This window comes from Saimiri boliviensis, chromosome 11 (genome assembly GCF_048565385.1).
Source record: "Saimiri boliviensis isolate mSaiBol1 chromosome 11, mSaiBol1.pri, whole genome shotgun sequence".
Classification (NCBI taxonomy): domain Eukaryota; kingdom Metazoa; phylum Chordata; class Mammalia; order Primates; family Cebidae; genus Saimiri; species Saimiri boliviensis.
In genome coordinates this window covers 107802989-108912500 of record NC_133459.1, presented here as the reverse complement: position 1 = coordinate 108912500, position 1109512 = coordinate 107802989, and the positions used below count along the sequence as shown (strand labels likewise).

The 1109512-nt window shown below is 35.2% G+C and overlaps 1 protein-coding gene, 1 long non-coding RNA gene, 1 other non-coding gene and 3 pseudogenes across 5 annotated transcripts; 4 read left to right on the top strand and 2 right to left on the bottom strand.

The window, feature by feature from the left end:
* The first annotated feature begins 156475 nt into the window (after nucleotides 1-156475).
* LOC141580336 (uncharacterized) lies at nucleotides 156476-650643 on the top strand. 2 transcript variants are annotated; one of them, XR_012512566.1, is made up of 4 exons: nucleotides 156476-160486; nucleotides 389641-389723; nucleotides 641889-641949; nucleotides 650317-650643. It is a non-coding gene; the product is annotated as an uncharacterized LOC141580336 (long non-coding RNA). The 2 variants fall into 2 exon arrangements; XR_012512565.1 differs by lacking the exon at nucleotides 156476-160486 and having other exon boundaries at nucleotides 389574-389723.
* LOC141580333 (small nuclear ribonucleoprotein Sm D2 pseudogene) lies at nucleotides 242662-250333 on the top strand (annotated as a pseudogene).
* On the bottom strand, nucleotides 366629-560649 carry OLFM3 (olfactomedin 3). 2 transcript variants are annotated; one of them, XM_010343804.3, is made up of 6 exons: nucleotides 560161-560649; nucleotides 398056-398202; nucleotides 391912-392067; nucleotides 386920-387139; nucleotides 369166-369272; nucleotides 366629-368053 (listed from the first exon to the last, which is right to left on the bottom strand). In XM_010343804.3, the coding sequence occupies exons 1-6, from the start codon at nucleotides 560227-560229 to the stop codon at nucleotides 367376-367378; spliced, it is 1377 nt and encodes a 458-aa protein (XP_010342106.1). In that variant the 5' UTR covers nucleotides 560230-560649; the 3' UTR covers nucleotides 366629-367375. The 2 variants fall into 2 exon arrangements, with proteins under 2 accessions (XP_010342106.1, XP_074237434.1); XM_074381333.1 differs by lacking the exon at nucleotides 560161-560649 and adding an exon at nucleotides 408035-411365.
* LOC120360566 (U6 spliceosomal RNA) lies at nucleotides 419561-419665 on the top strand. The gene has a single exon (XR_005577030.1). It is a non-coding gene; the product is annotated as a U6 spliceosomal RNA (small nuclear RNA).
* Nucleotides 445261-456326, top strand: LOC141580335 (dnaJ homolog subfamily A member 1 pseudogene; annotated as a pseudogene).
* LOC120360546 (U2 spliceosomal RNA) lies at nucleotides 628667-628779 on the bottom strand (annotated as a pseudogene).
* Nucleotides 650644-1109512: the final 458869 nt, after the last annotated feature.

Sequence of the window (1109512 nt, the reverse complement as noted above, 5' to 3'; positions counted from 1 at the left end):
GTCTCACTCTGTCTCCCGGCACTAGGCTGGAGTGCAGTGGCATAATCTTGGCTCACTGCAACCTCCGCCTCCCAGGTTCAAGCAATTCTCCTGCCTCAGCCTCCTGAGTAGCTGAGACGACAGGCACATGCCACCACACCCAGCTAATTTTTGTATTTTTAGTAGAGACGGGGTTTCACCATGTTGGCCAGGATGGTCTCGATCTCTTGACCTCGTGATCCGCCTGCCTTGGCCTCCCAAAGAGAACATGAGGTATTTGACTTTCTGTTTCTGCATTAGCTTATTAAGGATAATGGCTCCCAACTCCACCACATCCCTGCAGAGGACATGATCTCATTATTTTTTGTGCCTGCATAGTATTCCATGATGTATATGTACCACATTTTCTTTATCCAATCTATCATTGATGGGCATTTAGGTTTATTCCATGCCTTTGTTATTGTGAATAGTGCTTCAATGAACATAACGTGTACATGTGTCTTTTCTTTGAGACACAGTTTCACTCTGTCACCAAGGCTGGAGTGCAGTGTGATGATCTCGGCTCACTGCAGGCACTGCTTCTCGGATTCAAGTGATTCTTGTGTTGCAGCCTCCCAAGTAGCTGGGATTATAGGCATGTGGCTAATTTTTGTAGTTTCGGTAAATGCCTGGTTTTACTATGTTGGCCAGGCTGCTCTTGAACTTGTGACTTCAAGTCATCTGTCCACCTTGGCCTTCAAAAGTGCTGGGATTACAGATCTGAGCCACGGTGCCCAGCTGCATGTGTCTTTATATAGAACAATTTATATTCCTTTGAGTATATACCCAGTAATGGGATTGCTGGGTCTAATGGTATTACTGTCTTTAGGTCTTTGAGGAATCACCACACTGTCTTCCACAATGGCTGAACTAATTTATACTCCCACCAACAGTGTATAAGTGTTCCTTTTCCTAATAGAGGATTTTTAACCTTGTCTGTTATTATGGGTTGATGTCAATACCTTAGTTCAGGGGTCAGACTATAAGCCAAAGCTGACCTGCCCCTCTTTTTAAAAATACAGTTTGACTGGGGCACAGCTTGTTGGCCCATTCATTTTAAGATTGTCTATGGCTGCTTTTGCTCTTAGCAGCAGAATTTAGTAGCAACAGAGACCGTATGACCCAGAAAACCAAAATATTCACTGTCTGGTCTTTTATAGAATGTTTTTCTGGACATTGCTAGAAGTCTAAAATGAGTTGGCAGGGCCGTGTCTCCTTAGGAGACTTCAGGGAGAATGTTTTTTGCTTTTTCCAGCTTCTAGAGGCTGGCTGCCTTCTTCAGATCGTGGCCTCTCCTTCACATCATTCTGACCTTGGTTTCCATGGTACATTTCCTTCTCTGTCTTTGACCCTCCTGCCTCTCTCAGAACCCTTGTGATTGCCTTGGACCCATGTGGATAATACAGGATCATCTCCCCATCTTGAGATCCTTCACTTTATCATATCTGCAAAACAAAGTCACCTTTGCCACATCAGGTGATATATTCAAAAGTTTAGGGGATTAGGATGTGGACATCTTTGGGGGCCCGTGATTCTGTCTACTACTGGTGATAAATGCTTACTTTCACCTCTACCCAGATATTTTTATCAATAACTATTTTATTGATTGCCAAGCACTGAGTAGTAAGATGATTTCTTAGTACTTTGTAATTTCTGTTAAAAAAACAGTGGTTTGAAATTTTTTATAGGTATTTTATTGACATTTTGAATGGAAAGCATGAAATACATTTAGCACTTCAAAAAGTAGGATATTTAAGAGATGATTGAATCTTGATTGCATTGGAAACTGAATTATTTACTATATAAGTACAATGAATATTTGCATAAAGCACTTTCTAAATGAGCATAGTAATTTTCTACTCCATTTTCTAAACAAAAGAGATTGATTTCACATTTTCTAAATACATGACCACTCCCACCACATGCCAGTTATATGGCATTCTCTGAAAGTCATATAAATGCAATCTCATTCATTCAACATGAAATTTACAGTTATATAGATAATCATTTTGCCATAGGAGATGTTTCTAATTAATCATATCACTTGTACCAGATGCATCTTTCTCTAGTTTCTAAAATGGAACCTGATTTTTGGTCAGAATAGTGTTAAGTATGGTGAATATAAGTGACAAAAACATTGTTTTAGTATGTACAACATACCTTCAACAAATTGTTGTTTACTTGTTGAAAATCTGGTTGCAACTTCACATCTTGGAAAATTCTCTGGGGCCCAAATGGTTTTAGTGTTTGTGGGTAAACATGTTATGTCCCACAGAATATTATGCTCTGTTTGGATTTATTTATAATACTTTAACATAATCTCAAGTTACTCTTTCTTTACTTTCACTAGAGTGTTCCATATCCCTACCTCTCTCTCCTGAGCCTCAGTTATGCCATCCTCTGCTTACCATAACTCCTTTCTTCCTGCCTCTTGGCCCCAAAGCACTTATTTTGATAGAACTCCCATTTAGCATCTGTATAGACTTCTGGTGTTTTCCTGCCTCTCTAATTAAACTGAATGTTCTTTGAGGGCAAAGGCTGCCTGAGATCTGCCTTGCAAACTTCGCATTAATCATAACATCCTATGCATAGTAAGCACTTAGAAAACTGATGTTGATGAGATCATTACATTACTCAAGTTTTCTATTCTGGTCCTTCTCATTGTTTCATTTCATTCCCATTTATCTCTGGATCAAACTGAAGCCACTGATTAAGTTATTGAAACAAAGCTTTGGCCATGTTGTTTTTCGTTTGCCTTCCCTCCTTTTTTCTTTCCCGTTGGCTATCTGACATGCAAGCTCTTCTTTACTATTGGGTACCAAACCCTATTTTGATTTTTAATGTGCCTTCGGCCACTTCCTCCAGGTAATCTTCATGAATTTCCTCTAGCCATTTTCACCTTACCAGGACCATCTACTGGCCAATTATACGTCCAGCTTAGTCCTGTAATCATACCTTATTTTTTATTCTGAAAGGCAGTGCTCCTGTCGGTGGTTGTGGCTGAAAGGCTAATGTTTAACGTCTAATTCTTAAAATTTTCCTGGGTCATCCTGTTCCTTTCTCGGGGTTCCAAATATTCCTTGCTTGTAGCTCTATTTGGATATATTTTTATTCTGCATTGAATTATAATGCAGAATAAAATAGAAAATTTGGTTATTTCTCTACCCTTATTAGATTTTTAGAATTTTGCAAAAAGATGGGATGGACACATCTGTGGCATACCAGCACAGCACTGGGGATTCGTTCATAGTAGGTACTTAATAGATATTTAGAATTAAAACCAAACAGTCTTTTCCACCCTGAAGCCAAGTTTGTCTTGTGATTAAGGACTATTTCTACAATGCCAAGAGCTGTTCTCAAATAGTAAAACTGTCATCTGGATTCACTGCCAACCCAAGGTCTTGCTCAGAATGAATGATTCTGTTCCTTATTTTTTAAAGTATGTTCTCTTAAATTGTTAGAATATAATCACTAAATACTGAATATTTCAATGAAGTGTATAATGTGCTTCACATATTGAGAATGCATTTATAGGAATCTTTATATTTTAATTGTGTAAATTGGGCAAATTAACCTCTTTGTGTCTAGGTTTTTATTGTGTAAAATGGGGATAAGTATTGTGGACAAGCCTCACAAATTCTTTTTTATTTTTTAGTAATTTCTGTTAGTTCTACTTTTAATACCACTACTTTCTTCCATTCAGCAAAGATTTGTTATAATATTTCTGCTATTTACAGGATTCTCCAGAAGGTTTTTCCTATAGATAGGAACAGTTCCTACAGTAGAAAATTGTAATTTATGTGTGATGTGACCACTAGCCAGGTTTACCAATGTGTCTTTTTCATGTTTTAACTGTAGTCAAACATTGGAAAATTGAGGTAATGAAATCTGTCTGAGAAGGGTAGAACAATTATTTCATAGCAATGTAAGTGATTTTTAAAAACAGAAGATGTTAATTGAGGTCCAAGCTGTAAATTAGTAAACTTCCCTCAGGTTTTACAAGGAGAGTTCAAGACAGACTTAAGATACCTGTCCTGGATCAACATGAAGTGAGACTTAAAATTCGATTGCCAAGGGGAAGGTGATAGATCACCAAAGGATCAGAGTGCATCTTGTTTGTAGAGACATTTGTTGGGGCAGCTCTTAAAAATGAGCAAAGTTCAAAGTTGTTAATGAAACTGACCCCACAGGTGTGAGGCTTGTAGGTTTCAGTTCAGTTTTACCCTTAAGGGATCAGTGACAGCCAGCCCTAGAGGCACCATCTGCAGCCCTATGGGAAAGAGGTCTGATGTAGAACACGTGGGAAAGGAAGAAGTGCATTCGAAAGTTGACTTAATTACACTCTCTGCTTTCAGAGAGCTTCCCCTTTGCACATCTCACCCTTTTGCTTACCCATGCTGCAGAACTATTTTGGTATATATTTTACTGAAAATGACTGGTTCCTATTTTCAATTTCTGTATTTAGTTGAGAGATTCAGATGAGGAGTCAGGAAAGTTATTCTATGATTTGGAGTCTTGCCATCTTGCCAGGTTCAGCAGATACCTTTGACAAGAGCAAGACTACTGCTCATTTCTGATGTCCCTGTCTGGGGAGCTCAAAGTGCTTGTAGATGTCTCATTCATTTTACCTGAGGCAAGTTGGAGGCATGCATCAGTGTGAAATTTTCTTTAAAGCTACACTCATATGGGTAAGAAATAGATAAAAAGAAAATGCTGGAATCTTAGCTGAAAAAAGCTAAGGTTTTAATAATATTTTTGCCTTATTCTCTTGGGACAGATGAGGAAGATCTAAAAACAGGGTGGGCTTCACCAGGAGGTTGTTATAAAGGGCAAGAATATAGTGCAGGAATCAATGTTTAGTTTAAAGAGGGCAGCTTATAGCTGCACATCCATTCAACATATCCCAGAAGATTGGCCATCAGTTAAGACAGTGCCTCCAAGTTGATTGGATATATACTTGCAGCTTGGCTGCCTCCATTTTTCTGTTACTGGCCGAAACACTTCATATTTTGATTTTTAAATTTTTGGATGGAATTAACTGGACACACTGTAGAATCTTAAACTTTTATGATGTTGTTTCTTCTGCCACATTATACAAGTATTAAATTAAGAATCAACAAATGTAAATTACTTTTTGTTCTACTGCTGTGAAGCTTGACTGGGAGCAATATTATTCATCTTAGATCTGAGTTCCTTCATGTATAAAATGAAAAGGAGGAACCATATCACCTCTAAGATCCTATCCAGCTTTGCAATTTCCAGAAGTAAGAACATGTTCTATTACCTGCCGTGAAAGAGAAAACATGGGAGAATATGCGCATCTTCTTTTCTGAAATCTCCTTTGTATGATTTTTCTCTTTCCCTCTTTTAAAATCATAGTTATAATTTTAAAAATCTCATTTAAAACTCTGTATGTTTGTTATAGAAGAAAGTTAGAAAATATAGCTAGGCAAAAATAATTTATGAAATATGCATACTGTCACTACTCTTGGGTAATAACTGTTAACACTTTGGTATACTTTGTTTCTGACTTTTTTTCTGAAAACACACCCATAGACACACATATCCTTTAGTTATGGTGGTGACATCTTGAAGGATATTTAGATTAAGTGCATCAAGAAAACTTTACTACTAGATGTTCAAGATGTACCAAGCTTGAAAGATGATACAGAACAGTCTTTTACTTTCTCCTTTGAGTTATGTGTCATTTCACTCAAGTTTGCCTCAGATGGGCTCCCTCTGGGCTCCCTTTTTACTATTTATTTTCTCTCTCCTAGTTTATTGGTTTCTACTCTTGAAAAGGTGGTGTCAAGGCCTTTCATCCTGTGCTTTTCTTAAAAGGGACATTTTTTATAAAATTCAGAATTAAACATTTACAGGCAAAAAACTCTGATTATATAGATGCCTTTTATAGCAAAATTTTAATACTTTACTAGTCCAACAGATTTTCTCTTTTTTCCTACCTTAAAAAGGCACAAACAAAACAAAACAGAATGAAATAATAAGTGTAACATTATATCGTTATTGTTGTAACAATATAGTTTGTTATTGCTAATAAACTGTAACAACATCAGTAACAATATAAGAAAACATATCCTAAGAGTGACAGTGAATCAAAATTAAAAAAGAAAAAAAGAAAAAACACGAAATTCCTAGGAAGCAGTAGAAAAGAAAATAAAAGAGATGAGGAAGAAAGAGCTCTGAGCTCTGACCTCCTTTATATTTACATATGTAGATACTGTCTCAACATACATCTTATCTTGACAATCTATTTGAAAAATGTGATCATATTTTATACAACTTGAAACTGATCTTTTTTGGCCAGGCACGGTGGCTCATGCCTGTAATCCCACACTTTGGGAGGCCAAGGTGGGCAGATCACCTAAGGTTGAGAGTTTGAGACCAGCCTGACCATGGAGAAACCCTATCTCCACTAAATATACAAAAATTAGCTGGGCATGGTGGCACATGCCTATAATTCCAGTCACTCGGATGGCTGAGGTAGGGGAATCACTTGAACCTGGGAGGCAGAGGTTGCGGTGAGTGGAGATTGCACCATCGTACTCCAGCCTGGGCAACAAGAGTAAAACTCTGTCTAAAAAAAAAGACACTCACTTTTTCACGTAATAATCATAAACATATTTCCACATCATCTAATAAATGTATACATTATATTTTAATAGTCAAATATTGCTACATTAAAGATATATAACTTATCTAATCTATCCCCAATTACTGGACAGTTATTACCTTGTTTTTGCTAATATAAACAATAATATACTAATGATATAGTTATTAATATCTGGGTTTGCAGCCCTTTACACCTATGATAGATATGTGAAAAATATATGATTGAAGTCATGGCAGACATTACTAACAGATCATGACATTACAGCTGAGCTTCTCAGCACAGTGCTCCAGGTATCCACAAATAATTGATTGGAGATGACAAGCTGGTTGAAGTCTAGGGTACTGTATCTCTGTGAGTCTTTCTATTGCTAAAAACAGGAATGGAGACAGGTTGGGAAAAATGGCAGATACAAGGCAGGACTGAATTGCAGTGCCCACTCAGACAGACAGAGCAGCATGTGGAGACTCACATCGTGAACTTTTACTCCCAGAACGATCACAGGAACATACCCAGAAAGCTGAGAGAATTCACAGACCCTCTGAAGGAAGTGAATCACTCCTGCAGGCCCCAAGAGACAGCCAAAAAACTGTGAGTGCCCAAAGTGTGAAAGTGTGAAAGGGGAATCATCCACCCCCAAACACACACTCTCACTGGGGAACCTGAAGGTCCAGGTCACAAGTGAAGGATTTGAGTTTACCTGGGGCTGAGACAATTCTAGAGAGCTGAGCAAAATACAAGGGTAGAAGAAGCAGTGGGAAGAGCCCCGTGGGCTCTTTTGGTCCCCAGGGAAGCCATATCTGACTTTGTCTCACAGAGGTCCTTGGGGAGGGCTGCCAGAGGAACTGGGAAAAGACCACAAAGAGAAGGAAGGTTTCAGCTGAACTTTGTAATAATTTTGACTGAACATAAGCTTTTCTGGATGGAACTTGCAGGAGGGGGTGAAACTGGAGTTGCAGACACAGCACAGAAGCTGTGGCGAGTGGGGAGCCATGATATCTGAAAGCCCTGCTTGCTTTCACAGCTGGGAGGCTGGTAGCCTGGAGCAAGTTATCAGCTCTGTCCTCCTGCTGCCTAGAAACAAACTTGGTGCTGTAGAAGGGGGTACAGCAAGAGTGAGACTGGCCTTTGGGATATGTGGGAGCTGGGTGAGGCCTGTAACAGCCAGATTTCCCTCACTTCCCTGGTGAGCTACATGACACAGCAGAGGCAGTCATATCCCCCTAGGAACATAACTCCATCGGTCTGCGAACTAACAACCCCCATTCCCAACATTGTCTGCAGCAAGCCTTGCCCAAGGAGAGTCTGAGCTCAGACCTGCCTAACACTTCCCCCACCTGATGGTCTTTCTCTACCAGCCCTGATATCCAAAGACAAAGGACATATTCTTTTGGGAGTTCCAAGGCCCTGCCCACCACCTGATCCTCCCTATACTACTACAGCTGATGCTCCCTTGGAAGCTCACCTTCTGGCAGGAGACCAATCATTGCAAAACTAGTACAATAAGCAAAACTACAACTAAGAACCCTCACAGAGCCCATTTCACTTCCCTGCCACCTCCACCAAACCAGGTGCTGCTATCTAGGACTGAGAGACCCGAAGAGGGATCACGTCACAGGACTCTGTGCAGAAACTCCCTAGTAAGAGCCTGGAGCTCAGTAGCTCTGCTCGGTGGCTAGATCCAGAAGAGAAATAACAATCACTACAGTTCTGGTCTCAGGAAGCCACATCCCTAGGAAAAGGGGAATGGCACTATATCAAAGAAGCACCCTGTGGGACAAAAGAATCTGAATAGCAGCGCTTGAGCCCCAGAGCTTCTCTCTGACCTAGTTTACTCAAATAAGAAGGAACCAGAAAAGCAATTCTGGTAATACAGTGAAACAAGGTTCTTTAACACACCCAAAAGATCACACTAGCTCACCAGCAAGGGATCCAAACCAAGAAGAAATCCCTGATTTACCTGAAAAAGAATTCAGAAGGTTGATTATTAAGCTAATCAAGGAGACACCAGAGAAAGGTGAAGTCCAACTTAATGAAATAATAATAATAATAAAAGATAGAAATTATGAAGGGAAAAATCTTCAGTAAGATAGATGGCATAAATAAAAAACCATCACAGCCTCTGGAAATAAAGGACACACTTAAAGAAATGCAAAATGCACTGGAAAGTCTCAGCAATAGACTTGAGCAAACAGAAGAAATAATTTCAGAGCTTGAAGACAGTTTTCAAATTAACACAATCCAACAAAGACAAAGAAAAGGAAAAATGAGCAAAGCCTTAAAGAAGTTTAGGATTATGAAGAAGAGAAATCTAGAAGTTTGGAAAACATATTTGGGGGAATAATTGAGGAAAATATCCCAGCCTTGCTAGAGATCTAGATATCCAAATACAAGAAACTCAAACAGCACCTGGGAAATGTGTCACAAAAAGATGATCAGTTAGCCATATAGTCATCAGGCTATCTAAAGTCAAGATGAAGGAAAGAATCATAAGTGCTGTGAGGCAAAAGCACCAGGTAACCTATAAAGGAAAACCTACCATCAGATTAACAGCAGATTTCTCAGCAGATACCTGACAAGCTAGAAGGAATTGGAGCCCTATCTTCAGCCTCCATGAACAAAACAATTATCAGCGAAGAGTTGTGTATCTAATGAAACTAAGCTTCAGGAATGAAGGAAAAAGTCTTTTTCAGATAAGCAAATGCTGAGAGAATTTGCCACTACCAAGCCAGCACTAGAAGAACTGCTAAAAGAAGCTATAAATCATGAAACAAATCCTCAAAATACACCAAAATAGAACTTCCTTAGAGCATAAGTCTCACAAAACCTATAAAACACACTAAATTTAAAAAAAAACAAGGTGGGAAAAATAGCATGATGAATAGAATAGTACCTCACATCTCAATTCTGACACTGAATGTTAATGGCCTAAATGCTTTACTTAAAAGATACACAATGGCAGAATAGATAAGAATTCACCAAGCAAGTATCTGCTGTCTTCAAGAGACTCACTTAACACCTAAGGACTCACATAAAATTAAGGTAAAAGGGTGGAAAAAGATATTTCATGCAAATTGACACAGAAAGTGAATAGAAGTACCTATTCTTAGATCAGACAAAACAAGCTTTAAAGCAACAGCTGTTAAGGACAAAGAGGGACATATAATGATAAAAGCACCATCCAACAGGAAAATATAATCCTAAATATATATGCACAAAACACTGGATGTCCCAAATTTATAAAACAATTACCACTAGACCTAAGAAATGAGGTAGATGGCAATACAATAATAGTGGCAGACTTCAGTATTCCACTGACAGCACTAGACAGATCATCAAGATAGAAAGTCAACAAAGAAGCAATGAATTTAAACTATACCCTGGAACAAATGGACTTAACAGACATTTACAGAACATTCTACCCAACAACTACAAATTATACATTATATTCATCAGCACACAGAACATTCTCCAAGGTAGATCATATGATAGGCCAAAAAACAAATCTCAATGAATTGAAGAAAATTGAAATTATATCAAGTACTCTTTCAGATTGTAGCAAAATAAAATTATAAATCAACTCCAAAGGAATCCTCAAAACCATGCAAATACATAGAAATTAAATAAGCTGCTCCTGAATGATTGTTGAGTCAACAATGAAATCAAGATGAAAAGTAAAACATTCTTTTAATAGTGACACAACCCATCAAAACCTCTGGGATATAGCTAAGGCAGTGCTAAGAGGAAAGTTTATAACCCCAAATGCCTACATCAAAAAATCTGAAAGAGCACAAACAGACAATCTAAGGTCATACCTTAAGGAACTAGAGAAGCAAGCACAAACCAAACTTAAACCCAGCAAAGAAAAGAAATGACCAGGAATACAGCAGAACGAAATGGAATTGAAACAAAAAATGTAAAAGATAAACAGAAAGCTGGTTCTTTTAACAGATAAATAAAATTGATAGACCATTAGTGAGATTAACCAAGAAAAGAAGAGGAAGCTACAAATAAGCTCAATTAGAAATGAAACAAGAGATATTACAACTGATACCATAGAAATACAAAAGATCATTCAAGGCTACTATGAATGTCTTTATATGCATACACTAGAAAGCCTAGAGGAGATGGATATATTCCATGAAACATACAACCCTCCTAGCTTAATTCAGGAAGAATTAGAAACCCTCAATGGACCAATATAAGCAGTGAGATTGAAATGGTAATAAAAAAATTACCAACAAAAAAATCCACAACCAGATGGATTCACAGCTGAATTCTATCAGACACTCAGAGAAGAATTGGTACCAATCCTGTTGACACTATTCTGCAAGCTAGAAAGAGGGAATTGCCCCTAAATCATTCTATCAAGCCATTATCACCTAATGCTAAAATAAGGAAAGAACATCATCCAACAGCAAGGGAAGAACCAGATCCAACAGCATATCAAAAAGATAATTCACCATGATCAAGTGGGTTTCATACCAGGGATCTAGGGATGGTTTAACATATGCAGGTCAATAAATGTAATACATCACATACACAGAACTAAAAACAAAAATCACACGATCATCTCAATAAATGCAGAACAAGCATTTGACAAAATCCAGCATGACTTTATGATTCAAACCCTCAGCAAAATTGGCATACAAGGGACACAATTTAATGTAATAAAAGCCATCTATGACAAACCTACAGTCAACCTAATACTAAATGGGGAAATGTTGAAAGCGTTCCCCCTGAGAAATGGAACATGACAAGGATGCTCACTCTCATCACTTCTGTTAACGCAGAACTGGAAGTCCTAGCCAGAAAAATCAGATAAGAGAAAGAAAAGGCATCCAAATCAGTAAAGAGGAAGTCAGACTGTCACTGTTTGCTGATGAAATGACTGTATAGCTAGAAAACCCTAAAGACTCCTCCAAAAAGCTCCTATAACTGATAAATGAATTCAGCAAATTTTCAGGATACAAAATTAATGTACACAAATCAGTAGCTTTGCTATACATCAATAGCAACCAAGCCAAGAATCAAATCAAGAACTCAACCCCTTTTACAATAGCTGCAATACATACATACTTACATACATACATATATACATACATAGGAATGTACCTCACCAAGGAGATAGAAGACCTCTATGAGGAAAACACTACTGAAAAAAATCAGAAAAAATGAACAAATGGAAACACATCCTATGCTCATGAATGGGCAGAATTAGTATCCTAAAAATGACCATACTGCCAAAAGGAATCTATAAATTCAATGCAATTTCCATCAAAATACCACCATCATTCTTCACAGAACAAGAAAAAACAATTCTAAAATTCATATGGAACCCAAAAAGGGCCCACATAGCCAAAGCAAGGGTAATCAAAAACAACAAATCTGGAGGCATCCCGTTGCCTGACTTCAAACTATACTATAAGGCCATAGTCACCAAAACAGAATGGTACTGGTATAAAAATAGGCACATAGACAAATGGAACAGAATGGCAAACCCAGAAACAAACCCAGCTATTTACAGTCAATTGATCTTTGACAAAGCAAACAAAAGCAAAGTGGAGAAAGGACACCCTATTCAACAAATAGTGCTGGTATAATGGGCAAGCCACATGTAGAGGAAGGAAACTGGACCATCATCTCATTTTATAAAAGAAACAACTCAAGATGGATCAAAGGCTTAAATCTAAGACCTGAAACCATTAAAATTCTAGAAGAAAACATTGGAAAAACCCTTTTAGACTTTGGTTTAGGCAAAGACTTCAATTCATTACCAAGAACCCAAGAGCAAGTGCAAAAAAACAAAGATAAATAGATGGGACTTAAACTAAAAAGCGTCTGCATGTCAAAAGAAACAACCAGCAGAGTAAATAAACAGCCCATAGAGTGTGAGAAAAGATTTCCAATCTATACGTCTGACAAAAGACTAATATCCAGAATCACAAGGAACTTAAATTCAGAAAAAAAAAATCCCATCAAAAAGTGGGCTGAAAACATGAATAGACAATTCTCAAAAGAAGATATACAACCAACCAACGGACATAAAAAAATGCTGTACATCACTAATTATTAGGGAAATGCAAATCAAAATGGCAGTGTGATATCATCTTATTCCTGCAAGAATGGCCATAGTACAAACATGAAAAAACAACAGATGTTGATGTGGATGTGATGAAAACGGAACACTTTTACACGCTGGTGGGAATGTAAACTAGTACAACCACTCTGGAAAACAGTATGGAGATTCCTTAAAGAACTAAAAGTGGAACTACCATTTGATCCAGCAATTCCACTACTAGGTGTCTACCCAGAGAAAAATAAGTCATTATGCAAAAAAGATACTTGTACATGCATGTTTATAGCAGCACAAATCACAATTGCAAAAATATGGAACCAGCCCAAATGCCCATCAGTCAATGAGCAGATTAAGAAACTATGATACGGACACAGGGAGGGGAGCATCACACACTGGGGTCTGTTGTGGCGGGGGGGTGGGGAATAGGGGAGGGACAGAGGGGAGTAGGGAGGTTGGGGAAGGATAACATGGGGAGAAATGCCAGATATAGGTGATGGGGGGATGGAGGCAGCAAACCACCTTGCCATGTATGTACCTATGCAACCATCCTGCATGTTCTGCTCATGTACTCCAGAACCTAAAGTGTAATAAAAATATATATATTTTAAAAAAGAAACGGTGATATATATATATATGTATACACACACACACACACACACACACACAATGGAACACTACTCAGCCATAAAAATGAATTAATGGCATTAGCAACTTGGATGGGAGACTATTTTAAGTAACTCAAAAGGAAAACCAAACATTGTATGTTCTCACTCATAATTGGGAGATAAGTTATGAGAATGCAAAGACATAAGAATGAAACAATAAACTTTGGGGACTTGGGTAAAGGGTGGGAGGGTGGGAGGGATAAAAGACTACAAATTGGGTATAGTGAATACTGCTCGAGTGATGGGTGCACCAAAATCTCAGAAATCACCACTAAAGAACTTATTCATGTAACCAAATATGACCTGTATTAGTCTGGGTTCTCTAAAGGGACAGTAATTGGATAAATGAATACATGAAGGAGAGTTTATTAGGAGAACTGACTCACACAATCACAAGGTGAAGTCCCACAATAAGATGTTTGCAAACTGGGGAGCCAGCAAGCTAGTCCAAGTCCCAAAATCTCAAAAGTAGGAAAGCCAATAGTGCAGCCTTCATTCAGTCTGTGGTCAAAGGCCTGAGGGCCCTTGGCAAATCACTGGTGTAAGTCCAAGGGTCCAAAAGCTGAAGAACTTGGAATCTGATAATTGAGGGCAGGATGCATCCAGCACCAGAGAAAGATGGAGGCCAGAAGACTCAGCAAGTCTGCTCTTTCCGTGCCTGCTTTTATGTTGGCAACTGATTAGATGGTACCCACAAAGACTGAGGGTAGGACTGTCTCTTCCAGTCCACTAACTTAAATGTTAATCTCCTTTGACAACACACTCACAGACACACCCCTAACAATAATTTGCGTCCTTCAATCCAGTCAAGTTGACCCTCAATATTAACCATCATACCACTTGTTTCCCCAAAATCTATGGAAACAACAACAAACAACAAACAAAAAAAGAGGTATTAGCATCCATTTCACATTGATGATCATAGTAAATTATTTGATACAATATTTATATGAACCCCACTGACTGAGTTGGCAATTTGCCAAAATATAGAATATTGATATGGACTGAATGTTTGTTTCCCCCAAAATATAAGTGTTGGAGCCCCAATCATCAATATATTAGGAGTTAGGGCCTTTATGGAGGTGATTAAAGCCAAATAAGGTGAAATCTTGATTTATTAGGATTGGTGTTCTCATTAGAAGAGACATGAGAAAGTTTATACTCTATTATGAGGACACAGCAAGAAGGCAGTTACCTATAACACAGCTCTTATCAGAAACCAAATTGGCCGGGACCTTAATCTGGGACTTCTAGCCCCCAGAACTGTTAGAAAATAAATTTCTTTCTTTTTTTTTGAGATGGAGTCTTGTTCTGTTATCAGGGTTGACAGCAGCTGCGCAATCTTGGCTTACGGCAACCTCCGCCTCTTAGATTTAAGTGGTTCTCTTGCCTCAGCCTCCCAAGTAGCTGAGACTATAGGCGCATGCCACCCAACCCAGCTAATTTTTGTATTTTTAGTAGAGATGAGGTTTCACCATGTTGGTCAGGATGGTCTTGATATCCTGACCTCCTGATCCGCCTGTCTCAGCCTCCCAAAGTGCTGGGATTACAGGCGTAAGCTACCATGCCCAGCCAGAAAATAAATTTATGTTGTTTAAACCAACTAAGTTTATAATATTTATGATGGCAGCCTGAGCTTACTAAGACAAATTCTAGTACTGAGAAATGGGATGTTGCTGTAACAAATATGTAAAAATATGAAGTAGTTTTAGAACTGGGTGCTGGGTACAGACTGAAAGAGTTTGAGATGTACACTAGAAAAAGCTAAGATTGCCATGAAGAGGCTACTGTGGAAAAACAGACATTTAATGGTGATTCTGGTGAGGGCTCAGGAAGAAATGAGGAGAACTAGAGAGAAAGCTTCCATCTTCTTAGAGAATATATAAATAATCATAAACAAAATGTTGACAGAATATGGCATTAAAGGTCATTTTGGTGAGGGCTTAGAAAGCAAAGAGGAACAGCATATTAGACACTTGAGAAAAGCAATATTTGTTATAAAGTGGCAAAGAACTTGGCTGACTTGTATTCTAGTATATTGTGGAAGGTAGAACTTATGTGTGATGAAATTGTATATTTAGCAAAGGAAATCCCTAAGCTGTGTATTGAAGGTGCTGCTTAGGTCCTCCTTAGTGCTTACGGTAAAATGCAAGAAGAGAGAGGAATTGAAGATGAAATTTTTAAACAAAAAGAAACTAGACTTTGGAAATTTGGAAAATTCTTAAGGGTGTGGCTGAACAAGAATTTGATAAAGAGATTGTGACAATTAGTTTTATGTATCAGGTTGACTGGGCCAGGAGTTGTCTGGATATTTGGTTAAACATAAGTCTGGGTATGTCTGTGAGGGTGGCTCTGGATGAGATTAATATTTGAACTGGTAGACTGAGTAAAGCACCTTGTCCTCACCAGGGTGGGCATCTACTCCATTGAAGGCCTAAATACAACAAAAGGCTAAGTAAGGAAATATGTGCTCTCTCTGCCTGTTTTCCAGCTGGGAATGGGTTTTCTCCTGCTTTTGAATTTGAACTTAGACTTGGACTGGAATTACACTATTGGCAACTCTCCTGGTTCTCAAGCATTCAATTTTAGACTGTATCTATACCATTGGTTTTCCTGGGTCTCCAGCTTGCTGAGTGCAAATATTGGGACTTCCCAACCACCATGATCATGTACATCAACTCATGATAAATCTCTCTCTCTCACACTATATATATGTATCCTATTTTTTCTGTTTCTCTGGAGAACCGAGATTAACATAGCGATTATGGATGTGACTCATGGTCTTAATCAGCCATCTCAGTAGAAGTCAGGAATAGAGATTGGATTATAATACCAGAGACCCTGCCAATTAGAACTAATGGAGACAGAGAAAGTAGGACAGAATGAAGGAAGGCCACTACATTTCTAATATTCTATAAAATAAGAAAATAGAGCTATTTGGTTGTGAATGTGTGCTATTTTTCAAGGAAAGGGACCCCAAAGGCATTTCAGAGATCATCATAGCTACCACTTCCACTACAGGCCCAGACAGCAAGGCCATTTCCTTTTCAGTTTAAGAGAGCAGGACAGCCAGGCATAGTGGCTCATGTCTGTAATCCTAGCTCTTTGGGAGGCCAAAGCAGGTGGATCACTTGAGCCCAGGAGTTTGAGACCAGCCTGGACAATATGGTGAAATCCCATCTCCACAAAATTAGAAAATTAGCTGGGCATGGTAGTGTGTCCCTGTAGTCCCAGCTGCTTGGGTGCCTGAGGTGGGAGAATCACTTGAGCCTGAGAAGTTAAAGCTGTGGTCAGCCATGATAGTGCCGCCGTACTCCAGCAAGGGCAACGGTAGTGAGACTCTGCCTTAAAAAAAAAAGGCAAGGGGCGGGGGTGAGGGCAGGGCCACCATGTTGGCATGGCCCAGCCAAAGGAACGAGGCAGTCCCACTGAGCCAAGGAAGTGGCACTGCCACCCCTGCAGGTCTGGAAGGGTGAACTTTGAGCCAACAAGGATTATTCTTGGGCTTTAATATCTAATGGTATTTGCCTTGCTAGGTTTTAGACATGCTTGAGACTCATAATTTTTTCCTTATTTTCTGTTTGGAATGGGAATATTTATCCTATACTTGCCCCTACATCATATTTTGTAAGCGTATAACTTTCCTGGTTTCACAGATTCACAGCTGCAGAGGAATTTTACCTAGATGATATGATAATCTGAACCTTAAATTTCAGAGTTGGTGATGGAATGAATTAAGACTTTTGAGGCTTTTGGGATAGAAGGAATGTATTTTGCATACATGGAGGGCATTAATTTCCAGGAGCCGAGAGCGGAATGTTGTGGGCTGAGTGCTTGTCAGCTGGGCTAAGGCAATTGGTATGTTATTACTATAGTTAAGAATTTACTCTGAAAGATATTCATTTGGCTAAACCTGAAAAAAAAAAGACATGTTTTCTTTTGAGAATAAGAGATTTTGAAAAGTTGTGATTAACTTTGCTTGTAAGTACATTACTTGAACGATTCACAGAATCACGAGATTGACAAGTAATAAAGGAACCTGTTCACTTAGTTCGGCCCCCTAACAATGCAGTAATAATGTTTTCCAAATGTCACGCAGGCTTCTCCATAAATTACTTATGAAGGATTTTTTAATATGTGAATCTTAGATCTACCCAACTATAACTTCCATAAAATCCAATTCTGCTGTCTTTACTAGACTGAACAATTCTGTTATTTCCTCCCCTACATTCATCTTTTTGGATGCTGTAATGGTTAATTTCATGTGCTAACTTGTCTGGGGCATGGTGCCCAGATATTTAGTTAAACATTTTGGATGTTTCTGTGAGGGTGTTTTTAGATGAAATGTAAATTTAAATCGGGGAATTTGTGATAAAGGAGAGTGCCCACTATAATGGGGCTGAGACTTACCTGATGAATGAAAAGCGTAAAGAGAACAGAAGGCTGACCTCCTCTGAGCAGGAGAAAATTCTCCATCAGACTGCCTCAGACTTCATCTGCAACATAGCCTTGTACTGGTTTTGCAGCAGATTGCCTTTCAACTTGAATTGCAACATTTTCCTGAGTCCCCAGCCTGCTGGCCTTTCCCAACAGATTTTGGACTTGCCAAACCTCTACAGTTGTGTGATCCAGTTCCTTAAAATAAATGTCTTTCTATATCTACACACATTCTATTGGTTCTGTCTCTCTGGTGAACCTTGAAGAATATAGATGTATTATATTTCTTCCCATTTGAAAGCTATTCATTAACTTTCCATCTCAGCCTTGAAAACACACAATTCTTACAAAGACCTCAAAGTTTGACATGATTTTTCTCTCATCTGTACCACCTCAAAACCCCTCACCAATAGCTCTCTGGTTTCATGTACTCCTGCTTTCACTCTCAATCAATCTAATTTAGTTATGCTGGCCTCTTTTCATGTCTATCTCAATGTTGTTGCATTTGTAATTCTCTCTGATTGAGTGTTGGTTCCTTAGATATTCTTAAGTCTGGGTCTTTGATTTTCTTTATGTCTTTACTCAATTATCATTTTCTCAGTGAAGCCCTGCTTATTTACTCTTTTAAAAAAATTTAATGTCCTCTTCCAACATTTCCTATTCTCTTTTCTACTGTTTTTTTTCTTAGCACCAACAATAGTTCATTATAGTGTATGTTTTGCTTTTCTTCTTGCTTATCATTTGATTTCCCCTCCATAATGAAATTTGCATGACAGCTGAATTCTTTTCTATTTTAATGCTATATTCTGAATACCTAGGATAGTGATATAATAGGGGATCTTAATATTTGTCAAATAAAAGAATGAATGAGAATATCAGATTATTTTTGAGGATTTTAGGTTGATTTTCAAACTAAATATTCACATGAAACTAAATATTCCAAACTAAGTATTCACATTTTTGCTTGACTTTGGCATTTTTATAAACCGTTACTTATTTGGGAATTAAAATATATTACATATCAAATGTGTACCTTAAATAGGAGTCTTCTCCCCTTCTTTATCCGCTGCTATATGCTGTTGTTAATTCAACAAAGTGTTTCATAATCAATAGTGTGTTAAAACTAAGAAAATAATGAGCTTTTATAGGACAATTATGATGATAATGGTAGTTTTGTATGTCAAGAATTGTGAAGGGCCTGAGATTTGTGTGGAGAAATGGAAGAAAATACCTTTAACAGGAACTATTGATAATGACATTATAAAATTAAGAAATATTTTTTGTTATAATCAACCATACAAAGAAAAAATATGGCAAAATGCCTCTAGTCTTATTTATTATTTACTTTTGTCCTGGCCGTCTCAGATTGACTCTGATTCAGCTGAGGAATAGTATAAATATAGCAGTAGATAATATAAAACTTCAGACAAATCACTGTTGTGGTGAGGGTGTGAAATAATACAGTAGGTAAAGGCTCTGCTGAAATTATTAGGAAAATTGCAGTTGATCAAGATTTTATGATCACTTTTATATGATCTTGTCATGTGATAACTGACATATACATTTATTCCTAATTCTTTTCACTTCTTAATATTACTTCTGCTGAAAGAGTGTTTTTCAACTTCATATATTAATTTAATCTTTCCCTTCTAAAATTAAGTAATTGGGCGTGTTTTTCTAATTCTGTCATAAAATTTCCTTTGCTGTAAAATTTTTACACAGAAGCTTTAAATCTTGTGCATCAATCTTAATGCATTAACATTTAAAAAATGAGGCAGGTTAATTCTTGCTGAAGACTGGAATGACTATAGAGAAATATGCCTGAATTCAGTAATCTGATATTGCAAAAATTCTATGCCTTACTCAAATTTGCCATTGCTTTTTTCAAGAACTCCTTCCACTCAGGATCTGTGTGTAGAAATTTAAACCATGACTAATTTGAGTCTTTCTATTTTGAGGTAATCCCACTGAACATTTTTGTCTAGACTACTATCCTCTAGGCTAGATTAGAATGAAATTGAGGTTAGTACAGAGAATGGTTATAGGGCTCCTTGCTGATGTACTTATTGACTTTTATCTCATGTGAAATGCTCAGTTGAATAGAGAGCTATAGATTCCATGGATATAGATGTAAAGGATATGGAATTTCCTTAATTGTGATTTGTTAGGTCTCTGCTGCATACCTTGCTACTACACCAAGTATTGTGACAAATAGGACTCACTATAGGAGTATTTCCAAAAGTGGTGCTCCCACTATCTGTTATTAGTCAGGGTTCTCTTAGAGGGACAGAAATTATATATATATATATATATATATATATATATACATACACACACACACACACACACACACACATACATACACACACACACACACACACACATACATACACACACACACACACACACAGAGGAGATATGTATTAATAAACTCCTATATATATGGGAGTTTGTTAAGTATTAACTTATACAATGACAGGGTTCCACGATAGGCTGTCTGCAAGCTAAGGAGCAAGAAAGGCCAGTCCAAGTCCCAAAACTGAAGAATTTGGAGTCCAGCCTTCAAGGGCAGGAAGGATCCAGCACAGGAGCAAGATGTAGGCTGGGAGTCTAGGCCAGTCTCTCCTTTTCATATTTTTCTGCCTGCTTATATTCACTCACAGCTGATTAGATTGTGCCCACCAGATTAAGGGTAGTTCTGCCTTCCCCAGCCCACTGACTCAAATGGTAATGTCTTTTGGTAATATCCTCACAGACACACCGAGATCAATATGTTGTATCCTTTAATCAAGTTGACACTCAGTATTGACCATCATACTACCTGTGTCAGAATCTCATGGGTTTCATATGAAATCACAAAAGACCTCAGATGGTCAAGGCAATCTTGAGCAAAGAACAAAGCTGGAGGCACCACACTTCTTGACTTCAAATTATATCACAAAGCTACAGTAATAGAAACAGTATGGTACTTACATAGAAAAAGACAGATAAACCAATGAAATAGAATTGAGATCCCAGAAATAAATCCATGCATATCAATTAGCTAATCTTTGACAAGGGCAACAAGGATACACAATGTGGAAAGGATAGTTTCTTTAATAAATGATGTTGGAAAAACAGCATATCACATGGAAAAGAAGGAATTTGGATCTTTATTTTCCACTCTACACAAAAAACAACTCAAAATGGATGAAAGATTTAAACATAAGACCTTAATCTGTAAAACTCCTACAAGAAAACATAGGGAAAAAGTTTCTTGACATTGGTCTTTGTATGGATCTTTCTTTTTTAACGTTTATTTTAGGTTCACAGGCACATGTGCAGGATGTGCAGGTTTGTTATGTAGGTAAAGGTGCATCCTGGGGGTTTGTTATACAGATTATTTCATCATCCAGGTATTAAGCCTAGTACCCAAGTTGTTTTTCCTGACTCTCTTCCTCCTCCTACTTTCCACCCTTCTATAGGCTCCAGTGTGTGTTGTTTCCCTCTGCATGTCCATGTTTTCTCATCAGTTAGTTCCCACTTATAAATGAAAACGTCGGTATTTGGTTTTCTCCTATGCTAGTTTGCTAGAAATAATGGCCTCCAGCTTCATTTATGTCCCTGCAAAGGACATAATCTCAGTTTTTTTATGGTTGCATACTATTTCATGGTATATATGTATCACAATTTCTTTATCCAGTCTATCATTGGTGGGCATTTATGTTGATCTCATGTCTTTGCTATTGTGAATAGTGTCGCCATAAACATACATGTGCATATGTCTTTATAATGGAATGATTTATATTTCTTTGGATATATATCCAGTATGGGCTTGCTGGGTTGAATGTTGTTTCTGTCTTTTGGTCCTTGAGGACTTGCCACACTGTCTTCCACAATGGTTGAACTAATTTACACTCCCACTAACAGTGTTGAGGTGTTCTTTTTTCTTCACAATCTCCCCAGCATCTGCTATTTTTTTGACCTTTAAATAATAACCATTCTGACTGGTGTAAGATGGTATCTCATTATGGCTTGATTTGCATTTCTCTAATAATGAGTAATGTTTAGCTTTTTTATATATGATTTTTGGCCACATGTATGTCTTTTTTTGTGAAGTATCTGTTCATGTCTTTTGTCCACTTTTTACTTACGTTGTTTTTTTCCCTATAAATTTGTTTATATTCTTTATTGATGCTGGATATTAGACCTTTGTCAGATACATAGTTTGCAAAAAATTTCTCCCATTCTGTAGGCTGTCTGTTTACTCTGCAGATAGTTTCTTTTGCTGTGCAGAAACCCTTTAGTTTAATTAGAACTCATTTGTCAATTTTAATTTTTGTTACAATTGCTTTTGCCATCTTTGTCATGAAATCTTTGCCAGTGCCTATGTCCTGAATGGTGTTGCCTATGTTGTCAATCTAGGGTTCTTGCAGTTTTCATCTTTAAGTCTTTAATCCATCTTTAGTCAATTTTTGTATATGGTGTAAGGAAGGGGTGCAGTTTCAATTTTCGGCCTTTGGCTAGCCAGTTCTCCCAGCACAATTTATTGTATAGATAATCCTTTCTCCATTGCTTGTTTTTGTCAGGTTTGTCAAAGTTCAGATGGTTGTAGCTGTGCAGTCTAATTTCTAGATTCTCTATTCTGTTTCATTAGTCTCTGTGTTCATTCATGTTTTGGTTACTGTAGCCTGTAATATAGTTTGAAGTCAGGTAGCACGATGCCTCCAGCTTTGTCCTTTTTGCGTAAAATTGCCTTGGCTATTCAGACTCTTCTTTGGTTCCATATGAATTTTAAAATAGTATTCTCTAGTTTTATGAAGAATATAAAGGGTAGTTTAATGGAAATAGTTTAATGGTAGCTTAATGGGAATAGCAGTTTAATGGGAATAGTTAATGGTAGCTTAATTGGAATAACATTGAATCTAAAAATCGCTGTGGGCAGTATGACAATTTTTATAATATTAAATCTTCCTATCCATGAACATAAAATGTTTTTATTTGTTTGTGTCCTCTCTGATTTCTTTGAGCAGTCCTTTGTAGTTCTCCTTGTAGAGATCTTTCACCTCTTTTGCTACATTTATTCCTCAGTATTTATTCTTTTTGTGGCAATTGTGAATGGGAGTTTAATCATTCAAGCTCTCAGCTTGACTATTGTTGGTGTATAGGAATGCTAGCGATTTTTGCACATTTATTTTGTATTCTCAGACTTTACTGAAGTTGCTTGTCAGCTTAAAAAGCTTTTGTGGGGAGACACTGGGGTTTTCTAGATATAGAATCATGTCATATGCAAACAGGGATAGTTTGAATTCCTCTCTTCCTATATGAATGCCCTTTATTTCTCTCTCTTTCCTGATTGGCGTGGCCAGAACTCCCAACACTATGTTGAATAGGAGTGGTGACAGAGGGCATCTTTGTCTTGTGCTAGTATTTGCTTTCAGCTTTTGCCCATTCAGTTTGATGTTAGCTGGGGGTTTGTCATATATGGCTCTTATTATTTGGAGGTATGTTCCTTCAATACCTAGTTTATCAAGAGTTTTTAACATGAAGTGATGTTGAATGTTATTGAAAGTTGTTTTGGCACCTATTGAGATGATCATGTGGTTTTTGTCTTTAGTTCCGTTTATGTGATGAATCACATTTATTGACTTGTATATGTTGAACCAACTTTGTATCCTGGGGATGAAGTCTACTTGATTGTGGTGGATACTGTGATTCTGTCTGGTGCTGGGTTGCTTTTGTTTTGTTTTGTTTTTGTTTGGCTGTTTATTACTGCCTCAGTTTCAGAACTTGTTGTTGATCTGTTCAGGGATTCAATTTCTTCCTGGCTCAGCCTTGGGAGGGTGTATGTGTCCAGGAATTTATCCTTCTCTTCTAGGTTTTCTAGTTTGTGTACATAGAGGTGTTCATAGTAGTTTCTGATGGTTGCTTTTATTTCTGCAGGGATCAGTAGTAAGATTCCTTTTGTTATTTCTAAGTGTGTTTATTTGGGTCATCTCTCTTTTCTTCATTAGCCTACACAGTGGCCTATTTTATTACATTTTTCAAAAAAACAATTCCTGGGTTTGTTGATTTTTTGAATGATTTTTCATGTCTCAACTTCCTTTATGTCAGCTCTAGTTTTTGTTATTTCTCATCTTTAGCTTTGGGTTTGATTTGTTCTTGCTTCTGTAATTCTTTCAGTTGTAAAGTTAGGTTAATTTGACATCTCTCTAATTTTTTGATGTGAGCATTTAGTGCTATGAATTTCCCTCTTCACAGTGCCTTAGCTGTGTTCTAGAGATTCTGGTATCTTGTACCTTTGTTCTCATTAGTTTCAAAGAATTTCTTGATTTCTGCCTCAATTTCATTCTTTACCCAAAGGACATCCAGGGAAGATTACTCAATTTCCAAGTAATTGCATGGTTTTGAGTGACGTTTTTAGTCTTGAGTTCTAATTTGATTGGATTGCACTGTGGTCCAAGAGACTGTTATGATTTCAGTTCTTTGCATTTGCTGAGGAGTGTTTTATTTATAGTTATGTGATCAATTTTAAAGTAAGTGCCATCTGGCAATGAGAAGAATGTATATTCTGTCGTTTTGGGTTACAGAGTTCTGTAGATATCTATCAGTTCCCTTTGATCCAGAGCTGAATTGAAGTCCTGAATATCTGTTAATTTTCTGTCTTGATGTCATCTGTCTAATATTGTAAGTGGGATGCTAAAGTCTCTCACTATTATTGCATAGGTGTCTCAGTCTCTTGAAGATCTCTAAGAACTTGCTTTTTGAATCTGGGAGCTCTTGTATTGGGTGCATGTATATGAAGGATAGTTAGCTCTTCTTATTGTATTTAATCCTTTATCATTATGTAATGCCCTTCTTTGTCTCTTTTGGTCTTTGTTGGTTTAAAGTCTGTTTGGTCAGAAACTAGGATTGCAATCCCTGCTCTTTTCTGTTTTCCATTTGCTTGGTAAATTTTCCTCCATCCCTTTATTTTGAGCCTGTAGGTCTTTGTATGTAAGATAGGTCTCTTAACAATTGGTCCTGGTTCTTTATCCAGTTTTCCACTCTGTGTCTTTTAACTGGAGCATTTAACCTATTTACATTGAAGTTTAATATTACTATGTATGAATCCTGTCATTTTTGTGCTAGCTTGTTATTTTGCAAACTTGTTTATGTGGATGCTTCATAACGTCACTGGTCTGTGTACTTCAGTTTGTTTTTGTAGTGGCTGGTGATGACTTTTCCCTTCCATGTTTGATAATTCCTTCAGGAGTTCTTGTAAGGCAGGTCTGGTAGTATTGAATTCCCTCAGCATTTGCTTGTCTGAAAAGAATCTTATCTCTCCTTTGCTTATGAAGCTTAGTTTTGCCAGACATTAAGATTTCCTGAGGTCCTTGTAGATTTGAGGATGGTCTTCGTGTATGTTTGTGTGCATGATTGTTGAGTGTTTGTGGAGAGGGAGGTGGTGATTCTTCATTACTGTATTTTGTTATGTTTATCACTAAGGTCCTTTTTACATATTCTGTTTCATCAATCTCAGAGAGATTTATTAATGCTAAGCAAACTATCAAGAGATTGTTTTGTAATTCAGAAAGTTAATGTTGATTTACAATGAGAGATATTTTTGGCTCAATATATTTGAGGTTTCTCTGAGGCTGTATCTACTCAGGAAACTAAATGGTGTAAGGAAATATAGCATATGGAAATTAGACTTAGAGCAAAAAGAATACATATTCTTTGGAAATAACTTTGACCAATGAATATTAGCCTGGTAAAGTCCCATTCTGTTTTCTAGATTTTTTAAAATTACATAATTTAGATTTTTGAAAAAGAAAACTAGACTGTATTATTCATTGGACGTGGCTTAGGAAACTGATATAGGATATTATCTTCTAACTTTTCATTTTGTAATGCCTCCATTGGCCCAAAATTCAACTTTTATTTCAGTTTTCTACCTCATGCAATACCTTCCAAACATCTTTACAATGTCAGTATCCAATTTCACAATGAGTACCTTTTCAATGGACTGTTTCTTAATGGCTTCTAGAATGTTTTCTAGGTACCAAAGGATCTTATTCATTTTGTTTGAATTACTTTTAGTCTCAGAGAGTGTGTTCTTTTTATGTTCTTGATCTTTCTGTTTTCTAAATTTTAGTATCCCCATAGTTAAAAAAATAATAGAATATTTTACTCTTAGACCTTAAGTGGTCAGTGTCTACTTTCTAGATTAGGTATAATGAACATTTTTCTTAAAGCTTGCATTGTATTTATATGCACATTTTAAATAATCAGTCTAATTATCTTATAACCCATAATCTAGACTAATAAATAAAAGTTCATTCTGTAACCATAGAAAAAACTGTTTTTTGTTTTTTTTTTTTGCATATACACTAAAAACCATAGACTTTTAAATTCTGTTCCTTTCCTTTCTAAGTGCTCCCATCTACAATAAAATCTGATTTAGATGGTGATTTAGGAGAATGGAAATATTAAAGTAAAGCCAACCAACAATTAAAGGCATTTTAGAGAGGAAAGGTGAGAATTCCTTAATGGTTTCTGATTATAAGCACCCTTAGAATAGTTCATGATGCAACATATAAAATTAAAGAATGACAGTATTTTCCTAAATAGTTCAATAGATAGATGTTTTCTTTTAGCTTAGCAGATGGAATTTCCTTCCATAATTCAGATTTAAAACTTTTTTTTTTTTTTTCTCTTTGAGACAGAGTGTTGCTCTGTTGCCCAGGCTGGAGTGTAGTGGCATAATATCAGCTCACTCCAGCCATGACCTGCTGAGCTCAAGTAATCCTCTCTCCCTAATCCTCTAATCCTAGCCTCCCAAGTAGCTGGGAACCACAGGTGAGCACGACCATGCCCAGCTAATTTGTATTTTATTTTATTTTTATTTCTATTCTTTTGTACAGATAAGCTGTCACCATGTTGCCCAGGCTCATCTCAAACTCCTGGGCTCAAGGGATCCTTCCACCTTGGCATCCCAAAGTGCTGAGGTTGTTGGTGTGAACCCCTATAACTAGCCTAAAACTAAAACATCTTTAACACTCAACCTGTGTTCGATTAATGATTTTGAAACCTTAAAAACAAACAAACAACAAAAAAAAAAACAAGTGCTATCAAACTCTTATTGGCCCACCTTAGTTCTAATAGAGTCTTAATCATGTGCTGTACACACACTATGCATACCATGGACACTTATGCATCTTCCTTCAGATGCTCATATTTTCTATTTGGTTTTACTGTATAATAAAATCACTCAGGAGATTTTGGGCTGAGATGAGGGGTTCTTCTAAATATACAATCATGTTGTCTGCAAATAGAGACAATTTGACTTCCTCTTTTCCTAATTGAATACCCTTTGTTTCTTTTTCTTGCCTGATTGCCCTGGCCAGAACTTCCAGTACTATGTTGAATAGGAGTGGTGAGAGAGGGCATCCTTGTCTTATGTTGGTTTTCATAGGGGATGCTTCCAGTTTTTGCCCATGCAATATGATATTGGCTGTGAGTTTGTCATAAATTGATCTTACTATTTTGAGATACGTTCCATCAATACCAAGTTTATTGAGAGTTTTTTAGCATAAATCGCCGTTGACTTTTGTCAAAGGCCTTCTCTGCATCTATTGAGATAATCATGGTTTTTTAAGTTGATAAGCAACTTCAGCAAAGTCTCAGATTACAAATTCAATATGCAAATATCACAAGCATTCCTATACACCAATAACAGAGAGCAAAATCATGAGTGAACTCCCATTCACAATTGCTACAAAGAGAATAAAATACCTAGGAATACAACTAAAAAGGGATGTGAAGGACCTCTTCAAGGAGAACTACAAACTACTGCTCAAGGAAATAAGAAAGGACACAAACAGATGGAAAAACATTCCATGCTTATGGTTAGGAAAAATCAATATTGTGAAAATGGCCATACTGTCCAAACTAATTTATAGATTCAATACTATCCCCATCAAGCTAACATTGACTTTCTTCACAGAATTAGAAAGAAACATCTTAAATTTCATATGGAACTGAAAAAGAGCCCACATAGTAAACAATAACAACAAAACCAAAAACAAAGCTAGAGGCATCACGCTACCAGACTTCAAACTATACTTTAAGGCTACAGTAATCAAAACAGCATGGTACTGGTACTAAAACAGAAATATAGACCAATGGAACAGAACAACAGAGTCCTCAGAAGTAATGCCACATGTCTACAACCATCTGATCTTTGACAAACCTGACAAAAACAAGCAATGGGGAACGGATTCCCTATTTAATAAATGGTGTTAGGAAAACTGGCTAGCCATATGCAGAAAGCTGAAACTGGATCCCTTCCTCACACCTTATATAAAAATTAACTCAAGATGGATTAAAGATTTAAACATAAGACCTAACATCATAAAATCCCTAGAAGAAAATCTAGACAATACCATTTAGGACATAGGCATAGGCAAGGACTTAATGACTAAAACACCAAAAGCAATGGCAACAAATGCTGAAATAGACAAATGGGACCTAATTATAGAGCTTCTACACAGCAAAAGAAACTATTATTAGAGTGAACTGGCAACCAACAGAATGGGAAAAAATTTTTGCAATCTACCTGACTGACAAAAGGCTAATATTCAGAATCTACAAAGAACTTAAACAAATTTACAAGAAAAAAACAAACAGCTGCATCAAAAAGTGGGTGAAGAACATGAATAGACACTTCTCAAAAGAAGCCATTTATGCAGCCAACAAACATAGGGAAAAAGCTCATCATCATAGGTCATTAGAGAAATGAAAATCAAAACCACAGTGAGATACCATCTTACACTAGTTAAAATGACAATCATCGAAAAACCAGGACACAACAGATGCTGGAGAGGATGTGGAGAAATAGGAGCACATTTACACTGTTGGTGGGAGTGTAAATTAGTTCAACCATTGTGGAAGACAGTGTGTCGATTCCTTAAGGATCTAGAACTAGAAATATAATTTAACCCAGCAATCCCATAAATGGGTATATGCCCAAAGGATTATAAATCATTCTATTACAAAGACACAAAGACGTATGTTCATTACGGCACTGCTTACAATAGCAAAGACTTGGAACGAACCCAAATGCCCGTCAATGATAGACTGCAAAAGAAAATGTGGCACATATATACCATGGAATACTATGCAGCCATAAAAAAGAATGAGTTCATGTCCTTTGTAGGGTCATGGATGAACCTGGAAACCATCATTCTCAGCAAACTGACACAAGAACAGAAAACCAAACACCACATGTTCCCACTCATAAGTGGATGTTAAACAATGAGAACCCATGGATAAACGGACGGGAACATCACACACTGGGCCTGTTGAGGGGTGAGGATCTAGGGGAGAGATAGCATTAGGAGAAATACCTCATGTAGGTGACATGTTGATGGATGCAGCAAACCACCATGACACGTGTATACCTATGAAACAAACCTGCACGTTCTGCACATGTATCCCAGAACTTAAAGTATAATAATAATAGTAATAATAACAAAGTAAAATTTTTTACTTTGCAATAAAAAAAACAGGACACATAACCCATCCCCACAATAAAACACCATTTCTCATTTTAAATAATTATACTTTATACTTGCAGGTGCTTTTGCACTTAAAAAGTTTTAGCAGGCATGAGGGCAGATGTAAGTCCATTTTATTTGCAATTTTAGATGACCAAAATGAGGATCACAGAAGTTAGGTGATGAAATGGAAACTAAAGTCCAGTCCTCTCAACTTCAAATTCTATTTCCTTTCCATACAGTGAGAGTTGTCATGAGCTTTATAAGAAGTAATATGTGCAAAATGCTCCAGAATATTAGTGTTACCATATATCCTCAAGCTCAGTGCTTCCAAATCTGGCTATCAGATTCCCTTCTAAATCTTTACTTTTAAAAATGCTCTCCAGGTGATTCTGATGATCACCTAGTAAGGGGAACAACATTTTTTAAAAATTTAAAGTTCCAGGATACATGTGCAGGACATGCAGGTTTGTTCCACAGGTAAACGTGTGACATAGTGTTCTGCTGCACCTGTTAACCCATTACCTAGGTATTAAGCCCCACATGCATTAGTTAGTTATCTCAATGCTCTCCCTCTCCTCCCACGTCCAACATGTCCCAGTGTGTGGGAAACAGCTACTTAAGTCACACTCCCAGGGAATAAACTGACTGGAGATGTCAGGACACTGACGGCTATATATTTGATCTAAACATATTCCCTACTGCCTTCTTTTTCAGTTGTAAAGTCTTATTCTTGTAAAGACAGCATCAACATCATAATTATCTTTTCTGGTTACCTTTTATCTATGGGTTCATCAGATGCTATTGAGCGTTATCTAAATATAAGGGAAGTATTATTACCATCTTAAGGCTAGGTTGTTGAAGTTCAGGGAGAATAACTTACTTTTTCCAAGAAACTGCCATTGAATAAGTTAATTCAGTTAACTTAAGGGTGATTATTAGTTCAGTAATGTGTGTGATCCAGAGTAACTGAAGTATCTTCAATTCCTGTTATCAAGAGTCACCTTTCAAAATGAAAGATGTGCAACCTCTTTTATTAAAAAGCTTTTAGAAAATTTCTAAAGTCCTTTCCTTATCTTATCACTCACACACACACACACACACACACACACAGAGAGAGAGAGAGAGAGAGAGAGAGAGAATCATTTTTAAAAACCTGAGAACTAATGGTTTTAAAACTTTTATTCAGTAGAATAATTTATTTATGAAATCGAACAACAACTTTAATGGATTTTCTAGTCCTTATTTTCTCCAAACTTTAAGTATTTTAGTTCATCCTGTGAAGACACATTTGCTTTTTAAAAAGGCTGAAGGTTTGAGTTAACATACTTTGCTTTGATCCCATTTTCCGCCTGGGGAAGAGCATTTCTTATCTATCATTTGATGCACAGAATTTTATTGTTACTCCAGAGCTAGAGGAGGAGAAAAATAACTGAGGACAACTTCAATTTGCAAGAGTACCCAAGGGCTGGGAAGAAGATTAAGATGATTCTAGACTTCAACATTATATTTATGTTCAAAGTATCCTCAAGATACAATGAATTTGTTTACATACTTAACTTTGAAAGGACAACCTTAAATCAAGAAAACAATTTTAATTTTACTGTGCCTAGTTCAAAGCAATGTCTTGGAGTCAGCTATAATTTGAGCAAAACAGTAATAGTTACAGCAGATGCAGCTTTTCCTGCAGCCTGACCAGGGTCTTATTGCGTGTAAGTTACTGAATCACTCTTGTCAGTAAGACCAGTCATCCCTGTCTCACGGCAGAAATCCAAAAATCAATGCATCACACCTTACTTCAACAGACTGCTCACGTCACCTGTTTCTCCTCATCTCCTCCATTTCTTATAACCTGAAGAAGAGAAGAAGAAGAGAAGGCTGGGTTAGTGGCTCCTTGGTGAGCTCTGCTTATCTGTCAACTGGCTGTAACAACAGTCAGTAAACACTTACTGAATGTTAATAATGAGCCTGGCATTGTGCCAGCTGTTCGCTTCTATCGCATGTCCTTTTCATTTGTCGTTATCTGTCACTAACAGTGTAAGTACCACAACAGATGGAAACTTCTCTGTCTTGTTATTAGCATATCCTCACAGTATTTGTTAAATGAGTGAGAGACTTGGGATACAAGGGTGGAATAAAAGCAGAAGGTGGTTTCTGCTCTCACAGACTGCTGGTAGTTTAGTGAGGGAAATGGATATTAATCAAAGAGTCTTACAAATGAATGCAAATTTACAACTATGATAAATGTGGAGATGAGCGACTTAGGAAAGAGGCAATTGACCGCAAAATGAAGGTCCCGCTAAGATTCCTGATAAAGGGCAACACGGTGAGATAAACTCTAAAAGAAGAGGTAAAAGAGGAATGATATGGGTAGGGAGATTGTCTGAGACCAAAAAAGTTGTCTCAAAGCCTGGTGGTTGGAAGGAACATGCTTATTCAAGAAAAAAAAAAGGCAGTGTGGTTCGCTCACAGGGGGAAAGTGAAAGGATGGTCTTGGGCAGAGGCTGGGTAGGCCGGTGGGATCCAGACAAAGGTAGGATCCTATGGACAATGTCAAGCATTCGGATCTTTAGCTTGAGATTGACAGGAAGCCTCTAGATGAGTTTTAAGCAGTAATACACTTAGCAGATTTGCACTTTGAGAAAGATCACTCTGCATTGTGGAGAATGGATTGGTGATGGTTTAAATGGAAAAAGTGTTGCCACAATTCAATCAAGAGATGTGAGCAGCCTTGGATTAGGATAGAGTAGAGGAGATGTAATGCAATGAACAGATTTGGAAGATATTTTGGAAGCCAAGTTGACAAGGTATGGTTTTAGAGTCAATATCAGGAGTGAGAGAGAAGGAGCAGTCAGGGGTGATTCCTAGATTTCTGGCTTGCTTACCACAGTGGAAGCTCATGTTGTTCACTGATAATGGTCATGTTAGAAGAAAACCAGGTGTGGAGGTGTAGTGTGGGGCTGGATGCAATGAGTTCAGTTTTGTGTTACGATGTGCTTGAAGTGCCTTTGAGATAGCCAAGCAGGGACATTTAGTAGGAAATTGGTATAATTGGTTATATGAGTCTAGAAGTCCCTGCAAAGGCCTGTGCCAGAGAAATATTAACACATTTGTAACTCTTGTATAAATAGATGAAAATTGAGACTACTGGTGTGGATATAATTGGCTGAATATAGAAATTGAAAAGAGAGAAAGGTTAAGACAGAAATTTGAGAAGGTTTCATCATTTAATGCAATGTAATTATTGAATAAAGAAGAGTGATTGTGCAAAGTAGAAAGAAGGAACTGCAGAGACTAGAAGGAAACTAGTAGATGGTTGTGTGATGAAAAGCAAGAGAAGGTTTGCCCATGTCAAAAGTTGTGGAGAGACGGAAAAATATGATGTATCTGTTTTCCCTACCCCGTAAATTTATGTTCACTATTGTACCCAGAGTAACTAGCAAGGTTGGACTCATAGTTGGATTTTAACAAATAATTTTGGAATTAATGAATAAATACTGAACAACAGATATGAAACCTTCAAGGAAGACATAGGCCATTAACGGAAAATGGGAGATGTCATTATAGAAGATGGGAGTGGGGAGAAAAGTGACGACTCCCACAAACATGTCCATCATGTTGTTTGTGGTCAATTACTAGGGTTAGACTTAAAACCCTAACTAGATCACCTTTCCCCCACATTATGTGGATATGACAGTACATTTCTGAAAAGACAGCCTGGTCAAGAATATGAGTGGAATCCTCCATCATTGGGGAAGACTTACAGAAAAAAACAAGGCACAGTTGGGCAAGGGTGATCTTTATGGAGCACTTTTTGACTTTGATCTTTAGGGAATTTCACAGCTGCTGCTCTGTAGTCATTTTAAGTTGCAGGTTTCAGAATGAAATAAAAGGTTGCTGTTTTGGCTAAATACACATTTATTTTAATTACTCTAGTAAAGACTTAAATCCCATATGGTACGCACTGTCTTTAATAATACCCAAACATCACTGGCTTAGCCCAGTGCAACTTAAGTCTCATTCATGCAGCATTTCCGTGCTGGTGTTCGGTGGGTACCTCTCCCTGAAGTGATTTATAAACCTAGCGTTCCTCTATCTTGTGGCTGCACTATCTTTTGGAGCTGTGGAGGTCTATGCTGAATTCTCTGCTTCTAGCCAGCCAGAGAAGTGTGGAAAGGGGGCATTATGAAAGACTCTGGGGATGCCGGACTAGAAGTAGCGTCCATCTCTTCTCCTCATATTCCATCAATCAGAACACAGTCATGTGGCTACACTTTATTGCCAGGGAGGCTGGAGAATTTGTCTGGCCATGTACCGGAGTGGAAAGGAAAACAGATTTGTTAGAGCTGTCTACCTCTCTCCATAGGGCCTTTTCCGCTATGTACTGCCAGTTTAAGGAACTAATGAAGCCCTGTTACCTTCCTTGTCAGAGAATTATCTTTCCTTGTTTAACGTATTTTCTTCAAACTGTTTTTGCCTGTCTTAACTTTTACTCAAACGCCTTCTCTCCTCAAGGAAGAGAAAAACTTGACTTAGGGCTGATTTCCCAGGATTGTCTCATGATTACCTTGTAGCCAAGAAGACCGGCACCCCCAAAGTCTTTTATAATGCCCGCTTTCCACACTTATCTGGCTGGCTGGAAGCAGAGAATTCAGCATAGGCCTCCACAGCTCCAAAAGACACTGCAGCCGCAAGATAGAGGAATGCTAGGTTTATAAATCACCCCAGGGAGAGGTACCCACCCAATCTCTGGTGATCAAGTAGCCAAAACCACTTTTCTCTGGCTTTACCTTTGGGGTTACTTTAAAAAGTATTTTTATTTTTATGAGTTCTACCTCAACAATGTTTTGGGGAAAATTCTTACAGCTTAACAGTTTAGCTGTTGTTAAAAATAGTGGTTTTCCAACTTTAGGAAGCATCTAATCCCCTGGCGAGCTGGCCCCATCCCTAGACCTTCTGGTTCTCTAGGTCTGGGGCAGAGGCTGAGAATTCGCATTTCTAATAAATTCCCAAGTGATTCTCATAATGCTGGTTCAGGAATGACACTGAAAATCATTGCTCCAAAATAAACTCTGAAATAAGAAATAAAACTTTTGTTTTTGTTTTTAAATTAATACATCCTGTTTTCCTAAACCTGAAATTTAATTCATATGGGAAGATAACACAGTAGACAATACATTTTCAGATCAAGAAAAAACCTAGAGATGGAAAATTGTAATCTTTGCTTTAAGCTGGCCACTTTTCAGCCAGCAATATGAAACTAGGCAAGCCATTTTACCTTTCAAATTTTCCGTTTCTTTATAAACTAATGATAACAACATCTACTCTGCCTGGGACATGAGATTTTGTGCCAGGCTGAGCAGCAGTAGAACAGCCAGGAGATCTGCTTGTTTCTATGGAAAAGGAGATTTATACCCCATCAGAGAACTCCCTGAGGGCTGCCCACCTGCAAGGAAAACTATTATGTAGCCTCACAAATGAGGCTGCCTTAGTTTTCTGGAAGGTGGTGTATACCCTTCCCTTGAACCAAATCTCAAAACACCACCAGTAATCAGGCTGAAAGGTCAAATGCTGAATCCTTGCGATTCTCAACGTAGCTCTGTGATAGAATCACCTGCATAGCTTTGAAAAAAAATCCATGCTCTTGCCTCATACATTCTGAGGTGGCATCTGGGTATTCACAAATGAGTCTTATGTGGACCTGGGTTGAGAACCAACCTGCGAGTGACAGACTGTGGCCCCTTGTAGCATCTTGCCCTGGTGAGTGAAGTGAGTTGTACTGTGACTTCTAGCTTATAGATGATGGGCAAATTCTGTGCACCACAAAGTTTGATTGCATTGGGGATATTAAATTCCCATGCAGTGAGCAGTCTATCACAGGACAAATGAGAGTGTCAGAGCAGGCTTTTTAAGGCCTGTGTTATTATGTTGAATGATAAACTGCTTGCGAGTGATTAAACTGCCTCCACAGAACTAGGCTCTCACTTTCTTTGCTTTTCAGGTAATGCCATCTGTCTTTGTATTTCTTGTTTTTTACCAAGAGAAGGCACACACGTGTCAAATTGCCGCAAAGCATCTCAGTGCCTGAGAAGTCAGTTGAAAGAGATGTTTCATGCTTAATTTTCTAAGTCATGCAGAACTGGATCAAATCTTTGTCATAAGAAAGTGGGCAGCTATAAACAATCATGGGTTTACATATTTGATTTGAGGTTTTATTTTGTCTTTTATCACTAGAAAAGGACCATCATTTTGAGAAGGAAGTGAAATGGGATGGGAATGAGATGCAGATGGTGCTGTGATCTGTAGAGCTTTCTCTGTATATTTTAGTTGTGTTTCAGTTGTTTCAGTGGAACAATGAGTGAAAACACAAGGTCTTTTGTTCCGTAAAGGATTGCTTAAACTTGTTCCCTGGGCTCTGTTAGTATTTTTGGAAAGCTGTTATTATTAACATACTTTACATTAAAGCAATTTGGCCTGAGTAATAGTTGTCTCAGAACAACTTTCATTTGGTTCACATATCAGCACTAAATGACTTTTGATGATTCTAGAAAGGGGCAGTTAGAAAACATAAATTGTAGGGATTCTGATGAACTAAATTCCATAGTTGAATGACATCTTGGAACCAAGGTCTGTTATTTTTTCCAAATATACTGATAAGGAAAGACAGCAACTTTGTGATGGGGCTGTTATTTTTAAAATTTTGGCTGGAGATAAGAAATTCTCATTAGATGTTGTGAACACTGCTCTCGGATACTTCTCTTCTTCTAGATATTTATTTTCTGATTATCTCTTTGCTTTGCTCTTTTTTAATGTGTTATTTATCTTTTTATTATTGAGTTGTAGGAATTTTATTTTATTTTTTTCTGAGACAGGGGCTTGCTCTGTCACCCAGGTTCAGTGCAGTACCACGATCATGGCTCACTGTAGCCTTGAACTCCTGGAATCAAGCAATCGTCCCACCTCAGCCTCACCAAGTAGCTGGTGCCTAAGCATGTACCACCACATTAGCTAATTTTTGTATTTTTTTTCTAGAGACAGGGTCTTGCTCTGTTGCCCAGGCTGGTGTTGAATGCCTGAGCTCAAGCCATCTTTCCACCTTCAGCTTCCAAACTGCTGAGATTACAGGTGACAGCCACGGCACCCAGGCTCTGCTTTGCTTTTTTGGTGACGTAGGTTTGGTTTAGATGATTGCTTGTAGAAAAACTGTGTTTGCAACTCTGCAGTGTGTAGAGGCTCCTAAAGAGGGAGAGGCGGCACGGGATTCTAGTTTATGTCTTTGCAGCTAGCAGCAAACTGGGGCTTAGAACCTAATAAAATCTGAATGCCCACTGTGTAAGGAGAGGTACTCAGGAGAAAACTGGCTTCAGACTCTGGCCAAGACAGAGACTGGTCTTTGTCAGCTGGAGGCATCTTTCCCTCACACTGGAAAGTGCATATGTGGGATTTCCATGCTAGCCACAGTGTCTAGGTACCAGGAACAGAAGTTGGCACTGTACGGCACCTATGGTAGAAATTCAACAGAGGAGGCTAACTTTCACTTATATTGCTTTGCTAACCATGCCTCACCCCATAGGAGGAAAGGGAGACATAACTTGTGAATAAAGTGGAAGAAAATTAAGAAAGAAAAAAGATTTGCTTGACTCTTTTTTTTTTTTTTAAAGGGTTTGTGAAGAGGCAAACAAGGCTGAATCCCATTCTGTTCTTCAGGAATTATTCCTAAAGTATTTTGTTCTTTGTCTCAGGTCAAGTCTGAAGATGTACTACTACTCATTGTTGTTATCACATTCTGTAGTTGAAATACACATTCCAGAACTGGATGCAACATGGGGTAGTTTTCCTGTCTAAATAGCCTTAGCACTCCAGCACTCTAACTTAAAGGCTCACACTGCATGTCCGTTGGCATGACATCAATCTAAATATTTGGGCCAATGCATTTCGCCTGGAGCTTATGTTTGTAGTTCAAAGGGAATTTCTTTGTAAGGAAAAAAAAGCATTTTTGTTATTATGTTCCCTTCTTTGGAATTAGCAACTGTCCCAATTAACCCTCTGTAACTTCTCACACTTCCGCAATAGGCATATCTCTTGAACTGCTTTAGTTACCAACAAAAATGGGAATGATAGGTCTTTGTAATTAGCTTTCTAGAGACAGAAAAATCACAGCTATGAACCCCAAGCTATGTCTAATGAATGAACTAGAAGTGTGCTGCCTGTCTGTGCAGTGAAGCCTCGTGGCAGCCCTGGCTCTATGGCTGCTGGTTACTGATGAAAACCAAAAATATTGCTGTGAGGCTATTTCTGTTGTCTACATTCATCAGCTTAGGTTTGGAAGAGTTATTAAAATATTAAAGTTATCAAAGAATTTTTAAAGATCACTGTTTTGTCCCTTCCCTGACCCAGTGCTGGTATTCTCTTTACAACATCTCCCCCAAGTGGTAACCTTGACCCTGATAGAATTTACCTCATGACCCTGAGGCAAAAACAGACTCAAGCGTCCAGCAGACAGTTATTTGGAGTTGTCCATCAAAATCGTTTACTTAAAACTGTAGAGGGCTATAGCTTAGCAGGGACATAAATGTATGAATAGATAAATTGATATAAAATGTGGTGAGTGCTTTGATATAGGCACACATAACTTGTTAAGAAACAACTAACTACCTGGGAGAGTCTTGGAAAGATACTCCGAGGAGACACTGGAAAATCTGTTTTGAAGGATAAGTAGAAGTAAGTGTGTGTATGGGTGGGGTTGGGGGGATTTGGAGTGGGTAAGAATATTTCCACTGAAAGAATAGCAGGTGCAAAGATAAGAAATCTGGAAAAGGCTGTGTTAAACCAGGGTGAGAAGTGAGGAATGACTGGATGGAAGGGCTGCTGAGGTGGATTCTCTTCTCAGAAAGCGATGGCTTGAGCCTGGCTATTTAGACGTTTGCTTGTCTAACCAAGAAGTTTAGATTTTATCTTATAGAAAAAAGAGAAGACATCAAAAGTTTTGAAGCATGGAAGTGACTTGATTTGATTTCCAGTTTAGAAAGATAATACCAGTGGCAGTTTTGAATACTTATTTGATGGAGAAGGGAGTGAGTGAATCAGGGATACAGGCTAAGGTGTAAAACACTCTGCCCTCCTGGCAGCTCAGGTGGCCTGTTTTTGATTCAGAAAGTAAAGTTACTGTTTATAGAGACAGATTTAACTGGTTGTGGTAGATCATTGTAAAGTGTTAGGCCTAATGTATAAATACTTGCAAAGTAAAATGGAAAATTGTGGCAATTACTCAGATTATGCAGGGAAACAAAATTGATTTGAAACATACTAATGTAAAGAATTTTAAGATGGAAAAAGCATAGATCATTGAGCAAAAGTTTTTTTTTTTTTTTTTTTTTTTCTTCGTGAAATGCTCAGTTGTACTTTGGCTGGACATAGTCTTAAGCCTATACTCTTGTAATTTGATGATTTCAACAGTATGCTTTTGTGTGACATCTTTATGGATCAGAAAGTCACTATGGCATAGGAATAAATGGAATTACACTTAAAAATTATATTCTAGGCTGGGCGTGGTGGCTCATACCTGCAATCCCAGGACTTTGGGAGTCTGAGGTAGGTGGATCACTTGAGGTCAGGAGTTTGAGACCAGTCTGGCCACATAGTGAAATCCCATCTCTACTAAAAATACAAAAACATTAGCTGGGCATGGTGGTGCCTGCCTGTAATCCCAGCTACTCAGGAGGCTGAGGCAGGAGAATTGGTTGAACTCGAGAGGTACAGGTTGCAGTAAGCGGAGATCTCACCACTGTACTCCAGCTTGGGTGACAGAGCCAGACCTTGTCTCAAAAAAAAAAAAAAAAAAGGATTCTAAAAAAAAAAACAAAAAACTTGCTCAGCCAGGTTTGGTGGCTCATGCCTGTAATCCCAGCATTTTGAGAGGCTGAGGCAGTCGGATCATGAGGTCAAGAAATCGAGACCATCCTGGCCAACATAGTGAAACCCCATCCCTACTAAAATACAAAAATTAGCTGGGTGTGGTGGCGCGCGTCTGCAATCCCAGCTACTTGGTAGGCTGAGGCAGGAGAATTGCTTAAACCCGGGAAGGTGGAGGTTGCAGTGAGCCGAGATTGTGCCGCTGCACTCCAGCCTGGCGCCTGGCGACAGAACGAGATTCTGTCTCAAAAAACAAAACAAAACAAAACCAACCAAACAAAAAAACAAAAAACTTGCACACTTTGTAGCTGGCATGTGGGGATTACTACTCTCAAACCAGCACAGCTGATGTGCTTTTGAAATGCAGTGGTGCCCAGGAGAGGAGTTTGAGCCCTCAGATTGTTCCCACATTCGCTTCTGCCTTATAGACTTCGCATCATCTGCCCTTTTTGACTTGCTGGCTATTTAGTTCCCATTTTCTGCATGTCACAAACAAATGCTCCCAGGATAGATAAAGGCAGAAACAGAACTTTAGTCTGTTTCAAAAAAAGATGAGGGAGGAATATGCCTGGATTAAAGCCATGAAACAAAACCCCAAATATCCTTGCTAATTTAACATGAAAATAGCCTTTTAATAGTTTCATGTTTATTTAGTAGCGTCTCAGTGTTGAGTAAAGCAGATTTTGTAACCAACTGACAGAAGAGTGTGGTCGGGATGCTGATTGTCTTCCCTGCAGGGATGGATGGCTCTTGTGCTTGGAATGTCCCAGGAGCTTCCCAATAATGTGTGATGGTCAGAGGGATCTCTGGCATTGTCGATGGCATGCATGACTTGACCCACACCAGCACATTTTCCTGTGACTCCTCAGCTTCTGGTCTGTAGCTGCTTTCTGTCATTTTGTATTTGCTGCATACTCCATCAAGCTAATAAAGCATCCGTTTATTATGCATGACCTGCTCTGTAGTGTGACCGACGGATAACTGCAGCATTTTAAGTCTTGTGTTAGATTCTCAACCTGCTGCCAGCTTTCCATTACATTCCATAAAAATGTTTCTTGTTATGGACGATCAGAAGCAAAAGTAAGTTATTTTAGGGTCAGAGCCAAGTTGAACCCTGTAAAACACTGCCAGATTAGAAGGCAGGGGAAGATGAGAAGCTGTCTGGAAGAAGATGCAATTAGGGGCATCAGGCATATGCACAAAGCATACCTTTTTCTTAGTCCTGCATATACAGACACAGAGTATCTTCTGTGGAGTGTGTGATTCAATGAGCTGGCATAGTCCTATCTGTCACGTTGGAAGGCTGGTTAAAAGAAAAGCAAGAACAGGCAACTCACATTTATTATTCACTCTGTGTCCAGTGCTTTGCTGTGTTCTACTGCATGTAATATGTCATTGATTTTCTAATAATCCTGTGGAGTGAGTTGTTTTTTTTAATTTTACCCATTTTATTGGTAATGTCTGAGGAAATAAGCTCTCAGAATTGCATCACTTTCTTGGTTATTCACAGAGTACAGGGTGTGCTGGGATTAAAATCCAGGTCGGTTTGGTGACAATGGCTGAGTCATTTCCACTACCGTCTCTGTGTTCTCAGCTAAATGACTTCCCAAAGTGAAAGCTCCTTAAGCCAGTCCTTGAGATTCCCAGAGAGGACTCGAGACTGGCCTCTAGAAATTTGCTTCTTAAGGTTTCAGGGATTTCAGTGGCTAAAGATTCATCCTAACAACACAAAAGCAGATTTTATTTTTTGTAGTTTATTTTCATAAATATATTATGTACACTAAGTTTATGTTAGTAAATATTGTGACAATTTAAAAAACATGTTTATATAAACATAGCTATTTCTTTTTCTTTTCTTTCTGTTTCTTTCTTTCTTTCTTTCTTTTTTTTTGAGTTGTAATCTTGCACTGTAGGTCAGGCTGGAGTGCAGTGGGGTGATCCTGGCTCACGGCAACCTCTGTCTCCCGGGTTCAAGTGATTCTCCTGCCTCAGCCTCCTGAATAGCTGGGATTACAGGTGCCCACCACCACACCCAGCTAATTTTTTGTATTTTTTAGTAGAGATGGGGTTTCACTACATTGGCCAGGCTGGTCTCGAGCTCCTGACCTCATGATCCTCCTGCCTTGGCCTCCCAAAGTGCTGGGATTACAAGTGTAAACCGCCATATCCAGCCTTTTTCTTCTTCTTCTTTTTTTTCTTTTTTATATATACTGGTTTATTCTAAAGGATATTGGAAAGGATACAGATGAAGGAGGGACATGTAGGGCAAGGCATGGGGGAGGGGACAGGGAGCTTCCATGTCCTCGCCAGATATGCAACCCTTCAGGGACCTCTGCACGTTCGCTACTTGGTAGCTCACTGACCCTGTGCTCTTGGATTTTTATGGAAGCTCCATGATGTCAGCATTCCTCCCCCTAGGGTATAGGGTGGGACCCTCTCCTGGGAGGGTCTTAAGACCCACAGTCAGAAAGGTGGGGGAACGTTAGAGTCCTGCCTTGGAGCAGGTGAAAGGAGGGCAGAAGAAAGATTCTACTTCCTGAGGCCTGACACACCCAAAACTGTGACAGGACTTTGACAAGGGCTATGGGAGTGACGAACCAGGAACCATGAATGAAAACCAATGTATGTTAAAACATCACAGTCCAGCCCCTGGCTTTCAACTATGCATCCTTTACATAAATATATACACACACAATCATTAATTAGTCCAGTTCATCAGATTGTATGAATATCTTCTAGGATGAGGCCAGCCAGGTTTGCATGTTTCTTGTCAGTCTTGTCAGGTCCTAAAAGCAAGAGTGGCCTTGGTAAATATTCAGTCCCACCCTTTCAGGGATCAGGGATGACTGACAATGCCGTCTCTTGCTCTGAGACTCTTCTGAGTTAACTGTAAACCAAAAAGTACCTGAGACAGGTCTCAATCAATTTAGAAGGTTATTTTGCCAAGCTTAAGGACACATGCCCAGGAGACAAGTGTCTGTGGCTTTCTCCAAAGACGATTTAGAGGGCTTCACTATCTAAAAGGGAAAGGGTAGTTATTGGGGAAAGAGAAGGAAATTTTCAAAAGATGTTAGTAGACGTAAGTGGGAGTTGGACAGTGAGAACACATGGATGTAGGGAGGGGAACAACACGGTGGGGGTGGGCAACAGGGGAAGGGAGAGCATTAGGACAAATACCTAATGCACGCAGGGTTTAAAACCTAGATAATGGGTTGATAGGTGCAGCAAACCACCATGGCACATGTACACCTATGTAACCTGCACATTCTGCACAGGTATGCTGGAACTTAAAAAAATTAAAAAATAAAGATGTAAGTAGATAAGAGGCAAATGATTGCATTCTTTTGAGTCTTTGATTAGCTATTCACATGCGAGAGGAGAATGGAAAAATAGTGGCTTATGCATTCATCTAGCTCAGTGAACCTGAATTTTTACATAAGGTAAAATAAGCATAGGGCAGAGGAAGCAATCAGATATGCACTTGGCTCAGGACGGCGAAAGGAGGCCTTTGAATGGTGTTCTTTGTCCTGTACCTGTCAGGATAAGCTATCAAGTTACATCGTTAAGGTGAAATTCAACAGAACTGTTTTAGGGTAAAAATCTTGGGGCCCACAAGGAATTTCCTACTGGGCAAATTGTGAGGGAGCTATGTAGTTTTTTTTCTTTGTAGCTGTCTTATTTAGGAATAAAATGGGAGGCAGTTTTGCCTGATGCAGTTCCCAGATTGACTTTTTCCTTTGGCTTAGTGATTTTGAGGTCCCGATTTATTTTCCTTTCACAAAATGTAACACTGAATTTTTTTCAATTAATAACCTATATATTCATTTTCCTACTCTCAGCTTCTGTTTCTGCTTCTCTCCATTATTATCCAAACCTTTGCACCTTTGGAAAAGGCGTTAGAAACATCACCGTTCTGGTCTAGATGGCGGGCAGCAATAGAAGTCTAGCAAGCAGCTCCTCCTCGGTCCACTGCCATTCCAATAGGGTAAGGTGGCACAGGTGCAGAACTAAGCAGCTATTTTCACCACCAGGCAATACTGCTGCATTCACTGTTAGCCCTAATTTTGCTACATGGGGTGAAGGCACAACCCACTCCCATCATGCCCTTAAGGATTTTTGCATAAGATTTAAGAACATAGTTACAGTTTTTCTGTTTAGAAATCACTTCTGCTGTTTCAACATGTGTAGTTGTAGCCCTGGTCCTACTAGGACTAGTGCATTAGGGTGGGGAGCAAAAATAAAGAATTTGAAAAAAAATATTATTAATATATTTTACAGAGATGAGGTCTCACCATATTATCCAGGCTGGCGTTAAACTCTGGGACTCAAGCGCTCCTCCTTCCTCAGCCTTCCAAAGTGCTGGGATTACAGGCGTGAGCCACTGTGCCCAGCCTGAATTTTTTTTTTTGAGGTAATCTGGGGATGAAAGAAAAATTATAGTAATTATACTAGTGTGATTCTCTCTCAGCAAGAATTGCATAGTCATACCAGCATCTTCTCCACCCCTTCTTCAGATCAACCAGAAAAATGAGAAAAAAATCCAGCAGGGTCAGTCTAGTCCCACTCTTGTTGAGTGTGAGCACACATTCCTGAAGGCATGTAAGCTTGCCCTTCGTGCTTATATCTCCCCCATTGTTTTAGAGAACCAATGTTTCAATTTCCTATTCTACTTCTCTATGAAACTATTATTCTAAGGAGTCTATATCTGTGCCTATTGTTGGACATTATGGGCTGTACAGCATGTTCCTTGGTCTGAAGAAATAATAGTTGACCATCCATATCCAGGCAACATCTTTTTTTTTTTTTTTTTTAATGGCACTCTGTGCATTTTCATTTCCATTGTATAAGCAAAGCCCACTCTGGAGTCAGTGTCTATTCTTGTCAAGACACATTTGTAGCTCCCCAGGGCTACCAGCATCAGTTTCACTTGCCAGCTATATTCAGGGTCTTCCCACCAGAGAATCTGCCCCATAACCATCAGCAGTCCCCGTCTCCTTTGATGAGAAACAGAACAGTTCTTCTGTTAGAGTAGGTAGTCAGACATGAACAGGCAGGAGAGGCTCCCCCACCCCTCGCCACCCAAGGAATGTCAGGTGACTGTCAAGTCATGGTCAGGCAGTTGCTAAACTGTCACTCTAGAATAAGAATTGCTCACAGCCAGTGCCAGGGAAAGGCAATCTCCCAGCAGAAAACACCTGAAGCCAGTGATCAGCTGCTTCCTGATAAGCTCTCAGGAGTTGGGCAAGCAGGCTCAAGTGTGCTCACTAAAAGATAAAGTAATGGAGTTTAACTGATTTATGATCTTCCTCTAGGAGCAGTCAACTGGTAAGGGAACAATGCCTCAAATGAGCATGTGCACAACTTAAGAAAACACATTGCACGTGTTGTTTCCCAAGTGCTGGCAAGCCGCTGTGCATGCGGACAGCCCACCCCACTGGAAAAATCAAAGGAGGAGAAATGGAAACCCCAGAACCATGGCAATGTATAAAACCCCACATCAAGGGCCACACAGGGCACTTCCATCTCTCAAGTTGCCCACTTGGCCCTCTTCCAAGTGTACCTTACTTTCTTTTGCTCTTGCTGTAAAACTTAAAAAAAAAAAATAATTTCAATAGTTTTTGGTGAAGAGGTGATGTTTGGTTACATGGATAACTTCTTTAGGTGTTATTTCTGAGATGCTGTGTATCCATTTCCCAAGCAGTGTACACTGCACCCGATGTGTGGTTTTTTTATCCCTCACTCCCTCACATCCTTCCCCCACACCAATCCCCGACGTCCATTGTGTCTTTCTTATGCCTTTGCATCCTCATAGCTCACCTCCCACTTGTAAGTGAGAACATACCATGTTTGGTTTTCCACTCCTGAGTTATTTCACTTGGAGTAACGGTCTCCAACTCCATCCAAATTGCTGCGAATGCCATTATTTTGTGGCTGAGTCGTACTCCACAGCATGTATATACCACATTTTCTATTTTCTTCCTTCCTTCCTTTTTTTTTTTTTTTGAGACAAGGTTTCATTCTATCACCGGCTGGAGTGCAGTGGCATGATCTTGGCTCATGGCAGACTCTGCCTCCAGGGTTCAAGCTATTCCTGTGCCTCAGCCTCCCGAGTGGCTGGGATTACAGGCATGTGATATACCCTCTTTTTTTTATCTACTTGTTGATTGATAGGCATTTGGGCTGGTTCCATAGTTTTGTGATTGTGAATTGTGCTGCTACAAACATGCTTGGCCAAGTGTCTTTTTCATATTTTCCCTTTGGGCAGGTACCCAGTGGTGGAATTGTTGTGATCCAATGGTAGTTCTACTTTTAGTTCTTTAAGAAATCTCCATAGTGTTTTCCATGGTGGTTATAGTAGTTTACATTCCCACCAGCAGTGTATATGTATTCCCTTTTCACCACATCCATGCCAACAATCTATTATTTTTTTACTGTGGCCATTCTGCAGGAGTAAGGTAATATCACATTATGGTTTTGATTTACATTTCCCTGATCGTTAGTAATGCTGAACATTTTTTCATATGTTTGTTGGCCATTTGTATGTCTTATGATAATTGTCTATTCATGTTGTTAGCCTACTTTATGAGGAAATTGTTTTCTTCTTGCTGATTTGTTTGAGTTATTTTGTAGATTCTGGGTATTAGTCCTTTGTCAGATACATAGTTTGCGAGGATTTTCTATCACTCTGTGGGATGTCTGTTTACTCTGCTCATTATTTCTTTCTGCTTCTGCTCTAAAACTTTTTAATAAACTCTCACTCCTGCTCAAAAACTTGCCTCTGTTTCTCACTCTGCCTTATGCCCCTCAGCTGAATTCTTTTCTCTGAGGATGCAGGAATCACTTTGCTGCTGCTAACACTTCCCAGCATGTTGTGCCTGAGAGGATGCAAAAGAAGCATGTCTAGATTCAGCCAGTCCCTGCCCTGCTACAACACTCCCGTATCCAGTCACTTCTGTGGACCCAGGTGGCCACCTCCAGGGAGCACATGGGGAATTCTGCTTGTTGATTCTACTCACTATGTAAACCAGGAAAGGATTTCTTCTGATGGGCACTGACTTACTCTACTTGAATACACCTCTCAAATTCCCTTTAGGCCATGCTCCCTTGTAGGTGTCCTCTTAATAGACCAAGTTTTTCACCCTAGTGTGAGGGTATGACCAGGCCATTGGTCACTGCCCCTGAGTCAGTAAAAACCAAATATAGAAGGTTCTACCATTTTTCAGTGTTTTCATCGCTGTTAGAAAAATGGCATGCAATTCAGCCCACTAAGCAGATCCATTTTTACCTTATTTGATCAAAGTAGCAGCATTCCAAACAGGATGATGTTCATTTATCTTGGAATTGCTATCCGCAGACCAAGCAGCTCTTGGTTGATCAGTAGAGAGCTGTTTATCCAGCACTGAGTTTACCAGGCACTAGCAGTTTTTCACGTAGTTCCAGAGTCGGCCACAGGGAAAAAGAAGCTTCCTTCTCAAGAGTAGCTCCTCTTTGCATTCCCCATGTAGCATGGTCTTCTACAAACCATTTCCATTTTATTATGTAACTCTTCTGGGCACTACCATTCACATTAGAATGTTTCTCCAACATTATCCAAGACAGCATGGGTATTTTAGGTGGCATAGAGTTAGCTTTAGCTAATGTTTCACAACAGGGCAGTAAGCGCCCCTCAAGAGGAAATCCTCTATTCCAAATCCCAGTAGTTGTTGCTGGATATTAAGAGGCTTTTGTCATAAGTCCCAGGAAATACTTGAGAGTTATCAAGCAGTGAATTTGTCTCTATCAGCACTCTAGCTTCTACTCTGCAATGTGTTGGCTTGGGCAATCTGATTCTCTTTTAGCTTATCCAATTAATATTGCTGGAAGGGTGAATTTACATGCCTTCTGTTTTACAGTACCAGGTAAGGGAAACATTCCCCAATCAGATGCGATGTTCACTCCCATGATAAAATAAGGTGAAAGAGATGCCACCACTTCACATGAAGATGTTCAAATATACCAACTTTCACAATTCTATCATGCCTTAGATTTTATATTCTAGTTTCAGAAACTTCTCTTCTCCAACCCCATATCATTTCACTCTTTCTTGTGCAAAAGGCTTTGGGTCCCCAGCTGTATTCATTCATTCATTCTCACACCACTACATAGAAATACTCAAGATTGGGTAACTTAAAAAGAAAGGAGTTTTAATTGGCGCATAGTTCTGCATGGCTGGGGAGGCCTCAGGAAATTTTCAATCATGGCAGAAGGCGAAGGAGAAGTAGGCACCTTCTTCACAAGACAGCAGGAGAAAGACAGCTTGTGAAGGGGAAATTGTCAAACACTTAAAAAACCATCAGCTCTCATGAGAACTCACTATCATGAGAACAGCATGGGGAAAACTGCCCCTATGATCCAGTCACCTCTCTCTCTCAAGGGGATTACAGATCCCTCTCTCAACATGATGAGATTTGGGTGGCGACACAGAGCCAAACCGTATCACCAGCCAAGAGTTGAGCCAAAGGACCCTGGCCCTTTTATCTATTTTTATCTGGATTAGTCTACCTAACTGTTGTTCCAGGTAATTTGAGGTCAGATTTTTTCATTGCAATCTGTGCATTCCAGCTTTTAAAACGTCTCTAAACTGGGAGAAACAGCAAACTCGTTTGGGGCCCTTTAATGTTGAGGGACCAGAAACACCTCCCTTTGGTCTACCCGACCTTCTGTAGTGTTACATTAAGACCTTTGTTCTAACTCCAACAATTTCCATTTTATTTATTTCATTTCTTAATAGTCATCTAAAGATTTCCACCTTGATGGGACAAGTCTCATGACTCCTCATTTCTTTTTCTTCTTGGTTTCACCCATCAATATTTTCTTTATTCATCTTATTCTTTTTATTTTTATTTTTTGAGACAGGGTCTCATTCTGTCACCCAGGCTGGAGTGCAGTGGCACAATCTTGGCTCACTGCAGTCTCTGCCTCCTGGGTTCAAGTGATTCTCCCACCTCAGCCTCATGAGTAGCTGGGACTACAGGTACCTGCCAACACACCCAGATAATTTTTGTATTTTTTGGTAAAGATGGGGTTTCACCATGTTGGACAGGCTGGTCTTGAACTCCTGACATCAAGTGATCCACCTGCTGTGGCCTCCCAAAGTGCTGGGATTACAGGTGTGAGCCACCATGTCCAGCCTCATCTTATTTTTTAATAACTACTTAAACATTTTTACCTTCCCAGGATGAGGTCTTTGGCTCTCTTTTGCCTTTCTCCATTCTTTTGCTAATTAACCTAATGTTTTTATTAACATCTGTAAGACCCAGGAGGCGAAGCTGAAGCAGCAAATGTGTTAAGGCTTTTTGAATTGGTCCAATATAACAGAGTAGAGTCACATGGCGCCTTGTGGTAGAGACCCCCTTAACCACAGCATAATGGTCAGGCAGTTGTTAAACTGTCTCTCAAAAGTCATAATTGACCACAGCCGGTGCCAGGGAAAGGCAGTCTCCCAATAGATAGAAACATCCAATACTGGTGATCAGCAGCTTCCCAATAAGATATCAGGAGTTGGGTGAATCATTGGGCGAGTGCGCTCAAGCCTGTGCACTAAGAGGCAAAATGGAGTTTAATTGGGAAATGACCTTCTAGGACCTTTGCCTGGTAAGGGAACAGCACCTCAAGTGAGCATGTGTACAACTCCAGTAAATGCAGAGCATGCAGCTTCTCCCAGACAGCCCACCCCAAGAGAACAATCAGGGGAGAAGAGATGTAGACCTCAGAAGCATAACAATGTAGAAAACCCCAAGTCAAAGGTCAAACCACACACTCGATCTCTCAACTCATTCGCTTGGCCCTCTTCCAAATGTATTTTACTTCCTTTCATTCCTGCTCTGAAGCTTTTTAATAAACTTTCACTTCTGCTCTAAAACTTGCCTTGGCCCCTCACTCTGCCTTCTGCTCTTCCGTCAAATTCTTTCCTCTGAGGAGGCAAGAATTGAGGTCGCTGCTGACCCACACGGATTCACGGCTGGTAACATACTTTGGTGCCATGACTCAGAGACATTCCCTAGTGCTACCAAGGCAAAGAGCTTTCACGTCCTTCCTGGACGTGCCACCCTCCAGGAACCACCACAGGTTCAGCTCCCAGGAAGCTCCCATAACTATTTCTTGAGATTCTGCAGAACACAGTATGATAACTATAAGCTTAATATAGGCCAATAAATATATTGACTGATCTATAATGTCTCTCTCTCTCTCTCTTTACATTACCTTGAACTCTTGACTTTCTTTCATTTACTCAAAGTTATTCATCCGCTCTGGAGGGATCTTTAGAGCATAGCTCTGAGAATAAGAGTGAAGTTCTTGGCTTGTGAATTGTGAGAGTTTGGACTTGGGCATCAGAGACCTTAGCCCTGCAGTGGGCAGAAATTTAGGCCCTAAGTGATAGATTTGGAAGAATACGCTGTGTATCAGAGGCAGGTTTCTGATATTCAGATAGGTAAAGATTCTATGGATGAGAGAGAGAAGACAAATCAGAAGAGAATCACAGGACATTCTGATGTGTCTCTGAGACAGGTCTAACACTCCTCCCAGCCTATTGAAGTTGAATCCTGATGGAGGAGTAATGATGAAGTCCCATATGGATTTGGGGATTATAGCAGAGAAATCTTGTGCCTTACTTCCTGCATGAGATGGAAAGTTAATCATGCTTACAGTCTTCTACTGCAGGCTTAGTGTCGAAGTAGGAGGCATGGTGGCTTGTTGAGTTCTTTTGCACCATGTAGGAAACAGCCAAATGTTTTCTGTGTTCTCAGGAGAAGCACTAAATGAGAGAAGAAGGTGGGAGGGAAGAGAAAGAGAGAATATGTAGGGGTGTTCTTCCTGGAGTCACAGGAAAGAAGGCATCACAGCAGATGCTAGCGTGGAGAGATGACAATAACTTTCTACCCATTTCCTGCCCCAGCCCACAGCCTTCACATCCTATAAGCTCCCCATTCCCTATATTAAAAGCAACCTTGGAAAGATGAGGAGAAAACTGTAATTGAATTGTATATGCCACCTGGTGTAATGGGAGCTAAAAATAGAAATTCAGTCTTGGTTATAGTGATGTTGTATTTCTTGTACATCCAAGTTTTATTCCTCCGACATTTGTGAATATTCTTTCCCTCAAGCTCACCTCAAAGGCCTCATCTTTCAAAAAGCATTCCATTGTCTCTCCTTGGTATCACATAATTTCAGATTTATTTCCTCCCTTGCACAGTGCTGCTGGACTGAAAGAAAGAGCATGTGGACTCTAGTTCCAGCTATCATTTGCTGAATGTCTGATGGAGAACAACTCACTATCTCTGGGTCTCCATTTGCTTTTCTGTAAAACAGAATGTCAGACGAGGTTGTGAGTTAAAGTTAAATCATGGATTAGGAGTTTTTTTTGTTTTGTTTTGTTTTTTAAGTTCTTTTGAGACAAGGTCTTGCTCTGTTGCTCAGGCTGGAGTGCAGTGGCACGATTTCAGCTCACGGCAACCTCCTCCTCCAGGATTCAAGCTAGTCTCTTGCCTCAGCCTCCCAACTGGCTGGGATTACAGATGCACTGGGATTACAGGCACACCCTGCAACGCCTGGCTAATTTTTGTATTTTTAGTAAATACGGGGTTTCATCATGTTGACCAAGCTGGTCTTGGCCTCTTAACCTCAAGTGACCTGCCCACCTCAGCCTCCCAAAGTGCTGGGATTAGAGGTATCAGCCACCATGCCTGGCTGAGGAACAGTTTTGATGACAAGAAAGTTTCAGATGCATGTAAAGTGGAATTTTGGCTGCAACTTTTTTACCCTGGCTACAATATTCCCAGCTGGGAATGTGATTTGAGTATCATTTATATATTTAAATTAGACGTGAACTATACGTTTCAGGATCTCTCTATTCCTGCTCATTGAGTGGTTGAGGAAAATCCAAGAGTCTTATCTCTTCTTAGTTAAGAATCAGTGAGTTCGCACAGACCACTTTCTCCCTCAAAGGGGGAAAGAAAATAATTCCAAGAAGCTTCATTGTTCTAAAACATCACGTGCTCCTCCTAAATACAATTCCTATAAGGAGAAGCTCCCAACAGCTGATCTACAGCAGGATATTTTATGTCACCCATGGTTCTTGACTCATTAACCCTCCAGATGCCTTCTGTGTCAGGAATTTGGAAAGCTTCATGCTCCCAGCTGCACACCTGCCAGGGCAGAGCAAGACAAAACAGCTGTACAGCTGAGCCCCCTCGTGGCAGATACAGTTTCTTCTCTTTTTCAAAACTTGTTAAGGCTGGCCTAAGGTAGCAGGACTGTCACATAGTAACACTCACACTCATTTACTTGCCTTTTCACCCCAGGAGAGTGCCCTGAAGGACTTAGCTAATGCCCAGTCCGTTACTTTAACAACCATGAATTGCCAGCTGTGGGGAACAAAGGGATCTAGGAGATGGGGATCCAGCCCATGTGACCTTAGAGCAGAAAGAGAGAGGCGATTAGCTAGGCTGTAAAATAAGTCCTGGCCGGTCTAGGTGGCTCATGCCTGTAATCCCAGCACTTGGGAAGCTGAGGCAGGAGCATGGCTTGAGCCCAGGAGTTCAAAACCAGCCGGGGCAACATAGTGAGATCCCATCACTACAAAAGATGACAAAAATTGACTGGTTGTGATAGGGCACACCTGTAGTCTAGCTACTTAAGAGGCAGGAGGATTGCTTGAGTCCGGCAGGTTGATGCTGTAGTGAACCATGGTTATGCCACTGCACTCCAGCCTGGGCAAGAGTGTGGCCTTTCTCAAAAAAAAGATTGTATAAAATTATCATCAGGATATATGTATAAGGTGTGTGAGAAACATAAATAAATCCCCAAGATATCTCATTTTGTATATACAAATATTTCAAAACACGACAAGTGAAAAATCGAAAACACTTCTTGTCCCAAGCATTTAAGACAAGGGATACTTAACCTGCACTGGAATTATCAGACACAGACTATGAGACAACTGTGATTACTACTCGGGAAATAAGCATCCAGTACACAAATGGTGATAGATAACTGAACATTCTAAAGACGAATATAGCACATAAACACTGTGAATTCTAGACCTAATTTCAATAATTAAAATAGAAAACACAGTGAATGAGCATAATAGTAGATTAGATAGAACTGATGAGAAAATTAATGCACTGGATGATGTGGCAGAAGAAATTTGTTAGAATGAAAGAGGAATGGGTAATTGATGTGGAGGACACAGTGAAAAGTTCAACTGAATTTCAAAGAGGAAAGGAGAGAGAAAATGTGGCAGATGGAATATCTGAGGAAGCGATGACTGAGAATTTTTTTGCAACTGATGAAATACAAAGATTGAAAACTACAACATGCTTATGTTAAGCATGCTAAATTAAAAGAAATCCATACCTAGATACATCAGAGTGAAATTTCCAAAAATGAAGAAACAAGTTAAATTTTATTACCAGTCAGGGGAAAAAGACAACTTTCCTTTAAAACAACCTCTCAACGGCGCTGATGGAAGCCAGAAGATCTTAAGACAATGCCTTTAACACACTGAAAAAGTAGCCAAAATTACAGAATGAAAATTCTATACCTAGTGAAAATATCTTCTAATAATCATCATGAAATAAAGAAAAACCGAGATAGTTTGCCACGAGTAGACAAACGGTAAAGGAAATACTAAAGAGTGTTCATTAAGTAGAAAAAAAAACAAATTAGAGAAAACCAGAGATGAAGGGAAGAATAAAAACAATAAAATAGCAAATATTTGGTAAATCTGAATTAATATTGGCTGAATAAAACAATAATAAAATATCTCATAATAATTTAAAGTTTTATACAAATAATACGGCTCTCTGCAGTGACTCATGCCTGTAATCTCAATGCTTTGGGAGGCTTAGGTGGGAAGATTGCTTGAGACCAGGAAGCTGCAGTTCGGTATGATCTCACCCCTGCACTCCAGCCTGGGCAACAGAGTGAGACCCTGTCTTGTAAAGATACTAATTAAAAAAAAGCCTGGAATCAAAATGAATAAAATTAATTTGAAATAGACATTCACTTTAAATGAAAAGATATGCCCCACCGTCTTGTGTAAATTCACTTTCTGCAGCTGCACACATTGAATTGATACTTTCTAAGTCTTCTTAGCTATTTTTGAAATTGATGCCGATAATTCTTCAGTAGATTTGTGACTTTTTATGTGTTCAACAATATCACTACAGCCTTCACAATGCATGGTAAATGTAGAAAACTTTTTTTTTTTTTTGGCAAGTTATACAATCATCATTAACTTTATCAGAGATAGATACGCAGTATTTACTTTTTCATTAAACATGCAGTTCCATTCTTCTCAATGAATTGCTGCCAATAGGGTTTATTCTAAATTAAAGTGACGAAAAATAATAAAACAAATGGTTCTGCATTTACCAATTACACAAACGATAGTGACAAAACCCCTGTGGAAAGTGTGTTCGGATTACTTTGTCTGTGCTCTACAGCAGTACTTATCATCATCTATTTCCACCATGTTTCACGTAGTCCTAACCTGTGATTTCCCAGTTTTCCACTGACTTTGCTAATTGGCAGCCTGTGGCTTTATGGATGTCACAGGCACAGGGCATGGGTCAAATAGCTGGTGGACCAGATAGTTGTCAGGCACCACAGCCCTCTTGGTTGAGTGCAGTTGTTTTATCAGTGAGTCCCTGCAAGCTTTCCTGGAAAAGAAAGTGCTAGTTCTGTTGTGTATGCAAAGGAATTGAAAAAAGATAATTAGAAAAAGAGAAAGGGATTAATGCCAGCTGTCTTTCAGCTTTAACTATGTGTTAAAGATTATGCAGTTATTTCTCTAACACAAAAGCTGAGACCATGACAGAAGCTGGAAGTACACAGTATACAATGGAGGTTGTATATACATTATACCATGGAGGTAGGTGTTTATTAGATATAGTTAAAAAATCAAATTAAAGAAATTCCGTTCCCATCTTTGTGTGTCTTTCTCCCCACTCCAAAAACTAATTAAAAAAAATAAAGCATGAATAACAATGATCAGGAATCAAAAATAGGATTACTGCGTATCTTGCAGTCTCAAAAAAGGTAATAATAAGATATTAAGAATACCTCTGTGACAAAAATGTGAAAATTGGAATGAAAGAAACATGTTCCTAGAAAATGACAGTTTATTAAAATGGGCATAAGAAATAGAAAATATGAACAGTTATGTAACTTCTAAAAAAATTGAAAAGATAATTTAAAAACTTTGCACAGAGAAAATGTCATGCCTAGGTGGCTTAATTATTGTGTTCTATTGCTTTTGGGATACAGATAATGTCAGTCTTGCACAAACTTCCAGAGAATCCAAATATTCCTCTCTTCAATTCATTTTATGAGACTATCATAAAATGATATATTTGTTTAATAACAAATCTAAAGAAGGATATGAGAAAATTAAAGTATAGGTAAATGTATCCTATAAACATGGATAAAAATATCCTAAACAAAATATTGCCGGGCGTGGTGGCTCATGCCTGTAATCCAAGCACTTTGGAGGCCAAGGCGGGCGGATCACCTGAGGTTGGGAGTTCAAGACAAAATATTAGTAAGTCAAATTCAGCAGTACATAAAAGTGCTAATATGACCAAGTTGAGTTTATTCAAGGAACATAAGGTTGATATAGAAAAGTAATGAAGTTTGGCCGGGCATAGTGGCTCATACTTATAATCCCAGCTCTTTGGGAGGCTGAGGCAAGGGGATCACTTGAGCCCGGGAGTTCAAGTCCAGCCTGGGCAACATGGTGAAACACTGTTTTTACAAAAAAATAAAAAATAAAAAAAATAGCTGGGTGTGGTGGTGCATGCCTATAACCCAGCTACTCAGGAGGCTGAGGTGGGAGGATCTTGTGAGCCTACAGATGTTGAGGCTGCAGAGAGCGAGATTGAACCACTGCACTCCAGCCTGGGCGGCAGAGCGAGAGTGTCTCAAAAATGCATTAAATACATAAATAAAATTTGTTGCATTATGGGGTGAAAGTGAGGGAAACATCCTATTTTATCTATTTATTTATTTTGAAACAGGATCTCTATTGTTGAGGCTGGAATGCAATGATGTTATCATGGCTCATGGCAGCCTCAACATCTGGGAACTCAAGCAATCCTTCCACCTCAGCCTCCCAAGTAGCTGGGATGACAGGGATGCACTACCAACCCCATCTAACTTTCGTGCTTCTTGTAGAGATGGGGTTTCACCTTGTTGCCCAGACTGGTCTTGAACTCCAGGTTGCCCAGACTGGTCTTGAACTCCAGGACTCAAGCAATCTGCTCGCGATCGCTGCCCAAAGTGCCGGTATTGTAGATGTGAGTCACCATGTTCAGCTCTATTTTAATTTTAATGGATGAACAGAAATATTTGTCCAAATTCAATATCTTTGTTAAAAAACTCAGCAAAATATGAGTGAAGTGGAACTTCCTTTATTTGATAAAATGTATTTAGTAAATAGGTACAGTATGTTATTGTTAGTTTTTATTTTATTTTATTTTATTTTACTGAGTCTCACTCTTGCCCAGGCTGGAGTGCAGTGGCGCAGTCCTGGCTCACTGCAACCCCTGCCTGCTGGGTTCAAGTGAATCTTGTGTCTCAGCCTCCCGAATAGCTGGGATTATAGGCCTGTGCCACCAGGACTAGCTAATTTTTGTATTTTTAACAGAGATGGGGTTTTGCCATGTTGGCAAGGCTGGTCTCAAACTCCTGACCTCAAGTGATCCACTTGCCTCAGCCTCCTAAAGTGCTGGGATTACAGACATGAACCTCCGTGCCAGGCCAGCACTTCTTCTTTAGTGCTTAATTATTTTTTAATGCTGAAGTTTGTTGAATATTGCTATTTATTTGAGGGCAAGATATGTTGCTCACTACCACTACCTCTGTACAACTTTCCTGAAGTTCTTATTCAATACAATAAGAAAAAGCAAACAAACAAATAACAGCAAAACAACAACAAAACAAAGCCTATATAAATTTGAAACTTAAAAAATGACATTTTTATTATTCTTGAATGACATGATATTGTATACAGAAAATTTAAGATGATCAACAGATAAATAATAAGAATAAAATAGTTTAGCTACATAGCTCTAAAAACCAACATGCAAAGGTATTTTTTTGCAAACACTAGAAACAAGCAGAACCTAAAGTTTAAATAAGACATTATGTACAATTGAATGAAAATAACAAATACCTAGAAACAAATCTCTAGAGAAACTGTGAAACTTTATTAAAATAAATTTAAAAAGACAGATTACATGGAGAAATACAAAATAGTCACAAATTCTACAACTTAAATTAGCCAAAATTTCACTATTTCTTAAATTGAACTATAGATTCAATTTAATTTCAATAAAATCTTAGTAAAAAATAAAAATCCTGCAAATCTAATAGAAATACAGGCAAAAGATTTCACAAATCAAGAAATCAAAATGATGAATGTACATTTAAAATCATGTTCAAACTCAGGAAAGTCATATCAAAACTCAGTGAGAAAACACTAGATACATATTAGATTGGAGAAAATATTAAGTTTAAGAATACCAGTGAAAGAATGTGGAGTGATAAAAGCTTTCAAAAACTGGTGGAATTGTACATTGGCACAAACATTGGAAACTGTTTTGGCTTTATTTTAGTAAAGTGCAGAAATGCACAATTATAAATTGTTCTCTCAGAGATATCCCTATTATTGAAATGCATACTTATGTGCACTTTGATACACTTCACAAGAATATTCAGTATTACTCATAATGGCCTTATATGGAAACCTGCCAAAACACACATTGACAATAAAATGAGTAGACAAACTGCTTATTCATGTAATAGGATACATTCAGCAATGAAAATGAACACATTACAGCTCTATGCAGCCTATGTAAACTCCAGAAACATAATGTTCCACAAAGAAACAAGATGAAACAAAAGTAAAACACATTGATTAAGGGTTCCTGCTCATATGGCAAACCATAGAGTAAAGCAAGGTCAAATTATCGTAATAGTCAGAATGAGGTTACCCCAAGGGCAGGGAGGAGTTTGAGATCAGGAAGAGACAGAGAGGAGGCATTCTTTGATGCTGATGAAGCTCAATATTTTAACCTTGGTGGGTTTTACACATGGATCTACTTAACTATAATTTGTTAAACTGTGCAATTTGTTGTACTTTGCTAAGCTGTGCATTGCTGTAATTTGTTAAGCTGTACAGAAATATTTTATATACTTTTCTGCATGTTATATTTCACAGCTAAAAATGTTTATGTATAGGCAGAATAGAGGGGGAATATGAAGAAGGGAGGAATGAGTTTATGGGATGGGGAGAATAGGAAAAACTCCTTAGAAAAGATTTCTCTTGATATTTGGAAGTGGCTCAACGGGCAGGAGGGTCACTTCAGTGTTTAATCCCACTGCCAAATGCTTATTTGTTTATTAAAATATTCAGACTGGGGGAGATTGTTTCAACTCATGTTAGGAATGTATGTAGGCATGCAGGTGGAGCTATAAAGATGTGGGTGATGAACACATTGACTGAATAAATAAACTAACTCGAGGGTCCATAAGCAACAGATATAGTTAAGTATTTTCTGGGCAATAAGATTTATTTCCCTGACATTTCTGGTTAATTCATTCAATTAATTTATTCATTTAACAAAGAATTTCTGAGCATCCACTATGTGCCATGCACTTTTCAAGGTTTAGAAGACACAATGGTATACAAGTATAATGTGGTTTCATTAACTGTGATCCACACAGGATTATCATAGGCATCCATTTCCTTTCTGGACTAGGTTGAGTAATTTGGGATCCTAGTGTCATTGTAGACAATTTCTTCTTGATCTCTTCTAAAATAGGCCAAATCACCATATTGCCCAAGGCAATCTGCAGATTTGATGCTATTTCTATTACTAGCAATATCATTTTTAACAAAATTAGAAAATACTATTCTAAAATTTATATGGAACCAAGAAAAAGCTCAAATAGCCAAAGCAATTCTGAGCAAAAAGAACAAAGCCAGAGGTATCACATTACCGAGCTTCAAACTATGCTACAAGCCTACAGTAAATAAAACAGCATGGTACTGGTTAAAAAAAGACAGAAATAAAGAATAGAGAACCCAGAAATAAAGCTACACATGTACAGACATCCGATCTCGAACAAAGCTGACAAGAATATGCAGTGGAGAAAGGACTTTCTATTCAGTAAACACTGTTCCAGGCTGGCAGGCTAGCCATATGCAGAAGAATGCAACCAGAACCTATCTTTCAGCATATACAATAATTAACTCAAGATGGATTAAAGATCTGAATGTAAGACCTCAAACTGTAAATATCCTAAAAGAAAACCTAGGAAACACCATTCTGGACATCAGCCTTGGGAAAGAATTTATGACTGAGTCCTCAAAAGCAATTGTAATGAAAGTGAAAATTGACAAGTGGGACCTAATTAACCTGAAGAACTTCTGCATGGCAGAAGAAACTATCAACAAAAAACAGACAAGCTACAGGATGAGAGAAAATACATACAAACTACACAACTGACGAAGGTCTAATGTCCAGAATCTATAAGGAACTTCAACAATGAAACAAGCAAAAAAACAAATAATCCCATTAAAAATGGACAAAATACACAGACACTTCTCAAAAGAAGACACACAGGTGGCCAATAAATGTGAAAAAATGCTCAACATCACTAATCATCAGAGAAATGAAATCAAAACCGCAATGAGGTACCATCTCACATCAGTCAGAACGGCTATTATAAAAAGTCAAAAAACAACAGATGTTGCCAAAGCTGTGGAGAAAGGGGAGCACATGATACTATTAGTGGGAATGTAAATTAGTTCAGCCATTGTGAAAAGCAGTTTGGAGATTTCTCAAAAAACTTAAAACAGGACTACCATTTGGCCCAGTAATCCCATTGCTGGTATACATGTAAAAGAAAAAGAAATAATTTGGTGGGCATGATGGCTCACATCTGTAATACCAGTGCTTTGGGAGGATGAGGCAGGTGTATCACTTGAGGTCAGGAGTTTGAGACCAGCCTGGCCAATATGCTGAAACCTTATCTCTATTAAAAATATAAAAATAAGGTGAGTGGTGGCACATATCTGTAATCCCAGCTACTCTGGAGGCTAAAGTACAAGCATTGCTGGAGCCCTGGAGGTGGGGGTTGCAGAGCTGAGATTGCACCACTGAACTCCAGCCTGGGTGATAGAGCAAGGCTCTGTCTCAAAAAAAAAAAAAAAAAAAAGGAAAACAAAGAAAAAAATAATAATTCTACAAAAATATTTGCATGTTTATTGCAGCACTATTTGCAATAACAAAGACATGAAATCAACCTAGGTGGCCATCAACAGTAGATTGGATTAAAAAAAAAAAAAAAAAAAGAAGTGGTATGTTTAGAGTACTATGCAACCATATAAAAGAATGAAATCATGTTCTTTTCAGCAACATGGCTGCAGTTGGAGGTCTTTATCCTAAACAAATCAATGCAGGAACAGAAAACCAAATACCACATGTTGTACCTTATATATGGGAGCTAAATATTGGGAACTTCCGGACATTAAGATGGTAATAATAGACACACAGAACTGCTAGATGAGGGAAGGAGAGTGGGAGTCAAGGGATGAAAAAGAAACTGTTGGGTACTATGCTCAGGACCTGGGTAACAAGATCATTAGTATCTCAAAGCCCAGGATCATAAAATACACCCAGGGAACAAACCTGTACATGTACCCCCTAGATCCAAAATAAAAGTTGAAAATAAGTCAAATTAAATGTGTTCACTGATGTAAAATCCTTTAGATTATATGGGTTTTCCTCAGTCCAGGACATACCATCTGGGGTTTCACCTTTTTTCCATGTTTGCACCCTCAGGCCTCAACTGAACTTGGCCAATTCTATTTGATTTAGGAAAAGAATAAGACGGTATTTACCTAGCTAAGTACTTAGATGTCTCTGTCACTTCAGAGTTTAATTTTACTGTCAGTGAGTTCATTTGAACCACAGTGCAGAGAGAAAAGATGTCTTTAATGAGTTTCTTAGTAGGAGACAATTTCAAAACAGTGAAATGTAAAATGAAACTAAGTTCCAGGAGTATCTCTGAAAACTATTTCAAACTGTAGAGTAGAGGTCCCTTTTTACTCTATACATAGAAAAGTGTTTGAATTGGTTTGTTTCCCTAGGAAGCAAATGATGAGTTCTGCTTCTGCCCCCTACTTGAGAACCATTAACAAAAAATATCATGGTGGTACCTCAGTTGAAAGACTGAAAAACATGTTTGTTTTGAATGAGTATCTTAATATAATATTTCTCATTATCAGCAGAAAATACCATCATTATTTATGAAGGCCTAGAGACCACGAATCTATCTATATGTAAGCCTTGTTGTTCGGCTTACCTAGTTAAATCTGGAAAGAACCACATAAATGGGTGATATCTTATTTTGAATGAACACTTGACATTGCTATCAGATAAAATTACAAGCTAGAACTCTGCAGAAAGTCACATTGTAATTAAGCTATTCTAATTGAATACTTTATCTTTTTTTAATAGTCACCATTGCCTTCAGTTTATTAGTAAACATTATCTAATAAAGTACTCTGTAGTATAGGAAAGTTCGAGCAAAAGGGAAATTGTTCGGGGAAATCAGTAAGCAATGAATAGAAGCTGAGACAACACCACAGAGTAAGTGCTTGGTATCAATTTTGTGCACGGAGAGAGAATCTCTGGTGATTCAGAAGCGAGATCGAGAGGCACTTCTTGGTACTTTCCAGTTCCCATATAAACCATTGCAGTGAAAGTAATTAAAAAACACATAGTTAGGTGTTTAAAGAATAAAATAGTTTTTTTCCCACTACTGGTCATCAAGTGATGAGTGAATGGGCTTTTCTGGCCTTAGGGAGACTGTCCAAGGGTCAGTTTTGCCACATTCTCTTTGATTGGCCTTTTTGGAAGGGAGACAGCCTGAATCTTGATGATAATGATTTGCTTTCTGAGTTTGCACATTCAAAACAGTACTTCGCTTCTAAAACAGTGGTCTCTACTCTCATCGAAGGGGTCTGGCAGCCTTCTGACACACAAAAATATCAGAATATGTGAAAAGTAAGAGCATCCTTAATATTAGAAACAGAATTTCTGCTGTATGTGTTAGTTATTATAGCTGTGTAACAAATTACTCAAAGACTTAATGGTTTAAATAAGGAAACATTTATTATCTCAGAATCCTCGGGTCAGGAGCCTTTGTGTGGCTTACCTGGGGGCCTCTGGATCAGGGTCTGCCCTGAGGCTGAAATCAAACTGGTGGCCAGAGCTGTAGTCATATTAAGGTTCCATCAGGAGGGGATACTCTTCCAAGCTCATTCACATGGTTGTTGGCTGGATTCACTTCCTAATGGGCTGTTGGACCTAGGGCTTGGCTTCCCAGCCACATGGGACTCTCTGTAGGACAGTGCACAGTGTGGCACAATGTGTCCCTTGCTCTCTTGCTCACTCATCCCAGTTCACACTCAAGGGAAGACAGCTACACAAGAGCTTGTATCCTAGGAGTCAGGGCTCATTGGGATCATTTTAGAGGCTTCCTACTGCAAAATGGGAAGCCAGGGAGGTCTTTACTTTAAACCCTGCCTCTTTTAGTCAAACTCCTGAAGGCAAAATTCTTGATAATGCTTCATTGGGGTTTCTGTCCTGACTTTCCCAATTTCTTCACTTTTCAGGGATCCTCCCCACTGAAATTGTTTTGCTCCCTAAAGCCATTAGCCTAAAAATTAGACCGGTGCTATAATCTCAGAGATGAGCATACCAGCTAGAGTCTGCGTTTCCTTAACATGGCAATTTCTATTTAGAAAAAACTCTAGAATTACCTTAGAATGTTGACATATTCATTATCAATATTAAATGTAGAGGATATAGAACATGGTTGTGACTCCAGGCCAGGGAATTTGGAAAATTTAACCTCTGACTTGTGTGACTTTTGGGTAAAACTCATTCTCTTTCAGACAAATTATCACTGTTCTTGAAAACTGCTTTATGGTAGGATGGCACATGAAGAGGAAAAATGTCTTGGACTTGCTACCACCAAGCTGTTATATCTTTCTGATGAATATCAGGCTGCAGGAACTTGTGAACATTTCCCTCATTAAGTTTGGGTTATTAATTGCCTAGTCTTGCCGCTTTCTTTTGAGAAAAAGGCTGTGTGTAAAATGTACTTTGTAAATAAAAATGTCTGCTGCATCTGCTTTGAGGATAAATGCTCAATTTCAGAGCTGCAATTCTGCAATGTGTTTTAGATGTTTCTATTCTGTTATGAATAGAGCAAGGTCAACAAGTTTAATTAGTTCAGCATTTATCAAGCACCAAGCACTGCCAAGTGTGGTGCCAGAGCCTGGGAGTGTGAAGATGACTTATATACACTCCCACCCTTGTGGGGTTCTCAGTCTATTGGGAGGACAATCAGGTAAACCAATAATGACAGTATAATGTTGTAAGTGATGTAATAGAGCTGCATATAGAGTACGCAGTACTGGGAAGGGTGTGATTAACTCTACCTGGAGATCTGTGTTCTATAGCATCCCTGAGAACATAATCCTCAGAATGTGTGACATTTTCAGGAGGAGAAGCATGCCTGCTCATAGGTTGTAAAATGTTTTCTCCCCCCACCACCCCCCGACTATTCTATTGCTTAAGGGAAAGAAGAATTATGTCTTCCCTAAATTTTCAGGTTTTAAAAATAATTACTAAAATTTTGTCTTTAGAATGTAGAAAATGGCTTAATTTTTACCAGGATAATTTTATCTTTGAAACCAGCTTCTAAATGTCAAATGTTAAATTGACTTTCCTAATAAACCATTAACCAGTAAGTCCTTTCAGCAGGAGATACTTTGCATCCATAAAGCGAAGTAGGAAAGACCTCAAACACAGCTCTCCAACACCAAACTGGGAAGGAAGCAGTCATTTATTTGGCAGGGAACTGCATCAGGCCTGAAATGCCCTAATAACTGAGCTCCTTGACAAAGAAAATCCTTGCCCTTTTAAAGGCTTACAACTCTAGAAATTGCAAGTGAAAGGGTCTTGATCTGTGAAGTAGGCGTAGGGTATGTAAGTAGTTGGGGGTTTCATCTTGTTTAAGCAAACCTTTCGGAAAGATTCCTGCCATCTACAGGAGTGCGATTAAGGGTAGCACCCTCTCCTCTAGGTTTTACCTTTCCTATTGAAATGCAATGCAGAAAAAGCTAGGGGGAAGTGGTCTTAGATGCTTAAGAGGATTAAGGGTCTCCTTCCTCAAAAGGTGGTCTTAAGAAAAGAAGACTTAAGCATGTATGATGACTCTTTCATGCTTAGCCACATGTACGATGATGTCAAAATTCTTACAATTTAATACATTTATTTATGTCTATAAATCTCATGTTGACTTTCATCAAAAGTAACAGCTGTGCTAATGTACTAGTTTTCTAGAGTTGCTGTGAGAAAGTAGAACAAACTGGGTGGCTTCAAACAACAGAAATTTGTTGTCTCACAGTTCTAGAGGCTTGAAGTAAAAAAGTCAAGGTGTTTGCAGGGCCATACTTCCCTTGAAAGTTCTAGAAGTCACTCCTTCCTCACCTCTTCTGCTTCTGGTGGCCCCAAGCACTGATTTAGGGCAGTCTTACTCCAATCTCTGCCTTGGTCTTCATATGACCTTCTCTTCTGTGTCTCTCTGTATCTTTTCTTCTTATAAAGACACCAGTCATGAGATTGAAGGCCTACCCAAATCCAGGATGATTTCATCTTGAGGTTATTAACGATACCTGCAAAGACCCTATTTCCAAACAAGCTCATATTCCAGTTTCCAAGTAGAAAAGAATTTGGGGAAGGGGTCACTATTCAGCTCACTACATTTAGATTTACAGAAATCGGAAAAGATATATTTGTAGCTTAAGGATAAAAGCTTTAGTTTTCTTCACATTTTTAAAAGTATATTTTTTCACATTATTTTATACCTGATAGTAGAAAGAAAAAAAATAAGAGAAAAGGTAGACTTTTAAGGGCAGTTAGGCAAGATTAAATAGAGGCAAGGAGATTAAACATGAAAGAATATGAAATGCTTAGGAACAAAAAGTGGAGCAGGAAGTGCTGTGATGGCTTAGTTGACCTGAAGTTGCTATCCAAAAATGTCAAAAAAATAATTAGAATGGAAGTCATCAACCTGATTCAAAATAGGTAAGTTAGGTTATTGAAAAACGGGATGAGGAAGGACCATTGAAAAACTCTAAGCCATTAAAACTCTAACTATTGCTCTGCAAGTCTGAAATTTTGCCCAACTTTTTCTAAGACGTCAGTCTAGTATGCCTTCAGCTCAATCTTATTTATACCTATATTTAAGCAAACAAAAGCATTATTTATTGGAAAAACTACTTACAAGAGAAGATGTTATATTACAGTCCTTCCCCCACCCCCACAACAGTCCTTTCTTTAAGAAGTTCAGTAACCTAAATGCATGTGGAAGATAACTAACATAAACAGTAAACAACTCTGTTTATCTGATAATGCTGCATTGCAATTCCAAGGAGTGAAAGCTACTATAGATATTTAAGTAGAAAGGAGCTTAATGCAAGGTGGTTAGAGGATTACAGAACTGTTGGATAAGATGTGGAGTGGATGTAAGTATTGCTGCTACTGTCTTTGAAGAAACCTAGAAGTGTAGGGAACAAAGAAAAATGACTGCCGATAATCTCAGAATAAAGTGGCTCACTTAAGCAATCGGACAAGAGAAAGAAAACATATCCAAATAGGAAAAGAAGTCAAACTATCTCTCTTCACTGACAATATGATTCTCTATGTAGAAAATCCTAAAGATGCTACCAAAAGTCTCCTGGAATTGGTAAACAATTTAATAAAATTTCAGGATAAAAAAAAATGTACAAAAAAAATCAGTAGCACTTCTATAAATCAATAATGTTCAAGCTAAGAGCCAAATCAAGAACACAATATCATTTATAATGGCCACACACACACACACACACGATACCCAGTAATACATCTATTCAAGATGGTAAAAAGATCTCTTCAAGGAGGACTGTAAAACACTGTTGAAAGAAATTATATATTACACAAACAAATGGAAAAACACTCCATACTCATGAATTAGAAGAATCAATATCATTAAAATGGCCATACTGTCCACAGGTGAAATGCAATCTACAGAGGAAATGCTATTCCTATTGAACCACCAAGATCGTTTTTTCACAGAATTAGAAAAAGTTATTCTAAAATTCATATGGAACCCAAGAAGAGCCCAAAGTAGCCACAGCAATTCTAAGCAAAAAGAACAAGGCAGAGGCGTCACATTGCCCAACTTCAAGCTATACTGTAAGGCTACAATAACCTAAATAGCATGATACTCATACTTAAACAGACACATAGACAAACAAAAAAGAATAAAGAGCCCAGAAATAAAGCTGCATACCTATGGACATCTAAACAACAAAGTTGACAAATACGCAACGTGGAATGGACTCTCTATTCAATAAATGGTGCTGAGATAACTGGCTAAAATGAAACTGGATCCCCACCTTTCACCATATAAAACAATTAACTTCAGAGGGTTGCAAAACCAACTGTTGGGTAGCATGCTCACTAACTGGGTGATGAGATGGTTCATATCTCAAACCTCAGCATCACACAGTATACCCATCAATACATTCAAGTAAGAAACCTGCACATGTACCCCCTGAATCTAAAATAAAAGTTGAAATATTTAAAAAGTGGCTTTTTCTTTCTTAACTCTTAAAAAAAATTATTGTGACTTGTTTGTGGTAAAATACAAATAACATAAACTTTACCAACTTAGCCACTTTTACATGTTCAGTTCAGTAATACTAAATATGTTCATAATATGCAACCATCACCACCATGCATTTTCATAACCCTTTCATCTTGAAAAATTGAAACTCTTACCCATGTAACAGTAACTCTTTATTCCCTGCTTCCCCCAACCCCTTGTAACCATCATTCTATTGTCTATCTCCATCATTTTGACTGTTTTTACCTGGTGTAATTGGGATCATTCCATGTTTATCTTTCTGTGACTGATTTGTTTCACTTAGCATAATGTCCTCATCCATGTGGCTCATCCATGTGAGCTCATGCCAGAATTTCCTTCTGGAATAATAATTTCTTCTGTATAATATTTCATTGTATATATATATACCACATTTTACTTATTCACCTGTTCATAGATACTTGGCTTGCCTCTGCATTTTAGTTATTTTGTATAATCTTACTAGGAACATAAGTGTACAAATATCTCTACCAGAATCTGGTTTCAATTCTTTTGAGTATATACCTAGAAGTGGAATTGCTGGATCATGTGGTAATTATGTTTTAACTTTTTGAGGAACTAGCATATTGTTTTCATAGCAGTTGCACCATTTTGCTTTTCTATCAGCTGTGTGCACTTGTACAATCTTACAAATTTGAAATGTTGGACAATTATTTTCACCTCCTCACCAATATTTGTTCTATTTCTTTTTGATAGTAGCCATTCAGGAGGATCATTTTTATTCTTGTTGAGTTCTTAGTCTGGAAAGGGGAATAACCAGATAAACTGATAATTAAAATCCAATGTGATAAGAGTTATATGCAAAGTGCAAATGGGGCACAGAGAAGGAAACGCGGCAGGCCAAACCCCATATTTACCGGCTGAGAGTGCCCATTTACCTGTCTACAGATCTGCAGGGGAAACATGGCTTGCTTGCCTCTGATTTCAGTTCTTGAATAAGTGTGCATAAAGTAATATGAATAAATGACAGATTACAATAATGCCCTGCTGAGAAAAGCCTGGAAAGTGTAATTTTCAGGATTCTCCTCTGCACAGGAAATAACTTACATGTTCAGTGAGAATCTGAGAATGAAACACATCTGGTATGGTGGCCGAGAAAAGTCTCCTGGTAGAGGAGTATAAGGTGAGCTTTAAAGAAAGGTAAGAACTAGACAGACAAAGTGGAAGGATGAAGGAGTGTATTTTAGGCTTAGGGTAGTCCTACATGTAGTCAGGGCCCTGATTATAGAAATCTGACTGGAGTGATGTGAGAAGTCAGTGAAGGATGTGGTTAGAAAAGTAGATTGGATCAGAGTGTGAATAGCTCAGTAGTGAGCTGAGAGGTTTGGAATTGATTTTATTTCAGTGACTCCCAATATGCAGGCCTGAAATCCCTGGATACCCTGGAGTTCATATTGTAAGGGACTGATCCATGGGAATACCAAGCCTAGCACAGAGATTAAATAGATATGTTCTAAACATATATGAGCTACTGTCTATTGTTAGCTATAGATAATGTGACTTAGTAGAATACAGATTAATTGCATATTTCAAAATTTATTATAGAATTTTAAGATTTTTTAAAAATTAAGGTGTTCTGATAGTAAATATACTAGTATGTAGTGGACTATACAAAATTGTTGATATTGTGAAGGGGTTTTCATACTCAAGAAGTTTGGCATCACTACTCCAGGCAGTATGAATCGATTGAAGGCTTTTGAGCAGCATAAGGACAAGGTGAAATGGTGGTTTAGGGAAATTAATCTGGTGGTGGTCTATAGATTGAAAAATGAAGACTAAGCTAAACCATTGAGAAACTTTTTGTGAATATTAAGTTTGAGGAAACCAGTTAGCTGAGAATAAGCAATTCTTAAAGCATGATGTGTGGCATTGGGTATACACAAAGAATAGTGTACCAGGTACCAACTGATTGGCTCTTAGCTCCAAGTCTGCCCTTCGGCCCTGTTTGCATTGGCACAATGTTAAGATTTGCCAGTGAAGGGTGCCGGAGGGACACTAGAGGAGAAAGGATTTCCTCTTGCTACCTCCTATGTGCTCCTCTTTCCAGATCTTTGTGGCACAAGTGGATTTCCCAAGGTCTGGCTCTTGTCATATGTGTAACTTCTCTAGTACTTGGCTCCTATAGCACGAGTGGCTTCTCTGAGACCCAGTGGCCAGCAGCTTCTCCTGACACTCCTTCAGGTGGCTTCATGGTAGAACCACCAGCAAGGTTTCATTCTATGGATGGTTTCCTCAACAACCTAGAGGGCAGATTTCTAGCAAGTTCTCATGGTACAGCACCTCAGCAACTTCTCTGCCATCCAATGAGCCACAACTTCACTCTCTCCAGTTGAGTCTGAGTCTCAGTTCTTCTAGAGGGAGATTCTTCCTTAGGGTACTAACTCTATCCTAAGAGTTACAGATGCTCCTTTTATGTAGTCTTTCTGTATTTCTTAGAACAGGCATCCCCAAACTATGGCTCGCGGGCCGCATGCGGCCCCCTGAGGCCATTTATCCGGCCCCCCACCACACTTTAGGAAGGAGCACCTCTTTCTTTGGTGGTCAGTGAGAGGAGCATAGTATGTGGCGGCCCTCCAACGGTCTGAGGGACAGTGAACTGGCCCCCTGTGTAAAAAGTTTGGGGACGCCTGTCTTAGAGTTTCATTTGCTTCTTCCAAACCAATCTCCTGTTGAAGTTTAGTAACATTTATATTAAACATTTTCTGTTCAAATTCCTGTCCCTTAATCAGATCCTGACTGATATAAATGACATCTAATTTTCCATATCCACAACTAAGAAGCATCTTCCACATCTCTATCTGAGGATATAAAAGGATATATGTTCCAGTTCTAGAAGGTTATGTTATTCATCCATATTTTTCTTGCTTCTGGCAAGCAGTGACAGTGAAAGCAGCAACATATGAGCTTTTTGAAAGCTCCAGGGCAATGAATTTTTTGAAGCAGCCCTTTATAAGCAGAAAGCAACAATTTAATCTCGTTATCACCCTGTTATCAGCCACAGAAAAGATTCTGTTTATTAATTCTTCTAGTCATTCATTCATTCATTCATTCACTCCTGTCTATTATAAAGTGATACTTTTTATGTTGTTATTGGACTCTACTGGGGATTATGATACTTGGAATTTCATCATTAAAACATATTTACACCTTTCTGCACTGGAAATGTCAGCAGTAAAGTATCAGGTACTACATTTCATATGCTTGATGACATTTATTTAGATCTTAAGGTTTTAGAAGGCCAAGAGATTTCTGAGTTCAACTCATTTTGTTCAGACTTGTGCTTAAATATGTACTTTTGCTTGAAAATTATTGTGTAGTTGAGATTTGGCTAGCTTAACAAACAATACTTATGAGTATATATTAAAAATATTAAAGTATGTTTGCATGTGCATGTGTGTGTGAGTGTGTGTGCGTGCTGTATGAAAAGCTGGTAAAGGAAAATGTTTCTTTTCTTTGTCACTTTAATTACTAAAAGTAGCTGAGATTACAAATGAGCAAATTTAGCAAAATTATATCTTTTTCAATAAATGGAATGATACCACCACTTTTATGGGGGTGAAGACATTTATGTATTATCAGATTTATAGTTAGCTGATTTCTTTCCTAAGACACATTTCTGTACCAGGCCTGATGCAGCTGTAAACTGTTTTCCCCCTTGCCTTTTAAAGAACTATATAGCAAGTTCAGAACTCTGGAAAGGCTAAGGAATTCTTACAAGGGATTTCCAAGGTCAACGACCAACCATAGAACTAAAGGACAAGTTAATCTTACGGCTAGGTCTGAGTAGAGAAAGTTGGCGATTTTCCCCAGCATGTTTGCCAGATGGCGCTAGAGTTCCTGTCTCTTATCTGGAGATTCTCTCCACACATCTGTCTAAATGTGCTTCAAGAGTAGTCTCTGATTTTAAAAAAGTTGTTGGATTTGAAACCTGTTAGCTTAAGTATGTTATTATTAAGTGTCTACAGGGTTTTACTCTGAGATAATTTAAGACCAGTCATTTTTTTCTAGCCCTTCCTTCAAAAGATGTGACAACACAAAAGTGTTTTCTTTGAATATTCATGTTTAGAGAGTAGAAGACTAAACATGTCTAGAAAGAGCTTCAGAGGAAAAACATTCTTGGTGAAAACTGAGCTTCCAAAATGTGTCCATACTTGAAAATTGTGTCGTAGAATTGAATAGTTACATGCTTAAAGCTTAGAAAACAGCTTTTCCTCCATGATTTCAATATTTTAGACGAAGAGCTACTATGACCTGCATACACATATAAAACAGTCTCTATCAACTAGGATAGGAATGGAAAATGAAGAAAAAAACAAGTTACCTATAAGGTATAGTTTTACTTAGCAATAAGGAAGTGTCACATTTTAAAGAGATAATACCTTACATTGATTGGTTTCTTAATTTCTTTCATCTAAAATATCATATTATAAATGATGCAGGTACATGAGTATTAGAGAAGTTTCCTTGACTGTGCTGCGTTCTCTCATCCGGTCTGACTTTGTAGAGGTAATTGCTGTTCAGACCCTGTATCCTGTTATACCTAAAAATGCAGGTTCTTTTCCCCAAAGAGACTCCAACTGGGGCCCTTCACAGAAGCTAGACTTTGCATTGAACTTTCCTAGAATTATAGGTTGGAAAAGAGCTAGAAAACAGATGGCATATGTTCAGAGGCTGTTTTACTTTTTCAGATCTTAAGTGTGCCACTTACACAACCCTAAGTTTTTTGCTTTAGATCTACCTGATGATTGCTATATGACAAATTTCTTCACCTGGCACAAGACCATTCTGGATGAGTGGTACTAAAACACTGCCATTCTGTATGACAATACCTTAGGGTATAGCGCTGAAAAACAAATCATTGGTAGGTTTCTAATAACTGGTATTGGACTAGTAACACAAAAGCGTATTGACTATACCTGTACTTTTTTTTAGAGATATCTTATCTTGCCTTTGGAATAGTCCCTGATATCACAAAGGGTCCATTTTGGTCCATTGATTTTTATTCTCAGAAGAAAACAGGTATTTAGACTCCTTTAACTTAAGAATTAGAAATACTAGGTCTCAGTTTTAAAAACTTCATTCAAACTGTTAACCATTGAAAGAGAATTCTGGACAACTTTCCTCTGCCCCCAAGCTTCTTCAGTTTATGCTTTATAAAAGCCCCAAACTAGAAAATCCTACAATAAATGGTCCAAAGTATAGAATGAGAGCAAGGCAATGCCGTTGAGCTTGTGGGACTTGCAGGAGAGCATCCTGAAATTAGACAGGTGGTGGTACCAAATGCTTAGGTTACTGGCATATGAGATAAATTGCATGCTGTCCTAGAAGAAGAATATAGTACTTACACCCCTACAGACCTCTCAAGAATCTCTCATACAACTAAAATATCCAGGAAACAAAAAAAGAAATGATACAATTAGATGACTTGTCTTATACTCTGATATCTGGTATTATAGGTTCATTGGTTTGGGAATGAGCTCTTTTCTCTTGGTTTAATTTGGACAGCCTTGACTCCCTTATTATGAATGGACTAAAAGGTTTGATGACTATCCTTCAGTGAGTATTTCCATTTTTCAGTGATCAAATATATGGTATTTCGAGCCTTAAATGCTATGTGGGGGTTTAATTCTCCCACCAAATGATCTAATAAATGCATTTTCCATCAAAAGAATAAGCAAATCTGACACTGGTGTTGGATTGACTGCCATTGGAAGGTCCACACAAACAAGTCAGCCAACAGTATGGAGCTGGATGCACAGAATATTTTTCTGTACCCTATCTTTCATCTTAGGAAGACACATGATCTAATAGGTTACTGAATTAGTTTTCTCCTGCCGTGTACCAGTTTTACCACAAATTTAGAGGCTTAAAATTATACGCATTTATGATCTCATGGTTTCTGTGGGGTCTCAGAAATTTAGGAGTGGCTTAGCCGAGTCTCCTGCTTCAGGGTCTCAAAGTTATAATTATATTAAAATTATGATTATATTATAATCATAATTTTGGCTGAGGCTACAGTCTCATCTGATGTTTAGTTGTGGAAAGATCTGCTTCTTAGTGTACAGGCTTATTGGCAGCATTCAGTTTCTTGTTGGTAGCTTGACTAAGGACCTTAGTTTCTTGCTGGCTATCAGCTGGAGACTATACTGCCTTGTCATAGAGACTTCTCAACCAAAGCTGCCTTTTTCCTTAAAGTTAACAAGAGATAAAATTTAGCAAGAGGAATGCTACATTTTTAAAGAAATGGCCAATGATTTAATTAATTAATTAATTTATTTATTTATTGAGACAGAGTCTGGCACTATTGCCTGGGCTGGAGTGCAGTGGCATGATTTCAGCTCGCTGCAACCTCTACCTCCCAGGTTCAAGCAATTCTTCTGCCTCAACCTCCCGAGTAGCTGGGATTACAGGAGCGTGCTACCATGCCTAGCTACTTTTTGTTGTTTTTTTTTTTGTTGTTTTTTTAGTATATACGGAGTTTCACCATGTTGGCCAGGCTGATCTTGAATGTCTGACCTCGTGATCTACCCGTCTTGGCCTCCCAAAGTGTTGGGATTACAGGCGTGAGCCACTGCGCCCAGGCCTTTTTTTTTTTTTTTTTTTTTTTTTTTTTTTTTTTTTTTTTGCAACGGAGTTTCACTCCTGTCTTGAACTCCTGACCTCAGGTTATCCGCTGGCCTCGGCCTCCTAAAGTGCTAGGATTATAGATGTGAGCCATTGTGTCTGGCCAGCAATGTTATATTCTTATCCCATCACCTTTGCAGTATTCAATTGGTTAGGAGCAAATCATGGGTTACAAGGCATGACTATCAGTAAGCAGGCGTCATGGGGGCCACCTTATATTGTGTTCACTCCAGAGGCTGAGAATTGAAACCTTCCAATAATATCCTGTTCCTGTGTTAAGTTATATTGTGGCTAAGAATACTTCCTGCCCGTGTGTTAAGTCTTAATGACACTAGGAATATTTTTCTGTACCTATTAATTCAAAGAGAGAGACAGGTAAAATCTTAAAAATAAGAGTTCATTTCTAAACTATTTGATATTTGTGAGAATAAAGATATTTTAAATGTTGTGATACCCTGCTTTTTGCCAGCTGAAACTAACTCTTCTTTTCTTGACTAAAAGCTCTTCAGGCTTTGTTAGCCTTTTTGAGCCGGACAGACTCCATCTTGGCTTCTGCATTTTAGTAACCTTCTCCCCATTAAGTATGTAACTAAAGTATAAAGCAAGGTCAGACTGACTCTGGGCACCCAGAAATGCCTTTGTTGATAAGAGGCCAAGTAAAGTGGTATCAGCAGAGCCTGGAAAAGCAGCTGCAGTGAGAACCCAGAGCCCGCCTTATCTGTAAGCTGTATGTCTTTCATGACAGCTGTACTCTTCACACCTGGCACTGTTTTATTTCTTATGTACCAGTTTTTCTTTTTAACTTTTTGCTGACTCTGCCTTTGTGAAATCTTTGTTTCAGCTAGGTTCCCCTCTTCCTGTTAAAACTAGTGTATAAAAGACCACCCAACTTTTTCTTTGGGGCCGAGAGGATTTTGGGCGTTAGCCACTCTCGGTCCCCGGCTTAGTAAAAGACTCATAATTCATTCTCAGAGGGTGGCGCATTCCTTGACTTGCTCAGGTACGACAATGTGATGGGAAACTTATTCAACCTGAAATATTTTACCCAAAGCCAGGAGCAGCTGAAAACTTATATAATTATATTCGTTATCTATTGCCATGCAATAAACGACCCTAAATTTAGTAGGTTAAGACAATAAACATTTATTATCTTAGACCGTTCCGAAGATCAGGAATCAGAATGTCATAGGTAGTAACTTCTGACTTACTGTCTCCCATGTGGTTTCAGTCAAGAATTTAGCTGGAGTTGTAGTCACTTGAAGGGATTGAGGAACAGAAAGCACTTCCAAGCTCACTCACATGGTTGTTATCAGGAGACTTCAGTTCTTCACTAAGAGCATCTCTTTCTCTGGGGTAGCTCAAGCAACATGGCAGCTGGTTTGACCCACAGTGAGTGATATATGAAAGAGACAGACAGAGAGAGAGACTGAATCAACTTATAAAAAGATTTAATCTTTCTAGAACGAATCTTGGAAGTGATACACCCTTACCTCAGCTGTATTCTATTCATTAGACACATGTTACTAAGTCTACCCACATTCAAGGGGAAGAAAATTAGGCTATACTTCTTGAAGGAAGGAGTGTCAAAGAATGTGTAAACATATCTTTAAAATCTCCGCAAGTATTGTTGGTGTCCTGAGATTTCCTCGTGTTTTGTTCATGATTTTCTTGGTCTCGAATAGATCAAATTGAGTCATTTCCTGGGACATATGCAAAGGGCAAGTTGGCTGGGAGTACCAAGTCTTTTAGTTTTAGGTGTGGTCTTCATCCCCTACAACTCAGGGCCTCGTTTATATGTCATAAATTATGATGGAGATTTGATAATTCTTCAGCTAATTGATCAGTGTAGTCACAATAATTTGAGTAGGTTTCTACATAAAATATTTATCATCTTGTACAATATTAGAAAAGCAAATTAGTTTTAATTTGTAGGTACTATTTTCTTGATTAGAAAAATTTTAAAAATTCCTCATTAGAATATTTAAAAGAAATTCCTACTAAGAATACACAAAAAAACAATGATGTTGACAAAGGACTTTTAGTTTACTAAGGATTTTCATATAAATGATCTCAAGACCAACATTCTGAATGTCTGAGATCCAATGAATAAAAAGACAAAGCTTCCTTTTTTTAGAACCCCTTGTACAAATTTAGCTGAAAAATCCAGAGTGCAACTGTAAATAATCTCAGTGTATTTTTTGGAATACTCCAGAGAACAGAACTAATAAGATGTGTATATATCTGTTTATATTATATAAAATAATATAATTTTAAATAAATAATGCCTATAAATATTTTATAAATGTTATTTATATAAAATCTAAAATAATATATTTGATATTATATTCTGTACAATAATATATTGATAATTATTAATAACTATTAATGTATACCTCTATACTATATTTTGCATATATTATTACAGAATCTCAAGTGGTCCTGAGAAAGTTGTCTGAGGCAGTTGGGTTAGAGTCCATTTCAGGGAGACAGGCATTGCAGATAAAATAATAAATCAATATGTGGGAGGTATGCATTGGTTTGACCTGAAAAGATGGGACATCTCCAAGAGGGGGCTTACAAGTCCAAGGTGGGTTTTAGAGGTTCTTAATAAACAGTTGGTTGAGAAAGTTAAGCTATTGTCTTAAGACTTGAAATCAGTAGAAAGGAAAGCCTGAGTTAAGATAAGGTGGTTGTGGAGGCAAAGGTTCTTGTTATATAAATGAAGCCTCAAAAGTAGCAGTCCTGGCTGGGTGTGGTGGCTCATACCTGTAATCCCAACATTTTGGGAGACGAAGTCAGGTGGATCACGAGGTCAGGAGTTCGAGACCAGCCTGGCCAACATGTTGAAACCCCTGTCTCTAGTAAAAATACAAAAAAATTAGCCAGGTGTGGTGGCAGACAACTGTAACTTCAGCTACTTGGGAGGCTGAGGCAGGAAAATCTCTTGAAACTGGGAGGTGGAGGTTGCAGTGAGCTGAGACCGCACCACTGCACTGCAGCCTGAGCAACACAGTGAGACTCTGTCTCAAAAGAAAAAAAAGTAGCAGTGCTCAGAGAGAATAAATGTTGTCTGTTTTCAGATCTTAAAAGATGTCAGGCTCTCTGTTAATCTCTCCTAGATCAAGGAAAGGCCTAGAATAAGCTTGTCCAATCTGCAGCCTGTGTAGCCCAGGATGGCTTTGAATGAGGCCCAACACAGATTTGTAAAGTTTCTTAAAACATGAGCTTTTTTACAATTTTTAATTTTTTTAGTTCATCAGTTATTGTTAGTGTTAGTGTGTTTTATGTGTGGCCCAAGACAATTCTTCTTCCACTGTTGTGCAGGGAAGCTGTTATAGGTAGTTAGACAGGTGTGAGGGCAGGAGGGGACTCTCCCTCACCCACCAGGAATGCTGGGTGATGGTTTGGCAATTATCACATTGCCTCTCTAAAAGTGACGAATTTGGGGTCAGTGTCAGGGTGAGGCTGTGTCCTGACGGTCCACACCTGTTGCACTAAAGTGTTAATTAAATGCAGATGCCAGGGAGAAGCAACTTCCCAGGATTGCACATTAAGAGACAGTATGACCTTGTGGGGCATTCCACTGCCAAAGGAAAGAAAGTCTCAGACAAATAACATGCATAAATCTTCCTAAACACACTGCATGTGCTTAGCTCTTAGGAATAAGAAAGGCACTGTGTACAGGGAGCCCACCCTAAGGGAAGTATCATAGGAAAGGAGCCAGCCTATAAAATCCTAGGATCAAGGTCGAACATTGCACTTGATCTTCATATGCCTACATGGGTCTCTTCCAAGCATACTTTCCTTTCTTTCCTGCTCTAAAGCCTTCTTAAATAAACTTCCACTCCTACCCTGAAACTTGCCCTGGTCTCTTTTTGTGCCTTATGCCCCTCAGTTGAATTCTTTCTTCTGAGGAGACAAGAATTGAGGTTGCTGCAGACCCATACAGATTTGCTATTAGTAACTCAGATACCTTCCACTGGTAACAAAGCCAAAAGATTAGACACCCTGGTCTGGAAAGAAATGACCTGGCCACTTTAATGGAGATACTCTAGAGATGCAAATTTTCCCTACAAAGGCCAGGAGCTGGGCCATTTTAGTCTGCTGGCCCTGAGGCTGGCAGCCTTTCCAAAATATGTCAAAGAAATATATTTTGGAATAAAATTGCAAGGTTCTTTGAACAGCTGCACCATAGGACATACCCTAGTTGAGCCATGACAAACCCCATGACCCATATGTACACCTCTGGATGTCTTCCTGGAGCCAGGAAGTCTGAAGTAAGAAGAATGGCCAGCTCCTGCAAAGCCCGATTAACCAACCTTGCAACATTGTACCATTGTTCCTGCCTCAACTGTTCCTGCCTTAACCGATAACCCAACCTTGTAATTCTGGACCTTGTGACACCCACCACTCCCAGCAACAGCCCCCAAGCTTGCAAAAACCCCAAACTAACTTCTGTAGCTTTTTACTGCCTACCCCAAACCTATAAAACCATCTCCTATCTCACTGCCCTCTACCCTCTGCTGACTCTCTTTTCGGTCTCAGCCCACCTACACCCAGGTGAATAAACAGCCCTGTTGCTCACAGACAGCCTGTTAAGGTGGTCTTTTCATTCAGAGCACGCTTCACAAAAATAATTTGATTTCATTCAGAGTCTGCTCTCTGTCACGTGATGCTTTACTAGAGTCAGGTTGGAAAGTCAGTCACATTATTCTGGGTTAATAAAAACCTCTCTAATGAGACTTTATGGTTTACACAATATGACGTCCTAGGCCTCTTAGATAGAAATTTGGGCAAGAGAAAATCAAAAGATCAGAGTTTAGTCTACATTTTTAATACTTTTCCAGTTTATTATAAAGATTATTACAGAGGATACAAAGGGACAGCCAGATTGGAGGGATGCATGATGGAAAGCATGTGGGAAGGACCCCGGAGCTTCTGTGCCCTTTCCTGGTGCTTCGCTGTCTCCAACACTTCCATGTGTTTGCTGATCCACAAGCTCCCTTAACCCAATTCTGTTGGGTTTTTATAGAAGCCGCATTACATAGGCATGATTGATAAAGTCATTAGTCGTAGGTGATCCACTTAACCTTCAATCCTCCTTCCCTCCTTGTAATCACGCCTTAGTCTCTCTGAGGCCCAATCCCCATGCCAAAGCTATCTTGGAGCTCCGGGTCACTGGTCATCTCATTAGCCTGTCAAAGACAGCACTCCAGAGATTCCATGGGTTTCAGGAACTGTATGTTAGGAAGCGAGGAGGGAAAACCAAATATGTGTTTCACAGTTTTGTAACCACATACCCCATTTTTAAAAGGGAAAACATTATTTTTAACGTTTTCTCCCACCACCTTCTCCTTAGTTCTTTAGGAATGCAATTATAACATTTACCTTTTCTCCACCAGACACTCCCTACACAGCAAGCTTATCTAACTATGTGTTTACTTAGAAGTTCCAGAGACTAAACCTTGAAGCGAACCAGGCGCCTCTGAAACTCTCTCCTGTCAAGAAATTGCCTCCATTTACGACTCAGCTCTGCCCACGATCATGCCAGTCAGACCATTTGATAGATAAGACATCCAAAGCATGTCACATAGACCCCACACCTCCTTGCCATTTACACCAAGCCCCTCCAGCCCCCTTTAAAAGCTCCTGCTTTCTGCTCTGGAATCTGAAGTGGTACTCTCAAGGCAGGAGCCTGTACTACTTCCTCTCAGCCAGCTCTGGAATTAAGTCACTTTCTTCCTCTAGACCTTGCTCTTGTTAATTGGACTGTGCAAGCAGCCAGTGGTGGGACCTGCATTTGGTTATACTGGATGAGGTGATACTTAAGATGAGGGTGAAATGGGAGGTGAAATAGAGGGTGGAAGAGAAGGTGCTTTGTACTCCATCCAGCTTCAACTTAAGCCACCTTGGCTTTGATTCTTTTGAATGTTGGTTCTAGATGAACTTTTCCATGAAATAAAGGGTTCTATTGCTTAAAAAATAGAAAACTCCTTATCTATTTCAACTAAGTAATTGAAGCACAAGGTTTTGGAATATGAGAAACAATTACCGTATTATTAGGTAGTAAAGTCAACCTTAAATAACAAAATTCAGAAGTTAGGATTAAGTGTAGAGTTTATTTGAGCTTAAAGAAGCTTGAGGATGGCCACCTGGAAGCATCCATTCAAGTTGCCCTGAATGTACATTCTTAGAAGCATCAGTTACAGCTGAGTTTTTAAAGAAAAAAAAAAGTGGCAGCTTCTAAATTGTTTACCAAGAATTTACATTAAAACCATGTAAACTATTGATTGGCTCTACATTGCTCTTTGTATCACAAATTTCAAGAACCTGAAGATAATGGGTAAAGCAGTCAAGAACAAACTTATCTTTCAACAACTGCCCCAGGGCATGGTGGCCACCCCGTTCCTCTCACATGACTGAAGTCTCACACTCCTGTCTATCTGAGACTGATACATTTTGCTTATCTCATGTACTCTAACTACTCTGGGCTGTTTTTCTTTTCTCATAAAGGAAATGTGGATAGGAATTCAGATTTCTGACTCCCAGGCTCTTTCTTATTCTGGTGCTGGATCCTTGATGCCTACAGAGCATAGGATAAAGAATAACTTCAGTCTAATGTAAACATGGACTTTAACATTATCTTAATATGTTTCTCCATAAACTCAAATGCACAGTAGAAATTTATTTGTTTTGATGGATGAGATTTATTTATTTTGAGTTGGAGGCTGCACTACAGCCTCACTCTGCTGCTCCAGCTGGAGTGCAGTGATCTGCCTCCTGGGTTCAAGTGATTTTCCTGCCTCAGCCTCCGGGAGCACACCACCACGGGTTTTCACCCTGTTGGCCAGGCTGGTCTCAAACTCCTGACCTCAAGTGATCCGCCTGCTTTGGCCTCCCAAAGTGCTGGGATTACATGCGTGAGCCACCACAACCAGCCAAAAGTTATTTATTTATAGCCAATCTTAACTTCATGGAAAATGTGAGGTGGCTTACAACAATAAATATAATGAAATTATAGTAAACAAATTATGAATTTAAGGGAGGGAAAATTGAGATGAAGCTATAGGCACAAAATAACTATACTTGGGTTTGAATGGTTGTGGAAATGAATTATAAAGGCATTCTGAGCTTGGTAGTATCCGCACAGGGAAAACTAATTACATACAACTTTCTTAAGTTTCTGGCATCCTGAAAATGTATGAAATTAAAAGCCAGGAAAAAGACAAGGAAAATAATTCTGGACAAACAAAAGTAACTGCTTTGGCCTGTTTGTCACTTCTTACATAAGGCATCCTTATTTTCCTTTGCTGAAGTATACTCAGACTCCAAGTGCCTGAACATACTGTAGAGAGTTAAAATAGAGAGGTGCCTCAATTCCCAAAGTGGCTTGCATCTTGCCATTTTAAAAGAAAACCATGGCATTGCTTTAATGTGTATGTGTGTGTGTGTGTGTGTGTGCACGCATGTTTGTGTGTGTGATCACACTCATTTTATTAAACATAAGCTCTCAGCCACATTCCATTTGGCAGATGACAAGCACATAATAGCTACAAGCTGTTAACAAAATAAAACAACAAAAAAAGAGAACTTAACTAGTTGTTTATTTTAAAGATAAATAAGACCTTCTAAGCCACTTTAAACATTCATTTACACATTTTTCAATGTGCATGCTATCTTTTCTGTTGTCTTTGAGTCTCTATTCACTCCTGTGCGAAGATGAATATTGTAATTGTACTTGATGCAAACATTGAAAAATCTGTGTTTACATTTGTGTTTCCAACTGAATATGCTAATAGTGTTTAGTCAGCAGTGATGTTGCTTTATATCAATGTTTTGTGCAGTATACAGCCTTAGTGATAATGTTGTGATAACCAAATTTCCCCCCACATCAAAACCTGGAAACAATTCCAGTTTTTGGAACAGCCCTTTGATTCCAAAATAGGATGAAATCCTTTAATCTTCCTCAGGATTATTTCTGTGTTTTTAGGAAAGCACTAAATATCTCATTTATTTCGTTAAGGGAGAAGGGTGGGAGACTGATTGATTCTTAGAGCAATCCAGGAGTTTTGATATTCCAAGCAAACTCACAAACTGGACAGAAGAATGTGCAGAAGAAGTTCTTAGATGATGCTGTTAGAGGAGCGGCTGCAGGCTGCCAGGAGTTTGATTTGGGGATATTCTGTGGAGAAACCCAGCAGCACTCTGTCCAGAAACACAAAAATAATAAAAGCAGCAGTTAAGTGCCAATGAGATGGAAAATGACGGGCTTTTAGTAATGAATTAACAACAACAACAACAAAAATCCAACTTTCTAATAAGCTACAGGAGGTATAGAGCTTGCCTAAGACTTCATGAGTTTCTAAACTTAGGCAAAAGAGGTACCCTGTATGTAAAGCAGCATAAAAATATACTTAAAACATAAATACTCCTCTCTCCCCTCACATTAAAAAAAGCACCATCACAGACTCTAAACTTTCTTTCTGAAAATAGAAGTATTTCTTGTCCTTTGTGTATGTTTAAAATTGGAAATTCTTTTTTTCCAGTGGGTGTGTGAGAGCTCTGCTCTTTTTTGATGGAAACTTGACACACTTTTTAAGAAACCTTGTCATTTGGAATATAATTCACACTTTGCGTTTTAACTGTGTTAAGTTGTACAGATTCTCTCTAATGCTGCTTTTCTCACAGGGCATAAAACATTGTGGTTCTCAAACACTTATGAGAGGTACACTGCTTGAGATGTACAGATAGCTTTCATTAGCGTTAATGGGAGTTATGCTTCTGCACCAGGAGAGAATGGAGCCTGCAGATTTTAAATTATGCTTGATGCAAATCTTCCAGATAGAATAAATTGTGAGAGATGCTTAAAGGTAAAAGGTCTAAATATCCCCTAAAGCTATAGTTTAATAGCAAAGCAATACTTTTGAGTAATGAAAGTAGAGTCAACAGTAATGACTTTGCTGCTATCAGTGTGAAGTAGCTGATATTGACTCTTAAAAAATTCTTATTGGATTAGTGCTGCACTTGAATTCCATTATTTTCCAAAGGATCTGTGATATAGTTCTCTATCTTGAATAGTCCACTAGAATGGATTCCATCTGGTTCAATTTTCAAGGACATTTATCTTAAATTTAGTAAATTTCCAATAGGCAAGCACAATACCAAAGAGTTCTTTATACTCTGTTTCATAATAACTCTTGTGAAAAATACTGTTTCCTATATAATTCACTTTGGGCTATATCTTTTACTTTCTTATTTTTAAAATATTTACACTTAATTTTGCTTTGAGGATTATTGCCCCCACCTCTGAGATAATTGGAATTTTCTCCTATAGTGTTCATTTTATGACACATCTCTTATCTTTTTGGTTTTAAAATATGTCACAATTTATTTGAGACTCTTTGCTTTGAGAATTATTGTCCCTCTCCCCATGCCAAGATAACTGAAAAACAGGAGGAGAGCATTGTTTTCAGTTGAGAATTTTTTTATCTTCAAATGGAAATTAAACATTATATTTACTCAGCACTGACAACCATTATAAATAGAAAAGGGGTAAGGCGTAAGGGCAGTAAGAGAAGGATGGAATGTTACCAAGAGATGACTACCAAAAGACCTAATCTACTGCTGAGTTTACTGTGGTTCAGGCCACTTCTGAATCATTTAGTATTCAGTGTTTGCTGGGCTTGGGAAAGCTAATATCAATTAAACTCAAAAGAGACTGAAGTAGATAACCCAGACTGACAGTTTGTGAATTTACAATGAGATGTTATTTTCTAGTGTCGGATGGTGGCACTTGCAATTCAGAAAACTTTTCTCATGCCTGAAATCAATATACCCAGAAGTCAAATGAATAATTAGAAAGTTGTTCAGTAATGTTAAATAAAATTTGGGGGAGGTTATTGTTTTGAAGTAAACTCCTGCACTAGACCCCAATAGACCAGGTTAAACCTGAATGGAATCACTCATGCTAGGTGCCAGGTAGCAAACTGTACTTTAAAATGAGACGGTTATCCCCGCCCTACCTCTCAAAAAAGAAAGGAAATTCATAGCAACCCATCAGAAGGGGTCCAGTCAACCTGAACTGGAATGATAAGAAGGTCTCCTCTGCTTTAACCACATAAAGAAAGTATCTTTGAAATGATTAATTCACTTTTTGTTCCTTGTTCCTGCTTTCTTCAGCTATTTCCTATTTTTTATTTTTATTTTTTGAGATAGAGTCTCGCTCTGCCACTCAGGCTGGAGTATAGTTGTGCAATCTTAGTTCACTGCAACCTCCACCTCCTGGGTTCAAGCTATTTTTGTGCCTCGGCCTCCTGAGTAGCTAGGATTACAGATACATGCCACCATGCCCGGCTAAAAATTTTTGTTTTTTTTTTGTATTTGTAGTAGAGACGTGGTTTTGCTATGTTGTCCAGCCTGGTTGTGAGCTCCTGGCCTGTCTCGGCCTCTCAAAGTGCTGGGATTACAGGTGTGAGCCACTGCACCTGACCAGCCGTTTTCTATCTATAAGTACTCACTGTCAATGTTGCAGACGGTAGCTCTCTGAACCTCCTCTGGTTCTGAGGGCTGTCCAATTTGCAAATCATTGTTCTCTAAAATAAACTCTATTAAATTTATCCTGTCTAAGTTTTTCTTTTCTCAGATCTGGTGTCAAAAGTGGGGTCCAAAGGAGACTCCCCGACCCCCTTACCGCCTGATGTCCTCTGGGAGCTGGGAGCAAACAGACATGAGTATTCCACTGAGCCCCTTGTACTCACTGCTTTTTGCTGTACGTTTGGACGTCATCACTGGTAAGTCCTTCTCATATATGAACTCCACAATTTGTGTCAAGTTCTGTAAATTTATTTGAGCATTTTTGATCCAGACTGGGATTGGAAGTCATGAAAGAAACTAGACCGGGTCCTGCAAGGAGGTTTCAGGTACCTGACTGGGTTAGAAAGCTTAAAATAATGTACCAAAGTAGCATATTTTGGGGTGACACTTTCCAGACTCATTAATAGCTATCTTTGTTATTTATTTATTTATTTATTTATTTATTTATATATTTATGACAGAGTCTTGCTCTGTTACCCAGGATGGAGTACAGTGGTGCCATCTTGGCTCACTGCAGCCTCCACATCCCAGGTTCAAGTGATTCCTGTGTCTTAGCTTCCTGAGTAGCTGGGACTACAGCATGCACTACTATGTCTGGCTAATTTTTGTATTTTTAGTAGAGATGAGGTTTTGCCATGCTGACCAGGCTGGTCTCAAACTCCTGACCTCAAGTGATCCACCTTCCTCAGCCTCCCAAAGTGCTGGAATTATAGATGCGAAACAGTGTCCAGATGGTTTAATGTTTTGTGAAATTTTTCATGAGCTATGCAAGAATAATTGTCAAAAAATGAGTAAATTGGCTGGGTGCGGTGGCTCATGCCTGTAATTCCAGCACTTTGGGTGGTTGAGGAGGGCAGATCACAAGCTCAAGAGAGCGAGACCATCTTGGCCATCATGGTGAAATCTTGTCTCTACTAAAATACTAAAATTAGCTGGTAGTGGTGGTGCGCAGCTGTAGTCCCAGCTACTTGAGAGGCTGAGGCAGGAGAATTTCTTGAACTGGGGAGGTGGAGGTTGCGGTGAGCAGAGATAGCCTGCTGTACTCCAACCTGGCTCTTGGCAACAGAGCGAGACTCTTGTCTCAAAAAACAAAAAACAGAAACAAAAACAAAAAAGAATGAATTAGGTAAAGGTATGTGAAATAAAGGTTTATAAAATTTCAAAAAGAATTGTGTTTTATAAGAAATATCTATTTAAAGTAGTTTCAAAAGCTTTTTTATAACTTGAAATATTAAAGTTATGCTATATTAAATAATAGATATTCATTAAATGTTTGAGTTATTTCTAAGTAAGTTAAAATATTGAAACTGTAATTACAGAATATATGTTTAGTTTATATGCTTTTGAGATCTTGTCGTTTTAGATCTATAGAGAAGTATAGGGGCTGGGGCTTTCCGTGGTTTGAATGTCTTCCCAAAGCGCATGCTGAAATTGAATTACCATGGTAACAGTATTAAGAGATGGGACCTCTAGGAAGTAGTTAGGTCATGAGGGCTTTGCCTTCATGAATAGATTAATGGCATTGTCGTGGGAGTGGGTAGCTGTCACAGGAGTGAGTTCCTGACAACATCATGAAGTTCAGTCCCCATCCTCTCTCTGTCTCACACTCACTTGTCCTTCTGTGTTCTGGCATGGAAAGATGCCCTCTCTGGAGGCTGACCAGATACCAGTGTCATGCTCTTGGACTTTCCAGCATTTAGATCCATGGGTCCAATACCTTACTGCTCAATTTGTAGTATACTATTACAGCAACATAAAGCTAAGACAAGAATACATAAAAATATTTGTACCTTCTGCTCATTTTTGCTGTGAACTTAAAATTGCTCTAAAAACCAAAATCTATTAAAAATGCAGTAGAAGGTAACAAGGTGATATGGTTTGGATATGTGTTCCCTTCAAATCTCATGTTGAAATATAATCTCCAGTGTTACAGGTGGGGCCTAGTGGGAGGTGTTTGAATCATGGGGATGTAATTCCCATGAATGACTTAGCACCATCCCATCGGTGATGAGTGAGTTCATCTGAGGTCTTGTTGTTTAAGTGTGTGGTACCTCCCTGCTATCTCTCCTGCTCCTGCTCTTCCCAGGTCATGTGCTGGCTTCCCCTCACCTTTTGCCATGACTGTAGGTTTCCTGAGGCCCTCATTAGAAGCAGATGCAGGCACCACACTTTCTGTACAGCCTGCAGAACCGTGAGACTATTACATCTCTTTTCTTTGTAAATTACCTAGTCTCAGGTATTCTTTTATAATGATGCAACAATTAATGCAAAAGGGCAAGCGAGTGTTCTCTGGAAATGATGCTTGCTCCTTCTTTGGAGTAAGTAGACGCAATACATCCAGTTATGTACTAATGACTCTACCCTCATAAGCCTTCTTTGTTTTCTTCCAATTCCTGCACCATTTTCTTTAGAAAGCCTTAAGTAGAAAGAAAGCACCTGTGTGTGTGTGTCTGTGTCTGTGTGTGTATGTGTGTGTGTGTGCGTACATGTACGTGTGTTGATTTTCTACTGTGGGAAAGAAGTGGGATATAATTATTATTTGGACTAAACAAAAGAAAGAATCATTTTATCTTTTTTTGCTCCTCTCCCCATTTCAAGGCTTTCCTTGATGGGGTAGGGGATGGTAAAGAAGAATTAGAAGGGCAGCTAGAATAAAAATAAAATTTCAGCAATACATGTGAAAACCTACATGTTTTCACTTGATATTTTCTTTATAATAGTACCTATTATTTTTTTAAAAAAGTATTAATCATCAAGAGCTACAACCCTCTGGAAAGGTGCTTTTTTGCCCTTCTAAACAACTCAGTCTTAAGATTTGAAGTCTCTATATAACATTTTATATGTCAAAGATGGTGGCTCAGAAAAATCCATCAAACCAGATAACTCATACTGTTATTAGAAAGGAGCATTGAAATATGTGAGCAAGCCCAACAGCCCCTCTTGACTTTGAAGAACATAAACTGGGCTGGGCAAGGTGGCTCATACCTATAATCCCAGTACTTTGGGAGGCTGAGGTGGGCGGATCACCTGAGGTCAGGAGTTCAAGACCAGCCTGGCTAATATGGGGAAAACCTGTCTCTACTACAAAATACAAACACACACACACACACACACACACACACACACACACACACAATTAGCTGGGTATGGTGGTGGGCACCTTTAATCCCAGCTACTCAGGAGGCTGAGGCAGGGAGAATTGCTTAAACCCAGGAGGTGGAAGTTGCAGTGAGCTGAGATCATGCCACTGCATGCCAGCCTGTATGACACAGTGAGCAAGACTCTGTCTCCAAAACAAAACAAAACAAACAACAAAACACAAATGAACAATTTTTCACATGCACATTGCTGAAATTAAATGAGCAGTGTGAGATGGTGAATGGATGAATGGGTGTCTGTTCCTCACATGATGGGGAGGCAGAAACTCCATGGGAGGCAGAAAGAAAAAAGTAGGCCAAGTCATCTAGATGGCATTCTCTGGTTGGCATAGAAGCAGCTGGGGAGCACTGACAGCTATGCTGCTAGGTGGAGAGGATGAGAGAGAGGAAGGAATAGGCAAGCTTGTCTTTAGCTGTTCCATTTGCATATGGTTCACAGGCTGGCTCCCCATCAATCCCACTGTGCATTCTCCCCTCCTCACCCTGGGTAAGCATCTGTTTTGGATGTAGTCTGTCTGAGTCCCTGGACATTGAATAGTTGAAAGATGTGGCAGTGTGAATATTTTTCTTTATTGGGATGCTATGTTTTAGTCTTGTTGGAATGAACCTGACCCCACAGATCATGACAGGAGAAGGGCATTCCAGGGTGGACAAGAATGAATTTAAAGGCCTAGAGTTTACATTTGTGCCATAAAGTGTTTACTCTCAACTATTTGCTGTTACTTTATTAAAGACAGTTTCTGAGAACTGTTGCTGATCACTGGAAACCACTAGGAATGCTTTTTCCTGCTTTCAGACTGTCTTAACCATGCATAGCATAGTTTCTTAAGGATTTGATAAGAGCAACTAAATAATTTTAAAAAATTGAAATAGAACTTTAACAACTACCAACATCTGTAGTTGTGGGAAAGAAGTGGGATATAATTATTATTATGCATTCCATAAGTTGTACTTAGAAAATACATAATACAAAATATGTAATACATAATACACACATACATATCTGTTTTTGGTGGGATGATTGAGGAGGAAGCATGCCAAATAAGAATGGTATTCATGGTGATGGCCTGATGAAAGAATAATGGCTGTGCACATGTCTGGCAGGGAGTTGTCAACATTTTCACTTGTGGAAATAAACTGCAGACTCAGACATTTTTGAAATATGGCTTTTCTCAGAATATGCACACAGAAAGAAAAGAGGGAATTATCAACCAATCAGAAGACAAGTGACTATTCATCTCAGTTTTGAATGTATTGGTTTTACAAGTTCTCTTTATATGTTAATAAACCTTCCCCCATCTCCCTACTTTCTAGAAATCGTTGTGGAATTCATAGAAGGAGATCCTAGAGCGGGGCATGGTGGCTCATGCCTGTAATCCCAGCACTTTGGGAGGCTGAGGCGGGTGGATCACCTGAGGCCAGGAGTTTGAGACCAGCCTGACCAACATGGTGAAAACCCATCTCTACTAAAAATGCAGAATTAGCCTGATGTGGTGGCTTGCACCTGTAATCCCAGCTACTCAGGAGGCTGAGGCAGGAAAATCACTTGAACCCAGGAGGCAGTGGTTTCAGTGAGCTGAGTTTGTACCACTGCATTCCAGCCTGGGCAACAAGGGAGAAAATCCATCTCAATACATAAATAAATAAGGAGGTCCTGTATTCACAAATAAATCCACAACCTAAAGTGAGAAGTGATTCAAGCGCATATATTAAAAAATAGGGAAAATAACAGTAAAAGTGGGTAAAATGTAAATCTAATCAGAGATGGAGATATATATTTTGAAGACAAGAGGTATCACAGTAAACAAGGTAAGGTATTACTAAGAAGATATACATTTGACAAGAAAAAGAGTCACAGTATTTGTTTAGAAGTACAAAGACAGTATGACATTGATGTTGTAAAACACTAATAGTTTTTATTAGTTGAGTTTTAACTTTCAGAATATCTGAAGCAGTATGTTTGTATGTGTGTGTATTTCCCTTAAACCACTACAATACGTATTTTTATGCTGGGATAATTTAGCTTTGTTATTGAAAATAATTTGGTTTGTTTTTCTCCCCATTTTGTGTTAGTAGGTTAAGCCCGATGCATTTATTTTATTTTATTACTTTTTTACAGATAGAGTCTTGCTTTGTCATCCAGGTTGGAGTGCAGTGGCACGATCTTGGCTCACTGCAACCTTTGCCTCCCAGGTTTAATCAGTTCTCCTGCCTCAGGCTCCCGAGTAGCTGGGATAACAGGCGTGCCATCACACTTGGCTAATTTTTTGTATTTTGGTAGAGACAGGGCTTTACCATGTTGCCCAGGCTGGTTTTGAACTCCTGAGCTCAGGCAGTACACCCGCCTTGGCCTCCCAAGCATTTATCTTAAATAGTGCTTTCAGGAGCTAAGATGATGTTAGCTGGTTCCAGAAAGAGTTAAATTTTGAATGAAGCTGTGAGCAGAAACTCCATTTTTTTGCGTCAATTATTAGTGAAGTCATATGGTAATCACATTTTATTGTATGTGGGGCTAAGTGCTCGTTGCTTAAATAAAATAAAACAACTGAAATGTGAACATGATTATGTTGTAGTAACAGATTTTCCTCAGTCTTGAGACAAGAACTTTGAAACAGTCAGGCCTCACATATACAGGGTTAGACGTCTAGGAGGTGGCAGTAGTGAGCAAAAATTAAAAGTATCGGCACATCCCTGGCTGAGAAGATAGATTACCTTTTCCCAAACAATATCTAACTAAGTGGCTCAGATGTGGCAGATATATAAAGACGTCTAAGCAAACGAGAGACATTTTTTTACAGGCTGATAACTTTAAAGTCAGCTGGAGGAGGCTACATCTTCCCAAACTTTATATTGTCTCCTTGATTCATTGGACCAACGTGACTATTTTAAAATGTGACATTATGGAGATGTTTTCTGAGAGGAAAGTCACGACAGTTGTGCTAGATTGTCTTATACTAGCACTGCTGGAGTGCCCAGTCCAATTTAATTCATTGTTGTCAAATGATCAGTCTGATTACATTTGTGTGTGTGTGTGTGTGTGTGTGTGTGTGTGTGTGTGTATTTTGAAGGGACATGCTGGTTGATGTATTTCCCTGTGTGGAAATTAGCCAGTGGTTAAAACTATGAAGTTATGTGAGTTATGTGTGATTGTGTGTGTGTTTGTTTTCTATCTGTCACTCTGAGTACAGGCTTAAAAACAACATAAACATCACTGTTCCTGGGAGTATGAATTTGGGATCAGCTTGGCTTGATTGTTCTGGCTTCAAGGCTGTCATGTGATGGCAATCAGGTATCATTTGGCACTACAGCTATCTGGAGGCTTGACTGAGGCTGGAAGATCCCCTCTCCTGGTAGTTAATTCCTATGGTTGGAAAGTTGAAGCTGATTGTTAGAGTGAGATCTCAGTTCTTCTTTTCCCTGTGTAGGCCACCCTACTGCGCTGGTTGAGCATCGTTATGGTATGATGACAGGTTCCACCAATGTGAGCGATCTGAGAAAACAAGACTGCAGTGCCATACAGCCTAGCCCTGAAAGTCATATGCTGTCACTTCTGTTGTATTTTCATAGAGCAGCTCTGATTCAGTATGAAAGGCACTAACATGGGAAATGAATACAAGGAAGTGGGAATCACTGGGGGTCATCTTGGGGGCTGGGTACTACAGTCTACCAAAAGAAGAAGACTTTTGAAAATAGTTGGAGAAGAACATGTTTTCACTAGAAAGCCCTAGAACACTGGTTGTGATGCTGAGTCATGGTACTACGTATAGAAGTGCTGACAGAAGACAGAAGACCACTGTGATTACCCTGTGGGGTAATTATGTTGGAATTACTATCAAAGACTGGTAGTGAAGAACCCCCTCCCCCACGTTGTGCTGTCACATTAAAGAAGCAAAACCAAATACAAGCAAACGAAACAAAAAACAGGTCACCTTGGAATGGCTAAAAACGTTCCTTTTTGTATTAGAGACGAATATGAAAAACCCCACTCTTTTGAAAAATATTTGTCTTCTACCTTAAAAAAAGGAAGCTTGTAGTTTGTGAACATTCAAACGTATGACATGAATGATTGCTAAGATGTTTTATTCTGCTTTCCGCCAAGTACCTTAGTGATTAAATTGTATTCCTCATTTGGTCTTACTGTATTATTGAAACTGTCATGTTTTCCTGGACAGAGCCATTTGTTTCTCCACACTGGTTGATGAGTGTTTTAGGTTGTCATTGGTACTTGGCTGGCTTATATTCTGATATATAGTGACTAACTGGCCTGAACTTGGATGATGGAGAGTTGGGATGGGAAAGTGAGTGCGTGGCAAGATGTCAGACCGCTATTGTCAGCCCCCATTTCTCAATTTCTTCTTCCGGGACTCCATTGATCACCCATCTCAACTTTTCTGTTTCCTTGACATCTGCTTGACAGTAAATCTCAATGTGGGTGACCAAAGGCATTCTGATATGTCAACATGTCTTTGACCAAGTAGAAGAATATCTGAGCAAATGACATTCCATAAGGAATTCTGGCCACTTGAGATTGATTGGAGACTGTTTTAGGCTATGAAACTTACGGGATTGAAAACAATTTCTAATGAGTGAGTACCCTGGAAATGCTATCAGGGAACTTTGCATATTCAGGTTATATTGATTCATGGAGCAGGCAGTAGCAAATCCATGCACCGCAGGGTTTCTTTTCTTTCTAGATCTATGCTCTAATGACCTCTAAGTTTCAAAATATTGTTTGTCTTGAATCTACTCAGATTATAGGCATTTTAGCAGTGCTGGCATAGATGAATGTTGCCCACCTAATATCTGTCTTCTTCTCTTTTTAGAAAGAACTCCCAATTCTTGTTGAGGCACATGGTTAACTGGAATAAAAACTATGTTTATAATTAGTTATGGTCACAGGCCTAAAGTCTGGCTAAAGGGATGTAAGTGGAAGGGTATGACAGCTTCTGGGAAGTTTTCTTAAGATAGGTGGTAGCTGTACTCTGACTCTGCTTCACCCTACTTGTCTCCTGATGTTTAGAGCTTAGATATATTTGTTGGAGGAACATGCTGAGCAAAGTATAAGAAATTATGAGGGAGTGCTGAAAGCAGTCTAAGTCCTAGATGATAATGAAGTCGCCGTATCAGCACTTACTTGCTTACGTGAAAAAAAAACAAAAAACAAAAAAACAAAAAACAAAAACAAAACAAAAAAACCCTCTTTGTTGAAGCTACTGCTGTTTTGATAGAGAACCTTATTGTTGGGTAAGGCGTGTATAAAAAAAGGTTGTGCCGTCTTTTAAAGTGCTGGTAAACACAGATTATTGCTAGTCACTCTGTAGTCTATGTAGACATAAACTATGGCTCTTTTCATGTCATAGAGATAAGTCACTTTAGTAGCATCAGGGAGACACTAGCACTTGGTGCAGACCGCCTACACAGACGCTCCAGATGCTGTCACTCCTGCTGCCAAGAAAGCAGCTGTCTCTCAGGCTTCCTTCGTGGTTCTGGTGCACATTTGTGGGTGGTTCATCATGGGACACAAGCTCATTCTTTATGTGCTCAAATGAGGAACACGGATTTCAACTTTCAAAATTCATTCATGTTTTCACCTATATAAAGTCACTGAAAGTAATTGTGACAGCTGTTTTATAGCATTATGACATAAGTAATAAAAAACTAACTTTTCGATGTTAGAGATAGCTGGACAAGTGTAAGAAATTCAAGGATTTTTATATGGTCAAATGAGTTAGACATTTTTGCAGCCAAAAATGAAGTGAAAATAGACTTGGAAAAAGGTATCCAAAACATGGAAGCTATGATGTTTGCCTAACAAGCTATACTCCTCTCCAAATCAAAGCTCATGGATGTTTCAATAGTATCATACCCTTTAAATTGAAATCATCCGTTGTTAGATTAAATAATTGCATTCGTGTTCACTGTTGCCATTTTCTGCAAAGTGATTACGGAATACTTACTATGCATAAAACACTGAGTTATAAACTATGATAGACTGAACACAAATGTCTAATGTAGAGAAAACAGCATTAATGTGTCTTAGCTGGAATGCTATTATCAGTATAAATATGTCTTAATTCACTGAAGACTTGAAGGAAATGTGCTGGCCTTTTAGCAGTAGTTTTTAGTGTTGTGGAAGATATTTGGTGAATCTTGATCACTTGGTAGCATCATTAGTTGCCTGGAAAAGGACTATATTTTGCAAAATCATGGGTGTTATTTGATTATCCATGTTTATATCACCAGACATCACATATATAATGTATCTTGTATTCTCTTCTAATAAAAGAATGAGACAACTATAAACATAGTTGCAGCAATTTGCACAGCAAAATGTGCACATTTTGCAAGTGTGAAGAATGGCTTTTATTTGCAGCTGTAATCAGTTCACTGAAAATCCTTATTTTCTGTAGCTGATGCTCCTGAAGACTGCTGAAATGGAGTCAACTCATTCCTTAATGGAGGCACATGAGACAATTTTCTGTTGTTTCTCATTGTCTTTAAAAATGTGCTTTCTACTTGGCTTAGAACTTCTTTACAGGTCTACAATAGAGCAGTTGCTTTAGAATCCTGAGACTGAGTGATATTAATGCTTAATACATGCCAGATATTTTATGTATTTTAAAAAGAACCTCAGTAATTTAATGGGAATTCTTATAGATTTTGTTAGTGATAAATCAAGATCTAATGATTTAAGTGAACTTCTCAAGATCAAAATGCCAATTAATGAAAAAATCTGATTTTCAACCCAAGTTTATTAACAATAAAATTATGCCATTTCTATTATGTAACCCTACTCTTTTAGACTTTTACTAGCATAGCAGTAGGGAAATTGTAATGAATATTGCGTTATTTTTGGTGGGTTGAAATATTTCCAGATTTTGTTGTTAAGCCCAATTGATTTACTGTTTAATGTTGGATCTGGTGCACTAATAATGCAAGTGAAGTCCCCTAAGAAGACAGAAGCGTAGAGCAGCATTATGATCGTACTCTAAAGCTGTATTTATGATCTCATCCCCAAAAGTGCTTCTTATTGTTAAAGAGGACATGCTGAAATATAATATTCTAAAATTATCACTGGGGATGTATATAATTTTTGGTAATTTATTTCAGGGATATCTGGTTGAGAATATTTTAGGGGTTCTCAACAAAGAGAAGAGGACGAATGTTTTAGTCAATTAATGCCGACACCACTGTAGAAATGGGTGAAAATGACCACAGTATGATAGACTCTCATTGGGATGGTTTGTAATGCATGAACTGGTCTATGGAACAGGCTGTTCAACTGGTAATGAGGCAGCAGATAGTGCCTTTGGCTTGTACGTTTAAATCTTTCTGCCTAATTAGTGGAATATCAAAGAGAAAACCTAACCTAATAGAAGTTTAGAATAGCATTCCTTTAAAGTCATGCTGAAGAAGTCAGATCAATGTCATGTGTTCATAAAGGTATGATTGAGCTCTGTTTAGAGATACTCCCTTCTCTCTTACCAGAATTCACTGGGTTGAGTTACCCAAAGGTAAAGCAAATTGTGTGTTTTCTTAACCATACTGTGTATGAAAATTAAGCCTTTCAATACCTGTCTGATGCTTTTCACTGCAGCTGAGCAAGCTGTTACATTGGGAATAAGTTGACCGGTGAGTGTGCCCTTAGAGACAATAGTATCCTGGAATCCTCACATTTCCTTGAGTTCACATGAAGCATTTGAATGTTCTCTAGGTTAGTTTTACAAATGCACATTTAAAAATCTCACATTTTGTGAGAGACAAGCCACATAACTCTCGTTTTATTGCCAGCAATTTGAAGCTATTATTGAGACAGAAAATATGACCTGTGAGGTTTCCTAGCATATGTAAAACCTTACCCATTTTTCACATTACCCTAATTTGTTTGGTCATTTAGTGAAACAAGGTTTCTTGGGAGCCAACATGTGTACAAATAAATAAATCAATAACTAACTCTTCCCTCAAATACGTTATCATGAAAAGTGCATTTTTCCATTTCTAAGTCAGTTATTTGTATTTTTGCCACTTGAGTCTTTTGCAGGTTAATAACTGGTTGTATAAATCAGTATTAAATGCTATTTGGACAGGAATGTTTTTTTGTATTTGATCCATTTTCTTAAACTTGAAACTCCAAGCAGTGAGGAGTTGATTGTTCTTCTGTTTGCATTTTGGTATTAACTGATTTTTTCATTCCCCACTTCCAAATCAGGTTGATAAGGCATTTGTTAAATCATATGTTCTTAGAATTCCCCTATGGTTTTGAACTTAATACCAAGTGGAAGATTATTTTTTGTTGTTGTTGTGTAAGGTAATAATAGTTCACTAATATAAGGATAAAATGAGTTTGTATAGATAAAGTTCTTAGAAAAATTACTGATGCATAATAGATGATCTATATAAATTGGTGATAATTATTACTTTATTGCTTCAGTCCTGATTATTATATTTCACCTGAATAACAGCAATAATCTATTTTTCTTTGCTGTCAATCTAGTCTCCTTCCAGCCTTTTCTCCACAGAACAACTTAGAGTGAGCAGTTTAAGATGCAAATGTGCTCCTTCCTTAGTGCTCCTCCTCGCTTTACTGTAATACCTCCCTGTTGTTCACGAGACAAACTCTAAACTCCATCTTATAGTGATCTGGTTTCTCCTTAGGTCTCTCCTGCCTCATGCCTTAATTTCTCTAGGTCAAAATCAAAATATTTTAATTTATTTATAAATCTAATATTAAAAACTAAGAATTATTATCTTTGACCTACTTTTTGATTAATTTTTTGATTAATATTTATATTAGTTTTTTTTTTTTTTTTTTGAGACAGGGTCTCACTGTTGACAGGCTGGAGTGCAGTGGCACAGTCTCGGCTCATTGCAACCTCCACCTCCCACGTTGAAGCAATCCTCTTGCCTCAGCCTCCCAAGTAGCTGAGACTACAGGCGTGCCACCACTCCCAGCTAATTTTTGTATTTTTCTAGTAGAGATGGGGTTTCACCATGTTGGCCATGGTGGTCTCGATCTCTTGACCTTGTAATCCACCCGCCTTGGCCTCCCAAAGTGCTGGAATTACAGGTGTGAGCCACCATGCCTGGCCTCTCATGTTAGTATTAATTACTAATTCATACATTAGTAGATTGATTTTTCTCACCAATTAACTCCATTTGCAAATTTAGTTACTTTAAATTCCCTTAAATCTTTTATGCTATATTGAAAAATCTTAAATGTCTTGTTATGCAAGACACTTTAAAAAACAAGTAAATGTGCTTTCTCTATTATCAACAAAATATACATAACATTAAGTGCATCATTTTAACCATTTTTAAGTGTATAATTCATTAAGAACATTTATATTATTATGCAAATGTGCTTTTAATTAAAGTTTTCATAAATAATCTAAGTATTGAAGCAAATTTTGTATTTGACAAATCAAATTTATAAGTGTAAATAGGTTTTCCCTAAAATTTATGTTCTGTTCACAATTTCTTTTATATCTTTTAAATTAAAAAAAATCAATTAGATATTTCAATGTAAATTTCAAAGCTGTTCATTTAAGATTTTCTTAAACATTTTGAAATTTAAAAAAGTCTGTAAAAGAAAATATTTCAATTTATGAGAATATGTCAAAGTTCTATTACCATTTTGATGCAAAAGAAAAGTCTAGTAGGCCAATGAAAACATTGATTTTCCATAGATGCATTGTATAGGAAAAGGAATGTTAGATTTGTGAAGAAATATTCAAAAGTTTAGAAACTGGCAAAAGAGATGATTGTCCTTTTAGAGGAGTGGTTAAATGAGATTCCCTTCAGGGATAATGTGACTTTGCCTTTCTACCTCTAGACTATTTTACAACCCTGTAGGAGAGGAAATTAAATTGTAGAAATTGATAGTATTCAAATGAATCTCATTCATGACAATATGAAGGAAACTTGTCATAGAGAGATAGAATTTATTTTTACCCTTTAGAGGAGATAATCTGAAACATTAAATTTTAAGTTGTTAACCAGTTTTCATCTCAGCAGATTCACTTAGCAGCCCCAATTGCCTATATATATATACTAATAGATAGACAGATTAGATGATAGATAGATAGATGTGCCTCACATTTAAAAAAAATTATAATTTTTTTTTTTTCCAGAGATGGAGTCTCGCTCTGTCTCCCAGGCTGGAGTGCAGTGGCACGATCAGAGTTCACTGCAGTCTAGAACTCGTGGGCTCAAGCCATCCTCCTACCTCAGACTGCTGAGTAGGCTACAGGTGTGGGTCACCATACCTGGCTAATTTTCTTCATACTTTTAGAGATAGGGTCTTGCTATATTGCATAGGCTGATCTCGAACTCCTGGCCTCAAGCAATCTTCCTGCCTCAGCCTCTAAATTATCTTTTTTTTAAAAAAAAATTATTAATTGATGTATATGTACATATTTATGGAGTACATGTAAAAATTTAATACATTATTATAATGTATGCAGATCAGATCAGTGTAATTATGATATCCACCATCTTAAATATTTTTCTTTATGTTAGAAACATTCTAATTATTCTTTTCTAGTTTTTGAACTATAGAATAGATTATCGTAAACTGTAGTCATGTTGGTTATCTATCAGACACTAGGTCTTATTTCTTCTATCAAACTGTGTATTTATACCCATTAATTAAACTCTCTTTATCTTTCCTCTCTCCTACCCTTCCTGGCTTCTGGTATCCATCAATCTACTCTCTATGTTCATGAGATCCACTCTTTTAGCTCCCATATTTGAATCAGAACATGTGATATTTCTGTGCTTGGCTAATTTCACATGACCTCTACTTCCATCCATATTGTTGCAAGTAACAGGATTTCCTTCCTTTTTGTGGCTCAGCAACATTTCACTGTGTACATATACCACGTTTTCTTTATCTGTTCATCCATCTATGGGCCCTTTGGTTGATTCTATATTTTGGCTATTGTGAATAGTGCTGCAATGAATGTAAGAATGCAGATATCTATTCAATATATTTATTTTCTTTCTTTTGGATAAGTATGCAGTAATGAAATTGTGAGACCATATAGTAGTTCTATTTTAAGTTTTTTGAGAAGCTCCATACAGGCTGTTCTCCATATAATGGCTGTACTAATGTACACACAAGGCAACAGTGCATGAGAGTCGCCCTTTCTGCACACCCTCACCAGAATTCATTATTCTCTGTCTTTTTGATAAATCCGTGCCCAGAACAATGTCTGGGAGCATTTCCCCAATGTTTTCTTCTAGTATTTTTGTAGTTTCATGTCTTACATTTAAGTCTTTAATACATTTTGATTTGATTGTTGTATGTGGTGAGAGATAGGGGTCTAATTTCATTTTTCTGCATATAGTTATCTAGTTTTCCCAATACCATTTATTGAAGAGAATGTCTTTTCTTCATAGTATGTTCTTGGCACGTTTGTCAAAGATGAGTTGGCTATAAATACATGCATTTACATCTGCATTCTCTATTTTGTTCTATTGATCTATATGTCTTTTTATGTCGGTACTGTGCTTATTTGGTTACCTTGTAATATACACTGTAGTGTATTTTGAAGTCAAATAGCATGATACCTCCAGGTTTGTTCTTTTGGTTCAGGGTTGCTTGGGCTATTTGGGGTATTTTGTGGTTCTATATGAATTTTAGGATTGTTTTTTCTATTTCTGTGAAGAACAACATTGGTATGTTGGTAAAGATTGCATTAAATCTGTAGAGTGCTTTGGCTAGAATTGCCATTTTATAATATTAATTCTTCCAATCTGTGAACATGCAATATATTTCTATTTTTTGCATTCTCTTCAATTTCTGTTATCAGTGTTTTATAGTTTTCCTTGTACAGATGTTTCACTTTGGTTAAATTGATTTCTAGGTATTTTATATTCTTTGTAGTTATTTTAATGGAATTGCTTTATTGGTTTATTTTTCAGATTGTTTTCTGTTGGCATGTATAAATGCTACTAATTTTTGTATTCTGAAAGTTTAACAAATTTGTTTATCAATTTTAACAGTTTTTCTGATGGAATCTTTAGATTTTTTCTAAGTATAACATTATGTCATCTGCAAATAGAGACAATTTGATTTCCTCTTTTCCAATTTGTATACCTTTTATTTCTTTCTCTTGCTTAATTGCTCTGGCCAGGACTTCCAGTATTATGTTGAATGAAAGTAAGAAGGGGCTAGGCACAATGACTCATGCCTGTAATCCCAGCATTTTGCTTGGGGTGGGGGTGGGGCAAGGTGGGAGGATTGTTTGAGCTCAGGAGTTCAAGACCAGCCTGGCAACATTGTGGGACCCTGTCTCTACAAAAAGTAAAAAAAAAAAAAAAAATTAGCTAGGTATGGTGGCATGTAACTGTGGTCCAAGCTAGCAGGGAGGCTGAGGTAAAAACACTGCTTTAGCCTGGAGATTTGACGCTATAGTGAGCCATGATCACACCACTGCACTCCAGCCTGGGTGACAGAGTGACATTACATCTCTATTATAAATAAGGTAATGAAGGTGGATGTCCTTGTCTTCTTCCAGATTTTAGAGAAAAGTCTTTTAATTTTCCCTGTTTGATATGATGTTAGCTGTGGGTTTGTCATAGATGGCCTTTATTATTTTGAGATATGTTCCTTCTATACCCACTTTGTTAAGGGTTTTATAAGAAAGAATAGTGAATTTTACTGAATGCTTTTTTGACAACTATTGAAATGATCATACAGCCCTTGATTGTATTAATGTGATATATTAGTTCATTGTCACGCTGCTATAAAGAACTACCTGAGACTGGGTAATTTATGAAGAAAAGAGGTTTAATTGATTCACAGTTCCGCAGGCTGCACAGGAAGCATGGCTGGGAGGCCTCAGAAAACTTACAATCATGATGGAAGGGTGAAGAGGAAGCAAGCATGCATTCTCAGGGTAGCAGGAGAGAGCATGAAGGGGGAAGTGCTACATACTTTTAAGCAACCAGATCTCATGAGAGCTCACTCACTATCATGAGAACAGAAAGGGGAAATATGCCCCCATGATCCAATCACCTCCCACCAGGTCCCTCCCCCAACATTGGGAATTCTAATTCAACATGAAATTCAACATGAAGAGCAAACCATATAATGTGATGTATCATGTTTATTGATTTGTGTGTGTTAAACCATCTTTGCATCCCTGGGATGAATCCCATTTGATCACGGTATATACTCTTTTAAGTGTGTTGTTGAATTTGGTTTGTTAGTATTTTATTGAGGATTTTTTGTATTTGTGTTCATTAGGGATATTGGCCTGTGGTTTTCTTTCCTTTGTTGTGTTTTTGTCTGATTTTGGTATCAATGCTGGCCTCATAGAATGAGTTTAGAGAATTCTCTCCTCTTTGGTTTGTTTAAAGATTTTGAGTTGAAGCAGCATTAGCTTTAAAAAATATATTTGGTAGAATTCCACAGTAAAGCCATCAAGTCCCATGCTTTTCTTTGATGGGAGACTTTATGTTATGGCTTCAGTCTTTATTTGTTGCTGGTTTTTTTTTAAGATTTTCTATTTATTTATGGTTCAATCATAATAGGTTGCATGTGTTCAAGAATTTATCCATTTCTTCTATGTTTTCTAATTTGTTGACATGTAGTTGTTGATACTAGTTGTTAATGATCTTTTCATTTTTGTGATCTCTGTTGTTATGTGTCCTTTTTTGGCTTGAATATATTTATTTGATCTTCTCTCTCTTTTTCTTAGTTAAACTAGCTAAAGTTTTGCCAATTGTGTGTGTCTTTTAAAAAACCAAATTTTCACTTTGTTGACTATCTGTATTTTTTTAGTCTTAATTTCATTTATTTCTGCTCTGGTTTTTATTATTTCTTTCTTTCTACTAATTTTGGGTTTGATTTGTTCTTGCTTTTCTAGTTCCTTAAGGTGCATCATTAGGTTTATTTGAAGTCTTTCTGCCTTTTTGATACAGATATTTATTGATATAAACTTCCCTCTCAGTACTACTTTTGCTGTAGCCCATAGATTATGCTATGTTGTATTTCTGTTTTTATTTGTTTGAAAATATTTAAATTTATTTCTTAATTTCTTCATTGACCTATTACTCATTCGGAAATACGTTGTTGAATTTCATCATGTTTCTGTATTTTCTGAGGTTTCTCTTGTTAGAAGTTTTTAGTTTCATTCAATTGTGGTCAGAAAAGATACTTAATATAATTTCTACTTTTTTGGAATTTTCTGTGACTTGTTTTGTGGCCTAAGATATGGTCTATTCTGGAGAATGTTTTAAGTACTGATGAAAAGAATGCAAATTCTGTATCAGTTGGGTAAATTGTTCTGTAAATGTCAGTTAGGCTTATTCAGTCTAATGCGTAGTTCAACTCTAATGTTTATTTGTTGATTTTCTGTCAGGATGATCTGTCCATTACTGAGACTGGGGTATTGAAGGCCCCTACTGTAATTGTATAGCATCTTTCTCTCTCTTCCTTGAGATCTATTACTGTTCAGTTATTTACTTGGTGCTCCCAGTGCCAGATAAAGAGATGTTTATAATCGTTATATCCTTTTACTGAATTGACCCCCCCCCCCCTTTTTTTTTTTTGAGACGGGGTTTCACTCTTGTTGCACAGACTGGAGTGCAGTGTTGCCATCTCGGCTCACCAGAACCTCTGCCTCCTAGGTTCAAGTGAGTCTTCTGCCTCAGCCTCCTGAGTAGCTGGGATTATAAGCATGCATTCCCATGCCCAGCTAATTTTGTACTTTTTGGAAGAGACGGGGTTTCACCATGTTGGTCAGACTGGTCTCAAACTCCTGACCTCAGGTGGTCTGCCTGGTCTCCCAAATAGCTGGGATTACAGGAGTGAACCACCATGCCCGGCCTCTTTGTCTTTTTTTTTTTTATTTTTTTTTACAGTCTTTGATTTGTAGTCTACTTTATCTGATATAAGTATAACTACTCTTGTTTTTATTTTCAGTTGTGTGGATTACCTTTTTTAACTCCTTCACCTTTAGTCTATGTATATCTTTAGAGATGAAGTGGATTTTTTGTAGGAAAGATATAGTTGGGGCTTCTTTATTCATTCAGCCATTCTATGCCTTTTAATTGGAGAATTGAGTTCATTTACACTTGTTATTATTGACAAGTAAAGACTCACTATTGCCATTTCATTGACTATTTTCTGTTTGTTTTGTCATTCTTCTCTTTCTTCTTTTTTTACCGTCTTCCTTTGTGGTTAAGTGATTTTTCATTGATAGTATGTTTTAATTCATCCTTATTTTTCGTAAATCTATTATAGGTTTTTGCATTTGTGGTTATCATGAAGCTTAGAAAACCCATCTTACAGATATAATAAATTATTTTAAATAGATAAAAATTTATCTTAGATCACAAAGAATGTTAACAAAAAGCAAAATTGAAAAAATTCTACATTTTAACTTCAACTCCCCATTTGATTTTACGTTGTCTTGATTCACATATTCTTATATTACGGATCTCTCACAGGTTACTGTTGGTATTATTGTTTTTGATAGACTTGCCTTTTGGGCTTCACCCAAGAGTTGTGAATAGATAGTACACCACTGTTTCAGTAGTCGAGAACTCTGCATTTGTCTGTGTGCTTAATTATACTGGTGATTTTTATACTTTGCAAAATTTGCTGTTTGTGTGTTAATTTTCATTTTTCCTTTCAGATTGAAGGACTCTAGCATTTTTTTGTAAGATGGATCTGGTGGTGGTAAATTCAGCTTTTGATTGTTGAGGAAAAATCTTTCAAACTTGAAGATATATTTGATGAATACAGTACTCTTCGATGTCAGGTTTTTCTTTCATTACTTTGAAAATATTTTCCCACTACTTCCTGGCCTGTATGGTTTCCATTGAGAACTCTGCTGCCAGACTAATTGGAGCTTATTTATATGTTATTTGCTTTTTTTCCTCTTTCTGCTTGTAGGATCCTTTCTATGTCTTTAACTTTTGAAAGTTTAATTATTATAGGTCTTGTGGTAGTCTAATTTGAGTCAAAACCGTTTGATGTTTTCTGACTTTCCTGTCCCTGGATATTTATCACTTTATCATATTTTAGAAAGTTTTCTATTATTATTATTTTTTGGAATAAGCTTTCTACCCCTTGTTTTTGCTCAACAGCCCCTTGAAAACTAATAATTCTTAGATTTGATCTTTTGAGGTAATTTTCTACATTTTGTAAAATATTTTCATTTTTCATTTTTTTTCTTTTTTTCTGTTTGACTGTGTTTTTTTCAAATAACTGGTCTTCAAGCTCACTGATTCTTTTCTCTGCTTAATTCATTCTGCTGTTGAGACCCTCTAATAAATTTTTGAATTTAGCAAATCTATTTTTCAGTTTCAAGATTTCTGTTTGGTTTTTAAAAAATTATTTCAATCTCTGTTAAATATCCCTGATAAATTTTAAAATTCTTTTCGTTGTAATCCTGGAAATCACTGGGTTTTCTTAAAACTGCTATTTTGAATTCTTGATCAGAGAGTTAACATATTGCCATTTTGTTGGGGTCAGTCCCTGGTTCCTTGGTTTGTCCACCTGAGGTTATGGTTTCTTCTCTGCTATTTCTTGTGGAGGTACATGTATGTTTTTGCATTAAAGGATTTTTTTTTGTTTTTGTTCTATACTTCTCTGTCTGGCCTGTTTTGATTTACACTGGATATATTTGCTTAGAGATTCTTCATAATTTACCTGTTAATTGTCATTCTTTTAATCACCCCAGCTAGGTCACTGCCTCGTTTTGGACACTAGATGGCAGATTAAGCCCAGCATTGCCTCGATTCCAGTAAATCAGAGTGCCTCCCTTCTCCAAAGGGTATCTTTGAGTGTGGGAAGGCTGGCTAGGGATTTGTGCCATGGAAGCTGTTAGAAAAACCTCCTGTAACATGGTGCTGTTGAACAGCCACTCTGATTTGGTGTCTCCTTCGGCTGAGTTACAGAGAAGAGTTCCCAGGGTTATAGATGGTATTCCCATCTCCTCTCTTTGTCTCTGTCCTCAGAGATATTTTTTACTTTGGGCACTCCTGATGGTTCCTGTGGCTTGAGGCAGAGACAGGTTTACTGCCAAGAAACAAAAAGTGGTTAAGAAGCTGGTTGTCCACATCAGTCTCTTTATTATCAGTGTAGAAACCCTGAGTTGGGGAGAAATATTTTATGTTCTTGCTCTTTGGCAGATTTAGGGGAGGTGTGTCATGGTTACGGAAGTCCAACTTTCTTATTGTCTGCTGAAAGTTTTTCCCTTCTCCGTGGCCCCAGGAATGATCTCGTCCTCATATTTGAGCTCTGGGATATTGCTAGTGATGATGTCAGAGCTGTATATCTGTTTCTGGTTTTCTATGTGTATATGGTGGCAATGTAGGGAGGTTGAAGCCAGCTTGCTTCTGTGCCACCGTTTTGAAACTGGAAATCCTCTTAGAGTCTCCTTTAAACCAGTTTTATACCTTATTGACTTCCTTATTACTTAATGTTAAATAAAATCTTTGATGGCATTTATTTTTTTTTCAGAGAGTTATGGTCCAGGTTTTTTTTGAAGAACCGTACTTGAGTAGATTAGATTTTTAAAAAGAATGTTTGGTTAAGTGCCTTTGACTGACAATTGATAGTCAACATGGTGAGAGTGAAGTTGGCGAACAAGCCTTAATCCCTTTAAATTTTGTCAAAAAATTGCTTATTATTTTGTAGGAAGTTTGGTTTTATTACCAGAAGGAAGTTTTGAATGATATCACATAATATACTATTTTCCCTGGATCTGTTTTAGAAAAAAGATTACAAACATTTATAACTTAAAAATTTCTTCTAATATTTCTGAGGTTGCCAAACCACATGTCCATCCTTGGCTTAGTAAAGAGACTTACAACAATTCTGCCCAAGCCACAGGTAAATATGCTGATACTTCCTCTGACCCCCTACTTATCCACTGCCCTGCTTTCAAGGAAATGTTTAAGCTGTGTGTGTGTGTGTGTGTGTGTGTGTGTGTGTGTGTGTGTGAGATAGGGGTATTATATATCTGGCTTTTTTGACCTTTCTGCTTTTCGTTCATTTCATTCCTGATTTTGACAGGTGAAATTATTTCTTAAACTGGTTGCAGCCCATTTCTTTGCAGCAGGGTGACAGTCAACAAATCTTTTTATTGTTTGATTGCCTTCTTTATATTTGTCATTTCATTCTTGTCATATCTTTATTATCTTGCTTATTAGACACATTTTAAAAAAGTCGACAGTGGTCTTCACTCTGCTGCAGTTCACACAGACAAAATACCTTTCTCTAGCACACCAAGTTGTCTCTTGCTCTCAGGTCTTTGAACATAAACCGGGAATAGTTCTGCAAATACTTCTGAAATGAACTTTCTATGGAAAGCTTTTTTCTCTGTGCTCCAGTAGCTTTACATGTTTTTCCTGTAGTGCTTATAACACTGTATTGTAAATACATATTTCATTGTATATTATATCCAATAGACTTTAATTTGAAGTTAGTGACAATACCTTGTTCTCTCTTGGAAGTTCCATAGTAGCCTAAGGAAATTTATGTAGAAGGTGCTTAATTACATACTATAAGAAAAAAATACATGATGTTCAAAGGACGGCTGAGATTTCTTTTTTCAAGACAGGGTCTTGCCGTGCCCAGGCTGGAGTACAGTGGCATGATCATGCTTTACCCACTGTAACCTCTACCTTGCAGATCCAAGTCATCCTGCCACCTCAGCTTGTCGAGTAGCTGGGACTACAGACACATGCCACCGCGCTTGGCTCAATGTTTGTATTTTTTTTGGTAGGGACGGGTCTCACTATGATGCCCAGAGTAAGGACAGTTGAGATTTTAACACTATGTTCTGATCTACAAAAAAGATCGGACGCAATGGGGTTCAGGACATGCTACAGCAGAATACGGCCCCTGAGCATATTGGATATTTTAAATGGAAGGAAGGTGGGAAAACCACAGAAGCAGGAAGGTCTCTCTGCCTTTCTCCTGCCCTTCTTCCCTGAAGCAGGTCATAAGACTCTCATGTGACATGTTCCCTTCCTATATGCAAAGGAAAGGTGGGGTGTTGAATCTCTGAAGACAAAGGGCCCCAGCGAAACATCTGAACAAACAGCCCTTCCTAACTTTCTCATAGTTTATTATCATCAGATTACACACTTCTTGCTCCATCACATTTCTCCAAGACTGTCACTTCTTCATCAAAGCTGACATAAAAGTACACAGGCTTAACTATTTCTGAGTGTCTTCATTTCCTTTTGAAGGCTCCCATGTTATGTAAAACATAGTATATACATTTGTATGCTTTTCTCTTGTTACTTTGTCTTTTAATACAGGGGTCCAATCCAGTACACACGAGACTGGTAGAAAGAAAAAGACTTTTCCTCTCCTACAGATTCTGTACTAATAAATCTATGTTGTTGAAACTACTAAAAAACCGGAGGCAACATCAGTAGGACTTTTGCTAGTCTTGCCAATTTATTTACCTTATCTAATTCATTCCTCATCACTAGTGGAGTTTAATCACTACCTCAGCTATGCTGTTGGTTCAATGGCAAAAGCACTTTGGCCTTATTAGAAATATGTATAGTTGACACATTGGATGAATACTCTGAAAACAAAAAATTGAATATTCTGTTGTCATAAAAACGATACCACTTTCTCACCACCCACATAGACAAAGGATTTATATGACAATAATAATGAAATCGCTTTAAGACATCATAGTTCAGTAGTTAATACTTTGGTGTCTTCTGCTGAAGAAAGGCATGCTTTCACATAGTCTTTGCTGGTGTTATGGAGGCCCTGACTACAGACCATTTAGATAGGTGGGGACTATTTCCTGCTTTTTTTTTTTCTTTACTTTGCTTTGGACCATCTAAGTTTTCCAGTGTTTCTGCAGCAATCCAGTTAGTAATGGCCTGGAGACCTATAATGAAAGCAATTAGTGTTTTACATTTAGCTATAATTTTTGATGCATCAACCACATGTAATCGTGTCATATTTCTGCTGAGTGACTCCCTGATTAGTGACAGTCACAGATGCTGTTGTTGCATTCTTGGGATCATTTCTTGAACAAAAATAAAGTTACCGTGCTCTTAGTTATAATAAATTTCCAGGCCTCACACAAATTGTGAGAATAGTCAATGATAACAGATGTTACTAATTACTTTGTAGTTCCACATTTGGAAAAAAAAAGTGAGGAGGTGTTCAATATGCATAACAAGTGAAATGTATTATTTCTTTTATGTTTAAATATGTGAGAAAATGAATGCTGAAAGAAGTGAAACTATGTGAGACTATGGTGTTTTGTGTGCAGTTGTGTAGAATGCCTTTACAGTCTAGTTGTGTACAACTTCACACACACTTGCACATACACACTAGTATGTTCAAAAAATACTTATCTGCTTACATTTTTAAGCCTTGGAACTCCCAACTCTTCCTTTCCGATAATATATAGGAGGGGAAATCCAGGAAGTGTTATACTGACAGATATTTGTGTGTAGGGGCAAGTCTCCCTATCATTATATCTCCTGCCTTAAGGGATAGAATGATTCATTAAGTGACTCTGAGTCATACAACTGGGGCATTTAGATAGGAGATAGAGGTTATTTCTCAACCAAGGACGGAGAGCTCAAATCTAGGGACCATTCTGTTGGTCTCTGCTTATATAGACTTTAACAATATTCAAATAAAGTGCATTGGTTTCCACCATGGCAATGACCACAGTGACTTGAAGCAACAGAAATGTATTCTCTCATAGTTCTGGAGGCCAGAAGTTCAAAATGAAAGTGTCCATCGGACGTTTCCTCTAAAGACTCTAGGGAAGACTTCTTCCTTGTCCTTGAAGCTTCTGGAGACTCCAGGCATTCTTTGATTCAAACTCTCATCTATATTTTCTTTTAGAAATGAATGCACTTCTAATTGTACATAGTTTACAAAATGCTTCCGTTTTTCATCACGCTTTCCCAGATCCTTACGGCAACATTGTGAAGTGGGTATGATCATCGCCGTTTGTGAAAGGTTCTTGGCAAAAATAGCCCCAATAATGTTCTCTTTGCAAAAATAGCCCCAATAACCTTTTCTATCCCTACATTTTCCCCCTACTCATCCTGAAACAAGTGCATTTCTTTACCCTTGGATCTGGGGTGACCTTGTGCTTTGCTTTGAACAGTAGCATGCACTGGCAGTGAAGCTCTATAACTTTTGAGTCTAGGCCTCAAGAGGTTTTGCAGCTTTGGCTCTCATCCTCCTGGAATTCTGCATTACCTCATCGAAGAGGGTTACATATCCTGGAATTGCTGTGTTTTGCAGCACACAAGAATTTCTTGCACATGGTCAAGTTTAGAAGTAAAGGTAGGTGGTGAGTCAATAGGTAGGCTCAGTCGCTTGGGGAAAATAAAAGGCCTAAGAGTAATTTGGCATAAGGGAAGGAAAAAGACGCACCATTTTTGCAGAAAGATTGAGACATTTTGTTAAAATGGCCTTGATTTTTCTGCCATGGTCATGAAAGTAATAAACAATTTGTAAGTTGATATATTTTCCTCATGTGTTTGATATGAATGCAAAATGTGAAATTGTCAGTTAAGTAAAAAAGATACTCATAGGGGATGGTGTATATTAAATATGTCACTGAAGTGTGTGCTGTGTTAACTTTCAGCATTACAAACCCATTCTACCTATAATAGTTGTGACTCAGGGAGTGTATAATAGTGTCTAAGGTGAGAAAGGTAGTGAGGGTTTTGCTTTTGTTTTTAAAATATCTTGGTCAATTTTATTCCTACCTTAGTTTTTTCAAAGACGCTATTGACCTTGGAGTAATTGTGAGCTGCCACGGCAATGATGTAGGCAGCATGTTGAACAAGACATTAGAAGCTAGACGCACTTTTGTAGTAGATAAATTGCATTAAGGGCCCCAACTATTATTCACCCCTTCTTTTATCCAGGACTTCTGCCTTGTGACTTTGCAGTTCTCACTGAAAAAGCAGAATCGTTTTCCCTTTCCCCATATTCTGAGTTTGGCCGTATACTTTGCAGACGTGATTGATACAGAGGTTTGAAAAAGTGCTTGTACACTGCCACTTCTTCTCTTGAATCTCACCCTTTTCCACAGAAACATGTCAGGTCTTGCCTGCTGGAGGAACATGAGAGACACGTGGAGCAGAGTCAGGTGTTCTCACTGACAGACCCCTGATCTCAGATGTGTAAGAGCCTAGCTGAGCTCAGAAGGCCCACCAAGCTTAAATTGCTCATGCACATACTTGTGAACTAAATACATCCTAATTCAGGGGGTAGCTTATTAACAACATTATTTCAGTAACAGGTAACTGATAAAAATATCATTTAAGATTTGCTTCTGTTTAGGGCGAGGTGAGGATTCCAGACTGATAGCTTTAGGGGCACTTTCTTTTTCTTGGATTCAGAGGGCTCAACTACTAAATTCCAGAGGCCTGATAATTTGGCTAATGATAGGATTATAATTGCCAGCTTAATGGTGATGATCAATAGGGTATGTGTTCTGGGGCCACTAGTGCATGCTTCAGGTGTAATAAAAACTATTAGGCCAAATGCAAAGTGTATTAATTACCAGGGAACATATACTTAGCCATATATTTTTGCTAATAGAATGCAGTAAAACCTGATTACCATAAATTCTAATCAACTTGGGAAAAAACTGTAAGTCACATTTTATAATGTCCCATTTGCATTGATTCCTAAGTTAGGTCAACAAGGATTTAAAAGCCTTTCACCATCCGAAGACGTTCTTAGTACGTAAATTGTTCATATGGAATTTTTCACATATTTTCTATTCACTATATAATCATCTTTTCTTCCCCTCTCTAGAAATTTTTAGAAGGTAAAATTTATTTTATTTCTTTTTTTCTTATTAGTTTTTCAACCCTGCCACTTAAAACTTTGAATATTTCTTTCCATTAAAAAAATACCAAACTGCTACACTCTACAATTTTGCCTTCTACTTTCAAAATTAAAAATATCTTTAAAAATTTATCATAAGCATAATATTTGACAGTTGTATAATATCTAGTTGGATGAATATTGTAACCATTTCCTTTTTTTCCCCACTTTTTGTGTGGCTATTCAAAATACCACTGCAGCAATATGTTTTTGTTTGTATTTCTGGTTATTTCCTTATTGGGGATATCTAGAAGTGGGATTATGGGTTCAAATGCTGTAACTACTTTGAGGGTTTAAAAGTTCTGAATATATATCTAGCTAAATTTTAAAGAAAGGTTGTGCTGCTTTCTGCACTGTACAAAAATATCTTTCTCACAAAAATGTATCAATATTGAGCATATTCTCTAAAAATTACCCTTTGCTAGTGGACATATAGTCTGAAATTTACAAAGCTTAATATAACTAAAAAATAACAAAAAAATGTAACTATTTTCAAACCCCAAAATAGAGACTTCTCAGTTTAAGATTATTGAAGTGGTTGTGAGTCTGAGATGGAGATAGAAATCTAGCAATTAGGTTTTTCTTCCCCTTTGCTTCTCAAGTAGCCTAAAATGATGATCTCTGATAGGATTAAAATTTCTACCTAATTGAGGGCATGTTTTTGGGCTTTTATTTTTGGTGTTCTAGTTATGTTCTAGGTATATAAAGAAATAGGAATGGGTGACAGGTGCCACAGGGAAAGTAGCAATTGGCCCCAAGGGTATGCCTCTGAGCCTTTTTAATGCAACTGGGCATACGCTTATGGACAATAAGATTATGTTATAATTCTTGAAAATAGAAGACCTTGAGATCTACTGGGAATAGTGGAAGAGTCAGGATTTGACAGACCTGGTTAGAATCCTGTCCTTGTCACTTATAAGTTCTGTCATCTTGGGCAAGGCACTTAAACATTCTTCTCCTTAGTTTCCTCATTTTCTAAAAGAGTTAACTATCACAACATGGTAGAATCATCATGAGAAATAAGAGCATAATGTCAGTAAATTACAATATAGTATAAATGTACCTAATATTAATGACAATTATTAAAAAATGGGTTGGGTGTTATAGTAGAGGCTTGATGGGAGTCTGAGAATTTTGAATCATCAGCAAGTAGAATAGTAGTAGAACTTTGGAAGGACCAGCAAGATGTTGTGGACTGATAAAATTTTAGGGCTATAATGGGTATTTTCCCATAGACCTGCAGGATAAGTCACTGTTCTAGTCAGGGAGGGCCAGAACTCATAGAATGTGTATACACACACACACACACACACACACACAGACACACACACGTACACATACACACGAGAAAGAGAGAGAAGAAGGGATTTATTTGGAGAACTGATTCAAGCCACTATGCAAGCTGAGAAGTCCTACAATAGGCTGTCTACAGGTTGGAGAACCAGGGAAGCCAGTAGGCTACTGGTGTGAGTCCTGGAGTCCTAACTCCAGAGATTCTGGAGAGCTGATGTTCAAAGGTGGGAGAAAAAGTTCTCCAGCTCCAGAAAAGAGCAAGAATTTGCCCTTCCTCTATCTTTTTGATCCATTCAGGCCCTAAGCTGATTGGATGATGCCTGTTCACGTTGAGAGCACATGTTCTTCACTCCGTTCACACACCCAAATGCCAATCTTCTCTGGAAACACCCTTACACACATCTGGGGCAGCTCAATCATTCTAATAAAATGCCAAGGCACCTGAGATTCCCTTTCAGCAAAAGAGGGATAAGATTAGTGCTTATTGAAGGTATGAGAATAATTATGCTTTACCAGATATCTAGGCATCCTATTATCTAGGCAAGTAAATACCCCAAGTGAACCATCACTTTGCTAGTAGTAGGTAGTGCCTGGGGATGCAGTTAGTGGGTGTGAATATTTGTGCTGCCTCAATCTGCGGCATCTTGAACTTCATCTTTTAGTAAAATGACTAATTGTCAGAAGCCATGCACCTGGGTCTATACCTAGAGAATAGTAGGCATTTATTGGAATTGCCCTGAGAACATCTGGGGAAAAGGATATATCTTGGTCTATCAAGTTTATGTAGAATTTGGGGTTGGGGTATGGGTATAGGCAAGCCTTGACTTCTCTTGACTTCAGAGAGAATCTGCCTCCATATTTAGGAGATTAGAAAACAGTACATGTGATCTTTACCTCAAACCAATTGTGATTAAGAGACAATAATGAAAATCTTTGTGTTAACAATTATCTGCATATTGATAGAGAGGTGGGTTTTATGGGGATTTAAAGGGTTTGAATTTCCTAATGCCAATATACTAATTATAGACTCACCATTTTATATTCATAAGAAAGGCAATGTAAGCCCATGTATTGACACGCAATGCCACACTTGACTCATTTGGACCATTATTGGGATGGCCAGTAATTCCTGTAGCTAAATTTGATGTGTAGTAATATACTTCAATTATTGAGACTGGAGCATTGGTTGTGTCAGTTATGCCACAGGCAAATTGTTTCAGCTCAGTATAGAAAGGCAGAGTTTGAGATTGTGTTAAATTCTTTTAATAAAACCCCCTATTAAAACTAGCCCTGCTTAAATGGACCATCATGATTAGGAAAGGGACTTTAGTGTCCCCAAAGAGGAATCTTCTACTAATGAGGATTAATATGAGAATTACCAAAATTACTTAGAGTCAGAAAGAGCTGAGAGGAAAAGATTTTAAAGATTTGAATTGGGTTGGATGACTGGCTCAAAAATTTAAGTTGTTCTTTGTGAGAAATGTCATTAACCCAAACTGAAGGATTAGCAAAGTATTATAAAGAAGTAAATGAGGCAGTGTTCATAAGTAGAGTTTCTTTAAAAGATGAAGAAAATGCACTGTTTTTATATTACTTATTGGTAAACTATTAGCTGAACAGAAGAAGCCACATGGATTTAATTTGCTTTTTTTTTTCTCTTCTATGTTATGTGGAGTTGTCATTTCATAAGAAAATGTTCATAGAGCTTTATTCACAATGATATAGGAACAAATAGAACTATACACTTACATAGCTGAAGGGATTTTCATTTGACTTTCTACTCTATAACATTCCCCCAAATAGTAAATTGGCTTCTGTGCTAGAATAACTTTAGTCATGGGGGAATTCAGGATCTCAAGAATCAGCCCGTATTTGCTGAGAGCATCAAATTTTAGAAAGGTCTTCCTTATATAACAATAGAAATTATTGCTGCATCCACCTGGGGTTTGCTCAGGGTAGGAGGAAAGTCAATCTTCTTTCTTTCTTTCTTTCTTTCTTTCTTTCTTTTTTTTTTTTTTTTTTTTTTTTTTTTTTTTTTTTTTTTTTGAGACAGAGTCTTACTCTGTCACCGAGGCTGGAGTTTAGTGGCGTGATCTCGGCTCACTGCAATCTCCATCTCCTGGGTTCAAGCAATTCTCCTGCCTCAGCCTCCTGAGTAGAGTATGCAATTACAGGTGCATGCCACACACCTGGCTAATTTTGTGTATTTTTAGTAGAGATGGGGTTTTGCCAAATTGGTCAGTCTTGAAATCCTGACCTCAGGTGATCTGCCCACCTTGGCCTCTCAAAGTGCTGGGATTACAGGAATGAGCCACCACATCTGGCCGAGAATTAATCTTCTATTGCATACTTTTCCTGGTTTCCAAGCAGTGATGGAAGTTGAACACAGTGATCTTGACTTTGAGCCCTGTCTTAGTCTGTTTGGTGTTGCTATAACAGAATACCTGAAATGGGGTAATTTATAAACAAAAGAGATTTATTTAGCTCATAGTTCTGTAGGCTGGGCAGTTCCAGGACATAGCCTTGGTTTCTGGTGAGGGCTTTCATGCTGTGTCAAAACATGGTAGAGGTCAGAGGGGAAGTAGACACATATGAAGAGGTAAAACTCATGTGTCTTGGCTTTCTTACAACCCACTCTCACAGGAATTAATCCATTCTCATGAGAACTGATTCAGTCTCACTAGAGTGACAACTCACTACCATGAGAATGGCACCAAGCTGTTTATGAGGGATCCACACCCATAATTCAAACACTCTCTACTAGGCCCCACCTCCCAATATCACCATTTTGGGGACCACATTTCAATAGGAGTTTTGGTGGAAAAAAAAACATTCAAATGATAGCAAGTCCCTTTTAAAATTTGACTGAAGTTTCGTGTTTAGGTGGTTGTTTGAATAGTTAAAGATGAAATCCTAAAGAGAAGTCTTTTTCTTTAGGAAAATAAATATTAAAAAATTACAAAAAGTAGATCCAGGATATTATGTAAAATGAGGAGAAAATAAATAAATAAAGTTAGACAAAGGAGTAGAAATTTGGCTTTGATTTGGTACTTGTCCAAAGGCTAGAAATTGGGGTTGTTGAACTCAGGACAGAAACAAGAAAACAGTGTCCAAAAACATGATGATGGGCAGACTGACTGCAAGAATATTGCTTTTTTGATGTTTGATTATATATTTCAATTTTGTGCTGTAAGGCTGCTCTATAAACCAGTTTTTAGCTAAAGTCTGTTACAAAGCAACATTGCAGAATGGTGCTTTGTAAAATAAAAAAAGAGGTGACTTGGGGTGAAAAATCTAGGACAGTTATAGGAAGAGGGCGAGGCAACCAGAAATACTAAAAATACATGACAAAAAGCCTGGAGCAGAAGCAACAGGTGAGAGTAGAGAAAATGGATTGTAAAATGCAAGCAACTTACTCCTACTTCTGGGGAGCTGTGGAGATATGGGGAAGGAATGTTATTTTGTTTGGATAGTGAAGAAAAAGATGATCATAAAAAGCTAAGAGACTTGGGGTCATTTGGGTACAGAAACTTATATATTAGTACTAATTGTTTTTTAATTTTTGGAGGCCTCCTAGAAGACTTTCAATCCTGTGTACACAAGGACATTTCTTAAATATTTAAGGGCAGCTCTGTCTTCTCCAGGTCAGACAGATCCATCTGTTTAAGGATTCCACAAATACCTCGAGTCCAAATTCTCTGTCACCATTTGCCCTTAGTTCTCTGGACATGCATCAGTTTCTCAATATCGCTCTTAAAATGCTGTACCTGGAATAGAACTTAGTATTCCAGGCATAATATGACAGGAGTTTAGAATTCTAACATTGATTTAATCACTGAGAAGAAGACATATAACCTCCCTTTTTCTGAGCCCTATTCTTCTAGCCATGCTTAACTGAAATGAAATCAATTATTTTTTGAATTCCTTGTCATACTCATATTCAATTTAAGTTTACCAAACACTTCAGTTTTTGATGAAAGGTTTTTAAAATTTATTTCTCTTGGCTAACCTCTTGGAGGACAATGGAAGATGGTCAAATCGGAACAGCTCTGGAGTGCAGTTCCCAGGGAGAACACAGAGGGTGAGTGATCACCACATTTCCAAGTGAGTGTTTATTGCCCACAGACCAAGAGATTCCTGGGTGTAAAAGTGCCACGAGTCTCTAGCATGGCTGTTTTAGCTGGTGTAGTGGGTCTCCACACATAAACTCACACAAATCTGGGCGGCCATTTCAACTGGCCCCTGGAACTCCTGAAAGACAGAGCTGCCCATTCTGCTGAAAAAAAAAAGGGGGGGCTGAAACAGGGAGCCAGGTGATCTGGCTCTGCGGGTCCCAACCCCACAAAGACCAGCAATCTGAAACTCTCTGGATTGAGAGTTTCACTGCAAGCACAGCTGGACCCAGGATAGTCCAGCTCTGTGGGGAGGAAGGGCATCTACCATTACTGAGGCAGTCCACCACTACCCAGGCAGTCTGCCATTACTGAGGCAATACGCCATTACTGAGGAAGTCCACAATTACTGAGGCAGTCTGCCATTACTGAGACAGTCAACCATTATGGAGACAGTATGCCATACTGATGCAGGCCACCATTACTGAGGCAGTTCTAACCATATCTCTATAAACAAAACCACAAGGAAGTTCACACAGCAGCTGTGTAGAGCCCACAGCAGCTCAGCAATGCCTCTGCTGGCAGACTGTGATTAGGCTACCTCTTTGCTGGGCAGGGAATCTCTGAAAAAAGGCAGCAGCACATCAGGAATTTATATATAAAGGCCCACCTTCCCAGGACAGAGCACCAGGAAAGAAAAGGTAGTTATGACTTCTGCTGCAACAGACTTAAATATACCTGCCTAGCAGCTCTGAACAGAACAAAGGAGCTCACAGCTCAGCACTTGAGCTCCTATAAGAGACAGGCTGTCTCCTCAAGCAGCTCCCTGATCCCTGTATATCCAAAGAGACACTTCATAAAGGAGAGCTCAGGCTGATATCTGACGGGTATCCTTCTGGGACAAAGATAACAGAAGAAGAAACTGGCAGCAACTCTTACTGTTCTGCAGCTGCTGCAGGCGATCCCCAGGCAAGCATGGTCTGGAGTGGACCTAAAGCAGTCGTAGAGCAGAGCAGCCTGACAGGCCTGACTGTTAGAAGAAAAACTAAAAAACAGAAAGAAATAACTTCATCATCAACAAAAAGGACGTCCACTCAGAGACCCCATCCAAAAGCCACCAACTAGGAAGACCACAGGTAGATAAATCTACAAAGATGGGAAAAAACCAGTGCAAAAAGGATGACAACACCCAAAACCAGAATGCCTCTCCTCCTCCAAGGGATCACAACTCCTCACCAGCAAGGGAACAAAGCTGGATGGAGAATGAGTCTGATGAATTGAAAGAAACAGGCTTCAGAAAGTGGGTAATAACAAACTTCTCTGAGCTAAAAGAACATGTTCTAACCCAATGAAAAGAAACTAAGAACCTGGAAAAAAGATTTGACGAAATGCTAATGAGAATAAATGACTTAGAGAAGAATATAAATGAATTGATGCAGCTGAAAAACACAACATGAGAACTTCGAGAAGAATACACAAGCTTCAATAGCTGAATTGACCAAGCAGAAGAAAGGATATCAGAGATTGAAGATTAACTCAATGAAATAAAATGAGAAGGCAAGATTGGAAAAAAAAGAGTAAAAAGAAATGAACAAAGCCTTCAAGAAATATGGGATTATGTGAAAAGATCTAATCTACGTTTGATAGGTGTACCTGAATGTGATGGAAAGAATGAATCCAAGCTGGAAAACAGTCTTCAGGATGTTATCCAGGAGAACTTCCCCAACCTAGCAAGGGAACCCAATATTCAAGTCCAGGAAATACAGAGAACACCACAAAGATATTCCTCAAGAAGAGCAACCCCAAGGCACATAATTGTCAAATTCTTCAGGGTTGAAATGAAGGAAAAATGCTAAGAGCAGCCAGAGAGAAAGGTTGGGTTACCCACAAAGGGAAGCCCATCAGACTCAGAAGCAGATCTCTCGGCAGAAACCTTACAAGCCAGAAGAGAGTGGGGGCCAATATTCAACATCCTTAAAAAAAAGAACTTTCAACCTAGAATTTCATATCCACCAAACTAAGCTTCATAAGTGAAAGAAAAATAAAATCCTTTATGAACAAGCAATTGCTCAGAGATATCACCACCACCAGGCCTGCCTTACAATATCTCCTGAAAGAAGCACTAAACATGGAAAGGAACAACCAGTACCAGCCACTCCAAAAACATACCAAATGGTAAAGAGCATCAACACAATGAAGAAACTGCATCAACTAATAGGCAAAACAACCAGTTAGCATCAAAATGGCAGGATCAAATTCACACATAAAAATATTAACCTTAAATATAAGTGGGCTAAATACCCCTATCAAAAGACACAGACTGGTAAATTGGATAAAAAGTCAAAATCCATCTGTGTGTTGTATCCAGGAAACCCATCTCATGTGCAAGGATACACATAGGCTCAGAGTAAAGCAAGATTTACCAAGCAAATGGAGAGCAAAAAAAAAAAAAAAAAAAAAAAAAAAAAAAAAAAAAAAAGCAGGAGTTGCAATTCTTGTCTCTGATAAAATAGACTTTAAAACAACAAATATCAAAAGAGACAAAGAAGGGGATGACATAATGGTAAAAGGATCAATGCAATAAGAAGAGCAAATAATCCTAAATATATACACACCCAATACAGGAGCACCCAGTTATATAAAGCAAGTTCTTAATGACCTACAAAGAGACTTAGACTCCTACACAATAATAGTGGGAGACTTTTAACACTCCACTCTCAGTATTAGATCAATGAGACAGAAAATTAACAAGGACATCCAGGACTTGAACTTGGATCTGGACCAAGCAAACTTAAAGGACATTTACAGAACTCTCCACCCCAAATCCACAGAATATACATTCTTCGCAGTACCACATCACACCTACTCTAAAACTGACCACATAATTGGAAGTTAATCACTCCTCAGCAAATGCAAAAGAATGGAAATCATAACAAACAGTTTCTCAGACCATAGAGCCATCAAATTAGAACTCAGGATTCAGAAACTAATTCAGAACCACACAACTTCTGGAAACTGAACAACTGGCTCTTGCATGTTTACTGAATAAACAATGAAAAGAAGGCAGAAATAAAGATGTTCTTCGACACCAATGAGAATGAAGACACAATGTACCAGAATCTTTGGGACACATTTAAAACAGTGTCTAGAGGAAAATTTATAACAATAAATGCCCACATTAGAAGCAAGGAAAGATCTATAATCAACACCCTATCATCAAAATTGAAAGAGCTAGAGGAGCAAGATTAAAAAAAAAACTCAAAAGCTAGCAGAAGACAAGAAATAACTAAGATCAGAGCAGAACTGAAGAAGATAGACACACAAAAGTCCCTTCAAAAAATCAATAAATCCAGGAGCTGATTTTTTGAAAAGATTAACAAAATAGACCACTAGACAGATTAATAAAAAAGAAAAGAGAGAAGAATTTAATAGATGCAATACAAAATGATAAAGGGGATATCACCACTGATTCCACAGAAATACCATCAGAGATTACTACAAACAACTCTATGCACATAAACCAGTAAACCTGGAAGAAATGGATACCTTCCTGGACACTTGCACTCTCCCAAGCCTAAACCAGGAAGAAGCTGAAATCATGAATAGACCAATAACAAGGGCTGAAGTTGAGGCAGCAATTAACAGCCTACCAACCAAAAAAAGCCCGGGTCCAGTTGGGTTCACAGCTGAATTCTATCAGACATACAAAGAGGAGCTGGTATCACTCCTTCTGAAACTATTGCAAACAATCCCAAAAGAGGAAATCCTTCCCAAATCATTTTGTGAGATCAACATCATCCTGATACCAAAACCCAGCAGAGACTCAACAAGAAAAGAAAACTTCAGGCCAATATCTATGATGAACATAGATGCAAAATCTTCAATAAAATACAGGCAAACCAATTGAAACAGCAATCAAAAAGCTTATTCATCACGATCAAGTAGGCTTCATCCCTGGATTCAAGGCTGCTTCAACATATGCAAGTCCTTAAATGTAATTCACCACATAAACAGAACCAAAGACAAAAACCACATGATTATCTCAATAGATGCAGAGAAGGCCTTCAACAAAATTCAACAGCCCTTTGCCAAAAACTCTTGAGAAACTAGGTATCAACGGAATGTATCTCAAAATAATAAAAGCTATTTACAACAAACCCACAGCCAATATCATACTGAATGGGTAAAAACTGGAAGCATTCCCTTTGAAATCTGGCACTAGACAAGGATGCCCTCTCTCACCACTCCTATTCAACATAGTATTGTTCGTTCTAGCCAGAGCAATCAGGCAAGAAAAAGAAATAGAGGATATTCAATTATGAAAGGAGGAAGTCAAATTGTCTCTATTTGCAGACAACATGATTGTATATTTAGAAGACTCCATCAACCCAGCCCCAAATCTCCTGAAACTGATAAGCAACTTCAGCAAAGTCTCAGGATACAAAATCAGTGTGCAAAAATCACAAGCATTCCTATACACCAGTAATGGACTTAAAGAAAGCCAAATCAAGTATGAACTGCCATTCACAATTGCTACAAAGAGAATAAAATAACTAGGAATTTAACTAACAAAGGATGTAAAGGACCTCTTCAAGGAGAACTACAAACCACTGCTCAAGGAAATCAGAGAGGACACAAACAGATGGAAAAACATTCCATGCTTATGGTTGGGAAGAATCAATATTGTGAAAATGGCCATACTGCCCTAAGTAATTTATAGATTCAAAGTAATTTATAGATTGAACAATGAGAACACATAGACATGGGGAGGGGAGCATGACACACTGGGGTCTGTTGTGGGGGATTAGGGGAGGAACAGCAAGAGGTAGGGAGTTGGGGAGGGATAACGTGGAGAAATGCCAGTTACAGGAGATGGGCATGAAGGCAGCAAACTACATTGCCATGTATGTACCTATGCAACAATCCTAAATGTTCTGCACATGTACCCCAGAACCTAAAGTGCAATAAAATATATTAAAAAAATAAAATTTATATCTGTCTTACTCTATAGTTGCAGGATTCACTTTTTGAAACGAAATTTTATTATGCACAGGTAGTCTTTGATGTTTCTTAAATTCCTTTTGGATCCTGATTTATGTCTTGTAAAGATGTAATAAAGTTGCAAGTTATGTCTACTTTCTTGTCAGTGTTGAAAGTACTGAAAAGAACAAGGCAGATGGCAAAACGTTATGGTTTACTACTCTAGTTGTTGAACCAACTACACACCCATATAACCATACAACAGCTAACCCTTATGTCTGTCTTTCTCATACAGAGATGTGAAAGAAGAAAGCAGCCTCCATAATTAACAGAACTTCATGTCACATATTTAAAAATTTTAAATTTCAACTAACAAAGAGATTGCATATTTTACTGAAACATTGTGAAGGGAACATGGTAACCCATGTAAAGATTTTCAATATTTTACAAACACTGTGACCACTTTCAGATTTATGTTATTAGTATTCTTTTTAAATAGCTTTTATGACCTTAGCTGACATAGGTCTTAGGGTTTGTTTTCTTCTCTCCTCTGAGTAAGAAGTTCTCTCACTTTCCTGAGTATGATGGAATTTTTTTTTTCTCTTACCTAAGTGTCATTAGATCTTTTCTAACCATCTGTCCTTAAGGCATTTTTTGAACTGTGTTAGATCGTGCCTTTATATTAAAGACAGTCTGTAGTTTTGATGTGTTAAAAACTAAGATATGATATTTGCTCACCTTCTGTCTGGTGGTTCTGTCTTCATCTCTTCTTTCATGTAAGCCTTCAGTTAATGACTAAGTCTTATTTTAAAAAAAACATTGTCTTTAATGTCTCCCCCCGCCCCAACAATTCTAGACAAAGGGACCATTTTGACCTGCTTAATATAAACTTAATATACTTGATTTATAATTATAATGATATGTATTATATAAATAATGTGTAAACATGGTCTTGTTATAGCAGGTTAATATAAATGTTATATAAACAGTTTTATTCTCTCAGGATATTGGCTCTGTTTACAAAACTATCTTCCTGTACTAGTTGGTGTTCTTAATAGCAAAATGCCTTCTGGATAATTTAAATGGAAGGAGATACGACAGAGTATTAGTTGACTTATGGAATTTCTGTGCATTGAACCAAGGTTGTATTATACAGAAAGGAGCAATGCAAGTAGAAGAAATGACCAAACACATCACGACACTGTTTCCAAAAAATGAGGAAATCTTGCTGCTGCCTTTGGCTGTTCCACAGCTGTTTACCCAATCCTCCTCCAGAGTTGCTTTTGAAACACCTAAGGCCACCCTGACTGTGTCTATCAGATCCGTGTAGTCCTTGCTTCACAATATTGTCTGTACCATTAGAGTTTCATGAGGTGAGCCATTTGGTGGAATGCAGTCAAATGTACAACCTAGCTGCAGGAAACCTGGGAAATGGAGACTTAATTTTCTAACCTCAAATAAACAGAAAGGCATATTGTGAGATGGCTGGAAGGGAGCTGAGTGAACAATCTGTAACGTCTGCTGTAGTTACCTCTTGGGCCACCTAACATGCATAGGCACTATTCTTCCCAGAATAATGGGAACCAGCAGAATGTGACAAACACACACAAAACCTACTCTTTTTAGAGAGAAGAAAGGCTGAACTTCTCCCAAAAGGAGAGGCTCAAAATCTCATCAGCCATTACAGCCATTTCTGCTTGGTGATGCTCAAAACTTCTGTAGTCCAGTCATTGTTCTGTATTGATATATTTAATCTATGCTAAATTTACAAAGTTTACCGTCACTAGCTCATCCAATTTAAAACAGTATGGAAGATGGAAAGGAGGAAACAAGCAAAAAAAGAAATTATTTAATGAATAAAGGAGGTGGAATTCCTTTCCTACCCTACCTTTACTCATTTTAAAATTTCTTTGTCCTCAGCTGAGGAAGGAGAATTACTTGAACATGGGAGGCAGAGGTTGCAGTGAGCCAAGATTATGCCACTGCACTCCAGCCTGGGTGACAGAGCAAGACTTGGTCTCAAAAAAAAAAAAAAAAAATTCTTTGTCCTCAGCCAGTCCTTCTTGGGATGAACGCGTCTCCCAGTCCTTCTTGGGATGAACGCGTCTCCTGATACTGGGTTTCTGTCACCTTTGTAACTTTTGTTACTGGATAAAGTAGTAGTAGGAGACACCATAGAGGAGCCTATTGGTTCAAGACTTACTCCTCCCTACCCCCTTTGCACAGTGCACTTTAACGTATTAGTGCAAATTCGCTAATATTGACATGGCAGTTAAAATGTGTGCTGAGAAAAGTTCAGGGAGTAGTTTAATTAGAATTTCAGTTTTGGGTGTTGACAGTGAAGTGAAAATGCTTTTTCCCTGAGTTGTCCTGGGGAGAGGAATCTCCATTTCTGGTTTACAAGACCAGAGTATTCCCCCTGACAATCAGCATTAATTAATTGAAGCCAGTATAGTAACTTCAAGTCTATTGGTTCAAGGGCATAAAGAAAAAAAATTGGTCAACTTGCAGTCTCAATGTCGTTCAGAAGACCCAATACATCCCTTTTATATGGATAGGTAAAATTTTCAGCAAGTGGAATGAAATATTTGTGAAATTTCTGAATTTACCTGAATAAATTTCTGGCAGGTAGCCAAGAGTGAATTTAGATCACTGAATAACACCTGACCATATTCGTGTGTGTAAAATCTCTGCTGATTGTGTTCTAATTTCCTCTGCTTCTGTCTAGAAAGTTTACGGTGATGTTCTTTTGTTTTTCCTTTACATTTCCAAAAGTTCTTCATGGTGCTTCTTTCCTCAAGTCAGTGAATCTCCACGTTCATTTTACTCTAGCAAGTCATAGCGTTTGGCAAATAACAGGTGATTCATACATATAGAACTTTGGTTTTTAACCGTGACTTTAGAGAGGGGTAAGCACGCCTCCCATCCCTAAACAAAACTAAATAAAATTAACACCTGGGCTTTCCTCAAGATCAATTAAATAAGAAGATCTCTGAATGTGGCCCAGATATAAATACTTTTTAAAAGCAACCTAGGTCATTCTAATGTGTGGACGGATTTGAGATGTGCTATATATTATGATAAGGCCTAGAAAGAGCCCTAAATGTCTCTTACTCTCTACTTTATTTTTTATTACTTTTACTGATTTTTTTTTTTACTGTTTTATCTCTTTTGAGTAGAAAGCAGCTCTGCCAATTAATAATAAAACATTTTAAATGCACACACACTTTAACCGTTATATTTACAATTCTCTATCTTGTGGAGATAATTTTTAAAACAGAGATGCAAAGAAAAATAGTCATCACTCACAAATCCCTCACTCATCATCTCCCCCTGTAGGCATTTGGACTTATCTTTTTGTATGTCAACATATAGGCAAATAATTGGGATCATAATATATACTTAATTTTTATTCTGCCTTTTGCCCTTAAAGTTTATTCTAAGCAGTTTTTTGAGTTATTAAATGTTCCTTAAAAAGAATTTTAAAGGTCACATAGTATTCTACTGTGTGGCTGAACCAAACTATATTTATCTTTAAATACTTCTTGTTATGGAAAATGATAAGTTTGGATACTTGCTTCCACCCAAATCTCATGTTGAAACATACTCTCCAATGTTGGAGGTTGGCCGGGTGGGAAGTGATTGGATCATGGGGGTGGATCCCTCATGACGATAGCACTATCCCCTTGTGTTGTCCCGTGATAGTTAGTGAATTCTTATGAGGTCTGGTTGTTTATACGTATGTGGAAAGGGTGGGAAGAGGGTGAGGGATGAAAGACTACAAATTGTGTTCAGTGTATACTGCTTGGGTGATGGGTTCACCATAATCTCACAAATCACCACTAAAGAACTTATGTAACCAAATACCCCTGTACCCCAAAAACCTATGGAAATAAAAATTTTAAAAAATGTTCCAAGATTAAAAAAAAAAAAAAAAGTACGTGGCACCTTGCTTGGTTTCTCTCTCTCTGGCTCCTGCTTTCACTAAGCGATGTGCCTCCTCCCCCTTTGCCTTCTACCATGATTGGGAGTTTCCTGATAGCTCCCCAGAAGCAGAAGCCACTATACTTTTTAAATAGTGTGCAGCACAGTGAGCCAATTAAACTCTATTCTTTATAAATTACCCAGTCTCCGGCATTTCTTTATAGCAGTGCAAGAATGGCCTAAACACAGAAATTTCGAACAGAATAGTGGAATTGAACCACCATATACCCATTACAGAGCTCCATGTTTACCATCCTGATTTAATCTTTAATTATGGTTTAGGTCCTTCCTATAAACACTAGGGAGGGGTTACAAGGTTGCTAGTCCTGAAAGGTCTCTTTGATTTGTGCTTCCAGCCCCTTCCTGTCAAGTGTCGCCCAGGAAGTTCATGTGTTTTATCACAGACCAGATTTTCAGAGTTAGTTGGGTCTCTTTGATAGAGGCCTAAGGCAGTTTCAAAGCATCTTTGGCTAGCCCAAAGAGAAAAGATGTAAGGTTCACCTTAGCTTAATGTATTTATATATTGTTATTAATTTGTATAATATTGTACACATATTTATTATATGAGATATTTAGATTTCATGTCTTTGATGGTTTTACTTTTCAGTTCTGTCTTTGTGATTTTTAGCCATGTTTCTTTACCTGAAAGTTTTAAAAACTGCTGTTTTTAAAATAGTTATATTGATATATGACATATAAGAAAATGGACATATTTGAAGCATATAATGTGATAACATTTGAAAAATGTATAGACAAAATTATTATTACAATCAAGATAATGACCAAATTGATCACTCTAAAAGTTTCCTCATGCTAGCTGTAATTCCTTCCACCTGACCTATCTTGCCCTTTCTCCAAGTTTTCAGGCAACAGTGTGATTTGCCATCTGTCCATATAGATTAGCTTGCATTTATTAGAATTTTATACCAATTTATTAGAATTTTACATCAATGGGATTATACAGAATTTTATGTTTGATTTCTTTTACTTTGCATATTTTGAGATTTGTCCATGATATAGTATAATCAATAGCTTATTACAGTTTTTTTTTAAATTGCTATGTAGTATTTCATTATATGCCTATACCACAGTTTGTTTATCCATTCACCTGTTGATGGACTGATGGTTTCCAGTTTTTAGATATTGTAAATAAAGCTCTTACAACACTCATGTACAAATATTTGCCCGGACATATGCTTTCATTTCTCTTGGGTGAGAAATTAAAAGTAAAATGGAAATGAAAGTGAAATGGCTAGTTCAAATGTTAAGTGTATGTTTAACTTTAAAGAACCACCAAACTGCTTTCCAAAATGGTTGTATGATTTAATACTGGCCCCAGTAGTGTATGAGAGTTTCAGTCCCTTCATATTCTTACCAACACTGGGTATGGTCAGTCTTTTTCGTTTTAGCCACTAAAAGGTAATGAGAATAGTGGTATATTACAGTGGTTTCAACTTGCATTTCCTTGGTGACTAACGGTGTTGAGCTTCTTTTCATGTGTTTATTTGCTGTCTATGTATAGCAGTCAGTTTGGGCTGCTGTAACAAACATTATAGACTGGGCAGCTTATGCACAACAGAATTTATTTGTCACACTGCTGGAGGCTGGAAGTTCAAGAACAGAGTGCCAGCATGGCTGGGCTCTTGATGAGGGCTCTCTCCTTGTTTACAGATGACCATCTTTTTGTTGTATCCTAATATGGCAGAAAAAGGAGCGTTAGTGTTTCCCGGGGTCTCGTTTATAAGGGTACTAATTCCATTCATGAAGGCTCCATGCTTATGACGTAACTGTCTTCCAAAAATTCTACTTCCTAATGCCATCCTATTGGGGATTAGGATTTCAACACATAAATTTGGGAGAAACAGAAACATTTATTCCATGACACCAGCTATATATTATCTTTGTTGAAGTGCTTGTTCAAGCTTTTTTCTTTTCTTTTCTTTTTTTTTTTTTTTTTGAGACGGAGTTTCGCTCTTGTTACCCAGGCTGGAGTGCAATGGCGCGATCTCGGCTCACTGCAACCTCCGCCTCCTGGGTTCAGGCAATTCTCCTGCCTCAGCCTCCTGAGTAGCTGGGATTATAGGCACGCGCCACCATGCCCAGCTAATTTTTTGTATTTTTAGTAGAGACGGGGTTTCACCATGTTGGCCAGGTTGGTCTCGATCTCTCGACCTTGTGATCCACCCGCCTCGGCCTCCCAAAGTGCTGGGATTACAGGCTTGAGCCACCGCGCCCGGCCTTTCAAGCTTTTTTCTAATTTTTCCTTATGTTGAATTTTGAAAGTAAAAAAAGTATATATATTTTACATTCAAACTTTTTAATCATGTATATTCTTTGCAAATATTTTCTTATAGTCTGTGTCTTATTTTATTTTAATAGTGTATTTTGAAGAGCAGAAGTTTTAAATTTTGATGATGTCCTGATGGATTTTGATAATGCTGAATAATTTCTATAAGACTTGACTTAGAGTTTGTTATGAATCAGCTCTAAAAGCTATTGTAATTAATTAAGAATGTGACATTTTTCTTTGTGAGAAAACGGGAATGTTAGTAGTGTTGAATTTTTTTCCTTGGAAAAATGTCTTAACCAAGAAATATTAAAATTGCCTTGGATTATAAGCACTTCCTTATTTGATTAGATGTCAAAAAGGAGGTAATACTTTGGAGATAGTTTCCTGGAACTCTTCTTCCATCCTAAAATGAGAAAGCACAATAACATTCAGTGGATTTTTCTTTTTTCTTTTTTTAACTTGACCTCTTTGTTTTATATTTTTATTTTTATTTTATTTTATTTTATTTTATTTTACTTTTGGTGTATACAATATCCAGCATTTCTCCCCTTGTTATCCCTCTCCACCCTCCCCACTCCCCGCTGTCCCTCCCTTACCCCCACATCTGCCTCCAGTGTGTGATGTTCCTCTCCCTGTGTCCATGTGTTCTCATTGTTCAACACCCACCTATAAGTGAGAACATGTGGTGTTTGGTTTTCTGTTCTTGCGTCAGTGTGCTGAGAATGATGGCTTCCAGATTCATCCAAGTCCCTACAAAGGACACGAACTCATTTTTTTTTTTTTTGGCTGCGTAGTATTCCATGGTGTATATGTGCCACATTTTCTTGGTCCAGTCTATCATTGATGGACATTTGGGTTGGTTCTAGGTCTTTGCTATTGTACCCGGGGCTGCAATGAACATACCTGTGCATGTGTCTTTATAGTAGAACAATTTACAGTTCTTTGGGTATATACCCAGTAATGGGATTGCTGGGTCAAATGGAATTTCTATTTCTAGATCCTTTCTTTTTCTCGAGTAGGAACTAATGGTGTGTCCTTGCTTTGTTTCTTATAGGATATTTGCCTCAAGTCTTGATAGCCTGTGCACTCATGAATAAGAATATTTTGAATTTGGTTTTTCAACATTGTTGTCAGTTGGGAAATTGATACTTCTCTGTAATTTCCTGTTGTGTTCATTAGCATAGCTTGGCCAATGTTCCCCTTTTATAGTCAGGATTATATTTAGAACAATGTTCTGTATCATGGGCTCTGGCTCCTACATGCAATGGTACTAAAGATGTTGATGCTAATAATGTAGAGAGATGAAGATTTGTGGCATAAAGACCTATTTCTTTAATTTAAACATTTTGGAAGTGTGTATTTATGATCAATTCCAAAGAACTTTTTTTTTTTTTTTTAGAGCAAGAAGGGACTTTCCTTATTCCTAATTCACCAGCCAGATTGATTGATTCCATTGTTTCTAATAGATATCTGACATTTTTACCTTCAAAGCAGTCTTGTTTTTCGTAACAGAAGTTTTACTTCTTTTTTGGAAACGAACTGCCTCTTTTACATTCTTAGCTCATATATTTTAGATGGCTGACTTCTTCTCTTGGTTCCAGGTGAGAACATGTTGCCCAAAACGTGGCTTGTGATAGCACCGCATCCCCTCGGCCACAATGCTTGGTTCAAGGATGGGCATCTGATTCCTATGACCACTGGAAGCTGTTTCAGTGGAATTTACTGAAAGCATCCAAAAGAGGTCCCTAGCGAAGGCTAAATGGATAGACTACAGGTCTAGAGTTACTGGGGGACATTTTGCTACTGCATGGGAAGCATTCTCCTGAGAATCAAACCAACATGGTAGGGATAAGAGGTGGTAAGAGACAGTGTGTTCTGTAACACATTTTGAGACTATGGACATTGCCATTCTATTAAATTAGTTTTAATTTTTCAATCCAATAAATTCTCATTTTTACTTAAACTGGTTTTGGTGGCCTTTTATGTCCCTTTAAAGAATTCCAGCAGAAACAATGTTCAAGTAAAATTAAACCCTTGATCTAGAATATTCTTTTGACAGGAAATTCTGTTTTATTTTTGTTCTTAAAAATCTGTGATTTACTTCCACAGAACATATTTTTAAGTTCTATTTATAGAATTTGTAAATCAGGGGTTGGTTATTGTTTATAATCTAAATATCCTAGAACTCGATGAATTCAGCTATTTATGTTTTTCCCTTTGACTAGTTTTTTTTTTTTTTTTTTCTTTTCTTTTTAAGATGGGATTTCACCATGATGGCCAGGCTGGTCTTGAACTCCTGACCTCAGATGATCCACCCACCTTGGCCTCCCAAAGTGCTAGGATTACAGGCATGAGCCACCGCACCTGGCCCGTTTTTTTGTTTGTTTGTTTGTTTTAGAGTAAACAGGAAAATATATATGGGGGAATTAATGATTCTGATCGGGATAAATTACAGGACATGTAGAAGCATAGTCTGAATTCTCCCTTGGTAGAATGCAGCTGGGAACTACTTGTGGTTCTCTGCACTGATTATCTTGTTCCTTGCCTTTCTGCTACACTCATGTTGTCTCTTTATTTCAGTTCTCTTTACTTGCTTTACTCCTCACCACATTTCAATACACATTTCAAACATCGTCTCTTTTAAGAAGCTTCCCTTGACCTCTGCAGACTGTGTTAAGTGTCCTTCTTCAATTCACCATTGATACCCTCTGCTCTATGTTTGTTCCACATCTTATGTATGTATGAGCTCTTCGAGTACAATGTGTCTTAGTCATCTGCATTCCTAGTGTCTGGAGCTATTCCTAGCTCAGAGCAGATGCTCACTAATGCTACTCTCCAAAAGCAAATTAAAACAAAGCAAACTAAAAAGAACAAATAAAAATAACTGGATCTGACTTCTGGATGGTGGCATTTATCTAGATCTGGCTAATTATCACAGTCACCTGGGGATATTTTTAAAGGGAAACATTCTTTGGTAGATACCTAGAGATTCTGATTTAGTGAGTATATTAGCCTGCTAGGACTGCCACAACAAAGTACCAGAGTCTGAATGGTTTAAACAACAGAAATATATCTTCTCAATTCTGAAGTTTTTAAGTGATGGAACATAAAGAGTCTACATATACCATGCCTGTATATGCTTTTTGAGATTATCAAATGCCCACCATGTGATATGTATTTGAAGAGCTTATCTTTTTAAACTGCTATTTATTTTCTCTGTCATTTCAGAGTGATGCATGGGGTTGAGTAATTTTAAGGACCATATATGAAGCAAGTCCAGCTATTCATGGAAAAGGGGGCGTGTGTCTTTCACCAACGTAGGTGGAGCCATTATCCTCTCAGATATGCTTTGATAGTTTTTTTTTTTTTATTCATGAAGTCCAACAAATGTTTGCTTCCTCCATTGCTTATTCAAAGCTAGTGAATATTATAATTTCTGTCCATCAATCAGCATTACACCTACATGCATGCTGTATGAACAATGGAAAAGAGTAGTGAGGCGTGGTGTTTACCCTGATGCTTTTGGTGGGAATATTTGCTCATCTTTAGAAGAAATGAGCTGAAACCTACAGCATTCTCCCAAGGAGTACCTATTATGCATTCCACTGAATCTGCTTTTTAGTTCTCTTCTCCAGGAGAGAGAGTTTCCCCCACCCTTTTGGTCAATCAAGTGCGGCAAAAGGGTAATGACAACTCTAATAGAAGCTGTAAACCAGTACTTTTAATGCACAATATAATTGAGTAAGAATATAGTGTCTATACTGATGGAGTCCCTGGTGCTTTAATAGCTGAAATTATGATTAGAAAGATCCAGATAATGCATAATGCTGACTTCTATTACATTAAACCACAGTATTATACAATTTCCCTTGCTGCAGCATATCCATTCTTTCCTTTTGAATTATGCAGTGTTGTCTTAAATGGTTTAATATTACTTTGAAATAGAATTCAAAAAACTCCTGAGAGAATTTAACATTTTTGGTAAAACAGATGCGAGCTCAATTTTTAGTGATAGTTTTCAACAGACAATTTCTTTCTGTAGCTTTCATAGGAAAGAGTTTTTTAAAAGAGCACCCTGTAGCAAACATTTCTAGCCAGCTGAATGGGATGGTGTGGGGAACAGTCTATGTTTTGTACATGGAAAGATCTTTACCCTAATTGCTGTGATTTATTTAGAAACTGTATTTGCACTTTTCACATTGTCAAGGGTGTAAGGTGAAAAAAACAGTTTATAGATGGTAGTGAGGGATGGGAGGTACTCTTATAATAATGAATGCTTCATAACTCAGACTTGGTGAGGTGTGAGTGAAATATGTTGTTTTCTTCCTTTGTGAATAAAGATCATCAATTACTGCTGTGGACTAAGACCCCTTTATTTGTGATCTAAAACCATGCAATGTAATACGCTTAAACTGTTGATTTCACCTTCCTTTTACTGGATTATTTATCATTTTATTTAAAGGATATGCCCTATAACTCTATGTATAATAAATAACAAAAATGATTTCATGTTGATGCTAGTAATATTACTACTAATAGTATTAAGAGTTATCATTTACTGAATAGCTTTTGGTGAAGCATATTACACAAACTAAATTCAACTATCACATGATGAAGGTGAAAAAGTTTAAGAAACTTTCTAAATGAATAGTGGCCAGCAAGTGACAGAAGCAGGAATTGAACTCTGGTATTTTCCAAAGCAACTATATATTACAACATCTTTAATGAATCTCTAGGAGAGAATGATCTATTTTAGTGAAAAATAAAGATAATTATCAATGAGTTCTGGAATAATTGAGTTGTTTACTCTGACCCTGAATGCAAGCATCAAGTATATTGGAAATATAAGGACTTCCTGGTGCTCCAGGTCTCATACCATGTAGGCCAGGTGTCCCCAAACTATGGCCCACAGGTCGCATGCAGCCCCCTGAGGCCATTTATCTGGCCCCCTGCCACACTTCAGGAAGGGGCACCTCTTTCATTGGTGGTCAGTGAGAGGAGCACAGTATGTGGCGGCCCTCAAACGGTCTGAGGGACAGTGAACTGGCCCTCTGTAAAAAGTTTGGGGATGCCTGATGTAGACAGAGTAATGTCTACCTGAACACTGAAAAAGTATTATTGTTTAGTAAGAAAAATAGTTTATATTAAATTAAACGTGATGGATAGAATATCTAAAGAGATTATAAATAGTTTATATTAAATTAAACATGATGGATAGAATTTCTGAAGTCAGCTAACACAAGGTGCCACACACAATCATATGTGTAAGCTTTAATGAGATTTTAAAAGTAAAAAAAGAAACTTAAATAAAAAGTTTACAATTAAAGGAGATGATATTGACCTCCTGCCTTTGTGCCAGGCATTGTAAATGCTTAGTGTGTTTCAACTGATGAATTGAAACTATAAATAAGAGAGGTGAAGTGAGAATTGGTTACAGAATTTTGTGACCCAAGTCTTAGTACATACAGAGAAATGAAACCAGTTATTTGCTTCTGGGATTGTTAGAGATACGAGCTTTACTTGTTATGTACAGTTTCATCGATCAGTTGCACATAGTGATCGCTCTGGATGTTCTTACTGGTTTATGTGTCTACGTTGTCCACTATTCTGTGAGAGGATCTTATCGTATTCATTTATGTTTTTGTAGGATCTCATCCACTCGTTTCCTTCTCAGTACAATTTCATAAAATGAGTGAATGAAGAATGAGTCTGAATAGAGTGAGGAGAAGGAATAGGGAAGCAAGTAAGATTTGAATGCAAGTCTAAAAAACAGGCCTAATTTTGGCTAAGGACCTGGTGGAAAGGAGTATGATTTTGTACTTTCATGTTAATTTTGTTAATTTCATGTAGTTAATTTGGGGTTGTATAACCAATGTGTCAGAGTCCAGTTAGATAGAAATCATACCTGATATTTTTACAGAGATTTGAATATAAAAATATTGTTAACTAGATATTGGAAAACTGAAAAGACCAAAAGCGTCTTGTGAAAGCAATGTGAAGTAAGGAAGTACAGAAGAGAGCTATCTCTCAGACCACGTTCCTTGTTTTAAAAGAGAGAATTTCATAGAAAGAATAGTTAGCTAGATTTTCAAGAATCAAAAAGTCAAACATGGAACAGTAAAGTACCACAGTGACAGCAGCTAGGAGAGCAGAGGAAGCAGTTGGAGTTATGAAGACTTACAAGTTTGGAAGAGCCTCCTGGAGCTGAAACTCAGTCCTTTGATGAGGGCCTCCATATAATGATGGATACCTGAGTGCTGAAAGAACTGCCAACTAGAATCGTCGGCTAAAGCTGGAATGCACTGTAGTGCACTGCTGCTGCTGGGTGAAAAGAGAGACTGCAGGAGAACTGGAAGGAAAAATAGGAAGCATGAAGCAAGCAAGAAGGAGCGAGTCCTATCCTCTCTTTCCAGCCTTGCAGCCTCCATCTACTGGGAGTATCTAGCAGAGAGTCAGCTGGAGAAACAGAAATTGTTTGCAGAATCACAAACCAGCATCCCAAAGTTCAGAATCAAAATTCAGGATTTTTAAAACAATATTAGTTGGGTGTTTGTTATGAAATTTTATTTTTCTGTGTGCCTTCAATTAGAGAAGTCATCTCTTCTTCATTTTCTATCTTAGAGTTCACTTGGAGTTTGATCTTAGCAACCTAGTTTCTGAAGTGGACCTGTGCTTGGGGCTGACCAACCGGAATACTCCATGTATCTGCAACAGAATGCCAGGATAGCATCATTTCTGGGATATTTTCTAAGTATCACATGAAAGAGGCACTCATTTGCCTGGAATCATTACTTGCAGAGATAAACAAAACCTAGAACTGTCGATGGTCATTTTTGCCACTTCATGGGGAAAGAAGATGACATCTAGGAAAGCAGCGCTGTGACAAGAGAGAGAATGACAGAGTTATTAGGCATTTTCCAAGCTTCTCTATCCAGGCATTTCTGAAAGGAATCCCATTTCTGAATTTTCCACTTAGAAAATCCATAAAAAATTCTCCCCACTCACACGACGAGTGGTTACCACCTTTTTTTTTGAAGTTTGAGTTTCTGTCACTTGCCACCTAAGGTCCTGCCGATATAGTACTTAGGTATTTAAGGGGACTGTGGTTTAAACTATTTGTTAGAAATGTATACCTTGATTGAATCCTTATTTGAATACAAATATTATAAAATATTTATTATTAGGAAAATTTGGACTCTGCCTTGATATTTGATGCTGTAAAAATGATTTATTATTAACTTTGTAGGCATAAAAATGGTTTGATTATTTTATTTTTTTTAAAAAGAAGATACAACCTAAGTATTTAAGGATGAAAAGACATTATGTCTGGGACTTTCTTCAAAATAATCCAATAAAGGATGTAGATAAGTGGGTAATTTAGATAAAAAGAATTGGTCATGAACTGCAGTTTTCTCAAACTGGTTGATGGATTTATGGGAGTTGATTAAATGATTATTTTGCATATGCTGAACTTTTCTAAAATAAGAGAGTAAATTGAAAATGAACATTTGTTATAAGCACTCTCTTAGAAATGTGTGATTCATAATCATTACAAGAATATAGATAATTCCAAGGTGCCCTCTCTATCAACCCAATCCAGATGTTTCAAGGAAAGGAACTGTGTTTTACTCGTCTTTGTTTTTCTAGTGATTTCTACATCTGTGCATAGTGCATAGTAGGTATTTAAAACTTTTTATTAAGATAATAAACTTGCCATGTTGGAAATAAAATAATTAAAATGACACGAGTAGGTAGAAGAGGAGGGATACAGAAGGTAAATGTACACGTTCATGGTTTTCCCCCCATACCATTTGATAATGGATCAGAGTGTAGTAAATAAGTAACCTTACCCAAATAGAGGTCTGGCCTTTGTCTGCAGCCCCTGGGAAGTAATCTTTAAGCCTTTGGAATATTCTGCCTTATCAGGTTGTCTTTGTTTACCTAGAAAATTTGGGCCATGCCAAAGAGTCTATGCTAACAATATAATATATGGTGGGAACTTTGGGTGACACACATTAGCTTGACCTCTAGAGGGTTTAGAAACTTAGGTCAGCCAAGTGTACAGTCAACAATGTCTACACAGTCCCAGCTCAAAAGAAACCCTGGACTTCAAGGCTTAAGTGAGCTTCCCTTGTTGACAATACTCCACGTGTATTGTCAGATGTCACTGCTGGGAGAAGTTATTGCTGTCCATAACTGCACTGGGAGAGGGCAACTGGAAGCTTCATGCTTGGAACTGCCCTGGACTCTACTTCATGAATCTCTTCCTCTAGCTGATTTTAATCTGTGTCCTTTCACTATAATAAACAATAACTGTGGGTATAATAGCTGTAAGTGAATTCTGTAAGTCCTTCTAGTGAATTCTTAAATCTGAGAGTGGTTTAGGAGACTCTTAAGCTGGCAAAAGTAGTTGCAAGGGGAGGATTTCTCACCTTTTACAACTCACCTGTTCATGTGGAAATAAGAATTTCCAGCCGGGCGCGGTGGCTCAAGCCTGTAATCCCAGCACTTTGGGAGGCCGAGGCGGGTGGATCACGAGGTCGAGAGATCGAGACCATCCTGGTCAACATGGTGAAACCCCGTCTCTACTAAAAATACAAAAAATTAGCTGGGCATGGTGGCGTGTGCCTATAATCCCAGCTACTCAGGAGGCTGAGGCAGGAGAATTGCCTGAACCCAGGAGGCGGAGGTTGCGGTGAGCCGAGATCGTGCCATTGCACTCCAGCCTGGGTAACAAGAGCAAAACTCCGTCTCAAAAAAAAAAAAAAAAAAAAAGAATTTCCTTAGTCTCTCTTGCAACTGAGGTGGAGGCATGTGGCAAGAGGCTGATTTATCCTGAACTTAATGAATTTCACAATTTCATAGGCCCTGGGAAAGGCCTTGGTTGTGGCGGAGGATGTACACTGAAAAATTGCTTAATGTGGGGGAAAACCCCCGCATAATCTAATGTGAGAAATGTTCTCTGTTGAGTGTGATACTAGAAAACACAGTTTGCTTTTTCCTGCCTCTTCTCGTCATAATTGGAATAGTGTAATCTGTAGGCAGAATTGGAGGTGGCCACTTGATTATGGGATAATTAAGATTGAAATAGATAACCTATTAAAATCTCATTTCAACTAGGAAATTAAAACCAAACAAATAAACTAAGAAACAAAGATTCTAGGTCTGATTAAAAAAAAAAAAAAGAGAGAGACTTGGGCCACAATGGTGGAGAGTTGTGGAATTCTTTAATTCCAAGAACAAAGTCAGTAAACAGAACCAGTCACTCGGGGAAGAAAAAAAGAAAAGATATAGAAGGTATAGTATACATGATGAAAGGTCCTTTGATAACATCACAAAACTTGACTTAAATCTTCCACCTAACCCTTCCAAACTTGCTCTCATTTTAAAGGGTAACTGTGTTCGGGGCATTGCACACTGCTAATCAATGGGAACCTCATTTAACTTACTTGTTTGGCCATTCAGAAGTCATACGGGTCTTGAAAAAGGTGACATGATTTCATCAGCTTATTCAGATAGTGACTAATTTTCAGTTGCTTTTCCTGGTGTTATCTCTTTATTGAAAGAAATTAACAGTCTCTGGCATCTACTACATGGCACTTACTTTTTATCTGTTCCAATGTACAGAGAACAATGAAAGCAGTTTTCTTTTAGCTTACAGGGAAAGTAATACATTTTTCTCATCTTATCTCAGGATCATGTTAACTCTTCAGATTCATGAAGACAAATGTGTCTTCAGGCACGCTGGCATTCTTAGGATTCTACAGGACATTGTGTATTCTATCACATTGATACCGCCATGCTGAAAGGACTAGGGGGTCAGGGGATAGCAGGTGTTCTGGTGCCTTGGTGTGCAGTGCTAGAGGGAGGCAGATAAAGTGCATGAAAATGGGCTGGCTTGTTTACTTTTTAAGGGATCTACTATTAAGAGACTTTCCAGGATATTCTCTTCATAGTGAAAGACAAGTTTTGCACTTTGTACACCGTAACTACTAGTAAAGAGGCACATACTTGGTAGACATTTGCATATTGAAGAATTGCCTGCTATATGTGGGAGTGAGGAGCTGAATCATTCACCCTATTATCAGAAAGACTGTCAAATTTGAGAAGGCCCACATCAAAGGAAGGATCTCCATCTTTGTTCATGGGGGCTAATTGTTCTGAAAATATTAAACATTTCTGTCTTAACTAATTTACCTCTATTTATCCCTATGGTACTCTTGCTATTTCCTGTTTAGTTCCATTATCAGTAATGGTGATGGTTGGCTCCTCTGTTTTATCCTTTTGTCACAGTCTATTAGGATGGAGTCAGTTGGTCCCAGACTTGGAGCTGGATGCAGCAACCAATTGTCCCTGAAAAAAGGACAATAGCAAGTACATTTTCATTTTTGAAAAAAGTAGTTGAGTCATGTTAGATATAAGCATTTGTTGTGCGGTTGGGAGTTTGGGCATGGGAAAATGGAGCTTATTTACGCTATGCTGGGCATCTAGTGAACATTTGTCTTGTTTACTGCCTTCCCGGCCCCTTATGAATACCCCTGATAGAATCCCTCACCATATATCATTTGAAGGTAGAAGATAGAAATGCTTTCCCACTTTTCATTAAAGCTGGAATGCAGACTGGAGGAAATCCACTTGGGACTTATTTCACAAGAGAGTTACATGAAGCAGTAACACCAAAGGGAATGAAATCATGTGAAGGTAACAGAAATGAGCTTTCAGAAGTCACGGAAGCAAGTCATCCTGGTGTTACAGCTCCATGCTCTGGGTGGGTCATGCAGACTTGGGCTGTTGTGGTGGCAGTGAGACCTTTACTAGAGGATTCTATAGGTGTAATTCAGCTATTCTTCCTGGCTGCATAGTATGCATGCTAGATATCTTCAACCTTCCCTCTCATAAACTTTAACAGTTACTTTTATTCTGTATATTGGATGGAATGAGCTCTGTTGATTACAGCTAAAAAGTCTTCCTGATACATGGATATTTGAGATAACCAAATGGGAAAAAGGAGGCATTAATCTGGTCTGCCATTATAGAAGTGATTTTTAAAAAAGTAGCCTACCCAGTGTTTAAATAATTGAGTGCCTGGCATGGTGGTATGCACCTGTAATCCTAGCTACTCAGGAGGCTGAGGCAGGAGAATTGCTTGAACCCAGGAGTCAGAGGTTGCAGTGAGCCAAGATCATGTCATTGCACTCCAGCCTGGTGACAGAGCAAGACTCTTTTTTTTTTTTGAGACAGAGATTGAGCAATCTCACCAAAGTCCTAACTCAGGCAATTAGAATGCTTTCTTCCTCAGCAAGAAGATATGGAAATCTGCCTGAGTTTAAGAAAATCTCATACACAAAAATCTAAATTTACAAAATTGATTTATTAAGGGATCTTGCTTTTTTTCAGTTTACTGCAGCATTCACCATGTAAAATAATTTACTGTTATATATATTTTACTTAATTAGCCAATTCCCCAGTTATTTACCATGTTGTAACTTATTTAAAAATTCTTACTTTACAGACCTTTTGAAGATCTTATCTGCTATATAAATAGAGATTTAAGTATTAGAATTTAAGTATGAGAATTTAAATACTTCATGGGGAAGTTGTGAAATTACTAGTCCCCAAGGGCTAACAAAGGATTTCAGCTAGCACTTTCAAGATTGGAATGCCTTAAAAAAAATCACCATTATGAAGAGTTTATGCTATTGAGGAAGAAGTTTACTATGTAGGGTTCTTAAGTGAAGGTAATAAAATGCATATCTAACTGAAAAATTCAACTGTACAAAACAACATTCCATTCAGTTCCTAAATGTTTTTTTGTAAAGGTGGATAGCTATTGATTTTATAGAGTCACTGAAATCCATTTTTTAGGTATTTTTACATTGTAAATTTAAAAATAAATTTTTTTAGGACAAGAAGATACTAGTCAGTGGGTTTTACAGCAATGATAGTGCAGTGGCTATGCCTGCTTTTATTGTATATGTGTGTGTGTTCTCTACTGCACTGAACTTACAAAAACTCCTAAATCCCTTCTGGGTTCACAAGTTCACAGCTGATGTGGAATACCTATTAGACATTTAAGAGCAACATAAAAAGACTATCTCTGGAAGACTGTGTTTTTGCTTGGAATAGATCTCCTCGTGGGCAAGTTGAAAGCCTATTAAAAGGATTTGATTTCAGCCTTGGTGAGTTGTTTCCTTTCCCATTAGAAAGCTGGTCTTATAGCTGTAACATGGGTAGTTGTCTCTTTAATTACTGAAAATTTGGTTTTATAATAACTACAGGAGCAGAACGTGGGCATATAATATGACAACACAGATGCAGAAATGTCACAATTAGAAAAAAAGAGTTAGCTTATTCTGCTACCGAGGACAGTTAAAAAAATATGTCTGAGCTACATCTTTTAAAGCCTTCCAGAGAGAACTAGATTTCAGATTATGTAATAAGTCCTGGTCTTTCAGTTCTATATTCTACACAAAGTATTAGGTAGTTTTACAAACCAGGAAGATCTTTTTTGTAAATGGGATCTTAGGAAATATTGGCTTAAATATTTGTAGGCTACAGTTTATAAAGATTTACCATAGTTGAACAGTAACAGTTAAAAAATTATTCAATATATTTTAATAATTAGTAATTCTAATACCATTCAAACTATTAAAATCCTGACCCAAAACTTTATTGTTCAGTTAAAAAATTCCTCAATGGCCTTAACTAACTAGTTAATTCATAGTAACCAAAGGTTATTGGAAAAGATTTAAGAAAGTTGAACACAAACACTGGATTTCATTGGTGAGAAGAAATTGAAGGTTAGATTGTCAAATTTTATTTAGTTTAGTTTGATTTTGATGACGGCAAAAGTTGAATGTGAAGATTTGTGGTTTTTCTTGTATGCTGTTTGATCAGCCACAGAACAAACTACTTCAATCTGAAAGATTACATATTTTTATCTAAAGTCTGCAGATACAGATGTGCTGTGCTGACTACTAACTCAACCCTATTAGGCTTATGTCATTTTATCTTTCAGATGATCCAAGATGTGTTTCATTGTATATACTCCCTTATATTTCTTTTTTTTTATTTTAAAAAAATTTTATTTTCATAGGTGCCCTAGGCATTTTCTTATGGTACAAATCGCCTTTATATAGGCATATCTCAGAGAGAAATGTATCTCAGTGAGGTATACAACCCTGGTTCTGTTCCATATCTATCTATCTATCTATCTATCTATCTATCTATATCTATATCTATATCTATATCTATCTATCTATCTATCTATCTATCTATCTATATATATATATATATAAAAAAGAATATGGAAGTAAAGTGAGTCACATAATTTTTTTTAGTCTCCCAGTGCATATAAAAGTTATATTTGCACTATACTGTAGCCTATAAGTATGCAATAGAATGCCCAAAAAAGTAATATACACATTTTATTTAAAAATGTTATTGCTAAAATGCTAATAATCCTCTAAGCCTTTAGCAAGTCATAATCTTTTTGCTGGTGGAGCATCTGCCTTGATGTTGATGGCTGCCGACTGATCAGGGTAGTGGTTGCTGAAGGCTGGGTTAGCAGTGGCAGTTCCTTAAAATAAGACAAGTTTGCCACATTTTCCTTTTGAGAAAGACTTTTCTACAGAATGTAATGCTGTTTAATGCCATTTCACCCACAGTAGAAATTCTTTAATAACTTTGAGAGAGTTAATCCTCTCAAATCTTTTTGCTGTTATATGAACTAAGTTTATATAATATTCTAAATCCTTTGTTGTCCTTTCAATGATGTTCACAGTATCTTCACCAGGAGTAGATTCCATCTCAAGAAACCTCTTCCTTTGCTCATCTGTAAGAAGGTACTCCTCATTCATTCAAGTTTCATCTTGAGATTGTTAATAATCCAGTACCATCTGGGGCCGGGCGCGATGGCTCAAGCCTGTAATCCCAGCACTTTGGGAGGCCGAGGCGGGTGGATCACAAGGTCGAGAGATCGAGACCATCCTGGTCAACATGGTGAAACCCCGTCTCTACTAAAAATACAAAAAATTAGCTGGGCATGGTGGTGCGTGCCTGTAATCCCAGCTACTCAGGAGGCTGAGGCAGGAGAATTGCCTGAACCTGGGAGGCGGAGGTTGCGGTGAGCCGAGATCGCGCCATTGCACTCCAGCCTGGGTAACAAGAGCGAAACTCCGTCTCAAAAAAAAAAAAAAAAAAAAATAATAATAATAATCATCTAGTACCATCTTCAGACTCCACTTGTAATTCTAGCCCTCTTGTTATTTCTACCACATCTTCAGTTACTTTCTCCACTGATGCTTTGGACCTCTCAAAGTCACGCAGGAGGGTTAGAATCAACAACTTCCAACATCATGTTAATGTTGATATTTTAACCTCCTCCATGGATCATGGATTTCTTAATGGCATGTAGAATGGAGAATCCTTTCCAGAAGGTTTTCAATGTATATTGCCCAGATTCATAGGGAGACTCTATCTGTATTGGCTACAGCCTTATGAAACATATTTTTAAAATAACAACACTTGAAAGTACTCCTTGATTTAATTGCAAAATGGATGTTGTGTCAGCAGCATGAAAACAACATGAATTTCCTTGAACATCTCCATCAGAGGTCCGGGGTGACAAGATGCGTTATCAGTGACCAGTAATATTTTGAAGGGGAGCCTTTATTTCTGAGTGATGGGTCTCAATGGCTTGAAATATTCAGTAAACCATGTTGTAAATAGATGTACTGTGATCCAGACTTTAATGATCCATTTGTAGAGCACAGGCTGAGTAGATTTACCGTAACTCTTAATATCTCTAGGATTTTGGAATGGTGACTGAGGATTGGCTTTAATTTAGTCACCAGTTGCATGAATCTCTAACAAGAGAGTTTTTCTGTCCTTTGAAGTCAGGCATTAACTTTTCCTCTTTAGCTGTAAAAGTCCTAGATCACATCTTCTTCAAATATAAGGCTGTTTTGCCTGCATTGACAATTTGTAGTTTACTGTAGCCATATCATCAATTATCTTAGCTAGATCATTTTGGAAAACATATTACAGCTTAGACATCACAGCTTGCTGCTTCACCTTGTACTTTAATGGTAGAGAGATGTCTTCTTTCTTTAAAACCTCATGTGCCAACCTCTGCTAGTTTTGACCTTTTCTTCTGCAGTTTCCCCACCTCTCTCAGACTTCATGAAACTAAAGACTTAGGGCCTTGCTCTGGATTAGGCTTGGCTTAAGGGAATGCTATGGCTGGTTCGATCTATCCACATTACTAAAACTTTTTTCATATCAGCAATAAGCCTGTTTCACTTTCTTATCATTTGTGTGTTCACTAGAGTAAAATTTTAATTTTTCTTCAATAACTTTTCCTTTGCATTCATAATTTGGCTGTTTGGTGCAAGAGGCCTAGTTTTCAGCCCATCTCTGCTTTTGACATGCCTATCTCACTAAGCTTCATCATTTCTAGCTTTTGATTTAAAATGAGAGATGTGCAACTCTGTCTTTTACTTGAACACTTAGAGGCCATTGTAGGGTTATTAATTGGCCAATTTCAGTATTATTTTGGTATTTTTAGTAGAGACGGGGTTTCACTGTGTTGGCCAGGATGGTCTCGATCTCTTGATCTTGTGATCCGCTCTCCTCGGTCTCCCAAAGTACTGGGATCAACCCTCCTCTTATGTAAGGCCAACCCCGCTCATTTTAGCTTATCTACTCATTGACTTTGTCCCTGTGGGTATCCTTTTATCTCTTGAATTCTTTCTCTCTCATGAACATACTGTTTCATATCCCATCTTAACAAATGAAAATCTAGTAGACAACCAGAATAGAACCTTTGACTCCACTGCATCTCTAGGTTTTGCACACTCATCTGTCTGTTTCCTATTACAGAAAAAGTCTTCAAAATAATTGTGACTGCCTCTGTGAACTCTCCTCCCATTCTCTTCTCAACTGTCTGGCCAATTTATGGCAACTTAATTGCATTGTGGGCTCTAATTAACAACCTCCCTTTGGTCTTTAACTTTGTAGTCTTCACACACTCTGATTCTGGGATAGACTTTCACATGGTGTGGATGTATGTTTCTTCCAAAACTTAGGTGGAAGTATGATTCCCAGTGGTGGAGGTATGATTCCCAGGACCTGGTGGCAGGTGTTTTGTTCATGTGGGCAGATTCCACATAAATAGCTTGAGGGTAATGAGTCAGTTCTTGCTTTGAGATCTCATTGTTTAAAAGAGTGTGGTGCCTTCTCTGCCTTGCTCTCTCTCTCACCATGTGATACATTGATTCTCCCTTTACCTCCCACCATGATTACAAGCTTCCCAAAGCCCTCACCAGAAGCAGATGCTGGAACCCTACTTACTGCAGTATAGCCTGCAGAACTGTGAGCCAAAATAAACTTCTTTTCTCTATAAATTACCCAATCTCAGGTATTCCTTTACAGTAATGCAAAACCAGACTTAATACAGACTGGACTTACTTTTGCCAATAGGATGTGGGGAAGTGATGGTATACCAGTTTTCAGCCAAGAATTTAGGAGACCTTGTGCTCTTATGCCTGCTTTCTTAGAAGTCTGCCACCGTTCTGAAAACAAGCCAAGGCTATCCTTTGGGAAATTGAGAGACCTTGTAAAACAGAGACATTTTCACAGCCAAGACCATTCTAAAGCAGCTGACCCCTAGACTACCTCACGAATTGATTGCAGGTACACGAGGTAGCCCAGATGAGACCAGGTAAACCTATCCCAGATTATCAGAGCCACTCAATTGACCCATAGAAATTATAGTCATTATTTTAATCTACTGACTTTTGTGGTGGTTTGTTACACGGCAATAGCTAGCTAACACATTCTTCTAATAGGGCTTTCATTGCTACTGAGCATCTGAAATGTTCTTGGTAAGGTCACCAGGGCCATCTAATTTACCACATTCAAAAGTTAATGATTTGTCCTTATTTTTCTTGACCTCACAGCAATCACTGACAAATGGATCCTTTTTGAAATTATTCTCTAGGCCTTTAAGATGTCACATTTGCTTGGTTTTCTCCTATCTCACTGATGTTCTTTCTCAATCTCCTGCTCCTTTGCCAGATTATTCTAAAGTACTGGAGTCCACAGCAGTCTGAGACAGAGTTTTGCTTTCATTGCCCAGGCTGGAGTGCAATGGTGCAATCTCAGCTCAGTGCAACCTCTGCCTCCTGGGTTCAAGCAATTCTCCTGCTTCAGCCTCCTGAGTAGCTGGGATTACAGGCATGCACCACCATACTCAGCTAATTTTGTGTTTTTAGTAGAGATGGGGTTTCACCATGTTGGTCAGGCTGGTCTTGAACTCCTGACCTTGGGTGATCCACTTGCCTTGGCTTCCCAAAATGCTGGGATTAAAAGTGTGAGCCATCGTGCTTTACCCTTTCTGTGTACTTTTAATTTTTTATTATTCAATTCCATGGATTTAAATATCCTCTACATAATGTTAAATCCCAAATTTAAATCCAATTTTTCATCTCTTTCCTCCGAATTACAGAATCATACTTCTAGAAGTTTATTTGGCTTATTCACTCAGATGTCAACATTGCGATATTTATCATCACAAACCTACGATGGCAAAAGGTAAACTATTTTTCTGCCTTCCAATTCTTCTTCAGTTTTTTTCTTGCTTTAATCTTTATCACCGCCTCATACCTTGACAAACAAAACCCCAGTGTACAAGCGTGTGGCTAGCACTGCCTCCAAAGTGCGTGGCAAACGTGACCACATCCTACTGTCTCCTAAAACCTCAGTCCGACCCACCATCATCTCGTGTTTGCACAACGGCACTTGCCTCTTAGTCGATTTTCCCATTTTCATTCTTTTTCCTCTGTGGTCAATTTGCTTCACAGTAGCAAGAACAGTTTTTTTTTTTTTTTTCAAAGTTTAAATCTAATTGCGTTATCTTGCTGATGCTCTTCCTGTGACTTTCCATGACAATTGGAAGAAAATCCAAACTTCTTACCTTATTTTCTAAAAACCCTATTTGATGTGTCTGCAGTCTTCTTCTGGGACCTCATTTCTAGTCACCCTCATTTCTTCTGATTATTCTCCAACCATTCTGGTTTTCCTTTCGTCCCTCAAGCTTTCCTAGATTGTCTCTTTCTTAGAGCCTTTGCCTTTGCTGTTCTTACTTCATGAAATTCTCTTTACTAGATCTTTTATGGCTGGTACTTTTTGATCATTCTAGTCTTAGATTAAAATATCATATCATAAGAGAGGGGTTTGTAGGTCATTCTAACTAAAGTAGATTCCTTCTACAGCCCTACTTTGGTCTCTAACCTACTACCCTTTAAATTTACTTTCTTCACAGCACTTATTATTAATATTATATAAAATTAGCTTATGTATTCATTTCCTACATATTTATTGTCATTTTCTTCTCTACTACAGTGCAGTTTTCCTCAAAATGAGAATCTTGCTTTCCTTGTTAACATCCGTATCCTCCAATCTTTGAACAGAGCTTGGCACTGTGTGGGTTCTCAATATGTATATATTCAAAGAATGAATGCACCTGAAGTAGTGCACTAATGATAATGTTAAAATGTTGGATTGTGATCTTATTTAAAAAATATAATGATAATAACCCACAGTATATTTCCAAATCCTTAGATTCCTGAAATGTGTGAAAAACAAGGCATTGCAATGGATAAAACTGGAGAATTATCTTTATTAAAGGTGTTTATCTAGTAACTGGATAGCTTTGATATTAGCCAGCATAGGGGTAGTGATTTGGAGATTATTTATCCCTCACCCTGGCAATGTGCCTTTTACTAAATTAATTTTCCAAATGTTGTGCCCCAAGTTAGACTGATTTGCAACATATGAAGTTTAATTGTGTCCATGAATAGACAATACTCTTGGGCTTGGGTAGCTACAATGGATCAAGGAAATGTCAAATGCAATGGATAGTTTTATTTAGCAATGAAAATTTATATTTTCAAGTGAGAAATGTTCAATTCGTAGGATTACTACAGATTTATTCCTTAAGATTTAGCTTAAGAATTACCTTTTTTGGAAGATATCCCTTAGTCTTCTAGGAGATGTGAGTCACACCTTTCTCTTGGGCACCTTGTGCCTGAGTGCACTGTCCGCATTGAAATTTTGATTGGTAGTTGACAAGCTATTTCCCCATAAGCCCGGATTTCCTTCAAATGGATCTCATGCTTTTTCTCATTTTTCTTCTTGAATAAAGATCTTGATTTTGGCATCTTTAGTTAATTTATAAAATAGAGTAAGCTCTCAGCAAATGTTTATGGTATCGAATAGAATAAATATGTACTGGATTTAATTACTAATGAATTGTTTTATGTGAATATCTAAGTTTACCCTTAGACTATAAAACGCTGGAGGACAGGAACCAGATATTCTACTTCTCTCGTCTTTTCTCCTTAGAGTCCCGTATACCACACTTGATATGGCAGTAGCGCTCTCTCCTCTACTGGATTCGGGCTTCCTTCTGACTCTTTACCACCACCGGAATTTATGGGAATTAGTATAATAGTTAACTTCTACCTAGGGTTATTTATTAAATCTCTATCTTGTCTCCTGTCCTGATGAGCAAGTTGGATAATGTGAAATGTCAAGAACTTTTTAAAGAGGGAGCATAGCTATGGCTTTGGGCATTTCACTTAATCTCTGTATGCCTTAATTGTTTCTTCATGGGTACCTAACTCACAGAGTTCTTATGAGGACCACATAAATGAAGATATACAAACCACACCAAATGTTCTGAATTCTGGCTTATAGTAGACTTTCAATAGATGTTAGATATTATTACTCTTTCCTAAGACATCAGAGCTAAGCCTAAGCAGTCAAACCTTTGTCTCTTATTTTTAAATTTATTTAGAGTACCAGATCTGGGGCTTCAAAGGCAGATTAAAGCAGTAGATCCTAGGAGAATGTTTGGATTGGGAAAGGGTTTTCTTTAATTTATGTCAGGTTTATTAAAACGTCTTTTCATTCCTCCCACTGATGGCGTTACATTTAATCCTGAGAAATGGGTAGATGGTACATTTCAAGATGAAATCTTTATGTGTCTTTTTCTCTATTTTTATTTTATGTATCAGGAATGTGAGTCCATATGAGGGAAGGATAGCTGTAGTGAGAAGGTTAAATCCATAGAATTACTTGCTGAGAAAAATTCATTTTATTTGTATTGATGTTTTCCTTTGTTGAAAGAAGTCCAGTGCAATGAGCTGTCTCTTCAGGAATAAATCAGAAGAGAAAAGGTGCAACTTATAAGAAAAGCAAGTCCTGGATTTAAAACCATGGCAAGCAGACTTCTCCACCTGTTGCTAAAAATATTATTGGTTATCTTGTGTGTATGTCTCCAAAATGTATATGAATTAAACTGTTATGAAAACCAAGGAAGTCAATTTCTGTGGCACAAGACTAGAATAGAAAAGGCAGCAAAGATTTCAAGAAATCTGAAACTGTTTTTAAAAACCTATCCAGATATAAGTGAGCACAGAATAATCTTTTAAAGAGGTTATTAAAGTTCATGATACAGTTTTATAATTATTTTAGTCCTCACTGAGGAAGTAGGCTATACAACAGCCCCCTTAAAATTTTTTTACTGCTTTCTAAAATAAATTTTACAGAATTGAGTTTACAATCCATTGATTGGTCAGTTCTTGCTGGGCTGAATCAATTGATTAAATGGAGAAAACAATATATAATTTTTGCCTCAGGAGAATGTTAAGAATTATGATGTTAAGAAAGGCCATAACTTGCACAGAAATGGGCTATAACTTTTTTCTGCCTACTTTTGTTACACTATATTTAAAATTAATTTAAGCACTGTATTAGAAAGGTAAATGATCAATTTTGCATACTAAAAAATTATTGCATTATAAACCACGTGATAAAGAGTGCATTTTAATGACAATTCCCCAAATTTCACTAACCATGTTATCAAATAACAGTTGAGACTCCTGCATCTTCAAAATATCATATTGCTGTTAACAGTTACGGTTATGTATATACCTACAAAGACACTCTTATATTTAAGTAATGGTAAGTCAGTCTTACTTTGTAAATTAAGTCCCACAAACTGACAATGTTTTAAGAACTCCCACTGTGCTCACTCCTCATTGCAGGTACCTGGCACGTCTGTTTTCTTTCCTCCTTAAAATATTATGCTATTTTGCATAATTTTTAATCTTCCTACTCTAACAATTTTAAAACCTCAGTCCTTTACAGAGATGGAGTTAATCACAAATGAATGAAGAATATATGTGAACCAGACAGTTATAGCAGGGATCATTTTCACAGGAATGAAAATTAGGTGGCTACCATTTAAGGTTGTGCCTAGAATATTTTACAGTCTATTTTCCAGTCTTAATTAAAAACTTTAGAAAATAATTTGAATAAATTAGAAACTGTCTAGAGTATTGTGGACTTTCCATCTCATCATATTTGAGAATCTGTTGGAAAAGCATGTAATTAGAAACAAAAATACTTGCTGACACATTTTGCTAAGACTTCTGGTCAAAGGCAATAAGGCAAGAAAAATAAATGAAACTTGTGTATTAGAAAGTGTATTAGTAATACAAAATTAGTAGCTAAAACCACAATTTTATTAGCTTATAGTTCTGGAGTTTTGAAGTTCAAAATTAATCTTATTAGACTAAAGAAGTCAGCAGAGGGAAGCTTTGAGCGAAGAATCCTTGGCTGCTTCAGATTCTAAACATTCTCAGTGTTCCTTGGCTCATGCCCTCTTTCTCGAACCACTACAGTCTCTTGCTTTCTTCATCACATCTCCTGCTGCTGTAATCAAATCTCCTTGTGCCTCCCTGTTACAAAGATACTTGTGATTACTTTGGGTCCACCTGGATAATTCAGGATACTCTTCTCTTCTCAAGATTTTTAACTAAACCACATCTGCAAAATCCCTTTCATTATGTAAGGTAACAGATTAACAGGTTCTAGGGATGTGCATTTTTATATCTTTGAGAGGCCATTATTCAGCCTACCACAGAAAGGAATACACAAAATTAATTACATAGATGAAAGGCTTATCTGTATAGAAAGCCCAAAAATATCCACAGATAATGCATAGTATTAACAAGAGAGCTTAGGTGCCTAGACATAAGATCCTCTTTAATAATGTAATTGCATTTTCACATATCAAGAGAGAAGGGCAATGTACGTCATTAGAAATGATGCTGGGACAACTGTCTAACGTATGAGAAAAATGTCATCCCTACCTTACTCTCTACCTGAAAATGAATTCTAAATTGATTAAAGACATAAATGTGAAAGGTGAAATTAGAAAAATTGCAGAAGAAAAACAGCAGACTATTTTAAGTAGCAGTAACCATACAAGAAATGGTTGATAGCATTATTATAAGATCCTCTAACATTAATAGAAACCATAAAGAAAGTGAAAAGGACAGACTAAAATATCAGAGAAGATATTTTCAACACCTACAACAAACTAAAGATTAGAATCTAAAATAAATCTGCAATGGAAATCAAGAACAATTCAATAGAAAACTGATAAAGGATGTGCACAGCCATTTCAAGGAAGAAATAAAAATGATTAACATTTGAAAAGAAGTTCAGCCTCTTTATGCAAATTGTGAGGTCAACAGGGAACTCCTTACAACCATTTAACTGACAAAACAAAGAAGTCTGATAATGCCAATCCTGGTAAGGACGTAGAGTAAGGAGAGCTCTCATACCTTATGAGTAACAGCATAAAGTGGAACCATAACTTTGGGAAACAATCTAATATTTTCTTAAAAGTTGAAGATGAATACAACCTATGATCCAGCAATTCTACTGGGCATATGCCCTTCAGAGACTCTTACTTCTGTGTTCTAAGGGGCATAAGCAAGAATGCTTGTAGCAGTATTATTAATCAATTATAAGAGCAGGAGTGAAAATGACGGCAATTAAAGATATTGTGGTACAATCCACCGTGGAATGATATTCAATAGTGAGAAAGAATAAATGACAACTATCTGGAAAATGGATGAAACTTAGAAACATGTTGTTGAAAGAAAAAACAAACCTTAAAAATATATAAGGAATGATATAAGTTTAATAAACTCCAGAGCAATAAATCTAAAATCTATAGTTAAGCACACATATGTGTGATGAAAACTATTTGTTTAAAAGCAATAAAATGATAATTACAGTGTACACGGTAGTGACTCAATATGGCTGGAAACAGACAATTGTGTTTGGGAAGGAGCCGACAGTTTAAAGCATATGGTGTATTCTAGTTCTCAAGGTGGTACTGGGTCTCTTCTTTCCCCCATTAATATACTTCATTTGCATGTGTCATGTAGTTTTGTGTGTGTGTGTCTCTATATATACACACATATATAGACACACATATATACATGATACATGACACACATACATGACACATGTATATTTATTTATAAAGAAAAGCAAGCAGAATAGCAGTGCCACTTTGTCTGTTAAATATGCTGTAATTGGTCTGGGTCCTGCTACTAGAGATAAGGGTACAGGTATATTCAGTTCTCTGGCCCACCTCGGACACATAGGGCAATAAATAGTTACACCATATCAAATTTAAAAATAAATAGATGTGTACATTATCTGAAGACAGCACATTGGGGTGCTCTCTCTGGCAATTTTAATCCATTGATTTTCAAATGGAAGTTTAAAGGCAGTTATGTACAAAAAATCTGATTTTTAATTCTTGAGTTTGTATTTTGTTTCATTTTTTCTTTCCAAAGAATAAAACTGCTATGCTTGTCTTTCTATATACCAGAGAAACAATCTGATGGCAAGAGTTCCTATAGCTCAAGAAAATCAAAATAATTTCTTCCCTTCAATAAGCACCTCTTTGGCTTTGAAGTAAGACTTTTTTTTTTGTTTGTTTGTTTTTGTTTTTTTTTTTCAAACAGAGCAGGGCTTGCCAGCTTCCCCTTGTGGCCAGGAGGTGCCAGTGGCACCACTGGGTTCACTAACGCTCAATATGGTACAATTAACCTAAATGGTATCAGCTTGGAGGAACAATTTTAGACAGTTTTACATCCCAGCTTGATTTTTGACTTTTTTTTCCAGATTGATTTGAATATTTTCTTTCCAGTCTAGTGTACGGTTTTCTTTCCTCCAGGGTGGGTCCAGTCCATACATTCTTTATCTAGGCTCTCTTGCAGAGGTGCAGCTATACTACGTTAACATCAGGGAAAATGTGATGCCAGTTAGTTACATCATATTATTTCTTACTAGTTAAAGACTTAAAAGTTTATAACTAATTATACACGCAAGACATCTTTATTTTCATAATATCAAATTTTAAGCATGTGGGGAAGAACATTCTTCCCCCTGAAGTATGAACACATATAGAAATTTAAAACTCTAACCCAGACACCAGACAGGTATGTGAGTGGCTGAGCTATCTAAAGAAAGCAGATTGAGTGGGGCGTATTGGTAAAATTAAATGGATATAAAAACCTCCAAAATGGTGAACAAAGACCTTAAAAAATGCCGCTATTTTTCCATTTGAATTTTCTCCCAGAATATACAACAGTCCAAAAAAATCTAAAAGCAAAATAAATTTAAATGTATATTCTAATAATCTATCACACTGTGCCTACTGTAATTAAAACAGTCCAGGATCTCTGCTCTGGAGTCTAAAAAGGCCTCGTGTATTTTGACCTAAGAAAAAATAGAAACAAGGCCCTGGCTTGATAGAGCTCCCACCGAGAAAGGAAAAAAAGAAAAGGGATTCTAGATTAAAAAAGAATGGCTTTTTTAATCTAGGATAAATTACAACCTTATTTCCCTTGGCTTATCTTATTAATATTTGATGACATTTACTTTCAAAGCAACTTTGCACAGTTACCCTGGCGTGTTTGCATGAAGGAGGCTTTCTAATGCAAATCTGACTAAATTGAAAACTTAAAAAATATGGCTTAAATGAGACTGCCCTCAACGTAATAGCCAGCAAAGCAGTTATTAATTTACTTACTCATTGATTTCTTAATTTACATATACTGTAATTTGTTTAAAAAATTTGTTACAGACTTTGTGGTATTAGCTTATATGGTTTAGTGCATAAGATATTGCATAAAAAAGAAACATAGCTTCAAAATCTTGATAGAGGTTAATTTGTACCCACCAGCCAGGCACTGGGGATTACCACCTGCTATTTCTTAAACACATTAAAATTAAAGATTTTCCTTTACACTTGAGGATGAAAGTCCCTCTTCAAGATTTGTTTTGTGGTTTGCAGTAAAGGAGGTGCCTATGCACTTAAGTCAAGGAGACAATATCTGGTGAGTGGTCAATTGCAGAGGAAAAGCAGATCCTATTATTTTTGGTGAGTTTTAGGCTATTGAAAGAAATGCCATTGAAATTTTGAATCTGAAATACCATATTTGAAATAATGTGCTGGCCACAATTATTGTCTAGTAAAACATCAGGATCTTTGAAAGGGTTTATTGAATTTGTTCAGGAGAAAGACAAACTCAAGATCTAAAAAGGGATTTCCGTGTTTGTCGAGAGGAGTAAATCATTAAGTTTCCCTTTGTTAGGTGAGATTTTAACTTTTGTAATATGAGAATGTAAAGTTCTATTAGTGATGGAGACACTGATTTCCTTGTCAATATGGTCTAGCAACTGCTGTGTTAGCAGGGGAGTAAAGAGCAGTTCAGTGAAAGTGGTGACTCTGGGAAGAATGAGGAGGCATCAGTGGCTTTGAGAGGATTTGTGGCCTAACTGTACTGGGAGAATGAATAAACTGTGAAAAGGGGAGGATGATGGAGATAATTCTCCAGGAGGAATTCATTTGTACACTGGAAAATGTTGATTTAGCCATTATTATGGAAATAATGTGTTAAATGATGGGGAAGATCTAAAAAGCATAAGTAAGTTTACCATTTAATAAGATATATACACAAAAATGAGAGGTAATAGCTAAGGATAATAATAGTGAAAGAGAGACGTTCTAAAGGTAATTATAAGGTGGCTTCTGTATAAGGCAGTATAAGATTGTCCAACTTTAAGAACTAAAACGTTCAAATGCCCATCTTCTCTCCTCCCTAATAATATATCTCTTTTAAAGGTTATTATTTCCCTTGCAATGGAAAGTAGATCATGTCATAAATTATACTCTCAATCATATTAATTGGCTTAGTCATTTCTACTTTATGACACTAAATGTAAAATGAGAGTAAATTTAACAAATTAGTTTAACTTGGAGATTTGATAACAAGAGCACGTTAGCTAGAGTTAATAAAACCATCCTGACGCCTTCTTAAAGTTCATTATCAGCAACGGTTATGGGATTTGTTGATTTCCTCCTCTTCCTTTGCCTGCCTCATAGAAATCCTACAGTCTGTACTTCCAAATGGTTTCTTTTTTAAAAGTATTTATTTATTATACTTTAAGTTCTGGGGTACATGTGCAGAACAGTACATGTGCAGAAGAACGTGTAGGTTTATTGTTACATAGGTATACAAGTGCCATGGTGGTTGGTGGTTTGCTGCATCCATCACCCCATCATCTACATTAGGTATTTCTCCTAATGCTATCCCTCCCCAATTCCCCTATCCCCTGCTATCCTTCCCCTAGTCCCCTGCCCCCTGACAGGCCCCAGTGTGTGATGTTTTCCTCCCTGTGTCCATGTGTTCTTATTGTTCAACTTCCACTTATGGGTGAGAACATGAAGTGTTTGGTTTTCTGCTCTTGTGTCAGTTTGGTGAGAATGATGGTTTCTAGCTTCATCCATGTTTCTGCAAAGGACATGAATTCATCCTTTTTTATGGCTACATAGTATTCCATGGTTCATATGTACCACATTTTCTTTATCTTGTCTAACATTGATGGCCATTTAATCCCAGCACTTTGGGAGGCCAAGGCGGGCATATCACAAGGTCGGGAGATCGAGACTAAATAGTTTCTTAAATATTCCACTGCTCTCCGTTGTAACCTTTAGTCCAAGCTACCACTGTCTCTCCCCTGGGCTTTTACATTAGCTTCCTATTGATGTCCCGAATTCTAACCTTGAGCCCTACAGACTAGCCTCTCACCAGAGCCAGAGAGACCTTTGTGAATGGCAAAATCAGATCATGTCATTCCCTGCCTGAAACTCCTCAATAGCTTCCCAAACTTACCAGCACCACAGAGGCCCTCTGATTTCATGGTCTACCACACTGCTTGCTGCCCACATTCCAGCCACATTAGGTATCCATCTGCTTCTAACGCATTTCAAACATACTGCATCTATACAGCATTTGCAGATCCAGCTGCCTCTGCTTAGAGTGTGTAAAAGAAAGTAACATTTCACGACCCTCTAAATTTATCATGCCAAGGGAAAATTAAGCCCTGAAGACTGAGTCATGTAACAGGTTTGCAATTCTGCACCTTAGATTATAGATGAACTTTCTCCCTCATTGTTCCTGCTCTGTAAATGACTAGGAGAGACCCGTGACTAGACTGCTCCCGCTTTAGTCGCCGACCTTTGTTGTAGATTAACTGCCTCCTTTATTGTCCTCAACTTAACTGAGATCAGATGGCAACCAAGACCCCATGACTGTTATATCTTCAGCATGGAATGTTAAATATACCTTTTCCAAAAAGAAAAATACCACCTAGACTAATCATATCATTGTAAGTATGTATTTGGCTCTGCATGGATATTGAAATTCTCTTCAGCTTCCCTGAACTTTGTCTATATACATGATCCCAAACTTCTATGCCTCAAGACATTGACTTTTATGTTTCGGAATCTGTGATTCCCAGGTAGCTTGTCCTCAGACTTTGTGCTGGAATCAACTCTCTTTAAACTAGATTCTGATCCTTTTGATTATTTTAGGTTGACAAATGCTTGTCTTCCAGGTTTTCATTACACCTGGTGATTTTCATTTAAGCCTCAATTAAAACATCATCTCCCCATAATGGTTTTCTTTAACCTGGTCATTATTTAATACAGTGCCTTTTAAATTTTATGCAAATTTGTTATTACTATTTGAAATTATCTCATTTATTTACTTTATAATCTCGGTCTCCCTCTTGAATATCAGGGTCATAATGTCAGGATCCATTCTGCTTCTTCAAGGTTTTATCTCTAGCACCTAGAGAGATACTTCTCTAATGGTGAGTATGCCACGCATGTTTATTAAATGAATGTCAAATTATGATTGAGATACTCTCTTCTCATTCGTCTTCCACACTTGGAAGCAGAGTTGATGGTTGTGGCTTGGGTAGGGGCCAAGGAAAAACTTCATTTTTGCCCTCTGAAGGATCACTAAAAAAATCAGCTGACCAAAGGCAGGTTAACAAGAGAAAAGGTACACAAATTTACTAATGTGTGCATCAGAGAGAACAGTAGAGTGATCACCCCAACCCTCCAGTGGGGTTCAGAAGCTTAGATACCATCTTTAGGTTACAGAAAGAATGAGGGCTCCAAGCATGGTCAAAATGGGTTGTGCTGCCAAATCAGGTTGTGGTGGCAAAGCTAGTTATAGAAGAGAAGAGGAGGCTTGGAAGCAAAAGTGGGTAGCAGCCCCCAGAAAGAACAGATAAATGTTTCTTTCAGACCTTTAAAGTTGTCAGACTCTCTGTTAATTTTTCCTAGATCTGGACAGATGAGACAGAACCTCAGAGAAAACCTGGTTGCATCAGTGCAGATTCTCTGCTGACAAAAGTCTCCCCTACAAAAGATAGTTTTGCAGGGCTACTTGTGTTTTCATGTTCTCTGAAGGGCTGTCTCAAAATATGTCAAAGAAGTATATTTTGGAATGAAATATATTGATCTCCTTCACGTGGTTCCCACAGGCTGAAAGGGGAATTCGTTTCACCAGAATTACCACTTAAGATACCTTCTAGCTCACTATAGAGTAAAATATCTTTTGTGGCTTTGTAGAAATCTAAGGTTATGATTCCAAAACTTCACATCCACAAGATGAAACTCATTAGCTGATGATAAATTTAAAGTAGACATTCAAAGCAATAAGAAAAAAAGGAAATGCAAGAGTTACAAATAAAATTTAAATGTCTAACACTACATGAAAGTCTTAAATCATGAAAATGAAATAGCAAACATCTAGCTATTTAGAGTCTTCTGTATTGTTCAGGATATGCAGCATATATGAACTTACTAACATTTACTTGTTCCTAAAGTGAGGTGATTAGGCTTAACGTGGAAGCAACTATGAATTGAAAGTGCACTGTGAGCAAAATTTTCTGCTTATTCCAACAGGAATTTTGAATTTTATTCATATACACAATGATATACATTTTATTTAAGCATATAACAATGAACAATTATTCACTCTTGTTTCTACTAGGTATTCTGGGGTGTGTTAAAACACTACTAACAATTATTTTATTTGTCATGACCTTCCTTGAACAAGTGGTAGAAACCCAGGTTAACTTCAAGGAAACAGAAATTTATTAGTTCCCCAAACCAGAAATTTTGTGAAAATTTCATGAAGTTATATCTCTCTTTCTTCATTTCTCTCTCTCTCTTTTTTTAAAATCTTGGTGTTATTATCATCTACAGATGATGAGCTTCTTTTAGTAAGTTAATGAAAACTGGAGCCAGGGTTATATTCACCTTATTCCCACTGGCTTGTTCATTCATTTATTCAATATTCATTTAACCAGTGTGGATTGACCATCTTTTGTGTCAGGGTAATTCTCAAAAAAATTCTGCTTTATGTAGACCTAGACTGGGCTACACATCTCTCCCTGGCCAGAGGAATAGGCTATGTTGATAGGCAAATACAATGTCAGGTGCCTGCACCTTGGCTGGGTGAATAAAAAGCACTGTTATTTATATGGATATGAAAGGGCTCCTAAAAAAATAAAAAGAAGCCAGGTTTATTTCCATTGTGAGGGGCAGACAAAAACTCATAGCTATGATATTTCACTGAACTAATGAGGGACCTACATAATTCATGATCTGGGTATAAGGTTCAAGGTAAGCTGACAAAAGCATAAAAGATGAGAATCACTATCATTTATTTCCTTTCTTTATTTTTAAAATTCTATTTTGGACACAAAAAAACTTAACTTGATGAATGCTGCTTACATAGCTTTTCATTTCTGTGGGGATTCCTTACACAATTTCCTGTGCTATTTAACTGAGATGGAGCTAAAGCTTTGTGATACTGGTTGAACTTTACAGTATATAATTTTTTTTTGTATAATTTTAAAAAGGAAGTTCTCAAATGAAAGTCATAAGGTAATGCAGCCCCTCACCTTCACCATGCCCTACAAAAGTACAACTCAATTTTGTCCCTCTTAAGAGTTATGTAATTCTAAATTTGGGTAAATACTCCTGCTTCCAACCCTTCCCCAATCAAATTTCACTTTGGTTTTATGTATCAACAGAACAATTCTTTGGTATTCTTAAATTCACTATAGTCTTCTCTTGATTATTTCATTCATCCCTATTTCGTGTCTGGAAAGCAAATTTTATCTATTCATATTTTTATAACTAATACATATTAACTACTAGTTATAAACCAAGCACTTGGCTAAATTAAGAGAATAAAAGTTGTTTTCAATAAGATACTTGGTTATTTATTACTAGACTTCCTTCCCCACACCCCCATCTCCACTAGGTTACTGCATATGAGATGATTCTATGTGGTACAAATGTCAAAGGCATTTGGATACACTCTACTAGATTTATATTGTCTTTTAAAATTCCCACCAGATTTACCTGGAAATATTTACCCTTTAGGAGAGCATGCTGGGTAGTTTTAATCCACTCATAGTTTTCTGAGTGTTTTGAGACTTCTTCATCCTCTATTCATCTCTCTCACATCTGCAGGCCACTGTTACCCAGGCGGGCAATGTGTGGGCTTTGCCGCCGAACATTTCATAATAAGGAAAGATCTGTTCAGTTTCTGTCAGTCTTTCTGAAGAGATAAGTATTCTTCTTAATAGGTAAATAATTTAGAGGAGTCCTTTCTGAAGCTATTCAATGAGGTTACATGAGTGACTCTGAAGTGCATATATGTACGTGGGGATTTTAACTGTCATATAATTAACAATATGTCAAAGAAAATGCAATTTTCATTTACTTATGTAGGATATTACTTTGTTTTTTATATTATTTCTTCTGGGTTTCCCTATGGGCAGAAAGCAAAATGACTTTCTTAATATTTTGGTGGCATTCGTACAACATGGCTTTACTGTTACTTCTATCTTTCCAAGAACTGGCTGTTTCTGTCTATGGCATTCGCTTTTAAAAAGAGCATAGTATTTCTCATAATCAAGATTGATAATTTGAAAATGAATAAAATAGTCACTTCTTTTCAGCTTTTATTTATAAATACTGGTAGGTGAGAATTTCCCCCAATAAATTCACTTAATAAATGAAGAGTACACAGCAGGAGGCAGGCAGTTCATTTCGGAGGCTTGTTACGTGGTGACTGGATGATCTGACCAGTGAAATGGGGCATAGTTTGTTCAAAGCAGGTTTGCGGTTTCTTGCTGCTCATCATTGTGAAACTGGAGAGCTCATTTTGAAGCTCTACTGAAGATTGTTTTGACAGCATGAATATAGATCCACCCACTGCCATTGATTTTGGACATTATAACATAAAACGGTGAATGTATTGAAAGAGAAATAGCGACATCTTTTCCTGACTTGGCTTTATATTGACCAAGTTACTTTCTTTAATTACTTCAAGCACTTACTGTCAATATCAGGAGTTTTAAGTTCTGCAACACTGGGCAACCCACTTCACCTCTCTGTGACTCAATCATGGGACCGTACTGCAGAATTTCTGTGATTTATTGTTGTTAAAATTTCTACCCATGCAGCCAATGTACGGGCTTTGCCACTGAGCATTTGTTAGTGGAGGGAGATCTGCTGTTTGGTTTCTGTCAGTCTTTCTGAGGAGATAAAAAACATTCTTATTAATAGCATTATAAATTAATACTACCCAGGCTGTGTTACATATATAACACATATTACACATACACATTCTCTCCTTCTCTCTCTCTCTCACACACACATACATACAATTTTGTACTGCTCTTTACTTATTTATTTTTTGTGATTGTTTTTCCCTTATCTGACTAGTAAGTACCTCAGTGAACCATAATAATTCTCTGTTTTTGAAATGTTCTTCTAGCCAGGGATATGCACAGAGGGCTCAGTAGTAAATATTTTTGGATGAAGATGACGATAGTTTGTTGGAATAATATTGATGACTCATTAGGTTAATTAAGATTCGTTTCTACTTGTGAAGACTTTGGCATGGGGGAGAATAACAGTGGGATTTTTCATAATTACTTCCCCTTTTCCTTTTGGTAGCAGATGCTCTAAACTCTACCCATTAAAGGCCAATCACTATTAACATGTAAGACTGTATTCTGGGGCTTTGCTCTGGTTGTAGGAACACACTTGACCATGAGTCGTGTACATGGTTCCAAAAGCTGCCTATGATCAATGACAGAAGTAGTGGAACAGTGGAAGATAACTCACGTAATAGGATGTCACTGTGCTAGAGGATGTGCCGCTCACATTCATTATGTCTGCCCATATTCACTGTCATTTTGATAGCAAGCCCACCAAATTACAAAGTGCTTGGTTTAACTCTGATTGGCTTTTAAATAGAAAGTATGTAGGGCATAATTGGGGTCCAATAGATTATTTATTTATGCCTTAGCACATTAACTTTAGTAGATTGTTTGCCTACTTTTCCTGAACTGGAATTATTGAAGGCAAACACAGTTCTTAAATGAAGAGATGCAGGCAAAGTAGAAGAAAATAACAATTTGTAAACAAGGAGTGCTTCAGGGAAAAGCAAGATATTTGGGGCTCTAAGATAAGGCATTTGGGCAGTTTCTTTGTAGAGTGAGGAACGTCAGTAATACAACAGGTGTGAGAAATAAGTTCTAAGATGAGGAACAAATTAGATTCCTAATAAATGAATAAGTATAAAAAGTATACAAAGGAAGTTGTAATACCAGAAGTAAATTTGTTTACTTGTTTGCTTTGAGAAAATATATGACAGAAAAGATGCTGTTTTAATAAGAAAGAGTTTTTAAAAATCTTGGATAATTACTGTCCTGAAAGTGAAATTGACTTGGTAATGGAAGATCAAATTGAGTTACATATGCTTATTATTTCCCATTGGTCGACTTAAAGACTTAAAAGTTTGGAATAGGAAAAACAAGATGAGTATTATTTTTTCCCTGCTGCTTGTAGAGGAGTTCATTTACTCTAACCTTTTCCTAAAGATGATTATTTACTCTATTTTTATATAATTAAATCAATATCTTGGCTTATTTGAATTTCATATGTTAGCAAAAGAAACAAATCCATTATTCATATTGTCTTTCTTAATTTATAAATAAAAGGTTTTATTAAGTAAGCATGCATTTAGGCATTTCATAAAATATATGTAAATTGCCAGATTATAGATAAATGCATCATTTTCTATGCCACACCTAAGTATGCATTATGGTTTCCTGAAAATAAGTTTGAAGGCAAGATTTGAAGTGCTATTTTCTTCTGGTTACATGGGAGATGAATATTTATACTTAGCTAATAAAGTTGATGTGTTCCATTCACTATGTATCTATTTATCCTATCTTTTAGATATTCCCAGAAAAATGAAATGCATAACCTACTCTCTTAAAAAAATGCAGTTAGAAGACCTATGCGCTATAAAGTGCTAATAATGAAATTGAATGAAATATTATTATGGGATGTACACATGCCAACTACTGACTTAATTATATTGTATTCACTATTCTTTTGGGGGTTGAAAACTCAAGATAAAACACATTGCAACTTAATATTTTAAATGGTCCTTGATCCAGAGAGACAATGAGAAAGATAAACATTTACAGAGTACCAATAATGGAAAACATAACAGAAGACTGCTAATGTGGGCATATGAGCTGCTTACATGAATTTGATAAGACTGTGAGTCAAACGACCTAAGACAAATGTGAATATGGAATCAAAAGAAATATAAACTAAGCATTCATTGGGAACATTTGTCATATCGTTTCTATCTGTGAACAATATAATGGCAACAGATTAAAAGCTGCCACTTTCAGTAAATTCATCTACCAAAGCACTAGTCTTAACAGTATTTATGAATAAACAGCAGTTTACCCTAATGGCTTCAAAAATCAATCAAACAATTTGATATACTATGAGCTGCTTGAAAATCTGATTGTATAGCTGATTTCATTGCTCTCTGTTTACATAAATTACTTTTTCTTTTCAGTTGTCTATGAACAATTCCCTTAGTCATCTATCAGAAAGAATGAAATCTTTTGACATAAAAAGCACTCAGAAGCTTGAATGTATCTTCTCCTACAGTCTAGGACTACCTTGATTAATCAGAGCCTTACACACCTGACGTAAGGCTCTGATTAATATCATATGGGAAGAACTATTACCACACAGAAATATTGATATTGATTGCTGTTCCCATCTTTTTCAGAGTGAACTCATGGGATATTAACATTGCATCAAGTAGATATCACCTTCATCATATCTCTTGCTCTTAAGGTAATGATCTTGCACACTAACTCCTTTCTTTCACTAACCCAAATGGGCAGCCTCTCTGTGACATGTGATTTTTCCTGGTTCCTCCCTGTATTGATGCTAGCTTAGGTCTGTGATCCTTTTTTCTCTTGTTACTGAAATTTCTGGTCTCTTATTTGTTTAAACAATATTTAAAGAGCCGGGCATGATAGCTTGTGCTATAAACTCAGCACATTGGGAGTCTGAGGCTGAAGGACTGCTGGAAGCCCAGGAGTTTGAGACCAGCCTGGGCAACATAGTGAGACTTTGTCTTTACAAAAATTTAGAAAAAAACATTATCTGGGTGCAATGGCATGTACCTGTTGTCCCAGCTATTCGGGAGGCTGAGGCAGGAGGATTGCTTAAGCCAGGAAGATGAAGCTAAAGTGAGCTATGATTGTGCCACAGCACTCTAGCCTAGGTGACAGAATGAGACTCAGTCTAAAAAAATCCATAAAACCCCCAAATCAAACATTTAAAGAGTAGCATTGTTCTAGATTCCACAGAAACAGCAATTAAAAAGAAAAAAGGTCTTCACCTATGGAGTTTATTATCTAGTAGAGGAGGACAGATATTAAGCAAATAAATGAGTTGCAGTGGTATGTCAGATATTGATAACTGTCATGACGAAAATAAAGTAGGTTTGAAAATAACTTTATGTAGAGTGGTAATGGAAGTCCTCTCTGAAAAGCTCATATTTGAAGAAAGCCTGAAGAAGATGAAGCTGCAAGGCAGTCCAAAATCTGGAGGGAAGAAAGTTCCAGGCATATCAGCAGCAGGAGAAAATACCTTGAAGTAGCAGCATGGTTGGAAGTTTCAAGGAATTTAGTGTAGTGAGGGAGGGGACTAGTAATGGGACAGAGTGATACTGGGAGAGTTCAGGGAACAAATCATGAAGGGTCTTATAGTTCGATGAGTTTTGAATGAGATAGAACCACCTTGAAGGATTTTGAGCGAAACCCTACAAGCTTCCTAATCTCCCCTTCCAGTCACTACCAAGAATAATAGCCTCTATGCCGATTTTCCATACCATAGTTTAGTTCGGCTTGCACTTGAACTTTAACATAAATGAAACTGAGCAGCATGCCCTCTCGAATGTCTCACTTATTTCACTCAAATTATACTTGAGAGATTTATCAATATTGTTAGACATAGTCATTATTTACCAATTTTCATTGTTTTCACAGTGGCTTTCTTAAGGCTTTGTACAATTTTCACTGTACAAAGATACTACGATATGCTTATGTATTTTGTTCATGATTGACATCTAGGTTGGCTTGGCTAAATTGGACAGGTTTTCTATGACTTTCCCCCACTCCGCTACATTTCCCGGGATGAACACATGTATATATTTTGTTTGGGTATATACAAAGGAGTAGAATTGCTGGGTAAGAGATTACATGTATATTCAGTATTGAATAAATGCTGTCAAAACATTTTCCAGCATGGTGGCAATAATTCACACTCCCCTCAACAGCATTTGAGAATTCTTGTTGTCCTGATAGTCATATCTTTGTTTACTATGCTGCCCTTTTTTTGTGTGTGTATTGGACCTACTGACTTGCTTTAAAACCAATAGAGGATGGTGAAAGTGATGAGATGTTACTTCTGAAATTAGATTGTAGAGACTGTGACTTCGGTCCTGCTGGCGCTCTTGCTGTTTTGTTTACTTTCTCTGATGAAGCCAGTTGCCAGGTTGTGATCTGTTATATTGAGAGGCCTATGTGACAAAGAACTGAAGAAACGAGGCCTTCAGTCCAAAAGCCAGTGAGAAAGGGAATCCTACCAACAACTACTAAAGTGAATTTAGAAGCAGATCCATCTTTATCTGAGCCTTAGGATGACTGCAGCCTTGTGAGAGACTCAGAGTCAGATGAGCCAGTTAAGTACCTGGACTCCTGACCCACAGGGATAAGAAGAGTATGTGAGATAAATAAATGTGCTATTATAAATGCTTGCTATTGTAAGCTACTATATCGGGGTAACTTTTTACACAGTAATAGATAATATATTTAGCATTTGGAAATACTCTTTTGTGACGTGACTGTACACATCTTTTGCCCATTTTTCTATTGAGTTATATGCCTTCTTTTTGTTTGTTTGCTTGATTATTTGTTTGTAGGAGTTATTTAAACATTCTAAACATGAGTTCCTAACATATTTATTGCATATATATCCTCCCATAGCATGGCTTGCCTTTTCACTCTTCTAAGGTTTATCAATTTTATATGATCCAATTGATCATATTTTTCACCTTTTACCATTAATGCTTTTTGCCTTGTTTAAAAATTTTCTGCCTACTTCGAGGTTATGAAGATATTGGTTTATATATCCTTTTAAAAGCTTTATTGTTTTACCTTTCACAGTTATATCTATAATCCATCTGAAATTGATTATATTTGTGTTGTGGGCAAGGTATTAAGATTTATTGTTTTCCACAGGAATATCCAATTGATCTAGGAACATGTGTTGAAAATATTATCTTTTCTGCATCACATCCAAATATTACATTTGTTATAAATCAGGTAACCATATGTGCTAAATTGAGCTGTGTTAAATTTGGTTAAACTGAAAACTGCATTTCCAAAAATTTTATTTGAAGAGTTTTCCATTAGAGTTGTCTGTGTAGCAGAATTTCAACAGATTTAGAAGGAGAATATGGCTATAATATGGCTAAGGAGACAGTGGCTATTAGTATTGAAGGTCTTCTCTGTTAGATATGGTAATGGATGAACACAGAGATACAGATGGGCTCTAGTTTATTCTCACTCTTCTCCATGTCCAGCTTTTCCTCCTGACTGCCATCTCAGCTGACCAACAGCATCCCTAGGCCCCCATCAGTGTTAGCAGTGCACCCACAAGAGTGGTATTGCATGGAGGCAATGTTTTGCCATAGAGCTGCTTTTTTCTCTTCATGTCTGTAGCTGGACATGCTTGGTTTATAGTTCTGCAACCCTTGACTTTTTCACCTATGCCAGTTCATCAAGAACACTGATTAGTGACTGTCTCCCTAACCCCTTTAAGCAATTCCTCTTTTGAAAGAAAGACATAGACAGTTAGTGCAGGCAATACGAAAGATCCAGTCCTGAGTGCAGGCTGATACAGTATGTATGTACAGGTCTGATTCTGGGCTCTGGTGTCCCTGCCAGTCCTGACTGCGGGCTGATACAGTATGTATGTGTAGGTCTGATTCTGGGCTCTGGTGTCCCTACCATGGTCAGATATTTTTCTCTTCTTGCATCAATACCACAATGTCTTTTTGTTTGTTTGTTTTTGTTTTTTGACAGGGTCTTTCTTTGCCACGCAGGTTAAAATGCAATGACGCAATCTCTGCTCACTGCAGCCTTGGCCTCCTGGGTTCAAGTGACTCTTCTGCCTCAGCTTCCTAAGTATCTAGGACTATGGATGTGCACCCCCAAGTCTGGCTGATTTTTGTATTTTTAGTAGAGATAGAGTTTCACCACGTGGGCCAGGCTGGTCTCAAACTCCTGTCCTCAAGTGATCGGCCCACCTCAGCATCCCAAAGTGCTGGGATTACAGGCATAAGCCACCACGCCAGCCCCCCCACAATGTCTTATTCATTATAGTTTTATAAAAGCCTTGATATCTGACAGTAAAGTCTTCTAGCTTTGTTCTTCTGTGAGTTGGCCTTGGGTATTTTTGGTCTTTTTTATTTCTATATAAATTTTAAAATCAGCTTGTTAATATTAACGAAAAACATGCTTGGATTTTTACTGAGATTGTACTGAATCTGTAGAATGATCAAGGAAGAAGAATCGGCGTTTTTACAATTCAGAAAGAACTAAAATCAATTTTCTACAAACTTTTCCAAAAAATAGAAAACATAACCTCACTTCAAAATTGTTTTATGAGACTAATATATCATTAATACTAGAATCAGTTAAAAGTTGTAGATTCTAATATTGGACAAAAATGATATTTAACAGTATGCTGTCTGGATGTAGACAAACTTTCAGCTCTCTGGCAGCCAAACTAGGACACTTTCCCTTGCTCCCATAAGGAGATGACATTTATTTGGCTTAGATATGTACAGTTTTGCCATGAGTCCAGGTTATTTTAATTCCTCCGGATTACAAGTTTCTACACCTTTCTGAACAGTCTCTAGGCACCAACATTCCCTCTGAGATAAATCTTTGGACAAAAAAGTGGAGCCGAAGCTTCTAGATTTGTAAGAGATGACCTCTTTAGGTGTCTCTTTTGGAAAAGTGAAGGGTTCAGAGAAGATGGAGCCAAGGTTTCCATCTTATCTATAATAATTCATTAATGCCGAGTGAACTCATCAAGAACCCTTGGGACCTGCCCCAAAGATCTTTAGCCAGAATCATTTCCCACCTCATGCTCTAAGGATTCACTGCCAATTCTCTCATAAAAGGACTTAACTCTTCTGTTTTTATTCTTTTACTCAGCTATATTAGATAAAAAAACAAATATCCACTGGGCTCAGAGTTTAATGCTGTAAAAGAATGTTGTAGGAAAAAGTGAATAGGTTTTGGGAAAACAGGGGAGTCTCCTTTTGAAAAACACTGGAAAACGTTGTAGAGGAAAGGATTACCCTGATTAAAAGATGAGAAGGACAGAGAGAAAGTAAGAAAGTTACTGGAGGGGGCCAAAGAGCCAGTGGGCTGATCTTGGTGAAGTTTCCCAGAAGGAGAGAGGACCCATGTGAATGTCCTGGCTAAGATTCTTGGGGTTCTTAGAAAGCTGTACCAAGCAACCTCATATCTTCTGCACCCAATTCCTGCACCTTCTGCTCTGTTCTTGTTGGAGAACTCTCACAGATCCCCTGTGTGCTTACTGCTTGCTCATTGTTCCCTCCCTACTCCATTAGACCAGGACTGTTTAAACTACGAGTAAGTTGACAATGAGATTGTTATAGGAAAGTACCTTTGGGCTTGTTCTTAAGGAGTGATGAAATAAACTAGATATTCTCTGATCTGGAAAAGTCGTTGCAGAAAATCTTATTATCCTCTCATTTTTCTGTACACTAAGTAGTTCTAATCATTGTATTCATAATGACGTTTCCCATGGGAGAATTCCTGTTCATTCTTGAGGACCTAGCTCAAATGTTATCTACTCTGAGAAGCCTTTCTTAATTCTCTCAGACAGGATTTTGAACTTACCTCTTAGTGTTCCTGTGGTCGTTTTTGTTTCCTTCATTACAGACTTTGTCATATTATTTTGTAATTATTTATAAATTTTGTTTGGCTATCTGTATCCAACCTGAGGACATCCTCTTATTTGTATTTTGTATCCCCATAAATGGTACTTCACATATAATAGAATCTTAAAAACTGTTGCAAAATAAATTCATCCATGAAGAGCAGGGCTGGCTTCATAATTTGAAAATTACAGTGTAAAATGAAAACGTGGAGCTCTTGTTCAGTAATTATTAAGGATTTCAAGATAGCAGCCATAGAGCATTAAATTGATCATGAGGCCCACCTGAGTGTAGGGCCTTGATGTCCATAAAGCTGGCCCTGATGGCAAGTCAGCCTTGGAGTCCACAAACTCTGCAATGTGATTTAAATTCTACTATATTTTATTGGCGGAGCTGTAGAATTGATACTACTCAATGGCATTTAATTTGCTATGTAAGTGGTCATTACAGCAGAACATTATAAAGAATGGCCTTGTGAAATTTATTCTGTAGACATACATACATACACGGTGAGTATCTCTTAACTGAAATGCTTAGAACCAGATGTGTTTGGATTTTGGATTTTTTTTCAGACTTTGGAATGTTCGTGAATACATGATGAGATATCTTTGGCCCAGAACCCAAGTATAAACACAAAACGTATTTGTTTTGTGTATACCTTATACATATAACCTGAAGATAATTTTATACAATATTTTAAATACTTTTGTGTATGAAACAAAGTTTATATACATTTAGCCATCAATAAGCATAGATGTCACTATGTCAGCCCCTCATGAGGACAATCTGTGGTTGTTTGTCATCACCATGATTCCTGACTCTGAAGTTATATTCTTCAAATCCTTCAAAATCATCACCTTGTTCATCATTATCACCAAACACAGTCTCAGGCCAGAGGTGGTACCAGACATGCACAAGAGTGTCTTTCATCACTGTGTTCCTATAATTGGCAATAGCATATAAGATGTCCTTCATGATCAGGCTTCGTGGCCTATGCTTGTAATCCCAGCACTTTGGGAGGCTGAGATGGGTTGATGGCTTTAGCCCAGGAGTTTGAGACCAGATTGGAAAACATGGCAAAACCCTGTCTCAAAAAAAAAAAAATACAAAAATTAGCCTGGCATAGTGGCAATTGCCTTAGTTCCAGCTGCTTGAGAGAGCGATGTGGGAGGATCACTTTAACTCCAGGGAAGTTGCGGCTGCAGTGAGCCATGATCACACCACTGTACTCCATACTCCAGCCTGGGCAACAGAGTGAGACTCTGTCTTTTTTTTTTTTTTTTTTTTTTTTTTTAACAAAAGGCATCCTTCATGCTAAACTTTTGAAAACCTTCCACGCCTATGGCTCTGTTCACTGCTGCTGGCATGGTGTTCAAGAAAGTATTTTTATATGATTATACTTCACTGATTTAAGGATGCCATGATACATAGATGAGTTAATGAAGTCATATTTGGGATAACATACAAGGCATAAACATTATTTTTTATTAGAATTTCAGCTGGAGGATGAGCAGAACAGTCGTGAAGCAATAGCGAAATCTTGCAATCATCATGCAGCCCAGCTTCCCTGAAATGAGCATGAGCCACTGGTACAAAATATTTTTGAATCCAATCAGAAAAGATGTCCCTGGTGATCCATACCTTTTTGTTAGAATACCAATAGATTGAAAGGAAATTTACTCCTTGAAAAAAGTGGAGACCCAAGCTTTTGTGTATCACAGCAAGTTTATGCCTATAAATGCCTGCTGTGTTAAGACATCCTAGTACAGCCATTCTGTCCTAGTCACCTTTAGTCCCTCTAGGGGCTGTTTCATCTTCTGTAGTCAGTGACTTTCTCAGGCAACAATGACAAAACAGTGATGTTATATCAGCATTATAAACTTGCTCTGGTGTCAGATTTTCATCAGAAACGGTCTTGGCAAACTCATCAATGAATCTCTCTGCTGCTTCATAATCTGCAGATGCTTTATCATCACAAATCTTGAAAAACTTAATACCATGCCTTTCTTAAATTTCTGCAATCAGCCTGTTCAATATTCATAGTTCCATTCAATTTTCAGTTTGTCATGCTAGATCTTTGCTTGTTTCATGATCCCCATCACCATTCAGTGGCATGTATTCACTGTGATGCTGATGGATTCACCTTTCAGTACACAATCAAGATCTTCATTTTAGTTTTATGTGGTGTTTCCCTATTTTTAAAAATTGACTTTTGTTTATTGCTTTCAGCATAGTGATAATCTTCTCTTTAGTTTAACCTTTTCTTTACTTCAGGTAATATATGGAGGTCGTTTCAACACCATACTCTTCTGTATGGTGTCCTGTTTCACATTTACACTGCTCTCCAGTTTGTCCAACAGCTTGACTTTCTGTGCTATAGATAAACATAAACATAAATGCTGCTGCTTTTTCTTATCACTATTACTGATAGGGGTATCTGTATAATGTTTTGACATTTTCAACAATATATTTATACCAGAGAGCATAAGAATAAGACCTATGTTCAGTTACTAATGTACATAAGTTTTAGACCCAGATGGGAAATCATGGGGAATCTGTGGCATGTCTGGCCTGCATACATATCATTTTATTACTCTTTGTGTGTATTCTGGTGTGAAGAAAACTGGGCATGCATGAAAGGTATATATAACAGCTGAAGGGACCTAGGAGAGTATTTTTTTTTTTCCTTGGGGATAGAGAATGAACTATTCTATGGGAGCAGAGGCTACGCTTTGACTATGTGTTCTGACTACGACCCATCACAGAAGGTCAAGTATAAAAATTTCCATTTGTGGCATCACATCAGTGCTCAAAAAGTGTCAGATTTTGGAGTATTTTGGATTATTGAATTCATGATTTGGTGATTAGTGAATTAGCTTAACTTTTACAAAAACAGGCATATAAATGTTGACTATTTTTAAGTGCAATATATTCCATATATTGTACCAAGGTTGTTGATTATATTAAATGTATGTATTTCCCTTAGATTATGTTTATTAGGAAAATTTTGCTTTTAGTATTGGGATGAAGAAGAGTTGCACTTTCTTCTCAGTTACAGGAACCATCAATGAAGCTTTATATTTATTCTTTCATTCAACAACTACTTATTGACTACATACTAAGTGACAGACATACTTCAGCTTGATGTTAGAGATACGTTGTAAACAAGACATGAACCATCATCTAACAAGGACTGTGTCGAATGGGCAAGACAGACCTTGGAAAGTATTCAGTAAATTGCAACTGCTGCAAAAACTAGGACAAGATTGTATAACATGTGGTTCTGAGTTTGTCTGGGCTATAAGGAAGTCTTCCCCAAGGAAATAACATTTAAGCTGAGTCCTGAGTTGAACAAGAAACAGTTTTAGTAGATTATATATGGATAAGAAGCATTGGAGTGGATAAAAGGAGCATAGAAAGAGTCAGTGCAGTAGAAATGGAAGGTGAAAAGATCTGAGGTTCACATTAAAGTGAGTAAAGCAGAAATAACATGGGGACTAGAATCCTTGAGAGGAAAATAGGAGGTGATGTTATGGAGTAGTAACATTAAATGTGATGCTGGAGACATGATAGAATTTTGGGAAGTAAAGCTTCCCAAAAGCTTTACATAGACATAGACATTGAAAGGGTCTGTGAGAGGCCCTAAGACCAGAGGCTGTACTTCTTGAATACCAAAATGTCCTAAGAAGAAATTAGAGATTTGGGAAGAAAATGAAAACAAATATTGGAATAAGCATTGATGCTAACCATCACTGTATTATTTTCCTGTTTGTGCTGTAAGAAATGACTACAAATGTAATGGTCTAAAAACAACATGAATTTATTATCTTACAGTTCTGGAGGTCAGACGTCAGAAATGGGTCCTGCAGGGTTAAAGTAAAAATGTTGGCAGGGCTGATTGCTTCTGGAGGCTTTAGGGGAAAATCTGCTTCTTTGTTTTTTCCAGCTCCTAGAGCCTCCTGCATTTTTTGGCTCATGGCTCCTGGCCAGCAACTACTGGACTCTGACCTCTGCTTCTGTCATTATGTCTCCTCCTCTGACTCTCCTGCTTCTTTCACTTACAAGCATCATTATGTGACTACATTAAGCCCGCCTAGCTAATCTAGGATGCTCTCTGCATCTCAAGATCCTTAACTTAATCATATTTTTGACTTTCTGTTTGCCACAAAAGGTAACATATTCATGGGTTCTCAGGATTAGGACGTCTTTGGGGACAGGGGGAGTGTATTATTCTACCTTCCGGAATTTCTCAGCACGATTCAGGTGTTTATCTTTTTTCAAGGTAAAGCCGATGTGATTAGATTTCTATATATTCTCTCATATTTCAGAAAGAAGATAGAGCAAGCATGAAAATATAACACAAAATATTTAAGACAATAAATAAATACTCTTCACCTTTAGAGATCAAGAATCCTGGGTTCAAATCCTCGCTGTATCATTTGTCACCTATGTGGACCCAGGACATTATTAGCTCTTCCTGAATTTCAGTTTCTCCATATTATAATGAGAAGACTATGATGATGTGAGGCATAAAATTAAGATTTAATATTATGTGATGCCTTGACATCTCGTGAAATTAGAAGAGTCTCAGACATCTTAACTCCAAGTTCCCCTCCTCACTGTGCTTTTTGGATAAGGTCCTCTAGCCAACAACTTTTCCTATCAAATAGATGAGATCTCATTTCTGCTACCTTTGTGGGTTTCAGTTCCTTGCTAGCCTGCATAATTATTCACGGAAGTCAATCATGTCCTTCATGGGGACCAAGGGTAGCTCATCCTCCTGTTACTCCAAAGCCTGCCTGCCATAGCACTTAGTTGTTCACTTGGTTCCTGAGTGACACCCCCATATAATCCTGTATAACAAGTGGCTCCATTCTCCACTGGGCTGTATGTGTGACTAGTAATCTGCTATTTTTCTCATCAATCTGGGGTTGAGTTTTGTGTATTCAGCCATCCTCAAAACCCTACGGTTGGAATCCCTTCCTCACCAACAGTGTAGATAAGAAGATGCTTAAAATAAATATCAATCTTGCAGCATTTTTATGGAATTTATTTTAAAAAGTTATGCCCTTAGAAAACTTGCAAAGTTCTGCTATATAGGAAACTCTCAACAAGTGGTAACCATTGTTGGGGTTCAGAAAACAATACCCCAGAGTCAAGGGCTTGGAAGTAGCCTCAGAAGCAAGGTTTTTCTCTGCTCTTCTCCTGACCTCCTGTCTCTCACTCCTCATTCTCCCCAGAGGCAAAATAGAAACTAGAATCCCTCTTCCCTAAAGTGGGTTACAGAAATGAAAATCCCTTTCCTCGAAGCCAGCTGTGAAGCCTAACATTACCACCCTAACTTTCCCTTGCCTTTCTGAGTAATAACTGGCCACAAAGAAATTCTCTAACCTACCTTGTTTGATTGTAGGTCATAAGACCCTCATTCCAGAAAGATCCTGTGCTATACCCAGAAGGAAGGAATGCTGCAGAAAGAGGTCAAGAAGAATCTTAACAGATAGCCTTTGCTAAGGGAAATATAGCCTGGTTCTGAATCTAAGTGCCGCTCATGAACTGAAACTCAGAAAATGAATTTAAAAGGCAAAGTCCACAAGGAGAAGACAAACACTGGGGGAAAGTCTGTCACTAGGATGTTTAGGGAAAACATCTTCTTCAGCACCTGATGAAACTGGCATAGAGATTGTTCATGGTTATAGAGCACCCGGCAGAGTCTTCCAGAGTGAGATATGAATAAGGACAGCTCTAGTTTCTGCTTGCACTTGGGTGCTCATCAGCACACTCTCTCTTACCTTCTGTTCCATGTGTGCGGGAGCTCTGTGCAGAATATTTCCATCCAGTTTTCTGTGCTGCAAACCTACTTTCCTTTTAGAGTACAGAGAGAACCCAGATTTTTCTTTATCAGCATAGAAAGTCTCCAGTTTTCATTTTTTCTCCTCAGACCACATTTGACAAAAGCCCAGTGTGAGCTGAGGTAATCTGTTGTGGCAGCCTTTTCAGATTTATTTAGATGGAAAAATGTGACAAAATGGCAGATGTACAGAGCATACATTGAACAAAACCTGCTTTTTCTGTAACAAATGTAATTGGTTGTCTTTACATACTGAGATCAGGAAAACCATTCCTCAGAAAAACATTAGGGGTCCTGAGATCTGAGTCAGCAAACGCTTAGATGCTTTTTTTCTTACCCTTTATGGCAATATTTTGCCATTTTTTGAACTCTAATAACCTAAGAAGGTATGACATGAACTACTAGGCTCAGAAGATCATCTTAAATGAAGATCCAGCATGAGTTAATGAATGAAACAGATTAAAAATAACAATAAGTTTCTACCAAACTCTGCTCTTGTATATCCAACTGCCAATCAATTGCCAATGGATTATCTCCTCAAGGAGGATTCATCTGCCTCCTGGGGGGCATTTTAGTGATTCTAGGAACTTCAAGAATATCTAAAACTCAACTCCTCCACACTGCTTTTCTATTGAAGACTGGACTTCTCAATTTACATCACTTTCTTCCTCCTCTCTACCCCTTTCCTCCCATACACATTAAAAAAAAAAGTCGTCATTATCTACTTTCTTCTACCCTCAATCGTTTTTACCCATCCATCTTCATCTATTTACACTTGTTCTATCCCAGGTCATGTCTCCATTCATCCATTCAGTCTTTTCTGTAATAGCATTCATGTCTTCCAGCTGAAATTCCTCCCTTCAGTCTTGCTTCTTTGTGATCTATATTTGAAACTGAAGCAAGCGTGATTTTTCTAGAATGTGATTCGTGCTCCTCTTTGATTTAAAATCTTTTTTTTGTTTGTTTCCCATTTGTAATAATCTGCATTGCTATAAAGAATACCTGGGCCTGGGTAATTTATGAAGCAAAGTGGTTTAATTACTCACAGTTCCACAGGCTATACAGAAAGTGTGGTGTCAGCATCTGGTTGGCTTTTGGTGAGACCTCAGGAAACTTTCATTGATGGTGGAAGGCGAATGGGGAGCCAGTGTGTCACATGGTGAGAAGAGGAGCAAGAGAGAAGAGGGGAAGGTGCCACCCTCTTTTAAATAATCTGATCTTGCATGAACTTAGAATGCATTTGTTATCAACAGGATGGCACCAAGCCATTCATGAAGGATTTACCTCTGGTATCCAAACACCTTCCACCAGGACTCACCTCCAACACTGGAGATTGCATTTCAACATGAGATATGAATGGGACAAATATCCAAACCATATTATTATTGCTTTAAAACAAAGTCTGAATTCTTTAAGAAATTTGTATTTTCTATGTTAGCCCCCCTTTTATTTTCACATACTGTGTTGGAGCTGCCAATCCCTTATAAACAACTTCTTTCACATTCTGAAATAAGCACTATCTTCATTCATCTGTTTTCTCTGCCTGGAACAATTTTTCATACCCTAGCTGGCCAGGCCAACTTTGCCTGTGTTTTAGGTATCTTGTCTTGCCTCTTGCTAGAGCAGTACAGGGGCCTCACAAAGCTCACTGTAATCTCATTATTAGAGCATGAATGTGATTTATTAGAATTGTTTGTTTATTTGTCCCACAGTAGACCCTAAGGTCTAAAAAGATCTAATAGGGTATCTGCAAGAGCAGGTGCCAAATATGTTTGGTTCCCTATTCCATCTTTAGCTCACCTACATTCTAACCCAGTTTGAGTGTCAAAGAATAGGCTTTTAAAAAATACTTGCTGAATGAGTTTCAGTCTATATACTGGCATAATGCTAATTATTCACATACATTATCTTACATAAAAAAAATTGTGAAGTAGGTACTATCATACAGATCAGAAATATGAGCCTCAGAGAGGCAACACTTGCCTGAGATCACAGAATAAGATCAGTGGTGAGGCTGGATTAAAAAATCAGATTTCAAGCATTCCTCTTAAGGTTACACAATAAGAGAAGGAGATTGCTCTCATGAGTGAAGAATACTGGTTGGAGATGGCAGAGAGGCTGAAAAGAAAGGGTAGCTGGGCACAGTGGCTCACGCTTGTAATCCCAGCACTTTGGGAGGCCGAGGCGGGTGGATCACGAGGTCAAGAGATCGAGACCATCTCGATCAACATGGTGAAACCCCGTCTCTACTAAAAATACAAAAAATTAGCTGGGCATGGTGGCACATGCCTATGATCCCAGCTGCTCAGGAGGCTGAGGCAGGAGAATTGCCTGAACCCAGGAGGCGGAGGTTGCGGTAAGCCGAGATTGCGCCATTGCACTCCAGCCTGGGTAACAAGAGCAAAACTCCGTCTCAAAAAAAATAAGAATAAAAAGGGTAAAGTTTGGTACCATGGGCCACTGAACTAGTGAGGAGACAGCAATGGAGAGTAAGAGGGAGAAGAGTCTCTCATGTTCTCTGCTCAGTTCTTTGAATGCTCAGTCAAGTCATTAGCTGGGAAGGTAGGCATCCTCTTAATACCGAACTGATAGCACTATCCCTGCTGCCTCATCACTTCCCCAGTTACTTAAGAAGAGAGGTGGATATGGAGACCAAGACCCTAAGCCTTGTCTACTAGAGCTGATTCAAGTGAACTTTCAAAGATGAATTACCTTTATTTCCTTAATACCATAATGCTATCTCCTTGTTGGGTCAGTTGAGTAAAAATTAGTTTAATTAATTACTGTCTTTGCTCTCATGTGCTTTAAAAGTTTAATCAGGGAAATTACTTATATTTAAAGAGTTTATTTACCAGCTCACTATGTAGGCATGTAGGATGTTTTCTTCACAAAATGCTTCTTTTGCGTTGCAATATTGATAATTACCAGTGTAGTACCATGTATTTGGCAAATGTGGCCCAGAATTTACTGCTTCAATTCTGTGTCAGATACAAGGCTCCAGGGGAGCTATAAACAGCAAATTTTCTTACTTTTATTTTTCTAACATCAGGTTCTATTCATGATATTTTAAAATTTCTGCAAGTTTTATAGACAGTGATTAAAAGAGAGAACATTGTCAAAATTAAAGCTTTGAGTGATTTGACTCATTGAAAATAGAGAACAAAGCAATCTGAATGAAGAATTTTAGAATAAATCACAATTAACCATACATGACATGTTGTACACCAAGTAAGTTCTGATGGACAATTAGTTACCTAATTAGGTTTAAAATTCATTTAAATAGATGGCTTCTATCCCTGGCCCACCCACTTATGTTTATTAATCCCATTTAGACACTGAGTACAAGTTAAGGCTCATATTACAGAGCTCTGTGGCCTAAACAAATGCATGCTGAATAGAGAGACAAGTGCTCTATTTGGATAATCAATGAGTCAATGTCTATTGAGACCCATATTTTACGGTAAATTGTATCTACTTTGGCTAGTGTTCAATGGGAAAATATCTTTCTGTAGAAACTCTCAGACTATGGTTCTTGAAGAAATATCAGCCCTACTTTATTTACATGGTAATGTGGTGAAACATAAATGAATGGACAATACAGTCAAGAAAACCATTTCCTGTGGAGGTGTGTTTACTCCTTATGGCTGCCAGGGTGCCATATACTATGTAACCGATTTCATTAACTGTAGAACACACTTTTTCACATTTTTATTATCCTTGAAAGTGGAGTGTATCTTACAATCAACAGTGTTGTCATATTTAGTTTCCTGAGTTTTTCTTTCTTAGTAGTACATAAAATAGTGGTGTGTTTTACAATCAGTGGCATGTTAGATTTAATGAAATATAATGTACTGTTCTTCTGGCAACTTTAAATGGAGTTTCTCAAGGTAACTCTTAAATCTCAATAAGCTTACTTACTACATATTTATTCTTTCATCTCAGCACATATAGTGACGTTTTTTGACGCTAGGAAAATAATGGAAGGCACTGTTACTTCTCCCTAATAGCTAATAGTCAAGGAAGGAAAATAAATATATCAAATATATTATGAGACCAAACATTGTGGTGAGTGCTGCACTCAAGAGTAAATAAAAGGTGTGGCCTGGAGTAATAAGAAATCAACATATTTTGTCCAGTTGGTCTCTTTTGTACATTTATAATCCTATGAAATGTAATTGTCTGTGATTCCCTTATTTATGGTGACACTTCATAAAGTGTTTTTCTTCTTTTTTTAAAGGGGTGTAAGGATTCATTTACTTGACTGAAACTCAGATTTTGGTACACAAAGATCATTGGAATGGTATATTAACAATGAAGATTACCATTGTCCTTGCCAAGAGATTGATTAGAAATTTGCATTTCTAATAAGTTTCTCCTTACTCCAAATAATTCTGATGTTCAATATGGTCTTAGGTCCACACTCTGGGATACACTGGGCTGAACAGAGAAAGTTAACACTGGAACCGGTTATAGTAATGAGAATTAATATAAAAGTTGACTTGCTTATTATTTGTTTAAACATTCAATATCTAATACATTTAAATGAGATGTTCAAATGACAGTGAAAATTGTGCAGGAAAGGAAGCCTGTACTCAACAGATAAAAGTTTATCCTGTATGCTTACAGCAGTTTCTATTTGGCAACTAGGACATTGATCAATTAAAGGCATGCCTTAGAGGTATTTTGAGTTTAGTTCTAGATCACTGGAAGAAAGTTATCATCACAATAAAGGGAGTCACACAATTCTTTTGGCTTCCTAGAACATATAAAACTTATGCTTACATTATACTGTAGTCTACCATATGTGCAATAGCATTATGTCTAAAGACAATGTACATACCTTAATTAAAAATAACTGTTGCTAAAATATGCTAATGATCATTGGAGTCTTCAGAGAGTTATAATCTTTTTGTTGGTGGAGGGTCTTACCTTGATGTTGATGGCTACTTACTGATCATGGTGGTGGTTGCTGAAGGTTGGAGTGGCTGTGACGATTTCTTACAGTAAGACAACAATGAAATTTGCCATATCAATTGACTGCTCCTTTCACAGAATATTTTTCTGTCATGTGCAACACTGTTTAATATCATTTTACCCACAGTAGAACTTCTTTCAAAATTCAAAATTTAAGTCAATGCTCTCAAACTCTGTCATTGTTGTATCAACTAACTTTATGTAATATTCTAAATCCTTTGTTGTCACTTTAGCAATAATTTACTGGAGTTCTTTACCAGGAGGATATTTCATCTCAAGAAACAACTTTCTCTTCTCATCTATTAGAAGCAAATTCTCATCTTTTTCAAGTTTTATCAGGAGATTATAGCAATCCAGTTACATCTTGAGGTTCTACTTGCAATTTTAGTTCTCTTGATATTTCTGCCACATCTGCAGTTACTTCCTCCACTAAAGTCTCAAAATCATCCATGAGGGTTGGGATCTACTTCTATCGAACTCCTGTTAATGTTGATATTTTGACCTCCTCCCATGAATCATGAATGTTCTTAATGGCACCTAGAATGGGGAAGCCTTTCCAGAAGATTTTCAATTCACTTTGCTCAGATTTATCAGAGGAATCATTGTCTATGGCAGCTATAGCTTCATGAAATACAGTTTTCAAATCATAAAATTTGAAAGTCAAAATCACTCCTTGATCCATAGGCTGCAGACTTGATGTGTTAGAGGCATGAAAATAACATTAATTTCCTTGTACATCTCCATTGGAGCTCTTGGATAACCAGGTGCACTGTCAGTGACCAGTAATATTTCGAAAGAGACCTTTTATTTCTGAGCAATAGTTCTTAACAGTAGGCTTAAAATATTCAGCAAATCATAATGTAAACAGATGTGCTGTCATCTAGGCTTTGCTATTCTATGTATAGAGCACAGGTATGGTAGATTTAGCATGATTATTGAGGGCCCTTGATTTTGGAATGGTAGCTGGAAATCGGCTTTCACTTAGAGTCACCAGATGCACTAGCTTCTAGTATGAGAGTCAGCCTGTCCTTTGAAGCTTTGAGGTCAGACATTGACTTCTCTGTAGCTATGAAATTTCTTGATGGCATCTTATACTATTATAAGGTTGTTTCGTCTACTTTAATTTTGTGTGTGTGTGTGTGTGTGTGTGTGTGTGTGTGTGTAGTGTAGCTACTGTCATAAAATTATCCTTGCTAGATCTTCTGGGTAATGCGATGCAGCTTCTACATCAGCACTTGCAGCTTCACTTTGCATGTTTATGTAACAGACTGCTTCTTCTCTTCAACTTGATGAACAAAACCTCTGCTAGCTTCAAACTTTTCTTCTACGGTTTCCTTACCACTTCATAGAATTGAAGAAAATTAGTGCCTTGTTCTGTATTAGTGTTCTGTTTAAGGGAATATGATGACTGGTTTGATCTATCCAGATCCCTAAATCTTTCTTCATATTAGCAATAAGCCTATTTTATTTTCTTATCATTTGTGTGTTCACTGGAGTAGAACTTTGATTTCTTTCAAGAACTTTTCATTCAGTTCACAACTTGGCTAAGTATTTGATGCAAGAGGCCAAGCCCTTGATCTGTTTTGGCTTTCAACTTGCCTTCTTTACTAAGCTGAATCATTTTAAAAGTTCAACTTGAGCTTTTGATTTAAAGTGAGAGATGTGAGACTCTTCCTTTTACTTGAATACTTGGGCTTGCACAGTTGTTAATTGGCCTAATTTCAATGCTGTTTTGTTTCAGGGAAGGAGACCTGCGTAGTGGAAGAGACACAGGGGAATAAATGGTTGGTAGAACAACAGAACACACAACATTTATTGATTAAATTTGCCAACTTATATGGGAGTGGTTCATAGCACCCTCAAAAAAATTACAGTATTAACATTAAAGACCAACTGATTACAGTTCACCATAGTAGCCATAATAATAATGAAAATGCTTAAAATGTTGCAAGAATTACTAAAATGTGACACAGAGACACAAAGTGAGCACATGCTGTTGAAAAATGCCACCAATAGACTTGCTCAACACAAGGTTGGCATAAACCTTCAATTTGTCAAAACACAGTACCTGTGAAGCACAATAAAGTGAAGTGCTGTAAAATCAGGCATGCCCATATTTTAAAAAGGCTCTGTAAGTATTTATGGTAAAGCCCGTGTTTTGTCAACTTCTTTCTGCTTTGGAAATGAGGGCGATAGCATGACGGGGAAATACCAGCAGATGGATCTAATATTTAGGAATGAAGATAGAAGAGAACAAAGGGTAGACATTATGGGTAGTATGTACAGGAGGCATATAATTTCATGGTTTTCTCATCTACCTCTTGTCATTCCAGTTCTGCAGCAGTTATAGAAATTGCCATTGCAAAGTGAGTCAGATTGCAATGGAAGGCCACTTGGATAATGAGGGGGGAAGTCCAATACCCAGTCTAGGCACTCTAGATGAGCAGGTGCCTTTTCATTTCAGTGCCTGGGTTAGCCAGTGAATTTTGTTTAAACAGGAATATTTTGCTTTCTTTTTCTGTCCAGATTTAATAATTTTATCTCATGCAGATATGAAATAGAGGTCATTTTTTGACCTCTGGAAATTTATTATTTTTTACTTGGCTAGTTGTAATACCTTTTATACTAACTTCAAGGTTAGTCATGAGATGTGGAGGATTTGATTTAATTAATGTGTTTGTTGAATATTTTACTTGAAAATATAAAATGACCGTCACTGATCATTTGCTTTTATGTCCTGGTTTAGGCACATAAAACAACCAAAAATGAACTATTTGAAACAGCCAACTGTAGTTAAAAAATGATGCTTATGTTCACTGACCACTTATATTTATACCCTTAAATGAACATGATTCAAAGGTACTTCTTTGATTTGCCTACAAACATTGAACATCTACTTGATTACAGAATTTTTAAAATTAAGGAGTTTCTAACTGTTTAATAATATATTAAGAACCAAGAAAGGTGATTCTGTATCAAGAAATACTGTACATATGTGTGTCCCAAGAACAAATTTGGCTGTGTTGCTCTGTTCAGTCAATGAACAGATGAGTAAATGCTTTTGAATCTTCCATATATATCAATGTCAGGAGCCTGCTGTGAAATATGGAAAGAAATGTCGTGGAGTTTTCTTATCATCCATTGACAAATTGTATCCATTGAATGGTCCTCAAAACTCCTGCAACGCCTGATGCTAATCTTTAGATTTTTCAGACTCTACTGCCTGTGGATGTGTTTTGCAAATGAAAGCTTTGTGTCTTTTGTCATTTGCTTGTTTTCAATACTTTGCTTTCTACTGCTGTTCGTTATTGAGCTATTTATGTTTAAACAGGTGTTGGTCATTTCCCACTAGCATCTCTCCAGTTTGGCTACTCTCATTCACTGAGACAATTTAAATGGATTTTAATCTCCTGGGAGACCCTGCATGACTTCTATCTGGATCACTTAAGAAGGCTCTATGATGGTCCATTATTACTAAGTTGATTTGTGGGAATTTGCAGGTTTCCTGTGACAGATAGCTTTAGGGGAACTTTGGCTATTACCAAAAATAAGTAAAGGAATCTGGTGATTCAATAAATTCAAAATTACTTGTATTTTTCTGTATTTTTGAGCTTTCTTTCTGAATCTCCAAACTTCATACTGCTTCTTATGCAGATTTAGCTCAATGATGTACTTCTTAAATGTAAGGTAAGCTACAGATAATACTCTATACAACCAGGGATCTCCTAGCTAAGACTTTCAATGATAGTGGACATTTTTTTATTGAGGGGCAACTTGTTACTGTGAAGTTTTCCTTAATTTGTTGACACGTCAACAGGCTCATTTTCTAAATAAAAGAACAAAGTTCACTTATAGAAAATAATCATTATCTTTGGATTAAGCTCTCAGAGTTTGCAAGTCTTATTTTCTGCTAAGAGATTTACATCACTTAAATTCTTCTACACTGATAAATATAATCAATCAACAGAGAACATGCTCTGAGGAATTAATTGTTGTCAGTTGATATATTTAATGGGACATCACACTTCATTAACCTAGCTAACTCATTAAACCTAACCAGACATGTAAAAGAAAAAGTTAGTGATTGAAGTTAAAAAATAACTTTTTTAGGGATTTTAGGAGAGTCTTCATCTGCAACACAGAGCATTCAGTTTCACAAAAGTGGCTTGTTTATTCCAAAAGATTTCTTTGGTAAGATCGGATTCTGTGCCAAGGAATTATACAGAGTTTTTCTTTATTTGGGGTGTGTAATGCATGATCTAGTAGAAAAGATGAAAATTAAACCAGTATGTTTTATACCAATGATTTACATTCTTTATAATTCATACATTGTACAGCTATTTATGATTTAGCAAAGGCAATTTGAAATGTGGAAGTCCATAGAAGTTGGTATATTTCTGTGACTGCAGATATGTTGAATTACTGTGCACCTCCCAGTCAAAAGGTTTATGGAATTTCTTTTGCTTTTTCATGCTCATTTCAGTTAATATCATTTTGGTTTCATTGTCTATTTTCCTTGACCTTTTCAGTATCTTTTAACTTCTGAGAAACTGGCTTTAGCACACCCTGTAAGGACAGGGAATTGCTACAATGCCTTAGCAGAGCCAATTGTTTCAAACCACAGATTTCCACTGAGGCTATGCTTTCTGTAAAATGGTGTAGGTTGGAGGTAGGACAGGAAACCAGGAGTGGAGGTTATTGATTGTTCACTTCCAATATGCCTTGCTCTCACTGCTCATCTGCAATGTCTGCTTGTGAGAGAACAGCCTGCTAGGTGTTCCATATGTCTGAACCCCATTATTTCCTAATGGGTCTTTTTATGCAGACAATTTGGGAGAAAACAATTTTGCCTCTATCAAGTTCATATGGCTCTGCTGGTGTTTTCAGTACATCACTACCTAGTTAGGAAAGCCCTGCTGGGCTGTTGTGAGAAATTGTATGTCCTGTTTTGTTTTTGTTTTTGAATCACACTGGAGAAGGAAAGCTAATTTAAACAAAGTGCAGTCTAAGGATATCATTGGTTATGCTCTGCTTTTTCATGGATTCCCATCAGGGACTATATGGAATAGCTAGAAGGGACCTTACAGATTATATACTCCGACAGCCTCATTTTCTGAATGGGAGAACCGAAGGCCAGGGAGGTAAAGTGGTTTACCACAACTAAATAAGGTAGTAGTCTGTTATCTGATTCTTTCAGTGAGGAGCTTCCTTTATTATTCCACACTGACTCTCTGATGATAAAGCTTTCCTTTACTGAGTATGACAGATATTTGCAATACCACATTAGAGAAAGCCATGTCAAGACAGATTTCTCAAAATATAGTGGTGTGGTTAATCTGGTGTTTCCTATTACCTCACTGTCAAAAAATATTTAATTTACTTTGGAGCACACTTGATTATTAAGATGGTAAAAAGGACCTCTTCTCCAGCAGGATTGATTTTAGTTTTTACCATAAATTTATCAAGCACCTATTATGAACAAAGTACTATAATAAGTGCTAGGGAGATAAAAATGATAAATCAGACACCCACCCTGCCATTCTGGGGCTTATAGCTCTGTTAATCTTTGAGTGCCAGTGTGCTTCAGGGCTGATGAAATAGTCTCTCAATCTCAATTAGATAGACTCCAAATACTCAAGCATAGAAAGAATGGCAATATATTTAAATGACATTCTATAAACTGCATGTGTATTTACAAATCCCAATTTTCTGCTGATATGGAGCAGCCTTTCCTCAGAGAAACAGCATGTACTTTCCTATGGCCATCTTGAAGTATTTGACAATTTCAATGAATTGTTCTGTAATTGTCACCCAGCATTTTCTTATCTTCTCATGCATTCTTCCTTTCATTGGTTTTGATAGTTTCCATATTTCACTCTCCAACTTCTTTGACATATCAATTTCATTTCTCTTCCTGAATTACACAAGACTCTTGTTTAGTTGATTTTATCTTTCCATTGTGCAATTTTCTTTTTTTAGCTTTCAAAAGCACACTTTCTGATTGCCATGCCTTTCAGAATTCAAATGACATCTTTTAGAATTTTGTGGGTTTCAATCGTACTTCAAGTTATTTTGTCTATTTGTATTGTAGATGCAGCCCTTAAAATGTTTTTATAGTCACCAAATGCTTATATTTGGTATATTGTCACTGATTTCTAGTAAATAGTTTAGTACTCATATTTCTTCCTTTTAAACAGAACATATTTTACTGCTTACCTTCTGTTAACTTTGTTGTCAGAAAGAGATCCCGTGGTGATTTAGGTAGTATTAAGGTGAAGCACAATATAAAGATGTATTATAAGCTGAAAGTGTTTGTCTGTCTATCACCTCACTCAGCCAAGAGCTAACTGCTGTTTGTGATGCATCATGTTACTGCTCACAGGGTATCTCAGAGGATGGAACAGAGTATCTACATTGTTGCTCTTCATATTCTTGTTCTATTATCTGTCCATCTAGAAATCGGTCTATGTCTGTGACATTACAATCTCAGCACAAAATGATGAGAATAAAATGTTTTATTTTAAAAAGAGTTCAAATAGGGAAAATTACAAGAATAACGTAGCAAAAATCTGTATTTTCCACACCTACAAACAGGATGAATACCTGTGAATATTTTACTTGTTTTGTTATATTTTATTCCACTTTTGTTAAAGAAATAAGTTACTAGGATGAAAGTCCTTTTAAAGCATTATTTGCAGTTCTATTTTCCTCCTGCAGTCTGGAAAAACAGCTACTATCATGATTTTTAGATGCATATTTCTTATCCTTTATTTTCTTTTAAAATTATAAAATAATTAGGATTAACATTATATAATTTTTAAAAATAATAAAACTAATATTTGTATCTTCTCCACCCAACTTAAGAAAGAGAACATTACCAATACCCTTGATTCTACCTGTATACCTCTTAATCCCATCATTCTGTCTACCCCTCAATCAAGATAACCAGTACACAGAATGTTGCATTTATCATTTCCTTTTAGTTTTCCTTGTTTAGCTACATATGCATGCATGTTAAAACACTATATTGGGCCAGGTGTAGTGGCTCACACCTGTAATCCCAGTTCTTCACGAGGCTGAGGCAGGAGGCTGGCTTGAGCATAGGAGTTCAAGACTAGCTTGAGCAACATAGTGGGACTCCATCTTTATGAAAAATAAAAACAAAAATGAAACAATATATTGTTTAGTTTTGCTTTAATTGGTTTCACAAACTTAAATCATGTTACAACTTGTCTTTTATAACAACTTTAGATTTCAAAATTACGTTATCTCCCCTTGTGACATCTGCAAGCTGGTGAACTAGGAGGTATCTGCTTTTGTTGCCCAAGAAAAAGCAACAAATAGACAGATATCCATGAATGAAAGTAGCCTAGTGACATGCTTTGGCTCTGTGTCCTCACCCAAACCTCCTTTCAAATTGTAATTTCCACGAGTCGAGGGAGGAACCTGGTGGGAGGTGATTGGCTCATGGGGACAGATTTCCTCTTTGCTGTTCTTGCCATAGTGAATTCTCATGGGCTACGGTTGTTTAAGTGTCTGATGCTTCCCCACCCATCCTCCCATCTGCCACCATGTAACATGTACTTTGATTCCCTTTCCCCTTTTGCCATGATTGTAAGTTTTCTGAGGACTTCCCAGCCATGCAGAACAGTGTCAATTATACCCCTTTTGTCTATAAATTACTGAGTCTCAAGTGGTCTCTTTACAGCAGTATGAGAATGGACATTTAAGAAGGTACAGCAACACAGTGGTGAAAAAAGCTCTCAAATAACTGTGCAGACAGTATCACTGGGGTGTCTGACATAGCTGAGATGTTTGCAGTTGGCTAAGAACAAAAACGAAGGATGGAAAGCTGGGGTCTATGAGTATCAGCTAAGCAGTGGGTGCCACAGCAGTCCACAGTGATCTGCCCTGCAGAGGGCATCACCATCCTTTGCCCCTGAGACACCCTTTGCCAATAGCCATCTCCTCTGTGCATGTCCAGAGAGGGAGATGCTGCTGTGCTCCACCCTGACTCCCAAGTAAGAGCTACCAAGTGGTACCCCTGTACGAAGGCTGCTACCTTTCTCAACAATGTGTACATCGCAGACCCTGCAGCTGTGGCCACTCTGCATATGCCTACACTCCAGACACTGCTCCACAGTTGCTTAATGTGTGAGACTGGCTAGAACTTCTCAGTAAAATGTTGAATACAAGTGGTAACAGTGGACATCCATATCTTTACTAGAATTATGCTATGTTTCTATTGTCTTTTTCTATTTAATTTCTGATGCATCTTTATTATTTTAGCTTTCAGATTTCCCTTATTGAGCTTTCTTTTCTTTTCCCAACTTCTGTTTTAAGGTTGTTATAATTCTCATTATAATTTGGGTTTATTTAGTAGTATATCTTAACTAACGAGTTATTTAATAGTGTGTTTTAAAGTCTGAATATAGTTTTAAAAATTCCTTTTAATTTTGATTTCTAATTTATGATAAAATATAATCTACATGAGCCAGATCTTTAACATTTGTATTATAACCTAATATGTGGTCAGTTTTTATAAATGCCCCACAGGTGATTGAATAGAATTTATGTTATGTAGTTACTGGGTATGGACCAGTTGCTCTCAAGGCTTGCTACTCATCTGTCAGATCCTAAGACTTGTGCTGTGAATTAGCTTTGCGTCTCTCCAGTTTTGTTTCACTTGCCTCCTGGATACAATTTCTTCCCCTTTTTGGGTTTATTTTCCTGTTATGACAGTGCATAAAGAGCTTTAAGAGAAAGAGTGTGAAACCAAATATGCCCTTATTCTATGTCCACATTTGATTGCAAGGTAAATTATGTGTTGTAAATAATGGCTCATTTTCTAAAGGCGCTGCTCTAATAGCATTTAGCTTCCTTTTCAGTAGTTATCAAGTTAAAATAAATGTTAATGCCTATTTCTCAGTATATGACTTCTTTTTTTCTTTCTGAAAGCTTTTAGGATTTTTCTCTTTATTTTTGTGGTTCTGAAATTTTATGATGTGCTTATATTCTTCCCCCCCACCCCACCCCTTCTCGTCATTGTTCTATGTCTTTCATGACTCTTTATTTTGAAAACATATGTGCCTTAGGCCTGGAAAAATATTTTTCTTTTATTCTTTCTTTGATACTTTCCCTCCTCTGTTTCCCTTCATACCATTTTCCGCAGGACTAATTATTCGGATTTTGAATTGCCTGGACTGATCCTTCTTTTGGTCAATTTCCTATTTGTTTTTCTTTTCTTCCTGCATTTTTTTGAAATTTTCTCAGCTTAGCAAGTTTGTGAATAAGTTTTTTAAATTTGAGCTAAAATATTTTTATATTTGTTATACATATATATACATATGTATAGATAATGTGTATATGTTACATATATATATAATTTCTAAGAATTCTTTTTTCTGTCTTCTAAGTAGTATTCTGCTGTTGTTTCTTTTTTCAACAATTTCTTTTTTTCTCTGCAGTTATCAATTTTAGATTTAATTTTTTAAAGTTTTTCTGCTGCTGCATGCATTGGTCCTATGCACTTTAGAAAATATTTGCCTATTTTGTTCTCTTTTATGATAGAGGCTCTCCTCAACTGCTTGGTAATCTTTGGTCAACCACTCATACTTAAGAACAAGGAACAACAAATCTGACTGGAGCATGAGAAGGTAGCCTTTATTGTCAAGTAATAGGGTGAGGACCTTGCCATTTTAATGCAGGATCATTAAAGTATGTCTATAGGTCTCCTCATGCTTACTCCCTATACCTTGGACTGTTCCGTTCCCCCAAAGAATCCTTTAATCACTTACCAGGAATGGGGAAATGGATGGCTATAATAAACCTGGCTGCTATGATTGTGAGGACTAACCAAGCATGGATAAGGGCTGAGTATCTCACTGTGTAGTTTGAAGAATTTTGTATATATCCCTTGGTCTTTAGTACAGTAATTCATTTACTCCTTCAGTTGTGCCTAGTATCTAGGTTTTCTGTGGTGAAATCTTCCCAGAGAGTATATTATCTGATTTCTGCTTGATAGTAGGTGTGGGGTGAGGTTGGGGCTCCTGTTTGACTCATGAAAACCAGAGAGGAACATATGGGATTGTTGCTCCTTATATAGACTTTCAATCAATTTTCCTATTTTCAGTTCCAAGGCAAAACCTGCCTTCTGAGGTGCTAGGTGTTTCCAGTTCCTGAAATCCTGTGCGATTCTGTGGGGTAACTGATTTGCCTCTTGCTGGTATCTGTACTTCCCTGATTTACGTAGTAGTACTAAGTTTGGTGAAGTCAAATGTACTTATCTCTTTTTTTTTTTTTGAGTTGGAGTTTCACTCTTGTTACCCAGGCTGGAGTGCAATGGCGTGATCTCGGCTCACCGCAACCTCCGCCTCCTAGGTTGAGGCAATTCTCCTGTCTCAGCCTCCTGAGTAGCTGGGATTACAGGCACGTGCCACCATGCCCAGCTAATTTTTTGTATTTTTAGTAGAGATGGGGTTTCACCATGTTGACCAGTATGGTCTCGATCTCTTGACCTCGTGATCCACCTGCCTCGGCCTCCCAAAGTGCTGGGATTACAGGCTTGAGCCACCGCGCCCGGCCGTACTTATCTCTTTATTTAGAGTGCGTGCTTTTTACATCTCATTTAAGACAAGTTTCCTATTCAAGTGATTAAAGTAGTTTCCTTCATTTTCTTCTAATACTTTTATATTTTTTATTCACTTTATTTTTAACTTAGCTCTTTAGATGGAAATCTTTTTGTTTATGGTATGAATAGAAATCTCATTTTTTCAATATGTAGATCCAATTGTCCTAACTTTACTTAATAATCTTTTTCCCCTGCTGATTTGCAATTTGCAATTTTGTTATTCCATGACTTCATAGATAGATCTGTTGTTGTGTTCTTTATTCACTTCCATTGAGACAAAATACCCTGTGAAATTTTGAAGAACTTGTTTTAAATTTACAGATTACTTTGAAAAAAGGTAATAGTGTCTTGATTGAATTTATTTATTAACATGGGACATTTTTCAATTTATTCAGTTATTCTGTCTTTAGTAACATTTTATTATAACTATAAAGAATAACTGTAATTGTAATTATTATAATTTTAGATTATTATTTTGCCATTTTATAATTTAACCCTAATATCTTAAATATTTTGTTATATTTATTTTGAAATATCTTATTGTATTTGATGCATAGTGTGTGGTATTTTCCTTCTGTTATGTATCCTATTTTTCCTGTTTTCTTCACTGATGTGTCCCTGGCCTATAACATTGCCTGACACATTGTAGGTTATCAAAAAATATTTTTGACCTAATGAATAAATACTTGGTTACTCCCAAGTTAAAGCAATAATAGTGGTTTACTCTGATCCCTTTGATTTTTGCTTTTCTGTAAATTCCAGTTTTTAGATATTGATGTTTTAATCTTCTTCGATATTTCCTTTTGTCTTTTTATTTTTACCTTCTATATAGTAATTTTAGTCAATTATATTTCCTGATAATGAACATGTTTGGAATTGTATTTGCCAACTTATTTTGTGTTTTGATTCTCCCTTATTATTTTTTTCCTTTCCAATATTCTGTTCACTTGAATGATTTTTTGAAACTCTTTATTTTTCTCTTTTGATTTGAAAGCTATAACTTTAATTTCTATAGCTTTTAATGTACATACTTATATTTATGTTTGATTTGGTATTACATTTTAAATTTATTTGTGTCTAGTGTCTTTAACCCTCACTGGACAAAAGACAGGTTTCAGTATGCTTTCATTTTCTTTTAATTTTTCCCAGCCTGATCTAATGTCATAGTTATTTTTTATGTGTTTAAAGAATGAACTGAAGTTATCAGGTTGACCTGGATGATGATATACTTGACTTTCTATCTAAACTACTATTTCTTTGAGGGGTAGTCTTTTTTTTTTTTTTTTTTTTTTTGACTCTGTATTCAAGGCTTATTTTTTGTGGTGTTTTGCTAATTGGTACATATATTTATTTCATATAATGTGGTTAACAGTGCCCAGAGCAGAGTACTTTGATCAATAAGTCATGCTCCCTGCCTTCAAAAAATGTTGTCTAATACATTTTTTTTAACTGTGTAAAAAAAATGAACTCAAACATATAAGGATATAATTCAATTTTCAGGAATCTATGTCTGAAAGGTTTTACATTTTCTTATGAAAATGGAAATATTTTGATGTTGAGGAATAGTTCGAATAAAATTTAAAACAATAAAAATATAAAGCTGAGTAGTTGTTTTTCCTCAATTTTCTTTATGAAAGTTTAAAAAATAGCAGATCAATTTGCACATTAGAGAACTTACTTCATAGGTATTCACTTTTCAGTAGGCATGGTTCCTAATACACAATTTTAGGTCTCAGTCATTCTGACACCGTAACTGATTAATTCATGGGTAGGCTTCTTGGGCGGGCCAATCTGGGTTTTTCTGCTAAAGAAATGAAATATCAGTCAGCAGGCAGAGACTGAGGGTCTTGGAAACATTATTGTTATAGACTATGTGGAGAAAGATGATGGAAATCCAACTGCTGAGGATGTCTGAGCCCCTCTGATTCTTCCTTTCTATAGTCTTGGCAGTTTGTCTCATTCTTTCAAAACTTTATGCCCTCTCCCCTAAATCAGTGGTTCCCAATCTTTGTGGCACCAGGGACCAGTTTCGTGGAAGAAAGATAATTTTTTCCATGGAAGGGGTTGGGATGGTGTGGTGGGGGATGGTTTCAAGATGAAACTCTTCTACCTCAGATCATCAGGCATTAGTCTTGTAAGTAGAGTGAAACCTAGATCCCTCTCATGCCAGTTCATAATAAGGTTTGCATTCCTATGAGAATTGAATGCAACCATTGATCTGACAGGAAGCAGAGGTCAGGCAGTAATGCTCTCTCCCCTGTGCTCACCTCCTGCTATGCACCCTGGTTCCTGACAGGCCAGGAACCAGTATCTGTCTGCAGCCCAGTGATTTGGGGACCTGCCACTAAATTCAATTCTATTCATACTAACAACACCACTACCACAAAAACAGTAACAAAAAACACTCCATAAATACATGGAAAACAATAAAAAATATAAACTAATAATAAGTAAAACCTTTTTCCACTTCTTTTTTTTTTAAAGAAAAATAAACATTAGCAGCTGTTACTCTTATTTACATGATTTACTACTATAACAAAAATATTGTATTTATTTAAAAATTATTTGGGTGCATAGCTCTTGGAATGTATTAGTAATGCAAATGGAAAACATCTTTGATTCACAAAAGTTACATTCAGGTATGCGTGTGTGTGCATGTACATACACACAGGGATAGTTGCAGATAAGATGTTATATGATAACATAATTAAGTTAATTATATTCTATGTGAGAAGGTGATCTTACATGCTGTGGAAAAGTATTATATAAAGCAGGGTTAGGCGTATTGGAAATGGAGGGGGAATGTTTTGAAACTTATGTAGGGTGGTCAAGAGTAGCTCTTACTGAGAAGGTGGCATTTGTGACTTAAAGAAAACGAGAGACTTAACCGTGGAGATATGTGAAGGAAAAGCAGCATTTCCAATAGAGGCAACAGCCAGAGCGAAAGACCTCAGGCAGTAAACTTATGTATTTGAGGATGGGAAAGAATGTTCCTGTGCTTGAAACAGAGGAAGTGAAGGGAGAGGAGTAAGAGAAAATGTCAGAGAGACAAGAGGGAAGAGGACAAATGCTATAGTGGCTGGTGGTCATTGTAGGGACTTTTCCTTTTATTCTGATTGAAACAGGAAGCCAGTGCATGATTTTGCAGAGAGGAGAGACGTGAGCTGACTTATAATGTGTGTGGGGGAGAACTGAGGTAATGGTGTGAGCAAAAGTAGAAGCAAGGAGATCTTGTGAAGTTCTTGTAATCCAGACATGACATGATGGTGGCTTTGACCAGGGGGAAGCAGTAAAGATGAGAGAGGTGGTCTGGTAGGAGTTCGGATATCGATTTTGAGTATGGAAGTGTGAAAGTAGAGCTAACAGGATTAGCTGTAAAGAGTCAGAGAAAGGAGCCAAGGTAATGCCAAAGTTTTGGTCTGAACAGCAGAAAACATAGAGAACGAATAACTGACTTGGAAAGACTGGTGGGGGATGCAGTTTTGGTTTTATAAAGGAGTTTGATTTTTGACATGTTGAGTATAAGATGTGTATTAGACATCTATCAAAATATGGAGTTCCAGAGAGAAGTTTGGATTCAAGATAGAAGTCTGGTATTCTAGATAAATTCTTTAGTATTGACACAGGTTTTAAGGCCATGGCCGGATGATCCTCAAAAGAGTGAATGCAGATAGAGAAAAGAAGCAGCCGGAGTGTGGATTCAGTTTCCAGAATCTGATTTATAAACAATGTGGGGGACTCTCTGAAAGAATATGATATTATAAATATAAAATTAGGACAATAGTAAGTAGTTATTAAGAATGGGAAAAAAAAGCAGATTGTATGTTTTAAAAAGCTGAGAAATGTAAAAATACTACCAAGTTTGGAAAAATGACAGTATTTTAATTAATTTACCGACAAAGCACTCAAACATCTTTCCTTACTGTTGTTGGCTGTCTATTCATACCACTCTCTGTCACAGTAATTTAGAATGTTTTCATAGACAATAGAAATAATTTATCAAAATTGTTTTTTTTTTTAATCACTGATTACTGGGATGCATAAGATACAGGTTTTATTCACAAACTCACTGTTAATACAGATGCAGGTTTACACCTTACAAGCAGGTGTTCTACTACATCTGATTATATTTTAGTCCCATCAAAAAGGAAAGAAGTTATACATTTATGATTGACATACTGCATTAACACGTGTGTTACTGACAGAAAAACATTTCCCCCCTTTTTTGAGATGGGGTCGCGCTCTGCCTGCTAAGCTGGAGTGCTAAGCTGGTGTCATCTCAGCTCACCACAGCCTCTGCCTCTTGGGTCCAAGTGATTCTTGTGCCTCAGACTCCTGAGTAGCTAGGAATACAGGCATGCACCACCACACCTGGCTAGTGTTTGCATTTTTAGTAGGGATGGGGTTTCACCATGTTGCCCAGGTTGGTCTTGAACTCCTGACCTCAGGTGATCTACCTGCCTCAGCCTCCCGAAGTGCTGGGATATAGATATGAGCCACCATGCCCAGTCAAAAATTTCTATTTTGGCCGGGTGCAGTGGCTCAGGCCTGTAATCCCAGCACTTTGGGAGGCCGAAGTGGGTGGATCACAAGGTCAAGAGATCGAAACCATCCTGGTCAACATGGTGAAACCCCGTCTCTACTAAAAATACAAAAAATTAGCTGGGCATGGTGGCACATGCCTGTAATCCCAGCTACTCAGGAGGCTGAGACAGGAGAATTGTCTGAACCCAGGAGGTGGAGGTTGTGGTGAGCCGAGAGCGCACCATTGCACTCCAGCCTGGGTAACAAGAGCGAAACTCCGCCTCAAAAAAAAAAAAATTCTATTTTGATTAGGTATTAATTTTACATGTCTAACGATTAGAAGAATTTTTTTAAAGATCAGTTTATGGAGTCATATATTTTAAACCATTTTTCCTTTCTGCCACTTATATAGTATCAGGTGCCTCACAACACATTCACATTGCAACTCAACCTCTGGCACATGGGTAGTTGGAGTGCTGCTTAAAGCTGACTCTTCTATGCTGTAGCTAGCATTAGCTTAACATGTGGCAATGACAAAACCATATGAAATTAGCCTAGTAAACCTTGGTTGCTTTTGGCCACAGCCCCAACATGGCTGCTGCTACTCAAGTGGCACTTGGATGTAAGGAAATGTGATAAAAAGTGAAAACGGGAGGAAAAGGTAGTCTTAACCAATTGCAACTTAAAAGCATGAACAGATTTTATGGGCTTTCCTATACCCATGAAATGGGCCCATGCAGTTGAGGGTTGCCGAATGTAAAGCTAAACATCATTAGCTTCACTGTAAATCCTCCTCTGAAAGGCAATTAAAGACTAAGTCCTGAAGCACTTCAATATGACGAGTTTGGAAATGAAAAGGGATCACAACAGAGACTGAGAAGGAATGGGAGTGATTTGTGCAGTAGGAAGAAACTCAAGAGAAATGCAGGCTTTTTGAAACTGTGAAAAATAATGTATCAAGGAGAATGATCAACTATAGGAAAAAAGATGAAGACTGAGAATTGATCATTGGATTTAGCAACATGAAGGTCATTTATGACATTAGCCAGAGAAGATTTAGTGAATCAATAAAGTCAAAGCCTTATGGGATGAGTTTAAAGAGAATTAGGGTGAGAGCAGAGGTAAGCAAAAAATATAGATAACTATTTCAAAAAGTTTGTCTTCAAAGGGTATCCAAGATACAGACATACAAGTAGCAAGGGTAGTGGGGTCAAGAAAAAAATATGCCTGTGTATCTATCTATATCTATCTATCTATCTATCTATCTATCTATCTATCTATCTATCTCTATCTATCTATCTATCTATCTATCTATCTATCTAATGAAAAGAGGAACTAAAATACTTCCCAAAAAGTAAGTAACAAAAGACAAACTCACCAGATCTCCTGGCAACAGGCAATTTCATATTCATCGTATTTATAAATTAGTCATCAAAACTAGAAGGCTCTCATTGCCCTAGAAAATTACTTAAATTACTTAATTCACTTCAAATTGGCTTCAGTAATTCTTCTCTTTCAAACTTTCATTCAAAATTCACTTAGTCTTCTTTGTGCTACTATAACATGATATTTGAGAATGGGCAACTTATAAAGAAAAAAGATTTCTATCTTACAGTTCTGTAAGATACACACACACACACACACACACACACACACACACACACACATCTCCAGGTGAAGGTAATTCAGCAGAGGATGAAACGCTGATGATATAGCAGAGAGGCAAGGGAATCTTGTACAAAAATGGAAGATTTGGCTCTAGATAGTTCCATCTATAATTCGTCTATGGCAACAGAAGAAAGGGCCAAGTATGTGAGTGCAAGTGTCAGCAGACAGTGGAGTCTATGGAAGTTTTTTTCTGATTGCTCTAATTTTCTCAGTTTGGAAGAAGCAGAGTCATCAGCTTCCTACTGGGAAGATAAAATAGAAGGTGTTTGAGGTATGAGGAGAAAGGTGTGGATTGTCATCCAGGAGAGTGGAAAAGCAGATAGTTTAGATTTCTGGCAGCATCAACAGCTCACCCTGATCTGTGTTTATTAATTCAAAATATTTGCCCACATGGTTGTGGGATTTTCTGTAGTCATGTTTACCTGTACAGGTACAGGAGTGAAAAGAGTTAGATTTGTCTGTGTCATCAGGTGCAAAAATAAGCTGTGTAGATAGTAGGTTCTATAGAAATTCAGAGATCCTGATGGGATGGGCTTTACCTTGTGAGTGAATGCTATGGTTTGAATGTGTCCTCTAAAGTTTATGTGTTGGAAGCTTAACCCCCACTGCAACAGTGTTGGAAGTGGGATCTTTAGTAAGTAATTAAGTCGTGAGGACTCTGCCTTCATGAATGGGCTAATAGTGTTATTGCAGGAATAGGTTCCTGATGAAAGATGGGGTTCAGTCTACTCCCCCAGGTAACTCCGCACATGCTCATTTGCCCTTCTGCCTTCTGCCATGAATGCTGCAGCAAGAAGGCCCTTGTCAGACATGGGTCCCTCATCCTTGGACTTCCCAGCCCCCAGAACTGTAAGATAGAAATCTTTTTTCTTTATAAATTGCCCATTCTCAGATATCATGTTATAGTAGCACAAAGAAGACTAAGTGAATTTTGACTGAAAGTTTAAAAGAGAAGAATTACTTAATCAAGGAGAGACAGATAATATATCTTTGAAGTGAATTAAGTAATTTAAGTAATTTTCTAGGGCAATGAGAGACTTCTAGTTTTGATGACTGATTTATAAATACCATGAATATGAAATTGTCTGTTCCCAGGAGAGCTGGTGAGTTTGTCTTTTGTTACTTACTTTTTGGGAAGTATTTGAGTCCCTCTTTTCATTTAAATCTCACGTTAACTCTCTCCTCTGAAGCAAAAACAGTGCTCCCAGTGCCCTCTCTGCCACAATTTTTTTTTTTTTTGTGTATATTTTGTTTCTTGGCTTTTATCCTATCTTTATCATTATCTTTTATCCTATCTTTATCGTTTTTTTACCTTCAGGGTGGAGAAAATACAGAATCAAGTCAAAAGCAATGTACTGTGCTGAACTGCTTTCTACGTTCAGCAGCATATAGCCCTTGAAAACGTGGTGTAATTTCCTCCTTTGTAATAGTACTCTGAAAAGTAGTGAAGTAACCAGGGTGAAGGGCTCCTTAGACTCTGGTCCTTGTTAGCACTTGGGGTTGTCTTGGTTGGAGACTCCTCTACACAGTGAACTCTATGCTAAATCTTGAGGCTAAAAATGCTGTTTCAAAGGAGGGGTCTTGGTTACCAATCTTGTCAAATGAATAAAGTTTGACGAATTTAGGTGAGAAAAATAATTTGGACCTTCTTAAGGTTGTTCCAGGTTCCTTTCTAAAATTTTTTGATACATTTATAAAATAACTTTTTTATTTTTATATCCTAGGCATAGAAAAGGAAAACACAGGTAAACTATTAATTAGAAACCCATATCCTTAATCTAGTATAATATTTAAATTCAGAAAGTAACATATTCTAGAAAAAGACTATAATTTGTTTTCTTGTCAGTATTTAAATACATCTCCTTCTCAACTTAAAGCATCACTTAACCCTCCTTTGACAAATAATATATGTCCCACAGTCAATAGTCCCTCATTGAGACTGAAGAAACAAGCTCTACCAGTGTCATTTGCTTTAGGATAGAGCCTTACACAAAGCTTTCCAGTATTTGATAAATTGACCCTTTGGACCCAAGGGACAGGAAATCCATGTGCTCACATACTCTCCTGATAGTTGTTAGGCTTGTGAAAAAAGCCAGGTTCTGAGAGACAGTGTTCTGTTCATAGTATATATTTTTGAGATATATATTCCCTGTATTTGTGTGTATGCGTGTGTGTGTGTGTGTGTGTGTGTGTGTGTGTGTAAGGAGCAAAGAGAAGACTGGTTTATCAAAGAACAGTAAGCTGACAATAGCATATTATTTTCAAATTGAAACATAACTTATTATTTGGTTTATTTGAATAAATAAAAGTCTAATATAAACAAAATCAGACTGTGTCATATATCAGAAAAGTGAGTATTTGATATGGTTTGGATCTGTGTCTCTACCAAATCTCATGTTGAATTGTAATCCCCAATGTTAGAGGTAGAGCTTGTTGGGAGGTGTTTGGCTCATGGGGGCTGTGACGGTTAATACTGAACGTCAACTTGATTGGATTGAAGGATGCAAAGTATTGATCCTGGGTATGTCTGTGAGGGTGTTTCCAAAGGAGATTAACATTTGAGTCAATGGTTTGGGAAAGGCAGACCCACCATTAATCTAGGTGGAAACAATCTAATCAGCTGCCAGCGTGACCAGAATAAAAACAGGCAGAAGCATGTAGAGAGATCAGACTGACATACCCTCCCAGCCTACATTCTTCTCCTGTGCTGGATGCTTACTGCCCTTGAACACTGGACTCCAAGTTCTTCAGCTTTGGGACTCAGACTGGCTTCCTTGCTCCTCAGCTTACAGATGGCCTATTGGGGGACTCTGTGATCGTGTGAATTAATAGTCCTTAATAAACTCCCTTTTGAATATACATCTGTCCTGTTAGTTCTGTCCCTCTAGAGAACCCTGACTGATCTAGGGGCAGATCCCTCATGGCTTGGTGCTGTCTCCATGATAGTGAGTTCTCATGAGACCTGCTTGCTGTAAAGTGTGGCACCTACCCTACCCTCTCTTGCTCCTGCTTTCACCATGTGAAGTGCCTGCTCCCCTTGAACCTTCTGCCATGAGCAAATGTCGCCTGAGGTTTCCCTAGTGCAGATGCCACTGTACTTCCTATACAGCCTACAGAACTATGAGCCGATTAATCCTCTTTTCTTATACATTTCCCAGTATCAGATATGTTTTTATAGTAACACAAGAATGGCCTAAAACAGAAAATTGGTACTGAGGAGCAGAGCATTGCTATAAACATATCTGAAAATGTAGAAGCAAGTTTTGAACTGATAATAGTTAGAGGTTGGAAGAGTACGGAGGGCTCAGAAGAAGATAGGAAGATGAAGGAAAGTTTGGAACTTCTTAGAAACTGGTTACATGGTCGTAACCAAAATACTTACAATGATATGGACAATGAAGCCCAGACTGAGGAGGCCTCAGACGGAAATGAGAAACTTACTGGAAACTGGAGCAAAGGTCATACATGTTATGCCTTAGTAAAGAGTTAGGCTGTATTCTGTTCATGCCCTACGGGTCTGTGAAAGTTTGAACTAAAGAGTAATGACTTAGGATTACTGGTGGAGGACATTTCTAAGCAGCAAATTGCTCAAGATGTGACCTGACTGTGTCTAATCACCTATGATCAGATGTGGGAGTAAAGGAATGACTTGAAGTTTGAATTTATATTTATGAGAAAGCATAGCATAAAAGTCTCGACATTTTGCAGCCTGGCCATGTGGCACAGAAAGAAAAAGCTTTTTTCCAGGAGATAAATTAAAGCAGGCTGTGGAGCAATCATTTTCTAGAGATATTTGCCTAACTAAAAGGGAGCCAAGTGCTAATATTCAAGACAATGAGGAAATGGCCTCAAAGGCATATGAGAGACCATCACGTCAGCCCCTCCCATCACAGGCCCAGAGGGCTAGGAGGGAGGAATGGTTTTACGGGTCAAGCCTAGGGGCCCTCTGCCTTATGCAACCTAGAGACACTGATTTCTGCATCCCAGCAACTCCATCTCTGGCCTTGACACAAACAGCTTCAGATACTGCTTGTGCTGCCACCGTGGAGGGCACAAGCTGCCATAAGCCTTGGTGGCTTCCATGTGATGTTAAGCCTGTGGGCACAGAAAGAACAAGAGTGAATGAAGCTGGACAATCTCTGCCTAGATTTTAGAGGAGGTATGAAAAAGCCTGGGTGCTCAGGAAGAAGCCTGATGCAGGGGTGGAGTCCCTAAGAGGACCTCTATTAGGGCAGTGACAAGGGGAAATGTGGGCTTGGAACCCCCACACAGAGTCCCTAGTAGAACTTTCTCTGTGTAGAAAGGCCACATGGTCAGTGCTACCCAAGGCCTTGGGAGCCCACGCCTTGCACCAGTGTGTCCTGGATATAGGATATGGATTCAAAGGAGATTATTTTGGAGTTTAAGATTTAATGAATTCCCTGCTGATTTCTGAACCTGCATGGGGCCTATAGCCCCTTTCTTTTGACTGATTTCTCACTGTTGGAATGACACTATTTATCCAATGTCTGTACCTGCATTGTCTATCCGAAGTAAATAAACTTTCTTGATTTTATAGGACCATAGGTAGAAGCAACTTGCCTTGTCTCAGATGAGACTTTGGACTTTGGGCTTTTGAGTTAATGCTGGAAGGAGTTAAGACTTTAGGGGACTGTTGGGAAGGCATGATTGTATTTTGCAGTGTGAAAGCATGAGATTTGGAGGGTGTGGGATGTAGTGATAAGGTTTGGATCTTTCTCCCCACCAAATCTCATGTGTAACTGTAATCCCTAATGTTAAAGATGGGGCCAGGTGGGAGATGTTTGGGACATGGGAGTGAATCCCTCATGGCTTAGTGCTGTCCTTCTGATAGTGAGTGAGTTCTTATGAGATCTGCTTATAAAGTATGGCACTTCCTCCCACCCCCTTGCCTCTGCTTTCACTGTGTGAAGTGCCTGCTCCTGCTTCACATTCTGCCATGAGCAAAAGCTCCTTGAGGACTCCTCAGAAGCAGATGCTGCTATGCTTCCTGTATATTCTACAAAACCCCGAGCCACTTGTAGTTCTTTCTTATAAAGTACCTGATCTCAGGTGTTTCTTCATAGCAATTCAAGAATGGATTAATATAGTATTGTTATAGGAAACCTTTGTCTTAGCACATATGCACTGGGTTGAACCATTATTTGGTTTTCTTACCAGAGACTGCAGTAAAAAACACTTGAAAATCATTGGCCTAAAGCAACTAAAGTCTCTTACAGAGTTTATCTCAAGGATATGTTAGAAGGTTCACATGTAAATGTTTACAATGTGAAAATAACATTTTAATGGAAAAATACTTGGTAAAAAACTCAGTGCTTTATTTTATAATTTACTATAAAATTATACTATGTTAAAATAAAAGTTAGAAAAATTGAGACATTCCAAGTATTAAGTGTCTAAATATACAAATATGAACCTTATTTTATTGAGAAAAAAAATCTTTTTTTTTTTTTGAGAGTCTCACTCTGTCGCCAGGCTCCAGGCTGGAGTGCAGTGGCACAATCTCTGCTCACTGCAACCTCCGCCTCCCAGGTTCAAGCAATGCTCCTGCCTCAGCCTCCCGAGCAGCTGGGACTACAGGCACACACCACCATGACCAGCTAATTTTTGTATTTTTAGTAGAGACGGGGTTTCACCATGTTGGCCAGGATGGTCTCCATCTCTTGACCTCATGATCCTCCTGCCTCGGCCTCCCAAAGTGCTGGGATTACAGACTTGAGCCACTGCACCTGGTTACCTTTAAAAAGCTTTTGAGATCCCCGAGCTCAGGAAATATGTATCACATTTTCTTATAGTTCTGCCTGGCCCCAATCCCTTCTCAAAGGAGGCTGGAGCAAGCTCAGCAAGGACAATGGCCAGGAGGCCTCACATGAGAGTGGGATATCAGGCATTAGAACTTGGCCCAGTGGATTGTGGTTCAAATAGAGGGAGATGCAGTGTCTCAGGGCAAGAGGGCAGAAGGAGAAGAGAGCAGCAATGGAACATAATAGAATAATACTCAGCAGACTCATCTTCTCCTACAAGGAGTACATGGCCTTAGGCAAAAGCAGAGTCTGAGGAACCTGATGGCCTCACTTTGAATTTAGAGGCTGTCACTGGCTCTGTAAACTGGGGTGAGTTAATGAATCTCTGTGATTTGGTTTTTTCAGTGTAAAATGAGGTTAATAAAGAATTGTTAGGAGGACTGAGTAAAGTAATATTTTTAAAGTGCTTAGAAGAGTGGCTGGCTCATGCTAAGTGCCACATAAGGGCTTGATACGTAAATCAGTTGTCAACATAGCTTTTCACTTGCAGCAGGATAAGTTTTTGACTGATGTCTTAATTCTGTTTAGTGTTTCTATAACAGAATATCTGAGATGGAGTAATGTATAGAGAACAGAAATTTATTTCCCACAGTTCTGGAGGCTGGGAAGTCCAAGATCAAAGTGCTAGTATCTGGTGTCTGCTGTGGCCCTTCTTGGTACAGCTTCATATCATGGAAGGCAGAAGGGCAAAGAAGAATAAACTTTGTATCCTAACATAGCATAAGAGCAAAAGAGTAAATCTACTTTCACTAGCTCTTTGTACAGTGATATTAATCTAGTGCAACCCTCATAACCTAAATACCTCTAGTTAGGCCTCTCCTCCCAATACTGTTGCATTGGAAGTTAAATTTCAACAGGAGATTTTTTTTTTTTTTTTTTTTGGTGGGGGAAAGCACTCAAACTATAGCACACATTAATGTATACTTTTCTCTACATATTTTTCCACCTTTCCCTTCTTTTATTCAAGCAGAAAGTCAGGCTCATGGGTTTTTGGATTCTGGGTGTTTTTGGCTAGTAGAAAGCAGATATTGCATTAAAATTCGCTTTTTGAGTCATTTATTCTAAAGATTTCTGAGGGCATCAAGGGAAAAGAGACATGTTCTCTCTATGGGAAAGAGTAGAGCATCTTGTGTACTTTGGTAGTGGAGACTCTTGTCCTGCTCTGTAACTCCACACTGAGGAAAAGTCAAGCACTCAGGGAAAGTCCGAGTGGGGTCCCCAGGGCGGTTAAGTTCCCAGTCTGGAAGCGCCAACTGTTTTCAAAGTTTTTCCAACTCAAGGATGGCATGGCAGCAGCGAAGCTGCAGGATCTGAAGAGACTGGATGTGTCTCCAAGGGAAGTAATAGGTACTGATGAGTCATGACCAGAAGACCCTCCCCAGTGCATTGACTCTTTTGTAAGATTCTCAACCTTTGCTTAATCCAGCAGAGGAGCAGAAGTATGAGAAATTTCCTGAATGATAAAGGCTGAATTTTTTCCCCCAGCCTTTTGGGATAGGGGTTAGGAGTGTGAAATTTTTTGTCTTAGTTTAAGAACATTTTTTAAATGATATTTTTTTGTCCACCATAGTTTGGCAACTAAAAATCGTACGTGACATAGTCATATTTTTTAATAAACTCCCTTATTCACCTGGTATTTAAGTCATTATTCATTTTAAGTATATTTCATTTGAGGAATAATGTTGAGAACGGGAAATGAACTTCACTGAGTATGTTCTTTGTGTCCCTGCCCAATCATCTCCTATATCAAATAGGAGCAGAGAACCTTGTTTTCAGCTCAGCTGTCACATTTGAACCTATAAAACCATGATGATCTGGCTTATGGGACTTGGAGGCAAGAACAGCCTCTCCCAAATCTGAGCTATGTGCCTGAGTTATCACCAGAAACATCTGCTTACCAACTTATCAAGCCAAACTCTTTACTTTGAATTTAGACAGCTGCCACAAAAATAATACACTTTCCTGAGAAAGACAATAAACCCAACATAACAGAAGACAATTGTCTCAGGTTTAGCCAGCCAGAGATGAGGAGGGCCTATCAGCATTTAGTTCAATGTATAAGGTCCTCTAGCATAGCTCACTCTCCTGAGTTTTGCTGGGCTCACTTCAGAGGTATTCTCTACGTAGCTTCAAGTCTGCACGTCAAGATGGATTTCTGTTGCTCTGGGCTGTGCCACCAGCTTGATCACTTCGTTTGGGCTCCTTCCATCACCTCAGTGCTTCACCCTGAAGATCTGCTGACATTGCTGTTTGCAGATCCTGGATTCTGCAGCTGCTGCCTTTGACAGCTGAACAGCGCTGCTCTGCCCTCAGCTGTCTTGACCTGCTGGGGGTGAGATCTGCTGATTCTCCTCACACACTGCTGTCACCCTCCACCTTACGCTCAGGTCAGGGGCAGGGCATATCCTCAGTATTATTGCTTGGATTCTGAAATACTACAGAGGTTAATAGTGCAACTTTTTATTTTGTTTAACCCCTGTAATCTTCTGCCCTTTGTCTGCTCTCAGCCCACTGGCCAGGTCCTTCTTTTTTCAAGTGATTTCCATCTCAAGGCTCCTTGTACTCTAAGCAAATTTGAGAGAATCTTCCTCTTGTCACCATGTCCTATACCCCCTACCCAGCTCCTCATTTATCCTTATGCAGCTCTGAACCATAATTGTGGATGCAGTTCAAATGTTTGTCCTAGGATGGTCCTCAGCCTCCAGGAAAATCACAGATACACATAGAAGCTTAGGGAAGGGGCACCACCCAACACACACTGGACATGTGTGAGACGAGTCTACTCTCGACTATCTATTATATAGGCTATGTGCATTTAGGGTTCAGGAATAATGATAATAATAATAATAATAGTCAACTTTTCTTGAGTTCTTATCATGTGCCAGGTATTGTACTGGTTTTGGATTTTCATTATTTTATTTAGTCTTTGCAATAACCCATTAAATAGCTATTACATCTATCTAAGCAGACTTTAGGTAAGAACACTGCTGGCACAAAGCAGCTGAGTAATTTGCCTGAGGTTCTACAGTTAGAAAACGGCTGGATGGGGAATCAGCTTGAACTTGAATGGGACACTGAAAACCTATCACTTGTAAGCAGATCCTGGGGCTTGTACTTCTAATTATTGTCTATATGGGAGGACTAGCCTGGGAATGCTTTCTCTGGTTGTTTTTCCATGTGACTAATGGTATTTTTTTTTTTTTTTACTAATTAGCTACCTGTTTTACTGTTATAAACACTACCTAATTTTACATTAACAAAAGCCTGAAATATGCTACTCTCCCCAGGCTGGAGAGTAGGATGTAAGGTTGACTTCAAATACAGAAAAACAATTCTTAACCATCTGTAATGATTAATAATATACTATAAGAAAATAGGCCACTGCTACTTGTGTTCAACGTGCAGTCAGATTTATGACATCTCTCCTTCACAACCCTCATTCGTTATATTACTTACATGCTATACTCTTGGTTATTTTTACCTAGAAAGATATCAATTGTTTTTTGACAAGCTCACTTTTTGAATTTTGACTTTTTTGATGAAAGGTAGCTCTTGTTCTAAATATTGTGTTCTGCTTAGTGACTTGTGACTACTTGTTATTTATTATAAAATAAATACATCTCAGACCCACACTTTTTCAGATGGCACTTGCATAATATTTAACATTCGATTAATAGCTCTGAAAACAACAAGGTGCAAGTATTGCCAGTTAGGTATGACCAGAAAGAGCTTCCGAGGCTGACAACATTTCAAACTGAAGCATTTGAAGACTTTTCTGCATTTGTATATAGCCAGGGTAAGACAATTAATGCTCAAATGTTATTTGTTTCTTGCTAGAGTTTTTGCAAGTAAATGTTCTTGTGGAGCTGACTTCAACATGACCATCTCTTTCCAAATGAATTCAGCCTTTTGAAAAATGTCTGTTATGGAATGAAACTTTTCAAGGAATATATTTATCATGCCTTCCTGAGTGTCGTTACTCTTGTCAACACTAGTAGGGATGTTGTCATTTTTGCTATATCTGCAGGTTAAATTTTTGCATGGTGGATAGACTTAGGCTAGGCTGAGTCTCTCACACAGTAGGGTATTTTTGTAAGAGATCTGATTCCAATTAAAAGGGGCATTGGCCAGATGTGGTGGTTCATGCCTGTAATCCCAGCACTTTGGGAGGCCAAGGTGGGTGGATCACCTGAGGTCAGGAGTTCAGGATCAGCGTGGCCAACATGGTGAAACCCCATCTCAACTAAAAATACAAAAAATTAGCTGTATGTCATGGTGGTACCTGTAATTCTAGATACTTTGGGAGGCCGAGGCAGGAGAATTGCTTGAACCTGGGAGGCAGATGTTGCAATGAGCCGAGATGGCGCCATTGCACTCTAGCCTGGGAGACAAGAGTAAAACTGTATCCCCGAAAATCAAAAGAAATAAAAATAAAAAAGGGGTATCATTTCACCCCAACATGACAGTATTAAAGTTACTACAGTAATTGCGACGCCAGTGATGTCCTCCTCTTTTTTTCTTTACATCTGGCTCGGGGCAGTTAATCGATGATAATTTGAGAGACAAATGCAGAAATATACCTTGAGCTCCTTAAAAGTTTCACTTTTCCTCTCATGAATTGTGTCATGATTAGTGAGCGCCATATGGTTGACTGGGTGACTTTATGCTGACATTTATTATTAAGCACTTATTTATTAAAAGAAACATGAGTAGGACATGCAATATGATATAAAGTAGGAGCTAGAGAAACAGAAAAACAGCTCTAATTAAAGCTGTAGAAAGAGCTGCGATTCAGTCATTATAAGTCTACCAGAAGTGTGATGAATTTACTCAGCAAACACATATTTGGGACATTGGTTGTATTAGAAATGATGCTGGTAATAGGAGATAAAGTAAACATGACATAGCCCTTATCCTAGAAATACTTCTTCTAGTCTTGGAATGTAAATGTATATATATAGTATATGACATGCAAAAATATCACTGAATTTGGACAACAATAGGCATTAAATTGAAAAAAATTTTGTTGAGTGACAGAATGCAATTTTGTACATTGGAATGAGTGGGTCTGGAGGGCTGGTTCTTAGACAGGAGTAAATTCTTTTCTCACTTTCTGAGATTTCCTTTGGAGAAATCGTTTAAATTCGTGTTTTTAGCCACTATCTATGTACCAGGCCAAATAGAGACCCTCAGCCCACACTTCCTGCTGAGCTTCAGAGCCATAAAGCCACTACCCACTGGACATTTGCACTTGACATTCCAGTATTTCTAGGGTAAAGGCTCTATCATATTTACTTCATCTCCTATTCCTAGCATCATTTCTGATATATTGCTCAAACTCATATATCCTAACTTGATTTTTCTTTACCTCCATTTTCCATTTCAGTTTATCACTACTCTTTGCCCAATTTCAAAAGCCACCCTGAATTGTTCCCTCTAATTCACCTGTCACGTTGTCAGTCCATGTCCCTAGTCTCTACCTTCTTAATTGTAAACTTCTCTCCTTGACTTTCCTATTGATGTAATTCAAGTATTTTTCACTTATCTCCCAGATTATTATGATATCCATATAAATCCTCTCCCTTATCTTAATCAAGTGGTTTTTTTCTTTATTTTTTTGAGACAGAGTCTCCCTCTGTCACCCAGGCTGGAGTGTAGTGGCACAATCTTGTTTACTGAACCTCTGCCTCCAGGCTTCAGGTGATTCTCCTGCCCCAGCCTCCTGAGTAGCTGGGACTACAGGCATGTGCCACCATGACCCAACTAATTTTTGTAGTATTAGTAGAGATGGGGTTTCACCATGATGGCCAGGCTGGTCTTGACCTGGCCTCAAGTCATCTGCCTGCCTTGGCCTCCCAAATTGCTGGGATTACTTGTTTTCATTAATGTTGCATGATTATCTTCCTACATTTTTTTTTTTTTAATACGGGGTTTCAGCATCTTGGCCAGGTTGGTCTTGAACTCCTGATGTCATGATCCACCCACCTCAGCCTCCCAATGTGCTGGGATTACAGGTGTGAGCCACTGCACCCGGCTTCCCTAAAAATTTTCAATGGCTGTCTCTAAAGTTGAGCAAATCCAAACTTCTTATCTAAGACATAAAATATATAATGTTACTTTATGTATATGCTGTTTGCCTATGCTGTTCTCTCTGCTTGCAATTTCCTTTCCTTACCTGAGGCTTATTATCTGTCACAATGCAGTTCATATGTCAATGATTCAGTGAAGCCTCCTTTGTCTTCCTCTTCCCATCATATGGCAAACTTCTTGTGGGTAGTCTTAGGAAAATTATTACAAGTAATAGGACTCCCAAAATGCTTATTAAATAAATGAATATTAATATTTTAAATAATATTATTTTCATTTATTAAGCATTTACTTTATGAAGGCACTGTCTAAGCATTTTAAATATGTTATCTCCAACAATCACAACACTTCTCAAAGTAGCTGTAATTTTTCTTACCTTATAAATAAGAAAATAGAGACTCAAAGAAATTAAGTGAATTTTTGTATCTCACATAGCCAGATTATGACAGAAAAGAGATTTGAAATCTAATCTGTCTGATTCTGAGCTTCTGAAAGCGTGACCCGAATTTTAACAACGTTTTATTAAACACCAGTGGAAACAAGGTTAGCTCATAAAGATAATAGCAGGTTGCTTTTCCATCTGGAATATATAACTACAAACATAAATACAAAATGTGGATATTATATATAGTAAAATATATAATATTGAGAAGTATATAGAATTATATTTAATGTAAAACATATAGTCTGTTAATATAGCATATATTATCATGTATGCTATCTATAATTTTATTATATGTAATATAAATTAACATATGTAAACATAATATGCTATAGTCCTATAGTAATATAATACAAAACTATAAAATTATATGTAATCATATATAATCTAAATTTTTATATATTCAAAGTATAAAGTAATTAAACAGAGAAACTTCAAATAAAAAGCAGGAGTTCCTTATTTCATCTTTTACCATTCTAAATCCCATTTTTAAGATAGTATCATCAAATTATTTTTTATTGCAATTTCTTGGGTAATTACTCTCAGATAAAAATGAAATGCTTATAATACTGTTTTCTAATTTATAAACTTGATTTCCCATTATAAAAGATGAATATTAAGCTGATTTATACTGCCTCATGTCACCTCTCCCTATCTTCCAATTTTGAAAGCTATAGTATTGCTGTTAATTTTGTATTCATTAATTTTATGCCTTTGTTGTCCTTAATCTCCCATTTCTCTCTATCAGTTTTCTACTATATCTTTCTATTTCTCTTAATGTAAAAATGACATTAATATCCTTACCTTCCTTACATGTCTCCTTCCCATTCAAACAATCAGCTCTGGCCATGTTTTCCTTCCTTGTTACTTAGGGCAATAACTTTTACCTCCACTCAGTTAGAATTGTTCATCATCTGTGTGTGTGTGTGTGTGTGTGTGTGTCAGTGTGTGTACGTGTGTGTGCTTGTCATAGAAATTACAATGTGCATTTTTTACTTTCCTTGGACATTGCAAGGACATTAGAACATTTCAATTCATTTATACTGACTTGTATGCTATGATTTTGTTACACATACACATATGCAAATATGAGTAAGTCTACATAAACAGTGACTATAAAACAAACGGTAATACATAAAATGTGTATTTACACAATATATGTTTTTGAAAAGCATGATTATTCTTGTTTGATACAATCACTTCTCATATAGAGTCTCCCACATATTTATCACTTTCATTGCTCTTCATTTGTTTTTTTTTTTTTTTTTTTTTTTAGACAAGAGTCTCACACTGTCACCTGGGCTGGAGTGCAAATGGCATGATCTCAGCTCACTGCAACCTCTGCCTCCTGTGTTCAAGCAATTTTCCTGCATCAGCCTCCTGAGTAACTGGAATTATAGGCACCCACCACCACCACTGGCTAATATTTTGTATTTTCAGTAGAGACAGGGTTTCACTATGTTGGCCTGGCTGAATTTGACCTCCTGACCTCCTGATCTACCTGCCTCAGCCTCCCAAAATGCTGGGATTACAGGTGTGAGCCACCACAACCACCTTGATCTTCTTTATTTCTTACCACATCTCTTCTTTATGCTTTATTATCTCTTTGTGTCCATTAAATTCTTAAATTCTATTACAATATCTTCTATGGTTTAAATGTTTTTTTTTCCAACCTCCAAAATTCACGTTGAAACTTAATGCCAATAGCAACAGTATTGGGAGGTGTGTGGCCTTTGGGAAGCGATTGAGTTATGAGGGCTCTGTTCTTGTGAATAGGATTAGGTGACTTAATAAAGGGGCTTGTTGGATGGAGTTTACTTCTTTTTCCCTTTCGCTGTCATCCACATGAAGACACTGTGTTTCGTAGTATCAAGGCATCATCGTAGAAGCAGAGAACTGACTCTCACTTGACACCAGATACCGGTGCATTGATCTTGGACTTCCCAGTCTCCAGAACTGTGAGAAAATACATTCCTGTTGTTTATAAATGACCCAGTCTGTGGTACTTGATTATAACAGCACAAATGGCCTAAGACAATGTTCTAACATTTTGACTGTTTCAAATAGTTCTCTGTATCACGTTTCATAGTTTACAGCTCACCCAAATGACTTCATGCCAAGGAAGGCTTTCCCCAGGAAAAAAGAGGCCCTTTCCATTTGGAAAGAATCTGACAGAGATTACAGTTTCCCACATTTTTATAGTACAGACAAGTTCAATGAGTATAATTGAAGAGTTGATTAATATTTCTCATTGAGGGAGGTTAAAGAAAAACATGATTCAAAAAACTTATTAAAAACAGTAAATGCAGACGATGTTTAGGACTGCCACAATAGCATAGGGACTACTGCAATGGGGTTTTGCAGTAGTGGAGAGAGCTTGGGGTCAACTCTGAGTGCAACAAGGAAAAGCAGTTATTTGTAGCCAAGGAGGTTAGGGTTGGAGGGGTTAATGGATGGAAAATGACCATGAAACTGTCAAGGGTAATGGGGGATTATGGCTAAACTGGACTAACAGGATTCTTACTGAAGGCAGATCAGGGCGATCAGATTCTAAAAGACGGGTGGAGGATGAGAAATTCTATCAGAATGGAGGGTGAGTAGACACCAAGGGTGAGGGACTCTGGCTAATCCAACTTGACAGGATTCTTGCTAACACTGGGTTCTTGGAGAACATACCTGAGGATGGAACCTCAATGGGCTCAGAGGAGCCTGCCTAAAATTTGGTCAAAGAGACAATCCTTGTCAGGAAGAATGAAAAACATTGGAGTTATTAATGAAGTTATTTTTCCTCAAGATGAAAAACCTAGGTGTTGATTATGGTAACTATGTGAGGAATTACTATTCTATTCTTCATATCTACTCAACAAAGAATAAGATAAAATAAGCTTGAAGCATCCCAAGAAGGGAGCAAATAGTAAATTTAATGAATGAATAATTAAACCAACTAGTGGAGATACAGGGAAATATTCCGGTTTTTCTTCTTTCATATATCACTCTTAATGGAGCTTTTGGTCCATTCTCATTATACTCTTTTTACTCTCAGACTAGGGTCTGAGGCACAGACCCTAGTAGTGTACTAGACATTTCTTACATTGTCTAGTGCCCCTCTTGAAGAATTGTAGTATCTAGCTATCAATTTAGTACTGATTGCATTTGGACAGAAAATGACAAAAATGCCTTTTAGGTCTGTATAGTGCTTTCTGTTATGTCAAAGAGCTGTCTTTTTCATTGCCTCAAGCAATATGATGTAGTTTAAAAACTGTGTGCTGTTGGCGGAGGAGTTTGATTAATTTCCTCTGTATAACTGGTGAAACTGAATCCCAGAAAGGTTTTTACTTAACTTCTCAACTGGTGATAAAGTGTACAATAAAAGCAGGTGTTTCTAGTCTTACTTTCATCACACTTTAACATGGATGAAGCATACCATGCAAAGGAATTCCAGAATTTAAGTGCTAAGCTTTTTAATGAATGCAAGACATAGTTAAGCTATACAGGCTCCAAACTGCCCATTCAGTTTGCTTTAATGTTTTTCATGTTTGACATGAATGTGGTCGACGTTCTTCTTTACAAAGCTATCAATGTATTTTCTTTATCTGTCTTCTCTCCAATTAGTAATAGTATATCTTGATATTGTTATATTTCTTGAAGATTCAGTCTTGAAATATATTTTCTTCTCTTATCCCTCTTTCCTTGGATTTCCATTCACTTCTCTTTGTCCAGTTGCAGATAATCAGGACTTATTCTCCCAGACACACTTCTTATCCATTTTCCTTCTGAAATGCTGGTAGCTTGCAATAGGAAAATTCTTCTCTGGTATTTTAAGAAAAAGACTTCATAGAAAACTAAGTCTCCCTTTGAATATTCACTGTATGGGATTCCTAATGTTGAAAGTAATGTTTTCTTAAAAATGCAATGAACAATGTGAAGATATTTAACATGGAGTCTTGTCCATGGTAAATACTCAGTAAATGACAACTATTTCTGCTACCAACAATGATAAATGTTAGGCTTCCAAAGACAAAGTCTGGATATGTGTTTCCTGGTCTACCAGGCTGGTATAATATTATGAAAAAAATGAAGCAATATGGTACTGACTTAGAGTGCTCCTCTGGCTCTGGTGTGGTTGGGTACTCAAGATCAGAGAACCCCTCTCTTAGAACATTGTTTGTGACTATGTATGTATCAAGATTAATAATATCTTCAGTGTCTAAAAGTTAATTTAGCCACAGCTGTGTCAATATAAGAAGCATTACTTTCTGGCGGGATTAATTTCTGAAATGACATTTTAAGCTAAGGATTTTACTGTCTCTATCCCTGAATTATTTTGAGAATGCCTGGAAAATGCAGTGTGGAAAGAGTTTTCTAGATGTGGCTTTTTCAAATGTGAAATTAGGTTTGAAGACCATTTTTAAATAGATTGTGAAGGAGGTTCTGAAGGAGTGAAGTTGAAACTCTACAGAGTTTGGGCATAAGAATTTTTTAAAGCCATAACCATTATTTAATTTGTTCTAGGGGAAAATTAGCTTTAATTTGGTCGGCTAGATTGGAAGAGGGTTAAATACAGTAAGAACCCTTGTATTTTAGCTCTTAAACATTTGAAAAATGGTTCCATAGGGTGAATTAATTCATGCCAATTGTGATAAATTTGTTGAAGGTATTGAACCCTATTCAGAGACTACTAAAGCTGCCATTTAATATAATGTTGCTACATCAACCCTTATAAGTCAGACAAGCAGAAGGCTGTAATGCACACTTTGACATTTTTGATTGTAGAAGGTGTTAAGTGATGTATTAATGTATACATGATAGAAATTTGAACAATATCATCCAATTACACATGAGAAAAACTTGTAAATCAAAATGAAGGACCCAGATATTAGCCAACCTGTATTACTAACCAGTTCTATAAATATTTCCTACTCTTGAGTCTATGACAGACTGAAAGTAAAGAGCAATGCATTTTTGCCGGCAGAGATACAAGACTCCACCATTAAGGAAGGTTTTGAATGAGATCATGATGCAAATGCTTGACAATATTAGATAAGTTAATTGTTCTGACTGGCTCTAAAGGAGAAGTAGGTGAATTTTTCTTCTTGATGAAATCTCAGAGTTACTTACAACAAATGGCATAGGCCTCAGACTTATGTTATAACAATAAAACCCAGCATCAAATTTGGTATTCTTCCTTAGAAAAATGAGCCACATGTAGTATTTTCTGATTGTCTATGATTTCCTCATACTTGATGCTCTACCTCAGAAAAATGAGCTATCTGTAATATTTTTCTGTGATTGCCTAAGATTTTCTCAGATGGCTGCATTAGGCAGAAGCTGTCATGGGAGATCTGACAAAATCACAAATGAAGGTAATGTAGTTGCAGGAGATACTTTAGAACATCCTTAACTTTCTTAGTCTCACAAGATCTGAATCATCTTTTGTTTAGATGAATCCGTTTTACTTTCTAAGCTTCTACAACAAAGCTCAATGTATTTGAAGTGTAATTACCAATATTGAGGATTATGGCCACGTAACTTGGCAGACTATTACTCTTTCTTTGGCTCACTCCTTTAATCAAGGGCATTTTAGGGGCCAAATTTGACAGCTGCAGTACTGAAGACAGATTGAGAACAAGGTTCAGGGATAAGTTACATTTTCTCTACCTTTTGTGTCAAAGCAGTTGACAATCTATTAGAAAGTTTCCTTGTATACATCAAAGCCAGATAGGTGTAATGCACCATCTCTCTGGCAGGAGTAACAATAGGATAAAGTTGTTTTGATAAAATCTCATTATAGTCACATTTGTGGGATTGTGATGGCAAATACTGAGTGTCAACTCGATTGGACTGAAGGATGCAAAGTATTTTTCCTGGATGTGTCTGTGAGGGTGTTGCCAAAAAAGATTAACATTGGAGTCAGTGGACTGGGAGAGGCAGACCCACTCTCAGTCTCAGTGGGAAGCATCTAATCAGCTGCCAGTGCAGCTAGAATAAGGCAGGCAGAAGAAAGTGGAAAGAGCAGACTTGCTGAGTCTTTCGGCCTTCATCTTTCTCTTGTGCTGGATGCTTACTGTGCTCAAACATCAGACTCCAAGTTCTTCAGCTTTTAGACTCTTGGACTTACACCAGTGGTTTGCCAGGGACTCTCGGGCCTTCTGCTGCAGACTAAAGGCTACCCCGTCAGCTTTCCTGCTTTTGAGGTTTTGCAACTCAGACTGGCTTCCCTGCTCCTCAGCTTGCAGAGGCCTACTGTGGGACTTCACTTTGAGATTGCGTGAGTCAATATTCCTTAATAAACTCCTCTATATACATGCATCTATCCTATTAGTTCTGTCCCTTTACATACCCTGACTAATACAGGAGTCAAAGTGGGAGAAAAACAGCCTATTTTTATAGGAAATATAGGTTAGTATTACATCGTCTTATTCATCTGGATACTGGAAGTCCCTGAGCAATTCTGCTACATGATAGAGTTGGTTCCAAAGACTACAGACTCCAAAAACAAACAAACAAACAACCCCAGAGACTACAGTCTCTAAAATGTCCTTCAGAAATATCAGAACCCCTTGAGGAAAAGCAGCTGCAATAACAGTAACAACAACATGTTCTGGGTTGTTCTGACTCAGTACCGCTACTGTACCAAGCTATTTTGATTTCCAAGCAAATTTAAGAATTGCCGATGAGACTATAACCATATTGCTTTCTTCCCAATCCCTTTTTTACTTCTTCTTTTGCTCTCAATCCTTCACCTCTTTTCCGTTCTCCTCTGCAGATACCATATGCAGCTCCACACAATTACTTCTTTGCTTTTTATACTCCTTGGGATATATGTGATAAAATTGTTATTTAGTTTAGTTCTCCAGTTGTTCATAAGGACCTCAAAGACCAATCTACCTGTTTAGATATAGCCACACAAAAGCAAAGTATCTGAAGTTTAAGTCAATTCTCCATCTGAACTGCTAATTGGAACACTTCTCTGGAAAGGGAAGGATTCACATTCTCCATTGGCTGGCAGATGGACAGAGGTAAAGATGTGAGCTTTGGACAAAGTCACTGTCCTTGGCTCCCATTGCTTTGGTTTTCATTGGAACATAGTCATAACCTCTCATGTCACTGGTGTGTGGCCCTATCTCTTCTTTGAGTGTGTTTTTTTATATTTTAAAAAATGTTTGGCAGGTGCATGATGAAAGGACTTTGTGGTTAGCTAAAGATTGGAAGTTAAAGTGGTGTTGCCTATAGTTACCTGAGCATGTAGTACCAGAAGGTAGGTAATAATTGGGCTACAGCAGAGGTTAACTTATGTTTCTTTGTGTGTGTGTGTGTATATATATATGTATATAATTTACAGTACATATAGACATTAAAGCTAAAGGATTATCAGAATTTAACTTCTGATCAGATAGTTGACAACAGTTCCCTATGGTAACTATGCTAGTTTATAATTTCTTGAATACATAATCTTTAGCATTGGTTCACATGAGCCTTTGTTTGTGAATGCACTCAGAGCATCTTATCTCATAAAACTTTAAAAATAATTATTTTGACTCTGGAGACTTAGTGAATATAATTCAGAATTGAAGGATTTTTAAGAAACTTTTCTCCCCCTTTCTGGGGATGCTTTTCTTGACTTTGAAGAAGGTCAGTTGCTAATTCTTTATCATCCGAAGTGGCAGCTTCCTTATTATAATGCTGTATCCTATACTGGAATGCCCCTTATCTAACATGACTGACTAATTATTAAAATACTCATTTTTTTTTTCTCTAGCTGTTTTGTCTCTGAGTAAACAAATTGCTAAGTTCAATTGGCTTCCATTTGCACTTCAGTGCTTCTCGACAGCAAATACTCTGCAAAAATGAGTTGCCTCTGGGTGTTTATAATCTCCAAGGGCAGAAGAAACAAATGTGTGCATGATTTTTCTAATTTAAAAATTAAAAACCACCTTCATTAAAAATCTCACAGACTTTACAATTTCTTAAACTTTGTAAAGACAATGTCTGTTCCTAAAATCCCCAAATTCATTAATTTGTAATTTTAAGATGTAATTTTATAGAATGAAAGCAAAGGCATTACCTTCAAGCAATAGGATCATCCTGTATTGATGGCATGCAAATATAGTTGTATGTAGACAATGCAGAATTGCTTTCACTCTGATTAACCAGAGTTACATGATTAAAAAGTTCTCCAGAAAACCAAACACTCCATGTTCTCACTCATAAGTGGGTGTTGAACAATGAGAACACATGGACTCAGGGAACATCACACACCAGGGCCTGGTGGAGTGGGGGGCTAGGGGAGGAATACCAGTGGGTGGAGGGATTGTGGAAGGAAGCAATAGGAGAAATACCTAATGTAGGTGACGGGGAGATGGATGCAGCAAACCACCACCATGGCACTTGTATACCTATGTAACAAAGCTGCATGATCTATACATGTACCCCAGAACTTAAAGTATAATAAATAATTAAAAAAAAAAAAAGTTCTCAGGATTAGTGATTTATCTTTTAACAGATTTAGTCCAGTCTGATGTGATTACATTTCAGAATCTGTGAAAAATGGAATCACAATGCTGTGACAGGCAGTATTTTTTCTGCCTGTGGCATTTGTGAAGCAGGTATTGTAACATGCATCGGAATTGTAATTTGGTCACAGATTTGGTGGTTTCTTCGACTCCCATGACCAGACTTATTTGAAGAGTTTGAACTTTTGTTATTTCTGTCATGCCTCAGGGAAAGGATGACACACAATGTAGAGTTCAATATATAGCTGCCTCTCAGAATCTGTGGGTAATTGGTTCTAGGATCCCTGCAGATACAAAAATCCTCCATGATGCTCAAGTCATTTATATAAAATAGTGTATTTGCATATAAGCCATGCACATCCTCTTGTATACTTTAAATCATCTCTAGAGTATTTATAATACTGTAAATGTGCTAGGTGAATAGTTGTTGCACTGTATTTTTATTTGCATTATTTTTAATTATTGTATTATTACATTTTATATTTTTCCAAATTTTCTGTCTGTGGTCAATGGAATACACAGATGCAGAACTGAAATATGAAGGGTAGACTGCAATTTATATGTAAGAACAAGATTTTGAAAAGAAAAGGAAATTGGAAATATACCTTAGACAGAATTGTCCTTATTTCATTCTGCAGATGGCAAAATGGTCAGGAGGCTGCTCTTTGAAGTTGTATAAACAACTTCAAACATTGCTGAACCTTTGAAGATTCAAAGATTGGGTTAGAGACCCAGGGCTACCAGTCTTTAGTTCAATGATGTTGAGCAAGTAACTAGTGTGTGATAATACTATCTCCCTCCTTGGGTCACTGTGAAGATGATGTAAAATAATGCATATAAAGCGATTAACTCAGAACCTGACAGAGACTAAGATTACAGGAGTCATTCATTATCATCATCATCATCATCATCATCATCATCATCATCATCATCATTATTGCAGTTGCTAATAGATGCCATACATTACATGTGAAAAGTATACTACATGAATGTACATGAAGTTTTTCTTATTCTTTGTTAGGTCTTTAACTATCTGTGAAATGAGTGTCAGGACTACAAACTGCAGTTTCTCCATGATTTAAAGGATAAGAGCAGTACCAGAGTAGATTCAGGACAGGCTTTAAACTTTGGAAGGCAAAGGTTCATCTTGATAATAACAATGAATATTCTTTTAAATTTATATGAATATGTTCTATTTCACCTTCTTTATAGCCCTGTGAGTTAAGAATTATCTTTTCAATGTTTAAGTAAACTGAAATTTAAAGATGCTAAATTACCTGCCTAATATCATACAACAGGCAAAACTAAAATTTGAATGTGGGTTTGGTTGACTTCAGTGAAAAGTACTTTTTGTTCCTTCTTTTTTTTCCTCCCTTCCTCCCTTCCTTCCTTCCTTCTCTTTTTTCTTTTCTTTTTTTTTCATTATTTTTTATTGATATGTAATAATTATACATATTTATGGGGCACTTGTGATATTTTCATCCATGTATATAATGTATAATGATCAAATTAGGATAGCTGGCATATCCATCACCTCAAATACTTATCATTTCCTAGTGTTGGGAACACTCAAAATCTTTTGTAGCTGTTTTGAAATATACTTACATTCTTGTTAACTACAGTCATTTTACTGGGTTATAAAACACTAGAACTTATTCCTTTCATATGACTATTTCTATTCCCATTGTCAGTCTTTCTTCATCCCTGCTTTTCCCTTCCTCTGCCCCTTCCACTTTCAAACCTTTGGCAACCACCGTTTTACTCACTACCTCCATGATATCAGCATTTTTAGTTTCCACAGGTGAATAAAAACATGCAATATTCTCTTTCTGTGCCTGGCTTATTTCACTTCACATATTGCCCCCCAGGCTCATTTATGTTGCTGAAAATGACAGAATTTCATTCTTTACTTATGGCTGAATAGTATTGCATAATGTATACATGCCACATTTCCTTCATTCATTCTTCTGTTGGTGGACACAAGTCGATTCCATATTTTGACTATTGTGAATCGTGCTGCAATAAACATGGGATATTCTTTGGACATACTGATTTTCTTTCCTTTGTATGTATAGCTGGCATTGGGATTGTTGGATCTTATGATATTTTCTATTATTAGTTTTTTGAGGAATCTTCATATTGTTTTCCATAGGGATTGTACTAATTCCCACCAACAGTGTGTGAGAGTTCTCTTTTCTCCTCATTCTTACCAATATTTGTTATTTTTTGTCTGTTTGATAATAGCCATTTTACCCTGGATAAGATGATCTCATTATGGTTTTTATTTGCATTTCCCTAACAATTGGTAATGTCGAGTATTTTTTCATATACTTGTTGGCTATTTGTAGGTGTTCTTTTAAGAAATGTCTGTTCAACTCATCTGCTCATTTTTAATTGGATTGTTTGTCTTTTTTGTTGTTGAGTAGTTTGAGTTCCATATATATTCTGTTTATCGAACCCTTGTCAGGTGAACAGTTTGTAGATATTTTCTCCCATTCTATAGGTTGTCTTTTCACTATGTTCATTGTTTCCTTTGCTGTACAGACATTTTTAGCTTGAAATAACCAAATTGTCTGTTTTTGGTTTGGTTGTCTGTGCTTTTGAGCTCTTAATAAAAAAAAAATCTGTTCCCAGACCACATCCTGAAGCATATATATTCAATGTTTTCTTAGAGTAGTTTCATAGTTTCAGGTCTTATATTTAAGTCTTTCATCAATTTTGATGTGATTTTTATATATGATGAGAGAGCTAGGGATCTAATTTTATTCATCTACATATTAATATAGTTTTCCCAGCAGCATTTATTGAAGAGACTGTTCTTTCCCCAGTGTACATTCTTGGTCCTTTGTCTAAAATGAGCTGGATGTATTAATAAATAAATTTATTTATAGGTTCTCTTTTCCACTGATCTCTGTGTCTGCTTTTATGTATGCCATTACTGTGTTGATTTAATTACTATAGCTTTGCAATATATTTTGAAGTTAGGCAGTGTTATGCCTTCAGTTTTATTCTGTTTGAACACTCATAATTGCTTTGATTATTTGGGGTCTTCTGTGTTTTCCCACAAATTTTAGAATTGTTTTTCTTATTTCTGTGAACAATATCATTGGCATTTTGATAGGGATTACATTTATTCTCTAGACCACCTGGGGTAATATGGACCTTTTAACAATATTAATTATTCCAATCCATGAACATAGAAGGGATTTCCATTTATTTGTGTCCTTTAATTTATTTCATTATATTTTGTAGTTTTCATTATAGAGATCTTTTACCTTCTGATTAAATTTATTACTACATTTCTTTGTTGCTAATTTTAATGGGATTGCTTTCTTGATATTTTTTGATTATTGTTGACACATATAAATGCTACTTTTTATTTTTATTTTATGTCTTGCAAATTTACTGAATTTGTCTATCTGTTCTAACAGGTTTTTGGCTAAATCTTTAGGTTTTTCTAAATATAAGATTATGTTTTCTATAAAGAAGGACAATTTAATGTCTTTCTTTCCAATTCTTTCCAATTTGGATGCCCTTTATTTTTATTCTCTTGCCTAATTGCTCTGGCTAGCACCTCCAGTACTATACTGAAGAAAAGTGGTGAAAATAGAGATTTTTGTCTTGTTCCAGACTTTAGAGAATAGACTTTCAATTTTTCCTCATTCGGTATGAAGTTAGCTGTGGGTTTGTCATTTGTGATCTTTATTGTTTCAATCTATATTTCTTTTATATCCAATATTTTGAAAGTTTTCCTCATGAAGAGATGTTGAATTATATAAAATGATTTTTCAGCAGGGATTGAAATAATTATATGATTTTTGTCCTTTATTCTGTTAATGTGATATATGATGTTTATTGATAAGTGTATGTTGAACCATCCTTGCCTTCTTAGATTAATCCTATTTGATCATGGGGAATGATCTTTTTTATGTGCTGTTGAATTCAGTTTGCTAGTATTGAGGATTTTTGCTTTTGTGTTTGTTTATCAGGGATATTGGCCTCTAGTTTTCTTTCTTTTTTTAAAATTATATTTTTATCTGGCTTTGGTATTAGGGTAATGCTGGTTTCAAAGCATAGATCTAAAAGTATTTTATCTTCTTCAAAGTTTTTGGAGTTTGAGTAGAATTGGTATTAGCTCTTTAAAACTTTGGTAGGATTCACTAATGAAGCCATCAGGTCCTGGACTTTTCTTTGATGAGATACTTTTTATTACAGCTTTGATTTTATTACTTGCTATAAGTATGTTCAGATTTTTTATTTATTCATGGTTCAATCATGTGAAGTTATATGTGTCCAGAAGTTTATTTATTTCTTCTAGGTTTTCCAATTTATTGGCATATAGTTGCTAATAATAGTCTCTAATGATCACTTTTTATGTCTGTGCTATCAGTTGTAATGTCTCTTTTTTATCTCTGATTTTATTCCTTTGGGCCTTGTCTCTTTTTTTCTTTGTCTAGGTAAAGTTTTTTTATTTTGTTTATCTTTTAAAAAAGGCAAATTTAAAAAATTTTTCTTTTGTATCATTTTGTAGTCTCTATTTATTCTCTGATCTTTATTATTTATTTTCTCCTACTAATTTTTAGTTTGATTTGTTCTGGATTTTCTAGTACCTTGAGGTTCATTATTTGGTTGTTTATTTATACTCTTTCTACTTTTTAAATGTAGATATTTATTGCTATAAACTTTTCTCTAGTACTGCATTTGCTGTATTTTGTAGTTTCTGGTATGTTGTTTTTCAATTTTCATTTATTTCAAAACTTTTAAAATTTCCTTCTTAATGTCTTCTTTGACTCACTGGTAGTTCAGGAACAGGTTTAATTTCTATGTATTTGTAAGAATTTTCAAAGTTTTTCTTGTTATTGAATTCTAGTTTTACTCAATTGTGTTCAGAAAACATACTTGATATGATTTCAACTATTTTGAATTTATTGAAGTATGTTTTGTGGCCTAACATATGATCCATTTTGCCAAATGTTTCATGTTCTAATAAGAAGAGTATATATTCTGTAAATGTTAGGTCCTTTTGGTTTAGAGTGTAGTTGTAACTTAAATATTTCTTTGTTAATTTTTTTTTTTTTTTTTGGTCTGGATGCTATATACATTGCTAAAAATGGGGTGTTAAAGTTCCCTACTATTATTGTATTGTAGTATATCTCTCCCTTTAAATCTATTAATGTTTGATTTTTATATTTGGATGCTCCATTGTTGGGTGCATATATATTTACAATTGTTATATTTTTATTATGAATTAACCCTTTTGTCATTATATAATGACCTTCTCTCTGTTTTTTGAATAGTTTTTGATGTAAGGTATATTTTATCTGACATATGTATAGCTTCTTTTCTCTTTTCTGGTTTTCATTTATATGGAATATCATTTTCCATCCCCTTACATTTAGTTTATGTGTTTTGGTATAGATAAAGTAAGCTTTTTGTGGGCAGCATATTGTCAGGTCCTGTTTTTTAAATGCATTAATCTACTCTGTCTTTAAATAGAAAAATTTAGTCAATTTGCATTTAATTTTATTATTGATAGGTTAGTACTTACTAGTGCCATTATGTTACCTGTTTTCCAGCTGCTTTGTTACTCCTGTCCTTAATTCTTTTCCTACTGTCTTCTTTTTTAAGTTAAGTGATTTTCTATGATAATACATTTTAATTCACTACTTTTTTTTTATTTTTTATTTTTAGTGTATCTATTACAGGCTTTTGCTTTGTGGTTACCAGGAGGATTACAAAAAAATCTTACAGGAAGTATAAAGACTTGAGTTTGATTTCAAAGAAAAATATAGAAACAAATAATAAACTATAAAACTACATATTTTTCCTCAATTTCCACAACACTTTGACTTTTTGTTGTCTCAATTTAGGCATTTTTAATATGGCTTATCTCTTAACAAATTGTGGTAGTTATTATTTCTGATAGATTTGTCTTTTTATGTTAATACTAAAGATCTGAGTAGTTTACACACCACAATTACAGTATTAAATTATTCTTAATTTGTCTGTATACTTACTTTTACCAGTGAGTTTTATACCTTGAGATTTTTCTTGTTGAACATTAGCAACCTTTTCTTTTTAATTGAAAAATTTTCTTTAACATTTCTTGTAAGACAAGTCTGGTGTTGGTTAATTCTTTTTGCTTAGTTTTTCTGAAAGTCTTTCTTTCTCCTTTACATGTGAAGGATATTTTTGCTAAATACAGTATTCTTGGTTGACAGTTTTATTCCTTTCATGCTTTGAATATGTCATCCCACTTCCTCCTGGCCTGTAAGGTTTCTACTGAGAAGTCTATTGCCACATGAATCAGACCTCCTAAAAAGGTTATTTGCTTATTTTTTTCTTTAGAATCCTCTTTGTTTTTAACCTTTCAGAATTCAATCATTGTATGTCTTGGAGTATACTTATTTGGGTTGAATCTCTTTGGTGAAATCCTTTGATTTTCCTATATCTGGATATTTATATCTTTCTGTGGGACTGGAACATTTTATTATGTATTCGAATAAGCTTCTAACTCTTTACAATTTTTCAGCTCCCTCTCAAAGGCCAGTCACTAGTAGATTTGTTCTTTTGAGGCTATTGTGTAGCTCTTGTAAGCATTTTTCATTCCTTTTTCCTCTGACTGTGTATTTTCAAATAGCCTGTCTTTGTGCTCACTAATTCTTTTGCTTCATCTGTTCTAATATTGAGATCCTTCAGTACATTTTCCAGTTTAAATTATATTTCTTACCTCCAGTATATGTGTTTCATTTTTAAAAATTATTTCAATCTCTTTATTAAATTTCTTTGATAAATTTCAGAATTGCTTTCCTGTGTTATCTTGGAGTTCACTGAATTTCCTCAATCCTGCTATTTTGAATTCTTGATCTGAGAGCTCACCATTGTCATCTCATTGGGATCAGTCACTGTCTCCTTCTTTTCTACTTTTAGGGAGGTCATGGTTTCTCATTTGCTCTTGTTTCTTATAGACCTGTTTATATCATTGAACTGAAGGATTAATTATTTACCTCAGTTTTTACTGTTTGGCTTGATTTAGTTTTTACTAGTGCATGTCTGTTTAGAGGTATCGTGTTGGTTGAGTCCCTTTGCCCAAGATTGATGCTTCTTTTATGGTAGTAGATGGCACCCTAAGCCTAGGTTTGCTATGGTTCTTGCAAAAGTTAGTCTGTCCTTCTTGAATATTGGGGGATTCCAAAGAGTACCCCTGGCTATTTGGGAATGCTGGCTAGAGGTTGGGGCCAGAGGACCCATGGAGCATGTACCCTACAGTTTTACACTGCTAAACAGCCTCTCTGATTTTGTCAAGTCAGAGAATAGCCACCTCTCCTTTGGCCAAGTCAAGGAATAGCCACCAAATTTTATGAGATGAATGTTAGTAGCCCCACCCACACTCTTTTTCTCTAATTGCCCTCAGGAATTTTTGCCCTACAGGGCCACTCACAATGCTTTCCATAGGTTGTGGCAGAAAAGGTTATCATGAAAATCCCAAAAACGAAAACCTCACGATTATGGGAACTTGGCTTTCTGCCTTGACTTTATTTTTCCAGGGGAGAAACTAGAGTCTGGACTGACTCTTCTATGTGGTTCCTAGCAGCTTCAGGAAGGAACATTGCAGTTAGGTCTATTTCTTTTCTCATCTGGCAGCAGATTTTCAATTCTCTGTGATCGCAGTGAATGTCAAAGACTTAATTTTGAGTTCTGAGGTATTTCTGATGATAACCTTGGCACTGCGTAGTTGGTTTTGTTTTTTGGGGGGAGAATAACCGAGAAAGCCAGATTGCAGATTCTACTCTGTCATTTTGTTGATGTCTTTCTCTTTCCCTCTCTCTGCTACGCATCACTGCCACTTTTGATGTAGTTTTTGAGACTGTCTTCTGACATTGTAAATTTTCTGATTAATAGCATAATTGTTTATGCTTGATAAGTTAAAATATAGAAAAGCACAAAGTGATAAAAATATAATCTGCAATCTTGTCATCATGAGTTAGTGATCCAACCGTTTTAGTGTTTATCTGCCAACCTTATAATTCATGACTTTTTTTATTTTTAGTGTATCTATTACAGGTTTTTGTAACTAGTCGCGGTTTTTGATGCATTATACTTTTAGTACATAGAGAAACCAGTTTTTGACCCCTCTGAGCTTTTCCAGACCCCTTTATCAAACCTTTTGGTCCCTGGCCTTGGTTGTTGCTACTGGTATAGGAAGAGGCATTTTTTCCTTTGTTTTCAGTTTGCAAAACATCATACTGGCAAGTGTTAAAGATAAACTTAAAGTGGTAAAGACAGACTTTTTCTGTCAATAACCTTTGTTAAAGAAGAAAATATACTGTTTTTCCTCTACCTCTCTTAGGTTCATTGGCTGTAGCCTTGAGATTTAGACTGACAAAGACAAATAAAAAAATAAACAGAGGTTTATCAACAAATGCATAGTGCATTTGCATGGGAATACTCAGACATGAGTGATTGAAAGAGGTGATGCTATGGTTTGAACACTTCTGTTCCCTCCAAAATTAATGTTGAAACTTAATCCCCAAGGCAACTATATTAACAGATGGGGCCTTTAGAGGGTAATTAGATCATGAAGGTTCCACCTTTATGAATGAGCATAACCTTATAAAGGAGATGAAGAGAACAAGCTTTACCTTTTTTGCTCTTTGGCCCTTCTCCACATGGGGACATGACATTCACCCCTTCAGAGAATATAGCATTCAACTTATTATCTTGGAGCAAAGAACATTTTGGACTTTCTAACCTCTAGAACTGTGAGAAAATAAATTTCTTTTCTTTATAGATTAGCCAGTCCATGGTATTTCACTACAGCAGTATTAATAGACTAAGACAGATAGTTAGAATTCGAGCTTGTATAAGATCCCAAACAAAAGAACAATACACATTTAGGGAAATGAGAAAACAAAACAAAACAAAACAAAACAAAACAACACAACACTGAGTTTCTAGAGTGGCAAATCATGGGAAAGTAAATATATTGGGGAAACTAATGGAAGATAAGGACTTGTTAGTAAAGTTTGTTATGGAGTATCCTCTGTTGACTTCCAGCTAACAAGGGTCTAGAATTGTCTTTGGTGATTTACTTCTGTTCTTCCTATTACAGAAAAAAGTGGAGACATCTTTATCTTTACGAATTTATAGTCTGTCTTTAGGCAAATAGGAAGAAGGCAGAAAACTTTTCTTGTATCTGCTTTTTCTCAGTTGTCTTCAGTTCAAAATAATCTCATGGCAAAGTGGCATATTTTGAAGTGGTATTATCTTCTATCCTTCACATTGTAATGGGGAAGAAGTTGTTAACTCAGCTTTGATTAGTACAGAGGTACTGGACATTTTTAAAGGGAGAATGAGGAAGTGAGAAAGAGGAAAAAGGAGATTTCAGCAGAAATTGTGTATTTAAATTGGTGCTTATCAGGAGGAGATGTGAATTTCTTATATCTTTATGACAGAAGGCAATGGTACATGTTGAAGTGAGATGCCCATCAGCCTGGGATAGAGTCAGAGTTATTTCCCTGAAGTTTGCATTTCAAAGAGACAGATCTCAGATTCTTGCAGGTTCTTGAGAAGAATGTTGTAGATGATGGGAAACATAAGTCTCAAAAGAGAAAAGAAAGTATTATATTTACAACCTCAAGCTTTCAAAAGTAACTGTTCTAAGAGAGGATTCAGAGATCTATTACAAGGTTTTGGCTGCCATAAACAAATTCTCCTGGAAGCACTGAACGTTCTGAGGTAGACACTTTAAAGTGGGGGTGGGGGGTATGGTCACCCCAGAAACTATGGTGGTATTTGTTTAAGCCTCTTAGTGTTGGGGCAGGAGAGTAACAAAATAATTTGTGCTGAGAGGCTGCAGTTTTTATAGCCCAATATTGAGGTCTGGCCTAGGAGAGTGTTCAGAGGATCCTGACCAGGCTTGAACAAGGAGAAAAATCTTTGTCACAGGTAAGAGAATGGGTTGGCTTGTGAGTACCTATCTTTACAGGATATACTTCAATCAACCAAAGGGATGCCAATGAAAAGTTAAAAATTCTGCTAAAAAAATAGCATGTTTAGAACTGAGGAAAAGGAGAAACAAGACCAGAAAATATTTCACTAAGTCTAGATCCAATTAGGTATATTTACTTTGCCTATAGTTGCTATCTGATTTGGATGATTAATTATATTACAGATATGAAAAGAGGGAATGCAGCCATAGTTGTATTGGGAATATGTAATGGGAAGGGATGGGAAAGATGAATAGTGCTGAAGTAGAAAAAGTTCCCTTATCCCTCTTGCAGGGTGTGTGATGGGGGTGTGGCTCATTTCTTTGATGTCCTACAGCTCAAATTTCTACGGGGAGCATGCAGATGGGCAGGTTGTGGGGTTCTGACCTCATGGCAGCGTCTAGGCGTAAATGTTTACAGCTCCTAAAGCCCCAGTAGGCGTGTGTTACAGTGCTCTTTTAGTTTTGCCATCTGTATGCAGCTTGTATTAATCAGCTCAATTAGACTCTCTGCCTTATCACAAGAACAGAGGGTTTTCTGTATCCCAGAGTTCTTGCCTTCGTGTGCTGGAAAAAAATCAGATCACATGTGGGCTTGGAGAATGAGTGCAAGATTTTACTGAATGGTGGAAGTAGCTCTCAGCAGATGGATGGGGAGCCAGAAGTGGGATAGAGTGGGAAGGTGGTTTACCCCTGGAGTTCGGCCACTCAATGGCTGGGCTCTCCTCCAACCACCCTGGCCAAATTCTCTTCAGTATCCACATTGTTCCACTGGATGATGGCCTGCTAGTGCCTGCTGTTGTCTATTGGTGTGTTCTTCTGCTCCTCTGCTTCTCTCTCTCGACATCCAACTGCCTGTGTGCTCTTCTGTGGGTGTGTTCCTCTTGAAGTCCAGCCACTTGTGTGCATGGCCACTAGCGTCTTGGGGTTTTTATAGGCATAGGATGGTAGGCTAGAATGCTCTTGGAAAATGCAACATTTCGACACAAAACAGGAGTGCCTGTCCTCACTTAGGGCCCTGGGTATAGGCTCAGGGGTACAGCCCTTGCCGGGGATCCTGCCCTTCTTCTCCCAGCACTTCCCTGCTCTTTTCCCATATCAGTGTCCCTCTTCTGCAAACTTTGATGAGAGATAATTGTGGAGAATCTGTTTAATTTGAATGTCTATGGTCACCTATCTAAAATAAGTCTGACCCTTGAACCTAATTTCATCTCATAGGCTTCAATCATTCAAGAGAGAGCAAGGATCTAGGGGTGCAAACATGCATGTATGTGTGTATAGGCAAATATATTCATAATATCAATCAGGATGTGGGTATTTATAGAGAAATTATTATTTATATTTATGTATATTTTTGGCTCATTAAAGACCTTTTGGGGTTAGGGGACAAACCAGGCACTCTTTCTGCTCATATATATATATATATATATATATATATATATATATATATATAATTTTTCCCTCAGTTTTTAAAAGTATCAAATGTGCTGTTTCCTTTTTCCTTTACAAAGAGCGTACAATTATTCTTATTTTCTTTAAATTTACACATTTCTTTAAAAGATGATTTTAAATAAGTTGTATACCCAGGACTTCATAACACACAGTGCTGATTGTGAGGTTTGAGTGTGAAGCTAATTTTTCATCTCTTTATCTCAGCTTTTAGTCTTCTAAATCCATAAATGCTAAATGCTAGAATTTTAGTGCAGAATTGACCTTGGGCATGGTTTGCAATTGGCTCCTACTTACATAGTGACAGCTGAAATAGGGCCCAGAAAGATATGAAAACTGAATGATGGGTTTGGGTGATAAAAACTGCAAAGAAAAAAAAAAGGAAACAAGTAATGGTGAAAATGTTTTAAAAAGAAAAATATATTTTATTTTCTTTATCAGAAAGTATATTGCCCTGTATTAGGGCCAGGAAAGGAAAGTAATAATAATTATATAAATAAATCATGCACATTCCACTGATATTTGATTAGTCTTAGTGTGTTTTATGGAGGATGAGGGCTCTAGTCATCCTAGAGTACTTACAGATTCTTGAATAATGTGTTTTCTGATCTTCAAGCCTACATGTCTCTTGCAACTTCACTCATACTTTAAAATGTAATTTAACACCTTTAAAATAAAATAAAACCCCTCTTCTTCTTTCTCTAGATTCTTGAAGTTTGACATCAGGCTAAATACTTAGGGTCCAATAAATGTTAAAACTGTGGTTAAATGATACAGAGATCAGTAGTGGTGGTGAGAAAATCCTCTTCCTTTACGTTGAAGAAAAGCCTTGGGAGGAAGCATAGATTCAGAGATTGGAAGGAGAACATGAATGTTACATTCCTAAATATAAATTTATGTTTAGAATCACATAAAACTGTAATTCTCATTTAAAAAAAATGAAAATAAGGTTGAATATTTAGCTACATAACAACAGCTATGTCTGAATGACCAAAAAGTAAATTAATTGCATCATAAAAAATGAAAATTACTCTAGCTTTATATCTTTTGATTAACTTCTCCTCATTTTTCCTAGTCCCAAGCCCCTGGCAACTGCTGTTCTACTCTGTACTTCTGTAAGTCTGCTTTTCAGATTCTATAGATGAGCAAGATTACTAGGTGTTTGTCTTTCTGTGCCTGGCTTACTTCACTAAATATAACATCATTCATCTGTGTTATTACAAATGATAATATTTCCTTTATTTCTTATACTAAATAATACTTCATTATATATGTGTGTATATATATGTGTGTGTGTGTGTGTGTGTGTGTGTGTGTGTGTGTGTGTGTGTGTAGTCCATTCTTCTGTTGACTGGCATTTAGGTTGATTCCATTTCTTGGCTTTTGTGAATAATTTTGAACATGGATGTGCTTGGAGATGCTGATTTCATTTTCTTTGGATATATATCAAGAAGTGAGACTGTTGAATCATACAGTAGTTCTATTTTTAATATTTTGAGAAAATACGTACTGTTTTCCATAATGGCTATAGCAATTTACATTTCTGTTAACAGTATAAAAGATTTCCTTTTCTCCACATCCACACCAATACTTGCTATATTTTGTCTCTTTTATCTTAACCATTTTAACCATTGTGAGGTGGTATCTTATGGTTTTGGTTTGCATTTCCTGGATGGTTAGGTATGTTGAGCATTTTTTCATATACCTGTTGGCTATTTGTATGTCTTCCTCTGGGAAAAGTCTATTCAGGTCCTTTGCACACTTTTTAATAGAGTTATTTGTTATCTTGCTATTGAGTTGATTGAGTTTCTATATTTTTGGATATTAATCCATTATCAGATGTATGGCTTACAGATAGTTTCTCTCATTTCTTAGGTTGTGTCTTCACTCCGTTAATTGTTTATTTTGTAATACAGAAGCTTCTTAGTTTGATGCTCTCCCATTTGTCCACTATTTTGCTTTTGCTGCTTATGCCTTGGTGTCATATCAAAAAAGTTATTGCCTGTCCTGATGTAAATAAGCTTTTCTTCTGTATTTCATTCTAGCAGTTTTACAGTTAAGTCTTAAATTCATTTTGAGTTTATGTTTGTATATGGTAAAGAATCCAATTTCATTATTTTGAATATGGATATTCAGTTTTCTCAGCACAGTATACTGAGGAGACTTTCTTTATTGTGTGTTTTTGGCGTATTTGTTGAAGACAAATTGATCATAAATGTGGATTTAATTTTGAGCTCTCCTATTCTGTTCCATTGGTGTATATGTTTCTCTTTATGTCTGAACCATTTTGTTTTGATTAGTATAGCTCTGTAGTATATTTTGAAATCAGATAGTGCAAGGCATCCAGCTTTGTTCTTTTTTTTTTCAAGATTGCTTTGGCTATTTGTGTCCTCTTGTGGTTCCATATGAATTTTAGGATTTAAAAAATATCATTGGAATTTTGATAAGGATTGCAAGACTCTGTAGATTACTTTGGGTAGAATTGCCATTTACAATATTATTCTAATCCATAAACATGAGATATTTTTCCATTTATTTGTGTCTTCAAAAATTTCTTTCACTAATATCTTGTAGTTTTCAGTTTGCAGATCATTCAACTGCTTGGCTAAATATGTTCTTAAGTATTTTATTCTTTTTATACCATTGTAAAGGAGATAATTTTGCTGTTTGATATAGTGATTTTTACTGTGTAGAACTGCAACAATGTTTTTTCTTTTTATTCTTCAGACTTGTTACTTTCAAATGACATCTTTTTGTTTGCTGATTCTTTCTTCTGCTTAAAGCTCTCTATGGAATTTTTCAGCCCAGTCATTGTGTTCTTCAGCTCCAGAAGTTTGGTTTAGCTCTTTTTTTCTAGTTTCTACCTCTTTGTTGAACTTCTCATTTTATTCATTATTATTTTCCTCATTCTGTCTGGTTGACTATCTGGGTTCTCTTACAGCTTACTGAGATACTTTCAAACTATTATTTTTAATTACTTGTTGAGAAGTTGGTAAATCTTGATTTCTTTAGGATAAGTTACTAGTGCTTTATTTTGTTCCTTTAGTGGTGTCATTATTTTCTGACTATTTATGATGCTAGTGGCTTTGATGTCTGTATTTTGAAGAAGTAGAAGACTTCTTAGAGCCTTTATTGACTGGCTTCAGTAGTTAGCCTATCTAGAAATTTTATGTGGGCTACCTAGTGGGTTCTACTGATTGGCCTGCTGCTGGTATCCTTAGATGGGCTGACCTGAATCCTGGGTCAGTGGGAAGGAAGGCCTAGCCCCTGAGTCCACAAGAACCAGCCTGGAGCCTGGGTCTTCAGAGGCTTGCCTGAAGCTTAGGTCTGCAGATATGAGCCTGGTGCTTCAGTCTGCACTGCTAAAACTGGTGCTTGAATCTGTGGTATGGACTGAATTTTAGATCCACAAGGGCCAGCCTAGTGATGGAGTGTGTTTGGAGCCTGGGTCTTAAGGGGATATCTTGGATTCTGGAGTTATACTTGCTGCCCTTGCACTGGGAAGGCCATCACCCTGGGACCATGGGTGTTGGCTTGATGCTAGTGTAGGTTTAGAGCCTGAGTCCACAGGGGCCAGCCTGGTACTGGTTTACTATGCTGATGTTTACTGCGTTGGGATCTATGGAAAACCTGAGTTCTCAGCTGACTTCTCACTTTACTCTCCTTTCCCTATGTGGAGAATATTTATCTTAGTACTGTGCTGCCCAAGCTGGGAAAAGGGGTAATGCGTGTAATATGAAACTGTCTTTTGTACACTTTTAAATGCATCTTTCCTTATTTCTGTGCTTTACCTGGGTGCTGTAATTTCTCAGCTGGATTTCCTAGCTGGTGTGAAGGTATTTTTATGCATAGGTAGTTGTTCAAATTGATGCTTTTACAACGGAATAAGTGCTTGAAAATCTTGTTCTGCACATTGCTGACACTTTCTATCTCTACTAGTCTTAGGACTCATAATAAGGACGAGGGACCTAAGAAGGAGGCAAAGGTAGTTTAATAAAAAGAGAACAGGTTTGAATGTGTTACAAATGTAAAAATCTTAAAATTAACTCAAAATGATAAAATAAGGTAATTTGCTCAGACAGAAAATAATGAAATTAATTAGAAGTTGGATCTACCTATAAATCTGAGATGGAAAATTATTAATAAATATTTTTAGAACTAATTGCAAACATTTTTTTTAAAAAACAAGTGACTGAAAACTAAGAATGACATATTGGGGAAACATTTTTATGCCTGAGACTGTAAAAGGAATAAATCATAGGACATATTGGTTATGTCTCAACAATAATGTTAATCATACTGAAAAATTCTGTAGTTTAACTCACATAATAGTATTGGATAGAGCCCTGAAGTAAGGTATATCATTTCATGAAAAGTCAGGCATTGCTAAATAATTGAAGAGATAAAATGAATCAGAATTTCAGAGCTGAAACAAATCTTATGAATAATCTAGTCTGGCTTCTTAATTTTATAGTTAAAGAAATTGAGGTTCAGAGATTAAAAAGAATTACCTAATGTCACCTAGGGAATTATTAATAGAGTGGAAAGGAAGAGTCAGAACTTCAAGTTTTCAGCCTGGTGCCCATTTCTTGTGACATTATATCACGTTGAGCTATGAGTCAATAATTTCTTTACTAGAAATTATGTCAGAAATTCAGCTTCTTGGCTGAATAGATTTCCATTCTTGAAAATCATGAGATACAATTACATTTAACAAGTATTTATTCAGTATGTCCCTGTGCTTGGCACTCCAAAAATTTGAAATATAGTGGAAGATTCATTCCCTTCTCTAGTGGCATATGAAATTGCAAGTACCACACAAAAGCATGAAATTTTTAAGGTCTGGGTCATCTTACATTCACTGTATTCTCAGTATTGATTATAGGTCCTGGTATTTAATGGACAGTCAAAAACTTCTCTGTCCAACCTGGAGAAAGAAAACTCACATCTAGATCACCCAACCATGAGCATTAAATTGTTAACTAGAAAATTCTGAGCAACTGTAGTAAGAATAGGAGATATTACAATGTATTGTTCTTGTTTCTAAGCAATGAAAGCCCTTGTTAAAATGTTGTATCAAATTTAGTATTTTCCTTCTTACAAGTTTTTTGTTTAAAGGAAAAACTGACAATGGGAAAAAAAATTAACCTGTAACCTCTACAGCATGGCAGGATACTGTACTACACTGAATGATAAGTAGAAGACTGAAAAATAAGGCATTTTCCAATAAAAAGTATCTGAAGTATAAAGGTACCTATGAAATATAAATTATCCCTCAGAATTTATTCCAACTTGAGGCAAGGGACCTATGCTCTCATACCATTTAGCTGTTGGCTTAGGGTCATACTTGAATGAGGGAAATATAAATTCCCAGGCATTTCCAGACGGTGGTGTCTGCAGTCAAAGTAGTTCTAATAGCTCAAGGGCAGTCCTCTAAAGAGAACCACAGTGAAATAATCTGTAGTACAAATACACAAAAGCCAGGTGAAGGATACACAGAACTGGTAAGGCAATGGAATCTGAGCAGACCACAAGCAGTAGTATCTTCTACAGCAGGAGTCAGCAAAGTTTTCATCTAAAAGGCCAAACCATGTTATATATTATTTCTGTTGCAAATATCGAACTCTGTTATTGCAGCGCAAAAGCTGCCATAAACAATAAATGAGAAAATGAGCATGTGTGTATCCTAACAAAACTTTGCTATGAACACTGAAATTTTAATCGTGTGTAATTTTTACACGTTACAAAATATTTTTCTCTGGCTCTAAAAAAAAAAGATTAAAAATATAAAAAACATTCTTAGCTCATAGACTGGACAAAAATAGGCAATGGGTACAAGCTGTAGTTGGCTGACCCTTTGTTACAGTACTATTCAAACTACTTCATGTTTATTAGCTCATTTTTCCTCATAACAACTTATTGTATTATGGCTATTATTCTCTCTGTATTACAGATAAGGAGACTGATACACAGATTGGTTAAATAAGGTCTACTTAACTAACGAGTAGCACAGTTATGATTTGAATACATGGTCTAGCTAGTCCATGCTCTTAATTGCTATACCATGTTGTGCCTAACTTGAACATAAATCAGCTAAAAAGCAAAAACTCTATTATATAGATAACATAACCAGCCTTCCTTTACTGATATTTCTAGAGCTGTATAGGGAGTTAACCTAAGAAATAACAGAATCACACAATTTCTGCCAGCTGCAATGACTGACACATGGTATTGCATTAGGTCTTCACCTCTGTGTGCTGAAAGTCAATGATATGTCTCATTTTCAGAAAGTGGTTCATCTTTGGAGTAAAATATTAAAAGTTATGCAGTTATCTTATTTGGAAGAAAAAGGAATGTGGGCTATGTACCTGGAAAGGATGAAGTCTTGTCATATAAAGACAAGCTTTACTATACAACCAGCTTTACTTGAAAGTATCCTATCATTTATCTTTTGTCCCAATGATATAATATGTTACACGGTTATTGCTTTCAGGGACCTTGAGAACGGAAACATTTGTACCCATGCAGCTTTCTGTCGACGTTAATGTGACTTTACTCTTCCACTGTTTCCAGTTTCCAAGAAACTCTTGCTTAGGAAGACAAAAGCTGAAAGTAACTTTATTGCTTGTTCCAGAAACATCCTGAAGAATTTATTTAAATGAAAATCAAACTATTTAACTCTTCAATAGATAGGTTTTAATGACTGTTTAGTCCCCAAGACTATTTAAACTTAACTGAAAAGTCTCGTCTTTGGGCACATCAATACTAAACTAATATATTTTTTATAAAATTTACCTAAGCTCATGAATTAAAAGACATGCCTTAAACTAGAGTCTAAAACCCCACAAATATCCCAACTTTTTACTCCCTGCTCTGAGACACAACTATGATTTTGTAATGATAGTACCCTCCCTTACCATGGTAAAAGTAAACTCAGCTCTATCTCATCTAACGTTGCTTTGATAGCATTTCACGGAGTCAGCACTTGACAATATCCCGTTTTCTATATTTTTAATACTTTGTACTGTCTGTACTTGAAGATAATTCAGATGTTAATAGGTTCACTGAGTTAAGAGCTTCTTCCAGGCGGTGTTTTTATTAAGAGAATCTGGGAACTGAAATCTTTCTGGATGTAATGCAGATTTTCACCACTTCAGAGATTAAGTATACCTTCTATTGATATCTAAATTCCTTGGAAAGTTTTAATTAAGCAAATCATGATCTTTTCTTTCCTTCCTTCCTGCCCTCTTTTTTCCTCCTCCTCCTCCTCCTCCTCTTCCTCCTCCTCCTTCCTTCATTCCTTCCTTCCTTCCTTCCTTCCTTCCTTCCTTTCTTTCTTTTCTTTCTTTCTTTCTTTCTTTCTTTCTTTCTTTCTTTCTTTCTTTCTTTCTTTCTTTCTTTCTTTCTTTCTTTCTTTCTTTTTCTTTCTTTCTTTCTTTCTTTCTTTCTTTCTTTTCTTTTCTTTTCTTTTCTTTTCTTTCTTTCTTTCTTTCTTTCTTTCTTTCTTTCTTTCTTTCTTTCTTTCTTTCTATTGTTGATGTTCTCTAATTGAAGAATTGTGTTATTAGATTCAATTGGTTTATGACAAAAGTCAGCACATAGTAGGGACCATAAATGAATGTGCCAGTATTTTATTTGATTCCTGGAAAGCTAAAATTGAGGAGTAGAATCTATCCCTTTCCACAACCTCTTTTAAGGGATATTCTGAATGAATTCAAAATGCAACAAGTTCATATTTTTATCAGGAAAAAAATCTCATGGTCTTGGTTAGACAGAAAAAGCCCTTAAAATCTAATTAAATCTTAGGTTTTTGAAGAATAACTATGACTTTTCTATTAAAGGCAACCCATGAGGCAAAGTTACTGCCTAAACAGAGAAAGGTTGGGAGCCTAATTTCGGTCAATTCTGGTCACGAATCAATTTTTATTTTAAAGATAGCCTGAAAATAACCTGAAATAAACTTATTTTATAAAGTAACAGTGTAAAAATTTATTGTTCCTTTTGCTGTATTTCTTATTGTGCTTTGGGACTTGGTTTACTCAGCTATAAAATTTTTAATAGAGCATTTCTTGCTTTTGCTTGGGAAACCAACAAGAATATGACACTTTAGGGGTTATTTGATGGAAAGGAGAAGAAAGTCTTTAAAACTTGCTGAAGCAAGCTGTAGCTACTGTATTCTAAACAAAGCTTCTCTTCACTTTGGTTGTCTTCTACAAGGCAAGTCAGGCCCCTCCATTATTTATGGACAAAGATTTGATTGAAAGCCAACCTTTAAAATATTTTTACTCTACTAAGCTTAAATACCAATCATATTTGGGATTTGCCTAACACCTCTTCTCCAGGGGGTTTTACATACATTTTATTGAGGATGTAAATGATGATACACAAAACATTTTGTCTTTTTAGTCTGTTATACTCTGGGAGATCAGGAATAAGCTTTTGAATACTGGAAAAAGCGATGTATATCCTTAACTTGTAGTTCATTTTACCTAATCAACCTAGTCAAGATAGGCATGGGGAATCAGTTCAAAACTCTCAATATAATCTTTTAATTTTTTTTTCATTCAAATGAGTCATGTTCCTGGAAGTCATAGTTATAATGAAATACACATTTTGAGACAAAAGTATTAGTATGTTTATATTTTTAGCCTTTTTAAAAGAACTTGCACTTTCTACTGCCTCACGATGCAAACGTTGTTTTCTTAACAATGGTTAATTATTTATGTTCTCTGGATAACACCGTGCTGGAAAGCACAGAGAAAACTGACTTAGGGAATAATTCTGATGCTTCTGGGAACTCAGGGAAGGTCCAGATTTACATAAAAGATTCTATATTTATAAAAAAATTATTGTATGTCTTCCACATTTTCACATCTGTATGATAGGAAATAATGTTCAGTCAGCCAAGTTTTTATTGGCATGTTTCAGAGTGAAACCCAGACAATTTGCATTCATATTTTATTGACTATTCCATAATACTCTGTACCTTTAAAATAAATAGCCCTTGGCATCCATTTCCAACCTTATGCTCAACCTATTGTTTTTCTGTTTTATTTGTTTTGGAAAATAGACTGACTTTCCAGAGTTACTTTCTCAGTTTCTAAGGAAGCAATTTTTCAGGCTTCTTTTACTTTTTATATTCAAAGAGGTTTGTTGCTGCCTTTTAAAACTTAAGTTCTCACAATGATTTAGACTCTATACTCACCACATTTCTCAGTGGTATTATATTTTATTGGGCAGAGAAACAAACTAGTAGAATGAAAACAGCTTGAGTTATAATTGCTGTACTGTGCTAGTACCATTGGGTTAAGATTTTCTGCTGTAACAAATATCAGAGCAAATCTTATCTCCTATAGAAAAATAGGCATGAAAGATAAAAAGGGAAAAACATGGAAGAATTTCAGACTTCAGAGTGTTAAAAGCAATCAAAAGTGTACATTGAGCAACCACTATGTTCTCTGAACTTTGTTGAGTAATGTGAAGGGACTAGAGAAGTTTAGGACATGGTACCCACTTTTACGGACCTTAGTGCCCATTTGACTTCACCATGATACCCCCTCTATGAGTATATTCATAATGTAAGAGTTACATTTTGATTGGATTTGGCTTACACACTTGATTACTCTTCGTTGACTGTTTCTTAACAGGTCACCTCGATTCTATAAATTTGGATCACATTTACCTTTGAATGAAAATATGGAAATTTCAATGGAGCTCCAGTCAAAGTTCTTTCGGTTGCAAATAGTCACTCTTTTACACTAGCAAAATCGAGCATTTTATCATGCAATGCAGAGGGTCTTCATGATCCCCAGGCAAAGTTCGCAATTTATATTCTAGTGAAACTGGCAGCCAGGAAGTTAATTCATTCTTATTAACTCGCTAGAACCATATGGTCTTTCTTATCTCTGCTTTGCCTAGTGCTCTATTCAACTCTCTATTTTGCTTACTCAAAATGTGCCTGGCTCAACATGGTCTCCAGATTCTGTCACTACATCATGAACACTTAGCTTCAACAACCACTATTAATTGACAACTGTCTCTGTGCATTTTGTTCAGATTCTCTTGGCAAGATATGACTGCCAAAGCACAGCTAACATTTGGAGTGCCCTTTGTTCATTCCTAGTCCAATTAGCTTTGGCTCAAGACAGGTTCATATGATACAACATGGTTGGTTAGTTCTTTCAGAGGTGTTTGAACCAGAGCAACTCCATTTTGAGTGAGCGCTAGGATAATGAGGCTGAGACTTGCTGGGCTGCATTCTCAAAGTTCAGCATTCCTGGCCTTCTAGATGTTTATGGTTAAGGGAACAAATTAATAACATTTACTAAACAGACCCAGACTTGGTAGTACCCATATATACCAGTATCTGGAAAGCAAAGGCATTCCTAATTTTGCTTAAAAGATGATAATATCTATTCTTGCAAACTATAGTAATTAAGAAAATTAATCCTTTATCATGAACCCTTGTATCAGAGGACATCTCCCTGTATGTGCAAGCATTGTACCTAGGGTGGATGCGTTCCTCCTTTTACTTTTGGGAACGTCCCACTGTCTATGGAGTAGCTGTCGTTTCACCACTTTACTTTCTTAATAAGTTTGCTTTTACTTTGCACTGCAGTCTCGCCCTAAATTCTTTCTTGTGTGAGATCCAAGAACCCTCTCTTGGGGTCTGGATCCGAATCCATATCTTGTAACAGTTCTACTACTTTAGTAGTGGTTGTGAGTGGAAACAGTTTCTGTTGAAGGGGCAGCTGGTATAGGAGCCATTGAATGGTTTGACATGAGTTATGGCTGGGTTAGCCTTTTCACCAAAGCTGTCTTGCTATAGCTGACTTCTATAACATCTGGAAGAATATCCAAGAATAGACATTCAAGTTTATCATGACTCTTTGACTATTACAGATGTGTCCCTTATGCTTCATTTAATAAATATTTCTGCCAGGTGCTGACCCAGGTCCTGGTAATATGGTGGTGAAGAAGACAAGAAAATACCCTGCATTCGTGAAGCTCGTATTATGTTGGAAGGAGGGCAGTAATGCCAAATAAACAAATTAGCACATAAAATTCTATGAGAAAATGTTGAGTGCTATAAAGATAATACAGGATGGTGTGGTAGAGAGTGAATGGGGTTTAGCTTGCATTTCCAGGTAACTTCTCTCTGAGGCAGTGAACTTTGAGCTAATATCTAAATGATAAAGGTGCTTGCCACATTTTTAAGCATTTTATATGTATTAACTCATTTTTTTCTCACATTTAGCTTATGAGGTAATTATTCATATTCTCTACAATTGATAAATGAGGGAACAAAAGCATGGAGACCTAGTCAGAATATATAAGTTGCCCACAGTTGCACATTGTATAACTAAGTAATAGAGCTAGAATTCATACCCTAACAGTACCACTACCGTGCAGAGTCCATACCCAAAAACAGACCCTATATGGCCTTCAGGGTAATTAAAGATTACCCAGATTTAAAAACTACTCAGACTCCCAGTTCCTTAGGTTCTCATTTTTTTTTTTACTTAGTAATTTGCAACTTACTATTTGTTTTTCTCTCAGTGTTCAACTGTGTTTCTGTTTCCTTGCATTTCTGACCATTTAAACACACAAATAAAACTACTTTTAAGGTTTTGTATACAACAAGCTGTGATGTATAAAAATATAGTAATTTTATCATGTGTAAAATAATATAAACATTTGCTACTTTTTAATAAATTTAATTTTAATGTATTAAAATATTTTATCTGTCATGAAATATTTCAAGCATATTAAAAGAGATGTGCGTAATGACCAAAATTCCTACCACCCAGCTTTCCAAATTTTTACCATTTTTACTTTGCTTTTAATTTTAAAACTATAAAGAAAAATAAAAACGACAGATTAAGTCTATACATCTCTCCCTGATCTAATCTCTTCCCTTTTCTCCTAGAGGTTTATACCATCTTGAATTTGGTATCTGTCCTTCCCATGCATTTCTCGCATTGTTCCCTTTTATTGTAAATATAAACATGCATACACAATATATAGTATTCTTTATGATTGCTATGGACTGAATGTTTAATGTCACCCTCAAATCCATACATCGAAGCCCTAATCCCTACTGTGATATTATTTGGAGGTGTGGCGTTTGGGAGGTTTTTAGTGTTTGATGATATCATGACATAGAACCCATGATGGAATTTGTGTCTTTTTAAAGGAATGATGAATCCAGAACTGTGTCTCAGGCTTGTGTGGGGACACTGAGGACAGAGCTCTCTTTTGGAGCCTTGTGAGGACACAGCCTTTGTAGCTGTCCTCAAGTCAGGAAGTGGGCCCACACTAGACACCAAATCTTCTGGCACCTTTTCTTGGACTTCCCAGACTACAGAAATGTGAGACATACATGTTTATTTTTTTAAGCCACCTAGTCTATGACATTTGTTATAGCAGCAGGAGCTAAGAAAGTGATGTTTTATGTCATAATTAAAAATTATTTATTACAGTAAAGAATTTTTAATTGCCAAGTCTTATTAACTATAGGCACAACATTGTGTAGCAGATCTCTAGAATTTATTCATCTTATATGACTGATCCTTTATAACTGAAAAACAATAACTTCTCATATTTTCTCCCTTAGTCCCTGGCAACTACCATTCCACTCTGTTTCTATGAGTTTGGCTATTTTAGACACTTCATATAATTATGCAATATTTGTTTTTCTGTGACTGGCTTATTTCATTTAGCATAATCCTCTAGTTTCATCTATGCTGTTGCATATTACAGGATTTCCTTCCTTTTAAGGCTGAATAATATTCTGATGTATGAATAAATTACATTTTAAAAGTCCTTTCATCTGTTGATGGACATTCAGGTTATTTACATATCTTGGCTGTTATGAACAATGCAGCAATAAAGATAGGAGTGCAGATATCTTCTTGATATCTAGATTTCAATTATCTTTGGTATATGCTCAGTAGTGAGATTGCTAGATCATATGATAGTTCTATTTGTTAATTTTTTGATGATCCTACATGCTGTTTTCCATAGTTACTATTTTAGATTTCTAACAACAATATACAGAGTTCCAATCTCTCCACATTCTCACCAAAAAAATTGCTATCTTTGTTTTCTTGATAATAGCCATCCTAACAGGCATAAAGTATTATCTTATTGTGGTTTAAATTTGCATTTCCCTAATGATTAATGATGCTGAGCATCTTTTCATATACGTGTTGACTTTTTCTTCTTTAGAGAAATGTCTATTCAAATCCTTTTCCCATTTTTAAATTGGGTTATTTATTTATTTTTTACTATTGAGTTGTATAAGGGATGTTGATATGGTTTGGCTGTGTTCCCACCCAAATCTCATCTTGAATTCCCATATGTTTGGGAAGGGACCTGGTGGAAGGTAATTGAATCATGGGGGCAAGTCTTTCCTGTGCTGTTCTCACAATAGTGAGTAAGTCTCACAAGAACTGATGGTTTTAAAAAGAGGCGTTCCCCTGCACAAGCTCTCCCTCATTTTTCACTTGCCACCATCCATGTAAGATGTGACTTGCTCCTCCTTGCCTTCCACCATGATTCTGAGGCTTCCTCAGCAACCTGAAACTATAAGTTCAATTAAATTTCTTTCTTTTGTAAATTGCTCAGTCTTGGTTATGTCTTTATAAGCAGTGTGAAAATGGACTAATACAGATGTCTTAAACTTTATTAAAATGTTATACTATATGTATTTTCCCCAACTTGATTTTTTTCTCTTTTGGTCAATAGTATGCTTCTGAGATTTACCTATGTTGCTACATGCATTTCTGGTTTATTGAATTTAATGTTATTTTAAATAAACAAAGTTTGGGTGAGTGCAGTGGCTCATGCCTATAATCCCAGCACTCTGGGAGGCCAGGAATTTAAGACCACCATGGCCAATATGATGAAACCTCATATTTACTAAAAATACAAAAATTAGCTGGGCATGGTGGTACATGCCTGTAGTCCCAGCTACTCGGGAGGCTGAGGCAGAAGAATCACTTGAACCCAGGAGACGGAGGTTGCAGTGAGCCAAGATCATGCCAGTGCACTCCAGCCTGGGTGACAGAGTGTCTGTCTCAAAAAACAAAAACAAGAAAAACGAAGTTTATTCTCTGTTCTTTTATATCTAGTGAATGCTACAAAAAACTGCTTATACTTGATGCTTGTGTACAGCTGTAAAGATTTCTTTTGGTTATATATCTAGGAATAAATGTATTAGGTGTAGGACATAGATATTTTCACCTTTAACAGATTTTGACAAACTATTCTTCAAATATGGTTTTACCAGTATTTTATATTTTTTATTATAAAAAATACCAAAAGATACCAGGAAACATTTAAAAAGAAAAAAGACTAAAATATCTGCATTCCATATAAAACTTCTTTTCTATGCATTTAATCTATATAATAAGACTTTATAAATAATATTTGGCTTGACTTTTTATGTTTAAGTATGTTGTTGGATTATAAACTTTTATGTCATTTTTAGCAACTATAAAGCATTTAATGACATGAATATACCACAATTATCTCCTCTTTGTTCATTATTTTGATTAATTTTAATTTTTCACCATTTAAAACAATGTTTATAAACATATGGTTTTAAAAATATGTTTACATTATTTTGGCTTCAGTTTTCTTGTCTTGATATTATATCATGTACATATTCTACATCTGCCATGGAATGCTTCCAGTCACTCCCCAGTGTGGAATCACACAGGGTTTTTGTCACCTTCACAGATAACGAGGATTCCATACCAAAACTTAGAATTAACCTGAAAGTTTCAATAATTTGAGTTGAATGGGTATTTTAATAAGCTATCTTTTATGTCTGAATAGTTGCCATCTTTCCCTGCATTTTAACAGATTTATTTTTTGATACTGAAGAGCTTCAGACTATTGAAATGGCTGAAAGCAGTTAAGAATAGTTGTCTGCTTTGGTTTTCTTCTAGGACTGTAGCCTCCACCATTTCTAAACTTCGCATATTGTGGGGATCATGTGCATATGTAACAGACACAAATTCTGAACTTTTTCCTGTCCTTTGTCTTTTGTGGTTTTGAACAAGCTGTCATAATAAGGTCACAGTACAGGCTCAGCCTTATGTTAACAACTTTCTGGAGCTGAAATAGAATTCCCCTGAGAAGGCTACGCAGCAGTGTTTGGCATGTGAACAACAACAACAAAAATATCAAAAGAAAGAATGGCACAGTTTTCCTGTGATGGATATACACTCTGCGATGAAGACTCCAAAATATTAATTGTAAGGTAGAAGGAGGCTGAATTTGAAAGGATGCATAAAACACAAATGTGGATTTCTAATGCAACTGAAACAACTTAATTTTCCCACTATTTATTTTATAATAGGCCCCAACTCTATATGTGCCTCAAGAAATGCTTCTTTCCTAGGCAATTCTTTGGATAAAATGATGAATAGAGTTCAAGGGAGAGGTTGCATGATGGATTGGCAAACAACGTGAATTTTATGCCCTCAGCTAAAATGAGTTGGTTGAGAGAAAACTGATTGAAGCAGCTAAACCCTGCCAGGAAGAAAAGTCTCTGATTTGCCACCATTGTTCTGTAGCCCTAAGCTTGTTACCATACAAATATATGACACCATCAGACTTGAGGAGGCTAGGGGTATACCCAGGAGGCAAATGGTATGGTGGAGGAAGAGCAGGGGGTGGTGAATAAAAAGGATAAAGGTGTAGGGTTTGCTAAGAGGAAAATTTTTGCCAGTGAGGGACATAATGTGCATTAGCTTATTGAAAAGTAGGCAGAATTAGAAATTTTAAAATTAGATTTTTGGGTCATGCAGTCTCATCAGTTATCTTTGATCCATGGCATAGTGTGCAAGGTTCTCTGTGACCTGATGCTGATCTGACACTCCAGCCTCATCTTCCCCTACAATGCCCACTTCCAACTGTACCTTGGCAATATATCAGGTTGATTCTTGCTGAGATATCTTTGCTTTTTAAAATTATTATTATTTTACCCTTTTAAGAGTTGACTAAACTTTACTGATTTTTAAGACTTCTTAGCCTTTTTTTTCTGAGGATTTCTGACCTTCTCTCTTGGAGATAGTGTCTATGGTAGCAGTGATTTTTATCTGCCCAGTATCCTTCTTCATAACCCACATCTGCTACAGCTCTAGACATTCTCACTATAGTAGAAGGGACTTGGCCAGCGTCCTTTACCAAAATTATTCTAACAGGAACTGAACATGGAAGATCCTATTGCCTACTGAGTCACTAAGATGAAAAAAGCCTTGCATTAGTAGAAGAAATTAAAGACAATCATTAGAGAGAAGTGATGGAAAGAGAGAGTTCTAATAATTACCAAGTTCCCTTTTCAGTCCCTAAAAAACAGAATGGCTTTGGTTCCTGTTTTTTTTTTTTTTTTTTCTGAATGTTTTACTTTAGAATTCGAATACTCTTCCACAAAATTTAATTTCCTAATGAATTGGAGATTTAATTTTTTAAATTTGTTATATGTAACCAATGGTCTAATACAATTTTTATTCTTGTTCTTCCCTTTACACCTTGGATTTAACTATATCTAATTGCTTTCTTCTTTTTGATGATGTGATCTCACTATCTATCTGTGATTCCTAAAGACTCTGAGTTCCTCCAGAATAGGACAGTACCTTTGTCAGCATTTTAAAGTGTGTCTTGAACACGTTACCATTTAAAAGTACTTAGTAAATGCACACTTAAATTGGATCAAACAGCAATAATTTTGAAAGGTTAGTTTAGTGTTGAGCTATTTATGGAATTGAATACTGTTGTGGAATTTTATTGGCTAAAGATTGGTAAAGTAGTCTAGGATTTTTATGTGAGTCAACAATGAGTTACAAAGAAATCTAGTAAAATGCTCATCTTCAATAAACTATAGTCAATCTTGCTTGCTGCAATATTGTTTTCTATCCACCAACATTTATCAGTGGTGATTAATATAAGAAAAAAGTTAATACATTGTGTATTGATAATTATATTTTTCCTTTGGATGTTAAATTTTCCTTTAAAAATTTTCATTAGCAGAAAAATTGTCCTGATGATTCTCTCAATGCCTTTGTGTTTTCTACCTAAAATACATAAAAATGAAGAACTTCAACTTTGGAGTTAGTGTCTTGAGTGAGCCTCTTGATATCCCAACTATTACTTACATTGCTGAATTGTGGCACAATGTAATTAACCTCATATTGTCTGCCAAGGAGACATTAGACATTTATTCTGGGTCCCAAGGAGCAGCATAAAGAAAATGGATATAACAATGTTACTTAATTCCTTCTTTTCCTCATCTGTAAAATGGATATAGGAATAGCACTGAATATGGTTAGAAGTAGGATGAGTTAAAGGACTCGAGTTATTATGAGGATTAAATTGAAAAAATCAATGGAGAAAATTTGCATTCTGCCTAGAGAATAGTAAATACTCCATACATGTTAGCCATTGTTGGAATTATGATTTGTTAGTTGACGGATTACTAATTTTAAAAAATCAGAAATAAATTTAAGAAAAATATACGGTAGTGGTGGGGGTCTCAGAACTGATCAGTCAAGTCCACATTTTCCCCCTATTAGAATAGGGAAGCTAACGTTTCAGAGTATATGTGTTTATTGAATATACCAGATGATGGGGCTGAAAAATAAAACCCATATCCTAAAATAGTATACCTTTAGTTAGAAGGTTCACTGGAGGCCATTTCTTATGAGAGAAAACTCTATTGCTTTTTTTTTTAAACCCCCAGTGAATTGAACTTTTTAAAAATGACAGTCTATTCAATTTAATAATAGATGTAATTGTTAAGAAATTATTTTTTTATTAAAGTGAAATGAAATATAGCTCCCAGAAAATTATACTAATTGTTATTTGTGCTACTCCTTAGGGCATATAAAAAAAGTCTAATTTCTTTTCAGCATAATATATGAGGTCAATTAAGATGTCTCACACAAACCATGCTTCTCCTTAGGGATTCTGACTACAGTTCATTTGCCATTGTACTGAATCCTCCAATCCTCTTACATACTCTTCTCAGCACTTAATCTAGTATTCCCAAATCTCATTCATTCTGATATTCAAAACTATGTCTAAGTTTATTCTGATGAGCTCAGAATAGCTAAAATAGATTCATCTTCCTTATTCTGCTACTTTATACTCTGTAATACAGATTAGGTAGAATAGTTTTGGGCTGTCTCCATATTTTGAGGATGAATTAAAGTAGCATATGTGCCTTAACAACATGTTCCTTTGGTGTATATTAAAGTACAGATAGGTTGTTGGTTCTTATGAGTCTTGTAGAAAATTAAACCCTCAAAAGGCTATGTATGTGCTGCTATATTTTCGAACTTGTGCTCCAGATTTTTGATGTATCTATATTAAATTCTAGTTAGATTCAGCCCATAATTAGAACCTGATGAAATCTTTTTGGGTTCCTAAATCTAGCATCAGCATATTAGCTTTCTCTCTAGTTTCAGGTTATCCTCCAAAATGTAATTTCCATGCTAATGTTGGTTTGTATTTTTAAAAAATCCATATTTGTTTAAATATTGTATTTTTTACTCTTTCAAAGATAGTAGTTTCATTAATTACAAAAGTAATACATGCTTACTGCAAAAAATCAAAATACAGAAATGTATGATAGAGAAAAAAATAAAATGTCCCATTATCCCACTTTTGGAGCTAATCACTATTAATATTTTGGTTTATATTCATCTCTCTCTTTTTATCTCTGCATATACTAGTAAAACTATATTTTTGTCTCTTTGCACACATTGAATAATACATTTAATACTGAATCTTGATTTTTAAAAATTTCCTGCTAACTTAGCTGATCAAAACAAATTTATTGATGTATAATAATTGTATGTATTTATAGGGTATGTGTGATAGTTTTACAGAGTTAAAAGGTTTACAGAAAAGAATACTAGCAAAACAAAGCTTTGGACTGAAAATACAAGGTATTTATGCTGACTCTCCATGAATACAAAGGTGAATAAGGGAGAGGTACTCATGTTTTTGAGTATATACATTTTATGCTGGTGCTTGTGCTCAGTACCACACACACATTAGCTCATGCATACATTAGCCACAACATAGTCCTACAAAGCTAGTATTAAGTAATATAATTTTCACATTATAGATGAAGGTAGTGAGGATCAAAGATGTTATTAAGTATTTGGCCTAACATAAATAATACATGATTTTTATGGATTGTGAGGCTAGATCTGTCAGCCTTGTTCTTCACAGGCCAAAGTCCACAGTAATATACCATGAAGGGGCTATCTATCTCCCACTAACAATGCTGGACAAAAGGCAATCATTGCTTTAAGGTAATTTTGTTTTTTCTATTTTGAAACAGAATAAGAAAAAGACTCTAGAGAGTTAAAATGATTGGTTGATTTTAATAAAAAAACAGAGTTAGGAAAATTAACTGAGAAGCAATAAGCTTTAATTTGCCATTTAATTAGAAAAAAACACCTGTTAGAGGAAGAATTATTCCACTTGGACTTAGCTTTTGTGGGGCACTTTCAGATTTGTCTCTCAATCCCCAATACAATGTTTAATAGCAGCTATATTTTCGGAAGGGGAAAATATAGCTGAGGCAGGGGACTGGAGAGTGCAGACTGAAGTCTACTGCCTCACATCATTCAGGTCAGGTGAGGGAAACGAGATCAGATGTTGAGAAAGGAACACTTCTAGCAATTCCTGAAAGGGATCCTCCAGGACAATCTTACAGCTAAAGAAAGAAGATCCATCAGATGCAGGGACTAGCTCAATTCCAGATAACTTAATAAGAAAAAAAATGCATAAGAAGTATTCTCTGGGATATGAGTACTTTTTCAATCTACTGTGGACTCAAAAAATATTAGTGTGGCAGAAAGAAATACTCAAGTCTTTTGTAAGATTTTCTATAAATATCAGCTCCAAGTTTTAATGGAGTAGCTTTTGGATGCATTTCTTAACTTGGCTAGTTTCTCAGCTGCACTAATGATATAATCATAATAATGTCATAGGCTACTATGAGGATTAAGTTTGATACTATATGCAAAGAAGATAACATAGAGCCTACCACAAAGCAGAGATTAAATAAATTTTCCTTTCGATTTATTACTAGATAGCTTAATGGACTGCCCAAAGTATTGTGAATAATCTACTATATTCCAGACACTATATACCAAGAATAGAAAGATTACAAAAGGCTTAATTAAAATCTTTTAAATTTAATTTTAAAAGACTTAATTAAAATCTTTTTATTTAATTTAAAATATTTAAAAGATTAAGAAAGATACATGTTAGCTTATGTATGATAATGGTATGAGATTTAGAGCATAGTCTTTGGAGTTAGCTTACTGGATTTTCAATTCTAGATTTTTCAGTTACTTGTTACGTGCCCTTGAGTAAGTTATTGAACTCTGAACACTAGTGTCTGTCAGTAAAAGGGGAATGATGTTAGCAACAATCATGATTGTTTTGAGGATTAAATAAAATATGTAAAATGCTTAGCACTGTAGATGACACTAAGTAAGCACTTGGTAAAGGTTGGTAAATACTACTAATTGCCTTTATACCTGTATGTCTTCTTCGTGCCTCTTCATATTACGAGTTAAGTTGATATTCGTTGAATACTGGGAGCTGGCATGTCCTTAATGTCATCAATAGGTCCTTGAAAAGTGTAACTTTAAGCAAAAAAACATACAGCAAGTCCTCTAATAATGTCATTTAGTTAAATGTGTTTCCAACTAACTCATAGTGTTGATGAGAGAAAAAATTGGTTTCCTTGGGGATATCGTTTCACTTCAAGTCACAGTTTTCGAGAACTGGTCGATGACATCAAGTGAAGATTTACTGTATCTTTAATTTCTCTCCAACTATGAATTCTTCATTTGTAAAGTTCCAGAATAAGTTAATTTACTTTAGTGTTTCTTCTGTTGACTATGAAGCTTACAGTTGCAATACAGATAAGTTGTATGTCAAGATTGTTGTGGATAACTATGTACAGAGAAATATCGGAGCTGAAAAGTGAGTGGTCAAGGTTTTAACAACAAAATCTTGCAGCATGTTAAGAGGATGATAAGATAAATCTTGTCTAAGAGTTATCAGTGTGACTGCATGTATGAGAAGTGGAGAGGAATGTGCTTTGGCATGAAGTCATCAGGGGCTGAGATTACACAATCATGGATTTTGGGGAGGCAGTTTAAGAAGGCTGCCTATCCACTGGGCACAGTGGTTCACGCCTGTAATCCTAGCCCTTTGGGAGGCCAAGGCGGGTGGATAACTTGAGGTCAGGAATTCGAGACCAGCCTGACCAATATGGTGAAACCCTGTCCCTACTAAAAGTACCAAAAATTAGCCGATGTAGTGGTGAGAGCCTATAATCGCAGCTACTCAGGAGGCTGAGGCAAGATAATCTCTTGAACCCGGGAGGCAGAGGTTGCGGTGAGCCGACATAGCGCCATTGCACTCCAGCCTGGGTAACAGGAGTGAAACTCCATCTCAAAAAAAAAAAAAAAAAAAAAAAAAAAAAGAAAAAAGAAAAGATAAAAAAGAAAAGAAAAGGAAGCCTGCCTATCACAGGCAGCAGCAATGCGGAGGAGACGGGAGTGAACTGGGAGCATAGTGACCATGTGAGCCTCTTGGACAAGCCCGAGAGTGCGATGACCCCAGAGGAGCTGCAGAAGCGAGAGGAGGAGGAATTGAACACAGGTCCACTCTGGGTGTTCACACAGTCAGTCAAGAACAACACCCCATTGCTCATCAGCTGCCACAGCAAGGAGACTCAGGCCGTGCGAAGGCGTTCGGTAGGCACTGTGACTAAGTACTGGAGAGTGTGTGGACGGAGGTACCCAAGAGTGGCGAGGGCAAGAAGTCCAAGCCAGTCCGCAAAGACCTCTACATCTCCAGGATGTTCCTGCGCGGGGACTCGGTCATCTGGTCCTGCGGGTCCCGCTCATCGCCGGCAGGTAGGGGCCACCTGTCTGTGGACAGAACTCACTTCCCAGTCCTATGAAGACCGCTGCCTTTGGTGTTGGGAATAATAAAGCTCTGTGTTTTTTTTCTAGTGGTTAGAAACAAGAAAAAAGAAAGAAAGAAAGAAAGAAAAGAAAAGAAAAAAGAAAGCCTGGATAATTGTGTTGAGTAACTTAGATACAGGATACTAAAAAATTTGTATACTCTTTTCGATCTCAGTTATCTGCATTTTTAAACAGTTTAGTCTCTGCAGCTCCCAAGGTTTCTTAGAGGGACAAGGATTCAGGAAGCAGAGAGGAGAGACAGAGTCAGCAAGAAGCAGCCCTAAACAGAGAATTGTCGGCACAGAAATTATGCTATTTGGAATCTACAAGATAAATATTCAAGGATATTTCTCAAACTGTTAGAACAGGAGATTTTGAAGAGTTTTTAGTGATTGAGGTATGGTAAATATAAAGAAAAGTAACCGTGCCTTTTATTTCTTTAAAAAATTAATATTTAATTTTAATATTTGTTTTATAGCATGATATTTTGAACATATGTATACATTGTGGCATGGCTAAATCAAGCTAATTAACATATGTATGACCTCACATTTTTTTTGTGTGTGGTAAGAACATTTAAAATATATTCTTTGAGTAATCTTTAGGTATGTATTATTAATTATAGTCACCAGATGTAGAATACATCTGTTAAACTTATTTAATACTTTTCTTCATATGTGAAAATATTACATGTGCATTGCAGAAACTATAGAAAAAACAGTCACTCCTAATTTTATTAGAACAATTATTATTAATATTTTGGTATATTTCTTTTTGTGAGCTTTTTTCATGAGAGTTCATAGGCATACTCGTTCTCGCCATACATATCAGCATTCTCTGCTGATCTGAGACTTCCCACTATACCTTAAACTTACTTTCATGTTAATACATAATTTTATAAAACATAATTTGTTTTACCATTAGAATTTTTTATTGGGCATAATATACATGCAATCAAATATATACATTTTAATTATATAGTGTTGAGGGATTTTGACAAACGTATATACTTGGAAACACCATTTAAATTAAGATGTAGAATATTTCATCACTCTGATAAACTCCCTTGATCCCTGTCTAGTGAATCACTGCTCTCCAAGAGGCAGCCTCTTCAGATTCTTATCCCCATAAATTAGATTGAACTTTTCTAGCACTTGATATAAATGGAATCATTCAGTGTGTGCTCTATTATGTCTGGCCTCTTTTGCTCAATGTAATGTTCATGATATTCACTCAGGTTGTGTATATTAGTAGTTTGTTACTTTTAATTTTGGATTACACTAAAAGAAAGCTCAGGGAATTCACTTATTTCTTGTTCCTTGTGTTCTTGTGTGTTTTGCATATATAATGTTTAGGGTTTTTAGCTCTACTTAGTGAGAAAGATAGGGAAATAGGTGTCTATTCTATCTTTTGCTGGAACAAGAGGTCCTTTTTTTTTTTTCAAGACTGAGTTTTGCTCTTGTTGCCCAGGCTGAAGTGCAATGACGAGTTCTAGGCTGACTGCAACCTCCGTCTCCCAGGTTCAAGAGATTCTCTTGCCTCAGCCTCTGCAGTAGCTGGGATTACAGATGCCCGACACCATGCCCAGCTAATTATTATATTTTAGTAGAAATGGGGTTTCACCATGTTGGCCAGGCTGGTGTCCTGACCTCAGGTGATCTACCCGGATTAGAGGGGTGAGCCACTACGCCCAGCCAAGTTCCCAATTTTAAAATATGTTTATCTAGGCATTCCAGAATTTGTTGAAAAGACTATCTTTTCCTAATTAAATTACCTTGATGTCTTTGTGAAAAATCAATGAACTCTATTTGCAAGGGCCTGTTTTCTGGACTCTCTATTCTATTTCATTGATCTAATCATCTATACTGTGTCAACTTCGCAGTCTTAATTATTGTAGTTTTACAGTAGGTCTTGAAATCAAGTAGTGTGAGGGCTCAAGCTTAATTTTTCTTTTTTAAATATTGTTTTAATTATTTTAGAGTCTTTGAGTTTCCATAACCATATTTTAGAATTTATGTTAATTTCAGAAGAAAAGTATGCTAGGATTATGATAGAGATGTTGTTAATTCTAGCTGAGGGAGAATATCATGAAGGTTAATTCAAGCACCTCTGGATTTGGCCTAAGCTGTTTTGCTGAAGTACCTGCATGAAACTAAGTTCTATCAAGGTATGAAACATGTTTTCATAATGTTTTTGCTTCATAGTCATGAGATCAAGGGATTTTAGGTTGTGTGGACCAGCTTTTTAGCTTTGTTTACTGATTATTATCAATAATAGTTATGTAATTTACTATCCTGTCTCAGAGAGATCCCTGGAGGGCTCTGCTGTTGGGGCTGATTGCATAGCAGAAATGCTTACGTAGTCAGCAGAGTATAAGAAATCTCAGCCAAGATTCCTTTTTAGATTTCTTGGTTCTTTGGTGTTCCCTGCACATGATGGTGGCTCCTTTTCCAAGAGAGAAAGTGTATCTCCCCGTGAACTTTAGACAGGGAGGAAAATTGGTTTGTACCTGACTTCTCTAGGATACTTAAAGTAGACAAAAGTTTCTTGAGTGCCTACTATATATTATATCTTTTTTCTGCAATAAGTTGTAGATTTTGAAACAGTGCCATTTTGGGTTCCGTGATCCTTGTTTAACAGCTGAACCCTGCCTGACTGCCACTGTTAGTGCAGGGATAATCAATATCTTAACAATACTGAGTCTTCCAATCTGTTAGTTTATCTCTTCATTTATTTGTCTTTCTTAATTTCTCTTTGTTTCTTTAAAATGTATTCAGTGCAGAGTTCTTGCACATTAATAACTATTCCAAAGTATGCTTTTTGTTGCTATTGTAAACATTATTGTTTTGTAAAGTTATTTTCTAATTTTGACTGCCAGTATATAGAAGGAAATGCAATTTAATTTTTTATATTTACTTGACATTATATTTTTGTTTTGATCTGATATCCCACAATCATTTAAATTTAAAAATTAATTACAATCATTTTGTAGATACCACATAAACAATCATACTGTTATGGAATGCAGAAAATTTTATTTCTTTTCTCTCAATCTTATGCCTATTTTTTTCTTTTATCTTCTTGCACTGCTAGAATCTCCATTACAATGTTAAACCAAAAGGGTAAGAGCAGACATTCTTAACTTCTCTATGATTTTGTGCAAACAAATTTATTAATTTACCATTGCAGAGTTAGTTAAAGCTTTTGTATGAATGCCTTTATCATATTGAGGCAGTTCCTTTATATTCCTAGTTTACTGAGACTTTTACTGTTCGTATTAAATTTTATCAATTGCTTTTTCTGTAACTACTGAAAGAATCACATTTGCTCCTTAATTCTGTAATTAACTGAGTTGGATTAATTAGTTTTCAAATATTAACCTAACTTTGCACTCTTGGCCTAAAGCTGTCTAGTTCTTGGAGATAATATTGTACACAATGAACAATTATACTGAGGAAAGAAAATAAGGTGTGTGTGTATATATGTATATGTATACACACACACACACACATATATGTATATGTGTATGTATGCATATAAAGTTTTTAAAAATTAATTGGTTTTGTTTTTAAATGAAAATTAGCATTTTAATTTGGTGAACTAGTTGTAAGACAGGAGCCTAAGTGTTCACAGAGCTGAAAACCATCTCTGTCATAATCCTAGCATACTTCTCTTCTGAAATTAACATAAATTCTAAAATATGGTTATAGAAACTCAAAAAATCTAAAATAATAAAAACAATATTTAAAGAAAAATTAAGCTGAAAAGTTGAATTTAGCAAAGCATGGCTAAGTTTGTAAATATTCAGAAGTCAGTCTAGCTGGAAAGGTATGGACTTGAGAAACAGTGGCCAAGCACATGCCTGTGATCTAAGAAAAATGTAACCTTTAAGCACAAAGTGTTCATAGGCAACTGGTCTGCAAGGGCTTCTCCATGGAGTGGGCAAATATCTGCCCAGCTGTGCCCCATCAGTGTTGGGAATTGACAGAAAAATGTGAAGGCTGTCTGTAGTATCCAGATTCTACTTCAAAATTTCTTTGACATTTTAAGTAGAGCTGTCCTTCCTTGGACTCATACAATCTTCTATATCTTCTACAATTTCTATGCGTTTTCAAGAGACTGTACTTTCTATTAACAGAGAAGTGGTATAATATAGTGATCAGCAGCAGGAACTCAGAACCTAACTGTCTAGATTCAAGCCCTTGGTCCACCACTCATTAACTGTCTCACCATCATGTGTTTCTAAATTTCTGTCGATCTTAGTCATTCTTGATGATGACGATGGTGACAATGACAATGATGGTGATGATGAGAGTAGAATCTACACAATGGAGTTATTTTGAAAACACAATGAGATAGTATATTTAAATAATATAATGACAACAATGCCCTGTATATAGAAGTATTCAGTGAATATTTCCCATAATTAGAAAATTCTGTTATTAGTATGTAAACACCACGAGGATACGGATTTTTATGTTTTGTTCATTGCTGCATCTGCAGTGCCTAGAATAGTACCTGGAACAAAGAGACACTCCATGTAAAACATATTGAATGCATGAATGTAACATTTGCATCTAGAATTGATGAATTGCATATATTGGTAACAATTAGTTCTATAATCTAGCAATTTAGTGGATTGGCCCTTGCTGAAGCAATAGCCTAGTGAACTGGACAGATGGTTGGGGTAAATGCCAGTACTTGCCCTCCTGCAGGCATTTTCTGACCTAAAAATCTCGTGCTTTGGTTCAATGTGACTCTGCATGGAGCAGCCATATAATTTGTATACAAATCAAACACTTTTGAGAATAAAAGGGGTGCTATTAATGACACCATGATAATAGATGTAAGCTGGGACAAACTAGGACAAACCAGGACATATGGCCACCTTACTTTAGCACCCTCACTGCCCCTGACTGGATTAAAGATTGGTGGCATTCCTAAAAAAGGTTGTCTATGGAGAGGATAGCAGCCCATGAAGTGGTCCCCAGTACATTAGATAGGGACTATCTAAAGCAATAATGTTCTTAATGTGGCATTTTAATGCAAAAATAGCCTGAGAGTCAAGTACTGATCAGAGAAGTTGAAAGAGGTAAACAGAGAATAGTCGAGTCACCTAACAGCGCAGCACTGCACAGAGGGCATAAAAAGCACCAGATCGCTGCAGCTGTTGCTGTGCCTGGAGAGTTACCCATGCTGTTCTATTCTCAGATTCATTCCAGATTTTTTCCATGACTTCAGTTCTCTGCTGACTGGGATTCTTTTCTGTTCTTGCTTACTTCCCTGATAATCCATAATATAAGCTTTGATTACTTGAGAAGAACTAGTTATATTTTTGTTAATTACAATCTAAAAAATTCTGACTCTTATATTTTCAAGTATGATCATTTCTTTGTATTTCTTCCAGCATTATCTGCTGCCCTGAGCTGCTTTTGTGCTAACTCATTACTTGTGTTAGCCCACAGTACTAAGATGCTTTGAAAGCTCTTGTCCAGTATGAAATCAGCATAGGCTTACAGATTAATTGAGAAATAATTCACTTATATTATCTGTATCATATTTAACTATGGGTTAAATGAGCTTTGGGCTTGCCTGGGAGTCTGACCAATGTTTGTAATAAGATTTCCATGAAAAAAAATTTCAAATTTCAACCAAGAGTGCCAAGACATTATTTTAGAAACTAAAATCCAGGATGCAAGGTTTGATAAATATGAGTGCATTATAAAGACAACAGGCCAGAATATTTGAAACTGGGATTCTTCTAGCAAGGCAGAGCTAAACAAAAACCATAAATATCAGAGACACAGGGTGGTATTCAGAGTCATCATAATAGGGACACTATGGTAGAAATATAATTAAAGACTAACTAAACTACAGTAATGTCAAATGTACCAGAAAAGAAAATATTCATGTGTGGGAGATAAGGGGTGATTGGAGGAGAGCAGGGCCGTGGGAGCACAGCCTTTGTACAACAAATCTTCTCAGAGGGTTTTTAGTGTAACTCAGCAATATATGTACACACAGGTGTAAGGAGACTGCTGATGTGTGTAATGCCTGTCAATATTGTTTCACGTGATTAAATTTTCCTTTTCAAATTTATCTGATGTTATTGTTGTTAAATAAAATTTATAGGTGACTATTGATTTGAACTGAGCTCCTACACTAAGCTCAAAAGATCAAACTAAAATGAAATGATTTGTGTTAAGTTCCAGGCCATCAAGCCAAAACGAAGTTGTTTATCTGACCTTCTGAGAAATCAGAAGAGTAACAATAGTCACATTTCCAAACAGGCTAGGTTTAGTCCATATGATAAGGACATTCCCTCTGCTTTAACCTTTTTAAGGAAAATAACTTTAAAATGACCAGTCCACTTTGTGTTCTGGGTTTCTGCTTTGCTCAGCCCTTTCTGTCCAAAAAGCCAGCCTCCTCAGCTCAGCTCAGCTCGTTGGAATACTCATTCTGTTTTATATAATGGGGTATTGCCTGAATCTAGAATTGCAAATAAAAGCCAGTTAAGATCTTTAAACTGAATTTGTTATGATTTTGTCTTTTGACAGCCCATATCATTCCAGAAGGGCCAATCATTCATTTTATATTAGTGTTCGTGTGTGCCACCCATACAAATAAAATGAAATAAAAAAGCAAAACTTCATCCTACTTTTAGTTTTTTGGAGTTCTGACTAAATCCACATCCATTAGTCCTGAAGCTAATTAAACTAACCATTTCATGTGCTTATTTAGGAAAAGAGGTCACTGAGACTTTGATATTTTGGTCAGAATCTATTTTAAAGATTTGTGTCTATTCCAACTGAATCGTTTAAATAGCTATGAAACTGTAAAAATATTTTAAAGGTTTATTTTTATTTTTCCGAACAGTTTTTTAAAACAGCCGTCTAACTGAGGTCAAATGAAACAAGATGCGAAATTTTAAAGTTACATTAGAAAAATTACACTCATTACAGTAAGGGTGAGCTGAGAGTATCTTAGAATCCTATGAGTTTACCTAGCATTTAAATAGAGAGACTACCATGTATTATCCTTACACATTTCTCTGATGCTTTGTTTTCTAATTTGTCTTCAATATGTTAAAAAAATTCAAGGGAAAAAATGAATCAAACCCTGCTTTAATGTTGAGATTAAGATGGACTTTATAAAAGTCCTTGAGAACATTTATATTTTTTCTTTTCTTTTCCCTCCCTCCTTTCCCTCCCTCTCTTCCTTCCCTCTCTTCCTCCTTCTTGCTTTCTTTTTTTCCTTTCTTCCTTTCTTTTTCCTCTCTCCTTCCTTCCTTCTTTTCTTCCTTCCTTCCTTTCTTCCTTTCTTCCCTCCTTCCCTCCCTCCCTCCCTCCCTTCCTCCTCTCTCTCTCTCTCTCTTTCTTTCTTTCTTTCTTCCTTTCTTCCTCTCAACAAAGTCTTGGTCTGTTTCCTAGATTGAAGTTTAGTGGCACGATCTCCACTTACTGCAACCTCCACCTCCTAGGTTCAAGCAATTCTCCTGACTCATCCTCCTGAGGGTCTGGGATTACAGGGATGCACCAGCATGCCCACCCCAGCTAATTTTTGGAATTTTAATAGAGAAGGGGTATCATTGTGTTGCTCAGGCTGGTCTTGAACTCCTGGCCTCGAATGATCCACCTGCCTTGGTCTCCCAAAGTGCTGGGATTACAGGTGTGAGCAATCAAGCCAGGCCAGAAAATTTATATTTTTTCTGACAAATTTTATTTGTTTATTGATATATGTATAATGTAATATAAAGTATATTTATATGTTTACAATATGTATTACTACGTATTTTTGAAACCTATAAGTTTAATTTAATATTAGACCCTAATATAAATATAAACATCCAATTAGTTAATCCAACTTTTGAGGAAAATATTTGTTCCTCTATGTCCATAATATTTATGACCATTTTATAAATATATGAAAAAATTTTTCTAAACCTAGTCATGACTCTGTTGTCCAAAAATAAATTCCTTACTGAGAGGCATCTTTCTTTGGACTTTAAATAGTTACTTTTTTTGAATTTCATCAGTAAGGTCTATGCAAATTAGATTTAGGCAAACAGTATTTTTTTATGTTTCTGCACTCAAAATGTTAACGGTCAATATAAATTCAACCATGTTATAAGTTTGTAAACGCCAAGGCAATGCTGGCTTTACTTTAGTTATTTCTTGCAGATAATTAGTATGAAAGTAGACAGTACTGTTATCACCAAATAAAAATTTCCATTTATCAAGTAAGGAGCAAACCAGTGTGATTTTTCACCAGTTTGCTCATGATCAGAAATTCACAGTGATATGCCTTAGGCTATTTCTAAAACACTGGAAAATAAAGTATTGGATGATTAAAAAATATAAAATGTATAACTAGAATTACACCAGATATGCCTTTTGGCCAAAGATGATTCAAAATTAAATCTGAAATGTTATTAACATGTTTACTATTATTACAATTTTTTAATCAAAACTTTTGGTAGATCTATTTTTTAAAGTTTGACATTAAAATGCAAGATTTATAACTTTTCAACACAAATACTCACTTTTAACAGAGAAAAGCCAACAGTGGGGCAAGATCTACTTTGGCTACCGTGTACAGACTGGGGTACTCCTGGATTGTGATGCTGCCACCAAGTACTTAGCTTTTATTTTCTCTAGTCAGAGCTGATCGTGGTGAAGTGTTAACTACTCTTCAACATTTGGGCTCTCACCTGTGATCAATGCTGTTGCTGCTGTCTCAACGACCCAATCTTGCACTTGAAGCTTCCTGCATTGCTAGAAAACCACTTTGTGGATATGTTCAGAAGCAGGCATATTGTTGCTTTCATTTCAGCATTTTTATTCTAATATGTTTGCAAGCACGGCTTGCTCTATATTGCCTTATGGGGAAATTTGTTCTTAAATCTTGGAGCTAGAAATGTAACAAAGGAGCAATGTGATTGGCTTTCAAGTTACTAAACTCTTAGTCTGAATTTCTATCTGCACTCAGCTTTTACTGTCTGCACTCTCAGCATCTTTTAATAGAATGATAGGAGGAGATTTTTAGCAGCAGTTATCACTAAAGAAATGGTTGTAATCTCAAGGCACATAGTTTGCTGGATTTAGTATATAAATAACTGTCTCTACAAACAACTGTTGGTTAAGACCTGCTATGTTGGATCTTTTCCTCCCTGCAACATACAGTATAGTATTAAGGCTTTCTTATATTTAAGCAGATTTTAATATGTGATAGTTACTTCTCCATCTGGTTTGGTTTGCAGTTCCCAAATCTCCTATAAGTCTTGATTTTTGCCTTTGCTTAAAAAGAATGAAAATAGTGGCCCAACATTTCTCTGCATACTGCTAGTGATTTTGTTACATTGTATTCTATAGTAATTTTAACCCATATGAAAATAAGCTTTTATTACATTGTCAATAAATTGCATTCAATTTTTGTTAATAATTTCTTATTCAATAATTACTATTATTTAGTCAGATACTGTTAGCACATGTGATTGGTAGAAGTCTAAGATAAAGCTGAATTCTGCTTCCTGATGTATACATCCTGTATAACCCTAAAATTATAAATATGATGGTTATCACTCTCATGATTGTATTATGTGTTATGGCCAAAAAGAATTTTGCAGATGTAGTTGAGATCCCAAATCAGTTGACCTGAAGATGTCAGGAGATTATCCATGTGGGCCTTGCCTAATCCCATGAGTCCTTTAAATCTGGCTTTAGAAGTGGGGGACAAAGAGGATAAGCAATATGTATAATGATAAGGGCTCAACTTGCTGTTGCTAGCTTGAAGATAAAGAGGAACTCATGTGGCAAAGATGATGAATGATTTTTAGGAGCTGAGAGTAGCTCACAGCTGACAGCCAGCAAGGAAACAGGGGCTTCTGTCCTATAACTAGAAGGAAATTAACTCTGCTAATGAAAGAATGGGCTTGGAGGATAACTTTTTCCTAGAATTCAATCTAGTAGATAACTTGATTTCAGTCTGGGATACTCTGAATAGAGAACTCAGTTATGTCATACTAGACTTTTGATTTACAAAACGCTTAGCTTATACATGGAACTGTTTTAAGCTGCTAAATTTGTGGTCATTTGATATGCATCCATAGAAAATAATACAGCATCAGACCCAGAAATATTTTGCCAAACAACTACATTAGAAGCACTGTTGAGTTCAGCATGAGTCCACCATATTAGAAAAGTTAATGAAAAATTATCCATGTAGGTTGCTGTGGTGGATGGTTCTGCCTGCCCATAAATCTGATGTATGAAACATACAAGTATCACATGAAACCTTTCTATGCTCATCAGAATATGTTAGGAATCTTTTTTTAAACATAATTTTCTATTAAAATTTATTTCTTTATTTTTCCAACTATCTAATTTCAGAAAGGTTCCTTCCCATTTCTAGGTCTCAATATCCCCATACATGAAATTAGAAAGCAAACTTGAAGCATATAAAGGACTCATCCAGGATTTCTGACTCATCCTTTTCTCTTCTCAAGAGACTTTCCTGGAAAGAGATTCTTGGGCAAATCCTTCAACTAGGGCCTCTTGGTCTTCTCCCTGATTCCATCTTCTCACCCTTTGTTCTTCCTTTCCATGAGACACTCTCTTCATCTTTCTCCCCCAAGCATTTTGCAACTAACAGCCTCCCGGGATGTGATATGCGCCTAGTGATTCTGCAAGACCCATTATCAGAAGCCATCCTACTTTCTCTTCCATAACAGAAAGCTTTTAGTTAAGTTCAATTGATATAGAGGCCTGGCTATTATAGGAACTCAGAGCCATGCCCAGTCTATCTCACATCTAACTACCCAGAAGTTACTTTGGGTTGGGGTTCCTAAGTGCTGTTGTTTCAGTTTTCCAGAAAATTAGCACTGATTAAGCAAAGACTAGAAATTGGAAATCCGACATCTCTACAAAACATTCTGCAGTTAGTGAAAAGCACACAGCCAATCACATGGAACTTGCCATGGTTTACTCAACTTAATTAAGATGGTGCCATAATAATTCACCTGCTGTTAATGAATACATTCACTTATAAAAACAAAAGAACAACTGAACCTTCTATATATTTGTGAATAACAGGAGTCTCATTTTTCAAATTCAGATCAGAATTGATACTAATTAAAACCTGAATGATGCTTGATCATAAATGAGAATGGCTAACATCTGCAATTGTAAATGATTTAAATGAGTGCACATTTTGTTGGAGTCAGTAAATGTTTAACATAGGAATATAAATTTTACCTCATAAAGCATATATAATCTATGACTTAATTCCTTTTATATTATCCCTCCATTCGTGCCCTTGGAATAGTTCTCTCCTATTAGATTGCAAATGGAGATAATATGGATTGTTGAGAGCTGATGGTATTTTCCAGCAATAATGCAAAATGGAAAGTCCTGAGAATCACCCACATTTAGTGGGATAAGGCATAGAAAGATGATCCTATAGAGAATACTAGAAAGGAATGGCCAGAGAGATGAAGGAAAACTCAGCAACATGTGGATTCACAAGACCGAGAGAGGAGAACAGAGAGGGCAGAATAATGCTTATCGGATTTGTCTAATACGTAGCAGTGAGGATAATTCCAGTGATATAGTCAAGGCAGAACCAAGTTGCAGTGCTTAGAGGATGGAGTAGGAAGCAAGGAACTAAAGCCAGAGGGTTTTAGTGGCTCTGTTGACAGGATTGCCATCTTCATGACACTGTGTGTCCCTCCTAGGCAGGAACCTCTTCTTGATTCTTCATATTCTCAGTATCCACACTATAGGCTCTAGAACAAAGAAGTCCTAAGGATCACTTTGGGGTAGTGCTGCTTCTTCATACTCTGCATTTCCTTCCATGGAGGAAGATACAAATTATTGCAACATTCTTGGTCTCACTTTATCTTTTAAAACGCTTCATTCCTGGAGAGAGAAGGTGGTTTAGAAGGACAAACTAGAACTGCAGCTTAGCCCCTTTTAAAATCTTCTCTCTCTTTCAACTTCTCCATGCTCTAAGTTTTAGGGGCTAATAATTTTGAGAAGTGCAGGGAGTTGGGGAGCTGCCCTGATACAGATAACCTGGGAAGAAATATTTTCTAGAAGAATTTATACATTCAGTATGTCACAAAAAGCATTGTGTTCATCTATGGAAAATAAACGAAAATCTATAAATAGCTTCTGAAAAGATTTTTGCACAATGTTGATAGAGGTTTCACTTTCAGGAATGTCTTTGTATAACATTATCATAATGTCTTTTGTTTCAAAGCTTAATTAATGAGGATATTTGGAATGTTCTATTTTTCTTTCTTCATATTCCTCATATCCTTTTTTATGCATGGCTTAAGGGATTTATTATAGTTACCTCCACAGCTGGTGATCAGTGTCTCAGGTGGTGACCCTGACGTGATTTAGGTCTCAGCTCTATGTCTTAAAGTTGACTTTCTCTGATATCAGTATTTTATATTTTATGTAACATTAGTATATAATACATTCACTATTTTTTTGTATTTAAAATAGTTTTTAAAGTAATTTTAAATTCATGATAAAGAACAGCTTTATCTTCACTTAATCTATCTTTGTTTTTATACTTAAATTAAATATAACTGAGTCTTGCTTTTTAAATCTATGCCACCAACCTCTGCCTTTTATTTGGAGAGTTAATCCATTTATAATCTATTTATTATAGTTATTAATATGCTTGGGTTTAAGTCTTCCATTTCGGTTTTTGTTTTCTGTTTGTCCCTTGTAGGTTATTCCTCTCTTTCTCCTTTCCTGCCTTTTCTTCTTGTTTTAAATTGAATAAATATTTGTATGAATTATATTAAATTTCTCTATTGACTTTTAAATATAGTTTTTGCATTATTTTTAGGAGTTGCTTCTGGAGTTATATATTTAGTCTTCATAGTCTACCTAATTTGTATTGTGCCATTAATAAAATGTAAGAAACTTGCAATCCAATAGATGCTTGGTTCTCTCTCTCTTTTTTTTTTTTTTATGGGGATTTTCCCCTTCACTTTCAAGCTGCCGTTTACCTTGAGTTCTTTTATCTAGTTCTTCAAGTTGGCAAAACTATGTGTTTCTGTCCAATGTTCAGCTACCAGTGTGGGGTTGAATGGGTGTGCCCTCAGATAAAAAGCTATACAAATGGGAAACTCAGTGCCATTTCTCTTTTTTCTTTTTTTCTTTCTTTCTTTCTTTTTTTTTTTTTTTTTGAGACGGAGTTTCGCTCTTGTTACCCAGGCTGGAGTGCAATGGCGCGATCTCGGCTCACCACAACCTCCGCCTCCTGGGCTCAGGCAATTCTCCTGCCTCAGCTTCCTGAGTAGCTGGGATTACAGGCACGCGCCACCACGCCCAGCTCATTTTTTGTATTTTTAATAGAGACCGGGTTTCACCATGTTGACCAGGATGGTCTCGATCTCTCGACCTCGTGATCCACCCGCCTCAGCCTCCCAAAGTGCTGGGATTACAGGCTTGAGCCACCGCGCCCGGCTTTTTTTTTCATTTGTTGACTCTTGTTGGATTGCTGTCTCATATCTTTACCAAGTTATATAATTTTGTCTGAAAGAATTAGTACAATAGAAGCAATCCCACCATTTCAGAAATTTCTTCAAATCATTGCCTTTAAATTTAAATTAAATTTAAGCTTTCTTTTCCCTACATCCTCTTTACTTTCAGGCATCTAATTTTTTACTTGTGTTAGGAAACTCACATTTCCTGTGAATAAATTAAAGATCTAGAATTGTTTACTGGTAACTGAGTCAGACAAATCTTGAAATTTTCTTGAACATTTAAACAAAACAGAATCCTGCATTATCCTCACGTGTACTGAATCACGGTATTTAAAGTTAGTTTTATGACTCTGTATTAAAGAAATAAAACTTACTTGTTGATTCTGATTAACCTTTGAGACAGGTGTTTGACTTCCAAATTAAACAGAAATTGTTTCTTAGTAATTTAAAATATAAATTCTGACATGTTAATTCTCTAGAAGGAAGGCAAAAATTGGAGAAGAGAGAAATCATCAGTGTTATTTTGGGTCTGGAAACTACGTGACATGCAATTTACAGTAATTTTCCTGTATTTTCAAATTATCTAAAAATTAGAAAATAAGAGTAATATAATTTCGCAAGTAAAGTTCTTCCAGGACATTTTATATGTTCAATGAAAGTTTATATTAAATTTTTCTCAGAATCAAGGGTTATTAACAATAATGATTTGCTCAATTTGTAATTTTATTTTTTATTCATCACATATTTATTGGTGATGTAAGCTATCACTATTCTAAGCTATAAAATATGCTATGTGGTGGAGACTCTTGTTTCAGATAAAGATTATTAAAAATGACCTCCCTAATTTTAGTTCACGAGAGCCTAGATTTTTCATAGGTTTCTCCACTTTGATTTCTCATGTAGAAAGAATTGATCAAAAATCATATTATTATCAATCCAATTTGAAATATGAACAGTTCTGGAAGTCATTAATAAGCTGTCTTCCACACACACGTGTGTACACCCATACTCATACACAGAAAATCAACTCACATTTGCAGGCCTTATAAACTTGATCTATTAAAAATAATCATGTAGGCTATCTCCTTCTGTTAGTTTCTATGTGGGAATCTAACCAAAAGAGTGCCAATTAAAAGAAATTAGTGTAGAGTCAATGATTAGGCATCTGTGTTGTAGCTTTCCAGTTTGCTACTTGGCTTTGCTTTTGCAGTGTTATTGCAGTGAAATAACTGAAAACATTAGACTTGAGTGTGAGAAAATCAGCAAGAAAACATAGTAAATAAAGAATATCGAGCAAACGCTGAAATTTTACATAAATCTACTTTATTAATATCCTGTTGGAAAGAACAGCTTTATCTTCACTTACTTAAAAGTGAATGCCTTACCTGGAAAGGAGGACAAAAACAGGCAAATAAAAGAATATTTGGTTTAATGGCAGAGTTCACAAGTTGTTCAGAAATCCCGAGGCATAATATTTAATAAGTTCTCCTTACATAGGATGCTGGGAAAGAGCCTAGAGGTGTGTAAAACAATAATTAGTCTTTAGAAAAGACTACGCGTGGAAGACCAGTCGTTGAGGCTGTTGGCTTGCAGTTTCTCAGTTCCCACTCTGACTACAGTACTATGGAAGACTCAGAAGCAGTCGTCTCTGACATTTTTCAGTCTGCAAATCACTTTAAAAACCCAAGAGGGAGATATATGGTAGTGAAATATAGTTAGTACTTGGAGCCAACCATGATTTGAGCTCTTGGCATAGGCACTGCATGAAGTAGCTTTAAAAAATACTGCATTACCTTATAGCCTCTTGCTGATTTATAGATTGATATTTCTTTCAAATTTTGTGTTCATTTTCATCTCCTATTTGTTTTTTGGTATGCCATAATAAAACCAGTATCTGGTCTGAGGATAGTTTTATTTTATGATTTTCTGAATTCACAAAGTAGAGAATAGACACAATTGCCAATATTTTGCCCCAAAATAAAATGTCCCCCTGAAATTTATAATTGATGTCAAAATATATTTTCTCTAATTCTGTGTACTTTTGTTCAACTATAAACCAAACTACTTAGCTGTAGGTTGCAAACTGGTGGAGTGCTATAGCCACCTAAAATAATCACATAAAGTCTAAGGACTCAGAGATGCTGCTAGAGAGTACATTTCTAATCAAGCGTGACTTTGCAACTTAACAAAGAGGCTAGGAATTAGATTTTCCATTTCCTGAAGGCAGATCTGGTTTTATATGTGGGCAGAGTAAGTAGCTGCTTCTGTATTAGGTTTTGAAATTTTTTCCCTATTTCTGTAGCTGAAATACATATTTAATCCATAATCAGAATCATAGAGGTTTTGTAATCCAAGTCTCAAGTTTTAGAATGAGGAAACTGAGATCCAGAGAGGTCAAAAAACTTGTCCAATCTTGTCTTTTTTCCAGAAGTCTAAAATGATAAATAAAGTCAACATAAAAAGGAGTCTATATAACCTGGGGTGAAAAAAAACAAGAATAATAATGTTAACATGCTTGCTGTAATGACTTATTTGTTACCTGTCTAACTGAACATATTTTGGAATTTTTTAACAACTTATGAAACAAGGAAAATTGAGTCATATCATTCATAGCAGTCAGAAGAAAATTTTATTATTTATTTATTTTGGCAAAGTACAATTAGCAGTGAATTTTATATTTTATATTCTGACTAGAGAGATATATTTCCCAAGGAGTACTTCATAAAAAGGACTGCTTGTGATGCAATAAAGAAACTTCTTTACGAATCTTGAAAGTGGGTCTAGCTATGTATTTCAGAGAATGCTTCCTCATAATCACCTTCAATATAAATTGATGGTCACATACCAAAGGGAAATGAAGTGAAAATAATTCTGCTGGGGACCAGGATAGTGGTATTCTACTCTTGACTTGTCTGTCTGGATTTAGAAATCTAATAAGGTATACACTTAGCATACTTAAAAATGGTTTGCACTAAAACCAGTGAAATATTAACAGTAGTTGGCATGTTTGACAAGCTTTGACCTTCTCACATCTTGATGTAAGTTAGATGCTTCGCTGAAAATGGCCAATTTTGAAATTCATTTTTAACAGTTGTATGCATTGTGCACAAAGAAGAATAGGAATTCAACTGCAAGAACAAAAAGCTCAGGAGAAAATGAAGATCGAATATTTTAATTGGCAAGAATCTTGAGATTAGGTTTTTTGATGAAACCAGTGAAGAATTATGCATTGAGAATCCAATATGTTACCACATATGTTCTGAGAGTTTTGCATTTTCATTTAATGCTGTAGGAGTGAAGCAGATGAAAATGTAAAACTCCCAGAACCTTCCGGTAAATTTCATTTTAAAAGAGATTGAAAGCAAACTCTTAAAGAGATTAACCTATACTCAGCTCATTTAGAGATCTCTAAGCATATTTTTTCTTAACTCAGCAATACAAAGCAAAAAGAAAGCTCACAGTGCTATATTCCGTGGTTATGTAGTTTTATTTCAATAAAAGTTAAGGTTCTTTTTTTTTTTTTTCCACACAGAAATAGCTCAGTGACCAACTCAGTGAGTACCTTATATCCTAGAATAGGTGCTAATGCTGTACGATGTAGTTTCTCTAACATCCCACATATAATTCATCAAGAAATCTTATTGGTGCTGTCTTGAATGACTACCCAAATCTGATTACTTCTGAACATCTTTACTGCACTTGTGAAGTCAACATAATCTCACTTTGATGACAGCAGATGTCTCCTGACTGATCGTTCAACTGCCACACTTGTCCCCTTCCTCCAAACCCCAAAGCCACTTTCCAATCAGCAGCCAAGGGATTTTCTTAAAATGTATATCAAATTGTATTTATTCCTTTTTGTAAAAATCCTCCCAAGATTTTTCTGTTTTCATTGGAATATAATCTCACAATTTTATCCTGTCTGTCAAAACCGCATGAAGAAAGAGGCATTGTCAATGGTTCTTTCCTTTTCTTAAATTCTGTGCCACTTTACTGCCCTCACTGCTCCTGATAGTCCAAGCAGGTACATTTCTGTCTGTGAACTTACAGTTTGCTATGACTGCAACTCCCTTCTCTCTGATGTGGTTTATTTCACCATTTAGGTCTCAACCTACTAGCTCTTCAGAGGGATCTCTTTTACAACTTAATCTTTATGAATAAGTTCCTAGGGGAAGGGGAGAAGTCTACCAAAATAACTCAAAGGAGATCCTATGCCTAGGATAGCCTCTGATAAAACTGTGATGTCACTGAAGTGTTTGCTTGGTACCTCTAGCCTGTTCAGACTGTGTTATTTTCTCCTTGTTACGGTATTTTCTACTCTTTGTTTCAGCAATTAGTGTCTCCCCGCTCCTTCAATAAAACCTCAGAAAAAAACTGTCTATCGTTCTTTGCTTCTTACTTTGCATAGTAGTTAAAAAGTTAAAGTATGAAGAGCATTCAACAGTTTCTTATGACCATATTTGTTTGCTTCTGAAATGATATCATTTGTCTGTGTATAATTGTAGTCTGCCTCCTCCTTCTAGAATATAACACTGATAAATACAGGGACTTTGTCCTGCTCACTTCTGTATATACTGTGGAACAGTGCCTTGCATCAACTAGATAATGCTGAATGAATGCATGAATGAAAAATGATGTTTTTGTCATATAACCTTAACACTGCTGATTTAGGATATATATAAGATGGAATCATAGAAAACAGTCATAACAATAGTAACTTTTGTCTGTGTTTGTCACCAAAGAAAAATATTTCAAAGTGGTTTGATTAGGGTTTTAGTAGAATGTAAGTTTGGGATGTAAGAAAGTTGACCTATAAAGGCATATAGCTCATGGGCTTGGCATCCATTTCCCATTCTCTCTTCAGCGGACCCATTACTGATAAGTGAACAATTGTTAAGGTGCGTAAGACAGTTAAGAGTATATTTTTATATTTCTGGACACCTCATCGGGTTATAGAAAATATATTCCGTGAAGAGTAATAATAAGACTGTCATGAACACTGGATTATATTAGGATTTGTGATCAACATACGGTACTCTGTGTTACTCTTTACTAGGACTGAGCACTTGCTCAGAATGTAGTTAATTCCTGGTCTTCTTCCTGATAATCTTCCTCTCCATTTTCTAAGAAAAGAGGCTCTTGAGTCATGGGATATATAGTCTAGTGAGTTTCTGATGTTGATTTATGCATCTCTAAGATTTGGAAACCCCTTAGGAAAGCTCTTGTTTGTTGAAGGGAAAATATTCTTTAATTCCTTGAATAGCTTATTTCTAATAAAGCATTTGTTAACAATTTGGCATGTATTTTAGAAAAAGTTGGACATCAGATATCACTTAAAATTTACATGTGTTAGTATGACAGGGTGCAATAAATGTTCATTAGCCTTAACTACAGTCTTTAACATAGATAACAGAAAATTTATGAAAAATGATTATGCTATATTTATGTAGTACTTTCTAAGACAGGTTATGTTATAGAATAATATATTATCAGACAAGGACGTTAGTTAGCCTAAAATGCAGTTTTAAGTAAAGTGCTAGCTCAGTGCTGAGGGGGAAGAAGACTTGTGACTAGATGCCACGTGGTCTCTTATATACACTCTGTTTTTATGAATAAGTTCCTGGAGATGGAGGTAGAAGTTGCCTGCCTGCCTGCCCGCCCTCCCTCCATCCCTCCCTCCTCCCCTTCTTCCTTCCCTCCTTCCTTCCTTCCCGCTTCTCTCTCTTTCTCTGTCACCCAGGCTGGAGTACAATGGTGTGATCTTGGTTCACTGCAACCTCTGCCTCACAGGTTCAAGCCATTCTCCTACCTTAACCTCCTGAGTAATTGGAATTATAGGTGCCTGTCACCATGCCCCGCTAATCTGTTTATATTTTTAGTAGAGACAGGGCTTCACGAAGTTGACCAGGCTGGTTTTGAACTCCTGACCTCAGGTGATCCATCCACTTTGGCTTCTCAAAGTGCTAGGATTACAGGTATAAGCCCCTGGGCCCAGCCTCTAGCCTCTTCTTACTGTTACTTTCTCCTTTTCGTGGTATTTGCTATTCCTTGTTTCAGTAATTTGTGTCTCTCCCCTACTTCAATAAAACCTCAGAAAAAAACTCTCGTTAGTCTTCGTCCATTATTTGGCATAGTAGTTAATAGCAGAGATTCAAGAGCTAGACGATCTGGATTCAAATCCCAGATCTACCACTTATAGTGTTTGTAACATTATGTTTGTAACTTACCTTTTCTATAACTCAGTTTTCTCTAGTGTAAAATGAAATCATAGTAGGTTTTTTGTCAGAGGTTTGTGTTTTTGGTTTGATGAGTTACAATATGGAATCCATGATAGTTTTACCATGTAGCAGGTACTCAATAAATGTTAGCTCTCACAAGGTATCTGTTTCATTGCTAATTTTGGCAGGAATAATTTTGTTTCTTCTTGAAGGAATTTTAGGCAATTGTGCACAGAAGGAGTTGAGTAGGTAATCTTTGGGCTGGAACCCTTCCATGTTGGTCCTGAAATAATATAATGAGGTCCGTTCTTACCTTTAAGGTCAGTAGAGCTTGCCTCAGAATTTCAAGGATTAAATGGCCACTATAACCAAAACTGTCCAGGCTCCAGGATTTTATGTACAGCTGCTGGAATTTTGGAGTTGTAAATAGTTTACAAATTACATATTTCTTACTTAACAAGTGAGATGCTACTAGTGTGCTACTAAATTGCAGAGATCTTTTCTGTAAGATGTTTAGGAAAAAGGAATAGAGAGCTGGGAGTGAAGGCTGCTATAACATTTCTTTTCTCTCTGAAGGTTTTTATAAATTAACTAACATAAATTGTCAATCCACTCAACTGGTGTCGTTAAATGATATTTTATTGTTCATTATTATGGGCATACTCTTTTTCTATATAAAATATGGAGAAGGAACCGAGAAACAATATAAAAGATTTATGCCACATCAATATGTGTGAACGTTATTTATGGAATACAATTCTATATGCCAGGCAATGTTCTAGGCACTTTTATGCATTTTCTCATTTTGTCCTCAAAACCAGTTTATGAAACAGTTTGTTTTTTCCATTTCGCTGTAATAGACTGAAATGACAGGGGTTAAATGTCATGACTGTGGCCTACATGCGACCCAGAGGCAGAGCTAGGATTAATTCCAGGCCTGTCTGTGTCTAGTCGGAGTTTGTGCTCTTGATTAATACAGTCCATCATGAACTACACATATATTCGATGTATTGCATAGCAATGGAAGACTTCTGCTCTGATAGCTAATATGCAAGGTTCACCATCCTTGGGAGTTTCCCAGAGGTCTGATATTGATCCTAAGTCTGGTTGAGTCAGAATTGCTGCATTTGTTTGCTGAAAGCTTCAACAATGAAATGAATCATGCATTCATAATTGCCTATTAGGTTCAGTCAGTTTTGCACTGCAAAACTTAAGAACAAGACCTTTGGAATGAATCCAGATCTTTTAGAATACTCTTCAACTAAAGTGATTTCAGTTTAGGTTATAACTCTGTTGACACCAGCACAGGAAAAAGATTTTGGATCGTGTAGAAGAGAAAGCAAAGATAATTCATGAATTTCTTGCTTTATTTGGATTAATGTCTTATATGTAAATATAAATGATAAAAACGATTTGCCTTTGAGTCTGATAAGTGGATGGAAAATGGCATGGATAATTGAGATTTGGGCATAAATAATCCCCAACTCCATATTTATAAGTATTGTTTTAAGTAAGAAAACTCAGGACGTATTAAATGAAAATAAAAATAGAGTTCTTTAAACTTCTGAGAAGTGAGGGATGTTAGCAAAATTCTGCTTCCTTTACCGGGAACTAAAAACCATATGTACATAAATGTTATATCATTTTGCAAAAGATGGAATGAGTTAAGGCATATAAAATAGTTAGAACAGGGCTTTGCCCAAAGTAAGAATATTACTATTCTTATTCTATCATGTGTCCAAGAGAACAAAGATGGAAGTATATTCATACATCTATAATAAAAAACACATCAATAAAAAACTACACATTTCATATTGCTGAAGGATCATATACTTATGAAAATGAATCAGTTAATTTAGTCTGATATTGATTAAGGGAAATTCATTATCTATTTTAAAATACTAAAAATTTTAAAATTCACTTTGAGGTTTTAAATCTCAATTGTATACAAAACAAACATATGAGGATTTTTGATACATTTATTACAAAGCAACACCAACTGATAATTATAAATCTTATATTTTTTAGTGAATACTACTAATAGTTCACTTGGATTCTAAAAATTGTAAATCATAAAGTATATTTTTAAACATGCCATTTCTTCATCATTTATCAAAACTAATCCTATTTTCTTTCCCTAAACTATAAATTTGTGGGTGAGGTCTGACAGTAAGGATAAGGAATGCCCAAACATGGTAAATCAATCCCTCTTTTGGCCCCATCATATCCAAATTTTATTTATCTAAAATCCAAAAGATTTCAAAGGACAAAAATTCCTAATTTCTCCTCTAATGTCTACCTCCCCAGATGAGGTAATTAATATCCAGAGAAGGAAATCAATCAGTTTTTTGTTTGGGGAATGGTGGAGGAGAGGAGTGACCAGAACTCAGGCTCCTAACCTCCTCAAGATTGTTATGAAACAAAACAGATGAAAAATACATAATGGGTATAAAAACGTTTTAAAATGAAATAATTTTCAAGGTATGTTATGAAGTTAGTGTAGATGTAGCCTAACTTCTTCCTATTTTTTAATTTACATTAAAAGAAAATGGATGTTCATAGTATGTTCATCAAAATATTAAAACCTGCTAAAATCTTTGGAATTGTCAAAGATTACATTACATTCAGAATGACTTTAATGACAAGTATCTATTTTAATTTTAGTACACCCTATTTGTTTTCTAAAAGGATTTGCATTGTTGTACAATAATATGACATACATCTTAAGGTTAATGAAATAAGAACAGGTGGAAGTCTGGGAACTACTAAAGGATAAAATGAAGGCATTTCATATGCTAAATTCTATGCATTAACATCAATCTTGTATTGGAGACTGAAATTTGACTGTGAACTTCCAGGTTGTCAGTGCAAAACAGTTATACCACCCTTATCAAAAAGGAGGAAGTCTGTTAATTGCAAAAGGTATAGAAACATCCCCCGACACAAAATTCTTAAAGGAATTCCTAATATGATTTTTTATATAAATGACACTAGATGACATGGACATTGTCTTAAATGTTTTTTCATTAAATATGTTAGGTTATTTTATATTGTATGTAGTGCTGAGTACATTTTTTGGACGTGAATTCTCTGAGAATGTTTAATTGAGACTCAGGTAAATTCAGAACACCACTACCTATTCGTTCAGATCAAATAAGAATTTAACATAGGATGCCCATATTGCCTTCAAAAAGTTTGCAAGTTTCTTTGTATAGTGAGTATATGTATTTCTTTTTTTACTTTGAAGAGTATGTTTTAAATTATAAACCTGATGATTCACTTGATGTTTGTAATGGTTTAAAACATTTCTACAAATTATTTGACAGTTTCTTATGGGGAAGCTGGGCTGGCCTTAGTGTCTGATTTGTTATAGAAATTAATGGAAGTAATGCTGGGTGACTTATGAGTCCAGGTCATAAAAAACCATGCTCACATGTAAGAAGTCTGAGTACACTGAAATCACCATGTTAGGAAGCCCAAAACCAAAGGAGAGGCTTGTGGAGGTACTCCTATCCCCAACCCCAAACTAAGCCTCAGAAAAGTGAGTGAAGTCACCTTGAGATAGCTGTGCCCGAGTTCTCTACCAAGAGACCTACTCATTCAATTCTTCTCAGCTTATGAGCCAGATATTGTGAAGTCAACAGCAGCCAGTAACATTGTATATTTCTAAAAGTTTGGACTTACAGAATCCTTGTTAGGCTAAATAAAATGGTTGTTTTAAGCTGCTACATTTTGAAGGACTTTTAAAAACATAATAATAGTAATTAATAGATTGTTAAAATAAGTTCTACATTTACCATGGAAACTATCCACTGTGAGAATTCAAAATAAGAAAGCATGAGGAGACCTGAGACTAGATAGTTTCATTTTTGTAAATCTGAATGGTGATTTAGGAAATTAGTTTGCATTTCTGAATTAAAAAAATAAAAACAGTTCCTTTTTTCTGAATGAAAAAATTTATGTAGAGTTGCCAATTCATTTTTTCTGAACGAAATAAAATAAAACTAGCTGATGTTGAAGAGGTTGCTGAGATTAGGACTACAGCACAGCTCCCAGAGCGTGAAGACTCTTAGGCCCTGATATATTAACAAAGGTGGTTCAGAGATCTCTTTGAGTATTTTGCCTCTAGAGCTATAGCACTAGAGTCTACCCACTGCATTCTTTTTGAGCGTGGTGTTTTCATAGAGTTCCTTTTCATTTTGTCACTTCAATAATACACTATGGAAGTAGCACTGTAGACATTGTAGATGAAATAGATTGTTGCACAGATCACTTGCTGCCGTCTGGTGTGCCATTGACTGCAACTGAGTCTTTTCTGGAGCAACATACATATTTCCCCATTTGTAGCAACATAAATATTTTCCCATTTGTAGCCAAACAAAATATTTTATATTTTCAGCTGATGACTCTGTAATGCAGTCTTAACTATGATTTCCGAAGAAGAAATTGAAACAATGACAGTTTTAGAGACTATATCTATCAATATCTCTATCTATTTGTTTATTTGTATTCGTTATCTAGCTATTTATTTTTATCTAGCTATTGATATATAATGCTGAATGGTTAGTTGGCTATATGCGACATAATGGTAGACTGTTTTTCTACTTTTTCTTTGAATTGGACTAAAACATACTTTATTTCATGATTGCAGTGAGCCCTCCATTCTTATGATTTTTTTTTTTTTTTTTTTTTTAAGATGGATTCTCACTCTGTTGTCCAGGCTGGAGTGCAGTTGCTCGATCTTGGCTCACTGCAACCTCCGTCCCCTGGGTTCAAGCAATTCTTCTGCCTCAACCTCCAGAGTATCTGGGATTACTTGCATCTGCCACTGCACCTGGCTAATTTTTTTGTTGTTGTTGTTAGTACAGGCGGAAGACGGGGTTTCGCCATCTTGGCCATGCTGGTCTCAAACTCTTGACCTCGTGATCCACCTGCCTCAGACTCCCAAAGTGCTGGAGTTATAGACGTGAGCCACTGCACCTGGCCTCCTATGACAAATACAGAAGTAAAATTATAAAATCATTGCTGAAAAACTGTAAGAAACCTGAGAAATAATTTATTGTAACCTCAGTTTTTTCCTAGAATAATCTCCAAATTTCCTCCTCCTTATACCCTATCACAGAATCACATAAAATTTGTGCCATATCCTAAAACTGCCAACTCCTTTTATAATTCCATGATTTCTATATGCCACATCTATAATTAGAAATCTTTCATTCCTGTCCCCTTAACATTCTCCTTCAAATCCTAAATAAAATATCACGTCCTTCTATGAAGCCCTCTCTAACTTCCAAAGTTAGTTGTTCATGTACAGCACCATGTTTGCCCTGCTTCTAAAGGATTTATCACATTGAACTGCAGTTGTTTATATATCCATCGTTTCCTGCATCAGAGCAACCTGAACATAGGGAATTGTGTTTGTTACTTTCGTACTTGTACTGCTCAACAAACTTTGCTGCAGAAAACGGTGCATTGATTGGTGGCCCTAGGTTTTAGGGCTTTCCTTTCTGCTGGGCCCTCAGTAGAAATGCTCAGTAGGCCTTTTTTCATTCCCAGTTGTGCCAGGATGTTCCTGGGCCTTTCTCCTTTCCTCCTCTCAACGCTAGTTGACAGCTTCTCATCCTCTTTCTAGGAAAAATATACATGGAATTTATTTAATTTAATTTTCAATGCCCTGTAATATCTGCATCACAGTTCTCATTTCAACTTCATTCATTTGTTCCTTTACATTGCTCCATTCCAAGGTCAAGTCTTTCACTTTGCACTATCCAATATTCTCACAACTACTCTTACAATCAATCAACTCTTCCACCTGTTTTCTCTCCCTTTCCCTTGACAATATACTTACTACACCCATAAAGCCAAACAAAGCAAATCTTCACAATAAAAATCAAGGTCAAATTAAAACCCAACCATTCATTTCACTAAGCATTACCTACAAAGTTTTTCCCTATCTCCCTCCTTCCTCCTGCACTGTTTTCCTAAAAATACCACCTGCACCTACTGTATTAACTTTGTCAGATTCTCCATTCTCTTCTGCATCTATTGAACCTGGCACCTGCTCCCACCATTTCCACAAAAACCTTGTGATCAGATCAATCAGAGTCTGGGTATATCCAGAGTGTTTTCTACATGTTCTTGCAAGTTTTAGATGCTGGTGACCTTGGACTTCTTGCCGTCTCTCCTTATTTGTATTCTTTTCTGGTTCTCATCTCTGACAACATCTTTTGGTTCTATTGTTATCTCCTCCTCCTCTGCTTGCCCCTGAATGCTACAACACTGAGGGCTCTGTCCTCCTTTATCTATCTCACCCACTCCTGTGGCTTCAGTTTATCATCTGTGTGTAGATGAGTCCCAAACTTGATTCTCTGGCTCAGATTTTTCTTCTTAGTTCTAGATATACATTTCCATTCCTTACTGAACTTCTGCAAGCAAAAATACATCCTTTTTTCTATAACAAACTTACTGTCTGATAGCAGAACATTTCAGGTTAGTGTCAGTTGATTCATAGTTTATCCCTCAGCCTTTATGTCTAAGGTTGCATTTAAGTTCCAGGGGCATGAATGGGTATGGTGGGAGGGAGGGAAATGTGGGTCTCTCCCTAGTCTATGGCTATTCTTGCTGGTACCTATTTCATAGCCTCATAAATGTAGGTTCTTTTCCATCAGATTCTGTCCTGGGGACCTACTGAGATAGCTATATTTTTATCTAGTCTTCAGCATTCACTTAGACAATTTACTTACCACTTATTTGACACAGCTCTCCTGGCCCTTAGTCATTTGCTTCTGAGACTCTTAAGTGTAGACATGAACATATTCTGATTCTCTTAATGCCACTGGGACTGGGGGGTTGATGCTTTCATTTGTATTCTGCTAATGCTAAACCAAACTTGCAGAGATCTCTAGGTCTATACTGCTCTTGAGTTTCCAACTGTGCAATTTATTGTTTTTAATACCACCTCTCCTACCAAAAATTTTACTTAGATTTGGGAGTCTACTTTCCAGAGTTCCATATAGGTATATAAAAGTTTCTTCTTCGACTTTTTTTTTTTTTTTTTTTTTTTTTTTTTTTTTTTTTTTTTTAACCAGCTCAAGAAAATTTTATCTTTTCTCTGATAGGTAGGAAGAAGTTAGCTCTGACCAAGCTCAGACTTTTCTGTGCTTATTATTTAAGGCTTAAACTTTATGCCCTTCATTGTTTAGGCTCTGGCTTTTTATCATCAAAATTTAGAATGTCACAGTATAACATTTTTTTCCATTAAAAACCTTTGTACTATATATTTCAAAATTCTGTTTTTAAACAAACAAAAAAAACAACAATTCTGTTTTTCCTCTTTGCATTTTTACTATAACAATGCAACTCCGAGTAAAGTAGTGTAGATGTCTTACTGCAGTCTGATTGCAAGAAGAAATGACTCTAAGATGGAAAGAAGCATGGCTACGTTTGCAAAATATCCTCCAACTCCAATTGCATTTTTGAACATCCAGATTGTTTCATTCTACTGTGTCTTTCAATAATAGTGTCATCATTTACTTTGTTTTGTTTTTTCTTTCCTGTTTTTTTGTTTGTTTGTTTGTTTTTTGTTGTTGTTGTTGTTTGTTTGTTTTTTGTTTTTTGGATGGAGTCTCACTCTGTCACCCAGGCTGGAGTCCAGTGGTGTGATCTCGGCTCACTGCAACCTCTGCCTCCTGGATTCAAGCAATTCTCCTGCCTCAGCCTCCTGAGTAGCTTGGATTACAGGCATACACCACCACACGAGGCTGATTTTTGTATTTTTAGTAGAGACAGGATTTCACCATGGCCAGGCTGATCTTGAACTCCAGACCTCATGATTTACCCTCCTTGACCTCCCAAAGTGTTGGGATTACAGGCATGAGCCACCACACCTGGCCTTGTTTATTGTTTTATTAACTCCTCTTTCTTGACTTCCCCTTTTGTCTCTTCCCACTCTTATTGAAAATGAACATGACAATTCCATCTAGGAAATATTGCTCTAGTTAATACTTTCTTCCATATCCTATCACTACCAGTTCAATACAGCTTTCGTAAATTCTCCTTTGGCTCACTATGACAGAATCCTGATTAAGTCTGTCTGTCACCAATTTTTGTTTACTGCAGCCCATCCTTTAACTTACTGTAAATGATGTTTCTATAAAAGAAAAATAACTATTTTACTCTTGTTTAAACATCTCTGTTACATCCATTTCATACAGAAAGATTCAAATTTCTTAGTTTGCATAGAAATTCTTTCATAATATAACTTCAACATGTGTGTTTACATGGACATTTCTTTGCTCTTCCTGTACAGCTCTCCCCACATTGAATACCACTCTGTTCCTTAGAACACTGGGCTCTTTCACAACTGAGTGCTTTAAGGAGTAGCTGCTGCCTTTATTAGGTAAGCCTAGTCTCTGCTTCCACCCTCCACCCCTTGTTTTTGTAAAAAAATTTTAATAAAATAGCACTGTAATTCTTCAGAACCAGTCACGTCTCATAGAACTTATGCTCTGTTTTAACTGGCTGATCATTTGACTTTAAATCTGATTAGACTAATAAAAACCAATAGAGCATGTGCTTTTTCTACTTTTTAAACATTATGCTGCCAATACCCATTATAGCATCACTCCACAAATATATATTAAATGAATAAACATAGGCCTTTCATGCTCCTATATCACTGTTTTCATTTCTTTTATAACACTGAATTGTATTACTGTTTACTTCTTTACGTATCACTATCTCCTACTATATTTATAATATTTGCCACCTCCGTTGTATTTAACATAGTTGGTCCCCATCCTTTTCTGAAAGACTCTTCTTTTGGTTTCCATGATCTCTTTAATCTCTTTATCTTCTATTCCTCTTGTGTTTGTGGCCACTGCTTCTTAGTCTTCTTTAAAGGTTTTTTTTTTTTTTTTTTCATTTGTAAAATATTTCCTCCTCTTCTTCCCTACCACCTCTTTTTCTCCCCCTCCCCTTCTTCTTCTCACCTTTGAACACTCAGTGCTAACCTCTCTTACGTTCTCTATCAATTATCTATCTAATCTATCTATCTATCTATCTATCTATCTATCTATCTATCTATCTATCTATCTATCTGTCTGTGTGTCTATCTAACTAACTGGTGATATCATCTAAACTCTTACTTTCTTTATAGGTAAAACACAAATAACATCAATTTATAACTCTGTCCAAGATCTTTCCTTTGAACTCTAGGTCTATATAACCTGTTTATATAATATGTTGAAGAATTTTCTCACAGCCCTTCTTACAAAACACATGATGTTATTGACTGAATTGTTTCCCCCCAATTTCATAAGTTGAAGTCTTAAAACACCTAAGATCTCAGAATGTGCCTGTATTTGGAGACAGGTTCTTTAAAGAGGCAATTAAGTTAAAATGGGATCATCGGAGTTGGTCCTAATTCTATATGATTGGTGTCCTATAGAAGAGATAAGGAACATAAACACAGAGACTGAGGGGTGTCCCTGTGAGGACACAGAGAAAAGGGGGACCCCTGGCAAGCCAAGGAGAGACACCTCAGAAGAAACTAAACCAGCTAACTCTTTGATCTTCACCCTCTAGTCTCCAGAACTGTGAGAAAATTCATTTCTATTGTTTTAGCCACTCATTCTGTGGTATTAAGGTAGTCCTAGAAAAATCATATACATGCCTATATAATGAATTCATTTATTTTTCCTCACATTTGCTCTTCTTATCTTTCTTACTTTAGTGGGTAGCACCATCATCCATCCAGTTATAGAAATTTGAAACCTTGTTGGTTAGCATAGTAATTAATGTAGATTGATCTGTGTTCAATCTTCAGCTTCACCTTCATTCTGAATATCTCTTCACTTCCACAGGTGCCTCCCAAGTTAAGCTACCATCACCTTTTACTGATATTCTATCTATAGCCCCTTAATTTCCATTCTGCATTTTTGCTCTTCTCTTACATTCTTTGCACTGGAAATTGTTTTACTTAAAATAAAAATATAACCATGTCATTTTCACAATTAAAAATCTTAATAACATCTAATTGCATCAATGTCTAAAACCCTTTAAGGTTTGCAAGGCCTTTTTATATACAAGCCCTGCTTACTTCTCCAGGCCAATCTTACATTTATTTTTCTTTTCAATGTCCTTAGTTCCTCACATGTACTATGCTTCCTTTCTCAGGACCTTTGCACATGCTCTTCCCTCATCTCCTTACTTTTCTCATCTTCCTTTCTTTCTCCACATCTTTTAATAAATGCAATCACAGCTAGCATTTTTTTCTGAGGTTTATTTTGTGCCACACACTGTCCTAAGCATTTTAAACATATTAGCCTATTTAAATCTTACCATAAACCTACATAATAAGTTTTATTATTTCTATTTTGCCAGTTTAAAAACTGAGCCACAGATAAGTTATTAAAATTAAATGACTTGTTCAAGATTGCAAAGCTGGAAGTGGAGCTTGGATTTGAACTTGGTTGGGGATAGGGTAGCTCTAAAACTTAGAGTATGATTAAGAACAAAACCTTTGATTCTCTAAATTAGGTGAGGGCAGTCAGTCTGTGTGCTGTTAAGTCTCATCAGAGTTGTAATGAATAATAGTGTAGTAAATTACTTAATGTCTATCTTCTGGATTGGAATGTAATCTCCACGAGATCAGAGGCAATGCCTGTCTTGGGAGCCATTACATCTCTAAGTACCTGGCATATGCTGCCATAATGAGGGTATACACAAATATTCGTTAAATACATACGCTGTAACTTTTCCTAGAACAGGAACCCTGATTGTGTAGCTTTGGCTCCCAGCAGAGTCCTCACCTACAGAAAATGCTCTCTCTCTCTCTCTCCATATATACATAAATATATTTGATTAATTATCAATAGTTACAGCACTGCACTAAAGTTTAATTCCAGGTTTTTCTGTCTATGTGTATTAGTCCATTTTCATGTTGCTGATAAAGACATACCCAAGACTGGGCAATTTACAAAAGCAAGAGTGGACTTACAGTTCCACGTGGTTAGGGAGGCCTCACAATCATGGTAGAAAGCCAAAGGCACTTCTTACATGGCGTTATCAACAGAATGAGAGCCAAGCAAAAAGGATTTCCCTTTATCAAACCATCAAATCTCATGAGACTTATTCACTGTCTCAGGAACGGTATGGGAGAAACTGCCCCCATAATTCAATTATCTCCCGCTCAGTCCCTTCCACAGCAAGTGGGAATTCAGGATGAGATTTGAGTGGGGACATAGCCAAACCATATCACTACCCTAAAGAAGTAGAAGAATTTTTATCCTAATTAAAGAATAATGATGCAGATCCTGGGATGTTGTGAGTGTAGGGAGGGGGAATATCTGAGCTATTTATTCCCATTTTTTTCCTCCAAAATAAGTGTCCATTTTAATTTATGTTATAATTCACTGCATTTGAAAATCTCAGGCATATATTAAAAGTCTCTCTCTCTCTCTTTGTCTCTTTGTCTTTCTCTCTGTCTCTTTGTTTCTCACTCTCTTTGGGTAGGCTGTAATAGTTACTTGTTTTGTGTCTTTTTTTTTTTCTAGCTCTCTTTTTCTTCAAGTTCAATATTTTTCACTTTATTGTAATGTAAACATTATGGAGACTATGCCTGTCTTGGAGTTATTTTTGTTATTGGAAAGTTTCTGACTCCTCTGAAATAAGTACTGGATAAGCAATAATTGTACTAGTACAGAGTTTAAAGGCATGGCAGTGGTATGATTGGGTTAATACTTTAATACCTTCCTCCTGCTTCTAATTCATTCCTCCCAAAACAATTAAGAAATGTCTCAGAAGTCCTATTCATACATCTTCCCCATCCCACTAGGGAAAGAGAAACAGTAAAATATAACTAATGGTTCCACTACTCTATACTTAATGAGCATCTGAAAAAATATTTAATATTTAAAGAATCTTTTAAATAATCTTTTGTAGAAAAAAAACCAGAATCTTGGTTTAAAAAGCACATGTATAGAAACAGCTCATTGAAAGAATTTCAATAGAGATAAGGTTTTTGTTTCTTCAAAGAGATTTATCATCACTAATATGTCATTCAAATTATCATTGCAATACAAGTTGCCACCTTCACACTGAACACCATTCACATTTCATGTAGATCAGAATAATTTTTTTTTTTTTTTTTTTTTTTTGCTTAAGATTGATGTCAGTTAGTGGTAACATTTGCTGCTTGTATTTTATAGGTATATAGTCCCAGCAGTAATTAGTAAGGCAATCATAATCTTAGCCTCACAGACCATAAACTTGAACCTATTAATGTGTGTGTGGATGTATGTGTGCACCCCTAGTTTCTCTTTCCCCAGGGGAGAGGAGAGGTTAACAGGAAGGAAGGTGGGACATCATATGGATCAGACTGTGGAGGACTCAAGAAATAAGTATTCTAATTAAAACACTCAATGGTAACCACTGGGAAAATTTTTGTTTTGGTAATAAAGTTATTATTAGGATTGGTGCTTAAATTTACAAAACAATTCCTTTAGACCTTCAGTAAAAGCAATAGTGCTGTACTTTGAAAGTGGTTTATAAGACCACAAGTTGTTTTCTTTTTCCTTCCCAAGCTATGTTGGCAACTTACAGCAGCAGCATAAACAATATTATCAGCAAGTGTATAGAAAAAAAGATAGTGATAGAAGACAGTCTGGCAGCATCAAACAAACAAACAAGCAAACCAGGCATGCGGCTCGCAGGCAGTGTGATCAGGAAGCATCCAAATATGCCCAGCTAAAAGAGAGAGTCCCTGTGGTAAAAATATTTAATATATTCTGTTCCCATTGCCAGGATTATCCACAAAGCGACTACGACTTCCAAACTATCTTATTTGGGTATTTTTAATAAGACTGTCTAAATACTTTTAGTACTAATTTTGACCATGTAACCTTAGGATTATCATAGCTTCTTTTAAAAGCTGGATTATAAGAGAAAGAATGCTGTAGTTGTATTCTCTAAAGTTCGAGTCTTACAGCAATTATGTTTCTGAAAATAAATTACATTCTGTTGTCTACTTCAATTTTCAATGCATTTTAGTTGGCTTAATGATCCCGGGAACTAATAAAAATCCCATGAGCTATTAAAGCATAGACTTAGTTTCTAGAATTCAACAAGCTAACTAATGTGCTTCCTGGTTTGAATCGGCTTTCTCTTGGCTCAATAGCTTGTATTGTTTTGGGGGTTAAGGTCTTTTCTGTGCTACTCTGATGAAGACTATGCAATCTCTCACTAAATACACACACACACACACACACACACACACACATACACACACACACACACTCTCTCTCTCTCTCTCTCTCTCTCTCTCTCTCTCTCTCCCCCATAATTCTGTACATATATTATTTTTTGTGTATAAATTCAAAGGAATCCTGGGACTCTGAAGCTTAACCATCTGCTTGAGAATTAGGAACTTTCTACCTCAGTGTTTTTGGTTTAAGATTGTCTCTTGCTCCATTTTGTGCTGCTATAACAGAATACCTGGGATTGGGTAACTTATAAAGAAAAGAGGTTTATTTCTTTTCAGTTCTGGAGACTGGAAAGTCTAAGGTTGAGAAATCCACATCTTCTGAGGGCTTTCTCACTGTATCATCCCATGGTGGAAGGCAGAAAACAACAGAGCACACTCAATGCTGCTGGGAGGTGGGGAGAGAGAAGGGGGCTGAATTCAGTCTTTTACCAGAAACCCAGATAAATCCAGCCCTCATGAATGAATTACCCCTTAAAGGAAGCTCCCAACAGTGTTGCATTAGGTATTAAGTTTCCAATGCATAAATTTGGGGGAAACATTAAAACCATAAAGCTTCTAAATAATGCTCAAAGTTTGATTTTATGCCCAACCACCCTAAGAGGAGAAATTTTCATTCACACTCGCCAGTAGTCTCTGGCAGTTGGACTTCCAAAACGATTGAAAAGTTAAACACATGCATCAGTTGATTGGATTCTTTAGTCTCTTTGTTGCATGTGGCTGAAATGGAAAGAGTATCTTTTTTAAAAAAATTATTTATTTTACTTTAGGTGCCTACTATATCTGGCATTTCTCCCCATGTTATCCCTCCTCACTTTCCCCTCCCTCCCCACCACCTACTATCTCTCCCCTAACCCCCACAACTGCCCCCAGTGTGTGATGTTCCTCTCCCTGAGTCCATGTGTTCTCATTGTTAAACACTCACCCGTGAGTGAGAACATACGGTGTTTGGCTTTCTGTTCTTGTGTCAGTTTGCTGAGAATGATGGTTTCCAGATTCATCCAAGTCCCTACAAAGGACACAAAAATCATCATTTTTTATGACTGCGTAGTATTCCATGGTGTATATGTACCACATTTTCTTTGTCCAGTCTATCTAAATGGTGTATATGTACCACATTTTCTTTGTCCAGTCTATCTAAATGGTGTATATGTACCATATTTTCTTTGTCCAATCTAAAAGAACAATTTATAGTTCTTTGGGTATATACCCAGTAATGGGATTGCTGGGTCAAATGGAATTTCTATTTCTAGATCCTCGAGAAATCGCCACACTGTCTTCCACAATGGTTGAACTAATTTACACTCCTACCAACTGTGTAAGAGTGCTCCTATTCCTCCACATCCTCTCCAGCATCTGTTGTCTCCAGATTTTTTAATGATCGCCATTCTAACTGGTGTGAGATGATATATCAGTGTGGTTTTGATTGCATTTCTCTAATGACCAGTGATGATGAGAAAAATATGTTTGTTGGCCTCATATATGTCTTTTGGAAAGTGTCTGTTCATATCCTTTGCCCACTTTTGAATGGGGTTGTTTGTTTTTATCTTGTATATCTGTTTTAGTTACTTGCAGATTCTGGATATTAGCCTTTTGTCAGATGGGTAGACCGCAAAATTTTTCTTGCATTCTATTGGTTGCTGATTCACTCTAATGATGGTTCCTTTTGCTGTACAGAGCTCTGGAGTTTAATTAGATTCCATTTGTCTATCTTGGCTTTTATTGCCATTACTTTTGGTGTTTTAGTCATGAAGTCCTTTAGTCATGACATAGTCCTATGCCTATGTCTTGAGTGGTTTTGCCTACATTTTCTTCTAGTGTTTTTATGGTGTTAGGTTTTATCTTTTTCTCATCAGGATCCTTCTCTTATTTTTCATGAGCAGAGAAGGTAAGCATTGCTCCATTCCTCCATACTCAGTCATTGGGATATATACCTCTAGCTGTTTTATTCTCTTTTCCTCTTATTATTTTTAATTTAGGAGGTTGTTCTGTGGATATTCTTCTCATTCATGTTTTTATATTTTTATTACAGATATATGTAGTCATATGTGATAGCCAACATTTATAGTGCTTTTATTACACTAGTCAGTAGTCATTATTCTGATGGCACACACACACACAACACACACACACACACACACGCACGCACCACAATTTAGGCTTCACAATGATCCTTTGAGATAGATACTGTCATTATTCCCAACTTAGTTATGAGAAAACTGAAGCCCAAAATGTTACTTGCCCAAAATCACAGTTAGAAAATAATGAAGCTGTCTCTAGATTTTATATTCTTAATCAATATATTTTGCTGTTTATTCATAAAAGATGAAAGCATGAATGATATTTTTTTTTTCTTTTTGCCTGAAGTATCTGCTTTAACATGTCTTGTAGTGCCAGTTGACTGGTAATGACTTCTTTCATCTTTTGTATGTCTAAAATTTTGTCTTTATTTTCTGCTAGGCATATTCATTGGGTATAGAATTCTAGGTTTACAGTGTCCCCTTTCCCAATGCTTAAAATGTATTGCCCTACCATCTTCCTACTTGCATTGTTTCCAATAAGAAAACTTACCTGATTCCTAAGTTTGTTTCTCTCTGGATAACATGTCTTTTTCTCTGGTGCTTTTATGATTTTATCTCTATCACTGCTTTTTAGCAATTTTGATTAAGCTATACATTGATATTGTTTTAGTCATGTTTCTTGTGTTGAGGTTCATTGAGCTTCTTGAATATGTGGATCAATATTTTCCATCAGGCCTGGCAAGGTGGCTCATGCCTGTAATCCCAGCACTTTGGGAGGCCAAGTCAGGTGGGTCATTTGAGGTCAGAAGTGTGAGACCAGCTTGGCCAACATGGTGAGACTTCATCTCTATTAAAAATATAAAATTAGCCAGGCATGGTGGCAAGCACCTGTAATCCCAGTTACTCGGGAGGCTGAGGTAGAAGAATCACTTGAACTCAGGAGGTGGAGGTTGCAGTGAGCCAAAATTGTGCCACTGCACTCCAGCCTGGGAGGCATAGTGAGACTCTATCTCAAAAAAAAAAAAAGTTCAATTTCCATCAAGTTTATAAAAATTTTGGTCATTACTTATTCAAATATTTTGGTTCTCCAATTCCCCGCTTTGAGAACTTCAATTGAAGTTGTTCTATAGCTCTGTAATGCTCTTTTTATTTTTTAAAATGTATTTTTCTCTGTATGTTTTATTTTGGATGGTTATATTTCTATACCTTCAGGTTCACCAATCTTTTCTTTCACAATGTTTAATCTGCCATTAATCCTGGCTAATGTATTTTAAATTTCCAGTATGGTCATTTTTATTTTTAGAAATTTAATTGAGTGTTTTTTTTATTATCTGCTATGTTTTCATTTAACTTTTTGAACATATGGAATATAGTTATCATAAGTATTTCAGTGTCTTTGTTTGCTAATTCTATAGTCCCTGACAATTCTGGGTCTATTTCACCTAACATATTATTCTCCTTATTATGGCTTATGCTTTCCTGAATTTTTTTACATGCCTGGTACTCTAATTAAAAGCTAGATCTTATGAATTTTACCTTGTTTGGTGCTGGAGAATTTTGTACTTCTACAAATCTTCTACAGTTTGTTTTCAATTATTTGGAAGCAGTTTGATCTTTTTGAATCTGGTGAATTATAAAAATGATTTGTCAGTAGGTTAGGAGCACTCTTTATAATTAATTTTCAGCTATTGAGGCACTACCTTCCTGGTCACTCTACCCAGTGTCCTGTGAATTAAGAGGTTTTGCAGTCTAGGTTGGTCAGAACAGACACACTTCTTGGCCCTATGTGAATGTTGGGCCCTATTTATTCTAATTGTTTTGGACAGTGTTTTCTAGCCTTGGACAATTTTCTCACACACTTGCATTGATCAGTACTCTGCTGAACTCCCATAAAGGTGGGATGTGAAGGTGGAATGTGGCCCTCTACAGAGGACCAGGGACTGCTCTCTGTGTAGCTCTGTCTTCCCTGGTTAATTTTTCCTTTGAACACGGGCTGTTTTAATCCTCCAGGAATCTCAGCTCTGTCTCTTCACCTCATAGCATCTGCCAGGTTTCAACCTCAGTTCCTTCCCTGTCATAGTCTAAAGTCTTTTTCAAGGCTAATATGATGGGTCTCAACTTGTTTGTTTTCGTTTGTTTGTTTTTATTTGCTTGCTTTCTCAATTGTTTAAGGAGGGAGGGTAAGGGGTAAATTTGATCTTTGTTATTCCATCTTGACTGGAAATGGATGACTGAATTATATAGCTATATATTTTAATTAAAAATATTACGTATATGTTTTCACTTTGTACATATTCCTTTGAAACTTACTTTTTCTACTCAGTCATATGTGTCAAGATTTATACCTCCAGACTCATTCGTGTATTTCATTTTAACTGTTACTTAGTAGAAATACTATGCCAATATTTCTGTTTCCTTATCAATAGCTTGGCATAGTTTTTAAGTAGTTGCCATTAATATAATGGAGTAGTTCACACTACTAATTTTCAGGTTTTTTATCTGTAAAATGCTGATAGCAATAGCAGAGTTGCTATCAGAATTATAGAATGTGTATTATGTTATTCAAAAGGAACAAAGTACATGACAGATAGTAAATTCTAATTTATTCCATCATGGTTTTCTCTCCTTCTTTTTCCCTATTAATCTAATTCCTCTTTCTACTTTATCTTGCCTTTTTGGATTTATCAAACCAGGTTAATTCATTAAAACAAGTAAGTAATTATCAACAGTCATTTTATAAGCTACAGGTGTGAGGAAGAGAGGCAGTCTAAGTGATGCCATGTGAATTGTTTGTTTTTTTTTCTTTTATATTTTTCTATGTATTTATTATTTCAGGTACCCTTTTTCCAAGTATACATCCAGTATCACACTTTTAAGTTATTTAATATCTTTAACATTTCTTCTTGTGTTAGTCTGCTGGATAAGAATTCTTTCAGATTTTTGCTTGTCTGCAAAAATCTTTACCTAACCTGCAGTTTTGACATGAATATTCATTCACTCAATATAAAATTATTTGTTGATTTATTTTCCTTTAAGCACTTTAAATATGTCACTCTCTTGACTTTGGCTTTTGTTTTTCCTGATGAGAATTCTATGATAATTCTTATGTTTGTTTCCCTACATGTAGAATGTCATTTTTTTGGTCGTCTTCTTTAAATATTTTTTCTTATTATCATTGGACTTTAATGATGTGAATTGTTTTGACTGAACTTTTTGGTTTTTAAAATTCTGGACTTCTAGGACTCAACTATTCTGCTAGTAGCAGAAAATATGAGGAAGACCCTAGGGAAAGGCCACAAATAGTACTTCAAAGCACTGTAGTTCCTTGGAGAGGTGGGAAAGCAGGGCACTAAATCATATTGCCCAGGTATGCAGAGACCGCTTTTCTCTGTATCTGAATAATTTGCTCTTGGAGAACCTAATTCTTTTTACATTTTGGAAATCAAAGCTCCAGGGATAAATGCTGCTTTTCCTGACCTCGTTATTCTTTTTTTCTAGACTTCATTTAAAACATCTTAAATCAGATCAAAGGGAATTTGAGGCTGTGCCTTTAGATATCCAATTAAATTCACTTTTTAAGCAGTTTCCCCACCACCTGTATTTCCCTTCTCCCACTATCTATATTTTGCTGCCAGGCTCCTCTTCCTTAAGTAAACTTTGCAGATATAGATGGTTCCCCATTGTCTCCTAAATTGAACACAAAAGTCCTAACCAGCTTTCAAGCCTGTGCACACTGATCTATAAGATATATTTTCTTATTTATGCTCTAGTGATGCCCTTTTGGTACCCTGCATTTCAACTCCATAGGACTGTTGACTACTTAGGGCTGCTGCAAGTGGCTGTACAGTAGTGAATTGCACAAAGGCAGCAGGATAAGGGGACTGAAACTCAGCTGTGCTCTTGCCTAGCTACACGCTTTCAGAGTTGTGGCCGCACAAAAGAGGTGCTTTTTGTCTACTGTGAAGGAAAATGAGATAAGGCCAAGATGGTCCTGTTAACTCAGTGCTCACCAAACACACCTTACAATTTCCTGCGACTGTGTCTTTGCTCATGTTCATTATCTTGTGTAGATTCCCGACCTCCTTTTTCTTCAATAAATTCCTTTTCATCCAACCTACTAAAGCTGTCAAAGCTTTACTGCTGACCTGATGCTAGTACTTGTGGGCTTAATCTTCTTTGGTAATGTATTGGTTGACCTCCCTCTAAAGTCCCTCTTCTTTTGGTTCCTAGGTCATGGCACTTTCCTTATTTTCTTTTAATTATCTGACTAGTCATATTTGGGCTTTCCTGGATTCCTCTCACCTCACCTTATTTCTTGACTCTGAAGTGTTATTATTCCTCAGGTTTTTGGTCTTTATCTTTTTCTCTGCCTGGCGTATATGTTCTCCCTGGTTGATTGCATTTTCTAGCATGTCTTCAACTCACATCTATGACTTGACTCTAAAATCTTTCTTAAGCTCTAGACCCATGTCTTCAACTGCCTGTTTAGGCATCTTTTTCTGCATGTATCCCTAAATCAATACGTATAAAAGAGTATCGAATGTCCACCTTCAAAGCATGTCATTAACCTGTATTTCTATCTCAGTTCCTGTCAGCACAATATACCAGTTTCCCAAATTATAGTCAGGAAATTCTTTCCTCCTCTCTACTGCTGACAGTTAACTAATTTTCAAGACAATTCTACCTTTGAATATTTCTCATCATCCTTTCTTCTCGTCTGTCTCAACTGCTATTGCCTTAGTTCAAACTTTCATCTTAAGGCTAGACTATTACAAAACACTGCTCTTTTTCATTTCTTGTGCTTCTTGATATTTCAACCCATCCTGCACACTGCTGACCTAATTATCTTTCTAAACATTGATTTATCATATCCTCATCCCACCCCCTGCCTTAGGATCAAAAAAACAAAGCATCAATTAATTGAATGCCTATTCTTGTAAACACAGTGCTAAACACTTCACATACATTTGTTGTCTCATATAAAGTGCATAGTAATCCTGATGCAAAGATAATATTATGTTGGAGATTAAGAAAGCTCAGAAAGTACAAATAATTTTCTCACACAGAAATGGCAAAGTAGTGTTTCAAAGATAAATTACTCTGATTACAAAACCCCTATCTGCCTTCTAACCCTCACTGCCCCTTCTGAGATTTGTACTTTAATGCAAATATTTCATGTCTTGAATAGCCTTGTCAAGTTACTTAACTTAGGCATAATTACAATTATGACAATATAAAACTCATAGAGATGTTTTTCTTAATAAAAATGAAATACATATGAAGTACTTGAAAACAAGTAATATGCAGATGTAAGTTAATATTACAGACACTTCAAGGTCCTGATGATATGTATTTTCTAAAACTTTCTTGATTTTCCAAGTTAAATTGATTCTTATTTTTTCAGTGCATTCATTGCTATTGGTATATATTTCTGCTCATTTTATTTATCTATAATTTTTTTCTCTGCATAACTGAGATTTTTTAGGACAAAGGCTGTGTCTCCATCATTGCTATATGCCTAGCACCTATCAAATTACCTGACAGAATAGATTGAATACCATCTGCCAGCCAAAATGAAAAACAAAAACCTTAAGTTTAAATTAATGCAATAGCATGAAAGATATCTAAACCCAGAAAGATATCCTGTTCACCTTCACAGTCAGTAAAGGTTTATAGAGAGCAGAGACTGAATTTCAAAAAGAAGATTTGAGAAAAGAAATCAATAGATAGATTAGATTCACAATTCAAATATAAAATCTTTAAAATATTACTGTTTGCAGACTTTTAAAATAGCCCTTTCAAATTGTCTAACAACAGTCATTTTTTAAAAATCAAGAAATAGACTTCCCCCTACTTCATCTAAACCTGCAGTAGTGGTTCTCAGCTTTCAAGGGTCCATGAGGGTGGATATAAAAATCTAGGGTGTTTTATAATATTTTAATAATCTTCTTGAAATTGCTTAATTCCCTGAATTAGATGGTCTGGCTAGCAAAATATATTTTCTCTTCTGTGGGCTAGAAGTAAAGCGCAACACATTTTGAACATAATAGGTAATGATTGGCTTCTGGTGAAATCATGGAAATTATTGGAACAAGTTAGGAGATTAAACACTGTAACTAGAACCTCATCAGATGATCACTGTAATGAGCTGAACATGTCCTATAAGTGATAAACTTTGGATACAAATGCTAAGTGACAGTAAAAATGAGCCACTGGTAGCACTGGAAAGTGCTAATTGTCTGTGGATTTATTCATTACTAATTAGTTTACAACTGACTTATGTGAAATCTTAAAAATATTGTGAAATCACAAGTACAGAATGTAAGTTAAAATCTGTATAAGTATAAGAAAATATAGGGCCAAACATCAATAAATGTAGTTTTGTAAGCAGACAAATTATTTCATATTATGATGTCCATAAAGAAATATTAAAAGGAAAATTATAGTGATGAAAACATTGATACCATGGCATGAAAACACATAAATTTTAAGGGCATAGTAAACTTATTTTTACTAAATGAATGTACCAGCATAAACACCGAAATGAGAATATAAAACATTGTCAGCATCTCAGAAAATTTCCTCAAAGATGCCCCCAGTATTTACCCTTTGAGCCTCTGGTCCAGCTCAGCTAAAAGGTAACCACTATTCTGACTTTAATACCACATATTAGATTTCCCTCTCTATGCACTTTATGAGATCAAATAATTCAGTGTGTATTTTTGTCCTTGATTTTTCACACTCTATATTATGCTTGTGGCATTCATCTGTGTGATGGTATATGGTAGCAGTGTGCTCCTCATCATTGTTATATGGTACCCCATTGTTTGAAAATACACTTAAAATTGTTCTCCTGTTGATGGACAATTGGGTTTTTCTCCAAGTTTTAGCTATTACTGATAAAGCTGCTATGAGCATTCTCTTATGTATTAATATCTATATGTATCTGTTGCTGCATATCTGTACACATTTTGGTTGAGTATATGATTAGGGTGGACTTGTTAAACACTATGAATGCATGTGGTCAGAGTTTGTATAATAGATTCTGTAAATTTTCCAAAGTGATTATACCACTTCTACTTCAACTAGCAGGGAATGAGAGTCCCAGTTCTTTCATATCTTAACAGTTGGCATTTTCGGATTGATAGATTGATGGAAAAAATTTTAGTCATTCTAGTGGGTACATGGTATATCTCATTTCAAACTCAGCTATCATTCTTTTATTTATCTCCTCTTTTCATAGATTGCAGTTTAGTATTAAAGATGTCTCATTGGTTCTTATAGTGCTATCATTTGGTTCCTTGCTTTCACTAGCTCTATTTTGCTTAGTCTAATTTCTGCTACCAGGTACCACTGAGTATGGTTGCTGTTTCTGAATTTTATCTTTATCATAATAAAAATATCAATTTTCTATTTCTTGGCAAACAATTTGTCCTGATCCATTTGGTGTGATATTGATCTAATGAAAATTCCAGAGTAAAGATTAGGGAGTTGTGGAGTATATGCTAATTTGGGATGAACACCCTATGCATATTTTCCCAAGGTAATTCAAGGATTTGAATTTATTTTCCTCTAGCACTTCCTACTGGTGATGAGTCAGAGAAGACTAGTGGACACCAGTCAGTGGCTGCAGAACCAGCAGCAACCAAGCCCTTTTTAAAAGCATTTGTATACGCTCCATGAAATATGAATGGTTAGTTAGAATATGAGTTTTTAAGAAGTGGATGTGGCTTCTTCAATTGCCCTTTCCCTTCCGCTAACTTAATGCAGATCAACATGGTGACCTTGGAAGATGGTGGTGCCATATGTAGAAGCAACCTACTTTTCTGAATTACTATTTGGAGGAGGGTCTTCCACAGATTAGGAGTATTCATTTTGGATTTTGTAGGAGTGAGTAATAAACTTCTGATGTGTTTGGGCCACTTTGAATTTGGGAGTTTGTTAAATCATCTAGCTTTTAATACAAAAATCAGAACCTTCACAAAGAGTGATTTCTCCAACAAATAATTAAAATATGTGGCTTTGGCTTGATAATCACTGGAGGGCAAGAGAAGGCATATTAGGGTTGGAAAAATGACAATCTATATTTTGCAGGGACAAAACATTTGGTACAACTGCAAATCACTTGGAAGCCAATCAGTTGTTTATAGGTGTGTAACTCTAGGAGTACAGACACCTGACTGTGTACTAGGTGCTTCTTACAGCACATGGAATGTATTATAAAACAAAACAAAAGTTTGAGAAAAACTGGCAGTTTGAAAGCAGAAATGAAAGGGGGTAGAAAGATTCTGAAAGCTTTAGGGCTTGCAGTGTTAAAAAATTGTCTGCTCCTGCGTTCCAAACAGCAAGAAATGAAACTGAAAACTGCTTCCAGGCAGACACCACTGACTTTTGAGAGAAAGACATGGGAGTAAGGAAGGAAAGAATTCACGTGGGCTTGAAAATTATACTCAAGGAAGAAAACGGGTTCTAGTTACTGGCACAGAGAAATACCTGGAAATAAACCAATTAGAATCTACTAAGATTTTGAGGGATTCTCATTGTTAAAACCCCCATGAACTGGCCAAGCAAAAGCTTGTGACTATAAAACTATTTTCCAACCCTGAAACTGGCACCAGCAGGAAAGAGTTTCTGGATGTTGTATAGGTCCCCAAGACTGGTTCGCTCTTCAATACTCACAGAAGATAAGGTACAAGGACAAACCTCCCAGGGCTGGAACCAGAAACAAGAGGCAATGAGGGCCAAGAGGGTTGTTGATTTTTTTTTTTTTTTTTTAAATCAGAGAGCAGATTTATAGTCTAATCTGGGAATAGTCCCTACTGACAAATAAGAGGTGTTACCAATGCTTACCTAGCAGGAGTTATTTTCTGTGGATTTTACTGTTTTCCCTTTTCTTTTCCAATTGGGAGTTTTTTTTTATTATAGTCCTCCTCTTCCTCCTCCTCTATTGTATATTGAGAGAAAGATAGAGATAAGCTGGGGAGGAGAGGAGGATGTGGCAACTAGAAACTAATCTGTCTGTAATGTGTAGGAGCCATCAGGACCTGGTGAAGAAGGCTGCATTTCACCAGGACATTCTGAGCTTTGATTTGGTTAAAGTTTCTTGATGGGATTCTGGAAGGTCTCTCATGGTAAGGGCTTGACTATATCCTGTGTCTGAGCCAAATAGATGGCTAGAGGGGTGAACTATTTGAAATAAGGTCAGTAGCTCCTTTAAAATTTGTGTGTTGCCTTCTATAATGTCCATAATGCGGAGTTGCTACTAACTTGTGGTGTCTCATCCAGCAAATACTTTTCCCTACTTTACATTTGTTTTCAGCTAGAGATTTAAAGAAGTAGGTGTGCCTTCTTCACTGGCTTTATCGTGTTTTATTGTCTTGGCTTCAGGGAGCATGACAGCCCTGCAAGCCAGAAGCATAAGATGGAAGGAGTTTGTGTCCTTGAATTATTACTTTAGGGAAAGCTTCCAGTCAATCAGGAACACTTTGATTTTTACAGGAAGAAATAAAATTTAAATGTATATGAGCTGTTTTTAGTTTGATTTGTTACAGTAAGCTAATGTTACTTAATTAATAAACAGGGCATGATTTTGTGTTTATTTTTAATGTTACAATAAGGAAGATGGTACAGATAAGAAGTAGTTTAGTGATATTTAGGTGGTCAGATGCCAGGTTGAAGGGAAGTCTGTAGTGATGTGTCCTGTGATGCTTTCCTGTCTGACTTGTATGATATGCTTTGCAATTATGTTTTGACTGGAAACCTATAAAGAAGTCATGTTTGCAAGAGCAATCAACAATTAAAATGAATTGATTATAATTTTATTTTTATGTCAGAAGCCAACATACTTAAGTTTCACATAGGGAAAAAGGACACCGAATCAACAAGATGAGTAAAACAGGATGAAGATACGACTCAACAGCAGTTCATATAAAATATCCTGAAGTGTTTCATTGCTCACAAATTCAATACAAATAAAAAATACCATGCAGTTAAGACAAAAAACCCCCAAACATCTCTTTATATTTTTGATGAAATAAAAGTTGAGGAAATAATAGACATATTTTAATAAGGGTCGATGCGATCACATCTGAGTATTCAGTTCTAGACCCTGTATTTTGAAACAAAAAACATTTTCTTGTCAGGTGGGGTGGTGGCTATGTTGTGGAAGTTTCCCTAGCCTTCTCATTTTAGAAACATTTGAGGGATCTGAAGAGGTACGTTCTGGAAAAGCAATAACTAAAGAAAGACTTAATATCTGCATTCCGAAGTTCAAAAACTATCACATAAAGTTGTATCCACTGTGGCTTCCAATGACAGAAGTTTCATCAATTCAAACAAGCTGGAGGGGATCTTTTAAACTTTTTTCTCTGACAGATCTTTCAAAGAGAGTTGTTGTTTCATAAAGTACTGAGGAATCTGTCATGGAAAACATACAAATAGAAATCAAATAGCCCTGTGCCAAAATGATTGCAGCAAGCATTTCTTTTTGAGTAAGTTAGACTGTGTATCTCCAAGATAGTAGTTCCCAAAATTTTCCGTATCATGGCACAAAATAAAGGAATATTTCTGACTTGCAGTGTGATTGTGATAGGCCATTTAAGGAGAGGCAATTGGCTGAAATTGAACCCACCCTACTCCCTGTTAATGGGAGGAAAGCTCTCTCCACTCACTTTTAACTTTTTCCAGGATGCACCATTGTGTTGTGGCACATGAGTTGGAAGAACTTTACCCAAGTCATATCCAATTCTAAGACTGCATGAGTCTCCATTAGAGGATGGAAAGATGTGAGATAGCCTTTTCTTTCCCCAGCAAACAGTGGCTTCCATTTTAGAAACTAAATTACAAGAAATAGAACAAATGTAGATGATATTTATTCTTGCTTCTGATTCTTTTATTATTGCTACAGTTCTCTGATCCTCAAATTTGAAATTGGGCAAATAATTCTGTATTTTTATCATTCTGGGAACTTGTTTCCAAAAGCAGGATACTACTTCATAGTAAGCCAATTACTTTTTAAAATCTGTGTGAAGAAGTAAGGAGAAACAAATCAGAATATTTGCTGTGTAGCAAAGAAATAAGGGCTTCTGCAGATGAAAGCATATTTTGCAGAATGCTAGAATAACACGATTGTGTCCTTTTCAGAGGGAGTTAACAGAGAGACAAGATCTTGGACTGTGTCCATGTTTATTTTCCCATGTCAGTTCTGAATTCTTAGCTGCTTAGATCTAAGTTTTATTTCAGATAGAAGGATTATGACTATTTATGTCATATTGAAGATATCAAGTAGGTAACCAATTTGTGCCTGCATATCAAGGTAAATTATATTATGCGTTTAGCCATGAGCTCAATTTTAATCCACTAAGAAAGTCTTGGGCCTGGCGCTGTGGCTCACACCTGTAATCCCAGCACTTAGGGAGGCCGAGGCGGGTGGATCACAAGGTCAAGAGATTAAAACCATCCTGGTCAACATGGTGAAACCCCATCTCTACTAAAAATACAAAACATTAGCTGGGCATGGTGGCACATGCCTGTAATCCCAGCTACTCAGGAGGCTGAGGCAGGAGAATTGCCTGAACCCAGGAGGTGGAGGTTGCGGTGAGCCGAGATCGCGCCATTGCACTCCAGCCTGGATAACAAGAGCGAAACTCTGTCTCAAAAAAAAAAAAAAAAAAAAAAAAAGAAAAAAAAAAAGAAGTCTTACTCGCTACTTGCTAGAGGACTACTTGTCTTTTTCAAAGTCATGGCTTCTTGGATCTCAACTCTTTTGTAATAACTTTAAGGTGAGAGAAAGTGATGAAGGATCTTGTCAGAAAGAGAAAACCGATCTCTGACATCCAATACAAGTTTGTTCTGGATTTCCATCATTTAAAATTTTTTTCATTGTTAGCAATAATTTGTTAACAATGTTATGGGGTTATTTTTTATTTTCTGTATTTTTTTTTTTTTGGTAACAATTGCTATAGTTTGAATTTGTTAACAATGTTATGGTTATTTTTTATTTTCTGTGTTTTTTTTTGTAACAATTGCTATAGTTTGAATTTCCATTGAATTAATATTTACTTATTTATTGAATCTTCAAGCATTTATTCAGAACTTATTCTGTGCCCAGCACTGCACAAGATATTGGGAAGGACAAATGGAAAAGAAATAATTCTTGACCTGAGAGAATACATGTTCTTGACCTGAGAGAATACATGTATTATACAGAAGTACCAGATAAATATACATGCTGGTACTTCTGTATAATATAGCAAATACTCTGTTCCCATGTATTCAAGATTACACACAGGGTAAAAGGTGGACAGATTAGTTGGGGAGAAATTCTGAGAAACAATTTTGCAATGACGTTGGGCAGAGAGCTGAGTCTTGAGCTCACTCTGTGCTCACTTCTATGTAACTTAACCTATTGCTCTAGTCTTCTCACATATCATCCTCTTAGATTATTTCTAAATGTTAGGGCAAGTCTGATCCCTGCCCTCTGAATCACTCTCCATCATTTCTCTGCCTTTCCAAACAGGAGTAATCGATTTATCCTTATCTTCTGCCAGATCCCGCTTTTCATCCTTAGGCTCTTTCGCACAAACAATTCCATTGTTCTTTTGTTCAGATTTTCTGTGTTCCTGCTGATTTATTTTTGTCTGTGTGATCCATCAGATATTTGATGTATATTAAATCTTTCATTTTGATAGTGGATGTATTAGTTTCTACTTGTAGTTGTGGTGGTTTTTGCTTTACATACAGTCAATTCTCATTGTTTTTGATAGTTCTGTGAACACTGAATTAGTGAATATTGAACCATTATTCTGAGGGCACATACAGGGTTAGGTTCCTGTGAGTCTCTAGCCATAATATTTTTATCAACTGACCAATACGTAAATTTGTGTGTGTGCATGGTTTTATTTAAAGATACCTTGTTCATATTGTTGACTCATTAACACAGACTTTCTGGCCAACAGCATTATAACTCATGCTTGAACAAAGCTTATCTAATACATGCATTTTCTTTATGAAGTACATTACAGCCTGCTAGTGGTTATGAAAACGAGACAGAATTTCAGCATTACACTTGGGAACTGTTTTAAACTGTGAAATCACCAAGAAAAAGCACAACAATGTGACAGACACAGCACTACATAGACCATGAAAAGGACACCTGTTCATAGTGTGAGAGTGGAAAAAAGAAGGCAGAACGTCACCTTCTTCCATCTCAGCTGGGAATGTGTATTGAGAGCAACTTAAATGTTTTGCTACTTTGTACATGTCTGAAAATGACCACAGAAGTTCTATGACCATTTTTGGGGGGTTACAAATAAATTTTAGTGAGTGGAAAAATTTGCAAATGTGGAAACTACAAATGATGAAGATTGCATGTATTTGAAACTGTTATTAGATGTATATAAATTTAGAATTAGTATACCTTCCCAGTGCATTCAACCTCTTATAAATAAGAAGTGAATTTTTTATTTCTAGTAGTGTTATTTGCCTTAAAGTGTATTATATTTGGTATTAACTCCGTATCAGCTTTCTTTTGATTAGCATGTGCCAATCTTTTTATATTCGACTTTCCTGTCCTTATGTTTTTTTTTTTTAATGTGGTAAAAAATACATAACATAAAATGTATCCTCTTAATCATCTTTAAGTATACAGAACAAACATAGACAACAGCACTAATTTGCATGTCATTGTTATGCAGGAATCATGCTAATCATTCTGGTTTTTGTATATATGCTGTCCAAGTGAGCACTGTACTTTGGTTTTAACTGTCTTTTATAAACAGCTTTTAGATGTACCTAAAAAAATAATCTTAAAAAGAAAAAAACTTTAGACTTTCACTGGAAATTTTAGGCCTTTCGTAGTTACTGTCATTAAATATGTGGATTCATTTCTATCTTGTTATTTTGCGCTTTCTGTTTTTCCTACTTTTACTATATTTTTTTCTTTTTCTTTTGTGTCTTTATTTGTATTGATGAAACTTTTTCTTGTCTTCTATTTTTTCCTCTAACTGTGGAAAGAATTTTTAGCGATTGACTCAATTTATCTAATATATATAAGACCCATCTATTTTATCTTGGATCAGTTTAGAGATTATGTTCACGTCTTTTCTTGGAGTGGTTACCACAGATACGTTAGCGTATATTTTACTTAGGGAAAGTAGAATGGAACCAGGCACCAACATTTGAACATTACTCATATTAGAATTATTACCTCCAAGGAAATTTTACTTCATTATTTGTGGAGAAGAGTCTAATGATTGTTTCTGTTTAAGGTAAATGTGAGCTGCCCTCCAGGCTCCAGTGTAAAAGAAGTGGATAGTGACTGACCTGTGTATTTATTTTGTATGTAGACCTTGAAGGAATCCCCCTTGTTTTTAGCTTTTCTTCCATTGTACCTGCAGTTTCTGAGCTCAGAAATTTTCTAGTCTCTGATGGCTGGAGTGGCTCCTTTCCTCCCTGCAGTGCCCTTCATGCCACATTCTGGATTACAGCCTCCTTCCACCTGTGCCATCTGTCAATGCATTGCCATCTCTTGATTTCCCTGTTTTCTTTTCTTCACTGTAATAGGTTAATTTCTTTTCATAACTCTGTTTTAGCACAGTTAAATACATTGCTTTATTGAAAACAAACTTTATCTTTATTATTTTATCTGATTAAAAAAGTAATAAGGTACATTTTAGTAACTTGGACTATAGAAAAATTACAGAAAAAATTAAAAAATCCACCCACAATCTTGTAACCTAGAGATTACCATTGTCAATATTTCTGTATTTCTCTAGCATTCCTACAACATATATTTCAAGGTGTCTAGGGTGAGCCAGAGCTTAGCTTTCAAGAATAGGTTGACATGTATATTGGCTGGTTTAAAATATTACCTTCATTAATAACAAGGTGGATGGATTTGGGTAAATCTCTTAGTTATTCTGGACTGTTTCCTCCCTCTCCTGTACAATGGAAATAATAATATCTAATTGGCTTATTGTGAACAATACATTAATTAACACATGTAAAATGATTAGAAGAGTGCCGGGCACAAAGTAAAGACTATATAAATGTTAACCATTTTTATCCCTTCTGCACATGCAATTGCAAATGGCAGCTTTATAAGTGAGGAAAGTAATCCATTTTTATATGAATGCTGCCTACCTTGTTATAGCGGCTGGTTTTGGCATGGGTACTTGAACTCAGTGGAACCATCACCTTGATTGCTGACTTGGGAGAATAAACTGACTAGGTGAAGAGAAGAGAGAGAGAGCTTTTGTGGTGTTGACTCCAGTTACTCTTGATACTTTTTGCATGCTTTATGCTTCTGTATCTTATCTTCCTGTGGCTCTATTAGGTGAGCAAAATCTTCCCTCTGCCTAACCAATTTAGAGTATTTTCAAAGAGTCAAATCAAAGAGTCTTGAAGAATACATTTATTTTTCCTGATATTAATATTTTCCTGGACATCATTTATTAAACAAATATTTCTACTACAAATATTAAACACTTTGCACATATATACCCATCTAATATTTACCACAGTCCTATGTAATATGTATTATAATCTCTACTTTATATTCAAAGTTACTGTGACACACAGAGGTTCAGAAACATTCTAAACCAGGACGTCTAGGTCTGAAATCTATGTTTTTAACTGCTATGCCATGTTGACATGCACCAGTCATTTGGACTATATTCTAATTTGCAATATGCAAAGAGAATACAGATTCCTTTGATAGAAATTTACACACCAAAGAGTCTTATGAACCAACGTCAGTCTCCTTACGAACTCTCTCTCTCACACACACACATTGAGTAGAGATGAATCACCAAATTAGTCTAATCCAGTAAAATTGTTCCTGCTGAATATTTTAATTACTGCCTGTGTTTTTTTCCCTTGCCTACTGTCTCCTCCAGGTGGCATCTGATTGTATAAAAGAGATTTCTCTATGTGAGATTTTTGTCTCAGAATTGAGTCCAGAAAGGAAGGAGCTGGGCGTGGGGTTTCTTCCTTTTCTGCCTGTGTGGGTGATGGGAGGGGCAGCACTCCTGTCTATCAGGGTTGTAGTGTGGTTTTTACACCTGATCAATGACTTCTCTTATCTAGATTATACCTTTCCTCTACTTGAGAAAATAAACTTCATATGCTAGGTGACATGCTTTATAGAAAAGTAATATTTTATAATATATTTTTAGTCTGACTTTAATATCGCCATTCTAGTTTTCTTTAGGTATTCTTTTGTCTAGTGTGTGTGCGTTTTTGTCTCCCAGACTGGAGTGCAGTGACATGATCTCAGCTCACTGCAACTTCTGTCTTCTAGGTTCAAGCAATTCTGCCTCAGCCTCCTGAGTAGCTGGGACTACAGGTGCATGCCAACATGCCCAGTTGATTTTTGTATTTTTAGTAGAGGCAGGAATTCACCGTGTTGCCCAGGCTGGTCTCAGACTCCTGAGCTCAGGCAATCTGCCTGCCTCAGCCTCTCAAAGTGCAGGGATTATAGGTATGAGCCCCCGCACCTGGCCACTCTTTAATTTTTTAAAATTTTTTTCTGTCAATTTGATTTAGTAAGTTTCTTGTAGGAAACCAGCTTTATTTTATTTAAAACCCCAAGTCATGCTTTTGCTTTTAATTGATATGTCTAATTACCAGAATGTGTATAAGTTCTCCTTTAACTTTGCCTGTGATTTGGTGGGATATTTTGATTTGTAACCTTAAGTCAGATCCTTTTGTATCTCTGCTGTCATGGCAGGCCATTCCCTTTTGTCATATACAGACCATACTCTTAAGCATCACCCCAAATTTTCTTCTGCCTTTTGAAGAAGACTATTTTCAGTGATACAGGTTTTTTTTTTTCCCTCAGACTTCAAAGCAATGGCTCCTTTTCCTTGATTGTAAATATCTTTTCAGAAACCACATGACCTTTTTCTGTTCCCTACACTCACTCCTGAATAAAAGTTTTTCATTATCACGCAGGTGGATGGGTCATGACTGCGGTGTCCCTAGCCTCTTTTAATATCTACTTGCATGCTGGCATCTAGCCCTGAGAGACGCTCCTGTGTTCTTGTCCCTTAGTTCTGTTTGTCAAGTACCAGGACCATTTGTGTACAGAGGCCTGCTAGAGGGCTTGTCTCTGCTTCCGTTGTGGGTATCTTTGCCTGGTTTAGTGGATCATATGCATTCATTGTTCTGCTTTATAAGTGAGGAAAATGAAAGAGTAAATGCAGTAATGATCCCAGTGCTACCTCTGCTTTTAATATTCTCCTGTATATAACTCAACAGTCCTGCATGCAGTGTGCACAGCCATACATTTCCACTTTCTGTCACATTGCATACTGGGAGTTTCAGTCTCTGTCTGACTTGTAAATAAAGGGTCTGAAAGGGGGGCTGCTGAGAGGAGGACAAGGTTCAGGTTAAGATGCTCCTAATTCTAATGCAGTTGAGCTAGGTTTTTTTTTTTTTTTTTTTTTTTTTTTTTTTTTTATGTGGTTGGTGTATCACTTGCATGCTGGGATTAGTGGTACCTGGCTGGAGTTAGTTAAAATCTCATATCTAACAGTCTTAGGGTCTTCTGCATCCTGATGAGGTTTGTGGAATATATCCAGACCTTTCATCCATGTCCACTGACTATCACCATTAGTAAAACTGTAGTTTAAGTAAGAGAATATGGCATTCTCAAAGCTTTGATTTACAATCCCATTACAAGTTTTGATCTTTTTATGTCCCTTCGTGGATTGTTATTTTAGGAGTTTATTGCTATTCTGATAACCTGTTAACATGAGGACTTGTCATCTCATCTTCATCCTCAGTCTGATTCTCTGTATATTTATAGTACCTCATTCCTGAAGGATATAGTACTGAAAGCGTGAGAGAATGTGTTTGGAGAAAAACTGGATGTATGGAGTTAACCAATCCTTATTTGGTAAATTTATCTATCAGTCCATTTGTATGTCAATTTATCTACCATCAAATATCAGAAGCTTTAATGGTTTTTTAAGTTGAGAGAAAGCGCATGTACAAAAGACGGGGAGATCAACATAACATCACATTCCATAATGTAATAAAAATAACTGGACGTTTGGTGCTGTTTTAAAGGTAAACAGAGTAATGGGAACTGCATTTACTAAGGCAAGATGAAACCAGACTTGCTAAGCTGGTGTTTGGACTTTACCCTGTTGGCAGTTTGGAAACAAGGAAGGTAATTAAACACCAGAGTGACTTGGATCAGATTTGTATCTCAGGGATTTAGCAAGTGAGGCAGCCACTGATCAGCTGGAAAGTGCAGGAACCACAGCCAGGACTATTAGCTCGGAAACTATTATGATAACTTAGGTGAGACTTTCTAAGGGCCCACATGAAGACAGTGGTAGTATGAGGGCTGGAGAACAGGGGAGATGAGAGATTTGAGAACTACTTAGCTGACAGACCAATTAGATTATGGATTTGATGCAATGGGGGAGAGAGAAAGAGCAGTCAAAGGTTATAGTTGCATACATGTTGTTTGGATTAATGGATGCATGTTAATTTTTCACACATTAAGGCACATGGAAGAGGCAGTGAGTATCTGGGGTTTGACCTTGTGTTATTTTAAATTTGAGGTATCTGAATGACAACCAGGTAGAAAGAAATTAATATTTTTTAATCACCTACTAAGTACTTGTACAGTACTGGAAATTACACATTGTTTCATTTTATTCTCCCGATAACAACATGAAATTTAATAATTTTATTTTACAGATAAAGATCCTTCCTTCTGTACAACTTAGTTAATTAAGTTGCCAATTCTCATTGCTAATAGCAAAATTTCATGATTAGTGTAGCGTAGACCAGAGGTGAACCCAGATCTACCTGTGTCTTATTCACATGCTTCCAGCGATGAAAGGCTAAAGAATATGGGGTGAGGTTGGAGGCTGCCAGTACAAAGACACTGGAAGCAGAGTCCCTGGTTCATATCCCACCTTTGCCAGTTTTAAGCTTTGTGGCCTGAAGTAAGATCTTTAAGCACCCTGTGCCTTATTTCCATCTTTGATTAAATAAAGGACAAAAATAGTAGTATTGATTGCATAAGGTTGGTTTTCAACGTTTAAGTGATATGAGTGCATGTATGTGTATTATGTATATATCATGTGTATATATATATGTATGAATAAGTGCATATCATATACATATATACATATTACTCAAAAACAGTTTCTGGCATGTGTTTGCCCTAGGTAGGTGTCTGATAATAATGTTATTATTACTATTACTAGTATAATGACATTTGCATTTCATGTGAAATCACCTCTTAGAGAATTGGAGATATAGGTACAGAGGCCAGGTAGAAAAGTTAGGGATCAAATATTATGATGTAGGTCATGATTAGAGTCAGTGAACTGAAATGATATTCCCTTTAGTTTTAAAAGTCATTTTGAATATTTAAAAATCTGACTCCTGGGAGAGAGCTTTCTTTTGTAAAAGGAGACATGTTTATAACGTAATAATAATTCATCCAAAGCACATACTTCAAATATCTTCACCTGTGCTTTTCTTTTAATATGTTAAAATTCCTTTTGGTGTCTTTGATAAATTAAGTTTATCTAGGTTTTCTAGAAATGCTTTTGGGATTTTAGTGAGGAGGAAAAAAGCAGTTTTCATATGTAAGTGTAAAGTACAAAGCAATTTTTTCAGAGTAATATAAGAAGAGATCCTCAAGAGTCCTGATTGACTCAAACTCCAATTCTTGCAAAGTATTTCAAAAGAAAATTAGGATAAAGGGAAAGTGTAAGCCCCATGGACATATGAAGCTGAGATTCGCTTTCAAAATCATCTTATGCTGGGTTTAAAACTGGTAACCTTCTTACTGGTTCCAAAAATGCGGAACCTCTGTCCAATCTGTTATTACATCAGTTGTATAAATGCTTCCTTTTGCTAATTTATTCACTGATTTGTCAGATATGTTTTGATCTCATTTAGGTTCTAAGGACTGCGTTAAGGGCTCAGATATATAGGGGTGACTAAGGAACAGTTCTCTATGACGAGCAATTCACAGTCACATGGGAGAGACAGGGAACGGGTTGTTAAACACAGGTTATTATGGAACATAAAATAGACAACTAACATTGTTGGGGTGATGAAAGTTTTTCAGAGGAAATGACACTGAGCAGAATCTTTAAGGATATGTAGGGTGAACCAGGTAGAAAGGAGGAGAAGAGGGAAAAATGTTCTAGGCAGGGGAAACAGCAAGAATAAGGCCATGCCGGTGAGATATAGCCTGGCAAAGGAAGAAAACTCCCACTGAGTTCTGCAGTGTTGCCGGAGCATAAAGGGCAAGGCCTGGCTGTGTTCTAAGTGAGTTAGGACTTTAATTAGATCAATGATGAGGACGGTGGAGGTAACAGACGTGGCACACTACCACTATTTATTCTTTCCATGAAGAAGACTTTCTCAGCTAGGTAGGAAATCCAGAAGACAATTGAAAAAAAAGATTGAGAAATTCGACCACATGCAAGTGACAGATAAAGATGTAAATGTCTTGATATGTGAATTATTAAGAAATTAATAAGACATAGCCGTATAGAAGAGTGCATTCTTCCTACACTTGGTAGGATGGAGTCTAGTTCTCTTGAAGATTCAGACTCTGAGAGAGGCTTCTCTGCTTGAGCTGACACTAACATGTCAACAGCTACCCTATGTCAGCTGGTTAAGATCATAACTTTCACAATGATCCCCCAAGCCCATTAGAGACAGCAACAAACAAATAATGGGAGATATCTACCTAGCTTGTCTGTTCCTCTAAGCTGTGTGATATATGTAAGATAATGTGCAAAGTGACTGCACATTTAAATACATCAACCATACAATGCATTAAGTAAAGGATCTGTAGGATTTTGAAAAGACTAATTATACATTTAGTCATAGGAACTATTAACTGTATCTCTAACCTACAAAGACCCGTTACACACCAATAATAACACTCCTCCCACCGGAGCAGAGGGTTTAGCAAATACATATATATTAAAATGACAGGGTAATGTCCTTTCAGGGGAAGTTTCTCTTATAAACTGGTATCAACTGACTTTTGAAATTTTCAAAATGAAATTTTAGTTTCAGAATTGCAGAAATGTTTTAACTTATTTCATCTGACAGCTGGGCAAATTGACCCATTCATATGTACAACTCAGAAGAGAGTAAGTAGACCCTGTTCTTAAATCTCATGCATGGTTTAGTTTACCCTTTTCTCCTCTGGAAGGAAGAGCAGCTCCCTCATTCTTCTTCATTCTCTAAATCCCGAGATTAATCTGTTAATCTGAGCTGTCTATGAAGACAGATCCATAGATAAGGCCTCTGCCTTACTGGGTTTTCACAGCAGGAATAAGTTGTTGAAACTTTATTTTCATATATTTACTTTTTTTCCTTTTCGTAAGCTATTAGATACACTTTAATAAAGGAGATAAATTAGAAAAGGGTATAGGAGAAAACAAAACACCACACCATTTCCTATTGCACATATTGTATAAATTTTCATCTTCTTGTTCCCACAAGGGTATTGCGTCCCTAAATCCTGTTAGAGAATACAGATTGAGTTTGTAAACGAAAAAATCTCTGGAAGTAGGTTTGGTCATAGTTTGAGTTTAATTCAGTTATGTATTTCCTAAACTAAAATCAAAATTTCATTTTTATTCTTAACAACAACAGAAACAAACATACATATTTGAAGTCTTATTTTAGACAGACTTGACTGAAGTGGTCAAATGCTGAAATAAAAAAAATAAGGCTTGTATTTGAAAAAGGAAAATAAAACAACAACCACAACAAAAATACGAGACAGAAATACTAAGCAACTTTATTTCAGCCAGGTGCCACTTGAAAATACAACAGACCGTTTTCAGAATACTTTCATGTGTTGTTGAAAGAAAGTATTGCCACTAATATAGCTACAAAGGAGAAACAGTTATTCTTAAATGTCATCTATTTGCTGGTTCAGAACAGGGTAAGGATTCAGATTTGATTCATTCAATTACTGTTCCCAGCAGTGTTCTCGCCAGCATATTGCTTTTTCAGCTGCTCAAGAAAGCTGAAATGAGATTGGGTTGTATGCAAGAAAGACCTCAAAGAAAGAAAGAGCAGGTTATTGGCTGTAAAAACTAAAGAAAGTACATTTTATATTTTATGTTATTTGAACGAATTGAAATATAATGCATTTTATTTTTTTAACCTCAGAAAACAAAGTTTCTGGGGTGATAAAATATAAAATCCAAAACCTGAGTCAAAACATTGTCCTTTATGAATTTCAAAACTTAGCACTCTAGTTTTATAAAAACTGTATTCTATTTGTTGCAGTGTACAGAAAGTGTATAAGTTAAAAACTAGAATTAGATAAACATTTTTTATCAGTATCATGTCCATTTTCTCTTTATAAATCAAATGTTTGGGAAAGATGCCTTATGCATCAAAGCTATTTTACTGTATTCAAAATATTTGCTGTTACTAGAAAATTATGTTCTAAAGAAATCCTGTTTATTGATTTTTGTAATAAGCCCTACCTAGTATAGTTCTTTTTAAAAAATGAACTATTTTTTAAAATTTAAAAATAAAAATTGTATATATTTATGGCTTACAACACTATTTTGAAATATTTGTACGTTGTTCAATGGCTACATCAAGCTCATTAGCATATCTGTTACTTCAGATACTTATCATTTTCTCTTGTGGTGAGAACACTAAACATCTTCTGTTAGCTATTTTTATGTATGTAATAAATTGTTATTAACTATAGTCACCACACCATGTTGTACCATAGATTTTTAAATTTCTTCTATCTAAAATCCTGAATGCTTTGACTGTGTCTCCCCACTAACTAATATAGTTCCATGTATGTAATATGTTCTCATTTTGCACTAATCTGGACAAAATTGAGATCTTTATGGCTTTAGACATATAATCATATATTAAATTTAAAATTAGCACCATAGTAAAAAATTTTTGAACATTATTTGCAAATTAAGAAAATATCTATTAGGAAATTATTAACTAGTGCTTTATGAATAATATGAACATTTTTTCATTCATTTAATGAATAATTATTTGGCATTTTTCCCTTATGAACTGAAATATCTATTAAAAAGAGCTATTTACTTTTAACTCTAACAATAATTAGAATACTTGTCTTTAAGTATAGTTCCCTGATAGTACAGTGTTATAGTTGACAGATTTAATAATGCTGACATTACAGTACTGGCATCTTATTTTCAAGATTGTATCAATAGAAAAGCACATTTTGAAGGAATCTGAGCCATTTTGTAATAAGAAAATAGCTTCTATGAGTCATTTCGTATTATATTCTGCTGTCATGAGTTTTAGGATTTTGTAATTTTAATGAAGCAGTTTATAGAAGCATGTTTCCTCAGAGGTTTATTAGTAATACATAAGATTCCACAACCTTTGACAAATGAGTTTAAAACATAAATACGAGGAAAATGTGGTATTATTTATGGCTGATTCTTTTCTACCTGGTGATTTTTATAATGAAATGCCTCTTTTGTAACTCAGTAATACAGGATTTCTTAGTACCTAAAGCATATAGAGTTGAACCTTGTTTTTTTTTTTATTCATCTTCTGATGGATTGCAGATAGAATTACATCTATTAAAACAAAACAAGACTTAGTCAAAGCCGTTACAAATCACAGGTAGACCATGAAGTGAATATTAACCTTTCCTCCTCAACACCCATATCTTATCAAAGGGTTCCCTAGGTAGGTGACTAAGGTAGAGAAAGATTGATGCATAGCCTGTGATATTTTCCCCATCGTGTTCTCAGGAAGGATACCTGTTGACCTTCAGATAGTACTCATTACCAGCTCCAGTGGATCCCATTGCTGTCTGATGTGCTGCTACTTTGCCCTATGGCCCCAAATTAACCAGCCTATCATGAATCACTTTGATGTGTAATTTCCCAACATTACATTAACTCAGTTCATCAGAGAAGAAGATAGGCTCTATTTTAATCTGAAAGAGTTAATGAGGCTTCATAGTTAGTCACCATAGGGCTCAAAATAAGCCAGCATTAGCAGACGGAACAGTTGCTCCAATCCCGTATGAGAACTGACCTAGCATTTGATGTAGTATGATGTCTTGATTAATTCCACAGCTTTCCAGGAACACCAAACAAGCTTATAGAATGACAAAAGCTTATCAGTAACCACAGTGACTCTATGTCTTTGATTTTGTTTATCAATAACTATAGTGATTTTATGTCTGTGATTTCATGTCATAAATGATTGCAATTGGTTGATCCTTATCAATATTTTTGAAATGTATTCCATAGAAATAATGTTAAATACATTTCTGTAAGCAAATAGTTTTGTTGTTGGTGGTGGTGGTTTCAATATTTCATCAGGGATTTGAGAATTTTTATTATGATCTATACATTGTGATTCTCCAAGCTTTATTTGGCCATAAATGTTTTTAATTTTATTTTAGTATTTTAAATTAAGATCATTCTTTTAGTTGGGACTCTTTTCTATAAACAATACTCTTTTCTACTCTTGATGTGGGCAATAGAGTAATTGTATACATAGCACAATTGCAGCTTTCTGAGGCGTTGAGAATAAAGAATTCATGATCCCACATATTGATTGACAGAAGTAAAGTTTGTGCATCTGCGGTTTAAGCATTACAGACCACAATGTTAACAATAGATTTTCCATATTAAAGAGCATTCTTGTAATGAACTGTGTGTTACAAAATATTGCCACAAAGCTGTCTTTTAATTCTGCCTTAGAGATTTGGCTTCATTCTTTCCTTAAGGCCAAGCTTCAATTTGAGACTTGGAAAGTGTCCTCATTATGCTAGGATGCAACTGTCCTTTCAGTTATACAAGGAGGCAATAAATATTGCCAAGGATCAAGATAATAATTTTACAGTATTATTCCATGCCAACAAAGGTCATCTGAAGTTGATAAAACAGCTCCTGTATAATTAGAGACTTTTGACTTAATGAAAACAGTTATAACATCTCCAGAAAATTGACCCATTCAGTAAAGCTGTCTTTTACATAAAAAGACATATTTTCCTGGTTGGAATGTTCTTTTCTGCCAAATACTGCCTTAAAATTTTAAATGAGCTTAGGCCAAGAACCTTACAAAACAAATGAATTTGTAATACTTTTGACTCACTGGCCTGCAGTTCACCTTCGTAGAAACTGCTAGTGAAGCACATTTGCTGTATCTTCAACAAGGACAGGGCTGAGTCTGCCAACTTGTAAATGAGCGTTCTTCTATCCCACTTTCTGGAGCTCTTGCCTTCTCTTGTCCTGTCTTACTTGGAGCATCTTCTTAAAACCTCTGCTAATGACAGCATTTCGGCAATGTAATAAAGTGGAGATGGAGATATTTGCGAGATGAAGGCCTGCCCAGAGCTCCAAATAGCACACTGCAGAAGCCAACACTGATTCAGCCTGTCATGAGGGGTTACCTGAACCAGGAGGCTGGCTAGCTCACTTTAAATGGAAGGGCAGGCCATTCTCTGCCCGTACCTTTTTAGCAGTGGCCTTCATGTTCAAATTACTCCTGTGCTAATGATAGCTAATTCACCTTAGTAGAGTAAAACTCTAATGAAACTGTCTAAGGTAATGCAAATGTTTTCTGTGAGTCATGTTAGTTGGTCATCCAGGTGAAACGAAGGTGAATTGTGAAAAAAAATTAAGGAGAACCAAAAATGCAAAGATAATTTTATGTCAGAAAAAGGACCAAGAGGAAAAGCAGTTATGCTTCCCAGTGATGACTCTCTCATGCCTCTGATACTCATTTATTTCACTTGCACTTACAGAGGCTCTGGACCTCCTTGCCCCATTTACCTCTGCTCCGTATGAGTTTCAGAGGTGTGACCTGAGCACTTCAGAGTGATAAGGTGACCTATAGTCTCACTTTGCCCCAGGTTGAGTGGTTTCCTGTGACACAGAAATTTTATTGCTAAAACCGGGGCAGTCTGAGGCACCCCAGGATGTCTTGCCACCTTAGTTAACAAGCAGATAAATGCTTTACAGGCCCCCTTCTGGCTCCCTCCAACTTAGTGCTGCAGTAGTTTATAAAAATGAAAAAAAGCATGGTTTTAAAATGAAAAAGTCATTGCTTAACTTATTTGTGGCTAGGCAAGATACGATTTTTCACCCCATGTTTTTACGTTTATAAAATGAAGATAATAAAGTATCTCACAGGATTAAAGGAATATGGAAAAACTTCTTACAAAGAGAGCACTAAAGCAATGTGAGCCCCCTCTAATTTTCACAGGTGTTTTGGTCCTTGAAGACTGTAAGCCAATACTTTTTACAAAAGACATGTATTCTAAATTTCTGCTCTAAAACTGACCACCTCAACACTGAAATGGAGTCTTGCATTTAGAACGTTATTTTACAGTCCTTGAATACATCTGAGTATTCAAGGTCACTCATAAAAATATTCAAGGCCTTTGAAGTGTTGTGTTACATTAGGTGAATATCTTCTCTAATAAAGTTGTCCACACAACATCAGGTAACTTTGATTTGGTCAGCTCAGTAGGAAAAACTCAACTACTGCTTAAACTTATGTGTGGATTTCCTGATTTAATTGTAATTTTGGTCAAAGTGGTAGATCTGGTAACTTTAGGCTGACTCCTCATGAACTATAAAGCAGCTCTAGGTTGGATATGGCACATTTCATCAGACATAGCATTTTATTCAATATTTACTATTATTAACGCAACATAACTAGTACCATGCTCAGAGATAGGAAAGTCTGTGTATTAAGTTAATGCCATTACTCTTAATGGCATAAACTGCAATGAGTTTTGCACCAGCCTAATAATATGGAGAGCCATTATGAGGACCCCTCCTTTGTCTACTGACTCCATAGACATATGTTCTGATCATAAAGCTGTAACTGCTGTGCTCATCACTGCCTCTATGCCTTTGCACGTGCTGTTCTCCCTTACTAAAATGCCCACACTACACCCCCTTGATTACAGTGTGGGGTATAATGGCACACTTACACTCATTAGTGAATGCCTAGCTCAAATGACCTTCAATATAAAGCTTTTTGGAAAAATTAACGTTATGGCTTCCTGTTCACATAAACTGTGATCTTTATAGCTCACTTAATTCTTGTATCCCTAGCTCCTAGTGTATGTTCTGGCAATGCATATACAAATGAAGTAAAATTTTGTTGAAAGAATCAGCAAATAGTTGAAAGATGAGTTTTGGGGTTAAGTTTGGCCATTAACTTACTGTGTTCAGTGAAGTAAGTCATTAACCTGTCTTTGGGACTCAGAAAATGATACCCCCCAACGAAGGCCTTCAAAGCAGCTTTAGAAGCAAAAATTTTTCTGTGACCTTCTCCTGTCCCCCTGTCTCCCTGTCCCATTCTCCCCTGAGGTAAGCCATAGAAATGGGAATCCCTCTTCCCCAAGGTAGGCCATAGAAAGCAGAACCCCTTCCCAAAGTCAGCCACGAAACCTAAAAATACTGCTCTAACTTTCCCTCTGCCCTATCTGTGTGAAGACTGACCACAAAGAAAGTATCTGACCTAACTTAGTTGACTATGGGTCATAAGACCCTCATTCTGGAGAGGGTCCTGCCTCATTCCCAGAAAACAGGAATAGGTGCTCTGAAGAGCCAAGAAGAATATAGACAGACAGGCCTTTCTGGGTTTCCTCACTCAGCCTATTAGCATCGAATCATACCCCTTTTGTCCAGTCATCTTTCTACATGGCAGGTCATTCTTCGTTGAACCTAAGTATAAAAATGGACCATTTCCCCTGTAACTTTGGGTCTTCATTTGGTAGGCTCCCATCTTTATACATTAAATAAATTTGTATGCCTTTTATCTAATTAATCTGACTTTTTTTGAGTCGATTTGACAGCTAACCTTGAGAGAACAAAGTCCTTGGCCCCTTCGCAGTCTAAGTTGCCTTATCTATAAAATAAAAGCACTAGAATAGATTATTTTCATGGTATATCACATCATTCTACCCAATCAATAATTCCCCTTCTCTGTCCCTAGAAGTGGATTATTCAGTCCAGCTCAGTGCCAGACAACTCCCAGTTCTTCCTGCAGGTAAAGTATAATTCCCACCCATAATCAGAATGCCAAGGGAAGCAACAGTGTTTCAGTTTTGAGCATAAAGTGTTTCAGTTAAGAACCTGAATTAGAGTTATGGCTGACATGTAGCCTACATATACTATGCATGAGACTTAAACAGTTGTTGTTGCAAATTATTTGAATAATTCACTCCTTATGTTTTCTTTACTGCTCTATTTTTTCATAATTTATTAAAAATATCTCTACTACTAATTATTACCATTTGGGTATTATAAATATATTTAGACAAGATGAGCTCAAGAAGTGTGTGAGACAACCTTAACTTCATGAAGTACGTCTTCAGACTAATTTGTCATTGAACTTTTAGGCCAGCTTGAGCCACCTTGCAACAAGCACTTGAAAACAGATAGAAACTCATCATAGCTGTTCCAGCACAATTCCTGGCACCCAACTGTTAGAGACGGCAAAGTCTAAGTTGGTCCCCCAATAATCCCTACCTACTAGTAACCATGGCCTTGTATAATTCTCTCTCATGGTGTAACTTGCTTCTAACTAACATGATAACTCAGTGTTGACAGGATATCGCTTCTGTCATTAGATCTCAAAAGACTCTGACTTTTGTTTTGGTAGCAGACTCTCTCTTTTGCTGGCTTTGAGGAAGCAAACTGTAATGTTGAGAGTTACATATGGCAAAGACCTGATGTTGGTCTCTGTCCAGTAAGCAAAAAGGGACTGAGGCTTTTAGTCCAAAAACCTGTGATAATGGAATCTTGCCAACAATCACACAATCTTTTTTTTTTTTTTTTTCGAGACGGAGTTTCGCTCTTGTTACCCAGGCTGGAGTGCAATGGCGCAATCTCAGCTCACCGCAACCTCCGCCTCCTGGGTTCAGGCAATTCTCCTGCCTCAGCCTTCTGAGTAGCTGGGATTACAGGCACGCGCCACCATGCCCAGCTAATTTTTTGTATTTTTAGTAGAGACGGGGTTTCACCATGTTGACCAGGATGGTCTCGATCTCTCGACCTCGTGATCCACCCGCCTCGGCCTCCCAAAGTGCTGGGATTACAGGCTTGAGCCACCGCGCCCGGCCAATCACACAATCTTAGAAACAGATACTTACCATTCCAGCTTACAAGTGAGATGACAGCCCTGGATGACATCTTGATAAGAGGCATGTGAGAGAGAGAGACTCTGAAGAAGAAAACCCAGTGAAGCTGTGCAGGGACTTTTGACCACAGAAGCTATGAGATAACAAATGTGTGTTATTTTGATCCTCTATGCTTATGGTAATGTTTTACACAGGAATAGATAACTAATGTAACTGTGATTTATTAATTCAACCATCTGTTCACTCCACAAATGTTGATGAAGTATTTATGATGTACTAGAACAATGTTGGCACAGGCGATGTAACAATGAACAAGCAGACATGGCTGTAGTCTTTTTGGAGCTTATCGTTTAGATGCGAAGACGTACCATCAGATTTGCAATTTTAATAAAATGTGGTAAGAGGGTACAGAACAGGGATCATGAGACACTGGGAGTCTAAATGGAAGAAAAACCCAACTTGTAGCATTGGTATTGGGAGAGTTTATTTTAAAAATGTTATTTCACTTGAAGTCTGAAGAATAAGACATTTATTACATGAAAAATGAAAAGAATGCTCCAGGGAGACAGAATTTATGTACTACGACCTAGAGATGAGAAAGAGTTTGAGAAAAGGGTAGAATTTCTCTATTTTGGATCTGAGAGAGAGAAGCCTTATTGGATGTGTTGAGACAAGAACATGAAGGCCTGTTAAATCATTTTCAGATTTAAGACTTCACGCTGAAGAAAATAAGCTACCATTACTGGTACAAAACAGACACATAGACCAATGGAACAAAATAGAGAATCCAGAAATAGAGCAGCACACCTTCAATCATCTTACCTTTGACAAAGCTGTTAAAACAAAGTGGTGGGGAAAGGACTCCATCCTCAATAAATGGTGCTGAGATAACTGCAGAGTCATATGCAGAAGAGTGAATTTGGACCCTTACCTCCCACATATACAAAACTTAACTCAAGGTGGATTAAAGCTTTAAATGAAATACTTCAAACCATAAAATTCCTAGAAGAGACCTAGAAAATAACCTCAACATCAGCCTTGGCAAACAATTTCTGGCTAAGTCCTCAAAAGCAATTACAACAAAACCAAAAATTGACAAGTGGGACCTAATTAAATGAAAGAACTTCTGACAGCAAAAGAAAGTATCAACAGAGTGAACAATCTACAGAACAGGAGAAAATATTCACAAACGATGTATCTAAAAAGTGTCTAATGTTCATAATCTATAAGGAATATAAACAACAAGCAAAAAAAAATCTATTAACTTGTGAGCAGAGGACATGAACAGATACTTCTCAAAAGAAGACATGGAAGTGGCCAATAAACATGAAAAAAAATCCGCATTACTAAACACAGAACTGCAAATCAAAACCATAATAAAATACTGTCTCATACCAGTCAGAATGGCTGTTATTAAAAAATCAAAAATTAACAGATGCTGGCGACTGCTACAGAGAAAAGAGAATATTTATACACTATTGGTGGAAATGTAAATTAGTTTAGCCACTGTGGAAAGCAGTTTGGAGATTTCTCAAACAACTTAAAACAGAGTCACCATTCAACCGAACAATTCCATTATTGTGTATATACCCAAAGAAAAAAATTATTCTTCAAAAGAGACACATGCACTTGCATGTTCATTGCAGCACTATTCACAACAGCCAAGACAAGGCATCACCCTAGATGTCAATTAACAGTAGACTGGATAAAGAAAATGCTGTATATACATACCACAGAATGCTATGCAGCCATAAAGGAAAAAAGAAAAAAAAAAAAAAAGAAAGAAACCGTGTCCTTTACAGTAGTGTGAATACAGCTGGAAGCCATTATCCTAAGCAAATTAATGCAGGAACAGAAAACAAAATACTGCATGCCTTTACTTATAAGTGAGAGCTAAACATTGGGTACTCATGGACATTAAGATGACAATAATGACACAGGGGTCTACTAGAGGTGGAAGTGTGGGAGGGGACAAGTATTGACGAACTACCTATTGGGTACTATGCTCACTACCTGAGTGACAAGATCATTCATACCCAGAACCTCAGCATCATACAATTAACCCATGTGATAAACCTGCACATGTACCCACTGAATCTAAAACAGAAGTTGACATTCGAAGAAAAAAAAATCCACCATTGATGACTTTTAACAGATGAAGAACAGTTCACATTTTGTTTTTAGAAAGAACATTCTGATTACATTGTGGAGAATGATTTGTCTGTTGGTTGCATTCAGTTGAAGCAGAGCTATGGTGACTTTATAAGATTAGGGATTTGCTATAGGAAATGATCCTTATAAAAATGTAGGAGAAGGAAGGATGCAAATGTCTAGAAAGAGAGCATGAAGATCTACAAGGCCAAGCACATCCAGCCTCTGGAGAAAACCTGAAGGAGTTGCTCATGGAGAGGTGTAAGGCAAGTGATTGCCTCTGTGTGGCTGCTTCCTCTGAAGTCCATAGTTAGGAATCTGATGGTGAGCCAGGGATTGCTGTTGGCAGGCCAGAGTTGGGAAGATAAGCTGCACAAGCTTCTACTATACCGTATATTTTCTTTCTTTCTATAGACTCATTGCCTTCCCACTGACTATAAAATTCCTTCCTTTGTTATATTTATTGTCTGTCTCCTAATTAGAAAGAAAAATTCCATGAGTATAGGAATACCTGAACATTATTTTTATTCCTATCTACTAAGTAGTTGTCCAAAACAATGCCTGGTTCATCAGATACATGTAATAAATAGTACATTGATGTAATTTTAATTATAAAGGTATTATGTTACCAGTCATTTTGTGATAATTCTTCAAATTTATTAGTTGGCTCTATTTTGCTTATTTTAAAATAATAAAAAGTTTATCTCAAATATAATTACAAATGTTTTAATGTTTCTGTACCGGATTGGGCATTTTATTTAATTCTTACTTTACTTTTTACTGCAGAGATGGAAATCAACTTAAATGAATTCTAATGATGATGATTGAATACATTAATATTGGAGGAAATTGTGTTCATAAGTTAATAGTCACATGGGGACACAGATCATTTATCTTTTACTGTAATATTTATCTTCAGTTCATATCTGATCAATTTATTTTGATGATTCACTTTCCAAATTATGAAGTTTTCCCTGTGGTTCTGCATTTTCATATCATTGGACTGTTCTAAAAGTGACAATTTTCCTAATTTCTAATCCTTGTAAAGTCCTTGTGCTTGTTCTGCACATTGGGACTTAGATCAAGAAGCAGATTTCTGTTTCCATTACAGATTATGTCTTGTTAGATAGAATTGATTTCAGTAACTTGTTCTCCTGAGATAAAGTCACTTTCAAGTTTCTTGAATAACTTGCCTTCAGATTTCTCATGATTAGTACTCAATAATTTCTCAGCCTTGAAAATCTTGTGTATTCATGTTGCAAAGCTCTGCCTGGTTTTGATTCATAGACTCAGGTGTGACAGTTCATTCCTCGCCCCCAGGGAAACCCAGTGAAAAGGTCTTTTTGAATATCAGCTTGCTTTCATACATATACAGTGACTTCGTGGGGCTCTTTGTGACAGTTTGCTGGAGATGAATGCAGGCATCTTGGGGTGAGGGTGGGGCCACTATCATATAAATATTGTGAATTCTACTCCTACTTTATATCTTTCTTTTTGTTTACTGTGTCTCCTTTACGTTGACCTCTATCGTACTTCATCTAGTCTTGGACCACAAATTAGAACACTAGATGGAGATTGTAGGAAGTGGCTTTAAAATAAGACGGGGTTTGGATTAAATTATAGCTGTGCTGGCCACTCCACTTACAAACTACATGGCCTTCGGTATTTAACTTAGATTTGTCAACCCTTAATTTTTTCATCTGTAATAGAGATAATTTCTTTATCTCAAAGTTATATGAGAATTTAAATTTGCGTGTGTGTGTGTGTGTTTGTATGTGTGTGTGTGTGTAATCTCTGGCACACTATAGGTGCTCAAAAATGTTATTTACTGGTATGAAAAAGGAATTGAACACTTATATGTGCATTGAACTAGGTTTTTTAGTCAATCTGGAAAACCAATCCACAAAACATAGAAATTTAAGATGTAGGTTACATGATCTTCGATAATCAAGAATCACTTTTCTAAATTAATTTGCTTTCATTTTTTCTTTTTCTTTCTCCATGCTATTTTTTCCCAGCTTTATTAAAGTATAATAGACAAATAAAAGCAGTTTACATATTTTCAAGTGGTGCAACATGATGATTTGATATACATATACATTGTAAAATTATTACCTCAACCAAATTAATAAACACATCCATCAGCACACCAAGTTATCATTGTGTGTGTGTGTACGTGTGAATATGCTAAAGCTCTTTCTAGGCAATTTTCAAGTAAACATTACAGCATTACTAACTAGAGTCACCATGCTGTTCATTTGTCCCATAACTTATTCATCCTATAACTGAAAATGTGTGCTTTTCAGCATCTTGACGTTCCTTGCCACCCTCCTTCCAATCCCCCAGCAAACACCATCCCACTTTTTTAGATTCCATGTATAAATCAGATCAGTATACATGTATTTGTCTTTCTGTGCCTGGCTTATTTCACTTAGCATGTGTCCTCTAGGTTAACCTATGTTGTCACAAAGAGCAGAATTTTCTCTTTTAAGGCTAAATAGGTTTCAATTATGTATCTATACCACATTTTCTTCATCCATTCATTGATGATGGACAATTGGGTTGATTCCATAGCTCAGCTATTGTGAACACTGCTGCAGTGAAAATGGGAGTGAACATAACTTTTGGACATAATTACTTCATGTCCTTTGGATATATACCTAGAAGTAGAATTGCTGGTTCACATGGCAGTTCTATTTTTAATTTCTGAGAAACCTTCATACCGTTTTCCATAATGAGTTTATCAATTTACATTCCCATCAACAGTATAAAAGAGTTCCCTTTTCTCTGCTTACTGACCTTTATCCTTACCAACATTTGCTATTTTTTTATCTTTTAGATAAAAAGCCATCCTAACAGGTGTAACATAACATTTCATTATAGTTTTGATATACCTGTCTCTGATTAGTGATATTGAGCATTTTTTCATATACTTTTTGGCCTTTTGTATGTTTTATTTGAAAAATATCCATTTAGGTCTTTTGCCTATTTCTTAAATTGGGTTATTTATTTTTCTGCTATTGAGCTGTATGAGTTTCTTATGTATGTGGGATATTAATTTATCAGATATATGTTTTACAAATATTTTATTTTATTCTGTGAGTTGCCTTTTCATTTTGATTGTTTCCATTGTGGCATAGAAGCTTTTGTTTGATATAATTTCACTAGTTTATTTTTGCTTTTGTTGTCTATGTTTTTGGTATTATATCCAAAAAAAACATTGTCAAAGCCAATGTGAGTGAGTATTTTCTCTGTTTTCTTCTAGGAATACTGTGCTTTTAGGTCTTAAATGTGAGTCTAATTCATCTCGAGTTAATTTTTGAATATTTTGGACTAGTTCAAGTTTATTCTTTTGCATATGGATATCCAGTTTCTCAACACCATTTATTGAAGAGATAATTCCTCCATGTGTATTGTGTGCTTTTGTCAAAGTTTAGTTGACCATATACATGTGGTTTTATTTCTGGGCTCTCTCTTTTGTTCCATTGCTCTACGTGTCTATTTTTATGCCAGTACTATACTGTTTTGATAATCATCAAGTTGTAATACACTTTGAAATCAGGAAGTATGATACCTCCAACTTTTTCCTTTTAATTCAAGATTGCTTTGGCTACTGAGGGTCTTTTGTGGTTTCATGTCAATTTTGGAATTGTGTTGTTTCCTATAATCCATAATAAATTTCACTGGAAATTTGATAGAGATTACACTGAATCTGTAGATCACTTTGGGAAGCATGGACATATTAATTCTTCTAATCCATGAACATGGGATGTATTTCCATTTATTTGTGTCTTCTTCAATTTCTTTCATCAATGCCTTATAGTTTTAGATGTATAAATATTGCACCTGCTTGGTTAAATTTATTCCTCTGCATTTTATAACTTCTAATGCTATTAGAAATGGGTTTATTTTTATAATTTATTTTACACATTTTTTGTTAAGTGTATGGAAAGCCACTGATTTTTTGTATGTTAAATTCAATTTCTGCAACTTTGCTGAATTCATTTATTAGTTTTCATTTTTAATAAAATTTTTAGTAATAAAAATTTTTAGTAATAAAATTTTTAATAATCCTATATATAGGATTATGCGACTTGCAGACAGAAACAATTTAACTTATTTTATGCTTTTTTTTTCTTGCCTAATTCCTTTGGTTAGAACTTCCAGTTATATGTTGAATAAAAATAATAAGAGTATACATTCTTGTTCCTAATCTTAGAGAAAAAGATTTAAGATTTTCATTGTTAAATATGATGTTAGATGTGAGTTTGTCATATAGGGCTTTAATTATGTTGAGATATATTCTATTTTAAGTTTATTGAGAGTTTTTATTATGAAAGAGTGTTGAATTTTGTCAAATGATTTTTCCACACCTATTGAGATCATTAAGTATTTTTTATTCTTCATTCTGTTATTGTGGTGTATAATATCTATTGATTGATGTATGTGGAGCCATCCGTATATATCAGGAATAAATCCCATTTGATCACAGTGCTTATTCCTTGTATTGTATTATTATTTTTAAGGAAGTATCTATTGTTGGAGTCTATGTATGCTTACATAAGCCGAACCTCAACTCGTTTTATTTAAAAAAAATCTATTGTGGGATGACCTTAATTACTCTGAATTTTTTTGTTAAAAAATAGTTTCCATCTTCTCACCTGGCAATCACTTAGTTACTAAGCATTTAATCGTTATCTAAAATGTGCTTAGAATTAATTAGACAGAAAATGTTGCCACTGACTTCAAATCAGATAAACAACTTTATATGTTGGTTAACACTGAACTAAGGAAGGAGGAGGAAGACAGATGAACTTGAAGATCTAGTGAAGCCTACAATATATGTTTAATGTTAATGCACAACCGTTTAAAAAAGAAACATGCCTAGTATGATTCTCATATTATCTAGATACTTTCTTCTTAGTTGCTTTCACAGCCAAATTTTCCAAAAGTCCTTCCTCTGTAGTTCAGTCAAATTTTAAATTCAAAATTTGCAAATTTAAAATGATATGGTATAAGACACATTACTAATATACCTATGTGCCCAAATTTGAAGTATTTCAAATCACTATAAATAAAATGTTAATCCAGACTCATTTTAATATAACATTAGTGGGCAGAGTGAGATGTAAATTATTCTTACGCTGTGATCATGTGGCAGTACTACTTTTCCTCCGTACATAAATATCCATCTTATTTTGTCAGAATCTAGAAAGTTTTATTCTCACAATGATCAACCACACTTTCCTTAATTGTCTTCATGTGTTCACCATCTCTCATCACCTTTTCTCCATATCATATCACTAAAAAGTTATTTCTGTGAATTCTATATCATTAAAGCTAATGGTAATTTTGCATTGTTAAATTTTCTCTCCTTGAAACAGTGTTTTTCCTCATCATTTGTACTTTTATTTTTTAACTTACTTTATTTTAAATTTGGGGGTACATGTGTAGGCTTGTTACTAAACGTGTCATGGGGGCTTGTTGTGCAGATTATTTCATTACCCACATATTAAGCCTAGTACCCATTAGTTATTTTCCATTTCTCTAGCTCTGTTAGTCTCCTTTACAAGTTCATTCTTCTATAGCCTCTTCTCTTTTCACATTAACTCTTGCCTTGGGCAATCTCATTCATGTGTAGACTTTAGTTATTATAGGTAGGAAGAAGAGTTACAAATATATTTCTCCTATTTCTCAGCTGATAAGAAATTTTGTCATCTTCTCTCATGATTTTCTCACTTCTTTTCGATTCAACCTCAGCATACTTTTCCAAGTTACCATGAATTCTTACATGAATCATATAGTAGTTGTTTAGATTGGTTTCCCTATATTTATTCTTGCGTTTTTTTCCAATTCAAAACACAGTAGCCAGAGTGATATTTTTGAAATGTACATCTAATTCCATCCCACCTTGCCCCATTACGTAACTTTTTTGGCTTTTCATAATTGTCAGAAAGAACAAAAATACTTAGTTTCTCCACAACCTTCTATGGCATATCATGTAAATACTTCACCAGGCCACTTCAGTATCACGCTTTCTTCCATTATTTTTGGAACAGCTATACTAGCCTTTTAAAATCTTTTTTTTTTTTAATGTAAGTTTTTGTTTCTCGTAGGCTGTTCTTTCTGTCTGCTATCCTTCCTGCCTTAATACAACTTAGCCTAGCTAATTTATTTTCTTCAATTCTCAACTGCATGTTCACTTCTTCAAGAAGTAGTTCCTGATATCTTTAACCAGATCAATTGTCATCATTAAAAATTCTTATAGAAACATGTACACCTCTGTTATAATGTTGATGGCCATTGTAAATGAAGATGTACGCAATTTTTAAGTCCTCAACAAATGCTTTCCCTCTGAGAGCTGGCAAGGTTAACAAGGACAGAAATCCTGCTTGTTTGCTATTCTTGTTGTTCACCATGTAGCTTTATCACCTAGCACAGTATCTGGAACAAAAAGGCAAAAAAAATATTTTTTGCATGAGTACCTGAATGCATTAAGCAAAAACTTTTAGATTTTACTTCTCAATTTCTAGAATAGTGAGTATAAACTCCAACTCTCCCTTTATGTTCACAGCAAATGAAATAATAGAAGTTCTGGAATGAAGTGTTAAAAAGAAAATGATTACTGGGCTAGATGTCAAGTGATAGAAGTTTAGATGTTGAATCTTCAATTTCATACTTGTGCCCGTTTAAGCAACACTCTGCCTCAATGTCATTTTTAGTATAGAAATAATGATAATAGTAATAACTAGGCTAAACTTCATGGTAAATTTACTATATGCCTTAGATAGCTGGCTAAATGATGTAAAGGCTTGCCAATTCATCCTTTGAATTCCTATGAAATACATACGAATGTAAGAATTAAAACAATAACATCTAACAACTATGTAGTACTATATGCCCAGCACACTTTGAAGCATTTTACATTATTTCATTTAATCTTATGTAACAATGTTGTTAAGATTATTAGATAAAATAGTCATGAGAAGCACTGTGTATAGTGTACGCCAGAATATACAGGTGTTAAATAATTATTATATCTATATAATCTAATGAAAATTACACTTTTATGTAACATGCGGATTAGTTATGCTATTTTACAGCTGGTAATATGCTTTTTGAAGTTTTTGCCAGGACTATTTGTCTTTCATGCCTCATTTTGCAGTAATCCATTATTACTCAGTTTTCACCTGTGAGAACTTTGTCATATTTGACATTGCGTATTTGGTATTCAAACTCTCAAACACTGCATAGCCAGAGGAAAATACTGTTTTGCATTCTTATAGTGTGAGATAACTGCAGAGAGTCGCTAAATTATTTTTATATCCTTGAGGCCTATTACATTTAAGTTGAATAGACTTTCCTATTATGAACTAAATAAAATTGTGTACAAAATCTTATGGGGAATAAGAATAATGGAGAAAAAGTATTCAAATATAAAATTATTTATTGCCTGAAGCCTGCTTTTCTACTTTTTTTTTTTTTTTTAAACTTAGAGGTGTATAGGTCTTTCTTCAAAACACAGGTTGTATATTTTACCATATGTGCGTTAGTCAACCATAGCCCTTGAGGTGTTAAGTTCAGGCATTTCTCAATCTTTGCCTGTTAAAATAGATTTTTCTAGCTCATTTTTCATACTCCCCAATAGCCAATAGCATTAATAATAGCATGTAAAGTTATACCAAATTGACTTCCCAAATAAAGACAACCTGGAAGCAAGAAACCAAATTCTAGTTCAACTTACAATGGGGCTTCTGTTTCATTATGTGTAAGGCAAGAAATTTGAGCTAGAATTCCATCCAGACATCATTCAAACACATATTTCCTATACCAGGCAGTGTTCTCGATGCTAGAGACAGACACAATTTCTTATGAAGCTTATATTCTACTGGAAAGACAGCAAAAAAATGACTTTATGATCAAATAGCATTTTGTTATTAATATTCATTTGTAGAAATATTTTTAACCTTCTCTATATAAAAGAACTTTGTTTATAGCTGCAATTTTGCTTAATAAATTTTGTCGTAGTTATTGGCTTTTATAGAGAGTTTCTTCCTTGGAATTCCTCAAAAATTGAAATAACGTTTTAACATTTTTATAGTTTGCAATACTTTCTACAATTCCTGGAACACAATACCTGCTTAATAATGGTTTGCTAAATGGATGAAGTAATAAACAAATTAATTAATTAAAGGAAGAAAGAGGGAATGAATAGAATTTTGGAGCCTAGATTGAAGCTAAGGCTTTCAGTAATCTCATTTGGTTCAGAATCTTTCTGTGTGGAAACCAGTTACATTCCCTCACTAAGCCATCTTTGGAAAGTGAATGGTACACTTCAAAGAACTTCTCACCCAAATATTTAACTATCATTTTCAGGGAGAGAACAGTATTTAATTATTAAATTAAATCTAAATTTACAGTGTTATGATTATAAGGTTACAGTATTATAATTATATATACAATAAATTTTATTAAGGAACATTTGCAAACATGTAAAACGGAAGTGGGCTTGAAGAATTTGCTTTGTGAACAATTAAGATCAATATTACAAATAACCATTCTCTTTATTTGAACAATAGAAATTGAAATCTGGTGGTATGTATCAACCAGGCAACAGGGAAAGGTCATGTTGATGTTCCCATGCAGAAGAAAGAGCTGTAATAAGCAGACATCAAATGACATGCTAGAGGGCCTGGAAACCCTCTGTAATGAACAGTGAAATATTTCACAAGAACATTATTAGACATTTCCATTCCCTTGCATAGAGAGAAACTATACCTTTTACTCTTCATACAGTAGTCAATGCTGCCTAAGAAAAATGGATTAATATCACAGTAGTGTTAAAAGTTTTAAGAAAAGAAAAATTGTAAGACGTAATTGCCACTAATTATATTGGTCTTATGAATATATATTCAATTTATTTTTTAAAAAATGACATTACTTATTTCTCATATATTGAACTCAATTGGATTAGTAATTTTATGACATTCACTTTGATATAAAACATTTTCCTCTAATTATCTTTTATATATGTGGATGAGTATGTGTGACTTTTCATATATATGTAAAACATATGTTTATAATATATATTTACTTCAAAAGATATTTTAAAAGATGAAAAAATAGATGACATGCAGAAGTCTTCTTTTATCTGCCATGTAGCTTTCTCTGATTCAGTCACTTGAGATCAATCATGGTCCAAAAATATTAAATGAAACATTCTAGAAATACGCAATTCATAAGTTTTAAATTGTGTGCTGGTCTGAGTAGCCTAATGAAACCTCACACCAACAGGCTCTGTCTTTCCTGAGTCATGAATCATCCCTTTGTCCAGAGAATCCTCCTGTAGACTCCGCTCATTCATTAGTCACTTAGCAGCAGACTTGGTTATAAGATTGACTGTTGAGTTATTGTAGTATTTGTGCTCAAATAACCTTTGTTGTACTTAATAATTACCCCAGAGTACGAAAATAGTGATCCTGGCAATTTGTATATGACAAAGAGAAGTTGTAAAATGCTTCCTTTAAGTGAAATGTGAAAGTACTCAATTTAATAAGAAAAGAAAAAAATCATATGCTGAGACTGCCAAAATCTATGGTAAGAATGAATCTTTTATCCCTAAAATTGTGAAGAAAGAAAAAGAAATCCACACTTACTATACATAACTTTCAGTCCTATCTGCAGTGTCAGACATCCACTTGGGGTCTTGGAATGTATCCCGAGGATAAGGGAGGATTACTACATTCCTAAATATTCTGAGTTAAAGATTTTCTTAAGCAGAGAAATTTAAAATATGTTTTATACTAACCTTTTCAGACTTTAATCATAAATGTGTGTTTAAAAGCATCTACTACCTTATTAAATTCTTATTGAAAAGTAACTATACACTTAAATATGAATTCCTGTTACTAACATTTTAGCTTTTCTGTATTTACAAATGATCTTTAAGACAAAGCAAAATAAAAACAATTATTCCTGCTTAGTATTATTTAAATTTTGTCCTGAATATATTTTCTGAATCTAGACTTTGTTTATAATCTCAAAATGAAATCAGCAAATGATCTGGAATTTCCAGGATCATTTTCCCCAGATCTAGTTTAAAATATCAGATTTGAATGGCACTATTCACGAAGCACAGTGGGACATATGTGGTTTGCTGGTGCCCGTGGAATGAGGTTTTATCTGGGGATATTGTCATTTAACAATTCCAAATGCCAAGCAGCAAAATCCAAAGTCCTTTTATAGCGACCTTGGGCTTGCTTCAAACCATGATGAAAAATTTGGGGGATTAATCTAGTGAAGCAAAAGATTCCAGACAAAGACAATACTCACCTTATCCAATTTCAATTCAAGTTAACTATCTTTTTAAAAATTATTAATTTGTATTAACGCTATTAACTTATATTTATTCACATAGCCCTTCTGTTATTCTATTTCTTATGATGTACTCTGGGTTTCCATCTTGGATTACTTTGTTACTAATAGTAAATTCTTAAATAATTTTTGTGCCTGTTTACTGGTACATTATTTGAATTTTTCTTGGTTGCTTTATGTGTGAAAATAACTTTATTTCACCTACGTTTTTGAAGGCTATTTTCTGAGTACTGAAATGTCATTTAGCAGTTATTTCTCTTACTACCCTAGAAATTTAAAGATTTTCTTCCATTGTTGGTAGGATTCTCTTTTTTTTTTTTTGAGACGGACTTTCACTCTTGTTACCCGTGCTGGAGTGCCATGGCGCGATCCCGGCTCACCGCAACCTCCGCCTCCTGGGTTCAGGCAATTCTCCTGCCTCAGCTTCCTGAGTAACTGGGATTACAGGCACGCGCCACCGCGCCCAGCTAATTTTTTGTATTTTTAGTAGAGGTGGGGTTTCACCATGTTGACCAGGATGATCTCGATCTCTTGACCTCGTGATCCACCCGCCTTGGCCTCCCTAAGTGCTGGGATTACAGGCGTGAGCCACCGCACCCGGCCTTCTGTTATTCTCTTGAGAAATCAGTTGTAAAATTGATTTTTGTTACTTTGAATAGTATATCTTTTTAAATTTTATTCCCTGTTTTCGGATTCTCTTCTTTTGTTTCAGTTTTTTTTCTATAATGAGATTAGATGTGTTGTTGTTGGTGTTGTTATTGTATATTGCATTTAAATTTTCTGGTGCCTCTTGAATATGTGGATTGTTGTCTTCCATGAGTTCTGGATTCTCCCCTATCATCTCTTCAAATTTGGCTTCTACTTCATTTTCTTTTTGATTTGTGTTTGGGGCTACATCTACATTTGTGTGAGATACTTGACTGCGTTTCACATGGTTCCTTTTTTTTTTGTTCTCCAACTTTCCACCTTTTTATATGTGCTTTTGTTTAGATATTTTGACTATCTGCTATTAAATTGTTTAAAATCGCAACACTCCTTTTTTCTTCACATTTTTCTTTTGTTGAGATGGAGTCTCAGTCTGTCGCCAGGCTAGAGTGCGTGGCACAATCTTGGCTCGCTGCAACCTTAGCCTCTTGGATTCAAGTGATTCTCCTGCCTCAGCCTCCCGAGTAGCTGGGACTACAGGCATGTGCCACCATACCCAGCTAATATTTTGTATTTCGGTAGAGATAGGATTTCATCATGTTGGCTAGGATGCTCTGGATCTCCTGACCTCATTATCTGTCCGCCTGGGCCTCCCAAAGTGCTGGGATTATAGGCAAATGAGCCACCATGCCGGATCAGGATAATTTTTTTCCCTGGTAATAAAAATGTTTACTGAAACATTAAAAAATACATTTAGTGAGAGTTTTTCTATGATTAAACACTTACAGTTTTTATTTCTACAAATTTAAAATTTATTATCATTCTTAAGTGATTATTGTGAAAGTGTATAATTATAGGTTGGTGATTATCTTCTCTCAGCACTTTAAAAATATTATTTCACTGTTTTCTGGCTTCTATTCTTGCTGTTGCTGACTATTCTTTTACATTAATCAACATTCTTTCAAATACAATCTGTCTTTGTTTCTTTCTTTCCAGGCATTTTTAAGATCTTTCCTTTTTTTTTTCTTCTTTGGTTTTTAAATGATGCTTTTAGTTAAATTTTTTTCTTTATCCTGTTTAAGATTTGTTTTACTTCTTGGACCTGAGGATTTGTGTATTCATTAATTCTGGAAAATCCTAAAATTTTAAAGAACATTTTGTTGAAGTACAATATGCACTCAGAAAAGTGCTCTTAAGTGTATAGTTCAATGAATTTTTACAAACCACACATATTGATCTTACCAGCCCATAAATCCAGAAGTATAATATTTGCAGAACTCCAGATGCCTCCTTCAAATTCCCTTTCAGTCATCTTCTACTGCCAAGTATTACTACGGTTTGGAATTCTGTAACTGAAGATGAGTTTTGCCAGTTGTTGAACTTTCCATAATGAAATTGCATAGTACATATGATCTTGTGTTGCCTTATTTTGCCCAGTGTTTATTCTAATCTGAGTAGCATTTTGTTTGTCAAATCCAGCCATTATTTGTTAAATATCCCTTAAAAAATTTTCTTCTCAAAATCGAGTTACACATTAGACTTTCCTATTTTCTTCCATATCTTCTATTTTCCAGCTCATTGTTTTCCTGGCTTTTATTATCAGTAATTTCTTAATACACAACTTCCAATTCATAAATTTTCTTTTGAGTTATTTATAATCCATTGTTTAATCTGAACATTGTTTTCAAACTGTGTTTTAAATTTTAGTAATAACTTTTATTTTGAGAAGTACTATTCACTTACTTAAAAATATGCCTTATCTTTAAAAAATATCTTCTCGGTCTCTTGTATTTTTATTCCATTTTAAAATGTATTTAAATATTTAAATATACTTCTGTCATATTCTAAATCTTATGGTTATATTATCTGATGTTATCAGATGCCTAATTATCCTATTGGCCGTTTTTGCCCACTCTCACTAATGGTATCTCATGTTCCAAAATGTTTTATGATCTTAAGTAATTAGCTCATATGTAACCTGAATAATTTTTTAGAATCTCAGGAGTTTTTGATTTTTTTGTGCTACTCTTTTGAAAATACAGTATTTGCCTTTGATTTTTCAGGAGGCTACTATTAAGTTAATTTTCTCTTGGACCTTGAAGATGGTATAGATCAGAATTCCTAGCTTCAGTGTGACTTGAAATTTCCAGGAGAATTTTTTTTCATCTATATTCCATGTAAAACTAAAATTTCCTTGTTTTCCCCTTTTGCTGACAGTATTTTTTCTCATCTATAATTTTACTAATGTTGTAGCATACACCTTTATGTAGAGAGCTCCTTTCAAACACTCTACCTTATGTGACACTAAAGGTCTTGCCACTTACTCTATAACTGGCATGAAAGCCAAAGACTATCCTTTAGTGAGATTGATACAACATCATAGATTAGCCATGCCTTTTGAGTAAGCTCACTATTTATGCTTTCAGTTCCTCCTTTATTTTGCCTCTGAGATTTTGTTTTTAGTTCTTAGAAATTCAGATATGTCTTTAAAATGATATTTGCTATTCTGCCTAGATGATTTTCAAATGCTTTGTTTTGGGAGTTTTAGAGGCATCTATTCTGCCATATATCTGAATTAGAGGATTTCCTCTATTCTTTAAAATATACTCACTGTATTTCATTGGGTAGCTCCCTCTGTAGTTAACTTCCTTTGGGAAGTTACTTAACTTTTTATGCCTTGCTTTTGTCTGTAAAAGAAAGATGATAAAATTATCGATTTCTTGTGATTTTTTTTAGATCAAATCGTATAATACATGCAAAGTCCCTTCAGAAGTGCCAAATACATGCTAAGTTGTTAGTCATTGTTAGTTATTACTACTAGCACTGTTATAACTGTTGATGGCCACTTTGAAGATACGGATTTTCAAGCATTCAAATATTATATTGACAATAATAATTGACAACTTAATATTTATAAGTTTTCCATGTCACATCTTTCATGCAAATTTCAATTCATGCTGCCAACTTCTCCTTGAATAATAGTTTCTTCAGAGTTTAAAGTAATCCAAAATGTTATCTATTCTAAATTTCAATCTATGTTAATAATGTCAAATATATTACCATCCAGTCTGTCTTGACTTGTACAGGGATGTGGAACTCAAGGAATATATTCGATTTGTAATTCCCTGTTTCTTGTAACTCATCATCACCTTTCCTTCATCCTTCTCTGGCTTACGCAATTGATATGTACATTGATGCAAGCCATACATAGAGAAGAATAACATGATTTCTAATGCTAACCATTGAACCCTGACACATTGTTTCCTGTGAGAAGAAGACAGTTCAGTGAAGAAAAAATAGTGACCTAGTTCAAGACTATACATTGTATCTTTCATGTATGTTTAGACTTTTTCAGGCAGCAGTTCAGAATGGTTTCTAGATCCAGTGAGACTATATGCCTGTGGCTCTTGTACTTACAAAGGGTCAAAAAAAAAAAAAAAAAAAAAGTATGCACATGAGTGTTCCTGTTGATTCATTTAAGATTCTTCTGATTTAATGCTGTGGAGACCAGGACCAAATATCCTTTGGGACTATATTCATATAGATACGGCATGTATTATTGAATTATACTTCCCAGGCTAACCTAGTAAAACAGGTGTAGTTTTAAGCCTGATAAGTTTAGGTCAGTTATAAAATCTAATATTTTTACTTCTTGTGGTATTCCTACATTGGCATTTTCATTGCTTTGCTTTAAAATATGAGAATGAGAATTATAGATTCTATTTTATTTCTATCCTTCTGGCATAGTTTAAAAACCCTCATAAAATAATCAGGGAAATTGTCTTTATGAACAATTATGAAAAAAGCTATTCAAGCTGAATGCCTCTAAGTGAAGCTTCAAGAATGATGTTAATTTGTTGTAAGATACATTTCTGATGAGAATTATTATAAAGGGAGAGGGGAAAAAAGGCATACCAGAATTCTAGAAGCCCTAAAGAACTAAAAGCACACTCAACAACAACTTCTTTCTCCTCTCTGCCTCCTTTATAATTTTGAATGAAAAATATATAAGGTGCCTCATTTTCACTTATTTTGTTTGCAATTGCTTTCTCAGCTGAAGACTGGCTCTTTTAAACATCAAATTATCCCTTTAAATTGCAGCAGAGATGAAGCATGTCACCTTTCTTTCAATTCTAGCACATGAAGAAAACCTAAGTTTTTCATTTTAGCACTTCAAAATTTCTAATTCCTGGCACATTATTGTAAGATTTTTCAAGGACTAGCAACATTATTGATGGTATCAAAGAAGAGAGAAAGTAACTTTTTTCTTACATGGAGCATATCTCTAGTAGTGATCTTTTTTTTTTTTTTCTTCTTAGGAAATCACATTGATTATCCCTTATTCACATGATTTAAAAATCTTTAATTTTGGAACTGCAGATCTATACACACAATGACCTAATCACTCATCTGAAAGTTGCACAGACAAACAACCTTTCTAAATTTGAACTCCTGATCTTTCCCCGAACCCTATCCCTCTTATACTAAATGAATGTTCTAAATCAGACACTTCCCGAAGCCTCACCTACTCAATGGTTCTCTCTGCTTCTTACATCCAACATAGACTTAACCTTCTCTCCATAGTGACCTACTCAAAGTTTATTCTATAGAACATACAGCTCCAAATCTCACAGCCTTCTCACACTCTGCTCCCTTTGCCTGGAGCACAAGTCTGCTGGGCTTCCTTTCTGTCTCCACCTCATCCTGTTTGAGCTCTAACTCTCCTAGGAAGTGATGATAACTTAAGAAATTCTGTTTAGAAGGAGAGATGTGCAACTAAAAGAATACTTTAATATAAAGAAATGTGATAATAGAAACTTCATTACAATAATTTGTTTATATGTCTTTATGTTGTTAATTTATAATCTTTTTGAGGTCAAGGACTCTATCTAATTTATCTTTGTATCTTTAGTGTTCAGCATAATCAATAAAGATTATTGTATGTTTATTAAGGAATAGATGCTTAATAGGTATTTACTAAATATATGTAGTTCTCTTGAACTACAGTTATAAAAACATGTTTATACAAGTACCATTAACATCTTTTTCATTCTCAGATGAGCTCTAGTCAACAGCTCACTGAGATGATTCAGATTTACATGAAATCATAAATTCTGAGACAAAATCCCAGGTGTTTTCCAAAATTGCCACAGTATAATTCACACATCCTACTGCAGATTGTGCTTTTGAAATGCAAAGGTGCAGCATTAAACTGAGGGAAATATAAGGTCCTCAGAAGAAATTTGTATGAGCAAATTATTTTCTCATCATGCAATGTGACTTCTTTCCTTAGCAGTGTGACATGGTAATTGCCCATAAACTGCATACCTCGACCAAACCTCGGCTTTCAGTTGAGACTGCTCTCTGTAACCCTAATGTGACAGGCAAGCAGTCCAAACCAACACCATTTTGGCCCCTGCACCATTTTAAGAAAAACTAAGACTTGTAATAAGTAACTAAGGTCTGTAATTTTCCACCCTACCCAGACAATGTGCAAACTAATGCTTATCTTGACTTTCGTGAACTACTTAAGTAACAATCGAAAGTCCCTCACCCTCACCCCTACCCAGGAGGTGGTTTACAGTCATAAAAGGTCTTGACACCCTCCTTTCGGGGCCATGGGTTAGAGAGACGTGAGTCCTCCATGGCCACCGGCAGTAAAGACCCTGCAATTTGGCGTAGTCTTTGTCTCAGTGGTGATTTCATGCCCGCTTGGTTACAGCAGGATTTATATAGAGTTCTATTTGCTATTGGTCTAAGGATCAGAAGACCTGGTTTATGAGGCTAGTTCTGGCTCCTCAGTACACTAGCTTTATAATTTATACAGTTTTTTGAGGCTCAGTTTTCTTATCTACAAATGTAGGTGATAATACCTGTCCTGATTACTTCACATAGATACAGGGAAGCTCAAATGAGCTAATGCACATGAAAGTACTTTGAAACATACAAGTTGCTGTAAAAGTGTAAAATATCATGATTAGGTAAAATGTATTAGTTTGTTATAAATATTAGAATAGAAATGTTGCAGTGTAAAAAATAAATTTCTGAATTTGATAATCTTATCTGAATTTGTTTGTTAAAATGTTTTCTTATCAATAATTGTATTACCAAAATAGTTGTTAATTTACTGAGTGTTTGCAAAGCACTAGAACCCATGCAGATTATCTCATTTAATTCTAACTATAAATCCATGAAGTAGGAGTGATTATGACCGTTCCCTTGCAGTTAAGGAAGTTGAGACTTACGTATGCTAAGTGATAAGGATATTCTATAATATTGCAGAATTTTACCATCCAAACTAATTTTACTTCAATTACTAAAGTGATCATTGTAAAGAAAAAGGAAAAAAAAAGTTATAAAACATGAGTATACTCTTGCCTGTCAATGGGTTATTTACTTTCCCCATACTTTCCCAAGAATTATTCTAAGGTGAATACTACATGAAATTACTCCTAGCATGTTTTCCTACATCTGATTTTTTAAAAAAAGGTTTTTTTAATGAAATAAGAATAGTACATGATATTATACAAGGAGGGTAAAAAAGGAAGCTGTATGAGATGCTAAACTTTTTCTCTAAATACACATTCTCCCTCAAGAGATTTCCTTCTCTATGTTCCCTAAATCAGGGGATATAAATTATCTACCATTGGCTCAAGCTAGAATCATTGGTACTATTTTTTTAAAATTTTTAAACTTTCTCCTTCATCCCTACTTACCTATCCTTATTTCATTTAATCAATTATCATGTTGTGTCTCTTCTACCTTGTCTGTATTTCTTGATTCAGTTTTCTTCTCTTCACCCTCTTTCTACCCCACTAGTCCAAGCCAAAATGATTCCTTTCTTAGAATACAGCGAACATCTTTCAGCTGGTCCCAATGCATCTATTTTTACATTCCTTTTAATTCATTCTCCAGTGGCTAGATTGATCTTTTATATTGCCAATCCAATAATGCTATACCTTTGTCTTAAATAGTTTCTGAATTCCACTTGTTCTTCAAATAAAGTTGAAAAGCCCTGACATGGATTTTGAGTCTCTGTATGATCTGCTTTAACTAATCTCATGTCATACTAATTGTTTCTCATTTTATATCTTGTAGCCCTATAAACCTTATTTTACTTTAGTCAATACTCATGCTTCTTCCAGCCTTGGAAGCCTGTACATATTAGTTCCTCTGCCTGGAATGCTTGTCACCCTCACCCTGCCACCTGGATGCCATGAAGCCATTCTTCAGGCAGCACTTTACATGCCAGTTCCTAAGGGAGGCACTCCTCAGACACCCCAAGATTGGGTCAGATTCCCTGTTAATTACTCTTATGCATGCTGTTTCTCTTTTTCAATAGCCTATATCATAGTAATTCTTAATTATGGAAGAAATTATCTATGTAACTCAAACACAGAGTTTTTGTTTTTCTTACATTTTTGTCCTTAGAGCTGAGTAGTGTAAAAAATAGTTGAGTTCACTCAGAAGGTGAGATGGCAAAAGATCATAAATAGCTATGCTCTAAAATTTCCCGTCATACCTGTTTACTGTTTGAGGCCAGGGTTTCTATTTTGTTTATTGCTGTACTGTGTGACTGTAGCACAGAGTGGGCGTGCAATGACTATTTGGTAAATGAGTGAATATATGAAGTTTCCCCATGGATCACCTAGAACTCTAGAATTCCACCTAAAATAAAATATAATTCATTCTTACTACTCAGATAAATGGAAACTACTTCTTATGAATCTCTTCATGAAATCAAGAATCTTTAGCCTAACTAAATTGTTATATATTTTTTTATTTTGTTATCCTCGGTGCCTAATGTATTTTTTTTATTTTTATTGCTTAATTTTACAGAAACCAGTCTGAGCTGAATGCTATTATTCTTATTTTTGTAAGTAAAGAAACTAACTATGATAATCTTGTAGCCACCATCCAAATCCTTTTCCTCCTTCCATAGTAACAACACTCTGGCTTTCACACAGCTTGACATTTCTCTGACTTTCTTGCATTAAGATATGTCCTTCTGGCAAATTCTCTCCCATCTTGTGAGATAAACTATGTGTGCCTCTAAGCCTGAGCTTTTCGGAGAATGAGTGCACCTTCTCTTCTTCAAATACTTTCTTCTTCTGACTGACCCGGGGTATGGCAACTCAGCTGCATCTCTGAATCTCTCTGAGGAGGATAAAGTCTTTTATACTTGAAACATACATGTAAGCCGCAAATAAATGTCTGTTATGTCTCATCTGTTGCAATTTGGGGTCCAGTTTTTCAGCAGTTTGCTTACATAATCAAGGTACACTCAGAAACGTGTTATAATATTCTCTAGGGCCAGCAGGTGGCGCCCAATCTCAGGACTGCTTGGCTCAAAGACCATCTATCTCCTTCAAGGGCATCTCTGGTGAACAAAATTTAGAGACGTCTCTTTAATTTGTGTACCTCTATAACCCTGCTTCATCTATCCTAATTCTTATGTGATTATTTCCCCCAATTTCTTTTTTTAGTATTAGTGTGTTTCAATCATTCATCCAGTAATTCTTTCAATTAACTTTTAATGAATGCCTACATTTTTGGAGTAGATTCAAAGAACAGTTAAATCAGATCTCTCTACTCCTGAGAAGTCTGTTGGTGGTCAAAAAGTCAGGAAAAGAATGCAAATAAATAATAGAGGACACAGTTTTAAAAGTGGTGCATATAGTAGAAATAGAAATACAAGATTTGAATGCTACAAGAAGAAAGTGCCTGTCATGATTCCGTTAATATGAGCTGATGATTAATTAGCCAATATCCTGCGTAATTTATTTTCCTCCTTACAACCTAGTAAGATCAGGGCACTTCTGACATCTCTATTTGAACTAGAGTAGACTTAAGAATGGAAGAGGAGCCCTCTGATGAGATTCTAGCCCTTTATCTCCTTGTACCAGCCCTTGTACATTTAGCTGCACAGTCTACTAATGAGCTCTAAATTGTGTCATTAGACAGGTAGTTTGGATTCATTATCACCAATTCTTTCAAAGCAGCACTGCTAATCTTTCCAATTAGCCAAGGAAAATAACTGCAACCAATCAGATAACTGGACTGGTGAAAATAGGTTACTTGGAAATGGTGGGTTTAAAACCTAATAGTGTGTTCAGAAAATATTTTGGAAGAAATAGTAATTCCAAGGGGTAAGAAACAGACATGGACACGGACTGCTTAAAAATAGGTCCAAGTGTTGGGTTAGTTTGTCCTTGAAAGTTAGCAAAATAAAAGAATATTTTCAGAGGTTTAATCAGTTATCTTATTCATCAAACATTTTGATCTTTTCGAGTACATAGGTATTCTGTACCATAGATTGTTACCCCCACCCCACATGTTCAGTTCACATGATTACACATACGCTTTCATTTTATAATGTTGTCTGTATTATCAAGAGAGCATCAGTTCAGCAAGCCACATTTCAAACACATATGTTTTCTTTTACCTACATATTTAAAATTAAACTAAATTTTATTTCATTAAAAAGTAGAGGCAACAGTTTTATACCAATTGCCTATGGTGCATTTCACAATTTAACCTTTGCTTTTCACAAGAGAGCATATCAATTTTGTACAGAATCAATCGAAATCTTTATAGTGAATTCCAGTTAAAAATACTTATATGGCCTTTGATGTGTCTGGTTGCAATCAGGCTGTAGAACCTTCAAAGGACAATGGTTCCAGGAGTAGCTCTTATTTCATGGTTCTTATGTCAATGAGACCAGTGGCTTATTGTTGCAAATAATAGAAGTACAGTTCATATCACAGACTATGTTAGACAATAAGTTTCTCTTGGTATGAAAATAGATATGTTGAATCTCTTTAGCATTTATATATGGCAGGAGACTGTTTGAATAGTTAAAATATTTTATAGCTTTGGCATTAGCTTTTGATTTTACTGGATATTTTTCGAACACAAAATAAAATTTTAGATTTTGAGTTTATTGTGCATAGAATTAGAGAAACAAGCTTTTCTATCTGAAGTTAATCTTTTTTTCTTTTTCTTTTTCTTTCTTTTTTTTTTTTTTTTTTTTTTTTTTTTTGAGGCAGAGTCTTGCTCTGTTGCCTAGGCTGGAGTGCAGTGGCATGACCTCAGCTCACTACAACCTTCACTTTCTGGGTTCAAGCATTCTTGTGCCTCAGCCTCCCAAGTGGCTGGGATTACAGGCACACACCACCATGCCTGACTCCTTAAGATTTTGTTTGTTATAACTTATGAAAGGTTAAAATGATGACAGATGCTATCACTCACTTCTTGTCATCCCTCTTCTACTTCATTTGGCTTACTTCCCTTAAATCTTTTTATTCCATTACTATTTTTAAAGTTGTCCCTTACATAATCTTTGTTTTGTTTTGTACATGCTCTTCTGTTAATTCATTACAGGTTATTACAGGCCATTATAATAACAGTGGTAAGCTAAATTTCATATGCCTTAATATTGTTAAAATTATTTTATGTAGAAAGAGAAGTTTTAGAGTATGGTCTTCAATGTCACGTTAGACTCATCTGGGATTAACTTTTTGAGGGCCAGAAACTTACTCATTCTTTTGGAACAGAACAAACCAGAGAGCATAGGTTACTAATCTCTGTAAATATAATCTTTTCTGGTCTTAACTATCTGTTTATGCAAATGTACTATCGGTTCTATATGTTTACACAGAGAGTTAGAGATGATTGAGAGATAATAGAATTTGAAGGTATTAAGTGACAATTTTAATGAGAAGCCTGAAGTCAGACCAAGAGATCTAATGGGAATTCCTTCCAGGAGTTATGTTTAATTGGGGCCTGAACATGTTTTAAAAGACTAAATGAATAATTCTATTAAGAAAAATGCATCTAACAAATAGAACTCTAATTGAACTGTAATGCTTACCTTTAAAAATAACAGACGTGATTAAATGCATATCATCAGAGTGGCCTTCCTGTCTAGATATAAGGCTTTTAAATGTTTCACTCCTCTCTGCTTATTGACTTTGGTTAATATATTCTGTGGATTTACACTTGATGTATCCAAGAAAGTAGAAAATAATTAACCACCACTTAGGTTACTGTCAAGAATGATGAAGTAACAGAGATCCACTAGGCTTTCATGGACTGCTGGACTCACAACATTTTAAATCTCTGGGATCTCATTAGTAGTACTTCAAATACAGTGTCTTTGAAAATGAGTCTTATTTCTAGTTTATGAAAGAGACACATGATTATCTGGTAATTTTAACTTAACAGTAACAAATTTTATCAAAAATAGGATTTGATCAAGAGGCTTCAGCTAAACGCTTGAGAGACACAAATGACTGAACTCCATGAAATGAATGATTGGTGTATTAGTTCATTTTCCTACTGCTATTAAGAAATGCTCAAGACTAGGTAATTTATAAAGAAGAGAAGTTTAACTGACTCACAGTTTAGATGGTTGGGAAGGCCTCAAGAAACTTACAGTCATGGCAGAAGTCAAAGAGGAAGCAAGGCACCTTCTTCAGAAGGTGGCAGGGAAGAGAAGTGCTTAGTGAAGGGGGAAGAAACCCTTAAAAAAAACCATCAGATCTCATAAGAACTCAGTCACGATCATGAGAACAGCATGGGGGAAACTGTCCCCGTGATTCAGTCACCGCCCCCTGTTCTCTCCCTTGACAGGTGGGTTTTATGGGGGTTATGGAGATTGTAATTCAAGATGAGATTTAGGTGGGGACAGAAAGCCTAACCATATCAATTGGTAAGATACTACAATTTTGGAAAACCAATGGATACAGAAAGGGAGAAAGGAAGTCTCATGACTCTTCTGTGGAAGAGTTGACTAATGATGCTTCAAAGGATATGCTAAACACTGGGAATGTACATTTGGTAAATAGAATTCTCAAAACACACTATAAAGTAGTAGCTATTATTATCTAAATTTGATGGGAAATCCTTGGCTTACTTGGTGAGGTTGAATAACTTTCTTAAAGTCACAATGTTGGAAATCAGATACAGTCTGTGTGGCTCCAAACGGACTTTTAAGTTTCAAGAATGTTTGGAAAAACACATAAAGCAGGAGAAACTTTGCTACTTGAGATTTTTTGAGTCTCAGACCAAGTAAGAGTATTTTCTAAAGAAGCAAAAAAACATACATTTCACTTTTCCAGCTATGCTCCATTTATAAAATGCAAAAAAATTCTGAATAGCTGCTTTTATTTTCTACTTAATGTTCTAAGAAGAGGCACACTTATAGTCAAGTGTCAAGTCAGACATGAATCAGCCTGTAATTATTTTAAATATATTGCCTATCTAATGTTCCTTAAGTTCCTTCTTATTCATTGCATGATTTAACATTGCTCTTTTTTATATAATTAAAATAGAATTCACTATGGAGCTCATACAACTACCATCTTCAGCTTTTAATCAAGGAGTCATTCAACTGAGAATGGGGAGATTGAGATGCTGAATCACTTCTTATTTTGTAAAGTCCACCAGAATAACCTGTAAAGCAAATAGCAACCTATTTCAAGTGATTCGTGCAAGAAAACTGTTTAGAATACAATGACAGTTTGTTTTTTTCAATTCACACATGTCTTGAACGCTGGCTTGGGTGTGACAACAGCATTTCACATGACACTTTCTAAAGGTTAGAACGTCAGAGCAATTTGCCATAAGTTTGTCATTTGTTTGCTCTAATTCATAGTGTTGAAGAGCAGAACAAATAATTGTGCACACTGCCTCAGCCAAGACTTTATTCATGGCTTCTCCATTTACTCATTTGTAAATTAGCATAAGAAATAAATGAGAAAATGAAAATTTATGTTGACTTTTACTTAGATCAGGAAACAGTACAGTTTTTCTTTTACAGAGCCATATGGAAAATATTCTAGGCTATGATTGGTCTCTGTTTCAGTCACTTGGCTCTGTCGTGGCAGGGAGGCAGCAACAGATGAAATATAACAAACGGATGTGCCCATTTCAGTGAAACATTGTGTATAAAAGCAGGCGGTGGGAGGATTTGGCTTCTGGGCTGTAATTTGTGAATCCTTTACTTAATTCAACAACCGACCTCTGGGAAGAGTATGGAAAATAAAAATCAGAGTTTTAGAAACATATGGAATTGTAGAGGTTTTGTGGCATTCCTCTATTCATTTTAAATAAGAAAATCAAGTCCCCAAATAAATAAGTGAATTGCCTGGAGCGTCACAGGCACCCAGTCACAGAAGAACAATCTTGATCTCCCAGGTAATTGTTCCGGCCAGATTGCTGCCTTGGTAGCCCAGAGAATCACAGAGGGAAAACGACCTACCTGGGAGTGTGGAAGGACGTTTTTTTGGTAGTCTGATGGTGCATCTTTCTGTATGTCAATATATGCAAATATATGCTAATTCAAATGGGATATTTGGCAAGCCTTAGGGATCCCCATTTAGCTGCTACTAAGGAAGTTATCCCCAAAGAATACAAACTAGAATAAAATTGTTCCAATGCCTGATTAATTTTTTGTGGTCTGTGTAGCGCTGTCTGCTTACTTATCCAATTCCCTGAGCTGGTCTCCTCTGTGGTTGTCTCTTCATCTTTTGCAAAGATCACCCAGCACAGATGCTCAGACTCCTTTTCATGCAAGCAGGAGTCCTGGCTCACTCTGACTTTGTGGACAATAGTGCCGGGCAGATGCTGGAGATCCTTTTAAGATAAACTTTATTATGTTTGGTGATAGACTGGAGTTGAGTGATTTCTCACTTGGAGTGAGTTCTGGAGATTAAAGCAGGTGGTTGACTTTGGAACCAGACTTCTTTTAGAGTAGGAGACTAAAAGTGGGAGCGACTTTCCAGCAATCTGTTTCTGCAAAGAAAGTGCTTTGAAAATACCAAAAGCAAACTCACAGTTTTGGACATCAGAATATGAACATTAGGTAGAAATTCTTATAAGAGGATTAATAAACATTGTTCTGATGAAGATGATGATAATAACAAGCAATTATAGAGGGCTAACTATATGACAAAAACAATTCTAAGTCTTTTCGCATGTATCAAATAATTTATATTATATTATGCTCTGTGTAAAACCCCTCCAGAGCTCTCCATTATAGAAAGAATAAATCCAGAATCCTTAGCATGTAGATCAATACTCTCCCACATACTTTTTAGTACTTGCATTATTCTCCTGCATATATCATATGCTGTAGACATTTGGGGCTGCTTGCTGTTTTTTAAAAGCTTTTTATTATCTTCTCTGGATCAGACATTGCTTAGCTGCTGGGAATACAAAAAACAGAATTCCCTTTTTATTTTTGAGAAACTTACTCCCTAGCTGGGGAAACAGGTTTCAGCTAGTTCTAGATTCTATAAACCTAACTGGAAGGAGGGGAAGTTAATAAGGCTTTTGTCAAACCCCCAAATAGTTACCTAGTTAATCACACAACTATATTGCATATTTTGATCCTCTCATTCAAATATTAGATTCTATTTATTACTTGAATATTTCCAAGGTACTGTTGAATAGAAAAAATATATGTTAAAAAAATACCGGGTTCTTTAAGCTTATCTATATTTAGGAAAAGGAAAAATAAGCTTCTCTAGAGAAGGTATTCTAAATGTAGGAGAAAACCAGGGTTGTTATTTGCATAAGGGAAAAGAGAACAATCAGAATAAAAATACAGCAAAAAAGGAAAAAGGCCAATTAAAAAAGAAAAAGGTCAAGATTTTGAAAAGGGTCAAGGAGAATGAGGACTGAGAAAAGGCCCTTTAATTTGTCAAGAAGGAGATTACCAAGAAAGCATATTTAGTTAAGTAGTAGTAATAAAAGCCAAATTTCCAGTGGCTAAAAAGGAAACAAGTAACTGTGGTCTAAGAAGTACTCATGTAAATACTTTTCATTGAATGGAATTAGCCCAATAGTAGCTTTAGAAGCAACAGAAGCTTGAGAAATGTAGATTTTTAGAATCTTCATTAGTTACCTATGTTATCCATAGGAAGAGATCTGTAGGCTCTATTTATATTAGTGTTTCCATGCGAAGAATTTTTATTTTTAAAGTTTCTTACTTTGATAATGTAAAGATATGAGGGTCAACACAAAGTGTATATTTAAGGAAACAAATCCTGCTAACCTCTAAAATGGCCTTGAAACTTGTCTGGTGATCTAAAACCAGCTGTCTTTAGGAATATGCAGGAGCAGGAAGCAGTTTACAGAAAACATAGAAAAATTATGGGATTATTTTAAAGGATGAATCTACCTTCTTTTTTAGGATTAATATACCAATAATTCTTCGGATAAAATTTTGGTTACAAATATAATTTTGTTTTTAAAAAAATATGGTCTTGCTCTATATTTAGAGCATTATAACTGTAACGTTTTTTCATTTACCAAACACAGTGAATACGCAAGTTTCAAATAGTACCAAGTCTCTAATTAGAGCCTTTTTGTCCTATGTAAGCATAGTCTGATTTAGCAGGCAGTGCTGGAATGATAGCTGAATAGTTCTTTCTCTTCTGTTCTCCCAATTTTGGGTAGAAGTAAATTAAAATATAGCTCACAAGCAACAATATTTTTGGTGGCAGGGTTACCTTGGTATTTCAGAACATTGAGAGTGGGAGTTTACTTGGCATGTTTGACTAAGAGTGAAAAAAAGTTGGCCTTCTGATGTCCGAATAGCTGAGGAAAAATGCAGTCATTTGGTATATTGTCTTACTAGCTGCTTTGACTTCCAAAGATTCTTGTGTGACTACTTAATAGGCACCCTGAAAGTTTACTCGCTGTTAGACCGTATAGTCTACCACGGTGGTTTCTAGCCTTTGAATTTGAAAAAGTTATAACTTTTTTTAGGAAGTTAGCACAATTATATTACATGGTCAGTATACTGTTTTAGCAAGACTTGTGCACAGCTGGTGTTTTTGCTTAACACAAAATTATTCACTTTTTCTCTGGTAGCAGCACCCTGATTTTCTTAGGGGATCGAGCTCTTTCTCCTTTTTACTCCATGTTGTTCATGAGGGTCAGACTCTATCTCTGGGCTTAGGCAGGGACATTTAGATCATTAAATTTTCTGTCTACAATGATTGGTTCAGGGTTAGTCATATGATCTACCCGTATCCAGTAAGACTTTTGTTGAACTACTGAACTAGTAGGAAAAGTTTTCTTTCCACGACTAGGATTAGAAGAAAAAATGATGTAAGCCTGACTCCTATGAGATCATCATGTCAAATTTGGGAATAAAGTCCTTTAAAAAATAAAGTCAAGCCAAGAAATGGAGAGGGGCCAGGGCCTAAAAACATCAATTGAATCCCAGGTGTAGATACATTTACAACTATGACAATGAATTTTTTCATTACATGAGTCAATGAATTTTCTTTTAGTTTAAACCAGTTTGGGTTAAATTTTAAATGTGTGCAACTGAGAATTCAGACTAATGTACCAAAGTAGACCATTTAGAAATATAAATAACTACCATCCTTTTATCATAATCATTCATTTATTTTTAGTTTTTAAAGTTGTTAAAATTTTTGTGGGTACGTAATAGCTGTATATATTTATGGGGTACATAAGATGTTTCAATACAAACATACAGTGTGAAATAAGTGCATCATGGGGAATGAGGTATCCCTTTGCTCAAGCATTTATCCTTTGCATTACAAACAATCTCATTACACACTTTTAAGTTATTTTTAAATGTACAATGACGTTATCATTGACTGTAGTCACCTTATTATGCTATCAAATAGTAGATCTTATCCATTATTTTTAACTATTTTTGTTTGCATCCATTAACCATCTCCATGTCTCTCCCAGACCCCTACTACCCGTCCAGGCTGTCATTCTACTCTGTGTCCATGATTTCAATTGTTTTGATTTGTGGATATCCCAAATAAATGAGAACATGTGATGTTTGTCTTTCTGTTCCTGAGTTATTTCACTTAACATAATGATCTCCACTTCCACGTGGTTGCAAATAACCGGATCTCCATCTTTTTGGTGGATGAATGGTATTCCATTGTGTATGTGCACCACATTTTCCTTATCCATTCATCTGTTGATGGACCCTTAGGTTGCTTCCAAATCTTAGCTCTTGAAAACAGCGTACAAAAAATATGGGGAGTGCAGATATTTCTTTGATATACTGATTTCCTTTCTTTAGGGTATATACCCAGCAGTAGGATTACTGAGTCATATGGTAGCTCTAATTTTAGTTTTTTGAGGAACTCCAAACAGCTCCCCATAGTAGTTGTACTAATTTATGTTCCCACCAACAGCACACAAGGGTTCCATTTCTCCAGATTCTCTCCAGCATTTGTTATTGCTTGTATTTTGGATATAAGCCATTTTAACTGAGGTGAAGTGGTATGTCATTGCAGTTTTGGTTTGCATTTCTCTGATGATTAATGATATTGAGCACTTTTTCATAAGCCTGTTTGCCATTTCTAGGTCGTCTTTTGAGAAATGTGTATTCAAATCATTTACCCATTTTTTTATCAGAATCTAATAAGATTTTTTCCTGCAAACTTGTTTGAGCTCCTTATATATTCTGGTTATCAGTCCCTTGTCAGATGTGTAGTTTGCAAATATTTTCTCCTATTGCATGGATTGTCTCTTCATTTCATTGACTGTATTCTTTGCTTCACAGAAGCTTTTTAAGTTGGTATAATCTTATTTGTCAATTTTTGCTTTGGTTGCCTATACTTATGGGGTATTGCCCAAGAAATCTTTGCCTAGACCAATGTCCTGGAGATTTTCCTTAATGTTTTCTTGGAGTAGTTTCATAGCTTGAGGTCTTAGATTTAAGTCTTTAATCCATTTTGATTTGATTTTTGTATATGGTGAGATGTAGGGCTTTAGTATTTTTCCTATACATATGGATATCCAGTTTTCCCAATATCTTTTATTGAAGAGACTGTCATTTCTTTAGTGTATGTTCTTGGAACCTTTGTTCAAAAGGTTTGTGGATTTGTTTATGGGTTCTCTATTCTGTTTTGTTGGTTTATTTATCTGTTTTTATGCAAGGATCATGCTGTTTTGGTTTTTATAGCTCTGTAGCATAATTTGAAGTCAGGGAATGTGATTCCTCCAGTTTTGTTCTTTTTGCTAGAATAGATTTGGATATTCTGTGATTACATATAAATTTTAGTTTTTTTTTTTTAAATTTATGTGCAGAATGTCATTGGTATTTTGGTAGGGATTATATTGAATCTGTAGATTACTTTGGGTAATATGGACATTTTAACAATATTGATTCTTCTAACCTGTGAATAGGAAATACTTTTCCATTTTTTGGTGTTCTCTTCAATGTCTTTCATCAGAGTTTTATAGTTTTCATTATAGAAATCTTTTACTTCTTTGGTTAATTTCATTTAATTTTATGTGTGGCTACTGTAAATGGGTTTACTTATTTATTTATTTTTTACATTGTTCACTGTTGGCATATAGAAATGCTACTGATTTTTGTACATTGATTTCATATTCTGCAAATTTACTAAATTTGTTTATCAGTCTAATAGTTATCCTGTGGAGTCTTTAGGTTTTACCAAGTGTAAAATTATATCATCTGCAAACAAGGATAATTTGAATTTTGTTTCCAATTTGGATGCCCCTTATGTCTTTTTCTTGTCTAACATCATCATTTAGTTTAAGAAAAGAACATCTTCATGAAAGAAATGGAAAGAATAAAAGGCAATCCTTTGAAAAAGAATTTTATTTTATAAAATCATTGCATTTAATATTCTTATTTCTTAACAGATAAATGAAAACCTATCATAGGACACCAAGGAATGGATGATCAAATACAAAAGTAAACTGAGGCTCAAAAAGATGACAGTTTGAGTTTCACTTCAAAAGTCAGTATTGTAGATTATTAGGAAGTTACTTGGATTCGTTGCTTGGGTGACCTTTAGTTCTTAACTGGAACAAATGATTCTTACATGGCTATCTCATAATTTGAGTTTCACTTCTAACGGTCAGCACTGTACCTGCCAGCATTGTAGAATATTAGGCAGTTACTTGAATTCCTTACATGGGTGACCCTTCAGTTTTTAACTGGCACAAATGATTCTTACATAGCTACCCCATATGCTTGTTATGAGAAGAAAAGTATAAGCTAATTTACGTAACAGTGTTGAAAAGTTAAATGTCAATATAGTGCACAATTTATTATTTATTTCTTTTCTTTTTCTTTCTTTTTTCTTTCTTTTTTTTTTTTTTTTTTTTTTTTTTTGAGGCAGAGCCTTGCTCTGTCACCCAGGCTGGAGTGCAGTGGTGCAGTCTTGGCTGACTGCAACCTCCACCTCCTGGGTTCTCCTGCCTCAGCCTCCCAAGTAGCTGGGACTACAAGTACATGCCACCATGCCCAGCTAATTTTTGTGTTTCTAGTAGAAATGGGGTTTCACTATGTTGGCCAGGCTGGTCTTAAACTCCTGATCTCTTGATCTTCCTGCCTCAGCCTCCTGAAGTGCTGGGATTACAGGGGTAAGCCACCAGGTCTGGCCTATTAATTTCTTACCTGTGATTATGACTTGAGGGCTGGAGAAATTTGAATTTAATCTCTGAATGACTCTGGTAAATTAAGCTGTATCTCTACATGTATGAGGAATCTTTCAAAGCTTAAAATATTTGTAGAGGTCCTTACAATATATGGTTTCAAATTTTTGCTAACATTTTGGGTACAATTTAATTTAAATATTGTAAAATGCACACTCATTGAATATATTAGAGTTAAATGAAATAAAGTGATATTTTTCAAAAATGCTCACATGTGAAGAAATGAACATCTGTTTTATGGGCTAATTATGTGATGTGTAGCAAGCACTTTTTGTTCATAGCTCTGTTTTGAAGTATTGGTCAACAAGCCATATCATAAACACTGTTAAAATGGGACTCTTGTGCATGAATAAATCTGCGTTCTTTTCTGTACGCTCAGCAGACTTTCTCTTTTAAAAGACATGATTTTTAAATGAATTTTATGGCCAGAGTGAAACAACTGACTTTAAATCATTTTAACAGGCAAAATGTCTGATTTAGTGAAATCCAGAATTTCTTTACCAGAAGACTGTTCTCTTTGGTTTTGTTATTTTTAAAGTTCTGGACATTAAGCTGAGCTTCTGTGAATTAGCAGCCAAAGAAGAGAAGTATGGGTGTTTTTCTGTAAGAAGAACCTGCTTCATAGTCAAGGATTTGCATCACATCCAATCACATTTGGCAGGAGAAAGAAGAAAAATGAGAATGCAGATAAAGCAATTGCTGACTGCTCTTGAGGCTACAAAACCCTGTCCTTCCCTAATCCTGCACGGGTGTGTGTTGATTTAGACGGTCTGTTCATTGGCAGCTTGCCATTCAGATGAGTGGTTCTTCGTCTCCTTTGAGACTGCCTTTGAAGTTTCCTGTTGCAGAGACCAGAGGTAATAGGCCATTTTGCACAATTTATAGAAGGGAAGTGAGAGCAGCAATTTCTCCTTCAGAAAGCTACTGAAATGTCACCTGCAGTGAGCATATGTTTGGCAACAACAAGGTCATGTACTTGGCGTTTTAACCAGTTTGATCCAAACCAAAAGGCCCCAGTGTTTTGAAGTGCTACAGTTTCACTAGGGGCATGATGACTTGGCCCAAATATGTCAGCACCTTTTCAGGTTGGCAACTCTCAGTCAGGTTTGCATGATTTCATTGCAATATTGTCCGGAATTGACCTGATCTAATAATTTGACCAATGCTGTATGCCTTCCACAGCTGTGGCTTTGCTAGATAAAATGCATTTTGCGCCTTTCAGGATTCAGTGATAAATGGTGTGGTAGATGAAGCACATGGGCTCTGGAGCCAGACTATCTTGAGGATCAAATCCCAGTTCTGTCACTAATTAGCTGTATGACTTTGGGAAATGTACCTATACTCTTTGTGCCTCAGTTTCCTTCTATGTAAAGTGGAGGTAGCCACCTCAAATGTTTGTTGTGAGGATTAAGTGAACACATAGTGTAAGTTATTATTATTATCATCATGGTTAAATGTTGATATTTTATTATATCCTCTTATTTTTTGCTGATCCAGAAAAACTAATAATATCATCCCATATTTGAGTCTGAAATATTTATTAACTATATGTATGTTGTTCATATCACTATTATAAATGTTGTCGAAGATAGAAAACCAGATTATTAGCTCTAAGATGACTACGGCAATATCTGACATAGGGATAATTATGACAGATAATAAAAACTGGTAGTTTTCAAGGGACCTTTGCAATTTATTTTGATTGAATTATTTAAGCAAGCAAATAAAGCATGTATAGCCCTTGATGCTGCAGTGAAGATACTGGGCAAAGCATTAGAGGGTCAAAGAAATTGATTAGGAGTTATTTTGCACAAAAGGACTTGAAGCTTGTAGAGATTTTGTGTCTCATCATTGAGCATTTGAGTTTAAAATGAATACACCTCCTGGTTCCAAAGACAGTGCTTGACACACAGTGAATATTTTTTCAAATAACTGTTCTTTCACTTTACAAAGCAGTGTCACATGTAGCTCCTCATCCAGGGTTTCTCAGGCTCAATACTATTGACTATTTTGAGCTGGTTGGTTCTTTGTTTTGGAGGACTGTTCTGTGCATGTAGGATGTGTAGCAGTATCCCTTGTCTCTACTAACTGGATCCACATTCCTCATTCCCTACCCCCCCCAACTCCCGCCCAGTTATGGTAACCAAAAATGTCTCCAAACATTGTTAAAATGTGATGAGGGTCAAAATTGCCTCTCCTTGAGATCCATGAATTCTCAATTTATCCTCAAACATTTTTTGTGTGGAGAATGATAGTATTGGATTTCCATTATACCACTGAAAAACAAAATTTCAGAGCATTTAAGTGACTTATGCAGTGTTTGTTGGCTAGTGATGAACAGAGCCAGCACTTGAACTTGGTTAAGTTTTCTTGCATCCTAAGCCCTTCTTCTGGCTTACATGACTGTACATGGCATAAAAGCCAAGACTGAAGCAGACAGAATTACAGGGTGCAATACTGTACCAGGGCAGCTGGGTGATTCAGCTGGGCTGGTTAGAGTAGTGAGCACTCAGCAACTCTTTAGTTATGTGTCTATTCTCTGGGCCATCTTTGGAAAGAACAAAAAATAGCCACGGTGATAGTTTCTGGGAATCACTAAAACTCCCAAAGGAACATGCTGTTTACTTTATATTATAGAGCAACCAAATGTCTGTCTTATCTAAAGAAATGGAAAGAATAACTTGGTCAAATTTTCTTAGCCGTGGACACAGCTTATTGATGTGGGACATTCTGATTTTGTGTATATTTTTGAGGGCTTAATTTAACTTCCTTTTCTTTCTTTTAGAGAACAATATATTCAAATCTTTCTTGAGGGGGAAAGTAAGGAAAAGAGCACCTGATGTCTAGAGTCTGCTTTAAATCATTCATGCAGACTGGCCTGTGAAATATAATTGCTGTTCCTTCCAGGCGGTTTTACAGACACAAGAGATCTAAATTTTACCTAACTGTGAAAATAAATTAGGGTCTTTTCCAGATGATGCTCCCTGAACTGTAAATCTCCTTTGCAGTTTCAAATTCGATCTAAACAACTTGGCATTAAAATTCATTCAATAAGATAAGCTGGGCTAGCACAGGTGTAAGCAGTGATCACAATTAATATAGAGAGGCTAGAGAGAAAGACAAAATGGAAGGAACAGAAAATGGAATAAGGGAGCTGGAAAGAGTTTAGAGGAAAACATGAAAATGAATGCATGAGAATGATTTATATGAAGAATTTAGTGAAAAAAGAGAGATGAGAACGTTCCATCATGAATCAGATCTCTTTATATACGTTGCAGTGAGCATGAGGGCATCCAAGACAAATTTTAGTTAAGAAAGTAGATGTTGATAGAAAAGACTTTGATGGTTTATCACTTATTTCCAAAGCTATTATTAATGTAATCAATAAAACATTTATTCCATGCAGGCCAAAATAAATGTATGTGAAGCAGATTGGACCTAAAGCATTGAAACCAAGACTTTGCCATTAACTAACTCTATGTGTTTAGACAAAATTGAATCATCTTGAAGAACACAGATTATCAGGTCGTACCCTAGAGTTTCTTATTCAGTACTTCTGGTGTGAGGGCACAAGAACTGGCTTTTATAACAAGTTCCTATGTGATGCTGATGCTGTCAGATTGGAAGCCACACTCGTGAACCATGGGTTTAGGATATCATTGGGACCTTCATGAAGTCCATTTTCTTGGGCATAGAATGTGACTGGAGACTACTTACCACAGATATAAATAAAAGTATTTATCTGTGAGAAGTCCTTTTTAGAAGCATATACATATTTTAAAATATATATATTGTTTTAAAATTGTGTGTGTGTGTGTGTATATATACACACACACACGTATATATATATTTTATGTATATATTCTTTAAAATGTGTGTGTGTATATATATATACACACACATATATACACACACAAACATTTTAAAGAATATATATATATTTAAAATATGTATATATGCACACACATTTTAAAAGAATTATTATTAGTTATAATCTAGGATCATTCCACTGATCTGACTACTTTATGAGAAATATAATCAGATTATTGTAACATATGAAGACTGTCAGTGGTCCATTCTAGTGTCACCCTGGATGTTGTATTATTGAAAATAGATGGAATTATGGGATTTGGGGGGGTGGAGAGTGACAGAATATTGGCTTTCATTACATTTATGTTGCCCCATCTCTAGCTATTTTTTCCTCTTGCATTCTGGTATTCTTTTTACAGAAAAATGAAAAATCCTTATATATCTGACAAATTCTGAAACTGACACTTCCACAAATCATTGATAATCAGTTTTCCAAATTCTTGGAATTCCAGACCATCAACAAGTACTATCTGTCTGTATAGTGTCATGATTTGTACTCATATACTAGCTTAATAAATCCAAATTCTTTACAAATGACTAATCATGACCCCTAATTTAAAGAATGACTAAAGTGAATATGTGGCGTTCCAAAGAACAAAATATTATTTAAAAAGTAGTGGACATTTGAATACTTTATTGCCCACTCTGTATTTCTGTATGTAGTTCTGTGAATAAGATGGGATACTTTAGATGTTTAGAGAAAATTGTTATTTGTAATTTTGAAAGAACCTTTTACATGTATAAGCACGTTGAGTCACGCCATGTCCTAGGCATTATATTAACTGCTGGAGAAACATTTAAATGAATAATTGATCTTAGTTTTTAAGAAGTTTACCATATACAAGGAAGACAACTTAAAAATAGCTAATATATAATGCAATTTGAAATCTACTGCAATGAGGGTATGTACAAAATTGTATGAGAACAAAAGAAAGAGAGTAGAAAATGCAGTATAAAGAGAAAACAATTTTTAGAAAGAAACATCTCATGAATGACCAAAATTATTAAAAATTATTTAAGCTATTCAAAACAATAAATATTATTAGCTTTGGTGGAGTTAAGCAGCAGAAGTTAAAACCATTGTGAAAGACAGTGTGGTAATTCCTCAAGGATCTAGAAGCAGAAATACCATTTGACCCAGCAATCCCATTACTGGACATATACCCAAAGGATTATAAATCATTCTACAATAAAGACATATACACACATATGCTTATTGCAGCACTATTTACAATAGAAAAGACATGGAACTAACCTACATGCCCATCAATGATAGACCAGATAAAGAAAATATGGTACATATACAATGTGGAATACTATGCAGCTATGAAAAGGAATGAGATCATGGCCTTTGCAGGGACATGGATAAAGCTGGAAGCCATCATCCTCAACAAACTAACACAGGAACAGAAAACCAAACATCACATGTTCTCACTCATAAGTGGGAGTTGAATACTGAGAATACATGGACATAGAGGGGAACAACACACATCAGGGTCTGTTGGAGGGTGAGGGTAAGTGGAAGGAACTTACAGGACAGGTCAATAGGTGCAGCAAACTATCATGGCACACATAAACCTACGTAACAAACCTGCCCGTTCTGCACATGTATCCCTTGTTTTTTTTTGTTTTGTTTTTGTTTTGTTTTTTTGGAAGAAATACAGAAAAAAAATTGCCAGTAATTTTTAAAGGCTTGCCTTGCATATTATTCTGGCCTAAATCAGGGTTCTCATACATTAAGTACCACAGGTCTTCTCATCCGTCAATTTATCCTTCTAAATGGTTTTTTTTTTTTTTTTTTTTTTCAGGCGGAGTTTCGCTCTTGTTACCCAGGCTGGAGTGCAATGACGCCATCTTGGCTCACCGCAACCTCTGCCTCCTGGGTTCAGGCAATTCTTCTGCCTCAACCTCCTGAGTAGCTGGGATTACAGGCATACGCCACTATGCCCAGCTAATGTTTTGTATTTTTAGTAGAGACGGGGTTTCACCATGTTGACCAGGATGGTCTCGATCTCTTGACCTTGTGATCCACCCGCCTTGGCCTCCCAAAGTGCTGGGATTACAGGCTTGAGCCACCACGCCCGGCTCTAAATGGTTCTTAATGCTTTACTATATTTGAAGACCATAACCATTTGCTTATGAGTCACTAGTTTAATTTGTCACTACTTTTCCAATACATATATTTAAGTGTTTATTGTCGTTTAATCCTAGATAGTCTTCTGGAAGTAATTATAAAAGTTGAAGCTGGAAGGAAAATAAGTAAAACGGTGTTCTTGAGATTATATAATGTCATTAAATGTCAGAGCTATGACTAAATTTCAGATCTTTTGATTTATAATATGATTTATAATATAAATAAGATTTCTGCCACATGACGTGACTTCCTTTTGAAAGTTGAAATGGAGCTATGTTCTGAACATACTCAAAGAGGAGTAGGCTTCAAATGAAGAGTTTCCCAGGCCTGGAGTGGCAGTCATGTTGATGAATGGCAGTGAATGGCAGAGCAGATTGAAAAGTGGAACCTGAATTAGCATTTAGCAGAGAACCATGGAATTTGCCTTCTTTTAAGGTAATAAAGACTTTTCAAAAATTTTAAATACATGCTGCTTTTAGAGTATCAAATTATGTCTTTCCTGATCAGGCTTATCCTTGTATATGAGAGTTACTAGACATAGCAATGGGCTGTGTTCATCAGCTTTATTGGCTAAGACAGAAATTAGTTATTATAGACCAAATTGTGTCTTCCCAAAATGTGTATGTTGAAGTCTTACTTCCTATTGTGACTGTGTTTGGACATAGGGATTTTAGAGAGGTAATTAAGGTGAAATAGAGTGAGATTCTAACCCAGTGGGATTGGCATCCTCTTAAGACATGACAAAAAAAAAAAATCCCTCTCTCTCCACAAATGTAAAGGGAAGGTCATGTGAGAACACAGCATGAAGGCAGCCATCTTCAAAGACAGGAAGAGAAGCCTCTCTCCAAAGCAACCTTGCTGGCACCTTGCCTTAGACTTCTAGCCTCCTCAACTGTGAGAAAATAATCTACAACTGTATTCTGTTGCAGCCCAAACTAATACATTACTTGACATTAAGAAGTAGTATCTCTTTATTTTATTCATTTGATCTCACTGGTCTCAACATCTCTAAAATATTATGTGATTAGCTGAGGCTAGATGGACTTTTCTAAAAATATTATGCTTTGAAAGGGATGCTAGTCTCCTTGACTGAAAGGTAAGAAAGCAATGGTAAGAAACTGAATTATGACAAAAATAAGATAATTCTGTGTAGTAATTTAATATAATGATAAACTTTTGCCCTTGAAAATGTCTGCATATTCATCCCCTGAATAATGAATACTTCCTGGTATATTTTAACTTTATTTGCTCAATACATTCCTTAAATTCATGTACAACATGTACTGTGACTAATGCAAACAGAGCAGCCATGAGATCCATTTCATTAAGAAAAGATTAGGTAGAGATTTTGAAAATTTCCCATGAAACTTTGAAGCACAATTCACTTCTTAATTAAAAGCAAACAGCTTTGCTTTTTGGGATTAGGCTACCTAATTATACAAAAAAGAAAGAATTTGTTGATAGAAGATGTTTGACCAAAAAGGGAAGAAAATATTACCAGAATTTGCTACAAATGAATGCCATTCCAGAAAGTGGGATACAGGAATGAAAATCTAAAACATTTTTGTAAATTCTATGCTTCAGTTTCCCACAACTAATGAAGAATTAAAATCCTCCCTGCTCAACCACGAGCAGCAGTTAAGCCAATGATACTGAGAGATTGTCAATCTGTACTATAGAGAACAGTCTTTCTGAGATTAGAGCATTTATTCTGACCTCCCTACTAATTCACAGTGTAACCACAGGCAAGTTAGTTAATCTTTCTGTGACTTCATTTATGTCTTTGTCAAATGGAAATAATAACACCTACTTCATGGGAGTATTTGAAGGTTTAATTAAATTAGTTCTTGGAGCTTCTTAGATGAAAGTGGCTATAGAAATGCAAAGTGCAATTATTAAAGTCATTTTTTTTCCCTGTATGGAACAGGATGATTGAAACACATTTATTTTAATTGGAAAACTGACTAATTGCCTAATAGAAACCCTTCCTTGTGGCATATGATACAATAGGTCAAATTTCTTTATAATTAATTGTATGATAATCTAACTCTTAATTTTGTAACAACAAAAATATAACAGTGGCAAAAGATTTTATGTTAAGAATAATGGAATATATAAAAATTATAGCACCTTAAGGTAATAGCGATGGAATTTGACTTACAGTGCTGTCGTGAAATATGATTTCTTCTCTACCATCATCTATAGAGTTGATGCAATTTCCCAGCTTTTTTGTGTGTGTAATGAATTGATTGCTTTTGCTTTTTGGAAAAAAAAAAAAAAAAAAAAAAAAAAAAAAAAAGCAGTGTATCTAAGGAGGATGCTAATTCTCTAAAAAAAAAAAAAAAAAAAAAAGGTTCCATAAGAAAAGCAATCTGTGTGTATATACTCTTATCTGGGGTGTGACCATGTGGTCAGGTAGTTTAGGATTAGGCCACCAGTAGTTAGCTGAAGGAACTGAGAAGTACTGGTGTTGGAAGATCATCTACAGTAGTAGTGCTGAAGACAGCAAGGAAGAGCCAGGATACAAACTGTTGGGGAAAAAAAAAGAGTGAGATCTGAAGGTCTGCAGATGATTCTACCAAGAAATTTAATGAATGCTGAAGCCTGACAACAAGAGACTCAAAACTGAGCAATGCTGCTGTTGGAATGAGTGGACAGTAAGTGGCAATAAAGAGCAGAGAGAACTCAAACTCATCTCTAGACGCAGGGGTATGAGGGCCAGTCAGAGAGGAAATAGCCCTCTTTGAAAGAGAAAGTTGTACCCCATGGGGAGAGCTACTTTTCCATTAGACTCAGAAGAGGTTCTCAGCATTGATAGCTTACCAGAAATGTTGGTGTCTCCTCAGAAACGCTACAAGCAATAATGTTGCTGGGACCTATCCCAGATAAATTCAGTCAGAATCCGTGGGGGGTGGATTCCAGATAAGAGTATAGAAAGGCCAGCAAAACACGTAAAGATAGTCAGCTGATCTTTGACAAAGAAGCAAAGATAATGCGATGGTGAAAATACAGTCTTTTCAATGAATGATGCTGGAACAATTTTACATCTTTCACAGAAATTAACTAAAAATGGATCACAGATCTAAATGTAAAACAAAAAACTGTAAAATTCCTAGGAGACAACATGGGAGAAAATCTAGATGACCTTTGACTTGGAAATGCTTTTTCAGTTCTGACATCAAAGGCACAATTTATAAAAAAAAAAGATAATAAAAATTTATTAAAATTTAAAAATCACTGCTTTGCGAAACATACCATCAAAAGAATGCAAAGACAATCCACAGGCTGGGAGAAAATATTTGCAAAAGACATAAAAGATAAAGGACTATCATCCAAAATATACAAAGAATTCTTGAAACTCAACAATAAGACCACAAACAACCTGATTAAAAGTGTGCTAAAGACCTTCACAGACACCTCATTACAGAAGATACACAGATGGCAAACAAACATATAAAACACTGCTCCATGTCACTTGCCATCGGATCAATGCAAATTAAAGCAGCAATGAAATGCTACTGCACTATTAGAATGGGTAAATTCCAGAACACTAATAACATCAAACACTGAAGTAACAGGAACATATTTCTTTATTGCTGATTGGAACACATAATGGTATAGTCACTTTGGAATAGAGTTTGACAGTTCCTTACAAAACTAAACACTCTTACCATAGGACTTAGCATTTTCCTCCTTGGATTTGTTGAAGAAATGAAAAACTTTTATACACACAAAACCCTATGCACAGGTGTTTTTATCAGCTTCGTTTGTAATTGCTAAAACTTGGAAGGGACCACAATGCCTTTCAATACATGAATGGATAAATAAACTGTGGTGTATGCAGAAGATGAAATTGTAGTCAGTGCTAAGAAGAAATGAATTAGCAAGCTATGAAAAGACATGTTGAAAACCTAAATGCATTTTACTAAGTGAAAGAAGCCAATGTGAAAAGGCCACATATGATATGATTCCAATTATACAACATTCTGAAGAAGGCTACGCTAGGGAGATAGTAAAAAGATTGAAGGAGTAAGATGGGAGGGAGGGATGAATAGGTGAAGAACTGGCCATTTATAAGGCAGTAAAATTACTCTGTATGATGCTAATGGTGGACACATGCCATTATACATTTGTCCAATCCCATAGAATGTACAACACCAAGAGCAAACTCTAATGTTAACTATGAACTCTAGGTGATAATGATGTGTGTCAGGTTAGGTTTCTCAGCGTAGGTTTCTCAACTGTAACATATGAAGCACTCTGATGCAGGATGTTGACAATAAGGGAAATTTTGCCTGTATAGGGACAGGAGGCATGTGGGAAGTCTATGTGCCTTCTGTGCAATTTTGCTTTGAACCTGAAACTGCTCTAAAAAAGTCTGTTTTTAAAAAGCAAGCAAAAAGCCAACAGACACTTCTATAGAAAACTGAGCTAAGCTTAAGAACTGTAGGTCGGTTTCCATTAGATCAAGATGAAGGGAACTTTGGGAGCAGAGGTTAGAAAGGTGGGGGTTATTGTTTATGACCAATTTTGAGTTTCAGAGGGCACACTGGTTGGGAATCAAAAGTCTGAAAGTGGATGGATGTATTTCATAGGAAAGTAGAGTGAACTCTTGTTTTAGGTTTCTTGAAAAAAAAAAATGTTAAACGGGATGATGTCAGGCTGTGAACCTTTGGCAGTGGGGTAGGGAAGCAGGAAGTTCTTGTCAAGAACTCACAGAGTTCTCTTGCTTTCCTTTTTACTCTTTACCCTGAGACACAAAGAAAAGGAAAAGGAAAATTCGATTCTTAGCAACTAAGGTCTCCCTTTGACCCTTGCCATTAGGAATAGTGATGAAATATAAACCACAATCCAGATTGCTATTTTTATTCCTTTTTTCTTTTTTAATGGCTACCCAAAATATCAGCTTTATTGTATGTCTCTGTCTTTAAAAATAGTTTTGATTAACATACCTTAAAACGAATCATGCATTATTGTTTCATGGTCATTCTCATGTTTAGAAAACTTGTATCTCATGCAGGTGGGCACGTTAGACTTTTACAAATGAAAGATTCAGTACAGCCAGTTAATAGATGGCATTCAATAAGAATGAAATCATCTTAACACCGCCTGCTTGTTAATAACAAGAAAGGTAGAAGCAGCTCTCTCTGCTGGGGACTAAAACTCAGCATGATTCTTGCGAGGATTAAATTCTGCAGTCTGGCCACTTGACCACCTGAAAGTTGCTGGTAGAATGAGACATTAGAACTCCTGTGGTTCTGAGGGCCTAAGTTATAGAAAATAAACTGTGCAATGTCAACATGAACTGAAGTCTGTATGGCTTGATTTAAGTTTTTGGAAGTCAATAAAGTGAAAACACAGTTTTTAGATGTAGAAGATCTTTTGGAGTTAACTTTTCTTATTATCTTTTTATAATACGACAGTTCTGTGGCATTCAGGGAAAACAGAAATGGGAACATGGGCAAATGGCCCAATACATCGAATTTAATCAGAATTCATTCCTATGTCATATGCAGCACTGCAGACTCTGTGCTTTCTTTATTCCACTGTATTCTGTTTCCTTAGACCATTACATCAGTGTTGTAAAGCATTTATTTTATTTTTCTGGCTGATGCAGTGGGTGTGGGCAAAGTTCTGTCTGCAGGATGTTCTGGGGAGCCTTGAAAGGCAAGATACTTGTGACTGCAACAGATGCCAATGACTTTTAGGAAAATGCTGACTTTATATTGTGGATCTCTACTTCTCTTAGGGTAAAATAAGGAGTTTCCAATTGCCTGCAAGGTATAAGAACCGAAGGGCTAAGTGACCCTAGCTATAAAAGTGGAACACTAAAATTCTGATGAGAAAAAAAACAAAAACAAAAAACAGAAGACTTCTCAGTTATTATTAGAGAGGAAGAAAATTTCCCTCACAATGGTTTATTCTTTGGTTAACGTTCCACAGATATGTTTAACAGAAAAGATAAAAAAAAAAAAAATGTGATCCTACATTCTGAAATACTCATCTCTATTTCAATCTGATTTTTTTAAAAATTAAGCTGACCACAGAAGTGCAATCTTCCCTACCGTTAGTTTAGTAGTAGTATCTGTATGAGTAGTGGTGCAGTGGTAGTGACAATAGTTGTACGTAGTCTTAAGCATCGTTCCGCTGTTACCACATGACAGGTAAAAAATAACTGAGGCATTTGGCTGGCGTTCTTGCACACTCCAGACTTGAGATTTCTTTGAACTTGCTACCTAATAACTATGTTTAAGCAAACCTGTATTTAATCCGATTACGTATATGAACACAAAAAATTCAAAGCAATTTAAAAATGAACAGAGAAATAAATAAACAGTATCAGATGTTGAGATATACACACTGGAATTCTGACTTGGAGATAATGTTTTTTTAAACAAATGATTGCTTTATTCTTTCATTTGTTGATTCATTTATTTAACATTCATTGAGAAATCTTTATATTCTAGGCACTAATCTAGGCACTGCAACTAAAAACATGAGTAACACAGCAGTAGTCTCTATCACAATGGAATTCAATTGCTGTTTGGAAGTGTATGAAACTTAGAGAAAATAAGAAGCTTCAAAAATTACAAAATTGAGTCTTGTAGCATTTAACAGAGTGACTGAGAGAGAAAATAAGACTACAGAGCACACAGTGAGAAACAGAAATATTCTCCTCAGTCATCAGTGGCTCTTATGAAATTCAGGATGAACCTAATCAAGCACTGTGGACTGCAAAGTTGGTAAAAGAAGCCCATACGTCTGGCTTTAGTTTCTGTGTCTACAGTATCCAACATCTAGTTTATTTAGTAGAATACACTTGATATTTTGTGAACACGCCATAGTTACAGAATGAAGGAATGAACTGTTTCACCTCAGAATCAACTTGTATATAACTTAAACTTCTTGTTTTCATTCTTCCTAAAAGCTTGACTTTATCTTCTTAGATTGCCTTTGTCCTTCCTTTATTATTCATTTACGATCTAAACTGATTTTGGAGATCCCCCTGATTTTGGTGAAACTCAAACATTGAGGTGTCAAGAAGCTTTCACTGTACCCAAGAAGCTTCAAAATCAGCCAAAATAAAGCCCCAAAGAGGATGAAGCCCGAAGGAGAAATTTCAGTGTAGTCCAGACATACCTATATAATGATAAATATTCCAATTTCCTTTGGAGATTCATTAGAGGAGGCTTTGCTTCAATTTCTTAGAACCACTAGAAATTGAATCTTTCCTCCAGAGTAATGCACCCAATGTGAGTTGCTGTGGTGAAGTGTTGGTTCAAAAACAAGGTTTATTTGAGCAGATTTTATAGTGCCATTAGTCAGCTTCTGACAAAAATTGGTCTGACAAACAGCTCACATATATTTGGGAAAGTAATTAATTGCACTATAATGTCAAGGGCAAGGTTTTATGTCTGTTTATATAATAAATTCATGAACTTGCTCTTTCCTGAAAATCATTTCACCAATATCACTGTATACTCCTGTAGAAACCAAAAAAAAAAAAAAAAAAAAAAAACACACATATTTTCTTGCAAATTTGCATGATTCTTGTTTTGCCTTTCTTTTTAATGTTGATGCTACATGCAGAATTATTTGGCCTAAGAAGGCTTTGCATTGGCCCAAGAAGCATACGTGAAGATTTCAACAAGAGAGGAAAGAACAGATTCAGAATGTGGACACTAGATAAGCTTAGAGGAAAGAAGTCTATATTATGCATTGGCGGGCAAGGGTGGGGACTGAATGACTGGAGTATGTTGGAGAATAATGAAAACAAAGTTCTAAACGTCTGGCAATTCTGCCAATACAGCTTGAAATTGATGTAAAGGGAAACAGAAAGCTATGGTTCATTAATAAGCAGAGCTGTGTTATAAATATTTTATAGAGATGAACCTGATGGGTGAATGCAGGTTACATTTTGTGTGAAGAGAGTAGAAAAAGAGATATCTGCCAGCAGCATGGTGTAGTACATTTTCCAGACAGAAAATGGCCAGACGTTGTATCACTTGTAATGCTGATATGAGTCAGCAAGATTGAGGAGAAAGTCTTTTAGAAGAAGAAATAACAGATTTGCATATGTTAGTAAGAGTTTGGACATAGGGAATGAATGTGATAGAAGAGTAAAATATGTTTAGAAGAATAGCAATATTATATATCAAATATAATGGTTTAGTTGGTCAAGCTAACAACATATAGAACCTACTTACCAGTGATCCTAATGTTAACATAAATGTTGTTCTTGATCCCAGGAGATTCATAGTCTAGGGTGGGAGGTAGTCTAGTAAATAGGTATTTGTAGTACAATTGCTGTGACAGAGATAAGTACAAGGTAATATGACAGCACACAAAAAGGAGCAAATCACACAGCTAGGGGAATATTTAGGAAAGCTTCCTAAAAGAACAAAAATCTAGACTAATCTCTGGAACAGAGGCAAGAAGTAACAAATTAAGAAAGATATGACAAACAGTGTTCTAGGTAGAAGTGCTAGCAGGGAAAAATGATGAGGAGTAAAACCTAAATTCTTATTTGTTGAGGATGATGAAGAGTTGTGTATACTGTTTTAAGGCGATTAGACTGTATATCCCCTAGGAAGATAGTGTGGGAGAGAGTAGTTCATTTATGGGACTATTACCTTTAAATTCACTGAACATTTGCATACAGGTATCATTGCGATAGATAGAAATGCTAAATTTGCAGACATGAGATGTAATTGGAAGTCATTCATTAATAGTTGAAGCAAGTGAGAAGAGGAGTTCTTAAAAGTAGTGTAATGAGGAACGAACCATAGATTTTGAACTGAGGTATGAAAGAGAATACTCCTAGTTAGGTAGCAACTTTAGTCAAATAATAGCAATGTGAAATGTTTGTCTTAGTTTTAACATAACATAGGTAACTCTTCAGAAACTACTTAAAAACTTTTGGGAATTGAATTAGTAAACTTTCATTTTATCTTTCCTTTCCTTTTGGTATTTTCCCTTCCAATGTGAGCTCTAGAAGCATGAGTCCCAGTTCATGCACAGTCTTTATTGATTTTTTAGAATCACAGATTAGTCAAAGGTTAGAGCAGAAAGAAACCTTGGAGACCATCTGGTTAAGTGGTTTTTATATTATGTTTTCAAACAACAAAATGTTTTCTGACAAAAAAAAACCCAACATAGAAACATTTTTAAAAGTAGGTGAAAGGAAGGCTGTCTTTATTGGAGGTAATTTAAGACTTTGCCATTTATTACATCACCTCCGTTAAGTTCATCTAGCCCTTTATGGTAGACTCTGAGGGCAGAGCTCTAAAGGGCAGCTTTTGAAAACTGTGCTTAATATTTTCATTTACAGAAAAAAAACTTGCTCAAAGACATATCATTATACTTTAGAATAAATATTCTGCCTTCTGGAAGACTTGCTTACACTATATAAAGAATTGTTCTTTACTGGTATTACTTAAAAGTTATTACCAGGTGCATTTTCTCAGAAACTTTAATGATTAATGAACATCAGGTTTCTTGTTGGTATAACCCTTGAAAACATGGGCTAAGGAAGGAGGGGGTAATTCCTTCAACCTTCTCTGGCCTGGTAGCACATGTCCCTTTGATAAACCCTGTCTTTTCTGCCAAAGGCAAATTTTATTTCTAAAAAACAGTTTTCACTTACAGGAGAAAAGGGGGGAAAATCAGGAATTAAGTGTTGAGGGGGTGAAAGTTAAAATGATTTTTTAATTTTTAAAACAGGTAGTAATAACAAAAATAATAAAAATAACCATAATAGCCCTTTTAAGCTTATTTTCCCTGGAATAAAATGTACTGCATCAGGAAGGGGCCCACTCACCTAAGAGAGCAAATTAAGCCTCATTTTACCTTCTTGACACTTCTCATGTTTAAAATTTTACCTTAATAAGATATAGAAATTTATTTCCAATAAAGTGAATTTGGAAACGTTAATTTGTCTTGATGTTCCCAGAACTGAAAAAATATTTTAGTGTTTTTATATATGGTAAAGAGGTTACTTGACCACTTAGTCTTGTACTTCTTTGGTTATTAAGACTTATTTTGGTATTAGTCTGTCAGACACTTTGCAAGGGACAGGGATGTAAGGAGAAGATTCCATTGACCCCACTCTTGAAGAGTCCACACTAAAGTGAAGGAAACAAATCATTGCAATGTGGTATGATAATTTAATAATACAAAATCAGTACAAAGGGAAACAAAATAATGATGCTTTTCTATGAAATAAGATGATACTTTAAGTAAACTCTGAAAGATGATTAAAAATTTAACGAAAGAGAGTTTGAGGTTAACCTTGAAAGTGAACTATGAGGGAGGGTATACACCTCATTCATTCATCTGATTTGGAAAATATTGGCTAACTTGGTCAGGGATTATTTCGTAAAGCTGTGGTTGATAGCAGTACTCCTTGGCCAAAGCAAAAAGTAAAACTGGTTATACAGAAAAAGGAATGAAGGTCAGTAAACAAAAGAATCATTTCCAAACAGGGCATCAAATTCTGAGCATAGAGATAGAAATCAGGAAATTGATTGAATGAGAGCTGAAATCACTGAGTGAACAGAAAACATTGGAAAATACTTGCTGAGAACAAAATACTTGGAACAGGCCTTGATTTACATAGTTAGATTTTATCTTTTCATGAAAATCTGATAATGTAAGAAACCGTTCAACTTCTTTTTCTATGCATATTTCATATTCCAAGAGTAGTTTCCAATGAAGTTTAATAATGATACTAGAGAAAGAATGAAAATACTTATTTTTATTATTTTTGTTCACATTGAAATAGAAGCTAACAGGTAAGTCTTCTCAAGTCCTTTGTGAGAAAAAGTCCAAGTAAACATCACTGATGGAAACAGCCTCAATTCTGTAATCAGCATGACTTTATAGGTGTGACTAGTTTTTTTGTTTAATAAGAACATTTTTAAAAATTCTGAAGCTGTAGATTATGTGCGCATCAACTACCATAGTTTCTAAACCATGTCAAGTGTTAAAAGCTTTCTCTTTGCTGTTTATATGTTGCTGCAGTAGCTAATTTCAGAAGAGGAGTGTGCAGTTAAATTTGATGGAGCACACTGCATCTGCTCAATTCCATTGAGTCTAATGGCCCTGCCAAAAGGCTGCATTAGCATTATAAGACAATGTTCTCCAGGCTCAAATAGATGTAGGACAGGCCTCATAATAGAGATTCTTGCGTCACCGAATCTAACAAGAACGTGCCTGAAAGGCTATAGCACAGAAAAATAACTGGATTCAGTCATATATATATATATATATATATATATATATATATATATATATATATATAATCTCCTCAGCGGTTTTACAGGGAGCAATTTTGTCTTGAGTTCTTATGAAAACAAAACACCAAAAATTACTGATACTGGGATGTTGATTTCTTTCTGAATCAAGCTGAAATTCTTGAGGATTGCAAGAAAGCTGACAGCCATTCAGTGCTTGCCATGAGGATATTTAATAAATTTGAGATTAAATTACATTAAATTGACATAGTTGTGGTATTCTGGGATATGGATTTCTTTGGAAATTTGATGAAAACTGGAAATCCTCTACCAGAAAGAATGTACAACCAAATATATACATTAAATTTAGCATATATTTTTAGGAGGTTCAGCTATTTCCTAAAGGGCATTTTTGGACTTCAAGTTAAAAAAAACTTCTGTAACTGACAAATATTAGGAATATTTGGTCCATGGATTTCTAAGAACAGAAATAAAGAGGACAAATTATTTTACATGGAACAGGTGATGACGTTTCATTCCTTGAATGAATTTACCGTGGCAGGCTTCTTCTAAAGATCTCCCTTGACATTACCTCTATACATTGTCTCTTATCTCACTGTACCCCTAGCAACACCCAGTCATTCTTTATCATATAGATTTTTTTTATTTTTTCACAGCAATCAATAAAACTAGAACTTATTTTTTATTGATTTTCTTTTTGTTGCAGCCTGTTCCCATTAGAATATAAGCACATGAACACCTTATTTGTCTGTTGACAGCTATATCCCTACCATTTGGAATGTTGTCTGGGAATACATAATACAGTAGTATCTGGTTGTAAAGCTGGCTAACTACCCACTGGCAATATATATGAATTCATGTTAAGTCAAGAATGATAATGGCAAACAGCTGGCTGGAAATGCATTACTGCAGCATGATAAACTTCCACAACATACTTAAACGGTCTGTGTTTCTTTTATCCGACTCATTTCTTGCCCCATTTAAATTTTTTTTTGTCACAAAATATTAATTTTCTTAAAAGGCCCGTTTATATGCAATGTTTCCAAGTCTGAATTGTGATAGGGAATATATCTTAGGGCACTATTTTCATCATTTATAAAAAACAGCTGCAAGCTCTTTCAGGCATAATATAACTTTGATAGGGATGAAACATGAAACTGAACTGCATATATATGTGTGGTTTAACAGCAAACTTTTCAGGGCACTGAAATATATATATATATATATTTTTGAGATAGAGTCTTGTTCTGTTGCCAGGTGCCAGGCTGGAGTGCAGTGGCACAATCTCGGCTCATTGCAACCTCTGCCTTCTGGGTTCAAGCAATTCCCCTGCCTCAGCCTCCCGAGTAGCTGGGAATACAGGCACATGCCACCATGCCCAGCTAATTTTTGTATTTTTTAGTAGAGACAGGGTTTCGCCATGTTGGCCAGGATGGTCTCGACCTCTTCACCTCGTGATCTGCCCACCTCAGCCTCCCAAAGTGCTGGGATTAGAGGCATGAGCCACCACGCCCGGCTGAAATATTCTTGAGGACTTTTCCATGTTCACCATATCACTTCATATCTTTAGGAATACATATGTTTACATTATATTTTAGTATTGTCATAGATATAAAATATAAAAGTTATTATATTCTCTTAGCAAGGTACAACTCTATGCCTTTCTTATATGTCACTTTTAAGTCATGTTTGATAATAATTTATAGCTGTAAAACCTGTTTGGCACTTGGTAAACTGAGCTTCAAAGGAAGTAATTTTTATGCCAACCAGTCTGACATTTTGGAGACAAGGCAGACTCCAAACAGGATTAAAATTCCGCTAAACCTGTTGGAATAGATCAACCCAAAGAGAAAAACTGCATGACATAATTTTAAGATGTAAGTCAGCTTGGTAAAATCAGATGGGGGAAGCATTTTTTCCTGATTGGCTAAATAGTAGAGCAAATAGCTTTCTATTCTTTATTCAAGAGATTTTCAAGATTCACAGTCATCATTTCTTAGAAAGATAAGGAAAGAAATGTTCATGATGTTGTTTTTCTTCCATAAGTTAATGCTGTCATTATTTTATTTTCTAGTATAAATCCAACAATTCAAAAGAACAGATTTTATTAAGTCCCAGACTTTGTCTGAAGCCACTAATGATGGCAAATTGTTAGCTAATAGTTTTATGCTAAGTTTAGTTAACTTTTAGAATGAGAAATGATTCTATAATCCTGATTTCAGTATGCATATTCCTTGCTGAACTGAATGACATTTATGACTCCTGGTCTTTTTATAAATAACCGTTTAACGTTATAAGCATTAATCAGTGAAGGGTTTGTTTCATATCGTAGCATCCACATATATTTCATGCTTCCTGCCTAGAACACTAGGTAGACTATTTCGTAGTAGCTCAGAACATTCTACTTATCATCTGATGATGGAGAAAGCAAAGTACACTTTGTCTCTGTATGTCTATTTTTTTTTTTTTTTTAGCTTATAAACAACAGAAATGTATTTTGCAGTTCTAGAGGCTAAGAAGTACCAGCTCAAGGTGCCAGTAATTTCTGTGTCTGCCAAGGGTCCTTTTCAGCTTCACAGATGATTCCTTCTTGCTGTGTCTTCAAATGAATATCCATCCTTTGATCATGTCATGGGAACTTTATGACACAGAGTACAATAAAAAATATAACTACTCCATCAAGTCAACAAGATGACATTTTTTATTCTGTTTTCCAAAGTATTGTATTTCTATAAAGCTAGGCTTTTATATACTTTGCAATGGCTGAAGTGATCAGATAAGTTTTTAAATTTTTTTTTTGTAAATTATTCTTTAAGGAGAATAACATAGGACTATTACATGTAAAACTTACCTTAATAGGGAAATAATTGGTTTTAGTTTGAAAGGAACATAAGCATAATTTTATATATAGTTACATTTTAAAAATAATTTTGCTGGTTGCAAAAATTATACATCTAAATTTGGTAATGATTTTAAGATACAAAAACTTGTTTCTTACTAAGAATAAGAAACAATAAGAAATTAGCATTATTTTCTGAAGATAAGATTTCATCAGAGAGAATATTATGACTACAAAGGTGAAATGACTCCATGTTTATGGAGACAGGAATCAGAGATTCTGCGTTTGTGATGAACCTTAACTAATCATAATTCTATTTATATAACACATCTGCTGTTATGTTTTCCTTTATCTCTACATATTGGAAACATAGTGAAATACTACCATTTTCTGAAGTTGTAGATATAAGTTCAGGTGCAAGTAATAAGCATTGTGATTCATGCGCCACAAATAACACACAAACACAATCAGACCAGTAACATATTATTATTTGAGTGATATGAAAGCTTGTTAATGATCTGGTTAATTCAGAAGATACCAGTTACGTCATTCAGTTAGGATTAAGACTTTCTGAGCTTGGATTTCTCCAATGCTTTGATTATGTGCGTGATTTAAAAATACTTATTATTTCCCTCAGAAGATTTATTTGTTGGAGATTTAAAAAACACTGAATAAAGTAAGTTCTTATTTATTTCAGGCACAAAACTAATAATAATTTATTATGAGAAATGCTTTTACTCTGGAAATGTTCAATGATTATCACATTTTTAAACTCATGTTACCCCACTTCTAGTGACAATAATAAAATCTGTGCTTGCTCTAGAAGCACATACACTATAAAGTGGAAATGGTGATAAAATCTCACTTAGAAAACAACAAAGTGCTCTGCAGTCTTTATGCTTCATGAATAGGCTGCGATCACCCAAATTTTGAATGTTAGTGGTGCCATATAACATCATTATAAAAAAACAAATAATGAAGATCCAGATATCTGTTGGAGGCTGTCTACTCAAAAATTCATTCATTTTGAAAACTAAAGTAACTTTTTTTCCTCATACAAGCTCAATATATGGAACATAGACTGAATATTTTTGTTGTGTGTGTACAATGACAAGTGAATGTCCTAAATTTTCCAACTCCCAATAGTAAACTAGAGCTTATGTAAACTTGTAAAAAAAAATAAATAAAATATTGCAAAAAGACCCAGAATAGTCATTAAATCATGCTAAATTTTTGTAGGCAGAAAAAGTAACCTTTGTTAAACCTTGACAGTTTCAAAATGGGGTTATTTAATTCTACAATTTCGACAGTGAGATATTTGAGGATGATGCTTTACTTGTAACATTTGAAATAAATTACATTTAAATATTAGGATTTCTTTACATGATGCTTTATCTAAATTATTACATCCTTATCTTTCAAAGAAAATGGTGGTAGTATGTATGTGTGAAACTAATCATTTAAAATGATTTGTTATTTATTATAGAATATACTTTTTAGATTGTTCGTTTCCATGTTAGTTTCCATATACGTCTATAGTTATTAACATAAGTATTAGTAAAGCTCCTCTCTTTGGGTTACACTATTTTTTTTCATACAGTGAATCAAGGTAGCAAAGGGTTGCTTTTCCATTTTGTTTTCTGAATTGATTATTTACACTTTTGAAATCACAAAGACAACTCCCAGATCTCCCCATCATTTTCTTTTGCACAAATCTTGCCAATAACTCCTGAGGGCTCATAATGTAAATCTAGAAGACATTACAGAAATTTTATTTTCTTAGAGTTTTCAAATGTGCTTATGTGCTTTTCAGGGTTCTAATATAAGGAATTTCATTATTGCAAGTTGTATGTAAAATATAAATTAAATTCTTGTACATTTAACTATGAAGAACAAAATTTGTTTAGTGCATATAATAAATGAGTAGAGTCAACTCAAATCCATATTTAGAATCCAGCTGTATCTTGTTCAAGAAACTGTATGTGTTGCATTCAGTGGAGTAAACAGAGTAACTCAGGTGTACGAAATTAGGTTTTGCCTTCAATGTCAGTGGCCCAATAAACTTGGAGTAAAATAAAGACACTATGTAAGGTATCTGGTTTGGTTTTCATTTTAGGTCATAATGCTTATGTAAAGGGGTAAGCCAAGAAAATTCTTCTTGACCACACTTGAAAATGGACTCATTTACTGAGATTAAATTTCAATGTATTTTATAAAAAATATTACTTTCACAGAAGTGAAGAGATACAATAGCACAATGGTGGTTACAATGGTAGAAATACATACTGCCAATAAATTGTTAGCAAGAGATTTAAAAATGACTGTACAGCACCGCATCAGAGAATTGTGTTAACAGCAAAATGATTAATGTTATTTTTCAATATAAATGAAATCCTTACTTTTTTTAAAGAAATATATGGCGTAAAAGTGCTTTTTGTTCTTCTAATTCCTACCAAAATATTTCCTGATGTGGAGCAAAAGACAGAAAAAAATGACAGTTAAAAAAAAAGACATTCATGCATTTAAGCCGCCATTAGTCTCTGACTCTAATATAAGGCAGATCATTAATCTCTTGCAAAACTATGACTTTAGTCACTTAAACTCTTTTTTTAGTGCTTTATATGACAAGGACATGATAGGCCTTGCAAATTTAGAAGTTAAGATGTGTTTCCAACATGGTAAGTTAGACAAGCTCAGCTATTTTTTGAAACACCAACTTTACAATAAAAAATGCTTTGCTTTGGAGAAATGATGAAAAATAATAAGAAAGAAAAAAAAAAAACAGAAGTGGTCCTATAGAGTTTATCACAAATTACACTGTTTAGATCAATGAAAACATTTGCCTATGTGTCATCCTCTGTCTTGATGATATGGAAAAGGGTGACATTGAACAGGACCTGGTGGCCATTGTTCCAGGCATAAAGAGCTCGATCTCTTGCATTGTAGTCAAGCATGGATATGTGGAAGTATTGGTTATGGAAGGGAATGTCTGTGTACTCATATGTGGAGGTTTTGGTAGAATAGGAATAATACACCTTGGCTCCAGTTAAGTGGGAGTTGGTGACATACAGTGTCCCACAGATCATGAAAGATTCCCCTGCACTTCTCTTGGGGTAGCCAGTGCTCCAGCTCTTCATCACCTCCAAGGTATCTTGGTTAAGTTGGCTGATGACAATATTGCCTGCATTCTGGTTAGTTGCATACACAGCCCACAGCCCGATTTCATCAGCCATTAGGTCGATGTCAGAGAATCCACCCCAGGTGTAGGGGTAAACATTATGGAAACCAGCATACTCCAGGCTTCGTTGGGCAAGCACTCTCCCCATATCAAAGCTGTATTTGATGATGATATTACTCTGATACTTGTTAAAATAGAGTGAGCCATTGTAGACAACATGGTTAGTTCCTGCCCACTTGAAAGGAAGGTTGTATGTCCTTGATTCAGCCCCACTGACAAAGTCTGCAATTGATTTGTATTCACGAACAATTTTATTGTTAGTATAACTGTCCATGTACCAGACCTGAGAAGAAGGAAAAAAATAAATGGAGTGACTAAATTCTGTACTTTTCTGATAATTCCAAAAGAAAGACAGTGAGAGTAAGCACATATTAATATTATAATTCTCAGGCTCTGGAAGCCACATTACCTTATTGCTGACCTGCTGCAATGTGAGTATTTCAGGTTTTATAAAAATATTGCTATGGTCTATTGATGTGGAAAAGAAATAACTGAATTCACTGTCTTGGCCTTAGTTTGCCTTTTGCTTTTTCCTGCTCTGTTTTTTAAATTCCTGACCATTTGGTGCATATCACTGAGTGAATCAAACATATGTCAATGCAAATTACAACGCCTGATAAATCAATGCAATCAGTGAAAACTACAACAAATATAACCTTGGCAAATTACATTTATTCTATCTCTTGCTCTGAGAAAAGGGTATAGTCTAATTTTGCATATTCAATTGAAATAAGTACCATAGAATCTTCTAGAAACACTTGTTTATTGGGCTAGCTTGTAAGTACAACTACATTTTGATGAAACCATTTTACTAACTTAATAACTAACCTCATATGGATGGAACCCTTGAGAATCTTAATTTATACTGAGTTCTGCAATAGGACATAAATAGAACTATCTCAAGTTTTTAGCATATTGATTTACATAATACAGGCATTGCCAACTTATGAAAATACCCCCAAAAGTTTCAGTGCTATATCTTTTAATATTACCTCTAGACTCCAGGGATATTTAAGCTTATTTAGCGAATTTGTTTTGCCCTTGAGTTTTTCACTTATTCAGTGCTATTGTTTTTTCATACTAAAGAACATATTTTAGAAAGAGTATAGAGGGAAATTTGTATGATTGTAATTAGCCCTTTCAAGCATAAAACATGACTAACATCAATAAAAAATAGATTCACTAAACTGATGAATTGGAGGATGGAACATTTTACTGAGATAGATTTGCCATGCTTCCTTAAATATGTTAATATTATAAAACAGAAAATATTTGCAAATTATGTAACAGTTTTCAAGTACAAACAAATACCCCTGAAGAAAATGAATAGTCCAGAAGAGACAAAGTGTAAACAGAACTTAATTCTAAGCAAAGGTGTTTGTGGGAGAAACATACTCTGTTGTTTTTTTCAGATGCTAAAGGATCTGTCATCCAAGCACCAAATCGGGTTCCAGAAGTCTTGACCGTAATTGGGCCTGTGATTTTCATCAGTTTGCCACATGCTAAAATTAGAGAAACACAAACATATTAAGTGAACATAGGCAATGATTCTAATACACATGCTCACACTAAGAGCAAAGAAGGGGATCATAAAATTAAGTCAATCCATGGGATTAACATAACATTTCTGAATGAATGATTATTCATAGTTCAAAGTCCTAGGCCCTTTAACCAAACTTTGAACCATCAGGAGTTGCTTTTTATGCTCCAAATTTTGAACATAAATTTTTAAAGTGGGAAATGATTTGTACACTCTGAAAAGAAATAAATGAGGAACAACATTATTATTATACCAATTCAGGGCTGCTTCTCTTAAGTAAAAAGTTAGGCAAATGACGCGAATTGCCCATAGACCAGTTTACCTGATGGCCAGAAACTCCTGTCCTTCCCTGCCCCCATGCTTTGTGACTATGGATAACTTATACAAGCCAGAAAAAACAGTTCCAACTGATTTCGATCTGTATTGGCAAAGAAGCAGCCTCCAAGAAAGATATCTTCATAGGCTATCAATAAAAAATTCTGCCGGTCACAGTGGCTCACACCTGTAATTCCAGCACTTTGGGAGGATAAGGTGGGTGGATCATGAGGTTAAGAGATCAAAACCATTCTGGCCAACATGGTGGAACCTTGTCTCTACTAAAAATTCAAAAATTAGCTGGGTGTGGTGGCATGAGCCTATAGTTACAGCTACTTGGGAAACTGAGGCAGGAAAATCGCTCGAACCTAGGGGGTGGAGTTTGCAGGGAGCTGAGATTGCACCATTGCACTCCAGCCTGGGCAGCAGAGCAAGACTCTGTCTCAACAAATAAACAAATAAATAAATAAAAATAAAAAAATCAGTCACAGTCTATCAGAAAGAGGTAGAGTTTTGAAAGGTAAATGCCCTATATAGATAACAGGTCTGATAGGGCAGATATGAACACACAAAGAAGAAAATCCCAAAAACTCAGACCCTGAGACCCCAAAGTCACATGCAGATGAAAGATGAAGAGATGTAATACATGACGAAAAATTAATGACGTTCATGACAAAAGTTGTAGTATTTTTATCAGCCCACCTGCAAACAAGATCTTAGAAATAACTTGGACTTCATAAATGCCAAAAGCAAAAGCAAACAGAAAGCTAGACATTATTGTGAGCTTTTAAGGAAGATTGCCATAAAGTTTTAACTATATTGTAAAATATTGTGTTTGTCCCTTTATCTGGTTGATATTAGTCTGGGTGCTTATCTTTCTTTTCATCTTAAATTCAAGTTTTATTTTAGATGGAGAGGTACATGTGCAGGTTTGTTACATGGGTATACTGCACACAGGTAGTTAAGCATGGCACCTAATATATAGTTTTATGAGATTTTTAAACAGCAAAATTTAAAAGTGATTTATTATACACATTGCAAAAGGCAATATGGCTGCTTATAAATGTTGCGCTTTGGTCTAAACAAAAATCTTCTTTCTTGTGCATTTATACCATGTTATCTTCTTCTGTTTCTTTGTTTTCTTAAAATTTTTTTGGGTCCTATTTGCTCTACATATCTTCTTTCCTCCTCTGCCATTTATCAATTTCTATTAATTCCTGTTGGCTCTTGTTTGTTTGGAAGGAAAAGAACACATACCCAAAGCAAGACAAAGACAAACTAATTCTAACCTGGAGCTTATTTTGGCTCCATTTCTCTATATATGCTTCTTATAAGAATAATTTATAATAGACAGAATACTAAGCTTTTCAATTAGGAAGATGATGAATGGTAACATTATATCTTGCACTGTTAGTTTGGTGATAACTACAAATTTAGTAACCTCTAGCATTTCATAAAACCTGAATTGAATATATTTTTCCCCTTTTGTAAAAGAAATCAAATGTGATGGCATTGTTATAGCCACCAAGTGAGTTACTTTACGATTTCCTCAAATCTGAAAAAGACTTTATGGCATTATCTGTATTGGATAGCAAGACCTTGCATTAAGCCTATTTGGAATATGTAAGCTCTAATTGCTATAAACACATAAATAATATATGAGTAAATTAGTATCAATTTGAAATAGAAAATGTTAATCATATTCTGAATGGATCTAGTCGAGTATATTCTCTGAATGCAGAATAAGTGAAAGTAATATTATTTTTAATAATGTACTATATAAATATTTTTTAATCAACAGGTGATATGAGCATAACAATTTGAAGTGTAAGTAGAGCATAACAAATAAAAGGGCATTTCTTTCCCCTAAAAAGCATCATAAAACATGTGATATATTTTTCTAAGCATGGGAAAGTAATTCTGACTCAAGATGATAGACTGATACATGATTTTATCGTCTTTCATTTTTCTATGATCTCATTAAAGTAACAGTACAGGTGTAAATCATGAGGGAAAAAAACAAAAGCAAAAAAGCAAAGCAAAGGTACAAGAGCCATTGGTGGAGAAGTTTTAACCAATTTCCAGAAAGCAGGGTTGATAAAGAGTGGTCATTAAAGATGAAGATGGAGTAAGATGCATCTGTGTCTACACAGAGCAAGTGAGACCTGAGGAGGGAGATGATCTGCCTTGAAGTGGAGAAAGAGAGGACTCGGAAACATAAGGAGAAACAATGCTAGGAGTGAGACAGGACTCTGGAAACAGGTACACCATGCCTTAAAAGCAATTTATTCCATCTTTATCCGTAGATGCAGGACTCCAGAAGGCAAAGAAAAACCAACGATGAAACCGATTAAGCCTATTTGGAATATATAAGCTCTCAGATCACAAATACACTGGATTATTTGTAGAATAAGAAGTAACTCAGAGAATAGACAAGATGCTAGTACCTTCTACGAGATTTGTATAATATATGCTGTACACTGTGAAAGGAAAACGCAAAAGAACCATTAGAGTTAGAAAACAACAATTATATTAAAAAATAGATTGGAACATAAAAAGAGTTATCCCCAAAAATAAAGCAAAAAAAAGATAAAAATGAAAATAAGAAAAAATATGGAGGCATCTAGGTTGTATCCAGAAGCTCTAACATCTGGAGAGAAAGGTTTCTAGGATGAGAGGAGAGAGAGAACGAGGGGAGAACATTATCAAAGAAATTATACAGAAAATCTCCCCAGTAACAAAACCTAAATATGCAGATTAAAAGAACACATAATAATTACTGAAAAAAAGATCTACTTAAAAAAAAACTACTCTGAAATGTTAGAAGATGAATAATAAACTGAAATGGAAATTTTTAGAGAAAGAATATGAGCTTGTTGCAAACAGATAGAATTAGCCCAGAATTGGGCTTCTCATCCCCAATACTGGATGTGAGAGGAAAATGATGAAGGCCTTTACACTTAGGAAGAAAATCAGAGAAAAACAGAATAAAGATATTTTTTGACATGTGAACTTCCCAAAAATTTACCTACAATGAACACTTTCTTCAGAAGTTACTTGAGGATATATTGCAGTGAGCACCTCTAGACAGGGGAAGACACAAGACAGGAAAATAGTGGTTTCCTGTCCCAGAATGACAACTCTGCAGTTGGTCTTGAGAAAATCAGCCCAGAATGGACGCACGGTTCCCAGAGGGAGGTCTCAGAAATAAGTGGAATTGACACATAGATAGACTATATGGGATCCTCTAGAAAAACTTGGTATGGCAAAGGCAATTATTGATGTATACAAAATAATTCCCTGAATTTTAATAGTCTCCTTTGAATGGAACAAATATGACCTTGGACTTAAAGAGGAAGGAAATGCGTTTAAGTCCACCACTTAGCTCCCAAAGAACAATATTAACATTGCTATAATAATGTAAACACTCATGTCTAACTTGTAGAATCAGCCCATAAACTAATTACATAAGGCTTGTCAGACAGCTCATCTGCTCTGTGATTATAGAAAAGACAAAATGTTTCCAACCATGACAACATGGAGAATAGGTAAAGTCCACGTTGTTAGGAAATTAAACACTGGGAGAGGAAATGGAAAAAAGCGATGGGGGTGTAATTGTCTTCATATTTTAAAAATATGGTGGTAAGAGATTTTCCTATTGTTGAAAAATAATGAATATTTAAATTTAAGACTTGAAATTACAAATTTTACAGGGTCGAACTGTGAATGGTCATGAAATCATATTGGGAGGAAACATGAAAGAAAGTGGAGTTGGCAAAGTTATCGAAATCCTCATCTTGCAGAACAGGAAGCCAATAAACAATGTCTAAAACTATAAACCAAAATAATTGAATAAAAAGGCATGTTATTAGAAACATAGACACAATCACCAATAGCCCTAAAATTAAACTGTTAAATGTGGTTAAATCTGGGGAGCAGAACTGAAGAAGGAGACTGGTGCTTTTTATTCTGAGCATATAATCTTCCAGCTATGTGCATACAATATTTAGGTTATAATGGATAACGTTAAAATAGCTGCAAAAATTCAGTAGCCTTTAATTTTATAAAGCAAAAATCACATTTATATATTGCCTTTTGAAAAATCATTTACAGGTTTTATATGCCGTGCTTCTTTGGGGCCAGGAAGTAGTTGAAATTGGAAGAGGTAAACAGTTTTCAGAAATGGACGCTGTGAATATCCTGCATTTTAATTTGGTCTTTATCCTGTAAGAAATAGATTAAAACTGTGTTCTTTAAACTTTTAGCTCTGTCTTACAATTGACATGGCAATCTCTTGGTCTTTAAATCTTTCAACCTTAAAAAATTAGAATTTATATTATGAATTAAGATATTTATCACTTAATATAACAAAGCTAATAAATTTACAGCGGCTAGTAAATGTTCAGGAGCTCTAATAAAATATGGTATACATATGATTCAAATAGGAATGATGTATATTTCAAAGTAGTTAAATGATAACAGTCTTGGAAAATGTATATTCCTGTTGAAGATTTGCTAAAGGAGAAAAAGTCTAAAACTTGAAAATATTTTTAAAATGTGAATGATTTTATGATCATTTTATATATATATATATATATATATATATACAGGATCTTAGAAGTCAGTTGAGTTTAATTTTGTTTGAATACAGATTAATATGTCTCAAATATGAAACATAAACATAATATAATGTTCATTCTTACAAAACTTTATACTCAGAGGAAATCACCAAATGGAAACACAATCTGTAAAAATTGATGGTGACCTCAAGTTCTTTCTGTTGTTCAAGTGAATATAGATTTTGTAGTTATGCAGTTTGACTTAACATTTTAGGTGACCAAACTATAAATTAAACCTCAAAGTGAAGTTTGCTTTACTAGCAAAACTGCCCCCTATGGTACAGGTACCTTATTGAAAGACTGAAGCTTGATTTATACAAAACAAGAAGACACAATCCTGGTATTTGCCTCAAATTTACACGTATTTCAGATGTTGAAGTGTATATAATCAGATGTTGATTAGTTGAAACCTGAAAAATAACTGTTCATGGGACTCAGAATCATGCCATGAACCTTATCTAGTCAACATTTCTAAACAACCCACAGCACATCACTGGCTTGGGGTGTCTTTGGCTTTGATGGTGCTTGAATCTAATCCAGACTTGCATCTGTACGGCAAAGGGATACTGCTAAGCCTTAGGTTGTTTTGGCCAACACATAGGACATAATTTGTACCGGAGGTTAAAAGCTTCTGACTCTTAAACACTGAGTGATCATGGTAAAGAAGTCTTTGGGCCAGTTGACTCTTTTATTTTTTGTACCTGGTTTTGTGGGGAAAATTGATTCTTAATCCAGTCAGTCTTACCCTAGAAAGCAAACTTTACTTTCTTGTAACACAAAGCATTTCTCTGAAATATGTTAGAGGGTAAAAAAAAAAAGTTACTATTTTCAGATTAAATAATTAATTTTATTCATTTGACAACCATCTGCTGTGAACTTATTTTGCGTCAGAAGTATTCCAGGTGCTGGGAATACAAAGGCGAACAGGGAGGCAAGTCGTGTGTTACAGCTTCTCAAAATACTACAGCTTATGCCTCTACTTTTTGTTGCCTTTTTTTCTTCTTTTCTCTTTTTTAAATCCACTGGCAAGGAAAGTTAATGAAAGAAGTTATATCAAACCAAATCTGCATTGAGAAGAAAAGGAAATAGCAACGGGTGCACTGAATGTTTGTCAATATTAAATAAATTTATTGAAATTCAGTCATGAGCACTGTACCATAGTAGCACTCCTTCCATTAAGACAGTCTTCTTAGATAACCTGAAATATACCTGAGGTTAAGCCATATTTGCCTCTACTCTTCCCCCACAAAAGATACTCATAAGCTGTCAACATAGAAACAGGCAAATTAAACTAGTGTCTCATGTTTAGTTTTGGTTTTTTGTTTGTTTGTTTTTTTAATAAAAAATGAATATGTCTATCTAGAAAAAAAATAAAATATAATTATATTTCACCAAATCTCACTGATTTGTTCCTGCACATGTATCTTAAAGGTAGTTGTTCTGTCTGTATGATGGAAGCTTATCCCTATAATCAGGAAATCAATATATATCTAGTGTTTGGCCACGGAAGGTCTTATGAACATTTATGAGCTTGGTGTTTTACATTATTTGATTCTCCTCTGTGTAATCCTGCCTCTGTTCTGTTCTTTCACGCCTATCATCCATTAGCTGTCTTTTCTCTGCCTAGTGACTCAAAATGTGCAATTCCAGGCTTTGTCTTCCTAGTAGCACTCTGTATTTGACTTCAGTCCATCACAACTTTTACTCCTTGAGTCATACTCTTTGGGTAAACTAATTTTCATAGTATTAATCTAAGAAACATAGTTTAAATGAAGAGTTAATGTCTTAAAGCATTAACAATTTGAAAATAATAACTACATTTTCAGTTTCTTATTCTGAAATAGTATATTAAAAATTTTATACTCCATAGCAGTATACTTGCTTAAAACCCAAAATAGGCATATGATAATTATGTATGAAATATCCTTTACTTTTCACTGAGTAGGGGACAAAGTGCTTTGCATAAAGGTTCTCCACATTTGGTAACAGTGTAAAGTGGTCTTTTGACTAGTTGACTTTTTTATTTTGTATTTGGTTTTGTGGGGAAAACTGATTATTACTCCAGCCAATCTTACCTTAGAGAGCAAAACTTTTAGGTGCTTAAAAGAATGGCTTCGTATGTGACCTATGAACAGGGTTGTTTCATTCACTTATTTATTCATTCATCCAGATAAGGATTTTGAGCAGAAAGCATTGTTCCACATACTAGAATTAACCATAATGAGCAAGGCGTGACACTTCTGTTCTGATGAAGCTTACATTTTGGTGAGAAGGGAGAAAGAATAAATAAATAAGCAAACTAGATAAACTAAAAATCTGAATAAAGATATCACACAAAAGTAAATGTAATGCCAATATTCACGTAAGGCAATTTTTTGAAGAGTGACTGGGAGCTACTTGATATTGGGAGAGTAAGGAAAACCTTTCAGTGCGTGGTATTTAATTTGAAATCTTACTGACAAAGAAGGACATTTAGGCATTTAGTTTACTTACTGGAGTAGCTATTTAGTGGATTTAGCCATTTAGAGAATGAACTAGGGGAAGGCAGCATCTAAAAGTGGTTGGCGACATGAGTTAAAGAGTTGACCTGGATTTGAATCCTGATTTTACGTCTTACTCGCTGGAGATCCTGAACAATTTTTTAGCCTCTCAGTGTCTAACGGGCAACAACAGAAATAATATCTATATCAAACTGTTATTGAGAAGATTTAGTAAGAAATAGGGGCTACATGTTTAAAACAGTGCTTGGTACATAGCTAAGTACTTAAGAAATATTAGCAATTATTATTGTTCTTGCAAAGGCTTTAATATGCTTGGTGAGTTAAGAGGAACAAATAAACAGAAAAATCACTGTGTTTACAATACACTTGGAACAGAGAAAATGAGGTTGGAGAGATGAGTAGTCCAGTAGTCCACATTAAGTTTGTAAAATTTGTGAAGACAGTATTTGGATTTTATTCTATGAATGATGGAAAGCCATTGGATTATTTTAAAGGGGTCGGGGAGTGAAAGAATGTAAGCTGTACCTTAGAAAGATGTCTCTAGCTACTGTATAGAAAATTAATTGTAGAGTGGAGAGAGTGTAAACATAATGTCTCATTAAAAGGTTATCAGGCTGATTTAGGTGAAAGATGATGGAGGCAGTTATGGAGATGGAGAAAATTAGGTGGACTTGCAGTATGTTTTTAGAATAAAGTTGGTAAGATTAGGCTTTGGATTAGATGTGAGATAAGGGAATTTAAAACCTCAAAGAAATAAGGATAACATCTAGATTTTTGGCTTGTCTAGCAAGGCAGATTGTAGTGTCATTTACTCAGATGAAATGACTGAGGGAGGAATGGGTTTGGGAGCAAAATCAAGAATCCAACAGAGACAATTCTAAGTTGTTCATGACTATTACACATATCAGTAGAAACAGTGTATGAATCTAGGGAGCAGATACTTGTTTGAGTTTTGACAAAACAGTTTTGACAGTTTTTAGCATAATGATGACAGTGAAAGCCAGGGGCTACATATTGCCTCAGAGAGAAGGCATACACAAAAAAGATAAAGGCATCTAGCACAGAGCTCTGTAAATCATAATATTTATAGGACTCACTAAAGAAGTCCCATAAGCTATACGTGGACTAGAAAAAAATAATGGGGTATTAAGAAATTCAAAAGAAGAAAGTGTTTTAAGAAGGATGTAATACTGACTTTGTAAAACACTGGAAGTGTTTTAAGAAGGATGTAATACCACAAAGATGTCTAGCAACATAAGATCAAAGAAATGACCATAAAATTTGGCAGCAAGAGTCACTGCTGATTACAAAACTCAGATGAAGAGTGGTGATCCCAGAAAATGAATTGAAATTGATTTGAAAAGAATGTAAACCAAAGCAGCAGCTATAAAAGAGTCTTTCAAGGGAAAAGAAGTAGGGAGACAGGGGTCGGAAAATATGAGATCACGGAATTTTTATTGTTGTGCTGATGTTGTTTAAGAAAGGTTTGTTTTATAAAAATAATCTAGTGGGGAGCAATATGCTGATGTTGTGAAAGGCAATAATTAGATAAATGAAGCCCATGAGCAGATGGTAGTTTAATCTGGTGTGTAACCCTGAATAATCACGCTTCTACCTTTTCTTTCATATATATATATATATATATATATATATATATATATATATATATATATATATATGGTATGTGTGAGTGTCTGTTTTTATTCCCATTAATTTCCCAAGAAATGTTCATAGAGTGGTATATTCCTTCCAGGTTTGAACATTGAGGCATGAGTTAGGAAGTCTGGTTTCAAATCTAGGCCACAGCATTCAATCACTGTATAATGCTGGACAATGCACTTATTCTCCAGAGGGGAGGTTCCTCATCTACCAAATGAAAAGTCTGAAGCTGTTAATTTGTTTCATTTTCATGATGGGAACATTGAGTAGATAGTGGAGCAACAGCATGTACATGCCGATGGAGAGAAGGTGGTATTTGTGGTGGTTGTCAAATAACACCACCAGCATTATGTTCATCATCACTGTCATCTACCCTTATTCGCAGGAAGTAAAAGCTGACAGAAAGAGGTCTCGATGTTGATTTCTTCTTAGTAGATGCTTCTTTTACAAATGGTTATTGATTTCCTAAACTGGAAATCATCTTGCCAAATGAAATTAGTAAAATTAAAGTTACAGGAATACATCAAACTGGCAGGGTTTTTGGTTATAATTTTGTGGACCTTGGTGTTAAGTAAATATAGGTATCCCAGATCCTAATGGAACAAAGGTATTGTAAAATGTAGTAAAATAGAATAAACAACAAAAGTCGTTTTTTAATTTCTCAGCTTCTTCAAACTAGCTTTTGTTCAAATAAATCATTATCTTTCTCACTTTACTCTCACTTTTTATGAGGACAAAGGGAGCCAGACAGAAAGGATAATTTTCCCAAATGCCTAGAAGACAAATGTTCCTGTAAAGGTAGATGGCAAAGAAGCAAGTTAGGAGTCTTGCTTCATTGATTTTCTCCTACTATGCTCTTCTGTCTGCAGTAGGATATGAAAACATTAGCATTTATAAAATACTGCATTTACACATTGCGTATGTTCAGAAAATGTACTGAAACCTATATTTTACCAAATGTAGTAACCGAAGTAAGTGACCATTTTATTTCTCTCATGACTTTTGGACATTAAATTTCTTATAATAAGTTACAATACATATTTGTTAATCAGTAGCTCAGGAAAAGATGTCATTTGGGATTCAGCAGGAAGATCAGTCGTTTGGACTAACAAAGTGTAAAAACCATCTGTCCTCTCTTTTGTTTATATATATATAATATTATTGTACCCTGTAATATCCTGCACTAATAGCTTCTGGATTTGAATCCTAAGCCCATGCTTTTATAAACAGATTATATGGATTACTGAATATGCTTATGAACAGAATGTTATTTCTTTTACTTAAGGCCATTAGAGAACTCATGCATTAAGAAATACATATGATTTGATCTTTAAAGTCTATCTATTTAGGTACTTAAAATAAGTCTGTCTGTACCATACATTTGTTAGTAAAATGAATTTATATTATTTAAACTTTTATTTGCATGTCCAGCCCTACTAGTTATACTAATGAGGGAAAGGTAGGGATAAGAATGGATAATTAAACTGTATTGGATAGAGCACTGGAATGCATTTCTAGCAGTTATCTGGCTAATGGGATCAAGACTAATGTAAACATGTCTAAACAACCCACACTTTTCAAAGTTAACACAATTTCACCCTCTGCATTATTTTTTAAATTTCCTTGACTCTTCCTTTAACCTTTTCTGAGATGAAGCCAATATTATGAACATATCTTTAAGGAGAAGCCTGTTCAGCATCCAAACTGAATGATGAATTGTGTTATAAAATCCCAACTAATTTGACAATCCCTGTTTGCCTTTGGAAATACAGGTTTTATATCATTCAAAGGCTTACAATTTAGTTGTAATCTAGAAACATGTAGGAGATAAAAAGAGGAGAATTGATGATAAATAAATTTATGATAAAATTTACCAGTTACCAAAAATGTTGCTAAAATATAACTAAGGTTCCAGAGAACCAGAAGAATAAGTCAAATACGTAGACAATGGAGATGTGGACATTCTGTTTTACAACCCAGAATTTTGGGAAGAGCAAGGTGGTTTTTGGTAAGGGTCTTTTTTGAAGATTCAATTTAATTTAAGGGCATATTTTTATAAATTTCCTCTATTGCATTTCTGAGTCAAACCTCACTCCTCTGTACCTCAGACACACAGTTTGACTTTTTTGCTAATTCCTGCTTTCACTGAGGTCTTCAGTGCCTCTTATTTAAGTGCTAGTAAAGCAAAGTATCAGGTGTTTTGGAATGAAATACTGCATTGCCATTGAAGAGAGAACAATTGGCAATGACAACAAATGTGGAAAAAGGCTGTGCTTTTATTTTCCTTTCCCCTCAAAGCTTTTTGGCTTTGTAAAAGCTATAGATGCGTTTTATATTTGACATACACTGATTTATTTCTTGAAAAGCAACCTAAAGATTTTGATTCTAAAAATGAAATTGCAGGCACTAATTTTTGTCCACTATGTTTCAGGTATACTGTGATAGTCTCTAGAAATTCCACTAGAACAAGACATTGATGGTTTCCGAATTCTCAGTGCAGGGACAATTTATTTATAAGAGTGTAAAGATTAAAAGAAATCAAATGAGTATTTTCTGTAAAATGTGTTAATGTATTAAGTGTCATGAGAGAGTAGGGGAAGGGGTTGTGAGAGATCATGCCAGGGGAATCCAACCACATTAAGGAACAATCAGGGTATAGTTAAAGTGGGAAGAAAGAGTGTTCCATGGCAAGGGAGAGCAAGTTCACCATCAAGGAGGTAAAGAAAGCACGCACAATTGACAAACTGCAAGAGTAGAATGCTTAAAGCTTAGAGTGAGCACATCGTGAAAACATGAGAACTCTGGAGAATCAGGCAGAGTCCATTTTATGAAGATAAAGCATGCAAAGGTGTTTGGATTACATTTTAAAGGTAAACCACTTAAATACAGGTGTAATACAACAAGATTTGGATTGGACAAAGATTGAACTAAATACTTTTTAGTTATAGAGAGCTAAAGCAAATGGTTAGGAGGCCATTTGAGTAATTCAGTTGAAACATCATGAATGACACTCTGAATTAGGCTGGTGGAAGTGAGGATGCTTAAGAGGTGGTTAAAATTAAAATTCATGTGATGTACCCTGTGAGAGATTGGTGAGATGGGAGATAAAAGACGTGGTGATTGTATGGCGGTGTGAAGTTCAGAAAAGAATCAAGAATGATTTGAATCTAGCATCTTTTTTCTACAACAATTGGGTGAATGGTGGTTCTATTCATTAAATTAAAGTTACTGAGGTATCTGGGGGTTTCTTTATTATTGCATGTACCCCACAAAGACATTATGTATCGGGGAAGAAATCTCAGTCTTTGAACTCAGAAGAACTTCCATGTAAAGTGATTGCCTCTAAAATGAATCTTTGACAAGTTAATTTGAACTTTCTGAGAATCTGTTTTAGTTAAGTTGTTGATGCTAATGCCTAACTTAGAGTCCTTGCTTAGACTGGAACTAGCACATGTAAAGCAACTGGCCTAGTACATGTCAAGCAGTAGGCACTCAATATTGCTGTAGTTATTTACTTATGTGTCAGTTGTCCCCACTAAAATGTAACCTTGACAGGAAGAGGGAGACGGTCTCCTTCTCATCTTTATATCCACAAATACCAGGACACGTTAGGGAGTCAATAAATAATTGTTAAATAAAAGTGTTAGAATATAATTTGGTTCTTGTTTAAAAACTAATTTGGCATAAAAAGTAAAGACAGTAAACTCAAGTCTCTACTTGTGACCTTAAGTTTCTAATGTTCCTTCTGTTAAACATGAAGTCTCAAAACTTCAGTTTTGAGAAGAGAAGGAACATTTGAGTGTAATAGAATCTGGTGCTTCACTAGATGGCACCAAACCATTGCCCTAAAACAGCACTAACACAAGGGAGTTGGGGGCAAAGGAATGGAAAGCTGGAAATCCTTATAGTAATCTATATTAAATATCTATTTGGTGTTCTTATGGGTGTGTATGAACTTTAACCATGTTTTCAGTCAAATTCTCACATACATACAGTTACGTTCTGCATATCTAGGAATGCGACATGATTCAGTTAAGAAAAGGGGACTTTATTCTCTTCTGTCTTTCATTGGAGTACATTAAGCACTTAGAAAAGGACATTACTGTACCTCATTCAGGCCAGAGGGTGCATTGTTGTTGAGACAATTTCCCAATTTTTCAAACCTTTAATTAATTCTGTAGTAGAAATAAGCAAAATAGTGCCCATGGTGCCCTAGCGGTCTTGATGACTTATGTTTCCTTTAGGGCCTTATTTACTATTTGGGGGTAACTTAGATCTTTCAGGCGATAAGACTAGCTTGTTTTTTAGCATCTTAAAATTCATGTGATGTACCTTGTGACATTTATTTAAAAGCAAATGCCCTGAAAAAGTGAGGGACAACACATTCATCATTGTTGTAATTTTATTGTTTCTCTCTAATCCATTTCTACCCTCTGCTAATTGGCCGTGTGGGTTGAGAAGCATTTGTGTAGAGTGAAGATGCCATTGATGAATAAGTCTTCTTGCTCTTGTTACTATATTGCTGATTCTATAATTATCCAATGTCCCACTCTAGATCTGAGCATAATAGCAACTAGATTATAGACCTTTTGGAGCAATTGAACCCCTGATATGCTTTTCTTTTTCTCTACCCTTCTGTTAATGGTCCTGAAGTTAACATCAGTTTTCTTTCCGAAGTCCATGCATTCTGATATATGGATAATCAGACACTTATGAGATAATATTAGACTTGGAGTTAAAGGGTTCTCAGAGATGAATTGATCCAAACTGTACCAATTGCCAGGAAATGTAAATACTAAATTGAGTGTTAATCAAATTATAACCTACTGGTACACTCAGTTATATGTTTGATTTCTTTTGCAGTTGTGTATATACCTACATACATTTATGCAATATATATATAATATACTACCAGACATCTTGTTTCAAATAGAGTGGCTCTTTTAAAAAATAGAAAATATGAGGATTCATTTATTTATTTTTTCAGTGACCATGTGGCTTTATATTTCACTGTATTAGGACTGTATGGCTCTTCCTGGATGTTTTCTACATTGTAATTAACGGCTGTGGTCCAGTTGATAAAATATCCTTTTTCCTCAGGAGATGCTCAATAAGTGTCAATTGACTTAAACGTGATGGGATAGTAAAATCTACACAGTTCTTGAGATAAAAAGCATGAAAGAGTTAGATTCATTGTTGGTGGCAATGGCCTCTCTACTAAGTGAATAAGAAGCTGAGGGCCGCTAATAATCTACGCAAGCATTTGTGAAACATAGGAACTATTTGCAGTATTTTATAGGGTCATCTCAATTAGCTTATACAGCAACCATCTCATTAAATAAGGAAGTTGAATACTATTTTATTGCTGTTTGGTATTTGTATTGTATTAGTTGCCAAGTTTTATTTTAGATTAGCTAAAATAAAATAAATATTGATTAACTAATGCAGTTTATTTGTCAATCAAATTATTTCTAACACTGTGGTCCACTGGAGAAAATTAATTGAAAAGATCCGTGATGTTGCCGATATTAAGGATCAAGTGCTAAGCATAAGGACACTATACAAATAATATACGAAGTTCAGGAGGAAGAATAAAAAGGATGAATATGGTCTACTTAGATTAACCCTCTTGGTCCAAAATATCATTTTCAGTATTGGAAGATGCAATACGTGGATGAGAAAAAACAAACAAATGGGATTGAAAAAGAGCTGGGGAATATATAGAACTACCCAACTGCAGTACAGATTATTTCCGTCTAGTAAAGCAGACAGAATACCTGTAGAAGGAAAACTCATTTCTAAAACTGAACAAATCCCGGGAGTTTTCTGTATTGTTCACTCAAAAACATAACTGACATACTTTAAGTTTCAGGGGCTTTACTAACTAGAATCATCCTATTGCTTGTCCTTGCTTCAGTGGAGTGCATTTTTACTTAGCAGATGCTGGTTCACTACATGCAATGCCTATGGGCTTGGGTTGATTGTGATACACTAGGAATAAAAGAGTGAATGGATTCTCAGGGTCTGGAATGGTTTCTCTATAACAAATGGGCCTCCTCCTCAAAAGTAAGTCAAAGCCCTACCCAGACAAATCCTACAGACTGTCTCTTGCAGAAAATCTTTAAACATATTTTACGAGTTAATGCAAAATGCATTGGGATATTTCTTTGTAACCCCCTAAGTAATGTGCATATTGAGGACACCGGGTAATTCTTCATTTGAGATTTACTTCTTATCTTATTTGGTGGAGATACCATCTGGCAAGCCCTGTCACTAATATGAGCATTGAACTAAAGATATTTCTTAATATAAAAAAATATATAACTGCAGAATTTTCTTATATAAGTAATGTTTACCTATTGTATATTAACCATAAACTGTACAACTTCAATTATAAAAGCAGAGCACATTAAAAAATTATTTAAGTGCTATGTTAAATAAATAACTTTTCCCTTGCTTAGTCTCATCACACCCTGCCATTATGACTCAAATAGGATGTGGCTAAAAAGATGCATTTCTTGTTACAAGTAAAACAGATCATTCTCTGCTACTTGAAATGAGTAATACTCTGTTGAGAAGCATAGAAATTATTCCTCTGATTCCTTATAGAGTAAATTTATTCACCAAATATTTATTGAGTGTCTTTTCTTAGCCAGGCAATTTTCTAGGCATTGGAAGATCCAACACCTAGAGTGAATATGATACACATTGTTCTCTTGTTCCTCGGAAAAAATGTCTAGGAGGACACATTTTATTACACGTAGGATGATAACGAAACAAGAGAAGTCCAATCATTAGTGAAATATCAGGGTTTGGAAGTGCCTGTCAAGGACACCAGCCTAGTCTGGGAGGGCAATGAATGATTCCAGCAAGACATAACATTTTAACTGAGACCTGATGAATGAATAGTTTATCACATGTGACAGGTGAAAGTGTGTTGATGAAGGGAGGCTACCTAGGGGAAGGAGTGTTTCAGGAGCAGGAACAAACAGCAACTTATAACAGCTCTATAGTAAGACAGTGGAAGGCACACATGACTGGAACTTAGTATGTGAGGAGAGAAGTGGCAAAACCTAAGCCTGGAGAAGCAGAAGGGTCCACCCATGAAGGTTCACATAAGCCATGGACTGTATCTTATGACATAAGGAATCCATAGGAGATTTTAAGAAGCTCAAAATAATTTCATATTTATACTTTAGAAAATCCCTTGGGAAATAATGTACACAATGAGTTAGAGAGGAAGGAAAACTAGAGTCACAGGATCTATTACACATAGTTGATTGTTAGGAGACAAAGTGTAGATGAAAGAGTGTAGACTGTGTTTGATGAGGGGTAAGGAGCTGAGGATCTTGGACATGTGTTTAGGCCTTCAGGTTTACCTTATTTCTTTCGGATTCACTTTGTTGGATTCTCTTAGAAATCCTAGTATGATGGCAGTGGGGCCTCTGATGTGGCAATATCCCACACTATTTTGAGGCTGTGATAACTGAATGCAACATTTTGCATTTTGGATCTCTTTTTATCACATGAAGCATATTTGTAAAACAATCTTTAAAATGTTCTTGTAAGCCACTCAAATTGTATTTTAAATGTTGACATTTGTTCACTGAAGTTTTCTTTACTAGAAATAGTTAATCATTCTTTTTTAATGCTTTTTTAATGCTCCTCTTCCCAGTTTTTCTGTTCCACAAAAGGTTTTATTTCTCTTGAGAGGACACTTGCTATAGGTATGGAGTTGCCCTCCTTGTCATGCCACATCATGCCTGCAACTAAAATACTGATCCTGAATAAACTTACCACTCCTCCTGTTCAATTCATGGCTACTTGCTTATTTTACATTCAAGTTGCAGACTAGTCCCATGTTGACTTCGACTGAATAATTGGCTCATGGATGCCATGAAAGAGTTTGTAACTCAGACCAGGGTGGACCACACATTTTAGGAGGCAAGAACTAAAGCCCACGACCCAGGCCACACACTTGACTCCTTACACAGTGGCGAGTACATTTAAGTAGCTGCCTCCTTTTCATTTCTTCAGTAGATCAGAGCAGTTGATGACAATGCTATAAATTGAAGGACCTGTTTCCATTTGCCTTAATAATTGCTGTTTAACATTTGGTTCCAGGGTAACTTCCTTTTCCTTCGTCTCTAAATTTCCCCACTAACAACAACAAGAACAGCAACAAAGGCTTCTTTTTCCCCTGGCCAAGCAATGACTGATAATCACATATTGGAAAATAAAATGTGTGTCCACTAGTGTAGTCAATAAAGTTGACTGTATTTGCCAGACTACTTATATGAAGCCACCAAATGGTGACACAGTGCTCTAAAAATCAAGAAGCCATTGATCTGGCAAAGAGCACCTAGACATGCTTAAGTCATTAGGGGACACTTCACACTTAGGCTCTGATTTCTTACAATGAGATATTTTATGACTCTTTATAAAACATTAAGAACACATTTTTTTTGAAACTACATAAAAACGTAACTTAGACAAAGGAAATTGTCATACTCACTTAGTTTTTTCATGCAGTCACGAAGTCTGGTTTCCAAGCTCAGCACTCTTTGATGTAGCTCCTCATAGTCATAGGCGCCAATTTCCTCCTGAATTCCAGTGAGGACGGCAGACAGATTCCGGATTTCCTCCTTGAACTGGGTGATTAACTTAGCATCTGTTTTATACTGTTCCAGCACGGGGATTAAGGGCAGGAGCTCATCCATTTTCTCTTTCAACTCCTGTGAAAAGCAGCCTATTGTTCCTGAGAGCCATTTAAAACAGATCACGCTGCTCCGTTCTTTTTATTATGATACTAAAGGAAATTATTAAAACAGCTTCAAAATTCCTTATTGATTTTTGGTTGAAATTAAGTATATTGTGAAAATTTAAGTGGCCATGTGATTAGTAGTAGTAAGTCCATTTATTTCAGCTTTTCCATACAAAACCTTGTTTAAATGCTTAGATACTTTTCTGTAACAAATGTAGCCTTATCATAATTAGAAAAACTTCCTATGGTACAAACTATGGGTTATATACTATCTCATTTTCTGCTAAAATTTTATATAGGGAACAATGCATTATCTAGTTAGGAAATTAAGCAGAATCCATCTTCTAATTATGAATTAAGTTTGAATAAAGTGATTGGAAATAGGTCAAATACCCTATAATTGCTCAGTTGAGTCTAATCACACTCACCTATCAGGTACCCATGTTATGGGGAACATACAGACAATTTTGGATTCTGGATCAGCTTTTTTCTGACACTTAGAATTTTTCCATCATGGCCATCTGCCAATTTTGTTTTCCTTTGTTCTCAGGTATACCTAGATCTTTTTAATATCCATTTTAAAACAACTTCATTATGAAGATAAGTTCAGTAAGCATAATAAATCATGTGAAGCTTCCCAAGGCTCAAAGAAATGTATGCTACTGTTTCCTATTTTGAATTATTACCTATACTTTGACTCCATTTATCTTAACATAGATACTTTAGAGGTCATTATGTAAGGCAAAATTGCTTGCCCCTGTAGTGAATTAACTCTTTAAGAACCAAGGTGCTTAGTTTATGTAACATATGAGCCAGTTACACAGAGCTGTTTGAAACTGAAGCATTGATTTTCATCAAACACATACACACACACACTTCGTGTGATACACCTGGGGGGTGTGTGTGTGTGTGTGTGTGTTATATATTTCAATAGGCATGGCTATATATATATATATATATATATATATATATAATTTCAGCAGTTTGATTCCATATTGTGAATTTATGGGAAATAATATCTTTTGTGGAAAGAATTGTCCCTCTTATGATTATTTAAGAATAATACATAGGTGCTGTCAGATATCATACTTACACTCACTAATTTAAGGAGCTGAAAATTACATTTTTTAAATTACATTCAGTAGATGTTATTACTATAAATGCATTAAAATAGCAGGAACTCCCATTGCTGCCCTGATTTATGGACTTGAGTTTCTTGTGGGGAAATTTCCAACTTCCTCTGTAAGTTCAGAATCTTTGAATTTGTTCACATGTACATATTGAGTGGGAGGCTAAGAAGAGACTTAATAATGAGAAAGATTCATAAATAACACAGTCAAAAGGCAGAACTGCAGAGCTTTGCTCATTTTGTCAGCTCATTTGGAAATAGACTTATTAGTTAGAGTATCTTGTAACATCCCTAAAGGAAGACACAATTGTTTCATTAGGATTTTAATGAGAATATTTCTGTTAGTATCATTTTCTGCACATTATAACAACCGTTACAATGGAAGGTTTTACATTCTACTATGGGCATATTTAAAAGCAAGCAATGCGATGTCAAAATGTTGGTAGATTTTCTTCTCCCTCAATTGAAAACTAGGTATTTATATTCTTTAATCTTTTCAACCTTCATAATTTGATTATTGGCAATCAATTGTGAAACTCTTGAAACTTGTATGAGAGCATTGGAAAGCCCACCCAATGCTCAACTCAAATACTTAAAAGATTAAAGTAGAATAGCATAGATCTTTGTTGGCTAATCTCTTCTAGAATTTCACTTTCTACTATATTGCTTTCACAGCCAAGTTCTCAGCTAGAGTAGAGCCAACATCAATCTCTTCATATAAGAATGACAATCTCAAGTATAGTCATTGGCATGAGCTTTCTATCTGAAAGAGTGTAGAAAACAAAACCTACTCAGTGTTCTTGATAAGATGGAAATTGCATATCAGAGGAAGATTTTTTTAGAGTGTTCTTCAATATTGAATTTACTTCGGAATGTTCCATTTCCTCTTTTCCAGTACAGTACCAGCACTTAGAGCAAAATCCAACTCATGGTAGGATTCAACAAATAAATAAATTCCACGAATATATGTTGAGCAGATAATTATTATTATTTGTAATTCAGAGACCTAAAGTCTACTTGGAGAAGCAATGCAGCATTAATATTAGGAGGTATAGGTCTGGAGTTGGATTTTGTGAGTTTGAATCTTGGTTCTCAAGCATATTAGATATATGTCTCTGGATAAACTACTCAACCTCTTTGATATGATTTGACTCTGTGTCCCTACCTAAATCTCATCCCAAATTGTAATTCCCACATGTCAGGGGAGGGACTGGGTGAAAGGCAATTTGATCGTGGGGGCTGTGTCTTTCATGCTTTTCTGATACTAAGTTCTCATGAGAGCTGATGGTTTTAAATTGTAGTACTTCTGCATTCATACTCTCTGTCTCTCTCTCTCTCTCTAGCCTACTGCCTTGTGAAGAAAGTGCCTGCTTCCCCTTCTGCCGTAATTGTAAGTTTCCTGAGGCTTCCCCAGCCATCCAGAACTGTAAGTCAATTAAACCTCTTTCTTTCACACATTGCCCAGTCTCAGGGCAGATCTTTATGGCAGTGTAAGAATGGACAGATACACTCTTTGTGCATCAGTTTCTTTATCTTTAAACTGGATATGAAAATAGTGCCTGAATTACAAGATTGTTGTAAGGATTATACAGTTAACATACTGAAAGTGCTCAGAAGCGTGCCTTGAATATGTATAATTGTTCCAAAAAATAGCTATTGTTGTAATCATTACTGTTATTTGAATTTTGACATATAACTTCAGCATATACTTGGATTACATGAACTAGGAAAATCCAAACCATTATGTCACATGGTGCTGTGGCCTGTAAATTGTTTTCTTATTAGTAGCCTGGCTGATTTGCTGCTAGGAAATTTATAGACTAGGCACATTATTTCTTTGGGTTTATCTCAGGTTTGTATCTTTTTTGTTTCTTTGTTTTCCGTCTTCTCTCAAAAGTTCCCAAAGATGCACATACTTCATTATTCATTCCTCAGCCCTGTCAACCCTGACACGCTCAAGCTGTCCTTGGGCTTTGCAGAATTCTCACTACATTGTCCATCTGCACCAAGCAGTCTGAGCTCCTCTCCTCCCGGTTAGTTCCTTCTAGGAATGCTCTTCCCACAACTAAATGCCAGCTTACTATTTTCTACTTTGCCGATGACCTCAACATTATGTTCACCTTGTTACCTTACCATCTACACTCTAACTCTGAGCATTGAAAATTGACACAGAAAATCTTTTGGTTTTCTTGACCCCCTGTAATTTAGTAGTGGAGGGGTAGGGTCACTAGTCCCAAACTGCTTTCCTGTAATTCTTCCCCTTTTAAAAACAAAATTACTTGCTCTTCCCTTGGTGCTTTTAAGTAATGTTTATGCCTCTACTCACTATCAATTCACCTGTGTGTTAGTTGTCTTTCATAGAAGAGAGATTACGTATAATACATCCAGCAGAGGTGCTAGCCGTACTTTGTGTGTGGTTTGGGCTCAATAAATACTGCCTAAAATTAATTATTTTGCTCTTCAACCTCATATACTTACGTTATCCATAAGTTTCCTATTTATCCATTTCACTCATACATTCATTTTCAATAATCTTTAAACTTATTATTATATCTTCTAAGTCTTGCTCTGATTTGCCCTAATATCTTCACCTGCTGGCTTTGTTTACTTCTCTCTTCAATTTAAATCTCATGATTAATTATTTCCATTCCCTCTCTTTTCAATAACCTCAACTTTCTCTCCCTCTTCTACTTCTGTTATGACATTCTTAGTAAAGCTTTAAAACCAGTTCAGGGTATAATTCTCTTCCACACCTCTCTACTCAGTCTCTTGAGTACCACTGAAGAAAATTACAAAACCATGAAATTTTCTGCCACGTTAAAATGTGTTAGGCAGAGACTCTGTTGCATGTTCCTCACTAGCTCCCCACCTGCCACCATTAGGTGCAGGAAGCGCTCCTTTCCTTGAAGGGCTTGAATTCAGATCCACTCCCTCAACGTCAGTAGGGAATCTCACTTCCTAATTGGCAAGAAAAACAGAGGCTGTTAAGTGGGCAACCACAGTGTGTTTTATGAACTGTGGGCTGTGCCTTGGAAAGGCAGATGATTTACTTTTAACAGAAGCTCAGACTGCATTATCAGACCAAGAGTTTTTCCTTAAAATTCATGACTCTTTCACACATAGTTAACAAAAGTCCACAAAGCATAATTCATTTCTCCATCTTCAGTATTTGTAAATGATTGCCAGTAAAACACTTAAAATCTAGAAAAAGACTTGATTTGTGCAAAGTATAAAACAACTCTATATGCTCATATTTATGGCATAGTTATTTCTTTTAAAAATCTATGTCATCTACATCTTTCTTCATATGAGCAGGGCATGAAACCATTAGAGAAATATTTATAATTTAATTATTACTTTTCCTTGGGGTTTCCCTTTGTTTCAGAAAATCTACCAAACTCTACAAGGATGAGGCTTTTTTCATAGCAAGCCTTCTGTGTCTTCCTGTCAGCTGCTAATAGTCAGTTTCAGTGGAAGGATGACTGGAATCCTCCATGCGTCTTTTACCTTGCATATGTGGGCCAATGAACAGTCAATTCTAGCTGACTGTTCCACTGCTGTCCATCCTATTAGGGTCTGATTTGGATTGACAAGATTGCAGAAGTCAAACCCACCTGAAAATGCTTGGTCATAAGTGTCTTGCGATCGTCTTCAATCTGCCGAAACTTTGCCTTCAGCCCTTTCATTTGGGTTTCCATTTTTAAAACATATTGGAAATCCCTCTGAGTTCTCAAGTTTAAGACCTCAATAGACTGGGACATGTTCTGAACCTGTTAAACAAGAAGATTGTCTGTAATTATTGTCTGTTTGCAGGTTTGTGCAATCACTAAGAAACAGCAAAAATGCCATTAATATAAAAATTAGAAGTGCCAAATTCATAATTGAATTCCCATATGACACATTTTCAGAAGAACAATTCTTCATGATAAACATTTAAAGAATTCAGCAAGAGACAATTATACCTAGACAGGAAATTTAAAAATGGGCATTCCAGCATTAGAACTGACTGAATATAAGTTAGTTTAATACATTAGAAAAATAAGCTTTAAAAATAGGTTTTTCATTTTAAGGGTTTGTAAGCTTAAAATACCCCAACGTGTTAAATGTCAAAATAAATTGTTTCAGTAAGTACTAATTCTGACTTCTTAAATATCTAGGATGTTTAGCAATTACGGATGGTAGTGAAGTGTCCAAGAGGACTAGAATGCATTCATTCTAGTACAATAAGTTCTTAACGTGTCTAAAGTAGTGCCAGGAGAGAGATGGAATTGAGCAAGACAAGTTATAGCAGTGCTGGAACACTGCATAAATTCAACAGCAACGTGGTTAAGGGATCCAGAAAATGGTAACTGTATCAAGTGCTTCGCAGATGGGTGTTAAACACATTTTAAGCCAATAGGACCATCCCAGGTTCACTGAACCCTGGGCTATTAAGAAGTAAAAAAAAAAAAAAGGTAACCTATAAAATATGCAGAAATGAAAGGGAAAAAATGACTGGTCTAATTGTTATGGCAGCAAAAAACTGAAAACAAAGTGAAAGCCACTAATAATGGGGAGCTGTTAAATAATGAGAGAAATAGAATATGAATGATCCATTATAAAGAATAAGGTAATCTCTGTACTGTTAGTACTCAAAGCAACAACTTTGATATCACCTAGGAGTTTGTCAGAAACGCAAAATCTCAGAAATGTTCATCCAGAACTACTAAATCAAAATCTGTATTTTATCAAGATTCCCAAGTGATTTCTATGCCTATCAAAGTTTGAGAAGTACTGCTCAACATGGAAAGATTTCAATGAGAAAAGTAAATGTAAAAATCTTTACATAATTTGATTTTTTTTCTTTTTTCTTTTTTTGTCTCACTCTGTCGCCCAGGCTGGAGTGCTGTGGTGTGATCTTGGGTCACTGCAACCTCTGCCTCCTGGGTTCAAGCAGTTCTCCTGTCTCAGCCTCCTGAGACATTCGCTCGCCTCCAGGCCCAGCTAATTTTTGTAATTTTCAGTAGAGATGCGGTTTCACCGTATTGGTCAGGTTGGTCTCGAACTCCTGACCTCAGGTGATCCATCCATCTTGGCCTGCCAAATGCTGGGATTACAGGTCTGAGCCACAGAGCCCAGCCAATCTGTTTATTCTAAATCAAATACATATACGTACACATACATATGATCAATAAAAAGTTACTTTCATTGAAAAAAATGTGAATTACAAAGGGATGACTTGTTCAGGCACAAATTTTTGTCATCAGATAAAGTCACAATGCTTAGTGGACCAGACACTGTAAAGGTCCCATAGTTGATACTTTCCTTAGAACTATAATATTGGTAAAAGGTAATGAATACTACCTTGCCTGCCTCAGTTCTTTGCCTTTTTTTCACTCTTTTCTGTTCCCTATGTTGTCTTGATTCATCATCTTGCCCTGTTTGAATGCTGTTCTTTTAGAACATATTACAGTCTGGCTTATCTTAAAACTAACTGTGTTATGTGGGTGTGGGGTAGGGGCAGGGAAGTGGCTCTCCCTCTTTGAGCTCCATAAGGTTACAAGCTGTGTCTTACTCATATCTTCCATTTCTAAGACTTTACACAGAACCAGGCACAGAATAAGTGTTCAGTAAATATCTATTGAGTAAAATTATCTTGGGTTTGTAGTAGTAACAATAAGTAATTAGAATTTTAAGAGGAGTCTTCCCCCTCCTGTCTCTGGTTAGGCAACAGCATTTCAGGACTGTAAGTATTTCTTAATTTACTAACAGTTTTATATTCAGAAAGCTTTGTTTTTAATTTTTTTAAATATTTAGTGCAGCACAAAATTACTAAGACAACATTGAAAGCATGGTAACGCCATTGTGGATAAATGCAATGCAATGTAATTTTCTAACTTCATTTGTGGTAAAGCGTGAATATGGAAAAGCCATTTGCATTAAAAAAACTGTCTACCTATTTAAATGCGGCATTTGTCTGTGAAGACATCTATCATTAGTATGACTGATAACCTGCTAATAATTCTATGTACCTGGACCAAGTCCATACAATTAGAAGATGATGGGCAAGATAAGGTATTCTGGATAAAGTTTAAATAGCCTGTCATTATTTTTGCCTCTGACTCACCCTATAAAGTAAATTTTCAACTTCATTTGTGTTATGGGAAAATGCACTGAGAGAATTTTTGCTGAGAGTTGATTGTGATCTATATTGCAGAATCATGTGTAATTAGAAGACGTACATTTGGGGTAATGGCTAGAGATAGAGCTGTCTAATTGGGCAGCATTTGGCTCCGGATTGTCTTAAGCATCTCCTGCTGCCTGTACCTAGGACTGTTTAGTTTCCCAATGGCTAGGGAGGCCCATGGAGCATCCGTTTCCTGACGATACAGGAGACTGGATACCCATGATGACTTGCACAGGGAAGGAGACCTGTCTGCTGTGTTCCCTCTTTTTGTCAGTTTATCTCTGCAGTTGTTCTGTGATTCAGCTTTCCATAGGTGTTTCTGTGCTTAGGCTCTCCCTACATAGTTTGACAAGCTCATTGTCCCCTTTCTTAGATAATTCTTTTGGAATCTTTATTTATTCTTGTTCTTCGTATAAATAAAATATCTGGGGCCTTTTTGAACTTAGACGCAAATGAACTTAGATATTTACTCTCATAATTAGTGAGGCGGTACTTGTAAAACCAAAGTTCTGTTAATTAAATATGTTTGGATAACTTGGGTTTAACACATATAAACAGATTTCCTGACTGTGGGACTTAACAAAATCTTTTGTAGTAAACTGTGTATTAGAAATCTTCAGGAGTGAAGTATCATGTACAGTGTTTCTTAAACTGATTCTGTTGGTGAGGATGTTGGCAGTATCCTATTCAAAAAAATCACACTTTAGGAACTACTGGCTTAGATAATACAACACATCTTTAACTGTACAGGGAAGCTATGTAGTTAACAAACGTATACTTTTTTAGGTGAACACTTTTAGTTTTGGCATACTAAGACCTGAAATACTGTGAGACCAATTGTATTTTTCCTAATGTTCAATAATATAAATACTTGTTAAAAATGTTTAACAGAGCATCACTTAAATAAGTGTGAATATCCCTGTGGCATTTTGTGTGACACTGGTATAGCATTGAGAAGATGCAGATGGATGTTACAGCCCACATCTTACTGATTGAATGACACTGGACAACCAGTTTTCTTTTATGTAAATTTAGATAACTACTCCATCTATAAGGATTGAAAGAAGTGGATATAAAATATAAAATACACTAATAATGGGAATGCTTGTTGTAAATAGTGTTTTTGTTAACAACATTCCCTTACATACAACTAAATCAATATTTTTGGTTAAAAGTGAAGGAGGCGCTTAGAGTTCGTGTCCTTGTTTTCCCTTTGGTGTCTTGGATACATGTGAAACTATAGAGAGGGCAGCCAGTGACCGGGTCACTCTGAAATACCATGGTGTCTCAGATGTCTTTTCTTCTCTGGATCGGTGCAGCAAACCAGTGCTACCTAACCTCCTTCAGGCCACTGTAAAAGAGTGCACACAATTTAGGATTCCTCTGTTGCCCTAAAACTACCACATGGTAAATTTAATACATCTACCTTGTAGTGACTTCAATTTTGTTAATAAATTTTATTTGTGTTTTCTTTTGGTCATTTATGTATTAATAGATTTTTAAAGGCATGATGTTCTAGAATTTCTTTAAAACATTCAGACAAATTACATGTTGGATGGATGGAGTGGTCATATTAATTTCTATGTTGTTTTCAACCAACCAGTGAAATACTTTCATACATTTTTGCTTTATGCGTCTTTCCCTAATTCCCAGTTTTATCATAGCTCTGAAAGACATTTTACTTTGAACCTGTAAATGGAATTATCCACTTCTGACATTTATACTTTATTTGAATTTTTTCAACTGGTATTTGAAGACATGTTTGAATCTATGTGTAGGTGTATGTAATATTGTACTGAAAAACAGCAACACAAGATAAAGTATGGTATCTAAGAAAATGTTTCACCTTAATTCATGTAGAAAAACAGATATTTCTGGGTAGAAAAGAAGATTGGTGAAGAATGTTGATTACATGAAGTGAAATACAATTTAACAGAAAAGCAAAATTGGATGTAAAAGATTAGATTGTTTTACTAATGTAAATAATTTCCCTGGTAAACAAACACAATTAAGCTATATATTTGAATTTTTATATAAATAAAAAATCAACATTGGAAAATAAAACCCAAGAATAATAATAATTCTCATTCTGTCACCTAGGCTGGAGTGCAGTGGAGTGTTCTCGGCTCACTGCAACCTCCGCCTCCCGGGTTCAAGCGATTCTCTTGCCTCAGCCTCCTGAATAGCTGTGATTACAGGTGCTCACCACAACACCCAGTTAACTTTTGCATTTTTAGTAGAGACAGGGTTTTGTCATGTTGGCCAGGCTGTTTGCAAACTCCTGACCTCAGGTGATCCACCTGCCTTGGCCTCTTAAAGTGCTGGGATTACCCGGCTTTGTCATGGTTTCTAAGAGTTTAGATGCATGTTAGCTGGTGTCATTATTCTGAATGAAAATGGCATATACTCTTGTCAGATGACAGATATTGAGGGAGCCAACAGGATGGGATTTTGCTATAAAAGGAGGCTTAAGAAGAAAGAGCCAACAGGTGATGATAACTTCAAGAAGAGGGGAAGGAGGAATAGACTAAACTTTGTATAAACACATGAAAAAAATCTTAAAATCTTAGAGCATCAATATACCTGCAAAGAATATACACAGAGGCAACTTATTTTCGCTATATAGCAGTAGAAGAAAGTCACCATGGCAATCTGAAATTGTGTAAACAATGAGTATCTATTAAAAAAAAACTTGATGATTTCATTTTTCTAGCTTCTCTTCATTTTTTGTTAAAAAGTTTCTATTCAATGCCATAAATGTGTGGGTGGATCATAAAAATGACATCACACAGAGTGAATTGTTAAGTGTGGTGTCCTCTAAAACACATACTACCTAATTTATCTTATTATTCCTGATGACATATAAAATCCAAACATCATCTTTCCATAATCTGGCCACCCCAGCTGTCTTAGAGGCCAGCACAGTGAAAGTCTGAGTGAGAATAATGGACAGAACCATCCATTGGTTTTCTTCCCTCCCAACTAAACATAAATAACTTTTCATGAGCTCACATTTATCAGTAAAAGGGAATAAATTCAAAACGTTCTGCATTTGATTGTTATGAATCCATATTAAGTAAATTGTGGAGAGAATTTTATTGAATGAAATTGAAGAGCTTAATGTTAAAAGGAATGACTTGGAGAATGATGGTAAACACTTGGAATTATTCATTATCTGTCCAGATAGCTTGCATGTTGCATGTAATTATTTTAACTTCCTTGCAAGTTTGTTATGGGAACCAAAAGTATGAACTCCAAGAATCTAGTGTGATTCTGAGAGTCGAGGCTGAATTTCTGGCATCAGCATAAAATGTTTTTTTGTTGTTGTTGTTCCTTAATGAGAGACTAACTAGAGATTAAGATATATGGCAGAGAGCCAGTCTTAAAGTGTCAAGGTTAGGAAAATTAAAAATTCATAGAAATAGGACAAGGACAGCTTGAGGTAGCCCTTTCAAGGATCAGAAAAAAGCTTATTTGAGAAGGGGAACAAAAATCAAAAGAATCCTCTTCACTATTATCAGCTCTACCATATATCCTTTTCAAAGAATGGTCAATTTTACTAAAATATGCATAGGGGACACAGGACACCTACCTTTTCCAGTAGCTGGCGAAGTTGCCTGCTTTTGGCATCCCGGGAACACAGGTTTTGTTCTGGAGCAACGACTGTGCAAATGCACCGCCCATCAGGATCCTGAGCTGAGCTGTACACCTGCCACCCTTCTTTAGGACTAATCTGAGTCTGAGGAAACCAATGGGAAACACAAAACACAGACTCCCGTTATAAGATAAAGAGAGCATTGGTTTGTAGCATTTCAAGCAAAACACCTTTTTTGACCATTTAAATTTATGTTTTCATTCTTTAAAGTTAGGAGAGAGCTATTACACACTTTACATAGGCAGCATAGCTTCATTCAGTATACCTTTCTTATCAATCTCCAAAACAAAATCCTTTCTCGTCTTTAGGTGCTATATTAGTAAGTGATTTTGATATCATACTATTTCCTAATGCTTTTTTTTCCCATATTGTGACATTTTAGTGTAATTTAAGAAGCATCTACTAACTACTTAATCACATCTGGCTAGTCTTTTTGCATATGATCTTCTCAACAGTAAATGGCAATTGCTACTCCTAATATATTATTTTCTAATTATAATTCTTGCATGATATTCTGAAACAAAGTCCTGTTGCAAGGAGGTTTTCCATATGTTGAAGACTTAATTATTAATAAAGTAGGAAAGATACCATTGATGGTATAAGGTAAAAATAATTAGACCAGTACTGTTTTGCAAGAAATGCAGACTCAGAGGACTTAGAGTTTTTGGCAGAGTCTGCCAAATTGATTTTCCCAATAAATTCTGTGCATGTATCACCTACCTTCTTAAAACTCAATTGTGAAGTGGTGGTATTCCAGTTCTACTGCAGTTTATCCCTGATTTATGTTTCTAGATGTATATTGCATACCATCCAACAGGAACCTTTACTCTAACCAAACTGATCTGTGTGTATCATGCAGGCATGCTATGTTGATTCATGTCTTCATATGTTGCTCATTTCATTCTTCCTGCTAGGAATGCCTTCTTTATAAACCATCAATTTATTCAGCCCTTGTGATTTCTACCTGTTGTGAAGAAATTGCCTGTACTATTCATTCAGCATTTAATGTATATTTTCTAGAATTGTCATTTGCCTTTCATATATCTCACTTCAACAGTTAGCTTGTAGCCACCTTTTTGTTTTGCTTTATTTTTTGTTTGTTTTGTTTTGACACAAAGTCTCACTCTGTCATCCAGGCTGGAGTTCAGGGGTGAGATCATAGCCCACTGCAGCCTCCTGGGATCAAGCGATCCTCCCACCTCAGCTGAGATCACGGCTCACTACGTCTGCTTCCCATGTTCAAGCGATTCTCCTCCCTCAGCCTCCCGAGTAGCTGGGATTACAGGAATGCACCACCATGCCTGGCTGATTTTTGCATTTTCAGTAGAGATGGGGTTTCACTGAGTTGGCCAAGCTGGTTTTGAATTCCTAGGCTCATGTGATTCACCCACCTTGGCCTCCCAAAGTGCTAGAATTTCAGACATGAACCATTGCACCCAGCCCAGCTATTAGAAATGTAAATATTTCTCATTTGCCCTATCAAGTACACTTTATCAAGCACAAAGATGAGCATTATTATTTTTTTATCAAATCATTTTTTCAGCAAAAACATTAATAGACTTCCAAATTATGTACACCAAAGAAATTTATTTTCATTTTATGGCAGTGGAAGAAAGTTACTACATGTAGATTTGAAATTTTGTAAACTAGAAATGTCTATATTAATAATCTTGATGGTTCTATTTTTCTAGCTTCTCTTAGTTTTCCATAGGAAATTCCTTCCTTTTATTATACTGACAGAAGCTATTTTAGTAGAGATGGGTTTCTCCATGTTGGCCAGGCTGGTCTTGGACTCCTGATCCCAGGGGATCCATCTGTCTTGGCTTCCCAAAGTACTGGGATTACAGGCGTAAGCCACCATGCAAATTCCTGGAGGAACTAAATCACGAACCAGGCTGACTTCTTTTTCCATAGATTTACCATAGGCTGTGGAGCCTTCTTTCTCTAGAATTCACAGCACAACAGACACAGTCTCCTGCATATTTTGTCACAGGTTCCAGCTCATAACATGCCATAAACCACCACACAGGTCTTTTCCTTTTGAAAGCTTAAATGATAACTACTTCAAGGTACTGATAGGTCTTCCAACAGCAATCATGGACTAATATTGGGGATGTTAAAAATTATAAACTCAAGAAACTCACGAAGATATCACAGTCATTGTCCTTGATCTGTTATATAAAGCAAATGATGGCAGACATATTGTTTGAATCTCTTATTTTCTAATTCTTTTTTTTTTTTTAATTTAGTTCATAGAAGTTTCCAATGGTGCCTTTTATTTCTGAGGGTCAGACTCATTAACAGTCTCCACATCCCTTCTTTCTAGCTCTTATGCCTGAATATTCAGTTAGGATAGAAAGATGTTCTTAAAATTATACATTATCAAAATTAGATAAGATCTTAGAGATTACTGGATTATTATTTTAGTATTTTTTAAAATGCAGACTACCCACAGAAAGGAGATAGAAACAGCGTAGCAGAATGATTTCAGTGATATAATTAAAGGTTCAAGTTGAGTAACAGTATGCAATTGACATATCTGGACATAGGTCCTGAAGTTTTAGCTGGACCTCTCCAAACACTGGACACAAATCTAAAATATTTCAGAAAATTAAGGCTTGTCACTAGGATAAATTAAGCTATTGGACAAAGGAGCAGGAGGCACCCAATTATAATATTAAAATATTTTAACAACAATCCAAACACTGATTATGAAACCTGGCAGCATTAATATTGATGTGCACTTGCTAAGTGTTTGGCTAACTAGTGTGGAGCTTATCATGACAGAGTTCTACGTCAGTTGCTCTCTGGAACTGGAGAAGTGGGAAAGGTGAAGAGGGTTTAATGTTCATTTAGCATTTCCCCTGAAGTGTCAGCTCAGTACAAGTAAAGACTCCAGACTTGTTTGTACTTCCAGTTGTCTTATTGTAAGAGTCAGTGAAAAAAGCCATGACCTTCTCTAATACAGACTTACTTTGAATGATCTAAACTATAAAAAGTTACCTTTTTGACAAGAAAAAGGTAACTCAAAAGAGCAAAAACCTAATAGAAAAGATGAGTGCTTGACAGTCCTGTGGGTTTTGATAGAGACCTCTCTGTTGGGGTCAATGATAAATAGAAGAAGCTTTATGAGTATTTCTAGTGTTCTCTTTTAGAGAACCCGTGCTGGCATTGAAATGAGAATCAAAATAAAACCAGCTAAAACCTCAAATGGAAGGACATAGTTAGATGTTTTTTGGATACCCATAAGAAAAGACTTGCTCCAATTTTAACTTATAAGAGCAATTATTCAGGTGTCAATAAAGCATGCAATAGTAATAGCAATCATTAATGGAATTCTGTTCATTACTTGGCAGTTCATATGTGCTATTGCTTTTGAATATCATAATATCCCTAAGGACTAGGGGGTGTTATTCTGCCCATTATTCAGATGAGGAAACAGAGGCAGGAAGGAACTTGCTCAAAGTCACACGGGGAGTATCAGTGAGTAGGGAGATTTGTGTCAATCAGCATTTTAAGCAAACCTGGGTTTTGTACTCAGTCTTATTTCAGAGATTTAAACTTTTTTTTTTTTTTTTTGAGATAGGGTGTCTCTCTGTTGTCCAAGCTGAAGTGCAGTGGGGCGATCTCAGCTCACTGAAATCACTGCCTCCTGAGCTCAAGTGTTATTCCCATCTCAGTCTCCTGAGTAGATGAGACTAGACACACATCATCATGCCTAGTTAATTTTTCTATCATTTTTGGTGATGGAGTTTCATCATGTTGCTCAGGCTGGATTCAAATGCCTGGGCTCAAGCAATTTGCCCACCTCAGCCTCCCAGCAGAGACTGAAATTTAACCACCACACTACACCATCAATTATTTTAGTCCCCTTTCATACTTAATGATTATAACCTAGGGATTATTTTCTGAATGGCTGTGAAGCCCAGTGCTTAGACCTGGAAGGTGCATATACTTTATTGGTACCCAAAGCATTAATAATCACAGTGATTACTGATGCAGTTCTCTTTGAACCTTTTGTGTTAATTGGAAGAACTAAATGAAGTATTTAGCAGTTTTTAATATTGTAAAACTCATAAAATATTTAAGAATGCTCTAATTAGGAGAACTAAAATGATAATTTTAACAATTGTATTTCAAGTCTGGATTCTTTGCTTATAAATTAATTACAGAGCTGTGCTTTATAAATACAAAACTACTGTATGACAGTTCTAAAGCTTCAGGGCCTCTGTAATGTGAAAGAAGGATCTTGAAGCTTGACAGGTAAAAGTAAAAAATAATCAAACTACCTGATATTTCAATAGATTTTTTGCTTATAAAATCGCTTCTCTTGTTTTAGTCTTACTTCTCTTGAACCAACTATTGTTAGGAATAGACAGCATTTTTATTTACTTATGGGGAGATTGGAAACTAAGAATCAAAGAATTTAAACATATTTTTTCAAGTCATCCATTTAGTTGCTGTCATACATAGGACTTATACCAGTTTTCCCTAATTTTTAGCCCAGAGCTTTTTATGCTCAACCCCTTTGGATAAATGTAAATAGACCATCTATGTCCATTCACCGGTAACCATAAACAGTGCTGTAGAGGAGACAGACCCCACTGCGGTTGATGGGAAGAGATGCACCCAGGCAGATAAAGGGCATAATTCAGACAGTATGGAAACAAGCAGACATTGGTACCCCAGAGGAACAGATAGCAGTAAAGGCTCTGCAATATATAATCAGATATTCCTGTGGAAGGCACTGCAATCAGTTATGTCTAGATGGAAGGACAGGCAAGGTAAGAGAATTCTGATCCTTTGAACAGAAGAAAATCAACTGAATGGATATTGCTAGATGTTTTGTATTATGCTGATTTTCTGGGTATTTCATACAAAGGGCCAAAAGGGATATAGCTACTGAAAGAGGTGTTCAGATGGAGGACATAAAGCCAAAATAAATCTGTTTGTTAAAACGGATTTGATTTAGAGGGAAGATACCTGAGTGATGAAAAATCCTTGAGACATTTTCTGGCTGAAGATAGGCTTGGTCCCAGAGAGTGAAATGCGATTTAGCATGCTAATGAGTTCAGTGTGGAGAGAAGAGAAATGTGAGGACAGGAATTAGATGTCTACAGACCATGCCAAAAGAAGCTGTGTTCTGGAGGACATGTTAATAAAGAAAATATGTTAATATGTTAATATTAGCATATTAATATTAATGTGTTAATATGTAAAATATGTTAATATGTCACTGCAGAGCTGTTTTCTTGTTATTACTTATAAGAATACTTAGAACTGAAGTAAGAAATGCATATTCTTCACTGAAGGAAACCTCCAGGCTTTAAGAAAAAAACAATTGCAAAAGAAAAAAATAAATAATGAACAAAAACCAAAGACAATTATCAAATTTAGGTTAGGGTACAGTGGCTGAGGCCTATAATCCCAACACTTTGGGAGGCTGAGGCAGGTGGATGGCTTGAGCCCAGAAGTTTGAGACCAGCCTGGGCAACGTAATGAGACCCCCCCATCTCTAGGAAAAAATACAAAAATTAGCCCAGCATGGTAGCCTATAGTCCCAGCTACTCAGTGGGGTGAGGAAGGGGGGCCGCTGAGGTAGGAGGATGACTTGAGCCTGGGAAGTTGAGGCTACTATGAGCTGAGATAGTGCCATGGCACTACAGCCTAGGTGACAGAGTGAGACCCTGTCTCAAAAGAATAATAATAATAAATTTAGGTTGGTCACCTCTGCTCAGACTCTTTGGAAATCACAATGACTTCGAGTTAGGAAGGTCCTTAAAAGTCATATTTAGTCCCCTGTCTTTTCACACAATGAAACATCGACAAATTCTCCTTGTGAATCCATTCAACCTCTGCATAAAAGGGATTTCACTGCTTTACAGGCAGCCCCTTCCACTGAAAAACGCAAAGGGACATGAGCTGAACTTCTCTCTTTGCAGTTTCCCTACTTTAGCCCTACTTTTTCTTCAGCCACTTAAACTAGAATAAAACTACTCTCTTATTCACGTGACAATTCTTCTATAAGAAAGCAATGATCATATTCTCTGTCACCATCAAGATTTGCCATTCTGTTCTCTCATCTAGCATCTCTCCTTAATTCATTCAATTGCCCTATCACAAAATGAACATTATCTAAGAGTTTAGGGAAGAAAAAGAATTTGGGGGAAAAACAGTCATATACAAATTAGTTAAATCAAATGTGTTCATCCAGGACTAAAACACATTGCTTAACTGAGGTTAAAAAACTTAGAAGATATTGACAGTTCATTTCAGGGTATTCTACTCATTTTACAGAACTTTAAATTGACTAAATCATCAAAGTATTTATTTATGAGGAGAAGCCAGCTGGACCTTTGAAAATGTACCAAAACAAATGACATGCCCACAGGTCCCTTCCAGGCCTCTGCCCACCACAGCAGTAGGGCTGACTGTTTGAGAACAGCAGGTGTCTGCTGAATGTCCTCAGCTTTTTTAATTGGTCTTTCCCAGGGTCTTCCTGGTGGGAAGGCCACAGCGTGGGGGATTTCTCAGAAGCTCAGCCTCAAGGGAAAGTTACTCTGTATTCAAGGGGAGCGCCAGGGGGAGCCTGAGCCTTCTAAGAGCTGAGGCTTCCTCTGCTCAGAAACCAATTCCTCCAAAGGCTGATGGGCCCAGTGGATAGATTGGAAGGGAAATAAAAAAAAAGAAAGAAAACACACCAACAAGAAGGATAAAGGAATGTTTCAAAATTCTGAAAAAAGCAAGAGGGAGCTTATTCCCCTAATAAGGAGCTGTATTTAACTACTTACTATAAAAACATCCTAGAAATTTAAAAACCTTTTACAGCTTTTGAGATAATCAAATGTGCCCTGTTTCAGTGGCACCTGCCATACATTGATTTAATTGCCACGGAATGATTTAAACCCAATTTTTGGGGGCTTTCTTTTTCCAGGTCATTTGAAACTATCATTCTAAAAAAGGACTATGCTCATATTTGTATAAATCTGCTTTTCTTAAACCATCATATTTGTGTTAATCTGGTTTTTTAACCTCCACATATTCCATGAACACACAAATTTCAAGACCTCTGTGTGTGTGTGTGTGTGTGTGTGTGTGTGTGTGTGTGTCTGGTATACTGCAGGTTTATCCCACTCATACTGTTTAAAGTGAGAACATGGAGTGAGAAAATTGATGAGAAGAGCTGGTTTACTACTTTACAGCAATACTTAGTGAGCTAGGGAGCTGTCAACCCTTCCATCTAAGGGAAACGTCTTGCTGGCCCTCCATGTGGAAGTAGCAGCAAGGATACCTTGGAATTACTTGAGAGGCAGCAGGATGAATCCCCTAAGCAAAAGAACCACTTTCACTGCTTTGCCACAATGTCTAAAATGCCCACAAAGGAGAATTTTTTTCTTCTTTATGAATATACAAATTTTGGGAATGGTTATGACATAATTGAGAGTATAGCTTTTCTCCAACTGTGAGGCCAGGGAGATGAGAAAATATACTAAAAAAAATAAAGGTGTTTGTGTGTAGGAGGAAAAAAGAAGAATCCAGGGACCTGGGAATAATCTGAGCAGGGCAGGGAGAACCTAGTGGGGCACCAGGGCCACGAGGGCCAGTGACTGGCAAAGGCAATGGTGAAAGGACTTCGCTGAGTAGGGAGGTAGTCATGTAACTTGGTTCTGCACTTGGCTCTGCCGTTAACCAAAGGGGGGAAATCTGATTGGTGGCTTACATATTTCCAGTTAGTCTCCCCATTTGTAAAATAGGGAGGCTGAGTGAGATCAGTCATATTTCAAACTAAATTCTTGAGAGCTCTAAGGTTTCTGAGGAGATGTCTTGATTGAGGAAAGGAGCTGATTGTGTGGGGAGATAGTACGTGGTGGAGGCCCAGTTAATGCCTCTCCCAAATATTTATCCGACCCATGACCTCTTTCATATTTTGAATTTTCATTTCGTTTCATTCAAAAATATGTATTTAGCACATAGAAAATTTAATTTAAAAAAAAACTCTGCTGCTAAAAATAGTATGAATGTAATTGGCTTGATGGTTTCTGAGATCCTTTCAACCTTTCTAGCATTCACATCTTATGTTCCTAGCATTCATTCTTCACCATGGAAATCTTAACATATGACCACTCATTTGGATAATTAGGGAAATGTCATAGACATTACTCTTCTGTAAAACGTACTAAAAATAAAAAAAAGAAACACCCAAAAAAGCTTTTCTCCATTCCAGTGAATACCATTTACTGATTTATTATCAGTGGCCATAGGGAACACTTTCCTAAATTTTCTGTTTCTGTTCTTTTTTCTGTTTTTGCAAAGAGGGGGCAACAAAAGTAAGAACTGTCTGTGTCAAAACATACACATATATACAACAATGCTTTATAGTTTTCAAGTAACAATATTTCAATCAGTAAGTAAAGATATTTAATTCACTTGCAGGATAACTAGAAGTCCTAAGATAATCATGTATAATTTTGGAAATTTGTTTCTCATTAGTCAACTTTAAAAAAATAACCAAGCCAATGTCTATGTACACAAAAAATACACATGTCAGAATCAAGATGCCATGTTTGAAATACAACTCATTCATTAGTAGCTCCGTTTACATTCATTATCCTGAAAGAGTTAACTCAACAATGAGGTTGTTGAAATCAGGTACTTGGACATTGAAAAAAAAATGGGCTCAGTAAATATTAGACAGTGTGTTTGTTTTGTAATTATTTATTGATGTCTATCCTGCTTTCTTTATAACTCCAAATGTTTTACGTCCCTCCTGCCAAGCCACTTGATGAAGGTAGGGAAGAGACTCTCAGCAATGGAGGCTCTGGGGTTCCGTAAGTAACCTAAAGGAAATGAAAATGTAAAAGCAGGTCAAAGTGTGCCTTGTATGTGCTCTGCTGGTGCCTTAAGCACTGGGAGAATTGGGCAAGTTATGCAATTATTTGGTCAGACTTTGGCTGATAGATTATTATTAGTAACTGCAAACAACTCTCGAATATGGAGGGCTACTTTCTTTTCATACCTGACTTCTCTGACCTATTGGAGTAACCCACATGAAAGTGAAAACCCCTGTTTTGCCTCTGTACCTTTTATTTCAGGGCAGAGGAATTAATTTCTAAGAAATTCCTTTTATTTGAATTTGTAAATTCCTATTTCGCAAATGAACAGTTTTCATTTCCTTAGAAATATCAAACATGTTCCTCACTGAACCTTGCTTCAAACTATCAGAAAATACTTTGTTAGAATGTAGGGAGAATTAAAAAGCCATTAATTTTAGATGAGTGAAGATTATACAAGACAGATTTGTGACAGGAAGTCTTTATAAAATATTAAAAAATACAGAAATATGGTTTTATCAAGTAAGTTTTATATTGTTCGTATTTCTTAGCTTTCTTAAAGGATTTTTGGGCAGCCTTTAAATTGCCGAGGCTTTTTTTTTTTCATTTATACTTAAAGGATGCTGGTTTCTTTGAGTGAATTCATTGCAAATAGTCACAGGCATTGCTTTCCAAGGAAGAATCTGCAATAGTAAAACTAGATTTGACAGAATATACTTTGTAGCTACTTTGTGGGAAAAATTACGAAGATTTTTACAGCTATTAAAAGAAGTTAAAGAATAAGAAAACATATTTAAGAATTGCCCACGTTTCCAAGTAATGTAGTTACATTAAAGCTTTTCATCCTAAGAATTTGACTCAAGTATTCTCTTTCATAGCTTTACTTCTCAAGCAGTTCATTTCTGGGCTGTAACTATAAAGTATTCATAAATAAATATCTGTGTCTAAAGTTACCATATAGACACTACATTTTTGAAGCCGACCTGTAAAGGGAGAAGCAACATCTCAGCCTTTGCAATTTACAAAACAAAGCCCACTAAATGCACTCACTTCTCAAGATGGCCAAACCCACTGAAGTAACTTACTAAGGTATCCGGCGGCGTCGACAGCCTCGTGGTGTTCAGTCCCACCAAGGATGGGAGAGTTTGGGACATCCAGTTTGAGATCATTGCCATGGTACTAAGCACAGCGCCAAGCTTCAGCAGTGGAGGACTCATTGCTGTGGAGCTAATGAGTTTTCATAGTGACTTGATTAGGATCCCGGTGCCGGGCTGGCAGCGGGAGGCGTGACTGCAGCGCCACATCCACAGCATGAAAAGAGATCAACTTCCCCAGCTCTAATCACCCGGGAAAGCTTACGGAATCTCCTTCCCCTACCCTCCTGGGAAGTGCCCTGCCCTTCTTTCTCCTCCCTTACCAGACGTTTTGCTGGATCATCAAACAAAATATTCTTGATCGTCTTGGTTGGTAATTATCAGAGAGCAGAGGTTGGAGGGAGGCGGAAACTTGAGCTTTCCCAGCTCCACTTTAGTTACCATCAACAGAATCCATTTCCTCTGGGGTTTGTGTAAGTATAATCAGCTACTCTTTATCTTTCATTAAAAAAAAATACACCTTTAAATGGAGGTCTGCCAAAGTGCACATTTCAAACACCAAACTTAATATCTACAGATTTCTCTGGGCAAGGACAGAGTGCTTTTAGGAAGAACATGAAAATAAAGTCAGCCAATAATTTCCAAGATGATCATATTGAGAGTAGGAGATAACTTTTTTTTAATTAAGAAAATAACATAAAATTAGCATAATTGCTTTAAAAATATAGTCAAAGATTAATAGCTACTGCCTGTGGCAAACATTACCTTTAGGCATCATACACCTGAACAGACAGAAAAGGCAGCCTTGCAGAGAAACATCTCTTACAGAAATTTTCTATGTGTTTCCAGTTTTGCTTTTGAGACTGAAGGCTTTGCTCCGTAGGTGTTCAGTCACACAGGAAACTCACTTAACTCTATTTTCAGTTTGTGAGGAATGACACACTGATACGGAAAGTCTCTAACTTGAGAGAACATGGGATTTAGCATAAAAGGCGCAGGACTTGGAGTAAGGAAGTCTGAGGATCTAGTCTCTGTTCTCCTCTAGTTAAGCCATGTGATTGGCCAGTGACAAGATTTCTTGGCTTCAGTTTTTAATACAATATATGGTTATTGGAATACATGCTCTCCAAGGCCCCTTCCAGCTCTCAAGTTCAATAATCTGTTTATTAGATTCCATTGGCAAATGGGGTATATGGAATTCAGGGTTTATGGGTAACTTTATTATATTCTTTTCATAAATACTGTAAATTGCTCACATCCAAATCTCAGGTTCCAAGTGAAACAAAACAGAGGTCTTTGTCTTGCCCAATATATGTGCTTTAGAATAAAAATATAAAAAAAAGACACACAAAAAAATGGCTGAGTGAAAACTAAATGAAAAGGAATTGGTTAAAAAAGGAAAAATATTGTTTTGATTTCTTAGGAGAATTCTGGATTTGTTTGTATTTGGAATCTTCAGTCAAAGATATATATTCTTCTTAAACAATTTTGGCAGGAGAAATAAAGAACATGTCCTTAATAAAATTGAAAGAGATACATATTTATAGTGTGGGTATACTTTATTCTCAAAAACAGCTTTAAACTCGGGCGCATGCTAATAGACTCCTCAAAACTTCCTTGCAACTATTAGCTTAGAATCCAGGCCAGTTAGTTTTCTCAAAATATATCCAAATGATTTCAACTGACTTCTATTTTTTAACCACAGTGCCCAAAAACCAAATATTATTACTTTTCTATTCCTTCAAAAATCATGCCATATAAGAAACCAATAAAGACACAATAGTTTATATATTAAACTTAGCAGAAAGTCTTGTGAAATTTTACATTAGTAGTATAATGTGGTAATGACAAAAAGCAAAGTAGATTTACAAATCTAATGTTTGAAAAATACACCTGGAACTCTCTCTGACTTTAACAAAGGTGGGGGATGTCTTTTCAAGGGCTTACTTTCCAAAATTGAAAGATAATATACATGTAATTACTAGGTAATTTAAGAAATGAGGTGGCAAATGGTAATTACACTTATTAATGAACTATCAGTCCACAGAATAATAGCATTTTCAGAAGAACATAAGATTGAATGTCAGGGGAAAACAGTGCTCTTATTTGCAAATTACAAAGAAAGGAAGAAATAGAGAAAAACAATACAAATGGAATGCCTCTTGCAATTTTCCAGAGATGCAAATTACTACCCTAAAGAATTGAAGTAGCACAATGATAAAAGTTTATGATTCGGTGATGTTTATGAACAACATAAAAGCTAAATGGTGTTGTTTTTAGAACAGGTTTAAATGACACACATTGAAGTAGAAAAGCTCAAATTACAATAATTATTAGTTGTGGGAAATAAAAATAACTGCAATTTGCAGAAGGCTAAGTAGTTTGGATTATTCTCTTCGTCTGCTAAAGTGATACTCATTTTAAAAGTTGAGTCCTAGTTTGCCAATGGAAGAAGGGATTAGTCTAGTTAGAAGTAGTGGACTGTGTTCAGAGCAAGCAACCCGGTGGTTGCAGAACTTCCACAAGCGTAGTGTGAGTGGGAACATGACCACTGTCAATGAGATGAGGCTGGAAACGCTGGCTGTGAACAGCTGCAAGGCCTTCAGTGTCACCCGAAAGTGTTTGGACATTATCTTGTATGTAATTCAGGAGTTTAAAGCAAAGCAGTAAGATTATTAGTTTTACGTCGTGAATCATTGCTCTGTCATTTTTATGATACAGGATAGACAGGTGGGGGCTGCAGAAAGTGCAATGCCTATCAGAGACAGGAAGGTCACTTAGAGGTATGTTCTCACATTTTCGGCAAGAGATGATGAGGTCCTGAAATAATAAACTGTCAGTGAGGTTGAAAAGGATGAATTCCGTAGAGGTTTGCATGAGAATTGGCAGTCCTCAGTGATTGAATAAATGTGAGGCAGTGGAAATCACCTGGGAGAATTTTTAGTTTTGGGGTTTGGATGATGAGTGCCAATCGTCAGAAGAAGATATACAGGTAGATATAACTTTATGAGGATAGAATTCGTTGTCACCTGATATAAGTTAGCTGTAGGACAGAGGGTCACTGGACGATAATGTGCCTCACACCTGGAGTTCAGAAAAGAATTAATTTTCCCAGGCCACAAAACCTTAATGGCCTAGTGAAAATAATGTGTCCTACATATACGAAAAAAATGGTTAACTTAAAAATACAGTTTTGAAACTACCACGATTTTCATTTATTCAATTCATGGTAATCTATACATTTGATTCCTTATACAGTCATTCTTAAAAATAACAAATCAAAATCTATCACTAGTAAATAGTGAAATATTACTAAATCTAATAATCTCACAAAAATGTGACTTGACTACACACTTATTTTCTTTGTAGAATTTCATAGTGGATCAATAACTATATAACCTACAATTGTGCATTATTGTTCATGGAATGCTGAAAGCTATTGATATATTTATTCATTTGATTTTTTTAATAGTAGCCTGTCCTTTTTATTACCCAGAGAATATATTTCATGATAGACTTAAATAGTAAATAATTAATAAGCAAGTAAATATTGAGTGAGAATGACTCATAGGTAATTTTATATAATTGGCATGTTCTGTCATTTAAATTTAATTTGTTATTTAATTTGTAGAGCAAAAGCTAAATGTTGCTTTAATGACCCTGCACAGACATATAATAATATATATTTCCTAATTTGGGACTGTAGGTGTGGTAGATTTGGGAAGGTGTCTAGAAAACACAACCTAGGTAGATATGAAAAATCAAACACATGAAAAAAACCTGATGACCACAGAAAATATGGCAGAAAATGAACAGTTAATGAAGTAATTGCTACCTAAAGGTTTGACTTTAGGAAAAATGAGAAGAGATTTAGATTGCTTGCTAAACAGCAGAAGCTTTAAGAAGAAATAGTGCACTTGTACTTTATTTTTATTATTTAAAGCAAAATTTAAATTTATGAATGGCTTCAGGCAGAAGGGAAAGTGGCTTATTAGATATAGTTGTAAAGGTAAAAATATGGGGCTGAAGAAATTATTGAAGGAGAGGGAGGAGAAGGGAAGAAAAAAGATGAGAAGGAGGTTAGCAACTGGGTAGAACATCGAAAAATGAACTGTATTGATTGATGAAATCAGAGTGACCGCTAGAAAAAAACAGTGGGCTCTTGTTAGCAAGGTAAGTAGGAAAAATAAGAAGAGTAGCATAAAATAGAAGGAAGTCGAAGACAGAGTATTTGTGTTGAAATCACTTGGGGAATGCTGGATTCCCTGGATGACCAGGTACAGAAATAGCTCTCCACCTGCTATGGCACCTTAAAGCAGTTTAGTGGATAGTCCTCAAGATTCTTCCACTTAACTAGAAAGATACCATTGACTAAGTCAGTCTCTCAGTCTCCATTTTTATTACCTGTAAAATGAAGATAGAAGTACCGATGTGAAATGGCTATTTGAGAGACTGAACGAGATGATATATTTTGAAAGCGTCTATAGTATATCAAATGCAGAATCAATGGCAACCCTATTTTTGATAAGAAATACCATGATTTGAGAACCAAAAAGAGTAGACCAGCTGAGGGAACAATCAGGCCTAGGGAAGGTGGAAAGTTTTGCAGCTTTGCAAAGGGGTAGCTCAGTGGAGCTTGGACAGTAATAATACAACTTTGCTGCATGACACCATCAGCCTGTGGCTCTGTGGCTAATAGTCCAAGTTAAAGTAGAGGAAAGGGACCAATTGACATTTTTGCTTCCTTCTTCATTGAAATATCAAGGTAATTACTAGAAAACTTCCATAAGGTCCCACTACCATATTTGCTTACTTCCTCACCTGTGCCCACATACTGTTCCTTCTTTCTGGTTGCGATGGACAAATTGACTGTGTTCCTAGGTAAGGAAGATCTCTCCTCTGTGCAATAAATCAGTTATTTTGGACAACCACACATAAGAATTACCTGCAAGCCTGTTAAGATCCAAATTCCTAAGCCTCACCCGAGTCTGTTTTAGTTTTAGGGCAGGACAAAATAATTTGCATTTCTAACAAGCTCTCAGATGATGCTCATGGTGCAATTCTTGGCCACCCCTTTGCATAGACTACCCTAGGTTATATCTCTCTTACCTACTCAAAAAGAACTCTTACTTCCTCTTTTTCCAGCATCAATAAAGTTTCCCTCCCAGCATCATATAATAAATACCACTGTACGTTTCCTACTTTAAATGCAAACAAATAAACTTTCTTGATCATATTTTCTCTGCAGGTCTACCATTTCTCACTCTCCCTTTACAGCATACCCTCTTGAAAGAATTAATACTCACTGTCTTCAATTTCTCTCTTCCAAATTGCATTTTTGTTTACGCTTCTCCACTCAACTGACACTGCTTTCATCGGGCTACCAGTGACCCCCAGATTGCTAATCTAGCAGTCCATTCTCAGTCCCCAGCTTTCTTAACCTATGAGCAGCATGCATGAGAATTTTACTTTCTCCTTTTTGAAATAATTTTTTCACTTGGCTTCAAGGATGCCACACTCAGTAGTCTTCCTCCAATTTTATGGCCTCTCTTTCTTAGTGTCATTTGCTGATTCTTCCTCATCTATATGCTAATGATTCCCAAATTCATTTTTTCCCAGCAGACCTCTTCTATCAATTCAGACCTGCATATCCAATTATCTACTTGACATCTCCACTTCAATGTTTAATAGACATCTTAAATTGAGTGCTTTGAAAAAATGAGCTTCTGTTATGACTCCCCAACCCCCCAAAATCTTTTCAGAAAACAAAAATATACCAAACAGATAAACAACAAAGATACACATGCAGCCATTCCTGCAATCTTCCCATTTCAGTTAATTGGCAACACTATGGCTAAGTGGCTCAGGCCAAAACGTTAAGTTTCAAACTTAATGTGTTTTCCTCCACATCTCTTATCAATTCAGCCAGCCAGTCCTTTAATGTCTACTCTCAAAATGTACCCAATATTTAAGTATTTTGCACCATCCCCGCCACCATTATGCTGACTCAAGCCTCCACTGTGTTTTATCTGGATTGTTAACAAAAGTCATGAGTGGCTGGGTGCAGTGGCTTATGCCTGTAATCCCAGCACTTTGGGAGGCTAAAATGGATGAATCACCTAAAGTCAGGAGTTTGCGACCAGCCTGGGCAACGTGGTAAAACCCTGTCTCTACTAAAAATACAAATAAATAAATAAAATAAATAAATACATAAGCAAGCCGGGTGTGGTGGTGCATGCCTGTAATCGCAGCCACTTAGAAGGAGAATTGCTTGAACCTGGGAGGCAGGGGTTGCAGTGGACCGAGATCATGCCACTGCATTCCAGCCTGGGAAACAGAGTGAGACTCCATCTCAAAAAAAAAAAAAAAAAGAGACATGAGTTATTGACCTTACATCACTTCAGCCCATTCTAACCACTGCCCACCAGCATTATCTTATAAATCAGATTATGTTATTCCAATACCTAGATACCCACTCTCTCATGATGAAGGTCAAAATATTTAGCTTGCACTGTAAAGTTCTAAAAAATCTGGCCTCCTCTTATCACTCTGATTTCATTTATTTTAACTCTCCCCTTTGTTAACTCCACTGGAACACTCTGTCCCCCTGGTTGTTTCTCAGAGATGCAAGGCAATCTTCCACCTCAGGGCCTTTGCACTTACTCTTCTCTCATGGAATTGCAATCTCTCACATATCTTCTCACTTTGTTTTCTCCTTCCTCCCAAGATCATCTCGCATAAGGTCTTTTCTGGCCACACTATCTAAAATGTCTACTCTTGTCATCTGGTTGCTTTATATCGTCTTTTGCTGCTTTACTTTTTTTCTCCTTAGAACTAGTTAGCATTCTATATATTTTATTTATACATCTGACTTATGTTTTCTGTACTAGAAATCAAGCTCTGTGAGGGATAAATGATTCCTGATTTCTTTACCGGGGTATTCCTAGCCTAGAAGAGTGTCTAGCACATAGTAGTTTCACAATAAATATTTACGAGATGAATGGATAAATGAATATGTTATATTTAATTTCTAGCCTGCTCTCAGTTAAAAAAAAAAAAACTTTTAATGTGAATATACAGTAGAACCCATTCTTGCAAAATAAACCAGTACAATATATTCCAGTATTGTGTTAGGCACGTATTTTTTACGTGCGCATGATGGATGTATATGTGGGTAATGGATAGTGAAAAGTTTGAAACATTATGCTTGTAGTTGTGGGTGTCTTTTCCTTCCAGTTTTTGCAGGTAGAATGCAAGCACCTTAAGTCTAAGCCAAGAAGTACTAGCTCCGACTCTGATTCTGTCTTCTGCTGATAAGCTTCAAGAGTCACTGGAAAGCTACATAAATATGGAAGCAATCTTTTCTTCTTGCCTTTGACTAGCCAAATTTTTCTCTAATAGCATAGGGATGGTAGAAGGGGCTGTTTGCTATGTAAAGAATACTTTTAAAAAGCCATTTCACTATCTCTATGTATATCAAGTATCATGTTGTACAATCTCAATAAATATAAAATTTAAAAAAGAAAAGACAGATTTTTTTTTTTAAAGAATGATTTAGAGAAGATGGAGATCCGAGTCTATGTTCACTCAAATCTTCAGTCTGGCCCTTGGCAACCAATTAGGGACCACTTGTAGATCCTAGAATTCAGTGCTTTGCCATTTTTGCCTTGAGGTTTCAATATAGCCTTAAGAGTACTCACTAATGAAAGAATGAATTTAGAATGAAAAACATTTGCAAAGTTCTTTAAAGGAAGGATTTCTGTCTTCCCATCTTTGCCTTCATCTGTGAAGCTGACTGATGCTCTATAAGCCCGGGGGATCCTCCCTTGGCAGCTGTTGTTGCTACTTCAAAGGAGAAAAAATGGATGTGTGGGAGAGAAATATATATTCAGGGCAAACAGGTTTTTTTTTTCCTCTTTCTACTCAAAATTGAAGAAGTGGGAATATGTAAATCCAGGATTAGTCTAGAAAAAAAAAAAAAAAAAAGAATACAGAGTGCAGTGACAGAAGCCTTCAGCTTGGTCACTACCTTGCTCTGGGTCTTAGGTTCTTCAAATAGGAAATAAAGATATTAAACTGAATTTCCCATCTAGCCCCTTCCGTAAAATAGTGCCACTCTCAAGAGCCAGTATCTAGCCCTGCAGTCTCACATGTACCCTTTCCCGGCACTAGGAGATGACTAGTCGTGTGACCTCCCAGAGCTGCTGTGTTCTCATGTGTATGTTGGGGATAATAAGTGATGCTACTCTGTTGGTATTTGTGCGGACAAAATAAACTGCTACCCTACCTATTACAGGGTCTGGAACATGATCAGTGCTCAATGAATGTTTGTCATCACGATGTGAAAGACATGTATGCACAGTCTACCCATCTTCATGGAAGAAAGAATAAGGACATATATTGTTAGTGACAAGCGAAGTTCATCAAACTTTGGAGTAAATTAACAATCTAAAAGTTTATCTTTAGAGTTTAAATATTCATCTTTCTAATATGGTTTGTTCATAGGGATTGACTTCAAACATTCTAGAAAGTATATAAAATATGCCTGTCCTATGTTTTATTGAGGAGCTTCCTTATTTAAGCCTGGCAACCAGGCACTAGTCTGAGAACTTTACATGTATAAAGTTGTTTCATCCTCAAACAAACCTGATGAGGGAGTATTGTTATTGTAACCAGATTACAGCTAAGGAGCTGAGGCACTGAGAGGTGAAATATTTTAGCTGAGGTCATATAGCTAATAAATGACAAGACCAATAAATGAACCCCTATAGTCATATCCTAGAGAGTGTGTTCTTAGTTATGCTGTCTCACTATGTCTCAGGCACACACTCACATTCATATTTATGCAAAAAATAGCCAATATTGATTTCAAATTATGTCTTTTTAAAATAATTAGAATTATGTGTGTGACGTATTGTAGTTTAGTCATTTGCGTGCTGTATCAGTAAGTGAGTGCTTAAAGCTGAGCACAAAAATCAATAGCAACATGTCTTCCGTTACTGAGTTTGTCTTTGAATGCGATGGAGCAAAGCTCTCACCAGGGAGGCATTGACACTCAGGTAAAGTCTTGGTCCCCCTGCTTTATTTTCACTGGAATCTATTTTCAGATTTTTCTAATTCGCCCATCTTACTAGGGCAGACTGAAGTGTTAAATTATTGCCAAAAGCTTTTCTGGAAGAAATTGTTTAGGAAGAGAAATTTTAAAGAGATTGGGAAATTGCCTGGTGATCAGAAAGGAGACTGTTTTTCAGTGGTTGTGTGAAAGAACAAAATTGGATCTTCAAATGTGCAATTTTCTGAAAAGTTGTTATGAGTTGTTTCATAAAGCTTATCTCCCTCATGGTGTATAAAATGTATGTTTAGCCGGTACCCAAAATCTGGTGGTAGTAAACAACCCCAAATATCGAAGTATGAGAGAAGATTACATTTGTAGCCTGCTTTTTTAACAAATTCATGCAAATAGGAGATCTGCAGAGAAGGGTTTTATGTGGTAGCATAGTTATACTGTTTGTCACCACGGTTCTCTCATCAATATGTGTAGCAAAGGTTATTTTGTGTTTTGAAAGCTCTTGGCAGACAAAGACAGTTAAATGTAAACATCTAAAGATATGGTGCTGAAATAAGTCACACTTTATCACTGAAAGTATCCTAAGAGTTACGCAGTTTTATCAGAGGTTCACAGAAACGGTTAAGGCTGGTTCATTAAAATCACCACCACATAGATGAAGCTGTATAAACCCTTTACTTCATTAAATTGCCCTTTTTGGCTTCATTGCAATTAAACACTTTTAACCTTATAAAAACTGTTTCAGGAGGACATAAGTAACTCAATTTAAAAATAACTCCCTTTGCAAATACTCATCTGAAAAGAGACCAATGCCTTATATCTGAACTTAGCAATAGGTAAGTAAAGGAAAAAGTGTTGATAAAGGTTGTCTCTTGTTATTGAAACTAGATAGCTGATTTTTTTCTGCTACTTAATCTTTTTTGTTCTCTCCAAATTTTCCAGTTTAATTATATATTATTTTCTGTTGTCAGAAAAACATAAGCAGATGTTAGGTCTCTCTCATTGACCTTTAAAGGCCCTGATCTATTAAACATTTATTAAGTGCATTCTTTGGGGCACGAATTATACTATTCTGAAAATTCAAGATTAGTATGATATAGCCTTCTCTTTTGAGTAATTTATCAAACTGTGATTGTAACAGAATACAAGTGATTATGTATACTGAATTCAAATAGTTCCAAACTTGTAAGTACCTATAAGGATATAATGGAGGAGTAAAAGGAGGGAATTAGTACCACATAGTGAAATGGCCAGGAAAGACCACAGTGGAAAAGATAACATTTGAGCTAGTTTTACAAATTCAGATCTAAATTTCTAATTCACTCAGAGAAACTGACAGCAAAATTTACTATGGGCCCTGAACATAAGAAAAAATTAAAGTCATAAGGATTTTGGTCTATACCTCAAATAGTAGACATTTATATATAGGTTAGATCTTTCTTTGTCAATATACATCTTTTGCTCTAGTACTCTACATTTTCATCTCTTTTTTCATTAATAAAAGAAAATAATAATATTTTCCTAGAACATAATATAGGGCCACTGAACATAGAGACTGTGAGAATGAAATAACCATTGTTAAGAAAACTATTTTCCTTGAGAAGTACGGCAGTCAAGCAGAAATAATCTGAGTTCTTGGAGAACCTTGCATTTTCAAGAAAACAGATTCAAAATTACAAACAAACATCATCCAACAAGTAGTTTGAATTATGCATTTATACATAATTAGTCATAAAGTACGGAGCTAAAACTGTAAGTCTAGTATAGAGGCTTCTTGTCAGGTCTCTGCAAAAAAAGGTATATAAACATTATAAAGTGAGTTTCAGGAAGAAACTGATGATACCAAACCAGTTTGTTATTTAAAGGAATATCATTCAGAAAAGATGCAATAAATATTAGTGGTTGGGTGAGAAGTGAGAATGCCACCTGGGAGAATAGTTAGAGGGTCATTTCAGTGTCAGCAAAAGAACTAACAGAAAGACTAGGGAAAAATAAGACATGGGCTAGGCGCATTACACAGGATTTTGTGAATTATTAGATGAAAAGGCAAGAGAGAGAAAAACGACAAAAGTGGTCTCTAGAGTTCAAAAAATGCAATACAAGTTGAATGTTCCTTATCTGAAATGCTTGGGGCCAGAAGTGTTTTAGATTTTGAATTTTTTCAGATTTGAAATATTTGGATTACACTTACTGGTTGAGCATCCCTAATCCAAAAATACGAAATCTACAATGCTCCAATTATCATTTCCTTTGAGCATCATGTTGGTATTCAAAATGTTTTGGATTTTGGAGAATTTCAGATTTAGATTTTCGGATTAGGAATACTCAACCTATATAACAGAAAGTGTTTAACAATTGTCTGGACCAGTGCATCTTAAACATTAAGGTGCAAATGAATCACTTGAGGATCTTGTGAAAATGTAAATGTTAATTCAGAAGTTGGGAATACACTGCTCACTTGAGCAGCATATATACTAAGATGGAAATGATACAGGGAAGATTAGCATGCTCCTTGCCAAAGAAATTGAGGATAGAGTGTGAGATTCTGTATTTTTAACAAGCTCCCAGGTGATGCAGGAGGAGCTGGTAAACAAAACACTCTTTGAGTAGAAGGAGCCATGGAAGGCAGTTCAGAGATTGTGGAATTAAGTGAAGTGCTGATGTGTGCAGGCAGTAAGGAGGCACAACCAAAGTGGGGTTTGGGGAAAGGCCAGCTACGTAAGAGAAGAGAAAGTGCCTCCTTATTGTCTGCACACATCAGCACTTCACTTAATTCCACAGTCTCTGTGCTAGCTTCCATGTCTCCTCAAGAAACTAAGTATTGAGGAAATGTATGTCAAAATAATAAGAAACTAGGTATTGAGGAAATGTATGTCAAAATAACAATACGTACCTCAAACTAGGTATTGAAGAAACGTATGTCAAAACAACAGCCAATATCATACAAAATGGGCAAAAGCTGGAAGCATTCCCTTTGAAAACCAGTGCAAGACAAGAATGCCCTCTCTTACCACTTCTATTCAACAGAGTATTAGAGGTTCTGGCCAGCGCAATCAAGGAAGATTAAAAAAAAATGTATTCAGATAGAAAGAGAGGAAGTCAAATTGTCTCTGTTTTCAGATGACATGATTGTATATTTAGAAAATTCCAATGTCTCTGCCCAAAATCTCCTTAAGCTGGTAAACATTATAAGCAACTTCCACAGTCTCGGCATACAAAGTCAGTGTGCAAAAACCACAAGCATTCCTATACACTAATAACAGATAAAGAGAGTGCCAAATCATGAGTGAACTTCCATTCATGAGTGCAACAAAGAGATTAAAATACCTAGAAATACAACTTACAAGGATGTGAAGGACCTCTTAGGGATGACTACAAACCACTGCTCAAGGAAATAAGAGAGGACTCAAACAAATGAAAAAAACATTCCATGCTCATGGATAGGACAAATCAATATTATGAAAATGATCATACTGCCCAAAGTAATTTATAGATTCAATGCTGTTCCCATCAAGCTACCATTGACTTTCTTTACGGAATTAGCAAAAACTACTTAAATTTCATATGGAGTCAAAAAAGAGCCCATATAGCCAATAAAATCCTAAGCAAAAAGAACAAAGCTGGAGACATCACGCTATCTGATTCACTGTTTAACAAATGGTGTTGGGAAAACTGGCTAGCCATATGCAAAAAACTGAAACTGGACCCCTTCCTTACACCTTATACAAAAATTAGCTCAAGAGGGATTAAAGACAAATTTAAGACCTAAAACCATAAAAACCCCATATGAAAACCTTGGCAATAATGTTCAGGACATAGGCATGGACAAAAACTTCATGACTAAAACACCAAAAGCAATGGCAACAAAAGCCAACGTTGACAGCCTAGTTAAACTAAATAGCTTCTGCACAGCAAAATAAAGTATCATCAGAGTGAATAAGCAACCTACAGAATGGGAGAAATTTTTTGCAATCTATCCATCTGACATTTAATATCCAGAATCTACAAATAACTTAAATAAATTTGAAGAAAAAAAATAACCCCACAAAAAATGGTCAAAGGATATGAACAGACACTTCTCAAAAGAAGACATTTAGGCAACTAACAAAAAGGAAAAAAGCTCATCATCGCTTGTCATTAGAGAAATGCAAATCAAAACCACAATGAGATACCATCTCATGCCAGTTAGAATGGCAATCATGAAACAGACAGGAAATAACAGTTGCTGGAGAGGAAGTGGAGAAATAGGAACACTTTTACACTGTTGGTGGGATTATAAATTAGTTCAACCATTGTGGAAGACAGCGTGGCAATTTCTCAAGGATCTAGAACCAGAAATACCGTTTGATCCAGCAATCCCATCGCTGGATATATACCAAAAGGATTGTAAGTCATGGTCATGCTACTATAAAGGCACATGCACATGTATGTTTATCGCATCACTGTTCACAATAGCAAAGACTTGGAACCAACCCAAATACCTATCAGTGTTAGAATGGATAAAGAAAATGTGGCACTTATACAACATGGAATACTATGCAGCTGTAAAAAAGAATGAGTTCATATCCTTTGTAGGGACATGGATGAAGCTGGAAAGCATCATTCTCAGCAAGCTAACTAAGAATGGAAAACCACACATTGCATGTTCTCACTCATAAGTGGGAGTTGAACAATGAGAACACATGGACACAGGAAGGGAAACATCACCCGGGACCTGTCAGTGGGTGGGGGCCTAAGGGAGAGATAGCATTAGGAGAAATACCTAATGTAAATGACAGGTTGGGGGGTGCAGCAATCCACCATGACAGTTGTATACCTATGAAACAAACCTGCACACTCTGTGCATGTATCTCAGAACTTAAAGTATGATAATAATAAAATAAAGAAATGCTGTAGTTAAAAATTTATCTTGAACAAGAAACATAATCTTATTGTGAGGATATATTTGCAACCACATGTTAACTCAGCGTGAATAACAAAGTGTTAATTCATATATGTGTGTGTTTATACCATTATATTAACAATTTCATTCCACAATCATAAAGAGATTTGTTTTTTCAAAACTCTTCAAGAAATTTCATAATTTTTGGAGCCTTTTTTATTCTTTTGCTATCCAAATTATTGTCTTTTGAAGAGCCAGTCCTATAAATTTTCTCTTCAATTGTTAAAGCATGTATAACTTCCAGCTACACTTTAGTATTTCCTTTGTATTTGGTCAGACCAGTTCTCTCATAAGACTTCCATCAACTTCATGAAATCATGTATGTGACTTTTATGTGATCTTAACTTCCATTATATTTATAATATATAGCATTAGATAGTTACAATATCCAAAAATCAGTATCTTAAGAAGGATTCCACTGTTAGGCAATAAGGGATACTTCAGTGGCATTGAGAGGTCATTCATTAGATAAGTGACCATATAATTATTGAATATTTCTGATTTTCTATGGTGTGGATAACACATACTTTGATAACTATAACTCAGGGTTGTCTAGAGGCTTAAACATAATAACCAGTCACCCATGTGCTCTGACTTTTTGATATAGGTGGAAGAGAAAGAGAAGGATGACGCTTTCACATAATTCACTCATTTTAGGGAAGGATTCTATTAACTATATGCAGAAGGGTTAATGCATTGTGTTCTCAGCAGCTACAGAAATTTGACATGCATAGTTTGATTTGATTATACTTTTTTTTTTTTTTTTTTTTTTTTTGAGACGGATTCTTACTCTGTTGCCTGCCCAGGCTTGTATGCAGTGGCGGGATCTCGGCTCACTGCAACCTCCGCTTCCCAGGTTCAAGTGATTCTCCTGCCTCACCCACCCGAGTAGCTGGGACTGCAGGCTAGCTCCCCCATGCCTAGCCAATTTTCGTGTTTTTATAGAGACAGGGTTTCACCATGTTGGCCAGGCTGGTATGAAACTCCTGACATCAAGTGATTTTCCCTCCTTGGCCTCCCAAAGTGCTGGGATGACATGCCTGAGCCACTATGCTCGACAATTTGATTCTACTTCGGTCTGTTAGAAAGAAGATAATCAGAAGAAAACTGCATCATTGGCTGCTGCCTAGATATCACCAGCATTTGCAGTGTCTACCTTACTACTGTCTCAGTGAGTCCCGAGTATTCAGAAAGCACCATGAACGTACTGAGTCCATATTAGGTTCAGGAAAAAGAGGAAGCCTGAGAAGTTGCTGACTGGCGGCTGAACAGAGATAAAGCTATCCCTTATGACAGTGGATTGCAATATCACAATAACTGAATTCTAGTCAAAGTGTCCATGTGGAGTTAGCAGCATGGCATACCTTAGTTTCTTTCGAAGCTTCAACATTCTCTGACACCATGCATTGTGTTAAGAGCATGGGATTTGAAGTCATGTAGACCTGGGTTGATTTGTCACTTACTCTGTGATCCTGCATAAATTAATTATTTTCTGAACTTCCTTTTACTAATCATCAAATTAGAGGTTATAATATCTACTAATGAAGCCCATCTGGTAACGTACACCAAAGACATACTTAGAGTTCAACAAAGTTAGGTTTATTAACGTCGTATGAAGGGAGATTGAAAAGCAGTAGAAGTACAGAGCATCCTATCAGGCAAAGGAAGAAACAGGGTTAAAAATAGGATTTGGGAAAAATGGTGTTTAGGCAATACTTAAATAAAGCAGAATCTTGATAGTGCCAAAAATGAGCAATGCTCAAAGTAAAGAGGTTAATATCAGGCCTGAGTTAAGAAGTGGACTCTGGATTCGGTTTCCTTGGAAACTACAAAGTTAAGATAGATGTTGAATATTGTGTCTGAACAACCCTTATCTGAAGCTTTGCACCTGGGTTGAAAATTGAGTCTGTTTCTTGGTGTCAGTGACTCAAATCTTCCAGGCAAGTGTAGGTTGTTCCATTTTTACTGATCTGATTTCAAGCAAAGTTTCTAATAGTCTATGATTTTAGAGAACAAAATGTCTCAGTGTTAAATCCTTTAGTAAAGTAGCAAAAGCAGTATGCAGTATTGAGAGGTTGACCTGATAGGTTTGTACCTATAAAATGAAGGAATGCACATGACATACTGAGCACAGTGCTTATCTTAGAAGCAATTGTTACTCTTACTATTGTTGTTTAGCTGTCCTTTCACAAATAAGTATCCCATAATAAGACTCGGTGCTGAATTAAAATGCCCAAACTCTAGCCACCAAAAAGCACAATTTTGAAAACTTAACGGCCAATAAAGGGATGGAATTCATTCTTATGACCTTATGTACCCCATGATTTCAAGAGGAGTCTAGATGCAGCACAATCACCTGTTGCCTTTGATAATACTGATTTCCTGATCCCACCTCACCAAAAATGCTATTCAATAAACAGGCTTACAGTGAAATCTGTACTTGTACTTTTCAAAAGCTCCTGATTTTGATATGCAACCAAATTTTAAAAACACTCATGTAACCAAGTGAACACGGCAAAGCATCACAGTACATATACGATTCCCAAATGATCAAAAGTAAAAGTTTAAAACATCAAAGAATATGGCTTAAAGATGATCTTGTCCAGATTTCATTCAGTGTTGGGATGTCCTTTGAAACATCCCTGATACACTGATTTTTCAAGTCGAATACCTTTAAGATTGGTAAAAATAAATCCTATGTAACAAGTTGCTTTTATGTGAGGGGAAGGAGGGGACAGCGTATCACTCTGTCAGCTCATTGCAATCTCTGCTCTCCCACGTTGAAGCAAATCTCATGCTTCAGTCTCCTGCTCCTGAGTAGCTGGGATTACAGGCACAAGCCATCACACTCAAGTAATTTTCATATTTTTTAGTAGATATGGGGTTTCACCGTGTTGGCCATGCTGGTCTTGAACTCCTAGACTTAACTGATTTGCTCACCTTGGCCTCCCAAAATGCTGGGATTATAAGCATAAGCCAGTGTGCCTGGTCAGTAGCTGCTTTTGATATTGGACATTTCCAGTCATGAGTAAGTCCTTGTTATACTCATACTCCATTCATTGTCTGAGTTCTGCTTTCTGCTGCACCAGCCAAGATTTACTTCTTTCTGCTATATAACAGCCTTTCAAATATCAAGCTACTTCCAACTTGCATGTTTTATGGAAACATATGACCCAGATTTTTGACCATTTCTCTTATGATACACTTTCAGAGCTTCCTTCTTCCTGGTTATTCTCATCTCGACACACTCTTGCTGGTTAATCTTATTAGACACACTACAGAATGATATACTCTGAAACATTCCAGGTTGGTGTGATGAACATAGATCAGGGAAGTAAGGATGCTTATTTGCAAAAACATCAATATATTTTTTCCTTTATAGAATTATAAAAATTATCACAATTTAAATATATTATTCTTTCCATGAAGAGCAGTTAATTGTGGTTAACTGACACAAAGAAAACATTTTTATTCCAACAAATGCTGTCTGCTAAAGTGAAGTTCCATTGCAGAGGACATGGTTATTTTTCAATTATGATAATATATGTATCAGTGAAAATTTGAATTTAAATTTCCTCATCACTGCACATAATGATTTCAGATATATTATATTTTTAAATCTCATTAGAGATTTACTATCCCTAATAGCTATTGGCTCCTAGACAATTATCCTATAGGATGGATCTCCGAGCAATGTGATGCTTCAGAAATGGACTGAGATTCAGTGGTGAGAACAGCTTAGAGGGCAACAGTGCCTCTTCTGCTTCAGGGCTTTGAATTTCATTTTCAAATTTAGCCCACTCTCCCTTCTCCTTACTCCCCTAACAATTTCAGGTGTTATTTAATTAGCTCAATTTAATTGGAGAGTGATGTCAGTATAATGTGAATTTCCTCTGGTTCATATGCTTTTCCCCCCAAATCTTTAATACTTTATGCCAAAAATAACAAGCAAAGTGTATTATTATAGCTGAAAGCAGCAAGCTGCAGTTATATATAGTCCTTTACACAGTGATGATTTGCCTACAGTTATTTTCTTGACTTCATTTGGACCTGTGTTGCCTGTGTTACCCTCTAATTGTGACTTTTCTCTTGTGTCTGTAGGTCAGCTATCTCAATCTGTCCTTACATCCACTGTTGCCAAGTAATCTTCAACTTCAAAGTTAAGACCCTATACAGTATTTACTGAAGTAGTTTTATTTATTAGAAATACAATTTTTTTTAGCTGTGTTAGTATGTAACACAGTTACTGGTTTTTGTTGTTGTTGTTGTTGTTAATTCTCTAACCAAATTGCATAGGTTTGAGGGGCCTGCCATAACCCTTCTTGTTTATAATACATGATTTTGGAAAGCATGAGGTTTCCTTAAGGAATGTATATTTTGCATTTTATTAGCACCATGATCAGGAGTCTCCCAACAGAACGGACCAAGAGACAGAGAGGTTTTGTGAGGTTGGTGTCCTCTGAACCTCACATATCTCAATGGCTGTAACTCCTTTACCTCAAACATTTGTGATCAACTGCAACATCAGTGCCAATGTGTCTCACTGGATGTGAAAAATTAATGGCCGAATAGATGATACTTTCATCTCCCAGTTCAAGGCTTTTAAGACATGCCACACTATCACATAGAGAGGCTGGCCCATCAAAACAGTTTCTCAGGATTCTCCCATTTCTGCCGTCATCTTAATGACTTCTAGCCCGTTCCATTTGGTTTTATTTATTAGTTTGGTGCAGAAGTAATTTGCTTTAGCATAACTCCTTAGCTCCAATTTCTTGGTTCAGACCCTTAAAGTTGATTAGCATTTCTGTCCTCTTCTTATGTAGAATTCACTGTGGTTTCCACAGCCATTTGCACCATGGACTTTCTGTGTGATTTCTTGCTTATTCTGCCTTCCCTGCTCCAGTTTTGAGCATCATGGAGCCCCCTGCACCAGACTGATTTCTCAGCAGTGCCCCTCATTGGCACAGCCCTGGCTAATCCTTAAAATGAAGTTGATTTAGTAAGACTTTCCTGAGAGAATAAAATGGCATTTTTGATTCCACTGGCTTACATTCAAAGTCACTTGAGCTTCCAATAAGGCTATGCTTTTTCAATCTTTATACTTGCAAAAGCAATCTAGCTATTAGCACAAATCCAGAATAGAATTCAATCTACACTGCAGACCCCTAGGCCTTTGTTTCTTTTATAATATTTTAAAATGCTGTTTCTTATTCTGGTAGCTTCTCCAAATATGTGATATTACTCTGCATGTGGGAAGATATTGGAATAGAAAGTAAAGACACATTCATTCCCTCAGATCAGTGGCAGGTCATTCAGCAGGGTTTCGTGCCAATGTACTATATAACTACTCCGCACTCTACAATTATTAGTATTTATCATAGCATATTCAACATCCCCAGAAAGTCACAGCCTGGACAAATCCAGGGAGACACTGGCTGTGGTGCTGTTATTCAGAGTCTGGTAATGAGTTGGTTCAGAGTTGGCAAATTCAAGGGCTACAAGAACAAAATTATGTAATCATAAAATTGTATAACATTTGACTCTACTAGATTTGCTTTATAAAGGAAAATGAAGAGTTTATATTAACATCTTTACAAATTTGCACAACATGGCTATTTGATTGAATGTTTATTTTATTTTGCCAGAATTTTTCTTGAGAAAGTTAGGCCAGTGATTTTCATTATATGCAACAAAGCTGTCTGACTTTCCAAATACATGCAGAAGAGAAAACAGCAATCATATTTCATCTATGTATGTAGAGCACTAATGACCATTCATTTGTATATTTAAAATATAGCCAGATGAAATAAAATGTCTCTGATTTCCAGAAAGTTGTTTTCTTCTGCCAAATGTATTTAAGGAAACACTATGTTTAGTAATATAAATAAGATATAATTATTTCTACGTTAAAGATGTAATTGCTCTGTTGGAATGAGAAGATCACTACTTTTTAAATTTTAGTCAGTTGAATCATTTTGAAGAAAATGTATTTTTGAACTGGTATTAAAACAAACAAAACTGCTTTAAATATATCCATTCTATTTTAATTTTGCCAAAATAAAATATCTTCAATATTATTGTTCAGATACTACAATTTATGTGTTGAATCAATAGATAATAAAAATCTAAAAATACATAATGCCACATCTTTTTTAGCTTACAGTGATTAGTACCTTAATTTAAATGCTTGCTTCATAAAAGCATAAGTAGTTTGTTAAATGTCAGAGTATATTAGGAATGCAATGTGCATTTTAAAATCTAGTTAATGTTAATTTAAAAAATAGCTGTGAAAGAACAGAAAATTAAAGAATATTTAATAGTACTTAATACAAACTTAGTAAATTACTTAAATATGCATTATCTGCTCATATTACTGTTTTTATGTATACATTCTGCATAAAAATTTTTAAAAGTTAGGTAATAATTTAAATGCAATATGTAATGATCACATATCCTTTATTCAAATATTTGCAGGTTTTAAAAATATAAATAGTAAGTATGACTTGGTAATGGAATGTAGCCTCTCTAATTTCAAGTTTTATGTGTGTGTGATTTAAAATATTTATTGGTTTTACTACATGTTATGCCTGAGAGAAGAGCAGAAATATTACATTTTAATGGAGTCAGAGGATAAAGCCATTATTTAAACCCTGAGCACTTGGCTCACTGCTGATATGGACAATAGTGACTTACTGGTCTGCACCTTCATGTAGTCAATGGGGACAGCATTACGATACTACATTTAAATAGCATATTATTTTACAACCTCTTATGAGCAGTTATATTGCCTGTAAGTTAAACAGACTTTGGTGGTCAATTTGCATTGTTATACTTATTTTAAGTAACTGGAGGCCAAGGAAAGCTAAAAACACGACTGTTCTTACACAGCAATGTAACAGGAAAAGTTGAAAATCTGATTTATGTATCAAATCTGGAGGTAATCATTACTAGTAATTTTATCCTCTGTGATATTCTAAGGCTAAAGCATTTTGCTGTAAGAACCTCATCACTAACGTCAAAATGATAGACTGCCTTTTTAATATTACAAAGGTGTCATGTTCTTAATATCTTAATTGTTCTTAATGTTCTTAATATGGAGAACTCCTGTAGCATTGTTACCGTCCTTGTCAGCCACACAATATTTATAAAGTCAAACTAGACTAGACTACCATTCCCCAAATCAGTTGTTTCCATGCTAGACAGTGTTCTGTTTTCTCAGGAAGGGTGAATTTCATAATTATTTATCCCATTAGATCAGAATAACACAGTGATGAAGACTTTGTACTCAAGGGTTAGCCAGATGTAGATGTGATTTCTATCTCTGTTACCTAACTCTAAGAAAGTTAGGTTTGACTCTAAGGAAGGTTTTTAATGTATAAATATTTCTGTTACCTATGTCTGTAACAGGAACAAATAATAGTTTTTACTTCATAAAGTTAGCATGAGGGTTATGCTATGGTTTGGCTATGTCTCCATCCAAATCTCATCTTGAATTGTGCCTCCCATAATCCTTATGTGTCGTGGGAGGGACCTGGTGTGGAGAAATTGAATCATGGGGACAGTTCCCTTAAGTAAGTTCTCAGAAGCTCTCATGGTTTTGTAAGGGGATCCCATTTTACTCGGCTCTCATTCTTCTCTCACATGCCACCTCGTGAGACTGATATGCCTGCTTCCCCTTCCATCATGATTGTACATTTCCTGAGGCCTCCCCAACCCTGCAAAACTGTGAGTCAATTAAAGCGCCTTCTTTTATAAATTACCCAGTCTTGGGTATGTTCTTATAGCAGTGTGAGAATGAACTAACACAATAAATTGGTACCACAGAGAGTGGCGCCCTGCTGTAAAGATACTGAAAATGTGGAAGCAACTTTGGAACTGGGTAACAGGCAGAGGTTGGAACAGTTTGGAGGGCTCAGAAGAAAATAAGAAAATGTATAGAAGTTTGAAACTTTCTAGAGATTTATTGAATGGCTTGGACAAAAATGCAGATAGTGATGTGGACAATGAAGTCCAGGCTGAGGTGGTCTCAGATGGAGTTAGGGAACTTGTTGGAAACTGGAATAAAAGTCACTCTTTCTGTGCAAATGGACTGGTGGCATTTTGCTCCTGCCCTGGAGATGTGTGGAATTTTGAACTTGAGAGAGATAATTTAGGGTACCTGGAGGAAAAATCTTTCTAAGCAGCAAAGCATGAAAGAGGAAGCAGAGCATAAAATTTTTTTAAAAAAATTAGAGACTGACAATATGATAAAAAAAAAAAAGAAAGAAAATCCCATTTTCTGGGAAGAAATTCAAGTTAGCTCCAGAAATTTGTATAAGTAATGAGCAGCCAGATGTTAATCACCAAGACAATGGGGAAAATGTCTCCAAGGCATGTTATGATGGCCCCTCCCATCACAAGCCTGGAGACCTAGGAGGGAATGATTTCATGGGCTGGCCCAGGCTCCCCTTTCTGAGTGCGGCCTCAGGACATGGTGTCCTGCATCCCAACTGCTTCAGCTCCAGCCATGGCTAAAAGGGCACAATGTGCCACTCAGGCTGTTGCTTCAGAGGTGCCAGCCCCAAGCCTTGGTGGCTTACATGTGGTATTGGGCCTGTATGTGCACAGAAGTCAAGAACTGAGGTTCGAGAACCTCCACCTGGATTTCAGAGGATGTATGGAAACACCTGGATGTCCAGGCAGAAGTGTGCTGCAGGGGCAGAGCCCTCATGGGGAAACTGCTAGGATAGTGTGGAAGGAAAATGTGTGGTCAGAGCCCCATACAGAGTTCTCACTGGGGCACTACCTGTTGGAGCAGTGAGAAGATGGCCACCATCCTCCAGATTCCAGAATGGTAGATCCACCAACAGCTTACACCTTGCACCTAGAAAAGCTGCAGCCACTCAATGCCAGCCCATGAAAACATCCTGCTGTGGGTTTTTGCCCTGCAAAGCCATAGGAGCAGAGCTCCCCTATGCCCTGGGAGCCCACCTCTTGCATCAGTGTGCCCTGGATGTGAAACGTGGAGTCAAAGATTATTTTGGAACTTTAAGTTTTAATGACTTCCCTTTTGGATTTTGGACTTGCATGGGGCCTGTAGCCTTTTTGTTTTGGCCAATTTCTCCCATTTAGAATGCAGTATTTACCCAATGCCTGAACCTCCATTGTATCTAGAAAGTAACTAATATGCTTTTGATTTTACAGGATCATAGGTGGAAGGAACTTGTCTTGTCTCAGATGAGACTTTGGACTTGAACTTTTAGATTAATATTGGAATGAGTTAAGATTTTGGGCAACTATTAGGAAGGTATGATTGTGTTATGAAATGTGAACACATGATATTTGGGAGGGATCGGGACAGAATGATATGGTTTGGCTCTGTCACCACCCAAATCTCGTCTTGTATTGTAACTCCCATAATCCCCATATGTCATGGGAGGTACTCAGTGGGAGGTAATTGAATCATGGGGGCAGTTTTCCCCATTCTATTATTGTGATAGTGAGTGAGTTCTCACCAGATCTGATGGTTTTATAAATGTTTGGCTTTTTCTCTGCTGATGTTCATTCCCTCTTGCTGCCAGGTGATGAAGGACATGTTTGTTTCCCCTTGTTCCATGATTGTAAGTTTCCTGAGACCTCCCAGCCCTGTAGAAGTGTGAGTCAGTTAAACCTGTTTTCTTTATAAATTATTCAGTCTTGAGCAGTTCTTTATAGCAGCATGAAAATGGACTAATGCAGGTAACTATGAAATAATTGACCAGCTGAAATGCTTAGTGCAATGCCAGAAATATATTAATACACTGTTAAAAATACTAGCTGTTCACAATATTAAAATTCCTATCATATTTATTTGTTAAATAGTCCCAGTAGATACCATGTAGTTGATGGAAAAATCTGAAAATTTCCTTGGTAATTACAAAATAATTGCTTCACCTTCCCCTTAAAATGTGGATACATTTCTTTGTGGCTGAAAATAAAAATCTCTGAGACATCAGTAGCTCAAGGGATGTTGTTCATTACCTTAAAAATCTTCCATGATTTATCAATAACATCATGCTCACCTTTTCCCTTCACGATGTTCCCAGGCACAGTTTTAGCTACAGTGTATGGCAATGACTTCTAGTGTCATATTTTTTCCCACTGGTATCACTGGGACTAGTGGATATAAAAGCATCCACCCTTGAATTAGCTATCGGCAACACAGTTGCCTTGAAGTACCAGTACTTGAGAATTCTAACTTTTCATAAAGCGTATGTAATCTTTGTCTAGATTTCCAACTGTTTGTTCTACTTCTTCCGCACACAACCCAATAGTTACATTTCTAATGCCTCTGTCCCCTTAGATATTACAGACTGTTAATGGCCTACTAACACACCCAAATTCAAATCAAAATTCATTTTCTCTAAGAAGGTTTCTACAACTCCTGGCCTCAAGCAAACTTAGGAAATAATGTGGGTCTTTTTTTTTTCTCAAAGTGGCTTCCTTTGGGGTTGAGGGAGAAAGGTTAGAATTATAACACCTTAAACTTTGTATAGAACCAAAAGAGAGCCTGCATAGCCAAGTCAATTCTAAGCAAAAAGAACAAAGCTGGAGGCATCACACTACCAGACTTCAAACTATACTACAAGGCTACAGTAATCAAAACAGCATGGTACTGGTACCAAAACAGAGATATAGACCAATGGAACAGAACAGAGGCCTCAGAGGGAACACAACATATCTACAACCATCCGATCTTTGGCAAACCTGACAAAAACAAGCAACGGGTAAAGGATTCCCTGTTTAATAAATGGTGTTGGGAAAACTGGCTAGCCATGTGCAGAAAGCAGAAAATGGACCCCTTCCTGACACCTTACACTAAAATTAACTCCAGATGGATTAAAGACTTAAACATCAGACCTAACACCATAAAAGCCCTAGAAGAAAATCTAGGCATAACCATTCAGGACATAGGTGTAGGCAAGGACTTCATGACCAAACTTCAAAAGTGTTGGCAACAAAAGCCAAAATAGACTAATGGGACCTAATCAAACTCCACAGCTTCTGCACGGCAGAAAAAACAGTCATTAGAGTGAATCAGCAACCAACAGAATGGGAAAATAATTTTGCAGTCTACCCATCTGACAAAGGGCTGATATCCAGAATTTACAAAGAACTAAAACAGATCTACAAGAAAAAAACAAACAAGCCCATTCCAAAGTGGGCAAAGGATATGAACAGACACTTTACAAAAGAGGATATACAGGAGGCCAACAAACATATGAAAAAATGCTCATCATCACTGGTCATTAGAGAAATGCAAATCAAAGCCACATTGAGATACTATCTCACACCAGTTAGAATGGCAATCATTAAAATATCTGGAGACAAAAGATGCTGGAGAGGGTGTGGAGAAATAGGAACACTTTTACACTGTTGGTGGGAGTGTAAATTAGTTCAACCATTGTGGAAGACAGTGTGGCAATTCGTCAGCAACCTAAAAATAGAAATCCCATTTGACCCAACAATCCCATTACTGGGTATATATCCAAAGGATTAGAAATCATTCTACTGTAAGGACACATGCACACGAATGTTCATTGCAGCACTGCTTACAATAGCAAAGACCTGGAACCAACCCAAATGCCCACTGATGATAGACTGGACAGGGAAAAAGTGGTACATATGCACCATGGAATATTACGCAGCCATCAAAAACAATGAGTTCGTGTCCTTTGTAGGGACATGGATGAACATGGAAACGATCATTCTCAGCAAAATCACACAAGAGCAGAAAATCAAACACCGCATGTTCTCACTCATAGGTGGGTGTTGAACAATGGGAACACATGGACACGGGGAGGGGAGCACTACACACTGGGGTCTGTTGGGGGAAAATGGGGGAGTGACAGGTGTGGGGAGGTGGGAAGAGATAGCATAGGGAGAAATGACAGATATAGGTGAGGGGAAGGAAGGCAGCAAACCACACTGCCATGTGTGTACCTATGCAACAATCTTGCATGTTCTTCACATGGACCCCAAAACCTAAAATGCAATTTAAAAAATACCTAGAGAGTTTTTTTTTTTTAATATTCATATGCTGGGGGCTTTTCTTCCTCAAATGCTGTGGGAATGAGTGCAAGAATGTATAATATAAAAAATTTTCCAAGGTACCTTTAATAAAGCATCTACTACTTCCTTTTCCTATGACACTATACAGAAACATTGATTCTTGACTTTATACTTCTTATACATACTCAGTCACTGTGCAGTCACCTTATTTTATAACAGTTTATTTTTATATTTATCACCCTTACCAAACTCCTTGACAGGAGGCATTTTATCTTTTTAATCCCAAGAAAGTATAGTGCTAAATACTTGATAAATCAGTAAGTGTGCTTTGGTGCTGATACGTGAATGAATATATTTTAAGATCATTTTACTTATTTTATTGTCACTTAACTAGAAATCTCAAGTAGAATAACAAAATTTGTGTTGAAAAAAAGTTTTTTTAGATCCCAATAGAGAAAACTTAGTCTAAGCATTAAAGTTCGAATACTTTGTTTTATAAGGAAGCCCTCAGGTCATCATTCACTTTTACTGTATACAGAATTATAATAAGGTTAGTTTTCTGGTATCCGCATAGTAAACTGAAGAAAAATATTGAGTGATTTGGTGGATATCTTCTGCAGAAAGATGTATCATTGACGGTAAGAATTGATAGCCTGACAGGCTATCAGTAGACACAAACCCTAAAATAGACACAAATCCTAAAACAGTTGAGAAATTTCATATGTTTTAATTTAACAATAAACATCTCCACAGATATGTCACTCAGGCACAGCAAAACCACAGCCAAACCAAACAAAACAAGTCATGTTTATAATCTATGTTGTATCACAAAAGTTAAATTTTTTTGACATTTGATGCAAGTAATATAAATATGATTTATAATACTTTGAAATACATTGAAAATGAACATACACAAATATGTATTGATATACTTTGAATATATACTAAAACTAGAATTTTCATCAAAATTATTTTAAACATGTATTTTAGCTACCTATGTACTAGAACTTAAGTAGCACAGAGAAGTGAAATAGTCACAATATGAGTGTGTAACATAATGTGATAAATGTTGTCATAGAAAAATGAATTATTACTGTGTGATCACAGAGTCAGCTACTCATTTTGATTAAAGATTTATGAAATATATCAGAGAGCGGATAACCCAGTTGAGTCTTAAAGAATGGATGGCAGTTTTGCAGGAGTGAAAGCAGAAGCTCAAGCAGAGCATCTGGTGCGCTTGAGAGGAGGGTAAGAAATTTCATGTCCTTAAAGCATAAGTTCAGAAATGTTGAAAAGAGATGGAAAGCCCCATTGGCTATATCTGAATTAACATATTGGCAACAAGGAGCTAGCAAAGGTGTTTATCAAGGTAGGGGCATGACCATATATAATTGTTTCTTTGATCTGGTCAGGAAACCCAAGTGGTTGAGTGGAGAATAGATCTGGTAAAGTTAGGTGGCTATGGCAGGTGTTCAGAAAATTTATTTTTAAAGGTCTTAAAAGGGCTAAAGATTAATTATTTGTTAAAAGATATTTAGGATTGATTGGATAGGAGAAAATTAAGAGAGGAGTGGAAGCTTTAATATATATATATGTCTGATTGAAGTGCGATACTTTTCCTTAGAGGGAATTTGCTTTTAAAATAAAAATTACAGCTTAATTTTCAACTTTTTAAAATAGTGTCTGTAAAAACTGTTTATCTAGTTTTCCTGGAAAGATCTCAATTGTTTTGGTTTAATCTCATTTCCTCTTAGACTTTCCAAGTCAAATGATGATGAATGATAATTATTCTGTAATGAAACCTCAACTTGCCATCAACAAACAAGACAACATGAAAGGGGGATGAAAATTTTGCATCTAATTACATATTTTAGTAATGAAGATGAACATTTTGGTACTTTTTTTTTTCCAAAAGTCTTGTTCTATCATTTTTGCTTCTTTAGGAACTCTAAGATTGTCTAGCATTCTCTATCTTATGCAAAAAAAATAAGTTACTTTTAGAAAAAAATGTATTAAATTTTAAAATATTTTAAAATGAATCAACCTAATTTTAGTTAAATGATTGTAAGACATATAAAAGCTGGTATCAGCTGAAAATCCATGTTTCAGTGAATGCTTAAAAATTTTAGAATATAAAACTTCCATTTTTCAAAAGCTAAGTAAATGGCTAAAATAAGATGAAGTCTATCAAAATGTCAGCATAAAATATAGCTATCTTACTATGAATAAACATGAAGAAGAACTGAAAGGCTTCATAGAATGTGATAATAAAAATACGAGTGTGAGAAGAGTGCCCTGTGTCTCTTTGCATTGCCTCCAAGCTTCCCCTTTGTTTCCTTCTGCATCTGTATATTCTTTTGTACGAACATAAGCAGGAAAGAATACCTTCAGGAAAATCCCCAAAGTGATTTAACATTGTATTTTTACTGTTTCATAAGTGAAAATTTATTTTTTATGGGGGAAATTGTCTTTAATAGATGAAAGTCTGGCTTATAAAATGATAGACTAATGAAATGCAAGCTTTTATGTTAAAAATAGAAAAACGTACACATAATAATACTATCACGTAAATCATTTGTGGAACGTGTACAAAGTACAACAGCCCTGTAAGGCCTATAGGACCTTAATTTAAGGAAAATGTAAGTGGCTGGGGCCCCGGTAGGGGGTGAATGTATTGCAACTTTTTCATGGTTATGAGTACTATATGGTAGATCTGGGTTTGACTTTATTTTTTAAAATTTCTAATGTATTTGTTCTTCCCTAGTATAACAGAATCTTTGAGCACAGAGTCTGTGTTACTAGCAGATCTTTTAGTCAGTTTTCTCCTGTGTACAATGGAGAAAATAATGGTACTCTGAGAGCTACTGTTTGGTTTAAAGGATGCAATACTTGCTCATCATTTAAATTTTGCTAGACTAAGAACATTAATGTTAATATTAACTTTTATTGTTATTCTCCAAAAATTTACATTTTATTTATTAAAATAAGTAATCTCCAACTTCATGATCTAGCAGAGAAAATATTTTGACTATTAAAATGTAATATGACTTCTTCAACATTTAGTTATTCATTTCTTCCTCTTACCTACATTGATTATTATATGCAATCACCATAGCTTTGTAGTCCTGAGAGCAGAAATAATCATCATAGCTTTGTAGTCCTCTAATTCTGTAAGTTGGAAAAATAGATAGGGAACTTTTTTTCATATAGAATACTTTTACAATTAATAGCAGTTTTTGAATAAAACCTTTTCTGCCTCTTGACCATGTGGTTTTCAAAGATTGATTATATTTTGAAGGATTTAACATTAGATAGTAAATAGATGCATGTCAATCTAACCCAGAGGGAAGCTGGGAGAAATTCCAATGAATATTAACTTGAATTGAACATTGCCCCAATCACTAACATGCTAATTTACATTGACTGAACAGCTAAACTATCCATGTCTGGAATGGAAGATCTAATATGTCTCTTGACCATTTTTGCCTAAACTGCAGTCAGCTGTTGCTATGGTCAATTTCCTTTTTGTATCTTCACAATATAATAAGAATTCTAATAATATGATAATAATAATAGTACCAACAGTGACAAATATTTATTGAGCATCTGTCAAATGTTTGATACTATGTATGTAATTTTGATATATACTAAACAATTTGATCATTTTTATAGATATTGAGGCAAGTGTCAACTTGCTACTCATATTCAGTATTTGTAAGTTAGGAATTTGAGCCTCAATAACATTAAATATCTTGCCTGGGGTCATACAGTATAACTGGTAATATTATATCTCAAGTGTTAGATCTGTTGCTCTGTGTTGTGATATTGTATGAGGTATTGAATGGAAGGAGAAGGCAGATTATCTGGAAATCTAACTTTAAGAAATAGGGAAAGGGATTGTCTCACCTTCTCCAACTGGCTAAGTGGTTTCCAACTGGCCAGCTGGAATTTTCCCATCCTGATTTAAGTAATGAGCAGGCATTACACTGAAAGTCATTGCGGAATTCTAAATCCCAGCTTCTCTTATTTGTGGATTAGACTTTCTGAGTCACAATGACTGTGAATCCCCTCATGACTAACAATTTCATTAAGTAGAATTATTTCTGACCTCATAGTCCTGGGTAAAATCCATTTAAAGATATTAGTTTATGAAAAAAGTAATTAAATTCACTGTTAATGAAGAAAAATTAAATGATTCTGTATAAACAGAATTTTAAAATAGATAATCTTCCCTAGATTGGGAGGAAAAACACTGAGATGACAGGAAGCAATATGAGAAAGCAATTAAAATGCATATTCTATTAGAGCAGTGAAACTATTTTGTATGATACTGTAATGGTGAATATATGTCATTATCTATTTGTCAATATCTATAGAATATACAACACAAATAACAAACTCTACTATAAATGGTGGAATTTAGTTAATGTTAATGCATCAGTATTGGATAATGAATGGTAATAAATGTACCATCTTAATGCAAGATGTAAATAATAGGAGAAACTAGGTGCATGTGTGTGGAATAGATGGAAGGTATAGGAACACTACTTTCTGCTCATTTTTTTTTTCTATAAATCTAAAACTTCTCTAAAAAATAAAGTCTATTAATTAAAAAAATAAATTTTAAATTCTAGGACATAGGATGAGTTAGATAGAAAATATAATGTGTATACAAGAAGTGATTATCTACAGTCGCTATGCTGAAATTTATATATCATTTTAAATATTCTGTTTTGTCTGTCATCAGACCACTGTCTCCATTTCAAAGCCATATCAAGAGCTTAAAATATGTTTGCATGGAATTGAGTTGAAAAATATCATCAGTTCTTATACCTAACTTCCAGTAATCTTGCTGGAATGGCCCTGGCAGTTTTAAAACAACTACGAGGAGACTTCAACACTATCATTTGAGTGGATGTCACAAAGTATATTTCAGTTAAATAACAAAATAATTTAACTTTCCTTGAAAAACAATTTGCACAAAAAATGAGGAAACTATTTACATAAATGACTGGTTTGCTCATGCTAAAAGGGAATTTATCAGAATTCTCTGGCAGATTCAGTTTTGCACTCTTAATTTATTTACAGTACTTCAGATTAAAGAATTTCACAACATAAGAATGTTGTAAATATTTAAGAGATGATGCCTTAGATCAGCAATTCCTAAGGACCTCTCTGTTTAAAATTGATTTTTCTCTTATACTTAAAATGAAGATTGGGGGTGTTTATAAATATTCATTTCATGGATATCTTCCCACAACTCTCTTCTTACAGCAGGAGCCACCTGCTCTGAGCAGTCTGAGAGCGCAAGCCATACTAAAGGGAACTGGCGAATGCCGGAAGACCATGGTGTCAAATCTTGGCTGGTTTCTTAAGCTCCCTACTCCATACAGCAAGTCCCTAAAGCTCCTGGGCCGTAAACACTCAGATAGATGGTGGCTATTAGGCCACTACATAGCTATATTCCGTAAAATGCTTTTACAAAATTACTGTTACTAAAGTACTTCTATATCTCTGGGATGAAGAGTGTCTAAAAAAAAATAATGTTACATTCAGAAGTTTAGGGCAGCCAGTTAAATAGCTCTAGCTATGTTATTTGGTTTGTATTTGCTTGTTTTAGAATAAAAAAAGTTTAAGCTTGGCTAAAATAAGACATAATTTTAGCATTAAAATTTCAAATTAAATATTTCATTTATCTAGCTTATTAAACTTTATTATTTTCCAGTTTTTTATTTTTTAATAATAATCATCTTACCTGAATTCTGTATGTTAAAAATCATTTAGAAGACTGCATGGTTCTTCCCAGGGTTTTAGTGTAGGTTGTAACAAATCACTGTGTCATGTAATTGTTTTCATATTGTCTTGTACAAGTCAGTGTCCTAAAGCAGGATGGATGCAAGGTGTGCAATCATCATATCTCAATTCCTTACCTGGCTCTGTCCCTCCTAAGTGCATGACTTAGGTTAAAATTTCAGTTTATCAACTAGAAAAAGGGAATACAACCTATTCACACAATATCTGAAACATACTTGTTGGTGAAAAGTTGCTTTGTAAACAATAAAGTAGTATGCAAATATACTATTAAATATTGTTAATTACAATATTTGAATAGTAATAAATGATGTAAACCATGGTTATTTATAATTTGCTAATCATTTGATGAAGTCTATATTTGAGACTTATTAAAACTTTTAACCCAGCTGTTCATTTAAGATAAAGCTCTAAGAGTGACACCATCAGAATCTATCAGGATAACCAGATGCCTCTCTTTCCCTTACTTCCTCCTCATTCCTGAAGGACTTCTTGATACCAACAAGTTATAGTCCCTTCACTAATATTTTATAAGCTGGAGATCAGGAGATCAAAATACAGAACATGTGTTTTGTTTTGATTAAACATGTTCCAGTTTTGTTGACACTGATATTGCATATTAGGAATCAGTTTTTCAATAAGCTGTATTTCTTTTTTTCTTTCTTTCTCTTTTTTGGAGACAAAGTCTCACTCTGTTGCCCAGGCTGGAGTGCAGTGGCACAATCTCGGCTCACCACGACCTCTGCCTCCCGGGTCCAAGTGATGCTCCAGCCTCTCAAATAGCTAGGACCACAGGTGCATGCCACCACGCCCAACTAATTTTTTTGTATTTTTAGTAGAGACGGGCGTTCATGGTGTTAGCCAGGATGGTCTCGATCTCCTGACCGCGTGATCTGCCCGCCTCGGCCTCCCAAAGTGCTGGGATTACAGGTATGGGCCACTGCTCCCAGCCATTCAATGAGCTATATTTCTAAAAACACACTATTACATAAAATAAATGGAATCATCAGAAGTTATTTTGTTTATTTTAATTTTTGTGAGACAATGCTGCAATAAGAATTTCAGAATAAGAGAAGAAAGAGAGAATGATAAATAGGTAAAACCTATTCTGGGCTTTTAGTGCTTTGTTATCCACCTGTTTTTTTTGTTTGTTTGTTTGTTTGTTTTTGTTTTTTGTTTTGTTTTGTTTTTTAGTTAAATGCAACAAATAAATTTAGTATAATCTTACTAAAATGATCTTAGTCAAAGTATTTAAAGTCACTTAGTTGTTAACATGGTATTTAAATATTTAGACTAATGAAACATCTTTTTTGAATTTTATTTATACAACATATTTTTTAAATTAAAGCTTAATTATAACTTTAATATCATTATAATGAAGTCTCAGCATTATTCAGATTCCCTTAGAGTTTGCTAGATATGTTTTTTCTATTTAGTAGTCATAAAACTGGCTTAAGATTTGTATGGCTGGTAGCATCACCTTAGATACAGCTCACAAAGTCAAAGGACTTCAGGGGCATACTCTTGAGACACGATGGGAATTTAAGTGCATTCTCCACCGCATGTCTCAGAGAAGCTACAACTGGGCACTAACACTTTCATTTCGATTCTAGACCACGAGACTCTGAAAATTGAAAAGTCTTTGGAAAGATCAAAAGCTGGATTCATGTCTTAGAGACATTTATCAGAGAAGTCTGTGTAATGTTTTTTAATTAAAGGGATGGTGGTTAGAATAGTTAATCTTATGTCTTAGAGACATGTATCAGAGAAGTCTGAATAATGGTTTTTTAATTAAAGGGATGGTGGTTAGAATGATTTTATCTACATTGTTGTGTGAATGGTCATATGCTTCATTTTTGGATATTGAGTGGTAGTCAATGATGGCACGGCACCCCTGAGCTAACTTCTCCAGACTGCTCTGTGCGGACCTCATCGGTGCTGGAGGAAGCAGATGTAAACTTATTGTGTAGAATCCATAAAACACATAGGAATTCATATATGTTGGGTCACCCATTAAACTAGTCACATAGAAGGAAGGTGACTTTCAAAAGCTGATAAATTTGTATTCTACATCAGCTACAGTGATGAATACTGATACCATCTGTAGCACTCTAACACTGGCTTGAGAATAGTGGTTACAGGAAGCAGTAGGGGTAGAAATAATGGAGACAAGATGCCAGTATTGACCTGGGCTTATGCCAGAAGCCATTACCTGTGAGCTGGTAGCATCCTTAGTTGCCATGCATCTTCTGGGTCCATCTTTTGAGCAATGGCAACAGAGCTCTAGGAGGCAACTCATGATGGTAGCACAAAATCTTACTAGACAGCTTTAGAAATCAGAAACAACCACAGTCCTTGAAAACTAATGCAGAACTTGCCTTGGTACAAATTTGTGCATTTCAGATCAGCTATAGTTTAGTTAGCAGAGAGCAGTTATAGAAATAGCTTTTAGGTGTACCTCATCATGGACTTCAACCAGTAATCATTGCCCCTTAGAGAAATCATGTGAGCTGCAAAATATATGTAACCGAACCACATTTGGTGACATATTGACCACCAATGCTTATGAAAGTTCTGAGGAATATCACCAAGGGAGAGAAGTGGAGAAGGGATAATTTGGAATGAGCTGAATTATCACCTTAGCTTTGAGATTCTAATAAAGTTAAAGGAAAACTGTGAAACTTCTTCAGAGAATGCCACAGAGTCTCAGTGGATTGTGGTATCACCCTTTTGTCAAGGATTAATGAGAATCCATTATTTGCTTAAAACACAGGAAACATGATTAATTTTATTAAACTCTACATTTTTTCTTTCAATATCAGGTTTTGTGGCATTATTTATATATGCTACTGGCAACACAGTGTAGTTTGAATGTTGAACTTCCAAATGTATTTATAGTTCTTCCTCTTATTGATCATACCTCTATCTTATATAAATGAGAATTTATCTCTTACAATAATAATTTTCTCTCAACTCATTTCAGCTGTTTTGCTATGTCTTCAATTATTTGATGCTGGGTTCTATACCATTTTGTCTTCTGTTTGTAAAAGATTTTGTTTGATATTTTATGTCTTACTGATAATGAGTGGTTTTGCTTTTTGATGCAATACCTTGGGTTTGGGTCAAAAATAATATATTTCTATATTTTATCATGGATGGAATATTACTCATTCACTTAACAGAAGTGTGTTTTTATAGAAGCCTAGATTTAGCTATGAATTGATTGAATGCCATTTTGGTAAATGTAATTCTAAATAGCAAGTAGCCAAATACCTTTTATTCTGTATTCAGAAAATTTTCATTTAAAAAAGAGTGATACAAGGTTTACTTTGTAAATGCATTTTCTGAATTTCATAAATATTCAGAGTCAGCAGTCACTTCTTTATGAATTGGTAAGAGGCCAAATAACACCCCCAAATAAAGTTTCTCTTAAATTACATTCTTATTATGAAGAAAAATGCATATAATTGATGGAGAAGCTCACAAAACATTCTTTTCTCCATCTCCTAAAATCTGGGATTATAAAAAGAGCAGCTGTACAACAAGCACTCAGACCTTGTACTGTTAGAAATCCCATCTGTTTTTCTGTGTTTTTGCCTAAATATTTAATAATTATGTCTAGACATCTGATAAAAACACACAGAGATTAACTATTTCTTTACTGATTATAACTTTAGTAGTGAACCCCATGAAAATTCATACCACATAATGTAATTTAAACCTTAATTACAGAGCCTGGAGATTTAGTCATGAAGTACACACATACAAACATATATATGACATTCATTTGATTTTAAGATACCATTGAGTGTAAGATGCAACATTAAAGTAAAGAGTAATGGTGTTTTGGAAAACCAGTGTATTAAACATAACTACTGATTATATAACAATCCAATTTTCAAAAATATTATATTCAAAAATGTATATATGTCAAAATAAAAAAAAAACACTACCCTTAATATAAGTGCATATATATGTGTATATATATATATATATATATATATAGAGAGAGAGAGAGAGAGAGAGAGAGAGAGAGAGAGAGAGAGAGAGAGATTAGGCCAAGCATGGTGGCTCACACCTGTAATCCCAGCACTTTGGGAGGCCAGTGTGGGTAGATCACAATGTCAGGAGTTCAAGATCAGTCTGGCCAACATGGTGAAACCCCTTCTCTACCAAAAAAACAAAAAGTAGCCAAGCGTGGTGGTGCATGCCTGTAATCCCAGCGACTTGGGAGGTTGAGGCAGGAGAATCACTTGAATCCAGGAGGCAGAGGTTGCAGTGAACCGAGATCATTACTGCACACAAGCCTGGGCAACAGAGAGAAACTCCATCTCAAAAAAAAAAAAAAAAAAAAAAAAATTAAAAGAATTCTGCCACGTCTGATATCATTATATAATCATATATAGACCATCCATGTATTAGATTAGGTTAACTAAAAAATACCAAACAAATCTTTAACCAAACCGCCTTTCATGTCTATACAAACCCCAGTCCATATAGCCTGCCAATCCTGTAGCCAGGGCTGTCTGTAAGATAGTATTGATCTGGAACCCTGAGAATTCCTGGAAGCTGGAGAACTGCTTTTTCTGCCAAGACAACACTGATGTAAGCCTGACAGGGCCTGAGAGGGTAGAGTGAGGGATGGTTGCTATGAGTTTGACATCTGCTTCATTTTGGTGCAGAAGACCATAATCTAGATAGACTCTTGGGCAGTACCAGATGACACTGCCCAGATGTAAGTGCCAGTAGTGAGCCACCCTATGAAGACCTGATCAACCTCAACAAGGCAGGGGCAGCTGCCAAGGATGGGAAAGTCCAGGAAATCATCTGGTGTTTTATGGAATCCAGTCTCCTGAGAAGGAGTCAGATCACCTCTTTTACAGTAACAACAGTAAGGGTAAAGTAGATACTAAAAACAAAATTGTGTCCCATTTTGACAAGTTTTTCTTTCATATCTACTTACCCCAAAGAATTTAGTCAGAATGCCTCTGGGGATAGTTCCTTAGATCAAGGCTTTGGATAGTGGTTTGTTTACCAGAGACCTTCTGAAGATAGGAGGAACTAAAATATAACCAACGAAGATCAAGTGAGCCTAAGGTTACTTCTATCAGCCAATCTTACTGTGCAAAACTCTCTCAAATGACTGTCATCTTTCCAGTGGAATAGAAGATGAAGGTAACCAGAATTACAGTTTAAAAAAAAAATCAATATTTTTAGCTTGACTCCTGGAGGAGCCTCATTAAGATCAAACCTGCATATTTGCCTGCTTATATTTACTGTTATGTATATACTGTATATAATATATAAAAAACATACACATACATATATATAATTTCTATACTATATATATACACACATATATACAATTCAAAAAGATAGAAATTTAGATTTCTACTTCCAATTAAAATAATGTAGTCATAAAACATTTCAAGCCATTTCTTACTCCACTGTGGTATAAGCTCCCTAAGTGGTAGGAGGAGTACCTCCTCTTGTATATTTCATAATCCCTTCCTTCCTTACCAATGTGTGTCTGTGACATACCCTTAAAATCCTTGATAATGTCCAGTTATGTCTTTCACTGCAGCACGTTTCTAAGGCATGTTCTGGTTACTTGGCTTTTCCACCTGGGCGCAATATCAATTTTAGTATAATTGATATTATACCTGCCTCTCCTTTTCTTTTTTGCCAGAATAGTATGAATATGAAGTGATGTGCAATTGACAATAATTACTGTATCTATTTACTATATCTAGATATAATTGCATTTTTGTATTCTCAAGATGGTATACTTTTAGAGATACAGGTTACATGTGTAAAAGACAAACATCTTCAGAGTTAAATACATCCATGACATTCATAATATTTAGAACAAGAAACATTAAGAGTAAAGGACAAGAGAATAGGTTCCATGTGGCCTCCCAAAGGGAAACAAAAAACTTGCTATCATTGTTTTTAGTCCTGGTCTGTATTGCTTCTCACCATCTTTTAAGCCATTATCACCAAGAGTTTTAAAAATAAGACAAAAGTTTAGGTTTATTTTTCAACATTCGTTTGCAGCACCATGAATAATCTAGAGGACTCTGAACTGTCCTTGACTTCTTAGATCTTCTGTTTTCTATGCCCATCTATGGACTTTCTGGAGCCCCAGACCTCTCCCAAGATCCTGTCCATTTTTCTGGACCCCTCTTTACTTTTTTTGTGTTTCTCTGTTTGAATGTCAGTGATATTCTTTACACTTCTGTTTCTAGGTAATTAAAAGCAGCACATCAGTTTTCCTCAATACAGTTGACCCTTGAACAATACAGATTTGAGCTGCATGGATTAAAAAAAAATAAGTCCATTGGAATTTTTTGAGATTTCTGACAATTTAAAAAATCTTACAAATGAACCACATAGCCTACACATATTTTAAGAATTAGAAAAAAGTTAGACATGTCATAAGTGCATAAAATATATGTAGACACTAGTCTATTTCATCATTTATTACCATAAAATATACACAAATTTATTATTTAAAAATTTATCAAAACTTAGGCACACAATTACAGATCATACATAGCACCACTGGCAGTTGAGGAGAATATAAACAAATGTAAGTATGCCATATTAAATCATAACTCGATAAAATTAACTAGAGTACATACTGTACTATTGTATTAATTCCGTAGCCACCACTTGTTACTATGCTATGAGTTGAAGTGCTGCAAGTTGCAAATACCCTTTCCAAATGCCTTGAGACCATAATAATCTCTACATGGGTAGTTCTTCTCCTCAGTAAATTGTGTATTGCAGTAAAAACTTCTCTCTCCTGATTCTTGAGTATTTTGCATCATGTTTACTGCAATACTGTAAACCTTCAATAATATACCATGGGACCCATATGAAGTGCCACTAATGAGGCTGGAAGTGTTCTCAAGAAGCAAAGAAAGTCATGACATTACATGAAAAAGTTAAAATGCATATGTACCATAGATTTAGGTCTTTAGCTACAGTTGCCCTCCATACCACAGATACCAAAATCTTGCACTTTTTTGAAATACCTTTTTTTCTTGTATGAAAAAATACAGATATTATGTTTTTATTTCACTAAAAGAATTGCTGTAAGGGATATGTATAGAATAATATAATTTATAAAAAAGAAAAGTCATTATATAAAAATTTAAAGTAAAAGGAAGGTGAGAAATCTAAAGTTGGAGAATTTAATGCCAGCGAAGGATGGTTTAATGTTTTCTGAAAGAGATGGACTTTTCTCACTTGTAAGTGGGAGGTGAACAAAGAGAATACATGGACACAGGGAGGGGAACATCACACACAGGGGACTGTTGGGGGTTGGGACCAAGGGAGGCATAGCATTAGGAGAAATACCTAATATAGATGACGGGGTGATGGATACAGCCAACCACCATGGCACGTGTATAGCATGTTCTGCACATGTACCCCAAAACTTAAAATTCAATAAAAAGAAAATGTTAAGGTAACAGAAGAAGCAGCTTCTGCTAACCAAGAGGCAGCGGATGAGTTCCCAGACACCTTTAAGAAAATTGTTGAGAAGAAAGGATTCCTTCCTGAACCAGCTATTTATGCAAACAAAAGTGTCCCACTCTGAAAATAGACAAAAACAGACAAAAAAATGTCACAAGGAACATTTATTAGTAAGGAAGAGAAGCAAGCACCAGGATTTAAGGCAGAAAGATATAGGCTAACTGTAATGTTTTGTGCAAATACAGTCAGTTTATAATCAGGACTACCTTTATCTATAAAGCTGTTAATCCTGAAGCCTTGAAAGGAAAGGATAAATACCAGCTGTTAGTCTTTTGGTCATACAATAAGAAGGCCTGGACGATGAGAATCTGAATTGGTTTTTTTCTGGATTGGTTCCACTGATGCTTTGTCCTTGAAATCAGGAAGTACCTTGTTAGTAAGGGACTGGTTTTTAAAGTTCTTTTGATATTGCGCAATGCCCCTGACCACCTGGAATCCCATGAGTTCAATACCAAAGATCTCAAAGTGGTCAACTTACCTTGAAACACAATGTTTCTAATTCAGCCTCTAGATTGAAGATCATAAGAAACAATAAGGCTCATTACACATCTTACTCTATGGAAAGTATTTTCAATGCTATGAAAGGGAACCCCAATGGAGAGAACACCTTGAAAGTCTGGATAGATTATACCATTGAAGATGCCGTTGTTCTTACAGAGAAAGCCATGAAAGCCACGGAAACCATCAAATTCTGCTGAAGAAAACTGTCCAGATGTTGCGCGTGTCTTCTCAGGATTTACAACAGAGCCAGTCAAGAAAACTATGAAGGAGATTTTGGATGTGAAAAAAAAAGGTGTTGGATAAAGGGTTTCCAGGTACAGATTTTGTAGAAATTCAAAAGCTAATAGATATCACACCACAGGGATTAACAGAAGATGGCTTGATGGAGATGGAAGCTTCTGAAACAGTGCCGGAAAACAGACAGTCTGGCAGAAAGTTTCTGATTATCCAAGACTTATTTTGCTTTTTATGACATGGGCCCTTCTATAATACAAGCACTGAAATAAAGCAAATGATGAAAAAAGGATTGGTACCATATGGAAACATTTTTAGATAAATGAAAAAGCAAAAGTCAGAAAGAAATCATGATGTATTTCCATAAAGTTACAGGAGAGTGCCTGCCTCTCCTTTCTCTCCTTCCATCTCCTTCACCTCTTCTGCCTCTCATGGAGAGAGCAAGACCATCCCCTTCTCTTCTTTCTCTTTCTCAGATTAATCAGTGTGAAGATTATGAGCAGGCGTCTCCAAACTACGGCCCGCGGGCCGCATGCGGCCCCCTGAGGCCGTTTATCTGGCCCCCCTGCCGCACTTCAGGAAGGGGCACCTCTTTCATTGGTGGTCAGTGAGAGGAGCACAGTATGTGGTGGCCCTCCAACAGTCTGAGGGACAGTGAACTGGCCCCCTGTGTAAAAAGTTTGGGGACGCCTGATTATGAGGATGAAGACTTTTGTGATTCACTTTCACTTACTGGATAGGAAATACATTTTCTCTTTTTTATAATTTTTAAATAACTTTCTTTTCTCTAGCTTACTTTGTCATAAAAATACAGTATATGATACACAGAACACACAAAATATGTGTCAGTCAACTCTTTATGCTATTAGTGTGTCTTTGAGTCAACAGCAAGCTATTAGTAAAGTTTTGGGGGAGTCAAAAGTTATACATGGATTTTGATTGCACAGGGCATCAGCACCCCTAAGCCTCTACATGTATAGACATTAGGGACAAAGAGATGTGTAAATACTCAATTAATATCTTACAGTGATACAAAAGCTTTAGTTGAAGTTTTGCATATTGAAGCTTGAGCTTAATTTGGAATATGGGCAAGAGGGAGTACATACAGAAACAAAGGTGTTTTTCTTTTAAAATGTTTTATATTTTTTTCCTTTTGAGTTCATAAAAAAATGAGAAGGTTCCACCCCACCCTGCAACCATCCAAGACTTGAAATGTGTAAGAGAAAAGAGATGAGGAAGGAGAAAAGTTACATCATAAGAAAAAAAAATGTAATAGAAAAGTGGAAAAATTGAAGTTAACTAATACTTAATTTTAAGTTGTTAATTTTGTAGAAGTGCAGCACAACTTTTGGCTCAGACATTATGCAATGATACATAAAAGTCTCCAAAAGGGAGGAGGCCGGCTGGTAGGTAGGTGGAGGGTGATAATTTTGTATGTACATAAAATAAAGTGCTGGTGTTTCTCATCTAGTCCAGTCACAAGGCAAAGGAAAAAAGTGAAGTGAGACTGTAGAGGGAAGAAGCAGGATCTGAGGGCTAGCATGTTGGCTTGGGGGACGAGCCCCTGGCTACAGCAGCCATTCCAGCTAGGGCATCAGGCATGTGGGTGGGGACACTAGTTTAGATGACTGCAGGTATTATCTGACTGCAACTGCACAAAAGACCTCCAAATAAAAACCACATAGCTGAGGCCCACTAACCCACAGAGCTGTGAGAGGGAAATTTTAAAAATCACTGTGTGAAGCCACTAAATTTTGAGATGATTTATTGCACAGCAATAGATGATTGGAGCAAACTCCTTTACCAGATTGCTAATGAGACCATATTTTCTCCTTGTTGATTCTTTCCAATGTATTTATCAAACGTGTATTAAATGTCATCTCCTATGACAGGCTCTGGGTATAATAAGGTAAATAAAATATTATACTTTCCTCCGGTGGACTACCCACAGTTACATAATTTCTTCTCTAGAAAAATCTTTAAGAGGAGAAATTAATGAATATTTAATATTTGCTATTAGCACAATTAGCTAATACTCTGTAATAAGTTAATTTTGACCCTTTTAAAAATTATCTGCAGAGAATTTTGTTTTTTACAAATAAATTATAATGTGTAAAAAATATAGACATAAGTGAAATATTTGTATAACCTTCTGGTGAGTGAAGTTATACAAATATCAAGACAGAAAATGAGCCATGAATCCAAAAATTTAAAGATTTGACTCCATGAATGGAATAAAAAAGCTCTAATGTGGCAAAAAAAAAAAAGAAAAACCCATAATAAACAGAATAAAAGAACAAATATTAGACTGAGAGAACAGAATTGTATACCCAGGACAGAAAAAATATTAATTTTTTTTTTTTTTTGAGACGGAGTTTCCATCTTGTTGCCCAGGCTGGAGTGCAATGGCGCAATCTCGGCTCACCGCAACCTCCGCCCCCTGGGTTCAGGCAATTCTCCTGCCTCAGCCTCCTGAGTAGCTGGGATTACAGGCACGTGCCACCATGCCCAGCTAACTTTTTATATTTTTAGTAGAAACGGGGTTTCACCATGTTGACCAGGATGGTCTCGATCTCTTGACCTCGTGATCCACGTGCCTCGGCCTCCCAAAGTGCTGGGATTACAGGCTTGAGCCACCGTGCCCGACCATAAATATTTTTAATATCAAAGAGCTCATAGATATGTATAATAAAATGTCAAGCCAATAAAACATAGGCAAGAAATATGGAAATGCAATTAATATGGAAATGCAATTTATGTAATAAGAAATGAAAATTAGAAATAAACATGTAATAACATACTTAAATGCATTAGTAGAAAAAATAGAATTTCAAAAACTTCTCCTTAAGAAAATTTTCTCTCCAGCAAGGTCTTAAGGTCAATAGTATCTAGAACATTTCTTAATTTAGTTTAGTAGAGGGAACAGGCAGTCTCCTATGCAACTTGATTGTTAAAATCTTTTGTTAATTGAGTATTACTTGTACTTTGTGTACAAGTAATAATATAATCATCTTGAAAATAGTTATGATGTAGTATAAAGTGAAAAGAGGATAATGTTTGTGTACAAGTGATATAAATAACCTTAAATTGTCTGTTAAAATTCTGCAAATCCCACAGTTGAGTCTATTATAGAGAAAAAAACCCATCAGTATATGAGAATATATGTCTTACGCTAACTGCTGCATTGTTTGAAACAACATAAATGCCAATCAATAAGAGAATAATTAAAAATTATATATCCAAGCTATGTAGTATTATAGTATGCAAATATTAACATGAGTATTGTAATTTGTAATTATTGACTTGTAAAAATACTTATATTACTAAATGGGAAAAATTAAATGTGAAGTAATTATGGCATGATTAATTTTTATTGGTTAAAAAATAAACAGAAATAAACAAATGTACATGTATAAACTTGCATATAAAGTTGTATATTTGGATATACTGATCTGGCATAGATAATGTATATAAAATGTACATAAAACTTAGCAGCAAGTAACTAAAAGGTGAAAGATTAGAGGCAGTTAAAGATGGCTATGTTTTCCTATATTTATTTGCCATATTTAATTACATTATTTTTCTAATTTTAAAAATCTTATTTATCATATCATTTGAACCTATAATTCTACTTCTCAGAAGTAATCTTAAGGAAATAACTAAAAACCCAGAAAAAAAGTGTAGAACAAATACTGTTGTCCATATTATATATGATGACGAAGTTGGGAATACCCTAAAAATTCAGTCATAGGGAACCAATTAAGAAAATTGGGTTGAACTCTTAAATATGAGACTTGTGCATATTAAAAGTATGTCTTGCAAAGAGTTTTTAATGATATTGGAAAATAGTTATGATGCAGTATAAAGTGAAAAAAGGGGGATAATTTTTGTGTACAAGTAATATGAACAACTTTATAACAGCCTTAAAACACAATTATGCCTATAGGCATACACACACACACACACACACACACACACACACACACACACACAGAGAAAGAAAAAAAATCTAGTAGAAAATTATTGTGATGAAATCTTGCTGGGATTAGGAGTAATATTAGTTTCATTTTATTTGTTAGCGTTTTCTATAGTTTCTGAAATTTTAATAGTAAGTGTCATTGGTTTTCTAATTCTCCAAAAGAATTTATCACAGCCAACGAAAATATCACTGTGAGTCAGGAATTTTGTGATTCTTTAAAAAGGGATTAGTTGATTATCCTTCTAATCAAGGTAAAACTTTGTTTCTGATACCCATATAAAAGTCTTAATTATTTCACATGCTTATTCACCAAGTGCATTATGCACAAAAAAAAATTAAACAAAACTGACTCCATAAACTGGTACTGAATATAAAGAAAATCCTGATTTCTAAAACTCAGTGAAAAAAGAACTACTTGATTCATTGCTTAAATAATTATAAAAATGAAATTCAAGAAATAATTTGCAAAGATTTGAGTAATAATAAAGAGGTAATAGTTAAGCAAATTGAAAACAATAGAACGGGTTAACACTGCTGGAAAATATTAGCTTTCAAGCAGCAAATATTTCCACTTTTCAGCAGATATCATGGTCTTTCATGCCTTATGCAATATAGCCTAACCAAATATTTAGATAATCTGGAAATTCGATTTAATAAAACAGCCTCTTTTCCAGTATATTATTAGTAATACATTAGTTTTCACAGTGATTTAACAAATTTATCTTACTAATTACTTGGTTGAACTAATGTCAGTACCCTGCAGATTGTTCTTGGTGGGAGAGAATATTTTTTCTACTCAGTCTTCAGAGTTTGGAAGGATTTAGCTAGAGATTTTAAATTTGCACTAGTTAATCCACTCCATGAATCACTAATTTAGTATAAAAATAAACAGTGGCTTGGGTTAAGCACAGCAATTTAAATATTTTGCAGAGATTCAAGGAAGAAATTTAAAATGATCAGTAGTTTTGAAAGAAATAATAGTATTCTTTATCAAGTATTCCAGATAAGGAAGGTAGATACTATATTAATAACATGCTAGTTATTACTATATGAATATTAAAATAAAAGCAATAAAAATAAAATATAAGCACTAGAGGAAAAATCAAAAATATTGATGAGCTGCAGATCCCTATTACCCATAAGGAGTATGGTTTTGTCCTTTTCTTAAAATTTGGACCACTTTCTGGTATAGTATCTCATTTTTGATTGCTTATTTTTTCACTTAGGTTCAAAAGCCCACTCAATGTTTCATCATGTGATAAATATTAAAGACCAGTAATTATATGTGTTAGATTATCTACAGTAATGTCAACTCATTTTTCCTAGACAAGCATGGTGCTTAGCTATTAAAGAAAATAAATGTTAGTGGCCAAATTTCCAATGCTCTCTACATTTAATATTTATTACTGATGTTTAAAGTTTTAGGTTTAACATGGACATTATTTCCCATGAAAATCATGAATTTATTTGTATTTCATTATATATTAGTTAGAATGATATGAAATTGCCATTTTTAAAAGATGTAAATGTTGAGCATGGGCAATTTGATATGCACTAACCTAATATTTAGTTCTCTCCAAATCTAAAATTTGCCTTCAAGTACACTACAGATTGTAGAATTAGGCATACTGAAGGCAACATTTAAAATTTTTTAGTGTGTAAGCTTAATTGTGTAAAGCTTGAAGTTTTTATTAGTTCAAGCTTCATATTTTTTATGGCCCTGCTGAACAAGAATGAGATGAAACTCTGCCCTGTGTGAAACTCTATTAATTTTGATAATAAATGATTCTGCAGTTTATTTTTGCTGTTTACACTATACAGGTGTGCCAAGCAAGAGATATATTGCACTTGTTCTAATCTCAGTTCTGTATCTAATCTCAGTTCTGTATCTCAGACTAGAGCAACCTGGGGAGATAATAAAGCTTTCGTGTTCCCCATAAACCCTTCTAATAACAAGCTGGTGAATATAAGAGACCCCAGTAGATTGCCGGTCAAATTTAGCTTCTATTCAAAGACTTCATTTATAGAAGCTTACAAGCAGCAGTCATTGAGATTTGCGCATGTATCTAACAAACATATTTTTCCTAAATACTTTTTAAAAAAGAAAATCTTAGTAGAAAAATATGGTTATTCTTTAACAAATTTTAAAAATTGCTTTAAAAAATCTGATTTACAGTATGTTTGCATCTCTTTTCTCCTCCTTTCTCCTGTCCCCTTGCCACCCCTTCGTTCTGTTATTTTTTTTTTGTTCTTTTCATTTTAATATCCAAGGCTATTAAAGAAACTACATAATTTTGCATACTCATACTTTAAAAATGGTGAAAAATTTTTGTTGAATTAAGTTGTAGCCAACATTGTGGTTGATGCCCAACTCTTCTTTGCTGTAAGTATTATCACAGCCTCGGCAAGGAAATCCGGGCTGGCAAACAGGCTCTCTCCAAGTTTTTGTCCTCTCTATTCAACTTTTACCTATTCAAGGAATAAAAGCTAACCATATTCATACTTTGCTATAATTTTTACTCAATATTTTTGGTGAGGGCTAACAGGGAAAGTAGGATTTGAATTTTTTCAAATAGATTGGTAACATTTACATTCATTCATTTATTCATTCTAATCAACCTCAGTCCCTGAATCCTTGATCTCTCTTATAGGTTAAAGGATTGCTAATGTCTATGTGACTCAATTTTTGATTTCTGATGAGGAGAAAGGACACAGAGTAAAAGGAAAGGTAAAACTGTTGTATACCAGTTCTCAGGAACCTTAGGAGATTTATATGATGCTGCAACAAAAAAACTGGCTCTGTAAAGTAATGCAATTTGTGACAGATGTGAAGTCAGAAGTGGTTAAAAAAGCAACAACAACAATAATAACAACAGTACAGTGCTGTCCTAATGGTGGAGGTACTGGAATGCAAATAAGAAGTCATCAGATAGAACCTGGAATGGCTTAGCAAATTCAAGCTGTGTGCATGGAGGGCCATAGGGAACAGATCAGTCCTCTAGATAGATGTAAAAGCTCCAATGGAAAGAAGATAGTTTTGAGAGAAGATGGTTATAGAAATTCATATTAACAAAGGTATGAAAGATGTCCAGAAAAAGAACATCCCATGATGAAGGAGACCAAAAACCAGGACTGGAGCTAGGAGATATTATCACTGTGTTAGATCAGAAGGACCATGCTGTTTTCACTTGACAAAGAGAAGACCTTTTTGTAGGCATGGATGAAAAGGTCTCGTTGTAGTATTGCATGGCTTCTGAAAACCAGTATCCACTCTTGACAACTGAGTCATAGTCATCATCTCTCATCCAGGTCAAATTGTCAAGCCTGGAGCTATCACATGTGTGTTAAATGAAGGCAAGTCAATTTATTGTAGACCACATGAAAAGAGACACTTAATCATTGAATTTAAGGTAAATTTTCTTGATAATGGCTTTCTCTCTTCTGACAAACTCTGGGCTGGAAAAACTCCTACCCAAGAGGAAAGAAGTAGAAGGAACTGATGAGATTAATTAAGTAGAATTGGTGGACTTTGATTCAAATTAGGAAATGCAATGCTGATGCCACTACAATGAAGAAGCAAATGCAGGGCTGTTACAATGGAAAAGCATGAGGAGGATAAACACCATTGCAGAGGTGTTCATTGTCAAACCTCTTAATGGGACCAGTGATAATATTTGCTGCTGGCATTTTATGTGCAGCAGTGAATGAGCAAAGGACTGTAATCCTAATATGCTCACTACTTGCTATTGTTTTTGCTTCACTATTCACCTAGTGTTTTACAAATTAAAGGAAGAATAAATACAAAATTTTTAAAAGTTGACAAGTAGGAGCATGACCAACAAAGCTCTCTCCACTTTGGCAACAAATAGGTTAAATTTGGTTTCCAGAATAAGTTAACAGAAGTTATAACACAAGAGAGCCAGAAATACAAAGTGCTCTATTAGTGAGATGTCAGAAGAGAAGAGATTATTCTTTATTATTATTTGATATTTTATAAAACCTCTTTTGAGATATTAAATATATACTGAGATTAATAAAATGGTAGACATAGAAATTATCTCATTCAGTAAATCAGTCAAGATATTTAATTCAGATAATTTAAACTCTAAGAATTATTTTATTTTCCATTAGATTGACTTTTACTTCATTTATTTATTCAGTTTTGTATAAACTCAGATAGAATTACACTTTTTCAGACTGTCATTTAATATTTCCATTTTAAAGAGAAATAGACTGTATAGCACAATGAATGCCTATTTTACTGTTTGTCTTTTTGTCGTATGTAATTTTTCCTCTTAAAGTTTAAGTGTGTTTCACAGTCTAATAAACGGAACATTAATACAAACTGTAATCATGTTTCAGTAATTTGAACTATTCATTCTAGAACTGTGTAACTTTAAGCATCTTTAACACAAATTGTATGCATTGAAAGGACAGGTTCCTTCTTTAAGCTTTCCATTAGCAAGTTTGGAAATATTTTTCCTACATGGAGCTTAAACCTGTTACATGTGGCATGGAAGTACCTGAGAGATTTCTTTGGTTGACAACACTCAGGATACAGAGGACATGATCCCAGTAATGAGCTATTTACTTTGTATAAAGGAAAGAAATATACTACTAATAGATGTAAACGCCATGCCTACTACTTTCAGGCCAGCTGGAATTGGAGTGACTAAATAAGACAAATGGGCTTAGGTTTAACATCTTTATTTTTAAACGCTTTCTAAGAGTCATTATGCCCTTGTATATGCTGTATAACCTTTGTTTCTAAACATAATGGGACTTATTTCTCAATCAGTTTTACCATAGCTTTGGACTAAATTCCTCTATTTGTTTATTTGTTTACAATCTATTGTCTTTTTTCTGTTGGACTCCACTAGAATCCCAAACCTCCTCTTACCTGTGTTGCTAAAAATAAGTTATGCTTATCAGTACATTCTGACAAAATTACTCTTAAGCTAGGATTTTGACCTTAGACTTGTGTGCTATTCTACCTTGGTAAAGCTAAAATACACACACACACACACACACACACACACACACACACACACACTTGCTTACATTTAAGTACACCTAAATTCCATGCTCCATTAATCGTTTTCCATGAATTTTATATCAATCTTGTACATTAACAAGAGCTTTTAACAATTTCCATTTCTTTTGCTGAAACTTCAGTCTTCTCGTATTTAATCCATTTCCGGACCTTTGATCTATGTTAGAATATTCTGTGAAAACTGTTGAATTGTTTGGGAAGGTCTCCAAAGCAGTGGTTTACAAAGCGTGTGGCTTCACTACTAATATGTTGTTTAATTAATTTAGTGAGATATGAACAAGATTTAAAATTGAAATGGAATAGAATAAAATATATCAGACTGAATTTTGTAATTGTATATTATACTGCAAACATAAAAATTGCAAAATGTTCACTGTGTGCATGTATATGTATATGATTGTGGCAAATATATTACTTTTATTACTTACTGTGGTTTCTATTTGAAAATTTTAAAGCCTAGAGCTGGGTTTCTCATGCACAAGTTACCAAATAATCCATTTAAAACATAAGTAGTAGTAATAACAATAATAATAAAAATGTGCATAATACTATTTACTTAGATTGATTTCTGTAATATATACATGCACAAACATATGCAACAAATATGTATAAAGATTAGGAATAAATTTATTATTCATTTTACTTTACATAACTAAAATATCAGAAAGTTACAAGTTAAATTTTAAGACTAAAGTAATACAATTTAAATTAATAAGATTAACATGGCACGTGTAGCTGCTTTCCTGAATTTAAACTGACCAGGCTGTGTTTAATAATATAAAGATATATTAGCATCCTTTAATTTTCAGTTGCTATTGATTTTATCTTTTAATTTTAAGAATGTTGTGTTGTCCTAAAATCACTGTGAAAGTCTTTATAGTTATTATGCACACTTACCATGGCACTTGTTACTAAAAACTGCAGTAAGCTGATATGTTCTAAGAGTGAACACAGTTTGTGCACTCACAATTTGCACATGATATTTACTGCAGTTGGGCAGGACTCTTTTATGTCCAATGTAGCATGCTTATACACTCTTAACTCATACAATATATCCATTCTCTGATCTCTTTTTTCTATGTGAACTGCATAACTTTTGTTTTATATCATTCCTTGACTTCATTTGACTCTCTCTCAGAACAAATGCAGTAGAAAATAACATGCAAATGAAAACAGTAAAATTCTTAGAAGAAAAGATGCTCACAGAATGATGTACAACATGATTGGATTAATTGCTTTTTCACTTATCTTTGAAATACAAAACATGAAATTTAAAATTTGCCATAGAACCTTTTGTTTTCTATCATTCTTTGACTTCATTTGACTCCCTCTCAGAACGATGCAGTAGGAAACAAGTAAATGAAAACAATAAAATTCTTAAGAGAAAAGATGCTCACAAAATGGTCCACAACATGATTGGATTAATTCCTTTTTCACTTGTCTTTGAAATACAAAACACAAAATTTAAAATCTGTCATAGAACCTTCCAGAATGTATTCATGTATCTCAGAATATCCATAAATGCTAACGTGGAAAACCTGATCTAGATAATTTCCTCATGTTTTGTGACTAGAGGTGTGTGTGTGTTTCATATGTACCAATTACCTGTAGAAAAATAATCTGTGATAAGAAAAATTTTGAAAGAAATCAAATGTTAATGCAGAAATTGTATATGTTAGAAATTAATACTATCTATTGTACTAAAAATAAATGCCTATAAAAATATTTTAAAATAGATATCATTACCAACACAAGACAGTAATTATAATGTACTTCTAACAAATATTCTTTCTAAAACTTAGAATTCCAACAATTTGTATTTACCACATGTATGCAATGAGCTTTGTAAAATGGTTAAGTATTACATGACAGGAGAACACTAAATTGCAATGTTAAGTAAACTCTACTTCCTAATTTTAGGCTGTGAATGCCAGATTATAATAATCTCTATTTATTCTCTTGGGAAACTACTAATAGAGCCCTCAGGTGAACATAAGAGTGAAAAATAGTGGTAAATTAATGGTACTAGAGTGTATGTTTTTAAAAAATCATTTTGTAATCACAAGAATTCATGTGAGTAATGAACCATACGTTATGAAACATAGCACTAAAAGTTTAAATATAATATTAAAAACAATTATAATTTACCACCTTTTAGAAAAGTAAATATGACTGTCCTATGTGAAAAAATGAAATTAATCTAGGTTTGATTTAATCTGTAATATATAGATGAAGAAACTGATTAACATAATCCAAGAACTCATATGATGCAAAGTGGAAAATCATGATTTCTAGAGTAAATACAACTTTTAAGATTATTATTAGAAGTACAGTTCATAAGATCATAAATGAAAAAAAAAAAACCTTCCTTTTCCTAAGGCAACTTTCCAAAATTTCTTATAAGTCATATAAACAATTACCATATTTCAAATCAGTATTGACTCTTAGCTTGAGGGACCATATGTCTGAAGGGACCTTTTATTTTGTTTTCCCTCTAGACATTTATTTATTTGTTTTGGGAAAAGAAAAAAGTTTTTAAAGAAATAATTCACCCTCCCCTAATATTTACTTACAATGGACATTTCCATAGTTTACTGAAAAAAAAATATTTTGGAGAAGTTATCTCACCTTTTCAGTTTTAGAAGGATGAGTTTAAGAAACCAAATATTTTTGAGCAACCATTATATAGAATATAATATTGAGTGGAATATCTGAGTTGGGTAATATAATCTCCTTTTGACAGATCAGGAAACTGAGGATATGTAGAAAGGTTGAGCAATGCACTCAACATCATATAACTAGTAAGTGGCAGATCCAAGGTTTGGTTTTTGATGGATTCTAAACACATAAAGCTTTATTTGTGAAGTGTATCAAAACTTGGAAATTACAGTGAGTTTTTAAACATAATTCTAAATGGTGTTCTGACCTTACTTATCTATGTTTAGGGGGTTCTATTTAATATGAGCAGTTTGGAAAACTAATTTATATCAGCAAGTATGTATTTCCTATAAAATAAACAGAACTGAGGCCAGGCAGGGTGGCTTATGCCTATAGTTTCAGCACTTTGGGAGGCAAAGGTGGGTGCATTGCTTGAGGCCAAGAGTTTGAGACCAGCCTGGCCAACATGGTGAAACCGTGTCTCTTCTAATAATACAAAAATTACTCAGGCATGGTGATTTGTGCCTGTAGTTCCAGCTGCTCAGGAGGCTGAGGCATCAGAATCACTTGAGTCTGGGAGGCAGAGGCTGCAGTGAGCCAAGATCATGCTACTGCACTCCAGCCTGGGCAACAGAGTAAGACTGTGACTAAAAAACAAACAGGTGGGGTGCAGTGGCTCATGTCTGTAATCCCAGCACTTTGGGAGGCTGAGGTGGGTGGATCACGAGGTCAAGAGATTGAGACCATCCTGGCCAACATGGTGAAACACTGTCTTTATTAAAAAATACAAAAATTAGCGGGGTGTAATGGTGCGCACCTGTAGTCCCAGCTACTTGGGAGGATGAGGCAGGAGCATTGCTTGAACCCAGGAGGCAGAGGTTACAGTGAGCCAAGATCTCACCACTGCACTCCAGCCTGGTGCTTGGCAACAGAGCAAGACTCTGTCTCAGGGGAAAAAACAAACAAACAAACAAACAAACAAACAAACAAACAAAAAAACAGAATTGAACAATAGCAGTACAAAATCTTGAACATGTAGTTAATTCACTTAGCAATTCATTCATTCATTATAAAGATGCCATGGAATACACAGAAAAAAAGCAATTATATTAAGTGTTTATTACTGTGTAATGAAGTACCCGAAAACTTATTTGCTTTAAACAACAAATATTGATTATCTCACAGTTTCTGTGTCAGGAATCTGGGTACAGCTCAGCTAGGTGGCTCTACTCAAGGTCTCTCACAAGGCCACAATCAAACCTGGGGTTGTGATTACATCTGAAGTTTCAAATGGGGAAAGATCTTCTTTTAAAATCACTCACATGGTTATTGCTAGAATTCAGTTCCTCACTAATTGTTGGACTGAGGTGTCATTTTTTTCCACTGGCTATTGGCCAAAGGCTGTCCTTGGTTTCTTTGCTATGTAGGCCTCTCCCTAGGGAAGCTCGCAACATGATAGCTTGTTTCCCCCTGGCAAGCAAAAGGGAGAGTAAGAGAAGGTGAAAGAAAGAGACATGGGGCAAGACTGTAGCAAAAGCATCTTTGAAACTAATATTTAAGGCATAATTTTATCACTTTTACATATTCTATTCATAAAAGGGAGTTAACCAGGTGGACCCCCACACTCAAGCAGGTAGGATTACACAGGGCATAGATACAAGGAGGTAGGAATTTGGGAGATAAGGTAGAAATTGCCTACCATAGCAATGAACATGTATTAGTTGCTGGTAAATATTTGACATATGAATTAAGACTCATAAATTAGCATACCTTTTATTTCACAAATTCAATCTACAGGAATTTCAACCAAAGAAAACTAGACAGACAAAAAAGTTCTAAACATACTTATGCAAGAACAACTTGAATTGTAAAAGAAATACATTTTTATCGTGTCTGATTCTTCTCTCATTTCTTCTTTATTAGCTTGACTAGCGGTCTATTTTGTTAATCTTTTCAAAAAAACATCTCCTGGATTCATTGATTTGTTTGAAGGATTTTTCGTGTCTCTATCTCCTTCAGTTCTGCTCTAATCTTAGTTATTTTTTTGTCTTCTGCTAGCTTTTGAATTTGTTTGCTCTTGCTTCTCTGGTTCTTTTAATTGTGATGTTATAGTGTTGAGTTTTGATCTTTCCCACTTCTTCCTGTGGGCATTTAGTGCTGTAAATGTCCCTCTAAATACTGCCTTAGCTGTGTCCCAGAGATTCTAGTGTGTTGTTTCTTTGTTTTCATTGATTTAAAAGAACTTATTTATTTCCGCCTTAATTTTGAATAAATGGTGTTGAGAAAACTGGCTAGCCATATGCAGAAAACTGAAACTGGATCCCTTCCTTACACCTTATTAAAAATTAACTCAAGATGGATTAAAGGCCTAAAATGATAAAATCCTAGAAGAAAACCTAGGCAATACCATTCAGAACATAGGAATGGGCAAAAACTTCATGACTAAAACACCAAAAGCAATGACAACAAAAGCCAAAATTGACAAATGGGATCTAATTAAACTAAAGACCTTCTGCTCAGTGAAAGAAATTGTCATCAGAGTAAACAGGCAACCTACAGAATGGGAGAGAATTTTTTTAATATATCCATCTGACAAAGGGCTAATATCCAGAATCTACAAGGAACCTAAACAGATTTCAGAAAAAAAAAATCAAAAAGTAGGCAAAGGATATGAACAGACATTTCCCAAAAGAAGACGTTTATGTGGCCAACAGGCAACAAGCATATGAAAAAAGTTCTTCATCACTGGTCATTAGGGAAATGAAAATCAAAACCACACTCAAATACCATCTCATTCCAGTTAGAACAGTGCTCATTAAAAAGTCAGGAAACAACAGACGCTGGAGAGGATGTGGAGAAATAGGAATGCTTTTACACTGTTGGTGGGAGTGTAAATTAGTTCAACCATTGTGGAAGACAGTGTGGCAATTCCTCAAGTATCTAAAGCCAGAAATACCATTTGACCCAGCAATCTCATTAATGGTTGTATACCCAAAGGATTATAAATCATTCTACTATAAAGACATGTGCACACATATGTTTATTGCAGCACTGTTCACAATAGCAAAGACTTGGAGCCAACCCAAGTGCCCATCAATGATAGACTGGAGAAAGAAAATGTGGCACATATACACCATGGAATACTATGCAGACATAAAAAAAGCTGAGTTCATGTCTCTATTAAGGCATGGGGCATGGATAAAGCTGGAAACCACAATTCTCAGCAAACTAACATAGGAACAGAAAATCAAACACCTCATGTTGTCACTCTTAAGTGGAAGTTGAACAATGAGAACACATGGACACAGGGAGGGGAACATAACACACTAAGGCCTGTCAAGGGGTGGAGGGTTAGGGGAGGGATAGCATTAGGAGAAATATCTAATGTAGATGACAGGTTGATAGTGCAGCAAACCACCATGGCACATGTATGTCTATGTAACAAACTTGCAGGTTCTGCACTTGTATCCCAGAACTTGAAGTATAACAATAGTAATAATAAATACAAAACGGTTTAAATGTTCAATAAAAAATGAATTGAGTAAAGACATTTATAAATTTAATATGTATATAAATAAACTTGAAAATGTATTTACATTTTTTAATTTAGCATTTAATATACAAGTTACTTATTTAACTTCATTCTTTGTTTTAATGTTGTCTTTAAGGTTAGCTACTTACGTTATTTCTTTGTTTTAATTTTAGCTCCTTAAGGAATCCTTCTCTATCAATCATAATCCTAGAATTTTAGTTTAGGTAATGGAAGTTGAATAATCCCAAGATATTATAAGATCTTCACTTGAAATATTATAGGATATTCCCTTATTCTGCCTAATTATTTTTCCTATCATTTATCATAGCCTGACATTATATTAATAGTACTCATGAGTTTATTTATCTGCTTGATGTCTCTCACTAGAATGCAAATCTGAAAATGGCAGGAAGTTCGCTTTGTTCATTTCTTTGGGTCAATCGTTCAGACAAGTCCATGAACATAGACTTGAAAAATATTCTAAAATATTCCTGAAGAAATTATTGAAATGTATGCATAGACTCTTGTGAGAACATAAAAGAAAGGTAGCTTATGACCCTACAAGCCCTTGGCATGTTTGATTTAAGAAATTTTTGAAGAGGAAGTAATACTTGAGCTAAAATGAGATGGAGTTAGAGAAAGGGAAGGCTTCCCTGAAGCAACGGAGATATCAATCTGTACATACATTTAATCTTATATGACATTAAGCTCATGATCTGGCATGCAGAAAGCATTCAGTGGTTTGAAAATTGGCTATTGGAGATAGAGAGAAGCAAGCTAATTTAGTGTAAAGGCAAGAAAGTATTTGGCATGGGCAAATCATGGGCTCAGAGGTAATTAGTGAAGGAAGTGAATCTAGGCAGGGGCTGATAGTGCAGAAGAAAATGGTAGACTTAATGGATCAGAAAGCTGAAGAAAGTCAAAAAATAGTCGAAAGAGTTGCATTTGGCATATGGTATTATGATTGAGATGCAAAGGATATTTAAGGAGCAAGGTCAGAACGGACATGAAAATGGGTGGCTAAAGAGCATTGGGATAAAGGTTAATGGAATCTATTTTGGGAACATCTTAAAATATTAACTTTACCGATTTACTGCAAATTTAGAAATTCCTTTCAGAAGTGGATGCCTATATATTTAAATAAATTGTTAAACCTGTTTCAAAGATAGAGTAAAATGCAATAGTTGGTTATGATATTTTTGGATTCTCTATGACCTTTCTAATTATCATATTCCTAATAATAAGTCCGTTTTAATAATATAATAGAGCGTGCTATATGGTATGAGAGTTACATAGATAAATGAGATTTCCTCATTTAACAAACTGGTTAAGACTAATAACACTGGCTAAGACAGGCATGAAATATTGTAAGAGGTTTACATTGTTTGGGACATGCAAAATAAACAGCTGTCATACAGTTGGAAGAACCAGGGAAGACTTCAGAAAAATTATATTTGAGTGGGATCTTAATGAATACTTAGAATTTTGTCAATCACGTAGGGCAAAGTAGAATTTCAGATAGAGACAAAAACCTGAGAGAAAGTCGTGGAGACAATCAAACGAGACAAGCATGTGGGAAAGAATGAGTACTCTACATGGAAGATGGGAGGTCCTCACATATGGGTATAGAGATCTAGAGCTGGAAAGGTGAGATAGAGAATAAGGCTACAGGAATAGCAGTCTGGACTTAAATGAGTCTGAAAATTTTCAAGATGGCTAGTAACATGGTCAGCAAAATGGACAATGGAAAAGGAAGCAGATTAGAAGCAGAAACACCAACTAGGCGGCTATTGCCAAAGTCCCAGCAAAGACTAATAAGAGCCTGAACTGGAATAATAGAAGTATGAGTAGAGAAGAATGTGGATGTGAGAAATATGTGGTGATTTCTAGACCTAATAGAGAATTGACTGTGGGGGCAATTGCAAAGCAGGGTGTTCAAGAAGACTAGTAAATTTCAACTGGGAGAAGAGTGTACTTCAATATAAACAGGAGAGTCAGTGAAAAATTAAAAGGCATAATGAATTGATATTTTCTGATTTGATTTAAATGCTACAGGTAAATCAAAGTGGAGAGGTAAAACATTCATTTTAAATTTTGAGCTACAAATTCAGATGTGAGGCCAGATATTAGAATTTCGTATTCAAGAATCATCTGCATAGAGATGAGATTTTAAAAGATTTCAGAATGAATAAATGAAAGAATTAGAAGAGCAAAAAAGTTTAAAAACAGAACTTGTCTCTGATGAGAAATATTGCTATTGAAAGGTGAAAGGAGGAAGGAGAGACAGAATTAGAAATAGACAAGGAATAAATTTCCAAATAGCTATGGAAAAAAGAGAGGTAAATAATGATTATATGAGCTGGAGGCCAAACGGGGAGAGTGCGCAAGAAGGAGAGCATGGTTGGTGGTTAGAAGGCCAACCATAGTTTGGAGAGAATAGTTTCAAAATAATATTCAAAAGATCTATTTAATGGAGTAAGTCCACATTGAATCCTGATTATAATGGTTAAATTTGAGAAGTAAGTACTTCTGAGAAACTGGTGACATCAAGATATGATCTATTTCCATAAGTTTGGCAGCAAGGCAGGGCAACAGATGGTGTGGAAGCTTGGAATAGTAGCATCACATAGAGGAAATGAAGAAATTGAGCATGTTTGCCACCCAAAAGGGAAGGAACTAAGTAGTAGAGAGGGAGACATTAAAGATGGAAATGAAACTAAGAGGAACTAGGAAATTTAGAATAGTCAGGGGACCAAAAGTATACATCAAAAGAGAAATGTTTGTAAGAAAGAAGGTCTCAGTCAGGTATACAAAGAAAAGAAGTGGAAGTTCTAGAAATAGTTGATAGGTTAAACAAACACCACTAGGCTGCTTCTATCTGCAGTAATCAATTTAAAAATACCTACTATTTGTTTAGGGGTTACTATTTTTCAGGAACTGTGCTTAGTAGTATACATATACTACCTCATTTAGTTTTTCCAACAGCACCGTTGAGTATGTACTGCAAATACCCCAATTTTAAATGTAGGATATTGTATCATTTGAGAATGTAACTTGTTCAAGGCTGTCAGTGAGAGTTATGTCTGCAAATCAAATTAAGTCTGGCTCCCACGCCCATATTTTTGACCACCTTGCTGAGTGAGTGAATTGAAATATGAGGAATCACGACTGCATGGAGAATGAAAAGGATTTTCCAGCAGCAGTGGAAATCCACTTGACAGCTTGGCTTTCTAATGTGTTGTAGTTTGTGAGGTTTTGTGAGTACTTCCAGAATTTGACAGGAAAGATAGTAGATAATTTCATGACTTGCAAACAAGTATTGTAGAAGGGCAAGGAAAGGAAAATTCCAAGGTGAGGGTTGACATACGTTTTAAATGATTGACACCAGAGTCCAGTCTGAGTGGAACAGAAGGGCAAACTCAAAGACAGTGGCTAATTGGAAGCACAGGAAATAAGCAAGGGCCTGGGCAACACAGGAACAAAGACAGTTGTTAGGTACCTGAGAATGAAGATCTGTGTTCAGAGAGGAGTTTAATTCCTTCGAACTATTTATATGTCAAACTGATGCCACTGTGATAAGCTCGGGATATTCAAAGGTTAATTAGACATAGTTCTGCCTGAGAGAAAGACTTAATACCACTGAAAATGAGTGGAAATTGGGGTTGCTGCAGTCACGGAGCTAAGGAACCGAATCAGCAGAAAGGCAGAAATTTTAGGTCATGCATAATATTAACTCTTGTGTTTGTAAGGCTTGTAATATTGACTTTAGTAAAATTGTATGCTATATAGTTTTTTCTTTACTTTTGCTATTTTATACTTCGTTTGTGATTAGTTACACTTAAGAACTGCTTGTTTACAGATTCTGCTAAAATCTATGCTTCTTGCATGTCCTATCATAGAAAAACAATCCTCGAAACTATTTTGTGAAAATATAGTTTTATATGTTTCAATGCACGTCCTTCTTAAAATTGATATCTGAAAAACAGTTTGAAACAAGACATTGTGATATGTTAACAGATATAAAGATTTTTTTACCATTATAATACTTAAACATAACAATAAGTTATTTTTAGTTATTTTGATTGAGTTTGATTTATTAATATGATACTGGATTCCTCTACATTTGTTAACAAAGTAATTTTTATTACTTTTTGATTCAGAGGGTTTTGGATACAGGAATAAAGTATCCCTTTATTTCAACAAAATCAACCTTTTTCAAACCTTGCCCTTTCTATAAGAACTATTATTTACTAAAGAATATGGGCAATTGTGGGGAATTTTTTGTTCACTCAGTCATCATTGCAGTTTGCCCAGTTATAGTTCTTTATATTGGATAGCCCACAATAACACACTTACTTGAAGAAACTGTTTAAGATCATCAAAAAATAAATGGAAGAAGTTAAAAGAAAATGTTCTTGAGTGATTGAAGATGGGAGAGGATATGGTCAGGGTAAATTGGAACAGAACTCCAAAACTAATCATGTCAGGCAGGAGGAAAAAATATCTTGACTTTATTTTCGGGACGAGTCAGAAGTTATTTGTAACATGTAGTAGGGTGGAGGAAGAGAGAGAAGTTTCATTTTTCATTTCTGAAGATGCAGCTGCTACTGCTAGCTTGACACATGGTCCATAATTCTACAGAAGGAGTGGATGAGGATGAGTTTGTCAATATCTAACTTTTAAGTAACTTGGAATATATTGTTTATCCTTTAATATGTGGAGCGAAGCTAAATCTGTTTTAGCACTTGAGTAAGTGGTGGATAAATACATGAAAACTGCAATACACCAAGCTGTGAACAGAATTGTAAAAAGCTGGTGGCCAGCAATACAATTCAATGATGACAAATGACTATTTTCCAAAGAGATTTTCTTCCTGGAAGGTAAAAATTGATGGCAAACAAATCAAGGAAAGCAACTTTCTCCCTATCACTGAGAATAACTCTTACAATCATGGAAAGCAGCCATCCAGAAAAAATAAAAGGCTGAGATGAATTCTCCTCCCACCTGTTTACCTGTACTCCCCACAATCACAGCAAAACCAATGCCCAGCTAATATCGCAAATAACTCCCTTTTAGCATGTGGCAGACAGACAAAACTTGGAATCTTTGGGTGCAATAGAAGGTAGAAAGTAGGAAGACCGGAGGAGTTATTTGTCAAAAATTATTGCTCTAGGGTAAGACTTTTCCAGAATTTCTGAAAGAAGGTTTTGGTAGTGAGGTTGTGGCAACAAGAGATTTGATGGATGTAGAGAAACACATATTTATTTCTGAGTTTTTGTTTTTTATTAGTAAGTCTTCAATCAGCTACTCTTACTTCTGTGTACATTCTTGGACACTCAATACCAGGCCTCTTTTCAAATTGCAAAACTCTGATGTAACTGTGCAAGAAAACACCTCCCCCAGTTTTGAAACAGTGAGAGTAATGTGAAGACAAGGAAACACTCATTGGATTGCAATTGACTCAATGAAACTTCCTGAAACATCAAAATCTCATTAAAAGCAGCTATTGAATAAAAATATCACTTAAGATATACTCAATGATGGAGTCGGGCCAAATGTAATTTAATACTCTGTATCCAGACTGGGTGTGAGAAACTGTTAACTCATCCTGGTGTTATATTGCCAAAAGAGTTGTTCTACTTTATATCTATTTACTTCTTGGAGGAAGCCTACAATTTGCTCTGTAAGTGTTTCCCTGTAGATTTAAGGAAGTTGTAAAGTAAATTTCTCACTGGAGAGTGCTCATCAAGCTAACAGTCAGTTTCCAGAGAATAAGTAAAACCTCTGAAATTGAAATGACATCACAAGGGGAAAGCACTTTAAAAATTGTGATCACTGGCTTTCAGAATTGTGATTGGTCATTAATGCCTGAAATCACAGCTGCAGTCAGTGTTTTCAAGGCAGAGTTACTGGCAGCAGCAAGGGTCTATGAAAACACACACCGACTGGCCCCAGTTTACCTTTAAAGTTGAAAGAATAATTCAAAACCCAAAATAATCTGCCTCTGACTTGAAGCAGCGAACCACAGTTCTCAGCAGTGCAACCAGGAAATGATCTACTTTTATTGTGTTAACTTTGTATGGGCTTCTTTTCTCTTTTCTATCTGGTTAAATCACTAGTAACCAGTGAAGATGAGGAAAAACTCATTTTCTCACATCTCTTCCAATTTCTAAGAAAAACTGTAATAGGGCTGAATTTTGAATGATTTCTTTTGAGGAGTCAGGGGATAAATAGCTATCTTTTTCTCCACTCATTGAAGGTGTTTCTTTGACTAATAAATCAATTCTACAGAAACCAGAGCCTAGAGTTTTGGAGAAATGACTTTTATAGCTCCAGAATTTTTAAAAATGTTTTGATGTTACATATACTTACAAAATACTCTGAATTCTTATATCATTGCTAAATGATTGAACTGGAACAAACATCTACTTACAAATTACAGAGACCTAAGTTTAATTTTATGCCTAAACACGGTAAAAAAAATTCAAAAATCTGAATTAAAATGGTATTTCTCAATATTTTCAACTGTGCATTGCCTAAGTAGTCCCATATTTTATTTTATATGCTTTATGTTACCAAAGACATTATCTTAGAAATAATTTATTTTAGCGTCCTCATTATACATGTAAGAAAGCTATGGCCCAATGAAGTTAAACCAATTTCCATTATTAGAAAGATAAATAGTCGAGGACTAAAGTTCCTTTGATTTTAGTTAATAATCTTTTTATAATTATAAATGAGTTCTGCTATATTTAAAAAAACAAAAAACAAAAAACAAACAAAAAAAAAACCATGAAATAACCTAAGATTTTCCAGGGCCCACAAATGCAGAGCAAGAATCACTCTCTTACCCTAAGCAATAACAGTCTGTAAATGAAGATTATAGGTCTTGACAAAAGCTAAAATAAAATGGAAAACAATTGCAGTCATTTGGATACCTGACAGCTAGACTCATTCCATTGGCTCCAGTTGAATATCACCATCAGTGACCAGATTTTATACCTACACGTGTGAATCATTTACATACAAGCATTTCAAATATATATATGAATACATATATGTACACATACACAAACTTGCATGCATATATATATGTTAAACTAAGCTAGAAGTCTTTAATTAGTCTAATCATTCATTTTTTTATAATCACATTTCATATTTTTCATAAGCACTTAATTTTAAAATTAAAATGTTTACTTTTCTAACTGTTCTCTGTGACAATAAAAAAGGATAAAAATTGAGCTACAAGATAAATATCACCATCTGACATGTTATCTTAGACCGTTTTCATTAAAGTAGCAATAAAAGATTTTAGCTTTTTTTTGCCATGAGATTCAGACAAAATCATAATAAACTAAATGAGATAGTTGGAGAATCATTTACATGCAGTAAAAGTAATGTTAAGTTTTCATCTCTGTAGCGAGTATGGCTAAAATACACAACCCACATATACAAACACCAATCACTCATTAATTATTAGGACTATTTATATATATCTTAAATGCAAAATCAGTTTGATGACAATGCCATTCTCTGCCCTGGAAGAGCCAGGTGGTATTAAATGCTACCATGGGATGCTGGTTTCAAAAGTCTGCCTTACTTCTACTGACTGCTTGACCTTACTTGATCTTATCTGCAAACTGTAGAGGAAAATAACCAGGTCACTCTGACTTTGATAGCTGTTTTTTGTGATTTTAATTTGCAGAATTACAGAAGCCACTCAGGATACCAGGTAGGGATAGCAAAGAGGGGAAGGAGGTGATGTCAGGGTGGGTTCCAAATTGCACATTTGTAAATACTTATTTTAAAGTTTTTCAGCATCACATGTCATTAGCATTACTGAAATGCCAGAACTCTTTTGGACACTGTCTGCTCTAAGGCTAACTTCTAATGAAAAGAGACAGAAGTCCCTAATCAATCTGGAACATTTCATGGTTGCCTACTTGGAGTTCAGAAGATTCTTTTTTTGCAAAAGGAGGAAGTCACTTGGGATCTTTAGAGAGCTCTATTTCCCTTAAAATAAACACTTGGACACTTGAAAGTAATACTAAAAAATGTATAATTTTTTTCCAGTTCAAATTAAATTTTCTACATACCGATTAACCTCTACTCACATATTACTGCTTTATCTGTATGCATCCCCAAAATATGTTAATTGTGAAAAATGTTAAATGGAGATATAACAGTTAATATTTGCAAAAGTAATCTATTTGGAACTTCCTCACTAAATATGTAGATACAGTACAAACTGTAACAAATATACTTTATTTTTACATTGTGTTTTATGTGTTTCAAATGGATTTGCTTCCATAATTTCATTTAATGATAGCACATGCCTGAGGAAAACACTTTTATCCTTATTTTACAGATGTGAGAAATGAGTCATAGACAATTTAAGTGATTTGACCAAGAAAATGGGATAACATCTTAGTAGGAGGAACCAAATCCTTTCTTAACAGCCATACTGTTCTTATTGTGCCATATGTCAATAGCAGGAACATGTCTGTAACTAAAAGAACAAAGGCAAAGCATTATGAGGAACAGTCCAAACCAAATTAGTAAACAGTGGGAGAGAGTAAATTATATGTGCTAGAAGCTCTTGAATACTTCACACCTTTTGTTGGAAAGAGGGATGTAGACAGAAAACTAGGCAGAGCAGGTGGTTCTCAATGGAGCAATTATGCACACATAGATGATGTATTTTGAATATTTGTAGGAGTGTTTTTGGTTGTCACAATGAGGCGTAACAAAACCACAGCCTGGAATGTAAGTGGGTTAAGTGGTGACCCCTTAAAAGATATGTACATGCCCTAGACCCTGGAAACTTAATTTGGGAAGGTCTTTGGAGATGTAATTAGGTTAAAGATCTTGAGATGAGATGGTCCTGTATTATCCAGATGAGCACTAAATCCAGCGACAAGTGTTCTTATAAAAGACATGTAGAAGGAGACAGCCACACAGAGAAGACGAAGAGGCAGTGTGACCCAAAGCAGAGGTTAGAGTGATTCTGCCACAAGCCAAGGAGTGACCAGAGCCACCAAAGAGCTGGAAGAGCCAAGAAATAAAGTTTCCCCTAGAGGGTTTAGAGGACATGCTTATAATATACACTGAGTTTTCTAAGAATATATTCACCATGTTAATTGAGGGAAGATAGATTGTATTCTCTTGGGGTTGGAACTTACCTAAGACTAGTTCGCTATTTAAAAATTTTTCTATTAATAAATTAAGTGTGTTTTGTTAGCAAAAATATGCAAATTAACCATAACACACACTTGATTAATCTTCATTTGAAACCCTCACATTTATGGTCATTTTGCATATTAAGTGTGAGCACCTAATTACTTATGTCTTTTTAATATTGACATGCATATTATTCCATTATATGAAATGCATTTTACATATATTAATATTGAAATGCATATTATCCCATTACTTGTCTTATGTGTCTCAATTATATTACAGTTAGATAGTTATACTGAGCTTTTAAATTTTGTGGCTGGTAGGTTATGTTATTTTGTGTGTAGACTGGCAGGTTTATTTATTTATTTTTTCTGAAAAGAATTGCTTTTGGGGACATTAAAAAATGTTTGTAATTAAAAGAGTGCATATCGATTTGAAAAATATTAAGATTTCCAGAGCTAGAAACATATCTTTCAAGACAGACTTGGTGTTCCGGTAAACTATAGAATCATCCAATAATCTTCAATGTACCATATAAGCATAGACAGACCATATTTCATCTTGACTTATAATATTAAGGTATTTTTTCCTCCTCCTCACCTTTACCCTCCAGTCTTCTCCTGCTTTCCTTCTCCATCTTCAAATCTTTTGTCTCAGAGAAGCTTTAGCTTTACAGTTAAATAATCCTCTTCAGCATCACAAGATGTTTACTGAGTATTATGTTAAAAAAGTACATTGTGCATGGACTACAAAGAGTATAAATTCAGGCTTCTGTCCTCGAGAACTTATCAATAGGAATTGAAAAATCTATGCTGTATATATAAAATATACTTAAAATCATGATTAGCTGTGTCAATTTCCTGGCTTTCTTCTTTGGTTAATATTTTGCATGTCTTTTTATGTTTTTCCTTGGCAATACTTTCTTAGATTATAAAGTTCTAAGGAGTTGGGATCCCATTTAAATAATTCTCTTTATACAGACCCTAAAATAGCACAATGAAGAATTAGTACTTCAAAATTCTTTTTGATGAGGGAGTTAAGTTATGCCTAAATCCCTGATAGAAATCATTACTACTTCCAGATTACATAACAGCTATATTTAAAGCATCTGAAATAGAGCAATTGGTAAAAACTAAGATTCAGTGATTCTTTTGGGAAACATAGAATTCTAGTGAGCCTTTTTTTTTTCAGTCACAATCCAGAGAGAATGTTCACTCGATGGAGTTATCAGCATTGTAATGTTAAAATATTTGAAAGGAAAACAGCACAATGACATAGTGACTCAATGGTAATATTTTATGAATCTCGTTACTATTTTATGCATGGCTGCTCTGTGAGTAAAGCCATCATAAATCTTGTCAATGATTTACTAAGGAGCTCAGTGGGTATTCTTTGAACAAAATGGAAGCAAATATCTGGTAGGGCAAAGGCATAATCTTCTGCAACTTAAGATAAATATGGTTATATTTGTAAAAGCACAATAAAAATAGGAAGGAAGGGTTGTAGAATATTAAAATGAGATTTTTAACTTAAACAGAGAAAATAATGATAATTTAAAATGGAGAATCAATATCACAAGGGCAGCATTCAAATTTAGACTGAGTTGAGGCCCCATTGCAAACTCAGTGGTGAGGTAAAACAGATAAATGACTGAAACTGCATGGGTCTTTTACTTGGTTTTAGGACATAAGAAAGGGATTAACTTTAAGAATTCTGAAGACATGGCTGTCTATTTAACTATAATACACTGGAAGAAAAATAAGTGAAATTAACATACTCTGGGTCTATATTTTTACACATTTACCCAATTTTAGCCTCACGACAGTCCTCCACGATTGCCAGAAGGGCAACAAATACCAATTGAACAGCTACAGTTAAAAGATAGCAACAAGCTTTACACATAGTTACTCTTTTAAGGGGATAATACATGCCCAACAAAAATATAATTTCCCAATTCTCAGAGAGGAGAAAATCCAGGCTAAATCAGATTAAGAAACTACCAACAAACCCCTAGTTTGTAAATTGAAGAAGGAAGATTATTAATTTGAATGCAGGCATTTATTTGAGTCTTCACACTACCTTAAACTTACTAGATTTTGAATTGCTCCTTTGAACTCTCTTCTGTATCTTGACTCTCTAAACTTAAGTAGATAATTGTGAAAGGCGTTCATTTAATAGTTCAAATTGCTTTGTTATTGTCATATGGAGCACATAAGTTATTAATGTTAAAAATATCACAAGTAGTGAATTTGGCAGTGAGGCATGATAGATCCTCAGCCAGATGAAAAGGGGGGTTCATCGAGCAACTCTGAGCTATGCTTGACATACTCTTGGCCCGTATATTTATTCTAGTTATTGCTCCGGCAGTGAGCTGTGCTGGCATAACCTGACGGCAGCACCTTTTCTTTTTGGGTTTCTCTGCCTCAGGCCTTCTCTACTGCTATATTTTGGTATACCTATGGAAACTCATGCAGACATTTGGACTCACGTATGTGCAAACCTGTAAGTGCTAGGAGTCTAACACTGCACATCTCAACTAATTGGAGACCTAGACCAGAAGATAAATACTACCCTTTTAATCATTTTATAGTCTGAGGTGCATTCAACATGGCTTCTCTGAAGGTCATCAGAAATAACTCCATTTGCCATCCATTGAATCTTTCCAACAACCCTATGACGTAAATTCTGTATCTCTGTTTTAAAAAGGCAAAACTGAAGTTTAGAGATGTAAGGCAAAATTTCAAGTTATACAATTTCTTAATAAAGAACATGAGGTTTGGACTCCACTTTTATTCACTGCCAAAATGCTAAAGGGGTATAAGACAGAAGTTGAGAAAGCTGTGGAGATGCCGACAGGGAGAGAAAGAGAATCATACACTTTAGGTACTTCAAATCTGATGTCTTCCAATTTGATATGATTTGAAGAACATCTAGATGATACCTACTACCCCCAATCTCTTATGATATTATCTAAATTTTCTCCATTAGATATTTATTAGACCTTCAAGATGTGTTCAAATGCAAATATCTTTTCAAAAAATCATTATAAATTTAATGGTAAAAGGGCTAGTTGTCCACTATTTGAGACCAATAGCTTTGAAAGAGCATAATCCAGTCCTAGGATAACAAAAACGCAAGGAAGGAAGTGAAATTAAAAGAGGTGAAGGAGTTACAAAGTTAAATTTCACTTTTATTTATTTTTTTCAAGGTTTATCTAACTACTAACTATAGAGAATATGAAATTTCAAAGCAAAAGAAGATTAATTAGTAGGAAAGCCTTTATATTTAAAAAGTCTTGAAAGTGTGTAAGGAGCAAAGCAATTGCTAAAGCAGCGCTCCAAGTTTAGCTTTCTAACTTTAGTTAGGATATAAAGAAATAATTATACATCTGGCTTAGTCATAATTGCACCATCTTCCCTCTCATGAAAGGCTACAGATTATGTAACTGCAGCTATTGATTTTCCACATCAGACATTTTAATTGAAAGGTTAAGAGGAAGCTGGATCAGCAAAGTTTGAGGTTACTAATTCTGCATTAAATAATTTGGGACCTGAAGTCCCTCAACAGACAAGAGGCTAAGAATGTTATAAGAAACATTGCACTTCTTGGAAAAAGAGTATTATTATTACCAATTACAGCAAATATTTAAAGCTTGGACTGAAATAAAAAACATGAACTTTACATAACCTTAGCTTATGAGTGGGAATATTCTTCCATTATTTGTTTTGCCGATTGTGATACAGACCACTACTCAAAGACCCTACTGCCTCTTCAGAACTGACATCATTTTTATTGACATTGATGTTAACATTTGAGGTATGTGAGTGAAGATGATGTCAGAATGGTCATTTAGTAACTATTGGCATCCAGAGGCTGAGTTCAAACTGTAATCCTAAAAGCCCTACAGAAAAAATAAATAAAAATCAACACTTAGTATTGAACTGTCAAAAATTCTGATATCCCCAAGGCCATTAAGTGGCAGTAGAAAGCAATAACCCTCATCAGCATTAGGACTGAAAATCATCTAAAAATTTATCAACAGAAATACAATGATTTAAATGCTTCAGGAGAAGAATTAGATTAGGTAAAGTAATATGAAATAAAAGGAACTAGGAAAGATCAACACATTACTAAATCTAGACCTTGCTCACAAATCTCCAAATACATTGTAAAACTCCAAATATATTGCCTTTTGAGCTAACTAATGCTACACTTGAGGCACAAAACTACAAATTACACATGTAAAAGTAAGTATTTACAGTGATATTTTCATACAGAATTTTAATTATTTTTGTCAATATTTTCTAGTCATGTGGTACATTACCTATAACCTTCCCTTTTCAGGTATGGGAACATGCACGATTAATTACAGAAATCTTAAATTGTTTATTTTATGTTGTAGTGAACTAACTTCTAATAGTTCTTATTCACCCTGCAAGTCTGCTCTGGGGACCCATCATCATGAAAGCATTCTAGATGCCTCTGTCTGAATTGGGTTTCCATCTCTTTGCTCCCACTGCGTACTGCCCACGCCTAATTTCTTAGGGTTTACCACATCATTTTTAAAATTGTCTACCTAAATTTTAATCCCCACTAGTAACTGGGAGCATAACTAAGGATGGTGACCATGTTATCTACAACTTGGTAATAGTCTGCTGCCTCATCATTTCTTTTTAGATGGTTGTATACAACAGTAGTTGTTAAACAAGACTGAGTCTCAAATTCAGAATTTAACCTAACTTCTTTTCTGCCTACATTTCTCAGATTTTAGAATATTATTTCAGTAGTATTAAATTAGCTCACTGCTTTGGGGTGGTATTGCAGTGACGTGTGCCAACATAGGTGTTACTTCTAATAATGCTACGATGCTGGAAATTGCGCAGGGTTGAGAGCCTGATGAAGTGGAATGAAGTGGCAGAAATTAATGCTGTGTGGGTATAGCCAAAGTGGAGAAAGCCTGCATGGGGCTCTTTCCAGTCTTTAAGCTGCTGTAGTGGTCAAAACAATAAAAGGGTTTTCAGTGGTCTGAAGGAAAATCATTGAAATTAAATACATGCATACTCATGGCGTCCAGCTCTAAAAACATAATTGACAGAAGCAAGAGGTTGGGGAATTTCTTTGTAGAATGGTAATTTAAATGCTTGACAGCTTGACTAATATTTGCATTATTTATCACTTAGTACTTGTTGAAGATACTTTACTTTTTATCTTGATTTTATTCCTCACTTGACCTACTAAAGTATATATATTTCAAGTAAAGTCAGCAAACATTAACAATTTCAAGAGCTCCAAAACTTATATAGGTATGAACCCTACATAAAGTAGGTTCATACTACATAGTATATTGTACACGTTCAGTGTACACAATGCAACATTGCAGAAAAAGAAAGTCAATTTGATTTTTAGGTTGCAAGATATTAGGCTGATATCAATATTTTATGTATAATTGGACGATTATGCTCTTAGGATACAGAAAATACCTGAAATTTTTTTGATGTACTTCACTTAACTAACTGGAATTATTATTTAAATAATATCCACTTTTGCTTTTCAAATACTTGCTATAAATAGTTGTACACTATAATCTCCTAAGATTTTATCTGTTCAAAAAAAGCATTTTTAAAACAAGTAAAAGGCACCAATAAATAGAGTTCCATTATTTTAAGCTAAATGAAGAATCATGCTATTGAAACAATGAAGCACTTTATCTACAATTCTTATTTTTAATAGCTGGCTTCTCTTCTCTTGAAAAGCTTTAACATAATGATAATCATTTGATAGAGCTAAAAGTCAGTATTTCTCCTCTCTTGTAGAAATAGATCAAAATTTCTAGAAAATAAGTTGGCAAATATTCAAAACACAAAGAAATTGATGAATGTTAAAATAAAGTAATAATCATCTTTGCAAGACAGAACGGTTTCACATCCTATTGCTGGAAACCACATGCAGCTGAGGATATTCCAACTTTGGCATCCTTTCAGAAGTCTATTTCCATATACTTGCCAAATCATTGGAAAGTTTCTATTCTGAAAATAGATCATTGTAATATCTTCAGTAAGAAGGCCCACTGTTGAATTAATGCCAGATTTATCTGTGCTGTTAAAATTATTATGAGTATTAGTGCAGCTATTAATAATACTACCCTGTGGTTTTCAAAGAGCTTTCATTTGTACTGCCTCATTCAGTTATTTCAGCAACTCTGAGAGGTATAAAGGAGCAATATTATCATCCTCATTGTATATATGGGAAATTGACGCAAAAAGGCTGAACTGATGCTACAAGTTACACAACAGGAAACTCTGACTTACGGATGAGGAATCTTTCTAATTTAAAAAGTAGTGGAAATATTTTTGAAGCATTTGTTATGGGCAGTCACTTTCATTTCCTAATAATAGTTATTGTGAATTGTGTGTTTTCTTTGTGCCAGATAATTTAACAAAGCCTAACTTTAAAAGTTCAAACAGACTTTCAAAGACAGACATTTTCATCCCCCTCTTTCAGGTGAGAATGCCATAGACCAGAGGTGGCATAATAAATTTTAAATTCAGGTCTGTCTGACTTCCAAGTTCAAGGTCTTCCTTCTGAGATATTACTTCATTTAAATCTTACATTATCACTTTGAAGTAGGTATAGTGTCTCTCCTTTTTTTTTTTTAACAGACCTGGAAATGATCTAAAAGAGTTCAATATTACAATAAAAAACTGGTTGAAGAATCAGCATTCTGGCTGACTGACCTTTCAATTTTTGTGATTGTTGTCCATTCTTTTAAAATATATTATTAAATTTCCTGCCTTACCAAGAAGACTACATTGAGAGCAACTGGAGTTTTTGTTAAAGATGATTACCTTTCAATTGCTAAGGACAATTATTTTTATCTTACTTTGCAAAGCATTTGTGTAAATATTGAAGGTAGCAGATGGGCTTGAATGTGTACTGTCATACATGACTGAATATTGTTTTTAAACATAAATCATTAATGTCAAAGAGGTTTTGTGATTGTTTGTGAGATCTGGGTAATTGGTTTATTACTATACACCTAATGTGAGCCAGATACTAAGCTATAGCAAAAAGGATAGGCATATGAGCAAACTAAGCATACAAATTAGATTTTACAATACTGAGAGCATCAGAGTTCTGAGCAAGATAAAATGATATATTTAATATATTTTAGGCTTAATATGAGGGAAAATGCTTCACTAAGCTATAAGCAATTTAATATTTAATCATAGCATAAAGAAACCACAAACAGAAAAGCAGTTCAACAGATTTACATTATTTATTTTGAACACCATCCCTACAGGCCCATTCATAGAGCTGATCCTGTTATTGTAAAGACTGGAAAAGAATAGAATGTGGTTGACTTTTAAGAACAGCGTCTCCCTGTTTCTAGATAAGCAGGGCTAGCTGAGGTCCATGCTGACAGGTCAGACCTTTTTTTTCCTACAGATGTTCCTCTGTTTGACTTTACCTTCTCATTTCTTCGTCCTTTCTATGGATGAAACTATTTAGAAACAATTATTCCTATGAATACCTGTCAGAGATCTTTTGTATTTGTCTTCTCTGAAGTAAGAATTATTAAAATTATAATGAAAACTTCAACTCTACCCTAAAATGTGTTGTTACCCAGAACACCTAAAAATGCGTTGTTACCCAGAATATTTTCCCTCAGAGGTAGCACAATGTGCCTACAAATATGTAAACTTGCCTTTTAAATCAATATCTGTGAAGATGTGAAGCATATCTTGTGAAATTAAATGGAAACAATTGCTAACGTATTTAAAGTTTATGATGAAGGTAGTACTGTACTGAGCAGCAGACATTCAATCATTCATTTAATTCTCATGGAAGCTCTATAAGGCAGTTACTATAATTTCTCCCAATATATAGATAAAAGGGTGTCTCAGTTTTAGCCCAAACAAGCAAAGTCATAGAATCTGAGTGTTATCCAGGCAGTCTGACTATAAGACCCTATGGCTTAACCATGAACCTCAGAAGACTTTGTTCAAACATTTTCTGGATGCCAGGTGGTCTTATTCAGTGGACAATGGCCTTTATTTCATAGGCATATTTCTGTCCAGTGACTCATTTTAACCTGATTGCCCCAATGTATGTAAATTTTAAAATTTACACAAGGATATATTGCTTCCGGTGTGATTATTCCTTTGCTTTTGAATATTTGCTCCCGAATATAATATAAGATGTGGTAGAATTTATAAATATTTTAAGCTTCTCCTGTGGCCATGTCCTTTTAAATCTGTGTATTTATAATTCCAATCCAATTACTTATTTTTAACTTACATTTTTTTGACTAAATTCTACAGGGGAATTTAAAACACTTCAGCATTTCTGAATTCTGAACAACCTGAAAATAGGGATGTCTCAAGATATATTCCTAGCTTCATCTTGCTAGTGGAGTAATTAAAGCATGGGTAAAATCTGTTTAAAGTTTAATGTAATTAGCAAAGCTTTGGGGTAAAGTCTTACTAAAATCTAACAAATAAAATATATATGGATTTTTTTACTTATTCTCAAAAAGTGAAAAGAAAAATTGAGTTAATTATCAGGAAATCTAAATCTCTAAAACTTTTTTACTTATTTTCATCTTCTAAACTTATGATTCTCTTGATAGTTTCATCCATTTTATAATTCAGTTTATGTACATATGTGCAGAACTTACAGTTACAGTGGTTTCCCTTCAATAGGCTGGGACTGTTTTTTCCTAAAATATTCCTTATGATTTCTTCCATACGTATTTTTTTAAAAGTCTGTAATTCACATTTTTATTTTCTCCACTTGGAGATATGACTGTGATAACAACTTTGAAAAGAAATACTAGTTGAGTTTAATTTATTGAGGATTAAAATTTCTGATCCATGTGTGAGGCCTGAATATTGTTTTAAGTTCAGTAAACCATTGTTGAGAACTGATAATTATTTATATTAGCTAAGACATAACAGAGGTAAATCATAAACTTTCTATGCTTTCACTGTGCATATTTTGCTTAGAAAATAAACCAGCTTTGTTAAATTTAAGCATAAATGGATACTATTCTATCAATTTTGCACAGATTATCGAAACTTTTATAGTGAAGTCTTTGCACAATAGTGAATACAGAGTGCTACTGTGTCCTTTTCAGTATGTTTGCTTGGAAAAAAATAAGCCTGCTGTCAAAACCAGAGTGAAGTTCACAATTCTTATAAATGTTACTTTTATTCTTGATTCTAAGACCTCAAGTACATTGTTTTGTTTCAACACTGAATCTGAACTAACAAAGGATGAAATGAAGCAAGTGTGACATGGAGTTGAAAAGAAATCTAAGCTGAATAATGAGTGTTCAATATATCTATACTAAAATTTGAATTCTGGAAAATTAACCGCATTGTATTAGATCCTATTCGCATGATATAATATTGTGTATTTTTACAAAGAATGTTTACTTTCCTCATTAATTCTCATTTGTCTAATAATTCTATGTAACACTGTCATTCCCAATATCTCTAATGAAATAGTTCTGCTTGTACCCTCCAAGTCACACCCACTGGCTGCTTCTTGGGTCTCTCAATTTAATTCCCATAATAGTTAATTTTAAACTCTTTTATTTATTTAAATACTACAGCCCTGTAAATATAGTATCTCCAATCAGATCAAAGCTCTTCAAGAATAGGATAAAATTATTCAAAATTCAGTGAATATTTATTTAGTTCTTGGGATAGGTCAAATAATATATAGTGAGAAGCTGAAAATTCAAAGATGAATAAGATACTCGAGAATTTTGAAGGTAATTTGTAAGAAGCACGATAGTGTGGATATGCACAGAGTGTTGTGGATCACAGGGGAATGAATAAAATCTAGGGCTGGAAAGAGGTTAAGAGACGTGAAATAAAATATAAAACATTCCATTTATGTTTCAATTAATGAGTAGAGGCATTTCTCATGAGTAAGGAGGAAGAGATAGAGAATAAGGCCATGTTATGGGTTTTCATAAAACATGGCCTGCTTGGGAAGGGGATTGGAATAGTTGTATACGGTCACAGGCTGCCAGAGAGAGAATAGTGGGAGATAATGTTAGACAGATAGAAGGCAGTCAGATTGGGAAGGGCCTAAATATTTATCTTTATTTTTTTTTAATATTTGTTATTTTCCTTGTAGGAAATGGAAAGACATTGATCTATATTAAATTGGAGTTTTAAAAATGAAATATCACTTTTTTTAAGAAGCAGTATCATATTCTCCACCTCTAAATTAGATGTCTTTTATGTATTCCCAGATTTCATAGTATGCTGTACTTCATTCTACCATAATACTTATCATAGTTTTGCAATTGTGTATGAGAGAGAGAGTGTGCATGTGTGTGTGTATCTGTGGTCTATTTTAATTTTTTATTCGATTAATTTATTTTTGCAGACAGGGTCTTGCTCTGTCACCCAGGCTGAAGGGAAGTAGCATGATAACAGCTAACTACAACTTTGAACTCCAGGGCTCAAGAAATTCTGCCACTTCAGCCTCTTGAGTAGGTAGGACTATAGGAACACGTCACCTCTCCTGGCTAAGCTTTTTTGTTGTTGTTGTTGTAGATAAGAGGTCTCTCTATGAGCTCCCAGGCTGGTTCCAACTCCTAGGCTCAAGTCGTCTTCCTGTTTCAGCTTCCCAAAATGCTAGGATTACAGGCATGAGTCACTGTGCCTGGCCTACATCTGCAGTCTATACTAAACTTTAGGCTTTTGTAGAACTCTGACATACCTTATTCTAGGTCATACTCTCATTACCTAGCACTTGGCTTAGCGTATGGTGGATTCTTAGTAAATATTTGCTGAATAGATTAATCACATTTTTAAGATGGGAACTCTGAGATGAGTGTCAAAGATGCAGAGAAGTGAGGTAGATAATCAAGGAAAATGGCAAAGTATGAATTTAAACCTGAGAGATTATTTTAAAGCATATGTAGTGAGTATGCTATGCTTTGCTCATTATAATTGTCCAATGTTTGAAGGCTTAGGTTAATTTAACTAGACCATTAAAATATTGGAATTTTCTAACTATAGGCTTAAGTCAATTAAACCATATTCAATCACATGAAGCCATTTGTCATAAATCTTACCTTCTTTCTTTTTGTGGTAACAGAGATAATACTAACATGGGGATGGTGATATTGAATCTATATCTAATGGAATAGTCTATTTCATAGGCAAACTCATATTTATAGTATCTTGTCTTAGCTTTGACAATATGATTCTGTACCCCAAGCCATTTCTATTTATCTAGGTTGCCGTTATATTCATGCAAGCCTCTGATAGATCAATGGAACAGGGCAGCCTGGTATAGCAAGAAGAACCCTGCTTTAGGATGGAAGTCTTTAGTAAAAGTCTCAGCCTTGCAATTAAGCTGTCTTGTGACTTTGGACAAGTTATCAGAGCCTGCAGCTAATGCTTCTGATTTCAAATTTTAGCAGATTTAAGCGAGGTAAACTATACAAAGTCTCTAGCACCGTAACTGGCATATTGGAGGTTTTGGGCTCCTCTCTGATCACCTCCCTGAGTTTCTTCACTTATTAAAGTAGGAAGTTTAGTGGCAATCATTTCTGAGATGTCATCATAAGTATATGATTCTATTGAGATGAGTTATAAAACTAGTTTATACTTCATATAGAGTAGAAAATTGTCTCTCAAATATGGCAGAACATTTAAAAAGGGAAACTGTGCAAAGTTTTCTAACATTGGATGTAAAAAAGGCTTACTATTTTTAATGGGTTTCTAAAAAAGAAGTCCCTTAATACAAGCATTACCTTCTGGAAAACAACAGCAATAACAAAAGCATTGGAAGACTCACACAATTACTTTTGCCTCTTAGTAAATGGCAGAATGCTGCCGCGCTCCTTGGAACTGAAAAGCATGAGAGCCATGCTTAGCTTGAAATCTTTTTAGAATTATTTAGCCTTATTTCTAAGGAAGAGTAGCTTTTATTTTTCATATAACCACTTTCATCTTTTATAAAGTTAGAAGAGACTGAAAATGGCAGTCTTCTATAACCCGATACTGTAAAGGCCTAGAGGGGAATTGTGAGAAAAGAAGTAAAAACTGCCAGAAATGGTTGGATATAAAATGGCATTTTTTTTCCTAAAATGATTCTGACTTGTCTTTCAAATTTTTTGAATGAAACAGAAAAGAACTAGCTTCCTATTAATCTAGAATATAGTTTTTTTTATCATTCTTCAAAAAATAATCCATTCAAACATTTCTTGGCAACATGGAGGAAGACTTGTCTCATCACTTGAAATTTTCTTTAAGAAGCCTTGTCTCATAAAGTCAATCAATCTTTTAAGATTTGAGGAATAATGAGTATCTGGTAAGAGGATAATCAGTTTAAAGCTAGCAGCACTATGGAAAATTTTCTTTCTAGAATCTACAAGGAATGTTTGGCTTTTCTAAAGCTTAAAGTCTTGTTCCCAAACTTCCTTACTTTAAATCCAAGTTAATAAAGTATATTAACTACTATCACTTAGTTACTGTGCTAAATAGTAATAATTTTATAATGTACTGTCTTTGCAAAAGCAAGTATATATATATAACATATATATTTATATAATTTTTTCACTTTTTAAATATTTACATTTTAATATAATATACTAAAAATACTATAAATATTTGTCCTATATATAAGAAAAAGTGGAAAAACACGTACCAGACTATTGGTGGTGGTAGATTCTCGGAGAATAGATAGTACAGAAAATTCTCTTTCTATGCTCTGTTTCTTGAACTTTTGAAATAATATAAATATCTTTGGTAATTAGAAAATATTTCCTAAAAAAATTAGTAGATAAACATGAGAAAAAAGTGAAATGTGAAGGCTATTGTATAAACAGGTTCTGTTTAAGACATGTTCTTTTTCTGTCTTGTTCAGTATTGTGTTTTACAGTGCCTGACTCACAGAAGGCACTTAATAAATATTTCTTGAATGAATAAATCAAAACATTAAAGAAGCTGCCGCAACTAATTTCAAAGATGTCTTTAGAGACCACATGAAATCTTTCTTCATATGGGAACATTTGCATTGTTAGACTAGGATAACATATCTTTGACCACTGCTGTGGGAATACATGCCTTGGAAATCCTTTCAGGTGCAAGCCTTTGGAAATATAGTCATTTAGCAAGAAACAAACAAAAATTGTATTCATTATGTTTTCTAGAATGGTTCTTTTTCGTAGGATTACAGAGTTTCATTGTGCATGACTTAACATACTTTGCATTTGGCAAGATCCACAAAATGAGAGGAATAGATTCTGGCTCCTTCTTATCTACATGTATCTTCTTTTTCTGAGAGTGTTTTACTGGCAGTCTATCCAGTAACACTAGCAAAGAATACATGTTTCTTTTTGCTTTCATTCGTAAGCACTTTTCCACTTTCTAACAGAGAACTTGAGAAAACTCACGGAGCCTTAGAATTTCAATCATTCCTGGTGGTTTTGAGGGAATGTGTTCTCTCTCTGGGTCCATGAGGGGCCGTAGTTTTAAGGGCAAGAATTTCCCAGTGCCATGCCCCACTTTCATCTCTCTCCATCTGGGAGATTTAACGGTTTATGTTTGAATTTCACATGGGCTGGGCAGGAAGAAACTAAAAGTCAGTCACTCCAGGGGAAGTTCTAAGGAACTCCTTTCATTGGCCCAGGGTCTTGGAGAAGGTGGGCTTCCTCCCAGGATAAAAGTCTGCATCCACACACCTGGCCGGATGTTCCCCTCAGGAATCACCCTCCACACTCTTTATGAAAGTCTTTCTCTTCTTCTCCTTTCCTTCTCTTTTCTTTACCTAAATAAAATCACCTTTCTGCAACACTTCTTGTGTCCGATATTTACTTTTAGTAGCATATGGCGGACCTGCAATGGTCTCATAGCTTATTATTTAAGAGATTGGAGGCCAGGAACCCACAGCATTCTCTTGGCTGAGCTGTGCCTTACCAGCACCCAAGAAAAAACCCGGTTATAGTTTCTTCTGTCACAGATATTCTAAGGGTGTGATAAGGGATAATACTTTCCTTAGATATGTCTACAACAACTACAGATGCAGCAGCAACTACTATGTTCTGAAGACCTACTGTGTTTGGCATAATATACCTTTTCTAATGTAGTTTTTCTAAAAACCCCATAACGTAGGCATTTTTATATTCATTTTTAGATTACAAAACTGAGGATCAGAGATATTAAATGTATTCATACGAGGCTTGTATTAAAATGACTTACCTGAGATTCAATTCTGGTAGGTCTGAATCTAAGGATGTCTGCTGCTGTGGTGGTTTTGTTTTGCAACTTTCCTATAATCTATTGTTCTTATGGCTTCACTTGACAACTGCCCATTCTGTGTAAGGAGCATGCATAGCCCGGAAAATTCTGATGAAATTTTGAGTACAATCCTGAAATGGCAAAACTTGGATTGCACTCAAACTGTCACATGCTTTCTAGCTATGATAAATGGGCTTGAACTCATTAGTGATGGATTTCTAGCATCAGCAATTGCACAGGTAAAACTTCTTAACTAAGCAGATATTCAATCATTCTGGCACTGTAAAATGTCATACGTGCTCTCAGTGTAATCACCTTTTTGTTTCTTTGCTACATTTGGATGAGTAAAATCAGGAGCATTAGATTAATGCCAAGTCCCACCAAAAGTATAGGCCAAATACAGAGGTATTTTGGGAAACCCACTTTTTGTGTCACACTAAGCTTTCTTAGATCTTGATTATTTAATGCCAAAAGTACTAGTTGAATTACAGTCCTGTACACTTGAATGCAGAGGAAGTAAGTGGACTCAGCTCCTGGTAGAAGTATACCTTTATTTCCTTTCTCCCCACTCTGGCAGATCCTCATCTCTCTCTACCTCTCTGGCTCCAGGAGTTCGGCACTTTGCCACCCAGTCAGCTTCTAAGACAGCATAATGAAAGTTAATGGACCTCCAATTCAGGTAATTCATATGATTAAAAATAACTTAGGAAAGCATTTAGGGCTCTACAAAATCAAATTTAGAATACTACATGCAGAGGTCATAATAGTCCAGTTCAAACTTTCTACCACACAAAATAAATAATTTATTTGAAATATCTAAAAAGTATTAGAAAGTCAGGAAGAATATAATTTTTCCAAGTCTTTTGCAAAATAAATAATCCCAGTAATGTTTTCTTTCTTGATTCATTCAAAATGTTTTGCAATCTGATTCAAAGATTGCTTACACATTTTAAAGTACACGTGGAAAAGTCCTTTAGCATATAATAAACTTATAGAAATTCATAATTTCTAAAATTCTACAGAAAGTATGGTGCAATATAGAATATAGACTACAGAGGAAAAGGGTAGTATTTGTGCAGAAACCACATAAATTCTATGATGGATGAAAGCGAATGAAGGGGACCTTGAATTTGCTTTAGAAGAGGCATAATAAACTTACTGCTGAAAACCATTTAATCCTTTCCTTCATTACAGATTGAGCTTCATTTAAAGCAACCCAGAGGGACTGCTGAAATCTCTTCAGGAGAAAAATTTCTCAATTCCACAAATATTTACTAAACTAAGCATTATGAATTCAAATATAAAAGTCAGTAATGTGCTGTCCTATCCTTAGTAATCTACAGTTAGTTATTAGATAAGGCAAGTACTGGCATCTTACAGTGTGAGAAGAATGTAATAGTGGCCACAGGCAAAACACAAAATGCTCTGTGAGTTTTTTGAAAGGAAACTAAATCATGTTGAAGTCTGCATGGTAGAGTGAGAAAATATACAACTGAGGTTTAAATCTTGCTTTTTCACCTTCTAATTTTGAGTCCTAGGCAAATTATTTAAATTTTTGGAGCTTTAGCTTCTTTTTATATAAAATACCCTTCATAAATGTTTTGTACAAGATTTTCTCATTATATGTTTATTAATTCTTAAGAAGTATGTACTGATTGTCCACTGTTTGCATGGTAGTATAGCCGTACGGTGTATAGTATAGGTGGGTAGCAAAAGTATGGTAGGTGCTATGATAAAATGGATATGCAGATTATAGCAGGGCTTTAAGGAAGAGCGTAGTCGCTACTACTCAAGGGAGATCCACAATCTTTTGTAGAGGAGCTGCCATTATGATCTTTCCTTTACAGATGAGAACATGAAAGCTAAGAACATTTGAATAATTGTCCCCAGGGTGGACAGTTACTAAGTGGCTGAGCCAGGAGCCAGGATTCCAGCATTTTTACATGAGGCAATCAATTCTGTGTTAGCTTTGAAAAGTATTATCAAAATAATGGTACCTAAAGGAATCATTTACCTTAGTGGGAATGTGCATACTACAGTATCTCAGAGATTTTAAGCACATTGATTTTTTTTTTAGCAATTACTTTTTATAATTAATGGTGACATATACTCACTCGTATAACTGTTATGCCAAGCAGGCTCTTAAATAGTATGTGAAAATATTTAAGAATTCTTCTAGTTTCAGGTTACTTTCAAAGAGTTTTTGTTTCCAAACCATCTCAGTGGAGATAAAATAATCTGTCTCTGTTGTTCAATAATAAGCTTTCATGACCTCACCAAACTCATATTTTTATCCATTGTCAAGGTTCTATTCTTTTATACAAATGCATAAGGCCAAGAAACATTTTTTTTTCCTCATTGCTTGGGACATTCTTATAAATCAATCCTCTCAAAGGGGCGAAATGTATCCTGTGCTTTCTCATTTCCTCCCATTGCTTACCATTGCTCTCATACAGGGTAGGAAATGCTGGTGACACTTCCCCCTGCCATTTGAAGGTAGCTGCTATTGCATGGCAAAGCTGCCGAGGAACTGCTAGTATTGATCTTACAGTAAGTGCCTCTCAGTAAGTGCCTTTGTCATTGTCTTCCTCCCTTTGCCTCCACTGTGGATGCAATAATGGTTCATGTATTACTGCATGCGCAATCACAAAGAGAATATACAGCAGGCTCTAAGTGAGAGTAGATACAGAGAATGAGAATAGGGTGCCCATAGCTATACTGAGCAGATGCCTGATTTTTAATGGGAAATGGGAGAAGATCAAAGGCTGTTCATGTTTTCCAGAACCCACAGGTGTTTTGACTTGTGTCTATAACATAGCTGTGGGGAGCTCATCAATATCATCTCTTAATAGTAACTGGAAATCCACTGGGCTTAGCTGACTTTTCTGTCTTACAGGCACAAGAATCTTTCTGTAGCTTTGTGGGTAACGAGATAAATGGAATGAAAATACTTATTATCTCAGGCAAATAGCAACAGGAAATCATATCACCTGGGACATGCCTATCTTGTTCTCACATGATCAACTAAAGGTGACCTACAATAATGCAATTATTGTTTATTATAGGGCATGAATGTATTAAATAAGTTGGGGACTCTCGTAGCAAAATCTATATGGCTCTGGATTCCTTTACTTAAGATAAAGATAAAAAATGTAGAGTGTGATTTTTTTCCCCCAGCTGTACTATAAGCCTTTATTTTTCCTTTTGTGGAAATACTATATTCTATTTACTAGTTGCAGTGGTTTTTAAACTTTAGTGTGCACAAGAACTTTCTGGAATCATGTTTAAATTGAAATTGGTGAGTTCATCTTCAGATATGCTAATTCAGCAAGATTGTGGTGAGACCCAAGAGTATGCTTTTAAAATTTGATCTTGACTGAGAAAAGTATTACATAAAATGACTGACTAGTTGCAGCCAGGAAAAACTGCTGCTACCAATAGACCAGGACATTGGGAAGACAGAGACACTATGAGCAGATTCTTCAGAGGAAAGGCATTGAGAGCAGATAGAGTGTGGACACAGACACTAGGCTGAAGAAGGAAGCTAGGAACTCCACCCAGGGCTATTGAACACTAGGATTCATTCCTAAACCCTGGTGACTCTGTGGGAAGGAAAACAAACCAGTCCACTGAACCCAATGTATACCACAAACAAACCCCCACGGAAATCACAAAAGATAAAATCAAAGCAAAACAAAACAAAACAAAAAACATAGAAAGAATAGCAACTCCAAAGATTGAAGGAACATCAGCCCAAACAGATGACAAAGAACCAGCACAGTAACTCTGGTAACTCAAATATCCAGCATGTCTTCTTACCTCCAAATGACCAAACTAGTTCCCCAGCAATGGTTCTTAATATGGCTGAAATGACAGAAATAGAACTTATAATATGGATAGGAACAAAGATCATCAACATTCAGGAGAAAGTCAAAACCCAATCCAAGGAATCTAAGGAATACAATAAAACAATACAAAAGAAAAAAAATATGAAATTGTCATTTTTAAGAAAGAAACAAACTGGTCTGATAGAGCTGAAAAACTCACATCAATAATTTCAAAATATAATCACAAGTATTAATAGCAGAATCAACCAAACTGAGGAAAGAATCTTAGAGCTTGAAGACTGGTTCTCTGAAATAACTCAATCAAAAATAAAGAAAAATCAAATAAAAAGAATGAGCAAAATCTTCAAGAAATATGGAATTATGTAAAGAGATCAAATCAATGATTCACTGGCAACCCCCAAAAAAGGGAGAGAAAGCGAGCAATTTAGAAAGCATATATGAGAATATTGTCCATGAAAATGTCCTCAACCTCACTAGAGTAGCTAACATTCAAATTTAGGAAATACAGAGAGGTTTTATACAAGACAAACATCTCCAAATGCTCCAAAGCACATACTTATCAGATTCTTCAAGGTCAAAATGAAAGAAAAAATGCTAAAGGCAGCTAGAGAGAAGGGTCAGGTCACCTACAAAGGGAATCTCATCAGGCTAACAGTGGAACTTTCAGCAGAAATCCTACAAGCAAGAAGAAATCGGGGCCTATATTCAGCATTCTTAAAGAAAAAAAATCCAATGAAGAATTTCATATCCAACCAAACTAACCTTTATAAGAAAAGGAGAAATAAAATCCTTTTCAGACAAGCAAATGCTAAGGGAATTCATTACCACCTGATGTGCCTTATGAGAGATCTTTAAGAGAGTATTTAATATGGAAAGGAAAGACCATTACTGGCTGCCACAAAAGCAAATGTAAGAACATTGACTATTGACATTATAAAGCAACCATACAATCATGTCTGCATAATAACCAGCTAAAAACACAATGTCTGGATCAAATCTGCACATATAAATATTAACCTTGAATGCAAACAGGTTAAATGTTCCAACTGAAAGACACAGAAATGCAAGTTGGAAAAAGAACCAGGACCCAACTGTATGCTAACTTCAAAAGACCCATCTCTCATGCAGTGATACTCATAGTCTCAAATTAAAGGGATGGAGAAAAATCTACGAAGCTAATGGAAAACAAAAACAAACAAAACAAAGGACATGGGTTGCTATTTTAACCTCAGAATAGTCTTTAAACCAACAATAATCAGAAAAGGCAAAGAAGGGCATTATATAATTGTAATGGGTTCAATTCAACAAGAAGACCTGACTATTCTAAATATATGTGCACTCAACACAGGAGCACCCAGATTCATAAAGCAATGTTTTAGAGACCTATGAAGACACTTAGCTAATCACAGTGGGAGCCTTCAATATCTTACTGACAATATCAGATAGATCATCAAGTTAAAAAACTAACAAAGATACTCAGAATCAGAGCTTGACACTTGACCAAATAGGCCTAACAGACATCTACAGACTCTCTACCTAAAAACAACAGAATATACATTGTTCCATCTGCACATAGTATATACTCTAAAATCAACCATGCATTCAGCCATAAAACCATCCTTAGCAAACTCGAAAAACCAAAATCATATCAAAAACACTTTTGGACCATTATGCAATAAAAACAGATATCAATACTAAGATGTCAAACCCATGCAATTACATGGAAATTAAACAACATACTCCTGAATTACTTTTGGGTAAACAACAAAATTAAGGCAGAAATCAAGAAATTATTTGAAATGAATGAAAACAAAGATACAACATACCAGAATCTCTGAGACACTGCTGAAACAATGTTAAGAGGGAACATTGCTTGTGGCATTGAATGCTCACATAAAAAAGTTAGAAAGACCTCAAATTAACAACCTAACATCACACCTAGAGGAACTAGAGAAACAAGAGCAAACCAACCCCAAAGGTAGCAGAAGATAATAAATAACCAAAATCAGAGCTGAACTGAAGGATGTTGATCTTTTGTATAAAAAAATTACAAAACATCAATGAACCTAGGAATCTGTTTTCTGAAAGAATAAATAAGATTGATAGACACTAGCTAGACTAATGAAGAAAAAAAAAGATCCAAATAAACACAATGAAAAATGACAAAAGAAACATTACCACTGACCCTATAGAAATACAAAAAATCATCAGAGACTATTGTGAACACCTCTATGCACACAACTAGAAAACCTAGAAGAAACAGATAAATTTATGGAAACATTCAGTCTCCCAAGATTTAACCAGGAAGAAATTGAATCCATGAACAGACCAATAATGAGTTCCAAAATTGACTCAGTAATAAAAAGCCTACCAATCAGAAAAATCCCAGAATCAGATAGAATCATAGTTGAATTCTATCAGATGTATAAAAAAGAATTGCTACAATTCCTACTGAAACTATTCCAAAAAATTGAGGTACAGGGACTATTCCCTAACTTATTCTACAAGGCCAACATCATCCTGATACCAAAACCTGGCAGAGATACAACACAAAAGGAAAACTAAAGGCAAATACTTTTTTATGAAAATCGATGCAGAATTTCTCAACAAAATACTAGCAAACTGTATTAAGCAGCATATCTGCAAGGAACTCCACCATGATCAGGTAGGCTTTATCTCTAAGATGCAAGATTAGTTAAACATACTCAAATCCATAAATGTGATTCATAACATAAAAAATTAAAAATAAAAACCACATGGTCATCTTCATAGATGGAGAAATGCTTTCAATAAGATTTAATCCATCCCTTTGTGTTAAGAACCCTCAACAAACTAGGCATTGAAGGAACATGCCTCAAAATAATAAGAACAATCTATGACAAACCCGTAGCCAACATCATTCTGAATGGGCAAAAGCTGGAAGCATTCTTCTTGAGGAAGGAAACAAGATAAGGATGCCCACTCTAACCACTCATATACAGCATCGTACTGGAAGATGTAGCCAGAGCAATCAGGCAAAAGAAAAACATAAAAGGCATCAGAGAAACCAGAGAAAGTCAAACTCTCTCTGTTTGCAGATTATATGATTCTTTACTTAGAAAACCCCATAGTCTTTGCTGACAAGCTCCTATGTCTGACAAACAACTTGAGCAAAGTTTTGGGGTATACAATCAATGTACAGAAATCAAAAGCATTTCTATATACCACAATGTCCAAGCTGAGAACCAAACAAAAAATACAACCTCTCTTACAATAGCCACAAAAAGAATAAAACACCTAGGAATACAGCTAATAAGGGAAGTGTAAGATCTCTACAATGAAAATTACAAAGCACTGTTCAAAGAAATCAGAGATGACACAAACAAATGCAAAAACATTCCATGCTATGGAACCAATATTGTTGAAAGACTTTACTGCCAAAACCTCTTTCCAGATTTAATGCTATTCCTATCAAGCTACCAACATTCTTTACAGAATTAGAAAAAAAAAATTTAAAGTTTATATGAAATCCAAAAAAGAGTCTGAATAGCCAAGGCAATCTTACGCAAAAAGAACAAATCTGAAGGCATCATGTTACCCAACTTCAAAGAATACTGCAATGCTAGAGTAATCAAAACAGCATGGTACTAGTACAAAAACAGACACATAGACCAATGGAACAGAAGAGAGACTCCAGAAATAAAGCTGCCCACCTACAACCATCTGATCTTTGACAAAGTCGACAAAAACAAGCAATGAAGAAATGGCTCCATATTCAATAAATGCTGCTGGGATAACTGGCTAGCCACATGCAGAAGAATGAAACTGGACCTCTTCCTTACATCATATACAAAAATCAACTCAAGAGGTATTAAAGACTTAAATGTAAAACTTAAAACTATAAAAACCCTGGAAGATAACCCTGGAAATACCATTTTGGACATAGGCCCTGGAAAAGATTTCATGATGAAGGTTCCAAAAGCAATTGCACCAAAAGAAAAAAATTGACAAATGGGACCTAATTAAACTGAAGAGTTTCTACACAGCAAAAGAAACCATAAACAAAGTAAACAGACAACCTACAGAAGGCGAGGAGATATCTTTAACTATGCATCTAAAAAATGTCTAATACGTAGAATCAATAAGAAACTTAAACAAAATAACAAGCAAAAAAACCCAACCCCATTAAAAAATGGGCAAAGGATATGAACAGACAATTTTCAAAAGAAGACATACATGCAGCTAACAAGCATATGAAAAAACTCCCAGTATCACTAACCATTAGAGAAATGCAAATCAAAACCGCAATGAGATACCATCTCACACCAATCAGATCATCTATTATTAAAAAGTCAAAAAATACCAGATGCTGATGAGGTTGTGGAGAAAAGGGAATTTTTATACTTAGCTGGTGTGAGTGTAAATTAGTTCAGTCATTGTGGAAAGCAGTGTGGCAATTTCTCAAAGAACTTAAAACAATTACCATTTAACCCAACAATCCCACTACTGGGTATATACCCAAAGGAAAATAAACTGTTCAACCATAAAGACCCCCACACACGTGTTCACTGCAGCACTATTCACAATAGCAAAGACATGGAATCAGCCTAAATGCCAATCAATGGTAGACTGAGTAAAGAAAATGTAGACTATTAGGCAGCCATAAAAAATGAATCAGATCACGTCTTTGCAACAACGTGGATAGAGCTGGAGGCCATTATCCTTGCAAAGTAACATAAGAACAGAGAGTCAAGTACTGCATGTTCTCACTTACGTTAAAAGTGGGAGCTAAACAAGAATACATGAACACAAAGTGGGGAACAACAGACACTAGGACCAGCTTGAGGGTAGAGATTGGGAAGAGGGAAAGGATCAGAAAAACTACCTATAGGGTACTATGCTTATTACTTAGGTAATAAAATAATCTGTATGCAAAACCTCCATGACATGCAACTTACCTCTAAAACAAACCTGAGCATGTAATCCTGAACCTAAATGTTTAAAAAATGTTAAATAATAAAGTAAAATAAAATAGGATTGTGAGTCAGAAGACTCAGGTTTTACTCTCAATATTGTTACCTATTAGCTGCCTATCTTTGAGTAAAACATTTAATTTCTGTGAGCTTCTGTTAATATTATGAATAATATGAATTTCTGTGAGCTTTAATGTTTTTAAGTGTGAATAAAATTAGCACTTAATTTTACAGTATTGTTGAGCAAATAAAAGAATAATATAATAAGAGCACCTAACATTTAGTGAGTTAATAACTCATTATGTGTTCCAGTCAAGTTGTAAGTATTTTATATGTTGTTTCTCCCTTATCTTTACTGCAGCACTCTTAATTGGCACTCTTGTTATCCTCATTAAGATACATAGATGAGAAAACAAACACATAATGCTTAATTAATTCTTCTAAGTCCATGGCAAATCGAGATCTAAATCTAGATGTCAGACTTCAGAACTAGATCTCCTATTTACTGTATCATATTTCTTTAAATGAGAAAATAGTATGACTATCATAAGCTTTATGTAAATATGATTATAAAAAAATTATATGTAGATTGCAAATATGGTAACCATGTGTACCTGGATTTGTTGGTTAGTTCAAATGAATACTTGTTGTAAATACCTAAATATATGATTCTGGTTACTCTGGTTGTGTAACAAATTACCCTGGAACTTAATAGCTTATACAACAATATTGTTGTATTATTTTGTATGGTTGCCATACAGGTCAGGGACTGAGACAGGTTACAGAGAGGATAGATTGTTTCTGCTCCACATCTGGTATCTCAGATAAAAAAAAAATCAAAAACTGAGTGATGGAATCATCTGAAGGCTTTTTTATTCATGTGGAGGTTGGTATAGCCTTTCAGCTGGGGACCTAGCTATGGCTGTTGGTTGGGATAAATTCAGGCAGTCTTTTCATGTGTCCTGGGCTTCTCTTACAATAGTGAGCAGAGTCTAGAGGCATATGTCCTAAGAAAGAGAATAGAAGGCAGATTTCATATTGCATTTTATGACTCAGCATTAGAAGTCAGAAAATGTTATTTCCTTTCCATTCTGTTGGTCCAGGCAGTTACAAATGCCCACCCAGGTTCAAGAAAAAAACCATAGACTGTACCTCTCAGTGGAGGAGGGTTAATATTCCATTATAAGAAAATCACATGGAATGGGAAAGATATTGATGTGCCTATCTTTGGCAAACATAGTCTATTACAATGATATTCACAAGAGGATTCGTATTTTAAAAATTAAAATTTATTTGCAAAGTAAACCAAGATAGAATTCCATGCTACCCTAAAACAGTTGCAGTATTCTTAAGTTTGACCAACACTGCATGGTAATGAATAAAATTATACACAGATACTTATCCTTCTCATCACTCCTTTCCTTCAAATGAGACTCCTTCGTGCAAAGCTTAAACGTTTTTCAGGAACAGAAAGCCTCTATACACTGATTTCTCTTTTCCCAAATCCCTTCAGACTTATAGTGTGAACACAATGATGTATCAAGCAGCGAAAAACAGGGAGATGTAGCCCATTTGTCTGCCTTCCAGATGAGTGTTCTAGGTTTGCTTCATATGCTTTTTAGAAGTAAATATTTTAAAAGAATGTTTTTAAATATTTGAAAGTATATATTTATAACATTTTTTCTAGTTACAAATGTGTGGAAGTATAGGAAAGCTCTCTTCACTCTGCTATCACTATCCCCCACAACACAAGAGTAACCACGAACCTGACTTCCAACTCTGGAGAATGATTTTGCCTACTTTTGATATATAAATGGAATCATGCAGTATGCACTCTCTTATATATTATTTTACATGAAAAGCATAGATTATAAGTTTGGTGAGAGTATGCTGGATCTGGATCTCTTTATTTTTCTGTGAAATCTCCATTGCATTACACTATGCATGACACATTATGTCATTCAAAAACTATCTGCAGAACAAATGAAACAACGCTAAAGCAGAAAAAGTCTATAATTTTGATAAACTTGGACAAACTGATTCTAAGATTGCTTCATTTTCAAAACCTAAGTGATCTGTTTCTTTAAGAAAAATGAAAATAATAATCAACAAACACTGTGAGGAGTATTCAGTATGCTAAGATAGTTAGAGTACCTGAGGTGCTTAACATGTTTTCTTTTACCTGTTCCTTTCCTGTTAAGTTTCCTGTTGTTTATTGTTTCACAAATAAAAATAAGAGACTACCTACAAATATTTTTTCTCATAAAATATTTGTTTATTTTATCAGCGCATTACATTGATTATCAGCAGACTAATGCTTTACAACCAAAGGCGCTCAAAACATGTGAAAATATGTTTGTAAAACCAAGTCTAAAACCAGTGATTTTATCTCTGAAATCTACTTATTACTTGAGAAAAAGCATAGAGTACAGTGTAAAAGAAATTGCCGACAGTCTTTCAATTTGGCGTGGAAATAATATAGAAATAACATAACCTGACACTTCCAGGAACATTTTTTCCAAGTCTTTTTCTCTATGGGACTTAAATTTACAAAGTTTTAATAATAATATTCTTGGATTCTAATCTTCCCATAAAACAAATCAGAATGATGTTATGATAAGCTATCTAGATAAAGCATAGCATATAAAATCCTTTATGCTCTCTCTCTCTCTCATGTTTCTGGGTCTTTGTTCATGTTATTTCCATGGCATAAATACACTATTTTTTTCCTCAGAGTAATTCCTAACTGTTTTCCAAAATATTTCAATGTTGCCATGTCTTTAGACACTTCCCAAGTCTCCTCATCTCACCTCCAAAGTTAGGAATGTTTCCTCTACATATGCTCATCTGCATGTAAGAACTTACAAAAATGGTCACTGGATATCTGTGAATGTCTCCTTTGCCCCAGACTTCCAGACATATAGGAAGACTCTATGCTTTAATTATTAATAAAATAGCTTAGACATACTCTCCAAAAAGTAGTAATTTCAGTTGCTTCTCAGAGGTTCTGCCAATTACGTAATGTTTAGTATTTACTCTGATTCCCCGAAACAGGTCAAATCTGAAACCTCTTATATTTTGCCTCCCTCATGGCATTCCTCTCTGTGCCATATTGATCCCAACATGAGTCCGATGGCCATCTCCCACTACCCTATGTTACGCAGCACTAATACAGAGCTGTGTTGATTGGAAGCAGGGATGAAGGTTGTGGAATATACACTCTGCATAGCACAAAACAAGATATAAAACAACATCAAAGTGTTAGCTATTGCTATCTAAACTTTCACCAACTGCATCCTCTTCTGAGGTACATTCTTGTTTTACATTTTCTTTCTTTGGTATCAGCTTACTAGCATCTTCTTGTACCTCTCCCTGCTGGCCCATCACTCTCGCATGCTTCCTAGTTTCTCACACCTGTCTTTCATGCTAGTTGGATTCAGGTGACAGCGCCTAAATTTCTACCATCTTTCTATATAGAGAAATATCTTTCTATTTTACTTGCATTCTATACAAAGTCATGCTATAATCTAGAAAGGTTAGAGAGTTGAAAATACAAATCCAAGCTTCTTTTACTTAAGGAAAACTTATAATAGAAATATTTTAACAGTATCTGTCATATAATAGCTATATGTATGTACATATGGGTGTCTAGATGGATGGATGAATGAATGGGTAGAAATTTCCTCATTTTCTATTATATATATAATTTTAATGAATTACTTTACCATTTTTAATCAGCATAGCTTGTAATTGAAAATTTAATTTGTTTTAATTTTACATTGTTGTAATGATATTAACAGTAGGTAATATTTAAGTGTCCACTGTGTGCAGACACTTTAAAATAAACTTACTGTAATACAGCAAAACAAGATATAGATGCTGTTACTATCACAATTTACACATAAGGAAAATGAAAAACAGAGAGGTTAAATTCTCACCCAGCGTTATACAGCTAGTGACCAGTAGATGAATTTAGTAAACCCTGATTCTGGGAAGCATATTTATAATTTCACACAACTATTTCACACATTTATTCACATACGTACTTCCCATATATATTTTTATTTCAGAAATAGGTGTGATCATCTTTTAAATTGTTCATTTTGTAGGAAAAAAAATACATTTAAACTTAGCTTAACTTTTGAATTAATGAGTTACAGTAGTTTTTATGTTTGTGAAAAATTAGTTGTTTATACACAGTTTTTTCTGCTTCTTTCTTTACCCTCATCATCTAATGTACATGGCACATTGTAGAAATTCAGAAAATCTTCCCTCAGCTGAAATCTCTAAATCATTTTAAAGTTACCTGCTCCAGAATAAGAGCTTTCTTCATTGTCTTTTAATCTCCAGTAAGTAGAAATCACAAGTAGATTTCAATTCATTTTAGTTCAGTTCACATTTCTTGTCAACTTATATTACTCATCTGTTATTGAGTTTCAATTTATTTCTCCTTTTCTGAACCAGTAAATTGTATGTTATTATTTATGACTCTTTTGATGTATTTGATGTAACTATTGTTTTACATTTTATTTTAGTGACGTCCCTAGAAGTTTCAAATTGTTGTGCCATCAAAACTAAGTATATGATTTATTCTGTTATTTCAAGGTTAAGAAAGTTATCATTTTCCCCCACAGAATTAATAAAAACATTCGACTATTTTATGTGAGATTTTCCTCTGACTATATTTGTACATTTAAGCCTCTTCTTCTTGAAACGTTTGCTCCATTTGATTTATAAGACACCCACTTGCTTTCTTCTTCTTCCTTAGTGTCTACTCCTCAGTCTTACAACCTCAGTATTTTACCCTCCCCAATAAGAGTAATCCCCAAAATCCTCACAGGGCCTGCAAGGGCTACATGCTTTTTACCTCACCCACTCATACGTCACTGACTCCATTTCTTACTGGTCTGCTCCTATATCCATATATTCTAGCTGAGGTGGTGTCTTTGCTGTTCATCAAACCATATAAAAATGCTCCAATGTGAGTCTTTTGCTTTTTCTTCTTCCTGAAATGCTCTAACCCAGATGATATGGTTTGGCTGTGTCCCTACCCAAATCTCATCTTGAATTCCCACATGCTGTCGGAGGGCCCTGGTGGGAGGTAATTGAATCATGGGGACAGGTTTTTTCCCCCTGCTGTTCTTATGGCAGTGAGTAAGTCCCACAAGACCTGATGGTTTTATAAGAAGGAATTTCCCTGCACAAGCTATTTGCCTCCTGCCATCCATGTAAGACATGATTTGCTCCTCCTTGCCTACTGCCATGATTTTGAGGTCACCCCAGCCACATGGAAGTGTAAGTCCATTAAACTTCATTTTCTTCCCAGTCTCAGGTATGTCTTTATCAGCAGCGTGAAAATGGACTAATACATACCAAGGTTCATTTTTACATTTTCTTCATATCTCAAAATCAAAGGTATTTCCTGACCACCCTGTACATACAAATATCTGTTCTCCTTACATGCACTATCATTATTCTCAGCACGTATTCATCCCTCACATGTTATAGGTTTAGCTTGTTTACTTCCTTACTGGTTGCTTCTCCATACTAGAATGTAAACGCCTCCAAGGCAGGATTTTATGAACTCTGTTTATTGCTGTTTCCTGAGCTTGCTGAACACTTTGGCATTTAGTAATTGCTCAGTAAATATTTATTGCATGATGCTCTTCCTGCTTTCCATTGTGAGATACAGCAAATTTAATGTAGAAATTGAATATTTTTCATTGTAACTTATTAACACATTACTTCTATAGTCTTCAGTGAATCGTGTTTTCTTTCTTCAGTATTTGTTTAACATCCTTTATCAGAGGTATAATTTCTCAACAAATGGGGCCCACTATTGTGCTTTCTATTTCACTGAGCTCTCTCCATATAATCTATTGTTACTGGTGTAATCTTGTACACATAGGCAGCTCCAGCACAATCCATGGCTAGAAGCACCAATGTAAACTAGAATAGGCCTTTACCTCTGAGTTTCTATCCTGGTGAATCACTGGGGGATCCTCCAAGTATTTCTAGTCCTGAAATGCCTGCATGAGTCCTTAGAAGACCAAGAACACATCCTCCAGTTTAGCCTTTGTTTGCTGATCTTTGCTGTCTTCTAATGGTCTACATTGTGACCCATCATTTACTTGGCCACCAGGTGATAACATGACTATTGCTATTCCCACCAAGATCATTAGCACAAATGTCCCTTAAAATTATGCACATCACAGCACAGGCTACTTTTAGAAGAAAAGGAGAGAAGCTTTGGCTCACTTGTGTTAAAAGTTACTGGGGTTCCTGCTGAGTTTTCCCATTCGCTCAGTTTTGCATATTGCTCCCTGGCACATACTAGAAGGAATCTATTAGGCCCACCCTCAGTTTCTTACACCTGCCTCTCTCAAGATATTTGTAACAAGTCCCCCTGAGGCTTGAGAAAATTGGAGTGTCTCTATCAAGTATTCACCCAAATCATCTTTCCATGCTGAGAATCAACATGTTTGCCAGGATAAATCCCAGATGGTTTGTGTCTTTCTAGGGTAAATTCCCCACCCACCTGGAGCCCTTGTTGAGGGTCTGGGACTGAGGAGAGGCAGTGGCTCTTTCTTTCTTTGTTTTGTTCTGTCATCCTAATTTCAGTATCTATTATAAATTCTAATGCCAACGTAGGTCGCACTTGGTAAAATCCCTGCAATGCTTAAAAAACAAAATCCACCAGAAGCTTCATTAGAAAACAAGCCATTTCACAACTAGCACAAACACCACCCATGGTTTAAAGACTGAAGTTCACATATTAAATTTCATAAGTTTTTACTCCCAAGAAACCAGCTTCACTCACATTTCTACTTGTTGTTTGCCTTAACACTTCTTTGGTAACTAAACCTGGATGACAAAATGTTAATATATAGTAAAGTAAATGGCTAAACATAATTTATATTAGAAGTACATTTTTTTGGAAGGACATTTTGAAAGCGGCTTTTTTTAAATTCATATGTTCATTCAGCAAATATGTTCATTGCTTATTAGTGGTCAGACGTGTTGGGCCTCCAGAGATGAATATACATGGTGTGTGCCCTCAAGGACTCACAGTAGTAGATATAAAAATCTAAATCACTCTCTTTAAGAGGTTTATTGACAAACTTGAGTGTGTCTTCATAGATGTGATGATACTGTTGAGGCTATCTGGAACAGCTGAGAGAGAAGATAACATTCTGGAGGCCCAGGATACCTATCTTCAAGGATTTGAAAGGCTATCATGTGGACTTATCATTTAAAAGGCTATCATTTGAAAGGAGTAGACTCAATGTGTGTGGCTTTAGAAGGAAAAATTAAAGAGCTGCAGAATTGGGAACATTGAGAAAAAAGATATGTCACGTAGACTGTTTAGAAATATGGGCTACAATCAGAGGATAAAAGTGGTGGACCTTTTAGACAGTTTAAGAGAAGTCTTGTCATTGCTTGTTTTGTGGTGGTGAGAGGTTATACTTACATTGCTTTTAGGGTATTTTTGGTGATCAAACTTTGTGATATTATCATAGCCTCTACCCATATAGTGCTTATCTTTTCCATTATATTATTTTCATCTAGTTTATAAATTGATCATTAAAAAGGAGCATCAATTCAGAATTTATAAAGTTATGGTAAAAAAATATAACAACTTCACATTTCCATCTCAATTTGATTTAAAGTTTATAGTTATTTACTCATGAGTGTGGGAATTCATATGATCCAAAACGAGTGTAACAGATATAGTCTGAGTGTGTTTGTGACAGGCAAGCACATGCATTTTTCTGTAATATTCTGAAGGGAGAAGTTATAGAGAGGTGTTTCCAGCCAGTAATACAGAATAGTGATATTGGGTCAATAAATAACTGTTGAACAACAAAGTGGGACTTTAGAATACTTTTTTTTGCTTCTTGAGTTTGATTCATTTTTCAGAACCACAGCAGAGCTGTGCTATTCTCAGGACCCATGGTCTATGGAAACGTCTATGGAAATTTTTGACTCTGTACTCAAGTTCTTCTCATCTCTCTCTCTTTTTGAGCTATGGAAAACAATTTAGGCCTCAATTTTTAAACATTTTTTTATCTATCTAATCTATTATCTATCAATCATCTGTATCTATAAATGTCTATGTATATCCATCTAATCTATCATCTATCTATCTATCCATCATCTATCTACATTTGTGCTACAGCAAGTCCCAGCTATGTTGGAGACAAATATGGGTATATTTGGTGGGTGGAGTCAGGTATCACACATTCCCTGACGTTACCCAAACATTACCCAGATACACACACACACACACACACACACACACACACACACACACACACGTATAGCTATAACTATCTTACATAACTATATCCAAATATAGATTTATGTCTATAACTAATTTATTTAAATCTAACTGACTCTGTCTCATTATGCAAGTCTAAGAAATTGACACTCAAAAGTGGTATTTGAAGCTACAACACGATGTCTGTCTTCTGAATCTGTACTGGTGGATACATTTGTACCATGGGGAACAATAGGCTGTAAGTAAAATGCAAAGAGATGCTTCATTAAATTTTGCAGCACTGTGAGGCTAAAGGAGCCCTTCTGCTGGACCATCCTAAGAGAAGGAAGTGTGTTGTTTCCCATTTTACTTCACAGTAAAGTGTGAAGTGTGCTGGCTCCAGCAGATTGGAAGCACAGGTTCCCAAGATTTGACAGAGGTCCATCCCAGAACAGAGCAATAAAGATCAACCACAGCAGAGGCAGAGTTCTTGGCACCTGGGGCCTGTGGATGGTCCAGGCAAGGCCCGAATTGCAGCATCACAGCAGGGAGACTGAAAAGCAGCAGGCTTAGGGTGTGGCTCAGCAAGGAAGGGTAGAACAGTTGGTTTTTCTGCATATAATTGCTGATTGTGGGAATCTCCCTAGGGTCTCCTGGCAGCAGAGAGATTATTTTTAAAGGTAGAACTGAGAGATTGTAGTTATACTCTTTGGGGAAAATACATTCCTGAATGTGACCTCATTCATGGCCATGAATGAAGCTTGTGAGACAGTGCAATTAGTTATTTCTGTTACCCTAGGTAATTACGATATTGACTAATTATGAGGTAATAAAAGGAAGGAAACTCTAGAAACAACACAAGATTAAAATTGTAGAAACATTTTAAAAACTTTAAAAAAAATATGAAATTTCAGAAGTTATAATCAGAGGCTACTTACATTTTAATTCAGGTATTTCTTTAACCCTGCTAAGGGAAGATGTAAGCAGCCCCTGTTAAAACTGAAGCACAGCCTGCATTCAAACAAGTGGGGCATTGATATTAACTGATTATCAAGGCGGCTGTGTAGTATTTCCAGGCTGTTAGAAAGAGTTATTAGGTAGAAGACCCTGCTTTTTCACTCTTAAAAAGACACTGGTAAAACTAACTTATGCAAAACACTTTGAAATCTACAAACTTTGTTTATTCATCATCTCATTTATTATTCATAATAAAGCCTTTTCAAGAAAATATTTTTATCCTAATTTTGTAGAGGAGGAAGTAAAGTTCAGAGACATGAAAACATACCCTATGACACAGGGACTTTGAACTTCAGTATTTGCATTCTAATTACAGCTGCCTAGCTATAAGTATAAAAGCCCAGAGTGCATCTTAATCATGTTAGGATAATAGAATATTGGAGAATCAAAATAAAAAAAATGGTAAACCCTTGCCCCAGAATAGCTACACAGATATGCACATATACAAAATTGAAATATTCTTTCAGAAACACTTCTGAAGCATATACCGGGATATGCTACCTGTCTAAATACCACAGGGTTAAAAAAACCTAGGCTGAAAGTGGTGTTTTGGGATGCTGTAACAATCAGGTTTAATAAGTGAAGAGTTTATGTGAAAAAGCGAAACAAACTCAAGAGATTTAATTTTGTAATCGCAGTCTCATATCTTGGGCTCCATAGTGATATTACTAAATGTTTTCTCTTAATATAATTTACATATTCTGATTGGGGAAAAAGTTTTCTGTAAATGTAGTTCTTATTTCTGTTCTGTTTCTAAGATACTTTTTGTATTTCTCTATTTCTGTAGCAGTAATCCACACCACTGCTACATAGAACAGTACTTTACAGCTCTATTATTTTATGTACCTGCTAAGGTTTTTCCAATTACTACTAGACAATTGCCTGTCCTAATTGGTAGCCATGAGGTGAACTGATCTTTGATGCATGTGGTATACAATATGAGGACACCTAAATTATTTTTCCCCCACAGTTAATGAATAAGTTACTGGAGAGTGATATTTGAATAATAGCATCGCATTAAGAGAAGCCAAATTTCCATTATTGCTTTGTTCTTACAAAATCAGAGGGAAAATAAATCAAAAATGACCTTTAGCCTTTTAGCAGTTAGATCATAACTCTTTAGTTACTAACAGTGACACCTCAGAGTCACCATTTACAATTCTATTTATTTCATTTTACCTTAGGGTAAATGATTTATGAATGTCTGAGTTCAGGTGTATACAGGACTAACAAAACCCTTAGCTTTCTAGTCTCATGTCCGCTAATATGTCTTTCAGATGTGTCAGCTTGGCTAGGGTACAGCCTCCAGTTAGTCTTGCAAACATAAATCTAGGTATTGCTATGAAAGGTATTTTGTAAATTGGATTAATGTTCATAAAAATTGACATTTAGTAAGGGAGATTGTCTTAAATAATCTGGATAAGCCTGAATCAATTGGCTGATGAACCTTAAAATCAGAGATGAGAGTTACCTGAAGAAGAAATGCCACCTGTGGACAGCAGCTTCAGCCTGGGCTATGAGTTTCAGCACCCCCTTTTTGACAGCTTGTCCTACAGATTTGAGACTTGTCTATCCAGCCCACAATTTTGTAAGACAATTATTTGCAACAAATCTCTTACGTACCTCCTACCAGTTCTGCTTTTTTGGTTGTCCATTTACTGACACAAACATATATGCAAATATCAATTGAGTTAAAGCAGTAACTTCAGGTACCCTCCTTATTTATCAAAAAATATACAAGTTCAACACAAGGAATTACCCTGCGTTAGAGGAAAATGTAATGATTCTCTTGAAGATTTCTAAACACTGAACTAGTCTATATCAGAATGTTGCTATTCTAGGTATAGTGTTATCTTTTATTTTAACTTAATTTGCAAATATATTAATTATCAGCTTTAGTTGGAATGTTTTCTTAAGCAAAAATGTATAGATGTGTGTATCTATATATTTATAGATCACCTATTATCTATCCACATCTGTATCTAATACCATTTAATGTGAATTTGCACAAGTATATCTAAAGGAGAATCACTGCTATTATTGTATGTTGGTATATTTAATAACATCACATCTGGTTAAATTCATAAAATTCTAGAAATGAAACCCACTTACCTCTTATTACTACTGTTTCTGATTGAAATAAAAATGTTTACTTCTTGCAACATTGCCTAATAACTTATGCTTAAAGGAGAAGCCTAAACGATTCCTAACCTAGATATGGATAAATCTAACTCTTCTTATTTTGATTCCACATGTGCACCTGCTCATCTTCCTTCATTCCTCAATCTGAGACATCCAACCTGCCATTAATAGTACCTGGGCATGGGCCGTTGGTGATAATATATTAAGATATATGCTAATTGATTGTTAACTAAATTCTAGTCACTATGCAAAGCACTTTATATGTATTATCAAATTTAAAGTTCATTCCACTATGAGAAAAATATTACTATTTTTAGTTTTCACAAAATTATAAACATAAAAATAAGAATAAAAAAATAGAGATTGAGAAGTTATTTGTTATCAGCCACGTGAGGCTTTGTCTAAATCAAATGCTCATAACGAAAGGAAACCAGTACACATAAAAATGCGAATCCCTTTGTGTGACAGAATCTAATAGATACGTAAACAGTGGACCATAAGACCATCTAGAAGAACTTGCCTAAAATTGCCCTAGTTTATCACCCTGAGAGAGTTTCCAGGCTGCAGGGCAGGGAACACTCAAGAGAAGTACAGTGGACTTTCTGAGCTGATTAGAGAAAACAGAGTTGTGGAGGATTAGAGTTAACAGGGCAAAGCACTAGAAAGGAGAGAGTTGCAGAGAGAGAAATATGATTTTGATTTGTGCCCCTCAAGTATTCATGTGTGATCAGCACATGCATGTGGGGAAATTACCAGATGCCAGAGAAAATGCTCAGTATTATTTGTCATTGGGAAACAGAAATTAAAACTACAATGATATACCACTACACACATGTAGAATGCATCAAATTACAGATATTGACCATATCACGTTTTGGCAATGTAGAAAAACTGGAACTCTCATACACTGCTAGTGAAAATACATATATGGTGCAACCACTTTGGAAACAGTTTGGCAGTTTCTTAAAAAAGTAAATAGACATATACCATATTATACAGCCATTTCACTTCTAGGTGTTTATCTAAGAGAAATGGATAATTACAGCCAATTCACTTCTAGGTGTTTATCCAAGAGAAATAAATTATTCCATTTATCCAAGATTCTAGAAAATATAAACTAATTATAGTTGCAGGAAGCAGATGAGTGGTTTCTGTGGGAAGAGGGTTAGGAAGAAATGGGAGGAAGAGAATACAAAGGGAAAACTGGAGCAGTGATAGATGTGTTTCATTTTCTTGATATTGGTCATAGTTTAATACATATGTCAAAATTTATAAAACATAAAACTGTACCCTTTATTTTTTTGAAATAAAAATATGCTGGGCACAGTGGCTCATGCCTATAATCCTAGCATTTTGGAAGGCCAAGGTAGAATGATTGCTTGAGACCAAGAGTTTGAGACCAGCCTAGGCAGCATAGTGAGATACCTTCTATAATAAAATAAATGTCTTATCCCAATAAAGTTATTGAAATATAAGTGACAAAACAAAAACAATATACACAGCAGCAAGAGTTAAATTTTGTTAAGAGCATAATAAATATTGTGATTATAATGATTATGGTGAGGTGAATGTATTTCCTGTTGATACGTTGAGACTGGGACATGGCAAGAGTCTGAATATTTTAAAAATGGAATCATGTGCCAAAAATGTCTTGTGAGAATGCTGTTACTCAGACTATCATTTCAAAAAATGCTTAAGGTTAGTGTGTTCCTAGCACTATCATCAAATCTCAACTTGGTGCCTTGGTCAGCAGCATTCTTAAGCTTTGCAGATCACTGAGAAATACTGCAGAAAGTAAAAAAGAAAAGCAGTGTAAAAATGACTGCTTAAAAGTTTCTCTAATTAATCAGAATCCAGTTGGATTCAGTATCTGTCAAATGTCTATTGTGAAAACTAATGAATTAATTTTTTCCACAAACGTGAATATGTTAATGACATAAATAACACTTATGTGTTGGACATAATTTATTTGATTCTAAGAAGAATCTTTTAAAAACTCATAGAAAAAGATATCTGACTTGAACAACAGAAGTGGTTTGCAAAGTTGTTAAACAAATCAGAATGTTAAGTAAGACTTTATCTGGTTCCATCTCTTTAAATAAACAAGCAAGTAAGTACCTAAATTATTTAAAACTTCCTTTCAGAATTTCTTGATAGAGTCATTTAGCATATATTTTTAGAGTACCTATAATTTGAAAAGTTACAAAGATGATAAGTGGCAATCTTTTACTCAATTAATCATATATTCTTAGTCATTCAGTTATTTAGTCATTAATTCAACAATGTTTATCCTAAATGTTTACTATTAGTCTATCAGGTACTGTCATTAATAATGAAGAATGTAAAGATTAAGAATATAGTCCCCAAGGCCCAGGAGGTTCTCCTGAACTCTATAGACATTTTTAATATGTAAAATGGAAACTTTGATACATTAAACCAGCCAGTAAACTCTACAATATCATATTGTAGGCTCATATACTTTAAATAGGTGTATACTTACAATGATTGAACAAGTGAAGCATAAATACATAGTACATAGTGAAATTAAAAATACAATTATTCTGTCTTATTGCACACAGTGAAGTAAAAAACAAAATAACGCCTTCTGGGAGATAAAATTAAGTGCTTTTGTTAATATGAAGAAAATGAGAAAATTTTAAGTGAGAAAATCTGGCTGATTGTCTAGTTAGCAATCAGACAATTGCATGGTTTCATTTTTTCCCTTGAAATGCTTTGATAATTTTTTGGTATACTTTCTTAAGATAATTTCTATTTCAGTTTTAAGGATATTCTCAAAGTTGGAAAATTATAATTCTTAGGAATGACTTTTTAAAATATTTAAATCATTCATTTTAATACCATATAATTCTTTGTTTGTTGCAAATATATTATTTTAAAGTTTCATTATAAGATTTGAATTTTTCCAGGAGAAAACCAAATGGAATATCAAAATAATTCTATTTCCTTTTTGCAGTTGGTATTAACTTCATTATAAACATAACATTCAAGTAATTATGGTTGAAGAGTATATAAAAGCAAAGTTGAAGTTGTGGCATCTAATTTGTAGAAGTTCATAGTTTATTTAGGGAGATAAGACAAAAAATAGCCATTCAGAAATAAAATTGATTCCAATAAATTAGGTGTGTTGGCTCACACCTGTAATTCCAGCTACTTGGGAGGTTGAGGAAGGGGGATTGTTTAGGGCCAGGATTTCAAGTCCAGCCTGGACAACATATTGAGGCATAGCAATTTTCTTAAAAATTATTTTTTCTAAAAGTGCAGATAAACTGTAGTATATAATTTTAAGTTTCAGTATGAAAGTCACAAGTATAGAAACGTTTATGAACTTTTAGTCGTTGATTAAAGTGAGGTAATGTGGCACAACGGTGAAGAGCTGGGGTTCAAATTTCAGTGCTGTCACTTCGTAGGCATGTGATTTTGGGTGAGTTATTTAACTGCTTCATGGCTCTTTATATGGGATATAGATAATAATAGTTGCTGATAGGAGCTTTGTCGACAGGATTAAATCGATTTCTGTATTAAGTTACTTAGAATGATACCTGGCACAAGTAAGAGCTCCATGTTATCAATTAGTGTTATTTAGTGAAAGAGAAGGTGGTTGATCAAGACAACTTTTGCCACCAGTGTGTTTGGGAAATCTAAGAGGCCTGGGAATTATCACACTAGAAATGAAAATTCAAATGAAAACCAAAAGATAACTGAAGTTTAACAATTATGAGCAAATTATTAACATTGAAACAAGGTTCTCATACTTAAAAAAAATACAATTACCAATAAAACAAAACTAAGTATTTCAAATTAAATTGGCCTAGATTTTAATGTCAGTTCTGTCCCTTATTGTCTGTGATACTGATAATAAATGGTTCAAATCCTCTCAGCCTTGTTTTCTTTACCTCTGAAATTATATTACATTTATTAAGTGGAGATAATGAGTGGACAAATTTTTATAAAGTAAGTTTTCTTTCCATTCTTCTTTCATTCCTTTTCTTACAACATCAATTATCAGAGAAGATTTAAGGGAATAGGTGAGACTTTCTTTTTATCTTGAAGATTTGTGTTGAAACTTCTATGAGATTGCGTGTGTGTGTGTGTGTGTGTGTGTGTTTTATGTGTGTGTTTTAGCTTAAGACTTGAGTCAGGTTTGTCTAGGTAATTTTTTTGCCAATTATTTCTTAGTTTAGTGCTAAATAAATTGTATTAGGTTCCTCTCATTATTGGTGATTTCTTTTAACTTTCAGTGTTGACACTTCATTTTAGTTTTCTAAGTTTTTGTCTAAATAAGTCTCACTGAAACACATTTGTGAACATGTACCTCTATTCCCTATTGCACCAAACTGGGTACTAAAAGAACTGGATGTCAAAACACTCAGGGTTTTCTCTTTTTATTCCCTTCTGCATAAATACTGATTCAATATCTCTAGTTATTTTTAGTATAATCAAAATGAGTCATTTAGCAATTCTGTGACTATATATGTATATTTATATATTATATATATATTTATATATTATATATTTGTATATTTTTATTGTTATAGGTATTATATAGTTTTATGTATATATATAATAAAATTAAAAACAACAACAAACAAACAAAAGCAAGCCTGACATTTTAATGCAAACTTGGCAGGAAGTTAAGATAATAAAAAAGTGATTAAGTGTATCTATTAATGTCACATATAAAAAGTTCTTCCTATGTTTTTGGAATGAAATTATATATCTTATATTTTGCCTGTTTCTAATTTTCTAATATATAATAACAGTATTCTAATCACATCTGATTTTTACAATAAATATCCAGAACTTATTTCTACTAAAATAGTTTTTTTTTACATGGTTTCCAAAACACCACTCTGTGTTCCCTCACTACTTCACTGCAGACTCCTCCTCAACCTTCATTGCTGGTTCTTTTTATCTTCTTGACCTCTGAATGTAGAGTGCTTAGTCCTCAGTCCAAGAAAGACAGAAAGATATTTTCACTTGCCTAAACTCACCCTCTAAAATGAGTTAATGAAATCACATTATAATATCATGTACATGCTGAGGTTTCTCAAAATTGTCTCATATACCTCATCTCATGATAGGTCAGCAAATGATGTTGGTGCTACTTTCAAACTCAGAACCATCCCCACTCTTTGGACTTCTGTCCAACTGTACAAATATACATTACTAGGTATTTCCATTTTTGGACCCCTACATTTCCATCTTCCTCTGTTTCCCCTAGTAGCAAGAGTGACCTTTTTACAACAAAAGAGTTAATCAAGTCACTCCTCTGCTAAAAAGCCTCTAATGGTTGCAGTTTCTACAGAGGATTCCATCTAAAATCTACTTACCATATTTAAGACCATTTCAGGTCTTGTCCCAGTTACTTTTTAATATCATCTCTGATCACTCTCTAATTGCCTAAAAGTAAGTTGGGCTCTTTGGTGTTCCCTGAAATCACCAACATGGTTCACCACTAAATCCTTTTACTGTCTCCATCCTGGAACACCCATCCTCTTGCTTTCTTCACATTTCTGCTCAATGTCATTTTAACTGAGAGGCCAACCGTGACTTTAGTGTATTAAATTTGTAGACCAGCTGAGCCCTTTAGCCTTCACCTCTTTATGTAGGTGAATTTCTCACCTAACCACACCGATATTGGTAGTAACAGATTTGTCTGCATTTTTAAAACTTTACTCTCTCTGTCTGTATCTAGTATCCTCTATAAGAACAAGGGCTTTGTCTGGTTTATTCATTGCTATATTCTTTTCAAAAGTGCCACACTCAGAAAAGGAACTCAATAAATACTTATTGATTGAACAAATAAATGAATTCCAGATCTGCCACTTATTGCAAACATGCACAAGTAATGTAAACTCTCGATGCCCCAGTTTCTCTATTTGTCAAGCAAAAAGAAAGAAAATCTAACTTACAGGGCATATTTAAGGTTAAATGGCATTATATGCTATGGGGATACCTGAGCATGTAGTAAGTCTTAACAAATAATTTATATTGCTTTGATGGTCCAGCCAGGATTTGGATTAGCACATATTTTTAGCACTTGAATTTTCCTATTCTAATTTATTTATGCGTCAGTTTCACCTGACAAAAATTAATGACCATGACAAACATGTATTTTGGAAGATCAAATGAGACAAATGCACAATATTTGAATTAGTAATTGTGAATGCTGTATGAAAAATTTATACCATTTTTCACTGAAGTGTGTTTATGCTGTGGTACACAAAGAAAAACCGAAGTATTAAACAATATTTTTGGCAAAATACGTTAAATGAAACACAATGGTTTCTTTCCTATCTCAATATTCCTGGTGTATGTAGCTTAGACTTCATAATAAACTAAAGACTGAGTTAATGAATCATTCATGATTAGTTTGAACTAATCATCAGAACGATCAAAAGTTGGCAGGGATTCTTGTAATAAAAGGAAATGACCTACTATCTGTGTCTCAGAATTCTGGAGGTTCTTAGGTTCTATTTTTTCCCTAATACTTAGTCATTTTCTGTAGCCATTTATCTTGAATAAGCCAAAAAAAGGAAAGGTCAGTCAGATTTAAGATTTCAAAGGTGTCATTTCTTTAGCAAACATGCTCTATTCTTGACAGACTTTGAAATATTTTGCATCTATAAAGGTTTCATTCAGAATCGTAAATTACAAGATCTTCCAGTCTTTAAGATAAGGGAGTGTTTTGAGCTTGAGTCAGCATAACTTTTCAAACTGAACTTTCTTTGTTCCAAATAATGAAAGCATTGCCACTGCTGAAACAAACACTGAATTTTTTCAATTTCTCTATCTTTATAGAGAAGTCGGATTGAAAATTGAAAGGTATTGATTGGGATAACTTTTCTTTTAAGTAAAACTAAAATATGTAAATATTTAGCAAGTTAACAGCTATCTATATATCTGTATATTTTTCTATCAACTTTCTCCCTGGTATTTTTTTTTAATCAAAAGTTGCTATTTATTAACTGTACTCTGGCTTTGCTATATACCACCATAACAACTGATCTGTCTTAGAAACACATACCCAGCCTTCAGGACTTAGCTCAAGAAAGACTGCCTCTATGAAGAAAGTATAATTTCTTATCTCCTTTACCGAACTGACCTGTTTACATATAGGTCTTCTTGGCTGATTTATAGAATCACTGAGTTATTTAATCTTCTTTTGTTTTAGTTACCTAGTACGGAATACAATTCTGTTTTAAAGCTCAATTATTTATTTTAAAGCAACAGAAACATTTTTGCAAGTAGATAGTAAATACAATGACCAATCTGATCAATGTTAGCAAATAGTTTTTTAGTGTCTCTCTGGAATGAAATTAAAAAAAGAGATGTGATATAAATATATGTAAGACATATATATGTGTATATATCTTCCATATGTTTATAAAGGAGATGTAGAATTATAAACATATCCAAGACAAAATCGGTTTTAAATAAAAATTCATCTAAAAATAGTGAAACTACTAAGATAAATAAAATATATATAGCAGGAGATTATACAACCATTTACCGGTTAGCACTCATTCCATTGTTCATTCAATCATTTATTCATACAAAGGCTTTTGGAGCTACCAGGAACAAGATCTTCCTGAGCTATGTTTTAAAAGATGCTCTAATTAAAAATGGAAAGTACTCTGGACATCACAGGAGACTGACTACTCTTATAATCTCATTCATGGTCTGGAGCCGTATATTTTAATATGATAGTCACTAGCCTTCAGTGGCTATTCAGCACTGGAAATGTGTCTAGAATTAGTTGATGGGTGCTGCTTTATTCTACCTATGACTTTTATTTCAGAAATAATGAGAGTAAATGTACAAAAATGCATGCTAGTGTCCAAGACTTATTATTTTTAAAAGTATAAAACTTCTCAACATTTTTATTAATAACACATTGAAATGATAGCATGTTGGACATACTGTTAAATAAAATTTATTAACAAGCTTACTTTCACCTGATTCTCTTAAATTTTTATTGTGGCTAGTAGAAGATATCAAATTACATATTCGGTTCACATTATATTTCTAATGGACAGCAGTACTCTAGGACCGAGATTGGCAAACTTTGGTTTGTGGGCCAAATTCGTCCTAACACTTGTTTTTGTAAATAAAATTTTATGGGAATACAGCCCCACTCATTTGTTTACATATTGTTCATGCCTGCTTTTTTGCTACATTGGCAAATTTGAGTAGTTGCAATTGATACTGTATAGCTCACAAAGTCTAAAATCTTCACCATCTGGCACTTTGCAGAACAATTTTAAAGACTCCTACACTAGATAGTTGTTTTCTCTTGATATCTCTGCTTCTCTTTATCTACCTTTCTGCCCCTTCTTGCTATGAATTAGGTAAGCCCCTCTGTCGTAACCATATTCTAGAAGAAAACAGACTTTTGGTTTTATCCAATTAACATTAATCCTATCTGTTCAGAGTATTTTTGGCCAGGCTCTGTTATCCAACCTACAGATCAAATGTTCAGTTCAGTCCAGTAAGTGACGAACTTTGGGCAAAAAATAAACCTAATATTTTTACCCTTCATATACTTCTGTGAGCAGATAGAACAGGATGCTGGGCCCAGCATGTGCTGTGACCCATGTGTCCAACAAATTTAGCACTATGTTAGTCCCTGGGTAAGAAAGAGAAGAGAGTGACAAATATAGATTCATGTAACAAGAAACAACTAGCTCAGATTCTGGGTTATGAGGGAGAATCTTTAATAGAAAGCTTTGAGGGGAAAGTAAGCATTGATTGACAGAACAGATAAGAAAGTAGGGAAAATTATTCACCTTTCTGATTTCATTCCTTGATCTTTATGAATCACAGTGCTAATATTTTATTTTAAATGGGGTTTACTCAAAGTATAGATGCATATCTGAGTAAAAGTATTAAAACATGTATTCTAACATAAATTTAAAATGACCTTTATATTATCCATTTACAATTATTTTAATGATACTACCATTTCTTATATAATTAAGAACTGACCAAATTGCCCAATCATTTGAATAAAATTATAACCTAAGAGCAAATTGCTTTTCTATCTTACGTCACAGAATGAAACAAATTAACTTGACAACTTTCATTAAAAAAGTTTTACTTCAAATTTACATGTAAGAGTGTATAATTTCTTCTACCTATAAGTTTTATTTCAGAAACAACATGAGTAAATGTGCAAAATTGGCTAGAACAGATGGATATATATGACTATTGTGAAATCAAAGTGGATTCATTCTATTTCTGGAAACATGACACATTGTTTCTTGCTTATAATGAACATGTACCCTAAAATGTTTTAATTTAGCTTTAATTTTAGCTTTTGATAATTTTATAGCTCTTCTAAGATTTGTACTTACCTTGAATGTCAATAATGACTTTTGGCTAAAAGTCTACTTTCAACATTTTGAACTAGATGTGTCACCTAAATGAGATGATAAAGTAAATTAAAAGGTAAATAACAGTGTTTCCAATATTTTATTGATAAATTCCTTTTCTCAATAAGAAAGTTCTCCTTCTTTTTATTCTATCCTAAATGAGGAGGAGGAGTGGTGATCAGGGTTAGTCGAAATTTAAAATATTTTATTGGCTACTGTGCTAATAAGTGACATTTTCATGTTATGTTAGATAGTTAAATATAACTATTTTCTTTTATATTTTCTTTCTTTCTTTCTTTCTTTCTCTCTTTCTTTCTATCTCTTTCTTTCTCTCTCTTTCTTTCTTTCTTTCTTTCTTTCTTTCTTTCTTTCTTTTTTTTTTTTTTGAGACAGTTTCACTCTTGATGTCCAGTCTGGAGTGCAATGGCACAATCTCAGGTCACTGCAATACCCACCTCCCAGGTTCAAGCCATTCTCCTACCTCAGCCTCTTGAGTAATGGGATGAGAGGCAGGTGCCACCACACCTGGCTAATTTTTTGTATTTTTAGTAGAGACGGGGTTTCACCATGTTGGCCAGGTGGATTTCAAACTCCTGACCTCAGATGATCCACTTGTCTGGGCCTCCCAAAGTGTTGGATAACAGGTGTGAGCCACTGCACCCAGCCAGTATGACTATTTTCAATGTTGTTCCCTGTGAGAGTTGTCCTCTTCTCGATCATGTTTTGGGTCAAAATACACTGGACTCAGAGAGTATAATGTGCAACGTTTCTGCATACCAAACTCAGTTTCAATAGTTTCATTGCTGGGGAGGGAAAGGCTGAGCCAATCACACCACCTGGTTCATTATGAGGCTATCTCAGTAGAGGAAGTATTATATAAAGTAAATTCTCCATATGGTTCATTTTGTCATGCTAATATTCTACATTAAAAGTTTGTAAGATAAAATATCATTTTTTTTCCCCCTGTGGTACCTCTATCTTCATTAGAGATCCAAAGAAGTGATTGGATTGAAGGAAGGATTTAGGCACCCTCTAGGTTTGTTGAACATCATCATGATACCACGCCAGCAGGAATTGGGAGACAGACCTTAATCACATTTAAAAAATGATCATACTTATCCAAGGCACTATCATTCTGGGCTATTCTTACTTGAATTATGATATATCTTGTTCTTTGTAAAAGTAAGATTTTAATGAATTGTCACACTTGACATCTTTATTTAACTTTTCTTGTTTTATTGTGGATAAAACTTCAGAGTTTTAAACAAACTCATGAACACCATATTTGATAGCCTATTTTCAGCACCACTTGACTTCTATTTTGAATTTTTACTACTAATGTCCATCCCCTACTTCTTGAAGTTTTATTCACCCCATGATTTCTAGGACAATTGTCTCTTCTGACTATGTTCTCTTGTCTCTCTGGCATTAATGTTCAATTCCCCTTGCTGAAGTCTTTTTCTAACCTGTTGATGTTCAACAGTTCTTGGTTCTTTATTTTCACTTCTAACTATATGTATTTTGAAATAACATCATTTAACCAATGCTTTCCACCATCTTCAATGTGTTGATATCTCTCAGACCAATATTTTCAGTCTTGAATGCTATACATAGTTACATCTAATTGCTCATTGCATATACCACGGGTTCCTCAAATACTATGGGTGCCAAGGTATACTTTCATGTCTTCCCTTTACCACCACCTCCAAAGTCTATTCCTATTCTTGTATTGTTCCTCTCAGTTAATGGGATCACCTTCTAGCATCAAGCTACAAATTAGTTAACTGGTTTATTCTGTTTCTCAGTTTATACATTACTGGTCACCAAATTCTGTCAATTTTACTTTATGAGTTTTTCTTTCTCTGTCATATCTCAATTCAACACAATCACAGTTAAAAAAGAACTTTACAGAATTTTCTTGGAATTTTCTCCCTTCTATGTTACCAATCTTTTTCTATTCCAGTCTAAAGTTTATAAGCAATCTTACTAAAAACAAAATCTGCTGAAAATCTTCTAGATCTTTGATTACAAAAATAAAATAAAAAGTCTCTAATGTGCCACATAAAAGCCTTTATAATATAGTCCTGGTTTGCCAAGTTAGTCAAATTTCATCTCTAAATATTTGTTTCAACCCCCTGTTGTTTGTCTTTGGTTCCAGGTATACCACACTTTCCACTGGTACACCACACTTTTTCACACCCACAAATATCAGCTATTTAAAAAATATATATATATATATATGGATATATATATATATATATATATATATATATATATACCTTTTCCATTCTGTTTTCTTGCTGGTAATACTACCTTAACCTTCCCGTCTTAAGACATGTCTATTTGCTTTCCAGTATTCAAATATCCTTTTTGTTCCTTGGCACCTTTGCCACAGCTCTACCCTCACTTAGCTAGTGAATCCATACAACACTAAATATAAATTTGGCTTTGAAAATTCTGAGTCCACAAGTAGAAGCTTATTTATTCTATCTGGACTTACTATAATGTCAACGGAAAGCCTGCTATTTTGAATAACACTTAGTAGTTCTTCAAATGTCTGTTTTGAACATTTAGTTTAAAGAACATGGAGCTACAACTGGACAGATTTCCCCAAACGTAATCTATAGGGAATGAAAGAAAGAGAGAAGGTATCTTTCGCATCTATTTGGTTTTTGACTGTCTTAACTCTTTGTTCATACATTATCTTATGACATAATACAATAACTAATGCTTTATTATTCCTCTATCTTCCTAATCAGATGGTGAGCTTCTCCAAGATAGAGATTGTCCATCTAGAACCTCTGATAACAGAAACAATTTTTAAAAAGGCTATAGGTCAAACTTCAGATAAGAAAACTGAATAATATCCAAGGAGAATCATTAGAGAAAATCTCAGGAATGCTAAAGTCTCAATTTTTCTTTTAGTTACACAAAAAGTCTCCTGTTACAGTGCATACAGGCATCTCTCTTCCTCTCTAAACAACAGTTCATCTGACAATTGGTGTTTAATGTTCATTGAGAGGCCAAATAAAACCAATTACATAGCTATGATTTTAAAGATAACATTTGGGAAGGGCTATGATGAGAGATACACTTTTTAGACTTTTGGAGTCTAGTCTCATATGTATATGGCTTAATCCCAATGTGTGAGGATTTTGTGATTCTTTCATTAGTAAAAAAACTCCACAAGTCAATTTATATTTTACTTAAGTTTTAATTATCCACCTTTGGCTTACTAGCCCTAAGCCAACTTGTGCTACTAGTGTTTTAGATTACAATAGAATGGTAGAAATGGGGGAAGAAGAAAACTGGAAAGACTCCAGATATTTGGTAGGCAAAATCAAGAGAAATGAAAAAGGGAGATGGTAAAGGAGGTGTCAAGAGTGACTTCAAAATTTCTGGTTTGCACAATTGGATAGGTAGTAAAATTCACTAAAGCAAAAATAATTAGACCAAATATATGATAATACTAGGGACTGGTAGTCCATGAATTAATTTTTGGACATACTCAACATGAGGTACTTTTGAGACATCTACAAGATGTCAAGTAGCTGTTGTTGGCTTAGAGCTCACTAGGATCAGTAATTAATTACCTAACTAATTAAAAACAGCATTTTGACATTTGAAATAGTTTATTGATAAAAGGTTGGCATTGATAATTTATGAAACTTTATCAGTGTTGAGAGGTACAGATAGCTAACATAGTCCTGTCCTAAGAGCTCATTACCTATTCAGAGAGATAGGCATACATACACAAAAACCACAAACATTTTCTAACCATACCATAAGTACCATCCTAGAGGTATAAACCAAATGCTATGAAGCATATAGAAGAAAGCAAATAATCCTGCTGAGTGAGCGAATCTGGAGTATAAAGATGAGAAAACGTAATAGCGTTCATGAAAGTTTAGCTGGGTTTTGTAAAAATATCGAACACTGTCATTCATATTTGAAAATAAAGAGTTAATTCGTTAAACTTCATAGCATACATGAGACTGGCAAATGGTCCTTTGTGAGAGGAATATAGTCAGGTAAGTGATACTTTTCCTACAGCTCTAATTTCTGGAAAGAATTTTTGCAAACACTACTCATCAATTTCTTTCTGATAATCTTACATTTTGTAATTCAACCAATTTCCTTTTGATAACAGAATTAGGTTGACAAGCTTCTAGACTCAGTTATGTCCTTTCAGGCCTGCATGGTGTCTTTGTAAACATTCTGTGGTTTTAGGCAAGTTGATTACATCCAAAACAAAATGCTCATGTAGTGTTTTGCAAAGCTTGTTATTTTGCGTGATTTCCAATATGGAATCTGTATATTCCCCAAAATATATACTATGTAGGTGCGCATTCAAAGGCTGGTTCCAGAACTAACTGCTGCTTGATAAGGACAGGTAATTTTATAGCTATTGTGCCAGACTTGTCGATTATCTCTGAGTTTCCACTCAATCCATAGTGAGCAGAATCTTTTTCTTGGTGTTTTGATGGCTAAAAAATGAAAGATGTTTGGAAAACACTTAGGGTGAATGTCCATGTAATGTACTCCATCAGAGTGCCAGAGACGATGAAGATCAAAAGGCAAGCAGATTAAGAAACACCAAAAGGACAGTATGAAAGCTACATAGCGCACTCTGAATACAAATGAAAAGCATTTTCACCTTCACAGTAAATCACCCAGAGGAATTCAGATTAAAAATAAAACATCCAACACAATGTTCTGTTAAAACATAACCTAAAAATCTAAATGTTCTTAATTTCATAGCCAAATGTGACTGAAATAATAATGTGCATGATTGGTTATTGCACAGGAATGGAATTATTGCTAATAAGTTACAGGTACTTTCTTTTTCTTCCTTGAAATTTAAGAAAATTAAAAAGACTAGATGTTACATAAGTGAGGTCTCTCTGGGAAGAGGCTGAATAATTAGGAAGTAAAAGAATAACAGTGTGAGTTCTTAAAAGGTTAGAGACTATTAAAATTGACAGATCACCAATTCCAAGCATCATATATCTAGCAAGAATAAGGAAGTAAGAATGGAAATTAGAGAAACTGTAGACAATACTTTCTTCCTAAGTGTATTTAATTCAGAAAATATCCCAAGGGATAGGGAGGGTGATCACATAATGCTTGCATTTAACTGACAACCAGAGCAAAATGAGAGTGAACAGCAGAACGAGGTGCAGCAACTGTGGCTTGTGCAATGATTTATGTGGCTAAATGAATGAGCTGTAGAGCTGCGGCTGCATTCTGAAGACATTGACGAGTGAATGGCTTATATCACCGATTCTGCCTCTAATTTCTGAGCCTGTAGTAGCTAACTCAATTTCCCTGAAACCTTGAAACTTTTTAAAGTACAGCAGGAAAAAGCCACACTATACGCTTTACTCAGTACTGAAAGTTTAAATTAACATAGTAATTGTGTCCACTGTTTTTATTAGCTTGGAAGTTGTTATTAAATTTCACATTTAAAAATCATTGCAATATTAGAGTGTTACAGATCTTTCATTATTTAGCTTATCATACCTTTTCAACTAAGCTATTTCAGTGGTTCTTTCTGCATTGTGAGGCAATAGGTATGACTGATGTTATCGGTCCTGTTTTACTAGGAGAAAATAGGCTAAGAAATGTCTAATGCTTTTCCCAATTCATATAATTTATTAGTGTTGAAGCCAACATTATTTCACTATTTGAGAGTTCTATCTACAATACTACATCGAAGATTTGGGGACTACCAGAGCATACAGATTAGCTGCACTGTAAGTTTTCAGAACATGTATGCTTTTTATCATCTTAATTTTAGAATTTAGCTGTTTGTGATGTCCAAGCAGGTGATACAGAGGGGATTTGGAGAAGACGCAAAAATATCCTGTATAAAATGTATAAGCATGAGATTCGATTCTGGAGTTAAAGTGATTATTATCCCCTCAAATAGAGTGAATATAGTCTTTTAAATGACTTTACTTTTTAAAGTTTATTTATTTTTACTTGACACATGAAAATTGTATATTTTTATGGTATTCAAAGTGATGTTTTATTTGTATATATACATATACATATACATATATAATTAAATTAGTGTAATTGGCATATCTGTTAACCTCACATATTTACATATTGTGGTAAAAACATTTAAAATCTATTTTCTTAGCAATGCTTAAGTACATAAATTATTAACTATAGTCACCATGCTGTACTATAGATTTGCAGAACTTATTCCTCCTATGTAAAACTTTGACAGTATCTCCCCATTTCCCACATCCACCCTTGGTCCCAGCCCCCAGTGTTAGAAAACAATTTTAGATAATATAATTACAAAGCCTTTTACCAATGAGATGACCCCAAGACGTGCTCTAGACTACCTAAAAACTGCGTCTGAGGCTGCAATGCATGCAGGCATATCATTTACACTGCATCCTAATTTTCAATATTACAGAATATTGCTTTATTGTTAAATATGTTAAAGGTGGTAAAAATATGAAGCTGAACTAGATAGGTCCTAGACTTTGGAAAAAACACATATTTCGAAAATGCCAGTAGATTCTTCCTTTCATCCCCTGCAGTTTTTTTCCTTTTACCTTTTTTTTTTTTTTTTACTTTCACTTTCTAAAGCTCTGTTGAATTTGGAGGCATAAGGATGGAAAAGGACTGGCCGCCAATTTGAGTGCACTGCTCACTGTGAATGGTGATAATAATAGGTATCCTCATCAAGCACTTCTACGTGACATGCACTGTGCTAGGCTTATAACACATTTCAAACCACCCTAGGCAATAGGTATTTGGATATTATCAGTTCTTAATCCAGAAAATTAGTCTTAGGGAGATTTTTAAATTTGAATTTAGATCTGTCTCCATTGGGTTGCAATACAGAAATCAGACTTTTCAAGAGGCTGTATGGCATGATAGAAAGGTGGCCCAATCTCGAATGAGGCTGGATAGGTGCTGAGTCAAGACCCCATAAGGCAGCATTAATCTCTGTAAGTTCCTTCAAGTTCAGAATCTGTTAGTGATTGGACACAACTGAACGGTAGTTTGCTGATATATGTCAACCAAACTCACAAGAAAGTGGCAAACATAATAAAAATGCAAATTTATAATTTCTTATGAGAAATACGACAAGTGGGTTAAATATTTTCTTTATACTGACCTGTAGTTACCAGAAAATAATCTGTGTAAGAATGCCTAGTCATATAACATGAAAAATATCAGTGTCTGTATCCTTAAGCCTCTCTGCAGAGGATAAAAGTGTTTCTGTTGCAACACGACACTTGTGCTCTTGAAAAACCCTGTATTCTGCAAAACTGTGTCCTAAAAATAAAATTACAAGGCTTATGGAGGAAATGGAGCAAACCTATGTAATTGCATACCCAAAGCACTAACAAAAACAGTGATTGGTACCTAGAGAGATTACTTGAATAACTTGGAAAGGGAGGTCAAGATAGCTGGAGTTTGGACCATGAAATATTATAAAGGCTGAAAAAGCAATTGAATGGAAATGCTGACTTTTTAGCCTTAGGACAATGCAGAAGATAGCAGAACTCAGACTCACTGTGACTGTTCTTTAGATGTACTCTGCAGTAACTGCAACATGACAGGAGCTTAGAGCAAGGCAGAGAGTGAGGAGATCTGGAGAGGGTAATCTGGGTCAAGGGCTCATTATAATTTCATTCTCACTATTCCAGCTCCATTTGCCTAGAAGAAATTATCTATAAAACCATGGAACATTTCTGTTTTACTAGCATCATTGCTGTATTTGCCAATTATATGAGCTACCTGTTGTTACAGAAGATAGGTTGTAACAGAGCAGCCTGGCTGTGTTGTCCTAACAGAGTATTCTTCGCCCTGTGTAGTTCTTGGGTGAATATTGCCAAATTGCCCTGGTAATTCTCATTTTATATTTCTATATGACTGACTACCTCTCCCTTTTGACTGACACATTCTTAAGCTCTATAATATTTTCAGTCAGGGTATCTCAACCCCCTCTACAGACAGAAAGGATTGGAATTAACTAGATACCTAGGGTTCTACTAGTCCAACTGAGAAAATCCGTCAATAGCATCCATAGTTTATGTTAACCAGGAATGCTTGTCTATAGAACTGGTAAGAGAAAATGATGGAGAAAATAAAAGTTTCTCAGAAGTATATTTTTAGAGGATTCAAGACTTTTGTAAATTTCTCAAGTAGTTAGTGATAGATTGTTGCATAAAGAAGCTGAAAGAGAAACTAATTTGTAATTATATATAATGTTACATTTAATTTGTAAACGGAGAATTTCAAGTTCAGTAAACAAGATGATCAAAGTCATTTGTAAATTATAGTAACATATTTAGATACTGTGTTTAGTAATCTATCAAACATTGCATTTTATATTTCATTCCTAGAACTTTTTATATACCACATGTGAAGCTTTTTTGTTAAAAGAGCAGAGACATAAGAAATCATTTTTCTTAACATTAGACATTTTTATGAAAAAAATCTTTTTAAAGTAGTTGTCTAGTAAATAAAATTGTTAGAGATAGAAAACACCTACACATATCCCTTTCCTAATGATACTGATCCTTGACAGACTAAAGGACTTATGTAGTAAAAAGTCATTAATATTGTTCTGATTTATAATCTTGCAGTATTTCAAAATAGAGGAGATAGGGATTTACCGCAGACAGTGAGGAGAGACCACACATTAGAAAAAAGCAAATTCTCAGAATTGATCACAAGGTAACCAATAAATTTTCGTGACTGAATGATATAATTTATAAAGTTATTCAGGACGCTGGACATGAAGTTTTCACAAGAGGTAAGTTATATAGAGCTAGTGTGTTTTTTTTTAAAAAAAAAGTCTAAAGGAAAAAAAAAAACGTATAGCAATGTGTATCTTGAAGGGTACAGAAAGTTCTGAGAAGATCTCAGGGTTCAACTACTTAGCTTCCTTTCCTCTCTTCTAGATTTCTTTTATACCACCCACAACAGCTTCACTTTCATCTGTTAACACTCTTGTCAACGTTTTTTATTTTATTCACCAAGCTCTTTAAATTACCTACTTTTTAACGCATCATTTCTGCTTGCCATGTAATAGGTATAGAAGTGTTGGTTGAAGCTAAATAAAAGTTTACTGTTAGTCACTGCTCATTAGCTATCAGCAACTTCTTTTTTAGGGGAGTTCAGTGTTGGAAGGAAAAGGGGTAATGGTTAGAACTACAGAGATACAAGCCGTGTAGAGGTCTGCAATTTAATGCAATACACCTGTATGGAGTTTTGACTGAAAATTATACATCCCACTCTTTTCAGTCTGAAGTACCTAGCAAAATTCCTTCCTTCTAGTGAGGATTTTGATGTGATTAATTAATGTAAGTTATAGTAAAGTGGTCTTTTTGTTTCTTTTCCTTTTTAAAATACAGAAGCACCAAATACAAGAAAAAAAATCACTTATGACATTTTTTAGAAAATAAATTGAGCTTTATTCTCTAACTGGATTGTTGAGCACAAATGATGTATGGATTATGGCCAAATACAACTTTCTTCTTGACTTTTATTCATCCTTGACAATGTATCCAATGGGGTGAGATTCTGTGGCCCTGAATGAAAATTCTAGCAGGTTCCCTGGCTTTCTACATTTCAGTCAAGCTAACAGCTCTAAAGTCACTTCAAAAAAAAAAAAAAAACAAACATAGTCTTGATTCAGAAATTATCTTGTCCCATGTAATAATCAAAGAACATAAACTGTTTTGCATTAAATATTCTTCCTCTCCCATCTCAATCTGGCTTCGAACTGAAAACCTGGAATATTATTTGTAGTTTTCTTTATCATTTCAACCTGTTTGTCTCTGCTTTTCCTTAAGAGTTAACTCACGGCCAAAGTTGAAGATCCAGGCTGCTGCATAGAGAGTAGCAGGCATAGGAAAAGCCAGTTCTCACTTGCTTGAATATTATAATGGTCATTGGGCTGCTAGTTAAATTTGGTAACCCTATGTGGTGCTCAGTTGATTGAAGCTAACCATGTCATTGTGTAACTTTTTGGGATTTTCACAAATTCCCTGGTGGGCTCTCTTTCCTGCTACTTCAGTTGATACTAGAAGATGCAGAATGTGCAGAATGGAGCTCCTTTCTCAGCACTGGACACCTGGCAGTACACCTTCAGATTCTTCCTGCTGAGGTTTCTTCAATGCTTCTGAGTCACCCTATTGGGCAGGACTCAGAGCCCTCATTATGAATTTCTCGCCCATTACCACCCATAGTGTGTGGGAAATTCTCACTCCTTTTCCTGACAAACTTGAGGAGTACAGGCACTTCCATGATCGCTCTCCTTATTCTACTTCCAAAGCAGAAAATTGGCTTTTCCCTTGTCCTCTAAATTATTTTCAGGTGGAAGGGTAACCCCTCCCGCAGTAAACTGTGACTGGGCCAAACATATGTTTTATGTGTCTAACTGCGGAAAATCCACTTCAAAGTTCTGCAAGTAGTTCTTTTGAAGCCCTCTTCACTAGGTTTTGTATTAGAAGGTAGCACCACAGGCATCTGGGGTGAGAAGACTGAGACTCATAGCATGGCTTGACTCTCTTAGGAGAAATATTTCTATCATTTTTTTTCTTTCTCTTCATTTAAAAAATAATGTCTCAGACCACTTTGTCTTTGAGTTTAATGAGAGATCCAAGGGATGCCAACAAGTTTTGTTTCACCTCTTTGTGAATTCTTTATATCCTTTTTATATCATTGGTTTTGATAAGGAGACCAAAAGAGCTGTGAAGACATTTATATTCATCCCTTTTATAAATTCCTCATGTGGGATTGGAGATCTACCCTGTTATCTGTTGAAAGTGAGGAAAAGAAGAGTTTCATCTGAGGTTTTGTTTTGTTTTTCCACTGTCCAAATAAGTTATTAAATATATTGTAAATATTGATTTACAAATGAGATTTTTTTTCACCAGGGATAAACATGTCCTGGAAGGCATGGACTTTCCTTATTCATGTGAATATCACAGTAACTAGTACAGTGCCTGGGGCATATGGATATTCGAGAAATAGTAGTGGAAATAACAGTTATGCTTACGTTGCACAGCTTTCACTTTCATTGATACATGTCTGATCACTGATTTTCTTCTCAGTGCAGTTAACACTGAGCAAAGCTTTATAGGAGACATTCCTAAATTAGTCTTGAAGCAGATTGTAGGTGGTGATGGTGGTTGTATATGTATGTGGAAGAAAGTTTAAGGGAAGCATGGCCAAGAGAACAGCAAGTACTAAAACATGGGGGTGTGAGGAAAAGCATGTTGGGAAACGTTGACTATTGCTGGAGTGTATGGTAGAATAAAAAAGGCAAGAAATGAGGTTAGAAAACAGCATGCGGCTTTTCTACACCACATTAAAGGGCTTGTACTTTGTCTTTAAAATAATAGGGGGATTTTGAAGAATTTTAAGTGGGAAATACATTAGTTAATATCCTTCTACAAATTTGTAAGTGAAAGACTGAGAGTAAAAAATTTCATTGAAAGTGCAATGTGTTTTAAAATATTCAGCAATAAAGCCTCATGTTTCTGTTGATTAGCTATGTAAGACTTTAAATGGACCTTCACCATTACTGAGAATTTTTAACTTTCTAAACTTTATTTTTAGGAAAAATGAAATTATTGTTTAAACTATGAGAGTTATTGCTATTTTCACTTCACAATACTGAAGAAAGGGACCTGGGAATTTTTTTCTCCACTCTTTGCAAGTAGATTCTTTCACAAGTGCTCATTTAATTCTGAGTTAAAGAAAGTAAACTCAATACAGGAATATCAGCATGAGAGTTTACAGGAGAAATCCATTTTTATTTTAAACAAGTTGGTGCAAACCAAGGGAAGAAAGTAGAAATCGGGTTAGATGAAAGGCAGTACTTCAAGGGCACTGGCATTTTGCCATACCTTCCCTCATTTATTTGAGAGTATGTTCTGTCATGTGGGTAAAGTATAAAGAAGCATTTCTGCGACAGCAAATTAGTCAGTATAAGAAACTCAAGTCTATGTTCTGGCTTAAAGTGGGAAGATCATTCAGACTTCTTTAAATCGTGATGAAGTTTAAGAGCAGGGAAAATTGCACTGACAGCAACTCTTTTAGGAGAGAGCAGCAATTGTTTAAAGGCTACTAAAGGACCCTAGAGAAATACACAAAGAGTAATTGGAATTTCCTCAGTACTTAGAAAACAGTGCTTTTGTTATTTTTAGCAAAAATTATCTTCAAATAACCTGAATGAATGCACAATGGTGTATAAACACTCAGGCTAATGGAAACTAACCTTCAGGGCAGAAAATAATCAAAAGAATAATAAAATGTTGTAGAGTTAAAATGTGGGCTGCTGAGCAGGACAAAGCTTTCGAAGGAAGCAAAAAAGGAAAATGTGATATTTCTGGGGAATTAGCTATTAAGTCATGCACATTTATTGTAGCCAGACTTGGCAGTATAACTTCTGGTAAAAGCATGTCGGAGGTTTCAATATAAAACTTCTATTAGAAGCAGTTATTGTGTAAAATTAGCTATCCAGATCTTTGAGCATTCCACACCATCTGGCAGACACGTAGAAGCCCAGATGTCCTATGTCTTTATGCAGAGTTTAGAGTCACTGGGTATCAAACCAAGAACCATAAATATCTCATTGCGGGAAAAAGCTAAGGTATTGTTCATAGATTCAATTTACTCTACTTTGTCATTAGTTCAAATAACACAACACATTTATTTATAGTTCCCATTCCACTATAACCAAATTGAAGAGGTTATATATTTTCTGAATATATTCTGAAGAGGCATATATTTTATGTACGGAAGAGGCATGTATTTTCAATTTTCACCTCCAGATCCATTCTCTACCCTTCACCTCCTGCAATAAGTTTGGGAGGAAAGTGGCTGATGATTGCCTTTTGGTTGTACTTGGTAAATGGGAATAACTGGTAGGACATCAAAGGCAGGAGGAAAATGAAGTCATATAATTTATTCCCTTGATTCTCTGCCTTTGCCAAAAGTCCTAGTTTATTTTGTGTGAGCCTCTCCAAAAAGTGTGTGCCTCTCCAGTTTAGATAGCTAACTCCCCTTCTTTCATTAGACTTCAGATAGTAGTTGTTCTCCTCTGCTATTAGCCACATAGGACTGTAATATTTCTTGTTGATTTTCTTTAACCTTCTCATTTTTTCTTGTTTTTTTTATTTATCACTTCACTAATTTTTGAGCCAGGGTCTTGCTCCATGGAAGTGAAGTGGTGCAATCATAGCTCACTACAGCTTCAATCTCCCAGGCTCAAGGTATCCTTGTGCCTCATCCTCCTGAGTAGCTGGGTTACTATATTGCTCGGGCTGGTCTCAAATTCCAGACCTCAAGTGATCCGCTTGCCTTGGCCTTCCAAAGAGCTGAGATTTACAGGTGTGAGCCACTGTGCCAGGTCCTTCGCATACTTTGGTAAATGAATCCTTTATTAAAGTCCTTTGTTTGAATTTGCCATTTGTTCCCCTCCGGGGCACTGATAGATAAGCATCTACTTACTAAAAGGTAAATGGCTTAACTTGTGAGGAACTCTTTTCATATTGTGTGCTGATCTGTGTTAGGAAAATTTACAAGAGGACAGAAAACCAAACCAATTAGTTAGAGCAAGGGAGGAGAGAGTATGCCCTGACATTCTATTTGACACTTACCAAAGCATCTGAACTGAAATCCTGGCTTGGCTTTCTCATATTTCTACTTAATACTGATATGAGCGCTTAATTTTGGAAGGTGTATTTCTGAAGTTTGAAGGGTCTACGTGTATTCAAAATACTTTTCCTTTTTTATTGTTAGCAGTTTGGGTTTGATATATTTCTTATATCTAAGAGTTGGATAAAATTCAGATATTAAAAAACAAATAAGTACAATGTAAGTTTTCCAAAGGGAAATATTCTGAATGTGTACTATAGAAATTAGGGCAAGTGTGGTTGTTTCATTAGCATTTTCTTTCTCTACTTCTCTGACTGTTTCTTTTGTCATGTTTGCTCATTAACCTCCACCAGTTGCTATTCATATTAAAATTCCTCCAGGCTGTACATTGAGCTTCACCTTTTTATCTTATATACTCTTTTGGGATCTAACACACACCAGGATTTCAGTATACTATATCTATAGTTAAATCAATCAGTAATTTGAATTTCTTGTTTATATTTCTGAGTTGCATACAATTCAAACTTGTGCCAAATGTATCATGTAGGTAGAGAAACTATGAATTTATAGGATTAGGAGATTTTTACATATGTGGACTCACAGAAATGAGTACTCATTTCTACTCTTCAATGTCTTCCCTATTCAAAACTCTGACAATTTCTCATTTCATTTAGACCAAAAAGCAAAAAGGAAAAAAAAAAAAAAAAAAGCAAATACCATGACCTCCGCGGCTATAAGTGATTTGCCTTCAACTTTACTGTGTTGGAATGCAGTCTAAGCTGCTGTAGCAAAAAGAGAAAAAAGTAATATAACAAACAATGGTTTAAGAAAGGCAGAAGTTGAATTTTCCCTCATGTAGCAGTCAAGAGATTAATTGTTCAGGACTGGTCACAGAGGGTCATGTTGGCGACTTTCATTTTGGGATCCGATGTGATTTTTCAAGGTCCTGCCTTCTTGTTTCCATTCCAGTCAGTGAAAAAAACGGGACATGACTAGAGGATGAAAGGAATGCACAGCAGTCACTTTAAGGACATGGCCTGGAAGTGGGAAAACTTACCAGCGGAAAAAGAAATTGGCTTGGGAATTGTGTTATACAGTCATACCGTGGAGGTGCGGATCGCCTCCCCACTCTGGACTGTGTTTCTTTACACTGACATATCCTCAGAAACAGGAATGATAAGAAACTAACTTTTTTTCGCCGTTAAAGGAGTAAGGGGAGTTGCTGTGTGGCAGTCATTCTTCAGAGCATTCTTCAGGCCCCAGCATCCACGCTCATTCTTTTCCCTTTTACTACAGACTCTTCTCACAAAAAGTTTGTTCCCTGTTGTTTTTGGATCAAACATAGGAAGGAAGCCCGTGACTCCTCCTTTCAGTAGTTTCAAGTTTCAGGAAGCCAACGAGCCAGTTGGTTTATTTTCTTGACCTCATGGCAGTTCCATGATGTGTTGGTTTTAGCAAGGCAGATGAGGCCACAAAAAAAGTGGGCTTGCCATTCTGCCTAGTGACGATAAGCCTGAATACTGGAGTTAATGGCACGTCACTTTGTGTGAGTCCACGTATGTTAAAATCTCCTAATCTTGTAAGTTCAGAGTTTCTCTACCTACATGATACATTTGGCACAAGTTTGAATGGTCTCATAGCATCCTTTTCCACAATTGCTCTGATCATCTAGAAAAAAACTTCACGCTTAAAGAATTACGTTGCAAGACATTTCCAAGTCAGAGAACACAGCTTTCACAGAAATCAAGTTCCAAAGGGAGCTTAGGGTTTCCACTTAACCCACAGAATCATATTTAGTCCATAGTGTAGATCATGTGTAGCACTGTTTTCAATTCTGGATCTTAGGAATGGGGTATCATCTAGTAAAAGAAACTAGTAAAAGAAACTTAAATGAAAAAAGACTTCCTTTCTGTTCTGAAAAAAAAAATGGCACTACTACCCCTTCCTCATATATTCCACAAGTATTCCATACATCTTTGCTTTTTAAAGGCCACTTACATGGAAAAGGCAAAAGAAAACTAACTTCTATTGCACTACTGTGTTTTCTCATTAACTTCAAATTAGCTACTCCTGCTACAACAAATTGTCCCTGTCTCTCAGTCTGATAGGAAGAATGTTATTTGATTTCACAAATTCCACTAATGTGTGAACAAAAAGCAATCGCTCCTTAACATTCTCAGAAATCACTGGAGTTTTTAAAGAATGATGATTTTGCTGTGAATTTTTTGATGAGCAGAATTTTATGAAAGATAATAAGGAAGCCAAGTGAAATCAGTAAGCACAGAGATTAAGAATGGGAACATGCCTGTTTGAGATAGCTCCATGGAGTCTTTACTGCCTTTTTCTTGCTTCTCCTGACTCTACTTCATTGTTTACAGATTCTGTGAGTTTTTCGATTGCTTTCTTGACAATGACATTAGTGACCCGTGGTGAACAGCCTTTGCATGGCAGCACTATTTGCCTTATTATTTTACTTAGCTGGATTGCAAACTAACTAAACCATGTCTTACATGTATTTTTATTTTTATTTTTATTTTTGAGACAAGGTCTCCCTCTGTCTCCACAGGCTGGAGTACAGTGGTGTGATCAAAGCTCACTGCAGCCTTGACCCCCACCACTCCTCCCACCATGCTTAAGTGATCCTCCTGCCTCAGCCCCTGAGTAGCCTGGGGCTACCAGTGTGCAACACTGCACCTGGCTAACTTTTTTTTTTTTTTTTTTGTATTTTTAGTGGAGGCAAGGTATGGCCATGTTGCTCACGCTGGTCTTGAACTCATGGACTCAAGTGATATGCCTACCTCAGCCTCCCAGAATGCTGGGATTATAGGTGTAGGCCACCACGCCCAGACACGTCTTCTCATTTTCATAAAGAGACAAAGCATTAGGTACGCAATAAAGATTTATAGAATGATTGTGTCAAAATACATAGGCTTTTTCCTCCATTTACATAATCAATTTTCTTCCTCTGTTATTCAGACTTTAATAATATGCAGCCAATTTCAACACATTAGATGAGCTTTTCTATTTCAATGACCAGCAATTCTTACTGCTGCTCATGAGCACAAATCTTTTCTGGATTTGCCTTCTTATTAATTTTTTTTCCTCTTTGAGCTTTTTTTCCCTCTATACCATCACTAAGATGTGTCTGTGTCTATGTCAGGGAAAGAATGTCAGTCAGAATGACGGTGAGGATAAGTGTATTGGCACTATGAGAAGGTACTAGGGTAAAGAAAGAGGTACTTCTAAGTGGAGACTTGATTAAAAGGGGAGCATCTTACACCTGTCAGCAAGTAAGTGGGGGAGGTCTGGAGTTATAAGCTGATGTAGGAGTTTCCTCTAGGTCCCCTTATGCCCTTCAAGCTACAGGTTGCCATTTTGTGATGATGGATTTTTTTTTTCCTTTCTTACTTCCTTTTTTTTTTTTTTTTTTCTTGAGACAGAGTCTTGCTCTGTCACCCAGGCTGGAGTGCAGTGGCGCAATCTCAGCTCACTGCAACCTCTGCCTCCTGAGTTCAAGCAATTCTCCTGCCTCAGCCTCCGGAGTAACTGGGACTAAAGGCATGCACCACCATGCCCAGCTAATTTTCTGTAATTTTAGTAGAGATGAGGTTTCACCATGTTGGCCAGGCTAGTCTTGAACTCCTGACCTCAGGTGATCCACCTGCCTCGGCCCCTCAAAGTGCTGGGATTACAGGTGTGAGCCACTGCACATGGCCTTTTACTTTTCATTTTAAGATTATTCTTGGCATTTGTTTACTTCGGATACCACTATAAAAATATTTTACGTAGGGAATGGGGAAAAGTGAGGGGAAGATGAAGACGAAGTGATTTGTCTAAACACTACTATCTCCTAATGAATTAGTTATTTTCTTTCTCCCTCTCATCTATCTCTCCTCTAATATTTTCCCCTTCCTTTCCTGCTTTTCTTTTTTATTCCTTTTACAAATATTTACTGAGTTCCTACTTTCTGTCAGGCATTCTGCCAGGCTCTGGGGATATAGATAATGAAGACAGGGCTCTGATTCTTGTCTTTTAGATCCTCACCCTCTACTGGGGAGACAAACACAAACACAGTTAGGAAAATCACAATAAAATTCACTTTTGTAATGATTTCCCCAAATACAAAGGGAGAAAACGACCATCCTCCCCCGCCGTCACACCATTTTCTGCTGGAGTATACTTCAAAGAAGAGGAACAATTTTAGCTGAAGCATGAGTGGGAGTTTGCAAGGCAGAATAACATGGAGAGGAGGTATTCCCATCCTGAGGAATAGCACGTACATAATAGATTGCGGCATGACAAAAATCATGTTTTGAATGTTAAAGCACATTACTGCTGTGTATAAAGTGCGAGTAGCTGAGTGACGGCAGATGAGCAATGTATAGCCAGCTTTTGAAAGCCTCTATATGCCACGTAAAGGAGTTTAGATTTTGTTCTGAGATAATGAAATAGTTTTGATGACTTTTGAGTGGGATTCTGAAATAATTATATCTTTAGTCATTGTTGGAAAGATTATGCTCACAGCAGTGCTGATGGCCAAATATTATTAAAAATACGGTATAGGAGACAAGTATGCATCAATTGTTCTGGTGTGGTGAGGATCTAAGCCAGAGCAGTAATGAAAGAATCGGACTAGAAGAGCTGATTTAAATTAGATTATTGGTGTAGACACGAGGATTAGTGATTGCTTGAATGTGGAATGTGGAAGGTATTTGGAATAGAATTCTGCATTAGAATTTAGGGTGGCCCTACGCTTTTCTTTTTGGCTGGTTTCTGTCCAACGTGAAATTGCAATTTACATAGGAAATTTTGTGAAGACTTCAGAATGAAGAAGTCTGCATTTTCAAGTCTTTTGGAAAAAAATCATGTTCTTGTTGCAAATTAGAGAACAGCCCCACCTGTTGACAGATCTTTGATGGCAAAGCTACATTTTTAATGATTTCCAAAGATGCAAAAATTCCAGAATAAAAGTTCAGAAGACATGGTGAATTGAAGGGAAAAACTGATTTTATTGAGTATATGGTATTGTTTTCAATGTTAAAGATAGTTTTGAGGCCCAATTAGACAAGTCTTTAGTGACCTAAAGATGTCTAAATTTATGTTATAGTTCAAGAACCAGAGATGATAAAAATTTGGGCAGACCATTTCTTAATTTCCATTTGTTCACTTATTATTAATCAGGTTGTTAGGAGTATGAGGACTATTCCCATGAGAAATAAAGGAATCTTTTTTTGTTTCTAATTTATGTACCAGTAGGTGGATAACACAATTTAGTTTTGCTTTAAGGATTTTAGGATGTATATGTGTGTGTCTTTATATATTTTATATATAGTGTATATACACATACTTATGTATTATATATAACTGTGATATATAAATATAAATGACTTTAAGATAATTTTTTAAAAGTAAACTTATAGTTCAAAGTTCATTTCTTTTTAAATCAGATCGTTCTCTCTTTATACATCTGTATCTGTGGCATATCTAATATTTTTGAAAGTTTGTTGTTCAATTTCTTTCAAGTATTTGATGTTTGGTTTTACTGCTTTCATCTTTCTTTGTGAAAGTAATAATAATGTGGCACCTACTGCTCCTTGAGCAGATTGAATGTTTTTGTACCGTTAGGGGATAGCCTCATGATATTTCCAGAAGGATATTAAAAAATCTCACTTTTTAGTAGAAATTATCCCTTTGTGAATACTGAATGTCTTTATCATAATGCTGTAGACTCTGCTATTTTTCATACATTTCACTGGCAAAAACTGAAAATTAGTGCCTTGATTGTAATATTAAAAATGCATCTCTTTTTGCTACTTGGTCAATAATATTTTCCGATGGATTATCTTATCTGGCTGAAATGTCTGTTATCTTTCATTGGTTAATTCTTGAGAGTAGACTTTAGGATGTTAGTTTGGAAAACATTTTAAAAATGATTACATCTAACTCCTTCAATTTTCAGATAAGAACACTGAGTCCAGAGAGCTCAATGTTCTTATCTGAAAATTGAAGGAGTTAGATGTAACCATTTTTAAAATGTTGATAAATTATGATAAATGTCTTAGATGACATTATAGATCAAGGGGTAGAACTTGAAGTGCTTTGAAGCACAATCTAGTACTTTTCTCAGGTTGAGTCTTCATATAAAAGATTCACAACTATAAGAAACAAAGCTTTATTTTTAACAGGTCTCTATTTTGCCTTTTAAATGTAATTATTTTCTAAAACCATCTCTATGCTCAAAAGCTTAGACCCTTCTTTCACCTGTGGAGTAAGCTGAACGGTATACTGACTGTAGACTGTGTGTACCACAGAAAAGTGGGTTTATAGACCTAACAGTCTCAATTCCTTCCACAACCACTTATTGACGAGCTAAAGTGTGCCTCCCCTCCGGCGATGGCAAAAATAAAGTGGATTGAATTTCTAGCCTTGAGGAGTTCATGAGAGAATTGGACACCTATACAATGACTCTTAAAAAATAGGCTGTCTAAATGTTAAAGCAGAAATAAAAGCATAGTGCTATGGGGCTGTATTAGTCAGGGTCTTCAGAAAAACAGAACCAATAGGTATACATAGATAGATGAGAGGTGATTTTTTTTATGGGAACTGGCTCAGATAATTATAGAAACCCAAAGTCCCATGGCATGCCATCTACAGTGGAAAACTAGGAAACCCAGTCCTGTAATTTAGTCTGAGATTAATGGTCTGTAAACCAGGCAGGGTGCTGGTATAAGTCCCGGAGGCCAAAGACCTGAGAACCAGGAGATTCCATGTCCAATGTCTGAGGCAGGAGAGGTTAGATGTTCCAACTAACGTGAGAGTAAATTCACCCTTTCTCTCTTTTTTTGTTATTCTGGGGCCTCAAGGGATTGGATGAGGCTCACCCAAATTGTCCGGGGTAGATCTTGTCTACTGAGTTTACTGATTTAAATATGAATCTCTTCTGGAAACATCCTCACAGACATACCTAGAAATAATGTTTTGCCAGCTATCTGAGTATCTGCCTGTCCAGTCAAGATGACACTTAAAATTAACCATCATGGGGCCATGGAAAGAAAAGCTAATTCTGCTTGGGGAAAGAAGAAATAATTGAGTGAAACCATAAAACATCAGTAGGCCTTGAGAGTTAAAGAGCAGAACAATTGGTCTTCCCAGCAAAATAAATATTATAAAGCAAAGGAATGAAGACTCCAAAGGCACAGATGTGGGAACGGTAATTTTAACAGGCCTGCTGTAGAAAGTATCAAGAAGGACTAGAAAGAGAGATGAGGTCACAGTCTGAAGGATTAAGGATTTTATGTGAAAATTTTCATTTTTTTTCTAAAGCCAGTTTCTGATTATTGGTGATTTTGATAAAAGGAGCAGATAGAATATAAACTTGCTTTCTTTTACTGTTTTCCCAAAGATTTTGAAATAACATAGCTTAGACCATCCACCCTTACAAAAGATTATTATAGACCACGGATTTTTTTTCATTTGCCTTTTTATTTTTAATTTGCTTAGCTTCAAGGCTCCGTTTACATTACATACATATGAGGCTGTTACTGACTCTCCATTAGTCAGCTTTTCTCATTTTCCTAACTTGTAGAGGTTCTGTACTACCAACAAAAAATTTAGTGGCTGGATCATGGTAGATGCTAAAAAAAAAAAAAAGAAAAAGAAATTTAACAATTATTTCACCCACTGCTGGGTCTATGTCTAATGCTTTTTTTTTTTTGCACCTTACACATTTGTGTTTATGGAAGAAATTTGTGCATGAGAGGGTAAATGGAATTTTCTAGGGTTTTGAATATTTCCACACAAAGTATATTGTTTGACATCAAGCTGCTACTTGCTATTTTTACTAGGCATAATTAGACTGTAAATATTTTTTATGTCATTCCTCAGCTCAATAATTTCATAGTTACCAAACGAGTACCTTAAAGATCCTGATACCTCAATGGCACCAGTTTTACCCTCACTTTTTTTACTTTCAGACACTGTAACGGTGGCTCTTCTTTCATAATTTTATGTCACTGTGGAGATACTATAAACTTCCTCTTATCCAGGTTAGAAGGACCCATAGTGTCCTGTCAATGTATTGTGCTTCTGCTGGGTTTCTGGAAACAAAGCACGGCTTTCACCTAATTCTGAAGGGGGTTACTAATGCCACCTAAGCCTACAACCAACAGATGCCTGTGCTCTGAACTGGGCTCGTGGCAGACAATTTGCAAATATTAGATAGTTTTGACTTTTGCTTATCTACTTTTTTACTTGGTCCTGGGTTCACAAGCAGCGTATAAGCCCATGTAGCAGAGACTGTTCCTGATATATTTCTAAGCTATGTTCTCTAGAAAAAGGTGCAAGTTAAATTGGGAAAGTAAAACAATTTGTTGTTGTTGTTTTTCAGAGTCCTTCATTCTATCTTTCATAAAAGAGATGTCAGAAAACCTCTTTCTCAGTCACCTTTACCATGGCACTTGTCTTCTGAGTTGATTACTACTTTAATTCAACAATGAGAAGTCAATATGAACTCATTAGTTCATGGTCTGTGGAGGAATGTGCTTTACAGATGAAAGTAAATCATTTAATTATCCTTGCTCCACAGGAAGCAAATTATTTCAATTATCTGAAATTAACTCCATATCTAGGCTTCTCCAAGGTAAACAATTGCTGTTTGGGGACAGTGGTGTGGATATTGTCAGAAAACATTTAGATTAACACTTAACGTGACACAGTAACACACCTATATAGACCCATGAATAGAAAATAAATATCTGGCTAAATAACTAAATATCTGGCTAAGTAACACACATGCATTTAGATTTAGAAAGGAAATTAAGCTTACTATCTGTATGCTGATGCTTTTACTTCTATGGAAATATAAGCAACATCTTGTGAACATTAAATAATTAATATAAAACATTAAAACAAAGGTTTTCAGTTTTTAAGATATGTCATTTTTTGCTGTAGGTAGAGAAATCTTTAAAACATATGAAATAGTTTGCTGTATTTTTTTTTTTTTTTTTTAGGGAACAGGATTTTTTGGCAGCTGACTTACAGCCAGTCTTTTCTGCCAAAATATCAATGTTTTATTGAGGGTAAAAATAGTCACAGAAAAGGTAAACCACTTATTATTAATGCTTATAACACAAGTTGTACAATTATTTCAGCAGAGATTGCTATTTCCACAGAGCTCAGAGTTATCAAAAGAGATAGCAGAAGGAAGAGGAAGGCAGCAGAATGTATTCATTGCACAGAGACTACTATCTTCAGGAAAGAATATTCAGGAGACACAGAGAGCAGCACAGCATAATACCCACACAGAGAGAGTTGAAACAGTCAGGGAAACAAAGAATATGTAAAAACAAGAGAAAGAGCATACAAGAAAAGCAAAGAAGGAAAGGACAGGAGGAAGAAGAAGCAAACTTTTAAGGATTTTCTACAAGTTAACAAAAGCCTGTTACACTTAAGAGGACATTGCTAAATTCTAATGGGACGTGTTAAGCTCTTGGAGCAATTAATAAGGAGGGAACAGAAAAGAATGTAGGTTAAGACATGGAAGTCTCCAGAACACTAGCATGCAATAGTCAATTTGCAATTGGTGATATGTGGGTATTTTCATTGTTATTTTAAAATAAATTTACGAATATATGATTAAATAATTTTAAATTACTCCATTTCGTGTTTAAAACCCACCTGAGGAACTCTGACCTGGTATTACCAGTAGCTGAACTGCATGTATCCAGGTGGAGTGTAGTGACCATCTGGTCCCTGGACAGATGCCCAAGACTGAACTGACTATTGCTGATTTTTAGCTGCACGCATGGCTTTTTCACCAAATGGAGAGGACTTACGTAATTGGTAACCTAAAAAGAGACAATTATACATAGATACAAATACTAATACCAACAATAAAATTAGCTATCAGGCTCTAATTGGTATGAGTGTTTTTGGTTGTTTCTGTCTTGTTGTGTTTTAGATACTGCCAGAAACTATTTATCTCATGTACTTTCCACATTAATCTTGTAAGTCAGGCTTCATTTTTTTCCCCCCGAATTTATATAGAAGCAAACTAGGGCTTGTAAAAGTTTATAATTTCTCAAGATTCTACTTCTAATAAGTAGACACTCAAAAAAAAAATTCATCTCCATATCATGAGTTTTTAACTACTACGGTATAGTCTGTAAATTAGAAAAATAATTTGAAGTCTTTACCATATGTTGGACTCCTCCAAGAAAGATAACTTTTCCTTTCTTCCCTTCTTCTAAGAAATTATTCTAAGAATCTGAAAATGCTTTACACATACATTAATAGATTTACTTGGTTTGATAGTAAGTTATACTTTATTAGAAGCAATACAATGTGGAAAGGTGAGTTATTAGAGTATATATCCCCCTAGCTCATGGACAATTTCAATATTTAAAACCTTCACAGGATAATTTGGCCTAAACAATGCTTTCAATAAAAATTAGATGATAGGCCGGGCGCGGTGGCTCAAGCCTGTAATCCCAGCACTTTGGGAGGCCGAGGTGGGTGGATCACGAGGTCGAGAGATCGAGACCATCCTGGTCAACGTGGTGAAACCCCGTCTCTACTAAAAATACAAAAAATTAGCTGGGCATGGTGGCGCGTGCCTGTAGTCCCAGCTACTCAGGAGGCTGAGGCAGGAGAATTGCCTGAACCCAGGAGGCGGAGGTTGTGGTGAGCCGAGATCGTGCCATTGCACTCCAGCCTGGGTTAAAAAAAAAAATTAGATGATAGTAAACTAGAAATTTTACCCTCTGGAAATCTCAATAGTAGTTATACAAACTGTGTGTCTTAACAATTTTTCAAAAGGTAGAATTGACATCTTCTATTACAGTAGAAGTGTGTAAAAGCATTTATAATTAAATAAAATTTATTTGAAGATTATAATCAAGGCTTTTCTCATTTACAACATTTTCACCATTGCAGTTTGAGAAAGTTTTTGGATTATTATCAAAAAGATCATTTTAAGTTTATTTTTTAGTTTTTTGAGATATTCTACCTTGTTTAAGAGTTAGACCAAAAAATCAAATTTAGATCTGTTTGTATTTCTTTTTTCCTTGAATACTAACTGTGATTATGAGTAAATACCAAATGGCTCATGAGTACTAAAAGAGCATAGAGAATTGGAACAAACTAAAATCACAGCATCTGGGAGGCCTGAACTGAACATGTGCTCAACAAAGATTTGTTGGATTAAAACATGTTTCAGAATTGGAAGGGACATTAAGGATCCCTTGTTAGTTGAATTCTGTCTTACTTTACGTAAAAGAATTTTTAACACCAGAAGTGATGTGGAAAAGAACAGAGATGCTCTGTAAGTGAGTAAAGGGGACAGGATATTTAAAATGGCTTTTGTTCACCACTCTTTTGTCAAGTGTCATGGCAAATTAATGGTTGTTATATTTTTTATTTTAATAATTGTGCTCTTGATTTATTCCATCAACTATATCCTGTTATGTTTAGAAGGGATTTTGTGGTTTCTTTTTTCTCTTAATGTACCATGAACATAAATACTTTAACACCATTGCTTCATAAATTAATATGAAAACATTAAACTTTATGAAGAGAGGTTAGAAACAGGTAGAGAGTTTATGAAAAATAATGTGTCTATACTTTGTTTCTGTCTCATACCATATAGTGAAATCATGTGTTGAATGAAATGAACTGAATGAGTAACATCAGGGTACAGATTTTGTAACGTTAGTTACAAAGTAGAACATATAGCATGAGCAATATTTTTTGAAAAATATGTTGCTATTTATCTTGCATTTGCTAAATGCCAGGCAGTGGATTCAGTTCAAAATGTTATGTAATTTAATGTTTATGCAGTCTTTTGAGGGAGGAATTATTTTCCCTATTGTATTATGGAGAAATGTGTGATTTGGAGAAAAGTAGCATGCTTAGAGAGACAAGTTGTTTATTGCATTTTCAAACAAGAAAAAAACATTTATTATACTTTTGTATCATTTTAGCCATGTAATAATTGTTATAATCTTTAATATAACAAAGATTACAGATCAGATTCAGAGAAGAAAAGGTGTGAGCTTTCTTAGTGTAAATGAAATTTTCAGTAGGACTTTAAATTATATGAAAAAATAATTTTAAATAATCTATGTTTCTTTAATTGATAGGATAATTTGAAAGTCATCTCGTTTAATTTTTCAATGAGTTCTAAAAATCTGTGTAAGGCAACAGCTCAAAAAAATGTGTAGGATTATCTTAGGTTATTATGTGATTTGGAAATAATAAAGTACATTTAAAAGAATTCTCGGGCGGGGCACGGTGGCTCAAGCCTGTAATCCCAGCATTTTGGGAGGCCGAGGCGGGTGGATCACGAGGTCAAGAGATCGAGACCATCCTGGTCAACAAGATGAAACCCCGTCTCTACTAAAAATACAAAAAGTTAGCTGGGCATGGGGGTGTGTGCCTGTAATCCCAGCTACTCAGGAGGCTGAGACAGGAGAATTGCCTGAACCCAGGAGGCAGAGGTTGCGGTGAGCCGAGATGGTGCCATTGCACTCCAGCCTGGGTAACAAGAGCGAAACTCCGTCTCAAAAAAAAAAAAAAAAAAAAAAAAAAAAGAATTCTCGAATTTATGCTGTTCACTTACTTTTTCTAGAATTAATGTAATTAGTTTTGATCATTGAGGTTTTGCTCTTTAGTAGTGACTAGATCAAACTCTCACTCTTTTACACCAAACATACATATGCTCACACAGACAGACAGGCACTTTAATTTTTTCATTTTCAGATTTACAGCTCTACAACATTGCAGTACCTTATATACTCCTTTCATTCTATTATAATATCATCCCATAGCGAGGCAAATGAGAAGAATGTCACATAGATCTTTTTTTTTCTTGCCTTAGTCACATAAAACCAAAGTTAACATTTTTCTTCTTTTATGTTTGTTGGGTAATTAGAAAGACATTGTATAATACATTGAGAGCCATATGTGATCCATGTCTCCTTAGGCATATGCTAGAGCAGAAATAAATTGCTAAATATAACAAATGACAAATTTATTTCCAATAACGTAGTACGTTGAAATGAGATTTTATTTTTGGTCTTAGAATTTTTCGAAGGAACAAAAGTGAACCCTGTTCTTTTGTATTTGTTTTTTTTTTTTTTTTTTTGTGGGGGGGGAGGATGTGGGGGAAGAAATAATAGATTGTCTTAGACATGGGTTAATTTTTACACTGCTTCAAAGATGTTCCAAGGAAATTTTCAGTGTGGGGTTTTCACTCAATGTTGTTAAAACATACAGTCCCACCTGCTGTTTACTCTGTCCTTCTTTCATTGTTATATCATATCCACCTCTAACACTCAATGTATGAGTCTTCCCTTGAGTACAATGTGACCATTGATAGGGTTTAACTCTGTGTCCTCACTTCAGTTTCACCTTGAATTGTAATTCCCATAATCCCCACGTTTCAAAGGCGAGACCAAGTGATGGTAGGCGAGACCAAGTGAAGGTAATTGGATCATGGGGGCAGTTTCTCTCATGCTGTTCTAGTGAGAGTGAGTAAGTTCTCATGAGATCTGATGATTTTATAAGCTTCTGGCATTTCCCCGGCTTTCACTCACTTCATCCTCCCACCTGGTGAAAAAGGTGCCTGCTTCTCCTTTGCCTTCCATCTTGACTGTAAGTTTCCCGAGGCTTCCCCATCAATGCAGAATGATTTCCTAAGAAGCATGGAAATGCCTGGATGTCCAGGAATAAGTTTGCTGCAGGAATGAAACCCTCATGGAGAACCACTACTAGGGCAATGTAGAAAGAAAATGTGGGGTTGCAGCCCCTCACACAGACTCTCTCTTGGGGTGCTACCTCGTGGAGCTGTGAGAAGAGGATCACCATCCTTCAGACCCTAGAATGGTAGATCCATTGACAGCTTGTACTGTGCACCTGGAAAAGCTGCAGGCATTCAATGCCAACCTGTGAAAACCGCTGGCAGTGAGGCTGTACACTGTAAAGCCACAGAGGCGGAGCTTCCCAAGGCCATGGGAGCCCACATCTTGCATTAGCATGACTGGGATATGAGACATGGAGTCAAAGGAGATTATTTTGGAAGTTAAGGTTTAGTGACCACCCTTTTGGATTTCAGACTTGCATGGGGCCTGTAGCCCTATTGTTTGGGCCAATTTCTCCTATTTGGAATGAGAGCATTTATCCAATGCCTGTATTCTCATGTATCTAGGAAGTAACTAACTTGCTTTTGGTTTAGGCAAGAAGGGCCTTGTCTTAGATGATAATTTGGACTGTGTACTTTTGAGTTAATGCTGGAATGAGCTAAGACTTTGGGGAACTGTTGGGAAGGCATGACTGGTTTTGAAATTTGAAAAGAGGTTAGATTTGGGAGGGGCTGGGGTAGAATGATATGGTTTGGTTGTGTCCCCACCCAAATCTCATCTCAAATTGTAATTCTCATAATCTCCACGTGTCAAGGGTGGGACCAGGTAGAGGTGATTGGATCATGCAAGTGGTTTCCACCATGCTCTTTTCATGATAGTGAGTGAGTTTTCATGAGATCTGATGGTTTTATAAGCAGCTGGCATTTCCCCTGCTTGCACTCACTTGGTCCTGCCACCTTGTGAAGAAGGTGCCGCCTCTTCTTTGCCTTTTGCCATGACTGTAAATTTCCTGAGGCTTCCCCAGCAATGAAGAACTGTGAGTCAATTAAACCTATTTCCTTTATAAATTGCTCAGTCTCAGGTATTTCTTCACAGCAGTGTGAGAATGGATGAATACAACCACCAAGGGTAAATCTGGCCCAGAATGAAAGAGAAGGGAGTAATACATCCTCCCACTTTCTATTATAATTTGTGTTGAATGCCCTCCAACTAGTTTATGGCTTATGCATTTTCCACATCAGAAGAGAACTGGGCTGACTAAACCTTTTCATAGGGATAGTGAAAAAAAAATAACTAGTTCCTGGGAAAAACTCAGGCTTTTCTTTCAATGTAAATGAAAGATTCATTATCGATTTAGTGCAGACTGCAACAAGTGAGAAACTCACAATAAATCATTAGTGACATTTCCTCATGTCTGCTCATTTCTCTGAAAATATTTTTCACCTCTTAACTTTCCCTGAAATCTGATTCTCCTCTGAACACACAGCTGCCCCTAAAGAACTCACAAGCCCTTTGCCACACTTCTCTATCACTGAGCCTGGCAGTGTGAAAAGCTGTCTTCCTTGCTCCTAATTGCAGTTTTCAGGACATTATTCTTTTCTTCTCCCTACAGATAACTCATCCTCCCTCTCAGTTGCTGACCATGCTTCCTATTTCACCTAAAAAATGAAGGCAATTACAAGAGAGCTTCCGTGTGCTCCCACACGCTCAGCATTTGTATCATATACTTTATCTTCCCACCTGTTCCCCTAAAGAAAATCTCTGCATTCCCATTTAAAATAAATTTCTCATATATCATTCCAGTCAGGATCATAGTACAGTGTTATTTCTTCCATTTTATACATCCACAAAAACAAACATGTCTGATATCATATTTTCCTCTAGGTATACTTTAAATTTCTCATTTCTTTTACAGCAAAACTCCTCAGAATTCTCCAGTTTCATGGGCTTAGATACTGTCTGCACATTGATGATTATCAAAATGATATATTCCATTCAGACATCTTTCCTGAACTTCAAATAGCAGCTGCCAATTCCACAGTTCAACTTGAATGTCTAATAAACATTTCAAACTTACTTACATGTTCAAAATCAAACTCCTCATCTCCTCTCTCATCTACCAACATTTCCCATGTTAAGAAACATATTTCCTTCCAGTTGCTCAAGCTAAAAAATTTGGAGTCATCCATGACTCTTTCCTGTTAGCTAACGTCAACATTAACTAGTTATTTTATACCACCTGCTCTCTCAACTCCTTCCCTTACCACCAAAACCATTTTTTCCCACAGAAGGTAAAATGGTTAAGACATAAATCATGTCATGCCACATCTGTGCTCCAAACTCACTCAGTATCTTTCCATCTCACTCAGAATTCTTAAAACCACTCACAACAATCCACGTGATCTAGCCTTCTGCTAAGTCACTGATCTCATTTCCTGCTGGTCTCATTCTTGGGCCTTCTCGCTAAAGTTCACTATCCTTACCTTTTCCCAAACATTCCACATAGTCTCCTGTTTTATTGAATTTATATTTAAAAGTGTCTCTGCTTGGAACAGTTTCTCTCAAATATGTACAAAACACTTCTCCACCTTCTTCAAATCTTTGCTCAAGTATTGCATGTACTGTGAGGCCTGTTCTAATCATCTGTCCTTACACTAGAATATGCCACTGTTTCTTATTCATCTGTTTTGCTTCTCCTCCATGTGATGGATTACTATCTCACATACATTTTGCTTGTTCGTTTATTATTTCTTCTCAACTATGCTGTAAGCTTTAGGGCAGAAATTTGAGTCTTGTTGGTCACTGCTGTATCCTTTGATCCTAGATACAAGTACATGGCGGGCATTCTGAAAATACATTGAAAAATTTCGACCATAAATCCCTGGTAATGCAGTTGTTATGTAACTGGTGATTTGAACCAATATCAACTTCTATAGCAGGGTTACTCTGGTCATTTTTTTTTTCTATGACATACCAACCCATTTCACGTGATTCGAACATTTATATATTGGTGGTTTCTCTGGAGAACCTGAAGTAGTACAACTAAATTGTGTGTGTGTGTGTGTGTGTGTGTGTGTGTGTGTGTGTGTGTGTGTGTTTTAGTTTGATCTTCCACCTGTTGTTTGGAGTTAACTAAATTCCAGAAATATTTTTAATCTGGTACAGGTTCAGTCCTGAAATATTTGGATAATTATATTTTTTTATCATTTTAATGCCACCAGTAGTTCTCTTTCTTTTACATTGGCATCAGCCTCTTTTGCATCTCACATAATTAATGATAAGAAAAACTCAAGTCATGTAGAAAAGCTCTTCAGCTTCACAGGCTTGTATATCTCTTTGACCTCCTACATGCTGTTGCCATTTACTAGAGTATCTTTTCTTTCTTCATTGGCTAGTTAGCCTTTCTTTAAGCATTCCTGTCCCCAGGGAACTTTCTCCTATCTCCATTCTGCTATAGGTCCCCCACTACCCTGCCATATTCTCTCCTTGTGTCTTACATAGGTTTCTGCTGTGAGACATGTCATACAGTACTATAAATATTAATAAACATCTTTGGGTCCTCCAGTAGAAAATATTAAGCACTTTATAGGGGTAGAAACTGCAACTTTAGAAAACACTTTATGTCCAACTTTTAAAATAGCACCAATTACAAGTTATTTATTGAAAAATTACTTACCACATAAATTCCAATAGTCCAGTCTATCCCATGTGATAATTTAGATCATTGAGAATCTTTATTATCTCAATTAATTATATTCTTCTTTAATAATTTTCTTTATAAATTTTCGTAAAACTAAAAGCAGTTCTCAATTATTTATAAAAAATAAGCTAACCCAACAGCACATTTTTTTTTTCTCAATTACACGTTAAAGAGGCAATCCTGGTTATGTTTTAAAAGATGTCACTAAGCGATCATCATTTATTTGACTGTTCTTATGAAACATGCATTGGTTTTCTAAACAAAATTGCTTTCATTGGAAGACTTACCAGTGCCTTTGGTAGATTACATTTTGACTGATGATAGCAATGAAGAAGGAAAAGATAGAATCATACTCATCATTCAATTGAATCACAGGTAGCCTGCTTATTTGTATTTTCACTGCCAATTAAGGTAGATTACAAACCCAATATAAATAATTTTTCATCAAGTGCTTTGAAAAGGCCTATGATGGCAAGAAAATTAAATTCTTAGGCCGGGCTTAGTGGCTCACACCTGTAATCCCAGCACCTTGGGAGGCCAAGGCAGATAGATCACTTGAGGTCGTGAGTTCCAGGCCAGCTTGGGCAACATGGCAAAACTGAGTCTCTATAAAAAATACAAAAATTATCTGAGTGTAGTGCTGCACCCTTTTAATCCCAGCTACTTGGGAGGCTGAGGCACAGAATTGTTTGAGCTTGGGGGTCAGAGGTTGCAGTGAGCCGAGATGGCGCCACTGCACTCTAGCCTGGACAATGAAAGGACAAATGCAAGACTCTGTCTCAAATAATAATAATAATAATAATAATAATAATAATAATAATATGTTCTTAGATTGCAGGTGAGTCTACGGGCAGACTTTTACCCAACAACAAAATGATTTATTTTGTGTATTATAAATGTCAATCAGGGAAAACATAAACTTATCATGTAATTCAATTAGGGCTATGTGTAATCTAATTAAAACTTTCTTCAATAAGCAATTTTTCATTTCTATATTATCTATCTTCTTTTATGATATTTAAACCACACTGTAATTTATCTCTTTGGTCTTTCTGGTCTTCATATTCACAAGCATAGACTCTAGTATTATTTGCCTGATTATGTTTTGGTTTTACACATTAATTAATAAGGTAAATACTAATTATTACTGATACATTATATACCTTTTATAAGGCAATGTATTAGTTTCTAATGTCACCATAAGAAATTATCACAAACCTAATGGTTTAGAACAACACAAATTTATTACAGTTCCGGCAGACAAATACCTGAAGAGCATTTCGAGCTTAAAATCCAAGTGTCAGCCTGGCTGCATTCCTTTCTGAAGAGCCTCTGGAAGAATCAATTTCCTTTGGCTTTCCAGCTTCTAGAAGCAGCCTGCATTTGTTGGCTTGTGCATCCTTTCTCCACTGTAAAAGTGTATCTCCACAATCTCTGCTCCTGTAACCCTTGCTGCTTTTCCTGATTCTGGGCCTCCAGTCTTCATCTTAAAAGGACCATTTTGATTATATTGAGCCTACCCAGAAAATCCAGGGTAATCTTTTTATCTCAAGATCCTAACTTTAGTCAATTCTACAATTTCCTTTGGCCATGTAAGTTAACATAGGCACAGGTTTTGAGGATTAGAATGCAGACATCTCTGGAAGGATATTATTTTGTCTACTATAGTCAATATACTATTTTTCTTAAGTTTAGCAAAAAAAACCCATAACATAGTAGAAGTAAATATCACTGGAAGGTATAACTCAGTTTAAAAAGAAACTTTCTCATAATTATTTCTGTTTAAAAATAAACTCAATTCCTTGAATACTGTTAGACTCCCCAGTATTAGAAACATATAGTCAGAAGCTAGATAACCATCCATCAGTTATGTTATAGAGAAGATTCCTGACTTTTATGGAGATTTGAAATAGAGGTCCTCTTTATTTTCTTATAATTTTAACCATCTTTCTTGTTTGAACTTTTGTGAGATAAAGAGAGTAGAAACACAATGTCATTTACTCGTTTATCTTTCAATTAAATTTGTAAAAACTAATGAAAAGGAAAGATATTCTCTATCTTTCCTTTTCATTAGTTTTTACAAATTTAATTGAAAGATAAACGAGTAAATGACATTGGAATGAGCTTACATATTTTTGTATTTAATTGTGTCACTAAATGTATTCAATAAATTGCAATGATTTTTCTCCAAAACTTTAATTCTGATTTTCAGCCAAATAAAAGCAATATACATTTTTACCTTTAATTTAATCAATTTGAGAGTGAAGTAAAATGAATCAGAAAATGATTAACTATATTTCTAAGAGTTTGATGTGCCCCATGTTAGGATAACCACCAAAAGTATAAGAGCATTTGGTGTTTCAACATACTCACCTTGTACCTGAGGAAACGGAAACCACAAAACCACAAAACTTGCCCAGGGCTATACAACTAGATAATAACAGAGCTGATAGAAGATTCCTGCTTTTATAACTCCTAACTTGCTACTCTTTCCACAATACTATAAACTTTTTGATATCCTACTTAGTATATTATTTTCTCTGATTTGGTATGATTTCTCTCTTCCTTTATCTCCATTTTGTATGCTAAATTAATATTATTTAGGTTGAGTTGCTTGAGAGGGAAATAAGGTCTTTTCCAATATTATTATATACAAATAGACAAAATAAAATCAAGCTTGTTTCCTCTTTCTCTGCAAAGTTAAGACCTAAGTTAGTAAAGGAAAAGGAGCTTGATGATGTTTTCTTGCCTTTTCCTTTCTTCTATTTATTCTTTCTAAGAAATATTAAGATTAGTTGAACTAAGCAGATCTTGTTCCAAAATTGAATGCCAGCAGTAATAGAAGGGTAACAAGATCTCAGATTAATTAATATACTCATTCTCTATGTAAGGGGTGTGTAGTGTAGGAAGCAATAAAGTTAACAGAAATATTTAAATACATATTGGCAAATGAATCCATCAATTGTAACAACTTAAACCATCCCTGATGTGTAAACAAGTAGCTTTCCTCAACTGTTTTTCTTTTCATTGTATTTGAATGTGCTCACCTCCATGCTACACATAAATTTATTTATAATTTTATCACTTAAAATCTTATTTTATTGTTGTTTTAGAACAAATATTTAGATACGGAGTCTTATCTTGATTTGACCTACAAGGAAGTCATGAAGCTTTGGCATCAATGAGGAGTGCAGTAAATAAACAATGAACTCATTCAATTCACTTGATTCCTTACCCTCAAGTATTTTCTATTCAGTTTTTGGTTATTATACTACAGTAGCTATCTCTTTGGTATAAGCTTCATTACTCTTTACATAAGCTCCTGCATATCCCTTGAGTACTTTAAAATTAATCAAATTAAAGTCATTTTATTCTCTGTGTCTAGTACCCAACTTACAAAGAGTAGGATATATCTGTAGCATCTATAAATAATAAGTATAATAAGAAGTCTTCAGTGAGTCTTGAGCCAAATAATATTTCAGTTTATTTTTACTACAGTGATATGTATGAAGATGTCATTATGACAAAAAAACATGCTAAGTGTAAAAATAATGACTGTTGGTCCTGATTTCAGATAAATAATTCCCTATGCAGCCATAAACATAGATCACTTCCAGAAGTGATGGCATCTTTTGTAAGTCATATTTTACCAGTGACATTTTGGTGCTAGTGAATCAACATTTCCAATACAATTCTCTGTTTGAAGAAATCCTGCCATCTGGAATTGGTCCCTCTAGTAATATTATTTAAATCATCATGGGGTAATGCTTCTTAATCACCTTCAACTTAGTTCGAAAAATTAAAAGGATTGTCTATTCAATTTATGTCCTCCCTTTGGGGTTATCTAGATTGCTGTTTATTCATAATATTTAAACAATTTTATTACTGACATTTTATTCCAGAGCATTTTAACCTGCAAAACTAATCAAACATTTAATTTCTGATACTGTTTAGATGTTACAGACAAATCTGTAATTCTGACTGAATCTGACTCTACTATACCTATATTTGTTTTTAATTATTAAAAATATATTCTTAATGGTGGTGCTGTGTTCTTAGAATAATGTAGTAGAAATATGGCTTTTCTTTATATGACACAGTGCCATTATACATGTATATAGTAAGAGAAAAATTTAAACAGAACATTTTAGATCCTAAAAAAAGTCACTCTTTCAAAAGAGATGGAAAACTATAGCTAATTTACTAATTTATCAAGTAAAGCTAAGCCTTTACATAAAATAAAAGTAGTCAAAACAACATGTACACATTAATAAAATGTTTGGACTTATAAGTCCATGCAGATGAAATGGACACTTTGTAATAAGAGATATACTAACTAAAGAAATAAGAGGGGCTGGACGCAGTGGCTCACGCCTGTAATCCCAGCACTTTGGGAGGCCGAGGCGGGTGAATCACAAGGTCAAGAAATCGAGACCATCCTGGTCAACATGGTGAAACCCCATCTCTACTAAAAATACAAAAAAAAAAAAAAATTAGCTGGGCGTGGTGGCTCATGCCTGTAATCCCAGCTACTCAGGAGGCTGAGGCAGGAGAATTGCCTGAACCCAGGAGGCGGAGGTTGCAGTAAGCCGAGACCACGCCATTGCACTCCAGCCTGGGCAACAAGAGCGAAACTCTGTCTCAAAAAAAAAAAAAAGAAAGAAAGAAAAGAAAAGAAATAAGAGGATGTACTAACTTTGCCACCAAGCATCATGAAACACAAGTAATTGACCGGAGTATTAAGGTTGAGCAATCTAAAGAGCACGAGGATAGTGGGGTGTGCTGAGAATTAATAAGAAATTTAAAGAAACGTAATTTTTAGCATAAGTCAAGATAAGTAACCTGGCATAAGAGTTCGAAGTCTCTAAAGTTTCTTAAAATCAGTCTTACTTCACTGCCTCATGGAAAAATGGATCAAAAACATAGATTATATTCATGCATCATTTAACCTAGGATTTCAAGTTTATTATGTGTTCCTTGACTTATTTATTCTTCATGTATTCATTTTTTTCATGCAAAAATTACTTATTAAATATCTTACATGGATAAGGCACTGTGCCAGCTGCTAGAAGGAAAGAACAGGATGGTGCCCAAAACGCTAAACCTGCCCTGATTTATTAGAAGGGATAAAATACAATAAATGAAAACCTTACAATTTAGTAAGAGATACACAATAAATAACTACTAATAAACTATGAAAGTAGTATGTGTACACTGAATACTATTTCAAAAAAAGAATGATTAGAAATTGTTTTGCATTTTGGAGTAGGGAGGAAATACAAGTCAGCCTTTGTTCATGAACAACTATTCTGTGTCAGACATCGTACCTGTAGCTAATGGTACATGTATAAATAAAACATGATTATTTTCTTTCAGGAGTTCTTAGTTTATCAGAATTATTTCCTCTTGGGGTGCAAGGAATGTCAGCGAAGAATTTATGGAAGAAGTGGTACTTGAGTTGCATCCTAAAATATAGGTAAAATTTTGACATATGGAGAAAAGGGATAAAAGCTTTCCAGGGAGAAGCAAAACCATGAATACAACAGCATCTGCAATCTTCCCTCTAAACTTATTTTTATACTTCTGAAGGCTTGGTATGAAAATACCAGAAGGCATAGCTCTGTGATACATGCTTTACAACACCTTGTTTTTAAAGCAAAAAAGAATCAATGTTTTTGGAAAATTAAGTTTTTTATTATTTCAGCAACATTTTTGAATATTTTTATTAGGGCCATTGAAATTACTTGGCACTGTAGATAGAGATGGTCTTATGCTATTTCTGTATTTGAGATTCCCCCAAGTAATCTGAAATGTTTTATAGAAAGTAACAAAGATAAATTAAACCTCAGTATGGTATGGTATGCAAGTATTTTTAAACATTTTTAAAATATTAGTTGTTCCTGAGTAGAGTCTATTCTAGATATTACAATTTGCTTTTATATGTTTTTTATTCTTCACATTATTTACATGGGTTTAGTACAGAAAAGAAAAAAATTAACTCCGGAGCTACTGAGGTGGATTTGCTACTGGATGAGCAACATCAACAGAATATGACAATAGCTAATTGAGAGTCAAGGTCTATTGAAAAACGCTGTAGAAAACGCTGCTCTTCTACTAAGAAGAGCAGAAAGATCAATATAAGCAGAGGGACAGAAAGCAATCCAAGAGAAAAGAGTAGAGAAATTATGTTCCTAAATGTGATCTTTTCTCCATGATCCTCTGCCTTGAATATTTTGCGATTGAGGTGAGAAAATCCATTTTCTTACCTTCCCTCTTTAATATTATTTTTGAATCTTCGGGAAGAATTAAACTACTTTCTCATTAGCATAGTTTGCAAAGACATAAGAAGTCCATACTTTGCACACTGACCTAAAAAGCAGTTTTATCTGTTGGTAGATTCTTTGTTTAAATGTATCTTTCCCCTCCACGATCTCTTCTTCCTGATTAGTTGAAAAGTTATTTCCTTGATGTGGTTGGGCTTTGATATTATGAAACCACTCTTCGTGTTTTACATTTTTAGCTGAGAAACTTGTAAAAAGTGCCTTTTTTGGTATAATTATGATGTAAACTTGTAAGGTTGGCAAGTTGAAACTGGAGCTTCGGCCAGTATTATGGGCTGGTTCTGAGACACTATGCTGATAACTTTATACAATATTCACTTTTTGCAAAGCCGAAAAAAAGCAACAGCAAGAGGGAAGGAACATGATAAACCCTTTTTATTATTATGAGTCCTTAATATATGGTCCACAATAGACTTTAGATTTAGTTATAGGTTGATTGATGTAAGCAGAATATTTGCACTATACTTTATGGTTTAAATTACGTTTTCACGTATATTAATACGATAAGTAATTGTATAAGCTCAATTGCTATTATATTATTTTATTATGAAAACTGAGCTTCAGACAGGTTAACTCACTACTGAAAAGTTGTACCATTAGAGCTGACAGCCAATTCTTATTTCATGTCCAGCTTCTGCTTTTATACTGGTTTAAAAGTACAAATTTTAAAATTGTATATATTAAAAATATACCTCATGGCTTTTGATGCGTAAGTGGGGATAGGCTGAGTAGATGAATGACCAGTGTTAGGTGAACTAAAATGTTCAAGGACCACCATTTCAACATGATATTTTATATTGAAACAAGGGTAATGAGTGTTTATATAGCTTTGATATTGTCCTAATACTTTAATGCTATCAGGAAATAATTTCACTCAAATATACGGAAATGTACAGATTATCCCATTGATTCGCTGTACTTAATTTCACCTAACCTTCCAAGACAACAGTCTAGTTTTGTGTCTTTCCCTAGTTTCACTACTGTCAACTAAGTTGTGTTTTGTTTTGCTTTTAAGTAAATTGATGTTTAATAACTGTACTTAAATAGATCAGATGCAAAGTCTTACTTTCAAAGCTGAAGCTTTATCCAGTCTCACTTTTTTCTTTATACATTTTCTTAATACAAAAATTGAGGCTTTAAAAATAATTGCCAGTCTAAAATCTTTAAGGATGTGCCTGCCTCGAAGAGTCAGCAATAGAATATGAGTTACCTTTTATATGTAGTCCTCTCAAACACTTTTCTCATCTCTTGAATACACCTAATAATTCCTTTTATATGGGATACAAATTTTTATTTTACTTTTTCTTAGATAATTCTCAGTTAAACAAAATACTTACGGCTGAAGTAAGAAACATGTTGATTTTCAAACATACTAGATTCAGGAATGATCTCTTGAAGGAAGCAATATTTGATAGGTAAGTGGATTGAAGCCTGAGCATATGGATTGTGTATTTGCATACAGGAGGGAAGCAGAGTAATGAGGCAGAAAGTAGAAAATTTAAGGCTTTAAAAACGAAACCCAGAAGATGAAAACTTCATGATATTATCCAGGGAGGCTCATCCTCAGGTCTTACAAAGATTATGATATTACCGACTAAACTCAACAAAAGAATTGGTTAATTTTGGATAAATGTTCAGATATTATTAAAAGGAGTCATTCTAGAGTTTAACAAAGTTTTCAGAACATCTAGGCTCCTCACTCTATAGGTATAGACATTGAAATCACAGCTTCCCCAAAGTCACATATCTGTATATCATCAGCAGATGAGGTAGGGTCCAGAAACAAGGAACCTTGAACCTCCATGCTTCCCCCATCAGAGCATCGATCATCACAATATGCCACTTTGTAAAGAGAATAGTTGCAATGTTATAAGCAACAAGAATTTTAAAAGAAAAGCAATACCATTTAACTGTTTCAAGTTGCCAGGAGAAAGAGTGAGAGAGAATACTTCTAAAATAAAAGTTTAATTAGGTTAAGGAAGATGAGAATATATGAGATCAGGAAACTATTTGCCCTTTCGAAACATAAACAGGCTGCCTTGAACTCCAGTTTTTGCCATATTAGGGTTTACTGGTACATAATTACATGTCCTTGCCAAATGACAATCCATATTTTCTGTGCTAATTTGAGTTGATTCTGTTATGAAGAGGATGTCTCTATCACACAGGAGAAAATAGGACAGACAAATTTTTAAGGCGAATTTTAAAGCAAATAGTAATCTCAGTTTATGTCTCTTGCTTTTTTGCTTTTTCTCAACTTCATTTAAAAGTAGTAAGAACAAGAACTTTAATTCAATTTATGTATGAAAGCTACTCTTAGGCAAATTAAGTCTGATTATTTTCTTTAGCAATATCAAAATGTGAAGGTTGTTATGGCATATTACACTATGAAACAGTCAACAATATAATGATTAAAATATTCCTACTTCTCATCATGCTTATAGGGCTTTAAAGCAATTATCTTATTTAGGGCAAGAGATCTAATTGCCTGGGTTGCCTTGGACAGAAAGCACAGTTTGGTGATGGAGATTACTGCTGAATCATGGTTATATTTTATGTGGGTAGTGTGAGCATGTATCATGAAGATAAGTTTTAACATATTTCTACGTAAGAAGAGAGTAATTATTTCCTCAGTCTCAGCACAATTCCCCTGATAGGGCATTTTCTCATAATGACTCATTTAAAGTTTGCAGGCATAATGATGCATGGATATGGCCATGTCACCTCTTTTTAACTCTTCCCCAAATATCTGTCTGGCTCCAGTGTCAATGTTGTGTTTGAAACCTGCACAGCCATGTTTATATCATCCTATCTTTATAGTTCAGAGCAGAGAAATTCATGGTTCTGATTCACAGGTATTACTGTTTTGCTACAATGTTCAAATAATGGTCCACTAAAAATCTTCTTGCAACAGAAAGAAGTCCACTCTCCTACTATCAAGGTCATTACTGAAATCAATGCCTTCAGTTTAAAAGCACAGAGATGCCATCTAGCAGCCACCCTCAGAAATTCCCTACACAAAAACAGTCCTCCCCTATAAAATTGAGCAATAATTAAATTTCTATAAGCTTTCAGTGTTGGAAATTTTGCTTATAGAACAATAATTTGGCATATTGTCTATAATTCAAACACTCCATTACAAATGAAATTAACTGACATCTCTTAAAATAGGCAGTGAAATACATCTGAGTTTTCTAAAAAGAACCGGAAACTTACTAATCATAATTTAATTAAGAAAACATTTTACACAAACTTTCTAAAAGAAAAATTGATCATCTGTCTCTACAAAAATACAATTAATTAATTATTGTCAATTGCCTTTCTTTTTGGGAAGAGAATACCAATCTTGGCAATATTTTGATACAGTAAATGAGAGAAAAGAAACTAAGTACATGCTAGAAGTAAGCTCATCCTATGAACAATGAAACTTGGGCTATTTAAAAAATTTTAAAAACAATATTGACTTTCAAGTAACTTATCTTACCATAAGATGGCGATACTTAAGCACTTTATAAAATGCCATATAAGACCTATAAGCTTCAGTGACAAAAAAAAAAAAACAAAAAAAAAACAAAAAAAAACACTCAGCATTATAAATGTAAACATTATATGGTCTTCCATGAAACAAAATTGGCACTGTTGTTAGAAAACCCAGTTGTCTTCAGATAAATTAATATATAAGAGGTGCTTTCTAAGATTTAGATTTCCAGTATTTGATATATGTGAAATCCTATACCTTAAAAAAAATCCATTCAATTTTAAGAGCTCTTCTATTTTGCCATTTTGTGCTTATTAATGTGATATGTGTGTGTGTGTGTATATATATATATATATGTGTGTGTGTGTGTGTGTGTATTTGTTTATAATAAACAGAAAGTATAACAATATAGAATAATAAACTAATTTGAAAATCTGATTATGACATATGTCACTCCTAATGTATTAGTATGTAAAAAAGCAGCTGGTTAGCATTTCTGTTCATTTAAGTTTTATCACAAATCTTTTCTTATTTGTCCAAAAACTGTATTTTTATAGTGCTATATTATTGGATTTTTAATTTCACCAGATATAATTTGCTTTACGAATCCTGACTTTTAAAATCTAAGCCCTTAAATGACTAGCAGAATAAAAATAAAATTTTAGAAAATTCTTAATTTATAATCTAATTGACAATTATTTTGAGGACACAATGATGCCATCTGTAATTTTTTTGGAGGATGGGCAATATAAATATATGTTATATAAATATATAATATAACACAAAAGCAGATTCTCTTTATTTTTAAGCAGTATTTTGTCAAAAAGTCTCAAAACTTTTTACAACATTAAAATTACCTATTTTGAACATTTTAAAATTCCCTGTAATGTCTATAATGTAGACAAATATCATCTTTTGAAGAAAAAAACCATCGTTTGTTCTTTGTACACTGTATTGCAGTATGTAGAAGCTGAGAAAGATAGTTTGAAAAGTTAATGTATGCCTTCCCTGGATTTTTCAGCTCATTTGTGGCAAGGTACAGTTCATTTTGAAGAAAGTAAAAAGTTTCATAGCACTGAATACACACAAATAAACTCACCCAAACTAGAAAAGATTATATTGACCAAAAGTTCATTGCTTATTTTAAAAAATTGTCTCCATGTTTAACAGAAAATTATCTATATGTTTAATTTTGGAAAGAAAGGGGTGCAAGCAGCGAAGATATTTATGCATCAAAGATACCAGACAAATCAAATCACAAATAAAATTGTTAATGAAGCTTTACATTTCTGAATTTATTTTAAAGAATGACAAATAAAACTCAATTTAAGTCAAGGGACTTTTTCTGCAGTAACTTAGTGATTACCTTTGCTTTTTAAAAAATGTTTTACCAAGAATACTCTCAAATGAGATATATAATGGAATGTATTTTAAAGTTTTAAACAATATCATGTAAAAAGAGTGGCATTGGATAGAATGTGTCACTACAGGGTGTAGAGTCAGGAAGAAAAAATATTGAAAAGCAAGATCAGCACTTTAACTTAAGTGTAAAATGCTTTAAAGTTACATCTTTAAAATATTCTTTTAAGATTATTAAGACGACATTCACATAGTGTGAAGCTTTTACATCAATAATACCAGTACTTTCAAAGCTTTAAAATAAAATGAGTTTATTCTCATCAGTTCCCTCTAAAAATGAAAGAGTACAGATATAATTACAAATATATATGACATGATTCTAAGTTTTAACTATATACTATATTAGGCCTAGAAATATCACAACCACAGTATTAAATTATGCTTGGTTACATCTTAGTTCTATTCAGTAATAAAAGGAAACTTAATTTATCTACACTACACACATGATGTAAAGCTTTAAAAACAACTTTATAATATTCCAAAATATAGCTTTTATTAGTTTTACAGCATGACATCATTCTTCCTATAGTGTCAAATTGCTGTTGACCAGTTAAATAAGTAAAATAATACATTGCATCTCTTACTCTTTTTTCACCAGATGGCTTATCTCTTAATTCCCTCTCATTATGATTTTTCTTAGAATGCTGAAGCTTTCAAATTACCTCACTTTGTCATCAAGACTTTTCTCAGACATCATTGAAAATATTTGTCCACATTTGCCTGTCTTTTTATCAAAGGAGTTTAGCGTTCACTTTAATTGCCAGTACTAAATAAATTTTAAAGAGTTCAACATTTATGAGCTAACTCATCCTTCCTATTGCCCTCCTTAGTTTGTTAAGATTCTCACTTCCTGTTTCTTAACACTGGTAATCAGAACTTCCTCAGTGCCCACTATTTTCTTAAGGAAAAGAAAGAAGCAAACACAAGCTCCTTTCACCAACGCCTCTCAGCCATGGCAGGGAGTATAGCTCTGCTGCTCTGCCGTGTGTGTTATAAGCAGCATCCCAAATGTTTTGGACACAAACCGCAGCACGTCTGCGATGGGAGTATTATTGACCAGGATCAGCTGGAAAACGCTTCCCTGCTTTCAACAAAGAAACGGTTCACCATGTCCTAATACATGTTTATAAATTGCATTGTTTCCACTCGCAAACTCCTTTGAATTACCAGTCTGACTTAAAGAGAGCATTAAGCAGTTGGACACGGAATAAGCTAAATTCCCCGGAGAACCGCATTGCTCGCTGCCCATGTACATTTTATTTTCTCCTGGTCCCTCCCCCCCTCAGTAGGACTCTACCTTGAGGAGCTAGTCCTCCGGTAGTTCACCTTGTTATCTTCTAAGCAGTGGGGATACGCCAGGCCCCTTAAGGTAGCTGAAAGAGCTGTGTCTCGTGCCGATTTTGGCATATTTATTTGCATTTTTGGCAGGTTTGTAACATATTGCACGTTTATTTCAAAAGAGACTCAAAATATTGTTCATACCTTGGAAGGGTCTAATCCAGCAAGCAAAGACAGCAGCAGGAGATTGAGAAGGCTGGACGTCGCCCGCATTCTGCTCTGGGTTTTTGCCCCCTCTTTACTCTCTTTTATGTAGGCACTCCACTCACTGCAGAGACCTTTCCCTCGTCAGTTGCACTTTCTGCCTGCCAGTCAGAGCAGAGTGGAAGCAGAGGCGGCGGCAGCAGTAGCAATAACAGCAGCAGCGGCAGCGGCGGCAGCCGCCCTGGGGGGCGATCATTCCGCAGGCATTCTCAGAGCTAGGAGTCCGGGAGCTCAAGAGAGTGGGTTGGGCTGCAGTGGGCGCTGGCCGCGGTGCTGAAGCTCCTCCAACCTGCGAGCCCCAGTTTACCCTCTCCCCCGCGGCTATGCAGCCAGCCCACCTCAAAAGTTTTGACCCAAGGAATAGATAAAGGGAGTAACTGCTGAGAGAGGTGTGGAGACCTGGACAACGGATATGACATCACTACAGCTCCTGGGGGTTTCGGGGGGATATTTTGCGGGGAATTTGTTAGCCAAACAAGGATTGACTCTCGCGCTCCAGTTCCAGTTTGCCGGCAACTTGAGCTGCAGAGTAGAGTCAGCTAAATACAGGATTATGAAACAAATAGTGCACTGGAACCTTCTGCTGTCATTGACAGAGGACTTGATACCGTATTTAGTACTTTAAACAAAGTTTGCAGTGCAGACTATCAGTGTGTGTTTGTCGTCCAAGGCACACGATTTTCGGCTGTTAGAGATGAATGTGGTAATTTACAGATGTGTGCAGTCATTTATGAGTAGTTTATTGAAATTGTATGTTTTGATTAGGTATTAACGTATCTATCTAGGGATTTTGGTCATCTGAAAACACTATGCGTAAATAAAGAAAGAGGCTTATATTCTTCTTTTAGTTATAAATGGTATATTCCATTAGCGATCCCCCAACTGAAATATCCTCACCCCCACCATAGACACAGCCATATCTAGAAACATAGCTTTTCTGTCAGTCTGACTTGTGCTTTTACTTTAGGAAGAATTCACAGATAGATGGATACTGGGATGGGAAAAGTGATTATTTCTGTTTTCAAATACTTCTGTAATCTAGGGCTCAAGAAAAGGTAGAATAGTTGCCTCACAAGAGCAAAGACAGGGTAAATGGCAAACTAACTCTCTTACCCTGCATCATTTAACTTTACTTGAGCAATTTCATTTCTTTGAATATAGAAAAACTAAGTGTTCTCAGAAATATGAAAAGTTAGGTAGAATTTGGCAGCCACTCTGAAACATCCCTCTCGTAGAGTTATGTCTTTAGTATTTCCATCTTCTGTTGATTTTTCTAAAAATTATACTTTCTAAGGATTAAAATATATAAACTGGAGCTGTGGACATTGCTTTCTTTTACTTCCACATTTTTAAATACAGTAAATTGAGATATCAGACACATACCGAGTACAAAATCTCCATCAAACTTTCATTGAAAGTACATCCATTTTTAAATATAAGAAATCTCAATTAGGACTCAAATACATTTGAAAGTTATTGTCCCAAAGAATTTACACCATATTGCATCTGTTTTTATCCTAATATTATAAACGTGTGTATAGTTACTCGAGGTCTTTATTTTCTATAAACATAAATGGCATTAAGTTCACTATATTTAAAAATTCTTTCTGAAAAAATGGATCATGCATAAAACAGAGATTGTAAAATCATAGAAACGAAGTGAAATTTCTTATGATGCTGTTAATTTAATGATAACCTTAACAGTCATATTCATATTTAGAAGTTCCCATTATTTTCTAGCAGAAAAAGAAAAAGAACTTTTTTTTTTTTTTGAGGGGGCTTGTAACAGATACAACTAGAGAGTTGTACCACTCTTTGGGATAACCTAGAACATATTTGTCAAAGAGTTTTTTTTTCTTTTTACATTTGTTTCTTTAACCTAAACGTTTTCTATCTATCTACATCTACATATTTATCTATCTATGTATCATAAAATAAGCATAATTTTTCAATAAATTACACATAGAAATTATTGAAAATTCAGCATCCATTTTAAAATCTTTCACATGAATATCGAGATTGTAAATGAATTTGCAGAGGTGTTGTGACTGAATTATTATAATAGTGTATGTTTATTATCCATTCTCTAAATACATTTTTTGTTATTTTTATTTACACGTGCTATTCCCTCTTCCCAAGATGTCTTTTACCATCTTTTTTACATCTCTTCCTCTCAATTAGCAGGCAGTACCTCATAGTTGTTTGAGTAGAGGTAGCTGTATTTAACAGACACACACAGTAATAAGAAAATATAATCAAATCAATTTGATCACTTCAAGATAAACAGGTATTCTTATAATGTAAATACTATGTTTTTTTTCTGGAAACAGATTATGATCTCATACATGGTTTACAATATTAGTGACTGAAACAAAACTTTTATGTGGGCATGGTTTTGTTTCTTTTTAACTCTCCTTTAATATGGCATTGGAATGTCATTTGTAACAAGAAGTTAATAAGGACAAATTCTATGAAACTTTGTCAGAAAAATGTGATGGAAGATGATAATATTTAAAGATACAAAATAAGTAATATATGGTAATGATGTTACAAATGAAAACAGATGGTCTTAGCATACTTACAACATATTTTCCATAAGAGAAGCTTAGTCATTTGTGAAGAATAATCAAGTTCAGTAATAAATCAAAGCTGTATTAAATACGCCACTACCAAACAAAAGCTTTAATCTAAAGAGTACAAATTCACCAATACCCTACCATTACTTTATCTCTCTTCTAAAATAAAACCATACAGTTGCATAATTTCTCTTAAAGATAAATATTTATTTTAGTTAGTTATTTGTTTTGTAACAAAACCCTCTTATAGTATATTTTCATACAATCAATCAATTTGACAGCATTGTAGATGACATATCTTATTTGTACATTGCAATCTAGGGAGCATTTCTCATTGCAAGAAAAAAAGTCCAAGTAGTTCTTTGTATCGTGCGTCATTCATTAGCTAGTCAAAAGAGTTCTACTAAAAGTAATAAATGTGCATCTTTCGGCTTTGGTTTTCACTGTCACTTCAGATTGGTAAATGTAGTTAACTTAAAATTATACAATATAATTCATAACATAGATTTAAAAATCTTGCAATTTTAAATGTATGGATAAGAAAGTATTTGATATTTATATGTCTAGTCAAATTTGGCCTTCTATGCCTACAATGGGTACAAAATTACTCTGAATTTTATAGAGCATTACAAAAATTTTAGCCAGTAGTATCTACAGAGGTATTCATAAAAATAAGCTTATATGAAGTTGTGGTACAACACAACACCTAGAACAAATGATAAAAATTTTAAAATGTTTGTGTCCAATGTTACAAAAGTTCTTAATTCTATATTTGGTCATAGTGTTAGGTAAATGCTTTATGCATTTTAGTTTTCTTTTGATAAAAGACTGTATGATATACAGTTGACCTTTGAATAATGTAGGTATTAAAAGTGTTGAACTTCTGCATAGTTGAAAATTTACAAATAATTTTTGACTCTCCCAATTTTAACTACTAAGAGCCTACTCTTGACCCAAAAGCTTACTGATAACATAAACAGTTAACATCTATTTTGTGTGTTATATGCATTATATACTGCAATTTTACAATAAAACTAGAGAAAAATATGATTAAGACAATCATGATAAAATATATTTATCATTTATTAAGTGAAATTGAATAGTCATCAGCATCCTCATCCTTGTCAGCATTATGTTGAGTAGACTGAGGAGGAGGAGTCTGTTCAACTCAGGGGTGACAGAGGCAGAAAAGATGTAAGAGATGGGAAGGAAGACAGGAGATGCAGGCACTGTTAGTGTAAGTTTACAGAAATATGTCATAATTCCTGTCTGACTTTTTACTTTTTTATTTCTCTAAACATGTTTATTTTTTAGTGGTTGACTATGTAGTACTGATCTTTCTTTCATCCTTTGCTTTAATTTCATTGCCCATGTCATAGAAGGGTCCATGTCACAAAAGAAGTCGAAAGTAGTCTTGAATAATTGGAATCTTTCTGCTAGATTGTCTAACTCAATCTATTTTCTGACATTGCTTCTTCTATGTCTTCCTCCTCATTGCCTCGGCACTGGTTTGGAATTACTCATCTCCATCAAGTTACCTTCTTTTAATTCCTCAGTTGTGGTACCTGTTAGCTATCGAACTTCTCTAAGATCCACACCTTGAATCTTTTTACCCCTTACTTTTTTTTATTTTGCCGTATCTACAGTATCTTTCACGATTTCCTTAATTGACTCGGTTGTAAATCCTGTGAAGTCATGAACAGCATCTGAACACAGTATTTGTGCTTGATGGCCTTCACAGCTTTTTCTATAACAATGGCATCTTTAAAGGTGTAGGCCTTCTAAACTTTGATCAAGCTCTATCAAAGTTCTCTTCGATAATGTTGGTAATCCTTTCTATAGCGAGTGTGAGTAATGTGGCCATAAAGGTCCTTATGATCCCCTAATCTAGTGGCTGAAAAAGAGACATGTTTGGGAGCAAATGGACCACTTGGATGTTTTCAGTGTTAAACTTTCGGGGTTCTAGATTACCAGAGACATTGTTTGATATCAAGAGAACTTTTAAAAAACCAGTCCCTTACTGACAAGGTATTTCCTTTCTTAAGGGGCAAGACATTTACGGAACCAGTCCAGAAAAGGGGTTCTCATTGCCCAGGTTCTCTTAGTGTACAACGAAAAGACAGGCAGCTGGTGTTCATGTTTTCCATTCAAGGCTATGTGGTTAACAGCTTTATAGATAAGAGTAGTCCTGATCATAAGCCCGACTGCATTTGCACACAATGGTAGAGTTAGCTTATCTGTTTCTACCTTAAATCTCAGCACTCCCTTCCCTTCCTTATTAATAAATGTACTTTGTGGCTTTCCTCCCCCAGAATAGGGCACTTTTGTCTGTGTTAAAAACTGGTTCAGGAAGACATCTTTTCTCCATATAATTTTCTTAAGGGTGTCTGGAAATTTGTCTGTTTCTTCTTGGTCAGCAGAAGCTGCTTCTCTTATTATCTTGACTTTTTTTTTTTTAAGCCAAACCTCTTTCCAAAGTTATCAAACCATCTTTTGCTAGCATTATATCCTTCAGCTTTAGATCCTTCATCTTTCTTTTGCTTCAAGCTGTTATATAATAACTTCACTTTTTCTGGAATCACATTAGAGTATATAGGTATGCCTTTCTTACAGGAGTCCTTACATGTACATAAAAGGTCTTTTGCAAAATATGTACTTTCTGGCATAGCTGGAATGATGGCTTCACACATTTTCTTTTCTTGTTTTTATAGTGGTCCTTACACAGAATTCATTTATGTTAAAATAATGGGCAGCCACTGCTTCAGGCCTCAATCTGTGGCACAACTTTCTCTTGTAATGTCATGAATTTTCTCTTCTTCTTGGAAGGACTTCCAGCATTGCTAGTGCCACTGCATACAATGTCATCATGTTATTCAAGGGTATTACATAGAGTATTTTACTAAACATTATGAAAAGGACGTGAGAACCACAAGAGGTCACTTTTCATTGTGATATGCAATTGAGTAGATAGACAAAAGGCTCACTGGAGATTAGTGTCAAGTAGATGCTGGAAACTCTTGAGCTCACTGCAATAGCAATAGGAGGTGGCTACAAAATTATTACAGTAGTACAGTATGTAATACAGTTAAATTAATGCAGTTATGATGTAATACCGCATCTTTATATTGTTTATATTTCTTGCTATTACAAATGGCACCATTTACAGTCTGTGTGTGTGTAAGTTTTAATAAATTTTAACTTTTTAATTATTTGTGTATATTTCATAATAGTAAATGATTAAATAGGGTAGGATTTACATATATTTTATGCACTCACGATATAGCTCATTTTTTCTTGATTTTTTCAGTTTTTCTAGGCTATGCAGTTGATCTGAAGTTTTTAATTGTTGCAAATATACAAAAAATTTTTCAATGTATTTATTGAAAAACATCTGTGTATAAATGAACCTATGCCAGCTTGTATTGTTCAAGGGCCAACTGTATTTTTTTTTCGTATATTTTATACTTCCTCAGCTTTTCAGAGATGTTCCATTATTTTTTAAAATGCTGTTCCTTATTTTGGTTTGATATATAATTTAACATTGAGAGGCCTAGTTATTTTAGAATAAAAATGAGAATAACTAAGCATGTAATACAACCCCCTTGAGCAATTCTTCATCTTTCACTATGTAAATGAAAATTTCCTTTGATTCATTTCCTAATGTTCTTGACCTGTCAGAGAACTGCCACATTTTCATTTTATTCATGCTGCTGCTCTTTCTCTCTCTCTCTCTCTCTCTCTACTTTTCTTCCAGCTTTTAAACCACTTTCATCTAGATCCCCTACCTCTCTTAACTACTCTATTGAAATCATACCCCCATTATTCTCTATTTAGCCTATGTTTATGCCATTTTTTAACTCTCTGTCTCTCTTATTAAAATTTATTCTATGAAGGGTTTTTGTCTATATGGTGTTCTACTTTAATCCAAGCATCTAGAACAGTGCCCACCACTTGGCAGTTGTTAAAGATTTCATTAGTAAATGAATGAAAGAGTGAATTTTTCAACCTTGATTTCTTCATGCATATTTACAAACCTAAGATTTTCTAGATGTCCCTATGTAATTTCTTCCATCTCACACTCAATATTTCAAATGAGTATCTTTCCTAAATCATATTAGTTTGTGAAACAATTTTTTCCCCATTGCAACGCAAGAAGACCACACTTGAATTCTACCTCACCTTTATCCTTTCATTCAATGGATCAAAAATAATGTCAATTTTATCTCTATAATATATCTAAATCTATTCTACTGTGCCCCATATGCCCAGGCCAGAATCTTATTTATGTCACTTGAAGTATTACGATGGTTTATTTCCTTGCCTTGCCACCAGTTTTGGGTTTTTTTGTTTGTTTGTTTGTTTTTACTTCTACTTTCAACTTGCAATTTTTTTTTTGCCACAAAGAACTTGAGATAATTGATTTAAAGACTAATTTGGTCATATTGGTCTCAGATTAAAGGATTTCAGTGGCTTACTAACATCTACGTGATCAAGTGTGGAGTCCTCACAATGGTTCATGCAGACTTCTGCATCACAGGGCTCTGCCTTGCACTCCAGTTTCATTTCTAACTATTGTCAACCAATAATTGGAATACAGCAAATGTCTAGTAGTTGTAGGTCTTTGAACACTGTTCTACTATGAGATTAATAGTTTTCCTTTTGGCTGAAAAAGTCTTATTCTGCATTTAAATTTTACTTTAAATGTCATCTCTTCTCTTTTTTTGACCATTGGTACCCCTCCCTCAAGATTTCCCTTCTCAGCATGTTTTATAATACCTTGTGTATGCTTTCATCATTGTATTTACTATGCTTGATTATTAACATCTACTTCTGTGTCTTTCTTCATTTAATTGTAAAGCTTTTTGAAATGTTTAGGTTATCAATTGCTCTATAATCATTCTAAAATTTTATGGCTTAAAATAAAAAATATTATTAATGGTCATGATTTTGTTATAATTTCTTACTTAGGATTTGTTATACAAGGGTAGTCAGATGGAAACTAGTCACCTGAAGGCTATACTTGACTGGATATTCAAGATGGCTCACTTCCATGGCTACAGTTGATGCTGGCTGAAGCTAAGAGCCTAGGTGGCATTATTGAATGGATCACCTCTGTGTCATCTTTCTATGTCACTTCAGTGTCTGAAAACATGGCAGCTAGGTTTTCAGAGAGCCCCTTAAGAGCTAGTATTTTAAAAGACCTAGTCAGAAACTGTGAGCATTCATATGACCTATACTGAAAAATTGCATATGACCTATACTTAGAATTCATTCCCAGGCACAGTGGCTCACAACTGTAATCCCAGCACTTCAGGAGGCTGAGGTGGACAGATCACTTGAGCTCAGGAGTTCAAGACAAGCTTAATAATATAGTGAAACCCCATCTCTACAAAAAATACAAAAATAAAAAATATTAGCCAGGCATAGTGGCACACAGCTGTAGTCTGAACTACCTGGAATGCTCAGGCGGGAGGATCACTTGAGCTTGGGAGGTCCAGGCTGCAGTGACTTGTGGTCTTACCACTGAACTCCAGCCTGAGCGACAGATTGAGACCCTCTCTCAAAAAAAAAAAAAAAGAAAAAAGAAAAAGAAAAAGAAAAGGCAAGTATTTATATCTACCTTTTTGTTTTGTTTTGTTTTTGTTTGTTTTTTGCTTAAGCAAGTAACTAAAACAAGACCAGATGTAAAAGAATAATTAAACTATATCTGTTAATATAAAGCACAGCCATATGCATACAGGGAGGAAAGAAGTTGAGGGCAGCTATATTTGAAATAATATAGCAAAAGGGATTATTTTGCACACACATTTAAAAATACCCATGTTTCCCCTACCAATCACTAACCTATCTGAGTTGGATTTTAAAGATGGATTTTGATTTTCATATACTTTGGCAGTATGGGCAAGTTTTTTTTTTAATAAAAAAATTTAGTAAAAACTAGTAAAAAAATTTTTAGTAAAAAAATTAATTAAAAAATATATTTACAAATAAACACCAGTATTACAAAGGGCTTTTCCTTCTAATAATACAAGGATAAGTACTTTAGACCAGGTCTTTTACTGAGAATGACTTTAAGAACCAGGAAAAAATATAATACAACTGCTTGAGGGCATTGGATAACAATAATGTCAGTGATGAAATATGGAATCAAGATCTGAGAGAGTAGAGAAGTAAGAAGACAGCCTGGCTTTTAGGACCTCTTTCCATTAAAAGTGACTGCCATCTTCAGAAGCTACCTAAAGACTGGGAAGCTTATCAGAGCTTCTGCCATCACAGGGCAGAATTCCAGGTTTTGCTGCCTAAGTAAGAGCCCTGTCCCCACCTCCCCATCTTCTTACTTTGAGTAAAGACGTTTAAGTGCTAAACACCCATAAGTGAGGGTGAAATCAAAATAGAACAGCCTTCAAAGGGACTTTCATGACCAGTTTCTGATCATCTCCATCCCTGATGTTGTAGTAAAATGGCCTGGAATTCCTAGTAACCCTAGACCTCTGAAAAAGGTGATCTGACAGAGGTTAATGGAGATGTTATTGCCTGAAAGGGAGCAAAAGTTGGTTTTGGAGGGAATAAAAAAACTTATACTTTATAATATTTTGTGGCCCTTCCAAAGCTTAACATTATACAACAAAATCTTATTTCTTAGTACTTAATTACAGTTGTTAAGACAAATTTAAACTTAATTTTATTTTTCTTCTGGGGAGAGCAAAAATGAAGAAGCTGAAAACCACTGGTTTACAGTCGGCCCTAAGGGGTCCTGCAGGCTTTTCAGGGATGGAGATAAAAGAAGAGCAAAGTGAATTTTAAAAAGACTAAAGTGTATTAAGAAAAAGCAAGCTCTGTAATCCCAGCACTTTGGGAGGCTGAGGCGGTTGGATCACGAGGTCAAGAGATCGAGACCATCCTGGTCAACATGGTGAAACCACGTCTCTACCAAAAATACAAAAAATTAGCTGGGCATGGTGGCTCGTGCCTGTAATCCCAGCTACTCAGGAGGCTGAGGCAGGAGAATTGCCTGAACCCAGGAGGCGGAGGTTGTGGTGAGCGGAGATTGCGCCATTGCACTCCAGCCTGGGTAACAAGAGCGAAACTCCATCTCAAAAAAAAAAAAAAAAAGAAAAAGAAAAAGAAAAAGCAAGCTAAAGAGGCATCCGTGGTTCATGAGTTACACTTCATATAAACTTGATGAAAAGAATTAAGATGTGTTTGTACTATTTTTTGGACTCTGGATAATTCTGTAATTATTTAACAGATTTTTATTTGGATATGAATTGTACCTCATGAATTTTCAGAAATTGTGGGCATTAGTTGAATTAGCAGATCAAATTACTACTTATTTAAATGTCTATTCTGTACAAAGCATTATGCTGTAGATAATACAAAGACCTCAACATTTTTTTTATTTAAACTTTTTGTGGATACATAATAGGTGTACATATTTATGGGGTACATGAGATATTTTGGTATAGGTAAGCAATATGTAGTAATCATATCATGAAAAATTTGTTATTCATCTCTTTAAGAATTTATTTTGTGTTACGAACAATCCAATTATACTCTTTTTGCTATTTTTGAATGTATAACTAAATTATTATTGGCTACAATCCCCTTGTGCCATTGAATACCAGGTTTTATTTATTCTTTTTATATATTTATTTATTTATTTATTTTGGTACCCGATAATCAACCCCATGCCTCCCCTACCCCTCACATTACCCTTTCTAGCCTCTTGGAATTATTCTTTTATTCTCTATTTTCATGAGTTCTACTGTCTCAATTTTTTCGATTCTACAAATAAGTGAGAATGTGATATGTTTGTCTTTCTGTGCCTGGCTTATTTCACTTGACATAATGACCTCTAGTTCCATTCATTTTGTTGCAAATTACAGAATCTCATTATTTTTTATGGCTGAATAGTACTCCATGGTATATATATATACTGTATTTTCTTTAGCCATTCATCTGCTGATGGACACTTAGGTTGATGCCAAATATTGATCATAACAAATGCTTTTTGGGTACATAATAGGTATACGTATTGATAGGGTACATAGACTCCAAGATTGCAGAAAAAAAAGGGAATCTTCCTGCACTGTTGGTGGGGATGTAAATTAGCACAGCTACTATGGAGAATAGTTTCGAGGTTCCTCCAAAAACTAAAAATAGAGCTACAATACAATCCAACATTTAAGAATTATAGACTCATGTTGAAGAAACAGTCATTAATATATGAAAAATTAGTTATTGTATAAAGAGATATACATCCAGTGCTGTGCAAGATTACTTATTGAATAAATTATTGACTAATAAAGCTCTGGGTTTAGAGGAACAAAAATTATTTAACTTGACTTTGAAAAGACTTAATTTGGCTTTTAAAAGATGTATAGGATACAGATAATAATTTTTAAAGAGAAGATATTAAACTAAACTGATTTTTGAAAAATATATTTATTTCTCTAAAAATATCATCTTGCCTATTTTAAAGAACAATTTTAAAGTTGTACCAGCCATTAAATACTATTTTTCAATGCTCAAAATTATAGCTCTTATTGAAAATAAATATTTGTCAAAGATTTTATTTAAGTCTTTAGGTAACAAGAGAATCAGAAAAAGAACTAGTAGGAAGAAGAATTAACAGAGAAGACATATTTATAAGCCATTTGAAATCCTAAAATGAATTTGCTTAATAGATTCAAAACTGGCCTCTTCCATTAGTAAATAAGATAAATTGAACCTCCACCAGACAGACTTTGCATTTCTTTGAACAGAAATTATTTGCATAGCTATCTATTTTCTACAAATTAATTTCTATCTCTCCAGGGTTGGAAAATTGGCTCGTCAAAACAATGAAAGGCAAAGATAACCTATAAGGTTGGCAGGAAATGTTTCCTAAATACTTCTTTACAAGATAATGGAGAAGTTGCCTTTTAAATTTATAAAGCTTAATATAAATACTAAGTAGCTTGCAACTCATAAACTAATTATTAATTTTTTTGAATTATATGTTGAGATATAGTTTAGAATAATCCCAGATATGTATGGGAAAATTGCCAGTGGGAGGCAGGACCAAACAAGTCATAGAGAGAACTTCTAACCACCTACTGGATTAGCTAGACATGCAATCCCAAACCCAAGAATAATTGAACAATTAAAAGCTTTGAAAAACTTATTTATATTTTTTAAGTACTGTATACAAGAAGTCTTCTAAGCTGAACCTAGTCTCCTCTTTTGACAATATGTGGCTGTACAAAGCTAATATGTAATTTCCTCTCAGTAAAACTATTTGGAGTTCAATTATTTTAATTTTCCAAAAGCACAAGCTAAAACAAAAGAGATAAAAAATTGGACTTCATCAAAATTTTAAATGTTTGTCTTGTCTTTAAAAATACAATATTAAAGGCCGGGCGCGGTGGCTCAAGCCTGTAATCCCAGCACTTTGGGAGGCCGAGGCGGGTGGATCACAAGGTCAAGAGATCGAGACCATCCTGGTCAACATGGTGAAACCCTGTCTCTACTAAAAATACAAAAAATTAGCTGGGCATGGTGGTGCGTGCCTGTAATCCCAGCTACTCAGGAGGCTGAGGCAGGAGAATTGCCTGAACCCAGGAGGCGGAGGTTGCGGTGATCCGAGATCGTGCCATTGCACTCCAGCCTGGGTAACAAGAGTGAAACTCCGTCTCAAAAAAAAAAAAAAAAAAAAAAAAAAAAAAAAAAAAATATATATATATATATATATATATATATATATATAATATTAAGAGACTGAAAAGAAAATATATGCAGATCATATATGTGACAGGAGATTAATATTCAGAATATATAAAGAATTACAATTCAACAACAACAAACAACTTGATATTTTAAATGGGCAAAATACTTGAATAACATTTTTCCAAATAAAATATACAAACAGCCAACAATACACACATGAAAAGATACTGAATACCACTAATTATTAGAGACATGAAAATAAAAACTATGATGAAATACCACTTTACGTCCATTAGGATGGATATTATCAAACAAAACAAAACAGAAAATAAGTATTTTGGGTATGTGGAGAAATTGGAACTTGGTGCATTGCAGATGGAAATGTAAAATGAAGAAGCCACTGTGGAAACAGTGTGATAGCTCCTAAAAAAGTTAAACACAGAATTACCATATGATCCAGCAATTCTAGATACATATCTAAAAGAATTAAAATCAAAGACTGAAACAGACATTGGCACACCAATGTTTACAGCAACATTATTTACAATAGCTAAAAAGAGAAAACAACCCAAATGTTGATAAACAGATGAATGGATAAACACAGCATAGTGCATACCTGTAATGGAATATTATTCAGACTTAAAATGGAATAAAATTCTGATAGGTACTATAACGTCTGTGAAACTTGAAAATATGCTAAGTGAAATAAATAAGCCAGGCACAAAAGGACAAAGATTTATGAATCCACTTATATAAGGTACCTAGAATAGGCAAATTAATAGAAACAGAAATTATGACAGAGGTTACCAGGGCTAAGAGAAAGAAGACTTAATGAGTACATAGCTTCTGCTTGGCATGGTGAAACAGTTCTGAAAATAAATAGTGATGATGGTTAAATAACATTTTGAATGCATTTTATGTCAATACATTGCCTACTTAAAAATGGTTAAAATGCTATTATGCATATTTTACAATTTAAGAAATAAATAATAAACCATCAAGGAGAAAACTAACAAGCTGATGAACATTCTTTTATTTGAGCAACTACAAATGTCTTCTCAAGGGAGAGTGTACTGACCGTTCTTAATGAGAAAAAAAAAAATCCATGCCATTATAACTTAGATAGATAAATCAAAGTTTTTGTTTTCAATATTCTATTATCTTTTGTAAGTACTGCCTTTAGATTTTGAAAGCAAATCAGATTGAGCAAGTAATATCTGGTATCAAAAATTAAATTTGGGGCCCTCAAAAAAGTAAAGCTGATACTGTTAATTGTAAGAAAAATAATTCTATAGAAAAAGCAGAATTTGTCTTTTCATTTTATGGAATCTACTTGCTGCTTGAGTGGTATTTGCAAATTGTGTTCAATATTTGAGGCTTATAATCTCTTAAGTGAGTTTGAGCTTGGAAAGGAAACAGTAGGTAGTCTGGTCACTGTGCAATGTAGCTTAGTGGATTAATTTTACTACGAGCAAACAAAATGACCAAAAAAATTAAAACAAGGCAGTTTTTGTATTTTAACCAAATTCTGCTATGTAATGCTAGAAAAGTTTGAACTACATTTGTTATGGTTATACCTAGCAGGTTTCTAGTACTTTCTAATAGACTAGCATGTTGATTTGAGATTATTTTCCATGTTTGACTGTTATAAAATATGACTTAAGGTTTAGATAATTTTATTTAACTTAGAAACTTTCTTAGGAAACAGATCTTTTAGCAACTAAACAGCTTAATCAGAAACAAATGTACAAAGAAACAAGAGAAACAAACATTTTTTTATAAATTTTCTTTTAAAAAGTCCTTTAAATCAAGAATAAGATAATTTGAGATGTGGGTGATGGTTGGGGAGAAAACTGATATCAAAGATACTCAGATATGAAGGCTATTAATGTTTTATTTATAAATGTTAATTTGAGCAAATAAATTTTAACTGTAATCAAGCAACCAGAACTGAGCTAGTCTGTGATTAGAGGCAATCCTTTTTAGTGGTGGAAAGAGAACAATCCCTTTCCTTCCAATTAGAGAGGTCATGGCTGACACTCCTATAAAAAAAGCAGGTTAACAAGAGTAAAGTATCATAGTTTTAAGTGACTTGAGAATCTTCAGAATGAAGACTCAAAGATACAGGGATAACTGTTCATTTTTATGGTTAGGTTCAATTAAATATGTACAACCATGTTGAAATATGATTGGATATGAAGAATCTGATCTAATGATAATAGAATGAATGGGGGAACTCAGCCAGTCCTGTCCCAGTTTTTCTTGGTACAGGCATTCCTTCCTCCTGGGTATGGTGTAGGACCTTCTGGAATCAGAGTCTTAATTTCTTTATGGCCAGCTTTGGGGATGTTATTGTAATGACTTTAGGCTTTATGGCTGGCTTTGGGGAAAAAAATGGTATGGTTTTTATGACTTACCTCGGAGAAGACAGAATCTAGATTCTATGGCTTGCCTAGGGGGAGAATGAAAGGCAAGCGAGAGGAGGCAGAAGAAGGTTAGAGAGAGAGACTTTGCGGCTGAGGTTGCTTCTTAGGCTTTTACTTTGGGATATCACTTTCTGAGCCACAACACATTTTTAATACAGAAATTTCTCTTCTAAAACAATCTAAATGCTTTCATTTATAGGAACATGAATGTCATGCATTTCAGTCTTTAAATTCTTTTGTTATTACCTTTGAGAATTGGAGATTATTATAGTACTCCCCACTCTCAAATAAGTAAGAGGCAAAAATAACGCGTATTTTTCTCCTTTGGTAAATGAGCTTCTTAAAACTTTTGAAGTTACAGAACTTCCATTTTTAACTTGATGCCTGGAAAAATAGGAACAAATCATCAATCAACTTTGACAAGACCTTAATGATCTCAGGTACCAGATAACAATGAACATTGCGTGCAGAACAAATCTTGTAAAACCAATATAATTTTATCTTAAGAGAGGATATTAAAGCAAGCAAGAAAAAAGTGTTGGTTTTTCAAAGGTTTTGATTAGGGCTCGGATGACAAAGTCATCGACTTAGAAAAGATCGTCCAGGTTAGGCATATTGCAGAAACAAAATTCCACGGAACCACCATAAAACTTAGTTTTTACCTACTGACTTTGGTTTAGCCAACATTAATGGCCTCTTCACCCTGTGATAGTCCCATGATGTTTATTTTTGTGAAGGGACTCACAGTTTGATATTTTAGAAGTACTGAAGGCAGACAAAATGTGCAGAATTTTGGTGTAGGTTATGTAGCTTACTATAGGAATAGCATGAAAATTCACTGATTTTTAATAGTTCATGGAGCTTAATATCCAGTCCTTTAGTATTTAGTCAAAGATGACAGAAATGTGACTGGTAAATTTTTAGGCTAATGAGGCTATTCCGTGGGTCCTTTCTCTAATTAACTTTGATCTTTTGCAAAGCCATGAATTTAGTTTCAGCAAAAAGATCATTTATATAATCATAACTGAGCATTTAACAAAAATGTGAAGATTCTTCTAAAATGCAAATTCGATCCTTCTGAAGATCTTTCTGTGGCTCCCCATTGACTTGATGACAAAAGTATAAATCCCTTAACATGGCACCCAAGGGTTTTAGCATTTGGACCCAACTCTCTCTAGAATCAACTCTCCTAGTTTTAGATGAAAATAATCTAGTAATATTGATTGAATTGTAAATCCTCCAAAATGCCATGTGCTTTTATGCAACAGGCTTCTACACAAACAGAACCTTCTACCTTCAATTTATTTTCCCAACTTTTGTGTTTGATTTCACATCTCAATTTTCTCTGCTCTCCCCTTCTGGCTGTTTTAGACAGTCCTTTTCTAGATTTCTATTACATCTCAAGCCTGCTTCCTTCTACTATGGCATTTATCACATTGAGCTGTAATCATGTGTCTGCGTCTCCATTTCTCTCACTATGCACTGAACACCTTCAGACCTGGAACTGTATCTTTTACATCTCTTTGCAAACCATTCAACACAGTGCTCAAAGTAATCATGAAATAAAGGATAAATGAGTAAATGATTTTGCATTTATACCTCATAACAACCCATCAGAGTTTGAAATTTTAATTCTTTTTTACATTTAAGGAAAGAGAGATTCAAAAAGAACAAGTATTCTTTTATTACCTAAGGTGACATAGCCAATGAATGGCAGATTCAGGATGCAACACAAGCCCTCAGATTTTAAATAATGCTACCACTCAAATAATCTCTTCCAATATGTGCCCAAGTAAAACTGATCTGTGTAAATTTCTCATTACCCAGTTTTTGCCCTTTAAAAAGCATTGACTATCAAAAGAAACTCAATGCAATTGTTTGAATTTGGTAAATAAACACTATTTTAAAAAGTGGTTTATCTTTTCTTAATATCAGCAACATTAACCATATCTGGGGCAGAGACTCTATGATTATCTATTACTTTTCTCTGCACTAGTATACAGGTATCTCAAAAAAACACTATTTTAAATATTAGCTTCCATTTGAAAATTGTTCAAGGAAAACAGTAGAACAAACTATTATTTTCTTTGGCATACTATGAGGTCTTTTGTTTAAGAAAGGTAGAGGACAAGTTGGATTGTTAAGGGAGAGATGGAGAGTTACATATTCTACATAAAATACAAAGATAAATTTTTAGTTTTTAACAAGTGTCTCAGAAGAAAGATGCTAATCAAAGATGGGGTGAGGAAGAGGCAAATTTAAAGATGAGAGAAGATGAGAAAAAGTATTTCTTTAGAAGGAGTAAAGGGGATTCTAGCAACGTGAACAAGTTCCTCCTATATGTTGTGAGAGGGACCCAATGAGAGGTAATTGAATCATGGGGGTGGGCATTTCCCATGCTGTTCTCATGATAGTAAGTCTCATGAGATCTAATGGTTTTATACAGGGGAGTTTCCCCGTGAAAGCTATCTCATTCTATCGTGCCTGCCGCCATGTAATACGTGCCTTTTACCTTCTGCCTTGATTGTGAGGCTGCCCCAGCCACATGGAACTGTGATTTCATTAGACTTCTTTTTCTGTATAAATTACTCAGCCTAAGGTATGTCTGTATCAATGGTGTGAAAAGGGACTAATGCAGTAAGTTGGTAACAGGACTGGGGCACTGCTGTGAAGATACCCAAAAATATAGAAGTGACTTTGGAAGTGGGTAACAGGCAGAGGTTGGAACAGTTTGGAGGGCTCAAAAGAAGACAGGAAAATGTTAGAAAGTTTGGAACTTCCTAGCAATTTGTTGTATGGCATTGTCCAAAGTGTTGATAGTGATATGAAGAATGAAGTCCAGGTTAAGGTGGTCTCAGAAGGAGTTGAGAAACTTGTTGGGAACTGGAACAAAGTGACTCTTTCTATGTTTTAGCAAAGAGACTGGGGGCATTTTTGCCCCTTCCCCAGAGATTTGTGGAACTTTAAACTTGAGGAACATGATTTAGGGTTATCTGATGGAAGAAATTTCTAAGCAACAAAGCATTTGAAAGGTGTGTTGGGTGCTGTTAAAAGCATTCAGTTTTAAAAGAGAAACAGAGCATAGAAGTTTGGAAAATTTGCAGTCTGATGATGTGATAGACAATAAAACCCCACTTTCTGAGGAGATATTCAAGATGGCTGGTTGTGAAAATCTGCATAAGTAACAAAGAGCCCAGATGTTAATCGCTAAGACAATGGGAAAAAGTCTCCAGGGCATATCAGAGATCTCTGAGGCAGCCCCTCTCATCACATTCCCTGAGGCCTAGGAAGAAGAATTGTTTTCATGGGTTGGGCCCATGACCCCCTGCTGTGTTAGGCCTAGGGACTTGGTACCCTGTGTCCCAGTTATTCTTGCCATGGCTAAAGGGGCCAAGACATAGCTTAAGTAGTGCCTTCAGAGGGTGCAAGTCCCAAGCTTTGGCAGCTCCCACATGGCAGAATAAAAGTTTGGAACATCACGTGGTGTTGAGCCTGTGGGTGCACAGAACTCAATAACTGAGGTTTGGTAATCTTTGCCTGTTTTTCAGAGGATGTATGGAAATGCCTGGATGTCCATGCAGAAGTTTGGTGCAGGGGTAGAACCCTCATGGAGAACCTTTGCTAGGATAGTGTAGAAGCAAAACATGGTATCAGAGCCCCCACACAGAGTCCCCACTGGGGCACTGCCTAGGGCAGTTGTGAGAAGAGGGCCATTGTCCTCCAGAACCCAGAATGGTAGATCTACCAACAGCTTGCACTGTGCACCTCACAAAGCTGAAGACACTCAAAGACAGCCTGTGAAAGCAGCCAGGAGGGGAGCTGTACCCTACAAAGTCACACGGTCAGAGCTGACCAAGGCTGTAGGAACCCACCTGTTGCATCAGAGTGACCTGGATGTGAGACATGGAGTCAAAGGAGATCGTTTTGGAACTTTAAGGTTTAATGACTTTCCAATTGGATTTCAGACTTGCATGGGGCCTGTAGCCCCATTCTTTTGGCCCATTTCTCCCATTTGGAATGGTGTATTTAGCCAATGCCTGTATCCCCAAAATATCTAGAAAGTAACTAACTTGCTTTTGATTTTACAGGCTAATAGGCAATAGCAACTTGCCTTGTCTCAGATGAGACTTTGGACTATGGACTTTTGAGTTAATGCCAAAATGAGTTAAGACTTTGGGAGACTATTGGGAAGACATGATTGGTTTTTAAATGTGAGGACAGAAGATTCTGGGTGGTATGATTTGGTTTGGCTGTGTCCCCATGCAAATCTCATCTTAAATTTTAGCTCCCATAATTTTCATGTGTTTTGTTTGAGAGGGACCTGGTGAAAGGTAATTGAATCATTGGGGTGGGTCTTTCCCATGCTGTTCACCTGATAGTGAGTCAATCTAATGAGATCTGATCGTTGAATAAAGGGGAGTTTCCCTACACAAGCTCTCTCATTCTATCTTGCATGCTGCCCTGTGCCTTTTACCTTCTGCCATGATTGTGAGGCTGCCTAGCCATGTCATTAAACCTCTTTTTCTTCATAAATTATCCCGTCTCAGGTATGTCTTTATCAGCAGTGTGAAAACAGATTCATACATCTTTCAATTTCTTCCCACATTACATTTCACACCTAGTGACTTGTAGAAATATTGAGAAGTATATTGTACCTACTGGAATTTTGTAGGGGTGGAGTGGAGTTTGAGTGATTCTTTTTTTCATATTAAGAAACAGTTTTGACTGGGCACAGTGGCCCTTGCCAGTAATCCCAGCGCTTTGTGAGGCCACTTGAGTCCAGGAGTTCAAGACCAGACTTGGCAAGAGAGTGAGATCTTGTCTCTGCAAAAAAAAAAAAAAGAAAAAAAAGAAAAAAAAAACTAATAATAATAAATAGTCAGATGTGGGGGTGCATGCTTGTCCCAACTACTTAGGAGGCTGTGGTGGGAGGATTGCTTTAGCCTGGGAAGTTGAAGCTGCAATGAGTCATTATTGTGCCAATATATTCCAGCCTGTGACAGAGTGAGACCTTGTCTCAAACAAAACAAAACAAAAAAAATGAAACTGTTTTTAGATAGGATGAAGTTATTTGTAGTAGACAAAAATACCCCCACACACTCAAGAAACTTAAAAAGGTTTGATAAACAAAAAAAGTCAACTGTTCAAATGTAGCTGAGAGTTGCTTTTAAACACTAGTTAATAACATACAACTGTTTTTCTCTGAGGGATATTTGCCAACTGTGACAGGTAAGAATTTGAGCTTGGACAGATGTGCTGCCAGAACAGAGAAGCCAGCAGAACTTTTGGCAGTCACATGTATTTGAAGTGACAAAATTCATTTGTGTAGATTCAACAAGCAGCTGGTTTCCCCTGCCAGACATTTGCCCAATTCAGAAGCTTTGGATAGTCAGATAAGCTGAAGATTTATGAAAAGAATAATAAAATTTATTGTAGTTTAATGGTGCTCAAAAGACCAGGGATCAACTGAAAAATACCAGTTGAAAGCAGGAGGAGCAACATCTAAGAAAAGGAGAAAATTAGGAGTATTCTTCATTTTAGCAAAGTTGCAAACTGGATTCGACTCATCTCAGTCTTTCTTTAGACTAAAATGCAACCAGTCCATCAATTCATTTGCTTAGCAGAAGAAAGAGAGAACTCACTTTGCTGGATAATATGATTATAAAACCTCTAGAATTTGTTTATACTATGCCTAGCGTTCAGTCAAAACTTATTAGGCATACCAAGAGAAAAATAGATAATAGAAACAGATTCACATGGTTAAAATATTAGAAATAGTAGATACTTTAAAATAACTTTTATAAATATTAAAAGTAGAGAAAAATAAGAAAAAAAGGAATTTAAAGACATAGGATTTCAACAAAAAATGGAATCTATAAAAAAATTAAACGGACATTCTCAAACTCCAAAATTACTATACCCAAAATAATGATCTCATTATGTGAGATTAACAACAGACTGGTAACAGCGGAAATCATGTCAGTCAACTTAAGGCAGTTTAATGGAAATAAGTATTGTGGGCTAGAAAAACAAAAATGAAAAGAATAGAAAAAACAGATGAGATCACAAAATACATGTGGGATACGGTGAACTATACGAGTATTTGGAGATCCTAAAATATATGTTACTGGAGTCCCAGCAAGATAGGAAATTTTTTTTAAATGTGGCAAATGTAATATTTAAAATAATAACAAAAAACTGTATACAGCTGAAGGATGACATCAACCAATAGACTCAAGAAGCTCAGGGAATCTACAGCACATAATGGTAAAAGTGCTGACAAAGACAAGAATCTTAAAACTAACCAAAGGGAGAAAATTACATTCCAAGGAGCTACAGTATTTATAATCACTAAAGATAAAAGCCATGTAACAATAAGATGACAACTTCAAAATGCTAAAACTATAGCATACAGGTTAAACTGTAATTCTTACCTTCCCCAAAAGAGACTCAGAAAGTTTGGCTGGGTGCAGTGGCTCACACCTATAATACCAGCACTTTGGGGCTATCCTAAAAGTAGGGCATGGTGGCATATGCCTGTAATCCTAGCTACAGCTACCTGGGAGACTGAGGCACGAGAATCATTTGAACCCTGGGAGGTGGAGGTTGCAGTGAGCCAAGATCACGCCACTGCACTCCAGCGTGAGTGACAGACCAGATCCTGCTTAAAACAAAAAATAAACAAACAAACAAACAAACAAAAAACAGGCTCAGAAAGTTTGAAAGTAAAAGGATCTTTAAAAATTGCCAAGCAAGTAGATGTACTGCTATAAGGCAAAGCAGTTAAAGTTAGGTCATACCACTACAAATTCCCAGAACTTTTAAAATTTTTTAAACAGTTATTTCACCAGAAAGACAAAACAATTAAAATCTATATCACCCAGTAACGTAGTTAAATAGATAAAACAGCATCTGACAACTGAAAACAGAGCTAGATAAAGCCATAATCAGAATGGGAGAATTTAACATACATTTGCTGACAATATAAAATGATGAAATAGTGACTTTTTGAAAATTTGAAAAACACAATTGATAAACTGACCTAATTGATATATTTGAAAACTAAATCCAACAATGACAAAACTCATATTATTCTCAAATCTATGTGTAGCTTTTACCAAAATTGATCCTACCCTGAATTATTAAGGGCATCTCAAGAGTTCAGAGTATATTTTCTGACCTTAGTGAAATGAGTTAAAAATCAATAATGAAGTTCTCAACTTCTTGGAAATTAAGCAGTACACTTCTAAATAACCCATGGGTCAAAAGAATAGAACAGTAGAGATTAGAAAACAGTTTGAACCTCATTTTAATGAAGATGTATATCAAGCAGGCACAGAGATAAAACATTTTCAAAAATGAAATGATGCTTAAGTGATGGGTGCACAAAAATATCGGAAATCACCACTGAAGAACTTATTCACCACCTGTTCTCCAAAAACCTATTGAAATAGAAAATAAAATAAACATATTATTAAAAAGTTAAAACCAATTATTTCAATTTTTATCTCCAAAACTTAGAAAAAGCATGGTAAATACAGTGCAAAGGAAGTACAATAAAACAATAATAAAGCATTAAAATGACTATCTGATATAGAATATCTCCAAGCCTGAAGTATATCATCTCAATTAATTTATGAATTCCTACAGGACTAATTTTTCAAAAATCACAATTTAAAAAAAATAGAAATAAAAGGAAAATATGTGAATCTAAAACACATCATCACTGTAAAATTGCTGACAAAGGCAATACAGTGTCTATAATTGTTAAAGTGATAATTAAGAGGTAATATGAAGAACTTTACACCAGTGTCTGATCTATTTAAAAAAATGGAAAGTCTTATGGATGCAGCAAACCACCGCCATGGCATATGTACACCTATGTAACAAACCTGCACGATCTGCACATGTACCCCAGAACTTAAAGGATAATTTAAAAAAAAAAATTTAAATAAACTTTCACACAAAAAGTTCCAGTGAATATTTAAGAACGAAATAATATCAGTATACACAAACTCTTTCTTATTATATAAAATACAGGATAAAATTTCTAACTCATGATAAAATCCAACATATGCAGAAAGCATAATACTTAACAAACAAGAGGACTTTATTCCACTAATGCTGGGGTAGTTTTGCATTAAAAGACAGTCAAATTCAATTCAGATCAATGGTAAAGAAAGAGTGCCTTCGAAGACTGGGCATGGTTGCTCACATTTCTAATCTCAACACTTCGAGAGGCCAATGGGGGAAGATTGCTTGAGCCCAGGAGTTTGAGACTGGCTTGGGCAACATAGTGAGACCCTGTCTTTACAAAAATTTAAAAAATTAGCTAGGCACAATAGCATGGGCTTGTAATCCTAGCTGCTGGGGAAGTTGAGGTGGGAGGATCACTTGAGCCTGGAAGATGGAATATGTGGTGAGCTATAACACCTCAGTGCACTCCAGCAGGGGTGACAAGAGTGAGACCGTGTCTCACAAAATAAAATGAAAAAAGAGTGATTCCAGAAGATTTATTAATTTGCAGATATTTATTCACATTATTCATAGAAAAATCGACAAAACTTACTCTCAAGTTAGTCATAGTTATAAGGAGACACATTATCATCAACATGATGATAAGTGTTTTAAGGAACTCACACCAACAAAGAGCTATAGCATCCCTTTTTTTCTGGGAGAAATTAGAGAAAACTATCAGAGAACAGCATTTAAGTCATGGTTTTATTTCTTTATTCACTCAACAATTTTTTCTTTACGCTCCTTGTAGAGCAGGGCTACCCCATAGGCAGTGTGTCCAGAGTAGCCTTATTCAGCCAATAATTGTTGATTGAGAACTTTCTGTGATTCAAGCATTGGCTAGGCAATAGGGAACAGAGATGAAAAAGAATCAGATTTAATATAATTCTCTTTAGCTATTATTATCATACATTTAATATTCACCTTTACTCATAGAATATAAGCTTTGTTAGAACAGAAATTCTTTCTAATCTATTCACTGACTAATATGGTTTGAATGTCCTCTCCATAACTCACGTTGAAACTTAATCCCCTGTGTGGCAAAATTGAGAGGTAGGGTCTTTAAGAGGGCTCTGCTCTTTTGAATGTCATAAATTAATATGTTAGTAAATTAATGGGTTATCATGAGAGGAGAACTAGTGGCTTTATAAGAAGAGGAAGCGAGACCTAAGCTAGAATGTTCGCTTGCTTGGTTCCATTACCCTGTCCCAGGCCCTGCTCTGATTCAGACCTCTGAAGAGGGTCCCTATGAGCAAGAAGGCTCTCAGCAGGTCACTCCTTGACCTTGGACTTCTCAGCCTCCATAACTGTAAGAAATAAATTTATTTTCTTTATAAATTACCCAGTTTCAGGTATTCTGTAATAAGCAACAGAATATGGACTAACATAGTGACACATCTTCAGGACCCACTTTAATATCTAGCTCATTAAAGAAAGCATATAATAATTAGAGGAGGGGGTTGTAGTTACTGTGAATGTTTCTCTAAATACCCTACTTTTTGATCAGAGAAATGTCTATGACAATCACCTGCACCTTCTTCTATTTACATTGAAGCCAGGTGTCACAAATGTCTTAAAACAATCAAAGCCTCATAGCGCTCATCTCTTTAATCCACTTTATACTTCTTACCTTCCTCTCTTTTCCCTCTTCTTTTCGCTTTACACTTCCCTTCTCCTTTTCTACTGCTTTTCTCTTTTATTCTCTCTGCCCCACCCTGCTGTTGCTTCTCTTTTTTTTTCTCCTTTATCATTCTCAGTGACCATTGGCCGCTTGCTTTGAATCTCTGGAGCTACTCTTTTAAGATCCACAAGGTGAAAAAGTGAGCACCGTATTTTGACTATGGAAACAGATGTCACTGTATCTGCTGCTATTTTGGAGAAGTATTTATATTCAAATATAATGGATAGATCAAATGGACACATATGGCTGCCTCTCTCTTTGCTCATCCTCCTTTCCTCTAGGATATGTTCCCCCGCGCTGCCTTCCTAGATATTCTCACATGCTTGGCTGTAGGAAAGCAATGAGTTTGTGTTCTGAAATCCGTGCATGGACCACAGCTGTTTGGCCCATGTTTGGGCGACTGTCCCAAGCTAGGTGAATAAATCGTTTTTTTAATATTTTTGTTTGAGGATCTGGAGAATTGAGCCATGCTCTCTTCAGTGGTTTTTAAAAGAGTCAAGATTTACATTTTGCAATTTTTTATTAATCATATTTCTTTGTCATGTGAAGAAAGCTGGTCTAGAGGAAAGTAGAATAAAAACAGGAAGAAGAAAGCAGTGACGCCAGATGGAGTGCATTTATGTGTCCCAGTCTTTGATTTGTCATTATTTAGCCCCAACCTAGTCTTTTGGGTTCAATGAAACAGCCTAATAGTCTTATAATGATTTACCTGGGCTTCTGTTTTATATAACTACAAGAGCAGGGGTTTCTATAAAAATCTTAGCAGTTTCTTAAATATGGCAGACCATTTGTGCCCCTTTTAATAATTCTCCCTGCTTACAATAATAACTTTTCAAGTAATTGTCTAATTATTTAAATATCAGCTGAATCTTGTTCATACGTAGCTTACTTAAAGAGGTTAATCTTATGTATTAGTATTCTAACTCTTTGACACTAGGACATCTATGAATGGTAAATGTAAGATATCACTATAAACCAGATTATTAGAATATACAATAAACTTTAACAACCAAGTCTAAATAAATTGTTATATATTAGAGGATTACTGATCACAAAACTTAAACTTTAAAACAAAATGATTTTTAACACTTTTATAATATTTCCTATGTGCCAAGATTTTTTCTAACTGCTTAATGGCTACATATAGTAGCCATTAAGTCTTTGAAATAAGCCTGCAAGGATTTTCTGTAATTTTCTACATTGCGCATATAAATAAACTGAGGCATAGGGAGGCTAAGTAACTTTCCAAAGTTACAAAGCTTGCAAGTGGTAGAGTCGGGTCCTGAACCAGTGTGTGGTCCCTTTGGAATTGTCATTTGTAACCAAGTTGTTATGTTGCTATCATTAGAATGATTCGCTTCAAATGTAAAAACATAAGATCTGCCACTCACCAATACTTTGTAAATCAGAGAAAAGGGTAAGCACATGTGGAAAAATAAATGACCTGCTCTTTACGACTCAGATAGTGCTATGTCTAGTACAGACATGAATTCTGACTTCAGGTTGAACATGTTAGTCAATCATTTAGTTAATAGATGGTACTATATTTATATCTGTCTTTTGTTCTCTATTAATAAGGGAACAGATTGATAGTGATTCAGTTTATTTGAAAGAAATGGACATAAATAATATGAGATATAACACAGCATAACATTTTTAATATTTATATTTTTTTATTGTACTTTAGATTCTGGGGTACAGGGGCAGATCATGAGATTTTGGTGGGGACACAGTTAAACCATATCACCTACTTTGTATAATATGTGGCAACTGCCTATCCAACGATGCCATGAAACCTTCAAAACCGCTTTGCGACATGAAGAACAAATACCTTACATTAAAAGACAGGTCTTTGAAGTTTTTCAAAAGAAAAAAATATGAACACAAAGAACAGAAGCAATTATTAAAGGCCAACACTTCATCAAATGTATTTGCGCTGAGAGCATCATTCCTAGTGGCTAATTGCACTGCTAAAGCTAAGAAGCCCTTTGCTATAGGTGAAGAGTTGATCCTGCCTGCTGCCAAGGACATTTGTCATAAAATTTTAGGAGAGGCAGCAATAAAAAGGCAGCACATGTTCCTCTTTCAGCTAGCACCATAACCAAATGAATTGATAAAATAGAGAGGATATTGAGGCACAATTTTTAGAGAGAATTACTGAGTCATTATAATATGCGATCCAGATTGACAAGTCTACCGATCAGATGCTGACAGTAAGGCAACAATGCTTGTTTTTGTGTGATATATTTTTCAGGAGGATGTTCATGAAGATATGTTATGTGCACTCTTGTTGCCAACCAACACCACAGCTACAGAACTATTAAGTCTTTGGATGATTACATATCAAGAAAACTGAGCTTGTCGTTTTATGTCAGTATTTACATGAACTGAGTGGCTGCCATGACTGGATTGCTTTCTTATTTCCCTACGCAGTTCAAAGACATCGCTTCTGGGTATGAGTCCATGCACTGTGTCATCCACAGAAAAATGCAGGCTAGCCAAAAAATGTCACCTAACTTAACATTTTGCGGAATGTGATTACAAGTCTTAACCACATTAAAGTACATTCCGTTAACTCGTATCTGTTAGTGCAGTTGTGTGAAGAGATGGATGCAGGGCACGTGAATCTTCTCTTATACACAGAAGTGAGATGGCTTTTTAAAAGTAGATTACTAGCCAGAGCTTTTGAGTTATGAGTGCCACTCCAGAGATTTCTTTTAGATAAATAGTCATTCCTGGTAGCACGTTTCAGTGACACAGAATGAGTCGCAAAAATTGTTTACTTGTGTGACATATTCAACTTACTCAAAAAACTCAAACTGTCTCTTCAGAGAAGAATGACAACTGTGTTTAGATTGGTAGATAAAGTGGCTGCATTCAAAGCCAAACTGCAATTATGAGTTTGCACATCTCAAATCTGTAGCTGTGGTGTTGGTTGGCAACAAGAGTACACATAACATATCTTCATGAACATCCTCCTGAAAAATATATCACACAAAAACAAGCATTGTTGCCTTACTGTCAGCATCTGATCGGTAGACTTGTCAATCTGGATTGCATATTATAATGACTCAGTAATTCTCTCTAAAAATTGTGCCTCAATATCCTCTGCTACAATGAATGAACATTGGATTTTTGATATGTTTTAAACTTTAGCAGAGATTTTGAAAGATACTAAGCCAGGGCCTTCTTGCTCCCAGATGGTGCATGACCACTCACCTTACCTTTGAAATGAGTTTGAGCATTACTTCCAAAACACATAAGACCTCTGAACTGAGAAGAAATGGATCAATGACCAATTTGTTAATAAGCCAGGTGAATCAAGTTTGTCCACGCTAGAATAGGATCAACTGGTTGAGATAGCAACTGATAGCATTAAAAGTATGTTTAAGACAACTTCCAAAGCCCATACATTCAGGATTAAAGTCAAAATGGAATATCCTGAGATTGCCACAAAAACTCTGAAAAGCCTACTTCCATTTCCAACATCCTGTCTTTGTGAAGCAGGGTTTTCTGCAGTAACAGCAACCAAAACAAGATTATAGAGTAGACTGGACATAAGCAACACACTTCACATGCCACTGTTTCCCGTCACCCCCAATGGGACTGTCTAGTTGCAAGAAAACAAGCTCAGGGCTCCCACTGATTCTACGTTATGGTGAGTTATATAATTATTTCAGTATATATTACCATGTAATGATAACAGAAATAAAGTGTACAATAACCGTAATGCACTTGAGTTCATCCCCTGCAACCTGATCCATGGAGAAACTATCTTCCACCAAAACAGTCCCTCATGCCAAAAAGTTTGGGGACCACTGTATTATTGGTTACACAATTGCCTGCCAGGGAAATTGTTTCGCTAGACCCAGATATGAATAACCATGGTATCAAATGCCTCAATTTCATTGTTTTTTGTTTTACTGTTTGTTTTCTGGAGACAAGGTCTCTCTTTGTCACCCAGGTTGGAGTTCGGTGGCGCAATCCTGGCTCACTGCAGCCTCAACCTCTTGAGCTCATTACACTCTCACCTCATTCCCCAAGTAGCTCGGACTACAGGCATATGCCACCATGTCTGGCTAATTGTTTTGTATTTTTTATAGAGATGGTTTTCACCATGTTGCCCAGGCTGGTCTCAAACTCCTGAGCTCAAGCCGTCTGCCTGCCTCGGCCACCCAAAGTGCTGGAATTACAGGTGTGAGCAACCATACCCAGTCAAAGACCTCAATTTTACATTAGAAAGCTTAAAAAGTTTAAAATATTTTAGAAAGTAAGGAGAAGCATATTGTATTTCAGTGTCATCTCAATTAGCAGTATGTTTACTCTTTTCTCAGGGCATGAGGTCCACTTGAGCCTTGCTTGGTGTAACTTATCTTGCTGTGATATTTACTGAGTGTTCAGATCCAAAGCAACTCAGCTAAAATGTAGCTACTTCACTGAAAATGAGTATAGAACATTGTCTCTTTTCAGCTGGAACCTCTTCTGGTCATTTCTAAATCTTTACTAGATACTTAGTTGAACTTGGTTTATATATTTTTTCACTCTCCCTCAGTTGGTAAAAATTAAGTTTTCCTCACATGCCATCTTTAGTCAGTAGATACTCTTCATACCAAACAGAAATAAATGATTTGAACTAATGACTTAAGAAACTAGAACAAACTGCTCTTAATGGCTCGTATTTTAGGGTAAGTTACACAGTAGAAGACAAACACTGAAAGTTGCAACTTTCTGTGCTCAATTCTTCATTAGTCTATTAAAGAGTTAAAGATGATTCAAAACAGCTAATTATTATTCAAAACATCATGTCTATTTGGATTTGGTATTTCTGTGTGTGTGTGTGTGTGTTTACATTGGAAAATAATGATAGAAATCTAGTTCAACGGGATTGAACATATGCATTTATAGTTTTTCCCTCTAGTTATACTTTTAAATTTGTAGGATATAAATTTTTTAAAGAATCTTCTATAAAGAAAGGGGAGCACAGAAACAGACCCAGATACACAAAGAAAGATAATTTGTGGCAGAGGTGGCTTTGAACATTAGTGGAGAAATATGAGATAAGACAAGAAATGGAAGTAAGACAATCAGTAACTTGTATACAAACAAAAATTGTAATCAGATTGAGGGAATATGCTCTCTTTCCAGGTCCACAAGGGGGCGTAATTTTGAGGGCAAGAACTTCCTAGCGCCATGACCCCACCTCCCATCTCTCTCCATCTGGGAGATTTAATGGTTTATGTTTGAATTTCCTGGGCGTGGGAAGAAACAGAATCAAACACTCTAGTGGAAGTTCTAAGGAACTCCTTTTATTGGCCAGGGGCCTTAGAGAAGGTGATGGTTCCTCCCAGGTTAAAAGTCCCCTTCTTCCACGCCCCTTCAGACCCCATGTTTGGATTCCCTTCCATGAAGACTCTTGTGCTCGTGGAAGCTGTTTTTCTCTATCCTGCATTTTCCCTCTGGAGTCCCCTTCGAACACTCTCTCGTGGAAGCCTGTCTTCCCCTCTTAAACTCCATTTCTCTCTCTGTTCTCTTCCACTCAATGTGGAAGCCACTTTCCTCTCCTGGATTCCACCTTTCTGGATTCTTTAACTCAGTGTGAGAGTTAGCTGTTTTCTCTCTCCTTCTCCTTTTTCTCTCTGTAAATAAATCACTTTCTACAAACACTTTTGAGTCCGGCATTTACTGCACACTGCGTCATGGTCCCCTCTCTCATTCTTGAGAAGGGAGGAATCCAAGAACCTGAAGAAGCATCCTCTCAGGGGAGCTGAGGGCACCCTGAACCCCTGAACCCCAATATTACAGGATCCCTATGAAGTAGCATTATAAAAAGCCTAATATTAAATAAAAAGTAAAATTTTATACTTTTTAGAAAGCAACATATTACAGCTTGAATCCTTTAAGTGAAAATTTTCACTGACTTGAATACAGAAGTCCTCACTTAAAGTTGTTGATAGGTTCTTGGAATCCTTGGCTGTAAGGGAAATGAAGTATAGCAGGTCCTTAAATAGCATCATTTTGTTTAGTGTTGTTTTGTTGTCATGTGGATGGGAACAATTGGCTTAGTTATATGTAGTTTTGTTTGAAGTTACATTTCCAAGAACCTATTAATAATGTTGAGGACTTATTCTAATAAAAATACCACTTACAAAGCATTGGTCATGTACCAAATATTTTACGTAGTCTCTCCAGTCTGCTGGAGATGGGAATTCTTACCTAAATTTCAAAGTCAGAAAAATGAGTTCCAGTGAAGTGGAATGGCATGCTCATAGTTACCCTCATGGCCAATAATCTAGCTTAGATTTAATTTCACTAATATTTGACTTTGAAGAGTCTACTATTGACCATTTCACATATGGGCCACAATCTCACCAACCTTAATATTGTTTTTTAAGTGTGTTTCCTTTTTACTTTTACACCAGACTATCAATTGCCTAAGCTTTGGGATTAATTTTTACTTCAACAGATATGTATTAGGAAATTATTGGTTTGGTTAAAAGCTTGACTAACAAATAAATTAGCCTTGCCTACTGATATCTACAGTAGTTATTTAGATTACTTTCTTGAGTTCCTTATTCTCTAATAATCACATTCCTGTTTAAGTCGCTGGCATTATTACCTTACCTTCTTGTTCCTGCTGCTAATTCTAGTACCACTATCATTTTTTATCTGTCCTTTAATGTTTTAATTCATTTATTTTCTTAGAGTTCCTACAGCCTGTCGTATTCTACCTGCCATTCAGCCACCTCTCCTGTACCCTGTTTACCAGGGCACAACTCATATTTGTAGTGTTTCTCTTCAATGCTCATCAATGTCAGATTCCATTCTCTGTATTGACTTCCAGATACCCAATGAATTCAAATGTATTATCCCAGATTTACTTTGACTTATTGTTTGGTTTTGTTTCATAGTTGTCTTATATAAACATCTTTATTGTTGCACTCTTAGAAATGTTTCCCCTTTTTATCCCACAGTATGCCCCGAGTATTTACTTTAACCATGGTTGCAATCATACACAAAAGAGAGGTAAATAAGGATCTTTAGAAACAAAAACAAGCTAACTTTATCTCAAAACAAGTCCACATTGAGAAGCAGAACACTTAAAATAGTAAACAATATTACTTATCTACCAAAATGTCTTCAATTTTTAAAAATATGTTCTATCAGACAAATAGAGTATTATATAGTATGCCAGGAGTTGTATGTTACTTAGACACTGCGGGCCCAAGACAGTGAATGTGTCTCCTGATGTTGGGAAATGTAACTAGCATTAATTATCACTTATAGGATCTTATGACTCACTAATTCTAAATCTTAGCAGCGTGTGTGTGTGTGTGTGTGTGTGTGTGTGTGTGTGTGTGTGTGTGTTTTCAGGGTAGAATTAGGAATCATTACATCAGTTGAACTGTGTTAATTCCACATAATTGTGCAAGGATTAATATAAAACCAAAATTAGGTACCATATGTAATAAATTCTACTAGCATCTCATGGTGAAATCACTTTTTTACAACTCAGCATTCTGAAAATTAAGTACAGTTATAAACCTTTTGCTCATGCCTATTAAAGTTGCCATTGATGCTGAAATCATGATTAGTTGTTAACACTGGATAGGGTAATTGCAGTGAACAATCTTGCGGTGGTCCAATTAAGTTGGAAACCCTGAAGACAGTTGAGGTTAAGACTCTCAAAAATGACATTAGAAATAGACATTAATGACAAAAATCAAGAAGGAAGAAATTCACTGCAAAATAGCAAAGTACCTGTCAAAATACAGAAATATTCAATGTAACAAGTCACTTAATACTTGAATTCCTCTTCCATTTATGCTGAATAGTTTTAAAATGTAGTCTCTGAAAAATGGTAAGTTGGATATTGTATGACTAACCATGTGGACATTACATTTTTCCTCAGATGAGACAGAGGGACAATACATAATCTATTAAACAACTTGAGAAAATCCAAGATTATTTCTGTCATTCTCTTAGAAGTGTATTAACATCTTACAAACTATGATATGTTCTAGTTTGTTATTGAGCAATATAGTTGATGTTTTCCTGGTAACGCAGTGCTGCTGATTTGGAAGTAAAGACTGTTTATGTGAATTTTCAGAGAGATTTATTTTTTTCTGTAATCCAAATGATAATTTAAAATTAACATATTGTTCTCAGAAAAAAAAAGCAGCAAATACAAAAAACATTTAGCAATAGTTATATGAAGATAGAGCAAAACGTTACCATCAAATGTTACTATTTTTAACATACCAATGCCATTCACATTTCATTTCTAAGTATTTTTCACCTCACACACAGATTTCGGTATCCTTATTTTATACAAATAGTAATAACAGCTAGTATTATTGAGTGATTTCTGTGTGTGTCAGGCATGCTGCAATCACTTCACATGCTTTAACAGCATTCATTGTTTGCTACAATCCAATGAAGTAGATCATGTTATTCTTTTCATTTTACAAAAAGGAACTTGAAGTATAGAGAAGTTGAACGACCCATTCAACCAACATCACCTAGCTAACTAGTGGTTAACTGGTATTATGATTTGGTCCGGGGCCTCTGTAATGCTGCCATTTCAATTATATTCCATTACATACTTTTTAAACAACTTTTAAAATATGTTTCTAAGTACTTGTAATGCATGTAGTACAATTTAATATATTTATGCACAGTTTACCTAATCAGAACTTTATAATTAAAAATAATAGGCTATGTTCGATTTGCCACTATTACAAATAAGATTTCAACAAAATATTGAGTAAAAATTTTGTCAGCATTTTATATTCTATTTTAGAATAAATTAATAAAAGTAAATTTAATATATCAAAGGCTATAAACGTATTTAACATTTTTGTAAACTTCGGAATTCCTTTCCAAATGCATTCTCTTTCTCTTCTGTTTTACCAGTATTAGCACAATTTGAAGAAAGCTGGAGATTTTTTTCTGTTTTTACTTTACAATAGGAAGGCTTGCGCATCTTTTCTGTTTCTTACATTTTATTTGCCATGAAAAACTCAGAAAAGGACAAAGAAGCAAAACATTACAGTGGGCGTACTTTCTATTTAGGGGAATGTCAACTAGATGGGGGGAAAATCTATTTTCAAAAACAAACTATGATTTGGAGAATATAGAGATTCACGCTAATTGGCACTGACTCCACAATATTCTTTAAACTTTGATACATATACTGTAGGATTGGCAAGGAAAACTAGTGATTAGTGATGAACAGTCATATTGTTTCATGAAGACTAATGTGCTTCTGACACATACTTCCTTGTGGAAATGGTGACTGAATTGCGCAAAATGTAGTAATGCTGAAAAGATAATGAGAAAGGAATCACAGTGAGACATTTTTGTGTTTCTTCATAAGTTAAGATTTGCTTGCCTTGCAAAAAGTTTGGCTCTTTCCCAGCTCCTGAAGATCCAAACTTCACCTCCCTTCCAGCCACTCTCCCAATGTCCCCAACCCCTTCCCTAAGGATTACTCGAAAACATGGAGCATAGATTTTAAAATACCAGCTCTGGCACATCCACTGGTGTCTGCAGCTATGAAAGTATCATATGGATTCAGTACATTTTTGAGGATGTTACACAGTTTTATTCTGAATATTTTTCTAATTACAAAACCTTTCAACTTCTAATTGAGAGCAAAATTTAACAAAAGATCGAATTAAAAAAAAAAACTTTTAAAAAGGAGAGTAATGAAAATAAATAAGGCAATATTTTATCAAATATTCATAGAAAATTGTTGGCATGAGTGGTCACAGCTTATTAAGGTCTTCATCCGGATCACTACATCAATTACCTTATGTATGTCATCTCATGTTATTATTGCAGCCATCTTGATGTATATTACACATATGAATAATCTGAAAATAAAAATCCGGAATGGTGACTGGCAAGAGGTCACACAGATGATAAGTAGCATAATGGAGATATAAACCCTAATATTTTAAAATGTCCAATATCTAGATATTCAAATTCCCACAAAAGAAAACATAATTTACAAAACTACTATCTATATTTTACTTTTAAGAGTTCTTGTACTTTGAAATTGCATTGAATATTGAATACATACATTTTGTTAAACACACTTGTTAAAGGATGGATAGAGTAGGTAAACAGATATGAGCAGGGTAGGAAAGAACCCCCAGAATGGCAGGAATTCATCAGGTGATCATAAAACTGTCCCTCTGAAATGATAAGTGGCCACAACTGGCACCAAGAGGGAGAGGAGTTCCCCAACTAATAGAAGACACTGAGAGCCAGCAAACCACAATTCTCTAAGGTCTTAAGTATGTGCAGTAGAAGGCAAGGTGGTGGAGCTTGATCAGTATGTGACTTTTTTCAGGGGGCACTTGAGCAGCAAGGGGAAATCACCCCAACTGAGCATGCACGTACCTTCGGTAAACACACGGCACATGTGGCCTCTCCCAAGGGCAGGCAGCAACTGAGCAACAGTTTGCCCCTAGGAAGGGATCAAGGGAGGAAAAGAAAAAAGGAAAAGAAAAATCCTGAACCAAGCCAATTAATAAAAATCTCAAGCCAAGGGCTAGGCAGGGCACTTGATTTCTCAAGTTGCCTGCCTGGCCCTCTTACAAGTGCACTTTGTTTCTTTAAATAAACCTTTGCCTCCCCTTTAAAACTTGCCTACCAACTACATCCAAATGCCTACAAATAACCAATTTCTGCTCTATGAAAGAATAGTCTCTATTGGACCAAACTTGAAATTCTCTTTATTGGAAGAATTGAACCAAGGGAGCTAACCAGGGCCATATCCCATGCACCCAAATTTTGTTTGGCATATTTACCAGCTACCTGGACAAGTTGGCAGCCTCAGGATTTTCTAAACCTGGTTTCACTCCCTTATTTCATTTTGACACCTCTATTTATCTTAAAACCCAGGAAGTCTTCTATATTAGTGCCTCCCTGCTGACTGAACTGGAACTTGTGTCATAGACTATGTATGTATCCCTGGACATCTTCATAGCCCCTGGCAATTTCTCCCTTCTGGTAGCAATCTATAGGTATTCCATCTTGCCCAGGGTGAAGAGGGCTATCCAATTAATTCTTCTTGTGGGACTTGGCATCACAGCCAGTATGGGAGCAGAAATCACTAGAGTCACACAAGCCTCCTTAACCTATAGCCAACTCTCATCAGAAACAGCCAACAGCATTGATGCCATGACTAAAACCTCGACAGCCACAGAAGAACAAATCAACTTTTTAGCAGCCATAGTTCTGTAAAATCGCTGAGGACTATTTATGCTACTGACAGCACAGGAAGGGATATATTTGGCCCTAGAAAAAAAAGTTTCTTTTGGATAAATCAATCAATTAAAAAGTATAAGACAGCATCAGGCATCTATAGTTCAAGCCTCACCCCCCATTTACCGGAACAAGTCTCTCAGGGTTGATTAGGTTGGGAAGGAACCCAAAAATGATTCTCCTGGACTCTTTTCTTTGCATGTCCACTTGTTAGTCTCTTAATTCTGCTCCTTTTTGTCCATGTCTTCTGAATCTAATAACCCAATTTGTCTCCTCTGACATTCAGGCTGTCCAGCTCCCTATGACCCTCAGTGAAGGATACTGTCCTCTCAATATTCCAGTGTCACTCTTCTATAGGGGACCACTGGACTGCCCACCAGTGGAACATGTCAGAGATGAAACCCTACCTTTGACTTCCTTGGACTTGACTGGGCACTCCTTCTGCCAACCTGTGAAGCCACCCTGCCCTGACAGCTAGCAAGAGACTGATACCCACGGGGCAACCACTGCTCCTCTGTCAGCAGCAGTTACAGAAATCTGACCTTCACCTATTATCCGTCAGAATTGGATCTTGGACATTTGAGTAGGGAAATGTTAGAGTAGCTAGTTAGACAGATATGAGCAGGACAAGAGAGGACCCCAGAAATGGCGGGCACTTATTAGGTGGTGGCCAGATGGTCATAAAACTGCCCTTCTGAAATGATAAGTGGCCACAACTGGTGCAAAGAGGAAGAGGAGTTTCCCAATAAACAGAAAACAACTGGAGTCAGCAAACCACAATTCCCTGATAAGGTTTTAAGCATGTGCAGTAGGGGGCAAAATGGCAGAGTTAGATCGGTATATGACCTTTCTCTGGGGGCTCTAGACCAGGAAAGGAAAATCACCCCAAGTGAGCATGTCCACAACTTCGATAAACACACTGTGTATGTGGCTCCTCCCAAGTGCTGGCAGGCCACTGTCCATGTGGCAATTGAGCAACAGCTTTCCCCTGGGGGAGGGGGAGGGGAATCAAGGGAAGAAAATAAAAACCCTGGGAACCAAGCCAATATATAAAAATCCCAAGCTCGGCATGGTGGCTAATACTTGTAATGCTAATCCTTTGGGAGGCTGAGGTAAGCAGATCACTTGAGCCCAGGAGTTCGAGACCATCCTAGGCAACATAACAAAACAAAAAACAAAAAACAAAACAAAACAAACAAAAAAAAAATTAAAAAAAATAAGAATTAGCCAGATGTGTTTATTTTTATTTTTTAATGTAGATGTTATATTAAGAAACGTATTTGCCGGGCGCAGTGGCTCACGCCTGTAATCCCAGCACTTTGGGAGGCCGAGGCGGGTGGATCACGAGGTCAAGAGATCGAGACCATCCTGGTCAATATGGTGAAACCCCATCTCTACTAAAAATACAAAAAATTAGCTGGGTATGGTGGTGCGTGCCTGTAATCCCAGCTACTCAGGAAGGTGAGGCAGGAGAATTGCCTGAACCCAGGAAGCAGAGGTTGCAGTGAGCCGAGATCGTGCCATTGCACTCCAGCCTGGGTAACAAGAGCGAAACTCCGTCTCAAAAAAAAAAAAAAAAAAAGAAAAAAAAAAAGAAAAAAGAAATGTATTAGCTAGAATTATTTGTTAAACAAACTAGTAAGTGTTCAATTAACCTTTTTTTTTTGGTTGAATGTACTCAGTGCACAAAACCGCATGTGTAACACTCTACTTCTAGCATCGACTTAAAGAGATACTTCATGGGCTGTGTTTTAAGTAATAGCTGCTAGTTTATATAATTGCCTGATGATCAAATAATGAAATACAATGAAAAGATGAAAAAGAAAATCTTTTGAAACTCTTATGGAATTTAATTTATGGCTAGTTAACTCAACTGGTCATCATAACTTAGGTTCCTTGACAACACATCTTGACATTAAATTTTTGTAGAGCTGTAGACTTCATTTTTTTTCTCTGTCCATGCAGGGTCATTTTACTAATGAGGGGATATTGAAAAAACAGTGCAAGTCAGTCAACTATAAAATCTAGAAAAATATGTGGGCTTCATGTGTTACTGATTAAATGGTTTTGTAAACAAATTACTGGAAATTCAGGCAAAGCAATATGTAAGTTCAGTACATGGAAGAAGGATTAAAACTGATTTTTTGGTTGGTATCTACATATTTTCTCATATTTTATAAATATAAAATAGTTATATACTGTTTTATACACATATATTATTGTAGGTATTTACAGTTATAATACAGCACAATTTTTAGACATAAAAACTTTTTTTACATTTTATGACAGCCCTTATGAATGCGTGAACATTTGTCTTTATGCTCTAGTCTAGTTTGAGATTGAACTATATTTAAATATGGTAATATATGTCACTGTGTATAATCAATATAGCAGTTTGTGGTATTCTGGTACCATTTCTAAAATGTTCTTTATTCACTCTGCTTTATTTCTATGTGATGTTCAAGATTTTGAAAGAGAAATAGAATTGTGGTTGGGATTTGACAAGTTATTAGGCTGTAATCTAGAGAGTTTAAACAGAAAGAAATATGCTTATAAATTATAAAATAGAATAGAAAAATCCATGGTCCATTACCTATCTGGATTTGCTTTATTTACCATTAATTTGGCAGACTCATAAGCGTTTTTTCTGAGGGTTTTAAAGCCTCAAACCTCAAAAGCCATATGCCCAAACTTTTAATTTTTTATGACAGTCAGCATCAAAATTAAATGTATTCCAAGTATTCTTTCTTATTTTCAGTAGATCAAGCTTTTTTCATTTTCTTACTTCTTTCTTTAATTTCTGTGGGGGTTTTTTTTTGTTTGTTTTTTTGTTTTTGTTTTTTCCTTTAAAACACTAATGAGAACAATGAGGGCATTTCATGAATTGGTAAACTTTAATATTTAACTGAGTGTTGGTCCTTTATCACTCACTTCGAAACATGTTCTCTGTAGCCTCTCCATGTTTCCACTTCCAATTTTCCTTTCAGGGGATTTTGTGTCTGTATTTCTCATAGGAAATTCAAGCCAAACCATTTAGGCTTATAAAGGTGAAATAATGCTAAATCAATAATAAAGATATTCAATTATGGTGTTAGGTCTTATGTTTAAGTCTTTAATCCATCTGGAGTTAATTATTGTGTAAGTTGTCAGGAAGGGGTCATTTCTGCTTTCTGCACATGGCTAGCCAGTTTTCCCAACACCATTTATAAAACAGGGAATCCTTTCCTCATTGCTTCTTTTTGTCAGGTTTTTGTCAGGTTTGTCCAAGATCGGATGGTTGTAGATATGTTGTGTTGCCTCCGAGGCCTCTGTTCTGTTCCATTGGTCTAGATCTCTGTTTTGGTACAAGTACCATGCTGTTTTGATTACTGTAGCCTTGTAGTATAGTTTGAAGTCCAGTAGTGTGATGACTCCTGCTTTGTTCTTTTTGCTTAGAATTGACTTGGCTATGCAGGCTCTCTTTTGGTTCCATACGAAGTTTAAGGTGTTTTTTCCAGTTCTGTGAAGAAGGTCATTGGTAGCTTGATGGGAATAGCACTGAATCTGTAAATTACTCTGGGCAGTATGGCCATTTTCATGATATTGATTCTTCCTAACCATGAACATAGAATGTTTCTCCATCTGTTTGTGTCCTCTCTTATTTCATTGAGCAGTGGTTTGTAGTTCTCCTTGAAGAGGTCCTTTACATTCCTTGTTAGTTGTATTCCTAGGTACTTTATTCTCTTTGTAGCAATTGTGAATGGCAGTTCACTCTTGATTTGGCTCTCTTTAAGTCTGTTATTAGAAGAGAATCTAGGCAAAACCATTCAGGACATAGGCATAGGCAAGGACTCCATGACTAAAACACCAAAAGCATTGGCAACAAAAGCCAAAATAGACAAATGGGACCTAATCAAAATCCACAGCTTCTGCACAGCAAAAGAAACAGTCATTAGAGTGAATCAGCAACCAACAGAATGGGAAAAAAATTTTGCAGTTTACCCATCCGACAAAGGGCTGGTATCCAGAATTTACAAAGAACTAAAACAGATTTACAAGAAAAAAACAAACAAACCCATTCAAAAGTGGGCAAAGGATATGAACAGACACTTTACAAAAGAAGACATACATGAGACCAACAAACATATGAAAAAATGCTCATCATCACTGGTCATTAGAGAAATGCAAATCAAAACTACATTGAGATATCATCTCACACCAGTTAGAACGGTGATCATTAAAAAATCAGGAGACAACAGATGCTGCAGAGGATGTGGAGAAATAGGAACACTTTTACACTGTTGGTGGAAGTGTAAATTAGTTCAACCATTGTGGAAGACAGTGTGGCGATTCCTCAAGGACCTGGAAATAGAAATTCCATTTGACCCAGCAATCCCATTACTGGGTATATATCCAAAGGATTATAAATCATTCTACTATAAGGACAAATCCACAAGAATGTTGATTGCAGCACAGTTTACAATAGCAAAGACCTGGAACCAACCCAAATGCCCATCAATGATAGACAGGATAGGGAAAATGTGGCATATATCCACCATGGAATATTATGCAGCCATCTAAAACGATGAGTTCATGTCCTTTGTAGGGACATGTATGAACGTAGAAGCCATCATTCTCAGCAAACTGACACAGGAGCAGAAAATCAAACACTGCATGTTCTCACTCATAAATAGGTGTTGAACAATGAGAACACATGGACACAGGGAGGGGAGCACTACACACTGGAGTCTGTTGGAGGGAAATAGGGGCGGGACAGCCGGGGATGGGGAGTTGGGGGGGATGTCATGGGGAGAAATGCCAGACATAGGTGAAGGGGAGGAAGGCAGCAAATCACAGTGCCATGTGTGTACCTATGCAACAATCTTGCATATTCTTCCCATGTACCCCAAAAGCTAAAATGCAATAAAAAAAAGAAATAAAATTGATGTCTCAGATACATTGGATTATAATAAAAGATACAGAAAAAGATGAAAAAAAAGATATTCAATTAGTCATGTTTTCACCACCAATTATTTAAATAAACAAGAATATTTTGTGCAAAGCATTGTGATAGGAATTTCTAATGTAGTCTACAATGGGATTTGAAAACACTGTTTACTCTTTAACTTAGAGCAAGCAATAGTTCTCAGATACAAGAGAGGAGGCACGTCAGGAGTACACTCACTAAGAGAAGGGAGACAAACCAAGGTAAGCCTATGATGACTCCAACTTCCTGCCTAGAAGTAGCTTTCAGTTAGCAGTACAGGAAATGGGGACATAAATAAGACTTGAGGGTCCCTTGAGTGAATGAGACAGAATCAGAGTTTGAGGAAATCAGTTTGTGGAGCTGAATTAAGGGAGGAAGAAGTTACAGAGAGAGCACTTCAAAGATCTTCAGAAGGGGCCGCTGGAACTCAAGCTGAGTACTAACGGTGCGAGTGGACACTGATCCAGAATAAAGGAAGAACCACTAGAAAACAGGAGGCTGAAAAGTCCCCAAGGTTTTCATAAGACTAGAGAGAGTTTGATTTCCCACTAGCCAGTGTGTAAACACCTCCCAATACCAGAAATTCACGCAGAATCCTCAGAAGGCTATTATCTGGGTATTAGGGCACAATAAGCCATAGAATAAGAGTCTTTCTACATGTCCCCCAATAAAACTTAACATCAAACATGAAAAGAACTCAAATCGATTTCAAGTAACAAACTGTGGTCCAGAAGAAAACTCAGCAATGTTTAAAATAATCTAACATCGAGTATCCAACAGCATTAAATTTGTAAATTCTGGAAACCAAATAAAAGTTACCAGTTATGGCTGGGTACAGTGGCTCATGCCTATAATCCCAGCATTTTGGGAGGCCAAAGCCAACGGATCGCTGAGCTCAGGAGTTTGAGACCAGCCTGGGAAACATGGCAAAATCCTGTCTCTACCAAAAATTTTAAAAAAATAAAAAATAAATTAGCTGGTTTTGGTGGTGTGCTCCTGTGGTCCCAGCCACTTAGGAGACTAATGTGGGAGGGACACTGAAGCCCAGGAAATCGAGGCTGCAATGAGCTGTGATCATGCTACTGCACTCCAGTCTGGGTGACAGGGGGAGACTCTGTCTCAAATAAATAAATAAATAAATAAATAAAAATAAACAAAAAAATTACCAGGCCTGGGAAGAAGCTGCAAAATGTGATCCACACTTAGGGAAAAAAACAATCAATAGAAACAGACCCACAAGTTAAAGAGATGATGAAATTAGTGACATGGATGTTAAAACATATATTGTAAATATCTTCAGTAAGTTCTAGAAGGTTAAGGAAAACAGAATAAAATGAGAAGATAAACGAGTGATATTAACAAAGAAACAAATTGTATTTTTAGAGATGAACAAATAAAAAAGTTGCAAATGCACTGGATGAAATTACAGTGAGTTAGACAAGCGGAAAAAAAATCAGCAAATCTGAAAATTTAGTAGTAGAAACTATTTAACATCAAACATAGACATGAAGAAAACTGAAAAAAAGTGAGTATCAGTAAATCTTAGGACAATATGAATGTTAAAAGTAGTCAGAAAAGCATTGAGTTAACCATTGACTGGGCTTCTTCTACATGCTAGATTCTGTGCTAACCACTTCACATATATATTCTCATTTATCAATATGAGATGGGTTCTACAATTGTCCTATTTTTTATGTAATGAAAGGATAAACTCACTTATAAGCAATAACTTTGAACAAATATTCAATTCCTTTAATTTGTAAAACACGTTAAAATTTTCAAAGATTTTTGTTTTCATTTAAAAATTTAAAGCTTAGTAAGTTCTTGAAGCTCAAAATAGAACTGGATATTAAGCTGGGTAAATATTAACTATAAGACACTAAGTGTTTTATTTAAGGTCATATAATAAATAGAACTAAAGATAGAAATCAAAATTTCTTACTATCTCTTATTTTGTGTCTCATTTTAATTCTGACATTATCATAGCAGATCAAAAGGGGGAAATAATTCTGACTAAGGTCAGGGAAGCCTGACAGATGATGTCAGATAAGACTTGTTTTTAAAACACCAGTCAGAATTCCACTAGCAGAACAGGTTGCAAGTCACTGCAAGCAGAGAACACACTGAGGAGAGACATAAGAAGGAAAACTCTCCAGGTCCATTTAAGAGGCAACAGATCATCTAAGTTGGCTGATCATAGAGGGACATTTAGAGGAAAGCCAGAAATATAAGTTGAAAACAAATCACTGGAAACCTTAAATGGCACAAAATATGATATAGATGCATTGCACATTTAAATCTCAACTATCTGAAATCTGTCTTATAGAGCTTTTAGAACCCAAGGAAACCCCTACCCTTAAAAGTCACTCCAACAATAACCCTGAACATTTGGAGATAGTTGAGCTTTGTTAGGAAGATTGTACCTGTCTGAGAGATTTGTTGACCACATAAAAGGAAATATGCCCTCCATTTTATAACATTTTTTAAAAATCAGACTATTCTGTCTGTAAACCAGAAAGAATGAGAAAAGTGACACTGGGAGGAGAGACAAGCATGTAGAACTGAAGAGCAGAAGGGATATAGGACCAGTAAAGGCACCAATAGAAGCCAAATTAACATCACCATTTATTAGAAACTCGTGTTTTTTGTTTTGGTTTGTTCTCAAGATGGAAGACTAGAGGCATTGCTAGCATACCTCTTCCACTCTGAAGAATAAGACAGTGTATAGAGATTCACACTGTGACCTTTTTTTCTGAGAAGCAATACAAGAGCTAAACAGAAAAATGGAAGGAATCTATAGAGCCTTGGAAGGAAGCAGGAGGCTGCAGCCTACACTGTGAGTCAGGACTATGAGACGGGAATAGATTGCCTCTGACATATACACCCGCAACTGGGGCCCTGGAAGTCCAGGCCATGGGGGAAGGCCTTAACCTTACCCAGTTCTGGAACCGACTTGGGGAGCGTTGTGGAATATAAAAGTAGAAGCAGTGATGGGAAGACTGTTAAATGCACTCCCAGATTCCAGTGTGGACGTGGACTGAGGGAAGTCAGTTCTTACTGTTCATCAGAGACCCTGTGGAAGACAGCCAGAAAGTTCGGTCAGTGTTCACAGGTCGAAAGAAGCTCCCAGTGGGGTTTCATGATATGACAGAGGGTGGGGATGAATTCCCTTGGCCAGGGCTGGAGCTGGGGAGAGTGAAAAGTGGGCTGCAGACGTGAGGGCAGGAGCCACAAGTGCAGAAGCCCGGAGCCCAGCTTTGCAGCCAACGGGGAAGGGAATGGCCTGAAAGACATAGTTGCTACCTCTACGGAGAAAGCTTATGACCCAAGGTAGTTGCAATTCTGAGTGCTAGCTAACTGGAATTTAGCTTGCTGCTACCAGTGAAAACACTGCAGGAATGGATCTGTCTTCCCAAGTGTGCGGTATCTGTGTGTGGTTTATTGCTACCTGCAGCTCTGTGCTCCCGGCACAAATTCTGTGCATCAGAGCAGCAATGCTCTCCTTTGGTACGTCAACCCAGTGGACTGAGATCTGCTCCCATCCCTCAAGACCCACAGAGGCTGCTGCTTACCCTGTATGCAGAGACTCGGAGTGCAAACCCACTTGACAAAGCCCCGACCTGGCTTTGCCATATCACTCACCCTAGTAGCTGAACATAAACAACATGATCTCTTGGGAGCTATGTGGTCTTACCTATTGCTTGAGAAACTAGAGCAGGCGTCCCCAGACTTTTTACACAGGGGGCCAGTTCACTGTCCCTCAGACCCTTGGAGGGCCGCCACATACTGTGCTCCTCTCACTGACCACCAATGAAAGAAGTGCCCCTTCCTGAAGTGTGGCGGGGGGCCGGATAAATGGCCTCAGGGGGCCGCATGCGGCCCACGAGCCGTAGTTTGGGGATGCCTGAACTAGAGTATCCCCACTGGGCAACATAAGGCAAGCAAAAATCCAACAGCCACTCCACAGCTGATGCTCTTTTGCAAGCACCACCTCCTGGCTGGAGGCCAACCAACACAGTTCATTACAGCATCTACTGGCAGAACCACATTATGCCCAGGAAGAAGATGGCTGTGTGATCTCAACCATCACCACAGCCTGCACCACTCTATCTAACAAGGAGGTCCTGAGTCTGTCCACATGACCAGTTAATTATTGCTATAACCAGTGTTCAAGAAAGCCAACACACTAAGGATATCAATAACTAAGGAACCTCACAGAGTCTATGTCACTCCCCTGCCACCCCCATTAGAGCTGGTGTTGCTGCCCACTGCTGGGAGACTTGAGGACAGGTCACATCACTGGATCCATTGCAGACATTACTCAGTATCAGCCTAGAGTGTGACAACTTTGTTGGGTGGCTGGACCCAGAAAAGCAACCTTCACAGTAGTTTAGCTCCCAGGTATCCCCTCACCTAGGGAGATGGGGAGGGCACCGCATCAAGGAAACACACTGCGGGACAAAAGAATCTGGAGAGCAGGTCTTAAGCATCAGATCTTTCCACTGGTGGGAAGTTTCTTTCAGCAGAGGCACATTTGCAGTGTGAGACTCAGCAGTAAAAGTCTTCAGCTCTAGCCCCACAGTCAGACGGCCCTTATGTATATGAAGTGTCATGGGGAAGGGCCTGTCTTTCCCCTCTTGTCCACAACTGCAGGCACAGTTGGGGCTTCTAACATGGGAACTTGGCATATGTACAATTATATTCTTTCTGGAATATGTCAATGTAACTGCATCCCTGCAGGAGGAGCACCTTCCATGTTCAGGCTTGCATGAGAGACAGAGTCAACAATTTTTCTCTACTTGGAACACTCAATAATTCTTCTTCTCTGTTAGAACATCAACACTTCTACAGATGAAAAGAGGTGCTGTCTGATCTGAATAGCTAATATACCAGGACAACAATGTGTCTGAGAGGTGGATAACTTTCCTACAGACCTGGCAAGGGAACTGAGATGGCTGTAATCCTTTCCCCTGAGAAGACCTCAGTGTGACTCACTGAGAGCTCCTTCAGTCACCTCTATCATGGCTAGGACCTTTGCCCACAATTGGGTACTGCATTTATCCACATGTTACAACCACACCAGTTCATACACAGGGACACTTCTCCTAATGGCCTAAAGTTTGAACCATCAAGCCAGTAAATAAAATACTGGGGAAAAATAATTTAAAAAATGAACACCATAGGGGAATGAGGTAAGTTTTAAAAGACCTCTACTATTCCAACCCCATGGGAAACAGTGAACTTGCTCACACACCAAGCATACTGCTACCGCAAGCAGCATATAAGAAAGCCACATACAAAAACTCTTTCTAACCCAGGAACTCTTACAGAGTTGTCACCCTGAAAGCACCAAAAACTGAATTAGGATTAATTAACTATAAGCATTAAAGTCACACACTTAAGAGAAAAAAAGAAATTACAAAACAAACAAAAGAAACACAGTCAAACCAAGATAAATTCAAGAGAAATTAGGAGAAATAATCTACCTCAATGAGAAGGAACCAGAAAACTAACTCTGGTAATAGGACACAACAGGATTCTATAACACCCCCAAAGATCACACTAGCTCTCAGGCAATGGATCCAAACCAAGATGAATCTTTGAAATACCAGGCAAGAAAAACAGAAGGGCCATTATTAAGCTACTCAAGGATATATGAGAGAAAGGTGAAAACCACAATGAAGAAATTTAAAAAGCAGTTCAGTATATGAATGAAAAAATTTCTAGAGAGCTAAATATCATTTAAAAAACCAATCAGAACTTCTGAAAATAGAAGACACACTTAGGAAATTACAAATTGCGGTGAAAAGTTTTAACAATAGACTGAAACAAGTAGAAAAAAGAATTTCAGAGCTCAAGGAAAGATCTTTAAATTAACCCAAACAGATTAAAAAAAAAGAAATGAAATGAAAAAAGTCTTCAAGAAATATGAGATTATGTAAAATGGCCAAACGTAAGAATAATTGGTGCTTCTGAGGGAGAAGAAAGGTACAGTAGACATAAATGTGATTATAATTCAAGTGATTCCCAGTGAGAGCCCAGTTGGTGCCAGCCATTGTCCTGGCCACTGGGGAATTGAAATGTAGAAAGTGTTGACTCTGATTTTATGCAACTCTTATTCAATGAATAAGGTAGGCATGGAAAATTAATAATCATAAGGCATTATATTATGATTCTGTACAAAGTTTTATGAGGGAGAACCAAATCTAACTCATTGCTCGGGACAGTTTTTCTAGGAATAAAGACATTTTATCTGAGTAGTATAAGATAAATAGAAGTTGCATAGGTACAAAAATTGGAGAAATGTATTTCTAAAGAAAGGTATGTATTAAGAAGAAATAGATTTATTTATTTAAAGTATGTGGAGATTTGAGGACAATGACCATAATTTTAAGTCTGTATATTGTAGGATAGGATGGGGTTGCCAAATACAGCCCACAGGCAAAATATGGTCTGTGACCTATTTTTATAGGGTTATGAGCTAACAATGGTTTTAAGGTTGTGCAACAAACAAGCAAAGAAACAAGAACATGTGACAGCAATCATACACAGCCCACAAAGTGCAAAATATTTAATATTTATTTAACATTTACAGAGAAAATTTCTGAGCCCCTGGTATAGGATGCAGTAAAGTAAGACAAGAAAAAAAAAATTTAAAGCCTCATAAAATGCACTAAAATGTCTGAACTTTAGTCTAAGACAGTATATGCTATATGTAGTGGCTTTGTAATGTCTTAAATTGACTAGACTAAAATATATAGCCCTCAATTTTTTTTCTGCATATGTTTTCATTCAGAGTGGGCTATAACTGAGAATTTTGTGCAAGATTTAGATGGAAAAGTGAACAATGAGGTATTTTCTAGCACACACATGTTGTTATCAATCTGCTGGCTTACTTGATCAGCTTAGGGCAGCAGCCAGTGTTTTAACCGTTCAATCTTTCCCTGAATCCTCTTGTAGCTTCCTCAACTCTTGGAACAAGAGGGTGTAGGGCTCTATGATGAAGACGAAGGATGCCAGCTTCTCTGAGGATATCCATAGAGTCAGAAGTGAGACCTGACACAGAGTTTAGCATCCATGTATGTTCCAGCTTAGGCTTATAGGGGCCAAATTGTTCTCACTCTCTCCTGCTTTACATCCATTATCATTATGAGTTTACCTGTCAGACTTCAAGCTCCAGCATCAGACGCAAAGATTGCAGTCTTCTTACAGGACTGCTTCACCAGCCCATAGTTGTGTGGTTTTGTGTGTGTGTGTGTGTGTGTGTGTGTGTGCATGTCCTGTAGTTCTACTTAGTTGATTAAACCATGATTGATAAATCTTACGAGGCTCTCCAAGGAGAATCAAAACCATATGGTAGAACATATATTTTTCCTGTGTTGCTGAATATATATTAAATACAGGAAATATTAGAGATTGCAGTACCAGTTACCAGAGAATTAGAATAATCACAGTGAAAATCATGAAAATCTGAATGGCTAAAGAGAAATGAGGGGGCTACTGAGGAGGAAGCTTTACTTGCTTTAAATGGGAAAGAGTTGGTGTTTTGTAGGACAAATAAACCATTTACATCTACATATCCAGAAATAATTTCAATATGGTCAGACTTTCTGTTTCTGAATTTACATTAAAAGCCAAAAATAAGTCTTTGCTATTGTAAACAGTGCTGAAATGAACATTCGGGTGCATGTGACCTTATAGTAGAATGATTTATAATCCTTTGGATATATACCCAGTAATGGGATTGCTGGGTCAAATAGAATTTCTATTTCCAGGTCCTTGAGGAATCGCCACACTGTCTTCCACAATGGTTGAACTAGTTTACACTTCCACCAACAGTGTAAAAGTGTTCCTATTTCTCCACATCCTCTCCAGCATCTGTTGTCTCCAGATTTTTTAATGATCGCCATTCTAACTAGCATGAGATGGTATCTCAAAGTAGTTTTGATTTGCATTTCTCTAATGACCAGTGATGATGAGCATTTTTTCATATGTTTGTTGGTCTCATGTATGTCTTCCTTTGTAAAGTGTCTATTCATATTCTTTGCCCACTTTTGAATGGGCTTGTTTATTTTTTTCTTGTAAATCTGTTTTAGTTCTTTGTAAATTCTGGATATCAGCCCCTTGTCAGATGGGTATATTGTAAAAATTTTTTCCCATTCTGTTGGTTGCTGATTCACTCTTATGACTGTTTCATTGCTGTGCAAAAGCTGTGGAGTTTGATTAGGTCCCATTTGTCTATTTTGGCTGGCTTTTGTTGCCAATGCTTTTGGTGTTTTGGTCATGAAGTTCTTGCCTATGCCTATGTCCTGAATGGTTTTGCCTAGGTTTTCTTCTAGGGTTTTTAATGGTATTAGGTCTGATGGTTAAGGCTTTAATCCATCTGGAGTTAATTTTAGTGTAAGGTGTCAGGAAAGGATCCCGTTTCTGCTTTCTGCACATGGCTAGCCAGTTTTCCCAACACAATTTATTAAACAGGGACTCCTTTCCCCCTTGCCTGTTTTTGTCCCAATGATAGACTGGACAGGGAAAATGTGGCACATATACACCATGGAATACTATGCAGCCATCAAAAAAATGAGTTCATGTCCTTTGTAGGGACATAGATGAACCTGGAAACCATCATTCTCAGCAAAATCACACAAGAACAGAAAATCAAACACTGCATGTTCTCACTCATAGGTGGGTGTTGAACAATGAGAACACATGGACACAGGGAAGAGAGCATCACACACTGGGGTCTGTCGAGGGGAAGTAGGGGAGGGAGAGTAGGGGGTGGGGAGTTGGGGAGAGATAGCATGGGGAGAAATGCCAGATACAGGTGATGGGGAGGAAGGCAGCACATCACACTGCCCTGTGTGTACCTTTGCAACAATCTTGCATGTTCTTCACATGTACCCCAAAACCTGAAATGGAATTAAAAAAAAGAACAATCAGCAAAAAAAAAAAAAAGTCGAAACTAAAGAATAAATACTATGACCCAGTGCTACAGTTTGAATGTGTCCCCTTCCAAATTCAGATATAGCCAATAAAACAGTATGAGGAGGTGGAATCTCCAAGAAGTAATTAGGCCATGAGGGCTCCTCTTTCACAAATGAGATTAAGGACCTTATCAAATAGCCTTCACACAGCATTCAGGAGCTTGCCCTTCTGTATTCTGCCATGTGAAGACACAGCATTTCTCCCCTCTGTAGGATGCAGCATCCAGGTGGCTTCTTGGAGGCAGACAGCATCCATCACCAGACAATTGAACCTGCCAGAGCCCCAGAACCATGAGAAATTAATTGTTATTCTTTATAAATTACCCAGTCTCAGGTATTTTATTATAGCATCACAAAAGGGATGTAGATATCCAGTAACAGGTATACGAAAATGTCCCTTTCTGATGATGAAAATGATAAACATTGGATCATGTTTTTCTTAATAAAATTTTCAAATTCTTGAAACAGTGAAGTTACCACTTTTCATAGCCACGGTTAAAGATGTTTCAAATAACCTAGAATGATGAGTTCAGGCTCAAAAGAAGGGGCTTGCTTTCTATGTGTATTCTGTAAATCAGATGCCATTTTAAACAATGTCAAGAGTTGAACAAAATAACAGATGTTACCAAGCAGAGTCAATACATAAATAATAAGATATGTAGGATAAAAAAATCTAGAGATCTCATATATGAAATGAGGGCTAAAGTTAATAAAATTGAATTGTATTATAATTTTTGTTAAATAAGTAGACTTTAGCTGCTCTCATCATGAAAATAGTAAAAAGTGTGTGTTTCTTCATTGCTTGTACAGATAAAAAAATAAAAATAATTATGCAGGATAACAGATACCTTAATCTGCTTTACTGTTACAACCACTTCACTATATGCATTATATAACATCATGTTGTAAACTTCAAATATACATAATAACACTTCTTTTATTTTTTTAAATAAGAGTTGAACATTTGAAAAAGGCCATTGGAGAAAGATGGCTTCAGACTTTGTTTCTCCAGTTAAAACCATGAGCACATACACACAAACAAACACATATACAAACAACTAAGCTATGAAACTTAGCAGTTATTGCAACTGCACATCCTTCAATCAATACTTTTAAGGCAGAAATTACAAAAGAGACTTTTTTTAAGAAATCAAGTTTTAGTTACCATAATTGCTAAACTTTTAACACTATGTATAACACCATTTTCATCTGAACTATTATATAACACTACAGTGAAGTGCACCAGAATAACTAATAACTTAATGAAGACAATGAATCATAAAGTAAAAGCTATGTTATTTGGACTCTCTTAAAAAAGCCTTTATTTGAATTCCCTTTTAGGAAGGAAATGTACAGCGGATTGCACCATGATTTCTCCTCAGTGTCTCAGGAGAGTCATTAATGAAGGATTTTTCATTGCCAAGATTTTACTTTATATTTTACTTAATTACTTAATTCACTTTTAGCCACCAGATAGCAAGTCATTAGCTTTGTAGATTGGTTCATGTTCTTTTCATAGCTGGAAGTAGGATCTCTTCAGAAACATTTTATCATTTTTTTTCACCTCTCTTTAATGGCACATGACAATTTAGTTCTAGAAGTTTAATTTGATATTAAATCATATTCTATTTTTATACTTACATTCTTGTCCTAGTACCCACTCAACCTGTGGAATTCTTAAAGTGATAGGATCAGAAGCCCAAAGTAAAGGAATTTGCCATTCTCCATCTCTACAGATTCTCAGCGTGGAGCTAGACCAGTTTTCCCTGTAATTCTTCATCCTTAGGGATGTCGATGCAAGGTTAGAGTTCCCTTGGAAATCAGTGGAAGCCCTGTGTCTAGATGAACTTAATGAGAAAAGGCAGACTGCACAGCCTCCAGGGATCCATTTTTCAAACTATGGGATTGCTTTCTTCTTATCCTCTTGCCAAACTAATAAATTAAGTGTTGGTACTCCCAGAGTAGTTCTCTGTTCCTTCAAGATCACTCTCATTAAGATGCTCTCCTTCATTAAAGGATAATATCTATTGGTTAAATTATGAAGCATGAGACATTATCTTCTGTTGATAGATCGATGTGACTATCAGCATTACAGACTTGACAACTACACAGCATCTTCAGGGCTTCACTAGCTGTTGAGCTAAGCATTGGTTTAGACAATTTGAATCATGAAGATGTGCATTCAATTCACAGTTCTTAGAGTTTCACGCTCTCATCTAGAAAATGATGATAATAACACTAGTGCAGGAAATATGTTAAAAATAATAAATAAGATGTATGTTTTTTCCATTTCAATTCTTTGAATTACTTAAGTCCATAACATTAGGCCTCACACAAAATCTATCAGGAAATGACCCTAGGTTTACCTTCTAAACATATCTATTATTTGGCCACCTCTCAGTACCTCCAACACTACCATTTTGGTCTAAAACTTTATGTTCTTCCACTAGATTACTACGATTGCCTCAAATATATGTATCTGCTTTAGCTGATTCCCCACATGTAGTATGTTCTGCAGACAGCAGACAAACATAAGTCAGAATACCTCACGTCTCTTCTGAATGTCTTCCAAAGACTGTGTTACTTAGAGCAAAATTCCTTAAAAGGAATGTCCTTTAAAGCCATATGTAACTTAGCACATTTTACCTCTTTCACTGACTCTAATCATCTTATTTAAAATTGACTCACCAGTCTCTGAACTTTTCATCCCTTTTTCTTGCTATTTTTCCATACACATGTCATAATTTACCATATTGCACATTTTGCTTATTGTTTACCTTTCTCCTGTATTGATCACTTCTTGTGCGTATGCCATTTCAGATTTGCTCAACCTCCTCTGTTTTAGTTACTGCTGTATTGTTAGTTCTGTGTAGGCTCCAAACAGCTTCATGTAGGGACCACTTGGCAGTTTCTTATCTCAGGGCTTACCTCCTTAACATCTAGTTTCCTGTTCCTTGCATTTGTTGACACAGGCACAAACCTCCTAGATCTCACACATGGACGGTTGGGAAATGAGAATTTAACACTCTATGGGATGACCAGTAGAGAATGAGAACCAATTGGTACATATTCTCTCCTTTCATTGTTATGATGTACTAGTCTAAGAAACCTTTTTAAGATTCTGTGAGGGCCAGGTGTGGTAGCTCAGGCCTATAATCCCAGCGCTTTGGGAGGTCACGGCAGGTGGATCATGAGGTCAGAAGTTCAAGACCAGCTTGGCCAACATTGTGAAACCCTGTCTCTACTAAAAATACAAATACATGGTGGCATATTCCTGTAATCCCAGCTACTCAGGAGGCTGAGGCAGGAGAATTGCTTGAACCTGGAAGATGGAGGTTACAGTGAGCCAAGGCTGCACCATAGCACTCCAGCCTGGATGACAGAGTGAGACTCTATCTCAAAAACAAAACAAAATAAAACAAAACAAACAAAAACCCCAAAAGACTCTGCGAGAGTGAGTAACTAGTTTTGCCTTTTCACCCCATCCCTCACTTCTATTTCCTGGATTTTCTTCCCCTGTACATTACTTATATTTAACTTTCCATTTTAGGTTTTGCTCTGTTGTAAAGCCCAGGTTAAGAAAATAGCACCCACAGTTGCTTAGAAAGCTAAAAAATTGGAAGTAGATTATGAATCGGTCATAGGGCAATAAAAAACTATTGCTGGTGTTAAGTGAGGAGCTGAAAAACCCTGAGATGCATACCAGTTTTATGATTTCTGTAACTCTTACCTGTGCTCGATTGGAATAAATTATATGTAGAAACCAGATTGGGCTATACTGTGGCAGTGACATTTGAAAACTGTGGAGGCAATAAATATTAACATTACAAAGGTTATGGAGAGGCTGGCATTGAGATCCTTGAGAAATGAAAATCATATACTAAATTATATAGCCATTGACTGAACAGTGATGTGTCTCTAAGAAAATTTAAGGAGAACTTTATCTTCTGTTGTCTCAAGACAGTGTTGAATATCAGACCAGAATCTAAGTGTAAGGAAAGCAGAACTGGAAAGAAGATGAATCTACAGCTTGGACAGGTGTTTTTTTCTTTTTCTTTTTCTCTTTCTTCTTGTTTAAGACCTTGATAGAAAGAGTAAGAGTCTGAGAATGAGATGGGGACATTTTCGTGCATGATTCTGTGGAACTTGGACCACTAATTCCCTCAACTTTTTAAGTGTTTTTAAAAATTCCTTTTCCTACTTTTTGACAGAGGACAGATATCTCCTCATTCCTTAAGATCCCTTAAATAACTCAACTAGAAGATGGACTTCAAATATAATGCTTGAACATCACCCCTACCATTTGTTTTTGTAATTTTAATCACCCAAATTACATTTTAACACAATGCTGTGGAAATAATCTGTGTTTCAGGATTAAAATGATTATACATCAAATACATTGTAAGGCTTGGCTGTTACGTATCAGAAGGACAGGAAGCCACGTTCAGGAGTGATTTATAAAGTGTAGATAGGGCAGAAGATTAACCTCTATCTGAAGTAATTTCCTTAACTAATAACACTCACCCATATCTCAAGGATTCAATGTTCTAGTGAGGACATCTAGAGGTGGTGTTAACATTTTGAGGGAATGGCTATTTCAAGCTAGAATATGATTATGTCTATGAGTAAACAAAGCAAAGATGTTAGAAATTTTGTAGCACTGAATAAAAGTAAGAAAACTTAGAAGAGTACAAAATTAAATGAGATGTATTATATTACCAGAGCATACTCCCTAAGAGGGCCAGGCAACACTATCTCCTTTAAAGCATAAAGTAAAAAATAAATGAGCTATGCCACAGCACCTTGAGAAGCTCAGTAATAGCTATCTTCTGTAAGCTGGGAGATGCTATCAGGCTACTGAGCTCTCTAACGTATATGAGATAAATAAAATTACGAAAAGGCAAAAACCAAATGATAGCATTTAACTCAGAGGGAAGGTGACCTAATTACTGTAAAAAGTAGCAAGATTGGTGGAAAAATCAGGCTAACTTATCTGACATGTTTCTGAAGTGATAAAAGAATCATGGTAATCCTAATGGAGAGATAGAATATTGTTCAATTTTTATATTAAATATTGACATCTTATGTTTAAATCTTTAATCTATCTTGCCTAATTTTTGTATATAGTAAAAGTTTGGGGCCCAGTTTCATTCTTCTGCATAAGATTAGCCAATTTTCCCAGCACAATTTATTGAATAGGCTGTCCTTTTCCTATTGTTTATTTTTGTTGACTTTGTTGAAGATCAACTGGTGGTAGTTAAGTGGCTTCATTTCATGGGTCTCTATTCTGTTCCATTTGTTTCTGTGTCTATTTCTGTACTACCATGCTGTTTTGGTTACTGCAGCATTATAGTATAGTTTGAAGTTGGGTAATGTGATGTCTGGATTTGTTGCTTTTGTTTAGGATCACCTTAGCTATTCAGGCTTTTTGTTTGTTTTTGTTCCACGTGTATTTTAGAAAACTTTTTTCTAATTCTCTGAAAAATGACATTGATACCTTGATAAGAATGGTGTCAAATCTGTAGATTACTTTGAGCAGTATGACCATTTTAATTTAATTGATTATTCTATAATCATGGAATGGTTTTCAACATTCTTGTGTTGTCTATCATTTCTTTCAGCAGTGTTGAGTAGTTATCCTCATGGAGATCTTACACTTCTTTGGTTAGCTGTATTTCTAGGTATTTTAATTTTTTGTGGCTATTTTGAATTGGATTGCATTTTTTATTTTGCTCTCAGCTTTAATGTTATTGGTGTGTAGAAATGCTACCGATTTTTGTACGTTGATTTTGTATCCTGAGACTCCTGAAGTCATTTAGCAAGTCTAGGAGTCTTTTGGTGGAATCTTTAGGGTTTTCTACGTTTTCCAGGTATAGATTCATGTTGTCAGTGAAGACAGATAATTTGACTTCCTCCTTTCCTATTTGGACACCTTTTAAGTCTTTCTCTTTCCTGATTGCTATGGGTGGGACTGCCAGTACTATGTTGAATAGTGAGAGTGGCCATCCCCTGAAACAAATGCAACACAATCAAATATAGACAAATGGTGAAGAGGGAGACCCAGGCTTCTCGGATCAACTTCCCCTTTGACTATCATGCTGCATTTCAACAGAAGAAAAGGTTGACCAGCTGGCACCTCCAGTTTTACCTTCCTATAGGTGACAAGGCTAGGCCTTGGGGAAACTCTCCAGAAGGCACTATTTTTACTTAAAACAAGATCAAACCAGAAACCTTTTCCCATGTGAGTCCTAAAACTGTAAACTGGAACCCTTTCATATATGATTCCTGAAACTGTAAACAGAAACCTTTTCACATGTGAGTCCTAAAACTTTGAACCTAAGATTTTGCCACACGTAGCATCTAAAGTATAAGCCTGTATAAAGGATGAACCTCCCTTTGTTAGAGGAGCTTGGCTGTTAGGCAACTCTGCCACCTTGCTCCTGGCCAAATAAACCTTCCTCCTGTATTCTGTGTCTGAGAGATCCGTTTCCCATGGCCGCTCCTGCTACAATAGGACTTAATTAAACCAAAGATCTTCTGCACAGCACATTAAACTCTCAAAAGAGTAAATAGACAGTTTGCAGAATGGGGGAAAATGTTTCCAAACTATGCATCTATCAAAAAACTCATCCAGAATCTACAAACAATTCAACAGGAAAAAACAACCACATTAAAAAGTGGGCAAAGGACAAGAACAGATACTTCTTAAAAGAGGACATACAAGTGACCAACAAATATAAAAAAAAAGTTCAACATCACTAATTATCAGAAAAATATAAATAACAATCACTGTAAGATACCACATCACACAAGTCAAAATAGTTTTTATTAAAAAGTCAAAAACAGCAGATGTTGGCAAGGATGCAGAGAAAAGGGAAGGCTTATACAGTGTTAGTGAGAATGCAAATTAATTCAGCCACTCTGGAAAGCAGTTTGGAGATATCTCAAAGAACTAAAATTAGAACTATCATCTGACCCAGCAATCCCATTAGTTGGTATCTACTCAAAGGAAAATAAATTGTTCTACAAAAAAGACACATGTACATGTATGTTCATTGGAGCACCATGCACAATTATAAAGATGTGGACTCAACCTGGGTGTCCAGTAATGGTGAATGGATAAAGAAAGTGTGGTACATATACATCATGAAATACTATGCAACCATAAAAAATAATAAAATCATGTTATTTGCAGCAATATGATGCATCTGAATGCTGTTATCCTAAGCAAATCAATACAGAAACAGAAAAACAAATATTGCATATTCTCACTTATATGTGGGAGCTAAATCTTGGGAACATGCAAACATAATGATGGGAAAAACAGACACAGGAATTCAAATGGAGGGAGGGAGGGAGGGGAGCAAGGGCTGTAAAACTTCGAATTAGGTACTATGTTCGCTATCTGGGTGACAGGATCAACAGAAGCCCAAACTTCAACATCACACAATATACTCTTGTAACAAATCTGCACGTATACCTTCTGAATTTAAAATTAAAATAGAAATTTAAAAAAATAATACAGAGAGTTGGCAAGCAAATATATGACATCTGCCATTGAAATGGGAAATCACAGTTGTTTCCTTAGATTTTAAATATGATTAATTTCACAAGCCTAGAGCCAGATGATCAAAGAAGAATGACTCAGACATAATGTTGCATGTGTGATAAATATTTCTTCAGTCCTTTCCCCAAAGAAACTTGGACACTGGAAACAATGAGAAATTCTGAAACTTTATGAGAACTATTGGATATGGGGTCTGAATTTAGCAAAATACCAAGGTGCACAAAAATGCAATCAAAGTCTTCTCATTGAAGTAGCAATTCATGGAAGCAAAGTGGTAATAAATGTATTTTTGGTCTCAATCTACCTCAGAGTGAATACCATGGGTGTGTGGAACAACTGTATGGTGACTTTCACAGTTTCCAAACGTATAATTGGGATAAAGATGTTTAGCAGTTAGCAGAAGTCTTGTTAGATTTTCTGATCAATTCTAATAAGAAGAATGAAGTGAGAAGGTTCAAGTAAAAGTCATTCCAACAAGTCAAGATTATAAACCAGAAGTCATACCACATTCTACCTTCATCAAAGACTTCAAGAATTTATGGAAAGTGGTCATGATGTTTTCATTTCTACCTGTTTCTCCCCTGTAAAAATAGATGAATTATGTTGGATATTTAATTAGATATTCACTTCCATGCTCAAGTTAGTATGTTGATCAACGCAGTTTCTGGTACTTTTTTTTTTTTATTCGTTTTTTGGTTTTTGTTTCTTTGGGACGCCCTTGTCACCCAGACTGGAGCTCAATGGCATGATCTTTGCTCACTGCAAACTCTGCCTCCCTGGTTCAAGCAATTCTCCCATCTCAGCCTCCTGAGTAGCTGGGATTACAGGTACTTGTCACCACACACAGCTTATCAGTTTTTGTATTTTTAGTAGAAACAGGGTTTTACCATGTTGGTCAGACTGGTCTCAAACTGCTGACCTCAGGTGGTCTGCTTGCCTTGGCCTCCCAAAGTGCTGGGATGATAGGCATGAGCCACTGCACTGGCTGGCTGGTGCTTGTTTTCACTGATCTCTATCACCAAAGGGAATCAAAAGCTATTCACATTTGCTTAAAAATATAGCAGCATATGTCTGTTCTCTTGCCTTGGGGTTTTCTGAACAGTACAGTCCACAGGACATTGATTATCTTGCCATTCCACAGATCACAATGCTTGTTTAACATGCTGCTAATTGGACCTGATGGAAAAAAGATGCCATGTACCTGCAAGTCTTAGGAAAACATATGTACAAGAGCATGGGATCTCTTGCCTGCCACATTTGTGATGTGTATAGAAATCCAGTGGTATGAAACATCCACTAGGATTTTCTAGAATGAAAAAGAATATTGTTGCCCTCATGAAAAAGGTGTAGTGCTTAGTGGACATCTTTGGATTCTGGAGACAACATACAACATATATGCTATTACTCTTCAACCTGTTATTAGTGACTCTAAAAAATGTCAGTTTTAAATGGCTCCAGAGAAAGAGAGGACACTGCAGGAGAGTCATGGTATAGTGACAGGAAATATGGCACAGCTAGAGATAATTTTACTGAATAAAAATAGAAGAGTTGCAGCATAGACTTTGAGGATTCTGTAGGAATCTACAATTTCTGTGTTAGTATCATTAGAAAAATAAGTTCCTGACATGCTACTCAGTACTATAAAGACTGAATACCAAGCCACCATGGCATACAAAGTTATTGCTTGACAAGATTTGGTGTATAGAGACACATACACAAACACATACACACACATACTCAATCATACCTTGTATTTTATTTCTTCCAAATAAAGATGAATTAAAGGGAAAAGACTTATTGTAGCCGCCTACTATTTTAAAGCAGCAAGTACAACTGAAATGCTAACATAAAATAGGAATCCCTTCCTCAGGCTAAATGGTTGAATAATAATAGCATATATATTGTATATTGTCTCCAAAATCCAAAGATGTCCACTAAGTACAATACTTTTTCACGAGGTGCAACAATATTCCTTTTTTATCCTAGAAAACCCTGGGGGATGTTCCATACCATTGGATTTCTATAGACTTCACAAATGTGGCAGGCAAGAGGTCCCATGCTCTTTTACATATGTCCTCAGGCCACAGTGGACATTTATTTTAAGTTTCTGAATCATGAGATTTGCTATATTTAGTTCCACTCTTCCATCAGATCAGGCAAGTATAAAAACAATCTATTTTGCTATTGAAATGGTGCAATTTAAGAGCCGATACAAAATATCCAGAAGCAGCAAGATAATTAAATGATGAGGTGGTCTAGGTTCTCCCTGAAACCCTTTTTCAGATCAGATTTAGGGATTCATGGGACCTTGTCTGTGACCCACCGACAGAGAGCTCAGTCTGGTTCCCAAGTGAGAAGGCATAATATATTGATGTGTATCACAGACTCTCTCTTGGGTAGCTCTAAAATGCTATGGGAATTCTACCATTTGGTCAGGCTTTGGGCATCATATTTTGTCATTCACCTTGTATGAAGAAAAAAGTGGCCTAAAATATGAATTGATATGCACAGACTACTGGGCAGAGGCTAACATTTTTCAGATTAGTCAGAGATCTGGAAGGAGTAACATTAGAAGATTAGAGAAAAGAAATTCTGGGAAGAAACACAGGCACATACCTATTGGGCCAGGAACAAATTGCTTATATCTTTGTGTATTAAGTTAATGTCTACAAAAATGAATCATCTACTACAAAGAAGACGCTTAACAACCAGGTCAAGAGGATGTCCTAGGAGTGGCAATTAGTTTCTTTCTTTTGTCATCACAGTGATGGTGTGAGTGGCCATGACAGCAGGGTTATGCAATAAAATGCATTAGAAATCTCTCAAAGTCTCTATACAATATATGCCTCTAATATTGGAAATGATATGAAGATGAAACACATAGAATATAAAATTGTAGAAAGTAGTGCTGAAAGTTTAAAATAGAAAGAAAAACCAATCCTCCCCTCAGAAAAACTAAATAGAAAATTTGATATATGAGAAAGTATATTACAGGGATAGATTTGAAGCAAGTGTGCAGAGTACATAAAAGATGGCCAATTTTCACAATCATTAACTGTATTTTACTTTTGTTTTTTGAATCACTTGAACCCAGGAGGGAGAGTTTGCAGTGAGCCAAGATTGCACCATAGGGCTCCATCCTGGGCCACAAGACTCCATCTCAAATTGCTTATATCTTTGTATATTAAGTTAATGCCTACAAAAATGAGTCACCTACTACAAAGAAGACCCTTAACAACCAGGTCAAGAGGATGACCTGTCCTAGGAGTGGCAATTAGTTTCTTTATTTTATCATCACAGTGTTGGTGTGAGTGGCCATGACAGCAGGGTTATGCAGACCAATCTCTGCAAGCCTGATCTATGGCCACACTGAATGTGTATATTGCATTTCTAGAGACCATTGCTGAGCTCTCATGACATCAGTCCTTAAGAATTGCCTGCCATTGAATAGCAGGTTAATTATATCAGATGGCTTTTACCCTAGACAATACAAATAATAATCCTAAAAAACACAATCCAGAACTCCATAATCCTGAATGTTGGAATGCCAAAAGATGAAAATCCCTGAAGTTTAAAATCCCTAATACCAAAAATCCTGAAAATCACAATCCTGAGAAAATAAAAGCTGAATGTCAAAATCATGAAAGACAAATTCTGAAGAAGGGATTAGTATGTCTTTGGTTGTACACAGGACAGTTGCACTATATTAGACAGGACTATTACCTTATTGTCTTTATTTGCCTTTGGCAAAAAATTTAGATGAGTGGATTGGCCACAAGATACAAGAGTGATGAAAACTTCAGTTCAAAAATGCTTTATTTGCCTGCATTGGCATTCCTTCTAGTTGATGAAACTGCAGAAGTATTTAATGACTGAAAGCTGCATTTGCTTGAAGAAGCCAACAAAATTACTTGCTGGTTCAAAAATAATTGCATGTACAGTAAGATAAGAAAACACAACGTTGTTGTTCGATCACCAGTATTGTTGCTGCCAAATCTGTGGTCGACATATGAGTGCATGTAGAATGGATTTCAGCATACTTAAAACAACATAGAAACACAAGACAGAAAATGGAAAAAATAAGGAAAGGGCACGTTAGTGTAAATTAAATCGTAAAATAATTTCAAAAAAAGTGTCACATAGAAAATAAACGTAAACATATTCTTTGAGGTGAACCATGCCCTAGGACAAAACAGTGCTATTTATCAAGATGCAAGACTTCAAAATATAGTAAACATCTGGGCACAGTGGCTTACACCTGTAATGCCAGCATTTTGGGAGGGCGTGGCAGGCAGATCACCTGAGGTCAGGAGTTTAAGACCAGCCTGGTCAACGTGGTGAAACCCTGTCTCTACTAAAGATACAAAAATTAGCCAGGCGTAGGGGTGGGCACTTGTAATCCCAGCTAGTCGGGAGGCTGAGTCGGAAGAATCCCTTGAACCCGGGAGGGAGAGTTGCAGTGAGCCAAGATTGCATCATAGGGCTCCATTCTGGGCAACAAGAGTCCCTCTCAAAAAACAAAAACAAAAACAAAAAAAAAGACAAAAACAAAAAAGTAAAATACAGTTAATGATTGTGAAAATTGGCCATCTTTTATGTACTCTGCACACTTGCTTCAAATCTATCCCTGTAATATACTTTCTCATATATCAAATTTTCTATTTAGTTTTTCTGAGGGGAGGATTGGTTTTTCTTTCTATTTTAAACTTTCAGCACTACTTTTTACAATTTGATATTCTATGTGTTTCATCTTCATATCATTTCCAATATTAGAGGCATATATTGTGTAAAGACTTTGAGAGATTTGTAATGCATTTTATGCATTTTTTCCAAAGTCAACTTCATGAAAGTGCATTATCACAACATTGACTTTGTGTGTAAACAATGTGTACATATGTGAAAATGTTGAAACTTCCTGACTAAATGAAGAGATGTCCTTCCTGTATATCTGCTTTTATGAAAGATAACATTACATATGCAATGGTGACTCATCATAGTTTTTGATTGATTGCCTCAAAAATTTTGATTATACATCACAATATTACAGATGACAACCATCATAAAGCTCTGTTCATATAATACTAACCATAGTGATGTGTATTTATACATTTTACTTTTTGACCTTTTTAAAATGAATATTCTACACCTGCTTATAATTATTATACCTAAGCAACCATCATATAACTGAGTGTTTATGCTTGCAAAAATATTTTTTAAAAAATAGCTCAGAGATGTCTAAGCTATTTGAAGTATGCAAAATGTATCAGGCCCATAGAAACATGAGTATAGGACTTCAGTTACATTCCTGCCACCACAGTTAGCTAATTTAGGGCAACTGTTTGAAGGCATTCTTGTTCCTGACTAGCATTCCTCACCTGTTGTCTTGATGTTCCAGGAATTTGTAATACAAAATACAATTGATAGTCAATAAGTAGCTTATTCTATTTAAATGCAAATTCTTGGTGAACAACTTAGAACTGCCTCTTCTTTTTCCTAAAAAAAAAAAAAACACTTATAGTGTATATTCAGGGCAATTTTAATTTATACTCCCAAGTGGCCATCCTCAACTTTTGTGCTTGAATAAACACAATCAAAAGGTAAAACTTTTGTACCTTAAGAAACAAAATATATATTTAGCTTATATTTATAGCTAAATTATATATTTGCTTAAGCTATACATAATTTAGCTTACATATATAGCTAAATTATATATAATAAGAATATACATATATATATATATATTTGCATCTGAAATCCTTTATTGAAACAAACATCACTGCTGTTTGCCAAATAAAAGACACAGACAGCAGACAAACAGTGAAAACAGAGCCCAGTGACCAGAGCTGGCCCCTTGGCTGGGGACCCTCCGCTACTACCTGATGGACCAGCATGGCGACCTCTCTCTGTGTCTCTCTCTCTCTGTCTCTCTTCTCTGTCTCTGTCTCTCTCTCTCTCTCTCTCTCTCTCTCTCTATATATATATATATATATATATATATCAGCCTTTACTAAGTTCTTGTTGATTCCCAAAGTAGGAACTAATTTATTAATTTTATACATATATATATATATATACACACACATATATATTAGCTATTACTAAGTTCTTGTTATTTTGTAATACATATATATGTGTATATATATACATATATAATCTTATTTTTGTAATATATATGTATATATATACAATACGTATATACATATATGTATCAGTACTTCTGAGTCATTGCCCCCCTACCCGCCAAAGTATTCCTAAAAAGTCTGATTCTCGAAGTGACTGGTTTGAGTAATAATAAAACTCCAGTCTTCATGGCCAGCTCTGTTATTCTTTCTCCATTGCAGTTCCCCTGTCTTAAAAAAAAACAGCTCTGTCTAGGAAGTGAGCAAGGTGAACCTACCGAGTGGTTGTAGCTGCAGTTTTGGAGTTGTCTGACAGAGGTTGCAATGAATGGTTGTTACTTAAAGGGGCTAGTCCTTTCTTTGCACATTTAGAATAAAGGTAGTTTTGAATACTTGAAGGCTATGAGAGTGTTTACCACCAAAGCAGCAGGTCAATTACAGAGTAGGTGGATTGCGTGGGCTGCCCACCAGCCTTGGAGAAATATCTTTACATCAAGGGATACTGTGAAAGCTTGTGTGGCCCAGTCTCATAAAGTTTCTCTATTTGGGGGGGACCTGGGATTCACTGTAAAAGTGAGATATTTGATTTTTAAAGATCTAGTTGTACTGTCTTTCAGTTATGCCTGCTTTTCTTATATTTAAACACTAGGCTCTGGAAACTACAAAAATGTTGCATTATTTATTAAATGGTTCTATCCTGAAGTCAATAATCTAATCAAGGAGTAAGCTAAGTGGAAAAGACCGCCTATTAAGCTAGATTGGTCTCCAATAATATGACTTTCTGGCATTTACCAGGCTATTTTGTAAAAGAAACTTACATCTATAAAGCAAATCTCCATTTTTAAGGGTATCTTTCTGCACCCAAGCAACTAGAAACTTTTACAACAGAAAAGACTTAAGCTTCAAGTTTACACAACAAAGCTTACCTTCTCTTCCTGAAAATCATTGAGTTTTTTTTTTTTTTTTTTTTTTTTTAGAGATAGGATGTCACTGTCCTTTAGGCTGTAGTGCATTATTGTAGTCATAAGTTACCACAGCCTTTTCTTGGGCACAGGGGATTCTCCCACCTAAGCCTCCCAAGTAGCTAAAACACAGGTGTGTGCCACCATAGCTAGTTAATTTAAAAACTTTTTAACAGACAAAAAAATGATCCCAAACTCCTAGCCTCAAGAAAGCTTCCAGCATAGCTCAGGTTATAAGAGTGAGCCACCATGCCCAGGTGGCAACCCTGTGTTGACTAAGCTTTACTTACCCCTTTAGTTTTTCCTTGTCTCAGCAGATAATAATAACATTTAGATCTAAATTCTATGCTTTGAGATGTAAATTTTATCCTAAGAGTCATCCCTTTAGAAGTGCAAATTTAGAGTTGCCTAGTTAACAATTTTCTTAAAATTACATTTATTTTTTTAGAGACTAGGTCTCGCTATATTTCACAAACTGGTCTCAAACTCCGGGATGCAAGTGATTCTTCCCTTTTAGCCTTCTAAATTGTTTGGATTACAGGAACAAACCACTGCACCTGGCTGGCTAATACAACTGTTTAGGATTTGGTAAAGAGAGAAAGAGTGACTATTTGAAGACTGGCAAATGAAGAAGCTTATAAATCTAAAAATTCTCCTTCTTTCTGTGCATCTGTATGTCTATATATGTCATGTATATGTGATAGTTCATTACCAAAATATATCAAAAAGTTTTCATTAATTGGCTTACATTAAAAGGAAGCACTTAAATACTTTATCAGAAGAGTAGAATGTAATTCAAATGCCTTTGAGATCCTGATTTAAATAAATCTTTGGTAAATAAAACCAGTGAATATTGTCAGTTTAATGAAAACAGTTGTGTCCTCAGAGTAGCAAAATACTCATGTATTTAACTTTAGGGTTTTTGTTTAGGTGGCTCCTTTCTGACATTTACATGATACAAAAATAGCAGGGAAATAATTTCATATAATGGCTAGCTTCATTCAATGTCTCATAAAATTGTAATGAATAGTTGATATGGTTGTTAAAAATAAGTAAATCAGGTGCAAATACATATAAACAAACTCTTTATAGTATCAAAAATCTTTTTGGTAATTTGAAACCTTAAAGTGAAATTACATAATAAATATTGAATGTCTAGGTCATTTTTAAATAAGTAAAAATATTAAAACAAACTATAATAACTATAATATATAACATTATGGCATAAAACATTAATTAGAGCTCTTTTATATATTTTCAGTAGTGAAACACTATACACAACACAAATATGTAGACTTATTAGGCATGCTGATATAAGTACATCTTATAGATTCATAAAACCCTTTTTTTCCCATCTACAACTTTCAACTTCTGGATAACATGTTTCAAAAGGTAACCTGTATCAATACTTGATAACCCTAGGCAGTTGTCAGTTAAATAGCCTTAATTTTACATATTAAAGAATCAACTTAGGTCAAAATCAAAGAGCAAAATTTACATCATAAGGTATGAAGAGAAAAAGTCTGGTGTGCTAGAGGGAAATTAAAATGGATTTAATTGCCAAATTAAACGTAAAATTATAGAAATTATAAAGCCCTTTAAAACACACACACGCATGCATGCACACACACACACACACACACACACACACACACACACGCACGCATAAAGATACTATAGCTTTTACTTCAGAACTTTGGCCATGAGATAAATACAAATTCATTGGCTTGCAAACAAACAAACAAACACAAAAAACCTGTTAGATCCGAACAGTGGCTTTTATGTTAATAGAAAAATAATAGCAGATTTAAAGCAGGCAGAAAAGAAAATAGAGAAAAAGAGAACTTCAGAACTCTACAGTTTGCAGGTGGACCTTAGGGCTCTTTTTTAAAATGTAAATGTGCACAAAGATCATATTCAATATTACATAAACTCTGGCAAGTAGAGGTGATGTAAGACCTATGGAGTGCTCTCAAGGGGGTCATACTCCTTGTTTTTTTTCTCACTCTTAGACTATTTGTTTCCCACTTTTTTTTCTTTTCTTTTTTTCTTTTTTTTTTTTTTTGAGACGGAGTTTCGCTCTGGTTACCCAGGCTGGAGTGCAATGGCGCGATCTCGGCTCACCGCAACCTCCGCCTCCTGGGTTCAGGCAATTCTCCTGCCTCAGCCTCCTGAGTAGCTGGGATTACAGGCACGCGCCACCATGCCCAGCTAATTTTTTGTATTTTTAGTAGAGACGGGGTTTCACCATGTTGACCAGGATGGTCTCGATCTCTCGACCTCGTGATCCACCCGCCTCGGCCTCCCAACACTTTTTTTTCTTATAAGTGGGAACTGAACTGTGGCCCAGGGTTTTCATGTAGTGGATCAATGTGTGCTGCTTGTGAACAAAACTCCATAATTTGTCGCCACTGAGTCATTTCCACCCTCTTTGACCTCTGAGAGGGCTAAAAATGCTGGGTGATCGGCCCTTATATGCATTTCCTGGATGAGCCTTATTTAAAAAAAAATTCATTTTTGTTGGGGACTTCCCTGCAGCGCTATTTCACATCACAGGGGAATCAACCCCACAGACACTTTCATGAGGCCCCTGAGGCCCCTGATGACTCAAAAGTGCATTTTGGCTGGGAGGAGAAAATGGCCTTTTTCTTTGAAGCTGAGGAAACTCAGTCTCTCATTAGCTTATAAGAACAACAGTTCATTTCCTCATGCAAATGCACACAGACAAGCCAAATTGGGATTAATTTTGGGAGAAAAAGTAATAGAGAAGACAACTTAGAATGAATCTTCAAACTAGAATTAGAATCCTTAAACAACAATTTTCTAGGAGAGGAAAAAAAATCCGCCAGACCACTTCCTATAAACTATGCTCAGTGATTCTACTTTATAGTTCTCATCTGCCATTACACATGCCAAGGTCAAATCCTCTCAGTACAAGGTAATCTCTGGTACTTCTGAAGCCAAAGAGGTTGGGTCATGAAATACAGGTGTGACATAGCTGGCCTAAAGTTAGAACCTGTGCAACACCATTTTATACAAGACAAAGCTGTTTTTCCAAAGATAAGTTGTAAGGCTGCCCCATTCTCCCTGCAATAACTGCTGATCTGTAAATAAAGACAGCTAGTTTGCTCTAAAATAACCACTATGTAAAGCTGCTTACCTTTGCTTATCAGTAACTGCTCTCTGTAACCCTAATGTGACAGGCAAGCAGTCCAAACCCAGGCTGTCTTGGAGCCGTCTTGGCTCCTTCCACTTGTATTAAGTAACTAAGATCTGTGATTTCCACCCTACCCAGATAATGTGTAAACTAATGTTTATCTTGACTTCTGTAAACCACTTAAGTAACAATCGGAATGACAAAAGTCCCCTGGCCCTTGGAATGTATCTCTTGTTGTTTTACTTCTTTAGGGAAAACTACATTCATGGTATCCTGAAGACCAGAGTTGATTCAACAAGTGACAGTAGTTATAAATCAGCAACTTGACTGATATCTAATTTTTTGCCACCTTGTGATGCCATCGCAATTTGTTTTTTGTTGCTCTAACAATTCCTCACTGAAACATATTCTTCCCATATTACCCAAGTGGGATAGGTCCATCTGGGAATGAGTCTTTCTAGTGATGGGGGACTAAGCTCCCAAACATAAAAGGAGCCAAAATTGTTTGATTTCATCTACTATGCTTTCTTTGACAAACTTTGATGAAAAGTGGGGAAAGGATAAAAGAAAAATCTCTCAGAGCAGCCTGAGCTATTTGAAGTATGCAAAATTTATCAGGCCCAGAGAGACACGAGTATGGGAGATTAATTATATTTCTGTACCCATTCCTAAAGGCAATTATTTAGAAGCATTTTTATTCCTGAATTGATGCCTCACCCATTATCTCCATGTTCCTAGAATTTGTAATACAAAAAATATTGTATAGCCAATCAATAGCTTATGTTAATAAATGTAAACTCTTGGTAAACAACTTATAAACATTCTCTTTCTTTTCCCTCAAAAACCTACTTATAAGGGCTGATAATTGGAGTGTAGATTCAGGGCAATTTGAATCTATGCTCCCAGGTGGCCATCCTTAACCTTTCTGCTTGAACAAACCCTCTTTAAACTAGATTCTGACCTTTTTGATTATTTTAGGTTAATATGTATGTTAATATTGTCTATTCTACTGCATGAAGTGGCCTATGAAATTTTCTCTTGTGTTTTTATGTATTTCAAAGAAATTCTCTTTTACTGATAAGAACAGATACTATACTTGATCTTAGCCAAAAGGATCAGAAGTGATTAAATCTCCCTGTAAAAATGTAAATACATATCTTTTAAAATTATTTTTTAAAATTATTTTTTCTATAATTATATTTTCCAAATTTGGATATTTTGGGGACGTAATTTTCAGAATTTTAGACTTCAGAAATTATGATCTTTCAAAATTTCAGCATTCAGGATTACAACATCTTTTGTGATTATTTCTCAAATCACACCCTAGAAGGGACAGGGATTATACATTTGACATCCACTTTGTATTTAGGTTTACCTTTCTTTACCATAGTACCTCTTTTTTTTCTAGTATGTTTGACTCTGCTAGAGTCAACCTCTTAGTTCCTGAGGATGTGAAAGATATCTCTGCTGGGGGATTCACTGCTGGTCATATAGAAAATTAACACTACTTCTTGTTCACTTTGCTTTTTCATTCTAGTAGACCATCAGTCAAAGAAATAAATTACTATACTATCAGGGATAATTGACTCCAATTAAAATGAAGAACTAGGATTGCTGTTAAATAATGGAGGAGGAATATGCTGCAATCCAAGATACTCTCTTCAGAGTCTCTTGTGGCTTTTGGGACTAGCGATAAAATTGAATACACATTACAGGAACCATAGACTGACAATGGTAAGGCCATGAAGAGCTGATACTGTTTGGAAATTTGGATCTTGTAACAACTCAGAGCAGACAAACTGATGACTGGTGGTTAGTGAAACAGAAGGATGTTAAAAATTACATCTAATAAATATTAAATATGACCAAAAGATCAGTCACCGCATTGTTGATTGTGGTTTATTTTCTTGCCACAAGACTTTGCAGGTAATTTGTTACAGGATCACCAGTCTCATCTGCCCACTGCACGATAACAGACCAATACACTGAACAGTAGGGGTTGCAACAGAGAAAATTTAATAATCATTGTGCAGCCAAACAAAGAGATGGGAGGAGCCCTCTAATTCATCTTTTTCAGGGGTTCTGATCTAGGGCTTTTAAGGGTACTGTGGTAGGTGAGCGGCTGAAGAGCTGGGGTCATTTATTGGTCAGGGTGAGGGGAAAGAGATCAGTAGGATGTGGAAACTGCATTCTTCAGTTGAGTTGGCACCTCAGTGGGGGCCCTCAAACTAGTGGACATTGGTAGTTTCACTGGAATGCAAGATCTAGAAGATATTTCAAATGGAAAATTTGAGGTTGCTCAACATTAAAGATCTTATCTATAGAAACAATGAATGAAAATTAGGACCTTTGGACCTTGTCTATGTAACTGGCAGGCAGTAAGAAACTATTAAAATGTAAACTAAAGAGTAAGTTGGTTAATGGTTAATGCTAAGCTGTAACTTTATCCTAAGTCAGTGTTTTTGTCAGAAACTTCTGACATCTGATTTTATTAACTTTATGAGGATGGTTTTAATTTTTCACAGTGACTCAGTGCTGGATGTAAGGGAAGAAACATATAGAAAAGTGTAGTACCAGGGGTGATCTGTATCAGGTAACGCTTGTGCATGGCATCTTATCTGATTTTTCTTGTTTGTCTTTTACTCTAGTATGGTGGTTGTGAATCAGCTCTGGATTGCTTTAAGAGTATCTCACATGAGTCCTTTGTTCTACTTTTTATTTTTCTGTTCTTTACAGTTGTCCTACTCAGGGATAACACGGTAGTGGCTGCCAAAGTGGGGATGCTGCAAGAAACTTCTTGGCATAAACAGAAACATTTTTGGTGCTGCAGCACAGTTTATTCTTGTGGGATTAAATTTTGACCAATAGAATATGGAAGCCTATGGATAAATGCCTCCTTTACCTCTTATGCCCTAACACAGGGGTGTCCAATCTTTTGACTTCCCAGAGCCACATTGGAAGAATTGTTTTGGTCACACAAAAAATACACTAACACTAATGATAGTAGATAAACTAAAAAAAATGCAAAACAAATCTCATAACATTTTAAGAAAGTTTACGAATTTGTGTTGGGTCACATTCAAAACCTTCCTGGGCCACATGTGGCCTGCATCCGTAGGTTTGAAAAGTTTACTCTATCAGATGGTTCTAGAATAAATTTTATAGGACTTTTCAAGAGAATGCATGGGATTAATTAGTTCTTTCTAGCAAATGCCGGCTCAATAACATACTGTGATACAGGCTTTTTCTTGTTATCAGTGTGCTTCTGATGAGTCACGTATTATCACCTCTATAAATGCTTCTTACCTATGTCATTGTTTCTGATTCTGATTTACTGCAAAATATATAATCCTTTAGAATGTAACTTCTATAAGGACAGTGGCTTTTACTCTGTTTTTTTTGTTTGCTTTTTTATTTTCACTCCTATATCTTCCTCCTAGAATGATGGGCTTGACAGGGCTCATGCTTTCAATCAATATTTGTTAAACTGATGTATTAGACACTGTCAGTTCTCCTCCCAGACACTTTTAAACCCCTTAATGATTCCTTTTAACTATCTCTTAGTTTCTGCATGCTTTTCTTTCAACAATTTGCTTATGCAACTACTACCTTTGTGCGCTGGAGCCTCTTTACCTGTATGTACTAGAATGTTGAAACTGCCTGGGATTTTATATTCTCTCCTGTACCTCCAACTGCAACAGTCATAGCCAATGACTGACAAGTGCAGTAAAATAAAAGACCAACTCCCTTGCCTCAAGGCAGAACCAACTCTAATATATAATTAATGTGCCAGAGCTTTCTACATGATTAGGCTTAGATTGTTCTTGAAAAATCAGCCTGCATGTCTTCCTGTTCTGTCTTACTTCTCCCATACCTTTACTGGTTCCTCCTAGGAATACTTTCTCAATAAATCAAAAAATCTCACCTAGAAATAAAAAAAAATGCAAAAAACTTATCAGGTACTCAATAACAGGTTTTTAAAATAATTACTATTTATTATTTTTAAATAAAACTACTATTATATCATCTTTTTGAAAAAACAGCCTTCCGCTTTTTTTTTTTTTTTTTTTTTTTTTTGAGACGGAGTTTCGCTCTTGTTACCCAGGCTGGAGTGCAATGGCGCGATCTCGGCTCACCGCAACCTCCGCCTCCTGGGTTCAGGCAATTCTCCTGCCTGAGCCTCCTGAGTAGCTGGGATTACAGGCATGCGCCACCATGCCCAGCTAATTTTTAGTATTTTTAGTAGAGACGGGGTTTCACCATGTTGACCAGGATGGTCTCGATCTCTTGACCTTGTGATCCACCTGCCTCGGCCTCCCAAAGTGCTGGGATTACAGGCTTGAGCCACCGCGCCCGGCCCTGCTTTTGTTTTGTTTTTGAGACCTGAACTTTGAAAACTTTATTCTTCTTGACTCGGTTTCTATTTAATAACATGGGAATTGGAAGATGTACATGAGGTACATATAATACTGGGTATTTCCCACACATTAATGATCATAATAATCAACAGACCTTTTTAAAAAATAAAGAATTTGGGGGTCCCAACTTCCAAAGATGACTTATTAGGTTTAGAGCTTTTAAGAAACTGTATTTTAAAAATTTTCCCACATGATTTTAAAGATCAACCAGGTTTGAAAGCCACAGAGGTTGGCCTCTCAAATTAGTCTTGGCTCGTTCTTGAAAGAATTGTGGTTTATTTCATGAATAGGTCTTACTCTGTTGTCTTTTACTGTCTATTGCTGAGTGCTTCCGAGACCTAGAAGTGCAAACCAGTAATGGTCAATTTTCAGTCCTAACAGATGGTATATAGGCCTATTCTCCAGGTTATTTGAGCTTCTCATTAGTTGAAACTAGCGATGGTTAACAGTAATGTGAAATAATAAAAACTATATATTTGGTTTCTGTCCCTGTTTCCTGATATGCAGCTCTTCAGACCCTTGAATATTTCTTTTTGTATGCTAATGCGATGACTGATGGTTACGGATTTCTGGATGGCCCCAGGATAAGGACTGCTTGTCAGGGGAAACACCATGTGATTTGAGGGTTAGAACTTGCAACCTCAGCTGTGTGGGAACCTCCTGGGAGGGGAGAAGAACTTGATATTGAGTTAATCACCAATGGCCAATCATTTACCAAACTTATCAATCATACCTATCTAATGAAGCCTCCATAAACACCCAAAAGGATAGGTTTGAAGAACTCTCAGGTTGCTGAGCACATGGAGGTACTGGAAAGGTGGTACCCCAGAGAGGACATGGGAGTTTCATTCCCTTTTTTCCACACTTTGCCTAATACAGCTCTTCCATTTAGATTTTTTAGAGTTGCTGCTTTTTAATTTTTTAAAATTATTATCACTATTTTTTAGTAGATATACGGTCTTGCTATGTTGGCAGGCTGGCATCCAACTCATCGTTTCAAATAATACTCCTGCCTTGGCCTTCCAAAACACTGCGATTACAGTTATGAGCTATGACTCTTTGCCAGGAATTGAATCTTTTTATAATAAAGCAGTAATAGTAAATACATCTCTTTCCTGAGGTCTTTGAGGCCTTCTAGCAAATAATTGAACCAGAGGAGGGGGTTCTATGAACCTCCAATTTATAGCCAGTCAGTTTTCCAGGGGATGACGCTGACTTGTGACTAGTGTCTGAAAGCAGGGAGGCAGCAGTCTTGTGGGACTGAGCCCTTATTCTGTGAGATCCGATGCTTTCACCAGTTAGATAATGTCAGAGTTCAGTTAAAGTTTAGGACACCCAGTGGGTATTTACAGAGAATTAAATAATTGCTTCCTCTGGGGGTGAGGGGATGAAATTCACACCTCTGTTAGCAATCAGGTTTATTCTGCCTACAAGCAACGAGTCAATCAGTGTGACAACAGGTTTTTGCAAAAGAGATTTTGTTCACAAGACTGCCATGCAGGGAGAAGAAAGAACAAATCTCAAATTCATGCCCTTGAAAATAGTGATTAGGGGGTACTTACAGGATAGAAAGTGGGTGGTCTAAAGTATGGGAAAGGTGATTTGTGGGTAAAGTATGGGAAAGGTGAGGTGATAGTGGTTTCTGTACAAGCATAATTGAGGATATGTTTTGTCATAAAATGGGTGCAGAAAATGGCAGCATTAGGACCATCTGAGTGTGAAGGTTTTGGTCCCCTGATATCAAAAGATCACTCTTCAGGCACCTACACAGGCCCAACTGAAAAGTCATTGGTCTCAACTGGCTTGAACTAGACAAGAGATGACCTAGTTCCTGAAAAACAACTTTAAGCAACTATTACTAGAGTCACCCACAGTCAGAAGTGTTACCTATAAGTAAGTTAGTTGGAGTTCTAAGATGATCAGCTAGAAGAAAATGATGAAAAGCCATAAAGGCAGGTTAAGTTTGGTAGGCAAAATCAGATTAGCCCTTGGTTTCACATATGGTGAAGTAAGCAGAACTATTCCTACAGAGTAAGTTGTAATATATGTAATACAATACATAAACGCATAAGATAATGTAATATTATAAGAACACAAAATTTTATTTATTGCAAATAATTTTTTAAAAGTCAAAAATTATCAAACATATGTTGCTGAAGTTTCTTACACATAGTTTTAAAAAAAATTTTAGATAATATCTAGTAACTTTATTATCTGATTGGCTTGTGGCACAGATAATCCAAAGCAAGTTTTATATCAATAAAAACTAATCTTGACAGAAAATGTACTTACATAATAAAATAATCCATTATAAAGAATCTTCATTTTCCTCTATAAAGATGTAGAAAGTTTGATTATTATTTAATAGCAACCATAATTATATATGCATATATGATTACATATGTATAATATGTGTATCTATGTTTTGTTTTTTTTCTGAGACAGAGTCTTACTCTGTCACCAGGCACCAGACTGGAGTGCAGTGGCATGATCTCGGCTCACTGCAACCTCCACCTCCTAGGTTCAAGCAATTCTCCTGCCTAAGCCTCCCGAGTAGCTAGGACTACAGGCGCATGTCACCACACCCAGCTAATTTTTGTATTTTTTTAGTAGAGACAGGGTTTCACCATGTTGGCCAGGATGGTCTCAATCTCTTGACCTCATGATCTGCCTGCCTCGGCCTCCCAAAGTGCTGGGATTACAGGCGTGAGCCACCGTGCCTAGCCTTTAATTTTTATTATCTCTTGTTAATGATAAAAATAACCACATTAATCGAGGTAGGAAGAAACTTAAAAATAGTTACTGTATTAGCTAATAACATTGTTTTAGCACTTTATAATTTATAAAATGTACTCACATATTAGTCCATTCTTGCATTATTTATTAGTCTGTTCTCATAATGCTAATAAATATATATTTGAGACCAGTCAATTTATTAAAATAAGAGGTGTAATTGACTAACAGTTCCCCAATGGTTGGGAAGGCCTCACAATCATGGCTGAAGGTGAATGAGGAGCAAAATCATGTCTTACACGGAAGCAGCTAAGAGAGCTTGCTCAGGGCAACTTGCCTTTAGAAAACCATCAGATCTCATGAGACTTTTTACCATCACTAGAACAGTATAGGAAAGACCTGCCCCCCTGATTCAATTACCTCCACTAGATCCCTCCATGACATGTGGAGATTATTAAAATTCAAGGTGAGATTTGTGTGGTCACACAGTCAAATCATATCATTCCTCTCATGGCCACTCTCAAATCTCATGTCCTCACATTTCAAAACCAATCACACCTTCACAATAGTTCCCCAAAGTCTTAACTCATTTTAGCATTAACTCAAAACTCCACAGTCCAAAGTTTCATCTGAGACAAGGCAAGTCGCTTCAGCCTATGAGCATGCAAAATCAAAAGCAAGTTAGTTACTTCCCAGATACAATAGGGATATAGGCATTAGATAAACACACCCATTTCAAATGGGAGATATTGTCCAAAACAAACGGGATACAGACCACAGGCAAGTTTAAATCCAATAGGAGAGTCATTAAACCTTAAAGTTCCAAAATAATCTCTGACTCCATGTCTCACACCTAGGTCACAATGATGCAAGAGGTAGCCTCCCATGGCCTTGGGAAGCTTTGCCCCTGTGACTTTGTGGGGTACAGTCTCCCTTCCATCTGCTTTCATGTGCTGGCTCTGAGTGTCTACAGATTTTTTAGGTGCATGGTGCAAATTGTCAGTGGATCTCCCATTCTGGGGTCTGAAGGAAAATGGCCCTCTTCTCACAGCTCCACTAGGCAGTGCCCCAGTGGGGATTCTGTGTGGGGATCCAACCCCACATTTCCCTTCTGCACTGTCCTAGCAGAGGTTCTCCATGAGGGTCCTGCCCTGCAGTTAACTTCTGCCTGGACATCGAGGCATTTCCATACATCCTCTGAAATCTAGGGAAAGTTTCCCAAACCTTCGTCCTTGAGTTCTGTGTACCCTCAGGCTTGACACCATGTGGAAGCTGCCAAGGTTTGGGGCTTACATTCTCTGGTGCCACAACCTGAGCTGTACCTCATCCACTTTTTGCAATATCTGGAGCAGCTGGGATACAGGGACCCAGGTTCCTAGGCTGTACACAATAGTGGGGGCCTGGGCCAGGCCCACAAAACCATTTTTTCATCCAGGTCTGTGATGGGAGGGGCTTCTGTGAATGTCTCTGACATGCCCTGGAGACGTTTTCCCCATTGTCTTAGTGAAATTAACATTGTGCTCCTCATTACTTATGCAAATTTCTGCAGCAGGCTTGAATTTTTTCTCAGAAAATTGGTTTTTCTTTTCTATTGTATTTTGAGGTTGCAAATTTTCCAAACTTACATGCTCTGCTTTCTCTTGAACACTTTGCCACTTAGAAGTTTCTTCCATCAGATAACCTAAATCATCTCTCTCAGGTTGAAAGTTTCACAGATCTCTAGGTCAGGGACAAAATGCCACCAGTCATTTCATATAGCAAGAGTAAAACTTTACTCCGGTTCCCAATAAGTTCTTCATCTTCATCTGAGACCACCTCAGCCTGGACTTTATTTTCCATATTACTATCAGCATTTTTGTCAAAGCCATTCAACAAGTCTTTAGGATGTTCCAAACCATCCCACATTTTTCTATCTTCTCCTGAGCCCTCCAAACTGTGCCAGCTTCTGCCTGTTACCCAGTTCCAAAGTCACTTCCACATTTTTAGGTATCTTTACAGCAGCATCCCCCTACCCAGTACCAATTCACTGTAATGCTGCTAATAAAGACATACTTGAGACTGGGTAATTTACAAAGGAAAGAGGTTTAATTGACTTACCATTCCACATGGCTGGGGAGGCCTTGCAATCATAGCTGAAGGTAAATGAGGAGCAAAGTAATGTCTTACATGGTGGCAGGCAAGAGAGCATGTGCAGGTGAACTCCCCTTTATAAAAGTATCAGATCTTGTGAGACTTATTCACTACCATGATAACAGCATGAAAAAACTTGCCTCCATGATTTAATTAACTCCCACCGGGTCCCTCCCATGACACATGGGGATTATTACAATTCAAGATGAGATTTCGGTGGGGACATAGGCAAACCATATCACATTGCTATAAATAACTGAGACTGGGTGATTTGTAAAGAAAAGTGGTTTAAATAGCTCACAATTTCACAGTCTATATAGGGATAGCTACAGAGAACTCAGGTAACTTAAAATTATGGCAAAAGCAAAGAAGCAGCAGGCACAGCTTATGTGGCCAGAGAAGGAAGAATGGAGAGAGGAGGTGTCACACACCTTTAAACCATCAGATCTAGTGAGAACTTATATACTTACTATCATGAGAACATTAAGGGGAAAATCTGCCCCCATGATTAATTACCTCCCACCAAGTCTTCAACCAATAAGATTACAATTAGACATGAGATTTGGGCAGAGACATAAATCCAAACCATATCAACTCATATACTTTATATTATTCTCATAACAACTAAGAATTTATTATTAATAATTACTAATCAAAGGACATGATAAGGAAGTATACAATAGAGTATTAACCAATAGACTGAAATAGGGCAAATGTATTTTTTAAACTTATTATAAAATGATATTTCATACATGCTTCTAAGTTGATACAATGTTTTCCAAATGTATTCTTTTATTTGATCTTACAGTAATCCTAAGGGATATGTAAAATTAGCTATGTTTTATAAATTGAAGAAATAAATATAAACTCAGAGGAAACTTACTTGAATGGTGTCAGCTGGGAAAAGAATAACAGCTGTGTAAAGCAGTGGTTTTTTTTTTTAATTTTCAAAGCTTGTATACATTTACTTTTTTAAACATTTCTTTTTTCTGATTATAGTCAATTATTCACTTATAAAATGAATGTGTTTATTATATTTATATATCCTTCCCAAAATTATCAGCTAGGTAGAATAAGCTGAGCCAACAGAACAGAGATATTTATATGCATATGACAAATTTAGCATATAATATACTTTAGTTCAGTAAAACAGACAAAGTACTTATCTTCAGGATTATACTAATTTTTATTCTTGTAACACATTTATTCTTTTTCATGGTCTTATGAAAAATTAAAAATACATAAAAATTGAAAGAAATTTGAAGTAAAATTTGAAGTGAATAAATCAATTATATGATTAATATTTTACTATAGTTACTTATTGCATGTCTATTGCATCTCTCCATTTTGCTACAATCTGATTCCATCTTCCTTGAGCAGTTATAATTGTGTTTAAAATTCTTTGTTATTCCAAAATTTAGTTCATGTTGTTGATGCTCTTTATTCCTTGATTCTTCTTTTCTTTTAAGAATGGGCAATGTTTTCTTGTTGTTGTTTTTGTGACATGCAACTTTGAATTATTTTTTGGGTGTTGTGAATTTTATGTTGTTGAGAATTTGGATTATGTTAGGTTCTGCCAAAGAATAACTTTGTAAATAACATTTATCTTTGATAAAATCAATTATAATTTCTGGCTCCCCTTCTGTGGTTTCAGAATTAACTTTAGTTCGACTTACTAGATTTAGTTGTTTGCTTGGAGTTTGCCCTGTGCACGTGTAGTTCAATGGTCAATCAGATATTTGGCTGTTATCCTAATTTGAGTTTCCATTTTCTGGCTTGCTCTTTTCATTTTTTCAAAGATTTGTATTTTCTTCATTATCTAGTGCTGTCTTGAACACTCCTTTAAATCTACCAGGTAGCATGACCTTGTGTTTTCCCTCAGAGTTTTAGCCAACCAGCTTCCATGGTGCATACTGGAAGGCCTATAATTTAGCTAAATGTGATAAAATAAGAAAACTCTCAAGATCTATTCTCTTTATCTGAGTTTCAACTTCTCTCTAGTCCTGCCTGTAGTAATTTATTTACTCTCTAGTACCTTCAGGTAGCTTGGAGGATTTTGTTTTTTTCCCTAAGTGTTTTGTCAAGAGTTTATCGTTATCTGTTGCATGATTGTTTTGTTTGGAGTTCATGGCAGTGCTGGAAGCAGAAATCTCATGGTCACCTTTTAACTCATTATATCTCTGTAACTGAAATCTTTCTTTGATTTATGTGATTTGTAATACTAGATCTTAAAGTCTATTTAAAGAATGTAGCTTATCATACATAAAAATTTTTAACTGTTTGCAGTTTCACTTAAACTGGATCTCCTCTAATACACAAATTTGGCCAAAATGTATGATAACCTGAAAGTATAATCAAGAACTATTCTTATATTTTATCTGATGTCTATGAGAAATGCCAGTTACAACATTCATAGAAGTGCAGAGGTACAAGAAAGCTTACATATCACTTAGCTAGAGGCTAGAGGTGATATGTACAATTGGACTCAATGTTTGAGTGTTTGTTTGAAGCTGCAGCAAAAATATCAGCAAAAAGGACTCTTGGTTTTAACCTGGTAGCTATTTTCCTATTTTATACCATTTCCTGATGAAATAAAAGATACTAGCTTTCCAGCATCATGACATCTTCACGCATGGTGGTCATTCAAAACATTACAGTTAATTAGGTCAAAGAGATCATTTATTGATTTCACATCTCATTCAGATAACCTCACGTATTTCCATGATAGACATTAATACTGTGGTTCTTATTTTGATTATAACTTGCTCTCCCACACTCAAAATACAGCTAAACTATAGAGCAAAAGGAACAGTTACACAGTCTCTATAACCTTTGTGTTAATATTTTCTAGCCAGAATAAAAACGCTACCTTGGCATGATTCCTTAAAATTAACCAACTTACTCACTAAATCATATAGCAAAAGTGTATTTTGGCCGGGCGCGGTGGCTTACGCCTGTAATCCTAGCACTTTGGGAGGCCAAGGCGGGTGGATCACGAGGTCAAGAGATCGAGACCATCCTGGTCAACATGGTGAAACCCCGTCTCTACTAAAAATACAAAAAATTAGCTGGGCATGGTGGCGCGTGCCTGTAATCCCAGCTACTCAGGAGGCTGAGGGAGGAGAATTGCCTAAACCCAGGAGGCGGAGGTTGCGGTGAGCCGAGATCGCGCCATTGCACTCCAGCCTGAGTAACAAGAGTGAAACTCCATCTCAAAAAGAAAAAAGAAAAGAAAAAGTATATTTTAATCATTGAAATGTAAGTTTATTTACTATATTTTATGTACTTTATTTCATAATAAAAGTCCAATATTTTAACATAATGTAGTAGAGGAGTTATTAAAAAAATGAAAAAGATCTCTGCTGGCCTCTCAGGTGAAAGCATTTACAGAGATTCTGCCTATGAATAACAATAAGCTTTGCAAAGGAACATTTAAGAAATGTGTCTTTATGACTATTTGAAAACCAGTTCACAGACATGTTTTCTGATGATTACAAATCTTGGGCACAGGTTTATTTCAGCATATTCCAAATGGCAACAGCTATGCTGCAAAAAACAATTTTTTTCCTGTCACCAGTTCACTAATCAAATGTCAGTCTCTTCTCAAGCTCTCATGCCTTATCAACAAAGGCCTAAATGAATTACTGTTGCAAATGCCCATCATAGTAAGCATCTGCTTGTCTCAGTCCTATGTCTGACTGTCTTAGACTGAAGCATGCCACTTCTGATAGAAATCCAGGTGACATGAAGTGTCTGAAAAAGAATTACTTAAGATTACCCACATAAAACCAAAAATTTATATATTCACATTTTAATAAAAACAGTGTTTATACTTGGTTATTCAGATCTCATGATATGTGAATCTTGCCTTATATGATCATATCCTTTGGATAAAAATAGGGATTATGCATAAAATTTCTCTTTCCTTAAAATCTGGTTCTCTCCCTAACCTTGCAAATAGAAGTAAACACCTTTAATCTCAGTTCACATCTTGCATATAGGAATATTATGACAAGACGTGAGGTTTTATATATGAATGACTTTTAACTCTTTTTTACACTTACATAGATTTAAAGGTTCAATTTCACTGAAAATTGATCATTTTACTCTATGCAATAAAACATGTCGAAATTTTAAAAAACACTTTGAATTCTTAGAATGCATTTTTAAACAATGAATTTTTATGGGACACTTAATACAGTACATATATAGACATAGTTTTTTTTTTGTCTGCATCAAGACAATTTCCAGATGAAACAAGTGAAATAATGATTTTTAAAGATGCTTATATTTGTATCAAACACAAACTTATTATATATTTTCTTGAGTTCCCTAAAGTCTAAAAATATTCTTGTTGAATATACGGAAAACTTGTAGGCAAAATAAAAATAACTCTAAGTATAGAAAATAGGTTTTATTTCTCAAACATTATGATTAAAGTGTTACAAAATAGTACTTTGGTTTGTCCTTACTCCTTTCTTATGTAAATTAATTAACCACTTGGAAGTGGGTGCACCTTTTACTCTCAACCTCTCTGTTACCATTTGAGAAAATATAGAAAACAAATTTCTATTTAAGTAAAAGAAACAGAGTCATGGAACTCAGAAGCTAGGTCATGCTGTGTTGATGTCAAGCAATGTCAGATGTCAGAATTAATATATATTCTATTTGGAAGCAATGTGAGTATAACAGTACATAATAATAGATCTCTCTACTTTTATATTTCATAGTTGATGTGGAATTTGCTGCAAACCATATTAATTCTGCAGAGAAGGTGCTGTGCTCTTAAATCATATAAAATTTTTATTGCCTGTCTTGCCTTATTTCTTTTGCTCTCAAAACACTATCAGCTTAAAAAGAAAGAAAGAAAGAAAAAAGAAATCTTCTGCACATTTCTGCCACTGTTGAAATTAAACATGGTTTTAACTAAGGGCTATAATCTTCTCTATTCCAGAATAATGCCGTAAGTAACTATAACTGAAAGAACTGAAATATGCAAGAAAAATCATTAAAAGGTAAGCATCTTTCAGAACTGTAATTAAATAGATTGGCTGTGAGGAATAAATTAAGGGCAAAGATAATTAAAATCAGTATAATATAGAGGAGACACAACCAAATGCAAACCATGCAATCAAAAAGAAAAATACCCTTGACCCTTTGTTATATAAAAAAATACACATGTATTTTTTTCTAGTGATTTGCCCTTGGAACATTTTAGTACCTTGGTCACATTCTACATAAAAAGAGATTGAAGTAGATTGCAAGGTTTTAAAGAACATACTCAGGCCAGTCTTCTCCTTGTAGAATGGCCTCAGAGGTGGCAACATAGGAGCTGAGTTATTCTAAGTGGTTGTTCTAGAGATTGGTTTATCTTTGCTGTGACAAGCTTTATTCTGTATTCAGCAACATTATTAAGTGGCTAACCTATATTAAGGATAAACACAGAAGCAAAAAATGTCTTAAAGACATTTCTACACCAGCATACTTTTAAAAAATCTAATTCGGTGGTTTTATTTTTTGTATAAAAATATATCGTTTTAAATTTAATCTTTCCAGGCTACTATTTTATCTTTTGCAATAAATCCAACATAATCTCAGTGAAAATATTTGTTGATTTTTTTCTTCATATTGTGAACTTTAAAAGTGGTACCTGTAAAGTTTCCAATCTTGCTTATAGATGCTAGGACTATATAAGCCCTACCCACTTTTTGGGTAATGCAATAAATCCCGAAAATAAATAGTATTAACTATATTTATTTATTTTTTGTGGAGACAGGATCTCACCATGTTGCCCTAGTTGTTCTCAAACTTTTGGGCTAAAGTTAAACCCCTGCTTTGGCTTCCCAAAGTGCTGGGATTACAGACATGAGCCAGTGCAATCAGCCAAGTGTTTATTATAATAAGTTCTTATATTTAGGTAGATCAACAACCATATGACAAGTGTTTATCTTGTCTTCCAACTCAATTGTTATAAAGGACTTCTGTAATTTCTTACACTATTATAAAGCAACATTGCTGGGCCATTGAATTTTGGAATTGATTTACAAGTCTGTGCTGTCTTTTCCTTTCTATGTCATAAATTTATATATAATTCCATGTAACAGAGGAATGTCATAACTGTCTCTGGCATAATTATAAGTGATATTCTATTTGCCGTACTTATGTAGAAATGTCATAGACTCGATGAAATCATATTATATAAAATGCATAAAAATATTAGCAATTATGGAACCAACTTCAGCTTCATTATATGGATAGATATGGATTTAAGTAATGGAAAAGCATATTTGGGGAAAGAAGCTCCTCTATTTTCAGGACTATCAAGCCTCTAAATTGTATTTATTGGAGATATTTGTTTATGTATACAATTCCATAACTCATTATTTCTTATTATCCAGCCAATGCTATGCAAGTCTATTGATCAAGGGCACTAATGGCACTAAAATGTCCTCTTAAAGGTGTTGATTCTGAACATCTGATATTACAAAGATGATTTTATCTATTTCTCCATGCAGAATATTTATTATGTCAAATTTTATAAGTTTTAGTTTAAAGGAAAAAGACATACCTATCTTTAAAGGAGTGTAGAATACACCAAAGTTGTAGATCATGCTGTCATACTATAATAGATCAAATCTTGGCTATATACTAAATTTACACTTTTACATTACGTTAGCTCATTTGTTGTAGAAAAACAGCACAAATCTGGTTATTTGACATGTCCATCTACTGCCTCAGAATGACAGAGACTGAGTAAAATTATTTGTGCTGGCTATAAAACGCTCAGTTAACTTACGTTCAAATGATGATTAAGTTAACACACAACTGTGCTACTTATATTAAGTATATGTTACATCAAAATGTGTAAGATATTTTGATATTTATTGCTTATCTCTAAAGTGCATTAGTTTTAAAATACTGTGGAGACTACCTCGAGAGTTCTTATTGCTCTCTTAAAAATGGTCAATGAAAGCCGAGCGCGGTGGCTCAAGCCTGTAATCCCAGCACTTTGGGAGGCCGAGGTGGGTGGATCACAAGGTCGAGAGATCGAGACCAACCTGGTCAACATGGTGAAACCCCGTCTCTACTAAAAATACAAAAAATTAGCTGGGCATGGTGGCGTGTGCCTATAATCCCAGCTACTCAGGAGGCTGAGGCAGGAGAATTGCCTGAACCCAGGAGGCGGAGGTTGTGGTGAGCCGAGATCGCGCCATTGCACTCCAGCCTGGGTAACAAGAGCAAAACTCCATCTCAAAAAAAAAAAAAAAAAGGTCAATGAAATATGCATATGACACACATAATAATACCTGTTCTAAAAGGAAGAACTCAGTAATACTGTGTTTCAGCAGCATTAAAAAGCTCTTTCTCATTAATTCAATTTTCTTTTGTAAAAATGTTCCCACTACTGCTGGAGTAATTGGCCTTTAAGATTTATGAGCTATTTTTATGTGAGTATTGGCCTAAAAGATAAAACACCTTCATCAATTGCCAGGTAACTCTTCCAGTCTCCCTTCAACAACATGTTAATCCAGCACATTAAATTATTTTTAATTAAGTAATCATATAACCATGAATCTTTTTTTTTATGAAATAAAGAAAAAATTTATAATGTCTTCTAAAAGAACAGACATGGGAAATTATACATGTAGGAGATACTGCAGAAACAGTTTCTATCAATTTAGAACGGTAACAACAACAAAAATAATTCTGAACCAATCTCTTAGTTTAGCAGTACAGCTTCCAATTCCAGTTTTCTTGGTTTTCACTGAAGCTTCATGCTGTCAGTATTCCTTCCCTTTGGAATAGGGCGGGACCTTCTTAAGATACACTATCTTTACCCAGAAAGGCTGGGGAAAATTGGAACAAGTGAAAGGAAGTTAAGAGAAGGTCAGAGAGATTCTGTTTCCTGAGGCCTGCCTCTGAGGCTTAACATATGCAACCATTTAACAAAGGACTACAACAAGGGTTAGGAGTGTTATAAGCCAGGAACTATGGACAAAAATCAGTGTGTGAGTATTGGTGTTTTGTGTGTGTGTGTACACACACACACATATATATACACACACTTATATATATTTATACTTATATATAATATATATGTGTATATATATACAGACATATATTTATGTTTATATAAATATAAATGTATATATACATTTATAATGTATAAATGTATAAATACATACATATATTTATACTTATATATAATACATATATATGTATATACATACACTTATATATAAGTATTTATATATAAATATATATATAAACAAATACATTTACCTAATATATCTAAATTATATATAAATTATATGGTATATTATAAATTATATGTGTTATTATACATTATATATACGCTTGTCCTCCTTACTTTATGTAGTGTATATAAATGACAGAAGATAAGAAGAGAAGTGACTAAGAGAAAAGCAGAAAAGTAAAGGCTTTTATTTCTTTTTAAGTCAAATAGAGAAAACTTTGAATCAGGTAACTGAAGTATGACTAGATCATTGTGAAACATCATTTTCCAAACCCAGACTAATTTCACAAGGCTCAACTGATAAACAAAGAGATTTTTTAAAAGAATTAAGCAATAAGGTAAATGTTTAATTAAAACAGTTTCAATTAAAAATGCTACACATTTTTATATTTCTCATCTTTTATCCCTGAAAGAATCATGCTCTAATAACTCTTTCAAGAAGTATTAGCAAAGTTATAAAAGAACAAATCTTCAGGAAAGAAATTTTTAGAATCCAAAACAGTTCAGGCAAATAATTCATTGCGCTTAAGAGTGTTTGAACATAAACAAAATCTCAGTATGTACATGGTAGATTTTTTGTCTATAAAATGATAATAATGTACATTAATAATTTAATAACAAAAAAGTTTAAGTATAAATTATGTGAGATGTTGAATTAATAACTTTAAAAATGATCGTAGTTGAATTTACTTGATTTCTAATACATTATCAAATTTGCTTGACTTCAAATATAGTCAAATAAATGAAAGGCTGCTGTATTTTAAGGTGAAACGTCTTGGGGATAGAAAACATGATCTTAAAATATTAATCCAAAAAGCTCACAAGTTAAATGATATTTATAGTAACAAAGGATGAAAAACTGTTTGTAAAACAGCTTTTTTAAAGAAACAAAACATGCACAGTTTTATAAAGCTGACTCTATTATTCCAAAGAGGTGGTTCTGGAACAAGCATTCCTCACACTGCTTTCAACCAAACCAAAAGTTACAGAAACGCTAATCACTGGAGCTTTGCCTGACTGTTTCAACAAAATTTATTTTCCAGAAACCAGAACCATTAAAACGCAGAGGACTTTTTCTTTTAGTTAAATTAGGGTTATATCTGGAAAGAAAATGGTCACTACCATTGTTGTTCTATTTGTAACCTTGAATGGACCAGTGATTTGAGAAATAACCTTATTGTTTCCATCATCAAAAAGACAAAAAGACAAATTATTTTTGTAACAGCAAAAAATATTGAGGTTGTATTTTTGTCAATGAAAGAAAATAACTTTTAGAAGAAAATTGGTTTTTTCTTCAGTAATTCTCTAGTAAAAGCCTATGTATTATTCTAAGTTCAGAACAAATGCTATTTCTTAAGGATTTCTCTAATTTCTTCTTCCCATGGTTAGAAGGAAGAAATACATTATAGACATGTATATAATGAAATACTGTTTAGCAGTTAAAAATTAATGAGCTGGGACTATGTGAATGAATGTGAGAAAACTGTAAAATCATAATTTAAAATAAAACATGGCTCATAAGATATTATAACAATATAAATGTTATACATATAAATAATATATATATTAACTAGGCATTAATATATTTCTATTTAACCTAATATTTAAAATGCTGTTATTGTTTATAGTGAAAGCATAAAATCTGCATCATACTTTTAAACTCCAAATACAGAATATTGGTTATCTCTGGAGAGAAAGAAACAGAGCTATAACTGTGGAGTTGAGGCAGAAATTGAGGAATTTCTGCTATCCATGCAATTATTTTTAAAAACTATTAAATATGATTGGAAGTTAATATGGCATAAAGTTAAGATTTGACAGTTGACTGGTAGATAAATGGACATTTGTAATAGTACCCTATATACAAAGATTTATCCTGGTTATATATATTTTTTATTTTTTGAAGTGTAACATGGTGAGGAGGTATATGCTTCAGGAATATAAAAATGCATCTTGAAAATTAATAGTAAAACAACAATCAACAGACCAGGGTTGTTGTCAGAAATAAATTGGTTAATACATGGAAAGATGTTATAGCAGTTACGGAATTAATACATGTTAGCCACTTGTAACATATTTTCTTTTTCAATTTTTATGTCTTTTCTTAAAATATATCATCATGCAAATAGTTGCATATGTATGGGTGTACAAGTGTGTGTACGATGAGCCAAAAACCAAGTCTCAGTAATTTTAAAAGAAATCAAGTGAAACAATTTATGCTCTCTGATCACAACTGAATTAAATCATAAATCAACACTAAGAATAAATGGAGAAATATTCTCTATTCATGGGAGTCTAGAAACAATAATGTTAAGGTACCAATATCTTCAAGTGGATATCTGGATTCCAGGTAATCATGATTAGAAGTTACAACTCAGGGTTGTTGTTTTGAGAAATTTATATAATTTATATATAAATAAAACGAACTGAGAATAGCAACAATAACAAACAATAAAAAGTTGAAAAAATATGAACAAAGTTGAAGGACTTACAAGCTCAAAACTTCTTATAAAGTCATTTTAAAAGAGAGTGTGGTATTTGTGTAAAGACAGACAAATGGTCAAGGAAAAAGAGTACAGAAATACACCCACACATGTATAGACAACTAACTAGCAACAAACCTGCAGATGCAGTTCAGCAGAAAATGAGTCCATTTAACAGATGGTGCTGGAAAAGTTGGATATATGCAATACCATGAACTTTGATATATGTTTTGTACCATATAAAAATAATTAAAAATGGATCCTAGACATAATATAAAACCAAAAACTATAAAACACCTAGAAGTAAACCTTAGTGGCCTTGGGTTAGGTAGAGATTTCTTATGTATTACACCAAAGACACAGTTCCCAAAAGAACAGATTGATACTATGAACTTCATCAAAATGAAAATTTCTGCTTTTTAATAGGTATTGTTAAATAACAGAGTTGATAAGTCATGGATTATGAGAATGTTATGTATGTGATATCATCTGTGTGAAAAAGGATTTGTTTCTAGAATACGCAAGTAGCTCTCAAAACTTAATAACATGAAAATAACCCAAAGAAAAATCCTGGCAAAAATACTGTTATACTATGGAAAATATATGGAGGGTACATAACCATGTGAACACAGCTTAATATCATTCGCCATTAGGAACATACAAGTCAAAACCAAAATGAGAAATTGTGGTATCTATTAGAATGGCACAAATTAAAAAGTTGACCATACCAAGTATTGACAAAGTATGGAAAAAACTGGAATTTTCTTTTTTTTCTTTTTCTTTTTCTTTTCTTTTTTTTTTTTTTTTTTTTACATAAGAGTCTCGCTCTATCACTCAGGCTGGAGTGCAGAGGTGTGCTTGTAGCTCTCTGAAGCTTTGACCTTTCAGGCTCACAGGATCCTCCTGCCTCAGCTTTCTGAGTAGCTGGGACTTTAAGTATATGCTGCCATGAGTGGCTACTTTTTTAAAATAAATTTTAGGCTGGGTGTGGTGGCGCAGGCCTATAATCCCAGCACTTTGGGAGGCTCAGGTAGGTGGATCACCTGAGGTCAGGAGTTTGAGACCAGCCTAACTAACATGGTAAAACCCCATCTCTACTAAATACAAAAAATAAATTAGCTGGGTGTGGTGGAGCATGCCTGTAATCCCAGCTACTCAGGAGGCTATGGCAGGAGAATCACTTGAACCTGGGAGGCAGAGGTTGCAGTGAGCTGACATGGTGCCACTGCCCTCCAGCCTGAGCAACAAGAGAGAAATTCCATCTAAACAAACAAACAAACAAAACAAACAAACAAATAGAAGAAATATGGTCTTGCTATGTTGCCTAGAATGATGGAATTTTCATATCTTATATTGGAAATATAAACTATAATTACTTTGAAAAATAGCGTAGAAGTTTCTTTAAATGTTCAATATAAACCTAGCATGACTTGACTTATCTGTTTCATTTCTAGCTAATGTCCATGAAAATACTTGTACATGAATGTTCAGAGCAGCTTTATTTGTATTAGTCATGACTTAGGGTTGTCAGATTAAATAAATTACATAAGGTTAAATTTGCAACAAAAGCCAAAATTGACAAATGGGATCTAATTAAACTAAAAAGCTTCTACACAGTAAAAAAAACTGTCATCAGAGTGAACAGGCAACCTACAGAATGTGAAAAAAAATTTGTAATCTATTCATCTGACAAAGGGCCAGAATCTATAGAGAATTTAGAGATTTACAAGAAAAAAAAAACAGATAACTTCATCAAAAAGTGGACAAAGGATATGAACAGTCACTTCTCCAAAGAATACATTTATGTGGCCAAAAAACATGTGGAAAAAAGCTTATCATCATTAGTCATTAGAGAAATGCAAATCAAAACCATAATGAGACACAACCTCATGCCAGTTAGAACATCAGTCCTTAAAAAGTTAGGAGACAACAGATGCTGGAGAGGATGCAGAGAAATAGGAACGCTTTTACACTGCTGGTGGGAGTGTAAATTACTTCAGCCATTGTGGAAGACAGTGTGGTGATTTCTCAAGAATCTAGAACCAGAAATACCATTTGATCTAGCAATCCCATTACTGTGTATATACCTAAAGGATTATAAATCATTCTACTATAAAGACATATGCACATGTGTGTTTACTGTGGCACTATTCACAATAGCAAAGACTTGGAACCAACCCAAATGCCCATTAATGGTAGACTGGACAAAGAAAATATGGCACATATACATCATGAAATACTATGCAGCCATAAAAAAGGATGATTTTATATCTTTTCCTGGTACATGGATGAAGCTAGGAACCATCATTCTCAGCAAACTAACACAAGAACAGAAAACCAGACACCACATGTTCTCACTCATAAGTGGGAGTTGAACAATGAGAACACATAAACACAGGAAGAAGAACATAACATACCAGGAAGTGTAAGGGGTGGGGCTTAGGGGAGGGACAGCATTAGAAGAAATACCTAATGTAAATGATGGGTTGATGGGTGCAGCAAATCACCATGGCACATGTATACCTATGTAACAAACCTGCACATTCTGCACATGCACACAAAACTTAAAGTATAATTAAAAAAACGTACCTCAGAGAAGAATATTTTAATTTCAGTTCAATGTCAAAAAATTTTCATTGTAGATGCTGGGAAGATGGCTGCCTAAGAACAGCTCAGGACTTCAGCTCCCAGTGAAAGTGCAGAGGGTGAGTGGACGCCGCATTTCCAGACAAATTCTTATTGCCCACAGACCAGGAGATACCCAGGCAGAGGGGTCACCAGCATGGCAGTCCCAGCTGGTGCGGCTGTTTTGGCCCCCGCGGGGCTGATTTGGCCCGTGAAGCTGCTGTGACCACGCCCTGTTGCTGTGGTTCTCCTCTCCGGACAAAAGCCACTGGTCTGGGAGCCCTCTTAGCTGGCGATCGGAGCCCTGAGACGGCAGAGTTGCCCATTCATCTGAAATAGCGAGCCAGGCCAGGAGAGTCCTAGGCAAAAAATCTGCCAGGAGCCGGCACTGCAGTTTGAGCCAACTCAGTGAGTTGCAGCACGGGACATCCCGGTGCCTTTTCAACAAGCGACTGGAACGTGGGGTCGTTCAACTTAAAAGAAAAGACTCTGAGTCAGGGAGCCAGGTGATCAGGCTCAGTTGGTCCCACCCCTCCAACCCCAACAACAACGAAAACAAAAACAGTAATTGGAAACCCTCTGGGTTGAGCCCTTCAAACCAAGCACAGCTGAACCCAGGACGGTATGGCTCGGTGGGGGAGGGGCTTCCGCCATTACTGAGACTCTCCACCACTAGGGAGGCAGGCCGCTGTTGCTGAGGCAAACCAACCACAACAGAGAGAGTCCGCCATAACAGAGACGGGGCCACCGCTGCCTAGACAGTTCTAACTACGCCCATATAAACAGGACTGCAGGGAAGAGCACAGGGCAGCTGGGCGGAGCCCACAGCAGCTCAGCAAAGCCCCTGTGGGCAGGCAGTGGCTAGGCGTGCTGCTAGCTGGGCAGGTTAGACCTGAAAGAAAAATCAAAAAAGGCAGTAGCGCAACGGAAACTCATAAAGCTCCAACTCCCTGGGACAGAGCACCTGGGAACAAAAAGTGCATTATGAGTTCAGCTGCAGCAGACCTAAACGTACCTGCCCAGCAGCTCTGAACGAACAACGGAGCTCACAACTCAGGACTTAAGCCCCAATAAAAGATAGACTGTCTCCTCAAGTAGCTCCCTGACCCCCATAGATCCAAAGACTCACCTCATAAAGGAGAGAACGGACTAACAGTAGGCATGCATCCTTCTGGGACAAAGATAGCAGAAGAGGAAACTGGTAGCAACCCTTACTGTTCTGCAGCTGCTGCAGGTGATCCCCAGGCAATCAGGGCCTGGAGAGGACCTCAGCAGTCCTACAGCAGAGGGGCCAGACTGTTAGAAGGAAAGCTTAAAAAAAAAAAAAAAGTAACTTCAGCATCCATGAACTAGAAGCTGACTCAGAGACCCAATCTGAAAGACAGTAACTACAAAGACAACAGGTGGATAAACCCATAAAAATGGGAAGAAACCAGTGTAAAAAGGATGAAAACTCCCGAAACCAGAACACCTCTCCTCCTAAAAGGGATCACAACTCCTCACCAGCAAGGGAACCAGACCGGATGGAGAAGGAGGGTGATGAAATGACAGAATCAGACTTCAGAAGGTGGGTAGTAAGAAACTACAGTGAGCTAAAAAACATGTTCTAACCCAACGCGAAGAAAATAGGAACCTTGAAAAAAGATTGGACGAAATGCTAACGAGAATGCACAGCATAGAGAGGAATATAAGTGAATTGATGGAGCTGAAAAACACAACACGAGAACTTCATGAAGCATGCACAAGCTTCAACAGCCGAATTGACCAAGCAGAAGAAAGGATATCAGAGGTCGAAGATCAACTCAATGAAATAAAAAGAGAAGGCAAGAACAGAGAAAAAAGCGTAAAAAGGAATGAACAAAATCTTCAAGAAATGTGGGACTATGTGAAAAGACCTAATCTACGGCTGATAGGTGTACCTGAATGTGATGAAGAGAATGAATCCAAGCTGGAAAATACTCTTCAGGATATTATCCAGGAAAACTTCCCCAACCTAGCAAGGCAGAACAATATTCAAATACAGGAAATACAGAGAACACCACAAAGATATTCTCCAAGAAGAGCAACTGCAAGGCACGTAATCGTCAGATTCACCAGGGTTGAAATGAAAGAGAAAATGCTAAGGGCAGCCAGAGAGAAAGGCCGGGTTACCCACAAAGGGAAGCCCATTAGACTCACAGCAGATCTCTCAGCAGAAACCCTACAAGCCAGAAGAGATTGGGGGCCAATATTCAACATCCTTAAAGAAAAGAACTTTCAACCCAGTATCTCCTATCCAGCCAAACTAAGCTTCATAAGTGAAGGAAAAATAAAATCCTTTGTGAACAAGCAAGCACTCTGAGATTTCATCACCACCAAACCTGCTCTATAAGAACTCCTGAAAGAGGCTCTACACATATAAAGGAACAACCAGTACCAGCCACTCCAAAAACACACCAAATGGTAAAAGAGCATCAACACAATCAAGAATCAGCATCAACTAACCAACAAAACAGCCAGGTAGCATCAAAATGACAGTATCAAATTCACACATAACAATACTATCCCTAAATGTCAATGGACTAAATGCCCCAATCAAAAGACACAGACTGGCAAATTGGATAAAAAGCCAAAACCCATCAGTGTGCTGTATCCAGGAAACTCATCTTACACGCAAGGATACACAAAGGCTCAAAATAAAGGGATGGAGGAAGATCTACCAAGCAAATGGAGAGCAAAAAAAGCAGCAGTTGCAATTCTCATCTCTGATAAAATAGACTTTAAAGCAACAAAGATCAAAAGAGACAAAGAAGGACATTACATAATGGTAAAAGGATCACTGCAACAAGAAGAGCTAATGATCCTAAATATATACGTAACCAATACTTAATGACTTACAAAGAGACTTAGACTCCCACACAATAATAGGGGGAGACTTTAACACCCCATTGTCAATATTAGACAGATCAACCAGACAGAAAATCAACAAAGATATCCAGGACCTGAACTCAGACCTGGAACAAGCAAACCTAATTGACATTTACAGAACTTTCCACCCCAAATCCACAGAATATACATTCTTCTCAGCACCACATCACACCTACTCTCAAATTGACCACATAATTGGCAATAAATCACTCCTCAGCAAATGCAAAAGAACGGAAATCATAACAAACAGTCTCTCAGACCACAGTGCAATTGAGTTAGACCTCAGAATGCAGAAACTAACTCAGAACCGCACAGCTTCATGGAAACTGAACAACTTGCTCTTGAATGTGGACTGGATAAACAATGAAATGAAGGCAGAGATAAAGATGTTCTTCAAAAACAACAAGAATGAAGACACGACATACCAGAATCTCTGGGACACATTTAAAGCAGTCTCTAGAGGAAAATATATAGCAATGAGTGTCCACATGAGAAGAAAGGAGAGATCTAAAATTGACACCCTATCATCAAAATTGAAAGAGCTAGAGGAGCAAGATCAAAAAAACTCAAAACCTAGCAGAAGACAGGAAATAACTAAGATCAGAGCAGAACTGAAGGAAATAGAGACACAAAAAACTCTTCAAAAAATCAATAAATCCAGGAGCTGGTTTTTAGAAAAGATCAACAAAATAGACCACTAGCCAGATTAATAAAAAGGAAAAGAGAGAATAACCAAATTGATGCAATAAAAAACGATAAAGGTGATATCACCACAGATTCCACAGAAATCCAAACCATCATCAGAGATTATTACAAACAACTCTATACACATAAACTAATAAACCTGGAAGAAATGGATAAATTCCTAGACACCTGCAACCTCCCAAGCCTAAACCCAGAAGAAGCCGAAACCCTGAATAGACCAATAACAAGGTCTGAAGTTGAGGCAGCAATAAAGAGCCTACCACCCAAAAAAAGCCCAGGTCCAGATGGGTTCACAGCCGAATTCTACCAGACATACAAAGAGGAGCTGATACCATTCCTTCTGAAACTATTCCAGACAATCCAAAAAGAGGGAATCCTTCCCAAATCATTTTATGAGACAAACATCATCCTCATACCAAAACCCAGCAGAGACTCAACAAGAAAAAAAAATTTTCAGGCCAATATCCATGATGAACATAGATGCAAAAATCTTCAATAAAATACTGGCAAACCGATTGCAGCAGCATATCAAAAAGCTCATCCACCATGATCAAGTAGGATTCATCCCGGGGATGCAAGGCTGGTTCAACATACGCAATTCCATAAACGTAATTCACCACATAAACAGAACCAAAGACAAAAAACACATGATTATCTCAATTGATGCAGAGAAGGCTTTTGACAAAATTCAACAGCCCTTTATGCTAAAAACCCTCAATAAACTAGGTATTGACGGAACGTATCTCAAAACAATAAAAGCTATTTACGACAAAGCAACAGCCAATATCATACTGAATGGGCAAAAACTGGAAGCATTCCCTTTGAAATCTGGCACTAGACAAGGATGCCCTCTCTCACCACTCCTATTCAATATAGTACTGGAAGTTCTAGCCAGAGCAATCAGGCAAGAAAAAGAAATAAAGGGTATTCAAATTGGAAAGGAGGAAATCAAATTGTCTCTATTTGCAGATGACATGATTGTATATCTAGAAGACCCCATCATCTCAGCCCAAAATCTCCTGAAACTGATAAACAACTTTAGCAAAGTCTCAGGATACAAAATCAACGTGCAAAAATCACAAGCATTCCTATACAGCAGTAATAGACTTAAAGAGAGCCAAATCAAGAACGAACTGCCATTCACAATTGAAACAAAGGGAATAAAATACCTAGGAATACAACTAACAAGGAACGTAGAGGACCTCTTCAAGGAGAACTACAAGCCATTGCTCAACGAAATAAGAGAGGACACAAACAGATGGAGAAACATTCCATGTTCATGGTTAGGAAGAATCAACATCGTGAAAATGGCCATACTGCCCAAAGTAATTTACAGATGCAATGCTATTCCCATCAAGCTACCAATGACCTTCTTCACAGAACTGGAGAAAAACACCTTAAACTTCGTATGGAACCAAAAGAGAGCCCATATAGCCAAGTCAATTCTAAGCAAAAAGAACAAAGCAGGAGGCATCACACTACCAGACTTCAAACTATACTACAAGGCTACAGTAATCAAAACAGCATGGTACTGGTACCAAAACAGAGATATAGACCAATGGAACAGAACAGAGGCCTCAGAGGAAATACAACATGCCCACAACCATCTGATCTTCGACAAACCTGACAAAAACAAGCAATGGGGAAAGGACTCCCTGTTTAATAAATGGTGTTGGGAAAACTGGCTAGCCATGTGCAGAAAGCAGAAACAGGACCCCTTCCTGACACCTTACACCAAAATTAACTCCAGATGGATTGAAAACTTAAACATCAGACCTAACACCATAAAAACCCTAGAAGAAAATCTAGGCAAATCCATTCAGGACATAGGCGTAGGCAAGGACTTCATGACCAAAACGCCAAAAGCAATGGCAACAAAAGCCAAAATAGACAAATGGGACCTCATCAAACTCCACAGCTTCTGCACAGCAAAAGAAACAGTCAGTAGAGTGAATCGGCAACCAACAGAATGAGAAAAAATTTTTGCAGTCTACCCATCTGACAAGGGGCTGATATCCAGAATTTACAAAGAACTAAAACAGATCTACAAGAAAAAAACAAATAAGCCCATTCAAAAATGGGGGAAGGATATGAACAGATACTTTACAAAAGAAGACATACAGGAGGCCAACAAACATATGAAAAAATGCTCATCATCACTGGTCATCAGAGAAATACAAATCAAAACCACATTGATATACCATCTCATACCAGTTAGAATGGCGATCATTAAAAAATCGGGAAACAACAGATGCTGGAGAGGATGTGGAGAAATAGGAACACTTTTACACTGTTGGTGGGAATGTAAATTAATTCAACCATTGTGGAAGACAGTGTGGCGATTCCTCAAGGACCTAAAACTAGAAATTCCATTTGAAGCAACAATCCCATTACTGGGTATATATCCAAAGGATTAGAAATCATTCTACTATAAGGACACATCCACACGAATGTTCATTGCAGCACTGTTTACAATAGCAAAGACATGGAACCAACCCAAATGCCCAACGATGATAGACTGGATAGGGAAAATGTGGTACATACACACCATGGAATATTACGCAGCCATCAAAAATGATGAGTTCACGTCCTTTGTAGGGAAATGGATGAACCTGGAAACCATCATTCTCAGCAAACTGACACAAGAGCAGAAAATCAAACACCGTATATTCTCACTCATAGGCGGGTGTTGAACAATGAGAACACATGGACACAGGGAGGGGAGCACTACACACTGGGGTCCGTTGGGGGGAAATGGGGGAGGGATGGGGTGGGGAGGTGAGAAGAGATAGCATGGGGAGAAATGACAGATACAGGTGAGGGGACGGAAGGCAGCAAAGCACACTGCCATGTGTGTGCCTGTGCAAGAATCTTGCATGTTCTTCACATGTACCCCAAAACCTAAAATGCAATAAATAAATAAATAAATAAATAAATAAATAAATAAATAAAAATTTTTCATTGTAAGAATGCTCTGTACAACATTTGGGAAAAAAATATACTAATGGTTTATCCAAGTATCTGTTTATCTGAAATTCAAATATCACTGGGCTCACATTTTCAACAATATGAATGACCCTAGAAAACATTATGCTAATTTTAAGAAGCAAGCCAGTCACAGAAGGACATATGCTAAATTATTCTATGTATCTGAGATATCTTAAATGATCAAAATCATAGAAGCAGAGAGTAGACTAGTGATTGCCAGGGGCTGAGGGAAAGATGAAATATGGAACCGTTGCTCAATTGGTATAAAGTTTTAGTTATACAAGGTGAGTAAGTTTTCAAGATCTGCTATGCAACATTGTACTTATATTTAACAATATGTTATTATGCACCTTAAAATATAAAGACAATATATCTATTGTGAAGTGTTCTTACCACAAACAAACAAAAAACAGAAGAATACTTTTGGAGATGATGAATATGTTTAGTAGCTTGATTGTGATGATGTAATGAGGGTATGGTATATGGTGTATGCATATGTCCAAACTCTTCAAAATACATATATTAAATATATACAATTTTTATTTATTAACTATATACTATAAGCTTATATGTAAATACAGCTTAAGAAAAATATCGCGTTTCTAGTTTTTTTTAGAAAATTTTCAGTTACTCATAGAGGTACTAGTTTTAGTCTTAATTATGCTCAGTGTGTTTTATTATCCATAGGATATTATTGGAGGCTCACCAACTTTAAATTGCACACGCATAATTTCTATCATTAACATTTTCAAATACCAAGTAGAAAAGACCTAAGTGAGTAATGTATTAAACAAAGAAATAAACAATCCACAAACAGTTCTTGAGCATCTATTATAGGTAAAGCATCCAAGGAAATAATTAGATAAAGAATAGGAAAGATTTTTGTTTGTTGTTTTGTTTTTATCTTCCTGATACATAATAAATTACTTTTCAGTTTTCTGTCAAGAAATCTATTAAGCTAAAAGGTTGTAAGAATACACTGAGTTGTTGTCAGGGTGGTAGCAAATAATCCTACAGGAAAAATTTAAAAAGAAAATAGAAAATGCATGGCAAATTTACAAAGTCAGAGATTCCTTAAGATTTGTTCCAATAATAAGTAAATTAAAAGTTTAAAAACAAAACAAATTTAACTGGTCATAGTGTTGTATTTTTTTCTTCTAATTCTGGCAACCCTATGTCCATCAATAAGAAAATTTGATATTTTCATGCATTGTATCATTACTAGCCAATAAAAAGAATAAACTATTGATATATTCAATAACATGAATAAATCTCAAAATAATTATTGAATAAAAAATAATAATTAAGAGACTGTATAATTCTATCTACACAAAATTCTAAGAAATGCAAAGCCATGTACAGTAACAGAAAGCAGATTAGTGGTTGCCAAGGAATGGGAGAAGGGGTATAGTGCTGGTGGGGATTGTTACTGCAATGAGAAAAAAAACTGGAGAGTTACTGGTATGTTCATTATCTTAATTATGGTGCTGATTTTCACAGGTATATAACTATGTTTAAACTCATCAAATTATACATTTTAAATGAATGCACATTATCTTGTGGCAATAGTCTCTTAAGCTTTTTTAAGCAAACAAAAATTCAAAAAGAAGAAAATAAAAATAAAATTTAAAATTATATAATACTCTTGCTTGCTAAAGTAATTATACTTAAAGAAAGTTAAAAAGTAAATGTATATAAATAAGGAGGTGTGGTTTCTATATAAAAATATACATATTCTCATATAAAATAAATAATTCAAATGAACACATAACTTGTTCATGAAAGGGAAAAGCCATTTTCTAGTTTAATGTAAATTTCAGCAGAGGCCCAGCATAGTGGCTCATGCCTGTAATCCTGGCACTTTGGGAGGCCAAAGCAGGAGGATTCTTTGACCCCAGGAGTTCGAGAGGAACCTGGACAACATAGGGAGACCCTGTCTCTGTTAAAAAGTATATAAATAAATAAATAAATAAATAAATTTTAGCAGAATAATTGTGATTTTTTTAAAGTTCTAATTATTCTCAAATCTGTTTATAATAGCAAGTATTTAGAATTCTAAATTATTAGTTCAAAGAAGAAAAATATAAAGTACATAGTTTGGGAAAACAAGATATTAAATATTTTTCAAGAAAACTAAGTAATTTTATGTTTTCATTTAACACACATATTAGACATATTATTTGATAGTTATTCTTCTTGGAGTCACTGCTACAAAAATTTTTTTTAAATATGTCAAAATTACTTTCTGTCTTGGGCTTATATTCTATAAGTGGTAATAGTATAAAGTAAATTAAAGAAAACAATATAATTCCTGACAATGTACATTACTGTGGCAACAAAAAGGCCAGACATAACAGACGAAGACAGAGTGTATTATTCTTCATAGGATGTCTGGATAAGGTCTTTTCAAAGAGGTGGCAAGTGATTTCAAACTTGAATGGAGGAAGGGAGCACTCAATCTCCGAAGAACATAATTTCAGTCCCTGGTAAAAAGTTTGGCAAACTTAAAGACAACCATGAAGACTACTGAGTTTAAAGCCCAATGAATGAAGAAAAGAAAACATAACGGTGAGAAAGGAGCTCAGAGAGGTAGTCAGAAATTAGATTGCAAGATATCCTATAGGCCATGATTGGACTTTCAATTTTATTTATTCTAAGTGTAATAGGGAAGGATGTAATATGACTTACATTTTTAAAAGGTCTGTTTGATTACTTTTTGAAATATAAAGCATTAGAGAGACAGGAGTAAGGAAGAAATGACACCAGTCAACCATGAGATTATGGTAGGCTGGAATGAAATAGTGATAACAGATCAATTGGAAGTAGTCGACTTTTCAAATATGCACAGAAGTAACAGGACTAACTGATTACATGGGAATCATAAAAGAAAATAGGAGTCAATGATAATTCCAAGTATTTTGCTTAAGCACTTTATGTTAAAGTTAGGATGATTTACTAAAATGCGTAACACACTGAGGTATGACCAGGTTCCTGAAGAACAACTAATACAGTTTTGCATGTTTTGTGTGATGCCTGATTGACTTCCACATGAAGTTTTCATGTCAGACTTATGCAGAAGTCAGAAATTGAGGGGGAGGGTCTTTGCAGGAAATAAGTCTGGAATTATTATCACTTAGTTGGCATTTAAGTCATGAGACTGACCAAGTCACCTAGCAAAATGACTGTAGATGTAGATGAGAGAAAAAGTTAAAGAAGGGAGCAGTAATATAGTAAGAAATCCAGGAGGTTTTAATATCTCAGGAGTCAAATGAAAAAAAAAAATGTTTCCAAAAACAGGCAGTGATTATGATTAATTTATTCAAATGCTGCTGAAAGCAAGAATAACTGAATATTCTATCTGGTGATATAGAGGTTATTGGTGACCTTCAGTGGAACAGAATAGTATGGATAAAGTCTTGACTGATGTGGATTTTAAAAGAGAGAGAAGAGAGGTTTCATTCCTAAACAACTCTTTTGAGACCTACAGAGGAATTCTACTTTAGGACACTGCCTGGCACCTCTAATTCTAGCTCCTGTTGCCTCTGGAAAACTCTGAAAAAAAATTTCTTTTTTTGAGAACAATCATAATTTTCAAAGAGAAAAAGTCAGTTGGTCTCCATTGAGTTTTCCTTCATAGATATCTTTGTGGATTTCCAGGAAAAACAACTTGCTATTATCTCTAAACCTAGTGTTCCGTTTAGATGCTGTCTCTAATGGATCATTCACTTTTTACAGATATTATTTGAAGCTTTGGCAGCTTGAGAAGAATGCTTCCCTTAGCAGCTATTTGGCATCATTCTTGGGATCCAAAAGGCCTCAAAAGCCCAGCTCATTTGTATATTTTAAATTTCTTAACTTCCTGAAACTATATATTATAGTTCTTACAGTTACTATATATTACGGTTTTTAACTTTCTTACACTAAAAACCTCATGACCCCTTGTGCTCCTTGTATTTGTTGGAACTGAGCCTGTGTTATTTCTGTAACTGTCATCTTTGAAGCAATTTTCTTTCATGGGTATTTTAAATTGATGTTTTCTCTACATTTATTCCTTCAATAACCCCATCCATTTTGCCTTCTATGTTCTTGGAATTTATCAAAATGAACTTAATGAAACCATCCTTCCTTATTCTGTGTTGTTACTAATTCAATTCTACTTTTATGGTATTTTCTGATATCTTGAGGAATTTTGTTAGAGGGGAGAAATACCAAAATTCCCTTTTAAAAATAGGCATTGAATTTCTAAAATTTTGACTTAGAAAAAGAGATACAACACCATTATTTTAAATCACAAATTATACCTGAAGCTTTAATCCCAATCAAAAGAAATGTAAGTCAAATAGATGAATTCACTTAAGCTGAACAAATATGCTTACTGATGCTAAACCATAGATTTTATTTAGATTGTATTTAAGAAGGCCATGGGCTCTGAATAGATTTATTTAATTGAATATATGAACCAGTAGTATAAGACACAATTCTGATCATACAAATTATAATTACAACTGATAATGAACAAAAGGAAACTTTTGTCAGCACTCTAATCAGGTCAGTGTTAAAGCATATGTGTAAAAGATATGCCACAAATGATTGGAAGAGTGTTTAATAGTCCAGAATTATTTCAAATATTTTACTATAACATATTTATGTCAACATATAACACAAACATATAATAATATATTTAATATAATTTATATATATATATATTCTAAATATGTAAAAGGGTTAAAATACTATTCTTGAGTAAAAATCAAACAGAAAATTATGGCTTAGGGTAATGTTTATAATAATATAAAATAACAGTGCTGCATTTGATGCATGCTATGTTCTTTAATTTTAACAATAATTGAGATATACTACTATTCTACTCTAATTTTTATAGAGGAGTTGAGACATAGAGAGTGAAAGTTACTTGTTCATGAAATCGTAACAGTGTCTCAGACCACCATACAATCAAATTAGAACTCAAGATCAAGAAACTCACTCAAAACCACACAACTGATGGCAACTGGACAACCTGCTCCTGAATGATTCCTTGCTAAATATTGAAATTAAGGCAGAAATCAGAAAGTTCTTCAAAACTAAGGATGACAAAGAGATAGCATACCCAGAATCTTTGGAACACAGCTAAAGCAGTACTAAGGGGTAAATTTATCCACTAAGTGCCCACATCAAAAAGGCAGAAAAATTTCAAATTGGACTGGTGTGGTGGCTCACACGTATAATCTCAGAACTTTGGGATGCTGAGATAGGTATATCTGGAGTCTGAGAACAGCCTGGTTAACATGGTGAAGCCTTGTCTTTAGTAAAAATACAAAAATTAGCCGGGCATGGTTGAGAGTGTCTGTAATACCAGCCACTGAGTAGCTAAGGCAGGAGAATTGCTTGAACTTGTGAGGCATAGTTTCTAGTGGGCCAAGATGCCACCTTGCACTCCAGCTCAGGAGACAGAGTGAGACTACATCTTAAGCAAAGAAAACTAAACAAACAAAAACAGAACAGAAATCTCAAATCAACATCCTAACGTCACAACTAAAAGAAATAGAGAACCAAAAGCAAACAAACCCCAAAGCTAGCAGAAGATAAGAAATAACCAAGATCAGAGCAGAACTGAGTGAGAAAGAGACAGAAACCCTTCAAAAAAATCAATGAATACAGGAACTTTTTCTTTTAAAAAATTAATAAATCACTAGCTAGATTAAAAAGAAAAAAGAGAAAAGGATCAAATAGGTACAATAAAAAATGATAAAGGGGATATTATCACTTACCCCACAGAAATGCAAACAACCATCAGAGAATACTATAAATGTCTCTATGCAAAAAAAACTAGAATATATAGAAGAAATTGATAAATTCCTGGACACATACATCCTTCCAAGACTGAACCAGGAAGAAGTTGAATCCCTGAATAGATCAATAATGAGTTCTGAAACTGAGGCAGTAATAAATGGTCTACCAACTAAAAATCGCCCAGGACCAGGTAGATTTAAGCTGAATTCTTCCAGAGGTATAAAAAAAATTTCTTCTGAAATTATTCCAAATGATTAAAATGGAGGGACTCCTTCCTAACTCATTTTGTGGGGCCAGAATTATGCTGATACCACAACCTGGCAGAGATACAACAAAAAAAGAAAACTTCAAACCAACATCTCTGATGAACATTAATGCAAAAGTCCTCAGTAAAATACTGGCAAACTGAAGCCAGCAGTACATCAAAAAGTTCATCTACCACCATAAGGACAGCTTCATCCCTGGGATGCAAGGCTGGTTCAACATATACAAATCAATAAATGTAACCAATCACATAAACAACTAAAGACAAAAAACACATGATTATTTCAATAGATACAGAGAAGGCCTTCAATAAAATTCAACATCCTTCATGTTAAAAATTCTCAATAAACTAGGTATTGAAGGAACATAACACAAAATAATAAGAGCCATTTATTACAAGCTCACATCCAATATTATACTGAATGGGCAAAAGTTGGAAGTATTCCCCTTGAAAACAAACAGAAGACAAAGATGTGCTCTCTCAGTACTCCTATTCAACATATAGCATTGGAAGTGCTGGCCACAGCAATCAGGCAAGAGAAAGAAATGAAGGGTATTCAAACAGGAAAATAGAAGTCAAATTGTCTCTGTTTGCAGATGACATGATTTTAATATGTAGAAAACCCCATAGTTTTAGCCCAGAAGTTTTTTAAGCTGATGAGCAACTTCAGCAAAGTCTCAGGGTACAAAATCAATGCACAAAAATTATAAGCTTTCCTGTATAGCAACAACAGACAAAGAGAGAGCCAAATCATGAATGAACTCTCATTCACAATTGCTACAAAGAGAATAAAATAGGAATACAACTAACAAAGGATGTAAAGGGCCTCTTCAAGGAGAACTACAAACCACTGCTCAAGAAAATCAGAGAGGACACAAACAAATGGGAAACATTCCATGCTCATGGACAGGAAGAATCAATATCATGACAATGGCCATACTGCCCAAAGTAATTTATAGATTCAATGCTATTCCCATTAAACTACCATTGACATTCTTCACAGAATTAGAATTTGTATGAAACCAAAAAAGGGTCCCCATAGTGAAGCCAATCCTAATCAAAAAGAACAAAGCTAGAGTCATCACATTACCCAACAACATCAAACTATACTACAAGGCTACAGTAACCAAAACTGGTACTGGTACAAAAACAGACATGAAGACGAATGGAACCAAATAGAAAACTCAGAAATAAGACTGCACCCCTACAACCATCTTATCGTCAACAAACCTGACAAAGATAGGCAATGAAGAAATGATTTTGTATTTAATAAATGGAGCTGGGAGAACTGGCTAGCCATACGCAGAAAATTGAACCTGAACACAATCTTTACACCATACACAAAAATTAACTCAAGATGGAATAAAGACTTAAATGTAAGACCTAAAACTATAAAAACCCTAGAAGTAAATCTAGGCAATACCATTCAGGACATAGGAAAAGGCAAAGATTTCATGATGCAAATGTCAAAAGCAATTGCAACAAAAGCCAAAATTGACAAATTGTATCTAATTAAATGAAAGAGCTTCTGCACATCAAAGGAAACTATCATCAGAGTGAACAGACAAGTTACAAAATGGGAGAAAATTTTTGCAATCTATCCATCTGATGAAGTTCTAATATCCAGAATTTACAAGGAACTTAAACATATTTACAAGATAAAAACAACACTATTCAAAAGTTGGCAAAGGACATGACATGAACAGACACTTCTCAAAAGAAGACATTTATAAAGCCAAAAACCTGAAAAAAAGCTCAACATCACTAATTGTTAAAGAAATGCAAAACAAGACCACAATGAGATACCATCTCTTGCTGGTCAGAATGGCAATTATTAAAAAGTCAAGAAACAGCAGATGCTGGTGAGGCTGCCTAGAAATAGGAACACTTTTACACTGTTGGTGGGAATATAAATTAGTTCAACCATTGTGGAAGACAGTGTGGTGATCCCTCAAAGACCCAGAGGCAGAAATACCATTTGACCCAGCAATTCCATTTATGGGTATATACACGAATGAATTTAAATCTTCCTATTATAGAGATATGTGCACATGTATGTTCCTTGCAGCACTACTCACAATGGCAAAGACATAGAATCAACTTAAATCCTCATCAATTATAGACCAGATAAAGAAGATATGGTACATATACATTATAGAATACTATGCAGCCATATAAAGAACAAGATCATGTTCTGTGCAAGAACATAGATGGAGCTGGAAGTCATTATCCTCAGGAAACTAATGCAGGAACAGAAAACCAAACATTGCATGCTCTCACTTATAAGTGGGAGCTAATCAATGAAAATACAGAGACACAGGGAGGGGAAAAGCATACACTGGGGCCTGCCAGAGGTAGCAGGGAGGGAGAGCATCAGGATAAATAGCAAATGCATGCTGGGTTTAAGGTGACATGTTGATAGGTGCAGCAAAGCACCATGGCACACATTTATCTACGTAAGAAACTTGCACATCCTGCACAGGTATACTGGAACTTAGAATAAAGTAAAATATAATAAAATATAATGTAATATAATATTGTATAATAAAAATAAGAGAGTTACTTGTTTAAGGTTATACAGCTATTGGTAGCAAAAACAGAATTTGAGGCTTGGAAGTCTGGCTTTAGAGTCTACATTCTTCTATCAGTGAATGTAGAAATATTTAATTGTATTTTTTCTTTTAACTTTCTAAGCAACAAGATTTAGCTTTAAATAGAATAAAATGAAATAGTTATTACTAAATTAAGTGATAAATAGTAGGGGAAAGCATAGTCCCTTATAATTTGTTTATACTTCCAGATCCAGATGAATCGTATACTGAAAGAGCTTTTCATTGTCACTGTAGAACCACCGGTTATTTATCTTTGAGAAACTGTGAAAAATGAGACAACTGTTGTCAGGCTGAAGATGAGTCAATACATACTCATAACCTTGTTTCAGAAGAAACAAGAAAATCAAGACCTCTAAACTATGGCATGGGATAAATATATCTAGGCTTGTTTATTAAAACTTTCAGCACTTAAGAAAGAACGCAGCATTCATGAGGTGTCACTGAAATTCACTAAGAAGACATATACCAAACATTTGAATATTGTTTGGCATTCAAAATAATTGATAGGTGAGCTGGAGAAAAGTATGGCTTATTTAATCATAGATCTTGAATTTTATAAAGTAAAAACAAAAGTGTGTGTGTGTGTGTGTGTGTGTGTGTGTGGTGTGTGGTATGTGTAAGTGTGTGTGCGTGTGTGTGTGCATGCGCATGTGCCCGTGTGTGTTGTGTTTTGGTCATAGTAGGAAATGATGACCTGAATTAGGAGTTATTCAATATACTTGTATTTGACTGTAAAACATAAACAAAATATACAATGGGTGGGTAAGGGAAATTTGTAATGAGTCTTCCCTTTTCAGCATTTCAATAAATATCCTGGAGTCTCATGTTTGCTTAATTTGCATTTGGTAATGGTTGCTTGTTTTTTTTTAACTCGAGACTTAGTAATTTTAGAGAAGTTTTGTGAATCCAATGGAAGTGGGGTGTCTAAATCTATCCCAATTTATGATACAATCAGTGCTTATGTCTCTCTTCATCAATAGAATTTATTAATGGGTGGTGATACTAACAGAATTGGCAATGAAAATAAAGATAGCAGGTGTTCTTTATCCAAGAAGTCTGGAAGCAGGTAGCAAGATCCAGCCCTTGAATTGATTTCTCATTCATAGCCCGATTTCTTCATATCTCTAGTCACAGAGATTCAATATGCTGTATTCTCTTTCCTGGGGTAGAAATACATTTATTTATGTTAAGTGCTTAGAACAATGTGTATAAGATAGCCAATACCTTGATTTTGGCTTGATGTGATTTATGTTGAACTTCAGACTTACAGGACTATAATACAACAAATGTGTGTTGTAGTAATTTGTTTCAGCAAAAATAGAAATCTACTACTGCTATATTTCCTATTATGACTATGGAAAATGACATTTAGAAAAATTGCAAACATTGGAAGTCTTAAAAATTTTAAAAATTTTACGTAATTGTCTCTTTATTACTGTCTCCGAATAATCCCGGACTAATGTAAACACAGGATTTGGAGTGAGATCAGGGTTCAAGTTCTGGTTGCAACACTTATGCAGTTAGTGGCTCATAGCAAGTTACCATCTCTCTGGGCCTTATCTTCTCTGTCTTTAAAATGATAATAAAATATTTATCTGTGCTGAAGAAAATATTTTAAAAAAAATACTTCATTCACATTTACTCACATACAATAGGCACACAATAAATTATAGCTATGGTTATCCTTTTTTTTTTTTTTGAGACAGAGTTTTGCTCTTGTTGCCCAGGCTGGCATGCATTGGCATGATCTCAGCTCACCACAACCTCTGCCTCCTCAATTCAAGCCATTCTCCTGCCTCAGCCTCTGGAGTAGCTGGGATTACAGGTGCCCGCCACCACGCCCAGGTAACTTTTTTATTTTTAGTTAAGATGGGGTTTTTCTATGTTGGTCAGGCTGGTCTTGAACTCCCAACCTCAGGTGATCCACCAGCCTTGGCCTCCCAAAGTGCTGAGATTACAGGCATAAGCCACCACGCCCAACCAGCTATGGTTATCTTTATTTGTTGTTGCTACCGCCCCTTGAAGTTCTGGAACAGACCCTTGTCTTTATTTTTACGCTACATATTGTCTTTATTTTTACATTACACATTACACTACCACTGACAGCTAGCATACTCCAATGTATTTGAGAAAACTTGGCCTAGTATATTCTTAAAACCTTTTGCTTTGTCTCCGATGACATGAGCTAACATGGGCATCTTCTAGCTATCAATTGTTTATTCTTCTCTCTCACTATCAATTGTTTATTTCTGTTTATTTCTTTGGAAAAGTCCTCAGGTCTGGCTGATATTTTTCTGTCTCAGGGACTGACCTGGGAGGGGAGCCACCAAACATATTCCCTCAGACTAAAAGTTGATTTTTAACCCAAAATGACTCCAGATTTCATAAATTCACTTTTTATTACATATAAGGAATTTTCAAAGTCATTTCCTTATATGCCACCTTTCTATTTAATTTAGATTCCCTATTAAAATGGAAAAAGTGATATAATAAATTTCCCAAAGTTTCAATAATAAATTTCTCAAAGTTGCGTAGCTCTTTTAATATATGCCTAAGTAACACAATCCTGAATTAGACATTACCTGATTTGTCATCCTCCTAAAGAAACACATAAAGCTTAAAATATTTTAAATTTTTTAATCAGGTAAAATTAGTTTTTTTCTTGTAGATATTCTGGATATAATTAAGATGAAATGCCTAAACAGTGCAGGAGATTATCTTTTTGTGTTTCATTTCAGCCTCATTTGCTTTTGTTCATTTTTAACATTTCAAATAAATTATTCACATTTTTTTGTACATTCAAATTTTTCTCATTTAATTAAATACAGTGCTTAGTTCCAATATTTCACTGTAATAATTATGTATTTCTGCTAATAAAATTTAGATGCCTCCCTCATTTCAGTTTTTAGCTAATACAGAGATGCTGAGAAGGTTACAGAAAAAAGAATTATTAAGGCAACCAGAAGAAAATTGGAATCAACCCAAAAATCAAAGGCCGTTTTCTACTACTATATGTTTGAAGACTTATAGGGATCCATACACACTTACATATGTTTGGGAATATACTGATGCATGCACACACACACACACACACACACACACACACTCACACAAACACACACACGCATTTCAGCTAATGTTCTCTACCACTGTTAATTGTCATGGCTGACCTAATTGCAGAAATGTTTTTCTATAAATTTAACCCCCTAAATTACTGCTTTTATTCATCTGATTTTCCTAAAATCTTTCACTACCTCCAGCACAAAGTCACAGATAATTTCACAATTAGAAATAGATTTATAGCCTGAAGGAAGCACTAAATATGAAAAGGAAAAACTGGTACCAGCCACTGCAATAGCAAACCAAAATGTAAACACTATCATCACTATGAAGAAACTACATCAACTAATGGGCAAAATAACCAGCTGGCATCATAATAACAGGATCAAATTCACACACAACAATATTAACCTTAAATGTAAATTGTCTGTGCCAATTAAAAGGCACAGACTAGCAAATTGGATGAAGAGTCGAGACCCATTGGTGTGCTGTATTCAGGACACCCACCTTATGTGCAAAGACACACATAAGTTCAAAATAAAGGAAAGGAAGAAGATTTACCAAGCAAACAGAAAGCAAAGAAAAACAACAACAACAACAAAAACAAAAGCAAAAACAAAATAAAAAACACCACCCCTAACAAAAAAGACTTTAAATCAAAAAAGATTTTTAAAAAGACGAGAAGGACATTAAATAATGGAAAAGGGATCAATGCAACAAGAAGAGCTAACTATCCTAAATATATATGCACCCAATACAGGAGCACCCAGATTTATAAAGTAAATTTTTAAAGACCTACAAAGAAACTTAGACTCCCACACACTAATAGTGGGAGACTTTAACATCTCATTGTCAATATTAGAACAACGAGACAGAAAATTAACAAGGATATTCAGGATGTAAACTCAGCTCTGGACCAAGCAGACATACTAGACATCTACAGAACTCTCTACCCCAAATCAACAGAATATGCATTCTTTTTAGCATCACATAGCACTTATTCTAAAATCGATCAAATAATTGAAAGTAAAACACTCCTCAGCAAATGCAAAAAATGGAAATAATAACAAACAGTCTTTCAAACCAAAGCACAATCAAATTAGACCCCAGAATTCAGAAGCTCACTCAAAACTGCAGAACTACATGGAAACTGAACAACTGGCTCCTGAATGACTACTGGGTAAACAACAATATGAAGGCAGAAATAAAGAAGTTCTTTGAAATCAATGTGAACAAAGACACAATGTACCAGAATCTCTGGGACACACTACAGCAGTGTTTAGAGGGAAATTTATGGCACTAAATGTCCACAAGAGAAAGCAAGAAAGATCTAAAATCGACACCCTAACATCACAAGTAAAATAACTAGAGAAGCAAAAGCAAACAAATTCAAAAGGTAGCAGAAGACAAGAGATAACTAAGATAGAGCAGAACTGAAGGAAATAGTGATGCAAAAAGCCCTTTAAAAATCAATGAATCCAGGAGCTAGTTTTTTGAAAAGACTAACAAAATAGACTACTAGTCAGACTAATAAAGAAGAAAAGAAAGAAGAAACAAATAGACACAATAAAAAATGATAAAGGGGATATCACCACTGATCCCACAGAAATACAAACTACCATCAGAGAATACTATAAACACCTCTATGCAAATAAACTAGAAAATTTAGAAGAAATGAATAAATTTCTGAACACATACAACCTCGCAAGACTAAATCAGAAGTTGAATTCCTGAATAGACCAATAGCAAGTTCTGATCTTGAGGCAGTAATTTCATAGCCTACCAACCAATAAAAGTGCAGGATCAGAAGGATTCACAGCCAGATTTTGACAGAGGAACAAAGAGATGCTGGAACCATTCCTTCTGAAACTATTCCAAACAATGGAAAAAGAGGGAGTTATCCCTTACTCATTTTATGAGACCAGCATCATCCTGATGCCAAAACCTGGCAGAGACACACACACAAAAGAAAATTTCAGGCCACTATTCATGATAAACATTGATGTGAAAATCCTCAATAGAATACCAAAAACCAAATCCAGCAGCACATTTAAAGAGCTTATCCACCATAATCAAGTTGGCTTCATCTCTGAGATGCAAGACTGATTCAACATATGCAAATCAATAATGTAATCCATCAAATAAACAGAACCAATGGCAAAAACCACATGATTATCTCAATAGATGCAGAGAAGGCCTTCGATAAAACTTAACACCCCTTCATGCTAAAAACACACAATGAACTAGGTATTGATGGAAAATATCTCAAAATAGTAAGAGCTACTTATGACAAACCCACAGCCAATATCTTACTGAATGGGCAAAAGCTGAAAGTAATCCCTTTGAATACTAGCACAAGGCAAGGATGCCCTCTCACCACTCCTATTCAACATAGTATTGGAAGTTCTAGCCAGAGCAATCAGGCAAGAGAAAGAAATGAAGAGTTTTCAATTAGGAAAAGAGGAAGTCAAATTGCCCCTGTTTGCAGATGACATGATTGTATATTTGGAAAACTGCAACCTTTCAACCCCAAAACTTCTTAAGCTGATAAGTAACTTCAGCAGTTTGGCATACAAAATCAATGTGCAAAAATCACAAGCATTCCAATATGCCAATGATAGACAGATGGCCAAATCATGAGCAAACTCCCAATCACAATTGCTACAAAGAAAATAAAATAGCTATGAATACAACTTACAAGGGATGTGAAGGATCTCTTCAAGGACACCTACAAACCACTGCTAGAGAAAAAAAAGCAAGGACACAAACAAATGGAAAAACATTCCATGCTCATGGATAGGAAGAATCAATAGTGTGAAAATGAACATACTGCCCAAAGTAATTTATAGATTCAATGCTATTCCCATCAAGCTGCCATTGACTTTCTCCACAGAATTAGAAAAAACTACTTCAAATTTCATATAGATAGCCCAGACAATCCTAAGCAAATAGAACAAAGTGGGAGGCATCAAACTACCTGACTTCAAACTATACTACAGGGCTATAGTAAACAAAACAGCATGGTACTGTTACCAAAACAGAGATACAGACTAATGGAACAGAACAGAGGCCTTGGAAATAACACCACACATTTACAGCCATCTGATCTTTGAAAAACCTGACAAAAGCAAGCAATGGGGAAAGGATTTCCTATTTAATAAATGGTGTTGGGAAAACTGGCTAGCCATGTGCAGAAAGCTGAATCTGTATCTCTTCCTTACACCTTATACAAAAATTAACTCCAGATGGATTAAAGACTTAAACATAAGACCTAATACCATAAAAATCCTAGAAGAAAAAAAAATTGTCCTGAATGGCAATACCATTCAGGACATAGGCATGGGTAAAAACTTCATGACTAAAACACCAAAAGCAATGGCAACAAAAGCCAAAATAGACAAATGGGATCTAATTAAACCAAAAAGCTTCTGCACAGCAAAAGAAACTATTATCAGAGTGAACAGGCAACCTACGGAATGGGAGAAAACTTCTGCAATCTATCTTTCTGACAAAGGGCTGATATCCAAAATCTACAAGGTACTTAAACAAATTTACAATTAAAAAATAAACCCCATCAAAAAATGGGCAAAGGATATGACAGACACTTCTCAAAAGAAGACATTTATGGAGCCAACAAACATATCAAATAAGCTCATCATTATTGATAATTAGAGAAATGCAAATCAAAACCACAATGAGATATCATCTCACACCAGTTAGAATGATGATCATTAAAAAGTCAGGAAACAGCAGACTCTGGAGAGGATGTGGAGAAACAGAAATGCTTTTACACTGTTGGTTTGAGTGTAATTAGTTCCACTGTGGAAGACCATGTGATGAGTCCTCAAGGATCTAGAGCTAGAAATACCATTAGGTCCAGCAATCCCATTACTGGGTATTTACCCAAAGGATTATAAATCATTCTACTATAATAACACATGCACACATATGTTTATTGCAGCACTATTCACAATAGCAAATACTTGGAACCAAACCAAATGTCCATCAGTGTTAGACTGGATAAAGAAAATGTGGCACATATACACCATGGAATACTATGCAGCCATAGAAAAGAATGAGTTCATTTCCTGTACAGGAACATGGATGAAGCTGGAAACCATCATGCTCAGCAAAAAAACACAGGAAGAGAAAACCAAATACTGCATGTTCTCACTCATAAATGGGAGTTGAACAATGAGAACATATGGGCACAGGGAGGGGAACAACACACCAGGGCCTGTTGGGGGTTGGGGGACAACGGGAGAGACAGCGTTAGGAGAAATACCTAATGTAGATGACAGGTTGATGAGTACAGCAAACCACCATGGCACGTGTATACCTATGTAACAAACTGCACATTCTGCACATGCATCCCATTATCATAAAAAAAAAGAACATGTGATAAAAAAGGAAAATAAATAGATTTATAAAGCAATACAGGAGTAATGACTGACTTTTCATTAGACATCTAAATTACCAATTGTAAATTTATTTAAATAATGTTGCATATTTAAAGATGCAATATTATTTCCATAAGAAGTCTATAAGATTGCTTAGATTTCAAGTAGAAGGTTGAACCTGCACTTGGTATTTATTCATAAAGGTGTGTCAATAGTTTGGGAAACATTCCTCATGCATGCAGCACTGAGGAAAACATTAGGAAAATCTTATTTACAGCATGTAGAATTTGTAAGAGTGCTTCATGGTGAATGTAGAGGAAAGTGTAGAGTTCAGTTGTAAAGTAACAACAACCAGACAACATTTTAGTAATGAACAAAACAAAAATCAGGCAAAATCTCATAAAACCGGATTTCATTGGACTTATGTTTTAATGAAGCATCTGGCTCCAATAACATGTTCATTCACTGAGTTTTTTACTCGTGTCTTTATCACTTCTAGGAATAGAAAGTCTGTCCTAACACCAACAGATATGTAGATGGTGTCCTAGGATAAAAAGTTCCTGCTTTGAAGCCACATTACCCTTGTTTTAAATATCAGCTAATTGTTTATTAAGGGAAATGCACAATTGATAGCAAGGAGATACCGATTAACTTTGGCAAGGTGTTTCCCTAGTTCTGTATCCTCCCTGGGATAACATCTTTACTTGAAAATAAACATAGTATTGCTCATATTGTTGCATATTTATGAAAAATGAAAGTCTGGTACACAATGTGCATAATACATTTCAGGTCCTTCATTTTGCTACCTGCTTATATACAGATTTTTAGACATATATATGTGACTTGAATTCTCAGTATTTCCTCCTCACATTTTTGTCATTGTGCTCCGTCCAGCTACTGCAACATTTCAACATAGAATGTAAGCAAAGCAGCTTGATTTCATCTATTTTTCTTCATTTTGCTATGCTAGTTCTTGCTTTCAAGGGGTTTCCAAGTATATTTCCAAGTTCCCTAACAAGAAATAGGTCTGCAAATCTCTTCAAATGAAAACAATATATTTTAAAATGGAAAAAAAGCTTTTCAGGCCTGGGTCCTCTGAATATTTGGAAAATTACTGAACAATAAAAACTATAAAAGCTTTTGCAGTGATAGTGACATGCATACAAAAGTTGAACAGTCATGTTTTTACTGTTTTTGGATTAAAAATGCTGTTCAGCTACCCAATTCTAAGCTATTGCACAGATTAGACTCAATTACCTCCTTTGAAAACAGTTATTGACTCTAATCAAGAAGGTCAGAAAGCATATTTCAAGCAAGTAATCAACATTAGCTGAAGAAGTATAAAGACAATCTTGATTTGTGAATTTTTCTGAGATTTCCTTCCAGGAATATTAGATCTACATCATATACTCAAAGTTCAGGAAGTAAAAGCGTTTGATCTAGCGGGGACCGAAGAATGCGAAAAAAGAGAAAACAACTCTAAATGATCATGAATGTGGAACATGGAAAATATACAATTCAGGGATTTCAAATAATTAATGTATGCTGTTTAATCTGTTCATTTTAAAATTACACAAATGTGAGCTTAATAAAAATAATTATTATTGCCGGGTGCGGTGGCTCAAGCCTGTAATCCCAGCACTTTGGGAGGCCGAGGCGGGTGGATCACGAGGTCAAGAGATCGAGACCATCCTGGTCAACATGGTGAAACCCCGTCTCTAACAAAAATACAAAAAAATTAGCTGGGCATGGTGGCGCGTGCCTGTAATCTCAGCTACTCAGGAGGCTGAGGCAGGAGAATTGCCTGAACCCAGGATGCGGAGGTTGCGGTGAGCCGAGATCGCGCCATTGCACTCCAGCCTGGGTAACAAGAGCGAAACTCTGTCTCAAAAAAAAAAAAAAAAAAAAAAATTATTATTATTTAAGAACAAATTTCTGTTATTCTCGTAGCACTCATGGACCATTTTAGCACTGCCATTTTGTTAGGATATTTAAAAAATACTAATAACTGTTTATCAGTTACACAAGACCCTATCAGATTGTCCGATATTTATTTTAAGAAGTATACTACACAGTGTTTCAAGAAAATAGAAAATTAAACAATGCAATGCCACAGAAGAAATATAATAATTTCAGTGAAGGCCTTACCAAAGAGATAATGCTCAAATAAATTAGGAAGATAGGCAAGTTTATATATTGTGCAGGAAGGGCACTCCCATTGGGGGTGTGGGATGCATTAAAGTAGAAAAGTATATTGCTTTTAATAATTCAGTATTCTTAAGTGGAAGTTTTTGTTTACTGTTGCTGTAAAATGTTTTTGTTTGTTTGTTTGTTTAGTTTTACTTTAGATTCAGAAGGTACATGTGCGGGTTTGTTACCTGGGTATATTTCACGCTGAGGTTTGAGGTACAAACGATCCTGCCATTCAGGGAATGAACAGAGTACCCAAAGGTAGCTTTTCAACCCTTATCCTACTCTTCTCTGCCCACTCCAGTGTCCCCAACATATATTATTGCCATTTTTATGTCCACGAATAACCAGCTCCCACTTACAAGTGAGAACGTGATATTTGGTTTCCTCTTTCTGCTCTTACTTGCTTAGAATAACGGCCTCCAACTGCATCCATGTTGTTGCAAAGGATGGAATTTTGTGTTTTACGGCTGAATAATACTTTGCATGGAGTATATGTATCACATCTTCTTTATCCAGTCCACCACTGATGGGAACCTAGGCTGATTCTATGTCTTTTCTATGGTGAATGGTGCCATGACAAAAATATGAGTGCATGTGTCTTTTTGTGTTTTTATGGATATGTACCTAGTAACAGGATTGCTGGGTCTAATGGAAGTTCCATATCAAGTTCTTTGAAAAATTTCCAAATTGCTTTCAGCAGTGGCTGAACTAATTTACATTCTCACTAACAGTGCATAATGCCTGGTGTGGAGTGGTATTTCATTGTGGTTTTGATTTGTGTTTCTCTATATATTTGGGGTATTTTTCCCCCAATGTTTGTTGGTCACTTGTATGTCTTCTTTTAAGAAGTGTGTTTGTTTTTACCTTTTTTTTTTTTAATGGAATCGTTTTTTGCTTTTTGAAATAAGTTACTTATAAATTCTGAATATTAAATTTTTTTCAAATGCATAGTTTTCAAATATTTTCTCCCATTCTCTAGGTCAAGTGTTTACTCAATTTATAGTTTTTTTCTGCTGTGCAGAAGCTCTTTAGCTTAATTAGGTCCCTCTTGTCAATTTTTGTTTTTATGATTGCTTTTGAGGACTTGGTCACAAATTTTTTCCAAAGCTGATGTCCTGAATGGTGTTTGTGAGGTTTTCTTTTATGATTCTTATAGTTTTAGGTCTTTCATTTAAATCTTTAATTTATCTTGAGTTAATGTTTGTAAATGGTGATAAGTAGGGGTACAGGTTCATTCTTCTGCATATGGCTAGTCAGTTATCCTAGCATTGTTTATTGAATAGGGAGTCCCTTCCTCATTGCTTGCTTTTGTCAACTCTGTCGAATATCATATAGCTGTAGGTGTGCAGCTTTATTTCTGGGTTCTCTATTCTGTTCCACTGGTCTATGTGTCTTATTTATTTATTTATTTATTTATTTATTTATTTATTTATTGGTACCATGCTATTCTGCTCCCTGTAGCCTTATAGCATATTTAGAAGTTGGGCAATGTGATGTCTCCAGCTTTGTTCTTTTTGCTTAGGGTTTCTTTGGCTCTCTGGGCTCTTTTTCAGTTCCATCTACATTTTAGAATGTTCTTTTTAGTTTTTTGAAAAATGATATTGATAGTTTGATAGGAATAGCAATGAATCTGTAAATTGCTTTGGGGGGTATGGCCATTTTGACAACATTTATTCTTCAAATACATGAGCACAGGATGTTTTCCATTTGTTTGTGTCATCTACGATTTCTTTAACAGGGTTTTGTACTTCTTGTAGAGATCTTTCATGTCTTTGGTGAGATGTATTTCTTGGGGTTTTTTTGTGGCTATTGTAAATGGGTTTGCATTCTTGGATTGGGTCTTGGCTTGAATATTATTGGTTTATAGAAATGCTACTAATTTCTGTACATTGATTTTATATCCTGAAGCTTTACTGAGGTCTTTTATCAGTTCCAGGAGCCTTTTGGGAGAGTCTTTAGGGTTTTCTAGGTATTGAATCATACTGTCCATATAGTTTGAAATGTCCATATTGCATTGTAAATACTTGTTTGCATGCCTATCTCTAAGTTCATCTGTAGCCCTCTGACAAAACAAATACTTTGCTTTCTTTTCATTTCCTACAAATTGCATAGAGATTCGAATATACTGAATTTAATTAAATGCTTGAAATATTTTGGCAAAATTATAATGAAAATTATTTACAAATCTTACTCTTTGACACCAAAATTTACTTAACAATTAAAATGAAATATTGTTTTTTTAAAATTCAAAATTTTGAATTAAATATGACTTAATTCCATGAATTATGGCTAATATAATGGATTCAGTACTGATAGGTTGCAAGAAGTTTTTAATTTGTTTTTTTTTTTATCCTGATTCTATGCTAGATTTATATGAAACTGTTGGATTGCCACTCTTTCCTGCGCCAGAATCTATCAATTTTAAACAAAAATGCCTAAGCACTATACTTACAATGCGCTTTGAAAAATGCTAGCAATGGAGTGATTAAAGAACGTTACCCTAACTTTTAGAATATAACAAATCTCCCAGTATTATTTGCCCCCAAAGCAATGCATAACTACTAATAGGTAGAAAGGATAATGAAAGACAGAAAGGAGACTGAGGCACTTCTCAAGGAAATTATCATAATTGTGGATCTCTGCAATTTTGCCAAACATAAGTACATCAAGAACTAACATAAGAACCTTTTAATCTTATATCCATGTCCTGTTACTCATATCATCGCTTTGGAAGGCAGGAGAATAAAAATATTTATCTTGTTCCTGGAGCCCCACCAGAAACCATAATAGCTTTGCACAATGCAAAATAATCTCAGGTCTCAAAAAAGTACAGTAAATGAGTTTTTGGTAATTTAATCTGAGTATAAAGAAGGTTTTCATTGTCAAGCTTAAAGAAAACAGGGCAGATATTAGGGATATTATACATCTTGAAATTTAATATCTTTTATTGTCAAACTAACTCATGCTTTTAAAGATACATATTTAAAAATATATAAATAATAATCACTAAACTAAATGCATACATTGAAGTAACTGAAGTAAAAACCATAAGCTGGGTGCAGTGGCTCACACTTGTATTTCAAGCACTTTGGAAGACCAAGACAGGTAGATCACTTGAGGTCAGGAGTTCAAGACCAGCCTGGCCAACATGGTGAAACCCAGTCTCTACTAAAGATACAAAAATTAGCCAGGCATCGTAGCATGTCTCTACTGAAAATACAAAAGTTAGCCAGATGTCATGGCATGTGTCTGTAATCCCAGCTATTCGGGAGGCTGAGACAAAAAATTCACTTGAACCCAAGAGGTGGAGGTTGTAGTGAGCTGAGATGGTACAGTCTCAATAAACAAACAAAACAAAAAACAACACGAAGTTTAGGTCTAGAATGAAAAACCATGTTTCAGTTAGCCTATTCCCAGAAAGCTCTATGTCCTTCAAGTTAGAAAATTCAATATGCTCTAGGATCTGAGCAGGTAGACAAATAAGCTATATCCTGAATATTCTTCAGTGAATAATAGCGTAATTTTTCTTGTAAATATTTGTGAAAGCTTTCCATTTTAAAAATACATATATAGGCATCCTCTGCACTTGAAGATGGCATTATAAAATATTTTTATTTTTATTTTTTTTCTGCTTAAGGGTGGAGGTGGTTGGAAAGACTAATTCAGGACATGACATCCTGGTGTTCCAACCAGCTTACTTCCTGCAGTAGTCAGTCACTTTCTGCAGGTACCACAGCTCTTTAAAGCCTATTATCTGACCTCACAGGCCATATTTCTCTATGACTTAAAATAGGGAGTACTTTATAAAATGACTTTATACTGGCTGACCTTCTTCTCCCATGCTACTGCTACCTCCCAGAATACTTCCATTGAGCTACTAGGGTCAACCCTAGAAGTGTATCTGAAGTATCTGAAAGCCCCTTGATTCCATTGTTCAGTGGTTTTGATTTTTTTTAAGCAGCAAAATTCTTTCTACAAAAAAAAAAAAGAGTAAAATATCAAATATATAAAAGTGTTAAAAGTGGAGCAGGTCTATTTGAAAAAAAAAAAAAAAAAAAAAAAAAAAAAAAAAAAAAAAGCAGGATTTCTACCTTCCCTCATAGCACCTCCTCTATGATCATTTCTCAGGCAGTTTCTCAGCATTGCTTTCTCTCCATCAAGAACTGTTTGAAAACTACTGAAAAATGGAAACAATGGAACAGACACCAGCCAATGGAAGGCAAAATGGCTAGAGGTGGGCCTGTTTTCTTTACTAATACTGAAACAAAACAAAACAAAACTGCATTTATGTAGGGTTGCATTTTTCTGGACTATGAAGGAATCTGAATTGGCAACTCATAACTAAAGCTTTATTGTTTTCTTATAACCACATGTTAGTAATGTCTCAATTCTCTTATTTCTTGTAATCTTGTTCTATCCTAGCCTAAGCATTTGCCTAGTTACAATATCATTAGAAATTATTCACAGTCGATTAGTTTCAAATGTACTTGACTTTCAAAGTGATTTTCTTTCTAATTCCAGCTTTATACCTATAAACTGGCGACCAAAAAAGATTATGAACATCTTTGATCCTCAGTTTTCTCATGCATAAAATAGAAATGCTAAAAATTTAGTGACTTAAAGTATGCAAAATTTATCAAGCTCAAAATCTGGTCCAAACATTTTGCTTAGTAATATTAATGTTGTCTTATGCTTTACAGATAGAAAATTGCCTCCTATGACCATTGTCTACTGACTTGTACAAAGAAAGTCATGTATAATCTTTAAAAAAGAAAGAACTCTTTTATTTTTATAGAAGGATCTAATAATAGGAACTCAAGTCTCATTTATAAAAAGAAGTATGCCTAAATTATTTGTCTTATTTCTTACTGACAAAAACATGTTAAATTAGCCCATTTTCATACACACAGTTCCAATAATTAATTCATTTGTAATATTTAGAATTAGAAGTCCAGGGCCATTTGCAGATTTTTGTTTTGTTTTGTTTTGTTTGTTTGTTTTTTGTTTTGTTTTGTTTTGTTTTTTTGCCATCGTTCCTTACAGTAGAGTGATAAGAATCATTTGTGATTATAAAATAAAAATAATGTATTCTACTTCTAGCCATGACCAACCCCTGACTGGTAGCCAGACTAGGCCTCCATTAAAAACATTCATACATCTGAATAAAATAAATGATTCAACTCTTTTCAGGCACTGAACAAGAAGCAACACGGGACTATGAGTCTTAAATAAAGGAAAATATATAAGTCAAACAAAAGCTGAAACAATTAATTAAAAGAAGATTTGTATAATAAGAAAAACCTCTTCTTTAAAATAAAGTAGACTACTAGTAGATAAAAACTGTTTATACAGAAATGGCTGATGTGAAGATAAATGTAGCAAACTTCCTTCTTTCTCTCCTTAAATTTTATTTGAAGGAAGCCAATTATCTAAAACGAAATAAAAATAGTAACAGTATAATAGGTTTTATTAGTATATAGTTGTAAAATATATAGAAACAATAACCCAAAAGCTAGAAGGCAAGTGGAAGTTACCTGGAAAATTCTTAAATTTTAAGTGATGTGATCACATATTATAATTCCTAGTCACTAAAAGTCTAATAATAAAAATATATATAGTGAAAGTCTAGTAGAGGAATTAAAATAGAATACCATGACTATTTAATTAAAGAAAGACAAAATGAGAAATGCAGCACAAGAACAACAAAAATGAGACAAATAGAGGTTGACTGGCACAATGATAGACCTAAATCCAACCACATAAACAATTAAATATATATAGGCAAAATACTCCACATAAAAGGCAGAGACTTTTAAACTGGAAAAAAGATCCAGATGGGTACTTTTTGTAATAAATACACTTTATATACACTTAACAGATGTTACCAAACAAAAAATGAAGAGAAAAAAGAGATTCAGTATGATTCATCAAAATTTAAAAAATCTCTTGATGGCCTGTACCTGTAATTCCAGCTATCAGGAGGCTGAGGCAGGAGGATAGCTTGAGACAGGAGTTTGAGAACTGCCTGGGAAACAGCTAAATGGGTCTCCAAAAAAAAAAAAAAAAAAAAAGTACCTGGGACTATAGGCATGTGCTACTATGCCTATGCTACTATGCTAATTATCTAGGCATAGCAGCACATGCCTATAGTCCCAGGTACTTAGGAGACTAAAGCAGGAGAATCACTTGACTCCAGGAGTTGGAGCCTGCAATAAACTATTATCATGTCACTACACTCCAACCTGAGGGATGGAATTAAAAAAAAAAAATCACAAAATTCTTCTCATCAAAAGACATCCTAAAGAAAATCAAAATTTAAGTCACATACTCATGAAAATATTTTTAGTACCTGACAAAGAACTTCTATATAGAAATAATATAAATATATTAATAAAATATTAATTTAAAAGATAATTTAATTAAAACATAGGGTAAATAACAGAGGAGATATCTCACAACAGAAAATATAAGGAAATAAATTCATGAGACTGGCTAAACTTTACTACATTAACAATACTAAATGTTGGTGATAACATAGAACTGGAAGTGTTTCACCCTATGTGGAAGTATAAAATCGTACATCCACTTTGAAAGTGTTTGGCAGTTTCCTATAAATTTAAAACTGAATCCACCCACGAACTGTAGTCTTACTTATTTACTCAAGAGAAATGAAAACATGTAGCACAAAAAAACATATAGAATGTTTGTGGCAACTTGATTTATAATAACTAAAAATTGTAAACAACCAATTATAAAACATGTATAAATAAACAAATGGCAATATAGTCCTATAATGAAATATTTATTTCTTAGACATTAAATTTTGTCATTAAAATTTAAATTTTAATGTCTATTTCTTAGACATTGAATATTACACTCCTGATACATGCCGCATAATAGGTAACTCATAAAATCATTATGCTGAGCAAAGTAATCCAGATAAAAATGAGTGTATACTCTTATTACTGTATGTGAAGTTCCAGAACAGGCAAAACTAACCCATGGTAGTAAAAATTAGAACAAGGCTTGCCTCTAAGGGGTTGGAAATTAATTTTAATGGGATATGGGGAAACTTTCTGGGATGATGGAACTATTTGATGTCTGACTTAGGTGCTGATTACATTAATATGTTCATTTCTCAAATCTCATCAAGTTGTATAAAAATTATGTATTTTACTGTGTAAATATTTTTCTTCAGTTAAAAACATAACATTTAAGCAAGCTCACACATTATCAATCCAAGAAATACTGACTGGAATTTTTTTTTAGTTTCTCTATATAAATAGCTTTATGGATCTTCTAATCACATTAAATAAAGTACTTTAATAAAGTACTTTTTCTAGCATTCAGACACACTTCAATCTTATTAAAACTGGTCAAATTTCACCTACTAATTAAGTTAAAGTCTCAGTAAAATATTTGAAATCTAATGTTTTTCTTTTATTCTTCAGCACTTATGTGATAGCAAAAATTTCATAATATTCATATCAGGACCTAAGCAATTAAAGTTCTAAAAAATATAGATTATGTATTAAATGCTAGATAAAAAATTATTTGCAATTTGCCTTTCTAAAATATTTATTACTCTTATTTTATATATTTATTGTTATGGACTACTTTTCTCCAATTTTGAAAATGGTGAAATGTTATTTTTATTAATATGTTAGGGAGAATAATATGAAGAAGACTCACATGTCTACCACCCAGATTTAACAAATGTAGGTTTCTTATAACTGCCATATTTGTTGAAATCCTTTAAAAAAATAAAATATTAAACATACCATTGCAGTTGTATCTATATCCTGCTTTCTTTCTAGTTCCTTTTCTCTCAGAGAAGACTATTCCACATTTATTATGTGTCTTCTAAAAATATTTTCTATGTATCCTTTCAGCAATATACAGTATCATTTTAGACTGTAAAATTTTAAGTTTTATGTTTATGTAAATGTACCTTTTAAGTTTATGTAAATGTACACATTCCTTATCCTTTTTGTATTTTTTTTTTGTTTTTACATTAAATTATCATATTTTCTATTTCAAAATGAAATAATAAAAGTTAACCATGGGAAACCTAATTGCCATTGATTTAATTGCTTACCTTGTTTTCCTCAATTTATTCTTTGATGTAATATTTGTAGGTATAATGAAGAAGAAAAGTAAGAATTATTGAACAGTCATTCTCTACTACACATTGTGCTAAGTACTTGTTTACATTAGCTCATTGTATTTTTAATGGGTGTATAAACATTGCTAAACATCCTTAGGAGTAAAGACAAATTACTGTTGGTGTAACAAATTGTTGTGAAACTCAGTCTGAACTATCAAGATGTCTAAAATGTAATTGCAGTGTGAGAATATTGACGTACAACCACAAGTAATACACATTAATATATACAAGCACTGAAAGAATAGTATTAAGCAAAAAACCCTACAACAAGAGTTCAAAAGTTATAAACATTTACCAAAGTCAGAGCAGGACTCACAGATCCATAGGACGTTTTGTCTTAGTACAAGAGTAAATTAGATTTCCACCTGTCTCTCATTCCTCATAGTTTTTTTTTTTTTGGAAATCCTTCCAAATGTTCTCCTCTTGAACAAAATGCATTTTCCCTTAGGCTTTACCACACTTTTCAAGCCTCCACTCTACTGCCTTTATTCTTAGGCCCAGTAAAAATTCAACTCACCAAAAACAATGAATGACCTGCAATAAAGTATCTATTCTTTCCACTTGGTAAAACATGTAGGTAGAGTCTACAGTGTCTCTTGCCTCTTTGTATCTAGTTAGGCCACAAGACTTGCTTTGGCCATAGTGGTGTTGAGAGCTATGATGTGAGCAGAGCCTTGAAATACGCTTTCGTGTTTTGGCTTAACTTTTTTCACTCCTGCCTTTTGCCATGAGAAACACCTGCTTTGATTAACCACCGATGTAAAGCAGCTGAGATAGATAAAGCAGCCCCAGACCCTATCTGCATCTTGGAGCAATCCCAACTATGCACAGCCTGTATCAGCTGAATCTTGGTTCATCCACAGAGTCAAGAGCCAAAAAAAAAAAAAAAAAAAAAAATGCTATTGTTGTAAACCACTAAAATCTTTAGGTTGTCAGTGCAGCATTATTGTGTAAATAGTCTACTCAGACAGCTTCTCCCAGCTTTCTAAATTATAGTCGTTCCTCAGTATCTGTGGGGGATTGGTTGTAGAACATCAGTGGATATCAAAATTCACACTTTCTCAAGTCCCTTATTTAAACTTGCATGGAACACCATCCCTTATATTTTAAATCAACTCTAGATTACTTATAATATCTGACACAATGTGAATGCTATGTAAATAGGTATTATATTCTTTAGGGAATAGTGAAAAAAAAAAGTCTGAACATTTTCAGTTCAGACACAATCATCCATCTTTTTTTGGAATACCTTTTATCCACAATTGGATGAATCCATGGGATGTGGAACCAATGACACAGAGAGCTGACTGGACATGAACATAATTTTTTTATTCCACATACATAAAATATACTGATGATGAGTTAATACATATCATGTAGACTCACCTAAATCACTCTTGAATGTTAAATAAAAATCTCTAAATGCCTACTATGTATAATGAGTATCTTGTATTCAAACTTAACCAGTTCAACAAGGAACCAATCATTTTCCCGTCACCCCACACATATCCTCTTTTCAATTTCCCCTCCCACCTGATAGCATTTTACCTATTGCCTAAATCACAACCTTAGGAGTCATCACTGACTCCTTCCTGTCTCCATTATTCCATGCAATTGTTAACTAACAGCTTTGATTCTATTTCCCAAATGTCTTTTTAATCTTCTTCCTTTATTCTTACTACCTTATTTTAGACCTTACTCTTGTTATATATCTTCTAACCTCTACTTCCTGGTTTCCTCTGTATGACTCTCCAAAAATTTCTCTTTATTGTTATAATCTTCTAAAAATATAACTCTTATGATGTCATTTTGTGGACTGATATCCTTGGCCCCTTCCATGCCCTGGTAGCTGAAAATTCAGACAACTTAGAATGGCAGACGAGTAGTACTTAGGTGACTGAGCCTATCTTTATCATTTCAGAAAATTCAGAAACTTTCAGAAAATTCCTTCTTTAGGAAGCCTTCTCTGACCTAATCCTTTCCTCATTGCCCCCACCATTGTCTTTCATATACAAAAGTAGGATTGGGAGACCTTTCTATGTATTTTGCTAATTATTAATTATTACTTCCCTTATTTTAATTATTGTACTACATTTCATTTAGATTTTTACTTTTCTCTAATATTATTGCACCCTAAGTTCCCTCTTATTCTGTTTCTCCTAGTATTTACAGTCATGATTGACACATAGGTTCCATGAATAAATATAGCAAGGGAAGAAAGATATTAGTAATAGAAAATTACCCTGTCAGAATCTCACTCTGAAGTGTAGTTGTTCACACACACTCCACCTTGGAGTCCTTCTTGCTGTCAATTTGCCGGTAAACTTAATCCATGTTGACAGACTGCCATTCTGCATAAATGTAACATAACTAATATTTAGCAAATTTTGATTAGGACAAACATGAGATTGATATAATGATATTGAAAATCCAAGGACAGAAAGATAAATAGTAGTCGTGGAATACCTGTTACATATCAGAGTTTTCCTGTGCTAAGTACACATAACCCTTAAGTAATATAAAATAGATGAGTCCAAGTTTAATATAGATGATTATTCAGTAGAACAGGAGAATGAAATAAAAAGGTATTATCTAGTAAAAATAAAATTGTAAACTATATAATAATAACAGATATAGAGAAGCTGCTACCTCCACGATTAAGAAAGACACCCAGTGAAAACCTTGCTCCCAGGGCTGAGATATAGAGCTTTCCAGTGAGAGTTCTGTTCACTGAAGAGCTGAAAAGGTGCAATAATATCAGGGTGATTGAACTTGCTGCAGATTTGTTCTTTTGAGTGCTAGGAAAAGACTATTCAGGTGGAGATTTTTTTGCTGGAGATAATTGGTGAAACTGCTACTGACAGCCTTAGAGCCAGATGCTTGAGAAGGTGTGGTGCCTGCAGGAACTGGGCAGTGGAGGAGCTACACTTGCTGCAAGAGCCTGTAGAAAGATGCACTAGAACCAATAAGCAGAACTCACTCCTTCTGCAACATCTCTCTAGCACTATTTACTGGCAGCTGGCAAAGGTAAGCTATTTAAAGGACCCGGTTACATTTTCACATAAAAGGCAGTGAAGGATGAACTTGGAGCTGAGAGGCAATAAATTGGTAATTAGCACAGCAGGTGTTAACAATCTACTTTTTAAAGATGAGAACAATGAGTCTCAGAAAGACATGGTAAAATCTGAGCTCATACATCTTTGGAACTAAGGAAAGATAATTTGGAACTAAGGAAAGATCATGGTGAGGACTGAGGTATCTAAATCAGATAACTGACAGAGGATGTTTGTTTTGAGATCTCTGGAATGATTCCCCAATTGGGAAATGCAATGCCTTTAATATAAAAGTTGAGTCTATTTCTCAAATGGGTAGCTTTTGTATGCAGACATCATACTACCCTGATGTAAAAAATGTCAAGGAAAATATTTTTCCTTTGATTAATAAATATCATTAGAATGTGTATAATATGAACCATACTAAATTAAACTCATGTGCTCATTCATTCAATAAAATTTACTAATTATGTGACATACACTTTTTGTATATCTATGATTTTTGAATTTATTTGATAAAAATACAATTGTAAGTATTGTGTTTTCAGCTTGAGTTATAATTTTAAAAGTCAATTTAATTTTCTATGTTTGGTGTCATTGTTTTTTTTTTTTTTTTTTGAGTGACAAAAAACACAAAGGAAAAAGAAAAAAGAGCAAACAAGAATCCTCATATTTATTAGGATAGTATCCAGTTTAAAAAAGTTGAGGTTGAAATTATTTTGAAATTACATGGGGTTTTTCTGTTTTATTTCTACTGCAGTTTTACTTCCAAGTTGCTGACAGTTAGTTTCTACTTTTAGATATCAAAACGTTCAGACTAAATGAAGAAAATATCAAAAAGACTCTAGGAACACCAAAAAATACAACAAATCCCAGAGTATGGCAATATTCTAAGTTGGTTTAAAAATAAAAATGTTATCTATGGCCAGCATAAATTACTTTACCTCAATATTAAAGGTATTGAAAAGTAAAAGAAATTGTTTTTCATGAACAATTTATATATGTTTGATAGATTAAATTCAATCATGCTTTTTTAGAATGCTTTTTTCATAAGCAACATCACTATTTCCTGTCATTTATAATTCTTAGAGTAAGATTAAGTTTTATTTTTTAAACTGTACACATTTTGGTATCTCTTTTTGGAGGACACATTATTTACTCAAATAAAAATAACTGTTGATTTTCTTTGCACATTTTAAAATAGAGAGACTCGTAACAAACGTCTTATATAGTCAATCCTCCTGTTACTTAAGAACCTATGAATAGGGTCACTATAGTTCAGCTGATTGAGCTAGATTTATCATATGAATGTGTCCTTTTCAAAAGCAATAAGAAGTTTTCTGTATTTGTCCCTATTCCTGGAACCAGTCAGTCTCTAGTCATATAATTTTAGCAGGTAAAACTTTTGATGGCTGCAAGAATTCACACAGTCCTGAGCCTGTGGCATTTTTGTGCAATGGATCATTTATACTATAGTACTTAAAATCCATAGAAGAGGCATTGGGAACTGTGGCTACTCTGAAAATTGCCTTTTCTGGAAGTTAAATGACTTTGAAATATCAACATTTATAGTAGAAGGTAGCATCTAACATTACGGATCTTGTGAATTATTCTATCATTGATATGATTGCAAAAATATAATCTAACCTGTGAAACTTCACTAGATTCTTTAAATGCATCTTAAAAAATTGAAATTTATAGTAACTATACATCAACCTTTAAGAAAAGTGGTTTCCTAAGAAGCTATATATTTCATTTATATTGTGGTTCTGCAGTATGTATCAGGAGTACTTTTGAACCTCTCTTACATTTTAAAACCCCTCTCTGTGTCCTTTCTCCATATTTTCACTGACTTTCTAGAGATTCATTAAAATATTAAATATCTTCATTAAGAATGATCTATAAAGAAAATGTTTTATTTGAATATTCTTATTCTAGGTATCTCCATTTATAAACAATTTTTCAATTCTTAAGGTTTAAATTATTTCTGTTTATTTTTCTACTTTATAAAATGTTAAATTTTATAACAAAAAATTCTTAATACTGAATGCATAATTGTACTACTCTGTATATTACCACTTTTGTCACAGCAATTTTCAAAAATGTTCTTCAAGCATATCTTTTCTAAATTGTAAAAGCTGTTAGTGTAGATGTTTCTATTTGTTATGTGTTTCCTAGCATTTACATAGTATTTGTGCTCAAAATAAATTGTAATTATTTTATAATCATTATCCACTGTCCAAATTAGACAGAATATACTCCAAAACCTGAAGTAATTAAAAAAAAAAAATAAAAACTCTCTATGTAGAACCTATGTTAACTAAAAGACCACCAAAACTCACACTCTTAGTAGAAAACCAGGGTAAGAGACTGAGAGATGAGAAATTAATTAAGAGATGTAATGTATACTATTCAGGTAATGATTACGCTAAAAGCCCGCTTCACTACTATGCAATATATCCATGCATCAAAACTGAATTTGTACCCCTTAAATTTATGCAAATTTAAACAATTATATAGTTTATACAGATTGGAAGAAGAAAATTTTAGTGATTATAATCAGTAAGTTAATTTTCTTAGTCCACACTAGAATGAAGTAAGCAATTGTAATTGTGAAAGGTAATTGAGAAACTATGGCTTAGAAGTACAGAATGCTAAATCGAGGCGGTATCTTAAAGATGATCATACCAAAGGCTCTCACTTTACTGTTTAGGAAACTGAGGCCTGTCTTAACGTATGTCTCCAGGGAAATAGACTTTTGGATTAAGATTTGCATTTAGAAGGTTTATTGAGAAGTGCTCTAGGGAAGAAAGCTGTGAGTAAAGGAAGCAAGATTAGGCAGAGGCATTGGGGTAGCCTGGGATGCAGTTGCTGACATAGATCTAAGTTAGCTCCAAGGGGAGCTCTGGGCCTGAGAAGACCCTACTGAGTTGTTGCAAATGGGGTTCAAGCTTCTTTCTGCTGAGTTCCATTCCCAAAGTGTTTCTCATCTATGAACCATCAGCAGTCTACTCTCCTGGCTTGTAGGAGAATGAGTGCCCTTCTGAAAAGAGATTTAGGTGGGGCTTCCAAGCAATCATTAATATCATAGGACAACCCATTATGACTACTGTTATGGTTTAAATGTTTTTAATCCCCTCCAAATTCATGTATTGGAAGATTAACTCCCAATGCAACAGTTTTGGGAGATGGGACCAAATGGGTGTTGTTTAGGTAGTTCAAAAGCATCCATTATCATGCATAGATTAATGCCACTGTAAAAAGAGCTTGTAGGAGTGGGTTTCCTCTCTTCTGCTCTTCTGCCAGGTGAGGAATGGCTTTCCTCTTCCTCAGAGCATATAGCATTTAGGGTGCCATCTTGAAAGGGGAGATTGAGACCCCCTAAATTCCAAACGCCTTTATCTCAGACTTCATGGCCTCTAGCACTGTGAGCCAATAGTTTTCTGTTCTTTATTTACTCCGTTTTACATATTCTGTTATAGCAGCACAAAACAGATTACGATAAAAATTTGTATCAAAGAAGTAGGATGTTGTTATAACAAATACCTGAAAATGTAAAAGCAATTTTGGAACCGGGTAATGGGTAGAGGTTGGAAAAGCGTCAGCTAGAAACCGTAACTTTTTCTAGAACTGAATGCTGGAGAAAGCCTATATTGCTGTGATTGGAGAATTAATGGCAATTCTGGTGAGGGCTGAAAAAAGTTTTAAAAAGTGCTGTAGGAAGTATCAGAGATTACTTAGGTGATTGTCATCAGAATTTTGGGAAGAAATATAGATGGTTCAGACAATTCTGATGAATTCTCAGATAAAAATGAGGAACAAATTATTTGAAACTAGAAAGAAAGACCATCCTTATTATGAAATGGCAAAGAACTTGGCTGAACTGTATCAGTGTTCAAGGCCTCTATGGAAGGCAAAGCTATCCTTTGCTTATCCCACCACCGTATTTTGAAAGCACATTACTTGTTTGGATTTTATAGGCTCACAGATCGACAAGATTTTGCCTCAAGAAGAATTGTACTTTGAGTCTCCTTCATCTGATGTTTAGATGAAACTCGCAACTTTTAAAAGTTGGTGCAGCTTAAGACTTTTGGTGCTACTGTGATGGAATGAATGCATTTTGTATGTGAGAAGTTCATGAATTTGGGGGAGATGGAGGCAAAAGGCTAGGTTTTAATGTTTGTGTCCTCCAAAACTCATGTTGAAATTTGGTTGCCACTGTGGTGGTGTAAGGAGGTGAGACCTCTGGGAGGTGAAAAAGCCGTGAAGGGTCTACCCTCATGTGTGGAATTAATTCTGTTGCAAAAGGTCAAGTTTCACCCTCTTCTGCCTCTTTGCCCTTCCTTCTTCTGCTATGTGATGAAATAGCAAGAAGGCCCTTGCAAGATACTCGTATCTTGATTTTGGACTGCCTGCAGAACTGTGAAAAGCTAAATTTCTGTTCATTGTAGATTACTCAGTTTTAGATGTTCTGTTACAGCAGCAGAAAATGCACTAGACAGCATGGATTCTACTGACATTTCCCAAAGCTAGATATAAGCACACAGGCAGGATGAATGACACCTAGGAGGAAATTTTCAGCACTCAAATGTCCCTGCCTAATACTTAGAGAAAGGAAGCACCAATGAAGAGCGCTCTATTTTCCAGAAGTGTCAGTGCCAAAGAACAATACAAAGGAAGATGTTTTAGTTATAAATATTTCTCCATGTTCCCAAGGAACATGATAGCTTAGAAGTTAGAAATATCTTAACTGAAATACTGCATGTGTTCCAGTTTGGAACTGTTTCCTCAGCTGCACTGATAGCTGTTTGTTCTTTTGAGGAGATAATAACCATCATGAATTCTTTATCAGAGGAAATTTTAGCTATCTGATGTTTCTTGACATCTATCCTGGTGAAGTTAAGATTTTTTTCCTATAGACCACTCACTATAGAAGGACTGCAAACTTCAAAAGTCTTTTTCTCTTACTCTATTTTTAGTATTTCACTCAAAGTGAAAATTAATTAGTAAGAACTGTCTGGACCTTTCCCATTTCCATTTTTCATTTAAATTATTGTTAAGATTCTTATAGGCACTTATCAGTCATGTGTGTTTTCCCAGGCTTTTTTTTGTGTTGTCCTTTGGAAATCCTTAGCTCTTTTCCTCCTCTTCTTCTTTATATTTCTCCCACTACCACTATTTTGACTTCTTTTTTAAATAATGAAAATAGGTAAATGACGTAAGTTGTTTCTACTCTAAATTAACTTTTACTTTAATCTGCGATCCAAAATGAAATTTTCATGATTCAGTCTTTGTAATTAAAGAGCATCACAAACATTGTGGGATTAAATAAATACTAATTGATTATTATGATTATAGAGCATGGTGGCACTTCACATACATAAGCATGCACCTAAAAATGTAGTCTTTATTTTAAAAGTCTTTGGCTCACTGGGATCCAGAGTTACCATAAAAGAATGTAGTCTTGGTTTACAAATTTTTGTATTCTTTTTTTTTTTTTTTAATATTCCTCAGCCTGAGGCACCTTAGGACATAACTTAAAAGCCTGCATTAAAGAAGGCTCCTATATGGCATACTAAATTCTTCTGCTACATTGGAATAATCATTTTCCTGTTACCAGAGCAGCCAGGAATATTCTCACATAAATGAACATGAATATCTTGACATATCAACTCTCATATCTAATTCCAAAATATTTGCCTCAGAAAATTTTGTTCTATCTTCTGCTTGTCAATTCTTGATATTTGTTAAAATCTATGAGCTAGTCAAATATTTTGGCACCAAGATGTCACTGTGGTCACCCATAAGGTAAAATACTAACAGATTAACCAATAGCAACTCTGTATAAACTCAAAATATCAACGAAGTGTAAAAACTAAATGATCTAAGGCATTGAAAATACCAAAAAACATTGGAGGACATAAGTAAATAAGTTAGAGGATATGATGTAGATATCTGTCATGTTACCTAATTTCAGACACCTTTCAGAAAAAAAAAAAAGAACAGTTTTAACTACACATGTTAGTGGAACTGGAATTGATCACTCAATTTTAAATCTGCTCCACACTGGCATACAGAGTTTTGAGGACCCCATTGTTTTTTCTGTAACAGGTATCACAGTTTGAATTGTAAGGATGCTCTACAGGATTGTACTCACCTTACTGGTTGGTAGTATAAGGCTTATTCTATCAAAAAGCCTATAAAAATTGTATGTAACATACATAAATTAAAAAATAATGTTTGGCCAGGCATGGTGGCTCATGCCTCTAATCCCAGCACTTTGGGAGTCTAAGGCAGACATCACAAAGTCAGGAGTTTGAGATCAGCCTGGCTAACACAGTGAAATCCCATCTCTATTAAAAATACACACAAAAAAAATTTAGCTGGGCATGGTGGCTGGCACCTGTAATCTCAGCTACTTGGGAGGCTGAGGCAGGAGAATCACTTGAACCTGGGAGGTGGAGGTTGCAGTCAGCTGAGATCATGCCACTGCACTCCAGCCTGGGCAGCAGTGTGAGACTGTGTCTCAAAAAAAAAAAAAAAAAAAAAATCTTAGATATCATTATGAGTGTATTTTGTAAGAAACATATTTTTTATGCTATTTCTAAAATTACAATCCATTAATACAAGCAGAATTTAGAGAAGCATTCTCATAAAATGCCAATGAATATAAAAATTGCATCTTTTACCATTTGGTCACACTAAAATGTGACCTTGGGTTTCCTCAAATTTCTTTCCACACTCTGAAATAATATTAAGAATTGCCTCAAGTGAAGTTTTTCCTTCTCATTTTTAGCTACAAAGAGCACTTCCAGTCCGGAATCAGAAATATTTCTGAACTTAATGCAAATGTTTTTCTTGCATGAGCACTAATCATAAGTATATAACAAGTATGCATATATAAAAATGTTCAGATTTTCATATTAATTTTGTACTGACAGCTTATATTCTTTACAGATAGCATTCATATAGTCATATTGAAGTCTTATTCTTTGTTAAGGAGAATACATGGAAAATATGAAAATTTCATTCTATACGAGAAGATATAAATTATGGTTATATTATTTTGTAATAATACAGCACTTTTCAATTTATTATGCCATTAGTTATATACTATGTCTCATACAAAGCAGATATTCAATAAATAATTATAATCAATAAATAAAATGCCCAAACATATACTGATCATCCAATGTGTCCAATAGATCTTTTTCAAAGTGTATTTAGGATAAATTTTTTCAGAGATTTTAACATATATATGTAATTATGTTTTTCAAAACTTAATTTTAGAAAATCTTTTTGCAACTACTTACTGATATGACTAGAGTTTCATATAATCTACTTTAGAAAACACCAATTTACTATATATATGGGCAATTTAATAATTTGATCAAGATCTTAGGAAACCAGATTAAAATGCAATCCAAGGCTTATTTATATTAATATTATAATTTAACTAAATGTAATCAGTGATTTCCATATACCTGTTCATTTAGCCTTCCTGTTACTTTAACTAAACTGAAACATCTGGAATAACAGAGATTGATTGAGTGTAACCTGCTTCCCAGGGCAGTTAAATGTATTTGCAATAAGATATCAAAAATTCTAAGTGTAGAAATTATGTAAACTAATAACAAACAAACTCATATTATTTTCTTCCTGGAAAAAAAGAGCAAAAGAGAAATTCCTTAATCTAATAAATATTATAATTTTGACTGTGGTGAGTCATGAATGAAAACTAATTTGGGATAGTTAGAGAATGTGATTCTACTTATTCAAATAACTTTTATATTGCTACAATTTTAAGGGTTCTTATTTCCCTAAACTTAACGTAAATTAAATTTACATTAGAAAATTAGTTCTCACAAAATTAATGTTTTGTACATATAAGAAAGTTTTATGATTAAAATTATTATTCAGTTTTTCTCTTAAAGCTCATTGTTTAACATTAATTGAATTTGGAAAAATGTCCATGGTACTAATATAGGATTCTTTATAAAACAAGAGAAGCGAACTGAAGATAAAGCTAGTTTTTAGTATATGGCAGAAATATGATTATTCATTTATTCAGAAGTATTTATGGAGTGTGTACCTCTGGTCTCTGTTCTTCCAAGTGCTGTTGCAGAGAATAAAACTGCTCTCTGGTTCCCATAGAGACTGCTTTCTAGTGGAAGAGATAAACGATAACATATTAAATAATGTTTTTATTGAAATTATATTAAATTTAAATATGTATTTATTTAAAATTATAAATGACATTTCAATATATAGTTACTTAAAATTATACATTAAAACTATGTAAGAGTCACGAACGCTAAGATAAAATAAAAACAGAAAATAGATTTAGGAAGTACTTGGAGAAAAAGGGCCCACTTTTGATCCTGACAGGAATGTTTGAAATTATAATAATACCTTCTAAATGCATTAATTAGCCTGAGTGCACACCAGGACTTTCAAAATGATTTCACTGAATAAATGCAAAATGAAAACACTGAAGCATAAAAGTTTCATTACCCAGGAAATCTTATTAGAAAAGAAGAAAATAGGAGAAAATATGCAATTGAACACAAGAATATATAAATTAGATTTAAAGATACCTATGGGAATTTGAATCTGTAAATGTTTAGAGTTTATTTTGAAGGTTAAAATATAGTGTGCTGCTAATATAATGGACACATAAATGGGAACTTCATAATGACTATAAAAGTGAATTATTAAGTCATAGACGGAGGAAAAAAGGTTGTAAGTTTCTCAACAAAGTTTCAAATTGATAATCAAACATTTTTGGTATTTTTTTTCAAATATATTTCAAAATACTATAAAATGTCAGGTTTTAATTATGAAAGCAAAAGCAAAACTTTCATTTGTCTCAGATGAAGATAACTGCCCTTTGTTTTATTTTCTTAAACCATGGAATATTTGGATAAAGCAGTCTTAGAATAATTCAGATAGTGTCACTTCCTTTAGATCATAAGTTTTGTAGAAGCATACCCATATTGCACACACTCATTTTCATCTCCTGGAGCTTTGATTTTTGGCTTTGGATTCTCCTATTAGCTCTTCCATCTAGTTTTTTAAGTAGAAAACTTTTCTAAGACTTTTGTTTGCAAATGAAGAAAACTAGTTCTCACCTTTCCTTCTTTCTTTTCCTAACAGCAGAAATTCTCTAGTATTTATTTCTTGATTTCCTTCTTTCTTTACTATTTCTATTATCGCAGTCTCTCTGTCCCTTTCTCTGCCTCTCTGCCTCCCTCTCTCCTTCCCTTTCCCTCTGTTGCTCTTTCTCCAATCTTACTTATTCTGATGACTTTAATAATCTCATGGATATCACATAAATGGACATATTTCAAAGCCATAGTGTATCATACAGAAAAAGAAAAGTGAAATGAATTCAAACAGTATATTAAGGTCAGAGTGACTGTTTGGAAAAGAAAAATTAGAATGGGACTGGGTGAGATCCTAAATTTCATGGCCATATTGACCTTTTAGAAATAGCCATGGGGAGGAGAAAAAAAGATGGACAATTTAAAACTATGAGAGGGAATTAAACTCTTTTTTTCTTTCACAACTACACACATTAGTATAAAACATGTATTTTTGGATAAGGTTTGGATGTTGCTATAAGTTGTATTTCCTCAGTAGCAGATTCTAAAATAGACATTAGTGTTTAGAATACATATTAGGAAGAGGAAAGAAGCAGCACTGAGCAGAGGGAGAAGATGAAGTGTTAATGTCGTCTCAAAGAAGTTTACAATGTATCTAATCAGGAGCTCTCAATCTGTGATTACCTCTGTTGGGATGAGGCAACGGGACCTTTTGAGGTTGACATCTCTGTAATTGGATGAGGATTGCCCTGGAAAGAGACGTGAGTTTGGGTGAGGCAGTTTTGTTTAGTTGAGGCAATCCCCAAAGAAGGTTGACACTTGAGGGCCATATTTCCCCAGCACTCCAAGGAATCGGGAGGTTAAGTCCTTTTATCCTGAAGGGCTAACTGGACAATTATCTCAGCACCCATCGCCACTCACCCTTTGTGCTGCTCTTCATAGAGGTTTTGGAGAACCACTCCAGGATTCCAATGGACCCTTTCTTCCAGAGAGACAGAAATGGAAAGTTGGTGGGATGAATTAGAGCAAAGGCTGTTTTAAAGCCAGAACTGACAGTCAATGTTTCTCTTCTCTGTCCAGTCTTGTTCACCCCCACTGTCACTTAGCACCTCTAGTGCTCATTTTGGCTCACCTGTTTGTGTGATTCACACCCTTAAACCACACATACAGTGCCTTTCTCAGGCCAGAGTTGGTCCTTTTTTTCATTAATTGTCAGAGTGGACAAAAGAGTACTCAGGGGAACACAAGTGGGTAATGTGGGCACCGGGCTTTTCCCTCTCTGCTTCCACCGCATCACAGCAGCACCGTCACCTTCTGGTAGTCTGTTACCAAGATGGTGAATCTCCTTCTTCTCTATTGTTCTTTTAAAACAGAACTGCAAAATGCCTAGGGAAGCTACAGCTACCATTGACTGAAACTGGCTGCATCCTCTGACAGAAGGTTTCCCCTTGGAGAACCAAGACCTGGTAACCTGCCCTGCAGATTCTGGACTTGAAGAGATAATAAATACACTCATCCAAGATAGTATACTGGAGATGATGGTAGGCAAGACTATTCTTATTCCCACCACTTGGTTTCCAGACCCATGTATTTTACATACTAAAGTTCTAGCACTAAAAAATAAATAGTATTGATTTAAACTATTTTGTATGCTTTACGTAATTGCTCCTGGAAAAATACAAAGGATCAAATTGTCCAAACCAGACTAATAAAAATCCAAAGTATACCAAGTGCTAAAGTTCATAGATAATGATAATGATACAAGGCTCAGGCACAATGTGGAGAAGTGCAGTCCTGGGACCTCCTGCCAATACTGCTCCCCAGACCGTTCCTTGCTGCATTAGCACCCTCCACTGATGTAATACGCAATTTCCAAGTAATGCATACAGAATATAACTTACATAGGAGCTATTTTATTCACAAACTCCATGACCAAAGTATGCATTTTAAACTTTGATAATTACATAGCTTTTATGACATTTTCCAGAGTGCTACTCCATAAATCCAAATATCATATTTTTAATTAAAATAAGCAACATGGATAGGTCAGGTATGTCTGGCTGAAAGTGTCTTATAGGAAAGAGCTCTAACTCTAGAGTTCATAATACATGGAGGAATTTCATTAGCCTGTATACAAAAGTTTTTAATTAAGGCATATTTTTCTTTTTAAGGACAAAGGGGAGAATAGATTGCAGGCCAGCTAATAACATTACTTTTTTCTCTAGAATCCTCTTTATTTGTTCTTTACCTTAGAGGAGAATTACTTTTTAGCCAAAATCATCAGGTATTTAAATTTATACTCATGTGGTGGGCCCCTCAATTGTCATATGGTTATCTTAAAGGCTTTGGAGCACATGAAGCTAAGGAAACATCTAATTTGGTGGCTAGTCCCTACTCATCTACTTTGGTTGATATGATGCCACTCATACAGTAATTTAGTAGGATAGTCTGTGAGATTACAGTAGACTGAATGGTAGCCACAAAGACATGTCAATATCCTAATGCTTAGAACTAGTAAATTTTACTTTGTATGGCAAAAGAGTGAAAGTTGACTAATAAACTCAAATGGTAAGTATATTACATATAAAAATACTAACATATGGCAAAATATATGATTAAAGATATTTAGATAAGAGATTTATACTGGATTATTTGGTGGACCCTAAATATAATCACATGCATCCTTATAAGGGAGGGGAAGAAGTAGATCAGACAGAATGGAAAGTAGATGTGACAGGACAGGTAATCTGAAGATGGAGCAGAGAAACAGATGTGGCCATAAACTGAGGATTGTCAACAGCCACAAGAAGCTGGAAGAGATAGATAAGAGGCAGATTCTTCAGTACTTTCCTCCTTTCAGAGGCTTGTGTTCTTGCTATATCCTGACTTCAGACTTCTGGCAGCCAGAAGTCTGTTGTTTAAGCTACCAAGTTTGCAATAATTTATTACAGCAGCCACAGGAAAAGAAAGCAGGGATATCCATGTAGTCCAGATCTCCTCAGACTACATTATGACTGAAGACAGGAGAGTTAATATAGCCTCATGTTTCATGCCAAAACTAAAAGGATAATGTCTTTTATTCTAATTGCATGCAAAGCATTACTAATCTTTTCTTGTAAGGATAAGAAACAATGAGTTTTTTTAGGTCAATAGCTACATAGTGTATTGAGTTGTTCTAGCAAAATGCCACTGGTGGCTACAATTGTTGCTACTTCTTATTCCAGCACAGTAGTTGAGTGACATCCTCCAGGGCCATTCTAGTTATTGTATGAGATAGAGAGCTGAATTCTGTGAATATGTAGAGATCATTTCCCTGAAATAGAATGTTAAGTTTCGTTTATAAATGCATTTTAAATATATTTGGTTTGTTTAATTAATTAATTAATTAATTAATTAATTTTTTGAGCTAGAATCTCACTCTGTCAGGCTGGAGTATAGTGGCACCATCATAGCTCACTGTAACCTTGAACTCTTGGTCTCAAAGTGATCCTCTTGCCTCAGCCTCCAGCGTAGCTGGGCGGCACAAGTCACTATGCCAGACTATTGTTTAATTTTTTCATTTTTTGTAGAGACAAAGGTATCACTTTATTGTCCATGTTGGTCTCTAACTCTTGGCTTCAAGTGATGCTCCCACCTTGTGCTCCCAAAGTGCTGGGATTACAGGTGTGTGTCACTGTGGCTGGCCATAAAGATATTTTAGAAGAGTTGTAAATTTATGGAAAAATTGAGGAGTCAGCAGTGGGTTTTGAAACATGCATAATTTCATGTATACCATTACACTGTCAAACAAATACTTATATGGCCCTAAAAACATTCCACGTATTGCCTATTTAACCCCAGACCACTAGCAATCACTGACATTTTTACTATCTCAAAGACCATCTCACTCAGTTTTCCCTATTGTTAATATCTTAGGTTAGTATAAAACAATTGTTAACAAAGAGTAAACCAAAACCAATGCATCATTATTGATGAAAGTATACAATTTACTTTTTTTTCTTTAGTTTTTATGTAACATCTTTTTACATTTAAAAAACCTAAGATCTTATCCAGGATCTGACATTTACTTATCATGGCTCTTTAAACTCCTATTAGCTGTTTCTTTTAATCTTTCCTTGTTTTTGATGACCTTGAAAACTGTGAGGACTACTGCTCAAGGATTTTGTGGGATACCCTCTGTTGAGATCTGCCTGATGTTTTCTCATGATGAGATTGATGTTGTGAGTTTGTGGAAGAAGACCCATGACTAAGGTGCCATTTTTATCCCATCATATCCAAGAGCTACATCAGCAACACGATTTATCACTGTTTACATTGACATTGATCATCTGGCTGAGGTACTGTTGTCAGATTCTCTCATGTAAACTTAATCTTTCCCCCCTTTTCCATTCTATGTGCTTTAGAAAGAATGACTATGCACAGCCTACACTTAAAAAAATTTGGATTTATACTTCTTGTTGTTGAGGATATGGTATCTATATCAATTACTGGAACTTTTTCTGCAAGAGATATTTGTCTCTTATTCTACATTTTTAATACTTTTTAATATAATTATGCCTTTATATATATTTTTATATTATAATCAAATATTAATTTTTGATTTTTAGGCATAAATTGTACCGACTTTGGCCATTGGGAGCTCTTTCTATTGGCTCCTGTGTCCCTCTGGTCCCTCTGACTTCTGACATAACCACATCAATGAAAGTTTTTTGTAGTGTTTTTTTTTTTTTTTTTTTTTTTCCTGGGGGGTGCTTTTTATTTTTATTTTTTCCTATTCAAACATCTCCCCAAGAATCCCTTGTTGCTTCCATTCAAAAATGGTATTGGAAACTAAGATCTGGGTGCTAGGATTGTTACTGATGTACTGTTGCTTCTAGGCATTTTCATCTGATAGAGCAGAAAAATACATTGCATGTGTTCTAATTCACGCATCTATTCTTACCTACAAATGTTTCTATATGTAGTCATCATCTATATTACGCCAAAAGAGTTCATGCTGATGTCTCCAACTCTAATATAACACCACATGGATCATTCTAGCCTCCTTCCTTTGTTTATCTGTAAATTCCAACTCCAACAGCCAGAAACCTGGCTCCCAGTATCTGCCACTCATTTACTTAATTTTTAAATTTCAGTATACATGTAAAACAATATAAGAATTAATAACCTGTACCCTTATGGGAAGAAACTTTATCTATTGAAATACAGGCTTATGTGTAGGTCTTTTTTTACTTCAGTCTTACATATTCTATTCATTACCACAGTTACTTGGGTCAGCACTTTCCCCCCACTTTGTTGTGGTATCCTAATTTCAATTTTTGGCACTTGTCAATAAAGGTGCTATAGATGTTCACATGCAGATTTTTGTGTGGCCATACAATTAAAATCAGTTGGGTAAATATCTAGGTGCTTAATTGACAAACTGTGTGATTAGAATATGGTTAGCTTTCTAAATGACTGCCAAATCGTCCCACAAAGTGGCTCTACAAATTTGCTTTCACAACAGCGGTGAATGAGAGTTCCTGTTGCTCCACATCCTTTCCAGTAGTTGGTATTGTAAAGATTTTTGGATTTTACCCATTCTAATGGTATGCAGTGGTATTACATTGTCATTTTCTTTTTGCAATTTCCTAAGTTACGTTGAACATCTTTTCATATGCTTGTATGCCTTTTGTATCCTTTTTTTTTTTTTCGTTTTTTGAGACAGAGTTTCGCTTTTGTTGCCAAGTCTGAAGTGCAATGGCACAATCTTGGCTCACTGCAACCTCTGCTTCCCCAGTTCAAGTGACTCTCCTGACTCAGCGTCCCAAGTAGCTGGGATTACAGTCATGCACCAGCACACCTGGCAGATTTTGTATTTTTAGTGGAGACAGGGTTTCTCCATGTTGCTCAAGCTGATCTCAAACTCCCAACCTCAGGTGATCCACCTGTCTCGGCCTCCCAAAGTGCTGGGATTACAGGCATGAGTCACCATGCTTAGCCTGTATGTCTTAATTGGTGATGTGTCTATTATATTTTTGTCCATATTTAATTGGGTTCTTTTTGTAAAAATTTAAGGGTGCTTTGCATATTTTGGATTGAAGTTCTCTATTTTATATATGTTTTCCAAATATTTGTGATTTACTATGACTTTTAAAAATTCTATTAATGATGTTTCTCACAGTGCAGAAGTTTTGTTGTTGTTGTTGTTTAATAAATTTAACAACTTTTTTTCATGGACAGAGCTTTTTAAATAAATCAATACCCTACATTTTACCACATTTTTATCCATATCCTTCAACCAGATCTAAAGCTGAAAGGCTGGTTGGAATATAGTTTTATTAGAAATTCAGCCTGAGAGTAATAGTAAGAGAGGTATTACCTAGGTTTAACCTTCATCCTCCAGGTACTACCTATGATATCTTAGGCAAATTACTTTACCTTTCTGTATTTCAACTTCCTTATTTGCAATATGTGGATGCCAATAGCATCTACTTCAAAGAGTTGCTGCAAGTCACAAATATTACATACGAACTGACCCAAGTCCCAGAATGTGGGAAGTGTCTAATACATGTGAGCTGTTATAGTCACTATTACAGTTATTTTATTATATTTATTACTAGGAGTATTATCACTGTAAGTTTTAGTGTTTTTATTCTGGTATTTATTTTTTCCCCTTCAGTTTTGGCTTCATGAACCTGAATTAAGTTTACAGCTATGGGTCGAATTTTTATAACCAGTTTTCAATTATACTGCCAAGATTTCTTTTTTTCTTATTTTTGAGTGACTTGGTATCTTCTTAGCAGCAGAAGTAGTGGCTTTCCTTAGTCTGGTCATATCTGCATTTTTTTTTTTTTTTGAGATGGAGTTTCACTCTTGTTACCCGGGCTGGAGTGCAATGGTGCGATCTCGGCTCACCGCAACCTCCGCCTCCTGGGTTCAGGCAATTCTCCTGCCTCAGCCTCCTGAGTAGCTGGGATTACAGGAACGTGCCACCATGCCCAGCTAATTTTTTGTATTTTTAGTAGAGACGGGGTTTCACCATGTTGACCAGGATGGTCTCCATCTCTTGACATGTGATCTGAATTTTTAAGCACGAATTTCTCAGTTCCTGTTACTTTAATAGCATTCCTTAGCTTCCAGTGTTGGAATTTTTCCCAAATTTTGACAGATTTAATTTACCTGTGAGCTGTCACCCAGAAGTCAGTTAAATGCATTCAAAAATTATTTTAACTTTTCTGGTAGAATAATAGTAATATTAATAATAAACATTGTACACATATCCTTTGTATATTATACTGATAATTGCTTAATGACTTAATTCTCACCTTTACCTTTTATGTGGCATATGTATATATTTAGATAATTTAATTACATTTGTTAATTTGTTCTCCCATTGGTATATTTGTTTTGTATCTATACTTTAATGTTAGAGGAATAAACAAGTAGCATGTATTAATCACCTATTCAAGGCATTTTATAGAACATTTCTATATCCAGGTATATTGCTAGGCAATATACTGGCGAACAAATTGATTTGCTTCCTTGTTCTGTGAAGCTGGTTTTCTTATGGGGAAACAAGTATTAAGTAAAGAAAGAAATAAATAAATTTAGACTTATAAATATACTTAAAAGTGAGTTTTGCAAAGAAAACAATGGGTGCTAGAAATGGAAAATATTATAAGAATTAAGAGTACCTGCAAATACGGGATGCTCAAGGAAGAATCTGTTTAGAGATGACCTAATTTGTCACTCCTTAATGCTAATAGGAAAATTTAAAACCATACTTTTCTCAGTGTCCTTCTATAATTAGTTGAGTATAATATAAGAAATACGCATTTTTGAATTGATAACTGAACATCTAACTACTCACTGTCGAAAATGCTGAGCTAGAAACAGAAGACATAAGGAGTAATTCTGTGTTCCAGAAGTTCATTGTCTTTGTAATTCTCTATTATTCAGGTTCTGGTATAAAAGTTGACCCAATTTTATGGGCATGTGGAACCTGGTTGTTCTCTTATCTCATGTCTTATAGGTGTACTTGATCCTGTTTTTTTTCTGCAATGCTCCAGATTAGGAATAGGTTTGATTTTCAGATATATTGAGTCATCTGAGAAATTTTTAAAAGTATATTCTCATTTCTCTTTATTTCTCCCTGTTCATAGTTGTGTACGAAAAGTAAAATTACTAAGAATCTAAAATCTAAACATCTTTCTTTTGTATGAGCTCAACCTCTCTGGACTCCTAAAAGACAGCAAGTCATCAGATTAATATTTCTCCTTTCAGACATGCAGATTAGATAAATACTTACTCTTTATTTTTGTGTAAAAGGTTTTTAATTTATGTGATATGGAATACATGATGTCAGAAATGAAAAGCAATGGTCAAGAGGGTGATGGAATGAAGAGGTTGGAGTCCATCTTTTTATATATATAAAGCATCCAGAAGGGTTTACAGTCAATGAAAGTGATGTATACGTGTGGCTATTTGTTATGTAAACTTGAAAGAATGACTACTGAAAGACTTTATGTAATTTGGTATCATATGGTTTCTTGGCTCATCTCTTAATATTCTCCTGTGCTTGTGCCTGGTGCTACAAGCATTTCTATTCCTTTTTATTAACAAGTCATTATTTTGGCATGAATTTTAGAGATCGCAGACTCAGATATGTAACCAAATTGTGAGGAGGCCTTGGGCAATTCATGCAAATTGCCAGTGTCTCAGATTTTTTGTCTGTAATATGAAAATATTAAGATCTAATTTATAGCAGTAATGTGAGAATCAGCAATCATCTGCTGAATATCATACACATGATGGCAATCAATAAATAGTAGCTATTAATATTTACTATAGTAAAAATTTATATTAAATTTAATATTTACTAAGAACATCATGTTTTAGGGTTTGACAGTTTCTGTTTCAAATTTCAGCTTTATTTCCTAAACTATTTGAGCCTCAATTTTCTCATCTAAAAATGGGTCTAATATATTTATTTCATAGATTTATAGTGAAGATTAAATGAGAAAATGAATAGAAATTGAAAATAATACATTGAAGCTATTTATTATATTAGTGGTAACAACATCACCAGTACTGTTTTTAATAGTATTATTGTTATTTAATTATGTTAAAATATTTCTTGTATCATATTTAGAGCATGAGTTGATTTAGATAGAATTATCTTTATACAGCAAATTTATGTGATGGTATTAGAGTAGCTAACATTAATATGATATTTAACCAAGGGTTCCAGGATTACAAATTTTCTTTTGAACCATTCATTCCACCTAAATGGGAGAAATATATCGACATAGAAAGATGCTGGCAAAGAGTCTGTTATTACCTACAGAGACTTTTGCCACAAATAACTTACAGAACTTTAATAAACTAGGCTGGACCACAGTGAGAAATAAATACTTTAGCTTAGTCATGATTGTCTAAAGGGCAAACAGCTACAACTGGCTGAAAGCCAAACTCCAGACAAGTATTGGAGATATGCTCAATTAATGCTGCATCATTACACATTCTTCCCCGCTGTGAGGAGCAATCAGTAATGAGGAAAGAAGAACACTAAATTTTTCTCCCTAATATCTCCCAGGTTGGAACTAGAGCAGAAGATCCTCTGTAAAGCCATGAGGAGAAGTGTAAAAGGCCCTCCTACTAAACAAAGATCAGGAGAGATTATCTTACATAGACTCATAGACACATGATTGTGTGCAACAAGGACTGCACATTACATTCCCCTGGGAACATAGAAAAATATATATATATATACAGTTGGTACTCTGTATCTGTGGGTTCCACATCTGTGGATTCAACCAACTGTGGATTAAAAATGTAATAAAAATTGCATCTGTACTAAACATGTATTATTCTTTAAACCATACGAGGTAACAACTATTTGTATACATTCACATTGTATTAGGTACTCAGTACAATTTTTCTACATTGCATTAATAATCTAGAGATAATTTAAACAGGAGAATGTGGGTAGGTTATATTCAAATACTACACCATTTTGTATAAGGGATTTGAACATCCATGGATTTTGGTATTTCAGGGGGTCCTGGAACCAATTTCTCATGAATATCAAGGAATAACTGTATGAAATTAAAATGTTGATACCCTAGCTATACCACAAAACAATACAAATTGTATTTCTGTAGATGTGGCTCATTCTCTTTAGTATTTAAAAAGTTCCTCCCTGTGACTCTAATTGGAAGCCACAGTTGAGAATTATAACCTAACTTTTCCATTTCACAAACAAAAGCTCTGTCCTATATTACAACAGCGAATATATTCTCATTAACTGCTGCTCATAGAGTCATGGTAGTATTTTATTTATTTCTTGAAGTATGAAGTAGGCCTGAAGGGAGAAAATCTTTGGGTTCTTCCATTATAATCTTTGTAGATATCAATAAATGTTCACTAAAGGGATGATTTTTACAAAGTAGACCAAATCTTAATATTCAGAAGACAGAAAGGAGGGTATGGCAAAGGCTGTGACCATTTGAATCAGAGTTGCTGTGCTACTGAGTAATGTTAGGGTGATGTCATGAGAAATCATTTAAGAAATTTATCAAATTCTGTTCAGTTGAGACAATTATATAGCTATAAAAATGAACAATAATTTAAAAAATAAGTTTGTAAAGTCGACCAATAACTGAAAATACATAACAAGTAGGAATGGTATGAATTTCAAATATATTTTAAGAGACAATATCAGTTTGAAAATATCTGTCTTCTTGGCCTTTCATTGAACATTTGTTTGGGATATTTTTATATAAATGCCTCACTTCGATTTTAAATTCCAAGAGTCATAAAGCATTCCTTTAACTCTTTTATCTTTTCTATCTTCCCATCCCTCCCTGCCTCCCTCCTTTTCTTCCCCCTTTCTCCCTCCCCACCTCCCTCCTTCTCCCTTCCTTTCTTCCTTCTTCCTTTGCATTCTAATACAAATAGCATAGTTTATGCTATACATAATTACATTGTTGAACTAATGGCTCAACTTAAACAATGGTTTAGCGAAACCTGGTAGTAAAGAAAGAATTCATCAGGACAAAATATTTAGGGCTTAGATTATAGAAGTTTAATGAAAACAGCAACAAATCAATTATTTTCTCTACAATGTCTTAATAATTGAATGTTGTTCTGCCCCTTCCAGCAACATAAGAAATACTAACCAAAAACTTTTCATTCTCTATACCTTAACCATACTGGTTATCCCTCTATTCCTTAAAAGTCCCACATTCCCCATTTTTAGTTGTTTTGTCAATGAACATGTGTACCAGATAGAGGTAAACAAGCAAGAGAGACTTTATTTGAAACTCCTGCATTAGTGGAGAGAGACTATGGCAATACAGAAGAGTGGCCAAATTTAGCTCAGTTGAAACAAAAAACAGAAGGGTTTGTAAAGCTGAGGTGAGGTATTGGAAAAGCACTAAAGGGCACCAGGTGGGAGGTAGTGTTGTTAGGCCATCTACGTTTGCTAATTATACTTATCTAAGTTAGGCTTCTACCCTCCCACAAAAACCGGAGATAAATTGGGGTACTTTGTCCTTTGGTAATTGCATTGCAAAGGGATGGCTCCTAGGTTCTTGAGAAAAACATTCCTTTTTGGGAAACCTGGCAAGAGGCTGGGAGAAGATTTACATGTCAAAGGAGGCAGAGAAAGACTTTGTGATTATAAGCTTGCTAAGGTAAATGCTCAAAGAAAAGGTCAGAGACCTAGAGTCACTAGGAAGCCCATCATCTAAAGTTTAATTAAGGTGTGAGGCCATCTTGGTCAGTATTGCATAGTTTTGTCTCACTCTCATTTTGAAGTTTTGGCTTATATGTCCATTTTCCAAATGTTTTCTTCCTGATTTCCAAAGCTAGGCTAGCATCCTTCCAGATACCAGGATGAAGTTACAGCTGTCAGACTCAGACAAAATAGGGCTGAGAAGGCTTGCAGATAGAGGCTCACATTTTCATGCATGACATAAAAACTGTTTTCAAGGACTTTCTAAAATCCCCACAAGAAATCCGTTCATGTTGGCCAGGCGCCATGACTCATGCCTGCAATCCTAGCACTTTGGGAGACGGAGGCAGGAGGATTGCCTGAGCTCAGGAGTTCAAGACCAGCCTGAGCAACACTGTGAAAACCCATCTCTACTAAATACAAACAAACAAACAAACAAAAAAAAACTTAGCGGCACTTGGCGGTGTGCACCTGTAGTCCCAGCTACTTGGGAGGCCGAGGCAGGATAATTGCTTGAATCTGGGAGGCGGTGGTTAAAGTGAGCCAAGATTGTACCACTGCACTCCAGCCTAGGTGACAGAATGAAACTCTGTCTTAAAAAAAAAAAAAAAAAAAAAAAAAAAAAAAAAAAAAAAAAAAAGCCAGGCACAGTGGCTCACTCCTGTAATCCCAGCACTCTGGGAGGCCTAGGCAGGTAGATCACCTGAGGTTGGGAGTTTGAGACGACCAGCCTGACCAAAATGGGGAAACCCTGTCTCAAAAAAAAAAAAAAAAAAAAAAAAAAAAAAAAAAAAAAAAAAGAGAAAGAAAGAAATACCTTCATGCCCTTCATGTATCTCCTTTACATGGCTTGCATATTTTGCGCAGATACATATGCTACTATGATAAGTTAAATCTCTAGAAATTCTTTAGGACTGCAGTAGTAATTTAGATAAGGCGGGCCCAGGCGTCCCCAAACTACGGCCTGCGGGCCACATGCGGCCCCCGGAGGCCGTTTATCTGGACCCCCGCCGCGCTTCAGGAAGGGGCACCTCTTTCATTGGTGGTCAGTGAGAGGAGCACAGTATGTGGCGGCCCTCCAACGGTCTGAGGGACAGTGAACTGGCCCTCTATAAAAAGTTTGGGGACGCTTGGATAAGATGCTCTCAAAATGACACTTGCCTAGTAATGGTATCTCCACCAATGAATAGATGACAACTCTGGCTTTAAGCTTCTGGACCAATGAACTCTCATTCTAAGCAGTTTATTTGAACCTATTCCTTTTTGCCAATAAAAACTTTGCTTTAATCTTCCCACACCAGATGTATTTTTGGTTTGCCATTCCACGCATTCCAGTTTTAATTCTCATTTCTCAGTCCTAAATAAAAACATATGGCCGGGTGCGGTGGCTCACGCCTGTAATCCCAGCACTTTGGGAGTCCGAGGCGGGCAGATCACGAGGTCAAGAGATCCAGACCATCCTGGCCAACACGGTGAAACCCTGAATCTACTAAAAATACAAAATAATTAGCTGGGCGTGGTGGCACGCGCCTGTGGTTCCAGCTACTCGAGAGGCTGAGGTGGAAGAATCGCTTGAACTCAGGAGGCGCAGGTTGCAGTGAGCCAAGATTGCACCACTGCACTCCAGCCTGGTGACAAAGCGAGACTCCATCTCAAAAACAAAAACACAAACAAAAACAAAAAACATATTTGGAGATATTTTTCTCTTTTATTTTTTTTTTAGTTTGACACTCCCAAGTTATACTTTCCCATCATATTTTTCTAGTTGTTTTATTGTTCCCATCATACTTATAATTGTACAGTTGCTTTCACTATTAGGTAACAAGGTCCATAAAGGTAAATATTATGTCTTCCTGAATCTCTGTGTAGCTTGAGGGCCCAGCAAATTGCCTAGTATATTGTAATTCAAATAAGCATTAAATTTGAATTTTTGTATAATTTAAGCATAAATTTTTGTATAAATTTATTACCTGATTCGGGGACCAGAAACTTAATAGCTAGAGTGGTTATTAACTCAAGTTTGCCTGGTTTATGACTGGTGTCCTAGGCATCCTGAAAATTTAACCTCTGTCCCACTTCCTTTTGTTCTCAAAAGGGTATCAGTGTGGAAGAATACGTTATATAGTCCCTCCTACAATAGCTTTGCCCAGAGATTCTGTATGACAAGAAACTGATGCCCACTCAAATTAATAATTGCTGCAATTGAGCCAATAACTTATAGTTAGTGATTTCCCTAATGTTTCTGCTGTTGAAGAAACCCCTGGCCCTTGAAATGCAAAGTAATTGGTAAGGAAAAATGAGTACCAGTCTCCATCTGAATATGAATTTACTACCAAAGTTATTCTGATGATGTGCCTACATAAGACATATTGATCATAGGAGAGGATGGAAAAATATTAATTAGGTGTGGGTGCATGAGGGACAGCAGAGAATTCCAGTGGAAAAATATTCAAATAGTCATAGCAAGTTCAGGCAACTTTTGGCTAATCACAGAAACCTAAAGTTGTTCAATATGGTAGGTAATGCCTGTGGAAAATGATACTCTAAAAAACAGCTAACATTTGGGTGACAAAAACCCATAATTTCTGACAACCTTTTCATTTACTAGAAGGATGTCTGTGACTGGAAGTATAGGGGGTGAGATTTAATACCACGTCGTAGAAGATTAGAAAGTACGTGTCCTGGCATTGGTGTTGCTGCTAAGGGAACTGAGCTTTCTGCCTCTGAGTGGCAGTCCATAGGAACGAAATTGCTGGGTAAGAAAAAGGTAGAAGAGATTGCAAGATAGGAAAGAGAGGTACAGTAAATTCCCTGCCCAAGCAGTCATTAAATCTGAAATTGCTGATTTATTCTCTATTTCTAAACTAGCTGAGAATATGGTACAGTTAAAACTGCATTGGGACAACAAGAATAATTGACTCCAGATAGAAGAGGCTTGGGAGAGCAGGAGCTTATTTTTTCCTGTTCCTATAGGGAGACTTTTGGAATGTTTTCCAGAATTCTTACCTTTATATTATATCTCTTTATATTATTTTTTCCTGTTCCTATAGGGAGACTTTTGGAAAGTTTTCCAGAATTCTGACCTTTATATTATATCTCATAGGGCAGATTTACTTTTCTCAGTATTATATCCTGACGAAAACTATATCTAAATTATCTGTCGTGCAATGATTAAATCAGACATCCTTTTAATTGCTTCTGTCTTGGGATTCCAATGTATTTTCTAGGAGTGTAGTAACTGTCAGAAAAAAAAAAGAATTTTGGCTTGGAAAGTTGGGGTTCCCAGCTACCCGCAACTGCTCTCATCTGCCTTCTTGCAGGGGAGAAATGTCCCTGAAGTAATGCCAGCTAACCAACTTACAAACAAGAACCGTGAATATGTGTTCTTCCAGATTTTTTTTTCTGTGTATAAACGATATAAACTAGTTATAGTTGTGTACTTTGTTTTGTGTGGGTTTTTTTTTTTTTTTCAATAATGTGCCTTGATCAGTGAAATAGTTTATCAAGGTTAAGATTTTCAAAGATATATGCATTTTGTGATCCACTTTTTTTCCTCAAGTTAAATTTTGACTTTTCATCACCTACAAGCTTATGTAACAGCATTGAAACCTGGTTCTTTTACTCTTTCAATGTGCCATGCAAAGGTCTCAGACTTCCATTTGATAAAAGGGGCATAATGTCACTGAACATTAATAATGTTCTAATTTCTAGATTAAAAAAGGATACATACATTAGAAAAATAATGGGGCGTATATTAAATATCACTCTAGACCTCAGAGCTATTACTCACCACATTCCACTTGTTCGCATATGACCTCCGTGACTCTTTTATTGTACTGAATTCTGATCACCCATTATGCAAAGCATAATTGCAACTCAGGGAAGTAAAATAATATTAATCAGGGATAACATTGTAATGGACTTTGACCCATAGGTATAAATCTAATAAATGTGTAGGATTTTTTTCTATAATGTAATGAATTCTTTCTTATATCATTACTCATGGGACCAATGTGAAATCATAATAGGAATATTTAAGACAATTAATGAGACAGATAAGGAATTATTGTATATTTTTAATTTCCTAATTATTTTAATACCCCAGATTAAGGGTATACATCAAGACACATCCATTAAAGCTTGTCAGTCTTATTCCTCCAGAATAATGTGATGAAAGAGTAAAAGCAGAGGAAATCAGATAATAATAAGTGAAGAAAATGTTAGGCTGACTATCAGAGAAGCAATATCCAAATGATTAAATCAGATGGATTGGGAAACAGTCTATTAAGTGAAGTGGTTAGAAGTATCTTCTCTTGGGCCATAAAAACAGACTGCACTAGGCACTTTACCAAAGGGAACCACTCTTCAATGGCTTTACTAGATAAACACAAGTCATTGTAATGTTTGAGTTCAAGCAACCCTATCATCTCCCTGTATCTTCTTTTCTGGCGTCTATTCAGTGATCTAAATTCAGATCTTTGCCAACCCACATTGCTGCTTCTTGGAATCAGTCACTTTTAGTACTAAGAGTATCAAAGTTAAAAATTTAGGTAGACCCATAAACTTATAAAAATGTTATTAGAAGAAATTATGTATTTAGTTCACTTAATTGATAAACAGAACATCTATAAGCAGTGAAACAGTGAAGCAATTTATTAACAAGACCATGTTATTATTTAGTAAAACTACCTTTTAAATATTTTTGGCCTCTCCTAATGTTCTTTTATCAATATCCATTTTCAATGGCTCAACATATAACATTTTATGCAAATTTAAGTGACTTATTAAAGGCTGATGTTAAATAATTTTCTAAATATATTGTTGAGGAAAAGATAAAAGAGGAGCTCTCTAAGAACCTGATGACTACTGTTTTCTTTGGGGATCAAGGTTGAGAATTATGAATATAGAATAAATTGGGGCTTTTCATTGCATATTTTCTTATGGAACTTAAAGGGTATATCACATGCTTATATTGCCTTAGAACTCTATCAGAAAGGATATCCAGTCATAAGTAAAAAGTTAAAAAAAATCCTTAAAGAAACAAACCAGAAATATTTGTAGAAAAAGATATATCTTCAAACTAATAGGGACCTCAACCAGGTATTACATTCCCAGATGTAACATAGAAACAAAATTGGTTGTGAACAAGTATTTGACATTGAAGATCTTAGGGAATTTGCCTTTTTCTAATAAAAATGCATTCAAGCAACAGCTGTGATTTGTGTTCTCACTAGTAATTCAGTAAGTGGAACATCAGTAACAAAAGCTAATTCCAATACCTTAAAGCATCTAAAAATTTAATTTTTACAAATATTGTTCATTACGTGTCACTCAGTTTCTCAGAAGCAGTTACTTATGTTTCTTTCTCTGTGGCTATTGAGGATGTCTCTCAAAGTGGTTTAGCATTTTTCCATTCAACCCACTTCATCATGATCATGTCTGTTGTTTATGCAGTTTGGCAAGCTAGTGTCTGAGGTCATATTTAGGAAAGTTCTAGATGCCTTAAGAATAGTAAGTAGCTGTTTACCTTGGCCCATGGCTACCATTTTCCAGGTTCAGTTCCCTTTTATTTGCTTGAATGTAGTATTGACATATTTGTTTTTGTTCCTTCTAAATTTGCTTTCATTCTATTGTGTTTGGAGTGAGAGAAATCTTTAGAGATATATAGGAGATAGAAGCAAATGGAGGCCTTGAGGGATATTTAGGAATAAAAAGGTGTGAATGAAAGGAGCTTTCAAGGATTACTTATGGGGCATTTTGTTTATAATTTCACCTGAAGCACCTAGCACAATATCTCACACCTGTCACATGTTTAGTCAGTTTTTTGAATAAATGAGTAAACTATTAAAGTTTTCTAATTATGCATTTATGTAATGTCATATACACAATAAAGCCTTTAAGACTGTAAGAAAACTTCTTTTGGTGATTGTTGTTCTGTTGTTGTTGTTATGTGAGATGGATCAACAAAAATGGTAAGAGAAAGGAGAGATAAGGTGCTATTATGTAGAATTGGGAAGTCACACTTAAGAATTCTCCCATTTCTTTTTATCAACAGTTGAAAGAGTGCCTTTTTTATGGGTACTCTACTCCCTTCTAAGATTTTGACTTACTGATACTTTCTTGTCATATAATCACCTGCCATCAGCCTTTACCACTTTGCCATGACTTTGCCACCCAAAGCATGGAATGAAACCATCATGTATTCCATCATGTATATTTTGAGTGGAATGTTGAGTGGAATGCCTCTCTCTCTCTCTCTCTCTCTCTCTCTCTCTATATATATATATATATATATATATATATATATATATGTATATATACATATATGTATATATACATATATATATATAAAATTGTGCTTTAGGTTCTGGGGTATATGTGCAGATCATGCAGGATTGTTGCATAGGTACATACATGGCAATGTGATTTGCTGTCTCCATCCACCCCCCCGCCCCATCACCTATATCTGGCATTTCTCCCCATTCCTCCCTTCTTCTCCTCTCCCCTCCACAACTCCACCTAGCTCAGTGAGTGCTGTTCTCTTCCTTTTCCCCAAAATCTGGGCTTTCTACCTTGTTACAGGTCTTCCACGTACACACTCTCAGGAACAAGCAATGGCTGAAGATGTCTTTAGTTCCTTGGCCTCCACATCTCCCAACACAATGGCTCCCTCCAGTGTTCAACACTTAGCACATTATTGGCAAAAGTTTGAGTGGCATTCTAAGACCTGTACTTAGGGCTGCCACAGACTGATGCCCAGTGTGCTTCACTGTTTCTAATGCCATCTGTAATTTGTTTTTAAATAAATTATTTAAGAATCCTATGCTTCTTATGCCAACAAATACTAGAAATACTGAGTTCTCATCTTGTGTGTAACATAGGGTGATGCAAGTACACATACACACACACACACACACACACACACATGAAAGTGAGGCATGAGGTTTATACAGTGAAAAAAGAATATATATATATATATATTTTTTTTTTCTTTCTTTCTTTTAAACTTGGCAGGAAGTGCAAACAGCTGAGTCCATTCTCATAGCCAAGGGATGTAATATAGATGGGAATATGAAGTCTTTAAATGGTTTTAAACAGCTTTTTTTTTTTTTTTGTACTTCAATTTGGTAGTAGCTGACCAATGTGGTTAAGTATCACCTTCAGCCTATAATGGGAATCAATAGCTAATTCCATGATAATATTTGGCTCTCCTTCCAAAACTTCATTTTCTACCAAACTGTGACATTCTATTACTTTAGTATTTTGAAGTGCTTACAAAGACTCTGGTTTGAAAATTATTCAAAGATTATAGGAGGAACTTTTCAGCAAAACATCAACATCACTATCAACCTTCACTCTCTTCAGCATTTTAGATTTAATAAACCTCAGTATGAAAATAGACGCATGAAAGTGCCTGTCACTTCCTTATCAGAATTGCTAAACTGACTGAGAAACACATTCACACTACAAGCTAATTAACCTGACTTCAAGTTGGCAGGTGCAATACAGGTATGCTTCCAAGGAAGCTTGAATTGTATTAAAACAAAACACTTAATTATGTTTTCCAATGGGGTCATTAACCATCAGGCAAACTCAGCAAGGATGAAAAGTTCAACTTTCTGACTTATTCAAGCCACATTAAAAAATGTTGTATTTCTTATTATCAGATCCTAGCAAATCAGTGAAAGTTATTTAAGATGTTAAATATAGTCTACCAAAAATCTGATTGTCTCTTGTCTGAAAAAAACATCTTTGGGTATCTGCTCTCTATGACAACTGATCTCTAGCCAAGAAATTTCCTAGAGGGACTGAAGGAATATTACATTCAATCTCACTCAAATACATTTGGAATTCCATCACACTTTTTTGTCTTTGTTGAAATAGGGTCTCACTCCTGTCACCCAGGCTAGGGTACACTGGTGTGATCACAGCTCACTGCAGCTATTACTTCCCAGGCTCAAGTGATCCTTCCACCTCAGCCTCCGGAGTAGTTGGGACCATAGGCATGCATCACCAAGCCTGGCTAATTTTTGTATATTTTGTAGAGACGGGGTTTTGTTGTGTTGCCCAGGCTGGTCTCGAACTCCTGGGCTCAGCAATCCACCCACCTTAGCCTCTCAAAGTGCTGGGATTACAGGTGTGAACCACCACACCCAGCTGGAACATATTTTTCTATAGCAAACATAGCTTTCACCCCATGGCCCTGACCTTAGGCTAAATAAGCAATAACTAGTGTTTTTTAAAGTGCTAAAGATCAATTTAACTGGAATAAAAATTTATTCCACAACTTAGAATGAGGGAATCAAATGGAAGTAGTTGTCTGCTTTTCCTTTAAAGAAAAATATAATAACAATACCTGTTAGAAGTTGAAGGAAACTTCTAGTTTCATTTAATATTATGGAGTTGTCCATTCTATTGTCAAGTTTGATGTACTTTCTCCCCATGTTTAGTTGCTTTATGTATTCCTTGGTCCATTACAATCTCAGTCTATATCTAAATGTCGTGATGTATTGTCCCCTGAGTTGAATGACTCCAAGAAATATGAACTTCTGAAGTAGTATATTGATGCTCATAACTGTTCTATTATAAAAGCCACGGGGGTTTTAACAGCAGAGATCCCAAAATCAAACATTGTTAGGGTTTTTTGGGGTAATAAAAATAAGTAAAGCAAACCTAATGTAATATAACAGGAAGGGGTAAGAATTGTAATAAACTTAAGACCATAGTCCATATCTAAATGATCAGTTACAGTTTGCTCCAACTAATTGATCACATTGAAAAATGTAGAGCACACATTGCCAGATAACCTACTTCTCAAAATATGCCATATAAATATTGATTTTTAAGTAAAATATCCCCCAAATTAAAATACTCTGAGTCAATCCAAAGTGATCTGAAAGTTGGATCCAGCCTGGAATTGCCAAGTTGAGATTCCACTGCCCTTTGAAAATCATTTGGTCTTCTAGAGCTCTCTGCTAGCCAAGATGAGTCTTTTAGAGCTCCCTACTAATCAATCAAAACTACAGGTATTCTATTCTTGTTCTACCTGGAGTTAGGGAAAATGGAATCTCTTTCTTGACAGTGTATTTTGGAGGTCCACTCTCCACTATTCACCATGACTCGTATCTGACACTAGGATCTACACTAGAAGTCTTGAGTCAAGGCTTTCCTCAAGGATTTCTGAGTCTTGTGTTTACCTTCCCTCATATCAACTGTATTCAATTTTGACTAGGAGAACTGGTGACCTCTCTTGACACTATCTTCCTTTTTAAGGCACTGCTTTTGTTGATTGTTCTTCTGTCATTCACCCGTTACAATCTACATTCAGCAACTGCAGGCTTGATAATTTCATGAGAAGGAGACAGGATGTTTAGGGTTAATTCTTCCATCCACCTCTGTACTGCAGAGAGGAGATAAGATACTGCCTTTATTAAACAGTTCACTCAGCTAAGTTAGAACCTGAAGGCTAAGATTCAATATTTTAAAAAATAAAATGTATATTCTCCTGGTCAAAAGATTTCCTCTACTGATTCTTTACTAATTTGATTTGATTCAATAAACTTCCAATATTTCATTTGTAATTAATGAGCATCTGGAGGACTCTAAGTAGCTGTTGATATAGGGTCTCTGGTAATATTTTGAAATAAGGAAAATGTAAACATGTAAAACTACTTGATGTAACAGTGTCTGTTTCTAGGGTTCTGCAAGGTTGTCACAACACTTGCCATGTTCACTTTGTTTCCTACCTTCTTTGGTCTCTGAAGTCAAGCTTATATCCTTGCAGTTGGATATTTTCAAGGGATCTCCTTGTTTTACTCACTCCCCTGTCTTTTCTTTTTTTTTTTAAATTATTCTTAATCTTCATTTATTTCTGTGAACCCACAGCTGAAATAATGAGGTTTTCATCAACAACTTTAACCCCATGTAATGCACAATGATTGAACCATTATCTCTACCATATAAGATTAAAGTTGACGCTGAATTTTGTTAAAAACTTATTTTGTGAAATAAACAGACCAGGGCTTTAACATATATTTTCTCTAAACTTTACATGCGCACTATAACGACAGTACTATTATTTCTATGTGAGAGTGAAGACACCATAAGTCATAAAGATTAGATATCTGTGAAATAAATAATTTATCTCCTCACTAAACCGACCTTTTCCTTCCAGGCACCCAGGTAACTATATTCCCAGATCCCCCGCATTTTGGAGTGGCAATACAACTGAGGCAAGGACAACAGAATGTGACAAAAAGTGACATTGCTACTGTCAACAGCCCACCTTGGATGTGCCTTTTGTAGTACATATCAATTTGCCCATTCTTATTCCTTCTCCTGTACCCTATATGCCCTACACCCTATTTCTTCTGCTGGGTTTCCATCAGAAACCCAGAAGATTGGATACTTATAAGCATATATAATTTGTAGACATCGAGTTTAATTATTTATTATTCTGTAGTAAATGTAAAACTTCAAAAATCTTTGTAGACTCTCAGAATTATAATAGAATTTAATTTCTCCAGCTACATTTAAATGTGAAATTATTCCTATTTTGCCTTAAATAATTGTTTTAGATTAAAGTCCACTTAGGACTTCTTGTTTGTTTGTTTGGTTGGTTTTGGCTTTTTGTTTGTTTTATGATTTTTGCTTTTGTGAGTACATAGTAAGTGTATATATTGATGGGGCACATGAGATACTTTGATGCAAGCATGCAATGAATAATGAATTACATCATGATAAATAAGCTATTAGCCCCTCAAGCATTAATCCTTTGTGTTACAAACAGTCCAGTTACACTCTAAGTTATTTTTAAATGTACAATTAAATTATTATTGACTATAGTTATCCTGTCTCCTAACATATACCAGGTCTCCTTCATTCTTTCTAACTACATTTTGGACCCATTCACCATCCTTACTCTCCCACCTCCACCCCGCCACCTTTCCCAGGAATTTTATTTTTTTTAGCAAATGTAGTTCACTGGCTAATCAGCATCTTCTGTATTTGTTTTTATATTTGTTTTACATTTTAATTTTTATTTATTTATTTTTGGAGATGGAGTCTCGCTCTGTTGTCTAGGCTGGAGTGCAGTGGCACCATCTTGGCTCACTGCAACCTCTGCCTCCTGGGTTCAAGTGATTTTCCTGCCTCAACCTCCTGAGTAGCTGGGATTACAGGTGCCTGCCACCATACCTGGCTAATTTTTGTATTCTTAGTAGACACGGGGCTTCATCATGTTGGTCATGCTGGTCTTGAACTCCTAACCTCGGGTGATTCACCCACCTTGGCCTCCCAAAGTGCTGGGATTACAGGCTTGAACCACTGTGTACCTGGCCTTCCATGTATATTTTAGCAGGTGTATCTTACATAGCTCAAGCCAATCGCATCCTTATGCATAATAAAGGATTTCTATAAATAATAGGGTCATCCATTTCATTTGATTTCAGAATATTGCACCATTTTCTGTATGAAGTGAACATAAAAAATAATAATGCATTATAGTAACTGTAAGTGTTCCTCATAGATTTCAAAGTCAGTTCTGAATATGTTAATTAAAAAGTCAGGCTCAATGAATTTTTAGTTTATTTGCCTTTGTTTGAAGTACTACATGGGAGTAGATTTTTCTAGAAATTGATTTTAGTATGTAAATAAGACATGTTAGTGTAACTGATTTAACATGCCATGCAAAATAATGAAATTGATGTATACAGGTATAGAAATGGATTTTAAAATTTAACTTGACAAAGAAATACATTGGTATTTTTAAGTGAATATTTCACTATACTTTTGGTGCTTTTTCATTATCCTGCTGGTGTTCCCCTCCATCAGGTATGAATGTTACAACAGATTTTTTTCCCCGCCATTTTATCAAATTAATTTTTTTAATACTGAAGTAAGTTTATAAGCTTTTCACTTTTAAAATATCATTTAAAGGGTTTCAGATTATGAAATAAAGTTCTCAGGAGTTTATTGGAAAGATTAATATAGAAATTTATAGTTGGGGTATGTGACTACAAGCCTTTCATGCTTCCAACCTCAAGTACTTTCAAAATGATAGTTGAATTCTGGAAATATTTAGACATCTGAGCAATTTAAGAAAATTTTCACTTAAAATCTTTATAAATTTCTGCATCAATGACTACATAAAATAACCTAGATATGTGTGTCCTATTGTTATATCAAAACCTCAAAACAGACTAGAAAATTCAAAGATCACTAGGTTACTATACAGAGACAATCCATCCTAACACTCTACAGCTTTGCTGTTATGTTCATTTCACTGCTACAAAAGGGCATGCTACTGCACAGAAAACTAGGCTTGTTTCTCTAGAGTAACCTTTCCAAGGCATACTTCAACATTTTTTTAATGAAACTAGAACTATGTAGAAATCTCCCTTTCATAGTAATATTAGATCATTGTGGTTTCCAAACCATGATTCTAGTTTGGTTCTGAGCATTTATAACTCTAATTTAAGCAATATAGGTAAATAGGCCAAGTTTATTGTTATCTAAATTATAACATTGCCACAGGAAATTTCTGGGTCAGTCATTTATTTCAGTGGGATGGCAGAAATCTGAGAGCCATAGGTCTGACAGCCTCTAAGTATTAGTCTTCCAATTGCTATTTTGTAAGAATGTATTGAGACTATAAACAAACGATATTTTCATGGAAATCTTAATACTGATCTCCAGACATTTATCTAAAGGTTCTTTCCATTTCTTCTCTCATACTGGTTGAGTAAGAAATCATACAAGGTGAAAACTGTATTTGATATGAGAAAAAAATGTTGTGAATAGAGGTAGCAGTGATTTAGAGAGAATTCAGCTTTAGCTACTGTGGTGGGCTAGGCATCTTTTGGTACTACGTCTAGGATTTGGAACTATAGCTTCTAAAACTGGGTTGAGGAAGGAAACTTCAGTTACTATAAATAAAGTCTATATATAGGACTAAAGAGTTCATGAAAGGGGAAGGTTTCTTGATGAAACAAATGACACTAATGATTAAGGCAGGAGATAGCCAAATGCCTAGGCAGATAGGAAAGGGTCCCAGAGAATCTCTGCCCAGCCCCACAAATGTGCCATTTTTATAAGAATGTCTATTGGCACTAGAAAATGTAATCTTGGATTAGGAACAGGGAAGAGAGATAATCAAATGGTGCTATGGTCTGGATGTTTTTGTCCTCTCCCAAATTCATATGTCCAAACCTAATTATCAACATGTTAGTTTTAGAAGGTAGAGTCTTTGAGAGTTAATTAGGTCATAAATGGGATTAGCGTTATAAAAGAAACCCCAGAGAGTTGTCTTGCTCTTTCCTCATATGAAGAAGCAGTGAGAAGACACTTTGTATGAACCAGGAAGTGTGCCCTCCTTAGACACAGAATCTGCTGGTGACATGGTCTTGAACTTCTCAGCCAAGAGAATTGTGAGAAATGCATTTCTGCTTTTATGAGCAATCTGGTCTATGGTATTTTGTTATAATGGCTCAAACAGACTAAGACAAATGGATTGGCTAGAAAAGACTGAAAAATTTTAAATTGAATCAATTTCTTTTAAGCTAGTAACCTTATCAAAGTTATGTAAATATTATCAATCTCAGTTATCTCAAGGTGAAAAAAAAGAACTATGTCACACATTGTAGTAGTACAAATTGTAAATATACTAAATTATAGAAGAAGAATGTTTTAAGTTATTGAACTTCTTATTACTAGTTATTCAAATATTTAAGCCAAACAACACTTCCAGTTCTATTTCTTTTCTCATTCAGGGCATTTCATTTATGGCATCCTACAACTTTAGGAAAGAAGAAAATCCACTTTAGGCAATCAGATAAAGAAGAAGATAATATATTACTAAATTATGTATTTAATATTATTGTTTGCTTGAGGCTTTGGAGATAAAAAGACTCTTTGCATTGTAGATTTGATTTACTTTATCTCATGGAAATTTCTTTGAGTTTTTAAGTACTATATAAAAATAAATCATATGAAACTTATTGCAAAATTACCTGAATCTAGTATCACAAAGAAATATCTGTATATATCTCTTTCACTTTGGATTTTTTCTAAACAAAATTTTTGAAATATCTAATTATGAGTTATAAAGGGAAATACCATTATTCATTGAATAATCATATAAATGTTACCATACTGAATATAGATATTTTTGTTAGGCTGTGATTGATTTTGAACATATTAAAGGAGAAACTATTACTCTGAGCTGATAATTTACAACCCAAATTCTGAAAATTGAAGTATTTAATTTTTTTAACTTTAGAAGTACAATTCTGAAATTGTTGTATATATCAATTTTTCCATAATGTAAAAGAAAAGCGTTTCAGATAATTGTTTCTTAAACTCACATTATGATGGTTTTGTAGACAATTTGCTTTCTTTTTGTCATATCCATATTATCAAAATGTAAACCTCTGGCACTCACTTAACTTCAGTAAATGACAATGTGCTGTCCCTCAAAGAAATTGAACAATAGCTTTACAAATCAGAACCTTACTATATTATTCAAAAATCAATGCACATTGGAGAGAGGAATATGAGAGACCTCATGAACCATATATCACAAATTTCCACAGTGGGAACCATAGTGACATTGGAAGGTATTGTGTTCAGGACCCTTAATGAGAGTTGACCTCATTTTTATGGCTGGCTGCAAAGTCTGTTAAACTTAATGGTGATTTGCTCTAAACAGTGGTCTACAAATGAATGCCAGATATGATAATAAATTTCTGTATTAAAAGACTACTGACAATTGGTTCAGAAAATAGTTTTTTTCCTCCTTCCTAGGAAGTACTGACATGGTAATATTAATACTTGAAAGTGTCAACTGCTTAATGAAATTTGGTCCTCATAGATTACCAAGCTTTCTTAAATGTTAGAAGTTATTTTTAGGCAATAATCTACTGCAATTAGGGTTACTTATATTGATATATACATTTATTTGAGTTTTAAAAATATGTCACCATGTAGAAGTGGCATTGTGTATGACTATGATGACAATATTTGGATATACTAATTATAAAAATTAACGAACTTTGCTCAAACTAAAATATAATTAAACAAGGGTTATGTGATGGAATTATTTGATTTTAAATATTAAATAAAGTGTGAATAAAAATGTTCCATTATATTTTGAACTATTTTTAACATAGCAATCCTAATAGGCTTCCCAAAGAACTTTGTGTTAAAATACAAACCTAATGGGCTAATTGAAAGCCACAAATAAAAGACCTGTCAAGTAAAGTTGATGAAAAAGAGAAATGATACAAAAGGCAGCATCAGGTACAATTATGAAAATGTCAATATAAAAAATGATTTCCCTTTATGTGATATTATTAGAGTGTGATACTAATTACTAAAATTAGGATTATAAAGATATATTAACCTCTAGCATGGTTTGCAAAGAAGTTTCTAACAAATTATGGTGTACTTGTAAAAAATGTTTTTGGTGATAGACTTTGGAGGATTTTCTAATTTTTTCATATTGAAAGATGACATTGATTTAGAAAATTATCTCTGAAGGTATTTCTGTTTTTCTCCATATAGCTTATAATATCTCTGAAAACATAATAAGCATGGAGAGCCCTATATTGAGAGTATCATACACAGCTAACTTGCTTAGAGATTTATATTGTGTTGTTTTGGTTTATATGTCACCAAACTATTGATATGTAGTCATTATGTGGGTAGGTGCCATTCTATTCTAGATCTCAACACAGGGCTTGTTACTGTAATTGCTTGTAATTTATCATAATTGCTCAACAAATTGCTCTTATTTGCTTTAATGGAGTCTTTAGATAAAACAAAGAACAAAACATATATTTATCATTTCTATGAGGTAAGTGAGGTCATTTTAACAATACATTTATAATATGGTGATATTTTACATTTTCATAATTTTGTTTTAACTCAATCCTTATGAAGCTATTCACATATTTATTTCAGGATAGTTTTGCTTTTTGAGAGTAATTGGTAGAAGTTATCTAGAGGTCCTCAAGCATACATATACATCTCCGGAATAATGATAATAATTTTATGTTTTATGATACTGTTATTGTATTACTATGTGCTATAATTCATATTTTAAAGGTATTATTTTTATTAACATGTAAATGCTAATTCAGTCATCCCATTTAAAAATAAATGGTCTTAAGAAAAAGTTTCTGTTATCTATATTATTTGTATCATCTCTAATGAACTAATACAGTCTTTATAGGGATATGATTTCTTACTTAATTGATAATCTTGTCAAAATATTTATAAATATTCTGGTCTTCATTGTATGATACTTTGATATCTACTCTATGTCAATTACTATTTTATGTATGGGAAAAACAAAATGACGGAAAAAGGAAAGTCCTCTTGTTGCATGAAGAAGCAATAAATAAAATTTAACATTCATAAGTTAGTAATATTAGTGAAGTTTTTATGATAAAACAAAAATAGGGAGAGGAGAAAAATAAAAGTTGATGAGGTTAAAATTAAGATTTTAGTCAAGTTTATCTAAAATTTGGGGTTGGCATGAGAAGAATGAAACAATTCCAAATTTTCATTGGTATTGTTCTGTATTTAAAAAAATTTTTTTTGTAAAGTGAAAATCTATATGTTCAGATAATATATTGTCTTAAAATTTTTGATACTTCCATTTCTAATACAGTGACCTTCTGTTGAAATAGATAAGCAAAGCTGAATAAAATATTTTAAAATAACCTCAAAAGTATCAAAGAGCTAAAATAATAATGGAGAACTTACAGAATAGCCTGAACCCAAAGAAGTGACTAAGGAAAGTATTTCCATGGTATTGAGCAAAGAAGGAAAAATAAAAGAAATTTAAAGAAAAGAAAATTGTCCCCCAGAAGCTGTTACCAATACAATGATTAACTTAAGCAATGAAATTAATACCAAACCAGCTGTATCCTCAATACCTGGCAGAAGTAAACAAGAGTATTCTCAGGAGGAAAGAACTTTTATCCTAGACATCAAAAATCTCCATATGTAATTTTCAGTCCAAAATAAAAAGACATATAATTAAGCAAATTGCCAAGAGTTAAAACCAGCAGATAAAAGCAAAGAGTAGAAAAAGAATTGCTTATATTTTATATATTTTAATTATCCATTCTTACCTTGTTAAAAGAAAAAAGTTTAATATTTGTAAGAACCAGAAAATTGTGAAAAGTGCCATAAAAGACTTAAAGTGAAAATTTAGAAACTATAAATTTAACAACAACAACAACAAAAAACCTCATTGAAAATATCTGGCAGTAGATTTGGTAGAGCAGAAAAAAATAATGAGTTGGCTTATGCTACTAAGTAGGATATATTACCTCATTTTAGACCAATGTACTCATGCCATGGGTTGATGCAATTAATATGCTACCCTCTTATACCTAACAAAGTAAACAGTGAATCTCTTTTGTTAGAAAATACATTATCTGAACTCTCTATAGTTTTAAAATATTGCTTAGAAACAATCAAGAATTACTAGGATTTCATTTTGTAGAATGCACTCTTATTTCAGTCTAGTACAAATTATTACTTTACTTTTCCATTGCTAGTATCTTGATTCGACCAGAATCTTGAAATACAATAAAGGATTAGTATGACACACCAAATTCACACAAATAAAATATATTGCCACAAATCAAGATTTACTAATAACTTAAAGAATAAAAGTAGTTGGGGTCACAATAGAAGCAGGAAGAGCCCCAGGACCACCAACACAGTTCTCCAGCTACTTTCTTGCCTACATCCACTTTCTTGCATGTGATGTGGCCCAGATTAAATATTAAGATCTCCAAGTACATTTGTGGTCACATAACTTATACCAAAAGGAGATTATTCTCCCTTATGAAATGTCTCAATTTTACACAGATACTGTATTAGTCCATTCTTACATGGCTATAAAGAAATGCCTGATACTGGGTAATTTATAAAGAAAAGGGATGTGATTGTTCATGGTTCTGCAGGCTGCACAGAAAACTGGCTGAGGAGGCATCAGGTAACATCAGGTAATGTGAAGGTGAAGGGGAAGCAGGCACATTTTACATGGCTGGAGCAGGAGGAAGAGTGGCCAGTTGCTGCAACCAGATATGATAACTCACTCACTCACTATCACTAGAACAGCACCAAAGGGATGGCTCTAAACCATTGATGAAGGATCCACCTCCATGATTCAGTTGGTTCCTACTAGGCCCCACCTACAACACAGGGCATTACAATTTGACATAAGATTTGGGTGGGGACACAGATCCAAGCTATATCATTCCACCCCCAACCCCTCCTAAACCTCATTTTGGAGAATGCATTGTTATTTCAGTCTAGTACAAATTATTACTTTACTTTGCCCTGCTACTATCTTGATTCTACCAGAATCTTGAAATACAATAAAGGATTAGAATGACAAATCAAATTCACATAAATAAAAGATATTACCACAAATCAAGATTTACTGATAATTTAAAGAATAAAGTAGTTTGGGTCACAATAGAAGCAGGTGACCAAGCCCTATATCTGATAAGAAACAGTCCAAGTCATATTTAAAATGGATGCTGCTACTGTATGTATGTCTGTGCTTCACAAGATGTATACTAGAATGTTAACAGCAGCATTATTAATAATAGGAAAACATTTGAACCTACAAAAATGTTCACCAATACTAGAGCGCATAAGTAATATTCTCATTATGGAATACTCAACAGAAGTGAGAATGAATAATCAACAACTGCACCTGGCAATATAGATGAATCTCATATGAGTTATGAATGAAATAAGTCAGATACAATAGAAAACAACTGTGTAATTATATTTATAAAAATTAAAAAACTAAAACATGCTAGTAGAAGTCTTGCTAGTGGTTATACTTGAGAAGGACATTGTGACCACATGAGAGCGTGCTAATATTTCTCTTGATCTGAATGATTGTGATATGTTTCTGTTTGGTTTATAAATATTTATTTATCCATATATTTATGATATATATATTATTTTATTTTTTTATTTGTAAGTAAAAGATATATGGGGGAAATGTAATTATTAGGCTGGGATATAGAACACAAAATATTATCTAGAGTGCATCACTGAGAAAAAGATACAGATTTCATATGTCAGATCAAAGAAACTGGGTAGAAAGTGAGATGTTTCAATATTTGTTTAATTAGTCTTCCCTGCAGAGAGCAAAAGAATGAGAAAGAAGCAATATATAAAGACATATTGGCTGAGAATTTTCAGATACCTATTTTCACATTCAGAAAGTGCAGAAAATCTCATGCATGATCTGTGAATGATAATCACATGTATATAATAGTGAAACTTCAATAATTCAAAACAAAAAGATGCATGGAAACTAACAGAGTATATGAATTTCCAACTAGTATGTGAATAAAGTGGAAAAATAATTTATTAATCCAAATTAAGTCAAGAAGAAGAAAGTATATGAAACAGGCAGCATAAATAGAAGGCATAAAGAATGATAGAATACTATTTCCAGATATATCAGTGATTATGTTGAATAAATATGTATTTAAAATTCCTGATCAAAGTCAAGGATTATTGAACAGGTGGACAAGATACTACATTTTGCTTATTATAAACAAATGTAAACTATAAGTAGAAAAGTTCTTATGTAAAAGTGTCATGCTAGCATAGAAGTATTAACCAAAGAAAAGTTGAGAGAAGTATACTTCAGAGCAAATGAATCACCAGATAGAGTAGCTTCATGATGCTAAAATGTTTAAATCATCAGGAATATATAATATTTTAAAATGTACATGCATATAAAAAAGCAAAAATTGACAGAACTACAGAAAAAAATAGGAAAATTCACAAATTAGTCTATTTAATATCCCTTGCTCAACAACTGATAGAAAAGTTGATATATAATATATGTCATTACATAATTAATTAGAATATATAAGATTTAAACAATTTATAAACTGGAACTAAGAAACTGCACGGTATGCATTACTGCCAAGAACCCATAAAAGTTACAAAAATAACAATAAATTTGTATAAATCAAATCTCAACAAATTTCAAATAAATTATTTTGATTATGTTATTTGCTCAAAATGCAACCAAGCTGGAAATCAATATAAGATAGATGAATAGAAAATCTTATATTTTTGCAAGTTAAACAATGTTTCTAAATTAATCAATAAATTAACTAAAAAAGAAGTCATAAAATTCTTTAGAAAATATACTAAGTCTAAAATGTGATGAGATATAATCAATGCATTTTTAGAGTGAAATTTTCTATGAATAAAAGCTGTATGTATGAAACACAAATTAGGTTAATCTTTCCTAAAATAAATAAAGTGTAAAAGCAGACTAAAGCAAGAAAAAACCAAAATGCCTGAATTATCCTATCAACATTATGAACATAGGAAAAAAAAAAAGGTAAAAATCATTTCTTAAAGAAAACTGCAGACCCATAGTGACAACACTGGAAAGTTCAGTGAACATTTAAGAAAAATTATAGTTGTAGTTAAGTTAAAAACATATCTGAAATTACTTTATAAATTTAACATAACTTTCCTTCTGAAATTCAATAAGAAAATTAAAATAAATTTAAAAAATGACTGCCCTGTATTTATAAATAATAATATTCTACAATTCTATATTTCATGTAGACTATATATTATCTTATATACAATTATATTCTATATTATACCTAATACATATAATTAATGGATATACAGATATATTTATATAAGCAGCTGTCCTTTCTTATATGTTCAGTAATAAAATCTACATGTCTCGTTTTGCTTCCCCCCCCCCCAACAAGTTCCAATAATACACTGGTTTGGGAGGCTAAACTCATGTAATTACCCCTTTAATCAAAGGTTTGTGTCAGCCACTTCTGATTAGATAGAAATTATGTTTTATAAAGCAGGTAAAGTTAACATCCTTGCTTATCAAGAATTGCGGCATGTATTAGTTAATATTAGTAAAAATTCAACCGTGCAACCATAAAAAACTATCACACCACAGTAAACAGAACCTCAGCAAACTGCTATAATTTACTATATTCAAAACATCACATAAGCTATACTTTTAAGCTATGAAAAACTACAGGTGCTTCTGGAAGGTTGGTGAAAGGAGTAGAAGGATAATTTTTGAATCTCCTTGGATTCCCATTCAAAAGCAGTTAATTAGATAGTAAAACCAAAACCTAGGTGGTAAGTTTTCTCCATGAACATCAACACTGAAGTCAGTGACTATACCACAAGCATGAGATCTGTGTGTTATTTGGCACCTGCATGCAAGAAAGCAGAGGAAAGGAAGGGACATTTGAAAGATGTGACAACAGAACTCCAAAATAACCTATAAGTGTTTATGGAAAAGTGCAGTCACTCAAGTTCAAAACAGCTGCTAAAATTTGGAAAGGATTGGCCTAAACGAAAAGCTGGTGAATGCAAGGAACCAACAGCAATGCCTAAGTAGTATAAAGATTGAGAGAGCCTATGAAGAAATTGAATAAGACCAAAACAAAGTTTGTGATCGAAAGGCTTATTAGTAGTGTGGAATTTCTACTTGCAATGAGTGGGAAAAATGAGTTATTTTTTCTTTTAGGAAAATGGGCAGCTTCCACTAAATGTGTTTTTTTTTTTCATTTAATCCTGAAGATTCACCAAATAGCTAGTCATGGAGAAGATAAATATTTAACTTAATTTCTTCCAGGAATGGTTCTTACATTTATATTATTTAGTTTCTTTTACTTCCCTGTTTGAATACCTGAATAAACTACCAGTTTTACACAAATAAAGACAAAATTCTGAGAAAAAGATGAAAATAACAGAAAAAGAATCACTAAACAATTACATACCATGTAAAACTGCATAATTATACCAGAAGAAGAAGAAATACAGAAAATGCAGGTGAAATATTTGAAACAATAATGGCTGAGCATTTTTCAAATCAATGTCACAAAACCACAGAGAACACCAAGCAGTAAAAATGACAAAATAAAAAACAAACAAAAACAGAAAAAACCCTACACATAGAGATATCATTTTCAAACTACAAAAAATCAAAGGTAAAGAAGACACCCCGAAAGAAGCTAAGGTGAGGGGAAACACCTTAGCTATAGAAGAGGGAAGATATGAATAATTACATCTGAAATCATGCAGGCAAGAAAAGAGTGGAGTAAAATACCTAACGTGTTGAGAAAAAAACAACAACAGCAACAAAACTATCAATCTAAAATTCTTCACCCGGTGAAATTACCTTTCAAAAGTGAGGGAGACATTACACCTTTCTCAGACAAACAAAAAATGAGGCAATTTGCCAGTAGTTTTGCCTTGCAAGAGATGTTAAAAGTTCTTTAGGGAAAAGGAAAGTAACAAGTCAGAGACTCATATCTATACAAAAAATGAATAAGGGAAGATAAAACGAAAAACTTTTATTTTTTCTTATTCTTTGTTGATCTAACAGATAATTGTTTAAAATAATAATGACAACATACTTGATTGTTGTATGCTTATGTGTAATATATGTATGGTATAAATACAAACATATATATATATATATATATATATATATATATATATATATATATGATTCTGTATAATTATAAATGATGTGGTTTGAATCTGTGTTCCCAACAAATCTCATGTCAAATTGTAATTCCCTCTGTTGGAGGTGGGGGCTGGTAGGAGGTGACTGGATAATGAGGGCACAGTTCTTACGAATGGGTTAGCACCATGCCCTCAGTGGTATTCTCACTGCTGATAGTGAGTGAGTTACTGTGAGATCTGGTTAGTTAGAAGTGTGTAGCACCACCCCCCTCACTCTATTCCTTCTCCTCTGGCATGGAAGACATAACTGCTTCTCCCTTTGCCTTCTGCTGTAATTATAGTTTTTTTTAGGCCTTCCTAGAAGGCAAGCAGATGCTGCCATGCTTCCTGGATAGCCTGAAGAATCATAAGCCAATTAAACTTCTTTTCCTGATAAATTACCCAGTCTCAGGTGTTTCTGTGTGGCAGTATGAGAATGGGATAATCTGATATATAAATGAAATGAATGACAGAAATAATACAAGGGATAGAAGGGATAAATTAATAATATTTTAATTATAATATACTAATAATTAGGCCGTATAGTATTTTAAAGTAGACTTCAGTTAGTTGTAAATGTACATTTTAAACTTTAAGGCAACAATTTGAAAAAGTAATTGATATACTAAAAGAAGAAAAAAATAGAATAATAAATGCTCCATTTAAAACTACAAAGGACACAAAAAGAGGAACAAAGAGTCCTAAATAGAAAACACAAACAAACATGGTAGATATTAATACAACTAGGTCAATAAATGCTTTGAATGTCTATGGTCTAAATCAGGCATCCCCAAACTTTTTACATAGGGGGCCAGTTCACTGTCCCTCAGACTGTTGGAGGGCCGCCACATACTGTGCTCCTCTCGCTGACCACCAATGAAAGAGGTGCCCCTTCCTGAAGTGTGGTGGGGGGCCGGATAAATGGCCTCAGGGGGCCGCATGCGGCCCACGGGCCGTAGTTTGGGGACACCTGGTCTAAATGGACCAATAAACAACAACAGTTGTCAGAGCAGATAAAAAAAAAAAAAAAAAAAAAAAAAAAAAAAAAAAAAAAAAAAACAAGATCTAATTACATGTTGTTTACAAAAACCCACTTTAAATATAAAGACACACATAAAATAGAGATAAATAGATGGTAAAAATTATATGCTATTCTAACACATTTTTAAAAAGTAGAAATAGCTATATTAATTTCAGACAGAATAATCTTCAATGCAAGAAAAGTTATCAGGAGTAAGGAAGGGCATTGTACAATGATAAAGGTATCAATTCTCCAAGAAGACATAACAATCCTTAAGGTGTATATACTCAACAACGGAATATCAAAATATGTGAGGCAAAAACTGATAGAACTGTGAGGAGAAATAGATTAATCTACGATTATAGTTGGAAACTTCAACATGTATATATCAGAAATGGATAGAACCAGCATGATAGAACATAGTGAAACTCAATAACACCATCAATCAACTAGATATAATCAACATCTATACAATACTTCACCCAACAACAATAGAATATACATTATTCTCAAGCTTGCATGGAACATATACCAAGATAGAGCAAATTCTGGGCCATACAACATACTTTAACACATTTAAAATAGTAGAAATCACAGAATATCTGTTCTCAGAATTCAATGCAATTACATTAGAAATCAGTAACTGAAAGAGCTCAAGAAAACTTAAAATATTTGGAGATTAAATGACATGGTTCTAAATAATGCATGAATCAAAAGAATTTTAAGAGATATATGAAAATATTTTTAACTGAATGAAATAAAACCACAACTTAAAATTTTTGGAATGCAGTGAAAGCAGTGTTTAGAGGAAAATGAATAGCATTAAATACAAGAAAAATTTGAAGTTGATCATCTAAGCTTTCACCTTAGGTAACTGGAAAAATGAAAGTAAATCAGATGCAAAGTAAGCATAAGAAAGGAAAGTTTTAAAAAATAGAGCAGATGTCAGGCTGGGCGTGGTGGCTCACGCCTGTAATCCCAGCACTTTGGGAGGCCAAGGTGGGTGGATCACGAGGTCAAGAGACCGAGACCATCCTGGTCAACATGGTGAAACCCCGTCTCTACCAAAAATACAAAAAATTAGCTGGGCATGGTGGTACGTGCCTGTAATCCCAGCTACTCAGGAGGCTGAGGCAGGAGAATTGCCTGAACCCAGGAGGCGGAGATTGCGGTGAGCCGAGATCACGCCATTGCACTCCAGCCTGGGTAACAAGAGCAAAACTCCGTCTCAAAAAAAAAAGAAAAGAAAAGAAAAGAAAAAAAATAGAGCAGATGTCAAAGAAATTGAAAACAGAAAACCAATAGTGAAAATCAATGAAACAAAAGGCCTATTCATTGAAAATAATAATAAGGTACATAGTCCTCCAGCCAGACTACTAAGCAAAAAAGAGAAAAGATAAATATTACTAATATGAGAAATAAATGAGGGGACATCACTACAGACCTCATGGATATTTAATAGTGATCAAAAAACACTATGAAGAACTCTACACCCATACATTTGATAACCTTGACAAAATGAACTAATTCCTTTTGAGATACAATCTGTCAAAACTCACACAAAAACACATAGGTCATTTGAATATTAATAAATCTATTAAAGAAATTGGATAATATCTTTCCAAAATAAAAGTGAAAGTAAAGTGAAACTCCAGGCCAAGATGAATTCATGGGTGAATTCTATCAGACATTTATGAAAAGAACATATTGATTTTTCACAACCTCCTTCAGAAAACAGAATTAGCAGGAAAATTTTCTAAGTCATTGTGTGAGTCCTGAATTACCTTAATGCCAAAAGCAGACAAGGAAAAAGAAGCTGCAGAACACTATCTTTTATAAATGTACAAAAACGTCAATAAAATAGTAATATATTGAATTCAACAGTGAATAAAAAGAAATATACACTATGACCAAGCAGGATTAATCCCAGGTATGTAAGCCTGGATTACCATTCAAAAACCAGTTAATGTAATCTATCACATCACTAGGCTGGAAAAGAAAAATCACATGATGACCTCAGTTGGTGCAGAAAAAGCATTTGAAAAAAAATCCAGCAGTTATTCATGATAAAAACTCAATAAACTCAGAAGAACTCTTTCTCACTTTGCTAAGAATATCTATGAAATATTACAGTTACCTTCTTACTTAATGGTGAGAAACTAGAAGCTTTTCCACTAAAATCAGGAAAAAGTAAGGATGCCCCTTCTTGCCCCTTCTTTTCAACCTTGTACTAGAAATCATAGCTAATTACATAAGACAAGAAAAGGAAATACAAGGAATATTGATCAGGAAGGAATAAATAAAACTCTCTTTGTTTGCAGTTGACATGATTGTCTATGTAGAAAGTCCAGGTTAATTAGCAAAGCAAAACCAAAAACCTGTAACTAATAGTGATTACAGCAAGGTTGCAGGATGCAAGTTAAAGGCATAAAAGTCAAATACTTTTCTATATACCAGCAATGAAAAAGTGTAATTTAAAGTTAAAAATAACAATAATGTTTACATTAGCACCCCCAAATAAAATAGGTATAAATAAACAAAATATAAACAACATTAATATGATGAAAACTATAAAACTTAGGAGGTAAATTGAGGAAGAACTATATGTGGGAGATAGTCAGTGATCATGGATAAGTCTCAATAGTGTGAAAATGTCTATTCTTCCCAACTTAATCTACAGATTTAATGCAATCCCACCCAAAATCCCAGCAAGTTATTTTGTAGCATTTGCAAACTTATTCTAAAGGTTATGTGGAGATGCCAACAACACAGAAAAGACAGTTGAATATTGAAGAAAAAGAACAACGTTGAAGGGCTGACTCTGTCTAACTTGAAGACTTAGTATAAATATACGGCAACCAAAAAGCATGGTGTTGGAAAAAATAAATCAATAAAACAGGAGAGAGAGCTCAGAAAGAGATCCACAAAAAATACAGTCAATTGATCTTTGACAAAGGACCAATTGCAATGTGATAGAGAAAAGGTAGTCTTTTTAATAAATGGTTCTGTAACAACTAGATATCCACATGCCAAAACAATGAATCTAGATACAGAATTACACTCTTCACAAAGTTAACTCAAAATGGATTATAGATAAGATGTAAAATAAAGAATTCTACAACTCTTTAAAGGTAACATAGGAGAAAATCTGGATAACTAGGGCTCAGTAATAACTTCCTTGATAAGATGCAAAACGCATAAAGAATGAAAAAATTGATGAGCTGGGCTTTTTAAAATTAAAAACATCCACTCTATGAAAGTGACTGTCAACAAAATGGAAAAAACAAACCGAAGATTAAGAAAATATTTGCAAAAGACATATATGAAAAAAGAGCTGTTATCACAAATAGACAAAGAATTCTTAAAACTAAGTCAAAAGAAAATAAATTTATTCAATTAAAAAATGGGTCAGAGATGATAGGGTCTTCTAAATATACAATCATGTAGTCTGCAAATAGAGACAATTTGACTTTCTCTTTTCCTAATGGAATACCCTTTATTTATTTTTTTTTTTCTTGCCTAACTGCTCTGGCTAGAACTTCCAATACTATATTGAATAGAAGTGGTGAGAGAGGGCATCCTTGTCTAGTGCCATATTTCAAAGGGAATGCTTCCAGATTTTGCCCATTCAGTATGATATTGATTGTAGGTTTGTGATAAATAGCTTTTATTGTTTTGAGATATGTTCCTTCAATACCTAGGATATTGAGAGTTTTTAGCACAAAGGGCTGTTGAATTTTGTTGAAGGCCTTCTCTGCATCTATTGAGATAAACATGTGGTTTTTGTCTTTGGCTCTGTGTATGTTGTGGACTACGTTTATAGACTTGTGTATGTTGAACCAGCCTTGCACCCCTGGAATGAAGCCCACTTGATTGTGATGGATAAGCTTTTTGATGTGCTGTTGCAATCGGTTTGTCAGTATTTTATTAAAGATTTTTGCATTGATGTTCATCATGGATATTGGCCTGAAGTTTCCTTTTTTTGTTGAGTGTCTGCTGGGTTTTGGTATCAGGACGATGTTGGTCTCATAAAATGATTTGGGAAGAATTCCTTCTTTTTGGATTGTTCGGAATAGTTTCAGAAGTACTAGCTCCTCTCTGTACGTCTGATAGAATTTGGCCATGAACCCGTGTGGACCTGGGCTTTTTTTTGGTTGGTAGGCTATTAATTACTGCCTCAACTTCAGCCCTTGTTATTTATCTATTCAACGTTTCAACTTCTTCCTGGTTTAGGCTTGGGAGGGTGCAAGTGTTTAGGAATTTATCCATTTAGTCCAGGTTTCCTGGTTTATGTGCATAGAGGTGTTTGTAGTAATCTCTGATTGTAGTTTGTATTTCTGTGGAATCTGTGGTGATATCCCCTTTATCATTTTTATTACACTATTTGATTCTTCTCTCTTTTCTTTTTTATTAATCTGGCTAGTGGTCTGTCTATTTTGTTGATCTTTTCAAAAAATCAGCTCCTGGATTTATTGATTTTTTGAAGGGTTTTTTTTTTGTGTGTCTATCTCCTTCAGTTCTGTTCTGATCTTAGTTATTTCTTGTCTTTGGCTAGCTTTTGAGTTTTTTGATCTTGACAAGAGATGCTGGAGAGGATGGGGAGAAATAGGAATACTTTACACTGTTGGTGGGAATGTAAACTAGTTCAACCATTGTGGAAGACAGTGTGGCACTTCCTCAAGGATACAGAAATAGAAATTCCATTTGACCCAGCAATCCCATTACTGGGTATTTACCCAAAGGATTATAAATCATTCTATTAAAAAGACACATGCACAAGTATGTTCATAGCGGCACTGTTTACAATAGCAAAGACCTGGAACCCAAATGCCCATTGACAATACACTGGACAAGGAGAATATGGCACATATACACTATGGAATACTTTGCAGCCATAAAAAATGATGAGTTTGTGTCCTTTGTAGGGACATGGATAAATCTGGAAACCATAATTCTCAGCAAACTGGCACAAGAACAGAAAATCAAACACAGCATGTTCTCACTCATAGGAGGGTGTTGAACAATGAGAACACATGGACACAGGGAGGGGAGCATCACACACTGGGGTCTGTTGAGGGGACCAACAAACGAGGAACAGCAGGAGAGTGGGGAGGGATAACATGGGAAGAAATTCCCGATGCAGGTGATGGGGAGATGGAGGCAGCAAACCACATTCCCATGTGTGTACATATGCAACAATCCTGCATGATCTGCACATGTACCCCAGAACCTAAAGTACAACAACAACAAAAAAAAGAAAATGAGTCAAAGACCTTAACAGACCTCATCAAAGTAGAGGCCCAGATTCTAAATAACCATGTTAAAATTTATTCCTCATAATGTCATCTGAGAAATGCAAATGAAATTGCCAGTGAGAGACCACCATATACCTATTAGAATGGGCAAAATTCAGAACACTGGTAGAACCAAATGCTAGTAAGGAAGTGAGGTAACAAGAATTCTCATTTATTGCTGGTAGGAATACAAGACAGTGCAAACATGTTGGAAGACATTTGTCAGTTACTCACAAAACTGAACATACTGTATTCATATGGTACAGAAATCATACTCCTTCGTATTTACCCAATGGAGTTAAAAACATGTGCACACAAAAGCCTGAACAAAATGATTCAGAGCAACTTTATGTTTAACTGCCAAAACTTGAAAGCAAATACAATCTTGCTTGCTTGGCTAGGTAAATATATAAACAAACTTCATTGTCCTTGGATGTGTAGATGAATATATTAAAATTTTTGTTCCATCAAGATGATAGAATATTATTCAGCATTAAAAAGAAATGAATGTCAAGGTATGAAAAGACACAGAAAAGACTTAAATGCATTTTGCTACTTAGCAAGTTAATCTGAAAAGGCTACACACAGTATGATTCCAACAAAATGATGTTCTGGAAAAGCCAAATTTGGAGACAGTAAAAGTGAAAAGATCAGTGTTTTCTAGGGGATAGTGGATGGAAAGGATGAATAGACGGAGCACAGAGGATTTTTTGGGCAATTAAACTATTCAATGTGATACTATAATAGTGGATACATGTCATTAGACAGTGATCCAAACCCATAGAATGCACAACACCAGAATAACCCCTAAAGTATGGACTTTGGATTACAAGGATGTGTTAATGTAGGTTCAGTTGTAACAAACACACACCACTCTGATGGAGAATGTTGAAAATGTAGGATGCTGTACATGTGTGGGGAATGGGAGAAGATGGGAAATTCCTGTATTTTCCACTCAAATTTTCTATGAACCTAAAACTGCTCTAAAAAAAGAAGTCAAAAACGAGGAAGTAATGAAGGAGAACCTGAATGCTGACATTGTTAAAAAAACATATGAAGTTAAGACAATGGGCAAAACTATACTATTAATGCCCATGTATGCATACTTAGACAAATATAAAAGTAAATAAATGTATAAAAATAATTACTGTCTAACTTGGTGTTTGTTCCTTTTGATGCACAGAAGAGGCCCGTTACTAGGTTCGGGTATATGGAAAACTTTCAGGTTGGTGGACAAGCTTTATTAATTTTGTCAGGGCGGGACCTGGGTAGTGGTTGAAACCGTATTTTTCTTACAATAGTTCATTTAGTCCCACATATGTTTTGTGTCATTTTCTGCATCTGTGTTTTGCCAAAGTAAACCAATCCAAGATACAAAATTTAAAGCTTTGAGAAAACAAGAAATGTCAATCTTCATAATGTACTTTGGTGTTCAAATTACAGCTTTCGTCTACTTTTTAATGTTCCTAGTTGATAAAAACTAAGATTTCAGTTGAGTAAATAAAAACAAAAACAAACAAATGAAAAAAGCTCTGTTCTTTCTTTATAAAAAACCAATTGAGAGATTGGCAGATGGGGAAGGTGGAGAGGTAGTGATCAAACTATTATATCTGTTACTGATAATCTGATAGAAGTAAATAACTCTAGATCAGTGACCAAGCAAGTTTACTAATACTTTATTATGGATCCAGAATGGTATCCATCCTTGGATTCTGCAGTGGTATAGTCTGACCCTATAAAGGCACATGAAAGAACAAGGAATACACACAATCAGAAGACAGATTTGATTTGTAAAGAGAAGCACAAATTGAATTAAATATGTCCTTTTTGTGAAACTGATCAGTCAAGGAGGGATGTAGAAAGGGTAGGAAAAGAAGACATGTAAGTTACTTTAGCAGACATTCCTTCTTTCAGAAATGGGCTCAGGAAAAGGGATGCTTCATGGAAGAGCATAGTATTATTTGTATGTACAAACCATAGTGTTTTAAACCATACAGCTGTCTCCTTTGTTAGACATTTCAGTTTTTTCCAGCTGTTCACCAGAATAAATAACAATTTAATAATGCCCATGTGCATATACATCTCTGTGTCTCTCTGTGATAGTTTTGCTGCTTTATAGCGAAAATAAAAAAAATCATTAGTTTTAGAACCCACTGTCAATAAAATGGAACAGGGAAGTTTTAAATTTAAGATCTCACGCTGTGAAAAATTCCATTTCAGATTCAGTCTTGTCTAGCAAGGAGTCATGTGTAAAATAATTTCAAGCAACACATTATGGAAAATCAAACAACCTTGGTATTTGATAGAGATTCTATTTTTCTCACATAGCACATACTTAGGAGTAGATTAAGCAGTCAGCACACACATTAAAGTGCAGAAACAGGATGAGGCTTCTCGGTTATCACTGTCCTCCGAGATCACCCTGTAGCCTCAGAGATCAGTCAGCCAGTTGACCAGTGCTCTCCAGTTGATTAGCTTCTCACCATAGCATCTCATCCTCTGATCAATTTTTATTATCTTTTATATTCCAGTGGTGCACAGTGCAACCAGACCTCTGTCAGCATCCTTTTATTTTCCCTTTGTGAGTACAGATTTCTGTTGCTGAAAAATAAATGAGTATCAAAAAGATGTCTTTCTTTTATATCTATGTATCCAGTAATCTAACATTCCTGATAGAAAGAAATCCAAGGTGATCCATCAGACATTTTTTTAAAATCTTGTGGAATGACCATGATTGTCAGGATGTCAATTTCACTATTGACACTTCTATGATAATATCTGTCAACAACTGGGTAAAATTTAAATGTCTGTTTTATCTTTGTGCAAAAAAGCTAATCTTTATAATTTATTCTTTTTCAGCTCAAAGAATCTTCATGCAGTAGACATTTCAAGGTTAGAGAAATCTTGCAGTACATGAAATAGTTGCAGTTTGACAGCAATTTTGGGATTACAGCAATTTTGGCTGTATGTGGGATGAAATAAACTCCACTGAGGTGGGAAGATCACTTGGACACAGGCGGTCAAGGTGGTGGTGAGCTGTGATGGTGGCACTGCACTTCAGCCTGGACTCCCCTTCATATACTTATACTCATCCATCCTGTTAATTCTTTAAAAAATAAAATAATAACATAAAACTCCAAAGGTTCATTTGACTTTGAAATACTGTATGTTCTTTTAAAGAGAAACTGCTTCCATGCCCAAGTGGGCTACTCAGACCTAGAGTGGAGTAATGTAACTCTTGCCACGAATGTCATTAAGGGTTCAAACTGAGCATCTGGTGCTTATTACAAGGTATTTCTCCTGCTTTCAAATAGGCATTTCAGTCCTCTATTCTGGAGGTAATCTAATTCGTATTATTTATGCTTTGTCCAAGAGGAATAACGTAAACTCCACTATGGATTTTCTGGCAAGGCAGTTACTTGAGAATAAGTGTTTAGCTGTCTTTTGCCAGTCCCTTCTAAACTATCTTTGAACAATGGTGTTCCAGCCATGGACAATTTTGCCTTCAGATCTATTTCTCACACTTCCGCTATTTGGCTATCTAACGCAAGGTCTATGGCAAAGGACCTTGCATTAGATAGCCAAGCCAGGGAAGTGTGAGAAATTCCTGCTACCTGTGTTTCTCAGGCTCTTGTGTCAACTTTTTTTCTAGTTAGGGTCTGCCTGTTGACGTCACTAGTTGGTGATTAGAGGGCTCCAGTACAAGAAAATTCAGGGCATTTCTGCTCCCAGTTCTCTCCCTAAGGCTGTGTTTCCTGCAGCAACTGACAGGCATGCTGAAATGTAAACTTTTGTCATCAATTTAGATTCTTGTAACTTCATACCTATAGCAAATGGACTTTACTCACAACACTAGGAAGCCCCGGCGTGTGTGCATTTTTCTGGTAGCCATTCTTTGCAAAGATACAGGCAACATAATTGATAGGGAACAGAGGGCCTATATCTTGCAGACTATTTCTATTCTTTGACTCATTCATTATCCATTCACTTAATAAATACACATTGAGCACGTGATATGTAGCAGAATATACCTAATGTTGAAATTACAACAGCAAACAAAACAAAACCTTTGCCATACCTAATACTGAAATTATAACAGCAAACAAAATAAAACCTTTGTTTCTTTAAGTTTTTACACTCTTTGGAAAGAAGGCAAAAAATAAATTGAATACATTTGTGATAGCTAATATTGAATGTCACCTTGGTTACATAGAGGGATGCAAAGTATTGTTTCTGGGTGTGTCTGTGATGGTGTTGCCAAAGGAGATTAACATTTGAGTAAGCAGACTGGGAGAGGCGATCAACTCTCGATCTGAATGGGGACCATCTAATCACCTGCCAGTGTGGCTAGAATAAAGCAGGCAGAAGAAGGTGGAAAGAGTAGATTTGCTGAGTCTTCCGGCTTTCATCTTTCTCCTGTGCTGGATACTTCCTGTCCTTGAACATTTTGCTCCGCGTTCTTCAGCTTTCAGACTCTTGGACTTTCACCAGTCATTTGCCAGGGGCTCTTGGATCTTTCAGCCACAGATTGAAGGCTGCACTGTCAGCTTCCCTACTTTTGAGGTTTTGAGGCTTGGACTGGCTTTCTTTCTCCTCAGCCTGCAGATGGCTTATTGTGAGACTTCACCTTGTGATCATGTGAGTCAATACTTCTTAATAAACTCCCCCTCATATACTCATCTATCCTGTTATTTCTGTCCCTCTAGAGAACCCTGACTAATACAACATTTTTAAAAAGATATTAGATCTTAGAAGTTGCTAAGTTTTATGAAGAAAAGAATGAGCCAAAGGGAATAAAAAGACCTATAGAGATTGCAATTTTAAGTACAGTGGGTAGAGGAAGAACTTTCTTAGAAGATAATATTTGACAGCTACTTAAGGAAGATGAGAGTTGAATCATGCAGATAAGTGGGGCCTTGGAGAACCAGGCACAGGTGAGAAACAGCCTAAGGTCAGTATGTTGTATTGATCTACAAAGGGAGAGAGTGATGGAATGTGAGGTTAGGATGACAATCAGAGACAGAGACTATAGAACTCTGAGGTCCTCATAAGACTTTTAGGCCATTATAAGGGCTTTATCCTTATTGGAAAACCATTGGAAGGGTGACTTGGCATAATTTGCATTTTAAAAGCATCATTCTGCTTGCTGTGTTGAAGAAAGATACATATTTTGAGAAGTTTTTCTATAGACAGGGTTGGAGAAATAAGTTGTGACTGGAGAGAATATGTGGTTGAGAGAAGTTTTATTCTTGGTTGTACATTGGGAGAGATACTAACATTTGATGAATATGAAGGTAGGAATGCTTTAACAGAGAAAGGGAAGTTCATTATGCTAGAGAGAGAAGGAAAAATGCTACATTTGAATAGATATTAAAAGTATCAACTAGGGCAAATGTAGGTTTGCTCTTATATGGGTGCATAGACAATATCTCTAGTATATGGGGAGAGGAGAGGCAGAAAACATATTTCAGAGATAACTCAGGATAGATGAATGGGGTGAGGGAAGCTTGTGGAATGTTGTATCTTATTTCTTTAATTGTCTCAGTAAAATAATAAGCACAAATTGCAAGTGAGAGTGAAATGGCATTGAAGATTTGAAGAGAAAGGAGAATGAATAATATAATACAGACTTTTAAGAACTGAAAGACTGAATGGGCCAGGGTACTAGCAGGATAACTGGAAAGGTAAAGACACATTAAAGAAAATAGGATTTTAAATGAGATAAGTCTGTAGGGGTATCTATTTTTCTCAAGGTAAGTTATTATTATTTAACCAGGGTTGGGATTTTAACAAGCAAGTATAAAAGGCAAAAATATAGTCAGGCCTATGAGGTTATATTCAAAATAATTAGTATAATTATGACTTTGAATTTCAGTTCAAGTGAGAAGTCTCAACACATGAAGAGATGAGCAATAGAGAAAAATACATAGATCAATAGAATCATTGGGGCTGAAGGACTGCTGGAGTCAAAGGACTAGTAGAAGATGTGGTAAATGTTGAGGGATGGATACTTAAAACTGAAATAGTACACGACACATGGAAAAGTTTGAGTATATTCATGAAAATAAGCTGCTGAAGTAGAACGGAAATCAAAAGTATTGGTGTTCAAGTAAGAAGCCAGGAGGTTAGAAGGGTTTATTCATACGGATATTAAAATCAGTAAGAATTAAATAAGGTACAGTTTTGGGGAGAGTGACATAATCTAGGATTTCTTTGAGAAATCAGAGAAAATGACTCTAGGAGTTAGATGATGACTATAATAGTTTGTGGCTTATGTGAGTAAAGCTAGTGGTTACTAGGAAACAAAGGAAGAGCATGTTCCAGAAGGGCCAATGAGGAGCGATAAGGAAGCCTAACTTAGTTTTAAGACCAGAAATAGAACTGTCATGTAGAACGGAGCCAAAGTTTCTTGTTGTTGCTATATGTATGATTCTTGCCCTCTCAACGTCCTCCATACAAAAAATAAGACCCTACATCTCACATTTGGCATTTACCGCTCGATTTTTGTTTCATTCATTGTCATCTTTCCATCACCATAGTCAAGGCAAAAACTTAGACAATGATACTAACAACACAATGATCAAGAAATAATTTCTAATATAAATAAATAATTCAGATTGAAAATTTAAAAGATACAAGAAAGTCTTTTAAGTTTAATCAAGAGAACACCAAATTATATTTCATTGGAAATTTTAAGCTGTAACAAAAGAAAGAAATATCCAAGAGTGCAAGAAACAAAAAAAAAATTTATTTACAAATAAAAGAACAAAATACATTGTCTTAGAAGAGCAAAAAGACAATGGAATATTAGAGCTTCAGAGTTCTGAAGGAAAAAAGGTTATAATCCATGAAATTCAGACCAGGCAGGTTTAGAGCTTGGTTTGAAATAAATAAATTCTCAGATACTCAAGGTCCTAGATAATATAATAATGCTACGACATAAATAATTACTGGAAAACCAGTGGAATATAAATTTTTTAAAAATCACCAAAAGAAAGAAAACATAAATAAATAGTGACTGTAATGTTTAGTTAAAAGAGTTCAGATAAGCAAATATCATGTACAGATAAATTTAAGGCAAAATATTTTTCCAACAAATTATGTAAACCAGTAAATTTATATTCCAAGTTGACATATGACAACATTATACACATTGTTACACTTTTGTGTATTCAAACTGGTGAAGAAATCACTGGAGTCTTTTCCTGAAGAAGAGATTACATTCTTCATATTTGTAGTTGTGCTATATTCGAGATGATATGGGGTCTTTTCCTATTGCAGATTATGTTATTTAAAACCTTTGTTTAAAAAATGGAGTAGCAATTTCTCAGACTGCAGTTACCATATTTTTAGCATATTTTTGTCTAAGTAAAATAAACTTGCTCTGACTATAGCCATAAACTGACTCCTAATTTTTCTGTGTAAAAAATATATGATAGCATATATTACTCCCATATCCAAAGATTTAACAACAGAAAATTAGAAAATATTTAAACAATTTAATTTCTAATACTCGGGTTATATTTTTATTTTCTTAAACATTTGCATGAATGATTATCATAGCATAATAATCTTTACAAAAGAATGATAGTGTACCCTTTGCTAAAATTAAAGTAGAATAACCAACTTTGGATGCAGTTCTGAAGAAACCTGTAAGAAAAAAGATTTTATTGAAAGCAAGGGCCAAGATTGAAAGTACAAAAAAACAAATGCTAATCATTAAACAACATGACAGAGACAAAACCAAACAAAATAGTTGTAAGAGTATGTATAAATTAGTTACATACCCCATAGTTGGAAAAAAAAAATAGAAAACACAGCTATCTGAAAATAAAATATTGGCCAAATAAGTTAAATAACAGTTAAAAATATATATATACATAATAGATTAGGAGAAATATTTGCAATACATGTAAGATATATCTCTACTAAAAAGAATCATTTTTTTAAAAAAGATGATTAACTCAAAGGAAAAACTGTTAATTAATGCAAATAGGCCACTAAAACACAAATACAAATTCAAACTAGTAATTAGGGATGCAAACTAAAATAATAATCACTATAATATTTGTGAAATTTTAAAGTCTACATTTGTTTTTCAGTATAGAAGACATGGTAATGTGCACCACACTACTGACTGGATTGTGAACTACATATGCTATTGGGGGTAGAAGGAGCAATATGGTGACATTATTTATCCATCAAACTTCATTTATATTTTCCTCAGTCAATGTCATCTTTTAGAATTCTGAGAGTTTAAAAATATCATAATATAAGAATTTATGTACAAAATGTTTTATAGCCTTAAAATATATATTAGTTATTGAGTGAATAAAGTATATCCATATTATAGAATATGATACAGGCACTAAAAATATGAGATGGACTATAGGCACTGGTCTGGATAAATGTCATTGATAGATTGCTAAGTGAAAAATAAAAACCTATTCTAGAATAATGTGCACCTTTTACCTTGCTAATAAAAAGAAAAGAAAAAAGAAGCCTACATGAATATAATTGTAAGTAGGTTATATGGGTATACCGTTAGGTGCAGACAAATTAAAAACAAATATAAATTTGATTAAACAAATGAGTTTGAAGCAAAGAATATATTTTTATGTTTTTCATGCTACTCAGTATTGTGTAACTAATTATATGTAACATGTCTTTCTTTGTGATTAAATTTTATTTTAATTTAAAAAGTTCTTTGACAGAATTTAAAACATACATACTTTCAGATGATATTAATTACAAAAATCATTCTCATGAAAAAAATTCATACAACAGATATAATTGACAGCTGGGTAATTTTAGCTCACAAAAATTAAATATCACTAGTGGTAGGATTATTAATATAAGAAAAATTGTCATTCAAGTGAAATAATTCTATGTAGAGCAAAATATTTTATAATAGAAACCTATAAAATTTATGACACTTTATATTTTAAAAAGCCTCAAAAATGTTAAAAAAAACTGTTAGAAATACAGTAATTTATTGATCTGAAAATGACAGAAGTGTATTGATTTAAAAGAGCAGTCTGTAATAAGAAAACAGAAAATAAAGAGGTAGATAAATTGGTTAATTTTTTAATTGATTAATAATAAGAAAGTCCTTATCTTTTCAGTGTCTGTATAAATTCATATTAATTACCCATGCACAAAATGTTGAAGAAACTCCAATAAATTGAAAAGACCAAGATGTTACAGAGTACTGTCTTCAACATGAAGTGCATATAACAATTAACTATATATGTGTGAACAAGAAAAGCAATATCAATAGCAAAGTTTCAAGTACCTGAAACTTTGCAGCAAACCAAAGTTGAAATTGTAGTATATTTAAAAATCAATAAAAATGAAGATGTCAAATATCACAACTCACATTATAAATTAAGTTGTAGGCAAGTACTAATTTGTCTCATTTTCACTGTATTTAAAATTAGAATTATTTGGAATGAGTGATTGAAACAAATAAGCAAATAAATAAATGGACACAGAAATTAAGATAGTGATTGATACCAGCTTCTCTTTTCAGAAGGTCTTGGATTTGAATGTTTGCTCTAAAGCTACCTGGACAAATTATTTAATTTCACTGAGTTTCATCTTCCTCAGATATGTGATTTACTGGCATTTAACCATTCTAAACTTCAATTTTCAGTAAATGAAGATAATGGTACCCACCTCATGTATTTTTTATAGGTATTAAATCTATAATTCTTTGCTAATATCTTCAATACCTATCTCTAACCTTCCTATTAACCTCAGCATTAATAATAGAATTCAGGTGGGGCAAGATTTTTTTCAATTTACCTTCAAATTATAACTTATCAATTATTTGCTAACTCTGCTTGTAAATAACATATGCCTTGAAGAAAAATTCTGGATCTACCAAAGATTATCAGTGTGCCCTAAAGCACAAAAACAGGTGATCAAAACCTGGAAGCTGGTTGCAGTTAAAAGCACTGCTATCTTCTTGCTACATGAGTTGAGTAATTCAGCCATAATATATAAATTATAACATACTTGACATGGTTATTACAGGCCATTTTACTAAGAAAATGTGTTCAATAATTCTCTACATGCAGAAGCACATTGCAGCCTTTAATTTATGCCAATGTGTAAGGCAGAGAGTTTCCTAGCATCCTCTTTTCCACACAAATTACTCCTCAATTGAAGAATTACACACTCATGGAAAAAAAGTGTCATTCCCTGAAGTGAAATTTGGATATTCATGAAGACCTATTTTGATTTATGCAGTAATCTTATGGGACACTAGTGTTGTTTGAAGTAAGGGATTCTATTAAATGAAGAATGTGGGAAGTGAGACCAGGGATTGAAAGTTATTTAAAGTTGGGAGAAATGAGGAAAGATAACTTTAAAACTAGCAAGACAGCATAAATTTCCTATAGTGTGACACAAAAAGTGGAAAAGCTATGCTTGATTAGAAAATAAATTGAATGACAATGTCCTTATTTTGCAAGTGCAGCAGAGATGAGTGCCAGAAAGATGTTCAAATTGGTTCATATAAAAAAGCATACTGTCCAGGATCTTGAAATTTTCTGTGTGGTTGTATTTTCCATCTCTGATAAATAAGCCATTATCACAACAGGAAAATAAGCTAGTACATGTAAAAACAACTGTAAAAATTAAAAATAGAAAATATTTTTGATTTACCAATAAAATTTTGTTGTTTTTTCATGAGTTTACAAATACGTTTATCCATTCACTAAACTAACAAGTAGTTTCTACCTTCATAAAGCAAACCAGGAGGCTTAGCATTGCTGAGGTATTGGACAAGCAACCAAAAATTACAACAGTGTGACATGTTATTTTTGGCATATAAATGGAAACTTCACACAGAGGAGGAAATACTCTGGCTAAAGAAAGATAAAATAAAGGAAAACCATACATTCTTCTCTTAAGAAGCATATAATTTGTCCAGAAGTCTTAATGCAGGCACACAAAGACACATGAAAAAAGAAAGCTGTTTATAATACATGATTATGTTATGATTCCTAAGTGATAAGGAAATTTAGGGAAGAAACACACCCATCAACACAGAATACCTGAGAATTCCGTAGGTATATTTTGAAGTACTTTTACCACTTTACATAAAGGAAAAATGCAGATGATGAGTGGGGATGTCAGAGAATGGCAAAAGTAAATGCTTGAAGTATTTTATTTTAATGGGTTTAATGGCTCTTAAAATTAACTTCAAGCTTTAAAATGCTGCTTCTAAAACCATTATAAACATCACTTTCACTCTGGAATGGATCCAGGTGAAGGTAACAGTGAATATAATACACAGCAACATGTCTTAGATGAAGCAAATAAATAAAACTAATTTTCTCAGAGAAAATAGCTACTTCTATTAAATACTGTGTAATTTTAAAGTTGTTGGTGAGAAGGACAAAAGCAGAAAAGAACCATATGGAGTGTGGAAGAGAAAGAGAACACATTAAAAAAAGAAAAAAGTGGGTGATTCTCTTTCTATGCTTATAAACTTATCTGAGATGGAAAATAAAACCACACAAAAAGTTTCGAGATCCAGGACAATATGCTTTTTATAGGAACCAATTTGAACATCTTTCAGACACTCATCAGGAATTGATTATTGACATAATTTAATAATTTAAAAATTGAGAACATAACTGTGGTTTCTCTAAAAGATATTTTATGAGAAACAAATTATTGCAAATTATACTCTTAGTTAAATTCCACTAAGCTGTACACTATGAATATATATTAAACACTGCTGTTTAAAAACCTAGTTTTTAATAGAGTCTCCTGCACAAAGAGTTAGCTTCCTTTTTCCCTTATATGCAAATTCTTCCCAAATAAGACTACTACTTATCCTTTCCTAAGTCTCAGATTTAGCAATAAAAATACAAAGCATTCAGTTAAATTCTAACTACAAATACACAACAGATAATCTGTATTATTCATTGTCTATCAGAAAATCGAACTAAAATTAGTCAATCATATTTTATTCAGAAAATTTATAGTTAACACAAAATTACATAAACTTCCTAGTCTGTGAAAATTACTTATTGGACAGTGTGATAGAAAAATAAGGTTTGAAAAAAAGTGGCCTTAGTTTGGCCTTTCCTGATTCAGTTTTTGAGACAGGGTTAGGGAACAGGTAGGCTACTTGGAGGTGATAGGTTATCCTAGGTATCATGGCTTGGAGAACTGGGAAGAGACAGAGAAAGCAATCTGTACAGTAAGTGCTATGATCTTACAAGGTGCCACTGAAGAAACTGGAGTTTGAACCTGTTGAAGATCCTGGGAGTCAGTGCAGAAAACTTCTCAGAGATAGGTCACCCAAGAAGTAAAGGGTTTGGGACATCCTCCTCTAGTTGAGATCAGCTATTAGGGATAGCAACTGTACAAGGTACATGCTGTTGGCAGAAACACTCGGGCAATCAGAATTTCAAACATGGTTAAGGTCTTACTGGGAAAGACGCAAACAGTATGCACACAGAATTAGAGCTCAGGTTGGTAATATCACCTACACTTGAATTATCAACTCTAAGTCCCTGGCACACTTGCACCTTTATTGCAACAAGACATCATCACAATTCTGCATTATTATCCAATTTGGCTTTAGTCGCTTCTACTCTTTAGTTAGGTTCTCAAATTCACATAGATCTTTCAAACCATTTAAATATTGTTTTATCTCTTCAATCAAATCAATCAATGATATAAAATAAACAGAACCTTTGTCTTATCTGTTACTTTGCTCGTGTCATTTTACTTGCCTAGATTTTTTTTCTCTTTTAATTTTTCCTGAATTTATTCTTTAAATCCTAGTCCTTCTATGAAGTCTTTCTCAAATCTTATGCCTACATGATGGAAATAGGAAGACAGAATATATATGTTGGTATTTGCTCTGTTTGGTTTACACAAATATGAGTATGCAGAGGGAATCAGAAGATTCCATGACTAAAGCTGAGTTACAACGCCAAAAAGATGGATAGATATACCAAAGCCAGGAGCAACAATTCCCCCCTAAAGTTGTTTAGACAGATTTTCAAAATCTGTCTTCCTTGTTTTTGGTTTACATGCTATTAATTTTCTGTGGCTACTGTAAAAAAAAAAAAAAAAAAAAAAAAAAAACCACAAACTTGGTGGCTTAAGATATCAGAAATTTAACATCTCATAGTTCTGGAAGCCAGAAGTCCAAAATCAGTTTTACTGGGGCAAAATCACAGTGGGGACAGGCCCGTGATCCTCCAGGAAGCTCTACACTCTTCGTTTCTTCTTTCTTCCTCTGGTAGCTTCAGCTTTCTTTGGCTTACCGCCTCATGACTCCCATGTCTGCCTTGCTGGTTATATTGCCTCCTCCTCGTCCATGCCTAGTCTCTCTTTGAGGCTATAAGAGCAGTTGTGATTGCATTTAGGGACTATAAATCAGGATATTTCCATCCCATGATCCTTAACAGTCGCCTCTGCAAATACCTTTTTTTTTTTCCATATGAGAAAACACATTTGTTTCAGAGATTAGAAGCTGATTATCTTTGAGGGCCTACTAGAATTACTGGATGAATTGAGCATATACCTTTCCTCTTTATTTTTGCTATTTCAATGTTCACAGTACATTGCATATTTTGATTTTAAAATATTTGTCTCCTGCAATAGATAAAATAATGTATCTCCTGGGTTTCATCTCTGTATTTCCTGTATGTACTACTATGCCAGGCACATGGAGAGACTAAAAAAATATTGTTGAATTAATATCATCAATGTTAAATGGTCATATAATTGTTTCCATTTATTTTCTTTCTCTCCTCTCACTGTTTCTTGGAGTTTAAAAACAATGACATAGCATTTTCCTTCCCTTGAAACAAAAGTAGTATTGTAATTTCAGTTTTTTTCCAGCCAGTTTTACAGATCATTCTTAATTTCCCCATTATATGGTGTACAATGTAGTGACTCATCAGGTTTTGGCCTGTATTCTACAATCATAATAGTATCATTTATTACGGGGTGTTCTGTAAACTGTTATCTATGCTATCATCTGCTGTTAATGTCAGCTATCAGAGCCAATCTTTCAGTCCTGAGGCAAGTTAAAAGGATTGGAGCAAATTACTCAGCCTTTCTTTGTTTCAGTTTCTTTCTACTTTAAACTGCTTAATAATATCCCAAGGATATTTGAGGGACTCAAATAAACCATAGGCTCTTAACTAAAAATTGTACAAATAAAGTTACCTCTATTATTTTTAACATTAATAATACCATCTGTGGTTCCATCCCCATGTCTACTTGTTGTCTCCGGGCATTTTAGTATTTTATGCACTATTATAAAGCCAGGTGGGCTATGCAGACTACCTAATATTTGATTTTATTATCTTGGTTTATGAAGACAACTGCTTATTATAGGTATTCTCAGAGATTTCTATTTTTTTAACACTTTGGGTTCTATCTGTAATAATAAGGAATAGCCACAAATATAATTTTTCTTACTCTTTTTAGTAAAATAGATAATAGGAAATATCATTTTCAGAGTAAAATCTCTTCCTCAAAAATATTTTTTTTCTGACTTTACACAAAGTAGAACAGCAGATCCCAGCTCCAACATGCTGAGAGATAACCCACTTCTCTCTCAGTAGTGAGGTCTTACCAAGACCCCGATCCACAGTAAGAGGCAGTTCTTGATCTACTGGAAATATGTACAACTGGAGATTAACTTTGGTTAATACGGTTCTTTTAAGAAGTGGATTTTTATGGCCAGCCCGTTACAGGGCAAATCACTAATGAGGTCAGATCCACATAATGCTCTCTCAAATTTTGTGGGATAAATAAATTATCAAAACCTAGTAAAAAACCAGGTAAGAAATAAGAGACAAATTTGGAGAGGGTACTCTAAGTTATAGAAAATGTATTCTGGTAGTGACAATGATAACTGTTGAAGAAAATCATAGCCAAAATACAGCATAAATATCCCAGGTGCAAGGCAAATAGTGGTTATTTAATTATTTCACTCATTAATAAAAAAGAAAGACTCAAGATGCAAGAGCTATTTAGAAATAAAGATAGTTAATTAAATAGAAAACATTTCTTTGTAATTTTACAAAAGTAGTAGAGAAGGCTCATACAGAAACCTACATGGGCATTAGCTTGCTTTATGCCCAGTCTCTCAAGCTTATGGTTACCTATTTCAATAAGTATTTTCTAATCTAGATGAGGACAACTTCTCTATCCATCTCTTCTACTTAACTTCTTGGGAAAAGTGAATGATGAAGTAAAATAAAATGTGTACAGACTGATATTCTTCAGGTAATTCTCAGTGTAAAGCATCTACATCCTATCAGTTTTGTTATCTATTGGAAGAGGAAGATAGCTCTGATGAAATTAAACACAGAAGTGTTCTGATGAACTATTAGAGTTAGTAATTAAATTTAGTAATATTGCTGGATGTAGTTTAATACAAAATATCTATTTATTTTTATAGATGAGCAAAGTATTTTAAAAGTGTGAAAGATAACATTTGGTATAGAATAAAAAATTAAATTTCTAGGATTAACTCTAATGAAAGATGTGCAAGATCTTGTTACTAAAAGCCAATTCATGTGTGTACACACCTGCATGTGTATATATGTACATATATATTCATATCTACATTAAAGATAACCTAAAATAGAGAAATAATTTACATTCATGAATTTGAATAAAAATACTAAAATTATGTCAGTTTTCCCCCAGTTGATTTATGGTATAACACAAAATCATTAAAGCTCTCAAAAGTTGTGCATTGGTGTGTAAATGAGTATTTTATTATAAAAAATTTTATGAAATCCAAATGACCAAGTCAATTTAGGGAATCTTGAAGAAGGAGTAAACTAAAAGAATATATATTTTCAGCTATCTATCTATATACATATATGTGTGTATATATATACATACCATATGTACACATTTATACACATATATAATGTATAATGTACATATACACATTACCATATTTATTTATATATATATATAATATGTATGTATTACACACATACAAGGAATAACATATCTATAACATGGACATGTATCAGCATATATATATGTATATAATAAGTAAAGAAATTAAGATACTATAATACTACTCCAGGGATAGACATACTGATCACTGACACAGAATAGAGAGTACATAAAATATCCATACATGTATAATCACCTGATTTAAGAAAAGGATAACAATGCAACACAATGAGTAAAAATTGTCTCTTTACCAAAGATACTAGGTCAATTAAATATTAAAATGTAGACACATACACACACACGTGTGCATGTGCACACACACACACACACACACACAAAGACCTGAATTTCAAACCTTATGCAAAAGTCAATTCTATTATTTCAGACCTAAATGTAAAAGGTAAGCCCATAAAGTTTTTAGAAGGAAAAAACAGGACAACTTTCTTAAGTTGCAGTAGGCAAAATTTCCTAAATTTCTCCCACCCTACCCACTATATGTATGTAAAATTGAAAGTAAATATAAAGAAAAAAATGGAATATATCAGAATTAAGAATATATTTCCATGAAAAGATCTAATTAAATGAGTGAAAAGACTAATTACACAGTGTGGATGAGGTATTTGCAGTACACATTCCTAACAAAATCTCTAAATATAGGATCTATAACTAATAATAATAAATATTTAATTAATACATAGAAAAAGCAGGCAAAAGATTGAGTACTTCACAAAATAATATATCAAGATGTCCATTATATCTTTGAAAATGTACTCAACTTTATTAGTTAGGAAAGAAATACAAATTCAAACCACAATGTGACACAGCCACCAGAATGCTTGCAATTAAAAAGAAAAATCAAAAGGGAAGGTTGTGGAGTAACCAGCACTATTTTGCACAGCTGGTGAGTGTTTACATTGGTAATATCTCCTTGGAAAACTTGTAGTTTGAGTCTCCATTAAAGCTAACAAATCTACTTCTGGCTATGTAGCTCACAGAAATGCAGACATGGGTTGACCAAAATACATACACAGAAATGCTCATTTCCCAAAACTGGAGACACATGTAACAGATAAATTTCAAACCTTATGTTAAACTAAAGAAGTTAGACACAAAAGAGTTCACATTTTATAATTCCATGTACATAAATTTCAAAATAAGTAAATACATCTACGGTGTTAGAGATAAGGATAAAGGTTATCCTTGGCAGGATACTTACTGCATAAAATTCAGGGGGGCTTCATGAAAGCTGATTATGTTCTATTTCTTTAACGTGCACTAGTTGCACAGGGATATTTACTTTGGAAAAAGCCATGGACCTATTTAAATGTGTTCATTTTCTCATTGTATACGCTTGCTTAAACTGAATATATTTAAAAACAGACATTAAATTGTTTTTTTCCGACATAAGAAAACTTGAACTTTTAGCATATGCATTTACGTAGGTCAGCATTTCCCAAAGTATTTACAATTGTGACAGCAGAAAATAAACTGACTAGAACAGAATAAACTGACTCCAGCTGACAGATTCATTGTTATATGTGTTTTAGGAGGGGTTCTAGTCAAATGTCATGATTTTGATCAATTTTAAAATAGACTCTAGACTGTGATCCTTTTACATAGACTAAATGATAAAAAGGGAAAGACTCATATTGATCACTTAATAATCTTTATGCACTTAAAAAGTTTGTGGGATTATACTTAATTGCTTAATGTAATGATCTTTTCTAAATCTTCATCATATTTGATTTTTCTGCAGCTTTATATTTTAGCACTCTTACTTTCTTTTTATTTTTCTGACTGTTATTCTTAAGACGTCCTGCTATGCTTCTACCAGTCATGTCCTAAGTTTAGTATAGGAATTCCCAGGTTTACCTTCAGCTGATACTCTTTTTCACCTTTTTCACTCTGTAAGATCTCATTAGACAATTTCTAAACTTACCATAGCTTTGTACTTATACACGATGCAGCAATTTGCATCGATTTCTCCTGTACACTGGAGACTTGTATTTTTACTGTCTGTTAAGCAATCTTATTCTCCCAGCAACTAAATAAAACATTTTCAAAGTTGAATTGATTCCCTGCCTGCTTACTGTGTCAAAATAGTTCTGATGCTAAACTCTCCCTTATCATCCTTGTCTATTGCCAAATCCTATCCGTTCTTTCATATCAGCTCTCTACTTTTTTATTCCCAATTCTGCTGTCCTAGTTTAGGTTCTCATTACCTTAATTCAATTCAAATCAGCTATCAACTATTAATTATTTACTATGTGGTAGGAGCTGTGCAAGGGACTAGAGACATTGAGATAAAGAAAAATAGTACCTGTACTTTTGTGCAGTCTTTTGTGGGAGGGCACAAAAGTAATTATAAAAAAGTTTTCAATATAATTCAAAAGTTATAGGTGCTAAGTGAACACATGCTAGGGGACACCAATTTCATAATATAGGGTTTTTCTCACACTCAGAACTAATGACATTTCTAGACAGACGATTTGTTCTCTGTAGAGGATCTGTTTAATACATGTAGCACGTTTTGCAGCATCCACGACCCCTATTCACTAGATGCCAGTAACATCCCACCCCTAGATGTGGCAACCATAAATATTCCCAGACATTGCCACATGTTTCCTAGGATGAGAGGAAAGAATTGCCCCCACATAGGAATCACTGCCCTAACATAACACTTACATTCTATAAACCTCAGGCCTTTCCAACATATCTTTTTAAATATTCATAACATTATTTCTCCGAAACCCACTAGATGATCCATTACCTAATAAATAAAGAAAAAACCTCTAAGCATGGCAATTAAGACTATCCATTCAGCCCCAAAATATCTTTCTGGTCCTGACATCAAGCACATCCTTTTCTTCCATCAATGATGGTGTCAGTTCTAGATTTTTATTTTTTCTAAGCACGCCCTCCACTCTTCACAGGCCCTGTACCTATCCATTGAGATGCTATGCCATGGTGACATTGAACAAGTTACTTTACTTTTCAATTGTTCGTATCTTCACCTTTACTATGGACATCAGAATGATAGCAATTTCATAAGAGGTTGTGAAGATCAAATGAAATAATGCAAGTAAAGATAGTAATAAATATCAATAAATTATAGATGACATTCTTATCCCTGATATTTCAACTGTTGATATTGTTCTTAGTAGCCTAGCTCATGTGATGCCTTCTTTACCTACCCCTGACACAGAAATTAATCATTTGTTTTTCCATATAAATGATAATAACACACCTGGTTTTTAATCACTATAATCCCTTTCATTTTATTTCAGATTCTTATTAGGCATCTTCTCTATGACTCCACTAGATCCTCTTAAGTCACGTTAAACTTTGCTGTATCCTGGTGGCAATCTAAGTATACTACACAGAGTATTGTAACAGTTTCTACGATTAGTGTTGTGAGAAACATACTATTTAAAAGGTTTTTTGTGAAGCAACAAGAGTGTATTATGCTTATTAGCAACAACTGATTATCTCTGACAATTTTGTAAGGCTAATATTTATTTTACTAATTTACAGGTACATAGTCTAAACCTTAGTGAAAAAATCATAAGGTTAAGTTCATATTCCTAATAATTTCAAATCTATCTGTCATGTGTTTGTTTACAAAATTTGTGATTTTCAGGTATATTGTGCTGTTCCTCAATATAAAATTTGTATGTTGATGGTTGAACAACATTGTTCAATAAAATGTAATGTGAACCATATATGTAACTTAAAATTTTCTAGTAGCCACATTTAAAAAAATAGTAAAACAGGTAAAATTATTTTTAATAATGTATTTTATTCAACCCAATTTATTTAAAATGTTATTTAATATATAACCTATCAAATTATGAGTAAGATATTTATATCCTTCTTTCAAATGCATTATTTTCCATTGAGTTAAGGGCAATGTTATGACAAAATTTTAACCAATTAATTAAAAATAGAATTTATTGTATAACACTTCTGAATAAGCTGATGAAGCTGGCATGAGGCATTTCATCCTTTATCCTTACCTACTATATACAAGTGAAAGCAAGAAAACAATTACAAACAGAAACAAAAAGCAACAAAGACAGAGTTGTTCCATGATATCTCTGAAGTGCTGCACAAATGCACTACCTAACTACCTTAGATGTCTGTGTATATGGCAAAACAAAAACAAAAACATTTAATTTTGTAGCTGCTATTGGAGATTGTTGGTTTGATTTTTGTTACTGCAATTAACCCCCCAAGCATTTAATGAAAAGGAAGGTGCCATATGAATAGAGAGACTTGAATAACTCATGCCCTTACTTGTCTCTAAGGGCAAAAGACAAGTGAATTATAAGTGAAAAAAAGTTCTAGGCAGAGGAAACTGCAGGTGAAACGACCTGAGAGTGAGAAGGAGTTGAAGTACAGTATACTGAAGTGTTCTAGTTACTGATGCCATGTAATGAACTTTCCCAAATCTTAGTGGTGTAAAAAATAACAATCATTTATTTTGTTCACAAACCTTTAATTTGGACATTTAGTGGGGTGACTCATCCCTGCTTTGTGAGGAATTAATTGAGATAGCTAATTAAGGGGTAGAGCATTTATGTTCAAGATGATTCACTCACATATGAGAACTCAGGGCCATGGGCCGTGTGTCAGTTCCTCAATATGTGGGCTTTTTTATGCACTATTTCCATTTCCTTGCAGTTTGATGTCCTGGCTTTAAGAGTGAATGTTTTAAGAAAATTAGAAAAAATTGTATTGCTTTTAATGACTAGCCTTGGAGATCACAAAGCATCATTTCTGTTCTAGTCATAATTTTATCCAGATTTTAGGGAAAGAAAACAGATTTCACGTTCTGATTGGGAGAAATGTCAAGTCGTCTTATGAAAAAATAAATGAAATTAGAATTTTTTTTAACTTTTAAGTTCTGGGATACATGTACTGAACATGCTGAACATGCAGGTTTATTAAGTAGGTATACATGTGCCATGGTGGCTTGCTACACTCATCAACCCATCATCTATTTAAGCCCTGCATGCATCAGCTATTTGTCCTAATGCTGCTCTCCCTCCCCGATTTCCCTACTCCCTGACAGGCCCCAGTGTGTGATGTTCCTCTCCCTATGTCCACGTGTTCTCATTGTTCAACTTCCACTTATGAGTGAGAAAACTCAGTGTTTAGTTTTCTGTTCCTGTTCTGAAGCCAGTATTGGAAATACAATTTACAACATGAGAAAGTAAAAGAAAATATGCATGAAGAGAACCGAATGCAACAATTATTTGTTAAGTACTTGTTGTGAGCTAGTACCTTTTTAGGTACTAGTAATACAGAAATAAACAGAAGAGACAAATATAAATTTCCTTCATTACAGATTTTTTTATTCCAGAGAAATGAATGAAGAGAATAGTGATAAGATATGAGGTTAGAAAAAGACAGAACTTTGTAGGCCAGGTTAACAAATTTAGATTTTGTTCCTCAGTATTATAGTTTTAAAATTTTTTTTACAGGGATGTGATATAGCCTTACTTATATTTTCAAAGAATCACTCTGACTGCCCTGTGGGGAGAAAACAGAAGAGTTGGGGAATGGGTGTGGAAAAATCAAATGCAATTAGGAGAAGAATGCAGCATTCTAAGCTAAAGGTGATGAGGTGATGGTGGCTGGGACCACAGTGGTACATATGGATATGGCAAGAAGAGACAAGATATATTTTGATGGCAGATGCAAAATTTAAATGTATCCAGTAAAAATTAGGCAGAAATAAAGATGTTCTTCGAAACCAATGAGAACAAACACACAACATACCAGAATCTCTGGGACACATTTAAAGCAGTATCTAGAGGGATACTGCTTATAGCACTAAATGCACACATGAGAAGCAATGAAAGATCTAAAAGCATCACCCTGTGGTCACAATTAAAAGAACTACAGGAGAAAGATCAAACAAATTCAAAAGCTAGATCAGATAACTAAGATCAGAGCAGAACTGAAGGAGATAGAGACACAAAATACCCTTCAAAAAATCAATAACCAGGAGCTGGTTTTTTGAAAAGATCAACAAAATAGATAAACCTCTAGCCAGACTAATAAAAAAGAAAAGAGAGAAGAATCAATAAATACAATAAAAAATGATAAAGGGAACATCACCACCAATTCCACAGAAATACAAACTACTATCAGAGATTACTACAAACATCTCTATGAACATAAACCATTAAATCTAGAAGAAATGGATAAATTCCTGGACACTTACACCCTCCCAAGACTAAACCAGGAAGAAGCTGAATGCCTGAGTAGACCAATAACAAGGTCAGAAGTTGAGGCAGGAATTAATAGCCTACCAACCAATAAAAGTCCAGGTCCAGATGGGTTCACAGCTGAATTCTCCCAGACATGCAAAGAGAAGCTGGTACCATTCCTTCTGAAGCTATTCCAAACAATACAGAAAGAGGGAATCCTCCCTAACTCATTTTATGAGACCAAAATCATCCTGATGCCAAAACCTGGCAGAGACACAACTAAAAAAGAAAATTTCAGGCCAAAATCCATGATGAACATTGATGCAAAAATCTTCAATAAAATACTGGCAAACCAAACGCAACAGCACATCAAAAAACTTACCTATCACGATCAAGTTGGCTTCATCCCACTGATGCAAGTCTGGTTTACAAATCTATAAACGTAATCCATCACATAAACAGAACCAAAGTCAAAAATCATGTGATTATCTCAATAGATTCAGAGAAGGCCTTCAACAAAATTTAACAGCTCTTTATGCTAAAAACTCTCCATAAACTAGGTATCCATGGAACATTTCTCAAAATAATAAAAGCTATCTACAACAAACTCACAGCGAATATAATACTGAATGGGCAAAAAGTGGAAGCATTTCCTTTGAAATACGGCACTAGACAAGGGTCACCTCTCTGACCATTCCTATTTAGCATAGTATTGAAAGTTCTAGTGCTAGTAATCAGGCAAGAAAAAGAAATAGAGTATTCAGTTAGGAAAAGAGGAAGTCAAATTGTCCCTATTTGCAGACATCATGATTGTATATTTAGATGACCCCATCATCTCAGCCCAAAATCTCCTTAAACTGATAAACAACTTCTGCAAAGTCTCAGAATACAAAAATCAATGTGCAGAAATCACAAGCATTCCTATACATCAATAACAGATGGACAGAGAGCCAAGTCAGGAATGAATTCCCATTCACAATTGCTACAAAGAGAATAAAACACCTAGGAATACAACTAACAAAGGACATGGAGGACTTCTTCAAAGAGAACTACAAACCACTACTTATGGAAATAAGAGAGGATTCAAACAGAAGGAAAAACATTCCATGCTCATGGTTAGGAAGAATCAATATCATGAAAATAGCCATATTGCCCTAAGTAATTTACAGATTCAATGGTATTCCCATCAAGCTACCATTGACCTTATTCACAGAACTGGAAAAAACCACTTCAAACTTCATATGGAACCAAAAGAGAGCTCACATAGCCAAGACAATCCTAAGCAACAAGAACAAAGCTGGAGGCATCACGCTGCCTGACTTCAAACTATACTACAAGTCTACAGTAATCAAAACTGCATGGTACAAGTACCAAAACAGAGATATAGACCAACAGAACAGAACAGAGGCCTCATAATTAATGCCACATACCTACAACCATCTGATCTTTGACAAATCTGACAAAAACAAGCAATGGGGAAAGGATTCACTGTTTAATAAATAGTGTTGGGAAAACTGGCTAACCATGTGCAGAGAGGTAAAACTGGACCCCTTCCTTACACCTTATACAAACATTAACTCCAGATAGATTAAAGATTTAAACTAAGACCTAACACTATAAAAACCCTAGAAGTAAACCTAGGCAATACCATTCAGGACATAGGCATAGGCAAGGACTTCATGACTAAAACACCAATAGCAATGGCAACAAAAGCCAAAATAGACAAATTGGATCTAATTAAACTTAAGAGCTTCTGCACAAAGAAACAATCATTAGAGTGAACCAGTGACCAACAGAATGGGAAAAAATTTTTGCAATCTACCCATCTGACAAAGAGCTAATATCCAGAATCTACAAAAAACTAAAACAAATTTACAAGAAAAAAACAAACAACTCCATCAAAAGTGGGCAAAGGATATGAACAGACACTTTTCAAAAGAAGATACTTGTGTGGCCAACAAACATATGAAAACATGCTCATCATCACTGGTCATTAGACAAATGCACATCAAAACCACATTAAGATACCACTTCATGCCAGTTAAAATGGCAATCATTATAAAATCTGGAGACAACAGATGCTAGTAAGGATATGGAGAAATAGGAACACTTTTATACTGTTGGTGGGAGTGTAAATTAGTTCAACCATGGTGAAAGACAGTGTGGCAATTCCTCAAGAATCTAGAATTAGAAATACCACTTGACTCAGCAATCCCATTACTGGGTATGTACCCAGAAGATTATACATCGTTCTATATAAAGACACATGCAAACGTATGTCATCGTGGCACTGTTTACAATAGCAAATACCTGGAACCAACCTAAATGCCCATCAGGGATAGACTGGATAAAGAAAATGTGGCACATATACAAATGGAATACTATGTAGCCATAAAAAAGCATTAGTTCATGTCCTTTCCAGGGAAATGGATGAATCTGAAAACCATCATTCAAGGAAAACTGACACAAGAACAGAAAACCAAACACCACATGTTCTCACTCATAAGTGGGTGTTGAACAATGAGAACACATGGACACAGGGAGGGGAGCATCACACACTGGGGTCTGTTGTGGGGTGGAGGGCTAAGGGAGGGATAGCAGGGGTGGGGATATTGGGCAGGGATAACATTGGGAGAAATACTAATGTAGGTGATGGGGATGGAGGCAGCAAAACACCATGGCATGTGTATACCTATGTAACAATACTGAAAGATCTGCACATGGACCCCAGAACTTAAAGTAAAAAATAAAAATATTAGCTGGGTGTGGTGGTGCATGCATGTAATCCCTGCTACTCGAGAGGCTAAGACTCAAGGATCACTTGAGGCCAAGAGGTGGAGGTTGCAGTGAGTCGAGATCATGCCACTGCACTCCAGCCTAGGTAACAGAGCAAGATTCCATCTCAACAGAAAAAGGAAAAAAGAGAAGGAAAGGAGAGGTGTAGGGAGACTTACTTAGACAGGTGGTTAGGGAAGCCCACTCAAAGAAGGGACATTACGCTGAGGTCGGAAGGATGTGACAGAGCCAGTGATGAGGTGACCTGAGGAAAAGGCAAAGGAAAAAGATGCAAAGAAGAGGTAGAGGTCAGTGAGGCTGGGTGTCTCGAGGACTTGGCAGGGGCCGGATGTCGCAGGGCCTTAAGAACCACCAAAGGAGTTAGAACTGTATTCCAAGTGCAATGGCAAGCCACGGGGTAGTGTTAAGCAGTGGAGAGTGGAGATGGCTGGTTTACTTTTTATTAAAAAGAGAAGGGGCATAATGTAGTAGTTAAGGGCATAGACTCTGGACCCGGAATGCCTTCACTCAAATCCCTGAGTTGCTGCTTACTCTGTAACTATGACAACCTCTTCTGTGCCTCAGTTTCCTTATCTTTGAAATACAGACACTAACCAGACCTGCCTCAGAGGGCTGTTAGCATGATTAAATTAATTAGTATTTATTATTTGAAACCACATAGAATACTATTTGGTTCCTGGTAATAAACATGCTTATAAAATACCTGAATAAATAGAAAATTAATAGATGTCTTTACAAATGTAACATATAAGTTTGTTTTGCATACATACAGAAGTGTAATATCAAAAGCATGCTTTTCTTTTAATGAAGACTTTTTTCTTTGTTCTTTTTCTTCCTCTTTCTCCCCCCTCCACCGCATCAGCAACTGCTCCCCTTAAGGTAGCTCATGTCAAGAATACCATACGTTTCTTACCACAGAATTCTAAATAGGCAGACATAAGATTTACGTGCAGGCACAGATGTGGCATTCTTTTATCTTGGTTTTGCAAAGATTAAATTATTATGTACAGTTGACATAATAATTGTCTGCTTCTTTAACTTCTATAGAGTTTGAGTTTTTTAGATTCCACATATAAGTAAGATAATATAGTATTTTCCTTTCTGTGCCTGTCTCAACATAATGCTTTTCAAGTTCATCCATGTTGTCTCAAATGAAAGAATTTGCTTCTCTTTCAAAGGCTGCATTGTTTCAGTACATTTTCCTTATCCATTCATTCATTGATGGATAGTTTGGTTCCGTATCTTGGCTACTGTGAATAACGCTATACTGAACATGAGAGTACAGCTGCCTCTTTGTGATACTGATTTCATTTCCTTTGAATATATACCCAGTAATGGGATTGCTGGGTCATATTGTAGTTCTGCTTTTAAGCTTTTGAGGAATCTTTAAACTGTTTTTCATAAGCTGTCCCAACTGTATTTCCACAAACAGTATACAGGATTTCCTTTTCTCTACGTTTGTGCCAAAACTTGTTATCTTTTATCTTTTTGATGATGGTCATTCCAACAGGTGTGCGGTTGAGATGTTGGTCACCACCTGCGGAGGTCTGTCCTGCAGACCCTGACTCAACAACATGAATGAATGCACTCTCACACTTGGTTCAGTGATTCAAGTGGGCTAGGAATGGTCATCAGCTGCTTTTAGAGGGCAATATGCAGCCAAACTACAAAGACTCCCTCTCCATCCTCACATTTATTCGGTATGAATTTCATAACAGAGGTTCTAAATCAATATGCTTGTGGATAATTCACATGGTTAAAAGAGTGGCTTTACAAATGATAAAAGCTTTAGGTTCCAGTGCCCAGGGTCAACACCATCAATGGGTAATTCCCCTTTGACCTCCAACTGAGAGGACCATCTAGCACAAAGTGTACATGAATAAACAGAGTAGAGACTAGGAAATGTAGATAAACAGATTTAAACTGAGAAAGCGTTTTATCATCCCTGTTTCTTCCTCGGCTGCCTTCAGCCTATCCCAATAAAACCTTTCAGCCTTCCAAAATGTTTGAAACTATAATATGTAGCTTTCCCTAATATTTCCCTAATATTTTACCAGCCACCCTGAGGGAATCTCAACATGTGGTAATATTGTGGATAGGTGTGAGCTACTATCGCATTGTAGACTGATGTGAGGTAGCATCTCATTGTAACTTAACTTTGCAGTTCCCTGACGATTAGTGATGCTAAGCATTTTTTTTTTTTATGTTTGTTTCCTATTTGTATGTCTTCTTTCAAGAAATATCCACCCAAGTCCTTTGCCCATTTTTAATCAGTTAGGTTGTTTTTTGCTATTGAATTGATTTCCTTATTTACTTTGGATGTTAACCTTTTATCAGATACATGATTTGCCAATATTTTTTACTACTTCATAGGTTGTCTGGGAAGTGGGTTTTTGATATGATTTTCAAAACTGGGTGATTTCTATGGGAAATAGTAAAAGTGATTTGAAAATAGTAACAAGGATAAGAAGAAAAAAATGATAATTTGGACCTGTTAGATTCACTGATTTGAAAAAGCAAACACCAACCATAGAAGATAACTTATAGGGAGAGCCTATTAGATCTTGCAGAAGGTTCAGGTTTACTTAAAAGGAGAAGGAGAAGAGAATGATCAGAGAAGGGGTTGAGGACATAAATAAGTGTATTAATGACATACTATATGTTCCAAAGGGCAAGGGAAAAGTTTTTAAGTGTTGGAGAGTGGTGGAAAGTATGCTTAAAAGAGGAATTATGGCTAGTCCCGGTGGCTCATGCCGGTAATCCCAGAACTTTGGAAAGCCGAGATGAGCAGATCATGAGGACAAGAGTTTGAGACCAGCCTGACCAACATGGTGAAACCCCGTCTCAACTAACAATACAAAAATTAGCCATGCATGGTGGTATATGCCTGTAATCCCAGCTACTCCAGAGGGTGAGGTAGGAGAATCACTTGTACCCAGGATGCAAAGGTTGCAGTGAGCCAAGATCATGCCACTGTACTCCAGCCTGGGCTACAGAGTGAGACTCCATCTCAGAAAACAAAACAAAACAAAAAAAAACAAAAAACGAAAAAAAGAAAAAAAAAAGAGGAATAATATAAAGCCTTAAGGAAATTAAAGAGATAAGAGATAACCTGTGACAGCCAGATTTCTTTTGGGAAATGACAAAAGTTGGTAGAAAAACTTGAAGAGATATTCTCATGAAAGATTTTTTTGGTGAAGCAGTCATTATCAAAGATAGAAGGGTACAGGCAGATTGGTAAGGGTGATCTTATTCTAAGTACCAGAAACTTTTAATATGATATGATGATGGTCTCTTGGAATTCACTGGGGTGGCTGGCAAAATATTAGCAAAATATTAGGGAAAGTTGTAGATTATTCTCATACCTTTTGGAAAGCCAAAATATTTTATTGGGACAGACCAAAAGCAGCCGGTACAATACTAGGGGAAAGATAGGGATGATAAAGGCTTTCCCAGTTTAAGTCTGTTTACCCCACATCCTTTTGTCTCTACTCTATTTACTCATCTAATCTTTGTGCTGGTTGGCCCTCTCAGGGGGAGATCAAAGGGGAATTACCCATTAATAGTGTTTACTCTGGGCCCAGAACCTAAAGCTTTTATCATTTGTAAAACCACTCTTTTAACTATGTTAATTATCCACAAGTGTGTTAACTTAGGAATTCTGTTATGAAACCTTTAGGGAATAAATGTGTGGTTATACAGGGACTCTTGTCTGATTGGCTGCATTTCGCCTCTGAAAGCAGTCAATGACCATCCCTAGGCCACTTAAATCACTAAACCAGGTGTAAGAGTGCATTTATTCATTCGTTGTTAAGTCAGGATCTGCAGGCCAGACCTCTGCAGATGGTAATAAATGTCTCAATGGTCTTAACGTGAGCCTAGTATAATGATTTGAGGAATGATTATACACAACAAGCTGAGTTTCTCTATTCACTTCTACCAGGAATTGATGTCTCAGATACCTGGTTTTCTTCTAGAATGGTTGTTTTCTCTTAATCCATCTTTCATGATTCCTCCTTTTTGAAATTATGTTTATTTGATTTCTCTATATTTCTACTGATTCTTTTCCTTTTTATTTACAGCAACATTTCATAAGTTTTATTTTATTTGAGATGGAGTCTCACTCTGTCACTCAGGCTGGAATGCAATGGTGCAATCTCAGCTCACTGCAAGTTTTGCCTCCCAGGTTCAAGCAATTCTCCTGCCTCAACCTCCCAAGTAGCTGGACTTCAGGCACCTGCCACCATGCCCGGCTAACTTTCGTATTTTTAAAGAGGAGGTGGGGTTTTACCATATTGGCCAGGTGGGTCTCAAACTCCTGACCTTGAGATCTGCCCATCTTGGCCTCCCATAGTGCTGAGATTACAGGCATGAGCTATCGTTCCTGGCCAGTTTTTTAAATTAATTAATTTATTTATTTATTTATTTATTTATTTATTTATTTATTTATTTGAGACGGAGTTTCGCTCTTGTTACCCAGGCTGGAGTGCAATGGCACGATCTCGGCTCACCGCAACCTTCGCCTCCTGGGTTCAGGCAATTCTCCTGCCTCAGCCTCCTGAGTAGCTGGGATTACAGGCACGTGCCACCACGCCCAGCTAATTTTTTGTATTTTCAGTAGAGACAGGGTTTCACCATGTTGACCAGGATGGTCTCGATCTCTCGACCTCGTGATCCACCCGCCTCGGCCTCCCAAAGTGCTGGGATTACAGGCTTGAGCCACTGCGCCCGGCCTATTTTTTTTTTTTTTTTTTTAAGAGACAGAATCCCATTGTTTTGTTTAGGCTGGAGGGTAGTGGCAGGATTATAGTTCATTGCAGCCTTCAATTCCTGGGCTTAAGGTACTCTCCCACCTCAGACTCTCAAGTAGCTGGGGTTACAGGTATGCACTACCACATCTAGCTAATTTTTGTTTTTTAATTTTTATTTTGCAATGACAGGGTTTTGCTATGTTGCCCAGGCTGGTCTCCAATTCCTGGGATCAAGTGATTCTCCCACCTCAGCCTCTCAAAGTGCTGGGATTACAGGTGTGAGCCACTGCACCCAACCTACAACTTTTTGAATAAAAATTCTTTGTCAGTTATATGTGTTGTAAATCTTCCTTCAGTTTATGAATAGCATGTACCTATGCAACAATCCTGCATGATCTACACATGTACCCCAGAATGTAAAGTACAATAAAAAAAGTTCTCAAAATTGTATTGTAATTACATTTATTAATATGCTTATCTATGGTTTACACGTCTAATACTTTATTTAAAAAATATTTTATCTTTGAATTTCATCATATTCTATGTTATATAAGTATATGTTTTCCTCTAAAAGTTTTCAGAAATTACCTTTCACTTTTAAGACATTAAGCTATACGGAATTGATTTTTGTGTGTGATATGAATTAATGATCAAATTTAACTTTTCTGTCACTTGAAAAACAGTTTATCGAGTATTCACTTTTGCATATCCTTGCTTTCTCCTTGTTTTTTCAATGTCACTTCTATCAGTATAGCTAACATATCAGATTTGTATATATGTGAAAATCTGTTTCTGGAATTTCTACTATATTCTATCTTCAGTCTATATTCCTATTCCAGCACAAATATCATGCAAATATTTCATAAGAACCTATAATAAATTGTCATATTTGGTTGCACAGTTTCATGCAACTTATTCTTCTTCAGGATTGCTTAGCTGTTCTTGAGATTTTCCATCTGTATAAACTTCTGAATTCCTTGTCAAAATTCATAATAAAAGCTTTTCATAAATTCAGTAGAAGAGCATTGATCTTAGAGATTGTTTTCTGGGGGCAGAAATAACATGCTTAAGGTATTAAATCTTCCTCTGCATGAACATAATGTGTCTTCATTTACTGAAAGTTTCTCTTGTTTATTTGATTAACATATTATAGATTTCAACATAAAGTTCTCTGTACACATATCCATGTCTCTCTCTGTCTCTGTATGTGTATATTGTATTGACTTATTTGTATTTTATATTACATTGGGAAGTTTGTTTTATTAGGTACTTTCAAGTTCTTATCAGTAACATACAGCCCATTATCTTGCTGAGGTACTAAGATATAGATTCTACAGTTATGGATATTTATATTTCAAAATAATAAAATATAACCCTTTATTCATTAAATAGATCATGTTCTTTACAATAATATTTCAATTTTAATAAAAAGAATAAATGGAAAATAAATATACAATTGCTTTAAAAATTTGCCTTTAATCACTCTAACTTCAGGCAAATCATGTGTCTATCACCTGCTTCAGTTTCCTCATCTTTAACTGGGAATAAAGCTAAGTATCATTAATAGGATTAATGTGAGAATTGCATGAGCTATTATAGGTTGACAACTTAGAATGGCACATAACAGTGCGAAGTGCTCCCTAGTTTTATTGTTACTGTGTGAGCAACACTGACACTTTCTCTTGTCTTCATTATAATTTAATATGCATCTTACACCTAGAAGTCAGGGATTGTTTTTAAAAAGCAGCACTCTGAAACTTTAATACCTGAGATAAATTTTTAAAATTAGAACACGAAGTCACTCTACTTTTGCTTTCTCAAATATGTAAAACTCGAGTCATCTTTTCTGAAGTTAGTCTGTAACCAAAACAGTTTTCCCATTACTTTTGTGATGCTGAAGCCTCAAAATACGTGATAACTTTTGCAGATATAAACATTACAGTAGAGGCCCGGAGCAGTGGCTCAAGCTTGTAATCCCAGCTATTTGGGCGGCTGACGCAGGAGAATCACTTGCACTGGGGAAGTGAGGATTGCCGTGAGCCAAGATTGCACCACTGCACTCCAGCCTGGGCAACAGAATGAGACTGTCTGAAATATGTATATATAAAAAACAATTTTCTTATATATATATATATATATATGGTAGAATATATATATGGTAGATTATATATATATAATATATGATAGAATATTGTTATATATAATAAAATATGTATATGGTAGAATACCGTTATATATATTTGAGATATATATATATATGGTAGAAAATTGTTATATATATATTTGAGATATATTTGGTATATATATGGTGTGTATATATATATATGTATATATATATAGATAGATAGATATACTAAATATATATATGGTAGAAAATTGTTATCTTCCCACTATAGACAGATTTGCAAATTTTTTTACCTCCATAAACATTGTGAATATGTGATATATTTTTATTCTCCTACACACAATCTTCAGTAGTAAACTACTTTCCTCTCCTAAATGCTTTGTCTCTGTCTTTTTTTTTCCCACAGTATGTTCTCCTTGTTTCATAGTAATAACCTTATTATGATATTATCTATGTAATATTTTCCCTTAATAGTAGAAAACACCACTTACAAATAATATTTTGATAATGACTATTTGAGGATATTTTTGGAAAAAACGTGGAAGAGTTATACAAGCTGACACAAATATTCTCAGAGCGTGCGGCCAAAAATTAAATCAAGATTGTGAATAGAAGCTGTATGCATTAATATGTTTCAATTTTCCTCTTTGCATTCTTCCTCTTTCCTGTTCTTTTCTCTGTGCACTGCACATTGACCTAGTAGACAGACATGAGAAGTGCCTATGAGATATACTCTTGCCCGTATCAGTCAAGTTTAAAGGGTAATAGATCTCTTGTTCTATTGAACACATATCTTCCTCCAATATATCACAGCCTATCTCTTTACAAATTAAAATGAAGTCAAACAAACCTTGGACAATCTGAAATTTTATATTTGGGGATTGATTCCCTCATTTCTTCCAAGATATGTAAATTTTCTGCTCTTTACTTAGAACTCCTGCCCCAAAAGATCATTCTATATTTGTTCGTATTATGTTATGAAATCACAATCAATTTCTAAGGTGCTAGAATTATAAGTTTCACATGAGTTTCTGTTCTAAAAGATTGAATAGTGACTCCCTTAGAGTGTTAGGTACTTCTGTACTTTTTTTTTCATGTACATACCTCAGTTAACCTTGTTAATGACAGTGACAGGATGTTTGACCTTCAGTAAAGATGTGAACTTTTGTAGGGTGAATTATTCTGGAGTTCCAAGATAACCACATACCTCCAGGGCTTGAAAGTATCAAAATTTCAAAGAACAGGAAGTAAGTTTACATAAAGTAGCCTCAATAAACATGATTGCTTGATTGATTCACTTGTTATAATGGGATGTTATTCTGAAAGTAAAACTAATCATGATACTAATAATGTCTAATAAGATGACGTACACCAGTGATTCTTAGAAAAAGTGTCACTGATTCCTGGGAGTATCTTGGAAATGTGGTACAACAGGGATTGTTGCAATCATTGGAGAAAGTTACTAATGAAGGAACAAGGCTGCTCCATACCCTACAATGCTAAGGACAGTCCTCACAAAGACATATTTCCTGTATCAGTGGTGCTTTTAAGGACGATATCTGTAGATACGCTTAAGTGAAAAACCCTTTTGAAATTATTTGAATGTATAAAGCTGATTCCATTTCACATATAAGCAAACAGTATTCTTGCAAAGTTTAATATGCAGTCAATTTTTGAGGAATGCCTGTTACGTAAATCAAGGAAGAATTGCAGTATATTCTTCAAAGCTTTACTAAGTGCTGTTTAATGTTTCAGAACATTTTATCAATGGCTACAATTCTGCTCACAATATTTGAGCAGATAATACAATTCAACCAGTCTGTTTTGTTCCTGTTGTATCACAGATTCTAAAAGTGGTCCCTGCTATGAATGTAGGCATCTGACTATAAAGTTTTTGACAAGGCTGAGGATTTCCATATAGAAGTAAAATACATCTAAAATTATATTCATTTGGCTGGGCACAGTGGCTCATGCCTGTAATCCCAGCACTAGGGGAGTCTGAGCTGGGCAGATCACAAGGTCAAGCGATGGAGACCATCCTGGCCAACATGGTGAAACCCCATCTCTACTAAAAATACAAAAATTAGCCCGGCATGGTGGCACACGCCTGTGGTGCCAGCTACTTGGGAGGCTGAGGCGCAAGAATTGCTTGAACAGGAGGTGGAGGCTGCAATGAGTTGAGATTGTGCCACTGCACTACAGCCTGGTGACAGAGCAAGACTCCATCTCAAAAAAAAAAAAAAAAATCATGTTCATTGTATCACTCTTTCATATTATTTTAAGAAAATGTTCAAGTCTTCTAAAAATGATATGTGATAGAGTATCATCTAAGAAGATAGGTAGCTCTGTAACTTCAATATGGTAGAAGCACAAAATTTGTCAATAAAGTAAGCAAAGGTTAACCTTACATTTTAAGTATTTCTAAAATGACAACATACTAAACAAGTACTTTTGATAACTTGCTTATATGTTAGAATCACTCTCCAGGTACCCTCAAGGCCAATTAAATCAGAAATCTGGGTGATGTTCAGGCACGATTATTAAAGTCTATTTAAATGATTCAAATTCTGCAGGCAAATCTCTGACAAGTTAATGTACAGAAAAAGAGCATTCACCAGGGAAAACTCCAGAGCAACTTGTAATTATATTTCACAATTACTATATTTCAGACACTTTCCTCTCCTTCACACATGGTTGTCTTCCTACTCTCATATATTGATTAGTTTTCTGACTTACACACTCACATGCACACACATACACAGAATATAATATATATTATACAATTCAGGGGTGTCCAATCTTTTGGCTTCCCTGAGTCACACTGAAATAAGAAGAGTTGTCTTGGGCCACACATGAAGTATACTAACCCTAATGATAGCTGCTGAGCTAAAAGAAAAAAAAAAAAAAAAAAGCAACAAAAACAAACAAAATACAAAAAAAAAAAACAAAACAAAACAAAAAAAAATCTCACTTTTTAAGTGGTTCACAGGCCATGGCTTGGACAAGCTTTTTATGCATTTAACAAACGCTAACATCAGAGTTCAGTAAATGCTTTTCTGTAAAGTGTCAGTAAATTTTTTGACATTTTTCTTAGACCATATAGGTTCTCCATTACAACTATTCAATTGAGCAGTTGCAGCATAGCATGAAAGTAGCCATAGAAAATATTTAAATAAATGGGTTTGGTGTTATTCAAAAAAGCTTTATTTATAAAATCAGGTAGGCATAGGGCTGAATTTGGCCTGAGAGCAGTTTACTAACACTTGCTATAAAAACACACACACATAGATACTTAAATTACAAATTATTTTCAGCTACATGCACAGATTCTAAGACACAACTTGACTAATAGTAAGAGTGAACATGCTCCATAATCATTACCCATATCAAAATACACAACGTTTTTGATATCTGCCTTTCAGAAATTAAAAATATTACACTATTTCTAGCTATTCACTTTTTTTACTATTAGCATTCTAACAAGAGTTTTTTTTTTTTTCTCCCTAGGTTCTGGACATTTGCATAAAACTAATTAATTCTGTGTGGCTGAAAAACCAAGTCCTGGATAACATGTATATTTACAATATTTCTTTTGTTCCAATAAACTATACACGCAAATAAAAAAATCTATTTGCTGGGTACAGTGGCTCATGCCTGTAATCCCAGCACTTTGGGAAGCTGAGGCAAGCAGATCACTTAAGGTTTGGAGTACAAGACCAGCCTAACCAACATGGTGAAACCCGTCTTTACTAGAAACACAAAAATTAGCCAGGCATCCTGGCAAGTGCCTATAATCCAACCTACTTGGGAGGCTGAGGCAGGAGAGTCACTTAAACCCAGGAGGCAGAAGTTGCAGTGAGCCGAGATCGTGGCACTGCATTCCAGCCTGGGCAACAGAGTGAGACTGTGTCTTGGAAAAAAAAAAATCTATTAAATATCTCTCATTTTTAGTTTCACATGTGAGGAGTTTGGAAATTACCACCCTGGTTTAAAAACAAGTGAAAAGCTGAACAGACTGAAAAATCAACTCTTTTTGTTTCCATAAGAAAGGGGAGGACATGGGGCCAACAGCCATTTCCAAGATTAAAGATCCAGATGGGTGAATACAGAGAGTTACAGCTGGGTAAAGTGAACACTCAGCAGTAGGAACTGCCACAGGAGCCAGTTTTAGGATAGAAAATCTCGAATCTGACTGGAGACTCCGAGTAGACAAGTCTTAGCATTAAAAACTTTAAGGCATATGATTATATACACTTATTTAAGTGAAATGAATGACATAAATGGTACAATGAATAAGAGGACACTGGATCACGAAATGGCTGAGACCTAATCCCAAGGTTATAGAATGCTTCCCCTGTAACACACATTTTACCATCACATTATCAAAAGCTTATTTATAGCATTTCCCTTTACCCAGCACATTATGTATAGCTGTGAAGAAAATATTACAATGCACACCAAAAGGCAAAAAGCACAGTTTGTAGAGAGAACAAATGTCAGAACCTGATTTTGATATATGCCAGAACACTCTGTTTTGTTTTGTTTTGTTGTTTTTGTTTTTTATTAACAAGGCCTGCTATCTGGAGAAACTCATTAGGAATTAGGGCTATTTTGTTATAGTAAGGTACACTAACTGTGAAATAGTACACTCTTATTTGAAAATGTACTTGGGTTAATCACAAATGTACATTGAAAACTCTAGAGTACCCACCAAAAATGTGAAAGCAGAAGCATAACTGATGTGCTAAGAAAGGAGAAAAAATGAAATGCTCAACTAAAATCACAAAAGACAGAAGAGTAAATGACAAAAATAGGAACAAAGCATAAGGTCCAAAAATAGAAAGCATAAACAAATATGATAGTAATAATCCAATTATATCAACAATTACTTTGAATGTCAATGATTTAAATGTGCCAGTGAACAACTGAAATTGAGTGGATCAAACAACAAGACCCAATGACATGCTGTCTATAAGAAACCCACTTTACATGGAATGACACATATAGATTAAAAGTAAATGAATGGTAAGAAATACATCATGCTAGCAATAATATAAGAAAGCAGAAGTAGTTATGTTAATTTCAGACAAAGCAGACCTTAAAGCAAGGTAAATTGTCAGAAATAAAGGAGATTACATGACAAATAGGTCAGTTCTCCAAGACAATGTAAGAGTCCATGATGCATATGTACCCGAAATAGATGAATCCACTATCATACTTGGAGACTTCAACATTCCTCTGCCAGAAATGGACAGATAAAGTAGACAGAAAATTAGTAAAGACACAGTTAAACTGAACAATGCCATGAATCAACTGGATATAATTGACATCTACAGTCTACTTCATCCAACAACAGCAGAATGTACATTCTTTTCAAATTCACATGGAACATACACCAAGATAGACAACATTCTGAACCACAAACTTAAAAGAATAGAAATCATATATTATCTGCTCTCAGACCATAATATAACTAACTAGAAATTAATAACAAACAGGTCATAGGAAATCCCAAAAGAGATGGAGATTAAACAATGCACTATTAAATAACTCATGGATTAAGTAAGAAGTCAAGAGAAATTTAAAAATACTTTGAACTAAATAAAATGAAAACACAACTTATAAAAATTTGTGGAACGCAGTGAAAGTAAGTCTTACAGCAAAATTTGTAGTATTAAACGCAAATACTTAAAAAGAAGAAGGATCTAAAATCAATTGTCTAAGTTTCTGCCTTAGGAAATTAGAAAAATAAGAGGAAACTAAATCTAAAATAGGAAGAAGAAACAAAATATAGAGTTAGAGCAGAAAATGATCACAATGAAAATAGAAAATCAATAGAGAAAATCGATGAAACCAAACCTGCTTTTTTGAAAGCATCAGTAAATTCCATAAGCATCTAGCCAGGCTAAGATAAAAAGAGAGAGGGCACAAATTACTAATACCAGAAATGAAAGATGGGATCTTTCTACAATTTCTAGGGACATTATAATATGACAAAGAAATATTGTAAACATCTCTATGGCCACAGATTGGTGAACCTAGATGAAATGAACCAATTCCTTAAAATACAAAAATTATCAGCTATCACAGAAGAAGAAATAGATAATCTGTATAGGTTTATATCTGTAAAAATGTAATTAATAATTAACATTCTTGCAAAACAGAAATCATCAGGGCCAAATGGATTCACTGGTGAATTCTAACAAATGTTTAAGAAAAAATTATACCAATTTTCTACAGTCTGAAATTTAAAACAACTAAATAATACCAAATTTAGTCAAACAATGAATAAAAGGAATGATACCATAATGACAAATTGGAAATTATTCACAGTTTGAAAGGCCAATTTTCCATTAAATATGAATTAATATAATTCATCACAATAGTAGGCTGGAGAAAAAAAATTACATGATCAAATGAATAGATGCAAAAGGTACCTGACAAAATATACTGTTCATGATAAAAGCTTTTATTGGTTAAGCATAGAAGAAATATTTCTCACCTTGATAGTAATATCTACAACAAATAAAAAAGGCTAGCGTTAACATTACACTTAATGATGAGAAGCTAGATTTCCCACTAAGATTAGGAACAAGGGAAGGATGTCCACTAGCACCACTGCTTTTAAACTTTTTTTTTTTCTTTTAAACATGCATGTCGTTGCAGCTTTTAAACTTTATACTGGAATTATGAGCTAATGGAATACACAAAAATAGATAATTAAATATTAAAGAGAAACAAAACTGTTCACAGATGATGTGATAATCTGTGCAGAAAATATGAAAAAATTGACAAAAAATAACTTCCTGTAAGTGATAAGCAACTGTAGCAAGTTTGAATGATACAAGATTAACATATACAATTTAATTACCTCCTCAATGAACAAATGAAACTTGAAATTAAAAAGACAATGCGAATGATATTAGCACCAAAAATGCATATATATAAATGTAACAAAATATGTAAAATATCTATACGAGGAAAACTAAAAAACTCATGAATGAAAACAAAAAAAGCTACGTAAATTTAGTGATATTCATGTTCATGGTTAGAAAGATGCAATATTGTCACCTCAACTTGACCTATAATTTAATACAGTCTCAATCAAAATTTCAGCAAGAGATTGTTTGGATATTGACAAACTGATTCTAAAATTTATATAGAGGAGCAAAAGATCCAGAATAGCCAACACAATATTGAAAAGCAAAGTTGAAGCACCACTATACTGTGCATACAAGCATGTGATCTCTGTTAGACTTGTTTTCATATGTTAGATATGGATGAATAAACACTGGCTAAAAATCAGGTGAGCTAAATTTTCTCAATTTTACAAGTGTGTCTATCATAAGTAAACAGAACTCTTTCTCTGAAGCAAAACCTTATTACCTAGTGAAATAACAGCAATAATTCCTTCATTCTCACTCTTCTCACTAGGTTGAAAAAAGATCTCTCCACAGAACAATACATTTGAAAACAGTGTTTGAAATTTCAATAGGATAAAATAATTCAGAGACAAACTCACTCAAGAAATACTTAGTGTATTTTCTATTTTTGAAATTATTTAAAATAATTAGACATGTAATTATATAAATTATACAAATAAGCTAGAGAGAGAAAAGAAAATGCAGTCACTCACTACCAAATGATGTCTTGGTCAAGGACCAACTGCATACATGATGGTGGTCTCAAAAGATTATAAAGTGTTTTTTTTTTACTGTATCTTTTCTGTGTTTAGGTGTACAAATAACATTGTTCTATAGTTGCATACAGTATTCACCATAGTAACATGCTTTACAGGTTTGTAGCCTAAGAGTAATAGATTATACCATATAGCCTAGGTGTGTAATAGTTTATATCATCTAGGTTTGTGTTCATGCTATCATGTTTGCAAAAATGATGAAATTGCCTAATGATGCATTTATCAGAACATATCTCCCTCATTAAGTGATTCATGATTGTGATTATTTTCCATAATCTCTTATAGCTGTTAAAAATGCTGCAACCTACTTTCTATTGTTAGCAAATATTTCGTATTTTATTTTACAGTTTTTCTTCATATATCTCTCAGTATCCACCCAGAAGATAGTTAAATAGCCTTTCTTTACCAAGCAAAAAACCTTCTCTCTGTATTTATCATGCTACTTCTGTGAGTTTCATTCTTTCATTTCTAGTAGACCTTTATTCTGGCATTGTTACAATGTAGGAAATCATTTATATGATCAACCACTTTCAAGAACTTCCTTTCTCTTCCTAAGTTTTAAACTGAAATTTTAGTGAGCTGTGAAATTATTACCTGGTCATGTTTATCTTTCAGTATGCTACCCCAGAATTCATGGCTTTTATTATCAATTTATTCTACAAGTTGTACTTTGCATTCACCATTTGTTAGTCTATATATGCTTAATCCCTGTGGATAAAACCATGAACAAAACAAAAACAAAAACAAAATCTCTGCTCTTGTGGTAATGAAGATTTGGTTGTAATGAAAAGAAGTAAGTAAAATGTATGGTGGACTAATAATGATAAATGCTATAAAGAAAAATAAAGCAGAGAAATTGATTAAAGAGAATCTTGCTGGGGGTCAATTGGAATGAGAAAATTTTATTTTACATCAGGTGGTCAGAGAAATGATACAGTGACAGATGAGCATAAACATGAGGCATTTGCTTTGCAGCTATCTTTAAAAAAATCTAAATATTTCTGACAGATAACAGATTGCAAAAGTCTTGTGTTGGAAGCAAGTGTGTCATGTTCAAGGACAGTTAAAAGAAGGAATGGCTGAAGCAGGGCGGACAAGGGAGTGTGGAGCACAGGTGGACATGGTGATGGAGAGGAAGCAAGAAGAAGAAGGACAGTTTACTTAGGTCCTTACAAATGACATGAAATAAAATGTTGCATTGATTTTCAGAGGTCGGCTGAACCACTGGGGTGTTGTGAGTGAGAAGTGATATGAACTGACTTCTATTTTACAAGTATTTTGGCTATACCACTAAATCATATTTAAATCAATAGAAATGGCCGTTAGTTAGTAGGTTTGACTAGTTTGGGTAGAGTTTAATCAGAACTAAGCCCAGGATTCCAACTTACTCTATAGTTGACTATAACCTATATTTTCACACACAGGTACAACCACTGATTTCCAAGATACAGGGTTCCCTCCCAAAATTTCTCATACCTGTTTTCTCTTGTGAGTCTTGAGTGTTGCTGCTTTTACTTTTAGATGGGATTTCCAGAAAGAGTCTTGACCTTCTCTATAGAAATACAGTGATACTAGAACTAGACTGCCTCTCTAGTGTATAACATTTTCTGTTTATCTCTACTTTGTGCAATTAATTGTGAAATACAGAGTAGCTTGGGATAGTGTTTGGGGATCTGTGATCCCTTTTACCTCTGAACCATCATCATAAACCCAATATCTATTCCTGGTACTGATATGTTGGCTATATTTAATAATCTTATTTTTGAGTGTATGAATAAGAGAACAAATAAACCAAGGCATTTCTCTTGCCTTCTGTGCCAGTTATCTTCTAGTTGCCCTGAGGGTACTCTTTTTTTTTTTTTTTTTTTTTTTTTTTTTTTTTTTTTTTTTTTTTGAGACAGAGTCTCCCTCTATTGGCCAGGCTGGAGTGCAGTGCCTGAGAACTACTCTTTAACTTTCTCTTCTGTGTTCTTTATCCTTTGAGGTTAGGAGGAATCTGTATGGAATGTATCAATTTCTAGCTCTGCTCTCAACTCAGACAATGGAAATTGGATGGAGGAAGAACACAAAGCGAGGAGAGCGAGGTTGGGGTATTTATTGCCCTGATTATATCCTTGAGAGGTAATGCTGCACTGGTGTTTCTCTCCATAATGGGTCATTCTTCCTTTGAAAATGTCTGCTATATAGAACTCCCTTTCTACTCTAATTTCAGTAAACTCTTCCTCCCCAAATTCCTTTTTCTTTTGGTCCTAAATGGGGTGGCTGCTCCGTGGCTGCTAGCCAAGATTCCTACACATTCCACTGTGGATCCTCTACACCTTACCCCCATGTCAGTAAGCAGCCTCTTTATTTAGAAATCTCCTTCAAAATATCCTAATTTGCTTGTGTCATCTGTCTTCTATTATGACTGGGACAGCTACATTCTCAATTCCACTGCTGCTCTGCAAATACAAATACGGGTTTAAAAGAAGGAAGAGGAGTAGGAATCTTGTCGTACACAATAATATGTCACTTGTCTGACTGCACTTATTTTCTACTTTAATTGGCTGTGACTTCCACTTTAGGGCACTCAAAGACAAATGAGATATCAAAACTTAAAACAACTTAAGAGGTCATCAGATCTGATTCACTAATTTTCTAGATGGGAAAACTGGAATACGGTTTGTGTAACCAACGTTGTGTGCAATAGCAGGTATTTGGTTGATTCAACTGCCATTGTATGGCTGTTGCATTACAACCACAGAGTCTCCACTGGTCTTCTCTTTTCCACCCGTGCTCACCATATACTGTACTCAATTTAGCAGCTGGAGTGACATAACTTCTTTGCTCCAAACTTTCCAGTGGTTTCCCATTTCATTCATAGTTAAAACCAAAGCTTTTGGAATCATGACATGATCAAACACCTTACTACCTTTGGGTCTTCAGCAATCTTCTCCCACTTCTCTTTCTCCCTCCATTGACTTCTTTGTTCCCTGACAGGTCAAAAATATTCTTATGTGTGTTAACACTTTTGCACTAGAAAGAGCTCTGCAAATAGCTGCATGGATTACCCTAGTACTGACATATAACGTTATTGATAAGGTCTCTGTAACCACTTAACTTAAAATACAATCTTTCCTTTCTGTTATATATTCACTGCTTTCATGATTTTTTTAAAAAAACTCTATCGCATTTGTTATAATCTTATATACTCAATGATTTATTTAATTATTTACTTTAGCTTTTTACCTATTTAAATATAAACTCAGTAAAAGTCAGGGGTTTTGCTTTATTTTTTCTACTTTATTCATTTCCAAATCCCTGGTGTCTACAATCTCTGGCACATAAGGCACACTCAATAAATATTTGTTTAATAAATAAAGAACTAATAAAGAACACAAACTTTTGTTTATACAGTGAGGTAGTCAATATTGATAAACAATTATGTGATCTTGCTGGGACGTTATAAAGATAGGAGGACTCAGAGGGTCTATTTCTAATTGAGTAGGTTTTCTGTTACCAGCGGGATCACTACTATTCTACTATATGACTAGTTTAAAATAGCAAATAACTAAAAAAAATCGCTCATTTTTTCTGGGAACTAGGTTTAAAAGAATCAACCCAGCTGAAATATAATCAAGCAACAGAGTGCATAGGTGACAGTGTCCAGTAACTTATAAATTATATCTGGACATATCGACAACAGTACAGCTGTAATGTAAATCGATGCTGACTTCCTTGTTGCATGTATTTCCCACACCTAGTGAGGCAGGACAATAGGATCTGGAGGCAGGGAACCTAAGGCTGATTCATAGACTTCCTAGAACAGAATAAAAAGGAAAAGCCCATCTCTCAACCCCCACTAACAAAAGGATCAGAAGTTACTCCCTAAGCAATATCCCCCACCGCCACCCTTTGTTTTTCTGTGTTGCAGATGGAAAAATCAAAGTACCTCTGATGGCTCCTTTCCTGCAACCAGTCATACTGGTCACAGGCCAAGTCTTCATGTGTAACTCTGTAACTTTACTTCAGACTCTGACTGGTAGCCAATCAGACTGGTTGCAGGCCACTATTTCAGTTATATAGGGTGTAAACCAAGTAACCAATGGGAAACCACTAGAGGGTATTTAAATTCCAGAAATATTCTGTAACCAGCACTCTTGAGCAGCTTGCTTGAGCCCACTCTTATTCTGTGGAGTGTACTTTCATTTCAATAAATCCGTGTTTTTCTCTTATTACTTTGTTTGTGCATTTTGTCCGGTTCTTGGTTCAAAATACCAAGAACCTGGACACTCTCCACTGCTAACATTATTATATATGAAGCCTATATTATAGAGAGGTTATAGGGAAAAGAAACATATTTTGTTCTCCAGGAGAAAAATTCAGAAATTCATTTTTAAATTTTTTATTACAGTCAGAGATTTGTAGTACTAGTTAGTACATTTCATAAATCAGGGTATTAAAAACCAGCATTCTGCCTCCTAAAGGTGTACTTTATGCAACTTAAGGAATAGTAACTATTAATATTTTGTGTGAAGTACAATATTCTAGAATTCATATGTATACTCATTTTCATTCTACTCTTTAGAGTAGATGTTGGAAAGAAATCTATTATCTAAAGTATTTACAAATTCTCCTTTTCAAAGAACTTAGAGTTGTCATGTTTACAGAATTTCAGTTCCATTTGACCCAGCAATCCCATTATTGGGTATATACCCAAAGGATTATAAATCATTCTACTATAAGGAAACATGCATGCATATGTTCATTGTGACAATGTTTACAATAGCAAAGACCTGAACCCAACACAAATGCCCATCAATGACAGACTGGACAGGGACAATGTGGTACATATACACCATGGAATACTATGCAGCCATAAAAAACGATGAGTTCCTGTCCTTTGTAGGGACATGGATGAACCTGGAAACCATCATTCTCAGCAAACTGACACAAGAACAGAAAATCAAACACCGCATGTTCTCACTCAAAGGCAGGTGTTGAACAATAAGAACAAATGGACACAGAAAGAGGAGCATCACACACTGGGGTCTGTTTGCGGTGGCTAGGGGAGGAACAGCGGAGGTTAGGGAGGTTGGGGAGGCGTAACGTGGGGAGAAATGCCAGATATAGGTGACGGGGGATGGAGGCAGCAAACCACATTGCCATGTATGTACCTATGCAACAATCCTGCATGATCTGCACATGTACCCCAGAATCTAAAATACAGTAAAATAAACAAATAAATAAGAATTTCATTAAAAAGTACATGTTGCTTTTTATTTTCTTGTGTAACTGTTCAACAGAATCATGGAATTTTAGGAAGTGTTTTCTTTTAACTTTTTGTTTTAGGGTAATTTTAAACTTACAGAAAAGTAGCTAGAAAAGGAAAAAGAATTATGTATAACTTTCAACTGTATTTTCCCAAAATAGTTACCATATTTGCTTTTGTTTTACCTCTCTCTCTTTTCTCCATTACATACACACATGCACACACACATACTACACATATACATATACATTATTTTATGAATCTACTCATGTTATAGAAGTGATGCCCTAATAATTGAAGCTTAAGGTGAGGATCAAATCTAGGTAGTGAGGCAAGATATGAATCAAAGGTTTTTAAAAAAGATTTTTTTATTATTGTTAAGGAGGAAAGTACAATATTATCCTTTCTCAATTAATTGGGCTTGAGAAAGACACTGAAATGATACATATATATTTGTGATGAAGATAATCTTGAGAATAAATTTTCAGTCACACCTCCTGTCAATGTCCTGCGTGCACCCTTCTCTTCAATTATACTGTGAAAATTACAGCTGAGGAAATTGTTTTAGGCTCTTGCTGAACAATTGTCTATTTATTGCATAAAGTGAATATTTGAAAACCATGCTGTGTCCAGCCGTGTTCAAGAGGGAAAAACCCTACCAAGATGATCCTAAGTTTACTACCAAGTACACCACGTACAAGTTCATATCTTCCTTTATCTCTTGTTCTGTTTCATTCTCTAATTAATTTTTATCTGTTGGCATAAATAAAAGAAATTACCTCCAGTTAGGACAACAAACTGTCCTTTGCTCAATTGTTATTTGCCTTGTTTATGTGTGTGGTTTTATTAAGTGCTGCATGCATCCCCAGAGCATTGCTAATAATGCTGGAATAATAACGATGCAAGACAGCCTATTTTGAGCTCTACACTTATTCTCAGTATTTCAACAGCATACAGCAGTGACAGCTAAACAGCCAATTAGTATGGTTAATATTAAATAATTTTGTTGTGCATTTTAAAGACACATCAGGTTTGAACTAGGAGAAAATCCAAATTGGCCGGAATTTAAGATTGTGCTGCACTGATTTGAATTATTTATTTTCATTAACTAGAACTGCCACTGTCGAGATACTACTTTTCATATTGATTATTTTCTCCCCGTTCTAAAAATAGAGCTTAACTATTGAAAATATTGTTTTGTGGGAATGCTGGGAAGATGGCCGCCTAAGAACAGCTCAGGACTTCAGCTCCCAATGAAAGTGCAGAGGGTGAGTGGACGCCGCATTTCCAGACGAACTCTTATTGCCCACAGACCAGGAGATACCCAGGCAGAGGGGTTGCCAGCGTCGCAGTCCCAGCTGGTGCGGCTGTCTTGGCTCCCGCGTGGCCGATTCCGCCCGCGCAGCTGCTGTGACCACGCCCTGTTGCTGTGGTTCTCCATACAAAAGCCACTGGTCTGGGAGCCCTCTTAGCTAGCGATCAGAGCCCTGAGACGGCAGAGTTCCCCACTCATCTGAAATAGCGAGTCAGGCCAGGAGAGTCCTAGGCAAAAAATCCGCCAGGAGCCGGTGCCGCAGTTCAAGCCGACTCAGTGAGTCACAGCACGGGAGATCCCGGTGCCTTTTCAACAAGCGACTGGAACGCGGGGTCCTTCAACTTAAAAGAAAAGACTCTGAGTCAGGGAGCCAGGTGATCAGGCTCGGTTGGTCCCACCCCTCCACCCCCAACAACAACGAAAACAAAAACAGTAACTGGAAACCCTCTGGGTTGAGCCCTTCGAACCAAGCACAGCTGAACCCGGGATGGTCCGGCTCCGTGGGGGAGGGGCTTCCACCATTACTGAGACTCTCCACCACTACGGAGGCAGACTGCCGTTGCCGAGGCAACCTGCCACAACAGAGAGAGTCCCCCATAACAGAGGCGGGGCCACCGTTGAGGAGACAGTTCTAACTACGCCCATATAAACAGGACTGCAGGGAAGAGCTCAGGGCAGCTGGGCGGAGCCCACAGCAGCTCAGCAAAGCCCCTGCGGGCAGGCAGTAGCTAGGCGTGTTGCTAGCTGGGCGGGTCAGACCTGAAAGAAAAATCAAAAAAGGCAGTGGTGCAATGGAAACTCATAAAGCTCCAACTCCCTGGGACAGAGCACCTGGGAACAAAAAGTGCTTTCTGAGTTCAGCTGCAGCAGACCTAAACGTACCTGCCCAGCAGTTCTGAACGAACAACGGAGCTCACAACTCAGGACTTAAGCCCCAATAAAAGATAGACTGTTTCCTCAAGTAGCTCCCTGACCCCCATAGATCCAAAGACTCACCTCATAAAGGAGAGAACGGACTAAGAGTAGGCAAGCATCCTTCTGGGACAAAGATAGCGGAAGAGGAAACTGGTAGCAACCCTTACTGTTCTGCAGCTGCTGCAGGTGACCCCCAGGCAAGCAGGACCTGGAAAGGACCTCAGCAGTCCTACGGCAGAGGGGCCAGACTGTTAGAAGGAAAGCTTAAAAAAAAAAAAAAAAAAGTAACTTCAGCATCCATGAACTAGAAGCTCACTCAGAGACCCAATCTGAAAGACTGTAATTACAAAGACAACAGGTGGATAAACCCACAAAAATGGGAAGAAACCAGCGCAAAAAGGATGAAAACTCCCGAAACCAGAACCCCTCTCCTCCTAAAAGGGATCACAACTCCTCACCAGCAAGGGAACCAGACTGGATGGAGAAGGAGGGTGATGAAATGACAGAATCAGACTTTAGAAGGTGGGTAGTAAGAAACTACAGTGAGCTAAAAGAACATGTTATAACCCAATGCAAAGAAAATAGGAACCTTGAAAAAAGACTGGACGAAATGCTAACGAGAATGGACAGCATAGAGAGGAGTATAAGTGAATTGATGGAGCTGAAAAACACAACATGAGAACTTCGTGAAGCATGCACAAGCTTCAACAGCCGAATTGACCAAGCAGAAGAAAGGATATCAGAGGTCGAAGACCAACTCAATGAAATGAAAAGAGAAGGCAAGAACAGAGAAAAAAGCATAAAAAGGAATGAACAAAATCTTCAAGAAATGTGGGACTATGTGAAAAGACCTAATCTACGGCTGATAGGTGTACCTGAATGTGATGAAGAGAATGAATCCAAGCTGGAAAATACTCTTCAGGATATTATCCAGGAAAACTTCCCCAACCTAGCAAGGCAGACCAATATTCAAATACAGGAAATACAGAGAACACCACAAAGATATTCCTCAAGAAGAGCAACCCCAAGGCACATAATCATCAGATTCACCAGGGTTGAAATGAAAGAGAAATTGCTAAGGGCAGCCAGAGAGAAAGGCCGGGTTACCCACAAAGGGAAGCCCATTAGACTCACAGCAGATCTCTCAGCAGAAACCCTACAAGCCAGAAGAGATTGGGGGCCAATATTCAACATCCTTAAAGAAAAGAACTTTCAACCCAGAATCTCCTATCCTGCCAAACTAAGCTTCATAAGTGAAGGAAAAATAAAATCCTTTGTGAACAAACAAGCACTCAGAGATTTCATCACCACCAAACCTGCTCTATAAGAACTCCTGAAAGAGGCTCTACACATATAAAGGAACAACCAGTACCAGCCACTCTAAAACTACACCAAATGGTAAAAGAGCATCAACACAATCAAGAAGCTACATCAACTAACCAACAAAACAGCCATGTAGCATCAAAATGACAGTATCAAATTCACACATAACAATACTACCTCTAAATGTCAATGGACTAAATGCCCCAATCAAAAGACACAGACTGGCAAATTGGATAAAAAGCCAAAACCCATCAGTGTGCTATATCCAGGAAACTCATCTTACATGCAAGGATACACAAAGGCTCAAAATAAAGGGATGGAGGAAGATCTACCAAGCAAATGGAGAGCAAAAAAAAAAAAAAAAAAAAAAAGCAGGAGTTGCAATTCTCATCTCTGATAAAATAGACTTTAAAGCAACAAAGATCAAAAGAGACAAAGAAGAACATTACATAATGGTAAAAGGATCACTGCAACAAGAAGAGCTAATGATCCTAAATATATACGCACCCAATACAGGAGCACCCAGATACATAAGGCAAGTTCTTAATGACTTACAAAGAGACTTAGACTCCCACACAATAATAGTGGCAGACTTTAACACCCCATTGTCAATATTAGACAGATCAACCAGACAGAAAATCAACAAGGATATCCAGGACCTGAACTCAGACCTGGAGCAAGCAAACCTAACAGACATTTACAGAACTCTCCACGCCAAATCCACAGAATATACATTATTCTCAGCACCACATCACACCTACTCTAAAATTGACCACATAATTGGCAATAAATCACTCCTCAGCAAATGCAAAAGAACAGAAATCATAACAAACAGTCTCTCAGACCACAGTGCAATCGAGTTAGAACTCAGAATGCAGAAACTAACTCAGGACCGCACAGCTTCATGGAAACTGAACAACTTGCTCTTGAATTTTGACTGGATAAACAACAAAATGAAGGCAGAAATAAAGATGTTCTTCGAAACCAATGAGAACGAAGACACAACATACCAGAATCTCTTGGACACATTTAAAGCAATCTCTAGAGGAAAATATATAGCAATGAGTGCCCACATGAGAAGAAAGGAGAGATCTAAAATTGACACCCTATCATCAAAATTGAAAGAGCTAGAGGAGCAAGATCAAAAAAACTCAAAACCTAGCAGAAGACAGGAAATAACTAAGATCAGAGCAGAACTGAAGGAAATAGAGACACAAAAAACTCTTCAAAAAATCAATAAATCCAGGAGCTGGTTTTTTGAAAAGATCAACAAAATAGACAGACCACTAGCCAGATTAATAAAAAAAAAAAGAGAGAATAACCAAATTGATGTAATAAAAATGATAAAGGGGATATCACCACAGATTCCACAGAAATCCAAACCATCATCAGAGATTATTACAAACAACTCTATGCACATAAACTAGTAAATCTGAAAGAATTGGATAAATTCCTGGACACCTGCATCCTCCCAAGCCTAAACCTGGAAGAAGCCGAAACCCTGAATAGACCAATAACATGGTCTGAAGTCGAGGCAGCAATAAAGAGCCTACCACCCAAAAAAAGCCCAGGTCCAGATGGGTTCACAGCTGACTTCTACCAGACATACAAAGAGGAGCTGATACCATTCCTTCTGAAACTATTCCAGACAATCCAAAAAGAGGGAATCCTTCCCAAATCATTTTACGAGACAAACATCATCCTGATACCAAAACCCGGCAGAGACTCAACAAGAAAAGGAAATTTCAGGCCAATATCCATGATGAACATAGATGCAAAAATCTTCAATAAAATACTGGCAAACCGATTGCAACAGCATATCAAAAAGCTCATCCACCATGATCAAGTAGGATTCATCCCGGGGATGCAAGGCTGGTTCAACATACACAAGTCCATAAACGTAATTCACCACATAAACAGAACCAAAGACAAAAACCACATGATTATCTCGATTGATGCAGAGAAGGCTTTTGACAAAATTCAGCAACGCTTTATGCTAAAAACCCTCAATAAACTAGGTACTGACGGAACGTATCTCAAAACAATAAAAGCTATTTACGACAAACCAACAGCCAATATCATACTGAATGGGCAAAAACTGGAAGCATTCCCTTTGAAATCTGGCACTAGACAAGGATGCCCTCTCTCACCACTCCTATTCAATATAGTACTGGAAGTTCTAGCCAGAGCAATCAGGCAAGAAAAAGAAATAAAGGGTATCCAAATAGGAAAGGAGGAAATAAAATTGTCTCTATTTGTAGATGACATGATTGTATATCTGGAAGACCCCATCATCTCAGCCCAAAATCTCCTGAAACTGATAAACAACTTCAGCAAAGTCTCAGGATACAAAATCAACGTGCAAAAATCACAAGCATTCCTATACACCAGTAATAGACTTCAAGAGAGCCAAATCAAGAACAAACTCCCATTCACAATTGCTACAAAGAGAATAAAATACCTAGGAATACAACTAACAAGGAACGTAAAGGACCTCTTCAAGGAGAACTACAAGCCATTGCTCAACGAAATAAGAGAGGATACAAACAGATGGAGAAACATTCCATGTTCATGGTTAGGAAGAATCAACATCGTGAAAATGGCCATACTGCCCAAAGTAATTTATAGATTCAACGCTATTCCCATCAAGCTACCAATGACCTTCTTCACAGAACTGGAAAAAAACACCTTAAACTTCATATGGAACCAAAAGAGAGCCCGCATAGCCAAGTCAATTCTAAGCAAAAAGAATAAAGCAGGAGGCATCACACTACTGGACTTCAAACTATACTACAAGGCTACAGTAATCAAAACAGCATGGTACTGGTACCAAAACAGAGATATAGACCAATGGAACAGAACAGAAGCCTCAGAGGAAAGACAACATACCCACAACCATCTAATCTTCAACAAACCTGACAAAAACAAGCAATGGGGAAAGGACTCCCTGTTTAATAAGTGGTGTTGGGAAAACTGGCTAGCCATGTGCAGAAAGCAGAAACAGGACCCCTTCCTGACACCTTACACCAAAATTAACTCCAGATGGATTAAAGACTTAAACATCAGACCTAATACCATAAAAACCTTAGAAGAAAATCTAGGCAAAACCATTCAGGACATAGGTGTAGGCAAGGACTTCATGACCAAAACACCAAAAGCAATGGCAACAAAAGCCAAAATAGACAAATGGGACCCAATCAAACTCCACAGCTTCTGCACGGCAAAAGAAACAGTCAGTAGAGTGAATCGGCAACCAACAGAATGGGAAAAAAATTTTTGCAGTCTACCCATCTGACAAGGGGCTGATATCCAGAATTTACAAAGAACTAAAGCAGATCTACAAGAAAAAAACAAACAAGCCCATTCAAAAATGGGCGAAGGATATGAACAGATACTTTACAAAAGAAGACATACAGGAGGCCAACAAACATATGAAAAAATGCTCATCATCACTGGTCATCAGAGAAATGCAAATCAAAACCACATTGAGATACCATCTCACACCAGTTAGAACGGCGATCATTAAAAAATCTGGAAACAACAGATGCTGGAGAGGATGTGGAGAAATAGGAACACTTTTACACTGTTGGTGGGAATGTAAATTAATTCAACCATTGTGGAAGACAGTGTGGCGATTCCTCAATGACCTAAAAATAGAAATCCCATTTGACCCAGCAATCCCATTACTGGGTATATATCCAAAGTATTACAAATCATTCTACTACAAGGACACGTGCACACGAATGTTCATTGCAGCACTGTTTACAATAGCAAAGACCTGGAACCAACCCAAATGCCCAACGATGATAGACTGGATAGGGAAAATGTGGTATATATACACCATGGAATATTACGCAGCCATCAAAAACAATGAGTTCACGTCCTTTGTAGGGACATGGATGAACCTGGAAACCATCATTCTCAGCAAACTGACACAAGAGCAGAAAATCAAACACCGTATATTCTCACTCATAGGCGGGTGTTGAACAATGAGAACACATGGACACGGGGATGGGAGCACTACACACTGGGGTCCATTGGGGGAAAATGGGGGAGGGACGGGGGGGTGGGGAGGTGGGAAGAGATAGCATGGGGAGAAATGACAGATACAAGTGAGGGGACGGAAGGCAGCAAACCACACTGCCATGTGTGTACCTATGCAACAATCTTGCATGTTCTTCACATGTATCCCAAAACCTAAAATGCAATAAAAAAATATTGTTTTGTAAAGAGATTTTGTTTCAAAAATATTTGTAACTGAAGATAATATGTATAGGAGATCAAATGATTAATTCAAACTCTGATGAAAAAAGAATATCCAGTTCGAAAGCACTTGTGTACATATTTCTTGTATTTAAGAATCTCATGTGTACTATAAATGCCTCATAGAGATGAAATAACTCCAAATGCTACAAACCCTGCGACCAAGAAAAAAAAAAATCTACAGACACCAAATGAAGCTCTTAGTAATGGCTTTGAAAACAATTTTTCAATTTTCATGTCAGTCAGTTTTTATGTCTGTTTTCAGGAAGATCACTGAATATCAGCTGAAAATAGAAATGGTTGCTTTTTTGATTTTTAAATGACGTAAACGAATGAAATTAAACACTATTAATTAAAAGTACTACAGAAAGTGATGATAATTATCACAGTTGCAAAGAGCAAATAAAATAATACATATAATTATAGGAGCCATTTCCATTTAATATCAAATCAAAAGTAGTCTGAGGGAAAAACAGTCTAATAAAAAGACCACTGTGAAATCATTTATTGAGTTAACTTTTGTAAAGACTTGGAATTTCAGATAGCTAAAGCAAGGGAAAGAAAAAGTAAATAGAAGAGTAACAGGTCCATAGAAATTAGAACAGGTCACAAGCAGATCGAGGTTCTTGAACTGTTAACATGGACATATTGCCACATGTTAAAATGTGACATAATTCATTATATAGCTAAAATTGCCTTCTAATACCTAATCGTCTATAGTGAGAAAACCTAGGGAGTAGGTCTCAACAGTGAGGAACGAGTAAACAACAGTGAGAGGACCCAGATAAAACCCGTAAGTGCATAACTTGATAACATAAGCAGAACTGCATTTTAAACATATTTTTAATGACTCATAAATTAATGGCTGTGAAATGGATTTGTGAATGCAAATATTTGGGCAAATAAAGATAACAAAATGGTGAATCAGCGCCTACTTGGACATTTGTTGACTGAAGAATTAGAATCTATGAGAAATGATCCTTTCTACTGCAAACGAGGTTGAGTTGGTCCGGGGGCAATAAGGGGAAAAAAGATAGAAAAATACGACCGGGCCCAGTGGCTCACGCCTGTAATCCCAGCACTTGGCGAATCCAAGGCAGGTGGATTACAAGGTCCAGAAATCGAGACCATCCTGGCCAACATGGTGAAACCCTGTCTCTACTAAAACTACAAAAATTAGCTGGGCGTGGTGGCGCATGCCTGTAGTTCCAGCTACTTGGGAGGCTGAGGCAGGAGAATCACTTGAACCCGGGAGGTGAAGATTGCAGTGTGAGCCAAGATTGTGCCACTGCACTCTAGCCTAGCGGCAGAAGAAGACTGAGTCTTAAAAAAAAAAAAAAAAAAAAAAAAAAAAAAAAAGAAAAGAAAAGAAAAATGTGTACATAGTGTGATACACTATAGTACATAGTGTGATACACTATACACTATAACCCCCTTTTTTCTGCCTTATCTGCCCTGTTCACCATTCAATCTCGTAGACGTATATGTCAACACTGGGAATTGTGAACTATAAACTACACCAAAAACCCCACATAAATATTATTTTATATCTTTTAAACCAGATAGTTCAAACTACTTGGTAACTCCATCCACCTCTTCCTACTGTTCTACTCTACTGTTTAAATTTATTTTTCATATCATGAAAAAGGTTAGTTAATACTATCTTGGATGAGTATAAGCTAACTTTTTTCCCACTAAAAATGTAGCATTCAATATTTCACCAATGAAATGAATTACATGGATAGACTTTCTAATTTTAAACAAACCTTACATTCCTGGAATAAACTTCATTTGGTAATGACATAGTAGCCTATTTTGCATTGCTAGATTCTGTCTGCAATATTTTTTCATTTCAATAATTTTCTTCACCTTTATTGCCTTACATGATGAGTTATGCTGGTCTTATGAGTAGTGCTTCCATCTTCTCAATTTTCTGAAAATTATATTAGTCTGATATTACTTTCTTTTAAATGTTAAATAGAATTTTCCTAGTGAAACCAACTAGGCCAGGAGGATAGATTTTACTTGAAGTTGGGGGTTTTATATTAAGCTTTTTTATTCATGTCTAAATTATCCTGTAGTGATCTGAAAAGATATTCTGATTTTAATCTTTTAAAATTAATTGCATTCTTCTAAGGCTCAATATTTGTTCTACCATCATGAATGTTCCAAATCTTAATTAAAAATTACATTTAACAATTGGGTGCCAGGTTCTATAGTTGTTACAATTATTCAAATATATTATTAATATTTTTAGTCGGATTACTTGTTCCATCAAGTATCTTCTCTATTTGTTCTTTAGGTATACCCCTTTTGGGAATGGAAAGTATGGTTCTACAAACTAAAATGTTTCCTTGTTTGTTCATGTCTATCCTGAATCAATAGTATACCACTTCATGAACAGTATAAAAACCTCAACAGTAGTATATTTTCCCCACTCTCAATCCTTATGATTTTTATTATATATTTTACTTTGACAGCTTTTATACTTTACTTAAATCAAGGTTATTTTTATTTAAATCAAAATGGTCTACTAATAAATGTAATAGTGTTGTTATATTTACTCACACAGATTACCATTTAGGTTGCTTTCCATTTTTTCTTGTATGTGCAGGCTTTGTTCTATGATCTTTTACCTTTACCTTGAGATGCTTTTTTAAATATGCCCTGTAGTGACTGCCAAAAAAATTATCTCAACTTTAGTTACATGAAAGTGTCTTCAGTACACTTTCATACTTAAAGGATCTTTTCACGTTATATGGAATTCCAGATTGTCAATCATTTTTGTTTCTATAAAATGTGCTTCCATTGTTTCTGTTTGGATAGTTGAGAATTCAGGCATTGTCTTTACTGTAGTTCTCTGTATGCAGTATGTACTTTTCCATTCTGATTACTTTTCATTTTTCTCTTTATCTTTGACTTTAAGAAGTTTGACCATTGATGTTTCTAGGTTTGATTTCTAGATTTCGTCATTTATCCTGCTTAAGGTTAGATTGGATTCTTGGCTATCTGGATATAAATATATAATCTTGGAAAAATTTGGCATTATTTACCCAAGTATAATTTTCTTCACCACTCCCTGATTTCTTCTGTTCATGCTTCAATTACACATTTGTTTAATTAATTTGACATTGCTTCACTGATAACTTATTTTCTATTGATTTTTAAAAATATTTTTCTATTTTTTGCTTGGGTTTGTATAATTTTCTATTGCTATGACAATATTACTGATATTTTATTATGCACTACCTAATTTTCCTTTAAGCTGATCTGGTGAATTTTTTTTGATATCATATTTTTTAGCTTTAGAACCTTTATATTTTATACATTCCAATTTCCTCTCCCATTTTTCTTTTGTAATTTTACTAATATTTCTAATAATTGCGTTAATATCTTGGTGGGTTAATTCCAGCATCTCTGTAATTTCTTGTTTCTGTTTGCTGATTTTATCCCCTAATCATGTATCACATTGTCCATTTCCAGTACATTCTGTTCTCATACTTCATGTTGTGATACCATAAACTGAGTACATGCATTATGTTGTTTAATTTTTGAATGCATACATTTTTGGCTAGCATTATTTATTTGTCTAACATTTAGATCCTTCCTACACTTGATATTTAATTTTTAAAAATTAAGACATAACTCACATACCACAAACTGTATCCTTTTAAAGTGTAGAATTTGGTGAAATTTAGCATATTTTACAGTTATGCGATCATCATTGATATCTAATACCAGAACATTTTCATCACCCCCTAAACCAAGTTCATGACTCATTAATCACTCTGTCTCTACACATTTGCCTATTATTATTTCATATAAATGGAATAATAAAACGTGTGACCTTTTTTGTCAGACTTCTTTCATATGTTTTCAAGGGTCACCTGTGTAACAGCATGTATCAGTGTACCTACACTTTTGACGGCTGATTTCAAGTCCTTTGTATGGTTATACCAATTTATGATTGCCCATTAACTTATTAATGGAAATTTGGCTTGTTTCTACTTTTGGGTTATTATGAATAATGCTATAGTTAACATCTGTGTACAAGTTTTCATATGAACATAGGTTTTCTATTACCTTAGAAATATAAAATTGGGAATGTTGAGCCATATGGTATCTCATTTGATATGCCGTTCTCTGATGACTAATGATATGTACATATTTTCATGTGCTCATCAGTCATTTGCGTATTTCTCTGGAGAACTGCCTATTCAAATTTGTTTTCCATTTTCTATTTTTTTATTTTTAATTTGTTGAGTTGTGAAAGGTCTTAATATATTATGGATAATAGTCTTTTAACAGTTACATAATTTGCAAATGCTTTTGTCAATTCTGAGTTGTCCTTACGTTTTTTGATAGTAGCCTTTCAAAAGAAGTTTTAAATCTGATGAGATGTAATTTATCTATATTTTTTCTTTGTCATTGGTGCTTTTGGTGGCATATCCAAGAAACCATTTCTCACTATAAGGTTACAAATATTTAGCGCTATATATTCTTAAAAGAGTTTTATAGTTTTAGGTCTAACATTTAGCTTTTTGATCTGTTTGGAGTTAATTTTTTGCGGTAGAAATCCAGCTTTATAATTTTGCATGTGGATATCCAGTTGTCTCAGCAGCAATTATTGAAAAGACTATTTTTCAACATTACATTGCCTTGGAACCCTTGTTAATATTCAGCTGATTTATGAGGATGTAATTCTGGACTATAACTTTTACTCCATTGAAATATATGTTTATCCTCATACAACTGCTACACTGCCTTGACGAGGGTAGATTTGTAGTGTGTTTTGAAGTCAGGAAGTGTGCATATTCTAACTTTATTCTTTGTTTTCAATATTATTTTCACTTTTATTTTTAATAAAATATGGATTTTGTATAAGCTTGTCAATTTATATATAAAACAAAGCTGGGATTTTGATAGAAATTTTGTTGAATTACTAGAATATTGACATACGTTTTCTGATCCATGAACACGGGGTTTGTTTTCATTCAAATCATTTACATCTTTCAATTATATCTTCTAGTTTTCAGTATGTTTTTGTGTCAAATACATTCCTGATCATTTTATTCTTTTTAATACTAATGTAGATATAATTGTTTATTAATTTTATCTCGGGATTTTTTTGGCTATGAAAATACAATTGATTGTTAAATATCAGTCTTGCTTCCCACTCCATTGCTACAGATTTTTTCCTAAATATAATATAAAAGATTAGATTATCTTCAAAATGAGATAACTTTACTTCTTCATTTTTAATCTAGACTTTTAAATCTCATTTTCCTGCCTAACTGCTCTAGCTAGAACCTCTAGTATTATGTTGAATAAAAGTAATGAAAGTGATCATCTTTGTCTTAGTCCTGATTTTAGAAGGAAAACATTCAGTGTTTTGCCATCAAAGTATGATGTTAGTGTTGGTTTTTTCATAGATACCTTTCCAGTTTTAGGATGCTCCTTTATCTTCCTAATGCGTGGAGTATTTTTATGAGGAAAGAGTGTCAGGTTTTTATCAAGTGCAGTTTCAATGTCTGTTGAGATGACCATTTCATTTTCATTTTTATTCTGTTAATTTGGCATAATGCATTGACTAATTTTCATATGTTGAAGCAACCTTGTATGCCTGAGTTAAATTCCAACTTGTCATGTTGTATAATGCTTTTTGTATGTTGCTTGGTTTCATTTGCTCATATTTTGTTTATTGTATTTGTTTTTATGCTCTCATAAGGCATTGTTCTGTGACTTTCTTGCCTTTTGGTATGTTTGTTGAGTTTTGGCATCAAGATAATACTGAATGAGTTGATATGTTTATTTAGAATGGCTTGTGAATGATTGGTATTAATTATTTTCTAACTATCTGTTAGAATTTAGCAGTGTATTCATCTAGACCTAAGCTTTCCTTTGTTGGAAGTTTTTGCATTATTACTAGTTGCTATGATTTGAGTATAGTTTGAGGCTTGGTTTCCAGTGTAACAGTGTGGTGTTGAAAGGTTGGTGGGACATTTAAGAGGCTTTTTTGGTCTAAAGGATCTGCCTTCATGACGTGATTAATCCGGTCTCATGGAAGGGAGGGAATTCTCTATCTCAAGGGATTGGATTAAGTACTACAGGAGCAGTTTGTTATAAAACAAGGTCACCCTGGTGTTTTGTCTTTTTTGCAGGTGTCAACTCACTGCTTTCACACATGTTCCTGCCATGTGATGACCTCCTCCACATTATGAAGCAGCATGAGACCCTCACCAAATTCACCCACCCTATCTTGAATTTTCCAGACTCTAGAATCATGAGTAAAATAAACCTCTTTATTACCCAGCATCTGCTATTCTAACAACAAAATGACATAGACTTAAGACACTACTAGTTCTGTTAATATTTTATTTTTTATTTTTGCAAGACAGGATTTCACTGGCTCATCTGACTGGAGTACAGTGGTGCAATCATAGCTTAGTGCAGCCTTGGTCTCCTGGGCTCAAGTAATAGTCACACCTCAGCCTCTTGAGTAGCTGGGACTATGGGCACAGGCCACCATACCGGCTATTTTTTATTTTTATTTTTTGTAGAGAAAAGTTCTCTCTATGTTGGTCAGGATGGCCTCAAACTCCTGGCCTCACATAATTCTTCTACTTGAGCTTCCCCAAGTGCTAGGATTATAGGTATGAGCCACCACACCTGGCCTCTTCAATTTTTACAGTTCTATTCAGATTATCTCTTTCTTTGAGATAGTTTCTGTAGTTTGTCATTTTTATAATTTGTTCATTTTATGTAATTTAATTTTTTGGCATATTTTTTCATAATTTTTACTTATTATCCTTTTTATTTTTGAGCTATCAGTAATTTATTTTCATTAACTTCTGATTTTAATAATTTGAATCTTCCCTCTTTTTTTCTTAATCAGTTAGCAGAGGTCTTATAAGTTTGTTGACAGTTTCAAATAACGGATTTTTAATTTTATAGATTTTCTCTAGTTTTCCTATTATGTATTTTATTTGTTTCCACTTAAATATTATTTTCTTCCTTGGGGTGTTTTGGGTTTGTTTTGTTCTTCATTTTAGTTTATTAGGGTGGAATGTTAAGTTATTGATATAAAATCATTCTTCTTTTGCAATATAGGCATTTACAGACATAAATTCCTTTCCAACTACTGCTTTAGCCACATCCCTTGTTCTTATATGTTCTACTTTCATTTTCATTTATCTCAAAATGTTTTCCAATTTCTCTTGTAATTTTTTATACTCATTAAGAGTGTGTGTTTTAATTTCCACGTATCTGTGAATTTTTCAGTTTTTCTTTTTTTTAAAATGTTTAATTTCATCCCATTGTGGTTGAATAACATGTTTTGTTTGATTTCAGTCCTTTGAAATTTAAGGAGGCTTGTTTTGTAACCTATCGTATGGTCTATCTGGCCAATATTCTGTGTGTGTTTGTAAAAATGTGTATTCTGCTGTTGTTTTATGTATGTCTATTTTGTGAAGCATTCTGTATGCTTTGGTTCTAAGTGATTTCTAGTATTATTTAAGAATTTTATTTTCTTGCTGACCTTTTGTTTACTGTTCTGTCCGTTATTAAAATTAGGTTATTGATTTTTCCAAATATTATTGTTGAATCATTTCTTATTCTAATTTTTTCATTTTTATTTCATGTACTTTTTAATTGTATTTTTAGGCATTAGGTTAACAATTGGTATAACTTCTTGATGAATTGAACCTGTACCCTTTTATCATTATAAAGTATTTTCAATTTTTACTAGCAATTATTTTTTCTCAATGTATATTTTATCTAATATGATAGCCACTTCCTTTCTCTTTTGGTTACCACTAACATAATATATCTATGACTATGTTTTTACTTTCAAGCCTAATGAATTTTTTGAAATATAAATTTTGTTTCTGACACACAGCATACTGTTGTATAGTATTTTTTAAATACATTCATTTGTTTTCCTTTAAATCTCTGGGTCTTTTTCCTCTATTACTAACTATAATGGATTCAATATTAATTTCTAGAGATTACAATTAATTTCTTAATTTACAATTATCTAGTTTGTATTAACACCAAATTAATTGCGATTTCAGTACTTTAGAAAAACTTCATGTGGTTTCAACCTCCCTTCTTTTTTTGTGTTATTATTATACAAATTATATCTTTATACATGGTATGAGTACAAATTTATAATTATCACTTTAAGTAGTATTGTTAAATTTCTCTTTTTAAATTTTTTAAAAACTAGTTTTTATTTTTTAGAGCAGTTTTAGGTTCACAGCAAAACTGAGTGGAAAACAGACATTTGTGATTGTTGTTTTATGCAATTGACTTTTAGATCAAATAGCACAGAATAAGTGCAGTAACAAAAATTTTACATTACACTGCAATTTATATTTACTTATTAATATTCTTTATCTGTGCTATTTATTTATTCACATGGATTGAAGATATTAGTTAATATCCCTTTGTGTCAGCCTATTAGATTTCCTTTAGTAATTCTAGTATAGTAGGTCTGCTAGACACATAGTCTATCAGTTATTGATATGAGAATATCTTAATTTTTTCCTAATTTTTGGAGAATAAGCTTACTGAATTTAGAATTCTTGGTCAACAGTCTTTTTAGTTAAGTTCTTTGACCACATCATCACACTGCCTTTTTGCATACATACTTTCTAATCATAAATCAGAACTTTACCTTGTTAAAAATGTCTTGTATGTGATGAACTCCTCTTTAGTGGCTTTCAAAATTCTCTTTTTGTCTTTGGATTTCAACAGTTCAACTGAAACTGTGTATGGGTGTTAATCTCTTTGAGTTATTACTAATTGGAGTTTATCTAGCTTCTGGAATGTGTATTGTTTTTCATCAAATGTGAGATATTTTCAGCTATTATTTTTGGAAAATTTTTCTATTTTTTCTCTTTCTTTTCCTTATGAGAAACACACTATGTATACATTGTTACATTTTATTGTATCCTTCAGTTCCCGAGAATCTGTTTTTTTCTTCATTATTTTTTTCCTCCTCTTCCTCTAACTGGATAAACTCTAACAACAAATCAAATTTTCAAGTTTGCTGATTTTTTTCTTCTTCTTCTTTTTTTTTTTTTTTTTTTTTTTTTTTTTTTTGAGACAGAGTTTCGCTCTTGTTACCCAGGCTGGAGTGCAATGGCGCGACCTCGGCTCACCGCAACCTCCGCCTCCTGGGTTCAGGCAATTCTCCTGCCTCAGCCTCCTGAGTAGCTGGGATTACAGGCACGCGCCACCATGCCCAGCTAATTTTTTTGTATTTTTTTTTTTTTTAGTAGAGACGGGGTTTCACCATGTTGACCAGGATGGTCTCGATCTCTCGACCCCGTGATCCACCCGCCTCGGCCTCCCAAAGTGCTGGGATTACAGGCTTGAGCCACCGTGCCCGGCTTGATTTTTTTCTTCTATCATTTCAGATCTCTAGGCTTGTGTTTAAGCACCGTCAGTGCACATGTAAATAGTCTTTTTTTTTAAATTTGAGCAGGCTTAAATTCCTACTTAGGGTTTTTTGTTTGTTGTTTTTTTTGTTTTTTGAGTTTGTGCTAGATGCTTCCAGCATTGTATAAAGTCTATTCTGTCTGGTTTATCAAAATTTAACTGTTTTCCAGCCCAGTAAACATTTTTAAATTATTTAGGTTATATGACCCAAGTAGCTTTAATTTTCTGGCTTCATGGAGTTTCTCTCCTATGATTAATCAACTTAGTATGCAGCAAAATCTTCAATGGCATATCTGTGGAGATTTCTATAACTCTTCTGTTTAGGTCTCTCTTCTTTAGCATTTTATTTCCGAGATTCCACCTGTTTCATCCCCTCATATGTGTTATCTGTTTCTTCAACTGCTATACGCTGTGTGTGATCCTTTACACTGCACATGGTACAAAAATTGCCTCTCAGTGGAAGTCAGGGTGATGATAAGTCTCTACCTGTTAGTTTTTTAAAAGTGATCACGATCATGCACTAGTGTTGTCTAATATATGGAAATACTTGCTTTATTTACTTAGCATAGCTTTTTAATTTTTTGAACTAGAAAAGAATTACAGCATCAGTGCTTCATTATCACAGAAGTGGATATTCTTCATTTGTTCAAAATAAAAGGCAAACATTTTATTTATTTAGTCTACTGATGAGCCCCTGGGTATTTTAAATCTGATTCAAACCATTTTTCTATGCCAAAGATAAGACTGTATGAATATAGGTCGGATATTTGAAGAAGTGTTAAAATATATGGACAACGTCAAATGAAGTTATACGTGTGACTATTTACAGATGCCTTAGGGAGAATCAATCTAAATGATTAGCTTATTTGCCAAACATATTTTGAGTCCAGACATTGTGATAGACACTAATCATTGGAGAAATAAGTATCAATCTACATAAATATATGATTACTAGCTACAATAAGTGGCATAAGAGAATACTACAGTAAACTCTAGAATTTTATATGTTAGGTTCCCATTCCATTGTGTGTAGGAAAGAGGCGATGCAGAAAGTTCTTCTCATAGAAATGGCTTTGAATTGAGATCTAAAGTGTATGAAGTAGTCAACCAGATAATAGAAATAAAGTACTAGTTTTTGAGTTAAGGGATTCTGTGTGTTCAAGTACTTTAAACTAGAGTGCATGATTGTCCAAAAACACCTAAAAATAAGAGAGTGTGGATAGCATATAGAAGAGCAGAAAAGTGTCATGGAAGAAATTCAGCTGTAGGCAGATGTAAGATTATCAGAATATTCATTCTATGAATAATTGAAGGCAATCAAAAGTTTTAACAGGAGCATGACATGACCATATCTTATAGATATTTTTGCTTCTTTGGTTTTTCAGTTATATACTTTTTAGTTTATTTTTTAATGATTCACCTATATTTTATCTATAATAAGTAAGACGTATCTTGTTAAGAAGTAAAAATATATCATTTTTACTTGGCTTTCCCTGACTTTATGATTTTCCCTTGAAGAAGTGATTACTTCCTACCATTTTCCCCTCATAGAAACTTTTATCTTAATTTGCATTACTTTATTATAATGTTTTATTTGTTTATGTATATGGTTTTTTTTCATTCTAAAATAAATGCCTGGTATTTAGGATCTAGTCTTAATGGTTCTCTGGAAAAATGAATAAAAAGTATCACATTTAAAGACATGGAATAATGAATTAAAAGTACCACATTTAAATTATTCTGTGTTTGCTGAATAAATTGAAAATTATTCTATGATACTGTCTTCTATAATTGGTGATTTAGAATATTCAAGTGGGGAAATGTTTATATATGTTCTGTATATTTGTCTTGTACAAAAACTGTATAATTAAACTCTTCTGAATTATGAACAGAAAAAGGAAGAATAAATAAACAAATATGTTGTATAACAACCTTCAGGCATCTGCAGCAAGAAGTTGTGGTAATTTGTAATAGTAAAAAATGACTTTAGAATAAAATGATAAAAAGTGTTAGGAATAAAACATAATGACTAATATTTTGGCATTGTACATCTGCTGCATAAGTAATGAAAGTTATGAAAGTTTTTAGAGGGACTGAGTTAATATAAAATTACAACTCTGATATAATAAAGTAACTCTCAGAATTCCCAGTGAAATTGAGATGGGCCTATTTGATGTCTTTAATTGCAGTTAGCTGGGATTAATTATGTAACTTTAAAAAAATCAATATGCGATTCTACAATCTTAAAATGAATATATTTTTAATGTCACTGCTGCTTTAAGGTCAAAACTTAATTGCTGACATATTTAATTGAAAATGTTGGAACATGCACCTGGACATATTTGGTGCAATATTTATCTTAAACTCTTTAATTAGACATTTTCATAACATAACGTTATTGCATAAAACTATATCTTCCCAAATTTGTCAACTTATTTAGTTTTATTTTTTCTTTGCCTTATCATTTCAAAATTATTTTTAAACCAATCTTTAATTATTACATCTTTCAATATTAAATTTTCTTCTAAAGAAACTGGAAATCAGTGACTATTTAACATAAACTACAACTTAACAGCTTTTCAAACCATATAAACTTCAGTCATAAATAAAGTGCTAAAATAAGCTCTGACATCAAACATAGGTTGGATTCATTTGTACCTACCACATCCACTTGTGTTTCAGAGTTATGTTGTTACATAAAAGTATGTTTGATGGTATTGTATGATAGATTAAGTTTTCACAGTGTTTGAGGTCCCAGGCTTCACCACAAGGTCACCGTCATGTTATAATCAGGTATCATAATATATGACCTTCCCTTCTGAGTGTAATGAATGAATTTGTTTCTAAAGCTCTTATTTTCCTAATGTCTATAACCTGCCACTTGGACTCCATATATTAGAATTCATCTTTACTTGCCAGGCTCTTTGCCTGGTTTTCTGAGCATCTCTTACTCAAACTTTTTTCTCCTGGTGCATGACTTTTCATTTTCCAGCTGTCATCATAGAGTCTGGTGATCTTCAATACCTGCTTGTTATATCTTCAATTCATATTTGGCTTACATGCAAAAAAATGAACTTGGACCCTTATCTCACAATATATACACAAATTATCATACAATGATTAAAAACTAAATTGTAAGACTAGAAACTGTAAATCTCAGAAAAAAATGAAAAAAAGGTTTTGACATTGGTCTCAGTAATAATTTTTTTGGGATGCTGTCACTAAAAGTATACGCAACAAAGGCAGAGACACGTTGGATTACGTAAAAATAAAGAATCTTTTATATAGCAAAGGAAAATAAATCAATAGAGTGAAAAAGCAACTTATGGAAAGAAAAAAATGCAAACTAAATGTTTAATAAGGAGTTAATATATGGAAGAAACTCATACAACTCAATACCAAAAAAAGGAAAGAAAAATCAAAAGAAAGCACAATCTGATTTTAAAATGGGAAAAGGACTTGGAGAGATATTTCCCCAAATAATACATGTAAATGGATAACAGACATATGAAAAGATCCTCAAGATCCCTAGTAATCAGGGAAATGCAAATCAAAACCACCATGACGTAGCAACTCATACCCATTAGGATGGCCATTATATATAGAAAAAGACAAGAAGTGTTGGTGAAAATATGAATAAAAAGAAATTCTTGTATGCTGTTGAAGAGAGTCTAAACTGGTACAGCTGTTATGAAAATCAGTATGTATCGTCCATATCCCCAGAATGAAATATAGAGCTACATTTAATAAAATTAAATATAGCACCATATTCTATAGAATTGTAGAATGTATGTGACCCAGAAATTTCATTTCCAGGAATACAGGCAAAATATATGAAATCAATATATTGAAGAGATACCTGCATTCCCATGTTCAGATGTTACAAATAAGAAATATTGTTGGAGTTTACTTTTTAAAATATAATAATATCTACCCAAGATTATAACTAAATGTTTACCTTTGCGATTCAATATTTCTCATTTAATATCAGATTATTACATGACAACTAAAGATAATTAAAATCATGCATTTTTTATAAATACATGAATAATACAAAACTAGTACATTACAATTGATGATAATTAATGGTTTTAAATTGTTTATCAGTGGTTATTTTAATGGCTCAATCATAGAAAAGAGCAAAAACATAGGTAAGCATATTAAGAAATCTAGAATCTGTTTATTTTCTATTTTTTTCTATTTTATAAACACATAAAATAGTACTTACTATGTTTCAGGAACAAGTCTACATAAATTATCTGTATGCTAACTTCATAAAGTAGCTTGAATTAATATTTATATTTGAAGGAGAAACTGAAACAGATGTTAAGTGACAGTGCTTTATAGCAGTTATGAACAGAGATTTTTAACTATACTTGTTAGAAATGAAACTTTTTAATTAATTAGTTTCTTAAACAAAATGGATTTATCTATTTTACAGCCTGAATAAAGCCAATGGCTAAATTAGGATTAATACAGTTTTAAAGCTGAATAAGATCATGTGTTAAATTTGATATTTTCTGATTCTATGTTTAGAACTCTTATTAAACCTATTATAGTACAGGAAGAATTTTTGCATAAACTAAAAAATGGAGAATAAATTTTGTTTATCATTTGGTTTAGGACATAGCCATGAATAAGTAACTTCCAAATTCTTTTACCTCTATCATATAATATGTTACTTTTTAAAACTCTTCCATGTGTATTATTTCTATTTTCTGATGAGATAATATATAAAGTTAATCTAAATTAGCTCAATTGTCTTATATTTTGTGTAAAAAGTATAAATAAAATATATTAATGAATTTAGACATATCATAGGTATGTATACACAGTAATAAAATTAAGATATAGAAATAAGTTTTACATTTCTCCTTTTAAATAAATTCCAGCTTCAACATTTTATGTTCTAAAACTCCTTTCCCTTTTCCATCTCATTTCAATTTTTTTCTTTGCCTTGAATATTATTACTTAACATTTTACTTGAACCAACTTAACTTTCTACTCAAATATTTATCTTAGTTGTATCAAACTACAATCATTATTATTTTTATTAGGTGTCAGTATTCTTAATTATGTTCTGTCTAAGGACAGAAGCCTGTGCTCTGTTTGAATTTCGCAACATCCTTCAGAATTATCCAATATTCTATTCATTCCAATATCAAATATGCTCCTTTGTGCAGGACATTTTTTATGAATTATTATTTGAATTCGTGTTACATGTCTTCTAATATATATTTTATAGCTGTATGATTTATGCCAATCATAATTCTTTACCAGCCATTTCACATATTGCCCATACAATGTTTTTCTTATTGTTTTGTAATGAATTGTCCTGCACCTTGGTAAGTACATATCAAGATTATTCTCAGTAAGGTAAAACACATTTCCTATAAAACCAACGAAAAATAATGAAACAATCGCTAATTATTTTGTGTGTGGAGCTTTTACATTTTATATATAATATAATTCCTAAATTTTTCCTCTAGTTATTCTCCCTTATTACATACTTTCTGTATGTTATATATCATTTCTATTTTCATATCACTTATGTTTGCATATTATGGCTCCAGTTAAGGCCAAATTATTAACAAGACAAACTGGCACTTCATGTGCTCTGCTGCATTTTACAAAATAATTATACAACCTAAACGTCTTAAAATTACATATAGTATGTTTTTATTTCCTCTAGGAAATTTGTTGAGATACATTTTTAATTTGATATTCATAGTTATATGTTCAACATTTACAATAGAATTTTCTATGAAATAACACAATTTGTAACATAGCAAAAGCTTCCTGAAAATGTTCTTTAAATGTTTGTAATAAAAGATAACATTAGTATCCTACAGAAGAGTAGATTTTAGAAAGTCTCAGAGGACAATGAAGGTAGATATTGTATTTATAAAAGTATCTTATGGATGGCAAACTCTTTAGAGAAAACCATTTTATACACTATGTGAAAAATCAACAGTGTAATACAAATGTGTTTTTAAGTCACTTTCAGCTAGAATAAAGGAATTCATTAGACTGCGGCTTCAACCACAATTTGTTCAAATAAAAATAAATTTTTATTTTTTACAGTCAGTAAATAAGAATATGGAACTTTTTCACTAATATGGTGAAGTAAATGTTCTTTTTGCTCCGATTTGTTTTTCTCTCAGAAAGCAGCAAAAATGTGACACAATAAAATAAAAAATAAAGAAAATCTTAATAATGTTCTGGGACAGCAGTGATTTCCAATCTTTAGAATACAATTTAAAAAACTGCAAATATATTGAAATTTGACTAAATTCAGAGACATAAAATATTTAAATTTACATTTACATATTTGGAATGGCAAGCAATAATTGCAGAAAATAGCCAGCATAACCTGAAAGTATTCAATGATACTTTAAATTTATTATGTATTTTATGTATTAATTTTCTCATGGAACAGCAATATTGAGGGCATAAATGACCATGGGAATGCCCTGAAGCCTTGGTCAATATCAGAGAGTAATAAAGGAGGAAAAATTGAAATAGTAATAGGAATTACACAAAAGATTGCATTGAAATTAAACAGGAATGGTAAGTAGCAATTATCTCTGTAACAGTTGCTCAAGCCCAGTTCATGTAAAATATATGAAAATTTAAAGACAATAAATGTGGGAATTCGATAAAGTAAAATATATTTTTGTGTGCTACAAAGGAAGAACTATGCAACATATATGCGCCATTTGTGAATATCTTTGCCTTTATCATTTTTTCTTTTGCTTTAGTTTGATTTATCATATGATGCATTTTTCAAAGGGATTTTTGTTCTATATTAGATTTTCTTGTATCTATTAAATGCTTAAGGAGGGGTCTTCATAGATAATAATGGAGGCATGGATCCCAATACATTCCCATCCAATCTAAGCTTGTGTGAAGGCTTATTGGGTATCTATTAGATTGGTACACAATTAGTGAAGAGAAATTGGCCAATCTTTTCCTAGAATTTTTATGAGAACACTTCCTAACTGGCCATACCCCCAGAATTAAATATAGAGCTACATTTAATAAAATTAAATATAGTACCATATTCTATAGAATTGTAAAATATATGTGACCCAGAGGGGAGTGGGAAGGACTGTATCATGTGGTTTAAATGCCTGATCAGCTGCAATAAAATAGAATGCCAGATAGACTTCTAAGATTTTTGACCGTAGTCCCTGAATCCCAGACAGCACTTCTGCAACCATCTGGGACTTGGAGGTGCTTACTGCTATAAAGGGAAGGACACAGGCCTCACTTTATTTGCCATCTGCTGATGCTAGAGTTCTAGGACCTTGAGTGAACACAGGCAGTATTAGAGGGTAGTATAGCAGGATTTGGTGAAGATCCAGCACTGTGCTGGCTTCAGGTCTGACCTAGCATAGTCATAGTGGTGGTGGTCACAGGATTGTTTGTATCACTCCATCCCCAGCATTAGGTGCCTTAGAATAGGGAGAGAGACTACATTTGTTTAGGAGAAAGTAAAGAAAGAGAGCAGGAATCTCTGCCCAGTAATCCGGAGAATTCTCCTGGACCTGGTCCAAGACCATCAAGGCAATGCCTCTATGAGTCTACAAGAACCACAGTGTTATGGGACTTGTGGTACCTTCTAAAGTAGAAACAGCTTAAATCACAATACTCAGCTTATTTCAAATATATGGAAAGGTTTTCCAAGAAGGACAGCTACAAATAAGCCCAGATAGACTACAAAAAATACCTAACTCTTCAATGCCCAGATGCCAAAGGACACCTACCAGCATCAACACCCTCCAGGAAAACATAATCTCTCCAAATAAACTAGATAAGGCACCAGGGGCCAGTTTTAAAGAAACAGAGATATGTAACCTCTCAGGCAGAGAATTCAAAATAGCTATTTTGAGGAAATTCACGATAACACAGAGAAAGAATTTAGAATTCATTCAGACAAATTTAACAAGGAGAATGAGATAATTTAAAAGAATCAAGCAGAAATTCTGAAGCTAAAAAGGAAATTGTCATACTGAAGAATGCATCAGAATCCTTTAACAGCAGAATGAATTAAACAGAAGAAAATAATTAGTAAGCTTGAAGACAGGGTATTTTAAAATACACAGTCAGAGGAGACAAAAAAAAAAAGAATGAATGAAACACAGTAAGTCATGTATACAGGATGTCAAAAGTAGCCTCACAAGGGCAAATATAAGAGTTATTAACCTTAAAGAAAAGGTAGAGAAAGAGACAGGGGTAGAAAGTTTATTCCAAGTTATAATAACAGAGAACTTTACAAACCTAGAGAAAGATTTCAATATCCAAGTACAAGAAGGTTATAAACATCACCCAGATTCATCCAAAAGAAAACTAACTTAAGGCACTGAATAATCAAACTTCCAAATGTCAAGAATAAGATAAGATTCTAAAAGCAGCAAGATAAAAGAAAGAAATAACACACAATGGAGCTCAAATACACCTGATAACAGACTTTTTATTGGAAATCTTATAAGCTAGGAAAGAGTGGCATGAAATTTAAAGTACTGAAGAAAAAACACATTTACCCTGGAATTGCATATTGATGAAAACACTCTTCAAATATCAAAGAGAAATAACAGCTTTTTTAGACAAACAAAAGCTTAGGGATTTCCTCAATAATAGATCTGTTCTATAAGAAATGCTAAAGGGAGCACTTCAATCAGAAAGAGAAGGACATTAATAAGCAATAAATAATCATCTGAAGATACAAAACACACTGGTAATAGTAAGCACACAGAAAAACACAGAATATCATAACTATAACCATGGTGTGTAAATTGTTCTTATCCTAAGTAGAAAGGTAAAGTGATGAACTGATCAAAAATAATAACTACAGGCTGTGTGTGGTAGCCCCTGGTGGTCAGGGGTTCAAGATCAGCCTGGCCAACATGGTGAAACCCCATCTCTACTAAAAATACAAAAGTTAGCCGACTGTGGTAGGTGGGTGGCTATAATCCGCTACTAGGGAGGCTAAGGGGGAGAATTGCTTGAACCTGGGAGATGGAGGTTGCAGTGAACCAAAATCGTGCCATGCATTTCAGTGTGGGTGACAAGAGTGAGACTCTGTCTCGGAAATTTAAAAAATAATAAAAACAAATAAGAATAAGTACAACAACTTTTCAAGGCACAATCAGTATGATGAGATATAAATAGAAACGACAAAAAGTTAAAATATGAAGGTAAAAAGTTAAGGAGTAGAGTTTTTATTAGTTTTATTTTTGCTTGTTTGTTTTCTGTTTGTTCAAATAGTATTGTTATTAGGATAAAATAATGAGTAATAATATAGCGTTTGCAACTCTTATTTGTAATCTCAAACCATAAAATATACAGTAGATACACACACACACACACACACACACACACACACACACACGCGCAAGCAACTAAATCATATCATCAGCCAAAATCATCTTCAGTAAAAGAAGACAGGAAAGAAAGAAATAAAAAAGAGAAGACTCCCAAACAGCCAGAAAAGAAATAACAAGATGGCAGCAATAAATTTTTATCTATTAATTATAACATTAAATATAATGGACTAAATTGTTCAATCAAAAGACACAGATTAGATGAATGGATAAAAAACAAGACCCACTGAAAAGTTCCCCGCGAGAAACACATTTCACCAATACAGACACACATAGACAGAAAATAAAGGAATAGAAATAAATATTTCATGACAATGAAAACCAAAAAATAGCAGGAATTGCAATACTTATGTCAGACAAAATAAATTTCAAGACAAAAACTAAGAAGAGACAAAGAATGCCACGGTATAATTATAAAGCATTCAATTCAGCAAGAGGGTATAACAATTTGTGATAAATATGCACCCAAAACTATAGCATCCAGATCCTTAAAGCAAATATTGTTACAGCTAAATAGAGAAATAGGCCCAATAAATAATACCTGGATATGTGAAAACCCCACTTTCAGCATTGGACAGAAAGATTGGACAGATCTTCCAGACAGAAAATCAACAAAGAAACATCACACTTAATTTGCACTATACTATAATTAGTATGTATCATTCTCATGAATATTTTCTATGTTAGGTCACAAAACAAGTCTTATATTTAAAAATAAAACAACTGAAATAGTATCAAGCATCTTCTCTGACTAGGATGGAGTACACTCAGAAATTAATAATGAGAGGAATTTTGTAAATTATACAAATGAATGGAAATTAAACAATATGCTCCTCACTATCCAATCAATCAATGAAGAAATCAAGAAGGAAACTGAAAAATTTCTTGAAACAAATAAAAAAAAAATCAACATGCTGAAGCCTAAGGGATATAGCAAAAGCCTAAGGGGTATAGCCTAAGAGATACAGCAATTTTATCATCATAAGTGCTTACATGAAAAAAGAAAACATTTCAAATTAACGATCAAATGATGCATTTTAAAGACTTAGAAAAGGAAGAACAAACAAAATCCCAAATTAGTAAAATTAAAAAAGAAATCAAAGAAGGCATAAATAAAATTAAAATGAACAACTCAATACAAAAGATCAATGTCACAAAAAGTTCTTTTTAACATTAAACAAAGTTGAAAAACATTTAGCCAGAATGACTAAGAGAAAAAGGAAGAAGATTCAAATAAATAGAGAGACAAATTAAAAAGGAGACACTACACCTGCTACTACAGAAATTCAAAGGATCATTAGTTGCTACTATGAGTAACTATATGCCAATAAATTGAAAAATCTAGATGAAGAAAAAGGAGAAATTTCTAGACACACACATATTTCCAAGGTTGAAGCAGGAAGAAATCCAAAACTTGAACAGATCAATTAACAATGAGATCAAAACAATAACACAAAGTCTCCCAGTAAAGAAAAGTCTGGGATCCAATGATATCAATGGTGAAATCTACCAAACATTTAAGAACTAATTCCAATTCTACTCAAGGTATTAAAAAAAAGTGGGGGAGAGGGAAATACTTCCAAACTCATTCTATAAGACCAGTATTTCCCAGATATCAAAATCAGACAAAGACAAATAGAAAAAAACTGCAGACCAATATAAACGATGAATATTGTTGAAAAAATTCTCAACAAAATACTGGCAAACCAAATTTAACAATACATTAGAAAGATCATTCATCAAGACCAAGTGAAATTTATCCTGGGAATGCAAGCATGGTTCAACATACACAATCAATTCATGTGATACATGTATCAACAGAATGAAGGATAAAAAACATAGTTATTTTAATTAATGCTGAAAAAGCATTTGATAAAATTTAACATCTCTTCACAAGAAAAATCCTAAAAAGAACTGAGTATAGAAGGAACATAATTCAATGTAATGTAATTCATATATGACAGACCCACAGTTAGTAACATAATGAATAAGAAAAGACTGAAATCATTTTCTCTAAGATCTGGAACATAAAAGGAATGCCCATAGTGACCACTGCTATTCAACATAGTACTGGAAGTTATAGATAGAGCAATCACAAAGGGAAAGATATAAAGGGCATCTAGATTGACAAGGAAGAAGTCAAATTATCCTTGTTTGCAGATGTTATAATCTTATGTTTAGAAACACCTGAAGACTTCACAAGAAAACTATTAAAACCGATAAACAAATTCAGTCCATTTGTATATGAAAACTCAACATTCAAAAATCAGTAGCATTTCTATATGCCAACAGTGAATAAGGTTAAAAAAAAAAGTAATCCTAGTCTTTGCTATTGTGAATAGTACTTCAATAAACATATGTGTGCAGGTGCATTTCTAGTAGAAAGATTTATGATTCTTTGGGTATATACCCAGTAATGGGGTTGCTGGGCCAAATTGTATTTTCTATTCTAATTCCTAGAGGAATTGCCACACTGTCTTCCACAATGGTTAACTAATTTACACTCCCACAAGCAGTATAAAAGCGTTCCTCTTTCTCCACACCCTCTCTAGCATCTGTTGTTTCCTGACTTTTTAATGATCATCATTCTAACTGGCATGAGGTGGTATCTCAATGTGGTTTTGATTTGCATTTCTCTAATGACCAGTGATTATGAGTTTTTTTTTCCCTGTTTATTGGCTGCATAAATGTCTTTTTTTGAGAAGTGTCATTTATATCCTTTGCCCACTTTTTGATGGGGTTGTTTTTTGTTTGTTTGTTTCTTGGAAATTGGTTTAAGATCCTTGTAGACTCTGGATATTAGTCCATTGTCAGATGGATAGATTGCAAACATTTTCTCCCATTCTGTAGGTTGCCTGTTCATTCTGATGATGGTTTCTTTTTCTGTGCTGAAGCCTTTCAGTTTAATTAGATCTCATTTGTCAATTTTGGCGTTTGTTGCCATTGCTTTTGGTGTTTTAGCCATGAAGTCTTTGCCCATGCCTATGTCCTGAATGGTATTGCTTAGGTTTTCTCCTAGGGTTTTTATGGTTATAGGTCTTACATTTAAGTCTTTTTGTTTTTTATACTTTACATTCTGGGGTACATGTGCAGATCATGCAGGGTTGTTGCATAGGTACGTATCTGGCATTTCTCCCCAGGTTATCCCTCCCTACCCCCTGCTGTCCCTCCCTTCCCCCCCACCACAACTGGCCCCAGTGTGTGAGGCTCCCCTCCCTGTATCCACCTGTTCTTATTGTTCAACTGCCTTAGCTGGGATTCTGGCATATTGTGTCTTTGTTCTTATTACTCTCAAATACTGATTTCTGCACTAATTTCATTATTTAGCCAAATGTTCTTCAGGATCAGGTTGAATTTCCATGTAATTATATGTTTTTGAGTGAATTTTTTAGTCTTTGTTTTGAACTTAATTGTGCTATGGTCTGAGAGACTGCTGGCTATGATTTCACTTATTTTGCATTTGCTGAGGAGTGCTTACTTCCAATGATATAATATATGTTAGTATAAGTGCTATGTGATAATGAGAAGAATGTATATTCTATTGCTTTTGGATGGAGAGTGATATGGTTTGACTTTGTGTCCTCACTCAAATCTCATGTCTAATCGTAAACCCCAGTGTTAGAGGAGGGACCTGGTGGGAGGTGATTTAATCATGGGAACAGACGTTTTCCTTAGTGTTCTCATGATAGAGTTCTCATGAGATCTAGTGGTTTGAAAGTGTGTAGCACCTTCACTTTTACTCTGTCTCTCTCCTGATGATCATATGAAGATGTGCTTGCTTCCTCTTTGCCAATAATTGTAAGTTCCCTGAGGCCTCCCCAGAAGTAGAATCCTGTACAGCCTGCAGAATTGTGAGCTGATTAAACCTATTTTCTTTATAAATTACCCTGTCTCAGATACTTCTTTACCATAGTGTGAGAACAGACTAATAGAGTTTTCTGTAGATATCAGTCAGGTTCATTTAAGATAATCAATATTGTTAAAATATATTACCCAAAGTGATCTATATATTCAATGCAATTTCTGTCAAAATACCAATGACGTTCTTCACAGAAATAGAAAAAAAAAATCCTGAAATTTATATGGAAGCCAAAAAAGACCCAAGATAAACAAATTTATCCTGAGCAAAATGAACAAAACTTGAGGGACCACATTCTCTTGACTTCAAACTATACAACAGAGCTATAGCAACGAAAACAACATGGTACTAGTATAAAAACAGACACACAGATCAATGTTACAGAATAGAGAACCCAGAACCAAATATGCACAACTATAGAAAATTCACTTTCAGCAAAGGTTTCAAGAATATACACCAGAGTAAAACAGTCTTTTCAATAAATTGTGCCAGCTATCCACATGGGGAATAATAAAATTAGAATCCTATTTCTTTTGACATACAAAATTCAAATGAAAGTGGATTAAAGATTTATATTCAATACCTCAAGCTATGAAAATACTACAAGAAAACATTGGGGAAAATCTCTAGGACATTTGTTTGAGCAAAAATTTTTTTGAGTGATACTCTACTTGCAGAGACAACCAAAGCAAACATGAACAAATAGGACCACATAAAGTTAAAAAGCTTCTGCACAGCAAAGGATACAATTAACAAAGTGAAGTGACAACCCACAGAATGGGAGAAAATATCTGCAAACTACCCATCTGACAAGAAATTAATAACTAGAACATATAAGGGGCTCGAACAACTCTATAGAAATAAATCTAATAATCTCATCAAATAATGGGCAAAATATTTGAATAGACATTTTTCAAAGGAAGACATACAAATGGCAAACATGTATATGAAAAGGTGCTCAATATCATTGCTCATCAGAAAAATGCAAATCCTGATTTCAGTGAGGTTATTATGTCACCCCAGTTAAAATGGCTCATTGTCAAGAGACAGGCAATAACAAATTCTGGCAAAGATGTGGCAAAAAAAAGAAAGCTTTTACATTGTTGAGAATGTGAATTATTGTACGTAGTCACTGTGAAGAACAGATTGGAGGTTCCTACCAAATACAAAATTTGAGCTACCATATGACCCAGCCATCTGACTGCTGGGTACATATCCAAAATAAAGGAAATTAGCATATGGAAGAGATATCTGCACCTTTATGTGTGTTGAAGCACTATTTATGATAGCTAAGATTTGGATGCAAACTACCTGTCCATCAGCAGATAAATGGATAAAGAAAATACAGTCCATATACAAATGGAGTACTATTCAGCTATAAGAAGAATGAGATACAGTCATCTGCAACAATATAGTTAGAACTGAAGATCATTAAGTTAAGTGAAATAAGAAAGGGCAAAGAAAAATATTACATGTTCTTACTTATCTGTGGGATCTAAAAGTCAAAATAATTGAACACATGACCATAGAGAGTTGAAGGATGTTTACCAGTGGCTGGCAAGTGTAGTATGAAGGTCAGATAGAAGTGAGGATAATTAACTTGTATCAAAAAACGTTAGAAAGAATAAGACCTACTATTTGATAACACAACAGGGTAACTATAGTCAATAATAAATGTATATTTTATAATAAATTTAAAAGGCTGCTTAGATTGTTTGTAACTCAAGGAATAAATACTTAAGGGGATAAATACCACATTCCTTATGATGTTCTTATTTCACATTGCATGCCTATATTGAAACATCTCATATTCCTCATAAATGTACACACCTGCTATGTACCCAGAAAATTTAAAAATAAAAAATGAAAAAGACCGTAAAAAAATTTGACTGTGATATTTGAGAACTGAAACATTTTGGGAGTAATTAGGATTAGATGAAGTCATGAGTATGAGACATTAATGGATTTAAAAGAAGAGAGAGACTTGAGCTAACCTGTTCAGCCCACTTGCCATGTAGGCCTTGTGCCATTTTGGGGTTCTAAGGAAAATCTCCATAACTAGAAGGCCCCCCACTATGACTTTGGACTTCCCAGCCTCCAGATCTGTAAGAGATAAATGGCTTTTCTTTATTAATTGCCCAGTCTCAGGTATTCAGTCATAGTAAGAGAAAAATGGACTAAGATAGTCATTAATAAAAAGGAAAGTCAGAGAAACTGTTACAACAAAGAGGAGTCTAAGGAAACATCAATAGGGAAATTTGTTACGGAGCATGTGAGAACTCTCTGTCTTAACCTATCATTCTTTCAAAAAACCTAAAACTGTTCTTCAAAAGAGATAACCTTTTTAAAGAGCAAAAATATTACATAAGTTGAGTACAATTACATATAAAGACAGCTGTGATCAAAGGTTTCAGAAAGTAATTTGGGAAATTCTTTTGGTATCAAGAAAGATGACAAAGTAGCATGAATGGTAAGTGTCTAAATATTTCTAAAGATGAATATTCAACATTTGTATCAACTTTTACATGTTCATATATGTGATGGCTTCCTACGTTTTTAAAAGGCAGTAGCAGGTAAATGATTTTCTTGATGGTACAAGCATCACCTTATCCCTTGCATCTACTGAAGTATAGAGTAAAACTGATTTCCTTTTGTAGGTTTCCATCACTACACTTAATAGCCAGCATCCACATCAATTAATTCATTACTGAAGCTGACTACAATGTAATGACAGGTTATAAAATTTATTCCAAAACATACTTAGGTTTTACAGTCATATAAATTTTAGTAAAAGAAGGAGAGTGTGTTCTTAATAAGTTAAAATAGCACAAATTGGTGAAAGTCAGGGTGGATTTAATCAGAGAAGTTGACAAAATGGGGATACAGAATTGATCACATATTATTTGAGATGTCTTATATTTTGAGGGTTCTTCTGTTTGTTGCATGGATGGGGATTATAAATTGGAATATGGCCGGCCACAAGTTCTCTTCATTATATCATTCTCTTTGATGCCATCTTTCTACAGTGTGTTCCTCATATTATTCTTCAGAATTCTAGGGCTGTTCCTGAGGTTTCTGTCAAGCGTAGCTCCTCTAACGGTGGCTGTTATTATATCAATGATGCTTTGAAGTGGGTGGGTGACTGAGGAAGAGCATTGCTGAGAGCTATAATTAAACTAGAGCAGGATAGAGTGATTGAGGGTAAAAGGGCACAGGAGACTGTTGTAATAAAATTTCATGTCTAGCAACTGTAATAGTCTTCCCACATCATATAAATTCTGTACTTTACTGACTTTAAGCTATCTGCTGGAATTATCTCCTCTCCTCAATATACAATTAAGATAATAGTAAAGGGCCAAAAATTTACTTTTTTTTTTTTTTTTTTTTTTAGAAAAAGATCATCAAGGTTTTTGTCTTGATGTCAAAGAGTTCATTCTTCTTTTCTAGATAAGTCTTAGCACTACACATCATAAGTATCACCTTTATATCCAGTAATGCTAAAGCAAAACATACCAGATGAAAAGTCCCAATTCTAATACACTGACAATTTAAATAGCTTCTCATGTATATGGTCAGATCAAATGTACAACTAAGGATTTTGAAAACTTTAAGGAAAAGCCTTGAAACAGAAAACTCAAGTTTTAAGGAGAGAAAATAATGGACTCTGGAGGAAACAAACATATTTGAAATACTAGGGTAGAAATTAAACAAAAACAACTCCAGACAACAGAAAAATGTGTTCTAGAAGTAATAAAGTTATATCTCTACATTATTTAAGGAAACTTAAAATTCAGTGCACAAACTGTCAGTGAAAGCAAGGAAAGAATAAAGGTACAAGAACACATGTATAATTCAAAATATTTTTCCCATTGTACTATTTTTTGTATTTTTTAAAGAAATGGATAAATATCACAGCTTAATAATGGAATTTTCATTCATAGAGTTATTTATTTATTTTTTTAACCATGTCATGGATATATTTGTGGAATTTGTCCCAATTCTGGTGTGCTGCAGGTAATGACCTGAATGTGACTTACTTTACACTACAAAACAACCAATTACCTTGGAAAAGGTGTACTACAGTATCTGCAGTATGTCTCAAGTAAAAAGAAGTTACTAGTACCAAATGTTTTTAAGACAACAGATAATTAAAGAGGTCTCAAGTACTCGATATGCACTTTGTTTACTGTCACTGGACTTAGTTCCTTTAATACTGTAGAACACCTCCTCTAACAGAGATTAACATTAGAGTGACCAGCTTCTTGTCTCTGCCTTGGCATGTGTAAGGAGCTTGGATGTTGGCATTCCTTTCTAAGCATAAGTAAAAAGCTGAAAAAACTAAAAAATCTGTAATTCTTTTTAGGTTCATCAAAGAAATGAAGTCCCAGGGCAAATTGCTGTCCTACATCCAACCTAAATTAGAGACAGGCAGTAAATACAGATAATCAAAACTTACTAGGGCAAAACCAGCAGGGACCAGGCCTGGGATAGGAAAACTAAAATGTTCTTGACAAATTGCTGGAGGCTTAGTATGAAGAACACTGAGAAATAAAAACCCAATCATAGGGTAGTCTCCACCCTTTTGTACGTTTTATCTCCAAGACCCTGACCAGATTCTCAGCCTGAGTATTGAAGAATGCCTTGGGTTTGTCTTGAGGGAGTATTGGAGGAGGATTCATTTTGAAATATGCCAAAGCATTCTGTTTTTTAAAACAAGGCCCCCTCAATGAGGTTGGAAGGATGAGAGGAACTTGTGAAATTTGCAGTTCAGAGGTAAAGATTCAGTTCAGACCGAGACCTAAGTATAGGACTATAGAACAATTCCCTTCTCTCCACACCTTACCATCACATTAATAAAAGTCTTTTACTGAAGCGTTGGTTGAAGAGACAGAGCAAGAATCAAAACTAAACTTAACTATAGCAGGGATATTGCAATTATCAGACCAAGAATGTAAAACCACTATAATTAATATGCTACAGGCTTTAATGGATAAAGTAGACAGCATACAAGAACAGATGGACAATATAAGCAGAGAGATTAAAACTCCAAGAAAAAATCAGAAATAAATGCTAGAGATCAAAAATACTATTTCAGAAATAAAGACTGCCTTTGATTATCTTATTAGTAGACTGGGCACATCTGAGGAGAGAATCACTGAGGTTATGGCTATCTCAAGAGAAACCTCCCAAGTTGAAAAGCAAAAAGAACAAAGAATGAGGAAAAAAAAGAACCAAATATCCAAGTACCTTAGGATAACTACAGAAGGAAAAACATTAGTAAAGAAAATCCCAGAAGGAAAAGAAAAAGAGATAGAGAAAAAAACAAAAAAAATATTTGAAGTAATAATGACAGAGAATTTTTTCCAAATTAATGTCAGACACCAAACCACAAATCCAGGAATCTCACAGAACACCAAATAGGATGAATGCCAACAAATGCATAATTTATTATGATATACCTATGCATATCAACTTTAAACTGAATAAAGTAAAAAATAAAGACCAATTTTGAAAAGCCAGCAGAAATAAGCCCCAACAGGTTTATAGAAGAATTATATCCAACTTCTCAGAAACTATGCAAACAAAGGGAGAGTATAGTGAAATATTTAAAATATTGAGGAAAAAAGGCCTACCAACCCACAAATTTTGCCCTGTGAAGTTATCTTTTAAAATTGAAGAAGAAATAAAGACTCTCAAACAAAAATTGAAGAACTTTTTTGGCAATAGACTTGCCTTGCAAGAAATGTTTAAAGAACTTCAGAGAGAAGAAAAAAAGTATAGATCCGAAACTTGGATCTACATAAAGAAAAGAAAAATGAGAGAAGAAATAAGTGAAGGTAAAATAAAAAACATTTGTTATTCTTAATTGAGCGAGTAGAAAACAATTTATTAAAATAGTAGAAAATTTATTCAATTATGTATGCTTATATATGTATGTGTATACACACATACACATTTACACACACATTTAGTTGAACTTCAACAACATGGGTTTGAACTACGTGGGTCCACTTAGATGTGGATTTTTTATTTTGTTTTGCCTCTGTCACTCCCAAAGAACAAAAGACCAACCCCTCCTCTTGCTTTTCCTTGGCAACTTATTCAATATGAAACTGAAAGGATGAAGTCCTTTATAATGATCCACTTCCACTTATTAATAATAAATACATCTTCTTTATAATTTTTTGAATAATATTTTTTCTGTAGCTTACTTTACTGTAAAAGCACAATATATAATACATATAATCATGCAAAATGTGTATTAATTTACTGCCTTTGTTTTCAGTAAGGCTTCTGGTTAACAGTAGGCTATTCATAGTTAAGGTTTTGGGAGTCAAAAGTTATATGTACATTTTCAACTGCATCTGAAGGGGTCAGCAACCTTTAACCTCCATGTTGTTTAAAGGTCGACTGCCTGCCTCTGTGTGTGTGTGTTTGTGTGTGTGTGTGTGTGTCTATGTGTGTGTGTGTGTGTGTGTGTGTGTGTGTGTAAAAGCTTATAAATAAGTGAAATGGATGATAGCAGTGACACAAGGAAAGGAATGACAGTGACAGAATGGGGATAATTTTGTTATTATAAGACATTTGAGTCGGCCGGGTGCAGTAGCTCATGCCTGTAATCCCAGCACTTTGGGAGGCTGAGGAGAGCAGATCACCTGAGGTCGGGAGTTCAAGACCAGCCTGACCAACATGGAGAAACCCCGTCTCAAAAAAAAAAAAAAAAAAAAAGACATTTGAACTAGCTGCGAAAAAGTATAGTTTTATTTGCAAATTTTTTTTTTGTTATTTGTAAATGTATATTGCACACTCTAGAGAAGTCACTAAAAAGGTAAATAAAAAAACTAAAGTAGTATAACTGTGTTTGGGACAATATAACAGAAATACTATAAATACTATAAATTGGGTGTCTTAAACAACAGTAATTTATTTCTAACAGCTTTGTAGTCTGGCATCCAAGTTCAAGGTATCAGAATTTTTAGTATCTGGTGAGGATCTACTTCCTGGTTTGCAGATGTTCATCTTCTCATTATATGATTATATTGCAGACAGCAGAGAATAACCTCTCTGACTTCTTCTAATAAAGACAGTAATCTCATTTATGAAGGCATCACCCTCATAACCCAGTTACCACCCAAAATCTAAGTCTCTAAATACAAACACATTGGATTCTGGATTTCAACATATAAATTTTGAGGGCACACAAACATTCAGCCAATAACAAACTGATATAGTAAGAAAGAAAAGAAAAGAATATTATGTAAAATGTATACATAATGCAGAATAAGAGTAGAAGACAAAACTACAGAAAAATGAGGAATAAATGTAAATAGTAAGAAGTGTGATAGATATTAATTCAACAATATTAATAATCACTTTAAAAGTCAATTGTCTAAATACTCCAAAAAATAAGGCCTCGCTCTATATTATCTATGATAAATCTACTACAAATATAAAGACATATATTAAAAGTAAAGAGTTAGATAAATATATATCATGCTAACACTAATTTTAAAAAGGTAGAACTATATGAATTTCAGACAGAGCAAATTTCAGATAAAGGGAATTCATCAAGTATAAAGAGTGCCATTGTGTGATGACAAAAGAATCAATTCCCCAAATAGACACAATAATCCTTAATTCATCTAACAACACAGTATTAAAATATGTGAGGCAAAACCGACAAAAGTGAAAGGAGAAATAAATGAATGAATCCACCACTATCCTTGGGGATTTCAACAGGCTTTTGTCAGAAATGGACACATACTTCACAAAGAGAAATCAACAAGAACACAGTTGATCTCCATACTATCAATCAACTCTATATGATGGAAATCTGTGGGCTGTTTCTTCCAAATCTAGAAGCACACCCCTTCTTTTCAAGCTCACATGGAACATTCACCAATATAGATCAAATTCTGGGCCATAAAGCATAACTTATCACATTTAAAAGAATATAAATTGTACAATAGCTGCTTTTAGACAATAGAATTCACTAGAAATCAACAAAAAGACAACTGAAAAATCCTGTTATATGGTGAATAAATAACACATTACTAAATAACATGGTTCAAAGAAAAAATTTCAAGAGAAACTAAAAAGTATTTTAAGCTAAATTAAAATTAAAATAATGTATCAAAATTTGTAGGACACAGTGAAAGCAGTACTTAGAGGGAAATTTATAGCATTGAATACATATATTAGAAAAGAAAAAAGCAACATGTCAAATCGGTAAACTACAACCATAGGAAACTAAAAAAAGAAGGGCAAACTGAATCCAAGAGTAATAAGAAGAAAATAATAATTGAGCAGAAACCCATTCAATTGAAAATAGAAAAGCAATAGAGAAATAATGAAACTAAAAGCTAGTTATTTATACAGATCAATAATAATGATAAGCCTCTAGTGAGGCTAAGGAAAAAAAAAACTAAGAAAAGACACAAATATTACTAATATCAAGAATGAAAGAGGGAAAATTACTACATATCCCATGGACATTAAAAGGATAACAAAGAAATATTATGACAACTGTAAGACTACAAATTTGATAACCAGATATAATGGACTTATTCCTTGAAAAGATGTTGTCTCAATCAGCTCAGGCTGCCATAGTAAAACATATATACTAAATGGCTTAATCAACAGAAATTTATTTTCTCGCAGTTCTGGAGCCTGGATGTCCAAGTTCAAGGTGCCAGCAAGATGCCCTATTTCTAACAATCACATTGAGGGTTAAGTCTTGAACATATAAATTTTTGGAAAACACAGTTCAGCCCATTTCGGATGCAATTTAACAAATCAACACAAGAATAATTTGAATAGGCCTATATCTATTAAATAAATTAAATAATGAATAAACTTTCCAAACATAAAACACCAGACCTAGGCACATTCACTGGTGAATTCTATCAAACATTTAAAATATATATATTATTAAATCTCTACAAACAATGCCAAAATATAGAAGCAGAGGAACTATTTTCTAACTCATTCTATGAGATCAGCATTATTAAAATACCAATACCTAAGACATTACAAAAAAATGACACTACAGATCAATATCTCTCATAAAAATAGAAATATATCCTCAGTTAGATAATAGCAAATCAAATCTACCAATGTATAGAAAGAATAATACATCATGACCAAGTGATATTTATCCCAGGTATGCAAGACTGGTTCAATAGTTTATTCAATTAATGTAATCTAGTGCACAAACAGGCTAAATAAGAAAAATTACATGATAATATTACTAGATGCATAAAAGCACTTGACAAAACACAACATTCATTCATGATATAAACAAATACTTTAGCAAACTAGAAGAGAAGTTTCTCAACCTTATAAAGCATACTTAAAAAAAACTCACAAATAACATTACACTTAATAGTTACAAACCAAAAGCTTTCCCTCTAATTCCAGGAGCAAAGCAATGATATTCCTTTTAATTACTCCTTTCAACATCATACTGGAAGCCCTAACTAACGCAGTAAGGCAATAAAAGTAAAATATATACTGATTGGGAAGGAAGAAATAAACTGTGTTTGTTCACAGATGTACGACTGTCTATGAAAAAATTGACAAATCTTTTGTAAGTAACAAGCAATTTTTGCAAGGTTTCAGAATATAAAGTTAAACTACAAAAGTCTATCATTTCCTTTATATCAGTTCTATAGATTGGATTGTGTCCCATCAATTGGACTGGGCACAGTCCTATGACTGCAATCCAAGCACTTTCAGAGGCCAAGGCTGGAGGATCACTTGAGCCTAGGAATTTGAGACCAGCCTAGACAACATAGCAAGACCTTGACTCTTTTAAAAAAAAAAAAAAATTAGCTGGGCATGGTGACATGTGCCTTTATTTCCAGCTATGCTGAGGTGAAAGGATTGATTGAGCCTGGGAGGCTGAGGCTGCAGTGAGCCAAAATCACACCACTGCATTCTAGCTTGTGTGACAGAGCGAGACACTATTAAAAAAAAAAAAAAAGGAAAAGAATCTATTTTGAAGTTTGAAGTTTTAACCTTGACTACAATTATTTGAAAATGGGCCTTGGCAGGTAATTAAATATAAATAAGGTCACGGGACTGGGGAGCTGATGATGGGATTAATTATTTTATTAAGAAAAGGAAGAGAGAGTAAGAAAAAAACTCTGTTGTGTGAGGACACAGGAACACACCCAGAAGGTGGCTGTCTGAAAGCCAGCCCTCACCAGGAACTTAACTGACCAGAATTTTGATCTTGGAAATACCAACCACCGTGAGACACCTGTTGTTTAAACCAAATAGTCTGTGATATTTTGTGATAGCAGTCCAAGCAGACTAAAACAACCAGCAATGAAAAAGGAGAATATTAAATTAAAAATGACATTGTGATGGAATTGTGGATGATAGGCTGAGGTCATTCCCCAATAGGATGTGTTCTTCCAGGTCCTTGGTCCCTCACTCACTCAGGCATGGGAGAGAGGACCCCATCGTGCATGCTGAACTCATTTTAAGTAAATATCGGACACCAAAGAGTTCTACAAAAAGTGATTTAGTTAGGCAGAGAGAGAGAGAGAAAAAGGAGAAAGAATGTCTGGAGGAAACGGATTCCTCCCAGATGTGGGAAGGGGACTTTCAAACGCGGAGATACTCCTGCCCTGTTCAAGTTTTCTGTACTATTTGAGAGGAGTTCCTTTAAACTTCCACTAGAGTGATTGATCTTTGATTCTGACCTTTGATTTGTTGTCTGGCCCAGAGCCCTCCCATAGCTTCTCGCGGGTTTCTTAGACAAAGGAAACTTACCTGGTCAGTGGATCTTCCCGGGAAAGGATGGGGAGTAGGTGGAGGTATGGCCTTGGAAGTTCTTGCCTTTGAAACTGCGCCCCCCTGTGGACCTGGGAAGAGAATACATTTCCTCAATATTATTTATATGAACACCCCAAACAAAATATTTAGGTAGAAATTTAGCAAAATATTTACAAGAACAATATGAGGAAAACAAAACAAAAATACTCTTCCGAAAGTTGTCAGTTCTTCCAATTTTATTTATATTTCATATATATCACAAAAATTTCAGCAAGTTGTTTTGTGATATCAATAAACTAATGCTAAAGTTTATGTGGAGAAGCAAAAACCCAGATTAGCTAACAATAGAAAAAAGAGGAGCAAAGTTAGAGGACTGTCACTACCTAACTTTAAGACTGACTATAAAGTTGCAGGTTATCAAGATACTGGATAAAAGAATAGACAGGTAGATTAATGAATTTTGATTCATTAATAGCAACCCTTGAAAAGGACCCACAAAAATATAGTCAACTAATTAAAAAAATGACAAAACAATACAATGAAACAAAGATAGTCTAATTGAGGCAGGATGGGTAGTTAAGGTCTTCAGGATGTGGCAATAGTGTGAGCCCCTGCATCTGCATTTGAATCAAGCTCATTCAAGCAAACTATCACCAGTAGGAGATTGCCCCTGTAAACAGCGTGGACATTTTAATTTTACCTGCCCTCAAATTGACCACTTGCTGATTATAATAAGAAAAACATACCACTGGGTGAATATTTTAGATGCTAATGAGACGTGATTTATGAACAAGCATGTACAGCTACTGCACATGTGCGCCCAGAGGACCACCCAGAACATGCTTACTAGCAACACCTCTTCGCAACCCCTTATGAATAATCATGTAAGACTCCCATAAAAGGAGTTTCCCCAGTTACAGTCAATACTGTTTCAACCTTATAAGTAGCCTGCCCTAATCCTCTTTCAGGGTGTACTGTTTATTCTGCACCTGGCTTTTAGAGTATTCTTCCTCCTTTGTAATAAATTGCTCTATGCTGCAACTCCATTTTGTGTGTCTCTCATTTATTTTTTTTTGAAACTAAGATGATAAGAACTGAGATTTTACTACAGCTGTCAACATTTCTAATAAATGATGCTGGAACAACTGGACATCCATATGGGAAAAAATGAATCTAGACACAGACCTTATACCCTTCACAAAAATTAATTCAAATTAAATTCTGAATGTAAATGTAAAATGCTAAAGTATAAAATTCCTAGAGGATAATATAGGAGATAATTTAAATAACCTTGTATACGAAAACAATCTTTTAGATATAACACAACTCCATAATCCATGAAAGATAAAAGTGATTAGCTAGACTTCATTAAGATTAAAATCCCTGCTATTAGAAAGACACTGTCAATATATAAAAGTAGAAAAATTTACAAACTGGGAGACAATATTTGCAAAAGACGTATCTGATAAATGATGGTTATCCAAAATCTACAAAAACTCTTAAAACTCGACAGTAAAAAAATAAAAATAAAAAATAAACAACCCAACTAAAAAATGGGCAAAAGTCCTGAAGAGATCCCTCACCAAATAGGATTTACCGATGACAAGTAACTATATAAATAGATCTGGAACATCATATATTACTACAAATTGAAAACTAAAGTAAGAGAGATACCACTATAAACATGTGAGAATGGCCCAAATCCAAAATACTGACAACAACAAAAGCTAATGAGGTTGTGGAACAAAAGGAACTCTTATTCATTGCCAGAGGAAATGCAAAATGATGGTACAGCCACTTTGGAAGACAGTATGACAGTTTCTTAGCAAACTAAACATACTCTTACCATATGGTCTAGCTATCATGATTCTTGGTTTTTACCCAAATGAGCTGAAAATTTATTGTACACAAAACCCAGCATCTGAATGTTTCTAGCAGCTTTATTCATAGTTGCCAAAACTAAGAATCAACCAACTTATCTGTCAGGAGGTGAATGGATAAATTGTGATGCATCCAGGAAATGGAATATTATTTAGTACTAAAAAGAAATGAGCTATCAAGTCATGAAAAAGACATGGAGAATTCCTAAATGTATACCACTAAGTGAAAGAAGCCAATATGAAAAGGCTGCATACTGTGATTCCAACTAAATGACATTCTGAAAAGGCAAAACTATAGAGACTATAAAAAGAGCAATTGTTTCCAGGGCTTAGCAGGAGGCATGGATAAATAGGCAGAACACAGAGAAATTTTAGGGCAATGAAACCACTCTATTTAAACTATCATGCTGGATACATGTTGTTACATATTTGTTAAAACCAATAGAATACACAACACTAACAGTGAATCCTAATGCAAACTATGTACTTTGAGTGATAATGTATAAATATAGCTTCATGAGTTGTAACAAATTTATCACTCTTGTGAGGGATGTTGATAGTGGGGAAGACTGCATACATGTGGGAAAGGGCATGATATTGGAAATCTCCGTATCTTCTCCTTAATTTGTCTGTGAGCCTAAAAGTGCTCTAAAAATTTGTCTGTTATATAAAATTATTTTAAAATGAGAGAAAAAATTACAATGGTCAGATTGCCCCAGTTGTCATTGATGCAAAAAGTAGCTAAAGATTTATATGAAAAAAATGTATCGCAAAGAGATATTAAAACACAAAGTTTAGTTACAATATTGCATTACAAAAAATTGCAGTGACCAATTTGAAACTATGATGGACACTATCAAAACAATGAAAATAATGTTATAGCTTTAACTAACTGGTAATATGCCTGTTTTCAGCATATTGGGAAACAAAAGTGAATGTAGTTTAAGAGAACTATACGCTCATCTACTGATAGGACAAAGTCAGTGATAATATTTAACATTGAACAATAAAGACAGATAAGCATGTGATGGGGAAATACAGTAAATGTTAATAATATGTAATTCAGGGTTGTACACAGATGGATAAAAAGTGATGTGTTAGAAGAATTGGTTTTTATTTCAAGCATTTATATATGTTTTTAGATGTATGTACCATGTTTACATAATTAATTTATATTTCATATGCTCATATACTATTATAAAAAATAAAATACACCTTACATCACTATCAGTTTAGATAATATGACATTAAAAGACTAGACGTATGCAATAAAATTAATGAAAAATTTAAATGGACTAAGTTTTAAAATATTTTTCTAATTCCTTTTCAGTTCACCTCCTTTCCATCATCATAATGAAAGTTACAAATAATACCCACAAAAATATTTAGGGTAATTTGCTGTAGTGACAGAAGGGAAAAGCTTTTGAGGTTTCTTGTTGGATAAGCCCCATCTGGCACATTTATCATTTGTGTGGACTCTGAACATTTTATAAAATACAGCACCTGGCAATTAGCATTGTAAAATCTACAGATAGATTCTGGTATTTCATGCAGGTTGCTGCCAAGGATATGCTTTAAATTTATATATGCCATCTTTACCAACCAACATGTTCCCTTCAAAATAGTAAGAGACTGAGAATTATTACTTTAACCACATTTATAGTTGAAGAAAAGGATTTCAACTCTAACTCTCTGAGATAAGAGAACATGGTGCTCCAAGGAAAAGGTATCTATTTTAAATATTATAAATAGTTGATCATATAATTTATTACCCAAATTGAGATTTTTTTGAGAGGAAAAGGGAGGGCCATAAACTGTTATGCCATGATAATGAGCACAGAGACTATCTGGCTATCCTAACTGTAAAGTCTATTAGAGAGGATGTGACACAGTATTAAGAGAGCTAAGGCTAGTGACAAGAACAGTGCATATCAGATAATCGAGGTCTCTTTAGTTGCCCACTGTCTGAAAGATCTTTAGAATTATTAAGACCAATATGTATGTTGGTAGTGAGCATTTGTTATTTGCCTCCCCAGATCCCTGAGCCCTACATTTTTACAGCCCTATGTTTGTTTAATTCCATATTCCATATTTAAGTCCACATGATCCGATAGGGCTTCACTTCATATTTTTATAGGCCAAAGTCATTTGAAATCACAAAAATATTGTACATTAGCATTATTTATATTTTGATGTTTTGTTTGCTTGTTGATACATTATTGGAGAAATTTCAGGCAAAACATTTTGCTCATAAATATGTGAACAAGTAAGAAAAGCAAAGTTTTAGTAGCAACTGTGAAAATATCTAACTTTTCTACAAAGCCCCTCTCATTTCTGCCAAATAGCTATTGATTTATTTGCTGCTTGCTATTCTGATGACTTATGATATCATTTGGACAATACACCCCAGTGTTCTCTTCTCAAATTGAAGTATTAAAGACTTGACTTTTATTATTTATGCTCTTAAATCCCAATGTAGAGTAGACACGGAAATAAGCATCAAGCATATTTCTAGGTCTATTTTGTATCAACCCTTTTTTGTAATACTTTTTCTTATTCCTAGTGTTCAACATCATATCCTGTTCAAATTAGACTTGCTATAAATAATGCAAGAAAGCATGAATCAGTTTTAAATGCATATCATTTCATGCATAAAAATAAGTGAATTACTCATTGACTACTAGGCACGAAGTTCAAGATCACATTAGTGGAACAGTGACATAAAATACAACCTAAATTTTTGTTCTATCATCCTTAACTCACTATAACAAAGCTTGTGATTAAATTTTTGAGTTTTAACTGTACCATTTTTGTTTAGCTGTTAATGCCATTTTGTTTTATGTACTTCATTACCTCTACTTTCATTAAAGTATACTACGCACACACACACACACACACAATTTTGCACCTGTAAGATTTGTGATAGAAATGACTCTTAAAGATAGCTGCTATAAAGAATGATGTACTAAATCAGGCACGCTAAAAATACCATTTTGATTTCGAGGCTATGTATACACATGTCAAAACAACTGGTTGAAAATTTAAATTACTCAATCAACCAGTTATGTTGTCTACCTAATGCTAAAACAGCCAGCTTGATTGATATTTGTTCCCAACTAGATGAATTGACTCCATCGAACTATTGACAGTATCTTTATAATGAACAAAGTTGATCATGCCATATCTCTACTGAAAAATCTATCCATGATTTAAGGATAAAATCCAAAATCCTCAGCTTGACATAAAAACTCCTTTCAAGACCCGTCTACTGTTTGCTTTTCTTACTCCACCTTCTCTCATTCTCCCTACCTTGTGGTAACAATGTGCTGTTGATGATGTTACTTTCCTTCTGACATTTCAGACACTTTCATGATTGTTTTCTGTGGGCTGTTTCTATGCCAGCATCCTCCTGCCATTTTCTACTGTGCCTACTGGCATGACTTGTTAACTGAAAATTCTTTTTTCCCTTTTTAAATTATAACCTGAAGGTCACATTGTCAGATGTGCCTTATTTTGCCCCCTGCCTCTGCTCAGTCCTATTTTCTTTTTTAATATTTTCACTTAGGACATAGTAAATAAACTATTAATGTTAGTCCAATAAAAATGGGAATAAACAAATGAATGAATTGTTTAGTTATTTAATTTTTAAATCTGAGTCAACATCCTAAAGTTAATAATATGTCCATTGTGTTTCTTCTACATCAATTTACTTGGAAATGTAATGTATATATCTTTAGTTTTGTGAAAACAAATTTTTAATTGAAGTGACAGCCTCTTTATGTGAGGTCAGCAGAGTTATAAAAAGTAATTTAGAAAAATCAGGCTTATTGTCATATGGTTAACATTAATGGGCAATTTTATTATTTTCATAAGTTTTGGGATAGCTTGAATATTTTTCTTCAGTTTAGTTTCATCTTCCTCAATGATCTTTCACAGTTGATTCTGGTGCATAAATGCCATACAGAATCCCAGGTACAGATGAATGAATATTGTAGAGATTTTAAGGTATGAGGAACAAGAAACTTTCTTCTCTTTTCTTTTGGGATTTAAAATCAATTGTTTTCACTTGGATCCAAAACACCATCTTCTCCTGACTTATTCCTATCTCATTGGCCACTATGTCTTCTTTGAGGCTTCCTTCTCATTCCTCACACTTCGTAATACTAGTATGCCGTGGGGTTTTATCTTTGGATGTCTGTACTCCACACTCACTCTCTTGGATCACATCCAGTCTCATGGCCTGACAAATAAAATGCCATATGCTTATAATTCCAAAATTTATGTCTGTAATTTACACTTTTCTCTGAACCTTGATATTCACTTTCTACATTACATTGCCACTTGTATAAATAGTAGATATGTTAAACTTAACCTATTCAAAGCTAAATCTCTTAATTATCCCCTCTCTTCCAAACCTATGCTCTTTCCTGCCTTAATTAATAGCAGGTTCATCCTTTTAGTTTCTCAGGGAACCTAAATAAACAAGTAGATGAAAAGATAGATAAGCAGACAAGTATATAAGATAGGCGGACAGACGGAATTGGAGGCATTTTTGACGCCTCTAGTACTCCATATGCAATCTACTGAAATACATGTAATATTCTGGCATTTTGCAACACAACTACACACATATTTATCTTGGGGGTAAGGACACTATCATCTCATACCGTAAAATTTCAATAGCCTTTTAACTGGTTTCTGTACTTAGAAATGTATAACTTTGAAGTCTATTCTCAACTTAGCAGTCAGAGTGATCCTTTTAAAACAGAAAATGAGATCATGTCATTGTGTTCAGACCCTTTAATAGCTAGGTAAATAAATCGAAGATCCCAATATGCTTCATCAGCAGATGCTACCAGAAAATAATTTGCTATTTTACTGCTTGGAGGTTGATCAGAGTGACTCATCCTAACATTTCCTAGTTTAAGCTAGTTTTACACATTCATCTCAGTGTTTTATAGTATTTAACTTGCATCACAGACTATTTAATCAGATATGTACTAATTAGAATCCAAAGTGTCTTATGATTATACTTTTGGAAAATGGTTTAGTAGGAAAGAAGTCTTGGGAATTTCTAAAGTTTAATAGTCAAAATCAAGATCCATTTTAACATGTTCAGTTATTCCAAGGACAGTAGAGCATATGCTTACACATTAACAAGTAAAATGAACTGCTTTCAAGCTTTTAAAGCAGGGGGAGAAGTTAGGGAGGCAAATAAAGAAAGATAATTAAAAATAGCAGCAGTTAATCATTCAGAGCAAATTACTCATGGAACATTCTGGGAACTATTACAAATTTAGTGTCCATATTCAACTACACCAAAAAAGGACGGAGAAAAACAATGAATAATAGTATTATTCACTGTACAGACTTTAGACTTAATTTTAATTATGCAGAGAGACCAAAAATTCTAGGGAATTTTATAAATCAGTAATCCATGTCATGTTATCAGCTTTAAAGTAATAAAAAATAAATGTATTATTTTGCATGTGTTTAAGCAGGCAAGTAGTTATCAGAACCTTTTTATTTAAAGAAGCAAGAATCAAATTTCAAATCAACACAACTCAAAAGTTTCAGCACTGTAAAATAATACTGCATTGTCTGTTATCTTAGATATTAAGGATTTGTCAGGACAGTAAAACATTCTGCCATAAAGAACACACAAGTAAGGCTTGGCAAAATTATTCTATAAACTAAGCTCCTGAATTGGTATTGGTTGCCTATAGACATTAAAAAATACATGGATGTTTTTCTTTTTAATATTTGCAGAGATTGATATGATCTGCATTAAGAATTAAGATAGTCAAAGGAGTTATCACTAAAAAGTTAATTCTTCTGGGCACAAGGTAGTAACAGGATTGAAATCTACTTTACTGTCTGGAAAAAAACTAAAAATAATACAATATATCAAGACTTAGAATATTTTTTCTGTAAAGGGGCAAATATATTTTCAGCTTTGAGGGAGATGCAGTTTCTGTTGCAACTATTTGACTCTGCTATTACATCCCCAAATCAGTCACAGGCTATAGGTAACTGAATAGGCATGAATAGGCATTACCAAATTTGGCCTGTGAGCCACAGTTTGATTACCCATTGAATGTAGGAAACAATGTTTTTCTTTTCAAGATATTGAAAACAAATAATAAAGGAAGGTCATTCCTCTGACATGGGAAACAAATGAAGTTAGTTTTTAAAAATTACTACTTCCTCAGCTTATTGCCTGTTCCAGATCATAATGGAATGAATGAGAATCCATGTTGGAACCTGGTAAACTCTTACCTTGAGATGCCAGAGTGGAGAGTCCTAGGAGACATTGAGTTTGCAGGAAAAAAAAAATAATGAGAGATGGGAGAGCTAGGCAGAGAAGACCTCTGAAAATCTTCCCAATATCTCAGTCAAGTAGTTCACAGAGTGCTGACCCACACATAAATGTGAGGAAACTATTGGATATCAAAGCAAGCAAAACTATTGGATACCAAAGGTGGGGTTTAGGAGTAGAATAGCACATGAAAAAAGTAGAGAGAAAGGTAACAGCATCCAGGGCTCAGAAGGCCAGAAATAGTGACTATTCCCCCAAGCTAGAATGGAAATCCTTATAATTCATCAACTATCAAATAGATTACTTTAAAAAGCATCTTTCCTCCATAGTATAAAACAATTGTCTCCAGAATAAATGCTACACTGGTTCTACGATTCGAAAGAAAAACTAAAAACAAAATCAGAACATCAAATTGTTTCCCAGTGACTTATGTGGAATCCAGAACAAGGACTCAAAAATATATGGTAACACAGAAATATTCCACAACCGAAAGGCAAACTTTACAATGTTTGTCATTCTATAAACTTTATTAAGTGTGGAAAAAAGCGAAAAATATAGCCCCCACAACTAACATAATATAATTCAATACAAACAAAATTGCACAGATGTTAGAATTAGCAGGGAAGGGAAATAAAAAGGTATTATAGCTGTATTTTATTCAGGATGGCAGGCAAAACACTGAGCAGGTTAAATAGAGACATGGAAGACACAGGTGTTTTTAAAATGGCCTGGCTTCTAAAAATGAAAACCAAATTTATGCATTGACAATAATACTGCATAGAAATAAAGGTAGCTTAGAAATTACAGGAGAAAATATTAGTAAACTTGATGACATAGCATCAGAAACTAGCCAAAGTCCAACAGAGGGAGAATGAGGATGGACTCAAAATCTAGAGAGTATTCCGGAGTTGCAAACAGCTTTATGTAACCTAAAATAAGCCCATGATACATATTTTACATATATGTATTATATTGTATTGCTGCATACACACACACACACACACACACACACACACACACACACACACACACACACAGTGTTAGTCTGTTTTGCATTGCTATGAAGGAATATCTGGTGCTGGGTAATTTATAGAGAAAAGAGGTTTATTTTGGCCCGCAGTTCTGCTCTGCAGGCTATACAGAAAACATGGGGCTGTCATCTGCTTTGCTGAAGTCCTCAGAAATCTTAAAATTATGGTGAAAGGTAAAGGGGGAGGTGGCATATCACATGACAAGAGAGGATGCCAGAGAAATGCCATGCTGTCTTAAACAACCAGCTCTTGTGTGAACTGAGAGTGAAAACTCATTCATCACCCAGCTGATGGTTTTAAGGCCTTCAATAGGGCTCCACTTCTATGACGAATATAATCACAATTATATTACTTAAATCTGAAAAAGAAAATTTGACTTAGTGTGTATCCAGGGTTCAGGTAAATATATGGGTAACTTGTCCACATTTTATATGTTGATAATGTTTAGGTAAAAATTTCTGATTTTCACTGTTTCATCATATTTTGTTTCCTTCAACTTTTAGCATGCACAATCTTTAAAAACATATTTGAAATATGAATTGACACAGAGAAAAGAACAGCATTTTTCTTCAAGGAAAGTTGTATTCTTTCAACTAAAGATAATATACAAACAAAAACAGAAAAGCAGCAAGTCCTGGATTGCCAAGAAAAGAGATCAATCATTCTTTATCCCTAATAAAGATGAAGCTTCATACAAAAAGAGTTATTTTTTGAAATATGTGCAATCAGAGAAGGTGAAAACTGTTATAAAATTGTACATGGACAAATGAATAAAAACAATAAATACATTTTGAATATAAAATTTATGAGGGGTTCAGTAATAGAGAAAGTGATGTGGAATCTGAAAGTTAAACAATTACATTATGTATCTCTAATGAGGAAAGCATGTTCTTTGTTTTCTCAGTGTTCGTTTTGGAAATAGCCTACAAACTGGAGAAAATAATAAAGTTACAGTTATAATACTACTCTTGCTTAAACGGAAGTCTTCATGAAAAGTATAATTAGTATAAAATCTTAAAAATTAGTAATTAATACTATGACTTTTGTTCTGTACCAGAAGAAAAAAAATAAGATATTGCCAAATTAAACTGGTTCCAAGTTATAAAGACAGGGGAATAAAAATGGTCATCTGAAAATTTAAAACAAATAATAATATTAATGTTAATAGGCACATTAATAAAAGTAAAACAATACCAGGAGAATTCATAATTTCTAATTATAATTTTATAGAGATTTTCTCCCTGAAATTGAAATAAATAAAAACACCTTTTTTGCTATAAATATTGAATCTAGTTTACAAATATGCAGCTCAATGAGAATTACAACTTGTATGTGGAGAAATAGCCTTCATTTTTCTGAAATATATATACTCATGAGACTGATGAGTGGGTAAGGGGAAGGTAATTTTATAGTCTAAAAGGAATTATAATCTCTTCCAGTTTATTCAATTTCTTATGGATAAATATTTTTTCATAGTTTACCTCAGGACTTTAAAAAATTTTTTCTAAGTTCAAATAAAATTTGTATAAGCTCAGGTCCTTAAGAGAGAGACATTTGCTACTGCATACTATTTTTTTCCAATCTTCACTGAGTTAGCTGCATTGCTTTATCTCTTAGTACCTTGATTACCTGGGGTATCCTTCAATTCATCTACCAATAGATATTCACATAGAGGCAACTCACAGTATGTTTTTCCTCATGATCATTTTCTACCCATAGACCCCATTCTGACTCTGTATCACTTCATTTTCAAAGATAGTACTGATAATATGAAACAAGTCACCTCCTCCATGTGAACCAAATTATTATTTAGTAATAGACAACAGCAGTATTAGACCCCAGATAACAAAACAGAGAACATTGAAATTACATGACCATAAATTAATTATGTTTAATACATAGAGAGAAATAAAACAAGGGATTAAAAACATGAGAAGGAGGAAGATTTTGTAAAAAGTATCTGGCTAATGTAGAAATAACTTAATTCTCAGTAGCTGCCATTCATGTTCATAACAGAGAGGGTACAAAATGATAGAATAGGACTCTCCAGCAATCTACAGAAACATCTATTTGAAAAACTATCCATGTAAAAAATACCTTCATGAGAGCGAAGAAGGCTGGGTATACCTGGTTATAATAAAGCCATAAGAAGAAACACATTGAAGAAGGTGGGAAGGACAGTCTTACATTATGTGGCCCTTTCTCCAACTGCAGGAAGCAGAGCACAGCATGGACAGAGATACCATCTGACTGGGGAAAAAAGAGGGAAATGAGCATACGGATTTGAGTTGGACCCTAACACAAGGCTTGCCAGAGTAAAACCTAGCACTGGTCGGACTCTCATGTCCTCTGACTCCAGGCCAGTATCCATGGACTGAGCTTTTAGCTCTGCCTCAGTGCCAGGTGGGAACCTATATCCTGTGAGGCAGCTTTAATCGTTTATATATACCACCACTCGCTGACTATACTGCACTTGGACTCCACACAAACCTCAGAGGAAGACAGTCCTTAGAAGCCATGAACTTCAAGTGTACCCCAGTGATGCACCGATCTAAACAACCATTACCCTTGGTAATGCCCCACCTCTGCACCAGCCTCAGTGGGCATTAAATTATGACTTGGTGCTGCGTCAGCCATAGTGGTGCCGGACTTTGGAACCATACCAGATGGCCTGTCTAGGATCATTGGACAAGCTTACCATTGAAGGGCATTCTTCAAAGCCAGTTGGTAAAGACTGAAATAAGTGCTTATTCAAATGCACAGACATTAATGCATGGCCACAAGGATCATGAAAAATCAGAGAAATATATTACAAAATGGAGAAAAGAAAGTGATAGTGATTAACTTTAAAAATAAAAATATATAAAATGCCTGAAAAATAATTCAAAGTAATTATGTTAAGGAAGCTCAGCAAACTTTAATAAAATACAGAGAAACAGTTCAACAAAATGAGAAAAACAATTGACCAGAACACAGAATTTAACAGTGATTAAAATAAGAGTAATAATGAGCTAAAGTCCTGAAGATCAAAAATACAATGAATAAGATAAAAAAAGAAATAGAAATATCAACAGCAGCATTGATGAAGGAGAAGAATCTGTGAACTTGTAGAAAGATTATTTGGAAATATAAAGTCAGAGGAAAAAAAGAATAAAATAAAAGTTTACAGGATTTATGAGACAGCTAAAGAAAAAATATGTGAGTTAGAGAAATAAATGAAGAAGAAAGAGAAAAAGAGATAGAAAGCTTACTTCAAGAAATAATAGCAGAAAACACATTTCAAACCTAGAAAAGATATAAATGTAAGAACAAGGGGGATAAAGGTCTTCAGTCAGATTCAAGGCAAACAAGACCTTCCAAAGACATATTTCTCAAACTGTCAAAAATCAAAGGCCAGGGTTGGTGGTTTATGCCTATAATCCCAGCAGTTCCTCAGGCAAAGGAGGGTGGATCACCTGAGATCCTGAATTCCAGAACAGCCTGGCCAACAAGGTAAAACCCCATCTCTACCAAAAATACAAAAATTAGCTGACCATGGTGGTGGGAACTTGTAATCCCAACTACTTGAGAGGCTGAGGCAGGAGAATCACTTGAACCCAGGAGGCAGAAGTTACGGTGATTATGCTATTACACTGTACCTGGGTGACAAGAGCAAAACTCTTCTCAAAAATAAATAAAAACAAACAAACAAACAAACAAACAAACAAACAAAATCAAAGGCAAAGAGAAGATTTTAAAAGCAGCAAGAAAAAAGAATCAAATAACATATAAAGGAGTTTCAATATGCCTAGCAGCAGGTGTCTCATCAGAAATACAAAGGAAACATTTACCTTTACAATATCTAATGGAGGAAGACCAATAATGAACAGAACAAACAATTGCCAACACCATAGACATCTCAATTGGTTCAACTTACACAATTCTGACTGAAAAAAATTAAAGTTGGACGAAAGTTCTAGACAATGAGTCTAAACTGTTATGCCTGGTTCAGCTGCAGACAAGATTAGAGCATTCAATGGAAATTTTAAGCAAGTAAGTTCAAGTTTCTGAAACACTTCTTTGAACAGTTGTAATGGGGGATGGAAAACGGTTATATCAGTACAATCCTGAAGCCAAAGCACTAATAACAACAGCAACAACAACAACAACAAAATGGCTACCCAAAGGTGGAAGTGGTCCAGTCCAAGCAACAGAAGACTGCTCAAGAGCAAAGGTCATGGCAACAATCTGGGGGGAATGCTTAAGACATTTTTCTTGTTTACTTTCTGGAGGCCCAAAGAATAATAACATTTGCTTACTGTGAGAATATTTTAAGGAAGTTAGCCAAAACTGTAACAGAAAAATATTCAGAAAAAAATTCACAAAAGAAGTCCTTTTCCACAATGACAATGCTCCTGCTCATTCCTCTCTTCACAAACGAAAAATTGTGTGAGTGATTTGATGGGGAATCTTTAGGCATGTGCCTTATATTTCTGATATGGCTTTCTTCCTCTGACTTCTTTTTCTTTCTAATCTTAAAAAAAAAATCTTTAAAAGGAATCATATTTATTCAGTTACTAATGTAAAAAAGACTGCACTGACGTGGTTCCATGAACCTCAGTTCTTTAGGCATAAACTAAATGGCTAGTGTCATGACTTGAAAATGTCTTGACCTTGAGAGAGGTTATATTGAGAAATAGAGTTTATATTTTTATTTTGATATTTTAATTCATTTTTTTCACAAACTTTGTGAAGTTCCTTTATATTATTAACACACAGCTAACCTTACACTCACCGGGGACATTTTGAAAGATTTTTCTCTAAGATCTGGAACAACAGAAAGATGCCCACTCTTGTCACTTCAGTAACATAGTATTAGAAGCCCTAACAAGAGCAATTAAGAAAAATAAGTGGAAGACATCCAAATTGGAAAAGAAAAAGTTAAATTTTCTCTTTTTGCAGATGACATAATCTTATCGACAGAAAAACCTAGACTCCAACAAAATAATAATGAATTTAGTAAAGTTGCAGAATACAAAATTAAAACAAAAAATTAGTTGTATTTCTGTATAACAGTGAACTGTCAGAAAGCTTTTCAAATCTAAAGAAGAAAATGTATACCCATGTCTAAGATGCCCAAAGTATACCAAATAATTTAAGCCCAAATAAATCCACATTGAGACACATTATAATCAAATTATTAAACTAAAAGATGAAAATAATTTTGAATATGATGTGAGAAAATCAGTTTGTAACCCATAAGGGAAACACCATAAGACTATTATTGTATTAGTAGTGGGCAAATCACTTTTAATTCTAGTATACAAGTAAAATATAACAGTATTAATAACTATAAATAAAAGTATGTAAAAAGATACATATTATGAGTAAATGTAAATTTTGACAGCAACGTAAAGTGTGTATGTTTAAGGGGGAGAAATTAAAAAATAGAACTATATTTTAAAGTAATCATACACACACACACACACATATATATATAGATTATACAAACAAAAAAGAAAAAGGATCAAAGCATATCAATAAAAAATTTAACAAAACACAAAAGAAAACGGCAAGAGAGGAAGACTCAGGCAAAAATAACTACAGAACTAATAGAAAACAACTAATAAAATGGCATTAACAGATACTTTCCTACAAATACTTTAAATGTAAATGAATTAGGGTTAATATACAAAATATAAGAAAAACAACAGTAAGAAAAAAACATTTAAATATGGGAAATGGATCTAAATATACATTTCACAAATGAAGACAAATGACCAGAAGGTATATAAACAAAATATTCAACATCAGTTATCATCAGAGAAATGCAAATTAAAACCACAGTGAGATATCACCTCATTCCTGTTATAGTGGCTATGATGCAAATGACAAATATAACAAATGTTGAGAATGTGGAAAAAGAGAAACTTTGTCCACTATTGGGGGAAATATAAATTCTATATATAATGGAAAACAGTATGTTGATCCTCAAAAATTAAAAATAGTGCTACTAGATGATCCAGCAATCTTAATTCTGTGTATTTATCCCAAGAAATTATAATTAGAATCTCTAAGAAATAGAGGCACTGTGTCATTGTTGCACTATCCACAATAGCCCGTTGTAAAAACAATCTAGAAATATCCACTGAGAGATGAATGGATAAAGAAAATTTGGTATATATGTAAACTGAAATCGTATTCAGTCTAAAAAAAAAAAAAAAAAAAAAAAAGTTCTTCAACATGTGACCACATGGATGAACATTAAGGACATTAGGGTAAATGAAATAAGCCAGTCACAGAAAGGTGATAAATACCGCAGGATTCCACTTATCTGAGGTATCTAAAATAGGAAAATTTGTATCATCACAGAGTGGAATGGTAGTTGTGAAGGGCTGAAGGGAGGGGGAGATATGTAACTATTAATCAATGAGCATAACGTTTTAGTCAAGCAAGAGGAATAAGCTCTAGAGATGTGTTGTACAACATTGTAACTATAATTAACTATAATGTACTATACTCTTAAACATTTGTTAAGACCACAATTTAAAAATGCCAACACACACACACACACACACACACACACACCCCTCAATTAATTCTAAAGATGACAGAAAAAGAGGGCAAAAACACAAGAAAGATTAACAAAATAGAATAGATCAATAAAGATGGAAGATTTTAATCTGGCCATATAAAAATTACCTTAAATACAAATTATCTAAACAATAAAATACAGAGTTTATCAAATTGGACAAATAAATTGAGGGCCCACTCTTGCTATATTTAATAAACCAATTGTAAATATAAAAACAAAGTCAGTTTCAAAGTAAAATGGGTGGGAAAATAAATATCACACAACACTAACCAAAACAAAGCTGAAATAGCTATAGCAATATTAGTTGAAATATATTTTAGAAAAAGGAAATACTGCGAGTAATGAAGAAGGTCATTGCATAATAATGCATTGGTCAAATCTGCAAGAAGAACTAACAATTCTAAATGTTTATACACCTAACAACAGAACTTCAAAATAAATAAATTTTAAACTTCATAGAATTGAAAATAAAAGTTGAAAGTTAATAATCATAGTTTAGACTTCAAAATTCCTCTCTCGGCAGTTGATAGAATCAATATACACAAGTAGATTGAATACACACAAATAATAGAAGCCATATAACCCAGTAAGTTTATAAAATATCTGAACAACACTATCAACCAACTTAAACTAATGACATTATTATAATATGCTGACCACAATCAGGGAAAATATTTTTTTTTCCCATCTGAATGTAACTAAGTCACCAACATGTACAGTATTCTGTGCTATCAAATATACTTTACAAAAGTTAAGTATTTTTACATTCAGAAAAAATTAAATAAAAGCAAGGATGACCATTATTTTTTTCCTAATAAAACTAGTGCTGAATGTCTAAAGTAGCATAACTAAAAGAGGTGACAATGAAAGCTTTAAAATTGGAAATAGAGAAATGAATTGCCATTATTCTCACAGAAATACATACATTTTAACTACCTAGGAAGCAAATACTATCTATGAAAAGCTTAGTAAAATTATCTAAAAATAATTTTAAAAATCTAGATCTAAAAATTTCAATACATACAACAAATTATAGTTTTGTACATTAGCATTACAAAATTAGAACACATAATTTCAAAAAGATGTTATGCAACAGAAAAAAAAGTAGTAGGAAAAATTATCAAATTATGTCAAAACCTTCTTGAAGTTCTTCACTGGGATTGATGAACTTTATAAATAAAAAAATTTGTTCTGTTATTTCTATGTTTGGAGACCTGGAATAAAGTGTAGCTTCCCACTTCCTACATCCATAGAGATGTGACTTATTTTGTTACTTGTAAATTCTTTGCATACCATATCATATTTGTTGATTATCAGTATCACAATTTTCACTTACATTAAAGAGAATCTTAATTTTTTTTGTAAATTAGTGTCATATTTTATTTATATATAATACTATAAAATGATTCATGCTTTTCTACACTTTGCAAATAATTATGCTTTCTATAATAGGCTTTGAAATGGTGCATACATTTAGCAATCATAGCTAAGTCTTTATGATTATAAGTGACAGATGTCTGTAGCTTGAAATCATTTTAACTTGACATTTTCAATTATATAGCTATATTGATGAAAGAAGACTAAGAAGCTCTCAGATGACAAATCCCATTATTTCAACTTTATGTATAGCTGTCAAGACCTAATAATTCCAAAGGGATATAACGGTTCTTGAATAAAAATGCACAGGGAAGGTCCTCTTGGCAATTTGAAAAGCAATCTCTCAAATATAAATGATAAAAAAGATTACAAGTCTATATTTTAACTTTCAGCTCTCCTTGAAAAAAAATGATACTTTGAACTGGAAGCAGTAATTAACAATTAAGATTATGCTGCTTAGTAAATTTATGCAATCTGTTTATTTGCCACAAATGTATAAATAAATATGTAATTTGGAGTTTGTAATCAGGGTTGGAGACATTATATTATTTAGATTTTAAGATTCCTTCTCTCTAATATTTCTTTCAGCACCTTGCAGCTCAGTCCTTTTCAATTCATTTTAGAAGGGCAATTATTCACACAAAGTATCATGTTTAGGTCTTGATACTTGCACAGAAACCTCTTTGTACCACAGCACAATTCTGACCTATTAAAAATTAGCATGAATTGTTTCTATTAAAATTATAATAAAAACCACAATTTAACCAGTTTTGAATTTTTTCTTTAGTTTTTAAAAATGTTATATTTTAATTGTTAAGCCTTAAATAAGGGTCTTCTGTTTATTACTGAATATATTAAAAATTTACACATATATATTATAAATACAGTTTGAATATTGAATATAAAATGAGATGTTGATTAGGATTGGAGAGTTAGTAATTTTTTTAAAGATTTTTTGTTTGTTTTGTTTTGGGTTTTTTTTGTTTTGTTTTGTTTTGTTTTGTTTTTGAGACGGAGTTTCGCTCTTGTTACCCAGGCTGGAGTGCAATGGTACAATCTCGGCTCACCGCAACCTCCGCCTCCTGGGTTCAGGCAACTCTCCTGCCTCAGCCTCCTGAGTAGCTGGGATTACAGGTATGCGCCACCATGCCCAGTTAATTTTTTGTATTTTTTTAGTAGAGAAGGGGTTTCACCATGTTGACCAGGATGGTCTTGATCTCTTGACCTCGTGATCCACCTGCCTCAGCCTCCCAAAGCACTGGGATTACAGGCTTGAGCCACCATGCCAGGCCAGTTAGTAATTTTTTAATATATTTAAAAATATTGATATAATCTCCTAATTTCATTTTGATACTTGCCCTGTGATTTCCACTTAAATATTTTGCAGAAACTATGGTGTCTCCCAAACTAAATATCAGTGATTAAATGAACCCAATAATTCCTTCTTCATTCTTGACCTTGCTGCTACATTTTGAAACATGTAAATTGCGTTTTTGAAATATAATTGATGACAACAAACTGCACATGATTAAAGTTTATAAAATTTAATAAATTTTAATATATGCATATATTATCATAATCAAGATGATGAACATAACCATACCCCTCAAAGGTTGCTTGTGAACACCCTTGACAATCACAGCTCTTACGGTCTGTTGTATCTCCAGGTAACAACTGACCTGCTTTCTATTTCTGTGCATCAGTTTGCAATTCCCAGAATTTCCTGTAAGTGGAATTATGCATAAGGCATTATTTTAGCCCAAGATGGTTAAACGGGTATGTAGTAGTAATACAGATATTAGAGATGGAGGTTACATTTGAGTAGTCAGGTAAGGCCCTACTGAAAATGAGATAAACACCTGGAATAATGAGAGAATGAACGATTTATATACATAGCATCCAAATGCTATGAATAAAAGCATAGCATATGTCAACACTCTTGACACAGGGGAATGCTTTATGTTCTCTTGGAGCAGCAAGGAGGCAAGTTAAATTGTAAAAAAGTGAATGATGCGGAGGGTAGTATGAAAAGAGGTATGATATGTATGGTGTCCATAGTGCTAGTTTCCTAGGGCTGCCAATGACAGAGTATCATAAACTGGTTGCCATAAATAACAGAAATGTATTGTCTTACAGTTCTAGAGCAAGAAGTCCAAGATCAAGATTTTGGGACAGTTGGTTTCTTCTGAGGGGTCCTATAGAAGGATCTGCTTCATGTAATCACCTAGATTTTTGTCATTTGTTCACAATCTTTGGTGTTCACTGGCTTGTAAAAGCATCACCACAATCTCTGTCATTATTTTCAAATGATGCTCTCTCTCTCTCTCTCTCTCTCTGTGTGTGTGTGTGTGTGTGTGTGTGTGTGTGTGTGTGTGTGTTACATGTCTAAATGTGCCCTTCTTAAAAGAATACTAGGCCGGGTGCAGTGACTCACACCTGTAATCCCAGCACTTTGGGAGGCTGAGGCCAGTGAATCACAAGGTCAGGAGTTCAGGATCAGTCTGGTTGTCATAGTGAAAACTCATTTCTACTAAATACACAGAAAATTAGCCAGGCGTGATTGTGTGCCCCTGTAATCCAAGCTATTTGGGAGGCTGAGGCAGGAGAATCACATGAATCTGGAGGAGGCAGAGATTGCAGTGAGCTAAGATGGTGTCATTGTACTTCAGTCTGGGTGACAGTGCAAGACTTTGTCTCAAAACAAACAAACAAAAAACACAATACAAGTCACATCAGATTAGGGGCCCACCCCACTCCTGTATACTCATCCTAATGTAATTGATTATATTTCCAACAACCAGATTTTCAAATAAGGTAATGTTCTGAGGTACTGTGAGTTGGACTTCAGTATATCAATTTCGGGGGTTGAGGCCACAATTCAACCCATAAAATGGTGTAAACCACATCAAACACTTACAGACAAAACAATACCAATATTAAATACATCATTTCAGAAAAGAGAGAAGTCAACAGTTCCCTATTCACTTTATGAGGGTATCATAAGCTTAATACCAAAAGCAGACAAAGACATTATGAGGAAAGAAAATTATAGACCAATATCTTCCATAAACTCAGATAGCAGAATGTTTAATTAAATCTTATGAAATAGAATCCTGCAATATATGGAAAGGATAGTGTATTACAAACACATTGTGTTTGTTCTAGGGAAGCAAGCTTGATTTGTAGTAAATTTCATTAATCAGTCAAATTAATAGAAAAGATAATACAAATATAAACATCTCAGTAAATTAAGTAAAATTTGATAAAATTTAGCAAAGTATTATAAAAAATTATCAGAGTAGAGACTGACAAGAATTCCTTCATTCAGATGAAGGGTACTGTTAACTGCCTAAAGATAATATTGACCTTAATAGTTAGACATTGCACAATCTGTTTTTCATAAGGATCAGAAATAAAGGAAGAATTCCCATTCTTACTCTTCTATTCACTAGTGTACTGGAAGTCTAGGCTGATGCTGTAAGACAAAGAAAGCAAATTAATACCATAATGCTCTGAAAAGGAAAAGCAAAGCATACATCTACACAAAGATTCATATGTTCTAATTCAGAGAAATTTTATTCATAATATTCCCAAACTATAAATTATTTACATATCCTTTATCAGGAGGACATCAGGAAAATTGTAGCATCTTCATATAATGGAATATTGTGCAATGAACACAAACAAACTACTGATATGAACAATGTGGGTGAATCACATATGCACTATTCTGTGAGAAAGAAGAGGGACATAAAGTAGAACATAGGCATGATGCTATTTATATAATGTTCCTGAATAGAAAAAAACAGTTTGTGGTTATAGACGTAGAATATGATTGCTTAGTGGTGGGGGAAGTGATTGGAAAAGATACATTCAAACTTCCTGAGATCATTGACCTGTTTTCATTCTTAACTTGTATGTTTGTTACACAGTTGTCAAAAGTCATGTAACGAAACACCTAAGAATCCTACATTTTATTTTCTGTAAATTATACTCCAATGAATGAATGAATATGAATAAACCCATAAGTCTCAAATGGCCACCCTACATCTCCCTATCCTGATTGTCATCTCTCTTCCTCAAAGAATGGGTAAAAAACCACCCTAACGAACACTATTAATGATGGGATGGTTCTAGATTTTTCTGGTGTGTTGTAGTAAGGTGAAATCTTGGAAATCACTGTCACAGTATCATATTTTAGAGAAAGAAATTAAAGATGTAGGAAATTCAGTAATACATCTAAAATCACTTAGCTATATAGTTGCACATTTGGTTATTTAAGCTTGTGTTTTAAAATATTTTAGTTGATAATTATTTTTCATAATAGATTATCTTAAGGTAAAAACCCAACTCAAAGCAACTAAAAGACTAAGCATTGAAAATATTTTATCTTACGAGAAGATGGCTTACACCTGGGAGTGAGGGTTATTCTGAAAACATATTGGAATAGTCATTGGCAGAGCTGTGACTGGAACTCCCTCTTATATAAGTCTATTATTCTACCCTAAGAAGAATATTATCTCTAGAAAATATTGACAACTTACAGCAAAATAATGCCCAAGATGTATGTTTTTGATAAAAATTAACTCTTAGGAGTTTAAGTTAAATTTAGTCAAATAAAGTGTTATATTTATTATCCTAAAATGTTTTTTAAAGCCAAGTTGTGGTATGCTTTCTATATCTGCCTGATAGTTCTGAGTCTTGATCATGATTATCATTCTATCATTTTGTTGAATGACCTCGGAGGACTCTTATAGTTTCCAGTGTAGCATCCTAGTGCCCTCTAAATTGACTTGGTGGTAGTCAGTGTTCTATTCTTTTGAGTGATATAAGATAGTGTAAAGATGTGATGACTTCTACAAACATCCTAGGTTTTCTCCTTCAGAGAAACACACACACACACACACACCACTGAAGATGTGTTCTAATTCTGTCAATTTATTTTTTCTTTATGTCACTCTAACAATTCTTTTCATGTTTACTTGGACAGGGAGAAAAATTAGTAGCTTACTGTCTTTCCTCCTGACAGTTACCAGACTCAGAGAAGTCCTACATCTGTTAAGCCACGCTTTGCTCTGATTATTTTACTCCACTTAAATTTGTAGACAAGTTTTCTAGAGTCTCAGTAATTTGTTGGTATGAGTTGTTGAAAGATATCCCCTGCTTTCTGTGTTCTAATGAGCCCAGTGGTTCAATCTGAGTGTGTCTGGTGAAAATGATAAGCCTGGCAGCTCTGTTAGTCACAGACATGTCTCCAATGAAGGGTGCAACAAGCTTCAGGTTTAAAATAGACCTTTCTATTTGAAGCAAATAGGGTTTCTGGATTTTCTTTTCCTTTTTAGTTTAGCATCAGTTAGCATTTTGAAATTATATAGATATATCACAAATCTAAAAATTTTTTTTGAAATATTTTTATCTCATTCAGAAAAATAAAACAAAACCAAAGATACATGAAAATACCCCATGAAATGTTAGCCTCAGGATGCTTCAAAAAAGTCACTCTTTTTGTTTAAATGTAATCTGTAGAGAACTTTCCTAGTTGAGTCAGAGGTTAGAAATCCAAATAGTTAAGAAGAAAGAAGTAGTTAATTTTCTAAGCTCTTGTTTAAGTGTACTGTAATATATGGTGGTTTAAAAATGAATTTGAAAGCAAGAAAAATAACATTCTAATATTATTATACTGAACAGGTTATTATTCTATTTTGTGTATGTATATATGTGTGTGTTTTACCATCCTGAAAAAGCCCTTAGCTTGGTTAGACCAAAATTAATCTCGTTAGATGTGAATTACGTTGTTAGGAAAATGTCTTCTAAGTTTAGTCTGTAATATTTTGGACTTTTAATCTATTAATATATCAAATATATTATTTTTAACGTTACTATTATTATTATTATTATTAGAGACGGAGTTTTGCTCTTGTTACCCAGGCTGGAGTGCAATGGCATGATCTCAGTTCACCACAACCTCTGCCTCCTGGGTTCAGGCAATTCTCCTGCCTCAGCCCCCTGAGTAGCTGGGATTACAGGCACGAGCCACCATGCCCAGCTAATGTTTTGTATTTTTAGTAGAGACGGGGTTTCACCATGTTGACCAGGATGGTCTCGATCTCTTCACCTCGTGATCCACCCGCCTCGGCCTCCCAAAGTGCTGGGATTATAGGCTTCAGCCACCGCGCCCGGCCTATTTTCAGTCTTATTTAGAAATGCCTGCCACTTACAGAGATTTCATATCACAATTTTATAATAATCTCAGTTTTATTTCATGGTTGAAAAATACAAAATTACTTTGCTCTTGAAGTAAATATATTATTTTAACCATACTTAAAGCTTTTTTCTTTTTAATAACTGATTAACAACCAGATTTAGCACGTTTGAAATGCAAGTATGTATACAATCACAAAAATGTTTAAGAAACTGATGAAAAGCCTTTCATTCAACAATTGTTTTATTGCCATACATTTAAGTGTACTTTTTCAGCTGTTTCACATGTTTGCATTTTGTAAGCTTAGTTCATTTTATTATTTAGGACTGTTTAGACAGATAAAATAGTTTCTAACAGGTGGCTACTTTAATAAAAAAAAATGCATACTTATGATATTGCAGCAAAATTCATTTCATGATTTCTTATATAAATATTTTTTAATGATTTGAGGTGTTTGTTGTTGCTGTCTTTTAAATTTTGATTTGTATTAATCAAAATTGTTTATTCTGGTAGTAACTCAGAAGGACACATTTTGGACAGGAGTAAAATTCAAAAAGTATTTAGTGTTTCTAATTTTACTTAGTGTTTCTGATAGTAAATTTTTTTTTTGTTGTTGTTGTTTTTTTTTTTAGGAATCTATGGTGTCACTTAGTAATATACTGAAATAGTTTATGGAGTTTCAGAGAGGTCCACTTTATAGACAAGAAATAGCTGACAAATAGAAATCATCTGGACCTGCCATTTATGCTCCTCAAAGGAGTTAGGCATAATATTTCATGTGATTTTTTTCTGCCTAGTGATTTTCCAATGGTGAGGAAATTGCCTCTGGAAATTGGAGTATTATTTGGATTCAGGTTTTCTGTTAATTTTAATAAATTCATGAATCACATCTTTTTTTTTTTTTTTTTTTTTTTTTTTTTAAAACTAGCCTGAGCATGGGATGTGGAATAAGCATGCCAGGTTTTTAATGCCATTAATCAGTGAATCGTGAGGTAAAAATTGAGGTACTTCCTCATTCTGAGAAGTTTATTATGAAGTTAGATACAGTTTAATATAACCGAAAGCATCCTGAAATTCTTTTATGAAAGTATTAGTCAAGCCCAAATGTACTGTAAATACAATTATTTAAAGTAATATTTACCGACTGGTGGTGTACTCCTGTAGTCTCAGCTGCTTGGGAGGCTGAGGCAGGAGGACTTCTTGAATTGCTTGAGCCCAGGAGTTAGAGGTTGTACTGTGCTATGATTACAACTGTGAATAGTCAGTGCACTTAAAACCTTGGCAAAATAATGACGCACCCTGTCTTTTTTTTTTTTTTTTTTTTGAGACAGAGTCTTGCACTGTTGCCTGGGCTAGAGTGCAGTGGTGCAATCTCGGCTTACTACAACCTCTGCCCTCTGGGCTCAAGTGACTTTCCTGTCTCAGCCTCCCAAGTAGTTGGCATTACAGGTGCCCAGCTAATTTTTTGTATTTTTAGTAAAGACAGCATTTCACTATGTTGGCCAGCCTGGTCTTAAACTCCTGACCTCATTATCCACCTTCCTCGGCCTCCCAAAGTGCTGGGATTACAGGCATGAACCACTGCACCCAGACAATGACACCCCATCTCATAAAAATGTTATCAACCTCTGTTAAAAAGGATAAATTATTATTGTAGTCATATTTTAAAATTATATTAAGGAAACTATTTTATAACAGATTTTGCCTAACTTATAATCATAATTGTTATATAGTATTTTTAAACTGATTATAAATAGATAATGAAACAATGTGTGCCATTTATCAAATGCACCCTGAGGTGATTTAAATATTTTGTTCTCTGCTGGGCAGGGTGGCTCATGGCTGTAATTCCAGCTGAGTCAGGGGTGAATCACTTGAGGTCAGGAGCTCAAGATGAGCCTGGCCCACATGGCGAAACCCCACCTCTACCAAAAATACAAAAATTAGTTAGGTGTGGTGGCACATGCCTATAATCCCAGCTACTTGGGAGGCTGAGACAGGAGAATTGCTTGGACCCAGGAGTCAGAGGTTTCAATGAGCCAAGAACCCATCACTGCCCTCCAACCTGGGCAACAGAGTGTGACTCTGTCTCAAAAATAAATAAATAAATAAATAAATACATAGTTTGTTCTTGTTTTCAGCACTTTACTGTAAGCAGATAACCCAATTACATCATCAATTAAATTTAGCCCTTTATAAATTATTAAATATCATCCATTCAGTTTAGTCTTTCATGTGAGCATCTTCTTAAAGATCTTTATTAGTTCATATGATTAATGATAGTCTCCTAAATTATGCTCAAACTCTTTAAAATAAAATTTTAAAAACTACATATAAAATTGCATTTTAAATTAGTATTAACTATTTTCATCATACTGAAATAAAATTAACTTAAAATGACATACTTTTGTGTTCTTAGCATTAAAGCATATATTACTTTTGAAAGATATCTAATGAAATATAAGTACTGTAGTACAGTGATTTCCATTTTTGCCCATTATAATATACATAAACTGCTTAAAATACATTTTAAATTGTTCCTTTTATTCTTTGAACACATATTCACTATTTGCCTAACGTTTTATTGTACCATATTTTTATTCTATTGATTCATCTACTAATCATTTTAATCATGCTTCTTTATAATAACATGTAAAAATAAATTGAAATAGAAAAATTATTTCCTATGACTCTAACAAGCCTATTGTTTTTTTTCCTGGATTGAGGTGATACTATGATTATTGTTACTGTATAATTTGATAAAATGTAAATACTGTAGAATTTGGTAATTATTAAACATAAAAAACAAAGTATCTGAAGTGATTTGCTTAATGAGATGACTAAGGTTGTTTTATTTTGCTTTGTTTTGCTTCTTAATCAGTCCCTCCATTTGTGAAATAAATTATGGCTAGGACAATATTTGATAACAATACATTTTTCCTATTTTCAACAATTAAAGATGTTAATTATAAAAATGTGCAAAAGTAAGTCAATTGGAATTGTGGAAAATTTTTAACAATGTATTCATTTATAAAAAATTCATTCTAAATATATATAAATGAATATAAAAGGAGTTTTATTTTTTACTTGCAGACAGTAGAAGATAGTTTGAAACTACTTTACTTTTACGGGACCCTGTAATTAGAATCATTGACAGACACAGTCTGAGAAAAAGATATTCCAAAATGTCACCAATACAATCAAATTATTATTAATTATACTTTTTAAACTTATAGGCATGTTTTTCCCTTTCCTATTTTTCTTTTTTTTTTTTTTTTTGTTAAATGAAGAAATGGGAGTGAAGAGGGAACAAAGAAACCTGTAACTGATTGTGATTATAAACATCTTTTAGTCCTGATAGACCAAGTGTTACAAAACAGAAATTATATGGATTTTATTATGTCTTTGCCAATAAAGCATTTTATATGTACTTTTATTACTTGCTTTCAATATTTTGTCAAAAACATGGAATTTTATATTTATCTCATTACTTTTATGAAAAATATTTAGCATATGAACCATTTGATAGACTATAATTCTATTTAGTCAAAGCAGACTTAGACATCTGATTTTTCTAGTTCAAAATTACACGATAATGCATACTCGTAAGAAATGTAAGATTTAAAATTTAATTGTAAGAAAGATACAATAAAAATTGTAACCTTGTTGCTAGTTTGTTGTCTGGGCACTAACAAAGCTAGCTACACTATTTCTTTTTTTTTTTTTTTTAAGTTCATAGGAATTTTATTCATAATAGTCCCAAAATGGAAACAATCCAAATATCCATCAACTGCTGCAAAAACAATGGAATACTACCTAACAAGAGAAAGGAACAAACAAGTGAAAAAGAATCTTTTCACTTTACTTTCCTGGTACTCTCTCTTCAATTGATATATTCTTTGACTGTGATGGAGGAAGAAATGTCTTTAAATAAAAATTTCCAGAATTTATCTATTTGCTTCATACCCAGAAGATTTTCACACTCAAGAGTATTACATCAGAGTGAGATTCTGGATTGAGGAGAGGTTTGCTTTTCTTTTGTAAAGTGTGAGAAAAGCAACTGAGAAGCAAGGTGAAAATGGAGATCCTGAGGGAAGTGAAAGATATGAAAATCGGTTCTCTGCATACATCTGGGAAATTTTTTAGGTACTTCGGGTCTACTGTATCTCAATATAAACAGCATTCATATATGAGAAAACCTTAAGCTTCTTAACAAAGATATTCAATGACCTCCCTAATCCAGTACTGAATTACTTACACAAATTTTTCTTATTGAGGTTCAGATATGCATATACACCGGATTTATCATTTTAACTATTCTTTATGTTATTCTTCACTAGCATTAAGTACACTCATGTTGTTGTGCACAGTCCCACTATTCATTTTCAGAACTTTTTCATTACCCCAATCTGAGAATCTGTATCCATTAAACAGTAACTCTCCAATTACCCATCACTTGTCTCTCCCAGTCCCTGGAAACCACTATTCTATTTCCAATCACCTTGAATTTGAGACTATTATAGGAGCTTTAGATAAATAAATTATAAATTATGAGTTCCTCTCAACTGATTTATTTCACTCGGCATAAAGTTTTCAAGTTTTATCCAGGTTGTAGCATTTGTTAGAATATCATTTCTTCTTAAAGTTAAATAATATTCCATTGTATGTATATAACACATTTTCTTTAACCATTCATTTGTTGATAGATATTTGCATGTTTCTACCTTTTGGCTACTGTGAAGAATATGCTATGTACATTGTTGTATAAATCCAAATTAGTTTTTGAATTCTTTCCTCCAATGCACTGCATGCCAAACTTGTCTATCCACATCTTCCTTTCCATGCTGAGTTGCCAAATATGCAATTTCCTTCCTATATTAATATGCTTTTCTAACATAATGGCTCTCTCCTGTTCCTCCATTTATATTATTTTTATTGCTACTCTTTGTTTGCCAAATCCTATTTTAATAAAATAATTCTGCATATAAATGTGGCTATGTAAAATTTAATGGGTAAGGTCATACATACTTTACATATATTTTATCTTTTATGTATCATATATTTTACTTGATTCAATTCAATATCTAAGATAATTTTTAAAAATGGTAGGTAATTTAGAAGTTATTTTTGGAAGCCATAGCTGAAAAGGTAAATCTGAAAAATTCAAAGCAGGCTCCAGAATAATTTACAAATACTAAGATTAATAATAAATCAATAAGTATATTTCTTATAAATAATGCAAAAATATACTAATAATAAAGTAATTTTTGCGTTATTTATAAGAAATCTACCTATTGAGGAACAAAGCTTAATTACACTCCAATGTTATGTGATATTAGTTAAAGTGCAGTTTGGAGAAAATGGTGATCCTGTGCTTCCCTTTCATTCTTTATCTTTAGAAAGAAATTACAGCGATTTTGTTCAGTTATATTTTTATGTAATGTTACTTCTAAAGATTCATATTTGAAAGACTATATGTCCTCATCTTGATATGAACATTATGTAAATTCTCAAATCTCTTTTAAGAAACCAGTGGAACTCTAACAACTGCATTATTACATCTTGAATCAGTCGAAATTGATGTATATACAGATATCAACTGGATACTAAATCTATGTTTATATACTTATTAGTTACTATTGGATATTCATGCTTTCATTGAATAAGGCTTAAAATGCAAATTTTTAAACATAAATTATTATAAAACATTCACAATGGATCGCATAAATTGAGAATTAAATCTGTAAATGTGTTAAGTAGTTTCAAGAAACAAAAAATAAAGTTGAAAAGTTTCATGGACTTAGGAAATAGAAACATATTTAAAGAAGAAAGTAAACTTTTCTAAATATATATGTGTGTGTGTGTGTGTGTGTGTGTGTGTGTGCATGTGTGACTATATACCTAAGAGAGCCACTGTCACATTGTTTACAAAATTGAATGGAAAGAATAAACTTATTACATTAAAAATCATCTGAGGATGACTTCTACTTCCATCTGAAAGGAATTGCTTTCCTTCTGAAAACAACTAGAAAACTAGACAAAACATGAGAAACAATGATTTCTAAGCTATAGATTACAAGACTGTGATTCCTAAAATAAGTGAAACAACAGGTCAGCTTTACAGTTGTCCTAGTTTTGTGGCTTGAAAGTAGTTACCAGGTCACAGCCAGGAAAAAATTAAAAACAGAGCCTTGTGTTTTCAAATGGAGAAGAACTATATCAGAGTTCAGGAAGGTTCAGATGGCTGTATTTTGCAGTACATATTATCAGAGAAGAGGAAGCTACACAAGAGAGAGTGCTTTGGAAATCTGCAGAAGTGTCCTCTCAAGTCTTTTGTTGGAGTGATTGTACTGATGTGTACATAAACTAGAAGTTGTCCACAAATGCTGAAAGAAACATCAGATGGTAGTGGGCTGACAAATGTAGATGCAAAAATAAGGAAGTACTAGCAAACTGAATTCAAAGACATATAAAAAAATCATTCACTGTGATCAATGAAACTTATTCCTGTGACATAAGGAGACTTTGACATTTGCAAATCAATAAATGTGATGCTTCACCTTAACAGAATAAACGACAAAATCTATATGCTCACCTCAATAGATGCAGAAAAAAGCATTTGAGAAAGTTGAACATCCTTTCACAATAGAAGTTCTTTATAAATGTGATGTAGAAGGAATGTACCACAACGCTATAAAGCCCATATATGGTAACACACAGCTAACATCGTGCTCAACAAGTAGAAAGCACAATCTTATCATATGTATTCAATATAGTACTGAAAGTCTTAACCAGAGCAATTATGCAAGATAAAAAAAAACCAAGTTGGAAAGGAGAAGTTAAATTGTCCCTGTTTGCAGACAACATAATTATATATGAAGAAAACCCCTAATGACGCCACCAAAAAATTATTAATGGTAAAAGAATGCAGTTACTTTTGCACCAAGCTAATAGAACTAATAAATTAATTGTAGTAAATTCTAATTTTTGTTGCCTCAGCAACTTTTATATATAAAAAGTGCCACTTATATATAAAAAGTGCCACTTTTATATATAAGTGGACTTTCTAATATCAGAACCCTGCTTCTAATATTAGAAAGTTCACTTATGTGTTAAGAATGACTAATCCTTAACACAGTTTCCAGTTACTCAATTTACCATCAATATGCTGCTGTGTTCACGTATCTGCCTTACACCACCACCTCCTGGAGACTATCTCCCAATGGGAAAGCTGGATTCAGCCTGCTCGACTCGTTCCACATCTGGCATGGACTATACAGAGAAACCATGGTGACAACTCCTCAGACGCAGCATGTCTCTGCAAAGCTCATGCCTGCTTGCTTTAAAGCCACTGATTAAACCTCTCCATGAGAAACCTGTTTGGGTAATGCCATAGATCCCAATAAAGTCATTGGCCCTCAGGTTCCTAGCTTTCTCTTTAATTCCCCATTTCCTAGGTGAATGTGTGTGTCCTGGACAGCTCTACCTTTCCCATTGGTCTTGCAAGGCATCCTGCCCTTTCCACCCGGTAAGGGCTCCCCTAGAGAGTGATTATATTGTTAGAAATAAACTGAAAACAGGTCAGACAAGAGCCAAAGCTGTCAGCATAAATAAGTTTCCTATGAAAGGAACACCTGGAGACAGCTCGAACACATAGGCATTAGGCTGTCCACCAAGATAAAGGAGGATCCTATCGAAGACACACTATAACATCCATAACCACCACCCTTGGAAGCCCATCAGAGAAGAAGCAGCATTTATGGCCACTCTCTGAAGAGAGTCCTGAAGACCAAATTACATGAAAATCATAACATAAATTCAGGAAGATGCGGCATACAAATCAACCTACAAAAATCAGCTTTTTAATATGCTAATAATGAACTACCAAAAAAATCAAGAGAAAAATCCTATTAATAATTGCTACAAAAATTACTTAGGAATATATTTAACAAAAGAGATTAAAGACCTGTATGCTGGAAAAGTATAAAACATTGATGAAAAAAATTGAAGACACAAATAACAGAAAGATATCTTTTGTTAATAGATTAGAAAAATATTGTGAAAAAGTCCTTATTACAAAAAGTGATTACAGATTCAATGCAATCCTTATGAAACTACCAATGGCGTTTTTCACATAAATAGAAATAACAATCTTAAATATTGTGTGGAACCACAAGAGGCCCTGAATAGTCAAATCTTGAATAAAACAAAGCTAGAGGCGTTACACTGCCTAATTTGAAAAACTAACTCAAAGCTATAACAATCAAAACAGCATGGTACTAGCCTAAAAATAGACACATAGACAAATGGAACAAACTACAGAGTCCAGAAGTAAGCAGATTAATTTATGGTTAATTGATTTTCACTAAAGATACCAAGAATATACAATGAGGAAAGAATGATCTCTTCAATACATGGGACTGTGAAAACCGGATACTCACATGCAAAAGAGAGAAATTAGACTCTATTCTCACATCACATACAAAATGAATTAAAGACTTACACGTAAGTCATGAAGCTATAAAACTACTAGAAAAAAACATAAAAGACATTGGTTTGGGCAAAGAATTACTGGATATAACATCAAAAGCACAGGCAACACAAGCCCAGGATGTGAATGATCCCCTTGATCAGCATAGCCACTGCTGTATATGCTACCCACTGTTAGTCAGTAGCTACCTTGGTTATCAGATCTATTCTGACAGTATCTCAGTGCTATGTTCAATCACCATTAGGTAAAATTTTACATTAAATAAAATATATAAATTGCCAGAAAGCAAAAAAGTGATGATGGAATATGGTTATAATTGTTTATTAATTATTGTTCATCTCTTACTATGCCTAATTTATAAATTAGACTTTATTATAGGTAATTATATATAAGAAAAACATAGCATATATTGGATTTGGTACATTCTATTGTTTTGGGTATTTTCTGTGGGTCTTGAAACATCTTCCCTGCAGACAAGCAGGGAACTACTCTATTTTCAGATGTGTTCTCTAAAGTTTTCTGAAATTCAAGTCACTTTTTTGCTTCCTTCCCAGGAAATAGTCTCATAGTACAGTAGTGCTGTTAGGTTCAGAGGAATGTTAATAATTCCAACAGCTTGAAAGACAGAAGTTTGCCCTGGGTCAATTCAACACTTTAATCTTGAACATGTGTTTTGTATCAGTTTAATGACTACAAATTGGAATGGTTTCCAAGTTTCAATGAAAACATGTCCCAGAGCTTTTTTTACTCATTTATTTGATTAATAAACCACTCATTTATAAACTATTTCTTAGCAAACTCTGTGTTGGTATTATAGAACTCAATCTTAAATATATAGTATCCATCTTTGAAAAAATATATATTCTAGGAGAGACCATAAATATGGAATAAATAAGTACTATAGATTCTTGTAGGCCCCACAATAAGAACATACATGGTGGCATTTGATGGTGACTGACATCTGTAAAGGAATACAGGCATGAGGGAAGCAGGGTCAGTTGAGTCAAGATCTCATGTATATGACGTTGAGCTTTATTCTTTATCAAGGGGTTTTACTAAGGAAATAAAATTATCCATTGTTCATTAAACAAAAAGAAACAAACAAACAAAAATATTGCCTAGCAGTAGTATAGAGAATATATTGGTGGTGATATGTTTCAATGAAGACAGATCTTTCAGAAAATTACAGCAATAATGCAAAAAAAAGGATAATAAGGAACTAAATTTAGCAAAATAGCAATAGGAATTTTTTAAAAATAGGCCAGCTTGGAAAGATACTAATGTGGTAAAACTTACATGTCCCCATGACCCATTCAGTTGGAAATGATATTTTAAAAAGAGCTTTGAAGATGACTTTCAGGCTTCTCTGACTTTCCTGGTATTACCATGAAGAAGGATAGAATTAATTAGATTTGTCAAGGAAAAAAGATTGCCTTTCGCATTCTGAATGTGTCTTAAACATTGAATTTTTAATATTCATTGGCCTGTGAAAATCCAAATGCAAGTTTTTCCTGAATCAGGTTAAAACCCTGGAATCAATAAAAACCCTTCAGGGTTGTGTTAGATAAGAAAATACGTAAATGTTTTAAAAACTCTAAGTGGATATTCGCATAGTTTTTTTTTTTTTTTAAATTACAGCTAAACTCAGAAGAGTAACTGCTTTAACATTTATATGTGACATATACAAAAGATAAATTTATCTCTGTGCATAGTGATATTTTATCATGAAATAATTTCATTTACTCTAGCAGAAACCAAGAACGCATTATGCTGGGCATTTGTACTCATACTTTGCCTCAGAAGCACAAAAATGTTTGAAAAATAATACAATATAATGAAGAAAATATATAAATCTTCTGATAAAACTAAACAAACTCCAGAAATCACATCTAGCATAACACTCATTTTAGGTCATTCTCTGTTGTGAATGGCATATAAAAATAATATATCATTTTCCAAAATTTATTCCATATAACATAACTCACATTTTTCAAAATGAAACAAAGTAATTGTTGGTTATAACATAGAACAACTATGAAAATGGCTGTATAAAATAAAGCAGGGTTTTTTAAATAAGGAAAGAGAATAAAGATTAAAAATATGAGATGGTAGATTAAAGACATATTGATTTGTATAAACAGGATAATGTGATTTACATTGAAATACTCTTCTATTAAAATTAAAATTGTTAGTCCTGTATTTCTAATCTAAATTAAAAAGTGAAAAAAAAAGTTACAGGTTAATTGAAATTGGTCGTTCTTTTCTATATTTAAATTTATAAATATGAAACTATTGGCAGATAGCAATTAGAAAGAAAATTTAGATTTTTGAAGCATTTTAAAAAATTTACAAATATCCTTGAAATATCATCCTACTTAATCCTGGCAGCAAATGGCAAGTAAGCCCCTAAGTTATGACACAGAACACATCTGGAGAAAGGCTTCAGAAAGCCAGCACCAAATCCAGGCATCTAATTCTGGTTCCTACTCTGATTTCACTGCAGGAAGCTGCCCAATTCCATTACTGATTAGTTGTCTTTACTCCAGAGGCTCCACTCCAGTGGGATGCTGGCCCCTGATTCCAGGACTTTTGCACTCCTGAGAATTACAAACCTGCCTTTTTTTTAGCTACTCTGGTTGACTCTTCTTTAATGTCCTTTTGCCCCATCTTCAAAGGTGTTCTGCAACATCACGTCTTGGTTGACTCCCTGTTCTTTATCCATGGTACTAATTATGTTTCCAGTACTTGCCTGTCTATGTAGACTCAACTTTTAAGAAGTCGAGATAAAAACCAAGAACTTAATTTTAAAAACTAAAGATCTACAGATAAATTTCAAAAGTACTTTATTTTACCTCAAAGAGGATGATTATAATAAAATGTCTTTTTAATTATAATTTTAATGTATTTGTATCACTAGAATGTGGTTTTTCTAGAACAACTATTGCTTTGTATTACCATGGGAAGTTTTTCAAGTATTGCTTAACTTGGTATTTCAAGAAAACTTTACCACAGGGATCATATGTTCTAGATACAACTTAAAAAAACACAAGGTGATAGAACTGGTTATTTTTCAGGATATTTCATAAGCCTATTGTTGAATCCTGCTACCCCAAAATATTACCAAAACAACCTGTTCATAAGGCAAATCTGAGCATACTCTTACCATGGTGAGATCAAGCACTATCTCAGTCTCTTAGTAGTAGTATTGGGAGAGAATGAGGTCATATTTTTAAGGCTTTAAAGTTTTGATCACAATGGGTCTTTTTATGCAGGAGCTTAACCAGGATTCCACAGGGATCATGATACAATAGTTCAGGATTGATAGACACAGCAAGAAGGAGATTTTGAGGTGAAGGGTCCAAACAATTTTGTTCTTTGATGTGTTTATATTTGACAAATCTTTCAGAAAGTTCTTTAACAACTATTCTTAGTCTCAGCAAAAGTTTTCAGTAATAGTAAAATTAATTTGATGAAGTCAGTGGAATAGGAATGTTAACGTAGACATATGTGGATATGGATGGTTTTAGTTCTGTGTTCTTAAAGCAGATAATACAGGCCAAATACTCTGTTTATTAACAATGCCTTTATCTATACTTATGAAATCACTGAATGACTAGAAAATGTATACCACAGTTTGGTACTCTTGCCACTTTTGTGGATTAATGTTATGCATCCCTTTATACTAACCAGTCTATTATGTCCTTTGTATTGTATCCAGAACCGGAGAGGCAGCTACAATCTCTCTCTCTCTCTCTCTCTCTCTCTCTCAATCTGTGTGTGTGTGTGTGTGTGTGTGTGTGTGTGTGTGTGTGTATGTGTATGTGTATATGTGTTTTTCATGCCCATAGGGAAAGGGCAAAATTGAAAAATACAGGTTGTGTCAGCCAATGCTTATGTGTGTGTGTGTGTGTGTGTGTGTGTGTGTGTGTGTGTGTATGATGAGTATGTGGGCTAAAGTGGAGAGTGGATTAAGACTTCTTATAAAATGTGCTCCTTTGGGGTAGTACATCTCTTTTCTTTCTTTCTTTTTCTTTGATGGTGAAAGAACAAATACTTGTGATTTTCCGGGGTTCTACTGAGGAAATTTTAAGTTTTATCTGTAAATAATGCTGTAAATTTTTAAAAAATATTTTCCCATATACTTCATATTCAATTTAGAAAGGCAAAATTTAAAAGTCATTTGAGAAGATGTGAACATTGTTTAAAATAAGATTGTGAGTACATAAGCAGCAATAATTGATTACCCATAAAAAAATGATTTTTTTTTGATAAACAGGTTAAAACAGTCAGGAAGAAACCGTTCTTTTATTAAGGAGAATCACATTTTTTTGTTCTTATATAATCAATAATATGATAAAATCAATATAATAAATAAAACTTATTCTAGTAAAACACAGTATCTGTTATCGAGACAGATATTTAAAAAATTATTTTGAATTCTATCTAAAGACATTAATCAGTAAACCAAGAAAAGAAGCCTATATAATTTTATCAAATTTTGCTAAGATTTTAACATATTGCAAAACTTACTTTCAGACTCTTGTAAATTAAGGCAGGCAGATTCACTTTCCATATTTTGCCCTTCATTATATTCTTTTATATTCCAGAACACACTGCCAATTTTTCTTATGTTATAGGAGGACTTTGTGGTCAAAACTAATTTTATACTCATACTTATGTTAGCTGTGGAAGAGATTTGAGACCTTTAGTTACTGGTGGCATATCCATATGGGTCCATAGCAACTTCAGTTCTTACCTCCTCAAAAGAAAGAATTTGACAAGGAAAATAAAACAGAAAAAGAGACCAAGGCAAGTTTCAGAGCAGGAGTGGAAGTTTATTTAAAAAGGCTTTAGAACAGAAAAGAAAGGATAGAACTCTTGGAAGACATCCAAGTGGGTGATTGAAGATCAAAGAGAGAAAAATAAGGGCCTTTAACCTTGATCTTGGGACTTTATCAGCTCACTTCTTTCCCATGATTCTTCCCTGAGGGTGGGTTTGCTGCATGTGCAGGGCCCTCCTTACCCTTTGGAACTGAGCATGAGCAGTGTGTTCAGGGATTATACACATGTGCGTCTGAGGCTTTCTTTCTTTTTCCAGTGGAGTATACCCAAAAGACCATACTTCACCAATTTCTTCTCCTAATGTGGATTCCTAGGAAGTTGCTTCTCCTTGGAGGCCCACCTTTAATTAACACTTTAATGATAACAGATGTGGACCATCAAGAAATGGCCTCTCCCAGATGCTGATTGCCAGTTTATCACTTTTAAAGAGGCAATGTGGTAATTGCCAAACCATCACCCAACATTTCTAGCATATGGGGAGACAGTCTCCTGTCTCACTCGTGCCTATCTACCTATAAACTAGAAGTGTTATTTCTGCTATCACGTTATGTGTTCATTACTGTTACCTTAAAATGAACCAATAAATGTTTTAAGAATTTTTATTTCTATTTTCATCATAATAAATATAAACACTTATAGTGCACACATTTTAAAGCTTCTAAAATACTCAACAAATTTTAAGAGTGTAAAAGAGTCAAGCTACAATAAGTTTACAAATAGATGCAAAATGGACTTATCTGCAGGGCAATAGTTAATTTAGTTTTACTGATAAAATTGTTCATATTTCTATGGGAAAGAATCATTTGCCATGTTATTAGTTCCTACACTTAGAGAGTTGTGAGTATCTCAAAAATAATGAAAGATCTAGATAGCCTTAAGGGTGACCTAGAGAAAACAGTCATGATCTTTTTGGTCAGTTTAAGGTCTTTTACAATTTTAATTTTTCTACATCTCCAATGTATAATTGGGCAGAATATCTATTCTAATAAAATAGTTATGGATAATGATAATGCTTCCTACAATAAATCAACAAGATAAAAATAAATGAGATATACAATTATATAACCTAAAATACCCTCCTCAAATTTCATGAATTTGAAGATTCTCTTCAACCTCTGAACATATGAGGAATCATGGACATTTCCCCGTGGTAAACGATAAAGCTAAAATCTTTTCTGGCTCTTCTCTCCTGTTTCTTATTTTTCACTCTCATAATGTTATAAAAAAATTGAAAAACAAACAAACATATATAGGAGAGTAGGCATTTGAAAACGTTGGAGATAAAACATTTACATAGCTTGTTGAGTTTTGTTAATTAAAATAGAAATAAAGGCTATGATAAAATCTCACCTAGTTTGAAAATAACTTTGGTTAAAAGATATAAGGTCTATAACTGTGTACATTTTACTTATAAATATATCTAGTGAAACATTTAAGAATTGAGTCTAAATAGCTTTAATTGATAAATATCAAACTTCTTTTTAATTAGAAAAAGATTTGTCATATACATTAGCAGTGTCTATAGAGACAAATAAAAGATTATATATATAACATTATATAAAAATAAGAAATATAAATTTAGTGTATTTCTTCATGACTGTTTAAAATGAAGCTTAGCTGTTTCCATGGGAATCTTGTAAAGAAATAATAAATATAATACAATTTCAATAATTTGATCTAGTAGCTATGGTACATTTTCTTTGAAATACAATTCTGCTGCTATTCCAATCAAATTTTGGGCACACTCACATCACAATGTCACTGCTGAATTTAGAGACCCTCTAAGGCTAACATGTCACGAGAACTAAAAAGACAGTGTGTAGTTGGTATGATTTAATGCCCTTTGCCAGTGGGAATTCCTAGAGCTCAAAGTAATAATATCTTCCACATTAATGTGCAGTGAAGTGAATGCTGCATTAATCTTCATATAAAGTTCAATTCTTTTGAGAGGATAAGATGATAGTATCAACTGCATTAATACAAGAAAATAATTAGGTATCATTAGAATATTATATTTTATATAGGCTTCATATTGTATATTTCCCATTTTCACCATTTTATACTGTTGTTAGCTAAAGATATTGCTTGCCCATCAGATTCATATTTAATTATTTTAGTAAAATTATTGTTTACAACCCAGAATATAAATATATAAGTATACTGCTATATTTTATTGTCAATTTTTTTAAGTAATTTATTGGCTAGTTGGTTAAATTTATTTGATATTAAATGTGTAAAAAGATAAGAATTAATATATTACATTTTAAAATTGTTTTTCTGAATTCTAAATTATAATTTAAATTTTAATGTAATGCTTCATGGTTATAAGTAATGGCTTTTTCCTGGTTGCAAGTATCTCTATTTCTTGGGGAAGGATATCAAGTCAAAGCTTACCATTTTAAAATGCATAATAAAACAGAAATAAAGTTGAAAATATCATACTCTATGGTATCCTTCTACTAAGCCCTTAAAACTGTTCTGTGATCCCAGGTTTAAATCCTAGAGGCAAGGAAGGAATTTGACTCTGTGGTAAGTGAATTTGTAAGAGGTATCTACACTTAATCCCAATAACTTTAGAGAAGCTAATAATTGGAATGTTTCCTTATGAAAGAAGGTTTGTAACTAATTCATTCCTACTTAACAAGTTCTAGAATAACCCTTTCTCAAAACCATACTAGTTTCTTGGATTGAGATTCTGTTCTATCTTAAAATCAAATATGGGAAATTTTGACTGAAAGAAAAATATTAAAACTGAATAATTAGGCATCTTCCTGAGAAAATCTTATAAATATCTGTTTTTTAAATCTTCTAAAACTATTATTCTTATGTTGAGAGAAATTAGAATCAGTAAAGCCATATTTTATACTTTATAAAGTAAAATAGACTTATTAAGTGCATAAAATTTAGAATACATAAACACACATAAAACCCCAAATAATATTAAAAGGCAAAAATGACAACTAATACCAATGTCACTATGAAGAAACTGCATCGACTAATGTGCAAAATAATTAGCTAGCATCATGATGATAGGATCCAAAGTCACAGGTAACAGTAATAACCTTAAATTTAAATGGGCCAAATGCCCCAGTTAAAAGACACAGTCTGGCAAAGTGGATAGTCAAGACCCATCAGTGTGCTGTATTCAGGAGACCCATCTAACGTGCAAAGACACACATAGGCTCAAAATAAAGGGATGGAGGAATACCTACCAAGCAAATGGAAAGAAGAAAAAGCAGGAATTGCAATGTTAGTCTCTGATAAAACAGACTTTAAATCAGTGAAGATGAAAAAGGACAAAGAAAGGCATTACATAATAGCAAAGGGATCAATGCAATAAAAAGAGGTAAACATCCTAAATATATATGCACCCAATACAGGAGCTCTCAGTTTCATAAAGCAAGTTCTTAGAGACCTACAAAGAGACTTAGACTCCCACATAATAGCCTACTATTTAACACTCCACTGTCAATATTAGACAGTGAGACAGAAAATTAACAAGGATATTCAGAATTTGAACTCAGCTGTGGACCAAGAAGACATAATAAACATCTACAGAACTCCCCACCCCAAATCAATAGAATATACATTCTTCTCAGCACCACATCACACTTATTTTAACACTCCTCAGCAAATACAAAAGAACGGAAATCATAACAGTCTCTTAGACTAAAGTGTAATCAAATTAGAACTCAGGATTAAGAAACTCACTCAAAGCTGCACAACTACATAGAAAATGAACAACCTGCTCCTCAATAACTACTTTGTAAATAATAAAATTAAGGCATAAATAAAGAAGTTTTTGAAACCAATGAGAACAAAGAGACAATGAGTCAGAATATCTGGGACACAGCTAAAGCAATGTTTGGATGGAAATTTATGGCATTAAATGCCCACATCAGAAAGTGGGAAAGATCTAAAATCAACACCCTAACATCACAATTAAAAGAACTAGAGAAGCAAGAGCAAACAAATTCGAAAGCAAGCAGAAAACAAGAATAAGATCAGAGCAGAATTGAAGGAGACAGAGACTCAATAAAACCCTTCAAAAAAATCAGTTACTTCAGGAGCTGGTTTTTTGAAAACATTAACAAAATAGATAGTCTGCTAGCCAGGCTAATAAAGAACAAAAGAGGGAAGAAATAAATAGATACAATAAAATGATAAAGGGGACATCATCATGGATCAAAAAGAAATACAAGCTACCATCAGAGAATACTATAAACACCTCTATGCAAATAAACTAGAAAATCTAGAAGAAATTGATAAATTCCTGGACACATACTCCTAAGACTAAACCAGGAAAAAGTCAAATCCCTGAGTAGACCAATAACAAGTTCTGAAATTGAGGCAGTAATTAATAGCCTACCAACTAAAAAAGAAAAAAAAAAAAAAAAAAAAAAAAAAAAGGACCAGACGGATTCACAGCCTAATTCTACCAGAGGTACAAAAAGGAGATAGTACCATTTCTTCCAAAACTATTCCAAACAATAGAAAAAGAGGAACTCCTCCCTAACTCATTTTATGAGGCCAGCATCGTCTGATATGAAAACCTGGAGGAGACACTAAAAAATAAAAATAAAAATAAAAATAAAAATAAAAAAATTCAGGCCAATATCCCTGATGAATATTTGTGTGAAAATCCTCAGTAAAATACTGGCAAAACTAACCCAGCAGCACATCCAAAAGCTTGTCCACTACCATCAAGTCAGCTTCATCTCTGGGATGCAAGGCTAGTTCAACATAAGCAAATCAATAAATGTAATCCATCACATAAATAGAACCAATTATAAAAACCTCATGATTATCTCAATAGATGCAGAAAAGACCTTCAATAAAATTTAATGCCCATTCATACTAAAAGCACTCAATAAACTAGGTATTGATGGAACATAACTTAAAATATAAGAGCTATTTATGACAAACCAATAGCCAAGATCATACTGAATGGGCAAAGGCTGGAAACATTCCCTTTGAAAACCAGCAAAAGACAAGTATGTCCTCTCTCACCACTCCTATGCAACATAGTGTTGGAACTTCTGGCCAGGACATTCAGGTAAGAGAAAGAAAGAAAATGAATTCAAATAGGAAGAGAGGAAGTAAATTGTCTCTGTTTTCAGATTACATGATTGTATATTTAGATAATCCCATTTTCTCAGTCCAAAAACCACTTAAGCTGATAAGCAACTTCAGCAAAGATTCAGGATACAAAATTGATGTGCAAAAATCACAAGCATTTCTATATACCAATAATAGACAAACAGAGTGCCAAATCATGAGTGAACTCCCATTCAAAATTTCTACAAAAAGAATGAAATACTTAGGAATAAAAACTAAAAGGGACATTGAGGACTTTTTCAAGGAGAGCTACAAACCACTGCTCAAGGAAATAAGAGAGGACAAAAACAAATGAAAAATATTCCAGGCTTATGGATAGGAAGAATCAATATTGTGAAAATGGTCATACTGCTTAAAGTAATTCATAGATTCAATCTTATCCCCATCAAGCTCCCACTGAATTTCTTCACAGAATTAGAAAAAAATACTTTAAATTTCATATGAAACAAAAAAAGAGCCCATATAGCCAAGAAAATCCTAAGCAAAAAGAACAAAGTGAGAAGCATCATGCTATCTGACTTCAAACTATGCTACAAGGCCACAGTAACCAAAACAGCATGGTACTGGGACTAAAACAGATACATAGACAATCGAACAAAACAGAGGTCTCAGAAAGAACACTACACATCTACAACAATCTCATCTTCAACAAACCTGACAAAAATAAGTAATGAGGGAAGGATTCCCTATTTAATAAATGGTGCTGGGAAAACCGGCTAGCCATATGCAGAAACCTTAAACTGGACCCCTTCCTTACATGTTACACAAAAATTCACTAAAGATGGATTAAAGACTTAAATGTAGCGCCCAAAACCATAAAAACCCTAGAAGAAAACCTAGGCAATACCATTGAGGACATAGGTATAGGGAAAGACTTTATGATTAAAACACCAAAAGCAATGGCAACAAAAACCAAAACAGGCAAATAGGACCTAATTAAACTAAAGAGCTTCTGCAAAGCAAAAGAGACTATCATCAGAGTGAATAGGCAATCTACAGAATAGGAGAAAATTTTTGCAATCTATGCATCTGACAAAGGGCTAATATCCAGAATCTACAAGAAACTTAAACAAATTTACAAGAAAACAAACAACTCCATCAAAAACTGAGGGAAGGATATAAACAGACACTTTTCAAAAGAAGACATTTATGCGCCCAACAAATATATGAAAAAAAGTGTATCATCACTGGTCATTAGAGAAATGCAAATCAAATCCACAGTAAGATACCATCTCACACCAGTTAGAATGACAATCATTAAAAAGTCAGGAAACAACAGATGCTGGAGAGGATGTGAAAAAATATGAAAGTTTTTACACTGCTAGCGGGAATGTTAATTAGTTCATCCATTGTGGAAGACAGTCTGGCAATTCCTCAAGGATCTAGAACGAGAAATACCATTTGACCCAGCAATCTCATTACTGGGTATATACCCGAAGGGTTATAAAACATTCAACTTTAAAAACACATGCACCAGTAGGTTTATTGTGGCACTGTACACAATAGCAAAGACTTGGAACCAACCCAAATGGCCATCAGTAAGACTGGATAAAGAAAATGTGGCACATATACACCATGGAATACTATGTGGCCATGAAAAGGGATGAGTTCCTGTTCTTTGTAGGGATATGGATGAATCTGGAAACCATAATTTGTAGAAAACTAACATAGGAACAGAAAATTAAACACCACATTTTCTCACTCACAAGTGGGAGTTGAACAATGAGAACACATGGACACAGGGATGGAAACATCACACACGGAGGCTTGTTAGGGTGTGGATGGCAAGGGGAGGGATAGCATTAGGACAAATACCTAATGCATGCATTCGAGGCTGAAAACCTAGATGACAGACTGATGGGTGTAGCAAACCGCTATGGCACATGTATTTCTATAGAACAAACCTGTATGTTCTGCATATGTATTCCAGAACTTAAAGCCTAATTTTTATAAATGACAACTAATAGAAGAAAAATTATAGCAGTCCTCAAAAAGGTGTATAGAAAGTGCTTACTTATCAAGAATGCAACAAAGATTACAATAAAAATATGCAATTATATAAGTCACAATAGATATGACACATGTAAATACATTCATGAGATTTTTCAACTTAGCCATTTTTATTAGTTATCTATTGCTCCATATAAAGTTATTCCCAAACTTACTGGCTTAAAACAATGAATATTTATTATCTCATAATTTCTGTGGATCAAGGATTTAGCTGAATGAATCAGATTCTTTTATGAGATTGTAGTAATGATGTTGTCTGCTCTCAAAATGCCTCACTTAATGTATTTCAGTTTCTTGGGGGAGTTATAACTAAACTGCAAACTAAGTGGTGTAGAACAACAAAAATTTATTGTCTCACAGTTCTACAGGTTAGAAATCTAAAATCAAAGTGTCAGCAAGGTTGGTTTCTTCTGAGGGCTGTGACGGAAGGATCTGTCCCAGGCCTCTCTCTCTGTCTTGTAGATAGTGTCTTTTCTCTGTGTCTCTTCACCTTGTCTTTCCTGTATGTGTGTCTGTCTCTGTGTTTAAATGTCCTTCTTTTTATAAAAACATCAGTCATATTGAATTAGATTTCACCCTAATGACCTTATCTAGTTACATCTCCAATGACTCTCTTTCCAAATAAGGTCACATTCTGAGGTACTGGGGATTAGAACATCAACACATGAACTTTGGGGTGATGCAATTCAACTCATAGTACTCTATAGCTTTTGGCAGGAGGTCTCAGTTCCTAGTGGGTTGTTGGCCTCCTCTTCACTATGCGGGACTCTCCATAGAACCGGTTGAGTGTCCTCACGACATGGTAGCTGGCTTTTCTCAGTGCCAATAATTCAAGAGTGAGAGCAAGGAGACTCCTAATGCCCTCTGTGCCTGATCCAGGACACCTAATGCAGTCATTTTCACCATGTTTAACTATTTTGAGTTATTCAGTTAGTGCACATGTAAGAAAGGGAAAATCAGTCTCCACCTCATCAAGGAGGTTGTTAGCAATGAATTTGAAGGTATATGCTAAAACACAACATCTGCTCTCAAAGAAATGAGAATTAAACCAATTATCATATATCACATCATCTAAAAAAATAACAAAATTAGGAAAAATATTAATATGTAATGCTGGCTAAGTGTTGATGAAAATTGAAAGTACAATCTTTGTAAAAAAGAATTCATCAAAACCCTGAGAAATATGTTTATTCTCCGGCAAAGCAATTATAGATGGTAGGCTCAGTAATAAGGCAGAAAGTGAAATGACAATATTGTAGGCAATCTTACATGAGGTTAGTTTCCTGAATCCATGAAAGAACTTGTGAAGTAGACAGTTCTTGTACTCAACAAAAACTGCTACATGAGGATAAAAACAACATTCAGTGTTCTCTGAGCAACTGAATTGTTGCTGTGTTTTATAATAAGTCGGACTTCTGCTTGAAATATCATAAGATGGACACCATTGCCTGAATTAGTATGTGAGAGAATTTGAAAATCTAAGAAAGATAGTGAATATTAGTACTAGTTATATGGGGAAATTGATTGGAAATAAGCAACATTTGAATTTCAGTATTCTGAACCATTCTAAAATTTTTTCAGCTATTCTACTGGGTTTTGCACCCTGGTAGGTTAAGTGAGTCATGTTAGTGACACAGAGCTAATGATCATCAAAGTTGATACACCTGTAGAATGAGAAATATCAGTTTCTGGAAATGTGTGAACTTAATAAAATGAAAAGTTGCCTGCTAGAAAAAAAAATCTGCAACTGACAAAATAAAATAGAAGCAACAGATTTTTAATCAATATCTGAAAAGAATTACAGATTTTAAAAATATACAATAAAAACACATGACTTTGATTTTACCCAGGCTGAGGAGAAATTGCTAGTTTAGGAAAATTAGGGTTTAACTTTTGACATGTATATATGATACAAGTAATTAGATCTTGCATGAACTGGAAAACTGGAAAAGAAGATTGTTATAATAATATAATACTTATAAATCTACACCTTAAAATAAAAAGATTGATTAAAAAATGATCTCAAAACTAATTCTTAATTATTAGCTCGTGCTAAGGAAGTTTTATTAGAAACTTGATTAAAGACACCAGAGTAGAAATAAAAACATAAAACAAAAGAATGTATGTGAAACTTGATTAAAGACACCAGAGTAGAAATAAAAACATAAAACAAAAGAATGTATGTGAAAATTTCCAGGCATATTTTAAGAAAAATCAATTAGAAATTCAGGAAATACCAAGTGAGGTAATCAAAATAACAATTCAATGTTTATGTTAGAATTATAAAACCAAAATGTGATAAAATTTTTGAAGAGTTATTGGACCACAATACTAGAGAAAACAATCTTGACTTTAAATATATTTTATCTTGAGTACTGAAATGGTAATTACATTTGATACATATTGAAGGGAATATTATTCTTTACATAGTAAATATTTCCATAGCAATAATAATAGTTTTTGGTAGGTAATACATTTAAATTATTATTTTGGAAAATAATTAAAGACAATTATGGTTAATAACAAAATTATTGTCATCAATTCAGCCATATTAAAGTAATGCTATTGGGAAGTGTAATGAAGGAGACATAGAAGAAAATACAGAACAGTAATATTTTTGCAGAATAATTAGCAAAAAGAAGTGGTCTATGACAGAAGAAACAAAAATAAACTTAAGTAGAATGCTAATTCTAAAGGCAAGTCATACAAAGTTTAAAATTTGGGATGAATGAGGTACCTTTGAAGAGCAAGCAATGAAAGCATAGGCACTGGCATATCACAAATGAAAAAGTCCTGCTTCTTGTACCTTGCCTCCAACAAAATCCAAAGGTAAAGGGACTTGAAATGGATTTTTGAAAGAGTATAACAATCACAACTGGGAATGTGGGGAGAAAGGGACAATAATATGGGAGCTAAATCCTTATCTATTTAAAATCAGAAAACAAGGAGTAAATGGATAATTCAAGACACAGGGGTATAACACATATTTGTTTAGACATGCAAAAAAACTCACAGTGAAAACTACTGAGTTGACTTCGGAAATAGGATTGGGTGAGAGACTGCTGCATTTTATAGTAATCTTTTTTACTTCTTATTTTATCAAATATATTTACACTTTTATATATTTTAATTTTAAAGTTAGTCAATTTAAAAGAGTTTAATATTTTTAATTTTGAAGTTAATGAAAACAAGCAAAAAGAAAAGAAATGTAGAAAACAGAATAAATGAAGTTGCCAAATTCTCACACAAACATGAAAAACTGGAGCATTAGTGGAAGCCACACATAGTTACTAAAACTGTTTTTATGGAATTTTATTTACTACACTGAGAGAATAGTTTTAAAGTAAAATTATAAATTTACTTAAGCGTACAAATATGTACATATAGTGTTTTTCACATAGATACTTTGGAGATTATGAAAATAACTTTAAAGCATAATAAAGGGTTCAGAAAAATATATGAACTTTCTCATGTAGCTTCTATTTTTTGATAAATTAATGCAGAAAATACTATATTTTTATCTTTATTTGTTATTTGTTTTTCTTACAAAAGGAAGTATTTTAAACTAATGACAGTCAAAATATACAAAAGATTGGGGAAAGAACATTCCAAGTTCCTGTGCATGAAATACATATGCATATAAGCAGAATTAAATCTTTCTTAAAGAAAAAATATTAGGCAACAGTAGCTTTAAGTAGTAGTAATTTATGCTCAACAATTTATGAGTTTGTTGCTAACTTCATTATTTGGTGAACAAAATCTATACTTATTATAGGAACCTTTATATTCACCCTTATGTAATAATTTAGAAGAGGGAGTACATCAATATATTGCAATATCAACCAGAAATGGATTTTTAATATAGATTGTTATCTAAAATATATATTATAAATTTCTGAATTCAATTTTTAAGCATTTCTTGAGGTTGAAACTTTATCAGGATATTTCCCATTCTTGGGTTTGGTATAGCTAGGTAATATTTTAGAAATATTAATTTTCTAAGATTTCTTAAGTTGACCTTCATGAAGTAGCTATTTGACATTTCTTCTCTTAAGTGATTTGTTTTCAGAAAGCTGAAAATAATTGTAATTTTCTCACACTAAATTTGACTTTAGAAAGCCTAGATTCTTGACCAAAAAGAAGAGAATCAAGACATAGACAACATATATATTTGAAAGACTAGGATAAACTAATTTATATCACTGTACCCTTCTCTTTTACCTCATCCAAATGTAAGCAAGAAAATAATTCTTTCAAATTTGGGATGAATGAGGTACCACTGAAGAGCAAGCAGTGAAAGCTTAGATGCTGGTATATCATAGATGAAAAAATCCCTGCTTCTTGTCTTCTACCCTGAACCAAATCCAAAGGTAAGGGACTTGAGATGGATTTTGAGGAACTAACTGTAATCATTAATTTCATATACAGATTTTAGATCTATTACTATGAAGCGTTATTTCCTTATATAGCTCATCCCCCCCCAAGATTGATTGGCATAACTTAATGCCTTAATCTAATCATAGTTTCATCATATTTCAAAATTTTCCTCCAAGGATACATGATACACGATTTATAACCCTAATCATCATTCAGAAGGATCTCTGAATAGTAAAGAAGTCAATGTTCAATGATCCTGATACCGTACTTAGCTCTCTGTATAGAAAAAATAAAATAGTATGATGATGGAGAGGTAGAAATTTAATAATAAATAAATACCCAGATATTATATGATCATTAAATTTTAAGTTACAGAATGAGAGTTCTGGGTCTCCCGTTAGAGATTACTACAAATATTTCTTTTCTTCTGATAAGTTATTGAAAAGAAAAATCTAAACATGTATTAAATGTCAAAGAATTTAAGAAACCTTTTGGCACAGAGGATACAGAAAAATCAATATTAATATTGGAAATATTTGCTATATGAAGGTATTTCTCAAATATGTAAACCTTATATATCTGTCAGGCTTTATAATTCAACAATGCTTATATGCATTATGACTTTTACTTATTGAAATGACTAAAGAATATGTACCTGTATTATGTTCAGCTTGCATGATATGGAAACTGAGTCTGACAGGCATTGTTCATAAACTCGAGATTAGAACTGGAAATAGTTTACTGTGTTGTGCAGGTCATTTCTGAATATCTTCCATGTGCTAGGAACTGGGATGCAGCAGTGATTGTGATATGGTTCTCTGTTCTTTCAACCTAAGACCATACTCTCAAGTACTTGAAAGATTTTATCTTTTTGGTAACCCAGGAGAGGAAAACAGACAAAAGTAAGTAGTGTAATCTGAGGCAGTACCAAAGCACTAATTCAGAAAGACCTAAAGTTAGGGCACTTACCCATTCTGCTCTGAGGTGATGGCTGGTGCCTGGAGGTTCTATCTTGTTACGGATATAGTATATCTTCTCTAACAATATCTAATTTAATCACATTCCCAGGTTCCCAGTCTAGAGCCTGTGTACTTGAGAATAGTTATTTTAAAATTGTTCTCCAGATGGATTAAATACTTAAACATCAGACCTAACACCATAAAAACCCTAGAAGAAAATCTAGGCAAAACCATTCAGGACATAGGTGTAGGCAAGGACTTCAAGACCAAAACGCCAAAAACATTGGCAACAAAAGCCAAAATAGACAAATGGGACCTCATCAAACTCCACAGCTTCTGCACGGCAAAAGAAACAGTCAGTAGAGTGAATCGGCAACCAACAGAATGGGAAAAATATTTTGCAGTCTACCCATCTGACAAGGGGCTGATATCCAGAATTTACAAAGAACTAAAACAGATCTACGAGGAAAAAACAAACAAGCCCATTCAAATGTGGGCGAAGGATATGAACAGATACTTTACAAAAGAAGACATACAAGAGGACAACAAACATATGAAAAAATGCTCATCATTACTGGTCATTAGAAAAATGCAAATCAAAACCACATTGAGATACCATCTCACACCAGTTAGAATGGCGATCATTAAAAAATCTGGAGACAACAGATGCTGGAGAGGATGTAGAGAAATAGGAACACTTTTACACTGTTGGTGGGAGTGTAAATTAATTCAACCATTGTGGAAGACAGTGTGGCGATTCCTCAATGACCTAAAAATAGAAATCCCACTTGACCCAGCAATCCCATTGCTGGATATATATCCAAAGGATTATAAATCATTCTACTATAAGGACACATGCACACGAATATTCATTGCAGCACTGTTTACAATAGCAAAGACCTGGAACCAACCCAAATGCCCAACGATGATAGACTGGATAGGGAAAATGTGGTACATATACACCATGGAATATTACGCAGCCGTCAGAAACAGTGAGTTCGTGTCCTTTGTAGGGACATGGATGAACCTGGAAACCATCATTCTCAGCAAACTGACACAAGAGCAGAAAATCAAACACTGCATGTTCTCACTCATAGGCAGGTGTTGAACAATGAGAACACATGGACACAGGGAGGGGAGCACTACACACGCGGGTCAGTTGGGGGGAAATGGGGGAGGGATGGGGGGTGGGGAGGTGGGAAGAGATACCATGGGGAGAAATGACAGATACAGGTGAGGGGAAGGAAGGCAGCAAACCACACTGCCATGTGTGTACCTATGCAACAATCTTGCATGTTCTTCACATGTACCTCAAAACCTAAAATGCAATAAAAAATAAAAAATAAATAAATAAATAAATAAATTTGTTTTCGTGGTTTGTTACAGGCCTTTCCAATGTCTAACTTTTCTAAAAGGCTGCATTCAAAATTAAACAATAAACTTTATATGTGTGATCTCTTTTCCAAATTATAAATTTTTTGCTTACTGGTGCTTTTAAGAGAAACACATCTGAAACTAAGGTCAGTCATTTAAGTGAGTATTCATTACAGAGACTGAACATCTCATCACAAATAGGGAGAACCATCAAAAGGAGTTTCTCCCATGCTTTCTGAAATGGCTAAGCATTTTTGACATTGATATGCTTGTCTAGAGAACTTGAGGAACTGTCTGATTGAGTCAGCATTGATGGAAACATGCAAAATAATTTTCCAATTTAATGTAACCATTCTACTCTTGCCTCATTTAGTCTTGTGTAACCATCCTTGTATAATATCTGTTTCCTGCAACCAGGCAAAGATAAGCTTCTTCTCCAAAAAAAATTTTAAAAGCAGAGAAACCATTCTGGAATTTTTTAATCCTTTCAAAAAGTCAGTCAACAACTTCTTTTAAGTTTGCATTGATGCATGATTGCTTACTCCTGGTAAAATAATAAGAAAACATGGTCTTGGCCATGAGGGTTATAAAATTCCCTACATTCCTAAACGGAAACTTGGATCCAGGAGGTACATTATTTCTCCAGAAAATCTCATGTATGTCTCAATGAATACCATATAGAAAGATACCAATTACCTATAACAATTTATAAAATCTTTTCAGTTACAAGCTGTAATGCAAGATGAGAGAGAGAAGACAGAGAGAGAGAGTGAGATAGGTATTTTTAAAACACTGTATTACACAAAAGTGTGTTTGGAGCCAAATGGTATTGATGGCAGAAGGCAAAACAGCTAATCTTATTTAGCCACTTCAGCAGCTTTTGATATAATATTAAGCAAGGTGATGACAGACCATGATGGGAACATCAGCACAGTACTTGGCTGACTTTCTGGCATAGAATGCAGCCAGGACCACTTCAGACCTAAGTATTTCAGAAGCAATAGTGCTATCCTTGTTTTTAATGTGTGACATAAGACTGGGAAACTAGCCAGAAGACAATGCATCCTGCTACAGAAAAACATCTCTGCAACATGTATCACCCCTTTAGTGGGAGAATGTTACAAAAAGTGAACTCTTTTGTGTATTGTGGAAGAAGAGCAGACATCAAGAAATCAATTAATTACATAAAAGTAACAATGAAACTCACTCTGATGCAGTCAACTCTAGCTTTAATCAGTCTGGAAATAATGGCAGCCAAAAGAATATGTTAAACTTTGGTTTTCTTGTGCCTATACAGTTTGGTTTCAGCAAATAAATTAAAATTATCAGGGCAAAAAGACATTTTTAGAAGAGTTAAGAATATAACTATTGGGATTCACCACTCATTTTCAAGGTGCATGATTCACTTCCTGAAGATTGGTTTCCTTATGAGTCAATATATAATGATAAAGGAAGTGGATTGCTTCTATTTATTTTCTCTTTTTGAACTTACTTTTCACCATTCTTGGTAAAATCTTGGCTAGAGTTTATCACAGCTTACAAAAATGTCAAGGACAACTCTCTGAAATTAACCAAATTTAATAAAACCTCATAGGCAATTTATATTTGAGTAGAAAGCGAGCTATTAGATTAAATTGAAGTTCACTTACCATTCTGTTTGGAAATAATAAACCATTTATGTTTTATATTTTATTATAAAATGACTATATTATTATTTTTGGATTACTATATTTACCATAAAATTTTAAATTTTACTAGGATATATTAAGTTGGTAATCAGTTTTTTTGCTTTTACTTTGAATTTAGTACTTATCTTTGCCTCTTAATAAAAATAAAAATATGTTAAATCATCAGAGCCATTATTCTAATTTCAAATACTTACAGAATCTCCTTTGCATATTAGTCTTAGCATCAATTCTTTCAAATATGAAAATAAAATGTATACTGCTCCTACTTTCATGCTGTGTGAAAAATTACTTTGCACCAAGCAAACATGTAGATATGTTAAAAATTATCAAAAATGATTCAGTAAGTAAAAACTACTTACCAAAAATAGTATTTTCTTAGTTTTTCGCTTATGAAACTTTATCTTTGCTACCAGTGGCTGGCTTCCAGTGCTTTATTTGTAATATTCACTTAAATGTGTTGCTCTCATGAGGATTAGGTAATGGTTCTTCAAAATTCCCCATGAGGTCTTCCGTACAGCAAGTCCCTGACCAGAGTGTCATCTGTTTTCTCTACCTGTCTTCCTGAAATTCCTTTTCAGCCTGACTCCCCTCACCTCTCTAGGGCCCAAGCCTGGCTAATGGCTGGTGTGTTCATCTGGTCTCGCTAAAAAAAAAAAAAAAATGCACATGCTTTCTCTGTTGTCCTTTCTTTTCAACCAGGCATTGGTAGCAATCCTGTATTGTTTCCTAACTTTACAAGTCTCCAGGCAAAAAGAGCACATCAGTTTTATGTTTGTATATACAGTCATGCCCCCTTAATGATTTGAATACATTCTGAGAAATGTGTAAACAATTCCCTTGTGCAAGCATCATAGAGTGTACATAAACATACCTAGATGATATATGCGTTTATATATACACTTTTTCATATGGAAAATCAAATGTCCTCACACCATGACTAGCAATAATTTACCCTGCTTGATCTTCGCTGCCGATATCAAGTGCCATATATCAGATTTTTATATATGCTCCATTAGAATGTTTTATGACCATTATCATAATATGCCATCTGTCATTCGCTTAAACATCATTATGCAATCCATAAATTAATCCCCAAATTCTAGAACTCAAATAGCAAGCTCTTGCCAACACTCCCTTATTGTGACCTATTTTTGTGGCCACACCAGGCTGGAATAATGAGATTTCAGATAAAATATTCTCTATGTTTTCCACATTCCTTCTGTTTCTCAACAACTAGCCTTTGAAAGGATAATTTTTCCTTCCTCCATGAGGACAGGTGGAAAAATTCTACAGTATTCCCTATGAAAACAGAAATCCAGTCATCTTAATTTTTTCCCAAATATGTATTTTTTTTTTTTTTTTTTTTTTTTTTTTTTTTTTTTTTGCTTACATAGGTCGGATTAGATTTGGAGGTAAATGTCACATGAGAAATTTCCCTATTCTGCTGGAGGGCATATCTGCCTTAATTTAGAAGGAGGAGAAATTTAGGAACTTTTTTTCCCATTTGATACTTTAGGCTAACATTGTATTTTATATACAAGTAGAATAAGATGTTTCATTTTGAATTATTATTCAATCAATTATAATTTAGCTATAGTATTTCAGTGATAACTTACTCAGTTTATTAAAATTTTCAATGCGTTTAGCATAATGCTTGGTTCAGTGTAAAAGTAAAACCTAGTGACTCTCAATTTGGAGGTTCAATATAATATACGTAATATTACCATTACAGAAAAAGAAACCAAAAGATAAAGGCATACTAACTATAAAAGTAGTAGGTGTTTGGAGAAGCATTAGATTTGTGTACACTGGTATAATCACAGAAATATTTGAAGTTAAACTGAGCCTTGAAGGGTTCAGAGGACATAGACTAGTGTAAGGGATGCATTAATTCTTCAGCTCTTTGAATATATGAAGTGATGGAGCTGGCAAGCATGGCATATTTAGGACATTGAGAAAAGCAGTATGACAAGATTCTAATGAGAGTATTGAAAAATGATGTGAGACACTGTTAAAGAGGAAGAAACAAAATCTACTGTGAAAGCTATAAAATAGCACAAAAATATCTTAATAGAGCCATTACAGTGCTTGAACTGAGGAAATATAAAAAATGATATTTTAAGGAATGATCCAATTTTCTAGTTATCACTAAATTAAGAAAACTAAGCAATGAAACCATAGTAATTTTCTATTAAGCACACATTAAGTAAAAATCTAGTGATAGATAATGTGGGACAAAATGAAAAATGTAAGGTAATGACTGTCTTCAATAAGCTTATATTCTAAATGAGTTGTTGTTAAATAATCAAGAGCTTTTCTATTAATGTGATACATTCTAGAGATTCTTAAAATTAATAGTTTTGTATTAATTGATTAGGTGAAGAAAAATAATTAAATATACAGTATAAAATGTTATCATGAATGGTTTAACATTAACTAATACATCAAGCAATTGTTGAATATTGATATGGTTTAGTTCTATGTTTCCACTCAAATCTCATCTGAAATAGTAATCCTTATGAGTCGAGGAAGGTACCTGGTGGAAGATGATTGAATCATGGGGGTGGTTTTTCCCATGCTGTTATCATGATAGTTACGGAATTCTCAAAACATCTGATGGTTTAAAAGTGGGCTCTCTCTTCTGCTGCCATGTAAGACATGCCTTGATTTCCCTTTGTCTTCTGCCATGATTGTAAGTTGTTTGAGACCTCCCAGCCATTTTGAACTGTGAGTCAATAAAACCCCCTTTCTTTATAAATTACCTAGTCTCAGGTAGCATCTTTATAAAAGTGTGAAAATGAACTAATACAGGAAATTGATACTGAGAGTGGAGCACTGCTATAAAGACAACCCAAAAGTGTGGAAGTGATTTTGGAATTGAGTAACAGACAGAGGCTGAAACAATTTAAAGGGCTCAGAAAAAGAAAGATGTAGGAAAGGTTGGAGCTTCCTAGAGACTTGTTGAATAGTTTTGACCAAAATGCTGATAGTGATATGGATGATGAAGTCTAGGTTAAGGTGGTCTCAAATGGAGATTAGGAATTGTTTGGGAACTGAAGCAAAAGTCACTCTTGCTATGCTTTAGCAAAAAGATTGGTGACAGTTTGCCCCTGCCCTAGAGAGCTGGTGGAATTTTGAAGTTGTGACAGATGATTTAGGGTATTTTGCAGAAGAAATTTCCAAACAGCAAAGCATTCAAGACGTAATTTGGCTGATTCTGAACGTGTTCAGTCATATCCATTCACAAAGAGATGATTTGAAATTGAAACTTATGTTTAACAGAGAAGAAAAACATAAAGGTATGAAAAATGTTCAGGGCTCCACTGCCCTGTACAGCCCTGAGACCAGGCAGCCTGCATTTCAGCCATTGTAGCTCCAGCTGTGGCTAAAATGGGCCACAATAGAGCTCAAGCCATTGCTTCAGGTGGTGTAAGCTCCAAACTTTGGCAGTTTCCATGTAGTGTTGGGCCTGCAAACGCACAGAAGGCAAGAGTTGAGCCTTGGAAGCCTCTGTCTGGATTTCAGACTATGTATAGAAATGCCTGGATGTCCAAGGAGACGTCTACTGCCGGGATAAAACCCTCCTGGAGAAACTCTGCTGGGGCAGTGCAAAAGGGAAATGTGGGGTTAGAGCCTCCACCCAGAGTCCCCACTAGGGCACTGCCTAGTGGAGCTGTGATAAGAGGGCTATCATCCTTTAGACCTCAGAAATACAGATTCACCAACAGCTTGCACCAGCTGCCTGGAAAAGCCATAGGCACTCCAGCCCATGAAAGCAGCCACCGTGGCTGTACCCTGCAGAGCCACAGGAGTGAAGCTGCCCAAGGTCATGGGTTCTCACCCCTTGCATCAGCATGTCCTGGATGTGAGACATGGAGTCAAAAGAAATTTTGGAGCTTTAAAATTCAATGTCTGCCCAGCCAGGTTTTGGACTTGCATGGGACCTGTAGCTGAATGAGAACACTTACCCAATGCCTGTACTCCCATTATATCTGGGAAGTAACTGACTTGCTTTTGACTTTACAGTATCATAGATGGAATGGATTTTCCTTGTCTCACATGAGACTTTGGATTTGGACTTTTGAGTTAATGCTGAAATGAGTTACAACTTTGGAGGACCATTGGAAAGGCATTTTTTGGTTTTGCAATGTGAAATGAATATGAAATTCATGAGGGCCAAAGGTAGAATAATATGGTTTGGCTCTGTGTCCCCACTCAAATGTCATCTAGATTTGTAATCCCCACGTGTTGAGGGAGGGACCTGGTGGGAGGTGACTGGATCATAGGGATGGCTTCCCCTATGGTGTTCTCTCTCCTAATAGTGAGGGAGTTCTCATAAGACCTGATCGTTTAAAAGTGGCAGTTTCCCCCACTCCCTCTCCATCTGCTACTACCATGTAAGACATGCCTTGCTTCCCCTTCGCCTTCCACCATGATTGTAAATTTCCTGAGGCCTCCCCAGCCATACAGAACTGGGATTTGATTAAACCTCCTTCCTTTATAAATTACCCAGTCTCAGGCAGTATCTTTATAGCAATGTGAAAACAGACAAATACAAGTACTCATTCTGTGCCAGACAGAGTTTTAGGAAGATAGAACAGAAAAAACAACAAAAAAAAGCAACATCTTTTTCAGATAAGTACTTCTAATGTGGATGGTGGAGGCAGTAGAGAAAAAAAAAGCACATCACATGGTGCTAATTTAGGAAACAGAAGAAGTAACAGAGAGGGGAATGGAAGATTTTTGTTTTGCTTTCTTTTATTTTGTCTCGTATTTTCTTTACACTACTTAGGAAAGTCTTAATTGTTAAGATTAAATTTATGCAGGGTCTTTAAGGAAATATGGCAATAAATAATGTAGACATGTAGCAGAATAATAGACACGGAGGATATCAAATAAGAAAATTTTGATACAGGATATTACTTAATGTATGCAAAAATCAGGAAGATCAGAAAGCTTGAAATACAATGAGTATGAGAGGAGTCAGAGGTGACAGCAGAGAGATGAATGGTGGTAATTCTGGTTGATGTGCATGTGTACGTGGCGTCTGCAACAAAGTACATTACGTAGGGCCTTGTAGATCACTCTGGAGTCATTTGCTTTTATTCTGAATGAGATGACAAGATATTGGTGAATTTTAAGCAATGGAAAAACTGTAGGAAATAATTCTGGAGATTATTGCTAATAGATTTTGCAGTGTGAGGTCATAAACAATCTTGACAAGTACTGTGAGGGTAACAAAAGCATTTTGAATTGTGAGGGTCATAAAAGCATATTGAGATGTATATTAGGCACATATGAAGAGGAAAAAAACAAGAAGAACAAGAGGCAACAAGAATAGGTAATTCAAAAGAGTTTAAGTTACTAGAAATGAAAAATAGAAGGGTAGTTCAAGAGAATGTGGCTTAAAGAGAGGTAGTTTTATTTATTTATTTTTGTATATTGTTTTGATTTTTAAGATAAGCATTTATTCCAGCCATTTTAAATGCTGAAATAAATACAGAACAGAGGGAAAATTTGCTGGGTTAATGTTATTGACTAGGCAAGAGAAAATGGATTAATTGCATAAATAGAGGTAACGGAGGCTGAAAAGATTGTTGAAAGCCCTTTCATAATAACTAGAAGCTAGAAAGAATACATTTGTAAAAATAAAGGTAGCTTACTAAATATTGGACCACAGAATAGTTTTCTGAAAATTATTCTGTTTTGTAAGTGAAATAGGAAACAAAAATCTGAATAGGGAAAGTGGTTGAAAGAGAAGAAAGTATAAAAAGCTCTTCCAGAAAAGAACTATACTGAATGTATTAGTAACACATACAAGACTGCTAGGTAATATCGAGTTCTCCTTAGAAGTGAATGGTCATGAATTTGAAGTGAGACTGAACAGCATGCTTGTGTGTTTCTTTCCTGCTTCATTCAACTTCCATGGACATTTGTGAAGAGGAGAACAGAGAACTGGAATTCTACAGTGCTGATCTCTGTCTCTAAAGGAAAAGGAGGATAAAGAAGTTGAGAAAAATGCAACAGTAAAGGAGCTTAACACAATAAAAATGTCTTGATGAAAATAAAAAAAATACACCTATTGGAATGGTTTTAATGAAGGGTCATTGAATCAAAGCTCTACAAATCAGATTGATGGGGATATGATGAAGATGAACCATAGATCAAAAGTTTTAGGTCTGGGTAGAGAAAACTTGTTTTCCGAGTGGGGTACACAAGGAAGTGTGTAGGAAAATTGAAGGTGATTCCTGGAGAATGATATGCTTGATAGTAGGTAAGAAAGATATTAAAGCTATAACTCGCCGGGCGCGGTGGCTCAAGCCTGTAATCCCAGCACTTTGGGAGGCCGAGGCGGGTAGATCACGAGGTCAAGAGATCGAGAACATCCTGGTCAACATGGTGAAACCCCGTCTCTACTAAAAATACAAAAAAAATTAGCTGGGCATGGTGGCGCGTGCCTGTAATCCCAGCTACTCAGGAGGCTGAGGCAGGAGAATTGCCTGAGCCCAGGAGGCGGAGGTTGTGGTGAGCCGAGATCGCGCCATTGCACTCCAGCCTGGGTAACAAGAGCGAAACGCCATCTCAAAAAAAAAAAAAAAAAAAAAAAAAGCTATAACTCAGGGAGTGATAAGCTGTGGTCATTGCACATAATCAGAGAAGTCAACATGTTGAAAGGATTATGAGTATTGTAAGGACAAATGAAAATTTAAAATGAGAGGCTTGTCGGTTTGAAACAGGATATGAGACTTCTCCCCTATCCCTTTTTTTTTTATAGCATTTACTTTAGAAATTAGAATACACAGAATTTACTTTTGAAAACTTGTGATTTCTTTCTCTGTCTCTTTGAAATGCATATAAATGTTTTGGAAACTATATAAGCTTCTTGCCAGCTTTATAATCCAGGAATGTCTCTCTCAGGAACCAGGGAGCCATGTCTTTAAAAAGTAAACCCCAGGAGAGATAGTATCCCTATCTCCCTGTTTCTGTGGGAGGGTAGGAGCCTAATTTCAGTAGCTACCTTGGTCCTGGGTGTAAAACTACATTCCATCACAAAGAGTTGAGATGCCTATTTTTCTTGCGTATAAAGCTAATCAGCAAACACAGATGGCCATCCCAATTACCACATGAATGTAGGTGTAAGTATGTGTGACAAATGGTGCTGTCACGTCCTCTTATTTGAGGACGAGCCATTGTTTAGCTTGAAAACACGTAATGGGTTGTATATGCTTGACAATATAAATGATAAGATTTCTGTCTTTGGATTCTCCTAGAGGATTGCCTGTGATGTGTATCACATTCTGGTTTAATACTTATTCAATAATAAAACTATTTTTTCCTACTACCTAGATAAGGAGATTTACTAGTCTAGGAGAAGATTTAATTTCTAATTATATTTGCTCATTAGCATCAATATTGACATCATGGAAAATCATAACAATGAGCCATAATTCAAGTTTTCCAGGAATATAAAGTGACCTAGGAGTCTTAGGTGAGTTCAGCTGAAAAGCAGGAAAGAATACAAATGTGAGACCTGAGGTCCAAAGGCATATTGCACAATTGTATAGCAAAGCCTAAATGTGACAGCAAGATGGTTATTTCCATGCTCATTATACCAAAATATTTAGAATTCACAGGCTATAGCTTTGACTGCATAGCTTAATTTGGTTAAAATTTAGTTAAAAATTAAGCACATTAAGAAATAATGAATCAAAAAGATTTAATTACCTTACAAATTAAATATCAATAAAACAACAATTCAAGCAATGTTACAAGCCAGCACATGAGTGATTGCCAAATGCATTGTACAGACAGTTTCTGCAGTAAGTTCAGAAAAACAAGAGGCCACAAATGAAATGAGTTGGAAAGAATTTTTAAATTAATAAGTATGGAGTATTCTCTGTATCAAATCAAAAGGATCATGTCTAAACTAGCTTTCAAGTAGCACCTAGGATGGGACATACACCCCATGGAGGCGCAATAAATACTAATTATCATAATATCAAAGGGCGAGAGGCACCTCATCTAATCCAGCCCTCAAGCATCAGGCTTAAACCATGCTAGATAGAAGAGAGCCTGTCTGAGTTTGAAACCCTTCTTTGTGAAACCAATTTATAACTATTTTTGTTTTTAAACTTTACTTGTTTTAAAATCTCATGAAATTTTCTATGCATTTACTTCTATCTGTACACCATCAAATAATAAAGGTTAGATAAAATAGCATTTTCCAATTATTTCTCTTTGATGAATTTGTTTTTCTTATGCAATCAATGTCAGAATTAAATCTAGACACAGTACTCAAATAAAGACCAATTCTTTACTCAGCTGTCCATTTATTCACTTATTATATATATGTATGTATGTATGTATGTATATATATATATATATATATATATATATATATATTAAGTACCATATTATTTATTGCTACATAACAACTTACCTAAAACTCAGTGCCGAAAACAGCACATCTCACAGTCTCAGTGGGTCAGGAAGCCCGGGACAGTTTAGCTGGATAGTCTGACACAGGCTTTCTTAAAGGTCCTTAATCGAGGTATTGATTAGGACTGCAATCATTCCCATGCTTAGACTGGAGAGGTTCTGCTTCTGTGCTCACTCACTTGTATGTTAGTAGGTCTCAAAAATTCCCCTTTTAAGTGCACTCATAGGGCTGCCTTATGGTATACAGTTGGTTTATTTCAGAAGGATATAATTCAAGAGAAAGTAAGAGAGAATAACCAAACCAAAAGCCAAAGTTTTTGTATAACTTAATGTTATACAAATGGCAGCCTGTCACTTCTGCCATGTTTCATTTTAAGAAAAGAATTGTTAAGTTCGGTCCACACTCAATAATGTAGACGCCATTAGTGATGTTCTGTGGTATACCAATCACATGTACACAAGCAACATGGTGGAGTGAAAAAACAATGGGCTTCGTGTCAGGCAGACCCCTGTCCATGCTTTCCTAGCCTTCTTAAGGCAAGGTACTTAATCTCCTTAAACTGATGCTTTCACATCTATAAAACCACAGGATTATAGTAACTTCAGTGTGACATTATATGGATGAAAGTTACATACCTTAAGAGCTCCATGTGTGTGAGGGGGTTGGGGGATGGGGTCATGAAGTAAACTGCTTAATGTAGAAGGTTTCCATAAATGTAAAAATACAAAGAGAAAAATCTAGAGTATTCCAAATTAATAGAAGTTGTCTTGGTCAATTAGCCAATAAAGATACATATTGAGGACCTGAGAAATGACCAATCTTTAGAAGATAGATTTGAAAGCAATAGAAGTGGAAAATCTCATTGACAAGCTGCCTATCAGATGATAAGATTCAGGCAATTGAAAAGTACATCCTTCGTTCTGATCTTCACCAGGTGAACATTTTCAAGGAGGAGATCCAAGGAAAGCATTCATTCCTGGTTATTTAGAATTCTAGTAACTTTTAAGGTTTTAAGCAACATCAATAAAAGGATGCATAGAAGTTTCTTTTACCTTCATTCCAAAGTTTAAGACTTTGCATTCAACTAAGCCTCCTCAGAGTTACAGAACTCACTCAGAAGGCTGAAACTGGTTTTGTGGAACTGGAGGTTGAGTGGAGAAAAGAAGAATCTGTTAAAAAGTTTCTAAAGTACAGTTTATAAGTAGTCAGTTAATATGCAATAGAGTCTTATGTAGACATTAAAAATGGTCTTATGTGGGCATTAAAAATAGAAATATTTAGTTATTTTATAAATTGCATCCAGTTTGAAGAATTACTATGATATGGGAAAGATAATTTGTTTTAATCCAAAATGTTTATTTATTTATTTTTGTAAGTATTTTGTTGTTGTTGTCTCACATAAACAGGTCAGCTAGAATAAAAACTGAAATAATTGTAGTGTTTTGCATATTTTATATTTTAAAAGCCATATAAATAGAATGAATCCTGTTAAAATAAACTGTCCTTAGTATATTGAAAAACTATGACTGGGAGTAGTGATTCACGCCTGTAATTCCAGCACTTTGGGAGGCCAAAGAGGGTGGATGGCTTGCTCCCAGGAGTTCGAGACCAGCCTGGGCAACATGGTGAAACTTCATATTTACAAAAAATACAAAAATTAGTTGGACATGGTGATGAATACCTGTAGTCCCAGCTACTCAGAAGGCTAAGGTGGGGGGATTGCTTGAGCCTGGGAGGAGGAGGCTGCAGTGAGCTGAGATCACACCACTGCACCCCAGCCTGGGTGACAGAGTGGGACCATGTCTCCCTCTCCCTCTCTTTCTCTCTGTCTCTGTCTCTTCCTGTATATCTATCTATCTATCTATATTTATCTATATGTAAATATTTATATCTATGTCTACCTATATCTATCTATCCATATACAGATAGATATAAACATCAATTGTTGATATTCACTCAGGGTGTCTGGCAAGATATTAACTATTAGGAAAACTTTGTAATCTCAAACCTTTTGGAAGGCCAAAAGGTTTCACTGAGGCAGGTGGAAGGCAGCTCTGCCTCATTAACATTAGCATAGGAAAGAGATAGAGATGATCAAAGGCCTTACTCCATATCCCTTTCTTTCCACTCTAACCATTTAACACGTTAATTTTGTGCTAGGTGGCCCTCTCTGGGGAGGATCAAAGGGGAATTACTTGTTAATAGTATTTACTCTGCCCACTCCCAACCTAAAGCTTTAATCAGTCATAAAACCATTCTCTTAACCATGTTAATTATCCACAAGTATGTTAACTCAGAACCTCTATTATAACTTCTATGGACTAAAAATGTGGATGGACAGAGGGTCATTGTTGATTGGCTGCATTTTGCTCTCTGAAAGCAACCAACTTCCATCCCTAGCCAACTTGTATCACTGTAATGGTGTGAGAGTGTATTCATTCATTTGTCATTGAGTCAGGGTCTGCAGGTCAGAATTCTGCAGGTGGTGGTTTACGTCTCAATCTATATCATCTGTATAGATATCTACATATCTATCTGTATCTATAGATGTCTACATCTATCTGTATATAGATATATTTATACACACACACGCATATATATATATATATGTAATCTTTATTATTTGGGACAAGCAGTAGAGAATTAAGGGCTTTAAATGAATTAGATTAATTATTATTCAAATTCAAATATGCACTGGTTACTCTTTATAAAAATATTCAACCGTTTTAAAAGAGTAAGATGAAAGGAAGTAAATGACTTGCATATTTTGGTTGCATTGGAGACTGAAATACTACTGCTCATTAATGACAGTATTCTGTGAATAAGAAAACCTCAGTTAGAATTTATAAAAGAAAATTAACCTGGACCTGTAGTTCTCATGAAAAGCCTGTTATTGTCCAGTAAATAACTGAAAAAGTGATGCAAACAGATCAGGAATGAAAAATATGTGAGAAATTAAAGACAACTCCTTTGTTGACATTCTCTTTCATCTCTAAGTGATTATTATAAATAGAATAGATTATTCTAAATAGAATTACGTACTTAAGATTAAGAGATGTATCAATCAACTTGCGCCTACCCGGGAGTTCAGTTAGGTTTCCATTTTGGAGTCAGACTGAAAAATCTAAAGGAAAGCATCCTTCAGCACTCACACTTCATAAAAAACACAATTAGAAGTGTGGTTGGAATATACCTTATAAAGTTCCTTTTTAGACTGTATAGAATATCAGAAAAAAAGATAATGTGCTACTGCTATTCTCTAATTCCTGTTAGTAACTATCTTATTTCACTTCTAGCACTATGTGCTTCTATTTCACTTCAATTCTAACAAGGTTTATGTTGTTGTTGTTGAGACAGAGTCTCACTCTAGCACTCAAGCTGGAGTGCAGTGGTGTGATCTTGGCTCACTGAAACCTCTGCCTTCTGAGTTCAAGATATTCTCCTGCCTCAGCCACCCAAATAGCTGGGACTACAGACATGCACCACCACATCCAGATAATTTTTGTATTTTTAGTAGAGATGGGGTTACGCCATGTTGGTAATGCTGGTCTTGAACTCCTGGCTTTAACTGATTCACTTGTCTTGGCCTCCCAAAGTGCTGGAATTACAGATGTGAGCCACCATGCTGGCCTAACTTGATTTCTTTAAGTAGAAAGCATGACCTGAAGCAAAACCTACATGTTAACAGCTTGTGGGAAATGCCTCACTGAAATGAAGTAGCTTTGTTATAAACAGAGCTAATTCTTTGGTAGCATAGAACATCATCATAAAGGCAATATGAACTGTTATAAAACAGTATATCTAGGGAAAAGAAGAGAGACATAGGGGTATTCTCTGGCTTCATTTCAAACCTACTGTTTCATTGGTCCATGTGACCCCCACAGGAATGTATGTCTCTTGCTTTTCAAGATTACAGTACCAATTCTCTGCAGGCAACCACTGGGAAAGCCAGAGTCTTACATCATTCTATCAGGTTTCATGGCCTCTCCATCAACTGGTACTATATGAGAGGATGGTGGACCTGAACAAGCAGGCAAAGGCATTGACCTGGCTTCTCAACCTACGGAACAGTGCAAGGCTTTTTGGGGTCTTTCTTATGGTCAAGAATATGAAGTGCATATAACTGGGGTAGAAAATAAACAAGTCTGTCATAAGTGGCTCCACTGACTTTAAGGGGATTCTAAGACCTTTGTCTGGTTTTCACATTGGACAATTCTGTCCTTGTGTATATTTATAAAGAATGAAAAAAAGCAGTGAATAAAGAATATATCTCATTTAAGAGTTTTTCATTGCTGTTCATTGAAAAGTGAGTTCACATGTGTGAAACTGTTTTCTGATCTGTCTCGCTCTTTTTTGATATAGCATAAATACCAGGAGGCTCAAGGATCTCTTTTATCTGGAGAAAACATATTTCTCACTATTCTTTGTTCTCTTAAAACAGAGGCTCAAGTTAGATATCTAAATATCTTCTAAGTCTTTGTTTAAGCAAATTTCTCTTGGTGCTGTCAAATGTGTATTAGGAATTATTTTCCTCAAACCACAGAGCTATAATACAAGATCTTGGCTGGCATTTTGAGTTTTTGACTAGGGTAGTAATGTAACCACTCCAGATCAAACTGGCTCAACTTGTATGTAACAAAGTTGTGAGTTGTTTTCAGTTGCCAATGACCCCCAGTTGAAGGTCACGTAACTGGAGCATGCCCAGATGAACCCAGTGTGCAACCACAGGAGAAACTGAAGTGCTTGGACTGAAGAGCAGAAACTGAATTAAGAAGTGGACACCAGATGGCAAGATCCAAAATCTAATCAGATGGAGCCAAGGTGTAACTCCAAGCAGGATTCAGTCAAATTATGCCTCCTGGCATCACCTCATTGCAATATCCAATAAGATCATATCTTGATACCTTATGCTTATAAAACTAGCACAAATCCCAGCTCAGGGAAACTGATTTGAGTGTTTTTGGTAACTTATTAAATGTCAGCTTGCAACAATACTTTTCTTTTTCTAAAAGCTGGTGTTGTGGTATTGACCTTGATGCACACTGGGCAGTTAGACCATTGATGGCTCAGTAACAGTTATATGAGTTTCATTGGTTTTAAGATCCTTAGATCCATTTGTTAAGAAAGACAAGGTATTCTACATCTTACGTTGGAAACATGCATCATGTTTTTTGATTTCTATATTCTGTAATGTATTCACATCTTGGGGCCTTGCTGACCCTGGAGAGACTGTCCCTCTCATAGCTAGCCAATTCCTAGAGACAGCAAACAACTCCTATGAAAGTGTGCTTTCTGTGCAAACCAATAAACCAAAGCCCCTATCTTCCAGTTACCACCTTTGTCAGGCTCTCACACTCATTGCCAATATTCCCCAGCTCTAATCACCCCAGGGCCAACTACCAGACACTCAGGATAGCCCCTACAACCTAGAGCTCCCTGAAACTATTTAAACTAGCTGACCCTAAACCTTCATATCCTGCTTGTCTAGCCCTGACAATTCCTTCATGCAACAAAGGCCTCACTCATTTGTTCCCCTCACTCCCTCTGCTTCCTGACTGAACTTGATCCTTTCTCTGTGCCTTGATGTAGTTTGCTACAACTCTTGAATCTAGGAAGCTGTAAGTAACAACTTCTTCCTTTATGATGGTGATTTCTGTGTCCATATATCTTACGATAATCTGATTTAAATCAGTTAAAACAAATCACAGGTACATTTTGAAACAGTAGTTAATATTTCAAAATCCAAAATTAATGTGTTATCTTGCTACCTATTTTTCAGCTTCACCTTTTTCAATATTTTTCACTTTTAACTATTTAAACATGTTTATATTATTATATAATTATATATAGTAATATACACAGAAGAGTACTTTTTAATAAGATTTGACAAATGTATATACCCATGCTTCACCACAGTCAACTTACAGAATATTTTCCATATTTTGGGAAGCTCCCTGGTGATTTTTTTCAGGCAATCCCCACCCAACTAGAAGCAAGCACTACTCTGATATCTATTTACAATGACAAATATATCCTTTTTATGTCAGGCTTATTTTTCTCAACATATTATGTGCTGAGTCATCTGTATTGTGAATACATTAGTAGTTTGTTCCTTTTAAAGCAGGAAAAGCCACACTACAAACCTCTCCAACACCCAACTGAGAAGGAAGTGGTGATTTATTCAGCCAGGAGCTGCGGCGGGTCTGAATACCCCAAATGGTCCAGCCCCTGAACAGAGAAAATCCCTGCCCTTATAAAGGCTTACAACTCTAGAAATTACATGTGAAAGAGTCTTGGTCCATGGAGTAGGCATGGGGTTCATGACTTACATGAGGGTTTGATCCTGTTAAGTAAAAACAATGCCTTCCAGAAAGATTCCTCCATACCTTGCTAGGGATTAAAGGTGGCGCTTGGTCTGCCAGCCTTTACTTCTATTGAAATGCAGTGTGGAAGTCAAGAGGGAGAAATGCTTTAGGGTGATTAAGGTTCTCTTTCCTCACTTTGCAGTGCTGAGATGTATCTCATTGTACGCTTATGCCACAATTTGCTTATAACTTTGATTGATGGACATTGCCTTGTTTCCTATTTTTTGTTCTTAAAAATAAAGAAAAAAAATAATACCAATAAAATGATATGCAAAATGCCTAAAACTAAATTAAATAAAAGATGCAGAAAAGTTCAAGAAAATGTAATTAAAATAAATTTTAAAACATCTAAATAAATTTGCCTGTATACCATGGAAATGGTGTGGAAGATTCCATATTATGTTCACTCCCGCTAAAAAAGACCTATAAATTTGACAAAATTACAAAGCAAAATCTTAAAGGCTGTTCTGTAGAAACTGATAAGCTTGTTCTAAAATTTATATAGAAATGCCAAGAATGTAGGATAACTGGAATAGCTGAGTTATTAGTAGTCTTCTTATGAAGTACTTAATTTAGTGCAGTTTTGTATAACTATAGACTAATAGATAAATGAAAAAGGAGTCAATAAATAGACTGATACATAACAGTGCATTGATTTTTAACAAAGAAGTCAATGCAAGGCAAGTCAGTTGATACAGCAAACTTTATTTTTACAAACTTTGCTGTATATAATGGCAAATTAGCCTAGATACATACTTCATAAAATATAAGACTATTAATATAAGAAAGATTACAGTCTTAAAATAAAAAAATCTATAAGACTTCTAGAAACAAACATTGGAGACTGTATCTGCAACCTTGGACTAGACATATTTATCTTATCCTAAATGAAAAATTATGGTTAAAAATTATAAAAAAAAAACAAACAAACAAAATTTAGAAAGCTACTGTTCAAAGACCACTTTTTGAAAAGTGTGTAAGGCAAGTTGTATTAGGTTGTTCTTGCACTGCGCTAAACAAATACATAAAACTGGGTAATTTATAAAGAAAAGAGGTTTAACTGGTTCATGTCCATGCAGGTTTTACAGAAAGCACGGTGTAAAGCCTGGCATCTGCTGGACTTCTAGGGAGGTCTCAGCATATTTAGAATCATGGCAGAAGGTGAAGGGGGAGCAAGCGTGTCGTATGGCCAAAGCAGAATCTAGAAAAGGAGACAGAGTGGGGCCGGGAGAGGTGCCACAACTTTTAAAGGACCAGGTCTTGAAAGAACTCACAATCACAGACAGAACCAAGCCATGAGGGATCCACCCCCATGACCCAAACACCTCCCATCATACCCCACCTCCAGAACTGGGGATTACAATTCAACATGTTATTTGAATGGAGACAAATATCCAAACTATAGCACAACTAATATCTGGGAAGAAAATATTTGTAATAAATATATGACAAAAAAATTGTTATATAATTCCTACAAATAATTTTTAAAGGCAAAAACTGACAATTAGTGAAATTATGCGCTTCTTCTGACATTCATTAACCATTTTAAAATCATCTTGTGAAGTAGATGTATAAATTATTTTTTATTTTACTTTAGGTTCTGGGTTACACATGCAGATCATGCAGGGTTGTTGCATCGGTGCCTACAATATCCAGCATTTCCCCCCATGATATTGCTCCCCAGCCTCCCCACCATCTGCTGTCCCTTCCCTCACCCCCCACAACTGCCCCCAGTGTGTGATGCTCCTTTCCCTGTGTCCATATGTTCTCATTGTTTAACACTCACCTATGAGAGAGAACATGCGGTATTTGATTTTCTGTTCTTGTGTCAGTTTGCTGAGAGAGATGCTTTCCAGATTCATCCATGTACCTACAAAGGACATAAACTCATCATTTTTTCTGGCTGCATAGTATTCCATGATGTATATGTGCCACATTTTCCTTGTTCAGTCTATCATTGATGGGCATTTGAGTTAGTTCCAGGTCTTTGCTATTGTACACAGGGCTGCAATAAACATACATGTGTATGTGTCTTTATAGTAGAATGATTTATACCTCTTCGAGCATATACCCAGTAATGGGATTGCTGTGTCAAATGGAATTTCTAATTCTAGATCCTTGAGAAATTGCCACACTGTCTTCTATAGTGGTTGAACAAATTTACACTCCCACCAACAGTGTAAAAGTGTTCTATTTCTCCACATCCTCTCCAGCATCTGTTGTCTCCAGATTTTTTAATGATCACCATTCAAACTGGTGTGAGATGGCATCTCAGTGTAGTTTTGATCTGCATTTCTCTAATGACCAGTGATGATGAGCATTTTTTCGTATGTTTGTTGGCCTCATGTATGTCTTCTTTTGTAAAATGCCTGTTCATATCCTTTGCCCACTTTATTATTCTTACACTGACTGCTTCCATCTTCAGTTGTAGTTTTTAGATTTAATATATAATAGAAAAAAATTAAAGAAATTTGGGATTTCATCCTTCTAAAATATTTTGAAATATTATGCTATATAGGAATAATACAAGTGTGTAAATAGCTTGACAGAAATAGAAGTAAAGATGATAACATTTTTTAAAACACACTAGAAAACAAATCCAGAGTTTGACTGTTACAGTGCTACTTAAGAATACGGCTTTAGAATCTGGTTTGTATCTAAGTTCCTGGCCATACTAATTTTATGAATTTACTAATTTACTTAGTTTCTGTAAACTTTAGTTTGCTAATATTTAAGTTGGAAACATTAATAATATTCATCTCTCATAATTTCACTGGCATTCAAACATTTCATGTAAAGTTTGCAAATGTAATTTCTTATTCCTTGTAAGTGTTTAAAAACTATTTTTGTTATCACTATATTAAGATGACATGAATTAAGTCCATCTCTTGGTCTTAAACACTATCTTGGTTCAGAACACACAAAAATAGGTCATACACTGACATTTTCTTAGAGTCCACATTTAATTAACCTATATTAATTTAGTGTGTATTTATACTAGGCTTTACAGAATTGTTATATTGAATAAATTAAAATAACATTATCAAATTAAAATATCTAGAAATAAAATGGGTTATTACAAACTACAAGTTTATTGTAGTAACATTCAAAGAAAAATATTTTATATTACCTTTTAATCTATGGATATAATATTCATAGCAAACCAGCACATACATACCCCATTTTATTGTGTTTCACTTTATTGAGCTTTGCAGATACTTTGCTTTCTACAATTGAAGGTTTGTGACAATCCTGTGTCAAACAACTCTACTGGAATAATTTTTCCGACAGCATGTGCTCACTTTGTATCTCTGTCACATTTTGGTAATGCTCTCAATACATCATATTTTTTCATTACTTTTACATCTGTTATTGTAATCTTGTGATCAGTGATCTTTGAAATTACTATTATACTTGTTCTGGGGTGCCACAAATTGTGCCCGCATAGGATAGAGAACTTAACTGATAAGTGCGTGTGTATTGACAGCTCCACTAATTATTCCTCCATTTCTATACCTCTTCTTTGGGAAAGAGGCCTCTCTCATCACTGAGACACAACAATATTAAAATTAGGCCAATTAATAACACTACAATGGCCTCTAAGTGTTCAAGTGAAAGGAAAAGTTGTATACCTCTCACTTCAAATGAAAAGCCAGAAATTATTAAACTTAGTGAAGAAAGCTGTAAAAGCCAAGATAGGCCAAAAGCTGGTCTCCTGTGCCAAATGGTTAGCTAAGCATGAATGCAAAGAAAATACTCTTGAAGAAATTAAAAGTGCAACACCAGTGATCACATGAATGATAAAAACCAAAAAGGTTTTATTGCTGATATAATGAAAGTTTGAGTGTTACGGATAGATGAAACCAGCCACATTCTCTTACGCTAATGAAGAGGAATGCCCTAACTCTTTAATTCCATGAAATCTACAAGAATGTTAGCAAGCTGTAGAAGAAAAAAATTGAGGCTAATAGAGGCTGATTTATGAAGTTTAAGGAAAGAAGACATCTTCATAACATAAAAGTGTAAGATAAAGCAGCAAAAGCTTATGGAGACACTGTATCAAGTTATCCAGATGACCTAGCTAAGATAATTGATGAAGGTGGCTACACTGAACAATAGATATTCAATAGAAATAAAACAGTCTTCTATTGGAGTTTTGTACAAACTCAGGTAGAAGGAGAGGCCTAGCTTGAATTAAGGGTTATACTCAGTTTTTACCACATTATTGAAAAAAAGGGCACCAGCTTTGGAAAGAGATACTATACTAATAAGCTAGTGAAAAAAGAAGAGGAGGAAGGGGAAGAAGAAGAAAAAGAGGAGGAGGAGGAGGAGAAGGAAGAAGAATAGAAAAAGGAAGAAATGGAAGAAGATCGTAAGTTATTTGATGCTTTAAACAAAAATTGAAGTTCATTTTCTTTGGGTTAGAGCTAGTGAGAAGGTCCCAAGTTTCTGTGACTTCTTCTAATTATATTGCTTAAAGTATGAATAGGTCACTTATCCATGCTTCTGTTTACCATGTATTAAAACGGGTAGTACTGTTTACTTAATTATCTCATGGATGTTTTAAGGCATATTGAGTTAATTTCCATAAAATGTTTCCAGGGCTCAAAATTTTGGAACTATTTGCAACGTCAGTGTGACACTCAGCATTTTGTTCACACAATGCTTGGATAACTAAACTGGAAAACAAAGGTTAAGTACCTCTGTTCTGGATCTGGGCAGGCAGCACTCTTTTAGATCATTCTGTGGCTTCTATATTTACAAAAAAATTACTTTCAGAAGGTTACTGCCCATTGACAATGCACCTGGTCACCCAGAAGCTCTGATGGAGATGTACAAAGAGATTAATGTTTCTTTTCATGTCTGTTAAAACACCATCCTTTCTGCCTGTTATGAATCTATTAGTAATTTTGAATGTTGAGTCTTATTATTCAAGAAATAAATTTTGTAAGGCTGTAACTGCCATAGATAGTGGTTTCTCTAATGGATCCAGGCAAAGTAAATTGAAAACTTTCTGGAAAAGATTTGCCATTTTAGATGCCATTAAAAAAATCTACTCTCTATATATATTGCCCACTCCAGCCTGGGCAACAGACAGACTGTCTCAACAAAAGAAAAAAAAAAAAAGAAAAATAAGAGAAATTAGTCACCCTAACCTTTGCAGGCACCACCCTGATCAGTCAGCAACCATCACTACTGAGTCAAAATCTTCCACCAGCAAAATGATTGTGATTAGCTAAAAGTTCAGATGACTCTTAGCATTTTTTAGCAAAAAAGTATTTTTTATTAAGATTTGTACGTTGTTTTATAGACATAATGCTATTGCACAGCTAATAGACTATAGAGTGTAAATTTAATTTTTATATACATTGGGAAAAAAAATTGTATGACTTACTTTATAGCAATATTTGTTTCATTATGATGGTCTGGAACCAAAGCAGGAATATGTCTAAGGTAAGTCTCTACATTTTGAATGTTATATTATAACATACAAAAATTCAACCTAATTAAATGGATAGTATAATGAGTTTTTAAAAATGAATACAGTCATGAAAACACCCTCACCTTCAAGACATATACATAACATAGTCAGAATTCTCTTATGCCCTGTAGAATCCATCCTCTTCTTTCAATAAGAAATGCTAGCTACCAGTAGTAAGTTAAGCTTTTCTTTCGTTTTTATTTCTGAGATATTTAAAAGTTATACACTGTTGCAAACGTAATACAGAATTCTTGCAATGCCCACACTCAGCCTCTCCTCTTGCTAACATCTCAAATGACCATGGAACACATATAGAAACTAAGAAAATTTAATAGAACTTCACCAGTTTATCCATCTATATCCCCTCTATATTTTAGGAGCTAATCTCCAAGCCAACTGTACATCTAATCATCATGCCTCATGGGGGGAATTCTTTGAGAACATGTAATAATTCTTCTGGTGAAATTTTTGCACAATAATTTTTGCAACTACTTCAATCTAAGTCATGGTAATTATTACTATATATTTGAATATTGATTTTCTATTTTTCTTATTCTTTTTCTGTACCTAAAGTTTCATTGAGCATAACATATACTTCAATTTGATTAGCTTTACCAAACTAAGAAGTATCTCATTTTGTGTGCTTACACAATTTCTCATTTAACTTTATAATGCATGCAGGTGATTAGAGTATAAAACTCCAATGAATTCAAAACTCGAAATTCAGATCAGCTCAACCTTTTGCAAATAGGTGAGTTAAATAATCTGTCATATTGTTGTCAATACTGTCAATCTTCCATGTTGTTTAAGGAAGGGGATGGGAATCAGATTTCACAAGTCCTAATTTTTGCTAATTGTTTACAAAAATAAAAATGTTCCCCATTCATTTAATGCATATATGCATTTTAAATGCCACACATTTCACAGGCTTTAAAACTTTTTCTCTGATTTAATTCTCAAAAGTACAAATATATTGTTGAAAGATGAGACTTACAACACATGTACAAGGAGTGAAACATGGAGTAAGAAATGTGTCTTCTCAGTGACATTTAGTAATTTTTAAAATGTCTCTTAGATTGCCAGAACACGGTGTAATTTGGTCACAAACTACCTGGATTTAGTGGAAGAACCCAAGTTAAGGACACAGTCCCCAACAAACCATCCTTATTTCAGATGCAACCATAAATTTGAGGGTCCTTTAGCCATACATTTTTCCAACAAACTGGCTATGAATTCAGAGATTCCCACAGCCCCATCAGGTTCAATGATTTTAAAAAATAGCTGACAGAGCTCAGACAACTGTTATGTACTCATGATTAGAGTTATATTTTAAAATATACAAATTAGAATTAATTAAATGAAGAGACACATACAATGTGGTCTAAGAAGGTCTGGAATTCAGAGCTCCCATGTCTCTTCCCCATAGAATCAAGATGTGTCACCATCTAAGCATATGTATGTGTTTGTCAATCAGGAAGCACACCTGAGTCATGTGTCTGGAGGTTTTACTGGACAAACATAGACATAATTGAATCATTGGGTATGTGACCAAACTCAATCTCCAGCTCCCCTCTTCTCTCTGGAGAAGTTTGAGGTGATATCACGTGGCTCACACATGGTCTTTCTGATATGACCAGGGTTCATCCTGACTGATCTCATTAGCACAAATTTAGATGCAGTGGAAAACAGCACCATAAATAACAATGACACTCCTATCACTCAGAATATTTTTTGTATTTAGAAGCTATCTACCAGAAAGCCTGGGGAAAAATTAGACTTTTTAAAAATATATTATCAGAAGTTAGATAAATATATGAAGGAAGACTCTAAAAAGCAAGTATACAAAAATAATGCTAAGATGTGTCACTATGAAAATTAGAAGACTATTACCAAACAGATTATTTACCATTTGTATATCATAAATAGAAAGAGAAGTAGGGAACCATAAATATTATAGATACTCTTTTCATTTCTGTTGTGATATAAGGTGCTTGGAAGTTGCCAATTCATTCTAACAAAGGGTGAAAAGCTAAAAAATAAAAACCTGAAAAAATAACAACTTTTCTTAACAAAAGAACTGAGATCACAGGGCAAACTACTACCTCCCAAATTGGAGAAACCAACAGGCAAATGCAGAGAAACACAATTTACTACAGCAAGAACCCACAAGTGGAGACCTTCCTTGGAACCAGTGCCAGTTAAGAAAACCCAAAATGTAAGTGACAAATTTCTGGAGACTCAGTGTGGAAAATTCAGAGTTAAAACTCCAGAGGAGATCACTCATACTAGGGCTCCCACTGTTTTATGAATTTGACCTCTAGGAACTCTACAAGGTACTTACAATGACTACTAGAAAAAAACTGCCATGTTCTTCCAGCAAAAACAAAACAAAACAAACAAACAAACAAACAAAGGAGGTAAAGGAAATATTTTGAAATATGCCAGAGAAGTATCTTGTCTTTAACAGGGTCTGCCCTCAGTAAAAACATGTTAACCAGAGCTTAAAGTGCTGGTGTTTTATCAGAGACTAACTGACCTGGGGAAGAGAAATACTCAACTCCAATAAGATACGCCAATTCATGTGGAGGAAGAAAAACACCCAACTGAAACTCCTCTAACCTTCCAAGTAGAAGAAGGGAAATATCCCAGTGCTGACCTCTATAGATATCTTGTCTTACAAGAGAAAAGAAGGTGACTGAGGAGCACATGCAAAATGTATATTCTAGAGGTACATCCTTAGTACATTACTGAGACTTAATCATAAAATACAGAATGTTAACCCTCCCCCTACACCTTCCCACCACATTTCTAATGGCATATTTGTATCGTTTCTTTTATTCAGTACATCATGTCCAACTCTCAAGAAAAAAATTATAAGACATACTAAAAGGCAGATAACACTGTTTGAAAAGAAAGAACAAACATCAAAACCAGAATCAGATATGGGAGGGATGTTGGAATTATTAGACTGAGAACATAAAACAACTATGGCTAATGTTCTAAGGGTTCTAATGGATAAATAGACAAGAATTAAGAACAGAGGGACAATTTAACCAGAGACAAATGAATTCTAAGAATTATTTTAAATGCTAGAGCTACAATGTACTGCCACAGAAGTGAAGAATGTCTTTCATGGTCTAATTAGTAGACTGGACAGGTATAAGGAAAGAATATCTGACCTGAGCTTGAGAATAACACAACAAAAACCTCCAGAACTAAAAAAACAAAGGGAAAAAACGTAACAGGCTATCCAAACACTGTGGGACATATGACTCACATACGCATAATGGTAACACCACAGGAGAAGAAAGAGAGGGAGAAAAAATATATATATTTGAAGCAATAATGACCAAGAATTTCTGTAAATTAATGTCATACACAAAATCACAGATCTAAAAAGCTCAGAGGACACCTAGAAAATAAATAACAGAAAAACAATTCCTATACATATTATTTATACATTGTAGAAAATCAAACATAAAGATAAAATTCCATAAAGATGTCAGCAGAAAAATCTGTGATTTTCTTCTTACCTGAATGTATATAAACCAAACATATAATCTGCTATTTCTGCTGACATAAATCTTTCTCAACAATCCCCAGAGGTGTTCTTTTTTTAAATAATAAATTTCAGAATACTTGGAAAAATAATGAAGCAATTTAATAAAAATATAAAGGAAAATGTTATAAGGAAGAAAACTCAAACAAAAAAGCAAGACATTGATGTTGAAAGTATATGCAGCCAAAATTTAAAAAGTGACTTGAACAGTGTAATACCAGAATGTGGACCTTACCTCAGATATGAACAATATAACTTTTGAAAACACAGTAATTAACAAATAGCAAGGAAAATATCTGGCATAGCAAATTAGTTCTTCAGAAAGAAGATAACATTTTTTATGCTGTGCAGTCAATGTCCCTGTGTAATGGTTAAAGAGTACCAAGAGTCACTGAACTTGACTTCAGATCAATAAAATTTATTCTGTTTGAAAAAAAAAAAAGATAAAATACACTTTTAAAAATAAAAGGAACTTCAGCAGTCTATGGAGGCAATATTAAAATGTGTAATGTAAGGATAGTAGAAGATTTCATGAAATGGTGGTTTCTACTTTTACATAAAGTGATACAATCCTATCTCCAAATAGAGTAGAGAAGAGAAGAATATAGGAGTATCACTTCTATGTAGGATACTACATGTTCCAAAAGGACATCATCCCCATCCAAAAACGAAAGGCTAGGCGATCTAAAAAGTCATAATTTTTCTTGAGATTATCAGAGAGCTAACATTAAAAGCAAACATATGAACTTTACTCCAAGAATTTAGCATAAACTCTCCAAGTATAAGTGAAATATACTTATTATTTCACCATTGGAAGAACACAGGAGAAAAAGTTGGGCACCATTAAAATAGAAGAAAGTAGCTAAAAACTGTAAAGCTTGAGGATCACCCAAAACAATAGTTAGAAACTCTGTTAACGCCAAATAAGCAAACAAAAAATATACTTTCACTTGAAAGATCTTTTCCACATGCATCTAACTTTTGCTCATGACAAACATTGTGGTTAGTGTTGGAGACGGGACAGAGTCATTTTAAGTGGTACACAGGAGCAAAAGAAATGCCCATCTCTAGACTTGTCTGTCATCAAAATGATGCCCGATTACATCACCTCTATTTAACACTATAATAAATGTTCTAGGTAGTGTATAAAACAAAAAAAATGCAATGCACAGTAAATAAAATGAAATAAAATCATTGGTTGACATCTTCTACATTAAAAAAATCCAAAAATCAAAACTATGACAAAACCCTGATAAAGTATGAGAAATTTCAGCAAGTTTACTAGATTTGAAATTATCTAAATATTTAAATATATGTCTAAATATCTAAAACCAATAGATTTTATAAAAGTAACAAATAAATTCATGATATAAATAAAAATAATTCTATTTATAATGGCACAACATTTGAGAAATACATAAGAATAAAGCTAAGAATAGACTTTATGGAGAAAATTATAAAAATATTGAATGGCATAAATTAAAAGCTAGATGCATAAATGTGAAACTACATCACCGTTACAGATAGAAAGATAGTAAAATTCATTGTAAGGCAGTAGAAATTAAAATGGTTTGATACAATACAGACTGATTGACAAAAAGCTAAAACATAGACCTACACATGTAGAAAAATATGACAAGAAAGATGAAATAAAAATCAGTGGGAAAAAGGTAATATGCTGTATATGACAGTAAATAAAATATTATCTTAAAACTACAGTAATTGATTGTAAATTAATTGGAATTACAATTGTAAATTGCAAAGTCACAGACCAATTGAGAGTAAAAGAATTAAGAAAGTCACACCCTTAGAAAGTTAACCAAAAAGCTTGTGAGCCTGTATCATTCAAAGTGGACTTTAGAACAAAAAATATTACTAGCAGTAAAGAAGATATTTCCAAAGTTGGTGTAATGAAGAAAGTAGTAAAGATAAAATCAAAAAGCAATATATACATATTTCATTTACAGAAAAGCAAAAACAAAAACAAAAACAAACAAAAATCAAAATAACCAAATACTGGGTCTTTGATTTTAAAAATTATAAATTTCTAGTAAGACACTGAGAAAAAGAAGACATAAACTCAGAATAGTAAGAATAGATAGGAGATTAATACATCCTACAAATGTTAATTAAAATCTCCCTTATGAAGAAGGTGGTAACCTGAATAGGGAAGTATCTACTAAAGATATTAATATCATAGTTACAAATCGCCCAACTATGAAAATTCAGGAAAAGATGGCATTACTGTGAAATTCTACCCAGCACTGAAGAAAGAAATAATATTAATTCTGGAATCATTCTTTTAACAAATAGAACACATTGCAACTCATTTTATGAGGCCAACATGACCTTGATAGCAAAATCAGATGTATTACAAAAACAGCAAACTCTGTGCCTGGGCCTCTTAGGCATATAAATGCAAAACTTAACAAAGTTCTATGTAATCAAATTGAGTAATAAATGAAAAAAAAATCATGATCAAGTGGGGTTTATCCTAAAAATGAAAGATCAGATAAACATCTGAAAAATTCAGTCAATGTGTCATGTACTGTTAGGTTGGTGCAAAGGTAACTGCAGTTTCTGCCATCATCATAATAGGCTAAAGTGAGAAAAAACAAAACAAAACAAAATACAATCATCTCAAGAGATGTATAAATGTATTTGAAGAAAGTCAATACCCATTGTTCCTGAAAACTATCAGTAAATTTGGAATAGAAGAATACATTCTCATTCTGATAGAGATCATTTACAGAAAAACATGAAGCTTATGCTATACTCTTCAGTAAAATATTGATTCTTCCTCTGTGATTTTGAGAGCTCGTCATTGATACCCACTTTTATTCTGTCTATTTACTGTTGTACTAAAAGAACTTAGCCATGACAATAAGAAAAATAAATTAAATGCTTATATATGTGAAACAAATAAATAGAACTGTCTTTGTTTGTAAACAATAAATAATCTGTTTAGAAAACCTTAAATAATCTAGGAAAAAACTGCTACTAAAATGTTTTTTAACAAGGTCACAGATTATGAGTTAAATTAAAAAAAATCAAAAGACTACTGTTATGCTAGCAAGAAACTAGTGACAATGAAAATAACAGTACTGTGTACAGTATTAATAAAAAGAACATTTATGCAGAAATATAATATGTATGACATTAGTTTGTCAGTTGCTACAAAATGTTAATGATAAAAAACAAGAAAGATCTAAAAATTTGGAGAAATACACTGTATTTATGAACCCTCAGTAATCAACTGACTATAGTAGTCATAAAAATGAACAGGATAGAATAGAGTACCTAGTTATACACATATGATAATATAAGTATTTCAGTTTTAAAAAGATTGTCTTTTCAACTAATGGTACTGGATCGATTAGGCATCTATATGTAATGGTATCTAACTGGATCTTAAATGTATTTCCTACTTTTCATTTGAGTTACAGGTAAATCATTTTGTTCAGTACAGATTTTCCCTCCAACATCCTGTTTTTTGACTAAATGGAAGATAATGATATTGAGATACAGTATAATTTAGCTGTTAGACACCTTGATTTTATGTTGTTTCAAAGTTTGGCATAAATCTTAGCTCTACTACTCAACTGATCTGTGACTTGGAACAAATAAATTAAATCCTCTAATCTTTGCTAAGGTGTTTATTATACGCATTTAATAAAAGCTACTTTATCTGTTTGCTGCAAGTATTATATTAACATAGCCCCCCATGCTTAATAAATTGTTATTTAACATAGCTAATATTATTTCTGTAGAATTTCCAAAACATTTTATAGTATTGATATTTAAAAATATGTTGAATAAGCTTATATATTATAAATATATATTATCATACTAAAACAATAAATTATGATCATCAGAATTTGTAATTGACATTTAAATTTTCTAGTTATTACTCAGGAAATTAAATTATATTACTGTATTTCAAATTTTCCCTGAAACTTACTATGTTGCTAAATATGTTTAATAACTACGTATACTCTAGAAACCCAATCTCAACAAGCGTGAAATGACAAACATTAAGTGGCCAGAGAATCCCTTTCATTTTTACTTGCACTATTTCTGGATATATTAGACAATATCACAAGTGGCATATTTTGCATCTGTAATACTGTAAACAATAGATAATCAATACTGTGGAAAATACAATATAGCAACAATACAGATTTTAATAGCAAAGGAGTTTAAGCATATTAAAGAATATGCTTCAATATACTATAATAGCTTAATATGCTTATGAACATAAGAAGCTTTTTAGGCTTCTCATATACTTACCACTAATTAGTAAGTATCAAAGAAGAAACTGATCTGAAAACACCATACCTAGAATTTGAGAATTTGGCATTAGTGGTAGCCTAGCTACAATCATACATTTTGCATGTGTTAATTTTTTAATACATGAGATATTCAGTTGATTGTAAAAAAACTTTTAGTTTTATTTTTTTCTTGTTTATATTACAAAGCATTGAAGAGTCAAATTCCTGTTAAAGAAATGTCTGAATAAATATGTAGAATAGAAAATGGAAAGCCTTTATTGAAAGAAAGTAAGTTTTCTAGACATGGTGGCTCATGCCTGTAATCCAAACAGTCTGGGAGGCTGAGGCAGGAGGATCATTTGAGCTGGGGAGCTCAAGACCATCCTGGGCAACACAGCAATATCCAACCTCAGTAAGAAGAAGAAGAAAGAAGAAAAAAAGAAGAAAGAAGAAGTAGTTGTGGAGAAGGAGGAATAAGAGGAAGAAGAGGAGGAAAGAAAGAAGAAGAGGAAGAAGAAGAAGAGGAAGAAGAAGAAGAGGAGGAAGAGGAAGAAGAAGGAGGAAAAGGAGGAAGAGAAGAAGAGAGGCTCACAAATACTCATAAAAAAAAATTTGAGTCCTGAAAATAAATGTCATGATTAACTAGAACCACCCCCATAAAAAACAAAAAGATTAAAAATCAATCCATTAAGCCAATTAACATTATTCAATATATTTTCCAAAATGTGATTGATCTTTTGGGGGGTATTAAAAAAAAATGTACCTGAGTGATTTCTCTGTTGATGTGACTGACAACAGATACCTATGTGCTGAAATAAAAAGTTTTTATTTATAAGAATAGACAAATGCCAAATAAACTTTTAAAAGCCATTATTTCATCTGAGTGCTAATAACATCCATTACCTAAATGCTAAAAGCCTTTCCCAAAAATATTTATTGTAAAATAGGAGTGTAAATGCAGCTGGACTTTATTTCTGTAATTAACATAAGAAGAACAGTAAAGAGTTTCTTCTTAGAGAACACATGCTTTTTTCATCATACATAAAATTAGCACTTTATGAATCATTGCTTCTTAAAGTAGTGGTATGAGACACAATACAAAATGCTACCCAAAATCTTTGAAAATGTATTCATTTATTTAGTGCATTTCCTTTAAAATTCACTTTTCTTTCTGGGTTATAGAACATTTGGTTCTTTCTGCACATTTCATCATGTGGTGTTCTCATTGTACCATTTTTCAGCAAATGAATATTGAATAGCAGTTACAAAGCTATTTTGATGGAGCTCTGGTTTTGAACAATGAAATCCCTAGAAAAATAAGCTATTACAATTTCCTAATGAATTGAAATGTGACTATCTTCCACATTTATATGTATTTAGACAGTTTTTATAATGTCATATTACTTGTAGAGAACTAAGGTGGTGTGAGAAATGATTATAAAGCAGAAAACTTAGAAGGGACGATAAAGAGTCTGGCATACAGAAAAGTCCATTGGTTTTGCAAAAAATGTAAAAAATCACTTAAATTTTTCAGTAATAATTTGAAACAAATTATATTCGCATTCCACCAACATGAACAATTTTAAAGTATTACCTCTACTGAGATTTATGAAATGATGTACCAATTCAATGCCTGTGTATAAAGATGTGGGAAGAAAAAAATGTTTGCAAAAAAACACATCTGTAATTTAGGGCTACATTCACATGTATGTATGAACAAGTATCTTGTGTATGAACTTGTATCTATGTCATTATTGATTAATTTAGAAAATAATCAGCATTGAAATAGCAGCAGTAGCATGGCAGTAAATAACATTCTTAAGGTACCTGACATGGTCAAGATAACTAAAATGAAGGATCAAGGGCTTTACATAGACTACATGCAATAATGCAATATTAATAGTATAACAAGTTCAACATATCCCAGGATAACTATAGGTGTGGAAAGTTTCAGTTCATTACATTGAACAATTTTTGACAGGTTTATAATAAGTGAAATAATGGGTCAGTGTATTATAGGCACAGGAACCTCATGAGTCCAAATAAAGATTTGGAAATAGACATTGTTAACTGGAAGAAGTAGAATCTTTTTTACGATTGCAGATAATTTATACAAAATCAACATTTGGTATATTTTATGCCATCAAAATTACATTATTTTATACTTTCAAGGCAAACTTAGGTTTTAACATGAATATAGATTGGCAATAAAAATGTAGACAAGAATCTGGAGAACACACGTATACAAACTAGCTCAATATTGTCAACCAGACTTTTCATTTTTATTTCAGAACTATTCTACTTTCTTACTGACTTGCTTAATATTTCACAATCTGTTACTTGTCTGAATTATCTTAATAATATGTCACTAATCGTATAATTTATCATTCATTTTTTGGCTGGTATTACATTCATACTCTTATTTTCAAAATTAAATAAAAACTCACTGGTCTCAAAGCTTTTGATTAAAGGGAGAAAGGAAGGTAGTGTAAAATCATGGTGTAATGAAAATAGAGAAATTCAAAATACATGAGTTTGGATTCCAGATTCGTCATTTCCTACCTGTGGTCTTAGATAGAAAATGTTGATTCAGCTATTTGGCCTCAGTTTTTTTTTTTTTTTCTTTTTTTTTTTTTTGTAAATGAATTTATGTCACTGATTTACGAACAGTTTATCAAAAATACCTAAAGAAATGCTTCCAAAGCCATATCCTCAGAAGGGATGCCCATATAAGGATACTGTGGACTCTATTTTATCCTTCACATTCTACACTGCTCCATTTTAAAGAAACATCAACTTTTAAATATTAGAGTCCTACACAAGTTATAATCATAAAAATAAGTAGCCTGAATAGCATCTACAAAAATGGCAGAGATGGCAGATTCCAGGGCCTTTTCCTCTGCAGAAATATTTTTTTTAAAAAAAAGCAAAAACTATCAGAATAAACATAGTGAAATCTGAAAAACAGTTAAATATTTATAACAACCAAGCAAATGCTGATTAAAAAAAAGAAAATGTAAAAGCAATAGAAAAGCTGCACAGTCGTGTCATTTGTTTTTGCTCTATGTCTTTTCCTGATTTTGTGGGAGTCTTGAAGACAGTGGTTTTATATTCCCAGGATAAAAAGCAGGTTCCTGTTCCTGGAAGGAGCAGAGAACTAATCAAAGCATTGTGTGTCACCTGAAGGACTGAGACAAGGCACTTTTCTGCATTGTCTAATTCAGAACTCCCTTAGGGCAAGAAAGTAAAAGGTATTTCTAAAAATTGTTGTTAGGCAACATACACTCTGTAGCCACCTGGGGCAAAAAAATAATAATAGCTCAAATAAATTATAGAGAACTGAATTCCTAGGAGGAAGAGCTAGAGAGAGGTATTTTAGTTTAGTTTTTTTTTTCTTTTTTTTTTAATTAAAAAAAAAAACATTCAGAGGGGCATTCAAAAGTAGTCATGTATACTGTGGAATGTACAAAGCCATGTTGCCATCTAGGATATACAATATACTCAGAAGAAGACTTAAGAAAACCTTAAGCTTTTACTTCTGGCTATTTTATAGTCTCAGCTAAGTGGGTAATGTAGATAAGGCAGAATTATAAACAGCTTTGCTAAAACTTGAACTACTTCAACACAGAGCAAATTTGCAAAGATAGGGATAAATTGTATCCCTTCTCTCTTTGTCTCTGATTTTATTTTGGCTCCTCATTCAGGAAAATCTCTGTCAGTACTAGTTGAATACAAGGTATTGAGAAAAGAGAAAGACCACAGATGACTAATTATACACACTTCATAAAAATAGTTTAGAAAGGTCGTTAGACAAATATATAGACAGATTTATAGCAATTTAAAAAGCCAGAGAAAAGAGTTTTATTTTCAGAAATACATTATAATATTCAAAATGTCTAGATTTCACAGAGAAGAAGTATGAAGCATTCAAAGGAACAAAAAAGTATGACCTACTGCTATAAAATGTTAACAGAGCCTGTCTCTCAGGAAGCACAGATATTAGACTTATTAGACAAAGACTATAATGCAACTAACTATATGGAATATGCTCAAAAAGTTAAAGGATACTATGAACAGAGAGCTAAAGAAAATCAGGAGAGTAATGTGTGGTGATATGGTTAGGCTTTGTGTCCCCACCAAATCCCATATTGAATCATAATCCCCAACTGTTGAGAGAGAAATTTGGTAGGAGGTGATTGGATCAAAGGGGAGATTTCCCTCATGCTGTTCTCATGATAGTGAGTTCTCATGGGATCTTATGGTTTTATAAGTATTTGGTAAATTTCTCCTTTGCTCACTCTTTTCTTTGACCTGCTGCCATGTAAAATGTGACTGCTGCACCTTCCACCATGATTTTAAGTTTCCTGGGGCCTCCCTAGCCATACAGAACTGTGAGTCAATTCAATTTTTTTTTGATAAATTACTAGTCCCGAGTATAAAAAATACAGCAGACTAATCATATATGGTAAACAGGGACTATCAACAGAGACATAAGTTATTTTATTCAAAAAAAGCCTGAAGCTGAAAAGTAAAACAAGAAATAAAAACTTCACTGGAAAAGTGAATAGAGACTAAAGAACAGAGAAATAGAATGAGAAAGAATAGTGAAAAAGAACAGAGAAAAATGAATGAAGCCTAACAGATATACAGAATACCTTTACGTATACCAATATACATATCATATACACATAGTGAAAAATCTCAGAAGGAGAAAAGAGACAACTAATCTTTGAAAAAGCAATGGCAAAAAACTCACCAAATTTGACTTTAGAAAACCCACAACATGTACACATTTAGGAAACTCAATGGACTCCAAGAAGGTAAATAAAAAGAAAGCAACATCAAGATATATTTTAACATTTTCAAAAATCAAAGACAAAGGTAGAATCTCTAAAGCAGCAAAAGAGAAACAACTCATTACTTAAGATTATCCACAATAATGGAAGATTTATTATTAGAAACCGTGGACATCAGAAGGATGTGAGATGACATTTTTATAGCAAGGAAGGAAAGAAGAAACCAATAAAGGAAGGAAAGAAGAAAGAAAGGATGGAATGAAAGAAAAGAAGAATTCAAAAGAAAATTTCTACATCTGGCAAATTATCTTGAAATATAGAGAAGAAATTAAGGTGAAAGACATTTTCAGATAAACAGAAGCTGAAGAAATTTGTCACTAGTCAATCTGTTCTATAAGTAATGTTTAAGAAAGTCCTTAAGGTTAATTAGAAATATCAACAGAAAAATAACACAAGAAGAAATTAAAATACTCTGGTAAAAATGACAACATGAGTAAATATAAAAAGGAATATTGCTGTATTTTTGATTTTTAACTTCTTTATTATTTCCTAAGTGATTTCACAGACAAATGCATAAAACAATAATTACAAAGCTATGTTAATGGGCACACACAATGTATAAATTGTGACAATAACAAAATTAAAACAAAGATAAATATAAGCAGAGTTTTTACGTGCTGCTAAGCATAAGATTAATTTAAGCTAGATTGTTATAAATTTAGGATATGACTATTTCTCATAGTAATCTCTATGAAAAAATATAAAAAATGTACACACACAAAAATGAGAGGCAATCAAAATGGTACACTACAGAAAATTAAAAACAAAAGAAGGTAAAGAGAAACAAAAAAGACATGCAGAAAACAAATAGCCATGTTTTAGAAGTCATTCCTTCTCCATCAATTTTTTTTTTAACGTAAATGGATTAAATTCTACAATTAAATGGCAGAGTTTGGTAGAATAGATTAAAATAAAACACATGCTTCAATTATATGCTGTGTAAAGAGACTCATGTTAGAGCCAAAGACACAAATAGGCTGAATGTAAAAGGATGGGAAAAAAAAAAATTCCTCAAATAGTAGCCAAAAAAGAACTGGGGATGGCTATATACATTGTTAAATATCCCTTGTACAAAATGCCCAGAACCAGAAAAAAAATCAGATACCTGATTTTTTCAGATTTTGGAATATTTGCATTATTCTTAATGGTTTAGTACGTATAATCTTAAAATATGGAAATGTCCAATGCTCCAGTGAACATTTTTTTTAAACATTACATTGACACTCAAAACAGTTCAAATTTTTGAACATTTCTGATTTCAGATTTCTAAATTAATAGTACCAGACAAGATAGACAAAAAACCTGTTACAGCACACAAAGGACATTATGTAATAATAAAAAGTAAAATCATGAAGATGTGTCAAATGTAAATACATATACGTTGGAGACGGACCCCAAATTTCAAGCAAACATTTATAGAATTGAAGAAGGAGACATACTATGGTCCAGTACTAGTTAAGACTTCAAATCCCCACTTTCAATAATGAATAGAACCTCTATAGAGAAAATAAAAGCAGAGGACTTGAGGACTTGAACACTATCATAAACCACCAATAACTAAAATACACTAACACACACACACACACACACACACACTCATCAGTCTGCCCTACAATAGTACTATAAACATTTTATTCAAAAACCATGTAATATTCTTCCAGATAAACTATATGTTAGTCCACCAAACATGTCTCAGTAAATCAAAGATGATTTAATGCATACAATAACCACAATAAAATGAAATAGAAATCAATAACAAAAGGAATAAAAAAATTCCAAATATTTGAAAATTAAGCAACACACTATGATATAGTTTGACTCTGTATTCACACCTAAAACTCATGTCAAACTGTAATCCCCACCTGTTAAGGGAGGGACCTGATGGGAGGTAACTGTGACATAGGAGTTAAAAAGAAATCACTTTGTCAGATATCAAGGGTATGGGAGTCCTCAGTAAGGCTTTTCTTTTTAATGAAAACAGCCCCAAATCATTTTCTAATAAAGAGCAGCCTGTAAGTAAAGTTGAGCTGCAGGTACAGACAAGCAAGATGGGAGCTTGCACAGGTAGATGCCCACAGGAACTAGGAATTAGACACGTTCAAGATGACAGCTCCTTTTCCCCTTCTCTGTCAGCCATACGTACTGTAAGGAGCAGACAAGATGGTGCCAATCAACTGGAAAGCCCATTTGCATAATAAGATTAGGGTGGGAGTGATCAGCTTTCCCTGGAGTGCTATGTAAAGGTCATATATGATCAAGCCGATCTGTGAGCTCTGTGTAAATTAGACACTGCCTTCTCAAACGGGACTAAAAAATTCAGTGCATTGGCCACCATCTAATCTTTCTACTTGGAGACCCCTTCCTCCATAGGGAAGCTGTTTCTCTTTCTCTTCTACCTATTAAACCTCTGCTCTTAAACTCCTCCTGTGTGTCTTTGTCCTAGATTTTCCTGACACACAACAAGGAACCCCAGGGTACATACCCCAGGAAACATAGCTGCTTCATAATGAGGGCTTATCTGGGATGCCAAGGTACAACATTCATCAAAACAGTGAGTAGAGGGCCAGGCGTGGTGGCTCAAGCCTGTAATCCCAGCACTTTGGGAGGCCGAGGCGGGTGGATCACGAGGTCAAGAGATCGAGACTATCCTGATCAACATGGTGAAACCCCATCTCTACTAAAAATACAAAAAAATTAGCTGGGCATGGTGGCGCGTGCCTGTAATCCCAGCTACTCAGGAGGCTGAGGTAGGAGAATTGCCTGAACCCAGGAGGTGGAGGTTGCGGTGAGCCGAGATCACGCCATTGCACTCCAACCTGGGTAACAAGAGCAAAAGTCTGTCTCAAAAAAAACCAAAAACAAACAAAAAAACTGAGTAGACTAGCAGACTCCAATTCCATCCTTTGATTTTGAATCAGCCTCCATTTTAGAACCAAATTAAACCAAATATTAAGCCCCCTTAAGTCATTTAAAAATGATTAGCATGGCTGCCAGCCTTAGAAGTCTTGGCGGACAGGCTTGGTGTGGAGAACATGGAGAATACCCTAGTACCCACAGGTTGCTGGGCATATTGTTCATGTTTAAACCAGCTTTCTTTCATGGAGGACTTAGCCATCACATGGGACTGGAAGAAGTCCTGGGGCAACTGAGGATTTCTGGTCAGGGCTACCCCTAGGTGTTATCCAAAGGCTTCTGTACTTGGAGTACTCCACATCCGACTGCCCCAATGCAGTGTTGGCAACAGGATCTCCACCTTTCCTTTTATAATTTCTTCCTTTCCTGTCCACTATCATCACATTTCTCATCCTCTCTGTGTATGCAATGTGTGGGAAGTTTTACAGTTCAGGGACATAATCTTGTTTGGCAGTGTTGCTGTAATCAGGGATATAGCTCAAGAGAATGTGCCTTTGTGATTTTCTAGGAACACCCATAATGAGCATCTCTGTCACCCCTTGGTCTAGAGCACACATGGCACATCCAGGTCTCTCTGCCCTTGCCTGGAAAGCACATGACATTTCCAGGTTTCTCTCTGCCACTGGCCTAGAGAGCACATGGCATTTCCAGGTCTCTTCCTGCCCTTGAGCTGGAGAGCATATAGAATGTCAAGGTCACTCTGCGTTTGGTCTAGAGAGCACATGATATTTCAAGGTCAACAGCACCACCTAGTGGAATAGGGATTCTCTCCATGAGGCACATTGTCGGCAAATTGTTGGTCATTCACCGAAGCATGGTAGTCTCCTGACTCTCTCCCCTTTTTGTGCCACTCTGTTAAAAGACAGGTTTCATGGGAAAATTCTGTCTTCAACATCTAGGGCTAAAACATCCTCCAAAGCCAAATTTTAGTCTCAAACTGTCCCATCAGGAAGAAAGCCATAGAGAAGTTGCTTTTCTAGTCTTGGAGAATCATTCCCTTTGGGCCTGCCTGCTATGATTGCTAACAGGCCTAGGTCGTTGTGCAATGCTTACAAAGCTCTGGGGGTTTTCATAGGGCAAAGAATGCCTGTACATAAGGTACCTCAAGCCATGTGCCCTGCTGTCCACAGAAAAGATATAATTGTTTGAGATTATTAAAATTAAGGCTTCCTTCCATAGGCCAGGTTGGTTCAAGAGGGTAAGAAGGACATACCTTTGTGCAAAAGAAAATGAACTACTTTTTCTTAAACCCAAATGCCTATCAATGATAAAGAAAATGTGGCATACACACACCATGGAATACTATGCAGCCATAAAAAAGGATGAGTTCATGTTCTTTGCAGGGATAGGGATGAAGCTGGAAACCATCATTTTCAGGAAACTAACACAGGAACAGAAAACTAACCACCACATGTTCTCACTCATAAGTAGGAGCTGAACAATGAGAACACATGGACACAGGGAGGGTGGGAGAGCTAGCAGAGGGATAGCAGGGGGTCAGGGGGTTGAAGTGGGATAACATTAAGAGAAATATCTAATGTAGATTATGGGGGGATGAATGCAGCAAAACATGGCATGTGTATACCTATGTAATGATCCTACAAGATCTGCACATGCACCCTAGAACTTAAAGTATAATTAAAAAAAAAAAATTAGGGTTAAAAGAGTCCTGTGCTTCAGAATTCACTCCAGGGGAGTACAGGCCAAAGATGATAAAGAGAAGTGAAGAAAAAGGCCCCCTTTAGTCTCCTTCCTTTAGGTGTGGAGAGAAAGGCAGTGGGGATGTCCTTCTTGATGTTTTCCCTCCATGGTTCCTGGGTCCTGGCACATTGTTGAATGTTCCACTCATGATTACAGGCATGACCCCCAGCCATGGAACCAGAGAAACTAAGAAATTGGTGTTAGTCATGCTCACCCAAGTGGCTCTAGTCCAGTGCTTATGATTTCTCTTTTAATTCCTAGACTTGCGTGACCTGCCTGCCTCCCCAAAAGAAATGGATCTCAAGAAAAACAACATAATACTTTGGTATATATATGGAGCATGTGTCCGAGTGCCCATGCACCGTGAGGAGCAAAACACACACAATCCCTCCTCCTAGGGCTCACGTCCTGGGGCGAAGGGGATCCTCCATTAACCACCAGCCACAGAAGCACTGGCCTTGGGATCAGCAATATTAAAACAACTGCAGCTCCAGGAGGTGCTGACTGACTGACCCTGTTTCACCAGCCTTGACAGCTGTGATTGGACAGGAGACTGATTTCAACGGCTTTCTCCTGATAAGAGACCACCGACCCTGGACTGGCTCTGACAGGTTTATAGAGATGATGCACCTGCATGCCTCTGTCCTGAAAAGACCTTTGGCTGTAAAGGCCCTGATGTAAGATTGTGAATGTTAAGACTCCACCCCAAAGTGAACATGGGTCATGTATTACATGCTTTGCCCACTGAAAGGGCATGTGTCAGGACCAGCTTCATGAATATTCATAGTTCCTCCTGTAACCTGTTGAATATGTATGTTTTGCCAGTCCCTTCAGCATACAGCTCTGGTCCCAACACCTCCTCCTTGGAAGTGCCTGTCTCTGGCCTTGGCTGAAGACCATTCCCAGCCTGAGGGATGGCTGCCACCTTGTAGGCTACAACCCTTTCCAAGAAATAAAGCCTCCTGTTTTTCCAAATCAAAAAAAAAAAAAAATGTAGGATACACACACATACACAGGTATATATATATATATATATATATATGTGTGTGTTGATATATATATATGTGTGTGTGTGTGTGTATATCTATACATATATACATATATGTATATACATAACCCCTCCTTCCGCTTCCTCCTTATTGCTATTTTAGGCCACCCCAGCTCAGCCAATGATTCCTTTCCCTCTGAACGTCAGTTTTGTTTTGTTTTTAAAAGTCACCCGCTTAGTTAAAAAAAAAAAAAAAAAAAAATTTAGAGGATTTTGGGGTGTTACAGAATTTTTCAGGCTATAGATACCTGGGTATGGTGAGATAGTTTATCCTCTGTATCATCTCATAGGAGAAACTCAAGTGGCTAAAACTCATATTCTACCCTGGAAACCTGAAGCTCAAAAGCCTATAACCATCTAAAGCAGGGGCTAGTTAAGGCACCAGCTCTCAGTCTCCCTGTAGGAAGAGCCTTCAGTCTGTATGTATAAGAAAGGAAGGAAATGGTCTTGGAAGACTTAACATGGACCCAATGACAAACTCAACAGACAGCGGATTAGCTGAGAAAGAAAGAAGATTTGCTGGTTAAAGGATGGCCAGCATGCCTCTGAGCCATTGCCATCATGGCTCTACCAGTCCTAGAAACCTCCAAATTAACCCTGGGAAATGACTTAACTGTTTATACCGCACATAATGAGATGGGATTACTGTCCTCTAAGAGAAGCCTTTGGATAACAGACAGCTGGCTCCTTAAATATCAAGCTCTGCTGCTAGAGGATTTCCCCATCCAGTTAAAGATTTACTCTTGCTTAAACCCAGCCACTTTCTTCCCTGAGGGAACTAGGAAACTAGAACATGGCTGTAAACAAGTTGTAGTACAAACCTATGCAGCCAGGGAAGATCTTGGAAAAAACCCTGGAGAATTGAGACTGGACCCTCTTCACAGATGGAAGCTCCTTTGTAGAGCAAGGCGTCTGTGAAGCAGGATACGCAGTAGTCACTCTGAATGATGTTACTGAAAGTGTGTCTCTCTCTCCAGACACAAGCTTTCAAACAGCTGAGCTGATAACCCTTCTAAGAGCTCCTGAGTGAAGCAAAGGAAAGGTGGCTGATATTTACACTGACTCCAAGTATGCTTTCCTAGTTCTCCATGCTCATGCTGCCACTGGAAAGAAAGGCACTTTCTTACTGCCAATGATCTCCTATAAAATACCATTAGCTAATTAACAAGTTTTTATACTGTTTTCCTTCCATGAAAGGTAGCAGTGATACATTATAAGGGACACCAGAAGACAGTAGATGAAATAACCGAAGGAAACAAGCTTGTTGATCAGGCAGTCAAGTTAGCAGCAAGGAAGTCTCATGACATCAACACACTTGAAGCCCCTCTACCTTGGGAAGGCCCTATCAGAGAAACCAAGCCTGAGTACTCCCACGCAGAAATAGTGGAACACTTCCTGAGGGTACACTTTCCAGCCCTCAGGAGGGCTCTAATCAGAGGATGACAAGCTCCACCTGCCAGCCTGCAGCCAATAGAAAGTCCTTAAAAGCCTTTACCGAGTTTTTCACTTGGGAAAGGATAAAACTCATCAATGTGCCCGAAGATTTGTTTTCAGGAGAGAAACTAAGAACTGTGAAACAGTAGGCCGGGCGCGGTGGCTCAAGCCTGTAATCCCAGCACTTTGGGAGGCTGAGGCAGGTGGATCACGAGGTCAAGAGATTGAGACCATCCTGGTCAACAAGGTGAAACCCCGTCTCTACTAAAAATAGAAAAAATCAGCTGGGCATGGTGGCACGTGCCTGTAATCCCAGCTACTCAGGAGGCTGAAGCAGGAGAATTGCCTGAACCCAGGAGGTGGAGGTTGCGGTGAGCCGAGATCGTGCCATTGCACTCCAGCCTAGGTAACAAGAGCAAAACTCCATCTCAAAACAAACAAACAAACAAAAACAACCGTGAAATAGGTTGTTAATGCTTGTGAAGTCTGCCTCAAAAATAATTCCCTGAACAGGCAGCTTTTTCTAAAACCCAAAGGATGAGAAGCTCTCCAAGGCAGGACTGGTAGATAGACTTCACCCACATGCCAAAGATGAAGAGCCTCCAATACTTCCTGGTATAGGTAGATACTTTCGCCAACTGGATAGTAGCATTTCCATGCCTTACAGAGAAAGCCTCCAAGGTAGTAAAGGTGTTAGTAAATGAAATTATTCCACATTTTTGTCTACTTGAGTACCTCCAAAGTGACAATGGTCCTGAGGGAATGTGTTCTCTTTCTGGGTCCACAAGGGGGCATAGTTTTTAAGGGCAAGAACTTCCTAGCACCACATCCCCGCCCCCCCCCCCATCTCTCTACATCTGGGAGATTTAAGGTTTATGGTTGAATTTCATGAGTAAGGGAAGAAATTAAGAGTCAATCACTCTAGTGGAAGTTCTTAACAACTCCTTTCATTGGTTTGGGGTCTTAGAGAAGGTGGGAGTTCCTCCCAAGTTAAAAGTCCCCTTCTTCCACACCTCTTAGGACTCCATGTTTGGGTTCCCTTCCACAAACACTCCCTTCGTGGAAGCCATCTTTCTCTCTCCTGGATTTCCCCTCTGGAGTCCCCCTCCATGAACACACTCTCATGGAAGCCTGTCTTCCCCTACTAAACTCCATCTCTCACTAAGCTGCTTTCCTCTCCTGGATTCCATCTTTCTGGGTTCTCTCACTCAGTGTGAGAGTTAGCTGTTTCTTTCCCCTCCTGTTTCTCTCTCTGTCTCTAAATAAATCACTTTCTACAAACACTTTTGAGTCTGGCATTTACTGCGCTCTGCACTGTGGTCCCCTCTATCATTCTTGAGAGGGCAGGAGGCTAAGAACCTGGAGAAACATCCTATCAGGGGAGCTGAGGGCACCCTGAACCCCAATGTTACATTCTGAAGAGTTGGCCAGAAGAGGGGTATACCTGAAGAAGGGTACAATCAGGAAAGGGGTACAGCTGGAGAAGAAGGCTTCAAAACTGTGAGTAAAACTGGCCCTATTCTGGCCTGTCTCTTTAAGAACACGTGAAGCAGCTGCAGACAGGCAAGCCTTCCTGGAACCGAGCAGAGGCACCTCGGAGGCACAACCCAGCCTCTCTTTTTTTTTTTTTTTTTTTTTTTAACATTTTTTTAAAGACAGGGTTTCACCATGTTGGCCAGGCTGGTCTTGAACTCCTGACCTCACGTGATCCACCTGCCTCGGCCTCCCAAAGTGCTGAGATGACAGGCGTGAGCCACAACGCCCGGCCAACCCAGCCCCTCTTAAGTGGTTAGGCCCAGCCAGAATTAAAAGCATAGATTTTTTTACCTTCCAGCTCTCTCTCTGCTTTCCGTCTCCGTCTCTATCCTTCAGTTATTTTCTCTGCGACCAAAACCTGAGGGGGCCTGTGGAGCTGCGAGCCCTGCCCTGGGGCCTTTCACTCCCTGCTGGCTGGGAACAGCCCAGCCCCGCAGAACCGAGTGCGCAGCGGCCGTGGGCTGGAGAAAACCCTTGGGAGGGCCGAGGTACAAGCGGACCCTGCTGAGACGGGGAGCATGGCAGCCTGGCACACAGCTCTGGCGGGACGCTCCGGCATTCCCCAGTCCCAGACAGCAGGGTAAAAAGGCTCCCCTGGGCGTTTGCCTGCTGGCCACGGGTCCCTGTGTGGGCAGTAGCTCGGGAAGTGGCCCAGGCCTGCAAGTGGTTCTGGCGGGGTCAACATGGCGTCTGAACGCTGCGAGGGTGGGGGAACTCACGGGGGCCCAGCAGCCGCCGCAAACGTGGCTTTTAAACCCACGGGCGGCAAGCGGCTTTTTTCCTCAGCTGGAGCGGCTCTGAGGGAAAGGAAGCAGCTGAAGCGGCTGCTGGCCATCAGCCCTGCCCGGCTTTTAGGTAGGCCGCACCGCCTCAGGGTGCCGCGTCCTCATTCAAAATACGGCTTAAGAAAGCTTTCTGCCTTCACTCCATGCGAGCGGCCTGTTTGTACAGTTGGCTAAGGCGTAGGGCCTGCAGCTGTCAGCTTGTTAATTCAAATCCCCGGTGGAGTCAGTCTTGGTGAAGCCGTTTCGGGAAATTCAGAAGCTGAAGGCTATGGGACTTAGTGTTTGGCGTATAATTTGTCTTGCTTAGGATGGGCTCGCTCTGGCAGAGCTTTTCAGTCATTCTGTCCCCTCCAACGGCAGTTAAGGTCGTGGAAATAGACTCAAGGAATCATTACACTCAGCTGAAGCCTTAGATGCCTCCTGAGGAAAGTCATAGGCTCTCTATTCCGCAGCCTGAAGTTCAGGAGATGACCCTTGGTATCCCTGAGAGCCTTTAGAGCAGGCGTCTCCAAACTACGGCCCGCAGGCCCCATGGGGCCCCCTCAGGCCATTTATCCGGCCCCCCGCCGCACTTCAGGAAGCGGCACCTCTTTCATTGGTGGCCAGTGAGAGGAGCACAGTATGTGGCGGCCCTCCAACGGTCTGAGGGACAGTGAACTGGCTCCGTGTGTAAAAAGTTTGGGGACACCTGCTTTAGAGGAGCTACATCTGCTTTTCCAATAAGATCCTCCGGGAAGTAACCACTCATACATCTAATTTATATCCTGGCATTAATAGAACTATAACCCTCAACCTGGCTATCTCTCCAACTCCGATGATCCTTTTCATAATGGGAAAGGAACCTGTCTCTTCCTAGGAAAAATGCTGCTATTTTGTAAACCAGTTAAGTGTTGTTTTAAACATAGAACTCAGGAATCAAACCAAGAGCTAAAGACCTTCAAGAACCTGGCTCTATTCTCTCCTCTGCTCGTTTATAACCATTCTATATCTGTTGGCCTCTGGGCCTTTCATCTTTAGCCCCCTTCTTATGTTCATTTCTTATAGAGCCATAAAGTCACAAATAATCCTGCCACTGGAACCCCAGATGTCCTTGGCTCATGGGCTCTATCGTGGACCTCTAGATCAACCTGCACCCCTAAAAGGCTCCCCTCTGGAGGAAACCTCAACCATAGGGCCCCTTCTATGCCTCATTTCAGTAGGAAGTAGTTAAAGAGGATTGATGTCCATAATTCCAAGAACTTTCTAGTGCCATGCCCCCCTCCCATCTCTCTACATCTGGGAGATTTAAGGTTTATGGTTGAATTTTGTGGGCTCAAGAAGAAACTAAGTTAATCACTCCAGCCGAAGTTCTAAGGAACTCCTTTCATTGGCCTGGGGTCTTAGAGAAGGTGAGGGTTCCTCCCAGGTTAAAAATTCCCTTCTTCCACACCCCTTTGGAATCTATGTTTGGGTCCCCTTCCACAAACACTCCCTTCATGGAAGCCATCTTTCTCTCTCCTGGATTTCCCCTCTGGAGTTCCCCTCCACGAACACACTCTCGTGGAAGCCTGTCTTCCCCTCCTAAATTCCATCTCTCTCTATTCCTTTCCACTCAGTGTGGAAGCTGCTTTCCTCTCCTGGATTCCATCTTTCTGGATTCTCTCACACAGTGTGAGAGTTAGCTGTTTATTTCTCCCTCTCTTTAAATAAACCACTTTCTACAAACACTTTTGAGTCCAGCATTTACTGCACACTGTGCCGTGGTCCCCTCTCTCATTCTTGAGAGGGCAGGAAGCCAAGAACCTGGAGAAACGTCCTCTCAGGGGAGCTAAGGACACCCTGAACTCCAATATTACAGTCCTTTATTTAAGGCAGTCATCACACAAGGGGTCTCAAAGGCATACAGTAAAAATCTTTATTGCACCTGGAGACTCCAGTCTTCAGGAAAGATAGAGAAGACAGATCATACTATAAAAAGACACTTCAGGAAACTGTGCCAAGAAACTCACCCTTCTTGGGTTACTCTTCTTCCCATTGCTTTACTGCAGGTAAGAAACATCCCTTCCAAGTTAGATCTAAGCCCTTTTGAGATGCTGTACAAACAGCATTTTCTCACTAATAATTTTTTATTAGACAAAGAGACCTCTAGATTGGTTAAGCATGTAACCTCTCTGGCTTGCTCTCCAGAGGAATTAACTCGACTAGCAGAAGCCAAACCCCAAGAAGTAGGACTCCTTTTACTTAACCCAGGATGTTTAGTATGGGTAAAAGCTCTCTCTTCTCTTTCTCCTTCCTTAAGCCCAAGCTGGGACAGGAATTATACACATTTCCTTTCAAACCCCTCAGCAGTAAAAATTTCAGGTATCAGCTCCTGGATATATCACACTTGAGTCAAAGCTTGGAAAGATGAACGATCAGCCCCAGACAGTCTAGAAGAACATCCTGGATACTAATGTGAAGAAGAAAATGTATTACTCTAAAATGCCTACATTAAAAACAATAAATCTCAAATCAGTAATTTAACTTTCCCTAATGGAATTAGCAAAAAAGAACAAATTAAATTCTAATTTACCAGATGAAGGAAGTAAGATATTAGAGAAGATAAAATAGAGAAAGATGATACAGAAAATCAATAAAAGCAAAAGCGAGTTTTTTTTAAAAGATCAACTAAATTGATAAATTTTAGCTACACTGAGAAATAAAGATGCAAAGGACTAAAATTATAAATTTTAGAATAATAACTAAATTTTAATATAACAACTAAAATTATAAATGAAGGCAGAGATGCAACTAATGACTTTACAGTAATAAAAGTAATTATAAAGGAATACTAAGAACAATTCTTTGCTAACAAATTAGTTAAAATAGATAAAATGGACAAGTTCCTACAAACACACATAGTATCAAAACTTAAGAAGAAATTAAAAATATTAACAGGACTACAACAAAGAGACTGAAATAGTAATTGAAGAGTTTCTAGTTTATAAAAGGTCATAATCAGATGACTTCTTGGTGAATCATATCAAACATTTAAAATAGAAATCCTTCTCAAAGTCATCCAAAAAATTGAACAGGAGGCTGACTTACTAAATTTATTTTATTAGACCAATATTCTCTGATACCAAAGTAAGACAAAGACTTTACAAGAAATAACAAACTATATACTTTTATAAATATATATACAAAAAGAGGATATTAGAATGACCAGAAAGCATCCGAAAAACAATCAGCATTTTAATCATTATGAAATGAAAGCAAATTCAAGCTACAAAATCACAATTCCATCTTTAGAAGAGCAATCATTAACATTGATGGGGGTAGTAATGAGTATGCTGGGATGCTGACAATAGTAGATTTGCTTATCTGGGATCTGATTATGTGGGTGAGTGACTTTACTTTGTAAAAACACATTGACCTGTACAATTATTATTTGGGTATTTTTCTGTGTTATACATACTATTTCAATAAATGACAAATATTTAAAAAATTGGATCCATAGAAAATATTTTTACTTTGTCTTTATACTTATCTCAGCATTTTCCCCTTAATCTTAGGGTTTTTAAGCTGTATATAATATCTCTACAACACATTTATACTACTGATGACACACTTCTTTTTCAGTGCTGTTATGGGAATATTTTCTACTTAAAATACATCTTTTGTTATTTCAAGGAATGTTGGGCCAAAGAAGGTTATGCTGAAATAAAGTCTATTTTTATCAAATAATACTTTTTAGAGTTAAAAAATAGTGAATGAATAAAATAATTACATAAATTTTTATTAATGCATAATGATGCATTTTATTTAACACTTTTAAGAGCATAAGGATTACAGAGATGTGCGGATGAGATTTTTATTTAAGATATTTACAAATTGGTTAATTTACTTTTTCTACCTCATTCCCTCAAAGACTAAGTCTTGAACTTCTTGACAGTTTTCTCAAATTCCTTCTGGCTTAGTAACCTATTAAGTTTCCTCAGATGTATTCAGTTTAGCCAACGGGACATACTGCTTACAGAAACTGCAGTAATTCAAAAATGTTTAAGGCTATATGTATCTTCAAGTAATAGTATGGTAAATGACACATATGAATTATCATAAATTTACTTTTAAAATATTTAAACATTCATTAAAATGTGTAATATTGTCAACTGTTGATAAAAGCAGACATTTTCAGAGGTCACACATTTTTTACTAATTCCGTTTTCTGATATTTTATTTTTACCACCTGAGGGAAACTTCCCTATGGATTAAAAAAATCTTAATTCCTGATCTATAACATTGAGGGAAGGTCAAAGGAAGAAAAATTCAAGTGATGGTAGTATTTTTCTTCTATTAGGCATGAGTATACTATTTTTGGTTCATCAAAAGCATTCCAAACAAGCCTTCATTTTGGTACCATAGATTTTTAATAATATTCGATATTTTCACAAGCAGTTATGTTTCCTTTATAATAATCATTAATTGATAAGCTAATAATGAGTTGGTTAATCAGTTCAATATTCTAGAATATAACTAACTATAATTTATTAGTTAACTTTGCATATGATTGCTAACAAAAAACCTAGGTCTCACTGGATAAAATTAATTAATTATAGGATAGTTGTAATTTCATAGCTATGGGTTAAATTACACTTATTTTAATAATAAAGTTGGAGTATAATTACAGTAGCCTGAAGGATTTCTTCAGTATTAAATTATTTCCTCCAATGTAGTACTACTGGAATAAACCAGTGTTAAGACAATAGAAAAATACTTGCAGCATTGAGTTTTTCTCTGCTGGCTACCCCAGTCACTATATCACAATGGTCTTCCGTCTTTAGTAGAAGAGACAATACAAATGGTATTCTAGGAAATTTACTCTACCAGGAGTTGGATTACTTGAAGGAATTTGACCTTCATCTATAAAACTGTCTAAGGTCTTTTGGTTTGTTTGGGGGGATCCAAAACTGGTGAGGAACATTCAAAAGCAGTCACTAAATTTGGTTGTGTCTTTAGTCTGAGATGTGGAATGTATAATGAAAGCAGATCTTTCCTCTGTGGGCACTGTATACCCGTATGACATCAACAGAAGAGAGGAGGCAAAAAGTAGAGGTATCTAATAGAACTACTGTAATTGAAAAATAAATAAATAAATGAAGTGGAATAATAAGTTACCAATGGAAAAAGGTTTTAAAGGGACCCATGCGCACTGTTGGTGGGAATATATATTACTACAGTCAGTAAGGAAAACTCTGTGGAAGTTCCTCAAAAAACTAAAAACAGAACTACCATATGATCCAGGAATTCTACTTCTGGGTATTCAAGCAAAATAGTTGAAATCAGTTTGTTTTTTGCTGATTTCAGCAATCAAAATGTTTATTAAATCTCTCACGTTCATTGCTGCACTATTCACATTAGCCAACTTATGGAATAATCCTAGGTGTCCGTCAACAGATGAATAGATAAAGGTAATGTGGCATATATACAGTGGAATCCTTTTCAGCCAACGTGGATGAAATTGAAGAATATTATGCTAAGCAAAAGAAGACAGGCACAGAAAGAAAATACTGCATGTTCTCATTTATATATGGAATATAAAACAATCAAACAGAGAAAGAGAGAGTAGAATGGTGGTGACCAGAAGTGAGGAGGTTGGGGATAAGGAAGAAATGAAAGGTATAAAGCCTCAATTAGACAAAAGAAACAGCTCACTTTTTTTAAGCTTCATTGTGTAGCACAGTGAATATAGTAGATAATCTATCTACACTGCAAAATCACTGAGTAAATTTTAAATGTTCTCACCACAAAAAATAAGAAATATTTTAGTTGATGGATATGTTAATTACCCTGATTTGATTTTTTTCATATTTTATTCATGAATCATGTCACTTTCTATCCCATTAATACATACAATTATATTTTTAAATTTACAACTAAAAAGTAGCAATTTAAAAAATTCAATATACTCATCATTGGTTAGTCAAAGTTTAATTTTCTTTCTCTACTTGTTTTTTTTTTTTTTTTTTTTTTTTTTAGATGGATTTTGCTCCTCTCCCTCAGACTGGAGTGCAATGGTATTCAGCTCACTGCAACCACTGCCTCCCAGGTTCAAATGATTCTCCTGCCTCAGTCTCCCAAGTAGCTAGGATTACAGGTGTGTGCCTCCATGTTTGGCTAACTTTTGTATTTTTAAAAATTTATTTTAATTAATTTTATTTATTTATTTAGTAGATATGGGGTTTCTTCATGTTGGCTAGGCTGGTCTTGAACTCTTGACCCCAGGTGATCCACTTGCCTGAGGCTCCCAAAGTATTGGAATTACAGACGTGAGCCACTGAACCTGGCCTCAAAGTTTAAATATGTAACCAACCAATATAAAAATAAAAGCTTGACCTGTTACACATTATAAATATTTATAACATTATTTTATCAATTTATTTGATGAACTATAGTAAAAACTCATAAGCAGGATCCAGAGGCAGAAGTTATACTCTCAAGATTTTATGCTTCAAAATATTAATATTTAAGAAGGCTTCTGCCTCTGAGAAAGATGGTATAATCAGAACCAAATTTGGCCTTCCAGAAGAAACAACAAAAAACCCTGAAAAAAATACCAGAACAAAAAGTGGTTTTCAAGACAATGAATATTAAACAAGTAGAAAATGGTCATATTTCAAAGGTGAAAAATAACTGAGGTGAGCCTATGATTGTCCTATTTTATTGCCTGAAGGAATTTCTCATGTTGCAGCTTTATGAAGGGAATCTTACACCTGCGAAATTCCTTCAACTTTGCCATGTTCTATTGGCTAGGAGCAATTCACAGAATCTTATCCACAAAAGAAAGGGAAAAGGTTATACAGGGGAAGAGCATCAGGAGGTGGGAATCAGGGGTCACCCTAAAGTTTTTCTGCTACAATTATGAAAAACTTCATGCCTATAATTCAACAACTTAGATAAAATGGAAAATACCTCTTTAAAAAATATTTTTCAATAATGTTTAAATCGTGTTATTGAGAATAGCCAAATACAATAGGATGACCAAATATCCTTCAACAGACAAATGAATAAACAAACTTGAATATCCATACAACAGAACACTATTTAAGCAATAAAAAAGGAACTGAAAACTACATGCAACAACATGGATTACCCTCAAAATAATTATGTAAGTGAAAGAAGCACAACCAATGAATCAACCAGTGCACCAAGTGAAAAAAGAAGCATAAAGTCCAGATTTGTTTTGTTTCTTTCCTCTTTCTGATCCTGGCACCCAAAGGCTTGACTATCCTAGTCATTCACTCTCTACTGCATTTAAAGAACGTTTAAAAAATGTTTAATTAAAATTCAGTGTTTCTAGTTCTTGGGGTATCAGGGTTAACACTCGCGGGGGTCTGTCCTGCAGACCCTGACTCAGCAGATGAATAAAGTACACTGACACACAGATATTATGCTTTACCAGTCGTGCTGAGGATCTGTGGCCACTTACAGGCACTCCGGAGAGTGCTGTAAACAGTTGCAACTGCCAGCCACCACTGCTCAGTTTAAGACTGGCATTTATTTAGTAAAGTGTAATTGACAAAGGCTTGAGTCAACACCACTAGAGTGAAAGATTAAAGCACAGGTTCCAATGCCCAAGGCAAACACCATTAGTTGGTAATACCTCTGGTTAACCTCCTCCCAAGAGTGGGGTCAGCTCAAAGGTTAGTTTTAAGACCACATGATTAAATAAGTTAGCTAGGTAAACTATTCATATTCCTTTGTTTTTGTGCCCTAATCTCTCTGGCTCCTACAAAGAGATTCTGGCTGCCTTCAGCCAAAACTTCTACTGCAACTAAAGAAAAAACCCGTAGGCCTTCCAAAAGGGTTTGAGACTGTATTCTATGAATGCCCCTAATATTTTTCCCTGAACATTTTTGCTATCAACCTGGGTGAATTCCCACATTGGGATAGTGATTGGTTTGACATAAGCTACACAATCAGAGCGGATCTCCATCTCTTACATGTGGAACTTTAAAAAGAGAGCATAATATCATGATTTATAAACTGCAGTATTATCAATTGGTATTTGAGAAAGTGTAAATGCATTTTTTTCTTTATTTTGACTATATATTTTTTAATTCTGAAAAATGATCAGATCATGGAGTTTCTAGCTTTTGAAGAATGGAAAATAACTGTCAGATAGGCATAACCTACCAATTTAATAATATCTTTTGGTTTTTCCACCAGAGTATTTACGTGTTTAATATTACTGAAGTGTGTTCATACAGGTGCAGCTTTTTAGAAATGTAGTCAGATCACTGTTTTAATTAGCACTATTTACAATAATTTTGTCAACTGATAAAATTATGCATTTGACAGAAATTATTTTAATCAGAGAAAATGAGTCATATAAATGAGATAATGGCAGTGATAAGACTGAAATAAAGGGAGAAAGATATGATGAAACAGAAAGAGGGACAGCAGAGTAAATCCTTTGCAGAGTAAGTGCCTGTATTTTGCAAGATAGTCATCAGCATTAACATCGCTTAACATTTTATTGACTTTTTCTGAAATTTGGTGTTTTAAATGCAACATAAAATTTTATATATAACAAATCCAGATGTTAAGTATTCATAGCATAGAGTTGTAAATAAGAAAGTAATCACAGAGATAAACAGATAACATGTGGCAGAATTGGTATTTAAACACAATTCTGACATCCAATATTTCCTGATTGTAGTCTAAGAAAGAAATTTAATTATATCATTTTAACCTATTTAATAATCTTGCATCAAAAGGAAACTTTCAATGAACTGCTCTCGTTTGTCCTTTGATTTTGTAAATTCTAGTAACAATAATTTATTTCTTATAGAAACAATTCTAATAGGCTAATCATGCTTGCTTTGAGCACCTCTCCAGTAAGTCAAGGACAGTTCTATAGATCAAATGGCTAAAATTTGATTGTTATTATCTCTTTATAAAAAAAATTCTTATTTTTTTTAAAGGAATCAATGAAAGAAAAATATCCTCCTATTTCAAAACTCCCATTACATAATAGTTTTTTTTTACCCATAATTTGGGATATATGGGATTTGAGCCATATATCCTCCTGATTTGGTTGACCTTTAAGCTTAATAGTTTTTATATTTGTTTACAAACTGACGGCATTCCTCTAATGAGCTATGCATCTTAGGACAATCATATATTTATTGAAACCAATAATCACAGTCACATTATGAAAAGTATTTATTTATTTATTTATTTATTTTTGAGATGAAGTTTTGCTCTTGTTGCCCAGGCTGGAGTGCCATGGCGCAATCTCAGCTCACTGCAATCTTCAACTCCTGGGTTCAAGTGATTCTCCTGCCTCAGCCACCAGAACAGCTGGAATTATAGGCATGTGCTACCATGCCCGGCTAATTTTGTACAGTATTTTTAGTTGAGACGGAGTTTCTCCATGTTGGACAGGTTGGTCTCAAACACCTGACCTCCGGTGATATGCCAGTCTTGGCCTCCCAATATGCTGGGATTACAGGCATAAACCACCATCTCTGGCCAAAAAATATTTATTACTTGCTTTTTATGATATTGTAATTCTTTCAGCTTTTCAAGTAGAAAACTGTCTGTAGCAAGCCTCAAAAATAATATTGTAATACTGCTTTCATATTGGACATATTGGCTATGTTGTATATATTATTTTATCTACATAAAACAATCCAAAAATTTCTTAAAAACCTATCTTGACTCATAAAAATCATGACATTCGAGAGAAACATTAGCATAATAAATTATTTTTCAACATGGTTGTGCAGTTGGGCCTGTTATAAGAGATGGAAGGAGGTGGAACAGCTGGTTTATTGGTCTAAAGACAAATTATCAAAAATAATATTTATATTTAAAAAGTTACCATTTAAATAAATAGTTAAGTATTAAAAAATAGTTAAGTACTATGCATGTCATGAATAAAATTACTGAGATCCTAAGGGCTCACAGATGGAGAAAGTTTGGCAATTTGTGGAATAATAGTGTTGTAGTAAAGAGGGGCTATAATAGATTAGTTTGGGAAATGTAAAAATTCTGAAATTTTGAAAAACATTAAATATATAACTATTAATAATAAGCCTGGTAGACTGCATTTAGAATCCAAATATCTCCTTTCAGGTTGTGTTTAGATAAGCCTTGCTCTCATCAACTAAACATCAATTTCAACAGTACGATTTCTCTGCTCAAATTGACTCAAATTTGTGACCATGAAATTTTATTCCTCTTAATAATTTTTAATAGATACTTTAAAGAGTATTTTCAAATAACAATAATGAGCCCAATATACCTGAGTGTTTCCTTTCAATTTCCTGTGCTAATTATGCTAATTATTGTAATTAGTAGTACTTGCTTGCTTTTTAATACTACACAGCTGTTACAGGTAACCTTTAGCCATTTTGATTGTCATCATAACATTTTAATGATTAAAACTTCTTTTGATAGTTTGTTCTAAAATTTTTGAGCATTCAGATTACGTAGAATAATAATTGCAGTACTTTTTAAAAGCTATGTGATGTTATAGCTACTGATACCATAAATGAAGAAAAATAAGAAAATACTGTTGTAGTAGCTCTGCATCCCTTTGCTCTGATATTTCTTTTCTCTTCCTAGAAAAGGAATGAGGAGAGTTTTATCTAAGACAAGCAAAGACCAATGGTCTCATTTGGTTAAGCTATTTTCTCATATATTTTTGCATAAGATACACAGAAATATACTTAGGCACCAATCTTACTCTTTTTAAGCTTTATATATCATACCTTTATATCAATTAGGTCTTTTTTACAAATTGCCTCTTAATTTTCTTTTTTTTTTTTTTCTTTTTTTTTTTTTTTAGACGGAGTTTCGCTCTTGTTACCCAGCCTGGAGTGCAATGGCGTGATCTCGGCTCACCGCAACCTCCGCCTCCTGAGTTCAGGCAATTCTCCTGCCTCAGCCTCCTGAGTACTGTGATTACAGGCACGCGCCACCATGCCCAGCTGATTTTTTGTATTTTTAGTAGAGACGGGGTTTCACCATGTTGACCGGGATGGTCTCGATCTCTTGACCTCGTGATCCACCCGCCTCGGCCTCCCAAAGTGCTGGGATTACAGGCGTGAGCCACCGCGCCCAGCTTAATTTTCTATTGACATTATTGTTTTTGAAATAATACAACTAATTTGAATACAATTAAAATGTCTTTGAAAAAATGCTATGAATGTAGTTAGTATTTTCATGTAAATGTTATACTACACAAAATATATTTAATTGTCTCATTTGAAGCTCGTAACTACTCTATATTATCAGGATAGAAGAAAAAATACATCCAAAATAATATCAATTTTCAAAATTCACCCTTGATGTTAGTTGACGGAAATCATATTTTAAAACTAGATAACTCAAAATCAAATGCATTAAGTCACATCAATATTTTATAGTAGTGAATACAAAATAATGGCAAGTTCTGTTGTATTTTTCAGAAAACATACTTTGGAAAGAAAATTTCAAGAGAAATGATATTACATACTTCTCATTTTCATTATAGCTGTAATTTTTTTCTCTCGTTTTTTAATCAGCATTAACTAATTGGAAGGTATTTGCAACAAATGTGTGAAGTTTTTCTATAGCAGTGGTCTGTGGGCCAGTGGGCCTACCTTCGCTGGCAAATTTTTTGAAACCAAAGTTTCACTTGGACACACTCTTAATGATTCATGTATTGTTTATGAATGGCTTAACGCTCCAATGGCAGTGTTGAGTGTGTGACACAGACTATATGGTCTGCAAAGCAGAAAACATTTGTTAACTTTATTTCTGTAAAAAGAGGTAGGCAACCCTGCTCTGTAATAACTGATTTAATCAAGCAATTTGTACTACACTTCTAATGATTAAACCCAAGTTGAATAAACAGGTAGGAAGAAAACATTTAAAATAAAGCTATGGCTATAGGGGTGATAATATATTTTATAAGTCAACATGAGTGAACTTTGAGTCACAAGTCTAACCTTAAACTAACTTTCCTTTTTATTTTCTTGTTTACTTTCTGTACGACTTCATTATTAGATAGAATAACATTTATTTTTCATTCGAGGCATTTAAGAATAAATTAGGTAAAAAAGAGAAAGAAAAAAAATAATTCTAGGCAGAGAGAAGAGCCTATGTAAACACATGGAAGAATAAGGAAACACATTGATACTGCTGGAGCAAATGGTATGTAGGGAAACATTTAAGAATAATGTAGAGTTAGCATGTAACTTATTTGCATATGCCTATTACGGATGACTTTTTTTTTTTTTTTAACCATTCTCTGCTTCCACCACTCCCGCAGAGGTATGAGTTATACCTTTTCTCTTAGAATATTGGCAGATTATTGACTACTTTGACTAATACCATATAAGATAAATGACACTTCAATTTTCTGAACCTATTTTTAAGAGACTGTCAGTTTCTACTTGCTGTGTTTTAAATACTCACTCTTAGAATCCAGCTACCATGTTGTGAGGAGCTCAAGCCACAAGGAAAGACATATAGAGTTGCCCTAGCAAATAGCCTCAGCTAAGCTGGTCAACAGGCCCAGGATGGCGTGACTGAGTTATCCAGAACATTCAGGTATGTTTGGTATAGTCTTAGATGACTGTGCACTAAGCCGTTACCTGAATGCAATCGCATGAGAGACTCTGATAAAAAATTACCCCACTCAGCCACTGAACCCATAGAATGTGAATAACAAGAATAAATTGGTATTTTAAAACTTCCAAGATTTGATGTGATTTATTATGCAGCAATGTATCATCAGATCATGGAGTATCAAAATATTCAGACGTAGAATGTCCATGAGTCTAAATATTTTAGATTTTGAATAGATAAGCAAAAGAGATACCAATAATTCTGCATAATGGGTAACACTTCAGGCACAGTGATTCACAAACTCAAAAAGCTTGTAATTGAAAAAATAAATAATATCTACTTAATTTTGTCCCTGAATTTCTTTGTGACTACTCACTTCTAATATATGCACTTCTAATATGCTCATTGCTAATATACTTAAATTATAAATTGAATTATACTTTTCTTTTCTACAATGAGCCTTAATTTAACAAATGTAAATAAGAAACTGAAAAATAAATAGGATATAGTAGATTAAGAATTTCTGTTTATGTTTTAAGCAAAATCTTCAAGGCTTTAAGTAAATATATTCATATTGACCAATCCTTAAAATCAACAAAAACCTTTAGTAAATCTTCATATTTAGACAATGATGTTCAAAAACAATGCTTGCAATATAAACTAAAATCTAAAATCAGTTTACTGAAATACAAAAAGCATTAAAATATTCTAGTGAAACTGAATGCTTATCAAAGTGGGGGAAGGTTATGAATGGACAGTTTTCAAAAGAAGACATTTATGAGGCCAACATGTTAAAAAATGCTCATCATCACTGGTCATTAGAGAAATGCAAACCAAAACCACATTGAGATAACATTTCACATCAGTTAGAATGGCGATCATTAAAAAATCTGGAGACAACAGGTGCTGGAGAGGATGTGGAGAAATAGGAACACTTTTACACTGTTGGTGGGAGTGCAAATTAGTTCAACCATGTGGAAGACAGTGTAGCGATTCCTCAAGGACCTAGAAATAGAAATACCGTTTCACCCAGCAATCCCATTACTGGGTATATATCCAAAGGATTATAAATCGTTATATAAAAACACATGCACACATATGTTCAGTGCAGTACTGTTTATAATAGCAAAGATTTGGAACCAACCCAAATGCCCATCGATGATAGACTGGACAAGGAAAATGTGGCACATGTACACCATGGAATACTATGCAGCCATAAAAAAAACTATGAGGTCGTGTCCTTTGCAGGGACATGGATGAATCTGGAAACCATCATTCTCAAAAAACTGACACAAGAATGGAAAATCAAACACAGAATGTTCTCACTCATAGGCAGGTGTTGAACAATGAGAACACATGGACACAGGGAGGGGAGCATCACACCCTGGGGGCTGTTGTGGGGCAACAGGGAAGGGACAACATGGGGAGAAATGCCAGATATAGGTGACAGGAGGGATGGAGACAGCAAACCACATTGCCATGTATGTACCTATGCAACAATCCTGCATGTTCTGCACATGTACCCCAGAACTGAAAGTGCAATAAAAAATATATAAATTTTTTAGTTAAAATAATAGGCTGATTTGACATTAAAATATCTTTATATATTTATCTGAAATTGTCATTTTCTATAAATTGCTCATAGAATTCATAAAAAAATATTTCCTTGTGAGTTTCAGGGGATTTTTTAAATTGGATACTTTATGTAATTTAGTATCATATGAATATGTCAGATATATTTGTTTTCTTCAACATTTTTATTAGAAATATAATACAATAGCATCTTGTGACATTTTTGTTTCCTGTATCTGTATTCACTGAATGATTGGAGAGACTGTATGATATCATAAACATACTTACTTGTGCTTTCCTTAGGCCTGAAAGTATGTGACGCAACAGGACAGACATTAACTGTGCCAGTTTTGCCGCTAATGATTTTGGTCAGGTTGCTATCAATTGTAAAATTTAGTGGCTATGTAATATGTTTGCTAAAGCTTATGGGATATATGTGACATTTTAAATCTATGTTTTGATATAACTAGACCAAAATTAAAAATGATTCCCTGACTTAAAATATTGAACAAAGTTAAATTCCCTTAATGATCCCAAATTTAAAGAAGCTAGTGAATATCGTTGCTGTTCCTGTCCCTTAAACACTTTTCATATCTGCAATATGACTTAATAAGACATGAAGGATAAGACTAATGTTTTCTAAATATTAAGTTAAATGATTAATGTAAACAACCTCCTATTTCTAAAATATTCTAGATCTCTAATTTTAAATATTTTAAGGAAAGAAGTTTGGGGAGAGTTTTTATGCCAAAATGATAAAAGTCTATGGCACATACTTAGAATTTATAAAACCCAAATAATCAAAAGACATTCTCTAATAAAGCACCAAATGAAAATTATCATTTTAAATCAAAAATAAAATATAAAAATATTAAATATTAAGTTGCTATTTGATTATAAGTTATTTTTTAGGTGTTATAATGGTATTTCTGTTATGCAGAAAATTTTTTGTATTAAAGAGACTCATGCTGCATTATTTAGGATAAAGTATCATAAGTATAATTTACTTGCAGACACTTAGCAAATATATATATATGATTATAAATACATACATGTACATACTACAAAAGTTAGTGTATTTTCATTTTAGATAATAGCTATATTCTTATCCATTGTACTATTCTTTTAACCTTTGTATTATTAATGTTATACATAAACAATTGACAAAGGTAGCTTTTTCCCCAACTTTATTAAGGCATAATTGACAAATGAAAATTGCATACATTTAAAGGATACAAGGTGATGTTTAGATATATGTATACATTGTGAATGACTAGCACAATCAACCTAATTCACATATCTATCACCTCACGTAATTACTGTGATTAAACACAACTAAGATGTACATTCTTTGTCAATTTCAAGTATATAATAAATATTAACTATAGTCGCCATGATGTACATTAGAGCTTCAGAACTTATTCATCCTACATAACAAAAATTTTTTACTCTTTGATCAACACTTTCCCATTTCCCCTACCCACAGTCACTGACAACTTACCATTCCACTCTCTGCTTTTCATGTTATGGTTGTATTGCTATCTTTATCTCCCCTCACATTTGTTAATATTTGCATTACATATTTAGGTGTTCCAATGTTGAATGCTATATATATTTAAAATTATTACAGCCTCTTGATGAATTAAACCCTTTATGATGATAAATTACAATTATAAGATACATTTGACTTATAGTATATTTTCTCTCATATAAATATAGCTACTCATACTCTTTCTGGTTATTATTTTTATGAAATACATATTTTCATTCCTTTACTTTCAGCCTATATGTGTCCTTAAAGCTGAAGTGAGTATCTTGTAGTCAGTCTATTGTTTTAGCTTACTCTTTTATTGTTTTTATTTTTCTCTGTGTTAGTTCTTTTATCCATTCAATTGTTCTGTGTCTTTTGATAGAAAATTCCAATCTACATTTAAAGTAATTATTGATAGGTTATGATTGTCATTTTATTTCCTGACTACTTTATAATTTCTTTTTGTTGTTTTTCTTTCTTTGTGATTTAGTGGCTTTTTTTAGTTATATGCTTTGATTAATTTCTCTTCATGTTTTGTATATCTACTAGAAGTTGTTTATTTTTTGTAGTTACCACAAGCTTACACAGATCATCATATAATTATAAGTCTATTTTATGCTGACAACTTAGCTTCAATCATATATAAAACTCTATACTTCAACTTCTCCTCTCTTTGTAGTTTATGATATCGATGTCACAATTTTTATCCTTTTGTACTGTATATCTATTACTCAATTTTTCTGATTATATTCACAATACTTTTGTATTTAAATCATTGTACTAGAGTTAAAAGTGATTTACACACCACCATTACAATTTTACAATATTCTGTATTTTCTATGTTTACCTTAATCAATGCAATGCATATCTTGTTTTCCCACAAAATATCCAGGTTTTAATTAAAAATATTATGCTATCATTCCAAGAAAAACGAAAACCACAATTTGAACAAATGGATAAATCAATAAATACAAACACTAAGATGACAAACATGTTAGGCATATCTGACCAAGATTTTAAAGCAGACATTTAAAACATGTTTTTTTTTTTAATTGTACTTTAGTTTCTGGGGTACATGTGCAGATCATGCAGGGTTGTTGCATAGGTGCATACATACTCAGGTGGTTTGCTGACTCCATTCCTCCTTCATCTATATCCAGCATTTCTCCCCACGTTATACCTTTATACGCTTTGTGTTGCTGGTTAGCATCCTTTCATTTTAATTTTTAAAACTCCCTCTAGTAATCTTGTAAAGCAGTTCTGGTGGTAATGAACTACCTCAAATTTGTCTGTCTGGATAAGGCTTTATTTCTCAACATTTTTTAAAAAAAAACATTTCATCCAGGTATAGTTTTTTTTCCATTGGCAATATTTTTCTTTCAGCTCTTTAGATATGTCTTTCCATGCTTACCTGACCTTCCAGGTTTCTGCTGAGAAATTCACTGATAGCATCATAAGAGTTCTCTTCTATGTAATCAACCCTTTCCTATTGCTTCTTCCAAAATTATTTGTCTTTCACTTTTGAAAAGTTGATTATATCTCAGTATTATCTTTCATAGATTCTGCTTGGAGAATTTTGAAATTTCTTACTCTGGATGTCCACATCACTTCCAACATTTGAGATGTTTTCAGTCATTATTTCTTTAAATATTTTTCCTGTTCCTCTCTTTCCTCTGAGATTTCAATAATGCATGTTGTTTTGCTTGATAATGTCTCATAAATTCCATAGACTTTCTTCACCCTTTTTCATTCTTTTTTTCTCCTCTGATTGCATAATTTCAAATGACTTATCTGTTTTCCCAGATTTTTTTCTTATGCTTAACTAAATCGGTCCTTGAAGACATGTATTGCATTTTAAAATTTTATTTATTGTATTCTTGAGCTCAAGAATTTGTTTTGTTCTCTTTTATTATATCCATAGCTTTGTTTAACTTTTTGTTAGGCAGTTAGTATATCTACATTGGGGCAATGAAATATAAAAAAAAAATATGTTCCTTGGCTAGTATCAGATTTGCTTGATTTTTTTTTTCTTTTGATGTCTTACATTGATATCTTCACTTAAGCAGAAGCTACCTTCTTTAGTCTTTACTGACTGGCTTTAGGAGAGAAAGACCTTCAACAAACAGCTGATCTAGGGATTCTGTGAGACTCTAAAACCAAAGAGGTACTCCCTTCTTGTTCCCTTTATTGGGGCACTCTAAGAGTGTTATTTTTTTCTCTCAATTCTGAAAAGCCATGTTACGTGATGAGAACTTACTATTTATTTTCCCTGGAACAATGCCCTGAAATGTTCAAGATATATGACTTATCCCAATCTTTCAGACTGAAGTCAGCTTTCTTTGGGCATATGATTTGCAGAGGCTCATGTATGCCATCTTCTTCTAAAAGGTGTGGGGTACATACAGTCTTAAGTGTACGCAAGGACTAACTGAGAGGGAGTCAGAACTGATGCATCCTGAAAGGTTTATGGTGGAGTCTGTAAGGTGGTTAGTAGAAACTGTGGCCCTCTGAAGTGGGGTGAGGAAAAGGTACAACTCCTGTGCAGTATCTCACATGGCTGGGTGTTCACTACACTCTTACTTTTCCTTGAGGGAGATATTATGGGTTGAAGGGCTCTCTCTTGGTATTCAGCTGTGCCATTTTTGGGGAGAGTGGTGATGTGTGTAGAGTGAATTTTTTCTTTGAGACCGAGTTTCACTTTTGCCTCCCAGGCTGTAGTGCAATAGTGCAATCTTAGCTCACTGCAATAGAGACAGGGTCTTACTATGTTGTCCAGACTGGTTTCAAACTCTTGACTTCAGGTAATCCACCTGCCTCAGCTTCCCAAAATGCTGGGATTACAGGCCTGAGCCACCGCACCCAGCTTGTTTTTCTTATTCCTTTTAATGTATCTGTTTTTAGATATTTTTGTTCCAACCAAGTGCTGGGATCTATCTTCTGGATTCCTAAAATGTTCTCTCATCCATGGGTGGATCTGTGGACACATGAGAGTTGAAAACTCCTATTATTACTAAATTGTTAATGCAACTTTGAGTATAGTGATAAATGACTTTGTGGCAAGGACCACTACAAAAGTATTTCTTCTCATTTTGGTAAAAAAATAATGGCTTTATTTTTTTTCAAATGAAACTTTTTTTTCTTTTTTTAATTATACTTTAAGTTCAGGGGTACACATGCAGATCATGCAGGATTGTTACATAGGTATACACATGCCATAGTGGTTTGCTGTATCCATCCTCCCATCACCTACATTAGGTATTTCTCCTAATAATGCCCCTCCCCAATTTCTCCACTCCCTGTTATCCCTCCTCTAGTCCCTACACCCCAGGCCCACTATTAGCCAAATTGTAAGCTATTTGCTCTATTAATCCTGTTTATGCTCATCCCATTCTATAAAGTTAATTAAATTGGATGCTCAATTAGGATTTCGCCTAATAAGAGGACAAGAATTCTTGGGAAAGACTTCCATAACTCTAATTTTTGCTATCAGTAATATGGACTTCTATCATACAAGAATACAAGATAATTGGGAGGATTCAGTGTCCGTAGTGTCCATGTTGTTAAAATGTATTGAAATTACAATGTGTTAGATAAATATATGTTATTATGCTAAAATTGGTGGGGTCTTTCTGTACGATGTCATCAATTTGACAATATTATACCCCTGGTACAGCTTTCTGGGATTTTGTCCAAGAATATAAATTAGCCCAAATTTTACACGTATTAAATCCTTATGTGTCTTGTGTTTAATAGATGGTTTTTGGAATTTAATAACATCAAAATTTATTTATAATGTGTGTACATATTTTAGGTAATTCAATTTTGACATGGCATTTGATCTATTTCATGTACAATATTTGTGGAATTAAGGAAATTTATGTAATGTGATCTACATGTCTAAAGATATTTCCTGAATTTAAAAAAGCAACTCTTTTCGATATCATTTATTAACACATTTTTATAAGATTAATCTTTATTCCATTGGGTAGGCAGAGGACACAATTCATCTACCATCCTTAACAACAATATTGACTTTTAATAAATAGCCACACTTTGGTGGGTAATAAATAGACTTTTGATAAATAGTCACACTTTGGTAATCTCTAAAAGAGATTAAAAAGTATGATTTTTATCCTCAGTGAAATTTTTATCCTTCAAATAACTGTTCTTCCATTCAGTTACAGTATCATACTAGTTAAATGACAATCTCAATTATAATAGCAGTAATTATGTGCTACTTTTTGGAGTACTTTAAATTACTGATTTTTTAATAACATATAAGGTAGGTACAATCATTATTGCCACTTTCTGATATAGAAACATAGGTAAAGAGATATCAAGAAATACATTCAAGGTCACAGAGCTAAGAAGGTTAGAACTGTCATTTCAAATTTTGTCTTCAAAGTTTCTAGTTGTATTGCATCATTGTGCTGCCTTTTGAGCTCCCCAAAATCTGGAATGAAGAATTGATGAGAATGGATAAGTTAGAGATGGTAATACATTTTGCTTGCCCCCAATAGGAATAAAGAAATTATGGACCAGAAATCACACTGCATTTGGAAGAAGATCTCACTCAGATTACATGTATTGGTTTCTTAAGGTTGCAGCAAGAAGTTAACACAAACTTGGTAGCCTAAAACAACAGAAATGTTTCTCTTATAATTCCTGAGGCCAGAAGTTCAGAATCATAATGTTAGCAGGGTTACCTTCCAAAGGCACAGGGGAGAATGCTTTGGGGACTCTTCCAGTTCCTGGTAGTTTCAGATAGTCCTTGGCTGTCAGCAAAACTCCCATCTCTTCCTTTTTCTTCACATGGTGTTCTTTCCTGTGTCCCCTCTGTATACATGTCACTTCTCTTTTCTTCCTTATAATCTCAACTCTAGTTGCTTAACGTAATTATATCAGCAAGGTCTATTTTTCCAAATAAAGTCATCTTTGTAGGTCCCAGGGCTTAGAATTAGACATATCTTTTTTAAGGCCATTATTCAAAAAGATACAGTACCTATTTCTAGATCATAGACTAAAGAAGACCTGCCTTGCTTGACCAATGTGTGGGCAATTGGAGGATAGTATTTAATGTAAAACAAAATAAATACTGGTTAAACCACAAAAACAATTTTTCAAAAAAATGTGCTGAAATCAGAAGCTATTTAAGTTTAAATATTTTTACAAAATAGTAGAATTATCTATGTTTACAGTAAGATTTGGACAGATGAAGGCTTAACACAAAGCCTCCTAGAAATAAAATAATCTTAGGTTTTGTTTTAAGAAAAATATAAAAGGGGATTGGTAAGATACTGCTTCTTATAAACCTTTTTCCATTTAACAAATAAGTCCTTTCTTCCCAGAAGCTACATTTGAGAAAGAAGTTGGGCTGACAAAATCTGAAAAAAAACTTGCTAATAGTCATAGAGGAATTTCACTGTTGGGTACGCATCCATGCTTCTATGTTTACTGCAGCATTATTCACAACAGCCAAGATATGGAATTGACCTAAGTGTTCATCAGTGGATGAATGGACAAAGCGAATGTGGGACATACACACAATAAAATACTTTTCCACCATAAAAAGAATGAAATTCTATCATTTGCAACAAACTAGACAGGACTGTAGAACATTGTGTTAATAAACCAGGCACAGAAAGACAAATATTACATGTTCTCACTCCTACGTGGGAGCTGAAACACACTGATGTCGTTTACTTGTTTCAAAGGTTTCTTTTTTTTTTTTTTTTTTTTCCAAAATCTCTTCCACATTTTAGGGTATTTTTATAGAAGCATCTCACTATTCACAATATCAATTTACTGTATTTGTCCATTCTCAAACTGTTATAAAGAAATGCCTGAGACTAGGTAATTTATAAAGAAAAGAGATTTAATTGACTCAGAGTGATGCTTGGCTAAGGAGGCCTTAGGAAACTTATAATCATGGAATAAGGAACCTCTTCATAGGGTAGCAGGAGAGAGAAGAAGCTGCAGGGCCGAATCCCTCAGGGAGAACCTCTGGCAGGGCAGTGTGGAAGGGAAAGGTGGAGTTGGAACCTCTATACTGAGTTCCTCCTGGGGCACTGCCTAGTGGATCTGTGATACCATCATAGGATCCTTAGAGCATTACTTTTCCAGCTGGAAACATCTGTGGCTGGTGGTGCCTTGGCCCAAGTTTTGCTAAGGCCTACTGGGGTCATTTCACCCACTTGGCTTGGCAGGCTGCAAATTGCACCACTGGCCTGAATCCCACACCTGCCAAGGCCAAGCCAGGTACAGAGTGATGAGGGGTGTGTGAATGAGCACAGGGTTCAGCCACTGCTCACAGCCAGGTGTGCTGGCTATGACAGGTGGGCAGCTCCAGGCACAGGCTCTGTGCAAATCTGTGGCTGGACCAGGTATAACACAAGAAGCTTCCACTGCAGGGAATGTGGTAGTACCCAGAAACTTGGAGACAGCAGGAACCATAGAGCCCCAAAGAGGGTGAAACAGCCCTGTATTTGAGAGCCCCTAGGTCTGGGCTCCCTAAAGGGCCACAGCTCTTCTCTCCTTTCATCATCTCCAACATCGCAAATAGGATGATGGGGAGTGTTTCTGGTCTGTTCGTATTATAGCTCTTTCAGTCTTGCCATTTGGCAGGTCTCGAGTTCTTGTCCCACATCCAGGAAGAATGAGGTATGTGGACAACTGGATGATGATGAAGGTGGAAAGGAGCTTCATTGAGCAACAGAACAGGTTTTGGAGACCTGTAGTATTAGCTGCTTTCCACAGAGAGGTCATCCTGATGTGTGTTCAAGTCTGGCTGCTGTGTGTTCAAATCTGGAATTTTTATGGGCTCAGAAGGAAGAACATGTGTACTGATTGGTCCATGGGTGGCCATGAGTGGGCCAGAAAAAGGCACCATAATTTCTCATCCAGGCTGAGGACTCCATCCGGAACTGGCAGCCTAGCCCCCAGGCTTCAGGCCATCCCTGGCTTGAAGGTGGGGTTTCACTGGGGACACACTGCTTTCAGGCCAGGAACCTGTCTGCCTCCTGCCGTTAACATGCCTTCCATGGCACCCAGGCTGTTTGTAATGAGGGGAGCCAGAAGACCTGCCCTAAGCTGCCTTCAGCTCCTCAGCCTCCCTCCCATGCTTGCTGGTGTCCAAAGTCTCAAGAGGGCTGAGGTGGCAGGGTGCTGGTGTGTCAGCACTGCCCTAAGTGCACACACATCTGGCTGGGTTGCAATATAAACTGGCCTGGCTACAACTTTATTGCAAAATCAAAGTGGGCTCTGGGAACAGGGAGAGACCAGGGATAGACGCAGGCACATCTCAGCCTTTGGGGGCAGGGGGCTTACTGGGCCCCTGAGAGTGCAGTGATACATGATCTGGAGTCACAGCTAAATGGCTGCGGATGAACCCAGGAGCTTAGGGCTTCTGTCCTGTCAACTCAATAAGGGGAGGGGCTCCCACCTGATATATATATAGATATATTTCACTACATATGTGTGCGTGTGTGTGTGTATATATATACACACACACATATATCACTATATATATAGTGATATGATTACCACAACCAGCGAATTAATCTATTGGCTGACATCTGACATATTTTTTCTTGTTTTGTGGTGAGAATATTTAAGATCTACATTCTTAACAAATTTCAAATATTAATACTGTACTGTTAACTATATTCATCATGCTGTACATGAAATCACTAGAGTTTTTTCACCTTATAACTGAAAACTTGTACCTGCTGACCAACATCTCCCTATTTTTCTCACCCCCAACATTTGGAAACCACCATTCTAATTCTATTCTCTGTTTCTGTGGATTCAATGTTTTTAGATTTCACATATAAATGAGTTCATATGAGAATTATGGTCTTGCTGGTTCCACAGAGCATGCAGCCCAGGCTGTACCTCCCTTACTGCAGCTGGCATCCCCACTGTGCCTACTCCAGATGGGCAGCCATCATCATTAAGAAGAGGACCACTGTGCTGCAGACCACAGAATGGTAGATCCACCAATAGTTTGCACTGTGTATTTGGAATAGCCACTGCCACTCAATGACAGCGCAAAAATAGCTAGGAGGCGGGCTGTACTCCACAAAGCCACAGGGGTGTAGTTGCCCAAGACTATGAGACACCACCTCTTGCATCCACAAAGCCACAGGGGTGTAGTTGCCCAAGACTATGAGACACCACCTCTTGCATCAGTGTGACCTGTATGTGACACAGAGTCAAAGGAGATCATTTCAGAGCTTTAAGATTTAATGATTATCCCCACTGGATTTTGAACCTGCATGGGGCCTGTAGTCTCTTTGTTGTGGTCAATTCCTCCCATTTGGAATGGGTATATTTACACAATGCCTATACTCCCATTGCATCTTGGAACAAACTTTTTTTTTTTTTTAACCAGTTCATAGGCGGAAGAGACTTGCATTGTCTCAGATGAGACTTTGAATTGTAGACATTTGAGTTAACACTGAAATAGTTAAGACTTTGGGGGACAGTTGGGAAGACATGATTGTGTTTTAAAATTTGAAAAGACATGAGATTTGGGAGGGGCCAGGTGTGGAATGATATTGTTAGTTTTTTTTTTTTTTAATGCACCCAAATCGAATTTTGAATTGTAATCTCCAGTTGTTGAGGCAGAAGCCTTGTGAAAGTTATTGGCTTATGGACATGGTTCCCTTCATACTGTTCTTGTGATAGTGAGTTCTCATGAGATCTGATGGTTTTGTAAGTGTTTGGTAGTTCCTCTCTTGCTTGCTTCTTCTCTCTCTGGCCCTATGAAGAGGTTTCTTTTGATTTTAAGTTTCCTGAGGCCTCCATAGCCATCCAGAACTGTGAGTCAATTAAATCACTTTTCTTTACAAATTATCCAGTCTAGGACAGTTCTTTATAGCAGTGTAAGAACAGACTAATGCAATTATTTTGATGGTTTTCTAAATGCAGAATTATTCATTACTAAAGAGAACATCTGACATCCTTTTTTCCTATTTGGATGCTCTCTCTTTTCTTCTCTTTCTCTCTCCTCCCTTCCTTCCTTTCTTTCTCCATCCCTCCCTCCCTTCCTTCCTGTTTCTTTCTTTCCTTTTCTTTTGCCTTACTGCTCTGCCTAGGACTTCCAACACTATCTTGAATAGAAGAGCAAACATATTTGTCTTGTTCCAGTTCTTAAGGAAAATGCTTCCAGGTTTTGCCCATTCACTATAATGTTGGCTATGGGTGTCATTATTTTGAGGTGTATTCCTTCCATGCCTACTTTTTTGATTTTTTTTTTTTAAATCAGGAAGGGATGATGGATTTTATCAAATGTTTTCCTGCATCTAGTGAGATGATCCTATGATTTTTCTTCTTAATTCTGTTTATGTGTTTAATTACATCAATTGATTTATAAATGTTGATCCATTTGCTAGTATTTTGTTGACAACTTTTGTGTCTATGTTCATTAGGGATATTGACATGTAGTGTTTTCTGTTGTGTCTTTGGCAGATTTTGATATCAGGATGATACTGGTCTCATATAATAAATTAGAGACAAGTTTCTCCTTCTTGATCATTTGGAATAGTTTCAGTAGGATTGGTACCAGCTATTTGGTAATATTTAGCTGTGAATCCATCTGGTCCAGGGCTTTTTTCTGTCAGTTTTTTTTATTACTCATTATTGGTCTGTTTAGTGTTTGTGTTTCTTCCTGGTTCAATCTTGAAAGGTTGTGTGTTTCAAGGAATGTATTTATTGCCTCTACATTTTCTAGTTTGTGTGTATAGAGATGTTCAAGTAGTCTCTAAGGATCTTTGTGTTACTGTGAAATTGGTTATGATGTCACCTTTTCATTTCTGATTGTACTTATTTGGATCTTCTCTCTCTTTTGTTAATCTACTGACAAACTTATCCATCTTGTTTACTATTTAAAAAACCAAATTTTCATTTTGTTTATCCTTTGTATGGGTTTTCAGGTTGCAGTTTTATTTAGTTGTCTTCTAATTTTAGTTATTTCCTTTTCTTTCTAGATTTGGGTTTAGTTTATTCCTGTTTTGCTAGCTCCTTTAGGAGTTAAGTTAGATTGTTAATTTGAGATCCTTGTATCTTCTTAATAGATGTTTAGTGCTATAAACTTTCCCTTACCTCTGTTCTTGCTGTATTCCAGAGATTTTGGCATGTTGTGCCTCTATTTTTACTGTTTCAAAGGTTTTGTTGTTGTTTTCAATTTCTGCCTTACTTATGCTGTTTACCCAAAAGTCATTTAGGCATAAGTTGTCTAGCTTTTATGTATTTGTATGGTTTTGTGAGTTCCTTTTGGTATTAATTTCTAATTTTATATTCCACTGAGATCTGAGAAGATGTTTGTTATGATTTTGATTTTTTGAATTTACTGCGACTTGCTTCATGACCAAGCATGTTGTCAGTCTTAAGGTATATTCCAAGTGCAGATGGGAATAATTTATATTCCGTGGTTGGGTAGAGTATGCTGCACTATAATCATACTAATAGACAACTACAGATAGCTGTCTAGTTGTTCTAATTTTCAAGTGTTGAATTTATTTCTAAGATTTTTTTGTTAGTTTTCTTCTTTGAAAATCTGTCTAATACTGTCATCGATGTATTTAAATCCTTCACTGTTATTTTTCAGCTATAAAAGTCTTTTCTTAGGTCTAGAAGTAATCATTTGGTAAATCTGGGGGCTCCAATGTTGGAGGCATAAATATTTTGGATAGTTAAGTCTTCTTGTTGAGTTAAAACTTTTATCATTATGTAACGCTCTTCTCATTTTTTTTGTTGTTGTTTTAAAGTCTATTTATTTGATATAAGAATAGCAACCCCTACTCCATCTTGTTTTCATTTTTTGTTTTCACTTTTATGATAGATCTTTCTCCATCCCTTCACTTTGAGCCTATGTGAGATGGGTCTCTTAAAAACAACAGTAAGATGAGTCTTGTTTTCATATCCACTTTGCTGTTCTATGTCTTTTAAGTGGAGTGTTTAGGCCATTTACATTCAAGGTTAATATTAATATGTGAGAATTTTTTTTTCCTGTTGTAATGTAGTTAGCTAGTTGCTTTGTTGCCTCTATAGTGTAGTTGCTTTGCAGGGTGTGTGGGCTATATGCTTACATGTGTTTTTGTGGCAGCAAGTGTCATTCTTTGATTTTTTTATTTATAATTCCCTTAAGCATCTCTGAGGGCTGGTCTGCTGGTGATGAATTACCTTAGTGATTGCTTGTATAGCAAATGCCTTATTTCCCCTTAGTTTACGAAGCTTATTTTCATGGGATATGACATTTTGGGCTGGCATTTATTTTCTTTAACAATGCTAAATATGAGCCCTAATCTTTTCTGGCTTATAAGGTTTCTGCTGAGGAGTCCACTGTTAGTATGACTGATTTCCTTTCATAGGTAATATCCTTTTCTTTAGCTCTCTTTAAGTTTTTTTCTTTTGTATTGACCTTGGCTAGTCAGGTGACAACGTGACTTGTATGTGGTTATCTGTATAGTATCTCACAGGAGACCTCAGGATTTCTTATATCTGCATGTCAATTTCTCTAACAAAATTGCAAAAATTTTTCTGAATTAGATGCCCAAATATGTTATTTAAATTGCTTACATTCTCTTTTCTAAGAAATGCCAATAAGTTATAGAAATTGGTAGCCTTACATAACTATATTTCTCAAAGGCTTTTTAATTTTTAAACAATTTTTGTCTAAGTCTATTCAAAGGATCATTATTTGAGCTGTAAGATTCTTCTGCTTGGTCTAGTCTGTTATTAAGGCTTACAATTGTATTTTCAAATATTTGTAGTGAATTCTTCTATCATAAATGTTCTGTTTGTTTTTTCTTAATATAGAAATGCTATCTTTTGAATTTTAGGTTTTTTCTAATTTGTGTTGAATTTAAACTTTCTCCCATATTTCATTAAGTTTCTTTGCCATCCATATTTTGAATTTTATATCTGTCATTTCAGGCATTTCATTTTTACTACAATTCATTTCCTAGCCAGCATGGGATCCTTTGTAGGAGATGAAACACTCCAACCTTTTGTATTTAGATTAGTTGTGCTGGTTTCTTCTGATCTGAGAACTGACACTTTTTATATTATTATTATTATTATTATTATTATTATTATTATTATTTGCTATCACTCAGATGGAGCTTCTTGATTTCTCATTCTTTTTTTCCCTTGGGAATATGATTATGGTGTATATTGTTAATAATCAATTCACTTTGCTTGTGGGCATTTTCAGGTTCCAAGGCTCTATAGGTTCCTTGATTGCAGAAGTTACTGCAGTGGCTTTCTCTGATATTGCTTGTTGTAGCAATGTATAATTTTGTTTGGTGGTATAATTCAGGCTGCATTCCAGTAGATGACATTTAAGAGTAATAACTAGTGGGTAGGGGAAGAAAAGGAGCCAACAGAGGAGCATGAAAAGCACCCTTCCCAGAGGTGCTTTCATCTTCAGTTGGAGTGGAGCCACTGAAGAAGCCTGAGAAGCAGTCTCTTCCAGCCCACACTTCCTGAGCCCAGATAAGAAGAGCCATTGCCAAGTCTTCGATAGTATACTGAGGAGGGGGCATTGGGTGAGAAATGACTGTCTTTCCATGTCTGTTCCTGGGCTTTGGTAGTACTACCTTTCCTTTGACCTAAGAGGGGATTTGCAAGCTGTGCTCTGCTCTTCCTTAGAGGCAGTCAGTGTCAAGGGTTAAATCTCCAGAGGAGTAGGTCCTACCTCCTTCCTGATCCTTAGAGCTGGTGGAGCACTGTTCCTCAAGTGACCAAGGGAGCAGGCTGGGGCACACAGCAATGACACATACAGGACAGTTCCATCTCACACAACTGTCCCTAGCTGCAAGTCCTGCCAGCAGGAGAAACCTTGGGTTTGGCAACTCTCCTCCTGCTCCAGTCCTGCAATAGGAGAGAGACTAAGTCCAAAGTCTTCTGCTAGAGCACTCTCCACACTCACTGCTTAAATCTGGCTGTCGGGCCCATCCTTCATTCCAGAGCAAATGCTCCAATATCTGGTTTAAGACTAAAATGCCTGTCATGACAGCCACTGCTGGGTCACCAAACAATGTGTCTAAACTCTCAAAATGGTGTCAGTTGTGGACTTGTGAGCAGAAAGGCTGGGGCCCTCTCAAGCAAGCAGCATGGGCAAGAAGCTGTGGGGAGTATGTTCCACTCATGTCTTGGTCTCCCAGCAGCCCAATGAATGACAGTGAGCATTATTCTAGGTATGTTCAATAGAGTCTGGCTTCTCCTTTTTTCTTTGGCTAGGTGGCAGCTGCAGCTGCATTAGGCCAAACTCAGGTAGAAGATGGGGCACAGATCAGAATTAAACTCTGTGACTTCTTCCCCATTTTAAACTCTGTAAATTTTACCCCACCTACTCCTCCCATCTCAAGTATTTGGTCTTTCAATTATAGTCTCTTTTTTCTTTATCTTTAACCATTTGTCCTGCTGATGTTTTTAAGGAAGTAGCCTGAAAAAATGGAAAAGGGCAATAGAAGAAAGTGCAATATTAAAACAATTACTTTATTTTCAAATAGGAAAGTCATGGATATGTATGCTTATGTATGTGTGTATATACATACATATCCATGTATGTATAATTGTGTATGATACATACATAGATAAGTATATATATATATATATATATATATATATATATACATATCCACATACATATCGTGACTTTAACATTTGAAAATAAATACTGCATTTTCTTCCAGTTGTCCTTTTTCCTTTGTTTCAGCTACTTCTAGAAAACAAAATAAGGCAATGTAAACGCGCACGCACACACACACACACACACAGTAAATGTAAAAATAATGAAAAATTTGAGGTCAAATATATACATTCTAACATATATTTATGTGTGCGTATATATACAATCATCTTAAATTTTTTATTTTTACTGTTTTTACATTTTACAGTTTGAATTTCTTTGCTTCCTATCACTGTATCCAACTTCTTCAGATTCCTCTATATATCGCTTCTTACAAATAATTGTTTTGTGGTATTTATTTTCTTTTTCTACAACATCAACTGGACATATCTTAGACCACTTAATTTCATCCAACAGGTCTCTAAGCCTCTGTTTCTCTGTTATTGCTATAGGTGTATTTTTTTCCTCTTCTTCATATTAAGTGACTTCTATAGATCTAGATTCATCAACAACTCTTTCATGTGTTTTCTATTTCTAAAATGTTTTTTAGCCAATTTAGTAAATTTTGTATTTTTAGCCCTAGAAGTTTTGGCATTACAAATTTCAGGACAGTTATTTTGGGTTATCCATTCTGTTTTTTATCTGTCCCTATACTAAATAGTTTAGAGGTTGGTCTGAGGACCAAGAAGAGTTTGGAATTTGAATGTTGGACCATCAATGCTTGTGACACTCTTCTTTTTAGGATATGCCCCTATCTTCTAGTGGTTATTGTAACTTCAAGTATTGTTCTTTCATTACTTAAGCCAGTAAAATTTCCATTGCCTTTGGAGTGCAGTTGCTCTGGGCTGCTGTACAGGCTGGGGACTTTCTTCTTGGAGAAAAAGATAAATAAGGAAAAGAAAGAAAGAAGAAGGAAAAGAAAAAAAAATAAAGGGAGAGAGAGAAAAAAAAAAAGAAAGAGAGAAAAAAGGAGAAAGAAAGTCAGGCGAGGGGAGAGGAAGACGATGAACCAGGAAGCTCTCCAGGTATATTTTCCTACATACAATTTTCTATTCCAGTTTCTGCCTGCTTTTCTACATTTTCTACTGCCTTTAGATATTTGAATGTTACAACATTTTAGAGTGTTATATTAAAATTGTACTAAATTTTATGACAACTGCATTCAATTTTATTAAATTTTAATATACATAAAAAGTACAAAAGAATATACAGCTTGATGATTTCTTTAAATTAAAAACATCAAATTAAGAAACAAAATATAAACTTCCCAAAAGTCCCATGTGTCTTCTTACAGATGCACCATGATCTCTGTTAATTAGTCTTCTAAAACTTTTTAAAAATCTAATGTTTCACTTTTTTTTATACTTTATATAAATAAAATTGTACAGTATATTGTTTCATTTCTGACTACTTTGGCATATGTTTATGTTTCTGAGATTCATCTATATTGTTGCATATGATTGTAGATTATTCATTCTTGCCATATTTCTTCATATTCCAAAATATGTATCTTTCTGGTATTTTTTATTTCAAGATATCATAAAACATTCTGCTTGAAACATCCCTATACAAATCATTTAGTAAATATACACCAGAATTTGGGGACAGTATATATCTGCAAGTGGAATTGCTGAGCCAAAGTTATGTATACAACTTCATGTAATAATATAAAGCAGTTCTTTAAAGTAGTTTTACCAATTAGTACTCTCATCAGCCTTAACACAACTTGGTGCTAATAGTCTTTTTAAACCCAGCTGGAAGTATGTTATTATTGGCTTTTGGTGTTACTTGCATTTCTCTGAAGACTAACAAAGTTGAATTCTTTTTAATATGTTTATTGCTCATGTGGATATTTCTTCTTTATAAAACTCCATTCAAACTTTTGATAATTATTTTGTGAAGATACCATCTGGTTGTCTTCTGTGATGTGGTAGGAAGAATTTTGAAGATGTCCTCTAATGATTTTTGTTTACTGATTGTTCAAACACAATCTTGGTACTGCGCTGAAAGGACTGTGAGGATGTAATTGAAGTTACTAGCGGAGGCCTTTAAATTACCGAGACTGCCCTGGATTATCCAGCTGGGCCCAGTGAAATATTTAAGAGCAAAAGAGGAAGGCAGATGAGTCAGAAATGTGTTATGGAAGAAGGAAGGCAGAAGACAGTTGGCACAAAAGAAGTTCAGAGAGATTACAAACACAGAATTTTAGGCACCATTACTGACTCTGATGTTTCAGGGTCCACACATAAGTATTAGAGAGAGGCTCCTAGGAAATAGTGGCACCCCTAAGCTGTCAGATGGACATAAAATTAAGACTTCAGTTCTACAACTGAAAGGAACTTGATTTTGCCAAAACTTGAATGAACTTGATTCCTCTCACACTCTTCTAAAACCAGTATAGCATTTGACACTTTGATTTCAGTTTTGTGAAACACTTGACAGAGAAACCAGATTAAGCAACCTGGACATCTTACCTATGGAACTGTAATATAACACACTTGTGTTTCTTTAAACCACTAGGTATATGGTAATTTACTATGGTAACAATAGAAAATGAATACACATGGTTTCTGTTTGAAAATTAGCTGTCAATTCTATTGATGCTCAATTGAGGGTACTCTATCATTTAATCTAATTGTATCTAAGATTTTTTTTTCTCATTTTTTCAACCATTGTACCGTAGCAGACCTGAATGTGGTTTTCTTTTTATTTATCTTGTTTACCATTTGTGATATTTTGTTAAAAATAAACATTGTTTATCATACAAGGTGTTAGGAAAATAAAAATACATAGGGCATAGATTGAGAGTTGTCAAAAAATATATTTCTGTCAAAAAAATATCAAGAATATGTAAATAATTCTCACATTTGAATGAATTGCTCACAAAATAAAATATATTAATGGCTAATAACACATTGACAGTTGACCAACTTTATTGATCATGAAATTAAAATTATAATGAAATATTACTTCATACTCACTTGAATGGCTAAAATCAAAAAGACTAAACATGGTAAGTGTTAGTAAGGCTGTGCAGCAACTATAATTCTTACACCTTGCTTCTGGTAACATACATTAGTATAGCCACTTTGCAAAGACTGGCTAGTTCTTATAAAATTAAACATGGAATTACCATGTGAACCAGAAATCTCTCTCATGTATTTCCACAAGAGAAGTGAAAAACGTATGTCCATAAAAAGTGGCAAATAAATATTCATAATAACTTTTTTTTTTGAGACCGAGTTTTGATCTTATTGCTTAGGCTCAAGTGCAATGGCATGATCTCGATTCACTGCAACCTCTGCCTCCCTGGTTCAAGCAATTCTCCTGCCTCAGCCTCCCGAGTAGCTAGAATTACAGGCATGTGTCACCAAGGCTGGCTCATTTTGTATTTTTAGTAGGTACAGGGTTTCTCCATGTTATTCAGGCTAATCTTGAACTCCCAACCTCAGGTGACCCACCTCTCTCGGCCTCCCTAAGTTCTGGGATTACAGGCGTGAACCACCGCATCCGACATCATAGCAACTTTTTAGATAGTAGCCCAAAGAAAAAGCAACCCAAAGGTCCCTTAACTGTTGAACAGGTAACAAATTACTATCTGTTCTTATAATCAAATATTATTTAAAAATAAATATATACAAATAACTAAAACATGCAGCAATATGTGTAAATCTGAAAGCATAATACTAGGTTTATTAGTCTGTTCTCATGCTACTATGAAGAAATACCTGATGCTGGGTAATTTATAAAGAAAAGTTGTTTAATTTACTTACAGTTCTGCTGGGTTGGGGAAGCCTCAAAAAACTTACAATTACGGTGGAAGGCACCTCTTCTCAGGACAGTAGAAGGAGTGATGCAAGCTGGGGAAACACCAGATATTCACAAAATCATCAGATATCATGAGATTCACTCACTATCACAAGAACAGCATGGGGGAAACCGACTCCATGATCCAATCACACACCACTGGCTCCCTCCAAAGACACATGGGAATTATGGAAACTACAATTTCTGAGAGGACACAGCCAAATCATATCACCATATGACAGAAATCAAGCAAAGATAACTAGATACTGTATGAGTACATTTAGATGATATTTGGGAAAAGGCAAAAGCATAGTGACAGAAACCATATACATGATTGAGCTGGAGGAGGAGAACAGCTCAGAGGAGAGAAGCTCAAAGGAACTAAAAGGTATTTTGGGGTTTGTATCTGTCCTATATTTTGATTTTGGTGCTTGTTACATTCTCATACTTAATACATTTTAAGGGTGATTTTTATTACATATAAAGAATACCTCAGTAAAATTATTTTTAATTATGCAAAAATCTATAATGCTTAAAAGAATGAGATGCTGATTAATAAGTGAAATAGATGAGTCCAAAAATATATAAAATACAGTTCACTAAAAGTTCCTAGTATATATTAAGTCTTTGGTATAAGGGCAATGTAAACATTTGCAGAGCAAGGATTCAGTGACTTGAGCTAGCAAACTGATTGCTAGTAACTGGAAAAATGTTCAATTCATATAATCACCAAACATAATACCTAAAAATGAATTAAATATGGATTGAGCAAATGTAAACAGGATAAAAAATTGAAAATTAAAAACATAGCAAACATATATTTGATATGAAAATATTTTATGCAAAAAAAAAAAAAATTAGAAGAGGCTGGGCATGATGGCTCACACCTATAACCCTAGTATTTTGGGTGGTCAAGGTGGAAGGATTGGTTGAGTACAGAGTTTGAGACCAGGCTGGACAAAATTGTGAAACCATATCTGAACAAAAACACAAAAGATATTAGCTAGTGTGGTGGCATGCATCTGTAGTCCCAACTACATGGGAGGTTGAAGTGGAAGAATTGCTTGAGTCTGGGAGGCAGAGGCTGCAGTGAGCTGTGATCATGCCACTGCACTCCAGCCTGGGTGACAGAAGACAGAGCGAGACTGTGTCTCATATATATATATATATATATATATATATATATATATATATATACACACACACACATACATATATAAATACATATATTTATATATATTATGTATGTATATATATGAGCAAATATTAAAAGAATTAATTCTATACATATTTACTGAGTTTAGGCAGAATAACTGGGAATATATTTTCTAAAAACTTAACAGGATTCTTAATCACAATAGTTAAAGGCTATTACAAAGTGAATAGCACCATGAAACTATAGCTAAGAAATCTAAGTAGAGAACGTTAATTAAAAATTTACAAAGAGCAAATGTTTAAACCATGAAAATAATCAAGAATTGCAGACAAATACAAATACAGCTTTAAAAAAATTATTAATATGATCAAGTATTGAATAAGTTGCATCAATATTATATCTGCTATATAAAACAATAATTATAAATGTAACACTGATTTGTTACCTATTTTTAAATTATATTTTATAAATTTCTGTGTTGAAATTTATACAATATTAATATATTGCTTTGTAATCAGGAGAAAAGTATCTATATATTTAGCTAAATGTTACGAATTTTTTATTTTGTTATTGAATAAAACAAAATTTTAAAAATTTGTTTTAAAAGTTACAGGTTTTTCTATAACTTTCAGTGAGTAAATAATATATTATTTAGTGAGAATGAGATCAGCTGAGCAGACTTTCTGTTCTTGGCTGAGCTCGCTCATTTATTTGTGATCAGCTGTGAGTGAATCAGGCAGGCAAATGTGATGATCTTTCTGGGCTGTCTCATATGTTGAGGATCTTATTGTCTTTGGGCTGATTTAGAATGACCTCAGCTTGGACAGTTGGGTTTGCCTCCACCTGTTTTCTCATTATCCAACTGGCTAGTGCAGGCTTTTTTTTTTTCTCTCTCTCTCTGTGTGTGTGTGTGTGTGTGTGTGTGTGTGTGTGTGTGTGTGTGTGTTTTCAAGATTCTGAAAGAGAGATAAAGAGCATGCAAAGACTCTTAAGGCATAATCTTACACATTATGACTTCTACCACATAGAGAAGAAAAGATAGTCCATATACAACTATTTAATTTTAGGTATTATATTAAGATCCTATCAGCATTATTGAATCCAAGTAGAATCTGAAATTAATCAACTTACTATTGATCCACATTTGGCTTCTGTTTGAATAGCAATATTCTATTTATATTGTATTGGCCAGAGTAAATCACATGGATCTTATAGTTTCAAAGGAGGGGTAATATATGTCACAACTTGATATAAGGAGCTAAGCTACAAACTCATAGTGCAGCAGGTGTGGATATAGTTATATAATTAGAACTAGGTTTTAAAATCAGTCTCACAGAAATTCTAGTGTCTCCAGGAAATTTGCTACAAGGTCTCTGGGAGGGTAATACATGTACTAAGCCCAATATGTGTACTAAGCAAACATCATAACTTTTGAAGCAGAATAATGCAGTGAGCTCTGGTGTTAAACTGCTTAGATCCTATTCCTAGTTCTACCACTTTTGACAAAGTTATGTATACTGTCTATCCTGAGTTTCTCTATCTTTTAAATGGGGTTATTTTAAAAACATACCATAGAACTTCACTTTGTTCAAACAAGCAAACCACTTAGGACACTACTGGGAACATAATAACCTTCTATTTTAGCTATTATTATTATTGCTCAATAAACAGGATCATAAATATTAGGTCAACGGCAACTTGATCAAATTAAGATAATGTCTGCAGTTTATTGTGCCTATAAGGCTCTTAATGTAACACCTCAAATTAAAGAATGGTATCTGGACCTTTGTTTCTCCCCCTTTATTTATACACTCTTTGTTGAAGATCTCAACCAGCCCTGTGGCTTTATAGTGAATGATGACAGTGACTCCAGTCTTGTGCATCTAATCACTCCCTTGACAACTGCACTGTATATATAACAATTGTATTAATGTTAATGGTTCCAAGATTAATTCTCCAACCACCTCCACCTTTTGGCCCATCATGTTTCCTTTTAAATCTCTTTCACAGCCATTGCATTAGTTATGCAAGTTAAAAGCCTAGCAATTATCTTTGTTTCTTCTTTTTACTCTTTATACATCCAATCCTCAACAAGTCTTACTGCACACGAGTGTACTCCTTGATTTTTCTTCCTCTCTCTATCCTCACTGAAAAAAAACTTATAATAAACCAAGATTTCATCTAAAGTTTTTACTTCTGCAATAGTTTCTCTTGTGTCTATGCATTCACTCTTGCACTTCTGTACTTCCTTTTCTTGCAACTAATCTTTTATATATGAACCAGATCATCTTACTTCCCTACACATAATCTTCCAGTAACTTCTCATAGAACTTGGAAGGAAATTCAAATTATGACCTCCAAATATGTGTCCCAAAAGGAAAAGACTTTTTGTACACAAAAATCTCTAGCCTCACTTGGTGCCTGCTTTCCCTGGCCCACTACGCTTCACATAGCCTCTTCCTCTGTAATCTCCCACTCTGCTGAGCTACCTTTAATTAAGTTTTCAAATCTAATTCCCTTTATGGGGAATAATTTTAGCCTAGATTATTTAGTGGATAGTTTCTGTTCTGTTCTCCTTAATGTTATTTATTTCAGAAATTTGTTTACTTAACTGTCCATCTAAAGTAACCTTACCTCATTCCAAATTACTTTCTATCATACCACCCTGTTTTAATTGTGGCTTTCATTTCCATCTGAATTTGCTTTATGTACTTAATTGCTTATTTTCTGCTTAATTCTCATATTTTTGAGGCATTTTGTTTAACAACTGTACTTCCAGAAATTTGAGAGTGTCTAAAACATAGGTATTTTACAAATGATCCCTGAGCCTGATCTATCAGAAAGCCATGTCAAATCATGTAGACACTGAATCTAAAATGCCTCTAAAGTTTAAAAACCACAATTCAAAAAAAATTTATAATTGCATTTGGAAAATAATATTCCAATGAATTGATCTATAAACTGATTTCATTAGTTATTTAAAAATATCTCATAAATATAACATATACAAAATGATGTCTAAAGTCTAGTTAACATAGCATGACCAAAAGGAATAGGGTTTTGCCGGCATGAAAAATAAATAGAAAATGATTGAGTATAATATATTTACACATTTGGTTGATGTTGTATTTCCCAAAATGTCAAATCTTTAAAGGCCATAGAGAAATGACAAAAAAAGACATAATAATAAATTTATATTGTTATTTCAATAGGTGTGCTTGCAGCTATAATAACTGATCATGGAAAACAATTTTATTTCCATATTTTTCTGATAAGTTAGTAGTAATCTGCATAAAAATGAGCATATTTCTCTCAAAATTACCTAATAAATATTTTCTTCAGGTGTTTCAACAAATACAATGAATTAATCCTTTCAAACTAATATTGAGAGAAATGTAAAAGTATCGAGTAAATGAAAATTTGATATTTCAAAGGGGTTATTTTCTTTCTTCCATGAGAAAATGTTTTAAAAATAAACTTTCGACCTTTTATTCATTTTATATTATATGTAAATGTAGTCAATGTAAGATAAAAATCATGTATTCAAGTATTATTACTTAGAATATATGACTAAAATTGAGTAATATTTTTGGTCTATGTCACCCAAATGGATTTTGTTCAATTAAATTTTCTTAACATTCTTATTTCTATTTATACAAATATATTTCTTTATACAGTTAAAAGAAAACATAAAAACAAATGTACACAATTAGTTGCTTTTTAATAAAAGTGCCAAAACAATTTAATGGGGAAATATTATTTTTCAAGAAATAGAGCTGAAACAACTGGATATCCACATATAAAATAAATGAATTTGAATCCTACCTCACATCACACACACACACACACACACACACACACACACACACACAATGCACACAACACTTCTGTTGAAATGGGATAGACTTAAAAGCAAGCTGAAACTGTAAACATTTTAGAAAAAAGGCATGAGATAAATATTCACCATCTTGTGGCAAGGAAAAGACTTTTTATTATACAAAAATCAGTAGCTATAAAAGTAAAAGTGATTTAAAAGTTAATAATAATTCTTGGCAGCTTGTATAAATTGTCAAGGATTTCTTTATAGGCATTAGCTTGATATATCAGACTTCTTTTTTTGTAAGTAAAAACTTCTTCAATCAATGGCTTTTCTAACTTAATATTCAGATTTTGCCCTGCAATATTATAAAAAAATCTGATTAAAGTATATTTGTAGAATACATTTTTATAAAACTGTATCTTCTGTGCTGTCTAAAAATTATGTAATAATTTTGGTCATATAAATTCTAGAAACTGTGGGTAGATTATATGAATTTCAGATACGTAATTGGTATCAAGAATTTTGGGAACTTGTGCATTTGGAAATTTAACTGTATAAATTCAGTTTCATAAACCTAAGATAAAAAGAACCCTTTGCAAAATGAGTATTAAATATATGTCAGATCATGTCACCCCTTGCACAAAACCTACTAGTGGCTTTCTCTTTTACTCAGAGTAAAAGTCAAAGTTCTTACAATGATCTTTACAGTCTGTCTGATTGCTCCCTGCCTCACTCACTATTCTCATCTTGCTCCCTCTTCTCTTTTTCACTACTTCTCATGTTCATTAAACTTGCTGAGCTCAGACAAGTGAGCTTATATTCAGGTTTATGTTCAAGTGTCACTTTTTCAAAGAAGGTTTCCTTGCCTATTTTAAAATTGAAGTAAGTGCAGTGAAATATTTCAGCAACTACTGGTGTTTTTTTAAGATACATATGTGAGCATATCCTTCAAGTTAATTTCATAAGTCTGCAAATTTTTCAAGATTATTTTCTAGACTTTAGGAATGTGTTGATTTTATTTGAAAATCCCAATAATTTTTCATCTTCCATTTTGTTTGCCATAAAATGCCTATAAATTCAAATTTATCACCATAATTCATTTTCCATATAATGCTTTATCAATGTAGTTTTCCAGGTAAGTTTTATTTATATCTGAAATTGTTTTCATTCAACATTCATTCATATGCCCATTTCTCTTTAAAACAGCACGCTAGTGATATATAGAGTTGTTCTGATATACTCAACCATGCCTCCTGTTCTATGGCATTGTACACAATTCTATATTAATCCAATATTCATTACTTTAGAGAATCAGATTAATCTAGGCTGCAGGTGAATGTCTCAATCATATTTCTTAATTTTATGTTAAAGTAGTACAATTTTTTTCTGAATATCTCTCAGTAGTTGATACATATTGAAGACATTTTATAAGATAATTAGTTTGTTTTAATTATTTGACATCTCTGAACTTACGATAAAGACAGATTTTCTTGGAAAAAAATCATCTTGTTCCACTTGGAAATTGAAAGGTGACATATTGATTTCACCTGCACAGGCTTCCTTGTTATTAGTGAAGGGAATGATGTTTAAAGTAAAAGTCACAGAGAATGCCACTGGAGTGCTAACAGGTTAGTATTAAAGATAAATTATCTTACTCCTGAAAGCAATGAGCTATTAAAATGAAAAAGAATATTAAGCGAAATAGTCTAATTATAACCTTCAGACGGCAAAATCTTAATTAAAGTTTTAGAATACATAAAGGAATAAGTTAAATGGCAATGAACAATATTGTACATGTTGAAGGATAGTGCCAAAGTTAGTAATGAAAATCACATTATCTCTATCTATTCAGCACTTGTTACTCTGCTCCACACACATACCATAAATGTCGGTGAAATTAATTAATCAGTTAAGCATCTATGCTTCATACTCCCTAGAGCAATCATCCTCATCAGAAAAACCACTATTCTTTTTCTTTACTTCTTTTAAAGCCATATCTTAATTTTCTGACTTTTTATAAATATAAGTAAAATAGACATGGCCATTCTTTTTTATATTTGTTCCTGACATCTCTTTTAACATCAAATCTAAACAAAATAAACTTTATGCAGGAAGGCTTACTAATATTTAGTCATTATAAGTTATATAATTCTATATTATTCTTTCTATTTATACCTACTTATTCACCTCCTAGCACTTGAAGCTTCATCTCTAATAGAAACTGCAGGATGACAATGTCTCAAAAACTTTTAGACATTCTTATGACCTGCAATTCAAATGGAACTGAATTACTAACCAATCACTTGCCAAAGGAAAACTGACTGCAAATTTAGACAATATTTTCTTCCATATAAATCATTTTTTTAAACCACTACCACTACTAAAACCATAGACTCTGAGAAAAAAAAATAGACGAGGATAATGTCAAAATAAAAGGCACTCAATAAGTGGTAAAGCGAATGCTGTCAATACCATCACTACCTGCCTCATTGCTTGCACACTCAGCAAATGCCTGCTGACACAATCTCATTCTCTCTATTCTTCATTCATATAGCATGCCAGGAGTAATCAGAGATGTGTCACTAAAGATTATAAATTTGGGATAGCTCTTTCTAAAGAAATATTATATAATCTTTAAGACAATCTTTTCAATTATTAACACTAAGAAAATTACATACATAGATATGGAATAAAGCACTAATTTAAAAATTGATTCGACAGAATACATAGTCAGTGACTATTACTTTTTCTTTGGTCTCCAAACAGCAAAGAGGGGTCATATGTAAAAATTCTGGAAAATATTACTAGTCTCAACCCTCTGGTGATTTCTAATGAGTTTCTCTTTATTTTCAAATGCTAACATTAGAACATCATTGTCACTTTGTACAATTGTTACTACAGCAAAATGAATATATCCTTCAGGAAAGCAGTAAATCAGTATAGCAGGGGATAGTTAGGACGTATCCCAGAACTATATACATATATAAACGGTTCTACTAAATTTGTGAAAGAAACAGATACAAGGGTCTAGAAAGCATTATATTTCTGATAAATAAATATGTCAAATAAATATTCTAGCATTCTGATAAATAAATCACAGAAAGAACTCAGGAGTGAGGAATGCTAAGTATAAATCATGGTAAATATCAAAACCAGTGAAATGTAGAGTTAATATTTAAACTCATCTTTGTAGTGTGATAAGTAATGCATATGTTAAGTTACATAATTTATTTAAAGTAATGTACATAACTTTGAAAAACAAATTGGTTATAAAAGTATGCATCTAAAATTAGAGGGTTTTACAAAAAAAATGTATGGAGTTAAAGACAAAAAGTAACATACTATCATATTACTATTTTATTCTAGACATGAAAATATTTGGTTTCAAAGACACACTTAATGCTAGAATAAAAAAATTATATCCAAATCACAATAAAAAGAACAAGTAGAAAAATGACAATCTAAACAGTATAGCAAAACATATGAAAAATCTAGTAAGAAAGTAGCAAAAATAACATCAAATGAGATGAGAAAATTAAAAACAAAGTGTGTCCTGCAGCTCTAAAACTCACTAATATACCATGGTCAAATAGAACAAGCTTCATAAAAACATAAATATTTTAATATTAAAATATTAACACAATTTTGTATCAGGTCAAAGGAAAGATTCATACAGTTTCCTGGATACCAAAAATAAATATTCATTTCTCAGTCAATTAGTAAGAAAAAGATAAGTTTTAAATAGCATGTATTTCTTCTTTTTCATACTACTATGAAGAACTGCCCAAGACTTGGTAATTTATAAAGGAAAAAGGTTTAGTTGACTCACAGTGTGGCATGGCTTGGAAAGCCTCAGGAAACTTACAATCATTGCAAGAGGTGAAGGAAAAGTAGTCTCCTTCTTCACAAGGCGGCAGGAAGGAGAAATGTCGGGCAAAGGATGAAGACACCTTAGAAAATCACCAGATCTTGTGACAACTCACTATCATGAGAACAGCATGTGGTAAACTGCCTCCATGATCCAATTACCTCCACCTGGTCTCTCCCTTGGCAGGTGGGGATCATAGGGACTATAATTCATGATGATATTTGGGGTAGGGACACAAACCCTAATCATATGATTAAAACAATATTTTTAAATCATTAGCATTGATATGTTTGAATAAATTGAAACTAGGTCCCATCAGTAGTTACATAGCATAGACAAATTATTCCTTTCTGCACCTCAAAAAAAATCTTTGACTGGCTTAAACAAATTGAAATACACTTATATTAATATTGAAAAATTGTGGAATCAGAGACCATGCAAAGGACCAAAGGTTAAATGTAGTATATCAAATAAATGGCTATGTTTTTCTTTCTACACATATAAGGGGACCTTACATTTTGATTGGATAGTTTGGTTTTGTTAAATATTAATAATACCTACTATTACTCTCCAAGTATTACAGTTTAAAAAATAAAATGTGAATTCTCTTTTTAACCATCCTAAATTTATCATAAATCAATATTTTAAAGGTATAAATTCATAAAGGCAAATAAAATGGAGTGAAGAAAACAGATAACAACAAGTTTAGAAAGACGGAAAGTAAAAACAGAAAGTAATTACATAGCAGAATAGAACATGCAAATACGTAAATACCCTTAGAAAGAAATATGAGTGAAACCTATGTAAGTTTCCCTTTAGGACACAAAAGCCCAAGGGATGTAAAGTATCAGGTATCAGAAAAACAAGAGGACATTAGGACTGGCAAATGGAAAATTAGATAGAGTTTGGTATAGTGTAAAGTTAGACCAACAAATTCCCACTTACCTTTCACTTGGGAAGTGATTATTTCTCCTCCTTACAAAATACAAGAGTGTTACTATCTGGAAACACTTCAGAACCTCTGGACCAGCACACCTGAAAAACAGGAGGAAGAGCCTGAGGTATCTGGCCAAAAATGCTGGGATTAAGATAAATTATTGAATAGTTACACACCTCCCTCTATCTTGCTTCTCTCATTCTACTCCCTATATAATACAGAGACTAGGGTTGAAGAATTCTTCTCTGAAGAAACAGAAAATTTAATATAGGGGGAAATAATACTTCTACCCATGCTATGATTTATATCCTTACAGAAATAGAAGAGGAAATAATACAATACTAGAAGTAATAATCAAGAACAAATGTTTTTGAACATATATGTATAAATACATATACATATATAAATTAAATGTATACTTATATGAATTAATGTACATAAATTAACATAATTGAAATATTAATTGCAGACAATAAGAGAATAAATTAAAAAGACAATAATAAGAGAAAAAAGATAACTTTATAAAAGCAAAGAAGTAATCCAAGAGTTACCAATAAGGTAATAGAGAACATTAAGGGAGACTCCTTTAAGAAATAATACAGAAAAAAATTTTAAACCGAATTTTATAAAAATTTAGAATAAATGTTATATTGAAGACTATAGATAGAAAAGAAAGAAAACAAAAAATCGTTATGATGAAATATACAAGGCCAGAAATAATAACAAATTAAATATTGAAGAGTTTGGAGGAAATCTCCAGAACCACTCTCACTTCTGACACCAATTACAAATTTGGGAGTCCCTAAGATGACCCTTGCATTTGTTAATTCTGTAGGGTACTCGTAGAACTCACAGAATGCTAATATACTAATGGTTGGCTTATTATGGGGAATGAATACAGATGAAAATTAGAAAAGTGAGGCAGATACATGGAGCAGAGTCCAGAAGTGTGTACCAAGAGATTTTGCCTCTCAGTGGAGTTGTATACAGTGCTAATTGCTTTAAGACAACAATGTGGGAATATATGCATTAAGTGTTTGTTAACCAGGGAAGCTCACCCAACTTTTGGTGGGCAGAACTTTTTTTAGGGGTTTCGTCAAGAAGAAATGGTTCACCACCTGCCTGACTGACTTTAGTTTCCAACCCATCTGGACATCGAGGTAATATTGCATGACAGTTAGCTGTCACTGAAAATCACATTGCTAAGCTAGATCATCTGTTGTGGTGGAAGTCCCCAGGCCTACAATGACACTCTTATCAGGCAGAACATTCCAAGGACTTAGAGATTACTTCCTAGAAGCTGAGGGCAAAGGCCAGACTTCTCTTTAGGCAAGGTTAATTCTGTACTATACATATGCCAGCAGCTTTTTAAGAAAATAACAAGCCATATGGAAAGAAGCAAAAATTAAAAAAGACATTAGAATGCTAAATTCAGTAAAACAATGTCTTCGAAGCTAAAGAAAATAATTATTTTTTTAGACATCCATTTCATCCATAATACCAACAATTTGTGAGGATAGATTAAAGATGTGTAGAGTTACAAGATTTCAAATATATTTTATCATGCAGTTATTGTTGGGAAGCTACTCAAGATTGTTACACAAATAAAATAGATAATTAAACCAAAGAGGAACACTGTAGTTTCCAGTAATTATAAGCTGGAACATGGGAGAGCATCAAAGATAAATGCCAAGGACGTAGAACAAGATGGCAGAAAAGAAGGCTCCACTGATAGTCCCCCAGTCCCCATGAGGACACCAATTTAACAACTACCAACACAGAAAAAAAGCACCTTCACAAGAACCAAAAATTAGTTGAGCACCCATAGTATCTGGTGTTAACTCTGTGGCACTGAAAAGATAGAAAAATCAGTCTTCAATCACCTATGCCACCCCTCTCCCACCACCTGGCAGAGGTATCATGGTGCAGAGAGAATCTCTGAGCAACAAGGGAGAGAGAACGGAGAAGATGTGAAGCAGTGAAGTTAGTGCTGTCCTGATAGAGCCAGCAGACTGAACTCGGCTGCACCCACACACAGGGGAAGCATTTAAACCACCCCTAGCCAGAGAGTAATTGCCAGCCCCAGCACTTGGAACTTGAGTTTCTGCAAAACTTATCACTGAAGGCAGTGGAGCCCTGGGTCTCCAAGAAAACATGCAAGGCAGACTACAAGTCTTAGGTGAGTCCTAGTGCTAAACTGGGACTGGACACAGTGGACTTGTGGAGCACATGACCTACTGAGAAACCAGTGGGGTGGCTAAGGGAGTACTTGTATCAACCCTACCCTAACCTCAGGCTGCACAGCTCCTGGCTCCAAAAGAGACCACTTTCTTCTGCTTGAGGATAAGAAAGGAAAGAGTTGGGAGGAGTTTGTCTTGCCTCTTGGTTATCAGCTCAGCCACAACAGGATAGGGTACCAGTCAGAGCCAAGAGGCCTCCATCCCAGGCCCTATCTCCCAGATGAGATTTCTAGATCCATTCTTAGCCAGAAGGGAATCAACTTTCTAGAATGGAAGGACCTAGTATAGAAGCATTTATCACCTGCTAATTAAAGAGCACTTGGTCCCTGAATAACCAGTGGTGATATGCAAGTACTACATTGAGGGCCTTGGATAAGCCTCTGAAACTTGCTGGCATCAGGTGAAACTCAGCACATTACCAGCTGGGATAGCTATGGGGTAAAACTACTTCTGCTTGAGAAAAGAAAAGGAAAAAGTAAAGGAGGTTTTGTCTTTTATCTGAGGTACCAGGACATCGACAGGTGGTAAAACACCAAGTGGGCTCTTGGGGTCCCTGATTCCAGGACTTGACAGTTGGATGTCTTCTCTGGACCAGCACTGGGCCAGAAAAGAGCCTGCTACTCTGAATGGTGCATCCAGGACAGGCAGTATTCACCACAAGGTGACTTAAGAGCCCTTAACTCTGAGAGAACAGTGGTGGTAGTCTGGCAGTACTCCCCATGGCCTGTATGGTGATTACTGTGGGGTGAGGCTCCTCCGCCTTTGGAAAGAGGAGGAGAGAATGGGAAAGATTGCATCTTGTGGCTTGAGTGCAAGCTCACTCTCATGGAACACCAGGTAGACTATTAAGATCTTGACCCTGGTCTCTGACTCCTGGAAAGCATTTTTGGATCCACCTCAGGGCTAGGGAAAGTCACTGCCCTGAAGGAAAGGACACAGGCCTGGCTAGCTTTACTACCTGCTGAGAAATGACCAGGGACCAGTCCTGTAAAAACAGAAATACATGACTTGTCAGAGAATCCAAAATAGCTGTGTTAATGAAACACAAAGAAATTCAATATAACAACATATAAAAGGGATTCAGAATTCTATCAGATACATTTAACAAAAAGACTAAAATCATTAAAAAGAATTAAGCAGAAATTCTGGAGAGGAAAAATGCAATTGGTGTGCTGAACAAATATCAGCATCTTTTAATAACAGAATTGACCAATCAGAAGAAATAATTAGTGAGCTTCAAGCAGGCTATTTGAAAACACACGACCAAAAAATAAAATAAAATAAGGAACAATAAAGCAAGTCCATAGGATCTAGGCTCTACCCTCAAAAGGACAAATACAAGAGCTATTGTCCTTAAAGAGGAGGCAGAGGAAAAGATAGAAGGTTTATTCAAAGGGAAAATAACAGAAAACTTCCCAAACCTAGAGAAAGATATCAATATTAAAGTACAAGATAGTTATAGAACACCAAGCGGATTTAACCCGAAGACTACTACCTCAGGCATTTAATAATTAAACTCTCAAAGATCAAGAATTTAAAAAGGGATCCTAGAAGCAGTTAGAGAAAAACAAAAACTAATACCACAATGGAACTCCAATACCTCTGGCAGCAGACATTTCAGTGGAAACGGTACAGACCAGAAGAGACTGGTATGACATATTTAAAGTGCTGAAAAACAAACCAAAATGAAAAAATTTAAAAACCCACTTTTACCCTTGAATAGTATATCCAGCAATAATATTCCTCAAACATGAAGAAGAAATAAAGACTTTCCCAGACAAAAGACAAACAAACAAATCTGAGGGACTTCATCAATGCAAGACCTGTCTTACAAAATATTCTAAAGGGAGGGCTTTAATCATAAAAAGATATTATTAATAAGTAAAAAGCAATCACATGAAGGTACAAAACTCATTGCATGCTTGAATCAAAATATCTCATATACTTTATAAACATATAGATCTACTATGTGCCCACAAAATTAAAAAATTTTAAGCAGATAAATGTAAGTATATTGTTAGTGCAACTGTCTTAGCAATTTATGCAGATGACATTTATAGGATAAACTGCTTTGTAAATTCTTTCAGGAATATAAATAATATGGCTAGGCAAGCCTGAAGACATACTTAAATGTTTTGTAAAACAATCTATAAGCATCCACAAATTTTTGTTAAAGAATCCATAAATAACAGTAAAAAGTATCATTTTAATGGCTTTATTAAAAGTGCATTGGCATTAAACAAAGTGCAAAAGCATTAAAGAAAATAATCTTTCCAAATGCTTATAAAAACATATTTATTTATCTAGCACATGTGATAGAAAATAGAAATAAATGTGGAAGGGCTTTTGCTTTAGGCAAGTGAAAGTAGCTTATAGTAGGCCAATGAACCTACTGAGAAAACTACAAAAAGATAAGAAAACACAGAAATTATCTCTTTAAAGACATTAGAGAGATTATACAGCCTAAAAAATAGATGGGCCATGAATCTGGAGAGGGAAGAGCCATGAAGAGGTGAACGGACATTATGTAGACACTGAATCCTGGGGAATTATTTCCTAGGTACAAAACAGGAGAAGGAGAACCCAAGTATTTCCATCAACTTCACAATTTACACAAAGGCTATTCTCAGAATTACAAATAAAACAGCAAAGGCTTTAATAATCTTTACCAGAATTTGGACATACAAAGTTGTAAACTTGGGAGAACTAAAACCTATGTTTTCTTCTTCTATCAGTATGTTTTCTAATTTTGATATTAAGTAGAGTAGATGCCTAACATGCAGTAGAATGTATCTTAAAGCAGAATGGAGTTCCCAGAAGGCTAGCAGCACTAAAAAGATAAAAATTGATGTTAAAATTCTCACAGGGGAAGGATTTTGAGTGACCACGGAGGCCACAATTCTTTCTAAAGCCATGGAGAACCAAATGTTCGGAGTAGAATCTCATAAAAAGTAGAATAGGTTTACTACTATTCTGAGTCTTGACTCAGCTCAGTCAGTGTTTAAATTAAAATAATTCATTCCCATGTCTCTGTTTTGTAGAAAATGATTAACTCTGTCTGGGAAAAAATAAAATCATCTGGAGTCTATGCAATGGGAATAATATTTCATGTTATAAAAAAGATAAGTGCACATTCTAAGATACTGGAATACATAACTTAAAATCCAAGAAAATAATAAACATAAAAAGATTGTAAATAATGCAGATGAGATTTATCCAACAACTTTTAATTGTGACTAATGTGTTCAAAAAACCAGAAGAAAAGATACATAAAGTAAGCCAATATTATGGCAATTCAGCTTTTGTTTGCAGTTGCCTAGTCATCAGAGGTTGTTGACAAAATTCATTTCCTTGTAGCTGTTGGACTGAGAATTTAATTTTTTTTTCCTTGAAGTCATCATAAGCTCCTAGAAGCTACTTTCTGTTCTTACCACATAAACACTTAAAGATGGCAACTTTATTATATCTCACTTCTTTAAAGCCAACAACAACCAAAAACTTCCGGATTCATTGATCTTTGGATGGTTTCTTTGTGTCTTGATTTCCTTCAGTTCAGCTCTGATTTTGGTTATTTCTTGTCTTCTTCTAGCTTTGGGATTTGTTTGCTTTTGTTTCTCTAGTTCTTTTAGTTGTGATGTTAGGTTGTTAAATAAACAAATTAAGTTCTACAAAGGAATAAGGAGTGTTTCAAAACAAAATTTTGGCAAATTTATTTTAAAGATCAAATTGGCATTTGTTATTGATTTATGAATTGGTCAGCATACCATCTACAAAATATTTTGTTGGGCATGGTAGAACAGTAGGGTTTTTTAAGGTTTGAGAAGAAACAAAACAGCATAATGAAAAAATACAGATTGGTTAATATCAGCTTACTTCAGGTCACTTTCTTTATAAAGGTTATAATAGAGGGACTTTCTTATGATGCCGACTCAGGTTTAGTGGGCCCTGTTTGATTGGTTTCTGTGAAGCTCCTGTTTTACTGTAATTTTAAATTCCAGTTTGATTATATGGCACTTAATATGTATGACTCAATTTTGGTTTGACCTGTTGTGCCTAATGCAGAAGCTCAGTCCAAAACAATGGCCTCTTATAAATTTTAAATCACAGAAGAGAATGGGAGTTTGCTAGGAAGATGGATTACATGTACAGAAATATGATAATGAGAATGACAACCCATCACCTTTGCCATATTCTAGTTAAGAGCAAGACACTGGTTTAGCTAACACACAAGTGGAGATTATGCAAACATCAGGAGACAAAAATTGGACCTTAGAATCTATCTTCCACACATAGAACTAGATTTTGAAGTAGAAATGTTTATTCATTGTATGAATAAAGTTTGCCATAATTGTCTTATCAAATAGATAAAATAATTTATTTTATTCATATTTAGTTTTCTAGAAAACTGAGGGTTATTCTCTTTTAAAACAAGTCTGATTTTGTACAAGCACAATATCAATATCTTCAGTCAAATGTTGATTTTCTTTTTCCTGAGATAGAAACCCTTTCTTCTAGTTTTGACTCTAAGAAATCCAGAATAAATCTCCATCAAATGCAGGTCATGACCAAATCTTTGCTACTTGATGAAATGTAATTATACACAGTGTAATTTTAATAATTAAAAAAACCCCACTATCGTACCCCCAAATACATACAAACATATGCAACCCTTATGGGTGATCTTTTTTTTTTTTTTACAACATAAAAAGGTAGCATACATGAACAGTGCATTGTATGAGGGAGATAGACTTGATGAGTTACCAAAAGTCAACAAATGCAGCAATAATAATTCCTGCAAAACTCTTGATAATTTACACTGGTCCAACAAACTTTTTTTCTATTTAATAACAATAAACACCTACACTGATGCTTTACTCATCGCTTTATGTTAATTTCTATGTTATGACCCTTGAAATGAAAGAAAAACTTCACAACTTAAAACTACAAGAAACATAAGAGCCTGTTTGAGTTTTCTCCTTGTTCCTCACTCTAAATCAGGAATTTAGAAAATTTTAAAAGAAACTTTATTCACTGAGCCAAATGTTCACTTTCACATCAAGGAAAGTGAGAGTTTATTATGAGTTAGCATATTTATTCATGTATAATATTCTCAGATGCCAGTTTTAAATAGATGTCTTGCCATATAACATAGTACATTTGAATAAGTATGCTAGAGTATACTTACATTCCACTGAAGGAAGCCCATTATTTAGTTATTTATTTTATCAAAGCTCAACTACTTCACAAAGAAGCCCTGACATGAAATAAACAGTGTTCTAATTGTTAAAATTTCTGTACTCATTTGTCCTTCAAAAACTCAATATTACTTTCTTTCTTAGTGTCATTACTTAGAAAAATTTGACAATGTCAATATTAATGTCAAAAACTTTCTATTGGTTTAAGATCATGGATCACCAGCTTTACTTGTTTTGTTTTACAAATGTATTTGCAGCTTCAAATAAGCAGAAACATCTCTGAACATTCTATTGCTTCTAACCCTAAATTATAATTCTACCAAAAGTTCTAACTGTAGTTAAATATGAATAAATAATGAATGCTTGAAAGTATTAAGTCTAAAGATTTACTAAATAAAAGAGCTTCAAAGCATCTGAACTAAAAACTAATAAAATTGTCAATCATAGTTGAAGACCTCAAAACACCTGTCAGTAACTGATAGAAAAGTAAACAGAAAATCATAAGTATATGGACTTCTTGATAACTCTACCAACTAACTTGATCTAACTGACATTTATAAAACATTCCAACCAACTACACTGGAGTGCACATTCTTATCAACTGTGTATGACAATTAACCAAACAGATCATGTTATGGCCTATAAAACAAGTATAAACATAAGTAAAAGAATTCAAATCACAACAGATCATACTGATCGTGATTAAAAGAGAAAACAAAAATAATATCAGAAATGAGAGATGATATCACTATAGATTCTATGGTTTTAATAATATTACCTCTTTTGGGTAATACTATTACTCAACATAAAAATTCAAAATTTGAAGTATGGTTTCTATTGAATTATTTTTAAATAATGACATAATACTATTAAACCCATATGCTAACATATTTGGCAATTTAATGGACACATTGTATAAAAGAAAAGGCAACTTGCCAAGCTTATACAAAAAAATAATAGAATTTTAATAAATTATGATACATTATCATAAGTGTAAATACATTTGTTATTATAATAAAATTCAGTAGAAAATATTTTCACAAAGACATTGAATAAATCAGATACCATAAATAAAATGGAATTTTGATCCATCTATTGCACTATATACCAAAATTTATTCAAAATAGCTCCATAGATCTAAACGTAAAAACCTAAAATTATACAACTTCATAAGAACTTATTGGAAAAACTCTATGTGACTTTGGCTTAGATTCAAACTTCTTATACAAACCACCAGAATGAGGACTTATATAAAGAAAAATGGTAAGTTGAACTTCAACAAAATTAAGAATTCTTCTCTTTGGAAAACATGTTTATGAAAATAAAAAGAGAAATCACAAGTGTGAAGAAAATAATTATAAATAGCATAGCATATACGTTAAAAGGCTTGTAGCCAGAGTATGTAAGAAATTTTCAAACACATTAATAATAAAACAAACATCAATAAAAGTCAGCAAAATATCTGAACAGACAAGTCATTATAGATGAAATAATAAGATGGACATCATTAGAGATTTCTGCAATGTGAATGAAACTACAATGTGATAATTCTAGATACCATTAAAAAAATCTGAAATTGGAAGTGATTGTGGCAAATTCTGGCAAGGGTGTGCACCAACTATGACTCTTAAAGTTTACTGATGCAAATATAAAAATTACAAGTACTTTGAAAACTAGTTTAACAATTTCTTAAACACAGATGCTTCTCAACTTACAATGGGGTTGTGTCCAAATAAATCTATTTTAATTTTAAAATATCATAACTCAAAAATTCTTTTAATACCCATACCTTACCAAACATCATAGCTTGGCCTAGATTAACTTTAACATGTTCAGAACACTAACATTAGCCTAAAGTTGGGCAAAATTATCTAAAACAAATCTTATTTGAAAATACAGTGTTGAATATCCATGGTTGTTTACTCTTATGATTGTGTGGCTGACTATAAGCTGTGGCTCCTGCCATTGGCCAGCATTGTGAGATAATATTGTATTGGAAATTGCTAGCCTGGGAAAACATAAAAATTCAAAATTTGAAGTATGGTTTCTACTGAACGTGTATTGCTTTTCTCTATTGTAAAGCCAAAAACCCAGAAGAACCGTTATTAGGTCAGGAACCATCTGTACATACCAATTATTTTATCCCCTGTCTCATTCCTAGGTATTTACTCAAGAGCAATGAAAGCCTTTTTCATATATAAATGTTCATTATCGCTTTATTTGTATAAAAAATAGGGAACAATTCAAATGAATACCAAAAGAGAAACAAATTGTGGTATATCTATTTAATAAAACATTGCTCAGAAATAAACCTTGAAATAATTATGGTGTGTGAAAGAAACTAAAAAAAAAAGTATATACTGAATGATTCCATGTTTCAAAGTATAGTTCCAAAATATTAGATCACCAAGCTATTCTAAGGTGACAGGAAGCAGGTCATTATGTTACGAGAATGAGGAGACTCATGGAAGTGTATGAGGATGGGATTATAAAAGGGGATAAGAAAACTTTGAGGATGATGTATATGTTTATTATCTTGACAATGGTGATGGTTTCACAGGTGAATAACTCTAAATTTATCAAATTATACCATTTAATAATTTGCTATGTACTCTGTGTTATTGATCAATAAATGTATTGAAAATGGCAAAACTATATTTTCAGCAAATGAAGAGAGATTATTTTATCATTAAATGTTTAAAAGTTATAGCATTAGTTATAATAATTACTTATGTGTATGGGTCTAGTTATTGTTAATAAAAATCTGTTAATTGCCATTCTTAAACCTATGTGATTTGCCTAGAAGCAAAATATATTACATAGATATTTTTAATTCACTTTTAATAAGTGAATTAAATCTTCAGGATAAAATATCAAAACACAAAACAGATGAGTTCTATTATCTTATTTGGTACTAATACAAAACAAATAAATACAATTTTTCTCAAGCAATGCCATTTCACTTAAGGTCTGTAACCTTTTTTATTAAATTCATTCATTTGTTCATTAGTTCTGAACTTCATTTTTAAAATGATTTTAATAGAGAAGTCAATACATCTTAAAATTACATAAGATTCTCTATATAAGATTAAGATTTCTAACCTAATGATTCTTTTAAAACCTACATTTAGGCCAGGCACTGTGGCTCACGCCTGTAATCCCAGCACTTTGGGAGGCTGAGGCAGGTGAATCATCTGAGACCAATATGTTGAGAACAGCGTGATCAACATAGTGAAACCCTGTCTCTACTGAAAATACAAAAACTAGCTGGGTGTGGTGGCAGATGCCTGTAATCCCAGCTACTTGGGAGGCTGAGGGAGGAAAATTGCTTGAATCCCAGACGCAGAGATTTCAGTGAGCCGAGATTCCAACATTACACTGCAGCCTGAATGACAAGAGTGAAACTCCATCTCAAAACAAAAAGACAAAGAAACAAAACCTTACATTCACTAAAAATTTATACAATAAATTAATCAACCAGCCATCAAATATACTGAGGATAAGTTACACTGTTTGAAATACTACTGGGACTAATATGTGATGGATATCAAATAGCAATGCTATAAAATAAAAAAAAAATATTTAGGTAATGCTCACAAAGTTTACAACATTTATATATGTATGTTCATGGATTTCTAGATAAAGATAAATTTCATTAAAATTCCAAATTCTTGCAAAAGATATGTAAATATTTAACTAAAGTCACTATATTTTAATTTAAAATTTATTTTTTGTAAATAAATTCTACCTCAATAAAGACCAAAAGGCTTTATAAACAAAGTACTAGATCAAACTGTACTAAAAACTTTTAGGAAGTTCAATAAATTAACAAAATCTACAAAAGATTAAAACAAAAAAGATTAAAATAAAGCAAAACATTAAGTAATACATTATTATAAACGGGAAAGGCCAGTCTTACAAGTAATTTATATATGTGTGTGTATACATATATGTAAAATCAAATATTCAATTTATATATCAAATAATTAAAAATGCATTTTCAGTAATTTATTTTAATAAAAATATATATTTTCCTAATTAAAATAATGTATGTATCATATATCTATTATTTTAATTTAATAATTATCTAAAATTCTTCCTAAAATTCATTAATGTCTCTGCTAATTTTATAATGTTCTGAGAAAATGTAACTATTGCCAGAGGATGTGAAAAAGGCAAATAGACTAAATTAAATTTGGCCCATCATTGTGTTAGAAGACATTGCTCTGCAATTGAGATTTAATAAATAGATGGCAAATCTGGATTCGTTTCCTGAGACTGTTGTTAACAATGTGACAGAAACCGGATTGTTTAACACAACAGAATTTGATTGTTTCACAGTTTTGGAAGCTAGAAGTCCAAACTCAAGGTGTTGGCAAGGCCAAGCTCCTTCTAAATCCTCTAGGGGTGGATCATTCTTGTCTTCATTTAGCTTCTGGTAGTGAAAACATCTTCATAAAGTTAATAAAATTCATTGTCAGGTGTTTTTTGGACAGAAGTATAAGCCTAGAATAGAGTTATTGCTTGGCATTAACTTTTAACCAGCCTGCCCTTTGGCTCACTTTTTGCCCATAAGTCAGGTAGACCAGGTCACAAGGCACTATCTTCTCTTAATCGTTACGGCAGAAAACATCTTTTATATTGAGAAGCCTCAAGCATTCCATTTAAGATGCTTCACAGATCTCACATTCCAGCAAAACTACCATTGCCAGCTAGTCTGGGAGCTCTCACTGAGGAGCTGACTCAACTGAAGAATGCAGTTTCTACATTGTGGTAATTTTACCCCCTTACTCCGAGCAATCATTCAGTGAACCCAATCTTCCAGCCCCTTGCCTAGCACAATTCCCTTACATACCCTGGCCCAGAACTCCTCGGGGAGACGGGTTTAAGAGTACTTCTTACCTCCTTCTCTGTTAAGGTGTCTGATGATTATTAAACTCTTTTCCTGTTGTAACTCCTGCTGTTTCAGTATATTGGTCCATTACCATGCAGCAGGTAAATGAGACTGGTGATCCAGTAACAGTAGCTCCAGACATTTCTTGAGTAGTAGCAACACAAATTTAGTTTCTGCTTCATCTTCATATTCCTATCTTTCCTACGTGTCTCTTCTCTTCTTGTAAGAACATGAGTCAAGTTGACTTAAGGGCCACCCTATTCGATATGATCTCATCTTAACCAGTAACATCTAAAAGTATCCCATTTACAAATATGGTTAAATTCTGAGGTACTGAACTTTAGGACTTCCAAAGTATTTTTTGGGTGGGAAATTCAACTCAAAACACCTTCCCATAGATAAAATGCATGGGTCCAATGATCAGCAGGGGAAAAGGATTGGTTACTACTATCACATGAAATAACCCACTGAAGTTACTTTTGCTTTCCATTTAAGTTTGGTGGATTGTGTATGCTTTAGAGCAAAGAAAGAAAACTATTTAATACCCTCAATAGCTCCATGGTGTAGGCTCATATATTACTTCTAATTTAAAGAAGGTGAAACAGAGGCACAGACAACTTCAGTAAATTGTTCAAAGCCACATAGTTAGAAGGTGGTAAGACCAGGATTCTAACCAAAATAGTCTCTTTATAAATCAATGTGCAGGTCCCAGAAAGTAATAATTCTCAGTCCTCTGTGTAAAAATTGTGCTACTTAAGTACATCAAACTGGATTTACTGACACCTTGAGGGTGTCAGTAAACAGATTGTTACAGAACAGAAGTTCACCAGGACCTGGACTGGAATAACAGCATATATTTTCTTTGCATGCCCTAGAAATGGTTTTCTGTGTTGCATGTGCATATTAGGCTGCCTATGTCTTTTGAACTATTATTACTAAGTCTGTGAGACCATTTTCCTTGTTTGCATATAAACTTAGAAATTAGCTCAGTGATCATGGATGAATAGAAATGTGCTAGCAAAAGAAGAAGAAAATATGATATAAGGAATGAGCTTTGTTGGTAAACTTTGTTACTTAAATATTCACCTCTGCTCCCAGCTAGTTTTTAGACAGTCTGAGAATTTTTTATTTTTGTCAGTGTGAATTTAAAGTCTCTGCTTGACACATATTTGTATACACACACATGCACATACTTCACACACTTTATAGCTCTGATCTGGTAACCAAACTGAAGCTTCTTTGAAAACCGCATTTCTTTCTGAATCACACAGTGACAGGTTAATGCCTCTGTTCCATGACTACAGCTGTGCCAGGATGATGGATGATATAACGTGCAGGCATCCAACTGCAAAGAGCCACTGAGCCTTGGTGTGAATTTAGGTGTTGATGAAAGATAGCTCTTGCTTAAAAGAACATATGTTGTTCGTGAAACCTCCAGAGAAACTATTAAAAATGCACTATTCATTTTAAGAGAGGTTTAATTACTGGTTAGACAGCACACAGTAATATTCCTGTAATCTTTCTGTTGCAGTAATGCTGTGAATGATTGGAGTGTAAAATATTCTGTATATGATTTCAGAAAACTGGAAGTTAGTAAGAATAACAATAACAGCCTCATTAATGTGTCATCAGAAAAAATTCAATTGGGAGGCCTAGCATAATGTGAAGGCTACTGTATTTGATATTGATGTTTGATATTTAAGAACATTACAAATATCATGTTGGGCACCTAACATTTTTTTTTTTGGAATACAAAAACCGTGTAAATACATAGTAATTGAGAACAGTGAAATATTTTAATTTCTTATTGCTACCTTCAAATTAAAGGTCAGCCGAGCCATATAGGTAAGATTTGCTGGTGTTATAAAGTTAGATTTTGTGTTCAATAGAATGCCAGTTGGCTGGAAAAAAAAAATGTAGCAGATCAAGTCAAGATAAAACTGGCCAAGAAATAATACACCTCTGGGGTTGATCTTTAACACTACGTTCCATTCAAATATAATAGTCCAATTAGTGTAAATTATGCTGGAGGAGTGTTATTTAACTTTAGGGAAGCAACCCAAGAATTGATGAACAATTAACAAATATGGAGAACTCCCATGTTTCTTTCCCTCAACATCATCTGATTTGAGAAATATCATTAATTACAAATTGCATATTAATTCAAAAAGCATATTAATTCAACATCTTCATATTTACTAAGTTTTTGCGATTAACAATGACATACATTTATCTTCGCAATATCATGTTTTTATTTCTTCTGCAATATCATGTTTTTATTTCTTTAGGGTTTGAATCTAACCATTCTGTGAACTTAGATGATAAAAATGATTTTTTAAATTGCATGTTTTGGGGTACATGTGAAAAACATGCAAGATTGTTGCATAGGTACACACATGGCAGTGTGATTTGCTGCCTTCCTCCCTTTCACCTGTATCTGACATTTCTCCCCATGCTCTCTCTCCCCACCTCCCCACCCCCCGTTCCTCCCCCATTTCCCCACAACAGACCTCAGTGTGTAGTGCTCCCCTCCCTGTGTCGATGTGTTCTCATTGTTCAACACCCGCCTATGAGTGAGAATATGTGGCATTTGATTTTCTGCTCTTGTGTCAGTTTGCTGAGAATGATAGTTTCCAGGTTCATCCATGTCCCTACAAAGGACACGAACTCATCGTTTTCGATGGCTGCATTATATTCCATGGTGTATATGTACCACATTTTCCCTGTCCAGTCTATCATCGATGGGCATTTGGGTTGGTTCCAGGTCTTTGCTATTGTTCATGGCTAGGAAGAATTAATATCGTGACAATGGCCATACTGCCCAAAGTAATTTACAGATTCAACGCTATTCCCATCAAGCTACCAATGACCTTCTTCACAGAACTGGAAAAAAACACCTTAAACTTCATATGGAACCAAAAGAGAGCCCACATAGCCAAGTCAATTCTAAGCAAAAAAAAAAAAAAAAAAAAAAAAAAAAAAAGCAGGAGGCATCACACTACTGGACTTCAAACTATACTACAAGGCTACAGTAATCATAACAGCATGGTACTGGTACCAAAACAGAGATATAGACCAATGGAACAGGACAGAGGCCTTGGAGGAATCACAACATATCTACAACCATCCGATTTTTGACAAACCTGACAAAAACAAGCAATGCGGAAAGGATTCCCTGTTTAATAAATGGTGTTGGGAAAACTGGATAGTCATGTGCAAAAAGCAGAAACTGGACCCCTTCCTGACACCTTACACTAAAATTAACTCCAGATGGATTAAAGACTTAAACATAAGACCTGACACCATAAAAACCCTAGAAGAAAATCTAGGCAAAACCATTCAGGACATAGGCGTAGGCAAGGACTTCATGACCAAAACACCAAGGGCATTGGCAACAAAAGCCAAAATAGACAAATGGGACCTAATCAAACTCCACAGCTTCTGCATGGCAAAAGAAACAGTCAGTAGAGTGAATCGGCAACCAACAGAATGGGAAAGAATTTTTGCAGTCTACCCATCTGACAAGGGGCTGATATACAGAATCTACAAGGAACTAAAACAGATCTACAAGAAAAAACAAACAAGCCCATTCAAAAGTGGGCAAAGGATATGAACAGACACATTACAAAAGAAGACATACAGGAGGCCAACAAACATATGAAAAAATGCTCGTCATCACTGGTCATTAGAGAAATGCAAATCAAAACCACATTGAGATACCACCTCACACCAGTTAGAATGGTGACCATTAAAAAATCTGGAGACAACAGATGCTGCAGAGGATGTGGAGAAATAGGAACACTTTTACACTGTTGGTGGGAGTGTAAAGTAGTTCAACCATTGTGGAAGATAAAAATGATTTTATATCACCAATAGCCATTTGAACCTGTGTGCAGTATCACACTGATATGTTGCTTTGTTTCATCCATGCTTACAATTTTGACCCCCACATCTTTAGAATTTACAGAATAATTTTTAAAATATTGAACATTCTTTTTTTTTTTTTTTTTTGAGACGGAGTTTCGCTCTTGTTACCCAGACTGGAGTGCAATGGCATGATCTCGGCTCACTGCAACCTCTGCCTCCTGGGTTCAGGCAATTCTCCTGCCTCAGCCTCCTGAGTAGCTGGGACTACAGGCACGCGCCACCATGCCCAGCTAATTTTTTGTATTTTTAGTAGAGATGGGGCTTCACCATGTTGACCAGGATGGTCTCGATCTCTTGACCTCATGATCCACCCGCCTCAGCCTCCCAAAGTGCTAGGATTACAGGCGTGAGCCACCGCGCCTGGCTTGAACATTCTTAAAAGTTTAGTTCACATTTGATATTTGAAAATGTCTCCTTTATTCACTTTTTTTCTTATGTTTCATTATATAAATCTGGTTGGATTGTGTATTGTATTGTATTGTTAACAGAAAGACAATTCCAGATAGTTACCAGTGTTAAAACTGGATTCCTTAATGAGTATAAATATGAAAAAAAAAAACTTTTAATATATTTTTGGGGTACTCACGTTTATTTATTATTTTGGTAGTGTTATTTCATATTTATTTTTGAATCAACTACATGTTTTGGGTTTGACATACTTTCAGTTTATCTGACATGTCAGTATGTCAAAGTACAAAAAGGAGTAACTCAGTTTTAATTGTTGTTTTAATTTAAGCAGAAAATCTGATTACTATATTGAATTGCGTCTGTTCTGGACTGTCTGAGGGGACTGCTATTACTCATCCTGAAGCAATTTTTTCTATTCAAAGCTTGGTGAGTGATTCCCCTAAAATTCATTGTCTTGTGGCTTTGAAGTTTTTTATATCTAAGTATTTCCTGCAAAGTTAAGATGATAGGCTTCTATCAGTTGTTTGTATTGTCTGATCTTGATTTTTAGCTCTTGAATTGAGGGTATGGTTGGGCCAAAAAGAAGAGTAAGGATTAAATCACAACTCAAGTGTATAGGGAGGGGTAGAGCAAGTTTCACTTATAAACAGGTAAGGGGGGGGAGGTAAATAAGGAAAAACAAAAACCAACTTTTAATTAATTAATTTGCCCAGTTTATGAGCTATTGTTATAAAATTGGCTCATAGGAACACCTGAAACAGAATCACAAATTCTTAAGTAAAGAAAACAAATGTAAATTGCATTGTTTTTGGTATTATGGAGATTTACTAGTACATCCTAAGCTGCTCCTATATAAAAAATAGAAAGTGGATTTGGAAATGAGTTTTAAATTTCATTTTGTCATTTTTTTTGACTGAGTAATTTACTTTGATTTTCTTCTCTATAAAACGTAGAGGATACTATTAGTTGTACAATAGAATTGTCTTGTGGGTTTAATGATAGAATCCGTACAAAGAGCCTAGAATGGTGCCTCGCAGAGAACAAGCCTTGAGGAAAGTAGGAGCAAGTGGAAAGGAAAAGCATAGATGCTGTATTCCAACCTTGAAGTTTTATATAGTAAAGACCAAGTGCAGGGAAGCAGTATGGTTGAGTGAGTGACTGCATCCTGTTGCTTCTACATATAGCAGAGAACCTACTACATGTGTCACCACCTTAGGGAATAGATTCTTCTGCTATATACTGTTTTAAAAACAAGATTCCTGCTGCTTCTCCTTACTTTAGTCTCACATGTAGACTCATGAGATGTAGACTTTAGACTTTCTTTAATATCAACATTGTTTTCCATTTAATTTCTTTTTATATTTGCATTTTAAATCTTATTTGAAACAACTTTGCTGCCCAAGATAACAATTAATATATAAAAGTGTTTCCTGCAGACTTAAAAAAACAAGCTTAAAACATTACATAAAATTCAATTAATATCATTTTCAAAATCTGTTGGATTCATTTGCAGCTTTTAAGAGTTATACATATCTCATATATATACTATATATGACACATTTAAAGTTTTAATATAAAAATACACACTGTCATAATTATTTAAGTATGATTCTAGAATTCAATTTACAAAATAACTTCAGTCTTGTAAAATAACTACTTTTGATATATTTTCCCTACTGTTTACTTACATAATTGGTTTTAGTTCTGTTTAATCTATCACTAATCTCCATTAGGATAATATTCAACTTCTCTGTTTATCATTTTAAAATTCCAAGTGTTATAAATATGTATGCATACACACAGAATTACTGCATAATATTAAAAATAGCTAGCTGTAATCCAAGGGCATGCTACCAAAATCTTTAAGTAAATACATTTTCAGAAGGTTTAAAACGGTGTTTTTTGTTTTGTTTTGTTTTTTCTTGTAAATTAACAGTATTGATAATACTCACATTTTTTCTTTTCTGATATCTTTTTATTTTTATTTTTTAAATATGTTGTATAAACCCAAAAGAAGATGGTATGGTTTCAGCTCACTGGTTCTAAAGAAGTGGAGTAATCCACTTTGCCACCCCTAAATTCCACTGATTCACTCTTGATTATTGCAAAACTACTAATAAACCTGAAAATCCACATTTAAATATGTGGAAATTTATTGGCATTTTGCATTTGGTGAGAGTCAATTTTATTCAAAGCTTGTTCTCTACAGTTTGGCACTTCTGCCAGTTTGTTCTGCTTTACAAAATTTTTGGTGCTTCTCTTCCACATAGGGCAAGAAGGTAAAGTCTATACCATTATACAAGAAGGTTTTGAATTTATGGGAGTTTCAATTTCCTTCTACATAAAATGTAAACTTGATTCTCATTTCTGAAGTTTACTGTAAAATTTTTTACAACATATTTATGAGAAAGCATATCATAAAATATATTAGTTTGCTCAAGCTGCCAGAAAAAAATACTGCAGACTAGGTGCTTAAACAACAGAAATGTATTTTCTCCCAGTTCTAGAGGCCAGAATACCATGATTCAGGTTCTGGCCAATTTGATTTCTGGAAAAGCCTCTCCTCTTGGCTTGCAAATGGCTGCCTTGCTATGTCCTCACATGGTCTTTCCTCAATGCATGTTTGTAGGGAGAGAGAGAAACAGGCCTTTTTTCCCTCTTTCTTATAGAGACAAATCATATTGGGTAAGGTACCCTTCTAACTCCACTTACTTTCTTAGCAGTCTCCTCTCCAAATATGGCCACACTGGAGGTCAGGGCTTCAACACATGAATTAGGAGGTAATAAACAGTCAGTTCTTGACATTTTACCCTAACCTCACAAATGCGGTCTCTGCATCACTTTTAAGGGTAACTCCTCCTAATGATAATGCATATTTGCAGCCTGTCTTCATTCTATCTCTTTTTCTCTGTTTTATTTAGTCCTAGCTGGCAGTTTTCCTGTTGGTATAATCACAGCTTTATTCTTGGGTTTTGTTGGGATGAGGTTATTATGTGTATGGTGAAAACATACTCATCGTTATTTAGCTACACTCTTAGCAATTAGGCTGGTTCTCTATATGCTGCCTACAAGAGACTCACTTCACCTCTGAAAAACACAGTGACTAAAAATGAAAGGATTGAAAAGGATATTGTACGAAAACAAACCCTAGGCAAACAGGAGTACCTATACTTATGTTGGATAACATAGGCATCGAGTCAAAAACTGTAAAGAATGTTATTATGTAATGATAAAGGGATCAGCTCAGCATAAAGATATAGCAATTATAAATATATATGTATCCAACACCAAAGCACAAAACAAGTGTTATTAGATCTAAAATACAAGATACCTCAATATAATAGTAAGAGACTTTAGCACCCCACTTTCAAAAATAGACAGATCATCCAGGCAGAAAATAAACACCACCACCACGACTACACTCTAGACCAAGTGGACCTAAAAGATATTCAACAACTTTTCATCCAACCACTGAAGAATACACATTTTTCTCAACTACAAATGAAACATTCTCGAGGTTATATCATATGTTAGGGCAAAAAACAAGGATTAACAAATTTATGAAGATTAAGGTTATATCAAGTATATGTTTTTTACCACAATAGTATAAAATTAGAAATCAATAAAAACAGGAACTTCAGAAACTTTAAAAACACATGGAAATTAAACAACATACTCCCAAATAACCAATGGGTCAAGGAAAATAATAAGAAAATTCAAGAATTTTGTTCAGATAAATGAAAATTTAAAACAAAACATTCCAAAACTAATGAGATACAGCAAAAAATGTTCCAAGAGAAGTTTATATCAATAAATGCTTAAATCAAGAAAAATAGAAAAATCTCGAATAATCTTACATTGCACCTCAAGGAACTAGAATAACAAACACAAACGAATCCAAAATTAGTAGAATGCAAAAGTAATAAATATCAGAGAAAAAGTAAACAAAATAGAGAATTAAAAACTTCAATCATCACCAAAGAAGAATTTGTTTTTGAAAAGTTAAACAAAATTGCCAATCCTTTAGCTAAGCTTAAAAAAAAAATAATTCAAATAAATAAAGCCAAAGATAATAGACATGTTATAACTGATACCACAGAAATACAATCACTAGACACTATTATGAACAACTATATGCTGAGAAATCAGATAATCTAGAAGAATGAATAAATTCCTTGACATATACAAGTTATAGAGATTGACTTATAAAGAAATAGAAAATCTAAACAGATCCTTAATCAACAGAGAAATTGCATCTGTAATAAAAAAAATACTTCCCATGAAAGAAATCTGAATAGATATAGTGATTGGGGAAGAAAAGGAAGAGATTCAATGAATGAGGAACAGATTAGCAATTCATTAAGGTATGAAACAGAAGTCTGCTTTTAATAGAATCCTGTGTAGTTTATTATGACTTGGGGTATTTCAGTGCAAGGGTGGTAAGAAATAAATGCCAATTAGTACAGGCTTTGTCAGAAATATTCTTTGAGCAAAATTACTGTAAAACTAACTTGGACTATTACAATAATTTTTAGAAAAATCTTTGTATACCTAACACTGTAAATAACTAACACGTGAAAAGAAACTAAACTAGCACTTGCAAGTGAAAATGATTACTTACAAATGAAAATAAACCTAAATATTTAGGTATCTAGACTCTAAAGAAAGTCAAGAACTAGCCTATACCACAAAATTTTATTCTTGATCTGATGTAATCTAATTTACAACCTTCATTTTCATCCTTAGGACACAAGAAAATAAAATTGAATTGTTTTAATCATCACATTTGTGGCCTTATTTTCATTCCTTATTTCATTGCTCATTTGTGAAGGTGACAATTTTTGTTTTTAACAGACCCATCCAATTGCTAGAGTTTAGACCTATTAAATTATTTGTTTCTTCCCGGTTCCTTTGCATTAGAAGCTTACTTGCATGTGGCTAATTCTCCAAGTATGAAACATTCAAAGCAGGGATTGATCTGTTAACTATTTATTTACTGTTAAGATTTGGAAAAATATTAGAAAGGTTTGGAAAAATGTTAGAAAAGTTATGAGATTAAAGCATTCTCCTCATAAGCTTACATTGACCAATACAAAGGTCTTTTGATTCATGACCCTGAGCAAAACCATTATCCTTATACAAACCCTAAAGGTTAATATGAGACAGTTTTGAATAGTGTATCAAAAAACTGATTTCACCAATAACAGAGAGTTGTTCAAACAATTTTAAACTTTCTGGTCTTAATGTGAGAATAATTTAATATACTTATTTAATAAAGGACTCTTATCCAGAATATATAAATAACTGGTATAGTGATAAGAAGACAGTTAACCAAATACAAACACAAATCAAAGATTAAACAAACATCAGAAAGGATAACAAAATTAAACCAGTTTGTCATAGAGATATCTGTATGCCCTTGTTCATTGCAGCATTATTCACAATATCTAAGAAATGAAAGCAATCTAGGTGTCCATCATCAGATGAATGGAAACAAAAAAAAAATTCATTTAGGCTGAATGAATACATTCAGCCTTAAAAAGGAAATCTTGTATTCATTCATTCAGCCTTCAAAAGGGTATTCTGACATTTGCAACAACATGCATGTAGGGTAGGACATTATGCTAAGTGAAATAAACTAGGTAGAGAAAGAAAACACAGCATGATCTCACTTATATGTGGAATCTAAAACACTGGAATTCATAAAAGTGGGGAGTAGATGGTGGTTACCAGGAGCTCTGGTATGGGAGAACAGGAAACATTGGTCAAAGGGTGCAGTTTCAGTTAGCAGAAATAAGTTCTGGAGAGCTATTGTACAGCATGGTGACTATAGTTAATAATAACGTATTATAGATTTGAAAGTTGCTAAAAGAGTGGATTTTAAAGTTTACACTACATAGGAAATAAAAAGTATGTGAGGTGGTATGTTAAGTAGCTTGATGTAATCATTCTATAATGTATCTAGATATTTTAATATACCATGTTATATACTATATAAGTAGACAGAAAAATAACTTTAAAAAATAATACAAATTATTTATGTATTTATTTTCAACATGAAGTCTCACTCTTATTGCCCAGGCTGGAGTGACCTCAGATACAAAAATAACTTTAAAAATGAATACAAATTATTTATTTATTTTCAAGATGGAGTCTTGCTCTTGTTGCCTAGGCTGGAGTGAAATGGAGAGACCTCAGTTCAGTGCAACCTCTGCCTCCCAGGTTCAAGCAATTCCACTGCCTCAGCCTCCAAAGTAGCTAGGATTACAGGTATCTGACACCATGCCCAGCTAATTTTTGTATTTTTAGTAGAGAAGGGGTTTTAGCATGTTGGCCAGGCTGGTCTCAAACTCCTGACCTCAGGTGATCCACCCGCCTTGACCTCCCACATTTCTGGGATTACAGGCATGAGCCATGACACCAGACCTAATAAAAATAATTAAAAATATTGACATTTCAAAATCAATTTAATATTAAAAATAATTGGATATAGGTAGTAGGCCCTAGATATGAAATGATATCCCTTCTAAATAAAAGAGCATTTTTCTGTGCCTCAATAATTACACGAGTTTCTCAACCTAGCGTTTTACATGCTTTTACTGAACAATGATATGAACTATCTTCTGTCATTGCTATGTCATCCTTGTTGTGGACGAGCATATTGAACTCTAAAGTGGTGAAAAAATTAGAGTTCCTAAAGACTCAATTTTTGTACAGGACCAGCAAGCTGGCTCAACTGTGTGGCAAGACTCTAAAGGTATATTGTTGTTGCTTAGTGGAACAAAGTACTGGCCTTTTCTGTTTACTGACTTTCAGAAAAATGGCACAATTCAATAGTTGCATTCCTAATGCTAGGAGATGTGATTTGCTTTGTAAAGAAAACTAAACCTAGAATAGCAGCTGTAATGGGAGCCACCACCTGATTAAGGCTTCAATAATTCACTGTCATTGTGTTAAATCAATCTTCAGTAATTGTAAAACTGGCAAGTAAATGAAGATTTGATAACTCACCCACCCTTATTATTTCATCTTTGATGGTGGCATTTAACTTTATAATTACTTCAGATACATGGTATTGTTTTCTGTTTTTTTCCTTGACAGAGAATGATAATTTTGTGAACTTTCCTTGAGTCATATAGCCCTTCCGTTGGGAGTCAAGTTACCAATGTAATTGATTTTCCTGCCATTAAACTGTGGATCTGAGGAAAGATCTGTTCTCACTGACCTACCATGAAGCAAATTTGATAAAAATAAATACTGCATTTATGTCTTTGCACTCTGCTTCTCATTTTGATCAGTAAAAGTGATGTTATGTTTCTCCAGGAAAATAATACAAACTTAGAGCCAAAGCATAATAACTTCCAGATTGTCTGTGACTCTCCAGTTTCTATTGCATAGTTACTTTGGTGAACCATACAAAGGAGACAGACAGGCTGAGCCAGAACAGAGGATTACATGATGAACTTATAATGTTTGTAGGGGTTTTCCTCAAGAGAAAAATCTCTATTTCTCTGAGGGATCTTTGATGTGAATTGACTATGGCCAGGTTGTGTAACTGACATTGGCTCTGTATCCTGAGGCTCAGATCTTGCTTCTATTTGCCTTGGAAACCTTTTTTTTTTTAAAAAAAAAACTTTGCTGGCCTGCTTATCTATTTTGGTCCTTAAAATTTTTGTGAATATTTAGCTACTATCAAGATTCCTGTTGGTGAACCCATTTTCACTGTCATTTCCTTCCAATATAACAGTACAAAACTCACCTTTAAATTGTTCGCTTCTTTCCCTCTTCTACAAAGAACATGTGGATATACCCTTTGGAATCTTGGGATCCATTTTAATTGCAACATCCCACTAAGCTTTTTTAGACTGCCAAATCATCAAAGGTACATAGCTTTTCAAAGACACAAGTCCTCAGTTTAGTGTTTATTTCTTAGTGCCTTAATAAAAGAAGTATCTCCTGTGTTGTTGTTTGTTTTTTTTCAGGGATAATATTTAAGGGGCTTGAATGATATCTCATAATATCAATCTATGTTTCTGGCTCCCTTTTGATTTATTCTCATACATTATAATAAATTATTTCTTATATCTCACCTTCATTTCTCATGGGACACAATTGACTATGGATTTCAACTAACCAACTAAGTGAACAATTACAAATTCCCAACTGCTCAACCTGGTAAATTGAGTCCAGAAATTCTAGTAACTAGCATCTATAACTTTAGGCCAGTTAAACAGGTTGTTATTCTCTTATTGATCTAGCAAATACATGTGTTCCCCATGTATGTTCATAACATTTTTGTGAATATAAATTGCCACTTATATGTTTTTTAACAAAGTTTTTTCTCCTAGTGCTTACATGGTAATTTCAGAATTGGTCAGGTTTGTACTGGAGAAAAGGAAAAGTGTTTGAAGATGGGAAGTAGGGTAGCATAGTTTTTCTTGCAATGTAACTCTCATCAATAAGTATTTATGGGGTCTTCAAGCAATTTGGAATAGAGTTACCACACATAAAAGGGGGATCTGCTTCAACCTTCTAGAGAGGTTCAGTGATTGGTAATTCAGTAGAAACTGATCATCTTTTACATTTTCTCTTAAATAACCATTCAAGTTTTCAGGGTTCAACTTTTCCAATTGTTACTCTTAACATTTACATTAAAGACATGACAGGGAAATGAATTCAATAGAATTTATAATTTAGCCACTTAACAGAATACAATTCCACTTGATTTTTTAAGCAATGAGGGACCATTGTACCTTAGTAAACAAAAGACCCTGGATTTTTCATCCTTTGAATTTGTTGAGCCATTCACCTTCTGCATTTCATGTTTTCTAGAGTACTTGTTATTTATATCTTTCCTTCTCTTCCATAGCAATGGCTAGTTCTCACACCAACCATTTAGCTTCAACAGATACTTCACTCCAGTGACCAAGGTGTAATAGTTTTTGAATACTAATAATATATTAATACCTTTTATATAGCATTAATTCTATTTTTTTTCCTTTTCTTTTTTTTTTTTTGAGACGGAGTTTCACTCTTGTTACCCAGGCTGGAGTGCAATGGCGCGAACTCGGCTCACTGCAACCTCTGCCTCCTGGGTTCAGGCAATTCTCCTGCCTCAGCCTCCTGAGTAGCTGGGATTACAGGCATGTGCCACGATGCCCAGCTAATTTTTTGTATTTTTAGTAGAGACGGGGTTTCATCATGTTGATGAGGATGGTCTTGATCTCTTGACCTCGTGATCCACCCGCCTCGGCCTCCCAAAGTGCTGGGATTACAGGCTTGAGCCACCGCGCCCTGCCTATAGCATTAATTCTGTTAGATATTGTTCTAAATTCTTTACCTATATTAACTCAGATGATCTTTACAATTGCTATTGAATTGGTTATTTTTCCCATGTTAGAGTGAAGACATTGAAGTGCTGATCAGTTAATTAACTTGTTCATGGTGCACAGCTAGTAAGTGGATCTAAAATCTGTGTTTTTAATCCAAATTATCTGTCACCTGAGCCTTGAGTAATTGAATTGCTTTATATTGATTTCATATTTCTGGGTTAGGTGTATCTTAGGTTATGTACATTTATCCTATTGCAAGTGATGAAGGATAAATAAATATCTGGGGATCTTGTTTCTGTAGTGTATCTATGTTCCACTAGGACTCATAAAGCAGATAGTTTCTCAAATATGGTATAGGAGTTCAGATACTAGGTAGCTCCCAAAATCACCAGTTATTTCCATGCTGACTGACATTAACATCCATAAAGTATTCAAATATTATTTGAAAAACAGTACCTTAGAAAACTTCTTGACAAAAATTTTTTAAAAAGTACTTTGAATGAAGACTAATTAAACATAGCCCTAATCTTTGACATTAAATCTGAGAAAATCATGATTACCAGAATACTTTCATTAAATACTCAGATTCATTCAGATATTTGATCACATTTGGATAAAATTATCTGAATAATTGGCATGAACATTAATGTTTAATTAGAACATCTCAATATATTTTGTATTATATAACTTCCTCAGAGATAAATATTCATTTTTCATTTTTAATATATTATAACCATGATATTATTAAATTGCTAATGGCTATTATATAAAATTCTTAGGAAGTTAGGAAACATGAGTGTGAAATTTTGAATAACCATGTCAATCCTACAAAATAATGCATTGAGATTATTATTTTGTTATTGTCAGATATGCAAAACAATTTTATGTGTAGTTTTTTTTAGGGGACTATTATTTTTCTATGCATTAAAAATGTGATCGCATTTTGGAAATTGTATTGAATCATCTTTCTATTGTGCCATGGCTGACCCAGAGTTGGAATCTAAGCAACACCATCTTAAACCTTGCACCCTGCAACCACCAAGAAAAACAGTTTTTCCAAAAATAAATTGTAACTGCTGCCCCGTTTCCTTTGTGATAACTGCTTGCTGCTCCGTTTTCCTTGTAATAACTGCTGATCTTGGCTACTATGAAAAATAGCTAGCTTGGTCTGCATAATGCTGATCACAAAAAAAGAACCCCATGCCGCACCAGGATGTGGGTTTTCTGCTTAAAACCCTTGCTCCCCCTGAGCTTGGGGCCACGAGTTGAAGAGACACCAGTCCTCCGTGGTTGCTGGCAATAAATGACCCTCTGAATTGGCTTACTTTTGTCTCAGTGGTGATTCTATATTCACTCGGTTACAACACTATACCTCTTAAGTTTCTGAAGAGTAAAGTAATCATGTAATTTTAGTAATCATTATCTAAAGTAAGGTATGAATAAGCATTTATTTTGAGGCATAAACTTCAATATTTTCAAAAATATAGACACGTACAAATCAGTTTTTTTTTTTCAAAAATTTCAGGTAACTGAAAATTACAGGCATTAGAACTAAAAACCATTAGTCTCTAAATTGTAAAATATTTGGTAAACAATATGACTTTTCTTAGAAAATGTATGGTACATTGTTAATCTGATATATATTATTAACAAAAACTAAATATGTATTCCTTCCTTATGCCGTATTGTTACATCGTGTTTCACATGTATAATATTATAAAACACTGATGAGCTTATTTCATATAGCATTTTGGAGTAGTCAATCTGCAAATGTTCATTTAGTCTTTAACACATTCAGTACAAACTTCAGCTTCATAAACAACTACCAGAGCAGTGGAATATACGATTCTTGTGCTTATACTCAAAGTGAATAGGCTTCTTCTCCTCTCAAACTGATTTTTTTGGTCAATAAATAAGTAAATAAATGTGATTTCAAACAAATTTTATGTTTGAAAATATGTTAACATGTTTTTTAAATTTTTTTCTCCTTAAACTAAGAAAGACAGAAGCTACATTTTCTTTCATGTGAAAGACATTTTGATTATTGACTTACATAAAGAGCACAGGTTCTGTCTATTTGTGGTATTTCAGTCTTGGTATATATGCAAAACCAGTGGAGGTGATCAGACAGAAATCTATTTTTATTTACAGGGCCAGGAGAGAAATAGTGTGAAGTTCATTCTATATGATAATATTAAGATGTGTCAGAGCATTGAGTTTGAAAACACAATAAAAATCATTACAAGGTAAAGATAATTCTGAGTAAAACGTAAAATATGTCCCCTTCATCTAGCTTTAATTTCTGAGTTCAAATAAAAGGCATAAGACTAAAATTTAAAGAGCAGGGAATTAAAGAGCAAGTTCAATAAAGACATTTTCAAGAATTTAGAGCAAAAGAAACACTATTTAAGAAACTAACAGCATTTTTTGTGACATATAATCAATGTAATAAAAGTGACTCTTCCTCGAGTTTTTCTTTTCTTAATTAGGTTATTCTCAAAGCACAATGATAAGTAATTTCGGGACTCAGTTACTTTATCACGTGTTTGCCATGTTTTCTTCAGCCAGCATAAGTTTTTGTTTCTTTCTGATTCATTTTCCCTGAGTCTGCCATATGATAAATATGTGATTATGTATTTCTGTGTGTACACATGAAGGTACAAATGTATTTTCATTTTTTATGATTTAAACTTTTTCATTTTCTGTAATATGAATGTAATATCCCAGGGGATTGCACAAAATACATATGAGCGCTGAAAAGAAGGTTGATTTTCAGGTAGATAGGTATGGAGAATAGCTAGAAAAGATCTATATTGTTATATAATAATGTCATCTGTACTCGCACCGGTTGAGATCCAAGAACACTAAAATTGTATCTATATACATTATTTTTGTCACTGCCACTAACTCACACAAAATCTTTGTACAAATTAGAAAATCCCTCCCTCAAGAAATGGTTTGTAGAAATTTAGTTTTTTAATCTATAATAATTAGAATACACATAGAGTTGTTATCTATACATTATAAATCTATTTATTAAAATAGAAAATCTAAAATTTCTATTATTTTAATAAATAGATTTACAATTATATACATTATAAATTTATAATTATCTATAAATTATAAATCTATTTATTAAAATAATAATCTAAATTTTAATCAGGATTTTTTTAAGAACTCAATTTTTAATGAGTTTGTTATAAAATAGTTACATACCTTACTTTCATGAAATTTTATGTCATTATCTATTAGAATAGTTGTTGTATTTAATAGACTATCTCATATTACCACCTAACCAAATATTAGAATCAGGAATATTGTACATTAATTAACATAATTGTATTTTCTCAATTTTATATAAACTTTGTTGTGTAACATTATGAGTCATGTATGTTTTATATTTATATTTCAATTTAAATTGAAATGTCATGTTGTTATACCAGGCATTTATTTTCTTTATGCTGACTGGATATGTGATAAGCGCTATTGATCTTTGCAACCTCGTATACTCTTTTTATTTATATTTTCCATTGCCAGTTTAATTGTGACATTGAAAAATACTCGGCTGGGAGCAGAGGCTCATGCCTGTAATTCCAACACTTGGGACGCCAAGGCAGGCAGATCACTTGAGGTCAGGGGTTCGAGACCAGTCTGGCCAACATGGTGAAACCCTGTCTCTACTAAAAATACAAAAATTAGCCATGTGTGGTGGCACATGTCTGTAGTCCCAGCTACTTGGGAGGCAGAAGTAGGAGGATCCCTTGAACCTAGGAGACAGAGGTTGGCAGGCTCTCTCTCTCCAACCTGGGTGACAGAACGAGATTCTGTCTCAAAAAAAAAAAAAAAAAAAAAAAACTAAGTTACTAAAGACAGAATAAATAATTAGCATCTACCTTTTTTCTCACCATTTAAAAACATTGGTAAACAAGTTTTAAATGACTTTCTATTTGATATATTTTTGGAGAAAGAAAACATATTTTAGTTCATAGAAAGTTTTCAACAAGCATGCATGTTTAATATTCAAAGTATAAGGCAAATAATGATTGTTATAAAATTCACTTCGTTAAAAGAGTGCTAAGATATTCTTTTCTCCTGTGTGTGCTTTTAAAGAAATTCTATGATGGCTGACCTGAAAGTGAAACTTAAAATTAAATCATGCTCCATAAGTCTTCATGCTGCTGAAACAAATAGAGCTGAAGTATTTTTATTTCTATTTCTTTTGTGCTTCTTTAATTATCTCCAAAAAATTATGTAATAGTCAAATATATTTTTCTTATTTTTGTCTGATTTTATTTTCTATTTTCTGATAATGATAATCTACCTTAAAATTTTTCTGTCACATGGGAGAAAAATATAAAACAATAAACTGGAACATATAACATTTTAACTTACATACTGCGTTTAATTGTAATATAGTTATGTATTCAATTACAAAATCTACAAAAGTTAAAGACTTTTTATAATATAATTAGCAGATAATTATGAAAATACCAATTACTATTTTTTGTAAATTATTCACGGGAGGGAAATATCTATTAGCTAATTTTTTTGGTATTATAATTAATGTTTTAGTAGGTTTAAAATAGCAAATGAACCATATTGCACTGGTAAACAAACATGTCAAAATGAAGTGCAAGTACAACATGACAAATGTATTTAACGCACTAATATAAGTAACCTGTACATTTAGAAAAGTATCTCCTTGCTTATTTAAGATGTTGTTTAATCAACAAAGGAATTTTGATTATTGAATTCATTTAAGTGATCCTAAAATGACAATACCAAGACTTTTCTATTTCAGACAATTATGTCAATATATTGATTTATTAACACCAGATACTTTATTCTCATCTGCTGTAAATTTCTTATCTATCTATAATTTTCTCATGGTTGAGTATAAATTTATATTGATTTAAAGACATTTGAACAATTCAAATTTAAATGACGAGAATTGTACCCCTTACATGCTGCACTCTTCACAATACATAGTTCGATAATAACCTGCACCATTCATTCTTAAGTACATTATTTAATCATCACAAAAATCCATTTAAATATTTAGGAATTTGAGGCTTGGAAAGAGTAAGTATTTCATCCAACTAAACAGAATTAAAAACATATTTAAATAACTTTAAATCCAAAGAAAAATTAGCATGTAAGAGAGGAAAAAAAGCTGTAACAGTTTTAGTAGATTTGAGCTTCAGGAAATTAAATAGTAAGTAAATATATTTTATCTGATCAATTATCTGAATACATATTTGGAAAAGTTTAAACAAACACATATGTGCACATATACATAGATGTACAGTGAGGATATATATCTATGCTCACAAAGAACAGTACCCTTTGTCATTCACTCCTCTCTGTAGTTCCTTATGACAGGGATCCTGGGCTTGTCTAAGAGACTTGTTTGGCTAATGAAACATTAGCAAGTCTCATGAAAGCATTTGATATAAACACATATTGAGGCTTACAATCTTGGAAACCTCTCTCCGAAAGCAAGGCAACGTGCTGTAAACAAGTTTAGAATTATTAAATGTGAGTGGCTAAAGAGAGAGAGGGCCTAGAGGAAGACAGGTCATCTTGGATGCTCTTGACCCCACTGAGCTCCCAGTGAATGCAGCAGTACAAGCGACCTCAGCTAGCCCATACCGAGTGGGGAGGAACTGCCCAGCTAAGCCTGGTAAACCATAGCATTTTGAAATGCAATAAATCATTCTTGTTTTAAAACACTAAGTTTTTGAGTCCTTTGTAACCCAGAACCTAGGTAACTGAAATGAAAAAATTTCCTCCTAGTGGAATTTCCCAGGTGCTTATTGGGGGAATTATCTTCTCTGAGCTTGTTCAGTGGAAGATGCAGAAATGCCTTCCTCTACAGGATTCATTTAGTATCCCTACTAATGGATTTTGTATCTAGTCTATAATGCTTTACTGCCCCTTGGAGACTTGTTTAGACATGAGAAGTACTGTCGGGTTCCACAGTTAACTTTTTTTTTTTTTTTTTTTTTTTTTTTTTTTTTTTTTTTAAGCATGTGGCTGTAAATAGCAGGAAACAGTAAACCAGCAGTGTGATGAGAGTCTTAAGGCATTTTCAAACAATCCCTAAGTAATTTCCCACAGAGATGCAAATGAAATCCAGGTTTTCAGAGGTGTTAAACTGATTAAAGCTTCATGAAACTCTTCAAGGAATAAACAGAAAATAAATATAAAGAAATTGAGAGTTAATACATGGATTATATGTACTTATTGACTTAAAGTGAGTTGAAAGCTATTTTCTAGTTTAGAAATAAAAAACACATTTTCTGGACTTTGAAAAGACTTGTGCTTTGTGGCATCTAAAAGAAACGTAGGAGTTTAATGTACATTTTATACATCTTTTTAAGAGCCTTAAAATCTGCTTTTATATATTTTAGATAAAATATAAAAAAGTAAATGAATATGGACTGAGCACACAGAAAACAAAACACGGCATATTTCCAGGAATACTGCATATAGCACGCTAAATCACTCTTGAGCCACATGTCCTACATAGGAGACTAGAATGTGATATTTTCATCTCATATGGAAAAATCTGGGGTGATCAGTTCCTGAAACTTGCTAAGATCTTCCCTTGGGAAAGAAGAAAAACTTTTTTGAAATACTTTATTCTACAATCAATGAAAATTAGGTGAAGCTACAGAGGCCAGAAATTACTCTAAGATTAGAAAATTGTTTAAGGTGTCTTAGGTCTTCTTCTGAAGGGTCCGACTACCGTCCTTCAAAGAATTTCTCTACTAATTCGTGGAGCCGTGAAATAAACCTACATTAAAACCAACACCAAATGGTGGTGTTACCACTTAATCATGATATATATAGAGTAGATAGTACTGATCAGAGAAAATACATGATACAGAACAATGGTAAACGAATAAGATCTAATAGAAACCGGAGGTTAAAATTAGTAAATTTCAGAGAAATTGTGAAAAAGTAAGAGAGATGTCTTGCAGACAGAAAGAAGCAAAACAGCAAAATTAAGTATACCTGTGGATTTGAGTAACATAAACCTCAAGAGGAATAGTCGCCAAGAACACAGATCATCAAAGCCGCTTGTTCAAATATTCTTCTCCAATTTGGCCTAGCAATAACACACTTACATTGAAGTAACATTATAATAACAAATTTTACATGCAAACGAACTATAGTAATTACGTAGTCTAATTAGGTCTATTATGGAAGTATCTGTGGAAGTAGTTTGACACATTTATGCTACAGACGGAAAATAAGGTTACAACAAGAAATATGATACATGCAAAGGGATAACGAGGTTTTGAGTACTTCTGGTTAGTGTCTCTATCAAATATTTGGTTGAATTCAGTATTAAATAATAAGGTAGGTATCATGATAGCTATGCTGAATTGCCTGTTCTTACAATATTACTGCTGTTGAGAACAAAACACCACACACTGTGATAACTGATTTGGGAGGAAAAAATGATAATCCTCCTAATGTCCTGTGAAGAATGTAGGATTTATAATAATCTAGGCACCCTTCTCTTCACATTGCATTCAAATGCCTTTTCCACAGGCAGTTTGAAAAGAAAGTCAATATTATGTTATAAATAACAATAATTTTATAGTGGCACAACTTCATATCTACATGACATTTGATTCATGAAGTTTTCCATTCTGTAGAAAGAGGATAAAATGCCTATATTATACAGATGTTTTAAAAAATAAATGAGAGGACTCTAGAAGGATGCTGTGGAAACAGCATTCTTTCAGTCTCTCTAAATTGCTAAATGAAAATAGAACAACTAGAAAACAAAACAAAACAAAAAACCCATGAAACACATTTAGCACAAAACTAAGTAACAACGTTATATGGCAGATACACCTGACAGCAATAACTGAAGTACACCCTGTGAAGGACCCTGTATGGTAGATGCACTTGAGTGTATGTTTGGAGTTATGAGCTAAGGAATCTGAGAGTAGCCAACTTGGAGATTCATTCCTTAACTATGAGAAACATCTGAACCCCTGGCCCTTCTAGTGGAATGTGGACCATACAGGCTATCTAGGCTCTTAGTTTGGGGTTAGATGAAGGTTTCCACATGGAGGTTGTTAGGGGGAAAGTGCTAAGTGAACATATCAAATAAACTGCATGTCTTTTGGAAGCAGTAGCTATTCTCCTACCCAGCCCACCACCACTGGGTCGTAAGTTTCTCCTGTCCATAGTGCCAGTACTGGACCATTTTTGTAGGTAATTTTCTGGCTGATAAAATCCTTTGTCTTGTTTGCTGGCTCTAGACCTCTTCTGTAGCCTCTTGAACCTGGTAACATCCCTGTTGAGGTTAACAGGGGTCCAGCAGAACAAATGTATCCACACAAACCCCCCAAAATAAGCAGATGGATACAAACCTCCAACAGCCACATAATTATGTGATATTAGTGTAATGTGAGAGGACGAAAGAAGCAATAGAGCAGCATGTGTTGGACCTGAACAAACAAAGTTTTCAAATTAGCCAACCAGAGTTCTATATTGTTAGAACATAACTTAAGTGTGTAACAGCAGAGTTAAGAAATGTTGATTCTATAGCCTTCCAAGAGAGAGCAAGAATTCAGTGACCAAATTGCTATTTTTCTGTTTATATTTGGCCTAACTGGATCAGCAAAGCATCAGAATGTATTCAGTAGCAGGCCAAAAACCACCACCATCGCCACAACAAAATCTGACTTACACATGCAGCTGGAAATCACAGAACTGAATATGTTCTCAATTTTTGATAAATTTTATGGGAGATTTATAACAACAAAAAAAGAGTCATATTAACACATAATGTGCTCCCATTCCTTAATTCTTTTTGTATACTAACCTACACCATTTTTTGGATTGATGTGGGTACTAAAGAAGTCATGATCTGGGGACAACTGAAAATTTATCATATCTTCCACACTTTTCTAAAAACTGTAATACAAATTTTGGCCGGGCATGGTGGCTCACACCTGTAAATCCCAGCACTTTGAGAGGCCGAGGCAGATGGATGACTTGAAGTCAAAAGCTGGGGACTAGCCTGGCCAACATGAGGAGACCCCATCTCTATCTAAAACACAAAAATTAGCTGGGCATGGTGGCACATTACTGTAGTCCCAGCTACTCAAAAGGCTGAGGCAGAAGGATTTCTTCAGCCTGCAAGGCAGAGATTGTAAGCCAAGAGCATGGCACTGAACTCCAGCCTAGGCAACAGGAGAGAAACTCTGTCAAAAAAAGAAAAAAAAATATGAAAAATTTGATTTAATTTTGGCCAACAGCAGTCATTATTATATTACCTCCTGAAATGCCCTTACTCAAGTAATATGCATTAAAGAATCTATAATCTTTATAATCTATAAAGAACTTTGCTGAATAAATAAAAGTGTGAGGTAGATGTAACTACTGATAAGAAATTGGGCTGAAACAATGGGGTATTCTAAATATACGTCCTGTCGTCTGCAAATAGAGACAATTTGACTTTCATTTTTCCTAATTGAATATGCTTTCTTTCCTTTTCTTGCCTGATTGTGCTGGCCAAAACTTCCAATACTATGTTGAATGGAAGTGGTGAGAGAGGGCATCCTTGTCTTGTGCCAGTTTTCAAAATGAATGCTTCCAGTTTCTGCCCATTCAGTATGATATTGGCTGTGGGTTTGTTGTGAACAGCTTTTATTATTTTGAGATATGTTCCATCAATACCTAGTTTATTGAGAGATTTTAGCATAAAGCACTGCTGAATTTTGTTGAAGGCCTTCTCTGGATCTATTGAGATAATCATGTGGTTTTTGTCTTTGGTGCTGTTTATGTGATGGATTATGTTTATATATTTGCAGATGTTGAACCAGCCTTGCATCCCAGGGATGAAGCCAACTTGATCCTGATGGATAAGCTTTGTGATATGCTTTTGAATTTGGTTTGCCAGTATATTGTTGAATATTTTCACATCAATGTTCATCATGGATGTTGGCCTGAAATTTTTTTAGTTGTGTCTCTGCCAGGTTTTGGTATCATGATGATGTTGGTCTCATAACATGAGTTGTATTGTTTGCAATAGTTTCAGAAGGAATGGTACCAGCTCCTCTTTGTACCTCTGGTAGAATGTGGCTTTGTACCTGTATGGTCCTGGACTTTGGTTTGTTCATAGGCTATTAATTGTTTCCTCAACTTCAGACCTTGTTATTGGTCTATTCAGGGATTCAACTTCTTCCTGGTTTAGTCTTGGGAGGGTGTAAGTGTCCAGAAATTTATCCATTTCTTTTTGACTTACTGGTTTATGTATGCAGCCATAAAAAAGGATGAGTTCATGTCCTTTGCAGGGACATGGATGAAACTGGAAACCATCATTCTCAGCAAACTGACACAAGAACATAAAACCAAACACCTCATGTTCTCACTCATAAGTGGGTATTGAACAACAAGAAAACATGGACACAGGGAGGGGAACATCACACACCAGGGCATGTTGGGGAGTGGGGGTGTTTGGGGAGGGATAGCAGGGCATGGTGGGATTGGGGAAGGCTAACATTAGGAGAAATACCTAATGTAAATGATGGGGTAATGGATGCAGCAAACCACCATGGCATGTGTACACCTATGTAATAAACCTGCACGCTCTGCACATGTACCCCAGAACTTAAAAGTATAACAAAAAGAAGAAAACTAAATAAAAATTTAAAAAAAGAAATTGGAACATATTCAATAAAATGGCTCATGTCATGGTCAATCAGAAATATATGTTAAATGTAAACCACACAGACATACAAAAAAGGAAATACTACAGATACAGTGGTAAACAAAAAACTCTACCTTTTTGAGCTTACATTTAATTGGATGAATTAGAGAAAATAAAAATACATAAGTTGGCCAGAGAAGATTACTCTGAAAGGTGACATTTGACTGGAGTTCTGAGTAAAGGAGTCTCACAAATAGTCAGTGGTAGAACATTTCAGGCAAAAGAAATGTCAGGGCAAAATACCGAAGTCAGGTTCATCACTGGCATTTTCCAGGATTTGGAAAGAGGCCAGTGTGGCTGCAGCATGATGAGCAAAGGAATACTGATTGATAGCAGAAGCCAGATCACATAGGCCCTCGTAAGCTTTGGTAAATACTGTGGATTATCCTCTTCAAAGCCATTAAACAGGGAACATAGAACATTTAAGCAGGAAATAATATAACTGGGTTTATATACTTTAAATATCTCTGTTTTGTAAAAACATTAATGTCAGGACAAAGGCCAAGTTTAGAGACAAAGGGACAGATTAACAAACTGCTGCAGGGGTGTCCACTCTTTTGGCTTTCCTGGGCCACACTGAAAGAGGAAGAATTGTGCTGGGCCACACATAAAATTTGCTAACATTAATGATGAATGATAAGCTAAAAAACTGCAAAGAGTCATATGTTTTTTTAAAACTTTACAAATTTGTGTTGGGCTACATTTAAAGCCACCCTGGACTGCATACAATCTGTGGGCTGCAGGCTCGACAAGCTTGAACTACTGAAATGGTCTAGATGACTGGATATGGTGGCTTAAACTAGGTTGATAAGGTAGAGGTGATAAAATGTGGTTGGATTCTGGGTTCATTTTGAAAGTAGAGTCTAAAGCAGGCATCCCCAAACTTTTTACACAGGGGGCCAGTTCACTGTCCATCAGACGGTTGGAGGGCCGCCACATACTGTGCTCCTCTCACTGACCACCAATGAAAGACGTGCCCCTTCCAGAAGTGCGGTGGGGGGCCAGATAAATGGCATCAGGGGGCTGCATGAGGCCCGCAGGCCCTAGTTTGGGGACGCCTGGCTAAAGTATTTGCTGTTTAAGTGGCAGTGCAGTGCAGTGTGAGAGAAAAGCTGAAGGTGATTCTAAAGACTTTTGCCCCGAGTAACTCCGTAAATGGAAATATAATTTATTGAATTGAAAAACATTAGGGTAAGATCATGGTTTGAGGGAAGAAATAAAAAATTCAACTTAGGACAGATATTCTTTGAGGTGTCTATTGGACATTCAAGTAGCATATGTAAAAGGAATATTTTGTTTTTTAATACTGAAGTTCAGAAATAAATTGTTGTTGAAGATACACTTTGAGGAGTCATCAGTATATATTGGTATTCAAAACTATGAGACAAGATCATGCTATCCAAGTATTTAGGGAAGTAGAAATTATGGAGGGAACTGGTGGTGCAGCGAAATATACATGTTTAGAAGAAGAATGGCCTGGAAAAGATACTGAAAAAAATTTTAAGAATGAAGGATACTAGAAATGTATACTGTCCAGGAAGTGTGTCAAAAAAAAAATGATCTATTGCTTCAAATCCAGTTGGTAAACCAAAAAGATAATGATTAAGAATTAATCATTGGATTTTGAAGCCTGAGGTTTTCCAGTGACCCTTATCAGATTTATTTTGGTGGAGTATTAGGAATGAAAGCTGAATTGGCATAGGTTTGAAAGACAGTGAGAGATGAGGAATAGAGTGGTATAGAACTTCTCTTTAAGAAGGCATCTAACCACACCTGTAATCCCAGTACTTCAGGAGGACCACGTGGGCGGATTATGAGATCAGGAGATCAAGACCATCCTGGCCAAAATGATGAAACCTCATCTCTACTAAAATATAAAAAATTAGCCGGTGTGGTGGCACACACCTGTAGTCTCACCTACTTGTGATGCTGAGGCAGGGGAATTACTTGAACCCAGGAGGCGGAGGTTGCAGTGAGTCAAGATTGCACCACTGCACTCCAGCCTGGTGACAGAGCAAGACTCAAAAAAAAAAAAAAAAAAAAAAAAAAAGAGGATATCTGCAAGGTGTAAGCCATTACATACTTTTTGAAGAGACAATATCATATAACATGATTAATGCTAATGTGAAAGATCCCACAGACAGAAGAAAAATAGTGTGGCTAGAGTGAGAGTAATTGCACAGGCAAAGCCGTTTACTGGCTGATAGTAGATGTGTTGTTATAGCTATATTGTTACAGCCTCTAAAAGGTCATTTATCTACTTAGACAAATAACCTCATTCTTCTCCTTTTTCTTTATATCATTTAAGTGCCTTTACTGCTCCTTTCCATTTCCTTCATCTCCAAATATTAGAAGGCTTCAGGATTGTGTCTCTGGATGTTTCTGATTCACATCCTTAATGAATTTATATAATCTCATAAACCAAACAGCATATTTATATATTTCAGTAGCTATACATTTACACTTGTATATTTAATATGCATCTATAATACTAATGTCTTAATACTAACTTATGATCTCCCCATAAGCCTGTTGTTTTACAAACTTTTCCACTTCAGAGTAGAATGAGTTCATCCTTCCAGAGTCTGCTACCTAAAGAATTCACACTTCTCTTTCATTCACACTTAGTTTTTTCTACACATTTTGCTGATTTTAACATTAAAATCTTTTCAGAATCTTTGTATGGCCAGTTGTACTGCAGTTGATTCTCAGTATTTGCAATGCTTATGTATAGAGTCACTATGAACACTGAATCACCAAGAACACTGAGCCATTGCTCCTTGGGGAGCAGAGGGTTAGGTTCCTACAAATTTCTAGTCATAAGATTTTCATCAACTGATCAATACATAATTTTGTTTTATGTGTGTTTCTGTTTAAAGAAAACTCACCTAATATACAATATTGATCATTTGCCCTGAACTCACAGCCAGCAGTACTACAAGTCATGTCTCTGTGAGGCACATCCCAGTCTATTTGTACTTAGCAACACTAGACAGCATTTCAGCACTATTTTGGGGACCATTTTTAATAGTGAAATCACTACCCAAGAAAAGCATAAAAAAGGAGAAATCATGGCATAAAATAGATTATAGAAAGACATTTGTATGCAGTATGTTAGCTGTAAGAAGGTGATCAAGCAGTGCCTTATTTGACTTTGGGAAAGTGTGTGTGTCAGATGACAAGAATTTTGCCACTCTGCACCTGCTGTGAATGACTGAGAACACCTTGTATTAATTTGGGAGTCAGAAATAAATTTTAGGGAGTAAGCAAGTTTGTAAACACAGAATCTGCATATAATGAGGATCAATTGTACTAACATTTTCTATAACTTCTCTACTTTGTTTTTCCTTGTAGCAATCACTACTAGATATACTGTATGGTTTCCTTATTTTTTTCTTTTTGTTTATTATTTGTCTCACTATTAGAACACAGAGTTATAAAAGTTTGTGTATGCTGAATCCTCATCCTCTAGAGCAGGAACTGGCACATAAGAACAACTTAATAAATGTTTATAAAATAAAAAGAATGAGACATCTAGCTATAAAGAGATGGTTATAAAAATGAGTCAATGATACACAAATTTATTCAAATTTATCCTTTAAAAATTTGTATGATTTAAAATTCAAGAAATACAAAGTGATATACCATGAAAAGCCTCCCAGTGCTATGAATGAAATGCCAAGTTTATTGTATTTTACAATTGTACATAAAAATGAGTCTAAACAAAGCAGATTAAGAACATATTCCAGAAAGGAAGTGATTCAATGAAATTATAGGCATTTGAACATAATAAAGTTCTTCGTGAAAAAAATGACTCAACAAAAGATGAAATATCAAAAAGATTAGAACTAGCTGTCTTTGCAGTACTCAGGAGAGGAGTGAAAAAGTAAAATAGAATAATTAGATAAAATAAAAGCAATGCTATTCTGGTGGTAGCCTGTATTGTCTAGGGAGACCTAATGATTAGATTTTTAGGAATTATGTGAGCTGTTTTTTAAACACAGTCCTTATGGCAAATTAAAGTATGTATTTGCAATTGAATGAATTATGTTAAAATTATATTAAAACAGATTTTATTATGATGAGAAGATGATTGATATACTGTACAAGGAAACTCATTAAGGCAAAAAGACTCAATAGGATAATCTAGCTATTGCCTCTTTTCTCTTCTTTCTTCACCTGCTTCACACCAGAGTTTCCGACCAGGAAAATGCATGCTAGGTATTCATGTATATAAAAGAGTGTATTATTTATAAAGCTCTTGGGGAAGAGAAGGGCTAACTAGGCAGGCCCTGGTTGCTCAAACTTTGCACATTCCAAAGAAATGTTTGTCTTCAGTGTTGTCCCTTGGAAAATCTCCAGGACAAAATATCAAAACTTTTGGCATATTTTGCCTGATAGGAGTATTTTTGAATGCCCGAAGTCTTGTAATAGAAGGTACTATATTGATTTGAACTGCTGAGTTACATTTCTTCAAACCAAGAAACCCATTTAATAGCTCATAGTGTCTAACAATGGGAAAAAGACATTACATTAAGTGGACATATCATGATTCATATCCTTGCAGTTATATGTTTTGTGTAAAATAAGGGAAGATAAGAAGAACTGGCTTACACAATTTCGTAAGTGTTAGGGAAACCAGGGGAAAGTTCCTCCTTAGGTAGAACCCTCTGCTTTTGTTGGGGATGTAACTGGCTAAGAAGGTGTAATAGCTAAATGTGTCATCTTGGCGTAATCTGTTACGTACAGTACACGTCTTAACCTGTTCAGAGTCCTCTAACAAAATACCATAGACTGGGTAGCTTATACACAGCAGAAATTTCTTTGTCACAGTTCTGGGGGCTGGGAAGTTCAAGATCAAGACACCAGCAGATTCAGTGCCTGGTGGAAGCTCATTTCCTGATTCATAGAGAGTGCATTTTCTCTGTGTCCTCACATAGCAGAAGCAGCAAATGAGCTCCCCTGGGCTTTTTTTTTTTTTTTTTTTTTTAATAAAGAAAATCTCACTCATGAGGGCTCTGTCTTCATAATCTAATCACCTCCCCAAACACCCTACCTTCTAATATCATCACCTGGGAGGTTAAGCTTTCGACATATGAATTTAGGGGAAACGCAAGCATTCCAACCATAGCAGCAGATATTTTGACAAACATTATTCTAGAAATTTTTGTGAAAGTATTTTTTTTGGGGGGATGAGATTGACATTTAAATCAGTAGACAGTTAGTAAAGCAGATTGAGCTCCATAATGTGGGTGGACCTCATCCAATTCATTGAGTCCTTTATTTCATTATACTTTTTAAAGATTGACTTCCCAGTAGGAATAAGGGATTCTGCCAGCAGGTGACCTTCAGTTCAGGCTCAAACTGAATCTCTTTCCTGGGCCTCATCCTGCTGCCCTCCCTGACATATTTTGAACTTGCCACTGCTCACAATCACATGAACCAATTTTTTACTAACAAATATCTTTCTGTAGAAAAAAAATGTATATATGTGTGTTCTTACACTTATATACATATATGTACATGTATACATAGACTCGTGTGTGTGTGTGTGTGTGTGTGTGTGTGTGTGTGTGTCCTATTGGTTCTGTTTCTTTGGAGTACTCTGAGTAATACAGAGGGAATAAGAGAGAATACAGGTAAATATATATAATTCTTCCCTACATAATCTTATTTTTTCAATATGATGCCATAGACCTAGGACCAGGGCTGCAGCTATGGGGGTCAGAAGTTGGAATAATTCCTAAATAAGTAACTGTATCATATTAATCCTTTGTACCAGAATTACAAAGAACCTGGTTATATGAAATATGCCTTCATCCATCTGGCAAAATTTGGGTTGACAGCGAATAGAAAATACAGCTCTATTGCCTGGTGGTTGGGATAGCTCACAAGTTTTGTATCTAGGTAAAAGGCTGTGGGGTGTATAATACAATTCTACATGAATGGGAATCGACTGTGAAAGAAACTTTGGCTAGACTGGTATTACTGCCAGCATTGTGAAGCAGCTTAGTGGCTTACCATAACACCCTTTCCAAATTTGGAAAATGTGGAGTTAAAATCAATGACAAATTGTGAGAAAGAGAGATAATAGCTGAGGATAAAAGAACAAATATATCAGTTACAAAACAAGGAAGACTGATGGATCAAGAAAGAATCAGAGTAAAAGAATGATATTATCTTTTAATATGATTATACCATCTAACCCAAAGGATGAAGCCATATGTTTACTAAGAACAATCCTGCTTTTGGAATCTGACAAAGTCAAATGGAAGCCTATAAACCTGAGTTACCTTGAACTCTTGAGATATTGTTGTCATATATAATGATGAATTGGGCCAATTATTAATAACTAAGTATAACTCAAGAAATGTCCTAGTATCTTTTGTCTTTTACTTTTCAGGTTTTATCTACTAAAAAGACATCATTTGGGAGGACATTTCCAGAAACTACTCTCTACTGGTCTGTTGAATCATGAAGTACACAGCTTTCATCAGACTGATCACTGTCTAACTATAAACCTCAATGACCAAATGCTTAGAAACAATGAAATATGCCATTGGCATTCCCAACATGCCACAGTGTACCATGCACATGTATACATATCACCCTTATTCTTATTCTTCAACAGAAGAAAAAAAAGACAACGAATTTCTCATGGGAATAAAGCAAAAGGTATCACATACTGAATTCAAATTTCCCTAGAGAATATGCCTAGCCCAAGAGGTAAAAGGCTGTGGGGTGTAATTTAGGACACTCAGAATAAATTAAATGTAGGTGTTATCATCTAACCCTAGTATATAGAACCCAACATTTTTGGATACAAAATACATATTTTAACTGCATTTAGGCCACTAGCACATAATGGCAACAGTATTCATGGTGAATGAAACTTTATCCCACAATACAGAAAAGAGTTTCAGGGGAAATAAATACTGGTATAGCTATTGTGGCACAAGCTCAATTTGCTTTTAATGAGAAATGACAGAGGGAAAAATATTTAATTAACTGGAATTAGCAGATTAGACTGAATTATGTTCTAGAAGCAAGGCAAGAGATAAGATGTGAGTTGACCTGGAAAGATAATGGGACTTTAGTGAAGTGGGTCAGGCTGAGTCAACAAATACTGTTAGATAATGCTAGGTTATACCTCTGGGAAAGGACTTGTACCCTAAGGCCCTAAGCAGGGATTCTTGACTACTGTAATACCAAAAGAGCCATGTGGCAGTGGCTCTTCATCCTAGCTGCTGATAATCAAAGGTCATATTGTTTGGGAATCATCATCTCCAAACTTACAGAATTTCTCTGAAGACACTTGTAATTTACATTAATGCATTATGATTGGCATTGCCTGGAGTATAGGTCAAAATAAGACATATTCTATAACTATAATATGGTTAACAGGAATAGCAACCATTCTGAACACCCACTTCTCTCAGAAGTGAGAGATGGGTCCTGCTATATAGCACAATGGAAACCAGTTTCAGTACATGCCTATGAACTAAGACAATAAGGCTGGCTTTAACTCCAACTTACTTGAAATCTAGAAATAACCAAACCACGGTCAATTGTAATAACTACTACTAATAAAAATATATGGTATTTGGACAAAGGCCAACTCTGTGGGAAGGCACAGTAACAATTTATATGATCCTTACTGATTTGTTCTATAATAAAATTAAATTATGCTATGATCATACTACAATATGGTATAACAGTGGGATTATTGATAAGATTTAACTACCTATGTAAATAAGATATGGTAATACTGATACTATTGATCAAATGGTGTTGAGAAGCATGTTCCCTTGCAACTCCACTGGAAGGAGACTCCTGGAAGCATGAGCCTGGTTTCTCCTGGACTTCATTCACACAATGCACTGTTTTCTTTTACTAATTTTAATCTGTAACAAGAAACTATAATAAATTGCAGGTGTAAGTATGACAGCAGTATTGAGTCCTGTGAGTTCTAGCAAATTTTTGAGTCTTAGGGTGATCTTAGAGATCCCAGACAACCTCTGCAAGTGAATTTCTCAAATCGTGGTCTAACAATGCCTTCCAGGTGTGGTTCTACTCTCTAGATATCTGCAATTAAAAAGCACATCCTTTAGGACTATTAAAACTACTTATATAGAAGTTGTTATCCTTTGTTTCTGAAGTAATCTCTCTCTCTCTCTCTCTCTCTCTCTCTCTCTCTCTCTCTCTCTGTCTCTCTATCTGGTCTCTTTCTCTATCATCTGTATCTCTAGTCCTAGCTCTACCTTTACTTCTATTTTTAGCTAGAGACAGAGACTTTCTCTCTCTCTCTCTTTCTCTATCTCTCTCTGTCTCTACCATATCTCTCTCAACACATTCATCAACCCTCTTAAAAAGAAAAAAATGAATGTATATAGATAGATATATTAAGTAGATAGACATAAATATAGACAAAGATGCACTGTAGTTTCCTCCTTTTTGGCGCAGACTTTGCTTTATTTTTTAAAAGTGTTGATTAATTTCTGTTTTCTGACTTTAGCCCTTTTCTCGTTTCATTGAAAACTAACTTTTTCCTTTCTATTTAATCTCTTTTTTATTTTTTGTTATGTTCAGTGTATTTTGAAGGATAGATATCTTTCTTGATTTTTACTAGATATTTCTGATTTTTTCTAACACAGAAGAGTATAAAATGTTTTAGACTGAACAATTTGCAAAGAACAATATCAGATCTTATGTGATAGTAAAGATAGTATGTATCTTTACTATGTCTTTAGTAAAGTTCCACTATTACTACTTTAGTTTTTAGCTACACACACACATATAACTTTATATGAAAGAATTCTCAATTCTCTTGAAAAGTAATTAATAATTTGCATAAAAAGAACATGAGAATAATTATTTGCATGATTTTATAAAAGTCATCTTAGAGCAGTTACTGTATTAGTCTGTTCTCACTCTGCTATGAAGAAATAGCCGAGACTGGGTAACTTATAAAGAAAAGAAGTTTGTTGGGAGCCTGAAGCAGGTGGATCACTTGAAATCAGTTATTCTTCACTTCAAATTGTCTGTGTCTAGGCTGAGAAATGAGAGATAACACTAAATCAATTAAAATAAAAGGTTGATTAATATTTAGGATTTGATGCTCTAATTACTGACGCAAGGTTGGAAAACCATGTGAGCATTCAAAAGTGGATTGAAAAAGCATGTTCCTAGTAGAGTGAATCCAGGAATACTGGGAGTTTGCCTATGTTACACAAAGATTAAAGTAATTTCTCAGAGAAACATAAAATTACATTTTGAGAATGAGTTTTGAGGCTTTTTTACATTTTAGATTTGTTATTGAAAAAAATTAAAAGTTGCAAACAATTTAAATGTATGACAAATAAGTTGTAGCATACAGATACAACTGTAAAACTGTTGTCTTAGTTCATTTTTTGTTCCTATAACATATGTATTAGTCCATTCTTGCATTGCTGTAAGAAAATATCTGAGACTGGGTAATTTATTTTAAAAAGAGGTTTCATTGGCTCATGGTTTTGCAGCCTATACAGAAAACATAGCAGCTTCTGCTTCTAGGGAGGCCTTAGGAAACTTACAATCATGGTAGAAGTGCAAGCAGGCATGCCTTACACAGCAGGAGCAGGAAGAAGGGGATGGGGGAAGGTGTTACCCACTTTTAAACAACCAGATACTGTGATAACTCTATCATGAGAACTTCACCAAAGCAGGGAAATCTGTCCCCATGATCCAGTTACCTCTCACAAGCCCCGACCTCCAACATCAGGGATTACAGTTGAACATAAAATTTGGGTGGGGACAGAGACCCAAACCATATCAACATAATAATTGAAACTGAATGATTTGTCATGAACAGAAATTTATTCCTTATAGTTCTGTGGGTTAAGTCCCACAGACTTAATTGAGCACCCATATCTAGTGGGCAACTTCTTGCAGCATCATCTAATGGTAGAAAGAAGGGCAAGAGAAAATGCACATGAGAGAGGAAATGGAACTGAACTCATCCTTTTACCAGAAACCGACTCCTGTGATAACTAACACACTCCAGTGCTAATAGTATTAATTCACTCATGAGGGAAGAGCCCTCGTTATCTAATTACCTCTTAAAAGTCTCACTTCTCCACTCTGGGGATTAAGCTACCATCACATGAACTCTGAGGAACACATTCAAACCATAGCAATTATAGAGCAATGAATATAAATGAATCGTAAACACACATATAAACATCATAGCATTTAGGAGAAAAGTCTAATAGCAGAAGAATATATTCATATTACACAATTTATAAAATATTTAATTCTATGGAAAATTAAACAAGATGTTTGGAAGTATATAATATACATGCAATAAATCTAGAAAGAAATTAGGTGAAATTTCTAGATAGTGGTTACATATAAATGGACTAATGGTTAATACAAAGACAAAAAGAAGGGTGTTCAAGGGTTGATAATATTCAGGCTCTTAAACTGGTGATTTGTATATTTGTGTTCATTAGTTTTTAACATATTAAAGTTATTTATATTTTATAATATATAAATATTTCACTAAAATAAAAAAAAGCAAGTAAATTAAAGAATTTTGGTGTGAAGTCTATGCAGTGGTTTTGATCAGGCCTAACAAATTAAAAATAAAACTGGTAAAGAAGATTTCATTTGTTCTTGACTGTAACTGTCATTCATTTGATGACCTAATATAGTTAATACTTAACAGTACATTTAATGCTTTAAAAACTTACGAATGTATATACTTTTCAAAGTTTATTTATATATATTTGAAAAAAGGATTAAGTGAAAAAATCTCACTCTTTAAAAGATAACATTTTATGATTGAAAACTCATATTACACCAACTTTTGTTAATCTAGGTTGTAGATTACTTAGTTACGTTGTCTCTCATTGTATCCTAAAGTGTTGCTATTTTCTTCTTTCATTGCTCACTTAACTATTCCCAGGAGTATGTGGAAAAGAAGGTAAAACCCAGAATTCATCAAATTTAAAATATAATAATGAGTATATCATTAGTGTTTAATCCCAAACCAGCAAATAATTTGGACACTTTTCTTATTTAGAAAGGGAAAAATATATTTCTGAATTGCTGCCAGGCTTCTGTTTGGAACTACATAATTCGCAATGATATCTATGCCACTGCAGTTTTGAAAATCATTCCCACAGATGTTGATCCCTACTTCTATAGTCATTTAAACCAAACTATATCTTTCTAATTTGCATATGCTGTCAACAAGCTGTGCTTTAGTGTATTCCTTGCCAGAGCTTTTCCACCAGTAAATGGGACAATTGGGATGGGGTTTTATTTTGAATGACACTGTAACCCAAGAGCTTCACTAATTATACTGTAATATAAATAAATCTTTAATACACGATCTTAAAGAATTAATATAGTATAAAGGAAAATGACTTTGAGGAAGATGGCTTCATTTCATTCTGCAAGCCTCTGAAATCTGATGGGCAATAAGCAGGCAGATGAACCATTAGAGAGCAAGTAGGAATGACATTCAAGCAAGCACTTCCACAGCCTCATCAAAAATGTGCTGAAATGACAATAGTGCATGTGTATTAGAAGTTTAATTTAGTCTTCTAAGTGACCTTGATAATTTGATTGTGTCCTATCTGAGATAGTGTTTTTAAGTATATTTATGAATGCCTAAAGCAGAATACAGAAAAATGAATACTCTTCAGCTACCCTGAAGATTTCTTGAATTAAAAAAAATAATAAAAAAGATCAGTTCAGATCATTAATAATTCAACATCTTTCTGATTTTAAAACCTCCAGTCAAAATCTTGACTTTCTTCTTTTTCTTTTTCTTTAAGAAAAATTTTATTAGGGAGAGCCCTAAGGCATTAGTGAAATGTTTATAAAGACTGTTCATTTTGATTGTGTTAAAGTCGTACCCTTCCAGTGTGCTCCAACTAATTTGCCTGGAAAATCCAGACTGTCCAGCACCTGCATGTAGTAGATATATCTGTTATTGGCTTTTCTCCCACTTGCTGCCACACTGCTGGTTTTCGGATGCACACTAAGTAATGAGATAAAACTATCTCTATATAACTTATACAAAATTCTTTTAACTTCTGAAATATATTTTCTATTATTAAAACCATATCACCTAAAATATTTTAATAATTTCCAACATTTTAAATAAGAATAAACTTCATGTAAAAAAGCCATCTCACAATAACCCAGACTTATCATATTGGAAATTATGAGTACATCTCTTTCATTTATACCTTGGGTCTCTGAACACAGGTGTTACCCTTTTTTGATCATATAATTGGTATCATATAATAGAGTCTGTACCAATGTTTGAATATTCAGCTGTTTGTGTACATGCTACATATGTACATATAGACAACAAGAAAAATATCCTTATATTTAATAATTATTTTTTGAGCACTTATTATGTTCTATGAACTGAGCTATGAACTAAAGTATCTTTGATAAGCAGAAAAGATTCTATGCTTAGATAAAGCACACTATCTAGTGATAGTTCAGACAAATTTAAAACTATGGGTAGAGTATGTTAAGTATTGTGATATGAACAAATATAGGGCATTACATGAAACAGGTGTTAATTTAACCCAGTCTTGAGGAATGAGCATAGATAACCCACAAGATGAACTGTTTATACTAAGTTCTGCAAAGATAATTATAATTAAATGTAGCACTATACCAAGACTGTGGGCTTGAGAACAGGATATGTTTATTATGGGAATGAACTTCTGGAAAGAGAGAATGTATATGTTTAAGGATGCTAACATCCTAAGAAATAATTTCGTATGTGAGAACTTCACTAACATTTAACAATGTGTAATTTTATTTATGTGTAAATTTATAAATTATCTTAGTCTTCTCTGTGCTGCTGTAACAGAATATCTGAAACTGGGTAATTTATAATGGATATAAATTTTTCACCTCATAGTTTGGAGAATGGGAAGTCCAAGATCAAGATGCTTGCATTATGCAACAGCCTTCTTGTTATGTCATCCGATGTGAAAGGGCAAACAGAGGGCAAGAAAGAGCAAGAGATCTCATGCTTTTTAGGAGACACATCCAACCTATGGCATTCTTTCCCTGGCCTTGAAATTCATGCAGTCCTCAAAAGTCAATGCATTCATTTCATCTCAAGAGATTCAAAGTCTTACCTGCGATAGTTCTAGCACCACCTCAAAAGACGAAAGTTTGAAGTCTCATCTTAAGATATGAGTGAGACTCAAGGCACACATCACAATGAGGAAAATTCCTCTCTCGCTGTAAGTCTATGATACTAAACAAGTTATCTATTTCCAAAGTAACAGTGGTGGACCAGGTGTAGAATAGACATTTTCATTACAAAAGGGAAAAAGGAAAGAAGTAATAATTTCTCAATAACTCCAAAACCCAGCAGGAAAAGCAACACTAACTTTTAAAGCTCCAGAATAATCTTCCTTACTCCATGTATGGCCTTCTGGGCATACTGGGATGGGGATTAAGCCCCCAAAGGCTCAGGCAGCCTCTCCCCTAGGCTTTGCTGAAGTCAACCCCTGTGATGTAGTGCCTTCAACTTTCTTGGGCTAGAAATAATTACACACTGGTAGCTCTACAATTCTGAAGGTCTTGGAGATGTCCTCACTCTCATAGCCTCACTAAGTATCACCCTAGTGAGAACTCTCTGATGTGGCTCTGCCACTGTGATAATTATCTGAGACAACTTTTAAAATCTAGGAGGAAAGCTGGGTGCAATGGCTCACACCTGTAATTCTAGTATTTTGGGAGGCTGAGGTGGAAGTCAGGAGACTGAGACCATTCTGGCCAACATGGTGAAACCCCGTCTCTCCTAAGATAGAAAAAATTTGCCAGGAGTGATGGCATGCGCCTATAGTCTCAGCTACTTGGGAGGCTGAGGCAGGAAAATCTCTTGAACACAAGAAGTGGAGGTTGCAGTGAGCCGAGATTACACCACTGCACTCCAGCCTGGGCAACAGACCGAGACTCCATCTCTCCACTTAAAAAAAAAAAAAAAATCTATAGTTTCCTTCATATTATCCATATTAATCTCTTCAACAAATGGTCACTTGGACACACATTTAGTATGTATTTTTAATCTTTCCTTGACCAGTCTGAGAGTTTTCCCAACATTTTCATTTTGTTTTCTTTTCACTTATAAATTCTGTCTTTAAATAATTTCTCTCCTCTTGAATGTTACTAAACATGGCTAAACAAAGCCACACAATAATACCCTGAGAGCTGTACTGATTAGAAATTTCTTTCTCCCAGAATCCTAGTCTATTATTCTTAAAATCTATCTTTCATAAAGTCCTGGAGCATTGACACAATTCAGCCAAGTCTTCCACAACAAAAAAGTTCTTTATTATAGGTTCCAGAAAAATATTCTGTTTTCCATCTGAGACCTCATTTTCTACCAGCATTCTGATTATGACAATTTACGTAATTTATAAGAAGTTTCAGACTTTCCCTAAAGTTATTCTGAGCTGTCACCAGAACTGCCCTTAATGCTTTGTTTACAACAATATAGACATTTTTTTAGACTCTTCCTCCAATTATTCCAGGCACTACCCGTTACCCACTTTCAAAGCCACTCCCACATTTTCAGGTATTTGTTGTAAAATTACTTTTTGGTACCAATTTTCTATCTTTGTCTATTTTATGTTGCTATAACAGAAAAGGTGAGATTGTATAATTTATAATAAACAGAAATTTATTGGCTCATGATTTTGGAGGCTTTTAAGTCCAAGATCAAAAGGTTGGCATCTGGTAAGGGCTTTCTTGATATGTCATTTTATGGGGGGAGGCCAAAGAGAAGGTAAGACAAAGCAAGAAATCAAACTGGCAGCCTCAGGTTATTTTATAATTGGCATTAATCCATTCATGAGGACTTCATTTTCATGACCTGAGTACATCCCATTAGGTTTCTTGCTCCAACATTATTGCATTAAGAGTTGTTTGCAACACATGCTGACTCATTTGACACAGTCAAATGACAGCTCTCACCTAAAAAATATATAGTGCATTACCCAAATTCAGTAATTAAATATGGATGCAAATTAGTATACAGTAAGAGAGGAGAGGGTTTTCACCTGAAGCTCATACAGATATAAAAGACTTTAGGTCTTGTTTCTTCATCTAAAACTTGCTAGTAGCTCTCTTCACTTTCCTCATGTGCTGTGCTACTTTGCATAATTGTATTTTCCTCCCAGATGATAATCTTCTGAGGGTATAATCTATATTTCCTTCTTTTTGTCTGGGCTTTGCCCAGCTCAAAGTGTTCTCTGAAGCATAAGGATATATTTGAATAAGTAGGTGATTGCTTATAGGCAAGTACTTATGGCAAGTTTTTAAATAGGTATTTCAGATTTTAAAATAAAGCAAAGCTATTTTAAAATAAATTTTCAAATAAAGCAGTTTGATTTTAAATTTCTAAATGTTTTGATAATAAATATTAGAAAGCTACTATTCTATTTGTTTTTTCCCCATTTTTTGGTTACTTAATCCCAAGTTCTGCCTAATTCTAGAGGAGAAAGCATATATCAACAGTACATCAGTGATAAACATTTCTAATACAATTTGCCTCCACACTGGATATTAGAATCTCTTCTACAGACACTTAATTTGGTGCAATCCTCAGGCAAGTGTGGGCTCACAGCAAGGGCACAGGTTCCAATTTGTTTTCCTGAGTCAACTACCCTCCTATCACTGTATATTTTAGGACATAGAGCTTATAGCTGAGAGGAAGTAATCTAAATCTTTTGAAATACTACTCTTATCTGTCAGCATTCAGGATATACACACAAATGAGAAATCACAAATAATCACATATATCACAAAGTAATATATAAACTGACAGTTCTATAAAAATTGGTAAACAACCTTCAAATGGGGATTATGATGATTTCATAATGTCCCCTGATCAGTATACACTCTTGACCTCCATGAGTAGGTGATATGTTTTTTCTTTGCCTTGTAAATATTTCATTAGGCAAAACAAAATTATAATTCCTGTTAAGTGTTAAAAATATTTTAATGTATTTTGAAAAATTTAAATAAATAAATAATTGGAATTTTCAGAACTAAAAGCTTTTGAAAAATGATTTAAAAGCTTTTGAAAGTAAAAGCAATTCTAGATTGTCTTTAAAAACACAAAGTAGTGTTTTAAAGTTAGAACATCTTCAAATGCTTTTTTATTACACAAATAACAGCAATTTTCAATTACCTCAAGTTTTTCCACATTTTACTTAGCTTTTAAGATCACAAATACAATAGAAAAAGCTGGTGGTAGAATGTTATAGAAAACAAACTTCCAGGAAATGCCCAGGGAATAGCAAAGATTCAGCCTAATTTCTCAAACTCAGTATAATAAATATTGATGTTATGGATGCTAACATGAGATTACCAAACTTCTGTCAATAAATATCTATTGCTCTTGAGTGCACTATATATACTAAAGAGAATATTTTTATTTCCAGCAGTAAGCAAACTCCTGAACTTACCTAGCTTAGGGACCTGTATGAGAATTGCAGAAACCTGCAAACACACCCATCATAATGCCTACTACACTGCATTTGATGTTTTTGTTTATTCATTTGCTTCTTACCCAAGAGCTCCTTGAAGCAATAAGAGTTTTATTAATTTTTTTTTTTAAACTATAGTGCCTAGGATAGTGCCTAGACAGTAAGAGCTCAGGAAATCTTTGGTGCAGGCATATGGGAATGAATTTTAAAAATCACATTTAGACATATAAACTAAGAAAATTTGTTTTACTAGAATATTCTCATGTTTCAAAGAAATAAGTATTTTATTATTCTCTTATTTATCTGGCTTTGTAATGCCATACTTTATTTCCCATCTTCATATTAAGACTTTCTAAACTTAAAACACTCAACAAAGATTTTGTTGCAACACTGGAAATTTACTTGGCATTTTCTAAAATTTAAGTCAATGTATCACATCTTTAAGTCATATAATAAATTTTAATGATAGATAATGCTTTTCATTACTATAGCCACTTCAATATGACATTGATGATATTTATATTTTCTTGTCTTCTAAATCTAAATTATAACCAAATACTAGGCCTCTGGATAGTTAAAAATACAACAGAGTAAATAAATGACTAAAGTGAAAATAATTTTTTTAGTCATGTGTTATTAATTTAAGGAATGCATTTGATATTTATATATACCTGTTCATTAGTGAATAAACTATAATTTATTATTTATTATTACCAAGGTAATATACTTTTGTTATAAAAAAATGTTGAGCTATAAAAAGATGAAAACATTTACTTACAGTCTCCTGAAACAAAGATACGCAGTGGCAAACAATTTTTTTCTCTCTCTTATTTATGTTAAATTTTACATGGCTCAAGTCATAACACATATATTTTAATATAAAGCAATTATTTTCTGGTAGTCATTTCTTCCTTCAACAAACATTTTTAGCCCCTACTATGTACTGGTACTCTTCTGGGTATCTGGGATATATCAGTGAACAAAATAAAAATATTACTCATGTGCATCTAAACCTCTGGGACCTACAAATATAAATAAGAATGAAAGCAAACACTTCAGGGAGGAGGCCATCAAAATAATCCAGGTGAGAAATTATTGATGGGGACAAGAGGCACAAAAATTCTGGGCAGAATAATGCAGTTCTACAGCCAGGGTCACACCCTCAAGCCTAGAACCATGGCCCAAAGTCAGAACATACATTCCTGTTTTCCTGTTCAAACGCTACCTTTTCTAAAACCACCCTTGACCCACCACACCCCCATCCTGTGCCCACAAACCCCCAAGCTCTGCCAACAGACCAGGAGAGGAGGAGAGAGAAGCAGCTGGACATCAGAGATTATGGTTTGACATTGGAGAGAAGCAACCTGACTTTAGAAGGATAACTTGATGCTATTGCTTCAGAGAGGAATCCAATCAGACTCCAGGGGAAGATCACCTTTCCACTCCATCCCCTTTTTCGCTCCCCTTCTGGCTAAGAGCCACTTTCATCGGCAATAAAATCCTCCACATTCATTACCTTTTCCTGGATGCCGAACAAGAGCTCAGGTGCCACAGGTACACAGATGCTAAAAGCTGCCACACTAAACCTCTGCTCTTGCTGATGGAGAGCAACCAACTCATGCAAAAAGGCAGAAGGCCCACTAAGCTGTTTAATACTTAAGATGTCCACAGATGGCAAAGCTAAAACAGCACTGTAACACACCCTCTGGGGCTTCACGGGTCATGATACTCCCCTCTTGATGCTGCCATGGGGCCCACACAGTTTTGCTTCCAGCAGCATCCAAAAGCACTTGCCCTGGCTCCTGTACCCACTCACCTGTGTGCTCTCCCTCGCTAGAGGTTGAGCACAATGGGTTCTAATTGGTGGAGTTTTGCTTTGGTAGGCACCTAAGTGGCCCGCTAGCTCTATCACCCACACTCCAGTTCCGCACTCACAAAGGGGTAAGATAAATTTTTTGCTTTGTTATTTTTGCTTAAGTCAGAGGGAAAGCTGTGACACTGGAAATAACTATTTGAATTCTGGATACATTTTGAAGATATAACTAGTAGAATGTGTTGACCTTAAAAATAAGATATGCTCATGATAACCGTCAAGGATCACTCTAACCGTCAAGGATCATTCCAAATAACTAGAATGATGAAATTTTCCTAGATGAAATTGAAATGGGAATAATTAGAAGGATCACCAATTTGGGAAAAAAGTTTAGGTCATCGATTCGATTATATTAATATGAGCTTCTTAATAGGAATTCACACATATCTTTAATATACTCTGGTGAACATATAAATTGGAAAGTGAAGAGAGAGGTTAAGACTTCAGACTGAAATGTGGGAGTCCTTCACATGGATGAGACTGGAAGAATTCTCCCAAGGAAATAGTGCAGACAGGGATGAGCTGTCCAGAGACAAAGCATAAGAGTTCATCCATGTTAGGAGATGGTGGTATACAAAAGAGAAGTCCAAAAAAAAAAAAAAGTGTGAAGGAAAAGTGGAATAAAACCTAGCTCTTTTGAAAGCTAACTGAAGAAAGAGAACAGAGTGATTAACTGTATCAAGCACTACTGAAGGGTAGATTAGATGAGGCCTAAGAGTGAGCATAGGTTTTAGAAACATGGATGTTACTGGGTAACAAAAATATTTGTGGTTATGTTTAAGTGATACGGATTAAAACCTCATTATAAGAAGTTTAAGGGCACATGTAAGAAAAATAATAGGAGATAGTATAAGCTATTTACTTATTTAATTTTAGTAGAGAAAGTTTTGTTACCGAGAAAAGCAAAGGAATGAAATGAAAGGTGGAAAAAATGTGAATCTAAGTTTTTTTTCTTTGTATATTTAAATAAAACTTTTGAATAGAGAAAAGTTACCCTCTTAAATCTTGTTGAAAATAATCTCATTGATTGCAAAGTTGTGATCCAGTAAAGTCAAGTCATAATGACAGAGGAACTGATCTTGAATAAATAAGAAAGCACTTAGTACACAAGGAGAAAGCTTGGCCTGTAACGACAGCAAAGACAGCCCGGTTTTGCTAACAGAAGTGAATATAGAAGAACACAGCTATTGTCATGTGGGCTACTATGGTGAGTGGAGTTTGAGATTTTCTCTTGATTGCTTCTATTTTTTTCTCTTTTTTAGATGAAGTTAAATAACACAAAAGAAATCATCTTAAACAATACAGTGGCATTTACTACATTTAATGTGGTGCAATAATCACCCCTAATTATTCACCAAAAAAATTTTATCATGCCAAAGGAAACTCCATACTCGGTTCCTCTACATTCTCCTTTCCCCTGAGCTACTGGAAATCCTCAATCTGTGTTTAATCTGTGTTTTGCCCTGATGGGTTTATCTATTCCAGATATTTTATATAAATAAACTTACGTAGTGTTTAAACATTTGTGTCTGGCTTTATTAACTTAGCATAATGTTTTCCAGATTAATCTGTATTATAACATCTGTTAGCAGTTCATCTGCTTTTTAATGGAAGAATGTCATTATCTGTGTATCTTAATTTGTTTATTGATTCTTGTGTTGGTGGATGTTTGGGCTATTGCTACCTTTTGACTTTTGTGACTAATGTTGCTATGAACATGGGTGTATATGTATTTGTTTCAGTACTTGTTTTTCAATCTGAGTATATTGGCAGGAATGAACTTACTAGGTAAGGTATGGTATGGTATGGTAATTTTATATTTAACTTCCTAAGGAACTACAAAATTGTTTTTCACATCAGCTGATACAATTTACATTTCTACCAGCAGCGTACAAGAGTTCTAATTCATGCAAATTTTTGCCAACATTTGTTATTCTTGATTTTTTTTTAATCACATTCATACTATTAGATGTTGTATTAGTCAGGGTTTCCAAGAGTGAAAGAACTAATAGGATATATACATTAGTTCTGTATCTAGCTCCATATATATATATATATACACACAATTATATATATATTATTCTCTATATATGTATACATATATATATATATATATATACAGAATTATATCTGTATATATCCTTTATAAAGAACTAATAGGATATACACATTAAAGAACTAATAGGATATATACATTAGTTCTGTATATATCTCCATATATATGTGTGTATATATATGTGTATATATGGAGATATATATGGAGATATATACAGAACTAATGTATGTATCCTTTAATGTATATATCATTTAAGAATATACAATTTGTTTTCCTGAGTCAACTACCCTCCTATCACTGTATTACATGCTACAGAGCTACAGAGAAATCTTCATGAAAGAAAGTGTCAGACAGTGTAGCAAACTTCATTGTTGTCTTACTCTAAGAAATCTCCACAGCCACCTCAACTTTCAGCCATCACTTTCCTGATCAGTTAGCAGCCATCGGCATCGAGGCATGAACCTCCATCAGCCAAAAGATTGGGTCTCCCTGAAGGCTCAGATGATAGCATTATTTATCAAAAATGTGATTTTAATTAAGTACATAGTTGGGTTTTTAAGACACAATGTTATGGCATATTTCATAAACTTTAGTAAAGTATAAATATGACATATGCATTGGGAAATTAAAAAAAATTGTTGTGACTCAAAATTGTTGTGACTTTATTGCAATGTTTGTTTCACTGTGGTGGTCTGGAACTGAACCTGCATTATCTTTGAGTTATGTATATACTTACTTTGAAGCACTTACAATGATTAAACTTTACCTAGAATATTTGTTTACTAACACGTTTCTGTATTTCTTTCTATATATTTTCCTAAAATGATGTTAGTTTCAATTAGCAAAAGTACTGTCTGAGTTCTCTATGCATAGCAAATAAAGCAGTAAGAATAGAAGAATAAAATAATGCAAAAGTTTGAATAAATTTATAAATAATTTTTACCGCTTGTAGAATCATTGCCTTTTAAATGTACTAGAGTTTTCATAATTGGGCTGATAGCTAGAATAAATTTGGAGTTTAGTTTTTAAATAAAAGTGTTTAAATATCATGAATCTGTCAGAATTCATAGACTTAGTTTTCTTTCTAAAAAGAAAACATTTATTATTTTTAAATATCACCCTGATCATTACCTTTTGATACATTTGTTTTAGGAAAAAAAAGAGAAAGTCTTTTATAGTCATTATTCACAGAGATAGATGAGTTTGAAAGTGCATTTTTATTGCCCACTTTAACTTAATGGGTTCTAGCACATAGAATAAAATAGAGTTTACACTGTGTCATTTACATTGGCATTAAATTGGTAAGGCTCACAGAACTCTCATCTGATGAGCTTGCTTGCCAATATAAAAAATGATCTTTGGATTATGTCTGACCCCTTAGTGATCATGCCTAGATGAAAATTCAGCCTTTCAAACTAATAAAATCTCATGGTCTTGACATTAATATCTGATCTGAAATGATAATGAGGGCTATGAAGTGTTTTCTAAAAAATCCTTAGTTGTCATTCAGACTTGGTAAATGTTGGATCACATTGCCCACTACACAGTTGCTTTCTAAGGCAGATTCTTTTGTCTGAATTCAAGCCACATTTACATTAACTATGGCTGTATGACAAACCCTCTTATTAAAATGTTTCTAGTTTATTATTCTATATCTCATTTTAGAATATTACAATTATCAATACCAGTCTGTAACATTTCATATAAATATGTAAAAGAAAGTTTAGCCAATAAAATTTATACAATCATTAAATCTTAGAATTAGAGAATTAGAAGAATATTTTGGTTAAGATCTTTAAAATTATATCAAGTGTGTGAAGTGATAAAGCACTGTAGAGCAAAGCAATTCCATTTATTAACATAAACTTCTTTTGCAAATTTGTTGAATGCATTTGAAATTTGAATCTTGCATTGTTGCTTTTCTGTTAGGCCTTTATGTTATAATTTTTTTGTGTGTGCTACATTTTGACTTTTATAAATAGACTATTTCAAGAGGAATTTTTTTTTTTTTTTTTTTTTTTTTTTTTTTTGAGATGGAATCTTGCTCTGTCGCCAGGCTGGTGTGCAGTGGCACAATCTCAGCTCACTGCAACCTCTGCCTCCTGGGTTCAAGTGATTCTCCTGCCTCAGTCTCCTGAAGAGCTGGGATTACAGGCGCATGCTACCATGTCCAACTAATTTTTGTGTTTTTAGTAGAGATGGGGTTTCATCATGTTGGCCCGGCTGGTCTCGATCTCTTGACCCTGTGATTCATCCACCTTGGCCTCCCAGAGTGCTGAGATTACAGGCATGAGCCACTGCACCCAGTCAAGGAAATTTTACATGTAGTCCATGAGAGCTTTTAAAAAAAACTCTGTGATCTCATGTGAAAAATAATAATAGGTTCTTATTAAATTTAAGAAGTTATATAAGATGTAAGAGACTGAGTGGAAGAAGCTGTGTCTGTCAAATTAATGGGTTAAAAAAGGGGCTAGCATACAGCATATTAAATAATCAGAATTCAATAGAGTCATAAGCGTTAAGCAGGCACTGTTAATATAAAGATAGATATGTTATCTTTCATAATTCAGTTTATCTAGTTGGAGAGAAAAGAATATGAATAGAAAATTAAAATGTGGTATTAGACTTCTGGTACAAGATAGCAGATCAGCTACATCAAAGTATTTATTCTACCTCCTGAGACCATATTCAAATGAGAGCAAATGTACTGTGTTTTAAAATACAGAGTCTGTATTCTGAGACAATGAGGGGACAGCATTACAGAATAAAATGTTTATATGTAATTTTGGGGAAATTAAAAGAAAACACTGTAACTCTATTACAAAGATTTTCTTGAATTTAACAATAGACTCATATTATTCTGAAAATATTAGTCTCATCTGATTCACATACTTTATATATTCATTGAGAGTATTTTCATTCCTCCAAAAGATCTATCTATGAAGAACAACTATCTTTTTAAATATCCAAACCTAATTTAGCAATTCTTTTTTAGACGTTTCTCATGATGACCCTCTGGCTCCCACTGCCTGGTCCACCCCCTTCCAATTTGCAAGAGTAGTTCCCAAGGCTTAGTTAGCCTAAACATAAAAAATAGCATAAATGTAAGTCCAAAAAAGCCACTATAGGAAGCTAAGGTAAATATATGAATGCTATAATATCCTAGAAAAATGAGTATGTTGCATCTCTGTAAAACAATGAGATACCTTGGGGAAAAATAAAGTACAATAAAACACACACACACACACACACACACACACACACACACACAAATATCAAAGCAGATAGTATACAATTTAGAAAAAAGTTAAGGATATCTTTCAGAAAGTTGAACAAAACACAAAGATATGAAAATGTGATAGGAAGAAAAGGCAGAACACTGATCCCCATAGTAAAATACCAAATAGAGTTACAGAAAAGAGAAAAATAGAGTTAAGGGAAGGAATGGTTGGGAAAAAGTTAGCAGAGGTATCACAAAAAAAAAAATACAGAAATGAAAATGCTTATCATGTGTTCACTTGGTGAAAAATAACACATATTTGGATATATTATGATAAAATTTCAAAATAACAAAAATAAGAGAACATCCTAAAAACTTTCAGGGGAGAAACAAAACAGATCAGCTGCAACCAAGAATCAGATCACCATCAGACTTATTAATAGTAATAACTAGTAACAGGAAGCAAAGATGAAAGGCCATCAAATGACATAGGAAAATTTATTACAAAGTTTTATTCCCAGCTGTGCTGGAAAGTTGAATGAGTCTTTCTATGAGAACAACATAAATATATTCCAGATAGTCTAAACTCTTCTATATCCTATTTTAAAAAAAAGTAACTTAAGAGTAACTTAAGCATACCCACTAGCAAAAAAAAAAAAAAAAAAAAAAAAAAAAAAAAAAAAAAAAAAAAGTAAAAAAAACAAAGAGAAAGAAGCGACATCTGGAAAAAATCCAGATTCATCCATAAGTCTATCTAGTTGAGGAATAGTATTGAGTACAAGGATGGCATTTTTGTAGAGGCTGAAAATCCAGTCAGTTCAGATTGTAAAACAGAAGCAAAGGACACTCAGAAAGGAAATCTCACGTAAGTATTAAGTTTAAATGGCAAAATTCCTTCAAAAAATGAGAAGATGGTATAGAAAAGCAGTGAAATAAGTAAAGGGAACATATTCAAGCAGATTATAGTAACATTCTGTTTGAGACATATGGGCTCCTGATATTTTCTCTATAAAGAAGGAAATATAAAAAAGTATACTACATTTTTATTTAAAAATATGTAGACTGAAACAATTTATATATGAATTAGGAGAACTTACAAATAGTTAAACAATGAAATGTAAATTTAACCACCAGTGACAAAACCAAGTTGCAGATACAAACTAAAGTGGCTGAAGAGATACATTAAGAAATGGGGAGGAAATGTAAATGACTAATGGTCTCATCTTATAAAATTAGAAGATTAGAGGTATGATCTATGGTTGATGGATTAAAGAACAATTCCAGCATGCTATTAGAAATTTCAGGGGAAATCAGTGGAGTTTCCAAGAGTAATGTTACAAATTAGTTTTCCCAAAACAATACTATCCTGTTAGCACTCTTTTTACTCTCAGAAGTATACAAGTTTAAACAGAAAATAGAGTGATACTTTAGTTATCAATCAACTGAGGAAGACAGAAAAGCAAATGGCATGATTTGGTATAAAAATTAATAGTCATAAAAGAAATTTAAGTAGCCACCAGGAAACAGAAAACAGAATTACACATGGAGCATAACACTGTGGCTAACTGTTGGAAAGGGATGCTTTTTATTTCACTATAAACCTCTTTTCCTATTTTACTTTTATGTGGTATAATTTTTACTTTGATAAAAAATAAAAATATGGTAATTGTCAAGGATATGGAACAAAGGGAACTCTCATACACTGTTGGTAGAAGTATGAAATGGTAAAAACCACTTTGGAAAATGCTTGTTTAGTTTCTACTAGAGCTGAATAAAAATATCTCTTATTTCCCAGAAATTTTACCCTGAATATGGAACACAGCAAAAAATCATTATGGAAAAAATGACAAGTATATTTACAGGAGCATTTTTGAGAAGTCCCAAAACTCAGAACAGCCAAAATCCATTAATTTCAGATTAGAAAATATATTGAGACTTATCCATTTTATCTAACACTATAAAGCAAGAAAAAGACCATTCTAAAACTACAGGTAATAGCATTAATTATTATCAACAACATAATATTGAGTAAAGAAAAGGGTAAAAACAAAAAATTAGGTAATCTATTATTCCCCTTCATAGTTCAAACAGGCAAAACAAATCTACAATGTTAGGCATCAGGATATTGTTTCTTTTACAGAGAAGGCAATAGTGATCAGAAAGTGACAAAAGGTATGCTTTTGCAGTGCTATTAATATATTATTTCTTTATTTGTATAGGACTTACCTAGATGTTTTCATGATGTAATGACCATGTAATGATTTGCATATTTTTCTGTACATGTTAAATACCAATACAATATCTTTCTAGATATAGTAATTTTTACATAGAAGGATGAACAAAGTTTTTGACTCGGATAACTATCTGCCTAGAATAATGCTTAGTGAATAACAAGTAAAAATGTAACCGGAGGACAACAGAGGAAAGAATGAGATTCTAAATATTGAATCATGTTCAATGACAGATCACTGAGAATGAAGTACTCTTAAGACATCAGTAGCTAAATTCTGAATATGACAGATGACTTAAAAAAAAGTGAAAGCACTTTAACTAGGAGTTTGTCCAAAAATATTTAATTTCATATATTTACTTTTATTAATTTTTGGGATATAAAGTAAAAACAGAGATCTGGGACTTCAAATTATTCGGAAGTGTGTCATACCTAGTCTGGAATATGTATTACTGTCAAATCGGAGTTAGTGTTCACTATTAGCCCTTCAATTCGTCAGAAGTCTGTGGGGAAGGAAGTTGAGAGTTTTTGATCCATTTATCACTAGCCTAATGAGGTGAGTGATGGACTGAAAAGGAGATCAGTTGACTAATTTCTTGGCAAGTAGCCACTATGAAGTCTTCATTAAAGAGTCTTAGTCTTTCCTAAAGTGAGGTAATCTGCATTTTTAGACTGACCACTTACAAGTAGTCTGATCATGGGTTTCCCACAGCTGATATGTCTCTATTTTCTCTCTTGGTGGATTGTCATAATTATGAGTTGCCTATGTTTGAGTTTCCTAAAAAGGACAGTTCTCTCCCAAATAAGTTTAATATGCAATATTTGTATTAGCATAGTAATCACTCAGAATATTCTCTGTACAGATCATTTATAAATGTTAGAAAGGAAATCCAGTGGTGAACCATGTGAATTTTTAAAAAATTAGTGAAGTATAAATCTTAACTTTTCTTAATCAATTATTTCTTAGACAATTAGTGGTGTTTTGATGATTTATCCCCTACACTGTACTACAGTCAAATTCAGTCTAAGTGACATCTGAGGAACACAAAGGACTGTAAATGAGCATTTCTCAAGACTTTTATAAACCATATGGCAAATGCCTTCTTACTTGTGGTTAAATCTGGTGACCATAAATACTTTCAAACTCATGTTCCAACAAGAGAAATTATTTTTCTGTAATGTCTTATTTTCTTAGTATAGTCTCCTTTTTTCAACTCCTCCCCTTCTCCTAATAGGTAACAGTTGTGAAGGAGGAGAGAGGTCAAGATGCATTTACATAAGTTGCAGGTGTTTGCATTTTACTGACCTGATTCCTACATATCTACTTCTTTGTCGCTGACAGAATTGTATGATTTCTTCCTTTTCCGTACCATCGACTCTACCAAAGAATGCAGTTTCTCTTTGGTTGGAACCAATTCTTCCTCAAGATTCACTAGCCCTGTGGAAACTTCTATAAGTTTTAATGAAGCTTGACCTTCTCTTTTATCTTCTGTACTAAACTGTTTTGTAGTGCTGCCAGAGTCAGTTTAATAACAGGTGAGTTTCACCCCTAGGCTGACTGTATTTCAGAAGCGGTTGAAGTGATCTCTGTATATCAGGTTGTTAAATCTGTAAAAAGCTATCTGATCTTTCAAAATGCAAGTCAGTACATCAAGGCAATATAGATCTCTTTTGCCTTTTTATGAACCTCTTTACGTCTTTGTTCTGGACAGCTCTGAAATACCAAAAATGACTGCTCTCCTATCCCCACGCACTCATGAATGGCCATCAAATATGCAAATGTAAAAATCGTCAAAATAAAATATTCTTGTCTTAAGCTTTGCAACCTTTCCAAGGAACTTCATAGTTTAGTGCCTCAATATGAACCTATGGGGGATTATTAAACTGCTATTTCAATGCTTTAAAATAAATTCACAGTTAGCAATGTTCTTGAGGTCTCATTCTAAGTTATTTCTACAACATCTGACACAATTCAAGATACTTTTATTATGTTAGCAGATATATAAATTTTATTTGAACCATTTTCTTATATCTGAAGAATTTGAAATTTCTATCTCCAGAAATCTACTTAATATAAAATAGCACTTCAAAAATGTTTGTAGTGCTATTTAAAAACTTTTTCTAAAATATTTTATGTTTAAATTCATAATACAGTTTTGCTTATTTATTTTACACTTATTAAATGCAAGCAATGTGTCTATAATATAATTTGTTAAAAGGTTGAATAAAATATACTATTAATGTACCTTGGAATGATAATTCTTTCTGGTTTTGTTTATTTTTTCTGATTGCACCATTCTTAAAATAAGAGATCAATATGTAATATACGTGTATGTGATAAAGACATCAATCTTTAAAGGCAAATCTATGAATATTAATTGATTGACTTTCCAGGTTATGAATCTGTACTTCAGAATAGCTTAATAACTTTCCCTATTATTTAAAGTTGCATTTGGCTTCCAGAATGCATTGCTCCTCTTTCCTATAACAGTTGAGTTCTTTACCATCTTTATAACTGAATTATTGCATTCATCCCCTAAAATATTTTCCTAACTCTCTTCTTTGAACCCTGATTCAACATACAATATTAGAGTTGGTAAACCAGATATTTTTCTCAAACTTCTACCTTTCTCACTCACAGTACTGAACTCAAAGGGGCCAACCGTCTGCTAAATAGTCCTTTCTGTAGTTGATCCTGTGAACAAGTAACAAAAAAATAGCCTATCGGATATTCTTTTCCCAGTATATTGAATTTTGAATGTAAAGACTTGGAAGCTAAATCACTTGAATGACAGTATTAACATAGAAAGTCGTATTTATTAACTTTCAAAGTTGAATTCTTCACAATTGTCTTTAATGTCTTACTTCTCAAGGCTTAGCTTTTCAGATCACCCTTAAGATACCCCAATATTTAACCAGTGTATTATTTTGTTTGACATAGGGGGAATTGATTTATTAGATCAAAAAATAAAAAATAAAACCTCTTTACTCTCAGATGTAGTCTCCTAATATTGTCATTAATTTGATCTAGTGAAGCTAATATTTCTCAGCCAAGTGTTTCTCATACACTTCAAATATGCTTAAGTGACTTTTTTCAAAAACACATATTTCTTGAGTCTATCTTCAGAGATTCTGATTCAGTAAATGAGGAGAGAGACATTATTCTAATGTGCACACTCTAAAATATAATTTTGATCATGTTATTCATTGCTTGTGGCTCATTTCAGTGGCCACAAATCTTTGCAGCCCCTGTCTTTAAGAGGTAGATCTTTCTCCCTCTAAGTTCTATCTTGCCTGTCATCAGGACTTGCTTTGACCAATAGAAGACAGTGTGCCAATTCTGAACCTAGGATTCAAGAAGTCTTGCAACAACCACTCTTTCTGTTTTGGGAAACCTACTAGCACCATGAGAATGAATCAGTCTAGCGTGCTAGGTAATTGGCTCCCCGACCTGATTAGCCCAGACAACCAACTAACAGAAACAGAGTGACTTGGTAGACCAGCAGTTAATACATGCATAAATAAGCTCTTCTGAGACTAGATGAAGAACCCACAAAACTGAACTCAGATCCAACTGCTGACTCACAGAATCTGGGCTAACAGAAAACAAACAAAAAATGGTTGTTTTAAGACATTAAGGTTTGGGATGCATTATTACACAGTAGTTATTAAATAGCAATTGTTAAACTACTTAAATTTTTTTCATCATATACAGTGATAAAAATGTAAACTCTTTAACATAAAGTCTCCTATTTTTTCTTTAACTTCTTTTTATTTTTTAACTCCATTTCCCAAAATATTGACTGGTGCTTCCTTTATTCTCTAGTAATATCAGGTTGCTCATAATATGGAATGGTATTTATGCCTGATGATGTTTCATTTAACTAACTTTTCTTCCAACATTAAGTGGCTGAAGTTTAGACATTCTTTAGGCTCATTGTTTTTTTCATTCAGAATGCCTTCCTTAAAATATGAAGTTAAATTGCATGGCCATGATCAATTTTCTCATATCATCTTTTCATGTGAGCACTTACTGCATTATATTATAATTAGTTTTATGGGTTAGAATCACCAGTTAGACTGTAGCCATTTAAGGGCAGTAGTCATATTTATTAATCTTTGTGCTTGGAACAAAATGAATCATGATAAATATTTGTTAAGTAAAACTATAAGTGAATTTGGTCATCTATAATCTAAGATTGGTAATTTAGGGAACTAAAGGAATACATTTTATACTTTTTGAGCCACTATTGTAGTCTAGGAAGTTTCATAGTAAATGTGCATGTTACTTTTAGTGATGCACTACAAGTTCAACTATAGAAAAATACAAAAAATTATGAAAAATATAGTATACAACTGATGGAAAGGGATCGATGGAGGCAGTATGAAAGACTAGGAAGAGAAGAAATGACAAATAGAATAAGAAAGTAAACTACTGAAATATCTGTAAAATGCATATAAATGCAAAAAATTATATTTATAGAATAAACTCCCTTTCTCCAAGTTATTACTTATTGTAACATATTTGTATCCTGAGAGCCAGTAAGGCTACAGTGAACATGACAAATAGCTTATTTTATGAAAAATAATATAATGAAAAAATAGTTAATGAATTAGGTGAAAAAAATACAAACTATTATTGGAATTGCTGATTTTCTCTTCCTATCATTTGAAAGCCCTAATATAAAACTGGCTGAGTTTAATTAATGACTTTTTTCAACTACTAATGGAGCCAATATATTAACAACTAATGCTTCACTTTTATACATGCAGCATAAGGTGAGTAAAAATTGGTGAAATAATGAATAGCCACTTGATCTAAACAAAAAATAGTTCACACAGTGATATGTAAATTCACCTTCTACTCTTCTACCTAGTAATCATTATATTTGGGCAGAGTCTCTTAAAATGAGTGCTCTTTCAACTTGATGCTGCTGCATCCTCCACAGTTTTATGTCTTTTGTTCTTTACATGGTGGGAGACATGACCATGGCTCTCGTTGTAAATATTTTTATACATTTAGATAAGATAAAGATTCATCAAAATCTTCTGGGAAATGTACATTTATTGCCCAGAGGGGTTTTTTTTTTTTTTTTTTTTTTTTTTGCTCATTGTTGAAAGGGAGTATTGAAAAATAAAAGTGTTACAAATACTTAATTTGTAACAATAATAACAAAATTTAAGTATATACTCACACAACACAAGTAGCAAAACCATGTCACATAAAATACTCAACCAGTTCTCTGCATGTTATAGGGCAGGACTACTTATTTTCTTTTTCTCCTACACCTCTCACATCCACGTGTATTTTACTTCTGACAATCGTGCTAACTGGTGGCCTATCAGGTTAGTGCATCTCGTAAGTCAAGGCATGTTAAGGTATAACCAGTTAATGTACCAAGAGGCTGGCAGGAGCAGCAACACTGAATATTTCTCCATCGTAGTAGAGCCTCAGAGGATTTAGTTTTCCATAGCTACCTAAGTCCCAGGAAACTTTCCAGGGAGCCTACATGCTATCCTTAAAAGTGACGTAAGTTACTTTGAATCTGGAAAGGGTAAAAAAAAAAAAAAAAAAAAAAGACAACTGTTTATTGATTATCAATGTTCAGCCATGTTAAAATGAGAATTATATTTTCTTCATATTTCTCATACACACAGGTAGACGAGATACGAGATCATGGTTAAAGCTGATAGCACCAAACAGAAGTCTGGTAAGCCCTTCTTGTCTTATTTTATTGCTGCTGCTGTTAATATGACTACTACCACTATTACTCATATTTAATGATAAAGCTAGAAGAGAAGCTGAACTGAAAGACATTTTGGGCCAATATCTCTATGCTAAGGCTACTTCAGAAATAGTATTATATATGGTCATAGTATACATGGGTTAAAACATTTTTAAAGAATCAATTTCTAACAATAATGCTGGTAAAATATAGGAATAAAGTATAAAATGTATCAATCTAGTTTTAAAATCTATTTCGTGTATACTCTATTGTGAATTCTGAAAGTATAAAACTTCCCCAGAAAAGGCAAGTCAAATAAACACATTGGCAATAAATTAGGAATAAATATGCATTCATTTTCTGGAACTGTGATATGAAAAAGACATCAAACAAGTTGAATTGCTGATTTTAATGCTAATTCCATAAATATGTTCTAGTATAAATTGCAATTATATAAATATAACAAATCTTCATCCTTAAATTAATATTTTTTAATACTTCACAAATCATTTTTTCACTCAGTGGCTAAGAGTTACAATGAGAAGAATAAGTTACAGAATCTTATTCTTTTCAAGGGATGAGAATTTAAGAATATTTTTCCTAAGGAATAGAATGTGAATTTGCCACTTAAACAATATATTTCTAAATGGTTATTTTACTCATAATCCTTGAAGTTGTTACAGTCTCTTCTCTTGAATTAAATGCTATTATTGTACGTTTGGCATCTCCAATAAAAATAAATAAAATACATAAAAATACAAAAAAATATGTTTCAGTTTTTTTAGCTCATGTAAACCAGTTATCTCTACAAGTAGTGTCTTTAACTGACATCATCATTTTGTTCCTGGCCAGTCACTGAGTATATAATACTGTATATTTTACTGAATCTTGTTTTATTAATCTCTGAAATTGAAACAGAAATGAATGGAAGTATGTTTTTTAAATCTTTCTTTTACGTAGATTAGGCATATTTTTCCTGTAATTTAATACCTGAAGTACACATTTAATGACAATTCAAATGTATGTATTAACCAAATTATAACTGATAATGTGAACTCTGTTTACATACATCAATTAATATTTAAATTGAGCTATATATAACCTTTGGTGTTTTCAATTGGAATACCACTAATTCTAATGATTTAAAGTAAGTTTAAATTTTTTCTTATGACCATATTTTTTTAATGTAGTTTTTAATGAAACACCTTCAATTATGTGAGGGGTACAGTAAGTTACAGTAGGACCATTAGTATATTAAAATGCATCATATAAGGCCGGGTGCGGTGGCTCAAGCCTATAATCCCAGCACTTTGGGAGGCCGAGGCGGGCGGATCACAAGGTCAATAGATCGAGACCATCCTGATCAACATGGAGAAACCCCGTCTCTACTAAAAATACAAAAAATTAGCTGGGCATGGTGGCGCATGCCTGTAATCCCAGCTACTCAGGAGGCTGAGGCGGGAGAATTGCCTGAACCCAGGAGGCGGAGGTTGCGGTGAACCGAGATCGCGCCATTGCACTCCAGCCTGGGTAACAAGAGCGAAACTCCGCCTCAAAAAAAAAAAAATACATCATATAGATATAATTTGTTTTTAAATGCAAATATTTTCTATGATTTTATAACTCATAAAAGCCTAAAACTAAACATGCATCCATCCTTTGGAAACAGCCATCGTGAGAATGCGTGAACAGTCTTTGTCAATGGAGGTCCCTACCTCTCTTCCCATTCTTACTGCAGACAAAATGTCATGGGTTGTGTTTTTTAAACAGAAAAGCAATAATGATAAAAGTAACTAAGTTTGGAAATATATAACTTTTTTTTTTTTTTTTTTTTTAAGAAAGAGTCTCACTCCTGTAGCCCAGGCTGGAGAGTGGTGGTGCAATTATGGCTTACTGCAGCCTCAATTTCCTGGGCTCAGGTGATCCTCCCAACCACCCTCAGCCTCCCAGGTAGATGGGATTATAGGTGCATAGTACATACCAGTTTAATTTTTTTTGTATTTTTTGTAGAAACAGGATTTCACAATGTTGGCCAGGATGGCCTCAGACACCGGGGCTCAAGTGAGCCACCATACCTGTGACAGCCATTTTTCTTAAAATATTTACAACATGCCTGCAAATATTAATACTATTTAAATTGCCTATAAAATCTGTATGTGAAATTTAAGTCATTGGCTTCATGTTCTACAGCATGAACTTGCTCATAAACATATTTACAAGGCATTAGAAAAGGGTCCTACAAAGTTTAACCAATTTCCAAAATACTTGGAAGGGAAGCTTATTATTCAGGAAACAAAATTATAGGTAGATTTTGGGGGCAAAGTCAGGAGAAGGATTGGGGGATATATTTTGAAGAGGATAAGAAAGAATGTTGAATTAGTCACTTTTCTAATAAAAACAGACCACTGTGGGAAAATGCAAGCAAATGATAAAGAGGGAGATAAGATTCAAGTAGTGGCTCTACAACTAATTGGCTGTGTGACTTTAAATACGAATTTCATGGCTCCAGAAGTCAGTTCCCTAGTATTTTCTTTGTAAAATGAGGAAGTGGCACTTGATTTACATCTGAACTCCCTTCTAGCCTAACATTCTCATATTCTGTGAGGCAAACAACTGTTCTTACCGCATAACCTTTAACATTTTCTACATTTTGAGATTTATTAACTACACTTTTTGTTAATTTTTCTGAACAAGTTCATAATGTTACCAAATATGTATGGCTTAGATTAAATCTATAGTCTAACCAAATACTACGAGAAAATTTAATTCTCTCTGCCTGGAATTTTACAAAAAGACAGATATCATCAAATTCTCATGCCAACAAGTCTTTCGTTAAATAAAAAACGTTTTGATGTATCTGTGAAAAGCCTTCTTCTGTTTTAGATTTTCTAGCATGGCAATCTGTCTTTAGATTTCAGACCGAAGACTGCTTGTTAGTGTTGTCTCAGCAATGTATCAAGATTTAACAGTTTCTTGTCTGAGATAAAACCTGGAGTTCTTTGTCCTACCTCCACAAGGATTAAGGAGTGCAAATATCAAGGAGAGGTTAGCGCAAAAGTTTAATGAGCAAAAGAAGAAAGCTCTCTGGTGACAAAGAAGAGGGCCCAAACAGGATGCACCCTGTGGGGCTGGGGTCCAGGGTTTTATGGACTGCAAAAGGAAAGAAATGTGCTTAGTCCATGGGCTGTCTTAGAGAACATGTGACTCATCTTGGCCTAGGATCAATTGGGCTGAAGTGATGATTTGTAGCGGTCCAACTTACAATCCAAAAAAAAGGAAAGTAGAGTGTCCACCACAACTCACCGGAGCCCACCATGCCCAGGCCCACCAAAGGAGAAGAAACATCTTCCTGCGAGCCCGCTGACTATTCAAAGGACAGAGGTATTTCTATGCCAGGCCTTGCTCCTTTATCTGAGTGAGCTGGAGGTTCCTGCAAGTTTTTCTCCAAACGGGCTGAAGATTTTTCTATCTCTGCAGCGGTGAGCATAGCTCCAGGCACAACACTCTGTGCCAGTTCCCTTATTGATGCCTGAGGCTTGAATTTTTTCCCAGGCTGCTTTATATGTTATATGGGGAGGAGACGGGCTGGGGGCCTCTGGAGACCGTTCTTTTGCTATCTACCTAAGGCAAGCTAACTAACTCCTTTCATTAGGACTTGCAAAGCGAAGCCTAGAGGGAGAGCCATACTATCATTGATCCATAATCGTCCTTCCACCCATGCTCCACTTCCATTTCCTGTCACCTAACCTTCCTCCGGCACTTTTCCCCTAACCTTCCAAGGATCTGTTATATTTCATTCTTCGAATTTAGAGGAAAACAAATCAGAGACAAAGAGCTTGAATATGCAAACTACTGAGATAAGAGAAAAATGATAATCCTTATAATATATGAGCTGGAATCGTTTTAAAAATGCAATACAGGATTCACTTCCTTAAGACTTTTAGTTTTAAGTCAATTTTCACACTAGCCAATATCAGGATTACCTTTTTTTCAAAACTTGTTTGTAACTAGTTGCATAAGTATTGTTATTACTTCACAGTCCTATTTACTGATACTGTATCTTATTTAATTGATCATTCAGTAAATGAATTATTTATTAATGATAAATAATAAAGTTTCCAACAAAGTACATTGATATTATAGTCCCTCTGGAAACACAATATATATATTTTTTAATGATGGATTCTGAGCTAAGGAATGAAAGTTCTTAACAAAACTGTAAACATAAAATAAAATTGATGTATATATGACAGAAGAGGATGAAATATGACAGCTTGGTGGTCAATTTTATTTATTTCACTGTGGCTTACTTGTATCAAGATATTTTTTGGAAGTGGATCTTCTAGAAGTCAGAATGAAGTTCCTTAGTATAGATTTATGATATACATAATGTATTGACTTCTACATTTTTCTCAGTGTCTAAATTAGAACTGTAGATTTGTCTACTTTCATATCTCTCCAGTTAAATAATTATATATAGAAATAACTATATATAATCATAGAATGTTTTGAAAATGAATCTTTCCTGTGCTGCATGGATACAAAGACAATTTATTAATATACATAAATAATCCATAGAGAATAATAATTGAGACAGAATTTCCCTAACAATATATAAACTGTTTGGAGCATTTTAGTCTGTTATAAATTATTTTTATAGTAATTTAGATTGCCTATACAAACGTAAGTAAAAAATTCTGGAGGATTATCCATTCATATATTTGCTAGGAATTCACCATCTAAAGGGGAAAGAAGTTTGTTTTTCATAAACTGCAACATACGACTGCTTCTAAATTCTCTAAACTTGTGTATTTTTTTAATTGATACAGTTACCTAAAAGCATTCAGATTTTTGTGAAAATGTATAATTGGGATTTAGTATCCCTACTTTTTTTTCATTTATCTTTATTGATTTTGTATCAGAACTTTAGATATGATAGCAAGCATGTAGATAAAAGAATGTTGTGCAAGTGCATTTATTTTCATACTACATATTAGATATGTACCTATGGTTATATGGATATATTAATTTTTTTAATTTGACAAAAATAATTTGAGGGATATTAGGTTTTTACTTTTATTTTTTAAATATGCAGCTGGGTGCCGTGGCTCATGCCTGTTATTCTAGCATTTGGAAGGCTGAGGTATGTAGATTGCCTGAGCTCAGGAGTTTAAGACCAGCCTGGGCAACATGGCAAAACCCTGTCTCTGCCAAAAATATAAAAATTGGCCAACTGTGGTGGCATGTTCCTGTCGTTTCCAGCTACTTGGGAGGCTAAAGGGGGAAGATTGCTAGAGCCTGGGAATTTGAGGATGCAGAGAGCCATGATCATACCGCTGCACTCTAGCCTGGCTGACAGGGCAAGACACTGTATCAAAAAATATATATATGTATACATATATATGTTATATATATATATATATATATATAGAGAGAGAGAGAGAGAGAGAGAGAGAGAGAGAGAGCGCACGTGAGTGTGTGCTATCCATTCACATGGCTCATGTGTACTGTTGTTACTGTTGTTTAAGTATTCAAAAGAGAAAGGCATTTCTTATAATTTTATAACATAGCCAAACTAAAAGAGATGAGACTTCATCTCACCTTGGAAATCATGATATGCTTTCATTTTGTGAAATGTTATTTTCTTTCTTAGATCCTTTAAAACATTATGCTACCATCAATAAAATATGCTCATATTAAATTGACATCATTACAGTTATAACACATTTAATATAAATAACCATGATTTCACAAACTAGTTTTTCAAGACTTAATTTTGCATTATAATTTTCTGTAAAATCACAGATACGATTTAATTTTTTATCTTAAAAATACAAAAAACTGAGACCTTTTTGACATTTTCAATAATAAACTGACATGTGAAAAGTTTAATGTAGTTGACTGAGCACAAATCTCAAGACTAACACAGAATTGCCTAGTTTTATAGTGTCAACTACTCTTTGTCTCTGTGTGTTCATATTGAAAACAGGGAGAATAGTAAGACCTACCTTGTATTGTTGGTAATGTTGCTATAGAGTAACAATCATGTTTATAAAATTTTACACATCACTGCTGATTAAGAAAGCAATAAATAATTAAAGCATAGAACAATCTTGGCTGTAAAAATTATGTTACAGAGCTCAAATTTTGTGATATTACAATTCTGAGTAAGCAGTGAAAAAAGGTCAAAAATTTCAATCAAGGAAGTTTAGTATATTTATTATTTTATAGTATAAACTAAGATGCTATGTCCAAACCTCAAAACTGTAGTGCTTCAAACGAAAGAAAGTTTTACCTCTCTTAATTATCAAATTCTAACAGTGAGTGATCTAGAGCTGGTAGACATCTCATGTGGACATCCGTGGAATGCTGTTTTCTATGTTGAAAGAGATTCCTCATTGCTGAGGGCTTATCCTCTTCTACATGGTTGAAGCTAACTCACCAGCACTACATCTGCATTTCTTCCCACTTAATGGAGAAATTAAGGCCTGAGAAGGCAAATTCATTCCTCTTTAAGATTGCAATCTGGCAGCTGAAGCTACTTATATCTACTTATATAACAATGGCTAGAGTTTAGGGAAAGCTTGGATAGATAACTTCTAGCCAGGCAATCAGGTATCAGAGTAATAGACTCTGTTGCTAAAATGAACAAGGGGAAATTAGACATAGAGAGATGATTAGAAATATCTGTTAAAATGATTATTTCTCAGCAATGTTCACTTTAATGGTAAGTGATCTAAGCAGGATCCTAGACCTCCTTGCTCTTAGGATATTTTTGGAGTAAAGGGCATATGTTGATTACAGTTAGTTTCTACTAATGGCTAAGTCATGTATTCACATTAATTCACTCTAAGTATACATGTTATTAAACAGGTTGCTGACCTAGCCTTGTGCGAAGTTAATGGTATTCAAGAATAATCACATATCATGGTGACTTTGCGTAGCTAAACTTCTTTCATGGGAGACACAAATATAAACCAATAATGCCATTATAATACAAAGTTATAAGTGCCTAAGGAGTGTGAGTGAGAAGAAGAGGGTGGGAGTGGAGAAGCCTTCACCATAGGGTAGTCATTTGGACTAAGTGTCAAATCATGGTTCATTATTATGTGTTCATTAGAAGAAAATGTGGAAGAATAACATAACAAAAAAAATAAAAGGAAATGGAAATAGAAATACTAAAGGTATAATGGTATCAAAGAGTGTGATGCTTTTTAGGACACTGTTGCTTTAGCTATGTTTGAAACAGTGAATATACAAAACCAAGTGATAAATATAGCTGGGATAAGGATATGAAGGGCCTGAATTATCACTCTAAATAATTTGGACTTGATGCAGATATTTGAAAACTATTGGATATCTTTAAGCAGAGTTTTCTTATAATTCAGTTCATTTTAGAAGTAAAACTCTGATAGAATTGAAGACAGACTGATGATAAAAGAAGAATCTGGACAACTAAAACGTGGTGGCAACAATACCAGATCAGACCTGGTGATAGTCTCAGTGGAGTGAAGAGGAGAAAAATACAAAAAGACATTTTAAGAACTAGCATTTAGGGACTGATTCAATTCAGTGTTGGGAATTTGGGGGTTTTCATCATTTAATATTAGCTAAAATGTTGAGCGTTGATATATGATAAATTGATGCCATTGCATAGGATCAAAATAAATAAATAAAAGCCAGGGGACAGTAAACACTTTATTCAAGGGTTTTACATGAGATATCCATAATGTCAGTTCAAAGGTGCTACTTAAGCTAGCAAAAATTGTTTTTATTATTGAACTGTAGCTTTAATTCATTGACTCATGTATAGTGATTTCTTTCTGTTCTCCAATATAACCTGTCCCTACAGGCACACATATAATAAATGAGACCAGCATGCTAGCATATGTCAAGTGGTAGGGAAGGAGGAAATAGGCTTCTGTTTTATTTTTGGTGGGTTTAGGTAAGTTAAGACTTGTATTCTTCATTCTTAAAATCTCAGAGTAGGAATTACATAAAAATCATTTGTCTAGTCCTATTAAGCATTATTAGAAAATTTTAAAAAAAATTACATATTTGAGGAAGAAGTGTTTTCTTTGTTTATCATAATTTGCATTTGGAGTGTCACAATGCATTAAAGAGAAGCTTTAAATGTCTGGAATGGGAGAAACTTTGTTTACATTTTTTAGCTAAGTGCTCTGCTAAGCACCCAGATAATTTTCAGAAATGTTCCCCAAAGCCAAGAAAAGTCAGGAAAAAAGAAAATCAGAAGACAAAAGAGTGAGGGAGGGAAGGAGAAGAGGAAGAAATAACTGCTGGGGGAAGAGGAGGTAGAAGGTACTTGTAATTTGGCCAAGTTAGCCCACTGTAATGAAGAGTAATTGCTAAACAGGGTACTCTCTCTGTACTTGATTTGCTCCTACCTTATTATAAGCTATACTTTTGTGTCTGGCTGCATTTGTGCATTTACTTTAACTCAGTAATTTTTGAGGAGTAAGCTTAATTCTATAGATTTTGAGAGCACTTATTAATGTCTTCAAATCTTATTAAGGAGCTTTACTTCACACCAATTTAAATCCTGTTATAGAAAGAAATGCAAAAACTAATCATGTATTTCAATTATGTACTTAGGATATATTTGTTCAATAGTGAAATATAACAAATTTTTTAATGGGAATTGTTTAAGCTGTATTGAAACAAAGCGAAATAGTCATGATTTTCAAATCTGGTTAATTTTCACTGTTCAAAAAATGCATAGTTTTCATTGACTTCAGGGATAAATTTTTGACTGAATTTTCTCTGTACTAAATTGAACAGTCCTGAACGGCAAAGTGGCAGCGTAAATGTGGTAGTCTGTTCTCACTGTGCTATGAAGAAATACCCAAGACTGGGTAATTTATAAAGGTAAGAAGTTTAACAGACTCACAGTTCTGCCTTGCTAGGGAGGCCTCGGGAAACTTCACAATCATGGCAGAAGGCAAACAAGAAGCAGGCACTTCCCTCACCGCCCAGCAGCAGGGAGAGAGCACCAGGCCGGGAGACGCCAGACACTTACACAACCAGCAGATCTGTGAGAACTCACTCACCATCGCAAGAACATAATGGGGGAAACCGCGCCCATGATAATTATTTCCACCTGGTCTCACCCTTGACAGGTGGAGGTTATTACAATTCAAGATTCATACAATTAAAACTTGTTTTCTTTATTCTTAAGATCTCAGAGTAGGAGTTACATAAAAATCATTGGTCTAGTCCTATTAAGCATTATTAGAAAATAAAAATATATATATATTTGAGGAAGAAGTGTTTTCTTTGTTTATCTTAATATGCTTCTGGAGTGTCACAATGCATTAAAAAGAAGCTTTAAATGTCTGGAATGGGAGAAACTTTGTTTACATTTTTTAGCTAAGTGCTCTGCTAAGCACCCAGATAATTTTCAGAAATGTTCCCCAAAGCCAAGAAAAGTCAGGAAAAAAGAAAATCAGAAGACAAAAGAGTGAGGGAGGGAAGGAGAAGAGGAAGAAATAACTGCTGGGGGAAGAGGAGGTAGAAGGGATTTGTAATTTGGACAAGTTAGCCCACTGTAATGAAGAGTAATTGCTAAACAGGGTACTCTCTCTGTACTTGATTTGCTCCTACCTTATTATAAGCTATACTTTTGTGTCTGGCTGCATTTGCACATTTACTTTAACTCAGTAATTTTTGAGGAGTAAGCTTAATTCTATAGATTTTGAGAGCACTTATTAATGTCTTCAAATCTTATTAAAGAGCTTTACTTCACACCAATTTAAAATTTAAATCCTGTTATAGAGATGCAAAAAGCAATAATCTATTTCAATTATTTCCTTAGGATATATTTGTTCAGTAGTGAAATATGACAATTTTTTTATGGGAATTGGTTAAGCTGTATTGAAACAAAGCGAAATAGTCATGATTTTTCAAATCTGGTTAATTTTCACTGTTCAAAAAATGCACAGTTTTCATTGACTTCAGGGATAAATTTTTGACTGAATTTTCTCTGTACTAAATTGAAGAGTCCTGAACGGCAAAGTGGCAGCGTAAATGTGGTAGTCTGTTCTCACTGTGCTGTGAAGAAATACCCAAGACTGGGTAATTTATAAAGGAAAGAAGTTTAACAGACTCACAGTTCTGCCTTGCTAGGGAGGCCTCGGGAAACTTCACAATCATGGCGGAAGGCAAACAAGAAGCAGGCACTTCCCTCACCGCCCAGCAGCAGGGAGAGAGCACCAGGCCGGGAGACGCCAGACACTTATACAACCAGCAGATCTGTGAGAACTCACTCACCATCGCAAGATCATAATGGGGGAAACCGCTCCCATGATAATTATTTCCACCTGGTCTCACCCTTGACAGGTGGAGGTTATTACAATTCAAGATTCATACAATTAAGACTTGTATTCTTTATTCTTAAGATCTCAGAGTAGGAGTTACATAAAAATCATTTGTCTAGTCCTATTAAGCACTATTAGAAAATTTTAAAAAAAGTATATATTTGAGGAAGGAGTGTTTTCTTTATCTTAACGTGCTTTTGGAATGTCACAATGCATTAAAGAGAAGCTTTAAATGTCTGGAATGGGAGAAACTTTGTTTACATTTTTTAGCTAAGTGCTCTGCTAAGCATCCAGATAATTTTCAGAAATGTTCCCCAAAGCCAAGAAGAGTCAGGAAAAAAACAAAATCAGAAGAAAAAAGAGTGAGGGAGGGAAGGAGAAGAGGAAGAAATAATTGCTGGGGGAAGAGGAGATAGAAGCGACAAAATTGGGATTTTGGTGGGGAAACAGAGCCGACTCATCTCCGTGAGCCGAGATATCTACACTCATCATCAAAAGGGGACCTTCACAATTTCTTCAGTGAGGTTACCCTAGCCAGGCATATCCACGTCGTATCACACTGACAAGATTCACTAAGGTCTGTCCTAAGGAAGGCATTCAAATTGAATAGCATTTTATAATTGAGGAGTATTAGAGAGAAAAGGTGTGATCATAATGTTAAAATTTGTTCTGCTTCAACCCAGAAGTCCACAAATGGGAAAAATGAGGGCAGTTTTAATTTGCTAGAAGAAACCCACACCTGAATACATATATCAAACCCTGAGAGATTAAAGTTCTTGTTTTAGCTCTCCATTTAAAGGATTATAGAATATAAGGTTCTGTGTTTTTTTTTGTTATTACTTTTAAAGTTTTCTAATATAATAGATAACTTTAACAAAAAGGTGTGTATTAAGTGTGCAATATAGTTGCTTTTCCTCACGTGGACAGTCTTGTTTGAATCAATTTGTCTTGACGTAGTTCTAAAGGAATATTTACCTTTAATAGAAATACTGATATATTTTTCAATGCAGAAGACTTTTTCTCTTAGAAAGAGCAATAATTTGTAGTATAAAGAATTGAAATTTAAAACTTACTACTCTATTGAAAAAAGACTGATTTCTAGGTAATAAATTCTGTAAAATTTTAAAAACAAATTTTATGAATTATTTTAGGCAATTTAAGGGATGTTCATTATGATAAAATGGTTTCTATTCACCTTAGCTAGTCTCATATAAATATTAGAGGTGTTTGCAGGATAGAAAAATTATTTATCTCTTACAGACATATGCATAATATAGCCATGTGCGTATGTATGTTTTTCTCTTTCTCTCTCTCTCTCTCTCTCTCTCTCTCTCTCTCTGTGTGTGTGTGTGTGTTTGTGTGTGTGTATAAAAACATAATATATATAGTAGTACTCCCATATCTGCAGTTTTCCTTTCTGCAGTTTGGTACTTACAGTCAACGGTGGTCTGAAAATACATGTAATATGATATTTTGATAGAGAAAGAGAGAGTGATCACATTCACATTATAGTATATTGTTATATTGCTCTATTTTATTATTAGTTACTGTTGTTCATCTTTTACTGTACCTAATTTATAAGTTAAACTTTATCAAAGGTATGTATGTTGATGGAAATATGTGGTATACATAGGATTTGGTACTATCTGTGGTTTCTGCCATCCACTGTGGTTCTTGGAATGTATCCTCCATGGGTAAGAAGGCACTACTCTTTCTTCTTACCATATATATGTGGTAATATTATATACATATAATTATATATGTATGTATGTATATACACATACACATGTGTGTGTGCATGTGTGTGTGTGTAGAACTACATAAATGTATACAGCTAAGAACCCATTTCCTTAATACTTTCCAGATAGTCTTTCACTGAGCTGAGAATCTCTCATATTCACACTATCCTTGTATCTCTTGAATGTGGCTTTTAAGGTCTTGCAGTATCTTTTCCTAACATTGTGTAGACTAGCTTTAAGACCTAAGTCCTGGTCTTCTTTACCTTTGTGGCCGCAGAGACCCTTCACAATGTTTGCTATTTACAAAGTCCTAAATTACAGCTTCTTGAATATATAAATACATAAAGAATAAGTGAATATACAAATGCCATTTGAATAGTTTTTTGTTTGTGCATCTGATGAAACATTCTTATACCACCTATGCTAAAATACACAGAAATCTACAAATAAAGGATAAATAAATATGAGTATAAAAATAGTTTAATTTGTCTTTTCTTTTTATTTTTTAGAGGTAAGATCTCACTCTGTCACCCTGGCTTAAGTGCAGTGGAACAATCATACCTCACTGCAATCTTAAACTCCTGGGCTCAAGGGATCTTTTTGCCTCAGCATCCCAAGTAGCTGGGACTACTGGAATGTACAACCATGCCCTTTTTTACATTTTTGTAGAACTAGAGTCATTAATATTGCCCAGGCTGGTCTGGAACTCAATGCCTCCAAAAAATCCTCCCCACTCTGCCTTCAGTCTTTGGGATCACAGGCATGATCACTGTACCCATCCCTTACACTGGCTTATAAAATGTCTATAACCAGAAAATAAAATATTTTATTAAGTTATTTTTTAGTTATCAAGTTTTTAAGAATGCATTAAGGGTTATAAGAATATCTTTTTATATTTAATCTTACATATACAGATTGCTTTCTTCTGCATTCATATTTCAGCTTTCTAAAAAGGCTATCCTTTGGTAGAATGATTTTCAGTAAGGGTGCCAAGACTATTCAATAAGAAAAGGACAGTCTTTTCATCAAATGGTCTCAAAAGAAGATGATTCTCAAAAACATATATGTGTGTTTATGTTCATATAAACTTTATTTATAATAGCTAAAAGGTGGAAGCAACTAAAGTGTCCATAGACAAATAAATAGATAAACAAAATGTGATATATACATGCAGTGGAATAGTGTTAAGCCTTAAAACATACAATTCCAACACAAGCAACAATATAGGTGACCTTTGAGGACATTATGCTAAGTGAAATAAACCAGTCACACACACAAAAAACAGATTCTGCATGATTCAGCTTATATGAGTTGCCTAAAATAGATGAATTCATAGAGAAAAAAAGTGGAATGCTACTTGTCAGGGGCTGGAAAGAGGGAAAAATGGGATTTATTATTTGATAAGTCTGGAGTTTCCATTTTGCAAGGTTAAAGATCTGGAGAAGGATGTTGGTGAGGGTCACACAATATGAATTTATTTTATACCACTACTCTCTACATAAAATCGCTAAGATAATTTTTATATTATGAGTATTTTATCACAACAAAAACTGGGAAAAAAAAAGACTATGCTATGTTTTTGGAAAATATTATTACAGGTTTGATATCTACTTTTTGTTTTTGGGATAAATTTGCTTGTCAGTCAAACTTTGGCATGATACTGTCCAATCATTTTCTTCATTGATATAAAGAAGAATATAGCATGCTGAGAATAGAATGGTGTGATAAAAAAAAAAGTACTGGGTGAGAAGGCATAAAATACGTGTTTTCTTTTTGAATGACTCAAGCAGGTCATTTAGGATCTCTGACTCTACTAGTTGAATAGTGATAGATTTGAACTTGAATTAACTTTAGCACTTCCTTCCTCATGTATATTACTAGATTGTTTCTAAATAGTTGATTAGAATGTTAAATCTGAGATAGTTAAGAGATATATTCGGAAAAGAATACATTATAACATCATAAACAGGAAGCAGTGAGCAGACATGTCACTTCTTGACGCAAATTTGCAACTCAATTTAATTCCAACTTACACAAAAACCAATATAGAGGAAATGTTCTCACATGTGAAAGGCTAGATCCAGTAAAAGGAAAAGAGGAGACCTAAATTCTCTCTGTACTTTTTAGCCCAGTCCTTTTTGCCCTTAACTGTAATGCCTGTACCTCTTAAATGTTATTCTGCCCCAGGGCTTATACCACTGAGTTGAAATTCACAGGACAGAGAAAGTTGTTATTTTGAGATCTAACTAAAACAAAATTTTACTGGTTTACTCGGCAGGTCTAATCAACCTTTGCTTACTTTAAAATTTGAGAAAAAAAAATGAAAATATTGCTTAGTTTGACAATTTAATATGTTAATCAGTGTTTCAGTGTACACCCATTGTGTATTTTCTTTCATTTGTTTAATCATTACTTTATCTTTTCAGTAAATTAGCTTTTAATTTCTCAAATTCACACATGAATACTCCTTAAAGGTTTATTAAGTTGGCTCATTGTCTCTGTGATTCTGATTATCACTGCAAATTAAGGTTTTGCAACATCTCTCTCTGACATTATCTTTCTCCCTACCGCTAAAGAAACATGGTTTAATCCACATGCAACTTTGCGCCTTTACATTATGTTTTTTTTTTTTTAATTTAATTTTATTTATTTATTCTTTATTGTACTTTAGATTCTGGGGTACATGTGCAGATCATGCAGAATTGTTGCCTAGGTACATACATGGCAATGTGGTTTGCTGCCTCCATCTCCCTGTCACCTATAGCTGGCATTTCTCCCCATGTTATCCCTCCCCAACCTCCCTACCCTCACTGTCCCTCCTCTAGTCACCCCCATTAGACCCGAGTATGTGATGCTCCCCTCCCTGTGTCCATGTGTTCTCATTGTTCAACAAATGCCTATGAGTGAGAACAGGAGTGTTCGATTTTCTGTAGTTGTGTCAGTTTGTTGAGAATGATGGTTTGCAGATTCATCCATGCCCCTACAAAGGACATGAACCCATCATTTTTTATGACTGCATAGTATTCCATGGTGTATATCTGCCACATTTTCCTTTTCCAGTCTATCATCGATGGGCATGTGGGTTGGTTTCAGGTCTTTGCTTTTGTAAACAGTGCTGCAATGAACATACATGTGCATGTGTCTTTACAACAGAATGATTTATAATCCTTCGGGGATATACCCAGTAATGGGATTGCTTGGGTCAAATGGAATTTCTATTTCTAGGTCCTTGAGGAAGCACCACACTGTCTTCCACAATGGTTAAACTAATTTATGCTCCCACCAACAGTGTAAAATTGCTCCTATTTGTCCACATCCTCTCCAACGTCTGTTGTCTCCTGATTTTTTAATGATCGCCATTCTAACTGGCATGAGATGGTATCTCAATGTGGTTTTGATTTGCATTTCTCTAATGACCAGTGATCATGAGCATTTTTTCATATGTTTATTGGCCTCATATATGTCTTCTTTTGCAAAGTGTCTGTTCATGTCCTTCATGCACTTTTGAATGGGTTTGTTTTTTTCTTGTAAATCTGTTTTAGTTCTTTGTAGATTCTGGATATTAGCCCTTTGTCAGATGGGTAGATTGAAAAAATTGTTTCCCATTCTGTTGGTTTCCAGTTCACTCTAATGACTGTTTCTTTTGCTGTACAGAAGCTCTGGAGTTTAATTAGGTCTCATTTGTCTATTTTGGCTTTTGTTTAGAATATTAACCATTTTCCTAGTTCCTTCTCTAGCTTAAACTTTTTTAACTGGAAATTTATCTAGAATTTGAAAGTAAGTAATGTGTACATACAAACACATGTATGTATAATATGTCTAGATATATTATAAAACACACATGTGTAGAGATTTTTTACATACATACATACCATCCATACATATGATAAATGATGGCTTGTAATTCGATAGTGAGAGACAAAATATTTTTATTTTATTTTAGAGTATTTTTATCAATTGACTGTACAAGACACTCTCCAAAGCTCTTGACTCCGTCAATTCTGCCCCATCTTACTTTGCCTATTTTCTATATACATATATGTGATTGTATTTGGTACACTGTTGTGTATTTATTTTACAAATTTACAATTCAGTAAAAGTTTGTCAGAATATGGTATGGTGCCATAAACATTTGTATTTATTTTATTAAATCCACTATTTATTTAATCTTTGAATAGTAGTTAATTCAAGAGCTCACTAATAGTAACCACAAACAGAGTTAAGAACTGAGACAATTACATTGAAAAGGAAAGTCAATTATGTAAATATAGTTGTCCAGCCTTATCTACAGGGAATACATTCCCAGTGGAAGCCTGAAACTGCAGATACCGAATGCTATTTACACTATGTATTTTCCTGTATGTACATAACTATGATAATATTTAATTTATAAATTAGGCACAGTAAGAGATTAATAGCAATGACTATAACAAAAGTAAACAATTATAGCAATGTAGTATAATAAAATGTATGTAAATGTGGTCTCTCTTTCTGTCTCTCGCAAACTATCCTGTACTGTATTCAACTATTTTCAGACTTTTGTTGATGACAGGTAATTGAAATCACAAAAAGTAAAATGCAAATAAAAGGGTCTGCCATATTTTCAGAATGGGTCAAATGCTACAGAAGCCATTATCTGAGGTATTCACAGAAAAGATACAATGGCAAACTCTGCTTGGGCAAATAAAAAAGTTATTTTACTTTGAAAATTTTTGGAAAATATGACACATAAAATGTATCCTAAAATAAAACAATGAAATTCCTAGAGATATTTCTCAGGAGGTAGACAGAGAGAGAATGAACAGAAGAAACATTGTACAGTTTCTAATATACCAGCTATTGTATACATTATTTCATACAAAGTTAGTAATTACATAAAATTAAAATTTTTATTTATACAGTCTCTGTTATCAGTAAAGACAAAATTAAGGAAAATAATCCATACATTGTGCCTATTGTGATGCTATCACATACATATTTATCTCTGATATATTTAATAAGAAAAATAAAATATTTAAGTTAATATTGTTTATTAAAAGTTTTAGCAATATGCATTGCATTTTTCTTATAAAATAATAAAATTTACCATTTCATTTTAGTGCTAAACTGTTCCTGCATAGTTGAATATTTTAATGCTGTACTTCAGACTCAATATTTAAGAATAAGAATCGAATACTATGCAGCCATAAAAAAAGATCAGTTCATGTCCTTTGCAGAGACATGGATGAAACTAGAAACCATCATTCTCAGCAAACTGATACAAGAACAGAAAACCAAACGCTACATATTGTCACTCATAAGTGGGTGTTGAATAATGAGAACACACAGACGCAGGGAGGGGAACATCACACACTGGGGCCTGGGGACAGTGGGGGAACTAGGGGAGGGATAGAAGGAGTGTGAGGATTGGGGAGAGATAGCATTAGGAGAAATACCTAATGTAGATGACGGGGCAATGGATGCAGCAAACCACTACCATGGCACGTGTATACCTATGTAACAAAACTGCATGATCTGCACATGTACCACAGAACTTAAAGTACAATAAATAATTTTTTAAAAAAAGAATAGAGAATCTAAACTCATTTTATGTTCTATTCTGTCAGGTGGAATGCTCTTGAATAGCATTTTTGTACTTTTAAAATACAGTAAGTCATGCTAATAATAATAGAGATATTGCAATATCTAAAATTTCTTCTAAAGCATCACAAATGAACTAATGTTTGGTATGGCTTTATTGTTCAAGACATTTTGTTATCTTGCAATTCTTGAGAACTTGTGATTACATATATAAAAACTCATTATTTGTACGTTTGTTTAGTAGGTCTGCCAAAACAAAATACCACAGAGTGAGTGGGTTAAGCAACAGAAATTTATTTCTTAGAGTTTTAAAAGCATAAATTCCACAACTAAGGTGTCAGCAAGCTGTTTGCTTCTGAGGTCAGTCTCTCTTTTGCCTAGCAGATGGCAGTCTTCTAGATGCATTGCCACATGGTCTCTGCTCTGGGTGTTTATATCACTAGTGCCTCTGTCTCTTGGTCTGTCCTCTTCCTCTATGAAAACCAGTTAGACTGAATCAGAGCCTACCCTTATGGTCTCATTTTAATATATTTACAGGCTGACCTCGGAGGTATCATAAGTTCATTTCAGACTACCACAGTAAAGTGAATATCACAATAAAGTGAGTTAAATTTTTTTTTGATTCGTCCATGGGTACAAAATTTAATGTCTACACAATACTGTAGTTGATTGTGTGCAATAGCATTGTCTTTAAAAAGAACATATCTTAATTTAAAAATATGTTATTGTTTTTAAAATGCTAAAAATAATTTGAGTTTCCAGAGAGCTGTAATCTTTTTGCTAGTGGAGGATCTTCCTGCATGTTGATCAGGGCAGTGGTTGCTGAAAGGTAAAGTGTATATGACAATTTCTTAAAATAAGACAACAATGAAATTGGCAGCATCAATTTGGTTCTTTCTTTCACAAGATATTTTTGTAAAATGTCATGCTGTTTGATAGCATTTTACCCAGAGCAGAGCTTTTTTCAATGTTAGAATTAATCCTCTCAAACCCTGCTGCTGCTTTATCAGCTAAGTTTATATAATACTATAAATTTGTTGTTGTCTCTTCAACAGTGTACCCATCATCTTTAACATGAGCAGATTCCATCTCAGAAACCACTTTATTTGCTCACACATGAGAAGCAACTCCTCATCCATTAAAATTTTATCATGAAATTCCAGCCACTCAGTCACATTTCAGGCTCCACTTTTAAGTCATGTTGCTGTTTCCACTACATCTGCAGTTACTTCTTCCACTGTAATTTTGACCCTTCAAAGTCATCAATGGCAGTTGGAATCAGCTTCTTCCAAATTTCTCTTAATATTGATATTTTGACTTCTTCCTATGAATCACTAATATTCTTAATTTATCTATAGTGGTGAATCCTTTCCAGAAGGCTTTCAGTTTGCTGTGCAACAGATCCACCAGAGGAATCACTATGGCAGCTTTAGCTTTAAAATATGTATCTAAATAATTAGACTTGAAAGTGAAAATGACTCTTGACCCATGGGCTGCTGAATGAATGCTGTGTTAGCAAGCATGAAAGCAACGTTAATGCCCTTGCATAATTCCATCAGGGCCTTTGGGTAACTAGGTACAGTATCAATAAGCAGTAATATTTTGAAGTAAATCTTTTTTTCTGAGCAATAGGTCTCAACACTGGGCTGAAAATATTCAGTCAACCTTAAAATCTTTGGTAAACTTTACTGTAAAAAGATGTGCTGTCGTCCAGGCTTTGCTGTGCCATTTTTATGACACAGGTGGAATAAATTTATCATAGTTCTTAAGGGCCCTAGCATTTTCAGAATGGTACATGGTCATTGGCTTCAACTTAAAGTCACTAGTTGCATTAGCCCTCAGAAGAGAGTCAGCTCGTCGTTGGAAGTTTTGAAGCCTGGCATCAACTCCTCACTAGCTATGAAAGTCCTAGATGACATCTTCTTTGAATATAAGGTGGTTTTACCTATATTAAAAATCTGTTGTTTAATGTAGTTACCTTCATCAGTTATCTTTGTTAAATCTTCTGGATGACACTGTAGTTTCTAACATGCACATTTGTTACTTCACCTTGAACTTTTATACTATGGAGATATATACTTGTACTTTTATATGATGGAGCTTCTTTCCTTAAACCTCACAAATCAACCTATGCTAGCTTTCAGCTTTTCTTCTACAGCTTCCTCACATCTCTTAGCCTTCACAAAATTGAAGAGAGATAGGGCCTTGTTGTGGATTAGACTTTGGCTTAAGGAAATGTTGAGACTGGTTTGATCTGTCCAGATCATTAAAACTTTCACCATATCAGCAATATGGTGATTTCAGTTTCTTATCATTTGTGTTTTCACTAGAGCGGCACTTTAAATTTCTTTCAAGAACATTTCCTTTGCATCCACAACTTGGCCAATAGGCACAAGAAGCATAGCTTTCAGCCTATCTCAGTTTTTGATATGCCTTTCTAACTGAGCTAAATAATTTATAGCTTTTGATTAAAAGTGAAAGGCGTGATTCTTCCTTTTAGTTGTACACTTGGAAGCCATTGTAGGATTATTAATTGGCCTAATTTTACTATTGTGTGCCTCAAGGAACAGAGTGGAGAGGACCACGAAGAGAGAGATTAGAAAAGCCTGTTCAGTAGAGCAGTCAGAACACACACAACAATTACAGATTAACTTGGTGTTTTATATGGGTACAGATTATGGTACCCCAAACAATTGCTGTAGTAACACCAAAGATCACTAATCACACATCGCCATAACAAATACAATAAGCATGAAAAAAGCTTAAACTATTATGAGAATTATCAAAATGTCACACAGAAATGTTAAGTGAGTACATGCTGTTGGAAAAATGGCACCAGTAGAAGCACTTGAATCATATTTGCCACAAACCTTCAGTTTGTAAAAAAATGCAATATCTGTGAAATGCAATAAAGTGAAATGCAGTAAAACAAAACAAAGTATGCTGAATCTTCTTAAAGGCCCTATTCTGAAGACAGTCACATTCTGAAGTACTGAAAATTAGGTCTTCAACAAAATATAACTCCAGAAAAGCATAATTCAGCTCATAACGTTTAGGTAGAATGTTTTATATTAAATAACTTATACATATTATATTTATAGTATAATGTATACTCATAATACATAAATCTCTATATAATGTGCAGATATATAAACTTTTATTATTTTGCTAGAACACTAATTGTCTCTCAGTATAAGAATAAAATGGAAGGATTAAGAGCTGCAGAGTGAGAGAATAACAATACATTTTTGTGATAATCTAAATAAGAACAAAACAAAATGGGGCCAAATTAAGGCAATTTCTGTGAAATAGAAAAATAAATAGTGGAAGAACTTTGCAACTAGATTAGAACCTGTTAGCAGGCTGGAACTAAACCTCACACCTATACAACATGCATTTCTCACAGATAAATATCTTTATTCTTACTGGAATTGCATATTCCTCAGATATTTATTGGTCTAAGCATGATAGTCTATCTGCCTCCCCAAAAAAGGAAGCTTTAGTATTTTACCCAGATGGAAAACATGATATGGAATGTGTGAGAAAAGGTGGAAATTGATGATGAGAAAAATGATTATGTCTTAAAAATAATAGTTGTTTTAATTTGTATGCCCTACACATAACCTACTCAGTATTTTGAGAAGAGAACAGAGAGAAGGAAACTCAAATTTTGTATATAGTTAGAAGAACAGTTTTACCAGTTAAAGCATCTATTCTCTTTTGTTTATTCACAAACACTATGACTGAAGATGCTTGGGGTAGACAGAGTAGGAGGGTGTAAGCTAAAATCTTTGGCTCGGGAAGAAAGCATTTTTGCCTTGTCCTTGCTAGTTCTTCACATTATGCAGAATTTTTACTCAGAAGCTGTACAATCCCATCAGTGCTGTAATTTCAATCCTCTAAAAGTGCATAATAGATGTTTTTAACAACAGAGCTAAATTTTTGAAACTGCTTTGTATATTTGCAGTTTCATTTGATTTCACTTTACAATTTTAGTCTCAAATTTTTGGTGAAGACATATTCTAGATTTTTATTAGTTGAATGATATGATTTTCTATAGTCAAACACGTATCTTTAATTTTTTTACATTTGAATTACAGTCTCTATTGAACTCTGTGGGTCTGTAGTGCAAGATAAAGTAATGTAGTTCAGTGCTTAAGAATTCAGATTACGGAGTAAGAAAAAGCAGGAAGAGTATCAGGCTTTACCTCTTCATGAGGCAAGCCTCACTGGGAAACAAAATTCAACATTATTGTTTCACATAAAGGGACGTGAAAAACTATATCACGTATAGAGTGGGGGCAGGGTTAAAGAGAACAGTAAGGGATGTTGAAGCATCTAAGACTAGCAACTCCAGTAAGCCATTCATTTCTATGGGAGCTGGAAGAGAGAAGAATGAGTAAAAAGCAAAGGGGCTCTGGAAGGAGAAGGTGCATCTGGAGGAGAGGCCAATTGGAAACAACTGCTGTAGAATCTGGAGGAAGGACAACCAGAAGCAACTCTCACATTCATGGAGAGATTCAGATACTTCAAAAGTTTCATAGCAGAATAAAGCAGGAAGGAAACACCTAACACGTTATTTACTCCAGGAAAGAAACACCTAAAATGTTATTTACTCTTGTAATTGAATTTACTGGTAGCTTCCGCTGATAAAACTCAACCAAAGGGAAGCAGTAAGGGAGATGCATTCCATAGGAGTCAATTCTTGAGGCAAAGAATGGGTTAGAAAAATTAGAAAATTAGAACAGGTGTGGGTGGAGAAAATTAGAACAGGTGTGGGTGGAGAAAATTAGAACAGGTGTGGGTGGAGAAAATCAAACCGATAATAATCACTCCACAATCCTGTACTCTCTGAATGAGCCTCAGTTAACCCATCTACAAAACAGGTACAATATAGTTCTTATATAGCAGAGTTGTCATGATTAAATACAATTAACATAATGGATACAGAGACTATTCATATTAAGCATTCAGTAAAGCTGATCAGAGGCTTCCAACTGAAGACAGCAACTTCACTTTTCTATTTTTTTCTTTCTTATACTTAGGATCCTACTAAAATTATTGTAAGAAATAAAAATGCTATTAAGTCATAAGCACAAAGAGAAAAGGTCTGGGTTCATTACTTGACTACAGATTTTAACAAATTTTTGCAACATAGGTTGACAAGTGGTAACTGATTTAGCTGAGAGAAGTATTTAATGAGTTGATAGGGTCATATGTCAAGTATAGGTCTCAAAATAGGGCAGTCATTTGAAAGACTGAAACCATCAAACCAGAACATTCTTGCTCTCAAAATGACATCAACTACATGCATGTCTCTGAGATAAGAAACAAGAGGTTTATTCTCAGGAGAGTTGAATGGGATACACTTAGAACTAACAATAGCAGATATGATGATTTGGAGATTGGGAAGAAAGAATTATTTTTTAAATGCCAGCAGCTCGCATGGCTCTATCCTATAGTTCCAATGTTGAAGTAGGAACTAAGCAAGAGAAAGGAGTGCTCATCCCAAAACAAACAAAACAAACAAAAAAACACATATACACCAGAGAAAATAACTCTATAAGCTGATATTTAATTTCCTTTAATGAAATGATTTAATCCCATGCTGAAACTTTAATAAAATGAGTTTCTCCCAATCATCCTAAAATGTAGTTCAAGTAACAACAGAAGGTGCTGTCTTTATTTCCTCTATTTGAATGTTGGCCTGCCTTGCTAGGTTGGGAAAGTTCTCCTGGAAAATATCCTGAAGAGTGTTTTCCAACTTGGTTTTGTTCTCTCTGCCACTTTCAGGTACACTTATTAAACATAGATTTTGTCTTTTCACATAATCCCATATTTCTTGGAGGCTTTGTTTCTTTTTTCTCTAAGCTTGCCTTCTTGCTTTATTTCATTAAGTTGATCTTCACTCTCTGATATCCTTTCTTTTGCTTGACTGATTTGACTATTGAAACTTGTGTAGGCTTCACGAAGTTCTTGTGCTATGTTTTTCAGCTCCATCATGTTGTTTATGTTCTTCTCCATGCTGGAGATTCCATTAGCATTTTGCCTAATCTTTTCTTAAGCTTCTTCCTTTCCTGGCATTGGGTTAGAACATGCTCCTTTAGCTCAGAGAAGTTTGTTATTACCCACCTTCTGAAGCCTGTTTCTGTCAATTTGTCACACTCATTCTTCATCCTGTTTTGTTCCCTTGCTGGTGAGGTTTAGACCCCATGGAGGAGAAAAGGCATTTTGGCTTTTGGTGATTTCAGTCTTTTTTCGCTGGTTTCTTCCCATCTTCATGAGTTTATCTACCTTTGGTCTTTGAAGTTGGTAACTTTTGGATGGGGTTCCTGAGAAGACGTCCTTTCTGTTGATGTTGAAGCTATTTCTTTCTGTTTTAGTTTTCCTTCTAACAGTCAGGACCCTCTACTGCAGGTCTGCTGCTTTGTGGGAGGTTCACTTCAGACCCTGCTTTCCTGGGTCACCCACAGGAGCTGCGGAACAGCAAAGATTGCTGCCTGTTCCTTCCTCTGGTAACTTTGTCCCAAAAGGGTACCTGCTAGATGTCAGCCAGAGTTCTCCTGTATGACATGTCTCCCACTTAGGGTACATGGTAGGTCAGGGAGCCATTTGACAAGGCAGCCTATCCCTTAATGGAGCTCAAGCACTGTGCTGGGGCCATTGCTCCCTTCAGGACTGCCAGGCAGGGACATTTAAGTCTGCTAAAGCAGAACCCACAACCTCCCCTTTCCCAGGTGCTCTGTACCAGGAAGGTGAGGGCTTTTTAAGTCCCTGATGGGGGCTGCTTTTTTTTCTTCTGAGATGCCCTGCCCAGCAAGAAGGAATCTACTTGACAGTCTGCCTGCAGAGGCCTTGCTGAGCTGCCATGCTGAGCTCAGCCTAGGTGCTGTGTAAACTTCTTGGTGGCTTTGTTTACCCAGGCAATGTTGAAATCGCCTACTAGATCCTCAGAAATGGTGGGTTCCCCTTCCCCCATGAAGCTCGAATGTCCCAGGTTGAGCTCAGACTGCTGTGCTGGCTGTGAGAATCTTAGTTGGCCAGTGAATCTTAGCTGGCTGGTCTTTGTGGAGGTGGAACCCGCCAAGCCAGCTCACTTGGCCCCCTGGCTTCAGCCCCCTTTTTTAGGGGAAATGATCTGTTCTGTTTCTCTGGAATTCCAAGTGCCACTTGACCAAAATGGCCACCTAGTTTTGTGCTGGAAACTCAGAGCACTGGCATTGTAGGCGCTGGAGGAAATCTCCTGGTCTGTGGGTTGTGTAGACTGTGCAAAAAGTGCAGTAACTGAGTCAGAGTGCTGGAGTGTCCAGAAAAGTCCCTAATCTGATGTGGGCATTTAATGCTTTACATTTCCCTCTTAACACTGCCTTAACTATGTCCCAGAGATTCTGATATATTGCATCTGTCCTCATTAGTTTCAAAAGTCTTCTGGATTTCTGCCTTAATTTTATTATTTACGCAAAAGTCATTCAAGAGCAGGTTATTCAATTTCCATGTAGTTTTAAAATTTTGACTGAGGTTCTTCATCTTGAGTTTTAACTTAATTGTGCTGTGTTCTGAGACTGCTATTATTTCAGTTGTTTTGCATTTGTTGAGGAGTGTTTTACTTCCAATTATGAAATCAATTTTAGAGTAAGCGCCATGTGGTGATCAGAACAATGTATAGTCTTTTGTTTTGTAATGGAGAGCTCCATAGATATTTATCAGGTTCATTTGATCCAAGGCTGATTTCAGGTCCTGAATATTTTTGTTAAATTTCTGTCTTAATGATCTGTCTAATAAAGTCAGTAGTGTGTTAAAGTCACCCACTACTAATGTGTGATAATCAAAGTCTCTTTTAAGGTCTCTAAGAACTTGCTTTATGAATCTGGGTGCTCATTTACTGGCTGCATACATTTATTTAGAATAGTTATTCTGGTTGAATTGACCCCTTTATCTATATGTAATTCCCTTCTTGGTCTTTTTTCAAATGTTTATTTATTTAATGTCTGTTTTGTCAGAAATTAGGATTGCAGCCCCTGCTTTTTTCTGTTTTGTCAGAAATTAGGATTGCAACCCCTGCTTTTTTCCGCTTTATTTTTTATTTTTTCCTTCATTCGTTTATTTTGAATCTATATATATATTTGCGGTTAGATGGGTCCCTTTGAAACAGTATACCAATGAGTATTGGTTCTTTATCCAGCTTGCCACTTGGTGTCTTTTAATTGGGGCACTTACCCCATTTACATTTAAGGTTAGTATTGTTTTGTGTGGATTTGATCCTGTCATCATAATGCTAGTTGGTTATTTTGCAGACTTGATTATGTGGTTGCTTTATATTGTCTTTGGTCTGTGTCGTTCAGTGTGTTTTTGTAGTGGCTGGTAACAGGTTTTCCTTTTCATTGTTAGTGTTTCCTTCAAGAGCTCTTGTAAGTCACATCTGGTGGTCATGAATTTCCTCAACATTTGCTTGTCTAAAAAAAAAATCCGATTTTTCCTTTGTTTATGAAGCTTCATATGACCAGATAAGAAATTCTGGGTTGGAGCTGTTTTTTCTTTAAGAACATTGAATCTTGGTCCCCAATATCTTATGGTATACAGGGATTACCTCTCAGATCTGCTGGTAATATAATGGGTTTCCTTAGGTAGGCAACCTGGCCTTTCTCTTTGGCTGCCCTTAACATTTTTTCTCATTTTTGCCTTGGAAAATCTGATGATTATATGTCTTGGGAAAGATCTTCTCATGGAGTATCATGTCGGGGGTTTCTGCATTTCCTGAATTTGAATGTTGATATCTCTAGCTATGCTGGGAAAGTTCTCCTGAATCAGACCCAGAAACATGTTTCCCAAATTTATTCCATTCTCCCTATCTCCTTCCGGTACCCCAATCAGCTATAGATTCAGTCTTTTTACAGAATCCTACATTTTTCAGAGAATTTATTCTTTTTTAAAAACTGTTTTTTCTCTATTCTTGTTTGTCTGTCTTACTTCAGAAAGCTAGTCTTCAAGCTCTGAAATTTCTTTCTCCACTTGGGTGGTTCTGCTGTTAATACTCGTGATACACTGTGAAGTTCTTGTAGTGTGTTTTTCAGCTCTGTAAGGTCAGTTATGCTATTCTCTATACTGGCTGTTTTGTCTTCAGCCCCTGCATTGTTTTATCATGATTTTTAGCTTCCTTGCCTTGCGTTACAACATGGTCCTTTAGCTCTTCAGTTTGTTGTATACATATTATAAAGTTCTGTTATTTCCGCCATCTCAACCTAACCCTAGTTTTAACTCTTTGCTGGTAGGTGTTGTGGTAATTTGGAGGAGAGAGGGTACTCTGTCTTTTGAGGTTTCAGCATTTTTGTGCTAATCCTTTCTTATCTTTGTGACTTACTTACCTTCGGTTTTTGAGGTTGCTGACCTTTGGATGCGATTTTGGGGGTTTCGGACTTTTTGTTTCTTTGTTTGTTTTTCTGTTAATAGTCTGGTCACTTTTCCATAGTACTTGTACAGTTTGCCAGGGGTCCTTTCCAGATCCTAGTCACCTCATATTTTCCAGTACACAGAACTATCACCAGTGAAGACTGTGAGAGAGTAAAGATGGCAGCCTACCCCTTCCTCTGGGAGCTCCATTCCAGGGGATTACAAATCTGTTGCCAGCCTGAACACACCTGTAGAAGGTAGCTGGAGGTCCCAGTTGTGAGGTCCCACCCTGTGAGGAGCAATTGATCAGGATTCCACTTAAAGAAGCAGTCTGGTCATGTTTTGCTAGAGCAGCTGTGCTGTGCTGGTGGATCCCTTTCGCACCTGGTAAACTCTCCTAAGCCTGCAGGCTGGAATGGCTGAGTTTTCTGAATAGCAAAGTTGGCAGTGCATCTCTCCTCCCAGGCACTCTCTACCAGGGAGAAATCAGACCTCCGTTGGCTAAAGAATATGGGCGGTGTTAGCTGGAGGCCCCCATTGGGAAATCCTGCCCAGTGAGGAGGAATGGACCCCTTCTTTGTACCAAATACAGAAATCAAATTAAGATGAATTAAAAACTTAAATGTAAGATGTAAAACTATAAAAACTCTGGAAGAAAACCTAGGAAATACCATTCTGGACATAGGCCTTGGCAAAGACTTTATGATTAAGCCTTCAAAAGCAATTGCAACAAAAACAAAAATGGGCAAGTGGGATCCAATTAAATTAAAGAGCTTCTGCACGACAAAAGAAACTACCAACAGAGTAAACAGAGAGCCTATTGAATGGGAGAAAGTATTTACAAACTATGCAGCCAACAAGAGTCTAATATCCAAAATGTATAAAGAACTTAAGTCAACAAGCCAAAAACAAGCCCATTAGAAAATAAGCAAAGGATATGAGCAGAGACTTCTTAAAAGAAAACATACATGTGGCCAGCAATCATATAAAAAATGCTCAATATCACTAATGATTAGAGAAATGCAAATCAAAACCACAATGAGAGCCAGGAGCGGTGGCTGTAATACCAACACTTTGGGAGGCTGAGGCAGGAAGATCATGAGGTCAGGAGTTCAAGACCAGCCTGGCCAACTTGGTGAAATTCCATCTCTACTAAAAATACAAAAAGTAGTCAGGTATGGTGGCGCATTCCTATAATCTCAGCTACTCAGAAATCTGAGGCAGAAGAACTGCTTGAACCTGGGAGGTGGATGTTGCAGTGCTCCAAGATTGTACCACTGCACTCCAGTCTGGGTCTGGGCAACAGAGCAAGACTTTGTCTCAAAATAAATAAATAAATAAATAAATAAATAAATAAATAAATGAATACATACATACACAAACACACAATGGGATACCATCTCACACCTGTCAGAATAGCCATTATTAATATTTCAAAAATAATGGATATTACTAAAGTTTTAAAGAAAAGGAAACACTTATATGCTGTTGGTGGGAATGTAGATTAGTTCAGCCTCTGTGGAAGCTGTTTGGAGATTTCTCAAATAACCACAAATGGAATTACTCCTAGAAGCAGCAATTTCATTACTGAACATATACCCAAAGGAAAATAAATCTTTCTACCAAAAAGACACCTACATTCATATGTTTATCATAGTACTATTCACAACAGTAAGGATATTATATCAACCCAGGTGCCCACCAGTTGTGGATTAGATGAAGAGAATGTGGTAAATACATACCAATTAACAATATATAGCCATAAAAATAAATAAAATAATGTCCTTTGATCTTGTTCAGCAGCATGGATGGAGCTAGAGGCCATTATCCTAAACAAATTAATGCAAGAGCAGTGATTCAGATACCACATATTCTCACTTACAAGTGGAAGCTAAACATTGAGTATACATGGGCACAAAAATGGAAATGAAAGACACTGGGGCCTACTTGAGGGAGTAGTGTGATAAAATCATTTGTACATCAAACCCCGATGACACACTATTTACCCATGTATCAAACCTGCACATATACCCTTGAACTGAAAAGTTCAGAAAGAAAAAAAAAAGAAATAAAATCATTCTGAGTACAGAAATGAGGCCGTATAGCAAGCACTCATTGAGTTCTTTATTTTCTTGTATTTACACTGGGACCATGAACTTCATCCTTTTCATAACCCCTGCAATATAACAATGGGCTTAAGAAAGTTAAACCGTCCTCTCATTGAGGTTATTTTTATTTAATCACATCATCCATGAGCTGCAATCTTAGCAAAATTTAGACAAACTCAGTAGCAAGATTTTCTTGATGACACTACAAAAATTCAGTGGGAGTGCCTATATCTGGAATCAAATTTGTAGAGACGGAATTGCTTTGGGAAAAAGTCAGTAGTTAAAAAGTACCACCTGAGGAAATTATAAACCCAATCCACTTCTTTATTTAATTTCTTCTTCAACTTTTAAGTTTTGGGGTACATTTGCAGGATGTGCAGGTTTGTTATATAGGTCAAAGTGTACCATGGTGGTTTGCTGCACAGATCAACCCATCACCTAGGTATTAAGCCCAGTGTGCATTAGCTATTCTTCCTGACACTCTCCCTCTCTTCTCCCCTAACAGGCCACAGTGTGTGTTGTCCCCTCTTCACCAATACATGTGTTCTCATCGTTCTGCTCCCACTTGTAAGTGAGAACGTTGAGTGCTAAACCACTTCTCACAATTGCTGCACCTGCATCTCTTCAACTAAAGTATTGTGGAAAGTATACACATGAGATTCTCAGAAGTAAAGAAAAAAAAATAACAATATTCTTTCTTCTTTACTCTTCTACTCTGCAGAAAACAGTTTCATTTTGAGTTACTTATCTTTTGGGAAAGACACATTAAAGCTACCTCTCAGAAGTCTTAAATATTCATGGAATAATTCATATGACTAATGTAATAATTTGCAAATCTTTTTTTAGCAATGATTTTTTTCTGAATAGTAAATTTATTCAACAAGCTCAAGTCCTATTTATACACAAATGAAGTGAAATTGTCTTCTAAATATTATGCATGAAGATAAGACAGAGTTATGGGAGATATAGAGAGAGGAGAGATGAGCCTTTCTGTATGAGTAACCTGCTGCTTATACCTTTAACCTCAGGACTACATGTTTAGGTTTTTAAATCACATAAAAACTTGTCAATTCAATTAGATGATACAAACATTCATTGTGGTAAAACAATGTCCTAGTAATATGTTTAAATAAATATGAAATAGCTCTTGTATTCAATTAGTTTATGATTTCAATTGTGACCACTATGAATGCACAAGGGATATATTATTAGGAAAAATAAGTTAAACATCATTAAATATGATGGATGTATCATGGTGGCTCAAAGTAGTGTGAGATTATATATGACTGATTACATATGGTTGATGGGTAGAAAGTTTTAAGATATTTTAGATGTTGCCATTCTAAAGATCAGTTTCATCTCTACTGGGAATAACTACATGTATTGAAATACAATTGACTCTTAAACAATATGGGTTTGAATGACACTGGCTCACTTGTAAGTGAATTTTCTTCTGACTCTATTACCCCTGAAAAAGCAAAGCAACTGGTCCTCTTCCTCTTCCTCTTTAGCCTACCCAATGCTAATACAACAAGGATGAAAACCTTTATGATGATCCACTTCCACTTAATCAACAGTAAATATATTTACTCTTCCTTATAATTTTCTTAATAAGCTTTTTTTCTCTAGCTTACTTTATTGTAAGAATACTGTATATGGGTCAGGTGCAGTGGCTCACAAATGTAATCCCAGTACTTTGGGAGGCCAAGGCGGGCGGATCACTGGAGATCAGAAATTGAAGACCAACATGAGATCAGGAGTTTGAGACCAGCTTGGACAACATGGCGAAACTCCATCTCTACTAAAAATACAAAAATTAGCCAGGCATAATGGCGGACGCCTGTAACCCAGCTACTCGGGGGGCTTAGGCAGGAGAATTGCTTGAACTCTGGAGGTGAAGTTTGCAGCGAGACAAGATTTCACCATTGTACTCAGCCTGGACAACAAGAGCAAAACTCTGTCTCGAAAAAAAAAAAAAAGAATACTGTATATGAAACATAATACCATATAAAAAATATGTGTTAATCAACACCTTCTGTTATCAGTAAGGCTTCCTGTCAACCATATGTTATTAGTAGCGAAGTGTTGTGGCAGTCAAAGGTAATATTTACATTTTCAACTCCCTAAGAGGTTGGCATTTCTAAGTTTCACATTGTTTAAGGGTCAACTCTGCTGCCAAAAACAACAAATGTTATGGAAATTGGTAAGTTTAAATATGTACATTTATTTATATTTTCCTAAAAGTGAACATGAGATTTCTTGATCAGAGCAATGTATTATTTCTTACAGTGATCATTGCATTGGTTGCCCTCACCTTAGTCTTTCCTTCTTCTGGGTTGATCCCATGAAAGCCAGATGCACAACTCTGTGCTTACACGTCTCCATCACAGAAGATGGAACCCAAAATATGAATATGGCAGCTTAGATATGTTGCTTCCTTCCTCTCCTGAGAGAGGGAGATACCTCTATACTACAAATTCTCCCTGGAAGGAGAAGAGAAAACTCCTAGCTTCATACCCACTGAAATGTAAACAGATAAATGTCTAAAAGAGGTGTCTCTGACACTTATTAATGTCTTAATAAATGTCTCTGGCTTTGCGTATTCTGGAACATCTTCAAGGTTGCTAGGTTTATTCTCCTCTTAGAGACAAACTCATAATTCCATATACACAAATATCTTCAGAGTTGTCAATATCTGTTTCAGTCATCTTTAATTTTTAGGGTTTTTTCATTAACCGAGTGGCAATGAAATTTATTCATAAAGCCTTAACCATGCAGAGATAAAAAATATTTCCTGTAGAACTCCAAAATCTGAGATTAAAAAAACAGCATTTTTTTCCCTTAGTGACTAAATCATAGTTGAGTAGTATCACATAGCTTCAGGCCATTCATTTTATAAATAAATCTGAGACAAAAGACAAAAAAATAGTCCCATGACATTCTCCGAGTCTTCATCATGGGATCATTTGTTCTTCTCTACTTACCATTAATAGTTGGAAATTCTTAAAGTGCATTTTAGTTTCTTTTCTAAACAATTACTTTTACTTTATAATTGATAATAATTTTATATATTCATAGGGTACAGTGTGATGTTTTGATATAATGTATAATGTTTACAATGTAGAATGATTGAATCAGGCTAATCAACAAATCCATCACCTTGCATATTTATTACTTTTTTGTTGTGGCGAAATAAATGTAAAATCTACTCTTTTAGCAATTTTGAAATATACAAGCCATTATTATTTATTACAGTCACCATTCTGTATCATAGATCACTGAATCTTATTCTTCTTTGTCTCTCTCTCTCTCTCTTTTTTTTTTGACTCTGCTGTCCAGACTAGAGTGTAGTGGCACAATCATAGCTCATTGCAGCCTTGACCTCCTGAGCTCAAGCAATCTTTCCACCTGAGCATCCCGCATAGCTAGGACTACAGGTGTGCACCACCAAACCCAAACAATGCCTTTTTATTTTTTTGTAGAGATGGGGTCTCACTGTATTGTACAGGCTAATGTCAAACTCCTGGGCTCTCACCTCAGCCTCCTAAAGTGCTAGGATTACAGATGTGAGCCACTATGCCTGGTTTTATTCCTCTTTGTCTAATTGAAACTTTGTATACTTTGATTAACATTTTCTTCACCTTTCCTCCAGGATTTTGTAACCTTCATTCTACTCTCAACTTCTATGAGTTTCATTGCTTTAGATTCCACATAGAAGTGAAATCATGTAGTACTTGCCTTTCTGTGTTTGGCTTATTTCACCTAGCATAATGTCCTCTAGGTTTATCCATGTTGTTCTATATGACAGAATTCCTTCTTTTTGAAGGTTGGACAGTATTCCATTGTATATAAATATAATGCATTTTTAAAATCCATTAATCTGATGATGGATGCCTAGGTTGTATTTATTTCTTAGTGATTATAAATAATCCCGCAATGAATGTGAGAGCACTCTTCTGCATACTAGTTTAAATTCCTTTAGATATATACTGAGAAATAAGATTACTGGATCATATACCAATCCTATTTTTAGTTCTCTGAAGAATATTCTTATTGTTTTTCATAGTGGCTGTATTAATTACATTGCCACCATAGTATACAGGGCTGTCCTTCCTGTATACCCTGGCCAACACTTGTTATCTTAGCCTCTTTTGTTTTCTCACTCAAAATTATTTCCCTAAGTTGTCTCACAACACTTATTTCTTAAATTAGACCCATACAATTGATAAAATTATATCTTCAAACTAGAGTTCTTTTTAACCACCAGATTAATAATAACTACTTACTTGATAAAATTGGTATACCTCTAAGATCCTGAAACTCAACAAGCCCATTAATAAAATAATAATCATTAGACAAAAAGTGGCATTTTCCATGATGGCACTTTCAGTGATTAACATCACTAAGGCAGGGCGCGGTGGCTCAAGCCTATAATCCCAGCACTTTGGGAGGCTGAGGCAGGTGGATCACGAGGTCGAGAGATCGAGACCATCCTGGTCAACATGGTGAAACCCCGTCTCTACTAAAAGTGCAAAAAATTAGCTGGGCATAGTGGCACGTGCCTGTAATTCCAGATACTTAGGAGGCTGAGACAGGAGAATTGCCTGAGCCCAGGAGGCGGAGGTTGCAGTGAGCCGAGATCGTGCCATTGCACTCCAGCCTGGGTAACAAGAGTGAAACTCCGTCTCAAAAAAAAAAAAAAAAAAAAAAATCAAACAAAAACAACAACAACAACAAAAAAAAAATCACTAAGAATGCAGAAGTTTGTACTTCTGTGTTCAGATGCATTCAGATGACTTGTTACCCTAGGCAAGCCAGAAAAAAAAAAAAAAAAAAATTCATCTGAATATTTTCCTCCTCTTTATCCTCACATCTAAGCCAGAACCAAATTTTCTAAATGTTTTTCTCCTAAATTTCTCTCAAATATTTCTGTTTCTTTCCAATGCCAACAGTATTAGGTTGGTGCAAATGTAATTGCTGTTTTTGCTCTTATTTTCAATGTATAATTTGAGTTGCTATCAACTCTTGCCTGAATTAGAGAAAAGCATTTACTTTGGCCAAAATATCCCACAGCAGATCCACTGGCTCTTAATTACTGTGCACACTTATTTCTCTGGTATCACTCTATAATTCACTATAATCTGTAGACAGTGCCCTGCCAATGGAATACTATTATCTTGCCTTCTTTTTGGCTAATGACTCAACTCTTAGATTTTCAATCAATTGTCAAAATCTCACAAAAGCCTGCTCTAGCATCTGTGATCATGTCAAATCCTCCTGCTTTAAGTAATCACGTATAATGTGCCTCTAATTCTAAAGATTTATTATAGCTGTAATTTTACATCTATGTGTATGATATTTGATTAAAGAAGGCAGCGATGATATCTGGTTTTGCTCAATTATGGTGATTGGCTCAGAGAAGCAGCTTATATATTTTGGTTGAATGAATTAAGGCCTCCTTCTGACTTTAGTAGCTGTTTTATAATGACAGTGATTTGACTGTCATCAAAACCCTATGCAAGATAAGGTCCTTGGTTGTGTAAAAACTATAATCAGATCAAAGTTAGAAAAAATGTTATAGTTTACTGTGCACGCAAAAAAACAGTTCACAAACTGGAATATTTCAAACCAGAAATGCAAAGCAACCCTTCTCACTGCAGTTTTAATACAACTTATAAAGCACAAATGAGGAAGTATATGGATCTTTGCTGTCATTGGCTATTGTAAACGTATATTCCTTTTAGGGAAAGCAGAACTGTCTAAGCTGATTTGTCTGTAGCTACTTAGTTTAATTTCACTGAATTATGCTGACAAAGACAAAACGCTTACATTTCATGTTTTTTTTTTTTTTTTTTTTTTTTTTTTTTTTATTGTAAGAGCTAGTGTTTCAGGGAAATCAGGATAACAAGTTTTGGCTGCAAGACTGTAGACCATTGGTCTTGGGTTAGCTAAAGTATAGCCTCTATTTTTATTTATTTATTTATTTGCTTGTTTGTATGTTAACCTTTGGAGAAAATGAAACCTATTCTGCCTGAAAGATAGGAAAGGAGCTGCAACCAGAAAATAAAACAATGTCTTGTCACGTGCAGTGCTGCTACTGGTTCTGCTAACATCGGACTCCTACTACTGTGGGCTCCACCGGACTCTTAACTGCGCTGCCTGCTGAGTACATAATCTCCAAGTGTATGGCTTCTTAGTCCTGGTGAGAGCATCAGATGGAGAGAAACAGTGCTTCAGCTACCAGAGAGGAGAAAGGAGGAATATATAGAAACATCTAAACTTTATAGTAGGTCTCCTGCAAAAACCCACACACTGGGCACTCCTCCCAAGAGGAAAATGTCTGGATTCTGAGCAGCTCAATATGTCAGCCAAAGTCTAGGATGAGGCTTTAACTGAAAATTCTCCTGTGTTTTCTCAAACCTCCCAAATGCCCAAAATACAACTATTTTGAAAAAATACATGAAGGCAATTTTATTTTGCTATTGTTTGTTTCATCAGTTTGCTCACTATCATACTGATAGAACCTAAAACAGTACCTAAAAGATATGCACCCAACAAACATTTGTTGAATGGATATTACTTATTAATATTTTTAAGACTACCTTTATACCAGTGATTACTACATGTAAGACATAGTTATAAATGTATTTTATAAGACATATTATAAATGTCTTAAATGTAATTCAATTAATTATTACCATGGTCATAAGAGGTAGGTGTAATAACTATCCTCTTCTTACAAATTCTAAAACTTGAGTGCAGGGAGATAAAGTAAATTTCCCAAGGTCACACAATAACAAGCAGCAGAGCCTGAATTTTAATTCAGACAGATTATCAAAATTTCTACAGAACTACTACATCAGACTAAAATGATGATTTTAAATTTGACAAGCTATTTTTTTAGTCCAAATAAAAATGGTTTGCTTAGTTGATTTATTGATAACAGAGCCAATGATAGTATTTCAACACAACAATGTAATGTTTCTAAAACTCACTTCCGCTCAGAACACTTCAATTGCTCAACATTTCCTAGTAATATCTTAAACCCTCAGTCCAGCTTTGCAGGACTTCCAATGACCTTATACCAGTTTCCAGTGCCTGGCACACTGTTCACCATTGATGGTAACTTTTCCTTTGATCGCTGTTGATTATTACTTTTGTTGTACACTCCACCTTCATATGCAACCTTATATTCAGTTATTCTTTTGACTTACATATTTATAGACAATCCCAAGAGTTCCAAAGGCCACATACTGTGTTTGGCAGCTGAAACAGCAAATGCATTTTATAGGGTCCTAATGAGTCAGCTGCTTTTAGGAATGTGGCTCTCACACTGACCACATAGTGACACTTTTCCTGTATATAAGCTACCACCTGATGAACCCATATATTGCATAGTCCATCATTCTTTGTCCTGAGTGCTGTACAGAATAGGATCCAATAACTGGTTTGGATATGCATCTAACACTCACAGAATAAATATCTTTCACTGAGGCTAGTGTCAAATATTTCTTGTGCTGGAATAAGAACACACAATTCAATCTGAGACACGAAGATCAGTAAAGGCAGAGACAGACAACACAAGACCACTTTAACAAGGGCCCAAATCACATATCCCTATCCCTGAACACCAATTATTGAAACTCCAGACTTTGATCAGTTAACTCTGTAACAGAGATTTGGTAAGACTCAGCAAATGCAGCACAAGGCAGCACAAGAGAACAGTGCTCAAAGTGCAATCCCAACACAAGTCAATGAGCACCACAGCCAGCCAGCAGCAGTTCAAGGTGTAAGCTCTTAAGGAGGCAGCAGAACCAGTTAGCAGGCCAACGCAAGTGAGGCAAGCCATAGTCATCACCTAGACATCTTTCTCACAGCAACAATTGCTAGGGTTCATCCTATTTTTGTGGCATGATTGCAGACCATGCTTTTTTTTCTCGTAGTTCTCTACTGTCCCTCATATACGCCCATCAAAATCCAAGTTTCAATTAGCATTTCATGGAAACTTTGCTGGTTTTAATTGGTGAATAATGTTCACTTCACTGGAGTAGCACAATACTTTGTTTATTAGCATTAATGGGATTGTAATAATGTTTTATATAAAGGTACTTATTGCCCTGATTGTGCTGGATGGTCCTTTTGAGTAGACTACGCAGTAATACATATTTTATAAATATCATTATCACTCTTGATGCATATCCCACCCCTACTAAATAGGTCTCAATTGCAAAATTAAACTAATAGTTATTTTACAGATTGGATTACAAGTTTGTTTGTTTTGGTATTTTAAAATTAACAATGACTAGGGTAGTACCCTGTAGACTCTATTATAGATATTGACACTAATATATTAGAAATAAAAATAAGAACCTAGTTCCATGATTTTCCAGGACTTTCTTATGGTTTCTGGATTTTTTTTAAAAAAGGAAAAAATATGAAAACTTATTTTTTGAAGCATGAGAAAGCTAACCTTTATAAAGGTAGCAAGATTTTGACACAGACAATCTTTTATTTTTACCTTTCTGCCTCTGGGAAATGACAAAAAGCACAATCTTCTTCCTGTGAAGCAAGGTTTTGAAACTTGCTCCTTGGAAAAAGTCAGAAGGCTGAGTTCTATTCTCAGCTCTGCTGCTAAGTGGTTGACTTACTTGAGGCAATGAAACTAACCTGGCTGTGCTTTAGTTTTAGTCTCTGGGAGAAAAAGAGAGTGGTTAGATGTCTCTTAAATTTTCAACAAAGTTGTATGAAAAAACGAGAAAGATCTATGAATGACTTTGAATTGCTAAGAGAATGATTATTTATAAACATAAACCACTGCCATTATGTTTGAGCATGGTTTCAAACTGGTAATGTTCAAATTCAATACTTTGTCATGTGATGATGATGAATCACGGGACCCTTGAGTGAATAATCTATGACACATAAACACTTTAAGTTCTCACTCTAATCTTATGACAAAAGAAAAGAGTTTGATATATAATCGTCACACATAGTTAGGACCATTTTATTATATAATTTTTCATTTCATTGAGCAAATAAAAATTAAATACATTAAATCTCAGTCCTGTAGCTTCACACTCTGTAAGAACCCTGGTGCTTTTTAGCTTGCACATATCTTTCTAAAACAAAAGATTGGATATTCATGAGTCTGGACTATTTTATCAACTGAACATGGATATCAGAATAGAATGGAGGAGAACTGAAAGGATTGAAACTATGATTGTAATAAAACTCCTCCACTAAACCTATAGCATAGCAAACAATAATGCACAAAACAAAGAAATAAAGCAGCTTCTCACCTAGACAGGCAACATTTAACCTCAGTTTCTTCAGATTTTCACACAAATTCATCTTTACAGAAAATCTTCACTTAATCATCCTTTTAAAAATGTAACAGCTAAATTTTCTCCATCTCTTTATACCTGTTTTACCTCACTTCGTTTTTTCTTTGTCACCCTGACTATCCCGGATATCATGTGTGTTGTACTTGTTTTCTCCTCCAAAATGCAAAATTCCTGAGAATAAAGACTGGGATTTTTTTTCTCTTTACTGCTGTATTCCAGTGCCTATAGAGGATGTAGAAGGAGCTTAATAAATGTTGGTAGAATAGATGACTTCCTGTTTCTGATCCCCCAAATTATCCAAAATATATCTTAAAATATAGTTGAAATAAGTTCTTATGTATTATAAGTGGTAAATCATAAATGCTAATCAAAGGAAATACTTTATATTGTTACTTTCAAGTCTAAAATACTTGATTAGCCAGTATATGAATTTAATAAGACTACATATTACAGAAGAAACATTTTCAAACTCAATACACATCACAGGCCAGCTGACTGAAAACAAGACACTGCTACCCTTATAAGACCCATTTTAACTGGAGCTTAAAATTAAACTGTCTGAAGATAAGTTTCATTTGATCAAAGGGTTTTCTGGCTTTAGAAAGTTTGAAACCACTAATATGAAGCTAGTATAAGATAGAAAATAATATTTTATAATCGTAACTAACTTAAACATAAAAATGCTTATTTTTCTGAAGATATATTCAGTATTGCTCCATGATTTAAAAATAGAGTGTCTATTAAATAATGAAAAATATTACCTTTGCCTTTAAGCAGTTTATGATGTGGTTGTATGTTGAAAAATCAAAATTAATATACATAAAACAAGAAAAGCAATACAAAACATAATTGTATTGAATACAAAATTTAATGAGCTGTATATATTATATGACCTTGAGGATGAGAAATATTAGAGATTGCAGACAAAGAGAAATGAACAAGGAAGATTATACATGATGTTTTAGTCAGTCACTTATGATCTAAATTTAATGCTGACAATGAGAATGAGGGTGATGGAAAAATAGATGTTTCAAATGAAGAAAATCTGAAAAGTTTAAACTATGTTTAAAATATTTTCTTTAATAAATGTTAAATAAATCAACTAATTTTTAAAACAGTAATTAATATGGATATGTTAAGATTATTTTATTTATTACTGAAAACACATTGTCTGGAGAAAATATTCTATGATACTGAATAAGTAAGATACCTTTATATTTTCTGATCTTTTAGATTGTCAAATTTGACATTTTAAAATCATGCATTAGCTGAGCATGGTGGCTCACACCTGTAATCCCAGCACTTTGGGAGGCCAAGGTGGGCAGATCATAAGGTCAACAGATCAAGACCATCCTGGTCAACTTGGTGAAACCCTGTCTGTATTTTAAAAATACAAAAATTAGCTGGGTGTGATGGCATGCACTTGTAGTCCCAGCTACTTGGGAGACTGAGACAGGAGAATCGCTTGAACCTGGGAGGCAGAGGTTGCAGTGTACCAAGATTGCACTGCTATACTCTAGCCTGGCAACAGAGCAAGACTCCATCTCAGAAATAAATAAATAAATAAATAAATAAATAAATAAATAAATAAAAGTAAAGTTATTTAAAAGTTTTATTTTTTATTTTTAAATTATGAATAAAATTATGGCCTAAAATGTGTGACTAAGATTAATTTCTGTTCTTTAACTGTGCCTCTATATGAGGAACATATAACCAAAGTATCAGGAAGGAGAATAAAATGCAATGCTAACTATATATATGATTGTAAGCTGACAGATTGTTTACTAGATCTAACATAAATACACACAAACTATACTTAAAATAGATTTTAAGCAGACTAAAGACTGCAGGTGAGCATACCTAAAGAAATATAAACATAGTACACATTTCTAAAAGTTAAGAAAATGTCCCTCAGTCTCAATTTCCTATTACTGAATTACAATTTTATGTATTGTATCAGATTTCTCATTAGTTTCTAGGGTCATAAATTATAAATTCTTCCAATTATATTTTTAAACTTTTTTCTCTAAACTAGTAATTAAAAGCTTGTGTGTGTGTATGTGTGTGTGTGTGTGTGTGTGTGTGTGTGTGTGTGAAAGACAGCACACAAGTACACACTCATATACACATACCTATATACAAACATATGTGCACATATACACATACATTTAATTAATATATAATATTTGAAGCACCAAATAAATGTTAAGCTTAAGACACTAGAAACATAAATTGGTGTTTTTCTCTATGTTCAACTGGTGACTTGGCAAATGTTACTGTATTATGTTGTTACCTTGTCTATAAGAGTAGAAACTAAGAACAGGACTGCTTTTCAAGAAGTTTCTTTGAGAAGATAACTCAGGGAATAAGACTGAAGAACAGGGAATAAGAATGAAGCAGAAAAAGTAAAGTCAATAGAGAAATGAGATACTGAATTTGCAACCCACACCTAATTGACTACTTCATCTCCAGGAACTTCCAAGAAGCCTTAGTAAATAGATCATTTATAAAACTCTCTGTCAATGGGAGGAAAAGAGAAAGCACTTGTCCCTCAGCTTCCATAGTTATTGGTCAAGGGTTTCTCTACAGAAGTTTACCACTCTGCACAAGTTACACTAGAGGAATGCCAAAAGGGTTCTCACGGGTAACCTAAAGATATCCCCAAGGTAAGAAGCCAAACATACTTGAAGCAATATTTGGCAAAGCACATAGATTGCACCTGAGCAAAAGTGGCAGAAGTATGTTTAAAACTGTTTGTTATAGCAGTGACTAAAATAACAATAAAGGAAAAGAATCTAAAGAAAGCAGCCCACACACAATAGGTATCCATTACAGTTTACTTTTTGCTCCATTCAGATTTCACTCATGCCTTCAGTGAAACCCAATATATCACTAGGGGCGGCAAGACACATTATTTGTTTACAAAGATAGAAGACAGGTTGCAAAACAAGGAACATTCCATGCTCCAGTCACTGGTCTTGAGTAGATAATGGCTATTCATCATCTCTCTCCTTTATCACTAATTCTAGATTTCATTTGTGCTTGGTTGGCATTTTGACTAGTCAAGGCTGATTGCTTTGCAACATGACCCATGTCACTGTCCCCAGAAAGCTTGAGACTTTGGTTAACTTGCTCTTGTTGCAATGTGGTTGCTAAAAATGTCCCGTTGCAGCTATCATCAGTCAGGGAAGTAGTCCAGGGAATAGGCCAACTGAATTCCAGACATCTATCCAGCCCCGTTCTGTAGTCACAAGAGTAATTTTCCATGCTTACTAAGTACAATTACCAATTACTTATACGCACAAAATAATTGTTTTGGTGTGGTTTTATTTGTCTGCCTACTGGACCACTGGAACAAGATTTTTAATCAAATGGAGCCTACAGTTTTGAAGTAAAAATCTGCAAATGGATTAGCAGGAATGACAGAGAAAGGGCCTAATCATACATTCCCCTTTGACTCTTGGCTCAATATCCTATAAATTTTGGTAATATATGACCACATATTAGCCATTGGTTCCGCTCACATACCTCCATCCTAGAGGTCAGCACCCCTGCCTATAGGCTATTAAGTTTTAGCTGAACATTACCAGGCCATACCACCATTTTATCAGGTCTAGTTCCTGAGTTTTCTGGATTCCATCATCATTCATGTATGTTGAACTTTCCTTGCTGAAATATGAAGTTTAATCTGAGGCAATTTTATATGACATATCATAGGAGTACATGGGGCATTTATAAGCCATTAAATAGAAGTGCCAACAGAAGTACTGAGGCAATGGAGGGCAAACTCACTGTTGTATTAGCTATGGAAAAATCACTAGAAGGAGTTGGATCCAATCTCCTTACCTTAAAGAAGCAGGATAGTCATTCTGAGTGATGGTGCTTCTCAGAATCGGTCTATACAGCTGGATGGTTGGACACTCAGTAGCTGGAGTAGCCTGACAGTCTAGATGAGACTATTGGGCTCATGTAAAGCCTCCATCACTGCCACCATGGCCACAATGTTCATAGGCCCATCATGCAATCACTGGTGTGACCATAGAAGGAGGGTGCATCATCCTTTCTGCTTGGTTTTCGAGTGGTCTCTCTGTGGTTTGGTGGATGCAATTTGATGGGTAAAATAGGGAAATTGTGCAATACCTGTTGAAGCCTCTTTCCACATGCCTCTATCCCAGAATTTGCTTGTCCCATTAATCTCTTTTCTTTTGCCCCTGAAAAACCCAGCCAATGTATTCAACATTAGTCATACTCCAGACCAGTTCTGAATCCCTATGAATTTTATAGCAAATATATTACTCACAGTTGTGCTGGGAGCAGTTTCTTTTCGCACTGTCCTTTACGATCACTCCTGACTAGAGTTCAGCAGTTACCTGTTTTCAGCTAGCTGTAGAATATTGCTGAACCCATCTAGGAAACAGGTCAGGTGGAGAAGCAGGCCATATGTCCATAAACCACAGGTATGCATTGAAGGAGAGATGTTAGCACAATATGAATAAGCACCACGAAAGTCCAGGCTACCTAATCATGTAATTTTACACACATCATCTGCATCTACTCGAGTCCAATTCTCATCATGCCATTTCCATCAAATAATGAATTCCTCCATTGTTCTTGTGGCTTTTTGCAGTACATCTGGTAATATCCTATTCAACATGTTTAATGTAGGTCTCATGCTTAGGAACTCAGTCTACTGATACCCAGTAGCACACCAGGGGTCTGTCACAGATGGCATTGCCTTTCTCTGCAAACTTCCTGGAACTCTGCTACCAGGATTACCAATGACTTATGTACACAGCATCTTTTACAATTGTGATATCTCTGACACCATCAGTTTCCCGGAATGTATAACACAGATAGAAGACATCATATACTGAAACCTAAACTTTCTACAGAGTTCTCTTTTACTCTGTGTCGCCCTTTTTAGTTACATGGTAAGTAGGTTGAAAGAGTATCCCTTGGTTTGGCGTAAGCTGTCTCCAAAATCTAAGGCTCACCAAAAACTTTCTCATGATAGAGAGTGCAATGCACGGCCACTTTATTCTTAGCACATGCCCCAGACTGTGGCAATTCAAACAACCCATACTTTGGTGCATATATCGGCATCTACTCTATCTACTAATTTCTGTTTACCAAGTCCAATTGTCCAATTAACATATTTTCATTAATAGAATGTAGCAATGTGATGAAGAATCCTGTGAGAGCTGAACATAGATATCCCCAGTGCAAAAAATTGAATTTACATTCCTGTTCTTCCCATATCAAAAAGAAAACATTTTTTGATCCTCTTTAACAATTAGTAACATGTTTATATAAGTTTATTTTTAGTAAAGTAACCTATTAAACCCTTCCCATTCAAGAATGTGTTAGCTATTTTGATGTCTTTCCTGCATGTAAAAATATTAAAATAAGCTTGAGAATTTTCTCACAAAATCCTTTGGGTTTTGATTGGAAATTGCTTTCATCTTATATTATATTTGAATATAATTGATATATTTTTAGTATTTACTCTTCACATTCGTGAATATTTAGGTTTCCATACACCTCTTTCAAAAATTTTTCTACTTAGGCACACTAGGTCTTGAAAATATGTTGGATTTTTTTCCTGCATATCTTAAATTGTAATATTTATTATCAATAATATTTTAAAATATATCTAAATTTCTAACTGCATATATTGATATATATATAATTGGAACTAAATATGTAATATTGACTTTAAATCTGTCACCTGTGGGTCAGTTTGTTTCTTCGCAATCCTTACACATCTTTAATTTTTTGGCTTTTGACTACTGGCTAGTATCTGCTGCACGATGATGAATAAAAGCAGTGGTACTGTATATGATTGACTTGTTTCTGATTTTAAAGAATCACACGTTCTTTGCTGTTTCTCAAATAGTTAAAGCCATAAAAATTTAGGGTAGAATTTGTAGCTTCAACCCACATGAAAAAAGACAGTTACCAAAGAAAATAATTATATAGTGTTAATTATATGCCAAGACATGTGAAAAGTGCCTTTTATCTATATTTTTATTAATCTTTATTACAATATAAGGTAGCTGTATAATTAGGTTTGTTTTAGCAAAGAAGAAAACATGGTAAAGAGAATATTCTTAAATTATATAACTATTAAGTAGTTAAGCAGGGCTTAATAATTGGGTAGTTTGTCTCCTGAATTTGTGTTTTTAACTTCATTGTTAAAAACACAATGTTGCATTAGAAGGTAATCAGGAATTCATTTCTTCCTTATCCATGAAAATTGAAATTATAAATATTTTCCTTGACTTTATTTTTTGGTCATCTAGCTATGACTTCCCTGTCTCTCTGTCTCCTTCCCTCCCTCCCTCCCTCTCTCTCCCTCTTTCTCTCTCTCTCTCTCTCTCTCTTTCTTTCTTTCTTCCTTTCTTAATATAGAAAAAATGGATAAATATCTGGACACTTACACCCTTCCAAGACTAAACCAGGAAGAAGTTGAATTCCTGAATAGACCAATAACAAGGTCTGAAGTTGAGGCAGCAATTAATAGCCTATCAACCAAAAAAATTCCAGGACCAGACAGGTTCATAGCCGAATTCTACCAGAGGTACAAAGAGGAGCTGGCGTCATTTCTTCTGAAACTATTCCAAAAATACAAAAAGAGGGAATCCTTCCTAACTCATTTTATGAGACCAATATCATCCTGATACCAAAACCTGGCACAGATGGAAATAAGAAAGAAAATTTCAGGCCAATATGTAGGGCCTCTTGGCGCCACAGGGTCATGGGGTGTCTCTTATGCTGTGCTGAGGTGCAGAATCCGTGTAGTAAGAGACAGGTCACTGAAGAACTGGAGAAGAGCAGCTGGACTCAGAGGAACATGTCACCTATGAGTGGAGACAGGCAAAGCCCCGGACGTCCAGAAGCATCTGTATTTATTAGGTACAAGCAAGGGGAAGGGTAGTAAGTGAGGTCATCATCTATAGGCTTAGTGATAGGGCATACATAATAATGTGAGTAACAAGTGAGGGGACCACCCCATTGTGTCACCTGGGAAGAGACGTTGGCCATGCACTGTAGGGGGCCATGCCAGTACCATGGGCAGTAGTAGAGAGTCGTGTCCAGAAAGGGGTCCACCCCCATTAGGTCACCGAGGCAAGGAGGTGGGTTGTGTGCAACAGGTGTCCTACTCAACACTTCTTATCTGGGGGCTGAAGACTTCAAAGGATTTCTAATAGAAGGATACTGTCAGCCAATGCAGTGGGAGCTGACAGACTTGTGCTCTTCTCTAAGATATTTTATAGGAAGATAATTTGAGCTTAGCATAGAAGCAAAAAAAGGCTGACAAGGTGTACAGCCGCCATGACCCAGTCACACCAGAGGGGTTCTTCTCCATCATTTATTTGCAGGATCTCAGGCCTGAGGCCTAGCTTACACAGGAACTGGATGCAAGGTACCACAACTCTTTTATCAGGAGGAGAGGCTCTTGCTCCAAGCCTGCCATACAGCATAGCCCTCTCAGGCAGGGATGCCACCACCTGAGTCTTTGGTTCTTGTCCTGATCTGGCTGTTTTCCCATGTACTGCTTCTGTTATGTGACTGCTCTAGGCATTTCTCCTACTACAAACTACTATATGATTATGTAGAAGGATTATATAAATCAGCACCAAATGTGTTAGTGCAGCTCTGACTACAATATCTATATTATTATATTAGAAAGATTATATGGAACTAAGTATGCTAGATATAAGTACTAAGTATGATTATATAAGCTAGATATATGTAAGTAGTAAGTTATACTTCAGGCACTAATTCTACAAACTAAGATATGATTTTATATATAAAGGATTATATAAAGGAAATAACTGAGTAATAACACTATAAACTAAGATGTTCTTCAGGCACTAATTGTGCCTGGAGTTTGCACAGCTCTCCTTCCTCAGTGCCCATGTGAGGGGTTACTAACACCAATATCCGTGATGAACATTGATGCAAAAATCTTCAATAAAATACTGATAAACCAAACTCTCCCTCTTCTTTCTTTCATTTCTTTCTTATTTATTTATTTATTCTCTTTCTTTTTCTTTCTTTCTTTTCTTTCTCTTTCTTTCTTTTTTCCTTCTTTCTTTTCTTTATCTTTCATTTTTCTTTCTTGTCTTCTTTTAATAAAGTGAAGCAGCACAGGATTTTGAAAGCAAAATTGGTACATATATAAATGTACATATTCCATTTGTACAAATTTCATATATATCCAGGCAATTGCTTAAGATATTAAAGAACCAAATGTTTCGTGACCTGTAAATAGTGAGTTTTGACTCTAAAGCAAATTTTTAATGTATTCGGTTCCAACTTGGTCTCTAATATAGCTACATATTCTTTTTGGAAAAAAAGAAATCAATCTATAGCACTAAATTTTTCAAACTTCAATTTGATAAGCAGAAATTCAATCATCAAATGTTTTCTGGGAGCTCTTTCCCAAGAGTCAGAGTTGCACATGGCTGCACACCGCAATGGAAGAAAGAATGCACCAATGGCCAGAACTGGCTCAAATTGATATTTAATCATCCTTTTTATGCTCTGAGTGGCATATAATTTCACAAATAAATAAATAAAACACCAAGTTGGAAGCAAATTCTAAAATGTTCAAGATTCAAATACTTAGCATAAGTGTGATGATAATAAAAAACGCATTATCAACAACTTCTCAAGGTCTTTTAGGTAGAAATTGGGCTTCACTGCTAAATACATAACATGATGTCTGCACCTGGAGAATGCATCAGCATTATCTTAAAGTGAAAGTGGAGTAAAGGTGAGAAAGTATAGAATAATTTAAATTTTTATATATATAATACATTCTGGACCACATTTTTATGATGGAGGGAAGAGAGAAGATGATATAAAGGAGATGACTATTGCTGAAATGTATATCTGATGATGACAGTTATGTTTTAACTCGAGCAAGTTCTGAGAGCACTGATGAACAATGATAATCTTTAATGGAGTATCTTTTAAAAAGGATAAAAACTTGGATCATTTTGGAATACAGTGCAGAGACTGAAACCAGATTCACAAATAATCAGTTCAAATCTCAGCAAATCCACTTAATAGTTTGCGTGTTTTCAGAAAAGTTTCCTAAACATTGAGACTCCGGCTTCTTACCTGTAAAGTGGGGAAAATGCTATTTGCCTTCAGAATATTCTGAATATGGTTTACAATGTTGCAAATACCTCAAAATACCTGCATGGTTGTATGACTATTACCAGTAGATTTTAATACTATGGAGTAACAGCACATTAAGTAGCAATGGCAAACATTTAAAATTACATGTTTATTTAAGGTGAATAAAGTAATGTAGTAGTAAGAATTAAAATGTGTCGTTTATATAAAATTATTGAATACATCTGTAAATACTGATAGAAATGTTTGCAATCGAGATGTTTGTTTTAGGGAGATAGTTTGGAATAGTGGATTTAAATCATAAATTCTCAAATTTGGCTCCTAAGACACATATACTGTTCAGAAACTGCATGACTGAGCAAGTTATTCTAATTCTCTATGACTCTGTTCAATCATCTGTGTAACAGGAAAAAATGATAGTATCTACATCATAGGATTGTTGTAAATATTAAATGTTTATCATGGTTCCTGGTACATAGCAAGCATGGTATAAAGTTTTAGTAATTTTGGTTGAAGATTCATATTTGCAAAGGATTTATTAAATTCAAGAGAACTTATATATAAAATTTACTTACCCTTTTAAGTAAAAGATAATTCTTTGGGGGTAATACTCAAAGAATACTATATATATATATATATATATATATATATATATATATATATATATGTGTGTGTGTGTGTGTGTGTGTGTGTGTGTGTGTGTGTGTCTAAATTTTATTTTTAATTGATAGATATATCATAGTTTTAATACATATTTTGGGGTTACATATACTATTTTGATATGTGTACACATTGTGTACTGATGAAATAAGAGTAATTACTATACTCATCACCTCAAACATTTATCTTTTGTTTGTGTTGGGAACATTATAATTCTTCTAGCTGTTTTGAAATGTACAATAAATTCTTACTAACTATAATTTTCCTATAGTGGTGTTGAATACTAAAAGTTTTTTATGCCATCTAAGTATACTTTCGTACCCAGTAACCAACTCCCCTTTATTCGCCCTTCCCCTTGCAGCCTCTGGTAGCCACCATTCTACTTTCTGCCTCCATGATATTCCACTTTTTGTTAGCTCCCACATATGAGTGACAGCATGAGATTTGTCTTTCTGAGTTTATCTTATTTCACTTAACATAATAACCTCCAGTTCCATCAATGTTGCTGCAAATGACAGAACTTATTCTTCTTTATAACTAAATAAAATTAAATCTTGTATATTTACTCTGTGTTCTTTATCCTTTCATTTGTTGATGAACAATTAGCTCCATTCCATATTTTGACTATTGTGAATAGTGCTGCAATACACATGGAGAGCAGATAATAAATTGATTTCCTTTCTTTTGGATATATACCCAGCAATGAGATTTATGGATCATATGGTAGTTCCATTTTTAGTCTTTTGAAAACCTGTATACTGTTTTGCATAGTAATTATTTTACTTACATTTCCAATGAGAGTGTAATAGTGTTGCTCTTTCTTCTTCACATCCTTGTCAGTCTTTGTTATTTTAAAAATATTTTTATAATAGCCATTCTAACTGATATAAGATGATATCTTACTGTGATTTAGATTTGCATTTCCCTGATGATTAATAATTTTGAGCATTTTTCCATTTACCTATTGGCTATTTGTATGTCTTCATTTGAGAAATGTCTGTTTATGTCCTTTGCCCATTTTTTTAAATTGGGTTATTTGGTTGTTTTGCTATTGAGTTGTCTCAGTTCCTTTTATGTTCTGTTTGTTAATCATTTTTCAAATAGGTAGTTTCTAATATTTTCTCCCATTCTCTAGGTTTTCCCTTCACTTTAATTATTTCCTTTTTGTACAGAAGGTTTTCAACTTGATATAACAAGATTTTTCAATTTTTGCTTTTTGGTTTGTGCTGTTGAGACCTTACCCCAAAAATCTTTACCCAGACCAATGTCCTGTAGTATTTTCTTAATGTCTACTTCTAGTGGTTTTCTAGAATTACGTCTTACATTTAAATCTTTAATTGATTTTCAGTTGATTTTTAATACAGTGAAAAATAAGGATCTAGTTTTATACTTTTGCATAGGATTATCCAGTTTTCCCATCACCATTTATTAAAGAGACTGTCCTTTCTCCAATATATGTTGTTGACACCTTTATCAAAAATGAGTTTACAGTAAATGCATGAATATATTTCTGGATTCTCTATTCAGTTTCATTGGTCTATGTATCTTTTTCTTCTTTTTTTCTTATAGCAGTACCATGCTGTTTTATTTATTACAGCTTTGTAGTGTAATTTGAAAATAGGTGGTGTGATACATCCAGCTTTGTTCCTTTTGCTCAGGATTGCTTTAGCTGTTAGAGATCTAATGTGGTTCTTTACAAAGTTTAAAATTTTATTTTAGATTTTTGTGAAGAATGTCACTGGTATTTCAATAGGGATTGTATTGAATCTGGAGGTAGCTTTGGGGAGTTTAAAATTTTAACAATATTAATTACTTCAATTCTTGACTGTGGGATATTTTTCCATTTTTTGTGTATCCTCTTAAATTCCTTTCGTCAGTGTTTTCTAGTTTGGTCTTATAAGTATATTTTAGTTCCTTAGCCATACTTATTTCTAAGTATTTTCATAGGTATTATAACTGGGATTGCTTTCTCGATTCTTTTTCTGATAAACTGCTCTTGGTATATAGAACTTGTACTGATTTTTGTTTGTTGATTTTGCTTCCTGTAACTTTACTAAATTTGTTTATCAGTTTTAATACTTTTTTTGTATATTAGTGTTTTATGTACATAGTATATTTTTAAGTTAATGAAGTGTGATTACTTCAAATTTTATATGTCTCTGAATTTTTCAATCTTAAAAGAAACATTTATTTGAAAATGAACAGGTAGTACAAACATAAGAAGAAAAGGTCAAAAAAAGCACTATAGTGTCAACATTTTTAAGAAATAAATACAATGAAGATAATAATTACTTATTCTTTTTCAGTGTGTGTTATTTACAATTGCTCATTTTTAATTGTTAACTAATGACATAATTTAAAATTTGATACAATTTATTTGCAAATCGCTAGAGTAACTGTTGTAGGACATTTTTTAAGGTGGTTTGATTAAGCTACAATAAAAACTTAGTCTTTCTACAATTTCCTGACAAACTCCCTACAAGGAAAGCTTATTATATGTTAATTATGATTGTTACTAGAATGTTATTTCATATATTTATCCAATTTCATCAACATTTCTCTTTCTCGTTGTTCCTAGCTCTGCTTTTTGTAGAAATTCAAACTGCCCACAGTATACTTTGTTTCATGTATACTGTGTTTCATGTATACCTTTGTTTTGTCAGGCAACAGACATTAAGAACCTGAATAGAAAGAGAGGAGGAATCCATGCCCCTGGACAAAGGGTGGGATGCCTCAGCCACAGTAACAAGGTATATCAGGAGGTGCTCCCTTGGCTAGGCTGGCAATTTGCTTAATTTGGCTGAAATGAGGATTCCTGTCCTGGGGGACTGCAATGACAGGTAAACTAACCTACAAGGCAGAGGTGGCAGACAAAGTTTGGCTTCTTAAGTGCAGCTGGAATGGCACATATTTGCAAGCAGATAGCATGCTGATGCTGCTGTCTTACTTAAATCTACTACTGGAGATGGTGTCATTCTAGTTGCTTTCTAGGACTATATTGACACCCAAAGCCTTGGATTGAACTGAGAAATGCATTATTTAAAAGACAAAATTAAGGAAGTTTACGTTCTTGCTTTCCTTAGCACTCCAAAGGAGGTGGCTATCCCACTAAAGAAATGCTCCAAACCAAGAGACATGTGCTGGCCAGAATTCCAGCTGCAGAGAACAGAACCCAAATTCTGAGAGAAGATGAAATGGAGGGGAGGACCCTGGAGAAGAGGACTAATGCCCTCTTGAAAAAAAAAAAACAGCACATGGTGTAACAACTGGGACTAGGAAAATTTATCTTTTTTTTTTTTTTTTTTTTTTTTTTTTTTGGCTAGCATCCACCACAAAACAGACAAATGGATTAAGAAGGAGAAACCAGCTCTCCCCTGGAGGAGAAAACATGCATCTTCTCTCTCACCCTGAGGTCCAGTCTGTCCTTTAGGATCTAGCCCAAGAACAAAATGAGAAAGGGTCTGTGTACTTGTTAACACATCTTGCTGCACGTGGGTACATAACAATCACCAAGTTTTATAGGTAGCTAACGACATGCACCAGAACTATCATATCAGTTTGCTGACTAAACAGATGGAACAAATTAAAAAGTCATTTCCGTTTCTAATCTATTCTATCTCCACTAGGTGTATAGACTGGCTGTGAATACGTTTGGAAATCCTAGTTGGTGCCCCTTCTTATACGGAATTCTCAGTCATGAAAATGCTTTGTCACTGGCTCCGTCTATTCCCTACAAAACAAAATACAATTTAGATTATAAAACAACACAGGACAGGGATGGATTGTTATACAAATGAGGCAAAATAATGGCCTCTGTACATGGCCACTAGGTTCTTTATTTCTTCACTGCAGGCTGCAACCCATTAGCTCAAGAGCATGCCAGTGCCAAACACAAATATTTACACATCCAATTATTTTTTAAACAGCCCAACAAGCTAATTTGTAGCCACTCAGAGCCTTCTTACTTTGAATACTTTGAAAAACCTCATGCCACATCTTCCAGCAATAGATAAGTCCTGGGCCATAAAGACCCTCAAATCACTTTTCCTTTCTGGAGGTGGCTCAGCCATATCACCTAGATACGGAAGTCCCATCTTTGATGCCCCTTCCACCTAGGAATTCCCCAGCCTTCCTCCCTTTCTATAGCAACCCCACTTAAGCCTCTGGATAGACTTCTGTTCTGTCATAAGAGATCCCTTCTCTAACCCCAGGTAAAATACAAACCTATCAAAGAGCGATGAAAGAAACTGCCATGACATGGTCATATCTTTTTCCTTACTCAAGCCCCAAATTTCTCAAACCTGTCATGAATATGCCATGCACATACTAACTCAAAGAAAGCTAGGGTTCCCCTATTAATATAAGTTGATATAGACCAGAATACAGAGTTTTATTAATAATATAGAGGGAAATTAAATTATTAAAAAGTAGTTTGCCAAGAAGATTTAAAAATCCTAAAAACATATATATATATAAATGCTGAGCTTCAAAAATACATGAAGCAATTCTAACAGAGTACACAGGGAAAATGAAATCTCCATAGTCAAGTTGAGACTTCAACTTTTATCTTTCAGTAATTGATTAAACAATTGGAAAGAAAATTGGCAAGATATGAAAAATATGTCTACCTATCTAACTATGAGCCCTGAAAAACCTATCTATAAACTTGACTCAATTTATACAGCACTCCACGTAACAACATAATAAGATTTCTTATCAAGTATACATGAAACACACACCAAGGTTGATGAAATTCTGGGCCAGAAAACAAATTTTAAATAATTTAAAGGAATAGATATCATACAGAAGACATCCTCAGAAAACAATAGATTAAACCAAAATTGATAACATAAAGGTATCTGTCATATCCCCTTAGATATTTAGGAATTAATCAACAAATCCCTATGTAGTGCCTACATCTAAGAAAAAATCTCAAAGGATATTGCTTTTGTGATTATACTAAATTAAAACTAAAAGTATCAAGGCTTATGGGTTGTAAATAAAGTGAAGTTCAGAAAGAAAATTATAAAAATGGGTGCTTATATTAGAATACCATAATGATCTTTTAACTGCTCATTCACCTGCCTATATTTAATTATCAACATTGGACTCATGATTTTCTAAATAGAATTAGACCATATTATATCTCTGCTTTCCATCTTACTCAGAATAAAATCCAAAAAGCTCATCACAGCCATTAAGGCTCAACATAATATGGCCACACAATACTTTTCTGACCTCACTTTCTCCTACCTGTGGCTAGTGTTTCCGTAACGTTAGCTTCCTTGTGCTTTCTCAAAAATACTCCTGCCTCCACTTTGTGATAATTTCTCCCTCTGGCAGTTAACACTCTTCTTTTTATAGACACATAAGTGAGTCTCTTCCTTCACTAAGTTATCTCAGCCTCTCTTCATTAGCGAGACTTGTTTAACTACTCTGTATAAAATATCACTCCCCCTACCTTGGATAGCTGCAATGCTGCATCAAATACACTTGATATGTAAGTCCCTAAAACACAATACATATTTATATTTTGTTCACTCTGTGATGATCATGCCAGTTTGACACACCTTCACATCTTTGCTCAGAGTTTTAGGCTGGTGGAACCAGGCTACCATTTTCTTTCTTTTTTTTTTTTTAAATTTCTTTTTTCTTTTCTTTTTAGTGCCGATTTACTGAGCAAAGGCTACCATTTTCAATATGAGGTCTCGAAATTTACTGGGGTAATCTCCATCCTTGCTAGTGAAACGACAAAAAAAAAGGATGAAAACAACAAGAGTACGGTAGGCTTTAGTTTTGTTCACTTTTTTAAGGGCTAGATTCGAAGATCATATACATAATTTCTGCTCACACTTTAGTGAATGCAATCCAACCACATGATACTATTTTACCTCATAAGAGGTTGATTTTGACCACCTCAAATCCATGTTCCCAAACAAAAGACCATAATGTAATTTGGGAGATAATTTAAGTCTTTGAGCTCCAGTTGAATTGTGCCTTAATTTTTTTCAGTATGGTGATAACTAGTAACTTCTGCCAGTAAGTGCATTTGTTTCCTTCTTGTATCTGTAGCCTGAATAGAGTGGAAGCATAGTGAGAATAGGTACTCTGGGTATTTTTCTCTTCTGTTGAACAAATAGTCATAAGTGCCTTCTAGTTTTAAATTTAGATACTGAATTAGCCTTATAAATAGAACTTTTCACAACAAAATTGTAAATGCATTGAATAAAAGTGAAGATAACTTGTAACATCAAATGTTTATTAAAAGTGTCTTGAAAACATAGGTGGATAAAGAAATTATTTTTAATTCTGGGGCAATTTACACACACACATAGGTATATAGTTTTTATTTACTATTACTAAACATTTAAAACAAGAGTTATAACTCTTTATCCAACATGAGGATTCTACATATACTTCCTATTTATTCTGAAATACCCATAACCATTAAAAATAATTCTAAAGTATTTAAACCATAATTATAGTCATGATAATGCCTTCCATAGTAATATCTGGCTTTTGACAAGTGAAAATAATTCTCCAAAACTCTCCCACCACAGTAGAAAAACTTAGTATCATTTTATTTGACAATTAAATAAAATACAGGTATGCAACAAATAGAGGAATATAAATTACATGAATTCAATTGCATAGGGAGTTTTTAAACATACATTTGGTATTGTTTATATCATAGAGAATATGGTATTTGTCTTCACAAGTCTAACCAGACAGAAAAAGAAAATTGAAAGTTTCAGAAAACCCAGCCTTTGGCAAGTACCCAAAATATGTAATACCAAGAGGTTTGTACAGAATGGACACTCTGAATAAATAACAGTAGGGCCCCAAATGGAGAAACCTCAGTAATGTTTAGCTGCTGCCTTTCCTAGTGGCAATAAAAATAAATATATTTCTTGATGGAAAGGGTCTTGCTTGTGTAGGAAAGTAAGGTGTACATTTTTTCTACTGCTATTATTACTAAAGTCTTATTTGCTTTTATGTAATCATATTTACCTGATGTCGGAAAAAGGCTCCAAAGAAAATTGAGGTATCCTTAACAGGCAAACAGAATGTGGAGATGAAATAGAATTGCATTTAAAAAGTGCATGCCATTTTTTTTTTTTTTTTTGGTCAGAAATAGGAACTTACAGAAACATATACAATTATCATAAATTTTAAAGTTTAAATTTTGTATTTATATTTCATTTCATAACATTCTAACAACAAAACATTTTTCTTCAAAATTATAAGTCATATGTTTAGCCTCAAAATGGATCTGTATTCATATCATCTATTATTTAAGATTCCAGACTGAGTCTTCCTGTTCTAATTGATTACACACCAGAATCTATGGTTTCAGGCAATTTTTTTTTTTTTTTGCCTTAGTTATCTACAGGGTTCTGTAACAAATCACCACAAATATGGTGACTTAAAACTACATTCATTTTTGTTCTCTTACACTCCACAAATCAGAAACCTGAAATCAGTTGCTTTGGGGTAAAACCAAAGTGCCAGCAAAACTGCACTCTCTCCAGAGGCTCTTGGGAGAATGCTTTTTTTGTCATTTTCAGATTCTGAAGCTGCATCACTTGCATTCCTTGGCTCATGACTTCTTACACTTAGCCAGCAGAGTCTCATCTATCTCTGAATCTGTTTTCATTTGCCTCAACTGCTTCTATCTTCTTCAGTCATGTGACCTTCTTATCTGTTTCAAATCTATCTTTGCCTCTGTCTTATAAGGACACCTGTGATTGCATTCAATGTGTACCTGAATGATAAGGAAAAATCTCCCCATCTCAAGATCCTTAGCTTAACCATATCTGCGAAGTCTCTCTTTGCCATGTAGGCAACATTCACAGGTTCCAGGAATTAGGATCTAGAGACATTCAGGGGTTATTATTTAGCCCTCCTCATTCAGGATACGTTAAATTAAAAAGTATTTGCCAATGATCAACCCAAGAGAAAGTTAAATTTGACTCAATTCTTATTCATGTAACAATATCAATTTATTTAGTCAGAGATTATAAAAATTAAAGTTTTCCTGAAACTCAGAGAAAATTGTAAATTTGATTTGTGTACTTTTCAAAAATGTTTATTTACTTCAAATGATACTTAAGTATCCTGTAATTGACATCTTAAATTTTCAATACCTAGAAGAAATCCATCTTTATGGAGAAAAAGTGTGTTAATATTTTGTTTTTACCGTATAGATGTGAATTTGGTATCATAGCTACATTTAGTAACCAAAGAGTAAAATGAGACTTGAAAAACAAAAAACACTAGCAACTTTCCCTTCTATATCATTAAAAGAACATTTATTTTTGGAGTTTTTTTATATTGCCTTTTAAATAGCATTTTCAATTTGTTCAGGAAGAAACTGCTGCCAGAAAGATGATCATCTGCAAAAGTTTTAGTAAATGTATGAGTTTTGCACATTCTATAAAGGTTTTTAAGAGTGATAAGAAAATAATAAATATGGTGGTACCTGAATCACCTAGGTTAGCACAATTCAATATTTTGAGTTTCCAAAGAAATATCTGATCACCTCATGCTGAGTTAATACCTTTCAGGGTAGTCATTGACATATTTTAATTAGCAATCAGGAAAGAAATTTATAAAATTAATATAAAATTATGTTAAATCTAAATCAAAACACTACCAGCTATATAATTACCCATAGATACACCACATAATAGGTGAATATATGAAGCAGAAATTGACATGCACAAGATCAAGAGCATTTAGCCTCCTGGATTACTGAGCCTTGTATCATCTGGGTATTATATCTTTAATAGTGGTTTGTATTGTGGTAAATATTATGTAACAAAGTGAATTGCTGCAGCAGAGTACCTTGCTGTAGAACATAGACAAATAGCACACAAATAGCAAGGGGAGAATAAAATTTAATCATGTTGAAGTTACAAGAAAGCAAGAAAGATGAGAAAGAATTAAAGATACGTGTAAGGGAGTGGTTACAGTGTTGGACTATGAAACTTTTCTCAATAAGGAAGGATTAAGTTGGTGATGAAGCTTTAAGATTATTGGATTGGAAGTCCACTGTGGTTGAAAGACTGTTGGCATCTTATACCTGAAAGAGTTAGCTATAAGAAGGAATGTGCTGATCTGATAAGCAGATCATTGAAATTGAGTACATGAAGGGGTTATAGATCCTGATAACAGCAGGTTCTAGGGATATCCTCAGTGTGTAACTGGCTAAAATAAGAATGAGGACAAGAATAAGGACAAGAATAATGGAGGAAAGAGGTTCAAGGAAACATGAGCCAAGATGTTGGTGTGGCTCTAAATATGAATAGGAATCTCAGAAATTAAGACAGTTGTAATGTTGCAGAATATGATACTAAGACAGCATTGAAAACTGTGGATAAATGAGAGAGATGTCCTGGATGGCAGTGGTTCCACAGTTTTATGAGAAAAAATTCAGGGCTTGGAGTATGTGCCAAAGAGAGGGAGAAAACAGTTTGAAAGTGGAGACATTTGAACCAGAGCTACTCCATCTTGAATAGGAGCTGGGTAAAAGAAAGCTGAGACCTACTGGATTGCATTCCCAGAGGTTAGACATTCTAAATCACAGGATAAGTTAGGAGCTCAACACAAGACACAGGTCACAAAGACCTTGCTGACGAAACAGGATGTGGTAAAGAAGTCGGCCAACTCCCACCAAAACCAAGATGGCAACGAAGTGATCTGTAGTCGTCCCTACAGCTCATTATACGATAGTTATAGTACATTAGCATGCTAGAAAACATTCCCACAGTTTACAGATGCCGTGACGACATCCAGAAGTTACACTATTTGGTCTATAAAAGGAGAGGACACATCAGTTCCTTGAATTGCCCACCCTTTTCTGAAAAATTCATGAATAATCTATCCTTGTTTAGCATATAATCCAGAAATAAACGTAAAAATAGCCAACAAGCAGGCCTTGGGGCTGCTCTGCCTACGGAGTAGCCATTCTTTATTTCTTTACTTTCTAAATAAACTTGCTTTCACTTTATTCTGTGGACTCACCCTGAATTCCTTCTTGTGGAAGACTCAAGAGTCCTCTCTTGGGGTCTGGACTGAGCGCCTTTCTGGTACCAGAAACGTGAAGCATGAAAGACCCCTTGCTTGGATCTAAGTTCATGAGTGTAGGATAGCAAACTGCCCACTCTTTAAAAAAGACAAAAATCTTAGTATCTCGAGAAGAGATCAAAGTGTTGGCTGGTTCAAGAAAGTAAATTCTCAGAGGAAATGAGAATATGGGGCTTTCTCCTGTTGTCCAATTTTTTTTTTCTTAAAAAATTATTTTTGCAAGGGGGAAGGGAAATTTCCATAAATGAAGAGTAGGTACGATGTGGACAGAAGAACAGATGGAAAGAGACAAGTGAAAATTGAAAGGCAGGATATGAGATAGTATCCTAGGAATGTGTGGCTTCTTCTGGTGGGAGACAGAATTAGGAATGGAGGAGATAATAAACTCATTTATGCTAGTTTTAAGGCAGATAGTATTGACCTGGCTCTGAGTGTTAGAGGTAGAGAGGGATAGGTGGCTGAGGCCTTTTACTTTTTTTTACAAGGGCTGTGAGAATAACACTGTAACATAGTTTATCTGGGGATCTATCTAGTCAACTAGAGACAGATGTTCATAGCTTTGAAAAAATTTACAGTCTATGCTGAGTACACAGGCACTCTCTCATTGGTAAATATTGTCATACATCATTACTTGATCTTTTGAGTTGATTACATTCATCTTTCCAAAAAATCGTTTTATCTCCTCTAAGTTGCCTACTTCTACTACTCCTGTCTTATGAAGAGGGTGTGCAGGCTTCAAGATCTCACTGGGTTTTGGATTTCGTTCCTGAGATTCCTTCATGCACATAATACGCTTTTATACGTTTTGTTAGTTTGCTTGATGACTTTTTATTTCAGCCTCAGTTATCAAACCCTTAGAGAGTAGAGTCTTCCTTTTCCTACAGAAGTAAACAAAGAGAGGTTAAACATGACATAAAAGGCAAAAAACATACAAGAAAATGATAAACTACGCTTCATCAAATGGAAATCTCTACTTTTAAAACAAACACTGATAAGAATATAAAAAATCAAGCCAATTTATTGGTAATACATGCATGTGACGTAGGAGTTGCATACAGAAAAAAATAGAGCTATTAAATCTCAATAAGGAAAGAAGTAATTAATTCTAAAATGAACAAAAAAGTTGAATAAAAATGTTACAATAATATATGATTAATAAGTATATAAAAGATGAGCAACATTAAAGTCATTGTGTAAATGCAAATTAAAACAAGATATCACTACATATTTATTTGAATGTCTAAAATTAACTTCCCAAAGAGTCCGATGTATCGATGTGTAATATAGTTCAACTATTTCAGAAACTGTTGATATTTTTCTACAAAGTTAAAATAATACTTGCTATATGGCATGTGAATAATACCCTTAGATATTTACCTGGAAGAAATGAAAACGCATTCCCACATTACAACTTTACGTGACTGTTCATAGGAACTTGAGTCATAATACTTATAATCTGGGAAAAACTCAAGTGTATATCAGCATGTGAACGAATAAGCACATTTTGGCCTACATGTAGAATGAAATACTACTCGACAGTAAAAAGTGAAAACAAAAATAAAAACAAAAACAAAAGTCTATTAATACACACAAGGCAAATGAAACTTAAAAGCATGATGTTGATCAAAAGGAGTCATACATAAGAGTATATAAAATATTATTCTCTTTATATGATATTCTAAGGTAAAACTAATATCTAGTGACTGAAAACACATCAGTGGTTGTCCGGAGTAAGAGGCAGAAATATTTTCTGGAAAGAGTGGAAAGAAATTTTCTGTATTGAATAAAATATTCTATGTCTTGATTACTGTGGCAATTATACATTTTATAAAAATTCATTCAACTGTACACTTAAAGTTCATTTTTATTGTAAGTAAATTATACCATGATGTAGTTTATTTTTAAAAACCTGAAAATCTCAGAATAGAAAAACATAAACAAAATATAGACTTAAAGATGAGAAAAATGTTTTCAACTCATATGAAAAATGACTAATATTTTTAGTGTATCAAATCTCACTAAAATTTATAAAGAGAAAAATCTAAAAAGGAAAGTGAATGGATAATTCACATACACACATGTGTGGGGAGACATTAGGATGATATTTTACACATTTTAAAATTGTTCATCTTCACTTGTAATTAAAAAAATGTATGCTTAAACAATTTGGATATAGCACTGTTTAATTTATCAAATTGTCATAAATACAAATTAAGCAGAACTATCTCATATAGGTCATCTCCATAAGTTGCTAGTGAGAGTGTAATTGGTACACCACACTTGTAGCAATTTGACACTATCGAAATATATATAGAGAGACATCTTTTGAATCAGAACGTATGCTTTGAGAACTTTTTCTTAGAGATATACTATATACTGGCAAGTAATATGTACAAAATTATTATTATTAAAATCAATCACAATACAGCCTGGCACAGTGGCTCACACCTGTAATCCCAGCACCTTGTGAGGCTGAGGCATGTAGTTCACCTGAGGCCAGGAGTTGGAGATCAACCTGGCCAATATGGTGAAAATCCACCTCTACCAAAAGCAGAAAAATTAGCCTGATGTGGTGGCAGTGCACCTGTGGTCTAACCTACCTGGGAGGCTAAGGCATGAGAATCACTTAAACCCAGGAGGTAGAGGTTGTTGCAATGAGTTGAGATTGTGCCATTGCCCTCCAGCATGGGCAATAGAGTGAGACTCTGTCTCAAAAAAAAAAAAAAAAAAAAAAAAAAAAAAAAAAAAAAAAGTAAAAATAAAATAAAATTAATTACAATACAATATAGGAAACTAAAACTATCATTAAAGCACTCATCATATAAATTTTGGTATATCCACAAAATATTCGAAGAAAAGCAGGAACCCCCATGCTAAATTGAAAAGATTTCTAAAAGGTACAAGACATGAATGAAAGAAAGGTGATGGCAACAGAAGACAGACAAATTCCTAGGTAGAAAGGGATGGTCCCTGGTAAAACCCAAACTTCAAGCCAAATACAGTCTGAAGCCTGAAAACTCAGCTATTAATTCTGGGTGTAGAGCACCACAGGAGTGAGAACATCCTGAATTCCGGGATGCCTTTTAAAAGCCAATCAAATGGTGCTTTTTCCAGGCCTGCCCAAGGACCAATCAGCATACACTCCCCCATTCTGGGCCCACAGAAACCCTGGAGTCAGCCTCACAGATGGCTACCTGCTTTCCAGCCCTCTTCTCCCACTTCGGGTCCCTTCTCCCTGTCGAGAGCTTCTCTGTTACTCGATAGAATTCTTCTCTGCATTCCTCACTCTCTGATGTCGGTGTACCTCATTGCTCTTGGTCCCAGGACAAGAACCTGGCACCTGGAACTGCAGAGGTGAAAAGAGCTGTAATGTGTTCCTGCTCACAGAGCTATGGGAGAAAAGATCACTGGGCACCACAGGTCCCTGCTCACAGAGATGTGGGTGGCAAGACCAAATGAGCTGTGACATTCCCCTGTGCACCAAAGTTGCAGGCAAGAGAACGAACTAGAGCTGTTAACATTTTCAGACCTCCAGACTCCCCGAGCAAAAACTGTAACACTCCTTGGGGCTCCGCGGTTGCTGCCGTCTCCCAAGTGTTCAGGCATGGCAGCTTCCCCACAGTCCTGACCCTGGCGCACCAGGTGGAAACCTGTCGCGGCACACCCCATGCCAGCCGTGGCATGAGCACAGAGCCTTGGTGAGTGAGCAACCCAGGTGTGTGCCAAAAGCAGAGAGCAGCCTGCCGGGCCCAGTGGGCGGAGCCAGCCCAGCAATCCCAAATGAAGCTCAGAGTCACCATCAGCATGGAGATTTCCGGCTGGCAAAGCAGCACGGAAAGAATCCTGTGTCAGTGATACACTGTAGTGTGCATACAGCCCTATCATGTTCAGATGAAAAGACTGGAGAGATGAGAAATAAAGATAAACTGTTCACTGTGTAACTGTTTTATACTCATTTTTGAGTTACATGTTTGTTTTACAAATTTTAAAATTACACATATATATAAATTTAAATTTTTAAGTTGTCAATATGACAGAATTTTGCATTTATATTTACTTTTACAAATAGACACAATTACTTGTGTCACATCTTATTTTACTTAAGTATTTACAATATATATTTGACATGTCATAAAGATTTTCTTAGCTCCTCCATTTAACTAAGATGTGGCATTCATGAATCGAAGCTATATATGTACTTTGTTTTTTTCATAGATTGCAGGAGTATTTTTAACACAGATTGTTGGTAATGTGTGCAGCCAATTTAACAATATTATAAGGCTAAGTATAAGGTGAAGTTGTGAAAAAGCATAATTTTATTTCATTAATAAGTAATTGAAAAATAAAAATAGCAACAAATATTGGGTACAAATATCATCCAAGACAAGAAAAATACGTCAAATAAACACTATTTTATTATTTTCCTCTGTTTATAGATGGTCTTATTATTCTGAACTGTTGTGGAAACCATAAGCTAAAGACCCCAGTAATCAACTGAGGAAATAAACGGGTGTTTTCTTGTTGGTATCAATCTACATTTGAAAGCCAGTATTCTTTATTCATAGCAAATACTTCCACTTCAGTTCAGAAGTTTATTTGGGATTTTAAATCGATCTCATGTGGTACCTTTTGTACAGGCTATTTGTAACAATTAAAGATTAGTGAGACATTGCCAACAAGCATGACTAGATTTATATGTGTATTTTTTTAAAAAAAATATACATATATATCCTTAAGTATATTAACCAAGTTAATTTTCTTCAATCATCCTTGCTAAAGATGTTTGTTCAATAAGAAAAATCATTAAAACTTACAAATTAATTACCCATAACCTAAATTTATATTGTGTCCTAGCTGGCATGATAAACACAGTGTTTGCAACCAATGTCTTACTAATTTTTTTTTTAAATATCTGTAACAGTAAGTGTTACTGACTTAGAACAGGTGAATGTTACCTGCTACTGTATATTTTCTATCACAGTGAGTAAGAATGATCTACAACAGAGAATCCAGAAATCAACGCAGAAGCCTATAAATTTCATCGTTGGCTTCTAAAACACAATTAATTTGTGAATGATTTCCTAGCAGCAATTAGCAGCAGGCAAGAGTTTTAATGAAATGAAGTTGTGATTCCCACAGGGACTATTTATAATGCACATTACAAACCAACAAGAGCTTCAAACTATTTACATTAAGAATTGATTAATAACAAAGCCATTAAGCTACATATTAGATTACATATTGTGCCTATTTCAGGGATACTGCTAATTAAGTTATCATAATCATTTGCACGTGCCATATCTAATTAAATTTTTATAACTCTTTAAGTTTTTCCTTCAGGACCAATAGCATTCAAGTGGCATTAGCAAAAGGAACATTTAAGCCATTTCTTAGAATATTGTTTTCCAATAAAGTGGATTTCTATGAAAACAGAGAGTATAATCAGAGTAAGAGGCTTTTCATGACAATTACTTTGAGCTGCACTACATTTGCTATTGGAGGAACGAAGTAACATTAGGTTAGGGTTAAGTAGGACTTTAAAATGTTTCTATGTAAATTAAGTTTAGAAAGTAGCTTTAAAACTTCTGTAAAAGTTTGACACTAGAGTTTTAATGCCCAAAAGAATTGTAGTGATCCTTTTTTTTTTTTTTTTAATCTGTGTAATTTAAAGAATGTTTTATTTACTTCCAGGAAGATAACTAATTTTTTTTTTTTTTAATCTTGGTTGTAAGTGAAGGTTTAATAGACTTATCCTCTTCAATATCTGCCTCATAAAAATACAGGTTCAAAATAGTCCCATCTTCACAAATTAATTTAAAAGAATTACTTCATCACCAAAGAATAGCTTCTAAAATTCACTTCATTTTTAGCAGCTTTAAAATTTCATGTTATTAGTTCTTAAATGTATTAGTTATATAATATTTTACACTGAATTACATAGTCTAGCATACTTTTTATCATAAATTTGTGTTTTGCTGTTTTATAACTGCACTCCTGGATTGAAAATTGCCTGGAATTTTACTAACAATATACCAAAAGTTCAATGATAACATCTGTGACAAGCCATTAAATGCTTGCTATGCTTAAAGTACTACATTATGCCTCATTACAGATCATTATGACCAACACAAAAATCATGTAAAATAAGTTTTACCGCCATAATTTTGCAGACAAAAAAAATCAGAGTAAAATGTAAGGCCATCAAATCAAAGACTTAGCAAATGGCAAAGCCAGAATACCAACTCAGACCTGTATAGATCCAAATAAAATCTTACCAGCTACATCAAACATGATTAATCTGAGGCTTCTTGGCTTGGAGAAACTGCAACCATCATTTTCCTATTTATTGAAAAGACTGAAGATTCTTTTGAATACCTTTCTATTAACAGCAGATCTTATTATATGAATGCTGTGGCCTATTTAAAATGTTCACAAAGCTGTTTCGCACTCATTTCAAACCTGAGTGGGCTTTATTTTGACCAAGAGAAATAGCAGAACACTTGGGAGATGGCAGCAACCACGGAGCCCCAAGGAGTATTACAGCTTTTGCTCGGGGAGTCTGGAGGTCTGAAAAATGTTACAGCTCTAGTTCGTTCTCTCGCCTGCAACTTTGGTGCACAGGGGAATGTCACAGCTCATTTGGTCTTGGCACCCACATCTCTGTGAGCAGGGACCTGTGGCGCCCAGTGATCTTTTCTCCCATAGCTCTGTGTATATCAGCATGTGAATGAATAAGCACATTTTGGCCTACATGTAGAATGAAATACTACTCGACAGTAAAAAGTGAAAACAAAAATAAAAACAAAAACAAAAGTCTATTAATACACACAAGGCAAATGAAACTTAAAAGCATGATGTTGATCAAAAGGAGTCATACATAAGAGTATATAAAATATTATTCCCTTTATATGATATTCTAAGGTAAAACTAATATCTAGTGACTGAAAACACATCAGTGGTTGTCCAGAGTAAGAGGCAGAAATATTTTCTGGAAAGAGCGGAAAGGAATTTTCTGTATTGAATAAAATATTCTATCTCTTGATTACTGTGGCAATTATACATTTTATAAAAATTCATTCTACTCTACACTTAAAGTTCATTTTATTGTAAGTAAATTATACCACGATGTAGTTTATTTTTAAAAACCTGAAAATCTCAGAATAGAAAAATATAAACAAAATACCGACTTAAAGATGAGAAAAATGTTTTCAACTCATATGAAAAATGACTAATATTTTTAGTGTATCAAATCTCACTAAAATTTATAAAGAGAAAAATCTAAAAAGGAAAGTGAATGGATAATTCACATACACACATGTGTGGGGAGACATCAGGATGATATTTTACACATTTTAAAATTGTTCATCTTCACTTGTAATTAGAAAAATGTATGCTTAAACAATTTGGATATAGCACTGTTTAATTTATCAAATTATCATAAATACAAATTAAGCAGAACTATCTCATATAGGTCATCTCCATAAGTTGCTAGTGAGAGTGTAATTGGTACACCACACTTGTAGCAATTTGACATTATCAAAATATATAGAGAGAGACATCTTTTGAATCAGAACGTATGCTTTGAGAACTTTTTCTTAGAGATATACTACATACTGGCAAGTAATATGTACAAAATTATTATTATTAAAATCAATCACAATACAGCCTGGCACAGTGGCTCACACCTGTAATCCCAGCACCTTGTGAGGCTGAGGCATGTAGTTCACCTGAGGCCAGGAGTTGGAGATCAACCTGGCCAATATGGTGAAAATCCACCTCTACCAAAAGCAGAAAAATTAGCCTGATGTGGTGGCAGTGCACCTGTGGTCTAACCTACCTGGAAGGCTAAGGCATGAAAATCACTTAAACCCAGGAGGTAGAGGTTGTTGCAATGAGCTGAGATTGTGCCATTGCCCTCCAGCTTGGCCAATAAAGTGAGACTCTGTATCAAAAAAAAAAAAAAAAAAAGTAAAAATAAAATAAAATTAAGCTGTCTATGTTATGATTGAACATATAAATTTTATATCTATTTAGAGTGCTATTAATAAAAATATTTTGGAAAGCAAGAATTCTCACATAAAATGGTAGAAAAAGTCCCCATCTCTTTGTTACAAAATGTTACAAAAATATTTTTCAAGAATTACTCATTTTTCTTCTAGATATGCCTACAATAATATATTTTGAGATCTCAACAAATTTGCTTCCTATAGCTTTTTTAGAAGTACTAGAACAAAACATTTTTAAGAAGATTGTTATTGCATTGACTTTGGTCACATTTTTTTATTGGAAATAGCTGTTTTTAATCTGTAGAATTCCAGATGAACTGTAAATTACCTTGTTCTTCTATAAGAGAATCTCACCATTTTATTCATAATTCATATCTTTATGCAAACTAAAGGGAAACCTTGGGGTATAATGAAATAGCCTTAGAAAAAATTTATAGTATACATGTTCAATATCCTACAGGTACAGCACTATAAAAGACAGTATTTTAGTCTTTGAGGTGTGAATAGCATCCCATGGGTGGGGCAATATACAAAAAACAAAAGATGTTTTTATTAATGGTATTTTTTTAATACTTTGAAGTGGTAGCAATATATAATAGTATTTGTCTAGATGCTAGCACATATTGGACAGTACAAGTTACTGTGAAAGAATAAAAAATTAAAAGGTAACAGTTTCAAGAAACAGTGTAAATTCTGTTATTTCAGATGATCCACTTTACAGTTTTTCTGAGTAAGCAGGAGATGGCTTTTATAACACTGTGGAGTGAAGGAGAATTTTTAAGGTAGCCTTTTTACATTCTATGAGTATGTCATACCTCTTATTATAGGACACATCAATTCATTGTTAGAAAATTGTAATCATTGTCACCATAGTCATTGTGATCATCATCTTGGGAGCACATATATTCCACTTACTGATCTGGGCATCATATAATTATGTTAAATGTTAATCATTATTTGCATATGTACATTCTAGACCTTAATGGAGAAGATATTCAATTGCTATCTATTTATCCATCTATCTGCAATTTTATTTTTTAATTAAGAAACCTATGTTCAGGTATTTTATGATAAATACATTTAGGTCAATCTAAGGGGCCTACACATAAAAATTTTTAATCAGACGCTCTGGAAGTAATAAAATGAACTTAATACTATGTAAGTAATAAGATTTATAATCCACTTTCATGGTGTCTGTGCCCGATTTACATAACAGACTATTAAAGAGGTTCGAGCCACACTGAACGATATGAAGGCCATTAGTCCACACGTGGGTATCCAGCATTTGAAATTGCATGATCTGATTTATAATGTGCAGTAAGTGTATACACACTACATTTTGTAACCTGGTACAAAAAATAGAATGTAAATATGCTTCTAATAATTGTATATTGATTGCATATTAAATGACAACTTTTGGCTAAATGATTAAAATAAACATATTATTAAAAGCAAATTTACATTTTTTAAAATTTAGTTTGATTACTAGAAAATTTAGGTCTGTGTGTAACTCATGTTACATGTGTACTGAACAACTCTTAAGTTAGAATGTTTGAAATTCACGTAGATAGGGTCAGGTAAATTTCACAACAAAATGAAGGAATTTAGTAGAAGACATATTAAATTAAATCTGCGCCTTTAAATGATATCCACTGTGTGAAAGCTACCTTAAGATTAGCCCTAAGGGAGTTATTTGATATTGTTATTTGTCATCAAATGAAAGTGACAGGCATATTTAACAGGGGAAACTGTTTCAAATAAAGCCATGTATCCAGGCTGTGGAATTCTCCCTTGTGCTAACATACTGCTTTTGTGTACGTGAATCTCAAACTTATTGGGAAAACTGAGCTTCTTTATGGCCAAATTATGTTGATAAATTGATCACAGAATGAATTTACTTTCTGCCTCTACAACGTGTCAGGAAATGAGATACAGATGAAGAACAGATGAATATTGAGAATTGTTATCTTTGTTTTTCACACATTCCTTATTTCCAAGCTATTTTCCTGTATCTGTTTATGTATGTGGTTATAATGAGAATTTATGTCATATTGAGTGTTGTCTTTCTAATTTTCAAGCTATATCATACATTTTTATATCCAGACTTAAGACATATATTGCACATTGCATTATCTGTCATTTGTATCAGGATAAAATCAGTCATATTAATTCAGTTTGTTGACCCCAAGTTAAATTTGTGTATGTTCTTATTTCTGTACTTTCATTTCTTACTTAAAAATTTAAAAATACATGACAAAAACCTAAAATTTTTCATGATACAAAATTTTTAAAATACTTCTGATTGAACACAATAGCATTTACAATGTAATATAGTCATTAGAGATAATAAACTGCAAATATTTATTATTATTCAATTATGACAAATAGGATTGTTATTAGTATGATAAGTTACGAATTAAGAGGTTTAACAAATAATTTGTTGGCATATCTAGAATTTATCAAATTAGCTAATTCAACTATTGGAACATATCACATGCCTGTGGTGTTTTTTTTTTTTTTTTTTTGAGACAAAGTCTGACTCTGTCACCCAGGCTGAAGTGCAGTGGCAGGATCTTGGCTCACTGTAACCTCTACCTTCCAGGCTCAAGTGATACTCCCACCTTAGCCTCTCAATTTGCTGGGACTACAGGGGTGCACCACCACACCTGGCTAATTTTTGTATATTTTGTATAGACAGAGCTTTGTCATTTTGCCCAGGTTGATCTTTAACTCCTGAGCTCAAGTAACTGGCCCACCTTGGTCTTCCAAAGTGCTGGGATGACAGGCATGAGCCACCATGCCTGCTCCTACATGCCAGTCTTAAATCACACAATCAGTGTTTTACTCAGCTAAGTAGAAAAAAAAACCAAAAAACCAAGGCATTGTAAAGGAAACAAAATGCAGTGAACTTTCTCATCTAAGACACAGCCTAGATGAAAATTGTGAAGTAAGCAAACATGTTTTGTTTAAAACTCTTGTAGACAATCTTTGCCTAAAAAGATTCCACAATTTCGCTGTACATTGCAACCTACTGGGAAGGACCAACACAGAAAGCCCCCTTGAGAAGAGCCTTTACCAGAGATGAATTCAGTTCACATCTGGCAAAGAAGGGGAAGAAACATCTGTGTTGTTCAAAAGTTCCCTAGGTGGTTTTAATGCAGAACCAGGTAGAGAGCCTTTAATAAAGGCAACCTGAAGACTCATATCCACTCTCATTTTCCCACTATTCTGTTACTGAAACCTAAATTCTCTTCATTTGGAACATGATATAATCTGCATCTTGCCTAACTGATTTCTCACTGTTAAATGTCACTCCTAATTTGTTCTATATTTTCAAAGTCTCATTAAATTATTGGCCTGCTAATTACATTTCTCAATTCATAATAAAGCACTAATGGTTGAAAATGATTTAATGTGTGCTATTTTTTGTATTAATGAATTTGCTTTATAACTTGGTATTTAACACACCCTAAGGCATGAATGATGAATAAAATAGAAACTTTAGTTCCAATGGATCTATATAGAAATACCTTAACTCTGCCTGGGCATTGAACATTCCTTAAGTATTTTTACCCAAAAATGGTTTTAACAAGAGCTAGCTATCCTATTTCCATTATTAACACAAAACCACGAGGAAATGAAAGGAGACTGTAGGATAAACGTGAGGTAAGAATAGTTAAGTGGACTATCATAAGGAGGTAAGTAACTGAGAATTAAAGTAATGTAATAAAGAATCTGTACTTGTGACTATGGATATTTTTAAACTATGCCACTGCTTTATTTTAAACAGTTTTTGATTGCCTATTCCATGAATAGTACTGTGGTGGATAAAGTTATACAAAATACATAGCTTCCTTTCTCTTTTCTACTTTTTGTAGAAAAAGAAGAAATTGTAAAAGACTCATGTAAATTTACAGGATGGCAATGCTAGAAAAGTCAGACAAAGTATAGGATAACAGGTTAAATAAATGATATTCAATTCATTGAGTTGATAGGACTTTGCATTCACAAAAAATGGCCTCTGTATTTGGAGAAATGCATAGGAAGTGTCACTCCCATGAAAGAAATAAAAATTTATAAAAATAAATGAAATGAATGTTTTTCACAGAATCTTCTTAAAAGCATTTCATTATAAAAAGTGGAATTTTATGAAGCCAATTTAACAGTCACTAGAAAGACTATATTTTAAAAGTTAAATAATACATGTCAGGAAAATGATTGGCTCTTTTCAAGGGAATTATTGATAAATTACATAATGACAGGTTTTTGCTCACAGCTAAGAATGATTAGAAAAGTAGGTATGGCTATAATTAACTTAATAGTGTGTTTCTCCTAGTGCTAAGGAAAGGTTGGCCATTAACTGTATTCCAATACCTATGTAGAAATTATATATTTGAAATAGAGAAGGATACATCAGGGTTTCATATATTTAAAGCGATTATTTTAAGATAAGACAATTTTTTTTTCTGCCAATTCCAAATTCATGAAATTGCTTTCACAAAGAAAAATGTTCTGTTGTGTAAAATAAAACTTCTCAAATGTCTGTTAGGTATCAGACATTTTGCATTCTTTTATGAACCACTTAATAATTCTCACAAGACACCAAGTAACATGGATATTGATCTTGATATGTATAAATAATAAGACTTGATTAGACCTATGAGTATATTTATAATGTTTAGCTTTTGTAGAACTTTACCCTGTTTTTTCCACAAATTGATAACTATTCATTGAAATCAAATAGACAAAGTCTCTTTCAGACCACACATTTGGTACCAAGATATATTATAAGAAATACCTAGATATAAGTGCATATATTTAAAGCAATATTTTATTCATCTTCTTTAATATAAAATCTAACAACAAAAGTAATTGCATGAGAATAAAGTTAATATGAATTGAGTTTTGAGATACTGATAAGCAAAATTTTATTGAGAGGTGAAATAGTGATGTGATGAAGAAAGCGGGCCCAAGGTTAAAGTTCCTAGTTTCAAATACTGCCTCAGTGATTCATTAGTCATTGACCTTAAGCAAGTCACTTATCTGTGCCTCAATTTCTTTCTTTTCTTTTTTCTTTTCTTTTTTTTGAGATGGAGTCTCACCCTGTCACCCAGGCTGGATTGCAATGGCACAATCTTGACTCACTGCAACCTCCATCCCCTGGATTCAAGCTTCCAAGGCTCGATGTTTCTACCTTCTGAAGCTGTATCTTGGTCCCTTTTAGCTGTATCTTGGTCCCTTTTAGGAGCTGGGATGCAGGGCACTAAGTCCCTAGACTACACACAAGACAGGACACAGCCTGGCCCACAAAACCATTTTTTCTTCCTTAGCCTCTGGGCCTGTGATGGGAGGGGTGGCTGTGAAGACCTCTGACATGCCCCGATACATTTTCCCCACTGTCTTGGGGATTACCATTTGGGTTCTCATTACTTATGCAAATTTCTGCAAATTTTTCAGTTTTTACGTACTGCTTCCCTTTTAAAACTAAATGCTTTTAACAGCACCCAAGTCACCTCCTGAATGCTTTGCTGGTTAGAAATTTCTTCCACCAGATACCTTAATCATGTCTTTCAAGTTCAAAATTTCACAAATATCTAGGTCAAGGGCAAAATGCTGCCAGTCTCTTTGCTAAAAGATAACAAGAGTTACCTTTGCTCCATTTCCCAACAAGTTTCTCATCTCCATCTGAGACTACCTCAGCCAGAATTTCATAGTTCATATCATTATAAGTATTTTGGCCAAAGCCATTCAACAAGTCTTTAGAGAGTTCCAAACTTGTTCACATTTTCTTGTCTTCTTTTGAGCCCTCTAGACTGTTCCAACCTCTACCTTTTACCCAGTTCCAAAGTAGCTTCCATATTTTCTTATGTCTTTTCAGCAGTGCCCCACTCTACTGTTACCAATTAACTGTATTAGCCCATTGTAATGATGATGACAAAGACATAACCAAGACTGGGCAATTTACAAAAGAAAGAAGTTTAATTGGACTTACAGTTCTATGTGACTAGGGAAGTCTCATGATCATGGGCGAAGGCAAGGAGGAGCAAGTCACATCTTATGAGGATTGCCAGGTAAAAAGAGAGCTTATGCAAGGAAACTTCCGTTTTTAAAACCATCAGATCCCCTGAGATCCATTCACTATTATGAGAAAAGCATGGGAAAGACCCATCACCATAATTCAGTAATCTCCCACCAAGTCCCTCCCACATCACGTGGGAATTATGGGAGCTACAAGATGAAGAACACAGAGCCACACCATATCAAGGAGTGAGTATAATTTTTAATGTGAATATAATAATGTTATAGAATCTGAACAACTTAATTTAAAATAAACTGTTGAGTTCAGGGCAACAAATGCTTCATCGTGTCTATTAAATGTTTACCTTAGTGTAACCTCTATATATGACCTGTTCATAGTTATATTTCCTCTCAACAACTAAGACATTGTCTTTCTTAATAAATGAAACTTCAGTAATAATTGTCAGGGAGGGTCTGCCCCTCCCACAGTAAAAGAATGCTACTAATGTGCATTCAAATTATTTTTATCTATTGGTATCACTTAAGACTAGTGACTTTCATAATACCTGCTTCTCTCATTATGGAAAATATTGGCAATTGTGAAGCTGTATCCTTAGCCCACAGTGATGATATATGAGGCCCGGAAGAACTGCAACATACTTATTTCTCTAGTCCTTCTAAATTTTAAATTTCAGTTGAGCGAGGTCACTAAACATTTAATATTTAGATGTTTTATTTCTTTGTGGAATTGATTTTACAGAACTATTCACAAATCTTTAGGATATACAGAGAAATTATATTTAAGTGTTTTTACATTTATTCTAATTAATTAAGTAAATCACTTGTGTAAATCAATGTGTATTCATTGAATAACTCCTTTTGGATGGATAATAATGCTACTCACCACCTTACATAATTCCGTATTGTGAGAAGCTTCGGAGAAGTAGGTTTTTCTGTTTTCAGGACCTGATACATATTCCCACATAGAGTAAATGATAAGTTTAATCAGAAGATTATCTGATTAATATAACCAATTTTGTTTCATCTTTTGGATGATATAACCTATCCCTGGCAAATGTGAAAAATGGCAGTATATATTTTACATTGGTATTGCCTTGAAGTTTTATCTCATTTTTACTCATCTTTCATTCATCATATTATTCTTTGTCCCAGGGCCTAAGGCAGCATTAAGTTCTCCACTAATTGTGCTATTCTGTCACTTCAAAGCAGTGAGAGTAAGGTTCTGAGACGTCAATATAGAATTTATCAAATGTATGATAAGTAGCAAAAGTTGCATCAGAAATTTAAAGAGTAATTAAATAAGAGGGGGATTGGCAGACACTATGATGCCAACTCTCATGAGCATGCAGAAAGACTCGGGTTTCCTTCAGCCAGAGAGTTCAGGGAATGCTGGCCCTGAATTCTGCTGGTATAGCTGAAGCCAGATTTACCATATTTTTTTTGCCATTTTTCCGTCAATGTCTTAATACAAGCTGGTATGGCCCAAGGAAAGGGCCTCCTACAGAAAGTATGTGCTACTAACCTAAAAATCAAATGACTTCATTTATTATACCATCAAACATAAACTTTTTAGAAAATCTCTTACTACCCTTAACAATGCAACTAGATATTTCTTAAGTATTTGTTCACCTTTGTTTTTATCTACCTTATTAATATATCATGCTCATTTAATCCACAAATCAGTTATTTATTTATTCATCTATTTAATCAATAAATATTAAATTTATAAGATGAGTATAAAGAATGTACCCAAATCTATATATAAAGATATTTTCTGCTAACATTATATATAGCATCCAGCAATATGTAATATATGGCATCTCTATATAAATGTTTGCAGCAGCATTCCTCTTCTCTGTTATTATTTAAAAAGAAACAGGGGACTAACTGATAGTAATCTCAAAGCCCAAATTAAATTAATTTTCTTTTTGTGCTTATGAACTAAATAAAGGAAGAGACCTGGAAATGCCAATGTGTTTAAATCATAAAGATTTAACAGTGTTGTGACTAAGAGTGCATTTTAGTGTAAACAACTTAAGAAAAATTGAAGTGAAAAGTTATTAAAACATCCTGGGAAGACATTAATAACCAAATATTACCTATGTTCTATTGAACTACAGTGGTAACCAGAACTCACCTTTCCAGCAAATTAGGCAATGCTGTCCTATTATACCAAGATGTAAAAATCTTCATGTTGAGATATTTAGAATACACCCAGAAAAATGGAAAACATCAATTGGCCTCAAGGTAATAGGCTAGATTAGTTCCAAGTAAGAAAGGACAACTTTGGAGTGATCACTCACAGGAGCAGCTAGGAAATTTTAGAAATTAGCACAGTGCTTTGCAACTCATGATGTGCTGCATTACAATGGCATCATCTGGCAGTGTGCAAAACACTTCTTCTCCCCACTAAATCACAATGAGTTTTATCAGGATTCCAAGCAATTTGCATGCACTGTTACAAAGACTAAGACAGAGATTGTCACTCAGCATCCCAGCAAGAACAGATGGAACACTCACAAACAGTAATTGGGGAAACATTATTAAAGGGACTTGTTGTAAGTTGAATTGTGTGACATCCCCCTTCCAGATTCATATGTGGATGCTCTGATTCCCAGGACCTCAGAATGCAGCTGTATTTGTGATAGGGTCTTAAAAAGGTAATTAAATTAAAATGAAGTCATCAGGGTGGGTCTTATTGCAATATGACTGTTAACCATACAGGAAGAGGAAACCTGGACACCAGTGGTTATAGAGGGAGAATCACTTAAAGACATAGGGAGAATATGGTCATCTGCAAACCAAGGAGTGGATTCGGAATAAACCAACCAATACTGCTACCACCTTAATCTCAGACTTCTAGCCTCTCAAATTGTGAGAAAATAAATTTCTCTTGCTTGAGCTACTCAGTCTGTGGTACAGAGAGCTATTATCAATTCTAGGTCTGAAGGCAGTTGTAACTACAGGAAAAGTGCCCCTGTAGAAGATGTCATCTTAAAAAGTTGAATGTAGTTACCAATAAATAGCAGGTTGGCAGGAAGGGAGCAGGGAGAATAAATACCCAGACTGCTTACTACTTACTACTTCCTTCTTTCAATTTTCTAGTTTCTCCTACTGGCTAAATCTAATGGGCAGCCAGAGGGTAAGTGTGTGCTCATGATGTCATGATGCAGTTTGTGTAAGTCAGCCTTCCTGGGTAGCACAAAAAATAGAATGGACAATGAAAGGAAGTAGACTGGAATGACAAATAGAAATGGCTCAGCAAACTTGCTTATCTTTCTTTCCTTCTTTTCCTTTTTGGTAACTGTTCCTCATTTTTAGAGTAGCAATACCTGCAGCTAAAAGACTGGTTTCCTAATGTTTCTTGCATCTAGCTGTAAATGACAGCACATTAACTTCTATTTTTCAATATGAATTGAAATTATTGAGTGAGACTTCAAGACACACTCCCTAAAAGAGGTATAACTAGCTGAAACGTGTCTTTTCCTCGCTCTGCCTCTCTTCTTGCTGATGACTGCAATGGAGGTGTTACGTCTGACGTTCTGAGAACCATCTTGGATCCTGGAGTGTCCTTGCAATTGGATGTCAGTGCTGAGGGGAGGTGCATGGGAAGGATGATCTTTGAGCTGTGAAACACCATAAAATCCAAGCAGTAACTGTATAACAAGTTTTATGTATTTCAGTCGCTGTGACTTTGTGTCTTCTATGGTATTGAGGAAGTCCAAGGTATGCCACCTCCAAATATCTTACCTTAACAGAAAGATTATTTTGAGCTGAAAGCAACTGAGAATGATCAGATGCAAAAAAAGTTCTCTTCTCCTTCTCTGCATAAAGACAGAGCATAATTTTCTGTGAGGAAGGTGCTCCCTCAATACCAGGGAGAGAAGAGCAACTCTGATAATCAAAAACAAGTAATCAACATCACAATGCGTTTGCATAAATAGACCTTACTATCAGGTTGGTACAAACGTAATTGTGGGTTTTGCCTTAAAAATAATGGTGAAAACTGCTATTACTTTTGCACCAGACTCAGATAAACCAGATTTTATCATCCATTAGTTCCCTCATACGTTTCCTAATCACTTACTCAAAATTTACTGTACTTTATTTCCTTTGTTCAAAAGATAGACAAGGCCCCTGAGTGTAACCACTTCTTTGGTTTTTACTTCTTTTCTGTGAACTCCTATGCACGCAAATATTAATAAAAATTGTGTACCTGTTCTTCTGTTAACCTGTCTTTTGTCAGTTCAGTTTCCTGGAGGCCTAGGAGGGGAAAGGAAAAGTTTTTTCTTTGCAGCAAATTAAAAATGAACCTAATTCAAACTGATACAGAGACAAAGATGAGGTACAAGTACTGAAGAAGACTCAGCAAAAATAAATGTATTATTAATTTAATTTATTTTGTTTTTAGAGACAGGGTCTCACTCTGTTGCCCAGGCTGGAGTGCAGTGGCATGATTATAGCTCACTGTAGCCCCAAACTCTTGGGCTCCAGCAATCTTCCTGTCTCTGCCTCCTGAATAGCTGGGACTACAGGCACACACTGCCATGCCTGGCTAATTTTTTGAGATACATCTACATCATCAGTGCCTTCTGTGTGATCCTGCTGAAATCACAGCGTTGTTCTAAGTCTCAAGTTCCTTTTGGTAAAATTAGTTTAATGGTAGCCTACTGGTACACTCAGAGAATTATCCTGAAAATACATACAAAAGTACTTGACACGTAAAATACAAAAAGTATGAGACTAAGAAGGAGAATTTAGGGATCTGGACCTATCTCCTCAACTAACTAAAATTAAATACCTTTTTTTTTTTTGAGCCAGAGTTTCACTCCATCACCCAGGCCGGAGTGCAGTGGTATGATCTCAACTCACTGCAACCTCTGCCTCCTGGATTCTAGTGATTCTCTCATCTCAGCCTCCCCAGTATCTGGGATTATAGGTATGCACCACCATGTCCAGCTAATTTTTTTATTTTTTGGTAGAGATGGAGTTTCAGCATTTTGGTCAGGCTCGTCTTGAACCCCTGACCTCAAGTGCCTTGTCCTCCTAAAGTACTGGGATTAGAGGCATGAGTCACTGCACCTGGCCATCTTTTTGATTGATAGTATTCTCCATCATAGCCTAAGCTAGATTACTTTAATATAATAAATAATTTAAAAATATTTTGGGTCTTAAGAAATTTTGGCAATTATATGTTATTATTTTTAATCATTAAAGATCATGACAAAGATTTAAATTCAATTTAAAAACTTTAATGTCCATATGTTAATAAAATCTAGCTACATTAAAAAATAATGAATATTTTGTGATGTTAAATTCTCATTAAATAAGCTATTTTGAAATTGGCCTCTACTATAACTGGTTCTCAATACCTGCTAAAAACAAGTGTTTTTTTTTTTTTGTTTTGTTTTGTTTTTTTTTTTTATAGTATTGAAATCCCTTTTAGGCCACTAAGCTTTGGGGAGTTGTAACATGATCCTGAGGAGGTATGGATTGAAGTTAGAGAGAACTGACCATGTGAGCATAGAACAACAACGTACTGTGGCTGTCTTTGAGGATAACTTTTTCTTCCCACGAGCTGTCATTCAGAATATTTTTTGTCAAGATAAAAATATCATTATTAAAATGGCATTTTTTCTATGTTATGCACTTTGCTAGATATATGACATATTTTTAATTGACTATAACACTCAAATGTGTTCTCTTTATAAAATGTGTGTAGGGAGGGGTGTATAATATTAAAAATAGAGAAGGAAGAACTGAGAATACATTTCAGTGAACTATAATGAAAGGATGGACCAAAAAATCAACACTGATTTCTAGAAGAAAAAATTCCCAATTATGCCACGGTTGAAAAAATAATTGTCAGGAATATACATTGACTCTAATTATAAAAGGTCATTAAGAAGGGAGTTTACATCACTATCTATTTACCTTAAAAAGGGTTAGTACGATACAAAAACAATCACAGGTTTAGATTATAAGTGATGACTCATCTTTGTGTTTAGGAATCATAAGACTGAAGCTTCTGACAATGCTCTACTGAATTATATTTTGTTCACAATTGAGTTAAATATTTTAAACTCATAATTTATAAATCAAATTCACTTATTGAATATATCTTATTCAGACAATGAGTTAAGTTGTGGAGGATAAAAATTTCAAATCTAAATTGGGTTATTATAATCATTTCATTGATACGTTACCAAGTATTCATAGCTTTTTGTTTATTAAACCACTGGAAATAAGACAAGTGAACTGAACGAAAAGCAAAATCTCCGGCATAAAAGAAATGGGTTATTGTTACAAAGTGACAAAAAAAATGAATTTTGCTTGTGTTCTAGTGTTTTGTGAAAGATAGAACTTGTTAGAAATGAAATTGAATATTTGAATAAGAACATTTCTAAGCAAATTGTTGAAGGTGTGGGTTGACTTTTTTTTGACTGCTCTATAATTTGAGAACATTCAAATTATAGCATTTTTTTTTCCTGACCTCCAAAATCTCATTTTCTTCTTTCATACAAAATATATGCATTCTATCCCAATAGCCCCAAAAGCCTTAACTCATTTCAGCAAAAACAAGTCTCGTGTAAGTCAGATACGAGTGAAACTCAAGTAATATGTGAGAAGAGAGAAATAAGACTACATTGTTAATCAAAGCAGAACTTGAAAATGTGAAACATTCTCAGTCAATGCACATTCAAAATAATGAGGAAGCCTGATAAGGCGAAAACACAAAGTATATGACCAAACAACTGCATAATAAGGAGATAATAAGCCATCTAAACTGAAGATAGGGGCTATTAACTAAGGCAATGGAAGAAAAACCTCAAATCAGGGAGCTACTTCCACCACAAAATTCCTGAAGTTTCTGGGTTACGATGCAGAACTATTTATGATAGGGGTGTCCAATCATGTGGCTTCCCTGGACCACCCTGGAAGAATTGTCTTGGGCCACACATAAAATATATGAACACTAATGATAGCTGATGAGCTTTAAAAATTGCAAAATACTAATAATATTTTTAAAGAGTTTATGAGCTTATGTTGGACTGCATTCAAAGCTATCCTGGGCCACATGCAGCCCATGGGCCATGGGTTGGACAAGGTTGATTTAAAAGGATAGAGCATAGGCCCCTGTGGGATCTTGATGTTTCCTGCTAGACACTGCCAGGTACTGCCTTGAGGCTCTGCTCCCTGTACTCGAGTGTCCTCATGATCCTCAGTTGTTCCAGATGCAGTTTGAGCGGGCCTCAGTGCAGCTGAGGCTGTGTAGGCCACCACTTTATAAGCAGCAAGTTTTAATGGTGTCTGTGGGGTGCAGTGTCCATTGGGACACCAAGTGTATAGCCTGTGGGTTGTGGCTACTTCCACCTAGATTTCAAAGGATGGATGTGCTGGAAGGTCACAGGCACATGAACTTTGGGGGCATGTTCAAGGCATAGCAAAATATATTTGTCTCTGCCCTTGGTCCCCAAAACCCACCGAAATTTTTCCTAAATCTTGTACAATTTCCTTGGAGACTGTAACATCTTATGTTTTAATGTAACTACTTTTAACAGGCTCTTGGATAAAAACTAGTCACCAAAAAACAATTAGAAGCTAAGACTTTATGTTTCTACACCCTACCCTTAGGGGATGGGAGAGGAGCTGGAGATTGTGTTATGAATCAATCATTTATATGGGATGAAGCCTACAAAAATACCCAAAGTATGGAATTGGGAGGGCATCTGGGTCAGTGAACACATCCACATAGTGGAAGGTTAGAGCACCCCAACTCCACATAATAGAAATTCCTGTGCTGGGAACTCTTCCAGATCAAATTCCATGTGTCCCTTTGCCTGGCTGTTTGTTTGCATTCCATATTACATTCTTTATATGTAGGTAAGTGTAAATAAATATTTCTATGAGTTTTGTGAGCCATTATAGCAAATTTTGAACCTAAGGAGTGAATGGTGGCAATTCCTGATTTGTAGCCCTTTTGGACCGGAATATTAGTAACTTGGAAACCCACTATTTACAACTGGCACTGAAGGAGTGCTGGGGGGCAATCTTGATGAAGTGAGTTCTTAACCTGTGGGAGCTGTGTTAACTCCAGGAGGTTAGAGTTAGAACTGAATTAAATTGTAGAATAGCCAGTTGGTGTTTTCAGAGACTTGGAGAATTGCTTGGTGTGTAAAATACACACAGTTGATATCAGAAATGTTGTGTAAATGTAGAAAAAAAATGTTTGTTTCCCTTTTTAATCAAGAATCTTGCTAAATCACTTTAGAAAAAAGCCTCCTGTCTTTACATCTCATCAACCTCTATTGCCTTCCACAGGAGTCCTGGTAAGTCAGTTGAAAATAATTTATCCTACCCTGGATATCTTTTTAAAGTAATTTCCCACTGACAACCCCTGCAACTCCAATCACTGCTGTCAATCTGCTCCTTGTCTATGCAGATGCCCTTCTTCTTTCTGTTTTTGGAGTCGAACCTCACCACCCTCCCCATTGTGATAGTCTTGACACCTGTCACAATAATCCCAAATAGTCTTTCTTACCGTTTAACAAATATTGAAAACTGTTTTAACTGTAAGCATTGATAATTTGTCCCTATAGCTTTACCTGTTACAGAGTTCTATAAATTGAATTTTACAATATGCGATTTTAAAAATCTGGGTATTTTAACTAGCAAATGCAATAGCGATTGATTAATGTTATTGCTTGTATGAACAGTTCATTACTACTACTCCATTGTATAGATACACTAGATATTGTTTGTTCATTCTCTGGTAAAAGAACAGATGACTTTATTGTTGGTTTTGGTAATTATTAGCACAGCTGCTATAACCATGGGCATTCTAGGTTTTATCCATCTAAAACTGCATTTGAAAAATTCTTGACTATGAGAGAAATCTAACATGATTGACTCCATTTTTCTTCCAGCCTCACAGGC

What these genes read in the sequence shown, in the direction of transcription:
- OLFM3 (XM_074381333.1), bottom strand. Translation starts at nt 408,166, where the DNA reads ATGAGTCCTCCACTGCTGAAGCTTGGCGCTGTGCTTAGTACCATGGCA. An exon ending in TTCGCCAGCTACTGGAAAAG is followed by an intron (nt 392,068 to 398,055) that starts GTAGGTGTCCTG and finishes CTTGTTTAACAG; the next exon opens with GTTCAGAACATGTCCCAGTC. An exon ending in TTATGACCAAGCATTTTCAG is followed by an intron (nt 387,140 to 391,911) that starts GTGGGTTTGACT and finishes TGCTTTTCACAG; the next exon opens with GAGTTGAAAGAGAAAATGGA.